Genomic DNA, 1,153,433 nt, shown 5'->3' with positions numbered 1-1,153,433 from the left:
TTCATTCAAACTGAACAAAAAGAAATAAAAACAATTGTGAAGGTGATTCATAAATGCTTTTAGTCCTTATATTTCATGGGGGTTTGCCTGACGTTTTTCAAGACGGATAATGGAAGGTTGGTCAAAGTATCTGGTAGAGTAGGTTTTGCCAGGATTTTGTTAAAGGTGATTCAGTAACAAAGCACTAATGGAAAACATAGACCATTTTATCAGGTTTAAGTGCCTCTTGAATCACTTTGCTAGCTCCTCTCTCATTAAGCACAGTCTAAAGAAAGCAGAGAAAGATGAGTAATTTAGGACTTAACTTAAATATAGAAATAAAATATTTGGGCTATTTTTTCACAGTTCCATTGGAAAACTTCAGTTGTTCTTTTAGTTTTATCTTATAACTAACAATGGCTTGATTGAGTTCAATTCATGGACACAGTTGTTTTATGATTTATCGATCGTTAAGATTTTTTTTATCGTTCATTGTCAACCTGCTTATTTTGGTTTCCAAGCTCAGTATTAAGATGTGAACTGATGAAGAAAATCAGATGAAAATAAAAGGCAGGAAGAGTTGGGAAAGATGAGCTTCTCAAATAGTGGGAAAAGTAGGAATGGAGGCCATATCACAGTCACGGTGGTCTAGCTTAGACAATTTAAGTATTGGAAAGGTTGACCAAGCAGTAAGACAATCTTTAATAAGAGTTGTTCATTATCATTAAGAATTATGTCAAAAGTCTTAATGAGAATGAACTCATCACAGTTTCATTCATGGAAAGGAACATTCAGCATTGTGAAAATATATTTCTGCAGAAACAACTGTCACCTCATCTATGAGAAACAGATAAAAGAAAGTTATTTAGCTAACATTAAAATTTAAAGTAAACTTTTTCAGAAATCTTTTCCTAATTAAAATTTGAACTGGAAGGGTTTTGTTCACATTGTTGTAATGTATAAACTTTTAAGCTCTGCCTTCATCCATTGGTGAATTTTATTGTAAAATTTCATTTCCTATCAGCTGCTGTATTGCTTCCTGTTGTAAATGAATCAGTTCATTAACAGTTCTAGCTCTGTGCTAAACCTCTGCTTCTTTTACAAGAGTGTTCATGGTAGAATTACCACCACAAACCTCAAAGATGGGACAATTATCACTATTGGTTTTGAATGCAGCATTGGTTCTTTTTGCAGTTATCAACAAAAGCATGGCCAAAAGGAACACAAACTCACCACTTTTCAAGATAAAATGTTAGTGTACTATCATTTGATGACAGATATGTCAGTGGGGGACCACTTTGGGACCAGTGACAATAATTCTGCACGTGTCAAGATAATTATGGATAATGGTAGGACTAGTCCTCAAGCTAAAGCCCTAAATGGAGGGCTAATTTCAATGGCATTAGATAGGAATCTGCAAAGGTTAACTGAGACAAGCTGATTTCAAGTAAAATGGTGTCTGCTGAATGGGGGACTTTTAAAAATGAGATCGGAAGAGTTCAGGGCGAGCATGTTCCTGTCAGCATAAAGAGCTAGAGTGGCAAGATTAGGGAACCTTGGCTGACAAGAGATATTGAGGTCTTGTCAAAATAAAGAGGTATACTGTATGTCAGGCAAAAGTATCTGGAATCAACCAAGTTCCTTGAAGAGTATAAGAGATGTAGGAATATCATAAAACATGAAATTAGGAGGACAAAAAAGGGGAAATAAGACATCCTTGGCACACAGCATAGATTTTATAACTATATTAAGGACAAGAGGGTAGCCAGGAAGAGAATAGGGCCCCCTAAGAATCGGTGTGGTAACTTTTGTGTTGAGCCACAGGAAATGGGTGAAGTCTTGCCTAAAGTGAATATCTGTTATCTGCATTTATCATCAAGAATGACATAATGAATAAGTTCAGAGAAGGAAGTGATATCTTGGAGCACACCATGATTACTCAGGAGGGCTGATTTGAAGCACAAAAAAAGTGTATAAAGCATGAGAGCTAACATGCAGCTTCCAGGGATGTTACAGCAAACCAGGGGCCTGATTTATTTGCACTTGTAAAGGTAAGGACTGATTACTGATTGCCTGCATAGCTTCACTCATGAGAAATCATGACTCACAAATTTGTTTGAGTTTTTTGAAGAGGTGATGAAGAAAAATGATGAAGACAATGTGGTAGGCATGTTCACATGCAAAAGGTACTTCATAGTAGGCTGATCAGAAGGAATTTTCAATAGAGAACCACATGTCTCACTACCCAATAGACCAGAGGGGAAATGCATTGCATCAAAAGTAACACATTCACTGATAGACAGACAATTTTGCATGTGTAGCCCACTAAGCAAATGTCCCAATCCAATTAGGATTACCTTCTCTATACTCAGCATCAATATAGTTAATCAGTAATCAATGACAATGCAAAATAATCACTCAGCTTTTGAATACCAGAATCGTCAGCATTGTTGTCAACGAGGAAAGTGTGAGTCACTGATACATTGATTGAAGTCTCGGTTCTACATTTTTAAATGAAACAGCTTACTCTGATGATTCCGGTGAGAACATTTATTCCAGCATTGGTCAATTAAGTGAAAATTCTCACACATGGACAAGATGGATGGGGCCACCTCTGGTCATGTTACATACAAAGATAGAAACATAGAAAACATATAGCAAAATACAGGCCCTTTGGCCCACAAAGCTGTGCCGAACATGTCCTTACCTTAGAACTACCTAGGCTTACCCACAGCCCTCTATTTTTCTAAATTCCATGTATCCATCCAGGAGCTTCTTAAAAGATCATATCGTTTACACCTCCACCACTGCCGCCAGCAGCCCATTCCACGCACTCACCACTCTCTGTGTAAAAAACTTACCCCTTACATCTCCTCTGTACCTACTTCCAAGCTCCTTAAAAATATGCCCTCTCGTGCTAGCCATTTCAGCCCTGGGAAAAAGCCTCTGACTATCCACATGATTAATGCCTCTCATTATCTTGTACACCTCTATCAGGTCACCTGTCATCCCTCGTTGCTCCAAGGAGAAAAGGCCGAGTTCATTCAACCTATTGTCATAAGGCATGCTCCCCAATCCAGGCAGCATCCTGGTAAATCTCCTCTGCACCCTTTCTATGGTTTCCACGTCCTTCCTGTAGTGAGGCGACCAATGTTCTTCCTATTGTGGTCCTAATTGGTTTGTTCTAATTGGCCTGCAGGCCCCTAACCCAAATTACTACTTATCACACTGATGCGAAGTTCATTCCTTTTGGAGACTCTATCCTTCTTCATGAACTACCTCTACTCCCCATGGAAACTCTAATTTTCCTCCAACATTATGTATGTGTTACTCTGGATTTCCAGCATCTGAAAAATTTCTTCTGTTAATACATATTGCTGTTGTCTGAAGTGGGTGCCTTCTAGTACTGATATACCTCCCGGTTGTTGCAGAGTAAATTGTGGATTTTACTGACAAATAAATGGTATTTTCAGCACTGGGACTTTGCAGTATTGCTGGCTAGCCATGCAGGCAGTTGTTGCTGTTCAATTAAGACAGGTCCTATTGTAAACTATGCATTGTGGATGATTCGAGGAATAAATCACTATTGCATTCTTTTTAACATATATGTGGTCATCTCACAGTTTATTATACACACTACTGTATGTTCAAGCACACCAAAAACTAGAAAACCCAATTTCTACACGCATTCATTCTCACCACCTTATCTCTCTGTAAGCTGCTGGATTTCTGCACTTTCTTAATGCTTTTAAAGTTCAAATGGCTTACAGATCAGTGTGATAGGCTTCTATTTAATAAATTCATTACATACAGGTAAACATTACATCAATCACTGAAAAAAAAAACTACTGTTTACATTTGGGAGGCGAATTAAGTACTGTAATCCAGTACGACATCTCAAAATGACAGCGCATAGAAGTTAGTTTGGATTAGCAAAAAAATCTCCTCCACAATCTATGACTGTGTGTCTTAGCACAGCTCCAACACCATATACAAGTTTGCTGATGACACCACTGTTTTGGGCTGTATCAAAGGTGGTGATGAATCAACATACAGGAGGGAGATTGAAAATTTGGCTGAGTGCTGTAATAACAACAACCTCTCACTCAATGTCAATAAGCCCAAGGAACTGATTGTAAACTTCAGGAGAGGGAAACCAGAGGTCCATGAGCTAGAAATCATTGGAAGATCAGAGGTGGAGAGGGTCAGTAACTTTAAATCCAGGGTGTCACTATTTCAGAAGACCCATCCTGGAACCATCATATAAATATACTTGTGAAGAAAGCACAACAGTGCGTTTACTTCTCAGGAGTCTGCGAAGATTTGGCATGTCATCAAAAACTTTGGCAAATTTCTAAAGCTGTGTGCTGGAAAATGTGCTGACTGGCTGCTTTACAACCTGTTATGGAAACACCAACACTTTTGAGTGGAAAATCCTTCAAAAGGTACTGGATTTGGCCCAGTATATCACGGGTAAAAACCCTCCCAACTATTGAGCACATCTATATGAAACATTGCCATAGAAGGGCAGCATCCATCGTCAAAGATCCTCTACACCCAGGCCATGCTGCTTTCTCGCTGCTGCCATCAGGGAGAAGGTACAGGCGCCTCAGGATGTACACCACCAGGTTCAAGAACAATTACTACCCCTCTTGAAAAAAAGGTGATAACTACACTCAATTAAGGACTCTTATCTTGTTATTGCTATTTATTTATTATCTGCAGTCTACAATTTACAGTTCTTGATATTTACAGTTTACAGACTCTGTTTACAGTTACTGCGCTATAGATTTACTAAGTATGCCCACAGGAAAAGAATCTCAGGGTTGTATGTGGTAACATGTATGTAGTCTGATAATAAATTTTACTTTGAATTTTCAAGTTAAAACTAGCAAATATACTTTTAATAAAATCCTAATACAAGAAAAGTTCACGTGGTCTTTCACAACAAAATACATCTACTTCAAGAATACACCATCGATCTGTATAATTTCAAAAATGCATTTTGCTGTATAGCTCTCTCAGATACTGGCTGCAATATTTGGCTCAGGAAAGTTAGTTCTTCAGGGTCTTGAGGAGCCAAGTTGACTTCAAAATGGCTGTGCACATTTCAAATGGGAATAGTGCCAAATGTCATTTGGTAATTAGTGTATAATTCTTAATGGAAGTAAGCAACGTAGGGAGGTTATAATGTCAATTGGCATGCATTGCAAATTTGACATTTGAGTGGCCTTGTTCCAGATAACACCATCTCTTTAATACTCACAGCTGAGTATGCATTCAGTAGCGGGAAGAATTCCCCAACATTGTCTTTTAAAGTGGTATTCAACTACTTTAGGTTTAGTTGCTGATTGTTTCCCATTGTTTGTTTCTGAAATTCTATGAGGGATTGATGCTGACTCGAATTAGTGACAATGCTGAAATCCACATGATTGGTAGACAAGGACATTGTTTTGACTTCTACTTCTGCATAAAGCAATTGAAAAGCAAAATGCAGGTATTGTAAATCTGAAATAAAAGCTGATAACATTGACCTGAAACATTACCTTTTTCTCTCTGTAGATTTGTTGACTGTTCCCTTGAGTCCTTGAAACTTTTTATATTTCTATTCTTGCATAAATCAGTTACTCATCGACTGGAGTATATTTGTGAAATGTATCACGATTGTAAGAGTGAACAGGCAGAATGCAAGGCAGGAGAAATTCTGTAAGAAGGGGGATATGAGGGAGTAGGGATAGCAATATAAGACCTTATCTGTAGGATCTTTAGAATTAATTTGTGTGGATTGTGCAGCTTTTGAGCTTCAGCAATTTTCAGGAAGAAATCTTTCATGTACTACAGCCACAAATGCAACCTCAGAGCAGAACTGAGACCAATCTGTTGGTGGCAGTTGATGTCACTTTGAACATGAATTTTCACGAGCTGAGCTCCTTGTCCACAGTTTTTGCCTTCACTGTTGCCTCATCTGATGTTGTTATATTCCAAGAGATCAGAGCATGTACCTTTCTCTTTCTCCAGTGCAGTAAGTGGAATGAGCACATGATCTTGCAGGCTTGTTGTTCTGAAAATAGCTTATGTCAGCCTGGGGATATACCACAAAACAAACAGAGACCACTTCTTAGAGCACAACTGATCTGAGCAAGCCCAGAATACCACACAAATTAATACTACATCCAGACTGGAGCCATGATACACTCATTTCGTGGTGCTCCACCATGACAAACCAAACAGTATCAGTGCAGTGACAAAAGTAATCTAATGCCAATATTGTTCATGATTTTAATGTAGATGTGGTTACAATGGTTTGGTTATCATGCTACAATATAAAGTGTGTTAGGTCAAATCATTGATTAAACCAAGTAAGAGCTTCCTGGTCCTAGATGAGAACTGTTGCATAGGGCAGAGAAAATACAATATTAGTGTGGGTCTGCCGTATGGCACATAGGTTCTCCATCATGAGGGCTGAACCCTTACTACCACTAGTATGGCCAACAATTGCACAGCAACAGTTAAATGGTCAGAAAGAAGAAGAAAATAAAAAGGAAGATAAGGGGAAAGGACACCTAAATAGTCTTTTAATACTTGGGTTGCAGATAACAAGTTTATCCAATCTGAAATGTAAATGAAATCCTCATACACCTTCACTTCCATATTTTACCTTATTTTTGCTGATGACCATCACAGTGTACAAAAAGTCAACATGGTGTTGCTGGTAAAGATTGAAGTGCAGAATGGGTGACTTTTGTATTGGGGAATGTTACTTTGCAAGCTTCATTTGAAAAGGATCTGTGTCTTCTGCTAAATTGGACGATGAAGATGCAAATGCTAATCATGGATGCTCCGCTTGTAGTTGCCTTCTTCTTCCTGCTACACTTCAGATTCTACCTCATGGCCCTCTGTCTTGGAGGCATCTTGCAGCTCTGTCTTTGGCACAATCTTCTATTTGAAGTTCATTCTATTGTCCAGCATACAGCAGACAAAACATATCTCTTGCATCTGCTTTGGTATGCTGCAAGGCTGTACTGATGCAGGCAATTAAGCCTTATCTCAAGTAGACAAAAGGCATTCTTCATGATTATTCTTATACTTGTGTGGTTCTTCTTGCTTCTGTGCTGGAACAACTGTAGTTAGAGGGACCTTTGAGTAAAAGATGTTGGTTAAAAGTGTAGATTCCTTCAGAAAGAGGTTACATGTGTTTCCATGCAATATGGCATTCCCTGTAGGAAATTATTCTCATGATCTAGAATCTTTTACACATTTAAAATCTGGAAACTTTTTCTGCTCATGAAATGTCTGAGTTATTAATGGAAATATGAATGTAGTTAATAGCTGCCTTCAAGCATGGGAAGGCTGCATTGATAGAAAGCAATTGAGAGGCCAACTATTCCTCAGTGAAATCACAGCAAATTAACTTGATTGTTCCCCATCAGAGTGCTTGGGTGGCCCTTTGTTTGCAGTGGCGAGCAGCAGTTTGGAATTAGAATTGGAATTAGTTTATTATTGTCACATGTACCAAAATACAGTAAAAAGCTTGTCTCATTTACTTTTTATACAGTCAGATAATTACACAATGCATTGAGTAAAACAATAACAATGCAAAATAAAGTACAATAGCTACTGAAAAACAGCAGTGCAGATAAACAATAAAAGCAAGATCATAATGAGGTAGATTGTGAGGTCAAGAACCCAACTTATTATACCAGAAACTATTTAATGGTCTTATAACAATGGGGTAGAAGTGTCCTCAAGCCTGGCAGTAGATGCTTTTAGAGTTTTGTATCTACTGCCTGAGTTTGGGAGACATCATAAAGTTAGCCTGTCTATATTCTCTTGAAATCTCTTTCTATCTCCTTGCCACTCACAATTCATTTCCTATCTTCAAAAAGTTATATCTCCACTCCATTTAATGTTGGGAAGGCCAGAAATAGGTGTATGTATCTGACATTAGTAAAATATTAATAATATTATGACCTGATCCAATTTTGTAATTGATGCAGTTTCACCTGGAGATGACCTAAAGCATGACCATGTAAAAAAGACACTGTAGCGATGTGCTACACACAGCGCTAGAATAACCACACGGAGTCGGTGAGTTAGAGTTGCGATGAAAGAGATTTATTCAAACTTCGCGGCCTGCTTTAAAGCCTTCCCGTTCCCACCCTCCCTGAGCGGGATTGCTGTGGGGAATGCATATTCCCAGACATTTTCTGCGCGCGGGATTTTCCCCCTGCTGGTGAAGACGGCCTGGCGCCCTTTTTGGGGCCGGCCCTCTGCCTGCGCGTGCTGTTGTGAGCCGGTTCGTATGTGCCAGAAAGTGGGTCGCCACATAACCGCACCCCCCGCCCCCAGAACCGGCGATACCTCCCCCAATGTCCACAGTCTGGATCGGCCTCTGTTTGGGAGGTCTGCCCCTGCGCCGCGGTGCCTGAGCCTGGAGCGGCTGCGCCAAGTCCACATGGGCCGGTTTGAGTCGGTCCACCGTGAAAACCTCCTCTCTCCCCCCAGTGTCCAGCACGAACGTGGACCCGTTGTTCCTGATCACCTTAAACGGTCCCTCGTAGGGCCGCTGTAGCGGTGCCCGGTGTCCGCCCCATCGTACAAAAAGAAACTTACAGTGCTGCAGGTCTTTGGGTACGCAGGTCGGGCTCTGTCCGTGCTGTGAAGTGGGGATGAGGGCCAGGTTACCGAGCCTCTCCCGCAGTCTGTCCAGGACTGCTGTGGGTTCTTCCTCTTGCCCCCTTGGGGCTGGTATGAACTCTCCTGGGACGACCAGGGGCGCGCCGTACACCAACTCAGCCGACGAGGTGTGTAGATCCTCCTTGGGCGCCGTGAGGATTCCGAGGAGGACCCAGGGAAGTTCGTCCCCCCAGTTAGGCCCCTCCAGGTGGGCCATGAGAGCCGACTTCAGGTGACGGTGGAAGCGCTCCACTAGTCCGTTCGACTGTGGGTGGTAGGCAGTTGTGTGGTGTAGCTGTGTTCCTAAAAGGTTGGCCATAGCTGACCACAGGCTGGAGGTGAACTGGGCGCCCCTGTCAGAGGTAATGTGGGCCGGTACCCCAAAGCGTGCTACCCAGGTTGCGATCAGTGCTCGGGCACAGGATTCGGAGGTGGTGTCAGTGAGCAGGACTGCCTCTGGCCATCTGGTGAACCGGTCTATCATAGTTAGGAGGTACCGCGCTCCTCGCGACACTGGCAGGGGCCCCACGATATCCACATGGATGTGGTCAAACCTCCGGCGGGTGGGTTCGAACCGCTGCAGCGGAGCCTTGGTGTGCCGCTGCACCTTGGCCATTTGGCACTGCATGCACGTTTTGGCCCATTCATTGACCTGCTTACGAAGTCCATGCCACACGAACCTGTTGGCGACCAGCCGGACGGTTGTCCTGATGGAGGGGTGCGCTAAGTTGTGAATGGATTCGGAAACCTGCCGGCGCCAGGCTGCTGGGACGACGGGGCGGGGTTGGCCGGTAGCTATGTCACATAGTAGGGTCCTCTCACCTGGGCCTACGGGGAGGTCTTGAAGCTGCAAACCAGAGACTGCAGTCCTGTAACTGGGGATCTCAGCGTCTGCCTGCTGTGCCTCTGCCAGCGCTGCATAGTCCACCCCCTGGGACAGGGCCTGTATGGTAGGTCTGTAAAGTGCATCCGCCACGACATTGTTCTTTCCAGAGACATGCCGGATGTCCGTCGTGTACTCGGAGATGTAGGACAGATGTCGCTGCTGGCGGGACGACCAGGGGTCGGACACCTTAGTGAACGCAAAGGTAAGCGGTTTGTGGTCTGTGAACACGGTGAAAGGCCTACCTTCTAAGAAGTACCTGAAATGCCGGAGTGCCAGGTATAGTGCCAATAGCTCCCGGTTGAAAGCACTGTACTTGAGTTTGGGTGGTTGTAGGTGTTTGCTGAAGAATGCCAGGGGTCGCCAGCGACCCTCGATGAGTTGCTTCAGCACTCCACCGACTGCTGTGTTGGGTATGTCCACTGTGAGGGCAGTAGGAACGTCCGTTCTGGGGTGCACTAGCATCGCGGCGTTTGCTAAGGCTTCTTTGGTTTTATTGAAAGCGGTTGCGGCCTCTTCGTCCCAGGTAATGTCCTTGCCCTTACCCGACATCAGGGTGAACAGGGAGCGCATGGTTTGGGCTGCTGAGGGGAGGAAACGGTGGTAAAAATTCACCATACCCAAAAAATTCCTGCAAGCCTTTGATTGTGTTGGGTCAGGGGAAGTGGCGGACCACATCTACCTTGGCGGGCAGCGGGGTTGCCCCATCTTTAGTAATCCTGTGGCCCAGGAAGTCGATGGTGTCGAGTCCGAACTGGCATTTGGCTGGATTGATTATAAGGCCGAATTCGCTCAGGCGGGAGTAGAGCTGGCGGAGGTGGGACAGATGCTCCTGCCGACTACTGCTGGCTATGAGGATGTCGTCCAAATAGATGAATGCAAAGTCCAGGTCGTGTCCCACCGCGTCCATTAGCCGCTGGAAAGTCTGTGCGTCATTCTTTAGACCAAATGGCATTCGGAGGAATTCGAAAAGTCCGAACGGGGTGATAAGTGCTGTTTTGGGGATGTCGTCCAGATGTATAGGGATTTGATGGTATCCCCGGACGAGGTCTACCTTGGAAAAGATCCTTGCACCGTGTAGGTTTGCTGCAAAGTCTTGAATGTGCGGCACAGGGTAGTGGTCTGGCGTTGTAGCCTCGTTCAGTCTGCGGTAGTCACCGCATGGTCTCCAGCCCCCCGTTGCCTTGGGCACCATGTGAAGGGGGGAGGCCCATGGGCTGTCGGACCGTCGTATGATCCCTAATTCCTCCATCTTCTTGAACTCCTCCTTCGCCAGTCGGAGCTTGTCCGGGGGAAGCCTCCGAGCACGGGCGTTGAAGGGTGGTCCCTGGGTCGGGATGTGGTGCTGTACTCCGTGTCTGGGCATGGCTGCTGTGAACTGCGGTGTCAGTACTGATGGGAAATCCGCCAGGACCCTGGTGAATTCATCGTCGGACAGCGTGATGGAGTCCAGGTGTGGGGCTGGCAACTGTGCTTCACCCAGGGAGAACGTTTGAAAAGTCTTGGCATGGACTAATCGCTTCCCTTGCAGGTCGACCAGCAGGCTGTGCGCCCGTAGAAAATCTGCCCCAGCAGTGGTTGGGCCACGGCGGCCAGTGTGAAGTCCCACGTGAACCGGCTGGAGCTGAACTGTAGCCGCACCGTGCGGGTGCTGTAGGTTCGTATTGTGCTGCCATTAGCGGCCCTCAGGGTGGGTCCCGGTTCTCTGTTGCGGGTGTCGTAACTCGTTGGAGGTAAGACACTGATCTCCGCTCCGGTGTCGACCAAAAAGCGGCGTCCCGACTGCTTGTCCCAGACGTACAGGAGGCTGTCCTGATGGCCAGCCGCCGTAGCCATCAGCGGCGGCTGGCCCTGGCGTTTCCCGGGAATTTGCAGGGTGGTCTGCAGCGGCGGGCCTCTGTGCCCCACCGCTGGTGGTAGAAACACCATTGTTCGTTGGGCTCCTCACTCCCATCGCTGGGTTTTGTAGGCTCTGCTGCCAGGCCTGGACTGGTCTGTCGTTGGGCACGCGGCTTGGTGATCTGTGCGACGGATTCCCCTCTCTCTTTCTCGGCATTCCACAGCACATCTGCTCGGGCCGCCACCTCCCGGGGCTTGCTGAAATCTGCGTTGGACAGCAGCAGGCATATGTCCTCGGGCAGTTGCTCTAGGAACGCCTGCTCAAACATGAGGCAGGGTTTGTGTCCTTCAGCCAGGGCCAGCACCTCGTTCATTAATGCTGACGGCAGCCTGTCTCCCAAACCATCCAGGTGCATTAAGTGGCGTGCTCGTTCGCGCCGTGAGAGTCCGAAAGTCCTTATGAGCAGGGCTTTGAATGCTGTGTATTTGCTGTCCTCCGGGGGCGACTGTATAAACTCCTCAACTTGTGCAGCAGTCTCCTGGTCGAGTGAGCTCAGCACGTAGCAGTAGCGAGTGGACTCCGAGGTTATCTGCCGAATGTGGAATTGTGCTTCTGCTTGTTCGAACCATAATTGGGGTCGCAGCATCCAGAAGCTTGGCAGTTTTAATGAAACTGCGTGAACAGATGCAGCGTCGGTCATCTCTGGTCCAAATATCGTTTGGGCCGTCGGGGTCACCAATTGTAGCGATGTGCTACACACAGCGCTAGAATAACCACATGGAGTCGGTGATTTAGAGTTGCGATGAAAGAGATATATTCAAACTTCGCGGCCTGCTTTAAAGCCTTCCCGTTCCTGCACTCCCTGGGCGGGATTGCTGTGGGGAATGCATATTCCCAGACCCTTTCTGCGCACGGGATTTTCTCCCTGCTGGTGAAGATGGTCTGGCACCCTTTTTGGGGCCGGCCCCCTGCCTGCGCGCGCTGTTGTGAGCCGGTTCGTGTGCGCCAGAAAGTGAGTCGCCACAACACAGCACATTCCAATTTCCAGGCTACCTTCCTTAATCTAAGACAGTTTCTTATGAGAATACTTCTATTTTCTAATGTTAATTATTAATTGCCTGTTTAGTTCAATCATATACTACATGCAAATCACTCAGAAATGTTGACTGTATTCTTTTCCATAGATGCTGCCTGCTGAGTTCCTCCAGCATTTTGTGCTACTCCTGTATCTTCTGGTCTTATGGTGTTATGGTCTTAACAATAACTATTTGGCTGGTGCATTTGTTATTACAATTTTGAGTGCTTTTTTGGAAATACTCTAATATAATTGTAGGGGTTAGTTGAAAGTTCCTTGGATTTCCATCATAAGAAATAAGTGCTGAGTCTCTTGATTCCTTTTACAAAAGTGAAATGGAGTGCAAGTGAATTATTAAAGTCAATGGTGAGCTTATTGTAGTATGCACAATTACATGAATGCACAGGTGCAATGGGAAATTACTTACAGTAGCATCACTGGCACATGACATTATATAAGCAGCATTCACAAGGAAACATAAATTAAGCATAAATTGTACATAGTTTTTACAAGAAAGAAGGCAATTAGGACTAAAATTAGTCTAATTGAGAGCAATATGTTCAAAATGCACCTTTAGCATAGGTATTGGCAGAACTGGTTAAATAATAGAAAAATAATGAAATGTTTTGCACTGCATAATTTGAGGAAATATCAACAGTTGAATACAACTCAAGTAAGGTTTGAATTTGGTTGGTCCTCTTGACGGACAGTATAATATTCATAATTAACTTACTGGAATGCATATATACTGTATTTGTTAGAAATGTAAGCAAAAGCCAGTTACCTCTGTCAGAGTATACATATTAATGAAGTATAGAGACAATAAGGACACATTTTGGACAGCACAGTGGCATGGCAGTTAGTCTAATCCTATTACAGTGCCAATGGCCTAGGTTCAATTCTGCTACTGTCTGGAAGGTGCTTGGGCATTCTCCCTGTGACTGCATGGTTTTCTTCTGGGTGTTCCGGTTTCTTCCCACAGTCCAAAGGCACACAGTTCTGTAGTTTTATTGTTCACATTGATGTAACCAGGTGTGTGGCTTTGTTGGGCTAGAAGTACTTCTACCATGCTGTATCTCTAATTTAAAAAGATAAGTTAGTTCCTGGTCTCCAGAAAAAAATAGGCTTAACGGAATAAACTTCTTTCTGTATTTTCCAGAATATATTTTGAAACAATGAACATAGCATCAAAAGAATAAACGTTATATTGTTTAGAATTATTTGTTATTGCACTTGCCACATTTGTTAAAAGCCACAGTGAGAGGTGAGAGAATGACCTGCAGAAAATAGTGCCCAGCAGCCATTGGTGAGAGGGAATTGTCCTATACAACACATACTGTATTAACCTGATGTGACCATTATAGTTGTCAAAGATTATAAATTTGTTTTGCTCTTATTACAACTTATCACATAATAGCTTTGCCATCTGTGCTTTTTTTTTAGTGTGCGTCATCATTCATTGACACATCTGTATCCATCAGAGGAAAAACATCATCATCCTGTCTTTTTAAAGTATGATCATTGGCTGTGGATGCCAGTCCTGGGCTTAATTCCAGCTCACTCCAAGCTTGGAGTGAGTTGGACTTGTGCCCAGGATTCACTTCCATGACAAGGTTCATAGAAATAGGAGGCTCAATCAAAATGTGTTCGAATTGGCGGCTATGCTGTGAAAAATTAGATACAGGGTCCACAGGGGCCTGAAAATCACAGTCAACTAAATAGAGGATTGATCTCAGGTCATATGCTATAATTGTTAAGCTGCCATTCTTATCTATAAATGGTACCTTGGAAAAATGGACATGCAACTACTACATAAATGGAGAAGTTGAATTAAATCAAAAGGCATGTTTCTTTTCCTACAAAGAAATGTGCTCAAATGTTCACTTTTTATTTTCTTCAAAGCAGTGTTATTGTACACGTTTGCATTTCTGGCATAAGAGAACATTTTTTCACAGAATAGTACAGAAAAATTGTTATAATTGCCTATTGACTATTTTTTCATCTCATTGTTTTATGACTTACACCAGATTTATTTAGTAACAATATTTATTTATTTAGCAATACAGAGCAAATTAAGTGCTTCTGGCCCTTTCAGCCAGCAACCCCTGACAATCCCAATTAACCCTAACCTAATCATGGGACAATTTACAATGACTAATTAACCTATGATTTGGACTGTGGGAGGAAACCGGAACACCTGGGGAAAACCCATGTATTCCATGGGGAGGACATACAGAGACTCCTTATAGATGGCACAAGAACTGAACTCAGAACTCCAACACCTTGAGCTGTAATAGCGTCGTGCTAACCACTACACTACATGTGGCCCCACCAACAAAGATTGTTTTCAAAGTAAAGTTGATGTATTGTGTTTACTTCACTTCAATGTTTTCAGTTTTAATGACACTGCTGACAAATTTTGATCTCTAATTTATGGCGGAAGGAATTATAAGTTTCTTGGCCTGATTTATGAATCCCACATTCTGATTCTCCCTCCTTTTTGAAGGTTGTTGCATGTGCTGGAAAAAGTTGTGCAAAGAGCATTGGTTGCAATTAAGAGAACAGACTCATGCATAAGGAACACATGAGGCTTAACAGTCGAGCCCAATCCTAACCATCTTCAACATATGCATACACAATCTATCTTTGCATTTCAAATGTCAACAGTTTTCCCCACTAAAGCATATCTAAGTTTGATGAAGGGAATTGATTCTCTGCTGATACCACTAAATTAGGCATGGTACCCAAAGCAACCTTGACTTCCTCTTTCTCTCTCCACTGACGCTGCCTGATCTGCTGAGGATTCTATTTATATATTTTATGTCCAAATGTTCGATCCCTGTTATTTTATCATAGAAGTGCATCTCAATTCTTGAAAAAAATAAAGGTTTAGATAGATATACCTTATTGATCCCGAGGGAAATTGGGTTTCATTACAGCCGCACCAACCAAGAATAGAGCATAAATATAGCAATACAAAAACCACAAACAATCAAACAACAAAATGCAAACTATGCCAGATGGAAAATAAGTCCGGGACCAGTCTATTGGCTCAGGGTGTCTGACCCTCCACGGGAGGTGCTGCAAGTTCGAAGGCCACAGACAGGAACAACCTCCCAGTGTTGTATCTCGGTGGAATATGGCCGAAGTTTAATATCCGGTCTACAAACACGTTCCTCGATCGTAATATGACCCGGATTGCACCATCTGTTGTTAACCAGAACAGTAAGCACCTAACTCCTTTACGCTTACCGCTATATTACATGTAATATTACAAACTATTACATGCAATAGCTTGTAATGAAATGCTAGAATATCACATGTGGATCAGTCTTCACCACTATACCACATATGCCTTGGATGACCAGCATGACAATTCAGTTGCACGCAAAAATAAATCTATTTTTAAGGATCTCTTTTGTATTACTAAACTAACTATTATGGTCCACTTGAAAGAGCAAGTCCCTGGTAAAATTTAAAGCTCAAAATTATACCTGAAGTACTATTTTTGAAGAAAGATGTACTTAGAGCAGTTAAAGGAAAGACAGCAGAATCATTTTGTGTCGGGTCAAAGATCTGAAGGCTCTGTAAATGTTACATTTTTCTATTGATGTACAACTCTCCCTTGATACAAGCATGCTCTTTTACTGCAATGTTTCAGATACAATATTATCTTTGCTTGTTTCTCAAATTTTCAGCATCATTTAGATTTACAAATGGTTATCAAGTTATACTTTAGTCTCTATTGCTCTTATTGTTTGCGAGGCCACCTCAGCTGCATAAAATAGGTTTAATATTTGAAGAAACTGAATAGAGATTTTACATATTGCTAAGTCTTTGATTTACTGGAATGTCTGTTATTGATTAATTTTAATGGATAAATAAGTGTTACATTTGTTAATGATTTGGTTGGATTAGATTGAACAGAGCATTTTGCATCTTGTTAAACCTGCTACTTTGTGGCATGGTTGCTATTGATCAATTTTAATGAATGAATAAGCACTACAATTGGTAATGATTTTGCCTCATTAGCCTGAGCAGAGCATTTTACATTTTCAGTCTGCTGTTTGGCAGAGTGAATGGCTATTTCAAAAAACAGCTGATTATGATGCATGACAGAAGCACCCGTACAGGTAATGTTAATACAGGCTATACATACGATGTCTCCCTCTATTCAACACTGTTCTCCCTCTGCTCCCAAGAGTAGTATTTCATTGAATGAGAGCTGTAATTTCTAAGTATCCTGCTGTCTGTCAGCCACAGCTGTTAATGCAAATATACAATCTTTCTTGGCATTATCAATTTTGAATTGCTTCCACTTTCTAATAATAAATGGCCAAGTGTCCTTTTGACCTCAATGAAACTGTATGTTTAAATGAGATTAAATGAGTGGGGAAAATGCATTACCTGAGGTGTTACTGAATAATGAAAAAAGGAAAGTTCCAATTTTGATCACAGGTTGTATTGATTTATGATGATTTTTCCAAATTGAGAATGAAAAGCAATGATAGACATATGTTGGAGATGGGCAAGTCAGAGAGGCAACAGACATGATCTAAATTCATTGATTACTGCATGACCATAAACTTCTGATGAGGAATTAATTAAGTTCACCTGTGATTCTGGTGCAAATTTCAGTTCAAATATGTAATGTCTGGGCTAACCTCTAAAGAAACAGGGAATTCAGTGAGGAGAATGCTACTCTGTGCAAAATGCTGGAAAAAAGAAATTTCAGACCTTTTCTTTAAAGGGGGGATTTGACAAGGTGCCATATATGAGGCTGCTAAACAAGATGAGAACTCATGGTAATACAGGAAAGATGCCAGCATGGATAGAAGATTGGCTGACTGACAGTGGGCAAAGAGTGGGAATAAAAGAGGCCTTTTTGGGTTAGCTGCCGGTGACTAGAGGAGTTCTGCAAAAGTCAGTGTTGGGTCGGCAACCATCCATATTATACGGAAATTTTCTGGATGACAGAATCGATGCCTTTGCGTCTAGGTTTGCAGAAGATATAACGATAGGTGGAAGGGCAGGCAGTTTTGAGGACGTAGGGAGTCTGTAGAAGGACTTGGACAGATTAGGAGAAGGGGTAAAGAAGTGGCAGATGAAATACAGCATAGGGAAGTGCATGGTTATGCACTTTGGTAAAATGAATAAAGGCATGGAATGTTTTCTAAAAGGAGAGCAAATTCAGAAATTCCAGTACAAAGGGACTTGTGAGTCCTAGTACAGGGTTAACTTGAAGGTTGGATCAGTAGTAAGGAGGGCAAATGCAACGTTAGCATTCATTATGGCAGGACCAGAACATAAAATCACGGATGAAATGCTGAGGCTTTATAAAGCAATGGTTATACAATGTTTGAAGTATTGTGAGCATTTTTTGGACTCCATATCTAAGAAAGGATGTGCTGGCATTGGAGGGGTTCATGAGAATTATCCCAGGAATGAAAGGGTAGATGTATGAGAAGTGCTTGATGGCTCTGGGCCTGTACTCATTGAAGAATTGGCGGTGGTGGCGGAGAGGGGGTGTGGTTCATTGAAACGTACTGAATATTGAAAGGTCTATGTAGAGAGGATATTTCCTCTAGTGGTAGAGTCTGGGAACAGAGGGTACATCCTTAGTATAGAAAGAATTCCTTTAGAACAAAGACGAGGAATTTCTTTAGCCAAATATTTAGAATTCATTGCCACAGATGGTTGTGGAGGCCAAGTCATTAGATGTGCTTGAAGTGGTGTTTGATAGCTTCTTGAAGGAGTCAAAAGTTATAGGAAGAAGTTATAACGGGGTTAAGAGGGAAAATAAATTAGCCACGATGGAATAGTGAAATATTCTTGATGGGCTGAATGGCTTAATTCTATTCCTGTCTTCTGGTCTTATGGTTTTATTCTGTCTACTAAATGAGGAATGATTGTGGACAAACAAAAATCCAAAGGAAGTGAATTGAGATCATTGATGTCAGTTTTGAAAACAATATTAGACAAAACTATAGTTTAAAATTTAAATTCAGTTTATTGTCATTCAACCATACACCTCCAAATGAAACAATATTCCCCTGAACTAAGATGCACAACACAGTGTATATAACTCACACACACAACACATAAAGTAATATTACCACAAATAAATTAACAAATAGTAAGCAACACACATAAAAGTTGCTGGTGAACGCAGCAGGCCAGACAGCATCTGTAGGAAGAGGTGCAGTCGACGTTTCAGGCCGAGACCCTTCGTCAGGACTGCTGTTGTTCTTTTGTTCAATCTCTTGGTTAGCAATGTACAATTGTCAGTTGGGAGTATCCTACTGTTTTCATATTACTACACATTTTTTTTTTACAGTTGATGGTTAGGCCAAAATCTGCACTTGTTTGTACTACTTTGTCTCGGAGGATTTGGAGGTCTTCTGCAGCACTTGTTTAGGGTTGTATCATCTGCATATCTTATATTGCTGAGGTTAACACCTTCAAATTTTATCCCATCTAGGTCTTCTATTTCTCTGAGAATCATTCAGTATAGATATTAAATAATTCTGGTGAGGCAACACAGCCCTGTCTAACTCATCTTTGAATTTTAGTCTAACTGCTTATATTATCATCAATTTTTACCGCCGTCATTTGGTTCCAATATAAATTTTGAAGCAGTTGTTGGACCTTCTGTAAATGTTTAGTTCAGCGAGATTTTGAAATGGTTTTTCATGTTGCACATTGTTGAATGCTTTAGTTAAACCAATAAAACATAAAAATACATCATTTTGATATTCAATTGCCCTTTCTGAAAGCATTCGTAGTATGAAAATTGTGTTCCTAGTTCCTCTATCTTCAATAAACTCATATTGCAGTTTAGAAGTTTCTGGTCTTGTCTTGTCTTTAATTTGTTTCAGAACAATTCTCAACAAAATCTTTATTATGTGACTCATAAGACTGATTGTTCTATAATTTTCACAGTCAGTAGTTCCAGGAATTTTTGGCAGAGTTATAAATACTGATTTCAAGAGATTGTCGGGCAATACACCAGACTCATATATGCCATTAAACAGTTCAAAAAGAACATCCATGCCCAGATCTTCTAGGGCTTGTATCATTTCCACTGAAATTTCATCAGGTTGATGTTTCATGCTTTACGTTGCTTTAGTTATTTCTTCTTTGGTAATAGGTGGGCCAGAATTAGGGTGTTTAATATCTGGGGGTTCCCCTCTATTATCTTTAAAAAGCTGCACTATATATTGAATCCACCTCTCACATACTTTACTGGAACTGTTAGTATGGATCCGTCTGCAGATCTTATGCATCCTGTAGAGGAGGTTTTCTTAATTCTAGTAATTTCCTTAATTTTCTTGTGCATTTCTTTGCTGTTGTTAATAAGGCCTTCTACTTCATTGCATCTTTGATTCAGCTATTCTTCCTTTGCAATATTGCACAATTGTCTGGTCTGTCTGTCTAGCTCACTGTATTGCACTTCATTATTCTTCACTAACCTTCTTTGTTCTATCAGACCTAGAATTTCTTGGATTATCCACCCTTTGTTGATGTGTTGGATTTCTTGTACTGGGAGTATCTCCCCTGCTGATTGCTGTATAGCATATTTAAATCTGTCCCAAATAGGTGTTGTTACATTTTCGTTGAGGTGTTCTTCTACAGCTGTTCTGAATTGGTGCTTAAGTGTGCCTTCTTTTTTAAGTTCTCCCAACGTATACTTCTTTCTGTTTTTTCCACATTTCAGTTTCTTTAATTTTGTTTTAATGGTAGCTATTACTGGATGGTGATCTGAACCACAGTCTGCTCCTGGGTAGGCTTTAGAATTTGTGATATTATTTCTGAAGTGTTCATTGATGGTAATGAAATCTATTTGATTCCTTGATCTATCTCCAGGGCTAATCCAAGTACACAATCTACATGGATGGTTGTAATACCAAGTATTGGTGATCACTTGGTTATTTCTGACACACCAATCAGTAAACCTTTCTCCATTTTCATTTTTCTCCCCTAATCAAAAAGATCCTACGATGTTATCAACCCTTTCCTGTCCAACTTTGGAGTTAAAGATCTCCCATGACTAATTTTATATCCTGAGATTTACATTGCTTATAAGCACTGTTGAGATCTTCATAAAACTTGTTGATATCCTCTTCATCCACATCATTTGTTGGCACATAGGCTTGAATTATGCTAATGTTAAAAGGGTTACCCCTTAATTTAACTAAAGGCAGCCGATCAGATATCGCCCAATATCCCATAAGACATTTTGATATTTGTTTGTTTAAAATAATTCCAACTCCACACATATGCTGTTGACCTCCAGAACACATTACCAGAGAACTATTCTTAGTGAATTTGCCACAGTCAGACCATCTAATTTCTGACAGGCCAAGATATCAACTTTCAACCTTTTCATTTAATGTGTTGTTCAACTTTCCTTTCTGGTAAAGTGTACTGATGTTCCATGTTGCTACCCTTAGCCCGATGGTAGTGGGTCAGTAAGATTGGTGGATGGCTGAGAGGGATTATTGACAATGCCAAGACCCTGCATACACAGCACTCTAGATAAACATTTCTATTGGAAGGTAGAGAGATCCTGATGATCTTCTCAGCAGTCCTCGCAATGTTTTGTAGAGACTCAATGTCAGATGCCTTGCAATTCCCATACCAAATGGTGATATAGCTGGTCAGGATACTATCAATGGGGCTCCTGGCAAAATTGGTTAGAATTGGGGTGGTGGGGAGGTGTGGTGCAGGGGAGCCTTGCTCACATCAATCTCCTCAGGAAATGAAGACCTGATGTTCTTTCTTGACCGAAAAGATGGTGTTGATGGACCAGGTGAGATCATCCTTTTTGTGCACACCCAGAAATTGGTGTTCCTAACTTTCTCCAAGGAGTGAGGAGCAGTCAGCCTGCACTTTCCTAAGCTCCACGATCATCTATGTGGTCTTGGCCACATTGAGACTCAAGTTGTTGTGGTCAAACCATTCTACCAGCTGCTCTACCTCATCTCTGAGAGGCTGCCTAGTTGTCCTTGTTGATGAGGTCAACCACTTTATGTCATCAGCAAATGATGATTCAGTTTGAACTGGATCTAGCAATGCAGTCATGTATCAGCAGTGGCTGAACATACAGCCTGAGAGGTGCTGGTGCCAGTGCTGAGACCCAATGAGGACAATTTACCCACCAGCTTCTGAGGGGACATGATATTAAACACTGAGCTGACGTCGATAAGCAGTATCCTTGTGTATGAGACACCATTTTCCAGGTGTGACAGGATGGAATATAGTGCAAAAGCTATAGCACCATCAGTGGACCAATTTGAGCAATAAACAAACAGGGGAAAGTTCAATATAGCAGGGAGATGGGATTTTATGCAAAACATAAACAGCTGCTCAAAGCATTTCATTATTTTTGAGGTCAGTACCTCAAAGTCGTCACTGAGGCAGGTTTCTGTAGCTCTTATGAGCGCCTGCATGATGGTGGACACCTTGAGGCCTGTGGGGACCGTGGACTGTTGAAGATGTCTGTTAGAACATCCGTTAAGTGGCTGAACAGTCCCTCACTGTTGTTAATGGGCAGAGTGGACTAACAGCAATTTTTTCCATCTACTCAACAAACAAGCCTTATTTATTTCAAAACTAAAGCTTAGAACTTGAATCAATTAGTGCCCATTGTTTTCACAGGTAAAGTGTGGTGCAATACTGACTTATCTAGAGCACAGTTTGAAAGTGCACCCAGCCGTGGAACTGACCTGTCACATCCGTTTGCTGATTATATCATTGTGTTGAACATTTGGCTATAAGAATCAAGTATACACCAGTTGTATTAGTTATTAGAACTGGCATTGGTTTATTATTGAGATACAGTGAAAAGCTTGTCTTGCATACTTTTTATACACAGTTCCTTTAGGTAGAACAAGGGTAAAACAATAACAATCCAGAATAAAATGCAACAGCTACAGAGGAAGTGTAATACAGATAAACAATAAAGTGCAAGATTGTAAACATGTAGCTTGTGAGGTCACGAGTCCATCTTATCATGCTAGGGAAACATTTAATAGTCTTATAACAGTGAGATAGAAACTGTCCTTGAACCTGGTGGTACACTTCCCATGCTTTTGCCCAGTGGGAGAGGGGAGAATAGAGAATGCCCCGGTGAGGTCTTTGATTATGCTGGCTATTTTACTGAGGCAGCATGAAGTAAAGACGGAGTCCATGGAGGGGAGGCTGTTTTCCATGATGTGCTGAGCTGTGTCCACAACTCTCTTCATGTTCTTGCGATCACATGCAGAGCAGTTGCTATTTCAAGTCATTATGCATCCAGATAGGATGCTTTGTATATGCAATACCTGTTTTCACCTTCACAGTGAGCTATCTTCACACTCTAACACAGTGGAAATGCTTCACTAGAACTGGGACTAGATATTGATAGTTTGGAGTATTTTCCTTCAAATTAAAGAGTTCCTCTGCTGACAGAAGAGTCGTAACTGGATAAGTTCAGAATTAATTGTGGACTGCTTGAACATCCTGCTGCTTTCACAGTGATCACAGCAATTTTTCCTATCTACTTTCAATTCTTCGATAAAACTATTACGTTTAAGTAGTAGTTACACATTTACATTACTGCGCAAGTCTTAGGCACATGTAAAAACACTCTGTAAAGTGAAGATACTTTCAACAATAATGAAATGGAAAATTTTTAAATCTCTAAAACTTTACGATAAAGAGCAATAAATAGTAAAAAAAAAACTAAGTCAAATCAATATTTGGTGGGACAACCCTTTGTCTTTAAAACGTTATCAATTCTCTTCGGTGCACTGGCATGCAATTTTGTAAGAAAATAATCTGGCAGGTTGAACATCTTGGAGAATTTGCCACAGTTCTTCTGCAGACTTTGGCTGTCTTGCTTGCTTCTGTTTCTCCAGGTAATCCCAGACAACCTCAACGATGTTGACATCAGGGCTCCATCGAGGCTATACTATCTGAAACCATGTAAATATCTAGGTTGCCTAAGACTTTTGCACAGTACTGTAAATGGGTAAGGCATGGAAAGACTTGGCCTCCATGCTGGAAAATAACATTCATGTAGACTGGCAGAACGATTGGTGTAGACGTGATGTTCTGATCCCGTGTTAAGAGATGATCTCTCGAGGTGCTGGACAGATAATGGCATAAGATCCTATTGCCACTCAGTTTGCTGCTTCATTATCTCTGTCTTCAGATCCATGGCTGAGCTGACCCCAATCGCAAGGGGTCTGCTTCCTTCTGCCTTAGTGTTACTTCTCCAAGTCAGCATAATGGAGTATGAAACTGCTCACAGTTAAAAGTTATATGAGCAGAGGGAGCTCAACTATGCTTGTGCTGACTTCCTCTGCGTTATGCTTCTGCTCCTGAAGTTCATTCTTGTGCGTCATCACTCTACTCGTGAATGAGGGCAATCTTCTGGTGTGCAGCCCACTGCAAATAGAAAGGAAAGTTGCTCATGGGTTGCATCATTGTGTCCACCGGCAGGAACAATTTGTCTTTGAGTGTTGTATATCCCTGTGTCCACTGGGAATAACAATTTATTTTTGAGTGTTGCATCTTTGTGTCCACTGGGACAAACAATTTGTTTTTGAGTGTTGTATCTTTGCGTCCGCAGAGAGTAACAATTTTTCTTTGAGTGTTGTATCCCTGTGTCCACTGAGACTGAAACAAGGCAGCTAGACTCTGTTCGGCTCTTTCTGTGCTTCGACAGCAACTGCCACCTGCCTCAATAAGCATGTAACAGGATTGTCACCAGGTCAATCCAAGGAAATGGGCATTGAAGTTCAAAGTGGAAGTGTCGCTCTCCTGTAATAATATGGAAGGTGGACTCCATCATGATCATTTGCATCTCCTGCATTCAGTCAGACAGACTTAACAGCTCACTATCAGCACATGGTGCATTCTCATCATTCTTGTTGTGAAAACATCTCAGTTAAAGGCTGGGTTCCTGGAATAGGATAGATGTGAACCACCTTACTTCTGTTGGCACTTGCACTAGGTTTCTAATACTTAGTTTCTCATTGTGTGAGATATTTCCATATGATCTCACACAGAACAGTATGGTGCAGGATCTCATTGTCCCACTGTTCTCTGCCAACCACAAAACCAATCTAATTAATCTCACCTGCCTGAACATGTTCTCTATCCCTCCAGTTTTTGCTTGTTCATGTGTTTATCCAAATGCTTTTAAATGTTTTCATATCTTACTTCCACCACTTCCATTCTAGGTACCTTATGCTCTCTGAAAAGAAGAACTTTCCTTGCACATCTACACTAAATTTATCCCCTTCACCACATTCCCTCTAGTATCTGATATTTCCACCCTGGGGAAAATGACGCCATTTATGCTTCTCTTAATTGGATATGCTTCTATCAGGTTGCCCCGTCAGCTTCCAATGCTCCAAACAGAACCATCTAAGTTTGTCCAATCTCTTCATAAACTACTCATTCCTCACGGGAGGTGTCAAGTGTAATGTAGTACAGTTGTTCTAATCACATCATCGTCATTGTCATTATCATCATCGCCAACTCTTTCCACATCCTGCTCCTCCAGTCATTCCATCCATTGTGAATTTTGGTGTACTGGGCAATGACTAACGGGAGCCTGTCCTAATACCTTGCAAAAGCATTGTAGTATTCACTGGTTGCTATGCATTAAACACCTTCATAGTGTTAATGAAGCTTGAATAATCACAAGAATATCTACTTGTATAATATAAAGTTCAAAGTAAAATTATTATCAAAGTACATATATGTCACCATATACAACTCTGAGATTCATTTTCTGAATGCATCCTTAATAAACCTTTAGAGTAATAACCATAACTGAATCAGTGGAAGACCACCTAACTTGGGTGGATTGAACCGGAGTGCAGAAGACAACAAAGTGCAAATGAAAGAAGAAAGAAATAATAATAAATAAGTAAGCAATAAATATCGAGAACACAAGGTGAAGGGTCCATGAACGTGAGTCAGTTGGTTGTGGCAACATCTCAATGATGTTCCAAGTAAAGCTGAGTGAACTTATCCCCTTTGGTTCAAAAGCTTGATGGTTGAGGGTTAGTAATTGTTGCTGAATATGGTGGTGCGAGTCCTGGGGCCGTACGAACTACACTTTGTGGGATTTTCCACTCAAGGGCATTGGTGATTCCAAACCAGGCTGTGATGCAGCCAGTCAATATACTTTCCACTACACATTTATAGAAGTTTGTCAAAGTTTTAGATGTCATGCCGAAAGCTTTGTTAATGAATTATCCAGCATATCTCCCACATCCTCTGTTTTTTTATGTGATTTGAATTTCTGAGACTCCTCTTCCAGCCCTGAAGGAGAATGACCTCCTTGCCATATTTGCCTGAATGGAGGAAGTGAATGACAATAAGAAAGTTTTTCAATGTCTTATCTTTAGAATCTAGATTCCTATTTTAGAATCAGAAATAGGTTTAATATCACCAGCGTATATTGTGAAAGTTGTTGTCTTTGCAACAGCAATACAATGCAACACATAATAGTAGTAGAATAAACTGGATTACAGTAAGTATATATATAATAGTTAAATTAAATAAGCAGTGCAAAAAAAAACAAACAGTGAAATAGTGTTTATGGGTTCAATGTCCATTCGAAAATCGATGGCAGAAGGGAAGAAGCTGTTCCTGAATAATTGAGTGCATGCCGTCAGGCTCCTGTGTCTCCTTCCTGATGGTAACAATGAGAAGAGGGCATGTCCTGGGTAATGGGGGTCCTTAATGATGGGTGCCATCTTTTTGAAGCATTGCTCTTTGAAGATGTTCTAGATGCTACTTCTTTTGATCCTTTGCAGTACCCCCCTCACACCAGACGGTGATGCAACCAGTTGGAATGCTCTCCATGGTACATGAGTGGAGCAGAATGTGAATGATGTGATGAGAATCAGAATTATAAGGGAGAAAGGTAGGGTGTGTGAAAGGCTTGAGTAACTTCCTGCGAGTGTTTGTGAATCTGAAACATTGATCTTGACACTTACACAAAAAGTGCATCTGTGTTAGAGTGCTGTTTAGTTATGGCTCACCTTGGCATGTTTTGTAAGATCTTGCGGTTTCTTCACACTGCTGGAAGAGAAGCCGCTTCCTACTAGGCTCTTCTGACTGTGAGGCTGGCAGGTCTTCTTCCCCTGCTGGTGCACAAACGATTCCCTTGGCATGGTTCCAGCAGGATTAAGACTTCAATGTCCCTCTTGGAGAATCTGAGTGCAGTACTCTCTCATTTTCCCCTCACAAAGTTCTGGCAGTTGTACTCCCTTCAGAAATCATGCAAGTTTCACTGTAGTATAATTTTATATGAGTGTAAACCAACCTAGCATTATTTCAGCCTGGATTTTGGTCAATTTTTTTTTCAGAGGACTAGATTGGCCATGTCAGCTTGCCAAAATAGCTAACTTGCCCAATCTGATTCTCTGAAAAATATGGCTTGCAATCCAATTTCAAGGCAAGAATCTGTTTAAGTGTTACAATATAACATATCATCTACAGAGTCTATTTGGACAACAGCAGAAAACTAACCCCTTGACCATAATTGTAGCAACAATTCCTGATAGAATCAGGCTAATTATTTTCAGAAAATTGAATAAGTTATATAAAATTTACTTGTGTAAAATTAATCTAGGTTACATTTGCAGTGTAGTTTCTTAATGCACATAATGTGGGAAGCATGATGCTTTCCATTCCGGTTGGGATTCTTGTATCACCATATGCAGCTCCAGCATTTCTGGACAAAAAAAGACATTTTGCTTTTCCATAAAGATAAATATCTTTCTCTTTATTTAAATATTATTAACATAAAGATAGACATTTCTTTCTTGATTCCATGGGTTGATTGCATGGTCTCTTTGTTTCATGACTGTCTGTGGGAAGCTGAATTTCAGGGTTGTATGCTGCATACATACCTCGACAATAAGTGTACTTTGAATCTTGAACTGTACTTTTTATTTTTAAATACTTATGTCATCCCAACCAATTTATAATTTATAAAACAGTTTTCACATGTCTCTTATGATCATGTGTGTTATTTTTATTAAAAACAGCTGAATTTTTACAAGATAATTTAAGGGTTTATTATGTTTTCGCACAATGTAATTATTAAATAATTCATCAAAGATATTTGTGAAGAAAAATATTTCAACTTGTACAATAGTTTCTTCCCCTGATGAAAAGATGGTCACCATTGTGCACCTACCTGCAGGTAATACATTGCTCTGATTGGCATTTTAATGTTGAATAAAGGCTATTGTAAAACTCAACGGCATTTTTTTTGTATTTGCCTCCCGAAGCTAAAAAAATTGTTTCATTAAGTCAACACTATACCACAAACATAACTCCTTGCTATCACCTCTGCCATTAATGCTGCGTTTTCACCTCCACCTGACCGATTTCACAACAGGGTGTGTCATTCACAAAATCACATGCTTATTTATCTCATCATTGATCATTCTGCTTTGTTGCACTGATAATGGATGCCTCTTGAGGTCGCACATCATTCCAATTCCAATTCACAGCATGTGCAAAATCCTGTTTGAACATTAACAAATGTGGTCAAACCGTTCTCACCACTAGCCAATGGAAATAAAGGAATTATTTTTATAAACTTTAATTAGTTTATGTTTATTTGTTACTGTATGTATATTTTTAACAGCTGATTTGCAGTTCATATTGTATTAGGGTTGCATTGTTACACATGACAATCAACCTATAATCCAATTCTAAAGTGGTAACTTATTTCCGAGCAATTACATGCAATCAGCTATTAGTTGTACAGCAATTAGAAGAACTGCGTATACAGTGACAGAACATTAATGGATGAAAGCACTGGCATTGTTCACACCAATAGGCACAAAAGTCAATCCATCAATCATTGAGCAAACTGTGCAGCAATAACCACAGGCACTAGATGGCACAGTTACCAAGGACACAATTCGCTCGCTAGTGCCCTCATTTCTGGAAACTTCAAATAAATCCAGCCCAGGAAATGACTGAAGAATGGAATGGCACCTAGTGCATATAATAATAAATGTTTGAACAAGTAAGTGCTTTCTTCTGAAAGTGAAAATTAAACAATTCTTTAGATTCACTCCTCCCTGAGCAATGACAACTTGATCCGGGGTTTCAACTGTCCAAGGTATTCAGAGTCATCCTGTAAAGATGATATACTATTTGGCTTGATCAAAACTTTGGCTAATGAAAACAAACAGAATTCTAAAAAGAAATTCAACAGGAATTAAACAAGTGGCATAAAAATGTTTGAATTGCAATAACTTTTCTCAATCCATGTTACATTACCTACTGATTCTTCCTTGCATTGCCTACTGATTACCCTTAAAAAGGAACAGTTTTAACTCCTTGAAACTGATAGAATAATGTTTCATAGCTTGATGTCTAAAAACGAACGTCCATAATAGTGTATTAAATTGCCTATGTCAGCAAAATCAAAGGGAAACCAAGAGGGAACATGCATGGGACTGAAGTGTTACATTTCAGAGTAATTTTATGCTTTGGAAAAGAAACTTATGAGAATTTGTTTGAAACAGTTATAACAACTTCCTCTGAGAAATCATTGTGCTGTCTCTCTAAATCTATATAAAAAAAAACAGGTACAAAGTTAGAGCTTGGAGTGGGATGATGGCCTTGTCAGCACTGGAAAGCACCAACACTATTGCCAGTGGAAACAACTTTTGACTGCCAATGAAAATATATTTGAGTTGTAGTGTTCTGTGTTTTCAACATGCTGGAATATTCCAAGTCAGCTGAAAAACACATGAGCCAGTTTGATATTTTGACCAAATCATTTTACAAAAGGTTTCCTGATTGTTTATAAATTGTTAGAAAGGCATTTTTTTTCTTTTTCTGAAGCTTAAATGTGAATTAATACTGACAGTGAAAAATAACAGCAGCTTGTATTAATAGAGTGCCTTTAACAAAATGAAGCATCCCATGCAACTTTGCAGCACTGTTAGCAAACATGTTACAATGATCTATTAAAGAAAAAAATGAAAACTGAACAAACCCGGTTAGAGATATATACTTTTAAGGAGTGTTTTATATAGAAAATGAGTACTTTGAAAGAGGAGAGGTGAAAGGTCTTGGGGGAGGTCAGGTGAGTAGAATGGAACTCCAGAACTTCCTGTTGCCATTGTGGAATCTATAAAATCAGGGAATGCAAGAGACCAGAGTGGAAACGTGCCCAGATCTACAGTGGTAGCAGAGACAGCATACAGAACCAGGAAGACAGGAAGAACTTACCAAAATAAGGACAGAGACCATGGAAATATTAAGAAACAAAAACAATTTTTTTTTAAATCAAGTAGCTGACAGACCAACAATCTACGTACATCAATGGCAACCTGGTGCTGGGTAAACTTAGCATACTTTAGTAAATTAGCAACATTTATGTTGTGTCTTTGATGGCACTGGAAATAGATGGTAAACAGAAGCAAAGACAGTTTTCATTTTGAAGGGCTTATATGGGTGAAGAATCATTTTGAAAACAAGGTTCTAAAATCTGGTCCTGTAATATACTGTTCCTGGGGAGTGGGCTTGAATTATGAATAGGATCTGAACACTAAACTGAAAGCTATGGTCTAGTTCTTCCCAATTTTTAGTTGGAGCAAATATGTGCAGTACTGGTTATTAGATAAATCAACAAGATAAATTAGAGACAATGGTAAGGTTGAAATAGGTGATGGTGTGATAAGTTTAATAATGCAGTCAAGGTGTGATCAAAATAAGAGATACAATGATAGGCAGTAATACAAAATAAAATACAAGAATGAAATTAAAGAAAAGAAAGAGGGCCGGATTAAAGTATAAAAAGTTTAAACATTATCATTCACTAATAATGCAGTATAGCATAAAACTACTCTTATTCTTCCAACTCTATGTGATATTTGAAGATCACAATAAAATGAGATATTTAAAATGATCTAATGTTATAGGTATTATAATGGTTAAGTAGTCATCATACATATAAATGATAGAGATCAAATGCAACAGATATATTGTCAAGAGCTCTTTTGTTTATCACTACATTTATTCATATTTCCTTCCCCTATACTGTTCAACTTTGTCATTTCTAAGGTTTGAATACTCATAGGCAGCTCAATCAAAAGTATTCAAACACATTTTTGCAGTCAATGCACTTGCTGTCTGTTCCTTGGATCAGTTAGACATTCTTTCCTGGGACATTATCAGAGTTTATCAGAAAGATTAACAGAGCAATTAAAGATTACAAGCTAACACCTGAGAGGATGAGAATGACAGAAATAGGATATTGTGGTGATAGAACATTGAAGGGTCTGTGGTAGCAAGTTATAACTTTCTTTCTCATTCTCTCATTTCTCTGATTCACTAAGATACAGGAATTAAATCTTAATTTAAACAATCAAAAACGGTACTTTATCTATGAAACAGTTTACAGAACAAGGTTATGGAATATTCTGACATTGCTTTCTTGCAAAACTGTGTCATTCAGTGCTTTATGTCCTCAGAAATAAATCTGGAAGAACATAATCACATGTAACAGCCCTGTAAAGGCTGTCGACATCAAAGGAAAAATGATTGTCTACAGACCACTGGATACATGTGTTAAACTTAAAGGGCAAAAACATGAAGTCTGGCTATAGATATGTGAGATATGGAAGCTTGTAGGAAGAATATTTTAAGTCTCTCACCTTAATTTATTATCTTAGGAAAGAAATCTGCTGCTTTTAACAAACCCAGGAAAATTGAGAATGACTGTTGAATTCATAGCCATCTTGACTACCTCAAGGCATTTTCAGTCATAGGCAGTGCTTTAACAATATACGTATTACATATTTTCTCCCATAGAATGGCACCATCAGTGGGAAATAACTTTTTCACTGGGAAAAAATATACCAACATACTGATCAAAATGTGGTTTTCCTTCTTTAACATGCCTGGCAATTATTGCTAACCACAGCAGTCCCTATGGGGAAGGGCTCCAACAATGTTGTGAGAATAAGATTCAGTGGATACAAAAGTTTTTTTTCTCTGTCTGACAAACTTGTAGGACAATTTTTCCAAGTTCATAACATGTTAATTATTTATCTGGCTTGTGTTTCATTGCTTCCTAATTCAATGTCTTGGTCACAGCTGAAGATCCTCTGATTTACTCATGGTATAGTTTTGTGTGGAAGATTGATACAACTGAGCGATCTTTTGGCGAATTTAAAACTAAAAGTCAATTCTATGTATTTAGCAGATTTAGCAGAGATTTTTTAAACCAGCTTGTTGAATTAGATCACTTTTAAAGTTGGTAAAAATTCACAGGATGAATATTGACAAAATAAAACATAGTTAATTGCAATATATGCCAACTATATAAATTACACAGTTATTTGTGCTGTCTTAATGTTGCAGTTGTCAGTAAAATGAATACCTTAAATGAAGCAGGTATGTACTCATTACTCAGTGGCGTTTATCTAGCAGAAGGATCATTTATGTAATAGTATCAAATAATTTACTCACAATATTAATTAATTTGAAATTGTTGCTCAATGCAAGCACCGTAAGCAACTATTTCAGTTCTGAATATGGTTTTCCTAGTCATTCCAAATATTCCTGGTTTATATTTAACAACACAACTAGATGAAGAGATGATGAGTTCATCAACAGAAAATGCTGAGCGCCCATTAATTACCTAAGTAGTTATCTCCTTTTCCTTCTCAACAAACACTGCCATTTGTTGAGCAGCAAACCACTGCGCATTCCTAGCATTTTCTCCTTTTATTTAGGATGTAATATTCAGTTTTTGGATTATTATCAAGTACTGACAGTGGATCTGCATTGAACTCTTCAAGCTTGGAGTTCTTCAGCCTCATGAAATCATTGAGTACACTACATGATGCACACACAAGTTCTTAGCAGTGGTGAAGTTCCAGGCAATAGACAGTAGCATTCCACCAATGATAAATGTCTCCTTCGTTTTTGTTTCTCTCTTTTGCTTGCCATCTTATTGGGTAGGAAAATCATTAATCACTATTCTTTAGTTTTGGAAACAACTTCTTCATTGATTTCATTAGTACACATAAACCATTGCAGAGCATCTGTGTGTTAAACAACATCAAATATCAGCTGTCATTGGGTAAGTCTTCATGCCTATATTGTATCAAAATTATTATTTTGGATGATATATTGTACACTTTTCATTCAGTAAGTCAAAGTGTAAGCACTTAGGTTCCACAGTTAACCATATTGTCTGTCGCTCCACTCTCATAAGAACTTACATTTGAAATGTTCATGGCTCACCTGTGAGGAATACCTGTCAAGTCACCAGCTATTGCTGTATCATCCTCTCCCTCAACTTGGATCTTGCAATATACAGTGTAAACTCTATTTTGGTTAATTCCAGCATTATAATCTTTCAAAATGCTTTCTGAAATTAAAAAAAAACTGCCATCTTTTCCAGTAACTGATTTGTAGTAGCTGACAATAATATTTTAACATACTTCCATATTTCTAAATCCACCAAGAAAATTCACTTAAGCCTTCATTATTTATTACTCTTGGAGACAACCGTCTCTCCATACAGATGATGGTTTGATTTCATTGTTTTGTCATTTTGGGTGACTTTTGGTTCATTATAAATTATGTACTTTGATTATTTGCTGTCTATCAACTGTCGTTGTAATTTAATCAGCTGAAATGCTAGTATTTTTTTTCTTCAGTTTTGTAGTTGTTTTGCAATCATTTGAACAAGAGCAAGAGGTCACATTGCTGAAACTTTATTTAGATCAATGTTAAATACTGGAATAATCCTCTTGCTATTATAAAACACTGTGTCATCTGACATACCAAAAACTAAGAAAATATGTTGTTCCAAATTTAAGGCTTCTATATGTAGTGTATATCAGTTGCACTCTAAGGATTGCAAGCTCTACTCTGCTTGTCTGAGACCAGAAATCAAAATTTCTGCAGCAAGACAATTTTACGAAATGAAAGTCTGTTGTAGAGTGAGATTTCACAAATACAAAGTTTCAACTCTATTTAATTAATTAGCAGCTTGTAACTGCCTAAAGTTACTTAATGCACTTTTTTGAAGTAGTGATCTTAAAGAATTATTTCACAATAAATATTACTGTCTAGACGGTCACCTCTGGAAACAAATTAAAGGCAGTGCATTCTACCCACTTCTAAATTTCAGCTTAATTTTATACTTTGGAAGCCTGGTAGCAAGGGCGATTGCACAGATATTCAGTGGGATTCACGTCAGTGCAGACATTTCTTCCTAATATCCCAGAGTTGTGCCTCTTTGTAGATTACCTACAATAAGTTACCCCTAGTACAGGAGTGTGGTAGGAGTGTCAGAATTGATGGACCTCTGAGAGAGAATCAGTTGTAAGAAAAATATGTCGAGGATTGGTTTTAATGGATTGGTCTGAGAACCAGCATAGACTTGATAGGCTGAGTGACCTCATTCTCTATGTTAAGAAATAGCTTGTAACTGACTTGCTTGTAGCCTGTATATGAAAAAGTTTATCACCTACCTCCTACCAAGATATTTAAGACGTAACGCCATCCTTGTAAATTTTAGGGAGATTTGTAAATAATACAATATTTAGGATCAGAATATTAACCTATTTTTAGTGAATAGGCAAATAGACTTAACACTATTACCCAATTTTATTTCTTCCTAATCTATTTACTCTTTTCTAACATTTCTTAGACAGGTGTGTAAGTTCAGGGGCACGTGATATAAATAAAACCTCTCACAAAATGTGGCGGTAAAAATAAACCGACAGTGAGTCAGGTCTGCCTAACTCACACCTCTTCAATTTGTCTCCTTTGATGTCCCACTATCATCTTACTCCCAAGATTGATTCATCATGAGAAGAAATATATCCAAGACCAGGTTGAGACCCATATCAATATAGCAGGCATCTTAAGAGCAGTCTTGCCAAAGAATGAAGTTTAGACTCTGCGTTATTTACTCGGTATTGGAATGTGTCACAATAAGGAGCAGCAAAGCCTTTAGATATGTTAATGTAAGCTCACCCAAGGTTTAAAATTAGGGAGTAAAAGAAAATAACTAGCATATCTATAATTGGATTGGCACCACGGTAGTGTAGCAATTGGTGCAAAGCTATTACAACTCGGGAGCATCGGAGTTCTGAGTTCAATTCTGGCACTGTCTGTAAGAATGTCGTTTGTTCTCCCTGTAACTGTGTGTGTTTTCTCCTGCAGTCGAAAGATGTACCGGTTAGTAGGTTAATTGGTTATTATAGATTGTGCTGTGATTAGGCTAGTGTTATAGATGTGGGTGCTGGACGGTGTGGCTCATTAGGCTAGAAGGGCCTGTTACGCACTATATCTCTGAATAAGTAAATATAAGAAGTGTCAAAGGGCTGGGCTAAAAGGAAAATTCCCAAGTTTATGAATTAGAAAACAAAGACTGGGAAAATAAGAAGGAGAAGGTGGTGGAAAATAGATGGAGTTCATGGGAATAATATTTGCATGATTGATACTAATAATCTATTTATTATCATTGATTACTCAATGCACTATAAAAATATTGTCCTGAAGCAGAGGAAAGTGGAAATCAATCTGAATAGATCTTGTGCAGTTTTCCATGTTGTTTGAGGATAGGACTTACAATGTAACAAAAATCTTATAAAGCAAAGAAATTGATTACTGTAAAGATGATGAATGGCATATGGGGACAAGAATGTTGGCCTTGATTACCGCCTCATTATGGGTTTGCATTAATGTGGATTGATTCCGTTGTACAGCCGTGGTGGCTGAGTCACTGAATATATCTCAGGCAGAGATTATTAGATTACTGGATTATAAGAATTCAGGAAATATAGGGATTGGGCAGATTGATTCAATTGAGGCCAAGACCAGATGAACCATGATCCTATCAAATGTTAGAGGAGGCTCAGTGGGCTAATATCCTTCACTGTTCCTATTTTTATTCCAATTAGTGATTTTGTGTTCTTAATTTGGTTATTAGTGTTAGTGCTTTCTTTTTACAAAGTTAGTTCATGAAGCAGCTGATGATGTTCTCTTTCCCACCAATTTAAATGCATGATGACTGAATGCTTGATATTTTGTGAGAAACTCTTGCTAGGACTTGATTAAAGGAACAGCACAATGACCGGATAGATAGTGGGCAAAAAATCAATTCAATTTTTACAAAGCGAGTGATAAGCTGAAAACCTGGCAATAATAGGTCCTCTTGCCTGATCCAACGTGAAGAGCCTGGGCTGGTGCAATGGCTTGGACTTTCAAGAGTCAAGGAAGTTTCTGAAAGACCACAAGGCTTTCCACCCATGGATTCATTGTTGATTACTGGTTTGAACCAGTGGGCTGACAGGGTGTGTGCAGGCCTGCTGCTTCATTTGAAGGCTCATAGGAGGCAGGCAAGTTGATCTTGCCCAAGAAAAACACTGGGTATGTGGCAAGCAAACAAAATAGCGTGCGTACCTGCTTGTCTCATGCTAATGTATTTCAGCTTCACAATATACTGAATGGGTGTGAATTCTACGCTCTGTTTTATTTGATCTCTGGGTGTTGGCTTTCTATGACAGCCTCCAGCATTTCAGTCCAATTTAATTCTCTCTGTTGATTTAGAAAGCACTAATATTATTGGTTTAGGTTGACAGTATTAAGTGAACCATACAGGTTTTCTAATGAAGAGTCGAAAGAAATAAAAGGTGCAACACAGTATGAAATTAGTGTACATAAACAATATGCTCATCCAATTCAGTTTAAAGCAAACAATGACTTTGTTTGAAAGGCTTTATAGTTACAAGCATGTATGATAATTTAAGGATTCTGGAGCTCTGGGGTGGAAATAATACTTTTTTGTCTCGTAATGTAAGGGCTGCCGATATCCTGTACCTCAGCTTCACTTTGCATAACATCTAAGTTTCGTTGCAAGTCCATTATGTCTTGCAAGGTTAGAAATTATAAATGACCAATAATCCCAAGGTAACAGAAAGTATTATCTGGTGAAGTAAAAGAGGGGTTAAATCACATTTTATCATGAAAGTCCTCCTAGTTGTGACATACTTAATGTATTATTTAACTTAAGTGCATGATTATGGAAAAAAAACTATGGGTACTTCTGGGGAACAATTTGGCAACCTGGTGCAGTCAGGATAGGAGTCTGTTGGACACATACTGTTGGACACTTATTCCTCATCTCACTATATGAATTAACACAGGTAACTAGGTATGATATCTGTTGAAGAAGCCTGCTGCTAGCTCTTGGTGTTCGAGAGTTTCACTTTCTCCATACTTGAGGAAGAGTAGCTTGCTCCATTTTTGACTTAGTAATGCTAATACACTACAAAGAGAAAAAAAACTGTGTTAAAAATTAATTTGCTGTCAATAATTAAATGCTCATTATTTAAAATGTAATGGGACTGTGATTTTAAAATAAATTTAGTTTTACTTAAGTATCTTGAGAAAAAAGTTCTTTCTCAGGAAAAGTAGTTTGCATTGGACAAATGGAAATCTTCCAAATTATTTAATTTTAGCTTCTTTCGAATTCCCCAAAATAATTGCAAAAGTATAAAACAATATCCTTAACTGTGTGCTGTAATTGATTTTTTAAATATTGAAACTAGTTTGTTTCCCTTCCAATGAGCGTTATTTTCTCTTTTTTGTCTTCTTGTTGTTATCGTAATAGATACTGCATTACCATGATCTTACTTAATTTTTTTGTAACATGAATCTTGACCAAAGTGAAGTTTTCACACTTTAATGGCCTAGATGGTGTCTGTTTTTGCAGGTATTTCCATAAGACATTTCTTAGCATAAGTTCGGGATATCTGGTCAATAGCAAGGTCCTGAACTCACAGGCTGAGTTCAGCAGGCAATTTTTCTGTCATCTTCCTCTGCACAGATTCTGACAATTGAACTGAATCTTATTGAGACTTCAAAGCCGAAATATTGGGCAATGGTCTCAGAACTTGCACCAGATTATACTTGGTGTATGATAAGCCATTCCAGGCAACAGGAAACAAAGAATTTTACAGGATGTTTTGAAATAGTCTTTGTTTTAACATTTTTAATAATTTACAAGTATTCTTAACTAACTTTAATTGATTTTATCTGCGTGTTTATTTAAAAAAAACTTTGTTTAAAGAAAGTACCTGTTAAGTTGTACCACACTCCACAGTAGCCTAGCATTCACTGTGTAAGACAATGAATTTGGTCCCATTGAAGTGCAGCACCTTGCATTTGTCTACATTAATTTCTGTCTGCCATTTTTCAGCCCAGCTTTCCAGCTTGTCCAGATCCCACTGCAAGCTCTAATAATCTTCCCCGCTGTCCACTATACCCCCAGTCTTGATAGCATCAGCAAATACGATGATTCAGTTAACCCCAGTATCAACCAGATGATTGATATTGACGACAAACAACAGTGGATCTGGTACTGATCTCTGTGGCACTCCATTTGTCACAGGCCTCCAGTCAGAGGCAACTATCTAATACCACTCTCTGGCTTCTCCCACAAAGCCAGTGTCTAAATCCAATTTACAGTCTCAGCCAAGCGTCTGGACATTCCTAACCAACCTTCCCCTGCGGAACCTTGTCAAATGCTTTGCTAAGTCCATGTACCCAACATCTACTGCCTTGCTTTATCAGCTTTCCTGGTAACTTCCTCGAAAAACTCCAAGATTGGTTTGACATGACCTATCATACACAAAGCCCTGCTGTCTATCCATAATCAGTCTCTGTCCATCCAATACTCATATACCTGGTCCCTTAGAATACTTTCCAATAACTTTCACACTACTGATGTCAGGCTCACCAGCCTATAATTTCCTGCTTTATTTTTAGAACCTTTCTTAAATAGTGGAACAACATTACCAATCCTCTAGTCCTCTGGTACCTCACCTGTCACTAGAGATGATTTTAATATCTCTGTTAGTGCCAATGCAATTTCTGTACTTATCTCCCACAGGGTCCAAGGGAACATCTCATCAGGCCTAGGGATTTATCCAACCAAGTTCGATCAGGCTTATGATCAGATTTGTGGACTGGAGAGATATTTTCATAACATTCACCAAATTTGTGTTTGCTCTAAATTTGAGATATAACATTCACCAAATTTGTGAAGTGTTTCTGATTTTATTCTGGACTTCAAACATCCAGACGTTAAGGGGTCAGTTAGGATGAATAGAGAGAAATTACTTCTGGCAATTTGGAAATCTGAAATAGTGACGTTTAGTTTAAGAAGCGGAACAAGCTCTTACGGGAGTGAAGCAAGAATACGTAAAGAGTGAACAGTACTGCACAGAAACAGGCCCTTCAGCCCACAATGTTGTGCCAAATTATTTAAATTAGTAATCTAATGTCCAACTAAATTAAACACTTCTGCGTACACAATGTCCATATCCTTCCACTCCCATTACATTTATGTGGCTTTCTAAGAGCCTATTGAATGCCTCTATCATAGTTACTGCTACCATATTCGCCTCCATTACACACCAGGCAAAGCATTCCAGACACTCACCTCTCTCTGTGTTTTAAAAATCTTGTCCCACACATCTCCTTTGAACTTGTCTCGTCCCCTCCTCCTCACCTTAAATGCATAAGACCATAATAAATAGATGCAGAATTAAACCATTTGGCCCATTGATTCTGTTCCACTGTTCAATTATAACTGATTAGTTTTCCTCTCAATAGTATTTTCCTGCCTTCTCCCCCGATCTTTAACACTTTTACTAATCAAGAACCTATCAATCTCTACTTTAAATAGACCCAATGATAGGCTCCACAGCTATCAGTGGCAATATTTCCACAGAGCTACCACTCCCACCATTTGTAATTTCCTCTCCATCCCCACTCTATTTAGGCCATTCAATATTTGGCATGTCCTATAATATTAGATATTTTACCGCTGGGGAAAAGGATATTGGCTGTTAACCCTATCTCTGTTTTCATAATTTTATAAACTTCTATTAAAACTCCCCTCAACCTCCACTGCCTCAGAATAAACAATCCATGTTTGTCTAACCTTTCCTCATCACGTGCCCTCTAATCCAAGTAGCATCCTGTTAAACCTCTTCTCCACCCTCTCGAAAGCCTCAACATCCTTTCTGTAATTTCTGTAAAGCTGCAACATAACTTTGTGATTTTTGAAGTCATTCCCTCAACTAATAAAGACAGTAATGGCATATTCCTCCTTTATCACCTCAATAGTTCTTTGTTGTCATAGCTGGGGTGGGGGTGGTTAACTGCTCCCGATGGTGTGCATCTCAAATAGCCTCTGACAACCAAGTCCAGCTCCTGGCCTCCATGTGTGGCTTAGCTACTGAGCCTGGCAAAACAATTTCTACTGACAGGAGGACAGACAAAGCCAGGTTACTGATGGCTTAAACCTAGTCACTTCGGGCAGACAAGGCTCCTCAGCCACGGCTGGCAGCTTATCGAAGAGAAGAAAAACTCTGATCTGAAACCTCTGATGCCTTGCAGCTATACTCACTGATGGAGAAAGCTTTGGGAGTAAGCCCTGAGGGGAAAACTCCAGAGCTGGAATCCCTGTGGCTATATGAAGTTCAAAGTTGACTAGCAGCTCCTGTGACCTTGCTGATGCCAAACTGTAATGGTCTCTGCCGTTCCTTCATATTCATAAGTAAGGCTTGCTGCATGGGGAACAGCTTGCTCTCCAGTCAAACTGCCTTGGATTGCACATCACATAGACAGCTGGGGCACAACATCCATAGTCGATCCTGACCAGTGGAGGACCTCACCTTGTCAATCTGTGCAGCACTTTCAGTGAGCGGATACAGAGGTTGATCTGTGTAGCCACTCCCTAAAATACATAAAGTGCTGAAGTTTAAAAATATCCTCTGCAAATGATAAAAAGTTTAGCTATTAATTTAATGCAAAGTTAATAGATTTTCTTAACTGTCATTATTACAAACTATGGACATTGGTAGCCATAGGATATTATTTTGCAGATTAAACATAATTTAGTTGAGTAGCAGAATAGGATCATGGTGTTAAATGGCTAAAACCATAAGACCATAAGACATAAGACAAAGGAGCAGAATTCAGCCATTTGGCCCATCGAGTCTGCTCTACCATTTTATCATGAGCTGATCCATTCTTCCATTTAGTCCCACTCCCCTGCCTTCTCACCTTAACCTTTGGTGCCCTGGCTACTCAGATGCCTATCAATCCCTCCCTTAAATACACCCAGTGACTTGGCCTCCACTGCCACCTGTGGCAACAAATTCCATAGATTCACTACCCTCTGGCTAAAAAAATTTCTTCGCAACATACAAAACCTGTTTGTATGCTTCGGTGAGGCCTGGAATGGTAAAAGACAAGGCTACATTATTAAGTTAGCAGTCATTGGTGAAACCATGCATTTTTGAGATTGCTGTATTTCATGCTCCGTGGATGAAGACAGTATCACAAAAGCCTGTGTCAGAATAGTATTCATGCACAGTCCATTTCAAACACCAGCCAACATACTGTGCATTCTCTGCTACTGCAGAAGTATCCTGTTTGATAAATGATAAACCTGATTCTGATTTTGATTCTGAAAAACCACGTTCGGAGGACAACATCTGTGTCTAGCTGAACAAAGTTTGGCTGGCTCTGTGCTAGGTTAGCTAATGCAAGCTCAGATTAGCCATCTGCTGTTGTTCATCTGTGAAGTACAGGGTACCAAATAACAATTTAAATGCCTTTCGAACTTGTGCCATATAAGTATGACCACCCAAATGTTAAATATCCACTAAGGTCTCTTCCTGCATAGTGCGAGATTGCCAAAGGACATGAAAGATTATTACAAAGGTTAAAATGTTTGATGTAATCATGACGAAAGTGGTCAGATTTTAAGAGCTGTTGCCTTATCGATTTCATGTGCCATGTGGTTGTCTGATATTTAATACCATAACTGGGTATTTTACAGACCCTCATCTCTCCAGATCTAGTAATTTGTTTAGCCAGACATTATTTATGCAGGGCCATTGACTTGAACCAGTTAGCTGTATTTCTCCCTCAACAGCTGCTGCCTGACCTGTGGAATATTTCCAGCATCTTCAGGATTTAAGATAAATAGCTGCCATTCTCCAGTACCTCTATTTTTTCAGTAGTTTGTAACTTAGAGAAAACAGAAGGGACAGGCTTTTCTTGATGTTTGTTGTTTTCTTACAAAAATGAAAATGAGAAGGCAATGAATGGCAGTCATGTGATGTGAGTGCCTGATTGATGGTGAGTACTTGTACCATGAGGAAAAGGAATGATATTGCATGAGAGCGAAGGTGTATGCCAGTAGTGAATCGATAACATGGGATATGAAGAACAGACAAAAAGAGAAGGGCGAACTGTGAGGCAAGTTGGTGACAGGGCTGATTTACTGCATCCAGGACATGCCCTCTTCTCATTGTTACCATCAGGAAGGAGGTATAGAAACCTGAAGACACACACTCAGTGACTCAGGAATAGATTTCCCCCTCTGCCATTCAATTTTCTAAATGGACATTGAACCCATGAACACTACTTCTCTATTAATTTATTATTTCTGCTTTTGCACTCAATTATTTTTTAATTTAACTATTTAATATACATAATTATGTAATTCATTTATTTTTTCCATACATCATGTATTGCATTGTACTACAGCTGCTAATAGTCATAGTCATACTTTATCGATCCCGGGGGAAAATGGTTTTCGTTACAGTTGCACCATAAATAATAAATAGTAATAAAACCATAAATAATTAAATAGTAATATGTAAATTATGCCAGGAAATAAGTCCAGGACCAGCCTATTGGCTCAGGGTGTCTGACCCTCCAAGGGAGGAGTTGTAAAGTTTGATGGCCACAGGCAGGAATGATTTCCTATGACGCTCAGTGTTGCATCTCGGTGGAATGAGTCTCTGGCTGAATGTACTCCTGTGCCCAACCAGTACATTATGTAGTGGATGGGAGACATTGTCCAAGATGGCATGCAACTTGGACAGCATCCTCTTTTCAGACACCACCGTCAGAGAGTCCAGTCCATCCCCACAACATCACTGGCCTTACGAATGAGTTTGTTGATTCTGTTGGTGTCTGCTACCCTCAACCTGCTGCCCCAGCACACAACAGCAAACATGATTGCACTGGCCACCACAGACTCGTAGTAAGTTAACAAATTTCACGACATATGCTGGTGGTATTAAACCTGATTTTGATTCTGATCTTGAGATGGAAGAATGCGAAGTAAGCATTCATCAGGGTGAAAGTCAATGTGTATTGCACTGGCCTATCTTGGCTGCCTGAGTTAATGGAATATCTTTCTGTACTTGCCCCATTATTGTGCAACCTGTCCGCTACAGACTTCCTTGAAATTTCTAAACCTTGTGTCAGTTGCAGTCTTGTCCTTGCTGTTGCTAAGAAAAAGATAACTGCCTTGGGATCTTGCAGTCTCCAAATGCACATCCATGAAGAGGATGAAGCGTGATGTAATCTTTGTCAACTTGATACTGTATAGTCTGTGAGACTGCATGGTAACTCCAACGTCTTCAAGATACTTGCTTGGACTGTCCCAAGCCTCTCTATCCTACATTACGACTCTCCTTAAGTAATTCCATTTGAGTCTGTCTCTCATTTCACAGTGTCACATTTCATTAAGTAACAGCTCCTGTGAAACAGTGTATTACATTTTCAAAGGTCTCATAAAATGCGGGTTGTTGTGGATAACTCAGTATTTCCACTCCCAAGCCATTGTAGAATAACAAGAACATATGTAATCCTACATGAGATATTTAGACAAAAGAGTATGAAATGGAATATCTAGAATTCATGTTTCAGAATCACAGATGAGTACAGTATGAACTGAGATGGATCATTTTTAAGAAAAGAGATTCAAAGGGCATACCGTTGGTTTCTCGAAGACCAGATGCAATAGCACAATCTGCTCTGCACTTTCCAAAAACCAGTTGTATTGAGTGAGTTTCGCCTTCAGGCGACATATCCCAGATGACATGTGCTTACTGTGTGGCGGAAAGGTAAGGAAGTAGTTAACACATCACTTTACAACGCTAGCTTTCACCGATCAAGGTTCAATTCCCGCTGCTGCCTGTAAGGAGTTTGTACGTTCTTCCCGTGACTGCGTGGGTTACTTCCGGGTGTTCCAGATGCCTTTCACATTCTAAAACATACAGGTTAGTAAGGATCAATAAATTGTGGGCATGTTTTGTTGCCAGAAACAAGGTGATACTTGCAGACTGCCCAGTATAATCTTTGCTGATTTGATTTGACACCAACAACACATTTCACTGTATGTTTTGGTGTGTGTCTGTAACAAATGAAGCTAACTTTTAAGTAATGTTTAATCTTTAAACTCTCCCCTCCTCTCTGCTTGTCTTCACTCCATGCCCTCTGATTACCACCTTCTCTGGGAAATTTCATTCAACCAAAATGCTACAGAACTGTGAACAAGGGAGGGTGGGTAGTGGGAAATGTCTTTGATTCTATGAGGCTGTGTTCATCTAGGCTTCACTATATGTTCCCTAGAAAATAACGGGAATCTGCAGGTCCCAACATTGATGTCATCTTCAAAGGAAAAGCCTCAAAAAGATGCATCATTAGGTAACGATCCCCATCATGTAGGACATGCCCTCTTGTTATTGCTACCATCAAGGAGGATGTACAGGAGCCTGAAGACATGCACTCAATGTTTCAGGAATAGTTCTTACACTGCACCATCATATTTCTGAATTGACAATGAAGTCATGAACACTACTTCAATACTTTTCCCCCTCTTTTTGCACTCCTCATTTATTTTAATTTTCTTATATATACTTACTGTAACTTGGAGGAAGCAACAGTGGCCGTGCCTCTGGCACAGAGTCTGGCCCTGTGGTTCAGAAGGGTAGGGAAAGGAAGAGGATGGCAGCAGTGATAGGGGGCTCTATAGTTAGGGGGTCAGACAGGTGATTCTGTGGATGCAGGAAAGAAACACTGATGGTAGTTTGCCTCCCAGGTGACAGGGTCTGGGATGTCTCTGATTGCGTCCACAATATCCTGAAGTGGGAAAGAGAACAGCCAGAGGTCATGGTACATATTGGTACCAATGACATGGGTAGGAAAAGGGAGGAGGTCCTGAAAACAGATTACAGAGATTTAGGAAGGACGTTGAGAAGTAAGACCTCAAAGATAGTAATATCTGATTACTGCCTGTGCCACACAACAGTGAGTACAGGAATAGAATGAGGTGGAGGATAAATGCATAACTGAGAGATTGTAACAGAAGGCAGGGATTCAGATTTCTGGATCATTGGATCCTCTTTTGGAGCTGGCATACCCTGTACAAAATGGACAGGTTGCATTTGAATCCCAGGGGGACTAATATCTTGGCGGGGAGGTTTGCAAAGGCTACTGGGGAGAGTTTAAACTGGAATTGCTGGGGGTGGGAACTGAACTGAAGAGACGGAGGAAGAGGCGGTTGGCTCACAAATAGAGAAAGCTTGGAGACAGTGCGAGAGGGAGGATAGGCAGTTGATAGAGAAGGAATGCGCTCAGACTGATGGTTTGAGATGTCTATTTTAATGCAAGGAGTAATCTGAACAAAACAGATGAGTTTAGAGCTTGGATCAGTACTTGGAGCTATAATATTGTGGCCATTACAGAGACTTGGATGGCTCAGGGGCAGGAATGGTTACTTCGAGTGCTAGGCTTTAGATGTTTCAGAAAGGACAAGGAGGGAGGCAAAAGAGGTGGGGGTGTGACACTGTTGATCAGAGACAGTGTCTTGGCTGCAGAAAAGGAGGAAGTCATGGAGGGATTGTCTACGGAGTCTCTGTGGGTGGAAGATAGGAATAGGAAGGGATCAATAACTCTATTGGGTGTTTTTTATAGACCACCCAATAGTAGCAGGAACATGGAGAAGCAGATAGGGAGACAGATTCTGGAAAGGTGCAATAATAAGAGGGTTGTTGTAGTGGGAGATTTTAATTTCCCAAATATCAATTGGCATCTCCCTAGAGCGAGGGGTTTAGATGGGGTGGAGTTTGTCAAGAAACCTTCCTGCACACACCTAACAGAGTATGTAGATAAGCCTACAAGAGGAAAGGCTGTACTTGACCTGCTGTTGAGAAATGAACCTGGTCAGGTGTCAGATCTCTGAGTGAGAGAGCATTTTGGAGATATTAATCACAATTCTATCTCCTTTACCATAGCATTGGAGAGAGATAGGAACAGACAAGTTAGGAAAGCATTTAATTGGAGTAAGAGGAAATATGAAGCTCTCAGGCAGGAACTTGAAAGCATAAATTGGGGACAGATTTTGTCAGGGATACGTATGGAAGATATGTGGCAAATGTCCAGGGGATATTTGCTTGGAGTTCTGCATAGGTATGTTCCAATGAGACAGGGAAAGGATGGTAAGGTACAGGAATTGTGGTGTTGAAAATCTAGTCAAGAAGAAAAGAAGAGCTTACGAAAGGTTCAAAAAAACTAGGTAATGATAGAGATCTCGAAGATTATAAGGCTAGCAGGATGGAGCTTAAGAATGAAATTAGGAGAGACAGAAGGGGCCATGAGAAGGCCTTGGTAGACAGGATGAAGGAAAACCCCAAAGCATTCTACAAGTATGTGAAGAGTAAGAGGATATATGTGAGAGAATAGGACCAATCAAGTGTGACAGTGGAAAAGTGTGTATGGAACCGGAGGAGATAGTAGATGTACTTAATGAAGCTGAGAGGTAATGTTGCAGCTATATAGGACCCTGATCAGTCCCCACTTGGAGTACTGTGCTCAATTCTGGTCGCCTCACTAAAGGAAGGATGTGGAAGCCATGGAAACGGTGCAGAGGAGATTTACAAAGATGATGCCCGAATTGGGGAGCATGCTTTATGGGAATAGGTTGAGTGAACTCAGCCTTTTCTCCTTGGAGCAACGGAGGATGAGAGATGACCTGATAGAAGTGTATAAGGTGATGAGAGGCATTGATCGAGTGGATAGTCAGAGACTTTTTCCCAGGGTTGAAATGGATCTTGGCGATTGTAGGGATAACTGAATAGCTTGAGCATGTAGATATTAAGGAAGAGGATGTGGTGCAGCTTTTGGAAAGCATCAAGTTGGATAAATCACCGTGACTGGACAAGAGGTACCCCAGGCTACCGTGGGAGATGAGGGAGGAAAATGCTGAGCCTCTGGCGATGATCTTTGCATTGTCAACGGGGACTGGAGATGTTCCGGAAGATCGAAGGGTTGCGGATGTTATTCCCTTATTCAAGAAAGAGAGTAGAGATAGCCTAGGAAATTATAGACCAGTGAGTCTTATTTCAGTAGTTGGTAAGATGATGGAGAAGATTCTGAGAGGCAGGATTTATGAACATTTGGAGAGGCATAATATGATCAGGAATAGTCAGCATGCTTTGTCAAAGACAGGTCATGCCTTATGAGCCTGACTGAATTTTTTTGAGGATGTGACTGAACACATTGATGAAGGTAGAGTAGTAGATGTAGTGTATATGGATTTCAGCAAGGCATTTGATAAGGTACCCTATGCAAGGCTTATTGAGAAAGAAAGGAGGCATGGGATCCAATGGGACGTTGCTTTGTGGATCCAGAACTGGCTTGCCTACAGAAGGCGAAGAGTGGTTGTAGATGGGTCATATTCTGTATGGAGGTCGGCGACCAGTGGTGTGCCTTAGGGATCTGTTCTGGGACCCCTACTCTTCGTGATTTTTATAAATGTCCTGGATGAGGAAGTGGAGGGATGGGTTAGTAAATTTGCTGATGACACAAGGTTTGGGGTGTTGTGGATAGTGTGTAGGGCTGTCAGAGATTACAATGGGACATTGATAGGATGCAAAACTGGTCTGAGAAGTGGCAGATGGAGTTCCTAAGTGTGAGGTGGTTTACTTTAGCAGGTCAAATATGATGGCAGAACATAGTTTTAATGGTAAGACTCTTGACAGTGTGGAGGATCAGAGGGATCTTGGGGTCCAAGTCTATAGGACACTCAAAGCTGCTGCACAGGTTGACTCTGGTTAAGAAGGCATACAGTGCATTTCACCGTTCGTGGAATTGCGTTTAAGAGCCGAGGGGTAATGTTGCAGATATATAGGACCCTAGTCAGACCCCACTTGGAGTACTGTGCTCAATTCTGGTTGCATCACTACAGGAAGGATGTGGAAACTATAGAAAGGATGAAGAGGAGATTTTCAAGGATGTTGCCTGGATTGAGGAGCATACCTTATGGGAATAGTTTGAGTGAACTCGGCCTTTTCTCCTTGGAGTGACGGAGGATAAGAGGTGACCTGATAGAGGTGTACAGGATGATGAGAGGCATTGATCATGTGGATAGTCAAAGGCTTTTTCCATAGCCTGAAATGGGTAGCACGATGGGGCACAGTTTTAAGGAGATGTCAGAGGTAAACTTTTTACACAGAGAGTGGTGAGTGCGTGGAATGGGCTGCCAGCGACAGTGATGGAGGTGGATACAATAGGGTCTTTTAAGAGACTCCTGGATAGGTATATGGAAATCAGAAAAATAGAGGGCTGTGGGTAACCCCAGGTAACTTCTAAGGTAAGGACATGTTCGGCACAGCTTTGTGGGCCGAAGGGGCTGTATTGTGCTGTAGGTTTTCTATGTTTCTAACAATGGATACCATCATGATTTCATCAGTGGGATGGTGGCTCCATGGATGTTCAAGGTTATTTGGAAAGTTTCCTCAAATTCTCTTTATTTCCCATGAAATCTTACTTGGGAAGAATATTTCAAATTGTAAATTTTCCCTGTGATAAACAACTGAATTCTGAACCAGATTGCGTTGTTGGATCTGCTCCCCGGAGCAGCCAGAGTATGCCCAAGCTGCAATCTCAGTTAATCATAACTGGGACAAAAATGCCATAAAACTCACAGAGATGACAATTGTTGTTGGCAGAATCTCAGATGGTAATGAGGAGGTGGACAAGAGTGAAATAGGTATGCTGGTCGAGTGGTATCACAACGACAGCAACATCAGCAAGTCCAAAGAATTGATCGTCGGCTTCAGGAAGGGGAAATTGGGAGAACTCACATCAGTCCTCACTGGGAGGTCAGAAGGGGAAAGGGTGTGCAGCTTTAAGCTCCTGGTGTCAACATTTCAGACAATCTGTCCTCAGTGATATCTTCAAGAGGTGGTGCTTCAAGAAGGAGGCGTCCATTATTATTGACCCTCATCATCTGGGACATGCTGTCCTCTCATTGCTACCATTGGCAAGGAGGTGCAGGCGACTGTAGGCCCACACTCAGTGCTTTAGGAACAGTTTTTGCACTCCACCATCAGATTTCGGAACAGTCCATAAATCTATGAACACTACTTTGCTATTCCTCTTTTTCACCATTTATTTATTTATTATTTAGTTAGTTGTTGCAACTTATAGTGATTTGCATCTTACATTTACTGCTGCCAAAAAACCAACAAATATCATGACATGCAGTACTATGCAAAAGTCTTAGACACATATATGTAGCTAGGGTGCCTAAGACATTTTCACAGTACTTTAAGCTTTTTTTTATGCGATTTCCTGCATGGGTTAATTTTAATTTGATTTGAACCACATAGTGGAAAGACGTTCATCTCCATCCTCTCCTTATTTGCCCTTGAAACAGCAAAATCTGTGATACTTGTTTTTGTTAATATTGGTAAACATTTACAATATACGGTACTGTGCAAAGGTTTTTGGCAGACTAGGTACATATGTATGTGCCTAAGTCTTTTACACAGTACTGTATATCAGCGATGAAAAACCGGCTTACGATTGTAAGAGGCTAGATAGGATATTGTGGAGGGACTTGCAGAGATATTTGCTTCATCAATAGCTACTGATAAAGTTCCTGAAAACTGGAAGGTAGCTAATATTGTTCTGTCTTTTTGAGAGAGGTAGCAAGGACAAGCCGGGAAACTACAGGTCGATCAGCTAACATCAATAGTGGGAAAGTTACTGGAGGAAAGCCTGAGGGACAATGTATACCAACATTTGGTAGACAGAGTTTGATTAGGAGAAATCACCATGACTTCCAGTCAAGATGGCACCAGCGTACAATACTCTCTCAGTCGACACCTCCAGATAGCAAATGGAAAATGTCTGTTTGACTTCTTTTACATCTTAAGGTCTTTTCTGTGAAGTATATATCTGGAACTGTTAGAACCTGTTAATTTCAGTCTGGAGGTTGATTGAGTGATCCAGCTCTTCGTTGTCTTTGAGAAGATTCCGGATAATGATTGCGTACTTGGATGGCCTTGTGACAAAGAAACTTCGAGACAGAGCACGAGCTGATGTTTAACTCCATTTTGCTGACTAAAGCATCAAGGAAGATTGAGACATCGAGAAGAGTGCGGAAAGCGAACAGAAGTTCAGTGCTGACTGCCTTCCTTTTGATCACTGCCAGAGAAGGAGACTGTGAGCAGCCTACCACTGTGTGGCTCCCTGTGGCAGGCGGGCAGGCAGGCCTCTGCCTTGTGTGACACCCCTCTCTTTCAATGATGAAGGAAGATGTCACCGTGGTTCTGTGTTATGGATTTGGGCTATTGCATTTATGGACTGTGGACTTTCATAGACTTATGGTTTTTATCTAGTGTTTTTCTCCCATTCCTTTCTGCTTTGTTGTGTGAAGAGAGGGATTTGGGGGTTGATGTTCTTGTTGCATTGTTATTTTCTGTGTGGGGTGATGTGGGGGTTTGGAGTCCATTCTTGTCCTGGTTGTGTGGCAGAGGGGGTTATGGGGTTGAGGTTCTTGTTCCATTTTGTGTGATGGGAGAGGGCTTGGGGAGGTTGATAATCAGGATGCTGTTCTTTTTGTGTGTGGGGGGTGGGTTTCATGTTTCTCTCTGAATGATTTTTATGTTCTTTCTTTGTTTCATGGCTGCCTTGAGAAGAAGAATTTTGGAGTTGTATTTTGAGACATACTTTGATAATAAATTAACCTTTAAGCCTTTGAACTTTATGTGTGCGAAGTTGTACTTGATGAACTTTGAAAGCTTTTTGAAGTAACCAGAAAGGTAGTTGAGGGCAGGGCAGTGGATGTTGTCCATTTAGACAGTACAGCCTTCGACATGGTCCCAGTGGAAGGCTAGTTTGGAAGGTTAAGTACCATGGAATCCAGGGAGACCTAGTTGGCTTGAGGAAAGAAGCAGAAGGTGTGGTTGAAGGTTGTTTCTAGGAATAGAGGCCAGTGACTATTGGGGTGCTGTGGGGGTTGGTGTTGAGACCTTTGCTATTTATGTATAAATTTGCTGGTGATACAACTATCGTTGGCAGAACTTCAGATGGTGATGAGAGGACACACAGGTGCAAGATATATCAGTTAGTTGACCGGTATCGCTGCAACAACCTTGAACTTGGGGTTAGTAAGACCAAAGAAATGATAGTGGTCTTCAGAAAGAGTGAGATGTGAGAACACACACCAGTCCTTGTAGAGGGATCAGAAGTGGAAAGAGTAAGCAATTTCAAGTTCCTGGGTGTCAACATCTCTGAAAATCTATCTTGGGCCCGACATGTCGAAGCAGTTCCAAAAAAGACACAACAGCAGCTAGATTTCATTAGGAGTTTGAAGAGATTTGGTTTGTCACTACTCCCTACTTTTAATTTTAATTTTAATTTTTGCACTACCTAGTTAACTTAGTTATTATATATATATTTACTGTAATTCACAGTCCATTTATTATTATGTATTGCATTGCACTGCTGCTGCAAAGTCAACAAATTTCATGACATATGCTGGTGATATTAAACCTGATACTGATTCATTACTTACATGTATGGTTTGGATGCAAATGCATAACGCTTGTTCAGTAAGTTTGCAGATGACACAAGATGGTGTTGTTGATTGTGAAGGAGGTTATCATAGATTACAAGGGAATCTTGATCTATTTGGGAAGTGGCTGAGGAGTGGCAAATGAATTGCAATACAGATAAGTGTGAGGTGATGCACTTTAGAATGTCAAACCAATGTAGGATTTATATTATCATTGGTAGGGCACTAGGGAGTACAATGGACTGGGGGACTTAGGAGTACAAATATATAGTTTATTGATAGTGGCTTCAAAGGTAGACAGGGTGCTGGTGCACTTGGCACACCAGCTTGCAGGTTGCAGGGCACTGTTGCAATTGTATAAATTGTTGGTGGGGCTACACGTGGAGTACTGTGTATAGTTTTGGTCAACCTGTTATAAGAAAGGTAGGATTAAACTGGAAAGAGTGCAGAAAAACTCCACAAAAGTGTAACCCAGATTAAGAGGGCCTGAGCTATTGGGAAAGATTGGCCAAGCTAGAGCTTCATTCCTTGGAAGGTAGGAGAATATGACATTACTTTATAGATTTTTTTAAATTATAGAGGCACTGTTGGACAGGCAACTTCTTTATGCGGAAGGTGTTGAGGACATGGTACGAGCAGCCAGAAGTTGTTTGGGCAGGTGCAATAGCACCTTTTAAGAACACTTGGAAAAGTGCATAGAGGGTGGAGATTAGAGGTATATGGGTCAGACAGGAAAATAGGACTGGCTGGGTGGCACTGGCATGGACTCACTGGATCGAAGGGCCTGTGTCGTCCAGATATCTGAATACCTGTTTGTGTAAATTATTTGATATCTGATTAAATCTAGAGTAGGTTTTCATGCAAGAAAACCTCCAGTTGGACCATGACTTGTCGCACCCTTCACATGTAAGATCAAGAAGCCCGAATGTCACCATGGGGCTTAGAGGATTGCCAGTAATTTCATTTACAAAATGAAAGCTGTTCTGGCTGTCAATTAGACAGAATACATGTTTTAATGAATATTGCTAAAAAAGCATATGTATAATTAAGTTCATTCGCCCAAGAAAGGCATTTTACAAGTTATTTAAATAATGTTGTGCATAATATATCCTAAATTAATATTTATAACCTGTGAACTTGAAATAATTCTTTTCCCCGGTTGCCCAGCCACTAAAAGCTTTAACATTCAAGATATCAATGGAAAGCGTAGGAACTTTGATGTAGAAGTGACAGATGTTCGATTCTGCAGTAACAGCTCTTAGAAAGCAAGTGGCACAATATAGTTAATTGCTTAGTTATGTGGATTTTATTTATTGTGTTTTTATTAAAAGTGAAAACTGCGGGAGTGATGAGGGATAACAGCAGGAGGTTTGTTGTAAGCTAATCATCCTAGAAAATATGTGTTCTTTAAGCCATTGTTTTACTGTTTCCATTGTAAAATGTTGGTGTAGCCTCAAACTGGTAAAACTCAGAGCTGTTTTGAAGAATAGTTCCGAAGTGTGATATATTTTGGTAGGGTGAAACCCAGCCTGGATTGCAGGTAATCTCCTCAAAATTATCAAATCATAGAGGAACAGGCCTTTCAATCCATCTCGTCCATACTGACCCAAGCATTGAAGCCAGTACCAGTTGACCTGTAGCCATTTCCACAGTCAGCTCATTCCATTTATGCACCGCCCTTTAAATAAAAAAAAATGAATCCTTGTATCACTTTTAAACCTTTCCCCTTTCACCTAAAACATATGCCCTCTACATTTTGATTCCCTTTCTGTGGAAAACAGATTGAGCACACACCCTGGTTTGTCACACTTTTACCTCGTGCTGTCTACTAAGATAATCAAGGGGAAGTCATAGAGTGAATGTTGGAGACACCGGCCCCAAAGGTTAGAACGAACAGGGTAGTTGCGACTAGGAGCATCTCAAAGGTTGAGGAGTGAGAACAGGGTATGTAACCCTTGCCTTCCTAATCTTCCATCATTCTTTTTTGCAATTCCATTCTCCGAGGAGGAGCCAGTATGTACAAGAAAGGAGCAAAATAAAGATCACTTTATTTGTTTCAACTGTTGTTCAACTATTTAAAAACATCTGCAGCAATATTTTTCCATAAAGTTGTGCTCATTCAACAAAATTGAAACAAACTTTGTGTCATTAGGCACTGATGACATGTATTTTAAATTATTTCTTTTTTGCTGATACGGAATTTAGTTTTAAATTCACACATTTTCACCTGTTTAATTTGCTGCTTATTGTTTTAAAAGGTAGAGCAATTAACTGTCTATGTTTAATCATGTTCTGTCTAGGCTGAGAGTAATAGCATGTATTGCAAACTCTTGTTATTCCATTAGAAAACACTAGTCATTATTAAGCACTCGTGCTTCGCAAAGCCTGAGCAACGGTACAAAAAATACTGATTAATTTTTTAAGCATCTGACGAGCAGATATTTTGCCCAAGGCAGATTTGTCAGTTTCAAAGTGTGTTTTTATTAATTTTGTATTTTGCATTTTGTTAGTGGAAAGAGCTAATTCTGTGGGGACTGCCAAAAGCTATAGATGGTTGTACATCACCAGAGAGAGAGACAGACCTGTAGTGTGTTTGATGGAGCAAAATATTGGTGTAAATTATATTTATTTCATCAATTCTCAGTGACTTTGAATTCCTCTGAAAGTTCACTGAATTAAAATTGTTTACGTGCAGTGGAATATAATTTTTTCAAACATTCCAAAGATTGTTTCCAGAAATCTTATAATAATAATATCATCATTCAAATTATTTCACTGCATGTATTTTAAAAATAATATTTATTTCAGCCTATTCCAAGTGAGTAGTTACAGTATAATCTGTCAATGTAAGTTATATATTATAAACTTAATATCATAAGAGTTAAAAGTAAAACAAAACCACCCAATGAGACTGGGAGTTCTATAAATTCTAGTCAGTCAGCTTCAAACAACATAGAACAAGATCCCAAATAACATACCCCAAGGCCATAATTTGGTGAGGCTTTACCTGCAGCTGACGCTAACTAGTTTTATGCCTGCAGACAAAAGCACATTATCCTCTTCTGCTTTAAGATCTATTGTAAGGGTTACCCAGAGTGCTTTAATGCTGTCACCTCTTATTAGCATTGATGCCCTCTGGTAATTTCTTGTCATTCAAGTAATTTCAAATGGACATATAGATAGCTGGAGAGAGAAAGGGAGGGAAGGTGGGGGCAGGGAAGGAGGAGAGAGAAAAAAAATTCTATTCTAGCTTCTACATTTCTGTAGACAGGGTAACTTGCTTTTATTTACATATGAAAAATATACGAGAGGCTGACAATGATGCATCTTCTTTAGACCTAAAAAAAAGTGTGGTACGCTATTTCAATTTGATTTTATTAATTAAGTGGCAAAATGCAGACCATGAAGGATTTATGATTGATATTTACTGAAATATTTTAATTAAGCAATTAAGAAAATATGATCTTTTATCCTTCTATATCAGCTGCTGCTGATTACTTACTTTCATCTGTTCACAGGGATAGAATCGTCTTTAGGTTTGAAGTGAAGATGTTACTCAGTAGCTGTTAGTATTTTTTTATAGCAAACAAGAGTAAAAATGAGCCTCTGCAATAAGAAATAGTCATAATCATACTTTATTGATCCCGGGGGAAATTGGTTTTCGTTACAGTTGCACCATAAATAATTAAATAGTAATAAAACCATAAATAGTTAAATAGTAATATGTAAATTATGCCAGGAAATGTCCAGGACCAGCCTATTGGCTCAGGGTGTCTGACCCTCCAAGGGAGGAGCTGTAAAGTTTGATGGCCACAGGCAGGAATGACTTCCTATGACGCTCAGTGTTGCATCTCGGTGGAATGAGTCTCTGGCTGAATGTACTCCTGTGCCCAACCAGTACATTATGTAGTGGATGGGAGACATTGTCCAAGATGGCATGCAACTTGGACAGCATCCTCTTTTCAGACACCACCATCAGAGAGGAATAGGAACAGGTATAGGCCATCTGGCTCATCGAGTCTGATTCACCATCCAATAAGTTCTGGCTGTAGGATCAGCTCTACTTTCTTGCCTTTTCACATAATGCTTAATTCCCCTACTATGCAAGCATCTAACTGTGGCTTATGTATATTTAATGGGGTAGTCTCTACCGTTTCCCCGTGAAGAGAAATTCCACAGATTCGCAGCTCTGTGGGGAAAGCAGCTCTTCCTCATCTCTGTTCTAAATCTACTTCTCTCAATCTTGAAACTAATTTCCCTAGTTTTAGTCTCACCTACCAGTGGAAGCAACGTTTATACCTCTGTCTTACCTATCTCTTTCATAATTGTGTATGCTTCTTTAAGATCCCCTCTCATTCTTCTGAGTTCCAGTAAGTATAGTCACAGGTGACTCAATGTCTCTCTGTAAGTTAACACTCTTGTCTCAAGAATTAACTCAGTGAAACCCCTCTGCACTGTCTCTAAACCCAATATATCTTTTCTCAAGAAAGAAGACAAGAACTCTACACAGAATCATGATGTTTGCAAAATAACCTCCCTATTAAAACTTCCGACTTAAGATGACGCTACCAAACGCGTGCAACAGCTCACTGGTAGTTCAAAAGGGAGGAAATTAGACTAAAAACGTTACTAATAACATCTTTTTTGAAGTAAGTTGTAGTAAATTATCACTGCAAATGAAGAAGAGGCGAGTGAAGAAGAGAGTTTGAGGAATGAGCCATGCTGGTGCTTTGCAGAAACAACCAGCTGGAGTGTGCCATTCAGAGAGGAGTCATCGAAGCAGGGGAGTTCTGATACCCGTACCACTGGCCTGAGTGTAATGTTGGATCGCTCTGAGCACCGAATCGATCTGAAGAAATTGAGAGTGGCTTCGAGCTGAGCGGCAAAATTTGGGCCCGGATGGAGCTGCTGGGCAGCATGGTCTAGGCCTAGAGACTTTCGCTGCAGCAGTGCCTGGGTCCTAATGCGAGATATGATGCACAGTTTGGACAATTTAAATGCCAGCCCAGAGAGACTGGAGGGACAGAGTTTTGGGATTGGAGGCAAGAGCTGATTTCATTCGCTCTCCGTGGTCCACTCTTCTGTCCACGGCACTGAGGCTATGAAGACTGCCCCAGCTTCTGTGCTCCGTACCCATTCATATAATGAACAGATCTGAGACTTTGAGCCTACTGTGGGCAGCTCTGGGGTTCTACTCCATGGTCTCAATTTGGTTTAGAATGTTGCTGCTCGCTTCTACTGTTGGCATGATTTGTTGTTTCTTCCCTTTCTCCACTGCTTTGGCTGTTGGTCTTTATTTTTTTTAATTGGACACTTTCAAGTTTCTTGCTTTTTGGCTACCTGTAAACAAACAAATCTCAAGGTTGTATAATTTATACAGTCTTTGATAACAAATGTACTTTGAAACTTGAAACTTTGAAGCTGGTCTTAAATTCACTCTCTTTAGCAATGAACGCCAGCATTCTATTTGCTTTCTTGATAATCTGTTGCACCTGCAAGCAAAGATGCCCAAGTACTCTCATGTCCTTCTTCACAACAGCCTGCTGCAATCTTTCACTACTTAAGAGGAGGAGGAGAAGATGGCAGTGCAAGGCAATGTGCAGCGGCCACTCCGGTGAATGATATCTGTTATCTGTCAAGTAGGGTGCCGTGCACAATCCTGATTTGATGGAGGCAGACATGAGAGCACGGAGGAACATCTGGAGAAACTTCTGAAATGCTTTCTTCACTGCCGCTGCTACTGTGTGATCCAGAATCTCCAGAGGAGAAGGCCCTGAGTCCTTGGCTTTGCTTGTCGCTCGATGGCTGGGGCAGGATCGAAGCACTCGGCAGAGGATGGTGCTCAGGAGGCTGTATTGGAGGGGCTGGTCGGAGGCTCGAAGTTTTCGGACGGACTCAGAGTCGGCTGTGGTTGGGTGCTTCCAATGCATCAGCAATTTTCGGCGCCTGGAGGTTTATGGCAGGGAGAGTTTCTCCCTTTTGCCGCCCGCTATCAGGACTATCAGGAGTCGATCGGAACTTTGAGACTTTTTTTTACCGTGCCCATGGTCTGCTCCTTATCAAATTATGGTATTGCTTTGCACTGCTGTAACTATATGTTATAATTATGTGGTCTTGTCAATGTTAGTCTTTGGTTTGTCCTTTTTTTTGTGATATCACTCTGGAGGAACATTGTACCATTTCTTAATGCATGCATTTCTAAATGACAATAAACGAGGACTGAGTGTCCTCATAATCTAAATAAAAACCAAGTGGATGGCTTCACATTTACCAACATTGTATTCGATCTGCCAGACCCTTGTTCACTCAGTTTCCTTGTCTATCTCTCTCTGCAGGCTGTCCACATCCTTTGCAGAATTTATTTTTCCTCTCAATTTAGCATCACCAGCAAATTTTGGTATGCCACACATTGTCATCTCTCTCAAATTGTTACTGAACATCATGAACAGTTGCATGCCAAGCACCAGCCCCTGTCGTACTTCCAACCAGAAAAGCACACATTTATCCCAACTATTGCTTAACTAATCTCCTATTCAGGCTGATACATTACTCCCAACTCCATGTATACTTTGCTTATGGATAAGTCTTCTATGTGGCACCTTCTTGAACGTCTTCTGAAAATCCGATTATACAACATGCATCTGCTCCTCCCTAGACATCATGCTCATTTTATCCTCAAAGAACTCCAATAAGTTTGTCAAACAGCAACTACCCCTCCTGAATTCATGCTGTGTTGCCTGTTTGAAACCACTTCTAACCAGATGTCTCACAATTTCTTCCTTAATGATAGCATCAAGCACTTTTCTGACTACAGATTTTAAGCTAACTGGCCAACAGTTGCCTACATTTTGTCTACGTTCTTTTTTCAAACAGTGGTATGACACTTGCTGTCTTCCAATCTGTCAGGATCTGCCTCTAATCCAGAGAATGTTGAGCAATTATCATAACTTCTGCTATTTCTTTCAGTACCCTAGGATGCATTCCATCAGGACCAGGAGACATGCTCGACCTCTTTAGTGATAGTGATTGTATTGAGGTCCTCACCTCTCATCACATCTACAACATTTCTCTTTAGCATATTAGATGTGTACTCTACCATGAAAACCAATACATAATAGTTTTTAAAAGGCTTGACATATCCGCATTACCCAATATTAATTCTTTTTTCTCACCTTCAAAGAAACCCACGCCGACTTTATCCATACTTTTCCACCTTATATGATTATAAAAATTTACTGTTTTTGTATTTTGTTTTAGTTCACTTTCATAACCTATCTTCCCATTCTTCATTGCTTGTTGCTTTTTACATTTTTCCCAATCTTCTAGATTCCTACTATTCTGTTTACATGTGCCTTTAGCTTGAAGCGTTCCTTTATTTTGTTAGTTATCCAAGGCTAACTCTCCGTACCCTTACTTTCTTTGCCTATAAGAGTGGTAAAAAAGGGGCCATTTCAGGTTTGCCATTGTTGACTAGTAGTGTTCCATAGAGGTCAGCATTGGGTTTGCTACTTTTTGCAATGGATGATGAAATTGATGGAATTGTGGCCAACTTTGTAGATGATACAAAGATAGATGGAGGGGTATGTGGTGTTAAGGAAACAGGGAGACTGCAGAGGGTCTTGGACAGGTTGGGACAATGAGCAAAGAAGTGGCAGATGGAATATAGTGTAGGGTAGGGAAGTATATGGTCATGCACTTCAGTTGAAAGAATAAAGGGGAAGTCTATTTTCTAAATGGGGAGACAATTCAGAAATTAGAGATTCAGAGGGATTTGGGAACCTTAGAGCTTGGTTCCCTAAAGGTTAATTTGTAGGGTGAGTATTTAGTAGGGAAGGTAAATGCAATACTAACATTCATTTTGAGCAGACTAGAGTTTAAAGGCAAGGATATAATGATGAGGCTTTCTGAGGTGTTGGTCAGACCGCATTTGGAGTATTGTGAGTCACTTTGGTCCTCATATCTAAGGAAGAATGTGCTGACATTGAGAAGGTTCAGAGAACGTTAATGACAATTATCCCAGAGATGAAAGGGTTAATATATAAGGAACATTTCATAGCTCTGTGCCTGAACTCACTGCAGTTTAGAAGGATAGGAGAGATATTCTTTTATCCTTACCAAATATTGCAAGGCCTGGATAGAATGGATGTGGAAAGGATGTTTCAAGTAGTGGAAGAGTCGAGGACTATAGTCTTAGAATGCAAGGACATCCTTTTAGAACAGAAATGAGAAGGAATTTCTTTAGCTAGAGGGTAGTGAATTTGTGCAACTCATTGCCATAGATGGCTGTGGAGACCAAATCTTTGGGTATAGTTAAAGCAGAGTTTGATCGGTGTTCTTGATTACTAAGGATGTCAAAGGATGAAAGCAGGAAAACGGTGTTGAGCTGAAAATTAAATCAACCATGTCTGAATGATGAATCCGACTTAGTGAACCATATTGCCTAATTCTGCTCCTATGTCTTATGGCCTTATAAGTGGCAACTCTGAGTAATGGGCCATGTTTTGTATTATTTGACCCAAATATTTTAATGAGATATGTTTAGAAGAAAATTAAACTGTGTTATATATTTGATTTCTTTGGGTATTGTGGCTATGTTGCTAATTTTTTTGAGTAGCTTGTGTTTATTTTACCAAAGCTGCATAAAATGCATACAATAGTATGAAATACATTACTCAAATTATCTTGTGACTTGTTTATCTTCAAGGTGACAGGTAGATCTTGTGCATTTACAATATTATTTCAATTTCATTTTTTCTTTTAAATGCCAGGGCACCTTTAAAATGTATAAACCATTTAAATGCTAAACTTTAAACAATTTTAGTCTGTTGGAACTTCACCTGTGAGCCTGTTGGGGCCATCTACTGTATCCGGTGCTTCTGGAGTGGCTTTCTGCATATTGGTGAGACTTATGTAGATTGGAATACCACTTCACAGAGCACCTACACTTCATCCACTAGAAAAAGCTGGATCTCCCAGTGGCAACCCATTTTAATTCTACTTCCCATTCCCATTCCCACATGTCAGTCCATAACCTCATCTACTGCCACAATGAAGCTACTCCCAGGTTGGAGGAGCAGCACCTTATATTCTGTTTGGGTAGCCTCCTAACTGATGGCATGAACATCAACTTCTCGAACTTCTGGTAATGCCCCCACTGCCTACCTTTGCCATTCCCCATTCCCTTTTCCCTCTCTCACCTTATCACCTTACCTGCCCATCATCTCTCTCTGGAGTTCCTCCCACTCCCCCTTCTTCTATGGCCTTCTGTCCTCTCTTATCAGATTCCCCCTTCTCCAGCCCTTTATCTCTTTCATCAATCAACTTCTCAGCTCTTTCCTTCACCGCGCCCTCTCTCAGTTTCACCTATCTCCTACTACCTTGTATTTTTCCTCTCCTCTCCCCAACTTCTTACTCTGACACTAACATCTTTTTCTCCAGTGCTAATGAAGCATCTCGACCTGAAACATCGACTGTACTATTTTCCTAGATACTGCCTGGCCTGCAGAGATCCTGCAGCATCTGCATATTTTCTCTTGTTTGTGATTAACCTTTATAATACTTGTATTTTGAGGAGTTAATCAAACTGAGTTCTCTATTTACCACACTCAGTGGCCACTTTATTAGGTGCACCTGTACACTTGCTCATTAATGTAAATATCTAACCAGCCAATCACGTGGCAGTAATTTAATGTATAAAAGCATGCTGACATGGTCAAGAGGTTCAGTTGTTGTTCATGCCGAACATCAGAATGGGGAAGATGTGTGACCTAAGTGATCTTGAGCGTGAAATGACTGTTGGTGCCAGTCAGAGTGGTTTGAGTACCTCAGTAGCTACTCATCTCCTGAGAGTTTCATGCACAACAGTCTCTAGAGTTTACAAAAAATTGTGCAAAAAAAAAAACTTCCAGTGAGCAGCAGATCTGTGGGCAAAAATACCCTGTTAATGAGACTGGTCAGAGGAGAATTGCCAGATTTGTTCAAGCTAACAAGAAAGTGACAGTAGCATGCAGAAGAGCAACTCTGAATGCACAGCATGTTGAACCTTCAAGGGGATAAACTATAGCAGCAGAGGAGAACAAACATACACTCAGTAGCCACTTCATTGGGTACAAGAGGAACCTAATAAAGTGGCCAGACTGTATGTAAGGAACGCAACCAGAGCAAGTAGAAATGCCCTCAAGAGCATAGGCCCTTTAAAATTTGATAATGTTAAAATGTATTGGAAATTACCATTGAGATCCTATTTTGCTTTCAAAGTGACAATGGATTTCACATGCCCACAAAATTAAAAATATGGCCACTGAAGAAGCTCATAAAAACAATACTGTGAGGATTGAAAATATGAAAAAATGTCTGAAGATACTGGAACATGCAATATGTCGCTTTGGATTTCCAGCATCTGCAAATTTTCTTTTGTTTGTGCTCAATAATTTTTTTTTTGCATTCCAAACACAGCATTGAACATTTTGGACCAATGTACCATTACAGCATTCAAAAGCTTAAAAAATTGTACATTGTGATCTTGTTTTAACTAGGAGAATTTAGAGAGTCATAGGAAAGTACAGCACAGAAACAGACCCTTTGGCCCATCTAGTCCATGCCCATCCATTTAAACTGGCTAGTACCATTGACCTGCACCCGGATTTTAGCATTCCATACCCCTCTCATTCATGTACCTATCCAAACTACTCTTAGACATTGAAATCAAAATCACATCCATCACTTGCGCTACAAGCTCATTCTGCACTCTCACTACCCTCCGAGTGAAGAAGCTTCCCCTTATGTTGTCCTTAAACTTTTCACTTTTCAGCCTTAATCCATGACCTCTTGCTGTTGTTACACCCAACCTCAGTGGAAAAAGCCTGCTGGCATTTAGCCTATGTATATCCCTTGTAACAATACACAGAAAATGCTGGAGGAGCTCAGCAGGCAGCATCCATGGAAAAGAGCACAGTCAATGTTTTGGGCCAAAGCCCTTCAGCAGGGCTGGAGGAAAAAAAATGATGAGGGGTTTGAGTTAGAAGGTGGGGGAGGGGAGGGATAAACTCAAGGTGATAGGTAAAACCAGGAGGGGGGAGGGGTGAAGTAAAGGTCTGGGAAGTTGATTGCTGAAAGAGATACAGGGCTGGAGAAGGGGGAATCCAGTAAGAGAGGACAGAAGGCCATGGAAGAAAGAAAACGTGGAGGAGCAACAGAGAGAGGCAATGGGCAGGCAAGGAGATCATGTGAGAGAGGGAAAAGGTATGGGGATGGAGAAGGAGATGGGGTGGCTGACCATTACCGGATATTAGAGAAATCGACATGCATGCCATCAGGTTGGAGGCTACCCAGAAGAAATAGAAGGTGTTGCTCTTCCAACTTGAATGTGGCCTCATCACGACAGTGGAGGAGGCCCTGGATTGACATGTTGGAATGGGAATTGGATTTAAAATGGTTGGGCACTGGGAGATTCCACTTTTTCTGGCAGACGGAGCCTAGGTGTTCAGTGAAGTGATCTCCCAGTCTACATTGGGTCTCACCGAGAAACAGGAGGGCACTCCAGGAGCACTGGATATAGCAGATGACCCCAACAGATTCACATGTGAAGTGCTGCCTCACCTGGAAGGACTGTTTGGGGCCCTGAATGATGGTGAGGGAGGACATGTAGGGGGCAGGTCCACTCACTGGATACTTTAGTTTGTTTTTTTTATACCATTCTCTGTAAATTTTAGGCAATGTTGTGCATCTCAGGAGATCATCAGATGGGAGAAGCGGTCACCAGTGCAGGCTGAAGAGTCCTTGCCAAAGAAGTGGGCATGGAGACAGAGGCGGTGGAAGAAGAGCTTAGGAAGCAATGAAAAGGACCAGAGCAGACTTCCTAATCCATTCGTCCCTCCCCATGGATCTCCCTCCTGGCACTTACCTAGGAAGCGGAGCAAATGCTAAACCTGCCCCACACCTCCTCCCTCACTACCAGTGTACAAGAAAAAACTACAATTGCCAATTTAGAAAGATTACATGGAGATGTGAAGGACCACTTGGACCAGGGTAACACATTAAGGGATTGAGCGAAGCAGCAGCAACAAATTGCAAATCAGAAAGAGTCAGAAGGGGAAAAGACAGTCCTCCTGCAGCCAAGTGACCAACTCATGGTGAAGGAGCTGGTTGAAAGGACATATTTCACTCCCAGGTGGATAGAACCTCGGGTGGTGCTCCAGATGAATAATGCCTGTGTTGGTGTACATTCCCAGTGAGGCAGCCAGTGAAAACGCTGAAGTCAGTTTAAACCATATGACCCACCTTCTTGTGTCCCTCACGGACAGAGCAAGAGATTGAGTGTACCAGGTAACAATGCTATTTCAGAGAACCCAAGAGATGAACACCAGCTCTCTGCACCAGGGCTGACCACAGCTGATGGAAGCAGACCCACAGCAAAAACCCAGGCAGAGGACACCGAGAGAGTGTGACAGCAAGCTATGAATAGCACGGTAAAGTGTAATAGTAACTGTGCTCTGTAATGAACGCAGGTTGCTGAACGCAGATGCTTAGTTGTACAGCGTAGACATCAGGTTTTACAACTTAGACGGCATAGCGGCCTGAGAGGGAGAAGAAATTACACACGACATCTGAAGTCAGTCACTCCAGCCTGAATGGAGAGTGAATGCAAATGAACTGGGCTCTTTCAGTGGCTTGGTCAGCAATTGAATGGTCTGTCCGGAACCGGGTGCCACTGGGGTGAGGTCCTTGCAGTTATTCATATTGAGACCATCTCAACCTCTCCTGTACATTGATGAGAGGGCCTATGAGCTAGATACAGTTACCTTGCTGGTGCCGCTGACCAGAAGGTAATCACTGAGAGCCACTAGCTATCAAAAAATGAAGGGGTGACAACAAAGATTGTGATTAAACTGCAATTGGCCAGCAGGCATACTAATGACGAAGCTGCACTTTAAAAACTACTGGTCAAATTTCTGGTACAATCTCTGTTTAGAGTCTTGTAGATTGCCATTAAGATGATAGATGCACATAAAATAATTGAGGAACGGGGTCCGAAGTACAGGGCATTTTTGCTTCCCTATTTGGTTAGATCCTCCTTTAGGTTTGGCTTTTCCTGGAACAAATTTATTTTTGTCAAGGAGGACCAAGAGGAGGGACTGTTAGGGCATATTCTGGACGGGTATATAGCAAAATATTAACTTCAACAACCAGTCTTTAGACATGAGCATTGGTAGTAGATTAAATTTAAAATGAGCCTTGGACAGAGTCTGATGTCTGCAATTGTCACACTCCTGAACTCTCCTAACCTGGATGCAGATGCCTCCGTATCAAGGCAGGTTCTTAAGAGATGCACCAAAGCTGTACTGACATCTTTAACAGTGAACAAAGTTCTACCTTCTGGTTAGCCCTGATGATGGGCTTCTGCTTGAAATGGCGACTGTTTGTTTCTCTCTGTAGATGCTGTCTGACCTGCTGAGTCCTCCAGTATTCCAGTATTTTTTGTGTGTCACCCCAAGATTTGCCAGCTGTCAAGTCCAACATATTTTAAAGCTGTCTCTGAATGTCAAGGGTTGAAGAATTTTTCATCTTGTATATCATAACAACGCAATCAAAAATATTATTTCCCTTTAAATTTATAACCGATGAATTGTTAATTATTTTAAATTATTTTTGTTCAGGTTTTAATCTGCTAATATCTGCCTCCATTGTTAAACTTGTGAAGGGGAGAAAAGAACAAGGGTTTTGTAGCTTGTTCTTGATTGCAATATTCCCATTTCAAAGAAAATTTTAAACTCTTCTAGTTGTAAAATGAGTAGCAAAGTCATGCTTGGCTTGCACTTTTAGGGAAAATGCTTGATATTGATTTTTTTTAAAAGCTCTGAAGTGTAGGCAATAAAACAGAATGGCACTCTTAATTGAATTCACTCAGTAGGGAAAAAAGTTAAGGGTGATATTTATAAAATTTAATTTCTTGATCAGCTCGCAGCCCATGTTCATCACAAGGGTTCACTTAGGTCTTCACTGTTCTACTTGTATCCTTTTGGATAATGTTGTTTTCTATTGGATGCTGAAGTATACAAAAATGATTTGTTGCCCACTGCCTTTACCCAACCACCCCACTTAAAGGTCTGGCAGGAGTACTGGAAAATAGCATTTAACTGTTCCCCAGCCCACCATAGCACTTGGAGATTTTCACATAATAACATCCAGGTTATCCTCATGAATGCATTTCTAAATCGAATTAAACGATGATGAGTCCCTCCAGATTGACTGTGCTTCATTTCAGAAGCCTGCTGATTCTACAGGCTGAGTGAACCTTGGCACTTCCAGTGTCCTCTGTGTAAACTAGCACATTAAACCATGTATGGTTTAAATGGGCTTTTCTGTGTGAGTACCAGCTCCATGCAGAACTGTCTTTAAAATGGACAACACATGATAAGGTCACCCATACCCCACAAAATAGAGGACATTTTCATGCACCATATCATTAGATGGAAAAACAAGGAGTTTCCAATTCTGTTCTCACCTGTAGGACAGTGGGCTAGACACATGAATCAGAGAAAATACATTAGAATATTGTTTTATTCATCAACAGAAGTAGAAATGCAAATAAGGAATATGAATGTGTTGACCTTTCTGTATCTTGGACATGCTTTCATGCCATAACGGCCTTCTGCAAATGTAGAGTACATCACTTAGAATCTCACAATTGTACTGGCTACATAAGGAGCGATGCCATACGGTAAAGGTCATGGATTAGTTCAAATTAGAGACATTAAGAAGAAGGAGATACTAAGGGTATATTGTGACTTCATTATGAAGGACTTCATTCATGCTTTTTATAAGAATTTTTCTGTGTTGTTGATAGAGTAGATCTTGAGCTAGTATCTAGGAGGAACCCGTTTGAGTAACAGATGAGGATTTAAATAGGAAGAATGCATTCAAAGGTCTTGTGCAGGTGAACTGTCTCCATCCCTGTTGACAGTGGTCTTAAACATATTATTTGTTCTTTGTGCATTGATTTCAATTGTTGTCCTGTCAATTCTTCTCTTCCTGAACATTTGCTCTGCACATATTGTTCTGATTTGTTATTTCCTGTTATAGACTTGCCACTTTGAGTACTCAACTGTAAATTTCATGAGTAGTTACCCTTGTACAGTAAATACTGAAAGCTTTCAGTGGTTGCTCTGGTAAAAATTGTTTGGCTCAGTAAATGCCAAAGCAAATTCTGCTGCTGCTCAGGTAACTGGCATGAACTCATTATTTTGTAGCTGCAATAGGGAAGTCATCTTTTTTTTTGCTATTTATAATAATTTTGGTTGACTAAACTTTATGCAGTGTAATAAAATGATATTGAGCAACAACAACTGTGACAAATAATGTTTGGCACCTGAATTCAATAATGAAGCCATTTAATGCATATGTTCCTATGTATTTAAATAGAGATCATTGTCTCTACATTGAGTGTCAGTGTGCACAATTGCCAGCAGCCCTTTTTAAATAGAGCTGCAATAAAAGTTATAGAGCAATTAAAGCATGAGAAAGGAGAACATATGGTTGCAGACATAATTTAATTAGGGATTATTAACCTTACTAAAAAACAGGCTTCCTTGCTAGAGTCAATTCTCTATCCTGTCAACTATTAATTCATGGAATCTTTTAAATACAAGACAATAGGCAAAATTGTTGCGATTTCTGTGTGGGTTTCTTCGTGATTAAAGTATACTTCAGGTACCCATCAACAATGATCATTCATTTTCCTCAGGTAGTTTAGGGCTCCTTGCAGATACCGTGAGTGTATATTATTTTTTCTTGGGTGTCACATTGTGGTTACCCACTCAATGGGAATAGATATCTGTTTCTCTTGATACTAGGAAGCAGGGTATTTTTAAATTTTTCTTAAGTCTTCTTTCACTCAAACTGAATGTATTGTATTATTGCAGCAGAGATAGTGAGAAACTGTTCTATATAGAAATAATGTTTTTTATTCACTTTTTCTCCTGATTTAGATTTTCTTTCAGGTTTTCAAGTCAGACATTGCCTTTGTAATGTAACCCTACTAATCTCATTTCAGCAATGTTTTGGGTCAAATAGATTTTTAGAAGTTTGTGACAAGACGGAAGTATGACAACATAAACAACAGCTGCTGTGATAACAAATTTAAATACCTGAAAGCAAAAGAAGTACAGAGTTACTGAGTGCTCCAAATACTGAATTGATCCACTAATGTCCAAGTCTCTCTCTCTCTCTCTTTCATTTGTTGTGCAAATTACACCAGTTGCAAGACATTCTCTTCAACTTTATATTTTTCTATCAGAACTGCAGTGACATGCCTTAATGTATATCCTACTAGCCACGTCATCTTGTACTGAATAAGATTGTATTTGGCTTCTATTTCCCAACTTCATCAAGGATATCAGTATATTCCTTTGTGTTTGGTGCAGCAAAAGTGATTTCTAGCTTCGAAATAATTGTAATGATCCTGTGACAGTGTACGGTACCTCTTCTGTACCGTACTCAAGGTATCGATATAGAATTTCTGTCATCCACTTTGAAAGCATCAATGTAGAATTTCTGTCATCCACTTTGAAAGCTTGTCATGGCTCTCTTGATCCTTTGAGTTTGCTGCCTTTCGGGAGCACCTCCCAGCCAGCTTCTGTAGGGTCTCTAAAATATCATGAATTCTTATCTCAGCCTCCAAAAATCAAGAAATGTTGGATATATTTTCATTCATTCTTCTTCAGTGGGTCGCCAACAATGTCAGACTTTTAATGGCCATCCCCAACTATCCTGAGAAAGTGTTAATGAACTGTCTTCCAGAACACATGTGGTGCAGTTACTTCTACAGAATCGCTGGATTGGGTGTTTTGGGATTTAGACCTAATCTCCTCTCTGTTATCATCCTGACCTTTTGATCATTTCTTGGCTTTCTGAAAAAAAAAGAATTGGGGTATGATAAGTAATTGTGGAGTTGATTCAGCAAATGTGCAAGTTTACACTGGCTGTATCTTAAAAATCAAAAAGATTGTAGCATGATTCGAAAATAGTATTTCAGGAGGAATTGATATCTAAATATCCTCATTTCTTGTTATGCCTATCTGAGCCATAGCTTCTCCAATTATGAGGGGTATTCTCTGGAGTCTAGGTTATGGAGTCATGCTAGTTCTAAGCAGATTATCTGCTACTACCTGTGATTATGCTCCACCATCATTGAATAGCTGGTAATGTGTGTAAATTCTGCAATGCAGTATAAATATGTGAGGGTACAGTCATGCAAAACACAGTTAAGAATGACCCATGATTGATGGTGGTTTTTGACAAGTGAGTGGTGGAAGTGTAATGATTTGGACCAGTGCATGGTCTAGTGATGTTGATAAGGTGTGACTTTTGAGAATGCATACATTGGTCTGGATCAAATGGGAATTTGTTGAAGGTCTTGCAATATTCATCCAAGCCCTCTGAGTTAATCCAGCCTTGATATTCAGAGCTATTGCCTTTCACTGCCTTCAATATTTTTAAGTGATCGACAGCCCATTGTTCACAAAGAATGTCTTTCATCCTAGTCTTTCACTGCTGCCATGGAACCAACTTTCTACCTATGTTTTACCATTCTTCAGTGTTCTAGGCCAGAGTCAGTCCCAGGCAATTTGACACAACCCGTTACCCGTTACCCGTTATGTATCCCCTTTCAAATATGCAAGCTAGTTTTAGGTCACGCAGGCTTGCATTAAATCGTGCTTATGCATTCATAATGTTTGGTCCTTTGCTGAGGTATGCAACTTTTGGAAATGTATACCTTGGTCAGCAACGGCTGAATGCAGCAATGTATAAACGGAAAGGCAGTATAAAGCTGACATGCAGGCACTAAAAAGATTTCAGTGATGTAAGCATTGAAATCTTTGCGCTTACTTTTGTGGAGCTACCTAAAATGTCTTCCTGTATATTTTCAGAAAATAGTTAGATTTTATCCTCATATATTTGGACTAGAAAGTCACAAAGTTGCACACAACTCTGAGACCTATATCTCTTCCCTGCCAGGCCAGTTTGCTTTTATTGGAACATACTAAGTGAGTATGAATGCCAATGATTTTTGATTGGGAATATTTGGATAATTGGTCAGTTGGGTTACATTGGATTTACCATTTTGACACTCATCTGAATCCTTGAAATAGAGGCATCATGGAAAAAAGTGTAACAATAACCAATTGGTGCTTATTTTCCCAAAATATGTAAAATGACATTTTGGAGCACTTGTTGACATTGTAAATAGTGGTAATTTATTTAATTTATTAAAATTAATGCACTTAGGAATTTATAGTGTGGGGCAAATAGACTGAGGTACACTGAATGCATCGTTGATCACAAAGCCAACTGTTCCTGTGCAGGATGCAAAGCAAACATATTATTCAATCAGTCAAATCCCATGTTGTAAATTGTTCAGAGCTACTTATGAGGAAATTAAAATATGATTGTGAATTAACTCAGTGGCAAAGAATTTGATGCACCCATAGGGAAAAAGAAAAAAACCTGATTTGACAAATGATCTTTTGCTTAGGCGCCCATTCAGAGGACTGCTACTTTGCAAATTAAGCACTGGTTTTCTGTTCACAGTTGGTGGGCTTGCTTGGCTTTGTCTCATTCTAGCTGTATTTGCAGCTCAACTTTTCACTAAACAATTAAAATGGAATTAGTCTAGGGAAAAATTGGCAAAATAAAAAGCACAGGGAAAGAGGTAACAAAAGTGTGCATGTGTGGGGATTAATTTGGATGCCATTAATAGTAATGATTAGTTGTTTAATAGAAGTCTAAGAGCTAATTAGATAGTGGAAGAGCTAGATGGTCAGAGTAAGTAAAAGCTAAATTTTTTCTCCTTCTTGGTCAGTTATCATTCCACACCTCCCTCATTCTTGCCAAACTTTCGCTCACATCATGACCAGAACAATTCTATGGGTAAAGCAGACTTCCTCCATCAAAAGAATGCCTTCAAACCTCACTTTCATTCAGCTGCAATTATTGTGAGCCACCAACCATCAGAATAGCTTTAGGTTAGAGCTGAGGTTTAGTTCTTGGTTAGGTTTACATTTTTTTTTGTACTGCGCAACAATGACTATTACAAAAGCAGCCCATTGACCTTCAGATGCAGCACTGTCATCCCATCCTGAAATTTAGTTTCCTTGTTAATCTGATAATTTCCAACTCCCAGTTATTTAACTTAAGAAATATTGCGGGTTCACCCAAAGGCCGCACAATAGTCATAATTATTGATTCATTAGCAAAAAAAGAGGCATTTATCAAAATAAACTATCATGCTTGTCAGAAATGTGTCAATGCACTTTGTAAACAGTTCATTGCAGTGTATCTTGTGTATATTTTCATTTATTTAAAATTTCAGTAATATTGCAAATATATTGTTTGATTAAGCATTCTTTATTGTTTACATAGTGCATTGTGGATTAAGTGTAAAAGTATGTGAATTCCATATGTCATCAAGACATGTCATAAGTGTGCACCTCACTGAAAGTAAAAACAAAGTTTACATTCATCTCTTGGAACCCTTGTTTTTCCTTCAATTAATTTTATATTTTGGAGTTAGAAAGCATAACAGTACTGACAAGGAAGTTTTAAATGAACCCAAGATGACCACCTACCTATTGAGCTACAGCGAGATGTTTGAGTTGAAAAACAGTGCGGCAAGACATTAGTTCTTTTTTAAAGTGCAGTTAGATGTTAAGTTATACAAAAAAGCAGAAAAGCCGACTGCACCTCTTCCTAGAGAAACAAGGCCAGTTTTGTTGAGTGCTGTTGGTGAAAGAGCATATAGTTTGTTTAGAAGTGTTACTGCTCCAATCAAACTGGACAAAATGAGCTTAGGTGATATAGTGAAAGTAATGCAGCAGTATTTAGAAATGAAAGCATTCTTGATTGCAGAACATTTTAGATTTCATAGCAGAATCTAAAGCCAGGGGAGTCCATTTCAGTTTATGTGGTTTAATTAAAGAGATTATCTGAGCATTATCTTTTCAGTAATGGGATAATGATGCAGTGAGAGATAGTTTAATTTTGTGGAATCTTACAAGAAAGGATTCAAAGACATCTGCTAACTGAATCACAACTCACATTTAAAGGATCAGTTGAAATCGCTGTATCAATGGAAACAGCAAGGAGAGACGCAAATGAGTTGCTGTAAGGAATAAAAGTGAGTGTGAACAAAATTGTAGTATCCAGATGGAGGACCGCCTGGCTGATAAAAATGTGTTACCATTGTGGCAGGGGTTCACATATACCAGAGTAATACAGGTTTATAGGTGAAACTTTCAGAGAACACAAAGTAGGATGCAAACAAAGACCATATTGAGCAGACAAAAACAAACGGACTGCACAAGGAAGTGAAAAAGATTTAGAAAGTCGAGCTCCTGTTTCAAATAGAAAACTAATCCGCTTGCTGGGATGAAAAATTGCGAGGTGTGCCAGTGCTGATTGTCAGTAAGGAGGAGATGTTATTTCCAATCTGCACTGACAGTGGTCTGCCAGTGAGGAAGTCAAGGATCCAGTTGCAGAGGGCAGTACAGTGACCCAGGTTTTGGAGCTTGTTAATTAGAACTGAGGGTCTGATTTTGTTGGATGCTCAGCTGTATAACCATTAAACAGCAGTTTAACATAGATATTGTGTCAATAATCCAAGGCTGAATGGAGAGCCAGTAAGATTGTATCCACTGCATATCTATTGTGGCGATAGGCAAATTATAGCAGGTCCAGGTAAATGCTTAGGCAAGAGTTGTTTCTGTCCATGACCAAACTCTCAAAGCAATCTATCACAGTAGATATGAGTCCACTGGACAATAGTAATTGAGGCAACGCACCCTACTCTTCTTGGGCACTGGTATGATTGTCGCCCTTTTGAAACAGGTGGGAACCTTTGACTGCAGCAGTAAGAGATTGAAGATGTCCTTGAACACTCCCACCATTTGGTTGGCACAGGTTTTCAGTACCCAGCAGGTGCACCATCAGTGCCAGACGACTCGCGAGGGTTCTCCTCTTGAAAGCAGTTGTGACATTGGCCTCTGAGACAGCGATCTCAGGGTCACCAGATGCTGCAGAGATTTGCACAGGTACAGTCTTATTATCCCTTTTAAGGTGTGCATAAAAGGCATTGAGCTCATATGGAAGAGAACCATCATAGCCATTCATGACGTTAGGTGCTGATATTTTCCTGTCTAGTTGCAATAACTTCTTTAACCCTTTGCATATCAGACATCTATTGATCTCTTCCTTAAACACATGAATAGACTCAGCACCTTGTAAAATAGCTTCTGGAAATTTTAGTGTATTTATCAGTTCCACTTCATCCACAGCACATATTCTTACTTCAAAGAATTCCAATAAATTGGTGAAACATAATTTCTCTTTCACAAAACCATATTGACTCAGCCTGAGCATCCTGATTTTTTTTCCAAGTTCTCTGCTAAAACCTCTTTATTACCAATTTCTATAGTTTTCCTGCAGCAGATATTACACTAACTGGCTTGTGATGTCATACTCTTTGACTCTGTTTTTGAATAAAAAGTGTTATATTTGCTGCCTTCCAATCCAAGGGAGTTTTCCTGAAGTCTAGAGAATCTTGGAAACTTAAGTCCAACATCTCAGATGTGATACTGGCTACTTTCAAGGCTCCAAAATGCCTGCAAAGACACTGGCTTGTCAACAAGCAACTGCAACAATTTGTTCTTATTATGAGAAAGTGATTGTAATTCTCCTGAATTCCTCCCTTCCAATATCCAATTTACTGCTACTTCTAGTGTATTGATTGCTTCAACAATAATGAGTTATTCAATTGCTATTTCCTTGATTTAGTGTATTAATTCACTAGTATTTCTTCATATAGGATGAATACTGACTTTGATATCTCTTAAATAAATAGCTTTTTTTATTTCTAGCTACCTTATTCTCCTTTCTCCTCTTTATTCATTTTTATTCATTCACTTTTACATTCTTTTCAAATTTCTGACTTCCCACTTGCATCTACGTGAACCATTTTTTAACTTGTTTTAGTTAACCATGCGTAGGCTTTCCCTACACATGTTTCTACCGTGTTCCAGAAGATTTGTACATCACCAGTGCATCTCAACTGACTGACCCCTTAACCTAATTTGCCCATTCATTTCAGCAAACACAGGTTAAAATACCTGTCTTGGTTATTTTTCTGTCAAATTTAATCAAATTATAATTGCTGCTATCTAGAAGTTCTCTAATTGGTGATTAATTAAGTGATGTGGTGGGCGAGGAATGGTAATGGTAGAGATTCAGAGGTCAATGACCTTTGTCAAGTGATTTGTTAAGTGGCTAAGGAAGGTTTGGTGATGAGGTAATTGGCTGGTAGAGGACTAATGATAAAACAAATAACAGATTGTTGGCTGGTGGGGGGACCATCATCAGATTAAGGTCATTGATCAGTTTACTCATGAATGCCCAATAATCATTGCTCTGGGACAATGTGACCTAATCTCTGCACCCCACCCCACGCCCCACCATGATACTGCTCATGAGAAATATTGAAATCTGAATAATGTAATTTGGTAAATTATCAACACAAAAAATGCACATTTTATATGCAATTGTGTTGAAAAGCAATCAAGTCAATATTGAATAGACTGAAGGTTTAAATTGATAGAATTAATGTTTTATAACTTAACAATCAATTCTTAGTCTCAGAAGTTGTGCCCTAAAAATTTCAAAGAATATAATTTACAGTTGCTGTGCTAGCAATAGTTGTATGCAATTTTGTAGAATATAAAGGAGTGTGCAATGTGCAAACAGCTTGTGATGATTCCCCCAGGAAAGAAAAAGTAGTAAAATGGTCCACTTTTGAATTCCGTTTGAAAAGCATTCTGCAGATAGGAAAATAAAATACAATAATAATGTGAAATCTCATCCATAAAATACAAACAAAAGCAATGTCATCATTTGTCAAGTACATTATTCATCTAGATGGACAGAATATAAAATAAATATGAGAAGTCATGCCACATAGATATCACAGCCTGAGGACATATTTTTGCAGTGTATTGTATTTCCTTAATCATGATCAAAGATTAACTTTAATGAGCTGCAAGTATTATATTTATAGCTATTATTCTACATTTTTCTGTTTTTACTTTTTCACTTCCATTGTGCTTATGTTGATGCAGTCTTGGTTGACTTCTAAAAAATGAAATTATTTAACCATGTTCAAAACTTACACATGCTTAAATCTTGTCTGCTACAAGCATCAGCCTTGCACAGCTCTGTCTGAAGCCAATTATGCATGATCGCTTTTCGATGTAACATGACAGTTACATTAATGTCTCCATGTAAATTGCTTCCTACACATAGTCAACAAACAGAATAACATGGAATGTTCATTGTCCTATGACAACAGAAATTACAAGACTTTTAGTGCATACATATTCAGATATTTAAGCAGATTAGTCTTCTAAGTAATCTACCTTCTGTCCAGGTTCATAATTTAGGGAGTAAAGAGAAGTCTTAAAGGAATGAATTGTGATGGGAGACCGCTTCTTATCACCATATTCACAACAAATTAGAGCGTATTTTTACCACATTAACTTTCCTTCTATGCTTAATTCTGTTCCATGGTTCTTTAGCCAGTGAGAAATTTGAAAATTGACTGAGAAATCCTGAGTTAATGGTGTGACTATTCCGGTCCCAATGTTTCCTCTTGTCACTTACCTAGTGTACTTGTTAATACTAAAAATCAAATGAATATGATTTGCAATAAAATGAGGTGGAAAATAAAACTTCTTGCTAAAACTTTTTGCTACCTTTTATTTTGTTTTAGAATAGATTTCCGAAATAATATGCACTAAGATGTTTGCTGGCATTAAGTATAAACTCTGACCCCTGTTTTCTCACAAGTTCTGTAATAATACTACATGACATCTATCAATTGCGCACACACTCCTTAGAACAAATGGTTATAGGAATAATTGAATCAGTTCAATGAGCTTTCAGTGGAATTGGAAGCTGCAACAGAAGTGTGGGAAGTAACATTATCCACAGTACATGACCTTTCTCAAATTCACTGAAACCTTTGATTCCCTCAGTCAGGAAAGACTATAACAATCTCCTCAAATTTGGCTACCTGCATAAATTCATCCCCACATTGCAGTTGATTTATGATGTCATAAAGAACATAAGAGAAGAAGCAGGCATAGGCCATTTGGCCCTTCAAACCTGCTCCACTATTCAGTAAGGTTGTCGCTGATCTAGTGTGAAATCAACACCACCTATCTGTCTTTTTCCCATAACTCTTAAATCCCCTACTCAGCAACAATTGTAGCTGTACCTTGAATATATTTGGTGAGTTAGCCTCTGTTGCTTCCTCGGGCAGGGAATTTCAATCATTGCTCTTTGGGGAAAGCAGTTCCTCTTCACCTCTGTTCTAAATCTACTCCCCCAAATCTTGAGGCAACTCAATTTCTCCGCACAGGTTAACCCGGTCAACTCCAGAATCAACCTGGTAATCCCATCTGTACAACCTTGAGATTTACTTGTCTCAAGTAAGGAGACCAGAAGTGCATAGATTTTTTTCTATTTTTCAGTCTTTCAGAAGACGTGATATAATGTAGCATGTTTTTTTTTTGCACATATGGACAGGAAGTTTACAATTTGTAGTAGTTTCACTGACTTCACATTTTCTAGTGCGTTAATTTGTTTCCAAATCATAAAAATCAATTGATCCTACAAGATATGGTCATACTGCAGAAGACAAAAGAATCTCCAAAATGGAGCTACTAGCAAGTGGAGTGCTTTCTAAACACTGGATAATTAGTGAGCTAAGTAGTAGTTCAACATGGTCATTCCCTTGGTACCAATAACCAAACTTCTAAACATATGCCTCTATACTTCCCTCTGTAGATCCTCAACTTCTTTATTGGGACACGATAGTCCATGTGGATTGGTATTAAGATCTCCTTCTCCTTGGTTATCAATACAACAACACATCAAGGTTGTGTGTTAAGCCCACTGCTCTACTCTCTCTACACTCATGACTATGTGCCTAAACACTGCTTAAAGGGCATCTATAAATTCACTGTTGTTAGTAGAATATCAGACGGTGATGAGGAGGCTTACAAGAGTGAGATGGGTTTGCTGGTTGGTTGATGTTGCAACAATAACCTTGCACTCAACATCAGCAAGACCAAGAAATTGCCTGTAGATTTCAGGCAGGAAGTCAGGAGAACACAGACCAGCTCTCATTAAGAGGTCAGCAGTGGAAAGTGTGAGCAGCTTCAAGTTCCTGGGTATCAGTGTCTCAGACGATCTATCCTGAACATTGATGGAATCATTAAGAAGGCATGTCAGTGACTCTTTCTCATGAGGAGTTAGAGGAGAGTTTGTATGTCACCAAAGACTCCAGCAAATTTCTAAAAATGTACTGAGGAGAGCATTTTGTGGTTGTATTACCACTTTGTATAGAGGCTCCAATGCACAGGATCGCAAGGGGTTCTAGATGCTTATAGACAAAGCCAGCAACATCACAGGAACAATCCTCCTCACCATCAAGGATATCTTCAAGTGGTTGTGTTTCAAGTAAGCGTCAAGATCATTAAAGACTTTCACATCAGGACATACCCATTTTCATTCTACCATCTGGGAGGGAAAAAACTACTTCCCCTCCACCATCAGTCCATGAACACTACCTCATTATTCCTAAAATTGCACTATTTATGTATATTTATAAGCAATAGAATTTTATGTTTTTTCACTGAACTGCTGCTGAAAAACAATAAGTTTCATGTCATTCTTCAGTGATAATAAATCTGATTCTGATATATAACAAACTCAAAGTTTTAGGGTGAGTTTGATATGAACAGGAGAATGTGGAAAGGCAAACATGAGGGAAAGATTCATGAAACACAGGTGAATACTCATCATCTACCACTGGCAGGAATTCAACAGCTTAGGATCAAGCAGTTGGCTGTCATATCAAAGAACCTATCAACCTTCACTTTAAATATACCGAATCACTTGACCTCCACAGCCGTCTGTGGCAATGAATTCCACAGATTCATCACCCTTTTGCTAAAAAAAAAAATCCTCCTCATCTCTGTTCTATAGGGACTTTCTTGTACTCTAAGACTGTGGCCTCTGATCCTAAACTTCCCCACTTTAGGAAACATCCTCTTCAGATCCCCTCTCTCTAGGTTTTTCAGTATTTGATAGGTTTGAATGAGACTCCCCTCATTCTTCTAAACTCCAGTGAGTACAGGCTCAGAGCTGTCAAACGGTCCTCATACGTTAACCCTTTCATTCCCAGATTCATTCTCTTGAACCTGCTCTGGACCCTTACCAATATCAGTAAGGGACCCAAAACTGCTTTCAATATTCCAAATGTGGTCTGACCAATGCCTTATAAAACCTCAGCATTACATCTTTGCTTTTACATTCTAATCCTATCAAAATGAATGCTAACATTGCATTTGCCTTCCTTACCATCAACTCAACCTGTAAGTTAACCTTTAAGGAATTCTGCACGAAGAGTCCTAAAATACTTTGCACCGCTGATTTCTGAATTTGTTCTCCATTCAGAAAATAATCTACAGTTCTATTTCTTCTACCAAAGTGCATGAGATTATACTTCCCTAAACTGTATTCCATGTGCCACTTCTTTGCCTGTTCTCCTAATCTGTCCAAGTCCATCTGCAGATTCACAACTTTCTCAACACTACTTGCCCCTCCACCTACCTTTGCATCATCTGTAAACTGTGCACCAAGCATTTAATTGCATCTTCCAAATCATTAACATACAACGGGAAAGAAGTGGCTGCAATACTGAGCCCTGCGGACCAGCAGAGTCAGCGGCAGGCAAATAGAAAAGGCTTGATTTCTTCCCACTTTTGGCCTCCTTCTGACTGACAGCCAAACTTTATTTATTTAGCGAATCAGTATGGAGGAGATCCTTCTGGCCCTCCAACTCAAGTTGCCCTGGTTACCCTCAACAACCCAAAATAACCCTAACCTAATCATAAAGCAAATTACCTTGACCAAATACCTTACTCGGAGCATCCTTGGACTGTCAGAGGAAACGGGAGTATCTGGGGGTAACCCACACATTCCACAAGGAGGATGTGCAGAAACTCCTTACAGATGGCACTGGAAATGAATTCTGGTGCTCCAAGATGTAATAGCGTTGAGTTAACTGCTACCGCTTCTATCCATACTAGTATCTTTCCTGTAATATCATGGGCTCTTATCTTGTTTAGCAGCATCATGTGTGGTGCATTGTCAAAGGCCTTCTGAAAATTCAAGCAAACAACATCCACTGACACTCCTTTGTCTATCCTGCCTGTAATTTCCTCAAAGAATTCTGATAGATTTCTCAGACATAATTTCCCCTTAAGGAAACCATGCTGACTTGGACCCAATTTATCATGTTCCTCCAAGTACCCTGAAACCCCATTCTTAATAATGGGCTCCAACATCTTCCCAACCAGTGAAGTCGAGCTAACTGGCCTGTCTTCTGCCTCAATCCCTTCTTAAATAGTGGAGTGACATTTGCAATTTTCCATTCCTCCAGAACTATTCCAGAACCTAGTGGTTCTTGAAAGAGCACTATTAATGCCTCAACAATCTCTTCAGTTACCTGTTTCAGAACCCTAGGGTGTAGTCCATCAGGTCCAGGTGACTTACTTTCCTTCCGACCTTTCAGCTTCCCAAGCATCATCTCCTTAGTAGTCGCAACTACACTCACTTCTGCCCCTGGCATACTGCTGGTGTCTTCCACAGTGAAGACTGATACAAAATACTTATTAAGTTCAACTACCATTTCTTTGTCCACCATTTCTACATCTCCAGCATCATTTTCCAGCAGTTTGATATCCACTCTCACCTTTCTTTTACTTCTTATTTATCTGAAAAAACTTATGGCATCCTCTTTTATATTATTGGTGAGCTTACCTTCATCTATCATCTTTTCTCTCCTTATTGCTTTTTAGTTGCTTTCTGTTGGTTTTTAAAAACTTCTCAATCCTTTAGCTTCCCACTAATTTTTGCTACATCATATGCCCTTTCCTTTGCTTTTATGCTGTCATTGACATCCCTTCTCAGTCACAATTGCCTCTTCCTCCCTTTAGAATACTACATCTTTGGAGTGTATCTATTTAGAATCTCCAGCCTTCGCTGTTCAGCCTTGTTCTGGCTAGTGTTGCTAGTATTCCCATCCAATCAACTTTGGCCAGCTCCTCTCTCATACCTCTGTAATTCTATTTACCCAAAGCTCAAAGTACAAAGTAAACAAAGTCACCATATAATCACAGATTCATTTTCTTGGGGGCAATCACAGTAAATGCAGAAACACAATAGAGTCAATGAAAGACGGCACCCAACAGGATGGAGAACAACCAAAGTGCAAAAATAAACAACAAACTGTGCAAATATAAAATGAAAGAAAGAAATAATAAATAGATAAGCCATAAATATTGAGAACATGAGATGAAGTGTCATGGAACGTGAGTCCATTGGTTATGGGAACAGTTCAGTGATGGAGTGAGAGAAGATTCCCTCTGGTTCAAGAGCCTGATGGTTGAGGGTTAATAACTGTTCTTGAACCTGCTGGTGCAGGCCCTAAGGCTCCACTACCTTCTTCCTGATGGCAGCAGTGAGAAAAGAGCATGACCTGGATGGTGAAGGTCCTTAGTATTCTACACTAATACTGATACATCTGATTTTAGTTTCTCCCTCCCAAGGTGCAAAGTGGATTCTGTCATATTATGTTAATTGACTCCTAAGGGCTCCCTTACATTAACCTCCCAAATCAAATTACAAAGCTTTACCATGAAGATGGCTGACATTTCAGCATGATTGAGTTATAGAGGAAGGAAAAAAAATCTAAATAATCAAATGAGAAGCAAATAATACCTGTTTTGAAAGGAAGAAGAAAAGCAGGCTGAAGGTTCAAGAGGAGGAAAAGAGAAGCCCTGTGATTGGCATGGGATGTCTGGTTAACCGCAGTAACCTGGTCAAGAGCTGGAGGATGGGTAGTGTAGACCGATGGAGTTGGTGTGAAGGTTGCAAACCAGTGACTGGAGTGTGGTGTGACTGGCTGAGTGAAGTAATGAGGCTGAAGTGGAACATTACTCCCACAGTATACTCACCCCGGGAGGACTGTAGTGGGGCCTAGATGGTAGCAAACGATGGGTTTGTGAAGAGAGTGTGGAAAAAGATGAAAGGACAAAGGAATCTCTGATCTATGGGCTGTTCTCAGGGACACACCTGAGAAATGGGCATCAAGTACTACTGGGAGATCATCAACTCAATGAAAGAGTTGGTCTGCTGAAACTTGTTGGTCTGCTAGCACATTGAGATGCATGTAGAGGAATGCTGCTAAATGGCACATTCCATGCAGCAGGAGTATAAACTGAAGGGTCCACTGAAAGGACTCAGTTGGGAAGGACCACAGTATAGAGTTCTTCTACTATTGAGTTGAGTGATGAAAACCCTTCAATTATTGTAGCTGTTCCTTCTCGTGCCTTGTGATTCTATTTCTTTATCAGTTGAATGCTTTATACGAGGCTGAGTTGCTAGCTCCACACTCTACTCAGCATGGATAGAAGGCATGCAAGGGGCTGGCCAGATTCGAACTCGCGACCACTCACCTGGAAGCCCAGTGCTGATACCACTACACCACTGGCTGGCTATAGCAGTAGTATACCACTCCTGAGGGCCACCTGAGTGGTAATGGTGTCATATGAATTGTAATTGACACTACGTAACATATTGTCTATGAATGTCAGAATGAAAAGTAATTACACCTTTCGTTCTTGTAAATAACTTTTTTATTATGAATAAAGTTTATTTGGGTTAAAGTAATGAGGGTAAAGACATCCTTCATATTCCTGCAGTAACTGTCTGCAAACCATGTATGAACTGCCTCAGTTACAATGTGACAACTTACATTTAAGATGACCTGGAGCTGTTTTCCATTCAAAAATAATATAACTGCAAGACATCAAGGCTTTGCAAAAGGGTAATGCCTTTGTCTTTGTCTTTTGAGACCTGGTAAGAACAGTAATCCCCAGAATATAAGTGCCTTAAATTTTAATGTTCCAAATTTAGCAAGAACTGCAATGTCTGTGCCAGGAATGGTTGGCTGCATTGTCCAATAGTAGCTGTGCTGAGACAAGCAGGATCAGCTCATCGCAATAATTAGCATAAGCTTTAGCTGTATGCTGGCTGCTGGCCTAATTGGTGGAATCTGAAACTGCTGGCCAGCTGCTCCTGTTTAAAGGGACAGCAGTCAATTTCCCGTAGGTGTTGGGTTGCACCTGAAGAGCAAAGGCCAGAAAAGTACTTTCCACTAGTTGTGCTGGATTTACAGAACCACTTTCCTGTCATCGACCAAGCCAGTGAATTTAGTTTGCAGAATTTCAACTGCAAATTACATTCAGTGCAAGTCAAGTGCTGTCTTTTCATTTCTGTACTTAAAAAAAACATTGGTTTGAAGCTCCCCTCAAACCTTATTCTACACTTCCATTGAAATAATCAGCATCTCAAAGTTTCCAGCATGACCATTTATGATCCTTGAGAAGCCCCCGAAATTAAGTGTTTTTTGGGCACGACTGAAAGATATATTTTAAAGTATCTTCAAATATTACTTCTTTCATCTGCTCTCATTCTTCTGAGTTTAGAAGTATGAGATTCAAAGATTCAAGATTCAAAAAACTTTATTGTCATTCTAACCGTACATCAACTCTGCAGGGCAGAATGAGACAGTGTTTCCCAGGAGCAGTGCAATCATAACATAACAAACGCAACACTAAGTAATAAATATAGCAATAAATAGTAAAACACAACAGCCACATGTCAGTTAAAATCAAGTTAAAAGTGTCCAAAGCAGAGTCAGGTGGAGCAGCTATTTAGCAGTCTGACTGCCTGTGGGAGGAAACTGTTTAGTAGCCTTGTGGTTTTAGTTTTGATGCTCCTGTAACGTTTGCCTGATGGCAGAAGAACAAACAGTTCATGGAGAGGGTGTGAGGGGTCCTTAATGATGTACCGTGTCTTCTGGAGGCATCGACTCTGAAAGAGGTCTTGGACAGAAGGTAGGGAGACCCCAATAGCCTTCTCTGCTCCCCTAACCACTCTCTGCAAGGCTTTTTTGTTGACAGCACTGCAGCTGGGGTACCAGGTTGTGATGCTAAAGGTCAGCACATTCTCAATCATGCCTCTGTAGAATATGAGATGACCTATTTGAATTGTACAGAATTCTCAGTGTTGCAGGATAAGGTAAATGAGTCGAAGTAGATGTTTCACCCTCACTGTGGTATTCAGAACCAGGAGTTATGGAATTGACCAATCATGAAAAAGGTAAGAAGGGATTACTCTACCCAGTAGTCGGTGAATCTTTGGAATCATTTATCCAGCCTGCTGCACCAGCTTCATTTGAGCCAACATGGGAGACAAATGGATGGTCATATTTGTTGGAACATCTCTTAAGTTTGATGTGCAGCCCCTGCACACCCAGACAACCACAGAAGGTTTAAGAACTTAAGAAAAAAAAGAACACTTAATCCTCAAGCCAGCCTTGCCATTCAACATGATCTTTGCTGACCTGTGCCAGCTTCCCATTGCCGTCAGCTGCCCAGTCCTTTGCCAACCTCATTTTTACAAGCCTCATTACTTTTTTTGCAGCTACATGGAATACAATGAAGCAGATCTCTGTTGTGTTAAAACAACGCTTCTCCTGCTCTATTGGTATCTTGCAGTATTCGGCAAAGCAGGTGTCAAGATTTATAGATGGCTGCTACACATAACAATTCCTTTTTAAAGGGAAGATTGTGCTTGTCACTAATCATGAAGTTAGTAACTTGAGAAGGATCATGAAAAAGAAATAAATGAAATGTTGACTGTTTAGTCCACTCCATAGATGCTGCCCGGCTTGCTGAGCTCCTCTAGTATTTTGTGTATGCTGCTCAAGAATTTTTGTGTCTAAAACCCAAGAGATAGCTGAGAATGAGGGAAGAGAATACATATGTAACCATGTTTATTATGCTACCAAGAGCTAACTTTCATCAATATCATGCAGTGTAATCAGAACTTTATCGTTGCCTTCTGTCCTAGTTTGGCTCTGTTATAATAGTAGTAGCAAGTGACAATTCATTAAAAATAATGGACAAAGAAAGGCAAAACCCTCAATGGCATTTTCTCCTGTCATCAACAAGCACTGCAAAAAATATCAATCAAAGTAAAATTACAAAAAAAAATCTTGAAGTTTTAAAAAGATTAAGCAGCCTTTGCAAGAGAGACCTAATGCTCCCATTTCTGTTTTTTCCTGGAAGAACTAGCAATGCAGCAATTTTTCAATAAACATAGAGGCAGGGTGATGGGGTGGAAGGAAATAACAAGGAGAAGGGAAATTCAGGGTGGAAAGTTCCCCCTGAATATTTCAACGCAATTATATTGTATATGTCTATAACGCGCTGTAAGGTTTCACTGCTAATGTAATGGTTTCTCTGTAATGTTCACTGAGGTAATGGTTTCTCTGTAGCAGCAATGTTTGGGTTATGACTAGAGATAACGGGGCCTTTGGAATGTAGGCTAGCCAATGAGCCGGATGTTGTTCTTTCTTGTGGGTCTGGGAGCAGGGATTTTACGGTCTTTTGCCGGGGAGAGATGAGGACAGAAGACATGAATGGAGAGAGTTGGTAGATTGCTGGACAAAATGGAGGAGCGGTGAGGATCCAAGGGTTGGCTCGGCTCAGAGGAGGTCGACGGGGAACAAATGAACAGAAATGTGAGCTCCAACATTGCACATTAGACTGTTTCATGAGAATGGGCTCTTTTCTTTTTTTTGTTTCTTTACATAACCATACAGTCAAGTTAAGAAATATAAAGCTAAATTGTTTAATCGCTTATTGTGTACTGTTTGTTATTTCGTGGTACTGAGTTGTAACAGGGGACACATCGTGCAGCATCCACCCAAACAAGATTTCTTAAATTTGACCGAGCCAAGGGTTGTCTTCCCCTAGGTTAAGCCGCTAGCTGAACCGAGAGTTACAACTATGGGGGCTTGTCTGGGATTGACTTCATTGGATGCTATGTGGTAACCCTGAGTATTGAACCAGGGGTAGATATTCGTACTCCAGATGAATTGTTAATTTGCCAGTGATTGCGGTGTGGAGGTTTGATAATATGGCTGGTGCAGCTCTCGTTTTAATGCAGACCAGCACTGATGTAGTGTTAGCTGCGGGCGGAGATTTCAATGACAGGGTTCTATCATTTCTGAGGAGTGAGGAGAAGGAGTGGCCAGATTTGGAATGTCTAATTAGTCCACGTCCCTCGGTGAAGAGTGAGAATTCTGAGTTAGTATCTGCCCTTACCTCTCTGGCGAATAAATGGAAAAATGCCCAGGTTCAAAGTCTCTGCTATGGTAGGCTTCGCCTATTCTCTGGAATAACGCCCACCCCTAAAGGGGAAGAGGAGTATGAGACTTGGGCTGAGCAGACCCTCTCAGTTGTTAGATGAGTGTCAGTGCTCTGATGACGTAAAGCCACAGAGATTGGTTAAGAGCTTGAGTGGGTGGGCCACTGACGTTGTGAGAGCCGTGAAGTTACGGTATCCCATAGTGACAGCTGTCAATCACATGAAAGCACTGGACAATGCTTTTGACCTGACAGGAAACCCAGTGGGGCTCATGCTGGGGTTTCAGAACATTCATCAGGAGAAGGGGGAAAGGCTTTCTTCTTATATTTTTTTGGCTAGAGAGGCAGCAAAATTGCTTGCAGCACAGAGGAGTCATTCAGGCAGCTGAGGTGGATCAGTTATGAATGGACTAGATAGCCAGGGGCGCCCAGTCCCAGGACCTGACTGCTTGGGGTCTCCAACAGTCTCGTCAGACGTGCCCCCATCCTTCTTTTGTTGAGCAGATCACAGAGGTACGGGAAGAGGAGAACACAGCAGAGGTGCAGGAGGCCTCTGTCGGCAGGGTACAGTCCTCGGTAGTGGTCCCCTGCAGTGAAGTAACCACGGATAGCCTACCCCGGGGAGCGGTAGAGGAGATTGTGGCAGAGATAAGAACGGAAATGTCTGAGATGTTATCAGCAGTATGACCACCCTCATATGATGGAGTTGATGGGGGGGTGGCAGATCCCCTAAGAGGATGAGCAATGCGGAGGGCTGCTGGCAGCAGGTGTCATGTGAGAAGGAGAGTGAGCCCCCGGGTACCTCACCAGAGAGAGTCATTGGGAAAACCTAGAGGAGACCCAGCAATGTACCAAGGAACCCCTGAAAGCAAAAGGCCCAATTCCTGAAGGCTTAGTGGGACCATGCTCCAGTGTGTCGCTATGGATAGAGGGTATTTATGCTAAAGCCATACTTGACACCGGGTAGCAGGTCACGTTGTTGTACCGTTCATTTTACAACTGTTATCTGAAGAATTTATCATTGACCCCATTCAGGGCACTGGAGATCTGGGGGCTTAGTTCTAGTGATTATCCATACAACGGTTATTTGTCAGTGAAGTTAGAGTTCTTGGAGGCTGAGGTGGGAGTGTCTGAGTTCCTCGATACATTAGAGCTGGTTTGTCCAGACCCTGTTGAGAAGGGTGGTGTTTCAATTCTGGTGGGGACCAACACCCCCCTTGAGAGGAAGCTCATGGGGGCCTGCAAGGAGAATGCTGGCAAGAGCTTTCTGGGAACATTGTCCATGCACCCGGTGTTTCGACCTGCTTTTGAGGAGGTACGTGGCTGCATTGGGCCGGATACTGAATTTAGACGAAGGACCGTGTGGTTCACCCAGTCAAAGTCAATGGTGGTACAACCCGGGGGAAGTAATGAGAGTGATGAGGACCCCCAAGTTTCCTGGAGTGCCTGACGGTGAGGCCCTCTTAGTGGATGCTCCAGAAGACCATGAGGGGGAGTTGAGATTTCCTGCTGGGGTACTGGTGAGGCCTGAATTGCAGAAGCCCTCGGTGGTACAGGCAAGCAGGATGGCAGTGGTTGTCAGGAATACTATGAAGAAGGAGGTTACTTTCAAGCGGGGGATGCCCCTGGTGCATCTGTTCCCAGTGATGGTGATGTCTAGGGTCCCTGTGAGACAAGCCGAGGGGAAACTATTGGAAAAAGGGGGAAAGTTGATTGCTGAGTCATTCACCTTTGGGGACCCCCCCCCCACAGTTCCTGAAGGTTGAAAGAGGAAGTTGTTAGAGAAAATGTTGAAGTTGGAAGGCGTCTTTTCCACTGATGAGTTTGATGTAGGTTGTTCCAACAGCACTCGTCACACTATCCGGGTGACCGAAGACACCCCGTTCAGAGAGCGGTCACAGAGGCTGGCCCCTGCAGAGGTGGAGGATGTTCGGCAACATTTGTGTAAATTGATGGAAACTGGGATTATTACCGAGTCCCAAATCCTCTATGCGTCCCCAGTAGTAGAGGCCCGAAAGAAGAATGGGAAAGTACGGATGTCTGTGTACAATAGGACTCTGACAGGTGCACCATCCCTGACCAGTACACGGTCCCAAGGATTGAAGATGCATTGGGCTGTCTGAGTGGTGCAAAATGGTTTAGTGTGCTGGACTCCAGGAGTTGATATTACCAGATCCCCATGGGTGAGGCCGACAAAGAGAAAATGGTATTTATATGTCCCCTGCAACCTTCCAGCGGGTCATGGAGAAGACAGTGGGGGATATGATCTTGCTTGAGGTATTAGTGTGTCTGGATAACCTCATAGTGTTTGGGTCCACCTTGGAAGAACATGAAGCAAGGCTGCTGAAGGTGCTGGGCTACCTGAAAGCTGAAGGGTTAATGCTTTTCTCGGACAAGTCCAGTTCTGCCAAATGTCTGTTAGCTATGCTGGGCACATAGTCTCACGGGATGGAGTTAGAAACTGGAATTTCTGGTGTTGAAATGGGCAGTGGGGGATAAGCTGAGTGTCTACCTCTACAGGGCCAAGTTTGAGGTGAGGACGGACAACAATCCCCTAACTTAATTTCTAACCTCGGCAAAACTGGATGCCACAGGCCGTTGGTGGTTGGCAGGGTTGTCTGCCTATGATTTCAGCCTGAAGTACCGGCTGGGAAGCAGGAAGATTGTTAATGATGCTTTGTCCCGATGGGCGCATGAGGGATTGGTCAGGGACGAGGAGTGGAAGAGCATTCCTGCCCCGGGGTGAAGGCCATGAAGGCTATATGTCAGTTTTCCATCACCATGCAGAGAGAGGGAAAGGAGGATCAGGATTGAATGGTGGATCAATTGGGAGCTTCTGATGATGCCATTCTTCAAGTTTACTGACTGCTCTGAAGATAAATCTGCTGCCAGAATTGAGTTCTGGGGAAGTGGCAACTGCTCAGGGAGATGACTTAGGCATTGGTATCGTTTGGTCGGTGGTTGAAAAGGGAGACATGGCTCAGGCAGAGAAGACAATCATGCAGTGTTGCCTCCATTACTGAGAGAATGGCCTCGGTTGGAGTTGCAGAACCGGGTCACGTCACCCCCAAACTGACTTCGCTGTTGCGAGCTGGTTCTGCCGGAGAAGTATCTGAAGATTGTGTTGAAGTCACTTCATGATAATTCTGGACATTTGGGGGTGGAAAAGACCTATGGATTGCTCAGAGGCCAGTTTTACTGGCCCTGAATGAAGTCGGAGGTTGAGGAATACTGCAAGTCGTGCATTTGATGCATACAGTGGAAGATGCTGCCTACGCGGGAAGCTCCCTTATTCCACTTGTAGAGTGTGGGGCCTCTGGAACTGATGTGTATGGATTCCCTTCATAGAACCCGATGCCAGCAACACGGCAAATGTCTTAGTTATCACGGACCAGAGGGCGTCCACGTGGCCAAAGTGTTATGGAAGAAGTATTTCATTTATTATGGCCTTCCCAGGTGGATACATAGTGATCAGGGACAGGATTTCAGGAGCAGACTCATCCATGAGTTACTGGGCATGCTTGGAGTCCAGAAGTTGAGGACCACACCCTATCACCTGCAGGGTGACACCCCCAGCCCAAGAGGTTTTATCAGACCTTGCTAGACATGCTCAGGACCTTGGAGAGCAGCAAAAAAGAGCAGGTGGAGTCAACATATTGGACATCTGGTCCACAGTTACAACTCTACACGAAATGAAGCTACTAGGTACTCACCATATTATCTGATGTTTGGGCGCGAGGCGAGGTTGCCCATTGACCTTTGTTTTGGGACTGACGAGGGCGACTTACCACCGAAGACTTATCTGAAGTATGAGTCTGTCATGAGAAGAGAGCTGAAAAGGGCTTATGAATTAGTTGGGGTTGTGGCTGCCAAGCAGAATCATGGAAATAAGAGGAGATATGATCAAAAGGTGAGGTTCTCCCAACTTCTGCCAGAAGACCGGGTCCTCATGTGGAATTTGGGGCTACCTGGGAAACATAAGTCGGCAGACCATTGGGTGGCTAAGCCCTATGTGGCGGAGAGTCAAATGTCAAATCTACCAGCTTTCCGGATGAAACCAGAGGATGGGAATGGGCCCATCAACGTTCTCCATCGGAACCACCTGCTGCCCCGGGACAAGAAGTGCAGGTAGGCCCAGAGCCCGACTTGGAGCTTACACCTAGTAAGAGGACTCTGCTGAAATGTGGGGCGACTACAGGGCCCGCAGGAGGAGAGGTTAGGCTGGCCCACACTTGAGAGGGATACTGATTCAGAGGATGAGGACCTGGATGTGTGGTATATGCTGTCTTTTGCTAACTTCCCATTGAGTGAGGAAGAGACTTCCAGCCCTTCTTCCACTGTGTCAGGTGAAGTGGGTGGGCGTGCTATCTGTGGACAGCCTGGGTTGCAGTGGGACCCTGCAAGGCATCGAGCAGGGCTTGGACATGGGACAGAGGGGTCCGAGTTGCAGGTGGGCACGAGTGATAGGTCGGGGCGGGCAGGCCTTGCCAAGTAGGCCGGAAGTATCCCCAGTAGTGCCTGAACCTGAAGAGTTAGGTGAGGAGGTGCAGAGGTCTCAGAATTAGGAGACCACCGGATAGGCTGGCCTATGTAGCACCAGGGGAACAGAATGTGACCCTTATTGTTTTGGGGAGCTATGTCACTGCCTTTTACACCTGGATTGGACTTTGTGTTTTGCAGGAAGGGTTGGTGAATTATCTCAGCGTCATGAGGACATGACTAAATTTGGTGGGGGGAAAGGGTAATGCGCTGTAAGGTTTCACTGCTAATGTAATGACCTCTCTGTAATGTTTCACTGCTAAGGTAATGGTTTCTCTGTAGTTGCAATGTTTGGGTTATGACTAGAGGTAACGAGGGCTTTAGAATGTAGGCTAACCAATGAGTGGAATGTTGTCCTTTATTGTGGGCCTGCGAGCGGGGATTTCATGGTCTTTTGCTGAGGAGAGAAGACATGAGTGGAGTAGAGCTGGACAGAGTGGAGAAGGAGCGAGAATCCGAGGGTCGGCTCTGCTTGGAGGAGGTCGACGGGGAACACATGAACGGAACAATGAGCTCCAATCAGGCTGTCTCATGAGAATGGGCTCTTTCCTTTTTTTTGTTTCTTTACTAACCAGAGAGTCAAATTAAGGATTATAAAGCTAAATTGTTTAATTGCATATTGTGTACTGTTTGTTATTTTGTGGTACTGAGTTGTAACAGGGGACACATTGCACAGCATCTACCCAAACAAGATTTCTTAAATTTGGCTGGGCCGGAGGCTCTCATCCCCTAGATTAGGCAACTAGCCGAACCGAGATTTACATGACTATTTATTGCAATAACCCCTGTGGTTACTTAAAGGATTCTGGTGATATTCCTATCAGTCATTGTTTGCAGATTAGGGCCAGAGAGAAATTGGAATTCTCGAGAACAACCTAATCTTACATGACTAGATTAGCCTTCAATAGTCTCAATCTGTAGTTAGCAGGGAAGGGAAATGCCAGGAAGCTGCATCCCATCTACGTAAACAGTGGACACATCAGATTCTTCATGGGACAGTTAAAAGCCAGCAGACATTGACACAATAGGCAATCACTTCAGTCCATGCTGACACCAATGCCACTGGTCCAGGCTAACCATAATACAGCTATCTAGTGAAATTTCCTACTATGTACTGTACTTGTATGTCAAATTGTTTTCTGGGTGTGTAAGTGCATTGCAGTATTAGAATAATTGCAATAAAATATAAAAATGCAAAAAGAAAGAAAACTAGGTCCTGTAAAAATAGATTCATTATCTTCCAATGATTCATTCTGGTGTCATATTATCATTTGAAAATATACTAAATCAGTTAGATTGCATTTTGAAGCATGTACTATATGTTATGCATTATTTATTTGCTTGAATCTGGAATTTTTCTATAATAAATTAATAGGATTTTAGCAAACTATTTCAGAAATCATCAACAAAACATGTAAACAGTGATCTTGGTACTGAATTAAACGTAAAATATTTTTAGAGCTGAGGATAGGGGATAAGAAATTTTCCTTCCGTGATTTCAATGGAATGCATTTTCAAAATCTGACAGACATAGGATTGTTAATGGAATTTATATTCTCAGGATCTTCAGCAGAATACTGCTGGCCTAATGAGAAAATCAAAGCCATCCATTGAAGGATATAAAGGCAGGACACTTATGGGTAACTTTGATCCTTTCAGTATAGGCTAACAGTAACTAACTTCATACACATGCTTCTTACACCAGAGGACTGATACTAATCAAGATGTAATTCAATGCATCAACTGCATCGCATTAAATCTACCACAACATAACTTAGCTGTGCTTAGTGAGTAACTTAGTGTACAATGCAATTCAATGTGCAACTTGACAATCTACTGAAACGGCAAATAGCTGTGAATATTTTTTGCTGCAATGACATCACAAGAATATAAAATTTAATATTTTATAATATCTATTTAATTAATACAATGTCCTTTTTAAATTTGATGTAATTTTTCACTATCAAACAAAACAAATATTAAATCCCTTTAAAACTACAAATGCCCTGAATGGTTCTGTGCATGAATCTGGAATTTCAGGAGATCTCGGATTCTTTCTTCAGCTGATTAACAGCTGGAGCAATACAGATGTCATTAATTTTTTTCTTGGTACTTCTAGATTAAAAATGGGGAAACAAGTCTGTCAGCTAAATTAATTAATATCCACTAATCCAAGCTCAGATTTGAATGCTAGGGAGCACAGGATCAGGAAAGGCTTTGAGGCATATGGTTAAGGTCAGGCATAGAAATTTGAGGGACATTACAGGGACTAATGACAGTGTACCCTCTACCCAATATGACACTGGGCCTTTCACAGAGAAGAGAAGAACCAAAAATTAGGGAAGTTGGAAGAATTTGGGAAAATTGCATTACAGTCCCAGAGACTTCCAGTTATAGCATTGATCCATTTTATGTGATTAACAGGAAATGGAATAGGCTTTTTTTAAAACATCATAAATTGATAAGATGATCCAGTGCCATACATTGACCATACTAGTATAAACATGGGTATTGGATACACAAACAACTTTCCATGTAAATAGTACTAACAGTCTTTTCCATATCTGTCATTTCTACTGATTTACAACGCCGATGTTAGAGAACTGTCCATCCAGCTCAAGGTATCAAAGTGATATAGCAAATCAGTGATGGGTGATATTTTCAATTCAAATAGATGATTCTTTTTCCACGCTATGTTACATGATCTCTTCCTACAACCGATAAAATTTTGAAAGTCCAAGTCACAGACTAACCATGATAGACGGCCTCCAACTAACCATGACTAATCTACTTACACAACTCTTGTCTTTTTCCTTTCACCTTGGTACTGAGCTCAAATAATAATTCATGGTGCTCAACAGAAAGTAAGTAATGCTTTCACAAACAAGAGAAAATCTGCAGATGCTGCACATCCAAGCAACACACACAAAATGCTGGAGGAACTCAGCAGGCCAGTACAGTCGACGTTTTGGACTAAGACCATTCAACAGGACTCCTGCTGAAAGATCTCAGCCCAAAATGATGACTATAACTCTTTTCCATAGATGCTGCCAGACCTGCTGAGTTCCTCCAGCATTGTGTGTGCGTGTGTGTGTGTGTGTGTTGTAAGCAATGCTTTCCTTGTAGGAAATTAGTTAATCTATCACTACAAATATTCATAACAGTAATTGCTAGACCAGTTTAGAAATTGAATTACATAGTGTTTTTTTCAACTTTGGAAAATCTAAAATTAATGTGGCCTGGAGTTATTCACATTAGTAATCTTTTCCCTAAAAAAAACATATCTTTCAGTTAGAGGTCCCTGTTGTAGCAAATGTACTTTTCCCAGCATCAGATGCATACTTAATTACGTCAATTATCACACAGTGGATATTTGAGGTTTTTCTAATGTAAACTGGTCAAAGCAACTATTGTTTGGTATGTTAGACAAGGAGCACAACCATTCAAGTTCTATAATAAGCTTCCAGTTACATTGCTACTTGGTTTGCAGCAGGACAAGCAATAAAGTAGCTTCAAAGTTCACTGGAAATTGCTTTTACACTTCCCGGAGCACTGTAACTGTACTTCAGTTAGGAAGCATCACTTTTTTGGTGAGTTTGTACTATAGAACACATTGAATTGGAGCCTATGTGGTCCTCTTGTACATGAGGATGAGGTCCATCCTCTATAGTGTAGAGAAGCAATGCACTGAAAAAACCTACTCCTCTCTACCAGCATCCCTCCTCACATCTGGATGCTTTCCCTACTATTCCTGGCATTTTCTGCTTCAGTGGAAGATATAAAACAAATAGGTTTTTCATGATACATTTGTAGTCTTTGTGAAAGGTGTAGAGAATCGTGGGACAGTAACTTCATCTGTGTGTGAGAGAGAGACAGCAGTACTTTTGATGGTGTGCAGATTACTTTGGCTTTATCTTGTGAGGTCTTGAAATTTTTAGCTACATTACTTAAATGTGCATTGATTGTCACTCCTGAAGGAGATTGTCTGAGACACTTACTCTTCATATGCTGGTGCTGGCATGTTTCTTGATCCCATGGAACACAGCATCTTCCTCCTGCCTTGTATTTAACATTTGGGAATGTCTAGCCTTTTAAATCAGTAAAACATGGATCCCCTCCTCAGCTGCAGTCTCTCTCCTCCATGGCAACTGGAGTGTGTGTTGTTGATTTTTGACTACTTTTGAGATTGTGCCCCTAAGGGCTGATAGCCTTCTGTTAAATCTGTGTAGCAAAATGCTGGCAGGAGTTCTGGATTGAATGAGGTCCAAAAGAGAATTAAGCTGTCGATCAAGCTGTGGTGCTTCCTTTTGGGTGTCAATCTCATAACATGGTTTCAATGTTTTTGATCAATTTTATCAGTTTTTTTTAGGGAGACCTGAGTTGGCATTAACAGATCTAGCAATGCTCTAGTGCACTTGGAAAGGTGAGATTCTTTCTCTAAGCTCTGGAGAAGAAGAAAAAGTAAAGACTTTCTGATTCAGATTTAAGATTGTTGTAAATGGAACTAACTTAACATAGCTCTGGTTTTTATTTAATTAAACATCAATATTTATAAAGTTATAAAAGTCACCTTACATGTAAAGATATTTGCTGTGCATTGTTTCAATGCAGAGCGTTTTTCCCTCTTGACGTGATCAGCTTAGACCAACATTTTGGGGCTCACTCCGTGAATTCTCCAACCACACTGTCTACTATGGCAACCACAATGTGTATGGCAGCTAGCTAACTGCCATGTGGATAGTGTCTTCCAATGTTAATTCCTGTCTTTGATTACTGTGCAAGAGTATGTTAGCAACTATAATAAATTTGGAGTGCTTCCAGCAGAAGGTACTGAGTTCAGAAACATGGAATCTTTTTGGTTGTGGGACCTGATTCAGCACTCACGGTATACACAAGGACCTTTTAGTACATCCAAAAAGTGAGATTCAGTTTCGAGGCATATAGTTTATCAGAGGCTATTAAGCTGTTGCAAGATGCACCTCAGTCTTTGCACTTACCTATAAATATTCAATGACTACGAATGAGAACAGACTTTTTTATTCAAATATCTATGATAACAAACAGTTGCAATCTTTGATAATTGTAAATTCTGCATAAAAATTCATCTACTTCCAGGAATTGTGCAAAATTCAAGGAAATCTGTTCATCTCAGATACAAATAAAGTACTTACAAAATGTAAACACAAGCATTCATTCAGGTGACTTCAAAAACAGCCTTGCCAGTTGCAGTGTTAACTTGAAGTGAAACAATTTCAAGTATCTCATTGCCAGTCACTAACATTGCTTCAGCTATGTAGTTTTCAGGCACCAAATGTGCTCAAATGATGATAGTAGTTATGTGACACCTAGAATTAGTCACTCATGATGTTTACCTTGTAAGCTGTGGCTCACTTACAGAAGAATTATGGAACCAGCTTTCTAATTTTCTTCATAGGCCATTTGTTGGGATTGAGGAAGACTTGCTTCCACTGTTGTGTTTTGGATTCTGAAAGGACTAATAAGGCCTAAGTGGGAGCTGTAGATTACAGACCTAAGATTATAATTTGACATTTGTACAAGAGTACAATGAGTCTCTTAAACTCTGTGAAAGGAAGTATGTTATAGGAGTTTTGTATTGATATGCTTCAGGTAAGAATGCTTCTGTGATATTTTTTTCCCTTGAATGGCAAACATTTCTCAAACAGCAAGCAAAGAGCAATGGCCTATCCTTCTTATCCTTGGCATCCTATAGAGTAATCACACCAGTGAAATCATCCTTGAGAATCTGAAAGCTTCTCAACTCATTGACTCATGGCTTTGCCAACCCATCATGGTGCAACTTTGAAATCTTCATCTTTCTGGGTGCAAGAGTCATTGGCAAAGGACAACATTTCTTGCCCAGTTGAGGTGATACTGGTAAGTTGAAACATTGCAGTTTTTCTGGCTCTCCCACCATGCTGCTTAGTCAGGCATACCAAGGTTGATCAAACAATGAAGCAAACATATTTCAAAATTAGGATGCTTTGTGACTTGGACCTGCAAAAGATGGCATTATTATGCAGTTGCTGCATTAGTCTTTTTTAGTGGGAGAGGTCATGGATCTAAGAAGTAATATTAAATTAGCCTAGGTGAATAGATCCAGTGCACTTTCAAGGCAGTGTGTGTTGCAGCTTTGATGCTAATGATGAATGGAATGAAAGCTTGGCATTGAGAAAGAGAGCAGATGATCAGACAGTATGTGAAGGTTTTGTAGGGATAGTTAACCAAGTGTGGATAGAAGTATCAACAAAAATTGGAGATATAATAAATCTTAAACTTTAGATATTTTTTCCACACTGATCAGCATAGGTGTCACAGCCACGGATTCAGCAGCGCTGTAGATACTGCAATTGTGCTTGTGCATATGCACATGTCAGCTAATTATTATTTCATTGTGGTAGTATTTAACTCCATAGTTGTCATCGTAGAGCTTGTCGAGACTTGAACACAGCACAGCAATTCTTTACTGCCTGTTTGCATTCGACCTTGCCTGAGGAATTGGACAGTCGAGTCAAACGACTCTGAAAACTAGCAGTATTGGTTTAATATTTAGTTGTTCTTTTCATCCACAGTGTAGGCGTCATTCCTCTATTTAACGGCCCTGTTTGGCCTAGCATTTATTGTTTTCTTTCCCCTTTAACACTGTTCGCATTAAGGTCTGTGAACTATCGACCTGCTTCAGTGTCTCTCACTCTGCACTTTGGCCATATCCGAACCTGGACAATAAGAGGCAATGTTGCTCCTAATGAAGGTGACACTGACATACCCTGCTAGTGTCACCTGCATATACTGTAGCCCTGGAGGATTTCTGGTATTCTCTTCTAATGATGTCTTCTTCCTTTGTATCATATAATTTGCAAGCCCTTCCCAATTCTTCTTGCTGAATGTGGGGTTAGAAAGAATTGGTAGAGGCATTTTCAAGTTACTGGAAGAGTGTGATGGAACAGGATGTGCTCTTAGATTGATGAGATTGAATCTGAGAGGCAAAGTACCAGCAGCTGCATGGAATGGAATCAGAGCCTTCCAGTTATGCCAGCAGTTTCTGAAGTAGTGTGATGTTATACAAGGGAGATGGGCTACATTGCATCTGTGCAAATTCACAAGCGTTTCAGTGCTTTAAAGTGGCACTAAGGAGGCACGTTGTCATAATGATTCAGATTCAGATTAATTCATTGTCATTCACATCAGGGAACAATGGAATTCCTTGGTCATGTGAAGCTCACAGTATCGATGCTAAAAATAAGTGCAACAATAAAACCAACTAAGAGCAGTGGATGGTGCAGAGTCTAGTGGTAAAAACTGAGGTAGTGCAAATAGGTAGCAATAACATAAGAGGTAAAATTAAGGGCTTGAGAAAGTAGCAGCGCTACCGAGAAGCAGATGTGAAATAGGTGATTGGTTCAGAAATCTGATAGCAGGAGGAAGAAGCTGTTCTTGAGTCAGGAGATCAGGACTTTCATCTTTATCATCTCCCGGAAGGTAGAAGGCTTGCATTTGATAGAATGCAGTTTAGCTCATGAAGGGTCTCTAGCCTGTGGTCACTGTGCAAAAATTTATAAATCTTTGCAAGTGGCATAATATTTGAGCAGTTGCAAAGAAGTTCCCAAATGGACGCAGGGGTGAAGATCTACAGCCAGAAGGTTAGATGGCAGAAGCTGGCATTATTCTCTTTAGGGCAAAGAATGAGATTTAACTGAGGCTACAAGATCATATTTGGTCAGATAAGTTGGATAAAAAGAAACTCTTTGCTTTAACAAATAATACAAGGGTCAAGTGCTGTAGTTTTGAAGTGATGGTTAAGAAATATAGGAAATATGTGAGCAATCTTTTTTATGCAGAGAATATTTTGTGACATATGTCATTGATAATAAAGCTGATTCTGAAATTCACTGTCATATGCATGGGAGGACATTCATTACAGGTCCGGTAGCAATATACTGCAGGTGCTAGAAATCTGAAAGAAAAGCAGAAAATGCTGGAAATGCCTAGCAGACCAGGCAGCACAAAGACAGAGAGAGAAAGAGTTAAAATTTAACATTTGTGATATGTATTCAGAACTAGAATAAAACACTTTGTGATGAAAGGGTGGAGGGAATGTAGAATGGGCAAAAGAGAAGTGCCCCACTCCGTTCATCATGGCACTTTCCTATATAACTGCAGAAGGTGCCATATTTGACCTTTTATTTCCTTGTTGCTTGGCTTCATTATCAAAGCTGCCAGATATGAAGAAATTATTTACTCATACTTTCCTCTGAATTATTTAATTGTACTTGATCACAAGTGCAATGCACATGGTGCAACTACAAACGTTTGTATACACAGGCAAACCAAACAGAGATGAAATGTCCATTTTGCAGAACCTCTTTACAATGCCTGCATTGGTATACAAAGCTCTTGGTTGTTTACCTCTCAAATACTTCATCCTATCCCTCTCCCCCGCCTCTGTATTTTGGCTTCCTATACCATTTCAAAGAACAAAGAAGACAGTGCAGCACAGAAGCAGGCTCTACGGCCAGCCATAATTCCCAAATTAATCTAATCCCATTTTCCTGCACTGCCAAGACTACTAGAAGAATGCAAAATAAATAAAGAGGCTCTGATTAGCTGGTGCAACACACACAGAATCCTGGCGAATTCAGCAGGTCAGGCAGCATCTATAGAGGGGAATAAACAGTTGACCTTTCCTTCACACCTTCTTATTCTGGTTTCTACCCTCTTTCTTTCCAGTCCTGATGAAGGTCCGAATCGCCGACTGTTTTTTCCTGTCCATAGATGCTGCCTGAACTGAACTTGGACTCAAGGAGGGAAGAGAAGATGGCGGCGCGACGCAGTGCACACGGCCCTTCCGAATGAATATCTTATGTGTAACTAGGGGGCCGTACACAATCCGGATTTGATGGAGACAGCCGTGAGAAGCACAGAGGAACACCTGGAGTAACTTCTGAAATGCCCGCTTCGCTGCCGCTGCTACTGTGTGATTGAGAATCTCCAGAAATGAAGGCCCCAAATCCTCGGCTTTGCCTATTGCCTGCTGCCGGGGTCAAGGTCAAAGCGCTCGGCAGAGATGGTGCTCGGTGTTGGAGAGCTGGTCGGAGGCTCGGAGTTTTCAGACGGACTCGGAGTTAGACTGTGGTCGGATGCTTCCAGTATGCTGCGCCGGCAAGTTGGCGGCGCTGGAGGTTTACCATCTGCGTGAGATGATGGGACTTTCGAGAGACTTTGAGACTTTTACCGTGCCATGGTCTGTTCTTATCAAATTACGGTATTGCTTTGCACTGTTGTAACTATACATTATAATTATGTGGGTTTTGTTAGTTTTTAAGTTGGCTTGTCATGTGTTTCCGTGATATCATTCTGGAAAAACATTGTATCATTTCTTAATGCATGCATTACTAAATGACAATAAAAGAGGACTGCGTGTCCTCATAATCTAATCTTGTATATATTGTTCAAGATTTCCAGCATCTGCAGAATCTTTTACGTCTCTTATTATCTGGCAATGATGTTGGGTCTCAAACACTTCTGGATGATGGGGAAAAAGTAATAATTTAGAATTACAGACTAATATTGGGGTAAAAGTTGTACTTAAAACAAAATTTTCCCCTGAATGTAACCTGAACAGGCAAGCTTTCAATTAATAAACTTCACCCAGTATTCAAGATCTGTCAAATGCTGAGTGGAAAAACTGGGGAAATATTTACTCACCTAACTGCAGCAGATCTGGGCTATAATGTAAGTTACATAGTTGGTAATTAATTCTTTGTAAAGCAAAATTATCTTGAATACAATATGCTTTAAGTCCTGCTATCCACAGAACAAATGAATCACTTTAAAGGACTTGAAAGGTAATAATTAATGAAAATATGTGAATATAGTTAAATCAGTATTAAATTGATTATATAACTGCTGAAATATGTTAATTTCTGTTGCAGGCCAATGTCTGGGTACATTTTTATTCGATTACCACTTTTCTGCTGAATCAACACCTATGTTAATCACTGGGTAATAATTTGAACGACTGCATTAGGCACTGCTAATGTATGCATGTAAAATGTAAAAATAATTAAACATATAAATATTGATTCAGATTACCAGAAGGAACCAATGCAGTTGGTTAATACTTCACTCGGTTAAACAAAATTTGCAGCTTTATTTTGTTGTCAAAATATCAGTTATCAAAACATATTTTATTCCTTTCTTCTCTTTTTTCCAAAGACAAAGGAAAACAGTCAAAGCCACATTAAACCTGCTGTCTTCAAGCAGAATACATGCAAGCTGCAAAACATTAACTGATTTGCATCTCACTGGAGCCCAGGACTCAGCACCGTTCATCTTGGGCTTTAATTCCAGCAGTGCTGACTGTACTGTAGCCAGTTGGCATCAGATCAGCAATTGACACAGATTTAAGCCACATTTAGTCAAGGAGTGTGCTTAGATTCTGGAAACAAATGATAAGGAACAGCACCCTTTGTTGATGTGTTGCACTTTCAAAGTTGATGGCAAGTTCTTTACTATTTGGTAATGCATTTTATCCTGCTAACTTAGGATGACAGAGATGTTATGGTATGGCTCAAATGAATGTAGTCTAGCCTTTTGGAGTGGAAGATTGATCTGCAGCACCAAGGTATTGAAATGGATGATCAACATGACAGCTGTTTCTGTTCTATCCATTCAAGTCACCTTTTTTTCTTATTTGGAAAATTGATTTTAAAGAATAGACCAGAAGGTCATCAGTAAAATGAGACTTTAGCTTACAGTTTTCATTGTCTTTAAGTATGGCACATGCCCCTGAGTCGGAACTATGCAAATAGTGTGAAATGTAAGTGTTCTGTGTGGATGAGAGGTATTTTGTAAAGGCAATTTACCTATGTTTATTAAAGAATGCAAAAAGAAACATCGAGGAAATGTGCTGGACTAATGGATACGATACTGTACAGTTTATCTTTTGGCAAGGAAATTCATGACAAGAGTAAAATCTGAATTAGGCTAAGGAAATATATTTTCGTACAAATGGTGATGGAAATCTAGACCCTGAATTCCCAAAAATAACTGTGCACAGAGATCAATTGAGCATTCTTGAAAGTATCAAATCAAAAGTTATTTTGTGAAGATACTAAGGAACATATAACAAAGACTGATAGGTAGAATTAAAACACCAATCAATTGTCATCAAATAGAATTTTGAGACTGGCATGAGTGGCTGAGCATACGGTTCTTGATTGTATATATGGATAACTTATACCTAGAATAAGAGAGGTAATGGAACAGAAGAGGAGTAAAAAATATTTATATCTACAAACTGCTTTCACAGATATAAATTTGAGGACATAACTTAATTCTCCTAAATTGGACTGACACTGCTAAATCTTTGGAGCGCTCTTGTATCTATCATAGTAAATGTGAAGGTTTCAACTATAGTTGGAACAAAGAAGTTTTCTGTACATTTGTTTAAATGTGCATATGGAGAACACAGTATTTCCTGTCTGCAGAGTAATAACAGGAGAGCGTATAATTCAATTCTGTCTATTCGGACTTCTTCAGAGTGAGTAACGAAGCTTGCCGCAGCATCCAGTAGTAGAACTATACAATTACTGTAGATTTTCACATCTTGCTCCAGGTTAAAGGAGAGATGGAAAATCTTTGAACCATGTGATTACTGTTAGTTTTGGCATTAAGCAGATAAATCCTTAGGTTCCTCGACGTTGGAATCTAATTAATCCTACAGCAATGTTGGCACGTTTCAACATGATATTATTCAAATATGAGTGGCTCTTGAAAAAGCGAGGACTGTGCTTGGGGAATCTCGGGTTCCCTAAACAACTCTTATAACTGCCTCTGACCCTTGCCTCTCCAGCTAAACCTAAACCTATTTTCAAATCAAACACTTGGAGGGCAGTCATTGGAAACACTTTCTAAAGTATCTATCACATAACATATCCAGACAGAAAACAATGTTCCCACTCCACAAGCAATTAATTATTGTGATTAATGTAATCCGTTTTCCCCAGCATAATTCCATGAGGCAGAACAGGCCCATTGACATGCCCTTGAATTATGACGCGTGTCTAATTGAAGATGCACTAAAAGAGGTGGGACATTCAGTTGTATGTGTTAGGGCTAAGAAACTGTTAATTAATCAGAAGTAGTTACTTTACCCATTCCCTCCTCCCTCCCTGTTTTTTTTTTATTTTCAGTTAATATCAAATTCTCTTGCCTGCCTGACTGAGCAGATGAGATCTTCAGCAAGCTTTCATCTTTCAGAAAAATGAATGGCGCAGAAAAGACATTATCAAATGAGCTGTTGAAGCAGTCAGTGAATATGTCATTGAGTGTGACTGCTTCCAGAATGAATTCAGATTTATCTCTGTTATCCCTGTTCAAACTCACTCTCATCGTGCTACCGTGTCTGCCTTGAACACAGATGTTAGACCCAGTGGATCATTCTGAACAGCAAGGGCCAGTAGCTCATACTTACTGACTGATAGATCCAATTGTGCCACAAGTCAGATTTTGAATTTTTTTAAAATTTTGCGAATTGACTTTTTTTTGCTACAAATATAAATAGCTTGTGGCTATTACTCACTGCAATTTGTTTAAGAAATTCTTTCTATCACGAATGTACTGTTATCATGTAATCCATCCGTAGAAAAAAAATCTTGAACAATAGGTAATTGCTGTGCTCTCTTTGCTCAAGACAGCAGTAAATCATGTATTTTCACTTAGTGTCTATGACCTGTTTCCTCCTGCACAACATCTGCATTCAATATTTCATCAAAAAAAAACAAGTATTGTATCCTCTAAGGTATTTTGAAGTTAAGCACTTCAGACAATGCTAAATATTTGTTACATTTATTTTTGAAAAATTACTGTAATTTTATGTAGTTTTCAGTTATTCAAGAATCAAATATTCTGAAGCTTAAATATTGAACGTTGTTTCACAGAAAAGAAAGCAAAAAGATTCAAAGCTTTCTGTTGTGAGTAACTGGTTTAACTGGAACAACTCTGTACAACTGTACAGGTATTATGTTCTGCTTTATCTCGCTCTACATGAGAATTTAAATGGAGGATATCTCACCAGTGACAGTGGGCTAATGACATTCTTTCATGAGTGTGAAAGAGATTCAACCATTGCATGCTGCTGAAGGGAGTGAGTAATGATGGGCCTTTGCATGAATGGTGCTCAGTGCCAATGTGGCAACCAACCGCTTTATACCATGGGACTAAAGCAACCTTACAGCCTTTAGAAAGATTCCATGCAGCTTAATCTTTTATTATTATTCATTCCAAGGTTGTATTGGAGGGTATTTTAAAGCCGTCAATACATGTCCTGACAATCGAGTGACTAACTCTGCAGTGTCAGCAGGGGATGAAGAGTTGGTCAATGATCTAACAATTCCATAATGTAGCTCAACAAGGCTATGCACAACGTGAAGGAACGAGGAAAAATCTGATTGCTCTATGATTAGGTACTTTGTACAGTTAGCCTTTTCACCTCTGCCACCACCCTCCTCCCACTTTCCTGTTCCTTGGCAATCTTTTCAGGGCCTCCCTATGTTGATCTTCTACCCTTGGGTTATGACGAATTATTCCAACAAATTGCAACAAATAACAACTGCAACTACTTACATTTGTCCAAAATTAAAAGAAAAACATTCTGCTTCATTTCTCCAATCATTCTCTGACCAAATCACAAACAGGAGAGAATCTGCAGATGCTGCAAATCCAAGCAACACACACAAATTCTGGAGGAAATCAGCAGGCCAGGCAACATCTATGGAAAAAAGTACAATCGATGTTTCGGGGTGAAACCCTTTGGGCCAACTGAGTTCCTCCAGCATTTTTGTGTGTGATCCTCCAACCAAATCCACTGAATCCTGTTGTAGCCACATCCTTGATCGAGTGCGCTTCGATGTCCTGTACTGTCCCCACTAACTCATGCATACTCTGGTATCTTCTTCCCCACTGTCCCATTTGTCTTTCTCTGATCATCTCTTTTTCAAATCACTATCTGTTATTTCAGCACGTTTCTTCTATGTCACTGCCCTCTACAATGGGAGGATGTAGCAGGATAAAGACCTTCTGTGCTCTTGACTGTGCAAGGCTTATTGTGCTGTGGACAATACTCTGGGCCTTGCATGCAGCAGAATGTTAGAGCCTGGGGATCTTGTACAAAACAAGTCAAGGTCCCTGGTGCAACACTGCTTTCATGTGCAGCTTTATACTTAATGCAGCTTTTAAACCTGTCATTGTGTTATAAATCTGGAGGAAATTGGATTTCCTTCTCTAAAGATGAATAATGATTTAGGTGATATTTTACAGTAATCAGATGACTGTATGGTCTTGTACTGCTCTTTGTTTCTATCTCTGGACTTTTAAAATTGTATTCAAATTCTTAGGCTGGGTTTTCTGGGTTATTAATTCAGGTCTTTGATTTATAGACCAGTAACATTGCCAGTAACCTACACTACCCATTATATAGATTAGCAATAACTCATTGTTAACACAACGGGACAAGGAAGTCATCCTTCTTGTTCAAAGTGATAAAAATCCCCAGCAAATATGTCTGTGAATTTGCATAGTTAAAAACTACTCTTTTTGTATGGAATTTTTATTTTATTGAGATACAGCATGGGATAGGCCCTCCCTACCCTTGGAGTCGCTCCACCCAGTAATTCCCATTTTAACCCTTGCCTAATCACAGGACAATTACAATGACCAATTAACCTACCAACCAGTACATCTATGGACTGTGGGAGGAAACTGGAGCACGGGGAGAATGAACAAACTCTTTACAGATAGCTGCTAGAAATGAACCTGGGTCGCTGCTACTCTAAAGCTTTGTGCTAACCGTGCAGCCCCAAAAATGGACAACAAAAGCTGCAGGATTTTCAGCGTTCTTCAGTGGGCTCAAACTACCAGCCTTTCAGTTAATGGCCGATTACGCCACAGAGATAGCAATTAATCATTTGTTCTGTAAACTTATCTGTTCTAATTTTCTTAAATCACTAATTACTTCAAACCAACAAACTGGCAAGTTTCAATTGACACACACAAAAGCTAGAGGAACTCAGCAGACCAGGCAGCATCTGTGGAAAAGACTACAGTTGATGTTTCAGGCTGAGAGCCTTCAACAAGACTGGTGAAGGGTCTCGGCCCAAAAGGTCAACTGTACTTTTTTCCATAGATGCTGCCTGGTCTTCTGAGTTCCTCTAGTTTTTGTCTGTGTCAATTGCTTGGATTTCCAGCAGCTGCAGATTTTCTCTTGTTCGTGTAAGTTTCCATTGGACTAGTTGCTAATCTTTAAACCGTGATAGAATCTCTGTCTTTGTTCCTTTGTTGAGAACATAAACATGCTGTTCGGCATGTGATCCTCTGACATCATTTTCAATGCGTGTAGCGATTCAGGTCTTCAAGTCAGCTTCCCTAGTTTCTTAACTTTCATACTGGGATTTTACTGGTTTCAGTACCTGGTCTATGCTGTATTGACGGATCTCAGCCAAAACAGTTGCTCCTGGTTGATCCTATCACCATTTAGGAGGAGATCGATAAAAGTGACAAAGGTCAGCACTCCGAACAGGATCCTGTGAACAGCACTGGAAATTTCATTGTGAGGGCATTGACTGACAATCTTTATGTGCATGATGAGATGACCTGATAACACTCAAAAGAAGAATCTCTTATGGTACAAAATGGGTGGAAGATGCAGAATGGTGAAGTACAAAATTGGGAGGTGGAGAGAAGGTAGAATGAAAAAACATATTTCAGAAAACAAATATTTAAGTTAACTCAAAAATATTCAAGAGCACAAGAGGTGCCTTTCTGAAACAATATGTTTACTGTAGTTAATACTGCACACAGCAAGATAATTCTGTACCTCAGGGGTTAATGGATTATAGGGTTCGAAGATAACATACCCAATTAACACAACCATGTAATTGCTTTCAGACAGTCTCTTCATTTGGAGATGAAATAGCGTAACATTCTTATGAAAAATAGGGTCATAGCCTACATATTAAATGAAAAAAATTGATTGGAGCTTATTATATCTTGACTACTGTGAATGTGCCTCAATTACTGATTGCTGTAAATTTATTTTTATAAATTACAAATTGCCTGAGTCATAATGGTAACAATGGCTTAATGAAATTACCTTGATCAAGCTGACATAAGGGTTTTACTAAATAACTCCAGCAATGAGAAGAAAATTGATGAGCTAAAACCAGAAGATGTTTCAAAGTGAATGTAAAAGAACAATCACTGCTCTCATTTTCTGGGTGAACTAAAGATTGAACTTTTTATGAGACTGAGTGGATTAATATATTTGTATTCTGTTTCTGAGCCATAAAGTTCAGAAGATCCCCCGGTCCCTACCTAAGATCTGAGTCGCTCATTGTAAATGAAAATTCAGTTTGGATTCCTTCCCCTAGATTATTATCAGATGACACCAGTAAAAATGGAGAGAGTGCTTGAGAACATACTGGTGTTTAATAAATTGAAGATACATATTCATTAGGCTCACAAGTGAAGCCTGGTCATTTTGGAGAGTTGTTGGGAGGTTTTTGACAACTACATTGCTGTAAGAAAGTGCCATCAATGGAATAAACCAATTGGCATTAGGCATTTTCTAGGAATCCATTTGAAAAGGCCTGGCATCACTGTTCCTGTACTTTCATTTGTCTTTAGAATTAAAGACTTACTTAATCATTTCAGATTGAAAGTGATTAGTCAAACTAGTCGTGTGTTTCTGATTACATTAAGACTGATGCGGAATGGCTTGATGGATATTTACTAGCTCTCCCATTCCCACTGCACCCCCCCATATCATGCCACAATTTGATGCACGCAGATGTTGTAGAATACTCCAGTGCATATCACAACACTACTGATTATGATCATCGTGTTCAAGCTATGTAAAAAGCCAAAGAGGATTCCCAAAGCTCTGCTTTCTTTGACAGGTGTGCACAGTTCACCACGCCTTTCCTGAAAGGGCAGCCTCGAGGCACTGCTTTGCCTCATCGATTGGCCGAGAAACCACAACACAAAGCAATCACGTACCTTCCCTGGAAGTGTTAATACTCTCTGACTGCTCTCATTCACTTGCTTGAACAAGGAGTCCCTCTTGCATTTCACTCAGAAAAGGAAAAGGATGACATTTTCGACTTGTTTCTCCTGAAACCAGTCTGGGGTATGCTTCCACAGGTACTGCCTCTCCGCTATGTCTCACGCAAGTGAGAGTTCGGGCAGAGTTGGCAGACTGGATAACTTTGCAGCAGAGTCACCACAGCATAACTCAGTTCTGTCCTCAGCCATGCATTCCCCAACAATGCACTTTGAACAGTTATCATGAGTAGGAATGCTGGCCAAATTTCTTTCCCTCTTACTACCCAGGAGATACTGCTTTGCAATGTAGATTCAGGCAGAGCCATGTTTTCCAGATGACAGAACTCAGATATGTTTATATCAAAAATATAAATGCACCAATTGCAGGCATCTTATCACTGACGTGGATCATAAATGTAAATATAGGATGCTGTATTCACATAATATCATAGTAATATGGAGAAATAAAAGTGGGTAAAGGAAATATTCAAACATGAGTGACAATTATGAATCACCACGAGGAAATCTGCAGATGCTGGAAATCCAGGAAATACACACAAAATGCAAGAAGAACAGCAGACCGTGCAGCGTCTATGGAGGGGAATAAATAGTTGACGTTTGCGGCTGGGTCCTGATGAAGGGTCTCGGCCTGAAGTGTCGACTGTTTACTCTTTTCCATAGATGCTGCCTGCTGACCATTATGAATAACTGGAGCAGGAATGAGCTTATCTTGAACTAATGAATAACTGTCATCATTCCATTCTTAAGTTGCCTCCTGATTAATATTCAAACTTTCTGATTAATACTCAAGCTTTCAAATTAATATTCAATTTCTTATTAATATTCAGTCTTTCTGATTAATATTTAGTGTTCCAGCTATTCCTGTTCAATGCTTGTGAGCCCAGTGGCAAAATCAAAGATTCCAGAAGCAACACAAAAGACTGGAGGAACTCAGCAAGTCAGGCAGCATCCGTGGAGGAAAATGAACCTGAAGTTCATGCTCTGAAATGCTGACTGTCCATCACCCTTCATAGATAGATTTCTTCCAGTGTTTTTCGTGTTGCTCCTGATTCTAGCATCTGCATTCTCTTGTGTTTCTAGAATATTCCAAGTTACTATAGGTTGAGGAACTCTTTTCCTACCAACCCCTGTCCATAATTTCAGAACAAGCATTGCCAAGATGGTAAATTGTGTTAGTCCGAGGCTACAGTTCAGAAACTAGTGATCCCTTTGAGACTGACTGTATGACAACTAGAAAGCAGTGCAGCAATTCATGAACTGCATGAGTTTTTACAAAGGTCCATTCCCAAGTACAATAGCATAATAAGAAAAAAAATGAAAAATTCTACCTGCAGATTCTGGAAATATGAAATAATGATAGAATATTGGAAATGCTTAGCAGATCATGCCATAAACTCAAGAGTTAACATTTCAGGTCAATGACCTTTCAGGACTGATAGAAGTTCAGTGCCCAGTAACGTTGATTCAGTTTTTTCTTCTTCTACAGCTGCTGCCTGAGTTGTCAATTTTTTCTGATATTCTTCATTCTTGTAATTGTTCAAAAAGCCATTGTCTAATCAATTAAATATCTAAAATGTAAGGAAAACTGAGCTAAAATTATTCTCCCTTCTGTTGATTTGTTATTTAATTAAAGATCTCAATAATGCATTAAGAATTTTGCTCAAACCATGAAGACAGAAAGGACAACTGTGACTCAGAAATAAATTGCAGTTTGAATAATCTACTGAGGGCATTAGCATCATTCAAAAAAAAACAATGCATTTATATGTGGTCACGTCCATTTGGATAACCAATGTGAATTATTTATCCCAGTTTAGAATTTCTTGGAGAAATGAATTTGAAAGAAAATCAATTTGGAAATGTCAAAAATAACTCAAGAGGGACTGATGTGTTTGTCCGTTAACATCACAGACACATTGCTACGGCAACTTTAGTACATTTGTTGATATTATAATGTGTAATGTCTTTCCCCAACAAGATAAAATGTGATAATGCCTTTATTTTTTTTCTAATAGAATATTTATTATCTGATAAAAATAATCAGGATTTGAAGTTTTTTCCTTAGATTTGCAATTTTCATCCTTTGTTGCTGGAATAATGTTTTCAGATTTTTAACAAAATAAAAATCTATTAATTCACTTCTGTAGAACATTAATAACATCGTAAGCTCAATTAAAAGACTGCTGTTTAACTACTTGAAGAAACAAACGTTTTCTGTTGTCATTATGGTCATGCTCATGTGATTCTTTCTATGTCGGCCATGTCATCATATTGATCACAGGTCAAGTATCAGACAGTAACAAAAACATTTCTTCCTTGGGAGTTGCGGGATTGTTCACTGTTCTATTCAAAACAAAATGGATTGTTATTTCTGAATCTGCCATGACTTCTGTATTCACCTATACCACTGAGCTCCCTAAAGTGATTCCCTCATCATTATTTATGTCAAAGAAGGTCTGAGTGGAAAGAAGCTGAAAAGTACAGCATTTCTCTGAGCAAAGAAGGGTGAGGCAGCAATAAATGGGTGTGTATTAAATCATGAATGGTTTAGATAGCAGTTTTCATTGATGAATAATTTATGGATTGACTTCTCAATTTTAAATTTTGGACAAAATATTGGAAGAGAATGTGAGAAAAAAGTATTTTCTAATCAGAAGGTACTTACGCCTTTGATGCCTCTCCCTGTTGTGGTGGAATCTGATGGATCAGTGATTGTTAAGAAGGAGATTGGGGAAGAATTTTGCAGGGCAATGAAAAGAGTGCAGAATGCAAAGGAAGCAATTAATGCCCTAAGAAAAGACACAACTTCAATGGGCCAATTGGCCTTCATTTAATAATTCTTCAATAATTCTGTTCTCATGAGTGTTCTCATAATCTAAATTCTTTCTTAGGGATGAACATAAAATATTATTCTATATTTATCTTGTACACACATTCTATAGCTTATAAAATTTCACCATTTTCCTTGGTAACTGGTGAAATCAGTGTATTGTGAAAACTGAACTCTGCTAGCTGTGTTCTGAAATGATTTCTTTGCCTAACAGCCTGAAGGTGGAGTAAATGTACAGCTGACTGTAATTCTCAGGATGCAGACTATAATCCACTTGGTAGAAATTGACCTATTATCTGATTATGGTCAAGCCTGTCAGGCCAAAAGCAAAAAAAAAAACACACACACAGTTTTGATATCTGTAATATTTTAGAATCCCTCTGAACAGAAGATGCAGTTTTAGCAGTATCACAGAGATATTCAGGAAAAAGAGTAGCACAGGTAGGATGGTTTGTAAGTAAGCAAAATGAGACTGTCCTCTCCTGTTGCATATCAGGTCAATGTGGAGATGTTGTTTCAGCATGACCTCGTTCTGATGGCGACTGCAGGGAAGAAGGTCTTTGTGTCTGGAACTATTTCTGGTGCGTACATGGACACCTATTTTCATGTACGTAGCTAAAAGCTTCTTAAATACTCATATCTACTTCCACCACTACTCTCAGCAGACCATTCCAGGCACCTGCCAATCCCTGTGTGAAACAAAACCTTACCCTGCACATCTCCTTTGAATTCATCCCTCACTCACTCTAAGATGCGTTTCCTCCAGTATTTGATCATTCTGAGAAAAAGAATAATAATTCTGAACCTAGGAACAAAGCTTTCATTCTACCATGTCTGTGTGGATCACAAAGCCAACCTAAACTAATCCCGTCTACCTGCACGTGGTCTGTATCTCTCTATTAATGTGTCTATCCAAATGCCTCCTAAATGCTGTTATCACATATGCTTCTACCACCTCCCCAGCAGCTATTTCAGGCACCTATCACATTGTGTATGTAAAAAGCGTCTCCCCTAAACTCTCTGTTCTCACCTTACAAAAACTATTATCTCTATGGTCTATATTTAGGTTACAGCTAAGTAATAACGATTCCCCAACAGCTGCAGGTTTTGAAGATATTTTCTACTTGTGGAAGTTAGTGAGCAGTATTGTACACTGAGATCCAAATGAACTGTTGTAATTTTGAATCTACACACTCTTCAATTAATGGCATCGGGAGTTTAATGTTTTGCTTTGACAAACTAATATGTCAACTACTACTGAGTTTACTTCAAACAATCATGGCAAAAGAAAATCTTCAGATGCTGGAGATCCAAGCAACACACACGGAATGCTGGAGGAACTCAGCAGGCCAGGCAACATCTATGGAAAAGAGTACAGTCGACATTTCTGGCCGAGACCTTTCAGCAGGACTGGAGAAATAAAGATGAGGAGTCCGATATGAAGGTGGGGGAGGGGAGGAAGAAACACAAGGTGATAGTTGAAACTGGAAGAGGGAGAGATGAAGTAAAGAGCTGGGAAGCTGAATGGTGAAACAGATACAGTGCTGGAGAGTGGGGAATCTAATAGGAGGTGACAGAAGGCCATGGAAGAAAGGAAGGGGGGAGGAACATCTGAGAGAGGCAATGGGCAGGTAAGAGATAAGGTGAGGGAAGGACATGGGAATGGGGAATGGTGAAGGGGGTGGGGCATTACCTAAAGTTCAAGAAATCGATGTTCATGCCATTAAGTTGGAGGTTACCCAGATGGAATATAAAGTGTTGCTCCTCCAATCTGAGTGTGGCCTCATCGTGACAGTAGATGAGGCCATCGATTGACATATCGGAATGGGAAATGGAATTAAAATGGGTAGCTACTGGGAGATTCCACTTTTTCTGGCAGACGGAGCATAGGTGTTTGGCTAAGTGGACTCCCAATCTACATCAGGACTCACTGATATACAGGAGGCCACACCAGGAGCACCAGCTACAGTAGATGACCCCACCAGACTCACAGGTGAAGTGTCACCTCACCTGGAAGGACTGTTTGAGGCCCTGAGTGGTGGTGAGGGAGGAGGTTTAGAGTTGATGGTGGAGAGGAAGGGAAGACCCTGATGTCTATTATAAACCCACTGACTCTCACCTCTGCCTGGACTATACCTCTTCCCACCCTATTACTTTTAAAATTGCCATCACCTTCTCTCAATTATTCTGTCTCTGCCATATCTGCTCTAAGGAGAAGGCTTTTCATTCTAGAACTAAGCAATGTCCTCTTTCAAAGAAAGGGGTTTCCCTTCCTGCACCATCAATGCTGCCCCCAACCACGTCTCTTCCATTTTGCGCATGCCTGCCCTCCCCCACTCCCGCCACCCCACCAGGGATAGGGCTCCACTTGTTCTCACCTACACCCCACCAGTTGTCCATAACTTCTGCCATCTCTAACGGGATCCCACCACCTAGCACATCTTTCCCTACTCCCACTTTTTGCGTTCTGCAGGGATCGGTTCTTACGCCACTAGTTTGTCCATTTGTCCCTCTCCACAGATCTCCCTCCTTCCACCTAATCCTTGCAAGCAGAACAATTGCTATACCTGCCCCTACACCTCCTCCCTCACTACCATTCTGGGCCCCAAACTGCCCTTCCAGATGAGATGACACTTTACCTGTGAGTCTTTTGGGGTTATCTACTGTACCTGGTGCTCCCAGTGTGGCCTTCTGCATATTGGTGGAGCCCAATGTAGATTGGGAGACCGCTTCGCCGAGCACCTACACTCCGTCTGCCAGAAAAAGCAGGATTTCCCAGTGGCCACTCATTTTAATTCCACTTCCCATTCCCATTTTGATGTCAGTCCATGATCTCCTCTTCTGTCAGTGTGAGGCCACACTCAGTGTGGAGGAGTAACACCTTATATTCTGTCTGGGTAGCCTCCAAACTCATGGCACGAACACTGATTTTTCAAATTTCTGATAATGCCCTCCCTCCTTCACCATTCCCCATTCCCATTTCCCTCTCTCACCCTATCTCCTTACCTGCCCATCACCTCCCTCTGATTATTCTCCCCCTTTTCTTTCTTCCATGGTCTTCTGTCCTCTTCTATCAGATTCCCCCTTCTCCAACCCTGTTTCTCTTTCACCAATCAACTTCCCAGCTCTTTACTTCACCACTCCCCCCATCTAAGCCTCACTTATCACCTTGTATTTCTTCCTTCCCTCCTCCCACCTTCTCACTCTGACTCCTCACCCTTTTTTCTCCAGTCCTGACGAAGGGTCTTGGCCTGAAACATCGACTATATTCTTTTCCATCGATGCTGCCTGGCCTGCTGAGTTCCTTCAGCAATTTATGTGTGTTACTTGGCATTTAACATGGTTGGTTTATTTTGAAAACATTGCATATTTTACAAAAAATATAAGGGCATAGAATTTCTAGATACCCCCTAATTGGTGTGCTGTATGGGCATCACAATGGTCAGTATTTTGTTTTGCATCATCAGTAGTCCCTACTGCAGACCTAAATTGCATCTAGGGTGTAGGGCACAAAGTACAACTGATTAGGTACTCGATATTTTTGAAATCAAAACTGTGCTTCTCAGTATCCTTCCCAAATCTGGTTCAGTAAGACGGAATTGGGAAACTAGCAGTGATTTATGGTCAGGTATAGGAAAGGGAAACAGTGATGAGTTGTCAGGATGGACAAGTGAATTATGGAAGTGATGGAAAAATGTCAAATTTTCCATTGAAAATCAACTTTGTATGACTGAAATTCTGTGCAAAATCTGATCTTTGAATGATTACATCATGTAGATAATTTTACTTGATAGACCCAGAAAAATGGAATTCAGGATGACAATAGAGGGTTAAGACATGCCAATTTTTTTTCTACAGGAGCTAAATAGTCAACTTTGACCTGATTGTTATACTTGTGGTGTACATCATAAAGCCTGTGCTGGCACTGAATAGCTGTAGGTTTCAACAAGGAGAACAATGTCGTTATTGACAAGTACTGTAAGTATTTGCGTGCAGAAGAAAGTTTTAATGGAATTCTTACTTACGTGGAAGGAGATATAATGATGGCATTACTTACAAGAGAACAAGTCCTGGGAATTTCTGATGCTGTGGTGGTGATCTTTAAAACGGAGGTGGGGAGTTGTGCTGTATCCATATGAACACCAGTGGTCTTCCAGATCTGAAGCCAGTAGAAGCAAATATCAATGGCAGTCAGTGTAAGGATTCAAGTACCAGAAAACCCAATATAATAGCACAAGAACATCAATGAGCTTGTATGTTGGTCATGGTCAATAATTAAATTCCATTTTCCGTTAACACATCCTTTACAGCATGCACCCAGTCTAATCACTCAGAAACTGTGTTTTGACCATTCATCCCAAACTAATGCACTTTACTGTGTTTTATTGGCCTGATGCTGTTGGCCGTTTGGCCACAACAACCACAGCACACTGCTCTTATTGGTATCCATTACTCTCTTGCAGTATCAGCAGCCTGGCTAGGCTGTGGTGGAATAGCTGATGTTCCAGATAGTGCAGCCACTTCACAGCTTGAGCGACATAAGAACATAAGAAATAGGAGCAGGAGTAGGCCTTTTGACCCATTGAGCCTGCTCCGCAATTCAGTGAGATCATGGCTGATCTGACCATGGACTCATCTCCACCTCTCTACCTTTTCACAATAATCCTTAATGCCCCTACCATGCAAAAATCTATTCAACCTTGTCTTAAACACATTTATTGAGGTAGCCTCCACTGCTTCATTGGGCAGAGAATTCCACAGATTCACCACCTTCTGGGAAAAGCAATTCCTCCTCATCTGCTTCCTTAATTTATTCCCTGAATCCTGGGGCTATGTCCTCTAGTTCTCATCTCACCTACCAATGGAAACACTTTCCTGCCTATACCTTACCTATTCCTTTCATAATTTTATATGTCTGTATAAGATCTCCTCTCATTCTTCTGAATTCCAGCAAGTACCGTCCCAGGCGACTCAATCTGAACACAATACATCAGGTACAGCCTCACCAGCACCCTGTACATTTGTAGCATAACCTCCCTCCTCTTAACTTGAATCCTCCTAGCAATGAAGGCCAACATTCCATTTGGCTTCTTGATAGCCTGCTGCACCTGCAAACGAACCTTTTGCAGTTCATGCACAAGCACTCCCAAGTCCTTCTGCACAGCAGCATGCTGCAATCTTTTATCATTTAAATAATAATCAGATCTTCCATTTTGCCTTCCAAAGTGAATGACCTTGCTTTTTTTTTAACCAACATTGTATTCCATCTGCCATACCCTTGTCCACTCACTTAACCTATCTATATCTCTCCGCAGACTCTCCGTATCCTCTGCACAATTTGCTTTTCCACTCAATTTATTGTCATCAGCAAACTTAGATACAGTACACTCAGTTCCCACTTCTAGATCGTTAATGTATGAACGGTTGTGAACCCAGCACTGACCCCTGTGGCACACCCCGCTCACCACTGATTGCCAACCAGAGACACATCCATGTCCTCTATCCATGCTAATACATCACCCCAACTCTATGCATCATTATCTTATGGATAAGTCTTTTTATGTGGTGCCTTATCAAACACCTTCTGGAAAACCAAGTAAACAACTTCCATTTGTTCCCCTCAATCCACCGCTCTCATTACATCCGCAAAGATATGACCTGGGTTTGAGCCTGATCGCTGATGTTGACACTATCGTGCTGCACTCTCTCGCGGTGACAGTGTGGGTTTCCTTTGGGTGCTTGAGTCTCTCCCATGTCCCACCGTAGGTCAGTTGGCTACTGTGAATTATGGACACATTTGGTGGGATGGGTCATTATGAAGCCAAACTCTCTGACTTTTGAGCTACTCAAGGCTATCCTGCAGCATTATCTTCAATCTCCTGCACAGTAAACAGCCATTATTCATGCTGTATTTATTGGTGCCACACAACAAAAGTACACCAAGGCATTAAGGGAAATGCACAGGGATAATTAGTTGATTTTTTTTGACTATTCTCATGTGATTGATTTAGAGTGTTATGTGAACTTTGGAATAGTTGGTGAAATGAGAATTAAACATACTGCATTTTAATGACAGCCCAACCAAAGAGAAGCTGTCCAGGTTGCCTCCTTTAATTTCCTCTTCCCAAAGGTTCTGCCTGTTGCTCTTTCTCCTGCTCCTCAGCCACTCATCAAATTGCTTGTTGTAATGGTTCATTAGCTCCCTGAGACTGCAAGAGAATCAGAGCATCTTGCTGTAGCCAGAACAGCATGCACCGTCCTCCAAAATTTGCATCTTATGGTCACATAGGCAGCTAGACATTGAGGAAACGGGGTCCATTTTGGTTGTATCATATGACAGAGCTCATGTGCAATGACTGACATTCTCTACATTTGGAAGGTTGCAATCTGTGTAGAGCTGAATTCTTGCTCTCGTGTTCCATCTGCTGCTTTCTTAAATGGAGAGTGATACTGATCTCTCCAGTACAGTACCTCTAGCAGAAGGTTTGAAGGACCCTGACACAAAACATTCATCACACATTCATCTTGACAGCCACTCAAAATACCATCCTTGGTTGCTGTGAGGATTATTTAATGACAGCATCTTGTGATGGATTTCAGTAGAGAACTTCTTGCCAAACTACTTTATTATATAAAACACTGCTCCTTGCCAAGATGCAGATTGGGGAATTGCTCCCTGAACGGATAAAGAGCGCCACGGTAACATTGCGGTTAGTGCGACACTGTTTCAGTGTTAAATCCCGCTGTCTTCTGCAAGAAGTTTGCACGTCCTTCCTGTGGAATGTGTGGGTTTTCTCCGGGTGCTCTGGTTTCATTCCACAGTCCAAGAGTGTACCTGTTGGTAGATTAGTTGTCACTGTAAATTGTCCTGTGATTAGGCTAGGGTTAAACTGGGGGTTGCTTGGCGCCATGGCTCGTAGGGCAGGAAGAGTGTATTCTGCGCTGTATCTTTAAATCAATTTAAAAATAAACAATGAGTGTATCTCTGTTATAAATGCTTCTCCTCCTCCACTGCACTCAGCCTCTTGTCTTGCTGCATACTAATTAGACTGTTCAGGTGTGAGCTGGGAACAAATAGTTTGCCCTGAAGCCTGGCAGTCTGGACTAAATATTTCAGCACCTTAGAAAGCACCAGAAACTTTTACAATGATGACAAATTTCAGTAGAAATCAATCAGCAAGCGGCAAAAGAGGAAAGAATTAGAAGGGACCTAAAAGGGCAACTTTTTTCATACAGAAGTTGGTAGGTACGTGCAATGGGCTGCCAGAACAAGCTGTAGAGGTTGGTACAATTTGCAACATGTAAAAAACATCTAGACAGGTACATGGATGGCCAAGGGTTACAGCAGGGATTGCCAACCTTTTTTTGTGCCATGGAGCCTTACCTTTAATCGAGGGATCCCTGGACCCCAGATTGAGAACCCTTGGTTTACAGGGTTATGGGCCAAATATAGGCAGATTAGATGGACCTCTCAGTTAGCATGGATGTGTTTCTGTGTTTTACAACTCTATGACTTGCAATGCTACTGATAATTTTTTTAAAAAAATACTGCTTGAGTGATAAAGACAGTGGGTTAATTGGAATGTTAAGCACCACCAGGGCAACTTTGGCAGCATGTCAGCTTTGATTGTGTCAGAAATAAAATGAACAAATGCTGGAAACACTCAGCAGGTCAGGCAGCATTTGCAAATAGAGAAATAGGTAACGTATCAGGTCAAATGCTCTTTGTCAGATGCAAGACCATTGACCTGAAATGCTAACCCTGCTTCTTGTTCCACAGATGCTGCCTGACCGGCTGAATAGATTTCAGCTTTTGCAGTTTTTAATTTCAGAGTTCTGGCATCTGCAGTTTTTTTTTTGATTTTCGTTTACTGATTAAGGTCTGGATATGCCTGCTCTGCATATTTTAGACAGGCATTAGCTGCACACATGAATAGCTGAAATCTCCAAGATGTATGCAAATCATGATATTAATTAGCATGCAACATTGATTTGATGGCCTCACCAACACAGCATGGTGCATAATTCGCACCACAATTGAGTCTGCATGCATTGAATGCTGTTCTGGAACTGATATAGTGCCCATTATTCTTAAAAAGGATCTTGTACAGATATAAATTTTCCATCCATAAATTTTCAAAAGCTCAGCACTCATATGCTAAATCAACAGATTTAGATGTGATTTCAATAGATAATTGGCTTGGGGTGGTGGTAACTGGCTTATATTCATAACATTTGAAATTCCTTTGCAATTTTGTGTACTAACTGGTTAATTTAAAAGAATTATTGACTCTTTTAATATAATGGACTGTGGAATAAAAGATCATTAATCTATTTCATATTATCATCACATTCAAAATAGTTTCATGTGTTTAAATTTCATCCAAATGTTTGCTTGTACAATTTTTATAAACAAGCTGAAATAAAATTACTGCTTGCTGCTAATTTCAGGAGATGTTGTAATCATCCCATCTCTATTTTTTCTCCATGGTGCTGAATACAAGGTCAATTTAAAGCTCCCATACCATCTGTGAATTCTTGTAATCACCAAGTTTGACTCTTAACACTTCAACTCCAGGTCAGTTTGCAATTGGCATGTGGTGGAGGAAATGCATCTACAGCTGTACTGTTCAGTCCTGAGCTGTTTAAATCTTAAGTCTTATTTTAAAATTCCACAGTGGAAAATATTACAACTCAAAAGCCTCCCAGAAAGAAAAGTTATGTGGTTAAATCATTGCTGTGGCCATTCTTTGAAGGTCTTGTGATTGGAAGTGTTGACATGTCCACAGTGGAGGCCTTATTTTATCCAGTGGACCTTGTAAGAGCAGTCTTGTATTATCAGGCCTCACAATGAAAGTGAACAAAGAATCCTTACTATTTGGACTTCTTTAGGCCTTGATCTGTTTTTATCTCTTAGGCATGACACAGAAGTAAAAATCCATGTCATCAAGTTTTAACATATATAAATGGCCCTCAATATCTTTGTGCAGGTGTCCTTATTACTTGCTCATTTTATTAACTTAAAATTAGAAACCATCAACCTCATGGAGTGGTAACATGAGTGTTCAGAAACTTAATGGTTATTTCCCTCCAATGGGTGAAGACAGCTATAATCACCCTTTGGTTGGATGGATATGTAAAACAACTTGCTCAGATAATACATAAGTTTAATGGTTTGGATTGACATTTGACTATAAGAGCAAATGCAAAGCCCTGCAGTCATTTGGATTTCTTCTATTTCATACAAATATTTCCTGAGGTCAGCGCAAGATCATATTTGTTTGGCTGAAGTAGCACAAGCTCAACTTCATCTGTGTAGAGGCCTTTGTTTGAGCAATATACCAGGAAAACAAGTTGTTACTCCAGTGTATGTTGGACTTCTCATTATAGCTGGTAACATACAGATGATCCTTGTGTTCAAAGAAGCTTTAACTGAGCCCTGAATCTCAAACCAATTGCTTACAGCAGCTGCTAACTGTCAGATTAAAGAAGCACCCGTGTCAGTTGCTAGCAATAAATTTGAACTTTATGGATTTGAATTTGTGCTTTCCTCTGTTATAAGCAGGGCTTCCACCTCACTGAATAAACCCAGTGCATGCAATGTTTAGAACAATTAGTTGGGTGAAGTCACAGGGCTACTAGAGAAACTGATACCTTCTTTCAATATGGTAATTTTTAAAACCATCTGTTGAAATGAAATTAACCATTATATGATAGCTCTAAATCATTGCATGGAAGTAAAGTAAAATAAACAAACAGACACCATTATGTTTGAAACCTGTAATTAAATGACATTTTTCACTCTCTCAGAGAGACAGAGAGAGAGATTGACAAGAGGAAAATTAAAAATGGCCACTGAAATGAAGTATAAGGAAAATGTTTAGGTGAAAGAGGCAGGAAGTGAGAAACAATAAGTGAATGGAGACTTGAAAAGTAGAACAAAATGTAGAGGTAATGAGAGTGAGAAAAAAAAGAGAATAAGAATCTGTGGGTAGAAAACAACAACAAGCTTGCTCTTACAACCTGTTCACTGTCTGTTTATTCAGTGATTCACCATATCCCCTCAGACTCTCTCCCACACAGGCACACCTGTTTCTCTTCCTAACCTACATGAACTACCTTTTCCCTCCTGACTTTGCTTCAAGCCCTCCACTTAATTTTCCTTTTTACTTATACGTACTGTAACCTTTTAAATGTTAACTTGTTTCCCAAAGGTAAAACTGGATGGAAAAATACAGATGAGCACGTCGGACAAACAAAGAGAAAAGGACAGTGTTGAAAGTGGCAAGAATGTAGTAAAATGGAATAAATAGATCCGCTAATGCAAAAATTTTCAAGTAGCACTATTCCTCACCATTCCTCATATTACCATAATTCACATGGTCCAGTCTGAATATTGGGTCATATGTACTAATCCATTTCAGTGTAACTCTGACCACCTCAGTGCATGTCCAAGAATCCACCATCAATTCCTATAGAAAAGTACGTTAAAAAAAAGGAACAGTATATAACCTTGAATGTCAGGATTTTATTTAGAGTCAATGGATACTTTTGAATTATAGTCATTATGATGACACTAATAAAGTTCCACATTCTTCAAAATAGTGCCTTTGCATCTTTTTTGTGTTTACCTGCAGGATGTTTTGATAGTGCCACATACCTCTGAGTACTGTCTTAGCTAAGCTAGCTGGATACCCTTCTGGTTTAAAACTTGGAATACACAACCTTCTGAATCATATGCAGGGATATTACCTCTGAGTTTAATTCGATGGTTATGACCTTGTTGGTCATTCAGTAACTATGTCTCAAGGTTTTGAAAAAAGATCACTTATCTAAAGGCCTAGGCCTTTTGCCCATGCCACCAAGCAGCTTAATATTGTCTGCTTTTATCTCCTCATGTTTTTGATTCACAAACTCTCTAGAAGTATATTGCAGTATGCCACTTGTCCTGTATTCTGTACCTTAAATCCATAACACGATAGCCAGCAAACTACTCCATCAACAATTGCATTTTATTCACAAACTTCATATAACATGAAAAGAGAATGTATCTTCAGCTGGTTTCATTGACCAGTAAAGATGAATTACTGAGTCACCCAGCAGACATTTTACTATCTCAGGTTGCACTTCCATCTTGGCAGCCTGTCTCCCTTAAGGATATTCATGATCCTTTATTCTTTCAATACTGAGTTGTTTCATTCTGTGTCTTACCAAAGTAGTCATTAAGCAAGTTCTCTATTCCAGCTATCATCATTTGTTTAATATTTCATTAGCTGTATTTCTCAATGTTTCTGTGTGCAAAGCCAATTCATTTATTCGCCTAACCTTGGCATTCTTATCACAAAGGTATTAGTATCGTGCCCTGTTCCCACAGATTTCCCTTCTTTATTCATTTTCTATTGAAGTACCATCTGCTCAAACACACTTTGTACACAGATTCAAACTAATAACCAGACATTGAATATTTATTTCATGATGTTATGGTTTAAGGACCATCAAACCCATATAAGGTAAAATGTAACATATTCTCTGCTTGCAATATCTTCAGTCACAGAACTAAACAAACCTAGTACACCTAAGTTTTCTGCAAAGATCCTTTGAGAAACTTATTGATAAACTTCTTCCATTCTGGTCTCCATACACACTTTATTAGGTGTCTCCTGTACCTAATAAGGTGGCCACTGAGTGTATTTCTGTATATTTGTGATCTTCTGCCAGCATAGCCCATCCACTTCAAGGTCTGACATGTTGTGAAGAGAACCCACCACTGTTGTAACACATGATTATTTGAGTTACTGTTGCCTTCCTGTCAGTTTGAACTAGTCAGGCCATTCACCTCTGACTTATCTCATTAACAAGGCGTCTTTGTAAACAGAACCACCACTTACTGGATATTTTTGTTTGTTTCTTTGAGCCATTCTTGTAAATTTTAGATAACATTGTGCATAATGGGAGATCAGCAGTTTCTGAGATACTTAAACCACCCCATCTGGCACCAACAATCATTGCATGGTCAAAGTCACTTAGATCACATTTCTTTCCCATTTTGATGTTTGGTCTGAAGAAAAACTGAACCTCTTAGGTATGTCTTCATACTTTTATACATTGCGTTTCTGCCACATGATTGGCTGATTAGATATTTGCATTAATGTACAGGTGTACAGGTGTACCTAATAAAGTGGCCACTGAGTATATACTCTGCAAAGTCCATAAACATTTATTTGGGGATTTCTCTGTCTGAACTAACAATTACAGAAGTCCAGACTAACAAATTGATTGAGAACATTTGTTGTTTGTCAGTCTTTTTGTATGTGGTTTTTCATTGATTCTATTATATTTCATTGTTCTACTGTAAATGGCTGCTTGAAAATGAACCTTAAGAATCTCAGGGTAGAATATGGTGACATATATGTACTTTGATAATAAATTTACTTTGAACTTTGAACTTTAAAAGCAACATATTCTCCTCACCATTTAAGATGCATGCTGGATATTTGATAGATTATTTTTTATGTACCATATACCTGAGGACCAAAACTCTAACCTGTTAATTTCATATTGTGCCTATTATAGTGGACATTGATTGGTCTGATTTTGCAAGTGCAGTCTTACATTGTTCTTGGAGCTCCATACATTTGAATTGTGGTGAAACAAAACTTCAATGTTCATGACGAGCAGCTGATGAACTTCTCCACCTGGAGAAGACAGAAGCTTAGATATAGGAGTCCATTTACAGAATAGACAGACTGTTGGAAGTAGCTGCACCAGATCCTAAACCCGAACATTATCGTATGCAGATCTTTTTTTGATCTTGGATCAACCATGATGAAATGGTTGTTCAGACTTGATGGGCCAAATGGTCTAATTCTGCTCCTATATCTTACGGTCTTATGGTCTTCTTTAAAATGATGTGGCAGTGTATTCTAACCCTTGGATTACAGGCAACTATAAACCTTTATATGCCAGAATAATTGTCTATTTCATTTGTTCTTAATCAGGCAGCATTGTCCTCTGATGGCTATAATATTAATAAGGGTGTCAGACAAGTACTTATGGCATTGATTTCTCAGACATCAAGCAGTACTGTTGTTCTGTCTGGGTTTGGGCCAAGATAAGAAGATTGCAAGAAATGAATTAATTTGGATGTTTATTTATTGTGATATAAACTTTGGTTATCTCTAGTTATGTCTAATGTCCTTGTTGCCTCATTTCCTTATATTCCTACTCCTGTACATTGCTTATGACTATAAAATTCCCATTCAATCAATAATTGCTAGCACTATAAGACTATAAAATATAGGAGCAGGATTAGGCCATTTGGGCCATTGAGTCTGTTCCACCATTTCATCATGTCTGATCCAATTTTCCTTTCAGCCCGTCTCCTGCCTTCTCCTTGTATCCTTTCACGCCCTAAGCAATCAAGAATACATCAACCTCTGCCTTAAGTATACAAAAATACTTGGCCTCCACAGCTGCCTGAGCCAACAAATTGCACAGATTCACCACTTTCTAGTTAAAGAAATTTCTCCTATCTCCATTCTTAAAGGATGCCCCTCTATTCTAAGGCTGTGTCCTCTGTCTTAGACTCTCCCACCACAGGAAACATTCTCTCCACATCCACTCTGTCAAGTCCTTCACCATTCAATGAGATCATGTCTCATTTTTCTGAATTCCAGTGAATACAGTCCCAGACCATCAAACACTCTTCATATGACAAGCCATTCAATCCTGGAATCATTTTCGTGTTCCTCATTTGAACCCCCTCCAGTTTCAACACATCCTTTCTAAGATAAGAGACCCAAACCTGCTCACAATACTCCAAGTGAGGCCTCACCAGTGCTTTATAAAGTTTCAGCCTTACATCCTTACTTTTATATTCTAGTCCTCTCGAAAGGAATGCTAACATTCCATTTGTCTTCCTCACCACAGACTCAATCTTCAAATTAACCTTTAGGGAATCCTGCACAGGGACTCTCAAGACCCTTTGCACCTGAGCTTTTTAAATTTTCTCTTCATTTAGAAAATAGTCAACCTTTTCATTTCTTCGAACGAAGTGCATGACGATTCTGTTCCTGATAATGTATTCGGCTATGCGCCCATGCTGAGGAGATTTGTTATTTTCTGTTCTCATGGTCACCCACCTGGAAGCTATGTTGGACAATCCAGCACATGATTTCAAGCCTTCTGATTTTCAGTGTTAATCCTTGAAACTGTCAATGAATTTAATGCTCCTGTTTTGATTACTGCTTGTCCTGCCCATTTCATTTCAATATTTCAATATGGCCGCATTTGCGCCAGGTGCGTTGAGCTGCAGCTCCTTAGGGACCGGGTTAGGGAACTGGAGATGCAGCGCGATAACCTTCATCTTCTCAGGGAAAGTGAGGAGGTGATAGAGAGGAGCTATTGGCAAGTGGTCACACTGGGGACTCGGGAGACAGATAAGTGGGAAACAGTCAGGAGAGGAAATGGCAAGAGTCAGACTCTAGAGAGTACCCTGTGGCTGCCCCCCTAACAATAAGTACTCCCATTTGACTGCTATTGGCAGGAGGGGCCACCTACCTGGGGGAAGCAACAGTGGCCACGCCTCTGGCACAGAGTCTGGCCCTGTGGCACAGAAGGGTAGGGAAAGGAAGGAAGCAGCAGTAAAAGGGGACTCTATAATTAGGGTGTCAGAGAGGTGATTCTGTAGCTGCAGGAAAGAAACACAGATGGTAGTTTGCCTCTCAGGTGCCAGGGTGCAGGATGTTACTGATTGCATCCACGATATCCTGAAATGGGAAGGTGAACAACCAGAGATTGTGGTACATATTGGTACCAACAACATAGGTAGGAAAAGGGAGGAGGTCCTGAAAACAGGCCACAGGGAGTTAGGAAGGAAGTTGAGAAGCAGGACCTCAAAGGTAGTAATCTTGGGATTACTACATGTGCCATGCAACAGTGAGTATAGGTATAGAGTGAGATGGAGGATAAACGTGTGGCTGATGGATTGGAGCAGAGGGCAGGGATTCAGATTTCTGGATCATTGGGACCTCTTTTAGGACAGGTGTGACCTGTACAGAAAGAATGGGCTGCACTTGAATCCGAGGGGGACCAATATCCTGGCAGGAAGGTTTGTTAAGGCTATTGGGGAGAGTTTAAACTGGAATTGCTGGGGGGTGGGAATCAAACTGAAGAGACGGAGAAAGAGGCGGTTGGATCACAAATAAAGAAAGCTTGGAAACAGTGTGAGAGGGAAGATAGGCAGGTGATAGAGAAGGGATACGTTCAGACTGATGGTTTGAGATGCGTCTATTTTAACACAACAAAGCGGATGAGCGTGAAGTGTGGATCAGTACTTGGAGCTATGATGTTGTGGCCATTACAGAGATTTGGATGGCTCAGGGGCAGGAATAATTACTTAGAGTGCCAGGCTTCGGATGTTTCAGAAAGGACAGCGAGGGAGGCAAAAGAGGTGGGGGTGTGGCACTGTAGATCAGATATAGTGTCATGGCTGCAGAAAAGGAGAAAGTCATGGAGGGATTGTCTACTGAGTCTCCGTGGGTGGAAGTCAAGAACAGGAAGGGGTCAATAACTTTACTGGGTGTTTTTTATAGACCACCTGATAGTAACAGGGACATCTAGGAGCAGATAGGGAGACAGGTTCTGGAAAGGTGTAATAATAACAGGATTGTTGTGGTGGGAGATTTTAATTTCCCAAATATTGATTGGCATCTCCCTAGAGCAAGGAATTTAGATGGGGTAGAGTTTGTTAGGTGCATTCCGGAAGGTTTTCTGACACAATATGTACAAAAGGAGAGGCTGTACTTGAACACGAGGAAATCTGTAGATGCTGGAATTTCAAGCAACACACATAAAAGTTGCTGGTGAATGCAGTGGGCCAGGCAGCATCTCTAGGAAGAGGCACAGTCGAAATTTCGGGCAGAGACCCTTCGTCAGGACTAACTGAAAGAAGAGCTAGTAAGGGATTACTTACTAGCTCTTCTTTCAGTTAGCCCTGACGAATGGTCTCGGCCGGAATCGTCGACTGCACCTCTTCCTAGAGATGCTGCCTGGCCTGCTGCATTCACCAGCAACTTTTAAGGCTGTACTTGACCTGGTATTAGGAAATGAACCTGGTCAGGTGTCAGGTCTCTCAGTGGGAGTGCATTTTTGAGATAGTGATCACAATTCTATCTCACTTACCATAGCATTGGAGAGGGACAGGAACAGATAAGTTAGGAAAGCATTTAATTGGAGTAAGGGGAAATATGAAGCTATCAGGAAAGAACTTGGAAGCATAAATTGGGAACAGATGTTCTCAGGGAAATATACAGCAGAAATCTGGCAAATGTTAAGGGGATATTTTCATGGCATTCTATATAGGTACGTTCCAATGAGACGGAGAAGGAATGGTAGGGTACAGGGACCGTGGTGTACAAAGGTTGTTGAAAATCTAGTCAGAAAAGAAAAGCTTACGAAAGGTTCAAAAAACTAGGTAATGATAGAGATCTTGAGGATTATAAGGCTAACAGGAGGATCTTAAGAATGAAATTAGGAGAGCCAGAAGAGGCCATGAGTAGGCCTTGGCAAGCGGGATTAAGAAAAACCCCAAGGCATTCTGCCAGTATGTGAAGAGCAAGAGGATAAGACGTGAGAGAATGGAACCAATCAAGTGTGACAGTGGAAAAGTGTGCATGGAACTGGAGGAGATAGCTGAGGTACTTAATGAATACTTTGCTTCAGTATTCACTACAGAAAAGGATCTTGGCGATTGTAGAGATGATTTACAGCGGATTGAAAAGCTTGAGCATATAGACATTAAGAAAGAGGATGTGCTGGAGCTTTTGGAAAGCATCAAGTTGGATAAGTCTCTGGGACCGAATGTGATATACTCCAGGCTACTGCAGGAGGTGAGGGAGGAGATTGCTGAGCCTCTAGCAATGATGTTTGCATCATCAATGGAGATGGGAGAAGTTCCAGAGGATTGGAGGGTTGCAGATGTTGTTCCCTTATTCAAGAAAGGGAGTAGAGACAGCCAGGAAATTTTAGACCAGTGAGTCTTAATTCAGTGGTTGGTAAGTTGATGGAACAGATTCTCAGAAGTAAGATTTATGAACATTTGGAGAGGCATAATATGATTAGAAATGGTCAGCATGGCTTTGTCAAAGGCAGGTCGTGCCTTATGAGCCTGATTGAATTCTTTGAGGATGAATATAGGTAAGTAGATGTAGTGTACATGGATTTCAGCAAGGCATTTCATAAGGTACCCCATGCAAGGCTTATAGAGAAAGTAAGGAGGCATGGGATCCAAGGGGACATTGCTTTGTGGATCCAGAATTGGCTTGCCCACAGAAGGCAAAGAGTGGTTGTAGACTGGTTATATTCTGCATGGAGGTCGGTGACCGGTGGTTTGCCTCAGGGATCTGTTCTGGGACTCCTTCTCTTCGTGATTTTTATAAATGATCTGGATGAGGAAGTGGAGGGATGAGTTAGTAAATTTGCTGATGACACAAAGGTTGAGGATGTTGTGGATAGTGTGGAGGTCTGTCAGAGGTTACAGCAGGACATCGATAGGATGCAAAACTGGGCTGAGAAGTGGCAGATGAAGTTCAACCCAGATAAGTGTGAGGTGGTTCATTTTGGTAGGTCAAATATAATGGCAGAATATAGTATTAATGGTAAGACTCTTGGCAATGTGGAGGATCAGAGGGATCTTGGGGTCCGTGTCCACAGGACACTCAAAGCTGCTGTGCAGGTTGACACTTTGGTTAAGAAGGCATACAGTGCATTGGTCTTCATCAACTGTGGGATTGAGTTTGAGAGCCGAGAGGTAATGTTACCGCTGTATAGGACCCTGGTCAGACCCCACTTGGAGTACTGTGCTCAGTTCTGGTCATCTCACTACAGGAAGGATGTGGAAACTATAGAAAAGGTGCAGAGAAGGTTTACAAGGATGTTGCCTGGATTGGGGAGTATGCCTCATGAGAATAAGTTGAGTGAACTTTGCCTTTTCTCCTTGTAGCGACGGAGGATGAGAGGTGACCTGATAGAGGTGTATAAGGTGATGAGAGGCATTGATCGTGTGGATAGTCAGAGGCTTTTCCCCAGGGCTGAAATGGCTAACACGAGAGGGCACAGTTTTAAGGTGCTTGGAAGTAGGTACAGAGGAGATGTCAGGGGTAAGTTTTTTATAAAGAGAGTGGTGACTGTGTGGAAGGGGCTGCCGGCAATGGTGGTGGAGGCGGATATGATAGGGTCTTTAAGAGGCTCCTGGATAGGTACATGGAGCTTAAGAAAATAGAGGCCTATAGGTAACCCTAGGTAATTTTTAAAGTAAGTACATGTTCGACACAGCATTGTGGGCCGAAGGGCCTGTATTGTCCTGTAGGTTTTCTATGTTTCTATGATGCTGCTTGAGAAAACCTAAGTTTGAGCCTGCCAGATGTGAGAGTGACACAGGTACTTCTGTGCACTTTAGTGACTCCTGAAATGCAATAGAGGAGAGGTTCAGTGAAATGAAGCTGTGTAGTCAAAAGGAGGCTGGTTACTTCCTATTGTGGGAACTGCAAGATTTGCAAAATTGAAATAGTTTACCTCCTAAAGATAGTTAGGGTGGTTTTCACCATGGTTGCCTCAATAATATATGACCTGTGCACTTTTCAATGCCATTTGCATTTGTTGGCTACTGGGAATGATCTCATCCTTAAAGAGTTCTCTCCATGGCAACCGCAACAGCACACTATAAAAGACTGCCACAGAAGAGAAGGAAGCATGTCTGTAGTGTGCCCTAGTCCTAGTGCTCACAGAGCACTGGTTAAGATTGAGGCTTGAGCTGCAAGTGATTCTAAGCCATTTGAATGCAGAGGCTGTGTATTGACATCCCACTGGGGACATTTTAATTTGCATCTCTGGGTGTGCTTTACTGAGAGTTACAGGCAATGGTCTTTAGTTGCACATTATTACTTGAGTTTCTTTTATAAGGCAGTGAACAGCGTTATACATGTTGGTGATATCATCAACTACTCCAGTGATGCCAAGGAAACAATAGTGTGCCAAATTACCTGATGAAATTTCACGAAGGCAGGACCTCTATCACAAGTGGCTATTATTGCATTAAAAAATAATCGAAATTATATCTGTGGTTGATGTGCATATATAAACATGCAAAATGTCCACCCACCGATTCCCTTCCATTATTTTTCAGTTAAGGACCAGTGTTAACTCAAATTGTCAGGACAGTCATCAAATAACCTAGGTATTACTATTCATAAATTTTTGCCCTGTTAAATTCTTTTGCTGTTTCATGGAGTTAGTTCACAAATATTGATTACTAAAGCACTGAAAGACCTTGAACATTTTCTTGTAATAAATTCAGTATGCCTGACTTATAGCTGACAGGTCAACGGAGATAAGCCAATACAGTAATAACTCAGCAAATCTAGAGAAAATAGTTTTTCAAGTAAAGAATTTGCATCAGCATAACTTATTTCCTGATTTTTTTTCTATTTGATCTGATCTCATTACTGAATAAAAGAGTTGTGAGTTCTCCCATTTGATCTCAGGCATTCTAAAACATTGTTTTTACTACTTAGATTTTAGAGAAATCATACTTTTTTTTACAAATTGGAACTTTCAGTGGCATTGGCATTACAGGTGTCCCCTGCTTTTCAAACGTTCGCTTTACGAAACCTCACTGTTACGAAAGACCTACATTAGTACCCTGTTTTCGCTTTTAGAAGGTGTTTTCATTGTTACGAAAAAAATCAGCGCATGAAAAAATCAGCGCGTGATAAAAAGCAGCGCGCGCTCCGAGCAGCCGCTCTCCCCCGGATTTGGAACGGCATTGCTTAAACACGTTGTATTGAGCAGCCATTTGCAAGATGAGTTCTGAGGTATTGGAAAAGCCTGAAAGAGCTTGTAAGGGTGTTACATTTAGCATAAAACTAGACATAATTAAGCATTTTGATCGTGGTGAACGAAGTAAGGACAAAGTGAGTTTGACTTGTGGAAGCTGACGAAGATGATGTTGAAGAGGTTTTGGCATCCCATGACCAAGAACTGATAGATGAAGAGCAGATGCAATTGGAGGAGGAAAGGATAACAATCAAAAATGAATGCAGTAGAGAAATGAACGTGAAGCCACTGCGTGAGATTTTCGCTGCAATGATAAAATACGACTTTAATTTTGAAAGGGTACGTTGGCTTAGGGGATATTTGCAAGATGGGTTCAGTCCTTACAAAGAACTGTATGATAGAAAAATGATCGAGGCTCAGCAGTCAAGCAAGCCTTCCACATCAGCCACAGCAGACGATGAACCGCGACCTTCTGACATCGAGGCGGACAGTCATAGGAGAAGATGAGCCGCCTGCTCTAATGGAAACAGACAACGAGATGACACCCCAGTGTCCCACCACCCCAAAACACAGGCAGCGGACATATACGGTATCGACTCGCGGAGAATGCAGCAGTAGCTGGGAGGCACACAGCACATCTTTAAGAAAAAAGCCGAAATAAACATTCTAATTAATTAGGTGCCGCCCCACATGTAAATGTCAGCCCAGATCAGAGGCGATGCAATCGGCAATCAGCACTGATCTGAGCCGACAATTACGTGTCGGGCGGCACCTAATTAATTAGCATGTTTATTTCGGCTTTTTTCTTAAATATGTGCTGTGTGCCTCCCGGCTACCGCTGGACCCCTGCATGCTTCGCGGCAAAGTATCGGTCGGTGGCCTGGTGGGTCGGGGCGACTGCACCACCCAACCTGCGACCACTCAGTCTAACACACCATCATCAGTGTGCTCGACAAGCTGTCTTCCCGATTACGGTAAGTGATACTACACTGTACATACATTATTTCTACTTTATATCAGTTGTGTATTTTTACCTGTTATTTGGTATGATTTGGCAGCTTCATAGCTTAAAGGTTACTGGAGAGCGCTTGCGCCGTGTTTCTGCAGAGAGCGCCTGCGTGACATTTTTGCTACGGAGAACAATGCCGGCAATGATTGTGGAATAGTATTTCTACTTTATATAGGCTGTGTATTAATCATATCATTCCTGCTTTTACTATATGTTACTGTTATTTTAGGATTTATGTGTTACTTGGCATGATTTGGTAGGTTATTTTTGGGTCTGCGAATGCTCACAAAATTTTCCCATATAAATAAATGGTAATTGCTTCTTCGCTTTACAACATTTCGGCTTACGAACCGTTTCATAGGAACACTCTACCTTCGGATGGCGGGGGAAACCTGTATTGCATTATTTTCGCTTTTAGCCAGGAGCAAGTTCAATTCAAGCAAGGGAACTTGCAGGTGTTTAAGGTTGCCAGTTTTTTGTAAAACTTGTTTAAGTAGTTGAATGTTATACACATACTTGCAAATTCTGAATTTGCTTCACAATTTTTGGGTGAGTTCATGTCCCTGAAGGCCCTTATCCTCAGTGTGTCTCTGGAGCTGAATAGAGCAAATATGACTATGATGAAAATCCTTGAGATTCTCAGGTGTGTCTGCACTGGAAATGTACGTGAATTTCCTGTCATTTTTAATCAGTTGTCCACTCTGATTATATTATGCATACAGTATTGTGTTTCAGTTACAGGAAAGTGCTATTTTTAATTTCTTTTTAAAATTATGATCGACCATATAATATATGCTAAGCAACACATTCTATGAAACTTTCAACTAAAAGTAATGAAAATTTTGCATATCCCTTGTTAGAAATTTGGGTTGAGTAAGACTTGGTGTTGAATTTTATCCTCCATCACCTGAGTAATATGCTCAATGTTCGCATTTTTGAAAGCAGAGCCATTTATGCACAGGTTACTGTACTGCCATGGTTCAGCAAGTGCTTCACTACATACATTCTCAAAGCAGTTAGGAATGATCAATAAATGCCAATCTTTTCAGTGATGCCACATCTGAAAACATATAGTACATTACAAGAAATACCTAGTGTGACTGAGTACAGGTTTCTAAAGCTTGGTTATTATGGTTTGAGCATTTGCTTGTTAAATTGAAAAGTTAAAAAAAATCTGCTTCAAGAAACTGGAATGACATCGGACAATTTTTTTTCAGGAGTATGAGAAATTGCACTGCAGGGATTGGATTGCAGGGCAGAGAAGGGTCTAATGATGCTTCGTAGTTTGGGTGTATAACTCAAGGTTGTGAATCCTGATGATGTGAAGGAGCAGCAGGTTGTCTAGATGGTGGCTGTTGGTGGGGGTAATGATATTTGTATAAGTTACAAATGGCTTGCTTTTCTTGCAGTTTGGGTTTTCAGAATCTTTTCAGAATCTGCATTCCCAGCAGCACAATCGCTTTGCAGTGCCAATGATCATCATTCAGGGCTCGATTTCCACCACTGTCCATTAGGATAGGTTAACACCAGGTGCTCCAGCTTCCTCCCACATTCCAAAAAATGATGCGTGGTCCAGTTTAGAGTTAATGAATTGCGGGCATGCTATATCAGCACCAGAAGCAGCTGCTTACAGCAAAATCCTCCCTAATTGTCATGCAAATGACATGTTATGCTGTATGTTGTGATGTTTCAATATACATGACCAATAAACGAATCATAAAAATCTTTGTGACCTGAGGCCAAAGCTAACATTGAATACTATTTCCACCACAATTCTCAACTTGAAGTAACATATTACTCAACTCACTACCTCAAAAAAACTTTGTAAGGAAAATCAATATGAATTTTGGATATGCATAAAGATCATGGAATGTTATTGTTCACTTGGATGAGGTCTGTGAAATTTGTTGTTTTGCAGCAGCAATACTTTGCAATACATAATAATAAAAAACCTATAAATTACAATAAAATGTATATATATTTTTAAATTAAATTAAATAAATAGTGCAAAAAGAGAAGGAAAAAACATTGTGATGTAGTGTTCATTCAAAAATCTGATGGTGGAGGGGAAGAAGTTGTTCCTAAAATGTTGAGTGTGTATCGTTAGGCTTCTGTACCTCCTCCTTGATGGTAGCAATAAGAAGACAGCATGGGGATCCTTATTGATGAGTGCCGCCTCTTTGAGGCATCATCTTTTGAGGGTGTCCTCAATGCTGAGGAGGCTGTTGCCCATGATGGAGCTGGCTGAGTTTACAACATTCTGCAGCTTTTTCCAATCCTGTGCAAAGGCCCCTCCATAAATGGTGATGCAACCAGTTAGCATTCTCTCCATGGTACATTTGTAGAACTTTGTGTGTGCCCTTGGTGATATATCAATTCTCCTCAAACCCCTAACAAAATATGGCCACTGCTGTGTCACCTTTGTAATTGCTTCAATATGTTGGGCCCAGAATAGATCTTCAAGGATGTTGAAAGTGCTCACCATTTCCACTTCTGATACCTCAGTAAGGACTGGTGTGTGTTCCCTTGACTTCCCCTTCCTGAAGTCCACAATCACTTCTTTGTTCTTACTGATGTCGAGTGCAAGGTTGTTGTTGTGGCAGCACTCAAACAGCTAATCTATCTCACTTCTGTATTCTTCCTCGTCACTATTTGAAATTCTGCCATCAATATTATGTCATCAACAAACTTATGGATGATATTTGAGCTGTGCCTGAACACACAGTTGTGGGTGTAGAAAGAGTAGAACAATGGGCTAAGCACGCATCGTTGAGGTGAGCCAGTGTTGAATGTCAGCGAGGAGTACAGGCTGGTCTCCCAGTCAGGAAGTCAAAGATCTAATTGCAAAGGGAGGTACAGAGGCCCAGATTTTGGAGCCTGTTGATTTGGACTGATGGTATATTTGTGTTGAATGCTGAGCTGGCCTGATGTAGGTATTCACTATCGTGCGGGTGATGCAAAGCCAAGTGGAGAGCAAATGAGATTGCATCTCCTGCAGATCTATTGCTGTGTTAGGCATACTGCAGTGGGTCCAGGTCCTTGATTAGGTAGGAACTGATTCAAGTCATGACCAATGTCTCAAAGCCCTTCATCACAGTAGATGTGAATGCCACTGGGCAATAGTTGTTGAGGCATCTCACCAGGCTTTTCTTGCTGCGGGTAGGATTGTTGCCCTTCTGAAGGAGATGGGAAACTTTGACTGCAGTTGTGAGAGATTGAAGATGTTCTTGAACACTCCCACCAGCTGGTTGGCACAGGTTTTCAGTGCTCTACCAGGAACAACAGCAGGGCTTGACATCTTGCAATGGTTCACCCTTTGAAAGATGTTCTGGCATCAGCTTCTGAGACAATGATCACAGGCAAATAAAATGAATGAAATTTGACCACTAGATGTTCCAGGTTGGGTGAGCAGGCCTGAGCCACGTTTGTGCACCACAATGAGTTACTCATAAAGCATACTCCACCTCTTCTGCCTTTAACAGTCTGCAGGAATTCACACAGCTGTAGCTTTATTCTCCCTTTCAAAGCATGCATAAAAGGCATTGAGCTCAACTGGGAGTGAAACGTTATAGCCATTCATGATATCAGGTTTCACCTTGTAGGAGGTAATAGGCTGCAAATCCTGCCAGAGCTGATGTGCATCCGAATCCATCTCTAAACACAATCAGAATAGTTTTCTCACCCTTAAAATAGCCTTCTGTAGGTCGTACCTGGATTTCTTGTATAGCTCTGGATCACTGGTCTTGAGTGCCACGGATCTAAGCCTCAGAGACTATGAATCTGAATCATCCATGGCTTTTGGGTTTATTACATCCAGTAAGGTCTCAAAGGCGCACAGTCATCCATACAGGTCTTAATGAAGTTGGTGACAACTGTGGTGTATTCATTCAGACTTGAAAATGAATCCCTGAATATTTTCCAGTCCACTGACTCAATATAGTCCAATCAGTGGTCCTTCCCTTTTCCTTGACTATAACTTCTTCATCCTTACCACTGATGTTGCAGTCTTTAGTTTCTGCCTATACACTGGGAGTAGAATTACAACCAGGTGTTCAGACTTTCCAAAGTGTGGGCGTGGGATGGCACAGTAAAAATTCTTGATGGTGGTATAACAGAGGTCAAGTGTAATAGTTGCTCTGGTTCCATAGGTGATATGTTGGTGGTAGTTGTTCAGAGACTTTTCAAACCGGCCTGGTTGAGTTCTCCCACAATGAAAGGGCAGATATCATGGTGAGCAATTTCGTGCCTGCTGATTACATTACTCAGCTCCTGCAGTGCCTGCTTGATGTTGGTTTGCAGTGGAATGGTGGAAAATGTCTTCGGCAAATAAAATGAATGAAATTTGACTGCTGGATATTCCAGGTCGGGTGAACAGGTCTGAGTCATGTTTGTGCACCATGATGAGTTACTCATAAAGACTGAGCTGCCCTATGTTTGCTGAGAATGGTGAAACCTTTGGGCTGCAGCACTGTGTGTGAGCCACGTTTCCACAAAACAGAGTACACAACAGTCCCTGATGTCCCTCTGCTACAACAATCTTACTCCTATGTTTTATTTTCCAGAGACTGTGCATTCACCAGCAGGGTAGTTGTGAGTGGAAGTCTGAGGGCTCTATGTTTTAATTGTACCTGTAGACCAGTGTGCCATTCCCTTTTCTGTTTTCTTAAAGGGGAACTGCACTCGCAACCTGAGTCTGTTATCGGAGGTTTGCCAATTTTGAGTATCAATAGTTTTTTAAAGATCTTAAAACAATGCCACCTACTGAAGCACCCACAGCTGGGACTGTAGATTTCAGCTGTAGTATTTCTAAATGGGAATATTTAATGATTCCCATCGGAGCTGCAAGCAAATAGTTGTCACTTAATTGTGCTATCTTACTGGATACAGTTTCAAGGCAAGCAAAATACTTAACTGAACATGTAATATAGTACATTCCATATTCCGGCAGTTAATCATGTAACACAGTTCCTTAAATAGTAGGAATCCTCCAGATTAAAGCGGTACCTATCATTGATAATATGAATTTTTACAGTATTCCCTTTTTAAACAGAAAAGAAACAACACTGTGCAAAAGGAGAATGTAATCACATTTCATATATATAGGCATATACACTCAGTAGGTATACCACTTTATTAGGTATACCTATACACCTGCTCATTTATGCAAGTATCTAATCATCCAATCATGTGGCAGCAACTTAATGCATAAAAGCATGCAGACATGGTCAAGAGGTTCAGTTGTTGTTCAGTCCGAACATCCGAATGTGGGAGACATGTGATCTAAATGATTTTGACCGTGGAGTGATTGTTGGTGGCAGACAGGATGATTTAAGTATCTCAGAATCTGTTGAACTCCTAGGATTTTGACCCACAACAGTTTCTAGAGTTTACAGAGAATGGTTTGAAAAACTAAACTAAAATATCTAAAATAAAAATCAGTAAGTGGCAGTTCTGTGGGTGAAAATGCCTTGTTAATGAGAGAAGTCAGAGGAGAATGGCCAGACTGGTTCAAACTGACAAGAAAGCAACAGTAACTCAAATAACCAGACATTACAGTGGTGTGTAGAAGAGCACTTCTAAATGCACTACACATTGAGCCTTGAAGTGGATGAGTAATAGGGTAGCTATTGAATGTATAATAGAATACTAAAACATATTATAGATTGTATAAATCTTGGAGACCTTTGTGACAATAGAGGTGTGTTTGGCATCCAATTCTGGATGCTGTTGACGCTGGTTGGTTGTCTTTCATGGCATTTCCACAGCTTCACTTGGTGTCTATGTCTTGACTTTACTTCGGACTGTCTCCCATTCCATAATGTTCAGCTCTCGGAAATCCAGTCCTCTCCGAATGTGGTTCATCTAAATTTCCCTCTTTCTGCTGGTGATCTTTGCCGTATACTGTATCTTCTGAGCCCAATATTTCCATCACGGTCCGGAAGTTACATCTCAGTGGTTATGAGATCAGAATGCTTTTATCTGGTCTCCTACCTCGAGTTGTCTTCTGGTCTCTGAAGTTGGAATTGAACCCTCTGGCTCTTATTCTTCCCTCTACCTCCCATCCAAATTGGTTTGCACAAAACTCTGTCTCATTCTAAGTCAGAAACACATTTGTAACTAGATAGATAGATATACTTTATTGATCCCGAAGGAAATTGGGTTTCGTTACAGCCACACCAACCAAGAATAGAGCATAAATATAGCAATACGAAAACCACAAACAATCAAACAACAAAATGCAAACTATGCCAGATGGAAAATAAGTCCAGGACCAGCCTATCGGCTCAGGGTGTCTGACCTTCCACGGGAGGTGCTGAAAAGTTCATGGCCACAGGCAGGAACAACCTCCCATGCCACCCAGTGTTGTATTTCGGTGGAATATGGCTGAAGTCCAACAGCAAAATGTTCAATATCCAGTCTACAAACACGTTCCTCTATCGTAATATGACCCGGATTGCACCATCTGTTGTTAACCAGAACAGTAAGCACCCAACTCCTTCACGCTTACCGCTCTCAGTGCACTTCTGGTCAGCCCGAATGGTCTGGAAGCTGTCCATGGAAAAGTTTTGATCGGGTATGTCCTCGTGCAGCCCCGTTCCAGTGAAACACATCACACTGCGCTCCTGAAATGTTCTCTGAAGTCTGGCTAGCGCCGTGAACTCATCCATTTTATTACCCACCGAACTCCTCTTCTCCATAAGTCTCTGTTGTCTCGACCCGGTTCTCAACTAGGGTGGAGAATAACCCTTAGTAGAATGAAAAGTCAATCTGCACATGAGAAAGAACTATGCAACCTGCGTTATCAATATTTCCTTATGTTTGAATTATTTGAACTGCAAAATCATGTTCCTATCGAATTTTAAGTGGTTATGCCTAGCTGCCCTGATAGACCAAACATGCATTATTTAGCATGTTTGACTGAGCCAAACCCACAATCTGATGCCAAGGGTCTCATAAGGACCGTGTTCATTTGCTGAGCCTGAACTTTGGTAGGGATGTGTCCTGGAAATGTTTCTGCAGTATCCATACTTTGACCACTTTTCAAATAGCCCCTGGTACATCTTCTCCAGAAAGACCCAATTCTCCTCATTGGTGCTTACTGTAGGTTAATGTCAGCCCAACATGAAGAACTCATCAAGGTGTCTAAATAGGATATCTTGCTGGATGGCCCTATTGAACTCACTATCTGTAAGCAACCATTATCACTTGCTTCCTCTAGAGGCAACTGGGATAAGACATCAGACAGAGTATTTGGTTTGGAGGTACTGTACTCCATCGATTACTTATAAGATTAACATGTACTGTTATAGTTCTGTAGCTGGAAGCTGCCATTGCCAAGATACAAAAGGAAGCCAGTGGTAGCTTACGGCTCAAAATCAGTGTGAAAAGTTGCCTGAGGAAAATCTAATAAAAAAAACAAGTGACCCCTGATCACTCAAAAATATTTGCTAGAGCCTGTTTCTCATACTGTTGGTATTTTTGTTCATCAATAGTGAATATGCTTGAAACATGCAATATATTATAGGCAGTTCATAGACTGAGCATATGACCTCACCACAAATTTAGCATCTTTATAGCCGGATATTTTGCACAAGAGCCTCAGAGTGCATTGCAATCATAACAAACAATTAAAGAGTTGAGACCATTATAGCAATTGATACCAAGCTGAACTTGAAGCATGTTGTAGTAGTTACCATGGTGCACAATTTTCTGAAGATGATAGCAACTCTACCAATGTTAAAGCAGTACTTATTAAGAACTAAAGTGCATATACTGCAATTCTCTGCTCCGGTCCTATTCTACGCCCTCCCCCCCCCTTTCTATCTATCCATTATACCTACAACCATTCCAGTGATCCATTGTGGTCCCAACCAGGACTGGAAAATTCCACCAATTTGCTTCAAATTTCCTCCCTATCTCACACTTGCATGCTTGATCTCTACCTCTTCAGTTTTCTCTTATAACATTACCATTTCCATCTGTAGGACTATATTGTCAAGCAGCCAAATGACATGCATATCTGCCTTGATTATGTATCCTCCTGTCCTACTTCACTTAAGGTTCCTATTCCATTCTGACTTGTCTATATCGCATCTATTGTGACAATTTGCACACTATTTAGGTATAAAGTTAAAATGGCATCCAGATCTGAGCCAACCACAGCAACACAAACTATTGGAATTATAACTTTTTTTTCTAGTAACTGATAGGAACTCAACCTTGCTGACACTAGTATCACATTTAAATAATAAAGGAATTAGAACTAATTTCTTTACCCAGCTTTTAATGCTGTTCTCTTCAGTTTGGAAGACAACTTGTTATTCCTGTTCCTGGTGTCTGAGGTGTAAACAGTTCTTGCATCTCTTGATCCTGAACAGCACCATTGTGTGTTTATATATACTGTAATTGTGGTACATTTAGAACTGAGGGTGTATAAAATAGAAAAGTTTGAATGAACATGTTTACTATAACAGAAACAAATGAAAAGTACTTGAAATTTAAAAAAAAGATGCAAGCAACTAGAAGTTAATCTTGATTGTGTAAGGAAAAATTGTAGAATTTAAAACTTAAATATCAAAAGCATCTTTTTAGAATTATCGAAGGACAGAAGTTTATAACTAAAGATTTGTTTTCTTTTTATTTGTTCCTTTGGTGTTAGTGATATGGAGCAAATACATTAACATTAAATATTCAGAAGACAACTTTTCAAGAGGTCACATCAGTGCTCATCAATGCATCGTTGCTCAGGTCAGTTACATCAGGACAGATTTTCTTGAATGTATCTTAGCAACTTCTGTGCTTGCATACACTCTTCCTGACAGAAAATGCCATTCGCAGATAGTTGCATCAATGAAAAATTTACAAGATCTCCAGTCAACCTTTCTTGCATTTCTTGAGTGTTTAATATATCTTATAAATTTTAACCACATTATTTTTGACTTGCTATTTTCCTTATTATTTAGCATGTTTAAAATAATTTTGAAGTACTTCTTATATGACATTGTACACATCAGATAAACTACGTCTTCAAATTTTAACATTGGAGAATTCTTGCATGATTAAATTGCCCTATGCATTGCATTAATAGGTGATGTTTTTATTAGGGAAGCATGAACATACTGCATTAATGTCAGTTCATGTCAACTGTTTTAAACAACAGCATCTCCAAACCTTACCTCAAAAGATGACAGTGAACGGGAGCCTGAGTGACAAAAGGAGACAGAGCTGTGATTTTAGAGAAGAGAGAATGGCTTTTTAATGTATTTTTTATACTGATTGATGTATTTCATTCTGTTACACATATATATTTTATTTTGTGTTGTGTAGTTGACCCAGGCTATAATTATCCATTCTAAAGGGCATTACCTGCCATTATAATTCACTTAGAAACAAAATAAAAGTGCTGTCAGGTGCAATGTTGTTCACATTATGCTTGCATCAGAAGTGAAACTGTTGAGAGCAATAGGGAAACTAGTCTCCTGGGGCTAAAACAGAATGTATTTGAGTTGTCTGGCAGTCAGGGTATGTTAAGGATAATGCTGTTACAAATTGAAGTGTGGCCCAAATCCATAATGTTCTCTTTTCTATGGAGCCGAGTACTCACTTACACTTGCATACTGAATATCAGAACCAATGAAATTCACCATGTCGTGATTTGTAAAATAAGATTATATGGCATATAACTAAGACTGTGAAATATGTGCAAAATAAATTATGCACGCATGGTAAGTGTAGAAAATGCACATGTGCTATGCGCCACATGTATAATGGGATAGAATGTTCAATAAATATTAGAGATAAACAGTCCAATAATGAACAATATTTCTAAAGAATGTTCCTCCATATAATTCTACAGCAGACTTGTATAGTAACTGCAACAAAAGATGTTGAAAACTGAAGTTAATTAATTAACTAAATTCCTTTTGATTATTTCATTTACAGTGGCACCCTGGGTTACAATTGACCTGACTTCTGGAAATCCAATTTTACGCAAATCGTCCCATACATTTTAAAACCATTTTTCAAGTTGATAATAAAAAAAAAATGCTTTGTGGCATTCATAAATGACCAGATGCAGTACACAGTATATTCCATTAGGTTAACTGTGGGTAGTGTTAGTGTGATTATTCAATGAAATTAAGGAGTTAGAGCAAGTGTATGCAAAGTGATACAATGCGGCTAGCTACAGAAAATGGATATTTCTGACTTTTGGAGAAATCAGCTTATGGACAGTTCTTAAGGAATAAAGACTTACATAACCCAGGGACTGTCTGTATTTGTCTCATTGTTTCTGCAAACAAATGTTGAAGTCTTTTATTCTTCTTAGGGAGGGTACTTTGAAACCTAGGATGACTTGTTCCATATCATTTCTTTGGATTCTGAGGAAATTGATGAGGCAAAGATGGGACCCGTTAATGACCGTACTAGTGGGGAAGATCTGCTTATTGGAACAACACTTGAGTAGTTAGGAGATGATGGGGAACTTTTATGTTCTGCAGTTACATGGAATGATAGTTCTCAATATCAACCTGAACATTTCTTCTCCACTTAAGGGGCGTGCTTGAATCCATTCAACTGCCCATCTCATTCTGTGTCAGAGCTCAGAGAGTGTCTGCTTTAGGAGTCTGGTGTTGGGCATGTCAGCAGTGTCATACTTGGTGCTGGAGATGTTGCCTTGGAAGGGGATGCTGATGCTGCTTCCCTGATCGTGCCAGTGGATTTTGAAAATGTTGCTTTGAGATACCTTTGATAGGTGGTCTAAGCCTTTGAAATACACAGGATGGCAGGAAAACATTGATGTGTGACAGACCATTATGCTTGGAGAAGATCACAATAAGAACCAATTGATATTTGGAATGAATAGTTTTCTGGTTGCTATAAGTTCCTTTCACAATCCACTGTGGAAGTACATGTGCTCAGTTCTGACGGTTTTTTTTCGCAAATACACTGAATAACCACCGGAAGTATTCAGATCAGGTAGAACATGGTGTCAATCAATGTGCAATGTTAATCTGTTCTCAGTGTTTCTATGTTGTGGGTCAGTGCATCAGCTAATGCCCTCTCTTAATGTTGCGCATCTGAACATACAGCTGTATATTATGCAGGAAGGTGATCACAGCACCGGTGACATTAACTTAAAGGAATCATTAATTAATATAAGTTAACTGCTGTTGGGTTCTTTAGCCCAGCTATTGGCCAAGGCCTCATCAATACTTCAAGGTAATAATTGGCACATTTCCTCTGTGTGTTTTTCAGTCTGCAGGTATCCCTCTCCCTCTTCGGTTAATTCTTTCTGACTTCAATAATGTCTCACTTTGCCTTGCAAAAGAGAAGTGTGGCAGTACTATCTGCTCTGGTGATGCCTCTGACACGGCTGAATAGCTGGTAGCACCTGCAAGCAGGTTTTGCCACTTCCAGTGGCACTGCTTGTCCGAAGCCTAATCATGCTAGGTATATCACCTGGGTGATAGACATTGTTGGTAGTTGAGTGATGTGGATGTATCGCATGGAGTAGCGTTTGAATTCTAATAAGCAAAGTCAATGTGGTTTTATAAAAGAAAATCATGTTTGACAAATTTAGTAGAGTGGGTAACTAGAAGGATGCATAAGGTGGAGCCAGAAAAGGGGGTCAACCTGGTTTTCCAAAGGCATTTAGAAAGGTTAACTAGTAGTGGTTACCACACATGATACGAAATTGTGTGAACTGATGAAATGTATTTGATTGAAACTCTTACTCTATTTCTCGATCCATCAATGATCCAGGACTTGTTGGGCATGTCCAAAAAGCACTTGATGCTAGCTGAAGAAATAAATTTAAATGGAGATCAGATCAGTAGCTCCTTTTTCTTGCAGACAAGATTATAAAGTGTATGGAAATGGGTAGATGAGGATAAGGCACAATGATTCATGATCTCATTGAAAGCAAAACAGACTCGAGAGATTCCTTTTCCCACATACCAACAAGGGTAGCAAATGAACAGCTCCAGGGAAAATCTTGGATTGCAATTAAGAATTGGGCATAGCAAGAAAGTCTTTGAAGGTTTTCCTTGCTAATAAACATGATAACTTGACAAGTCATCAGTCTGGCATCGGTAATGCCAATCCAGGAAGTTGAGACTTGGAAGCATAACTAGAAAAAAAAAGAAGCCTATTTTTAGCTAAAACACATGCACATCATTTTGGACAACACAAAGACTGAAAAGACTAAAAGATACAAAATACAAAATAAAAATAAAAGCAACAACGATAAGATAATCAGAAACTAAAAATTATCAGATGATGGAAACATGAAGAAATGTTATGGTGGGATGATTAAAGGATGAATAAATAGTTATTTATTGTACAGTTCATTACACTTCACATATTTTTTTAATAAATATTGGTCACAATTATGAATTTGTTCATTATTATGAATCATGAACAAATTTATTATTAATATGTAATTTATTATGATCTGTTCTGCAAAAAATTGCTCTTTAAATAAATGGAGAAAATAAAGACAGCACAAAACCCTGGGAAGAATTCATTTACAATCATTGTTGGATTGCTTCAAAACATTTCTCTGCTGTTTCAGATTTTGATCAATTGCAGCACAATTCATTGCACCAGTTAAAGAACAACTTTAATGTTTCCTGTTTAATAATTGCATTCCTGAGAGATCTGATCTAATACCTTGATTGGCAGGTCAATGTATTAATCTACTAGTTGATGCTCTGTCTATGTCATGAGGCATTTGATTCATCTTCATGGTTTCATTTATAATCTTTTGACTCCCATTTTCCTTTGTACTTGTTTTTTTTGTTGTCAAATACTCTGATCACTGTTTCCTTTTTATATTTTTCTTTGTTTTCAAGGCAATTTAGATTGCTGCAATTTTATTATTGCTCTGCTTTTGTGGGAAGTTTGCAATAGGCTGATATCTTTCTCTGTTCTAGCAGTTAAGATGGCATTAATTTTCTTTAATGTAATGTTGATTTGTTGGTATGAATTACCCCCCCTTGGTACCTGGTTTCTTTATTTAATCTTACCCACTATTAATGCAATTTCAAGTTCAATTGTTATTCGACCATACATAAATACCCATGAATACAGCCAAATTAAACGTTTCTCTGGGGCCAAGGAGCAAAATGCAGTACATAAGAACATAAGAAATAGAAGCAGGAGTAGGCCATCTGGTCCACTGAGCCTGTTCTGCCATCAATAAGATCATGGCTGACCTGGCCATGGACTCATCTCCACCTACCTGCATTTTCCTCATAACCCTTAATTCCTCTACTATGCAAAAACAAACAAACACAGCACAAGGCAAATATACCATATATAGGATAGCAAGCATATATAAGATATCAGAAAAATATAGTCCAAGATCCTAAGTTCATGAATGTTGCAGCAGTCTGCAGTCAAGCACTATACTGCTTGTCTTCTGCTGAGTGAACACTGGGAGGCAGCACTGATTCGACCCTGAAAACCATGCCTCACTGCCCCCAGCACTCCGATGGAGCACACTGATTCTAACACCTCCCTCCGAGCAGCTATAATCAGTCAAAAAATTGAGATCTTGCCTCGTTTTGTTGGGCCAAGATGTTTCTCAAATTGACTGACAGCTATGGTCAGTATTTCTTGCAATTTTGTTCAGAAGATTGCTATATTGGTGGGGTCACTTTTAGATTACTGAACCTGCAACAGACTGTCTTCTTGTTACTGAAGATTTATCACAGATTGGCATCTTCATTTTCTGGCACTCCTGTGAGAGTCCTGCTTTCCTTCCTGACACTGCTGCATTGGACATCAGGAATGACGTGTCCTTCCTAACTCCCTTCAATTCCCAGTATAACGTTTATCTCTCATTTGTATAATGAATCAGAATCAGATTGATTATTGCTGTCTGTCACATACCGCGTGACGGGTTAAAGAACCGGCAGAAATGGAAAACACCTTGGAGTCTGGTATTGCTGTTAACTAATGGTATTTATTAGTACAATACAGTAATATAAATTCAGATATATCAAACAGGTTAGCAATGATTATGTATTTATAAGTGTGGAAATAGAGAAAAACCAAGCTTCTTCAAGCCTAGGGATAGATGGATACAGTCTTACGGTTATGAGTAAAGTTCAGTTCAGTTTGTGGTATTGAGTTGAGTAGTGATGGAGAGAGAGAGAGAGGTTTGAGTCTTCAGGTGAGCTTATGCCGCCGATCTTCCCGTTGTCCTCCGAAATCCTTTAGAAGTCACCGAATGTGACCACAACAAAGGGGACCATTCTTCTCTGGTGGAATTACCAACCCAGGCAAGGGTTGACACATGGATAACTCCCCACCGGTTACACCTTTTCCACACTGCGAGAGCCACTGATCAATTCCCCTGATCGATCCTCCAAAAACCCACCTTTCTGTGAGCACAACAAAGCTCATCCAGTGTCCAAAACCATGTGTCTGTGTGTCTATCAGCTGACCTATTTATCTCACCATGCTGAACGCCAGCTGTCCATCAAGTGGCTCCTCCCTTCTCTCTCTGTAGGAACACAGAGGCTGGCAATGTCCTTGCAAATCTGTAAACACATTGCAGAGAAACCATAACACCATCTCCAAGCAAACTGTGAGCAGTCTTCGCCTCTCTCTTTTAATAACAAGGTGTTTGTGTTGCACAGCTCTCTCTCTCTCTCTCTCTCTCTTTAAAGGTATAGTCCATAGAAAATATGACCCCTAGGGGTACATAACATGTCTTATGTGACATAAAATTTGTTGTTTTGTGGTAGCAGTGCAGTGCACAGACATAAAAATTACAGTAAGTTACAAAATAAAATAGTGCAACCAGAAAGAAATAGTGAAGCAGTGTTCTTGGACCATTTAGAAATCTGATAGTGGAGGGGAAAAAGCCATATCCGAATCATTGAATGGGGTCATCAGACTCCTGTACTTCTTCCCTGATGGTAGGAACAAGAAGAGGGAATGTCCGAGATGGTGAGTCACCTTAAAGATGGATGTCGCCATCCTGATGCACCACCTCTAGAAGATATCCTTGATGGTAGGGAGGGTTGTGCCAATGGTGGAGCTGACTGACTCTGCAACCCTCTGCAGCCTCTTGTGATCCTATGCCTTGGAGACTCCATACCAGGCAGTGATGCAAACTGTCAGAATACTCTCCACCATACATCTATAGAAATTTGCAAGAGCCTTTGGTGGTTTATCAAATCTCTTCAAACTCCTATAAACTCCTTTAAACTATAAGTGCATCTTTTAACTGCTAAAAGTTCTGTTTAATAACTCAGAGGTGTTTCAAAGGGGCAAGAAGTACAACAGTGTAAAAAGGGGCTTTACATTGAATAAATAGTTCAAGTGCTGAATATTTATCTATCCTGAAAACTTAGAAACATCGAAAGCACACAGCACAATACAGGCTCTTGGGCCAAAACTTGGTTGTTTGTATGAATAAAAAAGGTGTGAGGAGTGGTAGGAGGACTAGCTAGAAGGTGATAGTTTCTGGCACCTTCCCTCTTCCTTCTCAGTCCTGAAGAAGGGTCTTCCCTGAAATGTCGACTGTTTCTTTAGTTCCATAGATGCTGCTAGACCTGCTGAGTTCCTCTCGCATTTTGCATCTATGCGCTTTGTAAACCTCTGGAATGAATATTGAACTTTCCAACTTCACACAAACTACTTTCTCATTGTTCCCCATTGTCCATTTCTTTAAAATTCCTTGGTAACGACAGGTGCTCATATTCCTTATTACCTGATTTGCCTTAACATCCCTGTAGTCTTTTGTCTCCTTCCCCACTTACCAAACCCCTGCTATTCTTTGAAAACTGCACTCCTTCACCTGCTCGGAGGCAGGGCATTGACATCAAACATTAACTGATTGCTGCTGCTTGACTGGCTGGGTTGTTCCACATTTCTCTTTCTATATCACAATTGTCTCACTGGTAACATGAGCAACCATGAGATCCTCCAGGAACCAAAGTGCATCCTCTGGGGTCTGACCTCTCCCTGACTGTTTCCTTCACCTGCCTGGCAGGAACTTACTTGCAAGCAGTTTGTGGGTGTCTGTTGACTACTTGTAGGTGAAGCAGGAGGGATTAGGCATCAATACACTGAGATGCAAAGATATCTCTTGGACCACCGCTGTGAATGTGGGTGTAACTGTGCCTATATCAATTCAGTCCTTCCCATCCCCCAGTCCTCTTGCATCAGATGAGTATATTGTCGTAATTCCTGCACAGGCTCCATCCCCACCATTACAGACTCCAGTGCATCCTCTGCATTATTCTGTCCTGTGAAACAACTGCACAGATGTTGCACGGTATCACTGCTGACCCTAATGATGCCAAAATTACACTCATCATTCAGCAGCCCCTTTTCAGAGCTGCAGGCCTGTACACATGTAGAACCAATGTTTATCAGCTCGGAGGCCTTTTCTTTCAACTCAGTCAAGCAGTTAATTAGCTCCATTCCTTGACATCTCGAGGGAATTATTCGCCAGCTTCATCTGCATGCGTGGCAAAGAGCTACGAGTTCAATGTTGATTTTTATTACATACAAACCCAGACTGATCCTGATAAATCTCCAGGGCAGTGGTGAGCAGTTTGACACTAAAACTCATGTTGTCCTCTGAGCTACCTGCCTCCTGTCCTCCCTGCTCACCTGACATGGAGACCTGTCACAACCACGGATTCAGGAGCGCAGTAGATACGGCAATTGCGCTTGTGAATATACACATGTCAGCTAATTATTATTTAATCGTGATAGTATTTAACTCCATACTTATCGTTGTAGTGCTTGTCGAGACTTGGACAGAGCATAACAATGCTTCGCTGCCTGTTTGCTTTTGGCCTTCCCTGAGAAATTGGACTGTTAAGTCAACTGACTCTGAAGACTAGCGGTACTCGTTTAATGTTTAGATGGTCTTTTCAGTCGCAGTGTAGGCTTTGTATTCCATTTGAGAGTTTTAGTTAACGGCCCTGTTTGGCCTAGCACTTATTGTTTTATTCTCCCCTTAAAACTGTTCGCATTAAAGTATTGTGATCTATTGACCTGCTTCAGTGTCTCTCACTCCGCACTTGGGCCATATCTGAACCTGGTAATAGAGACCCATTCTTCATACTCCAAACAGCCTGGAGTTCTATTGCTTCTTCTCAAACAGAAGTGTGCTTAGAGTCCCATCTGCACACAACAACTTCCTCTGAAATCAGCAACATAGTTTCCTATGTTAGCTTACATGATGTATGCAACCTGACTAATGCTGGCAAGACTGCCTGGGAGGTGATACAACTAAGGATAAAGAACTCACATTGTTACCTCACTGTTGCATGATCATAAGAATTTGGTGACCCGATGAAGGATTTCGGTCCGATGAGTTGACTGTTTACTCTATTCCATAGATGCTGCCCGGCCTACTGAGTTCTTCCAGCGTCCTGTGTGTGTGGCTTTGGAATTCCAGCATCTGCATATTTTCTCTCGTTTGTAAGAATTTAGTTCTCCTTGCAAAACTTAAGGTAGTCTGGCAGAAGCATTGATAGATAAGGAGATCATTTTCCCACGAACTATACTCAAAAGATCAGTTGGCAGACCACAACCAAAGCTATATTTATTAGCAGACTGTCTCACAATTACTGTCAATGGAGAGTGATCCTTATCGGTTCTCTGCTGAAACTCGTTAAAAATTCTATACAAAAATCTTGAAAGGCCATTGTTATAGAACTCCAACAGCAGCAAACAGAAGGCCAGCTTAAAGGCTACGAATCTAAGAAGAAATTTGAATAAAAGTGTTTGTGGGATATTCTTTAGGGCCTGATGTCATCAGCACACAAGTGCTGGTCATGTCACCTTCACCTGCCAGTTAGGTCTGTGTAACATGGGACTTGCTGACAGGACAAATGGTCAAATCCCAGTCTTGTTGACAGGTTAACTGTAGGTGTTCATGAGGAGCTTGCACAACAGTGGTCATTGTATGATAGTAGTGAATGGTGGGTTAAATACTCAGTGAACTTCTATGCTTTATTTTTCAAAACAAGTGTGATGCTTAAGTATTTTTTTCATTCTGTGTATCTCCTTACTGCTTCGCTTATTTGATTGATGGTGGGGTAAATTTAGACCTTGCACAATAGTATGAAGCTAATGGCAGTGAAACGACAGCTAGCTTTACATCAGTCCCATTTTTTTTATTTCCACTGACTTCAGTGAAAATAAAATTAGAAGAGACAAAGTCAGCTGCTGAGTCGCCATCATCTGCTTTATGCTAATACATGAAGTCAAGCTAAATCCGTTCTTTTCGCATTTTCTCTTTCATGCAAAAACCAAAAATAATACATAGAACATAACATAAAATACATAAAAAAGTGAGGTAGTTTCTAAGGGTTTAATGTCCATTTAGGAATCAGATGGCAGAGGGAGGGAAGAGGCTGTTCCTGAATCATAGAGTGTGTGCCTTCAAGCTTCTGTACCTCCTACCTGATGGTAACAGTGAGAAAAGGGCATGTCCTGAGTGCTTAATAATGGATGCTGCCTTTCTGAGACACCGCTCCTTGAAGATGTCCTGGGTACTTTGTAGGCTAGTACCCAAGATGCAGCTCTTTTCGGTCTTGAGCAGTAGACCCCCCTGCCCCATACCAGACAGTGATGCAGCCTGTCGGAATGCTCATTGATACATTGATAGAAGGTTTTGAGTGCATTTGTTGGCATACCAAATCTCTTCAAGCTCCTAATAAAGTATAGCCGCCGTCTAGCCACTTGTCATTGGGGTAGATTGAACTGATACTGGCAGTTCTATGGCACCCTGCCCAAGTGGGAGTTCCTGTGTTTCCCCTGTGGATAATGGTTTAACTGTGAATCCACTCACCATAGAGCCTGATTTTCTCTTCATCTAATATCCATATATGCATTTTCAAATGGAATTGGATGTGGACACCAATGGAATTCTGATTGTTTTGTTTTCCTCCTTACTCACCTGAAGACACTCAAGTTGACTGTACTGCTCTAGCTCTTACACTCATTGTGATCAGCATTTTAGCATAAGCGTTCTCTCTGAAATTTCCAGGTAAATGATTCTTCCACTGATTGAGAACATGTACAACCCCTTCATTCTTAATATAATGCATGCTGCATTTTAGAAAATGTTCTGTTTAAACAAAAAAATGGTGTAATTTGCATTAAGTAGCATTGTGTATAAAGCATGGTATGTATTATTTATTAAACAAGGCAATGTGTTGACAACAAATTAGAGACAAAACTGCATCAAAGTGCAGGCAAACCAGAACAAATTCTAGATATTGTAAACTGTTTGGCATACTTTAATAAAAGCCAGCTGAGGCAGCCCATCTTTCACAGTGCAGTAATAGCTCCTCATTGTTGCATTCAATGGGAAAAGCTATTTGCACTATACTTTGATTGAAAGGGAAATTGAATCTTTCAGATGTTATAAATGCATCTATTACCACATTTGCAGACAAATTTTCTGAGGAAATTATAGAGAAAGCAGAGAATCTCCTCAGAAAATGTATTAGGAATGACATATTAATCCCAATTGAGCACAAATAGAAATATAGTATGGTCCTATTGAAGTGACTTGGCCTATTTTTATATGAAGAAATGCAGCCTGTGAGTGTGCATTTAGGTACCCTACCACAGTAATACAATTTAAAGTTGCAAAAGCATCAACTTGACCTGATCTACTCTATCTATACTGCTTTGTAGACTGCTTTAGAAATGGACTGTTACATAGGATTATGAATGTCAATAAAAAAAGTTAAATTTTAATTGTGTATTATTTCTGCATTGTACAGGGCAATTTATAGAACGAAGGCACCTCACCTTTCTGAATAATTGGAAGTATTTTACATTGAATGTTCAATGGCTTTGAAAGCTCAATTCTGTTAAATCTCTATTAATATCTTCTACAAATTCTGATGAACTAAACACTGATAATATAATAAGAAACATGACATATTATAATATTCCAGAGCAAAAGCAACAAAAATATTTTCAACCTCATTACTGTCTTACATTTATTTTTACCAATTAATATTTACCAATTTACATATTATTGCCATTATTTGACTTTCATGTTGCTTTCTGAAAGTTGTTGTTGCAAATAACACAATATGACAAGTCACATCACTGCAGTACAGTTTGACCACAGAACACTCCTTAAATTATAGTGTGACTGGCTTTGGTCCTGTTGCCAGAAGTGAGAAATGCTGGAGTAAAAGAAGCCCACCAAAGACTTGCTGTTGTGGAACTAACTCCTTCAATTTCCTCCTTGGTCCGGATTAAGCCAGCCGATCACCAATTAGCCTTTTGTGAATAGCTGGCTAAATTTAGACCAAAGTGAAATTGAAGCTTTTGAAGCACCTTCAATACCTCCAAAAGACTGAGGTTAGGTAAAATACTGAAAGGCTTTTATTCGCTGTACGATATGACCTCCATGTGAGTGTCTGCCCCTGGACTAAGGGGGAGGGGCAAGGCGAAACACCTTTATACAGGTATCTGTGGGAGGAGCCACAGAGGCAGTCAGCAGAGGGGCGTGTCCAGACAGTTAACCCAGTTACAACATATATACATGGTTTACCACAGCTTTGAAACATATTGAGAAGCCTTTTGCATACTGTATACCTTAGTTGAAGATCCCAGTGTGCCTCTAGGATCTTTGAAGATAGAAGTATAGCAGACAAACTAGCTGAGTTACTGCTAAGGATTTAAAAAGTAGCACTGCTCTAATTTCCCCTTAGCCTCACAAAGAAAACAAATTGCAATTTGTACCTCCTTCTCCCTACTATTGTTGGATTGCTTTGTACCCACAGCTTCCCTTCATCACCCATACCAACCACAGTTATCCTGCCGTGGAGGCTGCCGGGAGGCTGACTGATTTTCACACCCCTCTTTCTGGCAAGTTGCCTGTTAACCTCAGTTTGATTATTATTATCGGCATCTTTTAGATTTATTTCAATAGCTTTTATCATGAATGACACTGGCAGATGCCATGGTTGCTCAACCCACTGTTTAGCCAGCACCTCCTCAAAGTAAGATTTGTCCTGGCTTGAAGTGATTTAACTTCCTAATTGCCCTTATGGGGTTGATTCCCATAAAAGGACTGACGGATAAACCAGGAAACGTAACAATGAGGAGGAACCCATCGCTACCACCTGTCTTCCCTATATTTCCATGGTTTTTGGAAGACTTGCCAGGATTCTGAAGAAGTACCAGATTTATACTGTACACAAACCCATTAGGAAACTCAAATTGCAGCTTATGCAGGTCAAAGTTGACCTGGGACTCAGAACAGCTGGCGTTTACAGGATTCCCTGTGAACGTGGAGCAGCGTATATCAGCCAGGTGGAAACCCGCATTAAGGAGCACAGGAGGTATAGCCATTTGGACTACCTGGAGTGGTAGGAGAACATTGCATTCGCAAAAGTCATAAGATTGACTTCAGCAGCACAAAACTACTGTGCCACGCCAATGGGTTTTGGGACTGCCTGGTGAACTAAGCCATTGAAATAAAACTAGAGGAAAAGAATTTTTAGCAAAAACGGAATTCTCATTCTAAGTAATTCACTGTAATTCAACTATAAACAAAGTGGGACAGTGGAAATCTGAGTGGATGAGGACTAACTAATCAGGAGGGTCAGACATCAGGGGTGCATATACCACTGGACTAGACATGGTTAGGCATCATCCCTGATGAAGATGACAGAGTATGGCATCGAGGCATCGGTTAAAATTGATATCTGTACCTGGCTGGAAGCCTGAGAAGAGTTTGTTCCTCATTTACACCAGGAACACACAGCATCCTTTTTGTCTCAATATTCCTTTTTACAACTCCAAATGTGACACTGCTGAGCAATCTGGAGAACATTAATATTGCTCCCACTCTCGTTTTACCATTATAGAGCTTAACCACAGATGAGTTGGTGAGATTTTCAAAGTTCAAAGTAAATTTATTCTCCAAGTACATATGAGACACCATTTACAACCCTGAGATTTGTTTGCTTGTGGGCATACTCAGTAAATCCAAGAAACACAATAGAATCCGTAATAGACTGTACCTAATAGGACAGACAAACAAGCAATATGCAAAAAACAGCAAACTGCAAATACTAAATAATAATAAATAAACAATAAAGATTAAGAATATGAGATGAAGAGTCCTTGAAAGTGAGTGCATAGTTCAGTGATGGGGCGAGTGAAGTTGAGTGAAATTATTCCCTCTGGTTCAAAAGCCTGAAAGTTGAAGAGTAATTACTGTTCCTGAACCTGGTGGTGTGAGTCCTGATGTGCCTGTACCTTCTTCCTGATGGCAGCAGTGAGATGAGAGCATGGTCTGGGTAGTGGATCTCCTTGATGATGGATGCTGCTTTCCAGCGACAGCACTCCACATGGATTTGCTCGATGGTGGGAAGGGCTCTACCCATGAAGAACTGGACCGTATCTACTCTTCCTTCAGTTAGTCCTGACGAAGGGTCTCGGCCTGAAACGTCAACTGTACCTCTTCCTAGAGATGCTGCCTGGCCTGCTGCATTCACCAGCAACTTTGATGTATGTTGCTTGAATTTCCAGCATCTGCAGAATTCCTGTTGTTCGCGTATCTACTATTTGTAGGATTTTCCATTCAAGGGCATTGGTGTTTCTATACCTGGCCATGATGCAACCAGTCAATATATTCTCTACCATACATTTCAAGAAGTTTGTCAAAGTTTTAGATGTCATGCTGAATCTTCGCAAGCTTCTAAGGCAGTAGAGGCAATGCCATGCTTTATTCATAATTGCACTTGCCTACTAGGCCCAGGACAGTTCCACTGAAATGATAACTCTGAGGAATTTAAGACTGCTGACCCTCTCCATCTCTGATCTCCCAATGAAGATTGGGTCATAGACCTCCAGTTTCCTCCTCCTGAAGTCAATAATCAGCTCCCTGGTTTCCTAACGCTCAGTGAGATGTCTCACCCTATCTCCTGTAAAAATATTATTTCCTTTTCTCAGTTTCTTCACCTCTACTGCGTCTGTTCACGGATTTCAGGACATCTGAGATGTCCTCATTTTTCCACAGGGATCACTCCCTCCACTATTCCCTTGTCCATTCGTCCCTCTGCACTATTTTCCTTCACAGTACTCATCCCTGTAAACAACCTAGGTGCTACATGGGGCCATACACCCCCTCCCTCACCTACATTCAGGGTCATCTATTGTGTCCAGTGCTCCCAATGTGGCCTCGTCTACATTGGTGAGACTCGTTCTAAACTGGGGAACTGCTTCATCAAGCACCTCTGCTCCATCTGCCACAAGCAAGACCTCCTGTTCCGAAATGTCATTCCATGGCCTCCTCTTATACCAAGATGAGACCATCCTCAGGGTGGAGGGAACTCTTTATATTCTGTCTTGGCTGCCTCCAACTTGATAGCATAAATATCCATTTCTCCTTCTGGTAAACAAATTCCCCTGACTCCCTATTTCCTACTCTAGCTATTTTCCTCTTCTCACCCGCCTATAATTTCCCCCTGGGTCCCTTCCTCCTTCCCTTTCTCCTACAGTCCACTCTCTTCTCCTATTAGATTCCTTTTTCTCCAGCCATTGACCTTTCCCACCCACCTGGAATCACCTATTACCTTCCAGCTGGCCTCCTTCCCACCCACCTTTTTATTCTGGTATCTTCCCCCTTCCTTCTCAGTTCTGAAGAAGGGTCTCAGCCGGAAACGTCGACGATTCATTTCATAGTAGCAGCCTGAACTGCTGAGTTTCTCAATCATTGTGTGTGTGTGTGTGTGTGTGTGTGTGTGTGTGTTGCTCTAGATTTCCAACAGCTGCAGGTTTCTTACAGTTTTGAGTGAGAGGTTGTGGCATCACTCAGCCAGATTTTCAATTTCCCTCCTGTAAACTGATTCGTCACCACTTTCAATTCGCCCGAGAACAGTCGTGTCATCAGCAAACTTAGATAATGCATTGGCACTGTGCTTAGCCTCCATGTCAAAAGTATAAAGTGAGTAGAGCAGGGGACTAAGCACATGGTCTTGTGGTGCACCTATACTGATGGAGATTGTGGAGGAGATGTTGCTGCCAATCTGAACTGATTGGGGTCTAAGTGAGGAAATTGAGATTCCAATTGCTGAAGGAGGTATTGCAGCTAAGGTCTTGAAACTTATTGATTAGTTTTGAGGGGATGATAGTATTGAATGCCAAGCTGTGACCAATAAAGTATATCCTGATGTATGTATCTTTGATGTCCAGATGTTCCAGGGTTGAGTGAAGAGCCAATGAAATGGCATCTGCTGTGGACTTGTTATGCCATTAGATAAATTGGAGTGGATTTAAGTCATTTCTCAAGCAGGAATTGATATGTTTCACTACCAACCTCTCAAAATACTTTATCATAATTGATGTAAGTGGTACTGGATGATAGTCATTGAGGAGAAAGCTTTAACTGGTGTATTCACATGAGAGAGAGAGAAAGCGAAAGAGAGGGAGAGAGAGAAAGAGAAAGAGAAAGAGCAATGCACATGTGCCCTATCTCCTGCACTGTATTTAAACTGTCTGAGGCTGTTTCCTACACAGTTAAACATACTGGAACTCCATTCCCTATTTTCCCTTAAAATTAGACAGGTGCTCTCTTTAAGATCATCCGGCTCATTGAAAAAAATATATTACTGCATAGCATCAAAAAAAGTGATTATCAGAGCTTTACTGTAAGTAATTATGGCAATGATTCATTCATTTATGTGTTATTATGAGTGTGAATGGATATGCAAATATCTGAGGGACTTGTTTGTGACTTCTGAGCTTTGCTGTTTGTTTTTGGTGTATCATGTTAGTGCTAATTATTGGAGAATGGAGAGGGTCACAATTCATGTTAGGGACTATGATTTTGCAAAATCTGTAGGAGAAGTTCTCTGTCAGACAGCCCTTTACAGCCTGTGCCAACAATACTTTCCACCTCTTTTATGGTGGGAAGTGTGGCTATACATACTGAGCAGTGACATTCCCCCGTAACTTTTGTCTTTCTCCTGCTCGCCTTGTGTGTTAACTTAAGCCAACTCTACCAGGGAGCCACAGCCCTCTTCTGTCTACTTTTAACCCTGTTGCTCTTCAGGTGCCATATCGTGAATGTTAGGCCCAAGACTGTTCTTACTTTGCAATAGGCTGCTGCATTTGAACTGTTTGTACAGTATGTAATGCATAATAATGTTGTCCCTACACCTTAGGGCTGTGTACTCCAGAATGGTGCAAAATTTTATCTTTGGGAGACCAAAGGTGTTTTTCTTTGCCAACATAGCATGCATGTGTGGCTCTCGTGATCAGTGGTTGGATCAGGAGAGTGCGAGGAGACAACCACATGGTACAGGGCAGTTCCTGTATTCCCATGGCCCACCAATACAGGCAGTGAAGCATCTGGTAGTGAGGTCTCCCTCGAAATGAAGGAGTCATGTGTGCTTCCAGAAATGGCACACACCATTTCTTGAGTCACATTAAACTGCACATAGAGAAACTAGAAGCCATTCTTGTTGATGAAAGAGTCCAGGTTAGTAAGGGAACCTTTAGAACATTAGAACAATAAAAAGCTTTTGACAAAAACAGGCTATTGAGCTTGCAAATTCCTATTCACATAGTGTGTTGAAATAACTATCAAGCTTAGATTTGAAAGTCTCTAAAGTAGTACTCTCAGTACACAACTAGGTAGTTTGTTCCATGTGTCCACAACTTGCTGTGTAAAGAAATGCTTCTTGATGTTAGTCTGAAATCTCTCTTTAACCAGTCTCCACCTATGGCCCCGAGTCTTCATTGATGGATTAATTTTGAAGTAACAGCTGGCATCCACCTTACTCAGACCCTCAATGATTTTGAACTTTTCTATCATGTCTCCTCTCATTCTACATCTACTTGGGCTAAAAAAAAATTATCTCAATCTTTCTTCATAGTTTATACCCTACAGACCTGGAATGAGTCTCGTGGCCCTTCGCTGAACTCTCTCCAGTACCTTCACATCCCTCACAAAATACAGAGACCAAAACTGTACACAGTACTCAAAGTGTGGCCTCACAAGTGCATTTTGCAGCTTAAGGAGACCATCTCTAGACTTGAATTCAACTGAGTGCATTATATAGCCCAGCATTCTATTAGCCTTCCTAACCACTTCTGTGCATTGTCTAGATGTTGATAGTGACGTGTCTGCCAGGACTCCCAAACCCTTCTCATACAGTGAACTTTCTAACTCAAGACCACCCCCCCAACTGTATACTTATGTCTAATATTTCTATTTCCTGTATGTAAGATTTTACATTTACTTACATTAAATTTCATTTGCCATTTATCTGCCTACATCTGGATTTTGTTTGGATCTGACTGTATTGATTCTGATGTCTAAATGTTGTCAGTCTGTCCCCCTAATTTGTGTCATCGGCAAACTTAACTAGTTTATTTGTTATATGCTTATCCAAGTCATTAACATAAATTAAAAACAGCACGGCCCCAAAACTGATCCCTATGAAACCCCACTTTTAATATCTTCTAAGTATGAAAATAATCCTCTCACCATAACTCGTTTTCTGTCTTTGAGCCAATTCTGCACTCATTTGCACACCTTACCCTGAATTCCTACTTCCTGTGATTTGATTATTAACCTGTTGTGGGGTATCCTGTTAAAAGCCTTCTGAAAGTCCAAGTAAATTATATCAACTACTCTGTTGTTACCATAAATTTTAGTTTCCTCTTCATAGAACTCCAGCATATTGGTAAAACATGACACATGCTGTGTCAGTGGCTATCTTTCTTGCAGGGAAGCTGGCCAAGATCTCAATGCGTAAGATGCCCATGGTGAACAAAGTGAATCAAACCATTTTTTCACAAATGCAGTGCCTGAGTGCTCACTCTGATGCAACAGTAAGCTTCAGACTGGGAGAAATGACAGAGATCTGCTGTAGCTGCTTGTAATGATCCTGTGGTAAGGAGATACAGACATTACCTCCTCTGACAGTACAGTCAAGGCATGAGAGCATGCTGAAGGTCTTCCTGAGGCAGTTCATATATTGCTGTGATGATTGCCTTGGAAAATCTAAACCTGCAAATGCATTATTTATATAAGAGCCCTAGGTAGAATATGCTGTTTCTGAAAACTCTGTTGGAGTAGATCTTTCATGACTAGTGATGTCTATGCTTCCTGCCCCCAGGTCTGAGCCAACCCAATGGCCCATAAAAAAATCTGTTGGTGCTGGTAATTCACAGCTAAGAAATGGAGAGAAGATTCCCTATTAATCTGAGCATATTCTACTGTATAGGCTTTGGGAAGTGCCTAAGAAAGCTACAGTCAGTTCTGAAGCTGACTAGTCAGGATGCCGAATGTCGATCATTGAGAAAAGCAACAAGTTGTCTATATGGCTATGACTTCAACTCAAACTGTTTCATGGCAGATGTGATGTTCATCTGGAGCCCCAGACTGTGGTACAAGCAGGACCATGTGGTGCATGATTAAGTAAATCTAATGTTGCATATCTAATGTTGGGAAAAGATCAGAGTACTGATATAAATTGCACCTCTAGGTGCCAGGTTCAATTTCGTGATTGACTTCCTGGCTAAGTTGCACCAATCTTACTGCAATCTATTTCAGTTACAATCGCCTCACAGAACCTACTTGGCTGAGTTTTAGTATGGAACATTGCACCAATATGGATCAGGTTTTCTTAGGAGAGGAAGAGATGAAATTGAAAAAAGGATGCACAATTATTTCATAAAGCTGACATTGACACGAGAGGATGAGTACTATCCTCTTTCACAAATAATCCTGCAATTCAATATGGACATTCATTCCAGCTCAGGCATTTCAGTGGCATCTGCCGCAAACTGATTTCATAAGATGAACCAACTGTCAGCTGCCCTCAGACACTTCCAGCCATACAGTATATCATTTCAAAAGAAGCTACTTTGTTTCAAGATGTCATGTTATTAATCCTGTCAAAGGGGGATTACTACATTCTGGAGTCCTATGATATCTCTAACAGAGTAAAGTTTGACAAGTTATCCATGATTTGTAGGTTATTGACAAGGGTTGATAAAGTTTACTGAAGCTATGGTTTAAAACTTTACAAATGGGGCTGATTTGCTTTTGGTCACCTCCCCTCCACGCCCCTCTCCCATTGGAATAAAATACCCGACACGAAAGAAAACCAGTGGGACCAGCTTTCAAGTAAAACGTTTCAACCAATATTTTTGGGATCCACGAGGATATCATCTTGGTTCAAATTGGTAGCAGTATTCAAAACTGCAATGCTTGATTACCTCATACTGACGAGCGGGGATGTAAAAGTTTACAATAAGCAAAGGATTGACAACAATTTACAGTAGATAGAATAGCATTTGCTTATATTTTAATTGATGTCACTGACTCATGAATGAACAACATGTCAGTGTGCTTTGCAGTGCGAGGGGAAAAGAAATGGCACCTTATCAACACGCGCACATCAGGAGGTATTGTAGATCCCAGTCCTCAATAATCACTCACCTGGATCTTCACACTCTCTTCATTTCCATTTCAATGTTTGACACTGTGCCTCAATGCATCATCCGCGGGAGAAGCGGAAAAAGTAGGTGTCAAGAAATGAACAAGGTCTGTTAGGCCTGGTAATTACACTTCTGTCGCCTCCACCTAATTGTGATTCGGTGCCCTCGGCAACAAAAAAATGATAGTTGTCATCCTAATATTAACTGTTTCATTATAAGATGGTGATTATGTTAAATGAGTCAACACTTAGTACTAACACCATCTCTGGAACCGTGGAAACATTTAGAATTCAGTTATGTGCAAAGTGAGATGAGGTGAAAAATTAAGGCCTTGGTACAGAATAGCTGATGCTTTTAATTCCTTCTTTAATCCAAATTAATTTTCATTCGTGTATAAAATAAAATTAATAAATTGCTCCACTGTTGTCCCAGTTGACCAAAACTGAATTTGTGCAGTGAGCGTGCAGTGCTAATGTTGAATTATGTTTCAAAATAATAATGAAACAGTGACTCAAGGGTCTAGATTTTTAATGGCGCACTTTACTTAAGTGGAAGTGTGTGGGGTGGTGATGCTGAGCTTTGTGTATGAAAACCAGAATTGCAGGTTACCCAGTTACTATAATGTTTTGACTAAATCTCAGCTTGCTTGAGAAGCTTACAGTAAATTCGATGCATTCTGCAGGTTCTCTTGGTCTTTAGGTTCAAGCAGACAACCACTCTTTCAAGTGGGGAGGGACTAGGATTGGCCTGACAACAGAGTAGGGAGAGGGATACTGTTCCTGATTCTAGAAGTCTTACTGTGTGCAGATTTAGTGGTCACTAAACTATTGCTTCTTTGTGCTCAGAATTAGCAAATTTGATACAACAACTTTTGGGGATTGTTGCTTCGTTGCATTCTGTCAGTATTGTATAGAAGCTATCTGCTATTTTTTTTCAGTTCTGATAAAGTAATATCACTTTAAACTAACTTCTAAATTACAAATGGTGGTAGAACATGGTATGTATTTCCAGCATTTTTTACCAGTCCAGGTGAATTTAATTTATGATGTAAATTTTTAAATGTCCAACATCAAAGCAGATATTTCTAGACCAAATGATAGTTTTCTATATGTGGAACAACTTCTGCTGCAAACAAAAGGTAGTTGCATAACTATTGTTTTTGTCTTTATTATTATAGCCATATAACCTGGGTGTAAACCACTGATTGCAAACCATTACCTTTAATTCTCCCTGTTCCTATGTTCATTCTCTCATTATGTAACTCCCTGCCAGGCCTTACTTGGCCTGCCAGGACAATGACATCTCACTCCATATCAGGCTTGAAAGAGCAGAGTGAGTAGTGACTGGAGATCAGGAGGTCTGGAGATGGAAAGACTAGGAAGAGACTGGAGTTTGGGATCGCTGAGTAATATTAGTGAGGTTAGGACATAGAGCATGAATGAGAGGGTCCAAGGGAGTACTGAGGAACAGAAGTATCTTACTGTACATGTCTGAAGACCCTGGAAGGTGAAAGCATAGGTAGAAAACTTGATTAGTTTTGTGTATTTAATATTTCAGTAATATTTCAGTAATATCATAATTATATTGTTTCATTAAGCATTCTTTTCTGTTTATATAATTCATTACAGGTGATATGTAAAAGTACATGAATAGCATATGTCATCACACCACCACATCATAAGTATACACCTTGCTACAGTAAAAATAAATGTACAAGAGTTGTCCCTGTCTCCATGTTTTTCTTTCAATTAGTTTTACGTGTTGGAGTTATGAAATATAACAGTGCCATGAGTAAGCTTTAAAATAAATCTGAGATGACTAGTCACCTGTTGAAGTGCAATGAGACTTTCAAGTTAAAAAGATGGCAGAAAATGGACAAAATTCATGGGTTCATGTGATGATAATAATAACAAATTTTTAAAAAGCAGAAATTGGTGACTATATCAGATAAATAGATGCAATGGATTGCACAACAGATAACTGGATTTTGTATTCTGAGTGAATTGTGCAGTATTTTAAATAAAATGAAATAGCCAATGAAAAGCAAGTGCCATTTCTGCTGAATGCTTTAAACCAGCCATAATGAGTATTGCTGATATTGTGAAAGTAATGCAAGAACGTTTAGAACCAAACCATTGTTGATTGCAGGATGCTTTGTACAGGTGTCCCTTGCTTTTCGAACGTTTACTTTACAAAACCTCACTGTTATGAAAGACCTATATCAGTACCCTGTTTTCACTTTCAGAAGATGTTTTCACTGTTACGAAAAAAAAGCAGTGCACGATAAAAGGTAGCACGCGCCCCGAGCAGTTGCTCTCCCCCGGGTTCGGAACAGCATTCTCACCGGCATTGCTTAAGCACATGCCTGTGAGCAGCCATTTGCAAGATGAGTTCTATGGTATCGGAAAAGCATAAAAGAGCTCGTAAGGGTGTTACGCTTCGTGTAAAACTAGACATAATTAAGCATTTCAATCGTGGTGAACGAAATAAGGACAAAGTGAGTTTGGCTTGTGGAAGCTGACGAATATGATGTTGAAGAGGTTTTGGCATCCCGTGACCAAGATCTGATAGATGAAGAGCTGATGCAATTGGAAGAAAAAAGGATAACAATCGAAACCAAATGCAGTAACGAACTGAATGTGAAGCAACTGCGTGAGATTTTCGCTGCAGTGATAAAGTATAACTTTAATTTTGAAAGGGTACGTAGGTTTAGGGGATATTTGCAAGATGGTTTGAGTCCTTACAAAGAACTGTGTGACAGAAAAATGCGCGAGGCTCAGCAGTCAAGCAAGCCTTCCACATCAGCCACAGCAGACGATGAACCTCGACCTTCGACATCAAGGTGGGCAGAGACAGAAGATAACCTGCCTGCCCTGATGGAAACAGACGATACCCAGTGTCCCACCACCCCAACCCCCAGGCCACGGACAGATACCGATTCGCGGAGAATGTAGCGGTAGCCGGGAGGCACACAGCACATCTTTAAGAAAAAAACCGAAACAAACATGCTTATTAATTAGGTGCCACCCGACAAGTAATTGTCGGCCCAGATCAGAGACGATGCAATCGGAAATCGGCACTGATTTGGGCCGACAATTACGTGCCGGGCGGAACCTAATTAATTGGCATGTTTGTTTCGGCTTTTTTCTTAAACATGTGCTGTGTACCTCCCGGCTACCGCTGCACCCCTGCATGCTTTGTGGATCGGTATCGGTTGGTGGCCTGGAGGGTGGGGGCCACTGCACCACCCCAGCCTGCGACAACTCAGTCTAAAACACCATCATCAGTGTGCTCAGCAAGCTGTCTTCCCGATTCCGGTAAGTGATACTACACTGTACATATATTATTTCAACTTTATATAGGCTGTGTATTTTTACATGTTATTTGGTATGATTTGGCAGCTTCATAGCTTAAAGGTTACTGGAGAGTGCTTGCGCCATGTTTTTGCCAACAGCGCTTGCGTGAGATTTTCTGCAGATGGCACTTGCGTGAGATTTTCGCTATGGAGAACAGTTCAGTAATGATTGTGGAAAAGTACTTCTACTTTATATAGGCTGTGTATTTATCATATTATTCTTGCTCTTACTATATGTTACTGTTGTTTTAGGTTTTATGTGTTATTTGGCACGATTTGGTAGGTTATTTTTGGGTCTGCGAACACTCACAAAATTTTCCCATATAAATAAATGGTAATTGCTTCTTCGCTTTACACCATTTCAGCTTACGAACCGTTTCATAGGAACGCTCTACCTTCGGGTGGCAGGGGAAACCTGTATTTGATAAACAAAATCAAAAGGAAGGGGAATTCATTTCAGCTTACATGGTTGAAATGTAAAAATTGTTCGAGCATTGTCAGTTCAGTAATGTGCTTAATGGTGCACTGACAGTGCGTTTAGTTTGTGGATTCTTACAAGAAAACATTCAAAAATGGATCCTAACTGAAGCACGTCTCACATTTAAAAGAGCAATTGAAATCACTGTATCAATAGAAACAGTGGCCGGAGATACAATTGAGTTGCAGTCAGGAATAAAATTGAGCGTGAACAAAACTGCAATGTCTAAACAGAAACCTGCTTGGCCAAACAAATTGTTTTACTGTTGTGGCAGTAGCTTACACACACTTGACGAATGAATGTGTAAATGTGAAACTTGCAGAAAATGCAACAAAGTAGGACACATACAAAGAGCATGCCAGGCAAACAAAAATAAATGGACTGCATAAGGAAGAGAAAAATATAAAATGTCAAGTTGCAGTTTCAAAAGAACATGAATTTACACATTTCCGCAGAACACATTCCGTTAACATTAAATCAGAAGCTCACCAATTTCCTCCTTACATAATACAATGCAGCGCAAACAACAGCCAACAATTCACAAACAATGCTGGTCCTGGGTCATCCCTTGTGATCATGCTTGGATCTGTTCAATCCCAATCTCAGAAAGGGTATGCAGGACAACCAGCTGAGACATACTGGGGACTCCTCAAACAAGGAGGTTCAATGTTTCACTCCCAGACAAGCAATCCTGGTAAGGGAGTACAGAAGTGATCAGAAGTGGGTACTTGGAAAGATTAAAACAGAGCTAGACAACTCTCCTCCACTGTGAGGACTGCATCTGATGACATCTGGAGATGACACATTGATCAGTTGAGGAGGCCAGAGTCACCTGTTTGAGAAGAAAGGTGTCCAGAGTGATCAGAACCACTTCCTGAAGTCCCAGAGTCAACTTCTATGGAGGTGGCACCAGAACCTGAGATTGAACTATGCACTTGGCATCCACATACAATATGGAGATGCAATCCTTATCTGAAATATTGACCAATTCTTTCCCTCCCCCAAATCCCTCCCCTATAGATGCTGCTCAACCTGCTAAATTCTTCCAGTGGTTTATTTTTCACTCTACATAAAATACAGTGCAGGATTATTCACCCCTAAGTGTATGAGGAAATTTGCAAAACAAATAAATGAGCTATTAGTTTGTTTGTTTGGCTGAGGGATGATAAATGGCAGGTTAACTGGGGGACTTTCCATTGTTATTCAATCATTGCTGTCTTTGAAATCAATGTGAGTGGGTATGAAAAATTCTATTTGAAAGGGAGTATCTCTGACAATGCAGAACATCCTCAGTTGCTGCGAGGGTTGAAAGCCTGCACTATGTGCTCATGTCTTGCAGAGGGGCTCCAATTTATAAACCTTTGATCAGCAGATGAATGCACAGCTAATTGACTCAACCTGTCCTATCAGTCATTCTCCCAGCGGTGCTATATATATAAAACTAACCTTAATGCTAAATGAGGTTTAGTGAAAATTTATTAATTAGAAAGCATGAGTCATCTTGTTGCACATTATAATGTAAATCTGTAAACTTTGCAAGTAAACACTATTTGTGACTAATTTCATCGTATGATTTAAATATACGTTTGCAATTTTTGTGAGGGGAGATGAATGGGGAGGTGCTCTAGTACTTTCTCTGCCACTTGTGAAATATTTTAACTAATAGTAAGATACAGTACCCAGCTAGCCTTGCAAAGCTCAATGCAGTGATATACTGTTACCTAGATATGTACATTGTCCAATGGATCAACGTTTAAGAGCATAGACCCTGACGACATTTTCTTTCCTTCCTGCCTGAAATCAAGTGTAGTGCTCAATGGCCAATCTCTACTTACAATGGCAGCATTGCCCACAGTGCTCCAAAGGCTGAAAAATGTTTTGGGACATGCTGAGGTTATGAATAAACATAATACTGTATGCTGTAAAAAGAAGTTATTCTTTTTTAAAACTCTACAAATCATAATTCTACCTGGCAGTTTAATTCCATGTTAGGGAATGCATGTACAAATCATAACATTGCGTGAGCTGCAAAAATGTTTAGGATTAAGATACTATGTGAAATAAATATGTCAAAGCACTAAACAGTTCAGTGCATGCAATCTTTTGATATTTAGTCACAGAATAGTGTGATTCAATAGCTACTAACTGAATGCCTTTACATTTTAATTAATTATATATTACTAACAATTTTGTTCAGATTCACGTTGAATTAAAGGGCTAGCTGACAGTTCTCATTTGATTGCTTTGTAACATTAATGAAAAGACAGCTACCAGCCACTTTCAACTCAATCATCTTAGCAGGGTTAGACTCCATTATGTTGAATGATGACTACTGTATGTGCAGTGCCAGTAGAAGGCTTTTAAGCTTTCCAGAAAAGGTTCAAACCCCTTGGTGGGTGCTAGGAGGAGAAGTGTGATCATATGTTAAAGATGTTTAGAAAAGTGATAAAATCCTTGATGGCAACAATGAAAACATGAAAAAATTAAAGATTTATTCATCTGAAACTTCAGGAGCTTCTAACTTGCTTTACAGCAAATAATCTAATGAAGGAAATAGGGTGGGGTTAGGAATGAGACAATAGAGTGGGGGTTCAGCAGAAGGAAAAATCAAAATTGCAACTCCTTTGTTTAAGAAACAACACCATGGTTTACTTCCATTGAGAATATTTTAAATTAAGTGAACAACATTGTTTTAAAATATTTTAAAAATTTACCAGTCCTCAAAATGTGCAGAACCCTGACTGCAGAATCAGGCTGCAGTTCCCCTTTGAGAAAAAGGAAGCACAGAAGGCATGGGGGGCTAAAGGCACGATTGAAACATAGAGGCCTGAGACCCTGACTCCACCTATCCTGTAGCAAATGCAGTTTCTGGAATATAAAACTGAAGACATCAGAGCAAGATTGCAGTACGAAAGGAACATCAGGGACTGCTGTCTACCTTGCTTCATGGAAACATAGCTCAGCCTTGCCATTTCAGATGCTGCACTGCAGCCCAAGGGTTTCACCATTCACCATAAAGACAGAACAGCTGGGTCACTTAAAGATAGAGGAGAGGGAAAATGCTTTATGATCGTGGTGCACAGACATGACAGTTCTGTCTCAATCCGGCTCACCTGACCTGGAACATTTAGCGACCAAATGCCGTCCATTTTATCTGTCGGTTTTCCACTGTTATCCTAGTAGCAATGTATGTTCCACCTCTGGCCAATGTCAGATAGGTACTGGAGGAGTTGAACACTGTTATTATCAGTCATGAAATAACACATCCAGATGCCTTGCCAATAATTGTAGGTGAGGTTTGAAGAAGACTCCGAACAACTATCAACAACATATCACCTGTGGAACCAGTGGAGCCATCACAATTGACCTCTGTTATACCACCATCATCAGTTCTTACTGTGCCATCCCATGCCCGGGACGTAGGAAAGTCTAATCACCTGACCGTACTTCGACTCACAGTGTATAAGCAACGATTAAAGATTGCAGCATCAGTAGTGAGGACCAAGAAGGAATGGTCAAGGGAAGCGAAGGAGTGCTTAGGGGACTGCTTTGAGTCAGAGGACTGAAAAATATTCAGGGATTCATCTTCAAATGTGAATGAAAATGCCACAGTTGTCAGTGACTTCACTAGAAACTGTGTGGATCAGAGTTTGCCTTCGAGAACATACCAGAGAGACCCAAATAAAAAGCTATGGATGTACCAGGAGATTTGTAAGACCATAACACCATAAGATTTAGGAGCAGAAGTAGGCCATTCGGCCCATCAGGTCTGCTCTGCCATTTAAACATGGGCTGATCCAATTTTTCCAGTCATCCCCATTGCCCTGCCTTCTCTCCATACCCTTTAATGCCCTGGCTAATCAAGAACCTATCTCCCTCTGCCTTAAATGCGCCCAATGACTCGTCCTCCACAGCCGCTCATGGCAACAAATTCCACAGATCTACCACCCTCTGACTAAAGTACTTTCTCCGCATCTCTGTTCTAAATGGACATCCTTCAATCCTGAAGTCGTGCCTTAGACTCCCCTACCATGGGAAATAACTTTGCCATATCTAATCTGTTCAGGTCTTTTAACATTCGAAATGTTTCTATGAGATTCCCTCTCATTCTCCTGAATTCCAGGGAATACAGCGCAAGAGCTGCCAGACGTTCCTCATATGGTAACCCTTTCATTCCTGGAATCATTCTCGTGAATTTTCTATGGACCCTCTCCAATGTCAGTATATCCTTTCTAAAATAAGGAACCCAAAATTGCACACAATACTCCAAGTGTGGTCTCATGAGTGTCTTATATAGTCTCAACATCATATCCCTGCTCTTGTATTCTATACCTCCAGAAATGAATGCGAACATTGCATTCGCCTTCTTCACCACCGACTCAACCTGGAGGTTAACCTTTAAGGTATACTGCACAAGGACTCTCAAGTCCCTTTGCATCTCTGCATTTTGAATTCTCTCCCCATCTAAATAATAGTCTGCCCATTTATTTCGCCCACCAATGTGCATGACCAAACATTTTCCAACATTGTATTTCATTTGCCACTTCTTTTCTCATTCCCCAAAACTATCTAAGACTCTCTGCAGGCTGTCTGTTTCCTCAACACTACCCGGTCTTCCACCTATCTTTGTATCATTGGCAAATTTAGCCACAAATCTATTAATCCCATAGTCTATATCATTGACATACATTGTAAAAAGCAGTGGTCCCAACACTGACCCCTGTGGAACTCCACTGGTGACCAGCAGCCAGCCAGAATAGGATCCCTTTATTCCCACTCTGTTTTCTACCGATCACCCAGTGCTCCACCCATGCTAGTAACTTCCCTGTAATTCCATGGGTCTTATCTTGCTAGCAGCCTCATGTGTGGCACCTTGTCAAAGGCCTTCTGAAAATCCAAGTACCTACAGCACCTCCTTTGTCTGCCCTGCTTGTAATTTCCTCAAAAAATTGCAGTAGGTTTATTAGGCAGGATTTACCTTTCAGGAAATCATGCTGGATTTTGCCTATCTTGTCATGTGCCTCCAGGTGGTCCGTAATCTCATTCCTAACAATCAATTCCAACAACTTCCCAACCACTGATGTTAGGCTAACAGGTCTATAGTTTCCTTTCTGCTGCCTCGCACTCTTTTTAAATAGCAGAGTAACATTTGTAATTTTCCGGTCATCCGGTACAATGCCAGAATCTATTGATTCTTGAAAGATCATCGTTAATGTCTCTGCAATCTGTCCATCTGCTTCCTTCAGAACTCGAGGGTGCATTCCATCAGGTCCAGGAGATTTATCCACCCTCAGACCATTAAGCTTCCTGAGCACCTTCTCAGTCGTAACTTTCACTGCACATACTTCAATTCCCTGACACTCTTGAATGTCTGGTATACTGCAGATGTCTTCCACTGTAAAGACTGATGCAAAATACACATTCATTTCCTCTGCCACCTCTGCGTCTCTCATTACAATATCTGCAGCGTCATTTTCTATTGCTTCTATATCTACCCTTGACTCTCTTTTACCCTTTATATACTTAAAAAAGCTTTTACAATCTTCCTTGATATTAGTCACCAGCTTCCTTTCATAATTCATCTTTCCTTCCTATTGATCTCTTAGTTTCCTTCTGCAAGTTTTTAAAAGCTTCCCAATCCTCTCTTCCCACTAGCTGTGGCTTCCTTTATTGCTGTCTCTTTCGCTTTTACTTTGGCTCTGACTTCACTTGTCAGCCACGGTAGGGTCCTTCTTCCGTTTCTTTTCTTATTTGGAATATATCTGTCTTGCACTTCCCTCATTTTTTGCAGAAATTCCAGCCATTGCTGCTTCCTGCTAGTGTCTCTTTCCAGTCAACTTTGGCCAGTTCCCCTCTCATGCCGTTATAATTTTTTTTGTTCCACTGAATACTGACCCATTGGATTTTAGTTTCTCCTCAAATTTCAAAGTGAACTCAATCAGATCGTGATCACTGTTCCCTAAGGGTTCTTTAACCTTATACTCTCTTATCACCTCCGGATCATTGCACAACACCAAATCCAGCACAGCCAATCCCCTACTGGCCTCAACAACAAGCTGTTCTAAAAAGCCATCCCTTAGACATTCTACAAATTCTCTCTCTTGAGGTCCAGTACTGACCTGGTTTTCCCAATCCACTTTCATGTTAAAATCCCCAACAATTATCATGACATTGCCTTTCTGATATGCCTTTTCTATCTCCGGCTGTAATTTGTAATCCACATCCCGGCTGCTGGTTTGGAGGCCTGCATACAACTGCCATTAGGGTCCTTTTACACTTGCTGTTTCTTAACTCAGCCCATAGAGACTCTACACCTTCCGATCCTATGTCATCCCTTTCTAATGATTTAATATTATTTCTTGTGGGCACGTGGCCAAGTGGTTAGGGCATTCAACTAGTGATCTGAAGTGGTGCCAAGCTGTATCGGCCCTTGCCCTTCCCTTGGACAACATTGGTGTCATGGAGAGGGGAGATTTGCAGCATGGGCAACTGCCGGTCTTCCATACAACCTTGCTCAGACCTGAGTCTTGGAGAGTGAAGGCTTTCCAGGCGCAAATCCATGGCCTCGCAAGACTAACAGATGCCTTTACTTTATTTTTTAATATTATTTCTTATACATAGGATCATACCACCTCCTCTTCCCACTAACCTATTTTTGCGATAGACTATATATCCTTGGATGCTCAGCTCCCAATGGCAGCCATCCTTCAGCCAAATTTCAGAGATGACCACAACATCATACTTGCCAATCTGCAGCTGTATTTCAAGATTGTCCATTTTATTTCTTATGCTGCATACATTCAAATACACTTTCAGTCCAGTATTTGTTGCTTTCTGTTTTAACTGCACCATGCCTCTATTGACCTGTAAATCATCCCATTGGCTGTGGTTATGCCTCATCTCCTGTCTGTCCTTTCTATCATCTCTATTGCACCCTATCTTTGATATATTTCTATTTTCCCTTTCCTCAGTCCTATCACTCCGGTTCCATTCCCCTGCTAAATTAGTTTAAACCCTCCCTAACAGCTCTATTACATCATCTGCCTGTTAGGATTTTGGACCCCTTTGGGTTCAGGTGTAACCCATCCTTTTTGTATACCTCCCCCTGAAGAAGCCCCAGTGATCCAGGAATCTGAAGCCCTACCCTTTACACCAGTCTCTCAGCCACACATTAATATGCCTGATCATGCTATTCTTGTGCTCGTTAGCACTTGGCACAGGCAGCAATCTGTGGTCTGCTGAGGGCTACCTCTATGGTATTCAAGTCCGGTGATCCAGAACTACACAAGAAGTTTAGATACGACCTACAGAAGGCTACTTTAAGAGCGAGAAGGCAATTCCAATTGAAGTTAGAGATGAATCAGATATATATCAGCTCTGGCAAGGTTTGCAGGCTATTACTTCCCACAAGGCAAAGCTAACATATTGAACGACTGTGATGCTTTGCTCCCAGATGAGGTCAACATATTTTATGCATTCTTTGAAAGGGAGAATAAAACTACACCTGTGCAAATCCCTGCAGCATCTGATGACCATGTGAGCTCTATCTCAGAGGCCAACATCAGAACTTTTTACAAGAGGGTAAACCCTCGCAAGGCATCGGGTCCCGATGGCAGACCTGGTAGGACACAGATAACCTGGGCCAGCCACCTGGCAGGAATGTGCAAGGATATCTATAATCTGTCACTGCTGTTGTAGAAGGATGCCACCTACTTCAAAAGGGCGACAGTCATACCAGTACCCAAGACAGCCAGTGTGAGCTGCTTCAATGACTATCATCCAGTTGCACTCATATCTACTGTGATGAAGAGCTTTGAAAGGTTGGTCATGGCCAGAATCAGCTGCTGCATAAGCAAGACCTCGACTTGCTGCAATCTGCTAATCACTCTGCAGGGGATGCAATCTCACTGGCTCTCCAGAAAGCCTTTGATCACCTGGATAATAGCAATATCTACACCAGGCTACTCTTTATTGATTATAGCTCAGCATTCAACACAGTCCTGGCCTTGGTTCTAATCAACAAGCTCCAAAACCTGGACCTCTGTATCTCCATCTGTAACTGGATTTTTGACTTCCTTATCGGGAGACCACAGTCAGTGTGGATCAGAAATCACATAGATAGATATATAGATAGATAAATAGACATACTTTATTGATCTCGAGGGAAATTGGGTTTCGTTACAGTTGCACCAACCAAGATAGAGTATAAATACAGCAGTATAAAACCATAAATAATTAAATAATAATGTGTAAATTATGCCAGATGGAAGTAAGTCCAGGACCAGCCTATTGGCTCAGGGCGTCTGACCCTCCAAGGGAGGAGTTGTAAAGTTTGATGGCCACAGGCAGGAATGACTTCCTATGACGCTCAGTGTTGCATCTCGGTGGAATGAGTCTCTGGCTGAACGTACTCCTGTGCCCAACCAGTACATTATATAGCGGATGGGAGACATTGTCCAAGATGGCATGCAACTTGGACAGCATCCTCTTTTCAGACACCACCGTCAGAGAGGGATCTTCCTTGCTGACAATCAACACAGGTGCATCTCAAGGCTGCGTGCTCAACACACTGCTCCACTCTCTCTACACGCACAACTGTGCAGCTAGGCACAGCTCAAGCGCTATCTATAAATTTGCCGGAGACAGAACTATTATTAATAGAGTTTCAGATGATGACGAGGAGGCATATAGGAGTGAATCAGATCAGCTGATTATGTGATGTCACAACAACAAACTTGCGCTCAACATCGGTAAGACCAAGGAATTGACTGTGGACTTCAGGAAGAAGATGTTGAAGGAACACGCACCAGTACTTATTGAGGAATAGGCAGTGGAAAAGGGTGAGCAGTTTCAAATTCCTGGGTGTCAACATCTCTCAAGATCCATCCTGGGCCAACATATTGAAGCAATTATAAAGAAGGCAAGAGAGCAGCTATATTTTACCAAGAGTTTGAACAGACTTGTGTCACCGGCAAATATTTATAGATGAGAGCATTCTAACTGGTTGTATCATCTGGAATAGAGGATGTGCTGCACAGGACTAGAAAAAGCTGCAGAAAGTTATAAATGCAGGCAGCTCCATCATGGCACTAGCCTCCACAGCACTGAGGACAGCTTCAAAAAGGCGACATCCATCACTAAGGAACCCTGTCACCCAGGACATGCACTCATCTCCTTGTAAGCATCAAGGAGAAGTTACAGGAACCTAAAGACACACTCAACATTTCAGGAACAGCTCCTTCCTCTCTGCCGTCAGATTTCTGAATGGACAATAAACCCAGGTACACTACCTCACTATTTTTTTTCTTTCTTTTTGTTCTCTTTTTGCACTACTTAATTTAATTTATATATATATTGTCCTTATTGTAATTTTATAATATTTGATATATTATTATCTATTGCAATGTACTACTGCCACAAGACAACTAATTGCAGAACATATGCCAGTGATATTAAACTTGATTTTGATTCTGAATTTGACTTGTGCTTGAACAGATGGCACCTTCTGCCTGCGCTGGCAATTTCCATCTCCTTCACTCCCGGCCCACTGGGAAGTGGGTTGTGAAAATGCTCCCCTCACTTCACTGCACAACTATCAGCATCTAGTTTTATATTGCACACTACTCCTGCGAAGTTCTCCCCCACCCCTCAGCTAACTCCCTTGGGGTGGGAGAGGTTGCAGATGACTATAGAAAGTAGCCTTGAGTTGCTCAGGACCTGGATGGTTTGATTTCACCGCGAGTCATCGCATTCTGGGCCTCCTGGTTGATGGGCAACTGGGAAAGCGATGTTGGAGCAGCAGAAACAGTGTCCTGAAAGGGGCATATTCACTTGTATTCCTCAGAGCCACAGATACCCCTCCAAACAGTTGGTTGAGATTCTTTTTTTTAAAGATACAACATAGAGGCAGGTCCTTTTGGCCCAAGGGGCCTGTGTCACCCAGTTACATATGACCAAATACCCTAATAATCTTTGGAATGTGGGAGGAATATATAATGGAGACTATATAATCCCACGTCCTTGCTGTTGCTTTGCCTTCTTCTATGACTCTGTGTCCATCTCCCAAGTAAATACAGATGCAAAAAAAAATCCATTTAAGAGCATCCCCATCTCATTTGGCTCAACACATAGATTATCACTCTGATATTCCAGAGGACCAATTTTGTTCCTTGCTATCTGTTTGCTCTTAATATATCTGTCGAACCCCTTAGGATTCTCTTTCACCATCTCTGTTAGAGCAACCACATGGCATCTTTTAGCCCTCCTGATTTCCTTCTTAAGTGCCCTCTTGCATTTCTTGCACTCCCCAAGTACCTCATTTGTTCTTACCTGACTAGACCTTCCGTGCACCTCCTTCTTTTTCTTAATCAGGGCTTCAATATCTCTCAAAAACCAAAGTTCAATTAAACTGTTTTTCTTACCTTTTATTCTGATAAGAACAAAAGATACACTCAAAATTTCACTTTTGAAGGCCTCGCACTTACCAAGTACACCTTTGCCAAAAAACAACCTGCACCAACCCACACTTGCCAGATCCTTTCTGATACCATCAAATACCTTTCTCCAATTTCAAATCTCAATTCAAAGACCAGGCACATCCTTTTCCATAATTACCTTGAAACTAATGGCATTATAATCACAGAAATGCTGAGTGTTCCCATACACAAACATTTGTCACCTGCCCTGTCTCATTCCCTAATAGGAGGTGTAGTATCTCACTCTCCCTAGTTGGGACTTCTATGTATTGATTAAAGAAACGTTCCGGAACACATTTGACTGACTTTTTCCCATCCAGCACTTTTACAGTATGGGAGTCCCAGTAAATAAGTGGAAAGTTAACATCACCTACTGCACAACCTTATGTTTCTTGTAACCGTCTGCGATGTCTCTACAAATTTGCTCCCCTAAATCCTGCAGACTGCTGAGTGGTCCATAATATAATCCCATTAACGTGGTCATACATTTCTTATTCCATAGTTCTATCCATAAACACCTACAATAGAGCTCTCCAATCCTTCCTGACTGAACACTGCCATGACGTTTTCCCTGACTAGCAATGCCAGCCCTCCCCCTTTAATCCCTCCTGCTCTGTCATGGCTACAACAACAGAACCCTGGAACAGTGAGCTGGCAGTCCTGCCCCTCCTGCAACCAAGTCTCTCGAGTGGCTACAGTGTCATAATTCCATGCACTGATCCATGCCCTAAGCTTATTGGCCTTGTTTACAATACTCCTTGCATAGAAATATACTCAGCTCAGAACATTAGACACCGCATGCTCAACCTTTTAATTCCTGACATCATACGTAGGCTTAACAACATCTTTATCCACAACCACTCCCCTATCTGTTCTGGCACTCTAGTTCCCATACCCCCACACCCACGAAGATATTAGTCCCCCTCCAGTTCAGGTGAAACCCGTTCCTCCTGTACAGATCCAAACTTCCTTGCAAGACAGTCCATTATCGAAAAATCTGAAGCCCTCCCTCCTGCACCATCTCCTTAGTCATGTGTTAAACTGCATGAAAATTCTATTTTATATATAAACTTGCACATGGCATGTGCAGCACCCTGAGTTCACAACCTGGAGGTCCTATCCTTTAGCTTAGCACCTAGCTCCCTGAACTCACTTTGCGGGACCTCATCACCTCTCCTACCCATGTTATTGTTGCTGATATGGACCTTTACCTCTGGCTATTTACGATCACTCTTAAGAATGCTATAGAGTCAATCCGAGATGTCCCTGACCCTGGCACCGAGAGGCAACATACCATCCAGGATGCTCATTCTCATCTACAGAACCTCCTTTCTGTTCCCTTAACCAAGGAATCAACCATCACTACATCTCTCCTCATCTCCTCCCTTCCCATCTGAGCCACAGGGCCAGAGTCAGCGCCAGAGACCTGACCACTGTGACTTTCCTCTGCTAGGTCATCAGCCCAACGTTATCCGAAGCAGCATATTTGTTTCTGAAGGCAAAGGCAACAGGGTTACTCGGTACTGTCTATGCATCTCCTTTCTCCTTCCTGGCAGTCATCCAGTTACCTGTGTACTGCACCTTGAATGTAACTACCTCACTGAATGTCCTATCTATCAACCTCTCAGCCTCCTGAATGATCCAGAGTTTATCCAGTTCCATCTTCAACTCCTTAACATAGTCTGTTAGAAGCTGCAGCTGGATGCAGGTGTAGTCATTAGGGACACTAGAGGTCTCCCTGCCTTCCCACATCCTGCAAGAGTAGCATTCCACTATCCTGCCTAGCATCTCCACTGCTTTAAATATGCAATAAGAGAGACAGAAAGAATAAATATTTAAAAAAATCCATCTATGGCCAAAATCATCCCTGCCAAAGTCTTGATGAATCGAAGTCACTGCTTCCCACTCCAACAATGTCCATTCCCACAATGGCCATTCTGCTTAAAGCAAACTTCTTTTTATTGGCCTTGCTATGTGCCTAATTATGCACACTCAGGAATGATGGAGCACAAAATGTGCCAAATACTCCCACTCACTTCTTTAAAATTCTCCCTCTACGCAATCCAAAATCTCGAAAAGTATGGCATGCAGAAAGTGCTGACTGACCACCTTGGTTCTCTAACACTGTCTTTCCTTCTGTGTAATCCAAAGCCTCTTCAGAACTATTGTATGCAAAATGCACCAAATGCTCCCGCTCGCATCTTTTAAACAGTCTCTCCCTCTATGCAATCTGAAATCTCCTTGGGAACTGTGGCATGCAAAAATATGGCAACTGACCCTGTCTAGATTCTTTTAAACTCTCTCTCCCACTATGCAATCTAACGTCTCTTCGGGAACAGTGGTGCGCAACATGCGGCGACTGCCCCCGCTCTCTTCTTTTAAACTCATTCCCATTATGCAATCCAACGTTTCCTTGGGAACTGTGACATGCAAGATGTGGCAACTGCCTCCACTCACTTCTTTTAAACTCTCTCTCTCTGTGCGCAATCCAAAGTCTCCTCAGGAATTGTGGCGCAGAAAATGCGCATCAAAGAAAAAGGCATTTTATTATTTTTGTATTAAAAAGAAAAACTGCATTCCCAATATTTTCAAATCAGGCAGGGCATTTACCTATGAAGCAGCCTCTGCGACTCTTTCGACAACCTACTGTCCTCCTCGTTTACAGTCAAATCCTATTAATTAGCATGCACTTGAGTTGTCCCATTACATTAGATTGTTCCCATTAAACAAAATCCATCAAAACTGATTTATGTATACTGAAAATTAATTGGTGCCTGAGAAAATGTTGTCTGTAAAGTAATTCCCCCATTAGGCACCCCTCCATTAACTGGTATCAGCTGTGTATGGGAAATGGACCTGATTAAGAATTATAATCTCTGATATTTCTGAACAGTGAAAAATGTTATATTGATTCCAGAGGCCAGGCAGCAAAATGTCCAGGATTACTACATACGTATTTGGAAGAACTCAAGTGAAATGCACACTTTGGAAAAATATTGAGATTATTTTCCATCTCTAATGTAGTGAAATCTTTAAGGTTAAAACTGCATCAAATGAATAAAAAGAATGTATGAGAGTAGCTGTTAAATGTGTTGTAAAGAAGGAGGTTAGGTACCAAGTGATGGAGATTATAATAGAGAGGCAATGGAGGAGGGTAGTGTAACCATCCTTGTCAATAGTTGCTGGTGGGTAATGACCACAAGGAAGAGAATGTCAATCACATGATATGCCACTGGTGATTTTGATAAAGGTTGTTTCAGCCTTGAGGCTATGACAGAAACTTAATTTTAGGGATATAAATTTAGGGAGTTTTAGGTAAATGGGCACGAATTTGGGCAACTTCTGAATATTTAAGAACTTTAGAAAAGAAAGAGTTGGGCAGTGCATGAATGGAAGAATGGAGAATTGTTGGTTGAGGAGATAATATTTGTCATTTTAATTATGTTGGTTGGTTGGCATCCACCTGTCTGGAAGAACATCACATGTCTGGGCAGAAGGTATTGAGATCCTGAAATGCCCAGTCGTCAAGATTCCTCTCTTGGCCTCACCAGTATAATCCAAAGGAAAGCTTATAAAGGAATATATTTGGCACCAGCTTGGCTGCAAGAAGGAAGTTCAGTGACGTCCACCCGTCTTAGGGGCTCCATTCCAGATTTGCTGTCTGGGTTTACTCCTGTAGCCTTTGTCTCTCCTGAGGCTGCTCACAAGGCAATGGGGCTATTTGCCCATAGCTGGGGATCTGGTTCATAAGCACCAGGGTGTGTCCACACACCAGTGAGCCCTTGTGCTACGTGTTCAGGGGCCAGACTTCCTCCCTGTCCTCCGTAGTTGAGCCCAAGACCAAAAGGAGTTCAGAGTCCGTGTGTCGCCAGTGAGGAGGCACTACATGAGACTTGCTGCTGGAGAGGCTATGTACTGGCAGGGAGATGCTTACACATTCAGCTCTCCTTTTTGCAAGATTGCTAGCCAGCGGTGGAAGCTGAAAGTGACAGCGGCAAGCTCTACCCACTACACTACCGTACTAGACTCTTCACAATAACCATTTTGCTACTGTTTGTTATGTACACTGACTGCAATTTCTAAGGCTAACACTTTTGGAATGTTTCATATGAATATTTGCTCTCGGAGCTTCATAGAAACATAGAAAACCTACAGCATAATATAGGCCCTTTGGCCCACAAAGCTGTACTGAACGTGTCCTTACCTAAGAACTACGTAGGCTTACCCATAGCCCTCTATTTTTTGAAGCTCCATGTATCTATCCAGGAGTTTCTTAAAAGGCCAAATCATTTCCAGCTCTACCACTGCTACCGGCAGCCCATTCCACGCACTCACCACACTCTGCGTAAAAAACTTACCCCTGACATCTCTGTATCTACTTCCAAGCACCTTAAAACCGTGCCCTCGCGTGTTAGCCATTTCAGCCCTGGGAAAAAACCTCAGGCAATCCACACGATCAATGCCTCTCATTATCTTATATACCTCTATCAGGTCACCTCTCATCCTCCTTTGCTCCAAGGAGAAAAGGCTGACTTCACTCAACCTATTCTCATAAGGCATGCTCCCTAATCCAGGCAACATCTTTATAAATCTCCTCTGCACCCTTTCTATGGTTTCCACGTCTTTCTGTCATAAGGAGGTGGCTGGGAATGGACCCAAGTGCAGGACACAGACACTGAAGTAGTAAGGACAGGACTAGGATACAGGGTGAGGGCTAGGACATGGACATGAAAACCGGGAACCTGGAACATGACTGGACAAGAGAGCTAGGAGCCAGGGCTTGGACTCCGAGCCAGAGACTGGACAAGGACCCAAAACCTGGGTCTTGCTTCTGGCTCGGACCCCAGAACTAGACAAGGACGTGACTTGGCTGGCAGGCAGGACGAGGCTGGAGTCTTCAGACCTGAGGCGAGGCTGGAGACCAGAGACTTGAGGCGCGGCTGGAGACCAGAGATTTAAGGACAGGTTGGAGACCAGAGACTTGAGGCTTGGGGTGAGGCTTGGCTAGAGACTTGGGGTCTTGAAGCTTCTCCTGGGCAGGGTGCGGTACTCCTGGATAGGGCACGGTGCTCCTGGGCAGGGCGCCGATCACCCAGCAGAGGCAAGGGACATGAAGGGACAGAACCAACAGCAGGGTAATGGCAATCTGGCCTGACTTACCCAATGGAGGCAAGGGACAGGAAGGGACAGGGCCCACCGCAGAGTAATGGCAATCTGGCCTGGCTTACCCGATGGAGGCAAAGGACAGGAAGGGACAGAACTAACCACAGGGTAACGGCAAGACAGTCTAACTTACCCGGCGGAGGCAAGGGACAGGAAGGGACAGAACCAACCGCAGGGTAATGGCAAGACAGCCTAACTTACCCGACGGAGGCAAGGGACAGGAAGGGACCTAGATACAGGGTGGCTCCAAGACAAGACTTCAGGCGAGGCGAGGTGAGAGTTACCGGCAAGACAAGGCAGGGCTTCAGGCGAAGAAACAAAATGGCAGGGGAAAGGATACAAGGAGTAATGACAAGAACAATCCAGCAGCCACGCCCTGGTCTCTGGAGGTATTTATGCAGCCAGACCCAACGAGAATCAGCTGCCTCAATTAGTGCTCAACAGGAACAGAAACAGGGTGGACAGGAAATCCTGGAGCAAGGGTCGATGGACCGGACCGTGAACCAGAATGCTGCTTCACGGACCGGACCATGATACTTTCCTGTAGTGAAGTGACCAGAATTTAGTACAGTACTCCAAGTGGGGTCTGACCAGGGTCCTATATAGCTGCAACATTACCTGTCAGCTCTTAAACTCATTCCCACGGTTTATGAAGGCCAATGCACCGTATGCTTTCCTAACCATAGCGTCAACCTGCGTAGGAGCTTTGAGTGTCCATTGGACTTGGACCCCAAGATCTCTCTGATCCTCCACAGTGCCAAGAGTCTTACCATTAATACTATATTCTGCCATCATATTTGACCTACCAAAATGAACCACCTCACACTTATCTGGGTTGAACTCCATCTGCCACTTTTCAGCCCAGTTTTGCATCCTATCAATGTCCCACTGTACCCTCTGACAGACCTCCACACTATCCACAGCACCCGCAACCTTTCTGTCATCAAACTCACCCCTCCACTTCCTCATCCAGGTCATTTATAGATCCCTGAGGCACACCACTGGTCACTGAACTCCATATAGAATATGACCCATCTACATCCACTCTTTGCCTTCTGTGGGAAAACCAGTTCTGGATCCACAAAACAATGTCCCCTTGGATCCCATGCCTTCTTACTTTCTCAATAAGCCTTGCATGGGGTACCTTATCAAATGTCTTGTTGAAATCCATATACAATACATCTATGATTCTACCTTCATCAATGTGTTTCGTCACATCCTTAAAAAATTCAATCAGGCTCCTAAGGCACGACCTGCCTTTGACAAAGCCATGCTGACTATTCTAATCATATCATGCCTCTCCAGATGTTCATAAATCCTGTCTCTCAGCATCTTCACCATCAATTAACCAACCACTGAAGTAAGACTCACTGGCCTATAATTTCCTTGGCTATCTCTTCTCTGTTTCTTGAATAAGGGAACAACACCCACAACCATCCAATCCTCCAGAACCTCTCCCATCCTCATTGATGATGCAAACATCATTGCCAGAGGCTCAAAAATCTCCTCCCTCACTTCCCACAGTAGCCTGGAGCACATCCTGTCCAGTCCCGGTGACTTATCCAACTTGATGCTTTCCAAAAGCTCCAGCACACCCTCTTCCTTAATATCTACATGCTCAAGCTTTTCAGTCTGTTGCAAGTCATCCCTACAATCACCAAGATCCTTTTCCGTAGTGAATACTGAAGCAAAGCATTCATTAAGTACCTCTGCTATCTCCTTCGGTTCCATACACACTTTTCCACTGTCACATTTGATTGGTCCTATTCTCTCACGTCTTATCCTCTTGCTCTTCACAAACTTTTAGAGTGCCTTGGGGTTTTCCTTAATCCTGTCTGCTAAGGCCTTCTCATGGCCCCTTCTGGCTCTCCTAATTTCATTCTTAAGCTCCTTCCTGCTAGCCTTATAATCTTCAAGATCTCTATCATTACCTAGTTTTTTAACCTTTCGTAAGCTCTTCTTTTTTTCTTGACTAGATTTACAACATCCTTTGTACACCATGGTTCCTGTACCCTACCATCCTTTCCCTGTCTCATTGGAACATACCTATGCAGAACCCCATGTAAATATCCCCTGAACATTTGCCACATTTCTTCAGTATGTTTCCATGAGAACATCAGTTTCCAATTTAAGCTTCCAAGTTCCTGCCAGATAGCCTCATATTTCCCCTTACTCCAATTAAACATTTCCCCAACATGTCTGTTCCTATCCCTCTCCAATGCTATGGTAAAGGAGATAGAATTGTCATTACTATCTAAAAAATGTTCTTCCACTGAGAGACCTGACATCTGACCAGGCTTATCTACATATTGCATCAGGAATTTTTCCTGAACACACCTAACAAACTCCACCCCACCTAAACCCCTCACTCTAGGGGAATGCCAATCAATATTTGGGAAATTAAAATCTCCCACCACAACAACTCTGTTATTATTACACCTTTGCAGAATCTCTGTCCCTATCTGCGCCTCGATGTCCCTGTTACTATTGGGTGGTCTATAAAATTCACCCAGTAGAGCTATTGACCCCTTCCTATTCCTAACTTCCACCCACAGAGACTCCGTAGACAATCCCTCCATGGTGTCCTCCTTTTCTGCAGCCGTAACATGATCACTGATCAACAGTGCCGTGCCCCCACCTCTTTTGCCTCCCTCCCTGTTCTTTCTGAAACATCTAAAGCCTGACACTTGAAGTAACCATTCCTGCCCCTGCACCATCCAAGACTCTGTAATGGCCAAAACATCATAGCTCCCAGTGCTGATCCATGCTCTAAGCTCATCCGCTTTGTTCATAATACTCCTCGCATTAAAATAGACACATCTCAAACCATTAGTCTGAGCGCATCCCTTTTCTATCACCTGCCTATTCTCCCTCACACGCTGTCTCCAAGCTTTCTCTATTTGTGAGCCCTCCTCACTTTCCTCTGTTACTTCAGTTCGGTTCCCACCCCCCAGCAATTCTAGTTTGAACTCTGCTTTAGCAAATCTCCCCACCAGGATATTGGTCCACCTGGGATTCAAGTGCAATCCATCCTTTTTGTGCAGGTCACACCTCCCCCAAAAGAGGTCCCAATGATCCAAAAACCTGAATCCCTGCCCCCTACTCCAATCCCTCAGCCACATGTTTATCCTCCACCTCACTCTATTCCTATACTCACTGTCGCATGCCACAGGTAGTAACCCGAGATTACTACCTTTGAAGTCCTGCTTCTCAGCATCCTTCCTAACTCCTTATAGTCTGTTTTCAGGACCTCCTCCTTTTTCCTATCTATGTCGTTGGTACCAACATGCACCACGACCTTTGGCTGTTCACCTTCCCACTTCAGGATATCATGGAGGTGATCAGTAACATCCCGCACCCTGGCACCTGGAAGGCAAACTACCATCTGTGTTTCTTTCCTGCGTCCACAGAATTGCCTGTCTGACCCCTTAACTATAGAGTCCCCTTTTACTGCTGTTTTCTTCCTTTCCCTACCCTTCTGAGCCACAGGGCCAGACTCTGTGCCAGAGGCGCAGCCACTGTTGCTTCCCCTAGGTAGGACGTTCTCCCCCAACAGTACTCAAGCAGGAGTACTTATTGTTAAGGCGGACAGCCACAGGGGTATTCTCTAGCATCTGCCTCTTGCCCTTCCCTCTCTTGTTACCCACTTATAGTGGCACGCAAAATTTGGGAACCTCTGGTCAAAATTCCTGTTACTGTGAATAGCTAAGCATGTAAAAGATGACCTGATTTCCAAAAGGCATAAAGTTAAAGATGACACATTTCTTTAATATCTTAAGCAAGATTACTTTTCTATTTCCATCTTTTATAGTTCCAAAATAACAAAAAAGGAAAAGGGCCCGAAGCAAAAGTTTGGGCACCCTGCATGGTCAGTACTTAGTAACACCCCCTTTGGCAAGTATCACAGCTTGTAAATGCTTTCTGTAGCATTCTGCTTTCAATTCATGTTTGGGGGATTTTCGCCATTCTTCCTTACAAAAGGTTTCTAGTTCTGTGAGATTCTTGGGTCGTCTTGCATGCACTCCAAAGTCTGCTAAATCTTCCTGAAGGTCTTTTGCAGTCAAACGGGGTTTTGATTTGCCTTTTTAGCAATCCTACGAGCAGTTCTCTCATAAAGTTTTCTTGGTCTTCCAGACCTCAACTGGACCTCCACCGTTCCTGTTTCTTAATTACATTTCTTAATTACATTACGATCTGAGGAAACGGCTACCTGAAAATGCTTTGCTATCTTCTTATAGCCTTCTCCTGTTTTGTGGGCATCATTTATTTTAATTTTCAGAGTGCTAGGCAGCTGCTTAGAGGTGCCCATGGCTGCTGATTGTTGGGACAAGATATGGGGAGTCAGGGTATTTATAAAGCTTTGAAATTTGCATCACCTGGCCTTTCCTAATGATGACTGTGAACAAGTTATAGCCCTAACAAGCTAATTAAGGTCTGAGATCTTGGTAAAAGTTATCTGAGAGCTCAAATCTCATGGGGTGCCCAAACTTTTGCATGGTGCTCTTTTCCTTTTTTGCACTCTAAAATTGTACAAAACAAAAATAATACACTAAATTTGCTTAAAATGTTGAAAAGAATGTTTCATCTTTAACCTTATGACTTTTGGAGATCAGTTCATCTTTTACTCACTTAACTATTCACAGTAACAGAAATTTTGACCAGGGGTGCCCAAACTTTTGCATGCCACTGTATCTGTCTCCCGAGGCCCTGGAGTGACTATCTGCCCATAACTCCTCTCTATCACCTCCTCACTTTCCCTGACTAGACAAAGGTCATCGAGCTGCATCTCCAGTTCCCTAATGCAGTCCCTAAGGAGCTGCAGCTTGACGCACCTGATGCAGATGTGGCCGTCCGGGAGGCTGGGTGCCTCCAGGACCTCCCACATCTGACACCGAGCACAGAAAACCAGCCTCATATACATAATTTCTGGCTGTATTCTACACAGATAACCTACCTTGCCTCGACCCTTTATCACCAAAGTCCCGTTGAACCAAAGCCTTCCTACTCTGTCACCCACTCTTCTTACACCTGTTGCATAAATCTGTCTTCTTTTTAAACTCTTCTCGCTGTTCTCACTGGCTAACCTCCACACACTTGCGCAATTGTGCCCTGTTCAAACTGCTGAAGAAATAACCATCACCTTTTGAACTCTTCTCGCTTTTAAACTCTTCCCATTGTTCTCACTGGCTGACCTCCACACACTTGCGCAGTCATGCCCTGTTCAAACTGCTGAAGAAAAGAAGTATTGTAAATAGGAGCTTTGGGAGAGACAGGCTATGGAAAGTCAACCAAATACACAATGACAACAAATCTCTCCTGGTCATGAAATGTAGAGTAGGTTTGAATGAAAAGCAGAGCAGCAGAGATGATTTAGCTGTGAGCTATAATTTTAATAATCAACTGCAAAAGCAACAAGCCACGAGAGGCCAAAAAACAAAAGGGAACAGACATTAAACTCACACACAGCAAGATATCTGAAGGTTAGGAGTGACTGGTTAAGGCTGGCTGGTTTAATGAGTGAACCAGGACTGTGGATGGGAGCTGAGTTTAAATAGGCTGTAGGTGATGAGTTGGAAATGAGTGTCATGTGACTCCTGTTAGCTGGGTGAAGTGCTGGCCTTGAAGGGGAGGACCTGCCAGGCCTACACAGTCAGACACCTCCCAGTCTCCACTATCGAGGAGGTCCACCTCAGTTAGCAGCTAGTATGGCAGTCTGTACCCTCTTCCAAGATTTGTGGCATTGGCAAACCAGGGCGCTGGAAGATGGGACTCCACGGTTGGCTTCTCCATGGGGCTTAGTAGCCTTAAAACACTTCAAGTGGTGACATGCATATGACAGAGGGGGTGTGTAGATTATGGGACAGCTTGGACTTGAGCAGATACTTATTCCATGTGGAAGGGTTAGAGGTGGGAAAGCATTGCAGAAACGTCTCCACTTGCTGAGTGGTACTTTCTGACTGAATGTCGATCTACAAATGATAGCCAGAGCACAAACTCACTGAGTTGCTGGGAAGAAGGAGACAGAATTGTGGGCCCTTGGCTTACACCATGTCCTGAGGGAAGCCGTGGAGGTGAACTATATGTTGGAGAACCAGGTCCCCCATCTCAGCAGCTCTTGGAAATTTGGGGAGTGAGCCGCCTAGGAGAATCGGTCGACTGCTATCATGATCACTGTAGCCCCATAGGAAGGTGGCAAACCCATGATGAAATCAATGGCAATGTGGGACCATGGACATTGAGGGACTGGTAGTGATTGCAAGAGTCCAAAGGGCCGCTGGTTGGAGGAATTGGAATGGGGACATTGCGGTCAGGCAGTTATAAACTGATATATATCTATGATCATGTTAGACCACTAGAACAGGTGCTGTAGAAAATCCAGAGTCTGTTGTGTGTCTGGATGGCTGGAGAGGGGTGGGGAGTGGGCCTTCTTCGGTGCCTGAAAATGCACAACTGCTGGCTTGCATTTGCCAGGTGTATCAGTCAGAGCAGACTCATGCTGTAGGGCCTGGCGAATCTGGTTCTCAAAGCTCTAGATGATCGGGGTAAGGATCTGAGGAGCTGGAATGATGAACTGAGGGTCAAGCTCCATTTCAGCTAGGTCGGACTGTCATGATGGGGCATCCACCTTCGTGTTCTTGGAAGCATGATGGGAGGATATGGTGAAATTGAATTGCTCAAAGAAGAGGGCACAGCGAGCCTGACGTGGGTTGAGTTGTCGGGACTGTTGAATAGATATGATTTTCTCGTGGCCAGTCCAGATCAGGAAGGGCTCTGTGTTTCCCATCTGCCAATGTCTCCATTCTTCCACAGTCCATTAGATGGCGAGTAGCTCTCTGTCTCATACGCTAAAATGACGCTCAGTCCACCGTTTTCCACTCATTGCTCTGGTGGATGGGGATCAGGTTTTATGTATTCCATAGATCCACATCAGTGAAGGTTGGTGAAGATCTGGGTTCTGTGGAGTGTTTCGAATGTGCTATCCTTCAAAGAATGAGTATAATGGTGATTTGGTTGAGTCCATGGTAAATACAGGGATGAAGACTCCCATCATTCTTTTTGACAAAGAAGTTACCTACACTGGCTGGGGGCTGAGATGGTCAAATGAAGCCATACTATAGGCCTTCGGCAATGGATTGGATCTCGGAGGGGAGAGGGAGAACAGATTACCTCAGGGAGGGGTCGTGCCAGGGAGGATGTTGATCGTGCAGTTGTGTGATCTATGAGACAGCAGGAAACTGGCTTCACGTTTACTGAAGGTAATGGCTACATCATGATACTCCTGTGGGAGTTTCGTGAGGTCGAAAGTTTCCTCCGCTTGAAGTCAACTAAATCTGTAGACAGGTGATCTGCCAGGTGGGTCCTTAATTCAGCAGGGAATTGGATGACCATGTAAAGTGAGGGTCGTGAGTGGAGAACCAGGGCTAAACCAAGATGAGGGGACTGTTGGGTGAATCGATTAGGATGAATTAGATGCATTCACTGTGCCCTCTGATGTTCATATGCACAGGCTGTGTGCACATTCTGACCATTCCAGAACTCAGAGGACTTCTGTCACTGGCCATGATGCAAAAGGAGTGTGAGTTGGCTTAGTAGGGAGTTCAAACTGCACACAGAGTCTGGTCCAGAAAGTTGCCTTTTCCACCAGAATCCGCCAGAGCTTCCAGTGTGCATGGAGCCATTGGAGTGTGGAGGAGGACAGAGAGAGCGAGTTGGGTTATGGTGCTGGAATGAGGGCCGGGGGAAGCCTACCATATAGAAGGCCCCTCGTCTCCAGCTGGTGGTGCTATTTTCCTGGATGAAGTGGGCATTTGATACATGACTGATTAGCAATTCCACAGTAAGCGCAACAGTTGTTTCTCCACTGATACTCACGCTCTTGGTGGGAGGGGTTGGGGTTTAAGGGAGCTCTCCCTAACTGCATGAGTTCTGAAGGCACTGATGATGAGGGTCCTGCAGTCTGAATTGGTTCTTGGAACAGAACTAGATTCCTGGCTGAAGATCTGGAGGGTCGTTCCATGAGACGCTTGTCTTCTGAGGTTGGTGAGCAACTCTTGGGTAGACATCTCATCTTTCAAGTGCTCTGAGAGTTTGTGATGATAACCCCGGACAACAAAGATTTTGCTTCCTGAATACCTTTAGGTATATCGTAAATTTTGGGCTATTGATCATGAAAATCACCATGAAATTTCCCTATCACGCACCATATTTTGAAATTACTTATGTTTATTATTTCAATTCATAATTCAAGTCAATTAATATGTTGCCTACAATGTAAACTGGAAAGTTTCCTATCTTGTCTAGGCATGCTTGAGCATGCTTAGGTGATGTGGCTGCTGCATGGCAGGACAGGTTTTCGTAAAAATTACTGGGTTCAGGACTGTAAGGATGGAATTTGCTATCACCAGGCACAAAAATTTCTATGAAGGATTTTGATATTTGAGACAGATGCTTCCCAGAATGACTAATGCCAAGATTAAGGAAAGCATTTTTGTTGGTCCACAAATCAAATAGGTCATTAATGACAGGCGATTTGAAGAATTTCTAGTTGGACCGGAGAAAATCACATGGAAGGCATTCAAGGAAATTGTTGAAATTTTTCTCGGCATCTACAGAGCACCAATCTACATGCAGCTGGTTGAAAGCATGCTTCCAGCATATGAAACCATGAAATGCAACATGTCACAATAGATTCATTTTCTGCATTCCCATTTAGATTTCTTCCCTGCAAATCTTGGTGCTGTTAGTGACGAGCATGGTGAAAGGTTTCACCAGAACATTGTGGTCATGGAGAAAAGGTACCTGGGCAACTGAAACCCATCAATGGTGGCGAATTATTGTTGGACACTTAAGCGAGAAGCCTCAGATACTGAGTACAAGTGAAAATCATTAACAAAATATTTTTAACTTAGTTGAACTATTGCAAAGCATCAGCACCATTATGCAATTAAACACATTATATCCAATAAAAGTTAATTTGTTGCTTCTCCAAATTCCTACATGATACAAGTGGTCTGAAATTATATTTGTGTTCATCTTCAAGCAGTCTATCATAAACAAAAAAAAATTCTGAGGAAGCAACAGTTCTGAAAAAAAATTGTTGTCCAGTGTAATGGGCCAGCAGCGCTTCCATATTCCAGCTATACTCTGCTGCTAGAGTCCTGAATTCCATGGTAAAAACCAGCATTAAGCGTGAGCCTTGATGCAGTCAAAGTATCTGATCCACTGAATCCCTTCCAATTAACAGGTAGTCGGAATCCCGGAGATGCTCAATGGTTAACTCCTCAGATTGATTGAAAATTGTGGTTGTATTGTCCCAGTTAGCAGCATCCCAGGACAGAGCTCACTTAGTGAAGAGAGAGTTGATGAAGGCAATCTTGGCTTGGTCTGTATCATACAGAGATGGCTGGAGCTCGAAGTATAAGTCATGTTGTGGCATTCGGTTGGGGATCCATCGAAGCACTCAGACACTGGAATCTGGGGCTCAGAGAGAGGAGGCTAACTATCACAGCATTGCTGTATTGAGACAGAGTTGGAAGAGAGTGGAGAGAAGATGGTTAACGGTTTCCTGCTGTTTCCGAAACGTGTGCTAACGTTAACGGATGACTTCCTTTAGGTGAGCATATCTGGCTAGGTCAATTGATGGTTCACTCATCCTGTCAGGAAATGTAGAGGAGAAAATGCAGAACAGCAAAGATGATTTAACTATGAGTGATAACTTTAATAATCAACTATAAAAACGACAAGCCACATGGGACCACAAAACATGAGTGAACAGATACTAAACTCACAGGCAACAGGGTAGGGCTGGCTAACTCTTGACGAGTGAACAAGGTTTGTGGATAAAGGCTGGGTTTAAATAGGCTGCAGGCGGTGAGTTGGAAGAGAGTGGCAGTTGACTCCTGTTAGCCGTATGAAGACTGGGAGAAGCCACATGTGCAAGGCTGATACTTATGAGCTGTTAGAATGCAACACTTCCACAGCAGGATTTTACCTCTTACAACATTTGACAAATAAAGTTTCATGTGGAAATGTATGAGGTTATGCACTTCAGTAAGGGTAATCTAAAGGCAGACGGACAACACAAAGTGATCTAAGTATTCCTGTACTGTACATGAGCTACAAAAGGTTAGCAGAAAGGTGCAACAACTGGTTAGGTAGGCAAGTAGCATATTAACTTTTATTGCAGGAGGGTTACTATTTAGGAAAAGGGAAGTGTTGTTACAATTATATATGGTACTGGTGAGGCCTCATTGTACTCACTTGTGGCCTCCTTATTTAAGAAAGGATATGTTGGTACTATAAATGACCCATAAAAAATTCAGAGGATTAATTCCTGGAAAAAGAAGATAGTCCTATCATAAACCCCTACAATCCTAGGAATTATCTTGTGAAAATTGGAGAGAAATATTGTGAACTCTAAGATGAACATAATCCTATTGATTATGTTTACTGGAGAACAGCAAGCTGAGGTTGAAAATGTTTCTGAAGTGAGTACAACTATTGTTTCAGAGAAACCAATATTGTAACGTGCTGAAAAAGATTCAAGTGTGATGACATAATTTAGTTTAGAGATGGATGGTACTCCAAATGCTGAGTGTATTTATAACTACAGCACAAATATCAGGTGCATTGTTGCACAGATCACAAAATGTGGAAGTCAGTGACTCATTAAACTCAATCAGTTTATGCTTTCCTTTTAGGAAAAAGTACTCCTTCAAAGGTTGCTTGGAAGTCAGGAGAAACATTAGAAGCCTGGCCTGTGGGTGTTCAAGGGAAAGGAAGGAATAAGCATAAGAATGTGAGTGGATGCCTAAGAATAAGAATTCTGTGATTTATTTGATATAATTGAATTTTAGGGTAGAAGGAATAGGAATCAGACGTTTATGAAGATACTTTGCAGTAAAAAGAAGATGGTAGAGTGTTACTTTTGGATTCCAGGAATGATCCGGAATAATGAATAACTTTGACTGTTGAAAGTAGTGTCTTGTCATGCTTAAAGTGGTTCAGGATGATTGGCAATAAATAGTTAAACCAGTGGTCCTCTGGGGTGGATGGGGTTTCCAGGGAGGGGCAGCATCTCTGGTGGCAGGCTTGTTGTGCTCCGCCCAAGGGCAGCTTGTCCACCCTTGATCCCCACCTGCCTCCCAGCTCTCAACTGTGGCTCCGAGTAGCTGTTTGCACGCAACAGCGGCCACACCCCGGTACACTGCTTCGACAGGCCAGCTAAGCCAGGTGACGGTAGTGGGGAACCACCATCCACAGTGAGATAGGGATATGCCTATCCCAGCATGCAAAGCCAGTTCCGGCAGACTGGGTGGATGAGATCAACTACAAGATCCAACGGCCAAGAAGGTGGTAATGCTTCGTGGAGAGCGAAGGTCATGACAAGTCACAGAAGGTGTCATGGCTATCCCCTGCAGCCGAGGAAGTCTCCAGTCACGACCATTTTTTGTGCCATTGGACCAAAGCCTTTGAGGCTGAGAGAGTGGAACCGTCCCAGTGTAATGGCTTTTTCACTATGAAACTCCTCCTGCACTGCTTACACCATCGTAGTAGGAAATGATGGACAACCAACACACACACACACACACACACACACACACACACACACACACACACACACACACACACGCACACACACAGAATTGTCCACTAGTTTAAAGTAAATTTATTATCAAAGTACATAAATGTCACCACATACAACCATTTACAATTGATACAAAGGCACACAATACACTCAAACAAGGACTGACAAACATTCAATGTACAAAAGGCAACAAATTGTGCAAATTCATGAATAAAAGCAAAATCTGTTTCATGAGGAGACTGAGGTCCTTTAACATCTGTCGGATGATGCTGAGGATGTTCTACGAGTCTCTGGTGGCCAGTGCGATCATGTTTGCCGTTGTGTGCTGGGGCAGCAGGCTGAGGGTAGCAGACACCAACTGAATCAACAAACTCATTTGTAAGGCCGGTGATGTTGTAGGGATGGAACTGGACTCTCTGACAGTAGTGTCTGAAAAGAGGATGCTGTCCAAGTTGCATGCCATCTTGGACAATGTCTCCCATCCACTACATAATGGACTGGTTGGGCACAGGAATACATTCAGCCAGAGACTCATTCTACCGAGATGCAACACAGAGCGTCATAGGAAGTCATTCCTGCCTGTGGCCATCAAACTTTACAACTCCTCCCTTGGAGGGTCAGACACCCTGAGCCAATAGGCTGGTCCTGGACTTATTTCCTGGCATAATTTACATATTACTATTTAATTATTTATGGTTTTATTACTATTTAATTATTTATGGTGCAACTGTAACGAAAACCAATTTCCCTCGGGATCAATAAAGTATGACTATGACTATGACTAATAACAATGATAATTAAATACCTAATAAATAATATTGAGAACATGAGTTACAGAGTCCTTGCAAGTGAGTCCATAGATTGTGGAATTGATTCATTGTTGGGATGAGTGAAGTTATTCACTCTGGTTCAGGAGCCTGATGGTCGAGGAATGATAACTGTTCCTGAACCTGGTGGTGTAGGCCTGAGGCACCTGTACCTCCTTGTTAATTGCAGCAGTGAGAAGAAAGCCTAGCCTGGCTAGTGGGTGTCTTTGATAATGGACACTGCTATCTTCTGGCAGCATTCCATGTTAAAGTACTCAGTGACGGGGATGGCTTTGCATGTGATGGACTGGGCTGTATCCACCACCTTCTGTCATCTTTTCTGCTCCTGGGCATTGGTGTTTCCATGTCAGTCCAAGATGCAACCTTTTAGGGTGCTCAGCACCGCACACCTATAGAAGCATTTCAAAGCTTTTGGTGACATGCCAAATCTTCACTGACTTCTAAGAAAGTAGAGGCGCTGCTACACTGAGGAATTTAAAGTTACTGACGTTCTCCACTATTGATCCACTGATGAGGATTGGTTCATGGACATCCAGTTTCCTCCTCCTATAGTCAATAATCAACTCTTTGGTTTTGCTGACGTTGAGTGAGAGGTCGTTATTGTGGCATAAGTCACCCGACTTTTCAGTCTCCCTCCTATAGGGTGATTCGTCACCACCTTTGGTTCAGCCAACACCAGTGGTGTTGTCCGCAAACCTAAATATGGCATTTGAGCTGTACCTATCGTCATAGTCAAAAGAATAAAGTGAGTAGAGCAGGAGGCAAAGCATACAGCCCTGTGGTGCACCTGTGCTGATAGTGGTTGTGGAGGAAATGCTGTTGCAAATGCAAACAGACTGGGATCTGCAAGTGAGGAAATTGAGGATCCAGTTGCACATAGAGGTATTAGAGAGTCTAGGTTTTGGAGCTTATTGGTTAATTTTCAGGGGATAATAGTGTGTTGAATACAGAGCTGTAGTCTACGTAGAGCATCTTCACTATCTAGATGTTTCAGGCTAAGTGAAGAACCAATGAAATGGTACCTGCTATTGACCTGTTGTGACAGTAGCCAAGTGGAGTGGAACAAAGACACTCCTCAAGCAATAGTTGATATGTCTCATGGCCAACCTCTTAAAGCACTTCATCACAGTGGGTGTAAGTGTTACTTTTTGATAGTCATTAAGGCAGGTTACCACGTTCTTCCTGGGCAATGATATCATTGAAGCCTGTTAAAGCAGTTAGAGCTATCTCAGACTACTGAAGTGAGAGATTAAAGATATCAGTGAGCTCTCCAGTCAGTTGATTAGCAGAGGTTTTCAGTACTTGGTCAGGTAAAACGTCAGGCCAGATGTTTTCCATGGGTTCACCTTCCTGAAGGATGCTCCCACATCTGCCTCAAAGGTTGAAATCACAGGGTTGTCAGAGGCTGTAGGGGTTTGTGAAGGTGCCTCCATGTTCTGTCAGTCAAAGTGAGTATAAAGGGCATTGATCTCATCTGGGGAGTGAAAACTTGTTGTCACATATGACACTTGGTTTTACTTTGCAGGAGGTGATAGCATTCAAGCCCTGACACAGCTATTCAGCATTATTCTCTGATTGAAGTTTGGTCCAGAATTACCACTTTGCATGTGAGACAGCTTTCTGGAGGTCATACATGAAAGCCACTGATCTAGTCCTCACAGACTGAGGATCCCTTGGTTCATCCAGGCCTTCTAGTTGGGGAAGATTCCTAAAGATTTGGTGGGAGCACAAACATCCACAAGTGTCTTATACTCCTTACATTTAATGAGCTGAAATCATGGCTGTACCAGGACAATAGCCAGCGTGAAGAGGAAGTAAGAGAAATTTGTTAGTTGACTGGGCAATAGAAAATGATAATTTAAATGAAGATGTGAAATGTTTGAGCAAGATGTCAGTTGAACAAGAGAATGAGAGTTGCTGCTCAGTTCGGGAAGATGTATTACGTACCTTGACGGCCTCTTTCTAAGGTGTGAAGACGGAACTGTAATCTTACAGAGAACAAGAAGGAGTCAGTCTCATGAAGGTGTGAAAGAGTAGGGTGAAAAGTTGAATACTGAACAGCTGTGGTTGAAGTTAGAGAGGGAAACCACGAAGACAAACATGACAACAGGAAAATGGTCTAGGAGAGTTCAAGAGAAAGGAAGCAAGAAGTGGGTGGGTGAAGATTGTGGAAGGATAAATGCTTGGCTCAGATCAGGAGCTGAAGCCAGAAAGTGAATGGCACTAAGAATATCAATCATCTAATCATTCTTATGCAAAGATTTGTGTGATACATATTGTATATCCAGGGAGTGTGTGGGGAAAAGAGAGGGAGAAACAATAGAGTCATTATTAAAGTTGAAGTAGAAACTACTAAATTGAATTCCTCTGGGAGGCCTTCTTCTGCCACCATCACAGTCTTTACTTCCGCTTCCGTTATTAAGGATAATCTTATGATCCAGAGGCCAGACTTCAACCTATTGCAGTGACTGAGCCGCAGATGGCCTAGGAGTCTGCCTCAGAATGAAAGTGTCAAAATTGTATTTAGGATTCACTGCCTGTGATCACGCACCATCTGTATACTGAGTGAGCAGGCTTTGTGTGGATCAAAATTGTGGTCCCTGCGAAGTACTGTCAATGCAAGTAATGTCACCCTACATCATGTAGTCCGATAAAATCAACTTCCCCAGTCCACCTGCTGGTCTCTGGCAAGGGTGAACGAAGAGCAGCTGACTCTTTGAAAGCAGTCTTTCTGTGTGTCCTTCAACAACAGTGGATGGCAAACAACGAGATGCTGTGAATACCTCCAGCTTCAGGCTGGAAAGAGCCACCAAAGTTTTATGCCGCTATCACCTTGACAACCACTGGCAATACAGGCCAGCAAATTGTTGAGGATGTCACTATGCTACTGCACTTTCTTCCTCACTCAGCCGACTTGCTGCTTCCCCTGTATGTAGCTTCCTGTTCTCACCATTTCCGATCCCCTTACAGTAGCTCATCCAAGTCTTCATACCCTCTGTTCATTCTTTCAGTCATTTTATCTTCCAATTGGAAGGCCAACTAACACAGTCATGTCTGGGAACAACCAGTTTTTATTGAAGCCAGAAACCAGCAAATTTGCCATTTGTCACACCACTCTCTATTGATGTCAGCAACCTGAAGGCATTATGGAAAGCATTAAACACTCATAGATCCTAAATAACAGACAGAAGAAATCGATCAGCGCCAGTCTGTAAACAGTTGGTAATTTCTTGCACTAGTGAGAAGACTTCATGCTGAAGGTGCGCTTGAAACACAGAAATCATGCAGGCTTTCATGGGAGGGTATTCATTTCATTGTGTCTATGCCAGTTAAAATGGATTCCACTTTAATCTTGCCTCCCAGTTCTTGGATTTTTCACCTAACAGCTTCTTGTTTTTCAGGTTTTCATCAAGATGTTCCTTAAATGTGGTGAGATATTCTTTCTCCATCACCCTTTCAAGCAAAGGGTCCAGATCTGACCACTTGTTGTATTTTATCATTTTGTTTTCTCAGCTGCACGCTAATACTTGATTTTGTTTACTCATAATTTTATTCAATTGACTATACTCCCAATCCTTCATTTCAAAAGAAACAGCAACATACTAGAACATCATGCTTCATAAATATGATCCTCCAAATGGCTAGCTCTTGCAAATGGTGGCTGATGGTCAGCACATACACATTCAGTGGGCTTAAAAGTCTGCTTCCATTCTGTATACAAATTCCCTCTATTCCTTTTAGTACTAACACATTCACCACACCAGAACTTATACAGAGCTCTAGCAGAGGTCTAACTAGAGTTTTGTATAAAGTCTATTAAAACCTCTCTGAACTTGGATTTACATTCCAGCTAATCAAATCAAATATTACTTCAGGCCCTTTGGCCAACTTAATCACCTGTCCCAACTCAATGCCTTTTTATGCATTTGTCAAATGCATTACCTCATATGTCTTCTGACTGAATTCTATTTGTTGCTTTCCTGTCCACTCAATAAGTCCATTGATATTAGGGATAATATCTTCCTCCCTATTTTCATAAGCAAATTTTTTAGTTGTCCTGCATTTAAGTCCAAATCACTTTTGGATATACCATACAAAACTAGAGCCCTAGTATAGAATCCCACAAGAAGCCTACTGTGCATGCTTCTAGTAATTAAAATGATCATTTAGACATTTGTTTGTCCCGTTGAGCCAAATTTTAATTCAACTTGCCATTTTGCTCTTTATTCCATGAGCTTTTACATTCCTCAATAAAAATGAGAGATAGTTTAAGTGCCTTGGTAAAATCCATGCATGGTATATCAAATGTGCTATCATCTTCAAATCTCTTCTTACTTCCTCTAAAGCTCAGTTAACTTATACATAGAATGATAGAGTTGTAGAGTACTACAGTACAGAAAATATCCACCCAGGCCACCTAATCCACGCTGACCTGTTCTACTACTAGTTCCATCTAACTGCACCCGGACTATAGCTCTCCAAACCCCACTATCCATGTATTTATCCAAACTTCTCTTAAAGGATGCAGCTTACATAACCACACATAAAGAGACATACACTAAATGTCCCTGAACAGCCACCACCTCACTAAATGCTAATTCCCACATAATTTTTCCAGCAATCTGCCTATTTCTGTTGTGACCTAATTGGTCTGTAGAATCTCCTTTTTTTTGACAAATACCAGCAAACTTCCAGTTCTGGTGCTATTCCTTTAGCCAAAAAGCATTGAAAATTATAGTTAGACCCTGCAATGTTCCCTGCACTATTTCATTTAAGAGCCTAGGTGACATTATATCTTGGCTAAGCGATCTATACACTTAAAAATCACTACATCTCATAATGTGCCTTCTATCACAAAGTATTTCAATTTTAATACGTAACATTCTTTTTTCTTGTTCACATTATATTACACATAAATTTCTATCTCCAGTCAGAGTCTGTTGTTCTTCTCTATATTAGGAACCAGTGAGTCCTTCATAATTCTATGCTGTACAGTTCCATCTCTCTATTTTCTTTAATATACTTATGATGTTCTTAATTTTTACTTGATGACTTTTTTCATGTATTTCATTATCTTCCTATTTTTATGTTAAATTTAATCATTGTGTTATGATTCCCCATTGTCACTGCAGCAATGAACTCTCAATACCTATCAGTAGATCCCCTTTATCATTTACTGCACTCTCTATGCTGAAAATACTCAGCAGGTCAGGCAGTATCTGTGGCAAGATAACCATGTAACAATTTCAGGTCAATGACCTTTCATAACAGCCTTTCATTATTTACTCCAATCTGCTGAAAATCTCCAGCATTTTTTTTTGCTTAAATTCACTATTTCAAGTAATGTAGAGTAATATATTGTTATTAGTGGAAAACCTTATTATTACTACATTATTTTACACCTTTGTAATTTGTCTGCATCATAGTTGGGAGCTTAACATCCAAGGATACAAATTATATTGAAAGGATGGGCAGAGGTGGGTGTTTGGCTCTGTTGCTGGAGCTTTTGGAAAGCATCAAGTTGGATAAGTCACCAGGACCAGATGAGAGGTACCCTAGGCTGCTGTGGGAAGCAAGGGAGGAAATTGTTGAGTCTCTGGTACTGACCTTTGCATCATCAATGGGGACAGGAGAGGTTCCAGAGGATTGGAGGGTTGCAAATGCTGTTCCCTTATTCAAGAAAGGGAGTTGAGATAACCCAGGAAATTATAGACCAGTGAGTCTTACTTCAGTGGTCGGTAAGTTGATGGTGAAGATCTTGAAAGGCAGGACTTATGAACATTTGGAGAGGCATAATATGATTAGGAATAGTCAGCATGGCTTTGTGAAAGGCCTTATGAGCCTTTTTGAATTTTCTGAGGATGTGACTAAAAACATTGGTGAAGGTAGAGCAGTAGATGTAGTGCATATGGATTTCAGCAAGGCATATGAAAAGGTACCCCATGCAAGGCTCATTGAGAGAGTAAGGAGGCATGAGATCCAAGGGAACATTGCTTTCTGGATCCAGAATTGACTTACCCACAGAAGACAAAGAGTGGTTGTAGATGGATCATATTCTGCGTGGATGTCAGTGACCAGTGGTGTGCCTCAGGGATCTGTTCTGGCATCTCTTGACTTCGTGAATTTTATAATTGACCTGGATGAGGAAGTGGAGGGGTGGGTTAGTAAATTTGCTGATGACACAATGGTTTGGGTTGTTGTGGATAGTGTGGTGGTCTGTCAGAGGTTACAGCGGGACAAGGCAACAGTGAGTGACAAGAGAAGTTAAATACAGCAAAAAAGAAAAAGAAGAGGGCATATAATACAACAAAAATTAATGAGAAGAGAGAGGTGTGAAAAGCATTTAAAAACCAACAGAAGGCAACTAAAAAGCCATAGGGAAAAAGATGAAACATGGAAGTAAGCTGACCAATAATATAAAACATAAAAGTTGGTTTTGGATATATAAAGAGTAAAAGAGGGACAAAACTGGGTATTGAACCGCAGGATAAGGATGCTAGATAGGTAGTAATGGGAGCCAAAGAAATGGCAGATGAACTTAATAAGTAATTTATGTCAGTCTTCACTGTGGAAGACACTAGCAGAATGCCAGAAATGTGAAAGTGTCAATGGGCAGAAGTGAGTATAGTTGATATTGCTAAGGAGAAGGTGCTTGGGAAGCTGACAGTTCTGAAGGTAGTTAAGTCACCTGGACCAGATGGACTACACCCCAGGGTTCTGAATGAGGTTACGGAGGAGACTGTGGAGGCACTAATAATGATCTTTCAAAAATCATTAGATTCCGGAATGGTTCTCGAGTACTGGAAAATAAAATATATCATTCTACTCTTTAAGAAAGGGGGGAGGAGGCAGAAGAAAGAAAACTATAGGCCAGTGGTTCGAAAGATGTGGGAGTCAATTATTAAGGATGAGGTTTTGGGGTACTTGGAGACACATGATAAAATAGGCCAAAGTCAGTTTGGTTTTCGGGGGGGGGGGGGAATCTGTTGGAATCCTTTGAATAAATAATAGGCAGAACAGACAAAGGAGGGTCAGTGGATGTTGCTTATTTGGATTTTTAGAAGGCCTTTGACAAGGTGCAGCACATGAGGCTGCTTGACAAGATAAGAGCTCATGGTATTACAGGAAAGATAATAGTTTGGACAGAAGATTGGCTGACTTACAGGGGACAATGAGTGAGAATAAAGGAGGCTTTTTCTGGTTGGCTGTCAGTGACTAGCAGCGTTCCACAGGGGATGGTGTTGGGACTGCTCCTTTTCACGTTATATGTCAATGATTTGGATGAAGGAATTGATTGCTTTGTGGCCAAGTTTGCGGACAAAATGAAAATAGATGGAGGGGAAGAAGGACTTAGAGAGATTGGAGAAATGGGCAAGGAAGTGGCAAATGCAGTATAGTGTAGGGAAGTGCATGTCATGCTTTTTGGCAGAAGGAATAAAAGTGTAGACTATTTTCTAAATGGGAGAAAATTTAAAAATTGGAGGTTAAAGGGACTTGGGTGTCCTTGTGCAGGATTCCCTAAAGCCTAACTTGTAGGCTGAATCAGTGGTAAGGAAGACAATGCAATGTTAGCAATCATTTTGAGAAGACTACAATACAAAAGCAAGGTGTAATGCCAAGGCTCTATTAGGCATTTGTCAGATCACACTTGGAATATTGTGAGCAGTTTTGGGCCCTTTATTTGAGAAAGGATATGCTGGTGTTGGAGAGCATCCAGAGGAGAGTCATGAGAATGATCCCAGGAACGAAAGTGTTAACATATGAGTAGTGTTTGATGGGTCTGGGCCTGTGTTCACTGGAGTTTAGACAAATGAGGGGGATCTCATTGAAACCTATCAAACATTGAAAGATTTAGATGGAATGGGTGTGGAGAGGATGTTTCTGATAGTGGGAGAGGCTAGGCCCGGTGAATCTGTGGAATTCATTACCACAGATGGCTTTACAGGGCAAGTGATTGGGTACTCTTATGGCAGAGTTTGATAGATTCTTGATTGATCGTGGTGTCAAAGAGAAGGCAAGAGAATGGGATTGAGAGGGATAATAGCTCAGCCATGATAGAATGGCAGAGCAGACTCAATGGGCCAAATGGCCTAATTCTCTTCCTATGTTTTATGGTCTGTTATTGCTCTCTGATTGGCATGGGGAATGAAGTACACATTAATGAGAGTTCAGATTTGGGAACTCTACCTTTTCAAATGAGTCTACGTTTGTCCTCACTAGCTTCTTGAATTCCTTATACAGCTCAGATTCTGATTTACTTTCAAGTATCTGTTTCCAGCCCATTCTAGCTAAATCACATCTCAGTCAAGTAAAAGTAACTCATTTCAGTTTAGGACTTTAATCCCTGACCATCATTGTCCATTTCTATTTTAAATAAATCTAACTGAATTCTCATCTTTGTCCCCATTTCTCTTTTTCCAACCCTTCACTGGTTTATTCCCTAAAATAAACCTCTTGGGACTGTTTAATAAATTACACTTGAATGCATTTCATGAATTTTGCTACATCTATACTCCTTACTCTGGTACTGTCCTAGTTGTTATCAAACTTAGAACACTACATCACAGCACAGGTCTTTCAGTCACGATGTTGAGTTAGCCTTTTAGGTTACTCTAAGTTCAACCTAACCCTTCTCTCCTTCATAGCCATTCATTTTTCTAAATCCATATGCCTACCAAAGAGTTTCTTAAATGCCCCAAAACTTGTGCCTTTACCACTGGCCTTGGCAGGGTGTTCCACGCACTCACCACTCCGTGAAAAAGACACTAACCTCTGTTCTTTCTCTCCAATACTTTCTTCCAATCATGTTTAAATTTTACCCCCTTGTATTAGTCATCTTCACCCTGGGGAGAAAGTCTCTGGCTATCCATTCGATTTGTCCCTCTTTTCATCTTGTTCCCTCTTATCCTCATAAGTCATGCCCTCTAATCCAGTAAGCATTCTGGACCCTCTCTAAAGCTTCCACATCCTTCCTATAATGAGGTGATCAGACCTAGAGCTGAACACAGTATTTCAATTGTGGTCTAACCAGGGTTTTGTAGAACTGAAAAATCACCTCTTGGCTTTTGAACTCAATTCCTTGACTAATAACAGCCAATACACCATATACCTTTTTAACAACCCGATCAATGTTGAGGGATCTGTGGACATAAAGCCCAAGGTGCTTCTGCTCCTCCTCACTGCTAAAAGTCCTGTAATTAACCCTGTATCCTGCCTCCAAAGCTGACCTTTCAAAGTGAATTAGTTAATTAAAGAGCAATTGCTAAAAATACAGAATAAGATGCTGGAAGTACACAGCAGGTCAGGTGGCAATTGCAGAATGGAAAACTGATGGTTCAGGCTAATAAGATCTCATCAGAACCTGTCATTGGTTCCTTCTGATCTGCTGAGGTTTTCTAGCATTTTCTTCTAAATTTTGCTATCAAGTTAATGTTACATCAGTAATTTTTGCACCTCAGAAATTTGCTTATACATTGACTGTTTGGGGGCCCTTCCTAACTTCTATCATTGGAATTACTTTGTTTTTAATCCTTAATTCATCCCATTTAGTTTCATCCATTTTTTTTCAAGTAGGTTATCAGTCCATACAATAATCAGAAAAGTTTATCTTCAACTCTTCTGGAATCCTCTTATTAAATCCCTACCTTCAACATCAATTTAGTCTTGCTTCCTCCTGAATCTGACAAGCTATTTTCAGCTTTCCCGAAAGAAAAACCTTCGTTTAAGGGGAGTGATCCTGGCCTTATTGTGTGATGGATATTCACTGTGCAGGGGCCTTGTTTTTGTTGCCAGGCTCAGCTTTCTAAACACAACAGCTGCCACTTGTAAAGACCGAAATGTTGTTTTTGAATAAGTTAAACCAACAATTAATATTCTTTGTTTAGATTTTGGTTGTGAACTGGGACCAGTCTTCAGATCTTAATCTAAATGGAAGGCAGTTATCAGTTTGAAGTTAAAAACACATCTTTGCAAACAAGCACTGACTCTAGAACAGACATGTTGACACCACAGCACCTGGTCTAACTGTTCGAGAGTTGCAGTGTAGGACAATAGGTTATTTAGTTTGGCTTGTTTCAAATAGACAACACTGCCTAAGTTGTTTTGTTTAAGGAAGCTTGCAGGCCAGATGGATAATATCACTTGGCTTATAAATAGCTGATGTAATTGGAAACTTTTGTGTGCTCAGGGAGTGCACTTCACAGCTTTAATTGTGGATACCTTGGAATCATGGATATCTGTCTCCAGAACCTTTCAGACCACTTGTATTAAAAGGTATATGAAAAAAATGCCACATGCGTTTGAAGTCATCCAAGTGTCAAAAAGATGGTATAAATTTAGAGAGCAGTTTAGGCCTATTAGGAATAATTAACGAACATCAAAAAGCTAAACAGAAACATGCTTCTTTGCTGCCTTTGATTTCAGTGACTGATGACTGCTTTCTTTGCGATTCATAGGTATGTCTTTTTCGCTTATAGGACTTGTACCTGTGTTTTGGAAATTCTGAGTGTTTTAGAAATCGTTTATAATTGGAAATCTTTTAGAGGATAGAAATTCTCTGTGAGCTCACATGTATTTAAAAAAGTGTTTGAATTTAATATTGAATTACTGAAAATAAATGAACTGTGTTTTATACTACTTTGTTAGCTGATGGTATCTTTGCCTTAGTAGGAAAGGATGACCCACTTCATAAATAGTGGTTACTGGCAGCTAAACTAACCATGGAAGATAAACAGGGAAGTGAACTAGTGTTTGAAGATGGCATAGTTACAGAATAGCATCCGCTTGGTGAGGATACTTCCAACTATTTACATTGGATAGGGCTTAAGATCTTTGTTTGAGTTTTGAACTTTGCAGTCAGTAAGCTCAGTAACTCACAGCTGCTGCACAGGTCCTATCAAGCTCGAAATGGTCCCAGAATTTAAAGTCCTCCCTCTTGCCAGTCATCTTTTAAGACCATAAGACCATAAAATATAGGAGCAGAAATAAGCCATTTGTCCCATCGAGTCTGCTCCGCCATTTCCGCTGATCCAATTTTCCTCTCAGCCCTAATCTTCTGCCTTCTCCCCATATTCTTTCATGCCCCGACCAATCAAGAATCTATCAACCTCTGCCTTAAGTATACATAAATACTTGGCCTCCACAGCTGCCTGTGGCAAAGAATTTTAAACCAAACATTCACTTGTCTAATCCTTTTATTTCAATGTTCACTGAAGATACTGGGAATAAACCAGAAAATTGCTACGTTTGTGGTTCTGCTCTTTAATCTCCTGCCTAAATCCCTGTAATCAGCCACAGGACCTCAGACATCTTTTAATATATATTGTTGGAGTACAGCTTCTGGTTGCTCACGCTCCTCCTGAGAATATTCTGCTGTTGTGCCATAGCATCCTTGTCCCTGGAACTTGGAAACTGGAACTAAGTTGTGGCCACAGAAACATTTTTCTGTCCCTTTGATTAACGAATTCCCTTTCACTGTAGCATCAGAATTCTACTTCTCTTCTCACAATCCCTTAAGCTCAGAGGTGACCTAAGCTCAGTGCACAAATGCACTGTAGTCAAACCAGATGCTGTTGAAAATCTGAAATCCAGATCTTGGAATACTCCAGCTGGCATTACTTCCTTTGCATATGTTTGTTCATACTCCAACATTCTAGATTTCCACGTAACTCAGCATATGTAATCTACAGATGCGGGGAGCCCTACCATAAATCCATTTACTAAAAGGAAAATAAATCAAATCCGACTACACTTTCAAGTCAATACTTATTTAGGTCTGGAATATTTTTCTGGTTTAATTGATCAAATAAATAGTATTTTGCTATCAATTAAACAATGTTTTTTTTTAAATATCAAGCAGCATCTCTCCTCTGTTTTGTCAATTCCCTTGCCAAGCAGATTCTTTTGCTTCAAACTCAGAAATTGTTGTCAGTTAAAACAGCAGTCTATGCTGCATTTAGTTGAGAAAGATCACCAGCTAAAGATTTAAGTTCCAAAGCAAAAATTAGCTGTTATATCACAATGTTATTGACACCATGATCCATTTACCTCAGACACCTTTCAGCTGATCAATCTGCTCCTCTGTGTCTTTACCAACACTGTATCCACATAGCCTGCCCCATTTTGATAACCAAATAACATACACAATCCTTTCCCAAATATAGGAATAACTGTTTCCAGAAATAGTCAGTGAAATGGTGCAAGAACTGCCGTAATCACATCAGTTCTATTGGTTTGGAAGAGGTAAATCATTCAGGGATTGATTTTGAAATATGTGAGCAATGGGTTTAGATATATGTTTGCCTAGACCCATCCAATGGAGTTACCATAAAAAGTGTCATGCTTGTATATAAACTAATCCATGGTATTTTATATCAACCAATTTACAGGTAGAAAATAGTTGTCATAAAAATAATCAGCAATATATATGCAGATATGTAAACTAAAGCAAAGGCAACTTTTTCAGAAGCCATCCAAATTATGAAAAATGTAAATGTCATTCCCATGTTTAGAGCTGTTGTACAAGTGTAACCCCCCCCCCCGCCCGGCCACCCTCAGGGTCACTCGGCTCGCTGTCGTCTAGGGAAACAGCCTCGGCCCCGGCAAACTGGGTAATAGTTTGTGTGGATGCTCTGTGAGGTACCCCACCCCGCCCAAATAACAGACAATACACCAGATGCGATTAAATGATATACAGTTTATAGATATTACTGGAATTATATAATTAAAAGAGAATAAAATATAAAAGGAAAATAAAAGGCGCCACACTTATCAAAGTTCAATCTCTTCGTGCACAAACAGTTGGAGCTCAAGGACCTTCTTCTTCACCCTGCGACCCCCCTCAGACCACCTCGACCGGCCGCCTGGGACCAACAACGGTGGTCGACCAGACACTCCACACGAGTCCGTCTCCGTCTCCTCGCCGGACGTCCCACTTGGGGTCCGACCCTGTTAGCGGACTCACAGCACCTCGTCCATCCTCTGTCTCGCTCTCCTGCCTTCTGCCCCAAAACCCCGCGCATACAGTATCTTCAAATACACCAAAACCATAACAACTATCCCAATTGGTTAATAGAAGGCTGCTATCTCAATTCAAAGTAAAACAAACTGCTAGCGCAAACTCTCTTCAGCGTTAAAGCACAACAAAGCCGCATTCCCCAGATTAACATAAAAAAGTCGCCATTTTAATTAGCCTCTGCAGTAACATAAAAATCGAAACCCCCTTGTATTGAACAATTGTCAATTTTTTTTCATATTTTTCCTATTTTGGAAATTCAAGATTATAGAAAATGGTGTGGCCCTTGAAACAAATGATGAACTGCTTATGTCAGGGTATGAGCCAATATAGAACAAAACATAAATAGATAGATACTTTATTAATCCAAAGGAAATTACAGTGTCACAGTAGCATTACAAGTGCACAGTTATACTAATATTAGACAAGACAAATTTTAGAAGAGAACAAATATTAGAAGAGAATGATTCATGAGGTTGAAGATGACTAGGCAAAAGTGAAAGAGATCTTGAAGTGCTGATGAACCTTTTGCCTGTGGTGTGACTGGAACCAATTAAGTTAATTTGCCTGTGGTAGACAAGAAGGTGATGAAGACTTGTTGAAGTAATGAAAAAGTTAATATGGAATCCAAATTATTTTTTTTTAATCTGGTTCAGTAATGTACCTAACATTCACCCAAAAATAACATATAAGACAAAGAACATTCCCACTCCCCAACCCTTCTCCCACCTGCTCCTACTTTAGGTATTGATTGTGTTTATGATGATTTCTTATATCTAAGTTTGATATTATATGGAATAAAAGATGTATTTTTGCTAGAAGCTGCATAAGATATTCATTACTCCAAAGATTGAAACCACGTTACTAGAAGCAGAAGTTGTTCCTGAATAAGAGGAGCGTAAGATTTTCCATGTCTTTCTAACAGGTAGCAAACATCAAACACTATAAAGTAATTTAAAATTCCCAAGGACACTTCATAAGGAACTGAAGACTTAATAATTAAATAGCAGCAATATTTGGGAATAGCAATATCATAATCTTTCCTGATTATTTTTAAACTTTGACTTTGTTTAATGCAGATTAAAAGTTTATTTGTACATTCTGCCACTTTGATGTTATCACATTTATTCAGCTTAGATCACTCACTGCAACAAAAGCTGTTCTCTGGGGTCAAAGATCCTTTGCATGAAACGCAGATAATGGCAGCATGAAAGTGTCACAGTTTGAAACAACTGAGTCTTTCATAGTTTTCTGCGATGTTTTCTCCCTTTTAAATATGTGTATATTAACGACAACACAGCAAGATCCTGATATACAGCAGCCTACATATTTTGCAGACTTCTTAATAATCAGCATAGCTGACTGCCCTTAAAATAAGAAGCTTGCTGGCTGGGCTAATTATATCTGTGTACAATATAGCATCTCTGACCTGATGTATCTCATGCAATTACACCCTGATTCACTGCAGAAGAAAGGAGTTTTATGAATTTAACTATGGTAACAAGACCAGGTGGTTTATCATTGTTAAGCTTTGAAAGCCCTTAATGAGTACTACATAATGCAGCACAGGAAAATACTACATTGTTACTGTTTAATTACAGCATGCTAAAAACTGTGACATATTTGCATTTTGTAAAATAGGCTTGATTTGCCAAACAGAAAAATCTAACAAATTATACAAAATATACAGCGCATGTTTAAAGCTCTACGAAAATATTTAGTCACCATAGGATTTTCAACTTGGCAATAATTGAAGGCTAAAAACTAAATCATCTGCCAGAAACTTTTATTCTACTATCAAGAGCATTTCAGTGAAAAAGAAATCTGGATGAATCTGAAGACCATTTTTTTTTAAAGTTGGCTCATGTTTTGCCCACTCAGGATGCTTTTCTATAATGTTGTTGTGAACTGGGGAATTCTATACAAATTTTGGACATGTTCTAGAACAGTGGTTGCCATTTGAAGGTGAAATCAATAATTTTGGTGATACCATCTGTGTTGAGGAAAGAAAATTAGATAAACGAAGATTTCTTTCCCTCAGACTCAGACACAATGTTCTTAGATTTGTTTGTCAAAACAATAAGACATAGGAACAGAATTAGGCCATTCGGCCCATTGAGTCTGTTGGATCATCTCAAAGCAAAAAACAACCTGCCGGAAGAGTTCAGTGGGTCAAACAACACTTATGGGGAGAAAGGAATTGTTGACATTTTGAATCAAAATGCTGCATCATGACTGAGAATGGAGAAGATATAATGAGGAGAGGTGAAGTGGTCACCCAGGGACCTGAAATGATTGGCGGACTGTGGTTGGGTGAGAGATGATAGGCTGTTTGAGTCAGATAGGTGAAGAGAGCACTGGAATTGGGACACAGAGGCAAGGGCATGACAGATAGAGGAAGAGAAAATGAAGGAGAGGCAGATGGAGTGAGATTGAGGACCTCTCATGATTCCTATTATCACCTCACTTATTTCCAGCATGGGTAGTCTTTGTGTTCCTGCTTATCTCTGTCCAACAGCTGTCTCCACCTTCACTCATCCCCTTACCTCATCTTTCGCCATCCGCCCCTCCTATTTTTTCTTGCTTATACATTAATGCACACATTAGCTGAGAAAAAGGATAAATAGTACCTACTTTTTAATGTGAAAATTGCAGAAATCAATGGAATAGCACTAACACTGTTTCCTGGTATAGTTTTACCCATGTGAAATGGACTAGGCTTTCTAAAATACTATTCGTGCAAGCCCATATGACATTTTCCCAGTGCCAAGTCAGCATCTGATGATGCATCAGTTTTCAAAGCAGCACTTCCTCCCTCATCGACATAAGTCAGAACTCAAAGCTGTAACCTATGACTTTCAAGCATCTTTTGCAATGGAACCAGGAATGCACCACATTATGTTGCTAATATTTCTGTTTAAAGAAAGGCTGGTTACATTAGGAGATCTGACTGGGAAGCTTCTCAATTGATGCAATATATTTCACCTAACAGGGTGGGCCTTTTCGGCTATTGATTGACACATAGGTACTTCAGTGACAGCAGTCCATGCTGGCCAGTTAGGTGGTCTGGAGTCTTCTGTGCAGGAGGCACAAACAAGCTTTGTCATAAAAACCTTATTTAGATTCCACTTAGGAGACATCATGTCTTTACTGAGCTTCTCTCTGAAGAATAATACATTCTCACATTTGGATTGCTTGCTACAAAAATCATGTTCACATTGATATTCAATTTCCTCTAATCCAGGACTTTTCCAAGTAACTGTAGGAAATGTCTTCTACTTCTCCCAATCTGCTATTCACTGTTGCACCAGGAAGGTTACCTAGGAAATGTATTTATGAAGAAATGCTTCTATCCAGTTTGATTTCAGTGAGGAACAGATGGCATCCCAGAGTTCCAGAGTTACTGGTTTTCCTCTTGTGTCCTCAAGGGCTCCCATTAATAATCTGAAGCTTTTCCTCAACAGAAAAGAGTTTCTATTGCCTCAGTGATCAAGTAGTTGTGAATCATCAGGAGAATTTCCCTTGGTCAGTGCCTTGCGGAAGCATAGGTGATTCCTCCACCTGCAGGGAAACTGGGTTATCTGAGATTTTTAGCCACTGGCACTGCCTGCAGGAATGGATTCTGTGGGCCAAAGATGACTCCCTGCTTCACCGGCTCCTTACACCAGTATGCCCCCTACTGCAACAGATGCAAGCAAACACAAGCAATGGTAGATAGCAGCACTGGTTTTCTATCAAAGTATTCTGTTGCCTACATCAGTCCAGGAGGTGCCTGTATTATATAAAGATCAGAAAGGACAGATATTGGAAATCTGAGATAAAAACAGAACTAGATGGGAACATTCAGCATATTATGGAACACTTAAGGGAAAGGAGACAGAGTTGATCTATTTTCTCTCCTGCAACACTGTCTGAACTCTGAAGCATTTCCAGAAGCTTTTGGTTCCACTCCTATAACATACACCTACTTGATGCAGAGGCTTCCTAGTCACGTGCTGCATGCTGCACAGCATGGCCAGTCAAGGCAGAGGGTGTCACTGGGCAATATCGTCAAGGGGAACACAGAGCTTGCAGTACAAGAGTTGGAATCTAGAGAACAATGGGAGCAGGAGAAAGAGAAAGGATCCTGAGAGATATCCATGATCAGCACCTGCTGAGTAGATGAGACCATCTTTGCCTGCATGGCCAAAGGTGTCTGAAAAATCATAGAACCCAAGTGAATCCAGAGATCCTCTTCACAATCTAATGTTTGCCACCAATATCATTGACCAATAATCAGTATAGAGTTTTTGTTAACATGTAATTTTCCCTCATATGAAACTACACTGATGCAAAGATATTAGTCAATGAATTTTTGATGCTTTTACCAAAATAGCTCATTACAACTATTTTTTTGGCATGCAACTTGCTCTGACAATTTTTGAGGGCATGAATTAAATATTTTCATCAGCTGATTGAGTTGGAATTCTCAGACCAAAGTACTACAGTAGTTATGCTTGACCCAAGTAGTTTCTTGGACCTCTAGCCCACAGGACATCTTTGCTGATATTGATCTCATGATAAAAATGTCCAGGTCTCATTCACAAAAATCTTGTGGCTTCCTCCCACTTCAATAAACCTTCTCTTTTCCCCTCAATGGTAGAAATTGTGTGCATTCTTTTGCAGTGTTCTGAAATGATGCCTATGCTTTATAATTTATTTGTCAGACTGCACTTGGAATACTGTGAGCAATTTAAGAAAGGATGCGCTACCATTAGAGAGAGTCCAGAGGAGGTTCACGAGAACTATTCCAGGGATGAAAGATTTAACATATCAGGAGTGTTTGTTGGCTCCGGGTCTGTACTCACTGGAGTTTAGAAGAATGAAGGTTGATCTCAATGAAACCTATCAAATATTGAAAGGCCTAGACAGAGTGGATGTGGAGAAGATGTTTCTTATAGTGCATGAGTCTAGGATCAGAGAACACAGCCTCAGAATAGACTGACGTCCTTTTAGAACAGAGATAAGGAAGAATTTCTTTAGCTAGAGGTTGGTGAATCTGTGGAATTTATTGCCATGGATGGCTGTGGAGGCCAAGTAATTGAGTATATTTAAAACAGAGGTTGATAGGTTCATAGTCAGGATGTCAAAGGTTATGGAGAGAACCTGGAGAATGGGGTTGACAGTGATAATGGATTGGCCATGATGGAATGGTGGAGTGGCCTAATCCTGCTCCTATGTCTTATGGTCTTATGGGAGTGCACCTTTAAGGCCTGGCATCTGAATCAGATTTGTGCAAAGTAAAGTGCCTGAAAACGCAGTGAGGACATTGTACAGGTCCCGCTTTACCGCATGTTTCAAGGAGTAAAGTATTGTAATGCTATTTCAAAAATCTTTTCAGAAAACTTTATATTTCTTGCAAGGGTCTGTATGGGTGTCACTTCTAAAAGCAGCAATGATTCAGCACATCAGGGATATGAGAAAACCCAAGTTCCAATCCATTAACTTTATTGACTAAGTTTTTCTTACCATAGATACCAATCTAATCCACACTAACAGCCGATGGTACTGTTCCCTTCCAAACAATGTACCAGCAGGAAACCATACATTTAAGGATAAGTTTAATTAAGTCCCTGTTCTTCAACTGCTCTCTTTGAATTATCACTTTAAACCATTAAGAAGTCAAAAAAAAAGCTGAACCTGAAACCTTTGACTAATTCATCAAACACTTGTAGAATTATTCAACCTATATTTTATTGGCACTTAACCCCTGATAATATCAAAATATAAATATTTACTCATACCTACATTCCGACGAATAATGAATATTAGTTCTTTTTCCTGAAGATGCTGATTTAAACTTGAGTTCGGTGATGTGGGTGTGAACACCTTCCAGTACTTCACACAAATAGTACTTATTTATGTCTTAGCTTGTGCTATGGGTCAGAAATATGCTGCACTTGGTATTACATCACATCCAAAGTGAATCCTGTGATGTAATATTTTTTGATGTCCACATTAATAAAAGAATCAGACAGGATTACTGGATAAAAAAACAAGTTAAGGTCTCTTTTAGCCTTCAGCTCTATTTACAGAAAAGCATGTACTCTGTATTAAATATATTGAAGCTTTTGCCTTGAGTGCAATTAATTCCATCATGCAACAATCTGTATTAAATGTAATAAGTACAGGTGGTTATTTTGCTGAAAGTTAAAATATAACGAATACTTTTACAAATATCACATACAAAAGAAAGCCAACAAACCAATGGAAAAGCATCCTTGTTGGTATAATTTTCAGTGCTACTCATCACCTGCTTGTCCTTTCGTATTGTTGTAAACAGGTGTGTTGTTGTCTTGCAGATCACTGAATGAAATTACACTTAAATTAAATGTGATTACTAACAATTGAGAACAGTTTTTATAAGCATGAATTGCTAAATTATTATGTGCATCCATTAAGTTTTTGGAAAGTTAGTCGAAGAGATGCATGCTGCCACCCTCGTAGAAAGATGTAATTGTCAGAGCACTGAAAAAGGCCATTCAGCCCATCAAGTTTATGATGGCTGCAAGTATAGCAAGCCCAACTGTAACCTAGAGTTAAGCCAGTGTTATAGGATGAGCATTCTGAGGGAAAAAGTCTCACCTTGGTTTAGTCTGAGCATATATGTTATATTTCAATGTTCCCTTTAAACCTTACAACAGTTAAAAGAATTCCAACACTTGATTCTGGATCCGAATATCAAATCAGTAATAGAGTGTATATTCTAAGTAGATGCTTCACCACCTTTTTACTGGTGTTTTTCTTAGAATAAGACATTAAAATTAGACATTATTTTGTTCAGATTCCATTGGGCTGTTGAAAGAAAAGCAGGGAAGTACTCTTGGTATTATTTATCCTCCAATTAACACCATTAAAACAGGTTATTTGTATAATATCATTATTATTTGTACAGCATTTTTGTTTCCAAATAACCGCTTATATTTCAACAGTGGCTCAAATTTTATAGCTAATTTATAACTAATTAATCTGCTCTATAAATGCAAGTTGCTTGTTAGCATTAGGAGTACAGAATGAGATATCAATCAAGGACAGATTCTGCTTGACTGTAGGTTTTTTTCTAGTAACACTCTTTCTTAAGCCTGATACAAGATACTGAAAAATATTTGTTCAAAAAATTCAAAGTATATTTATGATAAAAGTATACATGCTTTTACAGCCCTGAGATTCGTCTTCCCAAAGACAGCTACGAAATTAAAAAAAACATGGAACACATTCAAAGGAAACATCAACCATTACCCCACCCCCCCATGTGCAAAAAAGAAAAATTGAGCAAATGGCAAAAAAGAGCAAAAAATACAGAATATAAAACACAAAATCAATAGAGTCCAGGCATACTTAGTTCAGTTTAATCCAGCATTGTGTCATTCATTATCTACAGGCCACCCCAATTAAAGTCACCCATAATAGAAACAAGAAAAAAAAGAGTTGACCAGAAATCAGAAACACATCATAACGTGAACTTCAGAGTCCAATCCACAAACCGCATGTACAGCTCAGAAAGGAGTCAATCGACTAGAAATTTGCAGCTAGATGACAAATCTTAATCTACATCTGCAATCAATCCTTTGCACCTAGAACACAAATTTCAAAACTTTGTAGAAAATTTCTGTGTGCATGAAGCACAGACACATATCGAAACTACTGACATGTGCATTTGTACAACTGAACCCACAAGTGAAGCAATACCTTGAAGCAGGCCTCAATAAAAAATGAGGTCTGCCTTTCCGTTAGTTAAAAGGGCTGAGGCTTCCTGGACAGTGGTTGTGGAGTCTGAGGCATTGATTTCAGCAGAAAGATCCTTTCCAAGTATTTTGCTTGGTATTTGTTTCTCCCAACAAGCCTCCTTTCTCAGAGCCAATAACTCTGATGATCAGATTATCTTTTGGAACCTTTCCCACTTGCTACCACCCTTTCAGGTCTCAGCTGACCCTATAATTCTTAAATATCACCCGATCATATGTCTGACTCTTGATCCTTTATGTACCATTCATGTCCATTTCCTTGATATTCCCTGCTCCCACCTCTTCTCCCCCAGCTCGAGACATGATTCTCCCTTTTGCTTCAGACAGTGGTAGAGCTCTCAGAGAAAATGGTTTGATGTGTGTTTTTATGTGATAAAATGTGGCTACTTGGCAGGCTTCAGACAAAAGAACACAGTTCCTTTTAGGTTCTGAAGAAATTCTAGATCCGTGCTTCAGAATAACAGGGATAATTGAGCAGGAAAAAAGGTGATATATAGACCATAAGACATTGGAGCAGAATTGGGCCATTTGGCCCATCAAGTCTGCTCCACCATTCAATAATGGCTGATCCTTTTTTCCCCTCCTCAGCCCCACTCCCTGGCCTTCTCCCCATAACCTTATTCTGTGTATCAACAGGCATAGGAATGGATTTGTATTTTCATATCACAGGGTCTTGCAAATAATATCCCTAACCCAACTTAATTTTGACCCAATTTCTTGGTTGAGTTTACTATGTAAGGATTATGATCTTCCAGCAGTGCTCCCACCTGCAGTTGGGAGCTCACCAGACTCTCCTAAGAAAACATTGCTGATATGGTTACAGTTTGCAAAAAGTCAATGTGGATGTGGAGGGGGTGTATCTGTGGGAATGGGTTGGTGGCAGAGGAAGTGGTTACAAACTAATGGATAAAAAGAAGCAGCCACTTGAATATACCCTTGGCAAAAGAACTAACATGTTCTTTTCCAAAATTGCTGCAGAATGGCCAGAGGATATTCAACACACCACCCTGAGGTGAAGTGTGATAAAAAATTAAAATTTTGCGTGTCACTGGTAATGCAAAACTGCTTTTTGTGTTCATAGTTAGATTGGGCTGTTGGATTGTAAAGTAAAATAAAAGTGTATGTATTTCACCAACAGCCATGTAATGTATCTGTAACTTCATTCCATATTATCATTTAATTTTTTTTTTGTCCACCCAGACTGACACCTGCAATGCAAGGTTGATGACTGCCCTTCCCTGGAACTATCAGTAATGGTTCCTGTATTTATCTGACAGGATGACTAGAAAATAAAACCATTTGCCTTTCTTTTTAAAATCTCACTCTAGTAGATGATACAAAACTTTCTGTTTCATGGTTCAACATAGTTCCAATGGGAACTAAAGAGAAGCTGCATATACTTCAGTCCAATTGCACTGAGTTATATCAACGTAACACCTCAGCACTGCTACAGCAACCTTTCAATTACTTCCTAAATCCAAATATCAGTTTGTCTATTCCCCAACTCAATGAGCCCATGCACTGTTAAGATAGCAACATTAGGCTATATTAGACAGCTGACTGTTTAATTTTGATCTACAATTCTCGACTTTAGTTTTAAAACTTTTCATTAAGTGCGCCTTTGAATGCCTAGCAGCATGGCAAACTTTCATTTGAACTTTAAACACATTTTAATGATCTGGATCATTGAAATATGAAAAATATTACCATTAAAAATCTCATGATATTAAAATACATAGCTATATTTCAGGCTAATTTATTAAACATATCTGTTTGAATTTCAGACATGGCTGCACAATGGCAATATGTTATGCTCTATAGTATCATAGACAATATCTTTACTATAGTTTCATAGACAATATCTTTAAAGAATGTCAAAATTACAAAGTTAAGCATTTTATTTTACCTTGTCATTTCTCCCCTCCCATCCCTCCTCATAACTTATCATAGGAAAGGTATGGTTACATAATCTTTAATGAACTCCCTTTGCAGTTAAATATCCCAGACACTTCATAAAAATGCTAATCTCTGTGGCTTGGTTTATACCAAGCACATAAAGATATTTGGACAGATGACCAAAAGCAGTAAATTTAAAGGAGTATTTGAATGAAGACAGAGATGCATCTGCAGAATCTCTTGTATTAGAGAGGTAGGAATGCTGATTTAGGGGAAGAATTCAAGACTGGCCCAATGAATTTCAAGATTTAGACAGAGATGGTGGAATATTAAACTGTAGATAGTAAGGATAACAGAACTGGGAAGAAGAAAAGTTTTGGATGGATTCTTACAGAGTAAGAGGATGTGTTAGTAATGAGGAATGGCAGGATCACAGGGATTCTTAAAAATAATAAGAATTTGAAACATGTGGTATTTCAGGTCAGAAGCCAATGTTCTTGGGCCATGTTAGGAAATGAGTGCTGAAAAACTGGACAAAAGCAAGTGATGGATTGTTGAAGATGAGAATTTCACCAGGATGTATTTTGGGATGTCCAGGTAGAGATTAAACTTTCGAAGCCTAAACGCTCTCAAAGTCAGGAGAAAAATAGCCTTAGGAGAAGGACACTACCACCGGTGCCATGACCAGTGGCAGAAAGTATCTCCTCAACCAACCCAAAAAGCCCATAGCCTTTGTCAAAGCTGGAGACCAACCACAGCTCAGTCCAGATCACCAGCAGGCTTGCCTGTCACAGTGTCTGACTGGCAACTGAAAGTTGATCTTGGCAAACAACTGAAGTTCTCTGACTTTTTTGCATCATCATCCCTGAGGCCTGACATGATCATTCTATCAGAAACCACAAAGCAGGTGGTCATTGTTAAAGCTGATAGTTCCTTGGAAAGACCAGATTGAGGAGGCATTTGAGTGTAAGAAAGCCATATACCAGGATGTGATAAAGCAGTGCCAGAGACAGGGGTGGAGGGCACGATGTGAACCTATAGAGGTGGGATGTAGAGATTTTGCTGGCTGCTCACTGTGCAGAAACTACTCTCTCTTTAGCATTACGGGGGCTGCAAAGAAAAGAGCCATCAGGATTGTCACAGTGGGTGCTGAGCAACCCACCAGATGGAAAAAGCCAGGACCTGAGTGTGAGTGTCTGAAGTTGAAAGATTCGAAACACGTTACGACCCCAGCTTACATCACTGATGAGATGTCCCAGAGCATCCTAGGATGTATCTCAGCATCGTGCATTATTGTGGCAAAGAGCTAGTTCAGGAAAGTGATGCTGAGGTAAAAGTTCAGCCAAGTACTTAATGAATTTCAGAGCAGGCACAAGCAGCAGAATGGCCTAGTTCAGTTTCTATTTCATGCTTCAGATGCAAGATCATTAAATTACTCAAACCTATCAATGTCATAGGCTTGGAAGAAGGTTTCAGCAGCAAATGGTGTGAAGGAGGGTTGAGTCAGATAATGTTGCAGAACCCAAACTTTCCCAGTAGAGGGAGATTACTGGCTAAGCATCAGAAACAGGAACCCTAGTTTGTATTTCAGTCTTACTCCAGAGATCGAGATAAAATAGTGTGTTCTGCACCTCCTCCCAAAATACAAGACCAACTAACCAATCGAAGACAGAAGTCAGGGTTAGAATCTTGTTTGTATGTATAAGCACCGATTACCCATCAGATATCCAACCTTCATCGTAAAAGATAGACATGTCACATATCAGGTACCTTAAATTAAATCTCTTAAAAAATGTCAGAATAAGGGAGTTGAAGAAATTTGGAATACTTTGTATATAATACAGAACAGAAGGTTCCATGCTTGCCTTAATGATGCAAATTGAGGTTGAAGGATCGTGGATAATGCCATCACAAGCAAATTATGACATCTTTCTGCCTTAATCAACTCAACTCTTTAATGGGAAATTACAAACATCAGTTTGCCTCTTCCAGTAATTCAGTGCAAAAAATGTTCCTGCAATATAAACATATTGTCAATTGTTGTGGGCAGAAAACACATTCAGTTTGAAAGCGATGAGAAATGATTTAGCCCTCAGCAGAAAACAAACTTTTAATCAGCACTCATTACAGCAGTACAGGTAATATTGTCATTTTGAGCCCTGAACAGCTGTGTGGAAATCACTGTTCAATTCAGCTCCTTTGCTTCTCTGTATCTTTCAGCATATTTTGTAAGATGCACACACAGCACCTGCTGAACAAATAGCAATTTACAAATGAATGCTTGTACACAATTACATGAAGAGCTTAGCCACCATTGTTGCCGAACCATTCTTTTTATCAATGGCAAATGACAAATAGGTTTTAGATGCACCTGCAACTACTTGATAGTATATCCAGACCTGGCCTCTTGCCAATGCTTGATACCTCAAGAGCCCACAAATGATACTAGATTGATTCACAATACAACATAATAGGCCATCAGCTCAATTATTAAAGTGACAAGGTTTTGGATGTTTCAGATTTATTTTCCCAAGGCTGGTTAGATTGAATATATAATATTTTAAAGGCATGGATTAGCATAACTTCAGAATGGTCAAGTGATACTGGCACATTCATCAATATTAAAAAAATAAACACTTATACACACATGCAAGCATATAGGGATAAGGGCAGCATGTGATTCTACGCCCTGCGGACCCACTTTCAAGGACTTTTATTACAACACATGTTTTAGTTTTTTTTTGCAATTTGCTTACTTTTGCACATTTGTCGCTTATAAGCTTTTGTTTGTTTTTGTGTAGTTTTTCATGAAATTCTGTTGTATTTCCCCTGTAAATGCCTGCAAGAATATGAATTTCAAGGTAGTAAATAGTAATGTATATGTATTTTAATAATAAATTTACTTTGAACTTTGAAATATGCTTATTTAACTTTTTTTAAAGCTAGTTCTTCCTGTCCTTTAGTTCTTTAAATGTACAAGAGTGTCTAGAGGTGTAAATTAATTCATAACAAAGATGGCACAAAGAACTATGAGAGCTATATTTTAGAGCTTTATAAAAATCAGCTATTTTAACTTGCTCCTGGAAATTTGTTTGTTAGACTCATCCAGAGCTACAAATCCAGCATCTCCTTCACAATGTGTCCCTCCTTCATGTTCGAACCTTGAATGCAAACAGGATTATTCTGTGGGCTGCTATTAGAACTCTGCATAGTCGTGTTTACACCCAGCATTCATACTTCCAGCAGGGATCCCTGGACAAGACAGTAAGGACAGGCCCCCACAGATAGTTGTTCCTCACCCCAGCAGGCTGGGATATACTAGCATAAAAGCCAGTCACAGCACCTTTCAAAAATCTCCAAACAACCTCTAATTATCCCTATATCTATACGTACACACATATACACACACACACACACACACACACACACACACACACACACACACACACACAGACAAATGCCTATTTCAATCCACATTAAATCTGCATTTTGTGATCTGATTAATTCAGTATTACTTCGTATTTTGTATGTGACAGTTATATTATCAGAATAGCCTAAAGGGGAAAGGACTTAATTTTAATTATTTTTTTAAATCTGAAAAATACAGCTTTCATACCTTGCCAACTTGTCAGAGCAACATTACCCATGACAGAGGAGCAGTAAGAACGGAGAGATGCACTTCTTCATGACATTTTCAGCAATAGCATGTGTCTGAATCAGTAGAATTTTAACATGTAATTCAGATTCAAAAACCATTCCTGAAAATAGTACATGCGCAACACTTCGGAATAAATATTTTGATCGCATGGAGGTTGCCCTTGTCATGTCTTTTTGGAGCAATTTTGAAATTCAGGTTACATCTCTTGGTCCAATTATAGGTCTATATTGAAAATGACAGAGTTGCTGTCGAAAGCTCTGCAATTATTCTATCTGATTTGTTTTTTTCTTTTAAATTCCTCCATATATTATTACTATCATTTCTTTATAATCAGTCATATTTCCACATAATTCAGAATATATAGAGACCAGTAGCTGGGTGTTACATTTCTAAAAGTATTTATTTACTTAATTGTTTTAACATTGACAATTAGGGTATAAGAAAAGGCAGAATGACGATTTTTTTTACAATTTTTAATTTTAAATATCTATTATCAGTTTCACTGATATGCATAATTTGATAAACCATTATGCCTGGAAAGTGACAGAAGGTCAAAATGTTGGTTAGAGATTTTCCTATGCTCGCACAAAGAGTATTCAGCAGCAGACTAACTAAGCTCCAGTTGCAGACAGATATAAAGAATGAAAAGATTCAAGATGTTGCAAATCAGGAACCAGCTAGATTCTACTAAGCTTAGGTTTTAAAAACATGCATTTTTTAATATCTTCAGTTACAGGACATAGACTTTACTGACAATTGTTCCTTTTTAATTGCCTTGAGCAGTTAAGGGTAAACCATGAAGGTGGATTCTGAATCACCTAAGAGTGAGACTGAATAAGGATTCTGGAGAACCAGAATGGGAGTTAGGGCAATCAGGTATCTCATGATTAGCTTGTTTAACACAAAAATCCAGATCTTGAATGCAAATTTCCCAGCTGATATAGTGCAGAGCAAAAACAACTCTTTAAAGCGATGCAATGCAGAATAGCTCACAGGAGGTGCAGGAGACTCTACTTAAAGGTACCTATTATGGGTCTCCAAGCAACTTGTGTCTGTGAACACAATTTTAAACCTAAGTTGTGCTGGTGATGGTCCTCAGATTTGTGTTGGAAGAGGAGGCTGAGCAGTCACAATAAAGGCAATGTCTGGAAAGGAGAGATAAGCCGAAAGAGAGGAAAAACCTGCCTGAACTGGCTCCACGTGCACATATGTAGTTTTTGAAGCTTATCTTTTTGATGGCTTCCTGCAAAAGTCTTTTTAAGGGCTACTGGGAAAGCACACTAGCAAATCAAGTTAATAAAGGGAATTTCAACCTAGTGCTTGAAATGTATTTGCTAAACAAACGTTCTTTGAAACTTATTTCAGGGTGGGTGCCAGTTATCAGTTTTGATGAGCTAATTCATTGAAATTATTGAGAACATTATGTTCAGGTGATATGAAAGAACTTGGTGTTGAGTTAAAAGTGATGAAGTTCCCAACTTAGCTATTTCTTACAAAAATATTTAAGTAATTTTCCTTACATATTGGATGCTGACCTGTTAGATATTATTATGAGTATGAACCTTACGATGAAAGGTTCCATTGGAAAAATTTATAATTCACTATTACAATGGGATAAGTGTCCTTTATTTGAGATTAAACAAGATTTGGAAAAGGAACTCATTTGACTTTTACGACGGAAGATTGGATGCAGATTCTGAGCTGGTTAACTCTTCTTCGATCTGTGCTAGTCATTCACTGATTCAATTTAAAATTGTGCATTGTTACCATTTGACGAAGGAGAGATTGTCTAAAATATTCCCTAATGTTGATAGTTATTGTGATAGATGTAAAACTGAGTCAGCTACACTGACACACATGTGTTGGTCTTGCTCTATACTGGAACAGTTCTGGAAGTCCGTTTTTTTGACAATTTCTAAAGCACTTAAAATTAATTTACAACCTAACAAATTAACTGTGCTTTGTGGAATAATTCCTCAAAATATCCATGGTATCTCTGTGTCTGACCAACATGTTATTGCATTTGTTGCATTGACAGCTAGGAGGGCCATTTTGTTGAAGTGGAAGGATACAACAGCTCCCACTTTGTCACAATGGTTCGCTCAAGTGATGCTATGTCTTAGTTTGGAGAAAATTAGAAGTCGAACCTTTGAACCTATGTTTGATTTTGAGAAAAGATGGAGTTCATTTGCTCGTTATTATCTTTTGAGTTAATTGATGGTTCTCCATGATCTAATTGTAAATTTCTTGGTACTTTTTTTTTGCTGGCGGTTTGATGTTTATCTTTAGAAGCTTTATGTATGCCGCATGGCTCTGGGGTTGAACACTTAATGGGTTTTTTCTTTTCTCCTGACTTTTCTTGCATAGTAGGGTTTTTTAATCACAAAATTTTTTCAATCTTTATATAATGTTTTTTTTCTTGAGACATTGTAAGTGTTGTTTACTTCGATGTACTCATGTTTATTTTGGAAAAAAATAATAAAAAGTTTTGAAAAGAAAAGTGATGAAGTTCAATACAAAACTAGGACCTTGAATCTGATAAATGGAAATTATGATGGCAGGAGAGAAAAGTCGGCTGTGGTTCACTGGATGATTATATTGATGGGTATGATGATGGATAGGCAGTGCTTAACATTTAAATAAATAATACATCAGTTGCAAAAATGAATTCCTTTCCTTTTTGTGCCTTAAAAAGTGATTCATATCTGGCTGACAAGAGAATTCAAGATAATGTTAAATCCAGGAAGAAGCTTATAAAGTTGACAAAAATAGCAGTGGACATGAGCATTGGAAGCATTTTGGAACTCAACAAAAGAGGATCAAGAAATTGATAAAGTAAGATAAGACAGAGCATGAGAGTACATTGGAGAGGCTGGAAGAGCTTAAAGGGTGCTAATTCTCAAGAACCCAACGATATACATCCTGGAATTTTGAAAGTGATGGCTTTACAGATAGTGGATGTTTGGATTAATATTCTCCAAACTTTAAAATGTTCTGTAATTATTCTGGTAGATTGAAAGGTAGCAAATGTGAATATTTAAGAAAAGAAGGAGAGGGAAACAGAAAATTACTGACTTAATTCTGGCATCTATAATAAGTGATGTATTGTTGAAACAGATTAAATTTCTAAAAGCAATAGTATGTTTGAGTAAGCTGCTGGAGTTCTTTGAAGAAATAACAAGTAGAATAGATAAACTATCATCGCTGAATGTAGTGCACTTATATTTTTGGAAAGTGTTCAGTAAGGTTAGTCATATGGAAGTGGGATTAATACAGTGACATGCATTGAAAATTTGGTTACTGGATGGAAAGCAGAGAGTGAATAAATGAGTATTCTCAGACTGTCAAAGCTGTGAATGGCTGGGTATCACTGGAAGTGATGTCTGGGTTCCAGCTTATCATAATCTATTTGACAATTTGTCTGACTGCACTAAGTGCCATATTTCCAGGTTTGTGGTTTATACTAAATTAAGTGGCATTGTACCTAAAGGAAAGAATCCTGAGAAGCTTCAAGGGAATATGGGCAAACTGAATGCCTAGGCAGGAACTGGGCATTTGGAAGATTATGTGGAAAAAATGTGATTATCCACTTTAATGCATATAATTGAAAAGTGAAGTGAGAAATTAAGTAGTTTTGATATTTAAAGGGAGTTAGGTGTACTTGTCCACAAATTACTTGTAGCCAATGTGTAGGTGCAGTAAACAATTAAGAAGGGAAAGGGTAAGTTGGTCTTTATTACTCGAGGATTTGAATACAGGAATAATGAAGTGTTATTGCAATTATATAGGACACTGATGAAACTGTAACTAGAATATTGTGAATAATTTTGATCTCCTTACCTCAGTAGGTATGTCCATTGTCCGTTTCCATCTTCAGATGCAACCTTTGCCACTGAGTTTCTCTGGCAGTTTGTTTTATGTTGTTCAAGAAGTTTCACTATTGGTTGTTGGGATGGAAGGACAAGTTGTGAAGAGAGATTGAATAGACAGGAGCTGTTCTCTCCAGAATTTGGAAGAATGAGAGGAAATTTCATTGAAACAAACTTCTGAACATCGTGACAGGCTAGATACAGGGAAAGTGTTTCTCTAGACTCTTAAATGAAGAATCAGGAGTAGGCCATTTACAACTGAAATGAGGAGAACTTTTGGAAATATCTATACCAGCTCAGTCATAGTATAAACAGAGATCAATGCCTTTCTGGTGAATTACGGTGAATTAAATAGCATTATGGAAATAAAGCAAAATGAGGATAACGCTAAGAAATGGTTCTGCTTATAATTTCCTGGAGTTCATTTTGAATTTTGCATGTTCTTTTCTTAAATTGTTCTACATTGGGATCAGATATTTCCAGTTGATGTAGAAGCAAAATTCATTTTAGATCAAAGCAGAAAGCAGGCAATAGAGGATTGGTAGCCTGCTTGCACTGCACAGAATTCTGTCTTCATTGTAGAAATTGCCAAACGGCAAATATCATTCCCATCTTTTCCCTACACAGCTTATTGAATAACTTGAAAAATATAGCAGGATCAATTCAGAAATGATTTGCATTGCTTTTGTATCAAGATTTAGATGTATTCAGAAAGATGAATGGTAACCACGTTGGTGACCCTTGCTTCTTATTTCCTGTTGCACCATAGATACTGGGTCATGTGGCAGACTTATGCAGTAGCAAACTCTTATTTTGGAAATTTCCCAAGGTACTGAGGAGTTAATAAGTATACTGGATCATGTTATCATTCCACTCTCTAGTATGCCCATTGTGATACAACTGAGCTGTAATTAAGTGAAATTCATGGGCCTTTAGGCATGTAGTGCAATGTCAACAAAAGCTTTAAAAGTAACCCTCCTCATACGTTCCTAGAACATAAGCAAAAACACAGAAATATGCAAAATTCTGACTGTAACTAAAGTGCATGGAAACCCTGTTTTTGTATTTACCATATTTTCTCTAAGCTGAATGCTGAATAAAGCATACCATGCTAGAATTTGGCAAATCCACCCTCTAAAGCACGTGGGCACCAATGCATCTGTGCAATGTTTAAACAGAAAGATTTATCTTCCATCTGCTTGGCAACTGAACCATATATATGCAAAATGACATATTGGACATATGCCAGCTCATAATATAGGGTTTGACATGAGCAACATCCTTATTAAACCAAAATATCATTTCCTATCTGATAAACAAATATATTCTAAAATACTTTGTAAATATATCTGTTCAAATAATATTTATCAATTCCAGCTTTAATACACCAACTCATCCAGACTGTATCCGGTGAACCCCGTTATTGTTTGCTCCAACACATAATCAAGAGGATCATAGAAGCTTATGCCACAGGAAGAGACAATTCAACCCATTGTACCAGAGCTGGGTCTTTGAATGACCTTCCAATTCTTCCCACTCCTTCTTGTAAGTCTGTTTTTGTTTTAAAATAATTTCCAATTTGCTTTTGAAACTCTCTATAAAATTTACTTTAGCTGTCATTCCAGCTAGTGAATTCTGGATCCCAGTGAAATCTGGATCTTAAGATCTTTTGCATTAAAAGAAATTTGAAATGATCAGTGTTTCAAGATAAAGATCTGTGTAGATGAAAATTATGCCATATTGTATATCAGAGCTGAGTTTTGATAATATTATTTAATAGTGGAGGTATCACTAAAAATATCTTATTTTGTTATTAGTTTTATAGAAGCTTGAAAGAATGTAAATAAAAGACAGATTTCAAATGTTTTCTACCAGTAACTACAGCTCCATCTATTTCCATATTTTCTATGACTGTGTGGCTAAGCACAGCTGCATCACCACTGCTGGTGGGCTGTATGAAAGGTGGTGATGAATCAGCATATAGCAGGGAGATTGAAAACTTGACTGAGTGGTGTAATAACAACAACCTCTCAATCAATGTCAATAAGACCAAGGAAATGATAGTAGACTTCAGGATAGGGAAACCAAAGGTCCATGAGCCAGTAATTATCAGAGAATCAGAGGTAGAAAGAGTCAGTAACTTTAAATTCCTGGGTGTTGTTGTCTCAGGGGACCTGTCTATGACCCTTCATTTAAATATACTTGTGAAGAAAGCACAATGGCACCTCTACTTCCTCAGGAGTCTGTGGAGGTTCGGCATGTCATCAAAAACCTTGGCAAACTTCTATAGATGTGTGGTGGAAACTGTGCTGACAAGCTGCATTACGGCCTGGTATGGGAACAGCAATACCTTTGAGCGGAAAATCCTACAAACGGTAGTGGATTCAGCCCAGTACATCACGGGTAAACCGTCCCAACCATTGAGCTCATCCACATGAAGTGTTGCCATAGAAAAGCTCTTTATCGCTGCTGCCATCAGGTAGAAGATGTAAGTGCTTCAGGACTCTCACCATCAGGTTCAAGAACAGCTACTGTCCCTCAACCATCAGGCTTTTGAACAAAAGGGGATAACTACACTCATTTAAGGACTCTTTTATCTTTTTATTTCATGCTCGTTATTTATTGCTATTTATTTATTATCTGCATTTGCACTGATTGTTTACAGTTTAAGCTTCCGCCTTTGTCTTCGGCCATAAAGTATAGGGGCAGATTCGTTACCGCCTTTAGTTCGGCAAATGACAGTGATGTCAACAGCAAACTTAAAAATGGCTTTAGAGCTGTACTTAGCCCACTACCTAAGAAAAGCAAGGTAATGTGCCTTAATTACTACCACCCAGTGGCTCTGATGTCCAGGGCTGATCATGGCAGTAAAGATATGATGAGGTAGAATACAGGAAGGAAACAGAGAGCCAAGTAGCATGATGTCATGACAACAGCCTTCTTCTCACAACAAAACAACTGGTCATTGACTTCATGAACACACTCCTATCTACAATAATGTTGCTGAGATTGATCAGTTTGAGAGCTTCAAGTTCCTAGGAGTGAATATCACCAAAGGCCTATCCTGGTCAAACCATCTATGTAGATGCCATGACCAAGGAAAATCATAAAGAAACCCATACTTTCTCTGGAGGCTACAGAAACTTGACAATCCCTGTCATCCCTTACCAGATTTTGTTGATGCACCACAAAAAGCATTCTATCCAGTTGCATCAGGGCTTAATATAGCAACTGCTCTGCCTGTGACTGCAAGAAAATGCAAAGACTTGTGGATGCCGCTCAGCACATCACTGAAACCAGACTCCCCTCCATATACTTCTCGCTGCTTCAGTAAAGCAGCCAGCATAATCAAAGACTCCACCCACCAGATATTCCCTATTCGCTCTTCTCCCCTCTCTCGCTGGGCAGTAAGTACAAAAGCCTAAAAGCCTGTATCATCAGGCTCAACGACAGCTGCGACCCCACAGTTATGAAATGTGATTATGACCGCTGGTACAATAAGTTGGACTCTTGACCTCACAACATGATCTTGCATCTTACTGTCTACCTGCACGTCCTCTGCAGATGTTACACTATATTCTGCATGGTTATTGGTTTACCTTGTTCTACCTCAATGCACTAACGTGTTCAGAATGAATAGAATGCCAGACAAGATTTTCACTGTATCTTGGCACTTAAGACAATAATCAACCAATTTCAATTCCATTTCAAATTGTGGCACCATTCTGCCACAACTATGTAAATAACTTGAATCAGGATTAAGCCTTTGTTCTGTCTCATCAAAGGTTCCTAACGTAAACACTCTGGTATGTGGCTATATAAAGATTAGGAAGCTCACAAATCCATCTCTTTTGCTGAACCAGTTCATTTCAAGGTAGTTAACAGTAAGTTACATGTTATATTTTCTCAAGTCCTAGAGTGAAATTCAAAACTGCATTCAGGGCTTGGTTATTATCCAATGATCATTGTTGAAGAGATCTGCATTTCCATATAGGATTCTTCATAGCCTCAGGATGTCCCATAGTGCTTCACATCAGCTGATTAGGGGTACATAAACATATAAGTGACATAGACAGGGAGAAAGGTCAGAATGTTTCTCCCATTACAGAAGTTAAGCCAATCCAAAGAGCATACATAGGTTTATGGTGAAAGGAAGAAAAAGGATGTAAAGGTTATTTTTTTTTTACACAAAGTGTGGTTGATATCCGAAACTCCCTATCAGAGGAGGCGGTGGAGTCTGATATATTTGCTATGTTTAAGAGGTATTTGGGTAGACACTTAAATAGGAAAGACATAGACAGACAGGCCTAATGTGAGAAAATAGGATGAGTAAAGATGGGTAAATGGTCAGTATAGATGGAACAGGGTGAAGGACTTGTTTCTGTGCTGTACATCTATAATATTCTAACATCCACTGAGGTGTTGTTAGTGCTATTACAAGATCCAAAGGGGTCAATCTGCACATCTTAACAGCAAGAGGCACCAATATGATGAAGGGCTTTGTCCAGAACACCAAGGGGTACTCTGTTGCACTCTAAAGGGGTCATGAGATCTTCTGTGTCCACCTGAGAGTTAGACTTAGTTTATTGTCTCATCAGAAAGTACAGCAGTCCCTCAGTAACACAGAGGAGAACTGATAGTCCTGAGTAGGAATCAGAATCAGAATGAGGTTTAATATCATTGGCATCTGTCATGAAATGTGTTGTCTTTGCAGCAACAGCTCAATGCAATACATAATAACAGAAAAACTGAATTACAGTAAGTATATATATTATATGCGTGTGTGTGTTTGTGTGTATAATAGTTAAATAAGTAGTGCAAAAACAGAAATAAAAATGTAGTGAGGTGGTGTTCATGGGTTTAATGTCCATTCAGAAATCAGATGGCAAAAGGGAAGAAGCTGTTCCTGAATCATTGAGTGTGGGCCTTCAGGCTTCTGTACCTCCGTCCTGATGAGAGCAAGGCATGACCTGGGTGATGACCTGTGATTTTAGATCTCTGGAGTCAAACTTGAAACCACATCTTTCTGAATCCATTGACACTTTAATGTGGATGCTAAAGCAGGCCAAGTTTGGAATGGACAACTACCCTTCCCGTCTGTCAGCAACTACTATCTGAGCTCACAAATAAACACTTTGAGAAAGGTTGCTAGAATCTGTGAATCTGTGTCCAAAAGAGCAGTCAATCATTTAGAAGAGAGGTGAAAATTGGGAGGCTAAAAATAGAGTTCATGTTTACCGGTACTGGGCTGTTTACGATTGATCGAGGGGTGGAAGTATTATGTCAGGCTCACATTGAAAAATTCTGCAAGGCTAACCAAGATTAATTAAGTGATGGCAATTAGCAGTTCACTTAAAGCATGAATAGCTGACACAAGAAGTCTTCTCAAAATTAAATTAAAAATCAATCCCCCTTATATTGTGCCCTGTGCTGCCTTCTCAGAATTTTAGTTTCCATTAATGTTACTTGTTATGTGTTTCTCATTGGTCTGCACTCAGTTTTCCGCAGCTGCAGACTTCAGTTATCCATCAATGAAATAGCATGTCGTGCCTTGTAGAAATCAGGTACGAGCAGAGAGCATTACAGCTGTGTACACTGTAATGTCTTTATATTGCTATGATCCAGAAGGATCAAATTATATTTCTCTCTCTAACCTGCAGATAGATGTGAGGAAAACAGACCATTTTCTGCCTGTACTGTCCAATTAACTCTTTGGTTTCAGTAAAAAGATACTTGAATAGAACCTGAAGAGCACTGGATATGCCAACGTTAATATTCTAGTTGTAAGATGCAAAGAACATTATACCCTGCATGTAGCCATGTGTCATAGAGTCATAGAGATACAGCATACATAGAAACAGACCCTTCAGCCCAATGAGTCTGCACAGATCATCCACCATCCATTCACACAAATCCTACATAAATCCCATGTTTCATTCTCCCCATATCCCTATCAATTCCTTCCAAATTCTACCACACATCAGAATCAGAATCAAGTTTAATATCACCAGCATATGTCATGAAACTTGTTAACTTTGTGGTAGCGGTACAATGCGATACATGATAGGGGAAAAAACCTGAATTACAGCAAGTTATTAAACAGTATATTAAACAGTTAAGTAGTAAAAAACCAGAAAAAAATTTTAAAAAGTGAGGTAGTGTTCATGAGTTCAATGTCCATTTAGAAATTGGATGGCAGAGGGGAACAAGTGGTTTCTGAACCGCTGAGTGTGTGCCTTCAGGCTTCTGTACCTCCTTCCATGTCCTGGGTGGTAAGTGGTAACTTTCTGCAACTTACTACGATCCTCTGCAGTAGACACCCCCCACTTCATACCAGATGCTGCAGCAGCAAGTCAGGATACTCTCCATGGTACACCTGTATCAGAATGCTCTCCATGGTACACCTGTATCAGAATGTTCTACATGATTCACCTGTATAAGAATGTTCTCCATGGTACACCTGTATCAGAATGTTCTCCATGATACACCTGTATCAGAATGTTCCCCATGGTACACCTGTATCAGAATGCTCTCCATGGTACACCTGTATCAGAATGTTCTACATGATTCACCTGTATAAGAATATTATCCATGCTACACCTGTATCAGCATGTTCTCCATGATTCACCTGTATCAGAATGTTCCCCATGGTACACCTGTATCAGAATGTTCTCCATGGTACACCTGTATCAGAATACACTCCATGGTACACCTGTATCAGAATGCTCTCCATGGTACACCTATATCAGAAATTTCTCCATGATTCACCTATATCAGAATGTTCTCCATGGTACACCTGTATCAGAATGTTCCCCATGGTACACATGTATAAGAATGCTCTCCATGGTACACCTGTATCAGAATGTTCTCCATGGTACACCTGTATCAGAATACTCTCCATGGTACACCTGTATCAGAATGTTCTCCATGATTCACCTGTATCAGAATGCTCTCCATGATTCACCTGTATCAGAATGTTCTCCATGATTCACCTTTATCAGACTGTTCTCCATGGTACACCTGTATCAGAATGTTCTCCATGATTCACCTGTATCAGGATGTTCTCCATCGTACACCTGTATCAGAATGTTCTCCATGGTACAACTGTATCAGAATGCTCTCTATAGTACACCTGTATCAGAATGTTCTGCATGGTACACATGTTTCAGAATGTTCTCCACGGTACACCTGTATCTGAATGTGCTCCATGGTACACCTGTATCAGAATGCTCTCTATGGTACACCTGTATCAGAATGCTCTCCATGGTACACCTGTATCAGAATGTTCTCCATGATTCACCTGTATCAGAATGTTCTCCATGATACACCTGTATCAGATTACTCTCCATGATTCACCTGTATCAGAATGTTCTCCATGGTACACCTGTATCAGAATGTTCTCCATGTCACACCTGTATCAAAATGCTCTCCATGGTACACCTCTATCAGAAAGTTCTCGACGGTACACCTGTATCAGAATATTCTCCACGGTACACCTGTATCAGAATGTTCTCCACGGTACATCTGTATCAGAATGTTCTCCATGGTACACCTGTATCAGATTACTCTCCATGGTACACCTGTATCAGAATGCTCTCCATGGTACACCTGTATCAGAATGTTCTCCATGATTCACCTGTATCAGAATGTTCTCCATGGTACACCTGTATCAGAATGTTCTCCATGGTACACCTGTATCAGAATGCTCTCCATGGTACACCTGTATCAGAATGGTCTCCATGGTACACCTGTATTAGAATCTTCTCCACGGTACAGCTGTATCAGAATGCACTCCATGGTACACCTGTTTCAGAATGTTCTCCATGGGACACCTGTATCAGAATGCTCTCCATGATACACTTGTATCAGAATTCTCTCCATGGTACACATTTATCAGAACGTTCTCCATGGTACACCTGTATCAGAATGCTCTCCATCGTACATTTCTATCAGAATTTTCGCCAGGATTCACCTGTATCAGAATGTTCTCCACGGTACACCTGTATCAGAATGTTCTCCACGGTACACCTCTACCAGTATGTTCTCCATTTTACACCTGTATCCGAATGCTGTCCATGTTAACCTGTATCAGAATGGTCTCCATGGTACACCTATATCTGAAGGTTCTCCATGTTACACCTGTATCCGAATGCGCTCCATGGTACACCTGTATCAGAATGTTCTCCATGGTACACCTGTATCAGAATGCTCTCTATGGTACACCTGTATCAGAATATTCTCCATGGCACACCTGTATCAGAATGCTCTCATGGTACACCTGTATCAGAATGCTCTCCTTGGTACATCTGTTTCAGAATGTTCTCCATGGTACACCTGTATCAGAATGTTCTCCATGGTACACCTGTATCAGAATGTTCTCCATGGTACACTTGTATCAGAATACTCTCCATGGTACACCTCTATCAGAATGTTCTCCATGGTACACCTGTATCAGAAGGTTCTCCATGCTTCACCTGTATCAGAATGCTCTCCATGGTACACCTGTATCAGAATGTTCTCCATGGTACACCTGTATCAAAATGTTCTCCATGGTACACCTGTATCAGAATGTTCGCCACGATTCACCTGTATGAGAATGTTCTCCACGGTGCACCTCTATCAGAATGTTCTCCATGGTACACCGGTGTCCGAATGCTCTCCATGGTACACCTGTATCAGAGTGCTGTCCATGGTACACTTATATCAGAACACTCTCCATGGTACAACTCTATCAGAATGTTCTCCATGGTACACCTGTATCAAAATGTTCCCCATGGTACACCTGTATCAGAATGCTCTCTATGGTACACATGTATCAGAATATTCTCCATGGTACACCTGTATCAGAATTCTCTCTATGTTACACCTGTATCAGAATGTTCTCCATGGTACACCTGTATCAGAATGCTCTCCATGGTACACCTGTTTCAGAATGTTCTCCATGGTACACCTGTATCAAAATGTTCTCCATGGTACACTTCTATCAGAATACTCTCCATGGTACACCTCTATCAGAATGTTCTCCATGGTACACCTGTATCAGAATGTTCTCCATTGTACACCTGTATCTGAATGCTCTCCATGGTACACCTGTATCAGAATGTTCTCCATGGTACACCTGTATGAAAATGTTCTCCATGGTACACCTGTGTCAGAATGGTCTCCATGGTACACCTGTATCTGAATGCTCTCCATGGTACACCTGTATCAGAATGTTCTCCATGGTACACCTGTATCAGAATGCTCTCTATGGTACACCTGTATCAGAATATTCTCCATGGTACACCTGTATCAGAATGCTCTCCATGGTACACCTGTATCAGAATGCTCACCTTGGTTCTCCTGTATCAGAAGGTTCTCCATGCTACACCTGTATCAGAATGCTCTCCATGGTACACCTGTATCAGAATGTTTTCCATGGTAAACCTGTATCAAAATGTTCTCCATGGTACACCTGTATCAGAATGCTCTGTATGGTACACCTGTATTAGAATCTTCTCCACGGTACAGCTGTATCAGAATGCACTCCATGGTACACCTGTTTCAGAATGTTCTCCATGGGACACCTGTATCAGAATGCTCTCCATGATACACTTGTATCAGAATTCTCTCCATGGTACACCTTTATCAGAACGTTCTCCATGGTACACCTGTATCAGAATGCTCTCCATCGTACATTTCTATCAGAATTTTTGCCACGATTCACCTGTATCAGAATGTTCTCCACGGTACACCTGTATCAGGATGTTCTCCATGGTACACCTGTATCAGACTGCTGTCCATGGTACACCTGTATCAGAATGTTCTCCACGGTGCACCTCTATCAGAATGTTCTCCACGGTACACCCCTATCAGAATTTTCTCCATGGTACACCTGTATCCGAATGCTCTCCATGATACACCTGTATCAGAATGCCCTCCATGTTACACCTGCATCAGACTACTCTCCATGATTCACCTGTATCAGAATGTTCTCCATGGTACACCGGTGTCCGAATGCTCTCCATGGTACACCTGTATCAGAATGCTCTCCATGGTACACCTGTATCAGAATGCTCACCTTGGTACATCTGTATCAGAAGGTTCTCCATGGGACACCTGTATCAGAATGCTCTCCATGATACACTTGTATCAGAATTCTCTCCATGGTACACCTTTATCAGAACATTCTCCATGGTACACCTGTATCAGAATGCTCTCCATCGTACATTTCTATCAGAATTTTCACCAGGATTCACCTGTATCAGAATGTTCTCCACAGTACACCTGTATCAGAATGTTCTCCACGGTATACCTCTACCAGTATGTTCTCCATGGTACACCTGTATCCGAATGCTGTCCATGTTAACCTGTATCAGAATGGTCTCCATGGTACACCTATATCTGAAGGTTCTCCATGTTACACCTGTATCCGAATGCGCTCCATGGTACACCTGTATCAGAATGTTCTCCATGGTACACCTGTATCAGAATGCTCTCTATGGTACACCTGTATCAGAATATTCTCCATGGCACACCTGTATCAGAATGCTCTCATGGTACACCTGTATCAGAATGCTCTCCTTGGTACATCTGTTTCAGAATGTTCTCCATGGTACACCTGTATCAGAATGTTCTCCATGGTACACCTGTATCAGAATGTTCTCCATGGTACACTTGTATCAGAATACTCTCCATGGTACACCTCTATCAGAATGTTCTCCATGGTACACCTGTATCAGAATGCTCTCCATGGTACACCTGTATCAGAATACTCTCCATGGTACACCTCTATCAGAATGGTCTCCACGGTACACCTGTATTAGAATGTTTTCCATGGTACACCTGTATCAGAATACTCTCCATGGTACACCTGTATCAGAATGCTCTCCATGGTACACCTGTTTCAGAATACCCTCCATGGTACACCTTTATCAGAATGTTCTCCATGGTACACCTGTATCAAAATGTTCTCCATGGTACACCTGTATCAGAATGTTCTCCATGGTACATCTGTATCAGAATGTTCTCCATGGTACACCTGTATCAGATTACTCTCCATGGTACACCTCTATCAGAATGTTCTCCATGATTCACCTGTATCAGAATGTTCTCCATGGTACACCTGTATCAGAATGTTCTCCATGGAACACCTCTATTAGAATGTTCTCCATGGTACACCTATATCCGAATGCTCTCCATGGTACACCTGTATCAGAATGCTCTCCATGATTCACCTGTATCAGAATGTTCTCCATGGTACACCTGTATCAGAATGCTCTCCATGGTACACCTGTTTCTGAATACCCTCCATGGTACACCTTTATCAGAATGTTCTCCATGGTACACCTGTATCAAAATGTTCTCCATGGTACACCTGTATCAGAATATTCTCTATGGTACACCTGTATTAGAATCTTCTCCATGGTACAGCTGTATCAAAATGCACTCCATGATACACCTGTTTCAGAATGATCTCCATGGGACACCTGTATCAGAATGCTCTCCATGATACACCTGTATCAGAATGTTCTCCATGGGACACCTCTATCAGAATGTTCTCCATGGTACACCTGTATCAGAATGTTCTCCATTGTACACCTGTATCTGAATGCTCTCCATGGTACACCTGTATCAGAATGTTCTCCATGGTACCCCTGTATCAGAATGCTCTCTATGGTACACCTGTATCAGAATATTCTCCATGGTACACCTGTATCAGAATGCTCTCCATGGTACAGCTGTATCAGAATGCTCACCTTGGTACATCTGTATCAGAAGGTTCTCCATGCTACACCTGTATCAGAATGCTCTCCATGGTACACCTGTATCAGAATGTTTTCCATGGTACACCTGTATCAAAATGTTCTCCATGGTACACCTGTATCAGAATGCTCTCTATGGTACACCTGTCTTAGAATCTTCTCCACGGTACAGCTGTATCAGAATGCACTCCATGGTACACCTGTTTCAGAATGTTCTCCATGGGACACCTGTATCAGAATGCTCTCCATGATACACTTGTATCAGAATTCTCTCCATGGTACACCTTTATCAGAACGTTCTCCATGGTACACCTGTATCAGAATGCTCTCCATCGTACATTTCTATCAGAATTTTCGCCAGGATTCACCTGTATCAGAATGTTCTCCACGGTACACCTGTCTCAGAATGTTCTCCACGGTACACCTCTATCAGTATGTTCTCCATGGTTCTCCTGTATCAAAATGTTCTCCATGGTACACCTGTATCAGAATGCTCTCTATGGTACACCTGTATCAGAATATTCTCCATGGTACACCTGTATCCGAATGCGCTCCATGGTACACCTGTATCAGAATGCTCTCCATGGTACACCTGTATCAGAATGTTCTCCATGGTACACCTGTATCAGAATGCTCTCTATGGTACACCTGTATCAGAATATTCTCCATGGCACACCTGTATCAGAATGCTCTCATGGTACACCTGTATCAGAATGCTCTCCTTGGTACATCTGTTTCAGAATGTTCTCCATGGTACACATGTATCAGAATGTTCTCCGTGGTACACCTGTATCAGAATGTTCTCCATGGTACACTTGTATCAGAATACTCTCCATGCTACACCTCTATCAGAATGTTCTCCATGGTACACCTGTATCAGAATGCTCTCCATGGTACACCTGTATCAGAATGCACTCCATGGTACACCTCTATCAGAATGGTCTCCACGGTACACCTGTATTAGAATGTTTTCCATGGTACACCTGTATCAGAATACTCTCCATGGTACACCTGTATCAGAATGCTCTCCATGGTACACCTGTTTCAGAATACCCTCCATGGTACACCTGTATCAGATTACTCTCCATGGTACACCTCTATCAGAATGTTCTCCATGATTCACCTGTATCAGAATGTTCTCCATGGTACACCTGTATCAGAATGTTCTCCATGGAACACCTCTATCAGAATGATCTCCATGGTACACCTATATCCGAATGCTCTCCATGGTACACCTGTATCAGAATGGTCTCCATGGTACACCTGTATCAGAATGCTCTCCATGATTCACCTGTATCAGAATGTTCTCCATGGTACACCTGTATCAGAATGCTCTCCATGGTACACCTGTTTCAGAATACCCTCCATGGTACACCTTTATCAGAATGTTCTCCATGGTACACCTGTATCAAAATGTTCTCCATGGTACACCTGTATCAGAATATTCTCTATGGTACACCTGTATTAGAATCTTCTCCATGGTACAGCTGTATCAGAATGCACTCCATGGTACACCTGTTTCAGAATGATCTCCATGGGACACCTGTATCAGAATGCTCTCCATGGTACACCTTTATCTGAACGTTCTCCATGGTACACCTGTATCAGAATGCTCTCCATTGTACACTTCTATCAGAATTTTCGCCACGATTCACCTGTATCAGAATGTTCTCCACGGTACACCTGTATCAGTATGTTCTCCATGGTACACCTATATCCGAATGCTGTCCATGTTACACCTGTATCAGAATGCTCTCCATGGTACACCTTTATCAGAACGTTCTCCATGGTACACCTGTATCAGAATGCTCTCCATCGTACACTTCTATCAGAATTTTCGCCACGATTCACCTGTATCAGAATGTTCTCCACGGCACACATGTATCAGAATGTTCTCCACGGTACACCTCTATCAGTATGTTCTCCATGGTACACCTGTATCCGAATGCTGTCCATGATACACCTGTATCAGAATGCTCTCCATGGTACACCTTTATCAGAACGTTCTCCATGGTACACCTGTATCAGAATGCTCTCCATCGTACACTTCTATCAGAATTTTCGCCACGATTCACCTGTATCAGAATGTTCTCCACGGCACACATGTATCAGAATGTTCTCCACGGTACACCTCTATCAGTATGTTCTCCATGGTACACCTGTATCCGAATGCTGTCCATGATACACCTGTATCAGAATGCTCTACATGGTACACCTTTATCAGAACGTTCTCCATGGTACACCTGTATCAGAATATTCTCCACGGTACACCTGTATCAGAACGTTCTCCACGGTACACCTGTATCAGAATGTTCTCCATGGTACACCTGTATCAGAATGCTCTCCATGGTACACCTGAATCAGAATGCTCTCCATGGTACACCTGTATCAGAATACTCTCCACGGTACACCTCTATCAGAATGTTCTCCACGATAACCCTGTATCAGAATGGTCTCCACCGTACACCTGTATCATAATGTTCTCCATGGTACATCTGTATCAGAATGTTCTCCATGGTACACCTGTATCAGATTACTCTCCATGGTACACCTCTATCAGAATGTTCTCCATGATTCACCTGTATCAGAATGTTCTCCATGGTACACCTGTATCAGAATGTTCTTCATGGAACACCTCTATCAGAATGTTCTCCATGGTACACCTATATCCGAATGCTCTCCATGGTACACCTGTATCAGAATGTTCCCCATGGTACACCTGTATCAGAATGCTCTCTATGGTACACCTGTATCAGAATGTTCTCCATGGTACACCTGTACCAGAATGTTCTCCATGGTACACCTGTATCAGAATGCTCTCCATGGTACACCTCTATCAGAATGTTCTCCACGGTACACCTGTATCAGAATACTCTCTACGGTACACCTGTGTCAGAATACTCTCCACGGTACACCTGTATCAGAATGCTCTCCATGGTACACCTGTATCAGAATGCTCTTCATGGTACACCTGTATCAGAATGTTCTCCATGGTACACCTGTATCAGAATGCTCTCCATGGTACACCTGTATCGGAATGCTCTCCATGGTACACCTGTATCAGAAGGTTCTCCATGGTAAACCTGTATCCGAACGCTCTCCATGGTACACCTGTATCAGAGTGCGCTCCATGGTACACCTGTATCAGAATACTCTCCATGGTACAACTCTATCAGAATGTTCTCCATGGTACACCTGTATCAGAATGCTCTCCATGGTACACCTGTATCAGAACGTTCTCCATGGTACACCTGTATCAGAATGCTCTCCATTGTACACTTCTATCAGAATTTTCGCCACGATTCACCTGTATCAGAATGTTCTCCACGGTACACCTGTATCAGTATGTTCTCCATGGTACACCTATATCCGAATGCTGTCCATGTTACACCTGTATCAGAATGCTCTCCATGGTACACCTTTATCAGAACGTTCTCCATGGTACACCTGTATCAGAATGCTCTCCATCGTACACTTCTATCAGAATTTTCGCCACGATTCACCTGTATCAGAATGTTCTCCACGGCACACATGTATCAGAATGTTCTCCACGGTACACCTCTATCAGTATGTTCTCCATGGTACACCTGTATCCGAATGCTGTCCATGATACACCTGTATCAGAATGCTCTCCATGGTACACCTTTATCAGAACGTTCTCCATGGTACACCTGTATCAGAATGCTCTCCATCGTACACTTCTATCAGAATTTTCGCCACGATTCACCTGTATCAGAATGTTCTCCACGGCACACATGTATCAGAATGTTCTCCACGGTACACCTCTATCAGTATGTTCTCCATGGTACACCTGTATCCGAATGCTGTCCATGATACACCTGTATCAGAATGCTCTACATGGTACACCTTTATCAGAACGTTCTCCATGGTACACCTGTATCAGAATATTCTCCACGGTACACCTGTATCAGAACGCTCTCCACGGTACACCTGTATCAGAATGTTCTCCATGGTACACCTGTATCAGAATGCTCTCCATGGTACACCTGAATCAGAATGCTCTCCATGGTACACCTGTATCAGAATACTCTCCACGGTACACCTCTATCAGAATGTTCTCCACGATAACCCTGTATCAGAATGGTCTCCACCGTACACCTGTATCATAATGTTCTCCATGGTACATCTGTATCAGAATGTTCCCCATGGTACACCTGTATCAGATTACTCTCCATGGTACACCTCTATCAGAATGTTCTCCATGATTCACCTGTATCAGAATGTTCTCCATGGTACACCTGTATCAGAATGTTCTTCATGGAACACCTCTATCAGAATGTTCTCCATGGTACACCTATATCCGAATGCTCTCCATGGTACACCTGTATCAGAATGTTCCCCATGGTACACCTGTATCAGAATGCTCTCTATGGTACACCTGTATCAGAATGTTCTCCATGGTACACCTGTACCAGAATGTTCTCCATGGTACACCTGTATCAGAATGCTCTCCATGGTACACCTCTATCAGAATGTTCTCCACGGTACACCTGTATCAGAATACTCTCTACGGTACACCTGTGTCAGAATACTCTCCACGGTACACCTGTATCAGAATGCTCTCCATGGTACACCTGTATCAGAATGCTCTTCATGGTACACCTGTATCAGAATGCTCTCCATGGTACACCTGTATCAGAATGTTCTCCATGGTACACCTGTATCGGAATGCTCTCCATGGTACACCTGTATCAGAAGGTTCTCCATGGTAAACCTGTATCCGAACGCTCTCCATGGTACACCTGTATCAGAGTGCGCTCCATGGTACACCTGTATCAGAATACTCTCCATGGTACAACTCTATCAGAATGTTCTCCATGGTACACCTGTATCAGAATGCTCTCCATGGTACACCTGTATCAGAATGTTCTCCATGGTACACCTGTATCAGAATGCTCTCTATAGTACACCTGTATCAGAATATTCTCCAAGGTACACCTGTATCAGAATGCTCTCCATGGTACACCTGTATCAGAATGCTCACCTTGGTACATCTGTATCAGATTGTTCTCCATGGTACACCTGTATCAGAATGCTCTCCATGGTACACCTGTATCAGAATGTTTTCCATGGTACACCTGTATCAAAATGTTCTCCATGGTACACCTGTATCAGAATTCTCTCTATGGTACACCCGTATTAGAATCTTCTCCATGGTACAGCTGTATCAGAATGCACTCCATGGTACACCTGTTTCAGAATGATCTCCATGGGACACCTTTATCAGAACGTTCTCCATGGTACACCTGTATCAGAATGCTCTCCATCGTACACTTCTATCAGAATTTTCGCCACGATTCACCTGTATCAGAATGTTCTCCACGGTACCCCTGTATCAGAATGTTCTCCACGGTACACCTCTATCAGTATGTTCTCCATGGTACACCTGTATCCGAATGCTGTCCATGGTACACCTGTATCAGAATGGTCTCCATGGTACACCTATATCTGAAGGTTGTCCATGGTACACCTGTATCCGAATGCGCTCCATGGTACACCTGTATCAGAGTGCTCTCCATGGTACACCTGTATCAGAATACTCTCCATGGTACAACTCTATCAGAATGTTCTCCATGGTACACCTGTATGAGAATGCTCTCCATGGTACACCTGTATCAGAATGTTCTCCATGGTACAACTGTATCAGAATGCTCTCCTTGGTACATCTGTTTTAGAATGTTCTCCATGGTACACCTGTATCAGAATACTCTCCATGGTACAACTCTATCAGAATGTTCTCCATGGTACACCTGTATGAGAATGCTCTTCATGGTACACCTGTATCAGAATGTTATCCATGGTACAACTGTATCAGAATGCTCTCCTTGGTACATCTGTTTCAGAATGTTCTCCATGGTACACCTGTATCAGAATGTTCTCCATGGTACACCTGTGTCAGAATGTTCTCCATAGTACACTTGTATCAGAATACTCTACATGGTACACCTCTATCAGAATGTTCTCCATGGTACACCCGTATCAGAATGCTCTCCATGGTACACCTGTATCAGAATGCTCTCCACGGTACACCTGTATCAGAATGGTCTCCACGGTACACCTGTATCAGAATGTTCTCCATGGTACACCTGTATCAGAATACTCTCCATGGTACACCTGTATCAGAATGCTCTCCATGGTACACCTGTATCAGAATACTCTCCATGGTACACCTGTATCAGGATGCTCTCCACGGTACACCTGCATCAGAATGCACTCCATGGTACACCTGTATCGGAAGGTTCTCCACGGTACACCTGTATCAGAATGGTCTCCATGGTACACCCGTATCAGAAGGTTCTCCATGGTACACCTGTATCATAATGTTCTCCATGGTACACCTGTATCAGAATACTCTCCATGGTACACCTGTATCAGGATGCTCTCCACGGTACACCTGTATCAGGATGCTCTCCACGGTACACCTGTATCAGAATGGACTCCATGGTACACCTGTATCGGAAGGTTCTCCACGGTACACCTGTATCAGAATGGTCTCCATGGTACACCTGTATCATAAGGTTCACCATGGTACACCTGTATCAGAATGCTCTCCATGATGCACCTGTAGAAATTTTCGAGTGTTTTAGGTGACAAACCAAATCTCCTCAAACTTTGAATTAAATATATCGGCTGCCTTGCCCTTTTTAGGCTGCAACAATATATCGCAATCAGGTTAGGTCCTCAGGGATATTGGCACCCAGGAACTTAAAGTGGCTCAGTCTATCATCTATTCAGTAGAGACTATATACAGTGTTTAGATAACCTTACCAACCTGCATAGTTTTTCTGGGATGTGAGAGGAAATCAGAGCACACAAAGGAAGTGGAGGAGGAGGATGAGGAGGAGAAGATGGCGGTGCGACCCAGCTTGCAGCGCCCCCTCCGGTGAATGATATCTGTAATCTGTTAAGTAGGGTGCCGTGCACAATTCTGATTTGATGGAGACAGCCATGACAGAATGGACGAACATCTGGAGAAACTTCTGAAATGCCTTTTTTGCTGCCACTGCTACTGTGTGATCCAGAATCTCCGGAGGGGAAGGCCCTGAGTCCTCAGCTTTGCTAGTTGCTCAGCGGCCGGGAGGGGGTCGAAGAGCTCAGCAGAGATGGTGCTCCGTGCTCGGTGCTCGGTGTCGAAGGGCTGGTCGGAGGCTCGAAGTTTTCGGACGAACTCAGAGTCGGCTGTGGTTGGGTGCTTCCAATGCATCGACAGTTGTCAGCACCTGGCGGTTTATGGCAGGGAGAGTTTCTCCCTTCTGCCGCCTGCTATCGGGGACTATCGGGAGTCAATCGGAACTTTGAGACTTTTTGTTACTGTGCCCATGGTCTGCTCTTTATCAAAATATGTTATTACTTTGCACTGTTGTAACTATATATTATAATTATGTGGTCTTGTCAGTGTTAGTCTTTGGTTTGTCCTGTTTTTTTTGTGATATCACTCCGGAGGAACATTGCATCATTTCTTGCATGCATGCATTTCTAAATGACAATAAACGAGAACTGAGTGTCCTCATAATCTAAAATAAAAGCCTAATGGAGACCCAGTAAACCACACAGATGGTAACTAAGATCAGCATTGAACTTATGTCTCTGGTTCCATAACACAGTGACTCTACTAGCTATGTAAATAACCTTCTCATGTACTTGAAAGTCTTTACCAAATTTAAAGTTATTTATTTTAAGTATTGGTGTTTATACTGCTGTAATCATGTTGTAAAGTCACTAAATCTAGAACAATAACTTGCAAAGAGATAATATCTATTTGTTACTTTTTATTTCCGATAAAAGTTTGCCATTTGCTCATGGACTTGTTTATCCTAATCCCTATAATCAATTCCAGCTGTATAATCAAAATCTGAATCAGAATCAGAATCAGGTTTAATATCAATGGCATAGGTTGTGAAATTTGTCAAGTTTGCAGCAGCAGTAGAATGCAGTACATGATAAGAGAGAGAATAAGAGCTGTGAATTACAGTAAGTATATATAAATAAATAAGTAGTGCAATAAAGTAGGAAATAGAAAGGTAGTGAGGTAGTGTTCATGGGTTCAATGTCCATTCAGAAATCAGATGGCAAAAGGGATAAAGGTATTCCTGAATCATTGAGTGTGTGCCTTTAGGTTTCAGTACATCCTTCCTGATGAAGGAGTCTTTGGATATTCTATGTCCCTCCTTTTTCTAGCCCTGTGATCATTCGGAAATTTAATCATTCCATTGCTTGTACAATTCCTTCATCTAACCAGAGCCAGCCTTTGTAATCTCCTTCAAAAACCTTTCCATTTCACTACCACTCTCTCCTTCTTTAATGCAGTCCTTCTTCCTATCTCTGAGCAAACTTGTGGACACCTGCTAATATTTTCGTGAATAGTTCTGAATCAGTTGTAGTTTGTTAGTCTTAGGATATGTTGATACATTGAAGATGCTCTGTGAATAGAATGCACTGATTGATTCCTTCTCTAGGATAATTGATTTGTACGTCAACACTTCAGAAGTGTAACGAATTGCAGTTCCTTGAACATTTGCCAGGTGTATAAAAATTAGAAAATTTTATTGAATACTATTTCATAGAAGATACAGCATTTTCACTACAGGTATCATTTTAAAATGGTTCCCCCAAGATTCCATGTGGTACTTGAGCCTCACTTTACTCATTGGAGAGGCTTCAGAGGATGTTTATAAGAAGGGTTCTGGGAATGGAAAGATTAACGTATGAGGAGTGTTTGAAGGTTCTGGGCTATACTCACTGGAGTTTAGAAGAATTGACGTGGTGGTGGGGGTTGGGGGTGGCTTCTCATGGAAAGCTACTGAATTCTGAAAGGCCTAGATAGAGTGAATGTGGAGAGGATGTTTCCAACATTGGCAGCGTTAGGACCAGACAGCCTAGTGTCCCTTTAGAACAAAGATGAGGGGGAATTTCTATAGCCATATGATGGTGAATCTGTGGAATACGTTGCCACAGATAGCTGTGAAGGCCAAGTCATTGGGTATATTTAAAGTGCACGTTGATTGGTTCTTGAATAGTAAGGGTATCAAAGATTATAGGGGAAGGCAGCAGAATGGGTTGAGAGGGAAAATAAATTAACCATAAACAAATGATGAAGCAGATTCAATTGGACAAATGGCCTAGATCTGCTCCTATGCCTGACAGCATTATGGTCAACACTTACATTTGAGAAGCTGGAGACGTAGCAAATGTAGACAGGATGGAAGTTTAGGCAGCGGAGTGCTCCTCCTGCGAGATGAGGGAATTCAGAGTAACTACAGTTCACTGACGGCTACATCTGCAGGAAGTGCACCTAACTTCAGCTCCTGACTGACAAGGTCAAGGAACTAGAGCTGGAGCTGGATGCACTCTGGGCCATCCAGGAAACTGAAGAGAAGTAAGAGGAGTAAGCAGTCAGTGCAAGGTTCACCTATGGCCGTTCCCCTCAGCAACAAGTACACCCCTATCAGAATCAGATTTACTACTTCTGGCATATGGCGTGCAATTTGTTAACTTTGTGGTAGCAGTACAATGAAATACATGATAGATATAGAAAAAAATGAATTACAGTAAGTGCATATGTGTATATTAAATAGTTTAATTGAAATAAGTAGTATATAAATATAAATTTTTAAAAAGTAGTGTTTTAGTGTTCATGGGTCCATATAGGAATCAGATGGCAGAGGGGAAGAAGCTGTTCCTGAATCGCTGAATGTGTGCCTTCAGGCTTCTGTACCTCCTTCCTGATGGTTAGAATGAGAAGAGGGCATCTCCTGGGAGGCACCGCTCCTTGATGATACCTTGGATACTATGAAGGCTAGTATCCATTATGGAGCTGACTACTTTTATAACTCCCTGCAGCTTACTTCGATCCTGTGCAGTACTGGTCAGATAGGCAAGGGTAAAGTCAGGCAGAGCGGTGATGATAGGGGGATTGGCAGGTGATTCTGTGGCTGTGAAAGCAAAGCCAGGATGGTGTGTTGAGTCCCAGGTGCTGGGGGCCAGTTTGTCTCAGAGCAAAAGATTCTCAAGAAGGAGGGTGAGGTATTGCAGAGCACATTGGCACCAATAACATAGGTAGAAAGAAGGAAAAGGTGCTGTGCTGTGAGTATAGGGAGTTAGGGAAAAGGCTGAAGAGCGGTACTTCCACGGCAGTAATCTCTGGATTACTCCCAGTGCCACGTGCTAGTCAGGACAGGAGTAGGATGATGGTACATATGAATGAGTGTCTGAGGACATGGTGTAGGGGGAGGGGTTTCAGTTTTCTGGATCATTGGGATCTCTTCTGGGGAAGGTATGACCAGTACAAAAAGGATGTTATGATCGGTACAAAAAGGGAGAGTAGTAGAAGAAGGCAGTCTCTTTGACTGGAGGCCTATGGCTATTGGAGTGCGGTAGGGACTGGAGCTGGGTCCATTGTTGTTTGTCATCTACTTAATGGGTACTTTGCACCAGTCTTCACTGTGGAAGACACTAGCAGTGTGCCAGAGGTCCGTGAGTGTCAGGGAGCAAGAGTGAGTGCCATTGCTAATACAAAGGAAAAAATACTAGGCAAACTGAAAGGTCTAAAGGTGGATAAGTCACTTGGACAAAATGTTCTACATCCCTAAGTCCTGAGTGAGGTTGCTGAGGAGATAACAGATGCTTTGGTCACAATCTTTCAAGAATCACTTGATCCTGGCATGATCCTGGAGGACAAGAAGATTGTAAGTATCACTCCACTCTTTATGAAGGGAGGAAGGCAAAATAAATGCAATTATAGCCCAGTTAGTCTAACCTCAGTGGTTGAGAAAGTGTTGGAGTCTATTATTAAGGATGAGGCTTCAGGGTACTTGGAGTCAAATGATAAAATAAGTCCAAGTCAGCATAATTTCTGTAAAGGGACATCTTGCCTGACAAATCTGTTGAGAGCTCTTCAAGGAAGTAACAAGCAGGTGGACAAAGGAGAGGAAGTGGATGTCATTCACTTGGATTTTTTTAGAAGGTGTTTGATAAGGTGCCACACATGAGGCTACTTAACAAGATAAAATCCCAGGGCATTACAGGAAAGATATGGCATGGATGTGAGAATGGCTGACAGGCAGGAAGCGGTGAATGGAATAAAGGGGGCCTTTTCTGATTGGCTGCCAGTGACTAGTGGTGTTCCTCGAGGGTCAGTATTGGGAGCGCTATTTTTCACATTGTTTGTCAATAATTTGGATAATGGAATTGATGGCTTTGTGGTAATGTTTGCAGATCATGCAAAGATAGGTGGAGGGGTAGGTAGCACTGAGGAAGCAATGAGATTGCAGTAGGACAGACAAATTGGAAGAATGAGCAAATAAGTGACAGTTGGAATGCAGTGTTGGATAATGTATGATAATGCATTTAGTAAAATGAACAAAAGTGTGGACTATTATCTAAATGGGGAGAAGGTTCAAACATCAGAGGTGCAGAGCAACTTAGGAGTCCTTGTGTAAGACTGTCAGAAGGTTACTTTACAGGTAGACTCTGTGGTAAAGAAGGCAAATGCAATTTTGGTATTTATTTCAATAGAATATAAAAGCAAGAAGATAATGCTAAGACTTTATAAGACACTTGTGAGGCCGCACTTAGAGTATTGTCGACAGTTTAAGGCCCCATATCTCAGAAAGGATGTGTTGTCATTGGAGAGAGTCCAGAGGAGGTTCCTGATGATGATTCCAGGAATGAATGGGTTAACATGTGAGGAGTGTTTGGCAGCTTTGGGCCTGTACTCACTGGAATTTAGAAGAATATGAGGGGATCTCATTGAAACCTATTGAAAGGCCTAGGTAGAGTGGATATGGAGAGGATGTCTCCTGCAGTGCGGGAACTTCAAAACTGAGGTGTGACCTTTTAGAACAGAGGTAAGGGGGAACTGTTCTAGCCAGAGAGTAGTGAATCTGTGGAATGCTCTGCCACGGACTGCGGAGGCCAAATTCATGGTTATACTGAAGGTATAATTTGACTGTTTCCTGATCAGTCAGGTCATCAAAAGTTATGGTGAGAAGGCAGGTGCATGGAGTTGAGTGGGATCAGGAATCAGGGATCAACCATGATGGAATGGTGGAGCAGACTCGATGGGCTGAATTGCCTAATTTTGTTCCTGTGTCTGATGGTCTTATGGCCTAAGTTGATCAATAATGTTGCCTGGTTCATTTATGACAATGTATATTCTATTTTGTTTTAATATTGGTGGAATGCCATTCATTTTTTATGTTGAAAGTATGCAAACAATATAATTTTTTTTAAAGTTTCGTTGACATTTGTGCAGATCAGTCTGAGCTACTCTAAAAGCAATTCTCTGTCAGAATCATTGAATGCTTTGAATCTTGCAAGGGAATCCTTTAGAAAAAAAACATTTGGGGATCTTAGAACTGTAGGAAATTGAATTATGTTATATTTAATTAGAAATAAAAAGAAAACTCAGTTGTGTAATTAATCTGATGAAGAAGCTGATTCAAAATGAGGACAAAAGAATTACATTAGCTGTTTCCTATAATATAGAGTATAATTAGCAAATGAGTATTTGCATATTGAGACTTGCCTCTGATGGACTAATTCAGACTTGCTTGCACAAATGCATGTGTGCGTGCACACACACACACACACACACAATCACTTTCTTTATAAGAAACAAAGGTCTCTGATTTTCTGCAAGGCTTAGATGTTTTATCTATGGCTTCACGAAAGTCAGTGTACTTTTCTTGGAATATTGTTAACCAGAAATCTTTCACACATCAATTCCAGATCTACGACAGCCCCAACACCACTGTCCCCACGACTTTACATAATACATTTTAGGTTGATTAGGTGGTGACGAGAGGGCATACAGGAGTGAGATATGCCAACTAGTGGAATGGGCCACAGCAACAGCCTGGCACTCAACGTCAGTAAGATGAAAGAGCTGATTGTGGACTTCAGGAAGGGTTAAGGGTATGACGAAGGAAAAGGGATCATAAGTGGAGAGAGTGAGCAGTTTCAAGTTCCTGGGTGTCAAGATCTCTGAGGATCTAACCTGGTCCCAACACAGTGATGTAGTCATAAAGAAGGCAAGAGAGTGCTATACTTTATTAGGAGTTTGAAGCGATTTGGCATGTCAACGAATACACTCAAAGCTTCTATAGTTGTACTGTGGAGAGCTTTCTGACAGGCTGCATTACTGTCTGGTATGGAGGGGCTACTGCACAGGACCGAAAAAAGATGCAGAAGGTTGTAAATCTAGTCAGCTCCATCTTGGGCACTAGCCTACAAAGTACCCAGGACATCTTTAGGGAATGTGTCTTAGAAAGGCAGTGTCCATTATTAAGGACCTCCAGCACCCAGGGCATGCCCTTTTCTCACTGCTACCATCAGGTAGGAGATACAGAAGCCTGAAGGCACACACTCAGCAATTCAGGAACAGCTTCTTCCCCTCTGCCATCCGATTCCTGAATGGATATTGAAGCTTTGGACACTACCTCACTTTTTCAATATACAGTATTTCTGTATTTGCACATTTTTTAATGATCTATTCCATATGTGTAATTTACTTGTTTATTTATTATTATGTTTTATTTTATTTATTATCACAATTTTTTCTGTCTCTGCTAGATTATTTATTGCATTAAACTGCTGCTGCTAAGTTAACAAATTTCATGTCACATGCCGGTGATGATAAACCTGATTCTGATTCTGATTTAGGGGACTGGTGTATCTGCTGCAACGTTCTCACCTTCCACATTCACACACACCCATTTCAACTGATGAATGCATCGACTTGCTTATTCATGAAATCCTTCAATCTATCACACTGTTTCTGATCCATTGTGTTAATGACACTGGTTAAATAATATCATATTTTTGTTATGTCATGATCAAAACTACAGGGAGACTAGAAGAATCTCTCTCAGATCAGAATTCCCAGCAATGATGCCCCAGTTACCCACAGTCAACTCTGTTGGGCTGGGCATATAGTTCACATACCTATCATCAGACTTATGAAAGAGACATCCTGGCATGGGAAGGACAACAGATGCAGAAAGGAAAGGATTCACGGATTCAAAAGTTCCCTAGAAGATATAGACTCATGTAACTTTTTGGTTCATGGCTGCTCAAAGAGGTGAAGAAATATTTGAGATGGTTTGTGAAGCTCAAGGCTCACAAAAGCTCTTCATAAGCACATAGAGGGTTGCCACATTACAAATTACTCACCTGTTCAGGCACTCTCTATCCATCTGTGGAAGAGTCTGCAGCTCCCATATCGGCCTCTACAGCCACCTTATAACCTTAAATCAAAACTAGAGTAGAAACATTTCAACCTTGGACAAGCCATGAAGAAAAAGGACTAACTATAAACTCTCGTGTTGCCCTCCAGTGTAAAACAACAAAATCAGCATTCCAGCCCAGTCAATGATACAGATTCCCCTTCATTAGCATGTGAACTGTGTTGCCAATATTGCTACCATTATTCTGTTTAACTCCTGTGTAATTAAAAGTTATGGGGTTGATAGACTGGGTAATTAAGACAGAAATCTACTGCTTCCCTCCTCTGTACACTATAAACTTATTGGTTCAAACTTGTTGGACAAAGTCAAGGGGTGCATTAAGCTGGCAGTCTCAACTGCGGTTACTGTCTTGAATACAGTTTGTTTTTGTCAAGGAAATGATTAGATTGTTATCAGTGAATTAAAGCACTGCTGCAAGTTGCAAAAATATTGAAACCACCTCTGGTCTCCAGTCTTCTTCCAGATCTGCTTATTTGCATTTCCAATCGTATAAAACTTTTCTAACCAAATATAGGCAACTGACCTATCTGTAGCTCTTCAAAAGTTAGTTCTTCCTATTATCTTCAGGGGCTTCAAACTTGGGAACAACCTAGTATGAGAGTACATGAACCTTTCACTTCACTTCCAAATAACAGTGGTGTGCAGAAGAGCACATCTGAACACACAGCAATCGAATCTTGAAGTGGCAGAAGACCAAACAGTCAGTGGGCACCTTATTAGGTACAGGAGGTACCTCATAAAGTGGCCACTGGGTGTAAGTAGGAAACATAATGCTAGCATTTTTGCTCTTGATCATCTGCACTTTTTATGAAGACAAATAAAGATTTCTGATAAGCTGGCTCCCTTCCATGCCACTCTGCCTTCCCTGCTCCAAATTGATACATAGAAAAGCAATTTAAGTAATATGATGGCCCTCTAGATTCCCAGAGGGAAAAGGAATTGAAAGTTAGGAGCTGCAATTACCTCAGATTTTGCTCTCTAAATGCAAAGGTAAACAAACTTTGCCGCAGTTGTCTGAATTTCAATAGCACCTTTCTAATTTATTGAATAATTTGAATGTCAGGTTAGCACTTTATACATTGTGACATGTTGTCAGGGATATAACTTGCAAACCCTGTGGCAACTTTTGGTACTAAATGCCTTCTTTCAGTTCCAGGTGTTTATAGAGTGAGCTCAGAGACCAAAAATTTTTCTGGCGACAATAGAGAAACTTATCTTAACAAGTCGGTGACCGTGTTTATGGTTTTATATGTGAACTGCATAAAGTTAGACGATTAATGGTATTTTAGTTACAACCATATGCATCAGAATGAGACCAAGTATGTCAAAATACTTGCCCAGATTTGTAGTGTCTCCGATCAGTGGAATTATCTTTCCGTCTCTTAAGTGTTTGATCAACACTCAGAAAATGAATGTTCTTAGGCAACCTGGAGTTGCAGTATGCTATTAAAATGTTAGTTAATGTAGTGTGGGATATAAGTTTACATTGTAATTTTTCAGAGTCACCAGCTGTTGACCACATTTTTTAATCCATCAATTCCAAACAGCATATTTTTAAACCTAACCAGTCCTGTTACCCTCCCAAAAAAAACTACTGTAGAAACCTGGCAGGTCCTACAGCATCTGTGGAGAAAAGGAATGATTGATGTTTCGGGCTGAGACCTTGCACCTCTGTTCACTGCACACAGACTTTAATAAAGCTATTCTGATAAATGGACTCTTACCTGAAGAATTATCCGTTTCTCTTTCCACACATAATGATTGACCTGCTCGGTATTTACCAGAATTTTTCATTTTTTATCTCTATTCCATTTTAAGAGAAAAGATTGTTAGGCTGTGCATTATTCTAATCAGCCCAACTTAGACATTTCTTATAAGGTTCTTGTTACTTCTATTTCTATATTAAATTTGTGGCCTCACATCGTCAGCTGCTGAAGACACAAAAGCAATTACCCTGATATTGCAATAGGTGGAATAAGGTCAATAATCTTGTAGCACAGTTAGAAATTATCAGGCATGACGTTGTAGACATCTCTAGGTCGCAGCTGAAAGAAGATCATAGCTGGGAGTTTGACATCCAAGGATCCTTTGAATCAAAAGGACAGGCAGATAGGTAGAAGTGATGAGGTGGCTCTATTGGTAGAAAATGAAATCAAATCTTGAGAGAGAAATGGCATAGGAGTGGAAGATGTAGAATCCTTGCGGGTAGAGCTAAGAAACTAGAAGAGTTAAAAGACCCTGATGGGAGATATATACAGACCTCTGAACAATAGCCAGGATGTGGAGTAAAAGTTACACCGGGAGATAGAAAAGGCATATAAAAAGAGCAGTGTTACGATAGTCACGAGAGATTTCAATATGCAGGTTGAGTAGATTGGAAAAATTAGGTTGGTATTGGATCTTGAGAGAGGAAGTTTGTAGAATGCCTACAAGATGGCCTTTTAGAGCAGTTTGTGGTTGAGCCTACTGGAGGAAAGACAATTCTGGATTGAGTGTTGTGTAGTGAACCAGATTTTTTTAGGGACCTTAAGGTAAAGTAACCCTTAGGAGGCAGTGATCATAATATAAGAGAATTCACTCTGCAGTTTGAGCGGGAGAAGCAGAAGTCAGATGTATCAGTATTACAGTGAAGTAAGGGGAATTGCAGATGCATGAGAGAGGTGTTGGCCAGAGTTGATTGGAAGGGGACACTTGCAGGGATAATAGGAGAACAGCAAAGGCTGGAGATTTTGGGAGCAATTTGGAAGACATAGGATAGATACATCCTAAACATGAAGAAGTATTCTAAAGGGAAGATGTGACAGTCATGCCTGACAAGGGAAGTCAAAGACAGCATAAGAGGAAAAGAGAGGACATATTATGGCAAAAATTGATGGGAAGTTAGAGGATTGGGAAGGTTTTAAAAACAACAGAGGGCAACTAAAAAGGCCATAAGGACAGAATAGTTGAAATATAAAGGTAAGCTAGGCAATAATATAAAAGAGGATGCAACAAGTTTTTTTCAGCTAAATTAAATGTAAAAGAGAGTGGCTGTTGGACTACTGGAAAATGATTCTGGAGAGGTAGTAATGAGGGGATCAAAGAAATGAGATGAATTTAATAAGTATTTTCCACTGAGGAAGACACTGGGATTATGCCAGAAATGTCAGAGTGTCAGGGGGCAGAAGTGAGTGTAGTTGCTATTACTAAGGAGAAGCTGCTTTGGCAGCCTGAAAGGTCTGAAGACAGAGAAGTCATTTGATCAGATGGACTACACTCCAAGGTTCTGAAAGAGGTTGCAGAATAGATTGTGGAGGCATTAATACTGATATTTCAAGAAACACTGGATTCTGGAGGTAGGCAGAAGAAGGGAAATTATAGGCCATTTGGCTTGACTTCAGTGGTTGAGAAGGTATTGGAGTCCGTTATTAAGGATAATGATAAAACAGGCCAAAGTCAGTATGGTTTTTTTAAGGGAAATTCTTACCTGAAAAATCTGTTGAAATTCTTTGAAGATCGTAACAGGCAGGATACACAAAAGAAAGTGAGTGAAAGTTGTTTATTTGGATTTTCGGAAAGCTTTTGATAAGATGTTACACAAGGCTGCTTAACAAGTTAAGAGCCCATGGTACTACAGGAAATATACTAATGTAGATAGAAGATTGGCTGACTGGCAGGAAACAAAGAATGGGAAAAAAGAAGGCCGTTTCTGGTTGGCTGCCGATGACTAGTGATGTTCCACAGGGGTTGGTATTGGGTCAGCTTCTTTTCGAGTTATATGTCAATGATTTGGATGACTGAACTGATGTATTTGTGGCCAAGTTTGTGCACAATACAAAGACAGGTGGGGGGCAGGTGGTGTTGAGGAAGCAGGGAGACTGCAGAAGGACTTAAGACAGGGTAGGAGAATGAACAAAGAACTGGCAGACAAAATATTAGGTAGGTAAGTGAATGGTCATGCATTTTGATAGAGAGTATAAAGGCATAGATTATTTTCAAAATGGGGAGAAAATCCAAAATTCAGAGATGCAATGGGACTTGGGAGTCCTTGAGCAGGATCCGTCAAAGATTAACTTGCAGGTTGAGTAGGTGGTGAGGAATGCAAATACAATGTTAGCATTCCGTTTGAGAGGACTAGAATATAAGAACAATAATGTAATGCTGAGCCTTTATAAGGCATTAGTTGGGGCACACTTGGAGTATTATGAGCAGATTAGGGTCTCTTATTATAGAAAACATTTGGTGGCATTGGAGACGGTCCAGAGGAGGCTCACAAGAATGATTCCGGGAACGAAAAACTTAAAATATGAGGAGAGTTTGATGGCTCTGAGCCTGTACTCACTGGAGTTTTGAAGAATGAGGGGGGCGATCTCATTGAAACCTATTGAATATTGAAAGACCTAGATAGACCTGATTCTGATTCTGATTCTGAGAGTGTATGTGGATATTTCATTAATGAGTGAGTCGAGGACCAAAAGGCACAGCCTCAGAATAGAGATCAGAAAACATTTAGAACAGAGATAAGGAGGAATTTCTTTAGTCAGAGGGTAGTGACTCTTTGGACTTCATTGCCACAGACGGCTTGGAGCCCAAGTCATTGAGTATATTTAAAGTGGAGGTTGATGCATTCTTGATTAGTAAGATTGTCAAAGGTTATATGGAGAAGGAAAGAGAATGCTTGAGAGGTATATGGTTCAACCATGATGGAATGGCAGAGCACAAATTGCCTAAGACTGCTTCAATGTCTTATGGTCCTATGGTCTTACAGTTTTATCAGCTTTTATATTGAATCAGTGAAATACCACTGTACTGAAAATGTTCCAACTTCTGCCTGCCAGTCAGTAATGGATCTAGCTAATTCTACTTCCCAACTGCAGGACTATGTCCAGGTTTTGTCTCTGAAGTGACCATTCAGGTTTTTTTTATAAATGTGGCAGTGGTTCCTTTCTGTATGCAACATAGCTGTCCCTCAAAATTTCTTTTAAAACATTTGTTTTTAAGATGTCTGCAGACTTACCAAATTTTTTCTAACTTACTCTCTGTTTTTAATTTGATCTGGCTTCAAGCAAGAAATAATTATCTTCTTATGATTTATAAGGTTCTTTGATAAGAATGTAGTTGTATCTTTCCAACAATTAAAAGTAGAGTTAATGATTGATTTAATCTTTCTCTAAATATAACTGTACCATTTTATTCATTAGTAGTAGACAGCAGTGAATAGGTCTCGTGCTAGAATGAATTGAAGGTTAAAAATTAATTTCACTTCTCTGTAATAATGGATATAAACATAGTTAATTATGCTTCATGCAAAATTGTGTAGTAAAAATTAAAAGCTGCTGTTTTAGTTAAAAAGTAGGATGAAACACTGCTCCTTATGCATAGGATTTCTTGCATGAATTCAATTTAAAATTGTAAACAGTGCTGGCAAAGATCAATAGAGGTCAAAGATCACAACCATGCTTCATTGGAATATACTGTACATGTATGTCAGTGCATTCACTTCCTTTCCTTGTTTGGGAACAGATAGAAAGGTGAATGCTGCTTCTTATCACTTGTAATCAAAATTATTGCTAATATTACCTTTGGCTAACCTCTAGGTGTATGTTGCAATTGGAAGTTCTGGAAAATCAAACATTTTACGATGTATTCTGGCTTAGGAGTAGAAATTTTGCTTAATTTCATTGCTAGTTTTTCAGTGATAGAAGTCATGGAAGTACTCTATAGAAGCCATTTTCACACTGAATTTCTCTAAAATTAATAGCTCTACGATATAATTAGTCATTTATTATTGATAGTGACAAAGAAATTAAGGAAGAATACTTCAGCTGATGGGATACACTAAAGCAAGCTTTGCAAACCTATGGCACATACAAAATATTTGTTGGCATATGGTGCCACCCCTCAATTCTTTAAACCCCACCCATAATAAAAAGATACATAATGATTATCTTGCTGCCAAATGAAGAAGCAAATGTTTTTTTGCAACTCAAGAGCAGTGAGAGGTGCCCACGGGAAGCATCTCATTCAGATTTTGCGCCAGTTAGATGGTTGTAAGAGCACATTACGACGGATGATCTGTTTTGATATTATTGCAGACCTGGTGTACACATCGGTATTTGGATAGTAAACAGTTGCAATAACAATTCTATTTAGAATTGATGCCCTTTTTCAATAATGTTTTTAAAGATTAATATTAATGATCTTTGTACAAATTTTCTAAAATGTTTCATTTATTTCAGTCTCTGTTAAGCTTTTATTAATAATAAAACTATGAGTGCACATAAATAAACAACAGGTCTCACCTTTTTTCCTTAACAAAGTCTATAATTAGTGTTACTAATTTATTATGATAGTGATAGTATCAGCCCAAAATTACCATGACATATGAGATAATTTTTAAAATTATCGGTAATTTGGACTCTCAAAAATATTCACCCCCTCCCCGTTCTAAGATATCTGAGATATTACTAAGATGAAATAGATTTGGCTTCTATTAATCCTTATGTACTTCTGGATAAAGGACTTACTTGGATCTTTCCTGTTCTGGTTAGTTACTGGTACCTCTTTACTTTCCTCATGGAGTTGGTTTAGTGTATACTTTTGACTATTTTACAAAATGTGTGTCACTGTATATTGATTATTTAATGCCTTTGTAAATTGGTTTTGGGAAACATCAGGTAAGCCACCTTCAGAATTGCTCCAGTGCTGTAGCAAAAGAACACTCACTATTCTATTGTGTAGCAACTTTCAGTATTTAGATACAGATGACAGAATGGTGAAATTTTACAAAATAGGAGCATATGTGACTTGGGGAACTTGTTCTAGATGATGTCAAACTTTTTACTAGAACTACACTCATCTAGCTGTGCTCCTTCAGGGTGGCAGAGCAAGTCTGAATATTTCACCCTAGGTATCATTGGTTCTCTTGTTTATAGACAATAGACAATAGGTGCAGGAGTAGGCCATTCGGCCCTTCGAGCCAGCACCACCATTCACTGTGATCATGGCTGATCATCCACAATCAGTACCCTGTTCCTGCCTTCTCCCCATATCCCTTGACTCCGCTATCATTAAGGGTTCTAGCTAACTCTTTCTTGAAAGCATCCAGAGAATTGGCCTCCACTGCCTTCTGAGGCAGAGCATTCCACAGATCCACAACTCTCTGGGTGAAAAAGTTTTTCCTCAACTCCGTTCTAAATGGCCTACCCCTTATTCTCAAATTGTGGCCTCTGGTTCTGGACTCCCCCAACATCCGGAACATGGTTCCTGCCTCTAGCATGTCCAGTCCCTTAATAATCTTAAATGTTTCAATCAGATCCCCTCTTATCCTTATGTAGCAAATGAGAGTAGGGATAGGCCACATACGTACTTATATTTTCTATTCAATAATATCATGGCCAATATGAGCATTAATCTCAAATTTACTTTTCTGCCAAATCTCATAATGCTTCATTCTCCTGTAATTTCAAATTGTATCTCTGATGCAAATGTATCAAATCACTTAATTTACTTAAATAATGCCATCTGAGGTATTTAATGAGATGGAGGACGACCTTCATTGCTGCCCTAAATGCCAGCAGCATAACAGACAGTTAGTAAGAAAGTTTCACAGCGATGGTGGGGTTGGCTTGACTTGGAGTAAAGCAACGTTGCTATATTTCTGATTGTGTTGTGGAAAGATTATGGAATTTTATACCATTCTGATTCTCCATAGTAAGACTTTTCCATGTATAAATCTCCGCCAGATGAAGTCAAGAGTAATGTAACACTCAAAGTTGTTTGCCAGGCTGAAGGTGTGAGTCTGGGTTGGGTAGAGAAACAAAATTTTATGAGAGTGCAAATACTCCAGTTACAAAATTCTGCACCCCATGTAACAGTGTCTAAAACAAGCCAGTACAAAGTTTACATCTTGAGGAGATATTGAAAAGTAGGGAGGTTTTGTAAGCCATCTATTAAACATTGGTGAATACTATTGTGGTCACAATATAATAAAAGGGATAGAGGGGCACTTGAGATTGAGTATATTGAAAAAACAATTAGTTGGAAATTAAAAAGTATGCATACAGGAAATAATGCACAGAACGAATCTCCTTTCTCTTGAGGAAAGAAAGCTGAGAGTGGACCCAATCAAACCTTGAAAATTACAAAAGGATTCTAGAAGCTGGTTGCAGGGTATGTTTCCACTTGTGAGGAAGATCATAACGAGGCTATTAATGAAAGACAGCTGACACAAAATTCGGCAGCAAGTTTTGAAGAAACTTAATTAGTCAAAGGCTGATCAGAATGTGGAACTTGCTATGACAGGATGTAGTTGAGTGGATAGCACGAATACAGTTAGGGGGAGGCCGGACAAGAATATAGAGGTGGAGAAAACAGGAGAATTATTCTGATAGAATTAGATGGAGGAAGGTGTTGGCATAAATTGTATTGTGGCTAATTAGTTTCTGTGGCATATATCTTGTATAAATTCATATAGTGAGATTTTCATTGTCTTAAAAAATAACATTTTTATTTACTCTGAAAACATCCAGATTTTCTCATAGAGACAAGGTGATAAATATAGGGCCATGGATATTGTCTGTATGGATTTCGGTAAGGTGTTTGATGAGGTCCTTCATAAGAGGTTCATCCAGAAGATTAAGATAACATGTGACTTTCCCATTTGGATTCAGAATTGGCTTGCCCATAGAAGCCAGAGGGTAGTGGTAGATGGAACTTAACCTGGCTGGAGCACCATATCCAGTGGTCTTCTGTGGGGATCTGTGCTGGGACATCTGCTGTATATATGAACTGGATAAAAATGTAGATAGATGAGTTATAAGTTCGGAAGATCAGAAGCAGAGGGCTTGCTGTTGGCTGTGTACCCAGAGACACAGAGCTTGGAAAAAGCGATGCAACAGACCTTCAACATGATAAATCAGCAAGTTGTTTTGTTATCTCTCCCCTTTCGCTGTGAAACAGGGACACCTCCTTTTCCCATTATTTGGGGGAGAGAGAGAGAGCCTGTGGTATGTCCAATACCGGGTGAACAAAAAGTCTTTGGGGTACTGCAAGGCTGTGTCTTTATTGATGCTTTGCTGCACGCTTGAGTGCTCGGTGGGGGGGTGCAGTTGTTTTTTTGCTGGTCGGGGAGGGAGTGTCGTTGCCTTGTTGCCGCTAGTGGCAGGGGAGGGGGAAGCTGGAGGCACTTTGGGATTCTAACATTTAACTGTCATTCATACTTTGGAGCACTCCTTTGTACTCATGGATGTTTTCAAAGAAAAAGAATTCCAGGATGTATATTTTATACATTTCTCTGGCATTAAATGTACCTATTGAAACCTATTGAAAAGCTGCAGATAAAGCACAATGCAGGTAAGCAATACAGTGCTGGCTGCTGTGGTCTGTAGGCATATTCTGATATGTGTGAGCTTGTTTCACAACCACTCTTCTGAGCTGTGAACTGTCTGCGTTATGGACACTTCACAGGAATGGACCTTCTTTAACTTGTGGGGGATCAAGTTAAGGACCATTCTGTTTTTATGCCCACAAAACAGTGGATCAGTTTCTAGGCCTTTGTTTGCTTATTCAGCTTTACCCACTGGAAACACTATTGTCGTACAATATAAAAAAACAGGCTATTTGGCCCATCATGTCCACACTGGCCAGAGGACACTACATCCTCACCATGTTTCTACTGTCAAACACCTGAGTATATTTAAGAATGAGCATCTGCTATAATTGAGACTATAGGTCATTCTGCTCTAATCTCATGATCCTTCAATGTACCACTTCTGATACAATTAAATAAAGAGACCAAAACTAAAAGTGTACCTCCACATGTGGTCTCACCAACACCTTGTGAAGATATACACACACACAGTGCTGGAGGACCTGAGCAAGCCAGACAGCATCTATGGAAAAGAGTACAGTCAGAGTTTCGGCCCAAAACGTCAACTGTTCTCTTTTCCATCGATGCTGCCTAGTCTGCTGAGTTCTTCGGGGGGTGTGTGTGTGTGTGTGTGTGTGTGTGTTGGTGTTGCTTGGATTTCCAGCGTCTGCAGATTTTCTCTCGTTTGCCTTGTGTAGATACAGCAAGATTTCCTTGGTGGTGTCTTCCAGAATTTAACTATATCCTTACTGCCTCTACAAAATTATGTTGAATTGTAGTTGGATTCCATGTGTTCCTCAGATATATGTTTAGCTAAAGAATAAACACACAGTAGTTTCCTAGTGCTCATTGGATACTGGATGCAATAAAACAGATTGCAGGCATGCTGGTTGAGTAGTGATGCTACCTGTGGTAATGGGCTCCTTAATCTATCCTCTTTAGGTTACTTTTGGGAGTCTACTGTGCTTCAGATTCCGTTCAGTTAGTGCTTTGGAATGAAGTGTAAGGATGTGCAATGTGCTGAGTGGATCCTATATTTCTGCTGAAATGTAACTGCTTGTTTGCTGTTCGCTCTCGTTCTCTCTGCAACAAGAAGCATGCTGCCGCTACTCGTTGTCCCGTCACTCCAGGAGTAAGAGGGAGGTGGTTGTCTGTGGATGTCCATTTCTGGAATCCAGCAGGTGTCCGCTTGTCGGAATGCCAGTTGTTGCCATGTGCCGGAGGTCAGTGGCCGGTTCCGGCGGGGTGGCTGCTATCACAACACACATAGATGGATAGACAGACAGACACACTCACACACAGAAACGCGGAGGCAGTAGCTTCAGGTCCGAGTGTCCGTTTATGTTAGTAGAATGGAGCGGAGGAATGCAGTCAAACAGATCGCTGGAACCAAACATCTCGAGATCTTCGCGGACGAGCAGGATCTGAGAAACAACATCGAAGCGCTTATGAAGGAAGTACGGCCACTTTGGAAATCGGCGGAGATTAAGATTAAGGCAAGTGAAAGGTTAATTGGATCAAAGCAACCTTCAGAGCCTTCAAATTTAGTCCTTAATTTGCACATGAAGCATGGAGGTTATCACGCTAGACAAGTTATTGGAACTCAATTGCGACTTTTGCAAGCTCCTTCAAAAGTTCTTTGCGTCATTTGTTTCCGAACAATATTCTCGAAAGAGAGTGAAAACAATCAAAACCAATGCATCTGCAGCGAACAAGCAGGTTAGCATAGAAATAGAGGGGACGGGAATACGATCTGGCGATTGGAAACGATGTGTGGGCGTGTTCATATTAAAAGTCTGCCCTGGAGTTTAAAGGGACAGTCCGGGCTGGCAACACTGAATGAAAATTCACACACGACAACACAGAGGAGTGAAAATACAATTTGGGCAAGTTTGCACAGACTGGCATACAAAGAGGGAGTATTAACTCAGTGAGTAAATATATTTAAATAAAAGTCAGGTAACAAAGGCCTGAGATTATTGGAATTGTTCCGACCTTCCCATTGAGGTTTTAGGTCAGAGATTTTTAAGATTAAGTGGCGTTGAGCATAATGGGGAGAGAATTACTGACGCGGCAAAATAGTTCATTTATTACTGTTGACGCAATACCCGTTGAAAATTCGAGTCTCCTACACATTAGAGCCTATTCTGCAGTTATCTTTGTGATACAACCTTATTCAACTGTTTAACCTTATGAATGATTTGGACCTTGGATGTTTTATCATAGATGATGATCATCGCCATGATCATATTGAATGACTGGATGAGTTTGGCATCCTGGAGAACAGCTCCTCCTATTCTCCTGTGTCCCTGCCTTTTAATACATCCTCCTTCCTTCATGACCTCTTCTGTCAGGCAGCCCCCAAGCTGAGTATAACACTTCCATTCCAGCTCTGGGGGGTTCTAAGGTGACTGGGAAAGCCAATATGGGACTTGTAGCAGGGGCTAGGTTTCTGTCTGCTTCTGAAACACTTCATGCTAACTCAAATGCATTTTCTCCATTTTAAGCAGTAATCATGATTCTTTTAAGTCAGTGGGGATATTGCATTTATTTCAAGGAGGCTTTGTGAATATCTCTAAGTAGCTTCCTCTATCGATTGGGTACTCTTTTGACATAAATAAACTGAAAAGAGCATTCAGGTTTAGGTTGGAGACTCAAGAGACTGCAGATGCTAGAGTCAGTCCAGATGAAGTCTCGAACCAAAACGTCCATTGCCCATTTCCCTCGATAGATGCTGCTAAACCCTCTAAGTTCCTCCAGTGGTTTGTGGTTCCAGATGTTGGTTGTTGGTGTCAGAGTAGTCTGATTGTAATCAGGATGTCAGCATCAGGGATGCTGTCATAGGAAAGACACTTATGTTCGTTCACTTACTCTGCCAGTGAATTTGGAGGACCTTACAGAGGCTGTGTTGGTCATATCTCTCCAGTGCTTTGTGTTGCCTACCCTTCTGAATGCTGCCAAGTTTTCTGCTGTAATTGAGGCTTTGAGCTTTTGGATCTCAGGCATTCTGCTGGTCCCCAGCCTTTAACTAGGAGTTGTTTTCTTTCCCTTAAGACTCCTGTTGGAGCTTCCACACCATGTAGTTGTGGTTAATTAGCTCCTCAATCTCCTGGCAAATCTCATCAATTCAATCCAGTTTTGTCTTCAGGTAGAGAAGAAAAGTCTCTCTTTATAATTGTCAATTATGGTTGAACAGGGTAACACAGACACTGTGAACACCCTACAGATGTATTTAATTTGGCATTATCTAAGAAAAACCACTTTTCAAGATCCTTGATGTTATGCTTTGTAACTTCAAAACATTAAACCAACAAGAATGCTTAATTAATGAATATATATATGCGATTATTTAAATATTACAGATATATTAAACACACAACACTTGAGACCTTCACAATAGATTGTCTTTTGCCGACACTCCCTGTTGCAGCCATTATTTTAGTGGATTGAATGGAAGCCACTGGTACCTATTACAGTGCGAGTGATGTGAACATCCTTTCAGGCTGTCACTTAGACAGTGAGCCAGAGCATTGCTTGGGAGTGTAGTCATGATGGCTTGTATTCGTTTCTCTGGCAAGATCATGCTTGTTATTACAAAGCCATTTTCCTTAGCATTTTATCAATAGGTAGCCTACCCTGCTGTCTTCTGTCATGCCTTGCCAGAGGATTGCATCTTCTCTCACTTTGCTAGTGAAGTTGTCCAGAATTCAGTCTGTCTTACTCTGAATGTGACAAGACATTCATCAGCATTCGATTTCCTTGTCCAAACTGCACCATCACTATTTTCTTATTAGTTCCTATAAATCTCTCTCACTGTATTTGTCCATCCTATGCTACATCTTAAAACAATATTTATAATGCATTCGAGATAAGTATAGTTTATCTTAGCATAAGTATAGTTTATCTTAGCAGGAATATGGCAGGATGCAAACTTTTAAGTAAACCTCCTGACCTGTTGCACAAAAATACAGAACATTGGCTGAAATGATTCTTCAATCCTTAGTGAAATACTATCTGCTGAACTGAATTGGCACCCAAGTTCAGTGGGTAAGAGCAACAATACCAGCTATTCCAAGACTGGTTGCAAGTTGTTTAAATCTTGCATTACTTGGCCAATGTTATCTGATGGAGAAGCAGATAAATCTGTTTTCAAAGCTTCAGTCATGCAACTCAGGAAAAAAAAATGAAAGTGGCTCAGGATCAAATAGGACGACATTTTAACTTACCGCTTACTTTGTAATTATGAAGCATGATAGGTCAGAGTCTTTGAAGTGGTCTGTTTTAGGGGCTTCTGAGCAAGCAGTAATAGTCCTATCTTGAATAAATCAAATGCTGCCTCAGACTTTCACATGAGTGAACCAAGCTGCAGCTTATTTATATGTTTATATTGCAGTGCCGAAAGATTGTCATCTCACTTCAGTGACTTTGGAGGCAGCCAAATCATCTTAAAACACAGTTACATATAGACATGAGGCATCAAAGTAGGAATAAAGCATCTGATTGACTGCTCTGTTTCCTTGCATAATAACAGTCACTGCAATTCACAGTAACTGACTTGACTGAATATTTTTTTAAAATCTGAAAATATTAGAGTCATGGAAGCAGGAGCTCTTTATTTCTTGGTAAATCTTAGAAGAATTTAACAAACTCGCGGTTAAGTTTCTCTTTCCTAATTAGTTAGCCCATCTCTTGGTATCTGGTGACCTTTTACAGGAAGTGAGGAGGGAGCAGGATTTCTGTTCTTCTGTCCTTACTCAGTTGCCATCAGAAGTCATAGAGCCAATTTCCTCCGGTGTTGCTGAGTGAGTCAATGCATGGGTTCCTGCTGACAAAGTCTGAAATGCACAGAAATTTTGTAGGACACTAGGCTTTGGCATTTGGAGAGGGGCAGCATCATTTAAACATTCAGTCAAACAAAATTACTGTGAATTGCAATTACTATTGTTATGAAAGGAAACTTTGAATAGGTAACACACATCAAAGTTGCTGGTGAACGCAGCAGGCCAGGCAGCATCTCTAGGAAGAGTTACCGTCGACGTTTCAGACCGAGACCCTTCGTCAGCACTAACTGAAGGAAGAGCTAGTAAGGGATTTGAAAGTAGGAGGGGGAGGGGGAGATCCGAAATGATAGGAGAAGACAGGAGGGGTGGGGATGGAGCCAAGAGCTGGACAGGTGATTGGCAAAAGGGATAGGAGAGGATCATGGGACAGGAGGCCCAGGGAGAAGGAAAAGCGGGGGGTGGGGGGGAACCCAGAGGATGGGCAAGGGGTATAGGTAGGTGGGATTTAAAACAGAGCAAATAGGCAGATAAAGAAATGAGTGCATCAGAAACAAATAGGAGAGCAGTAGAATAACATATTGGCTCTTCTGAAAAAAGTACAGGAAGATGAAATAAAGTGAATGGGAGAAAAAAAAACAGAGGACGTGGGTTAAGGGTGAGGGGGGAAATGTTTAAAGGGGATGTTGGGGGGGCTTCTTCACACAGAGAGTGGTGGGAGTATGGAATGAGCTGCCAGACGAGATGGTAAATGCGGGTTCTTTTTTAACATTTAAGAATAAATTGGACAGATACATGGATGGGAGATGTATGGAGGGATATGGTCCGTGTGCAGGTCAGTGGGACTAGGCAGAAAATAGTTTGGCACAGCCAAGAAGGGCCAAAAGGCCTGTTTCTGTGTTGTAGTTTTTCTATGGTTTCTAATACAACATGTAAAAAGAAATTGCACCGATACAACTACCTCTCAGGTTCAACCAGGTTTACCCTCACCCCTGCACTGAGGATCGATGGTGAATGACCTCAGAGACACTCCTTCCTTTCTTAACATAATGTTTCCCACCACATGACAGTGCTACTACTACATGTGCAACAATGAAATTTAGCCAATGGAGTATATATGCTCCTTTACAGGGAACAATTATATTAAATCACTGCAGCATGCATGTCCAATGAAGCAACATATTCACCATGCATATTCCCTGAGAGAAGTGACTTGAATATTCCTATAATCAGGCTATGCCTGAAAGAGACAGGGATACTGTTCTCAATCTCAACACAAGTACACATATTTCTTGGAAATAGTAAAATATAGGCTGTTGTACTATAGATTTTAATCCAATATTCCACTAAAACACATGATTACACTAAGCAAGGGGGGAAGACATAAAATCTGGCACTTATAGTTTATGTAGATATAAGTAGATAAAAGTTTTAACATTTTGGAAATATATAAGACTTGTGTTCTGACTCTCATAACCTGGAGTAGATCATTACATTAACAGATGAAGAGCAACAATTTGGTTAGCAAGAAATTCAATCCATTTCCCACAAGGTTTAAAAGCTGGGAGAAGAGCAATGATGATTGGTCCTTCAATAGGCTGAACTGTTGATGGAAATTTACCTGCATCTTTAGTCACATTCTCAGCTGCAGTAATCAGCGGGAGTACAATCATTTGGATCAATAGACTGAGAAAAAGACACTTTATAGTCTGGGCTATGTAAGAATCTCATGGGTGGAATTGGAGCAAATTGCTAGGAATGACAACTAAGGAATTGTCCTTGCCCAGCTGAGTAACTTTGCATGATTCTCCCTTAGGTTTACTTGGGGAAAAGAAGGAAACTTTACAGAACATGGTACTCAGGATATGAAGGGCCCAAAAAGTCACTTCCTCAAATATGCATTGGAAAATAAGAATGGGAGAATTCGTGCCAGCAACATCAGGGTGATCATCTAAGTGATGCAGAGTAGGCTGGAGATAATAGCAGAAGATTTACTAGGATATTGCCGGGTCTTCAGGAGTTGAGTTACAGGGAAATATTGAACAGGTTAGGACTTTATTCCTTGGAGCGTAGAAGAGGGGGGATTTGATAAAGGTTTACAAAATCGTGAGGGGTATAGACCGAGTAAACGCAAGTAGGCTCTTTCCACTTAGATTCGGAGAGATAAATACGAAAGGACATGGCTTTAGGGTGAAAGGGGAAAGGTTTAGGAAGAACGTGAGGGAGAACTTCTTCACTCTGACAGTGGTGGGAGTGTGGAACGAGCTGCCATGTGACGTGATAAATGCGGGCTCACTCTTAAGTTTTAAGAATAAATTGGATAGATACATGGATGGGAGAGGTCTGGATGGTTATGGACTGGGTGCAGGTCAATGGGACTAGCAGAGTAAAGTTTCGGCACAGGCTAGAAGGGCCGAATGGTTCTACAGATTGATGGATTAACTGGCTACTGTCAATTGTCCCTGATGTGTAAGCAAGCGCTATAATGTGGAGTTGTGGGATAGTTTGGGGAGGAGTTGAATTAATTTTTTGGAAAATTCAAGAATGGAATTAGCTTTAATTATTGGTTGTTACTGACTCAGTGGGCTTAAGTGTCTATTTTTCAACTTTGTTTTTCTATAATTTAAGAATGAAGGGAATGAAGAACAATGGTCCAGTAAGAAATTTCAAAACCTCCAGTGCCAGGTTGTTAGAAGGTGCACAGCATAGGAAAGGATATAGTTGTGATGTATGTAGACCATTTGATAATCCGAGTTAAGTCCTGCTGCGGTAGTTTGTGAATTTTATTTAATTGCATTTATAGGGAATAAAGAGATTGCATTACTGCTAGCTTCTATGAAGCCTTTGTAATATAATCCCAAGTAGTTTGCTAATGCTCTTTAGGAAAGAAACCTGCACTCCTTGATCTGCTTATAAGTGACTTGAAATTTTTTCTCTGAAATGGCTATGTAAACCATTTGGTTGTGTTGATCTGCCACCAAATGGTAATGTATGAGTAAATGAACCAGATCTGCTAATATCATCCATTGGACTTAGTTATGATGAAACCACTACAACTTCTTTGTAGCAAAACAAGGGTCATGCCAAAATTGTGCAAACTATCCTATTAACCAGTCAAGTAGTAGCTTTAAGTAGAACCAGTCACGGAAACATTACCTAAATGTCAGGCCAGCTAAAGATGGTGGATTTCATTTTGTAAAGGGTATTATTGAGCCAGATGGGATTTTTTGAGAATGTTTCATTATTACCATCTTATACTGTTTTTTTCTTTAATTTCACTTGCATTTTAACTCTCTTAATAGCTGTTGTGAGGGGATTCAAACTCATGAAATCATACCAGTGATATAGGCTTCTGCATCCTATCCTAGACACAACTATTAAGTATTAGAGCAATTTTTGGGTTTAGCACATTTAGCAGATAACTTTGGCCACTAGTCTTCAGATTTGAGTTTAATGCAAGCTCTGAACAATAAGCTCACAGACCAGGCAGACCAGGAAACATGCAGTCAGCTGTTTGTCTACAAATGCATGAGTCCAATCAACATGCCATTGCATGGATGTGGCAGTGATTAACACTTGTTTTGGGTGTGAAGTGGGAAGATAGAAAATACAGATTTGATGGAATTGTTCTGAAACTTCTTTGATCTTTAGCACATAAAACGTGTGTAGTGCTGGGCATAGGCAGACCATTTCACTGAAAGCATCTCTATATGCTGCCTGCTGTATCTGGTTCTGTTGAATAAAGGGGCTGCTTAATATCTATCAGTACTTTTCTCGGGTGACTTCATTCATACCTCAATATTAGTTACAACCTCAGAACATGGTCTTCAACACCAAGGACAAGGACAAGGACAACAAATGCAGAGAAATATTGTCACCGGAAGATACCCCTCTAAGTCACACATCATTGTAGCTATTGAATGTATTATTGGTAAAGTAATCCTAGAACAGTATTGCCTCTGATCCACCCACTGATCAGTATTCTTTGTCCAGTACACTACCATCATTTTATCTATTCTTTCTCATCTAGTGGAAAGCCACTACAAGTATTTCACCCTGCTCTCTTTACTGTGAAAGCTGTTCCTAATTGAAATTAAATTTGAGACACAATATTAAGGGCTCCCAGGCCTCACCATTTAGTCATAAGGATATTATCATACCATCTATCCCACCAAAACTGATGTGCAACTGTTTCTGTGTTTTAGTATTCTCCGAAATATAGTTTAGTGCTATGCCCTGTTCTTTCTATCGAGGCCTGTGTTCTGCTAACTAGCTTGATTGTTTAAAATGTCAACTTTAAATTATATATTCTGGACAGAAAAAAAATCTACAGAATATTGCATATCTATTAAGTGTTGCATTTTTCTCCCAGCTATGACATGGGAATTCTCAATTCAATATTCCTTGGATAGTTCAGTGAGTCAATTATAAACTTTGGGTTTTCACATTTGTATCATTTTTATCACTGTGTTTTTGTTAATCCATTACACTTGGACACCATTTCTGCAGATATTATCAGCATTTGTGGTTATAGGAGTTTATTCTCAGCTTCTGCAAATCCAATCAACAGCTATCATCACCTGAAATTTCATTAATATAGAATAGAAAAGAAATTCAATGGAAAGCTATGTTGACATGGCACCTGATAAGCAACAATGGATTATCTTTATTGAGTTATTTGTTTAACAAAATTAATACCCTGCAGGGAATGAGAAATTATATGTTGTGGCTTGATTTGCTTAGGAATGCAGAGTTTTTAATGACAGGTATTAAGTGCGTCTGATTATTTGTTTAATTTGCCATTTGTTTTATGAGCTTGCTTAATGTTCAAAAAATTACCTGACAAATTGAATGTGAAATATAGCAGACCACTTACACTAGAGAGTTTTGTGTAAAGTGGTTTGGCTTTGTGTCATTGAAAACTGTGTAGTTTAATTTGGGTGTCATATCAGCCACACTGTATTTAAGCACGAGCTTTAAGAACACCTTGAAAGAGCATCCTCATTCTGCCTCAGGCCTGCACCTGCTGTAATACAACACACATCATAGAAATGTGTCACAACAGAATAATGTGTCAATTCTCTAGAATCATACAGTCATGGTGCCATAGAAAAGTACAGCACAGAAACAGGTCCGTCAGACCATCTAATTTGTGCTGAGCCATCTAAACTAACCAGCCCCATCAGCCTGCATTGGGACCATAGCCCTGCATACCCCTATCATCCACGTACCCATCCAAACTTCTGTTAAACACTTGCGCAGGCAACTTGTCCCACACTCTCACGACCTCCGTGAAAAATTTTCCCTTCATGTTCTCTGTAAACTTTTCACCTTTTACCCTTAATCCATAACCTTAGTTGTAGTCCCACTGACTTTAGTGGAAGAAGCCTGCTTGCATTGACCTTTATATACCCCTCATAATTTTGCATACCTCTATCAAATCTCCCCTCAGTCTTCCAAGTTCCAAAGAATGAAGTCCGTATCTAATCAATCTTTCCATATAACTCAGGTCTTCCAGTCCTAGCAACATCCTTGTAAAGTTTCTCTGTACTCTTTCAACCTTATTTACATGTTTCCTGTAGGTAGATGATCAAAACTGCAAACAATACTCCAAATTAGGCCTCACCAGTGTCTTATACAACTTTAACATAACATCCAGTCTCCTGTACTCAATACTTTGATTTATGAAGGCCAATATGCCAGAAGATCTTTTGCAACTCTATCTACCTGTGTTGCCATTTTCAATGAATTTTGGCTGGTCTGTATTCCCAGATCCCTTTGTTCTACAGCACTGCTCAGTGCCCTACCATTCACTGTGTAAGACCTACCCTGGTTGGTCACTCTGAAGTGCAACTCCTTATACTCGTCTGCAATAAATTCCATCTGCCATTTTTCAGTCTACTCTCCAGATGGTTTAGATCCTGCTAGAAGTTCTGATAGTCAGGATATTCCAATGATTCCAAGTTCCCTGCCTCCATCATCTTATTTTTACTATGGATGTCCAGTCCCTCTACACCTCCATCCACTACCAAGAAGGCTTCAAAGCTGTCTGTTTTTTATTCCCTGGACACCAGATCTAACCAGTTCCCCTCTACCACCACTCTCCTCCGCCTAGCGGAGCTTGTCCTCACCCTAAATAATTTCTCCTTTGGCTCCTTCCACTTCCTTCAAACAAAAGGCATAGCCAAGGGCACTTGCATTGGTCCCAGCTATGCCTGCCTTTTTATCAGCTGCGTGAAACAGTCTATGTTCCAAGCCTACACTGGTGACCATCCTGCACTTTTCGTATGTTACATTAATGACTGCGTTGGTGCTGCTTCCTACACCTGCGCTGAACTCATCAATTTCATCCACTTTGCCTCCAATTTCCACCCTGCCCTCAAATTCACCTGGTCCATTTCTGACACCTCCCTTCCCTTTCTCGATCTCACCGTCTCTGTCTCTGGAGATAACTTAATCTACCGATGTCTATTACAAACCCACTGACTCTTACGGCTACATGGACTACCACCTCATAGCACCCTACTACTTGTAAAAATGCCATCTGGTCTCTCAATTCCTCTGTCTCTGCCACATGTGCTCTCAAGATGAAGCTTTTCATTCCAGAATGAAGGAGATGTCTTCCTTTTCCAAAGAAAGGGGCTTCCCTTCCTCCACCATCAATGCTGTCCTTAACTGCATCTCTTCCATTTCACACACATCTGCTCTTACCCCATCTTCCTGCCACCCTACCAGGGATAGGGTTCCTCTTGTCCTCAACTACCACCTCCGCATTCAGCACATAATTCTCCAAAACTTCCGCCACCTCCAACGGGATCCCACCATCAAGCACATCGCTCCATCCGCCCCCCCCACCTTTTTGCAGGAATTGCTCCCTACGCGACTCCCTTGTCTATTCATCCCTCCACACTGATCTCCTCTTGGCACTTACCATTGCAAATGGAACAAGTGCTACACCTGCCCCTACACCTCCTCCCTCACTACCATTCAGGGCCCTAAAATGTCCTTCCAGCTGAGGTGACACTTCACCTATCAGTCTCTTATAGTCACTAACTGTGTTTGCTGCTCCCAGTGTGGCCTCCTGTATATTGGTGAGACCAGACGTAGATTGGGAGACTGCTTCGCTGAGCATCTACGCTCCATCCGCCAGAACAAGTGGGATCTCCCAGTGGCTGCCCACTGGCTTCCAGTTCCATTCCCATTCTGATATGTCCACCCATGGTCTCCTCCACTGTCACGATGAGGCTACACTTAGGTTAGAGGAAGAACACCTTGTATTCCGTTTGTTTAGCCTCCAACCCGATGACATGAACATTGATTTCTCAAACTTCTGGTAATGCCCCTCCCCACACCTTTCACCATTTCCCATCCCCTTTTCCCTCTCTCACCTTATCTCCTTGCCCACCCATCGCCTCCCTCTGGTGCTTCTCCCCGCTTTTTCTTTCTTCCATGGCCTTCTGCCTCTTTCACCAATCAACTTCCCAGCTCTTTACTTCATCCCTCCCCTCCAGGTTTCACCTATCACCTGCTGTTTCTCTCTCCTCTTCCCCCACCTCTTAAATCTACTCCTCATCTTTTTTTCTTCAGTCCTGCCATAGAATTTCAGTCTGAAACGTTAACTGTATTTTCTTCCATAGACGCTGCCTGGCCTGCTGAGTTTCTCCAGCATTTTGTATGTATTATTCTGATAGTCTTCCTCACTGTCCACTACACCTCCAATCTTGGTGTCATCCATAAATTTGCTGATCCAGTTAACCACATTATCATTCAGATCATTGATATAGGTGACAAATAACAACGGACCCACCTCATATTGAATGTTGAGTGACTGAACATTTGTGACCAACATCCCATGTGGGACCTTATCAAATGCTTTGCTGAAGTCCATGTAGACAACATCCACTACCTTTCTTCATCAACTTCCTTGAAAAACGTTGGTTAGACATGACGTACCATGCAAAAAGCCATGCTGGCTATCCCTAATCAGTCCACATCTGTTCAAATACTTATATATCTGGTCCCTTAGATTATCTTCCAATAACTTTCCCACTGCTGATGTCAGGTTCACTGACGTATAATCTCCTGCTTTCTTTTAAGAACCTTTCATAAATAATGGAACAACTTTGACTGTCGTCCAAACCCCTGTTACTTTACCTGTTGTTAAAGATGATTTAAATATCCCTGCTAGGGCTCTGGTAATTTCTGCACTTGCCTTCTGTAAGGTCAGGGGGAACACGTTGTTGGGCCCTGAGGATTGATCTACAGTAACTTGTCTCAAGACAGCAAACACCTCTTCCTCTGTAATCTGTGTAGGGAGTTGATGCCAGTTTGCCTCACTTTTATAGACCCTGTGTCTATCTTCTGAGTAAATACAGATGCAAAAATTTCATTTATGCTGCCCCCCATCTATTTTGTCTCCACAAGTACATTACCATTCTGATCATCTAGAGGACCAATTTTTCCCTTACAATCCTTTTGCTCTTAACATATCCCTTTGGTATTCCTTAGGATTCTCCTTCTGCTGGTCTGCTAAGGCAACCACATGCCTTCTCCAGCCCTCCTGATGTCTTTCTTAAATGTCTTGTTGCATTTCTTACACTCCATAAGCACCTCATTTGTTCCTGTTTGCCTTTATTTGCTATGGACCTCCTCCCTTTTTCTTAACCACGGCCTCAATATCTCTTGAAACTAAGATTCCTTAAATGGGCTATTTTTACCTTTTATTCTTACAGGCACATATAAGCTTTGTACTCTCAAAGTTTCACTTTTGAAGTAGTTAAGGAACTCTTTTTACAATCTAGACATAGAGTTAAAATTTTATCCAGCATAGAAACAATCTCTTCAGGCCTTTCATCCAAGTTACTTTCCTGAGCAATTGGACCATATTCCTCCAAACCATTTCCATACCCAAATGTCTTTTAAACATTGCAATACTACCCATCTCTTCCTCTGGCAGGTTGTTGCACATAACCATCATCCCTTTGTGAAAATGTTGCCCTTCAGGTCTCCTTTAATTTTTAAAGCTTTAATTACTCTGACTTCTCTATTAATTATGTGCCAGGTCAAATTGAGATTCTGTATAATGTGACCATTATGATGTTGGTGTTGGGAATCACAGTGATTGGAATGCCATTGGAGATCTGAGGGAGACGCTTGGACCCTCTTCTTTGAGATGGTCACTGTCTGGATTATTATTATGCTATGGATGCATTTATGTGTTGGGCACGTGGACAAGTGGTTAAGGTGTTCGTCTAGTGATCTGAAGGTCGCTAGTTCGAGCCTCAGCTGTGGCACATGTTTGTGTCCTTGAGCAAGGCATTTAACCACACATTGCTCCAGTGTCTGTGCAAAGAGTGGCGCCCTACACAGACTTCCAATCTGCGCCTTGTAAGGCATGAAAATGCCCAATGCAGGCCTCTCATGGTCTGAGTCGACGTTCCCTCCCCCTGATGCATTTACCAGTTCAAGCCTGAAGGCTGATTAGGTTCTGCTGTATGCAGGCATGGACTATCTTATTGGCTAGTGAATCAAAATGAACATTTTCAAATCATCAGTGAGTACTCCCACTTCAAACTTCATCACGAAAGGAGGGTCAGTGCTGAAGCAGCTGAAAATAGTTGGGCCTAGGAAACTCAACATAGAAAATAGAACAGTACAGCACATTACAGGCCCTTCGGCCCACAATGTTGTGCCGACCCTCAAACCCTGCCTTCCATATAACCACCCATCTTAAATTCCTCCATATACCTGTCTAGTATTCTCTTAAACTTCACTAGTGTATCTGCCTCCACCATTGACTCAGGCAGTGCATTTCACGCACCAACTACTCTCTGAGTAAAAAACCTTCCTCTAATATCTCCCTTGAACTTCCCACCCCTTACCTTAAAGCCATGTCCTCTTGTATTGACCTGTGGTGCCCTGGGGAAGAGGGGCTGGCTATCCACTCTATCTATTCCTCTTAATATCTTGTACTCCACTATCATGTCTCCTCTCATCCTCCTTCTCTCCAAAGAGGAAAGCCCTAGCTCCCTTAATCTCTGATCATAATGCATGCTCTCGAAACCAGGCAGCATCCTGGTAAATCTCCTTTGTAACCTTTCCAATGCTTCCACATACCTTCCTATAGTGAGGCAACCAGAACTGGACACAGTACTCCAAGTGTGGCCTAACCAGAGTTTTACAGAGCTGCATCATTACATCACGACTCTCAAACTCTATCCCTCGACTTATGAAAGCTAACACCCCATAAGCTTTCTTAACTACCCTATCTACCTGTGAGGCAACTTTCAGGGATCTGCGGACATGTACCCCCAGATCCCTCTGCTCCTCCACACTACCAAGTATCCTGCCATTTACTTTGTACTCTGCCTTGGAGTTTGTCTTTCCAAAGTGTACCACCTCACACTTCTCCGGGTTGAACTCCATCTGCCACTTTTCAGCCCACTTCTGCATCCTATCAATGTCTCCCTGCAATCTTTGACAATCCTCTACACTATCTACAACACCACCAACCTTTGTGTCATCTGCAAACTTGCCAACCCACCCTTCTACTCCGACATCCAGGTCGTTAATAAAAATCACGAAAAGTAGAGATCCCAGAACAGATCCTTGTGGGACACCACTAGTCATAACCCTCCAATCCAAATGTACTCCCTCCACCATGACCCTCTGCCTTCTGCAGGCAAGCCAATTTTGAATCCACCTGGCCAAACTTCCCTGGATCCCATGCCTTCTGACTTTCTGAATAAGCCTACCGTGTGGAACCTTGTCAAATGCCTTACTAAAATCCATGTAGATCATATCCACTGCACTACCCTCATCTATAAGCCTGGTCACCTCCTCAAAGAACTTTATCAGGCTTGTTAGACGTGATCTGCCCTTCGCAAAGCCATGCTGACTGTCGCTGATCAGACCATGATTCTCTAAATGCCCATAAATCCTATCCCTAAGAATCTTTTCCAACAGCTTTCCCACCACAGACATAAGGCTCACTGGTCTATAATTACCCGGACTATTCCTACTACCTTTTTTTAACAAGGGGACGACATTCGCCTCCCTCCAATCAGAGGCTCAGCAATCTCTTCCCTCACCTCGTGAAGCAGACTGGGGAATATTCCGTCAGGCCCCAGGGACTTATCCATCCTAATGTATTTTAACAACTCCAACACCTCCTCTCCCTTAATATCAACATGCTCCAGAACATCAACCTCACTCATATTATCCTCACCGTCATCAAGTTCCCTCTCATTGGTGAAAACCGAAGAGAGGTATTCACTGCACTGAGGAATTCTTGTAGTGATGTCATGGGGATGGGATGATTGATGACCAATAGCTATAAGCTGTGTCATTCATCTTAGGTATGGCTTCAACGATTAGAGTGCTTTACTCTTGCTGCTCATTGGCTTCAAAATTAACCAGAACCTCTCAATCCCACACATGGTCAAATGTTCTCTTTAAGTTACTTTCACTTTAACAAATTGGGGATTGGTGATGGGGATATTGTTAAGTAAATGTCATGTGGTAGCTCTGAGCCAATGATTAAAACACACTATTGCTTTTCTTCTAAGATACTGCCTACAGTGGTGTATCAAGTATTAGTCTGAATATATAATTGTGGATTAAAATTGACAATAGAAAACAACATCAAATGTGATCCATGAACAAATAGATTCTATGTGCTTTTCTGTGCAAGTATTTGAAAACAGACAATCGATTGAATAAATTTGGACTCCGTAAAGTTAGTTCTGACCCTGAGTAAAGGTTGTCTTGCGTTATGTTCCTATTCTGCAGAGTAGGGTTAGGATGATTCTCCAGCAACCTGCCAAAAAAAATATTTGTCTTTCACACTGGTCTGTAGTCAAGTTCACAGAAAAGGATTCCTAATCTGCAGGCTAAAATCATTCACTCTCATTTTAAAGGAGTGAACATTTGGCCTAATTTGATTTGCTGACAGCAACCTCACATGAGATTGTTGGAGCAAAGGTGATTGTGCTTGCATCAATAGTTTCCCATATCTCCTTTTTATGGAATTGGCAAAGTATTTATCATGATTATTTACTAGAAATCATTGAACATTCAGTCTTTTGAATAGATCAAACATTTTTTTAACGTAAGAAATCTCTTGCTTGTGTTTTTGGAGGATACCAAAGAAGAAATATGATCTCTGTCCTTCAATTCAGATTATTCTGCATCCAGGTGGTGTCACTGATAGAGATAAATTGATTGAGCTACCAATTTGACCTCATGAAAAAACAGACAAATGCTAAGAAAATGGCAATAAATGCTGCCTACAAATATTGTAGTATGGAATATTGATGTACTGTATATGAAGACCTAATATTTTGAAAGCTATTATTTTGTGAGGTATATTAACAGAGATGACTTTAATTCTACAAAAACATTTCCCAGTTTTCAAAGTATTTACGGATTTGTTGAAGACATTCTGTTTAATTCTCAGAAGGTCCTGTACTCCAAAATGACACGGTTAAACTTTGGCACCAATACTAATAAAATGTTACTAGCCACCTAAGGACACCAGGGATAACCCTCTTGCTGTTTAAAATAATGACGTGCAATCTTATTTGTCAGAAGGACCTGGTTTTAATTATGGAATAATGTTTCAAGCGTCATTGAGAAAATGTATGTTTTCTTCATAAACAACAATCAAGGTCACTGCATAATTTACCAGCACCAATTCCCCATCTCCAACATTATTTGTTGTTGTGATTTCCATTCAGGTTTTGGAAGGACACTTCCACTGTAGAGATTCAGTGTAATTGTCACCCACATTGTTCATAATTATCTTTTTTTGTGTGTGAGGATGTCAACGTAAAACCTAAGCAATAATGAAGAGCAAAGTGATAGACGATGCAATTATACAGATACTGTTGATTAAATTGCTAGTAAGATTTTCTTCATGTTGGTGCTGGAGTTTACCTGTGTCTGTCTTCAGCACAGGACTTGCTGATTTCAGAATGTCTTTCCTCAGTTTTTCACTGTCGATCTGATATGTGATTTACATTACAAAAGAAATTACAACGCAAACCATTGCTGTAAATGATGATGATGGCACTTAACTAATAACCTACATACTGCAAATAAAAACAAATCCCTTGGTAGTCTCTAGTGAATTACATTCAATTAGTTTACGAAAAGTGATCATAAAAGCTACCTGGCTTTTGTGAAAATGCAACTGGTTAATACTATATTTCATCTGGCTTGCACATGACACCAGACCTTCACTGAGTGGTTGACTCTCAATACCATTTAGGCCAATTGAAACTGGTAATTTACTACTTTTCAAGCACTGGCCACAACTAAAACCAGATAACACACGCTACAGCTTTATCTTCAACATGAACTCATTCTGCTTTGTACTCTTAGTACTAGTGAAAATGTTAATCTATTCTTGAAAACATACGCCATCAAAACACCCATCTCTTCAGATTGTTCGCCAACTACCTCGCTTATATGGTAACAGGTGCAGTCCCACACACCATCCCCTTGTTAATAATTATTTAAAATAAATTTTTCTCTATGAGTTCAAGTTCAATAAATGATTTTCAGTAAGCAACCAAATAAATGTGATGATACCCATGCTTGGTAATAGACCAAACTGCAGACCAATCTCTCCCTATAACGAATACCTTGTATGCATATGGACAATATTTAATAGAAGACATGCATTTGTGAAACACCTTTCATGTTCTTGTCGTTTTTTTTTAATATAGCTAATCAAGTATTTTATAGAGCATAGTAACTGTTGGCATGTAAGAAACTGAGTAACAAGTCCGTACAGAGCATGCTCCTGAAACCGTTGTATGGTGATGAGCACATAATCAGTTTTAGTGTGTGGTCCAGGACACCGGAGATAATTCTCTAGGTGTATAAAATAATGGCATGTGTTCTACAGCCATCTGTCAGGAGGAACTGGCTTTGGGTTATAAATGACATCATAAAGCCAACTCATCCAAAAGCACAGGGCTCCATCAGAAATACAGTGGTGCATTAACCTAGATTTTTATTTTCAAGTTTCTATAGTAGCTCTTGAACCCAGATCCATCTAATTTGGAGAAATATGTGTTGCCAACTGAGTCAGCGTGAACAGCAAGGGTAGATACCACAGGTCAAAAATAAATAATTGTTTCATCTGTTGAGATAATTAGGCAATGTGCCCTAAGTACATTGTATTAGGTTGACTTCACTAGGTTTCTTGAAATATATTTTTCAATTTTTTTTTAAGAAAGAGGCAGGTTGAATGAAGAACCTGGGAGGTGAATGTGTTTTTTCATTCTGTTGCTTCACAATACAAGTATTGATATTGGTTATTATTGGCACGTGTAACAAGATGTAGTGAAAAGCTTGGCTTGCATACAGTTTATACAGATCAAATTATTACACAGTGCATTGACTGGAATAAGGTAAAACAAAAACAATGAAGAATAAAGTGCAAGCACTGCCAAAAGAGAGCAGTGTGGGTAAATGATAAAGTGTAAGATCATTAACAAATAGATTGTGAGGCTAAGAGTCTGTCTTAATGTACAAGAGCTCCATTCAAGAGTCGAGTGACAATGGGATAGAATTTGTCATTGAGCTTGGTGGTATGTGTTTTTAGGTATATGTTTTCTACCCAGTAGGAGAGGGGAGAAAAGAGAATGTCTGGAATGAGCGAGTGATTCCCAGTGGCAAGACGCATAACATTTTGATGGAAGATTTTGATATAATTGATCATAGTGAAGTATAAGGCTCCCTCTTTGTGAAAGCCTTCATAGGTTTCAATCAATGTTGTACAAGAAGAAACATCCCCAAAGCTTTGAGGATGATACCTCTTTTATTTGTGTAAGAGTTCGGGCAACTGGCTCCATTGAGTTGAATACTTGTTTGAAATGTGTCAATGGAGAACTTAAACGTGTGAAAGCATTTGGGTCCTGAGTCAAAATAATGTGGTACCATCTAGTGCCGTTTTGCTGTAATACTTAGATGCTACCACTAGGTGCCAGAAGTTTACTGTAGTCAATAAATATTTATTGTGGTTTGTAAATAGCAGATATTAGTACAGGACAAAATTATAGCATTCTTCATTTTGGTTTAGAATGAGAATCCTTGGAGTTATGTTTTAGAGTTAGGACAGTTGGTTATAACATTTGACCTGATGCTAGGAGTGGCCACTAATTTAGAAACAGAGATATTAGCTCAGAAGGGAACATTCTTGGCATCACTGAAACAGATGATCAAGTTATTACTGTTTGTGAGACCTTGCTGTGTGCAAAATGACCTACATTATAGTACAATTTAAAAAGTACTTCATTGACTTCAAAGTACTTTGTGACATCGGAAAATGTACAGTATGCCTTTAGCCAGTATTAGTGGGGCATTAACACAATATTAACAATGTAACTAATTGGTTATAATGATTAAGAAATTTCCACGAGTTAACTCTTTCCACATACCGACAAATAAAGAAGTAGCTTAAAGCAGTGAACAACGCAAAAAACATCACTGGTCCCAATGCTGATTAATTTATGCACTGAGCTTGACTAATCCACAGCTCCAGGAGGTTTAGAGTCATCAGATCACAGGCATATCAGTGAACATTCTAACTAGCTAATACACTAAATCTTTCCACAAGGAAATCATTTTGAATCAATAGCTGTCATACAACTGAAGTATGAGCACCAGGGGAAAACAATGCCAATTCAAACTGCCAACATTCATACAGAACAGAATAGGGGAAATGACACAGTGGGACCTGAGCACTGCTGAATGTTATTTGTCATTGGTTATGTGTATTAGAAGCCCACTAAAAGGCAGAAGGAAATAAATACACAGTATGAAAGTGTAATCCTCCCAAGGTCCGCAAGTCAGGCAGCATCTATTGAGGGGAATAAACAGCTGATATTTCAGACTGCGATCCTTCATCAGGACAGAAGAGGAATGGGATAGAAGCTAGAATAAAAAGGTGGGGGAGGGGAAGGTGTACAAGCTGGCAGGTAGCAAGTGAGACCAGGTGAGGGGTAAGGTTGGTGGCTGGGGAAAGGTGTATGAAGTAAAATGTTGGGAGGGGACAGGTGGGGAAGGAAAAAGGCTGAAGAAGAAAGAATAATAGGTAAGTGCAGTGTGGAGCATGGATGAAAGGGAATGAGGAGGGGAACCAAATGGAGGTGATGGGCAGGTGAAGAAAAAAAGGAGTGATGAGAGGGTAACCAGAATGGGAAATGGAAAAAGAGGGATGGAAGGTGTTTGTTCCTTCATAGATGTTGCCTGACTTGCTGAGATCCTCCAGTATTTTGTGTATGTATTGCTCAAGATCTCCAGTGTCTGCAGAATCTCTACAGTATATGAAAGTGTAATCTGTCTACTTTTATGCCCACTCAAGATGTGTTGCTATTATGACTCTATTTATAAGCGGTTTGGAATTACCTTCTGGTACAACACTCTTCCCTAACACATTCCCAATATCACAGATTTTTTTTGTTTGCATTTTCAGCCTCTTACCCTCCCATGACTTGTTCAGCTTGTGTATATCAAGCTACACAGAATCACATCTATACAGTAATCAGTTAAAAGAAATGCTGCAAAAGGACAATCCAGATGCAAAAAGCTGCACATGTTTGAAATCCGAAGTTTTTTTTAAAGGTTGTGTTTCTTTCCTGTATTTAGCTGCTGATCAATCAAAGAGGTCCTCAGCCAACTAGCTGCTGGCAACAGTCCATAACCAGAAGACCATAAAATAAAGGAGCAGAATTAGGCCATGTGGCCCATTGAGACTGTTCCACCATTTTATCATGGCTGATCCATTTCTCTCTCAGTCCAACTTTTCTTCCTTCTCCCTGTAACCCTTCATGGCCTGACTACTCAAGAATCGATCAACCCAAATAAAATATACCCAATGACTTGGCCTCCATAGCTGTCCATGGCAATAACCTCCACAGATTCACCATTTTCTGGCTAAAGAAATTCCTCCTCATCTCTGTTCTAAATAGATGTCCCTCTATTCTGAGGCTGGGCTCTCTGGTCCTAAGCTCCCCCACCATTGGAAACATTCTCTCTGTATCCACTCTACTGAGGCCTTTTAACATGCGATAGTTTTCAATGAGCTTCCCCCACCCCCATTCTTCTGAATTCCACTGAGAACAGGCCTTGAGCCACTGGAATTCAGAATTTTCACTTGAACTGATTTGTTTGGTTTCCCTTTATACAGTCATGAGAGGCTGTCATATTTAGGTATTTTATGGTATCATTTTAAGGTATTTTGATAATAGTTATCACATCCAAAGAAGGATATATATTAATTCTCTACTTTCACCCTGGGGCCACCAGAAAGAAGCCATGTACACAATGTGGCGAGAAGAGCAGTTTAGAACTGGGGGTGTCATGAGGAACAGGTGGCACTTAGTGCTCTGGGACCACAGGCATAGTTGGCTTCCCATATGTGCAGGCATCCACTGGTTGCACTCTTCTATCTGTAAGCACCTCCATTTATCACCTGTACCTTTTCAGGATTTCCCTGTCAAAATGCTCATAGTTCCTAAGAAGATTTTCCTGATTTCAGTACCCAAAGGGAAGGAACGATGGGGGAAAAGGCTACATTCTACTTTTCCTGGATCCTCACGAAAGTGTGCTTTGCAAGCACAGCAGCTGAGAAAGCTCCATCGGAATCTTGAATAGTAATGCAAAATATCACTGTTCCCCTCCAGATGGAAATTTTGATATCTGTATCAGTCTTGGGTAACCCTGCCGTGCACACCAACCATGTATAGAAACATCACCACGTGCACAATCCAAATTCAGTTGCCACTGCTGGGAAAGAGCAGAAGAGCAGGACTCGATGTTCACCAAGGATTTCACCTGCTGCTATCGGGGCTATTGTCTGATCCTGGTGACCTTCCATGGCCGTACTGCTGGAGTACTTCATGTGGTTGTTTTTATGTTCAGAAATGTGAAATATGGGGAGAAAACTAAACTATTTTACACTTTGGCCCTCAAGCTGCCTTCCAAATACCTGTTTCATATACGTGAAGAAACACCAGTAATGCATTTCTACAGCAGTAGAGCACAATTCCTTCTTAAGTATTTAATTTGATATTTTTTAAGCCATCCAGCAGCCTGACTGCATTAGCATTCTCACTTTCTTTCCATTCTGCAGCAGGTTTAGACCATAAGACATAGCAGGAGATTAAGGCCCTTTGGCCTAGTGAGTATACTCCACCATTTCAGCATGACTGATTCTTTTCCCTCTCAACCCCATTCTTCTGCCTTCTCCTCATACCCCAACTAATCAGGAACCTATCAACCTCTGCCTTAAATACACCCAATGACCTGGCCTCTAGAGCAAGCTGTGGCAACAAATTCCACGGATTCACCACCCTCTGGCTAATGAAATTTTGTAGAATTCCAAATGTATGCTGTATAACACTGGAACTAACACCTCATCCAGTTGCTGGTTGCACTATGACCTAGTACTGGTCATACATTAGAGGAAAATTATCTGACTGTGAATCATGGTTTATCAGCACAGGTGAAATACGTTAGGAAAATGCATCGTTCCCCATTAGAATTGGTCATCTTGGACTATCAGAGCCATTTCAAAGTTGTATTCAACTGGTCACAGTAGAATATACACAAAGAGGCAGGATTATCAATATGAATAGGACAGTCCTTTGATAGCCTCTTTCTTCATCTTAGTCATTTCTTCCAGCCATACAGTCTGCTGAGGTACCTGTGTTCTTCCAACTCCAGGCTCTTGAGCACCCTCAATTTAAATTCTCCGCATTTATTGACTTTATTCAGTTGTCAAGGCCTGGATCCAATTCCTCTGCTGGCTGTTAGGAGTTTGTATATTCTCCGCATGACCACATGGGTTTCCTGTTTCCTCCGGGAGTTCCGGTTTCCTCCCACATTGTAAAGGTGGACCGGTTGGTAGGTTAATTAGTCATATGGGTGTAATTGGGTGGTGTGAGTTCATGGGGTCGAAAGGGCCTTTTACCATGCTGTATCTCTAAATAAATAAAAAATCTCTGCTTTTCTACTCATCTTTCCTCTTTTAAAACTCTGTTGAAAACATATCACTTTAATCCATTTGCCTTAATTTCTTCTTCTCTGACTTGGTGTCAAATTTTGTTTATTAACTCTCCTGTGAAACATCTTGAAATGTTTTAACAAGCTAAAGGCACTGTATTAATCTATGCAGTCTCATCGTTCCATCAGCTTGGACTACTGCACTAAAAACCTGACAAATACAAGCTGTAGAGTCAGGTGTACTAGCAGCAAGGATGTTGTTACTAGTATAGCAAGGAGCAACTCATCTGGATGAGTGATCACAGTGATAGCTTTGTTCATTTTCTTATTTCCAAATGCAAATAGAAATTCAAATTCATGCTTAAATGAAACATTGATCTGAGAAATTTTGGAGGAAAAATATCTGTCATAATAAACAGCTAACATTAAATATGTGTGAGCTTTATGTGTAAGGCTTCATGAGTTCCATCTTCCATGGCAGAGTATAAAAAAAGCTAATCATCGTTCAAAAGTAAATTAACAGTTCTAATTAAAGTACCACACTGGGGACAGGGCACAGATTGCCTGGTGATGTAGCTTAGCTCATTGATCCTTTACTTCATTGAGTTAGATTTGAATTTAGCATCACAATGATACAACAAATATCTACCTTAATTGCAATGAGCTTCCCGTGTGAAATGGGTTTGGAAAGTTGCAGCTCAGTTCCTAGTACATCGCGGCCAATTAAGTATTATTTGTTTCTAAAGCAAGACTTTGAACAAAAATAGAAAATGAAACCTCCCATGAGCTTGAGAATTTAAGCTCAAGCACATTGCTGAGCAGAACAGAAGGGGATAAAATATGTGTCTTTTCCATTATAAATTTTTGTAGTTGGATGAGCTCACAAAGCACCTTTGAAATGTTTATAGGGGAGAATAGGTTCCAAGTGCAAGGTAAATTTATTATTAAAGTACATATATGTCACCATAAATAACCCTGAGATTCATTTTCTTGCAGGCATACTAAATTAGTCCATAGAATAGTAACAAGAAAGGAATCTATGAAAGACTGCCCAAACTTGGGCATTCAACTAGTGTGCAAAAGACAACAAATTGTGCAAATACAAAAAGAATGAAATATTAATAACAAATAAATAAGCTGTAAGTATTGAGAACATGAAATGAAGAGCCCTTGAAATTGAGTCCATAGGTTACGGGAACACTTCCATGATAGGGTAAATGAAGTTGAGTGAAGTTATCCCCTTTGATTCAAGAGTCTGTTTATTACATAGGGTGTGTTCTTCCACAAAGATGATTCAAAGACGTTTCATTTGAACAAGGTTACCACCATTCAACCTTTCAGAAACAGAATGCTCTGTGGTTCTACCTTGCTTTTGCATTGGACCCATTGTGTTAGTTTCCTGTACCTGTAGCCAAAAATCAAATTTCTTTAATTAGTTGCCGCCTATTCTGTGGGTAGTCCCAGACTGCAGGTCTGAAATCATAAAGCTCTGTGTCTCAGCAAGGTTGCTCCATATTTGGTAGTTTGTATGTTCTACTAGAGAATGCAATATTATGTGTCACACCAGCTACAATGTTTTTATAAGCACCCGGTGAAGACACTATCATTAAGGTCAATTGTATACTTCCTGACTATCCACTTAACCTTATAAAGTTTTACTAATGCAAGTTTTCCAAGATAACTAAAATGCCTTTCATTAACTTCTCATTTAGGTATTTCCTGTTTTTGAAATATCATTTTATTACTTTTAACAAACTGTACTTTGTGAACATTTGTGATATTGTTGACTTCTTTCTAAATTACAGATTCTCTTTCCCCAAGCATTCTGTATGCATGTTTTACAAATGTTTGGGAATTCTGTTTTGTTCCTTAGTGAACATTTTAAACTTTACCTTGTTATCTAGGGACAGTTGTCAGATTAGGACTGGTCCAGAAAGGATAAATAGAGATAAACTACTGCCATTAGCAGATGGTTCATGTGCCAGAAGATAAAAACATGGCAAAGGATGCAAAGAAGATGCAAGTGGATGCCTTTGCACAGTGATTATAATATGGAACTCACTCTTTATAAGGATGATGGAATCAGAGATCATCAGAGCTTGGAAAAGGGAGTTAGATATATATAGATGTGAAAGTGCTTTACTGAGTTTGGGGGAAAGAGGAAAGCAAATGACACAAACTGAATTGTTCGACAAATTGCTGGCGCTAATTCTGTGGGCCAAATGGCTTACTTCCTTACTGTCATGGTCTGTGATTCAATGGGTTCACGATTTGAACTCAACTTGACAGCATACCAACCAATAAATAGTTTTACAGATTGATGCTAAGGATTTTCTTGTTTGTTTCAGTGTTTTGTTGAAAGTTATCAATATTATTGGGTATGTGCACAAAGAGCCGTTTCATCTTTTATGTTCAGTATGTTTTTTTTTCAATTATAGGGTTGGATTCCCCTTTCTATCTGTTGCTTTTTTATCCCCTTTGATTCTACAACCTCTCCCAATGATACAAACACTATCAAGTTAGTGTTCTGACTCAGTGCCACTTTGAGGTCAAGCATCAAGCAATGGCCAACCATTGAAGCAAGCACAAGGATTGTCAACTCAGGAACAATTCTTGCCAGTAGGGTTATCATACACTTGTATTGATTGACTGGCCCATATAACACCAGTACAGTACAGGAGATCAGCATCCCCCATAAAACTTTCCTGATCTGTGAATCCAACCTGAAGCTGAATGTTTCCAGAACTTGGTTTGATCTTGAGTTAATTTTTTTCATGAATACAGTAGCTGAGAATTTTGTTGCCAGTAGCAAGTGTTGGTGACAGACTGCAGATTTAAAAATAATTGTGATCTTAACTTCAAGCATTCCTGGCAGTAGGAGGCTTTGAGTGCTCATAGAAAGACAAAACGTCCAATGTGCAACAGGCTCTATGCAGAGCGAACTCCTTATTTTTGAAATACTCTTGAGGAAAATACAGCGAAGCGGGTTTGGATGAAAAGACCTTGTTTTTCCAGTTAGTTTAATATTTTAGGAATAGCATCTTTCCATTGTTATCTGGTGACTGTAGAAAGTGACTCATCAGTGTAAGCTATCCCTTTCTTCGTTATATTGGCTTGCAATCCACCATAACCAGCAATATGCTTGAGATCACATTTGACCTTTGAAACACAATAAACTTTGAACTGACCGGCAGTGATTTGGACAAGTTCAACTTCCGAGGTTCTGTGAAGAAATGAGAGAGGAGTGGAACAAAGTTCAAAGTAAATTTATCAAAGTATATATACTGTATGTCAACATATACTACCCTAAGATTCATTTTCTGCGGGTATTCACAGCAGCTACAAAGAAACACAATAGAAACAACGAAAAACTACACAGAAACAAAGATGAGGGTGCAGAATCTTTATGTTCCTGGTAGGTTGAAAGGAAGGGTTAAAAGTTAGAGAGAGCCATGGTTTTCAAGGGATATTGGAAACCTGGTTCGGAAAAAGAGAGATATCTGCAATAAATATAGGCAGCATTGGGTAAATGAGGTACTCGAGGAATATAAAGAATGTAAAAAGAATCTTAAGAAAGAAATTAGAAAAGCTAAAAGAAGATACGAGGTGGCTTTGGCAAGTAAGGTGAAAGTAAATCCAAAGGGTTTCTAGAGTTATATTAATAGCAAAAGGATAGTGAGGGATAAAATTGGTCCCTTAGAGAATCAGAGTGGACAGCTATGTGTGGAGCCAAAAGAGATGGGGGAGATTTTGAACAATTTCTTTTCCTTGGTATTCACGAAGGAGAAGGATATTGAATTGTGTAAGGTAAGGGAAACAAGTAGGGAAGAAATGGAAACTATAATGATTAAAGAAGAGGAAGTACTGGTGCTTTTAAGGAATATAAAAGTGGATAAGTCTCTGGGTCCTGATAGGATCTTGAGGGAAGTTAGTGTAGAAATAGGGGCTCTGACAGAAATATTTCAAGTGTCATTAGAAACGGGGATGGTGCCGGAGGACTGGCATATTGCTCATGTTGTTCCATTGTTTAAAAAGGGTTCTAAGAGTAAACCTAGCAGTTATCGGCCTGTAAGTTTGACGTCAGGGATGGGTAAGTTAATGGAAAGTATTCTTAGAGATGGTGTATATAATTATCTAGATAGACAGGGTCTGATTAGGAAGAGTCAACATGGATTTGTGCGTGGAAGGTCATGTTTGACAAATCTTATTGAATTTTTTGAAGAGGTTACTGGGAAAGTTGATGAGGGTAAAGCAGTGGATGTTGTCTATATGGACTTCAGTAAGGCCTTTGACACGGTTCCACACGGAAGGTTAGCTAGGAAGGTTCAATCGTTAGCTATTAATATTGAAGTAGTAAAATGGATTCAACAGTGGCTGGATGGGAGAGGCCAGAGAGTAGTGGTGGATAACTGTTTGTCAGGTTGGAGGCCGGTGACTAGTGGTGTGCCTCAGGGATCTGTACTGGGTCCAATGTTGTATGTCATATACATTAATGATCTGGTGGTAAACTGGATTAGTAAGAATGCAGATGATACTAAGATAGGTGGTGTTGTGGATAATGACATAGGTTTTCAAACCTTGCAGAAAGATTTAGGCCAGTTAGAAGATTGGGCTGAAAGATGGCAGATGGAATTTACTGCTGATAAGTGTGAGGTGCTACATTTTGGTAGGACTAATCAAAATAGGACATACATGGTAGATGGTAGGGCATTGAAGAATGCTGTAGAACAGAGTGATCTAGGAATAATGGTGCATAGTTCCCTGAAGGTGGAATCTCATGTGAATAGGGTGGTGAAGAAAGCTTTTGGTATGCTGGCCTTTATAAATCAGAGCATTGAGTATAGGAGTTGGGATGTAATGTTAAAATTGTACAAGGCATTACTGAGGCCAAATTTGGAGTATTGTGTACAGTTCTGGTCACCAAATTATAGGAAAGATGTCAACAAAATAGAGGGAGTACAGAGAAGATTTTCTAGAATGTTACCTGGGATTAAACACCTGAGTTACAGAGAAAGGCTGAACAAATTAGGTCTTTATTCTTTGGAGCGTAGAAGGTTGAGGGGGGACTTGATAGAGGTATTTAAAATTATGAGGGGTTTAGATAGAGTTGACGTGGATATGCTTTTTCCACTAAGAGTAGGGGAGATTCAGACAAGAGACCATGAGTTGAGAGTTGGGGGGCAAAAGTTTAGGGGTAACACAAGGGGGAACTTCTTTACTCAGAGAGTGGTGGCTGTGTGGAATGAGCTTCCAGTAGAAGTGGTGGAGGCAGGTTCGATATTGTCATTTAAAGAAAAATTGGTTAGGTATATGGACAGGAAAGGAATGGAGGGTTATGGGCTGAGTGCAGGTAGGTGGGACTAGGTGAGAGTAAGCTTTCGGCACGGACTAGAAGGGCCTAGATGGCCTGTTTCTATGCTGTAATTGTTATTATATGGTTATATGAACAAATAACCAACTTGGGAAAGAATCAGAAGCAGAATCAAGTTTCATAGCACTGACATTCATTGAAAAATTTGTTTTTCTGCGGCAGCAGTACAGTGGAGTACATAATGATAAAAATGGTACAAATGATAAAGGAAATACATATTTACACATTAAGTTAGATAAGTAGTGCAAAAAGAGAGCAAAAAAAGAAAGAAACTGCGAGGTTGTGTACATGGGTTCATTGTCCATTCATAAATATGATGTGGAGGGGAATAAGCTATTCCTAAAATGTTGAGTATGTGTCTTCAGGCTCCTATACCTCCCCCTTGATGTTAGCAAATTGAAGAGGGCATATCCTGGGTAATGGGGGTCCTTAATGATAGATGCAGACTTTTTGAGTCATCGACTTTTGAAGAAAATAAAGAATTCTAAAATACTCAGTGTTTCAATACAGAATTTGTGCTATTCATGAAATTCATGAAAATAAACTCTGTCATATGTATTCATTAAAATTGAAGAGGTAACACTGTCTATGTTGTAGGTCGAAAATGGTGCAAAATATTACTAGTGGATCCATTGACAAAAATAGTAGACTATATTTTGCCCTATCCTACTCCACAAAAAGCTGAGCTACACAGTCTAATCAACAAAACAACAGGAAGCTGCTGACTGAAGCTTTGGGACTTCCACATTCATGTGGAAAATCCAACATTGCCTACCCTTCTGGGGTAGCTAACGTTTTCACAAAATATGCAGGTCAATATTTGGGATGAGAATTCTTCATATTGAGATTTTACAATTTAGGTCATTGATGTAAAACAATTATAGATAAAAATTTGAATATTAATTGCTTTATTATCGTCACATGTATGGAGATACAGTGAGAAGTTTGTCTTACATACTGTTCATACAGATCAAATTATTGTACAGTGCAAATGATAACAGAATGAAAAATTAACTGAAACAACTCCAGAGAAAGTGCAGTGCAGGCAGACAATAAGGTGCAAGTTTATACAAGTGTAGATTGTGAAGTCAAGAATCCATATTATCATAGAAACGTAGAAACATAGAAAACCTACAGCACAATACAGACCTTTTGGCCCACAATGCTGTACTGAACATGTACTTACTTTAGAAATTACCTGGTGTTACCCATAGCCCTCTATTTTTCTAAGCTTCATGTACCTATATAGGAGCCTCTTAAAAGACCCTATCATATCCGCCTCCACCACCATTGCCAATAGCCCATTCCATGCACTCACCACTCTCTGCATAAAAAACTTACCCCTGACATCTCCTCTGTACCTACTTCCAATCACCTTAAAATTGTGCCCTCTCCTGCTAGCCATTTCAGCCCTGGTAAAATGCCTCTGACTATCTACATGATCAATGCCTCTCATCATCTTATACACCTCTATCAGGTCAACTCAGACGGACTTTTCATCCTCCGTCGCTTCAAGGAGAAAAGCCAAGTTCACTCAACATATTCTCATAAGGCATGCTCCTCAATCCAGGCAACATCCTTGTAAATCTCCTCTGCACCCTTTCTATGGTTTCCATATCCTTCCTGTAGTGAGGTGAGCAGAACTGAGCACAGTACTTCAAGTGGGGTCTGACCAGGGTCCTATATAGCTGTAACATTACCTCTTGGCTCTTAAACTCAATCCCACGGTTGATGAAGGCCAATGCACCGTATGCCTTCTTAACCACACAGTCAACCTGCACAGCAGCTTTGAGTGTCCTATGGACTCAGACTCCAAGATCCTGCTGATCCTCCACCCTACCAAGAGTCTTACTATTAATACTATATTCTGCCATCATATTTGACCTACCAAAATGAACCACCTCACATTTATCTGGGTTGTTCTCCATCTGCCACTTCTCAGCCCAGTCTTGCATCCTATCAATGTCCCGCTGTAACTTCTGACAGTCCTCCACACTATCCACAACACCACCAACCTTTGTGTCATCGACAAATTTACTAATCCATTCCTCCGCTTCCTCATCCAGGTCATTTATAAAAATCAGGAAGAGAACAGGTCCCAGAACAGATCCCTGAGGCAAACCACTGGTCACCGACCTCCATGCAGAATATGATTGGTCTACAACCACTCTTTGCCTTCTGTGGGCAAGCCAGTTCTGGATCCACAAAGCAATGTCCCTTGGATCCCATGCCTTCTTACTTTCTCAATAAATCATGCATGTGGTACCTTATCAAATGCCTTGCTGAAATCCATATACACTACATCTACTGCTCTACCTTCATCAATGTGTTTAGTCACATCCTCAAAAAATTCAATCAGGCTCATAAGGCACGACCTGCCCTTGACAAAGCCATGCTGACTATTCCTCACCATATGAAACTTCTTCATCTGTCCTTCCTGAAACATCTAAAACCCAGCACTCAAAGTAGCCATTCCTGCCCCTAAGGCATCCAACTCTCTATAATGGCCACAACATCAAGCTCCAAGTGCTGATCCATGCTCTAAGCTTATTAATTAAGCTCATACCAGGGAGTCATTAATAGTCTTAAAATAGTGGGATAGAAGCTGTCCTTGAGCCTAGTGGTACTTGGTTTCAGGCTTTTGTACCTCCTGCCTGATTGTAGAGGAGACAAAAAGGAGTATTGAGTGGGGGGGGGGGGGAATGGATTTAATTATGCTGGTGGCTTTACTGTGGCAGCTAGAAGAATAGACAATGTCCATGGAGAGAGAGCTAATTACAGTGCTGTGCTTAGCTCTGTCATCAACTCTCTGTGTTTTCTTGTTGTCATGAGCAGAAGAATCGCCATACCAAGCTGTGATGCAACCAGATAGGATACTTTCAATAGTGCACCAATAAAAATTGGTGAGCTGTGGTGGGGAGCTGCCCAATTTGTTAAGCCTGTTGAGGAAGTAGAGGTGCTGGTGAGCTTTCCGGCCATGACATCAGAGTGGTTGGAGAATGACATAGTATTGCTGATGTTCACTCTTAGAAACTTGAACCTCTCAACCTCTGCACCATTGATGAAGGCAGGCGCATGTGCACCGTACCCCTTTCAAAATCAATGACAAGCTCTTTTGTTTTGCTGACATAAGGAAAAGGTTATTGTCATGACATCATGTTACTTAACTCTTTATCTTATACTTTATTGTCGCCAAACAATTGATACTAGAATGTACAGTCATCACAGCGATATTTGATTCTGTGCTTCCCGCTCCCTGGATTACAAATATTGAATGTTGAAAATATTAAAAATAGTAAAAAATAGTAAATATTTAAAGTTTAAATTATAAATCATAAATAGAAAATAGAAAAATGGAAAATACGGTAGTGCAAAAAAACCGAGAGGCAGGTCCGGATATTTGGAGGGTACGGCCCAGATCAGGGTCAGGATCCATTCAGCAGTCTTATCACAGTTGGAAAGAAGCTGTTCCCAAATCTGGCCATATGAGTCTTCAAACTCCTGAGCCTTCTCCTGGAGGGAAGTTTGATGAAAAGTGTGTTGGCTGGGTGGGTCATGTCCCTGATTATCCTGGCAGCACTGCTCCGACAGCGTGCGGTGTAAAGTGAGTCCAAGGATGGAAGATTGGTTTGTGTGATGTGCTGCGCCGTGTTCACGATCTTCTGCAGCTTCTTCTCCTTCTGAATGCCAAATTACTGTCAGCATACTTAATCTTCATTGGTTGGGGCAAAAGTACAGAAGTGGGGAAGTCATGATGAAGCCTTATAAAACTTTAGATAGGCCACGGTGGAGTATTGTATGCACTTCTGGTTGCTGCTTTATGATTATGATTATGAGGACATGCAGTCCCCTTTTATTGTCGTTTAGTAATGCATGCATTAAGAAATGATAGAAATGTTTTTCCAGAATGATATCACAAAAACACATGACAAACCGACTTGAAAATTAACAAAAACCGCATAATTATAACATATAGTTACAACAGTGCAAAGCAATACCGTAATTTGATAAGAACAGACCATGGCACAGTAAAAGTCTCAGAGTCTCTCGAAAGTCCCATCATCTCATGCAGATGATAAACCTCCAGCGCCACCAACTTGCCGGTGCAGCATCCCAGAAGCATCTGACCACAGTCCGACTCCGTGTCCGTCTGAAAAACTCCGAGCATCCGAGCGCCATCTCTGCCGAGCGTTTCAACCCCAGCCCCGGCAACAGGCAATACGCAAAGCTGAGGATTTGGGGCCTTCGTCTCCAGAGATTCTCGATCGCACACTAGCAGTGGCAGCGAAGCAGGCATTTTAGAAGTTAATCCAGATGTTCCTCTGTGCTTTCTCACGGCTGTCCCCATCAAATCCAGATTGTGCACAGCACCCCTAGTTACATATATCGATATTCATCTGGAACAGCCGTGCGCGCTGCATCGCGCCGCCATCTTCTCCTCCTTCTTACAGGAAGGATGTGGAAACTTTGAAGCAGCCCCTTCCCAGATATTCCCTCTTTTCACTTCACCAATCAGAGAGAAGATACAAAAGCCTGAAACCACATGTCAATAGACTTAATGGTTTCTATCTCACAGTTATAAGTTTATTAATGGCTCCTTGGTATGATAAGATGGATTCTTGACCTCACAATCTACCCTCATATAATTTTGCACCTTCTTGTCTAGCTGCACTGCACTTTCTCCGTAGGTTGTTTCGGTTAATTGTGCAGTCTGTTATTGTTTTCGCTTGTACTATGTAAAGATTAATGATGTAATGTGTAATGATAGATAAGGAGACGTAAGGCAAACTTGGACTGTTTTCTGTGGAGCATCACAGGCTCAGGATTGACCTGATAGAAATATGTACTGTAGAATTTTAAGAATCATACATAAGGGTAGATAGTCTTTTTGCCGAGGTGGAAATGTCAAATACTAGAGGAGTAGGAGGAAATTAAAGGAAATATACGAGGTAAGATTTTTTTATACAAAGCCTGCCATGCCTGGAGTGGGTGGACTGATAGGGGAAATTGTGGAATCACATACTATGACAACATTTAAGAGGCTTTTAGACAGGTGCATGAGAAGGCAGGGACTGGACGAATAGACCATGTGCAAGCAGAAGGGATTAGTTTAAATTGACATCATGGTTAGCGTAACCATTGCGGGCTGAGGGAACTATTCATGAGTTGCTCAAATTGAGAAAAATAAGAAGGTACTGTAATAGAAGAGGAGTAATACAGAGCAGAGCAAGAAAATAAAGAAAATTGAATGGAAAATAAAGTGATGGAAAGGAAAATGTGAAACAAAGTATCGAAAAAAACGGCAAAGTAAAATATAAACACAAACTAAAATTAAGTTAAAATTCCTAATGTTCAAGTGACTTCTCAAGAGCTAGACACTCAGTCGTTCAATTAATCTTAGCTTGTGTGGGCGTCTGAATTCATGGGATGGAACACAAGTCAGCAGAGAAGTCTGTCTGATGAAATGGGGCTGATTACCAAGCCAAGAAGGCTTCAAGATGGATCTGAAATGCTTGTGCAACCAGGTGTTATTCTACTTTTTTTCACCCTCTGATTTTCTGTGGCATTTAACTGTTGCCAGCTTCAATTCTTCCCACTCAGCACACTACCCCGCTGTGTGGGGTTCTGGCCACCTACAGTCCTTCAAGGCATTGCTGCGATTGATCTTTTCTTGCATCTCTATAGATTTCATATTATGGGACTGAAATAACCAAACTGTTAGAAAATGGAAAAAGGCACAGGAGGAATAATAATAAACAATAAGTGTAAAATAAGAAGTGCAAACAGATTTTCTTCTAACTGTACAGGATAATTATAATCGTGCTGAAAAGAACAAAAGAGAAGGGGAAAAAATCTGACAGAGAAGAAAGAAACAAACAAGCTTTGAATTGCTTGCAATTGCCCATCAGAATATTACCAGCATATGGATTGAGTGTGTGGTGCACATGTGTGACAATCTGTGGTTTATTCTCAGCTTGAACTTTGAAAAAAAATCATTTATGCAATTTTGTATGAACGAAACAATATTGGAAATGAAAATAAACAGATAAAATATTTTTAATTTTTAAAAAATCTGGTGTATTTTCCAATTGAATATGCATTCTTTTGTTATTGTGGTATTTTGGAGCATTTCATTGTGTAGGGGCCTCTTTGTTTTGCAAGTCCTCGTCCTGAGTTACAAAACAAAAGCATATTAAAGAAGAATGCATTGGCAAAAGATTTATATTACAGCAGACTTAGCGTCTAGTGTCTGGTACAATGCAAATCTGCTTCAACAGCCAGCATGGCACACTCTCAGCTAACCCTCTGGAACTGGTTCCTCCTGGCGGTCCCAGACACAAAGTCTGTATGGGAGTTCAACAACATGAAGCCTTTTTGTAATGTTTTCTGGACCACAATAAATAAAAAAAAGTAAATGACTCCTAAATCGCTAATGCAGACAGTATGTAAAATAGTGGTGTGTGTGTGTGTGTGTATATATTATAAGGTACCAAAGTTATTCTCGTTCCCAATGTACTTTGTTATGCATTCTGCAATGTGACCTTTCATAGACAAGATTATATTTTTTATGAATTTACTATGGGAATAAGCTATGATTACATATGCAGCATGAAACTTCATCCCATGTGGTTGTGTACCAGACATAGTGCAGAAACAATTTCTACACTGACCACAAAGATCAAAATAATCATGCCACAATACACAGAAAGAATAGTAGTTCCAACTAGAACAAGTATTCAATTCAGAAATGAAATTACGCCACATAATTTTCTAGATAATGAACTAAAATAGTTCCCATTTTCAGTGGAAGCGTCTCCACATCTGCAAGGCTTCCATATCCATCTTGTGCTGGGCTGTGTTTCAAATATATGTGATGGAAGGTTCTTTACAAATTAGTTGAAAAGCTTAGTGGAAAAATGTGTTTCTCCTTAAGCCTAGCCCAGATTTTACTGGTAAATGTTGGCAGTTCCAAATTGATTAATCAGTGTCCACCATTATGAATGGAAGGAGGCTGATGGGTTCTGTACATACTTCATCAAACACCAACATTCCAAATTTTTCCAAATCTGACAGCTTGCATTGCTGCTAAAATCCTCATGCTCTCATGTTGTGCAGCTCAATTTTGCTGGAAAATACCAAGAGTAGGAACTACTGCCTTAAAGGCACCAGGTCCGATCCTGATCTTGAGTGTTCTTTGTTCAGAGTTTGCATGTCTTCTTGATGCTGGAATAGATTTCTTCTGGGTGTTTCAGGCTCAACATTGGCATAGGGATTTTCCAAGAACATAGTGCTACATTCGCTGACTATTTTAAATTACTCATTGTAAATTAGTAGTGCAAACAATCAAATGAGAGTTCATGGGCAAGTGCGAAGGAGAATAGAATGAAGGGTTACAGAGAAATCAGGAAAGTGGGAATGCGAACTAATCGTATTGTTGTTAACATGAGCTTGATAGATAAAATGGTTTATTTCTCTGTTAATATAAATATAAGGTTTGAGTCAGAAATTTCAATACCAGGGGCAGAAGTGTGTGTAGTTGCTAAGAAGAACGTGCTTGGGAAACTGAAAGGCTTGAGGTTAGCTAAGTCACCTGCACAAGATGGACTATACCCCAGGGTTCTGAAAGAGGTGGCTGAAGAGATTGTGGAGGCATTAACAAAGATCTTTCAAGATTCACTAGCTTCTGAAATGGTTCTAGGGGACTGGAAAATTACAAAAGTCACTCCACTCTTTAACAAGGGAGGGAGGGAGGCAAAAGGCAGGAAATTACAGGCCATTTAGTCTGACTTCAGTGGTTGGTAAGATGCTGTAGTCCATTATTCAGGATACTTGGAAGCACATGATAAAATAAGCCAAAGACAGCATGGTTTCCTTAAGGAGAAATTTTGTTGCCAAATCTATTGGAATTAATTGAGAAAATAATAGGAAGGATAGACAAAGGAGAGTCAGTAGTTGTTTACTTAGATTTTCAGAAGGTGCAGCACATGAGGTTGCCAAACAAGGGAAGAATCATGGCATTTCAGGAAATTACTAGCATGGACAGAAGATTGGCCAACTGGCAGGAGACCAAGAATGGAAATAAAGGTGACCTTTTCTGCTTGGCTGCCGGTGACTAGTGGTTTTCTGCAAGGGTCAGTGTTGGAACCACTTCCTTTCATGTTAAGAGTCATGATTTGGATGATGGAATTGATGGCTTTGTGGCCAAGTTTGCAGATAATACAAAAATAGGTGGAGGGGCAGGTAGTGTTGAAAAAGCAATGTGTCTGTAAAAGGACTCCGACTGATTAGGAGAATGGGCAAAGAAGTGGCAGATGGAATACAGTGAAGTGTATGGTCATGCACTTTGGTAGAAAGAATAAAGGTATAAACTAATTTCTAAATGGGAAGAAATTTCAGAAATCAAAGGTGCAAAGGGATTTGGGAGTCCTCATGCTGGATTCCCTAAAGATTAACTTATAGATTGAGTGAATGGTAAGAAAGGCAAATGTAATGTTAGCATTCATTTCAAGAGGACGAGAATATAAAAGAAAGGATGTAATGCTGAGGCTTTATGAGGCATTTATCAAACTGCACTTGGGGTATTGTGAGCAGTTTTGGAACGCTTATCTAAGAAAGGATGTGCTGGCATTGGAGAGGGTCCAGAGGAGGTTTATGAGAATGATCCCAGACATGAGAAGGTTAATATATGAGGATGGTTTGATGGCGCTGAGCCAGGACTCACTGGAAGTTCAGAAGAATGAGGAGGGATTTCATTGAAACTACTGAATACTGAAAGGTCTAGATAGAGTGGATGTGAAGAAGATATTTCCTATAGTTGTGGAGTCTCAGACCAGAGGGCACAGCCACAGAATACAAGGGCATCCCTTTGGAACATAGACGAGAATGAATTTCTATAGCCAGAGTGTGGTGAATCTGTGGAATTTATTGCCACAGGTGCTTATGGAGGCTGTCATTGGATATATTTAAAGCTAAGGCTGATATGTTCTTGATTAGTCAGTCAAAGATTACAAGGAGAAGGCAGGAGACTAGATGGACTGAGTAGCCTAATTCTTCTCCTATGTCTTATATTCTTATGGTCTAGTCAGTGTGATGTGGGATAACAGTGTAAAGTTTACATTGTAATATTTTCAAAGTCACTGGCTGTTGAACACAATGTTTACTCCACAAATTCCAGACAGCATTTTTTTATACATAACTAGTCCTGCCACCTTCCCATTAAAATCTGCTGGAGGTACTCGGCAGGTCAGGCAGTATCTAAGGAATGGTGGAGCAGACCTGATGGGTAGAATGGACTAATTCTGCTGCTGTGTCTTATAATCTTGATTTCAATAAAAATTTTGGACTGCAGATCAGAAACTAAAGAATAAAGTTCTTTATTTGAATTTTCAAGTTTACTTTATTATTTTTAAGTGATTTTTTTGGTATCATTTTCACTTTTAACTTTTTAAGTCTCAATTATCTTTAATAGTCAATAATTTTGAAATATTTCTAAATGTCAGAGATATTCAGAAACATTACAAATCCCTCTGCATACATACAGTACTGCAGCTGCCAAACCTATCTGGGGTATTTTGTTGGTGGCTCATCTTCCATGTGCCAGTGGGAGGCCTGTTGCTGCTTTAGATTTGCTGGCGGATTTCAGAAGACTTCAAGCAGCAAGTTTGGCCCTACATGTGTAGACTGGGTAAATACATTTGTGTGTGACAGCAGCTAGATCTGGACTCAAACCCACAATATTTCTTTGTTGAAATGTGTGAATTTCTCATCATGCAGCAGTTTACAACATTCTATGAAAATGAATATAAACCAAAATAAAACCAGGGAATTCAACAAGGTCAGTTCCTTTATATAATAAATCTCCTGTGCATTTTGCACGTGGGGATGAAGAACACAAGGATGAGTGCGAGTACAGGCTTTAAGGGATCTCTTAACCCACTGCTGCTCTTACAGCTCCAACAACTTGAAGGATATAAGTCCTCTCAAGTTATTCTTTGTGCTGTGCTGCAAGAAAAAAAGAATCACCAAAAAATGGGGACTAAGAAATGCTTTTACTAAAATATTTTAATTTGTAGATACATTAAATTTAGAATAAACATTTCTATGAATGAAATAAAGGTATGCTTTCATGTATCGTTCTAAGACATCCCTCAGAAATGCTTAAAAGCATTTCACATCAGCAAATTACCCTGGAGCCTTGCAGCAGCTGCTCTGTAAGAACATACAGTGGCCAATTTATTTGCAAGGTTGAAGAAGTAGAAATAGAATGAATCTGATTTTGGTGAGAATAGTTGGAAAGAAGTTTGGAATTTAAAATACTCATTGAATAAATAAAAGGACCTAATTGAAAGCAAAACTAAACCTGGCATTTGTTCAGAACTTTAAAGGAAAGATTTACAGAGAGATTATGCATCCATCGAACACAGAACAGTTCATCACAGGATCAGGCCCTTCAGCCCACTATGTCCAGGCAGAACATGATGTTGAATTAAATTGTATTAATTAAAGGAATGTTGTTGGCCTTGTGGAGGAATAAGGTATAAATGTAAGCCCTTTTCAGAGGTCCAGAATAGAAAATACTGTTTTTCTGTAAAGAATTAGAAAGGTTTATAAAATTATGAGGGGAATAAATAAGATAGATAGTCAAAATCTTTTTTTCTAGGCAGGGAAGTCTAAAACTAAAGGGCATAGGTTTATGGTGAGATGGTGAAAATTTAAAGGGGACTTGCAGCAAGCTTTTCACACCAAGGATGGTGGGTATATGGAGAAAGTGCTGTGAATGTGTACAATTACAACATATACTGTAAAATGAATTTAGACGGGCACATGGATAGGAAAAGTTAATGCAGGCTAATGGACAAGCTCAAGAAAGCATCTTTGTCAGCATAGAAAAGTTGGGCTAAAGGCCGGTTTCCCTGCAGTATAATTCTATGACTCTAATTAGTCAAGTTAAAGTTCAAGTTTATTGCCATTAAATCATATACATGCATCCCTCTGGAGCAAGGTGCACAACATATCACACACACACACACACACACACACACACACACACACACACACACAGTAATTAGTTAACAAATAAATTAACAAATAATAAAACATATTCCAGGAAACTGATGTTTAGCATAAGATGCATTCATGACACAAATTAAAAAGTGAACATTACTCTGCTGGTACTTCACACATGATGAGACCTGGATAGCGGTAGAGAGTTCAATAGACTCACAGCCTGTGAAAGTTTTCCCATGAATGATTTCCCTTGAAATAAGTGCTTACCATTTTAATAGAGAAATATCCCCTTTTATCTTATGTGAAATTTGATGGTGCAGCACCTAATACTTCTACTTATTTATAAATTGTTTATACATACATTGAAAACTGATTCTTTTTAGTGATTATGTTTAACCATCATTATTCTTGCAAGGAAATTCTAACCATATGAATAAATATCTTCCTATGATATGGTGGAAGTCTTTGTATTATGTAAGTAAATGAGATGTAGAATAAAACATTGAATTGTTAGTTGAACTGATTCCACTTGGAAATCATGCTGCTGTTTGAATTAAATTTCTGGTTCAGGTGAGGTCGATGCACCACAGCTTGCTGCTGACACAGAAACTTCTATTGCTTCTCTTCTTTACAGGGTAAAACACACTTCTCCCTGCTCTCTACAGATGTATTGCTTGCTAAAGGATGTAATCCCAAGACCTCACATGGATATACAGTATCAGAATATGTAAGGGAAGCTCTCATCATCACAAACCCCAGTTTAGTTTGTGCTACCTGTAAACCCATAGCCCAGAAACTGTCAGTTCTAGTGTCTGTATGGAATTGCAGCAGCTCTACCTCAGCTGCACCAAATGTTTAACCCAAAGATGAGCAGGATTTCCAGGTAAAAATTTTAACTGAAATTTTGGCATAAGCATATCTCTTTCTAGTACATAAATTACATTAAATTATCATTCTCTTTACACTTAACGTATTTTCTTCCTGGCTTTATTTACCATGATTCATTCCCATTTTCCCAATTTGGTAAGCCTATCTATTTAGAGATACGCACTATGAGTCTATGCCACCCTATTGACATGTGCATCTTTGGGATGCAGGAGGAGAACATAACACCCAGAGGAAAGCTATGGGGAGAACATACCAGCTCCCTACAGACTCCTTGCAGTGGGAATTGAACACCGTTTGCTGACACTGTAACAGCATTAAGCTACCATGCTGTCCCAGTGGATTTTGATACTCTGCAACAAAGATATATCTATTTGTAGATATTTCATTTGAATTTGTGAAGTGATACTGGACATTTGTCATAGTAGATATAGAACTAATTAATGGCAATCTGTATGTGAGAGAGATTTTACAGTGCATCCTCAATGAGTTAAAATTTTCTGCAGAAGTGAGCGTCCAAGGGCCACATTACTATACTTAGCACTAGTGGGTGTAGTATCCGATTAAGTACTTGTTATAGGAATCATTTCGGATTGGATAACAGTGGAAAAGCTAAAAAATATTTGCTTGGATCAATGTCAACACATTCAACATGCTGGAGGAACTCAGCAGTTCAGGCGCATCTATAGAAATGAATTAACAATTGATGTTCCGGGTCAAAACCCTTCATCAAGATCCTCAACCTGAAATGTCAGTCGTTTATTCACTTCCAGAGATGCTGCCTGACCTATTGAGTTCCTCAAGCACTTTGTGTGTTTTTCTTAGATTTCAGGAATCCAGAGAACCTCTTATGTTTATCATTTTCTGGATCAAGGATCAAGACCCAAAGACATAAGTCTCTAAGAAGGGTGATTTTTTTTTACCCTTTGACTGGTCCTTTGCAATAACCCCTCGATAAGCTTGCATTAGATTTTGGTTCTGTTCCTGCAGTGATTGAAGCACATTATGCAGCCCATACCTGGATTTCTGCCTGTGCCATGCACTATTGAGGATAAAAATATGATTGATGTTGCAGATAAATACGTGTCTGAAGGATTGGTGCAGGGGACAGAGTTTCAGATTTCTGAATCATTGGGATCTCTTCTGGGGAAGGTAAGACCTGTACAAAAAGGATAGGTTACACTTGAACCCAAAGGGGGCCAATATCCTTGTGTGCAGTTTTCCTAGTGTGGTTGGGGAGCATTTAAACTAATTTGGCAGGAGGATGGGAACCGGAGTGATAGGACTGAGGCTGGTGTGCTTGGTATACAAATTGATGCAGTGTGTAGGATGAGTTAAAGAGTAACGGGGCATCAACACCAAAAATAGTAATGACTATGGCACTGAAGGTGTAATATTTGAATGCACGCAGTATACAGAATAACGTAGATTGTCTTGTAGCACAGTTAAAGATTGGCAAGTGTGATGTCCTGGCATCTGTGAGTCATGGCTGAAAGAAAATCATAGTGGAGAGCTTAACATACAAGGATACACATTGTATCAAAAGGAAAGGCAGGAAGGCTGAGGGGATGGGGTGGCTCTTTTGGCAAGAAATAAAATCATACCCTTAGAAAGAGATGACAGAATTCACCCTGAGGTTTGAGAAGAAGAAGCTAAAATCAGATGCATCAGTATTACAGTGGAGTAAAGGGAATTACAGAACCATGAGAGAAGAGGTGACCAAAGTCGATTAGAAGGGGACACTAGCAGGGATGATGGCAGAAGCACAATGGCTGGTGTTTCTCTGGGAAATTTGAAAGGTACAGAAAGGTTACATCCCAAAGATGAAGTACTCTAAAGGGAGGATGATGCAACCATGGCTGAGCAGGTAAGTTAAAGACAGCGTAAAAGCAAAAGAGAGGCATATAATATAGCAAAAATTAACAGGAAGTTTGGGGATTGGGAAGTTTTTAAAAACCAACAAAAGGCAACTAAAAAACTGTAAAGAGAGAAAAAGATAAACTATGAAGGTAAGATAGCCAATAATATAAAAGAGGGTAAAAATGTTTTATCATACATATAAGAAGTAAAAGAGAGATGAGAGTGGATAATAGACTGCTCGAAAAAGATGCTAGAGAGGTAGTAATTGGAAAAGAAATGGTGGAGGAACTTAATAAGTATTTTGTGTCAGCCTTCACTATGGAAGATACTAACAGAATGCCAGAAACATAAGAGTGTCTGAGGGCAGAAGTGAGTATAGCTGCTATTGCTAAGGAGAAGGTGCTTGGGAAGCTGAAAGGTCGGAAGGTGGGTAAGTCATCTAGACCAGATGGACTACATCCCAGGGTTCCGAAAGAGGTGGCTGAAGAGATTGTGGAGGCATTAATAATGATCTTTAAAGAATCACTAGATTCTGGAGTGGTGCCTGAGGACTGGAAAATTGCAGAAGTCATTCCACTCTTTAAGAAGGGAGGAAGGCAGAAGAAAGGACTTTACAGGCCAGTTAGCCTGCATTCAGTGGTTGGGAAGATGTTGGAGTCTATTATTAAGGATGAGGTTTCAGGGTACTTGCAGGCCCAGGATGTTTTAAGGGGGTGGAAACGCATGCATCAGATTGGCAGAAGAAGTTATATACAGTGCATTGGAAGTGGAAAGAATTTTGAATATGATCACCTGAGAAAATACAAAATAATGTTTGCTCTTGGCCTGTTTTATAGAGTAAGAATATTTTTCTTGTAAACAGTACACTGCAGTAGAAATCATCAGAAGGGTATTGTTAATTTGCTGTTGCTCCTTTTTGCTTAAAATGGAATCTGTGACTGAACAGTTCATTATAACACTTTGACATCTCGCTTCTTGATCCTTGTCCAGCTCGAAAGTAATAGGATTTCATCAACATCTTTTTTTAGCTGAGAATGTCACTTTATTTTCTGCACAAAGATCATTGAATGAGCTTAACCAGATCCTTCATACACTTTTCTTAAGCAGGATCACTATGCAAAATTTAAAATAATCTTGATTTTGTTCCTCATGCTTTATCAAAAAGAACTCATCATCTGTAACAAACAGTAGCAGTATGTTCGTGGGTGATTATCAGTTCTTTGCAAACTAAATAAGACCATCACTAAATGATTTACTTAGTCTTTCAAATGTAAGTACGATAAATAAGGTACCATGTTAGACTAAAGTGCTCATATTTTTCAAATAGCACCTGAAGATTTTTTGACATAAACACATGCACTGGAGGAACATTGTGTTAGATGGCTATGCATACTATGAGAGTTTGTAAATGTTCATTGCAAGGTTTTTTTTCATAGTAGGTGTGAGTATATTCATTGTGACAGTGCAGGATTCTCTTTTTCATCTTAACAAGATTTATGGAAAATTCCAGAATTTTGCTATAAAAAAACTATTCAAACAAATAGAAAGGGGCATTTGTCCTAGTTTTCTATTAGAATATAAATTTAACGGAAATCCATTCATTTTTTTCTCTTTTCTTTTTCACTTAACAGAACCCTTTAAATCAACAGTAAAGGTATTATTTAATTGTGCAGTCTTTGGCTAGTGACTAACATTCATTTCAGCTAATCTGTGAGTAGAAAATTGGAGCATTAGTTATAATTTTACTAGTATAACATCCTGTACCTAATTGCACTAAATAATATAACTAACACCATATTGAGTCAGTGTTTTTAAGTGTCTCTGGACTAATTGAAGCATAGAATTAAAAGTTAAGGCCCTCATGTGAAACTGATCTTTCAATGGACTTGATTCATAACTTGCTAAGTCTTCCTTGTAAGTTCTGACCATAGTTGTTAGGACGCAAGCTGTGCTCAGGTTTGCTTTATTATCTCTATTGCCTGCTGCTGTGATATTGGGCTAATTGTTTGGACTTCTTGCTTTGTGTTGCAGTCTTCAATAGCATTAGAAATTGACTTTTGAAAGCACAGTAAACATTTGAACATTGGTGGAAGATAAGTACACTGATTGGCTTGTCGTTAAAACTACCAGATGAAGAGCATATGGAGGTAGCACAGCTCTGGGGAGAATTGAAAGAGGAGGAAAAGCAATAGGATATTCAACAGCATTCTATTGCTTAGAAGCCAACTATCTGACCTGGGCATGTTGAAGGAGCAGTGTGACCAGTGGCTCCACTTCAGTATGCAGTGACTTTAGTGTTACCTTCAGTTCCAAGAATTGAAGCTCATTTCTAAAACATGGCTATCACAACCTACATTAATATAACTGTAAACTCCACTGACTTCTGTTCAGCCTAGACTCCATGAAATGACAATAACAATGTAAGTTTATCATGAGCAATAAATAGAGAAGCTAATAAAAATTGTCTTTTATTGCATGGGTATGGAGCATTAAATACGGATGTTTTGACAGACCATCACAGGGGCCACACCTGTAAAGCTATGTCAGAAAATACTTAGTAGGTTATAAGTCTCCACATTTAAGTAATGGTGTACTTGTGTTGTGTCCAATGCAGAGATATTCATTAGCATTGACGGATCGAAGGCTCAGCAGATTTCATCTATGCTCATTGGAACTTAAATGAGAAGTGATTTTTTTTGAAACACGTACTATTCAATATTGTACCCATATTTTATTGTCTCAATACTTTTATATTTGTGTGCTGTAGCACTTACTTTTTATTCACAGATATTTTGTAAATAACACTATTCTTTGCATTTCTGGTCAGATGCTAACTGCATTTCATTGGCTTTGTATCTGTACTCGGCACAATGACTATAAAGATTAATCTAATCTAATCTAATCCAATTCTAGGGTCAGGTACACATTGAGAGGGTGTTTCCCCTGGTGGGATTATCTATAACTATAGTTTCAGAATAAGTAGGCATCAAATAAAGTCAGAGATGTTGAGAAATTTCTTCTGTCAGAGGGCTGTGAACCTTTGGAATAATCTATCTCATGAAGCTAAGGAAGATAAGTATTTAAATTTAACCAAAGTAAATATTTACAGGCAGTTAAACTACTGATAAATCAAGGGAAATGGATCGTCAGAGAGAAGTTGAGGCCAAAATTGGCTCAGCCATGATCTTATTCAATGACAAGTGGACTTGAGAGGCCAGTGGATTATTCCTGTCCTCGTTTCCTATGTCCACATATCACAAGTGTACACTTGGCCAAGAAATGAAAATTCATCACCTTCCCAACAGTCCATAACAAAGCAAAAGAAGTGTATTTATACAGATACAGAGAAACACATTTTGTAACCATACAGCTTTGTATGTTCCCTATTCTATACTCAACCAATAATGTTTTATATAGTGAGTGGCTTCCATTATTTGAAGTTCCCATTTATCCCAGACCATAGGGACAGGATTTTAAACCTGTTGCCCCTTCCCTTCCTTCATTCCTCAAACCCATCATTCTTACTGGGGCATAGGCCACCAACAGCAGCTCGCCAGCATCCTCTATCCTTGGCCAGTCTCCCAAGTTAGCCCCAGGTGTAGCCCATCTTCAAAGATCCTTCTTCTCACAGGGATGAGGTCTTTGTAGCTTTTGTAGGTGTTTCTATAGCTCTGGGTTTTTACAGGACATGGTTACTAGGACTCTGCCCAACCCTTCTTGTTCTGCAGCCACGATTGGGATCGTCCATGGCAGACTTTCCTTTTCCCTAAATGTAGTCATGACTTGATCACACATTATACTTCAGTGTGTGATCTATTCCCTCTCACTGGCTCCTTGAGAACAAGAGTATTCTCTTAATACCCCGCTTATGAATCCCTTCATGAGAGTGTGAAAAAAAAATAATTCACTTACAGCAGACCAGTATAGATTTAAGAATGTCCTTGCTCAGATGGATCCTTCCAATGCCCCCAGATTTGGTATCATGTGCAATTTTCCAATGCAAAAGGGAAAACCTTGGAAATCTCAGTAAAGCACGAGCTGGTTGAAGTGCAGTGTAAAGCAGAAGTGAATGTCCCAATGGTACTGTTGTCTACTGAAACTCAAGGGTAGTAAATTATTCATTTGCTTGAAGACTTCAAAGCTTTTTCTCTACATGAAAGCAGTAACAATATAGATATTACCTGACTTGCTGACTATTTTCACCAGTACTTGTTTTCTTTAAAATTCCTTCTTGCTGAACTGTTTCCATTTAATTTTGCTTACTTGGAATTTTCTTTCTCTGCCTCTATTTTTCAGTTTGGATGTAAGTTAATTGGACTTTGGTTTGTAACTATTTTAATTGTCTCCCATAAAATTTAGAAGTAAGACTTAGAGAGATACTTGTTCCTCCCAGTTACCACTTGCTGTGAGATGCACATTGTCGCTCATTTGTCAGGCTGCTTGTCTAATTGTGAAATTAGAAATTTCCTTCAACTAAATTTTGGAAAGCTTTATTGTCAATAAAACCTCTTTTTTGGGTTCTCTCACTAACCATGTTCTCTACACTGACTTCTCTCTTCTTATCTCTGGCAACTTGCTTGCATTCAAGATCAAGTCAAGTTCGTTATCATCTGACTGTACCTTTATACAATTCAATGAAACAGCATTCCTCCAGACCATGATGCACCCGCAAAACATATATCAAACAAAGCACATAAAACAAAATATTACCACAAACAAGTTAATAAAATATAATTCAAAGAGCATATAGTTCACAGCACAGCTAAACAGTAAAAAGTAAACAGCTTGATGTCCTAGTGGGGAAACCTTGGTGGTAGCAGGGCACTGATTAGTCTCACAACCTGAGGGAAGATGCTGTTTTCCAGTCTGGCAGTCCTCATCCTGATCACCTGTACCTTCTTCCCGACAGTAGTAGGTCAAAGAGATAGTGGGATGGATGGTAGTGATCCTCAATGTTTCAGGCCCTTTGTATACAATGGCATGCCTTTAAGAAATAATATTTTGTGCCAAAACCTGTAAATATGGAAGCAACTGGCCATGGAACTCCGCCTCTGAAATTTTGTTCCATTACCTTAAGTGCAATTGAGTTTTGAAACAGAATGGAATGCACAGCCAAAATGATATTGCATGTTCAATATACGTGACTCATGATGCACTTTTACTCCGGTGGTCTTTTAATTTGTTCAAATTGATCCACATACACACACCATCACTATTTTTGATTGACACCTCCGTAGCTTTGGCTGACTCTGTACCCGACTCAGCCGATCTCCCGAAACCCTCCCCTTGTCACTCAAAGACAATTCCAAAACAATGTCTCACCTTTAACCTCATGGTAGAATGGACCCTGTGTAATTGTTCCAGCCCATAACTTGGTAACTTTTAACTTTCAAATCATATCATAGTCTCCTTTCTTCTACCAGATTGTCCCATTCTCCAAGCTAATGTTTTGTTTTCCCATATTAAATAATATCCTGGACCATCTTCATTATGCAATTCTTTTGTTTCAACATCCTAATGGAATAACATGCCAATAAACCAAGGTGAACAGTGAAAACAGGATTAAGAAGGAACTTGCAGAATTTTGCTGCAGCAAACTAGGACAGCAATTTACTTTGCATTGTATCTGGAAAATGCAAGTATCGCGGCTTCAGAAGATGACAAGAGCGTGAGGTAACCATCCAGCAAATTGACAACAAGCAGGTCAGCTCTCTGTGGAATAGAAGGTCTTCCAGGTAGCATTTGGACAATGTTCCTCTTTTTCTCTGCGCCTGAAAAAAAGTGGAGGGTCAGCATCCCTGATGAGATGAACATTGAACACAGTCACAGACATGGAAGGGTGCTGTGCCATGTACCCACACAACTGTAGAAACAGTGAATATGATTATGAGAAGATAACACCTAATGAGTATAGGATGTGCTGGAATAAAAAGTAATGAGCGCTGGAAGCTGGGGTAAAGAAGGTAAGTAGTGTAGTCTTTATCACTGCCAGCATTCTATTGGAAAAAGGGGCTAATAAAGGAGCAGGATTATTGGGTAGGAATCATGTATATCTATGGAAAATATTTTGCAAGGTTTGGAGCATGGCGAACTTCATTATCGACAGCTAAGTGATTCCTGTGCTGCACTTTGCTTTTTATTCACAGTGGATAAGGACACAGACTTCCCCTGGCTAGCAAAAACTCTACAGCTAAAACATATGCCTCTGACAATGACACCTACTGGTCAACCGCTGTCTGAATATTAAAAAAAAATCTGAGGAAGTTTTGGCCTATAAGTGTCAATTTCAATTTGTATGTGTACCTTCCCACATTCATGATCTGCGGTTTTTCTGATCCGGACTCCAGCTCCGACGGCACATCACGTATATATCCCACACACCAGCTCTGACTGCACTCCTAGACCTGACTCCAAGCTTCATCTGTAAGCCTGTCCATGTAACTGACCACCAGTATTCCCAACCCCAACTTTGTGAGTACACAGGTCAGCCGTTGGTAAGTCAGTCAATGACAAGAGCGTACTGTAGAATACTTTAGAAAATGTGGCAACATATTGGGCACTGTGCACCATGGACAGATTTGTTGCGAAATGTTCATGTAGATGCTGTGAAAATCAATAGTCTTGATTGAAAACAGATTATCTTTACTTTTGTGTGCTTAATGTTAGGTAGAAAATACATTGAATGGAGAGGTCATTGAGTGAAGGTTTACTCACCAGACGGATGCCTCATTTCTGCTCCCACACAGGTCAATGCAAACCCAGTGGTCAGACAAAGCTAAATTCAAACTTCTCTCTCTCTTAATCTGACCCATCTACCGTCCTTGCAAATAATGCAATGTGTTTTCAGAGAACTGGTAACACTGTTCATCTGCAACAGCAGCATACTTTGTTGAATCTGTTACAGGACCATTTCATGAAGGAGCACCAGATTGACATGCTCTTTTTCTTTTGAACCCTGAGAGAACAGATCATTGTAGTTATATCTCACCCTGCATCCTGATGTGGCAGTCTAAAACGCCTTCTGGTAGCTATCTAGAAATATCTCTTAATACAGATTTGGTAGCTATCTAGAAATATCTCTTAATACAGATTTGGATTAAAACACCTAGGTTTGCATGGGATAAAGAAAACATTAGCTGTGATGATAACAATGTTTAATCTATTTGTATATATTTTCTAAGATTTTTTATGTATTTGGTTGAATAATTAATGCTTTAATTTGAAAAAGTAAAATAAATCGGTTAACTTCCCTGACTTCTATCCTTATAAATACAAGATTCTATTCACCAGCTTTGTTCATTTGCTACTAGATTTAAAATCTTGTGAAACTGAATCAGTTTAGAATTGTGCTTGGTCTGCATTCAGAGCCAAGAACTGTTGTGATGTGTTTGACACATATTCCCAGGCTTCACTTTGAAAATGGTCAATTTCTTTTATAGGGTTATAAAAAGACCTTGAGGGAAGCTTAAGTGATTACTCAGTGCTTAATCTGACAAAGGGACATAAAATGAAATGCTTACATCTCTAGAAAGAAATGTACACATGTGTAGCTACACTTGATCGGAATTCGAATGTGAGAATGGCAACTTCAGCATGGCAACTTTGTTTTTGATATTTTCTTCTTTTTGAGCAGAGGACTTCGCTAGTAGGACACGATCGGAAGTTTATGCAAGTCTGTTCATTTCTGGACCCAGTGTATTGATTTGTCAATATTGAGCATTCAGCAACAAGTTCTAAGGTTTTATAGAGTAACTGAGAAGTCTGTAATAATCAGCACGTCAGGCAGGGGAGATCTGTGAAAGAAGAAACAATATCGTGGTGGGGAGATTTGCTAGTGATACTTTGAATTATTTAAACTAGTCTGGTAGGGAGTAGGGACTAAAGCAGTTGTGTGACAGATGAGAATGTTGAGGCAAATATGGAAGTTAACGCAAGCAAGTTCAGTCGGCAGTTCAGGCAGGAGTGGGACATGGAGTGAGGGAGGTCTTATAGGCTCAACTGCATTTATCTTAATGCAAGAAGCCTGACAGGTAAGACAGATGAACTCTAGGAATTGATAGCTACTTCAGACTGTTGCTCGATATTTTCCCCCACAGAGGTGGTGGGGTTGTCCAGTGATCAAGATGGGTACAGTAGAAATATTTTAAGATACTTGGTCAGATACATAGTTAGGAATGGTTTGGAGGAATGCAATCCAAATGCACACAAATCGGGCTAGATCAGGTAGGCATCTGGGTCAGCAGAGATGATTTGGGTGGAAGGGCTTGTTTCCATATTAACCATAGAAACCATAGAAACTACAGCACAGAAACAGGCCTTTTGGCCCTTCTTGGCTGTGCCAAACCATTTTCTGCCCAGTCCCACTGACCTGCACACGGACCATATCCCTCCGTGTATCTGTCCAATTTATTCTTAAATGTTAAAAAAGAACCCGCATTTACCACCTCGCCTGGCAGCTCATTCCATACTCCCACCATTCTCTGTGTGAAGAAGCCCCCGCTATTGTTCCCTTTAAACTTTTCCCCCCTCACCCTTAACCCATGTCCTCTGGTTTTTTTCTCCCCTTGCCTCAGTGGAAAAAGCCTGCTTGCATTCACTCTATCTATACCCATCATAATTTTATATACCTCTATCGAATCTCCCCTCATTCTTCTACGCTCCAGGGAATAAAGTCCTAACCTATTCAACCTTTCTCTGTAACTGAGTTTCTCAAGTCCTGGCAACATCCTTGTAAACCTTCTCTGCACTCTTTCAACCTTATTTATATCCTTCCTGTAATTTGGTGACCAAAACTGAACACAATACTCCAGATTCGGCCTCACCAATGCCTTATACAACCTCATCATAACATTCCAGCTCTTATACTCAATACTTCGATTAATAAAGGCCAATGTACTGAAAGCTCTCTTTACGACCCTATCTACCTGTGATGCCACTTTTACGGAATTTTGTATCTGTATTCCCAGATCCCTCTGTTCTACTGTACTCCTCAGTGCCTTACCATTAACCCTGTATGTCCTACCTTGGTTTATCCTTCCAACGTGCAATACCTCACATTTGTCAGTATTAAACTCCATCTGCCATTTTTCAGCCCATTTTTCCAGCTGGACCAAGTCCCTCTGCAGGCTCTGAAAACCTTCCTCACTGTTTACTACACCTCCAATCTTTGTATCATCAGCAAACTTGCTGATCCAATTTACCACATTATCATCCGGATCATTGATATAGATGACAAATAACAATGGACCCAGCACTGATCTCTGTGGCACACCACTAGTCACAGGCCTCCACTCAGAGAAGCAATTCTCTACCACCACTCTCTGACTTCTTCCATCGAGCCAATGTCTAATCCAATTTACCACCTCTCCACGTATACCTAGCGACTGAGTTTTCCTAGCTAACCTCCCATGCGGGACCTTGTCAAAGGCCTTACTGAAGTCCTACTACCGACGTTAAACTTACTGGCCTATAATTTCCCGGATTACTTTTCGATCCTTTTTTAAACAACGGAACAACATGAGCCACTCTCCAATCCTCCGGCACCTCACCTGTAGACAGCGACATTTTAAATATTTCAGCCAGGGCCCCTGCAATTTCAACACTAGTCTCCTTCAAGGTCCGAGGGAACACCCTGTCAGGTCCTGGGGATTTATCCACTTTAATTTTCCTCAAGACAGCAAGGACCTCCTCCTGATTGTACAACTCTTTGACTTTATCTGTGGAGAGAAAAGCAGACTATATTTCAGTGACCTTTATTCTGAATGACTTTTTGATGACCTGTTATTGGAGTTATACATCCTTTATCTAGCTGGTTGCAGAGCTGACGTGACAACAGCTTTATTGCTAGAATGTAGTAACAATTGCAAAAGTTCTTGAAATGATGCTGCACACTGCAGACATCTCCACAAGTGAAAACATAATAACTTCAGGAGACTTTTCCCAATGATAATCCTTCAGAGACTATACTATATGATTTCCAAACATTAGCCTCTGGAAAAATATTAGCTCCTTTATATCTAACCTGTGTATTTATATTTTTGCAAAATATGATTTCAGACTTATGAGTTACAGATTGATTATTACATGAAGGAATTATTCATATTGTGTCCTGTGAAATTACCAATGCCTTTAAAGTCATCATCATGGTTTGGCTTCATGAACGAAGATTTAGGAAGGGGGCTGCCCACGTCTGCTGCAGGCTTGCTGGTGGCTGACGAGGCCAATATGGGGCAGGCAGCCTCGGCCACAGTGGCTGCAAGGGAAATTCTGTTCTGAGTTTGGTGCTGCTGTGTCAGGGTTCTTCCTCCTTCTCCTTTTGTCCTCATGCCAGCCTTGCATGCGTTCCCAAAGGAGGAGACAGACTGGTGAATGGTGTGTCGACAGACCTCACAATCGTAGGCTGGATTAGACCACTGGCGATGGTCAATGTGACAAGCACCAAGAGATTTCTTCAGGGAGTCCTTGTACCTCTTCTTCGGTGTCCCTCTGTCACGGTGGCCAGTGGAGAGTTCGCCATACAGCACAATCTTGGGCAGGTGATGATCCTCCATCCTGGAGACGTGCCCTGCCCAGCGCAGCTGCGTCTTCAACAGCATGGCCTCGATGCTGGTGACCTCCACCTGTTCGGGGATTTCGATGTTGGTGACAAGTCACTCCAGTGGATGCTGAGGATGGTGCGAAGGCAGCGCTGGTGGAAACGCTCAAGGAGCCGTAGGTGACCCACGACTCGGAGCCATACAGGAGGGTGGTCAGTACAACGGCTCTGTACACGCTGATCTTTGTGCCTTTCTTCAAATGCTTGTTGTTCCAGACTCTTTTGTATGGCCTGCCGAACGCACTGTTTGCCTTTGCCAGTCTGTTGTCAATCTCTTTGTCGATCTTGGCATCTGACGAGATGGTACACTCCAGGGAGCTGAACTGGTGGACTGTCTTCAGCCCTGCCTCAGGGTGGGAATCTTTCTGAGGTGCGGGCTGATGGAGAACTTTTGTCTTCTTCAAGCTGACTTCGAGTCCAAAGAGCTCAGCAGCCTCCGCGAAGCAGGATGTTATACGCTGCAGGGCTGTCTCTATGTGGGCAACAAGGGCAGCATCGTCGGCGAAGAGTAGCTTTCAGGTGAGTTGCTCCAATGTCTTGGTGTGGGACTGTAGTCGCCTCAGGTTGAACAGGCTGTCATCGGTGCGGTATCGGATGTAGACACCGTCCTCGTCATCAAGGTCTTCTGTGGCCCTTTCGAGCATCATGCTGGAGAAGATGGTGAAGAGAGTCAGCGCGAGGATGCAGCCTTGCTTTACTCCGTTACCTGTTGCAAAGGGTTCTGAGAGGTCGTTGTTGTGTCTGACTTGGCCACTCTGATCTTCATGTAGCTGGATGACCATGCTGAGGAACTTTGGGGGGCATCCCAGTCGTTCCATGATTTGCCACAAACCTTCATGGTGTTGAATGCTTTGGTAAAGTTGACAAACGTCATGTACAAGCCCTTGTTCTGTTCCCTACATTTCTCTTGGAGCTGCCTGAGAACAAATATCATGTCGGTGGTGCTCCTGTTGGCTCTGAAGCTACACTGGCTCTCTGGGAGATGTTCTTCTGCAATAATGGGCACCAATCTGTTCAGGAGTACTCTTGCAAGGATTTTTCCTGCGACAGAGGGAAGAGTTATCCCCCAGTAGTTGGAGTAGTCAGACTTTTCCCCCTTGTTCTTTTATTCGGAGTGATGATGACTGTATCACGGAGGTTCTGTGGTAGTTTACCTTGTTCCCAGTAGCAGACAAAGAACTCACAGAGTTTGGTGTGTAACGCTGGGCCCCCATGCTTCCAAATCTCAGGTGGGATTCCATCAACTCTCACTGCCTTGCCACTTTTCAGCTGCTCTATGGCCTTAACTGTCTCTTCTATGGTTGGAATCTTGTCCAGTTCTGTTTTCTCTGGCTGTTGTGGGATGCGATGAATTGCTGAATCTTGGACCATGCGGTTGGTGCTGAAGAGAGTCTGGAAATGTTCCGACCACCAGTTCAGGATGGACGCCTTGCCTGTGAAGAGTGCCTGACCGTCTGCACTGCGCAAGGGACTCTGGACCTGGTGCGAAGGGCCGTTCACCGCTCTCAGGGCTTCATGAAACCCTCTGTAGTCACCGGTGTCTGCGCAAAGCTGAGTTCTCTTTGCGAGGTTGGTCCACCACACGTTCTGAATCTCTCGAAACTTGCGCGGGAGGTTGCTGCATATAAGGCGGAAGGCTGCTTTCTTATCAGGACAAGACGGCTGAGCAAGGTGCGCCTGGTGGGCAGATCTCTTCTTCGCCAGCAATTCTTGGATCTCCTGGTTATTTTCATCAAACCAGTCTTTGTTCTTCTTTGTGGAGAACCCTAGGACTTCTTCAGAGGTTTGCAGGATGGTGGTTTTTAGGTGTTCCCAAAGCACTTCTGAAGAGGAGTCTGTAGGGAAACTGGGATCCTGAAGCCTCGACTGAAGATTTGTCTGAAAGTCAGCTTTCACTTCTACTGACTGGAGGTTGCCAACCTGATAGTTCTTCCTTGGAGTGCCTCCCCTCTTTAGCTTGCGTGTGAAATGGAGACTGAGTTTGCAGCGGACAAGATGATGGTCCATATGACACTCTGCACTGGGCATCACTCGGGTGAGTAAGACGTCCCGAAGGTCTCTCTGGCGCACCAAGGTGTAGTCTATGAGGTGCCAATGCTTGGACTGAGGATGCATCCAGGTTGTCTTCAGACTGCCTTTCTACTGGAAAATGGTGTTAGTGTTGGTGAGTTGCTGCTCTGCGCAAAACTCTAACAGAAGGCGCCCATTGTCATTGCCATTTCCAACGACTTTGCCAAGTACTCCTTTCCAGGCTTCTGAATCTTGGCCTACTCTGGCATTGAAGTTGCCAAGGATGAAGACCTTATCGTCTGCAGTGGTGTTCCATACGAGGTTGTGCAGATCAGTGTAAAACTTGTCCTTTTCTGCAGGATCTGCTTGAAGAGTGTGGCATGCTGCTTGGTTCAAAGTGGGAGGCGCATGGAGATGATGCTGTCGGAATGACCCATTGGCAATTTTTCAAGTTTGGAGGCAATGGAGTTCCTGACCATATAGCCAATGCCAGAAAGGTGTCTCTCAGTCTCTGGCTTGCCTGATCAGTAGAGGGTGTAGCCGGCACCATGTTCTTGAAGGTTGACTTCCTCTGGGAAGCAGACTACACTGAGGGCAGCGATGTCGACATTCAGTCTTGAAAGTTCATGCGCAACTAGAGCGGATCGTCATTCTGGGCGACCACTGTCTGCTGTATCGAGCATGGTTCTGATGTTCCAGCATGCGAGCTTTAGTCCTTGCACTCCTTGTGAGGCAGGTGTGCACCTTTTCTTGTTTGTTGTTGTTCGACTGCATTTAAGGATGCCCGTTGACCGCAGCTGGCCAACTGGGGGAAATGGAAACGAGCTTTGGTTAGGCCACGTTTTCTAGGCCCCTCTCCATGTGGAACAAGCAGTGCTGTCCCTAGAGAAGGCTGCTTGGTCGTTCAGGGTGCTGCCAAATGATATCGTCGTCTCCGGGGTCAACATCAGACGACTTATACACCTGAACCGCCTGCGCGGGATCGGAACTGCGGCTTCCAGCGTCATCTTCCGCCTGCTGTTTTCGCCCCTTTCCCATCGCTGCAGGGCTTGATGAATGGTCGGGGAGGATGGTTGTAGATGTGGGCGTGTCCTTCGGCCTGCGCAATGGTATTTTAGGTGGAGTGCAATGTGCGCGGTACTGGCCCCACCCTTTACACCCGAGGTTCATCTGCCATAGCCTAGCAAGCTGGGATAGTGACAGCGAGGTCCTCAGGTCGTAGGAGTTACGTTGGAGTGTCCTTCTCCTAGGTGGATGGCCTGACAAGGCTAATGTGCCCCACCTGCCTGGGTTTGGATTCAGAGTTGTCCTTGTCTTAGGCTGGCTGCCAACCAAAGCTAACAAGCCCAGCCTACCCATCCAGTGACACCGCCGGACACTCAGTCGCACCATGACGTAGCAAGCTCAGTGGAAACGGAGGGCACCGACGAGAAGGTGTTGTTACGGACGCAGTAATGTAGGAGAGGCCATTTGCAGTGGCCTCCTGCCTAGCAGGCCAGACAGTGACCATGCGACGATCACTACACCAGGGAAGGAGAGGCGATGTATCGCGCGTACACTTTCCCTGGGTGAGCGGGACATCAGGCCCAGACCTCACCCGTCCCCAATGCCTTTAAAGTAAACATACTTTAATCCATTGGTTTACTCTGCTCTTCATTTTATCTTGGAAGCCAAATTCAGTCTCTTTTTCTTTGAAGTATTCCTCATTTACTTCTGCAAGGGTTTGACAGACATTTGGCCCACTTCTGGATCTTAGTTGGCTGATTTTATTTTGCATTTGTTATAACTTTGATGATGTCCTACTTAGTTTGATTTCTATGCAACTAGTTCCTGATTTCTCTTTTAACTACCAGCTGTTTTTATTTTATCTTAGACTATTTTGTGAAAGTCATTGAAGCTCTATACATTACTCTGTACTGGTCACATCTCTTATTTTGTTCGGTACCATTAAAATTCAGCTGGCTAAAGGTAACCATATACTTAAAAGGTCTAGGACATCTCTATCTTAAAAAAAAAGACTGAAATTTAAAGTACAATTGAACATCTTGGGGGAAATATATTTGGAAATAAAAATATTGTTTTAATTCTTCTTAGCATGTATTATTTGCATGTGTTTAGTGAGAAGAGATTAGTGACAGACCCCATGGTGATGGTTTGGATTTCGAGGTCAATGGTAAAGTGATGGACTTCACCAATGACCTTGAAATAGGCTGCTTACAAAGATCTAGCAATCTCTGTGGCTCAGATTTCTCCCTTCCATTCAGCCAGCAGTTTTAGTTGATCACTGATGTCTATCTCTTGTGATGTCATCAAGTGAGCTGACTAATTACCCCCATTGAAAAACTGTCACCAGCAGCAAACCAGGAAGTAAAAAGTTCAAATTTCTGAAGTTTTTACATTATTTTGCAGAGGAAGTAAAAGTGATTAGGACATAAAATAGAAATTGAAATATGAAAACAAATTAATCTTAAGTTATAATTATTTGTCAATTATTTATTTAAAGGCAAAAAGTTAAATTAATTTTTTCTGAGGGAATTTGATATTATGTGTAAAATTAAGTATATCGGTCAGAGAGGTCCATTGATCTTAAATGTAAAAAGCATTTTTTTTCTTAGTTACATCTGAATCAACAATACAGCATTTCAAGAGCTTTCACTGCAAGAGTACTGCAGAAGTATTCCATTAATGGCATGTACTACAGCTCATCTCGTGGAGGAACAGAATGTGATTTCCACATTCACCTTATAGATGTAAATTCATTGATGTTAATGCTGATCACTATGGTGAATTCTGACAGCATTGGCAGTACTGAAAGTGGATGATATGGGGTAATCAGATGGTAATTTCTAGGAAAGATATTACAATGAACGTTCCACAGTCAGATACTAATGCAAAATCTATCAATTGTGTGTCTTTTCAATAGGGTTGAATTTTGTTAAGTTCTATTAATAGTTTATTTTTTTTATTATTATTCTTGCTTTGTTTGGAATGTTGTTCTAGAGTAAAATCAGTGGAAGTGAATTTCAAAGTGTCAAAGGTAATCAGAAATATAGGGAGATCTTCATGCAGACAAACCTGAACTTCCTCACAACTGTGCTGAACAGCTGAAAACTTTACCATATGGTGAACTAGCTGCATGGAGTTTACATCCTTTGACTTACCTGAAGTCAATTTCAGCTATTATTGTTATTGAGTTTCCTGCTTTTCCCTTTTAAATATTCCCTTTTCTTTTTAGGCTTGTAGTATTTGGCATTTATCATGATATAACATTAATATCTCACACGCATCTGCAAGACAACATACCGAAGCCTTCTGTGAAAGGTCGGATGTCCCATGCTTAACCAATCTTTACTCACAATGTTAACTTCTAACACTAGGGGTCAGACTTCTTTTCCAAGGGCTTCAGTGCATCCGAGTTACTGACAATCCAAAAATGACCGCCATATCTCAATTCTCTGTTTCTTTGCGTTAGTCAAATTCATATAGATATAATGTTAGTGTATGTATGCATTAATCCAACCTCATGCACTTTTCTGTGTTGTGATCAGTGTCTGAAATATTTGGCATTGCCCTATTCAAATTATCTGACATTTTCAGACTAACTAATTTGCTTTTATGCTATCAGTGCCAGATTTCTTTGCACTGCTTCGTGGGAGCATTGCCTTGTATTGGTCTTGGCCCATAACTGTGGGTTTTCTGGAAAGTTGTATGCAGGTAATGATTCAATGGAACTCAACAGATAAGCATTCGAATGCTCATTGAACCACCGTACACCTTACAGAAAACCCAACCAATTGGACTGGTGGGGCATTACGAGTGCTTACAATATGCTGATCACAAGCATTTCTGCTCAATTAAAGGTTTGCTTCTTATTCTGCATACTAATTAGTATGTCAAGATGGATTGTTCCAAAACAGGCTCCTTTATTGGAAGATTCTTAAGCACTTACAATGTGATCATAAAGCCACTGCCAAATTGTCACTGCCACCTTGCAGTTGAAGAGTCAGCTGCCAAGATGAAAGAATACAGAGTCTGTACTGATTTAGGTCTGGGCTAAAGAATAAGAGCCTTCCAAATTGCATCAGTGATGTGATCAGAAAATGGATGGATATAATTGCCTTCCCATATGTGTTGTATCTAACTGGTCCATAATTCTGCGAAGGTCCTTAATGTACGTATCTAGTTGTGGTAAATTATTTCACTGTGTGTGCAGAAAATCTTCATTAACGCAGCTTAAAATGGTGAATCTGTTCGTTACTTACCTCGGTGTAATAATAATCCCCTGGCAAAGATACTTGAACTGGAGAATTATGTGAAAATTGTTCTTTATGTTTAATACACGTATTGCAAGGGTAGTTAAAAAGTCACATTTTACCACTGAAATTACACAAAGAACAGCTTGAGCTGCATAACTGAATCTACTGTATTCGCTTGGCTTGAACATGCACAGTAGTTCCACTGTATAAACTATAGGTACACATTGCAGGTACAAGAGCCAATTGTTCTGTTGGTAATGGTGACATAGATGCAATACCAACTGTAATGGGAGAAGAAGCCTCTAAAAAACTTGTATGTTTGATAGGATTTATGTTGAGAAAAGTATTTATTGGTGTCAGTGGAATCTTATGCTCACTGCAGCAAACAAATTTTTCCCTAGGGCCTTGAAAAATTATCCCTTGTAAATAGTATTTCTGTTGGTCTTCTTGGCTGTGCAAATTGCACTGTAGCAATAGTTCAGAGTGAATTTTAAAATATCTAAGATCTACTTATGCAGCTGGCAACTGTTGCTGGAAAAAAAAACAGATCTTACAGTATTGCAGGCCATTTAGATATCTCCTCCATGCATCCTATATCAAGAAGCTAGAAAATGTGGTTTAGAGGGCACGACTTGAGGGTTGAAGGATGTCCATTTAGAACAGAGATGTGGAGAAATTACTTTAGTCAGAGGGTGGTAGATCTGTGGAGTTTGTTGCCACGAGTGGCTGTGGAGGCCAAGTCATTTGGTGTATTTAAAGCAGAGATAGATAGGTTCTTGATTAGCTAGGGCATCAAAGGGTATGGGGAGAAGGCAGCAGAGTAGGGATGATTGGAAGAATTGGATCAGCCTATGATTGAATGGTGTAGCAGACTAAATGGGCCGAATAGCCTACTTCTGCTCCTATATCTTATGGTCTTATATCCACAAAACTGGAAAGAGGATAAGTGAAAAATTATACCTTATTGCAATTTTTTTACAATTTGGATGGTAGGGATTCGTGTTTTGAGCTAGGCATAGCAGGGTAAAGTTCAGCTTCTTTTGAAATGTAAGCACATAGTACCATAATATCTCAGATAATGCATTAATTTTTGACTTTATTTAATTTAACATGTTTGCTCTTTCATTCATGTCTAGTGTTTCTTTTCAAACTGACTGATGTATCCATACATTGTTTAAAAGTCACCCTTATTAACATATTCAATGAGATCACTTTTATCAAAATCCAATGAATACATGGACAAGTGACTTTTGGAATCAATGGACTATGGACCTTCATGAGATGACGTTTGGCATTTGGCATTATATTACAAGCTAAAGGGATGTAGCTCTTACAATGGAAGAGTATATAACCATTGTCACATCGTATTGATTGATGGGAAATGTGTGCTTGGGCATACTGCTTGTGTGGAATCTTTAGCATTAACCAATCATTATGTATGACTTTGCTTTAATATTTTTGCAATGTAAAAGTGTTCTACCACATAATGGTGTGTGATGAACAACTTTGAAAATTCCCAGTGATAGTTGAGCAGACAGTAGTTCCTGGAGATTTTTTTCAGAACCAGAATCAGAATCAGGTTTATTATCACTGGCATGTGTTGTAAAATTTGTTAACTTAACAGCAATACGTGATAATATAGAAAGAAATAAGTAAATTAATTACAGTAAGTATATTTTTGTATATTGAATAGATTAAAAATAGAGCAAAACAGAAATAATATATAAAAAGTGAGGTAGTGTTCATGGGTTCCATGTCCATTTAGGAACTGTATGGCAAAGGGGAAGAAGTTGTTCCTGAATCATTGCGTGTATACCTTCAGGCTTCTGTATCTTCTTCCTGATAGTAACTATGATAAGAGGGCATGCCCTGGGTAATGGGGTGGGGTGGGGGTGGGTCCTTAATAACGGATACAGCCTTTCTGAGGCACTGCTCCTTGAAGATGTCTTGGATACTACGGAAGCTAGTACCCAAGATGGAGCTGACTGATTTGAAAACCTTCTGTAGTTCTTTCAGTCCTGTGAAGTAGTGGCCCCCTCCTCGCCCTGTACCAGACAATGATGCAGCCTGCCAGAATGTTCTCCATGGTACATCTATAGAAGTTTTCGAGTGTTTTAGGTGACAAACCAAATCTCTTCAAGCTCATAATGAAATATAGGTGCTGCTTTGCCTTCTTTATAGCTGCATCGATATGTTGGGACCACGTTAGATCCTGAGAGATCTTGACAACCAGGAACGTGAAATTGCACACTCTCTCCACTTCTGACCCCTGAGTGGGGATTGGCTCATCTTCTCTTTTGTTCACTATCAGCTCTTCCGTCCTACTGACGTTGAATGCAAGGTTGTTGCTCTGACACCACTAACCTAGCTAGTATATATTGCTAGTATTCTCAGTGTACATCTAATAATCTCAATAGTAATTTCTCATACCTACAAATTCATTTTGGAGTCAAATTCTATAAAGAAATTACTTATCCATAATTTTTATATAGATGATATTAAAACACAGTCTTTATGGAGCTTTGCTAAAACATATGAGATAATAGGTATATTTAAGTTATGAAAGAAAATGGCAAGTAAAGAAGCTTTCTAAAGGAAGCATACTGTAAATAAATTTCAATTGTTGATTGAAGGGAGCCTATATGGTAGGGTTCCCTATCAGTTTCTTAATTTTCCTGTTACTGGCTGGTGTTTGCCATAATAAATAGATAGGATCTTCTTATATTGCCTGACTTTGGTCTTCCTTTTCAGACTGTCTACCTACCCTTTTCCACTAACTACATGAAAAATCATCAATCATCATTAACATTATAAATGTTTTTCAATTACTTTTGAAATATTTATACATCCGTGTGGATCAAGTAATAGCAAATCTGTGCATTTATATAAGTGATACGATTCAAGAAATCCTGCAGATTATACCGACATTGCTAGATGTTGTGCAAAATGCTAAGCAGAAGCTAGATAGTCCATTCGGTTGACATTGATCCCATAGAACTTTTAAAAGGGAAGGAATATTCTTCTTCAACATTCAACTTAAAACTAAATCTTGATTTTTGCGATTGTATGATCTTGCTGAGCTCAGTTTTGCAATAAAGTCCATAACAAAAAATAAATCCATTAGTATAATGCTCTGGTGAAGCCAAGGAAAGACATGTACCTGGAAATCAGTTGCAATGCATGTGTTTGTTTTTTAAATGCTGTAAGACTGAATTTCTACTGGCCATATGTAAATCATGATTGGGAGCTTATAGTGAACTTTATACTGGAACATTTGACCCCATCTGGCATGCATGGTAAGGACGCATGCCTGAAGTATGTGGAGAATTTTGGGATATTTCCATTCCTTATCACATAAAAGTTGAAATTCTGCATGCAGTTTATATGTGCATGATTTGAGATGTGCACTGGAAATCAGTTCATTTTGGAGCCTTCAATTTTTCTTAAAATAGTGGATGCTTTAGCCATGACCTCTCTTCAGCATGACATGAAACAAAAAAAAACAACAAAAGAAAAATCCTAAATCACAGATTATTTCTTAGTTGAAATAAAATAGAGTCAGACAAAAAGAGACTAATCCCCTAGAGTCTTTTTGGAGCATCTCTACTATAAGTACCTATCTGAGAGACAATCCTGAGGCTCAGACTTTAATTTGCAATGCTGATAGAATCATATACATCTGCTTGGATATGTCTGCCAGAGAAGAAGAGAGTATTGTTTTTCTGAATTTGTTTGCTTCTGAACTCTCTATGCAGTGGAAGCTGCTATCTCTCACACGCTGCTTGTAACTTGAGATACATGATGGCACAGGCACACTGTATTCCAGGAAAATTGAATCCAGTCACTAGAATGGAGAACACGGGGAAATCTGCAGATGCTGGAATTTCAAGCAACACACTTAAAAGTTGCTGGTGAACGCAGCAGGCCAGGTAGCATCTCTAGGAAGAGGTACAGTCGATGTTTCAGGCCGAGACCCTTCGTCAGGACTAACTGACAGAAGAGCTAGTAAGAGATTTGAAAGTGAGAGGAGGAGGGGGAGATCCAGAATGTTAGGAGAAGACAGGAGGGAAAGGGATGGAGCCAAGAGCTGGAAAGTTGATTGGCAAAAGGGAGATGAGAGGATCATGGGACGGTCTCTTCTTTCAGTTAGTCCTGACGAAGGGTCTCGGCCCGAAACATGAACTGTACCTCTTTCTAGAGATGCTGCCTGGCCTGCTGCGTCCACCAGCAACTCTTAAGTGTGCTACAAGAATGGAGACATGCATTTGCCTTGATTATGAGCTTCTTGGATTGTGCACTCAGGGCACATGCAGTGATGCAGCGTGCCAGGATGCGCTTTACTGCAGATCTGTAGAAGGACACTGGCATAGATGTGCATAATCCAGCTCACTCCAGCCTCCTCAGAAAGAAGAGAAACCACAGAAACCATAGAGACTACAGCACAGAAACAGGCCTTTTGGCCCTTCTTGGCTGTGCCGAACCATTTTCTGCCTAGTCCCACTGACCTGCACACAGACCATGTCCCTCCATACACCTCCCATCCATGTATCTGTCCAATTTATTCTTAAATGTTAAAAAAGAACCCACATTTACCACCTCGTCTGGCAGCTCATTCCGTACTCCCACCACTCTCTGTGTGAAGAAACCCTCCCTAATGTTCCCTTTAAACTTTTTCCCCCTCACCCTTAACCCATGTCCTCTGGTTTTTTTCTCCCCTTGCCTCAGTGGAAAAAGCCTGCTTGCATTCACTCTATCTATACCCATCATAATTTTATATACCTCTATCAAATCTCCCCTCATTCTTCTACGCTCCAGGGAATAAAGTCCTAACCTATTCAACCTTTCTCTGTAACTGAGTTTCTCGAGTCCTGGCAACATCCTTGTAAACCTTTTCTGCATTCTTTCAACCTTATTTATATCCTTCCTGTAATTTGGTGACCAAAACTGAACACAATACTCCAGATTCGGCCTCACCAATGCCTTATACAACCTCGTCATAACATTCCAGCTCTTATACTCAATACTTTGATTAATAAAGGCCAATGTACCAAAAGCTGTCTTTACGACCCTATCTACCTGTGATGACACTCTTAGGGAATTTTGTATCTGTATTCCCAGATCCCTCTGTTCTACTGCACTCCTCAGTGCCTTACCATTAACCCTGTACGTTCTACCTTGGTTTGTCCTTCCAACATGCAATACCTCACACTTGTCTGTATTAAACTCCATCTGCCATTTTTCAGCCCATTTTTCCAGCTGGTCCAAGTCCCTCTGCAGGCTCTGAAAACCTTCCTCACTGTCTACTACACCTCCAATCTTTGTATCATCAGCAAATTTACTGATCCAATTTACCACATTATCATCCAGATCATTGATATAGATGACAAATAACAATGGACCCAGCACTGATCCCTGTGGCACACCACTAGTCACAGGCCTCCACTCGGAGAAGCAATTCTCTACTACCACTCTTTGGCTTCTTCCTTTGAGCCAGTGTCTAATCCAATTTACCACCTCTCCATGTATACCTAGCGACTGAATTTTCCTAACTAACCTCCCATGTGGGACCTTGTCAAAGGCCTTACTGAAGTCCATGTAGACAATATCCACTGCCTTCCCTTCATCCACTTTCCTGGTAACCTCCTCGAAAAACTCCAATAGATTGGTCAAACATGACCTACCACGCACAAAGCCATGTTGACTCTCCCTAATAAGTCCCTGTCTATCCAAATGCTTGTAGATTCTGTCTCTTAGTACTCCCTCCAAAAATCTACCTACTACTGACGTTAAACCTACCGGCCTATAATTTCCCAGATTACTTTTCGATCCTTTTTTAAACAACAGAACAACATGAGCCACTCTCCAGTCCTCCGGCACCTCACCTGTAGACTGCGACATTTTAAATATCTCTGGCAGGGCCCCTGCAATTTCAACACTAGTCTCCTTCCAGGTCTGAGGGAACACCCTGTCAGGTCCCGGGGATTTATCCACTTTAATTTTCCTCAAGACAGCAAGCACCTCCTCCTTTTCAATCTGTACAGTTTCCATGATCTCACTACTTGTTTCCCTTAATTCCATAGACTTCATGCCAATTTCCTTAGTAAATACCAACGCAAAAAACCTATTTAAGATCTCCCCCATTTCCTGTGGTTCTGCACACAGCCAACCACTCTGATCTTCAAGAGGACCAATTTTATCCTTTACAATCTTTTTGCTCATAATATACCTGTAAAAGCTCTTTGGATTATCCTTCACTTTGACTGCCAAGGCAACCTCATGTCTTCTTTTAGCCCTCCTGATTTCTTTCTTAAGTATTTTCTTGGACTTCTTATACTCCTCAAGCACCTTAGTTACTCCCTGTTTCCTATACATGTCATACAACTCCCTCTTCTTCTTTATTAGAGTTGCAATATCCCTTGAAAACCAAGGTTCCTTATTCCTATTCACTTTGTCTTTAATCCTAACAGGAACATACAAACTCTGCACTCTCAAAATTTCTCCTTTGAAGGCTTCCCACCTACTGATCACATCTTTGCCAGAGAACAACCTGTCTCAATCCATGCTTTTTAGATCCTTTCTCATTTCTTCAAATTTGGCCTTCTTCCAATTCAGAACCTCAACCCTAGGACCAGATCTATCCTTGTCCATGATCAAGTTGAAACTAATGATGTTATGATCACTGGAACCAAAGTGCTCCCCTATACACACTTCTGTCACTTGTCCTAACTCGTTTCCTAACGGGAGATCCAATATTGCATCCCCTCTAGTTGGTCCCTCTATATATTGATTTAGAAAACTTTCCTGAACATATTTTACAAACTCTAAACCATCTAGACCCCTAACAGTATGGGAGTCCCAATCAATATATGGAAAATTAAAATCCCCTACCACCACAACTTTATGTTTCCTGCAGATGCCTGCTATCTCTCTGCAGATTTGCTCTTCCAATTCTTGTTGACTATTGGGTGGTCTGTAATATAATCCCACTAATGTGGCCATACCTTTCCTGTTTCTCAGCTCCACTCATAAGGACTCAGTAGACATGCCCTCTAATCTGTCCTGCCTGAGCACTGCTGTAATATTTTCCCTAACAAGCAATGCTACTAGCCCACTTTTCATTCCTCTGCCTCGATCACACCTGAAACATTGGAACCCAGAAATATTAAGCTGCCAGTCCTGCCCCTCCTGTAGCCAAGTTTCACTAATTGCTATAACGTGTTGGCGAGCTTTTTTTGAATGTGTGAAATGTTTCCAGAGGAAGTTGTGCAAGATGTGATATGCACTCCCAGGAGTTTGGAACTGCTCACAGTTACCACTGCTGTGCTACTGATGTAAAGAGAGGTGTAAGGGGTACAAGTTCTCCTGAAGTAGATAACCATCCTTTGACTTGTTGACATTGAGAAAGAGGTTATTTGCTTGGTGCTAATCTGATTGAGGACAGATTTCTGGAAAGCCCGACAACCTCAAAGCCCCTCTGACAGTGGAATAAAGCGATATGATAGCAGTAAGAAGAGCCTGGTTAGTGAAAGGTTGAGGGTTCACTCTGCTGCTCAGTGCTGTGCTGCCTTCTGCCCACAACACAGACACTGCACGTGAAGGCCGATGTGGAGCTGGACATACCTTTCATGCTGGCAAGGACTGTTGTCCTGCTCTAGGGAAACCATGATGCTTGGTGAAGGTGAGCAAGAGTGACATATTTAAACAATGTGTGTGTTACGTGGTTGGAATTACTGCCTTGTTCAGTTGTCTCCAATCCACTACCGGTCAAAGGCCTTATGTTAGATGAGCACACAATCATGGATACTCCCTTCTGCAAATTTCTACAAGTGTACCATGGAGAGCATTCTAACTGGCTGCATCACTGTCTGGCATGGGGACAGGGGGCTACCGCACAGGATCGAAGTAAGCTGCAGAGAGTGGTAAAAATAGCCAGCTCCATCACGGGCACTGGCCTCTGTAGTATCCAGATCATCTTCAAGGAGCAGTGCCTCAGAAAGGCAACGTTTATCTTAAGGACCTCCACCACTCAGGGCATGCTGCCTTTTCATTACTTCCATCGGGGGGAGGTACAGAAGCCTGAAGGCACACACTCAACAATTCAGGAACAGCTTCTTCCCCTCTGCCATCTGATTTCTAAATGGACATTGAATCCGTGAACACTACCTCACTACTTCTTTTATTTCCCATTTTTTTTGCACTACATATTAAATTTAACTATTTTATACTGTATATACTTTTTCTCTCTATGATCATGTATCGCATTTTACTGATGCCACAAGTTAACAAATTTCACAACATTAGCTGGTGATATTAAATCTGATTCTGTTGCTGGAACTAATGGCTGAGGGAGATGAATAACTTCTTTGGTTCTGTCTTCACTAAGGAGGACATAAATAATCTTCCAGAAATAGTAGGGGACAGAGGGTTCAGTGAGATGGAGGAACTGAGGGAAATACATGTTAGTAGAGAAGTGGTGTTAGGTAAATTGAAGGGATTAAAGGCAGATAAATCCCCAGGGCCACATGGTCTGCATCCCAGAGTGCTTAGGGAAGTAGCCCAAGAAATAGTGATGCATTAGTTATAATTTTTCAAAACTCTTTAGATTCTGGACTAGTTCCTGAGGATTGGAGGGTGGCTAATGTAACCCCACTTTTTAAAAAAGGAGGGAGAGAGAAACCGGGGAATTATAGACCGGTTAGCCTAACATCGGTGGTGGGGAAAATGCTAGAGTCAGTTATCAAAGATGTGATAACAGCACATTTGGAAAGCGGTGAAATCATCGGACAAAGTCAGCATGGATTTGTGAAAGGAAAATCATATCTGACGAATCTCATAGAATTTTTTGAGGATGTAACTAGTAGAGTGAATAGGGGAGAACCAGTGGATGTGGTATATTTGGATTTTCAAAAGACTTTTGACAAGGTCCCACACAGGAGATTAGTGTGCAAACTTAAAGCACACGATATTGGGGGTAAGGTATTGATGTGGATGGAGAATTGGTTGGCAGACAGGAAGCAAAGAGTGGGAATAAACAGAACCTTTTCAGAATGGCAGGCAGTGACTAGTGGGGTACCACAAGGCTCAGTGCTGGGACCCCAGTTGTTTACAATATATATTAATGACTTAGATGAGGGAATTAAATGCAGCATCTCCAAGTTTGCGGATGACACGAAGCTGGGTGGCAGTGTTAGCTGTGAGGAGGATGCTAAGAGGATGCAGGGTGACTTGGATAGGTTAGGTGAGTGGGAAAATTCATGGCAGATGCAATTTAATGTGGATAAATGTGAGGTTATCCACTTTGGTGGCAAAAACAGGAAAACAGATTATTATCTGAATGGTGGCCGATTAGGAAAAGGGGAGGTGCAACAAGACCTGGGTGTCATTATACACCAGTCATTGAAAGTGGGCATGCAGGTACAGCAGGCGGTGAAAAAGGTGAATGGTATGCTGGCATTCATAGCAAGAGGATTCGAGTACAGGAGCAGGGAGGTACTACTGCAGTTGTACAAGGCCTTGGTGAGACCACACCTGGAGTATTGTGTGCAGTTTTGGTCCTCTAATCTGAGGAAAGACATCCTTGCCATAGAGGGAGTACAAAGAAGGTTCACCAGATTGATTCCTGGGATGGCAGGACTTTCATATGATGAAAGACTGGATCGACTAGGCTTATACTTGTTGGAATTTAGAAGATTGAGGGGGGATCTTATTGAAACATATAAAATCCTAAAGGGATTGGACAGGCTAGATGCAGGAAGATTGTTCCCAATGTTGGGGAAGTCCAGAATGAGGGGTCACAGTTTGAGGATAAAGGGAAAGCCTTTTAGGAATGAGATTAGGAAAAACTTCTTCACACAGAGAGTGGTGAATCTGTGGAATTCTCTGCCACAGGAAACAGTTGAGGCCAGTTCATTGGCTGTATTTAAGAGGGAGTTAGATATGGCCCTTGTGGCTAAAGGGATCAGGTGGTATGGGGGGAAGGCTGGTACAGGGTTCTGAGTTGGATGATCAGCCATGATCATACTGAATGGCGGTGCAGGCTCGAGGGGCCGAATGGCCTACTCCTGCACCTATTTTCTATGCTTCTATGTTTCTATGTAAGAGAGGGTGAAGAAGGTTAATGGGTGTATTATCTGTGCCTGACACCTCTTCTAATGCGCGAATGACTGGCAGGGTGTGCATCCCATAGGTGTCAGGAGTATGGTGGAATAGTTTACACTCATCTAGACAAGTGCAACACCAGGGACATTCAGGAAAAGGTTCGTACACCATCCATTAATTAAACATGCCTTGCCTCCACTGTTGGCCCACTATGGCTGCAGTGCATACCGTCTACAAAATACATTACAATTATTCACTTGGCCTGCTGTGACAGCATCTCAGGAATTCACAACCTCTTGCTGCAAGAAAAACAGGCAACAGTTACATGAGATTATCACCAATCACATATGTCCCTCCTTGTTGCATACTGTCCTGACTTAGAAATATACTGCCAATTCTTCTTTTGCTGGTTGCAAATATTTAACACTCTGCCCAGTAGCATTGCAGGTGGCTGCAGCTGTTTAGGAAGCCATCTCATCACTAACCTCGTAAAGACATTTTGGGATGAACAATAAACACTGGTCTTGCCCAGATACCCAGATCCTATGAAATGAATAAAAGAAGGTGTGAGATGATAGAATTGGTTAAGAGTCTGAGTGGAGTTGCTGAAAGATCAGATTTAATTTTTGCTTTCTCTGAACTTCATTAAACATAAGAGATAAATTTTCCTTCTCTTGAAACTTTGGGACATCTGTCCTGGCACTGAACTCACTGGTTAATTCCCCTCACTAGTTTTTCAGCATAGCTCTTGACATCTTCCTGAACCTCCATCACCACCAAGGTGCCTACAGCACCAGTCCTATAAACACAGATTCCTACACTGCACAATGGCGTCCAACAGCAATAACATTCAGTATTCATTTCCTATTTAAGAGACAAAGGTATAATCCCCATCAGGAGAGATTAGTTACACAAAGTTCCTCGGATACCTGATCAGTGCCTTCCATGGGCTAAACATTACTATTGACAAGGCTTTAATTATTGTCACATGTCCCAAGATACAGTAAAAAAAATTGTTTTGCATGCCGTCCATCCAGATCATCTCACTGCTTAATAGATTGATATAGTACAAGAGAAAAGCAATAACAGAATGCAGAATACGGTGTGATAGATGCGGAGAAGATGCAATGCTGGCAGACAATAAGGTACAAGGCAAGTACAAGATAGATTGTCAGGTCAAAAGTTCATCCTACTCCAACAACAGGTGAACAATCTCGCTTTGGTATGAACATTTGCCTGTGAATGTGTACCTAGGCATTGTAGAGAAATTCCCACTCTACAGTGCACCAGCCATTCAGAGCCAGAGACTGTAATCCACTGGGCATAATTATTTTAATACTTTTTTACATTCACTTATAAATTTCTAGATGTGGGTGTTATACAATTGTGTATTAGGTACGTTGATTTTCTGTTTCCTCTAAACTCACATCCTTGTTAATTGCCATTCAAGTAAGGATTAAGGATGAAATCTATAAATGCTGGTCTTTAAAATGGATATTAATAGCAAACAAAAATGTTAATATATGATATTTATAGCACTATCAAAATTAATTATGAATAAAGGAGGTTAGCCTTCACTTCACAGAATTGAGATGTTCTCAAATTATGCAATTTGCTGAATATTTATTTCCTGAAAATTGGCAGTGTAATTTTTGGTGATCAACTGTAGTTGCAATATTTTATTGCATTGGCAACAGGGGTAGTGGAGAATGGATGGCCAATTCACTATCACTCATTTTACACAACAGCACCACATGCTTTTTCACCAAAAAAAAGGAAAACCAGAATGCAGGTATAATCAGGTGGAAATATAGATTAGGATCATTTGTGCCATATTTCCACTCATTTGACATCTCATTAATCAGCAGTTCTTCAGTTATAGTTTTAATATACCATGATGCGTTTTCACCTCTGTAATGTGTATCGGCCGTGGCTTCCAGATCTACAGCAAAGCAACATATAGACTGTGTACAGCAAGATGCAGGTAGTACAGAGAGGTCTAGACTGTATACATTGCTTATTAGAAGTTAGACATTCAGTAAGTGTACAATGATAAGCACACAAGGTCAAATATGTTATAGCTTCCTCGTTTTTCAGAAACAAAACTAGTTAAATAACTTTTATGCATTTACTAGTTTTATCAATTAAATAGTCTTGGAAATGTTTCAATCCTTGAAATTATATAAGGGTTCATATCTGTTCATCATAGGGAGATGCCAAATATTGTTGATGAGGTATACATCTCTAGATTCACTGAATGTTTCACTTATTGAATTTTAAATAATGTTCTTTGTCAACTGTTCGTCAATAACTGTAGAATCCAATACAGAAGTCATTTCAAATGCACAGTCTTAACTATTTTCTTGAATATCTTGCACTGATATCAAGTGATTGAAATGAACCTTCCCAATCACTCACTGACTCAATGAGATAAACATTGTTGTATCTGATGTCATATTTTCTTATCACCATCTCAACAAAACCCTTAACAGGGAATCTGAACCTTGCCCTTTCATGGCATGTGTTCTCTTAGTTTTACCTATCTTCCTTCCACTTTCCTTTCCAGATTTGGCTGAACTAGAATTAGATGCATTACTATAATAGTTGATAGATATTTCTAGATGATTGTTTCCTGATATGGCTCGCAGTGTCAATATGCAGTCCAGAGAAAAACTTATAGTAAGATCAGATCCGCCTTGCACATCTTGCTTCTTGAGTGTGTTATTCACAAGACACAGTCATCATTCAGTTTTTCCATATGAGGCTGATAAGGAGATGTCAGTTAACGTTTAATTCCATGAAATGTTTACGCTGTCAAGCGCATCAGGATCTTAAATACTTGAATAAGATCACTTCTCATTCTCTTAAACCCCAAGCATATAGGCCCAACTATCTAGATTCTCTTGATAAGGCATATCTCTACTTCCAGAAATTAGCCTGGTGAATCTCCTTTGGACGGCCTCCAGTGTTACTTTACCTATTTTTAGTTTAAGTCAATAAAAATATGTATGCTATTGCAGATGAAAACTTACCAGCATAGTGAGCAATTTCCTTTAAATGTCCTTTGTAAATGTCAACCCCTTCACAACGAAGGCCAAAATGGTGTTTGCTTTAACAGCTGGTTGGGCCTGTCTTCTCACCTTTAGTGACTCATACACTAAACATCTAGGTCCCTCTTATTCCACTTACCTGCAGTCTCTCTCAATTTTGATAACAATCTGCTTTTTGATTTCTCTTACTACTGAAGTCCATGACCTCTCACTCCCCTTACATTAAACTCACTTTACCAGTGTTTTTCCCACACTCTCAGTGTATCCATATCCCATTGCAGAATCACAATGTCTTCATCAGAACATATTCTTCCAACTTTATTCAGATCATTGGAAAAATTTGGTATCTTTTGTATTATTCCTTCCTTCGGGTCATTTATGTAAATAATGAAGAATTGCATGTCAGCAACTGATCCACTTTCAAACCAGTCCGAATAGGACAAGTTTGCTCCAACCCCCTGTTTTCAGCTCATTCTAATATAGATCTTCTGATATCACTGTTCTTATATGGTACCTTCCAAATATGTTTTTTTAAAACATAAATACACAATGTACTATTTTCTTTGTATAATATCTCCCGGTGACATCCTCAAAGGATTGATGCAAATTTGTCAAACATAATTTATCTTTCGTAAAAAGATGTTGCCTCCATTTTATCATATTCAGCTGTCCTTAATGATTTTCTATTTCATCCTTGATTATTGACTCTAACACCTTGCCAATATTAGCTGTTAATTTAATTGGCCTGTAGTTTCCTGTCTTCTGTCTTTATCCTTTCTTGAAGCAAGAGTTCTCATTGGATGTTTTCCAATCTACCGTTTTCGTATCCTGCAAGAGTTTAATGAGTTGTAAAAATTTCAACCAATGAGTCCACAATCTGAACAAACCATTTCCTTTAAGTCCCTAGCAACCAATCCATTGGGTCTTAGTGACATGTCCGCCTTTAGCCCCTTGAGGTTCTCTTATATTTTATACCTTCTAAGTGGGATTTCTGTAACTTCTGCCATGTTATTTGAAACTGGCTCATCTGATGCTTTAGCAAAATCTTCCACAGTGAAGACTTCTGGAAAAATAATTCAACACATCTGCCATTTCTTTGCTGTTATTAATTTGCCAGCCTTGTTCTCTAAATGTCCCATATTTACCTTAGCCACATTCTTCATATTCATATATCCAGAGAAATTTTTACTGCTGGTTTATAGACTATCTGCAAGTTTCCTCTCAAAATTAATTTTCTCCTTTCTTATGAGCTTTTCAGGTTTCTACTGCTAGATGCTAAATCTTTCCAGTTCTCTGGTCTACACTAGCCATTGCCACTTTGCGTACCCCATTTTTCAATTTAATATTATCCTTTATCTTTTTTCTTAATCACAGATTGTGTTTGTTTCTCCAATGATTCTCAGGAGCATTGCTTTCTTGTACCTTCCTATTGCATCATTTTGAGCAGTTATGCTTTGACACTTACCTTAATTTCAACAGCATAATTCACCTTTATGAATGCCTACGTCTATTCTGCATGAGAACAGAAGGGCTCATATGTTTTATTGCTAACACCAAGGAACTTGGCTTGACCGGATTGCGTGTGAGCTGCTATTTTGCTTTACTGGCGCTCTACATACACTACTTTTATTTCTTCTTGTGTTCAGATCTGAACCCACCCTGTCCCTTCAGCTCTGTACATTGGATTTTCTGGGATGCACTGAGTTTTCAGGCTCAGTTTACCACTGTGAGTTTATTGCCAAATGAACATTTTAATGCCTGTCAATTTTACTCTGTCTCTTTGTCATTAATGCAGCTTATGTGTTGGTTTAGGTTCCTTGCCTGTTGTTGATTAACATGCAGGGTAATACCAGAGAAATATTTATTTATTTCGAGATACAGCGTCCAGCAAGCCCTTCCAGTCCAACGAGCCACACCAACCAGTAAACCTCAATTTTAACTCTAGCCTAATCATAGGACAGTTTACAGTGACCATTTAACCTCGTCATAGTCATACTTCATTGATCCTGGGGGAAATTGGTTTTCGTTACAGTTGCACCATAAATAATAGATAGTAATAAAACCATAAATAGTTATGTAGTAATATGTAAATTATGCCAGTAAATTATGAAATAAGCCCAGGACCAGCCTATTGGCTCAGGGTGTCTGACCCTCCAAGGGAGGAGTTGTAAAGTTTGATGGCCACAGGCAGGAATGACTTCCTATGACCCTCTGTGTTGCATCTCAGTGGAATGAGTCTCTGGCTGAATGTACTCCTGTGCCCAACCAGTACATTATGTAGTGGATGGGAGACATTGTCCAAGATGGCATACAACTTAGACAGCATCCTCTTTTCAGACACCACCGTCAGAGAGTCCAGTTCCATCCCCACAACATCACTGGCCTTACGAATGAGTTTGTTGATTCTGTTGGTGTCTGCTACCCTCAGCCTGCTGCCCCAGCACACAACAGCAAACATGATAGCACTGGCCACCACAGACTCATAGAACATCCTCTAACCTACTGATCAGAATGGAAATTAAATGATCTACCTATACCTATATTCCTGCTGCACTTTTCACTGCCTCTGTCAAGCAGCCAACTTAGGCTACGTCCACACTAGACCGGATAAATCTGTAACCGATGCTTTTTCTCTTTGTTTTGACCCTCCGTCCACACTGAAATGGCATTTTCCTCCTCCGAAAAGAGAGCTTTTCTAAAGCACTCTCCAGAGTGTTTAAACCTGAAAACGCCTGTTGGCCGTTGTAGTGTGTACGGGGTAACTGGCTAATTTTAAAACCGCTGTCATGACGTGCCGGAACAAATGGTGGCGGCAGTGCGGCATTTCATTGTTTTGTTGATGCAACCTCCAACACCACAACAATATCTGACAATAGATGTGTAACAGCCCAATGTAACACTGTATGGAAATACAAGATAACACTGATCCAAACATGTTTCATACATTTAACAAGGTGCTTTATTAATGTATTGCTTGTGTAAACATTCAATAGAGGCAATTGTCACTTTTGCCCAGTAACTTGTTTTATTGCACATGTTAAATACAGCAAAATAATACACAAAGACATGGCAAAAGTAAAGGCAAACAAATGAGGTAACAGCAAATTTCACTTTTGCCCAGTAACAAGCCTTATTGCATTTAGTTGTAGCTGGCGTCCCTTTCATCGGTGAAGAGACTATGGCTGTAGGAAATGTTTCTGGACAAATGCGCACCAAATCTTTCGTTTGGCAATTTCCTTTTAAGTTTTTCTAGTCTGTAACTGGACAAACGCACACCAAGTATACCGTTTCCTCTTCGCTTGTTTTCTGTGTGTCCTGCACATTCCCAGTAGGAGGAGATTCGCCCAAATATCAGTTTTAGTGTGGATGGAGGTATTTTCAAAAACGTCTGGTGTGGACGCCTATCGTTTTTATGTGGAACCAGCGTTTTCAAAATTATCCGATCTAGTGTGGACGTAGCCTTATTCAAAGACCCCTCCCACCCTAGACATTCTTCTGTTTCCCTCCTCTCATCAAGCAGAGCATCTGAAGATATGCACCATCAGAGTCAAGGATGACTTCTAAAACACTGTTATAGGACCATTGAATGGACTCCTAGTATTGAGTTAGACTCTTGACATTTGGAGTGGTCCAATGAGTTTGGCTGCACTTTAGAAAGATAGATAGATAGATAGATGAATACTTTATTGATCCCAAAGGAAATTACAGTGTCACAGTAGTATTACAAGTGCACAGATAAAAATGTTAGAAAAGAAGTGGAAAAATTATATAAAAAATAAGTTATCACAAACAGTCTAACAGGAGGGGATCATTATTTCCCTGGCTATAGGTTGATCCATAGAGCCTAATAGCTGAGGGTAAGAATAACTATATGAGTGCCCTTTAGAGCAGTGCAGTTGTTTTAGTTTATTACTAAATGTGCTCATCTGCTCAGCCAAGATGGCATGCAGAGGGTGAGAAACATTGTCCAGAATTACCAAGATTTTTCCATAGGGTCTTTTGTTCTATTATAGCCTCCAATGTGTCCACTTTGACTCCTACAACAAAGCCAGCCTTTCTGATCAGTTTATTGAGCCTGTGAGATCTGATAGCCAGTGGATCTCCACTATCCAAGGACTGTCAAAGCTTTCAGTATTGTTGTGGCAATTAAATCTTTGTGTTTGCAAGCATTCATTAACACTTGATTCATGTTAAATAATGAACCAGTTAAAATTTAAAATTATTCAACATGATACATTTAACATAAAACATTTATACTTAAAACATTTTTAAAAACCATTAAAATCAATTCACATCATTTAAACAATATACATTTCTCTAGAATGACCAGTGTCACCTGTCCCCTGTTTCCTGGTTTGGCCTTGCAAAGGGTGAACAGATGGACTTTCCAGTCTGTGAGAACTTGGAGACTGCAGATGTGCATGGTACCCCGTTGAACTACAAAGAGTCCACTGGATTAGCACAGGGGTAGCTACACCCAGTGGCAGCAGGTCAATAGCAAAGAATTTTCACAGCGATATCCAAAAAAAAAAAATCCAGTTGTTAGTGTCGGCATCAGGCTGAAGAATCTATCTGAAAACCTGTTTACATTTTGATTGAAATGGAGAAAGAAGTTGATGTCAATTCTACTTCAAAATCCTCACAGTAAATGAGTGAGTGGATTGGATAAGCTTCATGACTATGCTAGTTGTTAGTACTACATGGACTACATCAGTTCTTATCCTCATCACCTCAACGACAATAGAAATGTGAAATAAGTTATAACCACGCTTGAAATACTGATGTGTCATTATTGTGTGAAAAAAATCTTCCCTCACTGAGAGCACAAATCAGATACTTGCTGCAAGTTGCCATGATACGACAAATGTTTACTTGGATTTCATTGGTAATTCTGTTTCTGAAAAACTGTTTTTATACTTAAGAATTAATTTCATTGCTCACCTATGTTCTTACTTTGTTAACTGTGAAGAGTCCCAGTGATGTAAAAAACAGGTGTTGTAACAAGGATGTTTGCCAGACTGGGACCCAAGTGCAGAGGAGATCAGTGAGGGAGATGCACTTGAACTATTTCATTTGTGAATTGATTAGTAGAGAGCACAGTCTAGGCCTCGAGAGTCACTACATAAAGGATAGGTAAGCTCAAGACTGGGCTTACAGGTATAGGTGTGCTGATAACTAAAACAAGACACAGGTAAAAATAATCTAATAATTAGGGGAGGAGGTACTCCCAGGTGGTCAGATCAAGGCATAACAGGACACTCTCCCTCAACTGCTAAGGCTAGTACCGGGTGGCTGATGGTGACATCTCTACAGTGGAATTCTCTGATCCGGTTCAGGTCCAGGTTGTCACAGGAGGGAATCCACAAACTTTCCTCTGGGTCATACCTTTCCCAGTCCACTACATAATGGAGCTAGCCACAAACCAGACGGGCATCCAGCAGCTGAAGGACAGTGCTCACTGGCTGACAGTTAATGATGCGAGAAACCGAGACAATCTCAGGACTGGTGCCAGCTGATTGCACAGAAGGGGTTTTAGATGGAAGTCATGGAAACTGGATTTGATAGGCTATTGTCTGGCAACTGGAAACTGTACGTAACTGGATCCAACAGAAATGGTCTAATATAGCATGGAGCCAGTTTCCGAGATGCAACCCGCAGAGGAAGATCTTTGGCGGAGATCTAGATCCTTTGACCAGGATGGAATGAAGACTCCAGCCACCTCCGATCGTTGGCTTGCCACTGGTGTTGCAGAGAGGCCTTCAACCAGGCTGCCTGAGCTTTCCTCCATGTCTCCTAGCAACACAAGCCCAGCTGTTCAGCAGATGGGACCCCTGCTCAGGAAACAGAGGTGGTGTATAACCAAACTGACACGCGAAGAGAGACATACCTGTAGAAGAGGGGCACAGAGTGTTCTGAGCAAACTCTTCCCAGAGCTGGTGATCATTCCAGGTGGTTGGGATGCCCGACAAAAGGCACCTCAGGGTCTTCTTCAGGTCCTTCGTATGCCCATTGGACTGGGGGTGAAATCCCAATGAGAGACTGACTGTAGCTCCAATGAGCCAACAGAAGGCCTTCTGGAACCTGGAAGTAAACTGAGGATCTTGGTCAGAAACAACATCCTGGGAAAAGCAGTATGCTCTGAACACGTGTTTCAACATAAGGTTAGCTGTCTCCTAAACTGAAGGAACCACCGCCAGTCCACGATGGTAGCAGACCGGTAAAGAGCTCCATGTAGATATGGGACCAGGGACGGGAAGGAATAGGCAGTGGGTGTAGCAGCCCCTGTGGACATGATCTGAGTTCCTTGTTCTGGGTGCAGCTGTGACAAACTGGAATGTATGATTTGACATCCCATCCATGTCCTACCACCAGAATTACCTCTTGATGAACTCCGCCATTCGAGAGTTCCCCAGACATCCTGTGACACGTCTCCCCACTATAACATATCTGAACAGACAGAGTGAGGGATGAAAAGGCAACCCTGTGGACCACTACCTGGGTCTGCCTCCTGCTGATGCACTCTCCTGACGATAATGTGAACCCCCCCCCCGCCAATCGGACCGGTGCCACCAATTGGGAGGCTGGGTTCTGGGATGGCAATCAGGTCCAGTGGTTCAAACTGCAAGGAGAGGCTGTCTGGCTTCTAATTTTCAAAACTGAGTGGTAGGTAATGAGAAAATCAAAACAGTTAAAAAGGAGAGACCTCCGAGCTTGGCACAAATTTAATCACATTGAGTCTTGAATAGTGGGCCAGGTTTTTGTGGTCTGTCGAGACCACAAACGGATGTTTATCCCCCATCCCCCTCCCCAGCCAATGTCTCCACTACTCCAGGGCTAATTTGACTGTCAATAGCTCTTTATCCCATATGTCATAGTTCCTCTCCAGAGGAGAGAGCAACTGGGAGAAGAAAGCACAAGAATGAGGTGTTGTAGCATCTCTCAGAGAACATCATTGATAATGGCCTGCAAAACTGCAGGGGGTGTTAATTAATCCAAATGGTATGACAAGATATTCATAGTGGCCAGCAGGAGTGCTAAAAGTGGTCTTCCATCCATCACCATCCTGAGTGCAGACCAAATTGTAAACATTTTGCAGGACCAGTTTGACAAAGATGGTTGCCCCTTGCAATCAGAGGCAAGGGATACTGATGATCTTACGGAAATCTCAATAATCAATACATGGTCAGAGTCACTATCCTTTCTCACCACCAAGAAGCTCGCACCAGCAGGTGATGTGGAGGGGTGAATGAAAGCAGACACTATGGCATCATGGTTGTACTCCTCCATGGCCACTCTTTCTGGAGCTAATAGAGTACAGACTTCCCTAGAGCAGAAGGATTCCAGACAGCAAGTCAATTGCACAGTCGTAGTTTTAATGAAGCAGGGGGTGTTGTGGCCCGTTTCTTACTAATAAGCTCTAGTAGGTCTGCATACTTGGCAGGAACTTGGGACAGCTCAGGAAAGGCAGGAGGCAGCCCAGGAGGGGTGGATGGGCAGGTGGCTTGGCAGTGAGAAGACCGTCTGTGGAGTGCAGTGTCGGTCCAGACAATTTGTGAGTTGTGGAGGTCTGACCGTAGATGTCCTGAGATTAATGGGAACTCAGGAGAATGAATAATGTAAAACTGGATAGTCCAGGCATGCTGTTTTGTGTGCAGACAGATGGCAACAATCAAGTGGCAGATCCTCCCAGGGCCCAGAGGTCTTTCATCCCAAACCAAGCTCATGACTGGTTGGTCAAGTTGGGCCAGGAGAATTTGGAGATCCCTCATTAACCCGAGGTCATGAAATTGCCTGCTAGAGCAGAATGCACAAAAGCTTCATGGGCATGATATTGTTTACCCCAGGAGATGGAGATAGACAGCTCAACCATGGATCTAGAAGATCTAGGAGGAATAGTAAAGTCTGCAACAGACCTTCCTTCCCTGGGTGGTCTGAATTTTTCCTGACAACTCAGGACAGGCGGAATGGAAATGGCCCAGCTCACCGCAGTAGAGGCAACACTTTCCGTAGGAAGAGGTGCAGTCGACGTTTCAGGCCGAGATCCTTTGTCAGGACGTCCTGACGAAGGGTCTCGGCCTGAAACGTCGACTGCACCGCTTCCTACAGATGCTGCCTGGCCTGCTGCGTTCACCAGCAACTTTGATGTGTGTTGCTTGAATTTCCAGCATCTGCAGAATTCCTGTTGTTGGCAACACTTTCCCTTCATTTTCCAGTTCCTGCTCAGCCGGAGAAAATCAGCTTGCCCAGATGCATTGGTTCCTCTGGAGAAAGCAGGGAAGTATACATGACCATATCGAGAACGATGAGGCTGGTGGGGCTCGGAGAATGGAAAACCTAGAAAACTCACTGTGGCATTCTCTTTTCTTCTTTCCTGAAGATGATTGTCAACCTGGATGGAGTTATTGGTGAGAGTCTCAAGATCTTAGGCTGGGCCTCTGGCTGTCAGTTCATCTTTAATTTCACCTGATAACCCACAATGGAACATGGGTATAAGAGCTTTAGTGTTCCAAGCTCTCTCTACTGCCAGGGTGCGGTACTTGATTATGTACAACACACTACAGGTACCCAGGGAAAGCTGGAGTTGTTGGTGGGCTACCTCTTGACTGCTGACTGGGTGGTAAAACTCCCTCTTCACCTCCCTGATGAAGAGTGGTGCATCTGCACAACTTGGAGTGTTCTTCACCCAGACCACTGTAGCCCAGGTGAGAGCTTTGCTAGAGAGAAGAGAGACGATATAGGTCACTTTGCAATGGTTGGAGGGGAACTTAGTGAGTTGCAGCTCAAAAGCCAGTGAACACTGTAAGAAACCTTCTACAAGTCCCTGGGTTGCGATCAAATCACTCGGGTGCAACAAATTCAGGCACCACCATGGGACCCATGATGAACCAAAACAGGACAAAGGGGTGATATATCTATATTGGCTGGAGACTCGGGAACTGTGGTAGCAGCTGGGGTTTTCTGGCTCAGCCAGATAGTCTCAGTGAGCAACTACAACTGCGAGGTGGTCAAGGTGTGCTAGAGCATATGCTCACGTCTACTCACCATGACTTTGTGGCCAGCCAGCACTGATTGGAGATGCACATACAAGGCTGAATCCATGAAAGATTCACTCTTGCTGTCACAAGGGTGGTTGCCTTGCTGGGTTTGAACCTGAATTGTTATGGTCTGTACCTTTAACCACAAGATTACCTGGAGAAACTTAGACCAAGTGGACCCAAGTGCAGAGGTGACCAGAGATGAGGGTGGATTTGAACAAATAATCTTGATTTGTGCATTGGTTAGTGGAGAACACAGGCTAGGACTCAAGAATTACTATACAAAAAGTAGGTAAACTCAAGACTGAGCAAAGATGAACAAAACAGAAGGAACTTAATTAAACAAAACAAGGCACAGATCTACTGATAATTAAAACAAAGTCACAGGTGAAATAATCAACTAACAATCACAGGGAGGAGGAACATCAGAGCCTGGAGAACTCAGGCATCCTCAAGTGGTCAGAGTATGCAGAATTCAGATCTCAAAGCCATATTATTCAGCAGTAACTTGCATAAATTTCTCTGACTTCTTAGCTTGGTCATTTCAAAAAATGAAAAGTCAAGTTTATACTTGCCTGTTTTCATTGTAATATTTTATAATACACATTTGTATGCTGTAAACAGGGTCAAAGTGTAGCCATTATTTGTGGAAGTTCCATCTTACATTGATGTTTCATCTTTAGGAAAGAGGTAACCTTTTTCACTTCTATCCTTAGGTTTTCACCAATGGAATCACAAATAAACTTGTCGGCTGTCATGTGGACCAAGACATGGAAGAAGTTGTTCTAGTAAGAATATATGGCAACATGACAGAACGTTTTATAGACCGTGAGAATGAGGTGAAAAACTTTCAAATTCTTCATGCTCACCACCGTGCTCCAGAACTTTACTGTACTTTTCAAAATGGAATATGCTATGAATTCATCAAAGGAACAGTCTTAGACATGTGGCTGCTCAGGAACCCTTCCATTTTCAGGTAGAAAACTTTGCATATTTATTTTTCCTCTTTACAGCTTGAAGTTTTGTTTTAGTGTAGCTTTGGATAACCTTGAACCTGGCTAAGGTAGCATAATCAATTAAGTAGATTTAAGTGATTTCTTTTCATATCTGGGCCTTTTTCACAGAGTTTCTTGGAAGTCAGATGGGAAAATTGGATTAAGTGCCAAGAAAAATGAAGAGGATAAGTTGGATAAGATGAACTTAATGAAGTCTTGCGGTAGATGGGAGTGGGAGGAATATGATTTCAAGGTCCAGGTATGAAAACTTTGGGAGGGTTCTGTCTGAATGAAACAAGAGTTTGGAAAGAGCAACAGAGGCAGACTTTTCTGAAGGAAATTTTTCAATTATATCATTCCATGGCATCACATTATTATTTAGATCCCTTTTCCAAAACTTTTCAACCTCTCACCCATCTGCCTATTTAATCATATGTTGACTTATGCCTCAAGCGTTAATCATAGAAGCAAATGATATAGTCTTAGTGTTCTGGCACCTAAAGGTTTATTGTGTTCATTTTGTAAAATTTTAACACATTTAACCATGTATTTGTGATTCAAGGCAATCTTCTTTATAACTGTCCAAATATTCAATAATATAAGACTTTACATTTGACAATTAAATTTTGCTTTCTGGAATATCTATTCTGCAACCATAAATGTTTGCCTTTTCAGATGAAGACAATATGTGTATCATAAATATGTTTGCTTATTATATATGGCAAAGTGCTTGAGATTTGTCATCAATGTGAAGTCTTTTCATGTGTCACCTGAAGTCATAAACTCAATTAAAAATAGATCCATTTGTATAATGCAGCTAAAATTGCATGACATCATTTGGTAAATTCTCCACCATGATGTGATACCAGCCTTTGCAAAAACTTAAACATATTATGTTGCTATGCTTTGAGAATAAAATGTGGCACTACTGTAGTCATATAAAAAAAGCTAGTGTAATGGCATACATTTTTATTACTTCTTTGGGTAGGGTATGAAAATATACTTTTTATCATTGCCATGCATTGAAATTTAAGATTTTATTTCAAACAGCAGTAGAAATGATTTTTTTTTTGTATAATAGGCTTCCATAATATATAGAAGTTTTTAAAGGTACTAGAGTAATGTAGCCTCCAGTCTCTAGGTGGGGCAGCGGGTTGGCCAATAAATCCTTTCACTGACCTGGGTTTAAGTGTGCATTTTTTGGTTAGTAAGCTAACCTCTGAGGAGAGAAAAGAGAAGTTATTCATTTTTTGACCCTGTATGCCAAGAAATGTATTTATTGTATTCTTGCTTTAGAGCATTGATTCTGAGGTTGTTCCAGCAAATTGCACATTGGAAACTATGATTCAATGTTGGGTCACTTTATAAATGTACTGCAGTTTCCATGGAGTTGGTTCCCTTCAGTTTACCACTGTAAATGGAATAAAAGGTATGATAAGCAAAAATATAGTGTTGAAAATTACAGATTTTTGTGTGCATCATGCACTATCTTTCATATATATATGTTTAGCAATAAGTAATCAAACCACTGTGCAGAATGCCACTTCTTGGTACAGTTTTGCATGAGGGTTGTTGCCAAGAAATATCTATGTGCCAACTTTCTGTAAATCCTGCATTACATATCCAAGAAAATAGGTTAAAATGCAAAAGTCTGAAAAACAATTGCAAACTGGATTGGAATTTCAATGATTCTCAAACCAACAGTAGCAGAGAAAAGACCTTATTGATTTAAAATTTTGTTCAAACTGCAAAAAGAAAATATAAATAAAGGAGACTGATCTAGTTTTCTTGAATATTTTCTTGATTCATTGAATGGTATCTGATCCATACATTTATTATTAATATCTACCAGCTACTTCCAGTTACCTATTGGTGCTCCTAGTTTTAAGTTTTTCTTTTTGAAGGACTGGTCACTCATTATTCATCTGTACTTACAATTGTCTCTGTAGTTCCCAAGTACTCAATGGAAAAAGCAAATATGGTAATATTTAAGAGAAGAGCTGTGAGAATTTGGCCAACAGGATTTAGTCCACGCAATCTTGTTGCTTCTAACCACTTTCATTGCTGAAAGGGAACTAGTAAATATAAAACAAGTTTTCCTTGTTTATATTTGCAAATTTCCCTGCAAAAATTTGGTTGGGATTTCTTAGCCTCAGTTCCTTTCTGAATGCAATTATTGAACAAGCTGGTTTTTGTGACATTCTATTGGGTGCCATTAGTTAACCAATCTTAAGGATTGAGGCATGTTGAATAAACAACTCAAGGCAAAATAAACGTCTGTCTTTGCTTGAGTTTGATGAGTGACTATAAATAATTCAGCAGTGCTATTTTATGCAGCAAATACAGATATTTTACAAGAATATACAAATCTATTGCTTTAAACTTCAATTATCCACCACAGCTGCATTCACTTTCTTTATAACACTAACAAATTTAATGCATCTCTTCTACATCTTAAGTGTACTCCCTATAACCATGTGTAAGTATTCACTTATCTGGACACCCCCATAGTCAATTCAATGTGACTTTAAATGTTTTTCATGCAGCTACTGGAATCTAGAGCAACACTCAATATCCTGGAGAAACTCAGCAGCTCAGGCAACATCTATGAAAGGAAGTGGACAGTTTTATGTTTCAGGTTAAGACCCTTCATCTGAACTGATAGACAAAGGGGAGCCAAGATAAAAAGATGGAAGGAAAGGGTGGAGCAAGAGGTAGGAAGGGTGACAAGGCAGAATGAGGAGGGGAGAGTGGATATAGTGACAGATTCTGGAAGGTGATGGGTAGAAAAGTCAAAAGGCTGAACATGAAAGAATTTGATAGGACAGGAGGGTTTCAGTGCAGAATAGGATGGATTTATTTTATTCAGTTTCATAGTTTGTCTTTCCCGTGCTGCCACATTTGGGTGACTGGACACATATTGGGATTGAGTAATGCTTATGTGTGGTTGGAAATAGAGTGAATTCACTCTGTTTTATATTGAAATAACCACTTGTAGAATCAACTGATGCCAAAACAAAGTACAATTGAATCCATGTTTGATATTTACTGCTGCATATGAATACCACTAAGAGCGAATGTTGTGAAATGTAATTGCTTCAAGAACTGGTACAAAAAAACACTTGGCCCAAGATGGCACTTGTTCCTTTATTATCGACCCCTAGGGTGGGTTCACTGCGGGTTTCAGTCCATCTTATGGGCCCCTATTTCATACAGCTATCCTATGAAATAGCAGAGCTCAGCAGTGTTGCCTTAATGTCCAAGGAATATCACCTTTGCAACTTCTGCAGGGAGACAACTCAATGTCAAGATCTTTTATATTGTTGTGCTTTCAGTGAGCCACCCAAGATAATGTCTGTAGTTCCCCTTCCTAGATCCCTGAGACAAAAGCCTCTTAGTTGGTTTGTGTGTGACAGATAAGAGCGGTAAAAAGAGGACAAAATTGGGAACTGATGGGCAAATGAACTTTGAGGGATGGCATGAAATTATCATTGTTGCCATCATCATCGAGAGAGATTTGCCAACTTTACACTCTACATCTGTTTTCTTTTACTGTGCTAGCTCTGGGGAAAGGAATGGAGATAAATAAGATGAGAAGAGCTGTGCCAGAGAAGAGGAGATCATGAGATAGATAAAGCCCATGAATCCTTTGCCAGCTTGCTTTTTAAGGCATTGTACCACTTTGCACACACTGATCTGCCAGAATAGGAACAGAATGCTTAACAGCTCAGTCACCTATTCTTCAAGACTTCTGCATCTGATGATTCACCCAGTCATCCAGGAACAATATTCATAGCACTGGACAAAAGCAAATGTATAGAGTGTTCTCCCTCGGTGGCAGTAATCAGTCCTCTAGAAGGGTGACGAAGAGCCAGAAGAGAGATGCTGGAATTATAAAGCGGTCAGCAGCTTGATACAGATAGACGTGTCTTCATTTTTTTTTTGTTGCAAATTTGCAACTTTTAAAAGTAGGTTTGGATGTGCTTAGTGAAAACAACCAGCTGAGGGACAGTCGTGCTGCAGGGTCTTTTTCAATTTTCTGCATTTTATCTCTTTCATCGCAGTGCCTCCTCTGGGTGTAAAATGTGGTTTGACCTCTAATAGTTTTAAATATCAGAACATTTTAAAACACAAATGCTGCTACACTCCCTGCAGCTATACAGCTCAGTCCAATCCCTCTTGTTTATCAGCTTAGCTGTCTGCTCTTTTAGCTGCCTGCTGCATTTCCCACCTTGCCTGTTAGTTAATTGATTTGATTTCTGCTTGTGGTATGCAGCTGCAAACAGTGTTAAGGATGTTGGTCCTCTTTGGGACTGACAGAGCCAAAGCCTCACACTGATCTCAGAGTGATTTTTGCCAATTATTTCCGTAGATTTCTCTCACAATAGCTTCACAAGCACAACGGCCAAAATCCTGAGGAAACATTTTAAACAATCATTTTGCCAGGCTCCCACCAAGGTAGCAGAATAATAACTTGCAAAAAGACACCTTGTGGACATTCTTCTGAAAACAAAATTCAAGTTAATTATCAAAATATGCATACCATATACAACCTTGAGATTCATCTTGCAGGCAGCCACAAAACAAAGAAGCACGATAGAAGCTGTGAAAGCCACACACCGCAATGACCAACAAACTTCCAAAGTGCTAAAGAAGACAAATTGTGCAAATAGTTTAAAAAGTAAATAAATAATATATAGAAAATGAGCCACAATTCCCCGAAAGTGAGTCCAAGGCTAAGGAGTTAGTGCAGCGCTGAGCTGAGTGCAGCCAGGTCAGAAGCTGGATGTCCGCAGGGCAACGACAGCTTCCAAACCCAGCAACGTGGGACCCAAGATGCTTGCACCTCCCACCCGATGGCAGTAGTGAGAAGAGAGGGAGACGAGTCAAAGGCAGGCAGGCAGACGTTTGTTTTCTGCTTGATGCTTTGATCAGAAAGGAGTAATGGAGCTGGGCAGAGGTTCCGTTTCCACCCTCAGGCCTTGACACCATGTCCACACCCAGGCCATATTTGCATTCTCATGAATCAAGTTCGCCAAATCATACAGGAGATCTTAGAATTGCTAGTTCATTTAGATAGTTCAATTACAGGCTGCAGATAGCAGTGATCGTAGTTCAAAAAAGTATATCTCGTCATAGTTGTAGTCATACTTTATTGATCCCGGGGGAAATTGGTTAAGTATCTAGTAGCTGCCCACAAAACATTACCGTATGTTCCCTGTGACATCTTGGAACCATTTTGGGGAAAACCGATGCAACAGTTACATTTAAAAGTTGCCTCTGTTTTTAAAAAATAGAGATTACCCATTTAAGATAAAGATGAAGATTTTTTTCTCTCAGAGTGCTGTCACTCTCTGGAACTCTCTTCCTCAAAGGATAGCTGATACAGAATCTTGGAACATTCTTTTAGAAGTACTTCCCTTACTGAAAAGTAGCACTCCTGCTATTGCCTTGCTCTACAATATCCAAACAACAGGAATCCTGCAGATGCTGGAAATTCAAGCAACACACATCAAAGTTGCTGGTGAACGCAGCAGGCCAGGCAGCATCTCTAGGAAGAGGTACAGTCGACGTTTCAGGCCGAGACCCTTCTCGGCCTGAAACGTCGACTATACCTCTTCCTAGAGATGCTGCCTGGCCTGCTGCGTTCACCAGCAACTTTGATGTGTGTTTCTACAATATCCAGTGTATTTTTTCTATGGCCAATGCAGGGTTACATTATTATGTTCCATGTGGTGAATTTCCAGACTAGTGTGATAAAGTTAGTTCCCAACTGGTAATTAAAAGTACCTGGGATAAATTCAAGCAACAGAACTGCAATAGAACTTCAAATAGAATCATAGAGATATGATATGGCCTTTAGCATTATCAAGAAAATAGATAGAATCAGAGAGGACAGGAAAATTTTTAATTGGGGAAGGGCAAATTATGAGGCTATAAGGCTAGAACTTGCGGATGTGAATTGGGATGATGTTTTTGCAGGGAAATGTGCTATGGACATGTGGTTGATGTTCAGAGATCTCCTGCAGGATGTTAGGGATAAATTTGTCCCGGTGAGGAAGATAAAGAATGGTAGGGTAAAGGAACCATGGGTGACAAGTGAGGTGGAAAAACTAGTCAGGTGGAAGAAGGCAGCATATATGAGGTTTAGGAAGCAAGGATCAGATGGGTCTATTGAGGAATATAGGGAAGCAAGAAAGGAGCTTAAGAAGGGGCTGAGAAGAGCAAGAAGGGGGCATGAGAAGGCCTTGGTGAGTAGGGTAAAGGAAAACCCCAAGGCATTCTTCAATTATGTGAAGAAAAAAAGGATGACAGGAGTGAAGGTAGGACCGATTAGAGATAAAGGGGGGGAAAGATGTGCCTGGAGGTTGTGGAAGTGAGCGAGGTCCTCAATGAATACTTCTCTTTGGTATTCACCAATGAGAGGGAACTTGATGATGGTGAGGACAATATGAGTGAGGTTGATGTTCTGGAGCATGTTGATATTAAGGGAGAGGAGGTGTTGGAGTTGTTAAAATACATTAGGATGGATAAGTCTCCGGGGCCTGACGGAATATTCCCCAGGCTGCTCCACAAGGTGAGGGAAGAGATTGCTAAGCCTCTGGCTAGGATCTTTATGTCCTCGTTGTCCACGGGAATCGTACCAGAGGATTGGAGGGAGGCGGATGTTGTCCCCTTGTTCAAAAAAGGTAGTAGGGATAGTCCGGGTAATTATAGACCAGTGAGCCTTATGTTTGTGGTGGGAAAACTGTTGGAAAAGATTCTTAGAGATAGGATCTCTGGGCATTTAGAGAATCATGGTCTGATCAGGGACAGTCAGCATGGCTTTGTGAAGGGCAGATCATGTCTAACAAGCCTGATAGAGTTCTTTGAGGAGGTGACCAGGCATATAGATGAGGGTAGTGCAGTGGATGTGATCTATATGGATTTTAGTAAGGCATTTGACAAGGTTCCAAACGGTAGGCTTATTCAGAAAGTCAGAAGGCATGGGATCCAGGGAAGTTTGGCCAGGTGGATTCTGAATTGGCTTGCCTGCAGAAGGCAGAGGGTCGTGGTGGAGGGAGTACATTCAGATTGGAGGATTGTGACTAGTGGTGTCCCACAAGGATCTTTTCTGGGACCTCTACTTTTTGTGATTTTTATTAACTACCTGGATGTGGGGGTAGAAGGGTGGGTTGGCAAGTTTGCAGATGACACAAAGGTTGGTGGTGTTGTAGATAGTGTAGAGGATTGTCAAAGATTGCAGAGAGACATTGATAGGATGCAGAAGTGGGCTGAGAAGTGGCAGATGGAGTTCAACACAGAGAAGTGTGAGGTGGCACACTTTGGAAGGACAAACTCCAAGGCAGAGTACAAAGTAAATGGCAGGATACTTGGTAGTGTGGAGGAGCAGAGTGATCTGGGGGTATATGTCCACAGATCCCTGAAAGTTGCCTCACAGGTGGATAGGGTAGTTAAGAAAGCTTATGGGGTGTTAGCTTTCATAAGTCAAGGGATAGAGTTTAAGAGTCGCGAGGTAATGATGCAGCTCTATAAAACTCTGGTTAGGCCACACTTGGAGTACTGTGTCCAGTTCTGGTCACCTCACTATAGGAAGGATGTGGAAGCATTGGAAAGGGTACAGAGGAGATTTACCAGGATGCTGCCTGGTTTAGAGAGTATGCATTATGATCAGAGATTAAGGGAGCTAGGGCTTTACTCTTTGGAGAGAAGGAGGATGAGAGGAGACATGATAGATGTGTACAAGATAATAAGAGGAATAGATAGAGTGGATAGCCAGTGTCTCTTCCCCAGGGCACCACTGCTCAATACAAGATGACATGGCTTTAAGGTAAGATGTGGAAGTTCAAGGGGGATATTAGAGGAAGGTTTTTTACTCAGAGAGTGGTTGGTGCGTGGAATGCACTGCCTGAGTCAGTGGTGGAGGCAGATACACTAGTGAAGTTTAAGAGACTACTAGACAGGTATATGGAGGAATTTAAGGTGGGGGCTTATATGGAAGGCAGGGTTTGAGTGTCGGCACAACATTGTGGGCCGAAGAGCCTGTACTGTGCTGTACTGTTCTATGTTCTATATGTAGGACAGAAACAGGTTGTTTGGTCCACCTGGATCATACTAACCAAGATGCCCCCCTGAGCTAGTCCTATTTGCCTGTGTTTGGCCTATATTTCCTCTAAACCTTCCTGCTCTAAACCTGTGCCTGATGGTCCTAGTTCTGGGACAGAGCAAAAAACACTGGCAACTTTTTCATCAAGACAGTATGAGGCATGAGCTGCCAGGGGAAGTGGTTGAAGGAAGTACAAACGCTTCCTCCAGCAGCTCATTCCACATACAGCCTTGATGGAAAAAGCTGCCTTTCAGGTTCCTACTAAATATCTGCACTCTCACTTTAAACTGATGCCCCCCAGTTCTTGATTTCCCAACCCTGAGAAAAGGACTATGGGAGGATCTCTGCTCCTCATAGCTTCATAAGGTCACCACTATCTGGGCGTGGGATTTGCATGTTGCATGTATCAGCTAGTAAACTAGCACATTCCCCAACTGGTCTGTGGCAGTGTTTTCTTTTTCTCTACCCAGAACTAGGACCATCAGGCACAGGGCATATTTGGATCTCAAGGCAAACAAGATCAGATACTTCATAGAGAGTGATGATGATATGAGGAACAGTACAGCGACATTTGACTATTAAGACTAACAACAATCATGCAAATTAGAGCTAAAGAATACAATTCGAGTGTTCAAAATGATCAAACTTCTGCTTATACTCAGGTGTTTTTAAAGATATCAATTGGAGATGACATTGCATGCTTACTGCAGCTGATGTGAATATGGTTTAGCGGATGTAGTTTTTAATCTAATTCAATGTCCAAGAAACTTTTGTGTTTATTAATTAATCATTCTTTTTTTACTCTAAGTATTAATGACATTTGAAGCATGAATTGCCTTTTCTTCCCACAGTACAATATTATTCCTGGTTTTCTTGGAGGTTAAATGCATGGTCGGTTAATATCCTTTTCTAGTAAATCAATGTACATCATTAATGTATTTTCTTTAAACCCCACCAACCCTAAAAGCTCTGGAAATTAAAGGAAACCTAATGACTGAGGTTATGAGCCCCAGCACATTTTTGAGAGATTCAGTAAAACCATGGATTCTTGCAATGAGACAGAACAGAACACTTTTAATGTGTTTTGTTCCAAAAAAAAAAGCTATAAAAGGGGTCTTGAAAAGTTTACTTTGAAAAGCGTGCCAGTTATCTTAAGTGTTTATGGCCGTTATACTTCCTCCATCCTCACAACTATATAAAGTCTATGCCCTGAGGATCTAAGACCTCTTATTGTATTCTTATTTTGACATGGATGATCAGAATAAAATGCAAAACACGTTCTTCCCCCAGTTTAATGTAATGTATGACAGTAAGATTCCTCAGCACAAGTTCTGCATCTATTTCTTCAACCATCACCACCAACATACCCAATTGTCGTTATAACAATTTTTCTCCTAAACTCTCAAATTGGTTTTGATGGCTAATTCCATGCTGCTGGACTTCCAGCAGTGGGATTGAAAGGTAAAAGATGATGTTTGTCAGATTCTCACAGGCTATGGATTTTCTCTACTTAAATGAATGGATAGAAGGCCGCAGATATGTCCCCAGATTTTTCACCTGCCAGTCCCTGCTTGTACTACTACCGGCTGGGATCATGAGATACCAGTCCTTTATTAGAAGTGCAACAAGAAGTCATTCTTCATGAGTGAATCAACTATTTGGAACAAACAGAATATCTAAACACAAACAACCTAACTTTTCACTTTGCACTTTATGTATTATAGCTGTTGCACTATGCTCTGCAGTCCTTCCAAGTGACGCAACACTTCACCGGTGAATCTGTTGAAGTCATCTATTGTATCAGGTGCTCCTAATACGGCCTCCTCGGTGTAAATTGGGAGAATGCTTTGTGGAATACCTCCACTCCATCTGCCAAAAGCAGAATTTCCCAGTGGCCAACTATTTTAAATCCTATCCCCATTCCCATTCTGACATGTTCAACCATGGCCTCCACTTCTGCCATGACAAGGCCACCCTTAGAGTGCAAGAGCAACACCTGACTTTCTGTTTACATAACCTCCAACCTGATTTCATGAACATTGATTTCTCCTTCCAGTGTTTTTACCTCCCCCTTTCCTCCTCTTCTATTCCTCACTCTGGCTTCTTACCTCTTCTCCTCATCTACCTACCACCTCCCTCTGGTGCCCCTCTCTGATGGTCCACTCTGCTTTCCTATCAGATTCCTCCTTCTCCTGCCCATTACCTTTCCCAACCACCTAGCTTCATCCATCACCTTCTAGCTAATCCTCCTTCCCTTCCCCCAACATTTAATTCAGACATCATCTTCCTTCTTTTCCCGACCTGAAGAAAGATCTCAGACTGAAACCTCAACTATTTATTCATTTGCATAGGTGCTTCCTGACCTACTGAGTTCCTCTGACATTTTGTGTGTGTTATTATGTTCTACATTCTGTTTTTCTTTTTGCCACTTCAATATGTTTCTGTATGGAATGATTTGTACCAATTGCACGCAAAACAAAAGACTTTTCAATGTATCCCAGTACATTTGAACAATAATATACCAATAGCAAACTCAATACAGTTTGTCACGTGAAAACATTTGATGAGGAATACTGGAATCTGAAAGAAAATCAGGAACTCTCATTCATAATTATCTTTCTCTATTTTCAAATGCAGTAGATATGTATAGCTATATTGTCAGTAGTTATTCTGACTGACTTTCTTCATTCAATATACATTATTTTTCAGATATGGAATCCTTTATAATTTTATTTTAACTATTTTGACAAAAAATCTGATTTCAAGACAATGAAAGAAAGTTAGTACAGTATAAGAGCATTAGCTGCCTTTCTTGTTCATTTATTCTTCAGGATCAATGCACTACAGGTGAGTATATTGCCCATCTCTAGTTGTCCCTGAAAAGGTAGAAAGATGCCGCCTTTAACCACTGCTATCCTTTTTTTTATTGTTTTCTCATAAATTTAGCTGATCAAAAATTTTCATTATAATAAAATAATAATGGAAATGTTAGCAATGAATAGTATAGTAATAATGTTTGTTGTTCTTTTTTTTGTCCTTACAGACTGGTAGCAAAAGAAATGGCTCATTTTCATTCTGTCGAACCTGAAAATGGTTATTCTTCTGAAGCTGCCCTCTGGAAGAGTCTTTCCATGTACCTGACATTACTTAAGTCAAGTCATTCTGAGCCTGCAGCAGGTGTTAGGTAGGAGCAAAATTGATATTATTTAGTATCATTTTCCTTTCAATAATGTACTTAATGTACAATACATATCAAACTAACTGTTTTAGTTGTGTTAACTTTTTTAATGTTTCAGTTAAGCAGCAAATAAGATAATTGTATAATATGAAAAGCACTGCTTTTGTTACTTTTGTTATGTAAGTGTTAAATTTCAAACCAATTCCCATACAAATAGTCCAACATAGGATAAAAGATATTTTTTAATAAACCAAAGCCAAATATAATGAAATAGTAAACTATGGGGTTAAAACAAAACACAGTCAAATATGGCTAAATATCGATAAGACTAATAGATCCATTACTGAATAAAGTGCTATTGTTGGTCATGTTTACTCCTGGGAGGACGGAAGACTGAAAAGGTCGAGGATGAATATTTCCTAAGCCTATCTCAGATGATGGTGCAACAGTTAAAATACTCATTTTAATTAACATTTGAAATATTCCTGCCACTATCTGATTGAAATCAGGACTGTGCAGTAACTGTGTCTGCTGTATTTCTGTAGACAAAGGAGCTTGCATTGATTTATACAGTTTTCTTCTTGGTATTTGATCATGTGCTGACTTCTCACAGCAGGCTTCTGATCATCACATTATATATGTCCACAGTGATTCACCACCTGTAACATCTCACTGTAACATATCAGATATAATCTCTTTTATGTACGTGGAGAAAAACTGAAAGTCACATTCAGTGGGACCACCAAGTAGTTTGAGATAATAAGACAGGCCATTTCAGCCTGGAAATAATAAAAATGAAAAGGATGAAACAGTTACAGCAACTTATAGGTTAGATAAATGGAACTTAGTAAAAGAAAAAAAGGCAGAATGTGACATTCTAAAAACAGTTAGCAGTGTAAGAGTAAATGAACACAATGCAAATAGAACAGAAATAATTGAGATAAAGGAGGAAAGGAAATTAGAATACATACCATATCACTGAAATGCTCTTCATTATTCAACTTCAGTAATAAAAAATATTTGAATGTAAAGTAATCTTATAGACTTCTTGCAAATTCTCCAACATCCACTATATTCCTTCCAGGTTTCCTGCACCATTCACAGGGATGGGTGGAGGAACTTGAATACATATGCTGCCATTCATCTCTTATCCGGATGCTACTGCTGTGATATTCAATCTATGTGAATGGCGTGGACACTGATGCAAAGCTTCACAAATGGCTGTGCTGATACTTAAAACTGATCTGCCCAAGTAGGTCTCAGTTCATCAACTCTAACATAGGGCACAACTCACAGACAGATAAACCACTCACCAGTGGCTTTACCCTGACAACTCTCACCCCATTTTGTCATTCCAGTCCACTTGTCCTGATCACCACCTTGTCTCTTCTAATAGATTCTAGCTTAACCTCTTCTTCAATCCACAACAATTTTCCTTTCATGTGTCTCTATTCAAGCCACCTGATTTCTTCAGGTAATATGCATAACATCCTTCATCATAAACTCAAGCCTTTTCTATATTGCTGACACCAGGCTAACAGGTCAACAGTGCATATTTTCTCTTTCCTTTCTTAAATGATAGGGTCACATTTGCTGCTCTCCACTCCACTGGAACAATTCCAGAATCTATTGAACTTTTAAAGATGATAACCAGAGCATCCGCCATCTCTATAGCCACCTCCTTCAAAACTCTCTAATGCCAAAGTATTATGTTCCTGGAATTTATCAGCCTTTAAGATCATTGACTTCTGCAGTACTATTTTTGAAATATTTACTTATTTCTTCCTGTTCCTCATTGTAAGGAGACATCTGATTCTCTGGTATATCTGGCAGATTTTGTATATTATTTACATAGATGCAAGATAATTGTTTAATTTCTCTACCAGATTCAGATTCAGACTAATTTATTTATCATATGTACATGGAAAGATACAGAAAGATATGCAGTCTGAATTAACATCCAACACAACCTAAGGATGTGATGGGGGATGCCTGCAATTGTCACCTCATATGCCAACAGAGCATGACCACCATGTAGAGCAGAACACCTACAAGCGAAAACAACAACTGAACAACAGCAACAAAACAACAACAGCATAAGCAAGTATCTCTCCTTCCACATGCACACACACACACACATATCCCTAATGCCAGTACAGGCTGCCTCTGGGCATCCAGACTCCAGTGGATTCTCGTACATTGTGCCATCAATTTCCCCAGTGGAACTGCAGACCCACAGACCCAGGACATTGGCTTCAGGATTTCCAATCAACCTCTGGGCTTTGAACTTCAATATCAATCCAGGTGTCACTGATGACAGGATCTTGAACTCCAGGCCTCAAGCTCTGGACTCACCAAGACGCGTAACTAGGCAGCCACTGGCCTACATGCCTACTGCCAGCAAAGACCTCTGAGCCTAAGACCTGCTGACCTGGGGAGACATACAGTCCTTAGTAACATGTCCATGTTACATTTTGTAATTCTAAAGCATAAAAACTTACTGTAATAAAAAGACAGGAGCCCAGGAGATAACTCGTGTATGTTTTGCTTGAAGCAAGTTGTGTGAATATCACATGGTACCATCATGATGCATGCAATTCACGTATTTTACATATAAGCATAATGCATTATATAAACAACAAAGAAAGCTTAATCAAACTATATTTACAAGATTACTCAAATATTACAGAAATATTAAATACACAATACTCTTCTTTGCTTAGCTATCAACTCCAACTAAATATAGAATGCATCTCAACTTATACACATTATACTATATAATACGACTACTATATACAGACATCCACATCATAGTAAATTTCTAATTGTCCCATTCAGACCTAAGATTTAACCAGTGTGGAAAATTTCCTTTCCTGACCAGGGCGGTCACTCTGCTTGGCAGGTGAGCCTTGTGGCTGTGAAAACAATCTCATGTTCTGGGGCTCCTCAGTGGTGGCTGTAGGAGTTGACTCCAAGACGGTAGTAAGCAGTTCTGACAGCTCTGGACACCTTTCTTTTCCTTCATTTTTCTTCTAGTTTGTGCATCTTCATCTTAGGAAGGCTCATTTAGTTCACTGGAACATTTTCTTATTGAGCCTTCTATTGTTCCCTTTATGATACGATTTCTCCTCTTGGCTTCCTCATCCACAACATCATCTGACAAAGCCTATGTTTTTGTATCTCCATTGACTCCCTACTTTTTGGCCTTCCATTCCTCCATCTGGTCTTTGGTCTTTGCATCTACTTTTACGAGTAGCTTTTTATCTCCCTCTTAAAGTTCATGCAAGAAATTTAATGCATGCAGAGTAAATTCTGGTTCTTTATACTCAAAAAAACTAAATGTTTGCAACTGTCCTGAAGCTCTTTGAACATCCTTTCAGCTTAAAACCAAGCTACATTTCACAAGTAACTGCTGATAAACGTATCAGAAACTTTCTCAGACAGGTTGACTAAAAAAATTGTTATGCTTTTGTCACTTTCACAATTCCTCTGAGGAGCATGGTCCTTTCTTAGTCCAATATGCTTTGCAACCAGAAGCACAGAGGTTGGCACCAGTGCCTGTTTGCCCTCTGTTTGGCAAAGGTTTATGGTGTACAGCATGGAGACTGATGTGGCATCACCCAGTACCTTTCTCAACTCACTTTCAGTTGATTCTATTGCATATGATGTGGCATGCAAATAGTGAATGGATCTCCAATTAAGTTGTAGTGTCTCAGCCAATCACATTCAATATCACATTCATAAGTGGGCAGATGGAGTTTAACCCAGATAAGTGTGAGGTGGCTCATCTCGGTAGGTCAAATATGATGGCAGAGTATAGCATTAATGGAAAGACTCTTGGCAGTGTGGAGGATCAGAGGGATCTTGGGGTCTGAGTCCATAGGACACTCAAAGCTGCTACGCAGGTTGACTCTATGGTTAAGAAGGCATACGGTGCATTGGCCTTTATCAATCGTGGGATTGAGTTTAGGAGCTGAGAGGTAATGTTGCAGCTATATAGGACCCTGGTCAGACCCCACTTGGAGTACAGTGCTCAGTTCTGGTCGCCTCACTACAGGAAGGACGTGGAAACCATAGAAAGGGTGCAGAGGAGATTTACAAGGATGTCACCTGGATTGGGGAGCATGCCTTATGAGAATAGGTTGAATGAACTCGGCTTTTTCTCCTTGGAGCGACAGAGGATGAGAGGTGACCTGATGGAGGTGCACAAGATAATGAGAGGCATTGATTGTGTGGATAGTCAGAGGTTTTTTCCTAGGGCTGAAATGGCTAGCACGAGAGGGCATATTTTTAAGGTGCTTGGAAGCAGGTACAGAGGAGATGTCAGGGGTAAGTTTTTTTTTTTTTTTTTTTTTTTTTTTTTTTTAAAAACATAGAGAGTGGTGAGTGCATGGAATGGGCTGCCAGCCGCGGTGGTTGAGGAGGAAATGATAGGTCTTTTAAGAGACTCCTGAATGGATACATGGAGCTCTATAAATCTGTCTTCTTTTTAAACTCTTCCTGCCAGTCTAGCTTGCTGACATCCATGTGCTTGCACAGTCATGCCTCGATCAAACCACTGAAGCTGGTTTGGTTAGACCAGGTATACTTCGAAGCAAACTGTATGCTGTTAAACCAATGCACTTAGAAAATTTGGTACTCATTTCTAACTGGCTATTTCATTTGCTTCAAAATACTGTTCAATTAGCTCAGACTACATGAGGCAGTTACCCATTGAGCAATTAAACACATCTATCTTTCCGATGTAGTCAACCATTTCTGAATTTTTTTTGTGATCTCTATCAACCGATACCCGCAGTTTATGAACCTGTTAATTCTTCCAATCTCTGACCTTTTTAAAAAACTCAACATCTTGCTGTGCTTCAACATTTAGGCAGTCACTTCAGTTTTGTTTTAAAAATACCTCGTCACCACTGTTATGTTTTGGAATTCCAAAACATAAAAGCTAATTACAATAAAAATACAGGAGCCTAGGAGATAATTTACGTATGTTTGTTTTAACTTTAAGTGAGGTGTATGCCTGTCAAGTGGTAGCATTATGATGTATGTAATTCACATATTTTTGCATATAACTATAATGGATTATATAAACAAAGAATGCTTAATGAAACAGTATATTTACAAGATTACTCAAATATTACTAAAATATTACATACACAATAGTTCACACTGGTGGCCTTCAAACATGGGTCACAGAGTAGAGGCCTAGACTCCAGCACAACCTCCAACTTTTCCCATCCTTGTCCCTAAACCCGAACCCTGTCATAAGGGGGTGGCTGGGAACGGACCCAAGTGCAAGACACAGACACTGAAGTACTAGGGAAGGACTAGGATACCGGGTGAGGACTAGGACATGGACACAAAAACTGGGAACCCGGAACAGGACTGGACAAGAGAGCTAAGAGCCAGGGCTTGGACTCCGAGCTAGAGACTGGACAAGGACCCAGAACCTGGGTCTTGCCTCTGGTTCGGACCCCAGAACTAGGCAAGGATGTGAGTTGGCTGGCAGGTAGGACGAGGCTAGAGACCAGAGGCTTGAGGTTTGGGGTCTTGAAGCTTGGTTTGGGGCGAGGCTCGGCTGGAGACTTGGAGTCTTGAAGCTCCTCCTGGGCAAGGCGCAGTACTCCTGGGCAGGGTGCGGGTCACCTGGGCAGGGTACGGATCTCCACCCGATGGAGGCGAGGGACAGAACCAACCACAGTGTAATGGCAATCTGGCCTGACTTACCTGACGGAGGCAAGGGACAGGACCCACCGCAGGGTAACGGCAATCTGGCCTGACTTACCCAACGGAAGCAAGGGACAGGAAGGGAGCTAGGTTCAGGGTAGCTCCAAGTCAAGACTTCAGGCAAGACGAGGCAAGAGTTACCAGCAAGATAAGGCAAGGCTTCAGGCAATGCAAGGCGAGACAAGAACTTCAGGCGAGGCGAGAACTTCAGGCGAGGCGAGAGTTACCGGCAAGACATGGCAAGGTTTCAGGCAAGGAAACAGAAGGCAGAGGAGGGGATACAAGGAGCAAGGACAAGGGCAATCCAGAAGCTACGCCCTGCTCTCTGGAGGTATTTATGCAGCCAGCCCCAACGAGAATCAGCTGCCTCAATTATTGCTCAACAGGAACAGAAACAGGGTAGACAAGAAAACCTGGAGCAAGGGTCGATGGACCGGACCGTGAACCGGAAAGCGGACTTCACGGACTGGACCATGACAAACCCAATCTCTAGCTCCCTGCTCTGTCTCCAAAATCATTACCACAAACCTAAGAAACAATCAAGTCTGAGCGGTGGCCTTGATGGAGACTACAGTCTGGCGTCAATTCTATTGTTCCCCATTATAAATTTTATTGCCCCAGTCTGAAACAGGCCTATACTTACCCTCAGTTCTCCAACCTCTGTCAGTAAGGGGCTCATACTTAATCTAGATAGTCTTTTCCTTTCTACATACCCATAAATGCTCTTACTGTCTCTATTATTGTTTCTTGCTAGTCTATTTCCAACTTCTTAATCCACTGTTGAATTCCAAAATGATCCCTATCTTCAGACCTACTGGTATTTTGGCAACTTTAGTAGTCTCTTTCTTGAACTTAATATTATCTTTAATTTGTCTTGTCAGCCTTGGATGATTCATTTTTCCTTTTGGATTCTGAGGCCTCAAAGGAATTCTTTTTTACGACTAGCATTATTTCTTAAAATGTTAACCATGAACTGTATGTCATCATATTTTAAATATAGTGTCCCATTCAACAGCAGCTAACTCAACCGTCATGTCTTATAGATGCCTTTGTTTAGATTAAGGCCCTAGTTTCACATTGAACACCAACATTTTGAAGCTCAATAATATATTCTATCATGTCATGGTCAGTTGTTCCTAAAGTCACATTGACAACAAGATTATTTTCTTTTTCTCATTGCATTAAAGAAGATACATAACCTTTCTTAAAGGTCTACCTTAAAATCTCTGCCAGTTATTATACCATTAGTCAAAAGTGAAGAGCACTTTTGGCAAACCTAAATTTATCTCCACCTCGAATTTAGTTAACAAGCCTTTTAAATGGAAGTCGATGAAGAGCAATAATAGTAAGAATCCTACATAATTTTAATGTCCTGTTGGCATGGGATGGTAAGTTGAATTGTATAGTTTCTATTCTCACACCAGGTATGAAAGGGTTACCATATGAGCTCTTGGGCTGCATTCCCTGAAGTTCAGGAGAATAAAGGAGGATCTCATTGAAACATTCAGAATGTTAAAAAGTCTGAACAAATTATATATGGCAAAGTTATTTCCCATGGTAGGGGATTCTAGGATAAGACGGCACAACTTCAGGTCTGAAGGACGTCCTTTTAGCACTGAGATGTGGAGAAATTACTTTAGTCAGAGGGTGGTAAATCTGTGGAATTTGTTGCCATGAGTGGCTGTAGAGGCTGTCGTTCAGTGTACTTAAGGCAGAGATAGATAGATTCTTCATTAGCCAGGGCATCAAACGGTATGGGGTGAAAGCAGGGGAGTGGGGATGACTGGAAGAATTGGTTCAGCCCATGGCTGAATGGCAGAGCAGACTTGATGAGCTGAATGGCCAACTTCTGCTATATCTTATGTCTAGGGTCTAATATCAATAAGATTGGTGTGGTCTGAGCAATTAGGACTGCTTTATCTGAGGGGTTCAGTGTTGGCCAATGCTCTTTACTGTTGATCTACTCAAAAACTCAGGATGTGACAGAAAGGGGTAATTTTCTAAATTTATTCTAAAGACCGCTAGACTCACCCTTCGAGAGTACGTTAGACACTTCTAAGCAGAAGCTCTAACACCTTCAGTTAGTCCTGACAAAGGGTCTCGGCCTGAAACGTCGACTGCACCTCTTCCTACAGATGCTGCCTGGCCTGCTGCGTTCACCAGCAACTTTGATGTGTGTAGCTCTAACACCTAGATGTCCATTTTTTAAAATTCCGAACAGCCAAGCTTCTGCTATGACAGTGTGAATATGTCAAATCACTCTTTAAAATACCAGTCACATTTCAGGTAGATATCTAGCTGGAATATTTTACCTTCTTTCTCAATTAACTTTACAGATTATGAGATAGTGAATTTTCAGTAATCACATGCTTAATGAACACTTCCTTAAAATGTAATTTACATTTTAAATTGGCACTGTGAGTATTTTGAGCTTTGTATTAATGGGTACAGCTTGCAATTTAACTTTATTCCTTGCTGGAAGAGCCACCTTTTGTGATAATTACTATGGGTTTACTGTACCCTGTTGTATCAAAGAATGTGGATAACTACACGCTGCAGCCCTCCTTTCTTGATCATGTAAACTCATGGGGTATTGTTTCACACTTATCAGCCGCAGGATTACCAACCACGAGTTGGTGTACAATGCGTTTCTAATCTGACCCTGCAGCCAAAACACCAACAGTCTGTGTACAGCTGGAGGTGGAGGTCCTTGTTTATTTGGATCAGGTTGACCCTAACGTCGATGTTAAAAGCAGTGCGCTGTTTGCAGCCACCACTCTCAGAAAACATGCCTCAGAGTTCTTCCAGACCTTCTGTACTGAAATATGCCACATATTCAGATTTATTTATTACATAACACTTTGAAATGTGTCATTTGCATTAACAACCAACCCACCCAGGGATGTACCAGGTGCAGCCCACAAATGTCACCACATATTCCAGTGCCAACATAGCACGTCCACTATGCTCAGCAGAACAGCACAGAACGCAGCAAAATAGAACATAACCTGCAACAAAACGACAGTAAAACAAGCCCCATTCCTGCCTCCAAACCCTCGCATGATGCCGTGGTACTCACCGCTGCATGGCAACAATTAAATCACTTGACCAGGAAAGTAGGGAGCCTTTGATTTTTGGCCAAGTCATTTTGCCATTCACATTTTTTAACTGCAGTGCAAGACTCCTAAAATGTAAGTATTCATAGAGGTCACTTCCACAAACTTCCCTGGCAACTTTTACCAAAAGAATCTCACCAAACCAGGCTTCCTTCAGCACATAATGTTCCTCAAAACCTTATGCAAGTTTCTCTGCCTTCCTGCGAGGAGTCTGGCAACACCTCAGAACTTTAGAGCACATACTTATTTCTTGCTAATACTCTCCAGTATTTTTAAGAGTGCTGGTTGTACCATGGCCTCTTGAGCTGAGAAAAGGTGCCGCTAATGTAACACATTCAATCACCAATGCCCACTGTTCCTGAAACAGAGTAGCATTACATAAAGCAGACCACCAAAAAAGATTTGGAACAGGTATGAGTGAATTTCACTTTTTTTTTGAACTTCTTTTAAACAGCTGTAGGGAGATTATTTATTTATTGAGATACAGTACAGAATATGCCCTTCCGGGACTTCGAGATTCCTAGTGTTGTATTAATAAATCAGATAGTTGATTTCTTGGTTGACACTTTTACGATGCAGATAATATTATAAATGCAGAAACAAAAAAGTGAATATTTTGAATGAGTCTCAGAGAATTCCTGAATGAACGCATGTCCAAATCTCAGAAAAGAGGCTATAATCTTTGCCAACTCAGCAGCAGGCCAAGAACAGTAAGCATATTGATTTTTCCAGGATAGTCCATAGAGGGGAAGGGTGAGAGCTTAGAAACAGAGATGGAGAAGATGTTCAGAACAAAGAAGGAAAAGCAGGACACATGGTCAGCGAAACATAATCACCATGAGTGCCAAAGAAGTGGATGGATGGCAGTGGTGTAGGGACATAAAGGATTTGCTTCCTGGGGAAAGACAGGAAGTCTTTGAAGATCTAAGTAGAAAGTGCCACTGGAAGATTGGTTAGAAGTGAAGTAGGAAAGAAAAGAGTAGGAAGAATCAACAAAAGATGCATTGGAAATAATCCTTGCATAGATGAAAGCAGCCAACAAGGCAGCAGGAGGAATGGGGTGTAATGAAAGTGAGGCAAGTAAAAGAAGTAAAGGGAATAGTGCCTGAAGTACTTCAGTGTGAATGGGAAGGCAAGAGTTGGGTATGAGGGAAAATGAAAATATGTGCACAGCTGGGGTAGAGGAGGCAGAGATAGGAGTGTAGAGCCATCTATTGACTGAAGACTTGCAGTTTCTAACATGAGCTCAGGTTCAAGACAAGTATTTATCCAACACAAATTTTATCATAAAACCCTGATGCACAAATTAGAGTAACGGACTCATAGAGCATGGAAATGGATTCTTCAATCCCTTGTAGACATTAAGTACTCTGTTACACTGCATTAATACCATTTTATCCTCCACCCATTCCCACCAACTCCCCCTCACCTTTCCATCACAATTACACTCAACTACATACGAGGAGAAATCTACAGCAGCCGATTAACCGACCATTTCACATGTCTTTATGGATATGGGAAGACGGAAACTGGATCATCCAGAGGAGACCATACAGTCCACAGAAGAAATATGAAAATTCCACTCAACCATTACTGGAGATCAGGATTGGACCTGGATGGCTAGAATAGCTAAATGATTGGCATGACATCATACTATAAATCTCCATCATATGCGAAGTATTCTTATAATTTGTAACTACAAAATTAGTATAACAAAGTTTTACAAATCTGGATATTTGTACTTCTATGAAATCTACGTTCAACTGACTTGTCCAAATATAAAAACATTATTCAGAACAATAAGAGTAATAACCATTATCTCCTGTCAAATCAATGGTACCTATCCACTTTCATATTATATTGGCTGATATCAGTGTTAGTCACAGGTATTGCAGAAGTGTAATCATATCAACTGATCATTATACCCCCCCCACCCCATGTTCTGTTATACATCACTGGGAACTGAGGTGATGTATGCTATGTTCTCCAGTGTCAATAGAGACTGCATCTTTAATGAGAATTTCACAGAGCTTTACAGTTGCTTTCTAGTGGGTACAGTTAGAAGCACCTTCACATGGCAGATGCTTCAAAAGAGGGTGAGCAGAAAATCATAAGACTGCTATACACCAATGACTGTCAGCTGGATTTTATTTCAATTTACCTCCTCCCCACCTTCAGCAGACTGAATAACTGGATTTTGTTTGCAAATTTTTTGATAACTTGGCTATCCATTCAGATTGTGAACATGCAATCATTTAAAATATTACATTTTCAAGTGGGAAAATACAAGCATCTCTTGAGTCCCTTTATAAAAAGATAAAACCATTTTGAAACATTAGTAACAGTAGATGAATGAATGGAAAATATTGCTGTTCAATGATAAGCCCAAGATCAGGAGATCTAATAGTTTTGCAGACGTAATATGAGGGGTTACAGTAGATTAGTTTTCTATATCACTAACTGTATTCTAATGATACGGGAAGAATCTTCACAGTATGTTCAGAAACTATCATGGAGGTTAAATCCTTCTTTTCTCCTTGATTTTTCAATAGAACCTGACCATGTTATACAAAGGTGGAGAAACTAGAACCATGAGATCATTGCAGCATGAAAGGAGTTTGTTCAGCCTATCGAGCCTGCAACAGCCCTGTGCAGGAGCTCTCTGGTCAACCCCTTTCACCAGCTCTTCCACCTCAGTTCAGCATTTGTTTCTCTCTCAAATATCTGCTCAATTCCCCTTTGCGAAATTCACTGGAACTGCAGGTCCCTCGGTCACGTAGACACAAGAAAATTGCATTTGCCATGTAACTAGTGTATTAACTAAAAAGAGAAAGTCTGGAAATTCTCAGTAGGTTGGCTGGCATCCATGAAGAAAGAAGTAGAGTTACTGGGCCCAGGTTTTGCTGACAACAGCCCTCCACTTGCATTTGCCCTCTATATTCTCCAGCCTCCCAAAAATTAAATTAGTAGAATTCAGAAGGCTGATGTTACTGGTCCAAGCATGTCTATGTTTGCCCTTGGGGCCCTCTTTGTTGGCAAGACTTCAACAGACATCACAGGGTGGTGGGGGCTAACCAAACAATCTCCTCTGTAAGCTTTTCTTTGCTCTCACCCCAAAGTTGTCAAAGGGTTTTCACTTCTGAACATCTTTGACACTCAAAAGCATTTATAGACCATTAAAAATGATTCTGATTCAGACTCAGATTTATTTATCACATGTACATCCAAATATACAGTGAAATATGTCATTTGTGTTAACAAACACACTAAGGATGTGCTGGGGACAGCCCGCCTGTGTTAGCATAGACCCCAGGACAGCATAGCATGCCCACAATGTATAGCAGAACACAAGCAACAAAAAAAAACAAGACAACAACAGCAAAACAAACCCTTTTCCCATCCATCCCCTCACACAAACAAGCCTCCAAATTCAGGACAGGTCACCTCTGGGCCTCCCAGGTCTTCAGATTTTAAGACATTTGAACACATACTACAGACTGTCCTAGTTGCTGGGGTTCACTTTGAAATACTGTAAATGCAGAGCAAAGACATGGAAGTACACACTCCCTGATGGCCCTCTGTTGGTCAGGGTGAACCACGGGTGACGCAAGCCAGGGCAGTACGATATGGAGGGCATGCAGCACGATCCCCCTCTCCATGAAGTTGATGGATTCAAAGGAGTGGCAGAGACTAGTGGAGTTTGGCATCAGTGGCATTGCAGGAGTGGCCAGTCACCATTGAACTCAACATAGGACAGCCTTAGAGTCTCCAGCTCCGTATTTTCCCTCAGGGTTTATTTCTAAAGCCTTCCTTGTGAATGGGTATAGCTGCATGGCAGCGGAGGTTTCAAATCAGAGTTTGCTTCTCCTACATGAGCTGCCCACCACAGCTCAGAGTGACTGGGTTTAAGGTGCCAGTAAACTGCCTTTTCCCCTTCTCTTGTTGGTAGAAACGTTTCCGTTGGACTTACTGCCAGTAACCTGCCTTTTCTCCTCCTGTCAGTAGAAACGGTTCCACTGGACTTACTGTGGTAGTTAAGCCACACATGAAATCCAGGAGCTAGACTTGGTTGCCAGAGGTTACTTGCACGCATTGGGAGCATTTGGTATGTAGTACAAACTTAGCCCCACTACCCCCCCTCCCCACCACCCACTAGGGCTATGACAGCTTACACCCGGCACAAAATTATAGATGATTAAAAATAAGTCATCATTTTAAAAATAAAGATAAGAAATCTACTAAATATTAAAATATTGAACAAAGCACTCATGATAAAAAGGTTTATAGCTTTTCTTCCTTTCTAACATGCAGTCTGACCGTTCCTATTACAAATCATGGGCTCACAGATATTGCGCCAGGATATTTGGGGACCTGAGCATAGGACATTAGCTTAAATGCCGGGGAGTCTCAGGAATATTTTGCTCTGCCATTGCACTCCATAGAGATTTCAGCAGCAGAGTGCATCCAAGTGTAGGGCACTGCCAATAACCTAAGGCTCCCCAGGGGGAGGCATTTCTCCATTTGGACTTGGACAGAGTTGGAACTGCAGTGGAGGATCTGCATGAGAAGGGTTGTAGTAATATACATTGATATACTTAGTGTATCATCCATATATGGACTTGCAAGATACGTGAAGGAGCTTGTGGACGAGAGAGGAGGAGAGACCCATATCACTTCCAGGAACTTCGGTAAAGCCAGGAGTTTATCGTTACCAATCAATATGTCAGCAGGACCTGATACAACTCTGGAGCAGTACCTGTGGAACATACTTCTGCTGCTACTGAAGCTCAGCAAGGGGCTGGCTAAAGTCAGTGTAAGTTAATGGAAGCTGAGTCCAATTCCGTCAGAGCTCTGCTGAAGACATTTGCTAACCAAGAATAAATAGCTACCATCCTTCAGCAGAGAACTATCAATGAACTATCAATGATGAGACCAAGTCTCATCTTCTTGCACCCAAACCATAACCCTTCATCCATCTCTCTTGCATGTAACTACCATAACTTTTCTTAACTGTCACAATTGAACTCTCACCTACCACTTCCACGAGCAACTTATTCTCCACTCTCTGATTGAAGAAATTCCCCCTCAGGTTCCTCTTATGTATTTCATCTTCCATCCTAACACTATGATTTCTAGATCTAGTCTCACCCAACCTGAGGGTAAAACGCCTGCATTCGTTCACTCTATCTACACCCCTCATAATTTTATATATCTCTATAAGATCTCCACTCATTCTCCTGCACTCCAGTGAATAAAGTGTTAACCTATTCAAAATTTCCCTATAAACTCAGGTCCTCAAGCCTTGGCAATATGAATTGCCTTTCACCTTATTCCAATCTGTCTGTGTCTACTTGTCCATATTATGCAGCTGAGCTGCCTATAAAATCAAATCACATCCTGTTAATTCATCTTCCTGAAATAGCGGGAAGGATTCTTTGCTGGCAATATGGTTTCAGCAAGCACAAGCAACCATACTCCAAAGTACAAAGACATCACATTGTGATGCCAAGAACATTACCCAGAATATTATGTAAGCAATTGGTAGTTCACTTTCTCTTTATACAGCTCCGTATTGTACCCACTTAGTAAAGCACCAGAGAAAAATATGCCTTTTAACAACATTGTTAAGTGCATTTTAAGATGATGTCCTGATGAAGAGCCTCGGCCCGAAATTTTGACTGTTTATTCCTCTCCATTGATGCTGTCTGACCTGCTGAGTTACTTGAGCATTTTGTGTGTGTTGCTTGAGATGATGTAATCTGTAGCGCTGAGGCAACAAAGCATGACCCATGCTATTGTTAAAATGATAAGCAGCGACTTAAGCCTTTATCACAAGGGCACGTATTGTCTTCATCATGAAACATGGCACGATCTTAAGGCACATTTACTGCTGCAGAACAGCAACTGGCTTGAAGGATCACCTTGTTGCATGCATAGTATTAGTACATTAAAGTGACTGTAGATTCAGGGATGATATTTTAACAGTTGCTGCTTGTGTTGGATAACAGTTGCACTATTCATTAGGTAAGGGAAAAACTATTGCTACAGTTGAAGAATCTTGAAAGCCTTGAGTGCAGCCAAGTTGTCAAAGGGTTTGATATCTCTCAGTGCTCTGGCTGCATTAATTTCTCCCAGTGTATGACTTGTGAGTTGTTTCAGTATTTGCATAGAGTACAGGTAGTGGGGGCGGGGGGGGGGGGGTCAATGAGGTAACCAACAAATAGCTTTGAGCTTTCAGCTTGGTGTTCACTAGTTTCGGATGCCACTGTCTAAACATACAGGCACACAGATATCAGCAAGTGATTAATACAGTGCAGGGAATGTAGCATCATCAGCATAAACACAGTTATGGCATCAGCATTTGGTTAGAAAATACTTCAATTCTCAGTCTATTGAACAGCTCTCATACCCTTTCAGTTATCAGTTTATCCCCACCAGGGTTACTCCCAAGCAAGCAGCCTTGCTGCGATTGTTTAAATTTTGGAAAATGAATGATCTTGAGACAGCATGGCAATAACTATTTTCAGGGCCATTTCAGCAAAGATTGATCTCTGCTTCTCGACCAGGGAGGACAACCTTCAGGAAATTGTGACCTGCGGCCTCAGTAAGTTTGCAGCTAGCTTGTAATTCAGCTTTTAAAGGAGTTACTACAGATCTCTGGAAGAGTCAGTTTTTTGATATCTTTAAAAGCTGCAAACATTGGACAGGAGGTGACTTCTGAGCACTGATCAAATGTGGTGGCTGGGTGACATTGGAAGCATTGGAACTCATCTTCCAGGAGAAGAGATTGACCGGTAGTGACATATTCTGTTCCTCAATCTAAGAAGACAGCTGTGTCTACACAAGTCATTGATGGGGACAATGGCTGGCAGGTAAGTTGATGTTATAGGTTGCCATCATTGACCAAACTCTTCGAGCAATAAATTGCATTGATGCTGTCCACTGTTTAGACAGCAGCCAGATAGTTCAGCTTTCTTATTTTTCCTGATGTCCAAGGAAGGCTTTATAAGCTCAGGTATTTGCTATAAATGAACCTTCCTAATGTAGAAAAGTACTATTCTTATCTTTGTTTCCCTCATGATTTGATCAACTCAGAACCGTCATCACTTTCATTATCTCTTTCATGAAGAAACACATTAATGAGTTATGGAAATTATACCATCACTACTGCATACACACTGTTCCATAGTCAGTGAGGAATCATCGCAGTAAGGCTTGGATATGTAGGTCACATATACTACACTTCATATATATACAGTGCACTGTATTGCTATCATGATACTTTGACTTTCAGATACCTTAAGCCTTGTGAAGTAATGATGGGTTACCAGTGCTCTTGATATGGCATCCCTGTCTCGTTGTAGACCCCAAAGAATGAGATCCTCCGGCAAATCTCTGGGCTTTGACATATAGCCTGGCAGTATATCAAATAAGAGTCATCATTGACACCAACCACCAACTTAACTTATCCTCTTTCAGCTGATCCCACTTCACCTCATCATCATTATTACCTATCACTGCTTGATGGTCTACAGGCAAAGGTTGAGTTTTCCCAATGCAGTAGAGGGGTTCGACAAAATATGCTACCTTTTCTCTAAAGTAACTCTGGGTGCTCCTGGATCAATGCAGGCACTGAAATCACAGCTGAGGCTCCTGACAACATTTTCCATCAGTCTCCTGGCTCCTGGCTGACTCTATGGCTTTAGCTGTATGGCATTCACTCACATTAGTGGCAGAGTGGAAAGGAGTGAGGAGATAGGATTTGGCTGCCAGGGTTGGCCATCCCAGTAATGCAGCAGCTGAGAAATTATAGATTGTTGGAGAATAAATAAATCATTCAAACTCTCCAGAAATATGACATTGACCATGAGAAATGTTGTTTTGAGGTCATAGACAGATGTCCATGGAGTCTTTGCAATCCGTATAGAGAAGAAGTTTTATGAGAAAGAACATTTTAAAACATTTTATGTTTATAAGTCTGATTTTTTTAATATTTTAAATGTTTTTGCATATTCACAAACAAAGAAGACAGTTGCTAATATTCAAACCACATGACAGCTTTGTCAGCATGTTCAGCATGGGTTACTGCATTGACATCTTTAATGTAGGCAGGATGTTCTCGTGTGGTTTTATTTATGGTCACACTGACCAGGTCGGAGTAGACTTCAAGGACAAGATTTGTACTTGAAAATCTGCACTTAAGAAGTACAGAGTGAGCAGGAAGGGAGCAGTAAAAATAGGCAGTCCGTCCCTCCCAGGAAATGCCAATCATCACATATATGCAAATAAGAGAAAACCTGCAGATGCTGGAAATCCAAGCAACACACTCAGAATGCTGGAGGAACTCAGCATTTTATGTGCATCACATATATCCACCAGGTTCAATGCAATTATTTTCGACAGAGATGATTTTGGCCAAATTTTCATTTAACATCACCGTTGCAGCAATAGAAGTGTAATCTGAATCTAAGATCCTGTGTTTTCCCTTTATTATTATTATTACTATTATGAATGAGCAATTGCTAATAACAGCATCCAATCCTGTTTGAACACAGCTCACCAATTCTGACTACCAGTGAGCTTCTTTCAATTTCTCTTCTTTTGTTGCTGTCTTCTACCCTGAAATCACTAATTCTAGTGTTCAGTTTCACATACCAGCAATCCACTGATGTTTCACCCAAGTAATCATTCTTTAACCGCAAGCCTAGACAGCAAGCTGGAAAGCGTGTGCATGCGTAATGGGTGAGATCAGGATTGGCCCGAAGGGACTATAGGGCATCAAATCTGTCCTAATCCTGTCCTCAGGAATTATGAGCATATTTTCCAACAGGGTTCTCTGGAGTGCTCACAACTGGAGGCCTTTGTCGAATGTTCCCCTCCGTGAATCAGAAACACTCAGGATAATTCGTGTAACTTCATTATAGTCCAAGCTGACTTCTGTTAACCAATGATCAGTTTATCAGGCCCATGACCTAGCTGCTCCATAAAGTGTGACACTGCATGGCTGATGGCTCTTCTGTTATTACAATTGTTCAGTTTCAAGAAGTGAAATTAACATCAGTCCAGAACGGACGTGGAAAGGTAATATTTTTTCCAAAGTTTTTTGGATAGAATTAAACCAGTGGGTACACCCATTAGAAAACATTACCTTTTCAAATTTCATCAGTGTTAGAAAATACATTTCATTCATGGTATAAACAGACGTTTTGTACAAATGAAGGTTATTACAACATGTATATCTAGAACACACTCGACTCTTCTGTACTGTCATCATGCAAGCATTTCATCTGCTGCTGAGCACAGCAACATGGTGGGCTAAATCTCAAAGTAGTATTGACTACAAAGCTAATGGCATTTGCTGTCATTATGTTAATGAAACTGATTTATCATCAATAAGAATGATGTCAATGGTTTGTTTTGAAACTTATTCTACATTCTGAGCCTTTTGTTCAAGCATTTAATTGTTAAAATAGTGAGAACTATTTGCTCTTATCAGCAACTTAATGATACGTTACTGTTATCCAATTATCACATGGCAATTTCTTTGCAAAATTTGTTAAATTTTGTGAGTTTATGGCCTCATTTGGTTTTGATTAAAACTCTGCTCTTTTTAGGGTTTTTATTCCTGCCAAGCAATTTGTTCATTATTTTGGAGCATCATATCTGACTTAATCCTGTCCTTAAAGAGCACTAATGAATGACTTTCCTTGCAAGGCTCTCTGGATAAGTCTCACAGCTGGGAGCCGTTGCTAGTTGTTACCCGCCTTGGCTCTCATTCACTACTGCAATTTCATCCGCAGCCTGGCAGGGTTGCTATGGTCAGTTAATAATGCCAATGAGCAAGTTGCTCCATATTGCTCAGTGCAGCATGGCAGGCAGCCAACACTTCACTGTTATTAAAATTGGATATTAGTTTAGTGGAGACACTTTAAAGAAATAACCAATGTACACTAGGTATAATATTGAGAATAAACATTCCATATTGTATCCTAAGTAGGCAGATTGCTTCAAATGAGGAAAAAGGGATTATGAGGAGCCATAGGCCCATGCAGCAAAGGTTGAGTTATTTTATTTGTACCTGTCATCACCCTGAGAATCATGGGTAACTAGCTCAGTTATCCATGGCGAACCAACCTCAGTGCCATGTGTCTGGATGTGACAGAGAACCATTATCTTCACTGTCTGAATATGGATTTACATCTTGGAAAGGCATGTTGTGATGAGGATAATTGTGATTCTTCAACTGTATTTAAATAGATCGTGTGATTGCGGGGAAACCTGGCAAATGGTGTTTAAAGCAGTGAAAGGTGATGTACTTTGGCAAGAGGAATAAAAAAGGCAGATTATTGTCTGAATAGAGACTGTAAATAAGTGAAACTCAGTAGGATCTAGGTGTTCCAGTGCATAAATTTTAAAAATCTACATGCAGTTTCAACAAGTGTTGAAAAAGGTTAACAACATTTTAGCATTTATTGCAGAGGGGTTGGAGTTTAAGAATAAGGAGGTTCTGTTACAGTTGTACAAGCTGCTGTTGAGGCCACTCTGGATAGTTTTGTCCACTTACCTAAGTAACTTTGGAGGCAATCCAAGGGGGATCACTAGGAAAATTCCTAAGATGAGAGTGTTTCCTCTCTTCTTTGGCTAGACAGTTGGGTCTGTATTCCTTGAAGATTTGAAAAAAATGAGAGGAGAAGATGGTGGCGCGCCTGTGCGTGCGCAGCCCTCCGGTGAAAAATAATATCGTATCTGTTAAATAGGGGCCGTGGACAATTCTGATTTGATGGAGAATGGACGTGAAAGCACAGAGGAACATCTGGAGAAATTTCTGAAACGCCTGTTCGTTGCTGTCGTTACTGTGTGGTCGGGAATCTTTCGGAGGGTAGGCCTCAAAATCCCCGGCCTTGCCTGCTTTTGGCGACCGAGAAGGCGGTTGAATCGTTCCGACAGAGATGGCACTCAGTACTCGGTGTCGGACAGCTGATCAGCGCTCGAAATTTTCGGATGACTCAGAGTCGGATTGTGGTCGGCATGGCAGGGAGAGTTTTTTTTCCTTCTCCCGTCTGCATGAGGTGTAGGACATTTGAGAAACTTTGAACTTTACTGTGCTCACAGACTTCTTCATCAAGTTATGGTACTGTTACACTGTTTGTAACTATATGTTATAATTTTGTGGTTTTGTCAGTTTTTTCAGTCTTGGTTTGTCCCGTGTTTTGTGATATCACACCGGAGGAAATAATGTATCATTTCTTAATGCATGCATTACTAACTGACAATAAAAGAGGACTACGTGTTTTCATAATCATCATCATCATATGTACAAGATCCCAAGGAGACTTGGCAGAATATATCCTGAGATGTTTCACTAGTGGGATAGATAGATAGATAGATGGATATACTTTATTGATCCCAAGGGAAATTGGGTTTTGTTACAGCCACACCAACCAAGAATAGAGCATAAATATAGCAATACAAAAACCACAAATAATCAAACAACAAAATGCAAACTATACCAGATGGAAAAAAGTCCAGGACCAGTCTATTGGCTCAGGGTGTCTGACCCTCCACGGGGGGAGCTGTAAGTTCGATGGCCACAGGCAGGAACGACCTCCCATGCCGCCCAGTGTTGTATCTCGGTGGAATGTCCCGAAGTCCAACAGTAAAAAGTTCAATATCCGGTCTACAAGCACGTTCCTCGATCGTAATATGACCCAGATTGCACCATCTGTTGTTAACCAGAACAGTAAGCACCCAAGTCCTTTAAGCTTACCACTCTCAGTGCACTTCCGGTCAGCCGGAATGGTCTGGAAGCCATCCATGGAGAAGTTTTGATCAGGTATGTCCTCGTGCAGGCCCGTTCCTGTGAAACACGTAACACTGCACTCCCGAAATGTTCTTTGACTCCTGGCTAGCGCCATGAACTCATCCATTTTATTACCCACCGAATTCCTCTTCTCCATAAGTCTCTGTTGTCTCGACCCGGTCCTCTTTCCTCGACTTTGTGATCCCCCTCTGCATCCTCTGTGTGTTTTCCTCCAGATTTCAGCAGGGGTGTCCGCCACACTGCTCGCTAAACCGGCCGGCATTAGCGCAAGCAGCTGGTCCCTGGAATGAACAATGCGACCATGCTTCTGTCCCGCGTGTCGGGATGTAACTATTTCCAGCGTTGAAAACCCAAATAAAACTCTCTCTACCAGCATGTTAGAGAGGGTGCAGCTTCGATGTGTTACCATGAAAAAAAAATTTTAAAAAACCTAAGTTAGTTAAAAAGTAAGAATGTGATTGGACGGCTGTAACAGGCTGCATGCACGACCGGCGCATGCGCACTAATGCTGATGTGATGAACAAGGGGACATAGCTACAAAATAAGGGGAATAGTCATTTGAATTGAGGTGTTTTGAAATTTCTTCTCTCTGAGCGTAGTGAATCTCTGGAATTCTCTGATTTTCAGTGTAATGTAAGTGATAGCTACCATTACGTATATTTAAGGTTAGTATGGAGAAATATTTCAAAAGAGTTTATGGGGAGAAGTTGAGGACATCATGGATCAGCCATGATCATCCACAATGGCAGAACAAGCTTAAGGAGCCTAGTGATCAACTTCTGCTCTTATAACTCTAAGTGTGAAGGTTAGGGCATCTGATCCGAATTCAAACACACAAAAATATTTAGCACATTAGGAAAACACCTATAAAGCAACCATTAGAAGAAACAGAATCTTCACTGCTTCCACTCTGGAAAGGATGCATCTTTCACCAGGTAGATCATCAGCACAACATGTTGCAGTTGATACCCTTCTGCAAATCAGAGAACATCAGACCAGCTCCACTGCCAAGATCAGTAGATTTGAGTAGAAATATCATCATGCTCTTTAACTTGTGATTGGCAGAAAGCAGTCTTGATATCAACAGTTAACAGTTAGTGGAAATAAATTTGGGTGAATTCTTGGACAAGAAAAAAGTTATGGAAGTTGCCTAAGAAATGAACTTTAATGCTGATATGAAAATCCCATAACAGCAGAAGATAATATGTTCCATTTCAAATAATCTATGTACTGTTCCAAACTCATTATATTTACCAACAATATAAGGCTCCAGCAAGAGGTTGTGAATTTACAGTATGTGTTGTGTGAACTAGATGATGTATCAGATGATTGATTGTTCTTATCAGATCCTTATGCTACAGCATCATGTTCCATATGAAATTAGACATAATCACCAGTGAGGTTGAGAAGCCTGCAAATGACAAGACCTCTGGACTTCACGAGTACCAAAATGGCTTCTTCACAGAGGCAGAAGGTTATAATGAATGCTGATAAAAATTATAAATATTTTAAAAGATAAAATTTATCAAGTTAAAATACAAGAAATTCATATGAATTTATTAAAAATGTAATAATTAAATTCAGAATGGAAAACAAAAAGCTTCCTCTCTTTGGTTAATGAATGTTGGCGACCCTATTTAAATGAAAAGAGCCATACTTTATGCACCCAATATACCAAAGTATAAAAGTGTGGGGACGGATGGGAAGTCTGTTTGGCCTCTCAGTTCATGATCAGGAACCACCCTGGCTTGCCAAGATCTGCTGACCTGCCAGAGCTCCTAATTTTGACCATGTGAATGCAACCCAGGAGATAGCAGGAACATGGTGGCAAATCTCTTCCATGCAGCTTCCATCTATTTCATCCATCTTTAGCTTGAGGTTAAACCCTCCCTTCTTTACAAAATAGCTGTGATCAATTTTCTTTTCTGACATCCACATATTATCCTTATTAGCTGCCGCTCTTTAAAAAACAGCTTTCTCAGTGGATATTCCAATTTCCAACCTATCATGCTCTTTGAAAATGCTCCTTGCCTCCAGGGTATTTAAATTAGTGAGTGAGGTACCCATCGAATACCTGTCAAGCAAAGTTGCATGTTCTGTCAGCTCAATTCCACTCATCTTAGTGTAAAGCATGCGCTCTTAGGTGAAACAGGAACCTTGTGACTTTAGTTAGTCCCGTATTTATCATTTGCCATGTTGATCCTGTGACCTTTTATCCTTGTGCTTTAATTAAATCAGCTGTCCAAAAATGTTCCAAGCAAGCTAGGCGAATGAAACTTAAAACAATTTAACACCATCTCAATTCTAACATGTGATTACAGTCTTAATGTGATTTGCGCACAATGCATCTCTTTAAAGTATGTTTCTGTGAAGCTTGTCTGGGGAGTTATATTGCAGTTTGAGGAAAATGGGTGTCAGCAAGCTAAATGAATTATTGCAAGACAGACATATATTTTAAATTGTTAAAGAAATGACAGATCATTAATCTAAAGCAGTTTTCAATGCCGTAGTCATGGTTTCTGCTGATTAATCATTGCCAAAATGTTTCTGGTTCTGCAGTACAACACTCTACTTCTATTTGGCAAAAGTAGGTGGTGACATTGAAGATCTGTTGCAATACAATTGGAATTGCAGTAGGTGGCACTGGCTTTGTTGTGGTTGTACAAAACTTGTCACTTGCAGCCTGACTAATGATGTCCCTATTGGCTTTGATCCAACCTAATGCCAGATACTCCTCAAGGAAAGGTAGTGTTTAAAATCCTAATTGTTCCAGGGGAAGCTGGAATAAGATGTTGGGACAAATTTTCTATATGTTGCCAGGATCTAAATTTGATAATGCAAGTCTTCTAGTATCCACTTCTGTTTTGTTTGTCATCATGATAAAAATGAAATGGAATAAAACAGTAATTCATGAACATCCACATTCACTGATTTTTTTCTTGTCTTTTAAACAATGGTCCTCATGAACTTGGGATCAAGGATGTACGTGTCACACAAACATGCAGGCCAACCTATATTATCTCTTTTTAACCAAGACGTAGGTCTGATTTAGGCAGGAAAGAGAATCATGAAGGTTTCCAATGATCCAGTAACTTGTATACCAAGTCAATACTTTGAGATTCAGGGAGCATTACACTGAATTTGGATCAATGTTGCCCAGCGTCTAATGATCAGTCAGCACTGGAGTAGAAATAAAGTATGGCACTTCAAAATGGCTCAGGTTATGAAGCACATGGTATGTGAAAACATTTACAGGGAGTTTTATCATGTCAGAAACATCTCTGCAAATGGGAAGCTTTTTAACCAATGTCAATACTCTCTAGAGCCAAGACCACAGAAACTTCATCAAATGTAATTTGCTTGCTTCAAGCTATCAGTACTACTTCTACTAACCCACCTAAGGATAATTTCTGCACTCAATATGTGCGGGACAGGGATCTAATTCCAGCCTATGCCTGTTGCACCACATTGTCTTCTGGTAATAAAGGCTCACATTGACCTAGAAAATATGGGCCACTTTCCAAACCATGAAGCTTTTCAGTGAAAGCATGCACCAATGATGAAATTGGCAATCAACTTCAATGACCTTTCAAAAATTAAGTGTTTTGAAAGATCAAGACTATAGTTCTGACTGAAAAGCTATGGTCTATTGGACAGTATTAATCACTGCCTTCCTTTATGCTTCCAAGACTTGCATTAGACATACCAAGGCACTGACAAAATACCTCCAACATCCTCTACAAAATCCTCCAAGTTCATTGGAAAGACAGTGCCCACTCACTGGCTAACTTCTTCAGGTTTATGCCCCTAGTAATACACAGTTATAATCAATAACTAGCTTATTATGTATCTTATGTCCCTAATAAAGTGTCCATTGAACATATATTCATGTTATTCTGCTGTTGTAGCCCATTTACTTCAAGGTTCGATGTGTTGTGCATTCAGAGATGTTTGGCTGTTACCGTTTCATTGCTGTTCGCTTGAACTTGTCTAACCATTCTCCTATGTCCTTTTTCATTACCAAGGTGTTTTCACTCACAGAATTGCCACTCACTGAATGCTTTTTGTTTTTCACACTATTCCCTATGAACTGTAGAAACTGTTATGCATGAAAACCCCAGGAGATCAGCATTTTCTGAGCAACACAAACCACTCCATTTGGCACCAACAATCACTCCATGATCAAAATCACTTAGATCACATTTCTTCCCCATTTTGATGCTTGGTCTAAACAACATCCGAACCTCTTGACAATGTCTGCCTGCTTCTGTGCATTGAATTGCTACAACACGATTGGCTGATTAGATATTTGCATTAATGAGCAGGTATACAGGTGTACCTAATAAAGTGGCCACTAAGTGTAGTATCTATGGCAGGCCATTTCATTCCCATACCCAACACCAGCCTCCTGTGACATACACTTTATTCCAAGCTCATGGAATATTGGAAGAGATTCCTACATAGAGAGAAAAAAAGATTCATGGATATATTCAATGTTTACTTGACAAAGAGCGATGGCTGTTCCTGTGAACCTCTCTCCTATGGCCATTCAAAGTAGAAAACAGGTATTTGTAACTGTTTTGAGAACTTCAAGCCTATGCAAATGGAACACACTGATGTCTTTTTTCAGTATTAGAAGGAGGGCCACTTCACAGAGTTTCCACCTGACCTCCTACCTCAACTCTGCCAACCCCAGATTAGCCAAAAGAGTTAAAGTAAGGCATTCTCAACTTGCCGAACTGCCTAAGAAAGATAAAAGTATCCACTACATCCCTGTATTTACAGGGAAATGAATAAAACAGAGACATGGTTTACTTCAATATTCAATTTTTATGCCAAAGAATTATCTGTAAATTTATATTCAGAGTTACAAATACAGCAGCGAAGTGGAAACAAAGTGCTCACTTCTTTTGATCGAACAGTTTCCACTTAAAGATTTAAATTATTGTCAAAATCTTGAAGTGCTTCAAAACTTGTTGAATGTTTTGACAAACAAAAACTTGTTAACAAAAGCTTCAAAACATGTAGAATATTCCTGGAACTCTCTCAGAGAGGTTTACAACAGAATATAGAAAGTTTCTGATTCACTTTAAAGTATAGAATTTAACTTAATTTATCTTTCACTATGAACAGATGTTTAATATTAAAAATAACATTTAGAATTTCATGTTATCCATTCCATTTGAATTACATCTCCTATTCACAACCCACCTCCCACCTCAAAACTCTGACTGGTTCTTTCTTTTCTGCTTAAGCGACCAAGATTCCCTTTTGGTGTCTCCAGTGATGATTACATTCTTTCCCTCTCATTCATAAGTATAGACCTCAGTTTCTCTTTCCTGGATCACTTTATCTCTCAACTATATTGGATTTTCCTTTATTTTCCTTCCTTCATTAACATCAAGTTCATCAGCAAGTTTGCAGGTAACGCAAAATATTACCACCCCTCCCCCTTGTATTAGCCATTTTCGCACTCGGGAAGTGAGTAAAGGAGAGATGTGTGCAGTTCTCTACAGATAAGTGTAAGGTAATAGATTTTGGAAAATCAAACCAACATAGGATTTGTACTATGAATAGTAAGGCACTTGGGAATGTTATGGAATGGAGAGACCTATGGGTGCAAGTGCATAGTTTGTTGAGTGCAGCACCACAGGTAGGCAGGGTAGTGGAAAAGGTGTGTAGCTCACTGGCCTTCATCATTCAGGGCACTGAGTACAGGAGTTGGGATATTGTGTTGCAGTTGTACTGTAGAAGTCACTGATAAGGCTGCACTTGGAGTACCGTGTATAGTTTTAGTCACTTAGTTCAAGAAATACATGGCTGAGTTGGAAAGAGTGCAGAAAAGATTATGAGGACGTTGCCAGGACTAGAGGGTCTGAGTTATAAGGAGAAGTTGACCAAGCCAGGTCTTTATTCCTTGGAATCGAGGAGAATGAGAGTTCATCTTATTGAAATGTTTAAAATTATGAGTGACGTTAAGAAGGTAGAAAGTAATGTTTTTTTATGCAGGGTAGGAGGGTCCAAAACTTAGGAGAATAGGTTTCAGGTGAGAGGGGAAAGCTTTAAAATGGACCTGAGGAGTAACCTTTTCACACAGTGGGTGGTGAGTATATGAAATAAACTACTAGTAGAAGTGGTTGAGGCACATGCAATAGTTTCATTGAAGAAACGCTTGGATGGGTACATTGGGGAGTGAGTCTTAAAGGGATATGGTCCAAATGTAGGAAACTAAGATTTAGATGTGTAGATCCTGTGGTCAACATGGACCTGCTGGGCTGGAGGTCCTGTATCCAGACTGTAGCACTCTATGACTGTAGTGCTCGATGACTGTATGCTCTATGACTGTAGCGCACGATGGCTGTAGCGCTCTGTGACTGTAGTGCTCTATGAGGGAAGTACAAGATAGATATATTACAAATAAGAAGAAATCTTCAAAGGGAATAGAGGACATTACCGTGGCTGACAAGTGAAGTCAGAGCCAAAGTAAAAGCAAAAGAGAGGGCATACAAGGAAGCCAGAGCTACTGGGAAAATAGAGGATTGCGGAGCTTTTAAATACTTGCTGAAGGAAACTAAGAAGGTCATTCAGAAGGAAAAGATGAACTATGAGAGGAAGCTGGCTAGAAGATACTAAAAGCTTTTTAAAATATATATAGAGGGTAAAAGAGAGTCGAGGGTAGATATAGGCCCCATACAAAATGACACTGGAGATATCGTAATGAGAGATGCAGGGATTGTAGAGGAACTGAATGCGTATTTTGCATCAGTCTTCACAGTGGAAGACATTTACAGTATACTGGACATTCAAGAGTGTCAGAGAAGTGAGGTTTGTACACTGAAAATTACGACTGAGAAGTTGCTCAGGAAGCTTAATGGTCTGAGGGTGGATAAATCTCCTGGACCTGATGGAATGCACCCTCGGGTTCTGAAGGAAGTAGCTGGAGAGATTGCAGATGTATCAATGATGATCTTTCAAGAATCGATAGATTCTGGCATTGTACCGGATAACTGGAAAATTGCAAATGTTACTCCACTATTTAAGAACGGTGGGAGGCAGCAAAGAGGAAACTATAGACCTGCTAGCCTGACATCAGTGTTTGGGAAGATGTTGGAATCAATTGTTAGGGATGAGATTACGGAGTACCTGGAGGCACATGACAAGATAGGCAAAAGCCAGCATAGTTTCCTGAAAGGAAAGTCCTCCCTGACAAACCTACTGCAATTCTTTGAGGAAATTACAAGCAGGGTAGACAAAGGAGATGCAGTAGACATGGTGTACTTAGATTTTCAGAAGGCCTTTGATAAGGTGCCGCACATGAGGCTGCTTAGCAAGATAAGAGCTCATTGAATTACAGGGAAGTTACTAGCATGAGTGGAGCGTTGACTGATCGGCAGAAAACAAAGAGTAGGAATAAAGGGATTCTATTCTGGTTGGCTGCCGGTTACCAGTAGAGCTTCACAGGGGTCGGTGTTGGGACCGCTGCTTTTTACAATGTATGTCAGTGATTTGGACTATGAGATTAATAGATTTATGGCTAAATTTGATGATGATACAAAGATAAATGGAGGAGAAGGTAGTACTGAGGAAACAGAGAACCTGCAGAGAGCCTTAGATAGTTTAGGGGAATGGGCAAAGAAATGGCAAATGAAATACAATGTTGGAAAGTGTATGGTCATGCACTTTGGTGGAAGAAATAAACAGGCAGAGTATTATTTAGATGGGGAGAGAATTCAAAATGCAGAAATGCAAAGGGATTCGGGTGTCCTTATGCAAGATACCCTAAGGATTAATCTCCAGGATGAGTTGGTTGTGAAGAAGGTGAATGCAATGTTAGCATTCATTTCTAGAGGTATAGAGTGTAAGTGCAAGGATGTGATGTTGAGGCTCTATAAGGCACTCGTGAGACCTCACTTAGAGTATTGTGTGTAGTTTCGGGCTCCTTATTTTAGAAAGGATACACTGACATTGGAGAAGGTTCAGAGAAGATTCATGAGAATGATTCCAGGAATGAAAGGATTACCATATGTGGAACATTTGGCAGCTCTTGGGCTGTATTCCCTGGAGTTCAGGAGAATGAGGGAGGATCTCATAGAAACATTCAGAATGTTAAAAGGCCTGAACAGATTAGATATTGCAAATTTATTTCCCGTGGTAGGGGATTCTAGGATTAGAGAGCACAACTTCAGGATTGAAAGACATCGTTTTAGAACTGAGATGCAGAGAAATAACTTCAGTCAGAGGGTGGTAAATCTGTGGAATTTGTTGCCACGAGCGGCTGTGGAGGCCAAGTCAATGGGTCTAAGGCAGAGATGGATAGTTTCATGATTAGCCAGGGCATCAAAGGGTATGGGGTGAAAGAAGGGGAGTGGGGATGTCTGGAAGAATTGGATCAGTCAATGATTGAATGGCGGAATAGACTCAATGGGCCAAATGGCCTACTTCTGCTCCTATATCTTATGGTCTTTTGGTCTTGTAATTTCACTTTAAACAACATTCTTTTATTGCAACTTCTTGCATCCATTCTCTTATGTCGTAGTTGCTCTTCCTTGAAATCAACTAAATCAGAATAATGCAAACACAAGGAATTCTGCAGATGCTGGAAATTCAAGCAACACACATCAAAGTTGCTGGTGAACGCAGCAGGCCAGGCAGCAGCTCTAGGAAGAGGTACAGTCGACGTTTCGGGCCAAGACCCTTCGTCAGGACTAACTGAAGGAAGAGCTAGTAAGAGATTTGAAAATGGGAGGAGGAGGGGGAGATCCAAAATGATAGGAGAAGACAGGAGGGGGAGGGATGGAGCCAAGAGCTGGACAGGTGATTGGCAAAAGGGATATGAGTCCTCATTGGAGGCATTGGAGGAATACTCTCAGCTGTATTTTCTTTTTGTAACATCATTCAGATGAAAACATCATCCTGATATTTTGTTCTTCTGCAACGTGATCATGGATCACCTGTGATCTTTCCACTCATCTTAGTGAAAAATCAGAAATAATGATTTATTTGATTTGCATCATCACTGCACATGGATTTACAGACATAAATTTCATGATGCCTGACAATAGATAAGATCACCTTTTGAAGGCAGATCCAAGCAATTCATGGAAGTAAAGAGACTGCAGATATCTAAATGCATCTGCAGATTCTTGTCACAGGCACCCAGCCAATGTTTAAATCCTTCCAGCACATCCATTCAGGACTTCTATGGCAAACCACTGGCACTCACAATGGGAGCTTATTATTGTTGATTATCTGGTTAGTAAAGGGAACAAAACTAATGAAGAACTGAATCAAAAGATTTACTTTTATTTCCTTCTAGGGGGATACTGATGAGTTCAATAATATTCTGATATTTCCTGGGTAAGTGAACCATGTTTTGAGTAAATGTTGAGCCAAGTTGGAGATTCACTTATTCAGTGGCAGACAGATACAGGACTGTAGTTGACACTTTCCTATAGGTTCTGTGGGACTCTGTACCAAAACCCCGTGTTCGGTCATCCATGTAGCAACGAATTAGATATAGGCTAGGGTACATGTTCAAGAAATATTCCAATGATATAGCATTTCCAGTTGGTTGACAGAGAGGATGGGTGCCTCAGATTGCAGAAAGAAATCAGTTTAAACTTAGGCTTACCATGGGGCAATTTACAATGAGCAATTAACCTACTAACCGGTACATCTTTGATCTGTGGGAGGCAACCAGGGCTTCATGAGAAAACCTACACATTCCACAGGGGGGGACATACAGTCTCCATACAGATGACATCTGAATTGGACTCTGACACCCCAAGCTATAATAGTGTTGCATTAACTGCTATGCTACCATACTCTAAGTGTGAGTAAGTGCATTTCAAAAGGGCAAACCAAGCAAGGGAATATTTAATAAATGGTGGGATGCCTGGGAGTCTACATTGGGTCAACAAGTGTCGGCAGAAAGAAATGCTGTCACCTCTTTCAGTGCTGGATAGAAGTGTCTAAGGTTATGAAAGGCATAGATAGAGTGGAGAGTAAGCACCTTTTTACCAGAGTGGCAATGGCCAATACCAGAGGACATCAGTTTAAAGTAAGTGGAGGAAAGTTTAGTTGGGATGTTGGATGTAGGTTTTTTACACAGAAAGAGGTGGGTGCCTGGTATGTACTGCCTGTGGTAATGGTACAGGCTAATACAACAGAGTCATTTAAGAGACTATTGGAAAATAGACAATAAAACATAGAACATTAGAGCACAGTATAGGCCATTCAGCCTATGTTGTTGTGCCGGTCTTTTAACCTATTCTAGGATTAATCCAATCCTTCTGTCCTACAAAGTCCTCTATTTTCTATCATCTATGTGCCTATGGGAGAGCTTCTTAAATGCCCCTAATGTATCTGCCTCTACCAGCATCCTTGGCAGAGCGTTCCATGCACTCACCGCCCTCTGTATAAAAAACTTCCCTCTGTTGTTCCCCTTATACTTCCCTCCAATCACATTAAAATTATGCCCCATCATACTAGCCATTTTCCTGCCTGGAAAAACCCTCTGGCTACCCACTTCTATGCCTCATATCATCTTTTACACCTCTATCAAGTCACCTCTCATCCTCGTTCCTCCCAAAGGGAAAAATCCTAGCTTGTTCAACCTTTCCTTATTAGACATGCTCTCTACTCAGGCAGCACCCTGATAAATCTCCTCTATACCCTCAATAAAGCATAGGTAGGCATGTGAATGTAAGACAACTAGAGGCTTTTGGGCTGTGTAGGAGGGAATAGTGAGACTGATCCTAAAGCAAGTTGATATAGGTCGGCACAAGATAGTGGGCCAAAGGGCCTGTACTGGTCTATGTTACTTAGGCCCTTGTGGAGCAGAAGGAAGCCACAGTCAGATGTATTTCTTCTCCTAATTTGTCCTGATATTTTTAGTTATTTTGAGCTTACTGTTGAATTGGCTTTAGAGTCTAAATGTTTAAGATTTAGACCATAATTGACATTTGTGGGTTGGGGGGGAAGAACAGGGGGTTAAGAATTTGGATTGTTAGCTGGAAGCAGATGAGTCATCTAACTGGGAGTCTCCATACAGTCTCACTGATTTTGAAAACAAGAACCAGGCAATAGATTAGATAAGTGAAAAACTAAGACCAAATAATTGTTAAAGAAGTGGGAAACACAAAGAAAATAAAGGGAAAGTTCAAATAATTGAAGGTGGAGCCACCTTAATGTTATAAGGGAGTGCTTTGCAAGCTGAGCCAGTATTTAATTGCCTGTCCCTAGTTCCCTTGAGGCAGCGTTGGTGAGTGCCAATCTTGAGCTGCTGCAATCTGTAATGTGTAGGTTTGCCCGTAATGCTGTTACAGAGGGAGTTCCAGAATTTTGAGGCAGTAACTGTATAGGAATGGTAATATTTCAAGTGTTCTTGATTCACTGCTCTCATATGAATTTGACAACCGTTTTAGGAGCAAAGTAGCAATTTTAAGAGGATTGTTAAAGACAGAGAAAGAGAAAGCAGCATTGAAGAGTGGAGATGAAAACAAAGCCAGGAGTTGTTGACGAAGGAAGGAATGTTGAAGGAAGCAAGTTAAACAGACATTAGTATTTAGGGAAAGTGTGTCTAATAGTTTTATTAAAAACTTCAATTTTTAATTCCAAAATAAGGAAAACCATACAAAGACATGTTACAATTCTAGCTTTTTAAAAAAATGTATTTCTCTGATGGATGCCCAATCAATATAGTTTCAGAATACTTTTACAACCAGATTGATCATCAACTGCACCTGGAAGAAAGCCAATTTTAAAGAATGAAGAATTCACATCAACCACTGCCTTTAGGAAAAGATTCAAAACCTTCATGCTGCACTTCTGAATCAAAAGGCTGAAGATTATGGTCCCACTTCAGACACTTGTAGGCTGATCTACGTAGGTTTTCTTCAGTGCCGTCCTTGGGAGTGCTGAACTATCAGTGATGCCTGAAGGGGTACTAAAATAACGGGTTTTGACTTCTCTCTTAGGTAGAAATAAATAAAATTGTGATAGTATTCAGAAGAATAGTAACCAAGTTTTCTGTTCTGCCCTGGCCAATATTCACCTCAATCAGTGTCTCAAATATTGATTCAACCAACACACATCAAAGTTGCTGGTGAACGCAGCAGGCCAGGCAGCATCTCTAGGAAGAGGTACAGTCGACGTTTCAGACCGAGACCCTTTGTCAGGACTAACTGAAGGAAGAGCTAGTAAGAGATTTGAAAGTGGGAGGGGGAGGGGGAGATTTGAAATGATAGGAGAAGACAGGAGGGGGAGGGATGGAGCCTAGAGCTGGACAGGTGATTGGCAAAAGGGATATGAGAGGATCATGGGACAGGAGGCCCAGGGAGAAGGAAAAGGGGGGGGGGGCCAGAGGATGGGCAAGGGGTATAGTCAGAGGGACAGAGGGAGAAAAAGGAGAGAGAGAGAAAGAATGTGTGTATATAAATAAATAACAGATGGGGTACGAGGGGGAGGTAGGCCATTAGCGATCTAATGCCCCACCTCCCCCTGGTACCCCATCCGTTATTTATTTCTATACACATATTCTTTCTCTCTCTCTCCTTTTTCTCCCTCTGTCCCTCTGACTATACCCATTGCCCGTCCTCTGGGCTTTTCCCCCCCTCCCCCTTTTCCTTCTCCCTGGGCCTCCTGTCCAATGATCCTCTCATATTCCTTTTGCCAATCACCTGTCCAGCTCTAGGCTCCATCCCTCCCCCTCCTGTCTTCTCCTATCATTTTGGATCTCCCCCTCCCACTCCCACTTTCAAATCTCTTACTAGATCTTCCTTCAGTTAGTCCTGACGAAGGGTCTCGGCCTGAAACGTCGACTGTACCTCTTCCTAGAGATGCTGCCTGGCGTGCTGCGTTCACCAGCAACTTTGATGTGTGTTGCTTGAATTTCCAGCATCTGCAGAATTTCTCGTGTTTGCATGCTCAAATATTGATTATCTGGTTACAACTGTTTTGTTGGGCCACATACACATGAATTGAATCCCATGTTTCTTATATCACATCAGTGATTTTCATGCTATTTGGGATTTGGGATATCCTGCAGTTGTATACATTTCTATTTTAATGCAAGAGTTTTCTGATCGTACAAGACAAAGACCTGGAAAAAGCAGCAGATAAAATCATTTGGCAATATTCATCTTAATGAGGAACAACTTACTTGAAACACTGTTGGCTTTCATAAAAGGACTTTGAGTTTTGTTCTTCAATCACAGGTATATGCCCCAATGCATTTGGAGAGTGATTACAAACATATAAAAGTTATAGGCTTTCAACTAGGGCTGTTTTTTGAGCTTCAGTTTCTTTTTAAAAATATTTATGTATTTTTAGCAGTCTTGTTTAGATGTTTAATGTAAAGCATTTAATTGCAGTGCATTATTAAGTTTAGATTGATGAAATGGTATTTTTGGAGCTGTTTGAAGAATGTTTGAAGAATTTATCATCTTCTGGGTGAGGTTCCTTGCCCAGAGTCTGGTAGCCCTTTTCTGCTGCTTTGTAGAGAATTAGGTTCAAAGTAAGATGAATCTAAGTGATGTTGCAATGGATCTGTCGCTGTGACAATTATTAAGAGAAAGCCATTAGCTGCTCCATTTTTATTGGTACTGTTTACTATCCTTTGATTCTTTTGAAAAACACCAGCAAGCTTTCATGCAAATGAATACTTGGAAACTCTAATGTCATGGGAAGAAAAAAAACAGTGAAAAAAATAAGTGTCTGTGTTTTACCAAAGCTTCAGCTTCCATATTTTGGAGGATTAAATGAATTTTCAAAGTGCACTTGTACATTGGCAGGGATTTGAGGCCTTTGAAGAGGTTATCCAGGAAGCTTCAATTTCTCAACAATCTTTCCCCATCATTGTGTGCTTTTATCTGCTTCCTAAGCATTTTCCATACTGTGGAATGCATTTATCAATGCCCTTCTTCAGCTCATCACTTGAAGATGTGCAAGAATAACTTGTGGTGAATGTAATATTTTAAAGCCCCTTTGCTCTTTCCCAGGAATGAATGTTTGTTTTATGCTGATCTTCCAACAATCCTTTCGCTCAGATTGGGAACGTGCTAAGTGGGAATATCTGTGAAAATGAACTTGAATGAGCATGCAGCCTGACAGTGTTTATTGACATATCTATTTAGTTTCATCGGGAACTGTGGAAAAATAACAGACATGGGAAGTCTGTAGAAGCTCTCTAGGACACCCATGAAAGAACTTTAGAGTCTCTAGAATTTTCTGAGATTTGTTTTTCTAAAGAATAAAACCCCCTTGCAAGGGAAATGTGATACTTCATGGAAAGTGCTGTCACTGAGATCAGGAAAGGCTGTATAGAATATAGAGCACAGAACTTTGCAGCACAGTATAGACCCTTTGGCCCACATTGTTGTGCTGATCTTTTAACCTATTCCAAAATCAATGCAATCCTTCCCTCCCACATAACCCTTCATGTTCCTTTCATCCACATGCCTGTCTACGAGTCTCTTAAATGCCCTTAATGTACCTCCCTCTTCGACCAAATAATGTATTTGCATTCCATGCACCCACTGCTACCTATGCCTCTGACATTCACCCCCCCCCCCCATATCTTTCTCTAATCATCTTTAAATTGTCACCCTCGTATTAATTATTTCTGCCCTGGGAAAAAGTGTCTGACTGTCTACTCGATCTTCAGTAACTCTATCAAGTCATCCCTCATCCTGCTTCTCTTCTGTACCTCTGGATGGTGGTCCTTATAAACGTTGAGGATAAACATAGAACATAGAATGGGACAGCACAGTACAGGCCCTTCGGCCCATAATGTTGTGCTGACCCTCAAACCCTCCCTCCTTTATAACCCCCCACCTTAAATTCCTCCATATACCTGTCTAGCAGTCTCTTAAATCAGTAATCCAAGAAGACCTTCAAATAATTTCATAGATATATGTATATTGTCTTCTAAAACTGGACGACAAAGTCACAGTTCCCTCCAGCAATACTACACTTGGCTGCCATCCTTGATTGTGCTTCAGTCCTGCAGTCTGAGTTGAACCTATAGCCTTTTGAGTCAGAAATAAAGCTTCTACCCACTGGTCAAAGTTGACTGGCAAAAGGCATTTTACATCAATAGGCACCCTGTAGCACTTACTCAACAGTGGCCAGCTGAGTAGAATGGAGGGATCATTGCAGAGCAGAATTTTGATCGCAATTTGCAATCCCAGCATTGCCTCTAATAAATTACAGGAACAGGGAGCACAGAAAGCCATCAGTAATGATGTGTTCTTGCTGTATTTTAGCCTTAATCATACCACAAGCAGAAAGAGCTCATGCACATTTTAGAGGAGTATTCCAGCCTTGTCTGTTTTGTAAGAAAAAGTGCTCAAACTAATCTTGCTGCTTTTACTTGTTTTTATATGCAGAAACGTGACATGTTGCTCTGCAAATGCAAATATACCTTGGCTATTTTTACAGGTAAAATGGTAAAACCACTTCTAGATATGGACCATTTTTCTTTACACTGGTCTAGATGAATTCTGCCTGTAAAATATCTAACTGGCTTCATTCTTTCCAGCACCTTAAGCAATCCCTTGCAAATGTAAGATGAATCCTTGGATATGTTACATTCTGGATCAATTCATAATCACTGTCTTGTTGAAATGAAGAAATTATCCATTAAACTGTCTCAATCAGACTAATTTTTCATTATAAAGAGTTTCCCTCTCAATTCTGGTTGACAAGGCATTCATATTTTGACAGCAAACTCTTAATAACCGTTGATTTTGTGTTCTTCAAAGTTAACTCTATGCCCCCAAAGTACTATGTGCAGGACACTATCAAACACTTTGACAGACAAGAGAGTTGGTTCAACTCTTAAATCGAGTTTGGAGCTTATACTGTGTTCTCTGAGGTGTCTTTACATTCATTGCCCCTACCTTGACCCACCTTGTCCACACTGAGCAGTTGTCCTCATTGTTGGTGGGAATGTTCAATTTCTTTTGCTGTCGTTTGACTTATTTATTTACGGTTGCATTGCTTCTGACTGCTGGGGTCCCTGCCCACTGAGACAACAATTTGTTAGATACAGTGTGCACTCCAGTGCTTCGTCAGTTCAGGTAAGATGGAGCTGCCATGGAACCAGCATCTCTTGTAGCATGGACTGCAGAACTCGAGTGGAAAGGCAAAGGCCAAAACTGATAGATTAGGGGACATGAAACTTTTAACTGCAACACCATTCCGAGATGAAGGAAGTGCTTGCTTTAACAAGCTGAGGATGCTCCATTCTTTGGTGAGTGCGGTTGGAGTAATGTGAGGAATATTGGTTGATGACATTCTAGCCAGTCAGGAAGTGGAGAGAGAAGGACCTGGGTGAGAAGCCTACCCAGTGGAACCATGAGGGTAAAGAAAATTGCATATGTAACATGGTGTGTGTTCATCTTAAAAATTGTAAGCATACAGGTGAATATATCAATGATTACTGAAAAAATGGACCATTATAATTATAAATAAATATGTGAAAATGTATGACGATAGCCATAGCTTCACTTATGGGCAAGCTTTCAGGTCCTTTGTCATCGTTGTATGGTTGAGGGGATGAGAACAAGTGCAAAGGATCATATGACAGAATAGGTGAGTAACAGGAGATTGGTGTGTCACACTGGGCCTGAGGTTAGTATTGGAAAAATCGAGGGAGGCCATAAGAGATGAAAAGAATCAGAAATTGAAGAAAAGCTTCTGGGTACGGAACATTGGTTTTTGACTTGTTGCAGCTGTCCCATTTGATGTTCTGTTTTAATTCAAAAATAAACTTTAATTATAAATAATATATACTGGCAATACTATACATTGCTCAGTCTGTACTTTCATAGTGTTATTAGTACAATATATTTTGAGTGTTATTGCCATTGAAGTGTTTGGGAGGCTTTTACACAGGGCTTAGCCCTTCAACGTGTTGCAGCAACAGGACCAGAGACTTCAGTCCTTTCCCGCAAACCCGTTGCATTGGCTGTACCACTCAGCACAAACTCCTGCAGTCTGGTATGTGCCGGTTTGTAATAGTCCTTGGTGGACATCTCATTGTACGCAAAGCCCAACAAGTCTGGGCCAGGCCAAAGAGTGTCTTACCGTGGAGTTGATGATCCTCCAGCAGAACTTGATATATTTTTTAAATTTTTATTTAGAGATACAGCAGAGCCTGCACTTCCCAATTAAACCCATGTGATCAATTAACCTATTGACCGTATGTCTTTGGAATGTGGGGGAGGGAGGAACTGGAGCACCTGAAGGACACCCACACAGTCACAGGGAGGATGCACAAACTACTTACAGACAGCGGCAGAATTGAATCTGGGTCACTGGCACAGTAATAGCATTATGCTAACTACTACACTACCATGCCACCCAGTTTACCTTGGTCTGAGAACAGTTCACAGCAACGGAGTCCTCTGTTATGCAGCTGCAAGAACCCTTGTGTCCTTTTTCAAACCTTCTTTGCAAATCTGCAATCCGCAATCCACACAGAGGTGGGCAATCATCCAAATCCTCATCAGAGACATCTTGATGGTAGTGTGCACTGTGGATGAAGTACTGACTGTGTAGGAAGGGCCCTTCTCACTGCTATACAGCTGAGGTCTTAGTACTTGTTGCTGAGTCTTGATGATAAGCCACTCTGCCTAATAGTTTTGGTAGTCTGGAGGGGAACTATCTCCGCATGATTTGTCCTGTGCTACAATGCTTGCGCGATGTTCTGTGCTGACAACACCCTGATGGACTTGTGGTTAAAGGTGTTTTCACAAAGAACAAGTTTTTTGCAAGGTCCAGCTGAATATAACATTGTCCATCCTTCACAACTTTGGGGACAGGTAAAACTTCTGCACATAGCGACCCCTCATGTTTCCATGGTCCATTTCTGTGATGCAGTCACACACAAAGGTGGCCATCAAGATTTGAGCTATATTGAGTACACATTTTCCCATCCTCTGGCAATATCTTCATTGTGGCCAGGCCTATTCGATCGCAGGTCCCCAGATGAAATGGAAGAAGACTTGGATAACTGTCATAGCAGATGCAAAGGCAATGGACCACACCTATGCAACAGTGAGAGCACCTTGCATCTGTTGAACAGGTTCCTGCTGTCACTGAGTAAGAGCACTGCTCCCTCATTACCAACACACACAAAATACTGGAGGAATTCAGCAGACCAGGCAGTATCTGTGGAGAGAAATGAGCAGTCAATGTTTCCGGTCAAGACCCATGTGTCTTGCTCAACATTACCAGCATCCACAAAATCCTCCTACATTACCAAATTTTGTTAATCCTTGGCTTTCTGCTCCAGACAAACCTTGATACTTTCCTTGATTTCTCCAAACCGGATCTCTGGCACCTCCAGGTAGTCATACTTGGTAGTATCGGGCACCATGGACCATTTTGCTAGCTGCTGAGAGAGTATGACCTTGCTTTTCTCACATTTGACTCAGGCCCCTAGAGGTCTGCTCAGAAAGCAGATGCTGATCAATCCGCAGGCCAACCGTGGGAATGAGCAGAAAACAATGCCGTCACCTATATATAGGGAGGTTTTGGTCAGAGTGCCTGCATTATCTGGCATCATCATCCTACTTATGCCTGCATCCTTCCAGATTGATTCAGAAAATGGTTCTTCACAACATACAAACAAGGCAGGATAGAATGGGCAAGCTTATCTAACTCTGGACTTAATGAGGAAGTTATCTGTATTCCATTCAGTTCTTTGAACTGTGCTATGGATGTATATGTCGAGTAGTTGGATCTTTTCCTGATACCCTATCCAAAGCTCAGCCTGGAGAGCATATTCATCATGTACATATGCAAATGCCTTCTCCCCTCACAATTGCAACGGTATATCTGAACCACACAAAGCTCTCAGGGATTTTTCTGCCAGGTATAGTCCCATTACGTTGTCCTTATATTCATTGTGAACAGCTGTTTCTGCATGACTGGCTCACGGAATCTGAGACTACCAATACACAAATCTATTTTGCAATTGGAGTGTCCAAATGTGCACTCTTTGCCATTGAATGCCGCTGCATCTTCCCAGCTGCTTTCATTTCGAGCTGAGGCAACTTGGTGACTTGAATAAGCATTCGGTAAGCTTCCAAATGCCAAACTTCTGACAAATTTCTTTCATGTTGAACTCATGAACAATTGCGCTCTGGGGTAGAATTTCTCAGTGATGACTGTTACAGTGACGCTTGTGGAAGGATTGAAGCCTCCTTGATAATATTCAAGCATCCTACCTACGATTACATACTAAAGTCCAATTATGAGGAGCACAATAATATTTTTAATGCAGATCTATCTCACATAAATTCATAGTCACTTCCAATTGGTGGATATTATCATTAGAATATTGCCAAATTAAATATCGACGCCAAGGATCAATCCTGTCGCGAACAAAACTGCACCAATTGATAAGTGTAATGCAAATAAGAATGTTTAACAGCAGGGAGCTGTCAGTCAAATCACTCAGTTTGTCTGCCTTCTCCAGAAATGGTTTTCTGATGATTTGGCAATGGGGAAATACCTTTGCACTGAACAGGATCCAGAAATTGAATGTAGGAAGGTCCGGTAAACATTTGCAATGAAGAAGAGAAATAGTTCAGAATAGATGAGAGGAAAAGCTGTAAGTCCATTGTGACTGCACTGACGGTGTCTATATCATAATGTCGAAAAGAGCATAGGCTGTATCAAACCTTCATACCTGCTGTACTCATGTTAGCTTCCAGCTATCTTAATTTGCTTCCATTGGTGCGTTTTTGTTAATCAATTTTGTGGAATAAAACATTTTTCCCCACTTTATATCCACTTATATCATGGGATTACTGCAGTTTTGGCACTGATAAATGTGATGTGCTGCTTTTCATGGATTAATTTATCTTAATTTCAACCAGTGCTATAGCACCGTCAGTAAAATTGCTAAATAGTGCCAGTAAGTGTCAAATATGATTACTGCTTTCTGTTTTGAAACATAGTGAACCAATAACTGGAATCAGCTGCATTTATGGTCCTTAAGTATTTGTCCATTCAAGATTTCATAATATCATTTTTATCACTTGATTCCTCCCCCCCCCATTGTAAGGGTTTCCATAAATAAAATCAAAGCATTTGTAGCCATGCTGCTGAACAGGATAATAAATTACCATATTTAGGGCTGGAGGTTTATTTACAAATGCATGTTTGCATATAATTGAACAATTTGTAGGCATTTAAGAGCCCAAATCTATTTGCTTGATTAATTAGCTGCTTTCGTAATTGCAGGAAAAGTGTCTAAACAAAATTTCCCAGGTCCCTTTGAACAAAATTGCTCATTGGAATAGAAACCGGAGGTTTAGCATTTCCTGCAGGGTGGAGATTTCCCACGAGTTCTGCAATGCATACAGCCTCTTCTGAGTTGTTGCATACATTCTCTAAGAAATGTAATTATCTCATGGTGTTGTTCAAAATCCACAGCATTTGGTGGATTTGTCAAATTAGTGTGGCTAGAGGCTGCTTGTAAATCACTGTGGTTGGAGACCACTTTCCCATTATCAGCAGGATTCTCACCAGCTTGAACATGTTGGTTTTGCATGGAACCTATTTCTCAAACAGCGATGCTTCTCTGCCTCAGCAGATCACTGGTCAAGTGGGCTTGTCCAGCGTTGCACACTCTAAAAGTGGCAGAAACTGCAATTCAAACAAGGAATCTGTAGGAAATGATTGGCTAATGGCTGGAGTCAAAGTACCAGAGGAAGGAAAAGAGACTGAGAATATGCAAATGAGTGAAATGTGTATTTCAGAAACTGCAGGAAATATGATTAAGAACTTATTGTCTTTGAAAGAACAAAAGCTTTCACTCACGTGAAACTGGAAAGCATTCACATGCAGGAACTGAACAGATTTTTAATTAAGAGTTCTTAACCTCATTAGTAAGGTTAAAATGAGCAGGATAATGCTTCAAGTCAGGATATTAAAATGCAGGTGGGAGAGCTAGTGAAGAAACTGCTAAGGGAGGAGATCCAATCTACAATGTTAAGTCAGGAGAAAAATGATGAAGATCTTCAGCAATAAAGGCCACCTTGTAGAGTGGTTCTGGAATGTGGTTTATTAAAAAAAATAACCTGACCTCAAAGATGCAACAGATAATAGAATTCCTGGCTCTTAAATTGGATCAGAATCCCAGGGATTGCATTCACTGAATTTGAGTACTCAGTGACTTCAGCATCTACATCTGTATTAGAACAGAGCTAAAGTACAGAAGTATGGACACCTTATTCAAGGTGAATGACACAAAAACGCAACAAAATTTGAAGGTATATTCTGTGAATGAGGTAGTATGTTCTGACGTACTACATAACCCTTGGGTATGGTAACACTACTTAAGGCACTGCTAGAAGTGACATAAGACAGAATATGTGAAGGTAAAATGATACTTGCTTGAAATTTTAGCAAAACTATTACAAAACCATAAATACCACACCAGTATTCATAAGTGAAGGCAGGTCAAGAGTATGACGGATTTCCAATGAGGATAAGAGAATGTTAACACATGGGAGAGTTTCAAAGCTAAAAGAAAATTTGAACAAAACCTGAATAATACTGTTTTAAAAAAATAGTGGGAAGCTGTTGGAAACCACAAGCCATAGGCAAGACCATGGGAAAAGCTGTGAATAGTATCATAGATTCAAGCCCAGAGAGAACTGTCCACTAAGAAGCAAGAGTACAAATGATGGTTGGTGCAACATGAAACACGGCTTTGAATGAATTGTTATATTTCATGGTCAGGTCATGTTTATCTGTTGATGTGATCAGCTAAGTTAAGAAGCTGTTCACCATCAGAGGCAGTGATTGGGCACTTGCAAAGTTTAGGGTATTAAGCATCAAAAGGCTACTCATGTAACTAATGGCGAGTTACTTTGTTCGATGGCTTGTGAATGGTGATACTGTAATTTAGGCAAGTTAGGTCAGGCAAGTGAAAACAGGTATATGAAGATAATGAATAAAGAAGAAAGGCCTGTACAAAGATGACATTATGTCATAGATGAATTATGATCCTGACACACCTATGGTCTGCCAGATAAAGCCATTGTTTGTTTACTCACAAACTCCACTGAACATGACAGCACGAGAATGGTAGTAATGAACCACAGAAAATCAGGGGATTATGACACGCAAGGAGCAAAAGAATTCAGCAAGAGTATCAGGCTTGCACAGGGAGGCACCTCCCAGTTTCCATCCAACTGAGAGGAATCACCTGCCACATGTTTCCAACTCATCCCTTGCAGCCTGTTTAAACCCAGCTCTCATCCACAGCCCTTGTTCATTCATCAAACCAGCCAGCCTCAGCTAGCTGCTGCTAGCTTTCCGTTACCTTGTTGCCTGTGATGTGTAGTATCTGTTCTCTCTCCTTTTGAGGCTCCTTGTGGCTTAATATTTTCACAGTCTATTATTAAATTTCTCATTCATCGCTGAATCATCGCCACTGCTCTACTTATGTAAGCCTGAAGGGATGAGTGAATGCCTCAGCAGAGTTTGCTTACCTAAAGGAAGTTGTCCGTCGACATGAGCCCACAATCCAGAATCAGCAGGAAACCACTGCCCATCTTTTGCTACTCTCAACCAACTCTCTGCCTCAATTCAGTAAATTCACAACAGTCCATCTCCTCCCTTGGAGCCCCAGATTCCAGTGACCAAATGCTTCAACAGACCTCCAAACTGATGCTGTAACTTCCTGTCCCAGTGTGTCTTACACTTCGAGCTCCAGCTACCTCTGTATTCAAGATTACCTTTGTCAGCTCTCTCTTGGCTGGACAAGCTCTAAACCGAGCCTCTGATAACTGGGACAATAAAGTCATCATTTGCAATATATGAGGAATTCACCACTGAGATACACTGGATTTTCAACCATTTAGAAAGTGGAAGAGAGGCAGCAAATTGGATACTTGGCAGCATCAAGGCTCACACTCAGTGCTAGATTACACCGTGGAATTCAGGACCCTCATGGTGGAGTGTGACTGGAATGCAGAAGCAATGTTGGCCCATACCATCACATGCTCTCAGAGTTCTTCATGCATGAACTGTCCACCATGGAGATGGTCACTGACCTTGAATGCCTCATCACTCTAGCCCTCCTTATTGACAAGCATCCTATAGAACAACCATCCAGATTAGCAGCCAGAGTCCCAATTCCATTCCTGGAATCACTTCAGGCTGCAGGCCCCTCATCAGCAATGCGTCAGGAACTCCTGTAGTTAGGGAGAGCTTCCTTAACCCCCCAAGAGCAAGAATGTCGGTGGAAAAACAAATTGCGTGCTTACTGTGGAGCAGCCTATCACCCACACATCAAATGCCCACTGTGTCCAGAAAATGGCTCCAGCAGGTAGAGATGAAGATATAGAGTAGGAGAAAGGGAGCTACCAACCATTAAATGGGCCTTTGAAGAATGGAGACAGAACGCTTCCTGGTCTAGACTGACCACCAGAACCTTGTATCCATACAACAGTCCCGCAAACTCAACCCACATCAAGCTCGCTGGGCCCTCTTCTTCAAGCAGTTGAACTTAATCATCTCCTACCAACCCAGCACCAGGAGCACTAAGATTGACACCCTGTCACAACCGTTCAACCCAGCTGAAATGGAGATCGACCCTCAGCTCATCATTCCATCTCGCAGCTCATCACCCTGATCATCTAGGATCTTGAAAGCCAGATCTGCCATGCCCTGCTGGCACACCTGACAACCACATATTCGTGCCGGTAGCCATGCACTCTTAGGCGCTCCAGTGGGTCCACTCCTCATCCCTTTCCGGCCTTCCAGATGCATGAAGGACTCTGGATTTTCTGCGTCGCCAGTTCCGGTGACACACCATGCTTGTGGATGTACCTCAGCTCGTTGCTGCCTGCCATCAATGTATCCAGTCCAATCTCTCCAACCAGCAGCCCTCTGAGCTCCTGCAGCTCCTACTGGTCCTCTGACACCCTTGGACCCATGTCCCCATTGATTTCATTACGGATTTGCCATCTTCCAATGGTCCACAATAATTATTACAGTGGTGAACTGGTTCTCCCAAGCAGCGCACTTCATTGCACTCCCCAAACCTCCATTGGCCACTAAGACAGCAGACCTGGTTTTCCGCCATGTGATTCAACTCCACAATTTCCCTCAGGGGCCCACAATTTATCTCCTACTTCCTGCTGCTCCCTCCTCCACACCTCAGTGAGTTTGTCCTATGGCTATCATCCACAAACCAATGGGCAGTCAGAAAGGACCAATCAGAAAGTGAAGAAGTTTCTGTGAAGCTTCCCCGCTTCTAACCCTTAAACGTTGAAGAATTATTTGCCCTGGGCCGAACCATCCCACAATCTACACATCTCCTCTGCTGTGATCCCTTCAAGATTATCCGTCACTTCAATCCAGTCACTTAACATCTACAACTGCCACCGTCCCTCGAAATCACACCTACCTTCCTCGTGTCCTGCTTCACGCCTGTCGTCCATGGAGCCTGCACCTCTGGAATCTGGGATGGTGGAAGGTGGTCCAGTGTACACAGTTCGCTGGTTGATGGATTCATGTCATCATGGACAGGGTGTGCATTACCTGGTCAACCAGGAAGTGTACAGCCTGGAAGAAAGGTCTTGGGTGCCACCCAACTGCAACTCACATCCATCACTCTTTGAGGAGTTCTACTGTCCCCATTCTGATCACCTGGGTCATTGGCCATAGAAGGGAAGATCCTGTCAGTCCTGTACAGGCAGGCATCTTCTAGTCTCCACCTAGCCAACAAGAATCACCGGCCACTCATTTCCAACTCATCACCTGCAGCCTATTTAAACCCAACTCTCATCCACAACCCTTGTGCGCTCATCGAATCAGCCAGCCTCAACCAGTTGCTCCTTGCCTTCAGTTCCCTTGTTGCCTATGGTGGTTAGTATCTGTTCTCTCTCATTTTCTGGCCCCTTGTGGCTTGTTATTTTCGCAGTCTATTATGAAAGTTATCGTTCATCACTAAATCGTCTCTGCTGCTCTGCTTTTGGGTCAAGCCTCCTCGACATTTCCTAACAAAGAGTTTATGAATGTTTACTGTGTCCAAGAGAAGCTAGCCAAGGAGACTCTGCAAGAAATACTCATGCATGATATAGATAATTTTAAGAGCTTAGTCTGGTCTCATGGTATTTAATTCCACACATGAAGCATTTCCTTAATGAGAATATACGCTGGATATGCAAAAACACCACTGTTATGCACAGCAATATCTATATTCCAAATTTATTAGTGATCTGAATACTGTGCTGTCTGAGCAATTTCTCCTGGAGATCATCACCAGTTCACTTTGATGTTCCATGATTTGTTATATGCCAGTGCTTTAATGGGACTGCATAAAAGGAAAGAGACATACAATATTTTCTTGGTCACCATTTTATCGCGGTGTAGACACCCCTGATCTTTATGACTTTTGCAAAGTCCATTTTTTTGATTGGCACTAATCTTATTATTTAAGTAAATAGTTTTATTCATCTTTGTGAGTAAAATTGGGTGAATTGTAATCTGTCAAATCAGACACAAAACTTCACAGTATTTGAAGTTGTTTTCTCTTTCAAAACTTGTACTTACTGGTTCATGGTGCTGCATTACTATGGTGACGCATAACTATAAGGAAGTATAATAAGGAGCTCCCCACAATATCATTCTTCTACCACTCTACCCTATCACTATTGGACACTTTGTTCTTTGATGACCAGTTCTATACTTACCAGATTTGATTTAAAATCTAAACAAAATTAAAGCACAGTAGAAATGAAATATGTAACCATGATATGAACAGATGGGAATTTGCTTTATGACCAACCTGGCAGTTTATAGCACATAGAACACATCCATTTGCTTCTGGGAGATGACCACTTTGTCTAAATAGATCTTTATTCACCTAAATGTAAATTATTTTATTCATTTTCAAGTTAACACTGCAAGGAAGTTATTGTTAGAAATTTAAAATGTTGCATCTTTTATTAGAAATATAAGCTGATCAAGCAAAGAGAAAAAGAAAATTGGCCACCCTCAGATTTTCAAGTGACCTGCTGTTTCATTGTGGAACATTGTTGGTGTATACTAGCTGGCTGCAGGTTATATTACTGTAAACTAGGCTGCCCTTGGGTTTCTGCACTGACAAAGGGATTCATTGAAACGTTCCTTTTTGATGTTTTTACAATCACTGAAGACACGTTTGAAGATTTGACGTTTACTTTATATGCCTTTCTTCACAATTTAGATATTTGAGAAAAAGATGCTAAGCCATTAAAACAACTTCTTTGCTGCTCCATTTCAAACACATCCTGATGTGGGAGAGGAGGCATCACAAATCCTGAAGGACAACTGGAAGCAAAGCAAAACTTAAGAGAAGCAGTTAAAAAAGAGAGATAAAAGTTCTTAAAAGCCCTGGCTTTTTGATGAAAATAGAATTCAAGCATTGAATCAGTAGCTCTGATAAGTAAGCCATTGACTTCCAGTCAGATGTATTTGAGAGCCAGTGATTTACCTTACGAAACAGTATTTGCATTCGATAGTTAGTTTATTGAAAAGTTCCTATTCTGGTATCCTTTTCCTTTCATAAATGCACGCAACATTTCAATCATAAAATATGATGTCAAAATGAAACTGGAAGAACTAGGGAGGAACTAACAATACATAAGTGGTTTGAAGAAGCATATAAAATTATTGCTCTGACCTGACCATGATGCATTGATGAGGACAGGTGATGGGGATCATTATAGCTTCTCTCGAATTGTTACAATCCATAACTTGTGCTGGTTGGAAACTGAAACGTGGCTGTCGGACAGTCACATCATACTGCTAGTGACAGAGGAGTGACAATAAAAAATTACCATGTGTCAGATTCCACTCAGGTCATCGAGCATTGAATTCTGTTTCAATTATACGAGGGGTGATTGATAAGATCGTGGCCTGAGGTAGAAGGAGTCAATTTTAGAAAAGCTAGCAAATTTATTTTTCCTACATTTACACACTTAGTCCAGCGGTCATGGAGCATACGGATCCCTTCTTTGTAGAAGTCGGCGTCTTGGACCTCCAGAAGTGGTCCACAGCTGGGGTGATTGATAAGTTTGTAGCCTAAGGTAGAAAGAGATGAGTTATTAACTAGAAACTTTTTGCATTTTCACTCAAAGAGTTGAACTGCACGTGCACGAGAGCTGTATAACTCATCTCCTTCTACTTTAGGCCATGAACTTATCAATCACCCCTGCTGTGGACCACCTGGAGGTCCAGGTCGCTCTCATTACACGCACGTGCAGTTCAACTCTTTGAGTGATAATGCAGAAAGTTTGAAGTTAATAGCTCATCTCCTTCTAGCTGAGCCCACAAACTTATCAATCACCTGTGGACCACTTCCACAAAGAAGGGATCCGTATGCTTCACGACCGATGGACTAAGTGTGTACATGTAGGAGCGGACTATGTTCAAAAATAAATGTGCTGGGTTTTCTAAAATTGGCTCCTTCTACCTTATGCCACAAACTTATCAATCATTTCTCATATTTTATCATTGGTTTTGAAATCTGTGTGTGTCATTGGCACAGCCAAAATTAATTGCCCAGTCATAATTGTCCTTGAGAATGAGTTGGTAAATTGCTTTCTTGTCCTACCAGATACTGCTAGTGTCCTTCTGATAAAGGTACATCCATTCATTTGTCGAGTGAGGAATACCAAAGTTTAGATCCTACGACACTGGAGGAATGGCAGTATTTTCCTAGGTCAAGGTATAAGGCAACCTGCAGATGGTGATATTTCCATGTGCCTGCTTCCTTCTTGCTTCTTGGTGGTAGAGCTGTGAGAGCATCGTAACTAAATAATTGTAGTGCATTTATAAGCAGTACACACTATTGGTGGTGGAGGAAATGAATGTTAGAGTGGTGGATGGAGTGTCAATGAAGTAGCCTAGCTTGTCTTAGTTTGGATCAAGTTTCTTAAGTGTTGTTAAAGCTACGGTTATCCAACCAAATGGAGAATACATCATCATACTCCTGAAGTGTGTATATAGAACCTGGTTGTGTCAAGAGATGAGTTATACGTTGCAAGGTGCCTTTATAGTAATACTATACATATAGTTAGTGCTGTTGCATTTCTGGCCACTCATGCTCTTTGTCATGTTGATGTTCAGGGTGTCAGGATGGTTTGATTGGATCCTCATTTATTGGAGATGGCTGACTCCTGACACTGCTGAGGCATGAATGATACTTGCCACTAATTATCCTTTGATGCCTGGTCTTTCCAGATGAAAAAATAAACTATGTCATTAACTGCAGAATTTTGAATTTAATTGAACATTAAGCAATTATGATTAAGCATCTCCATTTTTAATTGAATATTGAAAGAATGTTTGCTGATGAAGCTGTTGAAGATAGTTGGGACCGAACACTGCTCTCAGGGACTCCTGCAGTGATGTCCTGGGGTGGAACTTTCCACAAACACAACCATCTTCCTTTGCATGAAATATGACACCAACCATTGGAACATGTTTCCCATGATAGGCATTTGCACTCTATGTAATCAGCTTTGTTAGAATGAGTACCCTGATACAAAATATAACATTTTGATATTCTGCACAACTGACAGGAATAAATACAAGCATTAAGATTTTTGACTTTTATAAGTAGATTTAAAAGGGAAGGGACCCATATGGAAAACTGAGATCTGCTGATGGAGTCATTGATGCAAAATTCCTTGTTTTCTCACCTGCCTGGAAGTGCAGACAAAAGAATGTTCATTGGCATTCAACTGCAGAGCCATCTTGCAATGTCCAGAAATCTGCTGTCTATTTCAACATATTTAAGTAGATGGTATCACAACTAAACTAAAATAAACTGGTCTAACATTTTATGTGAAGTCCCTGCTTAATATTGCAGTTGAATTTGTGGAACATATGAATAGAACCAGAGTAGAGATGACAAAAGTATTGATGATTCTTTCAGCTGCAGCTCAAAAAATACTATGTACTCTGGAGATATTTTGGAAATTAAGTCTACTCATTTATTCTTACCACACATATTGACTCTGCCAAAGGAGTAACTAACTGGGAATATATCTGCAAGCCTTCAATTGAAATTTTGTCACAGAAGTGAAATCTGCAAAAAGGCTTGATACCTAACTGCATGCTGTTTATTATTGAAGCTAGTTAATGGAAAACTCTCTGAACCTGTGCAAGTACTGTATCCATCTTTGTCTTAATCTACTGAAATTACCAAGTATTCATGCATACTTCACAAAATGTGTGCAAGAAAGTTTTGAGGAAAGAAAATAATTTAATATAACCAAATGGCCTCACAAAATATGTTGTTTGAAATTGTAGATCAATTTTAATAGATGGTTTTTTATAAAGTAGAGGAATAAAATGATAGGTACACTTTCAAACTCTGTTACTCCGGTTAGTGAATCATTTTGAGTAGTATTGGCCATGCATTCCACTATTCCTTCCTGCATATCCGTTGTTCCACACAACACAGTGTGCTTTCGTTGCTGATACAGCTGGTTCTAATCCTGATGCTGACGTCCATTTCTGACTGATGTGGTTCAGCGGTCAAGGTGAGTCAAAATAATCTGCAATCATTCACTCATGCCACCGAGAAGCTGACAATGATATTTGGAATTTAAGACAATGCTTATATCTACCAGCAATTTAATATTTTTAGACTGTCAAGTTGTGTAGGTATAAGTTACAAAAATGAGCACTGCATGTTTGTTATTTATAGGTGTAGTCAGGACTGGAGAGGAAAGTTGTTCTGTTAATAATCAGCACTGCATGTAAAAAATTGGAAATCTAATTTAGAAAATAGAAGCTATTAAACATGTGCAGGGTGTTTCTTTATTTGCCCTTCCAAAAATACTGATGTCTTTTATTATGTATTTATTTGGATTATAGACATGGCAAAATATATATTAAAAATTTGAAATGTTGACCTTGGCACTGGCTTATTATTCTCCCAAGTGATTTTTAATATCGGTCATATTTCCCATTAAAGAAACCGAAGGACAGGTTAGTGCAAAGGATTTTCAATAGCTCTAAATGCTTTTTAGTGTCTTTGGGAGCCCATGTACACAATTATAGTTCTTGAGGAAGAATTCTGGTAGAAATTTGCCGGCTGTTTCACTGCATCAGTTCACTTGCCCTACTTAGTGTTCCAGTTGGAAAAACACTCCCAATGTGGGACAAACAGGAATCATGTTGTGCTGTCTGTTGCAGCCTCTAAGTCATCTGAAAAGACTAAATAAAAGCTTAAAAGAATAAAGTTTAGAAGTACTTGTGAATTAAATTAATTTGAAAATAAATACTCTGAGGTGTGTATACTCGATGTATAGCTACTTTAAGTGAGAAATCTGTAATAAATATAGGTAAAGGAAAGCAAATTTATTTCTGGCAGATCTATCTGCATCACTTCAAGAAAACGAAAGTATAACATACCAAATATTATCTATATTTTTGTTACCATGTGTGTTTCGATTTTCAAGAACAGCAGCAGCATGTGAAGTATCTCTCATGTCCACATTGAAAGGCTGTGTAAATGGCAGATTCATAGGATGCCATATAAAAGCTAATATTGTGAAAAGGTCACTGTTTTCCTGAAAAAGAGTATATTTTGTTCTGTTTCATCTTTCTGGTTGTTGATGCATCACTGTTTTAGTTACAATGGGAATAGAATTAAAACCTAGTATGAAACTGGGAGAGATGAGAAACAGGTATGGATTTAGAAACTGAAATACTAATTAGAAGAGATTCAAAAGAAACCTCCTGCCTCTATAAGAACACACAACAAATTAAATAACGTTAGGTTATTTCATCTGACATTTTATATTCTAATGATCAGTGAAATGTGAGTATTATGGAACATCATATTTAGTTCATGTTTAGTAATGTACATCTTAAATGTGTTTCATTTAAATGAAGTTAAAATACCTGATAGTCTTTTATCTCTCACTCTTTCCTTTGATAATATTTATCAGTGGAAGCTTTAAGTTAATCCAGATGCATATCCTGACATCTAAACCTCTTCTGTAGTTTTATTTGATATAAATTTTGTTACCCTAACCTGCACTATAATTCTCTCTTGAATGGTTTACAATGCTAAAATATTAAGTCTGTGTAATAAAATGTAAAGGTTTACAATGTATGACAACATTTTCAAACTGCTTTTAACATGCTCCAACGTAATTATTTATTGTAACCTTTTTTGTTGCTATTTTCTTGTCAATTTCCTGCTCTGTAGCTTCTCCCTGTAAAGGTTTTCAGAATCCAGCATAACAAAGGAAGGCAGATTCACACTAACATCCATGCTACTTTGATTTGTCCCTGTCAGTCACTTTTACTTTTGGTTTAATTGGACCTCAATGCGTTCAAAGAGGAACAAAGATGGCAAAATGGTAACGGGGCTGTGAAACATCAAAGAAACTTAAATGATGCAGACTAGAAAGATGGGGGTTGAGGATCACTCTTATTAATGTTGGGTCCTTTAAGGTTGTCATAGCCAGTGGGGGAGGGGCATAATAGGGATAAGCTCCCACCATCTATTAAATGCTCCTAATGGTGTGCATCTCAAATAGCCTCTGACAACCAATTCCAGCTTGAGGCCTTTACATGGGGCTTAGCCACTAAACTTGGAGGAACTGTTCCTACTGACAGGAGAATGGGCAAAGACAGATTACCAGTGATTTAAAACTAGTTGCTCCATCCAGATGGGGCTTGCAAACCATGGTTGGTAGCTCATCTAGGAGAAGAAAAATTCTGATCTCCAACCTCCTCTGCCTTGTAACTATACCCAAAGAAGGGCTTCAATATTGATATAGGTAAATACATTGACTTAGTAGTCTTTCCAAGCAAAGGATGACTTGTTTTCACTCCAGCTCTATGCACCCTGAGATGTTTGAGTTCTATGTGGAATCCACAGCCTCAGCCACAGTTAGGGAACGGAGTGCTTAATGGACCATGTGGGTGAGTGGTTTGAAGTTTTGTGTGCAGCTTTCATTGTTCGTGTATGGAATCGGTATGCTCCATACTTAACACTAAATGAGTTGGTGGCTTTCAAGTTGCTCCTTCTCCTTTTGAGCAGTTACAGGCTAGGATCTCCCATGCTGAGAAAGATGTTAAACTTTTTCAAGTTGTCTCAAAAATGTCCTTAAGGTGGTTTTGGTATTGTGATGAACACTCACTTTCCAGGGCTGGGGAGGAGGGCTTTTTTGCCAACCTCAACTTTCTAACACAGCTGACACTTCTGGAGATCAAAGTGTTGTTTTTTTAGGTAAGTTAAACGTCCAACTATTATTCTTTGTTCAGCTTCTTCTCATAAACAGGAGCCAGTCTTCAGTTCTTATTGTAAATGGCAAGCAATAATCAGTCTTAAGATAAAAGAAAAGCTTTATGAACAAACACCACAGTCTATAGAGCACGGTTTACTGGCCCAGAGCACGGACTGACTTGTTGTGTAAAACAATGGGGTTATGTTAATTTGTCTGCATCAAACCAGACAATACTGGCTAATTAATTTTTTTCAAGGAAGCTTACTGACCGTATTGATACTATCACTTAGCACATCAAATAGATGATCTATCAATAGTTGGAATATTTGTGTACTCAGAGAGTCAGCATCCACAGCACTAACTTTGAGTGTTTGGGAACTCTGCCGCCAGAAGCTTTTAGACCAATGTGTGAAAAGGTATCTGAAAAAAAAAGTCACATGCATGAGAGGTTGTTGGCAGAATTTTTTAGAGTGACAAGAAGGAGTGAGATAGATTGTCTGTTTGAGTGGTGTCACAGCAACAACCTTGTACTCAACATCAGTAAGACCAAAGAATTGATTGTAGACTTCAGAAAAGGTAAGATGAGAGAACACACAACTGTTCTCATCAAGGGATCAGAAGTGGAAAGGATTAGCAATTTCAAGCTCCTTGGTGTCAACATTTCTAAGGATCTATCCTGGGTACAACATGTCAATGTGGTTACAATGAAGGCATGATAGGGGCTATATTTCGTTAGGAGTTTGGGGAGACTTGATATGTCACCAACGGCTTTTGCAAATTTCTATAGGTATACTGTGTAAGGCATGTGTAGCACTTGTTCTGCTTACAAGGATAAGTGCCAGAGCAGAACAAGTGCTACCATGCCCTTCCTCCCTCACTACCATTCAGGGCCCCAGACAGTCCTTCCAGGTGAGGCAACACTTCACCTGTGAGTCGGCTGGGGTGATATACTGCGTCCGGTGCTCCCAATGTGGTCTTCTATATATTGGCGAGACCCAGCGCAAACTGGGAGATCGTTTCGCTGAACACCTATGCTCTGTCCACCAGAGAAAGCAGGATCTCCCAGTGGCCACACATTTTAATTCCATGTCCCATTCCCATTCTGATATGTCTATCCACGGCCTCCTCTACTGTAAAGATGAAGCCACACTCAGGTTGGAGGAACAACACCTTATATTCCATCTGGGTAGCCTCCAACCTGATGGCATGAACATTGACTTCTCTAACTTCTGTTAATGCCCCACCTCCCCCTCGTACCGATCCATTATTTATTTATCTCTCTCTCTCTCTCTCTCTCTCTCTCTCTCTCTCTCTCTCTCTCTCTCTCTCTCCTTTTTCTCCCTCTGTCCCTCTCACTATGCTCTTTGCCCATCCTCTGGGCTTCACCCCTCCCGCTTTCTTTCTCCCTAGGCCTCCCGTCCTATGATCCTCTCATATCCCTTTTGCCAATCACCTGTCCAGCTCTTGGCCTCCATCCCTCCCCCTCCTGTCTTCTCCCATCATTTTGGATCTCCCCCTCCCCCCCCCACTTTCAAATCTCTTACTAGCTCTTCCTTCGGTTAGTCCTGACAAAGGGTTTTTTGCCTGAAACATCAACTGTACCTCTACCTAGAGATGCTGCCTGGCCTGCTGCGTTCACCAGCAACTTTTATGTGTGTTACCTGATTTCTTTTTTCTCTTTTTGTACTACTTATTTCGCTTTAACTTTTCAATACACTTTATATACTTCTCACTGCAACTTAAAGTTTTTCTTATTATGTATTACATTGCACTGCTGCCACATATCAAAAGATTCCACATCACATGCCAATGATATTAAACCCGATTCTGATTCTGAAGAGGCAAAAATAGAATATAAACATAAGAAAGCAGTCAGAGTTGTTTGGAATGGTCAAGGAGGTAACAAGGACGACACAGAGACAGGGTGAACTAGAATCCATTCCTCTGCCTTCGACCTTTGATAGACTGGTCATTCTTCTGCAACTCATTGCTATATTTTTTTTTGGTTATAGGAATTGTCCTGTGTTTTGGAAATCCTTTGAGTTTTAGAAATCACTTGCAATATATTTACAGTATTACTCAAATATTTCTGAAATACTAAATACCCAGCACTCCTCCCTGCTTAGCTACTATAAACTCCAACTCAATATAGAATGCATCTCAACATCCATATATATATATACAGTGTACTATATATTACAACTAATACATTCACAGCAAAATAAATGATAATGCCTTACGTAATAGTTGGGCGAGGGAGGGTTCACTGTGCTTGGCAGGAAAGACCTGTGGCTGTGTGAAGCAATTTCAAGTAATGGGGCCTCCTCTGTGGTGGTTGTAGGAGTTGACTCTGGGACTGCAAGAAGTGGTTCTTACAGCTCCGGACACCTTTCTTCTTTAACGATTGACCCTGCTCTCCTCAACTGATCCAGATGATATCAGATGCAATCTCAACTGTGTAGGAGAATGGTCCAGTTCCGTCTTTAACCTTCCCAAGTGTCAGCCTCTCTACTCTGTACTAAGACAGCTTATCCTGCAGTAAATTATTGAACCTCTTTGTCAGAGGAACCCTCCATTTCCCCCTGCTGTTTGTCTTGCATATCCCTTCTGAGATTGGGTTTGAAGAGATTCAAACATGAGCGCAAGCGGTGACCCATCAACATCAAAGCTGGTGAGCTGTTGGTTGTGGAGTGTTCTGCATTGCAATGTGCAAGGAGGAAATTGGCAAGCTTCTCATTCAGTGTTAGTGTAGTGTTTTCAACTGATAACGCTCGCAGTGCATTCTTTAGACTTCGGACAAACCGCTTCACCAAGTAATTTGTAACTGGGTGGTACAGTGCAGATGTAATGTGTCTTATTCCATTCACTTTCAGGAATTACTGAAACTGTTTTGCCACAAACTGTTGTCTATTGTCACTGACTAAGTGTTCTGGAACACCAGTCCTTTGGAAGACGTTTCCCAACACATCAACAGTGTGCAAACTATAGTCAAGACTATTAGGAATACTTCTAGGAACTCTGTAGCAGCATCAACTACTGCCAAGAAACGTGGGCCTTTTAATGGTTCAGAAAAATTGACATGAAGCAATATGATCTATCCTAGGTCACAAGACAAAGCTTTGAGGCAATACTTCCATTTTGACCATGCCTAATGCCTAGCACGTAGCTCTTCCAACATTATAGCTGTGCGTCTGGATGGTATAAAAACTCTTAATCCATTCATAGCACAACCTCCATCAAGGGCAAGTTCATCTCGACGCTGGTAAAAATAGGGAAACTGGAATTTCAGCTGTACATTCCAGCCATCTTGGATGGCCATTATTCTTGAGACAGTGTCGGGTCTTTTCTGGTTTCCTTTGGGATCATCTCTTCCATAATAGGGAGTCTTTCAATTTGCATGAGGGAGAATATGCCAAGAGGAGTGTCATCTTTTGTATATTTTTCTGGTACTTCCATTTCCAAGGGTAAACGGGACAATCAATCAGCACTTCCTTGATTAGCCGTTCTCTGGAATTTGATCTTGTAATTGTGTCCTCCAAGAAACAGTGCCTGTCTCTGCATTTGTGCTACTGCTACTAGTGGATCACCCTGCTGTGGATTGAAAATGGAAACCAATGTTTGATGATAAGTAATAAGGGTAAACTCTCTCCCATAAAAGTACTGGTTGAAACATTTTACAACCCAAACCAGACTCAAGGCCTTTCTGTCAGCCTATGTGTAACTTTGCTCTGCAGCGGTGAGGAAACATGATGCAAAGGCTATGGGACGTTCACTTCCATATTTTGGGGATGTTCCTTGTCATCCTCACTGGTAACAATAATGTCAACCAGGTAACACTGAGTGCATTGGTAACCTTGCAGCACCTGGACACATTTTTCCTGGCTACTATGACCACTGGTGTTGTCCATGGGCTCCACTCGATCTTGGAAATAATTCCTTCAGCCTCCATGCAATTGAGCTCACTGACTATTTTATCATGGATGGTGTAAGGAACCGGATGGGCTTTGTAAAACTTGGGTGTGGCATTTTCATTTATAATTATTTTATCTTTGATATTGCATGTTCGTGTTTTCTAATGTCATCCTTGAACACCGCTGTAGCACCAGGAGTATCTTTCTCAATTCCATTTTATATGGCTTCATTGCGGAGGATGTGGTATGCAGATGGTGGATGGATCTCCAGCCAAGTTGTAGCTGTCTCAGCCAATCATGCCCTGCCCCTACAATGCTGGCCCTCCTGTTTTTATCACATAAAAGTTCAATGTGGCTTGTTGGTTGTTGAGTTTCACTGTAATGAATGTCATTTCCATAGGAGTTAGCTTTTCTCCAGTGTAGGTTCATAGTTGTATATCTGCAGGCTTCAGTTTAGTATCTTTGAAATGCAGCTCAAACTCATTTTGTGGAATGAGCCAGTGCCCAATTCCACTTTAGTTAAATTGCCAATCTTTGCTGCTGTAAGTCATATTGCTTGTCTATTGTAAATCTCAAAATTCAAAGTGCAAAGTAAATTTATTATCAAAATACATATTTATCACCATATATAACCCTACGATTCATTTTCTTACGGGCATACTCAATACATCCAATAACCATAATATAATCAATGAAAGACCATACCAACAGGGCAGACAACCAGTTTGGAAGACAGTAAACTGTGTAAATACAAAAAGAAATAATAATAAGTAGAAAAAGATTAATACCCTTGATATGTTTGATGAAACCTTTTGTGTTGTTATACTGACGACCTAAAAGCATTTGATTCTGTGCCACATCAATGCTACATAGAATTTCTTAATATATATATAAAATATATCGAATACTTGTGAGATTCCTGCACTGCCTGATGAAGCATTTGGCATACTATAATCATCCAATCGATTAACAATCAAAAAATAACAACCACCATTATCAAAATAAACTGAGGCATTTTCCAAGACGACGTTTTAACTTGACTCTGGTTTCCTGTAGCTTTAAATCCACCCTCTAGTTCACATATGGGATGAAAATAGGGTATCAAATCAGAATCAACCCAACAAATTATATCTTGACACACCTTCTGTACATGGACAATTTGAAATTATACACACCTTCATCAGCAAGGCAAAAGCAATAAATTCAAGTAGTAGAACTATTTTCAAAAGCTATAAACATGAACTTCAAACTAGATAAGTGCAGAACAGCAAACATAAAGAAAGGTGCAATAGAGCTAGTAGAATATAAAAGAGCAGCAAGATACAATGTGACCGATGTATGAATATGAAGCATTTAAGTATTGGAGTATCAACAAGCAAAGAAAATAGATCATTGTGCAATAAAGGGAAAACTTTCAACAGGATTTACTTCAAGACTTAAGAAAATCTGCCAATCAAAGCTCAAAAGTGAAAATATACAAAGGCAATAAACACTTTAACTATAGTCATATTAGCACAAATTATTTTGGCATAATATCTTGGTCCAAAACGAATCTGGAAAATTTATGAAGAAAAATAAGAACTGAAATGATAAATTTTAGAACACACTTTGATTAACAATATCAAAGACAGAAGCAGGAAGAGGAATAGCAGACATACAGATATTACATAACAGTCAGATAAAACTTCTAAGGATATATTTTCATCAGCAAAAACAGGATTCAGCACATCGTGCAAGTATATGCATTTCTGATAAGAAGAACACATTGCAAAATTTAAATGAAAGCACAACCCAGAAAAGTGAAGAAATTATCATATTGAAGAAAAAGTTAACCAATGGAAGAGCTTGACCCTCCATGAAAGATATCCTCATGATCTGAGCAGCCTAGATGTTGACAAGAATGTGTCAAACACCTGGCTCAGAGTTGAAGAACTCTTCCCAGAAACAGAAGGTTTCCTTGTGGCGATACAGGACCAGGTGGTTAACACAAAGAATATCAAAAATACATAATTCAAGATGATAAATGCAGCAAATGTCAAGAGAAACCAGAAACAATCCAATACATTACAGGATCCTACAGCAGTTTAACTCAAACTGATTACTTACACAGGCACAATGAAGTGACAAACATCATTCACCAAAGTCTGCTTTAAAAGACAAACTCATAAAAGAAACCATACCTTACTACAAATATAAGTTTGATCCAGTTTTAGAGCCAGAGTCCTGCCAATTATAGTACGACCAATCAATTATTACAAATAAGATAATCCATGATAACTGTCCGGATATAATACAACAGGATAAACAAACAAGAACAACTTACTTAATAGATATAGCCATTTCAAACACACATAACATACAGAAATCAGTAAGTGAAAAACACCATAAATATGCTGAATTAAAAGAGAAAATTGAAAGACTATGGAACATGAACAGGGTATACATTGTCCCAATAGTAATATCTCCAGCTGGTGTCATCCCAATGTCACTACGCAATAGCATTAAACAATTAGGTCTACACAGCAATATTTATAGAAACCTCCAGAAAGCTGCAATACTAAACACCACTAACAACACACTGGAGGAACTCAGCAGGTTTTGGGCAGCATCCGTGGAAATGATGAGTTGACGTTTTGGGCCAGAACCCTTCGTCAGGACAGTAGGGGGAAGGGGCAAAGGCCCTATAAAGAAGGTGGGGGGAGGGTGGGAAGGAGAAGGCTGGTAGGTTCCAGGTGAAAAACCAGTAAGGGGAAAGACAAAGGGGTTGGGGAGGGGAAGCAGGGAGGTGATAGGCAGGAAAGGTGAAGAAGGAATAGGGGAAAGCATAATGGGTACTAGAAGGAGTCGGAACCATGGGGGAGGTGATAGGCAGCTGGGGGAGGGGCCAGAGTGAAATAGGGATAGGGGAAGGAAATTACCGGAAGTTGGAGAATTCTATGTTCATACCAAGGAGCTGGAGACTACCTAGATGGTATATAGGTGTTGCTCCTCCAACCTGTGTTTAGCCTCATCATGGCAGTAGAGGAGGCTATGTATGGACATATCTGAATGGGAATGGGAAGCAGAGTTGAAGTGGGTGGCTACCGGCAGATCCTGTTTGTTGTGGCAGGCGGAGCAGAGGTGCTCGACGAAGTGGTCCCCCAATCTGCGTTGGGTTTCACCATACTGCCAAGATGAGGCTAAACTCAGTTTGGAGGAGCAACACCTCATATACCGTCTAGGTAGTCTCCAGCCCCTTGGTATGAACATAGAGTTCTCCAACTTCTGGTAATTCCCTCCCCCTTCCTTCCTCTACCCCTATTTCACTCTGCCCCCTCCCCCAGCTGCCTATCACCTCCCTCATGGATCTGCCTCCTTCTACTATCCATTGTGTTTTCCCCTATTCCTTCTTCACCTTTCCTGCCTATCACCTCCCTGCTTCCCCTCCCCCACCCCTTTGTCTTTCTCTTTACTGGTTTTCACCTGGACCTACCAGCCTTCTCCTTCCCACCCTCCCCCACTTTCTTTATAGGGCCTCTGCCCCTTCCCTCTACAGTCTTGACGAACGGTTCTGGCCCAAAACGTCAACTCATCGGTTCCACGGATGCTGCCCGAACTGCTGAGTTCCTCCAGTGTGTTGCGAGTGTTGCTTTGATCCCAGCATCTGCAGATTATTTTGTGTAAACACCACTAGAATAGTCTAAAAGTTCCTAGCAACTGAAAAATGAGTGTGTTTGGCTGTACTCATATCTCAGGTTTTTAACAGCTTGAGCTGAGAAAAAAATAAAAATAATAATAATAAATAAGTAATAAATATCGAGAACATGAGATGAAGAGTCCTTGAAAGTGAGTCCATAGGTTGTGGTAACAGTTCAGTGATAGGGCAGATGAAATTGAGTGAAGTTATTCTCTCTTGTTCAAGAGCCTATTGGTGGAGGGGTAATAACTCCCAGGCTACCCAGTCCTGTGTCACTTTCATCATCATCAGATTTTTTCATCAAGAGAATGCTGATTGGTGCTCTTTTAGAAACTGCAACTTGAATTTTTCTCTTCCCTGTGTACTCTATTTATTTTTGTCTGTCTGACTTGATTTTTGTATATGTCCTTCTTTGTTGCATTTTCTGCAGATTTCACCTTTACATCTGCATTGGTCTGGTAAATGTGAGCTGCTTTCACAATGGTAACACAATTTGTTTCTCTTTAGATGCTGCAATTTTGTTCACACTTATTTTTATTCCTGACTGCAATTCAATTGTGTCTCTGTCTGCTGTTTCCATTGATACAGTGATTTCAACTGCTCTTTTGAGTTGCGAGTTATGCTTCAGTTCTACCTCTAATGGGATCCCACCACCAAGCACATCAGGGATCGCTCCCTACGTAACTCCCTTGTCCATTCGTCCCCCCATCCCTTCCCATTGATCTCCCTCCTGGCTCTTATCCTTGTAAGTGGAACAAGTCCTACACATGCCCTTACACTTCCTCCCTCACCACCATTCAGGGTGACAGTCCTTCCAGGTGAGACGACACTTCACCTGTGGGTTGTCTGGGGTGATATACTGCATCCAGTGCTCCCGATGCAGCCTTCTATATATTGGTGAGACCCGACGCAGGCTGGGAGACCATTTCGCTAAACACCTACGCTCTGTCCGCCAGAGAAAGCAGGATCTCCCAATGGCCACACATTTTAATTCCATGTCCCATTCCCATTCTGACATGTCTATCCACGGCCTCCTCTACTGTAAAGATGAAGCCACACTCAGGTTGGAGGAACTACACCTTATATTCCATCTGGGTAGCCTCCAACCTGATGGCATGAACATTGACTTCTCAAACTTCCGCTGATGCCACACCTCTCCTTTGTACCCCATCCCTTATTTATTTATTTAATTATCTCTTCTTCCCCCCCCCCCTCTCTTTTCTCCCTCTGTCCCTCTCACTATAACTCCTTGCCCATCTTCTGGACTCTCTGCCCCTCGCTTCTTTATTGCTAGGCCTCCCGTCCCATGATCTTCTCACTTCTCCAGCCTCGTATCCCTATTGCCAATCAACTTTCCAGCTCTTAGCTCCATCCCTCCCCTTCCAGTCTTCTCCTATCATTTCAGATCTCCCGCTCCCCCTCCCACTTTCAAATCTCTTACTATCTCTTCTTTCAGTTAGTCCCGACGAAGGGTCTCAGCCCAAAATGTTGACTGTACCTCTTCCTATAGATGCTGCCTGGCCTGTTGCATTCACCAACATTTTTTGTGTGTGTTGCTTGTATTTCCAGCATCTGCAGATTTCCTCATGTTTGAGCTGTTTTTCAATGCTTTCTTGTAAGATACCACAAACTAAATGATCTCCTAGTGCATTATTAAGCTATTACTGAACTGACAATGCTGAGACAATTTCTTCAATTCAACCATATATGCTGAAATAGACTCTCCTTCCTATTAATTCCACTTTTGAAATCTAAAGTATGATGCATTCAACAAAGGTTTCCATTCTGAATGTCCACATTACTTTCATGATATCAGCAAAGCTCACTTCTGCTGCTTTGGTTGGAGCAGTCAAACTTCTACGCAAACTCTATGCTCTTCCTCCAATAGCACTCAGCAAAACTGGCACTCATTTCTCATTGTCTATTCCAATTGTTATAAAATGCTGCTCGATTCATTCCATATCCAGGAACCAGTTATCTCTTGTGCAATGGAACATATTTATCTTTCCAATGGAGCCAGCCATGTCTGCTATTTTTATTACTTATGATTATTACCACCTTGTTCATGAACCCTTGAATTCTTCCGTTTTCTGCCTTATCAACTCAACCGTCTTCTTCTCTTGCAAAGAAAGCACACTGCACTTTTTAAAAGCTCAAACATCTCGCTGCACTTTTTTAAAATCTCGAACATCTTGTTGTGCTTCAACAGGTGGGTAGTTATCTCAGGTTCATTTAAAATTTTCTCGTTGTCAATGTTATGTTTCGTAATTCTGAAACATTAAACTACTTAAAAGAAGAACACGGAGCTGGGAATAGCATGTCTAATTTTAGCTTTACTTTATGTGAGGCACATACATATGTCATGGCGACATAATAACATATCCCAATCACATACTTTTACATATAACCCATAATGAGTTATTTAAACAACAAAAATACTTAATCAAACAATATATTTGCAATATTACTCAAATTTTACGATAATAATAAATACACAATTTTACCCACTGCTGTATTGGCAGCTAAACTCGCCATGGAAGATAATAGGGCAGTGAATTAGTTTTTGAAGAGTAGGTAGCTACATTATAATCTCTATTTAGTGAAGGTGCTCTGTATCGGATAGGGCTTAAGGTCTTTGTATGAGTTTAGAACTTTGTTGTCAGCAATTCTAATTCTATCACAGTATCATCCTGTGAATCTTATCCTGTGATTGAATTTCGCCTGCTAGTTTCAAGAACTGGTGTCCACCTACCCCTGGAGATGGTTTGGCCTTGATGCAAGCATTGATACTGGTATTGATCCTCCATCCTGCTAATTGAATCAAATTTCCAGAGGCAGCATTAGTGATATTGCTCCAGTATTTTGTTGTCCATAATCTTAAAGTACACAGGAGAACACAGATCACTTTTGCACAGTTGGCGAAGAGCCTCGTGACAGGCTAAAGTTCTTGGTCTTTGTATCATCTTCCTTAGTCAGTAAAAGGCTGAGTTGGGACACTCTAGATAGCGGATAGTGGATAATTTTGTTTTCAATATCTTCCTACATTAAGGAATAACTCCTGAAATTTGGAAATTGATCTACATATTTGTTATAGAGTTTGGTTATTGCAGATGGTGTGTTGTGGCATCAACTGGTAGGTTAAAGAACTTTGCATTCTGATATTTAGTGTGTTATTTTTCCATACTTAATAGCCTGGAGCTCAGTCTCCAAGTGTGCATGTTTGTAAGTAAGATCTGCATACTGTGATTTAATGACTGAAGTTGGATGATCTTGATGTTGCAGCAGAAAAGCCAAAGGTTAAATCATTTCCTGCTTATGCTGTTTACTAATTCATTCCCAATAGGATGTTCATTATAGGTGTGGTGTATTTTGCAGATGGAAGCATTGTGAATGTTATTATGAACACTTAACTTGGTTGAAGCCTATTTGCACTGAGAATACATCTTGATTGGACCAAATGGGTAAAATCAGTGCTGGTATGACATCACATAGCAGATGCAGAATGGTAACAAGCTCTGAAGACAGCCAAGTTTAGGAAGATTTCTCCATAATCCCCATTGTTAATGATTTTAAGGATTTGTAAGACAAGATGTGTTTTTGTGTTTTAATTCAATGAGTAGAATTAAATTGCTTAAACAATCTTTGAAAATGCTTCTAAGCTAAAAAATATTTGGAATATTATTTCAGAGAATTGGTAGAATTAAATATGTGATGGAATTGAGGACATCGGAATGAATACATTGCAAAGCTAGAGGTGGTAGCATGATGGATGTCCATTTCTTCACATGCTAATGCTTCTGTATCAACTAAGCATGCTCGAGGCAACAACAACATGAAGGGATAAGTTGCAATACCTGGTTAAGTAGTAGTAAGGAAGATTTACTTCCATGCTTGAGTTGACCAATGAGGCCACACTGGAATCACTAACTCTTGGGCAGATGGAGCAAGAGCAGAGGGCTCATGAAGGGAAATAGATGATTAGTTTGTGAGGTAGTGTTTTTTTTTGAGGTGGAATGCTTCTTTGACTATTTATATAGCACTCCTATCTACTGTGCATGGTATTCTAAGCTCATGACAGAGTGAAGTATAGATAGTTATTTCAGGAATATGCTGATGAACTTACAAGTGATTTGGTCTGCCTCATGGAGTTGATTATATGCAATGAGAGTCTTGTTGTCGAGGATATTGGCTTACTTATTCTTCCAATGGATTTGTAAAGTTTTGGAGAGACAATAGAGATGGGTCAAACGTTACCAGCTAAAATTTCCATGGAAAATGAATACAATGCCAACCAGTGTATAAAAAGAATTTGGCAAAATTCTTGGTAGTATGAGTTCAGTATAAAGTGCTCCTTGATAGATTTCATAAAAAAATAGTCTCTGCCTAAGGACAGTAGTCACTCAGCAGGAGTTCCTTTTCACCCACTAGGATCCCCTGGGAAGGTATTTTTTGCTATTGTTTATAAATACAGTGTACTGTACTACATTTTGTTGTGAAGTATACAATTGTGAGAGATACTTTGAAAGTATTGGCCCATTCCTGAGAATGTCCTCTGAAAGCCAAAATCATCCGAATTGTTAGCCTTCAAAACTCTGGCAACATGAAGTTTTCCATACATAAATTCATTGTCGTAGTCATTGCATTAGAAGTAAGTACTTTGATATTACTGGGGAAGTGCGTGTGCAGTTGCCTATCCAGCAGGCAGCTGAATAGGCAGATGTGCAGGTAACAGACAACTATGAAGTAAGACCAGAGAAAACTAGAGGGGTTTAGAATAGAAAGATTCAAGGGAAAACATTCCATTATAAAAAGGTGGAGGACAGAGGAAAGGTATGGAGATTGTGTAAGTGTTATTTAGGAGAGTTTCCAAATAATCTGCATTCAGGGTGGTGAGTAGTGACAGAGTTCTGATCACAGAGTTGAGCTACAGATCTCTTACTCCAGGTCCACACTGACTCCTATAAAAACATTTAACTTTAGGCCACAATGCCTGACTTCTGACTTACTAAAAAGTTCTATTTGTTCATTTTGCCTCACTTTACCTACTTCCGTGTGTTAGTGAATTTTTTTAAGGCAATATATCAGTTAAGACCATTTAAAAAAAGGATGAAGAAAGTTAGTGATAAAAGATCCCTAAAGAGCCTAGGGCTCCCAATTTAAAATCATTTAGATTAAACGAACCTCATGAACTTGCTACTACATCAGTTGAGTTGAACTGAAAATGGTGAGTGTGCATTTGTATCCATTCATCAGAGTGTGGCTGAGTGCAGTCTCATGAGAGCATTTGGGTCTGCTCAAATTTAAAAGTGCAAGTATTCATCTTCTGATGCGATGATTACTGATAGGATTCAGTGACCCATGATATGTGAAGAAGCCCTTTCTCTTCAAACAACTTCTCGTGAGTAATCATTCCTTTAATTTCAAATTTACTACATGCTATTGAGTTGTATTTTATATTTTGGCAACATAACTACCCGTGACCTATTATAATATGTATCACCTATGCTGCAATTAGTGATGTTGTACTTGTGTACATAGCTATATTACCACTGTTGTCTTTCTTATAATTTTACATGATTATTTTCTTTTCCCTCAGATGGTACCGCATTGATGAGGTAAATACAGGCAAATCAGTGGTCACAGTAATACTGCTTTTATGTTTTAGCTCACTTTCAGATCATTCCTTATAATTAGATCATTATTTTACAAAATTGTTCAGAGGTCATTGCTAAAGAGAACTCCATGCTACAGATATGCTTCAATTTCTTTTCATTTATTTAACAAATAATTTAAGTGCAGTACATAAGAAAGAAAGGGGCAACCTGCATTTGAAACTAATACAACCCTAGAGCTATGGTATCTCAATAGTAAAATGTCACATCAATTCTGTCTGTTCCTGTAGGGGTTATAACAATACTGTAGCCATTATTGGAATGACTAGTTCTGGTATTTGAAGCACCCTGGCAGAGCAAATAATTGAAACTTTCAATAAGTGAAAGGTTTCAAAGGAATTCTGCCAATATGCCTACCTCTATATATTGTTGATGAGTGTATATCACCACAACTGATACTAAAATCTTATGGACTTTACCATATTTAGCATTTTCATAGAGTCTCAAAATGATAGATCATTACAGCACAGAAACAGACATTTTGTCCCATCTGGTGCATGCCAAACCATGAACTGGTTCAGTCCCATCAACCTGCACCCAGTCTATAGCCTTCTATACCCATCCATCCATGTATTATACAAATTACTTTTAAATATTGAAATCAAACCGGCAGTCAGCAGATTTACTGGCAGATCATTCCAACTCTCACCACCCACTGAATGAAGAAACTCCGCTTCATTTTGTCCTTAAACATTTCACCTTTCACCCTTAACCCATGACCTCTAGTTCTAGTTTCACCCAATCTCAGTGGAAAAAGGCTGCTTGCATTAACCCTATCTATACCCCTCAAAATTTTGTATACCTCTATCAAATCCCTTGTCATTTTTCCACGCGCTAAGGAATAAATTCCTAACCTATTCAACCTTTCCCTATATCTCAGGTCCTCAAGTCCCGGTAACATCCTTGTAAATTTCCTCTGTGCTGTTTCAAACCTGTTAACAACTTTCCGTATGTAGGTGACAAAAACTACACACAATACTCCAAATTAGGTCTCACCAACTTGAACATTACTCCTGTACTTAATACCTTGATTTATGAAGGCCAATCTGCCAAAATCTTTCTTTACAACCTTATCTATCTGTAATCCAAAATTTCTCTGTTCAATACACACCTCAGTGCCCTAATGCTCACCATGTAAGTATGACCCTGGTTTGTCCTCTCAAAGAGCAAAACCTCACACTTCTCTGCATTAAATGGCTAGCATGAGAGGGCACAGTTTTAAGATACTTGGAAGTAGGTACAAAGGAGATGTCAGGGGTAAGTTTTTTATGCAGAGAGTGGTGAGTGCATGGAATGGGCTCCCGGCGACGGTAATGGAGGCGGATATGATAGGGTCTTTTAAGAGACTCCTGGACAGGTACATGGAGCTCAGAGAAATAGAGGGCTATGGGTAACCCTAGGTAATTTATAAAGTAAGGACATGTTCGGCACAGCTTTGTGGGCCAAAGGACCTGTATTGTGCTGCAGGTTTTCCATGTTTCTATGCTTCTATGTTAAGTTCCATCTGCCATTTTTCAGCCAGTTTTTCCAGCTGGTCCAGATCTTGTTGGAAGCTTTCTCACTGTCCACTACTCACCAATCTTAGTGTCATTCACAAATTAGCTGACTCAGTTTACCACATTGTCATCCAGATTATTGATATAGATGACAGTCAACAACGGACCCAGCACTAGTCCCTGTAGCACACCACTAGTCACAGACCAGTTAGAGAGGAAACCATCCACAATTGCTCCCTGGCTTCTCCTGCGAAGCCAATATCTAATCCAATCTACTACCTCAACTTGAATGAATATTCCTCACCAACTTCCCATGTGAGATCTTGTCAAAGACCTTGCAATAGTTCATGAAGATAACTGCCTTTTCTTCATTGACTTCCCTGACAACTTCCTCAAAAAACTCTATAAGATTCATTAGGCACAACTGACCATACACATAGCCATTTTGACTATCGTTAACCAGTCTCTGTCTATCCAAATACTTACATATCCGGTCCCTTAGAATACCTTCAAATAACTTACTTACTACTCACCAGCGTATAATTTCCAGGCTTAAGGAAAAATCTTGCCTGACGAACCTGTTGGAATTCTTTGAGGAGATGACAGGTAGGATAGATAAAGGGATGCACTGGATGTTGTAAATTTGGATTTTCAGAAGGCCTTTGACAAGGTGCCACACGTGAGGCTGCTACCCAGTTAAGAGCCAATGGTATTACAGGAAAGTTACTGGCACGGTTAGAGCATTGGCTGATTGGTAGGAGGCGGTGTGTGAGAACAAAAGAATCCTTTTTTGGTTGGCTGCCAGTGACTAGTGGTGTTCAGCAGGGGTTGGTGTTGGGATCATTTTTTTTTATGCTGTATATCAATTATTTAGATGATGGAATAGCTGGCTTTGTTGCCAAGTTTGCAGATAATACAATGATTGGTGGAGGGACAGGTATTGTTGAGGAAATAGGGAGGCTGCAGAAGGACTTAGGCAGATTAGGAGAATGAGCAAGAGAACAGCAAATGAAATACAATCATTGGAAAATGCATGATCATGCACTTTGGTAGAAGAAATAAATGTGCAGACTATTTTCTAAATGGGGAGAAAATCTAAAAATCTGAGATGCAAAGGGATTTGGGAGTACTTGTACAGAACATCCTGATTGTTAACTTGCAGGTTGAGTCAGTGGAAAGAAAAGCAAATGCAATGTTAGCATTCATTTCAAGAAGTCTAGGATATAAAAGCAGGGATGAGACTTTATCATATTCAAGGTGAGGCTTCACCTTGAATATTGTGAATAGCTTTGGGCTCCTCATGTAAGAAAAGGTCTGCTGGCATTGGAGAGGGTTCGGAAGAGGTTCACAAGGATAATTCTGGGAATTAAAAGCTTATCATATGAGGAATGTTTGGTGGCTCTGGGTCTGTACTCGTTAGAATTTAGAACGATGAGAGGGATTCTCATAGAATCTTTCTGAATATTGAAAGGCCTGGACAGAGTAGATGTGGAGAAGGTGTTTTCCATGGTGGGAAAGTCTAGTACAAGAGGGCACAGCCTCAGGATAGAGGGGCATCCACTTAAAGCAGAGGTGCGGAGAAAGTTATTCAGCTAGATAGTGGTGAATTTGTTAACCCATGCAGCTGTGGGGTCCAGCTGTGGGTATATTTAAGGCAGACATTGATAGGTTCTTGATTGGCCATGGCATCAAAGGTTACAGGGAGAAGGCCGGGGAGTGTGGCTGAGGAGGGGAAACAATACGAGGGGTGATTGATAAGTTCATGGCCTAAGGTAGAAGGAGTCAATTTTAGAAAACCTAGCACATTTATTTTTCCTACATTTACACATTTAGTCCAGCAGTCGTGGAGTATACGGATCCCTTCTTTGTAGAAGTCGGCGTCTTGGACCTCCAGAGGTGGTCCATAGCAGGGGTGATTGATAAATTTGTGGCCTAAAGTAGAAGGACATGAGTTATTAACTGCAGTCTTTCTGCATTTTCACTCAAAGAGTTGAACTGCGCATGCATGTAACGAGAGCTGTATAACTCATCTTCTTCTACTGTAGGCCACAAACTTATCAATCACCCCTGCTGTGGACCACCTGGAGGTCCAAGACGCTCTCGTTACATGCACGTTACATGATCAGTCATGGAGTAGACTCATGGACCAAATAGCATAATTCTGCTCCTATGTTTTATAGTCTTATGATCTTTTTCTTGGAGCCTATCTTCCAATCCTCTGGCATGTCACTTTTAGGTGAATATATTTTAAATATCCCTGCTAGGCCCCTTCCAGTTCCTCACTCGCCCCCTACAGGATCTAAGGGAACACTTGGTCAAACCCTGGGGATTTGTCCACCCTAATTTACCTCAAGACATCAAACACCTCCTTCTCTGTAATCTGTACATAGTTCATGACCTTACTTCTATAGACTCTGTGTCCATCTCCTAAGTAAACACAGATGCAAAAAATCCATTTTTCATCTCCCTGACCTCTTAAGGCTCCACACATGGACGACCTCTCTTATCTTCTAGATGACCAATTTTTTCTCCCTTGCTCTTAATATATCTGTAGAAGTCCTTGGGTTCTCCCTCACTTTGTCTGCTAGATCAACTTCATGTGTTCTTTTAGTCCTCCTGATTTCCTTCTTAAGTGTCTTCTTGCATTTGTTATATGCTCAACTACCATATTTGCTCCTTTCGTCTTTTCCTGCTCTGCCCCTCCTTTTTCTTAACCAGGGCCTCATTTCTCAAAAACCAGGGTTCCCTAAACCTGTTATCCTTATCTTTTATTGTGACGAAAATATATAAACTCTGTACTCTCAAAATTTCACTTTTGAGTGCCTTCCATTTACCAAGTACACCTCTCTCAGAAGATAACCTATCCACATTTGCCAGATCCTATCTTGATACCATCAAATTTGGCCCTTCTCCAATTTAGAATCTCAACCCGAGGGCCAGACCTATCCTTCTCCATAATTATCTTGAAACTAATGGCATTATGATCACTAGATGCTAAGTGTTCCCCTACACAAACTTATCATCTGTCCTGTATAATTCCCTACAGGAGATCTAGTATCTCACGCTCTCTAGTTGGAACCCGTGGTTGAAACTAAGGAAACTTATCTGAACACATTTGACAAATTCTATCCTATACAGCCCGTTTACAGTTTGGGAGTCCCAGTCAATATGTGGAAAGTTAAAATTACCTGCTATCACAAGGTTATGTTTTTGCCACAGCCTGTGATCTCTTTGCATACTTGCTTCTCTAAATCCTGCGGTCTATTGGATGGTCTATAATATGTTCCCTTTAATGTGGTCATCCTTTTCTTTTACTTCAGTTCCACCTGTATAGCCTCAATAGATGAGCCCTCCAGACTATCCTGTCTGTCATGACAGTGCCTAGTAATGCCACCCCTCCTCCCTTTATCCCTCCGGCTTAATCACATTTAAAACAATGAGACCCTGGAACATTGAGCTGCCAGTCCTGCCCCTCCTTCAAACAAGTCTTACTAATGGCTGCAATGTCACTATTCCACATGCTGATCCATACCCTAAGCTCATCCCCCATTCCTACAATCTCCTTGCATTGAAATATACACAAGTCAGAATGTTAGTCCAACCTAAATTTGTATGTAGGCTTAACAACATCTTTCACCACGACCACACCATATCTGCTCTGGTACTCTGGTTCCTATCCCCCTGCAACTGTAGTTAAACTAACCCCCCCACCCCCGCTCTCCATGCAGCACTATAGCAAACCATCCTGTAAGGATATTAGTTACTCTCCAGTTCAGGTAAAAACTGTCCCTTCTGTACAGGTCCCACCTTACCTGGAAGAGGGCCCAATAATCCAAAAATTCTGAAGTCTCCTCTTGCACCATCTCCTTCGTCATTTGTTAAACTGTATGACCTTTCTATTTCCGGCCTCACTAGCACATGACATGGGTAGCAATCATGAGATCATAACCCTGGAGGTTCTGTCCTTTAACTTAGCACCTAACTCCCTGAACTCATGTTACAGGACCTTGTTACCCTTCCTACCCACATCATTGGTACCGACACGGTCCAGGACGTCTGGTTGCTCACCCTCCCTCTTATGAATGCTATGGACTCCATCCGAGATGTGCCTAACTTTGGCACCTGGGAAGCAACAGACCATGTGGAAATCTTGTTCTCATCACAGAACGTCTTCTCTGTTCCCCTAACCATTGAATTCTCTATCACTACAGCCCCCTTCCCTTCTGAGTCACAGAGCCAGACTTAGTGCTAGAGACCTGACTGCTGTTGCTTTCCTTTGTTAGGTTATCCCTCCCAACAGTATCCGAAGTGTATACTGTACCATTGCAGAGGAAAACAGTCACATAATACACATAATACACTGGCTTCCTATCCCCTGTTCTCCTCTTGATGTCACCCAGTTAACTGTGTCCTGCACCTTGGGTGTAACTACCTTCCTTTATGTCCTGTTGATCAACCCTCAGCTTCCTGAATGATCTAGAATTCATCCAGTTCCAGTTCCAATTCCTTGATGTGCTCTGAAAGAAGCTGCAGGTGGATGCACTTCTTGCTGGTGTACTCTTTAGAAACACAGCTTTCCCACATCCTGCAAGAGAAGCATTCCACTATTCTGCCTGGCACCCCCACTGCTCAACAAGAAAAAAAGAAAGAAAAATTAATTGAAAAAATCTACCTGCAGTCCACACCTATCCTCAACAAAGTCTCTGTGGGCCAAAGCCTGAACTCTCTACTCTAACACTGGCCCACTCACACAATGGTCGCTCCTACAATGGCCATTCTGCTTAAACCGAACTTCATTTTATTGGCCATTGCCAAGTGTCTAATTACACATACTCCAACGTCTCCTCGGGAACTATGGCACCCAGAATGCCCCGACTGCCCCCACTCGCTTCTTTTGAACTCGCTATCCCGCTTGGCATTCTGACATCTCGAAACTGGCATGCAGGATGTCCCTACTGCCCCTTTTTGCTCCCTTTGATCTCTCTCTCCCACTACACAATCCTTACAACAGAAAAGGAAACCATTTCGGCCCATCAAGTTTATGTCAGCTCACAGAGTAATGCCACCCCCCACTCTTCTGTACAGCAGTAGCCAATTAATCTATCAGACAGCATATTTTTAGAATACAGGAGGAATCCAGAGTAACAGGGGAAAGCCATGCTATCTCAAAGACAAATGCAAACTCTAAGTCTACAACAGGATCAAGATTATCTGCATGAATGTGCAAAGGAATGGCAGGTGCAATTTAACTTAGACAATTGTAAAGAAGTTAGACATTTTAAGAAGCTAAATGAAGGCAAGATACTTACAGTGAATGGCAGGGTGCTGGGGAGTGCTGTTGGATAGAGAGACCATAGGGTACATTACTGCTTGTAAGGAGTTTGTACATTCTCCTCGAGACCACGTGAGTTTCCTCCAGGTGCTCTGGTTTCCTCCCACATACTGAATATGATTCTGATTCTGATTCAGAGGATGTGATCCTTGCCTATGGTTCAAAGTAACACAGTTTCATCAGTGGAAGGAAAGAGCAAAGGCTGGAGATGCACATGTTGGTATTGAAGGACATTTAATAGTTTTCCTGGCAAGGAGAATGTAAGGGTGAAAGTTGAGCAGTGTTGCCTATTTCACAACCCATGGTTGAGCCTTGTGTTGTCAGTATTGAGTGGATTTTAACTCTCCTCCCATCCAGTAGGTGCTGCAGGAGCCTCCGCTCCCATACTAGCAGGCACAGGAAGAGCTTCTTCTCTGAGGCTGTGACGCTGCTGAACCTCTCATCACAGCACTAAGCAGTATTGCATTCGTATTGTACTGTCTCAGTACTTTTATATTTGTGTGCTGTAGCACTTTTTTTATTCGCAGTTATTTTGTAAATAACACTATTCTTTGCATTTTTGGTCAGATGCTAAATGCATTTCATTGGCTATGTATCTGTACTCGGCACAATGACAATAAAGTTGAATCTAATCTAACGTAGAAAGCTGTGGTCAAGGGCACATAGGCATCTGCCGGACAGTAGATAAAATGTCATGTTTTTACAGAATAGGTTAAAAAATGCTTTGGTTATTCTGATTGAAACTGCGGTGTGATTGGCAAAGGAAACAGGAACTGAATGTCATCGGAATACTGAATGTGTAAAAGCTCATCCCTTGCTTCCATACTATGTACATCAAGCTCCCACATGCAGTAAGTGATAAAGGTGAGACAGCCAACAAGGGTTTGATCAAAGAATGATGAATAAGCAACATTACAAATCTAGTGTGCAGAAAATTGGGGCAGGCATAGAGAAAACAAAAAGGAAGTTAATGAGAATTAACTAGAGAAAGATCTTGGAGATTATGATAACAGATTATTAGATTTGTCCAAAGTTCAAAGTACATTTATTATCAATGGATGTACACTATATACAATATTGAGATTTGTCTTCTTCCAGGCAGCCACAAAAGAAAAAAAACAAAATAGGGCCTATTTTAAAAACCCACACAGCAAAGACAGCAAATAGCCAATGCGTGAAAAAAAGAACAAATTATGCAAATAATAAAAAGTTGACCAATAACGCAGAACATGAATCGCTGGGTCCCTGAAAGTGAGTCCACAGCCATGGAGCTAGTTCAGTGCTGAGGCAATTGAAGGCAGTCCAGCAGCCTGATGGTTGCAGGCCCCAGCTGCAGAGTCAGTTCAGCACTGCGGTGAGTAAACCGCACAGAGTAGTGAGCTAAATACCAGTTTGTCCTTTGCCCACAGCCTTCACATCTTGATCTTTTTAATTTGGCTCGGTGCATAAATTGGCCAAATATCAATTCATTTTTCGCTCTCGGGTCTGGGCCCTGCCGCTTTGATCTGGCCCCAAGTCCACTCCAACAATGGCTTGGAATTGGGCGAATATAAAGAATAAATCTGAAGTAATCGCACCTCAATGAAATTGTTAATATCAGATTAGTATATGATCAACAGAGATTAATTCACCAAGAAGGAATGAATGCAATGTTTGAGAGCTGAGAAGAGGTTCGATAATTCATTGATGAAGACTTCTGCAATTTTGAAGTCTGTTGTACATGTGCATGTGAAAAGGGGCTGAGGTGTTTGACTTCAGAAAAGGAAAGAGGGATGTAAAGGTAGAGGAATTAATGAACGTCATTGAATCCCACAGCACTGAATGTAGTCATTTGACTTATTGTACCTGCACAAAACCCCATGAAAGATTTTACATATTAGGAAGTGTGTTTCAACTTATATCAACAATAGACGAGGATTTTTTTCTCTAATTTTCCTCTACTTCATTTGGAATTTATTTTATATCTGTAATTTTGAATACCATGTTATTTGCAGGAAGATGTTATTTTTCACTATTTGCTGTAATAGAATGCCTTATCATTCAGTGGCCTGTTTTAGATCTTCCATTTTAAATTCGCTGCTCTAAGATCAATTTGTTTTCTGGTATTCATTGGCCATATTTATAAATTAAATACCTGATACATATCGATATTTATCTTCTCACTCTCTGCTGCCAACCTCAAAATTCAAAAGATGCACCTGCTGTTCTTTCCAGGTAACACTACCTCTCCACATTGTTTCTTCTGAAGCACAAGCTCATAAGACACAGGGAGCAGAATTAGGCAATTAGAATTAGCCCATTGGGTCTGCTTGAACATTCAGTCTTGGCTGATTTATTATACCTTTCAAACCAATTCTCTTGACTTCTCCACATAAACTTTGATCCCCTTATTAATCAAGAACCTATCAGCCTTTACTTTAAATATACACAATGGACTTTGCCTTCACATCTGTCTGGCAACGAGTTCTGGATTCATCACCCTCTGATATCCCTCTGATGAAATTCCTCCTCATTTCTGTGCTAAAGGGACGTCCTTCTATTCGGAGATTCTGCTGTCTAGTCCTAGCATTGCCCACTGTAGGAAACATCCTCTTCATGTCCACTCTAGCTAGGCCTTTCAAAATTCGATACACTTAAATGGGATCCTCCCTTATTCTTTTAAACTCCAGTGAATACAGGCCCAAAGCCATCAAACGTTGCTCGTAGGCTAACCTTTTTCATTCCTGGGATCATTCTCATGAAACTCCTCTGGATCCTTTCCAAAGCTAGCACGCCCTTCCTCAGATAACGGGCCCAAAACTGCTCACAATACTCCAAGTACAGTCTGATCAAAGCTTGATAAAGCCACAGTATTACATCTTTGCTTGTATATTCTAGTCCTCTCAAAAGTGTAATGATTAGCACGATGCTATAACAGCTCGGGGAGTTTAATCCCAATATCCTCTGTAAACACCCTACCCATGAAATGCGTGAACGTCGTCTGTAAACTTCCTACACACGAAATGCTTGGGTTTCTTCCAGGTGCTCCAATTTTCCCCCACAATCCAAAGACATACCTGTTAGTAGGTTACAAACAAGAGAAAATCTGCAGATGCTGGAAATCCAAGCAATATACACAAAATGCTGAAGAAACTTGGCAGGCCAGGCAGCATCAATGGAGAAAAGTACCAGTTGACGCTTTTGGGCTGAAACTCTTTGGCGGGACTGTTCAGTAGGGTTTCAGTCCAAAACATCGACACCTTTTTTCCATAGATACTGCCTGGCCTGCTGAGTTCCTTCAACATTTTGCATGTGTTGCCCAGTTAGTTGCTTCAAAATACTGTTTAATTCATTCAGTATACAAAGTCCAGTTATTTCTTGTGAAATCAAATGTGTTTATCTTTCCAATGTAACCAGCCATTTCTGCATTTCTTTTAATTTATGACTATTATCACCCAGTACTCAATGTTTATGAACCCATGAATTTGTCTGTTTTCTGTTTTTTAAACTTGATTGCCTTTTCTTTAGTGAAGAAAACATGGTGCTCTAAAGGAAAAAAATGCTGCATTTTTTAAAATCAATCATTTCTTGCTGAGCTTTTTTTTTAAACCTGAACTTCAACATGTAGGTAGTCATCTTGGGTGTGATTTAAAAATACCTGGTCACCACTGTTATGTTTTGTAACTCCAAAACATAAAAACTAATCAAAAAAGAAAACAAAGGAGACAGCAATATAAGTCTAACTTCATTTTTTAACTTTAAGCAAGGCACACACATCATGAATTTTTACAATTCATATATTTTTCCATAACCTGTACTGAATTATTTAAGCAAATAAAGAATGCTTAATTAACAACATATTTACCATATTGCTTAAATATTACTGAAATATTAAATACGCAGCATAGTCCAACTGGTCCAGGTGACTTATCTTCTCAGCTTCCCAAGTACTTACTCCATAGTAATAGCAACAACACTTACTTCTGCCCCAGACACTCTCATGAAGGCTGATGAAAAACACATATTGAGATTGTCCACTATTTCTTTGTCCCCCATTACTATCTCTCTAGTATCATTTTTCAGAGATCTGATATCCATTGTCATCTCTCTTTTGCTCTTTACATATCTGAAAAAATCTTTGATATTCTCTTTTATATTATCGGCTAGCTTACCAACATATTTCATCTTTTCTCTCGTTGCACTTTTAAGTTCCCTTCTGCTGGTTTATAAAACATTCCAGTCTCCTAGCTTCCCACTACTTTTTTGCTATATTTTGTTTTGGTGCTTCTTAGACTTCTCTTGTCAGCCACTGTTGCCTGGAACTCTCTTCACTCTGTTGTAATACTGAAACATCTGATTTTATCTTCTCCCTCTTAAACTACATGGTGAACTCTATCATATTATTATCACTGCCTTCTCAGGGTTCCTCTACCTTAAGCTGGTTCATTACACAACTCCCAATCCAGAATTGCTTTTTCCCTTGTGGGCTCAACTGCAAAATGCACTTAAAAGCCACCTCACAGGCATTCTACAAATTCCCTCTTTTGGCTTCCAACACCAACCTGACTTTCCCAATCTACCTGCATTTTGAAATCCACCATGACTATCATAACATTATATGTCTTTTCTATCTCACATTGTAGTTTGTAGCTCACATTCTGGCTTCTGTTTGTAGGCCTATATATCACTCTCATCAAGGTCTTTTACCCTTCATCATGGCTATCCCTCGAGGTCGAGGATGATTGTCTTCATTCTGTTGATCTACTTATGGGCTCTCAAGTGGCTTTTGAGTCCAAACTTGGCTTTGAAAGTTCTTCCGCATTCAGGACAGGTAGTTCCAGATGGCAGATCCGGCTTTGGTTGTTGCTGCCTCTCTTTCCATTTTCTTCTCTTTTCTTCTAATTCTGCACATCTGTTGGCTTCGAAAGTTGCTGTTCCTTCTTGGATGATGGCTTGCCAGAGTTTCCTGTCCTTGGCATTGGTTTCCCAATTGTTGATGTCGATGTTACATTTCTTCATGTTGGCTTTTAAGATATCTTTGAATCTCTTCTGTTGTCCGCCTCTTTTACGTTTGCCTTCTTTAAGCTGGGAGTAGAAGATGTTTCGGCGGACGTTCGCCTTTCATCCAAACAACATGACCGCTCCATCTTAGTTGGTTCTTGATGATGTAGGCTTCAATGCTTATTGTTTTTGCTTCATTTAGCACACTGACATTGGTTCTTCTATCTTCCCAGCTGATATTTAAGATGTTTCGAAGACAGCATTGATGGAACTTTTCAAGTGCCTTCAGATGTTGTTGGTATGTTGTCCAGGTTTCTGATGCATACAGGAGCGTTGGGATTACCACTGATTTGTACACTAACATTTTGGTGTCTGTTGGGATGTCACAATCATGAAAGACTCTTGATCAGAGATGTCCAAAAGCTGTTCCAGTGCACTTAAGATGATGTTGGATCTCGTCATTAAGGTCGACATTGGAGGAGAGGTGACTTCCAAGATACGGAAAGTGGTCCATGTTTTCCAGCGTTGTTTCACCAAGTTGAAATTATGGCTCTATCCGATTTGTCTCAATTGGTGACGGTTGATAGATGATCTGAGTCTTCTTGGAACTGATGGTAAGTCCAAGTTTCGTGTATGCACGGTTGAAGGCAGTCAGAATCTGTTGTAGCTGGTTTTCTGAAAGAGCTGCAACACTGTTGTCATCTGCGTATTGGAACTCGATGAGGGAACTCTTGGATGTCTTCGTTTTGGATTTGAGACGGGCAAGATTGAAAAGTCTGCCATCTGTTCCGTAGACAATTTCGATTCCTGGGGGTAGGTCATCCTTGATAATGTGGATGATTGTCGCAATGAAGATGGTAAACAGAATTGGGGCAATCATGCATCCCTGTTTTACTCCTGATCTAACTTGAAAAGACTCACATTTACTGTTGCTGACCATGTCTGTGGCAAGCATGCCGTCATGGAGGAGTCTCAGGATTTGAATGTACTTTTTAGGGCATCCATAGGTTGATAGGACATCCCATAGGAGTTCCCTTGATACCGAGTCAAAGGCTTTGGTGAGGTCAATGAATGCCATGTACAAAGGTTGAAGTTGTTCACAACATTTTTCTTGTAGTTGTCGCATTGTGAAGATCATGTTGATTGCTCCACGTGATGGTCTAAAACTGGCTTGTGTCTCCAGAAGGATCTTCTCAGCTAAAGGCTTGAGCCAGTTGTTCACGATGCAGGTGAGAATCTTTCCTGCTGTTGCTAATAGGGAAATTCCACAATAATTTCCGCATTCAGATCGATCGCCTTTCCTTTTGTAGATGTTAATGATTGCTGAGTCTCTAAAGTCTGCTGGTACGTCTTCATTTATCCAGATCTTGATGAGAAGTTGATGCAGTTGATAATGAAGTGGGTTACCTCCAATTTTATAGACCTCGGCTGGTATTCCATCGAGTCCAGCAGCCTTGTTGCTTTTCAAAGTTTTGATGGCTTCCTTGACTTCCTCAAGTGTTAGTATTTTGCTTAGGGAGTCGTCAACGGGCTGTTTTGGAATGTTGTTAATCACATTCCTGTCAAATGAGACAGTTTGATTTAGAAGATCTTCAAAGTGTTCCCTCCATCTGGAATTGATGTCAGCATTGCCCTTCAGGATGGTTGAACCATCTTTGCTTTTGAGAGGGGCTTAACCATGTGTTTACCCTTGCAGTCTTTCAACTCTACCCACAAATATTCTACGTCTCCTGATCCTATGTCACCTCTTTCTAAGGATTCATTTTTTACCAATACAGCCACACCACCCCATCTGCCTACCTGCCTGACCTATCAATAAAATGTGTATCCTTGGATGTTAAGTTCCCAGCTATGATATTCTTTCAGCCACAACTTAGTGACACACACAACGTTATACCTGGCAATCTCTTAACATGGGATATAGAACAATACAGTGCAGTAACTGGCTCCTCAGCCCACATTGTTCGTGCCAGCCATGATGCCAATCTATACCAATTCCTTTTGACTGCACATGGTTCATATCTCTGCCTCCCCCTTACCTCTTCTCTTCCCCTCACCTGCCCATCATCTACCATAAGATATAGAAGCAGAATCAGCCCATTGGGTCTGCCCTGCCATTCCATCATGGCTGATCCCAGATTCCAGTCAATCCCATACACCTTCTTGCTCACCAGAAACTTTGATGCCCTGACCAATCAGGGAACTGTCGATTTTTGCTTTGAATATACCCATCGCCTTGGCGTCCACAACTGCTTGTAGGCGAGCATTCCACAGATCCACTACTCACTGGATAAAACATTTGTTCCTTAACTCTGTTCTAAAGGGTCGCCCCTCAATTTTGAGGCTGTGCCCTTTAGTTCTGGACACCCCCACCATAGGAAACATCTTCTCCGCACTCACCTTATCTAGTCCTTTAAACATTCAGTAGGTTTCAATGAGATCCCGCCCCCCCCATTCTTCTAAATTACAGTGAGTACAGGCCCAAAGCTGCCAAACACGTCTCATATGCTAACACCTTCAATCCCATAATCATCCTCGTAAACCTCTTCTGGACCCTCTCCAATGACAACACATCCTTTCCGAAAAATAGGGCCCAAAACTGTTGAGAATACTCCAAATGTGGCCTGACTAGTGTCCTATAAAGGCTCAGCATTATCTCCTTGCTTTTATATTCTATCCATCTTGAAATGAATGCCTACATTGCATTTTCCCTCTTTATCGCAGAGTAAGCCTGTAAATTAACCTTCTGGGAGTCTTGCAGGAGGATCCTAAGTCCTTTTGCGCCTCTGATGTTTGAATTTTCTCCCCATTTAGATAATAGTCTGCACTTTTGTTCTTTTTACCAAAATTCATTATCATACATTTCCCAACACTTTATTCTATCTGCCACCTTTTTGCCCATTCTTCCGATTTTTCTGAGTCCTGCTGCATTTGCACTGCTTCCTCAGCACTACCGAACCCTCCACCTTTCTTCCTAACAGCCGCAAACTTCGTCACAAACCCATCAATTCCATTATGGAAATCATTGACAAACAATGTGAAAAGTAGCAGACCCCATACTGACCCCTGAGGAGCACCACTAGTCACTGGCAGCCAACCAGAAAAGGCCAACTTTATTCCCACTTACTGCCTCCTGCCTGTCTGTCATTCCTCTATCCATATCAGTATCTTTCCTGTTTTATCTTGTTCAGCATCCTCATGTGTGGCACCTTATCAAATGCCTTCTGAAAATTGAAGAAAAATGACATCCATTTTTGTCCACCCTGCTTGCTACTTCCTTGAAGAATGCTAACAGATTTGTCAGGCAAGATTTCCCTTCACAGAAATCATGTTGACTTTGACTTATTTTAACATTAGTCTCCAAGTACCTTGAAACCTCATCCTTAATAATAGACTCCAACACTTTCTCAACCACTGAGGTTAGTCTAACGGGCCTGTAATTTCCTTCCTTTTGCCTTCTTTCCTTCTTAAAGAATGAAGTGACATTTGTGATTTTCCAGCCCTCTGGAACCATACCAGAATCAAGAGATTATTGAAAGATCATAACCAATGCATCTGCTATCTCTTCAACAACCTCTTTCAGAATCTGGGATGTAGTCCATCTGGTTCAGTTGACTTGTCCACCTTAAAGTCTTTCATTTTGCCTAGCACTTTTTGCTTTGCAATAGCAATGGCACTCACTCGTGCTCCCTGACACTCACGGACCTCTGGTACATTGCTAATGTCTTCCACAGTGAAGACGGATGCACTGTACTTCTTAAGTTCATCTGCTATTTCTTTGTCCCCCATTACTACCTCACCAGCATCATTTTCCAGTGGTGCAATATCAACTTTCACCTCCCTTTTTCATTCTTCAAGTAACTGGAAAAAACTTTTAGTATCCTGCTTTATATTATTAGCTAGCTTGCCCTCATATTTCATCTTTTACCCTCATATGAATTTTTAGTTGCCTTTTGTTGGATTTTGAAAACTTCACAATCATCCAACTTTTGTCACATTATGTGCCCTTTTCTTGGTTTTTATGCAGTCCTTAACTTCCCTTGTCAGCCATGGTTGCCTTCCCCAGCCATATGGGAATTTCTTCTTCTATGGGACATATCTATCCTCCACCTTTTGAACTATTCTCATAAACTTCAGCCACCTCTGATCTGCCATCATCCCCACCAGTATCCCCCTCCAATCCACCTTGGCAAGCTTCTCTCTCATGCCTCTGTAATTCCCATAAATTCCGTTGTGATAATAGCACAACTGACTTATGCTTCTCCCTCTCAAGTTATGATCACTTCCTCTTAAGGTTAAGGTTCCTTTACCTTAAGCTCCCTAATAAAATCTGGGTTATTACACAACACCCAGTTTAAGATAGCCTTTCCCTGAGCAGGCTCAAGCACATGCCGCTCTAAAAATCCTTCTCATAGGCATTCAACAAATTCCCTCTCTTGTGATCTGACCCCTGAGTTTCTCAATCCCCTTGCATCTTAAAGCCCCCCATTACAATTGTAACATTACCCTTATTACATGCCCGTTTCATCTCCCTCTGCAATCTCAACCCATATCTTGGATACTATTTGAAGGCCTATATATGATTCCCATAATTTTTTTTTACACCTGGGGTTTCTTAACTTCACCCACAAAAATGCAACATTCTCTGACCCTATGTCACCTCTTTCTAAAGATGTAATCCCACCTCTTCCCAACACAGCCACACCACCACCTATGCCTTCCTGACTGTTTTTTCAATGCAAGTTATATCCTTTGATATTTAGCTCCCAACTATGACTTTCCTTCAGCCACGACTCAGTGATGCCCACAACATCATACCGACCAATCTTTAATTGCGCCATGAGTTCATCCACCTTATTCTGCATGCTACGTGCATTTAAGTACAGCACCTTCAGTCCTGCATTCTTCGCCCTTTTGAATTTTGCCCCTGTGGTACAACTCTGCACTGCCTGCATTTGTACTCAGTCATTGGCTTGTACTTCCTTGCATTCATATTACATCCATCATCTACTTGTAAACCTGCTGGCTCATCCTCAACTCTATCATCCTGGTTCCCATCTCCCTGCCATATTAGTTTAACCCACTCCCAACAGCTATAGCCAACCTGCCTGCAAGGATATTGGTCCCCCTTGGATTCAAGTGCAACCCATCCCTTTCTGACTCCCTGCCTCTTGCTCCAATTCTTCAGCCATGCAATCCTCTGCCACCTCATTTTATTCTTATCCTCACTGTCACATGTCACAGGCAGCAATCCCAAGATTACTACCCTTGAGGTCCTGCTTCTTAACTTCGTTCCTATCTCCATGTATTCTGTTTTCAGGACCTCCTCCCTTTTTCTACCTATGTCATTGGTATCAATACATACCACAATTTCTGGATGCCCACCCTCTCTTTTCAGGATAGTGTGGACGCATTCAGAAACATCATGGACCCTGGCACCTAGGAGACAAACTACCATCCGTGTTTCTTTTTCACATCTACAAAATCAGCTATCTATCCCCCTAACTATAGAGTCCCCTATTACTACTGCCAACCTCTTCAGTTCCCCACCCTTCTAAGACTTTGGTGCCCCTCCTCCAGCCCTTTCTCCCATGGTCCTCTCTCATTTTCTATCAGATTCCTTCCTCTTTAGCCTCTTTCACCTATCACCTCCCAGCTTCTCACTTCCTCCTCCTCTCCCAGCCACTCATCTTCCTCTCACCTTGTTTTACCTATCACCTTCATATTCTGGATTCTGCCCCCTTCCTTTCCAGTCCTGATAAAAAGTCTGGGCTTGAAATATCAACTGTTTAGTCCTCTCCGCAGATGGTGCCTGGCCTGCTGAGTTCTTCCAGCATTTTGTGTGGTTACTCTGGATTTCAGCATCTGCAGAATCTCTTTTGTCTATATCTCTCTATGCCCTTTTTGGACATTTGCCTGTCTAAAAACCTCCTAAGCATTGCTATTACACCAGTTTCCATCATTTCCCCTGGCAATACGTTCTAGTACTTGCAATCTCTGTGTCAATAAATTCTTGTTTGTAAATCTCCTTTAGTGTTTCCCATCTCACCTTGAAGCTATGCTCTCTAGTATTTGAAATGTCCACCTGAAAGAAAAAGACTCTGACCCTTTACCCTATCTTTACCTCATAATTTGATATACTTTCATCAGGTCACCCCTCGGTGTCTGATAGTGCAGAGAAAACAATCCAAGTTTGTCCAACATTTTCTTATAGTTAATACTCTCTAATCCAGACAACATAATGGTGAACCTTTTCTGCACCTTCAAAGTTCAGAATAAATTTATTGTCAAAGTTCATACATGTCACCAAATACAACCCCGAGGTCCATTTTCTTGTGGGCATACTCAGTAAATCTAAAAACCAATGAAAGACCACATCCAACAGGACAGACAAACAACCACTGTGCAAAAGACAAAAACTGTACAGATACAAAAGAATAAATAAATAAATAAATATACAATACATAACAAGAACATGAGATGGATTACTTGAAGGTGAGTCCATAGTTTGTGGAAACATTTCAGTGGTGGGGTGAGTGAAGTTAAGTGACAGTATCTCCACTTGTTCAAGAGCCTGATGGTTGAGGGTTAATAGCTGTTCCTGAACCTAGTGGTGTGAGTCCGAAGTGTCCTGTACTTTCTTCCTGATGGCAGCAGTGAAAAAAGAGCATGGCCTGGGTGATGAGGGTCCTTGCTGATGGATGCTGCTTTCTTGCAATGGTGCTCCATGTAGATATGCTCAATAATGGGGAGGGTTTTACCCAGGATGGACTGACAGTATTCACTACTTTTTGTACGATTTTCCATTCAAGGGCATTGGTGTTTCTATACCAGGCTGTGATGCAACAAGTCAATATATTCTCCACCATATATATAGGCATCCGTTAGTCTCGTGAGACCATGGATTTGCGCCTTAGAAGGTTTCCAAGGTGCAGGCCTGGGCAAGGTTGTATGGAAGACCAGCAGTTGCCCATGCTGCAAGTCTCCTCTCTCCACGACACCGATGTTGTCCAAGGGAAGGGCATTAGGACCCATACCGCTTGGCACCAGTGTCGCCGCAGAGCAATGTGTGGTAAAGTGCCTTGGTCAAGGACACACACGCTGCCTCAGCCAAGGCTCGAACTAGCGACCTTTGAACCACTAGACGAACGCCTTAACCACTTGGTCACACGCCAACACCACACATTTCTAAAACTTTGTCGAAGTTTTAGATGGCCTGCTTTCTTGATAATTGCATGCTGGGTCCTCTAAAGTGATAATACCATGGAATTTAAAGTGGCTGGTCCCCTCCACCTCTGATCCCCCTATGAGGACTGGCTCATGGCTCCTCCTGCAAAGCTTGCACATATCTCCTGCCACGTGGAGAACAGAACTACACACAATATGCCAAATATGGCCTAAGTGTTGAAACTGTTTTGATTGGTTGCATCATAGTCTGGTACAGCAATTGAAATACATGGGAAAATAAGAAGATGCAGATCATAGTGAACTCTGCCAATACATAATGGGCACAACCCCCTCCCCCACCATCAGTAGTATCCACATGAAGCACTGCCTCAATAAGGCAACATTCATCATCAAAGATCCCCTCTGTCCAGGCCACACCATCTTCGCAAAGCTATCATCACACAGGAGGTACAGAAACCTGAAGGCCTCCACCACCAGGTTCAAGAACGGCTGGTGCTTTTCAACCATTCAGTTCTTGAGCCAACTGGTACTTAGCACTTTTATTTGTAAAAATTGTGCTTAATTTATGTTTTTCATGAATGCTGCTTATATGATGCTTTGAGCCTGCAAGTAAGCTTTTCATCGCACCTGTGCCATTTGTGCAAATGACAATAAACTCAACTTTGACTTTATTCAAAGCATTATGCAGCTTCAACATGACTTCCCAAATTTTATACTCAGCACCCCATCTGATGAATGTAAGTATTCTGTACACTGATTCCCATCCTATCTACTAGTATTGCCACTTTCAGAAAGGTATAGACTTGCACCCCAACATCCATCTGTACTTCCATGTCCACATACCTCTCGTCAGCTATCAACTGGAAAACACGTACAATGTCTGGTTAAACTCAACATACATATAGAGAAATCCAGACTTCTAAATTTTGCTTCTAATCTTCTACCATAGCCCATGAATCACAATCCTGTATGCCTTATTTGCCTCTGTTAATATCCAGACCAGCATTTTTCCTTGTGTGACTTAATTTAATTTATGGGGAAAAAATAAACCTTCTCAAGCTGTGATACCTTAATACAAACTCCAGTAGAAACTAAGATAAGGTCAAATTTTTAAGTGCTTACCAATTTGTTGAATAAATCATACTTCAAAACTCTTCACAGAGCTGAGAGGAGTTAGTGTTGCCATTACACATTGACATTATTGATCAGCACACATTTTATATCTAAGTAGAAACTTTGAAGGTATTTGAAAGAATGTAAGATTTTCCAGCCATGCATGGTTTCATTCTGTGTAACTATGGTTTTCTCCATACTTTCCTTTTGTCCTCTCTTTTGTCTTGGTTTCTTCCCTCTTGTTTATTGTTTTCTTTGACACTAAACCCCACTATGTCTCGCATGAGAACGAAAACATTAACTGCACATTGAATATGAAGAATCAAAAATATTTGAAGGCTTAAGTAGTAACATACTATATTCAGAACACCCAAATAGCATATTTGCATTGTATTGACATAAATAACTATGCCCCCATGCCTCATTTGTGTTGAGCATGTGCCGCATTCAGCTTTTGCCAAATGCAATTGACAATTAGCTACTAGATTTAGTTTTATTCCTTTCTATTTCCTTTAAACCAGCTTTTGCAATCTTTCCAGCATTTTTGAGAACATTTGCAAACTCAGAGAATTGTATTATTGTATATAAAGGTTAAATAATTTAATTTCACTGTTTCCAAAGACAACGACACTAAAAATGTTCATTTTTTGTTCACACTGGGCAGCAAAAACTGATTCTATTCCTGACAGCTTGTGGGTCATATGAGCCTAAACTACTTTCTCTGGTGGCAAAAAAGGAAACAGAAAACACTTGTTGAACTTTTAAGACTCTTCATAAGTTGAACTAATATGCTCTGGGTAAAATAAACAGCTATGAGAAATATTAGTGGCATCTTAACTGAAATCAGAATGAAAGCCTACAGCAGGGTATTGGATGGAAAATTGGAGCATATAGGAGGGAGATTGAAAATCTGACTGAGTGGTTCCCTAACAACAACCCCTTACTTAATGTCCACAAGACCAAAGGGCCCGTTATTGACTTCAGAAGGAGGAAACCAGAGGTCCATGAGTCAGATCTCATTGGAGGAACAGAGGTGGAACAGGCCAGCAGCTTTAAATTCCTCGGTGTTATTATTTCAGAGGGCCTGTCCTGGGTCCAGCACGTAAATGGAATCATGAAGAAAGAACAACAATGCTTCTACTTCCTTAGGAATTTGTGAAGATTCAGCATGGGTCTAAAACTTTGACAAACTTCTGTTGATATGTAGTAGAGAGTATATTGACTGGCTGCATCACAGACTGGGATGAAAACACCAATACTCTCAAATGGAAAATCCTATAAAAAGTAGTGGATACAGCCCAGTCCATCACAGGTAAAGCCTGCCCCAACACTGAGGACATCTATGTGAAGTCTTGCCACAGGAAAGCGGCATTCACCGTCAGGGACCCCCACCACCCAGGACATGCTGTCTTCTCACAGCTGCCATCGTGAAAAGGTACAGGAGCCTCAGGACTCACACCGCCAGGTTCAGGAACAGTTATTACCCCTCAACCATCAGGCTCTTGAACCAAAGGGGATAAATTCACTCAACTTCACTTGCCCCAACATTGAAATATTCCCACAACCCATGGATTCACTTTCAAGGAATCTTCATCTCATGTTCTTGATGTTTATTGTTTATTTGTTTATTTATTTTCTTTTTGTACTTGTACAGTTTGTTCTCTTTTATACACTGGTTCAATGCCCAAGTTGGTGTCGTCTTTCATTGATACTATTATGAGGGTATTATGGTATTTTTCTATTATGGATTTAATGAGGATGCCAACAAGAAAATGAATCTCAGGGTTGTATATAGTGGCATGTATGTACTTACATGTACTTTGATAATAAATTTACTTTGACTTTGAAGTTTGAAAAGAGCTTGAGGATAAAGAGGTCTCCCAACAAAAGGTTACCTTTGGTCAAAAGTTAACATTTCTACTAAAGCAAACTCTCCACAATTTAAGTGGCCTACTGGGTACTTCCAATAAAGGACTCCAAGTGCTCACCGTCATTGCACAAGTTCCTTATTCATTCTGAGAAGTTATGAGTGAGGGGTATCCTGTGGCACGCAGTAGTGATGCAGTTTTGAAATTATTGCAACAGGATTTATTTCCTTTTTGAAGATAGGTAAAATCATAAAGCCTCTAAGGTTGCCTGGGACATTATTCTCTTCCCTATGAGGCCACAAATTTATGCCTAATGTTTTACATTAAGTTCCAGAATTTCAGTAGGGTCTTTGATGATTTTTGGTTCATGTCTGGCTTCATAAAAGCTTATTGGTCTGGAAGGAAAACTGGATCAGACAGTGTGCTGTAGGATAGCATTATGGACAGAGACACAGATGAGGAGTCCCTCAAAATGTTCATTACAGTTAGCAATAATTGTCTGCTTATTCAAGATAAGTCTTCCTTTATGCTTGGTTTTCAGTTCAATAAGGCCTTGGATATTTGCGTCATTTGCTCTCTTGGTTATCCTCGATAGTTAAAACGGAGGCATCAGTGTAGTTGGTAAATCAAGGCCTTTTGAAGGTGGCATGCTAATATAGTGGCAAGCATAATGCTATTACAGTGCCAGCGACCCAGGTTCAATTCCACCATCATCTGTAAGGAGATACTGCATTCTCCCTGCGACCTCGTGTTTTTCCTCCAAATGCTTTGGTATCCTCCATAATCTGGTCTTCCATAGACACACAGGTTAATAGGTTAATTGGTTACATGGGGTTAATTGGGCAGCAGGGGTCATTGGGCTGGGAGGACCTGCTACCAAGTTGTATTACAAAATAAAAACAAATCAAATTGAATCCATGAAGCAAAATGTGGGTTAACACCTTTGGACTTAAATGGCTACCAATACAATCCAATACATAGTGTGCAACAGTGTACATCTCTGACGCAAGGTGACAAGATGCACATAAAGATGTCAGTTTCTAAGAGCACAGGTAAAGAGTATGTAAGCTCAAAGCTTGCACCGTCTTTATCAATAGCATGACAAAATCTATGAAGATTTTTGATTATCTTTCACTCCACTCACACTGAGCCTTACTAACAGCTAAGGTAGCCACAAGGTAAATTCCTGAAGCCGAACCAAGCCCTAATTTCCTATCCTCTGATTTTAGAATTAAACCTGGACACAGAATGTCCAGTTGAAACTTCCTCTTGTAGTCTTAATCCTAGTAGGAATCTTAGAAGAGGTATTACTCTTCTGCTGGCAACAAACTTCACTCCTTTCTCTGATTGATAGGTGATGTAGGTATCACTACTGGCAACTTGAATGGGCTAAAGTTCAAATTACATTAAGTACATACATGTCATCACATGCAACCCTGAGATTTTTTCCTGTGAGCATAGTTAGCAAATCTATAGAACAGTAACTATAAACAGGATCTGTAAAGTGTATACATCAGGAACTGTAAACTGTAAACAAACTGTGCAAATGCAGATAATAAATAAATGGCAATAAAAACAGGCATGAAATAACAAGATAAAAGAGTCCTTAATGAGTGTAGTTATCCCCTTTTGTTCAAGAGCCTTCTTGAAACTGGTGGTGTGAATCCTGAGGAACCTATACCTTCAACCCGATGGCAGCAGTGATAAAAGAGCATGACCTGGGTGGTGAGGATATTTGATGATGGATGCTGCTTTTCTACGGCAATGTTTCGTGTAGATGTCTTCAACAGTTGGGAGGGTTTTACCCATGATGTAATGGCCGAATCCAGTACCATTTGAAGGGTTTTCTGCTCAAGGGCATTGGTGTTCCCATACCAGGCCATAATGCAGCCAGTCAGCACACTTTCCACCACACACCTCTAGAAGTTTGCCAAGATTTTTGATGGCATAGAAGTTATTCTATGATGGAGAATTAAACATAAATCTAATCAGCACCTTATTGGTAGCTCATGTACTTCAGTAATAAATTTACTTTGAACTTTCAACTACATTTTAGGAGTTTCCTGACTATTACTTACAGTATATGGGCAAGGCATAGGGGGATATGGAATTAATGTCAGTAAGTGAGATTACTATAGCTAGATAAGATGGTTGGCATAGACACTGTGGGCTGAAAAGCCTTGGTCTTTGTTATACGACCCTATGCCTCCGTACAATTATTGAAGATTCATGTCTTGCTGCAAAGACTGAAGCACAAAAGTCAACACAGCCAGCTCAGTGGAGTACGAAGGAAAAGCTACACTGTTATGAGTACAATGGATTCCGGTTAATTGAGACCCAACTCATTTAAGTTTCATGATAATAGTTAAAAGGGTTAAAAAAGACAAACTACTACTTAACTGAGTAAAAAATATGTAATTAAATGAAATATGGAACAGATTAGAACACTATCAATAGCACAACAGTACTATAAAACTATGTATTAGTTCCTAATAGTTGTCAGCTGAGGAATTCATCCATGCTGCTGTGTTCTTTTGATTGACTGTCAATGAACAAAATCAGCATAGACACCTAGTGTAGATATTGGATTGCCTTCATACAATCCTTTCCATATCTTCAAATTTTCATAGTTCCTAACATTATTTATTTTCTAATCTAATTTATTTAGTAATATATTGTAGAATAGGGCCTTCCAGCACTTCAAGCCGTGTTGGCCCAGCAACCCCTGACAAACCTGATGAGCTGTAACCTAATCACAGGACAATTTACAATGACCAATTAACCTACCCAGTACGTCTTTGGACTGTGGGAAGAAATTGGAGCATCCAGGGAAAAGCCATCTATTCCACAGGGAGAATGTACAAAATGGCACCAGAATTGAACTCCAAAACACCCCAAGCTGTAATAGTGTCATGCTAACCATGGTGTTTTTAATATATTCCAGGTATTTTTGATTAAGTTTTATGTGCTTTTTCTGTATGACATTGAATTATATACCATGTATATAATTTATTAATACAATGCTTTCAATGATTGCATCCTTAAAACCTTCATTTTTATCAGAACATTCAGAATGATTGTTGATACCTTCAAAGTCTTTATAGTTTCTAAGTTGATGAAGGAGTGAAATCATTTCCTTTTCACTCATGGCCATTGCTGACATTTCCAAGCATGAAAGCACAGTGAGCAAAACAGTTATGAATTGTCTTACACACAAAATGTTGGAGGAACTCAGCAGGCCAGGCAGCATCTAGGGAAAAAGTACAGTCGATGTTTCAGGCCAAGACCCTTTGGCAGGTCTCAGCCCAAAACGTTGACTGTACCTTTTTCCATAGATGCTGCCTGGCCTGCTGAGTTCCCCCAGCATTTTGTGTGTGTTGCTTGGATTTCCAGCATCTGCAGATTCTCTCTTTTGTTTGTGAATTGTCTTACTGTTTATTTCTCGCCAGCTACCAGTGGCAAAACATATGCAACTGATGCTATTCAGAACTGTTCACTCTAAGCATAGTGTAGTGTCTATCAGTGACACAATTGGATGCAACTGATGCTAGTTCGAAACTGTTTGGCAACAGTCTCCTGCCCCAATTAAGTGCATAGTACCCCAAATAAATGAAGGGAATCCAGCTATTTTCTAGATTATTTTTTGTTCTTTAAGTGTTGGCTCAAATAAGCAGCTACCCTATGTAACTGATGGCCTAATTAACTACTATCCATTGTATTTCCTTTGGTTGAAGCTATTTAATTTATGTCCTGTCTGCTCGCTTAGGTGGGTGGAACACACCCCATACCAATGTTTTGAACAAAAGCATTAACCTGCATTAATGCAACAAATCATCCGGCCATTATCACATTACAGTGACAAGTTGCTCTGCACAAATCGGCAGAGACTCAGAAAATTTCAATTGGAATACGCTGAGGTTGTGAAAGGCAAGGTAGAAGTGCACGTCTCTTTTCTTTAATTAACTTCAGTGAAAAACTGAGACAAGTTTTAACATGTAAAATCAAATTAATTCAACCGGATATTATTACGGCTTGCATTTCTCCTTGGGCTCTGTCTGTTGCATTCTTTATTAAAAAGACAATTGCTTTTCTGGGTATTGTCAGTAAATCAATATTGCATCATTTTATTCTGAGAACAATTTGACTTGTATTTGACAGTGGTGTACAAACTGACAGCAATGATCATCATCACAAAGGAAAGTTACACAGTATTGATTCTTTCCAGGCCTTCACCTTAACATCAATGCAGGTAGTTTGACATTAGTTATCTGAATTATCAGAAGTTATCGGAATCCAAATTCAGATATTACTAAACTGTCGTAAGAAGTTAGTCTCGCAATACTTCAGTTTCACAGGTGCTGCACACTAGCATTAATCAGTGTGAAATGAAGCTGAAACAATTCCCTTTGTCCAGCAATATTTTTAATGTTGCCAGAGAATTGAAAGGACAGACATGTCTCCAGTAACATGTAACATGCTGAATTTAATGACGAAGGAGTCAACATATACCGTAAATCGGAAATGGGTGACTCAAAACAAGTACTAATTTCAAACAGGTGTCTGCAATATAATGACACAAAAAACATTTAACACTTTAGAACAGTAATTCCCAACTGGGGGTCCAAGGACCCCTTAGTTAATGGTAAGGCTCTATGGCATTAAAAAGTTTGGGAAACCCTGTTTTAGAAGAATAAAGTAAATTACAATATTTGTAATGACTGTTAAAAAGGCAACATTCAGTTTCAGGAAAAGATGAGCAAATGAGTTCTAGGAAGAACACTTCATAGCACATCAATGTCATCATAGCACTGAAAGGTACATTGACTGTAAAATATCCAAGATCTGAAAGATTGGAACCCATTGCATAAGCCTCTGTACCTAGAGAACTTTGTATTTTAAATTATAATACTTTTTAAATGACTTATTCTTATATACTTTTTGAAAATATGTGGTAAATGTTTTATGGAAACTTGAATAATAGATGATATTACAGTATACTGCAAGCAAACAATGAGATTTAGTGCTTAGAAGATTCCAATAGATGCTGTTTGAAGGGCTGAAGTGTCAGCAATTTTATATTTGAAAACTGATAGTTCATGCATTTCTTTTGTTGTTCTGTTCTAAATTTGTTCTCGATACATTGCCTACTGCATTGATTCTGTAGCTAACTGTTGTAGATATCTTGTCTGGAGCGTTCAGAGATCATGAATTTCCTCAGTTAATCCTTGGTGGCCCAATTGGGCAGTTAACGTAGAATGCATAACAAGAGTGAATGTTAACTATGTTAAGGGGTATCTTAATACAGTACTTAATGGGCTGAGTGTTGCTGGATTATATCTGCCCACTTGAAACAACACTCTTCCAATGTCTGTACTTACTTTGTGCAGGTAGAACAACCCAGTTTGCTGGAATAAAGCGTTCAGGGCTCCTTCAGTCCAGGCCAAATGAATGTAAGACCTCTCTCAACACACTGAAGAAGCCTTACTCCAAAACTCCCTTATAAGTTTTGGTCAAACCCTGCCGCAATTCTACCAGCTGTAAACTCTCTGAGTCACAAATGTAAACATGTCTTGACGTTCAGTAACACCTAGAGGCTATTAAAATGATAAGATATAGTTATTCCAGAAACACCTTTAAAATATTAAATTAAACCAAAATATTTTTCAAGGTTCCATTATATCCACAGCACATTGAAAATGTACGCAGCCTAGGATCTCGAGGCCAGTCTTTAGCATAAATGTTGGGCAATTTCAGCAAGGTCAGGTCCAGCACTCAACTTGCTGTGGTGTCCAGTGTCAGAATGAATCAAGAAATGACAATTTATGTGCATCAATAAGACCAAATCTCTGCGTTCTTAATGCCATCTTAAAAATTTCTTTCTCCCAAGCAGTTAATCTGATCAACCATTCTAGTTCACCCCCAATCTCTTTATCTATTACCTCAGTCACTGCACTGCACGATAAACACTTTAAACTACTTTTTATGATGCTGTTTACATTGTAAATGGATGCTTGTATTTATGTATTTGTGCACATTTTATTCCTTAACTGTATTTCAACTTAATCTGTATATTTTTTTTATTCTTTGTAAGTGTTATATGTTGATTTTTTTGTTGCACATAGCATCAACACACCACAACAAATTCCCAAAACATGTAAATGTATATGGCGAATAAAGTTTTGACCATTGATCCTTGATTTGGCACCATGCATGCAGTCCAGTCAAGATGGCGCCAGCTTCAATGCACCCCTAGTCGACATCTTCCAGATAGCTCATGAAAATGTGTTTTTCACTTCTTTTACATCTGTTTTTCACCTTAAATGTGCTTCTGGGACTGTTAGAGCCTGTAATTTACAATTTAGAGATTGTTTGATTGACCCAGCGCTTTGCTGTCTCCAAGAAGATTCCGGGGTGCAAGCGTGTAGTCAGACAGCCTCGATGCGAAGAAGCTTCGAGACAGGGCACAAGCCAATGTTTGACTCCATTTTGCCAGTTAAAGTATCCATTAATTGCCGATTAAAGCGTTGAGAAAGATTGAGACATCAAAGCGAATGCGGAAGGCGAGTGAGAGTTCAGCGCAGACTGTCTTCCTTTGATTACTGCTGAGAAACAGTCTGTAAGTGGTTTATCACCATGTAGCTCACTGTGGCAGGTGGGTCAGGGGTTTGCCTGCCTTGTGTGGCGTCCCTCTGTTTTGATGAATGTCGGTGATATCATCCGATGGTATTGTGGTTCTGCATCTCTGCATGAACTCCTTCCTAAGCAAGGAGCTGGACCCACTGTCATTTGCCTACCACCACATTAGGTCGACAGCAGATGTAATCTCATTGGCTCTCCACTTGGCTTTGGACCACCTGGACTACAGCAATACCTATGTCAGGCTGCTATTTATTGATTGAAGTTCGGCATTCAACGCCATCGTCGCCTCAGTACGAATCAACGTCGTTGCAAAGCGGTTGGTGTGACGCTATTACAGCTCAGAGCATCCCAGAGTCGGAGTTCAATTCCAGCGCCGTTCTGTAAAGAGTCTGTACGTGGTTTGTGTGGGCTTTCTCACAGTCCTCCACTTTCCTCCTATAAGTCCAAAGGTGTACCAGGCAGGTTAATTGGTCATTGTAAATTGTCCCGTGGTTTGGTTATGGTTAATCGGGTTTATCGGGGGTTGCTGGGGTGTCATGGGTTGGCAGGCTGGAAGGACCTACTCAGTGTTGTGTCACAAAATAAAGTAAAATAAAACTGGTTTCAAAACTCGTGCCTCTGTTCCTCTCTCTGCAACAGGATCATTAACTTTCCCATCTAGAGACAAATGTCAGTGCAGGTCGGAAATAACATCTCCTCCTCACTGACAATCAACACAGGCACTCCTCAAGGATACAAGCTAAGCTGCTCTTGCTACACTTATGACTGTGTGCCTGGGCATTGCACTCACTATGAATTTGCCAATGACACAACTGTTGTTGGCAGAATCTCAGAGGGTGATGAGGAGGCGTACAGGAGTGAGGTAGATCAGCTGGTTGAGTGGTGTCACAACAACAACCTTGCACTCAATGTCAGTAGGTCTAAGGAATTGATGGTGAACTTCAGGAAAGGGAACACACACAGTCCTCATCAAGAGGTAAGCAGTGGAAAGGGTGAACAGCTTCAAATTCCTGGGTGTCAACATCTCTGAGGATCTATCCTGAGCCCAACATATTGATGCAATTATAAAGACCTGCAGCCATATTTCATTAAGAGACTGAAGAGATTTGGTGTGTCACCAAATACTCTCTCATATTTCTACAGATGTACCATGGAAATCATTCTAACTGTTGGCATCAGGATGGGAAAAACCTGCGGAGGATTGTAAATTCAGCTAGCTCAATCATGGACACCAGCGCCTCCCCCCCCCCCATCATTGAGAACATTTTCAAAGGATGATGCCCCAAGAGGGCAGCATCCATCAACACCCAAGACATGCCCTCTTTTCATTGCTACTATCAAGGAGGAGGCACACAATGGCATGAACATTGACTTCTCTAACTTCCACTAATGCCCCACCTCCTCCCCCTCGTACCCCATCCGTTATTTATTTATATACACACATTCTTTCTCTCTCTCTCTCTCTCTCTCTCTCTCTCTCTCTCTCTCTCCTTTTTCTCCCTCTGTCCCTCTGACTATACCCCTTGCCCATCCTCTGGGATTTTTCCCCCCTCCCCCTTTTCCTTCTCCCTGGGCCTCCTGTCCCATGATCCTCTCATATCCCTTTGCCAATCACCTGTCCAGCTCTTGGCTCCATCCCTCCCCCTCCTGTCTTCTCCTATCATTTTGGATCTCCCCCTCCCCCTCCCCCTCCCCCTCCCACTTTCAAATCTCTTACTAACTCTTCCTTCAGTTATTCCTGATGAAGGGTCTCAGCCCGAAACGTCGATTGTACCTCTTCCTAGAGATGCTGCCCGGCCTGCTGCGTTCACCAGCAACTTTGATGTGTGTTGCTTGAATTTCCAGCATCTACAGAATTCCACGTGTAAACATTTTAGTTATAGCTTTCTCCCCCTCACAATCAGATTTCTGAATGGTCCGTAAACATTACCTCACTATTTTGATCTCTTGTTGCACTACTTACTTATTTTTTAATACTTCTTATTATAACCTATAGTATTTGTTATGTATTGCTCTGTACTACTTGCTTTTAGCTTTATCATTACAGTAGAGGAGGCCATAGACTGGCATGTCGGAATGGGAATGGGGAGTTGAATTGAAAGAGGTGGCCACCAGGAAATCCTGCCTTTTGCAGAGGATTGAGAGAAAGCGCTCGACAAATCGATCCCCCAATCTTCGTCACGTCTCCCAATGTAGCGAAGGCTAGCACGGGAGCATCAGATATTGTAGATGACCCCGAAAGTTTTGCAGGTGAAGTGTCATCTCACCTGGAAGGACTGTTTGAGGCCCTGAATAGATGTGAAGGAGTAGGTGAAGGGGCAGTTGTAGTACTCATCCCACTTGTAAGGTAAATGCTGGTGGGAGGAAGAGTGGGGAGTGGAAACACTGTATAAAGGAACTCTATTTGAGTTTATATGAAACAAGCCTTGAACTAGGATCCAGAAAGCAAGCCTAGGCTTTAGCAGCATTAGAATGAGGCCAGAAGACATTATTTTGATTAGCCTTTATAGTCCAGCCTTTATAAGGGCTGGGGATAGGGGTAGAACGGAGAAGTGCCTCCATGGCAGATTCTGAAATGCCTTGTTCAGCATTAGTCATCACAAAAGCGAGTTCCATGAAGTGGGAACAATGGGAATGGGGAATAAGTGTTCATTAATGGTCCTTATGTTTACAAATGCTGCAGGAAATGGGTGGAGTCCAGGTGTGCAACAACAACTCACAGTTAAAGTGCATTGTAACACAGAGGAAACGTTATTACTAGGTATGGGAATATGGGCTCAGTGGGAAGCAATAAAGACAGGATGAATCAAGACTCTTTCTCTCTTTTCCTAGGAGTAGAAATAAAACAAAAAAATCAGTTTTGCTATTATTATGCCAAGACTAAGGCATTCTTGCTATTGTATTTGCACTCTGTTTAATCAATTTACAGCTCAAGCATTTGTTCTTTGCAGAGTTACAAAAGGAATCCTAAATATTGTTCTTACTTCTTGCTTCCTTCTGTGAGACTGCAGTTTCTTTGCTGCAGAAATCAAAGAATGTTGATTTCTGCTTTCAGAGTTATTCTCTAGCATCAGATGTGTGTAAATCTTTTATTGAGTGATCACAGACTTGTTAAAATATTATGACAAGAACATTGTTATGATGTGACTGACGTCATGTCTGAATGGGGGAAGACAGGTTTGCAACTCAGTGACTAAGAGTCTCTGTTGCAAGCTAAAACACTCCATTTGTATGATGTAATTTATTTTGCACAAAAATTAAATTTTTTCTAACAATTTTTGCAGCCAAGAGAATGGAGCAATGTATTCAAAGAGCAGATTCTGCAGAGGGTTATTTTACTGTGAAATGGACATTTCATTTTCTGCTCTACTATTTTCAATGCAACACATTAAACATTGAGCATCACAGAACTTGCTGGCGGAACTCAGTGGGCTGAAATCCCACATCAGGACCAGGTCCTGATGCAGGGTTTCAACCCGAAGTATTGATAATTTCTTTCCTCCCACCGATGCTGCCTGACCCATTGAGTTCCATTGACAGATTGTGTGTTGCCAGATTCCAGCATCTGTACACTCTTGTGTCTACATTAATCTTTAATTTAACTCAGTTCAGTTCACAGTTTTTAGAGGACAGATAATGAGAAGTCTATAAATTCAGCACTAAGATGGAATTAATTTACTGTACCTTTACTTTTGGCTTGACATTGAATTTCAGTGTTTGTCATCAGAGCCAGGAAAAGGAAAAGGATGCAATAGGAAGAGGATGTAATAGGAAATTACTTTAGATGTTATGATAAAGTATAGTGCTCAAGAAGTATTATTTGGAATGATTATCCTTCAAGGAGTTTTTGTCTTGCACCACCTTGAGAATGTAATGCCAATAGTACATGCTTTTGCATCCTAATGTTTTCATGATGTTGTACAAATGACCATTTCACCATAACATGATGTGGGAATTTTTATCCACTTCTGATCGAAAGATTATTCTATATGGTTTAGATATTCCAATGCACCTAGATAATAAATGCATTGTAACTCCAGTACAAGAAGAGCGGATTATTTTGAAAAATATTATTAGACCATTTATAGTACTTTCATTATCTGATAAGTGTTAACCAGCAGACAATTCATTCATGCTTCTCATGGCATGAACGTGACAGGTTCAATCACTCTGTAGTACTGGATTTGGTAAGCTAAGGTGCTAGGATTGGTCTTAGTGTCATTCCTTGGATTAGGAAGAAGTTAACTGCTTAATTGTGCTCAATGTCCCAAATCAAGAACAAGAAATGCTCACGTGTGGATATTAAAACAAACAATTTGATTCAAGCAATTGGATAATTGAGGCTGCAAAATGGTTCTCAAACAAAATCATTTAAAATGACAGATCAAATGCAGACTGGGAGAAATTGTTCTGCAGTTACTTGGAATATCTGGAGTGGTTTTTCCACGCCAACTTTATTCCAGTAATAATGGGAGTAGGAACAGTTATCATGAAGCTATCAAGAAATACAGAAAGAAATCATCCTTCTTGGCACCAATGCCATGTTAGTTAACTTACAAACTCATGACAGCCCAGTCTAGGTTCAGGTTAACAAAAGTAAATTTTGGCTATGACCTTTTAAAAGTTTTGATGGTCACAAATTCAAACCCTGTGACCAAAACTAGAGGAAGTAATCAGTGTCTTTTTCACTGAATTAAATAATATATTGTGCCACTGTAACTTAGGCCTGGTTTTAAACAGTGAGCCATTGAGACTGACTCACTTGAGGGCTTTGTCAAAGGGCAGTTTTGGGCTAACCTCTTAAAAACATGAATTCACACCTGAAAAGATGACTTAGGTTGTTAGATCTATGGAAAACAAGTGTCTGAAAACATGAGGAAATTCCGTTCGGTGCAGGAGTTAGATCATGTTGAAGAAAATAATTGGTACAAAATTGTACAAGCATTAGTATTGTTCTATCACAGTTCCAGCAAGTTGAGTTCAATTCTGACTGTGTGTTCTATCTCTGGAGTTTGTACATTCTTCCTATGAATATGTGGATTTCCCTTGAATAGTTGATTAGTTAAGCCACAGCCAGAGAACTGTGCAGATTTCTGGTCACCTCAATATAGAAAGATTTTAATTGAACTGGAGACGGTGTAAAGTGGGTTCACCACAATGTTGCCTGGGATGGAATAATTCAGTGATGAGAATATAGACAGGCTAGATTTGTTTGTAGTTATGGGGGGGGGAGGTGCTGATGGGGTACAAATCACCCCAAAGCTAAGCTGTTGGATTAATTGAAAGTTATGTATTATCACTAGGTGTAAATTAATAGCAAAATGAATCAAAATGGAGCTGATCAGCATATGAGAAAGAATATGCTGCAGTGCTACAAGAAAATAAGTAGTAGAAAGCAAATGGGACATGGATTGTTCTCCTGAGAGCCAGCATGAAATTAATGGGTTGAATAGCCTTCTTCCATGTTGAAATAAGTAAGTAATGATTGTAGCAATAGTGGCATCTTCATCTACTCCATAAGGGCAATCTCAGCCAAAAACCCTCAGGTCATGTGTCTGCAAATGGTACGAATACCTAATAGCATTGCTAGGCCAAAGATCTAGCTTAATTTACCCATGATGCACAGTGCAGGTCTATAAGACAGACAAAGCAGAACAAGTTGTGATAACTGTAATCCACCAAAAAAGCAGTCTGCAATGAACCCACATGTGGAGAAGCACAGAAAGGTTCAAAATCCCCTTTGAGATAAATGAAACAACAAGGAAAGCATTTTAAATGCCACTTATTCCATAGGCAGTGGCCAAAAGACAAACAGAAATTATTTTAAGGCTATGTTTAAGGTGAATGGTTAAAATTTAGAGATAAGTAAAGGTACTGCTGCAGACTGTTCAGTCATGGAAAGAAGATTCCATTAACTAATCTTCAGTTTTATAACCCAATCAGTTCCCTTCTCAGCTTTCTCCTCTACAAACAAATGCAGCCTGTCAATATTCTCATAGCTGAACTATTTCATCCCAGGCAACATTCTGGTGAATCCCCTCTGCACCATCTCCAGCGCAATTGAATCTTTCTTATAGTGCGGTGACCCGTAGTCTGCACAGTACTCCAGTTATGGCCTAAGTAGCAATTATATAGTTGTACTATAATCTCCCAGTTAATGAATGCAAGTATCACATAAGTATCAGAACCACCTTATTTACCTGTGTTGCTGCTTTCAATGGTACCTGTCTTCTTCAGTACTTCCAGGGTTCTAGCGTATTGTAGCCTTATTAGTCCTTACAGAACACATCACCTCAGAACATTTAGAATGGAATTTCATCTGCCATTGCTTTTTCCATCTCACCAACGCCCTGACAACAAGTGTAAAACTGGTTGTTAAGTGTGTTACAATGGAGAAATTTCCAGAATGTTTAGTCAAGCCGCCAAACAAAGCAAAAGAAATGGGAGACAACAACTTCCAGCACGTCCAGTGGATGTTAATGAGGGAGAACACTGATCTGCGAAACCTGTCAATAGACACAGCAGACGCTGAAGTCCGGAGCAATGACCACACTCTCACTGTGCTGGCCAGACTGCAACCCTAAGCATACATCTCTGTGCTGTGTAGCTACACCTCATCCCTGCCTGCCTAAAATCTGACTTCAAAGACAGCTATTTTCCCCCCTTTGTTCTCCTTTTCGGTGTCTTGTAACCTTGTAACACCAGATTCACCCCATCGTTACTTTATCTGATCTCCTCCCAAGGGTTTTGTATGTGAACTAAAAAAAAATCATGTTTAGCTACAAATCTCTAAAGTTAAGGTGTACTTAAATATCTTTTCAAGCACCAACTTGAGGATTTTTAATTTCTACAATCAACTTTCAATGTTAAATGTTAAAAGAATATGAATATAATCACAGGAACAAAACACCTGCCCTTCTTCATGAGGGAAATTATAATCATGCTATAAATAGCCATCACTGTTCTTGTTCTTCCAGGATAGAGCAAACAAAATTCTTTTTGTGTATTTTCTATTTATTATATTTTGAGTGTCCAAATGCTACCTTTCCAGCATTCATATGGCAGTAGTTTATATAAAAAAGGAACACTCCATCTAACCAAATAATAAAGGCACTCCAGCACCTTGTTTCTATTGGACTAATCTCCCAATCACCCACATAGACATAAATGCTTTTGTGAAATCGTCCCATAAATGGAGATACTTCAGTTAAATCCACATAAATGAAGACACTCACATGCCACTTCCTCCCTCACCCACCTCATAAACGTGTAGATTCCTGAGAATTCCCAGAAATATTGACAATCTCCAGAGACATCCTACTGGTGACCTCCCCTCCCCACCCCTATCAACATCAGTCATTCTCCCAGGAGGCCCCTGAATTGTAACTTAGGAACTCAACCATCCTTTGGAACCACCAATTTTAGTTTTGAATCATTCATCATCACCGTTATGTGCTGTGTCATATGACGTGGACGATCATGGTCTTCCGTCTATCTTTAATCTGACAATTTCGAATAACTCTTCAGAACTTTTGCCTGTGCATCCCTTGATGTAACTCATGAATGTCACGTGATGTCGACCGTGGTTTCTTCTTCCATCAGTTTTTTCCCATCACTGCAAGATATTCAAGCTTCTCTTTCCTCCTTACATATCCCAGAAATTCCAGCTGCTGTTTCCTGATTGATGACATCAGCTCTTCTTATTCCAGCTTTTCACAATCCTTCTGCAATATTTTCACCATTCTTCTCAAAAAACACATTTCTGCAGCTTTGAGTCTTCCCTCATTTTGCTTTGATACTGTTCAGCATTTGCTTCCCGTATGTTAGTGTGGAATGAATGTAGCAACACTCTGAGTTTCGTACCCATAGAAATTATGTCATTCTTTAGTATCTTCAAAAGACTATGTGCATTACTCAAACAGAAGTATCTTTGTTACCATCTAACAACCAAATCAGAATGCTGGTAGATCAATATCTAAAAATAGCGAAGTCCGAAGATACAGGAAGCACTGCGAGAAATTCTTCATAATCTTAAGTCCATCATCCCTACTGGGGCATAAGCTGCCAAAAGGAGTGCGCTAGAGTCCTCTGTCCTGGGCCAGCCTTTCAAGTTTCCCCAGGTGTCATATGTCTTCTAGGCAAAGATCCTACCTCTCCAAGGTAGGAGGATTTTGGAGCTTTTGTTGACTTTCTGTAGCTCCGGTTTTTTACAGGATAGGATTGCTTTTCCAATGCCCAAAACTCCTCCGTTCACAACTGAGTTTGGCAGCATCCATGGTGGAGTTACTGTGAGGAATAGTCTTGCAGAATTTTAGGGCCTTGAGATTCTGGATTGAAAAACTTAATAATAGTTAGGCCTTTTCTTGCATGTGTGGGTGAAGGTAAGTCAATTCTATCAAGTGCAAATAATTTTGTTTTTAGAAATGATGTAATTATATATTATTAAAAAAAGCTTAAGTAAGTTTATAGATAAACTTATGCATCATTTGAGCTGTTTATTGCAACCTGGTAAAGTGAAGTCTTATGGCTGCATTTCTGAACTGATGGAAAACACAGATTAGTTCAGTCAATGTAACAATGTAGCTGGATACTAATCTACTTAATATAACAATGTCACTAGAAGTCTTGTTTTCAGTTTTCAAAGGTATTTGTTCTCAGATAAAACCCAGGAAATTGCTAGCTACATGCTGGTGGGAACCAATGGAAAAGATTTCTATCAATTGTACTGTGCTTATCCCTAGGGCTGTTTGAGTGGGTGTGGGAATAGCGTGCGGCCAGTGTGTTCTGTGCCACTGAGATAGTATTGAAAAGACAAGCAGAACAGCAGGCTTTATTTCCAACGCAATCAGCCAAGGGAGCAAGGGACAACCTATACCCAGCACTGTGTAGGGATAGACAATGTAGTGCTATATTTGGGCTTACAAATAAGGACTTAGCAAGAACTCACGGGGAGGGTAATAAAATGTGCAATATCTGCTTTACAAGAGAATTTTAATGTTCCCTTTCTCCCCATCACTGGATTACATGTTTTCTGCAGCCTTCCATACCTAACATGTATTATGACGTTATTTTCTGGAAAAATACATGATTATTGCAAAAAAGAGAATAAAGGCAAAATATTCTTTTCTATTTCTGCAGCTCAGTTTGTTTACAGAAAGCATATATATTATTTGTATATTAAAATATAAAGGCTCTTGATGTGTCAGATACATATACCTATGCATGCTGCCCAGAGTTGGCTTTAAGTCTAGCATGGGATGTATTTCCTTTCATTTTTACCTTTGGGAGTTGAGGGAGTTTTCCTTGTTCCTTAGAAATTTTAAGTGTGGCTGCTTGTCTCTTGGGATTAAATGAGAGTCCTTGTATAGCCTGGTTTAGAAGGAAGAGGTTCAAAAGACAGTTTTCAATTTATTTGTATTTCTGAGGTTCACACAACCAAATAATGAAGCAGGCAGTGTATACATGTCTATTATTCACAGTTGGTTGCCATGCTGTGTTTTTCATTTCCTTCCTGTGCTATTTTTAATACACTCATTAATATATTACTGTCTGCACTATTGTAACACATGCATTTAACTGCTTCCTTTCAACTTGCAAATGTATTAAACTTGTGAAGGCAGTAACTTATTTGAATCTACCTGCTAGTCTGCTAATATGGAAGGAAAGAATTGTTCTCCCTTTTTTAATGATGGTTCTTACATTTAATAAACTTTGGTAAATGGTTACAGTTATCCTTACATTGTTTGTATTCAAATTTAATCCACCTATTGTATTTTGTGAGAGATTTGTTTTCTTAAAATGTAAGAGGAAACCACTCTGCCATCAGATTTCTGAACAATGCACAAACCCCTGAATACTACCTCACTCTTTTGCTCACTTTTGGCACTATTTATTTACTTTTTAAATATATTTTTATTGTAACTTGTAAGAATTATTTATGCATTGCACCGTACTGCTGCCACAAAACAACAAACTACAAGACATATGTCAGTGGTAGTGAATCTGTTTCGGATTCTGATCTTGAATGTGACAAACATTGCTAAACTGTTCAATTGACACAAAACTGCATTTTGTTGTGAAGAAAATTACAGAGGGGTGGCAAAGTGTGAAGTAGTTTTATTTCTCCTCAGTTAAAAACATCTGTTAACAGGCAGTGTAATTATATTGACCATTTTTGATGTTGGAAAAATAAGTTTTCTCTCATTTACCCTAACTCCACCTCATCCCCATTTTCATTTTGCCTTGAAATGTAACTAACATTATTGCAATACAATGAAAATTATTTCACATCAGTTTCAGTTGAAATCTGTCTTTGCACAGCCACTGAAAGGTTCCAGCTGTATACAATCCGAGCACTAAGAAAGCAACCATTTGTTCAATCTCCTGTTGGAAGCATCCCACCACTCATGAGCTTCCAGCAAGGTAAATCTCCTCGACAGTCCACTAGCTAGATCCTCAAATATTAATAAAACATTGTAGGTAAGAAGTTCTAGTTCATCCTAATATGACTGGCTTACAGCTGATCTTTTTTTACGATTTGTGTATTTAACATTGATTGTTAAAGGTGGCTGTGATATTAAGACCTTGATAATTACCATCTGGCTTACAGAAACTGTTTGTAGTCACTTGCCAAACCAGTCTGGAGAAGTCTTTGGAATAAAGAGTTATGATATTACAGGATCTCCCAAGGTTATATTTTATGTTTTGTTAGAGGGAAGCCAAATAGACCATCATGTCAATAATGGCTCTAAGAAAAATCCCGTCAACCCCAAGCCTGTACTTATTTCCTTGTTGATATCAACACTTCTTTGACTTTTCAACAATCCCACTAAACCAGAGGTAACTCATGGTATTTAATTAATCTATCATCTAGCATATCTTTGAAGTGTTGGAGGAAATTGAAACATCTCCACACACTGGAGGTCAGGATCATGAGACAGGTAGCTGGGCTGTTGAAGAGGATGGAATGATAAGGTGATCACAGACTGGCTTTCAATTAAAGGATTTGTAGATTGTTATTTTCCAAGAGGGAGGTGGAGAATCACTGATTGAGTTTTGGTTGGAGGTTGTGAGGGGTCATGGATGAAGATATATAATTCACGTCCCAGTCTGGGTGCTATGCTGTGAAGATACAGCTGCCCCAGGATAGTCCAATGGCAATACAAGGTGAACAATGTTTCTAATGGGATTACATCATCACATACAACCCCAATGTGACAACTACAGCAGGATGTATTAGTGCGCCTCACAACAGGAAGTACCTCATCAAATTTTTAGAGGGATGCAAAACAATAAGCAAATGTTATGTATATCATGTGATTTGAGAAAAAGCAATTTTCAGTTGTAAGACACAGATGAGAACAACACTAAGCAGTTGAATCTTCCTGCAGTTGTTTTTCAGGGAATAAAGCATAGAAGAAGTACAATGATTTTTTGCTGGATAACATATTACCCGGACCAACAAATTTTTTGAACTGTTCAAAATTGTAAGTCAGCTCACAAACAGTCCAATGACATTATCTCTGTCAAAAGTAAGTGTGTCTTTGAGCAGCATCGCTCCAGTGGGATCTGCCATCCAAGGTTATTCAGGAATTTGTAGAACATTCCTAAGACTTTCTAGATCAGCTCTCCCTGGGATGCTTGAATTAATTGATATGACTAAGGGAATCCAGGAAAGGAGAATACCACCATGATATGAAATTGGAGAAAGCAAGACAACAAACAAATCACTGGTAAAGACAGTGAACTGGATTTAATTGGCTAGTGCTGGTACTTCTTTAGGATATCATTGGATTTTGGCCATTTAGTCAGTAATAAATCTTGGGTTTCCAAAAACACCAAACAAATATGAAATCAGTTTTCTTTTCTGACAAATTTGAAAGGATGAATTTTAAGTTCATTTCACCTCCAGATGTCACCTGAAAATTATAGGCTTATAGATGAGATGGCAGAGGGAAGGGTGGATTGACGAGGATAAAAAAAATGTACTTACTAGAAATCCAAAAGAAAAACAGAAAATGCTGGAAACCCTCAACAAGTGAAGCAGCAGTAGTATAAAAAGTAATCGCTAACTTTTCAGCTCCAAGACCCTTCACCAGGGAGGCCAGATTAATTTGACTTTAATTATTTTAAATTAAATATGTCTAATTATTTAAGGAATTTAGTTAATTTGATTTTGATAATTTTGTATTCATAATATATTCAAATTCGACAGATTTAAGTGTTTCTCAACATCAGAGACATTCAAACTCTATTAAAAGATGATTTTCAGCTTCTGTACCTAGTTAAACCAAGAGCAATGCTATGTTAGCTGTCAAATACTCAGGGCCTTGTCACTGCACTCCGGGAGTTCTGTTGATGCCTGCCTTTGCCCTTATATTCCAGAATGCTTAGGGCCTGGTAGATTTTCCATCAATATTCAGACAAAATGAGTATGTATGTGGGAGTCCATGCATAATGAATTCAGGAAGGATTGCCAGTTCAGTAATATCACAATCAAGTTAAATACACTTAGAACCTAGGCAGTTGTATTTCAGAGCTTACACAACTAGTATCCTGGCAATATTAAGATTTAACAAGAATATAAATGACAATGATGTTATGTAGAAAATCAGGCAGGATATAATGGAGACATAACTCCTTCACAAATAGCTAGTTTAGAAACATTGAAACATAGAAGACATACAGCACAACACAGGACCTTCAGCCCACAATGCTGTGCAATCTAGTACTTACTTTAGACATTATCAAGGGTTACCTATAGCTCTCTATTTTTCTAAGCTCCATGTACCTATCCAGGAGTCTCTTCCCTGTCATTTCCGCCTCCACCACCATCGCCGGCAGTCCAATCCATGCACTCACCACTCTCTGTGTAAAAAACTTACCCCTGACATCTCCTCTGTACCCACTTCCAATCACTTTAAAACTGTGCCCTCTTGTGTTAGCCATTTCAGCCCTGGGAAAAAGCTTCTGACTATCCAGACGATCAATGCCTCTCATCATCTTATACATCTCTATCAGGTCACCTCTCATCCTCCGCTGCTCCAAGGAGAAAAGGCCGAGTTCACTCAACCTATTCTCATAAGGCATGCTCCCCAATCCAGACAACATCCTTGTAAATCTCCTCTGCACCCTTTCTATGGTTTCCACATCCTTCCTGTAGTGAGGTGACCAGAACTGAGCACAGTACTCCAAGTGGGGTCTGATCAGGGTCCTATATTAGCTGTAACATTACCTCTTGGCTAAACTCAATCCCATGGTTGATGAAGGCCAATGTACCGTATGTCTTCTTAACCACAGAGTCAACCTGTGCAGCAGCTTTGAGTGTCCTATGGGCTCTGACCCCAAGATCCCTCTGATCCTCCACACTGCCAAGAGTCTTACCATTAATACTATATTCTGCATCATACTTGACTTACCAAAATGAACCCCCTCACACTTATATGGGTTGAACTCCATCTGCCACTTCTCAGCCCAGTTTTGCATCCTATCAATGTCCCACTGTAACCTCTGACAGTCCTCCACACTATCCACAACACTCCCAACATTTGTGTCAGCAACAAATTTACTAACCCATCCCTCCACTTCCTCATCCAAGTCATTTATAAAAATCACAAAGAGTAGGGGTCCCAGAACAGATCCCTGAGTCATACCACTGGTCACCAAGCTCCATGCAGAATATGACCTGTCTACAACCACTCTTTGCCTTCTGTGGGCAAGCCAGTTCTGGATCCACAAAGCAATGTCCCCTTGGATCCCATGCCTCCTTACTTTCTCAATAAGCCTTGCATGGGGTACCTTATCAAATGCCTTGCTGAAATCCATATACACTACATCTACTGTTCTACCTTCATCAAGGTGTCTAGTCACATCCTCAATAAATTCAATCAGGCTCGTAAGGCATGACCTGCCTTTGACAAAGTCATGCTGACTATTCCTAATCATATTATGCTTCTCCAAATGTTCATAAATCATGCTTCATAGGATCTTTTCCATCAACTTACCAACCACTGAAGTAAGACTCACTGGTCTATAAATTCCTGGGCTATTTCTACTCCCTTTCTTGCATAAGGGAACAACACCTGCAACCCTCCAATCCTCCATAACCTCTCCTGTCCCCATTGATGATACAATGATCATTGCCAGAGGCTCAGCAATCTCCTCCCTTGCCTCTCACAGTAGCCTGGGTACTTCTCAACTGGCCCTGGAGACTTACCCAACTTGATGCTTTCCAAAAACACCAGCACATCCTCTTTCTTAATGTCTATATGTTCATGCTTTTCAATTGGCTGTAACTCATCCCTACAATCACCAAGATCCTTTTCTGCAATGAATACTGAAGCAAAATATTCATTAAGTACCTTTGCTATCTCCTTCGTTTTCATACACACTTTTCCACTGTCACACTTACTGGTCCTATTCTCTCACACCTTATCCTCTTGCTCTTCACGTACTTGTAGAATGCCTTGGAGTTTTCTTTAATCCTTCTTGCCAAGGCCTTCTCATGGCCCCTTCTGGCTCTCCTAATTTCATTCTTAAGCTTCATATTTCCCCTTACTCAATTTAACACTTTCCTAACTTGTCTGTTCCTATCGTTCTCCAATGCTATGGAAAAGGAGATAGAATTGTGATCACTATCTCCCAAAATTCTCTCCCACTGAGAGACATGACACCTGACCAGATTCATTTCCCAATACTAGATCAAGTACAGCTTCTCTTCTTGTAGGCTTATCTACATATTGTGTCAGGAAACCTTCCTGAACACACCTAGCATACTCCTCCCCAACTAAACGCCTCGCTCTAGGGAGATGCCAATCAATATTTGGGAAATTAAAATCTCCCACCACAACAACTCTGTTATTATCACACCTTTCCAGAATCTGTCTCCCTACCTACTCCTTGATGTCCCTGTTACTATTGGGTGGTTTATAAAAAACACCCAGTTGAGTTATTGACCCTTTCCTGTTTCTAACTTCCACCCACAGAAATTCAGTAGATTCACAATTATCTCCTTTTCTGCAGCCGTGATACTATCTCTGATCAGCAGTGCGACGCCTACACCTCTTTTGCCTCCCTCCCTGTCCTTTCTGAAACATCTAAAGCCTGGCACTCTAAGTAACCGTTCCTGCCCCTGAGCAATCCAAGTCTCTGTAATGACCACAACATCATAGCTCCAAGTACTGATCCAGGCTCTAAGCTCATCTGCTTTGTTCATGATGCTTCTTGCATTAAAATAGACGCATCTCAAGCCATTGGTCTGAGCATATCCTTCTCCATCACCTGCCTATCCTCCTTCTCACACTGTCTCCAAGCTTTCTTTATTTGTGAGCCAATCATCCCTTCCTCCATCTCTTCAGTTTGGTTTCCACCTCCCAGCAATCCTGGTTTAAACTCTCCCTAATAGCCTTAGCAAACCTCCCCGTCAAGATATTGGTCCCCCCGGGATTCAAGTGCAACATATCCTTTTTGTACAGGTCATGCCTGACCCAAAAGAGGTCCCAATGATCCAGAAATCTGAATCCCTTCCCCCTACTCCAATCCCTCAGCCACGCATTTATCCTCCACCTCACTCTATTCCTATACTCACTGTCACGCGGCACAGGCAATAATCCTGAGATTACTACCTTTGCGGCCCTGCTTCTCAACTTCCTTCCTAACGTCTGTAGTCTGTTTTCAGGACCTCCTCCCTTTTCCTACCTATGTCGTTGGTACCAATATGTACCATGACCTCTGGCTGTTCACTTTCCCACTTCAGGATATCATGCACGTGTTCAGAAACATCCCGGATCCTGGCACCTGGGAGGCAAACTACCATCCGTGCTCTTCTCCAGCATCTACAAAATCGCCTGTCTGACCACCTAACTATAGAGTCCCCTATCACTGCTGCCTTCTTCCTACCCTACCCTTCTGAGCCTCAGGGCCAGACTCTGTGCCAGAGGCACAGCCACTGTTGCTTTCCCCAGATAGGCTATTCCCTCCAACAGTACTCAGACAGGAGTACTTATTGTTAAGGGGGTCAGCCACAAGGTACTCTCTATTAACTGACTCTCGCCCTTCTCTCTTCTGACTGTTACCCACTTAACTGGTTTCAAACATTTTTTATCTTTGCATTGTGAGTGAAATGCTAAGAACTGAAATGATGCCGAAAATATGCGTGTTATATTGCTTCACTTTATATTATTCGTGCATAAGTATATTTTGAAGTGTAAAGTTTGGTTTCAGTGTACACACCTGAGAATGTTGTGAAGTACATATAGCAGCATTCGTTGGGTCTTATTTCATTCCCTTTCTAAATATGATTGGCCATTACTTTGATCCTTTTCAGGATGATGTATATTTAAATACAAAAACTTGCTCAACTTCTTTTGATTATGTTTTAGCAGTGAACTGCAAGGATGAGGTTTTTATCTTTTTGATTCAAACCCTATTAGTCTCCTTTAAATGCAAACCAGTCTCCCATAGCCATTTCTCAATAGCTACTTCCTGCCCTGTCAATTATATTGAAAAAGAATAGAAAGCACAGGGATTACCCAAAAGATCAACATCATCCGTGGTGAGATCAACAACAGTTTCAGGTCAATCAAACCTGGTAATCTTGAAAAATGCATTGTGTTTTAAAATACAGTGAAGTTAGAAAACAAAAGAAGAAGAAATAAATTAAAGGAATTAGCAACATAATAAATAATGAAAACTTCGAATCAAAATTAGATGGTGAATAAGCACAGCCGTAATATTCATCTCAGTGACATACTGCAGATCAATAATGTTGACTTAGTGCAATATTTTTGGCACATTAATATAGCAAGTGAAGCCACTGCCACACTTGCATGTGACCCGGGTTCAAACTTGACTTTGAGAAATGTCTTCTCCCTGCGATCACATGGGTTTCCATGGGTGCTGTGGTTTCTTCCCACATATCAAAGATATGTGTGTTGGTCAGTTAATTAACTATTAGAAGCTGTCTGCAACATACTGCCATTTAGTGGATTCTGGAAGAGGTGGCATGAGTATGCGAAGAATGTAAAAAGTGATTAATGTAGAGTTCATGTAAATATGTGTTTGACAGCTGGCATAGACTCGTTGGGTCAAAAGGCCTAATTCTATGTTATATTGCTCTTTGAGTCTACAACAATGATACAACTTATGGCTAGGTTAAAAATTAGTTGTTCATTCTTTCTACTTCTTTATTTTAATCATTTTCAGGATGTAGGTATCGTTGGCTATGCTATAGCGTTTAACTGCTCTTGAGAAAATGTTGTTACCTTGAGACACAGCAGTTTGTTCTGCAGATACACCCACAGTGCTGGTAGGCAAGATGTTCAAGGATTTTGATCAAATGATGATAAAACAGCAAGTACATATTTCTAAGATGGTATGTTACTGAGAAGAGATCTTGCAAACAGCACTCTCTTCATGCATTATTACTTTTGCCTTTATACGCAGGCCTGAAATTATCCTGTATTGACCTTATACTTCATAAACCCTTATTGAATCTGGACTGACAGAGTAAAGAGCCTTCTGCTGATTAATACCAAACTTTTCCATCAACTGATGAACCAGTATTCCTCTGTGTTCGAAACTACGTGAAGGAAACTCTGTGGGTAGTAAGGGCACAGAATATACTCAACAGAGAAATTCAATTATTGGCCAAGCTGGCTGAAGGACCAGCTGATTTCCGGAGGACACAGGTATCTGTACTCAGCTGATAAGACCAGAAACAAGAGGGAAAAACACCTAACCTAAGTCTATCACCAAAGTATCTGTCCCTGAGAAGTGTGGAGTGGCTCCAATTGCTTTTATAGAGACAAATCACCACAAAGTTGGCAAGTTCCTTCAGCGAATTTTGGAGTTGACATGTTGCATTCTGCAGCCATAACGAACAGATGTTGGAGGGAGTCAATGTTTAAGATGATAGATGAGCAGTCAACCAAACTTGAATGCAGGTGATCTTTATAAATCTTTATGGAGATGTGTTCATCATGACAAGTGGGGGGTACTCCAACACAGTGAGGACTAGTATCTTGGAGAAGTTCTGGGAAGACAAGTGTGAATCACTCAAGCTACTTGCCATTGAATATCTGTTCATTAACGTGCTTTTATTAGCCTGTGCTGGAAGCACTCCTGGAATATTAACAATGGGCAATTTAGTGATGATGATGCTGATGATACCGTGGACAGTGCTTGAGCCCTGGGTAGACATTGTTTTGTTGGAGGTGTTTAGTGCCTGGCATTCAAATAGTACATTACTACTTGCCACATGTTACAAGCCTGAATATTTCCAAGCGTCAGCGCATGCACTTGCCAGCTGTTTTATTATTAGTGAAGTATACAAAATTGGACATTAGCAAATATTGTCACTTCTGAGGATGGTTGAAAAGTCATTGATGAAGAAACAGGGTGACTGGGTCTGGGTCATACCCCTGAGTAACTAGTCCATTGACTTCCTGAGGCTATGCAGAATGAGCTCCGACAACAAGCACATTTCTTTGTGAACTCAGTAGTAGAGAGCTCTCCTAGAGATCGCCATGGACCAGTTTCTTTGTCTCCTTAATCCACTGATGATGAATTGTCATCAAGATCTGTAACTCTTTTTATAACAAACAGTCTGCTGCAGGAACTCAGCTTGTTGAGTACCATCCCAGGAGGGAAAGGAACTGTTGATGCTTCAGGTTGAGACTCTGCATTAGGACAGAGAGTGGAAAGGGACAAAAACATGTCTAAAGAGGAGAGGGGAGAGAGGGTAGTGAGACAGAGGCCAGCAGGTGATTGGTGAAGTAAGGAAGGGTGGAGGGTGATGGACAGATGGAGCCGAGTGGAAGTGTAGAGTGGGGAGACAAGAAGCAGATGGATGATAGATGAACGTAGACAAAGGAAGAATGGCAAGTGGAGCCAGGTGGGGAAAAGAGTGGATGATAAGTGGGGCAGAAATACTACCAGTGCTGGAACCCGATAAGTAAGGAAGGTGCTAATGGAAACCATTAAGGTGAATAAACAGCAGATGCCACCTGATAGAGATGTGAAGTGTATGAGTAGTAGGTAGATGGAACCAAGAGGGACATGGGAATGAAACTGTGTGATGGTGGGGTGGGGTGGGCTTGAGGAGGGAATATGAGAAAGGAAAGCAGAGGAATGTATATTGGAATGTGGAGAGGAGTGGGTAAGGAGGAAAAAATGGGACAGAAGGTAAGAATTACCTGAAATTGGAAAATACAGTGTTCATAACATTGGGTTGTTCACCTCGTCCTGGCAGAGCAGAAGGCCGATGAAGGACAAGTTGGTCTAGGGTTGGGAAGGAGAGTTGAACTCAAATCCAACTGAGAGTTCAGGATGGCTATTGCAAATGGAGTGCAAGTGCTCTGCAATTTGATCGATCATCCAGTCTGCATTAGGTGTTGCCGATATAGAGGAGGCCGCATTGGGAGCACCAAATTCTGTTGTTGAATTTGCCTTACTGTGAAGGGCTGTCTCGACAGTCTGGAATGTCTAAAAGCAGGAATCACAATCTCAAAATAACGAGATGGTCATTCAGGCAGAGAGGAGAAAAATGCTTTCACACAGAGGGTAGGGATTTTTTGGAATCATCTGCTCAAAGACTGAAAAGGATATATAGTCATAGTCATAGTTATAGTCATACTTTATTGATCCCGGGGGAAATTGGTTTTCATTACAGTTGCACCATAAATAATAAATAGTAATAAAACCATAAATAGTTAAATAGTAATATGCAAATTATGCCAGGAAATAAGTCCAGGACCAGCCTATTGGCTCAGGGTGTCTGACCCTCCAAGTGAGGAGTTGTAAAGTTTGATGGCCACAGGCAGGAATGACTTCCTATGATGCTCTGTGTTGCATCTCGGTGGAATGAGTCTCTGGCTGAATGTACTCCTGTGCCCACCCAGTACATTATGTAGTGGATGGGAGACATTGTCCAAGATGGCATGCAACTTGGAACAGCATCCTCTTTTCAGACACCACCGTCAGAGAGTCCAGTTCCATCTCCACAACATCACTGGCCTTACGAATGAGTTTGTTGATTCTGTTGGTGTCTGCTACCCTCAGCCTGCTGCCCCAGCACACAACAGCAAACATGATCGCACTGGCCACCACAGACTCGCAGAACATCCTCAACGTCGTCCGGCAGATGTTAAAGGACGTCAGTCTCCTCAGGAAATAGAGACAGCTCTGACCCTTCTTGTAGACAGCCTCAGTGTTCTTTGACCAGTCCAGTTTATTGTCAATTCGTATCCCCAGGTATTTGTAATCCTCCACCATGTCCACACTGACCCCCTGGATGGAAACAGGGGTCACCGGTACCTTAGCTTTCCTCAGGTCTACCACCAGCTCCTTAGTCTTTTTCACATTAAGCTGCAGATAATTCTGCTCACACCATGTGATAAAGTTTCCTATCGTAGCCCTGTACTCAGCCTCATCTCCCTTGCTGGTGCATCCAGCTAAGGCAGAGTCATCCGAAAACTTCTGAAGATGACAAGATTCTGTGCAGTAGTTGAAATCCGAGGTGTAAATGGTGAAGAGAAAGGGAGACAGGACAGTCTCCTGTGGTGCCCCAGTGCTGCTGATCACTCTGTCGGACACACAGTGTTGCAAGCACATGTACTGTGGTCTGCCAGTCAGGTAATCAAGAATCCATGACACCAGGGAAGCATCTACCTGCATCGCTGTCATCTTCTCCCCCAGCAGAGCAGAGTGGATGGTGTTGAACGCACTGGAGAAGTCAAAAAACATGACCCTCACAGTGCTCATTGGCTTGTCCAGGTGTGCGTAGACACGGTTCAGCAGGTAGACGATGGCATCCTCAACTCCTAGTCGGGGCTTGTAGGCGAATTGGAGGGGATCTAAGTGTGGCCTGACCATAGGCCAGAGCAGCTCCAGAACAAGTCTCTCCAGGGTCTTCATGATGTGGGAGGTCAATGCCACCGGTCTGTAGTCATTGAGGCTGCTGGGGCGCAGTGTCTTCGGCACAGGGACGAGGCAGGACGTCTTCCACAGTACAGGAACCCTCCGGAGCCTCAGGCTCAGGTTGAATACATGGCGAAGTACTCCACATAGCTGAGGGGCACAGGCTTTGAGCACCCTGGTACTGACACCATCCGGTCCTATGGCCTTGCTTGAGTTGAGACGTTTCAGCTGTCTTCTCACCTGTTCAGCTGTGAAGCCCACCATGGTGGTTTCGTGTGGGGAAGGGGTATAGTTATGAGAGCAGGATGGGGGACTGTGAGGAGGGGTAGGAGGGGAGAGTGGAATATGTGTTGGTTGGGGGCCGACAACAGATGGCTCATGTGGGGGATGGGCAGGGGACACAATGTCAAATCTGTTAATGAAGAGATTAAGTTCGTTGGCCCTGTCCACACTGCCTTCAGCTCCTCTATTGTTAGTTTGCCGGAACCCAGTGATGGTCCTCATCTCCCTCCAGACCTCTCTCATGTTGTTCTGCTGGAGTTTCCACTCAAGCTTCCTCCTGTACCTGCCTTTAGCCTCCCTGATCCTGGCTTTCAGGTCCCTCTGTATTGCCCTCAGCTCCTCCCTATTTCCATCTCTAAGCACCCTCTTTTCAGTCCTGATAGATGCTTGGACACTATGAAAATGGAGGACTATCAGGTCAGTGTGGAAAATTGGTGCTGAGGCAGAAGATAAACAATTATCTTATTGAATGCAGAATCAGCATGAAGGGCTGAGTGGTCTACATCTGCTTCTATTTCTTGCATTCATATTTTACTACAAAATTAATTATGAGGACTTTGCAGAATTAATTGGGTGCCAGGTGCTCATTGTACTTGAATTGCTTTAGTACTGGATAGACTACCTGACTATGACTTTATTTCTTCTGTGTAACTGCACTGATATATGAAGGATATCTCCCATTCCAGTCATTCTGTCCTCTCCCCACTTCCATCAGGCAGAAGGTACAAAAGCTTGACAATTCCTTCCAATGCCGCTACCTCTATCACAGAGAAGCACAAGGATAGCAGGCACATGGGAAAGCCACTCACTACAAGGACAACTTCTACCCTGTTCTTATAACGTTCTTGAATGGGCCTTTTTGATGTTAAAGATGAATTATCAATCTCTCAGTCTATCTCGTTATGATCATTAAAGTTTACTTGTCTACCTGCACTGCACTTTTTCCACAACTGTGCACTCTATTCTGCATTCCGTTTTGTCTTCCTTTTGTACTACCTTGATGGACTTTTGTATGGAGTGACATAGCTGGATGGTATGCAAACAAACAAAAATAATGCCTTCCCTCCAAAGGTCTGATTAGTTTTTTGTGTACTATAGAAGTAATATCTCTCTAGAGCTCAACTTGAAAAGGTTGTGATAAACTGGTATTTGTTTAAGTGGGTGCTTAATTGTCGATGGTCAATGTTGACTCAATGAGCCAAAGAACCTGTTTGTATGCTGAGTATCTCTGCAACTCCTGATGATGATGGCTGGTTCTTCGCTTGCGAAGATCAGGAGGGAAATCTGTCACTGTAGGATTCTGCTGTGAGGGTCTATAGTGAGGATCAGTGCACACGCACTGATACCCCTCTTTAGGCTGGGGACGTTTCACAATGGCACAGCAAGCTACAATGAGTGCGGCAGCCACAAGGCATGTCGGTTGAGTATCGGCATTTTCCTTCTAGAGAGACTGCCTGGCAAGGCTAATGAGTCCCATCTACTTGGGTTTGGAATTGGAGTTGTCCTTCTCAGCAGGCTGTCAACCAAGGCTGAGGAGCCCAGCCTGCCCACCCAGTTATACCACTGGACACTCGTGCCATGACAGAGCAAACTCAGTAAGAACAAGGACGCCACATGAAGACGTTGCTATGGGCACAGTAGTATAGAAGAGTCGATATGTGAGTGACCTCCTGCATGGCAAGCCAAATAGTGGTCGTGTGGCAATCACTGCACCGGGAAAGGAGAGGCTATAGAAGATGCTTCATCTTCCTTAAATCCTTAAGTGAGCAGGACGTCCGGCCCACGTCTCACATGATCCCTCCCTCTCGCAACTCTATGATTTTATGAAACATCCATTTCACACATCTGACCAAATGAAGCTTCATATCAATTTGTGGCTATGCAAACAAGACACATTTCCAATTTTCACGCATAGGTATCTAAAGCTTTTCTTATACTTCCTAAGGATTTCCTTGATCTTTAAAGTTCATATTTCAAAACTTTCACCAGACCTTCTGACAACCTCTTTAAATTTATACCTGTTGTGGATTGATTATGATCTCACAGATATGTAAATTGCAAAATATATTAAAAAAATGTAGATCATATTAGATTTATTCATAATGGGATACAATTCTTGCCTATTTTCTCCTGATTATACTGGGTTAATATTAAGATTATTTGCCTGTCTGTACACTCATTTGTTCCTGATCTCTTTAAGAAGAACAATAAATGTTTGTCAAGGATTCTCAATCAAATGAAGTGTAAAAGCTAACAAGTGATTATTTGGAGAATGTAGATAAAAAAAACAGTATAAGACTTCTTTCAGTCATGTATATTTTTATCACTTTGCTTCAGGTTTTGGACAATTAAATGTGCAGACTGTTAGAATCCTCACTAAAAACTAATATGCCAGGTTGCCATTGTAAATTCCACAAGACTGTTGTAAAGCAATGAAAAAACTAGAAACTAGATTTTTTTTTTGAGAAGCCATTTTGGAAAGGTTTCATACATCAAGAAAGATGACTGAGTTTTTTGAATGACTAATCTTTTTTAAAAGGTCATGTTCTCCATTCAATTTAATTCAGTTAGATTGAAGTGTGTGAATTGAAGTTGGACGGTTCTATTTCGACAATGTTGTCAGCATTGATATTAATTGTATAAATCAATATTTTGAAAAGCGTTCTACTTTCTGTATGACAAGTTAGTACTTGAATAAATTTTATTCTTTTTTCCGGAGAATATAAACCGGAGAAATAAATTAAACAATGACATAAACTTTATCTTTGATATCGACTGGGTGGTCACTAGGGAAAATACAAAAGGAAGATATATGGTCGTTCTGGACAACATTTGAAGGTATTGTAATCAAGATGTTTTATTGTGACTGGATATCATCAAGGCAAGGCAGATGTGGTTATTGAAAATGAGCCATCTCAGCTACTGGAATTATTTAGTGAAGTATGCTGAAACCTCATTAATGAAATTTCTTCCATGAGAGTCAAATATGGGAAAATCTGGTGACTTTGCATATTTTTAAACTTTTATTTACTGTCTGTGGTTGTCAGTGAGTAAGCCAATGTACATTGCCCTCCCTAAATGTCTTTGACTGGTTGAGACTTGCACTCCTGTAAATTGTCTGGTTCCTTCAAACTGGTCCAGAATTTGGATCCAACAATAATGACATTTTTCCAAATCAAGATAATGGGTGACATTGAAGGGAAACTGCAGCGAGTGCTTTTCCCATGTGCGTGTATTCCTTGTGCTTCTGTGTGATCAAGGCTATGAAGTTGGAAGGAGTTGTCAAAGAAGCAATACTATATTACTAACAATGCAATTATAACAGTACAATGCACTGTGGCCATTGTGTGCTGGCAGTGGAGGAAATGACTGTTTAAAGTGGTGGGTAGTGGATTGTTTTGTTCAGTCAAATGAATAGATTTGTTTTGGATGAGTTCCCCTACAATGACCTCCCCTCCATGATGAGGTCAGAAATGGGGATGCTTGCAGATGATTATTTAGTTGTATTTATAAGTCCTTAAGTAGGAAAACGACTTAGATCCGCTCCAGTTTGCCTACCGGAGCAACAGGTCCGCAACAGATGCCATCTCATTTGCTCTTCACTCAACCCTGCAACATCTGGATAGAAAAGGTATATACATCAGGATGTTCTTTATCAACTACAGTCCAGTAGTATATAACATCATCTCCCCAAAACAAATCAATAAGCTCCAAAACCTTGACCCAGAGCCCAGGCAGTTCAGATTGGCAATAACATCCCCTCCACGATCTCCATCTGCACTGGTACACCACAAGGCTGTGTACTTAGCCCTCTGCTTTACACTTATGACTGTGAAGTGAACACAGCTCCAATGCCTTATTCAAATTTGCTGATTACACTAATGTCTTAGGCTGAATCAAAGGGGGTGACGAATCAGCATATAGGAGGGAGATTGAAGATCCAGCTAAGTGGTGCCATAATAACAACCTCTTACTCACTGTCAGCAAGACCAAGGAGCTCAGGAAAAGGAAACCAGAGGCCCATGAGCCAGTTCTCATCTAAGGATTAGAGGTGGAGAGGGTCAGCAGCTTTAATTTCCTTGGTGTTATTATTTTGGAGGTCCTGTCTGAGGTTCAGCATGTAAGTGCAATTACGAAGAAAGCACAGCAGCGCCTCTACTTCCCTAGAAGTTTGCGAAGATTTGGCATAACATCTAAAACTTTGACAAACTTGTATAGATGTGTAATGGAGAGTGTATTGACTGGCAATATCACAGGCTGGTATGGAAACACCAATGCCTCGAATGGAAAATTCTACAAAAACTATTAGATACAGACCAGTCCGTCACAGGTAAAGCCCTCCTCACCAATGAGTACATCTACATGAATCAATATCACAAGAAGACAGCTTCCATTATCAGGGATCACCACCATCCAGGACATGCTTTCTTCTCAAGTAGTATCCTGCTTCCAGGCACATGTAATCCTTTTAAATTTGTTGCAAAACAGGTTAGTCATAACTTCCTAAATAAAAATAGATGAAAGAATCTGTCACATATTTAAACTCTTATCCAAATTCATTAAAATAGGGTATAAGGTTAAAATGTGCACTGTGTTGGAGGATTATTATAATGAAGACATTAAGTTTGATGAAGTGAAAAAAGATCTCACAGTGTATCCATGTACTGTTGTTATATTGTAACCTCTCAAGTGAATGTGTTCTTGCTTTGTATTCTGGCTATAAACATACTTGCAGATTTTTTTCTACCTAACGTTTCTAATCAGATTAAACTATATATATATATATATATATATATAAAACACACACACACGCACACACACACACACACACACACACACACACACACACACACACACACATAGATATAGTGGACATATAGACATATATATTAAGCATTCCAATTAAATTAACCAGGTGTGGAAAATATGGTTCATCACTGAACTTAATTATTTTCAAACTAGAATTGTTTTGCTGACAAACAGAATAGCCATTAACTGCTATTCAAAAACTTAGACAGTCCTTTAGCAACCTGACATTTTGTTTGACTTGGAAATATTTCCATTCTTTTGTTTTTTGTTTACACTGCAGTAACTATGGGCAACTCAGGAAAATGAAGCTTTTGTATTTCAAATACAAGAGTTTTAGTCATCACAGAGACGCTGTTCACTGGGCATGGCCTGATTTATCCAGAGCTGACTCGGCTCCCTGGCATCAAAAATAAAATTATAGAGTGCTTAAAAGAATCCAATATATCATACTTAAAAGTGTTGCTAAAATTGTCATAATTGATTGTGACAGAATAGCCATTTTATTGATAAATTTGCTATGTTCGTACATTTGGATTAGACGCATTTGTTTTGCAGCCAAAATAGGATTGTATTACTTTTAATTTCCTGCATTAAATAGGAATGAAAATGGGAATACCTGGTCCCACAGTCAGAAATAAGTTAGAAGTCACCTCTGACATGACTGTTCTGTACCTACTGCCTCAGCCACGCCCTCATTTCCAGCAACACACATCAAAGTTGCTGGTGAACGCAGCAGGCCAGGCAGCATCTCTAGGAAGAGGTACAGTCGATGTTTCGGGCCGAAACCCTTCGTCAGGACTAACTAAAAGAAGAGCTAGTAAGAGATTTGAAAGTGGGAGGGGGAGGGGGACAGCCAAAATGATAGGGAAGACAGGAGGGGGAGGGATGGAGCCAAGAGCTGGACAGTTGATTGGCAAAAGGGATATGAGAGGATCATGGGACAGGAGGCCCAGGGAGAAAGAAAAGGGGGAGTGGGGGGAAAAAACCCAGAGGATGGGCAAGGGGTATAGTTAGAGGGACAGAGGGAGTAAAAGGAGAGTGAGAGAAAGAATGGGTGTATATAAATAAATAACGGATGGGGTACAAGGGGGAGGTGGGGCATTAGTGGAAGTTTGAGAAGTCAGTGTTCATGCCATCAGGTTGGAGGCTCGTGTTTCCTCATTTCGAGCTGTTTTCTGCAAGAGCACCTTAGAAGGTGTCTGTAACTAGGATATTTGGGAGATCTTTGAGAATTGTAGAGTTAAGGATAGGTTTATGTATATGTGGTCAATAGGAGTAGAATTAAACCTTTGGTTCTCTGCAAGACTGCGCGAGACTTTTGTTGCCATGGGCCCTGTGGCTCAGTGGCAGACAGTAACATAATTCTTATGAGGATATGATGTTTGGACGACACTGCAGCCACCAAATTTTAAATGGTTAGAGACTGATGTTTCATGGCCATGGGGGCAGTGATATATATATATATAATTTTCATTTAGAGATACAGCATGGTAACAGGCCCTTCCAGCCAAATGAGCCTGCACTACACAATTAACCAATTAACCTGAAGATCTTTGGAATGTGGAAGGAAACCAAAGCACCCAAAGGAAAGCCACCTGGTCATAGGGAGAATGTACAAACTCCTTATAACTGTGGCGAAATTGAACTCAAGTGCTCCCACTGTTATAGTGTTCTGACACCATAAGACCATAAGACATAGGGGCAGAAGGCAGCCATTCAGCCCATCCAGTCTGCTCCATTATTGCTGATTTATTATCATTCTCAATCCCATTCTTTTGCCTTCTCCCCATAAAATTTGATGTTCAAAGTTCAAAGTACAAGTATGTATAATACTACCGTCATTGGTAGTTTCTGAGATGGTGACAAGACGGCATACAGGAGCGAGATATGCCAACTAGTGGAGTGGGGTCGCAGCAACAACCTAGCACTCAATGTCAGTAAGACAAAAGAGCTGATTGTGGACACATACCAATCCTCATGGAGGGATCAGAAGTGGAGAGAGTGATGTGTCAAGACATCTGAGGACCTATCCTGGTCCCAACATATTGATGCAGTTATAAAGAAGGCAAGACAGCAACTATACTTCATTAGGAATTTGAAGAGATTTGGTATGTCAACAAATACGCTCAAAAACTTCTGTAGATTTACCGTGGAGAACATTCTGACAGGCTGCATCACTGTCTGGTATGGGGGGGTGTTACTGCACAGGACTGAAAGAAGCTACAGAGGGTTGTAAATTTAGTCAGCTCCATCTTGGGTACTAGCCTACAAAATATCCAGGACATTTTCAAGGAGTGGTGTTTCAGAAAGGAAGCTTCCATTATTAAGGACCTCCAACATCCAGGGCATGCCCTTTTCTCAGGAAAGAGGTACAGAAGCCTGAAGGCACACACTCAGTGATTCAGAAACAGCTTCTTCCCCTCTGCCATCCGATTCCTAAATGGACAGTGAATCCTTGAACATTACCTCACTTTTTTAATATATATTATTTCTGTTTTTTGCATGAGTTTTAGTCTATTCAATATACCTATGCTGTAAATGATTTATTTATTTATTTATTTTCTCTTCTATATTGTGTTGCATTGACTGCTGCTGCTAAGTTAACAAATTTCACAACACATTCCAGTGATAATAAACCTGAGTCTGATTCTGATACATAATACAACCTTGAGATTTGTCTCCTTACAGGCAGCCACAAAACAAAGAAACCCAAGGAACCCTTTAAAAAAAGAAGACTGTCAAACACCAAATGTGCAGAGAAAATCATGCAAACAAATAAAAGCAAGCAAATAGCATTCTGAACTGAAGTCCACAGACTCTTAGTTCAGCACAGAGCCAAGTAAATGTCACAGAGCAACGAGCTAAAGTGGCCCATCCATTGTCTCGGGCCCTGATATCCTTACCTTTTCCATCTGGCCCGGTGCCTAAATCATCATCCAATCATTGGGTTCTGTTGCTTTAATACGCCCTGGGTCCTGGACCCCACTGCCTCGATTTGCCACATTGAATTGCCTCCAAGTCCAAAGGGAAGTGACAGGCTATTGTTTGCAATGATTGTTTACCAGGAAAAGTGTGATTAACAAAATATTTGGTTGTTGTCTTTGTTTCATTGGCCACCAGAAAGAAATTACGGAGATTCACCGGCACCATCTTAAATCAGAAGACGCCCTGACTAATCAAGAATCTATTAACCTCTGCTTTAAATATACTCAATTCACTTGGACTCCACAGCTGTCTGTGACAATGAATTCCACAGATTTACTACTCTCTGGTCAATGAAATTTCTTTTAATTTCAGTTCTCTCTTGGTTCCTCACTCCCTCAGTCAACATCTTCCAGGTAGCCCACAAAAATGTCTATTTTACTTCTTTTATGTCGGCTTTTCATCTTAAATGTGTTTCTGGAATGGTTAGAGCCTATGATTTACAGTTTGAAAGTTGATTGAGTAATCCAGCACTTTGTTGACTCCGAGAGGATTCCCATAAGCAAGCATGTACTTGGAAGGCCTCAAGACAAAGAAACTTTAAGACGGGGCACTGATGTTCAACTCCATTTCACTGATTAAAGTGTCCACTAATTGCCAATTAAAGTGTTGAGGCAGATTGAGACATTGAGACAAATGTGGAGGGCGAGCAAGATTTCAGTGCTGACTGCCTTCCCTTCAATTGCTGCCAGCGAAGGAATCTGAGTGGCCTTTCTCTGCGTGGTTTACTGTGGCAGGTGGGTAGGCCTCTCTGTGTTTGTATGGTATCCCTGCCTTTCAATGATGAAAGGAGTTGATACCATGGTTCTACATTATGGAATGGACTATTCCATTTATGGACTGTGGACTTTCTCAGACTCCAACACTTGCGCGCTCAGCTTAGAAGGTCTCAACCCCCTCATTAGGCAACGTTCATCAAGGGCAAATTCATTCCAGCACTGGTAAAAAATGAGGGAACTGCAACTTCTGCTGCACATCCCCGCCATTTTGGATGGCTATGTAGACGTGAGACTGTCTGGGGTCTTTTCTGGTTTCCTTTTGGATCATCTCTACTGCAATAAGGAGACTTCAGATTTGTAATAGGGAGAATATGTCACGAGCAGATGCTACTCCATAAATAAGCCTATTTTAGGGATAAAGCCTCTTGTGAGTGTTTATGATGAGAAACACTTTGAACTCTTCTTCCATCTCCATCTGTCGGTAGGCCTCAGATAAGTCCACTTTGCTAAATGTTTTTCTCCAGAAATGTTTGCAAATATATCCTCTATCCTGGGCAGAGGATATTAATCTACCTTCAGTGCTGGATTGATGATTGAGATTATAATTACCACAGACCTGTCAGACCATCTCTCCTTGGATACTGGGACCACTTGGGCTCCACTCAACCTTGGAAAGAATTCCTTCAGCCTCCATGTGATCTAGCTCACTGGCTACTGGACAGTATAAGGAATTGAGCTGGATTTGTAAAACTAGGGTGTGGCATTTTCATTTAACACTATTTTACCCTTGATATATTTGAGCTATCAATGCCATCCTTGAACATTGCTGTAGCATCATCCAGAACCTTTCTTAATTCACTTTCAGTTGACCCTGGCACTGCAGGAAGTGATTCTTTCAGTTGACGCTGGCACTGCAGGAAGTGATTCTTTCAGTTGACGCTGGCACTGCAGGAAGTGATTCTTTCAGTTGACCCTGGCACTGCAGGAAGTGATTCTTTCAGTTGACGCTGGCACTGCAGGAAGTGATTCTGACAGTTCTGGACACCTTTCTTCCCGACTTGTTGCTATCTCTTTCTGCTCCTTTTTGAAATCTATTATTATCAGCCGGTACTCGCAGTTTATGAACTCATGAATTCATTTGATTACTTCCTTTATTTTAACTTGAACATCTCGCTGCACTTCCACAGACAGGTAGTTGTCTCAGGTTCATTTAAAACTAACTCATCGTCACTTTTATGTTTTGTAACTCTAAAACATGAAACTAATCGAAAGAAAAACAAGGGAGCCCAAGAGATGCATGTAAGCTTCATTTTTACTTTCAACAAGATATACACATATACCATTGAGGCATAATGACTATGCTATTCTTGTTTCATATAACTTGTAATGAGTTACGTAAACAGCAAAAAAATGCTTAATCAAACAATATATTTACAAACAGAAGAGATTCTGCAGGTGCTAGAAATCCAAAGCAACACACAAAATGCTAGAGGAACTCAGCAGGTCAGGCAGCATGCATGGAAATGAACTAACATTTTGGGCTAACACCCTTCTTCAGAACTGCTACTATTTCAGTAATCTAATATATCAGTAAATGCATTTACAATATGATTAAAGTATTACTGAAATATTAACTACACAACAGTCCCAACATCAACCCCAGCAGAACACCACCGGTCACCAGCTGCCAACCAGAAAAGGGCCCCCTTATTCCCGCTTTTGCTTCCTCCCAGTCAGCCAATCATCTATCATGATAGCATTATTACTGTATAATCATGGGCTCTTACCTTGTTTAACAATTTCATGTGATACCTTGTCTAATGCCTTCTGAAAATCCAGGTAAACAACATCCACTGACGCACCTTTGTCTATCCTCCCTGTTATTTCTCAAAGAACTCCAAAGAATTGTCATGCAGGATTTCCTCTTTAGGAAACCATGCTGACTCTGTCCTATGTTATCATGTGCCTCCAAGTACCCCGAAACCTCCAACATCTCCCCAACCACTGAAGTCAGGCTAATTGGGCTATAACTTCCGGTCTTTTGTCTCCCAGTTTCTAAAGAGTGGAGTGACTTTTTCAATTTACCAGACCTCCGGAACCATTCCAGAATCTGGTGATTCTTGAGAGATCGGTAGTATTGCCTCCACAATCTCTTCAGCTACCTCTTTCAGAACCCTGGGGTGTAGTCATTCTGGTTCTTTGGACCTTTTTTTAGCTTCCCAAGCACCTCCTCCTGAGTAATAGAAACTACACTCACTTCTGCCTCCTGACACTCGAATTTCTGGCATACTGCTAGTGTCTTCTGTAGGGAAGACTGATGCAAAATACTTATTAATTTCATCCATCATTTCTTTGTCTCTCATTTCTACCTCTCCAGTGTTATTTTCAAGCAGCCCATTATCCATCCTCACCTCTCTTTTACACTTTTCTTCTTCTTCTTCGCCCATCACCCCATTGGGGCATTGGCCATTGATAAAGTCATCTGTCCTGGGCCATTCTTTGAAATTGTTCTCACATAAGGCTATCTTTGAAGATCCTTCCTCTCCCAAGCATGAGGACCTGAAATTTATGTTGGCATTTCTGTATCAGTGGGCAGTTACTGGATGGGGTTGCGAGCTCCATGCCCAATCCTCTTCCTTTTGTAGCTGGGCTTGAGACCATCCATTGAAGAGTTCTTTTCCTCTTTATATATCAGGAAACATTTTTTGATATTCTCTTTTATATTATTGGCTAGTTTGCGTTCATATTTCATCTTTTCTTCCCTAATGTCTTTTTTTAGTTGCCTTCTAACTTCCCACTATTTTTTTGTTGCATTATATGCCTTCTCCTTCTCCTTTATGCTGCCTTTGACTTCTCTTGTCATTTACAGTTGTATCATCCTCCCTTTAGAATTTTTCTGCATCTTTGGGTTGTATCTATCCTGTGCCTTCCAAATTGTCCCCAGAAACTCCAGCCATCGTTGTTCTGCCATCATCCTGCTAGTGCTCCCTTCCAATCAAATTTTGCCAGTTCCTCTCTCATACCTCTGTAATTCACAAGATCATAAGGAGCAGAAGTAGGCCATTCGGCCCATCAAGTCTGCTCCGCCACTTCACCATGAGCTATACTGTTCTCCCATCTACTCCACTGTAATAATGGTATAGCGGATTTTATCTTCTCACTCTTGAACTGCAGGGTGAATTATAATCACTGTCGCCTAAAGGATCCTTTACCTTAGCTCATTACACAACATCCAGTCCAGAATTGTGTTTTCCCTAGTGGGCTCAACTATAAGATGCTCTAAAAAATCACCTTGCAGGCATTCCACAACTTCCCCTTCTTGGGATCCAGCAGCAACTTGATTTACCCAATCTACTTACATTTGAAATCCCATCTAATTTGGAGTGTTGTGTGCAGTTTTAGTTATTTACCTACAGGAAAGATGTAAACAAGGTTTAAAGGATACAGGGAAAATTTACAAGGATCCTGATGGGTCTGGAAGACCTGAATTATAAGGAAAGATTGAATAGGTTTGGATTGTATTCCTTAGAATGTAGACGATTGAGAGGAGATTTGATAGAGGCATACAAAACTATGAGGGGTACAGATAGGGTAAATGCAAGCAGGCTTTCTCCACTGAGGTTGGGTAGGAATACAATTAGAGGTCATAAATTAAGAGTGAAAGGTGAAACATTTAAGGAAACATGAAGGGAAACATACTCAGTCAGAGGGTTGTAAGAGTATGGAATCAGCTGCCTGCTCAAGTTGTGCATGCAAACCCGATTTCAAGGTTTAAGAGATGCTTGGATAGATTAATAGATGGTAGGGGTATGGAGGGCTATGGTCCCAGTGCAAGTTGATGGAAATAGGCAGATTAACTGGTTTCAGCATGGACTAAATGATCCAAAAGGTCTGTTTCTTTGCTGTAATTCTCCATTGCTCGATTACTCTAAAAGGCACCAAACTAATAAAGAATAACATGTTTTTCTTTGCCAATTCAGGAGTGGAAAAACAGAAGAACAGAAATTTGAAGAATTAGCATCCGTTTTGTATGCACAAATATTCTTTAAAAAACAATTTATTCCTCTGTATATTGCGCTTGCAATCAATGGATGGCACAGTAGCATAGGGGTTAACGCAATGCTGTTATAGCACCAGCTTTAGTAATTCTGAAGTTGACTGTAAAGTGTTTGTATGTTCTCCCTGTAAACTCATGGGTGTCCTCCGCGTGCCCAGGTATCCATTCCACTAGTAACCAATGGGTTACTAGTTAATTGGTCACATGGATGGGATTGGGCAGTAAAGGCTCAGTGAGCCAGATGACCCTGTTAAAATATCCTGATGAAACTACACCCGTTGCGCAATTGTATCAGACACTTCTATTTCCAAAGCAAGATAGTTAGATTTTTGGACACTCATTGGTGAGATTCAACACATGAGGTTGTTAACCAAGGCAAGAACCCATATTATTACAGAAAAGATACTGGCATGGGCAGAAGATTGCTGACCAGCAGAAGGCAAAGAGTAGGAATAAGGGGGCCTTTTCTGGTTGGCTGATGGTGACTAGTGGTGTTCCACAGGGGCTGTGTGGGATACACTACCGCTAATAATCTGGATAATGGAATTGGTGTCTTTGTGGCCAAGTTTCTCAGATAACATAGAGATGGGCAGAGTAGAGAAAAAACTGGTAGTGTTGAGGAGGAGGCCTTCTGCAGAAGGACGTGGGCCAAATAGAAGAATGGGCAAAGAAGTGGCTGCAAAAAGATAATAATGGAAATTGTATGGTCATGCACCTTGGTAGAATAAATAAAAGCAAACACTATTTTCTAAATGGAGAGTGAATTCAGAAATTTGTTGAAGGGACTTGGGTGTCCTAGTGCGGTAAGGAAGTCAAATTCGATGTTACCATTCACTCTGAGAGGCCCAGAATATACAGTAAAAAACGCAAACACAAGGAATTCTGCAGATGCTGGAAATTCAAGCAGCACACATCAAAGTTGCTGGTGAACGCAGCAAGTCAGGCAGCATCTCTAGGAAGAGGTACAGTCGACGTTAGACCCTTCGTCAGGACTAACTGAAGGAAGAGTGAGTAAGAGATTTAAACGTGGGTGGGGGAGGGGGAGATCCAAAATGATAGGAGAAGACAGGAGGGGGAGGGATGGAGCCAAGAGCTGGACAGGTGATTGGCAAAAGGGATAGGAGAGGATCATGGTACAGGAGGCCCAGGGAGAAGGAAAAGGTGGCGGGGGGGGAACCCAGAGGATGGGCAAGGGGTATAGTCAGAGGGACAGAGGGAGAAAAAGGAGAGTGAGAGAAAGAATGTGTGTATATAAATAATGGATGGGGTACGAGGGGGAGGTGGGGCATTAGTGGAAGTTAGAGAAGTTAATGTTCATGCCATCAGGTTGGAGGCTACCCAGACGGAGTATAAGGTGTTGTTCTTCCAACCTGAGTGTGGCTTCATCTTTACAGTAGAGGAGGCCGTGGATAGACATGTCAGAATGGGAATGGGATGTGGAATTAAAACGTATGGCCACTGGGAGATCCTGCTTTCTCTGGTGGACAGAGTGTAGATATTCAGCAAAACAATCTCCCAGTCTGTGTCGGGTCTTGCCAATATATAGAAGGCCACATCGGGAGCACCGGACGCAGTATATCACCCCAGCTGACTCACAGGTGAAGTGTCGCCTCACCTGGAAGGACTGTCTGGGGCCTTGAATAGTGGTAAGGGAGGAAGTGTAAGGGCATGTGTAGCACTTGTTCCGCTTACAAGGATAAGTGCCAGGAGGGAGATCAGTGGGGAGGGATGGCAGGGAGGAATGGACAAGGGAGTTGCGTAGGGAGCAATCCTTGCGGAAAGCCGGGGGGGGGGGAGAGAAAGATGTGCTTAATGGGGGGATCCCGTTGGAGGTGGCAGAAGTTACGGAGAATAATATGTTGGACCCGGAGGCTGGTGGGGTGGTAGGTGAGGACCAGGGGAACCCTATTCCTAGTGGGGTGGCGGGAGGATGGAGTGAGAGCAGATGTGGGTGAAATGGGGGAGATGTATTTGAGAGCAGAGTTGATGATGGAGGAAGGGAAGCCCCTTTCTTTAAAAAAGGAGGACATCACCCTCGTCCAGGAATGAAAAGCCTCATCCTGAGAGCAGATGCAGCGGAGATGGAGGAATTGCGAGAAGGGGATGGCATTTTTGCAAGAGACAGGGTGAGAAGAAGAATAGTCCAGATAGCTGTGAGAGTCAGTAGGCTTATAGTAGACATCAGTAGATAAGCTATCTCCAGAGATAGAGACAGAAAGATCTAGAAAGGGGAGGGAGGTGTCAGAAATGGACTAGGTAAACTTGAGGGCAGGGTAAACAACAGGAACTCTGCAGATGCTGGAAATTCAAGCAACACACATCAAAGTTGCTGGTGAACGCAGCAGGCCAAGCAGCATCTGTAGGAAGAGGTGCAGTCGACGTTTCAGGCCGAGACCCTTCGTCAGGACGGACGAAGGGTCTCGGCCTGAAACGTCGACTGCACCTCTTCCTACAGATGCTGCTTGGCCTGCTGCGTTCACCAGTAACTTTGATGTGTGTTGCTTGAGGGCAGGGTGAAAGTTGGAGGCAAAGTTAAGAAAGTCAACGAGCTCAGCATGCGTACAGGAAGCAGCGCCAATGCAGTCGTCGATGTAGCGAAGGAAAAGTGGGGGGCAGATACCAGAATAGGTACGGAACATAGATTGTTCCACAAAGCCAACAAAAAGGCAGGCATAGCTCGGACCCATGCAGGTGCCCATAGTTACACCTTTAGTTTGGAGGAAGTGGGAGGAGCCAAAGGAGAAATTATGAAGAGTCAGGACTAATTCAGCAGATGGAGCAGAGTGGTGGTAGAGGAGAACTGATTAGGTCTGGAATCCAAAAAGAAGCGGAGAGCTTTGAGACCTTCCTGATGGGGGATGGAAGTATATAGGGACTGGACATCCATGGTGAAAATAAAACGGTGGGGGCCAGGAAACTTAAAATCATTGAAAAGTTTAAGAGCATGAGAAGTGTCATGAACATAGGTAGGAAGGGATTGAACAAGGGGGGATAAAACTGTGTTGAGGTATGCAGAAACGAGTTCGGTGGGACAGGAGCGAGCTGAGAGAATAGGTCTGCAAGGACAGGCAGGTTTGTGGATCTTGGGTAGGAGGTAGAAACAGGATGTGCGAGGTGTGGGAACTATAAGGTTGGTAGCAGAGGATGGGAGATCCCCTGAGCAGATAAAGTCGGTGACGGTGTGGGAGACAATGGTTATAGGGACTGGACATCCATGGTGAAAATAAAGCAGTGGGGGCCAGGGAACTTAAAATCATCGAAAAGTTTATATACAGTAAAAGTCTGGATTTATAAGGACTTCGATCAGACATACAGTTTTTGCAGTAGGGTGAGGAGTTTTGCGCTTCATATCTAAGAAAGAATGTGCTCACGTTGGAAATGGACCAGAAGAGATTTATGAGAATGATCTACGGAATGAAAGGGTTGATGTATGAAGACGTTAGCCTGCTCTGGATCTCTACTTGCTGGACTTTAGAAGAATAACAATGGTTCTCATTGAAACCTATTGAATATTGAAGTGCCTAGATAGAGTGGATTTGGAGAGAATTTTTCAATATGACCTGAGAGCACACCTTCAGAATAAATGGGTGTCCCTTTAGAACAGAGACAAGAAGGAAGATATTGGTGAATCTGTGGAATTCATTCCCACAGACATCTGTAGAGGCCAGGTCATGGGGTATACAGTATTTATATCAGAGGCTGACAGTTTTTGATTGGTAAGGACATCAGAGGTTACAGGGAGGAAGCAGAAGGGGTTGATATTGTAAAATAAATCAAACATTATTGAATGGTAGAATAAACTCAATGGGCCGAATGGACTAATTCTGCTCCTATGTCTTATAGTTTTATCTTCCATACCATTTCTGACTGAAAACATCAAAACAGATAAATGTGGTCTTCTGTTAATGATCCATTAAAGCTAACCCCTGGTATGTGGAGGAGAGCAGGCAATGAAGTGAAAAGAAAGATTGCTTATCCTGCAGAGATTAACTCATGTTCTATATGTCAATCTTCTGCACATACCTATATCTTACTCTTCTCTCCTTCTGAACTGCTGGCAGCTGAGAATAGGGAGTAACTGCTAACAGATATTTCACCAAAATCTTAGTTTGAAATGCAACCAATACCCTAGAAAAGGCATGCATTTTTCATTGTCTATTTTACCACTCATACTACAACGTGATATGTAAATTCTACCTTAAGTTTAAATATACAGATCAATGTAATGTGAAATGTGTAGGCTTTTAGCTTTCTTTAAGAGAGATGTCTGTTTTGATATTGTTGCAAATCACTTTGTTTTCTTGCAAGTGACTTGCAAATGGAACTGTGTATGTATGCAATCATTATGCAAGTATTTCCATATTCCTTATGAACTATTGCTTTATTACATAGAGTAGGCAATGAATGAAGTAGGTATTATTGTTTTAAGATGCATTAGACTTCTCTAACCAATGGCATCTTCATTCTTTCAATGAAATTTGGATCATTTTAAAGTGATTCTGTTGATATCAAGTTGCCAATGAAGAAATGGATTTACCTCAGCTGTGAATGCATGCCATTCAAATTAAAATAGTTTTTCATTGTTGTCTTGCTGATTTGTGAGAGTTGCCTAACGAGAGAGCATCCTTATGAACAGCACTGCCTTCTGGGAAAGAGTTCTTTCCTCCGACTGTAAAGTCACTGTTTGCTTGGTGAAATTAGATTTAAGTTAGTGCAATTTTACTCAGTGGATAACAAAGAAAACTAATCATTTTTGAGAAGGTGATGGTTTCTTTGTGGTGCTAAATTTGAAAAGTGCAATCTTTAGACACAGTGGCAACAAAACAATGATGTGTATTCAAGTTTGGACTATGCGTGTTTTGGAAAAGGCAAAATTGAAAGGCTAATTATTTGCTGAAAATTGGGTTAATGATTTTTGTTAGCCCAGTAATCCAGGAAAAGAAGAAAGATATAGAATTCTAGCAGTGACTAATGCTTGAGGGATGGATGGGCAAGGTTAATTTTTTGGTCAGTAATGATTTCCACCCTCCGAATATGATACTGGCCTTGAATGGCACAGATGTTGAGTAAGAGGGGTCAACTGTGATAACGTCTGCATTGAGGATGAAGACTGTAGTCCTAATGAAGGGTCTCGGCCTGAAACGTCGACTGTACCTCTTCCTAGAGCTGCTGCCTGGCCTGCTGCGTTCACCAGCAACTTTGATGTGTGTTGCTTGAATTTCCAGCATCTGCAGAATTCCTCTTGTTAGAGAAACATTGGATATTTCTTTGCAAGATCACCAACCTGAAAGGTTGACTTCTTTCTCTCTATATTTTCTGCTGACCTACTGAATATTTCCAATATTTTCTGTTAATTTGGATTTCTAGCATGCAAAATTAGAGCAGACATAATCTGCTTATAATCCTGGGGTGTTCCTATTCTTCCGTTTGCTTTGTGACAAATGTATTATTCGCTATTAAATTCTTTGGTAATTTAATGCTACACTGAAATATTACAGAAATTAATTAATTATCTGTCTGCCTTGATACTTCATGAACTTTATGCAATTCTTAAATTAATCTGTAAATCAAATATCATGAATCTACAGACATTAACACTTTTTTCATTCTGTTATGTGAGTAAATTTCAAGTCCCTTAATTTATGAGATGAATGTAAACAAAGTATACAAGATTGGATACAAACAAAGGTTAAAAATGACAGCATTGAGATGAATACATATTTATTATGTGATTTTTTTAAAGTGAAATATCAGTCCATGAGCATTTCTGTAGACACCAGGGAGGTAATGGTCCCAAATGAAATGAATTGGAATCACATTTTCCACTTCCTCAATACATCTTTTCTCCGGGGCATCAAATCAAAGTAGCTGCGGTTTGACACAAAATCCCAGTCTTGCTCAAAGGCTATAAGTAAGACTGGCTTGGGAAATAAAAGTGTTCCTCAGGAGAGTCACATTTCTGGAGCAAATCAGAGAACTTCAGCTTGAATCTGACTTGATCTGATATGAGAGAGTTTGAAGTGGACATTGGATTCTCAAGCTGGAAAATCTCTTCATTCCAGGCATGAGTATGTTCATTGACTTCAAACGAGATCATTAAAAAACACACTTTAAGGTCCAGATTCTAAGAGCTCATCTTTAACTACCTTGCACCCAAAAAGGCAGTACATACACAGACGAATACTTAAATTAATTTATAAAGCCCCGCTATTTCATACATCTCTACTGGTTGCTCTGGATGCTATTTCCCAGTGGCAATTCATTGTAATTGAAGAGGATGCTTTTGCCATTGGTTTAAAAGCCAATTAAGCTAGTGTTTATATAATGTAATGTTTGTTAGGATGAGTTAAACTTCTCAATCATAAATTCCCCAAAACAAATGAAGGCTTAAGGCAAAACTAGTTATGGAGACTGAATTTGATGAAAACCTCTGCCTAGTGTACATCATTATCGGATGATATAGATTATCCAGGAAGTTATTTGGGAATTACTGAGCCATATCAATAACTGAAGCATTTGTATGCTGTTTTGTAGACCCTTACTGTGAATATTAAAAAGCTAAATATTAGAGCTGTTTGATTAAAGGAGTTCAGATAATTATTTTAGTCACAGATTCTGATAGGGAACAGAAAACCCTATATTAGTTTCAAAATTAATTCTGTCTGACTGTACCCTAGGTTTCAATATAACACTGCAACACTCTCTAACTGTTGCCCCAGAAGTCTTAAACAACAGAAAGAGGCTGAAGATATTTCATTCTACTATTTCCTTCAACAAGTCAAATAAATAATCCTGGGGTGCAAATATCTTATGAACCAATTCTACGATTCTAAAGATAATTATTTGCTTAAAATGCCCTCTTATAAAGTTTTATGTTTATAATTTTTGTTAGCCTTGAAACCAGGAAATGAATAGGAACATGGAATTCTTGCAGTGTGATGTGTACTTGGGGAATGGATGGGTAAAATTATGCTAATAATTTCCATGAGCCTCCAGAGTCAAATTATATAACGGTAACTGTGTTTACTAAATTAATATCAGTACATTTGCCATGGTCAATCTAGGCATTCATGTGAAGCTTGAAAACAGCAATATTCAATACCAGTAGATTGATCAAATTCAACATTTGATGATTTTTTTTGTGGAATTTCATTAAGATCTGACAACTTCAAGTAACTTTACCTTTTTGATATCCAGGCATATTCTGACTTTCCTTGATCACTGTTCTATTTGTACTCACATTATTAACTGAGATTGTCTGTTGAATAATAATAAAATCAGGCTGGTGAACACACAGAAGTCAAGGAACAAGTGGGTCTCTATTTATTTATGCAGTTTCGGAAAAGTCTCAATAATCAAATTAAATATCCTGGAGTCATCTATTCAAAATTAACTGGAGTAGAATGCTCCTTATTAACACTGAAAGGTGCAACATTTAATCACTGTATTCGATGTATATGTATTTAGTCTACCATCACTGCACAGCTTGTATGCAATCAGGACAAAGAAGCTGGCAGGAAAATCGTTGTAGACATTACCCGCCCAGCAAACTGCCTTTTCCAAAAGCTCCCTTCTGGAAAGTGCTGTAAGGCTATTAAAATTAAAACTTCACTCCACCTTAGAAGTTTCTTCCCCCAGGCAGTTAATCAGCCATTTTATGTAGACCCCTCTCTCATCACCCTCTTCAGTCACTATACTGCATTGTAAACACTTTAAACCACTTTTTACAATGCTGTTTCCATGGTAAATACATGCTGATATTTATGTACTGAAGCACATTTTATTCCCTATCCGTACCTCTAACTTTATTTTAATATAGTTCTTTATTCTGTATAATTGTGGCATGTCCTTGCTCTTTTATCACATAGCACCAACATACTACAGCAATTTCCTAATACATGTAAACATACACTCAGTAGCCACTTTATTGGATATAGGAGGTACCTAATAAGGTAGCCACTGTGTCTATTTTTATATGTATGTGGTCTTTGCTGTTGTAGCTCATCCACTTCAAGCTTCGATGTGCCATGCATTCAGGGATGCTCTTCCACACACCACTGTTGTAATGTGTGGTTATTTGAGTTACTGTTGCCTTCCTGTAGGCTTGAACTGCTCTGGCTATTCTCCTCTGACCTCTCTCATTAACAAGGCATTTTCACCCACAGCAGTAGATCAGATATTACATGCATTCCCCTGTATTCATCCGTATACTCATTACAGTTCAGTTTTATTCAAGTGGATTTTATGATAGAAACAATGGAAAAGCTACGACTCACATTGATCCCTCAAAGCAACAGGAAAGGCAGGATTTTTGCATTTCTAACACGTTGCAGAAATTCCAGAGTTGGCCCAATGATTCAGCATGGCTTCGGATCTTTCTGGGGCACATCTAGAGCCTTCTCCTAAAATATAAAAATTCTAAAATATCCTGAAAGTCTAATATATGCATGAGATTTAAATGGAATGCTAAACCATAATTTCTGCTTTGCAAACTATCTGGACTTTTAGAAAAACTAATATTTGGCATGTGTATTACAGTTCCTTAAATGGATATTTCAAAAATGAGGTTTTTAATGTAATTGTTTCTTATATTTTAATTAGCTCATGATATGTGTGTTGTACGGTGAATATAATTCAAATTTTGGCACAGTTCAGTGATTAAAAAGCTAATTATGGAATGTGCCCTAGTTTGCTGACCAGGATAATTCTTTCATATGATTGGATGCTCTGGCAGCTTACCGACACCACACTTATTGGACACCAGGGATCTCCTTGAACTGATGTCCGACACCATCAGGCATCTCAGTAGAAGAAGCTCATACCAGAGAGCTTGCTTGATCTTTGTGGCGATTCTTTCTCTAGATTGTTTTTGATGTCAATTCACCAGGGAAGTCAGTAATCTATCTTCTGGCATCCTTCCCTGATATATTCTTTTTCTGGATCATTGAACATACAAAGACAATGAACTCAAAATGTTACCAAGCACTTTGCGTTAGTTAGTCATCCTTTCGGTCACAGTTATGAGTTAATGGCATTCAATTAAGTCACAAGAGACACAAAAATAAAATGTATAATTTCTTGCACTTCTGACACTTAAGAGGACTGTGTGAAAATGTTACACTGCTACAGAAAATAACAAAATATGGGGCTTCAGTCTCCAGGATTTTTTGCAGGAATTTCAGTAGGGTTCAAAGACTAACAAATTACTGAAGATCTTTTCATCACAAACAACTATTATCATCTCCTATGAGTTCAGATTGTTCAGTGGTGACAATCATTGTACAACTGTTTAATGTGCAGGTATGAAATTCCTTTGCATCACACATTTTCTGAGAAATTACTTTGTCTTACAACAGGTTAAAGTTTGCATTAAAATAGTTCACTGAATGTTATCAGTAGATATCTCAGTACTTGTGCACAAGCTCCACTTTGCAGTGGTATTTAAGGTTTGATAAGCCACAGATTGACGCTGAGGCACACAGAGGATTTTTCATACCTCCCTTTCAATAAACCAGGATTACAGCACTGCTTAGAAAGTAGCTAGATTTATATATTCATCAGTTAAAATGAAGTTCTGCTTTTTAGCTTTAGAATTTAGTTTCATGTCAAATATCAAAATTCCAGTTTTATTTCACCTCTAGAGGTTGTGTGTATAATCTCTGCAAAACCAACAGAATACCCGCCCAATATATTTTGTTTTCCTTCTCTTGACCTCAGTTGACATTATTCAGACAACTGTATTTAATACTTTATGAAACACTTGTTGTAAATATAAAAACTAAAAGCATTTAAAGGTTTAAATTGCTGTCTGATAATTTTGTGTAAAGGAGAAAGACATTAAAATTAATTCTATTATCAACAAAATTGGCCAGGTTTTACTGTGCCTTAAAATTGAAAATATAATGCTGATACGATCTCTTGATTCATCTGTCGTTGGGCAGAAAAGAAAATTAGGTAAGGGCAGTAAAGTAAGTCTGGATATTTTGTAATAAAGTTCCTGTCTGACAAATTCAGCTGAGCAGTCTAGTGAAAGTTAAAATGATAAATTACATTTTATGAAACTGGCCACTAAAAGTCTCAGTTGGCAGCCCTCTTGCCTCTGAGTGAGGTTGAGGGTTCTAGTCCCACTACAGATTAAACTCAGAAATCTAAATCAAAACTAAAGTGCAGTACTGAAAGAGTGCTGTATGATCTGAGGAGCCATCTCTCAGACAAGGTGTTAAATGGAGGTCCGTTTTCCCTCTCAGCTGAACAGAAAGAATCCATGGTAGGAAAGGAGATTCCTCTGGCTCCCCGAGTGATTGGTTCTGGCTCAAGCCTTATGGCAGCTGCTCCACTCTCTCCTGTCCCAGAGCCTTGGTTTTGCAGCAGGTCCACGAGCAGGCTCAGCCACAAGTTGTAACTGAGCCTCGTCAGGCCCACCCCAAATCTCCTGGTCAAATGGTGCCGTATGCCGATACAGGAGTCCAGTCCATCCTGGTGAGCAGACTACATTCAGCTGGCACTTCTCGACACATCAGAGTCACTCATCATTATCTCATGGGAGCTTGCTGTATGCAAATTGACTGTTGCACCTTCTGCACTATATGATCATACTTCCAGTTTACATTGACTTTACATTATATTGATGTGTGTTATATTCTTAAAGGTATCCTTTGCAAATCTTGCTCTTGGTTTTATGTGAAGATGTGCAATATTTAACTATTTGAACACAATGGCTGTGGATGAAATTGGTTTGCATCCCCCTTATTCCTTGTAATCTGTTTTCTTCTCATCTAATGGGATTGGAGATAAATATTGGCAGCACCAAGACTTCATCTGTGCAATGTGTGACAGATTACCAGCTCAGAATAACAACTTCCTCATCCTTTACTTTCACTCATTCATGTAGTACTGAAACTCAGATGGGTCTCCAAATGAGGACGTTGAGGTAGCGTAATGGTTAGTGGATTGCTTTACAGTGCCAGTGATAATGGATAGGGTTTCGGTTCCCACTGCCCTCTGTAAGGAATTTGCATATTCTCCCCATGACTGTGTTGGTTTCCTCTGGGTGCTGCAGCTTCTTCCCATGTTCCAAAGATATAAGGGTTAAGGTTAGAGAGTTGTGGGCTTGCTATGTTGGCACTGGAAGTGTGAAGACACTTGCAGACTGCCCAACATAATCCTCACTAATCTGATTTGACACAAATGATGCATTCCACTGTATGCTTCAACGCACCTGTGACAAATAAAACCAATCTAATCTCATCTGAGTGGATCTATTTGTAGATCTACTTGTTTATCAATCAAGTAGTTCAGTCAACACGAACAGCAATGACTTTTGCCCAAGGGTGGTCCTACAGATACGTATGGAAACTCATACTCATTGTTGGAGGAGCACACTGTCAAGCAAATTGCAGTTCTCACCCTACAGCAATCAAGAGTTGAGCATAAAAACACAAAAAAAATGCTGGCAACACAGCAAATCAGGGAACGTCTATGAACAGAGAAACAGAGAGGACATTTCAGATTGAAAACTGTTAGAAGTAGGAGAGAGAAAAAAAACACATTAATCTTAAGCAACACACATCAAAGTTGCTGGTGAACGCAGCAGGCCAGGCAACATCTCTAGGAAGAGGTACAGTCGACATTTTGGGCCGAGACCCTTCGTCAGGACTAACTGAAAGAAGAGTTAGTAAAAGATTTGAAAGTGGGAGGGGGAGGGGGAGATCCAAAATGATAGGAGAAGACAGGAGAGGAGGAATGGAGCCAAGAGCTGGACAGTTGATTGGCAAAAGTGATATGAGAGGGTAATGGGAGAGGAGGCCCAAGGAGAAAGAAGAGGGGGAGGGGGGAAAAACGCAGAGGATGGGCAAGGGGTATAGTGGGAGGGACAGAGGGAGAAAAAGGAGAGAGAGAAAAAGAATGTGTGTATATAAATAAATACCGGATGGGGTACGAGAGGGTGGTGGGGCATTAGCGGAAGTTTGAGAAGTCAATATTCATGCCATTTTCACTTTCAAACTTTCAAACTCCCACTTTCAAATCTCTTACTAGCTCTTCTTTCAGTTAGTCCTGACAAAGGGTCTCAGCCTGAAACGTCGACTGTACCTCTTCCTAGAGATGCTGCCTGGCCTGCTGCGTTCTCCAGCAACTTTGATGTGTGTTACTTGAATTTTCAGCATCTACAGAATTCCTCTTGTTTACATTAATTTTAATATGCAGAGAGGCAGGGAAGGTTGGGAGGGGAGAAAGAAAATAAATCTACCAAGCGAGTCCAGAATTGTTGTCGAAATAAGTTGCATAGGTTATCCCAGGTTGATCGTTTATTGAGCAGTTTGAAACAGAGATGAAAAAATAACTAAAAACTGAAAGTTCTTAGGAAGTGAGAACACAAATGAAGGAACATAAAAATTGTGAAATGCAGAAGAGTGGAGCATTCTCAGCAGGTCAGGCTATACAAATGGATAGAGGAAAACTGAGCCTATATCATAGGTGAATGATTTACAGCAGAGATGGATAGTTCAGATATCGAGTCACAGAAAAAGCAAGTTATCTGAAGCTCTGCATTGAAGTCAAAACAGGAGTCAGACAAGGCGGTGTGATTTTGATGATATTATTTAACCTGGTGATTGACTGGATTATGAGTCAAACAATGAAAGATAAGCAGAGATGCATTAGGTGGACTCTACTCTCTACTTTAGAAGATCTTGACTTTGTGGGTGACCTCACATTAATATCACATACGTAACAGCACATGCAAGAGAAAACTCAGCGCCTATATAGCTTTGGTGGATGGGTGGTCTCAGAGTCAGCCAGAGAATGACCAAGACCACAACCCTTAATATAGAGTCTCCTCCTCCCATCAAGGCAAATGGCATGACTTACCAAACACAGGCAGATTCCCCTTCCTGGGCAGCATCATTCAGGAGGACAGTGGAACAAATGACAACACCCAGTGCTGACTCAGCAAACCTAGAAGCATCATCAGATCAATGAGCAATACATGGGGATCAAATAAATGCAGCATCCACATCAAGGTGAAGCCCTTCCAGAGCTGTGTTCCATCCACACACTTGTATGGGTCAGAATACTGGTGCACGACAGGGAATGACCTTGCCAAGTTGCCATCATTCCACACCATGAACTTGATCCTCCATATTTTCTTGCCAGAAAGATCTCCAACCATGCCCTAGTCCTTCAGTGTCACCAAGAGGACATGGTCACGATCACCATGAGGAAACTTTAGAGATGGATTGGGCACCTAATGAGAAGAGAGCCCAACTTGATCATTACAATAGCACTTCACTGGACTTCTGAAGGGCAGAAGTCAACTTGGTGACAAGCCATAGATGCAGAAATGAGGACCCTGAATCACTCCTGTGGCAGAATAGAGAAGATGGCCAAGAACAGTCAGAGTTGGACGACCTTCATTGCTGCTCTAAACCCCAGCGGCATAACAGGCAGTAACTGACGTTGTATAATGCAGCTTTGAGACCAAAAAGGGACAAAGTACCTTAATATGTTCAGGTGTTACTTGACCATGATAACAAATATTGTTTTCCTTCCTTCTCTCCTTCCTAATTTTTTTTTCATTCAGTGTAAAGCACAATTTGCTCAGCAATGATCAGGTATAAAACAAATAGGCAGGCATAGAAAGCCTAACTTCTTCTGAAAAATGTGACTGTCATTGTAAGAAAGAGTGAGATTTGCTGTTTAGTCAGTGGTTCCTGTGAATATGTGCTGATTGTCAGCCCTTTTCTAATAATGTTGCAGTTTTAGCCCCAAATCTCTAAACTAAGTTACACAAAATACAAATTGGAAGCAAACAACCATGTAATTGGTTACATCATGTCAGGTCTTTTGTGTCAGCTTGAACAAATCACCTGTAAACATCAACCCCCTTCATTTATATTGGTTTGCTTTACAGTTTTGGTAAACCAGCTTTAGCTCAGTAAAACTGACTTTAACTTGAATTTTAACATGAATGGAAAGTAAAATAATGAAACAATTTCTATTGGTTTAATGATAGGAAGCTTACTACAAATACCTCTACTTCTTAGCCCATTACTTTCATTCATGGGATAGGGGCTTTGCTGGCAAGACCACAACTTATTGTAACTGCTTTGATAAGGAGTTGATGAACTGCCACCTTGAAAACAGAGTAGCATGCTGGGCTCGCAAAACCAAATGCGATGATCCAAATCTGGTGACACGCATAGGAAAATTTCAGATCTTCTTCACTGATGGACATTCAAGAAATCAAAGAAATGTTATGAAAATATAGTAGCTTCATGAATACCTTTACAGATTTAGTTAACTGACTTCAAGTTTCTTAGCTGTAATTATGAAATTTGAATAACATCCACAAGAGAAAGGCTATTAGCCTAGTATGTAGTTCCTAAAATTCCAATTCCTCTTTTACTCGTTATATTTTGATTACATTGCTAATTATAAATACATTGTAGTAACTCTGAGCTATTGTCATCATTTTTTAAAATAAATCTTACCAATATAATACAATATTTTGCATTTACATGAGGGAGTACTGTAGATTTCAAACTGTGTGTAAAAATCTGAGAATGTTCTTCTATATTGTCAGCCAACACTGTGAACTATCCCTAAGGCAGTGACATGCCGAACCTGACTGGTTTTCCTTGCTCCTTAGAAATGCTCTACATGGACCACATGCAGCCAAGTTCCACACGGCCTTGTTTGCTAACTAACAGCTGAGCAGACTGCCAGTGACTTGTGGGACAATTTCCATAAAGCAACATCATCTTGATAGTACAATTCTGCCATGCTGCGTAAAGCAGTACTGCTATATCAATGAATATTATCATATAAACAACAGAAAAGTCAGTAATTCATACATGTACTTGTACATATTGTTATGTTTGGATCTTCAAAACGTTAAATTAATTCAAAAGAAAACACAGGAGTCCGGGAATGCAGGTGTAACTTTGTCTTTAGTTTCAAGAGGCACAGACATGTCACGTGGTAACATGATTAATGAATACACATAATGTATTTTTATATAATTATAATTAATGTAATTAATTATGTAAATGAACAAGAATGTGTAATCAATGTATATACAAGATTACTCAAATATTATTGAAATACTAAATATACTAAATATGGAAAAATTTGACTCCTATATGTATGAATGGATGGATGTGAAACTATTGAAACACAAATAACTACAATAACAAACAGTGCCATCAGCTTATTAACTGAACAGACAAAATTGACCTTATGGTGACTAAAGCTGAGGAAGTAAAATCTAGTTCTTTCTACGCTGGACCATGGAATATTGTAACCTCGGAAATATCTTTACAAATTTGATTGGTACTTCCTATATAGAACAAACGGTCAGAAAGCATGGTGTTGTTTTCCAATTGTGAATGAATATATATTTCCGGAAAATATTCTGTAAAAGCACATTCTGATGGGAAAATACAAGATGCTAATACTTCTTAAATGTTATATGCAGATATCCAAACCACAAGCAACTGCCACTCCAGAATGCTTTCTGCACTTAACTACATTTTAATGTTTTTTTTTTAATCCTCAGTTCCGTGGACAACATGAATGATATGCCAAGTTTTGACATTCTTGTCAGTGAAATTAAACTACTCAAAGAACACCTTTCCCAGATTAAATCCCCAGTGGTCCTGTGCCATAATGATCTACTGTGTAACAATATCATCTACATTGAAGCAAAAGGTAAGTTTTATAAATATTGAATAAAAATAGCAATGCTTGGATTGATATAGTGTCTCACAATGCCATGCTGTCTCCAATCCCAAATAGTGCCTATTTCCAAGAATAACATTCAGCTAAAATTAACCTTTGAAGTTTTACATTTTTCTTATTAAACCGCAAACTGCTAACATTACCATGCATATTGTTATGGGAAGAAAAGTAAACAATATTAACCAATTACCAATGTTCTCAAGAATATCTGAAAATGTTTCACAGAAGACATGAAATCCTGGAAGGGAGAAGTAACTTAGTAATGCAATGGCAGCCAGCACTTGTGTTCGATAGTGCACAGATACAGAGTTCCATGGCACTCAGGTTTGAACCGATGTGTGCAGCAGATCACACCTCACAGGCGATGCTCCATTGTGGAGTGTAGGATTTGGTTCAAGGAGGAGAATCCTAACAACCTTATATAGCCGAAGTCTTTCATCCTGGTAACATGCTACTAAATTTCCTCTAAACTCTCTCCAAGGCTTTGACATCTTAATGTGTGATGCCTAGAACTTGGCACAATGCTCCAGCTGAAACCCAACCAATGATCTTAGCAAAACTACTGTGTTTTTTGTTTACCACATGACTATATTTATAAAGCCAATTATATGTTATACTTTTTCAATACTCTAGTAAACTCGCTGCATCTTCAAAGATTTCCATATTTAAGGGGTTGGATCTCTTTGTTCTTGAGCCCTAATTAAACTTGTCAGTGTGTATTGCCTTTTGTTATTCTACAGTATGTTACATAGAAATACAGAAAAGTACAGCACAAGAACAGGCTCTATTGCCTATCATATCAGTGCCAATTGTGATGCCAATCTAAACTAATCCCATCTGCCTGCATATGGTCTAAACCCCTCAACTCACTGCCTGTTCTTGAGTCTGCCCAACTGCCTGTTAATCATTGCTATCGTATCTATTTCTGCCACCTCCCCTGGCAGTGCGTTCCCATCACTTACCGTTCTCTGTGTAAAAATATCTTGCCTCATACATCTTTTTTAAACTTTCTCTCTCTCACCTTAAACCTATTTGACATTTCCACCCTAGAAAATACTCTATCTATGCTTCTCATAATTTAATATACTTCTACCAGGTCACCTCTTAGCCTCCAATGCTCCAGAGAAAACAGTCCAAGCTTATCCAACCGCTCCTTTTAGCTAATGCATTCTAACCCAGGCAACATCCCAGTGAACTTCTCCTGCACCTTCATCAAAGCCTTCATATCATTGCTGTTGTGATGATATTGGGTTTGCTGACTGTAACACTCTAAATTCAAATGAAGATCTTAAACCCTATCAATATCAATAGCTATGGGTGCCCCCACTAAAGGGAAGTTATAATATAGCTGTCTACTCTTCAAGGACTAGTTTATATACCACAGTGAGTTTAACTGCCAATGCCCACCCCACCTACTAAGGAGGAGCTACTTCCAATTAACAAAGTAGTTTAAAAGCAGTTGATTTAATTTTAGTGATACATGTTTAAATCCCGACAAAATTCTTCAAATTACTCATGATTTCCAAAACACAGATACAATTCCAATAAGGCAAAAAGACATAACAATGAGTTACAACCAAAGAAATCATCCGTCACAGAAAATGAAGGTAGAGGAATGGATTCTAGTCACCTCATGTATTTGTCATTCTTCTTGCTGTTCTTTGCACTCCTAACAAGATTGACTGCTCTCTACATTTATAGTGTTTTTCCACCACCTGGGTGACTTCACCCACATGTGATTTTTTTTTCAGATCCTGTACCTTTTTACACAAGTGGTCTAAAAACTTCTGAAGACAGAATTCCGAGATTCTTACAATTAATGCTATAAAGCTGATTGTTTGAGCTGACAAACCTTCCAACTATTAACTGATATCATAGGTGATAGTATCAATCTGGTCTTCCTTGAACTAAATAAGTTAGCCAGAGTTATCTGGTTTGAAACAGACCAATTAACATAACCCCATTGTCTTATATTTTATCCATTGAGCACTCAGCCTAGGTACATTAAGAACTGAAGACTGGCTCCTGTTTGCAACAAGAAGCAAAGAATATCAGTTGGAAGTTTAACTTATTCCGAAACAACTCTTTGTCTTTAAACATTTAGCTGCTATGTTGGAGAGCTGAGCTTGACAAAAAGGATGCTCACTTGCCCTGGACAGTGAATACCCAGCGCAATGTAAACATAATTGCAGACAATACTGCAAATGTGAAGTAACCAAATTTTTACACAGCTGAAACATGACTTACCAACTTTTTTTACTCAGTGCTCCAACTAATGAAGGCAACAATGTCGGATGCCTTTTTTATCACCATATTCACTTATGTTGACACATTTCAGGGAGCTATGGACTTCTATACATCAATGCTCCTTAAGGTCCTGCCATTTACTGTCTTCTGCCTTCTTCTGTTCCAGTCCTGATGAAGATTGTCAATCCAAAATGTCGACTGTATGTTCCCTGTCATAAATGCTGCCTGACTTGCTTAAGTTCATCAAGGATTTGAATATTTGAGTATGTCATTTACTGTATACTTCTTGTTTTTGTCTGTCCAAAATATAATTCTCACATGTGTGCCAATTAATCTGCACCTACACACTCTATGCCAAAATTTCCAGTTGAGCTTTATCCTGCATCATCATTTGACAACAATCCTCATGCTCATAACTCCACCAATTTTGTTGCCATCTGCCCACTTGCCTCTCAGACCCCCTACATTTTCATCCAATCATTGATATATATTATTATTATATTGGTTCTTTAAGGTTGTTCCAGCTGGGCGTGTAGTGGGAATAAGTTTCCACTACCTATTATATTCTCCCAATGGTGTGCATCTCAAATTGTCTCTGACAACCAAGTCCAGCTCCTGGCCTTCATGCTTGGCTTAGCTACTAAGCTACTGAGCCTGGCAGAATCATTTCTACTGGCAGGAGAAGGGAAAAAGGTGGGTTACTAGTGCCTTAAAACCAGTTGCTTTGGGCAGATGGGGCTCATTATCCATGGTTAGCAGCTCATATAGAAGAAGGAAAACATATCTCAAACCTTCGACGGCTTGCAGCTATACCACCTTATGGAGAAGGATTTGGGAGTAAACTCCAAAGAAAAATCCAGAGATGGAGTCCTTAAGACAGTCCAACATTGATTTCAATGCGAAAGGGCAATTTCTGTAATGCCACTGGTTCTAAACTGTATCAATCTCTGCTGTTCCTTTGGATTCATCAGCCATGTGATGAGGGGGAGCCTGATCCATGGGCAACAGCTTGCTCTCCATATTGTACTGCCCTGGCTTGTGTATCACGTAGACACCTGGGACACAACATCCATGGTCGACCCTGACCAGTGGAGGGCCTCAACTACAATTAATATGCATTACAAACAATAGGAGTTCTACCACTGATCGTTTCTGAACAGACCTTCAGTCAGAAAAACATCCCTCCACCATTATCTTCTGTCTTGTATGGCCAAATCAATTTTGAATTTAATTTACCAATTCAATTCAAGGATACCATAGACCAGCCTATCATGAGGGACTTCATCAAACACAGAGTATGAATAACAACATCCACAGCCCTAGTCTTCTCAATCAACTACATCACTTTCTCAAAACTCAATCAAGTTTGTGAGACAGGATCTTTCTGACACTATGCTGACTTTCTCATTAAATCTATTCCTTTCATGATTGCACACGGGATTTTTTTTCTTCACAGTAAGTGCCTGACTTGCTGAATATTCACAACATTCTCTTACTTCAGAATTACAGCATCGGTAATATTCCATTTTTCACAGTTCCGTCTTTGCTTTTTTTCTCTCTTGTCCTCATTTACCTCTTTCTCCTTACACCTCTGCCTGACAGATGATCTGTATTTAATGTACCTTTACACCTTTTCTCAGCCAGCACCACACCACCAGCACAGTCAGTCTTGTCTGCACTTCACCAAAGGTGTGCTGTTTGGTGTCTTTGCTCTTCTCCCTTCTCAGCAGTTGACCATCAAACTGAAATGGTACCTCTGCATTCCTCTCCCCAGTTGCTGCCTGATTTCTGACATCTTCTGTTTTTATTTTATATCCTAGTGCTGAACAGAAATTACTACCCTTTTCTTCATATGGTCTGCATATTATCAAGGATTCAGTCTGTAAGTGATCTGATTATTTAGCAGTTTGGCCTGTGCATTTACAGGCTTTGTTTATATACATTATTTTATCAGAACAGACAAGGAACATAGCATGTACATTAACTACAAGATAATTTACTTGTGTATATAAATTCTCATCATAACTGGCCATTAAGGGATTATGTTCCCCTCTCTGTTTTTGGCCCATATATTGCGTATTACTCTGTGAAACATTAATGCCACTTTCTATATGCCTCAGCATATTAGCTGAAAGGAATCTGCTGATGTGAACTCGCTTGTAATGACTTCTCATCATATCTTGAAATTGGCAGAAGCTCTTGGATGTATTTTTTTTCTTTTTGCTCAGACAATTTCTCTGACATATTGCATTAATCCTTGGAGAGCAGTAGATTCAAGGGAAGTTTGTAAAAGAAGGTTCTACAATTGATATCTCAATTTTACTTTGTTCTACTCCTTCATATCTCTGTGATCTCCTCCAGCCTTTTACTCATCATGGTTGTCTCTTGCCTCTTGTTAACTACTGTGCCTTTGAAACCATAATTTTTCCCTAAATATTACAGTCTCTTTTTCCTTCTTTTAGGTTTAGAAGCTACATTTTTGATCAAGCTTCTGTAAAGCTCGAATGAGTTCAGCATTAATATTTGTTTGATTACATTCTTGTGAGGATCCACTACGTTCTCATTGAAATTAGACACGCTGGTTCAAATCTTGTCCCATCAAATAGTTAATCCATAATGTCTTCCTACTGTCCAGCTGAACTTGCTCCTCACAACTAAACAGAATATCCTAACTGAGAAAGAAATCTGAAATTTTCTGCTTTCCTGGTGTCATGGAAAAGAAACCAAACATGCCACAATCTTTATATGATATGTATATCTCAATGATAAAACAACAATCTACAAAAACATTAATAATATTGGGTTTTGATGAGAATATCTCTATGACTATGCAACTTTCACTCTGCTCCATTCTAATGTCTCTTCTTCCACAGGGCCCTGGCTCCAAGATCTGCAACCTTGCGACAAAATGCTAAGACACTTTTGGGAGGAAGTGCCAAACTCGAGGTTCTTAACCTTGAGGCAACATGAGTTAGGGAAATTTACTCTCTGCAGTTTTAACTATTCTCATCCACTGCAGTACACATAAAATGCTGGAGGAACTCAGCAGGTCAGGCAGCATCCATGGAAATGAACAAACAGTTGACGTTTTGTCCCTAGACCCTTCCTCAGTATGTGGCTTGTTAGTGTTGACTTTATTGCTTTTGTTTGGGGAAGGGCATGGGTTGAAATAAGACAAAGCTCCTGGTTGCAATATAATTTCATGGATAGAGTGCACGTGTAGAGGATATTTCCATTGGTAAAAGAGTCTAGAATCCAAGCACAGCCACAGAATAATGGGGTATCTCCTTAGAACTGAAATTGAGAATTTCTTCAACAGGAAAGTGGTGAATCTGTAGAATCTGTTGCTATGGTGGGTAGGGGGAGGGTGCTGTGGAAGCCAAGGCATTAAATGTACTTAAGGCAGAGATTAATAGCTTCTTGATCGGTGAGGGGTTTAAGGTTTACAGGGAAAAGGTGGAGAATGCAGTTGAGAAAGACAATTAGCCAGGTTGAACAGCAGAGCAGATTTTATGGGCTGAATGGCCTAATTCTGCATCTATATCATATGGCTCAATGGTCTTATGGCAGCTGCTTATCTGAGGTATCTGAGGCTCTGAGAACAACTGGACTGTACTCCTACTAAACTCAATAAATCTGTCAACAAAAGTGGAGGTCATGATGATGTTAAAGAATGTACGCATGGCTTCAATCCGAAAAATATATTCAGTGTTGTGAGGTGAACTTTTATTACAAATGACAATAGAAAAAGCTGGAAAATTAGCCAATGACCTATCAACAGAAATGTTGAATGACTGTAATGAAACATCATGTTATGAAACATTAATTCTGCTTTTCTGTCAAACATAAGCAGTATCTTCTGTTTTTATATCAGATTTCCAACATCTGTGTGTTTTTTTGCTTTTAGATTAAAAGTTGGACTAAAAGTTGAAGTTCATTAAATAAATATTAACAGATAAATATTGCCTCTTTCTTAGGAGATGTAAAGTTCATTGATTATGAATACGCCGGGTACAACTACCAAGCCTATGATATTGGAAACCACTTTAATGAATTTTCAGGTAAGACACAGATTACCACGAAAGTGAAACTGGGAGAAGGCATCTAGTTAGCTCCCTCTTCACATTGAACTTATAGCTGACCATCCATTATCACCATCATTATTTATTTCAGTGTTTTTATCAACTAAAATTAACAAACAAGTTTTAATTTGGTGATCATAAAGTTTGATTAGTGGAGGCCCTAAAATGGTTTACATAGGATTGTGTATTGCTACAGCAATCTCGCACTCTACGTGAAACCTATTTATTTTTTCTCTCTCTTTTTATCATTTGGGGACTAATATAATGGCTAAGTGATATTGGAGGTGACACATTGCTGGAACTGGATTTCATTGCATTTGAATTTTACATCTTTGTACATTCAGACCATCATCTTTAGATCTAGGTTGGCCATGGACTCAGCTGAATGTTTCAAAGAGAAACTGAGCATTTGTTTCCATGGAGTATAGAGTAGCCAACAAAACCAGAAAAGTGTGATTAGAAATCTAGAGAGGAAGCAAGATAATTGGGGAAGAAATTTAACTATGAGGATCTGGTGTTCAGTTTAGTGTAGAGCCATCGCTCTATTTTAACATCGTTAAACTTCTTTATATGATAACTTCCATTAACAGAAATGATCCTGATGTTTAGTATAGCTGCAATTTATGAGCCCAGGTCTCAACCCTAGCAATTAGGTCCAAATACCAAGTTATAGTTATTTATAGACTGTAGGTTGATATTACTGACAATGGTTGGCACAGTGGCACAGCCATTAGAGCTGTTGTCTCACAGCATCAGTGACCCACGTTCATTTCTGATACCTCTTGTAGACTGTGTGGAGTTTGCATATCTCCCTCTGACCTTGTGTGGTTCTTCTGGATGCTGTCATTTCATTCCAAATCCCAAAGAAATTAGAGCTGGGAGTTTAAATGAGTACTGCAGATGCCCCTAGTGTGTAATTGAGTGTTAAAATCTGAAGGGAATTAATAGAAATGTGCAGAGTTGTGAAGGTTACATGAAAATCAGACATTGGACGGGTTTACTCTGGATTAGTCTTCACTTGATGCCCAAATTGCATTTTCCTATGTCTTAGAAGAGCAGCATGTATAGTTCATCCACAAATGCCCCTTGAACTTCATGGCTTGTCCGGATATTTCAGAGGGCAGGTAGAAGTCAATCACATTACTATATCTCTCATGTTACATATACTGTAGGCAGAAACCAACTCAGAAGAGTAGACTTAGTTTCTTGTGAATATTTATAACCAAATGGATATTTACAATCCAATCCAGCAATATCATGGCCACTCTAGCTTTTCATTCGAATAGTCTTCATTTCCATTATTTAATTTCTTCCTGATGTGATGCTACAATTTGAACTCATTGTCTGGAATTAATCCAGGACCTTGGATATTAGTCTGGTATCTCAAAAACTTTACTGCTGAGCTTCTGCTTGTTCTTAGAGTGTTTATTTGCTAGTAGAGTTTAAACTATTAAAATTTCTGATGATTTATTTATTTGCCCTAATATCCTCTAACATTTTGATATCTAATTTTTTTCTGAAAAGTGTGGTGTTTAGAGTATCTTTAGAACATAGAACAGTACAGTATAGGGACAGATCTTTTGGCCAAAATATTGTGTCGAACTAATTAAATTAATGACACCTAATTAAACTAATCCCTTCTGCCTGCACATGGTCGCTATCCCTCCATTTTCTACATACGTGATTGAACCAGGAGTTACGTCATCTGCTGAAGGCTAGATCTGTGGCGTTCAAGGCTGGTGACCCAGGTCTGTACCAGAAAATCAGGTATGACTTGCAGAGGACTATCTCAAGGGTGAAGCGACAATTTTAAATGAGATTGGAGGCAATATTGGATGTATGACAACTCTGGCAGGATTTGTAAGATGTTACTTCCTACAAAGTGAAACGCAATAGCATGAATAGCAGCGATGCTTCACTATCAGATGAACTCAACATCTTCTATGGCCACTTTGAAAGGGAGAATATAACTACAGCTGACAGCTGTGAAGATCCCTGCTGGACATGGCGACCCTGTGATCTCTGTCTCGGAGGCCAATGTTAGGCTGTCTTTAAAGAGAGTGAACCCTTGCAAGGCGGAAGGTCCTGATGGAGTACCTGGTAATGCTCTGAAAACCTGTGCCAACCAACTGGCAGGAGTATTCAAGGACATTTTCAACCTCTCACTGCTAGGGGAGGAAGTTCTCACTTGCTTCAAAAAAAGCAACAATTATACTAGTGCCTACGAAGAACAATGTGAGCTGCCTTAATGACTATCACCCGGTAGCACTCACATCGACAGTGATGAAATGCTTTGAGAGGTTGGTCACGACTAGACTGAACTCCTGCCTCAGCAAGGACTTGGACCCATTGCAATCTGCCTATTGCTACAATAGGTCAATGGCAGGTACAATCTCAATGGCTCTTCACATGGCCTTAGACCACCTGGATAATACAAACACTTATGTCAGGACACTGTTCATCAACTATAGCTCAGCACTTAACACCATTATTCCCACAATCCTGATTGATAAGTTACAGACCTGGGCCTCTCTACCTCCTTCTGCAATTGGACCCTCAAATTCCTAACCAGAAAACCACCATCTGTGCAGATTGGTGATAATATCTCCACCTCTCAGACGATCAACACTGGTGCACCTCCGGGGTGTGTACTTAGCCCACTGCTCTACTCTCTATATACACATGACTGTGTGGCTAGGCATAGCTCAAATGCCATCTATAAATTTGCTGATGATACAACCATTATTGGTGGAATCTCAGGTGGAGACGAGAGGCTGTACAGGGGCGAGATATACCAACTAGTGGAGTGGTGTCACAGTAACAACCTTGCACTTAACATCAGTAAGACATAAAAGCTGATTGTGGACTTCAGGAAGGTAAGACGAAGGAACACATACCACTCCTCATAGAGGGATCAGAAATGGAGAGAGTGAGCAGTTTCAAGTTCCTGGGTGTCAAGATCTCTGAGGACCCAACCTGGTCCCAACATATCAATGCAGCTATAAAGAAGGCAAGGCAGTGACTATACTTTTTAGGAGTTTGAAGAAATTTGGTATGTCAACAAATGCACTCAAAAACATCTATAGATGTACCGTGGAGAGCATTCTGACAGACTGCATCACTGTCTGGTATGGGGGTTGGCCACTGTACAAGAAGCTGCAGAGGGTCATAAGTTTAGTCAGTGTCATCTTGGGTACTAGCCTACAAAGTAACCAAGACATCTTCAAGGAGCGGTGTCTCTGTCAAGTCAAGTCATTTCGAGCATAAGCTTCTAGTACAGTACACAGTACACGTTCCTCCAGGACCATGGTGCTGCATGAAACAACACAAACACGACACTAGACTACAGAGCTACACAGAACTACATAAAGTGCACAGAACAGTGCAGGGCAGTACAATAAATAATAAACAAGACAATAGGCACAGTAGAGGACAAATTACAATATAATAATAAATGATGTAGATGTCAGTCTAGTCTCTGGGTATTAAGGAGTCTGATGGCTTGGGGGAAGAAACTGTTGCACAGTCCGGTCATGAGAGCTCGAATGCTTCGGTACCTTTGCCAGATGGCAGGAGGGAGAAGAATTTGTGTGAGGAGTGCGTGGGGTCCTTCATAATGCCGTTGGCTTTATGGGTGCAGCGTGTAGTGTAAATGTCTGTGATGGCGGGAAGAGAGACCCCAATGATCTTCTCAGCTGACCTCACTATCTGCTGCAGGGTCTTGCGATCTGAAACGGTGCAATTCCCGAACCAGGCAGTGATGCAGCTGCTCAGGATGCTCTCGATACGTTCTCTGTAGAAGGTGGTGAGGATGGAGGGGTGGGGGATGGATTTTTCTCAGCCTTCGCAGAAAGTAGAGACGCTGCTGGACGCTGCCTCAGAAAGGCAGCTTCCATTATTAAGGATCCCCAGCACCCAGGGCATGCCCTTTTCTCATTGTTACCATCAGGTAGGAGGTATAGAATCCTGAAGGCACAAACTCAGTGATTCAGGAACAGCTTCTTCCCCTCTGCCATCCGATTCCTAAATGAACATTGAACCTGTGAACATTACCTCACATTTTTAATATATATTGTTTCTGGTTTTGCATGATTTTTAATCTATTCAACATACATATACTGTAATTGATTTAGTTATTTGTTTATTATTTTCCCCCCTTTTCTTCTATGTTATATAATACATTGAACTACTGCTGCTAAGTTAACAAATTTCACATCACATGCTGGTGATAATAAACCTAATTCTGATTCTGATTCTGATTCTGACTCTGACATTCATATGCCCTTCTAAGAACCTTTTAAATTACTCTATCATATCTACCTTCACCAAAACCACTGGTAGTAAATTCCAGACAATTACCACTCTCCGTGTAGAAGAATTCGCCCTGGCATATCTGTTTGAACTTTCCCCCTATCGCCTTAACTTTATAGCCTTGAGTTTTTGTAATATTAAGTTTGCTACACGTTTGTTCTGTGGCCTTTGCCAGGTTGGCCCAGTGAGAATACAAATTGCAATCATCTACAAACTTCTTAGACTGTGAAGGGCAGTTAATCCAACCTTGATCTTACCTTCTGCAAAGGCCCCATGGATCTTTATAGCACAGACTTCTATGTTGCTCTTAAATGTGGGAATCTTTCTTGATTTTGTTTTTCACTCCCTGAGGAACAGATAGACAATTGTAGGGAAGTTGTTACTCCAACAAATTCCAGAAATTAGCTTTTTAAGAATATGAATATTGATGAAATCTGACTCATAACTGTTCTCCCATTTATGAGTTAGAGATACCACCTCCCCACTGTGTATTTGATTTATAAATAATTATAATTTTAGAATTTTATCTCCTTCTACCCTATAGTAAAATAAATAATCATACTAATTTATCTTTAATTCTCAAGTTCAAGTTATGTAGAGTAGACAAATTGGGTTCCCACTCTTAGATGGAATAGTAAGTTAATATGTTTTTGTTCTAAACTTATGCAAACATACAAATCAGAACTCAGACAATGCTTTGCACATTTCAGTTCCATTTGTTTCAGAAACTGTGATGTACAAAACCAAAAAATCCTGTAAAATTCAGCTTGGTGTCATGTTTTAAAGAGTTATTGTGATCAGTTCAGCAAGCATTGTAATACAAACCCCATTTCCAGAAAAGTTGGGATATTTTCCAAAATGCAATAAAAACAAAAATCTGTGATATGTTAATTCACGTGAACCGTTATTTAACTGACAAAAGTACAAAGAAAAGATTTCTAATAGTTTTACTGACCAACTTAATTGTATTTTGTAAATATACACAAATTTAGAATTTGATGGCTGCAACACACTCAACAAAAGTTGGGACAGAGTTAAAATAAGATTGAAAAGTGCACAGAATATTCAAGTAACACCGGTTTGGAAGACTCCACATTAAGCAGGCTAATTGGTAGCAGGTGAGGTATCATGACTGGGTATAAAAGTACCGTCCATCAAAGGCTCAGTCTTTGCAAGCAAGGATGGGTCGTGGCTTACCCCTTTGTGCCAAAATTTGTGAGAGTATTGTTAGTCAGTTCAAAAGGAACATTTCTCAACGCAGGATTGCAGAGAATTTAGGTCTTTCAACATCTACAGTACATAATATTGTGAAAAAATTCAGAGAATTCAGAGACATCTCAGTGCGTAAAGGGCAAGGTTGGAAACCACTGTTGAATGCACCTGATCTTCGAGCCCTCAGGCGGCACTGCCTAAGAAGCCGTCATGCTACTGTGACAATTATAGCCACCTGGGCTCGGGAGTACTTTGGAAAACCATTGTCACTCAACACAGTCCGTCGCTGCATCCAGAAATGCAACTTGAAATTGTATTATGCAAGGAGGAAGCCATATGTCAACTCTATGCAGAAACGCCGGAGAGTTCTTTGGGCCCAAGCTCATCTCAGATGGACTGAAAGACTGTGGAACCATGTGCTGTGGTCAGATGAGTCCACATTTCAGTTAGTTTTCGTAAAAAAACGGGCGTCGAGTTCTCCGTGCCAAAGATGAAAACGACCATCCAGATTGTTATCAGCGAAAGGTGCAAAAGCCAGCATCTGTGATGGTATGGGGGTGCATCAGTGCCCACGGCATGTATGTGAAGGTACAGTTGACTCTGAGGCGTATATTAGAATTTTAGAGAGGCATATGTTGCCATCAAGGTGATGTCTCTTCCCGGGACGTCCATGCTTATTTCAGCAGGACAATGCCAGACCACATTCTGCACGGGCTACAACAGCGTGGCTTTGTAGACACAGAGTGCGTGTGCTTGACTGGCCTGCTGCCAGTCCAGATCTATCTCCTATTGAAAATGTATGGTGCATCATGAAGGGGAGAATCAGACAACGGAGACTACGGACTGTTGAACAGCTGAAGTCTTATATCAAGCAAGAATGGACAAAATTTCCAATTGCAAATCTACTACAATTAGTATCCTCAGTTCCAAAACGATTAAAAAGTGTTATTAAAAGGAAAGGTGATGTAACACAATGGTAAACATGCCTCTGTCCCAACTTTTGTTGAGTGTGTTGCAGCCATCAAATTCTAAATTTGTGTATGTTTACAAAATACAATTAAGTTGGTCAGTAAAACTATTGAAAATCTTTTCTTTGTACTTTTGTCAGTTAAATAAAGGTTCATGTGAATTAACGTATCACAGATTTTTGTTTTTATTGCATTTTGGAAAATATCCCAACTTTTCTGGAAATGGGATTTGTATATGTTCACATTGAATATGCAAAACAAAATTGGTTAAAAATAGCTCACATAGTACTCCCATAATAGTATTTAAGGGTTTTAAATATTATCATTTCATTAACTATTTACTTGTTTTTTTAATGGGAATCAACTTTTGTTATCTCCCACACTGCCACATAACAGACTTTATACGTCATACTTCATATTTTATACTTTATTGTCGCCAAACAATTGATACTAGAACGTACAATCATCACAGCGATATTTGATTCTGCGCTTCCCACTCCCTGGATTACAAATCGATAGTAAATATTAAAAATTTAAATTATAAGTAGAAAATAGAAAAATGGAAAGTAAGGTAGTGCAAAAAAAAAGTGAGAGGCAGGTCCGGATATTCAGAGGGTACGGCCCAGATCCGGGTCAGGATCCTTTCAGCAGTCTTATCACAGTTGGAAAGAAGCTGTTTCCAAATCTGGCCGTACGAGTCTTCAAGCTCCTGAGCCTTCTCCCGGAGGGAAGAGGGACGAAAACTGTATTGGCTGGGTGGGTCGTGTCCTTGATTATCCTGCCAGCACTGCTCCGACAACGTGCGGTGTAAAGTGAGTCCAAGGACGGAAGATTGGTTTGTGTGATGTGCTGCGCCGTGTTCACGATCTTCTGCAGCTTTTTCCGGTCTTGGACAGGACAACTTCCATACCAGATTGTGATGCACCCTAGAAGAATGCTTTCTATGGAGCATCTATAAAAGTTAGTGAGGGTATGAGGGGACAGGCCAAATTTCTTTAGTTTTCTCAGGATTATTACTTAATAAGTGTAATAATCTATAATGGGAAATATTTATCGTGTCAGGCTTTACAATTGTCTTTATGGCTAGCCGTTTATTTACTTAATAATAAAATGTTTGTTGCATTGTAAATTCTGAATTACTACCATCCGCGGAATGAGCAACTGGTAGAATGGCTCCTGCAATAGATTGTTTTATGTCCTGTGTAAAAGATCTAGTTACTAATGGGCCTATCTTAAGTCCAAAGATGTTGTCAGCTTGGCAACAAAATGTATTTGTCAGATATGGACAGAAACTCAAATGTACAATTGGGATGGGCAAAGTGTGGAAGAATTCTCTTGGCTACTGATATGCTGTAGTCGCACTGATAAGCTACGAGTGAAAACAATACACTGACTCAAGCAGAGATGGGTTGAACTGTTTCCTGTTTGAATCGGCGCGTGCTTAAGTACCCGCTCCCAGCAATCCCCGCTCTCTGCGGGGCGGAAGCGACGCCGGCTTCCGGGCCGAGCTCTGCCCTGCACTCAGAGTCCTCTCGGTTGCCATTGGCTGCGGGCTGGCTGGCGACTGCTGGAGCCAGTTCTCTTGCTGCATGTGTGAGCCGCCACATGAACCCCCCCCCGCCGCCGCCAAGAACTGGCGATAGGAGGTACAGAGTCCACAGCTTGCACACTCTCAGTTCTTTTAGGTGGCCGGCCTCGACGTCGTGGGGGTGGTACCGCAACTGGGTGTTCAAGGTCCAGATGCGCCGGTTTGAGACGGTCAATGGTAAAAGCCTCGTCCCGACCGCCGATGTCGAGAACGCAGGTCGCTCCATTATGGTGCATCACCTTGTAGGGTCCTTCATATGGTCGCTGCAGGGGTGGTCTGTGCGCGCCTCGGCGAACGAAAACATACTTGCTCCGTCGTAGGACCCTGGGCACGAAAGAGGGTGTTGTTCCGTGGTGGGATGTCAGGACTGGAGCAAGTGTTCCAAGCCGCTCCCAGAGTTTAGTTAGGACCCCAGCAGTTGTGTCTTCCGGGCCATGGGGTGCTGTCACAAATTCACCAGGAACCGTGAGTGGGGCACCGTAAATCAGTTCGGCCGACGATGCGGCCTGGTCCTCCTTGGGTGCCGTGCGGATACCAAGCAGCACACAGGGGAGTTCGTCCACCCAGTCTGGCTCTCGGAGGCGTGCTATCAGGGCCCACTTCAAGTGGCTGTGGAAACGTGTCACCAGGCCGTTAGACTGCGGGTGGTAAGCAGTTGTTCGGTAGAGCTGGGTTCCGAGTAGTTGTGCCAGCGCAGACCACAAAGCCGATGTGAACTGTGCACCCCTGTCTGAAGTGATGTGGGCTGGGAGTCCGAACCGTGCCACCCAGGTGGTAATCAGGGCTCTGGTGCATGTCTCTGTGGCCGTGTCAGCGAGTGGGACAGCTTCTGGCCACCTCGTGAAACTGTCCACCATGGTGAACAGGTATCTCGCTCCTCTTGAAACCGGCAGTGGGCCGGTGATGTCCACATGGACATGTTCAAACCTCCTATGGGTCGGCTGGAAGGGTTGCAGTGGGGCCCTCACATGCCTCTGGATTTTGGAGGTTTGACAGTGTGTGCAGGTCCTGGCCCAGTGCCCAACCTCCGTGCATAGGCCATGCCACACAAATCTGTCTGCGATCAGCCGGATGGTCGCCCGGATGGAAGGGTGGGCTAAACCGTGCAAGGTGTCAAAAATGCGGCGCCTCCAAGCAATCGGAACAATGGGCTGAGGTTGCCCGGTGGACACATCGCAAAGGAGCTTCTTACCTTCGAGCCCAGTGGGTATGTCTTCGAGGTGGAGTCCTGAGACTGCAGTTCGGTACGCCGGCATCTCTCCGTCTAGCCATTGCGCCTCAGCTAACGCCGCATAGTCCACCCCCCGGAGACAGAGAGTACACTGATTGGACAGAGGTTCGTGACAGCGCATCTGCCACCACGTTGTTCTTCCCAGAGATATGCTTGATCGTGGTGGTAAACTCCGAGATGTACGACAGATGGCGTTGTTGGCAGTCCGACCACGGGCAAACGCAAAAGTGAGGGGCTTGTGGCCTGTGAAGACTGTGAACTCTCTCCCCTCCAGGAAGTACCTGAAGTGCCGGATGGCAAGGCACAGGGCCAGCAGCTCCCTGTTGGAAGCGCTGTACTTATGTTCCGGGGGTCATAGGTGCCAGCTGAAGAAGGCGAGCAGCTTTCACTGACCTTCGATGAGCTACTTGAGCATGCCGCCAACTGCCACGTCGGAGGCATCCACAGTAAGGGCAGTGGGGACGTCAACCTGGGGGTGGACTAGGAGCGTGGCGTTTGCTAGCACGTTCTTGGCTTGTTCGAAAGCCGCCTTTGCCTCCTCTGTCCAGGTGACCTCTTTGACCTTGCCGGACATCAAGCCAAAACGGGGCAGCATGATCCAGGCTGCTGAAGGCAGGAAACAGTGGTAAAAGTTAACCATCCCAACAAACTCCTGCAGGCCTTTAACAGTGCTGAGCCTGGCGAATTGGCAGATGGCCTCAACTTTCGCCGGCAGAGGAACAGCTCCATGGCGGTCAATCCGGTGTCCCAAGATGTCGATGGCAGGTAGGCCAAACTGGCACTTGGCAGGGTTGATAGCCAGGCTGTAGTTGCTTAGGCGGCGGCAGAGCAGGAGTAGATGTGCTAGATGTTCCTGGCAGGAGTGGCTGGCGATAAGTATGTCATCCAGGCAGATAAACAGAAAGTCCAGACCTCACCCTACTGCATCCATCAAGCGCTGGAAAGTCTGCGCCGCGTTTTTGAGCCCAAGCGGCATCCTGAGGAACGCAATCAGGCCAAAGGGGGTAATGAGGGCCGTCTTGGGTACATCATCTGGGTGGACGGGGATCTGATGATACCCTCGGACCAAGCGTATCATCGAAAAGGCGCGTGCCCCGTGCAGGTTGGCCATAAAGTCCTGGATGTGCAGTACCGGATAGCTATTGGACGTGGTGGCATCGTTCAGCCTCCGATAGTCACTGCACTGTCTCTGCCCTCCCACGGACTTGGGCACCATATGGAGTGGGGAGGCCCACGCCGCACAATCCTCCTCCCCTCCATCTTCTTGAATTTCTCCTTCGCAAGGCGGAGCTTGTCGGGCGGTAGCCTGCAGGCCCAGGCATGAAGGGGAGGTCCTTGTGTGGGGATGTGGTGCATCACACCGCGCTTGGAGCTTGTTGAGGAAAACTGCAGCGTGATGATAGATGGGAATTCCGATAACACTCTGGCGAACTCATTGTTGGAATAAGTGACGGAGTCCAGGTGCGGGGCCAGTAGCCTAGCCTCACCGAGGGAGAAAGACTGGAACGTCTTCGCATCGAACGATCGTCGCCCCTTCAAGTCCACGAGCAGGCAGTGCGTGCAGAGGAAGTCCGCACCTCGCAATGGCTGTGATACTGCAACCAGCGTAAATGTTCATGTAAAGCGGCTGGAACCGAACTGCAAGGGGATAGTTCTTGTGCCATAGGTGCAGATGGTGCTGCTGTTGGCTGCCGTAAGTTCCGGACCTGTTCTTCTAGTTCGGGTATCGTGGCTCGAGGGGGGTAGGACATCGAATTCTGCCCCCATGTCCACCAGGAATCTTCGCCCGGAGAGCTTGTCCCAAATGTAGAGGAGGCTATCATGGTGACTAGCCACCGTAGCCATCAGCGACGGCTGGTCCTGGCGTTTCCCTGGAACGTGCATGGCAGCCCCAGAACCCCACCTTTGATGATAAAAACACCAAGACTCAGAAGCGGTGCCGTCCCTTGGTGTGGGTGTTCGGTGCTCCACTGCTGGGGTGTGGGAGGGCTGGGCTTTCAGCCGTGCCGCAGCACTAATTCCGATGGTGGTTCCGCCAATTTGTTTGGCGTGCCAAAGCACATCCGCGCGAGCAGCCACCTCGCGCGGCTCTCTGAAGTCTTCACCTGCTAGCAGGAGGCGGATGTCTTCTGATATTTTCTCCAAGAAGATCTGTTCAAACAGCAGGCAAGGCTTATAGCCGTCTGCCAGCGCTAGCATGTCGCTCATCAGGGCTGATGGTGCACGGTCACCTAGGCCGTCCATATGTAGTAACCGCACGGCCCGTTTGCGACGGGAGAGGGCAAATGTGTGGATTAACAAGGCCCTGAATCCTCGTACCTGTCTGTTGCCGGGGGCTGACGCAGAAAGTCGATAATGCGACCCGCTGTCTCCTGGTCGAGGGCGCCCACCATGTAGTAATACTTAGTGGTGTCTGAGACAATTTGCTTGACCTGGAACTGGGCCTCTGCTTGTTCAAACCAGACCAGGGGTTGGATGGTCCAGAAGGTTGGCAGTTTAAGGGAAACTGCATTCTGCAGAGCCAAGTCGTTCATGTTGGGTCCAAACGCCGTTGGACCGTCAGGGTCACCAATGTAGTCGAACTGATACGATACAAGTGAAAACAACACACTGACTCGAGCAGGGTCGGGTTGAACCGTTTACTGTTTGAATCGGCGCGCGCTTAAGTACCCACTCCCACCAACTCCCGCTCTTTGCGGGGCGGAAGCGACGTTGGCTTCCGGGCCGATGTCTGCCCCATACTCAGAGTCCTCTCGGTTGCCGTTGGCTGCGGGCTCACCGGCGACTGCTGGAGCCGGTTCGCTTGCTGCGTGGGCGAGCTGCCACAATGCAGTCATTAAAGATTTCTGGATTGCTTCTTCATTTATTGACTATCAGTGACCTCACTATTACAAATTTAGTGTTCAAGTTAATGAGATAAATAAGCTGTATGTTTTGAATGAATTACATTCTTGGTGTCACTGATTTTATAAGAAGAGGGCAATCCATTATCTGTATGGAGATTGCATGTTCTCTTTTTGACTACATCTGGTTCCTCAAGTTTCATCCCATATCCCAAAGACATGAGAATTGTTTGGTTAATAGAGCAGTAAGTTGCTGCTCATGTATAGGTGAGTGGTGGAAAATGAGGAGAATTCTTAGGAATGTGAACAGAAAATTAGGCAGGGAATAAGGTTGCTCTGAGAGATGATGTAGACTCAATGGCCAAATTGTCTTCTTCTATGTCTTAAGGGCAGCATTTATTCATAGTCAGGGAGTTAAACAATATAGAGGTAAGCCCTTTGGCCCAACTCCATTGTACATCCCTGAAGGCCCTTTGAACTTTATGGCTAAACCAGGACATTTCAGAGGGGAGATAGGAATCTCTCACATTGCTATGGCTCTGGTGTCATGGATTGGAAGAAGCATCTCAGAATAGCAGATTTTCACAAGAGGGCTTTTAGTTCCATGCTCTTTGATTGGCATCCTACTATGACTCTGTTAACAATATACATACCTTTGTATTTGGTCGTTTCAAGCAGGGAATATGTGTCAGATTTTGCAATCTGATGCCCACAGCAAATGACACATATTTTATTTTCCCTGGCTGACTTGATCAAGATGTTTCATGGAGGCACTACTGGCTCCCGGGAATGTTGCACTCTGTTACAATCCATTTATCTTTGGCCATTGGCAGAAATTTTTTCATTGGGATATTTTCTATCAGGAACAGTTAGTTTAAGGTACTGTCACAATTCTGCTTTCATTGTCTTGTCCTCAATGCAAAATTAATGGAGTCACCAGGTGGATTGTTACTTTGTTACCCTAACAGTTAGCTCCATAGTTCCTGCTATTTGCTTGATAATAATCAATTATCAACATGGCCGGCCAGGCAGCATCTCTAGGAAGAGGTGCAGTCGATGTTTCAGGCCGAGACCCTTCATCAGGACCAACTGAAGGAAGAGTGAGTAAGGGATTTGAAAGTTGGAGGGGGAGGGGGAGATCCAAAATGATAGGAGAAGACAGGAGGGGGAGGGATGGAGCCAAGAGCTGGACGGGTGATAGGCAAAAGGGATACGAGAGGATCATGGGACAGGAGGTCCGGGAAGAAAGACAAGGAGGTGGAGGGGGACCCAGAGGATGGGCAAGGCGTATATTCAGAGGGACAGAGGGAGAAAAAGGAGAGTGAGTCATTCCCATTCTGACATGTCTATCCACGGCCTCCTCTACTGTAAAGATGATGCCACACTCAGGTTGGAGGAACAACACCTTATATTCCGTCTGGGTAGCCTCCAACCTGATGGCATGAACATCAAGTTCTCTAACTTCTGCTAATGCCCCACCTCCCCCTCGTACCCCATCTGTTGCTTATTTTTATACACACATTCTTTCTCTCACTCTCCTTTTTCTCCCTCTGTCCCTCTGAATATACCCCTTGCCCATCCTCTGGGTCCCTCCCCACCTCCTTGTCTTTCTTCCCGGACCTCCTGTCCCATGATCCTCTCGTATCCCTTTTGCCTATCACCTGTCCAGCTCTTGGCTCCATCCCTCCCGCTCCTGTCTTCTCCTATCATTTTGGATCTCCCCCTCCCCCTCCAACTTTCAAATCCCTTACTCACTCTTCCTTCAGTTAGTCCTGACGAAGGGTCTCGGCCTGAAACGTTGACTGCACCTCTTCCTAGAGATGCTGCCTGGCCTGCTGCGTTCACCAGCAACTTTTATGTGTGTTGCTTGAATTTCCAGCATCTGCAGAATTCCTGTTGTTTGCATCAACATAGCCCTGGTGTTGCACTGCAGGGCAGGAAAAAACAAAGTCAAAATGTTGAAATATAGCTCTCTCAGTCCAAATCACAAGAATGCTGCAATGTATGAAGACATCTATTTATGAGAATCTAAAGTAGCTGAAATCTGTTCAGAAAATGTTACTGTTACCTTTGTGTTGTGTTCTATCATGGTTATGACTAAGATGAAAGTTCATAAGACAGTCTCTCTTCACCTTGGTTAAGCACATAGTCCATCACCTGTGTGCTCATATGAATGGTGGACTGTCTTAAATTGACCCAGATATAGTAGACACTTTATAAGGGAAGCAATTTGTGTTGAAAGCAGGAGAGGTGAGGTTACCAGCCTAGGTACATGGGTAATACAGAGTATACATGGATATGGGAACAGATAGGGAGAATTGCCAGTCCTTGAAGAACTGTACCATATTGCAAGGGAAATGCAGAGTATGCCAAGTAGTAATGTTTGCCTGTTCTTTGAAGAAAAAAAGTTAAGACTCAGGTAGATTTGAAAGCTGTGCAAGTCTATGACCTAATTGAGAATGAAAATGAAAACAGGATTGAAAATGGAAAGATTTTTAATGGAAATTAATGGATGACACAGTGAATCCTTCAGTCATCATTTTTAACATGATAATGAACATGACCTCAAATGAAATTATAGTATGGTTATCCATTTAATGTCATTGTTTCCCCTCCACTCTTTTTATGGCCAACATCATAATTTATGGAAGACATTATAACAAATGAAGACAGCATTGTTATGACATACAATTCACTGACATGACATCCAGAAGTTGCCTCCTGTAATTAATCATGAATCATTAATCATGGAATCATTATCTTCTATTTTATTTTTAATTATTGTAAGTATGTATGATAGCTGAGCTTTATGAATAGTGACAGTGATTGCTAGAGTTATGAAGCTTTTTTATGTCATTAACCATTTGGCCTCAGTAATCTACTTGCTTTTAACAAAAAAAAAAGAAACCAGGGTGTTTAATAAGACAACAGTTAGGAATAGAATGAAAAACTACAACCTCCACAGATAAATGTAATGTGATTTGCTAATAAAAGTGAAAAACTGAGCCGATTGATAACCACATTTATAAAGCGTGTGTGTGGTCCCCATGGTGGTTTATGACCAGCTGGACGTGTTCTTGTCAATTATTGATTCAGGCAAATCTTTGTTAACAATGTGATCTGTTAAGCTTGAAGTAATCTCAGCCTTGACAGCTTATAGCTCTCTTGATGTAAACAAAAGTCCTCACTAATTACTGGCATATTAAAGAAAAATAAATGGTGTCTTTTGGTGAAAATATTGTAATTGATATTTTTTTCTGTTTCTGAACAAAGTGGTGCTGGCCTGCACTTTTATTTGTGGAGAAATTATGAAAGGCATGGATCAAAGTGCAGGTTACAGCCTACGCTTTGGTTGAAAATAGGAGGAACAAGAGCTTGACTAGAGGCAAATGCATGTTTTGAAAGCATGTGGATGAAAAAATGGCATATAAGAAAATAGAACATTGATTGTTTATACAGATGGCAACAAACTTAGAGATTCAGTCAATGAGATTGAACTTGGTATTGCTGTAATAAAGTACTGAATCACAAACTGCACAAAAGAGAATAAAAACTTTATGTTCTAGATTTTTCAATAATACCTTTTAGTTTAAAATGCCCCAATTTTATACCAATTATGTCCCACAAGCAGCTGCAGACACACAGAATAATGGAGCAGATAATATGCAGTGATTAGTGATGTCAATCATCAGTGTCTAATGATTTTATAAATGGCACACATTTCTAGTTAAGGCACTGAAAAGGTCCTGACAAAAACAGTTGGGTCATCATTATTGTGGCCTAATGGTGGGGAATAGCATTTTTTTGTGGACAATATCTTTTCCATCTATTCTATTCAAAGTAAGCAACTCAATATTTCCTATATAAACCTAGGTGTACAAGTGCATTAAACCATTTCTTTCAATGACAAATTGTTTAAAGAAGTCATCACCTTTTAATTTAACACAATTTAATTTCCTTTGGTACCTTTTTCCAGTCCAATTTCGGCATAATCAACTTTGTAGTAATTCTTATAAAGGCATTTGGAACACATTGTTGATTGCGAACTGTTCTTGTGGTAATTCTCCTGCTTGACATCATTGTTTCATTAGAGGAAAAGGGCTTGCAAAGATGGATTCTTTGAAAGACAGAATATGCCAATCAATTACAGTAAATGACCTTAACACGTCTCTGCACAATGGCTACATGGCCAATTATGTCCAACTATGTACTCTACTGATTTCTACTCAGAGCTGAGTAGATGTCTGTGGCCCACAGTAGTTTTTCTCTTTATTCCTCTGACTTTCTACAAGTCAAGAGCATAGCCATGGTCCACATCCCAGCTGTTCTTCTCCTTTTTTTAAATACATGGACCAGTCTTTGCTCCACAACTACTCTGGCACTCCTCCCCAAATCGTTCTTTACCACACTGAAGACTGCATTGGTGTTGCTACCTACACTTGTGCAGAGCTTGTAAATTATATGACATTTACCATCACCTTCAATCCTACCCTCAAATTCACCTTGATTATTTCTGATACCCATCTTCCTTTTCTGGATCATTCTGTCTGTGTCGCAAAGGATCAACTATCCACCAGTATCTACCATAAACCTACCTCATGTACACCATTTCCCATTTGTCTCTTGCATCCAGCACATCATCCTTCAGTACTTCCACCCACCCTGATGGAATACCATTATCAGCCACATCTTTCCTTCTACCCGCCCCCCTCCCTTCTACTTTCTGCAGGGACTACTCCCTGCATGCTTTTCTGTTCCACGTTTCAGTTCCCACTAATCCTTCCTCATCTGCTGGCATTTTCCCAGGCTTTCCCAACCTTTATTTTAAGTTTCCAGTGTCTGCAGTTTTTCTTAATGTTTTCATTTACTGTAACATCCTGAAGATAAGCAAAACTTATCCCTCTATTTCCAACATCCAGCAAAATAAATAACCTTTCTAGATGAGGCAGAGATTCATGTGCATCTCTACTAACCTGCTTGACTTGTTGAGTTCTTCCAGCAGATTTTATGTTGCTACTAACAATGTTATTGGTATAGTTTAGCACCATGACAAAATGATAATCCTTTAATAATTATTGTTTAGAAAGCCGCAGCTTTTCATATCCTACTTAAAATCCTATTCCATGTCTTCTAATTCAATGGGTCAATGGTTTAATTTAATATCAGAGAATGTATACAGTATACAACCTGAAGTCCTTACTCTTCACGAATATCCACAAAACAGAAAAAAAGAACCCAAAGAATGAATGACAGAAAACATTGGAACCCGAATGTCCCCCTCCCCCTCATATGCGCAAGCAGCAGCAAAGCATCAACCCCCCCCCACTTGCTCCAGAAAAAGCATCAACCCTCCCCCACCCACCTTGCAAACAATAGGAACCCCCCCTGCCCCCGAGTCCGTGATCTAGAGTGCATCAAAAACTACTGTCCATCCCAACACTTCGACTTCTCAGACAGGCTCTCTCTCTCTCTCTCTCACTAGCGTGAGAGTCAGTAACACCAGCGAGGAATCGAATCATTCACAGGGCTACAACCCGAAGGTACACATCTTCCAGGCTGCGCCTGGAGATATTGAAAGCGCCTCAACAAATCCCAAGAGTGAGAACACTGCCGTGAAGAATTGCTGTTTGAGCGCAGCTGTAGACCATAGACTCCGACAGGATGCCAGCCTCCTTGAAAAGGGAAAAAGAAATATTAAAAGAGAAGCATTAAACTGTTTTTCAGATGAATGGAAGTTGCCCATGTCCACATAAACTTCTGCCACCATACTTAGCTCCTCCCTACTCCAAAATTCCCTTAGCATTCAAAATCTATCAGTCCATGTGTTGAGTGTTCTCAACAACTGAATATAACGGAGAGAATTTCAACCTTTTTATTTGAGGAAGCTTTGCCAGCAGAATGCTAAATGGCAAAGTCTTTCTTCTGTTATGCTGACCTACTATTCTAGACTCTGTAAAAAAGAAATTATCTTCTACCCTATCTCATAGAATTATACATGATCCAATTAACTGCCCTCTCATTTTTCTGCTCTCCAGGAAAAACGCATATTCTATCTATTTTTAATGTGGTTATTTGAAAAATTTTTATTTGTTATTTGCCAATATATTATTGGCAATCTCTTTATTGTAGGAATTAGCTGAGAGAAAGTTTGTTGCAATCCCTTTAAGGCAATTATATTTTTCTTAAATAGGGAGCTCCAGCTGTTCACAGACTCCAGATGTAATCTCATCAAGACCCTTTATAATTAATGCAGTAAGACTCCCTTACTTATATATTCCAATCTTAGTGCAGTGAACATGCAATTAAATTGCTTAATTGCTTACAGCACCTGAACATTGACTTTTCCTGATTCATGTACAAAGATAACAAATTGCTCAAAATACCATTGTCTCTATTTATTTAAATAAGATTCCACTTTCCCATTTCTGCTTCAAAAGTGCATAACGTAGCTAGGTGTTTACGGATTCGCCTTCATTCACTAAGACTCAAATATGCTAATAAGTTACAATGGCTAAAATAGCTTTTACTTTAAATTCCAAACAACTTGAGGTTTCCCTTCACTGATTCATTGGATTCCCATCCAATCAATAGTAATGATCATTTCTGAAGCTCAGCAATATTAGCGTCAATCTTGGGCTAGGAGTGGATCTACCAACATCTGGACAAGTACAAAGGCTATTTTGTTTTTGCGTTATTCTGTGTCTGACACGTCACTAGGTCTTAAAGAAAAATACGGTTCTAATTTACCTTCAGTATTGCTATTTTAATAAAATATTGACTGAGATGTGAAGGAATATTTCCCCTTTCCTTAGGTCTTCATTCCCTTGTAAAGCAATACAGAAAGAGAGAGCAGGGTATTATTCCCATCAAAAGATGAGGGTGCGGCACTTTACTGGGTGTAATTTTTGTCATAGATGACCTCATTCTAATCTAATGTTAGTTGTTTCATAGGAACTGAGCATGAGAGCAAGAGAATGCTGCAAAATAAGACAATTGTCCATTATAGCGATGACTGGGATTTAAACAAAGGCTTCTCAGCAGCATCACATGTACCAAGGTGCTTCACAAGGTGTCACTGAAGGATACTGTATATTTGAACTTGTTATCGCAAACACGATCAAATGTTCGAGATATTTCCTAAAAAGTGGGAACGAAAGAGGCGAAAGGGTTCATGTAGGGAACTCTAGAGCTCTAGACCTGGACATCTTAAGATTGTGGTTGAATGATACAATAAAGTCTAGGGTGTTTCTGAAGTATATAATCATACCAACTATTTTGTGCTTAGATTATTCTTTCCTCTTTCATATTAATGTTTATGGATGTCATTCTTTTTTACTGTACGAAGGGTCAGTTTCAGAATTCTAATGGTTCCACCTTGAACAAACAAATCAGAATAATGCTGAAGTCTCAAACATTTTCCCTTACCATTTCTGGAAATAATGAAAGAAACCGAGAGTGAAAGATGAAGTAATTGGACCTTATAAAATGCTAGCTAAATTTGCAAGGATTTACAGATTCACATTGTTCAAATTAAATGATATAATTCATAATTAAGTCATAACCGCTGATGAAAATGAAATGTGAGCGTTACAAGGTTTCATAGTACTGCTATCCTAATATTGTTAGCTCGCAACTCAAAGATAATTGTTTCTGTAATGTTAGACTGCCAAGTTTTTATATTGCTATAACATACTTTGAAAGAATTCTTCAAGCTCCAATAAATTACTTAAGTATAACTGCAATGAAAACAATAATTGAAATGAAGGTACCCCAGTGCTGATTCCAACTCTACACTAATTCAGAAGCCCTTGTATTGTTATATTTAAAGTTTTATATTATCCAAAAATAATATCTGGGATAGCTAATTATCGGCTTTGGGTCATTGCCAAAGTTTGAAGGGATCAGGAAGTGGAATTGCCGTTAAACGTATTGAAGATCTTGGAAAAAATTGAAAGCGATATTTGGATCTGGAAGCATCGAAAGGAGTATGCTAGTATAGGTTTTCACAAATGGAAGAAAGTGAGGTGTTTTATGTTTAATGAAACCCATAACACATTTTATTGAACACCAAAACCTAAACACAAAAGTGCACTAAAAATCTTTATGTACCAATGTCATCACCTCAAACCAGCCTCTTAAAGTGAAACCCCAACTGAATGTTGGTGGTTGTGAATTATGTACATTTCTTCCATTTACGTTACTCTACACAGGCTCCCCTAGAATTCAGTAAAACCAGCATTGTGAGCCTGTCTGGAGCTCAGATGAGCTGCCCTGCTGGAGTCCTGTGAACCATAGGTGGAAGAAACGCGCGGGAGCCCCTGGGTCATCCAGATGTGCGTTTACATGCTCATGGTCATGTTGTGTCAGCAGGGGTATGGCAGCAGAATACTTCAAATCTTGGTGGAGCGGGTGAAGGCAATCTATTGAATATGTTCAGGTTTACCTCTCTTATATGTGATGAAAGTCTTTTCTCCCCTTTCCAAAATACAGAATGTGCCATTGTAAGGAGGCCTAAGGGAATGCTGGTGTGCATCATGGCAGATGAACACAAATAAGGCAGAATGTAAGTCAACAGGAACCCAATGCTGTATGCCATGATGGGAGGTAGGAATAGGTATAAAGGAATTGAATTTACTGAGGAGGGTGGAAAGCTGTTGAGAGGCCAACCAGGTGGTCGTGATATCAGAAATGAAATCACCTGGCACTCGTATTGACTGCCCATATACAGACTCAGCCACAGACGACTTTAGTCCTCTTTTGGAGCAGTTCTGAGCCACAGCAGAACCCAGAGGAGACGATCATGCCAAGACTCATCGGTCAGAGAAGCCCTCAGAGCAGCCTTTAAGGAGCAATGAAACCGCTCACAGAGGCCTTTGGACTGGGAGTGATGCAATGTGATGTAATGTAATCTAATGTTGAGGTTCTGGGCCAATGCAGACCAGAGGTCTGAAATGATTTGGGGACCACTGTCAAAGGAAATATCAGATGGGGTGTCAAACTGAGCAACCCAGGTGCTGATGAATGCCCAAGCCTCATCTGTGGCCATCGTTGTTGCTAGAGGGATGTCCTCTGGCTACCTGATGGTATGGTCCACCATGGTAAGAAGGTGCGTGAAACCGTGGAAGGATGATGAGGACCAACAAGGTCCACATTTGACATGGTCGACCACCACCGAACTTAGGGACCCATATGGAGGGGTGAAGCCCAGGGTCTACTTGACTGGCATATGGTGCTCAGTCTTTCCACGTTGGCAAAGACAACGTTCACAGTTGCCAGCTGTTCTAGGTCCGGTCTACATGTGCCAGGATGGGCTGATGGGCCAGTTGTGGAAATGTGGTGCTCGACCTCATGTTTTGTGACTGTAGTGGAGAATGTGGGCTTGGTCAGGTCTGGGAATTTGCCCAGCAGTCGAATAAACTTACATGCAGTGATGCACGTGTTTGACAGAGTCATTATGAGGAACTTACTTGGGGAGCAGGATAATGACGCAAAGTCCTTGACATCCACAAGCCAGCAGTTCTTAAGATCAACTAACAGTCCTCGGGGCACACAGGAAATCTGCACCAAGCAGAGGTGTAGCCACTTTAGCCAGGTCGAAATCCCATGAGTAACATTGCCTGCTGACTCACAGCATCACCCATCATGTCCCGAAGGTCCGGATCCTGCTGCCATTGGTGGACTCCAGTAAGATTTCGTCACACTTTGCCTTCTCAGCACGCACACTTGAGCATCCGTGTCACACAGTAAGTGTTACCCTAAAAGGGTGTTCGTAATGAACAGTAGACAACCCTGGCAGCTGGAACCCACGGTGCTTATAGACCTCTGATGTCCCGATGCCCTGGCATTGTTGAAGCTGCAAGGTGCTCAGCACTTCCTAGCATTCATAGCAAAGCGACCATGGTAGAAACACATACCTGGCATTGTCAGTTTTGCAGCCGCGGGCATCATTAGTTGTTAGCCTTGACGACTAGTTTTATTGAGGTAGAGGAGGAAGGAGGAATCATGCACCGTTGCCTAGCTGAATGTAGACTATCAGCCATTTTAGCAAGTTCCCTAGTCCTTCACAAGTGCATTAGTGAGGGCTATGTGAACTTGATCAGGTGTTTGCTGCATGAAGAATTCTTTAAAAATAGAACAAGGATGGTGATTTCCCAGGAGAGACAGCATGTAGTCCATTACTTCCAAAGGCTTAGCATTGTGAACACTGGGTAAGGAGAGCAACTGTTTGGCAGGCTCAGACTCCGATAGTCCAAAAATTTGTAAGAAGAGAGTTTTCAGTAATCAGTAATTATTGTTTTCAGGCAAATGTTCAAGCAGTCGCCCCACTCTCGCAGCCTTGGAATTGCCACACGACACCTCCACCAAGTAGAATTTGGTGTTGTCGGCAGTGATTTCTCCCAGAGTAAACTGGGCTACAGTTTATACAAACAAAACAATGGCATTGTGCTCCCAAATCTCCGGCAGTTTCAAAGCAACTGCATAGCCAACTCTGGAATCGTCCTAGAGCATCAGGTTACCAAAGTAGGTATTTGCAAATAAAACAAAGTGAGGCATTTTATGCTTAATGAAACCCATAGCACATTTTATTCAACTCCAACACCTAAACACAAATACACATTAAAAATCTTTATGTAACGTCATCAAGTCAGATCAGCCTCTTAAAGCAAAATCCAACTCAATGTCGCTGGTTGTGAATTATGTACTTTCTTCCAATTATGTTACGCTACAATAGGATATAAGATGACTGCATAAAAAATATTTCAGGATTTTTTGTAACAAATGCTTGGAATTTGGCCACACTAGCAAGAGTTCTGTCATAGGGGAAAGGGAGTAATGGGAAGGAGAATTCAGGAATCTGGAAGAATACTGACATGGTTCTTGGTATTTGAAATCCTTTGAAGGATGGTTGAAGAACATGAGCAATTACAGATGATGTGGATCCTCTAATCAGTAAAGGTAACCCAAAGATGAAATGATTGTGGACTCCAGAAGATTTGGGAACATTGGTAGGGTAAATTCTGGCTTTAATTGGGGGAGTATTGGATTATAGTGTATAATATAGTCATGAAGGTTAGAGAGCGTTGGAAAAGGGGATTAGAGATCCCTTTGCCTCTTTGCATCATCACCTCTCTTTGTCACCTCTGTTTGTTTTCCTGATTCTTAATTTCCTTTGCTACATCTCATATTCCCACTTTAGAGTTAGCATCCATTCAAACACTGTTTTTGACATGCTATCCAATGATAAACTACAAAGAATAAATTCTTTAAAAACACACATTTCTGTAAACCTATAAAAGACTAATTAAATACACTTGGAGTACTGTGGGCAGTTTTGGTCTCCTTATTTAAGAAAGGATGTGCTGACATTGGAGAGGGTACAGAGAAGATTCACTAGAATGATTCCGGGAATGAGAGGGTTAACATATGAGAAACGTTTGTCCGCTCTTGGACTGGACACTTTGGAAAGGGCCACTTTTCAACATAATTGTATAAGGGCTAAGAGAGTTGTAAAAGAGCGCCTGAAGGCTTTGTGTGTCAATGCAAGGAGCATTCGTAATAAGGTGGATGAATTGGAAGTGCAGATTGTTATTAATGATTATGATATAGTTGGGATCACAGAGACATGGCTCCAGGGTGACCAAGGATGGGAGCTCAACGTTCAGGGATATTCAATATTCAGGAGGGATAGACATGAAGGAAAGGGAGGTGGGGTGGCGTTGCTGGTTAAAGAAGAGACTAACGCAATAGAAAGGAAGGACATAAGCCGGGAAGATGTAGAATCGATATGGGTAGAGCTGCGTAACACTAAGGGGCAGAAGACGCTGGTGGGAGTTGTCTACAGGCCACCTAACAGTAGTAGTGAGGTCAGAGATGGTATTAAACAGGAAATTAGAAATGTGTGCAATAAAGGAACAGCAGTTATAATGGGTGACTTCAGTCTACATGTAGATTGGGTGAACCAAATTGGTAAAGGTGCTGAGGAAGAGGATTTCTTGGAATGTATGCGGGATAGTTTTTTCATCCAACATGTCGAGGAACCAACTAGAGAGCAGGCTATTCTGGACTGGGTTTTGAGCAATGAGGAAGGGTTAATTAGCAATCTTGTCGTGAGAGGCCCTTTTGGTAAGAGTGACCATAATATGGTGGAATTCTTCATTAAGATGGAGAGTGACATAGTTAATTCAGAAACAAAGGTTCTGAACTTAAAGAGGGGTAACTTTGAAGGTATGAGACGTGAATTAGCTAAGATAGACTGGCAAATGACACTTAAAGGATTGACGGTGGATATGCAATGGCAAGCATTTAAAGGTTCATGGATGAACTACAACAATTGTTCATCCCAGTTTGGCAAAAGAATAAATCAAGGAAGGTAGTGCACCCGTGGCTGACAAGAGAAATTAGGGATAGTATCAATTCCAAAGAAGAAGCATACAAATTAGCCAGAGAAAGTGGCTCACCTGAGGACTGGGAGAAATTCAGAGTTCAGCAGAGGAGGACAAAGGGCTTAATTAGGAAGGGGAAAAAAGATTATGAGAGAAAACTGGCAGGGAACATAAAAACTGACTGTAAAAGCTTTTATAGGTATGTAAAAAGGAAAAGACTGGTAAAGACAAATGTAGGTCCCCTACAGACAGAAACAGGTATGGGGAGCAAGGACATGGCAGACCAATTGAAGAATTACTTTGGTTCTGTCTTCACTAAGGAGGACATAAATAATCTTCCAGAAATAGTAGGGGATAGAGGGTCCACTGAGATGGAGGAACTGAGCGAAATACTTGTTAGTAGGGAAGTGGTGTTAGGTAAATTGAAGGGATTGAAGGCAGATAAATCCCCAGGGCCAGATGGTCTGCATCCCAGAGTGCTTAAGGAAGTAGCCCAAGAAATAGTGGATGCATTAGTGATAATTTTTCAAAACTCGTTAGATTCTGGACTAGTTCCTGAGGATTGGAGGGTGGCTAATGTAACCCCACTTTTTAAAAAAGGAGGGAGAGAGAAACCGGAGAATTATAGACCAGTTAGCCTAACGTCGGTGGTGGGGAAACTGCTGGAGTCAGTTATCAAGGATGTGATAACAGCACATTTGGAAAGCGGTGAAATCATCGGACAAAGTCAACATGGATTTGTGAAGGGAAAATCATGTCTGACGAATCTCATAGAATTTTTTGAGGATGTAACTAGTAGAGTGGATAGGGGAGAACCAGTGGATGTGGTATATTTGGATTTTCAAAAGGCTTTTGACAAGGTCCCACACAGGAGATTAGTGTGCAAACTTAAAGCACATGGTATTGGGGGTAAGGTATTGATGTGGATGGAGAATTGGTTAGCAGACAGGAAGCAAAGAGTGGAAATAAACGGGACCTTTTCAGAATGGCAGGCGGTGACTAGTGGGGTACCGCAAGGCTCAGTGCTGGGACCCCAGTTGTTTACAATATATATTAATGACTTGGATGAGGGAATTAAATGCAGCATCTCCAAGTTTGCGGATGACACGAAGCTGGGTGGCAGTGTTAGCTGTGAGGAGGATGCTATGAGGATGCAGAGTGACTTGGATAGGTCGGGTGAGTGGGCAAATTCATGGCAGATGCAACTTAATGTGGATAAATGTGAAGTTATCCACTTTGGTAGCAAAAATAGGAAAACAGATTATTATCTGAATGGTGGCCGATTAGGAAAAGGGGAGGTGCAACGAGACCTGGGTGTCATTATACACCAGTCATTGAAAGTGGGCATGCAGGTACAGCAGGCGGTGAAAAAGGCGAATGGTATGCTGGCATTTATAGCGAGAGGATTTGAGTACAGGAGCAGGGAGGTACTACTGCAGTTGTACAAGGCCTTGGTCAGACCACACCTGGAGTATTGTGTGCAGTTTTAGTCCCCTAATCTGAGGAAAGACATCCTTGCCATAGAGGGAATACAAAGAAGGTTCACCAGATTGATTCCTGGGATGGCAGAACCTTCATATGAAGAAAGACTGGATGAACTGGGCTTGTACTCGTTGGAATTTAGAAGATTGAGGGGGGGTTCTGATTGAAACGTATAAAATCCTAAAGGGATTGGACAGGCTAGATGCAGGAAGATTGTTCCCGATGTTGGGGAAGTCCAGAACGAGGGGTCACAGTTTGAAGATAAAGGGGAAGCCTTTTAGGACCGAGATTAGGAAAAACTTCTTCACTCAGAGAGTGGTGAATCTGTGGAATTCTCTGCCACAGGAAGCAGTTGAGGCCAATACATTGGCTATATTTAAGAGAGAGTTAGATATGGCCCTTGTGGCTACGGGGATCAGGGGGTATGGAGGGAAGGCTGGGGCGGGGTTCTGAGTTGGATGATCAGCCATGATCATAATAAATGGCAGTGCAGGCTCGAGGGGCCGAATGGCCTACTCCTGTACCTATTTTCTATGTTTCTACGTTTCTATGTATTCCTTGGAGGTTAGAAGAATGAGGGGAGACCTCATTGAAACATTTTGAATGTTGAAAGGCATGGACAGAGTGGATGTGGCAAAGTTGTTTCCCATGATGGGGGAGTCTAGTACGAGAGGGCATGACTTCAGGATTGAAGGGCGCCCTTTCAGAACAGAAATGCGAAAAAATTTTTTTAGTCAGAGGGTGGTGAATCTATGGAATTTGTTGCCACGGGCAGCAGTAGAAGCCAAGTCATTGGGTGTATTTAAGGCAGAGATTGATAGGTATCTGAGTAGCCAGGGCATCAAAGGTTATGGTGAGAAGGCGGGGCAGTGGGACTAAATAGGATAAAATGGATCAGCTCATGATAAAATGGCAGAGCAGACTCGGTGGGCCGAATGGCCTACTTCTGCTCCTTTGTCTTATGGTCTTATGGTCTAAATTACAATTTTTTAGCATTTTCCATATTTTTCCATAACTAAAACTTCTGTGGTAAATGTTAAGGATTTTCGAATGAATTTGGATACCAAAAGGATGAGTGGGGTTTGTTTTATTCATTGAGGACAAACTGATTAATTCAACTTTGTCTTCCAACTCAGTTTAAATTACTTGGAGATTGTTGCTGGAACTCCTTCGGCTTTTCCACTGAGGAAAATTTTTTAAAAATCACATTTGAATCATATTTTGCTTTATTTTCTAAGCAGTAGCAAAAAGAGACAAGATGAACTTTTAATCATACATATGAAAATCTGATCTTTTAAAAGTTAAGTATTTGAAATGGTGCCAATGTGGATATTTCAAATATGAACTGTCTACTAAACAAGTGTCTGAGAATTCATTCCCAATTGTTTTTGGAAAAAGCAAAGGAACTTTGAAATTTTCACAGGAAAAGAAGATACATCACACCAATACAATTCATAACCTTTCTGATGCATAATAAAATTCATATTCTCAAGAGCATTCACTTTGTATGTTGTGAAAATTGGCAAGCAAGATGGATTTGCAGGTTTGATAGCTCCTATTAACTTATTGCTACAAGAATATATTCAACAGGGTTTTAAAACTGGATGGTGCTTTGATGTAAAATACAATGTCACTGGGTAAATGTAATCATGTCATTGTGGAGTTTTTATTTTAATTCTCTTATTTATTATAAGATGTAGTCTGTTCACTGTTCATCGGTTAATTTCTTTTAGTTTTCTCCCATTGGTACTTTTGATTAATACATTCACTGTTCAGTTTCATTTTGTTATGTTTTGTTTTGAAATGTTGCTATGACAGAAAGAATATTTGACAATTACAGATGTGTGTGTGTCTTAGATGTCATACTGGTTGGTCAACAGTACGAGCTATTGATTTAGGTTTTACAGCCACTGGGGAATTATTGGCATTCATCACTGACCTCAAAGTGCCACTGAGACCAAGCAACTTCCACAGTATGGATTTCCTCTTTCCAATGTCAATTGGTGTCAGGTATCAGTTTAGAGAATCCCTGGTCGACAGCAGTCATGATGTCATCAAGCTGGCTGACCAACCAGTCTTATAAAGTAATTCTTACAGACAGCAAATCAGGAAGGAACAAACTTACATTTCCATTCACTTTATGACAATTTTACAAGCGTAAATGAAGATTGGAATTTATACATAAAATTGAGAAGTTGCAGCATTAAAGTTGCAGCATCATAAATGCCGTTCCTGGAAAACAAAAAGAAATCATAAAAATACATATTAGTTTTAAATACCAAGGTGAAGACAATAAACCATTCCCACCAAGTTGGTTTTTATTATCAAGAATATTTGTAATTATCACAACTTTGGCTATGCAACATGAGTAACGCACTTAGAAATCGTGCAAGAAAGTGGAAGACTTTCAGGTATTTTACGGTGAGATTGGTTTGTTATGTCTTGACTTTCGGAGATTGGCTTGCTTTCCCTTAGTCGTGTTGGAAGATGTTGAATACAGCAAAGCCTGTGGAATCAGGTTGGGGCATTAACAGCACTTTTGGGAATTCTACATTGAACTAGTGCGATAATCCCAACGATCTCAGTATCAGAGAAGTGAATGCAAGTTTGCTGCATTACAAGCACAATATCTGGACCATGGAAGGGCACCAGTAAAGTTATAAAGCAATTAATAGTGGAAAAAAATAGGCAAATAGGCAATGAAATGGCAGATGGAATGCAGTTAGGGAAGTGTATGGACATGCCCTTTAGTAGAAGAAATTAAGATGTAAACTATTTTCTAAATGAGGAGTGAATTCAGAAATTGGAAGTACAAAAGGTCTAGGGAATCCTAGTGCAGGATTACCTGAAGGTAGATTTGCAGCTGAGTCGGTAGTAATGAAGGCAAATGTGATGTTAGCATTCATTTCAAGAGGACCAGAATATAAAGGCAGGGATGACAGGGATGTAATGCTGAGACATTATAAGGTATTGGACACACCACATTTGGAGCAGTGTGAGCAAGAAAGGATGTACTGGCATTGGAGGAGGCCCAGGGCAAGTTTACAAGAATGATCCAGAAGTATTTGATGGCTCAGGGCCTGTACGCAATAGAATGGATGTGAACAAGATGTTTCCAATAGTGGAGGTGTCTAGGATCAGAAATCTCAAAATAGAAGAAAGTGCCTTTAGGACGGAGGTGTGGAGGAATTTCTTAAACCAGAGGGTGACAAATCTGTAGAATTCTTTGCCACATGTGGCTGTGGAGGCCAAGTCATTGTGTGCATATAAAGCAGAGATTGAAAGGTTCTTGATTAGTAAGGGCATCAAAGATTATGGAGAGACGGCAGGAAAATTGGATTGAGAATATGATGAATGAGTAATTATTGAATGGAAAAGCAGGCTTGATGATCTGAATAGACTAATTCTGCTCTTATATCTTACGGTCTTACACTCTGCTGGAATACAAAGAGACATAAGAGATACTGACTTAGGATGTTGGTTGTTGGAATAAATTATAACTGGTTTCTGCAGGCAAAAGCTATGGTAGTTTATTTATCTTAGTTTTCAATTTACAATAATTCTACAAATTTCAGTATTTTCCAGATTTAAATATTTATTTTCACAATGGCTGCTGTGCTTCAGTGTTCTATAATTATCATGCACTTGGGCAAATCTTCAGTTTTTCCCCCTACAGGAGTCAGTGAATTGGACTTCAGCATGTATCCAGCTCAGGAAATGCAAGTTCAATGGCTGCAGTCCTATCTGGAGGTATATAAAGAGTGTGCTGGCAGTGAACCAACGGTGACTCAACGGGAAGTACAGAAACTCTATGTACAAGTGAACAAATTTTCATTGGTGAGTACTAGGGGCTTATTCCTATTTTTATGCTTGCATTTTGAAATAAATAGACACTGATTTTCATATGAAAATGAATGGAAGGAAACTGGATTTTGCAGTGTCACGATATGTAGGGTCATTCAGTTCCAATGAAACATCAGTCATAACAAATACCATCAAGTTCCCACAGGCTGCTCAAAATTTGTTTTTTCCTGCAAAGTCCTCAAAGTTTCCTCTATGCTAATGGATGGAGGAACCTGAATGCAGTGCCTACCAATGATAGATACAGGCATCACTGATCTAAATGTATTTTAAAACTTTGGTTGAACAAATGATCACCAGGAGTCTGGAAGTACCCTGAGAGGGTGTCCAGCATCATGTGCACTCTCATCCTTCTCTGTTAGTTTCACAATTGGTGCTTTTCACTGTACCGCCTGACGTTTATTTAAAAGCGAACGCAGTTCTGGTTTCACCCACAGCTGATAAATGAGGTGTTGCCTTTGGTGTAGCTTTACACTTCAAGAATTTTTTTTTCTTGCATGTAGTTATGACTTTTAATAAATATCTTTTCATGGGTTTAGATTTGTAGCCAGTTCCCAAGTGGTTAAAAAATTTAAGCTGAAGTCTTAATCAGCTTATGTCACGTTATTATAATAAATCTCAGAATTACTAAATCCATTTGTACAGTTCCCTGCAGTATGTCATGATGGGGGTCTTTTTCATTCACTGGTTTCCTTTAAACATTGAGAGGGTCATCGGTAGGAATGGGAGTATTCGTGTGTTTCCAGTGAACATACTTTTCAACCACTAAACCACAGGCATATTGCATTATCAGGTGTCAAAAATAATATGCCCTTCCATATTAATTTTCAATTTTGCTTCTCTGTTGTCACATTTACAAAGAACTCTTGTGTCCTTCCAGGTCAAACTCAGCACTTTTCTTTTTTAACAGTGACTTTATTGCTATAAGGTCAAATGAGTATTGGGGTTATCAGGCTTTTTTTTCAAATGGAAATCAAAAATCAAAGTCAGCTTCCAAGATGGAAGAAAAAGATCTACAATAGTGAGCAAAACCTGGGAAATCAGGTTACACCATCTCTTCGTTTAAGCAGACTAACATTGCATTATTTACAACTTAGTAATATTCCCCAGAATATTCTTAGGTGAAAATATGTTAGCTCCTTCCTTATTCTATTAATTCTAAAAAGTTTCAGATGAGCTTTCATAGCTTAACTATAAATTAGGGATAATTCAACTGTTGTTGACACAATCTCAGATGGCAATGGGAAGGCATAAAGGAGTGAGATAGATCAGCTGATTGAGTGGTGTTTCAAAAACAACACTGTACTCAACGTCGGAAAGACCAAGGAATTGATTGTGGACTTCATGAATGGGAAGTCAGAAGAACACATAGCAGTTCCCACTGGAGTGTTATTGGTTGAAAGGGTGAGCAGCATCTCAGAAGATCTACCTGGGCCCAACACCAGAGGTTATTTTCATTAAGAGTTTGAGGTGATATGGTATATCAGAAAAGACTCCAGCAAATTTCTACATTCACCAGCATTCTGATTGGTTGCATCTCCACCTGGCATAGAGGCTCCAGTGCACAAGATCGAAAGAGGTTACAGAGTTCGTTGACTCAGCCAAATCAATCACAGGAACAGCCTTTCTGACCATCAAAGGCAACTGCAAAAGGTGGTGCCTAAAGAAGGCAGCATCAATCATTAAGGACCCTCACTATCCGGGACGTGCCCTAACTTCACATTGTTACCATCAGAAACCTGAAGACACGCACCGAATGTTTTCGGAACAGCTTCTTCTCCTCTGCTATCAGTTTCTGAACAGACTACAAAGTAAGACTTGCTATTCCTTTTTGCAGTATTTATTTATTTTTATTGTGATTAATGGTCACTTTGATGTTGTGCATTGTACTGCTGCCACAAATCAACAAATTTCATGACGTATATCAGTGATAATAAACCTGCTTCTGATGCTGATTTAGTATCAAGTCTTAACTCAGCAAACTAGTTTCATATTCCTAGACCACACCCAGTGATGCCAAGGCAATCAAAGGAGTATCCCAAGAAAAACATTGATACTGCAAACAAGGAAGACAAGGCCACAGAATTGGCATCAAGTTTATACTTTATACTTTATACTTTATTGTCGCCAAACAATTGATACTAGAACGTACAATCATCACAGCGATATTTGATTCTGTGCTTCCCGCTCCCTGGATTACAAATATTAAATATTAAAAATAGTAAAAATTAGTAAATATTAAAACTTTAAATTATAAATCATAAATAGAAAATAGAAAAATGGAAAGTAAGGTAGTGCAAAAAAACCGAGAGGCAGGTCCGGATATTTGGAGGGTACGGCCCAGATCCGGGTCAGGATCCGTTCAGCAGCCTTATCACAGTTGGAAAGAAGCTGTTCCCAAATCTGGCCATACGAGTCTTCAAGCTCCTGAGCTTTCTCCCGGAGGGAAGAGGGACGAGAAGTGTGTTGGCTGGGTGGGTTGTGCCCTTGATTATCCTGGCAGTACTGCTCTGACAATGTGCGGTGTAAAGTGAGTCCAAGGATGGAAGATTGGTTTGTGTGATGTGCTGCGCCGTGTTCACGATCTTCTGCAACTTCTTTCAATCTTGGACAGGACAACTTCCATACCAGGTTATGATGCACCCTAGAAGAATGCTTTCTATGGTGCATCTATAAAAATTAGCGAGGGTTTTAGTGGACAGGCCAAATTTCTTTAGTTTTCTCAGGAAGTAAAGGTGCTGGTGGGCCTTCTTGGCAGTGGACTGTGCTTGGTTGGACCAAGTCAGGTCATTTGTGATATTGACCCCAAGGAACTTAAAGCTTTTGACCTGTTCCACTTGTGCACCACAGATGTAAATTAGGCCGTGCCATCCGCTACTCCTTCTGAAGTCAACAACCAATTCCTTCGTCTTGCTGACATTGAGGGATAGATTATTGTCTTCGCACCATGCCACCAGGTTCTTAATCTCCTCTCTGTACTCAAACTCATCATTACCCGAGATACGGCCTACAATTGTTGTGTCATCAGCAAACTTATATATTGAGTTTGATGGAAACTTAGCCACACAATCATGGGTGTACAGTGAGTACAGCAGGGGGCTGAGTACACAGCCTTGTGGGGCACCGGTGCTCAGAGTGATTGTAGAGGAGAGCTTGTCCCTATTTTTACAGCCTGGGTCCTGTCTGTGAGGAAGTTGAAGATCCAGCTGCAGATCTGAGTGCCAAGGCCCAGGTTCCAGAGCTTAGGAATCAGTTTATTTGGAATGATGGCATTAAAGGCAGAGCTATAGTCAATAAAAAGGAGCCTTACGTATGTGTCTTTATTCTCTAGGTGTTCTAAGGAGGAATGTAGGGCCAGAGAGATGGCACCTGCCGTTGACCTGTTGCTCCGGTGGGCAAATTGCAAAGTGTTGAGGTTGACCGGTAGGCTGTGGTTGATGGGTGCCATAACCAATCTCTCGAAGCACTTCATAGCAATTGGTGTCAGAGCCACAGGTCGATAGTCATTCAGGCATGCCACCTTGCTCTTCTTCAGCACTGGGATTATCATTGCCTTCTTAAAACATGAGGGGATCTTAGACTGAAGCAAGGAGCAGTTGAAGATGTCAGCAAACACTCCAGCTAGCTTGCTTGCACAGGCCCGGAGAACCCGTCCTGGGACACCATCTGGGCCCGTTGCCTTCCTTGGATTTATCTTCAGGAAGGCCCTTCTAACATCCTCCTCAGTGACGATGAATCTCGAGGCCACTGGGTCCGGTTCATCCAGAGGGAGCGGGACGCTCCTTTTCTGTCCGAATCGTGCGTAGAATACGTTAAGTTCATCAGGAAGAGAAGCACCACAGTTACTGATATTCCCAGCCTTTTCCTTGCACCCAGTGATCTCATTTAGACCCTGCCATAGTCTACTGGCATCCCTCTGGTTAGCCTAGGCTTCCAACTTGGCTCGATATTGCCTCTTGGCATCTTTAATGGCTTTCCAGAGTTCATGCCTGGATCCCGTGTAGCGACTGGTATCCCCGGACCTAAAAGCTGCTGGTCTAGCCTTTAAAAGGGACTTGACCTCATAATTCATCTAAGGTTTCCAGTTAGGGAATACCCGGATCGTCTTGCGAGACACACAGTCCTCCGTGCATTTCCAAATAAAGTCCGTGACAGCTGAGGCATACTCATCCAGGTTAGCTGCCGAGCCCTTGAATACTAACCAGTCCACCGATTCAAAGCAGTCTCGAAGGACCTCACCTGTTTCCTCCGTCCAACATGACACTATTTTTGACACCGTGACCTCCCGCTTCAGTTTCTGTTTGTAAGCCGGGAGGCGGAGTACGGCCTGATGGTCCAATTTTCCGAAATGAGGTCGTGGGACGGAACGGTAGGCATCCTTGACTGCTGTGTAGCAGTGGTCAAGTATATTCGGGCCTCTAGTGGGGCAGGAGACATGTTGGTATAACTTTGGCAGCGCCTTTCTGAGGTTGGACTGGTTAAAGTCCCCGGCTGTAATTAGCAAAGTCTCCGGATACCTGGTCTCAAGTTCACTGATGTTGGCATACAGTATGTTCAGAGCACACTCCACGTCCGCCTGGGGGGGAATGTAAATCGCTGTCAGTATGACCGAGGTGAATTCCCATGGCAGATAGTAGGGACGACACTTCACCGACAGGTGTTCCAGGTCCGGGCTGCAGGAGCTTGTCAGTGCCACTATGTCCGAGCGCCACGCAGTGTTGATCAGTAGGCAGACACCACCTCCCCCGTCTTGCCCGAAGATGCCGTGTGGTCCATCGATGGATCGAAAATCCCTCCGGTCGGATGGCACAGTCGGGGGTGGCAAGGGAGAGCCAGGCCTCAGTGAAACAGAATTCACAGCAGTTCTGCATCTCCCTGCAGTGGGTGAGTCTCCCTTTAAGATCATCCACCTTGTTCTCGATGGCTTGCATATTAGCTGGTAGGATGGTGGGCATAGGGACCCTGAAGCTCCTCAGCTTCAATCTGACCAGCAGCCCAGCTCTTTTCCCACGCTTCCTCGGTAAATAGTGCATCTTTCCAGGTTTCCATCGATGCAGTGTGTTGTTGCCAGCTCTTTGAGGTTGGTGGATGCATCCCGTGGGGATTGATCGGCGGGTCGCTTCGTCAGGCCCTCCGGGTCGGGCCAAGTGACGGGGGAGGCTCCGCTGCCACTTCCAGCTGCCGGGGGCCTCGGCTGTCAATTGGGTCAGGCCCCGAAGCTGACACTTAATCCCAGAGGGCCAGGCTCCTGGCTGAAACAAGTCCATAAACCGAGTCACGGTTGCGGAGGCCTCCGCTCCAGCCGAGCCTCGGGCTCGATTTCTGAGGTCGGCGGCGGAGGCCTCACTTCCGGCAGCTGTGAATGTCCACCAACGGGGCTTTATGGCGGTCGCTCCAGGGAAGCGTCTGGGGCACCTTTAGGTCTCCGCCGTCACTTCTGTGTGGTCGTCTGCTCCAGAGAGGTGCTGGTCAGAATGGGCCGTGTCTCCAAGCTCTCCGGCGCGGTAGCAGACTGCGGGTCTCGGGAAAGTGGTGGGCCTCACAGGTCGGGTCCAGGTGTGGTCCGGAGTTTAAGAAGCAATTCTGGCACGGTGGTCTCCAGCTGGGTCAGTAGCTTCGCCAGGTTTTCCATCATGCAGGGAAACAAATACTTTGCCCTTGAAAACAGAGACAAAGGAAAAGTAAAAGGGATAAAATCATAGCCAGCTGTTCCACATCTGCAAGTTCTGTGGAGGAATCTGTATTTGTGGGATCAAGTTACCAAGTCTTTCCAGAATTCATTTGTGAATCATTGTAGAATTCATTCACCAATCCAGAGAATGTTAGTGATGACATAGTTTACTTCTGTTTCCTTAGCATCCATTACATTTTTTTTTGATTTATGGTTTGTGGATGTAATGAAACATACACTCAGTGGCCACTTTATTAGTACCTCCTGTTCCTATTTAAATAGCTGCTGGGTGTATGTTCGTGGTCTTTTGTTGTGGTAGCCCATCCACTTCAAGGTTCAACGTGTTGTGCATTCAGAGATGCTCTCTGCACACCACTGTTGTAATGTGTGATTGCTTGAGTTACCTTCGCCTTACTGTCAGCATGAATCAGTCTGGCCATACTCCTCTGACCTCTCTCATTAACAATGCATCTTTGCCCACAGAACTGCCAATCACTGGATGTTCTCCTTTGGTTTTCACACTATTCCCTATAACCCTAGCAATTGTTGTGTGTGAATATCTCAGGAGATCAGCAGTTTCAGAGATACTCTAACCATCTTCTGGGACCAACAATCATTCCATGGTCAAAGACATTTAGATCATGTTTCTTCCCCATTCTGAAGTTTAGCCTGAAAAAACAACTGAACCTCTTAACCATGTCTCTTGCTTTTATGCATCGAATTGCTGCCACATGATTGGATGATTAGATATTTGCATGAATGTACAAGTATACAGGCGTACCTAATAAATTGACCACAAAGTGTAATTTAAAAGCCAAAGAGTTTTATTTTAAGCCTGAACAATTAAAAGATGTTGAAAAATCTTTCAAATGACCAATATAGTTCTTCTACCAAAACATTCAACTTTTTGTTTGTTTTCCTATCATTATTAGGTCAGTGCATCCGGTTACTATTTCAGTTGCTCCACCTAATCCTGTCTTACTCTTGACCATCCACACTTAGCCTATATTTTTTGTTGTGCCTCCTATTCATCTTTTCCTCAGTCAAACCCAGTCCAGATATTTATTTTTTTGAGTTCACTAGTTTGATAAAACCTGATCTGCACCCTCTAGACAAATGAGGATTCAGAAAGCTGAATGAAATTGGCAAACTACCAATTGAAAGGCAATTTACTCAGGATGCTTCACTCTAAACATTGGGTCATCATTGGATAAGAAATCTATCTTTTCAGACTGAGAGAAGAACAAAAATTTTAATGCAGAGTGTTGCAGATCTTCAGAATATTCTATAACAGTCATTGAGTAATTTCAAGTCTGTGCCTGGTAGATTTTCTGATTCTAGGAAATTAAGTGAAATTGAGACTAGGTAGAAAAACAAAGAAGAAAGTGGTAGCCATGTATTGATTGTATTTCATAGTAAGCTATGTGACCTATTTATGTTTGTTTTTTGACAGCACAATAGCTTTCAGGTCACTTATACAATAATAGATAGCTGAAAAATTTAGGTGATCTTACTCCACTTCCTTGGCACCTGCCACCTGCCATGACACCAAGCTCTCCTCTTGTCGCCTCCGTCTCAGGACTCACTTCATTGGCAAGAATCCCCCATCCCACACTGATGATCCCTTTTCCCATCTCCAACATTTATCCTCTTCTTGGACACCCCACTCTAGTTCTCTGCCTTCTCTGAATCTTTTCATCTTCAATTGCCAACGAGTCATCAATTGGCTCAACTTCAGCACTCCTCTCTCCTCCTCGAATCTTATCCTTTCTGAATGCACTACCCCTCACTTCTCTCTCCTGTCCCACTGAAATCATGTCCTCATACCTCAACTCCATTCTTTCCCTCTTAGTTCAGTCCCTTCCCACTTACCACTGAGACACTTCTCATGCTCTCGGTCTCCTCAGTAACTTTCAATTCCCTGGTACTCACCATTATTTTCACCATGCCCCTATACAGTTCTATCCCCCATCAAGAAAGCCTTAAAGGTCTCCACTTCTTTCTCAATAAAAGAAATAACCTGTTTCCTTCCACCATTACCCACCCCAATCTGGTAGAACTGGTCCTCATACTCAAAACATTTTCCTTCAGCTGCTCCCACTTTCTCCGGGCTCAAAGGGTAGCCATGGGCACCACATGGCCTTAGCTATGCCTGCCTTTTCAATAGCTGCGTTGAACAGTCCAAGTTCCAAGCCTTCCTCGGTAATGCTCCTCAACTCTTCCCTGCTACATTAATGGCTGCATTGGTACTACTTCATGCACCCATACGGACCTTGTCAATTCATCAACTCTGCTTCCAACTTCCAGGATGCAGCTTTCCTTTCAAGGACATCAGGGATGTCCTCCTAAAAGAATGGGGTTTTCATTCCTCCACCATTGATGCTGCTCTCACCCACATCTCCACCACTTCCTGAACATCCACGTTCACCACATCCTCCTGCCACCTTAGCAGTGATAGAGTTCTTCTTGTCCTTCCCTACCACCCCATGAGACCCCACATCCAACACTTCATTCAACACAAGTTCCACCATTTCCAAAGGGATCCTACCACCAAACATATCTTTACCTCTTCCCCCTCTCTCTCTACTTTCCACAGGGATTGCTCCCTCCGTGATTCCCTTGTCCTTTCATCCCTTCCCACTGATCCTTCCCACTCTCCCAGAACTTATCCTTGCAAACAGCCAAAGTGCTAACTTCCACCCTCATGTCCATTCAGGGCCCAAACAGCCCTTCCAGGTGAGACAATATTTCAACTGCGAATGGGCTGGGCCGTCCATTGAGTCCTGTGCTCCCAAAGCAGCCTCCTCTACATTGGCGAGACCCATCTTAAATTGGGAGACCACTTCATAGAGGATCTTTGCTCCCTCCACCAAAAGTGGAAGTTCCTGGTGGTCAAACATTTTAATTATAATTTCCATTCCCATTCCAACATGTTGATCCTCTTGTGCCCAGTGAGGACATCTTCAGGGTGGAGAAGCAACACCTTATATTCCATCTGGGCAGGCTCCAACCTGATGGTGTGAATATTGATTTTGCCCTCTGGTAAAAGAAATTCCCTCCCCATCCCCTTTTCTTCTATTCCCCACTCTGCACTCTTACTTCTTACCTGCCTATCAGTTCCCCTGGGTTTCCTTCTCCTTCACTTTCTCCTATGGTCTACTGTCCTCTCCTATCATATTCCTTCCTTTCCAGCCCTTTCCCTCTCCTACCCACCAGGCTTCACCTATCAACTTCTAGCTATCCTCCTTCTGCTCATCCCTCCTTTTTATTCTGGTGCCTTCCCCGGTCCTTCCCAGTCCTAATGAAGGGGCTCAGCCCAAAACATCACCTTTTTATTCATTTCCATAGATGCTGCCTTACCTGCTGCATTTCTCCAGCACTTTGAGTGGATTGATTTGGATTTCCAGCATCTGCAGAATTTTTCATGTTTATAAGTTACATGACTCTCATTTCTCAGGCACGAATCTTTCATTTGGTGCTGTGTTACATTGGGAAAGTGTTAATAAATGTTCTAGGAACAAACGCTAATTTTCTATTTGAGCAAATACTTGCAAATACCAGGAATCTGAAAGAGAAAAAGAAGTTGCTGGAAGCACTCAAAAGGTCAGGCAGCATACAAGGGGAAAGAAAATAAAGTATTTATTTTGCTTCTTTCCTCTCTGACACCATCCGACCTGATGAGTACTTCCACCATTTTCACTTTATGTTTAAACTGACGACTTAACATTGGCTCAACTCTCCTTTTGCTTGAAAGGATATTAGTTTGTATGATGTACACACCCTATGAATCACTTCGTCAAGCCCACAGTGGACAACTCTGTTGTATTATGATCAAGAAGCAAGCTAGGGTCTATGGACCCCTTGCTTAATTGTATTGGTCCATGGCACAAAAATGGTTGGAAACCCCTGATTCATGTAACAGTACTGACATTGAGTGTTGTGATTAAAATGAGCTAAATTCTGTGGCAAGGAACTAATGATGTGGTTTGAAACTTCAGACATAGCGGCACTGAACGGGATTTCCTGGTGCTGGTAGTGAAAAGCAAAGTTATGAACTTCTTCTGAAGTTTTTCACACAGTAAATTGAAATGGTTTCTCAGGATGATGATCGGGTAGAATATCATGATTATTTGAGAAACAGCTCGATATCTGCGCTGTATATGGCTTGCAGATTGAAATAGGGTGGGCTATTCAGCTGCCTTTATTCACATCTTTCTTGTGACATTGAGTCATGAATTGATTAGGTCATCTTCAGAGGAGACATTTAGCTTAGTCCACCTGATAATTGGTCTGATTCTTTTCAATAGCTTGAGGGCACACTTTTTGAGAGAGCAATCATTATTAGAGCCTCAGTCATAGCATGCACAATACAAAATTCTCATCAGACAATACCAATACATTGTTTTATTTTCAACATCCTGTTGCACAAGGTAACGCTTCTGATATGAGCTCTGGGAATGTGGGGATGTAAGCCACTCCTTTAATTGCCAAGTGAAAATCTATTAATCTGAGAGAAACAGCTGTAAATATAGAAATCCTGCCTTGATGCAATCTAGTCTCTGAGAGGCCCTTCTCAATTCTGTCAGAACACACAATGATCCTATTGTGTTTCGATCAACACAGCTGGGCACTCATTCTCCCCAAGAGTGTTGTGGAGCGTCACCTTTGCTGTCAACAAAAGTGTGAAATCACAGCAAAATCATGGATGCTGCTCCAGCTCTTACAACCCATTATCAATAAAGATTTTTCCTTCTGTTTGTAATAATGTACAGAATTGCATGTTCTTGGTTAATTAACTGAAATTGCTTTGAAATTCAGTCAAATTCAGTTGTATAGACGAGGTTAATATCACAGGTATTTTTGTTTGAATTTCTTTGGATCAGTTAAAATGGCCAGAAATACTGTATATTTTAACTCTTGAGTGAAATGGTAAAATATGTCATATGGTCATATATTATTCTCAGACAATATAATCTGTGGAAGTTTGTGCAATGGAGACCTAAATACAGTGCCCAGCCTATTTTGAGTCTGTCTAGAGCCAACTCTCAACAGGTGGATTAGATGGAGTTGTGTGTGTGAACTGAATTTGACTAGAGTATTTTATTATCAGACAGTACAGCTAGTAATCTGAACACTGATTCAAATTTACTCATAGTGAAGTTATGAAGCAGCAAGCAAACTGAAGTCTTGGGAGGAGATTAACTTCAATGGGAATGAAATTCAGCAGAGACATTTAACAGATGGCCAATCCAATATCATCAATTTTCTGCTAAAATGTGATCTTAATAATCATTTCCTGATGGTAAATGCATGCTTAGGTCCATTTCCTCCTTTGACCCTTTGCAAATGCAAGAAATACAAATATTGTGGGTCAGCAACAAAGGGAAGAGAAAAAGTGAGGAAGTGGTCTCCAAGCTGCTTAAAACTCAATGGTAATGCAATAGCCAAACTAATTTCAACTAGATAAATTAGTATTTATTCAATTCCTCACCCCCTCCCCTTGACAGGAGCTGTTTCACAATCTCATTTTCTATGAAAACACCCTTTCCTGGACAGCTGGAATTAAGTATCAATTCCCCTTTATTTGATGTTTTTCCAAAACAGATTTGCACAGTTTCTTCAGGAGATGAGTACATGTGATCTTGGCATATTATAATAGGTTAGAAGTGTTTTTCAGTGATCATTTAACTTATCAAACTTAAGATTTACTGCATATGTTTTCCAGGCCCAAAGTGTCTTGTTTTGAACTTTTCCAGGCAATTTACTCCTGGACAACGAGAATGGCCAGCACTCTGTATGCATGGCCAATGAGTTTTAATGACCTGTACAAGGTGGGGAATGCAGCTTCTAATGTAGTAGTGGAAAAGAAGCATTTGGATTGTACCTTTTATTTCTGGAGAGAAACTCACATTTGGAACATGCCGCATTAAAATAACTTGCAGAAGCTAAGATGATTTAACATTGAGGTTTTTGATTCATCAATGAAATGTTTTAAATAAAACCAAATTTTCACAGTGGCATATACTGTAAGTAGAAGATGATATGCATCTTCAGATGAAATTTCAGTCGGATTCTAAATAAAAGGACGCCTCTGTTTACCGGTATCTAATCCGAATGAAAGAAAGTATGTGTCTTCATAACTGTTTGTTCAGGACATTGCCATGTGATAGGGTTTCTCCAATCCTAAGCAGCGTTTAATATTTTCACAGTAGGACCAATGGATAGATTTGCTGTCAGTTCCCGATCTTCTGTGTTTAATTGTCCTATCTAAAGAAAATTTAGATTTTTTAGCATCTTTCATAAGGGTACATGAGTAATCATTCTCTGTATCCATCATTCCAGATATCCGTGGTTCATTCACACAATTCTCGTGCTCCATCATTAACTATTTTCTACACTAAAGCCAGGAAGAAGATGTTCTGCTGTTACTGCTGTTTCCATGAACAGCCTTCTACTATATTTTGCCTCTGCAGTGAGTTTCTTTTTGTTGCATCTCCCTCTTCCCCAGTTCTGGTGAAGGGCCACAAGTCCAAACATTGATTGTTCCTCTTCCCAGCAATGCTGCCTGTTCTGCTGAGTTTCAAGAACCTGCTGTTTTGTTTTTGATTTTCAGTTCCTTACTATTCCATGGGTATAGTAGTCCACTTCCATCCCCACAGCCTTGAACATCATGTGCAGGGAGAGATCAATGAGAACAGAGATTATATTATGAATATTTCATCTCACATTAATACTGCTTACACTTCTATACCACATGTGCAAGTCACCATGATCAATGTACCAGTGTGACTTATACCTGCACAATAAAGATGTTTTTTGTCATTAAATTGCATTTTAACTGTGCTAGCATTTAGAAACATAGAAACATAGAAACATAGAAAGTAGGTGCAGGAGTAGGCCATTCGGCCCTTCGAGCCTGCACCGCCATTTATTATGATCATGGCTGATCATCCAACTCAGAACCCTGCACCAGCCTTCCCTCCATACCCCCTGATCCCCGTAGCCACAAGGGCCATATCTAACTCCCTCTTAAGTATAGCCAATGAACTGGCCTCAACTGTTTCCTGTGGCAGAGAATTCCACAGATTCACCACTGTCTGTGTGAAGAAGTTTTTCCTAATCTCATTCCTAAAAGGCTTCCCCTTTATCCTCAAACAGTGACCCCTCGTTCTGGACTTCCCCAACATCGGGAACAATCTTCCTGCATCTAGCCTGTCCAATCCCTTTAGGATTTTATACGTTTCAATCAGATCCCCCCTCAATCTTCTAAATTCCAACGAGTACAAGCCCAGCTCATCCAGTCTTTCTTCATATGAAAGTCCTGCCATCCCAGGAATCAATCTGGTGAACCTTCTTTGTATTCCCTCTATGGCAAGGATGTCTTTCCTCAGATTAGGGGACCAAAACTGCACACAATACTCCAGGTGTGGTCTGACCAAGGCCTTGTACAACTGCAGTAGTACCTCCCTGCTCCTGTACTCAAATCCTCTCGCTATAAATGCCAGCATACCATTCGCCTTTTTCACCGCCTGCTGTACCTGCATGCCCACTTTCAATGACTGGTATATAATGACACCCAGGTCTCGTTGCACCTCCCCTTTTCCTAATCGGCCACCATTCAGATAATAATCTGTTTTCCTATTTTTGCCACCAAAGTGGATAACTTCACATTTATCCACATTAAATTGCATCTGCCATGAATTTGCCCACTCACCCAACCTATCCAAGTCACCCTGCATCCTCTTAGCATCCTCCTTACAGTTAACACTGCCGCCCAGCTTCGTGTCATCCGCAAACTTGGAGATGCTGCATTTAATTCCCTCATCCCAAGTCATTAATATATATTGTAAACAACTGGGGTCCCAGCACTGAGCCTTGCGGTACCCCACTAGTCACTGACTGCCATTCTGAAAAGGTCCCGTTTATTCCCAATTTTTGCTTCCTGTCTGCTAACCAATTCTCTATCCACATCAATACCTTACCCCCAATACCGTGTGCTTTAAGTTTGCACACTAATCTCCTGTGTGGGACCTTGTCAAAAGCCTTTTGAAAATCCAACTATACCACATCCACTGGTTCTCCCCTATCCACTCTACTAGTTACATCCTCAAAAAATTCTATGAGATTCGTCAGACATGATTTTCCTTTCACAAATCCATGCTGACTTTGTCCGATGATTTCACCGCTTTCCAAATGTGCTGTTATCACATCTTTGATAACTGACTCCAGCAGTTTCCCCACCACCGACGTTAGGCTAACCGGTCTATAATTCTCCGGTTTCTCTCTCCCTCCTTTTTCAAAAAGTGGGGTTACATTAGCCACCCTCCAATCCTCAGGAACTAGTCCAGAATCTAACGAGTTTTGAAAAATTATCACTAATGCATCCACTATTTCTTGGGCTACTTCCTTAAGCACTCTGGGATGCAGACCATCTGGCCCTGGGGATTTATCTGCCTTCAATCCCTTCAATTTACCTAACACCACTTCCCTACTAACATGTATTTCGCTCAGTTCCTCCATCTCACTAGACCCTCTGTCCCCTACTATTTCTGGAAGAATATATATGTCCTCCTTAGTGAAGACAGAACCAAAGTAATTATTCAATTGGTCTGCCATGTCCTTGCTCCCCATAATCAATTCACCTGTTTCTGTCTGTAGGGGACCTACATTTGTTTTTACCAGTCTCTTCCTTTTTACATATCTATAAAAGCTTTTACAGTCAGTTTTTATGTTCCCTGCCAGTTTTCTCTCATAATCTTTTTTCCCTTCCTAATTAAGCCCTTTGTCCTCCTCTGCTGAACTCTGAATTTCTCCCAGTCCTCAGGTGAGCCACTTTTTCTGGCTAATTTGTATGCTTCTTCTTTGGAATTGATACTATCCCTAATTTCTCTTGTCAGCCACGGGTGCACTGCCTTCCTTGATTTATTCTTTTGCCAAACTGGGATGAACAATTGTTGTAGTTCATCCACGCAATCTTTAAATGCTTGCCATTGCATATCCACCGTCAATCCTTTAAGTGTCATTTGCCAGTCTATCTTAGCTAATTCACGTCTCATACCTTCAAAGTTACCCCCCTTTAAGTTCAGAACCTTTGTTTCTGAATTAACTATGTCACTCTCCATCTTAATGAAGAATTCCACCATATTATGGTCACTCTTACCCAAGGGGCCTCTCATGACAAGATTGCTAATTAACCCTTACTCATTGCTCACAAACACAGTCTAGAATAGCCTGCTCTCTAGTTGGTTCCTCGACATGTTGGTTCAAAAAACCATCCCGCATACATTCCAAGAAATCCTCTTCCTCAGCACCTTTACCAATTTGGTTCACCCAATCTACATGTAGATTGAAGTCACCCATTATAACTGCTGTTCCTTTATTGCACACATTTCTAATTTCCTGTTTAATACCATCTCCGACCTCACAACTACTGTTAGGTGGCCTGTACACAACTCCCACCAGCGTCTTCTGCCCCTTAGTGTTATGCAGCTCTACCCATATCGATTCCACATCTTCCCGGCTTATGTCCTTCCTTTCTATTGTGTTAATCTCATCTTTAACCAGCAACGCCACCCCACCTCCTTTTCTTTCATGTCTATCCCTCCTGAATATTGAATATCCCTGAACGTTGAGCTCCCATCCTTGGTCACCCTGGAGCCATGTCTCTGTGATCCCAACTATATCATAATCATTAATAACAATCTGCACTTTCAATTCATCCACCTTGTTACGAATGCTTCTTGCATTGACACACAAAGCCTTCAGGCGCTCTTTTACACCTCTCTTAGCCCTTATACAATTATGCTGAAAAGTGGCCCATTTTAATGCTTGCCCTGGATTTGTCGGCCTGCTACTTTTACTTTTCTCCTTAGTACTTTTTGCTTCTACCCTCACTTTACACCCCTCTGTCTCTCTGCACTGGTTCTCATCCCCCTGTTGTGAACTAACCTCCTCACGCCTAGCCTCTTTAATTTGATTCCCACCCCCTAACCATTCTAGTTTAAAGTCACCTCAGTAGCCCCCGCTAATCTCCCTGCCAGGATATTGGTCCCCCTAGGATTCGAGTGTAACCCGTCCTTTTTGTACAGGTCACGCCTGCGCTAGAAGAGGTCCCAATGATCCAAAAACTTGAATCCCTGCTTCCTGCTCCAATCCCTCAGCCACGCATTTATCCTCCACCTCATCGCATTCCTACTCTCACTGTCGCGTGGCACAGGCAGTAATCCCAAGATTACTACCTTTGCGGTCCTTTTTCTCAACTCCCTTCCTAGTTCCCTATATTCTCCTTTCAGGACCTCATCCCTTTTCCTACCTATGTCATTGGTACCTATATGTACCACGACCTCTGGCTCCTCACCCTCCCACTTCAGGATATCTTGGACACGATCAGAAATATCCCGGACCCTGGCACCAGCGAGGCAAACTACCATCCGGGTCTCTGGACTGCGTCCACAGAATCGCCTGTCTGACCTCTTTACTATCAAATCCCCTATCACAACTGCCCTCCTCTTCCTTTCCCTACCCTTCTGAGCTACAGGGCCGGACTCTGTGCCGGAGGCACGGCCACTGTCGCTTCCCCCGGGTAAGCTGTCCCCCCCAACAGTACTCAAACAGGAGTACCTATTGTTAAGGGGCACAGCCACTGGGGTACTCTCTATTACAATCATTTGACAATCATTTCTAATAAAACAAAATCAAACAGTACCTGTTATGTTTTATAACTTTAAAACATTAAACTAATTTGAAGGAAGACATAAGAGTCTGAAATGTGGTCTAGTTTCAAGTTTTACTTTAAGTGGGGCACACACATATCATGTGGTAGCGTGATGATGTTGGCAGTTAATGTATTTTACATATAATCTGTAATTATTTAAACAAACAAGAATGCTTAATCAAAAAATATATACAATATTACACAAATATTGAAATACTAAATACACAATACCCGTGTGTCTTTCCCAAATTACAACTCTGTAGGCAGGTTTTGATGTCCTATTACATCATTGCAGAATCTCAGTGAAGCTACAGTCAAGTTTATGGTCTCCCTTTCTCTTTGTCTACACATAATGCATGTTCTTGATGCCTTGATGAGCTGACGTCAGGCTACTCCCAAAGCTAACAGAACAAACAATCTGAAGTATCTGACAATGGGGTAGAAGTGCATGTACTGCTTGAAAGACAATGGTGGGAATTGACTAGGTTCCCTAATGCGATGGTATCAACGTCCTGAACCTGCACACCGGACAACCTTTCAGGAGATAGGTAAACAACGGTGTAATGACCTGCTTGCACCAAGATTACACTGCTGCTGTTTCAACTGCCAGACCTGCAGTTGACCCTGACTAGGACACTGTGTCACCAGTGTCTACCCCCTACTGTCTTCACTCTGCCTCTTGGAGTTACTCATGGTGCAGTCTGAACAGAAGCCTGCTCATGTTGAAAAGTTGTGTAAATTGGAGGCCAGGACATGTCAGAAGAGTGTTATTCTACACACTATAATTCCCTTCACAAGTAGTATCTAAATTCACATGCTGCAGAGTAACTTGCTTGTTTGAGACCTCTCATTGTTCATGGTGAACAGTTAGCTACCTACCTGCAGCATTGCTTTTGTACAAATGTGAGCACCTTGCGAGTTACACCCCTGTTGTCTGTTGAGAGCAGCAGTCTGCTCGGAGTGGCATGTATGGTAAGTGAAACAGTGATCCATTCACATGTGCTAGATCCTCACTCAGTAAGAACAGCAAGCAGTTTCCCAGGCACACGTTACTGTTTGTTCAGTTTTAAATTGCAGAGACCAGTTCTTTAACTGGATCAGAGTGAGATTGCAAAGAAGCAGAAAGGCTTTGTGTGTCTTAATCTGTGTGTCTACAGGACAAGATATCTGGCTAGTAGGTACTGTATGAGGGGATTGTCACATCCTTCAAAGTGAAGATAATGTCATCCTGGCTCTATACCTTCTCCCGTGAGAGGAAGATGCAAACTACTCAAAGTAAACTTCTGCATTCAGTCAGGCAGGTCTGACTGGGGCTCATCAGATCATGGAGCTTCTGTGTCAGTCTTGTCATTAAGGCATCCCAATTGGTGTCCTCAGCTGGGCTCTCTAAGGCGGCATGCGGTTACACACTAACCCTCCAGCAAGATTCTTAGTGCCTCTGTCGGGAAATGTAGAGGAGGCTTGACCCAAATGCAGAGCAGTGGTGGCGATTCAGTGGTGAATGATAACTTTAATTAAAAAAACCTGCAAAATAGTAAACCATGAAGGACCATGGAACAAGCGAGAACAGCTAATAAATGCAACAGGCAACAGGGTAACTGAAGGCTAGGAGCAACTGCTTGAGGCTGGCTGGTTCGATAAGTGAACAAGGATTGTGGATGAGAGCTGGGTTTAAATGGGCTGCAGGTGATGAATTGCCCATTGGCCTGTGCATGATAGCCAGAGGACAAACTCAGTATGGTGCGGAGGAGGGAACAGAAGGCTTGCCAGAAGTGGGAGAGAAATTGCGGATCCCAGTCTGACACAATCTCAGGAGGAGAAGTTGTGGAGGTGAACCACATGCCGGAGATCTAGGTCTGCCATCTCAGCAGCCAATGGAAGTTTGGGGAGGGCAATGAAGTGGGCTACCTTGGAGAACTGGTTCACTGCTGTCATGATCACTGTGGCCTCATCATAGGGTGGCAAACCCATAATAAAATCCTTGGAGATGTTGAGGGACTCATGGGTGCTGCAGGAGCTCAGAGGACTGCAGGTTAGAGGAACTGGACTAGACACATTGAGGGCAGGCAGAGATAAACTGGTGTATATATGTGATCATGGTGCATCGTTGAAAATCCAGGGTTCATCGTGCTCCTGGATGGTGAGGAGTGGACCCACTGGAGTGCCTCAGAATGCATGGCCGCTGGCGCATACATGCAGTTGTCAAGGGTGGCAGCCAGAGCAAGAGCAGGCTCGTGCTGTGGGGCTTGACAGATCCGGTTCTCAAGCTTCCAGGCAATCGGAGTGAGGATCCAAGAGGCAGGAATGTTAGGCTGAGCATCAACCTCTGTTTCAACTGGGTCGAACTCTCATCAAAGACATCCGCCTTAGTGTTCTTGGAGCCTGGTTGGTAGGAGATGATGTTGAATTGCTCAAAGAAGAGAGCCCAGCGAGCCTGATGTGGGTTGAGTTGGTGGATCTGTTGTATGGATATGAAGTTCTGGTAGTCAGTCCAGATCAAGAAGGGCTCGGTGTTTCCCATCAGCCAGTGCCACTATTCCTCCAAGACCCATTTAATGGCGAGTACCTCCCTGTCTCCTACTCCCTAACGGCGCCGTGTAGAGTTGAACATAGAAGAAGGCACAAGGATGTGTCTTTTTGTCCTGTCCTTGCTGGAAGAGCATGATCCCGCTGCCCACATCAGACATGGCCACCTCTACCACAAAAGACTTGGAAGGGTTCCGACGGCAAAGAATGGGAGCAGTGGTGAAGCATCTCTTAACCGCCTCAAAGGCGTAGTCCACGGCAGCAGACCACATTATCCATCAGGTATGTAACTTGGTGAGGAAGATGAGAGGAGCAACACATTGGCTGTAGTTTCAGACAAGATGGTGGTAGATGTTGGAGAAGGGCAAGAAGCACAGTAGCAGTTTGTGGGGGGGTCGGGGCCATTCAATAACGGCGTGCACTTTCTCTGGTTCAATGGTTATACCTTGGGGTGAAAGGATGTAACCCAGGAAGCAAATGACTGGGGTGTGGAACTGGCATCTTTCTAACTTGCAGCGTAGATACAGGCATGAAGCCTCCACCGCCCCCTCCCATCTTTCTTTTTGATAAAGGAGAATCCTGCACCGGCTGGGGACTGGGATGGTCAAGTAAAGCCATGTTGCAGTGTTTCGACAATGCAGTTACTCATGGCTTAGATCTCAAGTGGGAAGAGGGAGAACAGACGACTTCGGGGACGGGTTGTGCCCTGGAGGAAGTCGATCATACAGTTGGTGGTCTGTGAGGTAGCTTGTTTCTGGCTTCCTCCTGCTGAAGCCGATTGCAAGGTCATGGCAGTTTAGTGAGTTTGAGGGCTTCCTTCATCTTCACAGACCTATAGGGTGAAATGAGCTGCAGGCAGCTGCTCCAGCAGGTGGGTCCCCAACTCAGCTGTGAATCAATGACCAGATGAAGTGAGGGTCATTAGTGAAGAGCCAGTGGTGATGAGAGGAGTGTTCAGTGATCAGAAGGAATTGAATGGACTCATGGTGCTCTCTGACACTCATCTGAATATGTAAGCCGTAAACATGCTCAGACCATCCCAGACCCCAAGGTACCTCCATCAATGGCCGTGATTCTGAAAGCATGAGACATATGCGTGTCACTCACAGAGTCTGGTCCAGAAAGTTGCCTGCTAAGCTAGAATACACCAGAGCCTTCTGTGTGGATAAAGCCATTGCGATGTGGAGGCGGACAGAGAAAGTGAATCAGGATATGTTGCTAGAACGAGGGGCCAGGGGAGCTTACTAGATAGAAGGCCCCTCATCTTTACCTGGTAGTGCCGTTTTTCCAGATGCAGTGAGCACTTGGTGCATAGGTGATCCGTGGCTCCACAGAAAGCACACAAATTGGTTCTCCAACAACATTCACACTCTTGGGGGGGGCGGGGTTAAGGGAACTCTCCCTAACTGCAGGAATGTTGGAAGCTTTGTTGATGAGGGCCCAGCATACTGAAATGGTTACAAGAATAAAACTGGATTTCTGACTGGTGACCTGGACGGTTGTTTCATAAGACGCTTGTCCATACAGTGGGCCAGAGTGATGAGGCTCCTGAGGTCAGTGGGCATCTCCAGGGCAGGCAGCTGATCTTTCAAGCACTCCAAGAGGTCATGATGGTAATGGGGCAGAAGCACTTCTGCCCTCTGCCTGGAGGGTCCTGAATTCCACAGTGTAATCCAGCACTGAGTCTGAATCTTGACAAAGGCAAAACACCTGATCTACTGCCACCTTCCACTTCCCAAATGATCGAAGCTACAGCAGTAAATAACTCATATTTATTGCAGGTGGTGCTTTTATTGTCCTAGTTAGCGGTGCCCCAGGTCAGAGCTCACCCCACCCACTAGAGAAATGATGAAGACAATCTTGACTCAATCCATAGATTATAGAAATTACTGGAGCTCAAAATGTGAAGTACACTGTGACAGGAAGTTGCGGCATCATGTTGAGGATCTGTTGAAGGACTCAGGCACTGGAATCCAGTGCTCAGAGGGAAAAGGTTGACTGTCATAGGGTTACTGTATCAAGATGGAGAGATGGAAGAGAGTGGCAAGCAGATGGTCAATAGTTTCCTGCTACTTCTGGATAGTGTGTTCATGTTGATGGACGCCTTCCTTAGACAAGCATACTCTACTGGGTCAATCAATGGTTCACTCATCCTGTCAGAAAAAGTAAAGGACGCTTGACCCAAAGGCAGAGCAGCAGAGATGATGCAGTGTTGAAATATTGGCTTAATAATAAACTTCAAAATAGACCTCAAGAGTCGGCTGTGTTCGGGTGTTTCCAGGGTGCTGCATCGGCAAGTTTGTGGTGCTTGAAGCTCATGTCAGGGAGTGTTTTTCTCCCTTCTACCATCTGCGTGAGATGATGGGACTTTTGAGAGACTTTGAGACTTATTTTTTACCGTGCCCATGGTCTGTTCTTTATCAAATTACGGTATTGCTTTGCATTGTTGTAACTATATGTTATAATTATGTGGTTTTTGTCAGTTTTTCAGTCTTGGTTTGCTTTGTTTTTGTGATATCATTCTAGAGGAACATTGTATCATTTCTTAATGCATGCATTACTAAATGACAATAAAAGAGGACTGCGTGTCCTCATAATCTAAAAAAATAACTAGGGGCCACTAAACAAGAGAAAAACAGATACTAAACAAAATAGGCAACAAGGCAGCTGAAGGCTAGCAGCAACTGGTTGAGGGTGACAAGTTCAATGAGTGAACAAGGACTGTGGATGGGAGCTGGGTTTAAATAGGCTGCAGAAGATGAGTTGGAAATGAGCAGCAGGTGAATAACTAGAATCAGGTAGGACCAATCAGGGATAGAATAGGAAATGCGTTTGGAGTTGGAGGTGGTAGGGGAGGTCCTTGACGAATACTTTGCTTCAGTATTCATAGTGAGGGGGACTTTGCCAGATGTGAAGACGGCATAAAACAGACTGATAAGCTGGAACGTGTCAACATTAAGAAGAGGATGTGCTGGAATTTTGCAAAACATTAGAATAGACATGTCCCTGTCAATGGACAAAATTAGATTAGATTAGATTATGAGAACACTCAGTCCTTTTTTTATCATCATTTAGAAATGCATACATACATTAAGAAATGATACAATGTTTCTCCGGAGTGGTATCACAGAAAACAGGACAAACCAAAGACTAACACTGACAGAACCACATAATTATAACATATAGTTACAGCAGTGCAAAGCAATACCATAATTTGATGAAGAACAGACCATGGGCACAGTAAAAAAAAGTCTCAAAGTCCCGAGTCGATCAACTCACGAGTCCCTGATAGCAGGCGGCAAAAGGGAGAAACTCCCTGCCATAAACCTCCAGGCACCGTCAACTTGCCGATGCCTTGGAAGCAGCCGACACTGAGTCCATCCGTCTGAAAACTTAAAGCTTCCGACCAGCCTCTCCAATACAGCCTCCTGAGCACCATCCTTTGCCGAGCACCTTTGACCTCTGCCCGGCCGCTGAAACACGCAAAGCCAAGGATTTCGGGGCCTTCAGCTCCGGAGATTCCGGTTACCACACAGTAGCAGCAGCAGCGAAGCGGGCATTTCAGAAGTTTTCTAGATGTTCCTCCGTACTCTTACGCCTGTCTCCATCAAATCAGAACTGTGCACGGTCCCCTACTTGACAGATAACAGATATTCATCACCGGAGTGGCCGTGTGCGCTGCCATCACGCCGCCATCTTCTCCTCCCTCCAAGCATTAGGATATACCCCAGGTTACGATGGGAAACAAGGGAAGTGATTGCTGCACCTTTGGCAATGATCTTTGTATCTTCACTGGCCACAGGTGTGGTATTAGCCAATTGGTGGGTAGTAAATTTTAATCCTTTGTTTAAGAAAGATAATAGGAAAACCCTGGGAATTATATACCAGTGAGTGTTATGTCATTGGTGAGCACATTGTTACGTACCCCGTAACTGGGTTGCCAAACCAGTAGAAATGGATCACTCAGTTGGAGTCTGGATTACTAGAACTAAGAAAGTTTTATTAAAGGAACAAGCAACACAGTACTCTAATCAAAAGGATAATGAATGCAACAGTTCAGCAATGATAAACATACATGTACACAGAATTAAGATAACAGGATCAATCAAGCTCTATCGTTGTCTAGGGGTAAATGACCAGTTTCAAAGTGACGCAAAGTTCAGTTCAATTTAGTTCAGTTCAGTTCGCAGTAATCGCTGCCATGGGAGATGGACAGTGTGGGGGAAGGAGAGAGAGAGCAAAACGAATGAATATTCAAAAACGGCTTCCACACACAGACCTTCGCAGTCAGCTTTCGGGCGAGTCCTTTGTGATGTCATCTGAGGTCACCGACCATGACCCCTCCGTTTCCAGATACGATCGTTTCTCTGCGGTGAACCCGGCACCCAGGCAAGGGTGAACACACACCAGGTTCCCGCTGATTGTGCCTTTCCACCCTGTGCGTCTATGGCCTGGTCCCGCAACCGGCCTTACAAAACTTCCCACCGACTTGTGAGAGACGCACCGCTTCCAGGGTCTGGTTACCTCGGGTGTCGTGTGTGTCCTGCCTTAGCGAACCTGTCCCTTTTTATCCCCCTGCTGGGGTATCGCCTGTCCATCACTTCAAACAGTTCAGGGTTCAAAGGGGGAGCCGATCTTGACAGCTCTCTCCTTCTGTTACTCTCTCTCCCGCCCCTTCATTACACATCTCCAAATACTGCTTCATCGTTTTCCTTATCTCTCTCTCTCCTGAAGACAGGTGGCAGACCAACTGCTGATCCCACTGGTGCCAGCACAGGACAGCTACATCTTAATCTATGTGTATTCTTGTCACAACACTATTGGAGAAGATTCTTAGAGACAGTATTTGTGAGCATTTGGAGATACACCATCAGATTAGGGATAGTTGGTATGGCTTTGTGAGAGGCAGGTCATGCCTCAAGAGCCTGATTGAATTTGTTAAAGAAGTGACAAAGCAAATTGATGAAGGCAAAGCAGTGGATATGGTCTATATTGACTTTAATAAGCCATTTGATAAAGTCTCCTATGGTATGTTCATTCAGAAAGCCAGGGAAACATGGCTGTGTGTTATCACAATTGTCTTGCCCACAGAAGACAGAGGTTGATAGCAGGGAAGGTGGATTCTGTTCTGGAAGTTGGTAGTCAGTGGTGTTCTGTTCTGGGATCCCCAGCTCTTTGTGATTTTTATAGTGCAGGTTGTCATATGATAAAATGGGATAGTGACAGGATGCAAAGTTGTGCTGACAAGTGGCATATGGAATTCAATCTTTAATAGTGTAAATTGAAACACTTTGGAAGGTTGAACTGGAAGGCAGAATATAGGTTTAGTGGCAGGGTTCTTAAGTGTGGAAGAGCATAGGAATGTGGGGTGTTTAGTGTGTTGGCCTTCAACTTAGCTCAAGATCCATGAGGTAATGTGCAGCTCTATAAAATTTTGTTTAGACCACACTTGGAGTATTGTGTTCAGACTCGGACACCTCATTATAAGAAGCATGTAGAAGCTTTAGGGAAGGTGCAGAGGAGATTTACTAGGGTGCTATCATGATTAGAGAACATTCCTTATGAGAATAGGTTTAGAGAGCTAGGGCTTTTCTCTTTGGAGTGAAGGAAAAAGAGAGGATACTTGACAGAGGTGTACAAGATGATACCAGGCATAGATAGAGTAAACAACTATATACTTTTCCCCAGGTTGAGTGGGCATAACTTTAATTAAGTTTTTTTTGCACTGAGAATGGTAAGTGCATGGAACATACTGCCTAAGGTGGCAATATAGAGGTAGGTACATTGGGAATATTTAAGACACTCTTAGCTCAGCCAATGGATGAATGAAAAAAGGAGGGCTATGTGGGAAGGAAAGGTTAAATTGATCTTGGAGTAGATTAAAGGACTGGCATAACATGATGAGCCAAATGGCTGCACTGCTCTATGTTCTGTCTTACTTTTCTCATTTTAAATGTACTTTGGAGGATCTGTATTGCATTAAAAAAAACAAATTTTAAAAAGGTAGCATAGCCTCATTGCACCACTGTGTGGGTCTATGAATTTCCTTCCAGTCCCCTTCCGTGGCATCTTGCCAAAGCACTTGTACAATCCTCCTGCCTAACTTCGTCATGGTGTAACACCAGTGACTTCCCAGTGATGATGCCAGGGAGCTGGAAAAATCTATGCCTGCAGACGCAAAGCATCTATTAACACCTGTGACAAGGGCCAAAATCACTACATGCAGGTGCTGAGTGTCTGTATCCAAGATAAAAGAGCAAGGTTACATAATGAGATTCTGTCATTTGACATTGTCATGTTTAATATAGTTTAATAGCTTCCTTAAATGCATGGAAACAACACTGAAGGCAGTCATTTGGATTTTAAAAAGTATATAAAACAGAAAGCAATGTAAGCTTTGAATAAGACGCCTTTCATTTACGGGAAAAGTTGCTAAGCAACTTGCTATTTATCTTTCATAACAAAGGAATGCAGTACAAAAAGTCTTTTTTTTCCATCAGTGACCTCAAACCTTTTCAAAACTAATTCATCAGGTTGGCTGTTGTGATTTTGTGGCTGTTCTGACCATACAGCATCTTACACAAGGCATGTTAAATTGAATAGTGACCAAGCATAAAGGCTCTCCATTATCTCTCATTACAAAATATAACAAACCAGGATTCTAACTCTGATGCTCACTTAAGACTACTCTTTATCTTCAATGGCACAAAGGGGTATTTATGATGCTCTGAAAAATATATATTTTACTTTTGTGTGTTTATTCTCATTTTACATGTCACTTTAATAGAACTGCATTGAATTTTACATCTTTAAAGTGTGTTTCTTCTGAGATTTCAATTTCATGAGAATTTGTAATTATTCCACATATTGTATTCTTTATGAAGGACAACAAGATGTGCATTCAGTATGTAGTCCATTTCTAATTAAGTCAAGAATTAACATTCCCTGTAATCTTTGGACAACACTGCCAGCTAAAACTTAATCCAATGAGTAACAGAGTGCGACATACGAAAACAGGCAGATTCCTAGTTTATTGATAAGCTGTGAAAAATCAGAGTTTTTACAACTGCTCTCTGATTCAGATTCAGATTCAGTTATTTATCTCTTGTACATTCAAACATAGATTGAAATTCATCTGGGGAATGCAGCATGCAAGCATCACCACGCATTCCAGCATGCCCGCAGTGCTTGGCATAGCACAAATCAGAACAAACTAAGCAAGACCCATTCCTCCCTCCCACCCACCTACACGGACAATTCTCCAACTCCAGGACAGCCTCCTGTCACCGGTGTTGGGCCATTGAGTTTCTGTGGCAGAACGTGAAACATGGTTGCCTCCATTACCCTGTGCTGATTAAAGCATCGAGGAAGATTTAAATCATCAAGGATGAGAGTGGAAAACAAACAGGTGTTCAGCGCTGTCTGCTTGCGTTTGACCGGTCTCCCTCTCGTCATGCTCCCACGCTCAGGCAGGAGGTGCAGGAGTCTTGGATCCCATGCTGCCAGGTTATTGCCATCAGGCTCCTGGACCGGCTTCATCACCTCAGCACTGGATGGACTCCACAGCCTGTGGACTCATTTTTGGAGACTCTGCAGTTCACGTTCCATGTGTTCTTGTTTAACTAATTTTACTACTTAAGCGATTTGATCAAGGCCCTTCAGCACTGATCTGATTCTGCAGCTGTGGCCTACAAACATCTGCACTTGCCACAGCACCAAACTGGCACCACAGCTATGGCCTGCAGCCATTGTGTTCCCGTACCGGCTTCACTTGCCACAGTGCTGAACTGGCTGTGATTTCAAAGGTTTCAAACGTACATTTAATGTCACACAAATGTATACAATTTACATCCTGAAATTCTTTTTCTTCGCAGCCATCCACAAAAACAGAGAATGAATAAATTAAGGTTAGAAATCGAGAAAACCTACAGCACAATACAGGTCCTTCGACCCCCAAAGCTGTGCCGAACATATCCTTACCTCAGAAATGACCTAGGATTACCCATAGCTCTCTATTTTTCTAAGCACCACGTGCCTGTCAAGGAGTCTCTTAAAAGATCCTATCGTATCCGCCTGCACCACCATCGCCAGCAGCCCATTCCATGCACTCACCACTCTCTGCGTAAAAAACTTACCCCTGACATCTTCGCTGTACCTACTTCCAAGCACGTTAAAACTGTGCCCTCTCATGCTATCCATCTCAGCCCTGGGAAAAAGCCTCTGACTATCCACACGATCAATGCCTTTCATCATCTTATAAACCTCTATCAGGTCACCTCTCATCCTCCGTCGCTCCAAGGAAAAAAGGCCGAGTTCACTCAACCTATTCTCATAGGGCATGCTCCCCAATCCAGGCAACATCCTTGTAAATCTCCTTCGAACCCTTTCTATGTTTTCCACATCCTTCCTATAGTGAGGCGACCAGAACTGAGCACAGTACTCCAAGTGGGGTCTGATCAGGGTCCTATATAGCTGCAACATTACCTCTCGGCTTCTAAACTCAATCCCATGATTGATGAAGGCCAATGCAACATATGCTTTCTTAACCACAGAGTCAACCTGCACACATGTTGGGCACTTGGCCAAGTGGTTAAGGTGTTTGTCTAGTGATCTCAAGGTTGCTGGTTCGAGCCTTGGCTGTGGTAGCGTGTTTGTGTCCTTGAGCAAGGTACTTAATCACACATTGCTCAAATGTCTGTGTGAGGAGTGGCACCCCACACAGACTTCCAATCTGCGCCTTGTAAGGCATGAAAATGCCTGATACAGGCCTCTCATGGTCTAAGTCGACGTTCCCCTTTCCCCCAACCTGCGCAGCAGCTTTAAGTGTCCAATGGACTCGGACCCCAAGATCTCTCTGATCCTCCATGCTGCCAAGAGTCTTATCATTAATACTATTTTCTGTCATCATATTTGACCTACCAAAATGAACCACCTCACACTTAAATGGGATGAACTCTATCTGCCACTTCTCAGACCTGTTTTGCATCCTATCAATGTCCCGCTGAAACCTCTGACAGTCCTCCACACTATCAACAACACCTCCAACCTTTGTGTCATCAGCAAATTTACTAACCCATCCCTCCACTTCCTCATCCAGGTCATTTGTAAAAATCACAAAGAGTAGGGGTCCCAGAACAGATCCCTGAGGCATACCAATGGTGACCAACCTCCATACAGAATTTGACCCGTCTAAAACCACTCTTTGCCTTCTGTGGGCAAGCGAGTTCTGGATTCACAAAGCAATGTCCCCTTTGATCCCATGCCTCCTTACTTTCCTAATAAGCCTTGCATGGGGTACCTTGTCAAATGCCTTGCTGAAATCCATATACATTACATCTACTGCTCTACCTTCATCAATGTGTTTAGCCGCACCCTCAGAAAATTCAATCAGGCTCATAAGGCCTTTCACAAAGCCATGCTGACTATTCCTAATCGTATTATGCCTCTCCAAATGTTCATAAATCCTGCCTCTCAAGATCTTCTCCATCAACTTACCAACCACTGAAGTAAAACTCACTGGAATATTATTTCCTGGGCTATCTCTACTCCCTTTCTTGAATAATGGAACAACACCTGCAACCCTCTAATCCTCTGGAACCTCTCCCATTCCCATTGATGATGCAAAGATCATTGCCAGAGGCTCAGCAATCTCCTTGCTAGCCTGGGATATATCTCGTCTGGTTCCAGACACTTATCCAACCTGATGCTTTCCAATGTTCCAGCACGTCCTCTTTCTTAGTATCTACATGCTCAAGCTTTTCAGTCCACTGTAACTCATCCCTACAATCGCCAAGATCCTTTTCCCTAGTGAATACTGAAGCAAAGTACTTATTAATTACCTCTGCTATCTCCTCCGGTTCCATACACAGTTTTCCATTGTCACACTTGATTGGTCCAATCCTCTTGCTCTTCACATACTTGTAGAATGCCTTGGGGTTTTCCTTAATCCTGTCGACCAAGGCCTTCTCATAGCCCCTTCTGGCTCTCTTAATCTCTTTCTTAAGCTCCTTCCTGCTAACCTTATAATCTTCCAGATCTCTATCATTACCTAGTTTTTTGAACCTTTCCTAAACTCTTCTTTTCTTCTTGACTAGATTTACAATAACCTTTTTACACCACAGTTCCTGTACCATATCATCCTTTCCCTGTCTCGTTGGAATGTACCTAAGCAGAACTCCACGCAAATACCCCCTGAAATTTGCCACATTTCTTCCGCACATTTCCCTGAGAACATCTGTTCCCAATTTATGCTTGCCTGATAGCCTCATATTTCCCCTTACTCCAATTAAACGCTTTCCTAACTTGTCTGTTCCCAGCCCTCTCCAATGCTATGGTAAAGGGGATAGAATTGTGATCACTATCTCCAAAATGCTCTCCCACTGAGAGATCTGACACCTGACCAGGTTCATTTCCCAATACCAGATCAAGTACAGCCTCTCCTCTTGTAGGCTTATCTACATATTGTGTCAAGAAACCTTCTTGAATACACCTAACAAACTCCACCCCATCTAAACCCCTCGCTCTAGGGACATGCCACTAGATATTTGGGAAATTAAAATCTCCCACCATAACAACCCTGTTATTATTACACCTTTCCAGAATCTGTGTTCCTATCTGCTCCTCAATGTCCCTGTTACTATTGGGTGGTCTATGAAAAACACTCAGTCGAGTTATTGACCCCTTGCTGTTCTTAACCTCCACCCACAGAGACTCCGTGGATTAGGTGTCCTTGTTGTGTAATAGTCAACAAGAATAACCCTGCTACTTTTTTCTTCATCCACCTTCCATGCTGACCTCCCTGAGGCCTCCTGCACTGTTTCAACAAAGCCTAATGTAAAGTCAAGGAACTGCAGGCACACCTGATACTCCTCAATCTGCTGAGTACCTTCTGTTTTGTTTGCTTTTGTTTCATCTTTTAACCTATGATTAAAGTGAGAAGAATTTTGTTCTACCTAGAATTTCCCTAGTGCATAGCCCTCTGTTTTTCTAAGCCCCATGTACCTATCTAAGAGGATTTTAAAAGACCCTACTGTATCCACTTCCATCACTGCTGTCAGCAATGCATTTCCATGCACTCACCATTCGCTGTGTGAAAAACTTACCCCTAACATCTCCTCGATACCTATTTCCAAGCACCTTAAAACTATGCCCCCCTGGGAAAAAACTTCTGGCTATCCACACAATCATGCTTCCCATCGTCTTATACACCTCTATCAGATCACCTCTTATCCTCTGTCACTCCAAGGAGAAAGGGCCAAGTACACTCAACCAATTCTCATAAGTTACATCCTCCAGTTATCTATAATTATCTACAATTTTATCACAGATAATGGGGATATTCTACATACATGTATTTTGCATTAAATCACCCAGTGTGTTAACTTTAGAAAACAGAATTTTGGAAATCTACAGCTCAGAATGAAGACATTTGACATATTTTGCTTATGCCATCCTAAGAAGAGCATCCACTTGCTAATCCCACGTTCCAGCTAGTTGTCCATAGCTTTGTATATTTTGCCACTTAAATGCATTTCCAAGTACTTTTTAAAAATATTGTGATGTCTGCCTCTACCCCCTTTCAGGCAGCGATATCAAGACCATGATAAGCACTGATTAATCAGTTAGCAACACAATGAATCCATTGCTCTGAGCTGAAAAAACATTTCAGATCCGCAGCTTTTGATAGAGCTCACTAATGTATTCATTGCATCTTATGAGGATAGTAATTTCAGTAATATGGCACCATTAAGTGGCAACTGTTTGCGTGCAGCTCTGCTGGAAATCATCAAATATTCCTGTTTACGTCTACTGCAGCTGAAATCCACAGTCACAGCCATGGGTACTCCAGTTAGCAGCATCATTTAAAGATGTTTTAAAAAATCTATCAATATTCAAAATCAACAAACCTTGGATAGCAGACTCGGGTCATGAGTGCAGTACCCCTTTAAGAAAATGGAAGGGGGGATCAGTCTATAGGTATACACAATTAAAATGCAAAGGCCTTATCCTTCCAATTCTGACTATCCTGCTGGTAAATATACTGCCAAAATAAAACTAAAGACCTCAGAATATGATTGCTATACCAAAGGGATATCATGGATGGTTGTGTACTTTGCTTCATGGAAACATGGCTATCCCCACAATGTTGGACATACCGCTGCAGCTCTCCACACAATCAGGACAGCTCTGTCTGTTAAAAGCAGAAGAGATGGCGTATGCTTTATCATTAACACATCATTGCGCACAGATATAGTGTTTCTGTCTCAGTTCTGCTCACCCAACCTGAACATGTAGCGGGCAAGAGTCATCTATTTTATCTCCCGAGGGATTTTTCTGTCATCATCCTGGTAGTGGTGTACATTCCACCTCAGGCCAAGGTGAGGCAGGCACTGGAGTATCTGAGCAACATAATCAACTCGCACAAAACAGCACACCCTGATGCCTTCCTTAGAGATTTCAGCCTAGCCAGCAACTACCACCAACATATCACCTGCGGAACCAAAGGAGTTAACACACTTGACCACTGTTATACCACCATAAGGAATGCTTACCATGATCCCACACCCATATACACAAAAAGTCCAAGTATGACCTATGGAAGACCATTTTAAAGGGGAGAATCTATTCCAACTGAAGTTAATGATGGAATCAGATGCACATCAGCTCTGGCGGGGTTTGCAGGCCATTACTTCCTACAAAGCAAAACCTAACATCATGAATGACTGTGATGCTTCACTTCCAGACAAACTCAAAGCCTTTTATGCACACTTAAAAAAGAAGTTAAAAACTATACCTATGTGAATCCTTGCATCTGCTGACCATGTGACCTCTGTCTCAGAGGCTGATGCCAGACATTTTTCTGAGGGTAAACCCTCGCAAGGCAATGGCATACAAGGTAGGGCTCTACAAACCTGTGCCAGCCAACAGTTGGGAGTGTTTAAGGACATCGTCAATCTCTCACTGCTGCAGTTGAAGGTTACCACCTGCTCAAAAGGGTGACAATCATATCAGTGGCCAAGAAGAGCAGTGTGAGTTGCCTCAATGACTATTGCCCAGTGACACTACATTTACTGTGATGAAGGGCTTTGAGAGGTCAGTCATGACCAGAATCACCTCCTGCCTATGCAAGGCTCTGGACCCACATTGTAGTTTTCCTATTGCCACAATAGGTCTATAGTGCATGCAGTTTCACTTGCTCTCCACTTGGTCTTGAGTCACCTGGACAATAGTAATTGCATCAGACTGGTGTTTATTGATTATGTTGTGTTCATTATTGAGGGATAATACCAAGGACACACCAGGATATTCAACTGAACTTTATCAACCACCCTGCTTGGACAGTATGTGAACCCCTCCCATGTGGGGGTGGCTATCTGAGTGGCATCAGAATGACACTGCTAACTACCACATCTCCTCTTCATGGATAAAAAAGAAAAAAACAGGTATGTACTTCTTGTCTCTAGAACTGCATTGAAATTATAGTCACTGAAATGGAGTGATTCAGTTCACTTTACCCATTATGCTCCTTACACAAACATAGAAACAAATTGCCAACATTATAACTGTCTTACTCTTTGTTTATAATCGTCTCCCTTGCCCTTTATTTTCTCCTTTTCTTTTGCCATTTTTTTAAGAAAGTCTCATTTTGTGAAATGTTTTCAACATTAGAACTCTTTCTAAAAAAAACATGGAGATCAGTATAGACTACCTGAACACTCCAACAAAGTGAGAGGATTATTCTGCATCTTTAGTCACTTCCCAAAGCTATTAGGGTATGGAGTATATCTCTGTGGTTGGGGATTCTTGAACCTGTTCTCATCATAAGGATCAGGCTGCTCTATTTCTTTCTCTGCCTTTTGTGGACTTTGAAGGTGCATGAGCACACACCTGTTCTGTGTGATTTCACCTTGTGATGTTCTGATCACAAATGATCGTAATGTATGCTGCCAGACTTTGGCGATTTTGTTATGTTAATCTGTGGAATGCGGCTTTGTTGTGTTTTAACGCTGCAGAGAGTTTGCGCTAGCAGCTTATTGTGGTTTAGAGGGTGATAAACCACAATAAGCTCCACAGTTCCTTTGGTGAATTGGTCTGAAACCCAAACAGCTTCGCCACTCCTGAGTGGTGACAAAGGTTTTGCTCTGTGTCTGAGATCTTGCACGCTCTTCATTTTCTCACGCTGTGTTGTCTCAAAATTTCTCACTTTGTCTCCGTCTGGTAAGTGAGGTTAGAGAAAGGAAGGAAGAATGGGCAGGCTTGTTCTCAGTCTCCAGCCCATTGACAGCTCTGATGGACAGCAGCCATTCACAAGAGCTGTGGAGCGATAAGCCAGCAGTGTGTTCTATGGGTCTTTTGCCTTTAATAGGAAACTCGTAACAGTTTGCGCTGCTCCTTCCACTTCTCCATTTTCCTGTGGGTACTGTGGACTGCTTTTTTGATGTTTGAACTCATAGTCCCTCACAAAGGCTTTTTATTCTGAGCAGCTGAATTGTGGATCGTTGTCTGACACAGGTGTCTGTGGTATTCCATGGTGAGGGAATACAGCTTTCAGGTGCTGTGTAATGGCTGCTGAGGATGCAGAGGACAGCTTGGACACCTCAATATTCCATGAGTAGTATACCACAGTGAGAAGATGTTTGTCTCTTTCAGCTCAAAAATGCCCGCGTCTGTAATTTGCCATGGATAGTCTGGGAAATCTGTGGGACAGAGAGGTTCAGCATGATTTTTGAGCAGTTTTGTGCATGCTTCACATTGCTTTACGTAATCTCCCAGCTGTGTGCTTAGACCAGGCCAGCACATGGATTGCCTTGCTTTTAGATGACAGTTTTCGGTGCCTTTTTGTCCTTTGTGGATTTGACTGATGACTCTGGTGGGCATAGAAGCAGGAACAACAACTCTAGAGCCCTTGCCCAGCAAACTATTAAAAATGGTGAGAGTGTCTCTTTCAGACCGGTGAAGTCTGAGTTTGTGAGCTCCTTTTGGAACTGCTGGCCATCCATGCTGTCATGACCTTGCTGCAGAAGTGGTCCTTTTTCAAATCACTATGAATTTTGTCCTGTTTACTCAGTGATGCAGAAAAGCTTTTACGTACCTGAGCTAAGCAGATGTTGGTATCTTCCATGAGGGTGGAGTCAGCCATTGTCCACTCACTTTTGCATGGCATCATCGACAGTGTCTGGTGTTGTGAAAGAATTGCTGTGGATATGTTCAGCGTGATAACAGAATCACATAAGCCTCATTCTGAATCTTTCCAGGTGTCGTTCAAATAGTTCAAATGATTAAATTTAATATCAGAGAATGTATACAGTATACAAACTGAAATTCTTACTCTTCACAGACATCCATGAAACAAGAAACACCAAAAGAGAGAGAGAGAGAGAGAGACAGAGACAGAGACAGAGAGAAAGAAAAGAAAGAAAAAAAAGAAAGAAAGAAAGAAAGAAAGAAAGAAAGAGAAATTGAGTGTAGGGGTCTTATTCCAAAAACAGTGCCTACTGACTGCTGTCCCCCTATCTCAGTTTCCCATGATGCTTCAGTTACCAAAATCAGTGAGGATCCAGTTGAGGAGTCTCTGGGGCCACTCCCTGAATGCATGTTACTTCCAGGCCACTCCTGGAGATGGCAAAGCACCAGGCTGTCCAGCCAGTTCTGAGACCCGCTGCTTGTGCAGAACTGTAGTTTGAGCTGTAGCTGTAGACCATGGACCCTGATAGAACCTCAGCCACCTTGAAGAGAAAAGAAAGACATAAAAAGAAGAAGAAGCTGTTTCATGGACAAACTGTAAGAAGTTGCCTGGATGTACAGAAACGGCTGGGGTCATCATTCCTAGATCTTCCTCCTTGGATGAGGTAAGTCATCCAAGAATTTCAAGATGCGGAGACTGACAAGTTACTTGTGGTCTGTTTCAAGTAGGAATTTAGTGTCTATCAACAGCAACTGAAACATTCACAAGCCCACAAGAGAGCCAACATCTCCTTTTTGATCTGGGTGCAATACTATTCAGTAGGAGTCAGTGCTTTGGAGCCAGTTTCCATACACCACTGCAGTACTGCATGAGCAGTCCCTCTAGACCAAAGGAAAAGATACCTGCTGATACCTTGGTTGCTTTACTCAGATCAAGGAATGCCAATGTTGATAGAGAGATAATCTCTGTTTTAATTGATGAGAATAACTTCTCCTATAGTGCATCCGAAGTACAAACTTTTTCTTCTGAGAGATGAGGCCGTGTTTTCTCCACCAAATCTGAAATGAATTTTCCCAGCTACTTCACCATAACCAAGGAAGCTGCTGATCTCTGATACATTGGTAGGTTGCTCGTGTTCTGAGCTCCTGCCAGTTTGTTTGAATCTGGTTCACTCCCTCTGAGGACAGTTGGTGACCTAAGAACTTCACTTCCAAATATGCAAATCTACATTTCTCTTTGTTCAGGGTTATTCCAGCTTGTTTCAGTTTCTCCAAGGCAGATTCCCCTCCTTCGTCATGTTCCTCACTTGAGCCTCCAAGATGAGTATATCATCCGTGTGGCAGACTACACCTTCCTGTCCCTCCAAAATTTGGTTCCTCCTCATCTGAAAGAGTTCAGGCCTGATAAGATGCCAAAAGGAAATCTCTTGAAAGCATAGCCTCTATATGGTGCGATAAAGGTTGTGAGCTGCTGTGACTCAGGAGCTGAATGGATTTTCCAGAACCCTGAGTTTGCATCTAATTTGGAGAATAACTGTGTTCCACCCAGCATGCCCATTGTGCTCCACAGAGGGCAGAATAAACTTCTCCCACCCCATTGCATTATTAAATTTTGTTAGATCAACACAGATCCTTACTGTGCGATCTGGCTTAGGAACAGGAACAATTTCTACATACCAGTCAGTGGGTCTATTCGCTCTAGTTATGATGTGACTTTGTTCATCAATGGGACTGTGTATATGCCTCACTGTGGTCAGAGATGGGGGGTCACCCCTGGCCTCAGTTGGATAAGGTACTCTTCTTTCAGTACGCCCAGCCCTGTGAACAGCTCCAGGTACTTCTTTTGCCACTGACCATCGTTTAGTGAACCCAACCTTGCAATGAGGTTCAGTTTCTCACTGGCACATCATCCCAGTAGTGGTGAGAAGAGATTCTGAACAACATAGACATCATCTTTTAACTGTTTCTCATTGTTATGGATGGAAGTAATAAGCATTCCTTTCACACTGACTTTATGTTTCCCTGGCGCCATGAGCACTTTCTTTATTGAGTTTAGCATAATGCCGATTTTCTTCACCAGTTTTGTGAACAGACATTTGGAATGGCTATGACATCTGCCCCAGTGTCCATTATGAACACCATTGCCTCATTTTGCAACTGACCCATAGTATACCAGTCTTGTCTATTTGAATCTAGAGTGCCCAGGAAAGCTCTCTCTTCGTCTGAATCATGGTCTTCTTTGACCTCCTGAAGAACTGTTTTTGAGTGACACTGGCTTTTATAATGGCCTACTCTATTGCATTGGTGGCATTTCACTTCTTTTGCTGGACAGATTTCTTTGACGTGGAATGGAGACTTGCTGCATCTCCTGCAGTTGGACATGTTACCCGCTCCTTGTTTTGCTTGAGCTGAGCTCTGCCTCTTTCTGACGTCTTTCTGACTGCACCTTGTTGGTACCTTTCTTTTTGTACAGCTTCTCGCATCACCTCAGCTTGTTTTCTTGCCTGAGCTCTGCCAGCTGCTGATGAACATACTCACTCTGCTTGACCTTAGCAATAGCTTTCTCCAGTCTGAGATTTGTCTGCAACTGAAGTGTCTCCGACAATTTGGTGTCTAGTAGCCAGACAACAATCCTGTCTCTAACGAGCCCATCTCTCAGATTTCACATACACAGTTGTCGGACAGAGCATACAATGCTGTGATGAAATCATTTACCCTTTCATGTGGCTCCTGTTTTCTGGAGTTGAACTTTGCCTTCTCATATATCGGATTTCACTTTCCTGCGAAATAATCTCTGAAGTTGTCCTGAACTATTTTGCATTCCTTTTTCTGAACATCTGTCAGTCCTAATCCACCCATGATGTTATCTGTTTTGTCACTCATGTAGTATATCAGTGTTCTTCATTAAGAATCCCCATCACCCAAGACATGCTCTCTTCTCATTGTTACCATCAAGGACGAGGTACAGGAGCCTGAAGACACTCATGCAATGTTTCAGGAACCGATAGTTCCCTCCCCTGTCAAATTTCTGCTTAACTTCTAATTAGAACCTATTCTCTATCATATCTAGTAAATCTGTACTCCTCTACATTGGAGGCCACGGGTGAGAACCTCTGAGAGTAACGGGATATAAAGTATACTCTGGATGAGGAGGTTCACTGAGAATGGTTGCTAATCCCACCATTGATCAACCTGTCAAGATCTGGAGAACAGAGCTACTAAACTGGTGTTGCAGCAAGTAGTGAGAAAACTAACAGAAATAAAATGATTTACTCGACTTCATATTCAACTATATATCTGTCATGGATCTCTCGATCCATAACAATATTAGTAGGAGTGACCACCGCTGGCCCACCTTCACTCTGAAAACAATCTCTCTGTGTTTTCTGGCAATGCTACCAATCAAAACAAATCTACCATTTAAAAGGTGAGCATTATTGAGACATAGTGGGGCTTCAGCATCAGCAAAAATTTAATTAACCGGAATCTGTAACTTGATGGGCCAGCGTTTTCCCCTACCTAACCAATACAATCAAATCAGAGAACAACATGAATTCAATGAATAATATAGCACGGTTTGACAGGTACAGTAGGAATGAACTGTTATCCTGGTACAACCTCAGTACAGGATAACGTACCTACTCTGTGGATGAACTAGCATAATTATAGACAGAGCATAGTAAGCCTGCAAAGTACAGATTAGATCAATTCTAGCCATAACCAGCTGTATGTACTAGTGGATAGTTAAATGCCTGAAATATAATTTTCTGCATGAACATCCCCATCTGGAGCAATTGTGGAGTCTACTGCATGATTGTTAATGTCAAGGCTGAAATATTTGTAACAATTTTCATCCAAGGTGCCAACAGTAGATGCCTTTTACTGATGATCCCATTATCACATGCTGTACTGGTGGCCCACAAAGCTGCAACCTTGATTCACGATTCTACTCCCTGTACACTCACTGCTGTACGGCCAGATTCTATTCTAACTCCATCTACACAGTTGCAGATGATACTACTGCAGTAGGCCAAATCTCAAAGAATATTAAGGGAAGAGATAGAGAGCTGAGTGACATGGTGTCATGACAACTTCCCCTCAATATCAGAAAAACAAAGGAGCTGGTCATTAGCTCAGGAAGGGTGGGGAGGAGGGAGGGGGAGGACTGTATGCAGGCTCCTGTCTACATCAACAGTGCTGAGGTGAAGTGAGTAGAGACTTATATGTTTCTAGGATTGAGCCTGTCTTGATTCAACCATGTTGATACCATGACAAAGAAAGCACACTAGCTTTGGAGAACAGTATCAACACCAACTTATGGAGAACAGCTAAAATTTCTGTCAATGTGCCCTTCTGTCAAAGAGCAGAGCATTTGTTATCTGGCCCATTACCGTCTCCCAATCATTATCAAGGTAATGGGTAGTGTATCAACAGAGCTTTTGAGCCACTCTTACACTGCAGTAACCTGTTCCCTAAATCTCAGTTTGAGTTTTGCATAAAGCACTTGAGAGACAAAACTTCATAACAACTGTATTCTAAAAGTGGGCTAAAGTATTTATTTTAGAGGTCCATTGAAGGTGACTGACTGAAGTTTGATCAAGTAGTGCACTGAGAAGTTAGTGGGGATCAAATGAAGAGGCACGGACAGGACTTTTAATTTTCTGGATCGTCATATCCTGAACGTTATGGAACAAATCAGTGCGCATTGTTTGTAATGATTGCTGGGGAATAGCTTATTGGATCTTCCACATGAACACATGTTCCTGAATTGGAACTATACTTAGGGCACAGGAGGTTGGATGTCCTGCAATGACTGACCTTCCTGTTCTGACTCCTTGTAGCCTTTTCACAAAGTATGTGATATGACAAGGATATGGTGGAAAGCACTCCACCTTAATGGATGAGTGCATATTAACAACACCAGATGGCAACATATGAAAGAAAGCAACCAACTTGAATATCATGCCCTCTGCCACCCATACACCACAAGTGCAGTCTGCACTATCTATGGGATGCATTGCATCTGCTCACCAGGGTTTCTTTGATATAGATTGAAAACTCACATTCTTCACCACATGGAAAGACAACAGATACAAATGCATGGGAAGACTCCATAATACCTACCTTGCAAACCACCCTGCCTTGGAAATATGTTGTTGTTCCCTTGTTGTCACCGACTATTGTCTTCAACACAAGGAATGTAGTCACTCAAGAGGTAAGGAAACCCTTCAAAGATGGTGATCATAATATGATGGACTTCGCTCTGCTACTTAAGAGATAGAGAAGCTAAAGTCAGATGTAGCAGTATTACAGTGGAGTAAAGGGAATTATAGAGGCATTAGAGAGGAGCTGGCCAAAATTGATTGGAAGTGAACACTAGCAGGGATGATGGCAGAGCAGCAATGGTTGGAGTTTCTGGGAGAAATTCAGAAGGCCCAGGAAGATACATCACAAAGAAGAAGAAGCACACTAATGGCAGGGTGATACAACCGTTGCTGACAAGGGAAGTCAAAAACAACATAAAAGCAAAAAAGAGTGCATATAATAGAACAAAAATCGGTGGGAAGGTAGAGGATTAGAAAGCTTTTAAAAACAAAAGTTAACTAAAAAAGCCATAAGGGAGGGAAAAGAAATATGAAGGTAAGCTGGCCAATAATATCAAAGCAGATACCAAATATTCTTTCAGATATATAAAAAGTAAACCAGAGGCGAGAGTAGATATTGGATGGTTGGGAAATAACACTGGAGAGATAGCAATGGGGGACAACGAAGTGGCGGATGAACTAAATAAGTGCATCTGTCTTCACTGTGCAAGACTCTACAATTTGCCAGAATTTTGAGGGCGTCAGGGGGAAGAATTTTCAGAGCATTTGCTATTACTAGGGTGCTATTACTAGCAGAAGGTGCTTCGGAAGCTGAAAGGTCTGAAAGTAGTTAAGTCTGAAAGAGGTAGCTGAGGAGATTGTAGAGGCACTAGTAATGATCTTTCAAGAATCACTAGACCGTGGCATGGGTCAGGAGGGCTGGAAAATTGCAAATGTCACTCCACTCTTCAAGGAGAGAGGGAGACAGATGAAAGGAAATTAGAGGCCAGTTAGTCTGACCTCAGTGGATGAGAAGATGTTGGAGTTGATTGTTAAGGATGAGGTCTTAGGTTACTTGGAGACACATGATAAAATAGGTCAAAGTCAGCATGGTTTCCTTAAGGGAAATTTTTTGACTGACAAATCTACTGGAAAGCTTTGAAGAAATAATAACCAGGATAGAGAAAGGAGAATCAGTGGATGTTGTGTATGTGGATTTTCAGAAGGCCTTTGACAAGGTGCCATACATGAGGCTGCTTATATAATATAAGAACCCACTGTATTACAGAAAGATACTAGCATAGATAAGGAATTGGCTGATTGGCAAGAGGCTAAGTGTGGGAATAAAGGGAGCTTTTTCTAGGTGGCTGTTGGGAAGTGGATATGGAGAAGATATTTCCTAAAACAGGGGAGTCTAGGACCTGAGGGCATAGCCTCAGAATAGGGGATATATATTTAGAATGGAGCTAAGGAGGAATTTCTTTAGGTAGAGGGTGCTGAATGTGTTGAATTTATTGCCACAGGCAGCTGCGGAGGCCAGGTTTTCGATGTATTTAAGGCAAAGGTTAATATGTTCTTGATTAGTTAGGGTGTTAAAGTTTGTAGAAGATGACAGCAGAAGAGGGTTGAGGGCAAAGATATATCAGCCATGGTGAAATGGCAGGTCAGGTGCAATGGGCTAAATGGCCTAATTCTACTCCTATTTCTTCTGGTCTTTTGGTCTACTCAAAGAACAGGCATCAATTATGGTCATTATTGTGATGTTTTATATTAGTTGATACAAGAAAACAAGTAAGCTGGATAGCTCTACCTTTTGTCTAAGGTTCCATCTCATGATTTCAGTAACTTCATAATCAATTGCAATAAAGTTGGCCCTTTTGCATCTATGAGCAATCTCTGGCGCAGTGGCATCATATGAGGAAGTTATGCTAAACCGAGCATTGGTGCCAACAATCTACTGCTATACCTCCAAAGATGAATTGCGCCTGCACCTAAAGAATAGTTACACTGTGAGTTACGATCATACCCTTTAATGGAAGTACTGTTATATTAGCTACGGTTCAATTATGTTATTAAGGTTTCATTGTTAAATCTCAATTCTCCCTAATTATAGCCTAGAGATCTATTATTTGATTTTGTAGTAAGGTATATTATGTATAATGAAATAACTTATAGTGTCTTCATGCTGTGTAATTAATGCCTAAAAATCGTTTAGGTATTTTGTTTGCTTTCGGCTTTTCTCAGAAAATAAAATATCTTATATGTTAGATCATTATGTTATTTGGAGATTGCAGCTGGCAGAATATTCTACAAAATTTGTTTTCTTTTATGTTACCCCTGTTTTTCTGAAAAATGATATCATTTATTTTCAGCTATTATAATATGTAAATTAATATATCTGTAATTTTTGACTTCATACATAAGACTTCTGTTGTGATAGACTCCACTGACCTCCATGTGCATTATCTGTTGCAAAGAATGGGTGAACCCAAACGCAGGACACTGGCATGGAGATAGAGTTGGGATGCAGAGGAGGGCGTGAGCATGGCTGGAGCTGAACGGCAAACAGGAGGAGGAATGGAAAGGCAGGCAGCAGGCAATACTTACCTTGACACGAAGAGACTGAGTTACACAGACAGACCTCAGTACTGAAACAAAACTTAGAATACACAAGCCTAAGCAATGAGTGGATGCAACGCTGGGGTCTAGATGAGAATCAAGTGCCACAGTCAAGGAGCCTGGGAAAAGGAAATTAGGAGAATATGAGGAATTAACAGTCAGGACCGTGACAGTTCCTCCCCTCAACGGGAGCCTCCAGGCGAACCACCAGTCTTACCCGGATTGTCGCAATGGAAGTCTTGGATGAGGGAGGGGACTAAGATGAAGGAGCAGGGGATCCAAGTGCGCTCCTGAGGACCATAACCCTCCCAATCAACGAGGTACTGGAAACCCCTGCCTTGGCGGTGCACGTCCAGTATTTGCCGAAAAGCAGTGCAGTGCTGTTTTTAAGTCCTGATTTGCTCACTCCGTCTGACCATTAGTCTGTGGATGGAAACCAGAAGACAGACTCGCTGAAGCTCCGAGGGCTTGACAGAAGGACTTCCAGACTTGGGAGATGAATTGGGAGCCCCGGTCCAAAACGATGTCAGAGGGAATTCCATGAAGGCTGAAGATGTGTTGGACAAGGAGGTCGGCAGTTTCACGGGCTGTAGGGAATTTGGGGAGGGCTATGAAGTGCATGGCTTTGGCAAAATGGTGCACAATGGTGAGAATAGCTGTGTTACCATATGAAAGGGGTAGTCCAGTGGCGAAATCCAGAGCAATGTGGGACCAAGGGCGGCCAGGGACAGGTAGGGGATGAAGCAGCCCAGCAGGTGGCCGATGGGAGGCTTTTCCGCGGGCACAAATAGTACAGGCAGAGATGAAGGAGCGAGTGTCAGCATCCATGGTGGGCCACCAGAAATGTCGCTTCAGAAGGGACAGGGTTCGATCGATTCCCGGATGGCAGGCGAACCGGGAAGTATGCCCCCATTGGAGAACCTGAGACTGGACAGAGTCAGGCACGAAGAGACGAATGGGGAGTCCATCGCCTGGGTCAGGTTGAGTCCATTGGGCCTCTAACTACAGACTTGATCTCCCAGGTAAGAGCAGCCACGACACAGGATGGTATCAGGATTGGAAGGGTCCTCCTCAGAGATGTATTGACAAGAGAGAGCATCTGACTTCCCGTTCTTGGAACCAGGATGGTAGGTGAGGGTGAAATTGAAGCGGCCAAAAAACAGTACCCAACGGGCTTGGTGGGAGTTAAGGCAGTTAGCTGTCTGGATGTATGCCAGGTTCTTATGGTCTGTCCGAATGATGATTGGGTGTTCTGCTCCCTCCAGCCAGTGCCTCCACTCCTCCAAGGCGAGTTTGACGGCCAGCAACTCCTGGTTCCCAATGTTGTAGTTCCATTCAGCGGGCGATAGACGGCAAGAGAAGAAGGCGCAGGAATGGAGCTTTTGGTCTGCGATAGAGCGTTGGGAGAGGATCGCTCCCACCCTAGTGTTGGAGGTGTCTACTTCCGCTATGAACTGGCTAGATGGATCAGGCTGGACCAGGAAGGGAGCGGAGGTGAAACGCCTCTTCAGCTCTGAGAAGGCTGAGTCCGCTTCGGGGGTCCAGTGGAAGGGGGTCGCAGGAGAGGTGAGTTGAGTAAGGGGTGCTGCCACCCGACTGTAGTTCCGAATGAAGCGACAGTAGAAATTGCTGAATCCCAGAAATTGCTGGAGTTGTTTAAGCGTCATTGGTTTGGGCCACTCTGCCACCACCTGGATCATTTCGGGATCCGCCCTCACCTGCCTGCTCTCAATGATGTATCCCAGGAAACTGACGGAACGGGGATGGAATTTGCACTTCTCGGCCTTAACAAATAGTTTCTTCTCCAAAAGCCTCTGAAGAACCTGGCGGACGTGGTGGGTGTGCTCATGGAGGTTACGGGAGAAGATTAGGATATCGTCCAGATAAACGAAAACAAATCAGTTAGTAAGGTGGCAGTTAGTAAAGTAGCACTCAAGGGTGGCAGGGAAGAAAAGTGTGCGCAGTCAAAATTACGACAGAGGAAGTACTCAGGAAGCAGAATAGGCTAAAGGTAGATAAATCTCCTGGACCAGATGGAATGCACCCTCGTGTTCTGAAGGAAGTAGCTGTGGAGACTACGGAGGCATTAGCGATGATCTTTCAAAAGTGGATAGATTCTGGCATGGTTCTGGAGGACTGGAAGATTGCAAATGTCACTCCGCTATTTAAGAAGGGGGCAAGGAAGCAAAAAGGAAATTATAGACCTGTTAGCTTGACATCCGTGGTTGGGAAGTTGTTGGAGTCGATTGTCAAGGATGAGGTTACAGAGTACCTGGAGGCTTATGACAAGATAGGCAGAACTCAGCATGGATTCCTTAAAGGAAAATCCTGCCTGACAAACCTATTACAATTTTTTGAGGAAATTACCAGTAGGCTAGACAAGGGAGATGCAGTGGATGTTGTATATTTGGATTTTCAGAAGGCCTTTGACAAGGTGCCACACATGAGGCTACTTAACAAGATAAGAGCCGATGGAATTGCAGGGAAGTTACATACGTGGATAGAGCATTGGCTGATTGGCAGGAAACAGAGAGTGGGAATAAAGGGATCCTATTCTGGTTGGCTGCCGGTTACCAGTGGTGTTCCGCAGGGATCAGTGTTGGGGCCGCTTCTTTTTACATTGTACATCAACGATTTAGATTATGGAATAGATGGCTTTGTGGCTAAGTTTGCTGACGATACGAAGGTAGGTGGAGGGGCCGGTAGTGCTGAGGAAACGGAGAGTCTGCAGAGAGACTTGGATAGATTGGAAGAATGGGCAGAGAAGTGGCAAATGAAGTACATTGTTGGAAAGTGTATGGTTATGCACTTTGGCAGAAAAAATAAACGGGCAGACTATTATTTAAATGGGGAAAGAACTCAAAGTTCTGAGATGCAACGGGACTTGGGAGTCCTCGTACAGGATACCCTTAAAGTTAACCTCCAGGTTGAGTCGGTAGTGAAGAAGGCGAATGCAATGTTGGCATTCATTTCTAGAGGAATAGAGTATAGGAGCAGGGATGTGATGTTGAGGCTCTATAAGGCACTGGTGAGACCTCACTTGGAGTACTGTGGGCAGTTTTGGTCTCCTTATTTAAGAAAGGATGTGCTGACGTTGGAGAGGGTACAGAGAAGATTCACTAGAATGATGCCGGGAATGAGAGGGTTAACATATGAGGAACGTTTGTCCGCTCTTGGACTGTATTCCTTGGAGTTTAGAAGAATGAGGGGAGACCTCATAGAAACATTTCGAATGTTAAAAGGCATGGACAGAGTGGATGTGGCAAAGTTGTTTCCCATGATGGGAGAGTCTAGTATGAGAGGGCATGACTTAAGGATTGAAGGGCGCCCTTTCAGAACAGAAATGCGAAGAAATTTTTTTAGTCAGAGGGTGGTGAATCTATGGAATTTGTTGCCATGGGCAGCAGTGGAGGCCAAGTCATTGGGTGTATTTAAGGCAGAGATTGATAGGTATCTGAGTAGCCAGGGCATCAAAGGTTATGGTGAGAAGGCAGGGGAGTGGGACTAAATAGGAGAAAATGGATCAGCTCATGATAAAATGGCGGAGCAGACTCAATGGGCCAAATGGCCTACTTCTGCTCCTTTGTCTTATGGTCTTATGGTCTAAAGTCCCTAAGGACGTCATTGACCAGAGCCTGGAACACCGCAGGAGCATTGGTCAGGCTGAAAGGCATCACCAGGTATTCAAAATGACCGAGGGGGTTGTTAAAGGCTGTCTTCCATTCATCTCCCTCCCGTATCCTGACCAGGTGATCAGAGTTCTGCAAATCCAATTTAGAGAAAACCGTGGCTCCGTGAAGGGGCTCGAATGTTGAGTTGATAAGAGGCAGGGGATACTTATTCTTTATGGTAATGTTGTTCAGGCCATGGTAGTCGATGCATGGGCATAACGAGCCGTCTTTCTTCCCCACAAAGAAGAAACCAGTGCCTACAGGGGAAGATGAGGGTTGGATAATGCCAGCGGCGAGGGAGTCATTTACATACGTCTCCATAGCTTCTCCTTCTGGGTGGGACAGGCTATACAGCCGACTGCTGGGTAATGAGGCTCCGGGGAGAAGGTCAATCGGGCAATCGTAAGGACGATGTGGAGGCAGAGAAAGGGCCTGTTGCTTACTAAACACCTCTCCAAGATCATGATATTCTACGGGAACTGTGGACAAGTCAGGGGGCTCAGAGGTGGACAAAGTCGCTGTGATCCCCACTGGGGAAAGGGCTGATTTCAGGCAAGAGGAATGGCAGAACGAGCTCCAGCTGACAATCTTCCCGGTGGGCCAGTCGATGTGGGGGTTATGATGGCTTAGCCAAGGGTGACCGAGAACTATAGGGCCTTGAGGAGAGGAAATTAATTGAATCGTACCTGTTCCCGATGGTTTCCGGAGAGAAGGAGAAGCAGGGGTTCCGTGCAGTGCGTGACTCAGGCCAGGAGTCTACTGTCTAGCGCCTGGGCACTCAGGGGGGCACACAGAGGCTCACGAGAAATACCAGCTTGGAGGGCTAGGTTCTCGTCCATGAAGTTTCCCTCTGTGCTGGAGTCCACTAGCGCTTGCAGAGGCAAGAACTGTTGGTTGTAACACAGAGTGGCTTGAAGCTGCACCCAGGGCCGCGGGATGAAAGGGGAGGTCATCTGGCTCACCAGGGTCCACTGTGCTACTGGTGAGCCCTCCCTTTTGGCCGAAAGGGGTAGGTGGCAAGGAAGTGGCCAGACTGACCACAGTATAGACACTCGCCCGCTCGCATTCTCCGGAGTCATTCAGCGGGAGAAAGGCGGTTCCGTCCCAGCTGCATGGGTTCCTCTCCCGGGGCGGTAGAAGTGGCAGGGCTGGGAGCTACTCAGGGTGCAGAAGGAGGAGAGGGGCTTGTTCTGGGGGGAGGCGGTAGAGAGCGCCGAGAAGTGGTCAAAAGTGGTGGACGACCAGTTCTCTCTCTATAGTGTTCTCGGAGGCGATTGTCCAACCTGGTGGCCAGGGAGATCAGGGAATCCAGGCTGTCGGTGTCGTCTCTCGCCGCCAACTCGTCCTTCACCACCTCGCTGAGACCATTCTGAAAAACCCCCTAGAGTGACTCATCGTTCCACACCGAGTTGGCTGCTAACGTCCGGAACTCCACGGAATATCCAGCAACACTGCGGGAGCCCTGGCGGAGAATGAGTAGACGCTTGGTGTCGTCTTTTCCACGGACTGGTTGATCAAAAATTTTTCTCATCTCCGCGATAAAACTAGCGAAAATGGAGCAGATATGCGGTTGGTTGTCCCAAACTGCTGTGGCCCACACTAAAACGCTCCCTCGCAGCAACCCCATGACATAAGCAATTTTAGACTTATCTGAGGAGTAAGTTGACAACTGCTGTTCAAACACCAGGGAGAACTGAAGGAGGAAATCCCAGCACTTCCCCAAATCTCCCGCATAGTGCTCTGGCTCTGGTACGTGAGGCTGTCTGGGCTGTTGGTGAAGCTTGGGGGGTTGCTGCTACAGTCTGTCTGGGCTGGCTAGGCTGGGTTCCAGGAGTAGGGTGAGTGATATGAGTGGAGACACGGTCGGCCTGGTTACCGATCTGCATGACGAGACCAGACAGGGAATGGAGGTTCTCCATGACCTTCCTGAGGAGTTGGTCATGCTGTCCCAGTAGGGAACCCTGGCTGGCAAGGGCTTGTTGAAGGGTGTTTGTGTCCACTGGGTCCATGGTGGCCAGATCATTCTGTTGCAAAGAACGGGTGAACCCAAATGCAGGACACTGGCACAGAGATAGAGTTGGGATGCAGACGAGGGCGTGAGCATGGCTGGAGCTGAACAGCAAACAGGAGGATGAACAGAAAGGCAGGCAGCAGGCAATACTTATCTTGACACGGAGAGACTGAGTTACACAGGCAAACCTCAGTACTGAAACAAAACTAAGAATACACGATCCTAAACTGTCATGGTCCTGTCCGTGAAGTCCATATTCCGGTTCACGGTCCGGTCCATCGACTCTTGCTCCAGGTTTTCCTGTCTACCCTGAATCTGTTCTTGTTGAGCTCTAATTGAGGCAGCTGATGCTCGTTAGGGCTGGCTGCATAAATACCTTCAAAGACCAGGGCGTGGCTGCTAGATTGTTCTTGTCCTTACTCCTTGTGTCCCTTCCTCTGCCTTCTGTTTCTTCACCTGAAGCCCTGCCTTGTCTTGCTGGTAACTCTCGCCTCATCTCGCCTGCAGTCTTGTCCTGGAGCCACCCTGTACCTAGCTCCCTTCCTGTCCCTTGCCTCCGCCCAAGTAAGCCAGGCCGTATTGCCGTTACCTATGGTTGGTTCTGTCCCTTCCTGTCCTTTGCCTCTGCCCAGGAGTACCGCGCCCTGCCCAGGAGTACTGCACCCTGCCCAGGAGGAGCCTCTGGCCTCCGGCCTCCTGCCAAGCCTCACCTCTGGTCTCTAGCCTCAAGCCTGAAGACTCCAGCCTCCTGCCTCCTGCCAAGCCTCGCCTCAAGTCTCTAAGACTTCCAGCCTCATCCTGCCTGCCAGCCAAGCCTTGTCCTTGCCTAGTTCTGGGTCCGAGCCAGAGGCAAGACCCAGATACTGGGTGCTTGTCCAGTCTCTGGCTCGGAGTCCAAGGCCGGGCTCCTAGCTCTCTTGTCCAGTCCTGTTCCGGGTTCGCGGTTTTCAAGTCCATGTCCTTGCCCTCACCCTGTATCCTAGTCCTGTCCCTAGTCCTTCAGTGTCTGTGTCTTGCACTTGGGTCCATTCCCAGCCACCGCCATATGACATACGCGGCTGGAAACAACAATCTGGCGATGAGTGGATGCAAAGCCGGGGTATTTATGCTGCAGGTCTAGATGAGAATCAGGTGTGTCACAATCAAGGAGCCCAGGAGAACACGGGGAAAAGGGAATTAGGAGAATATGAAGAATTAACGGTCTGGATCGTGGCATTATCACCAATCAGCTCCTTAAAGTAAACATCAATTCTAAGTCAGGATGAATAAAGCATTTTTAATTGTAATGCTTGCATTCCCTAGTTAGTTCTTGCAGATTGTAGCTCTTAATTATACTAATTTATTTAAGGACGTCTTTATCATGCTACTGGGTGGTCTTAAAGCGACTTTATTTTCATTCATCACAAGACTTTCTGATCAGAGTTTTGTTATTTGAAATCCAGAAGATCCCAGCTTGACTAAGTCTTGACAGTCTATTATTCACCCAGTTTATCACATGATAAAAATGAGATGATTAAACATACATGATCAATCTAATTAGTTTGTGGTTTGGTAAAGTCAGTCAAATATTTCTTCACTGATAGTTTGATTACATCATCAGTGTTAAAGAAATTAGACTATGTGCTCGTAAGCTGATATCCTCAAATGTTGAATGAATTGCAAGCAACACACACAAAGTGCTGGAGGAACTCAGCAGGCCAGGCAACATCTACGGAAAAAAAAGTGCAGTCGAAATTTCAGGCTGAAGCCCTTCGGCAGGACTGAAGAAAAAAAGAAATGAGGAGCAGATTTAAAAATTGTGGATCAGGAGAGAGAAATGCAAGGTGATAGGTGAAACTGGGAGGGGGTGGGATGAATTAAATAGCTGGGAAGTTGATTGGTGTAAGAGATACAGGGCTGGAGAAGAAGGAGTCCAATAGGAGAGAACAGAAGGCCATGGAAGAAAGAAAATGGGGAATAAACTGCAGTGTGTTTTGCATATTACTGGACTTTTAGGTTTGTTTAAGATTCTGGAACACTGATATAGTTTGGAATATGGTTATATCAGAAAGTCCCTGATGTTTTAAAAATCTGAAATACTGTAACTTCTCTATTGATTGTTTGGTACTGTCAAGAAGCTGAAGTGTAAAAGGAAACTGATACCATTTCTACTCTGCAGTTTAACATTGACCTTGGGCTGGTGGTGTCATGCACAAAAAAAAAAGGTTATGAATTGTTTGTGATTTTATTCTGGCATACAGAAAGATTTAAATTTGCACTACAGGGGACCATTCAGCCCACTATCAGCTAAAAAAACTGCTATCTCTCTACTCTCTCTTCCCTTTCCCTGGTTAATCTGGATGCTGATATAACTCTTTGGTGTTCACAGGTTGCTTACACTTTCTACAACAGATCAAGCCTCTTCTGAACTGACAGCTGTTGTCCTCTGCCATGCATTTGTTACAATTGGCAAAATCTAACAAGTTCAATCACATTAATCTGTCAGGTTGGAAAACTGGGGTGGCCATCTATCATGTGCTTTCTATAGTGTGGAATGTTTTTAAGTATCATTAGTAAATATCTGATCACTAGATAACTTTGATGAGGAAAACTATTCAGTGATTCCAAATTTCATACATGCATCCAGGAGGTTGTTAAATGATTTCAAGATTTTCCTTCAACTACTCTGTTGGGGAAATCATTTCAATTGTTAATCACCCTCCTGTGTGAAAATAAAGAATTCCCAATATGCATTGCTAATTTCAATGCTCACAGATTTTTTAAAGATAAGTTTCCTCTTTCCACCTTTCTATGTTGATGTTTACTTCTCCAATATTTTCTTTACAAATTATGACATCTAATTTACTCCAAGATTTCCTATAACAAAATTCTCAGGAAGTAATAATTCTCATGGATGTTCTCTGCAGTTCTCCTGTATCATTGTACAGGATACAAGACTTGAACTAAGATCTGACATGAGCACTAAGCATGGCTTTGTATGACTTAGATCCAATTATAGCTCATCATTTTAATGTCTTCCATTACGTAATATGCTTCAAAATGCATTTTTCATGTTTGCTGTTGTTTCAAATACTTTTTTTTGCCATGTTTTCTCCACTGATTTCTGCAGTCTCTAATCTGCTTCCTTGAATTTCACTGCCCAGTTTAAGCAATTCAAATTCCTGAATCCATCTTGTAGTTGTAAAGTGGAAACTTTGTTGGCAGCCTTTGCTTTAGAATAGGGTCCCATTCCAATATGAGAACAAATTCTTGTATTTGTATGCAGTGCCTAATGTAGTAAAGCATCCCTAGACACTTTCAGGAGTGTTATCAAGAAGGAGTTTGACACCAAGCCATGTCTAGTCAGAGGAAAAGGAGGCTGAGAACTTTAGGGAGAGAGTTCCAATTAAAAGACTAGCAGCTGAAGAGATAGTTGAGCAATAAGTATCAGGGAATTTCATGAGGTCAGAACCTGAAGACCACAGATATTTCAGAGGATTGTACAGCTGGAGGAAGTTAAAGAGGTAGGGAGAGAAGAGGGCATGAACAGTTTTGAAAACAAAGATGAAAACGTTGAGCTATTGTTTCATCTTGTGTCAGTATAGATCAGTGAGCACAGTGTGATTGATAGTGAATTAGATGCTGTCAGGTTGGACCCAGCCAGCAAAGTTTTGTATAATAGATTTGAAGTAGGAGAACAAAGCTGGACAGCATTGTGACAGAATAGTGAAATGTAGCAGTAATAAAGTCATGGATAAAGACATCACCAACAGATAAACTGCAGCAGGACCTAGTCTTTTATTGCGAAAATGACTTGAAGAAGAGCACCTTCCGTGATACCCACTGTTACTTTAAGATATAGATCGGGATATGCTTGGCTGTCACTGCTTGCTTTAGGGCTCATGAGTGAAATCTAAGCTCAGTATGATATTTTCCAATTTTTGGCATTCACTAATCCAGGAATTGTTCACATATGCTTTCTGCCTTCTCAGTGAAATCTGTGGCATTGTGTTGCTGGGACGTGTCAGAACAGATGGTCCTTGGTTATGTTTCACATTAGATGACAGAAACGTTCTATCCTGTGATCAATTATTGTTCTCACTTTCGGGCAAAGGATTATTTTTGTTTTGTTTCCTGGGGCCCACTGCAGAGATATGGAGGCTTATAAACACGAATTGTGTTCTACCATGATGGAAAGTTGACATTTTTCTCTTTATTGCCCTTTTATTCCTTTTCCATTCTTATGAACGGTTTGACATCTGATGTCCAAGACTGAGGTTGATGCTCCTGAAATTGCTCACCTTCATTCTTTAAAGCTTGTGTTTTTGATCAAAGTTAAAGTCAGTCCCATGACATCTGTAAGTGTCAGAACACCTTAGATGCTGCAGCGTAGTTTGGACTACAGCTGTCCCCTGCTTTAAGAAAGTTTGCTTTATGCCACTTCCCTTTTACGAAAGACCTACATTAGTGCCTGCTTTTGCTAACTGAAAGAAATCCGAAGAAGATTTTCGCTTTTATGATAAAAGACGCCCACTTTAAACTTGTGTTTACCCTGAGAAAGACTACCGTGACTGTGAAACCTTGTGCAGGCAGGTGTGTGCGCATGCGTGTACATGCTGATTTTTTTCTACAAATTGGTTTTGGCTAAATCTTCCCAATTCTGGTAAGTGAAACTACAATGTACATACATTATTTCTACTTTATATCATCGTCATCAGGTGTCATGCCCAATTTGAGCTTTGACTGCCAGGGCCACACACTCCTGTTTCAGGTCAAGTGGATCAATTCATTGGTATTCATTTCCACTTCTCTGGCTGCTGTCTCCATCATCATTTCTCTTTGTCTTCCTCTTGCTTTCTTTCCTTCAATCTTTCCCATAATTACCGTGTATTCTAACTCCTCTTTCCTAATCACGTCCAATGAAGTTACAATGCCGTTTCATGATCTCATACATTATTTCTCTTTTCTGTTCATGACATCCTTGTTAAATATTCATTTTGTTCATGATATTCTTTGCCTCCTCCTCAAAAACCACATCTCTGGTGCTTCAATTCATTTCCTCATGTTACTAGATATTGTCCAACACTCTGAGCCATATAACATAACTGGATAAAACGTAACATTTCAGTACTCTCAGGTGGGTTGTCATGCCTAGTTTAGTATTGGTCAGTATACTCTTCATTCTCATAAAGGTGTCTTTTGCCATCCCTATTCTTCTTTTGATGTCCATATCACACCTGCCATCTGATGTCACCCAGCTTCCTATGTTCTGTACTTGTTTTATGTCTTCCCCGTTTATTTTCAGCCTGCAGATAGGATTCTCCTTCTTTTTGGATATCACCATCATTCTGTCTTTTTGTAATTGATAGGTAGACCCATTTTTGCACTTTCTTCAACAACTATATCAATTAAGTTTTGTAGTTCTGCCTCTGTACTTGCAATTAGCACAGTGTCATCCACATATCTAAAATTATTGATGTTTTCACTGCCAAATTTGATTCCTAAGATGTCTCTTAGTTTTTGTAATATTGTTTCACTGTACACATTAAACAAATCGGGAGAAAACACACCCTTGTCTAACGCCTCTCTTGATTTTCGTAAACTGGCTCACTTCTCCATCTATCCTTACAGCAGCAGTTTGTTCCCAGTACAGATTTCTGATTAGGCAGAGGTCTTTCAAATCTAGAGCTAGAGTTTCCTGTAATATTTCAAATAACTTATTGTGCCTCACTATATCAAAAGCTTTTGTGTAGTCGATAAAACAAACAAACAAATCTCTTTGCACTTGAATAGCTCGTTCTGATAGTATCCTTAACATCAATATCACGTTTCTTGTACCTTTGTCTTTCACAAAACCACATTGTTCTTTACCTATTTCAGCTTGTATATTACTTTTAGCTCTTGTCATCAAAATTCTTAGAAGTATCTTAATGATATGACTCATTAAACTTATGGTCCTATGTAATTCACATTCTATTGCTCCAGCTTTCTTAGGAAGAGTGATAAATACTGATTTTTTCATCTCTTCTGGTATTATTCCAGTCTCATAAATGCCGTTGATTAAATCAGTAAGTTATTCAATTCCATAATCTTCAAGAGCGATAATTTGTTCTATTACTAATTCATCAGGACCTGCTGCCTTTCCTTTCTTCATCTTATTTATAGCATTATGAACTTCAGTTTTTAAAATACTTGGACTTCCAATCTTCTTAATTTCTGGTTTTTTGCCTTGATCGTCTTCAAACAATTCCTGAATATACTCAGTCCATCTGTTCATAATCTCATCTTTTTCCATGATAATTGTACCATCCTTTGCTTTCAAACTTCAACTTTATGTAGGCTGTGTATTTATCATATCATTCCTGCTTTTTCTATATGTTAGTGTTATTTTAGGTTTTATGTGCTATTTGGTATGATTTGGTAGGTTACTTTTTGGGTCCAGAAATGCTCAAAAAATTTTCCCATATAAATTAATGGTAATTGCATCTTCACTTTACGCCATTTTGACTTACGAAAGGTTGCGTAGGAATGCTCTACTTTCGGATAGCAGAGGAAACCTGCATAGATAATTTTCAAAGGTTTGTAACCATGCTTTCTCCAGATTCTTATTTCTTCTGATGTTCCCAGTCTTCAACCAAGCAATCATTAGCTCAAAGTCTTCTGAGCTCATGCAGCATCAGCTATGTTCAGACTTGTACCGATAGGCGCCCTTTATGGTATCTGAATCAAAGTCTACTTGCTTTGTTATTATTTCATGGGTGGCACTTATCTGACTGCACCACTGTCTTGCTCAGACTGCCAAGTTTTCATTTATATGTAGTCTTTATAGTAAATATTTCCCTTAATTTTGTAGAGAGCACACCTGCTCCACAGTACAGTGGTGCAGTGGTTAGGCCAACGCTATAACAGCTCCAGAGTTCAATGCTAGTGTCTCTTGTAAATGAGTTTATACGTTCCTTCCCATGTTTGTGTGTGTTTCCTGTGGGTGCCCCAGTTTTCTCTCACATCCCAAAGATGTACCAGTTAGTAGGTTAATTAGTCATTGCAAGTTCTTCAGTGATTAGGCGAGGGTTAAACCAGGGGGTTGCTGGGTGCCTGTGGTAAACCATGTATATATGTTGTAACTCGGTTGCCTGTCTGGACACGCCCCTCTGCTGATTGCCCCTGTGGCTCCTCCCACAGAGTCCTGTATAAAGGTGTTCGCCTTGCCCCTCCCCCTCAGTCCGGGGGCAGACACTCACTGTGGAGGTCGTATTGTACAGCGAATAAAAGCCTTTCAGTATTTTACCAAACCTCAGTCTTTTGGAGTAATTGTAGGTGCTTCAATCTTATTTGCTCTACCGTGGCCAGGTGGATAAAACCCTCCGTGCTGCCTGTGTCAAACAGGCAGCTTGTCCTGTGCCCCTCCACCAGGATGTCCATCATTGACCTTGCGAGCTGGTGGGGAGCGCTTTGGTCGAGAGTCACGGAAGCCAGGGTGGGGTCGCTGTCTTGGTCCGGCGCGGTGGGGTGGCCCCTGAGCACCCGTTGGTCGTAGGCGGTGGGAGGTGGCGCTGACCAAGATGGCCGCCCCCATGTCTCGCACGTGATGGCAGCGTGCAGGGAAGATGGCAGCCCCCATGTCTCACACGTGGTGGCAGTGTGCAGGGAAGATGGCGACCCCCACGTCTCGCACGCGGCGCTGCTCGATCCCGCTCGCGGTTTTGACTTACAGACCTTGGCGAAGTGGCCCTTCTTTCCGCAGCAGGAACAGGTAGCTTGTCAGGCCGCACAGCATTTCCGGGGGTGCTTCTCCAGTCCGCAGAAGTAGCACTTCGCGGACTCACGACTGACTGTAGCCGAGGTCGATTCGCCGGCGGGTTACGGGGTCTGCGGCGCCCACGAGGCCATCAGGGGATCGCGTGCCTGGAGAGCCTCGGAGTTACGCAGAGCGGCCTCCAACGTATCAGCCAGCTCGATCGCCGAACTTAGGGTAAGATCGGTTTTTTCCAGCAGCCGCTGGCGCACGTACACTGACCTGGTCCCCGTAACGAAGGCGTCTCTCACTAGGAGTTCTGCATGCTGCGCCGCCGTCAGCTCCTGGCAATTGCAGGCCTGCACGAGTGTCTGTAGGGCCCGGACAAACTCAGCACTCGATTCCCCGGGGCGTTGTTGCCGTGTCGCTAAGCGATGCCGAGCATAGACGCTGTTTATCGGCCGCAGGTATTGTCTTTTGAGTGCGTTCATCGCACCGTCGTAGTTCGGCTGGTCTCTGATCCACCCGGCCATGGTGCAGCATTGTGGACTCATGATACGGCCGGTAAGTCAGAGGGTCACCATGGCCTCCGGGTCGCATACAACAGACATCCGGGGGGGTTGTGTAGCGACGCTAGTGGTGCAGGGCACAGAATATCGGGACTTTAAGTTATTGGTCTTGCCTCAACTGTGTGCCCCTGTGCTGTTGGGGTTGGACCTCCAGAGCCACCTGAAAAGCGTGACAATGAAGTATGATGGGCCCCTCCCACCAATTACTGTCATAAATCCCGTTTTGTAGAGATATGTCACGTACCCCACTACTGACCACACACATACACCGACCCGCGCATCCCACCCAACATCATGCCAACTGCCACACTACCGACACCACTTGCGGCCTCTCCACCCTCAGGATCCCTCCCCCACCGCTGTTCGCCAACCTGACCCCCGACTGTAAACCCGTGGCAACTAAAAGCAGAAGGTACAGCGCGGGGGACAGAGCCTTCATTAAGTCGGAGGTGCAGCGGCTGCTCAGGGAGGGGGTCATTGAGGCAAGCACAAGTCCTTGGAGGGCGCAGGTGGCCGTTGTTCGGAACAGGGAGAAGAATAGGATGGTCGTGGACTATAGCCAGACCATCAATAGGTTCATGCAGCTCAACGCGTACCCTCTACCCCCCATCGCGGATATGGTCAATCAGATAGCACAGTACAAGGTGTACTCGACCATAGACCTAAAATCCGCTTACCACCAGCTCCCCATCCGCCGGGAGGACTGCCCTTACACTGCCTTCAAGGCGGACGGCAGGCTTTATCAATTCCTGCGCGTCCCCTTTGGCGTCACGAATGGTGTATCTGTCTTCCAGAGGGCAATGGACTAGATGGTGGACCAGTGCCAACTGAAGGCCACGTTCCCATATCTGGATAACATCACCATCTGCCGTCACGACCAGCAGGATCACGACAACAACCTCCAAAAATTTCTCCAAGCGGCCAAACCTTTCAACCTCACCTATAACTAGGACAAGTGTGTATTTGGGACCACCCGACTTGCTATTCTTGGGTGTGTCGTGGAGAATGGAGTCATTGGCCCTGACCCCGACCATATGCGCTCCCTGTTGGAACTCCCTCTTCCCAATACCCTCAGAGCCCTCAAAAGGTGCCTGGGCTTCTTTTCATATTACGCCCAATGGGTCTCTAACTACGCAGACAAGGCTCGCCCCCGGTCAAGTCCACCACATTCCCCCTCTCTGCCGAGGCCCACACGGCCCTCAACCGCATAAAAGGGGACATTGCCAAAGCAGCAATGCATGCGGTGGATGAGGCCATTCCCTTCCAAGTAGAGAGTGACGCCTCCGACTTTGCGCTGGCTGCTACCCTCAACCAGGCAGGAAGACCAGTGGCGTTCTTCTCCCATACCCTTCAAGGCCCTGAAATTCGGCACTCTGCGGTAGAGAAAGAGGCCCAGGCCATAGTGGAAGCTATAAGGCACTGGAGGCACTATCTTGCTGGCAAAAGGTTCACCCTGCTAACTGACCAGCGCTCAGTCGCGTTCATGTTTAATAATCAGCAGCGGAGCAAAATCAAAAATGATAAAATTCTGAGGTGGAGAATCGAACTCTCCACCTACAACTATGACATCATGTACAGGCCTGAGAAGCTCAACGAGCCCTCCAATGCCCTATCCCGGGGAACATGTGCCAGCGCGCAGATCGACCGGCTATACGCCCTACATGTAGACCTTTGCCACCCGGGAGTCACCCAGCTTTTCCACTTCGTGAAAGCCCGAAACCTGCCTTACTCCCTTGAGGAGATCAGAATGATGACCAGGGACTGCCAAGTCTGCGCAGAGTGCAAACCGCACTTCTACCGACCGGAAAAGGCACCACTCATCAAGGCCACCCACCCCTTTGAGCGACTGAGTGTTGACTTTAAGAGCCCCCTTCCCTCCACCGACCACAATGTGTACTTTCTTAACGTAATTGACGAGTACTCGCGGTTCCCCTTCGCCATCCCCTGCCCCGACACCAATGCCACCCCTCATGAGCGGCTCTTTTCTTTTCCCAGAAAATCGACCACTGGAACCACCCTACCAACTTGGCTGACGTCCCCGGGGCCAGTGCTGCTCCGGAAACATGCGAGGAGCCATAAGTACTCCCCGATAGTCGAGAGGGTTCACTTACTTCATGCGAACCCCCAGTATGCCTACGTGGTTTTACCTGATGGGCGGGAGGACACGGTCTCCATCCGCGACCTGGCGCCCGCAGGAGCTCCGGGCCCCTACCCTGAACACTCCGTGTTGACTATTGAACCCGTACCCACCAATGTATGTACCTACGAGACACCGAGCACCCCAAACCCTATACAGACACCACACGACACTCCCATACCGGGCACGACGCACATGCACGAGGGATTACCGACACCTAACGTGCTGGCACCTGAAGTCAGGCCAGAGCCAGCACAACCGCCATCGCCGGTGCTACGTAGATCACAGCGACGGACTGGACCGCCTGATAGACTTAACCTGTAAATATACTTCTTGTAAATATTGTCAGTCACTTGACCCCACGGGACTCTTTTTAAAAAAAGGAGGGGTGAATGTATATATGTTGTAACTCGGTTGCCTGTCTGGACACACCCCTCTGCTGACTGCCCCTGTGGCTCCTCCCACAGAGTCCTGTATAAAGGTGTTCGCCTTGCCCCTCCCCCTCAGTCCGGGGGCAGACACTCACTGTGGAGGTCGTATTGTACAGCGAATAAAAGCCTTTCAGTATTTTACCAAACCTCAGTCTTTTGGAGTAATTGAAGGTGCTTCAGCGCCACAGCTCAGAGGGCTGGAAGGGCCTGTTCTGTGCTGTATCTCTAAGTAAATAAATGAATAGAAACAGACTTTCTCTGTTTGTACAAGGTGCATGTAGACATTACAAAAAGGCTTTCCATAATTATTCAATCCTTCTTAAATACAAACGATTTGCAGGAGGACTGGAAAACGGCAAATGTTACACAGCTTTCCGTTAAAAAAAATGAAATGCAATTACAAGCCAGTGAATGTAACTTCAATTGTATGAAAAAGTTTGGAGGCAATAATCATTTTAAACAATAATGATATTTTTTCATTGATAAAAGATTTTCAGCCCAGATTTGTTGACTCTTATCAATGAATGACTGGACATTTGATGAAATAACAGAGGAGAGCACTTTGGTGAACCAGCTACCATAATCAATGATCCCACCCACCACAGACATTCTGTCTTCTCCCCTCACCCATTGGGCAGAAGATATGAAGGCAAGTTCAAGGACAGCTTCTATCCCACTTTTAAAAGACTATTGAATGGTATGACAAACTACACGCTTGACCTCACAATCTACCTTCCACCTTATTATCCAATTGCACTGCTTTCTCTGTAACTGTAACATCTAACTCTATGTCCTGTTATTGCTTTCCCTTGTCCTACCTCAATGAACTGATGTGGCGAAATAATCTGAATAGATGCCACGCAAAACAAAGTTTTTCACTGTACTTCAGTATATGAGAGAATGATAAATCAATTTACCAATTTACTAATAGATGCCTGGGCCTAAACATGCGTGGTCTAGAAATATTAAATGTGATTTCAGTGAAACATACTCCGGCAGAACTTGTCAGAGTAGCTGTGGTGTTGACTTTTCCCCTCGTTGTTTCTAGAACCTTAGGTTCAAGTCCCTGAATAAGCGTCAGCCATTCAGAAGAAGAAATTTCTTCCCAAAGAGGGTGGTCAGTTTTAGAATTTAGACGACAGTAGACGATCAGCCACTGAGTATACTTAACACAGAGATCAATGGGTTTTTTTTTGGATATTAATGAGAAACATGGAGGTGTGTTTATCAGAGGAAAGCGGCAGTGAGGCTAAAGTTCTGTCCTTATCTTACTGAATGACAGATCAGGCACAAGGGGATAATTACTCCTGCTTCTGTTTCTTACATGGACTTCCAGAAGGCATTTGATAAAGTTCCACTAAAAAGCCTGACTGGCGAAATTGAGGGGCATTGAATTAAAGGGCCAGTAAAAGTAAGAAAATGATTTTCAGCCAAAAAGCAAAAAGTAATGATAAACTGGAAGATATTTCTCACTAGTGCTGCAGCCACTTCTTCATCTGATATATTTTAATGACCTAGACATGGATATGTGGTGAAAAAATTATGGTTTTCTACATGGCTGGGAACTGTAGCAAGCAGTGAAGAGGCTAGTAATAGAGAAATATATAGGCTAGATGAATGGACAGCTAAGTGGAAAAAGGACATTAAATACAGATAACAGTAAAGTACACATTTAATTGGAAAGCATAGGGAGAGTTAATATCAGCTAAATGGCACAGTTGTAGGGATTGTGCAGGAGGTGAAACCCCTCTGTATATGCAGTAGATGCTTAAATCCTTCACAGTGCTAAAGAAATGTTGTTGCATAATCCAATTTCTAAGTAAGTGCTTCCTCTGCATAGTGTTAAAATTGATCACTTTTTATACTTCATTGTTTCCTTTAGGTTACATTTTACAATGCTCAGCAATAAAAATAAAGATTCAAAGATCCAAAGTACATTTATTATCAAAGTATGTATACCCTGAGTTTCGTCTTCCCACGGACAGCCACAAAACAAAGAAAGCCATAGAACCGTTGAAAACAAAATCAAACCCCCAACATGCAAAAATCTTGCAAAAGGCAAAAAAAAGCAAGCCAACAGCACAGAATATAAAAAAACAAACACAAATGCATCAAAAGAATCTAGGCATATTCAGTACAGCTCAGTGCAGTTCAATCTAGCACTGTATCGTTTGTTATCTGCAGGCCACCCCGATCAAAATAGCGCAAAATAGCAACTAAGAGGGAGCAAAAAAATAGTGGCTAAGGTCCAAGTAAAAACTTGCCAGTAGGTAATCTTCCATTGTCACAGCTGGATGCAAACCACAAATTCATATCATCACTTTGCAAATTTTTGCAAGGGAAATAGTTGAACAGTTCCTTATTTTGAGTATCTTGGCATTAAAACCTTCATTGGTAATTTGGTTCTTCTGAGCAATACCCAGTTACAAAGTTTAAATTAATCATTTTAATATTTAATGATAATTACCAGCTGAAAGATTAATCGGTTTGAGTGATGAGCATTCCAACTCTGCTAAAATAAATTGTCTGCAGCAGGCAAAGCCCTTAATGTAAAAACTATTTTTCTATAAAGATAAGTTTCCATGGTGAATGATTCCCATCTGGGATTTGGTTTTACATCTGTATATTCCATAATCCATTTGTGAATTTAGTGCCACTGCATATACAGTATGTTTATATTACAACACAATTCATAGTGTACGATTTTAATATATTTTAACCCAAACACACAAGGTTAAACAAAAATTTTCTTTCAAACATGAGATGGATGATCTGCAGTATTTTACATTGATAATACCTGACATTCTTAATATATGCAGGTCAAGTTTGGAAGTGATTTTAAACTAACATCATCTTTCATTTATGTTAATTAGTGGAATGATTTGAGATCTCAAAAAGGGGACAAAGATATCAGAAACTGAAGAATAGATAATAAAATATAAAACTTTTTATCATTAAAAATATATTGTATATTTATACTGTTAATTAGATAACTATACATAGGTTTAAATTTTATGTTAGACTGATAGAAAACTAGTCTACATTCAGTTCAAAAAGCACAAAGGTAAAATATTATAAAAAACAAAATGTTGAACTAACAACTGATATAAAACAGAAAAGGCTGGGCATATTCAGCAAATCAGACAATATCAGTTGAGAGAAACAATGACCTTTATTTACTTTGTCAATATGTTAATGAATGTTTTATCTTCTGTTCCTGCTGCGGATCTGAAGTTTATTTTTTAACTAACTTGATATATGCTTTTGTTATAATTCTACTTTCATCAACAACTTCAAAAATCGAGCATTAGTCAATTTTTATTCAGATCCAGTACATTGAGCCACTGCTGCTCATGCAATCTAGAAAAGCAGATGTTGTTTACGTCAAAAGTATCATAGGAAAAGCCTCCTCTAATGTGCTGGTGGCTCTACAAACATAATGACATTTTGTTAAATAGAACAGAAAATGCAGACCAGACTGCACCTTCAATAACAGGACCGAGTTCAGTCAATCATCTTTCATCAAAAATGGAAATAATTATGGAAAAGCATGTTATGAGAGGCACAGGAAAAAGAGGATAGATGCTGGAAATCTTGAGCAATACACACACAAACCCTTAGAAATTCAGCAAATTGAGCTGCATCAATGGAGGGGAATGAACAGTCAATGTTTCAAAATGAAACCCTACATCAGGACTGAAAAGATGGGCAGGAATGATTGTCCCCTTCTTAAATGCTGCCTGAGTTGTCGAGTTCCTCCAGCAGTTTGTGTGCCTTTGATATAATAGAAGGTAGAATAGTTTAAATGACGAAAGAGAAGAAATTGAAGATGAAAGAGAGTAATTATGGATTGGTAAATCTGTTTATTCCTAAACTTTCCCAATTATATTTGTAAAGTCATTGATTTAATATATCACTAGATTTCTTATTCTGAACACGAGTATTTGCAACGTTTTACCTTTGTGTTTTAGATATTCAACGCCCTTAGCAATTTTGCTTTTGTTACATTTTGTTAAATGCTCAAAACAGCCACCAAGAAAATTACCAATTTTAACATCATTAAACATTTGATGTAATCTGATACAATGCACCATCATTCTTTTTAGCTCACAAGCTCACAGTCGTCCTCACTAATTAACAATTGCAGTGGTGTGTGGCTTTTATATGTGAACTGTAAATCCATTGCCATGTCATTAAATTACAGATGAAATCAGTCATTTCTACTGTGTTGCGCTCCCTGGTTCAGAGGAATGTTGTTTCATTTGGAGGTATATGTGTGAACAGTTGAATGACAATAAACTGAACTTAAACTTGTTAATTCACAAGGACTTTCAACACCACAGTGAATAGTAATACAATTGATAAACTGAATAAACACAGGAATATGGACTTCTGAACATTTAAATTGAATTACACGTATATGCTTTGTTATCGTTGCTTTTTTTTCATCAGAACTTGGAACACTTCCTTGACAAAGTGATGGCTGGGAACTTCTCAAGTTGAATAGTTTGCATTTCTCTGCTCCACATGGAGACTTGGAAAGTTTATTTTGCTTAATAAAGAACAGGTGTGGTACTTTTATGATTATTTTTTACACAGCAGTAATGTAACTGCTGACATGGCAACAACAAAATGTGGTGTTAAAAAAAATAACTGTTTCTCCTGCAGACAACATTAGTTTTGCACGTCACCCACTTTTGAAGGGTTTCACTGTGTAAACGTATTCTTAGATTCCTTTACAAAACATTCGGATACTCCCTGATTAAAATATAGCTGGTTCCTTTAGAGGTTTATTCAAGGTATCCTACATGCCTCCATAAAAGACTTTGAGCAGTTTGATCAAATCTTTGTGATCCTGAGTATTATATCCTATCAGTCCATTTGCAATATTAGATAAAGGCAGAAAATACACCAAATGTATGATTGATTATGCAACATTTGTGGAGGGAGAAGCAAAGTAAATGTTTCAGAGTGATGACCTTACCTCAGATCTGTTGAAACATCGTTGATCGGAAATCAATTCGAATTCTTTTGGTTATGGCTTGCAGTAATGAAGATGTATGTGTCTCTGTGGTTCCTAGCCTTAAGTGTAGCAATATATCTTGCACAGAGAGATTCACAAGGAATGAGAGAGCTTGAGAAAATGCATTTAGTTTACCTAATTTAGCACCTAACACGTCTTTACCTCCCACCCCCCATTCTCTGCTTTCCGTAGGGACCACTCCCTCCGTGATTCCCTTGTCCATTCGACCCTCCCCACTAACCTCTCTCCTGGCACGTATCCCTGCAAGCGACAGAAATGCCACACCTTCAAATTCACCTCTATTCAGGACCCCAAACAGTCTTTCCAGGTGAGGCAACACTTCACCTGTGAACCTGTTGGGGCTGTCTATCGTATCTGGTGATCCCATTGCAGCCTCCTCTGCATTGATGAGACTCGACTTAAATTGGGGAACTGCTTTGTTGAGCACCTCCAGTCCATTCACAAATAGCAGAATTTCCCAGTTGCCAGAAACTTTAATTCCTATCCCAAATGCCATTCCGACATGTGGTCCATAGCCTCCTCTTCTGCTATGACGAGGCTACTCTGAAGCTAGAGGAACACATCATATTCCACCAAGGTACTCTCCAACCTGATGGCATGAACATCAATTTACCCTTCCAGAAATTTGTTTCCCTCCCCCTTCCCTTTTCTTCTACTCCCCAGTCTAGCTTCTTAACTCTTCCCCTCATCTGCCTATCTCCTCCTCCCTTTCTTCCATAGTCCTGTCCTCTCCTATCCGATTCCTTCTTCTCCAGCCCTTTAACATTTCCAATTATCACCTGTAGCTTGTCTCCTTCTCCTCCCACTTTCTTGTTCGGGCATTTTCCCCTTCCTTTGCATTCTTGATGAAGGGTCTTGGCCTGAAATGTCACTTGTTGATTCATTTCCAGAAATACTGCCAGACCTGCGCAGTTCCTCCAGCATTTTGTGTGTGTGTTGCTCTGGATTTCCAGCATCTGTAGAGGCTCTTGTGTTTTGAGTTTATCTGTGGAACTTTTCAGACTACGGATACTCACATGATCAAATATTATCTGCAAGCCCAAAAAGATCACTCCATTTTTATACAAAGTCATATTATCTTTTCTGGAGATTAGGCTTATGTGCTTCAGTCCTCTTAAATTTGCTTTTAGGTATTCAGAGATTTTCCTTTCTCATGGAGGTGTGACCAAAACATTAGTTTGGCAGCATCAACAGTGTTGGACTCCCTTTGCCTATGGGAAACTGAAAGTTCTGGGTGATGTTGTCGCATCATAAGACAGCTTGATATATGAGAAAAAGCCCCTAACTTGTCAATTAGTAAATTTTCCTTACAGTCTGTAATAGATCTAACATGGAGAAGACTTTGATCCTGTCAGAAGAACAGACAGATTTTGCAATTTGACAAAAAGTAGTGAGCCTTGTAAAGTTGAGCAATTTTGTCTGCTTTGGGCCCATAACCATAGAGCCATTCAGCAATATAGTACAGATTTGGGCCCTTTGACCTAACAAGTCTATACCAACCACACTGCCCACCTAGCATGTCCCAATTTGCTGTGTTTGGTCTATCTGCCTCCAGGCCCTTTCACTCCATGTACCTATCCAAGTGTTTCTTAAATTATACTAATGTAGTCGTCTCAGTAAGGTAACGTAATTGGGAGAAATGTATATAATTCGCCACCGCCGACATTGAATTTTGGGTTTTGATTTAAGAGGCTAGTCTGATATGATGACAGTGTTGCGTAAAGATTTTTAGCACGCTTTTGTGCTTAGATGTTGGAGTTCAATAAAATGTTTTATGGGTTTCATTAAACATAAAATGCCTCATTTTGTTTAATTTGCGAAAACCGACGCATCAACCACTTCATTGTGCAGTTCATTCCATAGACTCACCAGCATGTTTGTGAAAAAGTTGCCTGGATCCTTTTTAACCCTTACATACAGTTCATATTCTATACCTTCACAGTATGGTCCGGGTCAATTTTGACCCGGCCCAAGAATCCCCTCATAACAAGTGTCTATACTAAATTTTGAACCACAGATCTATTTAGAAAGTATAAATAGCCTATCTGACATTAATAAATGGGTGATTAATCCTTAACTAATGTTTCAGAGATTTAATATCCATTTCAATAGATACGGGTCAAATTTGACCCAGAACAGCCTCAATGTACAAAAATTTTGTAGCACCTGTACAAAAGTATAAAGTTTTTAAATATTTTCATTTTTGCGCATTTTGGGTCACTTTAGGAAAGTCATCAAATTTCGGCTAAAAAAATGGCATTTCAAGTGTTTTTACTGCTGTCAAATGTCAAAACGGGTCAAATTTGACCCGAACAGTATGTAAGGGTTAAGTTTTTTTTTTCTCTCATTCTAAACTACCTAGCTTTGGACTCCCCTATATGTTATTATCCACTTTACTTATGTCTGTCATAATATTGAACACTCCTATTAGGTTGCCGCACATTCTTCTACATTCCAAGAAGTAAACAGCTAGCCTCTTAGTCAGGCCTATTAGTCCTAGCAACATCCTCAGAAATCTTCCCTGCACTCTTCCCAAGTTAACCATACCTCTTCTATAACAGCGCAGCCAAAACTGTACACAGCACTGTTCTGATTGCCTACTTGCGTTGATTATTACCCATCATGTTGTATTTTTCTGCTGACAGACAATGCCATTAGAGTTTGTTCAGTTCCTTCTATGCCAGCCTTCAGCAGATTTGATATTGGTAAATTGGCTCAGTATTTAGAATGATGTGCACATGAGCTTTGTGTTCCTTAATGTTTATATTCATACCATGGAATGAATCTGCTTATGACTCTAAAATCTTGACTGAGTATAGTTGCAAACTGATTGCATTAAAAGAATGTTTTCTGTAAACTTTTACATCTTTTGTGCATGAAGTTGATTTGCTTATATGAATAGTAGGTAGATCCATTTGTGCACTATCATAAGTAGTAATAGTAGTCATAGTCATACTTTATTGATCCCGGGGGAAATTATTTTTGTTACAGTTGCACCATAAATAATAAATAGTAATAGAACCATAAATAGTTAAATAGTAGTATGTCAATTATGCCAGTAATTATGAAATAAGTCCAGGACCAGCCTATCGGCTCAGGATGTCTGACCCTCCAAGGGAGGAGTTGTAAAGTTTGATGGCCACAGGCAGGAATGACTTCCTATGACGCTCTGTGTTGCATCTCGGTGGAATGAGTCTAAGGCTGAATGTACTCCTGTGCCCACCCAGTACATTATGTAGTGGATGGGAGACATTGACCAAGATGACATGCAACTTAGACAGCATCCTCTTTTCAGACACCACCGTCAGAGAGTCCAGTTCCATCCCCACAACATCACTGGCCTTACGAATGAGTTTGTTGATTCTGTTGGTGTCTGCTACCCTCAGCCTGCTGCCCCAGCACACAACAGCAAACATGATAGCAATGGCTATCATAAGAAATGAAACAATGCTTCTGACCAGAATCTCACTGGGATAAGTCTTCAGATTCAGTGTACGTATCTCGAATGTTAGCAGTCAGCAGCTCTTTCAATGCTTATATCCATTTCCAATCAGAACCATATATTTTAATTTTAAAATCATTGCATTTTCAACTATTGCTGCTGTTCCATATACTTATAGTGTTTAAACTTTGCTCTACAGTTTTTTTTTAAATTCAATATTGTGCTGACTTCTCCTTCTCTGTTGACCGTTATTAGTTTTGCCTGTGTAACCCTCAGGTTTGATCAGCAGCGTAAGTCGAGGGAAGACAATATCTGGCCCCACCAAATGTGTGAAATTTGAGGTGCAAACCTTCTTTTTGTGTGGATGCTGCATGATTTGTTCCCCTGTTACAAATCAATACCAAAAAATAACAGACAGTACTCCAAAAGCAATTAAATGATTTAGCTTTATAATTCTTAATTTGACTAAAGGGTTAGTAAAGAAAACAAAAAGAAAAGAGCCCATTTGAATGAAACAGTCTAACGTGCACAAGTTGGAGCTCACAGCTTCCCTTCCATTGGTCCTCCATCGATTTCCCTGGGCTTCATCAACTCCCAGCCCCATTCTAAGTCCACTCTTTTCTGGTGTCTATGACCTTTCCTTTCTGACATCTTCTCTCCCCATCTTCCGCTGAACAAAAGACCCAAATTACCTTGGTGTCAGGCACACAGCACGAAAACACCCTCCTCTGATTGGACGGCTCACATTCCAATGCACCCGTTGTCTCTGAACATAACCCAAACACTGCTTCTACAGAGAGACCATTACATTAGCAGTGAAACTTTTCCCATGGTGTTACACCTGCACCTTTAGCTCGCTAATCAATTCTGGATCACTGCACAACACCCAGTCCTGAATAGCTGATCCCCTAGTGGGTTCAACCATGAGCTGCTCTAAAAAGCCAATTCCTAAGCATTCTGGAAAGTCCCCTTCTTGGAATCCAACACCAATCTGCATGACTATTGTAACTTTGCCCTCTTGGCATGCATTTTCTATCTTCCATTGAATTTGTGATCACATCCTTGCCACTGTTTGGGTGTCTGTATATAACTCCCATCAGGATCTTTTTACCTCTGCAGTTTCTCAGCACTATCCGCAATGATTCAACACTTTACAACTTCCTTCTAATGATTTTATTTCATCTTTTACCAACAGACCAACACTACCCCCTCTGCCTTCCTGCCTGTCCTTTTGATACAATGTGTATCATTGCACATAAAGCTCCCAAATATAATATTCTTTCAGCCATGATTCAGTGATGCCTATAACATCATACATGCCAATCTGTAACTGTGCAAGCTCATTTACCTTATTCATTATACTGCACACATACAAATACAACACCTTCATTTGTGTATTAACCGTTTTCAATTTTGTCCACCTTTTAGATTCCAACTCATCCCGTTGACCGCAGTTTTGCCCTACCAGCAGCTTCTCCTTGCTAAGAGTCTCACTACACATTGCCTCTGTTTGCAAACCAACTACCTCACCTACAGAACTATCACTCTGGTTCCCATCCCCTGCCACACAAACAACTCTAGCCAACCTCCCCACAAGGACATTGCACCCCCTTGGGTTTAGGTGTAACCTATCCCTTTTGTATAGGTCAAAAATATAAATCTGAACCCCTGACCCCTGTACCAGTTCCTCAGTCATGCATTCAGCTGGCAAATCAATGCATTCCTACCCTCAATGGCATGTGGCATAGGCAGCAATCCAGAGACTACCCTGGAGGTCCTGTTTCTCAGCATTCTACCCTAAAATCTATCTTCAGGACTTCCTCACCTGTTCCACCTATGTCATTGATGTCAATATGCGCCAAGCCTACTAACTGCTCACCCTCACCCTTGAGAATGCCATAGATCTGATTTGAGATATCCCTGATCCTGGCACCAAGGAGGCAACATACTACCTGGGTGTCTCTATCTATCGCACCCACAGAGCCTTGTCTCTGTTCTCCTATCAAAACTGCAGTCCTCTTCACCTCTCTGCTCTTCTGAGCCACAGCAGCAACCAAAGTGTCAGAGACCTGGTCACTGTGGCTCTGCCCTTTTAGGACACCCAACCCCTCCCTCCCCGAGAGTATCTAAATTTGAATACTCATTATTGAGAGGAACGGGCACAGGTGTACTCTGCACTGGCTGTGCATTTCCCCTCCTTCTCCTGGCAGTCGCCCATTTACCTGTCTTAGGTGGCTCGAAGCGATAAATACAATATAAGACTATAAGAGCATAAGACCATAAGACATGGAAGCAGAATTAGGCCATATTGCCCATTGAGTCTGCTCCACCATTCAATCATGGCTAATTTATTTTCTTTTCCTTCCTCAGCCCTACTCCCCAGCCTTCTTCCCATAACCTTTCATGGCCTGTCCAATCAAGAATCTATCCATCTCTGCTTTAAATACATCCAATGACCTGACCTCCATGCTGCCAGTGGTAACAAATTCAACAAATTCACTACACTCTGACTAAAGAAATTTCTCCTCATATCTGTTTTAAGTGGCGCCCCTCTATCCTGAGGCCCTCTTGTCCTAGACTCCCACACCATGGGAAAGATCTTTTCCACATCTACTCTGCCTAGGCCTTTCAACATTCGAAATGTTTTAATGAGATTCCCCCTTCATCCTTCTGAATTCCAGTGAGTACAGACACAGAGTCATCAAACGTTCCTTGTATGATAGTACTTTCAATCCTGGAAATATCCTTGTTAACCTCCTCCAAATGTTCTCCAATGCCAGCATATCTTTTCTTAGATAAGAGCCCAAAACTGTTCACAATACTCAAGATGAGGCCTCACCAGTGCCTTAAAAAGCCTCAGCATCACATCATCCCCGGTCTTATATTCTGGACCTCTTGAAATGAATCCCAAGATTGCATTAAAATTAACTTTAGGGTGTTCTGCACAAGGACTCCCATGAGCCTTTGCATTTCAGATTTTTTAATTTTCTCCCCATTTAGAAAATAGTCTGCACATTTATTTCTACTATCAAAGTGCATGACTATGCATTTTCCAACATTGTATTTCATTTGCCACTTTCTTGCCTATTCTCCTAATGTGTCTAATTCCTTCTGTAGCCAATGCTCTAACAATCCAGTAACATGCCTTTAATTCCATGGGCTCTTAATTTGGTAAACAGCTTCATGTGTGGCACCTTGTCCAAAGCCTTCTGAAAGTCCAAAAACATCCACTGCATCCCCTTTATCTATTCTACTTGTAATCTCCTCAAAGAATTCCCACCAGTTCATCAAGCAAGATTTTCCCTTTAGCAAACCATGCTGACTTTGTTCCATCTTCTCCTGTGCCACCAAGTACTTGATAACCTCATCCTTAACAATTGACTCCAACATTTTCCCAGCCACTGAGTTCAGGCTAACTGGTCTATAATTTCTTTTCTGCTGCCTTCCTCCTTTCTTAAAGAGTGGAGTAAAATTTGCAATTTTCCAGTCCTCAGGCACCATGCCAGAGTCCAGTGATTTTTGAAAGATGATTACTAATGTCTCCACAATCTCTACCGCTACCTCTTTCAGAACTCTAGGGTACAGTTCATCTGGTCCAGTTAACTTATGTACCTTTAGGTCTTTCAGCTTGTTGAATTCCTTCTCCCTTGTAACAGTAACTGAACTCACTTCTCTTCCCCCACACTCTTCAACATCTAACACATTACTAGTGTCTTCCACAGTGAAGACTGATGCAAAATATTCATTTAGTTCATCTGTCATCTCCTTGTGCCCCATTATTATTTCTCTGGCCTCATTTTCTAGCAGTCCTATATACATTCTCATCTTTCTTTCATTTTCTGCATATTTGAAAAATCTTTTAGTAGCCACTTTGATATTGTAAGCTATCCTGCTTTCATATTTCATCTTTTTCCTCCTAATGATTCTTTTAGTAGGTTTTTAAATGCTTTCCAATCCTCTATCTTCCCACTAATTTTAGTTTTGCTGTATGCCCTCTCTTTTACTTTTACATTAGCTTTGACTTCTCTTGTTAGTCACAGTTGTACCATTTTGCCATTTGATTATTTCTTCATTTTTGGAGTACATCTGTCCTGCACCTTCCTCATTTCCCCCAGAAATTCACACTATTGCTGCTCTGCTGTCATCCCTGAAAACCTCTTCCAATTTACTTGGTGAACTGTTCTCTTATACCACTGTAATTTCCTTTACTCCACTGAAATACTGCTATGTCAGACTTTATTTCCCCCTTCAAATTTCAAGTTGAACTCAATCATATTGTGATCATATTCTCCTAAGGGTTCTTTTACCTTAAGCTCCCTAATCGCCTCTGGTTCATTACATAACACCCAGTACAGTATAGCTCAACAACAACTTGCTCTAAAACGCCATCTCATAGGCATTCAACAAATTCAACCTCTTGAGATCCATCACGAACCTGATTTTCCTAATCGACCTGAATGTCGAAATATCCTATGACTATCATCACATTGTCCTTTTGGCATGACTTTTCTATTTCCCATTGTAATCTGTGGTCCCCATCCCAGCTACTGTTGGGAGGCCTGTGTATTATGATTATGATTATGAAGACACGTAGTCCTCTTTTATTGTCATTTAGTAATGCATGCATTAAGAAATGATACATTATTTCCTCTGGTGTGATACCACAAAACATAGGACAAACCAAGACTGAAAAAACTGACAAAACCACATAATTATAACATATAGTTACAAACAGTGGAACAATACCATAACTTGATGAAGAAATCAGTGAGCACAGTAAAGTTCAAAGTTTCTCAAATGTCCCACATCTCACGTAGATGGGAGAAGGAAGAAAAATTCTCCCTGCCATGCCGACCACAATCCGACTCTGAGTCATCTGAAAACTTCGAGCTCTGATCAGCTCTCCGACACCGAGTACTGAGTGCCATCTCTGTCCGGACGATTTGACCTCCTTCTCGGTCTCCAAAAGCAGGCAAGGCTGGGGACTTTGAGGCCTTCCCTCCGTAAGATTCACGACCACACAGTAACGACAGCAGCGAACAGGCGTTTCAGAAATTTCTCCAGATGTTCCTCTGTGCTTTCACGTCCATTCTCCATCAAATCAGAATTATCCACAGCCCCTATTTAACAGATACGATATCATTTTCACCGGAGAGCTGCGCACGCACAGCGCACTGCCATCTTCTCCTCCCGCCTTTACTCCATCAAAGTCCTTTTACCCTTGCAGTTTCTTAATTCAGCCCACAAGGATTCAACATCTTCCAGTCCCATGTCACATCTTTCTATTGATTTGATGCCATTTTTTACCAGCAGAGCCACGCCACCCTCTCTGCCTACCTTCCTATCTCTCCAATACAACATGTAACCTTGGACATTTTGCTCCCAACTAAAACCATCCTTCAGCCATGATTCAATGATGGCCACAACATCATAGCTGAACATCCTGCATCAGTGTAAACCCGCCCCCCCCCGCCAAATTAGTTGAAACCCTCCCCAACAGCTCTAACAAACATGCCTATGAGAACATTGGTCTCACTTGGGTTCAGGTGCAACCTATCACTTTTGTACAGGTCATACCTCTCCCAAAAGAGATCCTAATGATCCAAAAACCTGAAGCCCGAACCCCCTGCACCAGCTTTTCAGCCAGGCATTTATATGTCGCGTCGTCCTGTTGCTACTCTTACTGGCACATGGCACAGGTAGCAATCTAGAAATGACTACCCTGTATGTCCTGCTTCTCAGCTTTCTGCCAAGTGCTCTAATTTCCCTCTTCAGGACATCTTAGCTTTTCTTTCCTTTGTCATTGATTCCAATATGTACCAACATCTGGCTGCAATCCCTCCCCCTAGAAAAATGCTGTGGACCTGATGTGAGGTGTCCCTGACCCTGGCACCTGGGAGGCAACATATCATTTGGGTGTCCTGTTCATGTCCACCGAATCTCCTGTCTGTCCCTCTGACTATTGAGTCCCCTATCACTACCACTCCCCTTTTCTCCCTCTTTCCCTTCTGCACCACAGACCCTTGCTCAGTGCCAGTAACCTGGTCCCCATGGCAATATTCTGGGAGGTCAGCCCCCACTACAGTATCTAAAGCAGTATACTTATTATTGAGGGGATTGGCCACAGGGGTGCTCTGCGCTGTCTATTCACATTTCCATTTATCTCGACAGTCTCCCAGCTACTCACCTGTTACAACTTAGGGATGACTGCTTCCCTATCACTCTGATCGATTATCTCCTCACTTTCCTGTACAAGCTGAAGGTCATCCAGCTGCTGCTCCAGGTCCCTAACGTGGTCTTCAAGAAGCTGCAGTTGGATGCACTTTACTCAAATGTAGTTCCCTGGGAGACTCTGGGTCTCACAGGACTCCAACATCTAGCATGAAGGACACACAACGACCATTATGGAGGAGGAACCTTTCACTGAGGAGTCAGGACCAAAGGGACACAAATCACAAATCAAGGAATGAAATTAGGAGAAATGTCTTAATTCAAAAGGTGATGAATCTTTGGAATTTTCTACTCCGGAGGGCTATGGAGCTCCATTCATTAATTGCATTGAAAACAGAGATCAGTGGATTTCCGGACTAACAAAATCAAGAGCTATGGGACTAGGACAAGAAAATGAACGGCAGAGCAGACTCGTGGGCCTGAACGACCATTGCCTCCTGATATTTCTTGTGTTCTTATGTTAACACCTACTACCTAAATGTAGTTGTTAACCTGTTATTTTTTGTGGTTAATCCCTTGCTGCGACATTAGATGATTTAAATGAGATGGCAATTACAAGAGTGGGCTTATTACTGTTTCTGTTTGCACAAGCAAATTTAAAGTCTTGTCTGAAGCAACTTTCCTTTAATACATGGAACACATTTTCAGTAACAATTGCCTTGCACAGGCTCAATTAAATAATTTAATTTAAACATGTTAAAAGCACACAGTTTAATAGCTTCTGACAGGTAATTGATATATTAAATTCTATTTTTACAATGAAATGAAAACCTAACACTGAAGCAACTAATAATTAGGTTTCAAAGCATTAAATATAATTTCTTCTAAATCTGGAATTTTCCTTTATTTTGATCGCATTTTTCCAATGCTGTAATGTTGCTTTAAATGATTGTTGTCTATTTTTACCTTCTTCAAATAACATTGGCTGCACATTTGGGCCAAGTTATACCACTTCCTCAGTTCAGCTAATGGTCACCTGAAACAAATTTCATCTCAAAACTGCACATACACTTTATTAGTACAGTTCATCAAGTTGGGCAGAACAACGGGACTTTTGGACATGGGAGATCGATGTGGAATCGTTGCAATTTCTCATGCAAACCTGTCTTACAAAGTTGGAACAACAACAATTTAACTCATAGCATACACGGGAACCTGGCATCCTTCAAGTATGCTTCCAAATTTTAATTTCAGGTGGCTGGTCCAAGTGTTTTGATAGCCAGCAGTAGATTTCAGGGTGCTAATTGTGAGGGAGAGCTGGTGTGGGTTTTGTAGTGTTCAGTGCCACTGGATGCTAGATTCACTCTTGTTGGATATGGTCATTCTGAATATTATTTGGGACTGAGGAGCCTATCTAAATATTGTCCTGGTTTGCAGAGCTTAGGCATAGACCTTTTATTTTCTGAAAGGTTGTGAATAGAACTGAATGACGTGCAAGCATCGGCAGAACAGTCTGACCTCTGACCTAATGATGGAAAGAAAATCATTAATGAAGCATTTTCTGAAAACGCAGTTACAAGGAAAATAACATAGGGGACTTGTGCTGCAGCAAATGTGTAGAAAATGGCCACCTGCTCAGGAGAGCAGTATCATAGTAAAATTCCATCATTTTTTCTCTGTCCAGTGGGCAAAAAGCATTAAGTGTAAAAAATTGGAATTATATGTTCCTTACAGATTACAGTATAAAGCTTTTAGCTCAATTTTAGCACAGCTAAAGCTTTTAAGACTAACTGGTTAAGTGAGTTCAATCTGAAGTATTTATAAACAGCTTACAGTTGTACCCAGAGGAAGTTTTACCGAAGGATGTACACTTGAAACTTCGTATAAACTTCCTTTAATTTGACATTATTGCAGTTGTTCTGCATTTGCTGTATGTTTGGTTTTGTATTCCACTGGAAGGTCTAATTTTTTATTCTGTGATATATTCCCTAACAGTACTAACAGGATGTGGACAATGGAGGTAATCTCTACTTCATGGGCCTGTAGAATACTGCCACCTTAATAAAGTAAGAACGCTTGGTTCACTTCTATTGTGGCACCTCGTAATTGTAGAATTGAAGAGAACATCTAAACGTACAGGTGCTTGTCTGGTCTAGCAGGCAAGAAGCAGACAAATATCCCTTCTATTTGGGTAATTAATTAAGATGTGGTTGTGGAAAGACATTTTTTTGGAAAGGTTTATGAACGTGCAATGAATGATCAGTCAACTAGTCTGCGGATTGGGAATAGATGGAGATGAGTTATACAGCTCTCGTTACATGCACTTGCAGTTCAACTCTTTGAGTGATTATGCAGAAAGATTGAAGTTAAGAACTCATCTCTTTCTACCTTAGGCCATGAACTTATCAGTCATCCCTGCCATGGACCACTTTCTGGAGGTCCAAGACGCCAACTTCTACAAAAAAGGGATTCGTATGCTCCATGACCGCTGGACTAAGTATGTCAATGTAGGAGGGGACTATGCTGAAAAACAAATGTGCTAGGTTTTCTAAAATTGACTCTTTCTACCTTAGGCCACGAACTTATCAATCACCCCTCATTGCTGCACCATCACATGGGCCATCTATTTTCACTGCTGTAACATCACAAAACTCCATCCCTTTCTTATTTTGTCTGCTGCTTAAACTTTTAGCTATTTTTTTTCAATCATGAACAAGATGTTGGAAATCCAAGCAACACACACAAAATTCTGGAGGAACTCAGCAGGCCAGACAACATCAGATGAAGGATCTCAGCCTGAAATGCCGACTGGCTGCTCTTTTCCATAGAGGCTTCCTGGTTTGCTGAGGTCCTCCAGCATTTTGTGTGTGTTGCTAGCCATTTTTTGTTACCTCTTGATGATTATTCTGGCAATTAGCTGACCATCCTGCTACTTTTTTGCTCAACATAAATTTAAGTTCAGAGGAAACTCTGCTGCCTTACACTGCTTAGAACTATATTTGGAAGACTGAGAGATTGATAGTTATGAAGAGGTGGCACGGAGAAGAGATGAGACCAGCAAAGATCAGACATGATCTTATTCAATGCTAATAAGATTGAATATTACAGGGCCTGGTGGTCTTCTCCTGTTCCTATTATCTTGTGTTATGCTTCTCTGACCAAGTGTTGCCCAATTATTTTGCTATATCAATATCTTTATATCTTTTGTTGTCATTGTTTTCAAAATCATCTAACACTAAATTGCCACTCTCACTGAAAAAAAAGTAATGGTTGATCTAACAATTCCACAACATATCAGATCAGAATCAGGTCTAATTATCACTGGCATGTGTCGTGAAATTTGTTAACTTTGCAGCAGCAGAACAATGCAATACATGATAATATAGAGGAAAAAATCTGTGAATTACAGTAAATATATATATATTATAGTTAAATTAAATAAGTAGTGCAAAAAACTAGGAAATAAAAAAGTGTTGAGGTAGTGTTCATGGATTCAATGTCCATTCTGAAATCAGATGGCAGAGGGGAAGAAGCTATTCCTGAATTGCTGAGTGTGTGCCTTTAGGCTTTTGTACCTGCTTCCTTATGGTAGCATGGAGAAGAAGGCATGTCCTGGGTGATGGGGGCCCTTAATAATGGCACCACCTTTCTGAGGCACTGCTCCATGATGGAGCTGACTAATGTTAGGACTTTCTGCGACTTACTTTGATCCTGTGAGTATTGAATTGAATTGAATTGACTTTATTACTTACATCCTTCATATACATGAGGAGTAAAAATATTTACATTTACATTTCCATCTTAATGTGCAATGAACAATTTATAATAATTTATAATAAATAGTATATATGACAGGATGATCAATATAACATAGAAATACAATTGTCAGCATGAATTAATCAGTCTAATGGCCTGGTGGAAGAAGCTGTCCTGGAGCCTGGTGGTCCTGGTTTTTATGCTGTGGTACCATTTCCCAGATCGTCATCGTGGCTATCCCTCAAGGTCGAGGATGATGGTCTTCGTTCTGAAGTGGCTCACAGAATGAAGACGCCTGTGCGTGTATTTGTTTAACGTGTACTTGATGTTGCACTCCAAGAAGCACACGATACTTCACAAATCAACCAACTGATTCCAATGGCATGGAAACCACGACGATTGGAGCTGATGGATTTGTTGCAGCCTTCATCCGCCTTCACAGCCGTTGAGTTCAAAGTAACTTCGTCCGCCTGTTCCACCATTGAGGTCTTGGTTGGATTGTTCTTTGTCAGGGACCTCACCCTCGACTTTACCGCCATGGGTAACCCTACCAGGAGCATAGATCCAGACGGCATTGCCCTCGGGATCACAGGACCACACAAGCTTCTCCACCACAACAAGGTGACAATCCACGGAGAGGCATTTCCCATCTGGCAGCAGCTGGTACAGTTTGTGATTGGTAACTCGGGTCCCTAATGATCCTTCAGCCCTTTTTACGCATATGGGCTCCTCCGCCCCTCAATACCAGATGGTGATGTATCTAGCTCTCCACAGTACATCTGTAGAAATTTGTGAGCATTTTTTTGACATATCAGACTCCTCAGACTCCCAATGGAAAATAGCCATTGTCTTGCCTTCTTTATAGCTACATCATTATGTTGGTTCCTGGTTAGGTCCTCAGAGATATTGTCCGCCAGGAACTTGAAATTGCCCACGCTCTCCACTTTTGATCCTTCTATGAGGACTTGTGTGTGTTCCCTCATCTTACCATTTCTGAAGTTGTCAATCGGTTCTTTCACCTTACTAACGGTGAGTGCAAGTATGTAGCTGCGACACCACTCAACTAGTTGGCATATCTCACACCTGCACGCCCTCTAGTCACCATCTGAGATTCTACACACAGGCATGGGTGTAGAGAGAGAAGAGCAGTGGGCTAAGCACACATCCCTGAAGTGTGCCAGTATTGATTGACAGCAAGGTGGAGGTGTTATTTCCAATTCACACATATTGTTGTCTTCCGAAATGTAAGCTGAGGATCCAGTTGCACGGGGAGGTTCAGAGGCCCAGGTTCTGGAGCTTTTTGATCAGAACAGTAGGAATGATTGTGTTAAATGCTGAGCTATAATCAATAAACAGCATCCTGACACAGGTATTTGTGTTGACCAGGTGATCCAAGGCCACGTGGAGAGCCAGTAAGGTCATGTCTGCCATAGAGCTATTAAGGCAATAGGCAAATTGCACTGGGCCCAGGTCCTTGCTGAGGCAGGAGTTGATTCTAGGCATAACCAAATTCTCAAAGCACTTCATCACCATATATGTCAGTGCTGCTGGGCAGTAAGTGTTAAGCAGCTCATCCTGCTCTTCTTGGGCACTGGTATAACTGTTACCCTTTTGAAGCAGGTTGGGAACTTCCAACTGCAACAATGAGAGTTTGATTTTGTCTTTGAACACACCCACCAGTTGGCTGGCACAGGTTTTCAGAGCCTTACCAGGCACCCAATCAGGGGTGTCACCCCGTGAGGGTTCACCCTCTTGAAAGACAGTCTGACGTCAGCCTCCGAGCCAGAGATCACAGGGTCACCGGGTGCTGCAGGGATCCTCATGGCTGTAGTTTTAGCATAAAAAGCATTGAGCTCCTCTGTGAGTGAAGTATCACTGTCATACATGATGTCGCAGTGATGGACTGCAAAACCTGCCAGAGTTGACATGCGCCTGATGTCACCTCCAACCTCACCTGGAATTGTTCCTTAGCTCGTGAAATAGCCCTCTACAAATCATACCTGGTTTTCTTGTGCAGACCTGGGTTGCCAGACCTAAATGCCACATTCAGGTTGGAGGAACAACACCTTATATTCCATCTGGGTAGCCTCCAACCTGATGACATGAACATTGACTTCTCAAACTTCCGCTAATGCCCCACCTCCCCCTCATACCCCATCCATTATTTATTTATTTATATACACACATTCTTTCTCTCTCTCTCCTTTTTCTCCCTCTGCCCCTCTCACTATACCCTTTGCCCATCCTCTGGGCTTCCCCCCTCCCCCTTTTCTTTTTCCCTAGGCCTCCTGTCCCATGATCCTCTCATATCCCTTTTGCCAATCAACTGTCCAGCTCTTGGCTCCATCCCTCCCCCTCCTGCCTTCTCCTATCATTTTGGATCTCCCCCTCCCCCTCCCACTTTCAAATCTCTTACTACCTCTTCTTTCAGTTAGTCCTAACAAAGGGTCTCGGCCCAAAATGTCGACTGTACCTCTTCCTAGAGATGCTGCCTGGCCTGCTGCGTTCACCAGCAACTTTTATGTGTGCAGCCTACGAACCTCCTGGTTCATACACGGCTTTTGATTCGGATATGTACAGTAAGTTCTCGTGGGCACACACTCATCCACTTAGGTTTTAATGGTCAGTGACAGCTGTGGCAAACTCATCCAGACTCAAAGATGAAACCCTGAATACAGTCCAGTCCACCGATTCAAGCAGTCTTGTAAGGACTCGTGTGCCTCTTTTGTCCAGTGTTGACGATTCATTAAGCTCAAAAGGTATATTTTAATAAATGGCACTTGTAACCTGGGTTCGGTAGTACAAATAAAAATGATGACACCTCAAATTGTAATTTGTGGGCCCATGTCCCAGAACTCTATCACGGGCTGACTTTTATAACTTAGTTGTCAGGCCAGTAGGTGGAGTATGTGGCTATGGTGGACGCTTTATCTGCAGAAGTGGAAGGGAGAATTGGATAAACTCTCAGCACAATGACGATCTGCTGTTGGATGCATTCACTTGCATCAGGAAGACACAGTTGCCATGAGTATCTTGGCCTTCCTACTTGTGGAAGGATTCACTGTGGCAAGCTGTTTTCATGAAAAATAATAAACTGGGAGAGGTTGGGGGAAGGAAGAAAGATTAACTGCTTGGAAATAACAAGCAGTGATATAAGAGGAGTAGTACATAAAGTATTGTGAAATGTTCTTTCGTCTTCTGAAGCAGTATTTCATTTATTTTTAACATTTTAACAACAAAAGCAATGAGAGGAATGGCAAACAAATACGTTCAGCATTTAGCCCTTATTAGTAACAGCACTAAAATTCAAAGCTTAAAGTTCAAAGTAAATTTATTATCAAAGTACATATACGTCGCCATGTGATACATATATGTAACTATTCATTTTCTTGCTGGCATACTCAATAAATCGTTAGAATAATGACCATGACAGAATCAATGAAGGACTGCCCAACTTGGGCGTTCAACCATAGTGCAGAAGGCAACAAACTGGGCAAATACAAAATGAAATAAATAATAATAATAAATAAATAGCAATGAATATTGAGAACATGAAAGGAAGAGTCCTTGAAAGTGAGTCCATTGGTTGTGAGAACATTTCAATAACAGGGCAAGTGAAGTTGAGTGAAGTTATCCCCTTTCGTTTAAGAACCTGATGGTTGAGGGGACTTAACTGTTTGTGAAACTGGGGTGTGATCCTGAGGTTCCTGTACCTTCTTCCTGATGGCAGCCATAAGAAGAGAGTATGCCCTGTGTGGTGGGGGCTCCCTGATGATGGATGCTGCTTTCTTGGGACAGCATTTCATGTAGATGTGCTCAGTGGTAGGGAGGATGGACTGGGCCATATCATTACTTTTTGTAAGCTTTTCCGTTCAAGGGGATTGGTGTTTCCATGCCAAGCTGTGATGCAGCCAGGCAATATTCTCTCCACTACACACATTTAGAAGCTTGTCAAAGTTTTAGATGTCATGCCAAACCTTCATAAACTCCTAACTAGAGGCACTGTTGTGCTTTCTTTGTAATTGCACCTGGGCCCAGCATGGGTATTCTGAAATAATAACACCAAGGAAGTTAAAGTTGCTGACGCTCTCCACCTCTGATCCTCTGATGAGAACTGGCTCACGGACCTCTGGTTTTCCCCTCCTGAAGTCAATAATCAGCTCTTTGGTCTTGCTGACATCGAGTAAGAGATTGTTGTAATGGCACAACTCAAGCAGATTTTCAATCTCCCTCTTATATGCTGATTCATCACCACTTTTGCTTTGGCCTAAGGCAGTGGTGTCGTCAGCAAACTTGAATATGGCATCGTAGCTGTGCTTAGCCACGCAGTCATAAGTGGAAAGCAAGTAGAGCGGCGGTTTGAACACATAGTTCTACATTGCACCCATGCTGATAGAGATTGTGTAGGAAATTTTGTTGCCAATCTGAACTGACTGGAGTATCCAAGTGAAGAAATCGAGGATCCAATGGTACAAGGATGTATTGAGGCCACGGTCTTGGAGCTTATTGATTAGTTTTGAAGGTATGATGGGCCGTGGATATAAGTGCTACTGGATGACAGCCAATGAGACAGGTTATCACGTTATTCTTGGGCACCAGTATAATTGAAGCCTATGTGAAGCCAGGTGGGTATCTCAGACTGCTGAAGCGAGTGGTTAACAATCTCAGTGAACAGTCCAGCCAGTTGATCAGCACAGGTCTTTGGTACTTGGCCAGGTATGCCATCTGGGCCGAATGCTTTTCATGGGTTCACCCTCCTGAAGTCAGCTCAGACGTCGGCCTCAAAGACTGAAACCATAGGAACATCAAGAGCTGTGGGAATTCGTGATGGTTCCTCCCTATTTTGATAGTCAAAGTGAGCATAGAAGGCATTGAACTCATCTGGAAGCAAAGACCTGCTGCTGCCTATGTCACTTGATTTAACTATATAAGGGGTGATAGCATTCAAGCCCTGCCTCAACAGTTGCTAGACTTTAAAATTATGACTGTAAAAGTTATCCTAACTTTATCATTTTAATTATTCCTTGATCAGCTTAGGTTAAGAACCAAATTGATGAACCAACATTTGGCATCAGCAGTCTGGATTAAGAAAGGCAAGGTGTCTGTTTCTGGGTTACTGACTAGTGTGTCTGCAGGAAAACACAGATTCAGGCATTCAAGAACCTGACCGGACCACAGGCTGTCAACTGTTTCTGTTGAGGTTCACAAAGAGACTTAGCACCTTGGAAACACACTTTTTACAAAAATGCAAGGAGTTCAGAACAAAAGGGTTTCAAATGCTTGCCAAGAATCAAATCAAGTCACTTTTTATTGTCATTTCAACCATAACTGCTGCTACAGAACATAGTAAAAATGAGACAATGTTTTCCAGGACCATAATCAAATACATCTGAAAGGCAGATCTTAAGTAAGTATGTTTTCCATATAATTTCATACTTCTTTATGATATAAAAGGAGGCTATTAAATGCATCAAATCTTTACTGGCTGTCAGAACAATCCCTTCAATCTAATTTGCCATTTATTTTTTCAATGGTCTATTTGCTCTCCTATACTTAATAATGTCACCCATGTTTCTCGCATCACCCAGCAAAAGCACAGGAAATTTACTGAGGCCAATTAACATATCAAATCATACTGTTATGTGTGAAAATCCCAGGAGATCAGCCATTTCTGAGATACTCAAACCATCCTGTCTGACACCAACAATCCCCTCTCAGTCAAGATCACTAAAATCACATTACTTCCCCATTCTGATGTTTGGTCTGAACAACAACTGAACGTCTTGACATGTCTTCATTGCGTTGAGTTGCTGCCACGTGATTGGCTGATTACATATTTGCACTAATGAGCAGGTACAAATGTTTACCTAGTAAAGTGGCCACTGAGTGTATGTTAGGATGATGTGCGACCTGATGGGATCTGGAAAGATTTGGTGCTCCTACATCTTTGTTGCTTGTCTTTAGTGACAGAGGATAAGGAAGGGGGGGGGGAAGTTTTGTCAAAATAAATATGCTCATACCCATGTATCTTATAGATCACACAACTACGTGGCACCATAAAAGTCATGGGTAATAAGTCAAGTGGTGAGTTGGCTCATACCCTGAGATGTAGGAACCATATCATTGCATTCTTTGACTGACAGTTTTGTACGAATGACCTCAAGGGCAAGGCAAGATAATCCATGTTCACAACTAATCCAAGGATTCACAACCCATGTTTGCAGAAGAAGATAGGATGTTAACGTATTTTCTACCCTGTAAATGTTTTATCAGAAAGATAACATTCTCCTGAAATGGAAGTTCAGTACTTCCAATCCCACGAAGAAGCAAATGCTCTGCTTAGCCTTCCAGAAAATTAAAATTACAGTTGGCACTGGTGTGTGGAGTTCTATGCGTGCACTGGACAATTGTGTTTACTTGGCTACAAAGCATTGCAAAAGTGCTACTTTGTTGCCCGGTTTAGAAAATGGCCAACTGTCATATATAGTTAATAAACATTGCAGTTAAAGAACATTGACCTTTCTACTAACTGAGGGAAATTGTAATAAATATTATTAAGAACAATGTGCCTATCAGATTTTTGCTTAGCAAACATAACCGGTGTTATTTGCACATCAGCCTATCTAACTTAGTAATAGAAGAGGATCTTGAAGCTGAATGACTTATCCCTATTCCTACAAGGAACAGGTAGTATTTTTTTTAAACTTGCATTTAAGAAGCTTACAACATTTCATTGTCACTCTATATTCTTGAAGAAATGTCTGTATCTCAACTGGTGTCATAAATAAACTACATCAGCTCACAGTGAATAGATAGTTGTCTGCATGTCTGAAGCTATTAGGAAGCAGAGGTCCCTATTCTGGCATGTTGCATACAGCATACTCCCTAAGCACTAATTCTTTTGTGTTGGCAATTCCATCAAGAAGCTGACACAGTATTATCTGATACCTTGGAATCTAGCTGCAGGCTGGAACAGATGCATTGAAAAATATTGTGTGTTCTTTGGTATCTCATGTATTTACTCTGTGGACCATTTCACCGTCAGCAAGGACCCTGAGGTGTTTTATTTTTATAATTACAAAAAAATGCACAGCTGTACTCTTTGTAATTTTGCTGCTGAAAAGATTGTCATAGCTTTTGACAGTTCATCTTTTCAGTACAATTAATTAGCTCTTTTAACCACGTTTTCTCTCAAGTGTAGAGTTAAAGGAAAGGAACATAAAAGTACAAAAATATGCTGAATGCATGAGTTTGCACTTGCCTGCCGTTGAATGCATTTGGCAGATCTTTGTTACAGTAAGATTTACTGTACCATGTCTGCGCCTTAGTTGACTCGACTGTCATGCCTGGACAGAATATGATCTGAGTCCCAAACCAGGATGTCATTGCACAGTCAAGGACGTAAGTTATTAGGATGTAAGGAGGTGAAAAGTGGAGATTCAAGTTCATTTTTAACATGAATTTTAAGATTCTATCAGTGAACACTGCTTATTATAGAACTGAGACACATTAGCTTTGATGATTTGCATATGATAATAGCAAACTGGGACGAGGAATTGTAGAGCTACTAAAATATGGTTGAGTTTTGAGCATGGGCCACTAGAGGCAATGGAAATAGAAGATTACGAGAGGCAGGAATTGAGACTAAACGTGTGAGCTGGTCGATAGAATAATTTAAACTCATATACTTTTCTGATTACAATTGTCTGTGGTCCTATGTATTCTTTCCAGGTAAAGTGGAGGAAATACACTTGTTCTTTAAATTCTGACTGCTGCTCAGCTGCAGTCTTCCCTATGGTGAGAAACAAAGAGCAGGACACCCCTCACCTGTGCACAAGTTCTTCACCCAATTTACAATCATTAGAACATTGATTCTCTGCTCCATTCTCATTCAGAATGAATGATATGAATTTGCCGAGCTTTCATTAAGGGTGTGTTTAACCATTTCAAAAAAGATTCTGTTGTTCTCATTTAGACTTCTGGATCCTTCTTGAGTTCTTCGTCTACCACAAATCCTCTTTCAGTGGAAGTAAATTTTGAAGTGGAGTATGGTACACATTATTGTATTTTATATGCAGTACATTGTTGCATTGCAAGAATATTTAGAAATTTCCCATTTTGGAAAGAAGACTGAAATGTCAGCTCTGTTCCTTTCTCTACTGTTGCTGCCTGACTTGCTGAATATTGCCAGCATTTCTTGTTATCACATCAGTGTTTTGTTTTTGGTGTAGTTCTTTCTCTTAGTTAACTTCCCCGTCAAATGTCTCTGATCTTGATATTGGCAAAGGCCACAGCTGAATCGGTGATGAGTATTTGGATTCATGTCGGTTTTAGTTCTAATCGCCTTCTGAAAAAGACAAAAGTTTTATAGAGAGAAAGAAGATTGAATGTACCCACAAGACCACCCATGTAGTCAGACAGATTCCTTTACTAGATTGTTGAGGAATTAAACTTGTAGGTTGAAGAAGCCAAACAGCAGTCACTGGACCATGGAATATATAGCCATGGAAAACAAAACAAATTTCTTTCAAATGTGTCTTTCATGTTGGGAATGCCCCAAAGCACTTCTCAGAAAGTATGGAAATTGACAGCAAGCCTTGGGAGGAGGGGTTTAGAAGAGTGACTGAAAACTTTTCTTAACACAGGTTTTAAAGATAGAGAAAGAAGTGTAAAGTCTGAGAGGTGCAGAGAGGAGCTTTAAAGCAAACAACGGCATTATGTTGGTAGATTACCTTTATATTTAATAATCCAAAGATTATTTCTCCCTAATTATTCTATTTTTTACTTACTTCTCCTTGGAGTGGGAATGACCCTGTCATGGTTGTATCTACTTCCTTAGGCTCTTTTGTTGAGATTATTTGTATACTTGGTAGCTTGAGGGCCATTGGCAGTTCATCACAAATTGTAGGACAGACCAGATGGGGATAACAACTTCCATTCTCAAATGACTTTTTAAATTTATAAATGATAGCTATGCACTATACACCTATCAGACAGCACAAAGGATAACATCTAGCATAATATAAAGCAAACCAGCTAGAAACTGACTTTATTGTAATTGCAAGCAACATTATGTAAAGGGACAAATGCAACAGATTATAAATTATCTGAAACTGGTGAGTTGGACAAATGAATGTAAAGGATTTAATAATAATAATTATTATTATTACTATTATTATTTCTTACATCCAAGGGAGTAAAAATCTTTATGTTTCATCCCTGTCGCAATGTACAAACAATAAAGAGAGGAAATGTGGAAGGATATTGCCCAAACACAAAGATTGTAAATGTAATTGTTTTGTATACATGTACGCACAGTCAGATATGCAATCAGATCAATGTGTATTGATAAATCTGATGGCCTGGTGAAGGAAGCTGTCCTGGAGCCTGTTGGTCCTAGACTTAGTGCTGTGGTACCATTTGCCAGACGGAAGCAGCTGACACTGTTTGTGGTTGGGGTGGATGGATTCCCTGATGATCCTCTGGGCCACTTTTACGCACCTGCTGCTGTAAGTGTTCTGAATAGAGGACAGTTCACATCCACAGATGCGCTGGGCTGGGCTCTCTGCAGTGCCCTGTGATTGAGGGTAGTACCAGGTGGTAACACAGCCAGTCCTTATGCTCTTGATAATGCCCCGGTAGAAAGTTCTGAGGATTTAGGGACTCATGCTGAACTTCTTCAGCCGTCTGAGGTGAAAGAGACGCTGATGTGCTTTTTTCACCACACAGCTGGTATGTACAATCCAGGTGAGATCCACGGTGATGTGTATACTGAGATACTGAGGATCTTGGAACTATTCACCCTCTCAGCTACAGTCCCAATCATGTCAATAGGAGCTAGCATGTCTATTTTTCCTGTATTCCACGATCAACTCCTTCATTTTTTTGACATTGACGGAGAGGTTGTTTTCTTGGCACCACTGCGTCAGGGCATTGGCTTCTCTTTCTGTAGGCTGTCTCATCATTGTTGGAAATAAGGTCTACCAATATCAGATCATTTGCAAATTTGATAGCAGTTTAGAGCTGTGTGTGGCAACACAGTCAAGGGCGTATAGGAAATAGGGGAGGGGGCTCAGGACACAACCTTGAGGGGCTCCTGTGTTGAGGGTCAGAGGGGCAGAGGTGGTGGGGGAGCCCATCATTACCATTTGCTGGCGATCTGACAGTAAGTCCAGGATCCAGCTGCACAACTCAGGGTGCAGGCCGACATCTCTGAGCTTCTTGTCAAGCCTGGGGGCAAGTATGGTTTTGAATGCTGAACTGCAGTCCAAGAATAACATTCTAACGTAAGCGTTCCTCTTCTCCAGTTGAGTGAGGGCAGGGTGTAGTGCTGTGGCTATGGCATCATCTGTTGATCGGTTGTGTTGCTAGGCGAATTGTAGGGGATCCAGTGTGGGTGGTAGCAAGCTGCAGATGTAGTCCTCGACCAGCCTCTCAAAGCACTTGCTTATGATTGAGGTGAGTGCGACCGGAAGCAATGATTGGATTGAGGATTTTTAAGTGCAGGCTGCACTGAGTATAAATTAAGATTCCTTAACCATTTACACTTGATTCAAAGCACAATTGCTCTGGATGTTCGCGCAAGGCACAAACCTAGCCACATCAAGGGAGGCTGGAAAATATTTTTGTTTATGATTGTTCAAATTAAGGGAGGGATTTTGGGTGCACAGAAATTGGTAGATCTGGTTTCAAAGATCAATGCTAAATAGAAACATTACAAAATGTGACCAGTTCAAAATAAATTGTTATATAGTTCAATATCAATATTTTACCATAATTATTCAGTTGTTTGCAATCATGTTTCCCAGTTGATGGTTAATAGGTAATTTTAAAATACTTATTATTCTGTGATAAGCTCCTTTTCTGTCATATTAATCAAAAGGCAACAAGTTGTCATAACATGGATGTTAATTATTACAAATAAAAGAATAAACAATTATATTAATTAGATTAATTGTGCTGGTTTATGAAGAACTTGTGATTTTTATTCCAGTTTCAGGTGTGAGCATTGATGTGCTCTTCTGCATCCTCACTCTTTGTCGCCAGTTATCTCGAAGGGCTGGAAGGCCTTGTTCTACACTGAATCTCTAAATAAATTAAATAGTTAACCAGTTTCCTTAAGCCTGCTGTGCTGCATTGTAAAACACGTAAGATTTTATTTCAGGCAGAAAAAGCAAAAAGCTGATTTGGGGTTGACAGAGTGCTTGATGTGGTGGAAATCAGTTGTGGAACCAAAGTTTGCACCAGAATATTGTCGCTCTGGCAGGCTGGTGATGTAGTGGTATCAGCGCCGGACTTTGGAGTGAAGGCTCCTGAGATCGAATCCAGCCGGCTCTCTTGCACACTTTCCATCCCGGCTGGGTTGAGCGTTGAGCTAGCAACTCGGCCTCGTAAAAATAAGAAAGCCTGTTAAAAAAAAACAGCGTCATGATGGCATCCTGATGACTCCACTCAGAATTAAGGGCTTTCTTCTTCTTCTATTGTCACTCTGATAACCAGAGCTATTTCTGGGTGTGGCCACTTGTATATAGTAAACAGTGACACCTTAGATGCTGCTACTGGGAAATTTTGTGATAATAATGCTTTTGAATGTCAAGAAAAGTTTGTAATACTCTTTGGAGATGGTCATCACCAGACATATCTTGTAATATTAGACAATTCCGCAGTACCTCTGAAAGTTGTCCTGATCTTGCTGATTCCAGGTATAACTTTTCACCATCTGAAAAGTTGCCAACAGAATTGATACTCTACAAAGATCACAAAACATACTTTCTAATGAAGGGACAATTATTGATGAAACTGTTGAAAGTGGTTAGGCTTAAGAGACAATACTGAAGAACTTTTACGGTGATGTCCTTTGATGTGAGATTGATTCCAGCATATAAAGATATTTCCCATCATTTCCCATTGATGTCCATGTTACTTATCAATGCCATAAATAATCTGATGGTGGAACTCTGTGGTCAAGCAGTATCTGTGAGAGGAAAGGAATTGTTGATGTTCCAGGCCAAAACCCTACATCAGGACAAATGGTGCTCAATCCACTGAGTTTCTCCACATATCACCACCTGAAGTCTCCTGTGTCGTCAATGATATCCTGCTCCATCAAGTGCTAACTTGGTGCCGAGGAGACTAATTCTTGTTGCACCTCTGAAATTTAATGATTTTGCTTTGGGCCAAGTCTGTAAGGAGGTCTGCAAACCACATAAGCTGACCATTGGACAGAATTTTATTCACTCTAGCTCAAGGATAAGAGCAGTAGGTATACTGGAGCGCTACACACCTAGCCCTCCTTACCACATTTTACAGAAGAATGACAGAAGATAAATGGGGAAATAATATGCCAATTGAATTTGCCCTTCAAAGTGACATGACATCCCTTCACTTTGTCAGTTTGATTTCTGTTTTGGGTTGTACTGAAGCAGTTTGTCTGTAGCACTAATTAAAAGTGCTACATTTAGCCCTCAACACTACATCTAAACATTTTCAAGGCCCACGCCCTTTGCTTTATCCATTAAATCAATTTCTTGGTATTATATGGAGCATAGTTTAGGGAAGTCTGACTTATGTGATGGTGGAAATCTCATGAGAATTATGTGCCCAAGATCTCCAACATCTGCATAATCTCTTTTGTCTTAGAATTATATACTATGCAATTGTCATTGAAGATGTTTTCAAGATCTTGAAATAGTCAAAACCTACAAAGTCAAAGAAGTGCTTTTGATGTGTAGTCATTGTTGTGAAGTGAGAACTCAGTAGCAATAACAGAAAGAGCTCAGTGGATTAGATATCATCCATGGAGAGCATAGATGATGCTTCAAATCAGCAACTTCAATGATGCAGTAGTATGTTTGCCATATTTCATTTGCTTGACAGAATACAAGAGTTATCAAGGAGGCTTTGGGATTCCAGACCCAACGTCTTAAAGGACTGCATGGGTAGTGAAGAGTATCAAAAGTTTTGGAGAGACCACAGTCAGTATGGATCAGAGTCTTCTTCTGCTCCTTACTAACCATCAACACAACAGTACCTCATTGCCTGTGCGTAGACCCCTGTTATACTGTCTCTATTACTTATGTCTATGTGACCAAGCATAGTTTCAACACCATTTGCAAATTCGTCAATGACAATTTTTGGCAACATCATGGATGGAGATGAGGATATTGGTCAGCTAGTTGATTGGTGTTGTAACATCAACCATGTGCTCAGTGTCAGCAAAGATTTGACTGCAAACTTTAGGAAGGTCAGATTGAAGGGTTGGAGTGAAAAGGGTGAGCAGCTTCAAGTTTCTGTGCATCATCATCTTCAGGGATCTATCCTGGGCCCAGCACAGAGATGGAATCATGAAAAAGTGTGCCAGCTTCTCTACTTTCTTGGAGGTTTAAGGAGATTTGGCATTTCTTCAAGCAATCTGACATACTTCTGCAGATGTCCAGTGGAAAGTATTCTGACTGGTTGCATCAGAGCCCGATACAGTAACTCCAAAGCATAGAAACACAAGAGGCAATAGAGAGTGGTGGACACCCAGTTCAATCATTGTTACAGCTCACCGCACAATCAAGGAGATCTACATGAAATAATTTCTTAGGAAGATGACATCCATCACTAAGGACCCCATCATCAAAGAAAACATTGAAAACCTACAGCACAATACAGGCCCTTTGGCCCACAAAGTTGTGCCGAACATGTCCCTACCTTAGAAATTACTAGACTTCTCCATAGCCCTCTATTTTTCTAAGCTCCATGTACCTATCCAAAAATCTCTTAAAAGACCCTATCATATCCGCCTCCACCACCATTGCCAGCAGCCCATTCCACGCACTCACCACTCTCTGCGTAAAAAACTTACCCCGACATCACCTCTGTACCTACTCTCCAGCACCTTAAACCTGTGTCCTCTTGTGGAACCATTTCAGCCCTGGGAAAAAGCCTCTGACTATCCACAAGATCAATGCCTCTCAACAGGGCCATGGTTCTTTTTGCTGCCATCAGGCAAAAGAGTAAGACCCACACATCAAATTTAACAACAACTTCCTCCCCGCTACAATAAGGGTCTTGAACCAACTTAATAAACCCTAACACTACCTCAAATTATGTTTCTTTTCTTCCTCTCAACTTGCACTAATGTTATCATGTGTATTTTAGTTTATTTTGTTATGTAAATTATGTTTAATTTATGTTAATTTAAGTCTATGTTAACTTACGTTGTCGTGTTTGTAATGTACTGTGCAGCTGTTGCTGCAAAAAGCTATCTTTCATGGTACAGTATTTTTACCTTAGATATATACATTCAGTTATTGCATATATCTAATCAGATAATCATTTGGCAGCAACTCAATGCATAAAAGCATGCAAGTATGGTCAGAAGGTTCAATTGTTGTTCAGACAAAACATTGGAATGGGGAAGAAATTTAATCTAAGTTACTTGTTAGTGCCAATTGTAGGTTTGATTGAGTATCTCAGAAACTGCTGACCTCCTGGGATTTTCATGGTCACAGAGCAGTGGATCTCAACCTGGGGCCCATGGACACATCAGGTAGTGGTAGTGGTCCATGGCATAAAAACAGTTGGGAACCCCTGCTCTAGAGTTTATAGAGAAGGGTGCAAAAAACAAAAAAAAAATCCAGTGAGTGGCAGTTCTATGAACAAAAATGCCTTGTTAATGACAGAGGAGAATGGCCAAACTGGTTTAAACTAGCAGGAAGGTGACAGTAACTCAAAAGCCAAGCATTACAACAGAGTGTGCAGAAGAGCATCTATGAGTGCTTGACATGTTGAACTTGAAATGGATGGGCTACAGCAGCAGAAGACCATGAACATACAGAAATACCTCCTGTACCTAATAAGGAGGCCACTGAGTGTATATGTCTATGACGATAAACAAAGATTTGAAATTTGGACTTGTAAATTCCCTGAGGTACCAAATGATAGAACAAACTTGAACCCCAGTACAGAAATCATTCAAGGATTCAGTATTGGCACAGGAAACCTTAGAGAAGAACAAATAGCTGATGATTAGGAGCATGCTGCTGCCATTATTGAGCAGTCATTGTCATCCAGGATTAAAGCACATCTACAGTACAGATCTGGCACTGTGGAGTGTGAGACGCCACATACACTTAGTATGCTAGCATCTTCCCTATCACACTTGTTCTCAAGCACTTCCCTTTAGCTGAACTGGAAATAGTTCTCAACTCCAATTCTATTGAAAGTTGAACTCCTGGTCTTTCATCACTACCACCTCCATAATACCCAGCTGAGAGGAGACAGCTTTTCACTAGTCAGTCCACATGAAGGAGTCAACTTGGAAGGTTAATTTGTAAAGGCTATTACACTCTGACATACAGATCATAGGCAATACCATATATCTGGAGAGTCCATATGATTCCTTGTTATCTGTCTTATTCCATCCAATGGCCCACAAGGCAGTCTGGATCTTGAAGATGGGTGTAATCCATCCTCCCCTGGCTCCTGACCCTTGTTTATGCTTCAGGTGGAGCCCATAAGATGGACCTATTCTGATGAACTACATTGTTCATCATATTTCAGCCATCATGTTACACAGAGGGCAAGATCAAGGGAATGGGAGTTATCTCTTTCTCTTTTTAATTCGGAATAAATGCAACTACATAATTGTACCGTATAGCCTACATCAGTGGTCCCCAACCTCCGGGCCACTGACTGATACCGGTTGCCGATTGCGTCGTCTCTGATCTGGGCCGACATTTACGTGCCGGGCGGCACCTAATTAATTAGCTTGTTTATTTCGGCTTTTTTCTTAAAGATGTGCTGGGTGCGCTCCGGCTACCGCTGCACCACTGCATTCTTCACGGCCCTGTATCAGTCTGCAGTCCGGAGGTTGGGGACCACTGGCCTACATTATAATAACAGACTACTTTATGTTGTAGTAACACATCGTTGAATGCACTATTATGCGCATATTGAGCATGTGCTATTAGGCGCATATTGATCTGTACGTGTGTGTTCAGAGTTCAGTTTCAGTCAGTAAAGAACCCTGTTAACTTAGCTCCCACTTCCAGCATTTTTATTTATAGCTTTGTTGTGTAACCCGGCCACATACACAACAATAATATAAAAAAATCTCACGAATCAGGAATCAATTAGAAAGTGCCACTAAGGCCCTAAAACTGCAATTTTACTCTCTATGTTAGGCTGGGGTCATCTCGCAGTCCTCTCCTTTATCTTTCATACTTCATGGTTGACTGCAAAACCTTGCCATCAGGAAGGCTCAGCCTTGAAATTTCCTGCAAAAAAAAACACATTGATTTTCAATTGCACAGCACTTATAAAGACAGGGCTGTGTGGTGCAGTTTCCAGGTTCAGTACTTATTCTTTTATGCTGCATTGATCACCCAGAGTCAAGCCTCATCATATATTAATAGCTATCCTTAAAACGTGAATGGGAACATTTGTGGCAATTTCTCTCAGTAACACACAATGTTCCTTTTTTTTAATCTTTCTTCAATTAGGCAACTGTCGCATTTTAAAGAAAGACCTTTTCTTCCAAAGTTCAATTTTACCATTTCACAAAAAAATTATTTTCTCGTAAAAGCAATTTACACCAAAGGACAACTTTTTCTTGACAATTTGGAACATACAAGGACTCAGAATATAAGTCAAGAGCAGAAGTAGTTGTAAAATTAATTTGCTTTTGACTTTAGGGCATTGTTATGTTTCCTGGTGAATGAAATCCATGCAATGTACAGATGCACAGATATATAAAGAGTAAAAGGAGAGGTGAGAGTTGATTATCGACCACTGGAAAATAGTAATAGGGGACAAAGAAAAGACAGGTGAACTTAAGGGGTATTTTACATCTGTCTTCACTGTGGAAGACACCAGCAGTGTGCCAGAGGTCTGTGAGTGTCAGGGAGCAGGAGTGAATGCCATTGTTATTATAAAGGAATAAGCGTTAGGTAAACTCAAAGGTCTTAAGGTGGATAAGTTACCTGGACTACATCCCAGAGTCCTGAGAGAGGTTGTTGAAGAGAGAACAAGTGCATTGGTCATGATCTTTCAAGAATTACTTGATTCTGGCATGGTCCCAAGGACTGGAAGATCGAAAAAGTCACACCACTCTTTAAGAAGAGAGGAAGGCAAAAGAAAGGAAATTATAGGCCAGTTAGCTTAACGTCAGTAGTTGGGTAAGTATATTATTATATTATTAAGGAAGAGGTTTCAAGGTACTGGGAGACTATTGATAAAATAAGTCAAAGTCAGCATGGTTTCTGTAAAGGGAAATCTTGCCTGACTAATCTGTTAGAGTTCTTCGAGGAAGGAACAAGCCGTGTGGACAAAGGAGAGGCAGTAAGTCCATTTACTTGGGTTTTCAGAAGGCATTTCATAAGGTGACACACATGAGGTTGCTTAACAAGGTAAAATCCTGTGGTGTTACAGGAAATATATTGGCATAGATAGAGGAATGGCTGACAGTCAGGAGGCAGTGAATGGGAAAAAAGAGGGCCTTTTCTGGCAGGCTACCAGAGACTAGTGGTGTTCCTCAGGGGTCAGTATTGCGGCCACTACTTTTGTTTGTCAGTGATTTAGATAATGGAATTTATGGCTTTGTGGCAAAGTTTGCGGATCGTACAAAGGTAGGTGGAGGGATAGGTAGTGCTGAGGAAGCAACACGATTGCAGTAGGACATAGTCAAATTGGAAGAATGGGCAAAAGAGAGGCAGGTGGAATACAGTGTTGGAAAATGTATGACAATGTATTTAGGTAAAAGGAACAGCAGTGCAGACTATTTTCTAAATGGGCAAAAGGTCCAAACATCAGAGGTACAGATCGACTTAGGAGTCCTCATGCAAGACTCCCAGAAGGTTAATTTACAGGTTGGATCTGTGGAAAAGAAGGCAAATGCAATTTTGGCATTTATTTCAAGGGGGATAAAATTGAAAAGCAAAAAGATAATGCTGAGACTTTATAAGATATTAGTCAGGCCATACCTAGAGTATTGTCAACAGTTTTGGGCCCATATCTCAGAAAGTATGTGTTGTCATTGGAGAGAGTCCAGAGGAGGTTCATAAGGATGTTTCCAGGAATGAAGGGTCTAACATATGAGGAGCATTTGGCAGCTTTGGGCCTGTACTCACTGGAATTTAGAGACTGCGGATGGATCTCATTGAAACCTATCAAGTGTTGAAAGGACTAGATAAATTGGATGTGGAGAGGATGCTTCCTGTAGTGGAGGTATCCAGAACTAGAGAGCATAGCCTCAAAATTGAGGGGGGACCTTTTAGAATAGTGCTAAGGAGGAATTTTTTTTAGCCAGAGAGTAGTGATTCTGTGGAATGCTCTGCCACAGACTGTGGTGGAGGCCAAGTCCATGGGTACATTTAAGGCAGAAGTTGATAGTTTCCTAATTGTTCAGGGCATCAAAAGATATGTCAAGAAGACAGGTGTATGTGGTTGAGGGGGATCCAGGTGGAGAAGACTCAATGGGCTGAATGGCCTAATTCTGCTCCTGTGTCTTATGCTCTTATAATGACTTTAACCAACTCAGGCTCGGGTTTTTGCCTGCATATACTGTATGTTTAATATTGTAAAGGCAGATTGCCAGGCAGACAAACTTAACAAGTGCTTGATCTGAAATATTGGGTTCACACATGCAGCATTAAGTTTACTCTTTTGTATGCATTTTCTGAGTTAACTTGCCAACTGTTTCCAATAGACATTGGATGTTTCAGGGTTCCAACATTTGAATATTGGAAGTACTGATTGTTATGATTTGTCATTCCAAAACAAAAATACTAATTGAAATAAAAACAAGGGAGTCTGGAATAGATACCTAACTTTGTGTATGCTTTAAGCAAGGCACGCACGTGGTGGTATGATGATGTATGTAATTCACTTATTTTTACATGTAACTCATAATGAGTAACTAAGTGAACAAGAATGCTTAATCAAACAATATATTTACAATATTACTGAAATAATAAATACACAACACTCCTCCCTGCTTAGCTATATATTCCAACTCAATATAGAATCATTGTAACTATATACATAGTATACTATATAATACAACTATTTATACAGACATCCACAGCATAGTAAATTTTAAAATGTCCCATTTAGGTCTAAGGATTTAGTCGTTGTGGAGAATTTCTTATTCTTGTGGATTAACATCTTTTCTGATCAAGGAGGATCACTCTGCTTGGCAGATGTGACTTGTGGCAGTGAAGCAATCTCTGATCCAGGGTCCGCCTCTGTGGTGGCTGTAAGACTTAACTCTAGGACTGCAGGAAGTAGATCTGACAGCTCTTGATACCTTTCTTCTGTATGTCTTGGCATCCTGAACAGTGCACGGCAAGTTTCACTAGAAGATGTGGCTCATAATGTGTGAATACAGTCTCTGATGTCACCATTTCCTTTACGTTTTGGAAAACCACCACACACTGCTTAGTCCATTGCCATTTCTCCCTGATCTGCAGTACTGAGTTGAGGGGTGAAGCACAGTAACTGGTTTTGGCAGCAATCTGTTATGGTAATCGATAAAAAAAGAACCGCAACCGTGACGCATTCCTTGGCCTTCGGACATCCACCACTGCTTGAATTTTCTCAGCACACTTGTGTAATCCTTGTGCTTCAGTAAATGATGCTTGGTTTAAAGAATTCACACTTTTTGTGACATGCTCTGAGCTCATAATCTTCTAACTTTTTTAACACTGTCCTCAGGTTTTGGAGACGTTCCTTGTCATCCTTTCTGGTAACAATGATGTTATCCTGTTAACACTGAGTGACTGGACAGTCTTGCAGCAGCTGGTCCATAGCTTACCGGCAGAGTGCCAGTGCAGATGCTACCCCAAAAATAAGATGTGATAAAGTCCTTTGCAAGTGTTTACTGTGATAAACACTTTGGACTCTTCTTCCATCTCCATCTGTAGGTAGACATCAGACAAGTCCACTTTACTGAAGTGTTTTCCACCAGAAAGGTTTGCAAAGATATCCTCTATCCTGGGCAGATGATACCAATATACTTTCAGTACTGGGTTGATGCTGACCTTAAAATCACCAAAGATCCTGACAGACCCATGCTTCCTTCCTATTGGGACCATTGGTGTTGCCCATGGGTTCCAATCAATCCTTGTGAGACTTCATTCAGACTCCATGTAATCAAGGTCACTGACTACTTTATCATAGATGGTATAAGGAACTGGATGGACTTTGCAAAACTTGGGTACAGCATTTTCATTTAACACTATTTCACCCTTGACATGTTTTCCAATGCCATCCTTTAACACTGCTGTGGCATCTTTCAGTACCTTTCTTAATTCACTTCCAGTTGGCTTTATTACAGGAACGTGGCATGCAAATGATGGATGGATCTTCAATCAGGTTGTAGTTTTCTCAGCCAATCACATCCCCACAGTGATGGCTCTCCTGTTTTTATCACGTACAATCCCAATGTAGCTTGGTGGTTCTTGCAGTTCACTGTTACAAATGTCATTCCCAGAAGAGTTATCTTTTCTCCAGTATGTTCGTAGTTGGATATCTGCAGGATTCAGTTCGAATCTTTGAAATGCAATTCAAACTATTTTGTGGAATGTCTGAAACAGCCACAACAGTGTCCAATTAATTAATTTGCTGTTCACTTTTGGTGTAAGCCATGTTGATTGTATCTTGTTAGTTTTCACATTGTAAATCTCAAGGCTACGCAGTTCTGTGTCACTTTTGTCATTATCAGATTTTTCATCAACAACATACATATTAGTGCACTTTTTGAAACTGCATCTTGACCTTTAGGCTTTTTTTCTTCCCTGTACAGTCTAATTATTTTTGTCTGTCTGACATGCTTCTTGCATGTGTCCTACTTTGTTGCATTTTCTGCAAGTATCACCTTTAAATCTGCATTGGTGTGGTGTATGTGAGCTCCTGACTCAACAGTAACACTATTTATTTGGCCTTTGTCTACATGCTGCAATTTTCATTTTCATTCCTGACTGCAACTCAATTCCACCTCTGTCTGTTGTTTCCATTAGTAGAGCTATTTCAATTTCTCTTTTAAATGTAAATTGGCAGAAGCCATTTTTAAATGCTTGTGAGATCCTACAAACTAAACAACTTCTCAGTACATTATCAAACCCATGATTGAACCTATAATGCCTAGACAACATCAATTCAGCCACGTACACTGAAGTGGACCCCCCACACCTTCCTTTTGAATTGCTAATGAAACCTAATGCATTCTGCAATCAACAATGGTTGCAGTTTTAAATGTTCCTACATTGCTTTCATGATATTAGCAAAGCTCATTTTGGTTTTTTTTGGTTAGAGCAATTTAACTTTGAAACAAGCTGCATGCCTTTAAATCCAATGTACTTAACAAAATTGGCACTAACTTCTCATTGGCTATTCCATTTGCTCCAAAATATTGCTCAATTTACTCAGGATAGAAAATCCAGTTATCAGTTGTGGAATCAACCACATCATTCTTTCTGATGTAGCCAGCTATTTCTGCTTATTTATTTAAAGGTTCAAAGGTTCATTTTTTATCAGAATATGCATGTAGAATACAACTCTGAAATTTATCTTCTCCAGATAGCCATAGAATATAGAAAACTAGTTGAAAGATAGACATCAAGGCCCCTCCATACAAAAATAAAAAGAAACAAAATCCCGCAAACCCCAAACACCCCCAACCCCTCCCTCACAGTGAGAATAACAGATCACCCAAACACCCAGCCCACCAATCGACAAGAAAGAATTAGTGAGCACATGAAGGAAACATAGAACTGAAAGGAGCCAATATGAACTCTAGTTAATTTGAACTACAGTCTATTCCATAAATATCAGAATTTCGATAACATTTCTGAGGGCATCGGAATGCTTTGGACCCAGAAGTATCTAAGAGGGCAGAAACTCGAACCAGTGGTCCCTCTGGCGGCAGTGACCCCTCCGACGGCAGCGACTCAGACCAGCAACCTTACCAATGGCAGCAACTCAAACCAGTGCCCTTTTCGACGGCAGTGATATTTATGATTATTATCACCCGGTACAGACTGTTTATGAACCTGTGAATTCTTCTATTTTCTGCCTTTTTTTTAACTCGACAGTCTGTTCATCTCAAGTTCATTAAAACTTTCTTCTCACCACTGAAATGTTTTGTCACTCCAAAACAAAAATAGTTATCAAAACAAAAACAAAGAAGGCCGGAATAAAATATCTAACTTTCTGTTTACTTTAAGTGAGGTGCACACTTATCACATGGTGGTGTAATGACGTATGCAATTCACTTAGTTTTGCATATAACCCATAATGAATTATTTAAATGAACAAAAATGCTTAATCAAACAATATATTTATAATATTACTCAATACTACTGAAATATTATGCTGAAATCTTTACCGATGTAGAATCCTTATCATCCACTCTGTTCACATTTTTAGTGACCATGGAACTTCTTCCTTGTTACCTGTCGAACAACAGACAAACTTCTGGAGGGACTCAGAGTCAGACAGGATCTATGGAGGCAAATTGATGATTAGTGTTTTGGTTCAGGATTGTGTATCAGAGTTCTATCATCTGCAGTTTGTTTTATTACCATCTCCTGTCCTTTTGAAACACTTTAAAATCTATCTCTTTAACCAGGCTTAGAGTGATTTCCTGATATTTCCTTCTATACCCTGGTATCTGTTATTCTCAGCTATGCACGCAGTGACGTTATTCCATTTTAGAAGTGCAAAGATCATGCAAAATGCTGTTGTTAAATAATGAACTGGAAGTGTGTCTCTAATACAGTATTTAAAAACTACATAGTAGTTAAATGTGTATGCTCAACAAAATACTGTACTTACTGATGGAACAGATTTCCCCTGACATGCACCTATGCAACAAATTCTGTTTGGCACCACTCATAAAGGTTAACAGGTACATAGCTCATTCAAGACATGGAGATATTGCCACAATTTGTATTCAGGGTTCGCACCAAGTCTGTTAAATACTTACAGTGATTTATTTCCCAAATTCTGACCAAATTACTTTCCCATTCCTAATTCCTTGCTGGATAGAAGAGCCTTGCCGAACTCCACCATTATTTACACTTGACTCCATTGTAAGTGAATGCAAAAGGATTGTTTGATTAGTGAGGCCTTTAAAAGGGAATTTTCACAGTTTATTTGCTCTATACTGACACTTTATTGAAAACATGCTTGAGGGACTCCAAAGTAGCTCCTGATGATTAATTGGTCTGCCAAAGTTCAGTATCTGTGCTTATAAAGAATGGCCACTTAGGTAAGATTCCATGTCACCCTTGCTAATTTAAACTTAGTCCAATAAGAATAAGAAGAATATGAGAATATTGAGTGCATTGTTCAGAAAGAGAGGAAGCTGTTTGATTGGAAATCTTGTATGGAACTGCTTAGTTCTCACCAATCACTGAAGGCCATGTTATGCAAGGGATTATAATATGAATTGTATGTTTAATCTAAAATTACTTGGTAACTCTTAAAAGCAAGGCAGTGGCAACCAGCCGATCTAACAATGCATCCAGATATGTGAGATCCTTCCATACTAATCTGTGACAGCTGCACCATAGGGACTATTTAATGTTTGAGTACTTAGTCTTATGATAGAGAAATATTTTTATGCGATACCTAATATAGAATCTTTCTCTAAAATTCATAGAGCTTTAAAATGTTTTATCATTTTTAAACATTTTTAAAAATCTATCAATTCTCAAAATTGACAAACCTCAGATGGCAGACTTGGTTTGCGAATGCAGTTCCCCTTTAAGAAAATGGAAGCGTGGACGCTACTCTGGTCTACAGATACAGTTGAAACAGAGGCCTTAGATTTCCTCCCAATTATACTGCTGTTCAATGTACAGTCTCTGGAAAATACATCTGAAGACCTTGGAGCAAGATTGCAGTACCAGAGGGACATCAGAGAATGCTGTGTACTTGTACTCTGCTTTACGGAAATGTGGTTCACACCCATAATTTTGGATGCAGTGCCACAGCTCAATGGCTTCACCATTCTCCACAAAGACAGGACAACTCAGTCTTTTAAAGGCAGCGAAGGTGGAGTAGGCGTTGCGATTAATTTATCATGTTGCACAAATGTGGCAGTTCTACCTCAGACCTGTTCACCCAACCTGGAACATGAAGTGGTTAAGTGCCATCTATTTGGTCTGCCAAGCAGTTGAAATTCCACCTCAGGTCAACATCAGGCAGGCACTGGAGTAGCTGAGCAACGTAATTAGGCACAGAATTACGCGCGCTGTTGTTTTCCCTATCATTGCAAGAGATTTCAACCAGGCCAAAATAAAGAAGTCTCTGAACAACTGCCACCAAGATATCACCTGTGGAACCAGACTTGACTTGACTTGATCACTGTTATACCACCATCTGGAATGCTTACTGTGCAATCCTCCGCCCACACTTCGGAAAGTCCGATCACCTGGCTGTACTTCTACTCCCAGTATTGAGGCAGAGACTAAATATGGCTGCACCTGTGGTGCAGACCAAGAAGGTAAGGTCAAGGGAAGTGGAGGAATGCTTACAGGACTGCTTTGAGTCAATGATTTGGACAATAATTAAGGATCCATCTTTGATTCTGAATGAACATGCCACAGTTGTCACTGACTTCATCAAGACCTGTGTGGATGAGTGTGTGCCTTTGAGAACATACCAAGGCAAAACTCATGGATGAAATAGGAGATTCGTAGTCTGCTGAGGGCTAGATTTGTGGCATTCAAGACCGGTGATCCAGAGCTGTAGAAGAAGTCCGGATATGTCCTTGGAAAGTGAGGTCAGAGATGGAATCAAATGCACGTCAGCTCTGGTAGGGTTTACAGACCACTACTTCCTGCAAAGCAAAACCTGACATTGTGAATGTCTGGGAAGCTTCACTCCCAGATGAGCTCCATGTGTTTTATGCACACTTTGAAAGGGAGAATAAAACTACACCTTTGTGAATATCTGCAGCACTTGGTGACCCTGTGATCTCTGTCTCAGAGTCCGATGTCAGAATGTATTTCAAGAGGGTGAACTCTCACGAGGCTTCAAGCCCTGATGATGTACGTAGTAGGGCTCTGAAAACTGTACTAATTCATTTGCAGGAGTGTTCAAGGACATCTTCAATCCCACACTGCTGCAGATGGAAGATACCCTTGCTTCAAAAGAGCGACAATCATACCAATATCCAAGAAGAGCAGGGTGAGCTGCCTCAACAGCTGTCAACTAGTGGCACTCACATCTACTGTGATGAAATGCTTTGAGAGGTTGGTTCCTGCCTGAGCAAGGACCCGGACCCACTGCAATTTGCCTATTGCCACAATAAGCCTACAGCGTTTGCAATCTCACCAGCTCTCCACTCGTCTTGAATCAGCTGGAAAATAGTAATGGTACCACCTATATCAGACTGCTGTTTATTGACCACAGCCTAGCATCCAAAGCAATCATACCTTCAGCTCAATACGACATGCTCCGAAACCTGGGCCTCTGTACCTCCACCTGTAGCTGGATCCTTGAATTCCTCAACGGGAGATCACAGTCATGTAGATCATAAATAACATCTCAGCCTTGCTGACGATCACCACTAGTACACGTCAATAATCTGTGCTCAGCCCACGGCGTTACTCTCTCTCATCATCATCAGGTGCCGTGCCCAGTTTGAGCTTTGACTGCCATGGCCCACACACTCCTGTTCGGGTCAAATGGATCAATTCATTGGCATTCACTTCCAGTTCTCCGGCTGCTGTCTCTAACATCATTTGTCTTTGTCTTCCTCTTGCGTTCATCCTTTCAATCTTTCCCATAATTACCGTGCATTCTAATTCCTCTTTCCTATCACATGTCGAATGAAGTTGCGTTGCCTTTTCATGATCTCATACATTATTTCTATTTTTGTGTTTGCTCTGTTTATGATATCCTCGTTAGATATTCGTTTCGTCCATGATATTTTTTGCATCCTCCTCAAAAACCACATCTCTGCTGCTTCAGTTTGTTTCCTCATGTTACTAGATATTGTTCAACATTCTGAGCCATATAGCATAACTGGATAAACGTAACATTTCAGTACTCTGAAGCGGGTTGTCATGCCTAGTTTAGTATTGGTCAGTATACTCTCTCTACATCCACAAATGTATGGCTGGACACAGTTCCAACAGTATCAGTAAATTAGCCAGTGGCACAACTATTGTTGGTAGGATTTCAGATGGTGATAAGAAGGCATACAGGAGTGAGATAAATCAGCTGGTTGAATAATGCCTCTGCAATAAACTTACACTCAGCATCAGTAAAATGAAGGAATTGATGTATACGTCAGGAAAGGGCAGTCTAGGGAACACGCACCAGTCGTCGTCAAGGGATCAAAAGTGGAAAATGTGAGCGGTTTCAAGTTCCTAGGTGTCAAAATCTCTGAGGATCTATCCTGGGCCCAACATATCGATTCAATTACAAGAAGGCACAGCAGTCGTTATGTTTCATTAGGAGCTTCAAGAGACTTGATATGTCAGAAATGACTCCAGCAAATTTCTACAGATTATAGGGCATTCTAACTGGTTGCATCACCATCTGGTATGGAGGGGCCACTGAACAGGATCAGAAGAAGCTGCAGGAAGTTATGAACTCAGCCAGCTCCATCATGGGCACTAACCTCCCCAGCGTGAAGGACTCTTTCAAAAAACGATGCCTCAAAGGTGGCATCCATCATTAAGGACCCCCAACATCCAGCACATGCCCTCTGCTCATTACTGCCATCGAAGAGGACGTGCAGAAGCCTGAAGACATACACTCAATGTTTCAGGAATTGTCACATCCAGGGGTCTCTTTTAAGCAGAGTTTTTATTTTGTCAGTTAGTGTGCAGACTGTATTTTCTCTTTTTTGCAGTGTCACCTTGTACATAGATTTGTCTTTGGATGGTTTACCTTTTTTGTCCAATTGTTTGTCTTTGCACCAGCTCTGGTTTTTCAGTATGTATTATAGGTGTCTCATTTGGGACCATGAGGGATTGTTTTTATCACTTGTATTCAATATGGGATAATTTAATAACACAGTAATGTCATTGTCTGGAATTCCTACATGCTCCAGGCTGTATTTCAGGAGGTCATGCCAACCCTTCTTTGTTGGGTCATTGCGGTTCCTTGTCCGGTGAAACTCAGACTGAGTTCTTCAGTGTATCCTGCATAATTTCAGTTTGTCAAGATTTCGTATCGTTTGCCTGAGCTCTTATTAGTTTTCCTAGTTAATTTTTGTAATAACTCTTTAGTTTTGTTTGAATTGCCAAAGTCTCTGTGATTCCTGCATTTGTGTTCACGGGTGATCTCATAGGAATGGCTTCTTCCCCTCTGCCATCAGATTTCTTCATGGACAAATGACCCTTCAACACTACCTCACTGATTTAAGCACTACATTTTATATATACAACACTTAAAATTGATTCTGATTGGGATGCAGGATTTCTACCCATGTCATGTGCTATTTAAGGCCAGAAGTAGGAAGATCATATAGTTTATCACGTGGCTAAGGAGATGGTGTAGGAGAGAGGGCTTCAGATTTTTGGATCATTGACCTTTTTTCCAGGGAGGATGGGACCTGTACAGAAGCTGAACTGGAGGGAAGTTGCAGGAAGGTTTGCTAGCACTGCATAGGTGATGGAGTGAGGTAGTGTTTAAACTAGAGTTGCATGAGAATGAGAATCAGAGCACCAGAGCAGATAGTGGCGAGATTATTGGTAAAGATGTTGCTAAGCCTACATACTAAATTGGAAATCCAAAAATTGAGCATGGTGGGGCTATTATTCTGAGTTGTGCATATTTCAATACAAAAAGTACTGTAAGAAAGGCAAATGAGCTTAGGGCGTGGATCAGCACGTAGAAATATGGCAGTCTACTGAAGCTATACTGTATGGAAAGAACTAGGGAACAACAAAGGGATGGCTACATTAATGGGTTTAGTGGTTGGCATCCGCCAGTCTTGAAGTACAAGGGGTGATGATGATCATCATCACAAACCTGGGCGGAAAGTATGGGGATCCTGGGATTATATGCAATTCAAATCAAATTTGCAGGAAAATCAAATTTTCCTGCTGCTGCAGACCAGGTGAGAGACATGGAAGGGTTTACAGCATGGCATCCGAGCTCGGCTGGGGCCTGGCCTCTTCTGCCGGTGCTGCCCTCCCATGTTCAAGCAGTGGAATGACAGGCTGGATTGTATGCCTCTTTACTCTGCCGTTTGCTGGATTACTGACCATTGTCACTCAGAGACTTGGACCATATATGTTTTTCTTTGTTCACTATTTAAAATTAGGTTACTTATTATTTTTGAATGTTTGATTGCTATTTTGAATGTTTTGCACCTTAGCCCCAGAGAACACTGTCTCATTCAGCTGTATCTATGTATGGTTTGGATGATAATTAAACTTTATTTGATATGATTTGATTTGGTCTGAGACTCACCCACTCTAGGAAACATCTTCTCCACGTCTACTTTATTAAAGCCCCAATATTCAACAGATTTCAATGAAAACCTACCCCCCCCCATTTTTCTAAACTTCAGCAAGTACAGGCCCAGAGCCATCAAATGTGCCTCATACATTAACCCTTTCATTCCTGGAATCATTCTCGTGAACATGCTCTGAACTCTCTCCAATGCCAGCACACTTATTCTTAGGTAAGAAGCCCAAAGCTGTTCACAACATTCCAACTGAGGTCTGTCCAATGCCTTATAATGCCTCAGCATTACATCCTTGCTTTTATATTATAGTCCTCTTGAAATTACTGCTAACATTGCATTTGCCTTCCTTAGCACCAACTCAACCTACAAGTTAACCTTTAGGGAATTGTGCACAAGGACTCCCAAGTCGCTTTGCACCATAAATTTTTGAACTTTCTCCCATTTTGGAAAGTAGTCTATTCCCTTATTCCTTCTGCCAAAGTGCATTACCATACATGGTCCTACACTATATACCATCTGCCACTTCTTTGCCCATGCTCTTAATCTGTCTATCTTTCTGCAGATTCACTGCTTCATCAACACAACCTGCCCCTCCCTTTATGTTCGTGTCATCCACAAACTTGGCCTCAAATCCATCAACTTTGTCATCCAAATCATTGACATATAACGTGAAAAGAAGCAGTCCCAACAACGACTCTAAAGAATCCCACCGGTTACCAGCAGCCACCCATGTGTGTGGCATCTTGTCAAAGGCCTTCTGAAGATCTAAGTAAACAGCATTCACTGACTCTCCTTTGTCTATCCTGCCTGTTATTTCCTCAAAGAATTCCAACAGATACATCAGACAATATTTCCTCTTACAAAAACCATGTTGAATTTGGCCTATTTTATCATATGCCTCCAAGTACCCTGAAATCTCATCCTTAGTAATGGACTCCAAGTTCTTCCCAACCACTGAAGTCCTCTGATTGGGATTCTAAATTGGAGAGAGTCCAATTTTGATGGTATCAGAAAGGATCTGCCAAGTGTGGATTGGGACAGTTTGTTTTCTGGCAAAGTAGGAGACATTCAAACATGAAATTTTGAGAGTACAGAGTTTGCTTGTTCCTGTTAGAATGAAAGACAAGGATAACAGGTTCAGCAAACCCTGTTTTGAGAGACATTGAGGCTCTGGTTGAGGAAAAGAAGGAGGTGCATAACAGATATAGGCAGGAAGGAGAAATTTAAGTACTTGAGGAATATAACAAATGCAAGAGAGCAATTGAGAAGGAAATGTGCAGGGCTAAAAGAAGGTATGAGGTTCCTCGAGCATGTAAGGTGAAGGAGAATCCCAAGGGCCTCTACAGATATATTAAGAGCAAAAGGATAGCAAGAGACAAAATTGGTCCTCTGGAAAATCAGAGTGGTCATTTATGCATGGAACCAAAAAAGATAAAAAGATGGGGGAGATCCTAAATGGATTTTTTGCATGAATACTTGGGCAGATAAATCCCCAGGGTCTGCCAAAGCATTCCCTCAAACCCTATGGGAGGCTAATGATGAAATATTTAAAAGTTACTTAGCAGTGGGTGAGGTGCCAGAGGATTGAAGGATAGCTAATATTGTTCTGTTATTTAAGAAAGGCTCTAAGAATAAGCTTGAAAGTTATAGGGCAGTGAGTCTGAAATCAGTAGTGGGTAAGTTATTGGAAGGTATTCTAAGGGACCGATATACAAGTATTTGGATAGCCAAGAACTGATTAGGGATAGTTAACATGACTTTGTGCCTGGTAGGTTGTTTCTAGCCAATCATATAGAGTTTTTTGAGGAAGAATGGGCTGAAAATTGACAGACAGAATTTACTGCAGACAAGTGTGAGGTGTTGCACGTTGGGAGGATAAACCAGGGTAGGACATATATGGTGAGCGGTAGGGCACTGAGGAGTACAATAGAGCAGAAGGAGTAGATCAATATTTCCTTGAAAGTAGCTTCACATGTTGATACGGTCATAAAGAAGGTTTTTGGCACACTAGCCTTCATAAATCAAAGTATTGAGTACATAAACAAGAGAAAATCTGCAGATGCTGGAAATCCAAATAAAACACACAAAATGCCGGTGGAACTCAGCAGGCCAAGCAGCATCTATGGAAGAGTACAGATGATATGTCAGGCCGAGACCCTTCAGCAGGACTGGAGAAAAAAAAGGGTGAGGAGTCAGAGTGAGAGGGTGGGGGGAGAGGACGGAGAAACACAAGGCAATAGGTGAAACCAGGAGGAAGGGAGGGGTGAAGTAAAGAGCTGGGAAGTTGATTGGTGAAAGAGATACAAGGCTGGAGAAGGGGCAATCCAATCAGAGAGGACAGAAGGCCATGGAAGAAAGAAAAAGGAGGAGGAGCATCAGAGGGAGGCGATGGACAGGCAAGGAGATAAGATGAGAGAGGGAAGTAGGTATGGGGAATAGAGAAGGTGGGGGCACTACCGGAAGTTCAAGAAATCGATGGTCATGCCATCAGGTGGAAGGCCACCTATATGGAATATAAGATGTTGCTCCTCCAAAATGAATGTGGCCTCATCGCGACAGTAGAGAAGGCCATGGATGGACATGTCAGAATGGGACTGGGAAGTGGAAGTAAAATGGGTGGCCACTGAGAGATCCTGCTTTTTCTGATGGATGCCATGTAGGTGCTCGGCGAAGCGGTCGCCCAATCTACATTGGTTATCACCCATATTCAAGAGGCCACAATAGATGACCCCAACAGACTCACAGGTGAAGTGTCACCTCACCTGGAAGTACTGTTTGGGACCCTGAATAGTAGTGTGGGAGGAGGTGTAAGGGCAGGTGTAGCAGTTGTTCCGCTTGCAAGGGTATGTACCAGGAGGGAGATCAGGGAAGATGGATGAGTGGACAAGGGAGTCACATAGGGAGCAATCCCTGTGGAAAGCAGAAAGTGGGGGGTGAGAGGAAAAGATGTGCCTGGAGGTGGGATCACGTTGGAGATGGCGAAAGCTATGGAGAATTATTTGCTGGATGCAGATGCGGATGGGGTGGTAGGTGAGGACATGAGGAAACCTATCCCTGGTGGGGTGGCGGGAGAATGGAGCGCGGGCAGATGGGTGCAAGATGGAAGAGATGTGGTTGAGGGCAGTGCTGACGGAAGAGGAAGGGGAGCCCCTTTTTTTAAAGAAGCAGGGCATCTTCTTCATACTTGAATGAAAAGCCCCATCCTGAGTGCAAATGCGGCGGAGCCGGAGGAATTGAGAGAAGGGAATGGCATTTTTATTGGTAACGGGGTGGGAAGAGGTATAGTCAAAGTAAATGTGAGAGTTCATGGGTTCTGAGAGTCAGTACATGAGTTGGGGTGTTATGTTGATATTGTATAAGTCATTGGTTAGGCATAAATTGGAGTACTGTGTGCAGTTTTGGTCCCCTACCTACAGCAAAGATCTCAATAAGATTGAAAGGATGTAGCGGAAATCTACAAAGATGTTGCTGGGACTTTAATACTTGAGTTATAGGGAAAGGTTGAAGAGATTAGGACTTTATTCCCTGGAGTTTAGAAGAATGAGGGGAGATTTGATAGAGGTATATAAAACTATGAGGGGTATAGCTAGATAAATTTAAGCAGGCTTTTCCACTGAGGTTGGGTGAGACTAGAAATTAGAGGTTATGGTTTAAGGGTGAAAAGTGAAATGTTTAAGGGGAACATGAGGAGGAAATTCTTCACTCTCAGGCTGGTAGTAGTGTGGAATGAGCTGCCAGTGGAAGTGGTAGAAGTGGGTTAAATGTCAACAATTTAGAGAAATTTGGATAGCTACATACATGGGAGGGCAATGGTGTTGATGCAGGTCGAAGGGACTCAGCAGATTCATAGTTCAGGCTAGATGGGCTGAAAGGCCTGTTTCTGTGTTGTAGTATTATATGACTCAATCTTGAAAAAATATCTCCGGAGGGTTGTGACAATCTTATGCTCTTGATTCAGATTAGTCTCTCAACAATTTAATGGAATTCTTAATCAAATTTTCTTGAAATTAATAAATTACCATTGCCATGTCCTATATTTTCAATTAAAATATGAAATAATCAGTTTCGCTGATAGGATGCCCTTCAGCGTTTGTAGTGGAAAAGATTGCCTAACGCATTGGGTGGACATTGTTCTGAAGAAATATTCCAAGCAAGTGTTTAATCATGTAATCCTCCTGAAAAACCTGACTGCCATTAAAATGTTTTCAGTTGCAGATGCTGATAGATCTACCGTATAAATGCAGGGTTCTCTGTTTTTATTGCACAATATAATTCAGTGCATGTGGGATTTTCTTATTGAGGGCAGTATGATGAATTGAATTCATTTAATTCCCAATAAAGAATCCCAATTTAATGTCTTCAGTTGCATTAAGGACTTAATTTCCTGTAGTGACTGACACGTCATACATGTGCTGGAAGTTAGTTAATAGGTGAATTGTAGCTTTTAGCCTTTGTGCTAGTTTAATTGAAAGTTACTACATAAATGCCATGTTTCTCTTTATAACATTTGTGTCTCACTAAAGCACATTGGAAATGCAGTGCTGAAAGTTCAAATCACCCACAAGTAATAATCTGGTCTGAAGAACAATTTTCCTTTTTTTTGGAATCTGAATCCTGTGCTATGGTTGGTTCCATTCTGTGGTATTTTTTTCCTTCTTCACCAGTGTACAATGTATGGAATTGTCTTGTGGACCCCCCTTGAATTTCAAGCCAGTTGCCTTAAATTACAAGTAAATGATGATGAAGTGCTTTTTAAAACAGCCCATATGCAACAAAACCACCATGAGTGGCCCAGATGGAACTCTCTGCATGTAATAATTTTTTACAGATTTACATTGTGGTGGCAAATTCATTTCTTCCAGAATTTGCTAAAACCAAAGAGTAAAGTTGATTTTATTTCAGATTTTATTTTTAAGAACCACCCAAAACTTTCAAATCTTTTTGAACTAATTTCTCAAAATTCAATATGTTTTTCAAATTCATATTAATCCTAATACTGTACTACTTAACCATAACTATTAATTTTCTCTGATTTTACAGCAGCTTTTAACCTTTAAAAAACTGCACAAATAACTTTTTTCAAAACAAAATGCTATCTATGATCCCACCTTGCCTCTTGGGAACATAAGGACTTAAGTAGGTTAACTGGCCTCTCAGGTTAGTCCCACTACTAAGTTTGAATGACCGAGGCCAATCTGTAATAAGACTCCATTTACTTGCTCATTCCCTACTTTGCTTCAATTATTTACATCTCGTTTTAAAAATTAACAATTGACCTATCATCAATTTCAGTTTGCAGAGAGATTTCCAAGCTCCTGCTACTCTTTAAATGTAGTTGCAACTTCCAGCATCACATGAAAAATAAACGGACTTAATTTTTTAAATATGTTTCCTATACCTAGAAATGCCACAACATGAAAATGTTTTCTCATGCTTACCCCAATTGAGTCTTAATAACTTAGAATGTTCAGTAACATCATTCCTTAACCTTAAATTTCTTGGTTTAGCATTGTTCCTTAACCTTTGGCGATCAGGTATCTTTCATATAATTGTAAATCTAAAACCTGCAGATGCCAGTAATCTGAAATTAAAATGAAAAATATTAAAAATACTTGGCAGACAAGGCAGCACCTGTCAGCCATGCATTTGGTTACATCAGTCCTTCCAAGACCAATCAATTCTGCTAAATTTGTGGTGGCCAAAATCATTACCAGCATTGAAAGTGCTGTGTAATCTGACATTTCATAGCTGATTCTTTTCTGACAGCTAATCTGTCTTCCTTTTTGTAATCTAGTTTACCAGATACAGTAAACACTTGTCTATCAGTCTTTTAAAAATACTTTGTGTAACTGTGCTATGCATTTTAATTTTCCTTGTACAGTACCTCCAAATTTATTTAGACCAACACTTTTACTAGCTTTATTTAGAATATAATCTTTCCTTATCTATTCAGGTCCAAAGAAGACGGTAAATGCTTAGACTGAAATACATTTGACTTTAAATCCCATTATCCAGGCTATTGTACATATGGTGAATATTTTGTGGCACCTTGTAGATCCTTCCTTGACAATAGACACATCCTGTAGCTTGAGTAACTGATCAATATTTCTTTTCTCTCTCACTTGCCACTCAACTAAAATCCTAACTTGAACTTCAGCTTTATCTGGCAGTCTCAGACATCCACAAATTATTTTCACTTGCTAAAATGGCATACTTTGCTGCTTTCTGATGGCCTCTTCAAAAAGAAACATAGAGTTAGACCTAGTCTTCATATATCCATGATGACTCTCACTGATCAGCTGTAAATTTTAAAAGAACTCAATTATAGAGTGTACTAATGGCTAGTAAGAGATGTTAGGCTAACCAAGCCATTATTCCCTGTTTTTTTATCTTTCAGTATTCCTAAATAGCAGAATTAAGTGTATGTTTTATAGTCTGCTGGTTCCTAAATTATGAAGGCCTTGGAAAATTATAACTGAAGTATTTACAATTTTTTTATCGATTGTAAGGAACTTGGAGTACAAATCAATGCCTTACTGTTATTCTGCTTACATTAATTTTACCTTAATTCCTAAACTGAATGAATAGCGGTTTCTTTGAGTGTCTAGCCTACTAACATTTTCATCCACTGATGAAAGTTAAGTATTCAGCATCTTCCCATTCTCCGAATGTTACTTTATACCTTTACTGTGATTTTTTGTAAAAGTTTAATATTCTCTGTTTTTTTTCATTATTCCTTTGTGTTTCATGTCCACTTTGTCACCCCATTGTTGCTCTGTGTTCCTTTTAATAATCAGGATCTACACAGAAACTTTCATTTTTATATACTTTATCTTTTAGCTTTAAACTACACCATTCATATTTACTTCATGGCTATTTGGACAAATATAGGTCTGTTCCCTTGAGGGTATAAACGGTTCTGTATCACATTTTTTGAATTCCTCCCACTGATCCTCTGTCATTTTTTCCACTAACAGATTTGCTCAGATTACTGTTGTCAGCTTCTGTCTCGTTGCATTGAAGGTAGTTTTATTTAAATATATAATCTAACCAGCCATTTTGCAGTTCTCCCTTTCCTGCACTTCATTGAACTTGTTCAAATTATGTTTGTTCTTAGGTAAATAGTCATGCAATGTTAGATTTGACTCATCACCTGTTACTGACCTAAGATTGTTATCGTCGTTTTGGTTCTAGTCATAAATGGAAAACTATTCTGAAAAAGAGTCAGTTCATTCTTTTGCTGAGGTAAGGTTACCCCAATCCATGTGAAGTTAAAATAGCCCACTCTGCCTTTACAACGAGTGTGTCTCATCGCTGAAATTATTCTGTCACTTCACACATTTTATTGAAGACTGTTAATTGTGAACTTGAATTGGGGTCTTGTAAACGTCAGCAAACTTCAGGCCAGGTGTCAGAGAGCTGCTCCAAGAAAAACTGAGCAGAATCATGGAGAACGTGGTGTATTGAACAGGTGGGTAGCTTAATGGCAGCGCTACCAGGAGAGAGAGAAATCCAGAGTGCCAACCACATTATACACCTGGCTAGTCTCACGTCCCTCCAGACCCTTTCCCTCTACACACCTATTCAAGTGTTTCTTAAACGATACTATTGGACCAGTCTCAGGAACTTCCTCTGGAGGATTATTCTATATATTCACTACTCACTGCACGTAAATGCTGCACCTCAGGCTGCTCTAAATCTTTACCCTCTCACCCTAAATCTTTGCACCCTAGTTTTAGATTCACCTGCCCTGGGGTAAAGACTGTTACTATCCACCTTACCTATGTCCATCATAACTCTAAACTTTTCTATAAGGTCATCCCTCATTCTCCTCTATTCCAAGGAAAAAGGTCCTGGCCTGGTAAACCTTTCCTTATAACTCAAACCCTCTAGTCCTGGCAACATCCTCATAAATCTTTTCTGCACTCTTTCCAGTTTAACCACACCTTTCCTATAACAGGGTGACCAAAACCGTACACATTATTCTGAGTGCAGCCTCACCAACAAATTAAACAACTGCAACATATATAAAAGTCCAAAGAGACAACATCCATGGCTTTACTTGCATCTACCCTTTCAGTTACTTCTTCAAAGAATGCTAAAAGATTTCTCAAACATGACTTCCCATGTAGAAAGCCATGCTGACTCCTCCTAATCAGACTCTATCTACCCATTTGCTGATAAATCACATCTAGCTTCAGAATGACATTAGGCTGACCACTGTAGTTCCTTTTCTTATCCTTGCTAACCTCCTTAAGCAACAGAATGGTATTAGGCACCTTCCAGTTTTTGGGAACTTCACCATTTGCTGATACTGAAGCAAATATTTCTGTAAAAGCCTTTACAATTTCTTCTATATCCTCCCACATGTATGTATTTGATCAGATCCTTGGGGTTTATCCACCTTAATGAGCTACAGAGCTGCAGCATGCCTCCTTCCTGGTAATATGAATGCTATGACACCAGAAGACAAGACGTAGGAGCAGAATTAGGCCATTAGGGTCTGCTCCATCATTCCATCATTGCTGATTTATTACTCCTCTCAACCCCATTCTTCTGCTTTCTCTCCGAAACGTTTTTGTCACTCTGACTAATTAAAAACCTCACAACCTCTGCTTTAAGTATACAATGACTTGGTTTCCACAGCCATCCATGGCAATGAGTTCTACAGATTCACCACCCTCTGCTTAAGGCCATTCCTCCTCATTAGTGTTCAAAATGAGCATCCCTCAATACTGAGGCTGTGTCCTCTGGTCCGAGACTCACCCACTATCGAAAACATCCACTCCACATCTACTCAATCTAGGCCTTTCAATGTTCGATAGGTTTCAATGAGAATCCCCCTCATTCTTCTAAACCCCCACGAATACAGGCCCAGAACCATCAAATACTCATTTTTTAACCTTTCATTCCTGGAATCATTCTGATAAGCCTCCTCTTGATCCTCTCCAAAGCCAGCACTTCTTTTCTTAGACGAGAGGCCCTAAACTGATCCCAATACTCCAACTGCGGTCTGACCAATGCCTTATAAAGCTTCCGCATTATATCCTTGCTCTTATATTCTAGTCCTCTCAAAATGAATGTTAACATTGCATTTGCCTTCCTTACCATCAGCCTAACTGATAGGAAATTCCGCATAAGGACTCCTAAGTCCCTTTGCATCTCTGATTTTTGAGTTTTCTCCCAGTTTAGAAAATTGTCTATGCCTTTATTCGTTCTGCCAAAATGCATGACTATACACTTCTCTACACCGTATTCCACCTGTCACTTCTTTACCCATTCTCCCAATCTGCCTAAGTCCTTCTGCAAATGCTCTCCTCCCTCAATACTACTTGACTCTCCATCTACTTCATATCCTCTGCAAACCTGTCCATAAAGCCATCAATTCCATCATCCAAATTATTGACCCTCAGTTCTTCCCCTGGACACTCCCAAACTTCCAGAATATTGCTAGTGTCTTCCACTGTGAAGATGGACAGAAAATGTTTTTGGTCAGTAGCTCTGCTGGCCCAATGTGGGGCTCGATATTTTATATGCTAAACATCAAAGGACAATTCCATATTTACAATGTATGGACAATGCTTTCTTTGAAACTACCCACAAACCTCACAACCCCAATTCGCATCCACACCACAGACATCCAAATGAATTTTAATCAGCATTGTGTGGTCTGGGATTCATGGGTTTTAGGAACCCATTGTTGAGAGCCAGACTCCAAATTAAATCCAGAATACATATTCAGATGTGAAGACTGGTAGTCAAAGTAATTTGCTAAATATAAATGTGCTAAATCTAAAAGTCACTCTAATAGTCCCAGGGGCTGCAATCAAGCTAATGGCAGGTCTGAGACTAACTCCTGGCTCTGCTTTCCTGACCTGATCTGTCTCAAGCTATGCTAGGTAGTAGAGTGCTAACTGCAAGGGAATTGTCTGGAAAAAGACGGAAAAAGGAGACTATATATTCTTCCCTAGCCTGAGTGACCAATGGCCTTCCAGTGTGCTGGAGGACCAATCATATGCCTCAAGTTCCCTTCCAAAGCTAAAAGCCAGTACCACATGATGGCAGTCTGCTCTTGGCTGGAATTGCATGTGACTATTAGCAGCAAGCATAGTGTGAATGTCATCTGACTCAGTGACCACAGCACTATAATGAGTGGCCTCCACCCAGGCAGCAAAAGCAGTTGAAGCCCATGTCATCGCTGTTGCACCTCCATACCTATCCCCCCCTCCCCCAATCATAGCTGATGCAGAACAGCCCAGTACATCTCTATCAACTAGAGTGGCCTCCAACATTTGTACCAAGCCCTCTGAGAATGCTTCTTGAACTCTCTCACAGGTTTACAGACAGTTTGACTGACACACCATGCATCTCCATCAGCTTTCTTATTTGCAAGCCCATCAGAGTCTTCCTATAGAGTAAAAATGGTGCATGATCTTATCCTCAGGGAAGTTCACACATGTGCCACTGTTATTCCTTAGATAGCTACAGGTGACACGTCTGTCTACAAGATATTTGTGCTTCTGCAATATTCTCTAAATTCTGCACCATCAGCAATGGTAAATGGGATGGTCACATGTGCTGCGGCGGCAGTGTCTCCTTCACCAACAACTGCTCCACTGATTAGAAATAAGTCTTGTCCATTCACTTCATTATTGGTAGCTTGACCAACAGTTCATATCTTCAACTGCCCAGAAAATACACTGAATGACATTAATAGCAAAATTAAAAATTATCAGAATCAGAATCAGGTTTAATATCATCAGCATAGATTGTGAAATTTGTTAACTTTGCAGCAGCAGTACAATGAAATACATAATTAAAAAAAGAGAGGGAAAAAAACTTAATCGCAGTAAATATATATATATATATATATATATATACGTCTATTAAACAGTTAAGTTAAAATAAGTAGTGGAAAAAAATAGAAATAAAAAAATTAGTGAGGTAAGTTCATGGGTTCAATGTCCATTTAGAAATCGGATGCAGAGGGGAAGTTGTACCTGAATCACTAAGTGTGTGCCTTCACATTCACACTGTGCCTTTGGAGTTCGCATTTTAAAAATGAGTAAGAATAAAGAAGTTCTAAACGCTTGCTGCATTTTGAATAAATTTGGAGCATACTGTGTGTGGGAGGATTTATACTTTGTTCAAATTAACCCTCACTTACTCTGGTTGCAAGTTGTATTGTGCGAAAATGATTCAGTGTTCCTTTCTTTATTTAGATTCTCACAGTACAAATTTTTCATACTACATATCTGTAATTTGCAATATGCAAAATATGTAGAATTTTAGTTTGTAGTTAGATTGCTTGGGGCAGAAAAAATGCAAGATTTTTGCATGTTTGAAAATTCAGTAGTCGTAAGGATGTCGTCATTTGTAATTTTGTTTGAAAGTTTGCTTCCAAATCCAGTATTCAGCTTGGACGTTGATGCAAATCTGGGGTCTCCAGTCAAATACGACTGCAGTACATGCAAAGCTTTCCAGAACTCAGCATACAGGAATGTTCTTTGTCGCACCATTAAGAGATGACCTATTTCCTATTTTACTCGAATAACAGGCAAGCCCATGTAAAACAGAACAACACTTGGTCGTGGACGAGCCAGTGCAGCTTAACTGTGATACAAAAACAAAGTCGTATTTGACTCTTTGCACAAAAAACATATAACAGTGAAAAGCAAATTGTAACGGTTAACTGTAAATTTTAAAATTTAAAACAGAAAATGTTGCTGTTGATCAGTTTTTGAAAAGAAGGAATTGAACTTAAGATTTTGAGTGTGCGAGTTTCAATAAAGGGTCCCACCCTAAACAATATTCTGTGCTTTTATTTGAGTCATTGATTGAATGTATTTATTGCATTTGCTGCTTGGAATGTGTTAAAATTACTATAAACTTTGGAACAATGTTTCAATGTAAAGATAACTTTCTTAAAAATGCATTACTTAATAATATTTGTAATGCTTAATAGAATTGATTTCTAATTATGATATACTGCAAAAAAAGGGAAAGATGGAAGTGGTATTAAATTCTTTTTCAGTTCTTGAAAATCCAGAATAACATAAAAGCTAAGTACTGATGAAGACACCCAGATTATGATGGAATTTACACATGGGAAGTCATTCATTGCAATTGTTGGATTTTTCACGAACTGATCTTCAGACTAGCTTTTGAGAATTATTTTCAAAAGCACCTTGGTGTGGAGCCAAAAGGAGAAAGAAATGGAATTGTCTCCACCCAGGGCTTATCCAATCCCCTGAATTTGTTTCTTTGATGGAGCAAACAGCCTGTGGAGGCATGATCAGCACCAGCAGGTCACTGCAAGAAAATTGCCCATGTCCTACTGATACTCATGCCTCCTGCTTTGGTCATACTGACTCAATTGCACTCCAACTGTGTTAGTAAACAGCCATAGGCTCATTTTTAGCTTAAACTGTTTATAAGCTTTTCTCAGCCAAATCTCCTTTCTTTCCAAAGGAGGAAAATCTGAAAAAAATCTGTGTCATGCTCTTATTCTTAAAAACTATTCAGACATCGCTAATTTTTTTAAAGTAGTAAAAACGTTTAGGTGATGCAGCATTCCATTGGAAATGTGATTGGTCCAGTTATTGCCTATGTTTTAAAGATCTCAACACATTGCATAGGAAACTAATATTACTCATCAGGTACAGCAGCAGTGGGAAAGCAGAACATAATGCTGAACAGAACCCGTGTTTTCAATAAATGGCCTTTCATTGTTCTGACATAAGATGGTCAACCTAAATTGTATAAGTTTGTTCCTTTCTCTGCTGATGCGTGTTTATACAATTCAGCAGATTTACAGCTGCTGATTTTGGACAGGTTGCAGTTGACCTATAACTAGTATGACGCATCAACAGGAAAATAAATCTAAAAGTGACAACTATGTGCAGAAATTTAAGAATCTTTGCATTTGGAGGACCACAGACACATTTATGCCCATTAAGCATTTTTTTTTCTGAATGGGAAGGGCCAAGCCCCATTTTGCTCTCCCTTGTGTATGCACTTAGGTGGAGGAAATCAAATTACAGTCTGTCTGCTCATGATGCATTAGATAAGTGCAAAATGTTTTCATTCATAAATCTGATTGTGTACTGCCATACATTAACTGTCAGTTACAAAATGTGAAAGTCAACAGCTTGGTCCAAGAAACCAGTTCCAACCTGATCAGTAAGGCTTTCTACATGTATAACCTCTGATTATAATCCTACCACGGGCCAGGAACTGAACAAGCAAGAAGAATGTTTTGACAGTTGTCAAAACACGGTAGTCATCATCTTAGTTTATAACTTGGCCAAACTGATCTTGGTGCTCAGTCCAAGATAGAAACTAGACGAGAAATTATCAGAAAAATCCCTGACCCTTGAGGAAGGTCCTCCATGTAAAATGTTAATTCTGTTTCTTTTTCCACAAATGCTCTTTGGGTCTGATGAAGCATCTTCGACCTGTAACTTTAACTGTGTGTCCTGATGCACAGTCTGTATCTTCATCTCCACAGATACTGCTCAACACACTGAGTTCCTCCAGTAGTTAGTTTTTTTGGCATCTGCAGTCCCTTGCGTCTCCATGCAGACTAATTTTTGTGTGAGATAAGTATGGAAGTGAGCGATGATGAGAACCTGAGGTAGGAAAGGTAAGGCTTCAGTGCTTATGAAAACAAAGGAGGGAATTTAGCAGGTAAACAGGATGTGGGGCAATCATTGTGAGTTAAATTGCATTCCTGTCCAGTTTCTGTTGGATAGAGGGAGTTACGATTGGCCGTCATACTAAGAAAATGAAAAACTTCGCCAAGCATTTTGAAGACTACCCATTTTTTTAATATGTTATACCATCTGTGGAAGTCCAAGCGATTTCTGATCACTGTGCTGACATTTCCTCACTCTCATGAAGCTGACCAAACAAAGCTATTTGGATGATATCCCTGGAACATTCCTAATATTCTTTCTCAAGACATTCTTTTTAAACCAAGCATATGACTTAAAGTACCGAGGAGTGTTGTAATTTCTTTGCAGTCTAATATTACTTTGGTTGCAGTTGTATTCAGTAAGTAGTAACATGTGATTAAATTCAGATGCAAACTGAAATATAATACAGCTTCACCATTACGGGGCGCATGGTGGTGAGCATTTTATTTTACTAACTTGTTGCCTTGATACAAGAACCCAAGTATTTTTGTGGCATGTTGCTAGCTGAATACTTCCAGTGTAAAAACCAACAGTATTTCCTTCTAAATTCCTTTATATCTGCTCCTGAAGCGAGTCTGTTTGGATACACTTCCAGATCAGAATGCCAATATATATTTTCTTTCATAATGAATCAAGGTTTCAACAGGTTATACTGTGTAGCAGATAAATTCAATCCTGTCCACAGTTCACACTCCACCACTACCTGACAGAAGGGACTGAAAGGTGATCAGTAAAATGACAGCATGGAATTTAACTACTCTTGGCACAATTGTATCAGATTGTTTAGCTCAGCATATACTGATTAATAAAACAGGTTGTCTGATTGACTAAAGACCATTGCTATGATTAGACTTATCTGTTCTTTAAGAAATTCTCAATATGTTTTGAGAAAAAATGTGTTATTGCATCTCCAGCAAAAGCATCAAAGTTATTGCTAAATGAAGCACTTAGAGTCAAAAAGTCTAAAAATACTACAGCACAGCAAAAGGTCCTTCAACCCATCTAATCTGTGCTGAACTGTTAACCTGCATAGATACACTCATCTACACCCGGACCGCAGTCTTCTATACCTACCCAAATTTTCTTAAATGCTGAAATCGAATCAGCATTCACCACTTCTGTGGCAGCTCTTTCTACACCATCTGAGTGAAGGAGCCCTGTGCCTCCCCCCATGTTCCCCTTAAGCATTTCACATTTCACACTTAACCCATGACCTCTGGTTCTAGTCTCCTCCAATATCAGTGGCAAAAGCCTGCTTGTATTTACCATATCTATACCCCTCATCATTTTGTATACCTCTATCAGCTCTCCCCTCATTCTCCTATGCTCATGGAAATAAAGTCATGACCTATTCAACCTTTCCCTATATCTCAGGTCCTCAAGTCCTGGCAAAATCCTTGTAAATTTTATCTGCACTCTTTCAATCTTATTAACATCTTTCCTGTAGATAGCTGATGAAAGCTGCACACAATACGCCAAATTAGGCCTCACCAACATCTTTTACAACTTCAACATAACATCTTATTCCTGTACTCAATAATTTGATCTATGAAGGCCAATGTGCCAAAAGAATTTTTATGACCCTCTCTATATGTGACACCACTTTATATTGCACTCCTCAGTGCCCTAATACTCGCCATGTAAGATATACCCTGGTTTGTCCTCCCAAAGTGCAACATCTCATATGTGTCTCTATTTAGATCTACCTGCCATTTTTCAGCCCATTTTTTCAGCTGGTCCCAATTCCACTACAAGCTTTGATAGTCTACCTCGCTATCCACCACTCGCCAATTTTGGTGCCATCGGCAGATCTGCTGATCCATTTTACCACATAATCATCTAGATCAAACAATAATGAAGCAGCACTGATCCCTGCAGCACTCCACTTGTCACAGGCCTCCAGTCTGAGAAGCAACCATCTACTACCACCCTCGGGCTTCTCCTTCAAAGCCAAAATCTAACCAAATTTACGACCTTGTCTTGAATGTCAGGTGACTGAACCTTCTTGACCAGCCTCCCATGTGGGTTTGTCAAAGTCCTTGCTAAAATCCATGTAGACAACATCCACTGCCTTGCCTTCTTCAACTTTTCTGATAACTTCCTTGAAAAGCTGGTTAGACATGATCTTCCATGCACAAAGCCATGCTGACTATCCCTAACCAGTGCCTGTCTATTTAAATACTCATATATGTAGTCCCTTAGAATACCTTCCAATGACTTACCCTTATGGATGTCAGGTTCACCAGCCGAAAATTTCCTGGCTTATTCTTAAAGCCTTTCTTAAACTCCAATGCTCCAGCACCTCTTCCATGGCTAAGGATGTTTTAAATATCTCTGTTAGGGCCCCTGTAATTTCTGCAGTGGCCACCCACAGGGTCCAAGGAAACACCCAGTCAGGCCCTGGGGATTTATCCACCCTGACGTGCCTCAGGACAGCAAACACCTCCTCCTCTATAATTTGTTTACAGTCCATGACCTCAATGCTGCTTGTCTCACTTGCAAAGACAATGTGCCCATATCCTGAGTAAATACAGGTGCAAAAAACCACTTAAGATTTCCCCCATCTCTTTGAGCTCCACACATAGGTAACAATTCTGATCTTCCGGTGGACCAATTTTGTCCCTTACTATCCTTTTGCTCATAATATATCTGTAAAAGCCGATGGTATTCTCCTTTAGCTTGTCTGCTAGAGCAACCTCATGCCTTCTTTTAGCCGTCTTGATTTCCTTCTAATCTGCTCTCTTGCATTTCTTACACTCCTCAAGTACCACATTTGCTCCTTCCTGCTATGCACCTCCTTCTTTTTCTTAAACAGGGCCTCAATGTATCTTGAAAACCAAGATTCCCTAAACCTGTTATCCTTGACTTTTACCCTTGCAAAATTTGCAAACTTTCACTGTTGAAGGCCTTCCACTTACCAAGTCATATTTGCCAGAAAACAACCTATCTCAATCTACACGTGCCAGATCTTTTCTGATACCATCAAAATTGGCCTTTCTCCAATTTAGAATCTCAACCCAAGGACCAGACTTCTTCTCCACTATTACCTTGAAACTAATGGAATTATGATGACTAAATGCAAAGTATTCCCCAACACAAACTTCTGCCAACTGCCCCATCTCATTCCCTAATAGGAGATCTAGTATTGCACTCTCTATAGCTTGGACCTCTGGGAATTGATTAAGGAAACTTTCCTGAACACATTTGACAAATTCTATCTCACCCGAACCTTTTACGGTTTAGAATCCCAGTCGATATGTGGAGGTTAAAATCACCTGTTATCACAACCTTATGTTTCTTTTAGCAGTCTGTGATTGCTCTACAAACTTGCTTCCCTAAAAGCTGTGCATGATTGGGTGTTCTATAATATAATCGCATTAACGAGGTCATCCCTTTCTTACTCCTCAGTTCCACCCGTATAGCATCAGAAGCTGTGCTCTTCAGTCTGTTCTGTCTGAGCACTGCAGTGACATTTTCTTTGACTAGTAAAGCCTCCCCTCCCTCTTTAATCCCTCTCAATCTATCACTTCTAAAACAATAGGACGCTGGAACATCAAGTTGCTAGTCCTGCCCTTCCTGCAAACCAATTCTCAGTATGGCTACAATGTCATAATTCCACATGCTGATCTATGTCCTAACTCACCTGCCTCTCCAACAATACTCCTTGCATTGAAATGTGCACAACTCAGAACAATAGTCCCACCAACCTCAGCCTTTCAATTCCTGACTTTGTACGTAGGCTTAGCAACATTTTTTCCCACTCTGAAAACCTATGCTCTGGAGTGTTCCAGAAAAATTTCAAGCTCTCAGTGTTGCATTTGGAGGTTCCCACCTGCTTCAAAGGGAGACAATCATATCAGTGTCCAAGAAGAACAGTGTGAGCTACCTCAACGACTTATCATCCTTGGCACTCACAACTACCGTGATAATATGATTTGAGAAGTTTGTCATGGCTAGAATCAACTCCTGCCTAAGCAAGGAGCTGGACCCACTGTAGTTTGCCTATCACCACAATAGGTCTACAGCACATGCAATCTCACTAGCTCTCCACTCGGCCTTGGAGCACCTGTTCAATAGTAATACGTACATCAGATTGCTGATTATTGATTACAACTCAGTGTTGAACACAAACACTGTTCTAATCAGCAAGCTCTGAAACCTGAGCCTCTGTACCTCCCTTTTCAGCTGGATCCTTGACTTCCTCACTGTCTGTGCAGATATAAAATAACATCTCCTCCTTACTGACAATCAACACTGACGCACCTCGAGGATACACGCATAGCCACTGCTTTACTCTCTGTATGCCTACAAATGTGTTGCTGGGCACAGATCAAACACCATCTGTAAATTTAACGATGACACAACTATTACTGGCAGAATTTCAGATGATGATGAGGAGGTGTACAAGAGTGAGATAGATCAGCTGATTGAGTGGTGTTGCACTCAACACGGTGTATCGGAAGGATAGGAAGGTAGGCCGAGGGGGAGGCGTGGCTTTATTGGTAAGAAATGATATTAAATCATTAGAAAGAGGTGATATAGGATCGGAAGGTGCAGAATCTTTATGGGTTGAGCTAAGGAATAGCAGGGGTAAAAGGACCCTGATGGCAGTTATTTATAGGCCTCCAAACAGCTGCAGGGATGCGGACTACAAATTACATCTGGAAATAGAAAAGGCTTGTCAGAAGGGCAGTGTTATGATAATTGTCGGGAATTTTAACATGCGAGTAGATTGGAAAAATCAGGTCGGCACTGGATCTCAAGAGAGAGAATTTGCAGAATGTCTGCGAGATGGCTTTTTAGAACAGCTTGTTGTTGAGCCCACTAGGGGATCGGCTGTATTGGATTGGGTATTGTGTAATGAACCGGAGGTGATTGGAGAGATTGAGGTGAAGGAACCCTTAGGAGACAGTGATCATAATATGATTGAGTTCACTGTGAAATTAGAAAAAGAGAAGCCGAAATTGGATGTGTCGGTGTTTCAGTGGAGTAAAGGAAACTACAGTGGCATGAGAGAGGAACTGGCCAAAGTTGACTGGAAAGAGACACCGGCGGGAAAGACGGCAGAGCAGCAGTGGCTGGAGTTTATGCAAGAAATGAGGAATGTGCAAGACAGGTATATTCCAAAAAAGGAGAAATTTTCGAGTGGAAAAAGGATGCAACCGTGGTTGACAAGAGAAGTCAAAGCCAAAGTTAAAGCTAAGGAGAGGGCATACAAGGAAGCAAAAATTAGTGGGAAGACAGAGGATTGGGAAGTCTTTAAAACCTTACAAAAGGAAACCAAGAAGGTCATTAAGAGAGAAAAGATTAACTATGAAAGGAAACTAGCAAATAATATCGAAGAGGATACTAAAAGCTTTTTCAAGTATATAAAGAGTAAAAGACAGGTGAGAGTAGATATAGGACCGATAGAAAATGATACTGGAGAAATTGTAATGGGAGATGAGGAGATGGTAGAGGAACTGAACAAGTATTTTGCATCAGTCTTCACTGAGGAAGACAGCAGGATACCGGACACTCAAGGGTGGCAGGGAAGAGAAGTGTGCGCAGTCACAATTACAACAGAGAAAGTACTCAGGAAGCTGAATAGTCTAACGGTAGATAAATCTCCTGGACCAGATGGAATGCACCCTCGTGTTCTGAAGGAAGTAGCTGTGGAGACTGCGGAGGCATTAGCAATGATCTTTCAAAAGTCGATAGATTCTGGCATGGTTCCGGAGGACTGGAAGATTGCAAATGTCACTCTGCTATTTAAGAAGGGGGCAAGGAAGCAAAAAGGAAATTATAGACCTGTTAGCTTGACGTCGGTGGTTGGGAAGTTGTTGGAGTTGATTGTCAAGGATGAGGTTACAGAGTACCTGGAGGCATATGACAAGATAGGCAGAACTCAGCATGGATTCCTTAAAGGAAAATCCTGCCTGACAAACCTATTACAATTTTTTGAGGAAATTACCAGTAGGCTAGACAGGGGAGATGCAGTGGATGTTGTATATTTGGATTTTCAGAAGGCCTTTGACAAGGTGCCACACATGAGGCTGCTTAACAAGATAAGAGCCCATGGAATTACAGGAAAGTTACATACGTGGATAGAGCGTTGGCTGATTGGCAGGAAACAGAGAGTGGAAATAAAGGGATCCTATTCTGGTTGGCTGCCGGTTACCAGTGGTGCTCCACAGGGATCAGTGTTGGGGCCGCTTCTTTTTACGTTGTACATCAGCGATTTGGATTATGGAATAGAGGGCTTTGTGGCTAAGTTTGCAGACGATACGAAGATAGGTGAAGGGGCCGGTAGTGCTGAGGAATCAGAGAGTCTGCAGAGACACTTGGATAGATTGGAAGAATGGGCAGAGAAGTGGCAAATGAAGTACAATGTTGGAAAGGGTTTGGTTATGCACTTTGGCAGAAAAAATAAACGGGCAGACTATTATTTAAATGGGGAAAGAATTCAAAGTTCTGAGATACAACGGGACTTGGGAGTCCTCGTACAGGATTCCCTTAAAGTTGAGTCAGTAGTGAAGAAGGCGAATGCAATGTTGGCATTCATTTCTAGAGGAATAGAGTATAGGAGCAGGGATGTGATGTTGAGGCTCTATAAGGCGCTGGTGAGACCTCACTTGGAGTACTGTGGGCAGTTTTGGTCTCCTTATTTAAGAAAGGATGTGCTGACATTGGAGAGGGTACAGAGAAGATTCACTAGAATGATTCCAGGAATGAGAGGGTTAACATATGAGGAATGTTTGTCCGCTCTTGGACTGTATTCCTTGGAGTTTAGAAGAATGAGGGGAGACCTCATAGAAACATTTCGAATGTTAAAAGGCATGGACAGAGTGGATGTGGCAAAGTTGTTTCCCATGATGGGGGAGTCTAGTACGAGAGAGCATGACTTCAGGATTGAAGGGCGCCCTTTCAGAACAGAAATGCGAAAAAAAATTTTTAGTCAGAGGGTGGTGAATCTATGGAATTTGTTGCCACGGGCAGCAGTGGAGGCCAAGTCATTGGGTGTCTTTAAGGCAGAGATTGATAGGTATCTGAGTAGCCAGGGCATCAAAGGTTATGGTGAGAAGGCGGGGCAGTGGAACTAAATAGGATAAAATGGATCAGCTCATGATAAAATGGCGGAGCAGACTCGATGGGCCGAATGGCCTACTTCTGCTCCTTTGTCTTATGGTCTTATGGTCTTATGGTCAACATCAGTAAGACCAAGGAATTGATTGTGGACTTTGGGAAGACGAAGATGAGGGAACACACTCCGGCCCTCACTGAGGGATCAGAAGTGGAAAGAGTAAGCAGTTTCAAGTTGCTGCACGTCAACATCTCTGAAGACTTATCCCGGGCCCAACATACTGATGTAATTACAAAGAAGGCACGACAACGGCTGGATATCATTAGGAGCCTGAGGAGACTTAGTATGTCACCAAAGACACTAGCAGATTCATACAGATGTATCATAGAGATCATTCTGACTGGTTGCATCACATGTAGTATGGAGGGGCCACTGCACAGTATCGGTAAAAGTTGCAGGTAGTTGTAAAACCAGCTAGCTCCATCACTGGCACTAGCCTCCACAGCATTGCAGGCACCCTCAAAAGACGATGCCTTAAGAAGGCAGCATCCATCATTAAGGACCTCCATCATCCAGGATATGCCTGCTTCTCATCAAGTAGGAGGTACAGGACCTTGAAGACACACACTCAATGTTTCAGCACAACTTCTTCCCCTCTGGCATCAAATTTCCTAATGGACAATGAATCTATGAGCACTACCTCACTAATTTTTTCCTCTTGATTTCCACTGCTTACTTAATTTAATTTTATATAGTGTGTCTATAAAAAGTATTCACCCACCTTAGAAGTCTTCATGTTTTATTATTTTACAGCAATGAATCATAATGGATTTAATTTAACTGTTTTAATACTGATCAACAGAAAAAGACTCTTTTGTGTCAAAGTGATAACAAATAGAAACATAGAAAATGTACAGTACAATGCAGGCCCTTCGGCCCACAAAGTTGTGCCAAACATGTCCCTACCTTAGAAATTACTAGGCTTACCTATAGCCCTCTATTTTTTTAAGCTCCATGTACCTATCCAAAAGTCTCTTAAAAGACCCCACCATATCCACATCCACCATCGTTGCCGGCAGCCCATTCCACGCACTCACCACTCTCTGAGTAAAAAACTTACCCCTGACATCTCCTCTGTACCTACTCCTCAGCACCTTAAACCTGTGTCATCTTGTGGCAACCATTTTAGCCCTGGGAAAAAGCCTCTGACTATCCACACAATCAATGCCTCTCATCATCTTATACACCTCTATCAGGTCACCTCTCATCCTCCATCGCTCCAAGGAGAAAAGGCCAAGCTCACTCACCCTATTCCCAAAAGGCATGCACCCCAATCCAGGCAACATCCTTGTAAATCCCCTCTGCATAATTTCTACAATTTGCACATCCTTCCTATAGTGAAGTGACCAGAACGGAGCACAGTACTTCAAGTGGGGTTTACTGAGGGTCCTACACAGCTGTAACATTACCTCTCGGCTCTTAAATTCAATCCCATGGTTGATGAAGGCCAATGCATCATATGCTTTCTTAACCACAGAGTCAAACTGCGCAGTAATTTTAAGTGTCCTATGGACTCAGACCCCAAGATTCCTATGATCCTCCACACTGCCAAGAGTCTTACCATTAATACTATATTCTGCCATCATATTTGACCTGCCAAGATGAACCACTTCACACTTATTCGGGTTGATCTCCATCTGCCACTTCTCAGCCAAGTTTTACATCCTATCACTGTCCCGCTGTAACCTCTGACAGCCCCCCACACTATCCACAACACCTCCAACCTTTGTGTCATCCGCAAACTTACTAACCCAACGCTCCACTTCCTCATCCAGGTCATTTATAAAAATCACGAACAGTAAGGGTCCCAGAACAGATCCCTGAGGCACAGCACTGGTCACTGACCTCCATGCAGAATATGACCTGTCTACAACCACTCTACAAAGTGATCTAAATTAATTACAAATATAAAACACAAAAAAATTGATTGTATAAGTATTCATCCCCCCATTTAATATGACACACCAAATCATCACGAGTGCAGCCAATTGGTTTTAGGAGTCACATAATTAGTTAAATGGAGAGCTGTTTTTGGAAACCTGTGTGCTGTCAAGGTGTTTTAATTGATTGCAGCAAAAATACACTTGTATTTGTCACAACCACAGATTCGGCGGTGCAGTAGATATGTCAATTGTGCTTGTGAATTTGCATGTGTCAGCTAATTATTATTTAATAGTGATAGCATTTAACTTCATATTTGTCATCGTTGTGCTTGTCAAGACTTGGACAGCGCACAGCAACGCTTCACTGCCTGTTTGCTTTCGGCCTTCCCTGAGAATTTGGACTTCCGAGTCAACTGACTCTGAAGACTAGCGGTGTTCGTTTAATGTTTAGATTTTCTTTTCAGGCGCAGCGTAGGCTTCATTTTCCATTTGAGAGCTTTAGTTAATGGCCCTATTTGGCCTAGCATTTATTGTTTATGTTCCCTTTAACACTGTTCGCATTAAAGTTTTGTAAGTTATCGACTTGCTTCAGTGTCTCTCACTCCGAACTTCGGCCATATTTGAACCTGGTAACACAAAAAATACACCATGAAGACAAAAGAACACTCCAAGCAACTCTGCTAAAAGTTTATTGAAAAGCACAAGTCAAGAGATGGATACAAGAAAATTTCCAAGTCACTGAATATTCCTTGGAGTATAGTTAAGTCAATTATCAAGAAATGGAAAGAGTATTGCACAGCTGTAAATCTGCCTAAAAATGGCTATCCTCAAAAACTGAGTGACACTGCTCTAAACGGACTAGTGAGGGAGGCCACCAAGAGACCTATGACAACTCTAGAGGAATTACCAGCTTCAGTGGTTGAGATGGGAGAGACGGTGGATACAACTGTTGCCCGGGTACTTCACCAGTTGCAGCTTTCTGGGAGAGTGGCAAAGAGAAAGCCACTGTTGCAAAAAACTCACATGAGATCTTGGCTGAAGTCTGCCAGAAAGCATGTGTGAGATTCTGAAGTCAGCTGGAAGAAAGTTCTATGGTCTGATGAAACCAAAATTAAGCGTTTTGGCCATCAGACTCAATGCTATGTTTGGTGTAATCCAAACACCACACATCATCAAAAGCACACCATTCCTACTGTGAAGCAATGTGGTGGTTGCTGTGGGGATGCTTTACTACAGCAGGGCCTAGAAGACTTGTAAAGATAGAAGGCAAAATGAATGAAACAAAGTACAGGGAAATCCTGGAAGAAAGCCTGATGTAGTCTGCAAGAGAACTGCGACTTGGGAGAAGATTTGTTTTCCAGCAAGACAATGACCCCAAGCATAAAGCCAAAGCTACACAGGAGTGACTTAAAAACAACAAAGTTAATGTCTTGAAGTGGTCAAGTCAGAGTCCAGACCTCAATTCAATTGAGAATTTGTGGCTGGACTTGAAAAGGGCTGTTCACTCACAACCCCCATGGAATCTGACAGAGCCTTAGCAGTTTTGTGAAGAAGAATGGGGGAAAATTGCAGTGTCCAGATGTGCAAAGCTGATAGAGACCTATCCACACAGACTTAAGGCTGTAATTATTGCCGAATGTGCATCTACTAAATACTGACTTGAAGGGGGAGAATACTTAAGCAATCAATTATTTTGTGTTTGTAGAGACATGTTTTCACTTTAACACAAAAGAGTCTTTTTACGTTGATCAAATACACCGAGATTCAATGTTGTAAAACAATAAAATATGAAAACTTCCAGAGGGGGCGAATACTTCTCATATGCCAGTGGTATTAATCTTGTTTCTGATTCTGATTCTGACAACCTCTGCTCTGGCATTTTAGCCCTACTTCCCCCCCCCCACCAAACAACTCCAGTTTAAACCTCTCCATGCAGCACTAGCAAACTTCCCATAATGATATTTCAGTGATACTTCCCAGTGATATTTCAATGCTACAAACCATCCCTCCAGTATAGATTCCACCTTCACCAGAACGGAGACCAAAGATACAAAAATCTGAAGCCCTCCCTCCTGCACCATATCCTTAGCCACAGTCTAAATTGAATGGTCTTCCTATTTCCGGTCTCACTAGCGTGTGGCATGGGTAGCAATCCTGAGATCACAGCCCGGGATGACCTAACTTAACACCGACCTCCCTGAAATCACTTTGCAGGGCCTCATTACCCTTCTTACCCATGTCAATCATACTGGTGTAAACCACAATCTCTGGCTGCTCACCCTCCCACTTCAGGATGCCTTGGACTCCATCCGATGACCCTGATCCTGGCACTTGGGAGGCAATATACCAGCTGGGAATCTGATTCTCATCCAGAGATACTCTTAATCCATTCCCCTAACCAATGAATCGCCTAGAACAACAGACTGCCTTTTCTTCCCCTTCCCTCCTAAACCACCAAGTCGGTGCCAGAGACCTGACCACTGCAGCTTTCCTCTGTTTGGTCACCCCCGCTCCCCCCCATCAGTACCCAAAGTGGTATATGAGGACCAGCCACAGGGGTGTCTGCATTGGCTGCCTATCTGCCTCTGAAGTTACCTGTGTCCTGGAACTTGGGGGTAACTACCTCCCTGTAAGTACTGTCATTCAACACCTCAGCCTCCAAAGCCATCTGGAGTTCATCCAGTTCCAGCTCTGTCCTTAAAACAGCCTGAAAGGAGATTCGTTCTGAAGAAGATTTAGATGGATGCACTTCTTGCAGTGTAGATGTCAGGGACACTGGAGGTCTCCCTGCCTTTCCACATCCTGCAAGAGGAGCAAGAGGATTCACTATCCTGCATGGCATACCCACTGCTCTAACTCTGCAATAAGAAAGAAAGGAAAACAAATAACAAACATGATCTATCTACAACCTTCATCCCTTCTTGCCAAAGCCCAATATTTCAGCATTTCTGAAGTTTTCCCTTAATGTTCCTCACAACCCCAGAGATAAAGATAAAGTGAAAATTATAACTTAATTGTTTCATCAAGCTCTTGCATGTTTATTCTAATGCATCGTTATGTTACACATAGGTGTTAGTTTATTTGATAATGTTCCTGTGAAACACCATGACTTAGAAACCATAGAAAACCATAGAGAAACTACAGCACAGAAACAGGCCTTTTGGCCCCTCTTGGCTGTGCCGAACAATTTTCTGCCTAGTCCCACTGACCTGCACACGGGCCATATCCCTCCATACACCTCCCATCCATGTATCTGGCCAATTTATTCTTAAATGTTAAAAAAGAACCTGCATTTACCACCTCGTCTGGCAGCTCATTCCATACTCCCACCACTCTCTGTGTGAAGAAGCCCCCCCTAATGTTCCCTTTAAACTTTTCCCCCCTCACCCTAAACCCATGTCCTCTGGTATTTTTCTCCCCTGGCCTCAGTGGAAAAAGCCTGCTTGCATTCACTCTATCTGTACCCATCATAATTTTATATACCTCTATCAAATCTCCCCTCATTCTTCTACGCTCCAGGGAATAAAATCCCAATCTATTCAACCTTTCTCTGTAACTGAGTTTCTCAAGTCCCAGCAAAATCCTTGTAAACCTTTTCTGCACTCTTTCAACCTTATTTATATCCTTCCTGTAATTTGGTGACCAAAACTGAACACAATACTCCAGATTCAGCCTCACCAATGCCTTATACAACTTCATCGTAACATTCCAGCTCTTATACTCAATACTTTGATTAATAAAGGCCAATGTACCAAAAGCTGTCTTTACGACCCTGTCTACCTGTGACGCCACTTTTAGGGAATTTTGTGTCTGTATTCCCAGATCCCTCTGTTCCATTGCACTCCTCAGTGCCTTACCATTAACCCTGTATGTTCTACCTTGGTTTTACTTATTTTAGTGATCTCAGAAAACTTTGCTTTGTATTTTGCTTTGCATTTACTTTAGATTAAATATATTTATTTTTCTTCTGAGCATTTTGCATCTCCAGATCAGGATTAAGAAAATAAAACTATTTTTGGTTAATTTATGAAAGAGGTCTGAGTGCTATAATCGTAGATGGATTCCTGACAAAACAGTTTGAGTTAGAAAAGTTTCATTATCCAATAAAAAAATGTTCTAACCAACCTGATTGTGGCTGTCAAAACTCCAATAATCAAACAATGACGATATATCCATTTCTCTGAAACTTTGAAATCAATTTGCCTTCTGCCATTTTTTTCCAGTTTGACCAAGTACGGTTTGGTCTTTATCATTCCAGTTTTACCCTGTCCTTTCACTTTCTGGTCATGGCCTGGATTTTGCAGTAAATAGCAAGCACTGTTAGTTTTTCACTGAATTTTTTAAGAAGAAGCTGAACTTTCTTTTATCAATGTTCACTGCAAGAACAGGTAAAAAATCTACTTTACTGACATATTTTAACCAGCTTTATTTTTTATTCCCTCGGTCGCTGGTGCAGAGAGAATACCACCTTCACAATACAGTACATTGCAATCACTCACCTTCAATATCTGACACCTCCTCTGAAATCCCAAGTCTCCACCAGCAAATTCAATAAGTGCAGTGAAATGCACGTTTCCCTCTAAGACTTAGAAATGTATTACTCGTCTAAATCCTGAAACTCCTTGCTCAACACTACAGTGGGACCACCCCAGCAGAAGGATGCAGTGGTTCACCACCTCCTACCCCAGGCCAGTTAGTGCTGGCCAAGCTAGCAATGCCCAGATACTGAAATGTGAATAACTACTAAAAAAAAATAAAACTGATAGGAAAAGACCAATTTCTGGCACAAGATTCATGGGTGAAAGCATGATGTAAACGCAGGGCATTTACAGCAGGTTTTCTTGCATTCTTAATTTTATTTTTAGATGAAGATATTGTGTGTGTGTGTGTGGCATCTGTTAGTCTTGCGAGACCATGGATCTGCACCTGGAAAGTCTTGCTTCAGTCTGTGTTGGTAGAGCAGTGTCTGTTATGGCTGTAGAGGCCCACATGGGACTGACGGTCTCGGCTGCGGCGACTGCACTTGAAAGTGCTGTCCTCCGGTGTTGTCTTGGTGCTGTTTTTCTGACGAGTGCGCTTTTCTTCAGCAGCAAGCCTCAGTTTCTCTTCTCCTCTTTGTAGCCCTCTGCGTAGTTCCAGCCTCCAGCGAGAGTGATCGCCTACAGTGTCCTCCCACCTCTCGACGCTCATATTCAGTGACTTCATGTCTCTTTTGCAGACATCTTTGAAACGAAGGTGGGGCTGCCCTTGTGCTCTCTTGCCAGAGGCCAGTTCCCCGTACAGCAGGTCTTTCGGGATCCTCCCATCGACATGCAGTGTACGTGGCCCAGCCAGCGGAGACAGCGTTGTTGGAGCAGGGTGAAGAGGCTGGGTATCTGGGCGCAGGCCAGGACCTCATTGTTGGTGATTCGGTCAGTCCAGTTGATGTCCAGGATGCGTCTCAGGCTGCAAAGGTGGAAGGCGTTGAGACACCGCTCTTGTCTGTAGTAGAGGCTCCAGGTCTCGCTGCCGTAAAGCAGTGTGAGGAGGACACAGGCCCTGTAGGCTGCAACTTTGATGTGCGTTGTCAGCTTTCTGTTCTCTCAGACTCTCTTTGTCAGCCTGGCAAATATTGAGGCTGCTCGTCCGTTCCGTCTGTTGATCTTGGGGTCTAGGGAGAGACTGTCCATGATGGTGGAGCCGAGGCATGTAAACTTGTGAACTACCTCCAGCTCTTAGTTGTTGATGGTAATGGCAGGGGAGTGCTCAACGCCTTGGCCCAACACATCGGTCTTCTTCAGGCTGATGGTCAAGCTGAAGTCCTGGCAGGCTCTTGAGAAACTCTCGATGAGGTGTTGCAGTTGCTCTTCAGGATGTGTTGCCAGTGCCACGTCATCTGCTTCTTCTGGCAGGGGAAGGGCTCAGACGAGACCAGAGAGCATGGTTTCGGCTTTTCCGTGAAGAACTCGCTGCTGAAGATGGTAGAGCCTAGTGAGAAAGGGACAGAGCGGATTTTCTCACTTCGACTCCACACATCGGACGGGCCTGTCAACCTTGTCAGCGTCTATGCCCCAACCCTCTACTCTACACAAGACGCAAAGTATGAGTTCTACGACCAGCTCTCAATTATGATACAGGAGATCTCAAGTCAGGAGCAGTTGCTGCTACTTGGCGATTTCAACGCCAGAGTGGGCGCCGACCACGACTCCTGGCCAAGCTGCCTGGAGCCATATGGGATTGGCTGCATGAATGACAATGGGAAATGTCTGCTTGAGCTTTGCATGCTCCACAAATTGTGTGTCACCAACACCTACTTCCAGACCAAAGCTCAGCACAAAGTGTCTTGGCGACATCCCCGCTCCAAACACTGGCACCAGCTAGACCTGATAATCACAAGACGCCGTTACCTGAGAAACGTGCTCATGACTCACTCCTGTCAGAGTGCTGACAGCGACACGGATCACTCTCTGGTTTGCTGCAAGATCAGACTTCAGCCAAGGAAGGTGCACTACGCCAAGCCTCCGGGCAAGCAGCACATCAATGCCAGTGAGACACAACACCCAGACAAAGCGGTGGAGTTCATCAAGTCACTGGAGGATGCTGTCCTTGCAGACCCACCAGAAGGAGATGCTCAGCAGAGGTGGGACTCTCTCAGGGACACTATCCACAGCACCGCACTCAAGACTGAAGATAAAGCATACCAACAGAGTATGCCATGTTGTTCAGCAGGACCTAGGTGTCAGCAACCTTTTGTTTTTTTTTGTCAAAACATGGGGAATTATTTTGTGTACTTTTTGTCTTTCTTTGATATGGTGGTCTATTATTGGGTTCAATTCTTCTGAAGGCACAGCAATCACTGAAACATTGCAGCAGATAGTTCTCTGAGTCAACCACATCAGTGTGGGACTGGTGTGGTTTCTCTATCAGGTCAGATATGAAAAGTCTGCTTCATTCTGCACTATACATTAATGACTCATTTGACAATCCGACAGCTTCAAATTCTTTTTAACATAATGCTTTTTAATTAAGACAAATGACAAAATGTAGGTTTTCAAACATCTGAGGTGTGCTTTGAACTCACTAAATTGTCAGTGCTGACTTTCAAATCGCCATTTTTAAAAGATAATCTTTATGCTAACACTGCTTTATTTTATGCTGTTTGCTTATATTCCTGGTTAGTGTAAGAATTGGATTAGCAATGTTCTTAGTAATTGCCTATGTACACAAATCAAATACATGAATGTTTTGTCATCTGCCGGTTCAGAAACTGCCTTCATTACTTGAAGGGTAAGAATCCAGTTTTACTCGGGTAATTATTTAATTAGTCTGTTAGGTCAAACAAGTTGGGTTCAAGAATAATAGCTCTATTACTGAAACCCAGAGCTGTTACCATATCTTAAGTACGAAATGTATATATAGTTTCGAGGAAGAAAGGAAATGTCACATGATAACAATGACTAAGGTTACATTTGGAAAACAGTAAATGTTCCCATCAAGCTGAATCAATAAGCTTTTAATCTTCTTCTGTCACTATAATATTCTGCACATGCCTCATGGTTACTGTGCAAACTGTTTTGTTGACTCACAATATCTGGCATAAATATGTGTATTTTTTAAATTAACTTTAAGTGCATTATTGATAATTTTTTTCCTTATTTTTTTTCTTCTGTGCTTAGGCTTCACACTTTTCCTGGGGCCTCTGGGCACTTCTCCAGTCCAGATACTCTACCATTGACTTTGATTTCCTGAGGTAAGTGCCCTGCTTTTTTAGACAAAGTGAAAGAAAACAAATCTAGCCTGTGTCTGGCTCATTGTTGCTGACAATGTGAACTCTAATGCAGTTGGAAGCAGCACGTCTAAATAGTCTGTCATGTTTTCTTTAATGTTTTGTAACCCACAGATGGGATTCATTTCCACCCGCTCCAAAAATGTAAACGATAAAACAGCATTAAAGCACTTTAAACTACTTGATGACATTTTGGTCACATTAATGAAAACCGACATTTACACCGATTAGAACAAATCAATCAAAGGATTGAAATATCCTGGTGTTACCTTCCCTGTAGCCTTCTTTCTTATAGTAGACTACAGTACGTCTTAAAATATGATTTAGATATTCAAATGTTTTGAGTAAAATACTCATCAAAATGTATTCACCCCAACTGACTTACTTGATTTATTTTTGCAGTTCACTTAATGTTTTGTCCTGCTCATAACTCGTCCTTTTCTAGCTTAACCACTCAACGCACAATGCCGTTCCAGTAGTTCTTTCCAGCCATGGTGGTTACATTAATTGTTAATGACAAAGGCAACCTTCACTCTGTGTGGTTTTCTGCCCACATTTGGATCATTTACAGGGCCGTTTTCCTGATAGGAAATGCAATATGAGATGTGTGAAAACAGTGCGTATATTGTAGTTTAATTGGCTCTTACTGTCGCTCATCCAAGTTCGGCGCGTGTGCAGTAGGGTGTCTGTTCCACAACAGGAAAGAATAAACCCAGACTCAAATCATAGGAAATTCATCAAATATGGTTCTTAGAGTTCTGTCTTTCAAGCTCTGTTTCACTGCCATATGATCTCCATAAACCAAATTACTGTTGGCTTAGGTACAAGACTAATGGCGCCTGGGGCAAGTTCATAATGAAATCCACATGCACATGACAATAGAACAATCATGGAGAAGCATGGAAAATTCTCCATTAGATCACTTTATTTCTTTTATAAAAATAAACTCACAATACTTACTACACTTAAGGAAGGAACTGATAATTCACTTGCAGTTTGGATGCATGTTAGCCAAACCATTAATAATGACGACTAAATGGGTACTTAGACTATCAGATATCTCAAACAGTTTTATTGGATGAATGTAGTGTCCTGTCAAACCTACCATGAAGTAAGTATATACATTTTATTAATGTTTCTAATGTGTATAGCAAAAGATGCGGCAAAGTTCAACACTTGGTTTGGCTACTGTAAAAATTTGTTTGAATCTTTAAACCATGTAAATGCTTTTACTATTTCTCCTTTATTTTATCTTGCATTGTTTCAATTCAGCAATTCTTTCAAGAGAATTAAAAGGTGTCCCGGTATAACATAAAGTGGTACTTAAGCCAAAGGCATGAAATATGGTTAACAATTATACAAGTTTGGTACTCGTTGTAGCATTCTCCCAATAGTACAAACCATGACTATGCCCTTAATAATTGTTGCCATTTCAAGTTTACTGTATTCACTTAAAATATGTGATTCTTTCCAATTTCTTTAATTTGTGTCGCAAAATAATATCTAATTGTTAATATAAAGATTAGTTAATCTTACTTCTCCAAATATTTTAAATATTAGTAGCAGTCAAGATTTTAAATGCTCTATGAAACTCTCAGAATTATTCAAACACTAAACATTCAACTGGCTTAGCTTATCTTTCTGTATGTGGCTTTACATTGAGCTAAAATGCTGAAGATTGCTTAATAACCTTTCATTCCTTTGAATACAAGGCCAGACTTTACAAAACATAATATCTTAGTTTTATTGTATGGTGTGTTGTTTTTATTCCATAGCAATTTTCTATTTGTGTCTCTATTTGAATCTGTTAGCTACTATAAAGTTTCAATTCTTATAAACTATTTATATACCTCCATGCCATCAGCTCTTAGAGACCCTCTTCTGGTCTTTCTTCATAAACGTATCTTTTTGCACCAGATGCCGTAACTACTTTTCATTGTTTCTGTTGCTTATAAGTCTCCACAGCCAGGACCACACTTGGTTTCAAGGTGCACAATGTGCGGATGGTTCAGAATATTTTACAAATTAATTATCACTTTTTTTGACTGATATTTTGATGGTATAGGTCTACGTTCTGCTGGCTGTGGTTATATGTTTTCTTGGCCTTGGTTGGACATGTTAACCACACATTTGCAATGAGATCTGGGTCTCTTTCAGTTACTAGTTCAACAGAACTTATGGACAATGGGTGCTTCCTGTTTGTCCTTCTATGTGCAATACTGTATTGAATTCCAGCTGCAACAGTTCATCACATTTATACATTTCATACAACCCTTTCTGGCATTTTCAGGTGCCTTTCTTCAAATGTCTGCTATACTAGAAGTTGTGTGCTGACAAGAAATGACAAGCAATAGAATCCTGCTGTTCTACTCATTTTTATTTTGTAGTAGTTTCTCCATAAACTCTGGCTAATTCTAGGCATCCAACTTGGATCGTGATTATGTCAGGGTTTGTACATTGGCTGCCATTAGCCCTAGAGTAATTCATGAGACAAAATGATCCCTCCTCATGTATGAGCCTTGTTTTTGTTGGTGGCATACCAGAGCTGAATCTGGCTTCATCTAATGATTAGAGAAAGCTAACCAAAAATTTAAAGAATAAGATGAACAAAATGTACAAACTAGCACAAAATGACTTTTCTAATTTATAATGAGTAGTAGAGCTACTAGGACATGAAGTTTCAATCCCTATGGTAATTCAGCACTCTCGATGTTGGCAGTGGGCTTGGAGTGGTGACAAGGAGGGAGGGTAGGTACATCATCGGGGTCATCAGGTGGGCACCCTCCTTCTTTGATGTTTCATTGATAAGCCCATGATGTCTCCAGAGGGCTCAACGGTGCTACCTGGCGTCCCAGATACACCGCACTCATTTCCATACGCTCCTGTCTTCATCTTGCAGCCCAGTTGTTGTCTTTCCTTTTAATCCAAATCCAATTGCTGCTTTCTTCTGCTGCATTTGACAAGGGCTTGATTGCTTGTTGGAGGCAGTGACCCCTCACCCCCATCTTCTTCAATAGACTGGTCGTAGATGTAGCAACGAATCCCCTGCATCCCACTGCTACAGGGAAAATCTTGGTCTCCCAGCCATTCTGGGCAGCTTCAGTTGCCAGTTCAGAGTACTTGATCTTTTTCTTCTCATAAGCTTCTTCAACACATCTTCCCATGGTACTGTCAATTCCACAGCATATGCCAGCTTGGCTGTTGTGGACCACAGGACCATGTCTGGCCGGAGTGTTGTAGCTGCAATTTCTGGGGGAAACACAAGCTTTTTTTTTCCAAGTCTACATCCATTTTCCAATCCCGAGCCACCTGCAGTATGCTTACATCTTTTGATGTTATATGGTGCTCTGGAGGTTGGCCTGCTGGTACAAATCATGTAATGTGGACATTTCCTGCCATTGTTTGTGGGAGAACATTTGTGGTGATTTGCCTCTGTTCCAAGATTGATGCCAGCTGGCTGAAATCTTGGTTATGCCGCCAAGTGTATCGACCCTGGGTGAGGCTCGTGGTGCATCCTGTTAAAATGTGCCTTAGTGATCCAGGTGCTTGACAAAAAAAGCAAGCAGGGTCTTCTCCCCTCCACTGGTTCAGGTTCTGGGGTGTGGGTAGGAGGTCATAAGTGGCTCTGATGACAAAACTTAGCCGAGATCCCTCCATCTCCCAGATGTCACGCCAGCTAAGTTTCCTCTTTTCCAGACTCTCCCAAATTAGTCCAGTGGCCCTGCTTGGCCATTGAGATGGCCCTGGCATTTCACTCTGCTTCCTCCTGTCTTCTCAGCTCTTCCACCACGAGTCGTCTCTTCTGCACTGATGTTGCCTTGTGCCACTGAGGAGCTTTTGGGCCAAGCCCGAGCCCGGCTCTCCCATGTTGGACTTGGCCAACCACATCCCTGAAGCGAAGAGCAGACTTAGCACTCTGAACGGCTTCAGATGGGTTAAGTATGAAGTTCAATCTAAAGAAAAGATTAACAGCGCATGATCTCCATAATGTTGCAGATTATAAAATGACATATTGGCCCATTACGCTCATAATATCAACTTCAATCAATTTCATTCTAGTGGAATGTGATGAAGAATATTGGTGATAATTCATGTTTTTATTAAAGCTTTAGTACAACTTTTGATTCCCCGTATGGCTTACTCCAGTCAAAGTAATCCCAGGTATAATAACATTTCCTGATTATCTGCAGGCATTCTCAGTCTTTATTAGTGTTTTTGCATGCATGTATATGATGTGCACAAGAGTTTCAATAGCACCATCTGCAATGATACATTTCAGAATCATCCAGTGTGGATGTGTGTCAAACTTGGGGATGTATTAGCAGATAACGTGCGAGGTTTGAAAGACTGAACTCAAGAGTTAGCTTTTAAGGGTGGAAGGATGATGTCAACACAACATGTTGCAGATCTGACAAGATCTATGCACACTAGATGTTCTGGGTGCAATGAACATCAGCAAATTAGACAGTTCAAAACATGTTGAAAAATTCACCTTATCTTCCCGGCATTAATTAAAATGGAATGAAAACAGAGTGGCTTCCTTTGGAAATGTGCGCAAACCCAGAGAAATCCGCCACTGACTTTTCAGCTAGCACTTACCCACAATCAGAACCGTCACAATTTGCTGAATTACTGAACACTGGCAGGTATGCAGTTACACTTTTGAATGACCCCATAATTATTCATTTAGAAATATAACAGGACATCCTGTCATGAGTTATTTAATCAGGCAGGGTTCAAGCACAGCAGGAGTTTGTGTGCATGTGTCTCACTGCAGATTTGGAGCTGCAGCTGAATTACAGCATTAATGTATATTGCCATTTTATTCTTTGCCCCTTGCTTTGATTTGGGCTTGAATAGTAAAAATAAAGGATTTGCCTATCGCTTTTATGGTCCTTTCTATATAAAATGTACTATTAAACTAAAAATAAGGTATATTTAAATCAAAGGTAACTGCCAGAGATTAGAATTGAGGGGAAAGGGCTCCTGTTTCACAAGTGTATACTGTGATGTGGAAAAACAGTGTCCTTTTGTGTGCCTACTGAAACTGAGCTATGTTTCAGACCCTGAGTCTGGGATCAGACTAAAAGACAATCAGTTTCAATAAAACCACAGAAAGTTCTTGAAGGAGTCTGTAAGCACAATAGTAGCTTATTTTTGTGTTACTAGCATTAATTTTAATTAGAATATGCTATAGGCAGCTAACACACCTTATGTGTGACCGCATGGGTCTGTTTACAGTTCTAGGTTCTAGATCTGAATCAGCGATCTGATTAATATTGCAGTGATAAGATAATAACCCATCATTGTCACTAGTCTGGGAAGAATGCACACTCCACATATAACTGCTTCATCTGCTTCTGAAATACTTTCCCCTTATGCTGCTTAGACATCCATTTTATGGTGTGGTTGGTAGTTCTCTGGTCAGTAGGTGGGAGGGTGAAACTCGAATGACATGAAAGCATTAATGAGAGAATACTATTTTTGGCAATGTCTGCTCCTCCAGCTGAGAACCTATCCATGCTCTCAAGTGGATGTAAAAAAAAACTCATGGTTTTAGTTTAGTTTTAGTTAGAGCTTTATTGTCATTGCTAAGGACAATGAGATTGCAGTGAAACTCCATTCAGTCCAAAGCAACAATTCAATTACTGAAAACACAATGACTACATTTAAAATAACATCTGAGTTATTTAGAATGGCAGCTAAGTGAAAACAAACAACCCTAAAACTAAAAGGAAGAGTGGCGGCCCCATTGAAGCATTGCATTTGCCCATGTTATAAAATACAATGATTAGTTAAAATAGAGCATCAAAAATTAAAGCTGAGATTTTTTTTTAAAAGAGCTCCGAAATCAAAGGAAGGTAGCTGCTCCATTTGAACCCAAATATTGCACATGTCCATGTATTGCGCTTAGAGATTGTCGATCGCACCTAGGGATTATGGGTGTGGGGGAGGCCATTGTTCAGTTGCACAACAGCCTTGGGAGAAAAGCTGTTTTTCAATCTGGATGTCTATGTGGAGATGTTTCTGTACATCCTACCAGATGGTAGGAGATTGAACAGCTGATACTGGGATGGGATGAACCCATTATGATGTGTGATCCCGCCGTAGACAGCATGAGCTATAGGTGGTTTCTATATCTGGTAGCTGTGTCCCAGTGATGTTCTGTGTAGTTCTGACCACTCATTGACGTGCTTTTTGGTCAATCTTGTTGCAGCTAGTGTACCATACTGCCATGCAGTAGGTCAGCATGCTCTCAGTTACACATTGATAAATGCTTACCAGCAGCGCTTGGGACAGATTTGCTCTTTTTAAACTCCTGAGATAGTATAGACACTGTTAAGCCTTCTCTACTAACAAGGAGGTTTTGGTGGTCCAAAAGAGATCCTCTGTGATGTTCACTCCCAAAAACTTAAAGCTGGAGACCCTTTCCACTGCTTCATCATTTATGAGTAGCGGAGCTTGTTCATACCTTCTTGATTTCCTGAAATCAACAATTATTTCTTTGTTTTTTTATGTTAAGTGAATGGTTGTTAAGTCTCATTATGTGTCAATAAGAGCAACTGGTCCAGACAACATTGCTGTTGAAATGATACTGGCCTTAGAAAATTTTGGAATAGAGAAAATCACACTTCCAAAGAAAGAGGGAGCAACAGAATGTCAGTTATATCGTACAATAAGCCTCATGAGCCATGTGGCAAAAATTATTCTCAGAGTAATCATGATGAGAGCAAGATACCGTATAAAACCAGAAATCAGTAAAGAACAATGCGGCTTTGTGGAAAACACTGGAACCAGAAATGCAATTTTCATGCTACGGATGATCTGCGAATGAGCAATCCAGGTATAAAAGGATATCTACCTATGTTTCATTGACTATACAAAAGCTTTTGACACTGTCAGACAGCAAGATCTTCTGGAAATGCTTCAAGATCTTGACATAGATGGGGCAGATATACATTTCTTAAGAAACTTATACTGGGACCAGACAGCATCCACCAGAATAGAAGGAGAAGTGAGTGAGTATGTGAATATCATGAGAGGAGTCAGGAAAAGTTGTGTCTTTTCACTAGACTTATTCAACCAGTATAGTGAAAATATCTTGAGAAGTATCAAAGACATCAAAGGATTCACAATTGGAGGCCATAATATAAATAACATCAGATATGCTGAAGACATCGTACTAATAGCTGACTCAGAAACAAAACTTCAAGAACTACGCACTATAGTGGCAGCAGAAAGTAATCACAGAGGCCTCTCAATCAACACCAAGAAGACAGAAAGCATGGTCATCTCCAGAAAGACAAACATCCCACAATGTGTGATCAAGATCGGAAATACAAACATCAAACAAGTCAACAAGTTCAAATATCTTGGCAGCCTAATAACAAGTAATGGCAGGTGCAACACAGATATCAAATACAGAATAGCAATGGTGAAAGAAGCTTTCCAAAAAATGAAGACCATATTAACAGACAGAAAGATGAACACGTACACTAAAAACAGAATACTGCAGTGCTATATTTATTCTATCCTGACTTACGGAAGTGAATGCTGGACCATTTCTCCAGCAATGGAAAAGAGACTAGAAGCAGCTGAATTATGGTTCTACAGGAGAATGTTAAAAATATCATGGACCACACACACACACATCGAATGAAGAAGTTCTCAGAAGAGCTCAAGCAGTTCGATCACTCATACCAACAATAAGAGAAAGACAACTCAGATTCCTAGGATACATCATGCGGAAAGATGAACTAGAAAAACTCATACTCTCTGGAAAGATTGAGGGGTGTAAACCTAGAGGAAGTCCTCAGCTTATGTACGTCAAAAGCATAGCCAGGTGGCTACACATCGAGGAAATGGAAGTCAGCCAATAAACAAAGGATAGATCTATATGGAAAACCATGGTCACCAAAGTCCACATTGGATATGGTACCTAGACAGACAGACAGAATGGTTATGGTTATTGTATCATTCAGAAAATTTCTGTACTTCCTTTCTGTATGCTGTTTTGTTTTATTTGTATTTAATCCAATCACTGTGGTGTTGTCTGCAAATTAGATGAAGGAGTTGTCGGCATAGGCGGGGTGGTGTCACAGTCATGGGTGTAAAGAGTGTAAAGAAGTGAGGGCTCAGTACACATCCTTGCGGTGCACTGGTGTTCAGGGTCAGGGAGGTTAGTGTGTACTTGTCTAGTCTGACTGTTTGGTTACAATTGGTGCAAAAATCCAGAATCCAGTTACAAATTGTTGTATTAAATCCCAGATTATATAGTTTAATGGTCAACTTGTTGGCGAGTATGGTGTTGAAGGCAGAACTGTATCAATAAAAAGCATTCTGGTGTAGGTGTTTTTATACCCCAAGTGTTCCAGTGGAGAATGATGGAGATGATGTCCTCTGTTGATCTGTTTGCCTTATAGTCAAACTGGTGCTGGTCCAGAGTAGCAGGGATGGCATTCTTAATCTGGGACATCGCCAGTCTCTCCAGGTACTTGGCGACTATGGGGAGGTGAGTGCAAACAGTCTGTAGTCATTTGGGGCATGTTACTGCTGGCTGCTTTGGGATTGATATGATGGTTGATATTATGAAGCACGTGGGGACCACAGCAATGGACACAGAGTAAAAACCGCTGACAGTTGGTTAGTGTAGTCCTCGAGGACCCGCCCGGGTATGCCATCTGGTCCAGCTGCTCTGCATTTGGTGATACAGCAGAAAGTACATCTCACCTCATTTGTGCTCAGTGACAGCATTGTGACCTCCTCATATGTCAAGGCCTTCATTACTGGTTCGTTGTTGTCCTTGTCCCTGTCAAACCAAGCAACGAAGTTGTTTAGCTCCTCAGCTAGTGTGGCATCACCATCGCATGGTATTCTTTAAAATAATGAGCCAGTTATTCCTGAACGGCAACCCAATATTGATCCTTCAGACAACATCACAAAACAAATTGGTATTTTATGAAACTGCTATTTGTAGGAACTTCCTGTGATTACTATGTTAAATTGTGACTACATTTTGAAAGTCTTCCATGCCATCTAATCATGAAAAGCAACAAATAACTACATTCTTTTTTTTTGTACATTTTTTGGGCAAAGTGTTTTCTGAGATCAGGTTTAAATTTATCTTTTACCTATTTTATAAATTTATCTTTGCCTCAGCAATCCAGCAAATGCTTACAAATCAGTCAACATCAATTTAATAAAATGGATTATCTAAACATTGTAACATTTGTGGGAGATTACTAAGAACTAATTAGTTGTGTTTATTAGAGTCATAGAGTTCTACATTACAGAATTTCAGCCCATCAGCCCATTTCATCCATGCCAACCAAAATGACTGACTGAGCTAGTCCAATTTGCCTACATTTGGTACATATCCCTCTAAACCTTTCCTCTCTATATATCTATGCAAAGTCTTTTAAATACTGCAACTGTACCCTTCTCTGTCACTTCCAATGGAGGTCTTTCTCTCTGTCTGAGAAAGTTACCACTCAAGTCTCTCTTAAATCTCTCCCTTTCACCTTAAACCAATGCCCTTGAAATTTGAACTCCCCTACCCTGGGAAAAATTGAAATGTTCTGGTGATGTCTTTAGCACTAAAATAAAATCAGAAAGTCACAAGAAGTCAGAAATTGAGACACTTGTACTTCAATAAATTGCTGTTTACACTCTTTAAGAAACATTGAAAAACTTTTCACATAATATGCCACATTCATCCCAGAGTTTACTCACAAAAATAAGACCAGATTTCTTTCAAAATAATGTAATTACTGCAAACTATTCATACAATGCTTGAATTTTATAATTAATAAAGTAGAAATAACTCTCCAATGTCCTTCTATGTACTACAAAATTGGATAATAAAGAAGACAGAAATGGTGCTCAGTTATGCCTGTATTGGAATATCAAAATTATTCTCAAGCAAATTCATCTGCATGACTGGCAGATTAGCTTTATCATTCTCGTACCTAAGTGAATTAGTTGTGAATGTTAGAACAGGAATATCTGATTCCCAAGGAAGGGTTTTACAAACTCTAAGCACAATTTTGCCAGGACTTACAGAAAAGAACATTCGAGCATCCTTCATTCCTTTATGCTTGCTCTTGGACCACTGTGGTCAGTGTTTTACTGGTCCCCTCAAAACTCCAGGCCAGTATAAAGAGACTTCAGATGAACTGGGTGAGAATCAACTGCTCCATAATAACTGTATAATTTGATTTGTGACCTGCTTTAAAGATCAATGATAGATGATGGTTATGGGTTTGCACTGCAAGACATAAACTGCACAGCGTGATCCAATGTCAGCATCTATTTTGACCCTGTTTCATTAAACTATGTGCAGCAAGTTTATACATCCAAATTCACCACCTCTTTGAGCCATATTGCATTTAATAATCTGTCTGTGTAACTGCAAATGCTTACTCTACACACTCGGCTACTCTGAAAGTTTCAGATGGATTTCAACGTCATGTGAGGTCCCAAATCATGGCCCTAATTGGGGCATTAAAAGAAGCCGTTGTTTTAAAAAAATAATAATTTGACTCCACATGTTAAGTAGATGAGTGGATGGGTGGCAGAGGATTATGCCTGATATCCAGTTACTTCTTCAGTTGATGAAGAGTCCAACAGCATATGGCTTTTAACGTAATCTGAGCCTCTTGACTAGATTGCTGCTTATAATATATTTCCAGAATGACTTATCTATGTGAGACTAAGAACATTTGCATTTCATACTAAATATATTAACATGCTTCTGAAAATGTGGTTACCCTGACTAATATTTCTGAATGACAAATTGTCAAATTGATGATTTTCTGTCCAGTCGCTGGTGTCCATTCCATAAAGCCTATTGAAATTGTGGGCAGAGAATTATGTCTAGTATGCTAGTAATTGGAAATGAAGCATTAGGAAATACACTAATGATTTTTCAGCAGATTTTTCAGGAGCTTGCATTCAAGAAATAATTTAAAAGTTGGCTTAAAATATTCAGGTGGATATTTTATGCTGAAGCACATGGTTAAAATTGCTTCATACAGTTAAATGCTAGTAAGTATACTTCATCCAGACATTGGTGCAGAGCAAAATGGGAAGGGTTGAAAATGCTCTATTACATTCGTATTTTCTAATGCACTAGAAATCAAAGGAAAATATAACAGTTGAAGGTCCTGAGGTATGGATTAATTATGGGTAAGAAAAGGAAATCAAATGCAAAAAAAAAAGGCTAAGAATTTTATTTCTAACCTGCTTCTAGCTGAAATGTGATCCCATCATCACTAACTTCCTAACTTGAAAGGAAGGAGTTAGAATTTGGAATGATACTAAACCTGCTAGAGTTTAGACGAAGGAGAAGGAGGAAATAAGGATTCAAGAGAATATAGACAAGCTGAACTAGCAAATGAGAGCATGGAAGATGAAAAATAATATGGAAAAATATGAGCTTGTCCACTTTTTTGCTCATAACAGAAAAACGGAATGTTTTATTAAATGGGAGGAAGTTGGTAGTGTTGATATTTAAAGAGAACTAGGTACACAAATCACTGAAAGCCGGCAGGGTAGAGCAATTGATTAGGATGGTAAATGGTGTGTAGCCCTTGCAATAAGACAAATAGATTATAGCATTAAAAAAACATCTTATTACAATTGCATGGGGGATTGATTATATTGTAACTGGAATATTGTGCACAATTTGGTCACCTTATCTAAGATCAGAGATAGAGTGTAGTAAAATTTTACCACAGTAGTTCAAGGGAGAACAGGCTGGCCATGTTAAGATTAGTTGAAAAAAAATTAAACTGTTGATGAATTGTCAGCAAAACCTACAAAATTCTTCAAGGATTTTATAGGCTTAATGCATAAAGTCATGTAGCAAGGAAGCGCCCCTTTAGTTCACTGAGTTCACACTATCCATCAATTACCCATTCACACTAACGCTATTTTATTCTCCATATACTCCCATCACCTCTCACAAGATTCTACCTCTCACTCAACCTAGGGTCAACTTACATTGGCCATTTTGCTGATAAGCTTTATGTCCTCAGGCTGTGGGAGGAAGCTGCAGCATCTGCAGTAAACCTCTGCAATAACTACACAGAGGATTTGACAGCACTGGAGGTCAGGATTGAGCATAGGTTGCTAGAACTGTGAAGCATCAGTTCCACCGGCTGTGCCACTGAGCAGGAAGGATGCGGTGACGGCGGTGTCTTGGATCATGAAGCATAACTAAAAGAAAAGGTAATTTTTTAAGGACTTAGAAGAAGAAACGTTAATTCACTCAGAAGGTGGTGAAACTTTGGAATTCTTTATACTGGATGATTATGTAAGTTGAGTCACCGTTTTCATTCAAAACAGAGTCCATAGCTTTCTAAACGTTAGTGTGATCAAGGGATACAGCTATTGTGTTGAAAGTAGCATAGAGGAAAAATACATTCCATGATTTGATGAATTATAGAGCATGTTTAAACGTTCAGAAATTATGCTTTAGTTCCTACTTCTAAAGTTTGTATGCTCTTGAATAATGGTTGTACAAACACAAAACGGCCAGTATATGTAGGACACAGTACATGCAGAAATGAAGAACATCTGGAGGACAAATAATTGACCTACAACAATACCATAAGCTTGTTTCATCTGGTCTTTGAGTTGGATGGACATCATGTACAATTGAGAACATGGATTATACTGAGATCTGTAACAAAACTGTTGTTGCATTGCTGGATGCAGTAAGGAGATAGTTCTAATGATTGGGAAGAAGGAATATGTCACTGTCAACAGGATGGCACAGTTAGAGCCACTGAATTTCGCAGCAGAGGTATTGTTTTCCATTTTGGGATCTAGTGCACAAAAAAATATTTATTGGCCTCACAAAGTTAGCAAGGAGTGAAGCAGCAGGTACAGTATAATTACATTGAAAGTGCACCTCTCTATCTGCACTATCAACATGTATCCTGTTTTATTAAGCATATTCTATCACATCACTGTCACATGTATTGAATCACCCATCACTTATGTACTGTATGTTGTATATCCCTTCCATGATCATCACATGCTTTGTGCAATATGGTCCATTTGCTTGATATTCACTGCAACCAAAGATATTGCAATCTTCAGCCAAAAATGTGCCTGTCTGTCAGTTGCTTCACTTATTAAAGAAGACTGCATAAAACAAGATGGAATAAACTGGAGGTGAGACCTAAGTGATTGTGCAACTCAGAGTTACAAAAGGAAATGCAATGGAGATCTGTAATTTCTCTGCTCCTTGATAATCAGAAATGCAGAGACAGAGACTTTACAAGTGCCTTTTATAAGAGTTAAGTGCCTTTGACCCATGTGTAAGGGGTTTCTTCTTTTATGTTACTACTAAGGCTAATAAAAATGGCTTCTTTGTTATGTTAACGGCTGAGAAAGTGCTTCTCTCTCGCAGCTTGTTTGGGTTATAATTACTGATAGAGAGAATTGTATTCATTTGCTAACTAATTGGGATAGATATTATTCTTTCTTGTGTGTCTGTAAGCTATTGTTTTTGCGGGCTTTGGGGAAGAAGGCACGATGGGGACAGAGAGAGGAGGTGTGATGCTGTAAGCTGAGTAACGGAACGGACCCTGAGCAGGAGTCCGAGGCCCAGGGTTTTTGGGAGGAGAACTGAAGAGGAAGGACGTGCTGGACGCGCTCTGGTCGACCACCGTGGTTGGTCCCAGGCGGCGGGTCGAGGGGGTTGGAGGAGATCGCATGTTGGAAAGAAGACCCCATTCATTGAGCTCCAATAGTTGTGCACAAAGTGGTTGAACTTTAATAAGTTTGGCGCCTTTTACTTTCCTTTTATATTTTATCTCTATTAATTACATAGTTCCAGTAAGATCTATAAAGTGTAATTATTTAATCACATATGGTGTATTGTCTGTTATTTGGCGGGGTGTGGTACATCACACAGCATCCACACAAACTGGATTACCCAGTTTGGCAGGGCCGAAAGCTGCTCCCCCTAGACGAAAGCGAGCTGAGCGAGCCTGAGGCTTACTAGGCAGCTACACATGTATCATGCAAGACTAATTCACACACAGGTTGGAGGAGCAACACCTTATATTCCGTCTGGGTAGCTTCCAACCTTATGGCATGAACATCAGTTTCTCGAATTTCCGGTTATGCGCCCCACTTCCCCTCTCCTTCACCATTCCCCATCCCCATTTCCCTCTCTCACCTGATCTCCTTACCTGTCCATCATCTCCCTCTGGTGCTCCTCCCACTTTTTTTCTTCTTTGTCTCCAGTCCTGATGAAGGGTCTCCGACCGAAACATCGACATTTTCTTTTCCATAGATGCTGCCTGGCTTGCAGAGTTCCTCCAGCATCTTGTATGTAGCCAACACGGTCCTGATTTCATTGACAAATGGAAGCATTTGGTGTGTGCCATTACTAATTCATAACCATTTCTTGTCTTCTCAGCACTGGAATGCACAACAACTGCTTAGTCATAGTCATAGTCATAGTTTGGGTCAGTGTGGACATGGTGGAGGATTACAAGTACCTGGGGATACAAATTGACAATAAACTGGACTGGTCAAAGAACACTGAGGCTGTCTACAAGAAGGGTCAGAGCCGTCTCTATTTCCTGAGGAGACTGAGATCCTTTAACATCTGCCGGATGACGCCGAGGATGTTCTACGAGTCTGTGGTGGCCAATGCGATCATGTTTGCTGTTGTGTGCTGGGGCAGCAGGCTGAGAGTAGCAGACACCAACAGAATCAACAAACTCATTCATAAGGCCAGTGATGTTGTGGGGATGGTACTGGACTCTCTGACGGTGGTGTCTGAAAAGAGGATGTTATCCAAGTTGCATGCCATCTTGGACAATGTCTCCCATCCACTACATAATGTACTGGTTGGGCACAGGAGTACATTCAGCCAGAGACTCATTCCACCAAGATGCAACACAGAGCGTCATAGGAAGTCATTCCTGCCTGTGGCCATCAAACTTTACAACTCCTCCCTTGGAGAGCCAGACACCCTGAGCAAATAGACTGGTCCTGGACTTACTTGCTGGCATAATTTACATATTACTATTTAATTATTTATGGTTTTATTACTATTTAATTATTTATGGTGCAACTGTAATGAAAACCAATTTCCCCCGGGATCAATAAAGTATGACTATGACTATGAATGAAAACTTCATGAACAATCAACGAAAAAAGGCTCATCTTCTCCAGAAAATGCGGAAGTCCAGTTTGAACGTTTCTGGATGAATATCATTATCATTACTGGAAGTTTACCCTTTCAAGAGTGGTAACTTTCTCTTAACTTCCCAGTGGTCAGATGCTGGCACATTCAATTGTATGCCCTGTAAATTGAGTCCAGTGGCAGATTTGTGATATGTTAAAGAATGTTTTGCATTTATCCCTTGCTTTACACCGGTATTTAGTTGGAGTAGAAGTGACAGTCACAAACCCTGTAGATGAAAGTCGATGTGAGAGAACACTTTACCAATTTTGCATTATTTTAATGTTTTAGTTTTTTGCGTAAGTTACTATTGGCCTTGATAGGCCAATGATCTGAAGCAAGTCCCTCCCCAGCAGAGGCAGGAGTAATATTTCTGGCCCAAGAGAAGGAAGGAAAATGGACAGCCAGTGTAGAGTACTCCTGTGGCTATTCCCTTCAATAATCAGTATACTACTTTGGATACTATTGAGGGGGATGACCTGCCGGGTCTCTGGCACAGTAGCTCAGAAGAGGAAAGAGGTGAAGAAGACTGCAATGGTGATAGGATATTCCATATTTAGAGAAATAGAGATGAGATTCTGTGAATGCAATAGAGATACCCGGATGGTACAGCATGTTGTCACCCAAATGCCAGGGTCAGGGATGCCTCATATTGGGTACACAGCATTATAAAGGAGGAGGTTGAGTAGCCAGAAGTCTTGGTACATTTTGGCACAAATGACATAGGTAGAAAATGTGAAGAGATCCTGAAGAGAGATCTTAGGGACCGAGGTAGAAATCTGTCAAATTTGACCTCCAGAGCAGTAATCTCTGTTGGATTGCTGCCTGTGCCACATACCAGTCAGAGTAAAAATGGGATGATTTAGCAGATGAATGCATGGCTGAGGAACAGGTGCAGGGGAGCAGGGGTTCACATTTCTCGATCATTATGATCTCTTCTTGAGAAAGTATGACCTGTGAAAAAGGGACAGGTTACACCGGAACCTATGGGGATCAATGTCCTTGAGGGCAGGTTTGCTAGAGCTGATATAGAGGGTTTAAACTAATTTGGCAAGGGGATGGGAACTGGAATAATAGAGCTGAGGATGGGGTAGCTGGTTTACAAACAGAGGTAGTGTATAGTAAGACTGCTAGCAAGAAGAGGCTGATGACAGGACAAAATTACAGTCAACAAGATGAACTGCAATGTGGAGAAAATCATAAAAGGTGATGAATACAGGATCTAAGGTATTATATTTGAATGCACACAGCAGATGAACTTGTAATACAGTTACAGATTGGCATGTATGATGTTGTGATCATCACTGAATCGTGACTGAAAGATGATTATAGCTGGGATTTTAACATCCAAAGATACACATTATATCAAAAGGACAGGCAGGTAGGCAGAGGGGGTGGTGTGGCATTGTTGATAAAAGGGTAAATCAAATTATGAGAAAAAGGTGACATAGGTTCGGAAGGGGTAGAATTGTTGTGGGTAGGGCTAAGAAGATGGAATGGTAAAAAGACCCTGATGGGAGGTATATACAGACTTTCGAGCAATAATAAAGATGTGGTCAAATTACAACAGAAGATGGAAAATGTATGTCAAAAGGGTAATGTTATGGTAGTCATGGTGGATCTCAATATGCAAGTAGATAGGGAAAATCAGGTTGGTGCTGGATCTCAAGAGGGGCAATTTGTAGAATGCCTACAAGAAGGCTTTTTAATAGCAGCTCATCATTGATCCCACTAGGAGATCAGCTATTCTGAATTGGGTGTTGTGCAATGAACCAGAAATGATTAGAGAGCTTAAGGTAAAGGAACCCTTAAGAGAGAGTGATCATGATATGAGCACCCTGTATTTGAGAAGGAGAAGCTAGAGTTAGATGTATCAGTATTCTGGTGGAGTAAAGGGAATTACAGAGGCATGAGAGAGAAGATGCCCAAAACTGGAAGGGTACACCAGCAGGGATGATGGCAGAGCAACAATGGCTAGAGTTTGTGGGAGCAATGCAGAAGTTGCAGGATTGATACATCTCAAAGAAGAAGAAGTATTTTAAGGCAGGATGATGCAACCATGGCTGAGAAGAGAAGTCAAAGCCAACATAAAAGCCAAAGAGAGGGCATATAAAAGAGCAAAAATTAGTGGGAAGTCAGAGGATTGGTAAATTTTAAAAACCAACAGAAGGAAACTAAAAAAAAAGTCATAAAGAAGGAAAGATAGAATACAAAGGTAAGCTAGCAAAGAATATCAAAGAGGAAACCAAAAGGTTCTTCAGATATATGAAGTGTAAAAGAGAGGCAAGAGTAGATGTCGGACCACTGGAAAATGATGCTGGAGAGGTAGTAATGGGGGACAAGGAAATGGCAGGTAAACTGATTAAGTATTTTGCATCAGTCTTCACTGTGGAAGACAATAGCAGTATGCCAGAAGCTCGAGTGTGTCCGGGGGCAGAAGTGAATAAGGTTGCCATTAATAGAGAGAAGGTGTTTGGGAAACTGATAAATCACCTGGACCAGATGGTCAACACTCCAGGTTCCTGAAGGAGATGGCTAAAGAGATTGTGGAGGCATTAATAATGATCTTTCAAGAATCACTAGATTCTGGAATGGTTCCAGACGACCGGAAAATTGCAAATGTTACTCCACTCTTCAAGAAGGGACAGAGACAGAAGAAAGGAAATTATAGGCCAGTTAGTCTGACCTCAGAGGTTGGGAAGATGTTGAAGTTGATTGTTAAGGATGTGGTTTTGGGGTACTTGGAGATGCATGATAAAACAGGCCTTAGTCAGCATGGTTTCCTTAAGCAAAAGTCATGCCTGACAAGTCTGTTGGAATTCTTAAAGGAATAACAAGCAGACTAGACAAAGTAGTAGATGAAATGTTCTTGAATTTTCAGAAGGCCTTTGACAACGTGCTACACAATAGGCTGCTTAACAGAAAAGAGCCCATTGTATTACAGGAAAGACACCAGCATGGATAGAAGATTGGCTGACTGGCAGGAACAAAGAGTGGAAATAAATGGTGCCTTTTCTGCTTGGCTGCCGTGCCTAGGGATGCTCTGCAGGGATTGGTATTGGGACCGCTTCTTTTCGCATTATATGGTAAAAATTTGGATGACTGAATTGATGGCTTTGTGGCCAAGTTTGCAGATGATATAAAGATATAGGTGCAGGAGCATATGATATTGAGGAACAGGGAGTCTGCAGAAGGACTTAGATAGATAGCGGCAGGTGGAATACAGTTTCTGGAAGCGTATGGTTATGCACTTCAGTAGAATAGAAGCAGAGACTATTTTCTAAATGGAGAAAAAATACAAAAATCTGAGGTGCAAAGGGACTTGGGAGTCCTTGTGCACAATTCCCTGAACGTTACTTTGCAGGTTGTGTCAGAGGTGAGGAAGACAAATGCAATGTTAGCATTCACATCGAGAGGACTAGAATAAAAAGCAAGGATGTAATGTTGAGGCTTTATAAGGCAGTTGTGAAGCCTCACCTGGAGTACTGCGAACAGTTTTGGACCCCTTATCTAAGAAAGGATGTGCCGACATTGGAGAGGGTTCAAATGAGGCTCAGGAAAATGATTCCAGGATTGAAAGGCTTATCATAAGAGGAGCGTTTGATGGTTTTGGGCCTGTACTCACTAGAATGAGGGGAGATCTCATTGAAACCTATCAAATGTTGAAAAATGTGGATGTGGAGAGGATATTTCCTATGGCAAGAAAGTCTAAGACCAGTGAACACAGCCTCAGAATAGGGGGACGTTCATTTAGAATCAAGATGAGGGGGAATTTCTTTAGCCAGAGCGGTGTAACTGTGGAATTTGATGCCACGGGGCACTGTGGAAGCCAAGGCATGGCGTATATTTAAGGCAGAGGTTGATAGCTTCTTGATTAACCAGATCATGAAAGTATACAGGAAGAAACCAGGGCATTAGGACCGAGAGAGAAATGGATCAGCCATGATTGAATGACAGAGCAGACTCGATGGGCCAAATGGCCTAATTCTGTTCCTATATCTTTTGATCTTATAGTTTTATGACAGTGAATGGATTCATGGACTCTCCAACACAAAATCATCCCGCATTTCAAATCAGACAACAGCATTCACCACAGCACAAGCTGTTTTGATTGACCTCCAGAGGTTCAACATAAAGCAGCCATGGTTTGCGTGATCAATAAAAGGGTTTACGACAAATCAGTTAACTGAAGGAACTGTGAAGGCAGCCCCAGGCCATGAGCTATGATGAATTTCAGAATATATGACCTTCAATGTACCTGCAAAATCGTGTTCAGTCTCTCCTCTCTTAAGGTCTGCTCCTCCCCTAGTTACAGAAGCCTAAATTCGGCACAGTCTGTGCATGTGAAGAACATTTGGGAGATTGGTGGGATGGAATTACCAGCTGTTGCTGCATTTCAGTCACCTTCTGCCCTGTGTAAAATTGATTTGCAACAATATCATTGTGTTTTGTAGAAAGATCTGACAAGTTGAGTTAAACACCCTTGTATAACTACACATTACCCTTGGTTGGCCAGATGGTTGAATTTCTGACATATCAACTATTTTGGTCCCCTAATCTGAGGAAAGACATCCTTGCCATAGAGGGAGTACAAAGAAGGTTCACCAGATTGATTCCTGGGATGGCAGGACTTTCATATGAAGAAAGACTGGATGAACTGGGCTTGTACTCGTTGGAATTTAGAAGATTGAGGGGGGATCTGATTGAAACGTATAAAATCCTAAAGGGATTGGACAGGCTAGATGAAGGAAGATTGTTCCCAATGTTGGGGAAGTCCAGAACGAGGGGTCACAGTTTGAGGATAAAGGGGAAGCCTTTTAGGACCGAGATTAGGAAAAACTTCTTCACACAGAGAGTGGTGAATCTGTGGAATTCTCTGCCACAGGAAACAGTTGAGGCCAGTTCATTGTCTATATTTAAGAGGGAGTTAGATATGGCCCTTGTGGCTACGGGGATCAGGGGGTATGGAGGGAAGGCTGGTGCAGGATTCTGAGTTGGATGATCAGCCATGATCATAATAAATGGCGGTGCAGGCTCGAAGGGCCGAATGGCCTACTCCTGCACCTATTTTCTATGTTTCTATGTGGATTACAAACAGTTCTCAGGAAGGACTCCTGCCACAATCGAGGAAGAACATGTATGGAGCTCTCTCAATTGGAACAAGTGACATACAAAACAGGCATTAGCCAGAACTTCCATTTACCCTAATTGAACCCCTACCCCTACCTTAAATATTTCCTATGTGGGTGGTTAAAACTTCTCCAATGACATATCTCAGCAAAGCGTCCAATGACATGTGAAAAGGAATCAGCCTGCATTCAGACAACAATCAACAGCAGTGCTATTGGTGTTACACATGAACTGTGGTTCTGTAGTGTGTGCCAAGTGTCAGTGCTCTTAATTTACTCTGTTTAAACACATGCAGTTATTGAACAGGTCCATTCACGAGTTCAGTTTTCTGGCAATAAATTTTCCCCAGTGAATCTCAGGAATTTAAAAAGAGCTATTCTGGCCTGTACACAGGTGAACTTAATGGCAGTAATCTTGGCTGTTTTTATCCCTCCTTGTTGGAGGCTCTAAGAGGCCAATTCTAACACCTCTCCTGCTTTGCAGGACTGAATTCTGGTAACTCAGCATAGTCCAAATATTGAACTAGAATTGGAACGTCCTGATCTGATCTGCTGATATCAAATTGGAGACTGTAGTTATACGTTGCACCACCGAGCAATAAAAACACACATTTTGCAACCATGATATATTGAGGTTTTCAGATGGTGTTTGACAAGGTGCTAGTTTAGAGGTTATTGCAGAAAGTAAAGGTTTCTGGGATAAGAGGTAACACATTGCACTGAGAAGATTCATTGGTTAACAGAGGAGGTTCAAAAGGATGATTCCACGAATGAAGGGGTTAACATATGTGGAGCATTTGGCAGCTTTGGGTCATTGGAATTTGGAAGAATGCGGGTGCATCTCATTGAAATCTACTGAATGTTGAAAGGACTAGATAGGGTGGATGTGGAGAGGATGTTTCCTATGGTGGTGGTATCCAGAACTAGAGGGCACCCTCTCAAAATTGAGGGGCAACCTTTTAGAACAGATGTAAGGAGAATTTTTATTAGCCAGAAAGTAGTGAATCTATGGAATGCTCTGCCATAGACTGTGGTGGAGACTAAATCCGTGGGTACGTTTAAGGAGGAAGTTGATAGTTTCCTGATTGGTCAGGGCATCAAGGGATATGGCAAGGTGTATGGTAACACACATAGAAAATGCTGGTGAATGCTGCAGGCCAGGCAGCATCTATAGGAACAGTTGACGTTTCGGGCCGAGATCCTTCGTCAGGACTAACTGAAAGAGATAGAAAGAGTGTATGGTGTTGAGTGGGATCTGGGATCAGCCATTATGGAATGCTGGAGTAGACTCAATGGGTTGAATGGCCTAATTCTGCTCCTGTGTATTATGTTCTTAGCAGGAAACAGAGTGGGCTTGAGTTGGTCCTGTTTTCTTTTTGTTAAATGTGTTGATGATAAAGCAAAGGTTTGAAGAGGCATGTGGTGAATGGGAAAAGGTCTGACATTGGAGTATAAGGCAGAGAGATATGAAATTGTACAGGAAAGCTGATTATTTATTGCAGGTAGAATCAAGTGCAAAGAGAGGAAAAGAATAATTCAGTTACATAGGACACTGATGAGACCTCTGGGATGTTGTGTACATCAAGTTACTGAGCCATAGAGCCTCATTTGCCAGCATTTTACCCATAGCATTCTAAATCTTGCTGATCCATCCACCTGTCCAACTGAAGTTTACAGTGTTCATCTCCACATTTAAGGAAAGGTACAAGTAATTTGGAAGTAGTTCAGAGTAGATTTACTGTATTTGTAATAAAACTTGACATACAAGGAAAAGTTGAACAGATTAAACTTTTGTCTGCAAGGGTATAGAGTTAGACAAATGAGAGGGGACTTGATTGAAGCAGAGATTGCTCAACTGAAGGATGTGGAAAGGGTGTTTCCTATTGTAGGGAAGTCTGGAACTTGGGGGTCACTGTTTGAAAATAAGAGGTTACCATCTAAGACAGAGCAGAACTTATTTTTTTCTCTCAGTGAGGTTTTGGAACTTTTCTTCTAAACAATGTCGGGAGTAGAGTTTTTGAGTATTTTTAAGGTGCGTAGATATATTCTAGTTAAGCAAGGGTGTTAAAACTTAACATTGGTTGAGGTTTGGTCAAATTTTAGCAATTAATCTTGACATACTTATTCATGATTTTGGTGAGTGATATTGCCATCTGGCTTTGAAAAGGAAGGAGCTTACTTGTACCACACTAAAACAAGCAGAGTTCCAGCCAGTTGGGACTGAATGAGCAGCATTCTCACCCTGAATTCAAAATTTGTTGATGAGTCCCACCTCAGAAATCAAAGCACAAAAATTTAGAAAGAATTCTGTACTGTTAGAGATGCTGAACAGAACCCGATCTGTTCTGTTGGGTGAAAATGTCACCATTTCAAGGAAGACCAGAAAAGTTTAAATAAAAACTGACTAACTGGACACTTTAATACAGATATTTGCACAAATATTTTTATATTAACTGACAGCCATGTTGCCCACAAAAATAATGGGGTTTCACTGACAGTAGAACGTTTTGGGATGAACTGAGGCCATGAAAGGTGTAAACATGAATGTAAGTTTTTCTTTCTTGGACTGTCATTTAGTGTGGGAACTTACAGGAAAATGACATTAATTTTCTGTTATCTTATTGTCAAGTTCTGTCAGTAAACTGCTGTGAAGTATTGCCTGAAGTGACAAGCATGTAATAGAGAACCACGTGCCGATTTTTCAACACATATGCTATTTATTATTTTTATTAGGAAGGAGCTACATTTTAATTAGAATATTTTATTATACATAATATTAATAACCCTAATGATAACGAAACAAAAGCATTCAGCAGTACTACTGAAATTTTATGCAAGCATGTAACCTATTCTCTCATTGTTTAGTGTTACATGTCGAAATTAATTAGGCTACTGGAAAATTACAGTAAAGGTTGCACATGCTTCACCAGACTCAAATGTATTATTACAGACTGTTCTGCCTACCCACACAATTGCACTTGATACCTTGCCAATATAAATAGGTGAACTATTTTTGACCATTAGCGTTCATTTCCAGAGGCATTCCTGGATGGACAGGCTAAGAATTTCCTTTCTACATTTATACCTTGGAAGAGAACATTGCCAAAGAGGCTTGTATTACTTCCCTCTGCATTTGGATTGTATGCAGCTGTAACGTGCGCTTGGACATGCTCAGATTCTAAATTGCAAATCGCCGTCAATGCTTTCACTGAAGCACATGAGAAGATGGGCTTTACTCTCATCATCAACAAGAAAAAGTTGTTTTACCAAAGTATCCATGCTGCACCAAGCTGTGCTCAACAGTAAAGACACTGAAAAGTGTGGCCACTTTCCATATCTGGGGACCTCCTCGCAGTTAAGTCAAATACTGATGATGAAATTCACCACTGCCTTGAAATCACCAGCACAGCATTAACCAGTTGAGAAAAAAATTGTATTCAAAACTCAGGATCTCAGAACTCACAAAGTTTATAATCTACCAGGCAGCATTGATCTGTCTCTATGTTTCTGAGATCTTGACTACCTGTGGTAGGTACCTCAAAAAACTATATATTGTAAATATCAAAAACATTGCTTCCACAAAATCCTCTAAATTTGCAGCAAGGATAAGCAAACCAAAGTGCAAGCTGGGACAGTTGGGACCATGATTTTGATGGATTTTTTTTTTCTTGTCTTCATATTTCACTGTCCCCTAGGGTGGAACATGAGAGATTGGTGGATGGATCAAAGTAGTAAAGTTTCATGTATTTGATTTGACAGCTATATTAAACTGATATGGTATAAAAGGAAAAAATAACACTTAAGTAGGATAAAGATTTTTTTTTTGGGTAAATGAATTAATGTACTATGTAATTTGAAGATATCTTGGGAAAGCATTGTCATCTGTGGTTCACTTGATTGGATCATCAACTTTTGGCCAGAAGGCTGAGAGTTCAATTATTTCTCCAGAAAGCTGAATACAAAAACGGAGGTTATGGTTCAGGACAGTACTAAAAGTCAACTGCAGAATCAGAAAAGTTGTAAATCGGAGATTCGATCTGCTCTTCTGGGGGACACTCAGGACTTAGGATGGGTGGCATGGCAACATAGTGGTTAGCACAACACTTTGCAGTACAGATGACCCGCTGCCTGTAAGGAGTTTGTACATTCCCCCCTGATCACGTGGGTTTCCTCTGGGTTCTCCAATTTCCTCCCACTGTCCAAATAGTACCGGTTGGTAGGTTAATTGGTCATTGTAAATTGTCCCATGATATGGTTTGGATTAAATCGGGGGACCCTTGTGCGGCATGGCTCGATGGACTGGAAGGGCCTATTCCTCAATGTATCTCAATAAATTAAAAACTCTTGTAAAGGGGGCAAACCCTAATGTCTAGTCAATATTTACCTATGAGTCACTATTACAAAAACAAATGCACATTCTGTTTGTGGGAGCTACATGAAAATAAATTGAAATGATAGATAATCTAAAGCATAGGACCTATCACCACTAAGTTACTCATGCATTGGTGGGACTTCCCTATCTATCCAGTATCGGGTTCCAGCACAGACTTTAAACTGAAGCAGCATTCAACACTGTTTCTATCATAATCATCAGTGAATATCCACATCAGAACAGGGAGAAGCCTCAAGGGACAAGGGACATAGCCTCAAGATTTGGGGGAGTAGATTTAGGATGGGGATGAGGAGGAACTTGCTTTCTCAGAGAGTGGTGAATCTGTGGAATTCTCTGCCCAGAGAAGCAGTGGAGTCTACCTCAGTTAATATATTTAAGACAAGGTTGGATAGATTTTTGCATAGTAGGGGAATTAAGGGTTATGGGGAAAAGGCAGGTAGGTGGAGATGAGACCATGGCCAGATCAGCCATTATCTTATTGAATGGTGGAGCAGGCTCAACAGGCCAGATGGCCTACTCCTGCTCCTATTTTTTTATGTTCTTATGAAGCTGTATGACAAGATTCAAGATTGTTTATTGTCATTCTTCAGTACATAAGTGCAAAGGGGAACAAAATCATTGACCTCCAGATTCCAATGCAGCACAAAAAGAATACAATAAGCAATAGGACACAATTAAAAAAATGAAAAATGATAAATGTTGTTGCATGAACAGAATTGCCAGAGAGAGTTACTAGTAGATACAAAGCAGCTTCTTTATTCAACAAAAGAAGGTGCAGCAGGCATCGTACTGAGACGCTTTCGGTGCAAAGATCTGCTGGTCCAACGTGGGGCTTGATATTTATTTGCTAAGTGCAAAGGGCAATTCCATATTTACAAAGTATAGATGATGCTTTCTTTTGAAACTACATACAAACTTCACACCTGATTCCCATCCATCCCACGGATGCCAGCAGCGTCTGGACTGGGATCCATAGCTTTTAGGAATGCATTGTCCCAAAATTAATCCACGATACGTTATCACGGAACAGAAGACTGGTAGCCAGAGCCACTTGCTAAATGTAAATGACCCAAAAATCACTCCAACAATAAATAAAAATATAAAAGCAAGCTTATAAAACACAATGTGCAAGTAACTGTTTGACTGTATATACATAAGATTAGCTTGTATACATAGACTGATTGTATGTACATAAGGTGACGATAGATGCAGAAGTACCTGTACATAAGGTTACTCCGACAGGAAAAGATTAAGTGACAAAGTGATCCTTGGCAAGAGGAAATCTTCTAGGTAGCAGCGAGGCATGAGAAAGCATAGTGGTACAGTGACTGTGTCAGTTTAGGAATGAAGTGTGGAGTGTAAGCATAAAGTCACATTGCATGGGAGGGGAAGATGAACGGTACTGAGGGACTGTGGAGAAAGGTGTAGCTGATATGTATGCAGTGATGGTAAGGTGAGTTAGTGGTGGGGGTGTTGATCAACCTGATAGCTTGAGAGTAAGTAACTGTTTTTGAGTCTAGTTCAGAGCTCAAATTCAAAGTTCAAAGTACACTTATATTTGAAGAATGCACATGTATATATATATGTACATAGGGGTCCTCTCTTGGATGCTGAGTAGCCTCTTCCCTGATGTACAACAATCATTGATCTTAGCCTTGGGCTTCTCATATTTAGAATTACTCTCTGATTTCCTCACATGGATCCTTGTGGAAGGGCATTGCCTGGGAGCAGGCCTATGATCAGAAGTTGGCTGCCCATATAAATGCAGACATACTGTATTCTAACTCATGGGAGCAATGCAGCTGCCCAGGAGGGCAAAGAATTTTGTTAGATATTGGTCATGTAGTACAGCTGAGCAGCCCTTATCTGAAATGCTTGGGGCCGGAAATGTTCCAGATTTTGGAATTTTTGTGATTTTGGAATATATACTGAGATATCATGGGATCGCCATCATTTCTGACACTGAACAGGGAGATAATGGATCTGAATGTGTGGCTGAGGAACTGGTGCAGGAAGCAAGGATTTACATTCTTGGACCACTGGGGTATGTTTGGTGGTAAGGATGAATTGTACAAAAGGGACGGGTTGCACCTTAATAAGCGGGGCACCAGCATTCTGGCAGGCAGGTTTGCCTCTGCAACACGGGTGTGTTTAAACTAAGTGGGGAGGGGGAGGGGATAAACTGGAAACATAAGGATGGAGTTAAAGGGAAAGAGAGAATAAGAAAAGTTACGAAAGACAGCAGAATCAACAGAGCAGAAAGCTCAAGAAGGGATCGTACAGTATGGCCAAGTGAAACAGGAATTGATATGGGAGGTGAGGGGAGTAATGAATTAAAAGTATTGTATATGAATGCACGGAGTATAAGAAATAAAGTGGATGGGCTTGAGGCACAGTTGGAAATTGGCAAGTATGATGTTGTGGGAATAACAGAAACATGGCTTCAAGTAGACAGGGCCTGGGAAATGAATATTCAAGGGTATACGTCCTATCAAAAGGACAGACTGATGGGCAGAGGGGATGGGGTGGCTCTGTTGATGAGGAATGATATTCAGTCCCTTGCGAGGGGGGGACATAGAATCAGGAGACGTAGAGCCAGTATGGATAGAACTGAGAAATTCTAAGGGTAGAAAGACCCTAATGGGAGTTATCTACAGGCCCCCAAACAGTAGTCTGGATGTAGAGTGTAAGTTGAATCAAGAGTTAAAATTGGCATGTCGCAAAGGTAATGCTACAGTTGTTATGGGGGACTTCAACATGCAGGTAGACTGGAGGAATCAGGTTGGGTACTGGACCCCAAGAAAGGGAGTTTGTGGAGTCCCTCCGAGATGGATTCTTAGAATAGCTTGTACTGGAGCCTACCAGAGAGAACACAATTCTAGATTTAGTGTTGTGCAATGAACTGGATTCGATCAGGGACCTCCAGGTGAAGGAGCCATTAGGAGGTAGTGACCATAATATGATAAGTTTTAAGCTACAAGTTGAGAGGGAGAAGAGAAACTCAGAAGTGTCAGTATTACAGTTGAACAAAGGGAACTATGGTGCTATGAGGGAGGAGCTGGCCAAAGTTCAATGGAACAATACCCTAGCAGGGATGACAGTGGAAAAGCAATGGCAAGTGTTTCTGGGAATAATGCGAAAGGTGCAGGATCAGTTCATTCCAAAGAGGAAGAAAGATCCTAAGGGGAGTAAGGGGAGGCCATGGCTGACAAGGGAAGTAATGGACAGTATAAATATAAAAGAGAAGAAGTATAACATAGCAAAGACAACTGGGAAGCCGGAGGATTGGGAAACTTTTAAAGAGCAACAGAAGGTAACTAAAAAGGCAACATGCAGAGAAAAAATGAGGTACGAGGGTAAACTAGCCAAGAATATAATGGAGGATAGTAAAAGCTTCTTTAGGTATGTGAAAAGGAAAAAAATAGTTAAGACCAAAATTGGGCCCTTGAAGACAGAAACGGGTGAATTTATTATGGGGAACAAGGAAATTGCAGATGAGTTGAACAGGTACTTTGGGTCTGTCTTCCCTAGGGAAGACACAAACAATCTCCCAGATATAATAGTGGCCAATGGACCTAGGGTAATGGATGAACTGAAGGAAATTTATATTAGGCAAGAAATGGTGTTGGATAGACTGTTGGATTTGAAGGCTGATAAGTCCCCGGGACCTGATGGTCTGCATCCCAGGGTACTTAAGGAGGTGGCTTTAGAAATCGTGGACACATTGGTAATCATTTTCCAATGTTCTATAGATTCAGGATCAGTTCCTGTGGATTGGAGGGTGGCTAATGTTGTCCCTCTCTTCAAGAAGGGAGGAAGAAAGAAAACAGGGAATTATAGACCGGTTAGCCTGACGTTGGTGGTGGGAAAGTTGCTGGAGTCAATTATAAAAGATGAAATTATGACACATCTGGATAGCAGTATCAGGATTGGTCCGAGTCAACATGGATTTACGAAGGGGAAATCGTGCTTGACTAATCTTCTGGAATTTTTTGAGGATGTAACTATGAAAATGGACAAGGGAGAGCCAATGGATGTAGTGTACCTGGACTTTCAGAAAGCCTTTGATAAAGTCCCACATAGGAGATTAGTGGGCAAAATTAGGGCACATGGTATTGGGGGCAGAGTACTGACATGGATTGAAAATTGGCTGGTTGACAGAAAACAAAGAGTGGCGATTAACGTGTCCCTTTCGGAATGGCAGGTGGGGACAGGTGGGGTACCGCAGGGTTCAGTGCTGGGACCGCAGCTGTTTACAATATATATTAGTGACTTAGATGAGGGAATTAAAAGTAACATTAGCAAATTTGCCGATGGCACAAAGCTGGGTGGCAGTGTGAAATGTGAGGAGGATGTTATGAGAATGCAGGGTGACTTGGACAGGCTGGGTAAGTGGGCAGATGCAATTTAATGTGGATAAATGTGAGGTTGTCCACTTTGGTGGTAAGAACAAGAAGGCAGATTATTATCTAAATGGAGTCAAGTTGGGAAAAGGGGAAGTACAACGAGATCTAGGTGTTCTTGTACATCAGTCACTGAAAGCAAGCATGCAAGTACAGCAGACAGTGAAGAAAGCTAATGGCATGCTGGCCTTCATAACAAAGGGGAATTGAGTATAAGAGCAAAGAGGTCCTTCTGCAGCTGTACAGAGCCCTGGTGAGACCACACCTGGAGTACTGTGTGCAGTTTTTGTCTCCAAATTTGAGGAAGGACATTCTTGCTATTGAGGGAGTGCAGCGTAGGTTCACAATGTTAATTCCCGGGGTGGCGGGACTGTCATATGTTGAAAGATTAGAGCGACTGGGCTTGTATACTCTGGAATTTAGAAGGCTGAGAGGGGTCTTATTGAAACATATAAGATTATTAAGGGATTGGACACGCTGGAGGCAGGAAGCATGTTCCTGCTGATGGGTGAGTCCAGAACAAGAGGCCACAGTTTAAGAATAAGGGGCAGGACATTTAGAACGGAGTTGAGGAAAAACTTTTTCACCCAGAGGGTGGTGGATATATGGAATGCTCTGCCCCAGAAGGCTGTGGAGGCCAAGCCTCTGGATGCTTTCAAGAAGGAGATGGATAGAGTTCTTAAAGACAGCAGAATCAAAGGTTATGGGGATAAGGCAGGAACTGGATACTGATTGTGGATGATCAGCTATGATCACAGTGAATGGCAGTGCTGGCTCAAAGGGCCGAAAAGCCTACTCCTGCACTTATTGTCTATTGTTAATTGAATTTATGTGCTACCAGTAAGCAATCCTTGCCATATACTTGTTCATCAATAATAGGTCAGCTGGTGGCACAGTAAGGTCAGCGCCGGGCTCGAGAACGGAGGTTCCCGAGTTCGATCCAGTGAAAGACCACCCCCGTGCGCACTCTCCATCCATGCTGGGTTGATGTCGAGCTCGCAACTCGACCTCGTAAAAAAAAACACTGCCACCTCCAGTTTAAATTCCCACACGGAATATTTTGGAGGATCAAATACCCACACCCAAACAGTAAAAATTATCACATACCATTAATATAATGACAATATAATGTGTGCCAGGTAACCAAAGCAGCATTGGGAGAATACCCGAATCAGCTGTTGAACAACAACGCACAACAGCAGGTTTTCAGTCTCCGCCTAAGATGCTGTATTTTCATTAAAAGGTTACAGTAAACTGTATTTGCATTTTACTTTTTTTTAGGTTTTATGTCAAGTATAAAAACAATCAGCATTGTAGACTTATTCTAGTGTTAGATTTTCATCAGCGACAATCTTCAGAAACTCATCAATGAATTTCTCTGCTGCTTCAAGATGCTTTAAAAATTTAATGCCATTGCTTTTCTTAAATTTCTTCAACCAGCCTGCTGAATATTTACAATTACCTTCAATCTTCAGTTTGTCGTGATAGATCTTTGTTTGTTTCATGATTAGCATACTGTTAAGCGGCATATGTTTATCCCGACATTGATGAATCCACTCTTTCAATACTCAATTGAGATATTCATTATTCGTTTTATAGAGTGTTTTTCTATTTTTCATTAAGTTCTGTTCATTTCAGACATGAGATCACTTCTCAGAATTGATTGTGGAGCGCATCGTGTGGGAATTTTCCATTTGTGGCATCGTTTCAGACCTCAAAAAAATTTTGGAGTTTGGAAATTTTTGGATTTTGGATTTTCGGATAAGGGGTACTCAAACTGCATTAGTTTCTACCACTTGGTCTCACTAGCAAGCCAGGGGATATTTTCATGAACATACAGCAATATCAAATTGAATTTGGAATCAATTTCAGAATGGAGTTCTTGAGGGGCCAATGCTTTGTGTTTAATTTTCTCTTGTAGCACATTTGTAAATGTAATTACGTAAAACTCCTTTGTGCATTATTTTAACATGATGATTATCTTGTTTAAACTGTGTTTTCCCCAAAGGAATGAAATCTCCAACAGCTCAGGTAGTTAATCATCCAGCCAATTACCGCCCTATCAGCCTACTCTCAATCATCAGCAAAGTACTGGAAGGGGTCATCAACACTGATTTTCATGCAGCACCTACTCAGCATAACCTGCTTACCGATGCCCAGCTTGGGCTCCGTCAAGGCCACTCGGCTCCTGACCTCATCACTTCCTTAGTCCAAACATAGACAAAAAGCTAAATACCAGAGGTGAGGTGAGATGAGAGCGATAGCCCTCGATGTCAAGGAAGCATTTGACCGAGAATGGCATCAAGGTACCCTAGCTAAAATGGAGTCAATGGGAATTAGGGGGAAAATGCTCCGCTAGTTGGAATCACACCTGACACAAAGGAATATGGTTGTGGTGGTTAGAGGTCAATCATTTCATTTTCAGGACATCACTGCAAGAGGTCCTCAGGGAAGTGTCCAAGAGCCAATAATCTTCACATGCTTCATCAATGACCTTCCTTCCATCATATGGTCAGAAGTGGGGATGTTCGCAGATGACTGCACAATGTTCTGCACCATTCGTGACTCCTCAGAGAGTGAAGTAGTTCATACCCAAATGCAGCAGGACCTGGACAATATCCAAACTTTGTTGACAAGTAGCAAGTAACAATCGAGCCATGCAAGTGCCAGGCAATAACCATCTCCAACAAGAGAGGCTCCAACCATCATCTCTTGACATTCAGTGGATGAATCCCCTACTATCAACATCCTGGGTGGTTGCCATTGACAGGAAACTGAACTGGTCTAGCCATATAAACACCGTGGCTACCAGAGTAGGTCAAAAACTAGGAATCCTGCAGCGTTTAACTCACCTCCTGATGCCCCAAAACCTGTCTACCATCTACAAGGCTCAGGTCAGGAGTGTAATGGAATACTTGCCACTCGCCTGGATGAATGCAGCTCCATCAACACTCAAAAAGTTTGACACCATCCAGTACAAGGCAGCCCACTTGATTGGTACCCCTTCCACAAACATCCAGTCCCTCCACCATCGATGAACAATTGCAGCAATGTGTACTATCTACAAGATGCTCTGCAACAGCACATCAAACTTCCTAAGGCAGCACCTTCCAGACCCACAACCACTACCATGTAGAAGGATGAGAACAGCAGATACCTGGGAACACCACCACTTGGAAACGTATTCCCGTTCCTTGATTGTCGCTGGGTCAAAACCATGGAATCCCCTCCCTAACAGCACTATGGGTGTACCTACACCTCAGGGACTGCTGCAGTTCAAGAACGCAGCCACCACCACTTTCTCAAGGGCAACTAGGGATGGGCCATAAATGCTGGCTTAGCTGGCGATGCCCACATCCCATAAATTAATAAATAAGAAAATCAACAACAATATTCCTTTTCACAATTTATGAGACATCTTCCTCTGTGTCATATTAACACTTTGTTCTTTCCTATGCCATGCACAGACTAGGGCAGCTGCGAAGGAGTGTTTGCATCTGGACAATTAGCCAACAAGAATCGTGTTCCATAATCTTCATCCACAGTAGAACACCACAACCATGCCAGTCATAATAACTTCTCATAGATTGCCTCTTCCTAATACTTGGTCTGTGTCACTTTTCTTTATATTAATTTTCACCCCAGGCTTTCCTTTCGACTGGCCCTGCCACTTCCTTTGCCTCTTCTTCCTCACAATTTGCATTTTGTCTTGGAGCCAAGAGGAGCTGAATCTTTTACTCTCAGATGCAAGAAATGCTGAAAACCCAGAGCAACACACAAAAAATATTGGAGGAACTCAGCAGGTCAGGCAGCATCTATGGAAATGAATGTCATTGTTTTGGGCCAAGACCCTTCATCAGGGCTGGAAAGGAAAGAGGAAGAAGGCAGAATAAGAAGGTGGGTGAGGGGGGATTAAAAGAAGTACAAGCTACAAGGTGATAAGTGAAGCCAGATGCGCGGGTGAGGGGAGAGAAGTAAGAAGCTGGGAGATGATAGGTGGAAAAGATAAAGGGCTAGAGAAGAAGGAATCTGATAGGAGAGGATAGTGGACAATGGGAGAAAGGGAAGGAGGAGCGTGTGGGGGATGTGATAGGCAGGTGAGAAGAAGAGAATAGGAAGGAGGAGGGCCAAAGGTTGGAATTGAAGAAGAGGGAAGGGGGAGGGGTGTAATTATCGGAAGTTGGAGAAATCAATATTCATGCCTTCAGGTTGGAGGCTACCTGGACAGAATATAAATGTTGCTCTTCAGACCTGAGAGTGTAGCAGTAGCAGTAGAGATGACCATGGACCGAAATGTCAGAAGGGGAAAGAGGATTGAAATTAAAATGGTTGGACACTGTAAAATCCTGCTTGTTGAGGATGGAGTGAAAATGCTTGGCATAGCCATCCCTCAATCTACATTGAGTCTCACCAATGCAGAGGAGGCCGCATCAGGAGCACCAGATAGAGTAGACAACCCAAACAGATTTGTAGGTGAAGTTTTCCTCACCTGGAAGAGCTGTTTGGGGCTCTCAGTAGAGGTGAGGGAGGAGGTGAATGGCCAGGTGTAGCTCTTCCACCTACTGGGATAAGTGCCAGGAGGGAGATTAGTAGGGAGGGATGAATGGACAATCAAGGGAGTTATGGAGGGAGGGAGTTCTATGGAAAGTGGAGAGTGGGTGGTGAGGTAAAGATGTGTTTGGTGGTAGGGTCTTTTTGAAGATGGTGGAAGTTACAGAGAACCATGATATAGAGGCTCATGGGTGGTGGGTTAGGAGAAGGGGAACTCTATCCCTGTTAAGTCAGTGGGAAGATGGGGTGTTTGCGAAATGGAGAAAATGCAAATGACTGCAGTACCAACGATTGAAGAAGGAAAGCTTGTTCTTTGAAGGAAGGCATTTCTGATGTCCTGGAAAGGAAAACCTCATCCAGGGAACAGATGCAGTGGAGACGAAGGAAATGAGAAAAGAAACTGTTAGTTTTACAGGAGACAGTGTGGGAAGAGGTATAGTCAAGATAGCTGTGTTAGTCTCAACCTGTGACCTCTAGTCTATGCCTGTCCCTTTGTAAAGTGCAACCTCTTGTATTCTACTTTCAATGTTTTTCTTTTAAATGCATATGTTACAGCTCTGAACTTTAATGATGGCATTGCACAACGGGTAGGACAAGGGAACAGAATTACAACAAAGATTCTCAGATAGAACTTGACACAATCTAAGTGAAAGAAACACAATCATCATCCTTTAATATCTACAATATGTTCCTGAACTCCTGCTAATTTCACTTAATAGTTCACATTATCAATATATTCTAATATTCTTAGAAATTCCTTAGAAATGCTGAAGTGTTCCCTATTCTACATTGAAAACTATGGCTAGGACCAATTTTCTGCCACAAAACATTATTATGTGGTTTTACATTATTTTAAAACCCAACTGTGCTATAAAATTTGTTAAAAAGTAGATCAAAGGACAAATGAGATTTAACTGTCAAGCATTTTACAAATAAGACAGCGCAGTAGAAAAGAGCTTTCAAAGCAGTGGCAGAAAACTGCACTCTGAATTAAAATAATTATATGCTTTTGAGCGCAGTTCAGGACTATAGTGTGGCTACATCATTAAACTAATACCCTTAATATTACAGAAACAAAGAATGTATTACAGTGCTTAAAACGAAAGACTGAAAGCAAAAGCCTACAGTCACTTTGTAACCCACAATTGTATATTGGACAGGCAACGATGGCCTGAAAATTACATTCACTGTCTAATGCTCTTGAGCTGAATCAAATTCAATGTATTATGAAATGTGGAAAGAACGCTGTGGGTAAAAATTCCCCTAAACCCTACGATTTGTGAACTTTTCCTCTCTTTGTATATTCCAACTATGCCTTAAGTATGCTCTGAAGGAACACAGTTAAAACTTTGCTGAAGACACTGAACAGGAAAGCTGAATGACCTGATTTGTAACTCTGTACTTAGGAGCCAAAGGAATTTCACCTTTTTTAGCCAATCCAGTGTCCTTTGCCTGCTACTATAACTGTCAAGTTTAGCATGTAAGATGAAGTAGACCTGACATGAATGAGATTTCCTTGGTTAGAACAGGGAATGACTACAAATGTACAGCATATTGCAGCATCTGCGAGGAAAAGGAGAATGTATGTCATATCATTCCTACATAGTTCTTGGCCAATCTACAATCAGGAATTAGCCTTCATTTGGCAGAAGTGTTAAAGTGCCAAACTACACAATTTGCAAGTGGATTCATGGGTTTATTATAGATTCTTAGAGTTAGACAGCAGGGAAACAGGTCCTATGGCGACCAAGTTATCGAGCTGATCTAGTCCCCTTTGTCTGCATTTGGCCTTTATCCTCCTGGACCTTTCCTATCCATGTCCCTGTACAAATGTTTTTTGAACATTGTAATTGTACCTGTCTACCAGTTCCTCTGGCAGTATGTTTCTTATACTCAACACCCTCTCTGTGAAGTACCCCCGTTCTTGGTCTACCTGATGAGGTGGTGGAAATAGTTGTTCTCTCATCATTTAAGAAACATCTAGACCTAGTGCCTGAATCACTAGGGCATAGAAGGCTGTAGATCTAACCTGAATAAAATGTGTAGGTACTTGGAATAGGTAGCATTGATAAGGTGGGCCAAAGAGTCTGGTTCTGTGTGATTTTATGATTTTATGATTCGAGAGTTAGTTCGTGGAAAGTTTGAGTGCATAGCATTCAAAATAAAGGAATATTGTTCCACTGTTTAGCTCTGTCATGCCTCACCTTAATAAGCATAAAATCCAAGCATGCCTGTGGTTTATAACCTCAGTGAGCAATGGTTTTTCTTTTATTGTCCATTAATATTGCAGACAGAGCTTTGCTGATCACCACCAAAGCAGTCAATAGCTATGAACTGCTTTTTCTAAACCATGACAACTGCTAAGTTAATCATGTTTCAATGCGTAATGAATTATTATTTGCAGTGCAATTTAAGTCAGGATTGAAGTAGTTAAATAGAGAATTTGTGAGTTCTGAAAGCAATTATACAGAAGGCAATGGGCTGCTGTCAGCATGTTACATGAGAGTAACCCAATCACGGAGTTCATGGAGTGTCTTAAATCACAAGGACAAAGGTCATTTAGTTTATTAACCAGTTGAGCCCTGCAATTGGACAACCGGGCATAATTCACTTCGTAGTGAGTGTGTATTATACCATCACATTACACAAGGTATTATATGTCAAGGGTTAGAGGGTGAAGGAAAGATGGCGAAGAATGGTAGGAAAGGGTGAGGTAAAGGACAGAAATGGCAAAGAAGGCAGAGGGGTAGGAGGAGGGAAAAAGAATGGAAGAAATCTGGAAAATAATGAGAACACACAATGTGAGTTTAAAAGGTAGGAAAATAAAGTGGAACTGCCAGGCATGATAGAAATACAGCAAAAGAGGACAAGTGAGTAGATGAGCAGTGATTTGTAGTATAAATGCCCAAGTATTTTTAAGTGCGTTCTTCCACTGTAATAGATTGACTCTGGAATATTCTGAAATGCAATTTGACAACCCAGCAATTTTAATGTGCAATAGTGAGAAGTTATCAAAATTTTCTTTACATCAGCTCCAATATCTTTAACTTTGGTTTTCTCACTGTCACCTAGGATATCTCTGTATTGTTTAGACTGGTGAATTATTTCACAGTGTATGCCATATAACAAATAAAAAACAGATCTAATTGAGTGGGTCAGATGGCAACTGACTCTGGAGGACAAAATTCAAGCACTTGTCATCCTTTTTGAAATCCTGATGTGGCAGGTTTGATTTAGTTTTGTTTTGCGTGGGCAGAAACTGTCATTGCTTTATGATTTTCACACTTCACACTACTTGAGAATAAAACAACAGCTATGTTGTTGACTTGCATTAATTCTCTCAAGTGGGGAATTTGGAATTCAGCAATTACAATTGAAAGACCAGTCAAATAACCTGCTCTAGTCTTCCACCAAAGTGACTATGGACTGTCCACAAGGAAGAAGCCATGTGATACTTTTGCTTTCTCTTTCTTTTCTAATGGAATAGTAAGGAATCTTAACAGAGAAAAGGAAGATTATCTCATAAATATTCAGCATATTGTATATTTTACTTCATTCTTTGATTGCTCTTCCATCTTTCTTGAAGGCACTGACTCATAATGCAGATATCAGAAGCTTTCAGAACATAACTTTATATATGATCTTTGAGTCATAGCCATCAGATTATTGAACACAAGTGATTGTAACCTGATTCAGCTGTCAAGCAGTATGCACAGCCAAAGTCAGGAATGGGAAGCCGGAATAATTATACTATTTGCCAATTGTTGCAGAACCCATGGTTATTGCAGCTGAGAGCAGCTAATTCAGCACAGGCCTGCAACTCAATCTGGTCTGTATTGCAAACCAAGCAACTGAATTGTTTTATGCTAATTACTATCCCTATTAAGATGTATCCTATTCCAGATTACTTTTAATGGTAATCACTGTAGTAAGAAGAAAATTCAAACAGCATTTTGGGTGTGTCCTTGTATTTCCTTCATGTATTTTCATTGTTGTTTTGGCTTCTGTTTTGATTTAGCTTTTCTTTCATCACTGGGGTTTTGTGTAATTCCACCTTAATCTTCATATTTATGCTGTTACCAATTTTGAATAGACCAAATATCATACATACTTAAGTAAATTTGTTACAGATTTCTTCTTTGCTAGTGTTTAGTTACATCATTTCGTTCACTGAGATCAGAATTGGTTAACACACAGTGCTGCAGTTTGATTCAAAGGCGGTCACGATTCCTTTTTTTAATCAATTATGCTGGGATTCGATTTACAGGTGGTGCTCCAGTTCTGAAAGTTCATCCAGTTTCTCATTGTGATTACCAGCTGGGAGTTTCAGCAGTACCTATGATCATAATGAACAATCATACGTTGTCCCAAATACTGATTTTCTCAGTCAGGAACTCAGAAGAAGTTCTGCCTGACTTTGTGACCGTATTCTATTCCAATCCCCAGCTTCCCTGTTTCCCCTCCTTCTCATAAACCCACCATACCTCTGCTGTCTGACATCAGTTGTAATCGTCCTGCCACAAGCGTTTCACAGTCTGAGCCTTTTTAGAATAGATCAACGATAGAAGATGGATCCTCTGAAGCTTGTGCAGTTCCATTCTACATTGGAAAGTGTACATACCAACAGAACCATCAGGTAACTGATGATCTGTACAGTCTGCTGTCTGGATACAGCTCAGTACAAATAAACTAAAGATCAGTTCACAAGTCAACTTCACATTTACAGAGTCATGTTACACGTATCCACGCATCCCTGCAAATCTTTAACCTCTCAAATGATTATTGATTGGGGTTGTGAAATACAGACAGTGTTGCCAACCCCACCCATGCACATCCCTGAATCAAAATTGTATCCAGGACTGGAACTCTGTTGTTGAATAAAAACCTACATATCTGCTCAAAGTGCAGCAACTGATTCCAATGGAGCCATTCTCTCCGAAGCTAAGATTATACTTAAACTGTCAATTTATTTTACAATACCCGTTACTAGAAATGTTGAGAAAAACTTTGAAAGCTTTGTACTTGTGAGGGATATATAATATTGGAAAATATAACAATGTTTAACCAGATCCTACTAATGTTGCAATAGTTTTCACTTGCAGAGAGTATGAAAGCCATGTTTGTTGGATGTAATGGAAGGTGTAGTTATTACATCTGGCAGTGATATTCATGATTTGAGAACGCTTAAATAAATAGGTGAGAAGTGAAAATACTTGATTGGGCATGAAATCAATAGAGGAAATTCCGAAAAGTGTTTTTTAGTCCCCAGGTATTCTTCAGGATCTGCAACTCCAATGTATAGAAAAGTTAGTGCAAAATGCTTTTGAATTTAAGATAAAATAATTTCTGATATTTTCCTCTAGTGTTTATCTAGCTATCCTACAAGGACTAACAGTTATGCTCTCTCAGGTATGAGGAAAGATTGTGTAAATAAGTATGCTCTCTAATTTATATTAATACAAGTATGAAAATTAATTGGAACTACTCACTGGTCAGTTTATGAAATAACTATTCCACGCACATAAGAGAATTGCCTTCTGTGAGGTATTTCCCAGAGAAACTCTTAACAATTATTTAGGTAGCAATAAATGGTTTAAATTTGATCAGGGACTAATGATTCTGTCTCTTATAACTTAACTAGAATAATGTATATAATCCAATTCTCTATTGCAAACAGAGTTGTTGACATGTTTAATGTAAATGGGTTATTTATATAATAAAAAGCAAAGACATTTTAACCGTTAGAGTAAATCAAACCTACAGCTGGTCTAGAAATGTTAGCAACACTTTCAGGTGAAATGAAGACCCATGTTTTGGCATTCATCTTAAATTTCTTTTTTATTTCGTAAAATAACTTGGTTCAAATCTTAGAGTATTAAATTTTGCCCTGATCCGTATCTCCTCCCTTTCCCAAATCTTCATGCTTACCCCATCTTCCCGCTGCCTTAACAGTGATAGAGTTCCTCTTGTTATTATATACCAACCTATGAGCCTCCACATTCAACACATCCTGGCAACTTCCGCCATCTCCAAAGGGATGCTATGACTAAACATATCTTTACCTTGCTTCCTCCGTGATTCTCTTGTCCACTCATCCCTCTCCATCAATCTCCCTCCCATCACTTATCTCTGCAAGTGGCCACAGTGCTACACCTGCCTATTTACTTCCTTCCGTGTGTCCATTCAGAGCCCCATACATTCCTTCCCGGTGAGACAACATTTCAGCTCTGAATCTGCTGGGGTCATCTCTTGTGTTCGGTGCTTCCGATGCAGCTTCCTTTAGGCTGCTGAGACCCGTTGTAAATTGGGTGGCCGTTTCATCAAGCAGCTCTGTTCCATTTGCCAAAAGCAAAACTTCCCATTGGTAAAACATTTTAATTCCGATTCCATTTCCCGTTCTCCTTTCAACATGTTGGTCCGTGGCCTTGTCTCATGCCACGATGAGGCCACCTTAGGGTAGAGGAACAAGACCTTATATTCCATTTGGGTAGCCCCCAACCTGATGGCCTAGTTATCAATTTTTCCTTCCAGTAAACAAAAATTCCCTCTCCCTCCCTTCTTCTATTCCCCACTCGGGACACTTGTAGAAAAGAGGTTCAGGGAAATACATATTTTTTTTATGGAAGAAATATGGGGGAGGGTTCGACAGAGTATTTGAGTTCACAAATGTAAAATAAAAATAATTAAGACTGAGTTAAGGAGAAACTGCTTTATGCAACATTTGGTTGAAAATGGAAATACTGCCTTTAGATGTGGTATACTGTGGCCCTCAAAAGGGAATTGGTTAAAAATTGGTGGAGAAAAATTGCAAAAAGAAAGAGCCAAGGGTGGAACTAGTAAATTGTTGGCCTGGACATGATAAGCAGACTGGCCTCCTGTGTAGTAACCATTCTATGAGTCTATGATAACTGATAGCTAAAATAGTGAAGAATTTGCAGTCAGCAGTAAAGCAACATTCATTGTTTTTTTACCTCAAAACACTCCATAGAAAGAGGTACCAATCTCAGTGTAGGAATCTCACAATTCGGCTCCACATGTCGCTATTAAAAACGTAGAGCCCATGCCACAAGATCTGCAGTTTTCATCTAAAGGGAAAAAAAACTGATCCCTAGCTATACAACTAGCCAGAATATTTTGTGCCAAAAAGCAAACCAGTCCTAAATTACAGATTAAGTGACAGGAACACACCTCTAGCAATGTATTAGTATCAGAATTAGAATCAGAATCAGGTTTAATATCACTGGAATATGTTGTGAAGTCTTGAAATACATTGTTTTGTGGTAGCAGTACATTGCAATACATAAAAACTATAAATTACAATAATTATATATACATATATATAGACATACAAAAAAAGAGAGAAAAAAGAAAAAAAAACAAATAGTGAGGTCATGTACATGGGCTCATTGTCCATTCAGAGATCAGATGGAGGTGGGGGAAAGGTCATTCCTAAAACATTATGTGTGTGTCTTCAGGCTCCTGAACCTCCTCCAAGAGATGCAGGAGTTGGCTACTTAATGCCCTCCCTGATCTCCTCCTGAAGTTTTCAATGTGCATCAGTTAACATGAACATTCATCTGCTGCGTTCCCCTGGGCTGTTTCTGTAGTACAGACCAGAAAATGTCCCACACCTAGTGATTGGTTTCAATAGCCTTAAAGTATTAGTTGATGTCAAATTGTGAACAGACTTTTTTTCCCGAAGACTGATTCTACATTTTTTGTAACATCATTTTAATTCATATCTGCTATTCGTAATTTCATAGCTCCAGAATGATCCCTAACAGTCTTCCAACTACTATGTGTCAGTAGGTCAAAGTCAGGGCAAGGAGGAAGAACAAGGAAGCAACAGAATCTCCAGATGTAAGGGGACTGTAAGAAGGATCACTTCCAAATATCAAACAGTTCTGCCTGGTTCTTACCTTACTAGTTTTTTGTAGGTATAAGAACTCTATGTGGTCATAAATTGTCCCCCCCATAGCGATGGTGTCTCCAAAAGAAAGAACACAAACAATCATTCTATTTTTTTTTCCCCTGTCTCAAAATCACAGCTGCTTGATGTATGTCGTTTTGTCTGGGGACAAAAGGAATGATGAATGAGCGGCAAGTGTGTAGATCAATATGTGATACCTTATAACTATCATGCAGCTGTATAAAAGATTGCTTTGGCCAGACTTAAAATGCTGTGTGCACTACTAGTTCAGCCTATTGCAGGAATGATATAAAGCCTTTGGAAAGGATGTAGAGAAGGTTTGCCAGAATGCTGCCAGGATTAGAGGATATAAATTATAGAGAGAGGTTGGACATGTTTTGTTATGTTTGTTATGTTTTGTGACTCCATTACCATTTCTTCCCGCTCTACAGTAATAAATTGAAAGGTTGGATCACACTAGCCAGTTTTGGCAGGAATCTTTCATAATAATTAATAATTCCTAAAAATGACTGCAACTGTAATACATCCTTTGGTCTTGGGGCATTCACTGCTGCTTGAATTTTCTCCACACATTTGTATAAATCTTGTGCATCAATGGATTGACCACAGTAAGTGATGCTTGGTTTAAAGAATTCACATTTGCTGCATTGTGCTCTGAGCCCATAACCTTTTAATCGTTTTAACACTGTCATGAGATTTTGGAGATGTTACTTATCATCCTTACCAGTAATAGTAATGTCATCCAGATAACACTGAGTGCCTGGGCAGCCTTGCAGAACCTGGCCAATAGGTTTCTGCCAGAGTGCAGCTGCAGAAGCTACTCCAAAAATAAGACTATAATAGCAGTAAAGCCCTTTGTGAGTGTTTATAGTGAGAAACACTTCAGATGCTTCTTCCATCTCTATCTGTAGGTGTATATCTGCTAAATCCACTTGCTCCAGAAAGGTTTACAGAGATATCCTCTATCCTGGGCAGAGGGTACTGATGCTGACTTTAAAATCACCACAGATCCTGACAGACCTGTTCTTCCCTCCTACTAATGCCTTTGGGTTCTAATGAACCTTGGAAAAAGTTCATTCAGCCTCCATGCAATCAAGCTCACTGACTACTTTATCACAGATGGCAAAAGGAACCAGATGGAATTTGCAAAGCTTGGGTGCAGCATTTTCATTTAACACTATTTTATTCTTGATATGTTTTCCAGTGCTGTCCTTTAATACTGCTTTGGCATCATCCAGTAATTTCTTAATTCCCTTTCAATTGGCTTCATTGCAGGGAATGTAGCAAGCAAATTGTGGATGGATCTCCAGTCAAGTTATAGTTGTCTCGGCCACTCACAATGCCACAATACTGACCCTCCTGTTTTCATCACAAACAAGCCTGGGAAGCTTGTTGGGTGTTGTATTTAAATGTCCTTCCCACAGGAGAGTTATCTTTTCTCCATTATAAGTTCTTAGTTGGATATCCACAGGCTCAAATTGTGTCTTTGAAATGCTATTTAAATTTATTTGAAACAGCCAAGCCAGTATCCAATTCCATTTTAGTACATTTGTTGTTCACTTCTGATGTAAGCCATATTGCTTGTCTAATGTTAGCTTTCACATTGTAAATCGCAAGCGTTATCAGTCCTGTGTCATTCTCATCATTATCAGATTTTTATCAACACCATGCAGATTAGTGCACTTTTTGAAACTGCAGCTTGACTTTTTAGCTTTTTCTCTTTTTTGTGCAGTCCATTTATTTTTATCTGCCCAAAATGCACTTGGCATGTGTCCTACTTTGTTGCATGTTCTGCAAGTTTCACATTTAAACCTGCATTGGTCCATTGAATGTGCGCCCCTGCCAGAACAGTAACACAATGTGTTCAGCCAGGCCTTTTCCTGTTTTTGCAATTTTGTTATGTTCACTTCCAATGGCATCTCTGACAGCAGTTTTCATTGATCCAGTGATTTCAGCTGCTCTTTTAAATGTGAATTGTATTTCAGTTAGGAGCCATTTTTCAATGCTTTCTTGTAGGATTTCACAAACTAAACCATCCCTCTGTACATCATTAAACCCTCATTAAGCCCATCAGTGAACTGTCAATGCTCAGACAATCTCTTCCAAAGCCACGTATGCTGAAATTGACTCCCCTTCCTTTTGGATTCTACTTATGAAATCTAAAGCATTCTGCAATCAACAATGCATTTGGTTCTAAGTGTTCCTGCATTACTTGCACAATATCAGCAAAGCTAATTTTGACTGGTTTGGTTGGAGCAGTGTGCTTAGAACTGAATAAAACAGGCACACATTTCTAATTGGCTCTTCAATTTCCTTTAAAATATTGTTTAATTCAATCAGTACACAAAATCCAGTTATCACTTGTGCAATCAAACATCTATCTTTTTGATGCAGCTAGCTATCTCTTTCTTTTTTTTATTTATTTATGATTATTATCACCTGGTACACTCTGTTTATGAAGCCATGAATTTGTCCATTTTCTGTCTTTTTTTCACTCAAGCATCTCGTTGCACTTCAATAGCTAGGTAGTTATCTTGGGTTCCTTTAAAACTTATTCATTATCACTGTTATGTCTTTTAACTCCAAAACATAAAGCTAATCATAAGAAAAACATGGGGAGACCAGAAGAATGTATACTCTTTGTTTCTTTGCTTTTGTGAGGTGCACACATTTGACATAGTGGTGTAATGACATGTACTATTCACATACTTTTACATATAACCCATAATGAATGATGTAAGCAACAAAGAATGCTAATCAAGCAATATATTTTCAATATTACTCAAATGTTACTGAAATATTAAATATACAACAGAGATGTTCCCCTTGAATATCAGAGGCTGAGGGGAGGAGTCATAGAAGATTCTAACAGGTGTAGATAGATGTGACATTCAGGATCTTTTTCCCATGGTAGAAATGTCAAGTACATGAGGATATGCATTTAAGGTAGGTGGAGGAAAATGTAAAGGAGGTATACAGGCAAGCTTTTTACAGAGAGTGATAGGTGCCCAGGACGGGCTTTTGGGGGCAATGGCGGATGCAGATACAATAATGGCATTTGAGAAGCTGTTGGATAGTCACATGATTATTCAGCAAATACAGGGCTATGGATCATATACAGCCAGAGGAGTCATACTTGGCACAAACACTGTGAGCCCAAGGCCCTGTTCCTGTGATGTAGTCTTCTTTGTTCTATATAAGTGAAGAGTCGTGGGATTTGTCTGGGCTGTGGCTATTTGAAGTGATTATTGGACTTTTGTTAACTGCTACATTATTTTCATCTTTCAGTAATGTGTGGCCATAATTTGATGACAACATATAAATGCAAAATATAGCTCAGTTTCTAAAGGAACATTTGAAACTGTGAATGGCAGTATATGGTGTCATGAGAACATATGAAAAAGTGATATGCTTGTAATGCTACTGGTGGCACAGTTATCAGTTCATTTGTGAAATATCACTTTACCATGAGCATGCAACATCAAATTGATACATTGCTTGCAACAACACAGTCTGGTGCTGAGAGCAGTCACCCAGGTTGGGACCTTCTCACCAGCCTTCCACATCCATGAAATTATTTGCCTCTGTCACTTCTCCCCCAGTGTGGGCAGAAGACCATACACCTTCTGTGGATTTCCTCAATCAGAATCTTACGTTCCAAATCTATAGGCTGTGCCCTCTTTCCCTCAGGCTTCTAACATGTGTCTGCCTCCTTTGTATCCTCAATGGAAATGACAGGATGAAGACTATATTAATAGGATATAAAAATGGTACCTAAACAGCGTGTAGGTGCTAACTGTGAGCGTGTCTGCTTTAGCATCTCTGTGCAAGTTCAAAACATGGTAATCACCAATTAGCTCCAAAGTTGCAAACTAAAAACCAGATTTTTGAACATGTGTGTCTTATTAGCTCAGCACTCACTTAGCACTTCTTTTCACCCTTTTCCCCAAAATAACCGCCTCAGGAATTCTCAGTGCATTAGATACAAGACTCCGATGTCTGTACTGTAAGTGAGAAGTTGCATTTTCCTCATAGTGCTTTGAATAAACAAATCATAAGGCAAAGATTTAAAATCAACTATTGGCTGATGGTGTACAACGTTGTAATGAACAGGTACGCAAGAGAACGTTTCAAGCAGTATTTTAAGAAGAAGGATGAATTTTTGGCCTTGCAGTTTTCCTGTTGAAGCTAAAAAGATCTGCAGTCTCGTTCCCTGCTGGGCAAAAGATGGAATAAAATGGAAACAGTTGAAGCTCCTAAATGAGAAAGTGCCAAAAGTTCACTGTACCTGGAATCGTAAAATAACAGAGAAGTGGATCAAGTATTTTTCAAGCTAAATGGTGAAGTCCTTTTAAAATAATTAATTATAGTAAAGACAACATTAGCTACTAGCACTGAATGCATAAAAATTGCTACAGACGAGTGTATTACTTGTATTTCTATTTTATGTACTGTTGTACGCAATATACCTTCAGGCATGGCTTACTGATATCGTCAATCAAATATTTTTTATCTAATTGACAATTTTATATACTTATTGGACAATTCTTTAGTGTCACATATTTGCCACTACGTTGTAAGGAGAAATGAGATCAAAAGATGTCCATCTTTTCTTTTAATCATAACATGTAAACACAGGTCTTATACTGATTTTACAAATGTAAAAATTACCTCAGTTTCTGAAGAAACATTTAAAGATGAGTAAGTTCTGGAAAGCTTATTAGAAAATTGGAAATACATAACTATTTAATCACTTTATGAGAAAAGGAAAGGTGGTTATTTCTGTGTAGAACTCTCCATCAGATTTTCTATCGGATCGAATGCAATAAAGGTCACTTAATCTCTGAGATTCTGATTAATCTGCCATAAATTTATAATTTTTAAAAAAAATGTGATATTTGCCATGGAACTAATATGACAAGTTTGCGAACTGACAATAAAAGTACAATTAAGTATTCAACACACGACTCTTTTCACTTGCGATATTTCTCACTCTGTTCATAAATGCTGTTATAGTTATGGAAAATATTATGTAAAATGTGCCCCCTTCCATCTTTGAGTTCACAGAACTCAAAGCATGTTTTATTTTCAAAACAAGTGAAATCCATGAAATATTCTAGGATCTTTCAAGATTGATTTTTTAGCCAAGTTTACAATGAGACTGAAAAAATATTGTTATTGATAGAATATCACACTAATTCAATATTATTAATAAAGACCATAAACTTAGTTCGATCAATATTGTGGCTTCAAGAGTAGGTCAGAGATCGGCTATCCTTTAGCGACTAACTGCTATCTTGATTTCTCAAAGTCTTTCCACCATCTGCATGGCAGAACCCAGGAGTCTAATGGAATACATTTCACATAACTGAATAAATGCAATTCAAACACTGAAGAAGTACAATATGATTCAGAATAAAATAATCCAGTGCACCATTTTAAACACATTTCCCTCCAGCACCTGGAGCTGACTGTGTGCCATCTGTAAGATGTACTACAGGAACTCTTCAAAGCTTCTCCATTACATTTGCCAAGTGACCTCAAGCACCAGTAAGCCTGCTTTTCCCAAGCTTATGGGCTGAGGGAAAACTAGATGAAATTTCTTCTTCTTGAATGGACTTTGAATGAGCTCCCCAATGCAGTTATGAACAGTGAACTGATATATGGAAGAGAGCAGCATCAGCAGCCTGGTATATTCCTGACACTAGGAAGCTCCCAGTTCTAGAGGTCTCATGAAAGGAAATATGCTCTTAGCATCTAATCTGTCAGGATGGCTCTCAGATATTTATATGTTTATATGTTTCAAAAAGATCATCTCTTTCACACTGCAAAATTCCAGTGAATAAAGGCTATGCTGGCTCAAGTGTTTCTTCATCTCACGAATCAAAAGACCGAAGCTTCTCTGAACTGCTTCCAATGCAAATTCTTCTTCCCACTGCCTTAGATTTCCTCTGGTCCTCAGCTACCACTCCATGAGTCGCCACATTCAACACGTCATTCTCCGTAACTTCTGCCATCTTCAACAGGATACTACCACCAAACACATCTTTACTTTCCCTCACTCTCCACTTTCCATGGGGATTGCTCCCTCCATGATTCTCTTGTCCATTCATCTCTCCCCACTAATATCCTTCCTGCAAAGTGAAAGAAATGCTTTACCTGCCCATTCACCTCTCCCCCCCCCATCTCCATTCAAAGCCAAAAATAGTCCTTTCAGGTGAGACAACACTTCAACTTTGAATTTTTTGGTGTTATCCATTGTATCCAGTGCTTCCAGTGCAGCCTCCTCGACAATAATGAGACCCGTTGTAAATTTTGCAACCACATTGTCAAGCACCTCTGCTTCATCAGCTAAAAGCAGAATTTCCCTGTGGCCAACCATTTGAATTCTTGTCTCCATTCCTGTTCTGACATGTCAGTCCTTGATCTGCCATGGTGAGGCACTCAGGGTGGAGGAGCAACTCCTCATCTTCATCCTAGGCAGCCTTCAACCTGAAGAAATGAACATCAATTTCTCCTTCCAGTTTTTTTTAAATTTTTCTCTCTTTCTTTCTTTTCCTATCCATCTTCCATCTTCCTTCTATTTCCGACTCTGGCCTCTTACCTTTTCTCCTTGCCTGTCTTTCACCTCTCTCCCTGGTGCCCCTCCTTCTTCCCTTTCTCCCATGGTCCACTCCTCTCCTATGAGATTACTTCTTCTTCAGCCATTGCCTTTCCCACTCATCTGGCTTCACCTAGCACCTTCTAGCTTGTCCTTCTTACTTTCTGCCCACCCTTTTATTCTGCTTTCCTTTCCAGTACTGATGAAGGGTCTCAGCCTGAAACATCAACTGTTCATTCATTTTCATAGATGCTACCTGACCCAATGAATTCTTTCAGCATTTTGTGTGTGTTGCAATGCAAGTTATTCCTTTCCCAAAAAAAGAGACCAAAACTATACTAGTAAATGAAAATCAAAAGTACAGTTGATGCTGGAAATGTAAAATGAAAGATTTGAAACTTCTAGAAATACTCAGCTCCATCAGAGGATCTCAGCCTGACACATTAACTAAGTTTCTCTATGCACAAAAGCAACTTGACTTGCTGACTGTTTACTACATTTTTAGTTTTTATTTATAACTACACAGAATTTCTACCAGCATCCTGTACACTTGTTGGCTAATAATAGCACAAGCACCTCCTCTTTTGGACAACAGAAAGTCTAGTGCTAGTCAGTTGTGAAGGGCCACAGTGCGGATTGCCAGCACTTCAGCAAAAGTTAATGTCATTGATGGTCTGGCTTGTGTAATGTAGCGCTAAGGTTATGCTTCTCCAGCAGTGCTGAGGCCATGTTGATGCTCTCATGAGCCAGTCTGACAACTCATCAGAACAGGAACCCCACAATCCAGAAATGTGCAGTTGCCATGGTACTTCAACTGCAGACCCACACCGTCTGAGTAAAGAGAGCATAGACAGGTCATAAATCTATAGTACTATGTCGGACAGATAACAACAACCCCTCCATGGCAAAAAAATTCCCATTTTACAAGGAGTACCCCGGTAGCCAATGATAGACCTGCTGGCCACATAGACAGTAAGTAGTGTTTACGGGATTTGGAAGGTCACCAGTCGTATAGGCATTGCATGCACTGTTATCTAAATCTAGTTCCGGTCCTTGATGGTTACAGTAAGCATACGTCACCCCGATCCCCATGAAGCAGCTTTAAAGCCATGGGGAGGGGGGGGTGGAAATGGTGGCAGTCCTATAATTATTGTAAGTGCATTGATACTATCCCTCAAAACAATTGCATTTACAATCATCATTCCTATGGGCAGTGCAGTCCCGTGCACCCTTTACAGTTCTAGTTATGTTATCAAAGTAAACTGCAGAAGCAAACTCACTACAATTCAGGGGTATAAATGCAATGCCAAGCCAACTTCTGAATGTATAGGCTCCCGAGAGCACACCCAACGACTTGACCAGTTAGTACACGACACATATTATAACTAAGGTGAAGAAAAGTGTGAGGAGTACTAGTGTTGGAAGAGTGATTTCTCCAGAGTGATATCACAGAAAACAGGGCAGACCAAAGACTAACACTAGCAGAACCACATAATTATAACATATAGTTACAGCAGTGCAAAACAATACCATAATTTGATGAAGAACAGACCATGGGCACAGTAAAAAAAAGTCTCAAAGTCCTGAGTCGATTGACTCCCGAGTCCCTGATAGCAGACGGCAAAAGGGAGAAACTCCCTGCCATAAACCTCCAGGCACCGTCAACTTGCCGATGCATTAGAAGCAGCCGACCACAGCTGACACTGAGTCCGTCCGTCCAAAAACTTCGAGCTTCCGACCAGCCTCTCCGATACAGCCTCTCGAGCACCATCGACCTCTCCCCAGCCGATGAAACACGCAAAGCCGAGGATTTTGGGGCCTTCAGCTCCGGAGATTCCGGCTACCACACAGTAGCAGCGGCAATGAAGCGGGCATTTCAGAAGTTTTCCAGATGTTCCTCCGCACGGTCCCCTACCTGACAGATAACAGATATCATTACCGAAGTGGCCGCGCGCGCTGCCGTCGCACCGACATCTTCTCCCCCCTCCCGGGAGGTACTTCTGCAATTGGGCAGAAAATAGATGTCCAGATTACCCAAGATTTACAATGATTACTTTAGGTGGCAAATAGCACATCTGTCCTTATCATCAACGCTCTGGCCACCTGCACCCTGCTACAGTGACACTGGCTAAACCATGTATCCACGTCAACTTTCCTTGGACACTTAAAGTGGTAAATGTGGTCAGCAACACTTGGATTGGACTTCCCACCGGGGCTCCAGGCAGTTCTTTCATTGGTAGGCTCTCCTCACCAGTATCCAATCCCCTGGCTGGTGGGTGTGATTCTCAGCATGATCTTCTGGGCTTTAAGTGCCTGTTGATGGAAGCCTTTAAGAGCTTATGTTAGTGAGATACTATACTGCAACATGCCTTCACCCATAATATGGATGACCATCTGTTTAATTAAAAAGGGAGGGGTGACTGGTGAGTGCACGGAATGTCCCAAAACTATCTCTTGAGACCAGGCTGCTCGCAAAAAAGAGCATACTCCTCATGGATAACAGTTCCATGTTTTACCCCTACTGTGTCCATCGTCCCATTTCCATGTTTGATGACATGAATCAAAGAACTATAAAATCTTGCATTTAGAATAGCATTATCTAAAATATGTCTACACTGTTCATATAAATAAAAATATTACCTGTCATAAGTGGGTTACATGAGTCATCTGTATAAAGCAGGTAATGTTAAACCCATTTTCAGTGAAACCTTAAGCAGATGTTAATCTGGTAATGATTAGCCAAAATTTGGCACTGTCAATTTGGTTAAATATAAAACAAAGCTGTAAGTTAGAATGACATTCAAATTGTATGGGACAGCTATCCCAATTCTTTTAAAATAATGTACAATATTGTCCAGAGGCGATAGTGGAGTAGCATTGTCTTCATTCCCATAACAGTTTCAATCCTTGAACATTGTAATTGCTTTTGGCAATATTGTAGAACACCCATAAATTTAATTAACTCTTCTCATGTCACATAACAGTATATGCTTTCCTTTAACTTTGGTTGCAACATATTTTCAATAGCATTTACGAGGGGTGATTGATAACTTTGTGGCCTAAGGTAGAAGGAGTCAGTTTTAGAAAACCTAGCACGTTTACTTTTCAACATAGTCCCTTCCTACATTTATACACTTAGTCCAGCAGTCGTGGAGCATACGGACCCCGTCTTTGTAGAAGTTGGCATCTTGGACCTCCAGAGAGTGGTCCACAGCAGGGGTGATTGATAAGTTTGTGGCCTAAGGTAGAAGCTGGTGAGTTATACAGCTCTCGTTACATGTACGTGCAGTTCAACTCTTTGAGTGATTATGCAGAATGTTTGAAGTTAATAACTCATCTCCTTCTACCTTAGGCCACGAACTTATCAATCACCCCTCGTATTAAGATGGGCATCCGCACTTCTAGAGTTAATCCAGAATATTTTGAAACTATTTATGAACACTTTCTGCATATTTATTAACATCATTCTGTCTGACATATTTTTATGCCAATCTAAAGTGCGAGGGAGGCATTTTCTTAAAGCTCCTACTAGATCAGTTCAAGGTGCATTTAAATCAACAATTCGCTCACCACTCAGTCTCCTGTACCCTCTAGTGCTGTTGGGAACTGCCGCTTGGGGCTGATGCCATCCTCACTGAAAACTCAAGAGGTGCCACTTCGTTTGGGCTTTGTTTAAATGATGCCTGGGGAAGGCAGGTGTACAGCATCTAGTTCATCCGCAGACTCTGGTACTAATTGTTTCTTTTCACTCACTACAGTAGACACTATTATCCTTTGTCTGTTCATTCTGTCTTTTCCTTCTTTAACTTTTGCTCAGTTTCTCTGTTTTTTACAGGATTCATTCAACCATTTTTGCATTTCACATCTACATTGAACAAACACAGACCACCCTAAGGTCTTGTCATGTTTTCCATTTAGTAACAACACCTCTGCAGACATTAACTACAAACGTTTGTAATTTCATTCCACTCATACAATATACTTCTCGACACACTTCATGCTTTCTAGTCCATAATGTACAAGCATACACACTACTGGAGTCCTTCAGAGAGCTGGGACAGGGGACTTTCATGCTACTATGCATGCATACGTAATCAGGGCACACACACACACACACACACACACACACACACACACACACACACACACACACACACACACACACACACACACACATTTCGGCATTCTTTCTTTTAATCATGACCTTACCCAATTTTTCTCTGCTTCCCATGGGACGTGACCCAGATCAGGGCAAATTTGTGTGGGACACCCCCAGGACCATGAAAGCTTCATGCGGGGCACAATCTGGCAATTTTTAAATACTGTGCTGCAGCTTTCCTGTGTCATCGGCTAAGATGCTGCCGTACCTTGACTACTCTACACAGGAGGAAATTTGCAATCCAGCAGCAGACTCAGTCGTTTGCTCAAATATGAGTAACCTAGGACTTAGAACTGATTGGCTACTAGGGCAGAATTCTTTTTTTCCCATATAATGAAGCCAAGGGTTAGCCATCTCAGTAGAACCTACAAGTAACTTTCGTCACCAATAATAAAATAACTGGGCCAAGACATATGCACTTATACAACTCAAACATACTTAATTTACTTGTGCACAAGTAGAACAGCATGGCCCCTGTCACCACACTGTTCTGAAGCCAGGATAGAAAACTACTATTTTTATATAGAACTGCCTTATCAGTTACAGTTATTGACCATTTAATAAATTAAACATGTTTGAATTCCTTACTTGCAAGATCAATCGCCATTCACAATCGAGATGTTAAAAGTCAATAGAAACTACAAGCTGACAACTGATGACACTTCGAAGTTAGTAAAGCAATTGTCCATTACTTGTTGGGTATATTTCACATCCTTCCCTTATTCTTATCTCGTCTGTCTCCGGCACCCCCTTCTCTGTAAAGGGAAGCTGTGTTCTTCTAGGTGGTTTTCACACTACCACAGTCATCCTCATCTGCAGTAAGCAAGGTTGGCTCCAGCAATCTCATTTCAAAGTCCTCACTTGACTACAAATGCCCCAGGCTATCTTTGCCTGGATATTGTCTTTAACGTGTGGCTTACCACAAATTCCACACTATGTGCCTCAGTTCTACTTATTTTCAAGAATTACTTTGTACAAACTCATCATAAATTACTTACTTTCTCTTTGCTTTAAGTCAAGCAGTCTGAGGGGATTTTTCATAAGTTCTAATCTCTCTGTGAGTAGTGTTAGGAGGGTCTAGATGCCTTTGTGAGCTACACTAAGTTTCACAAAGTTTCTTGACCTCAAGTCCTGGTCCCTGGACTGTGCCAGTCTGTAAAATTTGGTTGTAAGCAACTCCTTGCATTCAAGGACTAGTTTCAGGCAGACCAGAGAGTTTCTTTCATTGACCCAGTAATCTTCAAGCAGAAATTGGAGTTGAATTGGAAAGTGTCCTGTCTTGCAGAATTGTCCAGGATAAGCTACAACCATTTCCACTGCATTGTTTTCTAGATATTCATGACAAATTCATATTCCAGTGGAAAATGGATGCCACCAAAGTCTCGAACTCTGGGTGAAGAGTTTGACAGGGGAGACTCTTTGCACCATCAGCAATCAAGATTCTGGTGCTTGCTTGAAAGTCCAGGTGATGAATCATTCTATCAGTCTGCTTGGAGAAACCATCTGTCATGATACACCTAAATCCTTTTGCAACAAAGCATGTGAGGGCAATCCATGCAAACCACTGCCTTTGATTTAGTGTTTTTCTGTAAAAATATTTCTACAAGAGATCAATAGCATGGCACTGTTCAACCTATTGGACTGTTCTGCAGCTAGACCCATACCTTGCAATAGCATGGGAAGATAATACCTTAGTAAGTACTGGCACTTAGAGCTTGCATTAGGGTCTATGCATATCCTGAAGCAGATATGAAGGTAATCATCAGGAATCGGGCTGTTAAAGTTCATGATTGTTCCCTTCTTATGAACATTTGCACGTTGCATCTCTGAAAATATTATACACTTCTGATCCCCAGATAAAATAGAAAAGATGGCTTGATAAAGATTGCTGAAGCAAAGCTGGGGGCTTGGGCCACATAAGCTCTACCAAGACCACCTGATATCCAGGTTTTATTACTAGTAAAAACTTGTAAGAAATCAGTTTTTTACTTAATTTAATTTAAATTCTGAATTTTAAAAAGTATAAAATTGCATCTATTTGTGTCGATACATTACATAAATATGGTTGAAATTTAGCATGATTTTAAAGACTTAAATTTCATCAATTGTGCCAAATTCTTACAAGAAATATCATCCACTTGTTTATCAGCCCTCAATGCAATTTAGGACAATCAATAATTTCAATCTCCTAAACATGCCTTCTCCACTGACATCCACAGGAATTCCATGCCTGCCTAGGGTGAGTTTGGTTGTTTTCTTAATTTACACAGTTTAAAGTTTCATTGCTTGTGTTTTCTTTGCGGATGTTTGACTTGTGCCAAATGCTGCTGTTTATTAGAAACAGCAGGACCTCCAGAATGATGTGAAAACAACTCTCTTAATATTGCCAGACTGCAGCACCTTACAGTGAGATTGAACCAAAACTTCAGTATGCTGGAGTGTTAGAAAAAACAAATTCAGTTAATAAAAATTCTGCTGTATTTGTGCTTCCATGGACTTGTCTGAAGAACTTTCACTACTTTTGATGGCATAGTTTGTCTACAAGTGGCTGAGCTAAAGTATAAATAAATGGGAACATAGAAATAGTCGAGAGCTGCATGAAAGAATTTAATCTAAAGCCTGATCCTAAGGTAGCTACTGTTAAGAACATAAGAAATAGGAGCAGGAGTAGGCCATCTGGCCCATTGAGCCTACCCCAGCATTCAATAATATCATGGCTGATCTGTCCGTAAACTCAGCTCCAACTACCTGTCTTTTCCCCATAACCCTTAATTCTCCTACTATGTAAAAACCTATCTAACTGTATCTTAAATATATTTAGTGAGGAAGCCTCAACTGCTTCCCTGGGCAGACAATTCCACAGATTCACCACTCTCTGGGAAAAAACAGTTTCTCCTCATCTCTGCCCTAAATCTTCTCCCCTGAATCTTGAGGCCATGTCCCCTAGTTCTAGTCTCACCTACAAATGGAAACAACTTTCCTACTTCTATCTTATCTATCTCTTTCATAATTTTATATGTTTCTATAAGACCTCCTCTCATTCTTCTGAATTCCAGTGAGTATAGTCCCAGGCGACTCAATCTCTCCTCATAGGTTAATCTTTCATCCCTGGAATCAACCTGGTGAACCTCCTCTGCACTGCCTCCAAAGCCAGTATATCCCTCCTCAAGTATGGAGACCAGAACTGCACACAGTACTCCAGGTGCAGCCTCACCAGTACCCTGTATAGTTGCAGCATGACCTCCCTGCTCTTGAATTCAATCCTTTTAGCAATGAAGGCCAACATTCCATTTGCCTCCTTAATAACCTGTTGTACCTGCAAACCTACTTTTTGCGATTCATGAACAAGCATTCCCAAGTTCCTCTGCACAACAGCATGCTGCAATCTTTCACCATTTAAATAATAATCTACTCTTCTATTATTCCTTCCAAAGTGGATGATTTCACATTTACCAACGTTGTATTCCATCTGCCAGACCTTGGCCCACTCACTTAACCTATCTATATCCCTCTGCAGACTCTCCACATCCTCTGTATAATTTGCTTTTCCACTCAGTTTAGTGTCATCAGCAAATTTTGCTATACTACACTTAGTACCCTCTTCCAAATCATCAATGTAAATGGTAAACAGCTGTGGGCCCAGCACCAACCCCTGCAGCATCCCACTTACCACTGCCAACTGGAGAAACACCCATTTATATAACTCTCTGCCTTCTATTGGTTAACCAATCCACTCTCCATGCTAATACACTTCCTCCAACTCCATGCATCCGTATCTTATTTATAAGTCTCTTGTGCGGAACCATATCGAATGCCAAGTATATGACATCCACCTGTTTGCCTCTATCCACTGCACTCATTATGTCCTCAAAGAACTGTAGTAAATTTGTCAAACAGGACCTGCCCTTTCTGAATCCATGCTGCATCTGTCTAATGGAACCACTCCTTTCTAAATGTTTCGCTATTTCTTCCTTAATGACAGCTTCAAGCATTTTCCCAAATACAGACGTTAAGCTAACTGGCCTATAGTTGCCCATCTTTTGCCTACATTCTTTTTTAAAAAAGTGGCGTGACATTTGCTGTCTTCCAATCCACCGGGACCTGCCCAGAGTCTAGAGAATTTTGGTAAATGATTACCAACGTGTCTACTATAACCTCCGCCAATTCCCTCAGCACCCTGGGATGCATCTCATCAGGACCAGAGGACTTATCTACCTTTAGGCCCTTTCGTTTGCTCATCAATATATCTTTAGTGACAGTCTTTTTATCAAGGTCCTCACCTCCCATTTCATCCATAACATCATTCTTTGGCATATTAGATGTGTCTTCCGCTGCGAAGACTGACACAAAATGGTTGTTCAATGCCTCAACCATTTCTTTATCACCCAATATCAATTTCCCCTTCTCGTCTTTCAAGGGACCTATGTTGACTTTAGCCACCCTCTTCCGCTTTATATATTTATAAAAACTATTGTGATCTGTTTTTATATTTTGTGCTAATTTACTTTCATACTCCATCTTCCCTTTCCTTATTTCTTGATTAGTTGTTCTTTGTTGCTTTTTAAAGTTTTCCCAGTCTCCCACTACTCTTTGTGACTTTGTACACATGAGCTTTTAGTTTGATACTATCTTTTATTTCCTTAGTTATCCAAGGCTGGCTCTCCCCACACTTACTGTCCTTACTTTTTACTGGAATATACTTTTGTTGAGCACTGTGAAAAATCTCTTTGAAAGTATTCCACTGTTCCTCAACTGTCCTACCAAATAGCCTGTGCTCCCAATCCATATTAGCCAACTCCTCCCTCATCCCGTTGTAGTCTCCTTTGTTCAAGCATAACACACTAGTTTTAGATCTAACTATTTCATCCTCCATCCGAATGCGAAAATCAATCATACTATGACTACTGTTTCCAAGAGGATCCCTGACTACAAGATCGTTAATCTTACCTGTCTCATTGCACAGGACTAGATCTAAGATAGTATTTTCCCTTGTAGGTTCGTTAACATGCTGCTCAAGAAAGCCATCACGGATGCACTCTATGAAGTCCTCCTCATGACTTTCTTGATCAACCAGATTCATCCAATCTATGTGGAAGTTAAAATCCCCCCATGACAACTGCCATTCCGTTCTTCCAAGCCTCAGTTATTTCTTGGTTAATCGCCTCTGCCACTGCAACATTTTTATTTGGCGGCCTATAGACAACACCCACCAGTGATTTTTTTCCTTTCGCTATTCTTAATCTCTACCTAGATAGACCCAACATTCTGCTCCGTAGATCTTATGTCATCTCTCACAATCGCCCTGATCTCATCCCTAATCAAGAGCGCCACCCCACCTCCTTTGCCTTCCTCCTATCTTTCCATATTACTTGATACCCTTGGATATTTAATTCCCAGTCATCTCCACCTTGCAACCTGGTTTCCGTGATGGCCACTAAATCATATGCCTTGGTACCGATCTGTGCCACAAGTTCACTAACCTTGTTTCTAATTCTATGGGCATTTAGATAAAGTGCCCTTATACTCATTGTCCCTTTAGAATCTAGTGACCTATGCTCTACTGTCGTCCTTTGACTGCACAGATCCAACTGATCTAAGAAAGTTCTCCTTAAATTTCCCTTCCCCTTCAAAACAACTTCCATAGGGGACTGATTATTGAAATCATGGATCCTGTGAAGATGTATGTCTCTGTCATCGTAGAGCACTAGATAGGAATACGTTATCTGAAGTGTTATAGTATTGGAGGTCCACAGAAGATTTAGTGGCATAAGCTCTGTTGAGAATTTATTGACCTGAAGAGTTAATTTTGTTTCTCTCTCCACAGATGCTGCCTGACTTGTGAAGCATTTCCAGTAGTTCTAATTTAATTATTATATGGATGGCCTACATGTGTACAGCGGCCTGCTCATGATTGTCCTTCTGACTGAAAGTCCAGCTTTCTCTATCCCTCACCTTAATACCTCCAGTCTACTCCATGTTTCTCTCATCTGTGCTTCCCATTCCTTCATGTTAGTGAGACTGAGAGGGGGTGCAAGAGGATGAATGATAGACTATATTTTCTTAGGTTCTTTTGATCTCTTTCCCTGTAGGCTGGGTCATACAGAATTCTGCTGCATGCTCCAGAATTATGCATGTTAGTGCATAAAAAGTCCGATCTGTCAGGCATGGTGCCTTGAACCTTGTTTATATCTGATAAGACAATGTTAATCCTGAAGTGCTGAATATTTTATAACTTTCTAATTTTTAGATCATATTCATTGCAAATCTCCCTTTTAATCTCTGTCGAAGTATTTATTGCAATATTTCAAGCTAATTGGAAAATCTTTGTAGTTCAAAACAACTGCAGGTCACCTGGAAATAATTGCTGATAGGTATCACTAAGTACAAAGTTTATTTTCAGTCATTGAAATAAACAGCAGCATGCTATCTAATTTCTAGGCTACTTGGCTTTAAGAATTCTCCGGTCAACAAAATGGGAGCTGCCAAAAACATTTGAATAGAGGATAGTCACTGTTTCAGAAAGTTTGGAGGCGAGCCAAGCTTATGATCACTGTGAATGTCATGTCTGTCGGCAATAGTAAGTCACGGAGTCTCAGAGAGATACATCATAGAAATACTGCCTTTCTTGCAGTGAGTCCATCCATCTTTACATGGAGCCTACCCTCACCTAATTTATACCTCTTGTGTTCCCAATAGTTCAGCCCAGATTCTAGCACTCACAAGTTATTAGGTAAGAATCAGCATTGGATTTATTACCATTGACTTGTACAAAGTGAAATTTGTTGTTTTGCAGCAACAGTACAGGGCAAAGGCATAAAGATTACCATAAACTACAAAATGAATAAAAAGTGCAAATTAAAAAGAAATAATGAGATAGTGTTTATGAGTTCATGGACTATTCAGGATAGGATGTTGGAGGGAAAGAAACTGTTCCTAAATCACTGGCTGTGGATCTTCAGGCTCCTGTATCTCATCCTTGCTAGTAGAAATGAGAAGAGAGTGTGATCCAACCAGCCATAATATTCTCCAAGGTACATTTGCATAGGGTCTTTGGTGACATATAAAATCTCCTCAAATTCCTAATGAAGTGGAGCTGCTGGTGTACCTTCTTTATGATTGCCAGTATGTGTTGGGTCCTGGGCAGGATCCTCTTGAGATGTTGCTGCACAGGAAACTGAAGCTTCTCACTCTTCCTACTACTGACCCTTCATTGAGGACTGGAGTGTGCTCTCCCAACTTCAACTTCACAATCATTTCCTTTGTCTAGCCGACATTGAGAGCAAAGCTGCTGTTACAACATCACTCAGCCAGGTATTACAAAATACTTTTGTTTTGATAACAGGAGAATCTGGACCTTTTATTATCTTGAATGGATAATTTCATATTCTTTTCACATCAGTGTTGTTGAATTCCTAGTGCTGACCTTGGCAGCTGCAGGTCCTGCACTTTGTTAGGGCAAAATCTACTCTTTTGTTGGAAGTACTGTATATGTTGCTGACTTCTTTTGGATGGACTGATAGCCACTCCTGCTCCAGTATCTTGTGTTAATTTAAATACAGTGGATTCCAGTTAATTGGAACTAATCAGGACCAGTACATTTTGACCCAATTAAGCAGCTGTCCCAATTAGCCAAAGTTTCATGGAAGTAGTTTAAAAAGTATTAAAAAAGACAAACTGAATAACAAACTATGTATTTAAATAAAATTCAGAACAAATTAGAATACCACCAATACTACTACAGTATCATAAAACTGTGTATTGGTTCCTAATACTTATCGATGGAGGAATTCATCCATATTCTTTTATTTTAAATGAACAAATTTAGCACACTGAGTTGTTGTACTGCTTATTTCTCACAAACTATCAGTGACAAAAATCACTGCTTTTGAAGAAAAATATGCTATTGACACAATTTAAAAATTGCTTGCTCGAAGCACAGTATAGTGTCTAATGATACCACAAAACACATCGTTACCTCTCTCCCACTCTCCACTTTCCACAGGGATCACTCTCTCCAGGATTCCCTTGTCGAAATTCATCCCTCTCCACTAATATCCCTCCTGGCACTTATCCCTGCAGGCAGAAGAAGTGAAACACCTGCTCATTTACATCCTCCTTCACCTGCATTCAGTATCCCAAACGGTCCTTCCAAGTGAGGCAACTATTCACCTGAAAACACGTTGTGGTCTTCTACTGTATCCAGTGCTCCTGATGTGGCCTCTCCTACATTAGTGAGACCCGACGTAGATTGAGGAATACTGTACTTCATTTAACACCTTCTCTCCATCTGCAACCAGGAGGATTTCCCGGTGGCCAACCATTTTAATTCCAATCCCCATTCCCATTCTGATATGTCAGTCTATGGCCTCATCTACTGTCACAATGAGGCCACTCTAAGGTTGGAGGAGCAGCTCCTTATTTTCGGTATAGTCTCCAACCTGATGTCATGGACATCAATTTCTCTAACATCTGTTAATTTTTTTTCCTATCTCCCTTCCCTCTTCTTCCATTCCCTACTCAAGCTCCTCCCTTACCTCTTCTTTTCTCCTTACCTGTCAATTGTCTCCTCCTGGTGCCCCTCCTCCTTCTCTTTCTTCCTTGGCCCACTGTACTGTCCTATCAGATTCCTTCTTCTTCAGTCCTTTACCTTTTCCATCTATCACCTCTCAGCTTCTAACTTCAGTCCCCTTTCTGCCCACCTGCTTTCACCTATCAGCTTTTAGTTTGTACTCCTTTCCCTTCTCCAACCTACTTATTCTGGCTTCTTTCCCCTCCTTTCCAATCCCAATGAATTGGATTGGCTCAAAACATTAACCATTTCTCCCTTTCCACAGCTGCTGCCCGACCTGCTGAGTCTCTCCTGAAGTTTGAATACGGTATTATGTCCTTACAGTATACTTGGACTCCATTAGTAAATTTTTTATATTCTTATTCTGAGAGAAGTTTACAAACTCAAAGGCATTAGTTGTCTTTATCTACAGCCAAGAAGTAGCATTCATACTTTGGTCATGGATCTACAGTATGTCATATTTTATTTACAGAGAACACAGATTTATTTGAACTAATATACTACTGGACATCCCTGGGTAATCATGGTAACTGCATTTAAATTATTGATGTCTGTGTTAATCTATCTTCTGATAGACAAATGTTTGAAAATCTTGACATGGTTCCTATTTATTTTTGCTTTCATATCCAACACTTGGAATATTGTATTCAGTTCAGTCTGCATTATTTTTAAAATTTTATTTATTGAGATACAGTGCAGAATAGGCCCTTCCAGCCATTTGAACCGCACTGCCCAGCAATGCCCAATTTAACCCTGGCCTAATCACGGGACAATTTGCAATGACCAATTAGCCTACTAACCAGTACACCTTTAGACTGTGGGAGGAAAGTGAAACACCCAGAGAAAATCCACATATTCCACAGGGAGGATGTACAGACTCATGATAGGTGAGGTAGCAATTGAACTCTGAACTCCAAGACCACTAGATGTAGTAGTGTCGTGCTAACCACTACTCTATTGCCGCACCTTATCGGAAGGATGTGGAAGCTTTAGAGAGGGCTCAGAGGAGATTAATCAGGATGCTACCCAAATTGGAAAGCATGTCTTATGTGGGTAGGCTGTGTGAGAGTTTTCTCTGAAGCAATGGAGGATAAGAGGTGACCTGTGCAACATGATAAGAGGCATCAATTGAGTAGACATGCAAAAACTATTTCCCAGGGTGGAAATAGCTAATACAAGAAGGTCTAATTTTAAGACAATTTGAGTGAAGTATGGGGGGATGTCAGAGGTATGTTTTTAACACAGAAAATGGTAGATGCATGGATTGTGCTGCCAGAGGGGATGGTAAAGGTAGATACATTATGGATGTTTAAGAGGAAAATGGATGAAAAAATGGAGGGCTATGTGGGGAGAAGAATTGGATTGATTTCAGAGTAGGCTACAAAGCTGGCAGGATATCAAGAGCTGAAGGCCCTGTACTGTGCTGTGGTGTCCTATGTTCTATATTCATTCTATTTCCCTCTGAAACTAACATTGCCTACAAACCTCCTCAACCAACAATCACACAGGCTGGTTCTGCTGGTTTTCTGGGGCCTTTTATTTGCTCTGACACTTCCTTTCTGTTTACTTAACATCATTCAGATGTTTCCTATACCCTTTCCCATCCTGTTTCACTGGGACACTACTCTTATTGTATTCACCATGCCCCTTCAGGCAATTTGCTGCTCAATAGCACTTTTGATTCAAGCTATTTGAATACTTCTGCATCTCTCTTCTGCTTGCTATTTTAATTTTTTTATTTGCCCATTTCCTCATAGTTATATAATGTCCTTGATGTCAGTTTAACCTTTCTTTTGTTTATCGGCCCAGAGTCACTCCCATCTCCCAATATCTTCAGTTTTTTTTTCTCTCTGCAAGAACTGAAGACATTCTTTACGAACAAAAGTAAAGGTATACACTGACGAAAATGTCTGGAATTAGTCTGAAAGAGACAAGTTGAAATTATGAAGAGGAAGTTGGCTTGAAATTTTAATTGATATTTTAATAAATGCCAGTAGTTGGTCGTAAATGAACAGAGGACAACATCGTTGTAGGTACATGTTAATTATATATCTGCAATGTTTTCTCTCCTTATATTTCGGTATTTATTTGGTTAAAGTTGTAATTTGGTCATCATCAGTATCATTTGAAATTGAGATTAATTTGTTTTACATCATGCGGTAGATGTCACGATGCAGAGATTTATATCAAGTGCCAACAAGCAAATTAGGCAAAAATGCTTATAAAAAGAATATCTAGTTTCATGTTTCATCAGTTACTAAACTGTGCTTCAGTGGGACTGCTTTCATTGAACCTATTTACTATATTCTATCATTGTCTGGCTTTTTCTCTTATTAATGGCACGACCTTTAATAAATTTCAAATGTCAAAGATGATTCAGTTGACCCAGTAACTAAAGCATTTTATTGTTGTTTGCCTAACCTTCTTTTGTTACATTTTGTTGTCATTGGCCAGCAGCCACGATTTTGCCAAAGCCTCACAGACAGCTTACACCTTCAAAACAAAATACAAATAAATTTATTACCTTTTTATGTATTTTCTGTTTCCATTAGGTGAATGCAACATTTATTGAAATATGTTTACTGATTTATCTGGAAAGATCACTGGGAGTTCTCACTGAAATACTCATTTATGTGTTCACCAGTAAATTGCTGATTTGCTTTCAACTCCAGTTAAAGGGTTTATTCTATACACATAAAAAGAAAATGATGTCATATTTATTTTTTGCTTCCTGTGTGCTGCTGCAAATTTAACGAAATGTCAACCATAGCAACTGTTTGCAAATGTCTGTAATTTAGGACTTACACAAGATCAAATGTAAAATCTATGCTTAAAAGTGTGGTATGCATGGTGGTAGTTATAGTCAAAGATATTCAGATAATAAGAATGTTTTTTTTCTTGTCAGTTTTTATTCCTTCATCCGGAGCGTCCAGTTAACAATTGAAATCATCTATACATTTCTGAAATTTTCAAATGTACAAACACTTTCACGGTGTTATTAATGATCACATACTTCATAAGTTATTGCTTGATCAGTAAGTTATAAATAATAATTTGTTTTTTAGATTTCTGTTGCAAGTTATCACTGATTTCCTCAATGTTCACCAACCACTGTTCAGGCATCAGCTTGAGTCTTAAGCCAACGCAGATGCAGTGAATACAAATGGCTCAAGGGAAAATAAAAGACATGTTTTATTATAGTATTATTATCAGGACGTTGAGTAAAGTCTCACAATAACCGCATGAGATGCCTTTGAAGTTCAGCGACTGCTGTTATGATGGTAAATGCTTTTTTGGTTTGTTGGAAGAGGTAGGATGCCTCCCTGCTTACCTTTACGGCAATAACAAGTGACCCTTAACAATCAGCAATGACTGATAATGAGCTTTCCAGTGCACTATTGATTATTAAGTGTATGACAACTTTAAGGGCTTAACCATGATCCACCTAATGATTACTATTGGTTCCTATATGCCCAGGCAGACTACTGCTATGGAATTAAGAGGTAATAGCTTGTAAAGATTCTGTCATCTAGCCGAGTTGACATGATATACACATACGTGTATTCAGTGAAATATCAAGGATTTTATAGGTATCCGCTTTCCTGTTTTCAGTGGCAATGCAATAATTACAATGAATATTCAGAATCAGAACCAAGTTTCTTATCACTGTTGTTTTACTGCTGTGGTATTGTGCGATATATAGAAAAATTACTGTTACAATAAGAAATATTTAAAAAATGAGGTGACACCTCTCTGTCCCTTGTTAGTGAGAGGGAGTGCCTATGGCTTGCCGAATTGTTGGGTGAACAATAGTTTTCATTGGACTGCAAATCATGCTCTCTCTTTGGGGGCTTTGCTATTGCTTGCTTGGTGGGTGGTGGGCACTGAAGCTTGCTTTTGAAACAAGTGGGGGAATGGAGGGGAAGTGTTGATGCTTTGCTGCTGCTTGTATATGGGAGGAAGGAGAGGGCTGCTTCGGGTCCTCGTGCCTTTCTGCCATTCATTCTTTGGGGTTCTTTTCTATTTTTGTGGATGTCTGCAGAGAGTAAGAATCTCAGGTTGTATACTGTACACATTCTCTGCTATTAAGTGGAATCAGTAAAATAAATAGTGCACAAAGAACAAAAATTATGAAATGAGTGGGTTCAAATGATGCAGTTTCTTAGTAAGGAAGCAATAATGTGCTTCCATTGTTTCTCACCAATGCCTGCGCCTATGATGAAAAGTTAAGGCAAAGATATTCAAGGAAGAGACCATAACGTGCAGTTGTAGAAGATTATCTCAGAACATAACAGGTGTGATCTAGGAGAAGGATAATGATGCACAATATAAATAACCTTACGATAAGGTCATGCAACTTACACATTGACTTCCTTCCCTTTCCACAGAAGCTGAGTACTTACAACGGTTTCTGTTCTAAATACAGCCTCTTTATCTTTCCAAATGTTCAGATAGGAAATTACATTTGATTTAGAGGATTTGCAGTGGTAAAGAGCACTAGATTTACAATCACATGCATGTACTTTACAGATTTTGTATATAATAAAAATTGTATTCACGGCTTTTCTGTACACATTAGTTTGTAGTAGGTTTTATGAGTCTGGAGGGTCTGGAGAGGATGGCGAATTAATTTATTTTAAGAGAGTTACATCTCTGCTAAGTAGCAGGTGGAGGCATCTGAAAGATCCAATTTCAACTCTACAGCATTTTCTTTCTCTGAATTCAGAGGATCTGAAGACAATTTGGTGTGTAAATCAGGCATATGGCTGGAATTTATTCACTTTCATTGTTCCAGTCAGGTTAAAATCAAGGACTCATTGAAAAAGATCATTTTTAGGTTTTATTCCTCCTTATGACCACCTTCAAGAAATTAGTTTTTTTTCTTGAAGAAACACTTGTTGATCAAAGTTTGAACTGTACATTCTACAATGGGCTTCGTTCACCATAATTCACACAACAAATGAGTGGAAATAATTCATAGTAGCATATAGCAGAGTTTTATACTTACTTTTGTGTTATCTTATATATTACTTTACCTCCCACACTCTCTATCCTTCTGATTTCTATTTACTTTGTTACAGCCACTGAGAAATGACTGGAAATTGTTGTAAAATAATTATAACTAGCAGAAAAGATGTGGTAACAGAATAGGGAATAATAAGAGGTGGCAGGAAATCTTTAGAAAAGGAAATGTGGAGTTGATTGGAACAGGCAGGTAAACCATACAAAATGTCCTAGAAGGAAAGAGATAATCAAAATCAAATGAAGAAAAGGTGGGGTAGATTGTGTAGGATTCCGATCTGAATCCTGCTGTATCTGCTGTCTAATGCAATTTGTGCTTGCCATCACGTTGCTGATGTAAAACCTTCACTTGGTCTAGGTTAAAGAAGAATGCATTTCCATGTTTGACATGGAGTGATTTTCACAGATCTGATGCAAAGAAGTCCACGTATAAGTTTTCTCTCGGAGCATGCCTAATTTTCCACCATGTTTCAGCATGTTTCCGAAGTTTAAGGTTAGGAATGTCAGTTAAATCAAGAATGTATGAAATTAAAATGGAGCTTCAGCAACAATGAACTCTAATTTGTCTGCCTGACAATTCAAAGTTCTTCTCTAGAGACAAAGATCAATCATAAGCATTTAGTCACTCTCTCATTTTACATTCCTACCTTTTTACATGTAATTTTCTGCTGCCAATTGTCAGAACCAATTTTGTTTCACTGTTACATGCTTTCTGCTTGTACCGGGAACACTTCCAATGTTGCTTCATGCTTAGTTTATAACATATAATTTTAATTTTGATTCTCTCTGAATAAAAGGCTGAAGTCAAAGGCTGGGGTGGGGGGAGGTGGTGGGGAAAGAGGTGTTGATTGAACATGTTTCAAGTGTTCTTTATTGAAATAAAAACAAAAAGTCTTTCTCCTACTTTAAGAACCTGGTTGATGTTCACCTAGGGAAATATAACACGTTCACATATTAAGAACCCAGCATTAGCACCATTCATCATATTATCAAAAGAATATAAAGAATAGGCCTAGTCTTACACCAGTATGGCCCAATCTCAAATTCACAACAGCATTCTGAGATATTCCCTTTTCTACACCATCCAAATTTCTGTGCAAAATTACCAGTTGGGTCCCTAATTAGAAGAAATGTTATGCATCTATTTCCATTGGACATAAGTAAGAAAAAAACATTTTTATCTCAGCCGATTTGAATCGGAACCTGTTGATGGTAAATCAAATCAGTTCTCAACACAAATCCAGATTAGAGAATGGACCCTGCATGCTCCACAATATAAATTTACAAGAGAAGATGTTAATCTTCATAAAAGCAAAAATACAGGTGTCCCCCGCTTTTTGAACGTTGGCTTTATGAAACCTCACTGTTACGAAAGACCTACGTTAGTACCCTGTTTTCGCTTTCAGAAGGTGTTTTCACTGTTACGAAGAAAGGCAGCGTGTGATAAAAAAATCAACGCACGATAAAAGGCAGCATGCACCCCGAGCAGCCGCTCTCCCCTGGATTCGGAACATCATTGCTTAAGCACATTGCATTGAGCAGCCGTTAGCAAGATGAGTTCTAAGGTGTCGGAAAAGCCTGAAAGAACTCATAAGGGTGTTACACTGAGCATAAAACTAGACATAATTAAGCATTTCGATCGTGGTGAACGAAGCAAGGACAAAGTGAGTTTGGCTTGTGGAAGCTGACAAAGATGATGTTGAAGAGGTTTTGGCATCTCATGACCAAGAACTGATAGATGAAGAGCTGATGCAATTGGATAACAATCAAAACCGAATGCAGTAACGAATGTGAAGCAATGGATGAGATGACACCCCCGTGTCCCACTACCCCAACCCCCGGGCCCCGGACAGATACTGTACCGATTCGCAGAGAATGCAGCGGTAGCCGGGAGGCACACAGCACATCTTTAAGAAAAAAGCCGAAATAAACATGTTAATTAATTAGGTGCCGCCGACGCGTAATTGTCGGCCCAGATCAGAGGCGATGCATGAGATTTTCACTACGGAGATCTGTGCAGGCAATCGTTGTAGAGAAGTATTTCTACTTTATATAGGCTGTGTATTTATCATATCATTCCTCCTGCTTTTACTATATGTTACTGTTATCTTAGGTTTTATGTGTTATTTGGCATGATTTGGTAGGTTATTTTTGGGTCTGCGAACGCTCACAAAATTTTCCCATATAAATAAATGGTAATTGCTTCTTTGCTTTACGACATTTCGGCTTACGAACCGATTCATAGGAACGGTCTACCTTCGGATGGCGGGGGAAACCTGTACGGCATAATTGGTATGTTCAAAAACTACCTCATAAGATTGTCCTCATGGAGATGCTTAATCCAACTATTTATAAAACTGTCATTATCTAACTTGAGAAATCCTTCAGATTCTGTTTCAAATAAACATTATTCTTAATATAACTCCTTCATTCCAAGTACCTAGTGAACAACCTCCAATGCAATGCAAATATAGGAGAAAATTGCTACCCCAATAAATCAATATACTGTTTTATTTGTGATGCTATTGCTAATTTGATAATAAAAAGTACCAACAATTTACAGATGTGATTTTAATAGTGATATACTTTCCAGATGGGCAGCTCTTCTTTAAAGGACATGGAAGAAGAGAGCTTAAATGTCTTCAAGGCAAAAGTCTACAGATTTTTTTACAAACAAGGAGCAGAAAGGGTATTTCATTGAGATGGGTATGCAGAATACTACCATGATTTTGTTAAATGGCACAGCAGATGGAAGGGCAGAGTGGCCTAATTCTGCTCCTAATTTGTATGCTCGTAAGTATATCTTTTATCAAATGATGTATTGTATATTTAATCAATTCATATTAATTTGCCTATTTTCATTACCTCTGAAAGAGAAATTGAGTGCAACAATATTGAAGACAACATGGCCAGATAAATAAAATAGATAGTATCCAGGCAGCCTTCATGGTCAATATACTCAAGACTTAATGTTCATTATGAAAAGGTAGCTTGAGACGTGAAAAAAAACATTCAATCCATTAAATCTTCTTCTGACACAGACCATGTAGGGCCTAACTTATTGTGAACTCCGATCCACCCACATGGCCTCCTTGGAGAATGTTCTGCTGAATACTTCTGATCCTTAAAGTCAATTGAGCAAAAGTACAGAATAGTTAATCATCTTCATAACAGTGCAACCTCTGTTTGCGGTCCCCTAGACAATAATTTCAGTTCCTTGTGCAGCATAGGAACCATATTAATCAGTTAAACTAATTGGATATAATTTGCATACCCTGAATAGTTAATTAGAATATGCACTTTTCCTCAACTGAGGAAACCCCTATCTTTACAATGTTTGGGTATGACCATTATGCTATTAGAGATAATACATTAATAATGCTAATGATGCTTAATTTACATATGCAGACTAGTTTAATTAGAAATAGACTTTCCACATTAAATCAAAAAATGGAAGCCCTAGCTTCATTAAATGTGGGACAGTTATGCTAATTATATAATATATGAATTAATATGCAAATTAAATCTAAATTGCATATCCAATACTAATTTGTAAATAGACAGTACTAAATAGACTTCCCCATGACTAAAAAATTTATACAAATTGAAGATTTTAAATAAGTTATCAGATAATCGAGAAAAAAGTATATTCCATTTTATTGTAATTAAGGGAAACAGCATTTAATGAGAAGTATATTAAATTCTTAATGGCTTTGCTCAGCCTTCTAATTTTTTGCATTTTACTCACTCTGGTGTGGCACCAGATATTTTCCAGAAATCAAATTGAAGAGAAAAAGTTGCAGAGGTTGTTACGTGAAGCAATAAATTGTCAAAGAATGAATTAGATACATATGTGATCTTGTTTGTTGTTACACTCCCAAATACACTGTGGTGGGTCAATCTAAACCTATTTCATCAAACCACTAGCCCACAGGAGCAAAACTGGGGCCATTAATGTAGAAATGTTGTCCCTTTTGCACATAACTTGTGTGAAACATGGTGATACCATAATACTTAATTGAGTGGTAATTGCAATATGAGGTATCATATCAAGAAAGGGGAAAAAAGTCAAAATCGAGACAGCATTGGTTTAAGGTGAGAGGGGAAGGAGCTGACAGGTAATTACTTCATGCAGAGGATGGAGCAAAATAGGGAATGAGCTGTCAGAGGAAGGGATTGTGGTGGGTAAAATACCACCATTTAGAAGATACTTGGACAAGTACATGAATGGGAAAGGAGTAGTGGAATATAGGCAAATGGAACCCTCTGAGATGGGCATCTTGGTCATGGGCAAAGGGCCTTTACCGATGTTGCATTACTATGATTCTAAGATTTACTTAGATATGACTCGATCAGGGAGACTTTGAGAGGCAGCATTTCTCTAAGCTTTACAGGTGTTGCCTCTGAAGTTTTGGTGATGGTTTTGTCATACAAGAAATATCTAAGGGCTGGAAGATTCCCTGGACTAGAAGATTGACACTCTGCAAAATCAATCCTTCACATCCATTGATAGGGTAACTAATCTAATGCAGTATCCTTTCCTAAACCAAAATCTCAGTTTTACAGTATGTGCCTAGAAGGCTTTCAAACTCCCAGAATGCATCTTTTCCCCCTTCAGTCTCCTCTTACAATGCTTTCTGTGGAACACCTGAAGAGCATAGAACCCGTCTCCTGAGGCTATAATCATACTCAGCCAGCTAGTGTCATCTGCATGCCTAACATCAGACTCCCATGACTGGGATTCTACTCCCAGAGCTGTGCCCTGGCCAAAGACAACCTGGGGACAGGGGAGGTGATTGAAGGGTGCCATTAAAGCCTTCTGAATAAGGTATAATATTTCTAAGAGCTGAAGTCCCTTATTATGACGGCTTAAAATGCAAATTGCAATTTTGGAAAGTGCTAAGGGCTCCAGGTATTTTCATTGGGAGCACACAGAAACCTGGTATAAATTGCAAAATGAATGTATCACCTCCCTAACATCTTACCCAACACTTCCTACTGCACACGTGACAGAGCTTGTAGATCACATATTAGCCTCCTCAGACCGCTTAGGAATTAGGTAAATGCATGTTGTCCTGGACCGCAAGGCACTGCCTGAGAAGAAGATGCTGAAGGAAACACTCGAAAGATGAATGGCTAGAACCAGGGACTTAACCAGCAAACTTAATAAATACTCATATGGTGGAGGTCCATGAATGGACTCAAAAACTAGATGGTACCAACTGCCCTAGAAATAAAAGCATGCATCATTCTAATATCACTCAGGTAGTCAGAAACAAGGACCTAGATGTATGTTAGGATGTTGCACTTGCATCCACTTTTCACAGTTTGCACACACTACCGGCTGTTCAACTATAGCAGTTACTTTATTCAAATTGCACAGTACTTAGTAACACACCTCACCCCTCCTATATTATAAAGCTACCCATTATCATTGATGGCAGTGGCTAACTGGGAGACGTGTATCTGACCCCTTCCCACACAGTATTGCAAACTTGCATTGGGCATCACTGGTGGGGGAGAAAAACTGAAGGGAGTATTATCCTTAAATCTCCTTTCCTCCTTTACCCTTGATTTTACAATCTCTTCTGAGTTCACACGCAGCAGGTTTTTAAAAGATGGCTCTCTTTGTCTTAATTTTTTGAACGTTCCTTTTAGACAGACTTTTAACATCGTAAACCAGCAGGTTGTTGTTTTGTCTCCTGCTCGCAGTGAAAATGGGGGACATCTCCCTCTCCCCGCCAGAGACAGAGAGAACCTGTGGTTTTGTCGCGTTTCAGATGAAATGCGAAGCCTTTGGGGTAACTTTGATCTGTGTCTTTGCTATTCCTTAGCACATGCTTGGGCTCAGTGATACTACCAATGCGCGTTTATATATGCTGGTAGGGGGAAGGGGGATCATTGCTTGCTGCCGCTTATGTGCTGGGGGGGGAACTGGGGGGTGACTTTTGGGTACTCTCATTTAACTGTTATAGAATATAGAACATAGAATAGTACAGCACAGTACAAGACCTTTGGCCCACATGTTGTGCCGACCCTCAAACCCTGCCTTCCATATAAGCTCCCACCTTAAATTCCTCCATATATCTGTCTAGTAGTCTCTTAAACTTCACTAGTGTATCTGCCTCCACCACTGACTCAGGCAGTGTTTTCCACGCACCAACCACTCTCTGAGTAGAAAACCTTCCTTTAATATCCCCCTTGAACTTCCTGCCCCTTATCTTAAAGCCATGTCCTCTTGTATTGAGCAGTGGTGCCCTGGGGAAGAGGCGCTGGCTATCCACTCTATCTATTCCTCTTATTACCTTGTACATCTCTAGCATGACTCCTCTCATCCTCCTTCTCTCCAAAGAGTAAAGCCCTAGCTCCCTTAATCTCTGATCATAATGCATACTCTCTGAACCAGGCAGCATCCTGGTAAATCTCCTCTGTACCCTTTCCGATGCTTCCACATCCTTCCTATAGTGAGGCAACCAGAACTGGACACAGCACTCCAAGTGTGGCCTAACCAGAGTTTTATAGAGCTGCATCATTATATCGCGACTCTTAAACTCTATCCCTCAACTTATGAAAGCTAACACCCCATAAGCTTTCTTAACTACCCTATCCACCTGTGAGGCAACTTTCAGGGATCTGTGGACATGTACCCCCAGATCCCTCTGCTCCTCCACACTACCAAGTATCCTGCCATTTACTTTGTACTCTGCCTTGGAGTTTGTCCTTCCAAAGTGTACCACCTCACACTTCTCCGGGTTGAACACCATCTGCCACTTCTCAGTTCACTTCTGCATCCTATCAATGTCTCTCTGCAATCTTTGACAATCCTCTACACTATCTACAACACCACCAACCTTTGTGTCATCTGCAAACTTGCCAACCCACCTTTCTACCCCCACATCCAGGTCATTAATAAAAATCACGAAAAGTAGAGGTCCCAGAACAGATCCTTGTGGGACACCACTAGTCACAATCCTCCAATCTGAATGTACTCCCTCCACCACCACCCTCTGCCTTCTGCAGGCAAGCCAATTCTGAATCCACCTGGCCAAACTTCCCTGGATCCCATGCCTTCTGACTTTCTGAATAAGCCTACCGTGTGGAACCTTGTCAAATGCCTCACTAAAATCCATATAGATCACATCCACTGTACTACCCTCTCTATATGCCTGGTCACCTCCTCAAAGAACTCTGTCAGTCTTGTTAGACACAATCTGCCCATCACAAAGCCATGCTGACTGTCCCTGATCAGACCATGATTCTCTAAATGCCCAGAGATCTTATCTCTAAGAATCTTTCCCAACAGCTTTCCCACCACAGACATAAAGCTCACTGTTCTATAATTACCCAGACTATCTCCACTACCTTTTTTGAACAAGGGGACAACATTCGCCTCCCTCCAATCCTCCAGTACCATTCCCGTGGACAACCCTAGCCAGAGGCTCAGCAATCTCTTCCCTCGCCTCGTGGAGCAGCCTGGGGATTATTCCGTCAGGCCCTGGGGACTTATCCGTCCTTATGTATTTTAACAACTCCAACACCTCCTCTCCCTTAATATCAACATGCTCCAGAACATCAACCTCACTCATATTGTCCTCACCATCATCAAGTTCCCTCTCATTGGTGAATACCGAAGAGAAGTATTCATTGAGGACCTCGCTCACTTCCACAGCCTCCAGGCACATCTTCCCACCTTTATCTCTAATCGGTCCTACCTTCACTCCCGTCATCCTTTTGTTCTTCACATAATTGAAGAATGCCTTGGGGTTTTCCTTTACCCTACTCGCCAAGGCCTTCTCATGCCCCTTTCTTGCTCTTCTCAGCCCCTTCTTAAGTTCCTTTCTTGCTTCCCTATATTCCTCAATAGAGCCATCTGATGCTTGCTTCCTAAACCTCATGTATGCAGCATTCTTCCACCTGACGAGATTTTTCACCTCACTTGTCATCCATGGTTCCTTCACTCTACCATTCTTTATCTTCCTCACCGGGAACAAATTTATCCCTAACATCCTGCAAGAGATCTCTAAGTATCAACCACATGTCCATCGTACATTTCCCTGCAAAAACATCATCCCAATTCACACCCGCAAGTTCTAGCCCTATAGCCTCATAATTTGCCCTTCCCCAATGAAAAATTTTCCTGTCTTCTCTGATTCTATCCTTTTCCATGATAATGCTAAAGGCCAGGGAGCGGTGGTCACTGTCCCCCAGATGCTCACCCACTGAGAGATCTGTGACCTGACCCGGTTCATTACCTTGTACTAGATCTAGTATGGCATTCCCTCTAGTCGGCCTGTGCACGTACTGTGACAGGAATCTGTCCTGGACACACTTAACAAACTCTGCCCCATCTAAACACTTGGAACTAATCAGATGCCAATCAATATTAGGGAAGTTAAAGTCACCCATGATAACAACCCTGTTATTTTTGCACCTTTCCGAAATCTGCCTCCCAATCTGCTCCTCTGTATCTCTGCTGCTACCGGGGGGCCTATAGAATACCCCCAATAGAGTAATTGCTCCCTTCCTGTTCCTGACTTCCACCCATATTGACTCAAAAGAGGATCCTGCTACATTACCCACCCTTTCTGTAGCTGTAATAGTATCCCTGACCAGTAATGCCACCCCTCCTCCCCTTTTTCTGCCCTCTCTATCCCTTTTAAAGCACTGAAATCCAGGAATATTGAGAATCCATTCCTGCCCTCGTGCCAGCCAAGTCTCTGTAATGGCCACTACATCATAATTCCATGTATGTATCCAAGCTCTCAGTTCATCACCTTTGTTCCTGATGCTTCTTGCATTGAGGTACACACATTTCAGCCCTTCTACCTTACTGTCTTTACACCATTTTTTCTGCTTCTCTTTCCTCAAAGCCTCTCTATATGTTAGATCTGGTTTTACTCCATTCACTTCTTTCACTGCTCGATCGCTCTAGGTCCCATCCCCCTTGCAAATTAGTTTATTCATTCTCTGGGGCACTTCTCCGTTTTCGTGGATGGTTGCAAAGGAAAAGCATTTCAGGATGTGTATTGTATGCATTTCTCTGACATTAAATTTGACCTTTGAACCTTGAATCTTTGAAGATAGCCGAGGATTGAAGTCTGACCAAACATTGGTGTTAATAGTCAAAAGAGATGGAAGATGAAGATATGCCTGTAATCAATTTAAATATTCCAGCCACTAGCGCAGAAACTGATACCAGGAGCAACTCAGATTAGAGGTGGGATCTATGTACTAGAGATGAATGGCTACCTGCTAAAGTAAGGGGAAATTTTACGAAGGATAACTACATGACAGAGGGAATGCAGACAACAGATGACAGAGCTGACGGCTTCTTTGGGGCAGATTGCAGAATAAGTTTTGATAAGTGCTTTAGTACATTGGAAAAGCCAGCTAAAATGCTTGCAGACAGGATTAAGGACTATGGTGGCATCCAACACCAACTATGAAGATGAGTTTACAAGGAGCTTAGAGTCTATGCTTTTTAACATCGAGGAGGGAGCCAGCCTCATTGTTGTACCTACAGAGCTACACATGATGCCACAGAGGCACTGCAATTAGTGCGATGCTGTTGCAGCCCTGGGCATCAGAGTTCTGGGTTCAATCCCATTGTCCTTTGTAAGGAGTTTGTACATCTTCCACATGGAAAGTGTGGGTTTCCTTCAGGTGCTCCGGTTTCCTCCCGCACTCTAAGGATTAACTGGCTAGAAGTTAATTGGTCATTGTAAATTGTCCCTTAATTAGGCTAGGGTTAAATTGGTGAGTTGATGGTGGTGCAGCTTGAAGAGCTGGAAGGGCCTGTTCCATGTTGTATCGAGAAAGAAAGATAGAACATATTCTAAAACAGCCCAAGCAGAGACAAGACAAAGTCTGAGAGCACTGGTGAAAATGGAGGAAATATTGTATCATTGCTTAATGCATGCTTTACTAAATGACAATAAAAGAGGACTGCGTGTTTTCATAATCATATATATAACCCCTGTGGTGATTCTGGATGCCAGTGTTTGGAGAGATTTATCAGGCATCATAGCAGATACCCGAGATACCCAGTTCCTGCAAAGGCACTCTGAAACAAGAATGGCAGATCCTGTGGTCCCATCACTGTTGCTTGAAAGTGCTGACCTAGGTTGCTATTACTTCTGTGATGTGGTGAAGTCCAAAGCCCAGCTTTCTAGCCCAGATGTTCGAGAATTATCCTTCAGTAGCATTTGCCGTCTCCTCCACTGTAAATCAGCTGTCTTCCACCCGAAATGTTGGCACCAGTATGTGCAATGACAGTTGTGAGCTGCCACACTGTGGCAGGCAGGGAGAACTTTGGCTCTAATGACCATAATTCTATTAGTTTTAAGATAGCAGTGGAAAAGAATAGGACATAGGTTAGGGTCCTAAACTGGAGCAGGTCTAATTTTGGTGGAATTCTGGAACCTTGGTCCCAAGGGAAGATTGTTTCATTTAGCTGTATACATGCTTACTGCTGAAAGACAGTACACTTGAATTTGAACCTGAAGTTGTACTTGAATTTGCACAGGTGAGCCTGTTTGAAGGAAAAGGAGCATATAACAAATTGGAAGGCTTTTAACAGTGTGATGCCTGAATCTAGGAGCAACATGTTCCTCTCAGTATGATGGGTAAACCTGGCAAGTTTGGGGAATCTTAGCTGATGAGGGTTATTGAAGCTCTGGTCAGGTAAAAGAAGAAAATGTACTTTGGGTTTAGGAGGCTGGGGATGAATGGGGTGACTATAAAGCAAATAAGAATGCACATAAAAGGGAAACCAGGAGAGCAAAGAAAGGAAATAAGAGAAAATCTGTAGATGCTGGAAATCCAAGCAGCACACACAAAATGGTGCAGGAACTCAGCAGGGCAAGCAGCATCTATAGAAAAACGTACAGTCGATGTTTCTGGTTGAAATCCTTCGGCAGGACTGGAGAAAAAAAAGCCGTAGATTTAAAAGATGGGATGAAGGGAGAGAGTAACACAAGGTGATAGGTTAAGCCTGAAGGGGGAGGGATGAAGTAAAGAGCTGGGAAGTTGATTGGTGAAACAGACAGTAGGCCATGACAAAAAGAAAAGGGGGAGGAGCACGAGAAGGAGGCAATGGGCAGACAGGGAGATAAGGTGAGAGAAGGAAAAGGGGATGGGAAATTGTGAAGAGGGAAGGGGGTGGGGGGCATTACCAGAAGTTTGAGAAATCAATGTTCATGCCATCAGGTTGGAGGCTACCCTAACGGAATATAAGGTGTTATTCCTCCAACCTAGATGTGGCCTCATCATGACAGTGGAGGAGGCCACAGATAGGCATATCAGATTGGGAATGGGAAGTGGAATTATAATTGGTGGCCACTGGGAGATCCCGCTTTTTATGGAGGGTGGAGCATAGGCGCTCGGCGAAGCGGTCTCCCAATCTACATTGGTCTCACTGATACACAGGAGGCCACCCTGAGAGCACTGAACACAGTATATGACCCCTACAGACTTACAGCTGAAGTGTTGCCTCCCCTGTAAGGACTGATTGGGGCCCTAAATGGTGGTGAGGGGGGAGGTGTAGGGGTAGGTTTAGCACTTGTTCTGCTTGCAAGGATAAATGCTCGGATGGAGATCAGTGGGGAAGGACAAATGGACAAGGGAGTCGCATATATATATATATAGAGAGAGAGAGAGAGAAATATAAAGAATAAAAGGGTGGCTAGGGAAGTAGTAGGTCTCGTTGGAGATCAGCTGGGCCATCTATGTCTTGAGCATAGGAGATAGGTGGGACTTTTAATGACTATTTTCTGTCAGTGTATACATATATATACATTGCTCAAGTGATAAGAAAAACTGGTTCTGAAAGAAACTCATATTACCAGGGAGGAGGTGTGCATACATCCAAATACATCCCTGAACTTTGTGGGAGGCTAGAAGAAATTGCGAAGGCCCTTGCAGAGATAGTTGCTTGATCACTAGCCAATGATATAGTTCCAAAAGTTTAGAAGGCAGCTAATGCTGCTCAGTTGTTTAAAAAGGGTAGTAGGCCAAGCCTGACATCAGTAGAGGGAAAGTTACTGGAGGGAATTCTGAGGGACAGGATCTGCCAGAATTTGGATGTACAAAGTCTGATTAAGAGAAATCAGTGTGCCTTTGTGCATAGAAGTTGTACTTAATGAACTTCTTAAGCATTTTTTGAAGGGGTAACCAAAAGTAGATGAGTGTAGAGCAGTAGAAGTAATCTATGTGGACTTCATCAAGACAAGGACCTAAATAATAGGCTGGTCACGAAGCTTAGGTCCTGTCCCAAGGAAACCAGGGAGAGCTATTTTGGTGGATTCAAAATTGGCTCAGAGGCAGGAAGTAGAGGTTATGCTAAAAGGTTGCTTCTTGAAATGGAGGCCAGTTACTACAAGTTTTTTGTAGAAGTTGGCTTCGGGACTCTTGTTATTCATGATTTATAGAAATAATTTGGATGCCAATGCACAGGTCTTAATCTGCAAAATTGCAGATGTCAGTAAATTAGGAGGGATAATGGATTTCAATACAGCTAAGAGTGAGGTGATGCATTTTGGAAAATGAAACCAGCATAGGACTTACACTACAAATGGTAGGGCATTTGAAGTGTATTGAAACAGAGGGACCCAGGAGCATACAAATGAATAGTTCATTGAAGGTGCAGCCACAGGTAGACAGGGTGGTGAAAATGACGTTTCGCATTTTGGCCTTCATCAGTCAGTATACTAGGTATAGGAACTAGGCATGATATTGAAGCTGTATAAATTGAAGTACTGTGTACAATTTCGGTCACCCTACTATAGGAAAAACCAGGTTAAACTCAAAAAGAATGCAGCAAAGATTGATAAGGATGTTAAAGGGCTAGAGTCATAGGGAGAGATTAACCAGCCTTTATTCCTTGGAATGTAAGAGAATGAGGGGCAAACTTTTAGAAATGCATAAAATTTTAAGAGATACGGAAAAGCTGGACAAAAACAGTCTTTTTCACAGGGTAGGGAAGTCCCAAACCAGGGGACATAAATTTAAGGTGAATGGGGTTAGAGCTAAAAGGAACCTGAGTGGCAGATGATGGTGAGTAGATGAAACAAGTTGCCAAAGGAAGTGATTTAGGCAGGTACACTAGTACCATTTAAGAAGCACTGGATAGCGACATAGAGGGTTGAGTCTTATAGGGATCGCACCCCTCTAATCTGAATCTGAACCTGATATGAGACAAATGCATGAAATTGGGACTAGCTGGGTGGGCACTGTGGTTCGCATGGACTTCTTGGGTCAATTTGCCTGTATATGTACAGTCCTGCTCTACGACTCCTTGACTCCAGGAGATCCTGGGACTAGTCTATGCAGGAGGTCAATGATGATAACAGGGAACAATGATGGTTGCTCTGCCCATTTCAATATGGGTGAATCCTTGGAAACCTTTGAGTGATTGGGAGAATATAAGCCATGACTAAGAGACTGTCAGCCTATTCATGTAATGATTAGAGATATTTTCACTTCAAACAATATCTTGAAATTTTGCTAAGATTCAGACTGAAGCTGGCATGATTTAAGAGCAATTCATTTGACTAAAGCGTACTTTGAGGAGAAACCCTTCCAAATTTGCTAGTCATGGCATAGCCAAAGGACATGTCACTGAAATATTGAAAATATTGGGAAAGCAACATAGTGTTTAGACAGTGGAGATTAAGAAAAAGAACCAACTCCAGTATAAGGTCATGATTGAGTTTATTGTAGCATTCAAAATGCTTTCAGCATATTGCTACTTTAGAAATTTCCAGGAGAGAGCTCTGTGTGACGTTTTTTGTGTGTTTAGGATGAACAATATACGTATTTGCAGTGAGCTGTTCAAAATTTCCATCTTGACATTTGCTTGTGTGCCAAACAGCATTTTCCATGGGCATGACTGATCGAGACTCACATGAGCTCCGGGCCAAGTTGGTCAACAGAGTGAATAGGCTTCAGAAAGGAAGCCAATCTGCCTCTGAGGTGTAACAGATTGTCATGATTCCCAAAGGCCTGCAAAAGGCCACACTGGAAATAATGATAATGCCGGCCATGGCAAAGGGAAGCTAATATCTTGTTGTCAAAGTTTCAGTCAGTATGTGATGCAAAATTGTTTCTCTTACCAAACATCATAGCATGGGAAATTCCTATGCTTGGAAATGTGTGTGTTCCAATCACATTCAAGCAGCAATGTGTCAATTTGCCTATCATTGTAGTGAAAGGAGACACACCAACCTCAATAGAAAGAATTTAGTACAACTCATGGAAAGTATATTGGAATGAGGTATTTCAAGTAGCAAAACTTTAAAAAAGTATCCAGGGTATAGTGAACAGCTATTTTGATTCAGAAGTTCAAGGCTAACGTGGGAGTTGAAAGGAATACAAGGCCAGTTCATGACAAGCTATGCCTAGTACCATATGTTCTGTGAGGTAAAGTGGAAAAGGAACTGAAAAGACACAAATGTGAGAACATTATTTCCAAGACTGAGCAAAATTATTATATTGCCAAAAATCTGATGGTCGTAACTCAACTAAGGAAGTCCCACTTCTCAAAATATCTAATGGTTCAGATCCTTCTTGGATTTAGTCAACAAGCACTTTACTTTCATTCCAAGTGTGGCAACTTCATTGCATTTGTTAATAAGATATTGAAGAAAGATTCTGCATGGAACTGAAAAAAAACTGTGCCGAACTATTCAACCTGTGTTAAAGTCAGTTTGCAGAGAATACTTTTGTTTAATCTGGTGTGTCAGAAGAAAACCAACCAGTGCATGGTGATTTTCCGAAATGTTTGAAGCATCTAATAAAGATCTAATAAATACTTGTATTTCAGATCTGCAGTGAAAGTGAGTTCTAGCAGAACAAAATGCTTTGGCTCCGATGTCTGTAAGTTTGTGAGTTTATTCTTTAATTAACATGTCTCAATAGTTATTCTGACTGCAAAATCTGTAGTTCCTGCATAACCTGCAAGATAAGTACAAAGGTGGCATAGCTCACTCTTCTTCAGTGCAGAAGATTAAAAGATTTTTGTTGAAGCTTCTATCCTCATTGCAAGATATTCCAAATAGCAATTTCTCATATATATCTGGAAGAGCTGTTTGATTCCTCATATCTGGAAGAGTTGTTTGGTATTGGCAACACAATCAAATGCAATTCTGTTTTAGCCAAGGTATATGACTGCAAAGCCATCAGTTGGCCAGATCATTTATTAGATTCAGATGAAACTATTCACTCATATTTTATTAGTAAGAGTGAGTTGTCACTTGACAAAAGATGTGTTATGTGGGAAGCAGAATGCTAATTCCCAGAAAATTCAGATCTCAGTTGTTAAAAATTTGCATGAACAATGTTTTGGGATGTGTCTGACAAACAATTTGGCATGAAACTACCTAAGGACATAAGGAATTAGCGAAGGACATCAGGGCAATAATAAATACATATTCTATTTCATAATCAGTAATCAAAATGCAACATTTGTCCCCTAGCACTCATGTCATTTACTGGCTAGAATATGGCAACAATTATATATGGATTTCCCAGAGTTGGAAGGGCAAGAATTGTAAATTGTGATAGATTAACCTTTCAGAGTGGGTGAAATAATTCTGCTGAATTAATCAACTGTGAACAAGGGTCATTGCGTTACCAGTATGGAAACAAGCCTTTCAGTCCATCTCATTCATACTGAACAAGATGCTTTCTAAATTTGCCCCAGATCCCTTTGAATCTGCCCAAATCTCTTTTCAATGTTATAATTGTACCTGCTTTAGCTATTTGTTCAGGCAGCTCTTTCCATTTACCCACCACTCTGTGTGTAAAAAAAAAACTATCCCACAGGTCCCCTTTCAATCTTTCCCCTCTCATCTACCAGGGAATCTGTTACCCTGGGAAAAAGACTGCCCATTTATCTACGTTCCTTGTGATCTTATAAACTACTGTAAGGACACCCTAACGTCACATCAGGCAAAAGGAGTCCGCTTATCCAGACTCTCCTGTCCATTAGATGTTTTGCAGAGCTTACTTCCCACGTCTGGGTATCCAGAAAGAAAATAACACATCAGACCTCAATTTTTTTTTCTGAAGGCTTTGTACGAATCACTACAGATAATGTAAAATGCACCACAGTTTCACAGCATTATTCTTCACTGACAAATCTTCTGGCAATTTATGAAAACATCCCTCACACCATTACTGGTTAAAAAAAAAACAGATGAATTCTTTCCTCAACCAGGTGCCTGCTCCTGAATTCAAGGGCAATAAAGTCTATAGAAGAGAATAATATGGAGTAGAGGTTGGATGAAAGATAGGGCAAGGTCTAACATGGAATCAGAACATCAGAGTGAAAAAAAATTACCAAAACCAGGTAGTCACCTGGAAGCATTTGAAATGTACATGACCAAAAGAACATAGGAGCAGAATTAGGCCATTTGGCCCATCAAGTCTGCTCTGCCATTTAATCATGGCTGATCCAATTTTCCTCTCAGCCCCAATCTCCTGCCTTCTCCCCAATATCTCTTCATGCCCTGAACAATGAACAATATATCAACTTCTGCCTTAAATATGCATAAAACTTGGCCTCCACAGCAGCCTGTGGCAAAGAATTCCACAGATTAATCACTCTCTGGCTAAAGAAATTCCTCCTCATCTCTGTTCTAAAAGGATCACCCTCTATTCTGAGGCTGTGTCCTCTTGCCTTAGACTCCCCCACCATAAAAAACATCTTCTCCACATCTACTAGGCCTTTCAACATTTGATAGGTTTCAATTCTTCTGAATTCTAGTAAATACAGGCCCAGAGCCATCAAACGCTCTTATGACAAGCTATTTAATCCTGGAATCATTTTCCTGAACTTCCTTTGAACCCTCTACAGTTTCAGCGCATCCTTTCCAAGATAAGGAGTCCAAAACTGCTCATAATGCTCCAAGTGAGGCTTCATCAGTGTTTTATAAAGTCTCAACATTACATCCTTCCTTTTATATTCTAGTCCTCTTGAAATAAATGCTAACATTGCATTTACCTTCCTCACCACAAACTTAGCCTGCAAGTTAACCTTTTGGGAATCGTGCACAAGGACCCCCAAGTTCTTTTGCACCTCAGTTTTTTTTTGTATTTTCTTTCCATTCAGAAAATAGCCAACCCTTTCATTTCTTCTACCAAAGTGCATGACAATACACTTCCTGACATTGTACTCCAATTGCCATGTCTTTGCCCATTCTCCTAACCTAAGTCCTTCTGTAGCCTCTCTACTTCCTCAAAACTACCTGCCCCTCCATCTATCTTCATATCGTCTGCAAAATTTGCAACAAAGCCATCAATTCCAACATTCAAATCGTTGGCATATAATGTAAAGGGAATTGGCCCCTGTGGAACACCATTAGTCACTGGTAGTCAGCCAGTAAAGTCTCCCTTTATTCCCAATCTTTGCCTCCTGCCTATCAGCCACTGCTTTAACCATGCTAGAATCTTTACAAGTACCTTATATGTTTCTTCAGGATGAATAGCAATTGTAAAGATGAGTTTCTACTGTCAATTACATGACTGATGAACACCAGGATGAACCAAGCCATTCTGATCACGTGGCTTGACTGTTTATAAAAGGTATGCCAATATTCAACCTAATACAGCTTACACCAGAAACAGAAGAAAGAGATCAAAATTCTAATTTGAATCACTGTCAGATAATTATGCTAATGCTGTAGACGCCTGGTCAGAGGCTGTTTGTGATAAGGAATATTCCTTCTCAGCTTCAACCCAGTGCAAACCAAGTCCTCTCATGTGGTCTGAAAGTTTTGGTCAAGAAAAGAACTGCCCTCTTTAATTACGTATATTTTGGGAATTTTGGCATGACAGCAAGGTCAACAATTAGTGCCCATCCTTAATTACCCTTAAAAAGGTTAAGTCCTTCTTGAACTGCTGCATTGCTTCATATCAAGGTATTCCCACAATGCTGCCAGACAGGGAGATCAAAGATTTAAACTTAGCAAAGGTGAATGACTAATTACATATTTCCAAGACCAGATAGTGTATAACTTAGAAGAAACTTAAAGCTGCTGGTGTTCCATATTCATACGTATCTATTGTCCTTATCCTCCTTTGTGTTAGAAGTGCCGTCATTGAGATGTGGTGTCTCAGTAGCATGAGCAACTAACTAAACTGCATATTGTAGGTGGTATATTGTGTATTGGTGGTGGAGGCGTTAAATACATAGAGTGAATGATGGGTAACAATCAAATTCAAGTTCAAGTTCAAATCTATTGTCCTCTAACTGTACATATATCCAAGAGGATCACAACTTCTTTGTTGGATTTGAAGGCTTGCATGCCTCAATGACTTGGAGAGCTACGTTGCCTGGAGGCAGGGCTTAATGCTTTGGCTCTTAGTAGGGTCATCCATGCAAAACTGGTCAAAGAGTAGAGGCCAGACTAAGAGTGGCCCACCAGTCCTCCAGGTTCAGGGGTTCAGCTCAGGGCTAACAACCGTGGCTGGTCAAACAAAATTGTTACAGACACAGCAATGAAGAATCCTTCTGTATCTGAGTGCAACAGGATGCCTGAGGCTCCACCTGGGACTTGTGTGACTGACAGTAGTGAAAACTGATAGGAAGCTACTGACATGATGAAGGAAGCCCTGAACACCACCAGAGATGGAAAACCTTCATTGCTGCCCGAAATGCCAGTGGCGTAATGTGTAGTAAGTAAGTAAGACTGCACATACAGTATACAACCAAATGAAGTAATGTTCCTCTGGACCATGGTGCACCTACAAAACATATAACACACACAGTACATAAACCAAGATATGACCAGAAATAAGTTAATAAAATATAATTCAAAATGCATGCAGTACAGATCAACAGTAAACAGCACACTGACTTAGTGATGCCATCTTGGTGGTGGCAGGGTTTTCACTAGTCCCACAGCCTGAGGGAAGAAGCTATTACACAGTCAGACAGTCATAGTCCTGATGCATCTATACCTCCTTTCTGATGGTAGTGGGTCAAAAAAATTATGCAATAGGTGGTGGGAATCCTTAACAACGCTTTGGGCCCTTCATCTGCAACACTCCCGGTAAATGTCACAAATAGGGGAGAGGGAGACTCCAGTAATCCTCTCAAACTGTCTGCTTTGTCCTTGATGGTATCAGTCTTCTTGAATGTCAAGGGTAGGTGGTTAGAATTTCTCTTGTTGGAGAAGGTAATTGTCTAGTTATTGATAAGCCCGTCCTGAATGTTGTCCAGGTCTTACCTGCAAGTAGGCATGGACTACTGTATTTGCTGAGGAGTTGCAAGTGTGCCTAAATATATTGCAAATATCAGTGAACATTCCCACTTCTTAGGTTATTATCGAAGAATTGCTGAAGCAGATGAAGATGGTTTGGTCTAGGACACTGCCCTGAGGAGCAGCTTCAGTGACATATTGAGTCTGAGTGGATTAACTTCTTACAAGTTCATCCATCTACTTATCTGCAAGTATGAATCTAGACATTAGATGTAGGAAACATATAGTTAAACTTAATTTATGGAATGATGCTTCCACAGCACTGTGTGATTTAGTCGATAGTGTGGAATGTTGACAAAGGATTAAGCAAGATAAGACATGTTGAAAATGTGGACAGAGGAGAGGCAGATGGAGTTTGATCTGAAAAGGTTTGAAGTGTTGCACATTAGAAAATCAAATGTAAGACAGCATTGTATAGTTAGATGCGGGACCTTTAAGAGCAATGATGTTTGGATGGATTGTGATCATAAGACCATAAGGTATAGGAACAGCATTAGGCCATTTGGTCCATCGAGTCTGCTCCAACATTCCATCATGGCTGATCCAATTTTCCTCTCAGCCCCAATCTTCTGCCTTCTCCCATATCCCTTCATCCCATGACCAATCAAATGTCTATTTGTGGCAAAGAATCCTACAGATTTACCACTCTCTGGCTAAAGAAATTCCTCCTCATCTCCATTCTAAAAGGACACCCCTCTATTCTGAGGCTGTGGCCTCCGATCTTCTACTGTCTCACCACAGAAAACATGCTCTCCACATCCACACTATTAAGGCCTTTCACCATCCAATAGGTTTCAATGAGGTCACCCCTCATTCTTCTCAATTCTACTGAAGACAGGCCCAGAACCATCAAATGTTCTTCATATGACAGCCATTCAATCCTGGAATCATTTTCATGAACTTTCTTTGAACCCTTAATTCAGGGAATCTTGCACTAGGACTCAAAAGTCCCTTTGCACTCAGTTTTTTTGTACTTTTTAGAAAATAGTCAATTCTTTCATTTCTTTCACCAAAGTGCATAACCATACCACACTGTACTCCCTCTGCCCGTTCTCCTATATGTTAAGTCCGTCTGTAGGCTCTTTACTTCCTCAAAACTACCTGCTCCTCCAACTATCTTCATATCGTCTACAATCTTTGCAACAAAGCCATCAATTCGATCATCCAAATCATTGACATATAGTATAAAAAGAATCGATCCCAACACAGACCTCTGTGGAACATCACTAATCACCAACAGCCAACCAGTCTTCCAGAACCCTTCTAGAACTTAGTGGTTCTTGAAAGGTCATTACTAATGCCTCCAGAATATCTTCAGCCCCTCTTTCAGAACCCTGGAGTGTACACCATCTGGTCCAGGTGACTTATTTATATTAAGACCTTTCAGTTTCAAAAGAGCCTTCTCCTTGTATTGGTAGCTCCACACACTTCATGACCCCTGACTCCTGGAATTTCCACCATACTGTTAATGTCTTCCACAGTGAAGGCTGATGCAAAATACTTATTCAGTTTATCTGCCATTTCCTTGTCCCCATTATTACTTCTCCAGCATTGTTTTCCAGCAGTCCAATATCCACTCTTACATCTCTTTTATACTTTATGTATCTGAAGAAACTTTTGGTATCCTCTTTAATATTATTTGCTGGCTTACTTTCATATTCCATCTTTACCTTCTTTTTGATTTATTTAGTTGCCTTCTGTTGGGATTTGAAAGCTTCCCAATCCTCTAACTTTTGCTCTAATTTTTGCTCTATTATATGCCCTCTCTTTGGCTTTTATGTTGACTGTGACTTCTCTTTGTAATCACGGTTGTGATCTTTCCTTTAGAATACTTCTTCCTCTTTGGGATGTCTGTATCCTGTACGTTCCAAATTATGTCCAGAAATTCTAACCACTGCTGCTCTGCCATCATCCCTGCCAGTGTTCTTTTCCAATCAATTCTGGTGAACTCTTCTCTCATGCCTCTGTAATTCCCTTTACTCCACTGTAATGCTGATACATCTGACTTCAGCTTCTCCTTCTCATATTTCCAGATGAAATTGATCATATTATGTTCACTGTCCCCTAAGGGTTCTTTTACCAGTGATCATTTTTACATCGATTCTGGTTCTTTGCACAACACCCAATCCAGAATAGCTGATCCCCTAGTTGCTCAACCATAAGCTGCTCTAAAAAGGCATAGGCACTATAGAAATCCCCCCCTGCTGTAATCCAGCACCAACCTGATTTTCCCAATCTACCTATATACTGAAGTCCCCCATGACTATTGTAACGTTGCCCTTTTGACATACATTTTCTATCCCCCATTACGATTTGTATACCACATCCTTACTATTATTTAGGGGTCTGTATACAAGTCCCATCAGGGTCTTATTACCCTTGCAATTCCTTAGCTCGATCCACAATGATTCAACACCTTCTGACCCTATGTCACTTTATTTTGGGTTCAAGTCTTTATCTCCTGAAAGTGGCAATGCAGATAGATATGGTGGTATACTTGCCTTCATTGGTCAGGGTACTGAGCATAAAACTCCAACAGTTATGCTGCAGCTGTATAAAACTTTGGTTAAGCCACATTTGGAGAATTGGGTGCAGCTCTGGTTGCTGCATAAATATATGAAGGCTTTGGAAAGGGTGCATATGAGATATTAGGAGAGATTGGACAAAGGTATTGTTTTCTTTGGAGCCGTAGATGCTGAGGAATGACCAGAATGAAGTATATACATTTATGAGAGTCATGGACAGAGCATATAGAGTTTTATATCCCCCACGTATACACAGCAAATATTTTAAGCTGAGAGGGGGAAAGTTTAAAGAAGTGTCACATGGCAAGAATTTTTTACAGAGTTTGGTAGGTGCCTGGAAAGCACTGCCATGGGAAGTGGTGGAAGCAAATGCAATAGCAACATTTAAGAAGTATTTAGATAGACACATGAACAGATAGGGAATTGAGAGACATAGGCACTTGTAAGCAGATTTCCTGTTTAAGTTAATGTCTGTGTTCAGCACAGACATCAAAGGCCAAGAGATTCTGCAGATGCTGAAAATCTTGAGCAACACCCATCAAGTCAGTCAGCATCAACAGAGTGGAATAAATGATTGATGTTTCAGGTTAACACCCCATCGGGATTGAAACTGAAAGGGGAAAAAGCCAGAATAAGATGGTGGGGAGAGGGGAAGGAGTAGAAGGTAAACATAATGGGGAATGGAAAAGGGGGGGGAAGAAATAACAGTAGTTAGAGAAATTGATATCCATTCCATTTGGGTGGATGCCACCCAGTTGGAAGATAAATATGGGACTCCTCCAACCTGAGTTTGCCCTAATCATAGCAGAAGAGCTGGCCATAGAAGTCAGATTGAAATGGGTAGCCACTGGAAGATCCTGCTACTTGAGGTAGACAGAGCAAAGGTGCTTGACAAAGGGTCCTCCAATCTGTAAAGGGTCTCTCTGTAGAAAGGGTTGCACTGGGAGCATTGGATACAGTAAGTGACCCCGAAAGGTTTGCTGGTGAAGTGTCACCTCACCTGGAAGGACTGTTTGCGTCTCACAGTGGTGGAGAGGGAGGAGCTGATGCGGCAGATGTAGTACTTTTTACACTTGCAAGTACAAGAGCCAGGAGGGAAATCAGTGGGAAGGGACCAGTGGAGAGTGAGTCATGTAGAGAACAATTCTCTGTGAAAGTGCAACCAAGGCAGGGCCAAAGGGCCAGTTCCTGTGCTGCCATGGACTATGTTGTAAAATTTGTAAACTATTATAATTCAATTGAAATAATAGACCAACTTTATGTATGTGTATATAAGTAGTGATGTGTAACTTTTTTTAATCAAGAAGGATGTAATATTTCCCCCATGTTACTGGAAGCTAAAATAAATACTTTGAGAACTCTTAAACTGAGAAAGCACTTTGTATACAATTGTAACATGTAATTCTTGGAAAATAACAAAGTATGAGCAGGTTTAATGTAGAACTGAGGTTGTGTTCAAAGGACTGCAATGAGATTAACTGATTAATGATGACCTGTATAGAAAGGGGCTTCCTGTGCAACATCTCTTTCTCTGCAGCTGCTCACCATTCAACTAGTGATACAGTAAGTGTTGAAGCCTTTTAATGACAGCACAGCCAAAAGGTTGTGCAGCATTAAGTAGACCACAACAAATACCAAGAACTTCTCAAGCAGAAATCTGAAAAGCAGGACTCAAGGGTAGTAATCACTGGATTGCTGCCTGGGCCATGCACCAGTAGGGATAAGAAAAGGATGAATTAACGGATGAATGCCTGGCTCAGGAATTGGTGTAAGGGGTAGAGTTTCAGATTTCAGGATCATTAGGGTCTCTTCTGGAAAAGGTATGACCTGTAGAAAAAGGACAGTTGATATTTGAACTTGAGGGGGAGCAATATCCTTGCAGACAGGACTTGCGTTCTAGGGTTGTTGGGGAGGTTTAAAACTAATCTGGCAGTGGGTTGGGAACCAAAAATATGGCAGACGATGGAGCAGATGGTATACAAATAGTAGCAGTGTATAGTGAGAATGTGAGGAAGATAGGCAGCTGATAGGGCAAAGTTGCACCCAATAGGATGGGTAGAAGTGTTTAAGCTAAATAGTAGTTTCAACAGTTCAACAATTTGGAAAAATGAGGATAATGTAAAAATGTAAAAGGGAAGGAGAGTGCTGGACAAGGTATGGAAGTCTCCAAAATAAATAAAAAGACAATAAGTGTGGAAAGGGATAGAAATAAAATTCCGGTAACATGGGGGCAAAACTGAAAAGAATGAATACAGAACTGAAGGTGTTATAATTGAATGTACACTGTACATGGAATGAGGTTGATGTTCATGTAGTGCAGTTAAAAACTGGCAGGCATGACTCTGAATCATGGCTGAAGGGAGATCACAGTTGGGAGCCTAATATCCAAGGATACACATTGTATCGAAAGGATGCTGGTAAGCAGAGCAGGGTGGGGTGGCTCTTTTGGTAAAAAATGAAATCAAATCCTTAGAAAGTGAGATATGATCGGAAAGATGTAGAATTCTTGTGAGTAGAGTTCAGAAACTACAAGGGTAAAGAGACCCTGATGGGAGCTATATATAGCCCTCCAAACAGTAGACAGGATAGGAGGTACAAATTATAAAGGGAGACAGAAAAGCTATACAAAAAAGACAATGCACTGATAGTTTAAGGGATCTCAATATGCAGGTAGATTTCAAAAATCATTTTATGGTTGGATCCCAAGAGAAAGAATTTGCAGAAGGCCTATGAGATGGCTTCTTAGAGCAGATTGTGGTTGAGCCCAATTAATTCTGGATTGGGTGGTGTGCAATGAATCAGGTTTGATTAGGGAGCTTAAGATGAAGGAATCCTTAGGAAGCAGTGATCATAATGTGAAAGGATTCAAACTGCATTTTGTGAGGGAAAAGCTAAAATAAGATGTATCAGCATTACAGTGGAGTAAAGGGAACTACAGTTGTATGAGTGAAGAGCTGACCAAAATTGATTGGAAGAGGATACTTGCAGGGATATCAACAGAACAACAATAACTGGAGCTTCTAGGAGTAATTCGTAAGGTACAGGGTAGATTCATCCCCAGAGGTGTATCCTAAAGGGAGGATGAGGCAACTGTGGTCAACAAGGGAAGTTAAAAACAGCATAAAAGAAAAAGACAGGGCATATGATGTAGCAGAAATTAGAGGGAAGCGAGTGGATTCGGAAGCTTTTAAAAACCAACAGAAAGCAACAAAAAAAAATGAGAGAAAAGATGAAATATCTAGATAAACTAACCAATAATATAAAAGAGGATACAAAAAGTTTTTTTGGGTATATATAGAATAAAAGGTAGGTGAAAGTGGATATCGGACTGCTGGGAAATGACACTGAAGAGATATTAATGGGGTGGGGGAGGAGAAAAGCAGAAAAACTCAATAACTATATTGCAACAGTCTTTACTGTGAAAGAGACCAGCAGTATGCGAGAAATTCGAGAGTGTCAGCTGGAAGAAAGAGTAGCTGCCAATACTAAGGAGAAGGTGCTTGGGAAGCTAAAAGGTATAAACCAGATGTTCCCAAATTTTAAGCCATGGGCTAATAGTATTAAGCAAGCGGTCCATAGACCCCAGGTTGGGATCCCTTGGTCTAAAGGTAGATAGTCACCTGGACCTGATGGACTACACACCAGGGCTCTGAAAGAGGTAGTTGAAGAGATTGTGGAGCCAATTGTTACGACTTTTCAAAAATCACTACATTGTGGAATGGTTCTGGAGGACTAGAAAACTGAAAATGTCACTCTACTTTTTAAGAAGAGTAGGAGATAGAAGAAAGGAAATTATAGGCCAGTTAGCCTGACTTCACTGTTTAGGAACATGTTGGACTCCATCATTAAGGATGAGGTTTTGGGGTACTTGGAGGCACAATAGGCCAAAATCAGCATGGTTTCCTTAAGGGAAAATTTTGACTGACTAATCTGTTGGAATTCTTTGAGGAAATAAGAAGCAGGATGGACAAAGAGGATGTTGTGTACTTGTATTTTCATAAGGTCTTTGACAAGGTGCCAACATGTAGCTGCTTATACATGTTATGAACCCATGGCATTACAGGAAAGATATTAGCATGGATCGGGGGCTGGCAGATTGACAGGAGACAAAGTGGTGGAACAAAGGGAGCCTTCTCTAGTTGGTTACTAGTGACTAGTAGTATTCCTCTTCTTTTTACTTCATATGTCTATGATTTGGATGATGAAAGTGGTGGCTTTGTGGCCAGGATTGCGGACGATACAAAGACAGATAGAGGAGCAGGTGGTGCTGAGGAAGCAGAGAGGGTGCCAGTTAACCTGACTTCAGTAGTTGAGTAGATGTTTAAGTCAATTATTATGGATGACCTTTCAGGGTTCCTGAAGCCACGTGCTAAAATAGGCCAAAGTCAGCATGGCTTCCTTAAGGGAAAATCTTACCTGACAAATCTGTTGGAATTATTTGTGGAAATTACTGGCAGAAAAGACAAAGGACAGTCACTGGATATTGTTTGTTTGGATTTTCAGAAGGCCTTTGCAAAGGTGTTGCACATGAGGCTGCTAAACAAGATAAGAGCACATGGTATTAGAGGAAAGATGGATAGAAGGCTGACTAGCAGGATTGTTTGGTCGGCTGCTGGTGACTAATGGTGTTCCTCAGGGGTCAGTATTATGACCACTTATTGACGGAATTGATGGCTTTGAGACCAGCTAGTGGACCATACAAAAACAGGTGGAAGGGCAGGTAATGTTGCGCATGCAGTGAAATGGCAGTAGGGATTAGATAGATTAAGAGCATGGGAAAAGTAGTGGCAGATGGAATATAAGATCTGAGGAGCATTTAATTGCCCTGGGCTGTACTTGCTGGAACCTAGAAGAATGAGAAGGGAGCTCACTGCAACCTATTGAATATTGAAAGTCCGAGGTAGAGTGGATGTAGAGAGGATGTTTCCTATAGTGGGGGAGTCAAAGACTAGAGAGTACAGCCTCAGTATAGAAGTACATCCCTTTAGAACATAGAGGAGTGCCAATACCTCCAGTTGAACTTTGTCTTTTTGTGTGTTTTCCCCTGGCCGTCAGTCTGTGGTTTTGTATTGCCATGTGTTCCTGTCCCCACTCCTGCTCTACTCTGGCCCCTGTATTACTCAGTGCTCCATCCCTCATCTGTTTCTCATTATTACCTGTATTGTTGCTACCTGTGTCTCATTGAGCTCCACCTTTTACAGGTCTCCCCCGCCATCCCAAGGTAGAGCGTTCCTATGGAACGGTTCGTAAGCCGAATTGTCGTAAAGCGAAGCAATTACCATTTATTTATATGGGAAAATTTTGTGAGCATTTGCAGACCCAAAAATAACCTACCAAATCATGCCAAATAACACATAAAACCTAAAATATCAGTAACGTATAGTAAAAGCAGGAATGTTATGATAAATACACAGCCTATATAAAGTAGAAATACTTTTCCACAATCATTACTGAACTGTTCTCCATAGCGAAAATCTTATGCAAGTGCTGTCGGCAGAAAATCTCATGTAAGCGCTGTTGGCAAAAACATGGCGCAAGCACTCTCCAGTAACCTTTAAGCTATGAAGCTGCCAAATCATACCAAATAACACGTAAAAATACACAGCCTATATAAAGTAGAAATAATGCATGCACAGTGTAGTATCACTTACCGGAATCGGGACGACAGCGCTGAGCACACTGATGATGGTGTGTTAGGCTGTGTCAGAGTTTGGGTGGTGCAGTGGCCCCCACCCTCCAGGCCACCAAGTGATACATTGCCGCGAAGCGTGCAGGGGTGCAGCGGTAGCCGGGAGGCACACAGAACATCGTTAAGAAAAACGCCAAAACAAACATGCTAAGTAATTAGGTGCTGCCCGGCACGTAATTGTCGGCCCAGATCAGTGCCAATTTCTGATTGCGTCGTCTCTGATCTGGGCCGACAATTACGTGTCGGCGGCACCAAATTAATTAGCACGTTTATTTTGGCTTTTTTCTTAAAGATGTGCTGTGTGCCTCCCAGCTACCGTTGCATTCTCCGCGAATCGGTATCTGTCCGTGGCCTGGGGGTTGGGTGGTGGGACACTGGGGTGTCACCTCGTCATCGTCTGTTTCCATTAGGGAAGGCAAGTCATCTTCTATCTCTGCCCGCCTCAATGTCGAAGGTCGAGGTTCGTCGTCTGCTGTGGCTGATGTGGAAGGCTTGCTTGACTGCTGAGCCTCGCGCATTTTCCTATCATACAGTTCTTTGTAAGGACTCAAACCATCCTGAAAATATCCCCTAAACTGACGTACTCATTCAAAATTAAAGTCGTACTTTATCTTTACTCATTCGGTTTCGATTGTTATCCTTTTTTCTTACAATTGCATCAGCTCTTCATCTGTCAGTTCTTGGTCATGGGATGCCAAAACCTCTTCAACATCATGTTCGTCAGCTTCCACAAGCCAAACTCACGTTGTCCTTACTTCGTTCACCACGATCAAAACGCTTAATTATGTCTAGTTTTACGCTAAGTGTAACACCCTCACGAGCTCTTTTAGGCTTTTCCGATACCATAGAACTCATCTTGCAAATGGCTGCTCACAGGCACGTGTTTAAGCAATGCCGACGAGAACACAGTTCCGAATCCGGGGGAGAGCGGCTGCTCGGGGCGCGCTGCCTTTTATCGTTCGCTGATTTTTTTTTATCGTGCGCTGCTTTTTTTTTCATAACAGTGAAAACACCTTCTGAAAGCAAAAACAGGGTACTAATGTAGGTCTTTCATAACAGTGAGGTTCCCTAAAGCGAACGTTTGAAAAGCGGGGGACACCTGTATCTGCCTCTGTTTATTGCTCAGTGTATTTCAGTCCTGTGTTTTCACCTGTTTGTTGCCAGATTGTGCCAGTGAATTTTCCCGAGACTTCCCAGCATTTGTATCTGTACCCTGTCGGAATATCCACTCTGCTTCTTTCCCGATTCTGTCTTTTGGATTTCTCTGGATGTTTTGATCTCTGCCTGCACTTTGACGCTGACTTTGTTTGCTCCTCGGGTTTGTACTCTGTCCATCTGAATATCGACTCTGTCTGTTACCCGATTCTGGTTTTCGGATTTCTCTGGGATGCTTTGATCTCTGCCTGAACTTTGATGCCGATTTTCTTTGCACCTCAGGATTTGTGACTCAATTAATATCACTATGTGCACAGTACTGAGTCTGCGATTGGATCCCTGCTCCAGCGCCCTGACAAGGAGAAAGAAATTCATTGGCCAGAAGGTGGTGAATCTGTGGAAATTATTGCCACAGACAGCTGTGAAGGCCATTCAAGGTTCTTGATTAGTAAGGGCGTCAAATGATACAGGGAGAAGGCAGGAGAATGGAATCAAAAAAGATAATAAATGACCCATGGTGGAATGGCAGAGCAGACTCAATGGGCCAAATGGCTCCTATGGTGTTATTGGTGTTATTGCTCTTATGGTGTTATTGTCTTCTGGAGTTCCACAAACACAAGAAAATTGTAATGTTGTGGTTGTGGCTGTGCAGTTTATTTCAATGACATTCTAACTGAATCATAGGCACCTCTCTCACTTTCACCAGACAGGAATTTTCTCCTTGCCTTTACCTGCTTTTTACTAAAAAGACTGAATATTTCATGGAGCATCCATGCTGGGAACAACTTGTATTATAGAAGCCTTGAAGTGTGTATCAACATCTCAACACAAGAGCTTCTGCAGGTGCTAGAAATCCAAAGGAACACACGCAGACTGCTGGAGGAACCAAAAGGTCAGGCAGCATCTATGCAGGAGAATAAACATTTGATGGTTTGGGCTGATACGCTTCATTGGAACTGAAAAGGAAGGAGGAAGAAGGTCAACTTTTTGAGCTCCTAAAATTACAGTCATTGTAGGCTTTCTACCTTAACTGTTCCTTAGGGTCAAAAATGACTTGCATCCAGTTCCATAGGTTCTGGGGTGACTGATGAGGATGATGTGGGACCTACAGATATTGCCACTGTGGGTCATGAGATGTTGTACTCTTTCCATGCTCGTCCTGAGCCTCTGTGTGCTCCTAACACATGGATTCAAGGTCCTGTATGCCGCTCCTCTAATCTCAAAAGACATGAGTCAATGCTTCCAAGGAGCTGGTAAAGATGGCTCTTTAGAAATTAGCAAGGCCTTTGACAAGGTCCTGTATGAGAGGATGGGCAAGACAGTTCTGTCCCTTGGCATTCAGGATGAGGTAGTAATTTGATTAGACATTGGCATTGGCCTGAGAGTGGTAGTGGATGTTTGTCTCCCTGACTGAAGGCCTGTGACTAGTGGTGTGCTGCAGGATTCAGTGCTGTGCCCATTGTTGCTTGGCATCTATATCAATGATCTGGAACATAATGTGATAAACTGGATCTGAAAATTTGCAGATGATGCCAAGACTGGGGGCATAGAGGATAGTGAGAAAGGCTATCAATATTTGCAGCAGGATGTCAACCAGTTGGAAAAATGGACTGAGAAATGGCAGATGGAATTTAATACAGACAAGTCTGAGGTGTTGCACTTTGGGAGGACAACCATGGGTAGGTCTTACACAGTGAGCGGTAGGACACTGAGGAATTTGGTAGAACAGAGGGATCTGGGAATACAGATCCATGATTTGTTGAAAATGGCATCATAGGTAGATAGGGTTGTAAAGAGAGCTTTTAGCAAATTGGCCTTTATAAGTCAAAGCACTGACTACAGGAGGTGGGATGAATACAGGAGGAGGAAGTTGTAAGACTTTGGCGAGGCCTAATTTGCAGGATTGTGTGCAGTTTCAGTCACCTACCATCAGGATAGACATTGATAAGATTGAAAATGTGCAGAGAAAATTTACAAGGTTGTTGCTAGGACTAGAGGACCTGGGTTACAGGGAAAGATTGAGGTTAGGATATTTTTTTCCTGAAGTGTCGGAGAATGAGGGGAAATTTGATAGGAGTATACAAAATAATGAGGAACATAGATATCATAAGTACAACCAGGCGCTTTCCACTGAGGTACAGTGAGACCTCAACTAGAGGCCATAGGTTAACAGTGAAAGGTGAAGCATTTAAGGGGAACTTGCGGGGAACTTCCCCAGTCAGAGCTTGGTGAGAGTGTAGTCAGCAGAAGTGATAGATGCAGGTTCAATTTTTAACACTGAAGTGAGATTTGGATAGGTATATGGACAGGAGGGTTGTGGTCCTGGTGAACCTTAATGGGACTAGGCAGAACAATAGTTCAGGATGGACTAGATGGGACAAAGGGCCAGTTCCTGTGCTGTAGTGTTCTATGACTCTATGTTGCAGTCATCAGGCAGGTTTTGAGAACATCCTTGGATCATTTTCTATGTCCATTTGATAGCACATAGTAATATTGAAAACGGGAGTCTGTTGTTGGCTTTGCAAATGTCATTGTCACTACATTTGGATATGGCCCAAGTGTGGAGTGAAAGACACTGAAGCAGGTTGATAATTCACAGACTTTAATGTGAACAGAGTTAGAGAGAAAAGAAAACAATAAACGCTAGGCCGAACTGGGCCATTAACTAAAACTCTCAAACGGAAAACGAAGCCAACACTGCAGTAGAAAAGAATAACTAAATATAAAACAAATACAGCTAGCCTTCAGAGTCAATTGACTCGACAGTCCAATTTCTCAGGCAAGGCCGAATGCAAGCAGGCAGCAAAACATTGCTCTGCTTTGCTCAAGTCTCAACAAGCACTACAACAAAAAGGATGGAGTTAAATACCACCACAGTGAAATGATAATTAATTGACAAGTCCATATTCACGAGTGCAACTGCAGTATCTGCTGCGCGGTCGAATCCGTGATTGTGACAGGTTCTCCCTCCCTAGGCACAGCCCCTGAGTTGCCATAGACCTGTGTCTGCTGGAATTCCCAAATGAGCGATTTGCCCAAGATGTCTTTTGCCAGGATCCAAGTACGTTCTTTTGGACAACACCCTTCCCAGTCCACAAGGTACTGGACCTTACCACGTACCCGGCAAGATGCCAGGAGACGCTGCACTGTATAGACCAGGGAACCATCTACAAAGTGGGGAGGGGGGGATGTAGGGTGACTGGGGCCAGGGGAGATGTAGTAACTGGCTTGAGCTGGGGAACATGGAATACTGGCTGGATCTTCAGTGATGCTGGTAGATACAATCTATAGGACACCTTGTTGACAGCCACTACAAATGGTGCCACGTATCGCAGTGCCGATTTGTAGCTCTAGTCTTTCATGGGAAGATCCCGCAATGCCAACCAGACCTCCTCTCCTGACTGGAATGGCCTTACATGTCGACGGAGCTGATCAGCCTGCCGGTAATGCTGTTTCTGAGCGAGCAGCAGAGAAGCCCTAGCTCATCTCCAGCTGTGCTTGTAGCTGTTCAGCAGCAGGAAGTCCTACATCACTCTCTATATTAGGGAAGAGTGGCGTCTGGAATCCCTTCTGGCATTCAAAAGGAGATATACCCATGGAGGATGACTGGAGGTTATTGTGGGCAATCTCTGCTCAAACCAGTTGGGAGCTCCAGGACTTTGGGTTGAAAGAGACAAGGCAGCACAGGGTTGTCTTCAACTCCTGATTCACCCTCTCAGTCTGGCCATTAGATTGGGGCAGGAAACCAGACAACAGGCTGGCCGTAGTTCCTACAAGAGAGAAGAAAGCCTTCCAATGGCAGGAAGTGAACTGTGGTCCATAATCAGACACTATGTCTTGAGGAAAACCATAGAGCCTGAACACATGTTGAACCATGAATGTGGCAGACTCACAAGCCGATGGGATCCTGGGGAGGGAAAGAAGTGGGCAGCTTTGAAAAATCAATCCACAACGACCAAAATGGTGGTGTTTCTATTAGATAGGGGTAGGCCAGTGATGAAATCTACTAAGAGATGCGACCAGGAGCAATGTGGTACAGGCAGTGGACATAGCAGTCCCACAGGACAGTGGCGTGATGTCTTGTTTCTAGCGCAGGTGAGACAGGTGGAAAGAAAGTTGTGGACGTCCTGGGACATAGATGGCCACCAAAGTTGTCTCTTTATAAGCACCTGGATCCATTGATTTCCTGGATGTCCAGCCAGATGAGAGAAATGACCCATTCCAACACTTTAGAATGCACCACAGCAGGGACAAACAACCAGTTGGGAGGTCCCCATGGGGCCCGGATCAACTATTGATCACCAAAACAACCATGCTGGGCTTGGAATGTCAGCTCACATTGGGTAATAAAATTCCTGCAGCCATTGGGATCACTGGACTGTCTGCTTGGTGGTGGAATACTCAGTTCCTGTACAGACATGGGAGTCTGTGGGGGTCGGAAGGTGGGAGTCAGTTCTGGTCTAGCCATGGGAGTGTGGAGAATTAGTAGCAGAAATTGTCAGGGCAGCAGAAAAGGAGGACCTGTGAGATGCCGGGAGTAGGACTGATGAGGCCAGAGGCTGCTGAACTGTGTTGGCAAGAACGTTAATGGCTGTCAGCTGACGCCGGCTGTCCACAGTGAGCTCGTGGACAGCGGCCATGAGAGCGGAAATCGCAGACACCTGAGTCCAATTGTCTGCAGTGAGTTGTTCAACCATTGTAGCTAGGGATGATACTTGTTCCTCCAGATGAGACTGAGGTTGTCTGCACAAGATTATCTGCCTCATTGCTTTCATAACTTCATTCAAAACAGATTCAATTGCCTGTAGTCTGTTCCTTACCTGACCAATGAATCTCGGGGCCAAGGTCAGCTGCTGTCTCTCTACTGGGTTCATCTTTGTGTGGTCGAGCCTTGCTATCAACTGTGTTCGGATATGGCCCAAGTGTGGAGCAAGAGACACTGAAGTGGGTTGATAGTTCACAGACTTTAATGCGAACAGAGTTAAAGGGAAAAGAAAAATATAAATGCTATGCCAAACAGGGTCATTAACTAAAACCCTCAAATGGAAAACAAAGCCAACACTGTGGCTGAAAGGAAAAACTAAATATAAAACAAATACAGGTGCCCCCACTTTTCGAAAGTTCGCTTTACAAAACCTCACTGTTACAAAAGACCTACATAGTTACCTGTTTTTGCTAACAGAAGGTGTTTTCATTGTTACGAAAAAAGGCAGCGCGCGAAAAAAAGCAGTGCGCGTCCCGAGCAGCCGCTCCTCCCCCGGATTCGGAACTGCATTCTCACCGGCATTGCCTGTGAGCAGCCATTAGCAAGATGAGTTCTAAGGTATCGGAAAAGCCTGAAAAACCTCATAAGGGTGTTACACTTAGAGTAAAACTAGACATAATTAAGCGTTTCTATCGTGGTGAACGAAGTAAGGACAAAGTGAGTTTGGCTTGTGGAAGTTGATGACGATGATGTTGAAGAGGTTTTGGCATCTCATGACCAAGAACTAATAGATGAAGAGCTGATGCAATTGGAAGAGGAAAGGATAACAATCGAAACCAAATGCAGTAGTAAATGGACCAAAAGTGAAGTCGTCCAGGAACTGAACATGAAGCAATTGCGTGAGATTTTCGCTGCAATGATAAAGTACAACTTTAATTTTGAAAGGGTACATCGGTTTAGGGCATATTTGCAGGATGGTTTGAGTGCTTACAAAGAACTGTATGATAGAAAAATGTGCGAGACTCAGCAGTCAAGCGAGCCTTCCAGATCAGCCGCAGCAGACGACGAACCTTGACCTTCGACATCGAGGGAGGTAGACATAGAAGAAGATGACTTGCCTGCCCTGATCGATGATGAGATGATACCCCAGTGTCCCACCACCCCAACCAGCGGGCCACGGACTGATACATTGCCACAGAGAATGCAGCGGTAGCCAGGATGCACCCAGCACATCTTTAAGAAAAAAGCCGAAATAAACAAGCTAATTAATTAGGTGCTGCGGGCACGTAAATGTCGGCCCAGATCAGAGGCGATTGCCAATTGCGTCACCTCCAATCTGGGCCGACATTCACATGCCGGGCGACACCTAGTTAATTAGTTTGTTTGTTTCAGCTTTTTTCTTAAAGATGTGCTGGGGGCGTCCCAGCTACCGCTGTACCCCTGCATTCTTCGTGGATCGGTATCAGTTCACTGCCCGGAGGGTGGGGGCCACTGCACCATCCCAACCTCCGACGACTCAGCCTAACACACGATCATAAGTGTGCTCGGCACCGTCCCAGTTCTGGTAAGTGATCCTACACTGTTCATACATTATTTCTACTTTATATCGGCTGTGTATTTTTACGTGTTATTTGGTATGATTTGGCAGCTTCATAGCTTAAAGGTTACTGGAGAGCACTTGAGTCGTGTTTTTGCTGATGGCGCTTGCGTGAGATTTTCGCTACGGAGAACAATGCGGCAATGATTGTGGAGAAGTATTTCTACTTTATATAGGCTGTGTATTCATCACATCACTCCTGCTTTTACTATATGTTACTGTTATTTTAGGTTTTATGTGTTATTTGGCATGATTTGGTAGGTTATTTTTGGGTCTGTGAACACTCACAAATTTTTACCATATAAATTAATGGTAATTGCTTCTTCGCTTTACGACATTCCAGCTTACGAACCGTTTCATAGGAACGCTCTACCTTCGGATGGTGGGAGAAACCTGTACTGTTAGTCTTCAGAGTCAGTTGACTCGATAGTCCAATTTCTCAGGCAAGGTAAATGCAAGCAAGCAGCGAAACATTGCTGTGCTTTGCTCAAGTCTCGACAAGTACTACAATGAAAAGACTGGAGTTAAATACCATCACAATGAAATGATAATCAGCTGACATGTGCAGATTCACGAGTGCAATTGCCATATCCGCTTCACTGCTGAATCCATCATGACCTGCTCAATGGAACCACCTCAGCATAATTAGGAACTCCGTGTCAGGGACAGAGGGTGCTGATGTTAATTTGCTTACCTTAGCTGGTAGGTTTTAAAGATTCTATGTGTCACCAACTGGATGTACCTTGGAGGAACATAGGACGATGTGTGTCTCCACTGCCAGGTAAATCATGAGCTTCATGCTGGGTTTGAGACCTTGATCAATAAACACCTGTTTTCTCAGATGTTCAAAGTCTTTTACTGACATTCTAATGTTAATACTGATTCAACCCAGCACTGGACTTTACCTGACATTATAATCTTTCTACATTGCTTTCCCTGAAAGGCATTGGCACCTTTTCCTGTAGGCAAGTTGATATGAACTACACTACCATCATATCCATAAAAAATTCATAGCAAGTTAGTTTTTGGTACCAACGCAGATTTTCCGGCTATACCCTCACACCATGAAACTTACGATGAGGATGCTTCTTCTTCAAACATCATTGCCCCCAAACCCAGTCTCCAGACACACACACACCTCTCATTCCACTCTTCCAATATGAGTGGGCATAGTTTTAAGGTGCTTGGGAGTAGGTACCAAGGGAATGTCAGGGGTAGGATTTTCACACAGAGAGTGGTGGTGCATGGAATACACTGCCCGTGACAGTGGTGCAGGCGGATACAGTAGGGTCTTTTAAGAGACTCTCAGATAGGTACATGGAGCTTAGAAAAATAGGGGGCTTTGCCCTGGGTAATTCTAGGCAGTCTCTAGAGTAGATTACATGGTCGGCACAACATTGTGGGCTGAAGGGCCTGTAATGTGTTGTAGATTTCTATGTTCTATGATCTATGAGTGAGGAAATGGTCCAAACAGATTACAAAAAAATGGCTGAAGCCTAAGTGCCATTGGTTCGTACCCGAGTCCATGAAGGATATTCACCCATCTTCAAGATTGTGAAGGATAATGATAAGCCTATAACTGCACACATTTATAAGCCAGATGGTAACAGGTGAACTTACATTTACAAAGGCTAAAATGTGTAATTCTCTGTTAGCAGCAAAGACCATATATCTTTTTTTTTAAAAGGAAGCTGATAAGTGCTTGAAGATGAAGGCATTAAGGAGTTGAAGAGCAAGCTCCAAAGTAGAATTAGATTTGAAGAAGAACACAGGCTAAGCCTTGAAAGGCTAAATGCTGTATTTTGTGTGGGAAGCTTCCCTGGACGCTATTTTGTGAGAAGATGAACACAGGCACTAAATGGCTGTTGTATTAATAGAACAGGCAAGTCTGAAAGACTGGTTTGACTCACAATTCAGAGGTAAATTAATGATTATCCCTGAAAGCAAGGTACTCTTTCTTTTCCAGCACATCAGCAGGATTTAGCTTTTCATGCTTTTCTGAGGAAGAACTGGGGAGTTACTCCCATTGTTTCTAATATTTATCCCTTATCGCCATTACTTTTAGCAGGAATAAGCTGTGTGCAGATTAGATGTCGCATTTACCACATTACAACTGCATCTGCACTTAAAGCCAGTAAAGTACTTTGTTCTGTTTTGTGCACTTTATGTAGTCCTGTGCAGGTCTGTAGTCTAGTGCAGTTTTTATGTTTTTTTATGTAGTCTAGTGTAGCCTTGTGCTGTCTCACAGTCTAGTGTAGTTTTGTGTAGTTTCATGTAGCACCAGGGTCCTGGAGAAACGTTGTTTCGTTTTTACTGTGTACTGTACCAGCAGCTTATGGTCGAAATGGCAATAAACTTGACTTGACTTGGAACTGCTTATGACTGTGAATGGTACAATATAAAAGAGGATTTTACTTTTTTAACATTTTTCTTTTAAAGTTACCTGGGTGTTGCGAAGACAAAAACTTGGAGGCTTACAACTCAATCTTAGTTTAGAAGCAATATTTACATATTGAAATATATAGCTCTAACTCAGAAAGTGGGAAAGGTGCACAACCATCCACTTTAGTAAAGGTCAAGGTTTGAGGAAGAAAGTGCATATGTTCACAGAGACAGCATTGAAGATTTGAAGATTCAGGTAGATGACTTCCAGAGATGGAGGAACATCCATTATATCTAGGAGCAGGTCTCAACAGACACTTTTGGCCATTGTGTCCGTTTCCCCCATATCAGCCAATGTTGCTTTGCCTTTGCCTCATTTCTTCCCCACTTTCCTGCTTCAGTCATTAATAAGGAGTTTAAAACATTGTCACACACCTTTAAGTGAAGTCCATGGTCACTTTCCAGGAAAGTGCTTCTGGCATTCTTGAAAAATGCCTTGGATCACTTCCCAGAAATGTTAGTAACCCAGTGCCAATTTAGAAGGCACAACTGAGCCTGATCTGTTCCTGAAATCTCCATTCTAAATTCCCTTGAAATTCAACTCATGCCACTTACTAAATATGCCAAATGAGGAATATTCTGACAACCTCCAAAGCTTATTGTGTGTCCAGTCATGTTCCTCCCATACAACTATATACAGACAATCAAGCAAAAAACAGAAAACTGTTTATTTCCATAAGTAACAGAAACCTGTTTAGAAAATGGGACTGGGTTACTTACACTGAGCGGCCACTTTATTTGATACATCCTGTACCTAATAACGTGTCCACTGAGTGTATGTTCATGACCTTCTGCTGCTGTAGTCCATCCACTTCAAGGTTCGACATGTTGTACATTCAGAGGTGCTCGTTTGTCCAGCACTGTTGTAAAGATGATTATCTGAGTTATTGTTACCTTCCTGTCAGCTTGAGCCAGTCTGCTCATTCTTCTCTGTTTTCACCCACAGAACTGTTGCTAACTGGATTTTTTTTTTGTTTTTCACACCTGGTGTTTCCAGGATGCCGCATCGGCAAGTTTGCGGTGCTGGTAGGCTCATGGCAGGAAGAGTTTCTTCCTTCTCCCGTCTGCGTGAGATCATGGGACTTTCGAGAGACTTTGAACTTTTTTTTACCTTGCCCATGGCCTGTTCTTCATCAAGTCACGGTATTGCCTTGCACTGTTGTAACTATATGCTATAATTATGTGGTTTTTGTCAGTTTTTCAATCTTGGTCTGTCTTGTGTTTCTGTGATATCACACTGGAGGAACGTTGTATCATTTCTGAATGCATGCATTACTAAATGACAATAAAAGAGGACTGCATGTCCTCATAATCTAAATCTATTCTCCATAAGCTCTAGAGACTGTCGTGTGTATAACTCCTAAGAGATCAGCAGTTTCTGAGATACTCAAACCACCCATTTTGGCACCAACAATCATTCCATGATCACATTTCTTCCCCATTTTGATGTTTGGTCTGAACAATTGAATGTATTGACCACATCTGTATGCTTTTACATACTGAGTTGCTGCCACGCAGTTGGCTGATTTAGATATTTGCATTAATGAGCAAGTGTACAGGTGTATCTAATAAAGTGGCCACTGAGTGTATGTACAGTGTATCTGGACTATCTGCTGAAAGGGTTTCACAGGGCCTATAGTGCAGTGTGTGCTTCCTTGCTGCAGTGCATTGATATGGAAAACTAGAAGGTGGGTAATACAGGCGCAGTGTATATCCAATGGCCCTCTGTAGAACTGCTAGCTGGTTGTCATTGCAAACCAGTCGAATATCTTGGGGATCACTCTTGTCCAGAAACTGAACTGGACACTCACATAAATTCTGTGATTGCAGCAGCCAGTTAGGGGATCAGTATTCTGAAGAGAGGAGTTTACGTCCTCACTGTCTAAGTCTTTCCATCATCCACAAGTCAGAACTTCAGAACATAAAGGAATATTCTTATGAAGGAGTTTTGATCTGAAATATTAACTTTGTTTCTCTTTGTACAGAAGCACCCTGACTTGCTGAGTATTTCAAGCATTTTCAGTTCTTAATTTCAAATTCTATCATTTGAAAGTTAACTAAATTGTCTGGATGAACAACTCCTTCACAATTTAAGAGGCTCAGTATAATCCAGAATCATAATCTGAGTCATATTCAGGTCTAATATCATTAATTTATGTTGTGAAAACTGTTGCTTTGTGGCAGCAGCACTGTGCAATACATAAGAATATCATAAGAAATATATAAATTAATAGTGCAAAGAGAAAGCAAGATACACTGTAGGAGTGTACTTGATTGATATTAGGTTCTGCTGGAGTATTCGGACTGTGATGTGTATCGGCTACAAGATGCATTGCAACAGTTGATTAGGCTTCATTGTCAGCGTCACCTCAACCCACAAGTCTGAAGGATAAAGCAATACACAAGCTAGAGGTTCTATAGTATGCAAAATGAAAGATATCACATCACACAAGCTAAAAAGCTATTGTTGCAAAGGTACAGTGATACTTACAGTAATATGGGGAGAGATGAGGTCATGGTTGATTTTCAAATTAACTGTACCCCTCTTTAGATACATTGGACTAAAAAAAATCCATATATCTCAGATTTAAAGTGAGCAATTGACAGACCATCATCAGTATTTGGAAGTAATTTTTAAATTATTATCCTTTACTCTCAAAACCTGAAACAACATTCGGTCAATCCTGCATCCACGCTCTTGGTCCATTGCCACACATATCTGAGTACTTATGTGATGTTCTGCTCTATCTGCACTTCTTACAATGCTACCTACTTGTTGCAGCAAATTGGCATCTTTCTATCGCATCATGGACAGCAGTAAACAGATGCACCCCAAAGGCATACTCTTGCAGAATCCCATTATCACAACTTGATATCTTGAGATGTGCCCGTCATACCTCTCTCACAGTTCAGATAGTTCCTTAGTCAAGTCAATAATTTCCCTGCAGTTTCATGAGTTTCAGCTTTTGTTAATATACTGTAAAGAGTGACTTTACGTGTTTGTATCTCAGGACACACTACTAGTTACTCATCAAAATAAAAATCCTGAGGTATAATGTAATGCAGTACACAACAGAAAACTGCAATTTTGCCCAAAGAGCATTTTACCATTTGCTTTAATGATTAAAGTGCTCAGTGTGATCTAACAAGCATTCTTGTGTGCCTCTTTCTGAATCCATTTTTGGTTACGTTATTTATTTTGTTAAAGATACCTCTTTACTAACTTAAGAGAAATATGTTAATTAAGCAGAAACATTCTTGCAACTTAACAGACATGTTAATAATTGGATGGCAGAAATCTTTAAAGAACTAATGAATGGACAGATGCCAGTATAGCAATCCTGAACTGTAGGATTGTCTCCTACGCCAAATGTGCTGAAAGCTTTAACAAAATGTTTGAAGTATCTTGCTGTGCAGAAATGATTTACAATTCCCTTGAACTTAAGGAAATATGCTGCTAAAAATTATATATTTGATATAAAAGTAAATTATGCTTGGAGGATCAGCTTCTTTAGAACAAAGATCACCCAAAAGCAGCATTTTTTTTTAAAATGCCATTAGCTTTGGAGTCTAGCAACTGCCATTGTAGAGCTCTGCATATCAAAGCATTGGTAATTAGCATCAGTTCATTGAAATGTCAGTCTTTTCAGCTGATCTATAGAAAAGTTATTACTTGTTTCTGGAAATAAAAAGCTGAAATTGTTAGGAATACTCAGCAGGTCAGGCAGCATCCCTGCAGAGAAGAACAGTAAATGGCCCAGATCTTCTGCTCAGAAGATGGTCAGGATTCCTCAGCATAGACCTTCTGTTGTAGTTGAGTCCCAGCCCCTTGACAATTGTGGGGTTGCAGTTCCTGAGGGGAACACTGTATTATATTGTGCTGCTCTGGACTCCTTTGATCGTCTGTGAGTTGGCTGCCATTAGAAGGCTGCACTGGAAAGAAACACTGCTGGTGAAGAGCTATGACCCGTGATCTCAGACTCATTAGCAGATCTGCCACAACATTCCTGGTCAATGAGCTGTTACTGTTTCTGGAGTTTAGTCAGTACTTACAAATACTGCAAAAGTAAATATCATGGTTCATTCAGATCAAGATGCACCACACAATATTTACTTGCCTGCATTTTCTCTGCTGCTCTCTCGAAACTGCATGCTGCAGCTTCATGGTGCTCTGAACCATTGCAATTCTTTCATGCCTTATTGCATTCAGGTACTGAAGACATTATTGTCATCCCATTTGTGTCCTAACATGATGGGGATCCATAGCTAGTCCAAAAGGTCTTCAAAAATTACTTTCCTTCTCTGGTACAACCCTGAATTCATTCAAATCTTTCTTTCAGATGACATGGCCCACACTTGCATAGAACAAGATCTTGACAGCATTCAGGCATTGGCTGATAAATAGCATGAAATAGTTGAGCCATAAAAACGCCAGGCAATAAGCAACTCCATAGAGAGTCATATCACCTGCTCTTGATATTCAATGTTCAATGTTCAATAGTCAATGGCAATACCGTGTTTCCCACCATTGAACAAAAACTTGTCGGGACCAGCAACAAGAGCAGGTCAGAGGCTGGGTACCTTACACATCCTTTGATACCTCTGGAGTCTTTCCAATGCACAACTCAAAAACATAGTGGGATACCCTCTACTCACCTGAATGAGTGCACATCCAACCACACTCAAAAGGCTTACAGCTCTTAAGGACAAAACAGCCCAATCCATCACTCTAAACGTTTATCTCGTTCACCATTGGGACATGGAGGATGCAGTATATACAATCTACAAAAGGTTATTCACCCAGGCTACAGGAAAAAAAGCATTTTACCAACTTGGAGCATCCACCAGTGGAAAGGAACAGGACTTGTTCATGCACATGGAAACATCAAAGCCTACTTGTTTATAACGAAAACAGAAAATGCTGGAAATGCTTTGTCAATCAGGCTGCACCCTCGGGAAAAGAAACTGAGTTAAAATTTCAAGTTGATGATCCTTCATCAAAACTTTGCTAATCTGACATGTTATCTCCATTTACCTTACCACAGATTTGGCTTGAGCAGGTGTATTCCAGCATTTTATGTTTTTTTTTTAAATTTTAGACTTCTAGCATTTACAGTTTGTTTTTCGCCACCTGCATGTTCCCCAGCAGGTAATTTGCTACCCTCTCTTGGAAATGTATTGCTATTAGTTTATTGTTGATGGGTCCAATTTGTGGAACTCCTTCCCTAAGAGCTTTGTGGGAGTGCCTTCACTGCAGTAGTTCAAGAAGACTATTAACCTTAATGTCCTTTAGGGCAACTAAGGATGGCCAATAAAGTGTTGGCTTTGTCGGTGTCTCACGGGTCCCTAGAAATGAATTTTTAAAAAGCCCTAGATATACCAAAAGCAAGAGCTTATCATGATCATTCTCGCTGATGTCAGCTAACCCAGAATTGGAAGCTATTTGATTTCAATCAATCAACGTCATTTGCTGAAACATTAGCCCATGAAATGAGGGTTACCTTTCCAAATTTTAAAAGTTGGATTATTGGTTTTAAGTCAGGTTATCTGTTATAACCTGCAATATATACTTTTCCAACCATCTATAATCTCTGGTAATATACATTACTAATGAATTGGTCATTATTTTTAAAAGATCTTTGTAAATTCACTGAGAGGGATAAGAACAATTTGACAGGTTTTAATTGCAAGCATTTTAATGGTAAAACATTTAAACTGGTTTTGTCCTGAGTGTGATTTCAACTAATTTGTCAAGAGGAAAATAGTGTTATGGGATCTATTGTTACCTTGTTAACAGAGAGTAAAATTAGAAGAGGGGGTAGGAAATGGAAAGCCATTTCCTTTCACGTTCCCCTGGTGCAGATAAGGTTGAAATTGCCTTAAAATAAAGCTTGAGGAACTTTAATATTTTTTTTATTATTACCTTAAACAAACAAGGAGGACATGCAGTCCTTTGAAGCTATGCCTGCTCTCAGAGAAATCCTATTATTTCCATTCATCTATGGGAAATCATGCCTCAAAAGTTTTTTGAAAGGGCAACAAAGAAGATTGATAAGGTCAATGTGGTAGATGTTGTCTACCTGGACCTTAGCAAGGCCTTTGACAAGACCAATATGGTAGGCTAGTTTGTAATGTTAGATTACAACTGAATACAAAATTAACTTGGTGGAAGAAGACAGAAAGTGGTTATAGAAGGTTGTGATCAGTGGTATGGCATGGGGATCTGTGCTAGATCCACTTGTTTGTCATTTATATTTGGATTAAAATGTAAGTGTCTGATCAGAATATTTGCAGTTAAGACAAAAATTGGCAAAGTTGTGGATGGTAAGGAAGGTTGTCAAAGGATTTACGAGAATGAAAACCAGTAGGAAATATGAGCAGAGAAATGGCAGCTGGAGCTTAATGTAGACAAGTGTGAGTGTTGCACATTGGGAGGTCAAATATAAGAGAAAGTGCACAGTAAATAGTAGGACCCTGAGGAGAATTGCTGTACAAAGTGATCATAGGATGCATGTCCATTGCTCTTGAAAGTGATTAGATAGTGTGGTGAGGAAGGCAGATGGCATTCGTTGCTTCATTGGTCAAAGTGTTGAGTATAAAAATTGGGAGGTCTGGCTGCAGTTACATAAAACTACATTTAGGTCACATTTGGAGTAGTGTGGGCATTTCTGGTCACTGCATCTCAGGAAGGGTGTGAATGATTTGGAGACAGCGCAGATGTTCACCAAAGCATTGTCATTGATTAAAGAGCATTAATTATAAGAGAGGGTGCTGCTTGTACCTCATCACCCTTCCCTCACATGAGAACACTATCATTCACCTGGTTGTGGACTGATTCTCTAAAGCAGCCCACTTCATTGCTCACATCAAGCTCCCATTATTTCATGAGATTGCCACCCTCATCTTTCAACACTTATTCAGGCTGCATGGCTTCCATCAGTATGTAGAGTCAGATCGAGGAACGCATTTCACGTGTCATAGGAAGGTTTCCTCTTCTCACTTGGGAGCCACAGCCAACCTCTTGGGGATGCCACCCCTAATCTAATGGCCATACTGAGGGTGAATCAGGAGCTGGAGTCAACCCCACAATCTTGAGCTGGTTTAGACAGAGGTTGCCCCCCATAACCTCCAGTTGTCCTCCACTGAAATGCTCCGCATTGAATGCCAGAAGGGATTCCTGTGACCACTATTCCCTGACTAAGAGATTGACATGGGATTGCCTGCTGCTGAATATTTGGCCCAACACTACAAAAGCACATGGAGACGGGCCAGGGCTCCACTGCCACGCACTCAGAAACAATATGTCATGCAGTCTGATCAGCTTTACCAACAGGTGAGGACTCTCAAGCAAGGGGAAAATGTCTGGATAGTGTCTAGAGATCTTCCAGTAAGAGTAAAAGGCTGCAAGTTGGGACCGTTCGTGGTGGAGAAGGCTATCAACAGAGCCTTCTATAGGGTGTGCCTACCATCATTGATAAAGACCAGAATCAGAATCTGAATCAGGTTTAATACCATAGCATATGTCATGAAGGTTGTTGTCTTTATGACAACAGTACAATGCAATACATAATAGAAAAATAACATGAATTACAGTAAATATGTGAATATATATACAATAGTTAAGTTAAATAATTAGTGCAAAAATAAAAATAAAGAAGTAGTGAGATAGCGTTCATTGTTTAAATGTCCATTCAGAAATCAGATGGCAGAGGGGAAGAATCTGTTCCTGAATCATTGAGTGTGTGCCTTCAGGCTTCTATACCTACTTCCTGATAGTAGCGATGAGAACACGGCATGACCTGGGTGATGGGGGTCCTCAATGAAGAATGCTGCCTTTTTGAGGCATCACTCCTTGAAGATGTCCTAGATACTACAGAAGCTAGTACCCATGGTGGAGCTAATCAAGTTTACAACTCTCTGCAGCTTGTTTCGATACTGTGCAGTAGCCCGCTCCCCCATACCAGATGTGATGCAGCTTGTTAGAATGTTCTCCACTATACATCTGTAGAAATTTGTGAGCGTCTTTGAGGACTTACCAAATGGCCACAAACCCCGACTGAAATATAGCCACTATTGTGCCTCCTTTGTAGCTGCATCGATATGTCGAGCCCAAGATAGATCCTCAGAGATGTTGACACCCAGGAATGTGAAATTGCTCACTCTTTCCACTTCTGATCCCAATCTGAAGACTGCTTTGTGCTTCCTTGTCTTACCCTTTCTGAAGTCCACAATTAGTTCTTTAGTCTTAAGACTTAACACCTTGAGAGGATTCTCCCTTTTGAAAGACAATCTGACATCGGCCTCTGAGACAGAGATCACGGGGTCACCGGGTACTGCAAGGATCCTCATAGCTGTAGTTTTATTCTCCCTTTCAAAGCGAGCATAAAAGGCTTTGAGCTCATTTACGAGTGAAGCCATTCATGAGATTAGGTTTTTCTTTGTAATGGCCTGCAAACCCTGCCAGAGCTGACGTGCATGCAGTTCCACCTCCAACCTCATTCAAAGTTGTTCCTTTGCTTTGAGATAGTCTTCTGTAAGTCATACCTGTTTTTTCTTTGTACAGTTCTGGGTTGCCAGACTTGAACGCCACAGATCTAGCCCTCAGCAGACTGACAACCTCTTTGTTCATCCAAGGCTTTGGATTGGGGTATGCGGAGTATATTGTCAGAGGCACACACTCATCCACATAGGTTTTAATGAAGTTAGTGACAGATGAGACTCAAAGATGGATCCCTGAATACAGTCCAGTCCATTGATTCAAAGCAGTCCTGTAAACGCTCCTGCGCCTCCCTTGTCCATATCTTCTTGGTCCTCAGTACTGGCGCTGCAGTCTTCAGTTTCTGTACATACACAGAGAGTAGAAGTACAGCAAGGTGATCAGACTTTCCAAAGTGTGAGCAAAGGATGGCACAGTAAGCGTTCTTGATGATAGTATAACAGTGGTCCAGTGTGTTGGTTCTTCTAGTTCCACAGTGATTTGTTCATAATTATTTAGAGACATTTTTCAAGCTGGCCTGGTTGAGATGCCCCAAGATAATAGGGAAGGCTATTGTCACATGAACAAATTCAATGTTAATCAACGTTGTTTGATCTTTCGGTCAACTGCTGTTTTCATAGCTCTAGGAGCCCATTGTCCAGAGCTGCATTTTAAATTTTTATCTACAGTCCATAGTCAGATCTGAAGTTTAGTAGCTGAAGTGATTTGTCATATGACCTAACCCCAAAAATGCCCTAACAAGCATTGGATGTGTTGTTTCATGCCTGTTTATTACATCGCTCAGTTCCTCTAGAGCCTGTTTGACACCGGCCTGAGGTGAGGTGTGCACTGCTACTAAAATGATCACTGAAATCTCCCGCGGCAGATAAAATGGATGATACTTGGTCGTGAGATGTTCCAGTTTGGGTGAGCAGAACTAAGGCAGCACTGAAATGTTGTACACCACAAGGAATTGATCATAAAACATATTCCCCCTCCTCTGCCTTTGAAAGACTCAGCAGTTCTACCTTGGTGGTGTATTGTGAAGCCATCAAGCTGTATCACTGCATCCAAAATGGTGGGGGATAACCAAAATACCATGAAACAAAAAAACACAACAGCTTTTAATTTCTCTCTGGTACAGCAATCTAGACCTGAGATCCTCACATTTATTTACCAGAGACTGTTAGTTTGCCAGCAAGATGGTCAGTATTGGGAGTCGAAAACCACACTTCCTTAGACAAACTTTTAAACCAGAGCAGCATCATCTTTTCTGCTGCCTTAAAGGGAAACTGTGCCAGTGACCAGAGTCCGTTCGAGTTTCGTCGACTTTGAGTAGGGATAGTTATTTTTAATCACCTTAAAACAATATAACTAACTGTATGTAGTTGTGGTTTTCAGCTGCAGCAGATAAAATGGAAATAACTGATGGTTTCCATTGGTACTGTCACCGACATTGGGTTGGGGTTTTGCTTTAAGAGGCTTGTCTGACATAATAATGTGGTTACATAAAGATTTTTAGCACACTTTTGTGTTGAGGTTTTGGAGTTCAATAACATGTGTTACAGATTTCATTAAACTTAAAGCACCTCACCATTTTATTTGCGAAAACCTACATTGGACAATTCCCGAGTTATTGAATATGTTGGCCAATGCAGATGCTTTGAAACTGCTAAAGTTTTGGGAGCAGAATGCCATCGCTTGGTTTGTACAAGTTGAGGCCAAATTCACACTGCAAGAAATCACCGCCGACCACACCAAATTCTACTTTGTGGTAACGTCGCTCAGTAGCTCCACAGTGGTGATAGTAGTGAGACTACTAGAACACGATAAATACCGATTGCTGAAAACTCACCTTTTGCAGACTTTTGGACACTCAGAATCTGAGCGTGCCAAATGGTTGCTCTTCTTGCCTGATCACAGCGATGCTAGGCCTTCAGGGCTAATGGACCACATGCTGTCTCTCCTGTGAAATCACCATCCTTCTTTTATTTTTAAGGAAATCTTTATGCAGCAAATGCCTGATCAAGTTTGCATATCTCTCGCTAATACACCCGCGAAGGCCTCTGGGGAGCTTGCTAAAATGGTTGATAGTCTACACTCAGCTGGGCAGAAGTGTATCATTCCTCCTCCTTTCTCCATCTCAATAAGCCTGGTCAGCAAGGCCCCAACATAAGGACACCTGCCGCTGAGAAACAGACGATGCCAGGCCTGTGTTTTTACCATGCTTGCTTTGGTACAATGCTAGGAAGTGCCAACCGCCTTGCAGCTTCGACAGTGCCATCACATTGGGACATCGGAGGTCTATGAACATTGTGGGTTTCAGCTGCCAGAGACGTCTACTGTTCATTATGGTCACCCTTTCAGGGCGATGCTTCCTGTGCCACATGGGTGCTCAAGTGGATGTGCAGCCAGCATTGCTTGTAGATGAGAAGGCAAAAAGCAATGAAATCTCTCTGGAGACAGCCAACAATAGCAGGTCCAGACTTGCAGGACACCACACATGGAACTTCGTCCTCTGCTTGGTGCAGATCTCCTGTGTGCCCAAGGGCTGTTAGTTGATCTTAAGAACTTTTGGATGTCAAGGAATTTGGGTCATTACCCTGCTGCCCACAGTAATTTACCCACAATGATTCAGTCAAACGCATGCACCACTGCATGTGAGTTTACTCGACAGCTGGGGCAACTCCCAGTCTTCACCAAGCCCACATTCTCCACTACAGTCACAAAACATGTGGTTGAGCATCACATACCCACAGTTGGCCAACAGACCATGCCCATGTGCATAGACTGGACCCAGAAAAGCTGGCAACTGCAGGGGCTGAGTTTGCCAACATGGAAAGGCGGAGCACTGAATGACAGTTGAATAGCACCTGGTTCACCCCACCGTATGGTTCCTAAGTCCATTTGTGGTTGCTGCCCACATGATGATTACTGATGCCTTAACAAGGTCACCAACCCAATTGTTACCCGATTGTACACATCTGCAACTTTTCGGCACATTTAGCCAGAAAGTTACGTTTTTCCAAAGTCATTCTAGTTAGGGGCTACCATCAGGTGCCTGTGTGCTCGGAGGACATTCCCAAAATGGCTGGGCATTCCCATTTGGCCTTACTGAGTTTCTGAACGTGCCTTTTGGACTGAAATATGCAGCACAGACTTTCTAAAGTCTGATGGACTCTGTACTAAGACTTATATTTTCTTCTTTGTTTACCTGGATGACATACTTTACACCTTATATTCCATCTGGGTAGCCTCCAACCTGATGGCATGAACATCGACTTCTTGAACTTCCAATAATGCACCACCACTTCTCCTTCACCTTTCCCCATCCCCTTGTCCCTCTCTCACCTTATCTCACTGCCCACCCATCACCTCGCTCTGGTGCTTCTCATCCCTTTCCTTTCTTCCATGGCCTTCTGTACTCTCCTATCAGACTCCCCCTTCTCCAACCCTGTATCTCGTTCACCAATCAACTTCCCAGCTCTTTACTACATCCCTCCACCTTCAGGTTTCACCTATCCACTTGTCTTTCTCTCTCCCCTCCCCCCCCCCACCTTTTAAATCTACTCCTCAGCATTTTTTCTCCAGTCCTGCCCGAGGGTTTCAGCCCAAAACGTTAGCTCTACTTTTTTTCCATAGATGTTGCCTGGCCTGTTGAGTTCCTCCGGCATTTTGTGTGTGTTACTTGTCACCTGTGCGTCCAAATCCGAACATGTATCTCATCACGCACACTCTTCAGGCACTTAAGCCAAAACAGGTTGATTATTAACCCTGCTAAATGCCAGTTTGAATTGTCAACCATTGACTTTCTCGGCTATCACATCTCCACAGAAGGCGCCAAGCCCCTCTCATCAAAAGTAGCTGCTATTATGGATTTCCCACCGCCCCACACTACTAAAAAACTACAGGAGTTTTTAGCCATGGTGAATTTCTGTCATTGCTTCATTCCACGAGCTACAGAACTCATGCTCCCCCTGTAGATTGTGCTTAAAGGCAATACCCCTGAACAAGTGTTTGACTGGTCAGTGGACATGACCAGAATATTTGATAATGCCAAACAAGCTCTTTCTAATGCGATCCTACTGGTGCATCTGCTCTCCATATCTATTACTACTCATGTCTCAGATTATGCTGTGGGTGCTGTGCACGAACAGCTGATCAGAGGCATGTCGCAGCCACTTCCCTTCTTCAGTCGATGGCTCTGTACCCCCAAAAGCATGTGTAACTGTGAGGTTCTTGGTCTCTATCTGGCTGTCTGCCATTTTCATTTTCTTTTAGAAAGTCACTATTCCACAGCGTTTGTTCACCACAAACGCCTCACACACTACTACTACGTCGATTCAGGCCTAAGTGGCCGGCGTTGGGCACAACGACAGATTCTCCACTTCTTCCTCTCCCTCATCAGTGTATTCAGTTCATCTACATTAGCCACGCCACTGTCTTCTAGAAGCGTGTTGACCGTAGTCTTGGGAGGGCTTCCAGGGTTCATCCTCCCGTGCTTGGGCTCCCATATGATGACTAGGCTGGCAGGTAGCTCGGGGTGGCATAGACAGTGCCCCGCTAGTTGGTCTTCTCGCCTCAGTTTTAGTGGTGAGCATCGGTGGATCGTCATAGAGCTCAACGTTCGTCATGTGCTGGTGCCAACTCACGTCAAGAGCCATCTTGAGCATTCGTGTTTAGCAACCATCTAGACACTTATGCATAGTCTTGGTGAGTGTCCACGTCTCACATCCATACATGAGAATGGACTCTATGACTGCTATGAAGATCCTCTTTTTAAGCACTCTGGTCAAGTTTGGCTTCCAGATTTCCTTCATGTCATTCATAGCCCTCCACGCCTGTGCCTTCTGTATCTTTACGTCCTTTTCTGAACTCATCATTCTTGACCCAAGGTACTTGAAGTCAAAGACTTTCTTATTGGTATCATTCTCTGCGGTCTTGAGAGTACCTTTGTCGCAGTTAAGCACCATGTACTCTGTCTTTTTAATGTTTAGGTGAAGCCCAACTTTATTGCACTCAATTTCCACTTTTGTCAGTAGCTGCTGTGCTTCCTCCATCTGGTCAGAGAGCAGGACTATGTCATCTGCAAAATTGAGATCTGTGAGCGTAACTGGTCTGACCCTTTTGGTTCGTCCTGGTTTTAAGGTAAAACCAAGCTTGTATGATCTTTGGTAGCTTGACGTAGAGCGTAATCAAGGACGATTATAAAGATGTAGGGCGCCAGAGCGTCTCTTTGCAGCACACCAGCCAGGAGCTCGAACACTGCTGTTTCTCCATCTGGTGATACGACTTTCGCCATGGTTTTGGTACAGCTGGACCCTATTGCTCCCAGTAGATGGTCTGGCACTCCGTAAGATTTCACGATCTTCAGCATTTTACCTCGGTGAATGGAGTCAAAAGCTTTGCAAAAATCGATGAAAGTAAGCACAGCTGGTAGGTTGTTCTTCTTGACTTCCTCAATAATTCTACGGAGAGCAAGTAATTGCATTACTGTTGTGCGCTTCTGTCAAAAACCATTCTGATTGACTCTTCGCTTAGGGTCAATGGCGGTGCGAATCCTGTTCAAGACCATCCGATTGTATAGCTTTGCTAAGATGCGGGTCAAGCTGATACCACAGTAGTTATCTGTCTTCGTGAGGGATCCAGACTTGGGGACTGGGATAATGTTTGAGAGTGATCACTGTTCTGGTTTGTCGCCTTTCATCAGTGCCGTATTACATATGTCGAGCAAGATGTCGTCCAGGTTGCAGTTCTTCAGGACACACAAGCATTGGCCAAAATATCAGATGCTAGGTCTGCACAGCAGCAACACCACCTGGCCTACGTATCCGAGTTCACAAAGGATGTACAACATATCAAGGGGAAAAATAATGCCATACAAATAGGGGTTGAAGTTACTGACCCAGAAGTCCAGGCTTATGGGCGTGCAGCTGGCTAACATTAAGTTCAGGGAAGTTGAAGTTTCCTTCCTGTGCGATATCTCAACTGGTGGTCTTCGACCCATCATGCCCATAAACTGGAGACAGACTGTTTTCCACTGCATACATGGCCTCTTGCATCCGGGCCGATAAGCCTCACAGAAACTTATTGCACGAAAGATTGTGTGGCACGGCCTCAGAAAGGACGTGTGTGTTTGGACTGCAGCCTGTGTGGAATGCCAGCAGGCAAAAATTAACTGGCATCTTTTGAGGTTCCTTAGCGACGGTTTGACCATGTCGATGTGAACCTTGTTAGGCCTCTGCACCCCTCCCGTGACAGACTGACCCTACTCAGCCCTGCATGATGGAAAATTCCAAGTATTTGCATGAAGAATTTTCACCTGATTGCAGAATTATCTGCCTTGTATTTATCAATAAAAGTTACGCTCACTGGCCACTTTATTAGATATCTCCTACACCTAAAACAGTGGTCACTGAGTGGAAGCTCATGGTCTTCAGCTGCTATAGCCTTTCCATTTCAAGATTCAATGATGCTTCATTCAGAAAATTCATTCAGAGACGCTTTTCTGCATATCACTGTTGTAATGCATGGTTATTTGAGTTATGGTGCCCTTTCTGTCACCTCGAACCAGTCTGGCCATTCTCCTTTGTCTTCTGTTGTTAAAATAGTACTTTCACCGACTGGACTACTGCTCACTGGACATTTTTGTTTTTTGCACCTTTCTCTGCAAACTCTAGAGACTGCTGTGCATGAAAACCTGAAGAGATCAGCAGTTCCTGAGATACTCAAACCACTCCATCTAACACCAACAATCAATCCATTGTCAGTCACTTAGGTCACATTTCTTCCGCATTCTGGTGTTTGGTCTGAGCAACAACTGAACCTCTTGAAGATGGCTGCATGCTTTTATACATTAAGTTGCTGCCACATGATTATCTGTTTAAAAAGAGCTTTGAGCAGTGGTCAATCCAGACATTGGAAGTTTGGAGAGGAGAGGACATCAATCGGGCCCACTGTCCGAGGATAAAAGGCAGGAGCAGGTCGCAGAAGCATAAATAGAACTCTGACCAGTAACCAATCATCAGGCAGGTTTGATAATGCTGCATAGTAAAGTTTTAACTAGAGTTGCAGAGGATGGGAACCAGAATTCCAAAACAGCTGGTGGAGAGGTTGTGTAGGCCATCAGACAAAGTTAAGAATCAAAAGGTTGAGCATTGTGAGACTAGTGTCCTGAGTTTCCTAGAATTAAATGGTAAGTATCATAGGAAACGCGCATACTAGTGCTGAAAATGAGGTAGCTGTTCTACAAAAAGAGGCAATGTGCAGTGAGGAGAGGTTGTTGATAGGGCAAAATTGCAGTTAACAGGATGAGTTGCAATGTAAAAGATGGACAAAGTTGAAAAAGGTGAATACAAGACTGAAGGTGTTGTATCTAAAAGCACATGGTATATGGAATAAGGTCAAAAACTTGCAGCACAGTTGCAGATTGACAGGTATGATGTTATAGGCATCACGGAATCATGGCTCAAAGATTATAGCTGGGAGCTTAATGTCCAAGGACACACATTGTATCAAAAGAATAGGCAGGAAGGCAGAGGGAGTGGTGTTGCTCTTTTGGCAAAAAATGAAATCGTATCATTAGAAAGAGGAGACATAGGGTCAGAAGTTGTTGAATCACTGTGCATAGAACTAAGGAACTTCAAGGGTAAAAAGACCCTGATGGGAGTTGTATACAGATCCCCAAACAGTAGTAAGGATGTGGTAGACATATTACAATGGGAGATAGAAAATGCATGCTAAAAGGGCAATGTTACCATAATCACAGGAGACTTCAATATGAAGGTAGATTGGAAATATTAGATTAGTACTGGAGGAGGAATTTCTATAGTGCCAGTGAGGTGGCTTTTTAGAGCAGCTTGTGGTTGAGCCCACTAAAGGATCAGCTATTCTAGATTGGGTGTTGTACAATGAACTAGAATTGATTAGAGAGTTTAAGGTAAAAGAACACTTCGGAGAAGTGTATATAATATGATCAAACTCCCCATGAAATTTGAGAAGGAGAAGCTAAAGTCACATTTATCAATATTACAGTGGAGTAAAGGGAATTACAGAGGTATGAGAGAGGAATTGGCCAGAATTGATTGGAAAAATACACTGGCAGGGATGACAGCAAAGCAGCAATGGCTGGAATTTCTGGAAGCAATTCAGAAAGCACAGGATATGTACCTCCCAAAGAGTGACAGGTATTCTAAAGGAAAGGTGAGGCGACCATGGCTAACAAGAGAAGTCAAAACCAACATAAAAGCCAAAGAGAGGGTATATAATAGTGCAAAAATTAGTCGGAAGTTAGAGGATTGGAAAGCTTTTAAAAACCAACAAATGCCAACTAAGGAGGTAAAGATGGAATATGGAAGTAAGCTAGCCAATAATATTAAAGAAGATACCAAAAGTTTCTTCAGATACATGAGGTGTGAAAGAGGTTAAAGAGAAAAAAGGAAACTATAGGCTATTTAGTCTGACCTCAGTGGTTGGCAAGATGTTGGAGTTGATTATAAAAGATGAGGTCTCAGGGTACTTGGAGGCACATGATCAAACAGGCCATAGTCAGCATGGTTTTCTCAAGGGAAAATCTTACCTGACAAATCTGTTGGAATTCTTTGAAGAATTGTTTTCTAATTCATTTATGTTTAGAATATATCAGAGAAATGTAAAAAGAATCACAAGTTGTGACAAGAGGCAAAGCTGCTTTCCCAGCTTTGCCTCTTTACCAAGTTAGGAGGGCCGAGGCTTCAGCAGTCCACCACCTGAGGCCTACTGGTTCTGAGGACTTGGCTAGGCCTCTCACAGAAATGAAGGGTCAATTGCTCAATCCTCTGCATGCAGCCACCACATAAATGCATATTGAAGAAATGTTTAAATTCTGCTTCATTTGACTCAGTAAAACAGGAATTTTTTTTGTTGTTGTTGCTTTGACCTATGCAGATGAGGAGTAAAATTCAGCAATACATGAAATCAGCTTTCATATGTTTGAGAGCAATAGTGAGACAAAAAGCCTGAAAGATTGGCTGTTTCTCCCTTCTCAGGTACTGGCTGCCCTGGTGAGGATTGTCAGCATTCTTTTTGCTTTAGGTTTCCAGCAATCATAGTATTTTTAATTTGAACTGAAATTCCACTTTAACCACTAGAAAATTGCAATTGGTCATTCAAAGAATTGAAAATTTATAATTTATAGAGACAAAAACTGTTAACTTTAATTTCTCCTCCTTTCCATTCCCACAAAATCTAGCAAGATTTTAGAGTGTTTCTAACAAAATAATAGATATGCAGCATTAAAGATTTCACATATAGTATTGCTAATCATCAATACAATACTGCTTTCCGGCCTTCATTGATACTTTTAGTCACAGGCGTCAATCTTTTCCCATTTGAACTTTTAAGAGAAGTTTGGATAGGAACGTGGATGGTGGGGGAAATGAGGGTTATGATCCTGGTACAGGTCAAATGGAAATAGGGAAATTAAATAGTTTGGCATGGACTAGATGGGCCGAAGGGCCTGTTTCTGTGCTGTACTTTTCTATGACTCTATTACATTAAGTAACAAGCAGGATAGATAAGGGAGGATCAGTAGATGTTGTGTACTTGGATTTTCAGAAGGCTTTTGACAAGGTGCCACACATGAGGCTGCTTAGAAAGCTACAAGCCCATGGTATTACAGGAAAGATTCTAGCATGGATAAAGCAGTGGCTGATTGGCAGGAGGCAAAGAGTGGGATTAAAGGGTACCTTTTCTGACTGGCTGTCCGTGTCTAGTGGTGTTCTACAGGCTTCTATGTTGGGACTGATTCCTTTCATGTTATATGTCAATGATTTGGATGATGGAATTGATGGCTTTATTGCAAATTTTGCCAACGATAGGAAGATAGGTGGAGGGGCAGGTAGTTTTGAGGAAGTAGAGAAGCTACAGAAAGACTTAGATGAGGAGGATGGGCAAAGAAATGGCAGATGGAATACAGCGTAGGAAGTGTATTATCATGAACTTTGGTAGGAGAAGTGAAAGGGTTGATTAGTTTCTAAATGGAGAGAAAATACAAAAAACTGAGGTGCAAAGAGACTTGGGAGTCCTTGTGCAGGATTCCCTAAAGGTTAATTTGCAGGTTGAGTCTGTGGTGAGGAAGGCAAATGAAATATTAGCATTCATTTCAAGAGGATTGGAATATAAAAGCAAGGATGGAATGTTGCTACTTTATAAAGCACTGGTGAAGCCTCACGGTGTATTGTGAGCAGATTTGGGCCCCTCTTCTTAGAAGGGGAGTGCTGGAACTGGAGAGGGTTCAAAGGAAGTTCATGAAAATGATTTCAGGATTGAACAGCTTTGTCATATGAAGAGCATTTGATGGCCCCGCGCCTGTATTCACTAGAATTCTGAAAAATGAGGGGTAACCTCATTGAAACCTATCAAATGGTGACAAGCCTTGATAGAGTGGATGTGAAGAGGTTATTTCCCATCATGGGAATGTCTAAGACTAGAGGAAACAGCCTCAGAACAAAGATGCAGAGGAATTTCTTTAGCCCGAGAGTGGTGAATCTGTGGAATTTGTTGCCACAGAGAGCTGTGGAGGCCAAGCCTTTGTATATATTTAAGGCAGAGGTTTCTTAAATAAACACAGAGGATTCTTCACTGGTCAGGACATGAAGGGTTATAGAGAGAAGGCAGGAGATTGGGGCTGAGAGGAAAATCGGATCGGCCTTGTTGAAAAGGCAGAGCAATCTCAAAGGTCCAAATTGCCTAATTCTGCTCCTATATCTTATGGTCTTATGGTCTTAAATATGTGCATTAATGAGTAGGTATAGAGGTGTACCTAATAAACTGGCCATTGAGTATTTGTGTTTTGGATGGTGTATGGTATAGAAGCCATATGGAATGCTTGCCTTCATTGGTAGGGTGTTGAGTATAAGAATACAGAAGACTTGCAGCAGGTATATAAAACTTCAGTCAGACTGTAGTTGGAGTATTTTGTGTAATTCATTTTGCCCCATTATACCAAGGATGTGTGAACTATGGAAAGGATGCTGCCTGGATAAGAGGGTGTGATCTATAAGGAACGGCTGGACAAGCTTCATTTGTTCTACCTAGAGCATTGCAGGCTAGGGGAGACCCGATAGAGGTTTTTTAAACTATGGAATGCATAGATATGGTAGACAGTCAGAATCTAGCCAGGGTAGAAACATCAGACACTAGAGGACATGCTTTTAAGGTTAGAGAGGGGAAGTTTAAAGGTGACATGAGTGGAAAGTGTATTTTTTTTACACAGAATAGTAGCTGTCTGGAATAGGTTACCAGCTTTAGCTGTGGAATCAGGGAATCTGGTGGAATTTTAAAAGGCTTTTAAATAGACACATGAATATGAAAGGATAGGGAAGATACACAGAACAGGTCATTTAGTATAAATTGACATCAGGATCAGTAAAACAATGTAGTCTGAGTAGCTGTCCAATACTGTATAGGTCTATGTTTAAATAATCTCAAACCCAAAGTGTAAAGAGTGTAACAAAGAAAGGAAGATTGAGGTAGTGTTCATGGGTTCATAAACCATTCAGAGATCTGATGGTGGAGATGAAGAAGTTGTTTCTAAATCATTGAGGTGGGTCTTTAAGTTCCTGTATCTCCTCCCTAGTGGTAGAAGTGAGAAGAGTGCATGTCCTGGATGGTGAGATGGATGCAGCCACCTGGAGGCACTACCCTTAAAAATGTCCTTGATAGTGGCAAGGTTTCTGCTCGTGATGGAGTTGACGGGGTTTACAGCTCTCTGTAGCCCCTGGTGATCTTGTCCATTGCAGACTCCATACCAGGCTGTGATGCTCAGAAAGCTCTCTGCCATACTTCAATAGAAATTCACAAGAGTCTTCAGTGACAGACAAAATCTTCTTACACTCCTAACAACGTAGAGCTACCGTTCTTCCTTCTCTGTGATTGCATTGATGTACCGAGCCTGAGATAGATCCTCCACGATGTTGACTCTTACAACCTTAGAGATTTTTGCATTTCAAAGAGTTAGTCAGTCTTTAAAAAAAGTGACAGTCTCAAAGCAACAACTACAGTTTGCTATCATTATTAGATGTACTACACCCACAGTGCCAGGAGCATCCAGAAACTTCTGTGGCTGAATGAGATCACTTCTCATTCTCACATGCGAAAATCAGGAAAATAACCGCATCTGCTGTAAACTTAAATTACCGAGAATACTGGAAATACTCAGCATGACACCCTGCATCAGAGGAGGAGTCTAAATTCTAAATTCTTCTCTTCTTCTCATCTGCAGAGTGAGTCCAAAGTACAATCCCTCAAAACTCAGCTAATTTTGAGCAAGCCCATACCTCTGTTTTATATACAACTGTGGGTGTAATTCCATCCTTGATTCACATTCACAAAACCAACAAAGGATTTTAGGATTGCGTTAGGTAGCCTAGCAGATTTGCCCACGGAGCAACCCCTTTCCTTTTGTTACTTGACCACTCTTGTCGATACTTTGTATGCAAAAACGGTGGAGATTTGGTTAAAAATATTGTTGCCATATAGGTTTCACCTGAAAGCAGGATTGCAGTGGAATTGCTCGGTGACATTCAGTTTTGAATTAAGCCCCAGACTTCTTCTTAAGAAAAGGGAAAGGTCAGAAACAGTCAGCAGCAGTGAAGTGGCTCCTGCAGAGAAAGGGCAACTGTCAAGATAGAAATGAGGAAAGATCTCTACAACAGCTGAATACTCAAGAAGGCTGTGAGATATCATGGTTAGAGGACAGCTATCAATGTTTAGGTTGACAATAGCATGGCACGCTTTCAGTCCTATGAGTGAGTGCATCCTTTAAAGGCTCTCAGCAACTGGGAGGCTTTTAGCATTAGTAAGTCAATTCTAGTGAATTGTGAATGACTTAAGGTGAATTTCCTTTGTATTTTTCTCAAGTACTGATGCTACACGTTAGCTAGTAGTTTCAGACACTACAGTATATTCGTAAAGCAGCAAACAATCTGTTGAAGGAATTCAGTGAGTCAGACAACTTAAGTGGGACAAAAAGGAAATGTCAATGTTTTGGGTCAAAATTCTGCTTCAGGACACAACATATTCCCCATCCTAAATTAGTCATGGGGCTATGTTTATTGTTTTACAATATTTAAAAACAAACTTCTCATCTTAGAAGTTCTTCAGAAGAACATAATCAAATAACATTGAACACTGACCCCCAAGGATGTGTTAAGGCAGATGAACTTAAGTTTGGACAAACAGATGGACTTTAAGAAGGGGATTGTTGGATGAAAAGAAGGAAACAGAAAAGGAAGACAAATGTGGGGAGAGTATTCCTTAAAACAGAGTCTTGGCAGCTGAAAGATGGCCACAAATGATAGGTCAAGTATATGATAGGGACGAGAATTGGATCAGAGATAGAGATATGCTTGTGTTTTGAAGCAAGGGTAAGAATTCTATTAAGACACTGCTTATCCAGGATCCAATGTAGAACAGCAAGTACAAGGAAAAAGATGAACATTTGTTCCCTGTTGGCTTCCATGCAGCAGTTCCGGATGAGCTCTTATGGGAGAGGGAATAAGTTAAAATGGGGGGAGGAATGAATCTGATAGGATTGCTCTACTTTTTGCGAGTGGAGCTGAGGGGCCGAATGGTCTCTTTGGCGTACAATAAGTAAGTGATGGATGGCAGAAGATTGATAGTTGCTTGCAGTCTTCAAATTGTGAGGTAGCAATGATATACTGAAGGTTCCAGCTACTGATGAATGAACCAAGGAGTAGGTGGAAAAAGCAGTCTTGGTGATGGAAATATGTTTCAAAACCCACCTTAGAGGCAAAGATAATACCAAAGCTGTGAATAGACTCATTTTTGTTCGAACACCGAGTCAGAAACCCAATAAGGAACGTAACTACCCAGACAGAAGGTGCACCAAAAGGTTAAAATGCAGAAAAATACAATAAGGAAAGAGAATAAACCTTTATTTCCCTGCCCAAGACTGTCACTTGGTAAGCAAAATGGCCAGTGAGTTTTCACGTAGCAAAATCTGAGAGCTGCAAGCTAAATAATAACTCTTCCAGAGCTGCTGGTTTCCGTGGAGGTGGTCATGAGGACAGAGGATAAGCAGAATTAACATTTATGTAACAATGACCACAGGATGTTCCAGAGAAACGTATATCCCAAACAGTAGTTCCGAAATGTCTTGTACTAGGGGGAAATAAGATAACCAATTTCACCACAGCAATGTCCCATAAACAATAACAAAATAACCAGATGACCTGTTTTGGTCCTATTGATTGTGGAATATTAGTCAGAACATATCTCTTTTCTGAAATGAAAACATCTCGTTGAGAAAGCAAATAATACGTTGATTAAATGATCTGGTTACAAACCATTCTGCATTTTATAAATGGAGATCATAGAAAAGAATCAGCATAAGAATTAGAATCAGGTTTAATATCACTGGCATGTGTCATGAAGTTTGTTATGCAGCGGCAGTATAATGCAATACATAATGATAAAAACTGTATGTTACAGTAAGAATTTATATTAAGTAGTTAAATTAAACTAGTAGTGGTAGAAAGTAGTAAGGTAGTATTTATGGGTTCAATGTCCATTCAGGAATCAGATGGCAGAGGGGAAGAAGCTGTTCCTGAATTGTTCCATGTGTCCCTTATAAGTCAATAGCATCGTAACATTTTAAGTAACGTTTGGATATTAAACACACAGCACATATTTTCCCCGTATGAACATATAAAATCATTGCAACACACCAATATCGCTGAATCAGTGGGAGCCCTGGGCTTGTTTCCCTGCAACAAGACGGTCCCATCGAGGGGTGATGGGAGACAGTGATACTTGAAGGGGGTTCCTTATGTCCAGTCTATTCCACGATTTAGTTTTCTTTGCATTCATTGCAGAAAACCCCGCTTCGCAGCAATATGATGTTGGAAATGGAAACATCGTTTTCAGTGCTTCCGTGGCTATCTCAGGATATTTAGCTTTGACTTTGATCCAGAATGCCAGCAGAGACATTATGTCAAACATACTTTTCAGCCCGCTGTCATTTGCAAGCTCGAGGAGTTGACCTTCATCCCACGCTGACATGGATGACCTCGCGTGCGTTCAAATTCAACAGTGGGCGTGATAATGAATGAGGAAAGGTGCACCTGACCCATATCACCAAATCATATCATTTCCTCGCGGTCCGGTAGCGCATGCTTTGCAGCCCGGTACCGATGGTTGGGTACTGCTATTCTACAAGAGCAGATTCCAGAACTTCCACCATGTGACTGATGACTAATATGTTCAGGGCAACACCACCGTGGCTTGCTATTGCAATGGATCCCCAGCTGCAGAGGTTGCTGTGACTGCTCTGCCAGTGCAAACAAAGGTCACGGTGCCCCTCAGCTTCTTGGCCTTGACTAATTTTGTTCCCAAAGCAATGGATCATACTCTGATATAATGAAAATAAAATAAGTTAGTTAAATGTTTTAATTTTATAGAACTACTTGTGGCAAGAAGGTACTTACTAAATAGTTTAAAAGATTTAAATTATTTAAGCATTGTTGAAAGTGGCTAAGAAATTCATAAGTTGGTTCTTGTGTCTTTATTTACAAAGGATGAAGACTTGAACTGACTTACATTGATGGTTTTTATAAATACAAGATCACTAATAGTATAGAACTAAAGATAACTTATAGATTAGATTTTTTTTAGTTTATGAGGACACTCAGTCCTCATTTATTATCATTTAGAAATGCATGCATTAAGAAATGATACAATGTTCCTCCGGAGTGATATCACAGAAAAAAACAGGACAAACCAAAGACTAACACTGACAAGACCACATAATTATAACATATAGTTACAGCAGTGCAAAGCAATACCATAATTTGATAAAGAGCGGACCATGTGCCCATTAAAAAAAAGTCTCAAAGTTCTGATTGACTCCCGATAGTCCTGATAGCAGGCGGCAAAAGGGAGAAACTCTCCTTGCCATAAACCTCCAGGTGCCGACAAATGCCGATGCATTGGAAGCACCCGACCACAGCCGACTCTGAGTCTGTCAGGAAACTTCGAGCCTTCAACCAGCCCCTCCGATACAGCCTCCCGAGCACTTCGACCCCACCCCGGCCGCCGAGCAACAAGCAAAGCCGAGGACTCGGGGCCTTCTCCTCTGGAGATTCTGGATCACACAGTAGCAGCGGCAGCGAAGAAAGCATTTCTTATTTGGATAAATGCAAAGATATTTAAACCAGTAAAACCACAAGCAGGAAAGTTGCTGATAATTAACAAGCTAAATTATTCTCACAAAATAGCAGAAATAGTTTCACAACATATATAACACACAGAGTAACAGAAAGTGGGGGTCCTTGATGATAGGTGCTGCATACATGTGACAGCACTCCATGTAGATGTGCACAATGGTTGGGAGGGTTTTACCCATGATGGACTGGGCCATATCCACTACTTTTTGTTGTTTCCACACCAGGCCATGATTCAATCAGTCAATATACTCTCCACCACACATCTATAGGAGCTTGTCGGTTTTGGATGTCATGCCAATCTTCCAAAACTTCTAAGGAAGTAGAGGCTTTCTTTGTAATGGCACTTACGTGTTGGCTCACGGACTTCTGATTTCTTCCTTCTGAAGTCAATAGTCAGCTCCTTGGTCTTGCTGACATTGATTGAGGGGTTCTTCTAGTGGCACCACTCAGAGAGGGCCAGTAAACAATGTGACCAATAGCGATGTCCTGCGGACAGTTCACAAAACTACCTTTTTTCACTTCTTTCAAATATGATTCTACGACACAGCTGCATTCAATTTGAACCTATGAGTTAAATTTTGATGGTGTGTTTTTGGGCCAGTTGAGTGATCTGGTGCCTTGCTGTCTCTGAGGGAGGTCAGTGAGGTTTGGAGTGGAGTGTGCAGCCTGGAGACCTGAAAGGCTGGAGATGGAGTGTGAGCCCATGAGTGACTCCATTGCTTCTGTCTGATTGAGGCAACGAGAGGGCATGAGCCCATGATTGACTCTATTGCTTCTGTCTGATTGAGGCATCGAGGGCACGAGCCCATGATTGACTCCATTGCTTCTGTCTGATTGAGGCATCGAGGGCATGAGCCCATGATCGACTCCATTGCTTCTGTCTGATTGAGGCATTGCGCAAGATTGAAGTCAACAAGGACAAGAGCAGAGGACAGACAAATATTCGGTGCCATCTGCCTGCATTTGAATGGTCTTCCTCTCCCTCTCACTAGCTGCTGTTAGAGAAAAGTACAGGAGCCTTGGGTTCCATGTTGCATCCATTGGTTAGCAAGGCTGTGGACACATTTTAGGGAAATTTGAGGTTTATGGTGAATGTATTTCTGGATTCTGGTTACTCTTTTTTTGCCACTTTTCAGTGGTTTGAACAGGGCGATAGTTATGGACAGGGGCGCTTTAGCAAAGAGTGACTCTGTGTATTCCTTGTACTTTGAACTATACGAAACCCTTGTTTACTAGGTGTCTCTGGAAATGCGGCTTGCTAGCATCTCGCTAACAGCCACTGGATTCTGCAGTAAGAAATCCACCTTTCTCAGACTCCACATGTCTAGAGTGTATTGACTTTAGTCCTGCCAAACCTGTGAGGTTGGGATGCCTTGCCCACCCAAACCCTGGTTTGTGTGAATGCTGTGTGATTTACTGCCCCCAGCAAGAAATAACAGATCATACACTGCATACAATTATACAGAAGTATGTTTAAGAATGTTAATTTAAGCAAATAGTTATAAATGAAAGAAAGCAAAAAAAAACAAAAAGGGCCCATTACTCTTAAATGGTCAAATGTGCTCTTAAGTTGCAGCTCATCTTGAACTTGTCTGTCACTCACACGCTGGACTCTCGGTCTGCGTGGAAGCATACACCACCTTCCAAAATTCACTCGAAATCCATCTTGAGCAAATGGGTCTCCCACAGGATTGTTGGTCCTTCCTCCTTGAAGCTCTTCATCTCCACAAAGCACCTTGTGCAACAGGGATGCCATCCTCAGCCATTTTCCCTCCTGTTTTCTCCCAGCTCCTGCCAACAAAGATCTTCAACACAGCATTCCCCAGAACCTTCTCCCAATTCCACTACCCTGATTAGCTGACAGCACATTCCTAAGTTAAACAACAAAGCTTCTTATCGTAGCTCAAACCCAAACACGCTGAAAGCAGAACAGACTGCTCCACAGAACTGCTAAAATGAAATACTTTCAGCATAGCAGTAAAAATCTAAACCAGGGCATTATATATAAGCTGATTTCATCATCACCTTTCATTTGGCCAATGACAATCGTGTCATCAGCAAACTTAAATATAGCACTGAAGCAGTGCTCACAGTCATAAGTATAAAGTGAGTAAAGCAGAGAGCTAAGTACACAGCCCTGTGGTGCACCTATGCTGATGGAGATTGGGGAAGATTCATCAGCTGCACGGAGGTGGGGAGCCTGCTACATGGGCAACAGCTTGCTCTCCATATTGATTTGCCCTGGCTTGCGTATCACGCAGACAGCTGGGACACAACATCCACGGTTGACTCCGACCAACAGAGGGTGTTATATTTCTTATATTTCTCTGTCTCTTAGAGCTCCGATGTGTCTCCGTTCATTCTTCATATGAGTCCAGAGGAATGTTTTAACAGGGATCACTGATCAAGATATCTTCTCTCCTGATATTTCTCAGGAAATTGCAAGGCACAATTTTGAAAGTCCTGCTCAATCGGGGGGTCAACCAGAGCTCTGCCAAGCCATAGAATATAAGGTCACTATTTTTTTTAAAAGAGAAAGGAAACAGAAGTAAGATTTTGTCCGTAAAACCAATTTGCCTTTTATCTGCTCATTTAACTGTTTAATCCTTCTAAGCTCCACACTTGCATAATGCTTTTCATCCTCATTAGAATATTTAATACTCATAGTTTATTGACATCTTATCCATTGTTACCTATGTTGCTCTGAGTAAAACTACCAACCTGCTCAAATAACCAACTCTCCTTTACTGCCCCAATTCTTGAGTTTCCATCAGGAGGGTTTTTCTTCAATTTCTTTTGTTGAACTATATTGACAACAGTCCGTTCCTTGTACTCTCATAAAGATACCTTTAGAGTAACGCAAACTCTGTCCTCTTATATTCCTTTGGTGATAAATTATCCATAGGTCATTTTTCTATTCGTAAGTTGTTCGAGACCACCACAATCACATCTGTGTCGGAAGCTTTACATCAAGCTGAAGAATCAATAGCACGTTGTCATGAAGTTCTATCTTAATTGTCTTTGACAATTGAGTTACATTCATCTCCCATTCTCATCACCTCTCCAGCTGACAACAGCTAATCTTGAGTTTGCAGTAAGCCTCAGTCCCCTACCCCACTGCCACCCCTTCATGTGCTACAGTAGTGTAGCAAAGCAGTTAGCACAAAGCTATTGCACCTCATGGCATTCCAGCTTCAGAGTTCAATTCAAGTGTCGTCTGTAAGGAATTTGTAAGTTCTCCTCATGACTGCCTGAGATTTCTTTTGAGTGCTGCGGTTTCCTGCCATAGTCTGAAGATGGACTGGTTAGTGGATTAAATGCTCATTGTAAATTGTTCTGTGATTAGGCTAGAGTTAAATAGGTGGGTTGAGAGACAGTACGGCTCACTAGGCTGGATGGGACTGTTCCACACTGTATCTCTAAATAAAATAAATAACTTATGTGAAAAATCCTTTAACCACAATACTTGACCACTGAAACTTTTATCCAGGTTATTATTACTTCATAGACCTTCCTACTTTTCTATTAGTTTATCTTCCAAACTCCATATATGTATAAACCTCCTTGTCAACATACCAGGTTACTTAATATTTTTCCACTTTTTTCATCACCTACTGCCAGGTTTAGAAGATTTTGTGTGACTTGTGAAGTGTCATGGATTATGCTGAAAAGAAATCATGTTGTACTGATATTTTTCCTCTATACTGATGTGCAATACACTCTTATGTTGTTTGACCATAGGTTGGATGATATGAAAGAACTTGAATTGCTGTTGCAAATATATTAGTATGGTTTGAAATAAACTTTATTTTATTATACAGATTACTTACATAAATTTCATAGAATGAACAGGAAAACTAATCAGTGTTTGGACTGTAAATCAACATTGTATCCATTTTGGATCACCTTTCAATAATCAAGAACAAATGTACTCAAGTGCTACAAAATACAAGAGGCTTTAGGTAAGAGCGAACAAACCTGGGTCCTTTAGCACGTGAAAAATTATGAAAATGACTTTTCCAAATTCTGAGAAGTTTTGCAAATCAATAGAGGAAGCAATTTCATTAGCCAACGAATTGGTGCTTAGGGGTATAAATTTGTGATCACCAGATAAATATTGCGAGAAATTAAGAGTAATTTTATGTACAAATAATTGTGAGAATTTATCAAGCATAATGATATTCCATGCTGCTTTAAACAAATCTCTAGGCACAAATAAAGATTTGGACAAATCCAAACAACAGGAATTCTGCAGATGCTGGAAATTCAAGCAACACACATAAAAGTTGCTGGTGAACGCAGCAGGCCAGGCAGCATCTCTAGGAAGAGGTGCAGTCGACGTTTCAGGCCGAGAACCTTCGTCAGGACTAACTGAAGGAAGAGTGCTCACTCTTCCTTCAGTTAGTCCTGACGAAGGTTCTCGGCCTGAAACGTCGACTGCACCTCTTCCTAGAGATGCTGCCTGGCCTGCTGCGTTCACCAGCAACTTTTATGTGTGTTGTTTGGACAAATCCTTTAAGTAGTGAAAAATAGTGAAAAATGAAAAGCTAGTAATATCTATTTTGAAGTAATTCATGATGTCCTAATCTACACTAATCAGTTTCATAAGACCATAAGACAAAGGAGCAGAAGTCGGCCATTCAGCCCATCGAGTCTGCTCCACCATTTCATTATGAGCTGATCCATTCTCCCATTTAGTCCCACTTCCCCACCTTCTCACCATAACCTTTGATGCCCTGGCTACTCAGATACCTATCAATCTCTGCCTTAAATACACCCAATGACTTAGCCTCCACTGCTGCCTGTGGCAACAAATTCCATAGATTCACCACCCTCTGACTAAAAAAATTTCTTTGCATTTCTGTTCTGAATGGGCGCCCTTCAATCCTTAAGTCATGCCATCTCATACTAGACTCCCCCGCCATGGGAAACAATTTTGCCACATCCACCCTATCCATGCCTTTCAACATTCGAAATCTTTCTATGAGGTCTCCCCTCATTCTTCTAAACTCCAAGGAATACAGTCCAAGCGTGGACAGATGTTCCTCATATGTTAACCCTCTCATTCCCAGAATCATTCTAATGAATCTTCTCTGTACACTCTCCAATGTCAGCACATCCTTTCTTAAATAAGGAGACCAAACCTGCACACAGTACTCCAAGTGAGGTCTCACCAGTGCCTTATAGAGCCTCAACATCACATCCCTGCTCCTATACTCTATTCCTCTAGAAATGAATGCCAACATTGCATTTGCCTTCTTCACTACCGACTCAACCTGGAGGTTAACCTTAAGGGTATCCTGTACGAGGACTCCCAAGTCCCATTGCATCTCAGAACTTTGAATTCTTTCCCCATTTAAATAATAGTCTACCCATTTATTTCTTCTGCCAAAGTGCATAACCATACACTTTCCAACATTGTATTTCATTTGCCACTTATTTGCCCATTCTTCCAATCTATCCAAGTCTCTCTGCAGACTCTCCGTTTCCTCAGCACTACCGGCCCCTCCACCTATCTTCATATTGTCAGCAAGCTTAGCCACAAAGCCATCTATTCCATAATCCAAATCGTTGATGCACAATGTAAAAAGAAGGGGCCCCAACACGGACCCCTGTGGAACACGACTGGTAACCGGCAGCCAACCAGAATAGGATCCCTTTATTCCCACTCTCTGTTTCCTGCCAATCAGCCAACGCTCTATCCACGTATGTAACTTTCCCGTAATTCCATGGGCTCTTATCTTGTTAGTAACCTCATGTGTGGCACCTTGTCAAAGGCCTTCTGAAAATCCAAATATACAACATCCACTGCATCTCCCTTGTCTAGCCTACTGGTAATTTCCTCAAAAAATTGTAATAGGTTTGTCAGGCAGGATTTTCCTTTAAGGAATCCATGCTGAGTTCTGCCTATCTTGTCATATGCCTTCAGGTACTCTGTAATCTCATCCTTGACAATCGACTCCAACAACTTCCCAACCACCGATGTCAAGCTAACAGGTCTATAATTTCCGGTTTGCTTCCTTGCCCCCTTCTTAAATAGCGGAGTGACATTTGCAATCTTCCAGTCCTCCGGAACCATGCCAGAATCTATCCACTTTTGATAGATCAAGCATAATGATACTCCATGCCGCTTTAAACAAATCCCTAGGCTTTTCCCAGGCTAGTAAACTCCAGCCAAAAAAGTTGCAGTACAAACCTACCAACCAAGTAATGCTCTCCTATCTCCTGTCCCCTTTCTTTCTCCCTAATAAATCGGTCTACTATCCTGCTGCTAAGACCACAATAGTAACTTAAGCAGTATTTTTCAGAGAGCTGGATTATACGATGATAGTCCAAACTAAATTTTAGAGTGGTTCAAAACAGAAAAAAAAGAGAAATGATTCTTTAGTTGTACTATTGAAGGGATCCATCTGAAACATTCTTTTTCTTTCAAATGCTGATTTTAAACTTCTAAGCATTTCCTGTTTTGCATTATGAACAACGTGTCTATTCGACAAGCAGAAGATTTGTTAATGCATATTTTAACAGCTGGAATATAAGGCTTAGTAAGGATTGTTTGTAATTAGTAAACCTAAGTTGATGATGTTTTATCTTGGGAGCTATTGCCTAAAGGGTGAATAAACCAGTGATATTCTGTTTGTTTCATTCTGACAAATACTATTTTTGCAATGAAGTTACTTTTGTGGATCAAGCTTTATTTTTAGCCATCATTTATATGGAGAATGTCTGTGGTTCAGCAGATCTTGTTGTACATACATAGCCAAAATAAATCAGATGCCAGTTTTTCCAATCTCCTGCTCTGCTGGTGGACTCAACTCTTAGTCCTGTGGTGAAACCTCTGAGTCCCGAGACCTCTGGAGAAGGGGGCCAGATGGTCTTCACATCTGTGTTGTCTAAAATGAGAAATGCAACTCCATTTGCTATCACTGTAAAGAAAAGCGGTGGTAAGTGGTTTGCGGTGTTCTCTTTATTTGTTATAGTTACTTACTAGTACTTTAAGGTATTCTGAATTAAATCTTATTTTTGAAATTTACTTATTAGGTTTGTTCTTAGTTATTCGTTTATTTGAATTATATTTAAGGGTCTTTGACAATCAGAGTTCTTATAAAACAGTTTTAAAAGCAAATTATCAAATGACACATTTTTCCATAATAATTCTGAAAGTAGAGCCTTGGAATCTGTTACTTCGGGGCCACTCATGGCACGGAACCTACTGTGCCTTGTGGATATCTCTCTTTGTAAGGTCAACTCTGCACCCATGGCCATTTTCTGGACCAAAGTTGGCATTCCAAGGGCTATAATTCTGTGCATCAGGTCAAATCTAAGATGAATTGGTGCAATGATAAAATAAATTTGGCAAATTGGTCTGCTGATTTCCTATTGATTGATTTACACTACTGTTAAGGTGAATTTTACCCCTTAAAGATTTAGTGATTTGAAAATATACTTCATTGTGGTTAACATCACATATAAATTGATGGGTGATACATTAGATCATGTTACTAAGAGGAAGTAATTATTGTTATGAACAGTAAATATATTTAGAGAATGAACCTGTGTGTGGAAGCAAAGCAAATATTATTTCCTGTGGATTCCTGTATTTACTTTCACGCTACTTAATCGTTGTCTTTTGTTTGCTGTGTTCACACAGTCTTCAAAGGTTGGGATTGGGAAATCACTAACTCACATAGCATTTTCCACAAAATTGTCAGGACATACAATGATTAACTGTTTGAGTGAAAATATGGATGATCCATGCAAATAACACAGGTAGATTAGAATGACAATCATGCCAAGGGCGTCCTAACAATCACTGGTTTAGCAACTTCAGTGCATGTGCTGCCAATATGAGCACTGCTTTAGCATGAGCCTGTAATCTGTATCCGTTGGTACACTCTATTTGTTATTAATTAATTAGACATTGGTTTACTATTGCTACCAATGCTGAGCTACAATGAAAAGCTTTTGATTACATGCCACCCAGGCAGATCGCTCCATATATGAGTACATTGAAGTAGTATAAAAGAGAAAAAAACAGAATGTAGAGAAAGTGCAGTGCAGAAGGCAGATAAAGTGCAAGAACCATGAGGAGGTATATTGACAGATAAGAGTTCATCTGTAATGTGCAAGAGGTCCAGGCAAGAGGCATACTACATTGGATAGTATCTGTGCTTGAGCCTCGAGGTGTGCATTGTCAAGCTTTTCTACCTTCTGCCAGATGGATGTGAGGAGAAAGGTGAATGACCATGGTGGATGGGGGGCCTTGATTATGTTGGCTGTGTTCCTGAGGCATACTCATGACCAAGCAGTATGTAAACAACGGCTGCCTTTTTGCCACATCCCGCGTCAAGTGAGTGCACAGAATATTATAAAAGGTTTTCCTTTTATATACATGTAATAGTTCGGTTATCCTGATGCTCAAGCTTGGATTGTATTAAATTAACTCTAGAAGAATAATAGGAAGTTGGCTGAAATATAAAAGAATCCTGATGATGGATGTGGAGACAATTTTTTTTTAATCTGGTGGGAGAGTCTAGAACTAGGGTTACTATTTAATGAAAGGAATTGTACATGTAAGACCAAGGTGAGGCATAGCTTTTCTCTCTTTCGAACTCTGCCTTTTCCTCAAAGGACAGTGGAAACTAAGTTGTTGAATACGTTTATGGAGAGGTACATACACTCTTGATAGGCAAGAATGTCACCATGAAGAGGAGAGATTACAATCAACACATGCTTGGGAGGCTCTTTTTCCTAATTCACAGGTTTATATATATACTCAGTGGCCACTTTATTTATATGTAATATAAGTGGCCTATTAGTGCATCAGTGTATCTTTGTGGTCTTCTACCGCTGTAGTCCATTCACTTCAAGGCTCTATATGTTGTGTGTTCAGAGCTGCTCTTCTGAACTGTGGTAAAGTGTGGTTATGACAGGAAATGTAAAGGAAGCTTGACCCAAAAGCAAAACTTCAGAGATGATTTAGCTGCAAAATAATAAGCCACAAGGGGCCACAAAACAAGAGAGGGGTTCTAAACACTACAGCAAAAAGGTAACTGAATGAAGATGGCTGGTTCGATGAGTGAAAAAGAACAGTGGATGAGAGCTGGGTTTAAATAGGCTGCAAGTGATAACCGGAAACAATTGGCAAGTGATTCCTGTTAGCTGGATAGAGACTGGGAGGTGCCTGCCTGTGCAGGCCTAACACAACACTCTCCACCCGATGGCCTAGGATGATCTGGATTGGTCAGTTGGAACTTGTGGATGAGCAATGGATCCAAGATGAAACTGGATGGCACCCAAGCCCTCTCCTCCAGGCCGTATCCTTTCTAGATGACCATGTACTGTACACCCCAGCCACGACAACATGAATCCATCAACTTCAACCATCCTAGTCCCAAGCTAGTGCAGGTTTCTTCTTTGCCAAAAAGAATGATGTGGGTCTTCATCCCTGCATCATCTACAATGGACTCAAAAAAGTCACCATTAGGAATACTACCCTCTTTATTTGATGGATAATGCATTGAAAATGCTCTACAGGGGAATTTCAAGAGGGGAGAGGAAGAACAGATGACCTTAGGGAGGGATGGTGCCCAAGAGGAGGCTGATCATGCAGTTGTGCGGTCTGAGAGGCAGCAGTGTGCTGGCTTCCCTCTAAATGAAGGTGATGGCAAGGTCATGATCTTGGAGTTTGTTGAGTTTTAGGGCTTCCTCCATCTCCACAAGTTTACAGAATGAAGTCAACCAACGTTGCAAGCAGGTGGTCTGGCAGATAGGTCCCAAATTCAGCAATGAATTGAATGAGCAGGTGAAGTGAGGGTCTTGAGTGGAGAGCTAGAGGAGAGGACACCCAAGGTAAGAGGATTGTTAGATGAGTCAATAAGGAGGAATTGGATGGATTTGCAGTGTTTTCCATTGCTCATGTGCACTGGTCATGTGCACGCTCTGCACATCCCAGACTCCAAGTGACAGCTGTCAAAAGCCGTGATGCAGAAGCGATGAGAGACAGACAGTAGGAACACATACAAAAAATGCTGGTGAACGCAGCAGGTCAGGCAGCATCTATAGGAAGAGGTACAGTCGACGTTTCGGGCCGAGACCCTTCGTCAGGACGTTGCACACATAGTGCAGGAAATTGCTGGCTGCACCTGAATCCACCAGAGCCTCCTGTGCACGTAGAGCCATCAGGACGTGGATGAAGACAGTGAGTCGGACTATGGTGCTGGAGCAAGAGGCTGAAGAGAGCTTACCGGGTAGAAGGCCTCCTGTCTCTTCCTGGTGGTGCTGTTTCTCGGAAGCAATGGGCATTTGATGTGTTGATGGTCAGGTGCTCCTTCGTAGGCACACAAGTTGTTTCTCCACTGACACTCACACTCTTGGGGTATTAAAGGTGATCTCTGTAGCTTCCTGCGTTCTGGAGGTGTTGCTGAGGAGGACCTTGCAGCCTAAAATGGTTTTGGGAATGGAATTACTGGCCTGGTGGAGAACTGTCAAGTGATTACACAAGACTTCCAATATGGGCCAAAGTGATGAGGCTTTCAAGGTCAGTGGGCATCTCCCGGGTAGACAGCTCTCTTTCAGATGCTCTGAGGTTGTGATGGTAATGAGGTAGCAGTGCTTCCATATTCCTACCACACTCTGCCACGAATCTCCTGAATGTCATGGTGTATTCCAGTGCCAAGTGTGAGCCTTGACGTAGGCAGAGTATCTGGTCTGCTGCCTCCTTTCCACTTGCAGATGGTCGAAAACCTGGCGCATCTCAGTGGTGAAATCAGCATATCTGTTGAAAATGGGGTTCTTATTGTCCCAGTTAGCGGCAGCCCAGTCAAGAGAGAAATGATGAAGGCAACTTGGGACTCAATTCGTAAAATACAGAGATGGCAGGAGCTTGAAGTGTAAGATGCACGGGGACAGAAAATTGCAGCATTGGGTTGGGAATCTATTGAACCATTCAGACACCAGAATCCAGGGCACTGAGGCAAGAGGTTGACTGGCACTGGGTCGCTGTATCGAGATGGAGAGATGGCTGAGAGTGTCGAGCAGCTCATCAGTGATTTCCTGCTGCTTCTGGATCATGTAATCATGTTGATGGACAGGTTCATTCAGGTGAGCAGACTCTTCTGGGTCGATTGCTAGTCCAGTCATCCTGACAGGAAACATAGAGGAGGCATGACCCAAAAGCAGAGCAGTGGAGAGGATTTAGTGTTGAGTGATAGCTTTAATAATAAACGGCAAAGCAACAAGTCATGAGGGGCCACAAAACAAGAGAGAACAGATACTAAACACCACAGGTTACAAGGTAACTGAAGGCTTGGAGTAACTGGTTGAGGCTGGCTGGTTCGATGAGTAAACATAGGCTGTGGATGAGAGCTGGATTTAAATAGGCTGCAGGTGATGAGTTGGAAATGAGTGGCAAGTGATTCCTGTTAACAGGGTGGGGACAGGGAGGTGTCTGCCTGTACAGGTCTGGCAGGTTATTAGAGTTACTGTTGCTTTCCTGTCAGCTGGAACCAGTCTGGCCATTCTCTCCTCTGACCTCTCTCATTGACATGGCGTTTTCTGCCTACAGAACTGCCACTCACTGTTTTTGTTTTGCTTTTTGCACCATTCTCTATAAGCTCTGCAGAGTTTCGCATATGGAAATCCCAGGAGATCAGCAGATTCTGAAATACTCAAACCGCCCCATCTGACACCAACAACCTTTCCATGTTCAAATAACTTAGATCGCATTTCTTTCTCATTCTGATGTTTTGTCTGAACAGCAACTGAACTTCTTGACCATGCCTGCATGCTTTAATGTTTGGCTAATTATATATTTGCATTAACGAGCAGGTGTATGGGTATACCTAATAAAGTGGCCACTAAATATATGTTCATATATTTATCCTCACCCATAATTCTCACACATGATTCTTTCACCACTCACATGCTGAAAGATTCCTACCTCTGCAAGTGAACTCATTGTCATTCCTGCTGGAACTAAGAGTTAAAGCCTTCAAACAAGATCCTCAAATGACCTACGCTGGTTAAAAAAAATAAAATTTGATATTACTCTTTGCAAAATGGTTCATTGTGAAATAATGTTCCATTTTTAAATAGCAATCACAAGGTAACATTCACTTTCCTGGAACTTTTTCTGAATCAGAAATTCCATGTGGTCAAAATAAATGCGGAGAAACATTGTTTATAGGAGGTCTTTAAAAAGAGGGAGTTAAAAGTGGTTTTGTTCAACTGAAATGGCTGACCTTCATTTACAACATCTGAAGGCTGTACAATGGAAATGAGTAAAACAGTTCAGTGTAATTGAAAGACCCCATCCAGTAGGTAACATGAATGTAGAACTCAGTCCTCTCTTGCTTTAATCCAACAGATGGTTCGAAGGTAATACATAAAGCTGCACTTTATTATTCTTTAATAGAACTGAAAAGAGAATAGTTTATAAAGACTGATTCCTTGGAACTTGGCTGTGTATCATGCTTATGACAATACAGTGTTCCAGAGCAGTAAAATATTATTATTGTTCTACAGTGATTGGACCCAATGTTTAATCATAATATCCATATAATAATAACAGAAACAACCCAAGCCGACCACCAGCACATTAGTTATAATCTACTGCACAAACACCTACTAGTTTTTACAAACATTCTGGCAGTTCATCCAAACACAACACTTAAACTGCATCATTATTCTAAGATCTTACAAGGTAATTTCATTTCCAGCTGGCATTAGTTTAAAATTTGTGTAAGACAAAGTAAATTGAACTCTTTTATGAGCTTTATATAAAAAAAATGACCGTATCACAAGAATGAGGCACATGTCTGCAGTCTTGGCAATTGGGATGATGGCGCACAATCAGATTGATTGTTTTCTTCTATGTCTCATTCTCTACCTACTGTGGAAATATTCATTTGATGAGACTAATATACATGTTGGGTGTAAAATAGATGTCATTTTTAACATCTGTCCAAAGCTTTAATGCTAATCAATTAGGTTAGAAAGTGCAGCGGCTATAAATAAAACACAGGAAGTGAATCAAGATGAAATATTTTGATATACCGATTTCTGAGAACCAGTGTTCCAAACTAAAGTGGTAGCACCTGGAGACTTTTAACAAGCATAAACAGGAAACAGTCAATTTCTTATAGAAAGGTCATCTCTCATTATATTTATGATTAGGTGACTTTTATAGCTTATTTGTAGGATGAGGACATTACAGACATGGCCCTTATTTACTGTCCATCCAGAAATGCCCAGTGAACTTAATGGAACTCATAGTCCACACTAAACGATGTGAAGTCAAAAAAATAATGCCAGACTAAGGAAGGAAAGTTGCATTTCTTCCCTGCAGGATTTGATTGAAACAAAATACGGTACTTTATTTTACAAGAATCTGCTAATTTCATGGTTACAATTGCTAATGATAGTTTTTAATCTAGATTTACATAATTAATTATATTTAAATTGCCCAGTTGAGATTCAAACTCATGTCTCAGGACCAATAGAACAGTAGGGGAGTAACTTAACTATTCCTTTACCATGCTCAATAAAAAAGTAATAAATATTAAGTTAAATTCAATTTGCCTTATAAATTCTTAGACAATTACGGAAAATCTATTCCAGCTCTAAATGAGTTACGTAACAACACATGATTTTTATTAAATACATGATACAGTGGACGTTAATAAAGTAATACTTCCATCTTTGTTATATTTCAGAAATGCAACAAGAGCATAATTGAACTTCAGAGCTAAGAAAAGGCACAGGAACCTTTGAACTTTTTCACACCACTTGTGTTTCACCATGGATATAGCAAAATCATGGGCACTTGAGGAAATGCATTAGTTTAAATAAGGTTGAAGATAATTCTGGCTTTACTAAAATGTCAAACAGTGAACAATACAGACATATTCTGCAGAGCAGTTAACAAAAACATACATGCTCCACCTGGTTCTTCAATTCAGAATGAGCCAATATAAGCAGGGTATCAATAGGTCAAAGTTGCTTCTGTAGCTATTGGTATCATATAGATGGTCACAGCAAAATTGCAGATCTGCTAAGTTACTGCCCATTAATCCAATTGAGAACAGTTGAAGCAATAGCACAGTGTTAGCATCAAGCCCAAGTTCCTTTGAGAATCCATTGAACTACAAGTTAACATTAGTGTTTTAAGGTGACGGAAAGCTTTCTTTATTATATGTTTGAAAGACTGCCACTTTTTATTTCCGAGCAAGTGCTTTCCTGCAAGCTGTAGAAAACTGCCAGATTTTGGACATAGTCCATTCCACCTAGGATTATAACGTAGAACCTGAAAGCAATTTTTTTTTTTGCTGTTGAATTTTGGACTAGAGACCAAGTGTAGTTCAGACTTTAATAACGTACAAGAAAGGATTGATTCACCCTGCAGAAACGTCCTAGAGAAACCTGCGGTCCCAGAGGGTGAAACAAGCAGTTGAAGTACTTTCATTTGCAAGAAAGAATGAGAGAAATGGATTTGTCCTTAATAGTTAAAGTGGTGATTTCTATTCCCAGCACCTCAGTTTTCCAATCTACCACTGGCGTTTAAAAGTACAGAGGTTATAGAACAGTACAGCACAGTATAGTACAAGCCCTATAGCCCAAGTTATAACTTTCTTAGTTCTCTATATTAGTGACCAGTTAAAGACCTCGTTTCATATAAGAAACCTTTGCAATATGACTGTTGACTGATTGCTTTACATAGAACATAGAACAGTACAGCACAGTACAGGCCCTTCGACCCACAATGTTGTGCTGACCCTTAAACCCTGCCTCCCATATAACCCACCACCTTAAATTCCTCCATATACCTGTCTAGTAGTCTCTTAAATTTCACTAGTGTATCTGCCTCCACCACTGACTCAGGCAGTGCATTCCACACACCAACCACTCTGAGTAAAAAACCTTCCTCTAATATCCTCCTTGAACTTCCCATCCCTTACCTTAAAGCCATGTCCTCTTGTACTGAGCAGTAGTGCCCTGGGGAAGAGGCACTGGCTGTCCACTCTATCTATTCCTCTTAATATCTTGTACACCTCTATCATGTCTCTTCTCATCCTCCTTCTCTCCAAAGAGTAAAGTCCTAGCTCCCTTAATCTCCGATCATAATGTATACTCTCTAAACCAGGCAGCATCCTGGTAGATCTTCTCTGTACCCTTTCCAATGTTTCCACATCCTTCCTTTAGTGAGGTGACCAGAAATGGACACAGTACTCCAAGTGTGGCCTAACCAGAGTTTTATAGAGCTGTATCATTACCCCACGACTCTTAAACTCTATCCCTCAACTTATGAAAGCTAACAGCCCATAAGCTTTCTTAATTACCCTATCTACCTGTGAGGCAACTTTCAGGGATCTGTGGACATGTACCCCCAGATCCCTCTGCTCCTCCACACTACCAAGTATCCTGCCATTTACTTTGTACTCTGCCTTGGAGTTTGTCCTTCTAAAGTGTACCACCTCACACTCCTCCGGGTTGAACTCCATCTGCCACTTCTCAGCCCGCTTCTGCATCCTATCAATGTCTCTCTGCAATCTTCAACAATCCTCTACACTATCCACAACACCACCAACCTTTGTGTCATCTGCAAACTTGCCAACCCACCCTTCTACCCCCACAACCAGGTCGTTAATAAAAATCACGAAAAGTAGAGGTCCCAGAACCAATCCTTGTGGGACACCACTAGTCACAACCCTGCAATCTGAATGTACTCCTTCCACCATGACCAGAGATATGTAATAGATGTGCACAGTAATAGATCGTTGGCTGGGATTTTCCCTATAATACTTGGTGGAGAAAAACCAAGGCAGTTGCTGACCAGTCTGAATTTTAAGCCTCTCTGCTCTAGTAGAGAATATTGTTGACTATACAATTATACTTAAGTTAGAAGAACACTAAGTAGCTCTCACTAATACCATTGTTCCAACATTTCTTATCCATAGGCTCAACCTTTGAAATCAAAAGAAAATATCAACAGAGCACATTTCTTCCTTTAAAAGTGATTGCTTGCTGTGATTAGGCCCAGGAGACACAAGGTAGCAATAGATAAATGCTGTTTCCTTACCTACCTCTGGTTGAACTCATGATTCAGCAAGGTGCCCTGAAATGAAATAAGCTATTAATTACTTCAACATAGGACTTCATCTTAATCAAGCTGCTTCAGACTTGATCACAGTTCTGTAACCTGGGAGAATTTGAGATAGAGACTGTTTACTTCCGACTTTAACAATCCAGAAACAAGATTAAGAACAAGAAGAACATGGAACCAGCCAAAGTAGAATATACAACCCCTCCAGCCCCTTTGGTATTCAATTAAGCCAATGAATTCAATCTCCACATTGCTTTGGTTCTTAAAGCTATCGACCTTTGTACTGACAAACTTGGTTACTGAATACCATGGATTTTCTATATTGAATTTTACAAATACTTACAATCTTTGTGTCAAAGAGTTTCTCTTCATCTCAGTCATAAACAGCTGTCTCTTTAATACTGAGACTTGGCCCCAAAGAAATTATCTCTCTACTCTAAAGTTGACCAACCAGCTTCTTCTCTTCACTCTATTATATACCTTTCCTTATAAGTTCCACCCGCTATTCTGTTGGCTATTTCATAGGGTCATCTTGTGTCCATCTCTCATTGACTCTGGCCAATGGCTAAAGGTGGTAACCCCTCACAAGATACCTCCAAAGTCATTTCTTCATTATTTTGTGTTGAATTCGGCCATTTCACACCAATTATAGGCAGTTCAAGTCAAACACTGGGCTCAGGCCAATTCAGTTTACTGACACAGACTTCTCCACATATCAGCTCATTTTCTTCTGCCTTATTAGATGGAGTACAAAGGTAAGCTAGCCAATACTAGTAAAGAGGATACCAAAAGTTCCTTCAGATATATAAAGAAAAGCGAGAGAAAATATTGGACTGCTGGAAAATGATGCTGGAGATGTAGTAATGGGGGACAAAGAAATGGCTGATGAACTGAATAAATATTTTGCATTAGTCTTCACTGTGGAAGACAGTGGCAGTATGCTGGAAGTTCAAGAGTGTTGGGGGCAGAAGTGAGTGAAGTTGCCATTACGAGGGAAAAGGTGCTTGGGAAACTGAAAGGTCTGAAGGTAGATAATTCACTTAGACCAGATGGTCTATACCAGGGTTCTGAAGGAGGTGGCTGAAGATATTGTAGAGGCATTGGTCAAGAATGAATGGATTCTGGCATGGTTGGGGTTTCTGGAACATTGCAAATATCACTCCACTCTTCAAGAAGGCAGAGAGAGAGAAGAAAGGAAATTACAGGCCAGTTAGTCTGACCTCAGTGGTTGGGAAGATGTTAGAATCAATTGTTAAGGAAATGGTTTGGGGGTACTTGGAGGCACATGATAAAATAGGCCAAAGTCAGCATGGTTTCCTCAAGAGAACAACTTGCCAGACAAATCTTTGAAGAAATAACAAGCAGGATAGACAAAGAGAATCAGTGGAAATGTTCCTAGCTGGTTGCCAGTGACCAGTGGTGTTCCACGGGGTCTATAAAGGGACCACTTCTTTTCACATTATACATCAATGATTTGAATAAGGGGATTGATGGCCTTGTGGCCAAGTTTGTGGATGATATGAAGATAAGTGGAGGGGCGGGTAGTGTTGAGGAAGCAGAGAGGCTACAGAAGGACTTAAACAGATTAGGAGAATAGCCAAGAAATGGCAAAGGGAATGTGGTGTTGGGAAGTGTATGGTCATACATTTTGACAGAAGATATAAAAGTGTAGACTATGTTCTAAGTGCAGAGAAAATTCAAAAATCTGAGGTGCAAAGGGATTACAAACTCTGAGGTGCAGGATTCCCTAAAGATTAACTTGGAGGTTGAGCAGGTGGTGAGGAAGGCAAATGCAGTGTTAGCATTCATTTCGAGAAGATTAGAATATAAAAGCAAAGATGTAATGTTAAGGCTTTATAAGGCACTGGTGAGGCCTCATTTGGAGCATTATGAGCAATTTTTGGCCCCTTATCTAAGAAAGGATCTCCTGACATTGGAGAGAGTTCAAAGGATCAGCAGATTATTTTTAGGGCCTTCATTATGTCTGTGTGGGACGTGGGCAAGTGGTTAGGGCGTTGGACTAGCGATCTGAAGGTCATGGGTTCGTGCCTTGGCCGAGGCTGCGTGTGTGTCCTTGAGCAAGGCACTTAACCACACAATGCTTCAGTCTACCCAGCTGAGAATGGGTACCGGCAAAAATGCTGGAGATTAACCTCGCGATAGACTGGCATCCTATCCAGTGGTAGTCTCATACTCTCAGTTGCTTCACACCACAGAAACCGGCATAAGCATCGGCCTGATGGGCCACAAGGCTCGTGACAGACTTTAATCTTTAATAATCATTATGTCTACTTCCAAGTGCTTCAGTGTAGGAAGACTAATTTCAGAAAATGATAGCCTTCACTTCTTTCACCACCTGATGAAAACTAAGACCTGCTCATTCTACCCAACCACTGTCCTTGATTTGTTTATTCGTTTCACATATCTGTTCCACAGATGTTTCAATTTCTTCAGGCCAACATTTCCAATCCTATGAGGCCTTGCTTTATATGATAAAAGATGATCCTTTATTACATTTTTAGACATTAATTGTTCTTTTTGGGAACAAATTTGTCTCAATTTTATGTGAACAGGCTAATTGACAAACTTCAGCATAGCTGGTGAATAAAATTACTGAAACAGCCACAAATATAAGTTGTCCCCTTGTATTAAACTGCAGTACCTATAAATAAGTTTGATCTATAAGCAATAAGGCCAAATCATCTTGACTATCACTAATCATTTCAGCCATTATATTGAAGTAATGCTGTATGTGGTGTGAGTTTGGGGCCTGCAGACAGATTTGTTGGGACAAATTTGTCAGTAAGCTCTTTGACAAGATTCATAAGGGTTCAGTGGAGTGACTCAGTCAAGCTGTGATTCCTTGGCAATATGCTGTAGAATCTCATCGTGGATCCTTCATGAGTTCATGCCTGCAGAAGTTCAATTTACTTCATTTTGCTTTTTTAAAATTTTTTTCAATATTGTTAGACAGTTAACTATTCTTACTTATGCATTTGCTAATTTCCCAAAGAATCTGAGGCGTTTACAGTACAAAAGAAAAGTATTCAGCTCATTTTCTCCTTGTTGGTCACGACAAATGTTCTAGCTCCTGGTCTCTAGGCCTGTAGATTATGGTAACTCCAGTGCTCTTCCATCTTACAAATATGGTGAGGGTTTCTGACTCCACTACTTTCAGGCAAAAATAGACCCACATCACTTAGTAAGTAACACATTTTACCTTAGCTATTCTCTAATACTGTATACCCAGTGGTCACTTATCAGGTACATCCTGTACCTAATAAAGTGGCTACTGAGTGTATGTTTGTGGACTTCTACTGCTGTAGCCCATCCACTTCAAGGTTTGTTGTGGTGTGCATTCAAGATGCTCTTCTGCACACCATTGTTTTAACACATAGTTATTTGAGTTACCGATGCCTTCCTGAAGCTTGAACCATTCTGACCATTCTCCTCCAGACTCTCTCATTATCAAGGCATCTTTGCCCACAGAACTGCCGCTCACTGGATGTTTTTTGTTTTTTGCACCATTCTTTGTAAACTTTTGAGACTTTTGTTCATGAAAATCCCAGGAAATCTTTGTTTCTGGGATACTGAAACCACTCCATCTGGCACCAACAATTATTCCATGGTTAAAGTCACTTAGATCACATCTTTACCCATTTTGATGTTTGGTCTGAACAACAACTGAACCTCTTAACCATGTCTGTATGCTTTTATGCATTGAGTTACTGCTGAATAATTGACTTATTACAGGGGTCCCCAAGCTTTTTTGCACCGTGGACCGGTTTAATATTGACAATATTCTTGCGGGAGGCAATGAGGCAATAAAGCCCTCAAAACTGCTTCGGCACCTTGAGTCCAAGCATCCTGCACTTAAAGACAAACCCGATGAATTTTTTGAGCGGAAAAAACCGTGAGCAAGCGGGGCAGAAGCAAGTGCTGAGAGCCACGCGACGGGAAGTGGGTGTTAATCACGACCGGAATATAGGTGATAAGCCAACTATAAATCACTTATAAGTGGCTAATACACTCAATTTCATTTCTAAAAGGGTTTATCTAACGAATTTAATATTAAACACACAGCGCATATTTTCCTCGCATGAATATAGTGATAAGTCAATTATAAGACACTTATAAGTCAATAGTATCATAACATTGTAAGTAACGTTTGGATATTAAACACACAGCACATATTTTCCCCGTATGAACATATAAAATCATTGCAAAACTCCCATATCGCTGAATCAGTGGGAGGCCTAGGCTTGTTTCCCTGCAACGAGATGGTGCCATCGAGGGGTGATGGGAGACAGCGATACTCGAAGGGGGTTCCTTATGTCCAGTCTATTCCACAATTTAGTTTTTGTTGCACTCATTGCAGAAAATCCTGCTTCGCAGAGATATGATGTTGGAAATGGAAGCAACGTTTTCAGTGCTTTCGTGACTATCTCAGGATATTCAGCCTTGACTTTGATCCAGAATGCCAGCAGAGATGTTACGTCAAACATACTTTTCAGCCCACCATCATTTGCAAGCTCGAGGAGTTGATCTTCTTCCTGCACTGACATGGATTATTCAGCAGGGACATTCATAAATGGGTCACGGACCCATTCCCTTGCACGTCTTGGGTCATTTGCGGTTGGGAAGTAACGTTCAAATTCTGTCGACAGCGAAGGTAGGTGATCGCGCACCAGCTGTGAGAAAGACGGTGCAACCTCAGTCTCTCCCAAAATCCCAGCTAATGTAGGGAACATGTCAAATATGCCCCTGTCCACTCGGCGTCCCCACAGTTCCAGTTTGGCTGTGAAAGCAGAGACTTTATCTGCCAACTTAAACACAGTTGTCATTCTCCCCTGAAATGACAAATTGAGTTAATTGAGCAGGTTGAAGATGTCACACAGACAAGCGAGTTTTGCTATCCACTCCTCGTCACTGAAGTGTGCTGCCAGTGGTGACTTTTTTCCTGAAAGAAATCTCTGTAGCTGCTCTCTTAACTCAAAAATCCTGGCCAGGGCTCTCCCGCTTGATAGCCACCTGACTTCAGTGTGTAAGAGAAGGCGTTTGTGCTCTGCATCCATTTCCTCGCAAAGCTGCTCAAACAGATGTTTCTTAGCCTTAGTAATACGGCTAGGCACTAAGCGCGACACTCTCAGAGCAGCAGCATTTATGGAGGTGGTGGCTCTCAGCACTTGCTTCTGCCCTGCTTGCTCACGTTTTTTTTCCACTCAAAAAATTCATCGGGTTTGTCTTTAAGTGCAGTATGCTTGGACTCAAGGTGACGAAGCAGTTTTGAGGGCTTCATCGCCTCATTAGGCAGCTTGTCTCCACATATCACACACAGGGGACTTGGAGCATGTGAGTCACCAGTCGCAATAAAGACATATTTTATGTATGACTCATTGTATTTTCTGTTGAAGGAAGCTTTCTTTCTTTTTGCAGTCTCAGCCTCAGCTGTCTCTGCGTTATCATCATCGTTAGGCCTTTTATGTCTCCTACCACCTCTTCTAAAGAAACTCTCAAGCGACGTTTGTTTTTTACTCATCATACCGCCAAATCATATCATTTCCTCGCGGCCCGATAGCACATAATTTGCGGCCTGGTGGTTGGGGACCACTGACTTATTAGATATTTGCATTAATAAGCAGGAGTACAGGTGTAACCAGCAAGGTGACCACTAAGTGTACTTCTATCAATTAACATAAATCTATGTCCCCTAGCTGCTCATTCTGCTAAAGAAAGTTAGTCCTTTTTTTATTTATCCTCGCAAAGCCTCTTACAATTTACTATATCATAACAAAATCTCACCTCAGCATCATTATTCCAAACAAAATAGTACCACAGATATTTAAATGGTCGCAGCTCTGGAAAATAAAACATTGAAGCAATATTACCAGAAAAAAATGCTGAGAACATTAGTATCTTGGAGATCTTTAGTCAGTATCTCGTGCAAGTTAAGCTATCATGTGTGGTTTTAGGAATCAGTACTGAATATTTGCAACAAAACACATCCCTCTTATAGCAAATTAAAAATCAGTTTTTGGATCAAATTTAACTTAAAAAAAAAACAGAAGCAGAAGGCAGAAGGTAGTGTGAATGGTGGGAGGATTACCTCAAGTCTCTTGGGGAAGGGCAGGGCAGAAAAATACCAAAGCATTCTCCGTGGTCTGGGCTAAGTGGCTGTCCTCCAGTTGTACGACTTCAAAAATAGATGCCAAGTTTGGAAAACTTCACCCAGATAAGTGGGAACTACAAATGAATTTCTCTGCCTGGGCTATTTTCCAGAGCATCTGGATGCAGACGGATTATGAAAGCAGCACCATCTGGCAGCCTGTGCCCCAAATGCAACAATGTGCAGTTCATAACAGATGCTCTTTATGGTGGTCGTACCAAGATCTATGGGGGTTGCCAGCAGAAGTCCCAGAAAGCACTTGAGCAAGTTGTACCTAACTTCTTTTAAAAAATTTGCTTTTATTTTATAATTTAGTTTCCAGAATGGCTTACTATTCCATCTGCTTTTCAATACACATGCTGTGCATGGATTCCATCTTTTGCAGTTGGTCTTGGGAGTTTCAACTCTCATTTAATAATTTTTATTTATTGGTTTGTTGGTGGTTTAATCTTTTTGCAAGAAATCCTGGCATCACAATATCACATTAATGCACACAGCTCTTGCGATGACAATGAATAAGACTTCTGTAGGCATAATTAGAATTATTGTGACTTTATCCCTTCATTGCCTAGGTTTCAGATTCAATTTCTGAATGATTGGCAGGATAACTATTAATATATTACTCTGCACTCTTGATTCTCTGAGCTTATGAAGGGGAGAATATGTGATGGCTGTGAGAATGGGGAAATATAAAGTAATAGATTCATATAACACAGAAACAGGCCCTTCAGCCCACTATTCCCATGCTGATCAAGTATTTATCCATACTAATTCCATTTACCGACACTTAGTCTGTAGCCTACTATGGCTTGGCATTCAAAATGCTTCTTAATTATTGTGAGAATGCCTGCTGCCACCACCTATTCAAACAGTGTGTTCCAGAATCCATACATTTGGGTGAGAAAAATCTTACTCAGATCTCCTCTAAACCTCCTTTCCCTGAATTTAAACGTACATTCAGAGGCTGCTTTATTAATTATCTCCTGTATCTAATAAAATAGCCACTGAGTGTATGTTCATGGGCTTCTGCTGCTGTCGCCCATCCACATCAAGGTTCAATGTGTTGTGTGTTCAGAGATGCTCTACGCACACAAGTTTGTAATGCATGGTTCTGTGAGTTAGTGTCACCTTCCAGGCAGCTTGAACTAGTCCGGTCATTCTCCTCTGAACTTTCTCATTAACAAGGCACTTTTACCCATGGAACTGCTGCTCGCTGACGTTTATTGTTCTTCACACCATTCCCTGTAAACTTTAGAGACAGTTGTGCATGAAAATCCCAGGAGGTCATCAACAGTTTCTGAGATACTCAGACCACCCCAACTGGCACCAACAATTATTAACTGGTCAATCACTTAGATCACATTTCTTTCCCATTCTAACATTTAATCTGAGCCACAAATGAACCTCTTATCCGTATCAGCATGTTTTTATGCAATGAGTTACTGCATGTGATTGGCTGATCAGATATTTGCATTGAAGAACAGGTGTACCTAATATCGTAGCCACTGAGTGTAAATCCTCCATTTTTGACACTTCTGCTAGTAGAGGGGGGAACTTCCTGCTATTTATACTCTCTATGCCACCCCTAATGTTATATACTTCAATCATGCTTTCTCTCAATCTCCTTTGTTCTAAGGAAAACAAACTCAGCCTACCCAAACTCTCCTCATAAGTGATCTTTTCCATTCCAGAAAATACTGGTGAATGTCCTCTGCAACCTTTCCAGTGTAACCAAATTTGTGCCAGGACTCCCAAATTCTGCCAGAGCTGCCAAAATGGATTGCTATATAGAGGCTCCTGCTGAAAGGTCTGAGGAGGATAAAATGGAGATGAATGGAAAATGGTTGATAGATCTGTGGTGTACAATTAACCCATGCCTAGAGACAGCATGCATAGTTCAAAAAAGTTCGAAGTAAATTTATTATCGAAGTACATATATGTCAGCATATCCAACTCTGAGATTTATAATCTTGTGGGTATTCACAGCAAATACAAGAAACACAATAGAATCAATGAGAGGCCACACTCAATTGGACAAAGAACCAATTTGCAAAAGATGACAAACTTCACAAATACAAAACAAGAAAAATAATAAATAAATAAATAAACAAACAAACAAACAAGCAAGCAAGCAATAAATATCAAGAGCATGAGATGAAGAGCCCTGGAAAGTAAAAGCTGGAAAGAAAGGTTGGAAGGAACAGTTCAGTGTTGGGTTGAATGAAGTTGAGTGAAGTCATCCCCCCCCGTTTCAAGAACTCGATGGTTGAGGGATAATAACTGTTCCTTAACCTGATGCAGTGGGACTTGAGACACCTGTACCTCCATCCTGATGGTAGCAACTAGTAAAGCATATGGTCTGGATGTTGGGTGTCTTTGATTATTGATGCTGCTTTCCTGTGACAATGCTCTATTAAGATGTACTCAATGGTAGGGAGGTCATTACCCATGATGGACTGGGCTCTACTCATGACTTTCAGCTGGCTTTTCCTTGCAAGGACATTGATATTTCCATGTGAGACTCTAAGAAAATAGAGTAGAATAGAGGCATTCAAACTTGGTACCGCATGTCCACTAACCTGCCTGTAGTTTTCTGCCAGTTTAGTTGGTTATTTCTTCCCAGCTTAAGCCCATGAAAACCAGTCTGCACCTCTGAAAGGGGATGTACATTCATGGATTGTGAATTAATGGTAATGATTGTAGTAACAACTACAGTCTGGCACAAGACTAGAAAATACCGGTTCCTTGCTTTTCTGATGCTGCATATGAGTGTTGATTAAGGGGGTGGAATGGATGGGAAATGGTCCATGGAAGCTAGAGAGCATATACTGTAATGCAAAGGGAATATGAGGACCTAGTTCTGAGGGTTAATGACCTGTGGATCTCTGCACATACCTGTAAAAGATTTAGTATGGTTAAGGTCATTGAAGCATACAGCTTGGAAACCAGTCTTTTGGTCTATGCCAACTGTGTTGCCCACTAAGCAAGTTCCGTCTTCCCTTGTTTGGCCCATTGCTCTCTAAATCACTCCTAGCCATGTACTTAAATTGTATTTTATATGTTGCTAATGTATCTGCCTCAGTCACTATTTCTGGCAGCTCATTCCAAATACGCACCGCACCATTTGAGTGGAAGCTGCCTCTAATATCCCTTTAAATCTGTCACCGCTGATCCGAAACCTATGCCCACTTGTTTTTAAAAGCGTAAACACGAGGAATTCTACAGATGCTGGAAATTCAAGCAACACACATCAAAGTTGCTGGTGAACGCAGCAGGCCAGGCAGCATCTCTAGGAAGAGGTACAGTCGACGTTTCAGGCCAAGACCCTTCATCAGGACTAACTGAAGGAAGAATTAGTAAGAGATTTGAAAGTGGGAGGGGGGAGGGGGAGATCCAAAATGATAGGAGAAGACAGGAGGGGGAGGGATGGAGCCAAGAGCTGGACAGGTGATTGGTAAAAGGGATATGAGAGAATCATGGGAAAGGAGGCCCAGGGAGAAGAAAAAGGGGGAGAGGGGGGAATCCCCAGAGGATGGGAAAGGGGTATACCCAGAGGGACACGGGGAGAAAAACGAGAGAGAGAGAAATAATGTATATAAATAAATAACGGATGGGGTACGAGGGGGAGGTGGGGCATTAGCAGAAGTTAGAGAAGTCAATGTTCATACCATCAGGTTGGAGGCTACCCAGATGGAATATAAGGTGTTGTTCCTCCAACCTGAGTGTGGCTTCATCTTTACAGTAGAGGAGGCTGTGGATAGACATATCAGAATGGGAATGGGATGTGGAATTAAAATGTGTGGCCACTGGGAGATCCTGCTTTCTCTGGCGGACAGAGTGTAGGTGTTCAGCAAAACGATCTCCCAGTCTGCGTCGGGTCTCGCCAATATATAGAAGGCCACATCGGGAGCACCGGACGCAGTATATCACCCCAGCCGACTCACAGGTAAAGTGTCGCCTCACCTGGAAGGACTGTCTGGGGCCCTGAATGGTGGTAAGTGAGGAAGTGTAAGGGCATGTGTAGCACTTGTTCCGCTTACAAGGATAAGTGCCAGGAGGGAGATCAGTAGGGAGGGAGGGGGGGGACGAATGGACAAGGGAGTCCGTAGGGAGCAATCCCTGTGGAAAGCTGAGGTGGGCGAGGGAAAGATGTGAGTGGTGGGATCCCGTTGGAGGTGGCAGAAGTTACCACTGCTTTTTAGCACACTCTCACTATGGAAAATAAGCACTATGTGCATTCACCCTGTCTATGCCCCTCATGACCTTATGTGGTGTACCTCTATCAGGTCATCCCTCCATCTCCTACATTTCAGTGAATAAAGCCTTGGTTTATGCAAAACCTTCTTTTAATGCAGGCAACAGCCTGATAAATCTTCTCTGCATGTTTAATAACATCTTTCTTAAAACGGGATGATCAAAACTGTACTCAATAGTCCAAGTGCAATCTTACCCGTGCCTTGTATAACTGCAATATAATTTCCCTTCTTCAGTGCCTTATGAAGGACAATCTGCCAAACGCCTTCTTCAACGTGCTACCTACTTGTGCTACTGCTTACAGTAAACTATGCACTCACATTTTAGGCCCGTCTAGCAAACGAAATTCAACCTAAGATAGCCAGCCACAAAACAATTAACCATATAACCATATAACAATTACAGCAGGGAAACAGGCCATCTCGACCCTTCTAGTCTGTGCTGAACGCTTACTCTCACCTAGTCCCACCGACCTGCACTTAACCCATAACCCTCCATTCCTTTCCTGTCCATATAGCTATCCAATTTAACTTTAAATGACAACATCGAACCTGCCTCAACCACTTCTGCTGGAAGCTCGTTCCACACAGCTACCACTCTCTGAGTAAAGAAGTTCCCCCTCACGTTACCCCTAAACTTCTGCCCTTTAACTCTCAACTCATGTCCTCTTGTTTGAATCTCCCCTACTCTCAATGGAAAAAGCCTATCCACGTCAACTCTATCTATCCCCCTCATAATTTTAAATACTTCTATCAAGTCCCCCCTCATCCTTCTATGCTCCAAAGAATAAAGACCCAACTTGTTCAACCTTTCTCTGTAACTTAGTTGATGAAACCCAGTTAACACTCTAGTAATTCTTCTCTGCACTCTCTCTATTTTGTTGACATCTTTCCTATAATTCGGTGACCAGAACTGTACACAATACTCCAAATTTGGCCTTACCAATGCCTTGAACAATTTCAACATTACACCCCAACTCCTATACTCAATGCTCTGATTTATAAAGGTCAGCATACCAAAAGCATTCTTCACCACCCTATCCACATGAGATTCCACCTTCTGGGAACTATGCACCATTATTCCTAGATCCCTCTGTTCTACTGCACTCTTCAATGCCCTACCATTTACCATGTATGTCCTATTTTGATTAGTCCTACCAAAATGTAGCACCTCACATTTATCAGCATTAAACTCCATCTGCCATCTTTCAGCCCACTCTTCTAACTGGCCTAAATCTTTCTGCAAGCTTTGAAAACCTACTTCATTATCCACAACTCCACCTCTCTTAGTACCATCTGCATACTTACTAATCCAATTTACCACCCCATCATCCAGATCATTAATGTATATGACAAACAACATTGGACCCAGTACAGATCCCTGAGGCACACCACTAGTCACCAGCCTCCAATCTGACAAACAGTTATCCACCATTACTCTCTGGCATCTCCCATCCAGCCACTGCTGAATCCATTTTGCTACTTCAGTATTAATACCTAATGATTGAACCTTCCTAACTAACCTTCCGTGTGGAACCTTGTCAAAGGCCTTACTGAAGTCCATATAGACAACATCCACCACTTTAGCCTCGTCAACTTTCCGAGTAACCTCTTCAAAAAATTCAATAAGATTTGTCAAACATAACCTTCCACGCACAAATCCATGTTGACTGTTTCTAATCAGACCCTGTCTATCCAGAAAATTATATATACCATCTCTAAGAATACTTTCCATCAATTTACCCACCACTGACATCAAACTCACAGGCTGATAATTGCTAGGTTTACTATTAGAACCCTTTTTAAACAATGGAACAACATGAGCAATATGCCTATCCTCTGGCACCATCCCCGTTTCTAATAACATTTGAAATATTTCTGTCAGAGACCCTGCTATTTCTACACTAACTTCCCTCAGGGTCCTAGGGAATATCCTGTAGGACTCAGAGACTTATCCATTTTATATTCCTTAAAAACGCCAGTACTTTCTCTTCCTTAATCATCATAGTTTCCATAACTTCCCTACCTGTTTCCCTTACATTACACAATTCAATTTCCTTCTCCTTAGTGAATACCGAAGAAAAGAAATTGTTCAGAATCTCCCCTATCTCTTTTGGCACCACACAGAGCTGTCCACTCTGATTCTCTAAGGGACCAATTTTATCCCTCACTATCCTTTTGCTATTAATATAACTGTAGAAACCCTTTGGATTTATTTTCACCTTACTTGCCAAAGCAACCTCATATCTTCTTTTAGCTTTGCTGATTTCTTACTTAAGATTCTTTTTACATTCTTTATATTCCTCGAGTACCTCATTTACTCCACGCTGCCTATATTTATCGTAGATATCTCTCTTTTTCCAAACCAAGTTTCCAATATCCCTTGAAAACCATGGCTCTCTCAACCTTTTAACCTTTCCTTTCAACCTAACAGGAACATAAAGATTCTGTACCCTCAAAATTGCATCTTTAAATGACCTCCATTTCTCTATTACATCCCTCCCATAAAACAAATTGTCCCAATCCACTCCTTCTAAGTCCTTTTGCATCTCCTTAAAGTTAGCCTTTCTCCAATCAAAAATCTCAACCCTGGGTCCAGACCTATCCTTCTCCATAATTATATTGAAACTGATGGCATTGTGATCACTGGACCCGAAGTGCTCCCTAACACAAACCTCTGTCACCTGACCTATCTCATTCCCTAACAGGAGATCCAACACTGCACCTTCTCTAGTTGGTACCTCTATGTATAATAATGAGAATTATATCTTGGAGTTAACATCGACATGGGAAAGGGTGGCCCAGGTACCAGCTTTCTAGATCTATTTTAGTGGATTCATTTGAGGTGCCAATCTCATGGTATCTAGCTTAAAGCAGTGATGTGTTGTGAGACATGGCATATGCAAATTCCTCATATCTTTGACATTAGTGGAGTCATTGACGCAATGGATGGCTTAACATAGTTCCCTTCCTTCATAAAATGATTCAGGCTTGCTCCTTAATTTTCATCTTCTTGCTCTGTTACAGCAGCAAATCTTTGGAATGTGAAAGAAATGTGAACCAGGTTGCTATAAAATAACAAATACTAAAATGAGCAAGTTCAGTTCTGCAGCATGGGCATTTTAGATTAGTTCCTAACTATGAAACGTTAAATTAAGTTTTGAAGTGTTTTGAATTGCAGCAGTGGTGTACAAATTAATGAAAATAGAAATTGTCTTCATTCACTATAGCAACATAGTTACAAACCAATCAAATAAGCAGATTAACAACTATATTACAATATGAAAAAACAGCATAACTCCATGAAGAGAAACACAAACAAAGTGCTGGAGGAACTAACAGTAAACGTTTTGGGTCGAGACCTTTCATCAGTTCCTCTAGTAATTTTGTGGGCTACCCCGTATTTCCAGCATCTGCAGAATTCCCCATGTTTATGATAGAACTGTATGAAGCTCTGCAAGCCAACTACAACCAGAAAATGAAGTACATTTTATATGAAGTGTTTAAGGAGCTTTTGTGCTGTGAATTCATGAGGATGGTAACCATGGTTATGCTTGTGCTGAGAATAAAATGCCTTTAAGCAGTGAAACAATTAATTTGCTCTTTGGGAATGGTTCATTTCGGAAAAAACAAAGGCCTTATTGCTGCACTTCTTTGGGAGCCAATGACAAGTGTGATGCCATGATTTAAAAATGTTACTGGATCTTATATGAACATTACAAATTTCTGATAGTCAATGCACCAAGTGAAACTTACTCTAAGTACTCTCTCAGACTGCTGTAACAAGTTTTAACTGTTCCTGTTTTGTTTTAAAATGAGTTTCACACTTCCCAACCTCCACCACCACCACGCCCCCATCCTCTTTTCATATTTTAACTCAGGTTTGTGTAACTGAGCTCTAAAGTATATTTAAATAATGACTTCATAATTCAGGCTGGGGTCAGTGTTAGAGAGTACACGTAGCATGCAGGAGAGCAACAATGACATAAATGATCCTGTGGAATTTTGGATTTCCATAGCTACTGATGCCTTCTACCTATAGCATTCCTTAAAGAAGAGAGAATTTTCTCTCCTAGAAGACCACCACACATCTGGTGCGATCCATTTGGGTATTCATTTATTAGGACACACTAGATATTCAATTCTGTGTGTATGTCCCTCTTAAATCACTAAGCACAGCTCCAGCTGTCAGCCTTTGCTACAATATCAATTAACCAAGTACAGAAAGTATATCTAATAGCCACAATTCAATTTCATGTAAACGAGTAGAATGGATTACCAGGAGTAAACAAGGATAATCTAGGCAACAATAATTGTCATGTTCTGAAGAGGAAAATCTTGCCCAAGAAATAGTTGATGCATTTGGATAAGCAGGGCAGCACTGTGAGGATCATGTTTTTTGATTTTTCAAGAGCCTTCAATACCATGCAGCCCTTATTGCTGGGGTGGTGGTGGGTGGGGGAAGCTCCATTCAATGCAGGTTGGCACTTCCATTCAATCCTGAATAATGGACTTCCTGAGTGACAGACCACAGTTTGTGCGGCTTCAGTACTGTATGTCAGACATGGCTATAAGCAGCACTGGGGCCCCACAGGGGACTGTGTTGGCTCCCTTCCTGATTACCCTGCATACCTCGGACTTTAGATACAACACTGAGTCATATCATCAGCAGAAATTCTCTGATGACTTATCAATAATTGGGTGTATAAAGAGAAGACAGGAGGATGAATACAGGGCACTAATGGAGGACTTTGTCAAATGGTACAAGCTGAATCATCAGCAGCTCAACGTCAGTAGGACAAAGTAGATGCTGATGGACATTAGGAAGACTAAGCCTGCATTGCTCCCAGTTACTATAGATGGTGAGGACATGGAAGTGGTATGGACCTAAATGGAGAGAAGAGGTGAAATGCAAAGTTAAGCCTATCAATAATATAAAAGAGGATACCAAAAGTGTTTATTTTTCAGAGACTGTATATAAAGAGGAAAAGAGAGGCGCAAGAGGATATTGGACGGCTGGAAAATGATGCTGGTGAGTTAGTAAACAAAGAAATGGCAGACAAACTTAATAAATATTTTGTGTCAATCTTCACGCTAGAAGGCACTAGCAGTATGCCAGAAATTCGAGAGTGTCAGGAGCAGAAGTGAGTTTAGTTGCTACTAATAAGAAGAACGTGTTTGGGAAGTTAAAAGTTCTGAAAGCAGCTAAGTCATCTCAACCAGATGGACTCCAACTCTTGGTTCTGAAGGAGGTATCTGAAGAGATTGTGGAGACATTAGTAAAGATCTTTTAAGAATCAGTACATTCAGGAATCATTCCAGAGCAAGTGTCACTCCACTCTTTAAGACGAGAGGGAGGCAGAAGAAAGAAAATCCTGGGCCAGTTAGCCTGACTTCAGTGGTTGGGAAGATGTTGGAGTCCATTATTAAGAATCAGGTTTTGGGGTACTTGGAGGCGCATGCTAAAGTAGGCCAAAGTCAGCATGGTTTCCTTAAGGGGAAATGTGGGAATTTATGAGGAAATAACTGGCTGGACAGACAAAGGAGAGCCAGCGGATTTTCAATCATGAACAAGAGAAGATCTGCAGATGCTGTGAATCCAAGCAATACACATAATGCTGGAGGAACTCAGCAGGCCAGGCAGAATCTATGGCGTTTCACAGTCGGCGTTTCAGGCCGAGACGTTGTTTGCTTAGATTTTCAGAAGGCCTTCGACAAGATGCCACGCATGAGGCTGTTTAACAAGATAAGAGCCTATAGTATTACAGGAAAGATACTAGTATGGAAAGAACATTATCTGACTGGTAGGGCACAAAGAGTGTGAGTAAAGGGGACCTATTCTGGTTGGTTGCCAGTGACTTGTGGTGTTGCCCAGGGGTCAGTATTAGGACCACTTCTTTACACGTTACATGATTTGGGTGGCAAATTTGTGGCCAGATTAGCAGATGATACAAGGACAGGTACAGGGGCAGGTACTGTTGAGGAAACAGGGAGTCTGCAGAAAGACTCAGACAGATTGGGACAATGGGCAAAGAAGTGGCAGATAAAATATAGAGTAGGGAAGTGCATGGTCATGCACTTTGGTAGAAGGAGTAAAGGTGTAAACTATTTTCTCAACAGGGAGAAAATTCGAAAATCAGTGTTGCAAGGCACTTGGGAGTCCTTGTGCAGGATTCCCTAAAGGTAACTTGTAGGTTGAATCAGTGGTAAGGAAGGTAAATATAATGTTAGCATTCATTTTGAGAGGACTAGAATATAAGAGCAAGGACGTAATACTGAGGCTTTATAATCCATTGGCTGGAACATACTTGCAATATTGAGACCAGTTTTGAGCCCCTTATCTGAGGAATGATGTGCTGGAATTGGAGAGGGTCCAGAGGAGGTTAACAAGAATGATTCCAAGAATGACAGGGCTAACATATGATGAACATTTGATGGCTCTGGGCCTTTACTCACTGGAGAATGAGGGGGAGATCTCATTGAAACCTATCAAATATTGAAAGATCTAGATAAAATAAATGTAGAAAGTATGTTTCCTATAGGGGGTGAGCCTAGGACAAGAGGGCACTGTCACAGGATAGAAGGACATCCATTTAAAACAATGATGCGAAATTTGGTTCGCCAGAGGGTGGTGAATCTGTGGAATCTGTGGAGTTTATTAGATGGATGTGGAGGCCAAATCATTGAGTATATTTAAAGTTGAGGTTTCTAGGTTTTTCATCAGTCAGGGCATCAATGGTTATGTGGAGAATACAGAAGAATGGGGTTGACAGCCATGATGGGATGGTAGAACAGAGTCTATGGGACGAATGGCCTAATTCTGGTCCTATGTCTTATGGTCATATGTTCTACAACAGAAATCCATCTTGTTGCTGAAATCCACAAATCTGGCTTGCAAAAACAAAAAAACTATGAATTCAATGGCCAGCTTATAAATAGACATAAAATTCACGAATGTTGAAAACAATAGACATTGATTAGAGCACTTGTGTCAAATTGGATGGTAACCAAACTGTGTTTCCATATAATAAGACCTGAATAACATTCAGCTTTGGGCTCATTAGTGGTATGCAACATTATGTGTTAGGCAATTGCCAAAGACCACATCCAACAGGAGAGAGTCTAACCATATCCCCTCAACATTTTCATCATAGAATCAAACACCATCAATATCCAGAGAGTAATCACCATTCACCAAGCCAACAGGGACAGGTCAGATGCTATATATTCCATGGAAAGCAACAGACGACCAATCAGTCCATCTACTTTTCAACTGCTTAGACGTCTTCTGGTCCATACAGACTCAGAAAATTTGAAGACAAAGCAGCTACCCATCAATCTTTATAAATATTTACACCTCCACCATGGTAAACTGTAACTTCAATGTGTACCATCAGAAAGAAAAGCACTGGTTTGCAAAACCTTCTGGAATTACCACCCAAATATAGAAATACAAAGACAGTACTATCCTAGGAATGACTGTTAATTCTAAGTAGTTCTCCCGATCATCCCCCATCATGGCTTGGACTTTATCTCTGCTGCTCTTATCACTGCTGCTGCAATATCCTGGAAACTGTACCTAGCCACCTCTTGGAGCAAGTTCATCACCATCTTCATAAGGGTTCAAGCAAGAAATGCCCAGTGCCAATAAGGAAATAAAAATTTTGAGTGTGTCACTAATAATACTTACTTACATCGGTAATATGAGCTCAAAAATTCCATCCGACATGGTCAAGTTTGCAGATGTCATCAAATAGGAAAGACCAAGGGAATCAAGGTTACAAATTGAATTCCAAAAGAGAACTGTGAGCTGAATAATATTAGATAAAAATTAAGATAATTTTGAATTATCTGCAGTAATTCAAATAGTTCTTCAATGCCTCTGAATATCAGAGATTTAAAAGTGTAAATTTACCTCCAACATTTGTCAAAAGGCACTTCTCTAGCTCTGGAATTGCATGCTGCTAAAGGATAACAGGATGTTCTAGCAGAGGGAACTCAGCGGTCTGCTACCTGATGCTTTCTAGGTGCTGCGGCTTTGAGAAACTAACTTCAGAAACTCAGAGAAGAAAAGCAGAGTCAGCTCGTTTGACCTTTGGAATTCAACCATAGGAGTTGGATTTGTAAGTGCCAAAAAAAAAATCTAAAAATCTCTGTATTCTCTACAGATTCAGTAGCAGCTACTTTAAACTTATTCAATATGGAGACTATATATCTGTCAAGTTGAGACAACTTGCTTGATGTTTCTCCATTGACTTTAGTTGAGAGGAAAGCGAGGCCAGATAATGCATCTTCATAATATTGATAATCCCCTCCCTATCATCTGAGCTGAAATTCATGTGTGCCTTTTGAAATTGACCTTTTTAACAATTCTCACATCATTCACCATCATCACACCAACCCCATATTTCGTACTCATCTAAAACTCTGCTCCATGTCCCCACAGTCTCCCATCATCATGTTCTTTCTGGCCTACTCTTTCTCAATATCAGATAAAACTTCAGTTTTATTCTTTCTTTCAAATTATGTTATGGTCTTGTTCAACTTATCTCTGTAAACTACTCCAGCCCTAACATCTATTCTGGCCCAAGCTATTAGCCAGTGTGTTTAACACTGCTGAAACCTCTGAAATCCTTTCCTTAAACATCTCTGTCTCTTCTGGTCAAGATGAACTGAGCTGCAATGTGCTTGATGTTGTGGCTTAGACTTAATTTTTTTTTACATTCATAGCGATGGTTTTGTGGACAGCATGGAGTGTTAGGGATCGGGTTAAGGTTTAGGGACAGGGATGAGAGAGAATGAATAGTCAGGGGGAGGAATCCAGGTTGGAATACTCCACGGCTGAAGGTCAGCGATCCGGAGGTTGAGTTAGGTCAACAAGCACTGAGAAGACGAGCGATCACCAGGTCAGTGAATTCTGAGTCAGAGGTCCACATGTATGGGAGTCGCAAGGGCTGGAGGCTCCCTGTCCCCGGCCACCAGGATCAGAAATCCATGCGAGTCCAGAAGTCGATGTCCAAGGCGTTCCATAGTTGAAGGTCAACAATCCTAGTGATCGAGTCAGTAGAGGCCTGAAGGTCAAAGCTATCATTGGCGAATCCTGGAGTCGATACCCAGAAGTCACTGGTCTGGAGGACAAAGCCAAAGGTCAAAGTGCAGAGTTCAGATAGTCAGGAAAAGCCTGAAAGTTAGAAGACCAAAGTCAGTGAGTTTGGAGGTAGAGGCCCAAAGGTCGGGTCTGTGAGTCTGGACCAGAGAGTGGAGGTTGGAGTCCCAATATCAGGGAGTTGAGGTGAGAGATTGGAGGTTGGAGGCCTGAATGATCTGAGTCTGAGAGCCCAGGTCCAAGGAGCAGCCTGTCCTGGGGTTGGGGGCCTGTATGTGTGAGGAGTTGAGAGGGTTTTACTGTTGTTGTCTTGTTTTGTTCTGTTGCTGTGTTGCTGCTTGTGTTGGCATGTGTGGCGGGTTGTGTTGCTGCTATGTTGAACATTGTGGGCATGCTACATTGGTGCCGGAATGTGTGGCAACACTTGCGGTCTGCCCCCAGGACTTCCACAGGTGTGTTGGTTGTTAATGCAAAATGACACATTTCACAGTACGTTTAGATAAATCTGAATCTGAATCTCTCTCTATCTTTCTGTTCCTTAAAAGAGCTCAGTTTGATTAATCTGTATAAATAACTTTACCCTGGCCAAGCTTTGTCTGTTAACTACTCAAGGTACTTCAATATATTAAAAGTGTCCTTGTACAAGAAACAACCAATTTCTCCAAAGATGTTATGGGACACAGCTGATTCACTCCACTAGATATTGTAATTATAGTAGCAGAACTAGCAGTTTCAGTAAATAATGCCGAATACGTGAAGTAGAATTGGATAGTCCAATCCTGAACTGGGTAGTCTAATCAATACAGTTGGATATTAGATTAGATTAGATTAGATTCAACTTTATTGTCATTGTGCCAAGTACAGATACAAAGCCAAAGAAATGCAGTTAGCATCTGAACAGAAATGCAAAGAATAGTGTTATTTACAAAATAACTGCAAATAAAAAGTAAGTGCTACAGCACACAAATATAAAAGTACTGAGACAGTACAATATGGGCGCAATACTGCTTAGTTCTGTGAAATGAGTTTCAGCAGGATCACAGCCTCAGGAAAGAAGTTCTTCCTGTGCCTGCTCGTGCGGGAGTGGAGGCTCCTGTAGCACCTACCAGATGGGAGGAGAGTAAAAAGTCCATGCTTAGGGTGAGATGCATCCTTGATAATGCTTTTCATCCTGCCCAGGCAGCGTTTATGTTAGATGTTCTTAATGGTGGGCAATTGAGTGCCATTAAATATGAACCATTAAAGTAAAAGCCTTAATCAATACTGCCGGATACAGTATGATCATTTCCCACAACAGATATTGTAAGATCCAAGTCCCTGTAACATGTCTTTAATCCCATATATCCTCTGTGCTGCACAAAATAGAAATGATTACTCCAATTATAGATCTACCAGGTTGAAAAACTGCTGCAAAATTTAGTCTATCATCAAAAAATGCCATAGACTGTATCTCTATGGTATGTCTTGGAGAATATTGCACATTTCACTTTATTATTAAATTATTTACTCTATTATTTACTAAATTTAATCTCTCTGGCCCATCATATGCATACAGATCCTTTTTCCATCTGACTTTATCATCTCCTCTGGCAGTGGGTTCTAGTTAACAGCCACTCCCCGCATAACAAAAAATGCTTCAAAGGTGGATTGGTAGTGTGGCAAGAGCAACATGGAGGCATAGTGATTAGTGCAATTATATTACAGTGCCAGAGGTTATCAGGGTTCAACTCCCACCGCTGTCTGTAAGGAGTTTGAATGCTCTTCCTATGACTGTGCAGATATCCCCCAGGTGCTCCAGTTTCCTCTCACATTCCAAAGATGTACGGGTTAGGGTGAATAAGTTGTGAGTGTTCCCCGTTGGCACTGGAGGTGTGGCGACACTTACAGGATGCCTAGCAAATAACGTATTCCGCTGTATGTTTTGATATTTCAATGTACATGTGACAAATAAGGCTAATCTTTAACCTCTTCCCCCGTATCCTCTATAAGTCTCTTTTCTCTCATCTTGAACTTTTGTCTGATAGAGAAATTCTGTCTATCTGCCAATATCATTGCATCTTCTAAGTTTATATACAACTATCGTATAAACCTTTCAAGTCACCCCTCAGCCTCCTCTGCTCCAGTGATAACAAAGCCAGCCTATTCAATCTCTTCCCATGACAGAAGTCCTCCAACATCCAAGTGAATCTCCTCTGCACTGCTCCGGTACTTCCACGTCTTTCCTACTGCAAACTGCGGTGATCAAAATGGAATGCAAAACTCCAAGTTATGGTGTAAACTAGAGTGTTGTAAAACTGCAGCACAACGCCCCAGCTTTTATATTCTTTGCCCCACCTATGAAGGCAAGCATGCAAAATACCTTCTTCACCATCCTGTCTATCTACGTTGCCACTTTTAGGGCACATTGGACTTGAGCTCGAAGATCACTTTGTTCATGAAGAGAAGCTTATTATTTATTGTATATGTTTGACTTTACCAAATACATAATTTATTGTGTTGCCTTTACAAGTTGTAATCTATGGCTTTTTGTGAAAATATTTGGTAATATTAGATGTCAAAATGGGTTCTGGAATTGCAAAGTCAGTTTTTCAGGAGTTATGCTGAACTTTAAAGTCAGAAATTAATTAATAGCCAGGTATGATTGAAATAAGATTGGTACTGTAAAGGATTCTTAAGAGTCAAAAAGGAACTACTATCTTTGTCTTTCTAATGCCCAGCCTAGACAGAGATTACACAGCATTAGAATTCTATGTTGACAAGTTCAAATAAGTTAGAGGAAGTTACAATCAAACTATATTGCACAGTTATTAAACCAGAGCTTTTAATAATCAATATACCAAGGGGTCATTTAAGCTACAAAGAAAAGTAAAATGGGCAAACTCTGATGTCAGAGTTGTTCTGAAAGACTGCAAGAATTTTTGACTTTTTTTTTCCTCCTGGGAAGGAATTCTGTAACATTTTAATTGGGATAGAAAAGCCTGATCTACAGCATTTATTTTAAATTAAAGCTAAAAGGCCATGATACCTGATCAAATGAATAGAAGATGAATTTAAGATTGATATCAAGAAGTCTTTCTTCAGATAAAAGGACAAAGTATAAAGAATAACCTTGGAATGGTACAGAACAATGCATCCACAGTCATAGCAAAAATCTCCAACTGCCAAGCAGTGTGATTTATAATTGGAAAATGTCATACATTATTTTCACACTACATCATAGCTTAAACTAACATTTTGCTTTCTGCTTATGCTGCTTGTATTGGTCCTTTACAAAGTGGTCAGACAAGGCTGATATTTAGGGAGAAATGTAAGCTAATCGAAAGCTATTGATTTAAAGAACAAACTTCACCCTAAGCAACTAGAGCAGCAAGAAGTCCTGTAACTGTTCAGCTACATAGCTTGCTAATCTGACAGAAAATGCAGGAAAAATAATTTATAGTTGTGGCTATCAGGAGCAGGGATTTGAATTCAAGTTTGCGACTTCAACATCATGTAATCAAGATTTCTGTTTAAGGATAATGTTAATTCCATTACCTGCTTTGTGTCTGTGGTGGCCAGTGCTATCATGTTTGCTGTTGTGTGCTGGGGCAGCAGGCTGAGGGTAGCAGACACCAACAGAATCAACAAACTCATTCGTAAGGCCAGTGATGTTGTGGGGATGGAACTGGACTCTCTGACGGTGGTGTCTGAAAAGAGGATGCTGTCTAAGTTGCATGCCATCTTGGACAATGTCTCCCATCCACTACATAATGTACTGGGTGGGCACAGAAGTACATTCAGCCAGAGGCTCATTCCACCGAGGTGCAACACAGAGCATCATAGGAAGTCATTCCTGCCCATGGCCATCAAACTTTACAACTCCTCCCTTGGAGGGTCAGACACCCTGAGCCAATAGGCTGGTCCTGGACTTATTTCAAAATTTACTGGCATAACTTACATATTACTATTTAACTATTTATGGTTTTATTACTATTTATTATTTATGGTGCAACTGTAATGAAAACCAGTTTCCCCCAGGATCAATAAAGTATGACTATGACTATGACTATGACTTTCCATATACAGGTTGACCATTAATTTTCTGGCACTCTTGGTTCCTGAGCCTTGCCAGATTAATATTTTTGCCAGACTAAAAGAGGCTATACAATAATAATGGTAAAATGGACTGTAGAAGCTTAAAAAGGATTATTAATTAAACAAAAATTAAATGTAAATTTATTAATTACTCTGCTTAGAAAGAATGTTGCTTCTTGGTTATCTCTTAAACATTTCATCCAGGTGAAGTTGTTTCATGTGTTTTGATTTCTCCCTGTGTAATTTTTCTTGCATTAAATAAAAACTGATTAGCTCTTGTTCCATCACAAAGGTACGTTGCTCTAACCTTTTGATTAGATTACCCAACAACTCAATTAACTTGTCTATAGTAAATCTTTCAGTTTCATCTATTTCATCATCATCCCTGCAATCTTTATCACTTGCAGTGTTTTTATCAGCATTCAGAATACTGTCTACAATTTCTGAGTCTGTGAGGTGATGCACAACAGGAGTTTCGTCGTCAACAAGCATCCACTCGTAGATTTTCTTCATTAGAGCTACTTGCTATATCTTTGAAAGCAGGTACTGTAACACTTTTCGCATACGCAAGCATATCAGGAACAACTACTTTCTCCTTTGGTACATGAAGTTCTGTAAAATCTTCATCAAGCTTTTCTTCAGGCACATTATCAAACATCAAAGCAGGCCACAACTTGTGCCAGCCATACTTTAGTGTTGAAGGTTCTACCTACTCCCACCCTCCAGCAATGAAACAAAGGACGTCCTTCATGTTAAACTCTTTAATAATTTCTACAGAATTGCTAGCATTCACCTCATGTAACAGATATTTCATGAAATGTGAGCAATACTTGGCCTCATAATTTCACCTGAATTAAAAGAGGTGTTGAACCATCAGATTCTGGAAAATCGGTGGTCAACCTGTATAAGAATTTATGGCAGTTTTCAATCATTTTAGCTTTCTTAATGAGGATAGCTGGGACAAACACTCATAGCAATGTCTATTTTGAACTAGAGGATGATTTTGCTTCAGGGCAAGACAATCTTTAAATTCAGATTGGACTGAAGGGTAGATTTAAATTAATAGTCATATATTTTTGTTGACTGCTAATGCTGATAAGATTTGTTTCTACTAACATTTAGATCAATGAATGTTATTTTACATGATTGTTGGGGCATATTCTGGACTTAGGGTGTATAGCAAAATACGAACTTCAGCAACCTGTCTTTAGACCTGAACATGGACTGTAGATTAAATTTAAAATGCAGTTCTGGAGAATGGGTTCTGAGAGCTGTTAACAGCAGCTAATTGAAAAACCAGACAATGGTAATTAACGTTGTCTGGAGTGTGGGTGCGAAGGAGGAGGTTTGAAACTTGTATGTAATTCAAAGGAAGCACTATTGATACGTTGTAAATATAGAATTGGCCTTTGATCTTTAGCATATAAAATGTCATATAATGTTGGGTCGAACAGGCTTCTTCCTCCAAAAGGGTCTCAATAGGATGCCTGTCGTGTCTCATTTTGTCAAATCAAAGACTACTTTATATCTACCAGCTGTTGCTCTCTGGTGACACTTTTCACATGATAACAATGACATACAGCCCTTCATCACAATTCTTGGTAATGCAGCTCACTAACACCAAGGTTGCAAAAGGAAGCTGAAAGTATACACATTGTAGGTAGGGGATGAGCTAACATGAATACTTAGTTTAAAGCACATCATAGAGTCATGGAGAGACACAGCACAGTGAAAGGTTCTTCAGCCCACCATGTCCACGCTAACTCTCAACCCTATATAAATCCCCTTTTTCTGTTCTCTCCACATATCAGGCTCCACCATTCACGTCCAATCACTGTACCAACCAGGATGTGGGAAGGAACCAGATCATGCAGAGGAAATGCTCGCAGTCACAAGGAGAAAGGGCTAACTCCACATTGTTGTATTCATTATTACTATTTGTAATGTTCGCTCTGTTAACATCATGCAGGCAAGGGATCTCACTGCATCCATGGTGGGGGAGTCCAGTACAAGAGGGCATGACTTAAGGATTGAAGGGCGCCCATTCAGAACAGAGATGCAAAGAAATTTTGTTAGCCAGAGGGTGGTGAATCTGTGGAATTTGTTGCCACGGGCGGCAGTGGAGGCCAAGTCATTGGGTGTATTTAAGGCAGAGATTGATAGGTATCTGAGTAGCCAGGGCATCAAGGGTTATGGTGAGAAGGTGGGGGTGTGGGATTAAATGGGAGAATGGATCAGTTCATGACAAAATGGTGGAGCAGACTCAATGGGCCAAATGGCCTGCTCCTTTGTCTTACGGTCTTATGGTCTTATATGACATTAAATAAATCTAAATCAGAATTTGAAAGGATAGAAGCTAACACTCTGGTGTCCTGAGGCAACGTCTGTCCTAATTGTCCTCATCTCCCATATCAGAATATTTTCTCTTCTTAATAGTTAATCTGGACATTGTGATTATGAAGGAAATACTTGTGTTTTGAATGCCTGTTTTAGCCAAAATAGCTAATAGTTTGCTTCATCACCAGTCAGCAACTAAATCTTACTCCTAATATTTGGCACAAGCTTCCTTACACGTTAAAGAAGTTCACTACTTGTCGTACATGAAGGATTGTAAATATATTCAGAAAATAATATTTTCAGTCTCAACTGTGTAATTATGACTGACTGACAAATATAAGGTTTTGAGATAGTAGATGATGGCATCCATTGGCAGATCGATTGAGAATTGTAATTATCACCAGTGGAACAAAATGAGAAGTTAGGTAAACTTTTTGTCACATGGAGAGTCTTTAGCTTGTGGAAAGCTGACAGCTGATAAAACAGAGATGGAATTATAATTAAAAAAGGGTTTAGAAAAACACTTGAAAAAAAGGGATATAACAGATTATAGCAGATTGGAGCAGTCAATACTAATTGAAGAGCTGATTTGCAAAATGACATAATGGCTCAAAATCCTCTATAACGAGGTCAGCCACATGGGGCTTGATATCATATTGCCAAAATGGACACAAGCTGTCACAGGAAAGAGATTAACAGTAGGCACAGGAAATGATCCAAGGATGTCTCCTTGTAGAAATGCTACATCTCCACTAATCCCTGGAAATTTCTGGCCTGTGACAGGTCAAAGTGAAGGAGCATTAGAAATGGTACTGAGAACCTCAAGATCATGAATCAGCAAAATACAGAGGCCTTGCATAAGCATCAGCCACGTGAGGATCGCCCCACAAACCACACACCCATCAGTTACCAACTGACCCAGATGAGAAGGGTTTGAAATGTCCACATGGGGCCATGAGCCATATTGGAACCCCTAAAACTGTAGTGGAAGCAACAGTCTTCCTTGCTGCTAAGGGACTTCCAAAGGAAAAGAATGCACCCAACAATAAAAGTTCAAAGCATATAGTAATAGTGTAATGTTGTATTTACCTTTAGCTCATATATATATGTAGAATATGAATGGTTTTATTATTCTTTACAGATGAGATGATTTCCTATGTACTTTGAGAGTTGTTCCTTTTCATGCCTTGTGGTATATCGGATGGCATTTTTGCCACGTCCATAGCATTTGATTATTTTTTACAAGGTCGAATTGCTAGAGTGGCACTCAACCCAGCATGGATAGGAAGCGTCCAAGGAGCTGGCCAGATTCAAACTCAGGACTACTCGCCTTGAAGTCCAGAGCTGATGCCTCTACACCACCGGCTGGCCTACTTTGAGAGACGGTATGAGAAAAATGTTCCTATTTATGTTGTTATAACTTCCAGAATTTAAAAAAAGATCATTTCCCCATTTTCAATTGTCATAACACAAGTGGAGAGATTGATTTTGAAAAGAAAATATTGGAAATGAAAGGACCACTAAAGTATAAATTATTAATTGCTTCGAGAACTTCATAGGCTAATAGTTCACAAGATCATAATCAAAATAATTTTATGATAAATACATTTAATTTGAGAGAACATTTTTCACATAAGGAGGGATATATGTCTGAAACTTTTTGTTAGGCTGAACAATGTCAACGGCAAAGTTGGAGGTATTCCGAAAACTAGTAAAAATATAATCTGAACTAGAGAGAACTTGCTTTGGGAGATAAAGACCTTTTCTAACCTTTGACCATTCTATAATTCTTTTACACAGATTAGAAATGTCCCCTTTCAGCAATTATAATCAGTACAGATATACTTGTTATAAAGACATTTTATCCCATTCATAATACATCAAGTTCTTCCATCAATTCTAGCTTATGGAGTAAATAAGACAGAAACTGATAAAATTGGATCATGACATGAGCTTTAAAACTGTGATTTGAAATAATAAATTTATTTTTAAACTGCTACCTAATCTCATTCTGTGGAAGGTATCAGGATAAGTAGAAGAATTTAGTGTCTGATATAACCTGTGGTTAATTGCACCGAATGACACCTCAAACTGCACCTCACAATCTACCTCATTGTGATCTTACACTTTATTATCTTACACCTGCACTGCACTTTCTCTGTAGCTTTTATACTTTATTCTGCATTGTTATTATTTTACCCTGTTCTATCTCAATGCATTGTGTATCTGTATTTGATCTGTATGAACAATATGCAAGACAAGTTTTTCACTGGATGTGGATAAATCAATTCCAATTCTAATATGTATGTCCACCCTTAGCAGCTGAGTGCAAACTATTACTTTAACTGAATAATTTACAAAGAAGAAACACGGCAGTGCAGTAGTGAGGTGCTACAGCTTCATGGCTCCAGGGACTCTAGTCCTGCCTGTTTTTGGGTGCTTTCAGTGTGGAGTTGCATGTTCTCCCTGTGACTGTGAGAGTTTCCAAGGGGTGCTCTAGTAACCTTCCACCTACCAGATATGTGCTGATAGCTGAATCGACTGCCATATGATCACCACTGTTGCAGCGAAGTGGAAAAACGCATGAAAGGGGAATTGAGGGAGGAGGCAACACAGGGAAATAATGAGAGGATTGTTCTGCTGAAACCAAGCATGGACACAATGGGTTATATGCCTTCCATTGCATGATAGAGACACGGAAGTGCAATGACAACATTAAAAATAACCGCTTTGATATCAATGCCTTTCATATAGCATTTATTTGCCCCAGTTTTGTGTACTCATAGGATTTTCTAGCTCATCACAGGCTGTCCCATCACTGATTGCAGCCTTCTATGCAGTGGATATTGGAGCTGCTATCATCTCTTCCTCATTGCCCTGCAACTCATATTGATGTGGGCCCACTCAGGACAGGCAGGTGATCACATGGGGAAGGTCGAATGTTTAAAAGATTCCCATATCTTATCTTTCTCAAAGTTATCTGCCAGCCAGAAATTCAGATGCACTGGACTGCTGAAGGAAGATTCTATTTAAAGTCAGTGATCAATGTAGCAATGACATGATCATTGTGGACTTCTCATGCAGATCCCATCGAGAACCTTTCACATCCCATTTTATCATTTTGTATTATATGCCACGATAGTATTGTCTTTATCATACTTTTTGGTGAATTTCACAATCTTTTGCAGGGGATACCACTGAGAGTGGAACTACATCCAGTACATGTCCCAGTAAAGAGTGGCATCTAATTCTTAATTTTGCAGGATAATTTTAGCTAAATCTGCCAGGTGGAAAATTGATGGAATCCAGTCAGCATCCCGTTTTATAGATTTAATTTTTTCGGTGAAGGTGATGGAAAATTAAATTAAATTACATTAAACAAGTAGGTTCTACAAACTCACCACTTACCTGCTAGGCAGTTTAATTTATAATTTATAATCACAGTTATTGTTGACTTTACCTATTGCATTCACCTTGTTTGACTGCTTCAAACTATGCGAACTTGAAATATCTGCACCTTTTCCCAATTACTGCTTGTTTATGTCACCAGTTGAAAGCAATATTCCCTCCCAGCATAATTTTCTCTCACTGCAACTTGTCACTTTAAAAGCCTCCATTCCTTCACTCTATTTTTGGTTTTGTTCCCAATTTATTTTTCCTCAATCTATCAATCATTTTTCTACTGATTATGTGCTCCAGTCCATGTTATTTTTTTAAATGTGTTGTGCAAATGCAAGTTACTTTTCACAAGTTTTGACGAAACTCTCCAAAGCCAGACTCTGCCCTCAGTTCAACAGCGAGTTTAGAAATGTTACCAAGCCCATCTAATAAAAAAAGCAAGAATCAATGTGCTTAAGATGCCTTTGAAAAATCTAATTTCATTTTTTTTTGATTCTTTCAAAAGAGCTTTTTTCAATATCTATGTTGACATATTTTGTAGAGTTGACAACCCTGAATAAATAATATACTCAAGTAATTTATTCTATTACTAAAATTCTCTTTAAAACTAAAATAAACAGCAAACATAATTTAAACCCTCAATAAATCATAGAAGAAACACAAACCTCATAAACAAAATTTATCTTTAATTAAGTGTCAACAGCAGTACAAAAGATGGAGTGATGGTGAATATATATATATATATATTATATATACACATATATTTATATATGTGTATATATATATATATCAAGAGAGAGAAAAAGAGAGACAATAGCTTTGAGGTAAATAGCTCAGTCAGTCACAGAGACACTCCCCATAAGGTGCCATATCCCTTGTCTTTTCAACGTTCATTATTCTGTTTCAATAAAAAGATAGGATTATTACCCAGGTATATTTTGAAATTGTACACATTGATAAGGTGCCTGAAAACTCCAGAAAATAACAGGTTTGTGTCTTTTGACTAGTGTTTTTATCATCCATATTTTTATTATTTCAAATATAATGGAGGCAGAGGAGGTCAGACTTACTAGTACCACTAAAATAAATTTATCCCTATTGTTTTTTTCTTTACCTCACGTCAATACTGCAGAAAATAAAAGGCTGACTTACATTATGAATAATGCCAAGCAGGGGAAAAATGACAGGAGGACATCAAACATAATCAAGAAGATTTTACATCATCCTCAGCAAACAAGTTGTCTTTTGTACTGTATAAAGAGCAGAATATGAGGAACATGGTGATGGAGATTTTTTTCTTATGTTCAATTACAAACTTTACACTAGACTGTACATGTCTTTTTTTTCTTTTTTTGATAAATTATTTACATTTGTCAGACATCATCAAAGCAGCAGCAGCAGACACTTGTTTCTCTAGACACCCAAATATATACCTGCTGTGGGCCCAGGTACCTGCATTGTTATTTGTTTAAAATGCAATGTTGAAAGTTCTTAAAAAAAACTTTTTAAATTATCAAATCCTGCTGTACAAGAGACATGTAGAGTGGCCCTGTGTTTCTTTAGAGCCACACCCAGTGTAGCTATAGGGTCAAAAGCATAGTACCATGGCAACAAGAGTCCCAATTGTCAGTCATACGCGCGTGCTAAAACAAAATCAAACCTAATGAAACCTTTATACTTTATCAGCAGCTAGCATGTCAGTCCAGCAAGTCAGTGAATTATGCTGATTAAATTAACATGAAGAAAAACATCACAATATACATCAAAATAAAAACAAAACTTCCAATTGTGGAAGGTAAAGTTACAGTAAGAAGCTACATAGGAACAGCTTATAAGCATGTTTTAATGTATTTTTCAACAACTGGAAAAAAATGGCAAATACTTAATGAATGAACAAAAACGCTATAAAAAATTCCTCTCAGTAACGTAGAGGATGGGGTATTCTATAAAATCGCATGATCCAGCACAAAACACAAGGGACAAAGGAGACAGAACAGCGGATGCACATAGCAAGGCTGCAGTGTGCGGGATACAAAAACTAACATGTTATTTGCACATTTCCCCATACTCCCAATAGCGGCAAGCATCTCACTTTTGTGTTTCACAGCAGCCTGGCATCTTTGCTGGCTTGTGACAATAACAGGGAAAGAAGTAAGGGTGAAGTTTGGGAATAATTCCTAATTGTATTCACTAATAATAGTAGATAAACTCTATTCCTCCAAAGTTAGCCATATTGTTGGTTTGCTGTGAGGACCAGACATTTTCAATACTGCATTTATTTTGGGAATACCTTTCAGTACATTTTGACACAGAGGTCAACTTTGAGGTTAATTCATATGGCAGGTGAAGTTAATGGGCATGTTTTTTTTAAACCAAGCAGATTGAGTGACATTTTTAAAAAAATATATGCCATAGTCTGGGATTACAATCTTTTTATCATAACATTAATTGTCTAGAAAGGTGGCTTCCAGGAAGGGTGCAGTTTCTAATACAAAACAGCCTTTGCCTTGTTGCTTATTCTACCTTATTACATGCAGCATTATAAAAAGTGCAGTTGCTAATCTAGGAATCAGAATAATCTCCAGATTTTTTCATAGATACCTAGTAAACCTAAATGTAGGGACATCTGACAGATTTTGGCAAATTTGCCATTCACATGATGTTCAGAACTTATTTGTGTTCTAGAGATTTTTAACAGAATTATGCCTGAATATTTCCCAAATTTATGAAAATAAATGTTTGGAATTTCTTTGTTCTTCATTTAATGTAATACATAACACAAAGGAAAAAAAACCCACAATGCTTAGAAAATGGTGTATGGCTCTCGATCTTTCCCTCTTCCAAATTAAGTTTTGTCAAGCACTCTTAGAGCAGGTTGCAGTCACCTGCAATAAGAAGGTCACGAAAATGATCAGTGTCACGGGCAATTGGTATTTAAATTGAACCAAGGTAAAAACATTTAAATTATCTAAACTGTTGGTATCAAGTGAGAATCTCTCTTACTTGTTAAGTTCCTTGTTTATTTAGCACTTCATTACCATCTGGTGCTCATTCTTGCCTATTGGCACTTTTCACTACCTGTGGATCATCAACATCTTTATGCCACTTAGAAACAGAGAGTGTGAAGTCCTATTCCCATAAACTCTTAGAAGAAGCCCAGAAAAATTAGAAAATATTTGACTTAAGCAAATCTTCCCTCCCATTTACCATCCCACCCCTCATCTTTCCTGCTTAATAAGTGTTTTACACAGAAGGAGAATGTAGATCCGTAAGAACTTACAAATTTTGCTGATTCTTTTCTTCCTGCTAAGAAGTGGGCACAGTACAAGTAATTCAAAAAGTGTTTCTCTCTTTAAATAAAATTATTTCCCTACTCCTCACATTACTAACTGTAACACTATATATATCCTTATTAATAATAATTACAATACAAAAAAACATGAGAAACTGACCATAAGTGAGGTGTCTGAGTGCCTCAGCTACAGGTCCAATACTGCTATATAATTGCGGGTGTGATTTCAGCATCTACATGAGGTACAGCGAATTGTCAGCATTTAAAAATGTGGACCAACATACAATGATGTATAACAAAACAGTAAATACATAACTTATATTTCACTATGTATTCATGAACAAAAATAGAATTCTATTTCCTATGTTATATTTACAATTTAACAAAAAAATCTAAAATGAGATGGTGGATTTTTTTTGTTGTAACTTTGTTTTAAGCTCCAATTTAAGTAAATTTGTACTATTTCCTTTATTGATTGTCTTGGTAGAATAACTCTGCAGTGATATTTTAGAGCCTGATTTCGGCTAATAAATATTAAACAAACATTTATTTGATCTAGTTGACTTTCAAATACAATTTACAAAGAGATAATTAAGACCATCGGGGGAGGGGGGGAAAGGTGGTTGTTGTTTGTTTAGCCAATCAAGTGAAAGAGCATATGGCCATGGTCGAAAACGAAATATTTTGTTGGGGGGGAGGGGTTGTTTGTGAATGAGAGGAGAAAGAGAGAAAACCGAAATAAAGGCAAGCAAAGATAGCACAAGTGAGGGAAAACAGTAGGTTTAGATGGAGCTAAAACAAAGTATTCATACATAACATTTTTTTGCATAAATAAAATTACTAGACATAAAATGACTCAAATCTGGCAACTGTGAGGCAGGCCCACACGAGTCTTTACAGGTGGCTTTTTGTTCATGTAATATCTCTTAATACAGTTTCACATTAGTCAGAAGTGATAAAAAATATCATTTATATCCAGTGCTCATAACACTTTAAAACATCCTGTGTATATATGTGTGCATGTGTGTGTATGTGTGTGAGTGAATGTGTAAATGTGTGTCTATATGTGTGTATGTGTATCATATTACATATATTATATATATATATATATATATATATATATATAAAATACATACATACACACACTACAAGCATAATCAAGTTTCAGTCCCAAAAAACAGTCCTTTGTTTTCCCACCAGCCTGCATTATATTATATTGGCATGGCAACAAAACATCTAAAACAACTAAATGTGTGGGTGAAATGAAATATAAACTACAAGTTGTTCTCTGAAACTAAAAGCCATACACTGTCCTAAGTAAAACTGAATTTTAAAAATAAAACTGTTGAGGGGAGCTGTTTATTAGTAAGAGGTTATGTGAACTTTAATAAATTATAATTATGTAAGATTTAGGAACTATTTCCTCACTCCTCCCACCCTCCCTCATTGAAGCCAGATTTAAAGTTCAAATATTTTATTTTTTATAATGAAATATTATCAGTACCTTGAATGATTTGCGAAAGAAACAAAGTGTTCATCAGTTATTCGCATTGCAAGATGTTCCAACTAAATTATCACAGTCTACACCAAACTGGTCCAAGATTAAATAATGGAACTTTACTATTCAGTGGGGCTTTAAATAGAAAGCAGAATTCTGCCTCACTTCTCAGAAATAGTTGGTATTTCCCTAATTTATCATCTCAAATACGCGTACCAACAACAGTAGTTTCTTAACATGGTAATGTATGTTTTAATTTTGTAGTATCCATTATGTATTTAAGACAGGAAATCTGAGTATGCAGGGTCTGTTTTTGGAGATGCACTTAATTTCTTATTTCTCTGTGCTGTTTATATTTTTGATAGCCCCAGTTTACTTCCTGCACAACAAATTTCATTTAAGACCTTAGTATAAGTCATTTTCACAGTAATGTAGTGGGTGAATTAAGACGTTTTGAAATTAAAAAGGCTAAGTCATTTGTATTCAGTTTCCTTTCACCCTATCCCTGCCCCATTTGTGCTCATCAAGGTGAATGCCAGCAGTGGAGAGGAATGGAATTGCTTTAAGTAATTTAACACCATTGCATGGTAGATAAGACTCTTGGAAAAACTAAGACTTGCATTTGTATGGTATCCTTCATGTCCTGTTCAAACTGCTCTAAAGCACATTAAGCCAGTGAAATACTTCTGCAGTCACTGTCGAATAATAGGAAACACAGCAAGCCAGCGTGCACCGAAATATCCCACAAATATTCATGATACAATTATCTGTTTTCAAAATATTGATTCAGGGATTAATATATTGGCCAAGGAGACAAGGATAACTCCCCTGTTCTTCATCTTTTTTAAAATATTCATTCATGAATGCAAGCAGGACCTCTGTTTAAGGTTGCCACCAAAAGACATCACTTTCTATAGTGTAGTACTCCCTCAGTACTGTACTGAAGAGTCAGCCTAGAACCTAGTGCTCAGAAACAATAGTACTCTGAAGTAAGCCATTGCTGACACTCCTAGAGTTAATTAGACCCTGTCAAAAGCAATATTATGGGCCCCTCCTCCACATTCCCAGACTCGTCTTCTCTAACTGTTCTTCATTCCGTGTTTTTGTTCATCAGCTCAACTGTGTCCATTGAAAGCTGAATTGAGAATAGCCATTTTAACTTCAGTGACTCTGGTGATGGGATGTAATTAGTAGAGGGGTAACACTGGAGGAGAGGCAGCTAAAGTGGAAGTAAGGAGATTGGTATTGTCTCTGAGTGACCAATGAGTTATTCCTGTTCAGATTACATTTTATACTGCTTTGATATAAGCTTTCTTGTGCTGAACAGAGTATCTGTGGTTTAGGCTCACAGTTTTACCCAACGATTTTAAAATATTTCCCCAACCACCCCTCGTGTTTTCTTTTAAATTCAATAATCCTAGATTATTGGCCCCTTGGATCTCTGGAATGACTAAGATACTCTCACTGGAACTCAGCGTAATGAGGTAAAGGGTAAGAAACCATTCTAAGAAGACAACTGGGGCAGCAATCGTTATGTGGCCTGCACTGACAAATAACTGTTGAACACCCTATTTGTGACACAATCAAGTGTCTAAAATAAAATTACGGGACACATGCACTCTGGCAAGCTCCTCCTCTGTCTCAAAAAAAAATCCTTTTTTCCATATTCCTGAGTAACTTCACCGCTGTCTGGAGAGATCCCCCTTTTGTAAGTAATTATATATACTTTTTGTTCCTCATTAAATCACAGACGATTGTCTAAGACTTTTGCAGTGTCTCCCAAGTAAGACTTTTCAGAGTGTTAAGATTAAAATGTTAGATGTTTGGCACTTTCTTTATTCATACTGTACAATACGCAAATCAAAAAGAAAAAGAAATAAAATGAAAGGAAAGCCAGTCAAGGTTCAGCTCTTTGTTGTTTGCTTTATGCTGTGCTTTTTGTGCACATGTGCTGTTATTTTAAATTTGGTTCCCTCCCACCCCCTCCCTAACTTTCTTTTTAAAACTACGAAATTTAAATTATTTTAAATAGTTCAGATTAAAAACACATTCACAAGTTGCTGGTTGGCACAGCATACCTGAGTGAGAATATAACCCCCCACCCCTTAAGAAACAGTAACTAAAGTATTTGAAAACAAGCTCAAAAAAGAGAAAGGAAAAAATTAAGACTGCCAGATAGCTATGAGTTTATATTAAGCAACAGCTTTCAAGTCCTGACATTTTAATTTTTTTTTTTTGTTTTCAGGCTGTAGCCAGTAATGTAAAATGTCCATGATATTTTGTAAAAATAAAAAAAATCAGAATGCTTCACACATTAAGAAACAGTTAAGACCATTGCTGATGAATCTGTTGGAGCCACACATGCAGGCTCATCAATAACTTTTTTTTTGTTCAAAGTAAGAGTCTGATTGCAGTTGCTGCTCAGTTGGCACTGATGGCCTCTTGATTCTCATTGTCACTGCTATAGTCTGATTTCTGATCATCCTCATAGTCCTCATACATTTCTATTTCATCTTCACCATTCAGCATCTCATTCACGCCCAGGTTGCCACTTTCTCCTTTCATGCTGTAAGTGCTCTGGATGACTGGGATGCTTGGCTCTGGACTGCCGGATTCACTGGAACACTCCGATGTCAGTTGTGGTGATGCTGCTGTGGCTGCCATTGAGATAGCACCAGGATACACTACACCTGTTGCCGTAGTGATTGGAATCTGAGGCTGTTGCCTATGCACAGACGAATACTGATTTGTTAGCAAGTACAGTCAACAGATATCTTATTGCTAAAGCCCTTAAACACTGCACAACAACTCATTTCCATGATAACTAAACATTATTGCCATTTATAATACCATACACATAATTGCTGCCTGGGACAACTATTTCATGATCTCAGTTATGCATCTTGACATTCTTGTGACTTTTGAGGATTTTAACATTCCACCCAAGAAAACCAACCTGCAATGCATTCTTCGGACAAGGACACCCATTGGCCCTATTATTGGTCTTTCATGCTGTTCAGCAGGATCATTGCTTCTACTATTCCATCATGAAATATATTGCCAAAGGTTTGCAGCAACATTCCTGGGCTCTAACTTGAAAGTTTAGAATGTGTCCTTTTGTTATACAGTTGGAATGTAATTTAAAATAATATTATGGGCTTGGATTTATCTTTATCAGGCCCCCTTAACAATGTTGTATACCTCTGGTAGATCATGTCTCAGAAACATTTATTACTGGGAGAAAAGTCCAAGTTTTCTAGCTTTTCCTCATATCTGAGGTCCATAATAACAGACGTGCACAGAGGGTTAAGGGATTGATTTGGGAAAACTGTTGTGTAGTCTGATGTCAGTTCCCCTACAATTTTGGCTATATAACTCAATACCAGTTATCTGCATTTAATGGTATACACCAAGCTTCTTAACTGCACTAAGTTTTCCACATAATTCCTAGTTAATTCAGCATGCCTTTTAGTATGTGGATCAGAAATTTTGCTTCTCGCCTGCAGCACTTTGAATTTAAGTGTATAAATTTCAGGTACACTTTTCCTAATCAGTTATCCATTCAATCCTCAAAATCCAGCCATTCAAATTCCACTGCATTGCCCATCTTGGAACATCCAAATTCAACCCCTTTTCACTGAGTTTCTGATGACGTACCTACCCTCCCTCCTTGTCACCACTCCAAACCCACTGCCAACATTGAGAGTGCCAATTTACCATAGGGATTGAAACATCAAGTCCTGGTAGCTCTACTGAATGACTGTTTGTCAATGTTAATTCTTTGTCGCCCTGCTTACAGTTCCGGCCTTTGTCACTCCCTGGCAATATGTATTATTTACCTGGATCCCTGCAGCTGTAAACTTAATGCATTTTTACTTATGCTGAACTTTAATGTTGATTATCTTCAAAGTAACATACACAATTCTGCCAAAAATAAAATGGGACTGGGCAAAAATAGGTGCTTGAAGGGTAGTTCATCTGCAACAGTTGTGAGAATAATTTTATTCTGATTTCACTTAAAAATAACTCACAAGGTTTTCCTTATTATTGCCCAATTTCTACTCATTCAACTAGATGCAAGTTAAGAGGTTGCCTGCTCTTGGAAGCTCCTCCCCAGTCACAGTTCTTTCAGACCATCATATACTGACTCCAAAATTCATTTCAGTCATTGAGTAACTTCTTTTGCATGGTTGGCATTACAAACCAGGAATGAACTTCTAAATATGCCTGGTTTCACAAGCTTGTGAATTTGTCATCAAATGACCATTGATCTGATTTTATTTTTTTTTTGGGGAGGGGGATCTGATATCTCTCAATTTCTAAAGTTTAATTACAACAAGGAGGGTTGATATTTCAGCCACACTCTGCCTCTGGGTCTAAAATGAAATTAGCTTCAATATTCTAAATATACTTCGGAGAAAATCCAAGTTCAAAACACAAAGTTCAAATCTTATCCAGAAAAGCCATATGTTTGAATTATATAAAAAGCATAAAACAATGTCATGTTGGCATCATGGCCACTTTAAGATTGGAGAGAGGCATAATGAACAGAAGGTTTACTGATCTCTAGTTGCTCTGACTTGTTGGTGCCGGATATTCACAGAGGAAAATACTATTTCTGCCACCACTAACTTTACTCAAACAATAAGATAATTCTATGAAAAAGTGGTACAGTAGTTGTTAAAATGCAGGTGATGCTTTGTCAGAACACTTTCATGCTGTACTATATGTCTCCCCACAGATAGATCCATTCATACTTCTACATGAAAAGGCCCATCTCAATTTGTCTAAAATGAACGTCTGCAACTTAAATGATAAACAATCACCTGAATCCAGATTGCTATTCTGTGTATTTGCAGTCTCACTGAATTTTCATATCATTTTATGGAAAATTATATAAGGGAAACATGAAAAAGAATTACATGTGATCTAACTATTTGAGAAATATGGGAATGAAAAGGATTATATTAGATGGATTTTAATAACCAATAATTTTCATTGCGATCCCACTCATTTGCTGGGTCTCATTAATGTGCACTGGCCAAGTATCTCCCTGACATGTGCAATAGGTCATCAAAAGTCAGAAAGGACCATGGTGTATAATCAGTTCTTTTGTTTTTCTTGAACAACAGCCCCTTTCTTAAAAACATTCCATAATCATAACACAGGAAATACTTATACTTATAAAGCAATAACATGTACCCTACTGTGAAGAACTGTCTCATCTCCTGCCTTCGGTTTCTCATCAATTGCTTGTATTCACCAATACGTAATTTCTTGCCATCCACAATGCAGGTACGCTTTGGTCTGGGCTTGTACTTGTAATTAGGGTATTTCTCTAAATGCATCTTGCTAAGTCTGGCTTGCTCCTCGTAATATGGCTGCTTCTCTTGGTTAGACATTGATTTCCAGCGAGATCCTGCACAAGACAAACAGATACCAATCAAAAAAGCAGCTCTCAACAGATTAAAAGTTCCAATTACATGCATTCTGTGATGTTGTAATCAAGGGACTGTTTGCTTCGGCACGTGGTTCTAGTTTAACGATAACTTTAATTTGGTTATAAATTGCAGAGGAAGAGATTATAAAGATCCTTTGTCTAGAATGCATGTTTACAAATTCTGCCAATCCTTTGATCATGTAAATGTCTGGTCTCCATGTGAGCTTTAGCAAACTATTTTGCTCTGTGGTATAATATGATAAAGTCTGATCATTTCTCTAGATGGACATAATTTCCAGAAACATCCACTGGTTAGTCATTAAGAAAGAGCACCTAAATTGATATTTTTATGCTGTAATCCCTTCTATAGCCAGAATCTTCATGGGCCAAGTTGTATAAATCAGCACAGTCCAACTGAGAAACAAACAATTAAAAAAGCAAACAGTAGCTTGGTCTTTACTGTTAAATTATTTAAACTCCAGAGTAAAGAAGCCTCATAGGAGCCTGGTGATACTATACCTCAGATATTGTGCATAAACCTGCCTGTAAGAGGAAATATTTGCAATAGAGGGAGTGAAATAACAGTTCAACAGATATGATTTTATGGGAAGGGGAAAGATTGTCCTGTGAGTGGAAATAAGTGGATTGGGTCTATAGTCAGAAACATAAGAAGTGATCTTTTTGAAACATACAAAAACATTAAAGGACTTGACAGGCTGGATGGAGGAATGATGTTTCCTCTCACTGGGATTTCTATAACCAGGGATCTCAGAGTAAGGGCTGGTCATCCAGTTCACATCAGAAGCATTTTCTTCATCCAGATGCTAGTCAATCTTTGGAATTCTCGACAACTGATGATTGAGCAGGTTCAATTGCTGATCCCTTTCAATTGATTTTTTAGATTGAGATTATCAAGGGATGTGGTGTTAGGAAAGATATTATCACAGAGGTAAAAGGTCATCTATGATCTTATTGAATGATAGAGCTGGCATGAGAGGATACATCCTGCTGCTTTTTCTATTTCTTATGAATTACGTAATTGTTATTTTGCTATTTGCTGATCAATTCACCACTCATCCTGATTTTTCATTGTATTCCACTCTGTTGTACAACTCCCTTATTGGCAGATGATATAGTCAACATTAATACAGTGTTCTCAAAGTGTATACACAATATAAGAACTGTGCTTCTCAACTAATTTTTACAATATGCCACTTATCTAATTGTTTTTCTGGTTTATTATAAACAACATTACCAATTAACTTTATTTTTATTCTTAGTAATAACTTTTTACTTTGGGCTTTAAATTATTTATTTATTTGTGAAAAGCTAATTTTGAAAATAAAGGTTTAATGCATTTATAATAGCATGCTTGCACGCACAGGAAAAAAGTAAGACACAACCTTAGGAAATAAGTGGCTACTGTATGTTTCATTTTATCACTAAAGTATTCCTTTTAAAGGAGACTGCCAAGTGAAAAATGTTGAAAGCATTAATTCAAGGATGTAAAGGCTTAACCCTACTATACACTAACAATTCTCCTGGGGACAGCTTGCAGAGCACAGTAGCCAGCAAGAGAGAAAAATATACAAAAAAGTTATGTGGAATTTTCTTGCAATTTTAACTCAGCAATTCTATGCTCTTGAACTTGATGTTGTGGCATAGTTTACCCTACAATGTCTACACTTTTTCATGGATCCTTTCCAATCATTACCAGGTTTTATTATTGTAGCCATTAACTACATCTACAATTGTGAATACTGTACATAAACAGGACTTCCGAGTACTACATATCTCATTTAATCTAATCAACTTAAAACGGAGACTAGTTTCAGAGAGAGATGCAATGCAACAAATCTTGTGTTTGCTGTATATTGCTGCAAAATCCTAAGCAATAATGTAGTTAGCGTGATTATAAAGATACTGATTGTAATTAAGAACAGTTGGTGCTTTGTAATAGGGTTTTAGTCAAAAATTGCTAAAGTGAATCATGATGTTGCCTTGCAATATGCACAGCAGTTTCGAATGAACAGAATGTTGCCACAGTGGAATTACATTTTATGAGCAACAAGCATTATCGATAAATATAGTATGTATGGAACATGGCCCCGTGTAGCGAAAGTGTAGCATGCAGAATCTCCTGCTTTTGCTTGAAGACAGATGTAAAGGTATTGAATGAAGGGACATTAATTTCAAACAGATTTTTTTTCACTCTGGAGGAAATGGAACATCAACAAATAATTTAACAAGAAACAGATTTTGTGGAACAATTGTTGTGGTCAGACTATTTTCATTTAATTTATGCCTTCATTTATTACTTTTTTTCATTTATTCATTTAGAATCAGCTCCATACGGAAGGACCATAGACTTTTGTATCTATTAATTATGATTACTATGCTTTGGGACCTGTTATGATAGCACACTGCTTCCATGTTCCGCTCTCTGTATACAGGCTCTAGCATACAGAAAGTTGGTTAAAAGTGGTTTCAGTCTGGTGACATTTCAATAAAGCATCCTTTTAAAACTCAGCTCTCAGAGAAGCAGAAACTGTTGAGCTACTACTCTGGTACATCTATGTACCTATTCCTTCCCAAGGTTCACAGACATGTGCTTGCACACCTGTATTAATTTCACACCCTTAGCCTAAAGTCTTCACATCAGCTGATAACAAACCACTGGGTGAGAGGCAATGAAGGGGGTAAATGAGGAAGCACTTAATTAATGCAGCAAATAGAACTCTCAATCTACAGGAGTGACTGAAGTGACAACAATCAATGGTTTAATGATAAAACAGTATCGTCACTGGAAAGAAAAGAACTTGATGACAGAACAGAGGAAGAAGCTACCAGATTGATTTATAGAGAGCTGGCATTGCCACAATGGACAGACTGACTTCTATATTTCAATGACACTGTGGCTCCGTGGCTCCTTTCTTTATTGTGACCTTCGGTTCTGTGCCATTCTTTATTTTCTTCTTTGCACGATCATGATGTAAAAGTGAAAACTGATTATGATGTCCCTTCTGAGTAACAGACGCAAAACGCTGGTGGAACTCAGCAGGCCAGGCAGCATCTATGGAAAAGAGTACAGTTGACGTTTTGGGCCAAAATATCGACTGCTCTCTTTTCCACAGATGCTGCCAGCCCTGCTGAGTTCCTCCAGCATTTTGTGTGTGTTGCTTGGATTTCCAACATCTGCAGATTTTGTCTTGTTTATGATGTCTCTTCTGTCTTTTACTCTAAGAGCTTTGAAGTATATCTACTGGCCCTGTGGTTTGCACTTGGAACATTGCTCCGTGATCAACAATGGATTACAACACATATATTGGTAAATTAGGGGAAAAGGGCAAGATTTTATTTTCTATCCAGCTATCTTAGAAATGTTTTCATTTCCTCTTCCACTCTCGAGTTGTATAGCTGGGAGTGACTGTAAATAACTTTTTAACTCACTTGCTGAAGAAGGGCTCAGCCCCAAACTTTGAATGTTTATTCATTCCCATAGATGCTGCCTGACCTGCTGAATTCCTCCAGCATTTTGTGCTTGGTGCTCTTGATTTACAGCATCTGCAGGATCTCCTGTGTTTTTACCTCACCTTGCCATTCTCCAGATTGCACTTTACCTATCTACATATGCTTTATGTTACGTCGAAGCAGCAGCTTTGAAGCAGGCAAGGGACATTGCTGCACCATAAGAACCTTTGCAATAGTCGCTTCATGTGCTCTGAGGCTGGTGTCAGACATGTTTCCTGTGAAACAGGCTTTTTTACAATGTATGTTCTACCTGACAGCACACCAGAAAAGATCCACTTTCCGTGCTTTGAATTTCCTTTTCCTTTTCCAATGAAACATCTCAGTAGTGTAGTTGTTTCCTAACTTTCCAGCTCAGGTACAATGCCCAGGGCTGTATGTCAGTCACAGCTGCCTGACACATCTGGATTGCACATTTATTTGCTTTTTTAGCATTTAGGTGGGTTAGTGGATGACTTTTTTCAAGGTAGGGAGACTGCTACCCAGTCAATGACTCATCCTGCAGCCTCTAACCGCCATGAATATAAATGAAAAGGCAGACTTACTGCAAATCAGATTTCAAAGTACTTAGGAACTTTAACTGTCTTGTTGGTGATACTATCAAGTACTATTTTATTATCCTGAGATCATCTTTAATTCAACATTTGAAATGTTGTCCAATATTTTAAAAAAATAAATGATAGGAAAATGATTTATTTGTAGAATGTTGGTACGATGTGGTAATTAAGCAGGAAAACCCAATCCCCAGCAAAAAGCTTGAGATTCATTGCCACCCAGTACAAATTCAAAAGCCCAGCATTTGGAAAGATTTCAACATTTGAGATACATGAAGCAGAAACAGCTTTCCATTTGGATGACTGGGCATTTAATTGCAGGGAAAAGGCACATAGGCTAGTGCACACTATCACTTGAACTATAATATATATGCCATGGCCCTACGGTCACAGAGGTGTGAGCATATGCTGCTAAAGTGTGCAATATTTTTATTAATTGTTTGCAACCAAGTGGAACTCTCATCAGAAGTTAGTACCACTGAGGTTTCAGAAAAGGAAGGCTCAGCAAACCATTTTGACACGACTTTTGAAGGCAATCTCTGAAGCAGCAAAGACTATGAGCTCCAGTACATTCAACAGAAAACTCGATTATTCATTCTTTAAACAATTGAAATGGTGATTTGGAAACAAATCTACTTCATAGTATAAAAAACTGTTCATTTTCACTTGATGCTATACTGTATTGCTTCTCCTGTTAAAAGGGATTTTTTGCACTGGATGTCACACAACCTACAAACACATCAGTAACTTTAGAACTACCTTCCTATTGCATTGGGTTCTAAGAATTGCACACAGTTAGTATTGCTATGAAGTGTTACAGTATGTTTCGACTGAGGAAACTATGAACTGTGAATAAAAGTTACAAGTAGCATTTCTTTATCCAATATTCCATTGATTTAACTCCTCTTCCTAAACAAATCCCCAAAAAACAATGAACTATATGCATACATTGTAAATTCAGACATCAGGTTGGGCTTTTAAATGCTTTGTAAATGATATTTTGCTTTTGAATTTTGAATTAGGATTTTTAAACTTACTCAGTCAGGAATGTGGAACAATTAGAGATAAAGGAAAGTGACTTCACTGGTGATCAGAGTGCTTAATTGTTACTTTCTTTGCAGTTTAACAATTAATTTTCAGCTTATATTTTAAGAAGTTCTTATATGCATATGACAGCTTAATATCCCTCTAGTGGCTATACAAAATATAATTCTGGAAACTTCTTTGTTCTGCGTTATTTGAATAAATGCATTCTCATTGGTTAATTTGGTACTGCAGTATTGAATAATTCCTTTCTCATTGGTTGACTCTTATCTACAATTTTGAATGGAATTTTCCTATCTATAAGTATAAAATAGCTAACCACAAAGCAGTGCCATCTTAATCTTAGCATTCACTTCAATTAGTAGCCTTCTATCACTGTTCAACTTTCCATTGTTCAATCAAAGCTTAATAAAAGGATGACAAAGCAACAAGTTTTTCCTCACTTCTGAAAGAACCAGAATCCAGCATTGGGAATGACCAGGAATTTATTTAGATGATTATTATCTTAAAAGTTTCAAGGAGTTTTGGCGATCTCAAACTTTGTCAAAACATTATTTAAGATACAAATTTTGTGAAGAAGCCTCTGCTAAAAAGTTAAAATAGAGAACTATGTGGATGGAGCTAGCATTTGAATATTTTAGTAAATTTTTATAAAATAAGATTTTATCACAATATTTAAATGTGCTAATTTTATAGTTTTAATACATCACTCTAATTAAATGTTCTGGAATGCCTGCATTATTCACTTCAACAGAAATATTCAATATTAATTCCAGAACTGCAGAGACAGCAATTAATATGAGTATCCATGTTCCAACATTCCACACCATCATTTCAAAGCATAAATCCATCATTTAGTAGAAGAGTGTGAAGTATTCATTTTTTCAGCCAGCCATATCTCAGCAATCTGCATGTAAGAGCAATTTACTATGGGTATGTTTCCCTACTTTGTGCTATGGTTATTTTATTAATAAATTTGAAAATTAAAATATTAAAAGACACAGCTGAAATGATAAATTTCCAATTGAATGAAATCGACATTCTTTTCAAATAATTATTGCACATATGAAATAAATCCAAAATATATCAAATTTTCAGAGGGACTTGAATATTTAAAAACATATTCATTAAGTAAGTCACTTTTAACTATCAGTGAGTCAGCACAGTTAATGTTTTTAGTTTAAAAATGTGTAAAAGAGATAAATACGTAATTTATTTCTTTAAAGAAGAAAACAATGTATTTATTTTGTTTAACGATTTCATGAATCCCATTCACTACCAGTTGAGGTTCAGGTCTGGTAAAGGTGATGGTCAATCTGCATTTAATTAAATTATATCAATGATGCACAAATAGCAATCATGACCTTTCTATGAGGGGTAACTCACTTCATTACAGAGCATGCTAAATAGCTGAATGAGAGAAAAACACAAACTGTACGTTCAATTATTAAAAGAAAAATTATAAATTCAGAACCGGTGGTGTCCATCTGCAACCTGGCAAACAAATGCATCTGCTTCTCAATACTACCTGACCCTTTGAACAGTGTTTATATTCCCCTCACTGATAATAAACAGCTGATCTGGCAGTGGCCGCATAGGGAATTTGTTTTTTTGAAATCACAGGCAATACTACCAGCTTTGTCAGTCGGATAGACACAATATTGCGCTAACGTCCAGCTCACGCTCCCCACAGTGATGCCCTTCCGCTTCAGCTGGTATCCATCTCAGCTATTCACAACACTTGTTTTCACAACAAAAATATTTCAAATGCAAACCTTCTTGTCGGAGACAGGATAATCCAACTGTCTGGAGATGTGATTGCTTTCTATGATCACCATTCATTTCTATTAAAAGTGCTTTAGACAGTGTGAATAACTTTGTTTCTGAATCTACATACCATTCAGAATAACAGTTTCTTTAATGTCCACTCATTAAACCAAACAATACTCTCACCCAAGATTTCACCTAACCATCTTGTCATCAGATGAATGTTTTTGTCAGTGACTGGACAAGGAGTACAGGCTGATCCAGTGGGGAACATATGGTTTTGTAAAATGCAGCCTTTTCAATTGTACCAACATATATCAAACTCCAAAATTACAAAAAAAATCCTCCAGCACTTATTAGTTAATTAAAGAGCTTATGAACAAAGGACAGAAATCAATGTGCAGGAATCAGTTGATATTTAACTCCAATGTTGATTTACAATAAGATTCACACTGCTGGGAATTGGTTCATGTGGGGGGGGGGGTTAGTTTGTGTACGGGCACTGGGGAAACATCAACTCCAAATAAGACTATGGTAATCAACACTGGTACCGTGTAAAAGAAGATCTGAAGCAAATGTGTTTCAATTTGTCAGCAACGTTCTTCACTCCCACAACATAACACAAATTACATCAATTAGCCTATGAGGACATTTTCACCTATTGGCTCTGTTAGCATACACCACAGCAAGTGCAAAAATGCCAGTGCAAATAGTTAACAAAAACCTATATGATATTCTGTTTGTCTTTATTATTTTGCATTTATAGATTATTGTTAATCTTTACATATTGAGTGAACAAAGTTCTTCCTGATATCAATTCTAAACCAATTTGTCATTATTTTCCATTTATTTCTTAGGATCCTTCTATTTTTGACTCACTTCACTGAAACAAGATGGTTAATGCATACTAAGCAATATTTTGTTCAAATGAATGGCATTTCCTTTCTACATCTCTTTAATCTATAAAGATCATTTTCTTTTCATCCTGTCTCATTTGCATTAAGTCCATTGCTTTTTTTTCTGCTGAATTACCTGACTCAGAAAAAATAATTAAGTAAAACTTTGAGAAGAACTGGATAATTTCAGCATTTTACACTTTGAGGGATTCAATGGGTTTTATAGATAGATGATGGAACTCTTGCAGAAGTCCAATCCTGCACTACCTGCATAAGACTATACAGACACTCTGGGAATAATGGCATGAATTTCACTGGAAGGGTACCATGTTTGCTTAGTTGGATAGAATAATTGCACTTATTCTTGAGATGTGCAACAAAATGCTAAATAGCTATACATAAAGGTAAGTTTTCTACATTCCTGGATAAAGTTTCTTGGAGTTCCATATTGGGATTCTCACACAGATTTTACTCCACATATTGATGCTTTGGGCTTGTGTCAAAATATTTTGAATTTATATAGATGGGCAGTATGTAGTCAAAGCCAGAAAATAAATGGTATCAAAATTATTGTGTAAAAACCTTCCACCAACCACTCACCCAAAATTTTGCTGATGTTTGAATTGTGCATATCCGGAAATGCTTGCAGTATCTTCCTGCGCTCATCCTTTGCCCACACCATAAAAGCGTTCATTGGTCGTTTGATATGCGGCTCGTTGTTGCTGCGACCCCTGGTTTCTCTGTAGACCCGTGCCTCCGTCACTGTAGTGCTTCCTGTTGGCCAACAATAATACTGCTGTAGTTTAGCTGGAGACCCATTCATTGCCTTACTCCCTGAAACACCGGAGCAGGAAGAAAAGAGAGCAACACAGTACATTAATTTCATTTAGCATGCACCAAGCATACAGGATAAATTGATTTCACTTTGCATGGACTCAGAAAGCCGTGTTTATTGTGCAGTGAAATCTAGTGTAGCATTCAGCTGACAGTATCCATCAACACAGGGCAATCTGCTGACTGCTGGGCCAGATGAAGGCATCCATTACCCCAGCAGTGAAATGCTAGTTCAAACATGACAGCTAGTGTCTGTTCCTCAGGAACAGTTTAGAAATTTATGATGTCCCCAGTGCTATTGCTTTCTGATTGACACTCTTTTAACAGAATAAATATTCTAGTGTGCATACATAAATGCGCAAACTTTAGTCTTCCATTTCATAATATGTTGAACCATCAGGATCTCGCCACCTTTAGGTAGTTAAGTACATTGTTCCGTGTGTGGTGGGGCCCTTGGAAACTGAACATTTAGATCAGTTTTGGCACCAGTATATTGTTCAGTGTGTCAGGACTGAGTATTACTGACTGACAGTTTGATGAGCTAGAGCAAGCTGCAAGTTCAGGTTCAGCTCGATGTTAAATTGCTGCATTCTTGACACTAATTCAAAAGGCTCTCTAATCTAATGAAGTTGCTCCTTCAGGTTTGTAAGCCTAACTATGTTTCACAAGCAAATATTGCAATGCCAGGACAGCTGCTTTCAGCTAAGCTGGAATGAACATTTTTAATACTTTTCATTATGCACAGAAGTCAATAAATCCTGTCTCAGTGTTAAATAACCATTCTTGCTCTATCTGTCCAGTCATGTCACAGCATCTCTCTCTACAGAAAGCTGACATGGGTGGGGGGAAGGGGATTGGAAGTGGTGAAGAGTTTGGGGTTTTCTTTTTTCATTATGATACTCGATATGTGACATGTTTGTAAGTGTTTATCATTGATGAGGAAAAAGGGATTTGCTGTAATGTTCCTATGTAACCTGACATATCAACAATTACTGACTTAGAATAACAATGGCTTCTACATTCTAGTTCTAAATCCACAAGTTTTAATTGCAATGATGCAAATGTGTAATTATAATCCATTATTCATTACTAGATACAAGAGATCAACTGAGGTCAAAGTAAAAACAGGGAGCATGGAGAACCAAAGGCATACTAAATTCTGAAAACATCTGCGACTAAATGCTGCAGTAAAGAAATAATGTAAGCATCACACACAAAACACTGAAGGAACTCAGCATGCCAGGCAGCATCTATGGAAAGGAGTGCAGTCAACATTTTGGGGCAAGAACCTTCAGCAGGCCAGGCCTGCTGAGTTCCTCCAGCATTTTGTGTGTGTTGTTTGGATTTCCAGCATCTGCAGATTTTCTCTTCTGTAAAGAAATAATGTTATGATTTTGAGATCTTTTCCTAGACCTTTATCTGTCGGCAAAGCTTATCAGAAAGATAAGGAACATGTTCGCCACCATTTACCACCCAATGATTTTAGCAGACAGAGTCATGTGGAGCATGTGTTCTAGGTCTTAACCTGTTCTCTCAGTGAACAAGGCACCATCATGGAAGCATATACTCAAAAAAAAAATTCTCTGAACTGCAGTTCAAGGCTATTACAAATACAATTTAAGGCATTGCATTTCATACATATAATTATAATGTCTGCCCATTGTTTCTATTTTACTTTGAATGTTAGTACTGATGATAATGATGACGTGGGAGGATATAGTACCAATTGCTGTGTATTGGAATGTTTAAAATTTATTCATTCATAGGATATGGTCAACATTTATTTATTTTCTATCTATAATTGCCCCTAAGCCGAGGAGACCTTTGAGTCTCAATCATCTTGGTGTGTCTGGAGTCACATATAGGTCAGACTGTGAGAAAGATCTTGTTCACTGAAGGATATTGGGCTATATATGTATGTATACATTTGAGATCACGCCATTTCTAAGACTAGTAATTCTTTTTAAGGTCCAGGTTTATTTTCTGAGCTCCAATGGCAAGGTGAGAATTCATAATCACATTTGCTGGATCAGTGGCTCGAATTTTGACTCTTGGCCAGATAAGTAATCTCAATGGTTAAGGAATGAATTGAGCTCCAACAGTTCAATGTGTCAGAGGATTCTTTGTTTCTAACTGCATGCACTGTAATCCTCCTAATTCTGTCACAAACCACAAACTCTATAACCGCACCCTCCCCCACCGCCAAGCATTACACTGGACAACCAGCCTCTGCGATTCACTGATTCACAGATTACAAACCACTAATCAGTTGTCCTCCTGATGGCCTTTACGGAATTGTGCAGAAAGCTGGAGAAACAGTATCAATGAAACATTGGCCATTTCTTTGAATGTTTGCTGATCTGCTGCCTAAATAAAATCAAATGACCAAAGAGATGCAGAGAAAATTTAAAGCCAGGAGAAACAAAAATAAAGCGTTGGACTTATATTATGCTGTTCAGAACCTCAGGAAGTTCCAAAGCACTTAACTAATGAAGTGCTTTAATGGATAGATATTGTGGTAATTTTCCCACTACAAGCTCCCACAACCAGCAACATGATATTGACCAGATAACTTGGATGATTAAAGATATCTTCCATGTAAATACCAAAGTGTAGAGAAATAATCATTGGCCAAGACAAGAGATAACTTCTCTGTCCATCAGCAAAGTTAAATTAGTATATCTAAACTATACCCTTACTGCTTAGTCACGCTTACCCTTTATGTAAATAAAGAAGAGTGTACCAGGCCTTCTCCGGTCAAAATCCCGGAGATGATTTTATTCATCATATACAGCAGGAAAGCACTTGATCCTTTTTCACCTAAGGCCAACTATAACACCCTGAGAATCACAGAATAGTTACTGGAAAGCAGCAGGCCATTTAGCCCATTAATTCCACCTAAAAGTAATAAACGTAATCCCACTCTCCCTACCTCTCCTCTTGGCCTTATAAATCCTTCCTTTCATATACTTATCAGAGTCCCTTTTGAACTTAACAATTGAAACTGCCTCTACTATTTCCCCTTGTACAGCTTTTCAGATCCTAACCATCTGACATGCAAAAATGTATTCCTGGTAACACTTCTGGTTATTTTGCCAATCATTTTCAGTCTACATCGCTGGTTCTGATTCATCCCGTCCAATATATATGTAAACTTTCTGATGACAAACACTTTCATTAGATCTCTTCACATCCTCAGCTTCTTCAGTTTATCCACATACCTGATGACCCTCATCTCGGGAATCATTTTGATAAATCTCTCTTCTACACCCACTTTAAAGTTTTTTGTGTGGATTTGCTAAGGTGTAGTGCCCAGAACTGGACATAATATGGTAAGATATGGAAGGCTGAACATCTGATCTTCCAGAATTTTGCAGTGACCAGAGAAACCTAACGACGATGCCTCCCATATTACTAAGGATATCCCGCCCTGAAACAATTGTCTTTGGTGGAAGCTACGCTGACCACAGATTCTTGTCAAAGAAGGGAAATTTCTTTAACAGTTTTCTTAATCTGTCTGTCCTGGTAAAATTCAAATTCACAGTAACAGGATCAATGTTTGAGAAGCCGGCTGGTGGCGCAGTGAGATCAGTGCCGGACTCTGGAGCGAAGGTTCCCGAATTTGAATCCAGGCCAGGCCACCCCCAAGCATGCTTTCCATCCGTGCGGGGTTGAGTGTCGAGCTAGCCACTCGGACTCATAAAAAATACAAGGGTCGAGTCAGAAACATTCATATCGTGACCCAGTTAATCCTGGCACCACATGCCAGACAAGAATGGCTGAATGTCTGGTACGACATGCTAAAAAAAAGTTTGAGAAAAATAAGAAACATGCAAATAACATAAATGAAATCAAATGAACTAACTTGCAATTTTTCTTTGGCAGCAGGAAGGCAAAAATACCGGGGTCTCCAGATGGAGACTTCATAACACATGGATAGGGCCGTGTTAGTGCTAGGGGGAGTGGGAAGGGGGGTTTGCCATAGGCAGTGGCAGCATCCATGACAAGTCACAGACTTAGGCATTTGTGACTTGAAGTTAGCAGCGCACAGATGATTTGGACTGTACTTGTCGCCTCTGGTAATGTGATTTTTAATACATTGAAACATATGTGTGGCAAGGGGATTGAGGTGGGAATATATATAAAACACTACAAAAATTTCCCAGAGCAGAACTTTAATCCTCCGCAAATCACTCTTTCAGTGCGTTGTATGCTTTGTTTAATAGAGGGTTGTAAATCATAACCTTTTCATCCAATTTCGGTTGGTAAGTCACTTTGCGTACTAACGACATGCAATATAGACTGGAAAATGATACTACCTTATGTTGAAATGAAACAGGAAATGCCCAATGGGCAGAAATTTAGGAAATATGCTGAAAATACAATTTTTTCTGTATAGTCCAACATAAAGAAGAGCAAATACATACAAAGGCAATAGGTTTTAAGGTGTTTATCATCCACCTTTATGGACTTATCTATAGAGGAAAGAATTCTCACTAGTGCACCATTTCAGATCATACGCTTTCAAATAATAGCTAACATTCAAACTGCTCATGACCATTGCAGACAAAACACCATGATCAACAGATATTTAAAGATAGCTTGGCAATGCGTCCTTTTAGATTTCACTACAAGTAAATTTGAATGTAAATGGAAAATTCTATTGTAGGAGTTTAGATATATTGTCCTTGATTAAATAAGCAGTAGAAAGGTATTTGAAGTTGGGTTTACACCCTCCTGCAGTGTGTACTGACATGTCTATATTATCTACAGTCACATGCGTGCCTGTGATATCTAAAACTATTCAATCACTTTGTAATTGCCAGACTCCAGTCGTTCTAACAATGTTTAACCTCTTGAGTGCTGTGTCCATGACTGTAGTAAATTACTTTCAGCAAACCATTCAAGATGAATAATGTAGGGGAAAGTAAGTGTAGAGAAATGTGAAACTGTTTCCACAGTACTGTTAGAATGGTCAAGAATAACAGATACACGCATTCAACTGACTTGGATTACATGGAAAATGCCAAAACTCACAAAGAATTGGAATCTTGCTGTGCTATAGTAGGAACTACAGCAATCACAAGCTGCATGAAATTCCTTTCAGTTCTATTTCAACAATAAAACATTTTAATAGTGGCCAGGGTTTCATCCAAACGGGTCTAAACACAATGCTTTTATAAAGAGTGGTTAAAGTTGGGCGGAAAACACTCATGCAGATTTAACAATTACAACCACAGAACATTGCTGTCCACTTTCAAAATCAAGTTTTATCACTTAAACCCAAATGCTGAAACGAGATGACAATCTTTTAAAAAGTCATAAAGAAGTATCCATCACTGCTACAAGGCTAAAAATAATTTTCTGCTAGTGTTTGATTTGAACTTTGCCAAGTTGATGAAAAATATCAGAATTTCTAAAGGAAGCTTAAAAATTGTGATGATGCCGACTATGTATCTATTGAGAAATAACGCCCAATAAATAAAAAGCTATTGCTCAAGTTACATTGCGTAAGGAAAGCCATTCTATGTATCAGAATCAGAATCAGGTTTATACCTACTGATGTTTGTCATGAAATACGTAGCTTAAAACAAATCTTTTTGATAACTGTTTGTGCTATACTTATTTGACTGAACATAAATGAGATTATAGGAAATTTGCTTTATATTTTCATAGGATGTATGTGAGTGAAGGGTCCATTGATAGGCACAAATCGGTCAAAATTTAAGGTTAGGTATTGGAAATTTTCAATTCAAGCCTATATGTAAATAAGGATACTTGATAGGCATATTATCCATTTGGTAAGTCTTGCAAGCAGAACACATTTTAGAACTTGATTTACAACATGTGTTTACTGTACATTGTTTTATTTTGAATAGCTCTTCTCTTGGATCACAAATATAAATGTCCTTAAAAGTACAGTTCCTAATCACACCTGTCTAAAGCAGGCCCACACTTGAAGTGAGATATGCAGCTAAACGCCAGAACTCTTCACTTGATCTTTGACTATGCCTTTGTGCCACAGCAGACAAGCTGTCACAAAGGAATTCACTATATGAAATGGGCTCCTGAAAAGAATTAACGCTCACACAAACATTGTCTGTTCAGCTTCAGGAAACAATGTAATGAGAGAAGAGGGAAATTTAAAGAACATAAACAAACATACTTTCAAGAGAATGTTTTAATCTAAGTTTTGGAATACTAGTGACCTTTTCTCATTGCTGTGGTTATGCTGCAGATATTTTTCACACTGAAATGCACGTTAAAGTAGAACAAGCCAATAACACAGAATTATATTGCATTATTCTCTGTCAGGAGAAAGCATGAGAAAACTTCCATGTAAATGTACAGTAGAACTAAGCTCAAAACTTCAAATTAATGTTGAAAATTCTAAAAAGACATATGGTTCTTTTCTAATGTTAGAGATTTTAAAGGGCATTTTAACTCCTGTTTTGGAATTCAATTAAAAATTTCAGGAAAAGTACAACCAGAGCCACATAACAACATGAAATCTCTTTGAGAAAGTCATGGGCAATCCAAGATGCTGATCAAGAACTGTAACAGATGTGAAGGCATCTTCAATATGCACTATATTGATGGAGTATTGTTCCCCCCGCCCCCACCAGGATCCATGTTGCTCCAAGAATCAAAGAAACTAGAACCCCATCTCTAGCAAAGAAGCCTGCTTGCTTGACTATCTTCCATCATTAATTCCACCCTCTCCACTGTTGTTGCACTGTGTACCACTTACAACATGTGGAGAACGAGTCAAGGTTACTTCGAAAGCAACTCTCAAATCCATAAGGAAACACAAGGGACTGCAGATGCTGGAACAAACAGATCTACTGGAGGCACTCAGTTTGTTGAGCGGCATCTGGTCAGGACAGTCCTGATGCAGGATTTTAGCTTGAAACATTAACACTTCCTTTCTGCTAAAGTTGGTGCTCGGCTTGCTGAGTTCCTCCTTCAGACTGCTTGTTGTCTTCAAACCAACAATCTTCATTGAAGGAGAAGAATTGGTACAACACCATACTACGTATCTCCAGATTCCCCCTGAAGTTACACACCATCCTAATGTGCGAACATATGAATCATTACTGGGCCAAAAACCATGAACCTAACAGTGGGTATATTCATCAAACAGGATACATCAGTTAAGAAGGTGGTTCCTAAGACAGAAGAATATAAGAAGGAAATGCAGGGAGAGGCCATGCAATCCTTTCAGCACACTCTTTCAATCAATAAGATCCACTTTTTAGCCTCAATATCATGGTGTCTGATTCTCATAATCCTCAGTTGCTTGTATTCCAAAAGTCTATCAGAGCACTGAATATATATGTGGGTGGAGAAGTCCAAAGGTTCAAGAATCTCTGGAAGAAGAAATTCCTCCTCACCTCAGTCTTAAGATCCAAACATTTAAGTGAGACTGTGCCCAATTAGCTTCAGATTCTTCTATAGAGAGAAATATGCCCAGAGCACCTCCCCTGACAAAGCCCTTCAGTCAAATACTTCAACGTGGTCACTTTATTCTCCAGAGCTAAAGAGTATAGCCAAAGCCTGCTTCATCTTTCCTCAAGATATCAATCTAGTGAACCTTCGATGCTTATAGGTGCATATCTCTCTTAAAGAAGAGGGCTAAAACTGCCCATATTACTACAAGGGTGATCTCACCAATTCCCTGTTGAGTCATAGTAACAAGTCTTCACTACACCCCACTAGCAATGAATGCCAACCCTCTTTTTCCCTTTTGAGTTTCTTGCTCTAAGTCCAAAAATACCTTCTCAAGAGTAATTGGGATGAGGACATAAATGTCATCCATAGCCACATAGAATCGACAACTCACAAATTAAAAAAAGGTGAAAGAGCATTCATTTTCTTGGTTTCCATTTAACAGTGTACATTCTCCTTTTCAAACTATGCAAGGCTTTATGAGGCAGCTCGGTGCTAGTTAATTCATGAGCAGTTTTCTGATCTGACACCTAATTCTTCTCCATCTACTTCAGTATTGAAAGTTTGCTGTATAAGAAAATCACAGCACAGTTTCTTTCTCCTCCTAAGTATGATTCACTTTGAACAATATGTTGTGAACATTTGATTTGTAACCCTCTCAAATTATAGCTGTTGGGTCCAGTAAAAGTAATAGTATTCCTTTTAAGTGACAATATATCATTTACAATGTATCAGTGTAATTTGCCTTGGAGCCAAAGACCAACTGATGTTATTTATTTACATTCTGTATTAAGGATATATTTTTCAAAAGCTTTTAGATTGTAGTCTTCAACAAAATCCACAGAAATGCGCTTAATCAGCTTTTAAATTGAAACATAATATTGCATTTGGAGGTGACAAAAACGTAGTAATTGGAAATTAAAATATTGATTAATTAACGGTGGATTTTTCAAAACAGTTTGCATGCATTTGAAAGGTAGCTAACTGTTCCTTACACAATTAACTTGGGATCTTTGTGTAATAGTAATTGATAATTTGGTTCTATTTTGACATTCACTGTTTTCAAGGGTCACTTCCTTACGTCAAAAGCATATTAAAATTGTCAAATTGAAAGCTCAGCTATTAAATTAACCATCCAAAGTCAAACTGACCCATAAACAGTCAGGTTCCTTGTCTGATCCTTGATTCATACTAAGTTACTTTGTCTCCACCCGGGTGGTACCAAATCATCATAACTGGGATGGAGAAGGAAACAAAATCAGTCAGAGTTCCTTGTCTTAATTGTTGCCCAGTGACCCCTAAACAAAAGTGTGCGTGCTTGTGGAAAAATTACAGGCTGAGCACTGAACCAGGGCTGGATGCAATGGCGGTCATAATTGAATACTTTGCCACCATTCATTAGCCAGACTCACTGGGAAGATACACCATCTGAGGTTGGCTGACAGCTGTAAATGCCATGTGAGCCAGGACCTTCAGGACAGGCATACAGGGGAGTAGCTCTGTCGAGCAAAGGAACAATTATGCTGTTGTAACAAAGCACTTTATCCATGCTGTTTGGCTGGCCAAGAAAGGGACAACACATTGTTTTCAAATAACAAGATTCTCATTGAACTAAGTAAATTAGTATTCCCTCATTGTAGCATTAAGATGAAAAGGGAAACCTTTTGGTTTCACAAGTTTGTATTCTAAAGTGGAATCAATAGCTATGATCATTGAGAATGTTAAAGATTATCCTCTGTATGAATTCTTAGACCGGAGGAAACTTGAACCATCAATTGAAAACTGGGGGATAAAATAGACTTATTATTGCCAAGTCCATATGGAGTCAATTCATCGTAATGGATAATCAGCCCCTTTCAAAATTTGTCTAATACTGTTGAAAACCACGTTTGGATTAGTCTATTTCATGCTTAGATTTCTTGTGTTCCCATCCCCTCCCCTCCTGACAGTGTAAGCTAAAGCAAACACGCGACCCAAGCAACACAGGACCTGCTAACCTACCACATGGAAGAAAACAAAAGACCTCACTGAAGCTTTTGTGGTATCTGCTAATGTTTTACATCTGAGCAGTTAAAAAATAGTCCTAATGGTTGTGGGATGAATTGATGCATGGGACATATGGTTGACTGAAAATGAAGGAAAATGTTACTCTTCTATTCTGACCACAGTCCCTCTGTGTGATAACATTTCCAAAATTTCACCTACACGCTATCTAAAGTTTAAATTCTTCTCCAGAAATATTTATCCTTGTTCCCGGTGTAACTTTCAACATTTACTGTTTCTTGTCTTTTTTTCTAAACTACCATGGCAACTGTTACAAATATTTATGCATGATAAATATTGGCACGGGAGGAATTGTTTCTCTTTGCAGTTACAGATGAGAAACACAAAAGTAGATGCAGCTTTTGTCATGCAAGCTCTCCCCACAGTTTACACCTAAATGTTGCAAGAAGAAAATAGATTATATTACAGTTTGAGTTTGCCCTGAATGTGTAGCATATTTTTACTCAGCTGTCTAACCAATATGTACAGTAATTTGATAAAATAGTAACAAGAGTTTTGAACATTTAAGACAATGATAATTGTACGCAGTTCAAAAATAAGGATTCTCTGCAAAATGTATAAAGTTCAAAAACATCTATCAAATTCATGCTCTGGTAATAATTTTGATCAATAGTGTGGACACACTGTATTAGATTCAACAGAAATGAAAATCAGGAGAGAAGCTAAATGGGTGGTTTGGTGACAGCACTATTTTCCGCTGAGACTGAGTGAGAGAGACAAAGATATGCACAAGGCATAAGAAATAAGTCTCAAGAAAGACATACCTGAAGACACATTCACATGAGAGTCACAGGCTAGACAGAGGGTTGCGAACATGTGTAAACATTGAGAAAGCATATGCATAAGCACAAAGAGGGATCTGAAAATGCAACAAATTCTACCTACAGGTACATAAGAAGGTCCAGAGGAGCAAAAACTTTGAAAACACAGAAGCAAATATTGTCTTTCCAACACAGACCTGCTAACAATGGTGGTCTCAACTTTTGAGAGAAGGGGTGGGTTGGACTGGCGATTGTGGTATAAAGAACATGAGGGAGTAATGAAGGTATCCACCTAAGGAGATGGCTTACACCAACACTCCTACAAAAAGAAACACTACCACCAGAGGCAGAGGCTAATAATTCTCTGGTCTCACATGGACCGAGCACATCCAAGGCTAGTGGTGTGGTTTCATGTTCACTCTTCTATACCAATAAGAAGGTTGGGCTGCCAAAATATAGTGTTTTACTTTTTAAAATTCTCTACAAGTGTTTGTTTTTTTACACCAATGAAAGGAGAATCAGAAAGACAATATCTGGTTCTGTGCCTCGAAATAACCTTAAGGCTGCAAATATACTTTTTCTTCAGGATACTGGACCTGAGGTACCTTATGATGAGAACAGGTTATTTAAGTAAGACAGTGATGAAGAGGATAAATATTTTGCAGCACTCCTGAATGGACTAATCCACTGGTTTAATGGGACAGAAAAACTGTCACTATAGCTGGGTGGAGTACTTGCATTGCAGTCAGCTGAAGAACTTAACATAGCTCCTGGGTTCAACTGTTGAGTTTCACGCTAACTTTAAGAAAGTATTGCAAACTCCCCAACTAGATTATCTCTTTTCCACTCTCAACCTCCACCCCATTGCCTTTACATTCAACAAGGTGTCACAACACAAAACAGACAGGGAACTAGTCAATGACTGAAACACCAGTCAGGGTAAATATGGAGCAGCCATTGATTAGTTAGAAAAGAAATAGCTTACGCAGATGCATTGTTTCTACTGAATTACTTTAATAACATCTTTTATTATCATCTAGTGTCATAGAGTCAAAAAGAACAGGAAGCGGCCTATGACCTAATGAGTTCATGCTGATAATCAAGCCCTCATTTATATGAAACCCACACTATTTCACTTCATTCTCTCCATTTTCCCTTTAACTCCCCCCCCCACCCCAGATTCTACCACCATCCATTTACACATTATGGGGTTTTTATATCGGTCAACTGACCAACATATTACATATCTTTAGGATTTACACAGAAGAAACATGCAAACTCCACACAGACAGCACCAGAGCTCTGGAATGAGCTCAGCTTGCTGGAGCTGTGGGATGGCTGCTCCGCCAGCTGTGCCACTGAGCCACTACCAGAATCTTTTTATTGGAAAGCTGCAGGGGATTCAGGAGGCTCTCGTGAAACCTAAGGAAACAGGGTGAAAACAATGTGGGAAATCAGTGTCTGATCATTTGTGACATCCATCATCCTGACAGTGTTTTCCCTGAATGATTTACTAACTCAGTAATTTCCAAGACTTGAACCTCCAACGGTGCGGCATGCCAAACAGTACTTACTCCTGCTGTATCAGTCAGACCCTCATGGTCAAAGATGTGTTGGCATGCAAGAGACACTGCTTCTTGTTGCTGCCCATTTGGAATTGTGCTGGGGTCTAGTGGTACCAGTAGATTCTTTTGAACTTATTGATAAGACATTTATCCATTTGTAATTATCATGTTCCACAGCTGAGCTCCAGAATCAAATTGCTTATTAGTAGGAAAAGTGCAAGAAATTTAATTTTTGCCATTTTAACCATTCGCCATCTCAGATGCCATAATTAAATTAAAGCCTTGTCTTCTAAATATAGAATGAATTATAATTGTGCGCATAGTCCAAGAATCCTTCCCCCTAGACCAGGGGTTTCCTACTTGGGGTCCATGGACCCCTTGCTTAATGGTACTGGTCAACGGCATAAAAATGATTAGGAACCCCTGCTCTATATCTACTCTATTTCAGGATTACAATTGGCAATATCGAGTATTCTGTCCATAAATCAAGGAAATGATGCTATAATTGGCATGTTATTGCAAATTTCTCTTGGGAAATGTATGCAGAATTGGAAAGGTTTGAGAAGAATATAAAACTTGATGCATTTTTATTCCAGGGATCCAAATATTCTTCTTCACTTGCACCTTAGGATCATTTCAGAATGTATGGGGAATTTTAAAGGATATTTTAAATTCCATGTTGTTGTCTAGTGGATAAATCCAGTAAGATTTATCCACTGCACAAGAAATACATTACTCCCACAAGGGTTTAGGAGTGTTAACATTGTCTTTGCCATAAAATCACTCTGTCAAATTCCCAATATATAACTTCCACAGAACTCTGATACATTAATCTTCACTAGCATTTTAACATCTAGAAAGGAATTCCTGTAAACTGCTGCAGACGTACAGAGTTTAGCATCCCATGAACCAGAATATGTAGGCAAATGGATCATTTAGGAATATAAAGACATTATTTGGGTCAGAATCCAGATTCACTTGGATTCTTTTTGGAGTTAAAGTGAAAAGTAATAAAAGCATCTTCTGCCTGCCTATACTTGACTCCAAGATCACTCAAGTGCTTTGGAAATGTCTTGAGGAGTATAATTCAAGTTTCTTATATTAGATCAGATGGTACACATGTGATTTCACATAGGCACATCTAGAAGTATACCAAATGAATTACACTTATTTATTTTGCATATTCAAACCTGAATTACACTGTGATTGTTGATCATAACAATTTTCAAAAATGTTTTTGATGAAGCAATGAATGAACTTCTAATTGCAATAAGCTGTTGATAATTTTCGTGACAAAATACAAGAGTGAGGACAAAAAGTCTATCTAAAATTTACTTTATTTGACTACTCACTGAATAACAAAGATTTTGTTGTGTCTTAGGGTCACCCACTCACCTTCTGCATCTTCTGGCCTGGTAAGGTCAATGACCCCTGGACCAGCCTTCACATCTTCACCTGATTTTCCTGTCAGCTGCTGTGCAAGATTCTCAAAGGGCACCCGCTCCTGTACAAAAAGAACCAATAGCTTTGTTAGATTGTTTGTGTGTCAATCCTGGTAGAGATAAATGCTGCTGGATCTACACCCAGTGTTCAGTCTAATACATATTCTTCTTGTATTCTCAATCATATGAATTGGTGTTTTACTTCTGCGTTATTCTCTAAACTCAAATGAGATAATGTAATAGCTTGTAGTATTTCAGGACAGGGAAAACCTGTTGATGTGGTTTCCATAAGCATGAAACAATATTAAATGTCAGATCTGCTTACATTTAAGGCAATAAAATAACAGCTCGGGGAGCTGAGGATGTAGTGACAGATTTTCTCCAGAATGAGTTATGCACTGCACAAAGTTCTAAGTTCAAACTTAGTTTATTATCAAAGTGTATACTGTAGCCAGCATGACACTATATACAACTCTGAGATTCATTTTCTTGTGGGCATACTCAGTAAATCCAAGAAACATAACAGTATCAATGAAAGACCCCACCTAACAGGATGGATAGACAATGTGAAAAAGACAACAAAGTGTGCAAATACAAAAAGAAAGAAATAATAATAAGAAGATATAAATATCGAGAGCATGAGATGAAGAGCCCGTGAACATGAGTCCATAGGTTTTGAGAACGGTTCAATGATGGGGTGAGTGAAGTTGAGTGAAGAGCCTGATGGTTGAGGGGTAATAACTGTTCTTGAACCTGGTGGTGCGGGTCCAGAGGCTCCTGTATCTTCTTCCTGATGGCAGCAGTGAGAAGAGTGCATGGCCTGTGTGGTGGGGGTATAGGCAAAAGCATTGCCTGTCATTCAAACTGTTCCTATTGTTGTTCATACAAAGCTTCATTCACAAGAACATAGAGTTGGATAAGGTGAACTGGACTGTCTGGATTGCCTTATATAGATCTAACACAGACTCACTGGAGCAAATGGTTCCTTCTACGGTGTGTGATTACCGTATATAATTCTAAACTGTGATATGGCTTGAGACTGGGCTCAGGAGGTGTTACCAATATGCGGTGTAACTGTCTACAACTGGCTCTCCGACTAAAGAAACTTAAGTTTTGCAGCCTGGATGTAAATTGATTGGCCTGGCTGTGACCAAGCCCTCACTGGCAAAGTATTCAGACAAACTGAGTTTCCAACTATTTCTATACTACACAGGAGGACTGTTTAACACAATCTGTATAAAGTGCCTTAACTTACCTATGCTTCAAAAATTAAAGCACTCTCAGAAACATAAGTTTAAACGGGTTTGCTTCAGACAGGATTACTTGAAGTGTAAAGCAATGGTTATTTTTAATTTTTCCTTTTTTTTTGAATATCTGTTCATTCATGCTTTGCTGTAGAAGAGCTTATTTTCTAGTTTCATAAAGTAGTGTTTATGGTCTCTCACTATCAGAGAATCCAAGTAATGGATGAGTACTATATTGTTGATGCCTTTCCATTAAGAGACTAAACAAAGAGAGTCTTAATTAGTTCACTAGTAAACATTACACAAATTAAATAATGTATATTTCCATCCTTTCTGCCTTGACCACAATAAACCCTAAATCATTTTAACTTGGCAAAAAAAAAACAAGAGTACATCACATAATGCAGCATCATATCAAAATATTGCTACTTCCCATGCATTTTTGACCAATTTAATGTTTAATTTAGTAAGTCCAAGCAAACATTAATGCTTTACCTCGTATTCAATGCAGCTAAAGTTGACGTAAAACAATTTCCAAGCACGCTTTTTTATTGTTGCAAGGACAAAGGAAGAAAATACCTCTTCCACAGTGAGAAGGCACTATCCCGTTAGAATAAAACAAATCAATTTAACATCATTCCCATATACCCAGTGCAGAGAAACTTCTTTCAATTTCTCACTGCTTCTGAAATACATTTTAAATAATTTCATCAATACCAAACAGATTCTGACCATCCAGGCTTTTGAATGCCACACTGCTCTGATCGAGTTCACACTGCTCCCCTACCTCCATAATCAATGGTATTCTTTTGGAAGTGCACGACAAATAGGTCTATTTCAACAAGTGATTTCTCTCTTTCAGTTGCACATGTTACATTTATATTTCAAAGCTCCTGCATCAGTTAAGAACCAAGCAATGGGTCATCAATTTTCCTTGACCATTGTGGGAAAACCAACCTCTTCTTGCATCCCATTGATTTGCACCCTATCAAGTGGCAGACAATGGCCCAAGTGAAAACAGACAAGGCAAAATTTGGCAAAGAAACTCTTCTATGCTGGCATTAGAACAGACCATGATTATTCAATACTTCTCCTTTGGACCTTTCACAGGAACACCAGTCTGGATTAAGGATTGCAAGGGAGCGTTATGGTGGAGAGAAGGGGAGGGTGAGTAGGAGGAAAGAAGTAGATTGGATGCACGAGGATCAGCTCAGAGAACTGGAGGCTGGCATGAATACAGATGTAGTAGGAATAGGAATAGGTTAGTTGGCCTATTGTGCCTGCTCTACCTTCCAATAAAACCAAAACTGAACTCTTGCCTTAGCATTACCTTCTAGTACTAGTCCCATATCACTGGGTTCTCTTAAAACTTAAAAATTACCTGCATCGTGATTGTCATGATGGGAGGGATGACCGTCTTTGCATTGTGATGGCAAAGAGCTAACTGTACCAGACTACCAATCTTGAGATGGGCACTCGTTAAATATTTCAGAAGCAGGTCTGACATTTGTAGTAAGACACACAAAATGCTGGAGGAACACAGCAGGGCAGACACCATCTAGGAAAAGTGTACAAGCTCGGCGGTAGGACTGGGTTCTTTTCCTGGCCTGCTGAGTTCCTCCAGCATTTTCTGTGTGTTGTTTGGATTTCCAGCATCTGCAGGTTTTCTCTTGTTTCTGACGTTTGTAATGACAGCTTTTTTTTTCTGTAAGAGTGGCCTGTACTTCTGCGTATGGCCTCTGCTACACAGCTCCAGCAACTAATACTGACCTCCAGTGCTATTAGTGTGGAGTTTATACATTCCTCCTATAATCTCAAAGGGTTTTCCTCAAGAGTCTTGGTTGCCTCCCACCTCCCAAAGTGACTGTGGTTAGTGAGTATAAATGTCTACAGTACGTCACCTTTAGTATGTGTGGGTGGGACAAAATCAGGATAGCATTGATGGGCATGTAAGTGAAAACAGGTCACTGGGAATAAGTAGATGAGTGGGATTGTTCTGAGGGCCAAGTGTAGATTCAATGGGCCAAATGATCTCTTCTATATAATAATAATATATGAGAAATATTTGACATGTACTGTGTGATTTTGGATGCCACTACACATCTGTGTACTTTAAGGCACCTGAGCGCCATCTACACAGAAGATCCCGAACAAATTCACAGGCTTTGTAATGGTTATCACAATTACGCAATTAAATCCGGCAGCTGGATATCCGTTTGCAGTATTGCTCTGCATGCACAATTATTTCTAATCTAATATCTTATTTGTTCATTGTGTCCCTGTTTATTCTTTAATAAGCAACGTATAATGTCACAAGACTTAAAAACTAAGTTACGCAAACACGAAGAATTCTGCAGATGCTGGAAATTCAACCAACACACATCAAAGTTGCTGGTGAATGCAGCAGGTCAGGCAGCATCTCTAGGAATGGGTACAGTCGACGTTTCAGGCTGAGACCCTTCGTCAGGACTAACTGAAGAAAGAGCTAGTAAGAGATTCACCAGCAACTTTGACGTGTGTTGCTTAAAAACTAAGTAATGCTTTACTTAAACCCACTGTGTGCTCTGAAGGATATCCAACCAATTAAATGAATTTCCAAGCAGATTTTCAGTTTGACAAATGGCCAAGGGTTAAAGCAGTGAATTATTTGGTACACATATGATTTTCATTTTGTAATACTCACATCTTAACAGGTGCATAACTTACTGAGAGCACACATAAAGCTCACTGCAGCATTACATTTATTTAAAAACAAAACATAGTTTTGTACTTACAATAATAGGATAGCTTGAAACTGCTTGAAGACTGCATGCTACATTGTACTTCACTGGTCTAGAACAGTATGTCACACTGCCTGGCATGTCATTGATCTAGAAATGCATGTTACATTGCATGGTGTCAGATTGATCTAGAACAGTAGGTTGTACAAAATGGCATTAATTAATCTAGAAGCATATGCAATGGTGCAGGGTCACACTGATTTAAAAGAACGTGTGTCCCATGGACTTACAAGTCTATATTTTATTATCAGATGAACTGATATGATAACATACAGTGCATTCCATTGTTTCTCATTTCAATCTTTGGTCTGCAGGCTGCACCAGACTGGAGGGTGTCTCAATTATCTGTTTTGTTGCACAGTAAAGTAATGCTATAAATATACTATGCATGGTATTATACTGATTTTTTTACATTTTCTCTATGTTATCTGCATTGCAAGAAAAGCAGAGAGAAGCTAAAATGGATGCGTCTGGAGAGCCATTAGTAGACAAAAGCAGAAGACAAAATTATTGGCAACATATCACCGGGAGGCAGCTGGACCTGCACAATGATAACACCCTGTATACATCATACATACAAAATTTAAATATGCACCTTATGCCTATGGAAACACCTGAGTAGCTTTTAACTAGTCAGCTGGAGTCTTCTTCAGGACTGGTTACGCAGCCTAGTATTACTAAATAGGTAGTTGAGGAGTTCATCGTCCTGCTCTCAGTACCCTCTATAAATAGCAATTATTACTGATCTCACACACACACACACACACACACACACACACACACACATCCATCACTGCTGATGCCGTCTGATCATCCCATAATCTCTTAGCACACCCATTCCCTTCACTTTTAGCTGGTCTATCTACCCTCTTGCATGGTTCCGCCTCCTTCTACTACCCATTGTGCTTTCCCCTATTCCTTCTTCACCTTTCCTGCCTATCACCTCCCCCACCCCTTTATCTTTCCCCTTACTGGTTTTTCCACCTGGAACCTTCCAGCCTTCTCCTTCCCACACTCCCCCGACCTTTTTTATAGGGCCCCTGCCCCCTCCCTCTTCAGTCCTGATGAAGGGTCTCGGCCCTAAACGTTGACTGTCCGTTTCTACCAATGCTGCCCGACCTGCTGAGTTCCTCCAGTGCTTTGTGCTTGTTGCTTTGACCCCAGCATCAGCAGAATGTTTTGTGTTTATGCTCTGCTTCTAGGCTGCTTCTGCCCACTCAGTCATCATCAGTGAGCCTCCCTGATCTCCAAAGACCCAGAGCGCATGATCCTCCCCACAACTCACTTCTGCCACAATCTTGACTCACTGCCATAGAAGGAGATCACATCTTGAACCTCATTCATACCCAAGCCTTGCATTCATTCCACTTTAGGAACAATGGACCGAATTTGTGTTGGATGTTCACGATCCAGAATGTGTATTTACATTGTCTAGTTTTGTATTTTCATGAAATAAGAATATACATTTCACTGCAAACTTACAGAATTCGAATACTAGCTTTTACAGTTCATTACTGATTGTATGACATTCTCATGATAATACATTGAGTTGGAACTTTATCACATTGTCATATTGGCTAAGAACAGTATTGTTGGTTAAACGAGGGGTGATTGATAACTTCGTGGCATAAAGTAGAAGGAGTCAATTTTAGAAAACCTAGCACATTTATTTTTCAACATCATCCCCTCCTACATTTACACACTTAGTCCAGCGGTCGTGGAGCATACGGATCCCTTCTTTGTAGAAGTGGTCCACAGCAGGGGTGATTGATAAGTTTGTGGCCTTAGGTAGAAGGAGATGAGTTATACAGCTCTTGTTACATGCACGTGTAGTTCAACTCTTTGAGTGAAAATGCAGAAAGTTTGAAGTTAATAACTCATCTACAAAGAAGGGATCCGTATGCTCCACGACCGCTGGACTAAGTGTGTATATGTAGGAAAAATAAATGTGCTAGGTTTTCTAAAATTGACTCCTTCTACCTTAAGCCACGAACTTAACAATCATCCCTCGTAGTTAAAATGTAAGCAATATATTTTAAATGTATATCTTAATTGTGTAGATTTTTACACCCAAGAGCAAGGAACATAAGAAACTTAACAGTTGAGTGGTTAAATATGTTACATACACCTTGTCAATTGAGCAATACAAATTCATTACCCTCCTTCTATACCTAACAGATCCAGACAAATATTCCCACCTGAGAAATTAAACAGTGTGTATTTAATCCTTCACCTGGAATTTCTGATTGGCATTAATAGCTCAGGTTATAAAATCCAAGGTGTAGGATACTAACTGAGTTGGTTTAACATGCTCAGCACCCTTAATAAGGTATTAATATTATAGATGTCCAGGCTAATTAGTTTTAATTAAGTGGTTAGGGCACATTGAATGTAAGTGATCAGAGGAACAGGTTCCATTCTTTTTCATGCAAAGTGATAAATGAAACATCAGTGGCAAGTCAAGCACATTACAAAATGCAGGGAAAGCCTCTGAGGTTTTGTATGCTTCCATGTAGTCGAAAAAGGTCAGTCTGACAAAAAGTATCATTTTGCACAATCTGTCAGATAACCAGGACCTGCTACACAGCACAAGCACACAGTAACACTCTCACACAGCATAGTACAAAGGATAAGAGGCAGAATCCCCTTCTGGCAGCCTGGCTGATGTTGCAATTTAACAGTATAAAAAGCTCATACATAAAGATGTGTTAGGTCTGTATTATAACGGGTATTCCTTGAGTAAATCTACTTGGACAAAATCGCTGAACATCTTGCACAGTATTTTAAAAAAGTTTGAGTTATGCATTGCTTAAATCTAAGACAAGGTTTTCAATTATTAGACACAACTAACTTTGCAACGTTGGGGGAAAACGTTACAACAAATATTCCTTGTGCATACTAACAAGGATGTGTGAGTCGGTGCAGGGGCATCACTAGGTTTTTCTCCTACATTGTAACAGAACAAATTTTGGTCAATTAACTATGTACCAAAGCATGATATCTGGATATAACAAAATGGCACAACCTGATATAAGAGAAAAGGCATTCTTATACTCTATGTTGGATAAATGTTTTGTGTGTTAGATGTAAGAAAAATGATACATTTGATTTTGAATAAACACAGATTTTATCTTCCCCCATGATGCATTACTCAGGGATCGTAATTTAAAATAGGAAAGCTCTGATGAGTTTATATTCCAAAAATAATTTTTAAATATACACATTTAGAATTTACTGAAATACTTAAGCTTTGTGCTTAGCCTCATTTTTACTTGTAATTATTTTTTCTTCCCATTTAAGATGGTTGAAATTCTATTGTGTTCATTTATTTACTGACAATTCTGCAACTGCATCTGAAAGCATAAAAGATGCATTGGCTGGTTGGTCTCAGAAATTGTAAAATAGACTTTAAATTGACGACCAGAGCTTACAGAAAGGAGCACCATCACTTAAGAGGTGCAATAAAGAAAAATGAACCTTCTGCTCTGGAATTTCAAGAAAGGCAAATGTTAATACATCATTTAGCCAATGCAAATAAATGCATCTCCCTATGCTTCATCAGTCATTACTGGTCAGGCTCTAATGGACATTTCTGTAGCAGAAATTGAAGCACTGTGTAAGGGAGTTGTTGGCTGTATGCTTTAAGCATCTTTAGATTATGATAAACAAGATAGTGCTTATATATTGGATGAAGAGATTGAGATGATGAAGGGCTTGTTAAAGCCAGGCAATGTTAAATGTTCCAAGAACTGCATCAGTAGCATCAATCATTTTCGAGAATTATCGCTGTTAATGAAAGAGCAGCAATAGTGATGATTGATGGACTGTAAGATTTGTACTAACGTTGACCAAAGTTGCGGAACTGAGCCTCTCAAAACCACTATATTGCAATTTCTTTCACACAAAGAGAAAGCAAATGAAATAACTTGATGGATTCTGTAAAATTCGTTTAAGTTTTCAAAATAATTTTAAGTTATCTAAGTGGTAAACTGCTGTGATTTTTTCCGGGTAGAGTATTTGGGAGACAATTTGGTGATGCTTCCTACACATTATTGTTGAAATCTGCTGATAGCTTTCATGTACGTATAACCTTGAAAACTACAAACACTGAGCAGTAACAGCAATCCTTTAAAGACTGCATTTTCATCTGAACATTCATAGAGGATATATTTTTCAATTTGGGTTTGGCTGGTGGTGAGATGTGGGAGAACAAGTTAAACCCTGTAGTTTTATATCCTAAATACTATTACTATAGATAAGGTAGGATAGTAGTCATTAGCAAATATTTCCTCAATTTCAGTGCTTTGGTGAAATCAAACCGGAAGTTTCATTTTCTGGACATCATATAAAATTTCAAGAGTTTCTATCAATTCTGTGGATATTTGTACTGTCCATTTTGCATTATGGAACATACAAGCAAAACATCAGGACCCTATCTCCAACTATACTGGGTTTGTTGATATTACCTAGAATAGTAGTTGATAAACTAATAAAACTTTTTCTGTTTATTTCTTACTTTAAGTGGGGCTAAGTTTTGCTAACAGCTATGCTCTTTGACAATTTTATTGAACCCTTCTAGAAACTGTAGGGTTTCATCATAATAGATTTCACTAATCTGACAATATGGTAATAGCTAAACATTGAATGTCACTTCCAAAATTCATTTCTATTAAATCACATAAGTGCACAAATGTGTGAAAATTAGTTCTCACTGTGTTAAGTGTGCAAAAATGATCGTAAATACAGCTTCTGAAATTCAGTTCCACTCAAATCAATATGGAATAGTTCAGAGTGAAGTCTTATTGCCAGATGTACATAAGTGTTGAATGTGGACATGATCTGGTATTGCTGCAATACTTTCAATTGATTGCAGGTTCTACAGAAGATGCAAAGAATGAAAGACGGATGCTTATGTAAGGGTTCAAACTTTGTTGGAATTTCTGAAATCACACAGAAGTGAGACATTAGTGTTTTCAGGGAGTAAATGAATGAGAATGTGTGAATGGAAGAATGAGAGAATGCGTAGGAGGTACCTGTAGAAACGCGTGGGGAAAACACAAATAAACTACTGCCGCAAGGGAGACTGTAGATGCTGGAAGTCTGGAGCAACGCACAAAATGTAGGAGGAACTCAATGGGCCAGGCAGCGTCAATGATGTGAAATAGACAGTCAATGTTTCAGGTCAAGATCTTTCATTTGTCCTGATTTGTCCCTGATGAATGCTTTTTTTTTCATTTCCTGACCCAAAAGGACGATCATCCATTTCTCTCCAATGATGCTGCCATCCCCACTGAATTCCTCTAGAATTTTGTGTGTTGCACCAATAAGCTAGTGGTAACTTTACAAATGGTATGATTTAAGATACAGGGTCGTTTAAGAGTCAATAGCAGTTGATTCTGCGGTTGGAAATGAATTTTAAAGAGATTATTAATTTGAAACATATCTCCCTCTGTGATTACTGCTCAGTCTGTTGGGTATTTCTATCTTTATGCTTTCCTCAGTTCTTTGTTATTATTGCTACTGTTGCATATGTTGGCTCCATACCAGTCAGATCTTAAAGATGTCATCACCAAGTTTTAAAATAAAAGGACTCAAATGAGAGATAAAAGGGGTGAAGTTCATCATATTTTTCATTACTGATTTTTAAGATTCCTTCTTTTTTGATAGACATCTTTTCAGAGGAATGGAATTGGTCTGAGAACTAACTGTCACACATTATTCAATGATAGGAGTGGAATAATTTATGGCATCGTAAATTTCAGATGATCACAAAAGTGGAATTAGAGAAAGTCCAACATTACAGGCATTCCATAATTCACAACACATCTCCTATAAATAGGAGGGTATTGATCTGGTTAGATTTAAAACTCAGTATAGAAATGTCAGAGCATTCCTGAATGGGTTAAAGAGAGACAGGATGAATGAGATTGATTACAGGCTAAGAATCTAATCAGAGAGTTCAGAAGTTATCATAAAATGCAAAACTAAAGCTCCACATTAGATCACCATGTTGGAAATCACCTTCTGGTATCTGTAATTTAGTTTTCTTTCAGCAGCACTCTGTTCTAGCTTCACCTAAAAATATACTGCACTGATTTAAGATTCTGTGGGCACATCATGCTTCCATCACCCCAAACTTCAATTAAGCATCCAGGTAGTCTTTTTGTATGGGCCTAGCAAATTACTCACAACCATGACAGCCTACTCTCAACTGAAATCTGACGCACTAACAATCAGGAATGGCAGTCTTAATAATCAAAAACTGCCAATGCTGTTACTCTAAGATACCTTAGAAAATGCCAGAAACACTCAACTGGACAGGTGTCACTTGCAAATCAAGACAAATAAATTTCTTAGGAAGGTTTTTCGCCCTAAAAATGTTTCTCTTTCCACATTTGCTGCCTGCCTTTCTGAGACGCTGCAGGATTTTCTGTATTTATAATGAGAATTGGAATCTGACTTCCACTGACTATGCACAACCATCACCCACCTATCAACACCCTCATCTTCCCGTCCCCCATAACATTTGTAACAAGTATTTATTATAGTGAGTTCTGAGTCAACTTGGGGAGGTGCATTTCTAAACACATAACAGCATAAAGGAGACTACAGGTTTTCATCATCATTATGGATTTTGATCATTTTTTACTCAACAGAAGATATAGTGAAAATGGCTGCTGTTTTTTGACACCCAAATTCCAAGCTATCTCCTTACGTTATGCTGATATCTTTACAGATGTTGGGCATCAGCATATGTCAGGTTTGGCTTACAATAAGTTTCTGAACTGAGAAACCAGCAAACTCGTGATCACTGGAAGTTAATTTGGGAATATGCTGCAGACAATGACTATGGTATTTTCAATCCAAAAGATATTGCAATTTTCTGTAGTCACATACTTGCTTATGTGGGCCAGTCACTGGAATTCATATTTCAAAGTAGTAATGAATTTATATTTCTATCTCAGCTTGAATTTGTACTGTAGTTTCTAATTTTGGCTCCTGTTATGGGGCCATTGGGGACTAAGTGCAGAGCAAGTCCCCTAATAGAAATGCCTAACTCTTGCGACTAAAAACAGCAAGAGTGTCCTTGGATCTGATCAATGATCACAAAAAAAAATAAAACTCAAAAAACTGAAGCATAGTGTTGCAAGAAATTGAGAAAATCTATCATACATCTAATCATGAACCCCAGTTTTCTGTCTGCATTGATTCTTCTTGACCGAATGTGCAATGTCAACTGAGATTACTGTATTAATTAATACCGTTAAGCTTATACATGCAAAGATATCACTGAAGCCTTACAGCAAAAAAAAATCCTTCCGATTTTCCTAGTAATGGTACAAATTCTATTGCAGAAAATTGTAAGTTCCACATCCAACCATTCCATGTTACTAATTATAGTCTCTAAACTTCTGGCATCCTTTGTCAGTTCAATCTATCAGCATTATTCCCTCTCCTCACATAAGAATGTTACCTTTTCATTTAAATGCAGAAATGTTATTCACCTCTGCCTTTTGCTATGGTAACAAATTCTATACTTCCACAATTCTGTGGGTACAGATATTTCTTCCGGATTCCCCATTTAATTCCCTGGTAGCACCTTGATATTAATGGCCTAAGTTTGATATTGATCACCTTCCTCCAAAAGTGGAAACATTATTTATGTACTTGATCCCTCAAAACCCTTCACAATTTTTAAAGAGTCAATTAATACAACAACTTAGTGAAAGGTGCTCTTTGGTCTGCCAGCACATTGAGATGTCAGTGGAGGACACTGAACTTGGAGCAGCCACCGCGAGGTCTCGGCGGGAAAAGGACCAGAGAGTAGGATTCTCCTACTGGAGGGGATAGTGCCGAAATAGAAAAGGAAGCCTTCAATTATTATTGTTGTAGTATACCATCCTAAAGTGTCACATGAGTGGCAGCACTGCTGTTGGTGTGTACGAATACAGTACAACAGTATGGAAAGCATGGACTATGGATGAAAACGTACTAAATGATTTATTCTTGTAAGTCTTTTTTATTATGAATAAAGTTTATTTTGCTTAAAATAATTAATTCACCACTCAACTTTTTCTTTTCAACATGTGTCTACTCAGCCCAAATATGCATATTATTCGTAAATACTGCACATGACAGACTGCTCAATCATGGCCAGAGGGAAAAAGGATTAGTCCTGCAATAGATATTATTTTATGGTACTTTGGGAGAGGTAGACTTTTAATTATTAACTTTAAACCATCGTCACTTGTCTTTTAAAGCAGTTACAGCTTTGAAGCATCTAAACCTTGTTTTCAAATTGCAAAGTGCAATCTGACACAAATCAAAAATCTACAAATTCTGAAAATGTAAAAAAAATAGAAAAATTCTGGAAATACTTATTTTCCCTCCTTCCCAGTTTTGACAAAGAATCTTTGACGTGAAATATTAACTTCATTTCCGCTCCCACAGATGTGGCCTGACCTGCTGAATATTTCCAGGAGTTTCTGTTTGTAGTAAAGTTTAATCAGACAAACATTTATATTTATCCTTCTACTCAACTATCACCTAAGAAAAATTGAAGCTGATAAACACCACTCATTGGCTTCGTAAAAATAATTACAGCTGTTTAGAGGCTACCTGTAACCAAGCAGAACTTTATGGAAATATTTTACTACTCAATGAGGTAATGGCAGTTTCCGTAAATGGACCATGTCCTTTATTATCTGGTATTTCTAAATTAAAAATCAGTCCTTTGCTAACATTTATTGCCTGGGGAGTAATAGTTAATTTATTCACAGTGACCTAATTGCTGTATTAAATATAAAGGTTTCAAAGGTACATTTAATGTCAGAGAAATGTATACAATATGCATCCTGAAATTCTTTTTCTTCGCAACCGTCCACAAGAACAGAGGAGTGCCCCAGAAAATGAAGGACAGTTAAATGTTAGAACCCCAAAGCCCCCCCCAGCTCTCCCCTCCTACTCATCAGCAGCAGCAAGGTAATGACTCCCCCTCCCCCACCAGAAAAAAAAACATCGGCACCCTAAACCGAGCACTCAAGCGAGCAGCAAAGCATTAATAAAGAAACAGACTTGCAGTACCCCAAGGACTACTCGTTCACCCAGTAATTTGACATACCACAGGCTCTCTCCCTCTCTCCCTAATAAGCGAGAAAGAGGTGTCTCCGTTTCACAGCGAGATGGGAGACATAGCAAACAACTCGCTGATTACGATGTTATAATTCCGTTGCGTTACTTTTTTTGAGCTCTGTGCCCAAAGAACTCGAGTCTCTGGACACATAGCCAGAGATCTTCCATCTCCCACGACACACCAACTTCCTGCAGAGGCACCGACCTCGAGTCCGCCCACCTCCAGAACCACGACATCCCGAAACTCTGAAGGTGAGCCAATCTTCTAGGCCGTGTCCTTGGTATATCGAATAACAGCTGGTCGTGAGACCCCGAAGGCTAATATCCAAATGAATACTTCCTCTTTTAACTGGATAATGACCAAGATTAAGAACATGCACAAACTGTAGGATTTTCTGGAACTGACCTTAATTATATATTCATAAACTCAACCCTGTATTAGCTTGGGATCCTGGAATCTTGGGATCTAGGTGGGTATGGGAGAATTGATGACAGTATTGCAGTTCCTAAATGGATTCAATGGTCACTGTAAGGATTTTTTTTAGGTATAAGAAGCTCCATTTACCTGGGAAATCTTTCATATTAACTGCAAAAAATAGCAGCTACTAATAATGTTCATTTCATGTACGTAAGCATGGGACTAGAAATCATGCAAACAATTGGTTGGCACCTTCAGATATTAGAGTACACATTTCCTTCAATATCATTGACCTGAAATTTTGGATTAAGTTTCATAAGGTATTTTGTCAATTATCCACCAAATGAGAAACGTTTGTCCGCTCTTGGACTATATTCCTTAGAGTTTAGAAGAATGAGGGGACACCTCATAGAAACATTTCGAATGTTGAAAGGCATGGACAGCAAAGTAGCTTCCCATGATGTGGGGAGTCTAGTATGAGAGGGCATGACTTAAGGATTGAACGGCGCCCATTCAGAACAGAAATGCGAAGGACTTTTTTTTAGCCAGAGGATGGTGAATCTATGGAATTTGTTGTCACGGGCGGCAGTGGAGGCCAAGTCATTGGGTGTATTTAAGGCAGAGACTGATAGGTATCTGTGTAGCCAGGGCATCAAAGGTTATGGTGAGAAGGTGGGGGAGTGGGACTAAATGGGAGAATGGATCAGCTCATGATAAAATAGCGGAGCAGACTCGATGGGCCGAATGGCCAACTTCTGCGCCTTTGACTTATGGTCTTATGGCCAAGTATTTCTCATAGTATTTTAAGAATACAATTTAAAATAAACTCAAAAAAAAACAATATAGCTTGTGAGGGACGATTCAACAGAGGATGAAGGCTATGTTCAACACAACATTGTCAAAACCCAGTTATCTTAATTATTTCAGTCTGGATGGGTCACTGGGATATATTCCAAAACTAAAAAATGTTTCAAATCACATAAAAGAAGATAAATTGTTTATACAGGTTTGCTTCTGTCTTTCCAAAAACATACGATGTAATATCTCTCATTATTAATGTGTATCTGGCATTTGTCTCTCACTTCCGTCTACTTCCTTCAGTGCTATCACCCCAAATATTCCATTTTGCCCCCAATGCTGAAACACAGACCACCCACACAGAAAGAAAATAAAGGTGAACTTGAGTGTTCTTTCTCACTTTTCTTCTGCTGAGAACTAGTGATGTACCTTCTAGGATCAGGATTTCGGTGGTAAATGCCATGAAGTCCTGGGCTTATGCAAATCTATAGTGTGAAGTGCGGGATGCGGATTTATCTAGCAATGGCTGGTTTTGCTATCTTCTGCTTCTGGACTCCCTGTGGGGTCTATCAGCAGAGCTTCATCCTGTTAAGATCCTGCACCAGTTACCACAAGGAACAAAGTCATGTAAAGAAACATGTAAAATCATTGAAGACAGGTAAGAAAGAAAGTTACTTTTTTAAAAAAAATTATTACTTCTTTTTAATTGCAAAATGACTTTATGCTGTTTTAGCTGCATTTACAGTACGTATTCACTTTGAACTTGAAATTTGAACACTGACTCTGCCCAGTCTTATTATTTTCTAAATGCCTTGTTAATAATACCTTCATACCTGATTTCTGAACTTACTTGACTATTGATATTGAACTTCTCCCCCTTCTTTCCTGATTGACTAAGTTATATTTATTACTTTCCAATCTGAGGAACCATTCCGGAATCTATTTAAATTTGGAAGTTCAGTAGTTCACCTGTCTCAGTCTGAATTCTAGGAAATAGATTATCTAGAGACTTTTCCCCCTTACAGTCCAATTATTTTTTAACAACTAATTTTCTTGTGCTGCTCGTTCCCTCCAAACTTGAAGTTCTACACAATTTCCAAGATGTCTTTGCATTTTGAAGTCTGCATGGTTTCCTTGGTGGAGATTTTGCTTGACAAATATGTTGAAATTGTTTGAGGAAGTAACACGTAGATAAATCAGGGAGAGTCAATATATGTTGTACATTTGGATTCTCAGAAGGTGTTTGATACGGTGCCATACACGAGGCTGCTAAACAAGATAGGATCTCATGGTACTGCAGGAAAGGTACTAGCATGGAATAGAAGACTGCCTGACTGACAGACAGCAAAATTTGTAATTATTTTAATTCTTAAGTTTTTGTTATATTTTTAAACTATTTCTGTATGTCAGAGATATTAAGAAACATCTGTATCTCAATGCAGACAGATGCTCACTCAGAATTCAATACTGATGTCCTGGACAGCCAAAGCCAGAAATTTGGGCCTACTGCATGCAGACCAGGTATGTATGGGCTGGTGACTGCAGATACCAGCAAAATTTAATTAGCTAATTCTTTCCATAAAGGTACATTTCTTTTGATATCAGATATATAAATTTAGGCATAAAACATTCAGCACTTCTTGGTATGTGTCACAAAATTTGGGATTTTAGTGTAGGTGTGAACAAACACAGAAGTCCCATATTCATTGACGATCCCCTAATTTAGTTTCAACACTAACTCCTCATGAAATTTCAAATCTGCATCAAAATACTTAGAATACAATATTACAGGAAACCTTTTACCCAATTGTTAATCATTGCTTCAAAGAGTTCCTACTGAGTACATCTTAACTTGCTTTTAGTAAATCCATGATATTCTTATGTGATTAGCTCATGTTGTTAAAATGTTCCTTCACTTAACTATGAATGATGGGCTGTAAGTGTTTGCTCACAACAGATATTAGATTATTTGCACACTTGAATATTAAGCAAAGTATATTCTTCCCTGTACATTCTCTTTTTGAGTTATCATCTTGGAATACTAATTTTGTTTACCGGTATTTAAATGAAGTGATTAACCCATCAGTGAGAACAATTATTTTTATTAACATAGCAACAACAGAATTTCACACAAATGTGTTAACCAATTCATTTAAAATTACACTGGGGAATTTAGATTCCCAATTTGCTTAAAAATTCTAAATAAAAAAATCATTTCCACATATAATCAAATGGATATGATTTTGCTTACTGAATGTTATTTACTGTATATTATTCTGCAGCAATCCAGTGGTAATGAATGTACAGCTCTAACCACTACTTTAATTTTTAATCATAAACAAATGCATTGAACATTGCTGTTTCTCTGATTTTTCCCACTGTGGATTGGTGCATGTAGCCACATGGCTAAATTAAATCCTGCGGAGCAACCTTGTGTAATAATCATCACTGGTCAACTTTAGACATCACTGGAAAAAGAAGCAATCAATTCTCAGTGAGAATATGAAATCAATTTTTGTTTTAGCTTCAAACAGAGATCAATCTGCTACAATTCACTGCATGTGGGACTTGAAGAGTAGTTCTGTTTTTGCAGTCTGTAACCATGCAAGCTTCTTGTGATGAATATGTAATTTAGACCCATTCCACAAGATGCATAGTGCTTACATGAATGTTATTGCATTCCACATTCTTAATGCATTGAATGAACACTGTCCTCCAGAGAATAGAATACCTGCATGCACTACTTCTACTTCACTTTCAAATAGAAGTTCTATCTTCCATGAACTGTGTAGCTCAAAGGAAATAATTTGTCTTAAGACCATGTCTTTTATTTTCAGTTTTAAGGACCATTTTAAAGGAAGTGCAATGAAGGACAAAGTGGAATTTAGCCTCTGTGTAGCAAGGATTCAAGAAAGATAAACACATTGGGGGGCATGGTGGAATAATGAGGGAGCGCCATGAAAATAGTCATTGAGGTACACGACTTGTTAAATGTTGTGTAGAAATGCCAGCTTGTTCACACAAAGATTAAAGGAAGGCGTGTGAATTAAAATTCACATTATAAGTGTGCATGATTTTATTGGGAAATGCTGACAGTTCTGCAAGGAATTGTTGGCAATTCTCAGTATAAATGTCAGAAAGTTTGGGATTTTTAATGTAGTTATGCACAAACACAAAAGTCCCAAAGTCACAGGCAACTGAGGGCCCCCTGACATAGCTCCAACAGTGAACTCCTTAAGGAGTTCCAAATCTGCATCAGGTCTACAGCATCTCCACTAAAGATTCTACTGGAAGAATCAACATCAAATTAGACCTGTCACTGGGAGTTTACCTCCATGGATCACAGTGAATAAGCATTAAGCAATTAAGGCAAGTGTATTTTTAGATTTGCTTTTATTGTTTTAAGTCTATTTAAATGTTTTGTGTATTTTAAACGTTTTGTACTATTTAAAATGGTTATTTGATTAATTGGAGAGCCTCTCAATCTTGAAATCATTTAAAAACATTTACAAAATGATGAGTTTTGATGCCCGATTGACGGACAGGGTCAACATTAATAGGCAGGATGTGTTTGGTCGCGTTGCCCTTCCTTTCGTAGGTAGTGGTGCAATGAAACCGCAGATGAGAATGCAGGTAGATTTGAAAAATAAAGTTGGTGCTGGATCCCAAGAGAAAAGAATTTGTAGGATCCCTACAACATGGCGTTTTAGAGCAACTTGCAGTCAAGTCAACTGGAGAAAAGTCATTTCTGGATGGGGTTTTGCATAATGAACTACACTTGAACAGTGAGCCTAAGGTAAAGGAGGAAGTGATCATCATATAATAGAATTCACCCTGCAGTTAGAGAGAGAAGCTAAGGTTGGATTTATCGGTATTACAGTGAGTAATGGTAATTACAGAGGCACGAGAGGGGAGATGATCGAAGTCGATTAGAAAGCAGTACTAACAGGAATGATGATGGAGCTGCGATGACTGGAGTTTCTGGAAATGTTTTGGAAGACGCAGGATCAGTTCATCCCAAAGAAGAAGAGCATTCTAAAGGGAGGATGAGGCAACGGTGGCTGATAAGGGAAGTCAAAGACAGCATAAAGGCAAAAGAGAGTACATATCATACAGAAAAGTTAGTGTGAAGTTAAAAGATTGAGAAGCTTTTAAAAACCAACCAAAGACAACTTATAAAGCAATAAGGAGAGAAAACATGAAATATGAAGTTAAACTAGCCGATAACATATAAGACACCAAAATGAGGCAGCCACTGTTTCTTTTAATATTTGAGTTATTTGTTTTGATTCAGTTATAATTTATATGTTGTTTTAAATAACCCAGAAGTTATGTTAAATGTAGTTATTGTGTTTTTAGTAATTGAATTGCCGGTTTGGTGTTTTGTGCTGAATGGAGAGCACTGCAATCCCAGTGTCCTCAGCAAAGACAATAAAGTTCTAACTGTTATTAAAGTTTGTTTCTGATATATAAAGATGTAAGAGGATCATCGGACCACTGGGAATTATGCTGGGGAGGTATTAATGGGGAAGAAAGAAATGGCAGATGAACTGTATAAGTATTTTGTATTATCCTTCACTGGGGAAGACACCTGCATCACGCCAGAAATTTGAGAGTATAGGGAGGCAGAAGAAGTGAGTATATTCATTATGACTACGGAGAATATGCTTGGGGAGCTGATAGGTCTGAACAAAGTTAAGTGACCTGGACCAGATGAAATAGTCACCAAGGTTCTGAAAGTGGTAGCTGAAGAGATAGTGGAGGAATTAGTAGTGACCTTTCAAGAATCATTAGATGTTCTGGACAACTGGAAACTCACAAATGTCACTCTAAGAAGTGAGGAAGTCAAAAGACAGAATATTATTACCCAGTTAGCCTGCCCTTCATTGTTTGGCAAGACAGTAGAGTTCATTATAAAGGATTTGAGATAATTGGAGGAACCTTATAAAATAGGGTGCAATCAGCATTATTTTCTTAAGAAGAAATCATGCCTGACAAATCTGACAAGGTGATGTACATGAGACTGCTAAATAGGATAAGAGCCCATTGTATTACAGGAAAGATACTAAATTGACTGACAGGCAGAAGTTAAGTTTATGGGAGTAAACAGCACCTGTTCTGGTTGGCTCTGATAACTAGTGGCTTTAGAATAATGGGCCAAGATGTGGAAGATGGAATGCAGTGTAAGGAAATGTATGGTCATGCACTTTGGTAGAAGGAACAAAGGTATAAACTATTTTATAAACGGGGAGCAAATTCAGAAACCAGAGGAGCAAAGGGATTTGGGAAGCCCCATGCAGATTCTCTAAAGGCTAATGTGCAGGCTGAATTGATGGTAAGGAAGGCAAGTGCAAAGTTACTATTCCTTTTGAGAGTTCTGGAACATAAAATCAAGGTTATAATGCTAAGGCTTAATGATGCATTACTCAGACCACACGGAGAATTGTGAGCAAGTTTGGGCCCACTTATCTAGGAAAGGATGTTCTGGCATGGGCGAGGGTCCAGAAGATGTTCACAAGAACGAGGAGCGTTTGATAGCTCTGGGCCTGTAATCACTGAATTATAGAAGAGTGAGGCGGAATCTTGTTGATATCTAGCAAATATTGAAAGACCTAAACAGAGTGGACATGAAGAGGATGCTTCCAATAGTAGGAAAGTCTGGGACCAGAGGGAAGAGTATCAGAATAAAAGAATGCCCCATCAGAACCGAGATGAGGAGGAATTTCTTTAGCCAAATGGTCGTGAATTTGTGGAACTCATTGCCTCTGGTGGCCAAGTTTTTGGCTACACTTAAAATGGAGTTTGATATGTTCTTGATCAGTAGGGGCATCAAAAGTTGCAGGAAGAACACAGGAGAATGGGGATGAGAGGGAAAATAAATCAGCCGTGATCAAATGGCGGAGAAGACTTGATGGGTCAAATGGCTTTATTCTGCTCTTATGTCTTAAGGTCTAATTGTGTGTTTATTTCTGTTAACTGCAACAAGAAAAAATAAAATATCAGACTGAATTATTTCATTATATATAATTAGGCACATAGTTGGATAGTTAGATAGGTGGAAAGGCGAGCGGGTGTGCATGTTTGTGACACGTCTTAGAGAGACAGCATGTTATCACAGTGGAGTGGTGTGTGTGTGGAGAGAGAGTGAGTGAGGGGGCGGGAGAGGGAGAAAGGGAGAGAGAGAGGGAGAGAGAGAAGGAGAGAGTGAGGGAGTGGGATAAGAAGAGAGAGGGGGAGGGAGTGGGGGAAGGAGAGAGAGGGGGAAGGAGTGGGAGGAGGAGAGAGGGGGGAGGGAGTGGGAGAAGGAGAGGGAGGAGGGAGGGAGTGGGAGAACGAGAGAGAGAGAGGGAGTAGGGGAGAGAGAGAGAGAGATACATACATTGTGGTGGTGCTGGAGGCTATAAGAGAAATATCTGAATTTTTGTCCAACTTTTCATCATTCAGTTGAATGCAAGGATGTAAAATAGATCAAGGGAGACCAAACTAATGTGACTCAGCTTCAACTATTCTGCCTTTGACCCCACTAAGTTGAGTTGAGAAGGACTACAACTAGAGGTCATGGATTAAGGGTGAAAGATGAAAGGTTTAAGGGAGTATGAGAGGAAAGTTCTTCATTCAGACGGTTGTGAGAATGTGGAATGAGCTGCCAGCACAAGTAGTGCTTGTGAGTTCAATTCCAATGTTTAAAAGAAATTTGTATAGGGATATGGATGGTAGGCATATGGAGGGCTACGGTCCTAGTGCAGGTTGATGGTTCAGCATGGACTAGATGGGCCGAAGAGCCTGTTTCTGTGCTGTTCTTTTCTATGATTCTATGTTATGTTGATGTAAATGAAAATATTTCAGTTTTGTCCATGATCTACAGTACCACTGTGTACAAGACAACTAATGAAATAATAAGGCTTCACAAAATTATTACACAGGACGAAAAAGAGAATAGTGAAAGTGGTAATTCATACTGAACACTTAATATAACATGTAATTTAACTGAGTTTTCAATTAATCATTTAGATTATGAGTCTCAGATTTATTGGATGAATTACCAGAGCTCTTGTGGATATGTAATTTTTTTACACTTGCAATGTGTGACCGGGACTTTGCACACTTTCTTAACATGTTATCACACTCAGTGAAATCAACAATTATTATCTCAGGCAAAAAACTCCCATTGATTACTTAAACAACAGGAATTCTGCAGATGCTGGAAATTCAAGCAACACACATCAAAGTTGCTGGTGAACGCAGCAGGCCAAGCAGCATCTGTAGGAAGAGGTGCAGTCGACGTTTCAGGCCGAGACCCTTCGTCAGGACTAACTGAAGGAAGAGTGAGTAAGGGATTTGAAATTTGGAGGGAGAGGGGGAGATCCAAAATGATAGGAGAAGACGGGGGGGGGGGGACCCAGAGGATGGGCAAGAGGTATATTCAGAGGGACAGAGGGAGAAAAAGGAGAGTGAGAGAAAGAATGTATGCACAAAAATGAGTAACAGATGGGGTACGAGGGGGAGGTGGGGCCTTAGCGGAAGTTAGAGAAGTCGATGTTCATGCCATCAGGTTGGAGGCTACCCAGACGGAATATAAGGTGTTGTTCCTCCAACCTGATGTTCATGCCTAACCTGTTTTTCAACCTATTTAAGTTAATCTGAAAACACTGTAATGTACAAAAGCAAATTGCATCAAGGCTATTAGAAAATGAACTTCTATTTGACAAATTAATTTGAATTCAGTGTTTACACAAGACACATTTGTAGTTTTTACTCAAAATTTTGACATAATGATTGACAAAGTATTGAATTGTATACACAGAGATGACATTTCATCCTAAGAAGTTCTGAAATTTATGCTTGGGATTGAAAAATAATAGTTTCAAAATTCCCCATACTTAGTTGGAGAAAGATTGTAAGTTTTCTGTACAAATTCAGTGGAGGAATTGAGACAGGTTGCGATAGACTGAAACATGGCCTTGGAGAAGGCATAAACACATCAGATTCTATAGATTGTGTAAATCCAGAGCAAAACACACAAAATGATGCAGGAAATCAGCAGGTCAGTGGAAATGAATACGCAGTCAATGTTTTGGACTGAAACCCTTCTTCAGGACCTGAAAAGAAGGGGGAAGACTTTAGAATAAGAAGGTGAATGGAAGGGAAGGGGGACTAGCTTCTTGGTGATAGGTGAAGCCAGTTGGATGAGAAAGGTAAAGGGCCAGAGAAGAAGGAATCTGATAGGAGATTAGAGTGGACCATGGGAGATATTTTTGTGATTGTAGGACAATGCTGGACATGAAGAAATTCAGATACTGCAGGTCTACTCCATCAGTGAGTTGCTCATTGGCTGGGGAGCTGGACCTGCAGACCATGTTACCGCCTGCTACAGAGGGGTATAGGCGTTGGTGCGCGAAGACAGTGTGCAGTCCAACTGCGAATGATTGTCCTGGATGTTTCTCTTGTGATTGCAAGACTGTGTTGGGTGTTGATAATGTAAAATACTGCAAGTCTGTTTCTCTTGTTTATTGGGGAGACATTGCAAGGTGTTGGCCTCAAGCTGTGTGCTTGCCTGTTGCAGTAGTTCAAGAAAGTTAACATTAGAGGCAGTGTAGTCGGGTGTCCAATCTGGGTTGGAAGCTGGCCCCACCCATTAGTGCTGAACGCCAGTGTTCAGTTTGATGGAATGACAAGCTGGATTCTGTGCATGCGTACCTTTGTTTATGAATTGCTGAGAACTGCTTGTTCTTGCCAATAACACCCAAGCACCGTCAATTTACAGCATATTTCACTCAGGGACTTGGGATATATATATATATATATATATACATACACACACATACGTACATACATACATACATACATACATACATACACACACATATATATTTGCTTTTGTGTGGCTGTATGTTAACTTGCTAATTTATATGTGCTATATGTGCCTTGTGCGGTGTATGACTGTTGTTATTGTGCTTTGCACCTTGGCCCTGCAAGAACACTGTTTCATTTGGCTCTATTCATGGGTATTCAGGTATGGTTAAATGATTATTAAACTTGAGCTTGTCACTGAGGAGGCCGAAGATCTGTTTCTATGTTGTGTGACACTATGATCCTATGACAAAGGTCTTAACCAATATTTCAAGTCCTGGAACATTAGAGCTCAGAGTAGTGGGAAAGGACACAGCAAAGATTGCATCTTATTTTATTAAAGTGTTGGTCTGGTGCCAGGCAAATAACCACTTCCTCAGTATCAAGAAGGTAAAGGAGATGGTTATCAACTTCAGGAGAACTCACGCCGCTCACTTGCTTCTTTACATCAGCGTCACAGCAATGGAAACTGTGGTAGTTTCAAACTCTTGGGAGTGCATATCCTGCACAACTTGTCAAGGTCCCAGAACACATTCTACACAATCAGGAAAGCTCACAAATCCCTTTACTTTCTGAGGAGGCTGAAGGGAGCTGGACCTTGCACATCTATACTCAAGTCATTCTACAGATGTGCAGTAGAGAGCATCGTAACAAGCTGCATCACTGCATGGCACAGAAACTGCACTGCGATGGGCAGGAAGGCTCTGCAACACGTAGTCAAAATTGCCCAACGCAACACCAGCACCAGCCTTAATGCCAACAAGGACATATATACAGAAAAATTTTGGAAAAGTGCCCACCCACCCTGTTTGTTCCAGTCCCACTGGGGACGAGGCTACGTATAATCCAAGCCCAGACCACCAAACTCAAAAACTGCTTTTTTTCTCCAAGTAATAAAGCTGATCAACACCTTCACACCCTCAACCACCAATACTTCATCATTTCCTGTCAGTCACCTTCTGTATAGACACTTCGGTGCCTAATGTCAATTTACAGACATACAATCATATAACCATATAACAATTACAGCACAGAAACAGGCCATCTCAGCCCTTCTAGTCTGTGCCGAACTCTTACTCTCACCTAGTCCCACCGACCTGCACTCAGCCCATAACTCTCCATTCCTTTCCTGTCCATATATCTATCCAATTTAACTTTAAATGACAACATTGAACCTGCCTCAACCACTTCTGCTGGAAGCTCGTTCCACAAATCCATGTATGTGAGCTATCTTACATAATTATATATTGAGCTTTATTATTATTATTATTATTACTTTCTTCATCTTGTTGTGTTTTCTTGTGCTGCATTGGATGTGGAGTAACAATTATTTGTTACACCTTTACATTTGTGTAACAGAAATGACATTTAAAAACCTTGAATGGTGTAGCGACCTCAGTCCAGGCTGTGAGTCTAAATATTATCTGAATTAACAATGGCTGGTAGGGGCAGCATTCAGAATACATTCGGATGGTGTGTCCTCCCTTCAAATGGATTACAGCTGCTGAGGAGCTTGTGTTTGCTGTTTAATTTGAAATAAGAAAATCCTTTTCAGTCTTTCACAATTTGGGGCAAAAGCTGACAACACACACCTTGCATAAGCAAAGGATTTAACCCAATCACAGCTACAGTACTAATTAACCACACATATTAATTTAGGAGGTAACCTTTGTGAATCTTCAAAAAAAGCAGTTAGCCTCTTCAGTGAGTGGGTTTTGAGCTCAAAATCTTACATTTTCAGTCATACTGCCAAAACTAAGATCATACATAGATTGCATAGACATACAATCATATGGCAAAAGTGTTCTTTACCTGGACAGCAACACCTGTTCACTGTATATACAGGATCTGCTCCTCTGTTTTAGACATTAGAGGATCAGGTGAATACAGGTTGGAAACCACTGCACCATACCAAACAATTTGAAAAAGATCATCCAGAAATTTCAAATGAATGGAAAAAAACACCACAGGGTCAAACCAGCTAACAAAAAATTTAGTAAAATGTGCATACAAGTGAAGACAGCTATGTGAAATATTCCACAAGGTAGGAGCTCAATTTGACAGAATGTTCATTTTATGAAGATCCTTTTTTAATGTGAAATATATTTACATCTCAGGAAATTCCATTAAAATATTAAATGCTTCACAGATTATAAATCAAATGCCAAAATAAATAGTCTTTCCCTATGAGCTTTCTACCTGTGGGAATGAAACTGGAGACAAAGTGAGATGACATGAATCACATTCCACTGGGAGTGAAGGGCAATTGAATGATGAGAGTTATTGGATTTCATCATCTGAATTACCCTGCTAATGGAAACTGAAGTCAGTTCTGAGCATTGCAGAACATCTGCTCATTAAGAGGCCCTCATACCTGTGTACAATCCTAAATTTCACATTGTCTTTTGAACATTCTTTTGCTAGCTGAATGAAGATACTTCTGTTTAACTGAACACTCACTGAAGAGACAGTTGCCTCTGTAGTAAAGTTAGTGAAATTTATTAACATGTCATATTCGCATCAGCCATTATTATTTGAAAAAATGTTGTGGCTCTAATCAAGTTCTGACTCCCTATGTCATGTAACACTCAACTTAAGTAGTTTTGCCCTAGCAAAAAAATACTTACTTGTGCCAAATAAGTGGGAACCACTTGCAGCCACATGGGTAGGGCACAAGGATAGGAATTAAGGGTTATGGGGAAGAGGCAAGTAGGTGGAGATGAGTCCATGGTCAGATCAGCCATGATCTTATTGAATAGCGGAGCAGGCTCCACGGGACAGATGGCCTACTCCTTTTCCTTTTACTTATGTTTTTATGGCGACTCTTCATCTGTTTTACTTGCCATACCTGTAGCTGTCCAATAAGTTGAAGCAATTTCAGTGTTTGCTGTTATTATCTTGTTCAAAGATGATAGGAAACACTATGTAATCATACCAGATGACATGTGAAGTTCTCTAATTAATCCATGAGTTTTTATTTTTATTTCCACAGTCCAGTTAGCATTTTCATATTTCATCGCAGAAAACAATATGCTCATGCAATGGATAAACTATGATAGGATAGGAATTCATTGCCATCAAAGCATAGTAGTAAATCTAACGGTATTGAAATCCAGCTTAGGTAAAATTCACTTTTCGGAGGTCAGAAAATTCCTGTACAACCATGTACATTGTAGCAGGAAAGATTCATGGTTCAATTTAGTATCAGAGATTGCATACAGTATACAATCTGAAATTCTTACTCTCCATTGACATCCGTGAAATAGAAAAAAAACAAAAGAATGATAGAAGCACCAGAATCCCAAAGCCCCCTTCCCCCACATGCACAAGCATCAGCAAGAGCATCGACCATCCCCCCACCCCCCGGTCCCCCAGACATACAAGGAATAGCAAAGACCCCAAAGAGACCTTGATCTAGAGTCCATCAAAAACTACAGTGCACCCCAACACTTCAGTATCTCAGTTTCTCTCTCTCTCTCCAGAGAAGGAGAGAGAAATTGCTCATGCAACAAGGAGAGCAGAAGATAGCAGCTCACGGTTCTGATGTTACAATCTTCCGCTTCACTTCTCTGAGCCCCCCCCCCCCCAACACGAGGACCGACAGTAATGAACAAGTTAACTGAGGAGTTCCCAAGAAATTCACAACTCTGCTTGTCATGTGAACGTGTAATTGAGTGCAAGGAATGTTCTTCAGGGTAAGGCCTGAATATTTCTTTTGTTCTTGTAAACTATTTTCTTTGGAGACTCAGTTTGCAAATACTTTCCAATCTAACGTTGCTCAACTGAAACAGGACCACTTATATACATCTCAGTGCAAGATTAGAAATTTTGTGTTCACCTTTCTTGATTCTGGGGCATCATGAAGCTTAACATTGATTTTTTTTTCACACTACAGTGCAGGTTCTTTTCATTTAAACACATCTTAAATTATATAGACTTCAATCAGCATAACGTGGCAAGCAATGAAGCATTGAGCACCGAAAAGCAAAAAGCATAGTAACAAGATCTTTGAAGTGTATGTTACTACACTAAGTTATTCTTGAAGGTATTAGCTACAAGCTATTAAAATAACAACTCCTCTGAGCAAATAAATAAATGAATTGTGATCATAATTGTCATTTCTTTTCTTTGTTCTACCTACATCTATTAACTTTTGAAAAACTTTGTTTAAACATTGCCCTGATTGAATCATCAGAACAAGTGTAGAGCTGGGCCTTCAATCTTACCACCCATTATAACAGTGTGACATAGAGTATCATTGAAACTTTGGTGTTTGATTGCATTAATTACCTTTCATTGGGATATGCCAATTACCTTAAAGATGCTTTAACCTCATATTGTATCCCTAACGATACTATCTTCAAATTCTACCGAGAATATAAGTAATTAGGAAACAAGTGCTTGTCTACCATAGGTGGAACATCTCAGGATGCAAGTCTATTGATCAAGTTTGTGTCCAATTCTCTGATGGTATGGACTGAATTAGTTCCTTGATGAATTTAGAGTTTTTCAAAATCCTTATGCAAAGGTAAAAATTCATTCTGCTGCAAGTTCCCTGGTGATGTGGTAAAGTAATGAGGAGCTGCCCACTTCCAAAGGAAGCCTTACTTTCTACTAGCACGCAGTTTTCAGTCTGTAGAATATTCATCAAAATCCTCCACAATATTGGTTATTTAAACATCCAGATCAATTTTACCAACATGTGGTGCTGGTGACCTAAGCTGGCTTTCCAACACATTAGTGACCCTGTTTCTGTCACTGGATTCCATGTGAAGTTCAATGGCAGCAACTTATCTTGGAGGAGTACCCCATCATTACAATGGAGACTGTGAATCTGACCCGGGGTAAGAAACTTATTCAACTGAATGGGGATTCCTAGCCTGGAGATTTGAAAGAAAATGTTATTTATTGTTTACTTGTATTATTTTAGTGTTTTTAAATCTTTCTTAGTGTGCTCTTGTATTTATAATTAATTTTATACACATAACAGTTATTAGAAATGTCAGATTTTAACTATCACCGGCCTATGCCACAAAATTAAACCTAAGTCAGAAATATGTTAGAATTCGGGCACAGTCAAAAATCTTTTGAGTATATTCCCAGCTTTAGCAAAACGCAAAATTCTGTGCCACTCTTGCCTCTTTTTAAAAGCCATTAGGGTGCTCAGGGGGTACGAGACCAAATTAAGTCCTGTTTGTCACGGAGGCTTTGTTATGCCTCATCAGTTACCTTCTGGGTGCGGAGGATCAGCTTGATTGATCTTCCACACCACACCACAGCTAAGAGTGGGTAAGTGAGTGGGTGGGGACTATGGGCAGTGAATTTGGGCAGCAGGCTGAATCCACTCTGTTTCCTGATATGCAAATACTGGAATGGAAAACAATAGAAAATAAAATTCATTTCTGATAACTAGGACAATATCACAACTTGCCCTGTAGTTGAAATTTGAAGGCCCAGCTAACGGACAGAACAAAGCTGAAATATCATCCCTGTTCCAGAAAGTCCAGAGGTCACACAGCGGCAGTGCGGAAGGTTCTACAGATTGCTACTGCAACCACTCACCTTATTACCCGTGCAGTTAATTCCGAGGTTATTCATGGACGGCATCTTTCCATCGAGACTGGGCTGCTGAAGCTGCTGCTCTCGTTGCAGCTGTTCTCTCATCTTCCGAGCTTCCTGGATGGCCTTCATCACTGCGTCCTGGTCACCCAGGAAGGCTGTCGAATTCAGAGTTGAGAGGATGTCTAAGGTAGAGAGAAGTTCAGTAGACATAACAATTGACAACTTACAAAGAGATCCCCTTTGTAATACAAGAACTAATTATGAACTACATAGTATCATCCATTTGTTTTCAAATTCAAAATTACTCAGAATGAAAAAATGTGCCATATTCTACAGTCAATTTTATCATTCAAAAAAATACTCATTAAAACAGAGGCAGATTTGGTTCAGATAAGAATCTCCCAAAGCTGTTAATTATTAATGAAGCCATTCCTTTCAGTACATTATCTGGAACACTGATTCCTAAGAATGCGCTCTGCATTACCACAACCGTCTCTTGCAAATAGACTTGTGCTTCTTAACTAGATGTATTAGACCCCGTACCACTGACCCAATACAGGTAATATTGAGGTAGGCAAAGCCGAGACTGCAGTTAAACTACTTTCCCAGCTGCTGTTATTTTTTATTCTCATCTTTTTAATTTTCATCATCTCTTTTCAAATGGTTTTAAAATAACCAATTTTGCTTAAGGTGTGAATTACTGAAGTGCAGTGATCTGTGTAGGGATGTAGGACTTTTTGGTAATGAATAATGTTTCCCTCCGGACTCCATTTTCAGTTGTATCAGTCAGGCTTTCTGCTGCTCATCATCCAAAGCCAATAAGCACTTTTCAATTATGTTCAGCACCACTGCCTTAATCAGAACTACAAATTATTTTGAACTCTGTATTGCAAATAAGGACAAAAGAACGAATGCACTTTGAGTTTGCTCATTTGTTTGTTCTCTTCTTTTTTTCACAAAATGAAGCACACGGCTCAAGGTGGCAGTAACATCCAGGTAAAAAATACTTTGCAAGCTTATTACCTGCTAGAAATAGAGCAGCAAAACTTGCAAGTAGATAACTTTTGGGCAATTACATCATTATCTCAAATGTAGTAAGGGGGAAATTTATTCCTGGATCTCCTTCTTTCAGTGGGGGCATCACTCAACACTGCGCTTTTAGCGAATACAGGCTATAGAAATGAAATATCCTAAATAAGGCCAAAATTTCAGAGAGTGCTGTAACCTTCAGCAACCAACAACAACTCTCATAGACCTACTATAAAGAACCTCCATTTACTAGTTTCCCTTAAAAAAAATTCTCCCTTTCACAGCTTGTCCTGAATTGTGTCTGTTTTTATACTCAAGAGCCAATCAGTAATGGAATCAGGCCCAGATACACTTGGGGCAAGAGGTCTGCCAAAGCTTATAAGTACAAAGTGGTCTTTCTATTTGATTTCAAATGTTGTTGAAATAGACGGCCCAGGCAGAGGACCCAATTGACCAGAAAAATCACATGACATATTTTCATCAATGCTATGCAATTGAAATTTATTTTTCACCTGGAGTGAAACCAGAATTTTAAGCAAATACTTCCAGGCCTCATATACCAACGTAGTCATGAAGTGATTCGTACATCGGGGCTGCATTGTTCAAATTCACCCTAGTCTTCTGATGGCATTGGGTTTGCTAATTGCAAAGTTCTAAATGCAAATGATGATCTTAAGCTCTATCTTTATCAGATAGAGCCCTCACTAAAGGGAGGTTATACAGCAGCTGCCTACTCTTCAAAGTCTAGTTAATTTCCCTGTTTATCCTCCACGTCGATTTAGGTGACCAATATTTGAGCAGTGGATTCCCCCCTCCCTACCAAGGAGGAGGTACATCCAGCTAACAAAGTAGCTTAAATACAGCTCATTAATTTTCAGTGATACACATATAAGTCCAGACAAAATTCTTAAAACACATTTAAATCTCACAGAGGATTTCTATCTTATAAAAGATTTCCAAATTGCAAACTATTTCTATAATACAAAGGATTTTGAAAACACAGGTACGATGCCTACAAGCATAAAAGACATACCAGTGAGTTACAGACAAAAGAATCGTCCATTGCAGAAATTGAAGGCAGAAGAATAAATTCTAGTTCACCCCATCTTTCTGTAAATTTTCTTAATCTTCTTTACCATTCTTAACAAGCCTGACTGCTGTCTACATGTACACTGTTTCTTTGCCTCTTGGACGACTTCACATACGTGTGATATTTTTTAAAATTCCTTTTCACACAGCTGGTTCAAAAGCTCTGGAGACAGATATTCCAGATACCCACAACTAAGGTTACAAAACAATTTTTTGAGTATACAAACCTTCCAATTATTAATAAATCAGCTATTGGATAGGCTAAGTGATTGTATCAATCTGGTCTGCAAGCTTCCTTGAACTAAATAACTTACACAGGGTCGTCTGTTTCTTGTAGAGAGTGTTGTTTGTTTGCAAAGCTGGCCTTTTAACTTCAGACTGATTATTGCTGGCCATTTACATTAAGAACTGAACACTGGCTCCCATTTATGACAAGAAGCTGAACAAAGAATATTGGTTTTGTTGTGCATTTACTATTTCAGTAGTATTTGAGTAATAATGTAAACGTATGGTTCATTGAGCATACTTGTTTGTTTAAATATTTCATTACAAATTATATGTAAAAATAAGAAAATTGCATATGTCTATCTTAAAGTAAAAATGAAGTTAGACACAACTTTTGGATTCTGCATAATTTCCTTTAAATTAGCTTTATGGTTTGGAGTTAAAAAAACATAATAGTGGTGATGAGGAAGTTTTAAACAAACTCGAGATGACTACCTACCTGTTGAAATGCAGTGAGATGTTTGAGCTTTTAATAAAGCACAGCCAGAAACAGATGAGAAAGAAACAGCGCAGCACATTTTTTTCCAGGGAAGCACATTTTCTTCACAAAGGAAAAGACAATTGAGTTTAAAAAAAGGCAGAAAATGGAAGAATTGATGGGTTCATAAACAGTGAGTTCCAGGTGATAATGATCATTAAAAAAAGAGCAAGAATGGCTGGCTACATTAGAAAGACTGATGTGTTTGATTACACAAAAGATAACCAGATTTTGTAAATGAAACAGATTGAGGAGTAATTTTAAAGCAAATGCAATAGCTAATGAGAAGCAAGTGCCAATTTTGATGAGTACATTGGATTTAAAGGCATACAGTTTGCTTAGGAATGAGTTTTGCTGATATTGTTAACGTAATGCAGGACAATTTAGAACCAAAATCATTGTTGAATACAGAACAGTTCGTGTTTCATAAGCGGAATCAAAAAGAAACGGAGCCCACTTCACGTGTACATAGCTGAAATGAAGAGATTGTCTGAGCATTGTCAACTCAATGATGGGCTTAATGATGCACTGGGGATTGTTTAGTTTGTGGAAGCTTACAAGAAAGCATTCAAAAACAGCTCCTAACTGAAGCACAACTTACATTTAAAAGACCACTTCAATGGAAACAGCAGACAAAGATGCAACTGAGTTGCAGTCAGAACTGAAAGTAAGTATGCACAAAATTATAATATCTGCCTGGCTGAACAGATTCTGTTACTGTTGTAGCAATGGTTCTCATACACCAGACCAATGCAGGTTTAAAGGTGAAACTTGATAATGATGAGAGTTACATAGTACTGTGTAGCCTTGAGATTTAAATGTGAAAACTAACAACAGACAAGCAATATGGCTTGCACCAGAAGAGAATAGTAAATTAACTAAAATTGAATTGGGCACTGGCTCAGCTGTTTCAGTCTTTCCACAAAATGGGTTTGAACAGCATTTCAAAGATATTGAACTAAAGCCTGCAGGTATCCAATGAAGAACTTAAACTGGAAAAAAGACAACTCCTGTGGGAATGACATTTGTAACAGTGAAATACAACAACCAACAAGCCACATTGGGCTTATATGTGGTTAAAAACAAGACGGCCAGCATTGTGGGGAGAGATTGAACCAACTATAACTTGATTGGAGATTTATCCATCATTTGCATGCCACATCCCCATAACAGAGTCACTGAAAGCGAATTAAGAAAGGTACTGGATGATACCACCACCGTCTCCATGCTCTACACCATGAAGCATTGCTCAATAGAAAGTAAACAGGTGTTTGTGCCAATCTCTATGTTTCTGTTTGGAAAGCATATTAGACCAAGCAAAGGCCAAGACGCTCAGAGGAATCATGGAAGGGGTGACAACAGTGGTTCCACTACGACAGTTTTTGTTGCCAATATATCTGAGAAAACTTCTGATATGTATATTTCGCAGTTACTTATGCAATATGGCTTGATTTAAAACTGAAAGAGAGATCCAGGAGCTTCAGGAAAGTTGCAGGCATTCAACTTTAGTGTGTATAAAGCAGCGGACCCCAACCACCGGGCCGCAGAGCATACGCTACCGGGCCGCAAGGAAATGATATGATTTGGCAATATGAGTCAGCTGCACCTTTCCTCATTCCCTGTCACGGGCCCCACCTTTCCTTGTCAGCTGCACCTTTCCTCATTCCCTGTCACGCCCACTGTTGAGCTATTTCGCGGGCGTCGTCCATGTCAGCGCAGAAAGGAGATCAACTCCTCGAGCTTGCAAATGACGGCAGGCTGAAAAGTCTGTTTGACATAACATCTCTGCCGGCATTCTGGATCAAAGTTAAGGCTCAATATCCTGAGATAGCCACGGAAGCACCGAAAACGTTGCTTCCATTTCCAACATACCTCTGCGATGAATGTAACAAAAACTAAATTGCGGATTAGACTGGACATAAAGAACCCCATTCAAGTATCGCTGTCCCCCATCACCCCTCGATGGCACCGTCTGGTTGTAGGAAAGCAAGCCCAGGGCTCCCACTGATTCAGCGATATTGGTGCGTTGCAATGACTTTATAAGTTCATACGGGGAAAATATGCGCCGTCTTTAGTATCCAAACGTTACTTAAAATGTTATGATGCTATTGACTTATATAACCATATAACAATTACAGCACGGAAACAGGCCACCTCTGCCCTTCTAGTCCGTGCCGAACGCTACTCTCACCTCGTCCCACCGACCTGCACTCAGCCCATAACCCTCCATTACTTTCCTGTCCATATACCTATTCAATTTTTCTTTAAATGATAATATCGAACCTGCTTCTGACACTTCTACTGGAAGTTCGTTCAACACTTACTTCAAGCTCCCCTGTCCTCCCCTGATAATTGACTTACTGCTATATTCATGCGAGGAAAATGCGCTGTGTGTTTAATATTACATTTGTTAGATAAAGCCTTTTAGAAACGAAATTGAGTGTATTAGCCACTTATCACTGATATTCCAGTCATGATTAACATCCCCCTCTGAACAGAATTGCCAAAAACAATTTGTGGAAAAATAATCGGCAGGTGCACGCATGCGCACCGTTGCCCACGCAAGGCTTCATGGTCACTGTAGTCTTTCTCTGGGTAAACACAACGTATTTGACTGCTACTCTTGTCCGTTGGCAATCATCCTGCCCACCTCCCCACCTCCCCCCCGCCTCCACCGCCGGTCGGCCGCTCCGCCGGACCGCAAGAATATTGTCAACATGAAACCGGTCCACACTGCAAAGAAGGTTGGGGACCCCTGGTATAAAGAACCAGACTGTGCTCTACGAGCATTATGATTATTGCATAAACTTCAAGAGGGAGACAAAAATGCTACTTGTAGAAGTAGAAATAAAGACCAAAGCCAAGCTGGATGAATGGAAAGCCAAAGAGAAAGGAGTCAATGGAGATAAAAGAGGATGATATAGGTGCTATGGAAACAGAAAAGGATAAATAAGACCTAATTTCTCGAGAAATTTGTAAATTCAGAGAAACTCATGAAAATCACAGAAGAAAGAAGTGAAGAAAAAGGAAGATAAGAAATTGAAGACGAGAGATGGGCTAGAGAGAAAGAACCTGAATGAGAAAGAAATGCGTGAAAAAGAGAAGGAATGTGAGAAAGAAGAGAGCAAAAGAAGCCGGGACCGGGAGAAAAGCAAAGATTTAAGTAAATCCACAGAGAAAAGCCAAGAAAAGTGTCCAGAGCTGTCACAGCCACTTCCTGCTATCCCAGAGTCAACTCCTACAAACACCACATAGCAGGCCCCAGAACCTGAGATTGTTTTCACAGCCGCAAGTCCCACCTTCCAAGAAAAATTATTTCACTTGTCAAGGAAAACATTATCCCACAAAAGCAAGAAGGCCTCCATAGTGATTAAGTCTTTAGGCCTGAATGGGACAATTTAAAAATTTACTATGCTGTGGATGTCTGTATGGTAGTTGCATTATATAGTATACTGAGTATGCAGTTGAGATGTATTCTCTATTGAGTTCGAGTTTATAGCTAAGCAGGGAGGAGTGTTGTGTATTTAATATTTCAGTAAGTTTGAGTCATACCTCATCACGCCACCACATGATATGCGTGTGCCTCACTTAAAGTAAGAACTCAGTTAGATTCACTTAAAATAAAAACTAAGCTAGACTCATATATTGAACTCTATCTTTCCCTTTAAATTGGTTTTATGTCTTGGAGTTATAAAACACAGCAGGTTGGAAGTTTAAATTACTGAAAAAAGACACTTTTATCTCTAGAAGTGTCAGATGCTGTGTTTAGAAAGCTGAGCATAACAAGAAAGAAGGCCTTCCGGCCCTAAACAGTAAACATCCATCATAATTTTGTAACATTGCGGGGAAATCTGGATCAAATTGTGTAGGGGGTCCTTAATATTGGATATCCCTGCCCTACATGGTCTTCCCACCAGACAATGGACTAAGCTGTTAATCAGTGAAGTTTGTTACCAACCTTCAGACTTGGCCCCCTCCTTTTCAACGCAGACACCTCAGAACCACACCATGTTCACACAAGCCCCAGTCTACCAGCTCCTAACCTTGACCACAGATTCTGCCAGAGCCCCCCCCCAAAGGAAACAAAAGTTCATTCACATCCATTCACGTGTTTACACACTACACAAAACTATACCCCTCCAAATTGAATATCTCCGAACACTGGTCCACATCCTATCCATCCACCACCAATGCCAGCCCAAATTCCACTAGATTCTACATCTGCATCACATCCTCATCAATACACAGCAACAAAGGTCAGTTCCCAAAACCCATGTCTTTCAAAACTCTAGACTTCAATGCCAACACCTCATCTTTTGACCTCCATCTCTAACTTCCCCTGCTTACATTCCCCCCCCCCGCCCCGCAACTGAACTTTAAATGGAACTACAGTCACCAACTCAACAAACCTGGAAAGTTTGCACCTAGGCACTTTGCCATAGCCTTGGAAGTGTTTGTGTATACTGTACTAGAATTTCTGGGAAATATAGTCACCAGCTGTGTTGCATTGAGGTCATATGAACATATAATTCACAATCACAAGCTGTGGTACTTTGAAAATAGGAGGGGTGTCCTGTATTGTAATTGGATGCTTTACATCCACCAAACAACTCTATAAATGTGTTGGAACTTATGATACTTGAGTCTAACATGGAAACAGATTTCCAAAGTTTTCACAATTGAGAGACATAGACTAAAACTAAAATCAAAGCACTTTCATTTGTATACATCTCTTTCTTTACTTGGAACTACACAACCAACTAACATCAAAAGACACTTTTGTTTTGGTCATGCTTTATAAACTTTTTCTTGCACAAAGAGTAATGAATTGAGAATGGTACATTATCAGAAGCAGCATTCAAATATATCCATCATTTTAATCACCCAAATGGTGCTCTTCCAGGATGGGGAGAAATATAGAAAATAGTCATAAGCCCTTTAAGGTTGATCCCCCACTCATAGACTCATAGAATAGAAACACACCCTTTGGTTCAACTCGTCCATGCCAACTATGGTGCCCACTAAACCGGTCCTATTTGCATGCGTATGGCTCATATCCCTTTCAACCCTTCCTTACTATGTACTTATCCAAATGTCTTTTAAATGATGTTATTCAATAAAATCATGGTGAGTCTTCTGAATTCAATAACCTGTGTCTGCTTTCTCCCCATATATCCTGATCACTTCAAACTTAAGAAAGGTATCCAGCTCTCCTTCGTGGATACACAGTATGTTGCTCAAGAATCCAGTATAGAAGAGTGGTGGGCAATTTTGTTGAGTGGTGTGGGCTGGATCACCTGCAGCTCAACATCACAAAGACGAAGGAGTTGGTGGTGGACTTCTGGAAGGTGAAAACACCCTGCATTCCCATCTCCGTCAAAGGAATGGATGTGGAAGTCGTCTGGGACTACGAATACCCGGGAACTCATCAGGACAATAATCTGGACTCAACTAAAAATATGGAGGCTCTGTACTAAAAGGGACAGAGCTGACTGTACTTCCTGAGGAGACTCCGATCATTCAATATCTGCAGTACTATGCTGCAGAAGTTCTACGACTCAGTGGTGGCCAGCATTCTATTCGATGCTGTCCTCTGCTGGGGCAGCAGGATGAGAGCAGCTGACACCAAGGAGATTGATAAGCTTCTCTGGAAGGCTGTTTTTGTGTTCTGGGGGGTGGAACTGGGTTCCCTAGTGGTTGCGTCTGAGAGCTTAGAGCTAGGAATGGGTTTTACTGAGAATAAATCTAAAACTTAGCAATTATTTTTAGTGATTTTATTGTTTCGTGCACATCTTTCGGCGAATGTTATCTTCTTTCACATTAATCTGTTTTCAATTTAAAAACAAATGTTCAATGAGTCAAACTAGGAAAGAAGGACTTTTTTTCTGCAGTCGTTCCATAACTGTTCAATACATGTTTGATACTTGTTTCATCCTGAGACGCCAGGCGTCTGCACCAGCGGTGCGTCCCAGGTTTTTGCCAATCAGTTTACAATTGACATTCGTGCGCTACAGAGTTGTGCTTTGTCCATCCTTTGTGAACATTTGCAGTTTTGTACTTTTTCGAAAATTAAGCCTTGTTTTTACATTCAGATACCCATCACAGTGCAAAAGAAAATGAGCAAAAGAAAAGCAGAAAGTGATAGTAATTCAATGAACAGTGGGAAAATGAGTTCTTATTTATAGTGGGTCCGTCAGGAAAACCGTTGTGCATTGTTTGTGAAAACACTTTCTCACATAATAGAAGACATGATCTTAATAGACACTATAAAACACAACATCAGACGGAAATAGAAGGAAAACTGAAGCTACTGCTTGGGTCTGAATTACAGAAAGAATATGTGATTAAGAAAAAGGAAGAAATCAAAAGAAGACAAAATATATTTGTTAAAAGTCTCATTAAGGTAAGTAATGTTTATCTTGTTTTGTATTAAATCAATATATCATGTAAAATGCTAAATATGTCTATATTCACATATTTTTACAAGAATTGAATGGGGGTACAAGAGTTGTATGGCGCATCTGAACTCATGTACGAAAAAATTGACGCGTGGAATGTGAAAGGTTGGCCACCCCTGCTCTATGACATAATGCAGTGGTTCCCAACCACCAGGCCGTGGACCGGTACCAGGCTGCAAAGCATGTGGTACCGGGCCGCGAGGAAACGATATGATTTGGCGATATGAAACAATATGAGTCAGCTGCACCTTTCCTCATTCCCTGTCACTCACTGTTGAACTTGAACACCACCCTCCGTCGGCCAGTCTGCAAGAATATTGTCAGTATTAAACCGGTCCGTGGTGCCATAAAGGCTGGGTCCCCTGACATAATGGACAAACAGAGGAGCATCTTAACAGACTGATTTCACCAAGGTGCACCACTGAATGCCACAGGAGATCCTTTCTCCCTGTGGCTATAAGACTCTACAACTTCTCCTCCTCAAGCATATAAGAGTATGATTTCACTGCACTATTACTTTTTAATGCATATTTCGAATTCTTTTCGTACCTCAATGCTTATATTTTGTGTTTTAAAATATATATTTCTGACTGAACAACCTTGCAACAATAATTTCCTTCAGGATTAATAAAGTTTTATCTTATCTACAGTGTCTAGTCTTGAAAATGATTCCAATGCCAGACTTGTTTTAATTCAGTAGCTGGATTTGCCAAGAAACATAGGTCTAGAAAGTATTTTCAGTTAATTTATAGGAAACCATGTTCTAATTCCTAGTTTTCTTTCTCTATGTTTCAAGTTCTAACCCGTAGGAGCTTACCAGAATGTCCAAACTCCATAAAATGGACAGCAGATTTTACCAACCCATGCAATTGCCTGTAAAATGGCCACCCATTAGTAGCAAAGGAGAGCATCATAATATCAAGAAAGGTCAACGGCATTAAAACTGGCCTGTTTTTCCTTTTTTGTACCTACCTAAAGATGATCCTCTTCCTGGAGTACCTCCCACAGGGCTGGGTATGCTGCTTTTGTTGGGCAGATTGACTGGACTGGATTTATTTGTATGGAAGAAGCTTTGGGTGGGTGATGTGGGGGATCGGACAGGTTCTGAAGTCTTAGGCCTGGCTGACAGATTGAGTGGCTGAGCTGCTTCATCCTGCAGATGAACCAAAAGTGAGAACACACATCAACAGTGAAATCTGCACAAACCTGACACACTCTTTTAAAGAATTGGTATTGGATCCCAGTCCATCCAGTTGCACACCACACAAGGATACTCCAGCTACAACAGTTTTAAAAATTTCTAAATTTTCATTGTAATCATAATTTCAGGATTTAACTTAAGAAACTTTAACCTGACTGAATAAAATTGTGAACTCTACCGATTGAAAATTTGTTGATATTTAAATCTCATTTTTTAAATTTCATCTTTAAACAAAAGCTGGTGCTAATTTTATAAAATTATCATTAAGATTAACCGTCTAGACAATTGGAAAAGAAAGTGGTCCTGCTTAATCAGCAGCTTAGACTTTTGGAGAGCCTGCACCCAAAATGGATATTGGAAAGCTGCACTGTCAATTGTAAGTACACTTCTAAAAGTGCTTAAGTTTCATAAGAAAGGTGGTGCTCACTCTGAAGACAATTTCTTCTGTAAAATCAGTTAAAGGATAGCTAAAAGGGAATAATAGAAGAATAATTTCAGAGTGGGATGACTTGTTTCCCGAAATGACCTGAAGTATGTGGTGGAACCCAACTATTCTTAATTCATACGTAGCACTTACTCCAAAAGCACAGCTCAAGTTGTTAAGATCTGCAGATGACACTATTACGAAAGGGAATTGTTAAGTCTATTAAAGCAGGCTTCAGGGCTTGGTAATCTTGTTTCTAAATTGAGACCATTTAATATGCTACCAAGATAAAAGAACTTTGTTAACTGCTTTCCCTGTCATTTGGAAACAACCTCGATGACATAACAGAAGACAATAACTTAGTAGTTTGTAACATGTAGTATCCTCTTATTATACAAACCACATAATAAGAAAGAGAGCATTGCAGGAAAAGAGAAACTTAAATGCAAACATGGCCAGCAAAAGCCTGTCATTACTAAAATTGCAGCAGCAACCACATTGATACAGCAAGCAGATATTTACTGAAACTTAGATACTGAAATTGGAAATCCGCATTATCAGATTTATTCTCTCAGAACTTACCATAACAGTCATTTAGAAATATGCCAATATATATTTATCCTGATGTAAACATTATTAATTTTGAACTTACACATATTTTAAGGGGCACCAGAAGACAGAACGTTACCTATTTTGTGAAAACATTTAGAGGTAGCCTTTTAGCTTTTACTGCCTGGCAGTAGCTAATCAACTTGACCCCTTCCATTAATTAATTTTATCTACTGACAGAGCAAATTAAAACATACGTCTAATGTCAAAGTCACTCCGGTCATAATGACCAATGTTTATCTGGACTGTCCTATCCAAACAAACATCCCAGACCTCACATGAACTCTGCCACCTGTAACATGCCAGTTCCCCATATCTTTTCAGACTGAAGGCAGTGTTATGTTGCTTGTCTGTTATGAGTGTTATACAATTCTAAGAGTGAAAAACAAGTTACCCTTTCAAGGTTGTTTTGCTTTGATTGAGCTTTTTCTGCATTGAAATTCTCACATTGTTGAAATTTCTGCATCACACACACAGTTGACAAAGGACTTGCTTTGGAACATTGCAGGACTTAGACCATATTGTCTTGGGAGCAGCCATCCTTGGCCAAACTGAGAGACCCGCAGGAATTACTTACCTTCAGTGTTGGCATTACCTACCTCCCTCTACACACTGAAACAAACTACTCATAGTCACTTTAATTTTCCATCCAACTCCCACATAGAGAAGCAACAATACATCTTCCATCTGGGCAAATTCTCTGAGTATACAGTATGTAACAAGGTTAATTCTGTATATCTTTCCACAAGTGCAGTCTGACCTGCTTGGTACTTCTAAAATGTTTTGTTTTAATCCCATACAACCCCAATGTCCTGCTCACTCCCAGAACCTTTGATTCTTTGACATTTCCTCCCCCCTTGCTATACTTCCAAACCCCACCTACATGTCAACATGGCAGCCTCTGTTCTGTTTCTACTTCGTGCAATACATCAACATGCAAGGCTGCCTGATATTTGCACTCACCACCAGGAGATGAGGGTTGTCCTTCCCTATGCCCAGCTCACCACCCTCCTAAATAATATGCTTCAATCCTACCCTCCACCTCATGACTTTTGCCACCAAACATAGATAGGGAAGGAAGTCCTTGCTTCAGGACTCATAATGACGACTATTAGGTCTATGGTTGATCTAAATCACATTTTAGGGTTCTGCTGCTGGAAGGAGGAGAGAGCCAGATGGAACATTTTGAGTGCGAGGTGTGCCGCGCCCAACTACTGAATTTAATATGGTAGGACAATGACAGAAATCCTATTCATCAATCCCAGTCTAAAGCAGTCTTTTAGAGCATTCCAGTGCTGCTCAATCTCCTGGATGTAAGGTACAGATTGAATGGTTGATGCATGCCTTGGCAAATGATTGAAGGGTACAGGATTACCATAAGACTATAAAACCAGCAAACTCAGGAGCAGAGTAAGGCCATTTCGCCTATTGAGAATGCTCTGCCATTTCACCATGATTGATTGATTATCAGTCTTAACCCCATCCTCCTGTCTTCCCCTGTGACCTTGGATACCCTTCCTGCTCAAGAACCTTTCAACTTCCATTTTAAATATACGCTATGACTTACAGAGGGCAATGTGGCAATGAATTACACAGATTCACCACTCTCTGACTAAAGAAATTCCTTTTCATTTCTGTTCTAAAGGGATGTCCTTGTATTCTTGGGCTGCACTCTCTGGTGCTAGACTTCCCCCCTCTATAGGGAACATTCTCTCCACATCCATTTTGTCAAAGCTTTTCAATATTCAATAGATTTCAGTGAGATTCCCCCCCCTCATTCTTCTAAACCCCTGCAAGTATGGCCCCAGAGCCATCAAACAGTCTTCATACATTAGCCCTTTCATTCCTGGGACTATTCTCATGAACCTCCTCTGGTTCCTCTCCAATGCCAACGCATTCTTCCTTAGGTATGGAGCCCAAAACTGTTCACAATACTCCAAGTGCAGTCTGACCAATGGCTTATAAAGCCTTAGGATTACATCTTTGCTTTTATATTCTAGTCCTCTTGAAATGTATTCTAACATTGCATTTGCTTCCTGACACTGACTTAACCTGTAAGTTAACTTTTAAGGCATCCTAAATGAAGATTCCAAAGTCCCTTTGCAACTCTGATTTCTGAATTTTCTCCCACTGAAAAAATAGTCTATATCTTTATTCTTTTTTTTTAAAATACATGACCATACGCTTCCCTACATTGTATCCTATCTGCCATTTCATTACCCATTCTCCTAATCTGTTTGTCCTTCTGCAGACTCTTTGCTTCCTCAACACTATCTGACCCACCACCTATCTTTGTTTCAAATACAAACTTGATCACAAAGCCCTCAATTCCATCACCCAAATCAAGGACCTATAGGGCACCATGGTAGTGTAGTACACTATGGTAAGCATGATGCTTTTACATCTCAGGGTGTCGGAGTTCAGAGTTTAATACTGGCATCCTCTGTAAAGAAATTTGTATAAACATTCCATGTGTGCATGTATTTCCTCCAGGTGCTCCAATTTCCTCCTACAGTCCAAAGACATACCAGTTGGTAGGCTGCTTGGTCATTGTAAATTGTCCCATTATTAGGCTAGGGTTAAACCAGTGGGTTGCTGGGCAGTGTGGCTTGGTTAAGGGGAAGGGTCTGTTCTGTGCTGTGTCTCTAAGTACAAAGTACGAATAAATAATGTGAAAAGAAGCAATCCCAACACCGACCCCTGTGGAAGACCACTGGACACTGGTAGCCAACCAGAACCATTACAGAAATCATTTTCAACAACGGTGTTCCACACAGAACAACCTGCTGTCCATCACTAGCTGGGCTCGCGTATAAAGAATGATCACTTGGGTGAGATAGCAGAGACCAACATTTACCATGGATTTCTAATATGGGGTAAATTACAAATTACCACAGAGAACAGGAAATGAGTCTGGACAAAATAAATGTTGTGTGCATCCTCTTTTAAAACACTCATTAAGATTTGGTGTGTTTGTGCATCTGCAGCAGGAACAGAAAATTGCTCCTCTGATAGTTTCAAAAACCTGCAGTATTAACTGTGGTACATTGCATAGTTAATTGAAAATACGAAATAACAAAGAGTGAATACAACATCTGATTATTTGGTTGGATGCTACTTTTTAACCTCAGGGACAGAAGTGGTTCTCTCCTGTAACATTCAAATAAGAAGCTAATTAGCCAATTCCTAAAAGATTTAACTAAAGGAAGGCTCATTAGTCTCTCTCTGTACTTGCCTTTATTTACATAAACACAGTAATTTTATTATTGTAATGTCGGTGCTTACTCATGTTGACAAATTTAATTTGGAACTAATATACTTTGCATTTCTAACTATCAGCTCAACTACATTTGAAATGTCTTCTAACAAGAAAGAGTTAAATATCCCACTTTGTTTTCTGAATTCAAAATTGAAATGATCCTTCTATGCATAAGCCTGGTTTAACCAGTTATGGTGCAACTCATGCTTCTGGATGCATGTTCTGTGTTAAGGGTGGACAACAAAACCCTCTGAGCTGTAATGAGGGAGCTGTTTTGTTAATCGTGATCTACCCCAGACTGGAAGTTAAATCAGAACTAAGCTACATGAAATTCACACAGAAATGCTAAAAATATTTAGCCCATCAGGCGGTGTTCAATGCGAGAGTAAGAGACTTAATGTTTCAGATTGATGACCTTTTATCGAACTAGGAGAATTTTGTTATAAAGTGAGTTTAAAGATTGGAAAAAAGGGACAAGAACAAAAGAGGAATTGTGTGGTGTGACGGAGACATTAAATGGCTAAAGGGATGCAGGATAAAATAAGATAGCGATAAGCATGTAAAGAAACAAGAGATAAATGTAGAAACGGTGTAAATGTAAATAGCTGATGAAAGGATCAGATGCAGGGTTCAATCCAGAAAGCTGTCTTGTCCCCAGAGAGGGAACGGAAAGCTGTTCCTCAAGTTTTCTTTGAGCTTCACTAGAATAGAATGGAAGCATGGGAAAGAAATTGGTGTAGAAGTGGAACAGAGACTTAAAGTGACAAGTGTCCAGAAGTTTGAGGGGATACATGTCCTATGATGTTATTATTGGAGTTATTACTCATTGATCAGCTAATTATTTCATTCACAGTTGCCATCACACAAAGACTGATTTTTCAGTTATAATATTAATTGTCCCCTAAAAGTTTCCTTCCTGTGAATAATTTATAGAGTCATAGAAAGATACAGCACAGAAATGAGCCTACCTTAGCAATGCCGATAGTAATGCCTATCTATGCTAACCTCATTTGCCCATATTTGGCCCATGTCCTTCTGCTCCTTTCCTCTCCAAGTATCTGTCCAAAGTAATCTGTACAAAGCTAATTCAGTCCAAATATTAGATTAGATTATGAGGACACTCAGTCCTCGTTTATTGTCATTTAGAAATGCATGCATTAATAAATGATACAATGTTCCTCCGGTGTGATATCACAGAAACACAAGACAGACCAAGACTAAAACTGACAAAAACCACATAATTATAACATATAGTTACAACAATGCAGAGCAATACAGTAATTTGATAAGAGCAGACCATAGGCACGGTAAAAAAAAGTCTCAAAGTCCCGATATTCAACAACCTGTAGGAAAAACCTGCCCCTGGGATCTCCTTTAAACCTGTGCCCTCTAGTTATGAACTCCCTTGCCCTGGGAAACCTTATCTATGCCCATCATAATTCTGTAAATCGCTATAACGTGAACCCTTGGCCTTTACATGCAAGTAGAAATAAACCCAGCCTATCCAACCTCTCTTTCTAACTACAGTCCTCCAAACCAAGCAAAGCCAATCTCTTCTGCACTCTCTTTATTGCTGCCATGTCCTTCCTGTAGTGTGTAGAAAAGTGAAAGGTACACAACATTCTTTGTGCAACTGTAACATGACATCTCAACATTTATCCTCAGTGCTTCAGACAATGAAGGCAAGCATAACAAATACCCTTTGAATTGTCCTATCCACCCATGTCATCACTTTCAGGAAGCTACAGACTTGCATCTCAAGATCTCTCTGTACATCACCAATCCTAAGGTCTTTGCCATTTACTCTATAATTTCTAACAGAATTTGACCTTCCAAGCTGCATTACATCATAATTGTCTGGATTAAATTCCATTTTCCATTGCTCCCCGCAAATGTTCAACTGTGTTTCTTCTCTTCTTGCTTTCAAAGTACTTCTGAAGCTTTTTCTTTCATTGTTCTTTGCTTTTCACATCCAAACTTTCCCTCTGTTAATCTTGTTATGTTTCCTATGATAAAGTATTTGATATTAGATTTGCTGTCTACGTTCTACATGGAGCTTCAACCTGAAGGGGCATGGATACAAGTACAGACAACATGAAACTTAGTTGCAATGTACCCAAGATCAAACTATCAATTCAACACTTGACTTGATGTCCCTAAGATCAAGGAGTCCACTGAAAATACCTGCTTAGATAAAACAGATGAAGAATGCTCCCACTTCACACAGGGAAACAAGATGCTACAGGAGAGCAGACAGTATTGAAAAGAGATATCTTAAAACTAGCTCATGGAATAAGGCATATTGCATTACAGCAGTTAAGTTCTATGGTGTTTAATCACTATATGAGCTAGACCTTTACATTATACGGCAACACCTAGGATTCTAGGTTCATTTTTAACTTTACAGTATTTTCTGAATAAGTATCTAATAATTACTATTTATTTGGTGTTTTCAAATGAAAGCTAAAAGAATAATTTATCAAGAAGATGCTTTTTATAATTACATCAAAGATTTTTGGAGATTCTCTAAATATAATTTAGATTGTTCTATGGCGAATACTGAGGAATGTTGTATTAATATTGATTTCAATAACCACAAATCGCTGTTTCAAAACATTTCACCTGAAACCTGAAATCAGGAAATGTTCTCCACATCAGGAGAACTAGACTGACGTGTCCAAACTGACACATTTTTTAAAATTATACAGCCCCAATCTTGATCTGTAAGATCAGCAATTTTATTTAGTTTCAATTTTATCCAACTACCTCCTACTTAGAATAGTTTCCCCTTCTTTCTGTCTGATAGTACATTCATGATAGCCTAGCTACAACAGTGTTTAACCTTAAGATATTTCTTTCCAGCTTCAATTCTGAGTCTATTAGGAAATAGGCCCTTTTCAGCATGTTAATTTCAGGGCCGCACTGCTACCTGGAGATAACTGCTTTAAATCCCCCTTCAGCCCACCAAACTTTCAACATGTGACTGCAACTGAATGAATGAACTTCCAGTTACTCTGAACTAGCAATATTGAAAATCAGCAAGTAATTCTATTTAACTTCCTTTCCAATATGCAGCAGGAATTTCAATAGGTGGATTTTCAAAACCTATTGTTAACTTGTAGTGTCTGTTTTCCTCGGGACATTCAAAAGTGCTTCATAGAAAATAATTATTTTGAAGAGGAATTGATATTATCATATGGAAAATGAAGAGGTGCTTGGAATCAATTTTCCTTTGCTGTCCCCTCACACAGATTTTTACACAGCACTCTGCTAAGAAACAAAGAGCTCACTTTTGGAGGAAAGGTGACCAAGGATGTTGATCAGCAGTTAAGTGCCCAACAGCATTAACATGAAGTGTATCTAACATCAGTATATACCTGCTTTCTGTCAATAAAGTCTACATCAAATTGTTGAGGATAAGCTTAGGATACATTATAAATCTTGAAATCCTTGTCTTTCACTTCAAAAATATCAGCCACAGAAAGAAATTGATCAATGCTGAAAGATTTCAGACATGTTCACCAAGTTAAATTAAATCACCTTTTTGATATTATGTTAGCCTTCTTCTCAAGATACTAAATGAATATGACAAGGGTCAATCTAACACATTGTAAATAGTGTATCCAAACTATAGTCTGCTGGGTTGAATGGCTTGTTTTGCTGCATATTCTTGTTTGCTCTTAACGATTAGCCTAGACTTGGCCTAGTTGTCTCAACTCTAAATGAGAAGAACGGAGAATCACACTAAGCTCAATGCTACGTTAAGTATATACACAAAATGCTGGAGGAATTCAGCAGGCCAGGCAGCATCTTTGGAAAAGAATAAACAGTTAAAACAGGAAGGTATGCTGATTTATCACCTTAGTGACCATAACTCAAGCTATTTTGTTGGCTATGAAATATATGGGTACCCTGCAATTCAGAACAGCTTCTACACATCTTCTACAAACCAAATTTGACATTGAGCTTCATAAGGAGATGTTAGGGCAGATGGCTCATATAAAATTATAAGGGGCATAGATAGACAGCTGATATATTTTTTCCAGGGTTAGAAATGACTAATGACTAATGACAGGGTTAGAAATTACTATCATGGAAGGTGAGGGAATGCAAGTTCACGGGAGATGTACACGGCGCATATTTTTTTACATAGAGAAGTGGTGAGTGCCTAGAATGAGCTGCCATGAATGGTAAAGAGGAAAACACAAAGAGGTATTTAAGATGTTCTTATTTAGATGCATGAATATGGAGAGAATGAATGGATATGGGTTTGTGTCAGCAGAAGGGATTAGTTAGGTTAGATCTTTAATCACCAGTTTTGTTGGTTCACCACAACATCGTGGACTGAAGGGCCTAAACTTGTGCTGTACAATTCCATGTTCTATGACCAATAGTTTACTGATGTTTCGCAGAACGCAGTATGACTGTTGTATTTCCATTACAAGGGCGGCAGTAATCAAAAAATACTTAATTGGCTGTAAATGTTTGGGGTGTTCTGAAAGCAGTGAGAAATGCAGACGTCTTTCTGCCTTTTTCAGACATCCCACCTCTCCCAGAAGTTCCCAGAGTCTCCCACATATTGATAGCAGCTCCCTGATGCCCGGAAATTATATACAATATCCCAGAAATTGATTTTTTTGAGAGGGAGAGGGAGAGGGAGAGGGAGAGTGAGCATTCTGATTGGTCTCTCTTAGTGCTAAGTAGACCTATCAGTTTTCTCTGTGGGTGGGTTTTACAGTCGACCTCAAAAATAATGACAGTGTTGTTCACTGCACTGTTTGCAACAGTGACTTTTCTATTGCCCATGGTGGGTTAAAATGTAAATGACATGTTGAGGTGAGATTAACAGGTGTCGTTCGTTCATTAGCATAGCTAATGTTATTTAAACTAACAACTAATAGAAGTTGCTGGTGCAGCTAGCTGCTAAGGAGCTACTCTATTGATGTCCTACGTGATGAGGCCAAACTCCCTGTAGACTTGCTTAAAGTTGTAATAGAATAAACATGATAACATAATATTATATAATATAATATAATATAAGTACATATTTTAATGTCACATTTTCTGCATATACCCAACTTGGTTTACAGATTAGACAAAATCACTAAACGAATTATTACATACACTCTTGGAGGTCGACAGGGTGGGGGGCGGAGAAATGGGGTTGCGGGGGGCAGCGGTGCTACCTCCCTGAAATGAGTTTTTGCAGGGTGGGATGTCAGCTTTTTGTATTTCTGAAACCAAGGAAATGTTAATTATTGAAACAAAACAACTAAGATAGAATGGCAAAATAGTGGGAATGCAGATGGGTGCTTAATATCAGAACCACTATCTCTACCATGCTCTTGGCGTGCCTCCCCCATCTCAGAACGCTGTGTGGTAAATTCATTGCATTGATATTGACAACTTGGACAAATGGGGCAAATATGGGGAAGGCTGGTGCGTTATAGTACTTTGCAAAAGTCTTATGTACATATATATTGCTAGGGTGCCTAAGACTTCTGCACAGTACTGCATATTGGTTAAAATAGGAAGGTGGTTGGGAAACAGAAATAAGGGTATTTAGCTTTGTATTAGCTTAGTAGTATTAAGTGTTATTTGGTAACTGGAAAGGCATAATATACAGTATTGTGCAGAAATCTTAGGCACCCCAGCTATATATATATATAAATAATATGTGCCTAAGAATTTGCACAGTCCTGTATAAACTTATTTCAGGTAAGTTATTCTGTAAGTGAATGAATATTCCTCCAAGAGGACCAGAACCTTGTCATGGTTTGTGTGCTTCAATGACACGGAGAGCTATGTTGGCTCGAGTCAGAGCTTAATGCTTTGGCTCTTGGTAGGGTCACCCATGCCAAACAGGTCAAAGGGTAGAGGCCAGACTAAAAGTGGTCCACCGATCCTCCAGGTTCAGGGCTTCAGCTCAGGGCTAATAACCCTGATTGGTCAAACAAAACTGTTCTGGAAATGGCAATGAAGAATCCTTCTATATCTGTGTGTGACACCATTCCTGAGTGTCCACCTGGGACTTTTATGTCTAACAGTATTGGAAAAAGAAGAAACTACTGAGATGATGAAGGAAGCTGCGAATGCCGCCAGAGATGGTGGACCTTCATTGCTGTACCAAACACCAGCAGTGTAACAGGCAAAAGAACAAGAATGAACATTGGTCACATACCGTAGAAAATAAAAAAGCAAGCTTAATGTACACATCGTTGCAAGCATCTCTGTTATAAGCTGTGGTATCTATCCTGTATATATCACAATTCAGATACAACCTTTCCTTGATAACCTGCTGGTGCACAGAAATCAGTGTTTCACCATCAGCTCCCAATTTATACTGTGTTCACATTTATTTATATTGATCTCAGGCTGAGGTTAATTAGATCACGTTCTCACAGGAAGCACCTGAGTAACATAATAAAATGGATCAAGTTAAACAAAGTTCTGGCTTAATAGCTGAAAAATCACACTTGGGCACTTTGGAGTCCCCAGGTGCTTCGCCCTGGAAGATTAGCTCCCATAAGTAATATTTAATAATCCCATTAATATTTGATAGCTTACACATCAAAGCTTCTAACAATGAATTAGCAGCAACTTATGTAGACAAGGATTCTATTGGGCAAGGGAAACTCTGGGTAGAGCACATAATAACAGATGTACAATATCTACCTTGACTTGAGCCACAGGGCTGGTCCCGTGCTTTTCGTTTTTTATTGTGGTTGGTGAGAGTGCGCCTGCTGGATTTGTTGGCTGTTGAGTGGACGGGATCTTAGCACCAGGTGAAGCTTGCATACTGGCCAGTTGTGCTGCATACAGCTGCTAAAGAAAAGAGAACACACTTCATGAGTCTCATCACTTTGTACCCACCTGTGACACTAAGGAAGATGTGTGCAGATATGAAATGCATGTAGAGGACAGCATTCATTCTTATATCATTGGACACTAAAACACGATATATATTTTGATCAGAATGGCTAGAATTCTTTTCTACCAGCAATGTTGCATACCATAGGTCATTGAAAAAAACAAGCAATGACTTAACACATACACACACACACACACACACACACACACACACACAAAGTGATCACATTCAACAACATACTCTACACAATATAAAAGATGCTAAATCATACTTAGTACCACAAACATTTATTTACTTGGTGGGCTGTTGAGCTACCATGCAAATAGTTGTTCCACAGCTCAGAAACATAAAGCTTATCCTCCCACGGGCTGCCAACATTATTTGCGTTCTGAGATTGTCTCCTGCTCCTCGTCTCATTTATCATGAATCATTGTTTTAATTCCATTAATAAGTTTTTGTTGTCGCTGTGAGAGAATGCAATGCTGATAAACAGAATATATCTCCTCACTAACTGATGCTTCTCCACTCCCCTACTGCTTGACGAACCCAGTATACGGCTGTTCTCCAGAATTTTCTTGCTAGACCTCTCTGCTTCAGCTCTCTTTCTATATGTACTTCTAAAAACACTCCTCTTTGCCTATTCCAAGAGTCTGTATCCTCATCTCTTAACATCTTTTCATTCCCACTCTGTTTCAAAACCATATACAGCATGTACACATCACTGTATATGCAAGTGATTTGTATCATGCACAGTGTGGGTAAAGGATCTGCATATTATCTACATATTTAATTTGTAGAGTGTGCATAAATCATATGTGTGAATAAAAAAAAACACTGTTGCTAACGAATCACCATCTTGCAAAGCCAGATCTCTACCCAGAGTCTGTATGTGCTTCAGGAATACCCTGAGGTCATCTTGTCTATTATTGATTTTCTGCAGTTGTTAGCTAGGAAAAGAACACAATAAAAATAATTTCCACAATAATATATTGCTGTTTCATTTGAGTAATCTTTACATTTTACAATGTTAGGATGGGTGTTTCTGCTGTAATATTTTAAGACAGAAATGACATCACAATAATAGGTTATTTGGAGAATTAAGTATGCATTCTAGATATTTATGCTCCCATCTCACTATTCCATCAGAATGATCCTCTCTTTCTCATTTCCTTAATTGTATCATTCTATTCAATTATCATGCCAGGAGGTGGTAGTAGATTCCACCTTCTAAGAACTCTCAAGTAAAGGTAAGGAGGTAAATACAAACTAATGAGCCACACCCACCATCAAGAATCTATTCCAACTATTGCTTCCCCAGGACAAAAAATAAATAAAAGATACTGAGTATATGTTAATGCTTGAACAGTAAACATTTGTAGAAAGTCACTTGAATTTTTCATTCTTACTAACTTGCAAAAGTCTTACAGGGTTCAACGGACTGGTTGACAAGATAATATTTCCTGCTGAGAACGCCAGAACCACAGGTCACAGTCTCAGAACAAGGGACAAACCACTTATGAATGACGTGATGGGAAATTTCTTCAGTTAGAGAATGGCCAGCCTTTGGAATTATCTTCATCAGGGAAATGTGGAAGCTCGGCCACTGGGTGCATTCAGATGACAAATGAATAGGTTTTTAGGTATTAAGAGATTTAAGACACATGGGCATGGTGCAGGAAAGTGATGCTGAGATAGAAGATCAGTCATCATCCTGATGAATTATGGAGAAGGCTCAAAGGGCTGGATTGGTGTGGCCTCTATTTCTGATTCGTATGTTTTACTTTCTGGGGGTTGCAAACACAGTTTTATTTTATAGAACGTAGAACATAGGAATCTACAGCACATTACAGGCCCTTCGGCCCACAATGTTGCACTGACCATGTAACCTACTCTAGAAACTGCCTAGAATTTCCCTAGTGCATAGCCCTCTATTTTTCTAAGCTCCATGTATTATCTTATAGGCATCCGTTCATCTCATGAGACCACGGATTTGCGCCTTGGAAGGTTGTATGGAAGACCAGCAGTTGCCCATGCTGCAAGTCTCCCCTCTCCACACCACCGATGTTGTCCAAAGGAAGGGCATTCGGACCCATACAGCTTGGCACCAGTGTCGTCGCAGGGCAATGTGTGGTAAAGTGCCTTGCTCAAGGACACACACGCTGTCTCAGCCAAGGCTCAAACTAGCAATCTTTGAATCACCAGACGAACACCTTAACCACTTGGCCACACGCCAACACATGTATTATCTAAGAGGCTCTTAAAAGATTCTATTGTATCCGTTTCCACCACCACCACCGGCAGTGCACTCCGTGCACCCACCACTCTCTGCGTGAAAAACTTACCCCTGACATCCCCTTGGTACCTATTTCCAAGCACCTTAAAACTATGCCCCCTTGGAAAAAAACACAATAAAAATAATTCTCCACAATAATATATTGCTGTTTTATTTGAGTACTCTTTACATCTTACAATGTTAGGATGAGAGTGAAACCATTGCATTTTTTTTCTAACCAATGTCTGCTCTTGAATATGAACGCTATGCTCTCTGGCAAAGGACAATCAGGATTTAATTAAAAGAAGCTTTTCTTTACACTGGATTGAATCCAATGCAGAACTGCACAGCTTTAGTGAGCATTTCTTGAGATTTGTCTTGCCCTCTGTTAGTATTATTTAATCTCTCAGATGCAGAGATTCTCCCAGCAACAAAGGAAGAGAAATCTCTGTGGACTAACACATCTTTAAGTAGGTCTACTCACACTGCTATTATAAGCTACAATACAGTAGCAACATAATGTTTAGCTTTCATTGAAATTGGTCGTGCCTTGAAGTGGGGAGAAATGGAACTAACATGCCAACTCAGATAAATTGAATAGTTACTCTTGCTCCTAAATGTGAATGTTTTGTGATCCTCCATCATTCAAATCATTTGGGTCCTTGATTTCCTCTGCCCTTGATATCATTCCTTGGCCTTGGGAAGTGGGATTTGGACGGTCCTTTGAATTCTGCCTCTGCACATTGATAACATACTGTGGAGGGGGAAGGAGTGATGACCAAGAGGACAGTGTACTTGGAAATGTGACCCTGCCAACTTTAACTACATTAGCTTTGTTCTTTAAAGAAGCTTATTCAGTGCAATAAATAAATAGAAGGCACATTGAGCGTATCATTATCAAGCCAGGTGAGGTCATTTCAAACCCACTTCCAGAAGGACAGTTTTACTGACCCGAGTGCTCTTAAATCAGCAGTGATCCCCTTTCTGACCTCCAGCATATGTTTAGTTCTGTGAAGCGCTCTATAGTGGAATAGACTGATAATCTGAGCTCACTCATTATGAATAGCCATTAGGCAAATGATTCCTTATATAACACTACATTTCAGAGAAGAACACTTTCCAAAATCAGGGGAGAAATTTGCAGTTAGATGCATGTTGTAATGGGGGCTGGGAAGCACATTTTGAGACAAAGTAATACTGTATGCATTACAACACATCTTCTCGTTTTACAAGGCATATTTATGGCTATGGTAACTGTGCAATACAAAGCACAGACAGGATTGTTACTCCCAGCAGTACTGGAACATGTTGAGTTCTGTTATGTTACTTAATTCATGTTTGAATTGCTACCTGATCATACTATTTTAATTTTTGAGACTGCATAATCTCCCAATCACTTATGACCTAGCTTGTATAAGTAAGCATTTACTTCAGCCACTCTCATCATGCAGTGTCTGTGGTATTTTTACTGTAACCCAGTATTCCAACCCACAGGCATCCGGATGTCATGTTGGGTGCACATATTCTGAATGGACTTGTGTACGTAAAGGTGATAAGGAAATAAAAATAACAAATCAGTAGGTGGTTGAGGAATTCTCCAATGGACATACAAAAGCCTTTTCGCTGACCACATCACTTACAATATCTTAAGTTAAAAGTAAGATTCAGCATATGAGTCAAAATAGGGATTTAAAAACTCAGAAACATTCATGGATCATATAATATGTATTTAAAATCTTCTGCGGACATCTGGCCATTTTTTGTGATCAGCACATGATATGCTTTAAGAGCAACATAAATAGCTTCAGTTTCTTTGTCTCAAGCCTATTACAATAGTGTCTTGCTGACTGCGCAATCCATGGGGATAGGGTAGTTCCCTGTAGACTACTGACGCACTAGTTAGGCCTGGGCTACTATTGATTTAAATCCTGGAGAAAGCTTCCCCTGTTTCCGCCTCTTTCCGCAACTTGCTATGTCCAAAGCCATTAGTATTGCTGTATTTTTTGCCTCAACATACTGTGCAGACACTTAATGTGTAATTGGACACTCGGCTTTTGTTCTTTACACTTCGTGTAATTGAGGTTTGCTACTTTATTTAACCAACAGCTTCTCATGCTGCTCCTGGTCATATGTTGCACGTCTAGCATTGTGTTTATACTGAAGTGGGTCTCTAGAGAATCTAGAGCCATTTGCATTACAGTACAGAGAAGGCAATGGTCAGAAATGTTTTTGCATCAGTGCACACACGCACTATCACACATGCTCCAAACAACAATTCACATTTACATAGCATCTTAACTTAGTAAAAATCCTCAAGGGCATTTCACAGCAGCATACCAGACAAAATTAAGCACCAGGCCCTATATGGAGATAATAGAGAAAAAAAGAGGTAAGTTTTATGGAATGACATAAAAGAAAGAAGGAGCACTTTAGGCCTGAGCATAGACCCTTTCATGACTGGAGACACAGCTATAAATAGCAATGCTTTAAATATTGGGGAATATACCAAATTTACCAAGGTTGCAGGTCTGTAGGAAGTGATGGAGGGGTGTGCAGGGAGGCTGTGATCAGACTTGAACAACGGAATTTTGTTGCCTTTCTCTAACTTTTACTACAAAAACCTATGTGTACCTTGTATGTTTCCATCTTCCAAACTTTTCAGTTTCCTTCTCATTTCCTCTGTTATAAACACTGTCCCTTTATTAACTTGTTGTAAATACAATAAATTTATTTTTTTAATGTGAATATACTGCCAAAGAAGCGCATTCACTGACTATCTAAAGCTTTACTTTAAAAGGAAAGAAAATTAGATAGTTTGTGCATACTCCACCAAAACTTTCAAGTAATCCCGTGGAAGAATTATTTCTAGAATGTAAATGATTTTCTTACAGGAAACTAAATCATAATTTAACTTTGCCATTAAATAATTGTAAACATTTATCAGAAGGTTTTTTTTTAAATTCTCTAGTCAATATCTCTAAACTTAATGAGTTTTGGTTCTCTGTGTTTCTGCCACAGCCTTAAGGTGTAGTGCAGGCAACATATACTCCTGTATGCAGGAGAATACACGTGCTTCTCTGGAGGCAATCACCAGTTAGTGGAGTGGTGTTCAAACCTTTGGGATTGAAGGGCCATTTTCAAATTGGAGCAGATCTATTGGTGCACCCATGTGTGTTATTAAATGGAGACCTCTATCTATGCACACACACTGTCATTAAACAGCACATAATGCTAGTCCAAAGTCACTTGCACCAAATTTTACTGCCTGTGTGACTGCCATGAATTTGGAATAAAAAGACTGAAGCCTTCTTTTTCATCTGCTAAAGAGTTCCACATTATTTGGGCTGCTGCTTGAATGTCTCAGTCATCCACTTTGCTGCAAGTAGGTGCTTTCTTTATAATTCCACTATCTTTCATTATAGATCATCATTATCTTTCTCCTCCTGTCATTAACAATCCTCAATGTGACTGCATTTTACCACAGCAGTGATCTCTCTGACTGACACCCTCCCATGCCATCCACTCTGACCATCTCCGTTCCCCCTTACTTGTAACTCTTTTCCAACACGGTCCTTCCCCAGTGATCTCACAGATAGCACCCGACACAATCACTCAACTACTTTGGCTTTCCCATGTCCAGAAAACTATATGAAGCCTCTTTATAACACTACATGTCTGGCTACCCCACCATTATCCACCATCAGTAGTCCTGACACCTGCCTAATCCTCATCACAATCAATTCTCTTCAGCTCACTTGCTAAGTTGCACTAGCCCCACAAAACTGACAGTTCTCTCCGTCAACAGCCCACAACATCAGTAATTCTATCTTGGAGGTTCTACTCCTCAGCCTCTTCCCTAACTCCCTACACACGATCTCTTCCCCCCTTTTCACTACGACAGACCTGAAGGAACCAGCAGACCTGAAGATACTCATAAAAGCTACACATCGATTCAAAATTGTTTACTGTCATTTCTAGTACAAAAGCTTAAAGGAGAAAAAATAATTTCTACTTCGGATCCAATGCAGCATATAAGATAGAGTGAACTAACCAACTCAATACATACAGATTGGTAATAATATCCCCTCCTCACTGACAATCGTAGGCACGCCTCAAAGATGTGTGCTTAGCTCACTGCTCTACTATTTCTACACTCATGACTGTGTAGCTAGGCACAGTTCAAATGCCATTTATAAATTCAGTGATGACACCACTGTTGTTGGCAGAATCTCAGATGGCGACATGGAGAGGTACAGGAGTGAGATAGATGTGGTGTCACAAAAACAATCTTGCACTCAGCATCAGCAAGACCAAGAATTTGGTTCTGGACTTCAGTAAGTGGAAGTTGGGCTGGCCAGTGATGTAGTGGCATCAGCACTGGACTTTGAAGCAGATGATCCTGAGTTTGAATCCAGCCAGGTCCCAACCTCGGAAGCAAGAGTATCTGCACGGAAGAAAGGCCTGGCAATCTGCTTCCATACCTCAGAAAACCCTAAAACCCTAGGGACAACTGCAAAATCCATAGGGTCACCAAGAATCGACAACCACTTGACGGCACTCAACAATAACAAGGGGAAGTTGGGAGAACACATACTAGTTCTCATTGAAGGATGAGCGGTGGAAAAGGGTGAGCCGCTTTAAGTTCTTAAGTGTCAACATCGCTGAGGATCTATCCCAACACACTGATGTCATCACAAAGAAGACACATCAGCAGCTCTACTTCATTAGGTGTTTGAGGAGATCTGGTATGTCACCAAAATACTCTTGAAAATTTCTACAGATGTACATTCGAGAGGAAGCCGAGTGTTAGCATCGCTCCCTCATATGGAAGCCCCAGTGTTCAGGATCAAAAGATGCTGCAGGGAGCTTTAAACTCAGTCAGCTCCATCAGAGCCACGTTCCTCACTATAGGGGACGTCTCAGCAGGTGGTGCCTCAAAAAGGCAGCATCCACCATTAAGGGCCTTCATTATCGGGGACAAGCTTTCTTTTAATAATTACCATCGGGTAGGAGGTACAGGAGACTGAAGACCCTCACTCAATGTTCTATTCACAGCTTCTTCCGATCCGCCATTAGACTTCTGAAAGGTCCATGAATCCATGAACAGTACCTCATTATTCTTCCTTTGTATTATTTATTTCTGTATTTATTGTAACTTGAGATTTTTATGTCTTGCACTGTACTTCTGCCACAAAACGAATTATACAATATATGTCAGTGGTAATAAACCTGTTTCTGTTTTTAATCCACATAAATGAGGAATATAGGGAAGCAAGAAAGGAGCTTAAGAAGGGGCTGAGAAGAGCAAGAAGGGGGCATGAGAAGGCCTTGGCGAGTAGGGTAAAGGAAAACCCCAAGGCATTCTTCAATTATGTGAAGAAGAAAAGGATGACAGGAGTGAAGGTAGGACCCATTAGAGATAAAGGTGGGAAGATGTGCCTGGAGGCTGTGGAAGTGAGCAAGGTCCTCAATGAATACTTCTCTTCAGTATTCACCAATGAGAGGAAACTTGATGATGGTGAGGACAATATGAATGAGGTTGATGTTCTGGAGCATGTTGATATTAACGGAGAGGAGGTGTTGGAGTTGTTAAAATACATTAGGATGGATAAGTCCCCAGGGCCTGATGGAATATTCCCCAGGCTGCTCCACGAGGCAAGGGAAGAGATTGCTGAGCCTCTGGCTAGGATCTTTATGTCCTTGTTGTCCACGGGAATGGTACCAGAGGATTGGAGGGAGGCGAATGTTGTCCCCTTGTTCAAAAAAGGTAGTAGGGATAGTTCGGGTAATTATAGACCAGTGAGCCTTACGTCTGTGGTGGGAAAGCTGTTGGAAAAGATTCTTAGAGATAAGATCCATGGGCATTTAGAGAATCATGGTCTGATCAGGGACAATCAGCATGGCTTTGTGAAGGGCAGATCTTGTCTAACAAGCCTGACAGAGTTCTTTGAGGAGGTGACCAGGCATATAGATGAGGGTAGTGCAGTGGATGTGATCTATATGGAGTTTAGTAAGGCATTTGACAAGGTTCCACACGGTAGGATTATTCAGAAAGTCAGAAGGCATGGGATCCAGGGAAGTTTGGCCAGGTGGATTCAGAATTGGCTTGCCTGCAGAAGGCAGAGGGTGGTGGTGGAGGGAGTACATTCAGATTGGAGGATTGTGACTAGTGGTGTCCCACAAGGATCTGTTCTGGGACCTCTACTTTTTGTGATTTTTATTAACGACCTGGATGTGGGGGTAGAGGGGTGGGTTGGCAAGTTTACAGACAACACAAAAGGTTGGTGGTGTTGTAGATAGTGTAGAGGATTGTCGAAGATTGCAGAGAGACATTGATAGGATGCAGAAGTGGGCTGAGAAGTGGCAGATGGAGTTCAACCCGGAGAAGTGTGAGGTGGTACACTTTGGAAGGGCAAACTCCAAGGCAGAGTTCAAAGTAAATGGCAGGATACTTGGTAGGCTGGAGGTGCAGAGGGATCTGGGGGTACATGTCCACAGATCCCTGAAAGTTGCCTCACAGGTGAATAGGGTAGTTAAGAAAGCTTATGGGGTGTTAGCTTTGATAAGTCAAGGGATAGAGTAAGAGTCCCGATGTAATGATGCAGCTCTATAAAACTCTGGTTAGGCCACAATTGGAGTACTGTGTCCGGTTCTGGTCGCCTCACTATAGGAAGGATGTGGAAGCATTAGAAAGGGTACAGAGGAGATTTACCAGGATGCTGCCTAGTTTAGACAGTATGCATTATGATCAGAGATTAAGGGAGCTAGGGCTTTACTCTTTGGAGAGAAGAAGGATGAGAGGAGACATGATAGAGGTATACAAGATATTAAGAGGAATAGATAGAGTGGATAGCCAGCGCCTCTTCCCCAGGGCACCACTGCTCAATACAAGAGGACATGGCTTTAAGGTAAGGGATGGGAAGTTCAAGGGGGATATTAGAGGAAGGTTTTTTACTCAGAAAGTGGTTGGTGCGTGGAATGCACTGCCTGAGTCAGTGGTGGAGGCAGATACACTCGTGAAGTTTAAGAGACTACTAGACAGGTGTATGGAGAAATTTAAGGTGGGGGGTTATATGGAAGGCAGAGTTTGAGGGTCGGCACAACATTGTGGGCCGAAGGGCCTGTAATGTGCTGTACTATTTTATGTTCTATGTTCTATAATGAGGTCAGGTGTTAAAATCCGTGATAGTGATAACAATAGTCGTGACAAGTCAACATTAAATACCAAGCAACCATCAATGTGGTTACTAGGAAAGGCCAGTTAGTTCAGAGGGATGAGAGCATGAATGAGTTTAGGATAGTACAGGATTTTGAGGGAAATCTACAGGTGGTGGTGCTGTCGCTGCCTAAAGTCATTGGGCTTCTTTTGTTAAAGGTTGTGAATTTGAAAGATAATGTTGGAATAGTACAGGTGAGAAACTGTTGTTCTGTTCACTTTTACCAAGACCCATTGAACCTCTGCTTAGACAAAAGCCATCTTGAAATTAACAGAAGTCACTCTCACCTCAACTTTGGAGTTCAATGCTTTAGTCCTCGCTTGGACCAGGTCTGCATTGAGGCAAAATTCAAATTAGACATCAGCATGTAGGTTGTTGTTGGTGACTGATCAACCGCTTGGTAGCTGATAGCACCTTCCACCATGTGATAGGATGGTAATTAGTCAGGCTAGATTTGTCCTTTATGTGCACTGATGGACAGATGTCATGTTTGTAACTGTACAGAATTACCTCAGCTAAAAGCATAGCTACTTCTGGAACACAGGTCTTTAGTATTACAGCTGGAGTGTTGTCTGGTCCAGTGGTCTTTGCTGTAGGCTCTCAGACATTTGAGATCACATGAAGCATATCAAATTGATTAAGACACAAGAGACTGCAAATAGTGGAATCTGGAGCAACACACAATCTGCTGGACGTTCTCAGCCGGTCGAGCAGCATCGATAGGAGGAAAGAAAGTTCAATGTTTCAGACTGAAACCCTGCACTAGTACTGACAGTGGAAAAGCAAGGCGGTTGGTATAGAGAGGGAAGGGCAACGCCAGGAAAGGATGACTGGTGGACTGAAGAGGGTGCCCTAGAGATCTCAGGAGGAAGTGAAGGGCGGTCATTCAATCAGCAATTCTGGTGAACACAGTTTAGAATGCTGTCTTTAACATTTACTTGCCTGGCCCTGCCATCTTTAAGTTTGAGGATATTCTTGGAGTCTCTTCCTCCTATTAAATGTCTAATTGCCCAAGACCATTTCCCTCAAGTTACGGCATAACTGCAGGGCTTTGATCTAATGCATCAGTTGTCAGATCTAGTGCACGGTAGCTTCATTGTTTAGTGTTGCAGCTTCATCAGATTGGTACCACATTAGCAGGGATGTCTGGAACTTCTCCTTGCATATTCTTCATTGATCCTGGGTTGATCCCTTAACTTGATAGTAGAGGTATAATGAGGGATATACTGGGATAAGAGATTGCAGATTATGGTGAAGTACATTTCTGCTATTCTAATGGTCCATGGTGTGCCAGTTCAGCAAAGACATGGTCAGTGCCGCATTGTATGGTACTACATCCAAATACCTTGCAAGTCACATTTACTAGAATCTCTGGTTATCAGGCGATTTCTTTCCACGCCGCTCTGACATGTTGGGAAATATTGTACGAGGCAAGTTACAGCAGTGGTTTGCCATTGCCTTCTGCCGGGTGAGTTTTTTTTAAAGAGATCACCAGCTCTTAACCCAGCACGGAAGGAGAGCGTGCAAGGGTGCCGGCTGGAATCAACTCGGGACCTCTTGTCCTGAAGTCCAGCGCTGATGCCACTATGTCACCAGCCAGCGTAGAATCACTTTAGGCTCATTTAAAAGATACTGGCATCAGTGTTTCCTTTTGTTCAAAGAGGTGTTTGACAAAGAGTCTGTAAAGAGACCATGAGAGACAATGGTACCTTTATAAAACGTAGAAAGTGCAGAATTTCTGTTTCTGGGTCTTCATTAAGGTCACTTTCTTCCTAATAAAACTTTCCAACACATGTCTATGTTTCACCAGCAATCCCAATCTTGAAATGGTCTTTTGTATTCTAAATAATTACTTTGATTATCCAGTCTATTCTCCAATGTGTTTTCATAAATTAAACTTCTTTACTTTTAGAAACACAACATGGGTATTCTTGGGAAGAAGTATTAGATGCTGATTTCCAGAATCACAAATACAGGTGTCTTGATCATTATGACCTGGGATGCCTCTTCAGCAAAGGACACCTGGTTTATTGGAAGAATTTGTTTGATTATCTGAACTAATCCAAAGAAGAGAAATGCCATCCAAATTTGTGATTGCTTTGTCTCAGCTTTGCTTTTCAAACATTCCTTCTTCAGCAAAACCAGAGATTCTCAATATATTCCGGTAAAGTTCCAGTGGTAGGAATGGTGATGCACATAACTCAGTTCCAAAATTTATCATTTTTAGAGAAAGAGAAAATTCATGATTTTTTGACGAAGGAAAATGTTACTGCATTTTTCTATGATAATGTCAAATTGCCTTCTCTTAGAAGCCATGCTCCAAATTGAGCAAACTGATAAAAATCACAAAGACTTGGAATGAACCTAACTTCCTTCATAACCCTAAGAATAACTCCAAGAATATCCCTAAGTATTCATAGTGAGACTTCTTTTTTCAAGTACAATCACAGTTATTAAATGTTGAAAGGTAATATCCAATTTATGGACATCAGTTCCCTGAAAATGATATATGTAAAGAGGACCAGATATTAATAATATCTCTTAATATTAATTGAGATTACTGTAAATGTTGGCCTTGGCCCTCAGGATAGTTCCTCTGATCCCCTTTGAAATAGTTGCAGAAAATCTTTTACATTCACCTCAACAAGAGGGCACAGGTTTAAGGTGCTTGGGAGTAGGTACAGAGGAGACGTCAGGGGTAAGTTTTTTACGCAGAGAGTGGTGAGTGCATGGAATGGGCTGCTGGCAACGGTGGTGGAGATGGATACGATAGGGTCATTTAAGAGACTCTTGGATAGGTACATGAAGCTTAGGAAAATAGAGGGCTATGGGTAACCCTAGTAAATTCTAAGGTAGGAACATGTTCGGCACAACTCTGTGGGCCGAAGGGGCTGTATTATGCTGTAGGCTTTGAACGTTTCTATATTTCTAACATCCTGTCCAAATGAGAGCAATTCCCTTCACTCACCATAACTAATGCACTGCACTTCCCAAGATATAACTGATAATATAAATCAAATAATAATAATTCAATCCAGTTTGATAAGGGTGAGTCAAAAATAAGGACTTTTTTCATCTGAAGTATCAATACATTAAAATTCTCAGCAATACCTTCAAGAAGATTATGTGTGCCAATAGAGATGTTGTTGATAGTCCAGATACTCAAACAAGTAACACATATTTACTGCCTTTTGTCCATGGGTATTTTTCAAGTAATGGAGGCAAAATTTAGCCTACCTCTCATTTGTAGCAATGTGTCTTCTGTTCTACAAATTAATGGAACTCATACTGCAGTCTGGGGATAACTTGCATCTTACCAAACACAGAGTCCTACACACATGGCCCACATTATATTTGCTGTTTCATATGCCTAGAGACCTTCAATCAACAATGTGGAATGCTTCCATTATCCCCTCCCAAGCCACACACTACCTCACCCAACTTTCTCTTGCTGCCTAATGAGAGCATGCGACGATTTGTGTATGGGATTATGCCAATAAATATAGAAAAGTTTTTATGGAGACATTGTAACCTTTCTTATTGTTGCCTTTCACTTGTCAATACTTAGGGTGATTCATTTGAAATCAGGAGTTCTGTGTGTGAGATACTGCAGCAGTAGACCCACTTCTTAGCAGTATGTTGAAGCATTCTTGAGAGGATACTGCTTAGGACCGTGGCTCTCAACAAATATTTGAAAAAAAATCTTGATAAATCACTTCCAGTTTCAGAGCCCCAATACACACTGAGAGAACTGCATTAAATACAAGTTAACAAAAGCAGCTATTTTGGGGAGGGTGAAAAAATGCAGCAGCTGATTGAATTGCTCCCAGGCAAAGAAGCAAATATTCTTCTTTGGAATGCTATATTATAAAAAAGAGTTTGGGAGAGGGTGGGTTGTGGCATTGGGGAAGGGGTGGTAGAAAGAAAGGGGGAGAGAGAGAGAGAGAGAGAGAGAGAGAGAGAGAGAGAGAAAGAGAGACATAAACAGAGAGAGAGAAAGAGAGACAGAGAGAGAGAGAGAGAGAAAGAGAAAGAGACAGAGAGAGAGAGAGAGAGAGAGAGAGAAAAGGAAGGAACCACACACATACAGAACAAAGAATTTGGCCAAACAACATCTCGTGATGTAAACACATATGTCTGCTATAGGAAACTTTATCACTTCCACATTATCAAGACACAAAAGGGGCTTTCTTCCACTGTACCTCGGGCAACTGTGGATTCATCAGCATTGGAAATGAGAGCCTGATTAAGTTCCCATACAGATATGAATAGTCCTTCCTTTTTAATTTAATAGCTGCCTTCTTCTCAACTGATTGTTAATTGTTTGTGACTGTAAAAACAGCGTTGTAATTTTTCTTTTTTACTTCTCTCCAAGCCACTAAAAGGCAACTTTTTTTGATGACATCCACTGGTGATCGTCACATTCTGGAAAATCTCAGCTCACTCACAGCTGGGCAAGATAATGTTGCTGAATGAGTTTAGGGTCCATTAAAGGTCCTTACCCTCACAGCAGCCAGCATGGTCTGCTGGACAGATGTGGCCAAGGTCTATTTAAAAAAGTCATTGACCACATTGAGGGATCTTGACCTCGATGGGGAGCAATGAAAAGACATGTTTTGTTCTCTCTTGAAACAGGCATTAAATGAATATTTAAAGAGACAGCTTCTTTTTTTGCATCTCTCACAAATATTACATACTTGAAATGCACAATTTATTCTATTGTGTGAAATTGCATTTTTTAACTGTTTGTCTCTTTTTTGCAGCTTGCCTTCTAGGGAAGAAAAACCAAGAAAAAAGCCTTTCTGTGTTGTTGTTCATCATTTTCGCTCAGGTGAACTGGGAGGCCAGTAATGTTCATTGATCAAGTTTAACCAAGATACTGACAAGTGTGGTAATTTAAATGTTGGGCAGACCTTCATCCACTTTCATTTGAACTGGAAAACTGTCTATAAACTGCTTTAACTCTTCTTTCCTCTTATGTAAACAACGAGCTGTCAAATGTTGTCACAACAGGCATCAAATATGGACACCAGTGCACAGATACATTGTTAATCTAGTATTCTGATTTGCCATATTTAACGCTATGGTGATCTCAGTCCATGACATTGCTCAATACAACAATAAGGATGGTGACAAAATATTGCCCATTTTTCGGAAGAGGTTGCTATGTTTTTATTTGGATTCAATCTAGTCTGCAGACTAAATGCTCAGCATGTTAATAACAGGCTTCTTTTCAGTTTCCCTGAAACTTCTGAGATGGTGTCCTATAACAGATTACATTGTAACATTGGATCTCCCTGTAGAAAAACATCAAATTCCAAGGGAAAAAAAGTAAATCAAAGATCTATTGCACCTCCAAGCAAAAAAAACCTGACAGCTGCAACTGGTGAAAGATTGGCAAGGGAAGAGTTAACGAGAAACAATGTAAAACGTTCTGTTTTAATTGTCCCACTGTACTCAATCATGCAAGAATATTTCCTTTAAAATTCTAGCCAACAAAAGCCACCCAAATTTATATACTAATTTTTTTTAAATGGTTTTGAAAGCCAACAGAAAAATAATGTAAAGGTTGACCATCCACAATACAACTCAAGACTTATTTTGTCAGAGTGAGTTGTTAGATATATGATGGCTGGGAGCCTGGTTTAACAAATACAAATCTCAGCTCAGCTCAATATGATGAATCTGATGTCATAATATTTGCCTGGAAAATGTTTCTTTTTTATTCTTTGCTTTGGACCGATTCCAACCAAGCCTTTTTTTTTCTAAAAGTAGAAAACTCACACTGAGTTAAAAGAAGATTCGGGAAGTGATATACTGTTACGATTGGTGACAAACAGCCATCAAATTCAAAGCTTTTTTTGCCATTTCAGAAGCACTGAAAATGGTTGAATCAGTCTTAGTTTGAGTGCTGCTCTCTACATAGTCACATTTTTTATATAAAAGGTTTTAAAATAGTGCTGCTGTGTGGATGGAGATATGGATGCTAGTGAAGAACAAGAACACAGCCGTGAATTCACTATTTCTGATGCTGCAAAACAAGCAGTGGTGAATTAATCATCGTTATCACATTGTACGATGATGAAAATTATTGGAGTCAGTAGAAAAGACCATTGGGCATCATGTAAATCAGGAGTTCCAATTCACCTTCACTTATTTTATTTGATTGATCCAGGACAAATTATATCTCCCTAGAAAAGGAACATCTCCAAAACCTGCAACTCACAGCCCATTGGGTTGTTGGAAGAGAAATGTTCACTATCTTCAACAAAGAATTGGATTGACACTTGAGAGAGAATGATTTGCGAGGTTATACAGAATGAATGGGAAAATGGGACTGATTGGCCTGTCCTACCAGAAGCCAACATAAACCTGATGGCTGAATGCCTTCCTGCTGGCAGAAATAATTCTATGATTGAATGATTCCCTGTTTCTGTGGTGGAACATGAGACCCGGCTATGAGTTCATTTAATGGGTAAAAAAGTAGAGCTGGCGAATTATTTTTTCTCTTTTCTTGTAGGTGATGGAGACTCAAGGCCATAATGGTTGACTATTAAACCAAGTAAGACTTACGGTTGAAATAGGTATTAAATCATCCCAATAGAATGAAACCAAGACATCCCAAGATGTGTATATCAAAAGCAGCCAAATTTGGCCATGTTTGTGGTATAGTATGGTGGTCTCTTAATAAATGTTGCATGCCAAATTTGTAGATCCATTTCAGGAGCTGTATGGATGATATAAGCACCATAACAATAATAACATCATGTTTTCTGGTATTTTTAATATGCCAAGAACCTTCCAGAGTGCCTCATAGGGACATTATCGAAAGTCAAGTTGACATTGAGCCACAATATTGATCCAACTGATTCAATGACTGACCAGAGAGATATTTTAAAGGAAGGGTTTTAAAAAAGGAAATGTTAGCAAAGAACTGATGAAGAAGGTTTAGGGAGAAAATTAGACTGTAGGGCTTCAGTAGGTAAATGCACTGACGCCAATAATGGCACAATTACAACAGTCAAGCTTCCAGAATTGGAGATGTGCAGGTACCCTGGACTGGAGGAGATGGCAGGGGCAAGGAGGGGTGAAATGACAGAGAGGTTTCAAAACAAGAATGAGTGTCTTAAAATTGCTTGACCTGTACAAAGCAAATAAACTCTCCCAATTCTGATTGCTCATGACCAACAAGCATTAGAGGAGGTAACTACAGTTGTATTGTTATTACCATGCAAGGATGAATTAGGAAACAGCATGAGTAATAGTGTAGTGGAATTTTCTGGTTAGATTTGCATACTTACTATTGATATTTTGCATGCTTAATATCTGTTGACTTGTTTTATCGCATGAGGGGAATGCTATTTAAGATGACTTGATGCTATCAAGTGTACTAATTTGCTTCATTTTATGATACTAAAGCTCTAACTATCTGGCAAAGTTTTGAGTGAGATAGTTCATCTGTTTTGTAAACCAGAAACTATGTAGTGGAATGGTCAAGTGATGACATCATTGAACTATTGGACAAATCTGCCATTGACCTTTATAAAGCACCTACAGTTTCAATTTTCTAACTTATTAATAAAAAAAAGACAAACTTCATACTGCAAGAAGTACAGCATCAGATACAATACAGATACACACATGATGCAAAGGTATCATGCCCACAACAGTCGACTTGATGGACAATCAAATATGCTTTCAGATCACGGCCATTCTCAGACTTAACTTGCTCCGAGCTTCCTTAACTGCCCCTGTTAAGTGCACAACATAAAGAGAGTTGGACTGGTAGGATGGTGGAATGGTAGTGAGTGAGGGTACAGGGGAAGGGAGAAATAGAAGACAAAAGATGAGGAAACGCATTGAATTAAAGCAAGCCCAACAGTTTCCTCAGCACTCTTGGCCACATTAACTGTGCTTGCACATTGCTTTTTTGAATTTCGACTAAATTTACATGCAGGAAATAATTTTAGAGACAGCTTCAAGAGAAACAAAAAGCAAAATGACAAGACACACATACACACACACACACACACACACACACGCACACGCACGCTGGATATTTTTAAATCTTAAGTATTTTTTTTAAATTTGAGTCAGTCTTAAATCTACCCTTGCAGCTGGCAGGTACTGCCCCGCTACCCCTTGGGAAATAGCACTGTTTTCACCATGTCAGTACTGAACAAAGGCAAGGCCAAAGGCTGACCACAAGGAACAAAGCAACAGTGATGAAAAGAGCCCTTTTTCTCGTGCATGCACTAGAGCTCAAAGCTGCAAGCAGCTATTCCCCTGGTGAAGTGGCTGACTGGAGGGGGAACAGCAAATCCACACTGACTCCACTGTTTTGATCACTTGATTTCATTTTCTTTTTTCTCTTCTCTCTCCTGCAGACAGAGGTAACTCTACTGAGAATACGATGTTAAGCTCTTTTTCTTGTATTACACCGAAATGTGTTTTCTTCTGTAATATATTTTGAAAAGGAAGTGTGATACAATTGAGTGGCTGGACTAATACCCTTTGACGGACTGAGCATTTAATGGGCCATTGAAGCCCAGCTTCGTTAGGGAGAGCCGAGTTACCAGATGCCTTTTAATTTTAGTTATGTGCTCCCTGTTGATTTGAAAATGCAGCCCAATCATTTCAAGTCACCTTGAAGGTTAGTCCTTTAGCCACTGTTAATTAAATACAACCCTTTTGGAGACAGAGAGCTCAAATGATGACAACAAATTGTAATCCCTCTGTTATCCTTTTGTTGTCCATTTTCATTTATCCCCATGCTTCCTTGCAGTAAGCACCCAAGTTTTAATTTGTATTATTGCTGTTTCAAAACACCAATCACAAAAACAGCTGTGGGAGCCCCACGCTCTTCGGCACATGGTGATGGTAGCTCTAGGGTCTGAGGTAGTTTTCTTGCCCAGATGTTAGTGGGGGGTGGTTGGGGGGAAGGATGAGCAGAAACCTGGCTGCTGCTACAAAGCACTAATCCATCCCAGTGTGTTCTAACTGTTGTTTCATCTGCTGGCACGCAACCAGCTGGACTGACCCCTGGCACTCCAGAAATAAAGGAAACTTTGAAGTCAGAGATCTAGATTAAGTCTTACACATTTAAGTCTTGATATCTTAATTTTGCAGGATTTTCTGGACATATATTGCAAGCACAAAAGTTTGTGAAGTCAACTGAAATTGCATTCTCACCACTGATAATGATGTTGCAGTTTCAAATCTTGAGCTCGAGAGCAATACCCATACACTAAAGTAGTACTGAAGGAATAAAGCTCTTTTGGAGAAGATGTTAACTGTTTGTGAAGATGAATGTAAATAATTCCATGATATTTTCAATGTCCCACCCAACACGCATCCTTCATCCAACAGCACCTTTTAAGGTGGGGAGAGAGGGAACAGTCAACAGTTCCTGAATGCAGTCCATCCTGTTTGTGTGTCACTGCTGGGTAATACAGAACCAGCTTCGCTGCCCCCAGTGGTTGGATAGGTGATTGTTCCTTACTGCTGTGTGTTCAGATGTAAAATGTGATCATATTGCTCTGTGACCATGGGGCTACAGCCTAGTAAAAATAAACTGCATGAATGAGATGAGAAAATTAACTAAATTAAAAATAAGACAAAGTCAAAGCATAAACTCAAGAGATTCTGCAGATGCTGGAAATCCAGAGAACACACACAAAATGCCAGAGGAACTCAGCAAGACTGGCATCATCTATGGAGGAGAATAAAAAGTTGACATTTTGAGCTGAGATCCTTTATCAAGATCAGAGTCAGAACATATCAAGTCAGAGCATATGCTTTTGAAGAATATTAATTACAGTAGGGGAACATGCCTTAAGCCCTCCCTCATGATCACTATGATGAACTTAAAATATGGAAGAAAATGTCAAACTCAAGGACAGAGGAAGCAGACAGATCATTGTCTTTGTTTCTGTCATGTGCTTGGAGATGGAGGCTGCCATTTTTGGAACTGTTTTATGTCCTCCATTTTGTGAGATGAAGTTACTTCGTTTTCTGTGTTCTAAAGTAAATGATGTTTCAGATAATCTGCTGAACTAGAAATCATTTCCAAAGAGGTTGTTTGTGAGGTGTTCGTTGATATAATATAACATGCAAGTTTGTGAATGTCGGGTTTGGTGTCTGACTGGAGTGATTCGAGCTGGTTACTGAAGAGAACAAAGAGCCATAAATTACCAATTGTCACTTGCTGGGAAAAGGGCAATAAATGGATGCTGGCCTGGAGCAGAGCCAATGAAAAGGTGTTAAAGGTCAATCAGATGACCTTGAGTCAATGACACTGGAATGCAATATTTGAATTGGTAAGGAACGAACCACAAAGGTGAACACTTCAAGTGAGCTATCAGTGATGACTATCTCAAGAGACCCACCATCACAAGGAAGAACCCCCGGGCCAGGAGCTGCATGAAGAAAGGATCGATCATCTGGACAATGGAGATCCCCTACTTTGGTGTTGTAAATTGGACAAGTGGTCTGAGTGACTATTGGTACAGAGGGAACAGTAGAATTCATGTTCTGATGTTAGCCTGGAGTCAACATACAGTAGTTACATTGTTGTTTGTGAAGAGACAATAAAGTATGAGCTTCAATTAATTACGAGTTGCACAGTGAATTTCTTAACCTAGTTCCATTGACAAATGCTCAACAAGTAAAATGATACCTCACTCAAAGTCTCCAGTAATATTATCCATTCTCCAGCAATTTCTCAGTTCTGAGAGTTACATTGAAGATATAGATTAAGAAGGTTAAATTCTCAAATAATATCAACAGATAGGTTTCCCACAGTCTCTTCAAGTCTTACAGCCCCCACTTCAGAGAATATTTTATTTAATCAGGATGTTGCTCACTTTACTGTCCAGTGGATTGATATTTCAGAATGCATAATCAAAACTGATTAGTGACACAGGTGAAATGCACATATTTGGATTAAAGGCTGTAAGTCATTCTGCCTGGTACAAACACCAATGAAATAGCTAAATGGGAGATTTTCATCCTATATCATCATCATCATCAGGTGCTGTGCCCAGTTTGAGCTTTGACTGCCATGGCCCACACGCTCCTGTTTCAGGTCAAGTGGATCAATTCATTGGTATTCATTTCCAGTTCTCCGGCTGCTGTCTCCAACATCATTTGTCTTTGTCTTCCTCTTGCTTTCTTCCCTTCAATCTTTCCCATAATTACCGTGCATTCTAACTCCTCTTTCCTAATCACATGTCCAATGAAGTTACATTGCCTTTTCATGATCTCATACATTATTTCTCTTTTTGTGCTTGCTCTGGTCATGACATCCTCGTTAGATACTCACTTTGTCCATGATATTCTTTGCCTACTCCTCAAAAACCACATCTCTGGTGCTTCAATTTATTTCCTCATGTTACTAGATATTGTCCAACATTCTGAGCCATATAACATAACTGGATAAACGTAACATTTCAGTACTCTGAGGCGATTGTCATGCCTAGTTTAGTGTTGGTCAGTATACTCTTCATTCTCGTAAAGGTGTCTTTTGCCATCCCTATACTTCTTTTGATGTCCATGTCGCACCTGCCATCTGACATACATCATCCTATATGCGCTAGAAATGAAGGGTAAGTTTTTGGGTAGCTGCAGCTATCCCACAACTTTTGAGTTTAACTCGTTCTGAGTAGGAGGAAAAGGTACTCCTGTTAGAAGCATGTGAAGAAAAGTACTTTAGATATGACACTGGCTAGTGGTGCAATTAGAATGGTAGTTAGATCCTGATCAGACCCTAACCTGCATATTTAAAGAACTTTGCGGACTTCTAGCTATTGGCACTGTCATCTGCTCCAACAGTCAGACCTGCAAGAAGACAGGTATTTTGAGAAAGGCAGATTTTAGGGCAGCAATTAGGGCTATTGGCTCTATTTATCACTGTACATTGAAAAAATACAGTGAAATGCATCTTTTTACCAGTTGGTATTGTCTGTGTGGAATCTACATGTCATCCCCATGACTATGTGCATTTCTTCCATCATCCAAAAGGGTTGAAGACTGTAATTTGTTCCCAGGTATACATCCATTGGCTAGGTTTTTTTTAGTATGTCACACCAGACAGTCAGCCATTCTTGTCTGGCGCGTGGTGTCAGGATTGGTCTCCTTTCGGATTAACCGGGTCACAATATGAACGTTTCTGGGTCGACCCTTTTTTTAACGAGGCCAAGTGGCTAGCTCGACGCTCAACCCGGCAGAGATGGAAAGCATACTCGGGGGGTGGCCTGACTTGGACTTGAACTCGGGAACCTTCGCTCCAGAGTCCAGCGCTGATGCCATTGCGCCACCAGCCGGCTACTGGCTAGGTGAGCTGTAGAATCTAGTGGAAAATGATGGGAACATGTATAAATGGAGTTGGTGTAATATTTAGTGGACTTAATAGACCAAATGCTCAATTCAGACAGGCAGGTTAAATTAATTAGTAAAAAACATCCAGAGTAAAGAAAATAGGTGAGCGAAATGAGCCATGAGAGGAACAAATAAAATCTAAAAAGCTGAGATTCTTCAGGCAAATGCGTTTGATTGCAGTACATTAGCTATCAATCACCTCTTTAAAGAGAAAGGGGGAGAAAGTTAGTGAGGAAAGAACACCCTTACACATAAGTAGTGCAGAGAAAGTTAGAAGAAAAGCATAGTTCAGATCAAATAAATGATACTGCCTGCCCTGATGAGAAGTTACAACACGGTAATGCAGATTTCCAGTTTCTGCAGTGAAACAAACTGCTGGAGGAACTCTGGAGGTCAGGCAAGTGGGGAGGAGAAAGGAAGTCCAAACATGAGAAAATCTGCAGATGCTGGAAATCCAAAGCAACACACACAATATGCTGGAGGAACCCAGCAGGTCAGGCAGCATCTACAGAAAGGAGTAAACAGTTGATGCTTCGGGCTGAAACCCTTCTTCAGGGCTCTCAGGGTCTGCGGAGACTCGGCATGTCATCAAAAACCCTGATAAAGATTTGGTGGAAGGTGTATTAACTGGCTGCATTACAACGTAGTTTGGTAACACCAAAGCCTTTGAGCAGAAAATCCTATGAAGGTAGTGGAGTATATCAGTATATCATGGACAAAGCCTTCCCAACCAATGAGCAGCTCTACATGAAATGTTGCCATAGAAAAGCAGCATCTATCACCAGAGATTCGTACCACTCAGGCCATGTTCTTTTCTATCTGCTGTCACCAGGACTCACACCACCAAATTCAAGAACAGTTAATATCCCTCAGCCATCAGAATCATGGACAAAAAGGAATAACTGCACTCATTCTATTTCTGGTGTTCCCACAACCAATGATCTCACTTTAAGGACTCTTCATCGTGTTGGGCCATGCTCTTGTTATTTATTGCTATCTACTTATATTTACATTTGCACAGTTTGTTGTTCATTGATCTTGTTTACAGTTACTGTTCTATAGATTTGCAGAGAATGCCTGCAGGAAAAAGAATGTCAGGGTTGTACGTGATTACATGCACACACTCTGATAATAATTTTTTACTTTGAACTTTTAACTTTTAGAATATTTTTAGTGACTTCCTACGAATGACTACGCCACCTTCTTTGGCCTGAAATTTCCTTAAGTAATGGGGTAGTTGTGACATAGTGCTAGCTTACAACATGAAGATTTAAGGAAATTCACAAAAATATGAGTTACATCCTTTTTTGTTATGCTTGGGTTGCCTCAACTGTTTGCGATCTTCACCAAAACCTCTGCCGCGCGCTGGCAATGTTCCTGCTCATGAGGCAAAAGGCGAGAGAATATGAGCTCCAGTTAATAACACATTTATACCTAAATTGAAAAAGAAGCAGGAGCCAAAATCATATTTTGGATCCTAAAATTTATCCTCACTATCACTTGAAGTGTATTCAATGAACTTATCTTTATAGCAAAAAGAGTGATAGTCAAAACTGAAACACTTTGATATTTTATTAAATGCATTATACTAATATGCACAAGTGCTAGTTTAATACCCACGATCATATATTACATTCACATTTCATTCTTAATGTAATGTAATTCTTAAATGTAGAAGGTAGCCTGAAGTAAGGATCTGACATAAGACTCTTTAAGTCAATACACTGATTGCCATCTGATTTGTTAATGAAGTTTACAAAGAAGTTCAAATCAAGTCCCCATTTAGTACGAACAGCACAGAAATAAAAGGAAATTTTGGCTTAACTTGCCAGTTACAATGTTTGAGGACATTCCAGGCTTTTATGTCAACCAAAGTTGAAGCCATTTCCTATCAACCCAAAAGATGAAATAAAATAGCCTATTAATGTTACCTTTGACCTTCTCGGGGCATTCTGACTTCCTGTTGTTCTGACGTGAAAATGGCAGAGAGCCGCAGTTCTCCTGGTCACGAACAATGGCTTGTCAGTGTCCATAGTCAGAACTAGACTGCACTACACACTTAACCCTTTCACTGTTTGCACTTAGTTAAACAGATGCCGTGAGAGTAATAAAGGCTGCTGGCTCTCCAGAGATTCTCTTCTACTAGTTTACTTCCTTTATCAGTTTTGTTACATTTATTACATGCTGCCAAAAATGACTGTGTGCAGTAATTGCAGCTGACAGCCAGTCACTCGGATTGCTGACCCCACCTTTATCATGACAGACAAGTGACAGTCGGCAGTTCTAGAAATGAAAATGTTTTGCTTATTTTTCACTGTCCACAGCCTTCTTTTGTCACTTCCTAAAATGCAGTTTTACACATAAGAAAGTGTTAGGCCATGACGGCCTGCATATTATGACAGATATCATCAAATTGTATCTGTCTGGCAATGTGACTGGCAGGCTTGTCAGCAACTGCATGCATGAGTGCACAAAATTACTGAAATCCTGCTCCAGAAATTAATTTCTTAAATAAGAAGATTCTAATAAGATTTGTATATTTATCCTCACTATCTAAGTAGACAGTTTCTTAAACAAAATAAGCAGTTTAACATAAAGCATTCTCTATGTTCTCGGTGGAAGTATGCTTATATCAATTTTCAATTTGAGGTTGATTCAGAATACAGGCTTGATAAATTTAATATCAGGGCATAATGAAAGTGGGCATCTGGAATCATCAGGCAGGAGGCCGCAAGTGTATCCAAGCATGCACCATCATCAATCCACATGGAGCTTAAAAACCTTTCTGGGGTGGCAGTAGAGACATTATAATTACCCTGTCTGCTATGGAATTAAGGGTGAAATAAGCCAAGACCCTACATACAAACCCAATACAATCCAGTGAGGGGGCTTGGATTCAGCTTTGCTACACTGTCTCCATCGAGATCAGATAATATGCAGATATGTGTATTTTCAAACACAATTTTTGATCTTTCTGGCAGAGTGCAATCTTCATCCTGCTGGTTTCTGGGGTGGACTACATAGTTATAGCATCAAGGTTGTGAATGATTTGCTACTTGCCCCATGCGATTCTGGCCATCCACATGTATCAAGGTTAAGGCATCAACCAGAAGCAGGCAGGTGAGATTAGAGTAGATGGAGGTGGGGATGGGGTGGGTGTTTGGGGGGAGGCTGGAAGTGTCATTATTAAGTGGAGTACACATCCCAACTCCTTTCATACTGTATGTATCTGATACTATTTTATCCTGGCAGATGGGATGCCATGTGGTTGACCTGGCATAGATGAAACATCTTATTCAACAATTTAAATCAATCTCCTATAGTGGAGTTAAGAGCTTGATTTAAATTTTGCGGTTTCCAGCTGATTTTAGCCAGCTAAGGAAATGGGAAAGTAAAGGAAGTGACTGAGTTAAGACACTTCTAAATTATAGAACAAAAGCTATGATCACCTGTTAATTTCATCAGGAACTCTGCATCTCCAATGATGTTGGTTTTGAATGCTGCTACACTAGCCTGCACGCTACTTAAGACCTCAGGGCCAAGCTCTTGAAAGAGAAGTTTGTTTCATTTATAAGGACTGGGAGTGATTGGTTTTCAATAAGGTACACTAGCTGAATGGATCAATCATTTTTTTACCTGAGCTAGGATTAGAAGAGTTGAAGCCTCCTGAAGAGGACAAACTAAATTTTGATACCAGATACTCACCATTCTAGCAGAGTGAGAAATAGGGTATTTAATACCAAAACCTAAGGTCAAATTTAGGAAACTTCCATAAAACTGGACTTTCAGTATAACAGCGAAATCCTGAAAAGTATGGGTGTGTAAGAATGCTTAGATTAATTTCAAATATTAAGAATAGCATTCTACAAATATAAAGCATAGCCAAAGTTTCAGATGACTTGAGTCTTCAAAAAGAAATAAAACTCTAGAAGTACCTCAACTTCCAGAATCAGAAGAGAAAATAAGATTTATGAAAGATTATGAAAATAAGATTTCTCAATATTATTGAGAAAGCATGAGAGCTAATGGATATTAGCAGGACAAGAAGTTCTTGTAGACTGCAGTTGCTGGACTTGAGTAAACTATATGTAGTGCTCGTTTCTTATGGTGGGTTCCATTTTAGGATAGTTAGAAAACCAGTTAAAATTGTACTGAGGGTTGGTACAACTACCTCAAATGCTCTGTGAGGAAAGACTACAGTCTAGGATCATTGCTAACAATGGACTCAGAAGGTCAGGGTCTTGTACTTCAGCTTTCAATTCACTGATGCATTGCTTGTGATGAAACCTTCATGATGTTGACTTACCAGTGAAAGCAGTGTATTGCTTGGTACAGTAAATGAAGACAACGGCATGTTCCGGTTATAATTTTGTTTATTTTATGAATAAAGTGTACTTTTGGGGGAAAAATTATATTTGCCCTAATGGAGTATATCAATCAGTTTCAAAAATACCTAATACACACAGATTTTATCTTATCAGATCAAACCAGACACGTGCCTTATATTTGTCCCTGTTTGTAGAACTGATCCCAACCACCAATTAGGCAACCTATAGATCTGCCTGATAATGCAAATATCTAATCAGCTAATCATGTGGCAGCAACTCAATGCAGAAAAGCAAGCAGACAAGGTCAAGAGGTTTAGTTGTTGTTCAGACCGAACATCAGAATGAGGAAGAAATGTGATTGAAGTGACTTTGACTGTGGATCCCCCCATCACTTAGATCCCCTCCAGTTCGCCTACCAGCCCCGACTAGGAGTTGAGGATGCCATTGTCTACCTGCTGAACCGTGCCTACGCCCACCTGGACAAGCCAGCGAACACTGTGAAGGTCATGTTTTTTGACTTCTCCAGTGCGTTCAACACCATCTACCCTGCCCTGCTGGGGCAGAAGCTGACAGCGATGCAGGTGGATGCTTTCCTGGTGTCATGGATTCTTGATTACCTGACTGGCAGATTACAGTACGTGTGCTTGCAACACTGTGTGTCCGACAGAGTGATCGGCAGCACTGGGGCTCCACAGGGGACTGTCTTGTCTCCCTTTCTCTTCACCATTTACACCTCGGACTTCAACTACTGCACAGAGTCTTGTCATCTTCAGAAGTTTTCTGATGACTCTGCCATAGTTGGATGCATCAGCAAGGGAGATGAGGCAGAGTACAGGGCTACAGTAGGAAACTTTGTCACATGGTTTGAGCAGAATTATCTGCAGCTTAATGTGAAAAAGACTAAGGAGCTGGTGGTAGACCTGAGGAGAGCTAAGGTACTGGTGACTCCTGTTTCCATCCAGGGGGTCAGTGTGGACATGGTGGAGGATTACAAATACCTGGGGATACGAATTGACAATAAACTGGACTGGTCAAAGATCACTGAGGCTGTCTAGAAGAAGGGTCAGAGCCGTCTCTATTTCCTGAGGAGACTGACGTCCTTTAACATCCGCCGGACGATGCTGAGGATGTTCTACGAGTCTGTGGTGGCCAGTGCAAACATGTTTGCTGTTGTGTGCTGGGGCAGCAGGCTGAGGGTAGCAGACACCAACAGAATCAACAAACTCATTCGTAAGGCCAGTGATGTTGTGGGGATGGAACTGGACTCTCTCACGGTGGTGTCTGAAAAGAGGATGCTGTCCAAGTTGCATGCCATCTTGGACAATGTCTCCCATCCACTACATAAAGTACTGGTTGGGCACAGGAGTACATTCAGCAAGAGACTCATTCCACTGAGATGCAACACAGAGCATCATAGGAAGTCATTCCCGCCTGTGGTCATCAAACTTTACAACTCCTCCTTTGGAGGGTCGGGCACCCTCAGCCAATAGGCAGGTCCTGGACTTATTTCCTGGCATAATTTACATATTACTATTTAATTATTTATGGTTTTATTACTATTTAATTATTTATGGTGCAACTGTAACGAAAACTAATTTCCCCCGGGATCAATAAAGTATGACTATGACTATGAATGATTGTTGGTGCCAGAATGGGTAGTCTGAGTATCTAAGAAACTGCTGATATCCTGCATAACGGTCTCTCGAGTTTACAGAGAATGGTGCAAGAAAACACAAAATATCTAGTGGGCGAAAATACATTGTTAACGAGAGAGATCAGAGGAGGACGGCCAGACAGATTCAAGCTGACAGGAAAGCGACAGAAACACAAGTAACCACACAGTACAACAGTTTCCAGAAGAATATCATTGAACCTTAAAGTGGATAGGCCACAGCATCATAAGATCGTGAACATACATTCAGAAGCCACTTTTTAGGTACAGTGGGTACCTAATAAAGTGGCCACTGAATGTAATTAAAGCTTTAATATTGAGTAAAATAAAGAAATGCACGTCAATAACCTGCACTTATCTCTTCAGTTCATCAGTGCTGCATATACTAGTTATAACTGTTGTGCATCCAAGGAACTAAAAATTAAGTTATATGGCCCCTCATCTCAGCATAGTTGAGGTCAACTACAAGACTCAGTATTTGAGTCCTATAGTGGAGTGGCAGGTCATATGCCCTCTGTTTCTGACTTCTATCTTGTAATGCAGAAGTACCTTTAGATGAGATATGTACTACTGCAAACCCTTATTATTTAGCAATAAATATCATAGTGGAATGAACTGTTATAAGCAAATGCTAGCCTAGTACGTTACAGTTGATTTTCTGCTTGGCACAACAGGAGACCGAGAACAATTTAGATTTGATTTAATATGGATTCATTTGAAAAGCTGCATTTCTCCAACAGGCCTTCCATACGCTAAAATACGATTCAACGAAAATACAGTTCACGCCCTCCCATCCCTGTACAAAAATATGATAAAACCAATAGGAAGTTATATTCCATACTAATAGTCTGAGACATTAAGAGAAATTATCAGATTTGGAATCTAAAGATACTAATGCTATGTCATGGAGTTAATGAGTTTCAATGAGTGCCATTTTTTGCTATTCTATAATTTCTATCTTCAGGAAGTACTTAAAATGTAAACTGATAGGAGGAGGTTTAGGTCAGGGCAAGGTCAGATTTCACAAACATGGAAGGATATTTATGCATTCTATTCACCATGTTCTCATTAGGATAATATTCTTGAAAGACTGAGGTGAAAAATGAAAAGACTTGATGAATCCTGGATTACCAGGGCAGATGGAAGTGAGAACTGGCCAAAATTGACCTTAATTTTTATAAATTGGGATAAAAAAAATTCTAAAAAAACCTTAATCTTTTATTCAATTTTTTTCAAGGAAATATTGCTTAAAAACAAGGAGCTGTTTTAGATCTAAGTAAAGTTTTCTTTATCACAGAAATAAGGCATTGAAATGACACAATCTGTTGGTGAAATTTACATCAATTGTGTTCAATTCAGACGATAAAATGTCTGGCCAAACATGTTATCAGCAAAATATTACCAATTTAAGTTTGCATTATAAAATGATTTGTTCCATCAGCCACTGGTCTTATAAGATTTGGAATTAATATATACACTGTCACTCTAAGAACCTCTTTTGGCAATCTCATGATAAGCACATTATAAAAGGCATTTTATGTCATTCTCTACGAAAGATAAAATATGAGCCATATTACAAACCACGTTTATTGAAGAATGTCTTAGTAAAAGAGAAAGTAATATAATTTTATAAGCACCTTATATCATATTATTTTGCTGTGTCAAATCATTAAAATCAAATGTCCTGGAAGGAATTAGTTGCTGCTCAGACTCCTTAAAAAAAAGGAACTCCAAAGGCTTCACGATTTAAATTCATTATTTTACCTTCAACTCTGTTATTTTCTTTCTTTTACACATAGCAGTGTCTGTACACTTGACCTTGAACTGGCAAATCAGGCAACTTTGAGATTATTTGTTGCTGAGGCTTCCCATAAGGATTCCTTGACTGGCCCCTGTTGCTCTGGGCTGTCAGCTGTTGATGCCTACACTAAACTAATACAGCAAAAAGCTCCTACTGGAACAACACCACTAACTTTGTCATGGCTGTTGTTGAATGAGGAAGTGACAGAAGAAAGATCCTGAATTTACACACATCTGAAATTTTGCGAACAATTGAGTAAACACTCAAACCTGCTCAAAGAATGGCACTGTAAACATTCTTCTCAGTTGTCTCCCCCTTCAGCTAAAAAGTCAAACACACGCAATGCCCTCAGAGTTATAGTTTCTGAATTGTTCTCAGGGTTAAACAAATACATTATCCACATTAATGTTTAAAGCCTCTCGGCCTTCCTTCAGATATATGACTATTCATGACTCCATCTGCTGTGCTTTTCCACTAAAAATAGAATTCTTTGGCCTTCGCTCTACCATTATTTTGCCCCTGAGGCGTGTTGAGAAATGCTTCAGTACTGCTTTGGACCAGCACCCAGCATAACCACAAAAGGTTATTATCCAAAGTATACTTTGTTTACAGTTATGAAGAAGACTCTTTAACGGGCATCTGTGCATTCCATTTTCATTCTCTTTCCCACCGTACCCACACCCCCCCCTAGCCCACTCCCACTACTCTATTTGTTTCTCTCAACATTCAAATACTGTACATGAATTCCAATCGGATGGTGGATCTGTTGGTGCTTGTACTGCAGCTGCATGCATTGTTACGACTTGCCAAGGCTCATTAAAGCTCTAAGCGATAAGCAGTGAAGGACAAATTACGCTACTGTATCTAGAAGAAAAGTTGCATGTCACATTTTTCAAGAAGTATTTGCTTTGTTTGGTAACAATCCTGCTATTTAAAGTTTTAATGCTTAAATGCTATCGCCCATTATCAGTTGTATTCTGACTCTTCACTCTCACATTATCAATTCCCAATCCAAGGGTTAAATGTGAGGTGAATGCTTTTAATTAACAATGATATGCAAGACATCCAAAGAATGCCCTCATCTTCTCTCTTTGTGATATTGTGGTAAAAATCTTAGAGTCAAATCTTATTAACATGCATGACAATAGGAACTGTGAACCCTGTACTGCTTCTCTGCAGAGTCTGATATGAAATACTCTCTCTTTGGAATATAATAACTCAGAACATAAATACTGCACAAAAGTTGTTTTTATATTGTGGACATTTATAGATTGGAATCTAAGAGACTAGCATCTGGAGGCTGGCTTATACTGGTTATATGTGGTGCACTTACCCTTCCACGAAACTTGCAAGCACAGCTTTTCATTGGCATCTGTACCCGACACTAAGAGCAGGTTTCAGCAATGAAAACATCAGCTGCTGCTGGATTAAGCATGCTTCGTTCCCAGAGTTGTTATTAAATTGGTAACAATAACAAAGCTGCCACAAGTTTCACAACTCGAAAGAATAAGAACACAATAGGCTGATATTCCCAATAAATTTATGGATTATGGTGTGGAATTACTGAAGCCAGTAAATCCCAGTAATGAATTGGCCATTGCAGCAAACTACAAAAAGTGAAATAGTGAAAACCTATTGGATTACGAACACTTATAAACTTAGCTGTGCCAACCTCCCAAACTCAACAACCTGCCAATGTCTCTGTCCAGTTTCACAATGGGGTAGTAATGATCTTTTCAACACACAGGCACTTTGCCTCAGGAATGTTTCCCAATGACAATATAAGAGAGAGGGAGAAAGCTGCAATATGAAGAGAGGCGAAAATGTGCTACTTTATAGTTTTCATTACCTGTGTTCATTCCATTGGATTTTCAAACCATAGGCCAAAGGCCTGAAAATTTCTACTGATGCACAGGCTGTGGGCATGTGTAAATTCAGTACAGACAGTTCAGTGCAGTTACTATTATTTGGGAGAAGGTGTTTGTGAAACAGAAAGGCCTGAAGGTAGGTAAAACACCTGGACCAGATGGTCTACATCCAGGGTTCTGAAAGAGGTAGCTGAAGAAATTACGGACATTAGTAATGATCCTTCAAGGATCAAGAGATTCTGGCATGGTTCCGGAGGACTGGAAAATTGCAAATGTCACTCCACTCTACAAAAAGGAAGGAAGGCAGAAGAAAAAAAATTATAGGCCAGTAAGCCTAACATCAGTGATTGGGAAGATGTGGGAATTGATTGTTAAGGAAATGGTTTTAGAGGCACATGATAAAATAAGCGAAAGTCAGCATGGTTTCCCTAAGGGAAAACCTTGCCTAACAAATCTGATTGGTAATCAAGATTTGTCAATAATAACCATTACACAATTCCTTGATTGGTTTGGGCATCAAAGGTTACGGGGAGAAAGCAGGATAATAGGATTGAGAGGGAAGGTAAAAATCAGCTGTGATCAATGCTGGAACAGACTTGATGGGTCAAATGGCCTGATTCTGCTTCTATGTCTGATGTCTTACAGTAGAGATGAAAGCTGATATGGGCCAATATGTTGCTCCAGTAAGAAAATGGTAAGAGCTTTGCTGGGGATAATGACCAAAGCAATAAGAAATTTACACAACCATACCAATCAAAATATTATCATTACTTTCACTCTTACATATGCCTTGATAGCGAATAACATACAAGGAACTTCCATTTTGACAGTGTTTTGTACATCTTTTGGACATTCAAAGCTTTCCTAATAGCACCGTCACAGTGAATATTATAACAAACATGATAGCTCATTTGCATGCAGCAAGGTTCTACAAACAGACTGATGATCAACTAATTGCTCGGAAATTAGTTGATGCTTCCTAAACTGTGGTGCTCAGACAGTTCACAGCAAGTCAACAAACTTTGTGATCAAGTGTAGAAGTGTAGAAGCAGGAGTGGTCCATTTGGCTCCTTATGCCTGTGTTGCTATTCAATACGATCCAGAATAATCTGGTATATCAGCACCACTTTCTGTACCACCCTAACTCACATCCCTTGATTCCCTTTATATGCAAACATTTATCAATCTGAAGTCAATATGCTCAGCAGCTGCACCCACAGCCCTCTTGAGTAGAGAATTCTAAACATTCATTACCCATTATATGAAATAATCTCTGCACATCTCTGTCCTGAATGACTGACTTTTTATCTTGACACTGTAACCCCTGGCTCCAGACACCTCGGCAAAGGTAATATCATCACTATGTTAATCTAGGAAGCCCCAAAATTTGATTAAATTACCACTAGTCCCTTCATCAGATCATTGTCATAGATTGGAGACAGCTGGCACATCAACTCTGATCTCTGCTGCACCTGCTTATCACAGCCTCCCAACTCAAAAAAATAGTCCTGCATTTTGTTTGCTATCCATAGACATTCCTCAGTATTTATCATTATACAGTATAACCCACAATTGTTCCAATTCTGTTTAATAACCTCTTTGTCAAAGGCCGTCTGAAAATCCAAATGCACAAAGCTATTGGTTCCTCATTATCTAGTCTGTGAATCCAATCTCAAACTTCCATTTCACAAATCCATTTTAACACTGCCAGATCCCTTCATTATTTTCTAAGTGGGCTGCTTTCATTTCCTTAATAATGAAATGGGGTGTTTTCCCTGCTGACATCCAACAATCACATTTTCTGCTTTCTCACTCCTTCCTTCCTTCCTTAAATACTGGGGGTTACATCTGTGGGAAGCATTTGTGAATCTATGGAATTTTGGGTGCTGGCACACCGGGTAATCTATTATTTCTATAACTTTTTGAAAACCATGAAATGCAGGTCATTAGGTCCTGTAAATCTATTGGTTTTCCGTCCCATTGATTTCCTGATTATTTTACCAATGCTAACTTCCTTCTGCTCCTTATTGGCCCACATCTCTCCACAGAATCTCTATGTCTTCTTCCACAATGCGAAATCAAGGTATCTATTTAATTTCTCTACAATTTCCTTAACCCTCAATATAATTTCTCCTGCATCATTCGGTTAAGTGACTTCTACTAATATTTAATATTTTACATATTTTTGAAGCTCTTACAATCTGCTTTTAAGTTTCTCACTAGCAAATAACTCCATTTACTTTCCATTTCTTCATCAATGTCTTCATCCTTCTCTGCCGAATTCTGACAGTTTACCAATCAATAGGCTTAAGGCCCTTTTTGGCAATATTATAAGTCTTTTTTCTTTGTTCTGATATTATCTTTAACTTCTCTTTAAAGCCTCAACTAGACCAACTTCCTGTTGACTTCAAAAGGATATATTGTGTGTTCATTCATCAAATGTTTCACTTTTGTTTGCTGTTGTGCATTTCAATATTGCTTTCCTATTTAGTATACCTTTGTAGCTTACCTTCAGGTTTAAGTTCCTGGATTAGAATTGATCTAAATCATTTTCAATCTTAAGACTTACATCCCTAAAGTTTGCTTAAATTAAACATGAGAAAATCTGCAGATGCTGGAAATCCAAAGCAACACACACAAAATGCTGGAGGAACTCAGCAGGCCAGGCAGCATCTATGGGAAAGAGTAAACAGTCAACCTGATGAAGGGTCTCAGCCCAAAACGTCAACTGTTTACTCTTTTCCATAGATGCCGCCTGGCCTGCTGAGTTCCTCCAGCATTTTGTGTGTGTTCCTTAAAGTAACACTACTGTTTTGCACAATATATTCTGAAATAGTGTATCTCTAATTGTTGCTTCAAAATACCACTCTAGAAAAACATTTGGTAATGCTCCATGAATTCAACTTCTATGTTACAATTCTTTTGCTCCTTTACTCTGCCCCATTGACATGTAGAGCCCATCATTAATGCATTACCGTTGCTACATGCAACTCTAATGTCTTGATTTATACTTATGCCCTACACTGCCAGTGTTGTTTGGGGAATAAAGACAACTCACAACAAAGTTTTTTGCCCCTTGCTATTTCTTAGCTTCATCCATAAAGGTTCTACTTCTGGGCCTTCTGAGCAATGATCCAGTTTTTTCCACTGCCTTTCTCATAAATTTTATTATCAGAACTATCTACCAATCTTTTGAGTATTGTCTTTTGCTTCTGAGAGTTAAGTATCCTGGAAATTCCCAACCTTTATCACTTTGCTACAACATCATCGAATACACTATAATTTTATATATTTTATTTGCACCATTAATTGTGGCATGCATTCATAGGAATCAGTTTTCCAAGTTGTCTTTTTATCATTTTTCCCTATTTCTAGTTGGAGGTAACTAGTATGATTGAGTGCTCTGCTCTTTGCTGACATACATGATCGTTGTTACTCATTTTTCTATGATGAAATATCATATAGTCCTCTTTTTAATTTGGTAAGCCACCAAACCCACCTTCTCCTTTCCCTCCTTCCTCACTAACTGTTGGGTAGATGTTTCAGGACTTAGACAAGTTGCCAGCCATTAGTGGTAGATAGATTTTACAGTTGCTGTTGGTAAGATTGCATTCAAGTTATTAATAAGAATGGGAGTCAATAATGAAGATGGATGGGACTGTGAATTAGAGTTGGGTATTGGATTGCTAGTTGGTGAGTGTATGGAGGGTTCTAAAGAGCTGAGATCAGTGCTTAAGTGAGAAGTGGTTGCGATGTAATTGGAAGTCTGGAAAGAAGAGGCCAGGTTAGGCTGATGGATCAATAGATGGGGTGAGAGTGGTACCTTTGGAAGCAGAATTGGGTCTGCATCTTGTACAGGGTGGGTATGTTATTGTTATTCCTCTCCGCAACTTGTGACAGCAACCTTGCTGTTTCTTTAGCATTTTGTCTCTTTTTTTACGAGGCAGAGTTACTAGCTCGATGCTTAACCTAGCACAGATGGAAAGCCTGCAAACATCCGGCCAGATTCAAAGCCAGGACCACTCATCTCGAAGTCCAGTGCTGATGTCACTACACTACCAGCTGTCTTGAGAGGGAAGGAGGGACTAGGTAAATTCTACCATAAAGTAGCTGGCATGAGAACAGGTCAGGCAGCACAATTAAAGTCAGAATATGGAAACATACTTCAGCTGGAGGTGGCCAAGGAAGACTCAGGCCTTGCACTTACATCCATAAATTACAGAAAGTGGCTAGGCTGAGAAAGCATTTCCTCAGGTGCTGCTGTGCATGCATGGGGTGTGGGGTGCACCCACAACAGAATAATAATCACAGACCATGAAACTTCTATTAAATCTGAGATTTTCAATAAACTGTTCATTTATTGTTCAAAATGGCATGCATAACCATAAGATTTTGTGATATGGGTTCTTGGCCAATCTGGTCACTGAGCTAACTTGAGAAATAAGCAATGTCTAAAATACTGGGGGAATGGCTTATCAAACTGCATCTCTCCTTTGTGGTACAACATTTCCTCAATGCTGTATGCTTCTGCAGGCGTATTTAACACTTACAAAATAATGCACAGTGTGACAAAATTCATGTGCTGCTGGGACTTCAACATTATCAAGAAAATCATCTTGGCCAAGTTGTTTTGTGCAGATTATGATATTCTGCAGTGTATACTGGCCACCTAATTTAATAGGCGGAATCTGCTGTTAGCAATGTCCTTGCTATGCATTCAACTATCCTACAGGAGGCCTGCAGCAGACTTCAAATGTAAAACCTGCGGGAAAGCAGCCAGAAGCTGGACTCCACTGACTCACGCTGCAAAACATGACCATATGGCTGCTTTAAAATGATATTACCATGTTCAATACTGTAATACCCAGAAAACCTACTATCAATGCTGCTATTCATCAAGGACTTAAAGTGTTAATTTTGCTTGACAGTGAAAAGAACAAAAATCTCAAGTTTTCTTATTGGCATTCATCATTATGCTTTGGCTCTCGTCCCAGAATTCTTTGTTGTGGCACATACCTGGAGCTGTAATGGGCTGAGTCCAGACGCAGCTGCAGCTGCCATTGTCGACGGAATGAGCTGCACAGGGTAGCTATCACCTGTCGACGAAGAACAATGCACACAGGTTCAGACAATGAGCAAAGGATCACACCGAACATGTGCCAACACGCCTCTGCCTCTGCTTTTGCACCACAGCGCTACACTGAGCCGGAACATCTGCCCAAACAAAAGCCTCAGCTGGGCAGAAACATGCAATGCGTACTTGGAACTTTTGTGCACAGATGGCTCGAAGGCAAACCATTGAGAATGGGGAAGGTCTGCTCTTTTAATTTTTCAGGGTAAAATTCTACACCTAGTCAGATAAAATAATAGCAGTATAAAAAGCTTCTCATCAATGTGTTTTAATTAATGTAAGGTCTGTTACTGAAGTCTTCTTACTGACAAGATTCTGTGTGAAAGACTACCCGCCCATGTGATAATGGTCAGTACTTTAGCTGATCAGGATAAATACTACAGATCTCAAACAATCTTTCATTATAATGAACACTACAGGGACTTTTTGCTAAAAAGACATAAGGTATCAGTAACAGAATGCTTTAATGATTAGTTTTAAAGGTCGAAATAGCACCATTCTTGGATCGCAATCCAAAACTGTAGTCCAGATTTTGCTGGAAGTGTTGGCAAATCCACAACAAACTATCCACATTCCTCAGCATAAATTCCGGTGAGCCCCGGGATTCCTGTGTAGTCGTACATTAGCTCTGCTTTCTTGCTCAGATTCACTATACAATTCCCAGCCACAATCACCATTAGATTTCACAAACTCCAGAAGCTGATCAATGTTTTGACTAGATTCCTTGCTATTTGAATTGGGATATCTACTCTTCAGATCCAGTGCTGTATGGGGTCTAATGCAGGGTCCATGGCTGATTTCAATGGGAACGCTAAACTTGTGGAGATGGTAAATTCCTCTCTTTAAGTGCATGCATTTTATTTAATATTTTAATTATTTATAATTATTTTAATCAAGATTATTTTTAAATAGTATGGTTTTTAAAACTGTATTCTTTATTTCACTTTTCATTGGCATTAGATTCAGAGATATGTAAGGACTCTTACAGATTTAAGAGCTGACAAAGCTGGGCCACACCACTTGTTGACTAAGATTCACTTTTATCATGGTACTGGGAATGAAGTTTCTCCATCGCATTGTTGGAGACCCAACCACTACTCAGGGCTTCAGGCTGAAGTCTGAGTGACTTCAACCCAGCAAGCTATCTAGCAGCAGGTCCATGCCAATGAACTGGCCATTGATGTTTCATTGGAGTTAAAATGAATTAATCTTAATTTACTGAGCTAGATCCATAGTTGTTGATATTCTATAAGATTTATCTTTTAAATCAATCACTTCAATTTGGCAAGAAAATTTATCTGTCAGGGTGCATCATGGAAAGTGACACTGCATACAGAAAATACCAATGCTTTGTGACCATTTTGAGACACCCAATCATGAGAAACTTTCTAAATCAAACAGAATTAACAATTCTCTTCATTGACCTTTCAAGCCATTTCAGTTACAATAAAACAAAAATTCAAGGCTTATATGGAAGCCCTAACTGACTGTAATGGGAAATGACAATGACAACAAATGGCAACTGAAAGGCAGCTTCACAAATCAGTGAGAAACAATTGTACACGGATACAAAAATGAGATCCAGCTCTCATCACGTCATCAGCTTCATTGATGACACTATAGTGGCTGGCCTCATCAGAAATAAAGATGAGTCAGCATACAGAGAGGAGGTAGAGCATGACAATTTGAACCTCAGTGTGGTCAATACAAAAGAAATAATTGTGGACTTCAGGAAAGTGCAGGCTGATCAGTCCCTACTGCACATCAACAGCTCCTCTGTTGAGAGTCTGTAACACCAAGTTTCCTGCAGTGCACATCACCAGATGATCTTATCTGGTCCCTCAGTAACAATTCTTTATGTCAAGAAAGCACAGCAGCACCTTCACTTCCTGAGAAGATTGAGGCAAGCAAAGTTCCTCACCCGTATTCTAACCCACACAGAGTGGGCAACTGTATCACCACATGGTATGGGAATTGTAAGGCATCTTGACAGAAGACCATACAATGAGAGTACTGAGACAATCATTGTGGTCTCTCTCACCCACCCCTCACACCTCACCAATCCATGACATATACCAGAAGTGCTGTGTTTATAGAGCCTTCCCACCCATCCCACAATCCCTTTGTCCTCCTACCACAGTATAACAACAAGGACTGTTAGTCTGGGTAATGGTTTCTTCCCCCAAGCCTTGACACTGCTGAACACTCTGCTACCACCCAGTATACAATATTTATGACAGCACCAGTAGCATTGTGCTCTTGTATGTTTAACTATATGTCATATATGCACTTTATGTCAGGTTGTACATCTACAGATTTTTTTGTTATCTGTTGATACTGTTGTGTTAACATGATTTTAGGTGCTGTATGTGATATGTGTTCTATGTTTTGCACCTTGGTCTCAGGGGTACTTTGTTTCCTTTATCTGTATACATGTGTACAGTTGAATAATAATACACTTGACCTTCTATATTTCAGAAAAAAATAATAGGATATATTAAGACCAATTGTTGTTAAGTGGATATGCAGGTAGAGAGAATATTAAGGTCAGTAACTGCACAAACATGGAATTCAATGTATTAAAAAAACAGGACCAAAGGTAACAATAACACCATCTGAAACTGGGTCACTGCTTTCCTGATACATGCACTTTCACTTGCACTTTTGGTCTCTGTGACCCATTGAAACAAACACATACAAAAAAATCTGCACCTCATCAATCCATGCACCACAGTGAAAACATGTATGCTTCATAAAGATCTCTCCTCTGGCTGCTCCTAAAGTTCTGCTACACTGCATTTCATAATACTACCTCGCCTTGGTGTCCTGTGGTCTGGTACTTCAGAAGATTTGTTTTTCTCTTCGGGCAATTTAAATAATAAAGCAACAATTTAAAATGATCAGCCAGGAGTGTTTGTGTGATTTTTTTTAACAAATATTCTCTTTAATCAGCCAAATCGACCAGCAGTAAAATGATGTGAAACCAAGTATGCACACATTTATTTTTGATGAAGGATGTTTGGGGTGCAGATGGACAGGCAAGAAAATTGGAACTCCACAGATGTTGTTTTACATGCCATAAATTATTTTTTTCATATTGAACTTATTAAAAGGATAATCTAAAAATTCCTTGTAGTTGTATTTTACAGACATTGTGCTGGTACACTAAGAAAAAACTAATTTCCTGCAGCAATGACTGGTTGGTCTCTCCTTGGCACATCTTGCACACTACATCTCACTTGTTGTACCTCACCTGAGGCAGCTTAGAGATGATTTTTCTTCTATTAACAAGTTTTGTTTTATAATAATCAAAGTGCAGTTACTTAGAGAAGACTGACTTTTTTTTTAAATGTTGTTTACGCATTGTAATTTTTTTTAGTTATCATATCACAGGAAAAGAAACACCACCTTGTGTCAGGAAATGTGGAGGAGGCTTGACCCAATTGCAGAACAGTGGAAATGATTTAGTGGTGAGCAATAACTTTAGTAATAAACTGCAAAATAACAAGCCACGAGGGAACACAAAACAAGAGAGGACAGATATTAACGTGACAAGACAAAAAGGTAACTGAAAATAAGGAACAACTGGTTGAGGCTGGCTGGTTTGATTACCAGGATTGTGAGTGAGCACTGGGCTTAAATGGGTTGCAGGTGATGAGTTGGAAATGAGTGGCAGATGACTCCTGTCAGCTGGGTGGTGTCTGGGAAGTGCCTGCCTATGCAGGCCTGACACCTGACAATTGGAAACTCCAGTTTGCATGCTTCATATTTGTGAATGGATCAATGAGTGGAAAATATAGAAATAGAAATGTTTCCTTCATGACCATGTTGAGTTATAAAAATCCAGTATCTCTTAATGTTCTGAAGAAAGCTTTAAAGTGCTATTTAGCCCTGTTTCATTGTATTGAAGTTTTTTTTTCTTTTTCTTTCAGAGATTCTGGCTTAGGGGGTCTAAGAACTCTAAGTTTCCTTTGGAACTGTCCCTAAGTATTTAAACTTCAATTTACAAACTTAGATAATAGCTACAGGCAAACAACTGTTACCATGTGAGGGTATAATGCCACATAAAATATTATACTCTCTGGATATTGTCACTCTTATTTTTTCATGATTGAGGTGTCTGAATTACTGTCAAGATATATTTCCTGGCTGATTTTCCCCTTTGTTTAGGAGAACTGAGATACATTTTCTAACTGACTGCTGTTTTAGGAACATAAGACTAAATTTATTCAACCCAATAAGCCTGCTACATCATTTTTATTAGCTTTGTCTGGGTCAGCCGTTTTAGCAGAGACTGGGGATCTTGCTGATCTCTACAGGTCAGTGCATTTGTCAACAATCTATTGGAAAAGTTTTAATAATCACTGCTTAAGATTGTTTGTTTGCTTTTAAATTGCCTTCCATTCTGTCTCTCCTTGGCTTGGAGTCAATGGGCATGCTGTAGCAATCTTCTGCAAATTTGTTCTCTGGATTAAGAATGCTTGCGTGAGGAAAAATTTTATTTGATTTGTTTTAAGAAAAAGACGCGTGTCCAAACAAGCTTCCATATAGTACTTTTGCTCCTTCACCATAGAAGAGCACAGTTAGCATTTCCAAGTCATACAATAGTGTGTCACGTGGGCTCAAATTCCTTATCATTTGTTCCTGATACATCGCCTATTTTTTAGATATATAATCAGTATTTGGGATTGAATAGATGTTCATAAAAACCCTCTCATCTCAGGCTGGTGTCCAACAACTTCATTAATTTAACAAATCATCCTGGAATAAAAACTGGAAAGACACAGATTAGTCAAAGGTTGGCAACTTAGTGCTTTGAAATGGAATGGGATTCTTAATTTAGAGTGAAGTAAAGAATGTGAACATTAGCCAGTCTGTCACTAGATGTTAAATAATTTACTCTCCATTCTAATATTTTCTGATTGATGCAGATTTGCAACATGCAGATTTTTACATCTCAGGATTTAGCTGCTCAAGACACAATTGTAATTAATAGACCCTAATAATACTTCCCAGCTGCTGGATTAATTTGTGTCATCAACTCCAATAAGAGTGGAGCATTAATTGTTTCATAATGTACCCGACATGTCAGAGGTGATGAAACCCATTTGCTTCATTCGGTGGCTTATTGGAGGAAATTTTCACCTAACTCTCCTGGCAGAAGACTCTTAGATTTGAAATATTTACTCATTTTCAGACATTCCACCTCTCCTGGAAGTTCCGGGAGTCTCTCGCATATTGATAGTGACTCCCTGACACCCGCAAATTATATACAATATCCCGGAAATCAATTTTTTGAGAGGGAGGGAGGGAGCAAGGGAGAGGGAGGGAGGGAGCAAGGGAGAGGGAGAGGGAGAGGGAGATAGAAAGAGAGAGAGAGACAGACACACACACACAGCATTCTGAGTGGTCTCTCTTTCGGCTAAGTAGACCTATCAGTTTTCTCTGTGGGCGGGCTTTACACTCAACCCCTCTCTCTCTCTTCCATTGTCCATCAGTTCAGTTTAGTGTCTTACAGTGCCATGGCAGAGTGTTCCAAAAAAAGAAAATATAAAACGTACTTTACCCCAGACTACACTAAAGTGTATCCCTGCCTAATAGGGGTCAAAAAAGTTGACAGTGTTGCTGGCTGTACTGTTTGCAACAGTGACATTTCTATTGCCCGTGGTGGGTTAAATGACTGTAAAAGACATGTTGAGGTGAGTTTAACAGGTGTCATTCGTTTATTAGCATAGCTAGCGTTATTTAAACTAGCTGGCTAGCTGCTAAGGAGCTACTTTATTGATGTCCTACGTGACGAGGCCAAACTCCCTGTAGACTTGCTTAAATTTGTAATAGAATAAAAAATCAACTCCATGATAATATTTTATCTATATATGTGTGTGTGTGTGTGTGTGTGTGTGTAATTAGTTTCAATATGTGATCAAATAAATTGTTATGTTCTTTCATAGTCAAATGTCCTGTATACATACACCCTTGGAGGTCGACCGAGGGGGGGAGATATGGGGGTTGCGGGGGGTGAGGGTTGTGGTGCTACCTCCCTGAAATGACTTTTTGCAGGGTGGGATGTCTGCATTTTACACCCTCATGTACTCCTCAATTTTAATCTCTATTCAACTAATGGAGTGCAAAGCCAGGCAGAGTATTTGGCTGATGCTGTTTTACCCTGTTGGGTCACTCCTTTTTTCCACCTGCTGATGGTTTTTCATTTAGTAGCTATGCCAATTCGTGTTAAGACTGTCTTCCCTATGTCAACAACATGTAAATTGTGACTGCAGTTCTGCTTACAATTAATCCCTCAGGCACATGAATTGACTGCAGTTTTGGCAGTGGTGCAGTGCTAGCCGGAGAGCACCAGAGCGCACCCGGCACATCTTTAAGAAAAAAGCCGAAATAAACAAGCTAATTAATTAGGTGCCGCTCAGGGTGATTTGAGTATCTCAGAAACTGCTGATCCCCTGTGATTTTTACACACAACAGACTCTGGAGTTTACAAAGAATGGTGCCAAAAACAAAAAAAAATCCAGCAAGTGGCTGTTCTATGAGTGAAAACATCTTGTTAAATCCACTCCCTGGATGCTTTTTTGTTTTTGGCACCATTCTTTGTAAACTCCAGAGTCTGTTGTGCGTAAAAATCCCAGGGGATCAGCAGTTTCTGAGATACTCAAATCACCCTGAGCAGCACCTAATTAATTAGCTTGTTTATTTCAGCTTTTTTCTTAAAGATGTGCCGGCTGCGCTCTGGTGCGCTCCGGCTAGCACTGCACCACTGAGGTTTGGATGGCTTATCTCTGCAAAGCAGCCTGATTTCACAACTACCTGTCACATCATTGGCACTGTATTACCTCAGATGGTATTTTCTCTCATGGTCCACAGCCACCTAGTGTTTACCTCATGGCTTCTTCCTTGGTCCATATTACCTCATTATAGCATATGCTACCCGGCAGTAGCATAAATGGAATTTTTTTTTACCTCTGCCTCATTACCTCCTTCCTTATTTCATCATACAGTCTTTGACAAAGTCCCAAATGACTATCAAGTATTTAAAAAATGGTTGCTAATTTTGGTTTTGCCACCTAACAGCAGACAAACTGGTCCATGTTTTTTTCTAATATCAGTTAAACCTTGACATTAAATTCCATTAGCCTGTTAGTGTATCCTCGGGCTTGGAGGTTGACGCTTTAACATACAGCTGTCCTCTAACTCATCATCCTCCTTATATCCAATCATACTGAACTCCACTTAGTTTTCACTCTACAACTTACCCTGATCTGAATTACCTATCCTCTTCTCTCCAAAACCTAATCAATGCTTTTATCACCATGAAACTGGACTTTAACAATGCTCTCCAATTACCATAATCTAACAATATACCTGTTAAATACCATAATTTGTTTTTATTCAACACACACCCATCTGTTCCAAACACCCAGTACTTGTGAGGCTCCTGTGGTTCCCTTGTGTTAAAGTAGAATCAGTTTGAATTTACTTTTCGTCTCCTTCCACCCCTCTGCCCTTTGAAGTTAATTGGAACTTGTCAAATTACATATGCCAGTAATGCAATAATGATCTTGTGAAAAATATGCCAAGAAAACTCAGTGCCAGTCTTGAGGACAGCAGCTTCACTTTGAGTAGTACACCAGTGTTTCTGTGTTGTGTCGTGTCCTGCATGTTTTAAGAATCTGAGAAAGAAAAGAGAAGAAGATAATAATGAAAAGAAAAGTAGATGATGAATGTAAAAAGAGTTGGAAGAATTAATGAAAGGAAGGATAGAATATGGTGGAAAATGGAAGGAAAAAAGAACAAATAAACAACAGAAAGAAAAGATAAATAGTGGTGACGACAGGAACAGAAGTTATGGAAAATGTAAAAAGAGGCTAGAAAGAAAGAATAGAGAATAGTCAAGGTTTGTGAAAATTGGACATACCCAGAAAGCTTCACAAAGTACTTGTCTTTCATTGAATGTACTGAATGCACAATACTCTTTTTCGTGAAACAAAGCATTCTTTGTTTCACAGTTTGGAGGATTTATATCATCCCAATCTCCAGCTCCATCCAAATCTCCTGTGGTTTCTATTATATCACAATTAAAGATGCTCAAATAACTATTTCTTCACTAGTTGAGCTGGATTTATAGATTAAAATAAATTGCATTCACATTTTTACTCTAAATCTTTGATATTAAAACATTAAAATTACAGGCACTTAAACAATAATGCAATTCAGAAATTGAAGTTGTTGAATGAGTAATATTCTTGTGCCCATACGTAACTACATTAACTGCTTCAACGTCATAACATGGCAATCTGGAATGAAAATTGAGATGTGTAAACAAAGGCTACAGACAGTTAAACAGACTGAAGGAATGATAGAATACTGATTGCAGCAAATTCAAAGCACAGTAATTTGGTAGCCCCTAGCCGTGGCTTGTAAAGTTTATATTTATAGTCTGCTGGTGCACTACAACACCAATGAGGACTTGATGTTAAGCAAGTTGTATTAAGAGGAATGAACCAGAATAGTGAAGTCTCCGAAATAGTTTTGACAGAGCCAAGGAGAATGAGTTTCTTGCTTATTAGCAGGACCACTGTTTTGAATCCCAAGCATTTTACACAATTATGCACAGAAATATCACTACTTGAATTTTATAGTGCAAAATCAGTAACTCAGAGCAGCAGTACAAGGAGACCTGGGTCTAGGGTAACAAGGCAGATGTTTAGAGGGGATCTGAGAAGAACTTTTCCTGGTTGGAATCTGCAACACACTGCCTGAATGAACGGTGTTGTCAGGTTTTCTCACGTCATTTAAGAAGCACAGTATCCAGATGGACACTTGAACCACCAATGCATAAAAGACCAAGTTCTGGCAAAAGGAATTAGTAGAAGTAGTTACATACTAATAATTGGCATAGATATATTTAAGCAAAGGACCTGTTCATGTGCTATATGACTCTATAAGTCCATTTACTCAGTTTATAAAAGCAACACTTCAAGCAGCAGGACCAAGTGCCTCAGTGTGCCAAGTTTGAAATGAAGCAGATGTCGCGTGTCTCTGAAAAAAGTCCCATCTAAATCTAATAGCATGAAAATAAAATCAGTTTTCTTCCCACAACAAAGCCCTTGCCCCTCTCTGTGGCATCAAATGCCACACGATAACCTGTGAAAATTTTGTAGTTGGCTCTCAGACCCTTCAGTGGTAGCTCAGATAATGTCAGGGCTTTTTATTAGCATAAGTGCTTGATGTTACTATTGCGTGCCCAGCGTTCTCTGTTTCTAAACATACCAAATGCAAGGAAGTACCAATTATTATTACTAATTAAGTTGCTGTGCCTGAAGTCATGCACATCACATTAAAACCTTGCAAAATCAAATATCTAATACAATGGGGTTTCATTCAAAATCTTTCCACACTCACTTTTCAGTAGATCACTAGTGAGCAAACAAGAATAGGAATTCCATCTAATAATATATGCCCTTCACCAGGTCGCTGGGGCAAATGTCGCTATATACTGATAAGTGACATGACTTTGCAGACAAAACAAAATCCAGTTTCAGATCGTCCTAAACTGAACTGCAATGTGGAAGCTGGCTATTTGCTGTGTTTGCATTGATGCATATCTGCAATGTTCTGCAGATGCTGTAAATCTTGAACAATACATACATACCAAATCCTGGAGGAACTCAGTAAATCAGGCAGCAGTTAGATGAATGGTCTCAGCCCAAAAAGTTGACTATTTCTTCCCCTCCATAGATGGCACCTGACTTGTTATATTTCTCCAGCATTTTGTGTGTGTTGCTCAGTTCAGATATCCTTTTTTTATGTCCTTCAACAACCTATTCAGCTGATAGTTAATTTCTATGTGTTATTTGTTTTGGTTACCATGTCTGAAACTGCATACCACAAGATCTCAACACTATTCTGGATCATATCAATGGTCCAAATCTCTCAATTGCTAGAAGAAACAGTTTCCATCTACTTTTTCTCCATAACTATATAAATATCTATGAAGTGATTTTATAATCACATTTATACTCCAACATATCAAGTCTTTCTTTGTATCTCTGTACTGAAAGGCTTTTCAGCAAATCAGGGCTGTATCCTCTGTGTACCTCATCCTTTTAAAGATTAGCTTTATTTGTCACAAGTACACTGAAACATACAGTGAAATGCATTGACTTATTTGATTCAATGGCTAACACAATCTGAGGAAGCGCTGCGGGCCGTCCGCAAGTGTCACCGTGCTTCCAGTGCCAACATAACATGCCCAAAACTTAGAAACCCAAACTCGTACACGGAAGAAACTAAAGCACTTATAGGAACGCAAACACAAGGAATTCTGCAGATGCTGGAAATTCAAGCAACACACATCAAAGTTGCTGGTGAATGCAGCAGGCCAGGCAGCATCTCTAGGAAGAGGTACAGTCGACGTTTCAGGGCGAGACCCTTCGTCAGGACTAACTGAAGAAAGAGCTAGTAAAAGATTTAAAAGTGGGAGGGGGAGGGGGAGATCCAAAATGATAGGAGAAGACAGGAGGGGGAGGGATGGAGCCAAGAGCTGGACAGGTGATTGGCAAAAGGAATATGAGAGAATCATGGGACAGGAGGCCCAGGGAGAAGGAAAGGGGGAGGGTGGGGAAAGCCCAGAGGATGGGCAAGGGGTATAGTCAGAGGGACAGAGGGAGAAAAAGGAGAGTGAGAGAAAGAATGTGTGTATATAAATAACGGATGGGGTACGAGGGGGAGGTGGGGCATTAGTGGAAGTTAGAAAAGTCAATGTTCATGCCATCAGGTTGGAGGCTACCCAGACGGAATATAAGGTGTTGTTCCTCCAACCTGAGTGTGGCTTCATCTTTACAGTAGAGGAGGCCGTGGATAGACATGTCAGAATGGGAATGAGATGTGGAATTAAAATGTGTGACCACTGGGAGATCCTGCTTTCTCTGGTGGACAGTGCGTAGGTGTTCAGCAAAACGATCTCCCAGTCTGCGTTGGGTCTCGCCAATATATAGAAGGCCACATCGGGAGCACTGGACACAGTATATCACCCCAGCCGACTCACAGGTGAAGTGTCACCTCACCTAGAAGGACTATCTGGGGCCCTGAATGGTGTTAAGGGAGGAAGTGTAAGGGCATGCGTAGCACTTGTTCCACTTACAAGGATAAGTGCCAGGAGGGAGATCAGTAGGGAGGGATCGGGGGGACGAATGGACAAGGGAGTCGCGTAGGGAGCGATCCTTGAGGAAAGCGGGGGGGGGGGAGGGGAAAATGTGCTTAGTGGTGGGATCCCGTTGGAGGTGGCGGAAGTTACGAAGAATAATATGTTGGACCCGGAGGCTGGTGGGGTGGGAGGTGAGGACCAGGGGAACCCTATTCCTAGTGGGGTGGCGGGAGGATTGATTGAGAGCAGATGTGCGTGAAATGGGGGAGATGCGTTTGAGAGCAGAATTGATGGTGGAGGAAGGGAAACCCTTATAGAAAACCCATTTAGTCACAGAGAGAGTGTAGGAAGTCCTTACAGATGGCGATGGGAATTGAACCCCAGTCGCTGACCACTGGCACCATAAAGCACAATGCTAACTGCTATGTTACCATGCCACCCTCTATGAAACTGTGCCACTCCCTGTGATGCTGTGCCATTCTGGAGTAGATTTCAAAACTACATACAATGGACTGGTTATAATGCACCATTAAACCTCAGCTCTTATATTCTATGCCTTTTTCTAATACATCCAGCATTCTATTAGTTATTTATTACTTTATGCACTTAAAATGCCGCTTTTAACATCTTATGAACCTAAAGCACCAAATGTGTATGCCATTACTCATCTTCTCCTTCATGGCATTGTTATTATTTAATTTATTAAGTAAGCAATATTTACTGCATCCCACATCCTAACATTCAATTCTATCTATTACTTTTCAGATCATTCTACCATTTTATCAAAGTCTCCTCAAAGGAAGTTATATGTAAATAGTGCATTTATTAACAGAGTATTCCACAGAGCTAAAACTAACTTTAGACTTGGCATAAGACATAGAAATAAAACTTCATGAATTCCTATAAAATGATAGTACCACACAGAGCAATGAAAGCAGTTTGAAGTAGAAGTAGTATTGGGCTTTACTAAACTCCAGCAGCACAAAAAATGCTTGAGGAAGTCAGTGAACCAGGCAGCATCTATGGAGGGATATGGCCAGTCGACATTAGGAATTGAGAACTGCCATTTGGACTGAAAAACAGAGGGAAGACAGGTAGTGTAAAAAGATACCAAAAACAAAAGAAACTCTGCAGATGCAGGAAATCCAAAGCAACACACACAAAAATGCTGGAGGAACTCAGCAGGTCAGGCAGCATCTATGGAAAAGGGTAAACAGTCAATGTTTCAGGCTGAGATCCTTCCTCAGGATTAAGGATCTTGGCCCAAAATGTTGACTGTTTACTCTTTTCCATTGATGCTGCCTGACCTGCTGAGTTCCTTCAGCATTTTGTGTGTGTGTTGTAAAGTGAAAAAGAAGTGCAGCAAAGAGGTGGAGCAAAAGCTAGCAAGTGTTAGGTGGATCCAGCTTGGCAGGTTTGGGGATTGATAGGGAGATGGAAGAGGGGATAATTGAAATAGCACCAGAAGCAGGTGGAATCTGATAGGAGAAGAGGGTATGGATTCCAGTGAGAGAGTTGGGGAGGGCAGATGGGAATACGGAGGAAGAAAACTAGTGGGAGGAGTGTGTGGGTGATTGATCTTTACTTCACTAAACTCCAGTTCAGTTCAAAACACGATCTCACTCAGTTAATAATGGGAATAGGTAATTACATCTATAATTCATGAGGAAATAGCACGCATCATCAATTTCCAATTGGTTTTGGATTCAGATCAAATCAATCGGAATATTGAAGGGTTTCTAACAAGTACTCTATTGGTGATTGATGTCCAAAGATCAGTGGACATTTTGTTTAAGTTAAGTAGGTATAATTAGCCTTTCAAGTGTCGATTGAGACAGGTTGTTTTCTGGCAAAGGTGTACATGGTAAATGAGAGGCCTTCAAAATTGAAATTTTGAGAGTACAAAGTTTGCATGTTCCTTTCAAAATAAAAGGCAAGAAGAACAGGTGTAGATAAATTGTTTTTTTGATATATTGAGGCCTTGTTTAAGAAAAAGAAGAAGGTGCATAGCAGATATAGGCAGGCAGGAACAAATGAGGTGCTTGAGGAGTATAAGAAATGCAAGACAACACAAAAAGGAAATGAAGAGGGCTAAAAGAAGGCATGAGGTTGTTTAAGCAGACAAGGCGAAGGAGAATCCTGAGGGCTTCTCCAGGTATATTAAGAACAAAAGGAAAGCAAGAGTTAACACTGGTCCTCTGGAAGATCAGAGCTATAGTCTACATCTGGAACCAAAAGAGATGGGGGTGATCTTATTTTGCATCTATATTTACTTGGGAGATGAGCGTAGAGTCTATAGAGGTGAGGAAATGCAGCAGCGAGGTCATAGACCCTATACAGATTACACAGGAGGAGGTGTTAGGTGTCTTGAGGCAAATTAGGCTGGATAAATCCCCAGGGTCTCACAACGTTACCTGTGGAAGGCAAATGCAGAGATTGCAGGGACTCTAGCTGAGATAATTAAAACATCCTTCACCACAGGTGAGGTACTGGAGGATTCGAGGATAACTAATGTTGTTCTGTTGCTTAAGAAATACCTAAGAATAAGCCAGGAAATTATAGGCCGGTGAGCCTGACATCAGTAATGGGACTGGATATATAGTTATATATAATAGGACTGGATATATATATATATATATTTGGATAGACAAGGTCTGATTAGTGATAGTCAACTTGGCTTTGTGCGTGGTAGGTCCTGTCTAATCACTCTTAGTGACTTTTTCAAGGAAGTTACCAGGAAAGTTGATGAAGTGAAGGCAGTGAAAGTTGTCTACGTGGACATTAGCAAAGCCCCTGACAAGGTGTCACATGGGAGGTTGGTCAAGAAGGTTCAGTTGTTTGGCATTCAAGATGAGGTAGAAAATTAGATTAGACATTGGCTTTGTGAGAGAAGCCAGAGAGTGGTTGTAGATGGTTGCCTCTGTGACTGGAGGCCTGTGACTAGTGATGTGCCACAGGGATCAATTCTGGGTCCATTCTTGTTTGTCATCTGTATCAATGATCTGGATGATAATGTGGTAAACTGGACCAACAAATTTGCAGATGGCACAAAAGTTAGAGGTATAGTGGATAGAGAGGATGACTATCAAAGCTTGCAGTGGGATTTGGATGAACTGTGAAAAATGGGCTGAAAAATGGCAGACAGAATTTAACACAGACAAGCGAGAGGCTCTTTGGGAGGACCAGCCAGGATAGGTCTTACATGATGAGCGTGAGGGCACTGGGGAGTGCGGTAGAACACAGGGATCTAGGAATACAGATCTATAATTCCTAGAAATTGGCATTGCAAGTTGATAGAGTTGTAAAGAAAGCTTTTGCCACATTGGCCTTCATAAATCAATGTATTCAGTACTGGAGATGGAATATTATGTTGAAATTGTCTAAGACATTGCTCAAACCTAATTTGAAGTATTATGTGCAGTTTTGGTCACCTACCTACAGGAAAGATGTACATAACGTTGAAAGCGTGTAAAGCAATTTTACAAGGATGTTGCCAGAACTGGAGGACCTGAGTTATAGGGAAAGGTTGAATAGGTCAGCACTTTATTCCTCAGAACATAACAGATTGAAGGGAGCTTGAAAGAGGTATAAAAAATTATGAGAGGTGTACTTAAGGCAGAGATTGATAGGTATCTGAGTAGCCTGGGCATCAAAGGTTACGGTGAGAAGGCGGGGGAGTGGAACTAAATTGGAGAATGGATCAGCTCATGATAAAATAGCGGAGCAGACTCAATGGGCCGAATGGCCGACTTCTGCTCCTTTGTCTTATGGTCTTATGGTAAAAATAGGGTAAGTGCAAGCAGACCTTTTCCACTGAGGTTGGGTGAGACTACAACTAGGGGTCATGGGTTAAGGTTGAAAGGTGAAAAGTTCAAGGGGAATATCTTCACTCAGAGTGTGGTGAGAGTATGGAACAGGCTGTTAACACAAATGGTGGATGGGGGATCGATTTCAACATTTAAGAGAAATTTGGCAGGTACATGGATAGAAGGGATATGGAGGGCAATGGACCAAGTGCAGGTTGGTGAGATGAGACAGAAAAATAGTTCCGGATGGACTAGGTGGGTCAAAAGGCCTGCTTTTGTGCTGAAGTGTTCTCTGACTTAGTGACATTATATAGTGCCTACAGTTTTTGAAGGCATTAAAAACCTTGCTTAAAAAAGGGGATTTAAAGAGGCCTATAGGAAATGAACTGTGAAGAGGTAGGGTGGTTTAGAAAGAGAGTTGTAGAACAGGAGCCATAAATAGGAGGACTGGGACTGTCAAAGGAAGGGCAAAGGGAGAGAAGGATGCATAGGAGGCCATTTCAATGATAACACAGATTTCTTGCAAGGACTGGAATCTATTACAGAGAAAGAGATGGCAAGCCATCAAGGCCATTAAATAGAAGAGTGACAGAGGATTGTGGAACTGGTTAGTGAGATAAATGTGGGTGTTGAGCACATCTAAAGGAAAACAAGATTACTTATGAGGAATAAAATTAAGACAGGAAAGCAACAGAAGGGTCTCGGCCCGAGATGTCGACAGTCCCTCTTCCCATAGATGCTGCCTGGCCTGCTGCAATTTTTATGTGTGTTGCTTATATTTTTTTCTACTTAAGGACTGAACTATTATTATTTCCCTATCTTTTACAGGATGTCATTAGAGATCAAGTCTGGCCAAATACTCCATTTCAAGACTACATATTGAAATATATATGAGAAGTCTAGAAATTCCAAGTCTCTTCTTGTGACACCCTTACGTGCTTTTAGATGAAGGGGGCTTTTGGACATATTCTGGCCTAAAGTGGTCACCTGAAAATCTGAAGTGCAGGTTGACATCCGTGAGAACCAGTGACTGGCGTTTACATCCAGTTTACTTCTTCTAGCATAAGATTGATTGAAATTTGAAAACAGGCTTATTGGCAAAACAATTACTTAGGAACGAACCACATGCTAGAACAGAGTCACACATAGAAAATGATACCACACACACTGCATGGGGCACATTGGGTGAAAACTCACAGAATCCAAGGGAAACAGCCTACAGATTAACTTGCCTCCCCAGGAGGCACGGGGTAAGCAATAAATAGCTGAAACAAAATATTGAACAAAATGTGCTGGTATCAATTACAATTTAAAAATGTACTCTGGCAGTTTCTCATTGAAGTTTTTGAAAATACCTATTTTGCCTTCTGCAGCAATATGTAATTACTTGTTATCAAGCTTACCTGGTTTGTATGTTATTCCTGGGGGGAACAGAAATCCCTGCTGGGCTGCAGCAGCCGCTGCCAGTGTTCGTTGGTCGTGTGGAAAAATTGGGATCATGAGTGGAGGCATGTGACCCTGAACCTGCTAAAGACAACAAGAGTTCTGATCACACACAGAACAAATGTATCTTGACAAGCATTATACAGCAAATATTGTGTACATGTGCCCATGGACTGCCAGAATGCTCTCCCCTAACCTGTTAATCCCTACCAATTTCACATCATTATATCAAAAGCCCCTCTGGCTACATTATTTTCCCTTTTGTACAAGGTCCTTGTTGAAAATGTTTTGTATAGTATTTCTTGAGGTAAAATTTCTCATACTTTCATTGGTCAGGACCTCTCCGTGTGAAGAATGAATACACAATGTTTCATAAACCATTTAATATCCTAGTTTCCTGTTAGCACACTGTATGTTCATTGGGGATTATAAACTTGTACAAGCTGTCGCTTTCTGGCAAGTTTAGAAACTTAGCTCACAGTCAGATGGACTGATTTTCAACTGGTAGAACACAGAACTTAGAACATAGAACAGTACAGCACAGAAACAGGCCCTTTGGCCCACAATGTTGTGCTGAATCAGCTAAAAAGTAAATTTTTAAAAACTCAAAAACCAATCCCTCCTACCTACACAATGTTCATATCCCTCCATCTTCTTCATACACATGTGCCTAACTAAATGTTTCATATCGCCTCCAACTCCAAGACTAGCATATATGATTTAATGTCACACATGCATGAACACACCAATTGAAATATTAGGGTTTATGCATTTCCCCTTGTTTGACTTTAGATCAGTGCCAGGTTTCAAAATTATTAAAATTTATCATGTTGTTCTTACATCCTGTGTGAATTTCATAAGGCTGCATGCTTAGCCCCCGCTCTACTTGCTTTATACCCATGTCTGTGAGGCTAAGTACAGCTCCAATACTATATTTAAATTAGCTGATGACACCGCTGTTGGTCAAATCAAAAATGGTGAATCAGCGTAGAGGAGAGGGAATGAAAATCTGGTTAGAAGGTGCCACAACAACATCCACTCACTCAACATCAGCAGAACTAAAAAGCTAATTTTTGACTACAAGAGAACACTGGAGGTCTGTAAGCCAGTCCCCCTTAAGGAATTGGAGAAGGTCAGCAACTTGCGTTAACAGCAAGTTTTTTGGCATTATCATATCAAATGATCTGTCCTGGGACCAGCACGGTAAGTACCATTACAAAGAAGGGACAACAGTGCCTCTGTTTTCTTTGACAGTTGTGTAGATTCGACATGTCATCTAAAATTTTGATAAACTTCTATAGATGTACAATGGAAGGTATCCTGAGTGGCTGCATAATGACCTGGTATGGAAACACAACTGTCTAAGAACAAACAGTGGTAGGTACAGCCCAGTCTATCACAGGCAAAGCCATCCCTACCTACCATTGAGCACAAGTACAAGGAGCACTCTCACAAGAAAGCAATATCCATCATCAAGGGACTTCACTATCCAGGCTGTGCTCTCTTCTTCATTAGGAAGGAGGTACAGGAGCCTTAGGTCTCACCACACCACCAGGTTCAGTAACAGCTATTACCCTTCAGCATCAGGCTGCAGAACCTGCATGAATAACCTCACATCTCAACTAATTTCACAGACTATGGACTCACTTCCAAGGACTCTGCAACTCACGTTCTTGCCATTATCTATTCACTTCTTTGTTTTTGCACTCTCTATCTTTTTTCACATTGGTTGTTTGGCAGTCTTTGGGTGTAGTTTCTCATTGATTACATTGTATTTCTTTGTTCTACTGTAATTGCCAGCAAGAAAATAAATCTCAAGTTAGTATATGGCAATATTCTTACACGTACTTTGATAACATATTTACTTTGAACTTTTGGTATACCATGTTGGCTGTACAGAAGTGAATATATTGTAATTGCATTTCACATATGTCAGATTACTGCTCTGTTCAGAATTAAGGGAACTCCAGTGTCAGGGTTGCTTCTCCATTCATCTGTACCTGGAAATTGTTCAATGTGCATAGATAGAGCCCTTAACTTTTACCATGTGTTTTCTTTATGCTGATGCTCATCGCATATCGCTAAAAGTTAAAGCATAAGTCAATTTGCCTCTGTACAATGTTGCATCAAATACTTGGCATGGAGTATGTGCATCTATTTAAATTCATTAAAGTTATCAGATACTTGTCAACATATCCCATTAATGTCAATCCAGTAATTGAACTGGTAACATGATTGCTACTGGCCTGCCTCATGTCTCCCTCACTAACTTTGGTGGATAGATTGCTTCCAAGTTCCCAGATCAGCCATGGACAATGTGTTCCTGCTTTTGAAATATTCAAATTTTCATCGTGCAAAGGAATGTATACTAGAATTTAAAGTGCATTTATGAATATGGATGGCAAAGAAACAACAAAATCGATTGGAAGGTGATGCCTCTGTAATACAGGGACTCGTGCTTCCTTCTGTTGTACTGCTGTGTGGTTGCCAATTTCACCTCTTCTGTAGAATACAAGGGTAATAACATTTATATTTCAGAGGTATGTCATAGAAGCACTAAATGTCAGCCTCAACTATTTTCCTTTGGCTATAAAAATACTTATTAATAGCATTATTATTAGTTAAATACATACCACAGATGTTATGAACAGAATATATCAGACCCATCATGATGACATGATAAAGATCTCCACAGCAAGCCTGACCACAACTCCACTCATAATTTATCTGGTGATGTTTATCATCTCCATCACAGTTCTGGCCGTGACACATCCTCTACATCGTTTTGCCAAGAGTAATTATATGAAGAAGCCAAACACTGTGGGTGGTGAAAGGCAATTCTGTGAGTGCCCTATACTACATCTGTTGTTCTAGGATCTTTTCTCTTAGTCCTTCTTAGCATTCACCTCAAATTGAAAGTGTTTTTAACAATTTGCGTTTGTCTGCATATAGGATTATATTGCATGAAATAACATTGCTCTACTTTGATACAGTATTTAATGTTAACAGTTATGACATGATTCAATCAAACTAGTTTAGATTAGTGCTGAGACAGAATAAGGTATCACAAGACAGGATTTTGGAATTCAGCTGCATAGGGATCTTATTATAGCCTAGATAAGATCTTAACTAAGTACACAGGAATTACTAAGTTAGACCAAAAGTCAGTGCCAGCCCACTTTGTTAGGTGGTTACACTAACCTCTACTGGTTGCCATCCAAGTTACATTAATGACTATACAGCATGAATTCAACAATGAACATTGATCCAATTAAATCACTCAAATGCTGATCTTTTCCTGAACTCAAGCCAGAATGCATATGAGAAGGAAGCATAACATCAGCAGTTTTCACAACCATCTGTACCATCATTAAAGAGTCTTCATACCTGGAAAGGGCTCTTAATTCCTCTATAATGTAATTGCAAGTTTCTATTAATTAAACCTCTGCAACCTCCCCTTCTAAAGAGTAAACAGTTACAAAGAATTGGTGATATATCAGATGTTCTGTTTATTACTGCTTGATTCTGCTAGTTTTGAACTATCATTGAGACTGGTGACAGTACAAAGAAAGATTAAAGTTAAGACATTTGCAATCATTAGCTTGCATTATCTCAATATGCACTTTGCATGCAGTTGCCTGATCTCACTAGGTGCAATACCTCAGCAACTCACTTCCAGCAATATGATTAAGATAATACAAAAAGTATAAGGTTACTCATAACTTTTCACAAATGCCTAATATGAGGAGAGCATTCTTGCAGGTGGGTGGTGAGAAATGGAACACGGATCTTTACTGCTGATACTCACAGCATGCGATGTTTACCTGGATTCTTTTCTAGAAGGTAAAGGAAGAGCCCATCTTCCTTTGGACTTTTAAACAAAAATGACACAAATGAGATGACACCACATACTGCAGATTTTCTGTCAATTGCAGTAAAGTCAAACTAAGGTATTCATGCACATTTATCCAAATTTGGTAGAAGCCAAAAGGTAACAGAGATCTTAAGGGTGAGGTTCAAAGCAGGTTTCTCACTGTATTCTTCTGTTGATTTGTCATCTGCTTCTAAGCTACTTGGAGATGCCATTTTGACACATCCAATGAGAGGCATTGATTGTGTGGATAGTCAGAGGCTTTTACCAGGGCTGAAATGGCTAGCACGAGAGTGCTTGGAAGTAGGTACAGAGGAAATGTCAGGGGTAAGTTTTTTTACACAGAGAGTGGTGAGTGCGTGGAATGGGCTGCCAGCGACGTTGGTGGAGGCGGATACGATAGGGTCTTTTAAGAGACTCCTGGATAGGTACATGGAGCTTAGAAAAATAGAGGACTCTGGGTAACCCTAGGTAATTTCTACGGTAAGGACATGTTCAGCACAGCTTTATGGGCTGAAGGGCCTGTATTGTGCTGTAGGTTTCTATGTTTCTATGTTTCCAATACCTTCAAGATTCCAATATGGTACAAAGGCTTTCATATAGAAACCATCTTGCATCCCGGAAGAATATAGATGAATATTTAAGGAATTTTAGATTAATGTCATCATACTAAATACATCAATTTCTACAAATTCAATTCTGGTTGGTAAGTACAATTAGTGTGTTGTACGCCAACTTCTAATTCATTCCATTGAAGAGGTTTGTACCAGCCAGGACCCTCACATCAATGATGCAAACCACAGCTGCTTTTGATTGAAGATTGGAGATTATAGATTCTTTCACTCCTGAAATTTATTGTATAGTTGACCATCACTGTTATGTCAACATCACTTTAATTATTAAGCTGTGTGGACAAATTTGACAAAAGCTGCACAAAGCAGAAACCAAACTATACATTGGTAAAACTGTCGCATGTTCCTCTATAGATAATGGACAACATGTTGAACCCATATTTTACAGAATAGTAGCATTTCCTTAGGAGTCACTAACTGCCTTTATATGGCTATCCAATCTACCTAAACTAAAGAGAATAACAATTTCCAGCAGAAAAGGGTTCTTTCCTTTAGCTTATTTGTACATAGCAACAAATGGTAATGCAAACACAAGGAAATCTGCAGATGCTGGAATTTCAAGCAACACACATAAAAATTGCTGGTGAACACAGCAGGCCAGGCAGCATCTCTAGGAAGAGGTACAGTCGATGTTTCGGGCCGAGACCCTTTGTCAGGACTAACTGAAAGAACAGCCAGTAAGAGATTTAAAAGTGGGATGGAGAGGGGAAGATCCGAAATGATAGGAGAAGACAGGAGGGGGAGGGATGGAGCCAAGAGCTGGACAGTTGATTGGCAAAAGGGATATGAGAGGATCATGGGACAGGAGGCCTAGGGAGAAAGAAAAGGGGGAGGGGGGAAAAGCCCAGAGGATGGGCAAGGGGTATAGTGAGAGGGACAGAGGAAGAAAAAGGAGAGAGAGAAAAAGAATGTGTGTGTATATAAATAAATAAATAACGGATGGGGTACGAGGGGGAGGTGGGACATTAGCGGAAGTTTGAGAAGTCAATGTTCATGCTATCAGGTTGGAGGCTACCCAGACGGAATATAAGGTGTTGTTCCTCCAACCTGAGTGTGGCTTCATCTTTACAGTAGAGGAGGCCGTGGATAGACATATCAGAATGGGAATGGGATGTGGAATTAAAATGTGTGGCCACTGGGAGATCCTGCTTTCTCTGGTAATGCAACTGTCCACCCCATGTTTTATTATAAGGTGTGTTAGCCTGTAAGCCTAATACATGGTGGTGTTAGCCTGTAAGAGTGAAATTAAACATAGCCACATACAAGACAGGTAGCTTCACACTGATCACTTGCTCGGTTTCATTGACTTCAACAGAAATGATTACTGGATTGTCATATAAAAACAAAAGCAACTATCTCCTTTGTGTCACCATAATGTCCTACTCCAATGACCTTGACAAGGAAGGAGAAGTCGGCACTTTGCGGAAGATTAAAATCACTGCAATTTTCCAGAAAATAAATAATGTATCTACTTCAAACAACATTTAAGAGCACGTACAGGGAGGGGCAAGAAGGTGCATAAGCATCCAAATAATCATTTGGAGAAATCATGAGATTATGGATGGCTCACCACATTAAAGATTCATTCCCATCTTACAGCTAGTGAATTTAAATGTCTCTGTGTACCAATGATCAGCAAGCATGCTATTGACTGCACAAAGCTCAGCAGGTGTCTGGATTGATCTGATATGCTGCAAAATACTCAAATGAAGATTGCAAGAGTCATGCTGAACTACCTGCTGCTGCATTTTTTCCTGGTGTCGGAACGGGAGGCGAGGGTGCACTCATTGCTCCACAAGGTTTACCCCGCTCTCCGTTGCACTGAAGCTGAGGCTGTGGGCCTGCTCCGGCTGCTCCGGGCCTCATGTCTGCAGGCTCCATGTTGTTTGACTTGGCTATGTGATGAACTGAGGCTGAGGCTATGGGCCTGCTCGCAACTTGGTGTCTATGGACTCACTTTCGTTCTAAAGGCTATTTGCTTACTTTTATTGTTGGCATGATTTTTTTTTTCCCTCTCTCTCTCTGCACATTGGGCGTTTGGTGGTCATTTTTTTTTAATGGCTTCTTTTGTGTTTCTTGTTTTGTATCTGTCTGTTAGGAGACTAATCACAAGGTTGCATAGTGTATATATACTTTGATAATAAATGAACTTTGAACTTTGAACAAAGGGAGGCAGCAACAAAATAATCTGTTTTTAAACAACAATTGCTTGTCTTCAAAGTCAAGGAAAATAGGAAATGTGTAGGAGCTTGGAAGGTTTTAAGTTATTGTTGTATTCATATTACATGTCACATCATCACATCATAGGATATTATGTCTATCCATTCACAGTCTGAGTATGTACATGCATACTGATCGACTTGTAATCAGATTCAATATACAGCTCTATTGGCGAAACACAATACAGAAATTGTCTACTTCATTGCTTTCTTTGTAAGTACAGACACGTTCAAATTGCTTACAAAATCATGACCAGCAGGCAATATAGATTTGCAAAGGACAGGCCATCCTTTGCAAAGTCAATTCTATTATAAACAGAATGGATATAAAGGAAGTATGATATTGTTACTTATGCGAGTTTTCAGAAGGGGTATCATTATATGCTACATAACAGATTTTGAAAATTCAGGCACATTTGTCTTGAAGTAGTATTGCACCCATTTTTGGCCAGATAACACAAACAAGAGAAGATTTGCAGAGTCCTGCTGAAAATCTCGGCACGAAATGTCGACTGTACTTTGTTCCATAGATGCTGCCTGGCCTGCTGAGTTCCTCCAGCAATTTGTGTGTGTTGCTTGGCCAGCTAAAACCTGGTTCTATGTACCTGTATTGTTAACACTCAACCAGATCCCTTACAGAAAGAAAAAACCTACTCAGAAACAAGCATATGAACAAGATTTGCATCACCCCAGTGGGACATCACCCACTTTTGTACATCTCTAAACATTTTGCTGTGCAGGATTCAGAGAATGATAACAGTCCTTAAAAGATGCGATCATCGTGGCAACAACATAGCATAATAATACCTAAGATGAATGTCATGTAGGAGGTTGAAGCTGCAGAGATGAGAGAAACAGTTTCCAAAGTGCAAAACAAAAGAGACTGCAGATGCGAGAATCTGGAACCAAAATCAGATTGCTGGATGAACTCAGTGGGTCAAGCGTTATCAGCGAGGTGAAAGCTGCTTGACTTTCCGGGTTCTTCCAGTGTCTTGACTTTTGTCCTGCAATAGATGTCCTGACCAAAGAGCTACAGTCCAAAGGAGCCTGGCACCTTACCATTGTAAGAACAGCCTTTCAGAAAGCGGCTCCATCCAAATTCCCAATCACATGCTGCTGAAAGAACTATTATAACCTCACTGGATATGTCCAAAATATTTTTTTTAGATTATGAGGACACTCAGTCCTCGTTTATTGTCATTTAGAAACACAAGCATTAAAAAATGATACAATGTTCCTCCAGTATGGTATCACAGAAACACAAGACAGATGAAGACTAAAACTGACAAAAATCACATAATTATAACATATAGTTTCAACAGTGCAAAGCAATACCATAATTTGATAAGAGCAGACCATGGGCATGGTAAAAAAAAAGTCTCAAAGTCCTGATAGCCCCAACATTTCACGCAGACGGTAGAAGGGAGAAACTCTCCCTGCCATGAGCTTCCAGTGCCGCAAGCTTGCCGATGTAGCATCCTGGAAGCACCTGACCACAGTCCGACTCTGAGTCCGTCCAAAAACTTTGAGCCTCCGACTAGCCCTCCGACACTAAGCACCGAGCACCATCTCTGCCGAACGCTTCGACCCCGCCCCGACCACCGAGCAACAAGCAAAGCCAAGGATTCGGGACCTTCCCCTCCCGAGATTCCGGATCACACAGTAGTGGCAGCAGCGAAAGAGGCATTTCAGAAGTTTCACCAGATGTTCCTCCGTGCTCTCACGTCTGCCTCCATCAAATCAGAATTGTGCACAGCATCCTACTTGACAGATAACAGATATCATCACCAGAGAGGCCACGCGTGCTGTGTCGCGCTGCCATCTTCTTCTCCTCCTCCTTATATCACCAGCGATACCACATAGAAAATATACTTTATTTTGAAGTGATGTGCTCTTATTTCTATTGAGAGTGATTCATGATGATTACTTTCTGCTCCAGCTTATGATGGTAAGGGTAGAAATGTGTACTGTGCAATAAATAATATAATTTGCACACAATCACCGGAGCAAGTATACAAGTCAGGCAGCATATATGGAGGGGAATAAGAAAACAGGCAGCATTTCGGGTAGAGACCCTTCATCAGAACTGAAAAGGAGGGTTTTGAGGGAGTGTCTCAGCCCAGAATGTTGACTGTTTACTCTCCTCCATAGATGCTGCTGTGTTCCTCCAGCATTTTGTGTGTCTTGATCTGAAAAGGAGTGGTGGGGGGGGGGGGGGGGGAATGAGAAGCCAGATTAAGAAGGAGGTGGAGAGGAAGAAGTACAAACTAGCAGGTAATATGTGACACTAGGTGAAGGGGAAGGTGGAAAGGTGGATAGGTTGGGGGAGAAGAGGTGTTGTGAAAAGCTGGAAGGCAACAGGTGGAAAAGGTAAAGGCCTAAAGAAGAGAGATGCTGACAGAAAAGGATAGTGGACCATGAAAGAAAAGAAAGGAGGAGAGGCACCACAGGGAGATGAAGAGAAGAGGTGAGAGGGGAACCAGAATGAGGAATAGAAAAGAGAGAAGGGGACAGAGGGAGGGGAGATAACATGAGATGAACATTGAGTTTCCTAACATCCAATAATTTCTCTGTACCTGTTACACTTTATTCTGCGTTCTGTTAATACTTTACGTTTTACAGACTCAATGCACTGTATAATGCATTGACCTGTTTGAACTATTTGCAAGACAAGCTTTTCACTGTACTTTGTTACAGGTAACAATAATAAACTAATTTCAATTCCAATTCCATTCATGTGAATCAATTTTTAGCCTATGATTTTAAAAAGGAATGGAAGTGTAATCTTCCAAATACCAGAAATTGTTCTCTGGACCCAAGTCCTTAACTTTGGCATTGAAGCTTGGGATTCAAAAATTTTAATGAGTGATCTCTAATGAAGAAAAGTTGTCATTTCTTGTTTTGAACAGATCTGGCTATGGAGACTGTGTTGTTATTCCAAGAATAGCTCACCCCATATCTGACAAATAAGCACAACAAAAGGATGAGAAGTTGCTAGCTTATATTACACCCACCAAAAATCAAGTTCCTGCTATCACTGAGATCTTTTACACCGGTTTAGAAACATTGTGCTGGAAGCGGGTCCCAGCCACTAAACTTGGCCATCCTCCCAGATCGAGTTAAGCACCATTGTGTATTTCTACTGATTGTGCCAGTTAGCAAGCATTTGAGAAGGCTCTTAAAATTAAGCAAGGGTTATTTTGCTTAGGTGGATGGAAACAAGGAGTCATCTTTTTAAAGCTTTCTCGTTAATACTTTACCCAAGGCTCTGACTTTGTTCCATCAATGCAACCATTAAGTGGTTCTCTTTTTCAGTTATTTAATACAGAACTACTCACAGCAGGTGGACTTGACACCAAACTGGATTGCACATGACTGGGCCCAAGCCTCATGCTCACCACTCACGGTCACACTGATGGAGATGATATTAACTGATGCTTCCTATACTGCTTTGTATGCCTGAGGTGCCATTTCAGCAACCAGTGGATTTTCAAATGGAGTGTAGTCGCAAAGGGAAAACTTTTAGAAACAAAAGGATAATAACTTAAACATCAATTATCTTCTGGTAGGAAAGTCATAATTTAATATTCATTCTTAATTGCCCTTGAGAAAGTGATGGTGAGGTATCTTCTTGAATCACTATGGTGCTGATGCTTGGATGATGGTAAATTCTGCTACTCTCAACTCCAGATTTCCCTTGCCCAATTATATTCAGAGTTTGCAAGTTTGAAAAGCACTGTTGAAGAAACTTCCACAAACAAGAGAAAATCTGCAGATGCTGGAAATTCAAGCAACACACACAAAATGCTGGAGGAACTCAGCAGGCCAGGCTGCATTTATAGAAAATAGCATAGTTGACGTTTTAAGCCGAGATCCTTCACCTGGTCCTGATGAAGGGTCTTGGCCCAAAATGTCAACTGGAGTTCCTCCAGAATTTTGTGTGTGTTGAGCAAACTTTCATGATATTTCTGCAAAGGTGGTTGAGGGTGTGAATGAAATTACAACTTAAGGTTAATCTGTTATTCCATTTTGACAGTGGATAGACCTGTGATGCATAATGGGTTACACTGAGATGGGTCATCTCTGAATCTTCTGATCCTTTCTTCAAATAACACCATACAACTTCACAGAACCACTCATCTGTTTTGAAAAGCAAAAGTCTGCAGATACTGGAAATCTGAAATAATAACATAAATGCTGTAGATACTCACCAGGTTGGACAGCATCTGTTGAGAAAGAAACAATCAGTATTTCAGGTTAAAACCTCTCACCGAATGTGTCACTGAGGTGTCAAGAAGGAATCTGTTGGTTCTTCCTTTAGATGTACAACAACTTCACAAAGCTAATCATTTGTCCCTAATTGGACCTAACACTCGTTCACCACTTGCCATCTTCCTCTACTCCTACTGCATCTAAAATAGCAGGGTAACGTATGAACGTGCTAATCATACTGAAAAGTAATAAGGAAAAGTCATTTCTGGCAATGTAATTTTTAACTGTTTAAATGTTTCTCCTGGTTTTCATTTCAAAATTACAAAGCAAGAGGTGTTTATCTTGGAACTGACAACAAATACCGACTAATTAGAGTTGATATTTTGAGAAGATGTCCGGAATTTTCCTGTTATGCTTGTCAAAATTTATGGCTTTTATCTTTGGTTAAATGTAGCCTCTACCATATTCAAAAAGGGGGAATTTCCCTCTAATCTATTACTAACAACAGCTTACACTGTCTTATGATTTGTGATTTTTTTTCCATTCCTATATTACAGAATTGATTCGTGTTTGGTCTTAACGCTAGAGCTTGAAATGCGAATGAAAATGGAATAAAAATTCAATGTTAATTAAAGGTGCTAATTCAATTTGATGCTCTGCTTTATTTTACTGTTTTGTTTTATGCCCTCATCAGAATTGCCACGTAGTTCCATTGAAACATGTCTAATTCCTTCCATATCTGATTGCACTGGAATCATGGAAGCTCTTACATTCAATGTTATGCAAATAAGTTCCGCATAAGCTTGAGCGAAAGAAAAAACTTCCGAAAACTCGTGCAGTTTGGAGGGCAATCTGTAGCTGGGTTGCCGATTCTGCAATGAGCTGTAACATCAATGATCATGCAGTTAGTCATGAATGAGATAAACCGTAATGCTGGAGCCTCAGGTACTGGTGTTTGTTGTGGCGGTGCTGGGGGAGGAATAATAAAATAAAATGTTTAGCAGGGTGCTTTAACTTGTCAATGAACCTTTTCCGAACAGGAAAGCTCTGGGAGTTGGGGTTAATAAAGGGCGACAAAAAAATTAAACACCTTACCAAATTTGGTTTGAATGAATTTCTCCATTAAACCAGCATGCAATAAAAAGAGAGTTTTCTTGCAATTACCACCACATCACTGGGGCATGAAATAAGCCAGCTTTTGCTTGCTGTTTTTTTTTCTCTCTTGGTTCCTTCCTTTTAGATTTTAGCTGAGGTAAGCTTACAAGCACTCCAAAGCAAGCAAATTAAAGTCTTTCTTGACAGATCTAATTTACCCTCCCCTGTCTTTCTCTAATGGAGGAAACAAGACCAGTTCTCCGTGCCCCCTCCTTCCCCTACTTCTTACACCCCTAATACCCTTTTTTCCTGTACATTTTATATAAAGTGCTTCAACCCAGCAATCGGCGGCATGCCCAGAAATTTTTAATTGCTTGAACAAATGCTTTCAACGCCCAACTGAAAGATAGAAGAGTAACAGATGCCATTGGAACACTTCTACACTGGCTCTTTGCTGCTCATAAAAATAGCACATTGTTACACAGACAGCGCTTTCTCCTTTGTCTCAGCAGCAGTTAGTGGTGTATGATGCAATTTTTTTCCTCTCTTTTTTAGCCATCTGCCCCAGAGCTTCATTAAAGATACATGAATGGACTAACTGGTCTGATTTCTTGTGAGGAACAGGTGCTATTGTTTGTCCCAGTAGACACACTGTAAAGATCTGACTCAGAGTACTTGAGACTCAGCATCTGCAGCAGTCAGTCAGAGTGCTACCCTGTGTGACACTCATCATCAAGCCTGCAATGCAAATAAACTGGCCGGGAGAGTAATTAAATTTTTTCTTAAGGGGCTTTAAATCATCTCTTCCTGAGATGCCAACTGGGAGGATTCGTGACATGAAAATAACAGCACAATATACATGCTCCAATATCAGAGTATTAAGCTCAAATAAAAATGACCTTACACGAGATGTTTCAGCTTGTTCTGACTTTCTGATTAAAGCTCATGTTTCTGTCTCAGATCAAGAATTGTAATAAATATGAAATTCAGTAGCACTCGTTGTAATAAGTTAATCCGATGAAGTGGCAGAGGAGAAGGGGGAGGATGAAAGAAGAGTTTTATTCTGTTTCTTTCCTATATAATCTGCTAAAAAATTTGTTTTCTTGCTTGTTACAGAGCATCATTTAGCCAGTGAATATACATTCCAGATGCTAGCACCTGTACTCTGGATTAAATGGACAGTGAAAGCCAAAAACAAGGAAGTGCACAAGGAAGAATGACAATGCCCACCAGTGAGGGAAAGCTTCTGATCTTCCTTACAGTTCATGAACAGGAATGGTTATTGAATTGTGGACATATACGTTTTGTAACCCATTAGGAGGTGAAAGTGAGAATCTACTTGAAAGCAATTTGCAAGGCAATGCCTGAAGCTCGTTATGCTGAAGGGTGGGAGTTGGAGATCCCACTTGCCATAGATTGTTTATTGACCACATAAAATATTCAAAGATCACTGGCATATAAGCCCTCTCAAAGTCCAACCCTACGTCCCCATCATGTGAATTGGAAATGGGTAAGGCTGGCCAACAGGGCTCTGGTGAAGCTTTATAGGCCAATCCCCCGTACAGTAGATAAAAGTGGATTACGGAAACATTGATGAACTCCAACCAGACCATCAACTTTGGATGATGGAGATGGGAGATCATCAATGGCCAATGCTCCACTGGGAGCTAAGGGTGCAAGAAGAAGAAGAAGAGTGTCCTATGAGACACCAAAGGCCCATACTTATTAACAGGATTAGCTGCTCAGAGGGAGCAAAGTGTTCCTGTTTAATGCATTAATATCTTGTGTCATTGTGACCTCAGTTCAATAGAATTCTTCCTATTTCAGACCCTAGTGATTGGATGGCCTGAATCACCATTTTGGGAAGGTTGAATTAGTCAGGACATTTATCTTATACCACCACAGAAAAATAAACATTAGAATATTTAAAAGTTATATAGTAAAAGTACCTAAATAATACATATTGGGTTTATATTCAGTTTATTTTCTTCATCCTCCACACCAGAGGCCATGTCAATGAATACGCAAGCTTTTACCTTCTGGACGCAGGACACATGTCCAAAAGCCAGAAAGGTAGTGAGCTGGAAACCCAGTCCCCAGTTACGCCTGGTACTAATTATAGCATTCATCTTTTATTTCTTTTCTACCATTCATGTCCCTTTTTCCTATACCATTATTTCTACTGCTATTTACCCCTTCCTCCCTCCACCCACACTCATTTTATTTTTTGGCTTTTCCTTCACTTCTTTGTTGCATTCTCCCACCCCACTTTTGTCAACAATTATTGCACCCTAGTCCACCCAACCAAACTGCAGAGTTGCTCCCACCTTCCCATGCTCAGCACTCGTTTGAAACCTGCTAATCATTAATAACCTGGTGAGTATGTTGTGCTTTTATTTCAGGTTCTCAGCACATGCGTTTTACTTGGTGGACACCTCACGAGACTTCTCAGAGAATCTGGAAGATCATTGATCAAGTAATTCATCAAGACCTCACAACTGAGGCAGAATTATTAAAACATTCACAGGGACCAGAAGATTAACGTCCAGGGCAATTGGATCTTTTACACTGGGCAGAGTTGTGCAGGACCTGAGGCCCACCTTGACTTCCCACTTCTATCTCTCCATGCATCACTGCTAGACTGCATGGGATGCAGAAGGAAGTTCTTGCTGATACTGTGAACCAAATGCAGGTGTGAGTGAAAATTAGGCCTCAGATGGTGAACCGCTGAGGTTCCACCCAGAAACATTCTGATGGCCATTTCCAGAATACCATCTCAGGTCAAAGCTTATGAGGAATTTTATTATAGTCTGCAAATCCCCATGAAATGAATGGGTTTTTATCCTGTACCAGTTACACTTGACATAAGATAAGAAAGACCGAGAATTCCAGCAAGGCAGTATAAGATTGCTTAAGGCATCCAGTGAGGGAACAGAATATTGGAAGCTTTCACTCCAGAAGTCCTGGTCATACAAAAGATTTGTGCAAGTCATGGGCTTATTTTCATGGGGCAGCCTGGACACTTAATACCAGTTCCTGGGTAATTTGGCTCGATGAGACACTTCATATTTTTTGTGAATCTCCTGGCTGTTTGACTGAAATGAATTTTGAACATATCCTGAACATTAAATACAAAAAATGTATTAGTTAGGTGTAATAATCCAGCCAATACTTCCCTGCAAAGTGGAATGAATTTAACTAAAGCGACAACACATTATTAATCTTTCCCTATTCTAGCCTACACTGGTAGCTCAGATTGGCAAAGTAGTGACCTGGAGCCAAAAACAAAGATTCAGTTTGTGCTGGTTATGCCTATCTTACACTTTATGATTGCAGATGATGATAATAACTAATATTTATTGCTGCTGATGGTTAGTATCATTTATCTTGTTCTGCTGGTGATATGGAATTATTTTTGTGAGTCTTTAAGAATCATCACCAATACTTGGCAGCTCATTTCTCTAGAACGTCTGAGAGATTGGTGTCAGGAAGAAGTGCAGAAAGAAGAGAAATAATACAATGAGACTCTTAGCAAAACTGTTGCCCCATAATGGTGCTAAAATATTAAAACAGCTTTAGCTGATCTTGGCTGGGGAAGCAGCTGAGGCATCAGCACTCTGAAGCAAGTGAACAGAAAAATATCATTCATTGCTGTCTAATGATTTCTGTTGGCAAGTATGCATGCTGCATGGGAACTGAGTTAGGCTAAGTTATGATTCCCTCATGTAAAACTAGTCAGTCAACACTTCCTGTCAAGACTTGCTCAAAATAAATGCTCAGCTGGATGAAGTACCAGAGGGCATCCAGATCCTTTTAAACTCTGGCTCAGTGTGAATTAGTGCCTTTTGGCAAAGGGATGGAGAAGGTGGAAAGAGAAACAATGGCCATGAACCTGCAAGTCAATTCCAATACAATCTGGCGCCAGAATAAAGTTTTTTATTCTTTGAGGCATGAAAATTGTGCAAATATCCTTTTTGAAGTATAATACCTACACTACCTTTGGCAATCAAATCCAAGATATTCCTGCATTCTCCCTATAAATGCTGCCTGGATTCCTTGCAACTAATCTGCTCACATTCTCTCTACATGCTGTATAGCGCACTTTCCTGAAGTTCCCTTTCATATGTACACCTAGCTGTTTTTATCTCCTTAAAACACCTTATCCAGAACTGCTTAGATGTCAACCTCATGAAAAATGTTCATGCTTCATTATTACCTCCTCCTGCCGACCTGTTTCCCATTTTTGGTGCTTCTTGCCTTGCATTAGGGATAAATTGAAGATATGTTGTTAGAGTGCCAAAAATCCATACATTATTCACCTATTACAGCTACCTCATGGTTAGTTTGGGAATTATCTTGATAGTGCTTGAACTTCCTTCAGATACCACGAGGGTGAACAATACTTGAAAATCGCTTATTACAGATTGATAATAAGTTATCTCACATCTAATTTCCTTCACTATTGACCTTGTTGTCTAAGGATTCTGTAGCAAAATCACATAATTCCTGTTACTTTTTTCCACCTTTCTGCTTCCTGCAAATAGTTAATGAGTTCAAGAACATTATAAGATTTCAAAGTAAAGTTCTATTGTAAGTTCAGTCTTATCACTGCAGAATATGTTTCTTTTGTGAATATTGCAGACTGTGTTATGTAAATTCATGGAGAAGGCGGAGTGGACCGTGTTTAATTTTTCACAGATTCCCATACATATTCTCTATCTGCCGCTACTGTGTCCACAAAGACAATGGAGCTGGAAATCAACATGGCAATTCTGTTGTTTCTTTACATGAAAGTTGTTAACTATTACAAAGAAGTGAAATGGTTACCAATCTTTCAAAACAAATTCATTTCAATATCCCTAAGAACTACTGTGCATTTTCACCTCATGGACAATTGTTATTATCCCAAGGGAAACATCTTAGAGGCATTACAAGAGATTTTTTTCTTCTCCTTCTTCTTCTTCTTCTTCCATTTTCTTTGAATATTTTCATATAGGCATCATGTAAAACACTAGTCAATTAGCTGGGGTGTTTGCTGGCAGAAGTTCACATCAGGAAACCTCCAAGCAGAAATGACAACTGGAAGGGGAACTTCCTCATTTTTATATAATTCAGAGTAGGCTCAGATAATGTGTTTGTCCTCTGAACTATTAGCATGGCACAGAAGAAAATTCAGTGAAATATAGGTTCTGTCTCAGCATTGTTACTTAAAAAGTCAACACTGATACGAGAATATTAAATTGCAAAGACCTGCATTAATACTTAATATTACTGTAGCCGAATCCATCACAGTCTTGTCAATTAAATATTATTGTTAAGAAGCAATAGTTTGTTAAAACCACATAAAGTGCAAGCGAAGAAAATTGCTGTGTATTTATTACTCCAGAAGGATCTATTTGTAGGTGTTTTACAGAGATATCAGTGGAAAAATATGCATATTCTCAGCACATTGTTATCCCCGAGTGTGTGTTTCTTTGGCTGAAACCAGAGGCAAAAGCTCTGTATCTGCAACTTCTGAAAAAAAGCCTGAAGAACTAAGTGAGCCTAAATTTAATCAGAAACAAACACTCATCACTACAAAAGTGAAGAGTTGACTATTATGCAAATTGTCACTGTCAGTGGTCACCATTATGGTTAATGAGAAAAAGCTGAAAGATGTGGGCTTTTTATTCCTCTCTCTTCTTTTTGTTTATAATTCAGTCCAGATGAGGTTCTGCAAAGCAAAGCCAACATTAAGCAAATCGTTGACAGCATATTGCAGAAACATGTTTAACACCAAAGAGTAATAATAGGATATGCAGTTCATTACTATTTATAGGAGTGCAAGAATAGAAATCCCACCACCATGGCAGGCCCACTGTGTATTTGTGTCGCCTGCCTTTAAACCTCAGCAATGCTTTGGAAGGCTAAATGTCATATGCACCCAATTTTTTTGTATTAGTTTTGTTAAAGCGACATATGATTGTGGGTTGGCATGGTCATGAATATTTTGATGGCGCTCTCCAACAAATGGCATAACTCGGCTTCTCCCCAGTACAGGGTTTTTTTTTGTATCACAGTCTGTGTCAGCTTCCTCCAATCAGAGAGAGGTCCAGCCTGCTCCTCTGAACCTCCAAGGGGCCAGTTAAAAGAAATGTTTGGGAGACATACCATTCAACCAAAAACAAGTTGAAAGGAAAAGGGTTTGAATCTGCACTTCGTGGGAGTTTACTACAATGTTGAATAGAATTAGCACTTTTAATACCAGGCTGTCGTAATGAAAGCCTCACAGTCAAACCTGGAAATAGACCACATTTTAGTCATCTAAGAAGGAACAGGAAAACGAAGCAGCAAATGAACCAAAAAGAGTCCGTTTTTTTTTCATTCTCTCCACAGAAACATATTTGGAAATGGTTCTTTTTTTTCCAATTTATAAACAGTACATATCATGCATTTCTTTCTAATGCAAATTGTTAGTATAAATATTTTCACAGTTTATATGATTTGAAACTGCCCATGAACATGACTATTCAGTTCTGTTTTAAGGCAAACATGGTCTATATTTATTGGATTCTGTGCCAGAAATATTTAAACTATTTGTATTGTCATCATACACTAGTGAACAAATGCCATAGGGAACCTTACAGAGCAGCAAAACTATTTAAAAAGCAAATGAAGAAAAGCACGTCTATACTTCCAGTCTGAATGCAAGAATAGCTGCTTTTGTCAGGGCATTTGTACAATGTTTTTTAAAAGAAAGCGGAAGGGAAAAAAAGACCTGTTTCTATGCTGAACAACTCTACAATTCCAAAGAAATGTCCGTTTTTGTATTACCTTCAAGTGTCCATGCTTCAGACTGAGTACACAGGCCATTACTAATCCTGTACGTTATCCTTCTAAACTGCTTACCAGAAGATGAGAGATGGGAAGTCTTCATCTACTTTTCCTTTACTCCCTGGGGACATTTAGTGTCTTCTCATGGAACGATAGAGTAGCATGTAATGTGTACAAGAAAACAATAGAAACACTCCTCTGGCAATTCTTGTCTCAAAGTAACTCAAGAGATGGAGAGCAGGAGTGCGGTGTGTGGTGGTGGTGATCGCTAAAATAAAGCAAGTGACAGACGACTGTTATGTAGTCATTTCATTTACCCTCTGCTCACAAAAAACACTTTCTCATGGCAATGTTGCTGAGATAGGGAACTTATCCTGTGGGAGGAAGTGGGATGTGGGTGGAAATCCCTTTGCTCTAATTGTAGTGAGAGAAAAGCAATAACTAATTCTAAACTTCTATTTTGTACGTGCTTTGAATAAAATAGAATGAAATGCTATGAACATGATAATATTACAGATATAATTACAGTGGGTGTACACTTAGGTTTACCAACCAGAAGAAATTTGAACTTTAAAACATCATATGTGGAACCTATTTCAAGGATATTGAAATGATCCTTATAATAAATAAAAAGTATTAAAGGGATCATTTTAGTCAATTTTTGATGTCTTTGTAGGGCATTCATTACATGGATCTTCCATCAAATGTCAGCTTTCATAATGAAGTAAGGAGTAAGGTCTTGATTAAAGACATATAAATGATATTATCTAAAGGAGACTTAGCATTATTGATAACAGACACCTCGGGTAATGTTTTGTTCTTTAAAATGTTGCTTTAATGGCAATTTCTTTAGCCAGTGGGTGGTTAATCTGTGGAATTCGTTGCTACAGACTGCTATGGAGACCAAGTCATCGGTATATTTAAAGCAGAAGACGATAGGTTCCTGATTAGTAAGGGCAACACACACATTCCCAGCATCTGCAGATCTTCTCTCGTTAACGATTACATGGAGAAGGGAGGAGAATGTGGTTGAGAGGGAAAATAAATCAGCCATGACCAAATGGTGGAGCAGACTCGATGGACCAAATAGCCTAATTTTGCTCCTATGTCCTTTGGTCTTATAATTGAGCTCACACTATGGAATCCCATTGTCAAACTCCCCTTACTTTGAACAAGCTTTTGCTCCCTCTTAATGACTCCTCCTTCTTATTTATTTTGTTTATATTTCTACAAAATCTATTTGTCTTTTAATATAGCAGATGCTACATTGATTAAAATTGAATACTGTATTCTCCAGGAATAAGTTTCTGAAAGAGGGTGAAGGGGAGTAAGGCCTGTGGGCAAAATATATGAAGGATAACAGCCAGGCCACTTATAGTTCCCTTGGTCTGTTTATTTATCAGGGAATGCGGAATAAAAGCAAGGCATTTACATTTAAAGTGTAGGATTTGAATTTTAAGCAATACTTAGACGAGAACTACATCTGGACTGTTTTATTGCTGAGGCATAAATTAAATGTATAATAGTCATTAATATTGTACTTGCAATTATATTTGTTTTAGTTATAAAGAAAGTGATGTCACATGTATAAGAAATAAAATATGGTGATTCATAACGGAACTATAAGATGAAAAAGTATATCAGGCTGCAAACTTCGTAAACAGGAAATCTCTTTTGATATATGAACATTAACATTCCTTTCAATACACAAAAGCTCCACAATGTCAGCAAACAAGAATGAAGCCATTAGTGGATAGTAAGGAACTACAAAGGATTGTTAGGTAGTTAGATTTGTTTGTTAGATGTAATTATTTGAACCTCTTAGCTGAGGTATGAGGTGAAGTATTATGGAGTAACAAATACCTTATCTTTTCGGTGGCAGTGATCGCAGGCTACTGCAATGAAACCCAGCTGAGTTGCAACACTGCACACTTGCAGCATGCTAGTGGTAGATGGGGTGGCTGTTTAGCGGCATGGTCTGCCGACATTCACTGCGTAAACTACACATGTGAATGGCCACTTGGGGAAGCCGCCAGTGAACACGTAGAATCAGTGAGAGCTTCAGAACAGAGGGAAAGGAGAAAAGTATTTTAAAAATCACCTTCTTTGCCACATGAGCTAAAGCAACAAATTCTGCAGATAAAATGCTGGCCACTGGTGAACTATAGCATTGTTTCAAAGTTCTTGGTACTCCCTTTGCTTCCAGATGACAATCATCCAGATTCAAAGAAAAAAAATACTTGGCTTGATCCTCTTGCGTTCTGCTCAACTGCACTTCAATAAATACCAGGTTCACTCTCTTTAAAAAGAAAACAAAAGCTTTTTAAAAAAATGTGCTGAACTAAAGCTTAATGGGGGAAAAAGAAGGCAAATCTGCATAGAAATTATGAACCAGTAACAAAGGCTTTTGTCCAGCCGTGACTCTTCCCACTCACCCTTCCCCCTTTCTGTATGGAAGGTTTATCTGCTGGAGGAAATGCCTGTTTAACTGACAGGTAGGAGATTAAATCTACAGCTGCTGAAACACAATCTATACTCTGTTAGATAGGCTAACTTGAAAAGTCCCACAAACGCATAATTTGTTTATGTTGTACCAGCAATCTTTGACAAAGATACTGTCTATTTGAGACAAATGTAGTTAAACCCATTTATTGTATTATTTCTGCCACATAGCACAAGCTTCTCTCCAAATGTGGAATGGAGACAGGTCATGGGACTTCAGCTTTCTAAATGGAGTGTCGGGTTTGAAGGGAGTAAGGTAGAAATGACTTAAGAATAGATATCTTTTAATTCTTTCCCACTTTCATCATTGTCCACACAATATTAACCACAACGGTTTTAAACATTTTCCTTCTGATATCCAATGACAGCTAATTAGCCATCCCACCACCCCATCTACGGACCAGAAAAGTTTTAAGATACAAGTTGTAGGATTTATCATTCTCAATGTGATGTAGAACAAATGTGGCAGAATCAATTGACCAAAACCTCAAAGAACAGAAACACACAACTGGCCAATCAATATATATATAAAGACAAGCAACAGACAATTAACATTTCAACATTTGACTCTTCTTCTGGGAAGCACTGGCTGTATTTCTCTGCCTCCATAATGCCAACTAAGTTAATGAGTATCTCTGGCATTTTTAGTTTTATTTCAGATTTTCAATGACTCTTTAGGGATATCCTACAATGAGCAGTGCGGTGGTACAGCAGAGAGAGCTATGTCCTCACAGCTTCAAAGATCAGAGTTTGTTTGCAACCTCTATCACATTCTGTAGGGAGTTTTCTCTTCCCCCCTGGGTTTCCCTAGTGTTTTAGATTCCTTTCACATCTCAAAGATGTGGCAGTTGTTATATCACTTGGCTACTATAAAATAGCCCCAGCATTGGAGAGGGAAAATCAGGAGAATTCAGCTACACCCTTGGTGTTATTGCTGATGGCAAAATCAGAGGATGTTAATGAGTCAGTGGGAGAAAATAGACTGAAGGAAAATGAGTGGGAGAATGGGAGTGTTCTAAGTACCAACATAGACTTGATGGGCCAAATGGTTTCCTTCATATAATATGGAAGTACAAAAACACTGCTATTATTATTGACGTTTGTAATCAAACACCTGAGCCTTACATTCACCTATAAATGTTCCTAATTTTAGTCTATTACCAATGTTTGAAAATTAAATTATTTTCAAATACACTGGATTCCGTTTAATTGGGACATGTTTGGACCAATACATTTTGGCCCAATTAAGCAGCTGCCCGAATTAGCCTAAAATTCATGGCAGTAATGGAAAAGGTAGAAAAAAGACCATTCAACCAAGTAAAAAATTACATATTTCAATGAAATACAGAACAAATTAGAACACTACAAATACGACTACATTACTATAAGACTGTGTATTAGTTCCTGATAGTTATCAGTGGATCCAGTACATGCTGCAGTGTTCTTTTGATTGACTGTAAATTAACATAATCAGTGCAGGCACCTAGTACTGATGATGGACTGCCTGGATATAATTTTCAACGATTGCACCTTCCAAAATCTTCATTTTCATCGTAACATTCGAGATGATTGTCAACACCTTCAAATTCTTTGTAGTTCCTAATGCTGAAGTAGTGAAATTGGTGTATTGGCCTTCATCAATCGTGGAAATAAATTTAAGAGCCGAGAGGTAATGTTGCAGCTATATAGGGCTCTGGTCAGACCCCACTTGGAGTACTGTGCTCAGTTCTGGTCGCCTCACTACAGGAAGGATGTTGAAGCCATAGGAAGGATGCAGAGGAAATTTACAAGGATGTTGCCTGGATTGGGAACCATGCCTCATGAGAATAGGTTGAGTGAAATTAGCCTTTTCTCCTTGGAGCGAAGGAGGATGAGAGGTGACCTGATAGAGGTGTATAAGATGATGACAGGGATTGATCATGTGGATAGTCAGAGGCTTTTTCCCAGGGCTGAAATGGTTGCCACAAAAGGACACAGGATTAAGGTGCTGGGGAGTAGGTACAGAAGAGGTGTCAGGCTTAAGTTTTTTAGTCAAGAGAGTGGTGAGTGCGTGGAATGGGCTGCCGGCAACGGCGGTGGAGGCGGATACGATAGGGTCTTTTAAGAGGCTTTCAGATAGGTACATGGATCTAAGTAAAATAGAGGGCTATGGGTAAGCCGAGCAATTTCTAAGGTAGGGACATGTTTGGCACAATTCTGTAGGCCGAAGGGCCTGTATTGTGCTGTGGGTTTTCTATGTTTCTAAATCATTTAAAACACACTCACAGCCTTTTCAGGCATTTCCAGGTCTGGATGATTGAAACTGCAGTGAGTAAAGCAGTTTTGATTTGTCTTGCTCCTTATTTTTCACCAAAATCAGTGACAAAAATCACTGCATTTTGTACACAAGCACAAGCAACTAATGCTACAGAAAAACTGTTCGCATTAAGAACTGTGTAGTGTCTAATGGCCACACAAATGCACGTGTCTGACACTAGTTAGAAAATAGTCAGCAAAAGTCTCCTGTCCCAACTAACTGGCATAGTGTCCCAAATAAATGAAGGGAATCCTGGCCAGTTTTTTTTATCGATTGGCTTTTTGTTCTTTAAGGGTTGTCCCAAATAAGTGGCTGCCCAGATTAACCAATGGCCCAATTAACCAGAATCCACTGTGTTAGTAATAAACTAATGGGGCTAACAACTTTGAGTCACCAGATTTGTTAACAAAGTTCTCTACACAATACATAAGTCATGAAATTTAACAGGGGCATTGACTCTATCATTAATCTCCTTAAAAATGGAAACAATAATTCATCAATAATGCCAAAGAAGAGCAGGATGAGCTACCTCAACAATTATTGCCCTTTTGCAATCACATCTACTATGTTGGAGGGCTTTGAGAGGTTGGTCATGAACAGAATCAACTCCTGCCCAAGCAAGAACCTGGACCAACTGCAATTTGCCTGCAGCAAATGCAATCTCACTGGTTCACCACTCAGCCTTGGATTACCTGGACAATACCAATACCTATGACAGGCTGCGGTTTATTAATTTCAGTCCTGTATTCAACACAATCATACCCTCAGTTCTAATCAACAAGCTCCAATACCTGGTCCTCTGTACCTCCCTCTGCAACTAGATCCTTGACTTCTTCATTGATGGACCACTGTCAGTGCAGTTTGGAAATAACATCTCCTCCTCACTGACAATCAACATTGGCATACCTCAAGGATGCATGCTTAGCCCACAGCTATACTCTCTCTACACCCATGACTGTGTGGCTAGACACAATTCAAACACTATCCATAAATTTGCCGATGACACAACTACTGTTGGTAGAATTTCAGATGGTGATGAGGAGGCGTACAGGGGTGAGATAGATCAGCTGGTTGAGTGGTGTCACAACAACAACCTCGCACTCAACATCAACAAGATCAAGGAATTGATTGTGGAATTCAGGAAAGGGGAGTCGAGGGAACACATACCAGTCCTCATCGAGGGATCAGCAGAGGAAATGGTGAGCAGTTACAAGTTCTCTGAAGATCTATCCTGGGCCCAACATATTGATGCAATTACAAAGAAGGCATGACAGCGGTTATACTTCATTGGAGTTTAAGAAGACTTGGTCTGTCACCAAGGACACTTACTAATTTCTACAAATGTACCATGGAGAACATTCTAACTGGTTGCATCACCATCTGGTATGGAGGGGCCACTGCACAGGATTGGAAAAAGCTGCGGAGTGTTGCAAACTCAGTCTGTTCCATCATGGGCATGAGCCTCCCCAACATGGAGGCCATCTTGAAAAGCCAAAGTCTCCAAAAGGTGGTATCCATCGTAAAGGACCTCCATTACACAAGACATACCTTATTCTCATTGCTACTATCAAGCAGGTAAATGAGACTGAAGCCACACACTCAACATTTCAGGGACAGCTTCTTCCTCCCCACCATCAGATTTCTGAATGGGCTATGAAACCATGTATACTACTTCACTACTTTTGCTTTCTTTTTGAACTACTTATGTAGTTTTATATATGTGTGTGTGTGTGTGTGTGTGTGTGTGTGTGTGTCTTATTGTAATTTAATTTTTTAAAATTATTATTATGTATTGAAATGTACTGCTGCCACAAAATAACAAATTTCATGACATACATCAGTGATATTGAACCTGATTCTGACTCTGATTCTCTGTGAGTCACATATTATTCCATGGTCCCTCTATTGCATATGCCTCACAGGCTTCAATCAGTCCTACCTCAGTGATATTTATAAGTGTTATTAGCAATGTTTTCATCCAATTGTGATTATTTTAGGTATTTTAAAAATGTGCTAATGGAGGGGAGTGAGAATGAGACTGTAATTCAAGCTGACAGCTCAAATAGCACCTGTAACCTGCTTGAGCAGCAACTACACATTTACAAATCCACCCATTCATCCTTAGTAATCCAGAACATCTTTTTCAGTAACTTTTATAAACATTGCAAAAGAAATTGGGGAATTACCTAGTATGACATAAATAGCAAGCACATAGTAAAACATGTGAAGCAATATCACTAATACAATCAATACTTGGCAATCCCTGTTCTTTTCAAACTTTCAAGACGACAACATTCAAATAATTAACAACGTTCCTGGATCTTTGATAGATGCACAAGGATCTCTTACCAGTGCCAATTTAATATGAGTGCATGGGGGAAAATTAGCATTGATTTTGAGACTTTTCGTCATTAACAAACAGATTTAATTTTACTGAGACTATTCTCATTAAAAAGCTCACCCAGCCAGGGAAAATGTTAAATGATCCTTTTGCTTTAATAAAATATAATTTGAAATGTTGCGCAATGTAAAATAGAATCTAATAACTGTAAATGAGAAAGAAAATGTGGATATATGTTATAAGTATCTGCCACAATTGGACATGTCCACCACTTACACTGCTCTTCCCTCCACCTTCATTGAATAATAGGCTCCACCCTGGCAGGAAAAATGAAACTGACAGCTAAACCTTTCAGATTGATTTTCAGAAGGTCTGTTCCACCTTAATCTGAGTTTTGTCCTTTAAGATGAATATGGATGATATTCATGACCATGGAAAATGGGAGGGTGGATCATTGAGGTTGAATTGGAGAAAAATACTTAAAATAATTTAGTGCTTTTTCCAAAGTGATTAAAATTTAGTATTCCATAAAGTTATTTTTAATATAATTTAAATAATTTTGATTAACTATTTCAAGTGATCATTGAATATAGAGTGATTGGCAATGCCACTGCTATGTAGCACAAATGAATCAAGTCTCAACAAATTTAAAGCTGTAGAATACAGGAAGAATGTCTTGATGATATCTTCAATGCATTTGATTGCTGTGGGAAGACTCATTTCTCAAAGCATCCTTAAGAAGGCATCAATAGCACCAGCTCCACATCTTCACTGAGATCTCTAATCTCTTACAACTTTAAGTAGTGCCTCACACTTGTCCATTGATCGCAGAGGTCAGGATCATGGTCACTCTCTGTTTTCCTAGCCTCAGGATCACTCTAGGTTGCTGCTGCTGATTTCTGCTCCATCTTACAGCTGGTCACTGTGCAATAACATCATCTAAATTCCATACTCAAGAAGGTGAGACTTCATGTACATTCCTGCAGTCCACAGCACTAGGCAGAGTGGGTAGGGCCATTCCCTAAATTGCAGGTGTTCAGGCATTGCAATTCTATCCTTTCAGAGATCTCCCTGGCAACCGGCTGTCAGGAGGACCAGGCTTTACCACGCTGGGTCTACTGGGCACCCTTTGCAAACAGAACATGTGGGTACTGCTCTCCACCAGCCTGTTGGATTACTCTGGCATTGCTCCTGCCATCGATTCTCCACCCTCTTCCACTTCCTAGAAGCAGTCTCCAACACACCACACCCACAGGCGTTACACTATGCATTCACAAAGCAATTATACTTCCTTGTAGCTGCAAGACCAGTGCTCGCCGAGAGTTATGTTCCTGGCTGCAGAGATCACAACTGTGTGCCTAAGAATGTGCAAATGCGAGAACTTGCAACATGTTAGTAGGGAGTGCCAGATGAAGCCAATAATACCAAATTCAGCATGCCCTTTTGCAGGGAAACTTGCAGTTGAAACCATCCTTATGTAATTTACACAAAAATGCTTTAAAGCCAGTTAAATCAATTTCTAGCCCACTGTCGACCATGCATGCTCATATTCCTAGTTACAGAACAGGATTATTAAATAGGAATGAATTGAAGCAGAGCCAAAATATTAGGGTAGAAGTCCTGAGGTATGGTCAAAGAAGTTGACAACTAGGAGTATAAAGAAGTAGGAAAGTAAGGTGAATGGCTAGAGATGTTTAGCAAGGGAACCCCAGAGTTTTAGCGCCTTTGTTACAGTGGAGTCCTTAAACTCAGAGATCTTCACAGATCTTGACTGAAAAAGTGCAAGTTCTTTGAAGGTTAAAAAGGATGAAGGAAATTCAACTGGGAGGAGCAGGAACTTAGTGAACTTTGAAAACAAGGTTGAGAACTTTTAAGGGAAATGGAACTCAACAGTTAAAAGTGCTTAGTATTTCAAATATATGGAGAGAGGAGCAGAGTTAATGACACTGATTGTCCTATTTGACGTAACATAACAGCCCATGTCTTTTTCTTTTCTTAGTTTAGTTGCTTAGTATTGTTTAGTTTAGTTTTTTTTGGGGGGGGGGGGTATTTTGTTTTTTTTTCTTTTCTTTTTCTATGCAACTTTTACATTTTTTTGCTTATATTCGTATTCGCATTTTGCAAGACTTTGGGAAGTTAATATCCGTGTATTAACTGAGTTTATATTTTTATATGCTAATTATTAATAATGTAATCCCAATAGCTTTGTATTAATATTATGTTATGCTTAACATTTTGATATCAATAAAAAGATTGGACAAGAAAAAGTTAAAAGTGCTTAGTAATGCAATTTCATTAAATTATGTGGGGATGCAATTGCAAAGGTTTATGTTTTAATTTAACCACCTTTTCACCTGCAAAAGAAATCTCAAGATACATTTCTGGTAAGAGAACAATAGTGACGGTGTCAAGCCCAAAATTAACAAAGGCAGTTGACAAATCATGAGAAATTAGAAAAGCTCAGCTGAAATTTATTTGCAATAAGCATTAGTTATTTTTGTGAATTACATGTGAAGCTGTTAATATTGTGAGTGGAATGCCATCTATTTGTAGTACTGTATCCAATATCAATATCAAGCAATCCCAAGTTAAGTGTATAATTAGGTACCGAGCACAGGTTCTTCACCTCCAGCCCTGCTGAACCCTCACAAGGTGCCAGGGCCTGATGGTGTATCTGTTAGGTCTCTGAGAACATGAGCCAACTAATTGTCAGGAGTATTCAAAACATTTTCAATCACTGAATGCTACAGTCGGAGGTTCCCACCTGCTTCAAAAGGGCCATAATTATATCAATGCCTGATAAGAACAGGGAGGCTGCCTCAACAATATTGCCCCGTGTACTCACATGTACTGTGATGAAATGCTTTCAAAGATTGGTCATGGCTAGTATCAACTCCTGCCTCAGCCAGAACCTGGACCTGCTGGAACTTGCCTAGCACCATAATAGGTCTGAAGTGGATGTAATCTCAGTGGCTCTCCAATTGGCCCTGGATCACCTGGACAATATTAATACCTACGTCAGGCTGCTGTATATTGATTACAGCTCAGCATCCAACATAATCACACCTACAGTTCAAATCAACAAGCTCCAACGTCTGTCTTTGGCGATATAACAAATCTCCTCTAACTCCTAATGAAATATAGCCACTGCCATGCCTTCTTTGTAAATTTTTTGATCCCAAGTTAGATCTTCAGAGATGTTCACAACAGGGAGCTTGAAACTCCTCACTCTTTCCATTGCTGATCGTTCGATGAGGACTGGTGCCTGCTCCCTCCCTCTGTAACTAGATCCTGGCTTATCTCACTGAGAGACCACAGTCTATGTTGGTCAAAAATAGCAGTTCCTCCTCACTGACAATCAGCACTAGCGCACCTCAGGAAAGCCTGTTTAGTCCACTGCTCTACTCTCTCTACATCCACGAATGTAGGGCTATGCATGGCTCTAAAGCAATCTACACATTTGCAGACAACACATCTATTGTTGGAGAAGGCTCAGGAGCTTGAAGACTCGTACAGCCAGATTTGGGAACAGCTTCTTTCCAACTGTGATAAGGCTGCTGAACGGATCCCGACCTGGATCTGGGCCATACCCTCCAAATATCTGGACCTGCCTCTCGGTTTTTTTGCATTACCTTACTTTCCATTTTTCTATTTTCTATTTATGATTTATAATTTAAATTTTTAATATTTACTATCGATTTGTAATCCAGAGAGTGGGAAGCGCAGAATCAAATATCGCTGTGATGATTGTACGTTCTAGTATCAATTGTTTGGTGACAATAAAGTATAAAGTATATTTCAGATGATGACAAGGAGGTGTACAGGAGTGAGATAGATTAGCTGGTTCAGTGGTGTCACAACAAAACCCTTGTACTCAATATCAGTAAGAACAAGAAATTAATTGTGGACTTCAGGAAGGGAAAGCTGGGGAACACAAACCAGTCCTCATCAAAGGATCAGCAGAGGTAAAACTGGGCAGTTTCAAGTTCCCTGATGTCAACATCTCTGAAGATCTACCCTGGGTTCAAAAGTACTGATGCAATTACAAAGAAGTCACAACAGTGGCTATATTTCATTAGAAGTTTGAGGAGATTTGTTATGCCATCAAAGACATTTGCAAATTCTACAGATGTACCATGGATAGCATTCTAAGTAGTTGCATTACCATCTGGTATGGAGGCGCCATGGCACAGGTTCGGAAAAAGCTGCAGAACATTGTTAACTCAGCCAGCTCCATCATGGGCACTAGCCTCCGCAGCATCGAGGACCATACCTCAAGAAGTCAGCATTCACCATTAAAGACCCCCATCACCCAGGACATGCTATCTCTCATTGCTATCATCAAGGAGGGGAGACAGGAGCCTGAAGACATCCAATCAGTGTTTCAGGAACAGCGTCTTTCATGCCACCATCAGACTTCAGGAACCCATGAACATTACCTAGGAATTTTTCATCTTCCTCTTTGCACTACTTATTTAATAAAATTATATATATATCTTATAATTTATAGTATTGTTATTATAGTGGCATGCAAAAGTTTGGGCACCCCGGTCAAAATTTCTGCTACTGTGAATAGCTAAGCAAGTAAAAGATGAACTGATTTCCAAAAGGCACAAAGTTAAAGATGACACATTTCTTTACTAACTTAAGCAAAAATCTTTTTTATTTCCATCTTTTACAGTTTCAAAATAACAAAAAAGGAAAAGGGCCCGATGCTAAAGTTTAGGCACTCTGCATGGCAGTACTTAGTAACATCCCCTTTGGCAAGTATCATAGAAACATAGAAACATAGAAAATAGGTGCAGGAGTAGGCCATTCGGCCCTTCAAGCCTGCACCGCCATTCAGTATGATCACGGCTGATCATCCAACTCAGAACCCTGTACCAGTCTTCCCCCCATACCCCCTGATCCCCTTAGCCACAAGGGCCATATCTAACTCCCTCTTAAATATAGCCAATGAACTGGCCTCAACTGTTTCCTGTGGCAGAGAGTTCCACAGATTCACCACTCTCTGTGTGAAGAAGTTTTTCCTAATCTCAGTCCTAAAAGGCTTCACCTTTATCCTCAAACTGTGACTTCCCCAACATCGGGAACAATCTTCCTGCATCTAGCCTGTCCAATCCCTTTAGGATTTTGTATGTTTCAATAAGATCCCCCTTCAATCTTCTAAATTTCAACGAGTATAAGCCTAGTCGATCCAGCCTTTCATCATATGAAATTCCTGCCATTCCTGGAATCAATTTGGTGAAACCTCTTTGTACTCCCTCTATGGCAAGGATGTCTTTCCTCAGATTAGGGGACCAAAACTGCACACAATACTCCAGGTGTGGTCTCACCAAGGCCTTGTACAACTGCAGTAGTACCTCCCTGCTCTTGTACTCGAATCCTCTTGCTATGAATGCCAGCATACCATTTGCCTTTTTCACCGCCTGCTGTACCTGCATGCCCACTTTCAATGACTGGTGTATAATGACACCCAGGTCTCATTGCACCTCCCTTTTTCCTAATCGGCCACCATTCAGATAATAATCTGTTTTCCTGTTTTTGCCACCAAAGTGGATAAACTCACATTTATCCACATTAAATTGCATCTGCCATGAATTTGCCCACTCACCTAACCTATCCAAGTCACCCTGCATCCTCTTAGCATCCTCCTCACAGCTAACACTGCCGCCCAGCTTCGTGTCATCCGCTTGTAAATTACAGCTTGTAAGTGCTTTTTGTAGCCAGCTACAGTCTTTCAATTCTTGTTTGGGGGATTTTCGCCCATTCTTCCTTGCAAAAGGCTTCTAGTTCTGTGAGATTCTTGGGCCGTCTTGCATGCACTGCTCTTTTGAGGTCTATCTACAGATTCTCGATGATGTTTAGGTCAGGGGACTGTGAGGGCCATGGCAAAACCTTCAGCTTGCGTCTCTTGAGGTAGTCCATTGTGGATTTTGAGGTATGTTTAGGATCATTAAACTGTTGTAGAACCCATCCTCTTTTCACCTTCGGCTTTTTTACAGATGATGTGATGTTTGCTTCCAAAATTTGCTGGTATTTAATTGAATTCATTCTTCCCTCTACCAGTAAATGTTCCCCATGCCGCTGGCTGCAACACAAGCCCAAAGCATGAACGATCCACCCCCATGCTTAACAGTTGGAGAGAGGTTCTTTTCATGAAATTCTGCACCCTTTTTTCTCCAAACATACCTTTGCTCATTGCGGCCAAAAAGTTCTATTCAAAAGGTTCAAAGGAACATCTAAGCAAGCCTGATGCATTTTGGAAACAAGTCCTGTGGACTGATGAAGCTAAAATAAAACTTCATTGACACAAGAGGTGGAGTCTAATTGACTTAGCCTCTATGCCAAAAATGTTCAAATATATCCGACGTCCTGTTGGGAGATTTAAGATGAAAATACACGTTTACATGAATTTTTAGACTTTAATGCTAAATTACAAGTGGTTTTCAGGTGGAAAACCTACATCCAAAGATGCAGAAGATGTTGAAGACTTATACAGTAGATATTTGATGGAATGAGCTGGATATTAGGGATAAATCTCTAAGTATGCAACATTTTGACCAAGAGAATGCCATCACTGAATTGCGTGTGACTTAATTAAAGCTATAGTAAAATTGCCTATTTCCCCAATATTTCATTACAATTCATTTTTCATAAATGATATTCAACTCATATTAGGCTATTGATTAACTGACTACCTATCTGTGAATCAACTTGAATGCAAAGAGGTATGAAATACACATGAAAATGAAAATTTGTTTCATTATGGATGCAATTTGCCAAGTAATAACAGAACAAAAGAAAGGAAATAATGCAATTTGAGGCAGTAGGAATTGAAAATGGGACGGTGATTTTTTTCTCTGCCCCCCCCCACTCTTTTTAATTGCTCTCTTCAAACCCCCAGTGCCAGCAATTCTTTTCTGCACATGTGAATAGCAACATTACAGAATTTCCATTGTTTTAACTGATGAGGAAAAGACTGGGTCTGTTTTCCTCCTCATCCAATGTTTCACAGAGACTAAGCTGTTGTCCTCACAATTGCCTCCCAGCTGCTTAGGCCTGAGAAAACAACAGACACAGCTCTGTTGTCTGCAGAAAGCCCGCCTTGTTTTAAGTGACTTTATTGCAGGCACATGAGTGTGTTAAGACTTTAAACACGCTCAAATGTCATGTGCACACCCAGTGACGGACAAGTATAATTATCAAAAACAAGAATTCAGTGTCTCCGAATTGGTGTCCGACAAAATGCTCCATTCATTGTGTTCCATGGGGAATACTCCAACTCTCCTGGCAGAAAACAAAAAGGCACTTTTTTGGACTGCTGAGGGCTGAAAGCTTTGCTTTGCCACCCGAGCCCTAAGAAAACACGGGCCTCAGTCTGACTACTGGCTGGCCATGCACAGCAGAAAGAGAGTATTAATAACCCCCTTTCTCTGTGGTTCCTTCTGTGTAGGCTGTGGCCAGCGTAAGTCAACGCAAAGACAAAACAGTTTGCTCAACACCAACAACAAGAAACATGACCCAAGAACTTTTTCTTAAAAAATGGATCCAATTTGACACGGGGTGATATATTGAAAGAGAAGCACTTTTTTTTGCCATTCCCCGTAACACTCCATACACTAATTATACGTAACAAAAGCAAAATTTGTTTTAAAAAAGAGCAGTGAATTACTCTCTCTCTCTTTGCATTGAATGCATTAATAATTTATGAATTTGTTTAAGAGTACAGGCAGCATTACAATTCCAAAGCCATCCACTTAGCTTAATTTCCCAACCATCACTTTCATTGCTGAAGTTGTCTCTATTAAGCCAATTTCTGTGCATCATTAACTTTTAACTGAGTCTCGATAGCTTTGTTGTTTAAATTGCATGCAACTTTTTTTTAAGTCAGCATTTCTTCTGGCTCTTGACAAGAAGTCAAATTTTATAACTAATTAAATTGATCCATCTGAGAGAAAAGCCACTAAACAGAATTATTTGTGCCCATGTGTCAATATATTAAATCAAAGGCTAATCAGTTGGGTCAGTGTTTCCTTTATCTGATGTCTATAAAAAAACAGAAAAAGCACATATCATCCTCTTTGTCCATTCTGTGTTAATTCTTTTTCCATTCAGGCTGCTTCCACAATCTCTTTGCTGGTGCTGAGTAATGGCGGGTCAAAGTTCACACTGTGAGATTGCTCATATTCTTCAGCTGACTCCAAAAGTAGGCAACTATTGATGCGGAGGATAGCCATTGTCATTCAGCAAAGAGCAGCTCCTTGAATTGAAGGCCAGCTTTAATTCACCAGCCAATTCACAAAATGCTGGAGGAACACAGCAGGCTAGGCAGCATCTATGGAAAAAATGCAGGACTCCGAAGAGTCTTGGCCCAAAATGTCGACTGTGCTTTTTTCTATAGATGCTACCTGGACTGCTGAGTTCCTCCAGCATTTTGTGTGTGTTGCTTGAATTTCCAGCATCTGCAGGTTCTCTCTTGTTTGTTAATTCACCAGCCCACTCCTTTGGGGCAACTCAGCTCTGATCCAGCCTCATATCTTGGTAAGTGGCGCTAAAAAGACAGGGTTATGCCTATTCAAAGGGAGTTGAGCCACTGAGTTGACCGTAGACAGCGCTGACAACAGTTAGAAATAAATAAACAGATTGGCTCATGTTAGGTGTGAAACACATAAAGATTAGCATTCTAATTAATGACGTTTCCTTGCAGTCCACTGGTCTGACATTGCCACTAGGTTCAGCAGTGTATCCAAATCAGGTCAACAATTTAGCCATATTACTTATCAAGCCTAATCCCACATTCTGTAGAATCTTTGTGAGCTCAGTATGTAACCTACCTGGAAATTTACTTGATCAGCTAAGAGGGAGAGAGTGATGGGAACAGCAATGCGAGAAAAAATTAATAGTGGTCTTTTTGACATGTTACATTAATCCTTGCCAAGGGAGCAATAATTTGATTGGAATGATTAAAAGGAGGCTGTAAGAGGTCAGGAGGTTCACAATTTCTACAGGGAGCTGAATTTAGTGAAGTGGGAAAGAACGTAAATGACTGTAAAACCATAACACATAGCAGCAGAAATATTAATACTACATTTGTACTTCCAGTCAAGATGATGCCAAGCTGTGATGTCCATTGAAGTTGTGGCTCAAAAATAGTTGCTTTTTTAGGTTTGTAGCGATGGTTTTGGGGACAGCATGTGGAGTTAGGAGTCAGTTTAGTGCTGAGAGAAGGATGGATTCAAGCTGGAGGAAAAAAAGTAATCAAAAACAGAAATGATGGGAGAGTGTAAAGGCAAAAGTACATAAATAAGTGGCAAATGGGTTAATTACCATAAAGGTTGGTAAGAGGAAAGAAAGAGAAGGTGAATTTCAAGAAGATGAATCAAAGCTGAACTTCGGCAAATTTCTTTCTCACAGTTGCTGTGCCTCTTAAAAATGTATAAATGCTCATGAGTGTTTGAAATAAAGAAGTTCTGATGATTATTTCCCTCAAGTTATTAAAATGTTATTGCAGTAATCTACTCAGTGACAGCCACACATCTAAACCAACAGGCAGAAAATACCAATTGGATGGCTTTAATTTGAAAGTGAAAAGGAAATCATGGAAGAAAGTGAAGGGATGTTTAATAAAAACAGGCTGTTGTGTAACATCAGCTTGAGCCACAGGACCTGTTCAAAGATGCACACCCGTGTTTGTTTTTCCCCTTAAAATGTTTCCACTTTAACTTGGGCTATCACAGAACACGATGAGAGCAAAGTGTAAAACAGTAGTAGTTTTTTTTTAAATAACATTTTTAGCTCATATTATTTTTGGAAATGAAACAAAAATGCTACCGCTGTCCTCAAATGTCTAAAGTAGTTCTGTATGAGGAAACTCTGGATTGCTGGTATCATATTAACAACAAAAAATGCATTGCTGGCTCCAGTACAGGTCTGCAACTTGTACCTGTCAAACACTCTTTTTTAGCTTTATCTAACATATTGCTTTAGGCCGAACACTCAATTGTACATGATCTCTCCCTCTTTCTCTCTCTCACCTTGCTACCTCTGTTAAAGCTTAAGTTATCTTCCCCCCTTTCCTTGCTCTCTCCCTTTGACTTACAGTCCACTCCATCCTGTCTCTACTTGCCGACCTTCATCTAATTGCTATCGCTCTAGTCTAGACGAAGGGTCTCAACCCAAAACATCAACTGCCCATTTCCCTCCATAGATGATGCCTGACCCACTGAGTTCTTACAGCTTTACTTGTGTTGCTCTAGTCTCCAGTAACTGAATTTTTCTGGTTTTTGTGGATAGTTAGTAGCCTAACTCAGTACAACCGTAGTAACAAACATCTTTTAAAATAAAATTCAATGTTTGGCCTATTTAAAATCTCCCTTCCCTTAACATTATGACTTCTTCTGGCATTCATGTTTTAAGTGAGATTTTTTTTTCCCCAAATTAGGTCTTACCATAGAGATGAGTTGTGCTTTCTATGATTTGGAGGTGAAAACCTTATCAAAGCACTGTGTAAATACATCATTTGGAAGTTTTCACTCCCAGATAATAAGTTACTGAAATAACGAGAACAAACTGAAAGCATAGCTCTTCTTTGATTTGTCCGGGAGATCAATGTGTACATGAAATAAGCTGTAGAAATATTCAGAATTCAAAATGTTCCAGCCACAGAATGTGGGCATCTTCAAACAGTTAGTGTTTCCCATTAAAATAATGGAAAGAGGCAGCAGAAGTTTGCTTTAATCCATCATTTCTGAATATAACATTTCCTGTGTTATAACATCAGAAACTTCCAATTTCTCTCCCCACAAATGCTTTCCTCCAGCTCAATGGGCAATCACATAAGGTAAATGAGTCTATTTAGTTTTGGATTTCTGTCAAGCAGTGTGCAAGCACTTCACAAAACACCTCATGAAATAAAGACTCAGATCTTGAATATGCAAAATGGCTAGAGAAAGAATTGGGGATAAGTACATTAACAACTTCCGTAATAGATAGCAATTAGACAGACTGAGCTGTTCATCATAATGCACTCCAAGCAAACTAAAATGTTTTACACTTTACCAATATTTTAAATTGGAAACTATTTATAAACTATATCAATTTATATATTTCTTCTTTCACTTGCTCGCGTAGCCACCTCAATGTCACCTGCACCATGTACACTCACTATTTCAGCTGGTACTTGCTAAACTGCTGCAACTGACTAATAGAATGAGAGGGGCTTTACCGCTAGTTAGCACATGAGTCTCCTTGCAGCATCTCATGTGTCTGCAATTGTGCTATGTGATAGTGATGTAAAATACTGAATGAAGAAATCTTCTCTCATGATGGACATTTAAAACCAAATATACTTTTTGCACATCTAAACATTTCAACAGCCAACCAGTTTAAGCTAAAGTGTTAAACAATTATTAATGACTCTGACAACCAAAACAAAGGAGTCTACTATTTCATTAAATGCATAAAAGGGAAAATATGTGTAACCAGTCACTTAGGACTGGGCATTAGAAAAAAATGCGTAAAAGAAAGATGAGGTTTACAAGAAAAAAGCTGAATGTTGCAAAATTCCATACAATAATTTTCCATAGCAAGATATATTCAAAGGTTCAGTGAATATTTTTTACGACTCAATCAATCAATCAATAAATAAATAAATAAATAAATATTTAAATATCAAACTATCAGACAAAGTCCAAGTGCATAAGCTGCTGAAATAAAAACATTCAATGTGGATCTGCTCAGCAGGTCAATCAAATTATCACATATCAGTGAAAACAGAAACAGATTGCTAGGTCAGAAGCCTTTTCATCAGATGCTTCAACCTGAAATGGTAACTCTGCTTCTCTTTCAGTCGATGCTGCCTGATCTGCTAAGTTTTTCCAGCATTTTCAGGTTTTAATTTCAAACTTCCAGTATCTATAATTTTTACACAGGCTCCTGCAAAGCTTTGCTTATGGATTTTTGGATTAACTTGTCTAAAGAATTTTTTTCACTTAAGCACCGTTGCTGGCTGCTGGTCTCTTATCAATGACATTCTACAAAACTGTTGGATAGCTAAGGATTTGTTATTTTTTTGTGAATTTTTCTTTGATTAGCTCAGTATTAATTTCCTCCCCTCACACTCCACCTCGTTGTCCCTACTCTTGTGTTCCTTCCTCCCCACTGTGCCTCGGACTGTAAACGGTTATTTGTAAGCTCATAAATTGGCTGCAACAAACATTATAGGCCGTAATTCCAAACCCTTTTCATGAAGGCAGATTCTCTTTAAACCATGAGTCAACAAGTAGAAGTCAATTTCTCATCCCTGTTCAGCACCTTCTCAATGCCATTGTTCCTTATTGTCTTTTCAATTTAGAGACATAGCTTGGGACAGGCCCTTCCAACCCAATGAGCCTAATCACAGGTTAATTTATAATTACCGATTAACCTACTAACCATACGCCTTTGGACTGTGGAAGGAAACCCACGCTTCCACAAGCAGAATGTACAAGCTCCTTATAGATGGTGCCAGAATTGAACTTTGAACCCCAAAATGCCCTGAGCTGTAATAGTGTCGTACCAACCACTACACTACCTATGAGAAGCAAAATGTTCCTCATAGGTTCCATATACCATAAGTCAAGGATTTAATTTGATTCTGAAACTACTACAACTTTATTTGACCAATTGGATTTGACAGAATTCAGTATGATCTCAGTATGTATCTTTTAGAAAATAATTATGAAGTAAAAGAACTAGGTGTTTAAACTTAGAATATGTAGCAAAAGATTTAAAGTGCATTTATTAAAGTATGTATGCAGCACACAAAACCGAGATCCGTCTTCCCCACAGCCAGCCTCAAAGCAAAGAAACATGGAAACCATTCAAAGAAAAAATATCGAACCCCACCTCTTCCCCGCCCCCACGTGCATTCTGCCTTTTGAATTTTAATGGGCATGATGTTTTAAATGCCTCCAATGATAAACAGGTGTTACATGGATTTATGCGACCTTGTACCCCATCACCACTTTCCTGGACTAACTCCATATCCCTTTGTTCTGCTAGCTTCCAAAAAAATCTAATCATCTCTGTATTCAATTCATTTAGCAACTAAGTCTCCACTATCTCTTGGTTAAGGAATCCCATAGGTTAACTGATTTCAATGTTAATTTAACTTTCATTACTATTTCTTCTTCTGTGTTATTTCTTTCCTCTCAATCTGTAAGGGACACACATGAAGTTTTGCTAATTCTTCACTCTACACATTGCAATGTCATGCTCAACACTCTATGTTATATATAAACTACTGATGCTGGTCGTTGATGACACGCCTGCCTCTCGCAATAATAATCATTGGATATTCTTGATTCAAAACACCAGTGGGAAGTTAAGGCTACATATTGCTGGATTTAGTTGCTAAATTGGACCATCAAAGCCTTTTCCTCCTTATAGAATATGGCTTTGCAGATCAAGTATAGTAGCCCTCAGTGTTGGAACACTCCTTGAAAACAGCTGCTAAACCACATCAACCAATTAGCCCTTCAGCATCACTTTCTCAATAATGCTTCCTCTAGACCCGGAGCTTTTAAATAACTGGAGTCTCGGCTGCTTTGTTGGGCTTTGAAATTGCACACACGTGAGAGAAATTAAGCTCTCATTTAGCAGACACATGCCTGTCAAGTACAGAGGAACAAAGGTTTGTCCCAGGGGCGACTCGGAGCAGCAGCAAGGATGCTAGTCACATTGTTAGTAATACATATCCTTTAAATTCCCAATAAATCATTTCATCTGCTCTATTCCTGGTTTGTAAATAGCAATGGCTGTGTGTGTGTATACTTGTTTACTGCCCTAGCTATCTGTTTTAAGTTGGGGTGAGAGGATATACAATAGGTTACTTGCTAATTCAGTAATGATTTAAAGTAATATACCGCTCTGGCTGCTGTGTACTTCTATTTCCTCATCAGAAGCAGTACAGAGTAAGAAAAGAGGACTTCTTTTCCTTGCACTGACAGCTGGAATCCTTATGACAAGGGGAGACAGAAGAGAAAGAAGCTGGTGTTGCACTGAGCTGCCACTGCACAGCAGGCAGAAGAGAGGCAAGTCTGGGTTTGATAAGTAAAACCAGAACTGCACAAGGAATCTGGTTTCACGCCCTTGCAATTAAACAGAGAACACAGAACAGCCCAAGTGCTCAGCAGAGGAGCACTACTACCACAGTTTAAAAATCATCGGCACAGGGATAGAGAATAGAACCCTCCTGTGCAAACATGAATGCCACCCATTTCCCTGTCTTTTTACATAATATGCGATCACTCAGCAAAGTTGTACTAGTAGTCAGAGGGCCTCTTCCTCCCTCTAGAGTGTTAAATTAAACAAAAGTTAATGGATAGAATAAATAGCACAGGCACTGAATGGAAAACATTAACTAGTTTGAGACACTGAACCACAGATCCATTGAGCAAGTGGAATACACAAGCGATCCCGAAGTGCTGATTTAATTTTATATTAGTTACTACTGTTTTAATGTCACTTATCTTATTAACACTGTCTATGTCCTCCCCACATCCCACCCCATTACTTTCCTATAATGCCTGTAAACTTGTTTTTATTAACTATGAACTTTCTAAGGTATGGCCATGCACGTGCTCTGATATTGATAATGGTGTAGTTCCCCACTATTGCCTGAACTACTGAGGCAACTTGTCAAGCAAAATTAATCAGTCAGAAATTTAAACAACTGTCTGAATTAATCCATGCTTCCAGACACAAACTGGTTTCAGAATTTAAAATTACCCATTTTTGTTGTTTCCTTTTAATATTTTGTGGCCTTCTAAGACCAAAATGGAATACGTGGCAAAGGTTGTAGTTATAATATTATTTATTCACAGGTGGTTTCCAAAAAGAAAAATAATCATTCACACTAGCTGATCACAAACCCTCCACTCTAATGTGTTCTAGTGTCTGAGGTTTTGAATCCGTCTCTGTCTCTCTGACCTTTGCAGTGTTCACTGCTCCACTGCTCCACTCTCTCTGGGCATCTGTGATCCCTTTCTACTCAATCTTCTGTGGGTCTCCAGGATTTTTATCTCGTTGGGTTCATTTGATTTGTAGTAAAGTTTCTCTGCTTGTGTATCTTCTCTGTACATATTAATGATCTTGCTATTTTCTCTCACTGTTATATTACTGAATTCAAGCTTTACTTAGACTGGGTAAAACATGTTTGATCACAGCAGGAAAATTTCTATAGTTTTCTGTTAATGATGAACCACACACCATTCCATTAAAGAACTAAGTCAAGGAACTAACACAAGAATCAAATCAAGGAGGAAACTGATTATTCTCTTTTTCATTTCCACATGGAGTTAGAGGTTATGTACTTGTGCAGAAAAAGAATTGGTTAAACAACAACAAAAAACAGTGCCATGGAAATATACATGGCACTTTCAGAAGAGCAGGCTGTTACCAGTGGGGTGCTGCAAGATCAGTAGTGGGACAGCAGTATTTACAAACTAAATTAATGACTTAAATGAAAAAATGAAAGCGCAATGTAAGCAGGTTTAACAGTGATACACAGTTAGTTGTGGAAGGGTGCAAAATGTCTGTCAAATGATATTTTCAGGACAACTAAGTGAGCAAGGAAGAAGTGGATGGAATACAATATGAGAAAACATGAGGTTATTCACTTTGCTAGAAGAATTGAGAAACAGAATGTTTTAAATAAGGAGAAAAAAGTTAATATTGGTGTGCAGTGAGACCTTGTTCAAAAATCACATAAAGTTAATATATGGGTAGCATGAACAATTAGAAAAACAAATAATACGTTTGCCTTTAATACAAGGGATTTAAGTTTGATTAAGGAAGTTCAATGTAACTTACCATGAATTTGATGGTTGTATCACGGCCTGCTATGGAAACACTAAAGCCCTCAAATGGAAAAGCCTAGAAGAGGTAGTGGATATGGCCCAGTCCATCACGGGTAAAGACCTCCCTATATGGATTGTTGTTGCAGGAAAGCAGCATCCATCATCAAGGACTCCTACCTTACAGACCATGCTGTCTTCTCTCTGCTGCCATCAGGAAGAAGGGGCAGGAGCACCAGGAACCACGCCACCAGATTCAGGAACAGTTATTACCCCTGAACCAACAGGCTCTTGTACCAGAGAGGATAACCACTCAACTTCACTTACCCCATTACTGAACTGTTCCCACAACCTGTGGACTCACTTTCAAGAACTCTTCATCTCCTGTTCTTGATATTTATTGTTTATTTATTATTATTATTTATTTTTCTTTTCTTTTTATAGTTGCACAGTTTGTTGTCTTTTGCATGTTGATTGTTTGCCCATCCTGTTGGGGGCGGTCTTTCATTGGTTCTATTGTGTTTTTTGTATTTACTGTGGAAAAGCTTCAAGAAAATGAATCACAAGGCTGTATATGATAACATATATGTTAGTTGATAATATATTTATTTTGAACTTGAACTTTGAACTTTGAAACTGCATCTGAGCCACTTGTGCTGTTTTGGATTCTCTTCTTAAGGAAGGACGTGTGTGCCTTGGTGGTGAATCAGATTTACAAAGTTGATTGCCAGGATGACAAAGTCACCTTATAAAAAGGGCCTGAGTAAGGTTGACCTATTATTTATCAGAGATTAGAAGAACAGGAGGCAATCTCATTGAAACTGAAGATTCTGAGTCATACTGATAATATAAACACTAAAAAGAAACATTTTCCTATGGCTTGATTTCAGAGATAGGGTGTAATCTCTGGACAAGGAGTCAATTATGTGGGACTGAAGCAAGTAGGTCAAATCAAACGTTTGGGTGGTATTCAAGACCCTTTAATTCTTATTTTTTTTTAGCAAGTTTTCATTAACAGCATGGGAAACCTCGAGAGAAATTCATTTTTGTTCACTATACTATGAGGAAACTGGCCACTGATTGCCCAGAGTTTTGTATGTTCATTCTACTTCAATGAGCAGAACCACTGGCCAATGTTCCTTCACACTTTTAGTGCCAGAGATCAAAGACAATTCCTCTTCTCCTAATTCTTTTGACTAACCTCTACCTCTCCCAATAAAACAGTCATGATCTCACTCCTTTGCCCATATCAGCAGGGTTTCAGTTTCATGCTTGGAATAACGCAGTTAATCTGGCTGTGTAGGAAATATAGGAGAAAATAGAAATGCGGAAACTATACAAAAGTATGGAGCAATCCTGGATCAGTATCCAGGCCAAAAACATGAATAGAGTTTCCTATTTCCAGGCTCTTCCCTGATAATTTTCATGTTGTGGAACATAAGCAATCAATTTAAGGGATTATCTCCCTTTTCTAGACCTCATTGTATCCATCTCAGGAGACAAACATATCACTGTTATTTACTACAAACTCACCAACTCCCACAGCAACTTAAACTATACTACTTTCCACCCTATCTCTTGCAAGGATGCCATTCCTTTTTCATAGTTTGTCTTTGCCACAACTGCTCTCAGGATGAGGCTTTCTATTCTAGAGCATCTGAAATGTCTTCCTTTTTGAGGAAATGGGTATTCCTTTCTGCTGTGGTTGATGGGAGCTCAATCTCACATCTCCTTTATTTCTTATACTTTTGCTCTTACACCTCCCAGACAGAACAGATATACAGCTCCTCTGCTCCTATAAGCCTCCACACCTATCATACCTTCCTTCACCATTTCTGCCAGCTGCAACATGATCCCAGCACCGTCCATGCCTTCCCCTCCCCACCTTCCCAAAGGACCACTCCCATCGTGACCCCCTCATCTGCTTATCCCCTCCCTCACACCTGGCAGTTTCCGCTGCGCTCCTCCCTCAGCACCATCCAGGGCCTAAACAGTCCTTCCATGTAGTGCAAAGGCTAACATGCACCTCCTTCAGTCTTGTCTACTGCATTCAATACTCCCCGTGTGGCCTCTTCTACATCAGCAAGACCAAGTGCAAATTCAGCGATCGTTTTACAGACTACCTATGCTCAGTCCTTATTGACCATCCTGAGCTCCCAGATGATGGCCATTATAACTTCTCTCCCCATTCCCACACTAAGCTGTCCATCTTTGCTCTTCTACTGCCAGGATGAAGCCAAACGCAAAATACAGCAGCAACACTTTATATTCCACTTGGGTTGACTAGAACGCATGAGTATTGAGTTTCCCAGTTTCAGGTAAACTCTTCTTTTTCTTTTTATCTCTCTTCCATCTTCTTTCACCTCCTTTCACCCTTGATCCTTGAATCTCCTTTTTTGTCCCCTCCTATTTCTATCCACTTACTTCAAAAACACCAACACCCCCTGCACCCCCCCCCCAAATTTTGTGGTTCCAAATGTTATTCACTTCTCTCTTTTCTGATGGCTTCCATTCTCACCTACTCTGCTCAATATAATCCAGATGCTCCTGCTCATCTCCCTCCAGGAGCTGCCTCCTGCCTTTACGCTCCCTACCACTCCCATCTTGCTCCATCTGTTGTTTTGTCTTCTTCCTCTCTCTGTCTGATTTGATCTATCATTCACCTGCTAGAGTCTTCCAACTCCACTTGCTTGTTATGTTACACCCCTCCTCAAGTCCATTTTGGAATCCTTTCTCCTCTTCCTCTATGCTGGCCGCCATGCCTCTCGATTTTCAGTCATGATGCAAGGTTTTGACCCAAAACATTGACAATTTCGTTCTTCCCTCCAGTGCTGCTCAGCCCACTAAGTTACTCCAGCAGACAGCATGTTGCTATAGGATTGATATCCCATGCAAAATTCAGGCTCTCAGTTATTCAGCAAATCCTATAATTTAACTAAGAAAATGGGGAAAGATGTGTCTTCTGGATTATGACAGATAATGAAGGTCTCATCCCATATTCAGTTCAAAAATTCCAGTTCTCAAATCATCTTTCAACATTTGCCACAAGGATGTTTTATTCATTATGAGATTAAGTTAATCAATAAGGAGCTTCCAGTATTGTGCGGCTTCCTGTATTTATGAGGTTGACAATAATCCAATTTCTTCAAGGCATAGTTTATGGAACTTCAAGATTTTTTGGTTGAATGCATATAACAACATTTCTATTTGGTGCAGAATTGCTTTAACTTAGTAGTTGTTTTGATGAAGATTATAGGCACATACAAAATAGCATGTTCTTGTTTAACAGATAAGGGTTCCATTAAATCCCCTCCCACCCTGTGTAAATCAATTGAGGAACTGGAGAGACAGACAATTAAACTAATCTACACTCAGTGGCTACTTTACTAGGTACCTCCTGTACCTAGTAAAGTGGCCACTGAGTGTATGTTTGTTGCCTTCTGCTGCTGTAGCCCACCCACTTCAAGGTTCGACATTTAGTGCATTCGGAGATGCTCTTCTTCACACCTTTGTTGTAACATGTGGTTATTTGAGTTACTATTGCCTTCCTGTCAACTTCAACCAGACTGGCCATTCTCTTCTGTCTTAAGTCATTTCTGCCCACAGAACCACAACTGATGGGTGCCTTTTGTTTCTGGAACCATTCTCTGTAAACTCTAGAGTCTATAGTGTGTGAAAATCTCAGGTGATCAGCAGTTTCTGAGATACTCAAACCACCCCACTTGACACGAACGACCATTCCATGGTCAAAGTCACTTAGATCATATTTCTTCCCAATTTGGATGTTTGGTCTGAACAGCAACTGAACCTTTTGACCATGCCTACATGCTTTTCTGCATTGAGTTGCTGCCACATGATTGGCTGATTAAATATTTGCATCAATGAACAGGTGTACAGGTGTACTTAATAAAGTAGCAACTGAGTATGATTATGCATACAATTTTAACTTTGATGGGACCAAGACAATCACAGGGACTTTTTATAAATGTTTTCGTGGCCAGAAAGTAAACTTATTTAAACTTATTTGTGAAGGAGGGGAACAACTGATTTTCTTCATTGGTTTGTCAGAAATAAGATGTCACTGGGAAAAAACACATTTATTGTCCATCCAAAATGAACTGTGTGGTTTTCTAGGCCTTTTCAGGGGCAGCTAGAAGCCCATCAGATAGGTCAGTCTGGAATCCTAAGTATGTCAGATTTTCTTCCCTGGAGGTCATTAATGAACCAGATGGTATTTTACAGCAATATAATAGTTCAATGTCACCATTGCTTAAACAAGCTTTTCATTCCAAACTTAATTAATTACACAATTTCTTTCAAAATTGAATTTAAATTCCCCAGCTGCCATGGTAGAATTCCAACACATGGCTCTCCATCTATAGTCTAGACTGCTGGATATGCTCCAGCAATATAACCACCACACTACAATACCTTTACTTCCCTGCCAGACCAAATCTTCCATGAGGTACACTGGGGGGCAAAGTAAGCTTCTCTGTGGGACAAAAGCATTGGTAATGTTTCTCCATGTCTCGTGAAGAAAGTTGGACCTACTCTACTCTGACCTTTCACCTCTCCAATGCTCTGAATGACGGATTGTGAAGCAGAAAACTATGTTTTCAGGAGGTGTACATACATGTGCTCAGCCCAAAACATTAGCAAAGAATTAGTCACATCCACAGAAGCAGGAAAATCTGAAGTTGATTAAAGTATGGTACTATATGTAAGATCAATGTTATTAAATGTGAAAAGCAGGGAACTTTATCCCACAATAAAATATTGGCTTTTAACAATAAATTATTTTATGAGAGTTAAGACTTATTTAAATAATAGTCATGTGCACCTCTAAAAGGATAAATTATTCTTTATATGTAACAGATTTGGCTGTATATCTAAAGGCCATTGTTCATAAAAGACCAACAATTACATTATTCTCAATTAGACTGAGCCCTCTGACCTCTTCCTGCAGAATTATTGCTTCATGAAATGCCATTCATGCACATTTGGTCAACGCTACCACAAGGCGGTTTTATGATCTTGTAGTTGTTATCTAGACTGCTCCTCATGTTGCTAGCACTTGCTATTCTAAGATTTACTGGACTATAATTAGAACAAAACATCTGAAGGAGTGATATGATTTTCTGAATGCTGCAGAAACATTATTTGCCCACGACCAAAAAGCGCCATGATATCACATTAACAAAAAGTAAAATTAAACAGGCCTTGAGGAGTAGGTAAGCAGCCACTTCAGTGTGAATATTGAAGTACAATGGATACGGAATTGACAACACACACAAAATGCTGGAGGAGGTCAGCAGGCCAGGCAGCATCTAGGAAAAGAGTACAGTTGACGTTTTGGGTCGAAACTCTTCGGCAGGACTGGAGAAAAAGAGCTGAGGAGTACTAACCTCAACAAGTATCTTTTTGATGTGAAACTTATTTGTATTTAAAAAGTTAATGCTCCTAATAAACAAGTTGATAAGTGACCTGATACGACGAATTGGAAATCATCTGCTAATATTATCAACAGCAACATCTAAATCTTATAACTTTTTAAAAACTTTCATCATGCCATTCATCTACAAATCTATCCCTCTCTACAATTGTAAACGAGAAATATGACTTTTCTTTCAATGAAAACTGTGTACTTTCGACTCTTCCCAATTTTGTTTGAGGCTTCTAGAGTTTGCAGTTTTAAATTTTTATTCACAGAATTTGTCAATGTTTAAACAACATTTAATCAATAATTTCAAATTTACTTGCCTTAAAAATATATCAGAGCGGCCCCACATGAGATGACCCTCAAAAAGCTGTATTATAGACCCACCCAGGAATGAATGGTACACACTAAACTTTGAAATGCTTCTAACCAAACTGAAGTGTAGCATAGAAAACCATGATAGGGTATGGTAGAAGTGATTAAGTGAGCCTTAACTCCACCCTACTGGTTACACTCAAACTAGTGACACATTATCTTATAATGAAACACACCATTGCCATATGGTTGCTTATTAAATACAGAGAGACTCTGTCTTCATTCTATGCAAGCTGTACTTCCAAGCCAATAAAAATTAAATTAACACAGTGGTCTTAAAAACACCTTCCAACCTTCTCAAAGAATTTCACTTTATTTGCTCAAAGGTTCTAATGGTTTCAAATTAATTCGGAGAACACACATTTTCCTCTGTCTCTAGCAGCTCCTTGCACTGTACGATTTTCCGAAATCAGAAACTAATGAGTGACTCTATTAACTCATCAGCTTAGCACTGACTATTTGGAAAGTTGATTCCAGAAGGAATCACTACAATAGGGAAAAAGCTCAGAGCTGCAGATTTAAAACAGAACCGATATTTCCACTATCATCCCTAAGCCATCATAACAATTAAATAAATCTGATCTATTTCCTCATGGTCACAATTTTGAATATTAATTTAAATAAACTGGAATTTCAAGGACCTGCTTGGCCAAAGAATTTTGAAAATTCATGGAAAGGAAACTACTGATGAAATTTCATCTTGGTACATTGTGTACTACCAGCATACAGTTTCCACTGAGGTTGGCTGATCTCTCTCAGATAAATTTCTTTAAAGGTTTTTCCAGTTTTTCTTCAAAATCACTGCACATCAAAAAAAAGTTTAAGCTTTGGCTTTACCCCACCTTCCCCCTTCTCTCTTTACTACCTCATACTCCCCCTTCCCCCACAAGGGTCACCCTCTCACCCCTTCCTTTCTCCTCACCTGCCTGCTAACTCCCTCTAGTGTCCCTCCTTCTTCCATTTATTCTACGATTCACTTTCCTCCTCTATCAGATTCCTCCTTCATCAGACTTTACCTTTTCTGTCATTTCCGAGCTTTGTACTTCACTCACTTTCCCCTACTCACTCACCTTCGGTCTCATCTGGCCTCACCTATCACCTGCTAGCTTTTACTCCTTCTCCCCCAACATTCTTAATCTGGCTTTGGCAGCCTTCCTTTTCAGTCTTGATGAAGCGTCTTGGCCCGAAACATTGACTGTTTATTCCTCTCCATAGATGCTGCCTGACGTGCTGAGTTCCTCCAGCATTTTGTTTGTGTTGTACTTAAGTGTCAGCTTGGCTTAATTGATAGCATGCTCCACAAACAAACAGCTTTCAGTTCGTGTCTTGGCATCTTCAGCGCTGCGCTGAAGAAGTGTTGTATCATGGAATGAGGTGCTGAACCTGGGCAAGCCAGTACAAAGCTTCCCGTGGCATTTGCTTAAAAAGAAACAGTTAGTTTTCTCAGTATCCTGGATCAACATAGCTTTCTTTAAATAAATGACTCTTGCATTTGCCTGTATAACAATGAATGCAATTCAAAAAAATCCATTAATTGCAAAAGTGTTTTGTGTAATCTCAAAGCTGTAACTAATGCGACAAAGATAACATACTCTTTCTTTTGTTAGTATTTGAGAGTCATACTGACATCAGGGATTCTCTTGAGGATGCTCTAGGTTCTTCAATAGCAATGAATGTTAATGCTTTATTTAAAATGATCAAGTCGACTTCGAGATATACAACAAATACAAACGGTATATTACCATGCAAGAAAAGATTCCAGAAATCTTGGTGCCTCCATCGGTCAAGGTTGACCATGGATGTTAAATCCTAGCTCCCTAGATACACAAGCCTGGGCAGTATAGTTTGGAGAGCAAACTGCTATTCCAGAAATTAATCGTAGCAATGATTGTTTTATGTTTTTGCATGGACTTCTATGGTATGCTATTTAAAATAAATGAGTTAGTACAAATTAAAACTCTGAGAAAAGGAATATTATTTATATACGTTCAATTCTTGTCGGACAACATCACCAGTACTAATTTTCTGGGACGAAACTCCGTGAACACATTACCTGGGTTATTCTTCATCACAGATGATTATGAGCACCATAGATTATTCCAAACAAAACTATATTTCATATGTAAAATTGTCTTAATGATTAATGCTATTTGTTCAAGTTTGGGCAGGTGGGCAATAATTATATATTTTAATGCACTTTGATAATCATGTCTGCCTGATCCATCTTTTAGCAACCAGTAAGTCAGTACCTATGTCAGTTTGACATAATATCTATAAGCGATTAATGCCATGTAATATAAAATATGAGTTACTCATATTTGTTATCAGGGATAGTAACCTTGCTGATTGATAAATATGCATTAATGACTCTCCAGTTTGTGCCCTTGTCAGCGAACGATCCAAGAAGAACTTGATTATCACAGAGAGTTATCAGCAGCATGAGATGATTATTCAGATCTTCCTTCTCAAAGTTGTGGCAGCTCATACAATAAAATATTTTCTGGGGGAACTCAGCAAGTCATGCAGCAACTGTAGGAGGAAAGGGTTTGTGGACATTTTGGGTCAAAAACGTGATACAGTTTTGGGTTGAAACCCCGCTGAGTTCTTCCAGCAGGTTCTTTGTTACTTCAGATTCCTGTGTCTCTTGTGCCTCCCTAGCTGCAACTCCTCTTCCTTTTTGAACACCTTCTCTTTCCAATTACTTTATTCACTTTTTATATACTTCCAGTTTTTAATCCACTCATGAGTGAAGATTTTCCTTTTTGATTTAATTAATTTCTCTCTTATTTCTAACAGCAACTGGCACCTCAGTTCCACTAGCTCCATCACTGTAGATGGAAATTTTTTCCTTATTTGTTTAATAAATAATTTCTCATAAAATTCTGATGGGAGTGTTCTTTGAAGGATCTATGTCAATTACAATAATGATAGAGACTCTCAGAAAAGCTGTTCTTTTCCTATTAATATTGTAATCAGTATTAGCCTGAAGAATGAGGACACTTCTCTGAGGGTAGGTTGCCATTTCAGTATCTCATTTGAAACTCAGCATCTTTGACAGTGCAGCATTCCTCAGCACTGCACAGGAGTGTCAGTTATATATTGGTACTTTTCTGAATTCATTGAGATCATTCTGAACTCACCTAGATGCACAGGTAGCCAAATGAACACATTCCCCCAACCAGAACAGAAAAAAAACATTTACAATATGTCCTAAAGGCATACTTATCTGATCTAGAGTGTGTTCAAAGTGAAACATTCTGAAAATCATTTTACAGAGGCTGAGTTACAGACGCAGAGAGCACAGTGTGACAGCTGCAAATATCACACGGCACTTCAAAGGAAGAGAGCCAGCTTCCATTCAATTAGCTGCCCTTTTGGTTAATTAGGGATAGCGTGTTAAAAATAAAAGTTAAGTACTGGACTTGTTTTAAATCTCCTTAATGAATGCAGGAGAGAGGCAAGAAATATCTAGTGAAATAAGAATTGTTGTTTTATAATTTACAGAAATGAAGTTGGTGTGGTTTACCCCAACAATGGCGTGTAATGAATAGGTCAAACCTATTCGTTCTGTTTACAGCTGCCTTCTTTCAAGGACATATCAGACTCAAACACGAGGAATTCTGCAGATGCTGGAAATTCAAGCAACACACATCAAAGTTGCTGGTGAACGCAGCAGGCCAGGCAGCATCTCTATGAAGAGGTACAGTCGACGTTTTGGGCCGAGACCCTTCGTCGGGACTAACTGAAGGAAGGGCTAGTAAGAGATTTGAAAGTGAGAGGGGGAGGGGGAGATTCAAAATGATAGAAGAAGACAGGAGGGGGAGGGATGGAGCCAAGAGCGGGACAGGTGATTGGCAAAAGGGATATGAGAGGATCATGGGACAGGAGGCCCAGGGAGAGTCCTTCCAGGTGAGGCAACACTTCACCTGTGAGTCAGCTGGGGTGATATACTGCGGCCGGTGCTCCCGATATGGCCTTCTATATATTGGCGAGACCCAACGCAGACTGGGAGATCGTTTTGCTGAACACCTATGCTCTGTCCGCCAGAGAAAGCAGGATCTCCCAGTGGCCACACATTTTAATTCCACATCCCATTCCCATTCTGATATGTCTATCCACGGCCTCCTCTACTGTAAAGATGAAGCCACACTCAGGTTAGAGGAACAACACCTTATATTCAGTCTGGGTAGCCTCCAACCTGACGGCATGAACATTGACTTCTCTAACTTCTGCTAATGCCCCACCTCCCCCTTGTACCCCATCTGTTATTTATTTATATACACATATTCTTTCTCTCTCTCTCCTTTTACTCCCTCTGTCCCTCTGACTATACCCCTTGCCCATCCTCTGGGGTTTTCCCCCCTCCCCCTTTTCCTTCTCCCTGGGCCACCTGTCCCATGATCCTCTCATATCCCTTTTGCCAATCACCTGTCCAGCTCTTGGCTCCATCCCTACCCCTCCTGTCTTCTCCTATCATTTTGGATCTCCCCCTCCCCCTCCCACTTTCAAATCTCTTACTAGCTCTTCCTTTAGTTAGTCCTGACGAAGGGTCTCGGCCCGAAACGTCGACTGTACCTCTTCCTGGAGATGCTGCTTGGCCTGCTGCGTTCACCAGCAACTTTGATGTGTGTTGCATATCAGACTCATGTACTGTGCCAATTGAAGTGTCAGGTTTCCTGAAATGATGCTGTGCTCCTGGGCTCCCCTTCCCCCACTACTACTCTCCAACCACGGGGTCTTTCACGTTCCACCATCACCTCTTGGGTCCTCTGAGCCTCCATCTTCCACCCACCTCACCTTCCCTGAACACTCCAAACCTCCTCTCTCCTCTGATGCCTCCAACCCTCCTCCTCACCTCTATTCACAGCTCTAATCCCTGCCATGTCATCACCATTCCCACCGACTTTTCCCTCTCAGATGCAGAAAGTTTTGTTCTCAGCAAGTGCCTTACCTTTGGCCCCTTTGCCTGCACCTCAGTGAAATCTGCGTCTGCCACAATGCTAAGCTCTGCTTCCATTGCCTCTGTCTCTGAGCCCACTTCTCTGGCAAGAACTCCCCAGCTCACCAACGATTCCTTCTCTCGTCTCCATTCCTCCTCATCTTCTTGGACACCCTGAGCTGGTTCTCTGCCTGCCCTGGATCCTTTTTCTCTCTTAATTGCCAATGCAACATCACCCAGCTTGACTTCAGCACTCCTCCCTCCTTCTTGAACCGTACCTCCTCTGAATGTACTGCCCTCCCCTCTCTCTGCACCAATCTCAACCTTACCATCAAACTCTTAGAGGAAGGAGGTGCTGTTGTCATGTGGCAGACTGAGGTCAGGCAGTGACTCTCAGTAACCTCCTCTTCCCTAACCCTTGAAGAGGACCCCACTCTGTACCGCCAGAAAACAGACTCCATCACTGGCCTCATCAGCTCTAGAGAACTCCCACCCATTGCCACCAAACTCATAGTTCCCTTATCCAGCGCTGCTCCCATCTATCTTCTACTGAAGATCCTCAAACTCCACTCTCTGGGTTGGTCCACTGTCTTTGCCTGCTCCTGCCCCACTGAACTTGTGTCCTCATCCCTTGACTCGATTATGATACAAAGACTGGTGGAAGGGCTGGTAGTGTTGAGGAAACAGTTAGGATGCAGGAGGACTTAGACAGATTAGGAGAATGGGCAAGAAAGTGGCAGATATAGTATAATGTTGGGAAATTCATGGTCATGCACTTTGGTAGTAGAAATAAATGTGTGGACTATTTTCCAAATGCCGAGAAAATCCAAAAATCTGAGATGCAAAGGGGCTTGGGAGTTCTTGTGCAGAACACTCTGAAGGTTAACTTGCAGGTTGAGTTGGTGGTGAGGAAGGAAAATGCAATTTTAGCATTTATTTCAAGCGATCCAGAACACAAGAGCAGGGATGTGATGCTGAGGCTTTATAAAGTACTGGTGAGGCCTCACCTTGAGTATTGTGTACAGTTTTGAGCCCCTCATCTTAGAAGAGATGTTCTGGTATTGGAGAGGGTCCAGAGGAGGTTTACAAGGATAATTCCAGGAATGAAAGGGTTACCATATGAAGAACATTTGATGGCTCTGGGTCTGTACTCACTGGATTCTAGAAGGATAAGGGGGTTCTCGTTGAAACCTTTTGATTGTTGAAAGGCCTAGACAGACTAGATGTGGAAAGGATGTTTCCCATGGTGGGAGAGTCTAGGACAGGAGGGCACAGCCTCAGGGTAGAGGGGCACCCATTCAAAACAGAGATGCAGAGAAATTTCTTTAGCCGGAGGGTGGTGAATTTGTGGGATTTGTTGCCACATGCAGTTGTGGAGGCCAAGTCACTGGGTGTATTTAAGGCAGAGATTGATAGGTTCTTGATTGCACATGGCATCAAAGATTACAGGGAGAAGGCCGGCAAATGGGGTTGAGGAGGAGAAAAAAAGGATCAGCCATGGCTGAATGGCGGAGCAGACTCGATGGGCCACATGGTCTAATTCTGCTCCTATGTCTTATGGTCTCATGGTTCAGTCCCTTCCCACCTATGTCTGCAACACTTCTCATGCTCTTGATCTTCTCATTCACTTTCAATTACCTCTGCCTGATCACCTCATTTTCACCATGGATGTCTCGCCCCTATACACTTCTATCGTCCATTAAGAAGGCCTCAAAATTCCCTGCTTTTTCCTTAATAAAGGAAGCAAGCAGTTCCCCTCCATCACAACCCTCCTCCATCTGGCAGAACTGATCCTCACCCTCAACATTTTTTCTTTCGGCTTCCCCCACTTTCTCCAGACACAGGGGGTAGCCATGGGAACCTGCAAGGGCTCCATGAATGCCTGCCTTTTTGCTGGCTACGTAGAACAGTCCATGTTCCAAGCCTTCGTCGGTAATCCTCCCCAACTCTTCCTCCACTACATTGATGACTACATTGGTGCTGCTTCATGCACTCATCTTGATCTCATCAACTCTGCCTGAAACTTTCACCCTGCCCTTAAACTCACTTAGTCCATTTTAGACACCTCCCTCCCCTTTCTTGATCTCTCTGTCTCCATCACTGGAGACAAAGCATCAACTTACATCTTTTATAAACCTACCAATCCCCACAGCCATCTTGACCATACCTCCTCCCACCCTGTCTCCTGTAAAAAAAAGCCATTCTCTTTCCTCAGTTCCTTTGGCTCTGCTACAGCTGCTCCCAGGATGTTCATTTGTTTGTTATGGGCCATGTCGTATGACATTGGCGATTATAGTCTTTCGGGAACCATTTTTGTCCTTGCCAAATTTTTCTGCAGGAATAGTTTACCATTGCCTTCTTCTGGGCAGTGTCTTTACAAGACAGGTGACCCCAGCCATTATCAATACTCTTCAGAGATTGTCCAGCTAGCATTAGTCGTCACATAACCAGGACTTGTGATATGCACCAGCTGCTTATACAACCATCCATCACCTGGTTCCCAATCACTGTAACCCCTGATTTGGGGGAAAGGGGGGGAGGGAAGGTGTACAAGCAGGAGTGCTACACTTTGTCCAAGGGTGACCTTCACGCTAGCAGAGGGAAGGAGCACCTTGCACCTCCTTTGGTAGACACATATCTCCACTCCATTCCCTGGATGAGTGGACATCAGAGATAACCTCCTTCTTCAAAGAATGAAGTTTCCCTTCCTCCACCATTGATGCTGCCCTCACCTGCAGCTCCTCCAATTCCTGAACAACTCTGGTCAACCCATGTTCTGGCTACATTCACAGTGATAGAGTTCCTCTTGTCCTTATCGTGAGCCTCCGACACATTATTCTCCACAATGTCTGCCATCTCCAAAGGGATCCTACCACCAAACACATCTTTATCTCCCCCACCCCTCTGTTTTCCACAAGGATTGCTCTTTGTCATTCTCTTGTCCATTTGTCCCTCCCCACTAATCTCCCACCCAACACTTAACCCTGCAAGCGGCAAAATGCTACACCTGCCCATTCACCTCCTCCCTCAACTCTATTCCGGGCCCCAAGTAGTCTTTCCAGGAGAGGCAACACTTCGCCTGTGAATCTGCTGGGGTTGTCCATTGTGTCAGGTGCTCCTTTACACTAGTGAGACCTGTCGTAAATTGGGGGACCGCTTCGTCGACCACCTCCACTCCATCCACCAAAAGCAGAAATTCCTGGTGGCCAAACATTTTAATTCTGATTTCCATTCCCATTCTGACACATTGGTCCATTGCCTCATCTTGCGCTGAGATGAAGCCACCCTCAGGGTGGAGGAGCAACACCTTATGTTCTGTCTGGGTAGCCTCCAACCTTTTGGCATAAATATCTATTTATCTTAGCAGTTAAAAAATTCCCTCTCCCTTCCCTCTTCTTCTATTCCCCACTCTGGTCTCCTACCTCTTCTCCTCTGCCTATCACCTCCTACTGGGTCCCCTCCTCCTTCTGTTTCTCCTATGGTCTACTCTCCTCTCCTTTCAGATTCCTTCATCTCCAGCCCTTTCCCTTTCCCACCCACCTTCTGGCTATCCCATTTTCCCTCCCCCCCACCTTTTTATTCTGGCTTCTTCCCTCCTTCCCCTCCAGTCCTGAAGCATCATTTCCATGGATGCTGCCTGACCTACTGAGTTACTCTGTGTCCATTTCATTAGCTGAGTTGATTTTCAACATGTACCTTCCTAAACTGTGCTCATGGGGAGGGGATCAACTACCAGATAAATAAGAAAAAAAAGCAATGGTCTCCAGAGTCAATGAGAATAATTATAATTACTCTTAGGTTGCCATTTCCTGGCCAAAAATAGTACACAGACACAGCTCTGTGATATGACTGTGTATGTTAAGCCCATAACAGTAAGATTTAATGCGGCTTCCTACCGATCCAGAACCATTCTCTATCTTACTCTCCACAGTTATGTCATCCCACTTGCTATAACTCATTTCTGTACTGAACTTCGATTGACTAGGGAGTGATTACTGAGGCAATAAGAGTGTATAACAAACAGATTCTGTGCAGACAGCAAAGCACAGTAAGATAAAGCAGGGACACTGCAGAGAGGTGTAACCAGATTCCTGTTTGTCAGATTAGTTTCTATAGAAATCAAAGCCTAACTAACAAACTTACTTTGCCACCACCACATTAGGGAAGTGTTATTTCAGAACCTTTGAAAGTAGAACATGTAAATATGGAACAGGCATTATTCCATTAATTTTTGATCTCAACTTCCACTGCATGCATACATTTTTTTTTAATATTCATCTCAACTGAGCTCATCACTTGCTCCTAGGATTCTGCCACTACTTTTCACTGAGAACTTCAAATAGCTATCCTTGTGTTTCTAAATTGAATTTCCCCAGGTTGTTTTTCTTGGGCTGGTTAATATTTATTTCTCAGCTCATCATCAAGAAAAGATTATCTGTCTGCTATTACATTGCCGTATGTGGAAGCTTACTGTGTGATTTTACTCACTATGTTTCCTACAATATAATCTTAGACTTTACAAAGTCCTTCAAGCTAAATGGGACATCTTGAGGTCAAAAACTATGATATATAAATGCAGGTGATTTTTATTTGTGGATATTCAATTACACCATTTAAGATGTCTGTTTGCTGACTTCAGTCTGAGTTTTCCCAATTGATTGCCTCACAACCTTTGACAACGCATTTCATTTTCAGAGCACAGTAAATGTTTAAAACATCAGTGTTTTTGTCTCTGTCTGTTCACTTTCTTGCTATACCTGCTCATCCTGAATGCATTATTACTAACCTCTGACAATTCTATTTCCTTTACAGGTTTCTTTTGACCATTTAGCTTCAAAGCAGCTGAAGTCAACATTCTGCCACTTTCTCAAATCTTATTCCTGATCATGTTGTTGAAACTGAAACAAAGCAGTTAGCAATGTTCACTCTAAGGTGTGTTTGTGTGTGTGTCTGTGTGTGCACACGTTTTGCTTCTCGTGCACAAAGGAGTTTAAACTGTGCACAATAGGTTGTCACCCTCTACCTCGTTGGCATGCTAAGTATATTTCACGATCGTACACAATTATTTCTTTTTCTAGTTTCTGATGCGGACAGTGTTGACAATGTGGAGTTTGTGATGATTTGTCACAGCTTTTAGAACTAGCTTATTAATAATGTTTTCATTGAAGAAATTATTCAGTGTGCACATGTTGCTGTCACTAATAAATTGCACAGTACAAGATTTTTGTGCACACTAGTCATCACCAATTAGGGGGAACATTGGTTGCTAGGTATCTGGGTTATGATTAAAATAGCTTGAGTAGGGTAATTATTTTCCCCTCTTTTTCCTCCTCATGGCATTGATCATTTTGGATCATTTGCAAAGCAGTCTCTTTCTACAGGATAGCAACCCGGCGAAATTCCAAATGATATTTTTCTTTACAACACAGATGCAAAATAAGCCAAGGGTTAGATCACCATAGCTGGCATTTGACATTTCTGCCTTGCCTACAGTGAGACAGGGGAATTGTGTGAACAAATGAATGAATATTGATTTGCTTGATAGCCCTTGGAGATCAGTAAATACTTACATAGAATTTTCTCCCATGACATTAAAATCCATAATGGGATTAGCATAGACTTTAAGTACCACTTAATACACTGATGGGCTGAGTGGTCTTTTCTTCTCTGCAATTTCTTACGATCTTTTTTTAGTATTTCAGGTGTCAGTTTAGCAAATCCATGACCAAAATAATTAACAGAATATAAAAAGCAGTGACAAGTAAAAGGAAACATATAGACAACTTGAAAGCTCATGAGCCAGTAAATATTGCAAATCAGTGTATGTGAGTTTCAATGAAGTTCACAATCAGAGATCTATGAGAGGTGTTATCTCCCCTTTTCTCCTCTCCTGTCAGTACTGAATGATACTGGAATATAAAACTACATAAAAGAGTTTTTATTCTAATCCATCTAGTACTTAGCTAAATGGCTATTCTTCATAAATGATTCGTGTTTGAGAGGGAACGGTTGATTCAGCTAGCAAGACCACAATAACAAAGCTGGCCTTGCTTGTAAACATATTTACTGGATGATGGTCAGGAACATCAGGCATTGTTCTGAAGAAATTTAACAACTCTGCCATTCAAAGCAGAGATCAGCTAGTTAGGAGTAGAGTAAGACTCAACCTTGCAATACTCCTGTGCCAGTTGACTATTTTGAGCGAAGAACAGCAAATACCATTTAGAAGCAGTTTTTAGAAAGTCGCAAGTCAGACAATTCTTGCTTCCAACATTAATTTCAAATCGAAACCATGTTAAGGGAAGAGTCTGAACAACGTTTTACATGTTCTAATTAAAATGAAAAACATAATCATATTACACATCATCTGTCCTTTTATTTAACAAGACTGGAGTAACTCACCGTGAACTGAAATATACAAAGAATTTGTTAAGAAATGTGTTTTACAGGTGTTAGTTTGCTAACTCCCCAGAGATTCAATATGTGTGAAAAGTGCCTCACACTTTCCTGAAAAGTATGCAAAAAAATGAACAAATAATTAGTGTTGTAATTTGCAGAAAATTTGGATTTTTTTCATTTGTTAAAATGGACCTGAGCAGAATTTGTTTTAAAATAAAACGTGTCATTTGAACGGCGCATGCGCAGCTGACCTGATAAGCAAAGCAAACAAAGATACAGCAGCACACCTTAATTTTCTATATATATCATATGAGCCTCCTCATACAATATAAGATGATGCAAGCAATGAAAAAGTTTATCACGTTGCAACATATCTGCTCAAACTAAATTTGCTGTTGAATCCCCTCACACAAGCGCAGTTAGATATTTGATCAGAACTTCACAATTCTTTATCTCCATCCACTTTTAACTTGGATTTCACTAGAACATTGACCAACATACATTCTATACATCCTTCTTTGCTGGACTATCCCTTCGTAAGACCGTTTCTAGTCCCCAGAATCCCCATTTGTAACTGGGCTCATTCACCCATGCGATTCCACATTCCAGTGGCTTACCTCTCCACTGCCATGTGTAGGGAAGAGATATTGATGAATGCATTTGTGATATCTGGTTGCTACAGAATACTGCTGAAAAGTCAGCATGCAACAAAATAGGGTAAATGGTTGGATTTAAAGGTGTGCACAGTATGTCATTTAGTATTTTTAGACTTATTCAGTCTCATGGACAACCATTACAAAACACCTAACAAGACATAAAAGATCTACAAACAGTTAAATCTCAATGAACACTACAGCTAAGAGAAAGACCAAATATTGCCACCAGAAATATTCCTTCTGGTTTATAGTTTTATTTTCTCCATACTTTATCAAGCCTTTGCACCTTGCCAGTCATGATGAATCCAAGATAATGAATGCCAGCAAGTTATGTAATCACAGAAAAAGCGCTGTCAAGCGCACTGCTATTCTCTGTGATAGATAGCAAAACCAGGTAACCTTCCATTCTCAGTATAATGAATCTAACTACAATTAACAATTTAAAAATTCATTTTAATAACAAATGTATGCAGTTTTAAGAAGGCAAGTATCCAATTGCAATTAAATTATAGCACCTGAAAGATGTATTTCACAGGTTTTGAGCCCTACAGGATTAGGTTGGTTTGATTCAGTGTGTTTGATTCGGACTCAAAATTCCAGTACTCCAGGATGTTCCTCCATGGTCACACTTTATTCACCAATAAGAATCACCTTCCAGCACAGATATCTCAGTATCTAACAACTTCCCTGGCATCACATTACTGCTTGTTCATTACTTTACCTGTTTCACTATCACCAGACATTCCTTTAGTCACTATACAGGGTTCTCCTCTTGGGACCACTTTGCCTTGACACTCATTTTGAAATTCTACAAATCTTTCCAAATCCCTCTACTTTCTTATGGCCTGATTTGAGATATCTTTCGATCCAGAGCGAGTGCGGCGAAAATGCACATTATTGGCAATATTTTAAGTGTTTTAGGAAAGGTACACCAAGGGCAGGAAACCTCCATGGAAGAGCAATGTGAATACAACCCAAGCCCTCCCTTCAGGAGATAGCAACTGACCTGGATTTGCTGTTGAAGAAGATTGATTTTGTGTTGCTGCTGCATTAGTTGCTGCTGTTGTCTCGCAATCTGAATAAGAGGAAAAAGATTTTTTTAATAAAACAAAATTAACAAAATAAATCAAAACACAACTTTTTTTGCTGTTTCAAATAGGCTGCCAACAAGGGAGAAACAAATTGTTTTTATTGCGCCCATCCATCTAACTACATTCCTGCTTCATTGAGCATGACAACCTAGTTTTAAGTGTCATTTAATTTTCATTTTCAAATATAATTACAAAGTGTTCACTGTAAGATATCACTCGTCTGCAAATGTGTCAAGATTAATTTGAGCTAGCTTATTCACAAGTGTCAACAGTTAATTACTGTGTCGTGTCTGCATATCTAAATGACATCCTAACTTCTTATTTTGTACGTAGTCTTGTATCTTATTTCCCATTATAAGAAGAGTGTATACGCTTGCTTGTGGGCAAATATTTGGACACGGAGAGCTTGGTGATCTGAGGCTGATTAAAACAAGCTCAACGTATCAGAACTATCATATACTTTCTATTATAGAAAGGTGGGAATGTCAATATAATTTCAGCAATAAGCCCTAGTTAGAAAGGCAGCATTTACCGAGTAGTGATTGTGGTATGGGTGCTATCATGTCTTGTACAGAGGGTTGCCTGGTAGTGAGACCAGACCCTGGAGCACAGCTGCAATCAGCTTGTGACTGTAATTACTAATTCCAGTCATTAATACAGATCAATTTTGGCTGAGAGCTTTTCTAAAAAAAACTGTTCTCTAATTTTGTGGTTTTAATATGACAATTTTCCCTCAAGGGTTAAGATCCTAAGATGTGGTTGGATATGTAGGACCACCTACCAACCCCACCCTAACATATCTGCTTTTATTCATCTCAGTTTTGCCACTTACCCATTAGAGCACTAAGCTAGTCCAATCAGCAGTTTCTCTTGTATAAAGGTTAACGCCCTCATGTCAGTCATGATCTTTCCTCTAGAATCTTGGAACTTGTAACTGCTTACTGTGTTACACTGGCTTATTTGGATATATGAATCAACTTGTAATGTCTGTTATATTATTTTCCAACATAGCACCATTTAAGCTCCCAGTTGAGACATTGCCTCATGAATCCTAAAAGCCTGAAGATATTCTTTTACCCCAGCTTCCCATATCCCTCATATCACTGACCTCAATGTATGGGATATCCTTTTACTTCCTTTTCTCAGCATCCTAAATTTCCCAGTTCTTTTCTCTCAGTCTTTCAAACCCTACGTTTTCAATCAAAAATTTGGCAAAACGAAGAATAAGATGGGAACAAGTAATTTTGTTCATATTGAAAGGAAGACTGATAAACAAATAATTATCTAAATGGAAAAAAAAATTGCAGAAAGCCGCAGCACAAAGAAAACGGGTTAATTCGAGTTATCTCTAGCCCGAGGGATTGCGTTTTGAGATAGGAAGTTGTAGGGACACCCCTTTTCTCAGTTGATGAACGTCAATCTGAAAGACATCACCATTGATATCTGCCTTCATAATATGTCACTTCAAGATACAGGAAAATGAGCCACATTTTTCAATATCCCACCATTGTTTTTGATTGCACAATCGGAGAGCAATGTTATGCACCAGGGCAGCTTTATGGAGGACAGATGTCCTCTGGATGTTCAGCGTTTGGACCATCTTCATATTTAAGACCATTGACACAAGACTCATCCAATTGAAGTGCTGAATGAATACAATGCATTCTCAGTCCTTGAGGTGGCATTATCTGCTTCCTTACATAAAAATGATTCCATGGCTTAATTCAAAGAAATCTGAAAAGCCCTCTTCAGTGTCCTAGCCAATATTTAAATTTCAACCAGTATCATACAAATGGTCATACCTAGTTGTTGCTACTTTTGTGACTACACTACACTTGGCAATATTTCCAATATTACAACGGTGACTACATTTGCAAAGTATTTAATTGGCTGTAAAGTGCTTTGAGCTGCTCTTGGATTGTGAAAGGCACTGTATGATTTCAAGTCTCTCTTTTATTTCTTTTGTCCCAAGGCTCATAATGTATACTTTCCAGAAGCTGCTCATTCTCACCTCTGTATTTAGCAGAGACCGGCTCCCTGAGGGCAATTTCACAGAGAAGCAGATACACTGTAACTAACATCACTGTAGGACTATAATGACAACAACTCGTGACTGGCAGAAGCAGTGAAACTGGCTAAGAAGCTTGACAGCACCTGTCAGGAATTTTAGTCTTAACAAAACCAGATAGTCTGAGAAAACAGTAGCAAACAAAAGTGCCAAGCTTATGTTTCCAGTTCCTGTTGTTTTCATTTCCTGTCTACTTCGGATGCAAAGGCTAAAATAATTGGTCAGGGAGAAGAGTTGCACCTCACAGGTACATTTAAAATGCTTTTAAGAGCATTTATCCAGATTTGGCTGAAACCAGGAAGGCTGGTGCTCAGTTAATCTGAATTCCACAGTCATTCCTCCAAATCACCTATGTGTAGCTCTCAATAAGTGTGTAGGTGGTGGGAGGAGAAGTTGGTGTTGCAGGGGGAGGTGGGTGGTGGGGAGGGGGAGGGGCCAATAAGAAAGCCAGGCAGAATATTGGATAAACATACCTTAAAGGATTCTAAATGAGTAAGATCTAAAAGTGTAGAGGAAATGGGTGGATAAGAATGAAACAATAGGTTCAAAGTTCAAAGTAAATTTATTATCAAGGTACGTATATGCTACTATATATTATATTGAGATGAATTTTCTTGCAAGCATTCACAGTAGAGCGAATAAATACAATAGAGTCAAAGACTGACAGAAAAGCAATGTGCAAAAGAAGACAAACAAATGAAGTAGAAGTAAAACAGAAAAAAAAAGCACTGTAATAAGAAGTCAAAGAATGCCAGAAGGAAACATATTGTAAATTAGATCAGTATCTATTTTCCCCAGGGTGGAAGTGTGAAATACTTCAGGGCACAGGCTTAAGGCGAGAGTGGGTGAGTTCAAACAAGAACTACTAGGCACGATTTTTTATTGGCACGGATACAGGCCTTTCAGCTCATCTAGTCTGTGCCAAACTGTTACTTGCCTAGTGCCATCGACGACACCAGCACCATAACCCTCCCATAAGACCATTTTTATGCAGAGGTTTAGGTGTCTGGAATGTGCTGCCGGGGAGCTGGCAGAAGCAAATAGACTAGAAACGTTTAAGAATATTTTAGGCATACACATGAACTGGCAGAGAATAGAGGGATGCAGACCACATACAGGCAGACGTAATTAGTTAGATTGAAATTATGGTCAGCACAGACTTGGTGAGTCGAAGGGCCTGTTCCTATAGGATAATGTTCCAGGTTCTAAATCTGAAGCTCTTTTTGGTGAGAGCATAATTATAAAAAGCTAAAGCTAAATTGACTTTTTTGATCTGATTGGTCCCAGGATGGAGGGGAGGGTCATGGGGCAGCTGGCCAGCAAAAATACAATAGGTACACACAATATGCTCACCATTTGGGATAGTAATGACAATCCTAATGGGACGGAGAACTTGTAATAGTTTCTTCACATCAAAGCTTCTTCTGTAACTAGCAAATCCACACTCAGGAGAGTCAAGTGAAATAGAAGAATTATAAAACCAACCCCTTCAATACAAATTTATGAATAAATAAATGAAATAGTGTTTTCACACACCTCAAATTTTCAAAGCTATTTCCTGATTTCCATCACCTATCATCAGTAATGAATGAAGGACCTGGTGGAGTGAACTGACTTCCTCAAAACTCCCAAAATAACCATACTCTCAATAAGCACTTGTTGAACACCAACCCTGCCCCCTCCCCATCCTCTCCCCCCCCCCACTCCCAACCGCCACAGAAAGTATGTCCTCCAGCTTATAAAGCCTACTATATTGCCTGCTACAATAGAATGCATTTGGTTTTTACAAGAGAATGGACTAATTTTTCTGTGCAAATTTTAAAAATTGGGGATTTTTAAAAAGATGAGAACACTGAAATAATAGTTACAAAGCTTGAGAAACAACACTTGGCATAATAAGTGTAAAACATTGCTTTGAATTTAGGTACCCAGATCAGATCTTGCCCTGATTTGACTTTAAGGGATATTGATCATGGGTAAAGTAGGAAGCTATTTTGATTTTTGCCTATCTTACAGCAGTATCCAATTAGGGGTCAAAATCACCCCTAATTTGTGTTTACATTTCTTTCTTTTCCCTGTACTTCTCTACCTGATTTTTAGGACTGATTGTTCAAAAAGATTTGATTTCAGTATCAACCTAATGTGTAGAAAATTGTATCTCCAGGCTCTGGTGAGTGAAATTTATTATATAAAATTATTTTAGTACAGTATCTGCATCATTGGACTCTAATATGACTAAATGATGGAGACAAAACTTTAGGTACTTTTGAGATGATAATGACCAGATGACATCATTTCAGATACATGAAATGATAATCATAATTATTACTTGCTGGAGGGATGATGGTGAACATTCCTGTAGAAGCAATAGAATGAAGTTAGTTATTGGAAGTTGAGAAGAAATACTGTGGAATTTAAACAGTCTATTTTTAAGGAAGCAGAGTGGCTTTTCTTTTGGAATGATGGCATCAATGAGTTGAATAATTTATTCACACTTTATGCTTTGTTACATAGGTGAAAGCAAACAGGCCAGATTAGGGATGATTTCAAGTTCACTGGTCCCGATCACCTTATTTTCACTATGGATGTTTAGTCCTTATACACCTCCATCCCCCACCAGGAAGGCCTCAAAGCTCCGTTTCTTTCTGCTCACCAGACCCAAGCAGTTCCCCTTCATCATCACTCTCCTCCATCTGGCTGAACTTGTCCTCACTCTTAATAATTTCTCCTTCGGTTCCTTGCACTTCCTTTAAACAAAGGGTGTAGCCCTGGGCACTAGCAATGGTCCCAGCTATGCCTGCCTATTTGTCGGCTACATGGAACAGTCTACGTTCCAAGCCTACACTGGCATCACCCTCCAATTTTTCCTACGCTACATTGCCTACTCATCGACTTCATCAACCTTGCCTCCAACTTCCACCCTGCCCTCCATCTCTGAGACAGCTTATCTACTGATGTCTATTATAAACCCACTGAGTCTCACAGCTACCTCTACTATACTTCTTCCCACCCTGTTACTTGTAAATACACCATCCCTTTCTCTCAATTCCTCTGTGTCCGCCACATCTGCTCTCAGGATGAGGCTTTTCATTCCAGAACTATGGAAATATCTTCTTTCTTCAATGAAAGGGGCTTCCCTTCCTCCACCATCAACGCTACCCTCAACTGTATCTCCTCCTTTTCGTGCCCATCTGCCTTGACCCATCCATTCGTCACCCACCCAGGATCCTCTTGTCTTCACCTACCACCACACCAGCCTCCATGTCCAACACATAATTATCCGTAACTTCCACCATTTCCAAAGGGATCCCACCACTAAGCATATCTTTCCCTCCATTTTCTGCTTTCTGCAAGGATTGCTGCCTACATGACTCCCTTGTCCTTTCATCCTTCCTCACTGATCTTCCTCCTGGCACTTATCCTTGTAAGCAGAACAAGTGCTACACCTGACCCTACACCTCCTCTCTTACTACCATTCAGGGCCCCAAACAGTCCTTCCAGGTGAGGCGACACTTCACCTGTGAGTCTGTTGAGGTCAGCTGCTGTATCCAGTGTTCCCGGTGTGGCTTCCTGTATATCAATGAGACCCGATGCAGACTGGGAGACTGCATCACCAAGCACCCTGCCAGAAAAAGCGTGATCCTCCAGAGGACACCACTTCACTTCCACTTCCCATTCCCTTTCCGACATGCCAGTCCATTGGCTTCCTCTACTGCTGCGATGAGGCCACACTCAGATTGGAGGAGTAACGCCTAATGTTCTGTCTGGGTAGCCTCCAAGCTGATGGCATGAACATCGAGTTCTCAAACTACCAGTAATGGCCCCCTTCACCATTCCCCATTCCTATTTCCCTCTCTCACATTATCTCCTTATCTACCTATCACTTCCTCCTTTTCTTTCTTCCATGGTCTTCTGACTTCTCCTATCAGATTCCCCTTTCTCCATCCAGGCCTGTATCTCTTTCACCAATCAACTTCCCAGCTCTTTACTTCACTCTTCCACTGCTCCCACCGCACCCCCGCCCCCCCCCAAGTTTCACCTATCACCTTGTGGTTTTGTGTGTGTAGTTTAGGAAGAAGCGGTTAGTACAAATGGAAAAGAGCAGACCCATTATCTTTGTGTAGCTGTGTGATATGTCAAAGAAGCCACAAAGGGAAAGTACAATCCATTCTGAATAATTGGTGACAGGAAAACTCAGTATGATACTTCTCTGGCCACCAACTCCAAAATGATATCTAGGACGTGACATTAGTATAAAGGAAAGGTTTGAAACTACAACTTAATCAGCAAATTCTCCATTTCCTAATAACATTTTGTCACTTAGTTGTTGGAGTACGTAGATCCAGATCAAATAAGGTGTAGTTTGTTTTCACGCCTCTAGCTTACCTGTTCCTGTTGCTGGCGGGCAAGTTCCATTTGTTGCCTCTGTTTCTCGATTTGCGATGCTGCTAACTTCTTCTGCTCATCATGTGCTGCCAGGAGCTGTTCCCGTAAACTAATTAATTGGTTGATCATGGCAGACAGCTGACGTTCCTTTTCTGCAAGACTTTCCGGCGTACCTAGAAGAGGGAAACAGTGTCATTGATGGCTAATGCAGGAATAAGGATAAAGTAATAGATTGGGTACAGAAAGAATGTACATGAGCAGGAAAGGGCGATCCAGTTTCTCCAACCTGCTTCACTAAACAACTTGATCACAACTGATTTGCACCTCGTCGTCGGCATCAAAAACATTAACCAGAAGGATAAACCAACACGATCATTTGTAAAGGACTACTGGCCTAATGCTAGAAGGTGGGATAAAGCTAGGTTTCTCACTTTTGGCCTGACATGGAAATATACAGTCTGTAATGCTAGACTTCAAGATGTATTCCTAAATGTATGTCCATATGTCCATTTTTGTTACCTTGTTTGACACTCAAGAACATGAATGGGTTTCCCATCCTGGGCTCCACGCACTCCTCGGTTAATGGTAAGGGTTCATGGCATAAAAAAAAGGTTGGGATCTCCTGCTCTTGAACATGGCACCCTTAATGCCATAATTTCCTGAAAACAGTAAGTCTTTCCCATGACATTATGACTGAGGCACAGTATCTACCATTTACTATCCCTATTCATGGTGTCACGGCAGTACAACTCCTATACAGGTCCATGAGCCTCAAATTCCAGTTCCACGCACTGGAGAATACCTGTGATCACATCTATGATTTTTCATCCAATAAAATTTAAGAGATGCCCGAAATATGAAGCCAGTAGGGCGTTAACGTTTGTTTCGCTCCAACATGCCTGCCCTTGGCTGCCTCTAGGCAACTGTTCCAGGTAATAAAACAAGAGGATAACAAGCATCCAGTGTACATATATCTCCCTTTGCAACTTTTAAAATTATACAGCAAAGCTGTAGACGGGAATAGACAAATTGCATCTCCTGAGTGACATACACCTCTTAAATAATTGAACTGCAGCTGTTAGAGAAGTACAGCTGTCTGCACCTACACATCTATTCAATCCCAATGTGAAAGACGTGAATGTTAAACCCCAATAAAAAAGACAGTATTTTTCCCTTTCTGAACTAGCTGAATTGTAGTTTGCATCTCTTATAATATTACATTAATTAATTTTAGTCTTAATGCCCAACCATATCCAATGGGGTGGAGGTTGCGTCATATCATTTCAGAAAATGAGAAATGGGTCTGCTATTATGATGCTATTTCAGAGGTTTAAATTCAGGTTGCTTAGATTGTATATACATCAAATTGCTAACAGATCTCGCTATCCAGACTTACTGTCCAATGAGGGAACTGTACTATAAATGTCCTTCCCAAATCTTCAGCCCTATGATATTCAGAGAAGCCACATCAGAAAGTAAAAATGAGTTACCTAGATTTAGTTGATAATATTACTTAAACTCAGGATGTTAAATACTTCTGATATATATTTGTTTTTGCACTGGGAACATTCAGAACATCAGTAAGTATGCCTGAATTCTGCAAATTCCTTTCCTAATTCTGGAAGGTTGGCTGCACCTGCAGTCAGCTACGCTTTCTCTGTAAGTGCATGAAAATCTAATTATTATCCTGCAGTTGTATATGATTTTATACAAAATACAATTATGATTATCTGAGTGAGCAACTAGTATTTGAAAATTTGTGAGGTAAACCATTTTATGCATTATCAATTTAATAACTGTTTTCGTGTTTTAGTATAGGTGCCTGGTTCTATGAAGGCTGAGCAATCAACAGCCTTATTCACAGCATTCAAAATTTATTGGTATATCACACACAGATGGTCATAAAAGTCAGAAAATGTCAAAAAAGAGCAAAATGTAACAAATTGCTTCAAAAATGCTAGGCAATTCAAAAGCTAAAACATTTATAAATGTGGAGGTATGTCACATATCTATAAATCCAGTTCGACTTCACATTGAGTCACTTAGACAAATAGATAAATTTAATTGCATAAGGAGGGAATAATTTCTCTTTCAAAGCGAATCTGGGGTAATTCCTACATGCTGAATTTTGGCATTTTATTTTGTGCATCATTTTGGATTAAAAATCCAGATATTATTCCAAAAATTGTTAATTTATAATGAATCTGCTACAAACTCAATTAGAAACTGACAGCAGCAGTAGGTTTATACATGAATTTAACAGACCTTTGGAGCAATCTGCATGGAGCATGAAATTTACGTGTTCAAGATGAAAGATATATTTATTTGACTATATTCTGAATTTCACCAGCAACAGAAACAAGTGATGTTATCCAAAATTGACACAGCTTACATATTGCACAAACCAGCTATTTATGCTTCCTATGGAGATTCCAGCCTGCTAATTTCTGTATTTTTATTTAATGAATTATCTTATGGGGATCATTCTTTTTCTCTTCCACCAAATCTCTGCCATTTCCTCACTGGATATCTCAAACACCAACAGGAATTAGAGAAAATTTAAAGCACACCTTGAGGATTCCTACTAATTCCAATACATGGTCTATTCAGGTCTTTAAAAAAAACTCCTGGGATAGTTTGCTTACATTTGGGTCAATAGACAATAGACAATAGACAATAGGTGCAGGAGCAGGCCATTCAGCCCTTCGAGTCAGCACCACCAATCACTGTGATCATGGCTGATCATCCACAATCAGTATCCAGTTCCTGCCTTATCCCCATAACCTTTGATTCCGCTTTCTTTAAGAGCTCTATCCATTTCTTTCTTGAAAGCATCCAGAGACTTGGCCTCCACAGCCTTCTGGGACAGAGCATTCCATATACCCACCACTCTCTGGGTGAAAAAGTTTTTCCTCAACTCCGTTCTAAATGGCCTACCCCTTATTCTTAAACTGTGGCCTCTGGTTCTGGACATGCTTCCTGCCTCCAGCGTGTCCAATCTCTTAATAATCTTATATGTTTCAATAAGATCCCCTCTCAGCCTTCTAAATTCCAGAGTATACAAGCCCAGTCGCTCTAATCTTTCAACATATGATAGCCCCGCCATCCCAGGAATTAACCTTGTGAACCTACGCTGCACTCCTTCAATAGGAAGAATGTCCTTCCTCAAATTTGGAGACCAAAACTGCGCACAGTACTCCAGGTGTGGTCTCACCAGGGCCCTGTACAGCTGCAGAAGGACCTCTTTGCTCTTATACTCAATTCCCCTTGTTATGAAGGCCAGCATACCATTAGATTTCTTCACTGCCTGCTGTACTTGCATACTTGCTTTCAGTGACTGATGTACAAGAACACCTAGATCTTGTTGTACTTCCCCTTTTCCTAACTTGACTCCATTTAGATAATAATCTGCCTTCCTGTTCTTACAACCAAAGTGGATAACCTCACATTTATCCACATTAAACTGCATCTGCCCACTCACCCAGCCTGTCCAAGTCACCCTGCATTCTCATAACATCCTCCTCACAGTTCACACTGCCACCCAACTTTGTGTCATTGGAAAATTTGCTAATTATACTTTTAATCCCCTCATCTAAATCATTAATATATATCGTAAACAGCTGCAGTCCCAGCACTGAACCCTGCGGTACCCCACTGGTCACCGCCTGCCATTCCAAAAGGGACCTGTTAATTGCTACTCTTTGTTTTCTGTCAGCCAGCCAATTTTCAATCCATGTCAGTACTCTGCCCCCAATACCATGTGCCCTAATTTTGCCCACTAATCTCCTATGTGGGGCTTTATCAAAGGCTTTCTGAAAGTTCAGGTACACTACATCCACTGGCTCTCCCTTGTCCATTTTCATAGTTACATCCTCAAAAAATTCCAGAAGATTAGTCAAGCATGATTTCCCCTTCTAAAATCCATGCTGACTCGGACCAATCCTGTTACTGCTATCCAGATGTGTCGTAATTTCACCTGTTATAATTGACTCCAGCATCTTTCCCACCTCCGACGTCAGGCTGACCAGTCTATAATTCCCTGTTTTCTCTCTTCCTCCCTTCTTGAAGAGAAGGTCACAAGGAATCATCTTCCAGTCCCACTCCAAATAGCTAAACTTAAAAATTTAGGCTTAAGTTCCAGCACAGTACTGACGGACTGCTGCATTGTCAGAAGACTCATAGGAAAAAGATAAGTCAAGCCTTATCTGCTATCTCAAAGGATTATAAAGCACGGCAATGCACTATTTTAAACATGAGCGAAGAATAATCCTCACATCCTAACCAGTATTTGTCCTTCAGCCAATATTGTTACAAAAAACCAAGAACTTACCGTGCATAAATTAGCTGTCAGTCGTTAAACAATAGTGAAATCACAATGAACTTCAAAGTGTATTTCACCAGCCTTCTTAATTAGTCCATCTCTTAAAGTCTAACTCTAGCTAGTTGTTTCTCCATTTACTACTGCAGGTTCTACCCTATAACACCAAGCCCCATGTTCTGCCACCGTTTTGATTTTTTTTTAATTCATCTACCTTCCCATCCTCCTTTAGATCCATCCTTCAACACTACCCTTAATCCATGCATTAAGTCATAAAATTGCTTTTCTCGGCTTTGCCATTGCTGCTCTCTGAATCTTGTTATTCTTTACTAAACTCATTTTATAAATGAAAGATGTATTTGTTGCTAATCTGCTGATTTGAATCAAAATCAAACAAAGCAATTCATTTGCTTAACTAAAGTTAGTTAATTATTTAAATTTTATTAAAAAAATAGATTAGCAATATGGTGTAAATTGTAATAGTCTGCATGAAATGAAAAGGCAGAACGGGGGTAGCACCTAGAACAGTCTGTCTCTTTGGAAGCAGTACAATTTGTTCTAACAGGTTAAGCACGGATCAAAAAAAAATCAGAAACCTGAGTCCTTCAAATCTGTATTTCCTATACTGTAAACAGCAGAGCAGAAGGGGCTTCACTCCATACAGTAAACCCACAATAATTTGGAAAACTGTTGGATGAACACATAAAAACCTAAATGATGGTAGATGATCAAGCGATATTGGTAGGGAAAGAGGTGACTAAATTCTATGTAAGTGTACATACGTGGATAGTAGATTTAGAAAGATGACTGGCTAACAATATGAAATTTGTTTGATTGATATACAAGTGGAATATGCACCTCACATGAAAGGTGCTCAGGTCTTTAAATTTACCACCTTTTGGAAATAAATTTGTATACAACGTTAACATAAATGTGGGCACACACATCTATAGTCATATACTATACATATTGGCATGACTAGGAAAATCAATGGCATACTCCCCTCCTTGTACACACCATTGAATGCATATACACTTAGATTATTTAGTGACCATAGTAAAAAACATCTTCTTTGCATCATAAGAAAAATCAAGGCCTGACAACTCAGAAAAGTTAAAATAGTCCTATCAAAGCTAGTGATCTAGTTAAGGTAATAACCCAGAATGAATTCTAGTGAGGTTCATTCTGCTTACTAGTAATCTAGTGAGGTTCATTCTGCTTACTAGTAATATTTCTGAATAACGGTAGTCAAATAGATTTAGAGGAAATGAAGGGGAGATTCTGACAGATCTCAATGAAACTGAAATGTGCACGAATACAATAACATTTCTCCATACCAACTTAACACAAAAAGTCTACAGATTTCTCAGCTAGAAGATGTATTACAAACTCTTTCCAGTTCCTCCATCATTTTGTTAACTGCAGAATAAGACACACAGGTGATATATTAATGAGATACAACAAAGAGTATACAGAAGCATTCTCTCCATACAAAACAAACCAGCATCCTTGCTATTAGCATTTCACAATCTTAATTTGTTCCACTTTCAGTTGACAAACGTTAGCTCTTTTTTTTTCCTTTGAAGGCTGTCTTAAATACTGGATTTGCACCAAATGCTTTTGCACATTATGTTCTTGGCTGATGCATAATTTTGGCAAATGCACTTGTCTGGTCCAACAAAGATATTATGCACATAATAATAGATGTTGGTGAGTCGAATGGCAGTTATAAAAGGTTCAGATATCAGAAACCTGAACACCAAACAGTAGACACGCCACAACATCAGCTGAAATTTGAGGCTGCGGTGTTTGTAATACTGTTGTTCTCTCCTGTAGGTCATGGCTTTTGCAAAGGTAAAATGCAAGATAATGCAGAAGCAGCTCAGATGGCCTCATCCAAACAGCCATTACTCAGTTTTAATGCATTTGCTAGCATGCAAATACAGTATCGTAGTGACTATGAATGGGAATGTTTGCTGATCTTTACCCTTCTTTATTCAGGATTCATGTCGCCATTTCTCATACCCTTATAGACACTGCAGATAAGAGCTTAAATCAGCATGAAGCAAAAATTCAGTTTGGAGTTTTTTCCAACGTGTGGCATAAAATAGAACCACAGGTACTAAATGCAATTGGCCGTCAGGATTAGTTATCTTGATCTGAATTTCTATCTAATTATGTTTTTAATTGTTAAAGGATTGTTTCAGAATGGTCTGGTACCATAGTCATTTCTCTGTTTAGGTGAAATATTTTAATTCCCAAATTGACTGCAATGGTAGATTTCATCCATTTCCAAGACAAAGTGCTAGATCAAGGATTTCACGCACTTTACTGAATACAGCCTGTGATAACTAGAAATGCCCCCTCTCCTCCAGTAAGAAAATACGTTACTTAAAATTCCAAGCATAATAAATAAAATGGAAAGAAAGAAAGATTTCTATTTATGAAGCACTTCTAATGATGTCCCAAAGTCCTTTACAGCCAATGCAGTCACTGGTTAAACAGACTTGTCAAGTCTTTCTTAAAAATTTACTATCACACACTGAGAGATGTCATACTGTTTTTCAATATAAGTCAGGCAAATAACTGGTGATTGAACCAAGACAGAAATAGTAATACAGCAAAGGTTCATCACTTTGTACTTAGAGCCATAGATCCTTGTGAATGATTAAAAGACATTAAGGTTATTGAAGAGATCAGATCACATCATAAATCATAAGAAGAAAGCTCAAATGCTTTACAACTTTCATCTGGACTGTGAGTTAACTAGAACTTCGAATTTATTTTAGTATAGTCACTGTTATCCAACTATGTAAAATATTTTATAATCCAAGCCTTTATATCAAGGACGTAATTAGTACAGAAAGAATATATGGTTACATTACATTCCATCTAAGGGAAATCTGTTGCTGATGTAATTCTTCACTGAATGCATATGTCCTGAAGATTAGGGGCTATCAGGGTTACTGTGCCCTTTAAAGAGTTGCTATCTTGTTTACTGAGGAAACTCAGATAAATAATTGTCTTTGATGTTGTTAAGGATTTTTTGATGAGGGAAAACAAATAATTCTACAATCCCAGCATGTTTCCCTGTATTATAAGCAGGGATTCTTAATTCTCTGCAGGTACTTTACTATACTCTTTTCCTCAGCTGTCACATGGATAGAAGAATTATAGAAATTTACAATTCATACAATTTGTGCAATTAAATTGTGAGGCCATGTTCTAAAATGAACAAGACATATCACAGCCTTCAAGTGTTGTCCTGTAATTTTGTTTATAAGATTAGGTTTCATCAGAGAATTCAAATGCTTGATATGTATTTCTATTGTTTCGATGATGCCAGGTGACTAACAATTAACAAAATATGTCAAAATGATAAATAAGTCACTACTGATGTATGCTGCCAATTTGACACCTATTAGCTTAAATCTGGACATTAAATATAATCTAATGGAAGTTTCCCCCAAACCATGAAAGTATCCTTTTTTGCTCAATTGATGGTGCATGATTTTAACTCCTTTCATTTTTTTCATATATCAAATACTTACAGATTCTCCTTCATGACTGCCTGTTACATTTATAATGCCTGTTTCTTTTAACTGTTATTCAGCAGGTGTGTGGCAAAAAGGTCACAATATAGATGAAAAGAATGGCAGTACTGTGGGAGTGGAGTGTCTGTGGTGATGTCAGTCCACAACTTTACTTTCTCATTCAAAAGAATATAGTAAAATATACAATATCCTGCAGAATCACTGCTTCTATATTTCATGTATTATTCTGCATGCGTCAGTTGCAATATCTGGACACCACTTTATGTTACATTGATGATATATTACTTAGAAAATTCACATCTCTACTTTGCATAATCTTTCAGATGTGTCAGCTTGCTTACAAAATTACCATCAATTTTTTTATTAGTGTAATTAAATTATAATAACTCCACACAGATTACTCACAATCATTTATTGGTTATTAAAGCAGCATTGTCACTAGAAACTGCCCTACTTGAATTTATCTGCTCCTCTGTAAATAATGGTCAATTTAAGATATTAGAGATTGCAAACTGTACACGACAAATTACTACCTTACGGAAGAGACTTCTGCTGTACTGAGATGGGAGGAAGGAAACTGAGGTAAAACCTGTGTCTTTACTTTGGGCCCTTGCAAGCTCTAAATAAGTCTGACAGGCCTTTTGTTCTAAATGGATCAGCCACACTAATGCTATTTTTGGGAGCATGTTTAATGTAGACATGCTTCTTATGTAGACAGAAATCTTATCAGCTGTTAACCTCAAAGCAATATGTGAATATGAAGCCTGGTGTATTTTCTGCACTGGCCATCAATGTGCCACGTGTATTGCTGCTTGAACATTGATAACCATGAAGATGATTTCAATAGTTTCAATTGTTAAATCCTCCTGTCACCTCCTTACCCTGTATTTTTTTTGCAGACATCCAGTAGAATAAATAAAGAGAAAAAAAGCACAAATAATAATAGTAATAATAAATAAATAAATACTGAGAACATGAGTTACAGAGTCTTTGAAAGTGAGTTGGTAGGTTGTGCAATCAGTTCAATGTTGAGGTGAGTGAAGTTGTCCATGTTGGTTTAGGAGCCTGGTGTTTGAAGGATAATAACTGTTCCTGAACCTGGTGGTGTGGTTCCTGCACAATGGCTCCTTAGGCATGCATGCCTGCGCTCACACACATTTTTTGCTGCTAGCACACAATGGAATTTAAACTTTGCACAGAAGTTTGTCACCCTCCCGTCACTGACTACGGACGGCACATGGCACACCCGGTAAAACACTCATCCCCAGCAGTAATAGTGACTGGGTCTGAACCAGAGCTGCTGCATGGAGCTGTCTCATATAGAGGCAGCAGCAACCTGCACAGGTGTGCTGATGGTGGAGGATACCATCTTTAATTGGATAATTGAGTTAATTAGCTTTTGGTTGGCCTAGGGGGAGGGGCTTAGCAGTTATAAGCCTCAGGTTACCAAGGCTTTGGAGTTAGTTTTCTTTTGTGTTTAAGTGTTATATATTGTTTTCTTCCAGTTTTTGTCTTGTTTTGAGGTAGATAAAAGCACCTCAATCTATTTTTGCGACTCAAGCCATCAGGTCATTTTTCTTAAACAATTGACCTACCATTTTTTGTGACACTCTACCTCATTGGCATGTCCAGTATATTTCATGATTATACACATCACATTTCTTTTTCTGGTTTCCTGACGTGGAGTTTGTGATGATTTGTCTGCAGGTTTTAGAACTGGCTTATTTATACTGTTTTTATTGAAGAAATTATTGATTCACTGGGTCGAATTCCAAAGAAGCAAAGGGCATGAAGTGCAAAAGAACTGCTAGTTCACTTAAAGCGGAATGGCTTAATGAAACAATAGAAACTGTTACACCGAAAGCTCGAGGTCAGGAATGTGTAGCTACGAGAAATATTTATGTGCAATACAGAAACTGGTGTTTCCTGCATGTATTGCAGACATCCCACCTCTCCCGAAAGTTCCGGGAGTCTCCCGCATATTAATAGTGGCTCCCGGATGCCCGCAAATTATATACAATATCACTGAAATCAATTTTTTTGAGAGCAAGCACGTGAGCGAGAGAGACAGAGAGCGCGAGAGCGACCACGAGAGAGAGCACGAGCGAGAGAGAGCGAGCGAGAGAGAGCACGAGTGAGAGAGAGTGAGCAAGAGAGAAAGCAAGCAAGAGAGAGAGCACGAGAGTGACTACTAGAGAGAGAAAGCAAGCGCGAGCGAGAAAGCAAGTGAGAGCATGTGAGAGAGCGCGAAAGCGACCACGAGAGAGAGAGAGAGAGCACGAGCGAGACAGACAGGGGGAGAGAAAGCAAGCGAAAGTGCGCCATGGCAGAGTGTTCCAAAAAAAAATATAAAACGTATGTCAGCCCAGACTACACAAAAGTGTACCCCTGCCTAAAAGGGGTCAAAATAATGACAGTGTTGTTCGCTGCACTGTTTGCAACAGTGATTTTCCTATTGTCCATGGTGAGTTCAGACTGTAAAAGACATGTTGAGGTGAGTTTAACAGGTGTCATTCGTTCATTAGCATAGCTAACGTTATTTAAACTAGCTAGCTAGCTGCTAAGAAGCTACTCTATTGCAGACATCCCACCTCTCCCGGAAGTTCCAGGAGTCTCCCGCAAATTGATGGGGCTACCTCCCTGAAATGAGTTTTTGCAGGATGCGTGTCTGGTATTGTCACGATGCAAAAGTTGCTTGAGAATTTGTAAGTGGGAAGAAGTGGAGTGATATTTGGAAACTAGACTTTTTTGAGCGCCATTTAGCAAGCAAATCACATGTGTGCAAAAGCTCCAGTGAGAAAGCCCTTCATTACCTGCTACAGGCCTGCTACATATGTTTTGTGAGAACATGAAAAATAATACTCATTGATACGTATTATTTTTTTTCTTTTAAACAATGAACAACAAACTGGATTTGGCAGTTTATTATCCTGAGAATAGCTTCAGGTTTACTTCCACTTAAAAATTCAATGTGCACATGTTGTTGTCACTGGGTAAAAAGTTTCACAGCACAAGATTTTTGCATACATTGATCATTACAAATGGGAACATTGCTCCTGTACCTCCTTGCCAATGACAGCAAAGAAAAGAGAGCATGACCTGGCTGGTGGGGAGTCCTTAATGATGGTTGCTGCTTTCTTGTGGCAGTACTCCTTGTTGATGGTGGAGAGGGATACTCTTGTGATGGCTGTACCCACCACTTTTTGTAGGCTTATCAGACCGTGATGTAACCAATTAGGATAATCACCACTATGCATCTATAGAAATTTTCCAAAGTTTTAGATGACACGCTAAATCAGCGCAAACATCCAAAGAAGTAGAAGCGCTGCCATGCTTCCTCTGAAATGGCACTTTCGTGCTGGTCCCAGGATAGATACTCTGATACAAATTAACGACTTAAAGTTACGGATCCTCTCCCCTATGATTCCCTAATGAGGACTGGCTCACGGACCCCCAGTTTCTACGCACCCTTACTTGGTGGAGAATTAACCCATACCAGACACGCAAAAGATAGTATTCTCCACCTATACTCACATAGATTATTTTTTTAACTGAGTAGGTAATAAGGGTGCAAATATTGACTTGAAAACACTTGGAATGACGAAGCCAGAATGGACATTGAGGCATGGATCTCATTGCTGAATCTTTCCAATCTATCACTGCTGCTGGCAAAAGTGCATGGGCAAGATCTGGATGAAATTCAGCTGTGAAGTTAAATAGGCTTTCTAAAAGTCAAGGCTTGGACACTGATATCTCAATCACAATCAAATTGGGAAAGAAGAAGTACAAAATAACCGGGCATTGTGCTGGCTTGAAGTTACAGTATATACAGACTGCATCTTAAAGGAATGCAAAAAATATTTCTAATATAAAAATTGCAGTTTATGTCCTTTTGTCTCAGGAGTTGTCACCGTTCATTTCCAAGATTCTGTCTCAAATGTCACAATAGCTACCAAATAAGCTACAGATAACTCCTGAAGGAAAGAAACCATCTGTGATGCAACAGTCCTGTTGGAGAGCATCTCAATGCGAAGTTGAGAATTATACAGTATTTTCTATGTTGGGGAGGGGGGTTCACATTAAAACAAAATGGGTCAATATATAAATGTATTACTGACGAACTGAGATTACGACCTTGGAGAAAGAAACAGTGGAGTATGCATTCATTCAGTTCTCAAATTCACCCAACCCAGATCATTAACTCATTCCTTGTCAAAATACTCCAACATGAAGGGTATTAGCTTCTTCTCTTTTATTAAATTTTTATCATTTGGAGTCAATAAGATGTTGGATGTGCTAGAAAGCCCTGAAACCAATGCTGATCTGTATTTGCTGAGAGCGCTGCATTCTCTATCCCGTTGGGCTCTGGAAGATAGATCATACGAGGTATTTAAAGAGGTAAGTGAATCTTTGAAGGATCAGGGAATTGAGAGTAATGGGACCTGGCACAGAAGTGGAAATAAAGCTTGGGGCAGAGAAGTCATGATCATATTGAACAGGGGGAAAAGACCTGATGGGCTGGATTTCCTACTTATGTTCCTATTTTTTCAGGTATTTTTAAGTATATTCTACTTATTAATGATGCCAGGCTAATTGAATAATTTCAGATTACTAAGAGTCTATTCCCAAATATTACCCAACGGTGGCCTATAATTTAACATCGAACATACCCAAAACGTGGGAAACACGCAGATATGCCTATTCCATCATGAATCAACAATACTTCTTCCTCTTCATCTACCTTGAAAATCTAAGTCTGCTTTGGTCCTATGTTCCATAGATTCTTCATAAAAAAGGAACTGAAATAAGTAACGCAACAAGCAGCATCGCAGGTTGCAAGCAGCAGTATCAGACACTACCTTTCAACATTTTTTTAGGAAGCAAGTCTCACAGAAACCACATTGTGAGTCTGATACTTGTTGATCTACTGTGGATCCTTCATGAATGCAGAAACAAAACAGGAACTACATAAAATCAAACTGGTTTTGACGTAAGAGTGCAGTTGCTGTCACAATAACAAAGATCAAAACAAAGCTGGTGAAGTCTTTCCTTTTTGTATCACTCAGTGTCACCTGTTTTCAGTTCTTGATTTCTTGCTTATTCCCCATTGACCACCTACACTATTTGCCCATTCAATTGTTCAGGTATTTTTTTTCACAATCAAAATTTCATCATTAATACCATGGTTAGGATTAATGGTGGTATAGGCACAACTTCAAAGTGACACTACTAAGAAAAAAGCCATATAACTTAGGTAGATTTTGATATCCAAACAACGTTATTTGAGTCAACTAATCTGTGCCACTGTTTTTGCTCCACACTAATCTCCTCCAACCTAGTCTCATCTAATCCTATCAGCGAATCCTACATCACCACAGACTGCCATCTGTTAGGCGTTGGACAATCATTGCAAGACACAGCCACTGCCTGAATTCACTACCTGCAACGTCAGCCCAATTGGTCTTAAGTCCTCCAGGTATGGAGGGCCACTGCAGCTGGCTCTCCACATCAAGAGAAGCCTTGAAGGGCAGAGTCGGGTCCAAGAGGACAATGTATTGTATACTGAAGCCCTGCTGTGGAACACCCTTTTGGTTTTCAACAGTATGACACTATAAGGAACGTTTGAAAAGCTTTTTGATGTCTCCAACAGAAACTTTTTTTTAGATAGATTTAATGAATTAAAAAATATTAAATTTGAAAACACCTTAGGAATTCTTTTGTTTGTTCTTAATGTGCCATGTCATAGTCTTTCCATGACCATGATTGCTGTTGGCAAATTTGTTGTCAGAAGTAGCTTGCCATTGCCTTCTTCTGGGCAGTGTCTTTACAAGACAGGTGACCCCAGCCATTATCAATACTCTTCAGAGATTGTCAGCCTTGTGTCAGTGATCACATCAGCAGGACTTGGGATACGCACTGGCTGCTAATACGATCATCCACCACCTGCTCCTAAGGCTTTCCGTGACCCTGATCAGGGCGCTAAGCAAGCGCTACACCTTGCCCAAGGGTGACCTGCAGGCTAGCGGAGGGAAGGAGCGCCTTACATTCCTTCGGTAGAGACATATCTCCACCCCGCCACCTTAGGAGTGCTTTAAAAAATAGTAACATAACTCAAAACTAATGCTTATTTCCATAAGGTTAGCATCCCATTCAAATGAACATTGTTCCTTCACCAGACCCTGATGTCAAGTCGAGGGATAAGATGGGAAAGAGCATTGGGATCCTCCTATCAATCCAGCATTGCTCCACCACTGGACACAGTGGGAAGTCTAGGAGTGGAATGAGAGGTTAAGGCTCAGTGAAATGTACATAAGGCAAAGGATCAAGCACCTGTAATTGAGATTAGTATACACAGGTACCTGTGATCCTCACAGACATAGACATGGTGGGCCAAATGGACTCTTTCTGTGCCCTAGTACACAAAAATCTAACATCTGCTTTGTTTCAGGGCTCTATATTTGCTGGCGAGATGGACTATGACCCTGATGACCTGTTGAGCTATGGCTGTTAGTCAGCTTGACTTCACGCATTAATCTTCAAAGCATAGGTCACTAAAATATTTTGGATCTATCATGCAACACCAAAAAGCTCAGGTGGACAGCACAGTGGATCAGAGACAGATATTGCTTACTTCGAGTTTATACCATCATCAAAAAGGTGGTATCTAACCAACCCTAAAGGTTGTTGCAAATACAGAAATCATCAGGCTTTGGTGGGATAGATAATTTTCAAAGTGAAAAAGTGCAGCATTATCTCTACATCCCAAATTGATAGGTACCACCACTCTCTCAGTACTTTAATATTTTTCGCTTTCAGAATATAAAGTTTTCTTGAATATAAAGTAGTCCTGACGAAGGGTCTCGGCCTGAAACGTCGACTGTACCTCTTCCTAGAGATGCTGCCTGGCCTGCTGCGTTCACCAGCAACTTTGATGTGTGTTGCTTGAATTTCCAGCATCTGCAGAATTTCTCGTGTTAAAGTTTTCTTGAGCTGGGTATGGGGTTGGGGAGGTCTTCACAACTAACCACTTTCTTCCTTACACACAACGTTCTTTATTACCTATTTACATATCCGTCGAGTTTAGGGGAGAAGCCTAGAGCATTGGACCTTTGCTTCAACTCTAGTCTCTTAGGCACAGCATGCCGTAGCACAGCTAACAGTGAGGCAGTCGCATTCTGCTGACCACAAACAAGTGAGGGATTGAAGCTCACCTTTTAACTCTGCTTGTCTGAGGATTGCACTTGGCAGCTTTGGATAATACCTGGTTTTGCATCTAAATTTATATGCTGACAAGTAATTTCATGCTCAGCAATCTTTCTATGTTAACGGCAGTGGAGACCTGGGGATTCCAAGTGCTCTGCGAAATATATTTCCTGTGGGAAACGGTGAGGGAGGACAGACAGAGATTGAAATGGCACTTCAAGTGTTAAGTTTTTCTCCAGGTCCTTAAAATAATATCAGGGCACATCTGTCTCGAGTTTCTCCTGAATTTGTCAGGTGGATCAGTGCTCCCAAGAGCCTGGTTCAGCAGAAGTATTTTAATTTGACTAAACACCTGATTTATTTTATCTGTCGGAGAAGGGGCAGTTTGTCTTAATACTGCCTGTCAGCTGCTGGGTCTACTCACAGCAATTTACAGAAAGCCTCTGCTACTAAAAACAACATAGCATCCACCCTTTCAGTAGTACCTGAAAGGGTCATGTCATGCCGTTATACATTACCTTTCCTGAAAGACTAAAGCAATGATTCACCCCCCCCCCCCAAATTAACAGATTGTGGTCCAAATTATTTACTAAAAGAACTTTATTTACAGCTTCCATATACACTACCAAAGGAATGCTAAGCCATGGGTTACAATGGCATTCTAAGCATGCTGATATGCTAGCACTCTTAAACTTTATTACAAGCTGTCATTCACTCTCTGGCTGTCACTTGAGTATGCATAATTTGTAAAAATAGAAAGGTTATTCTTTTCTACCTTCTATTTGTCAAGGCAATGCCCATAAAAAATGGGGCAAATTTCAGATACTTTTTTGTTAAAGTTGCAAAAAATTAGCAAAGATACGGCAATAGTGATATCTGCATCTCAAACATGGGAAGATAAGTAACTGAAAAATTCAGAAGTAATGTATATTTGAAAAAGAGAATACATTTTGGGAAAGAGATGGATGCTTTTGGTGAAATGGAAGAAGAAAGGAACTGAATGAAAATAGCACAGGAAAACTTTGATGAGAAATGTCTATTGAAGTATTCAACATATGCAAAGAAAAACCTATGAAACAGATATAGGATTTGTGAAAGAAAGAGGGAGAGGGGGAGACAGTTCAAAACTGTCAAAAACATCAGCAAGCTATTTTTAATGAAGATCAAAAAACATTGCAGATGCTGGAAAGTTGAAACAAAATGTTGGAGGGGATGTTTACACAGCCTATTAGGCCTGGTAATTGGGAATAGTCATTAACCTGAAATGTTAACTGCTTCTCTGTCCACAGAAGCCTCTTGAACTATTTGGTCTGTAACCTTACAAGTGCAAGTCCATTCACATTCACTTCTTTGTGGCCTCTCACATTGACGTAGATTACTTAGCTTGATTCTAAAATCTTGATATTGGATTTATGCCCTTAAGGCACGTTGCATTAATGCTAAAATTCTGGTCAATCAAATTTGGTCTTTTCCATCCTTGAGAAATGGTACACTGGCTCTAGGAATGCTATTTGAGGAGTTACAGTCACAGGCACGGCAAATCACCTGCTTTGATCCTCATGCTTCCTCCGGACTTTTACCAGATTGCAAGATGTTACATGCATGGCAAAGTAAATGTCAGTGCATAGTAAATTGCTGGCTACCCATAAAATCAATCTATCCTGACCTGATGGTAAGAGATATGCAGGGATGGATGATCCCATCTGCTAGTTAAATTGAAGTACGAGGCACAGTGAGACCAAACATAGCACACTTGGCATAGGTTGTTAATACAGTCAAAATCTGCTGGGATTGCATTTGGCTAAAGTCATTATGACATAGAAAACTGTGAATTTTTCAGTGTTGCCCTCCTATGATAATAATATTCATGTGGTGATTCTGAGGCAGGCTGTGGCACATTTCCCTGACACCTATGGCCCCTGGCAGATTCACTGCTCCATATGCTTCTGAGCTTTCATCTCACTTATCTGTGAGAAGATGCTCATGGTGTTCCTTCCCCTTCCTGCCCATCACTGCCAAATGATATTTGTACCCACTTTGCTGGGTACTTCAGGCTCCGAGTGCTCTGAATGGTACTTCGGCAAATACAGTTCAACTGGCATGAAATTAGCGGAATCACAGAGAAAGCCCGTAAGATTAGTTACCATTAGGATTAATGTCACAGTGGCAAAGTAGGAGAATGCCTTGGTGCCTGAAAGTTAAACTGCATTGCTGGGAATATCCTTTACTTTGAATCTAACTGCCTTGTTCCAAGCCTGGAAGTATATAGAGAGGGTAAACAGTGAAAACTTTGAGGTATAAAGTTACAATTCATGACTTGAATGTATCTTACTAAAATTAACATCAGTGAAAAAGGAAATTAAATAAATTATTCTCTGTAACTGCCTGATTAAATCAACAAAGTTCCAGGAGAAGCAAACACACAAATAAACTGCACCCTAGACGATAAAATATAAAAGTATTTTGGTTTCTGTCAGCTAGACAAACAGGCAAATATTATCAAATAAAAATATTTCTATAAACAGCTGCATATTTTCATTTTGGCCATTTTTTGGCAGTGTGCGGTTCTCCATTTTGAAAGCTAACACTGTCAATGTGACGCAGACACATTTGATCTCGCTGTTGACCAGAGGGGACTCAGGGACAATAGTGTGACAGACAGCAATGTCTGATCGACAGGTCTGATGGGTTATGATGTCCGCACTTCAGAGGGAATCCGGCCAGCACTTAGCATTTGCTCTGCTGCTACTTTGTTTTTGATTCCACCGATTTTCAAATGCCACAAGTAGCATCTATGTAGGGCAGCAAAAGTCAACAAAGAAAAAAGCAGGGAACCCTCAAAAAAGACTCGATCAAATTGGGTCTGTGAAGATAAATGCCTTTTCTTTTGTGGTGAGTGGCAATAGGATTCGATTAACTCCCTGTTACCCCACCCACCATCACCTCCCCCTCCACTCTCCTCTTATTCCAGTTGGAAGCACATGGTTTATAAAATATGTTTTTGTTCCACTTTGATGAGTCCCAAGTTAATAATAAAGATAAAAGATTTGAGTGTAAAAACATTAAAAGAACTGTATTATCTTATCATCCTTTCAGTCAGGACAGCTGAGCCATTATGACTAATTTCATTGATTTTTTTAAAAACAGAAATGAACACTGGAATTCTTTTGTGGAAACATCAGTTGGCTATTGTCAAAGCTCCCATATGCTGTCACCCCCTATTCAGTAAATTAAGATTTTATAAATGCTGCAATTGTACTTCATTACGATGCATGGCAGACAGTGAAATAGCTGGCATGCCAAGAGTGCAAAGCATTCAGGCTGACCACTTAAACAGTCTGGTCATAAGGAGAAGGTGTATGCGGAAAATGCTTGTCAAACTTCAAACAATATATAATCATTATAAATGAGGCCAACCTTTCCTCTCCTCTTCCCTTCTTCTTGCTCCCTAACAAAAAGCTGGGGGTGGGACGAAACATAAAACTAATTTCGCTTGAACAAAACAGCCGGAAACTTCTTACGAAGGCAAGGTTTAACAAGTGAAAGGAAAATGTCAGCTTGAAGAGAAACAGCTTGTTTAGCGGCACTGTTTCCAAGGTCACGGCAATACCTGTTGTTGCTGAACACTGCCTCAGAATGTTGCTGAAACGAAGGTGGAAGCCAATCAGAAAAAAGGAGGGAGATTAAATATCTGGCCTCTCACTCCACATCAGCAAAACTCAGTCAGCAAGAGCTGATTATTGATTGAGGAGAAGGAAACCGGAGGTCCCTGAGCCAATCCTCATAAGGGGATCAGAGGTGGAGAGGGTCAGCAACTTTAAATTGCTCAGGGTTGTCATTTTATATGATCTGTTCTGGGTTCATCATGCAAGTGCCATTACAAAGAAAGCATGATAGTGCCTCTACTTTCTTAGAAGTTTGTGGAAATTTGGCATGTCATCTAAAACAACTGACAAACTTCTTTAGATGTGTGGTAGAGAATACAGCCTGGTATAGAAACACCAATGCCCTTGAATTGAAAAGCCTACAAGAAGTAGCTGTTACAGCCCAGATAATCATGGGTAAAGCCCTCCCCATCATACAGCACATCTACATGAAGTGTTGTCGCAGGAAAGCAGCATCAATCTTCAAGGACCCCACCTCCCAGGTCATGCTCTCTTCTCACTGCTACAATCAGGAAGGAGGTACAGGAGCCTCAGAACCCATGTCACAAGGATCAGGAACAGTTATTACCCCTCAATCATCAGGCTCTTGAACCAGAGGAATAACTTCACTCACCCCAACACCGAACTGTTCCCACAACCAATGGAAACACTTTTAAGGACTTTTCATTTCATGTTGTTGATATTTATTATTTATTACTTATTTATGTATGTTTTTTTTCTTTTTATATTTGCACAGTTTGTTGTCTTTTGCACATTGGTTGTTTGTCCATCTTGTTAGGTGTGGTCTTTCATTGATTCTATTGTGTTTCTAGTATTTACTGTGAATGCCCACAAAAATGAATCTCAGGGTTGTAGATGTAACATATATATACTTTGATTATACATTTACTTTGATCTCTGAGATCAGCAAGTGGATTTGGATTGTTCAGATGTTCAGACTGTGCTATTTGAATGTGATCCCCCATTTATTTGAAGATTGAAATTGGTTATATATGCTTTCAATTAGTATGTATAGAAATTATAGAAACTTGTCAACGTGCATTAACCTGAAAGAAAAATATACATAAGAATGAGTCCAAATCAAAGCCTAAAAATTATTAACACAAAATACTCTGCAGATGCTGGGGTCAAAGCAATACTCACAACACGCTGGAGGAACTCAGCAGGTCGGGCAGCATCCGTGGAAATGATCAGTCGACGTTTCAGGCCGGAACCCTTCGTCAGGACTGTAGGGGGAAGGGGCAGAGGCCCTATAAAGAAGGTGGGGGGAGGGTGGGAAGGAGAAGGCTGGTAGGTTCCAGGTGAAATACCAGTAAGGGGAAAGATAAAGGGGTGGGGGAGGGGAAACAGGGAGGTGATAGGCAGGAAAGGTGAAGAAGGAATAGGGGAAAACACAATGGGTAGTAGAAGGAGGCAGAAACATGAGGGAGGTGATAGGCAGCTGAGGGAGGGGGCAGAGTGAAATAGGGATAGGGGGAGTGAATTACCGGAAGTTGGAGAATTCAATGTTCATACCAAGGGGCTGGAGACTACCTAGACGGTATATGAGGTGTTGCTCCTCCAACCTGAGTTTAGCCTCATCATGGCAGTAGAGGAGGCCATGTATGGACATATCCAAATGGGAATGTGAAGCAGAGTTGAAGTGGGTGGCAACCAGGAGATCCTGTCTGTTGTGGCAGACAGAGTGGAGGTGCTCAACGAAGCGGTGCCCCAATCTGCATCGGGTTTCACCGATGTAGAGGAGGCCACACTGGGAGCACCGGATGCAATAGATAACCCCAACAGACTCACAAGTGAAGTGTTGCCTCACCTGGACGGACTGTTTGGGGCCCTGAATGGTGGCAAGAGAGGAGGTGTAGGGACAGGTGTAGCACTTACGCTTCCACCTCTGCCCCTTCCCTCTTCAGTCCTGACGAAGGGTTCCGGCCCAAAACGTTGACTGATGGTTTCCACGGATGCTGCCCGACCTGCTGAGTTCCTCCAGCGTGTTGTGAGTGTTGCCATGGAGACCATTGACTGTTACTCTAGCAAGGTAGTACAACCCATTCTTTCAACTGGATACATTCATTCACAGTTACCTTATTTTGAACCCACTATCTAATAAAAGAGAAAGGTATATTCAGCTACACATGCAAAATGCTGCAGGAATTCTGCAGGCCAGGCAGCAATAATGGAAAAGAACAAACAGTAAACAGTTGACGTTTCGGGCCAAGACCCTTCAACAGCCGTTCTCGGCCCGAAACATTAACTGCGTATTCTTTTCCATAGATGCTACCCGGCCTACTGAGTTCCTCCAGCATTTTGTGTGTGTTGCTTTGGATTTCCAGTGTCTGCAGATTTTCTCATGCTTGAAATATATCCAGCTGATTGCCTGTCCATAGCATCTGTTGAAAAGGGATGAAGGTGAGGATTAAACCACGTGCCCCTCCAAGATCAAGCAGTCTACCAATACATACCACTACCTGAAAATAACAATGCATGAGAACAAGAAGTTTAGAAGTTCGGTCTATGCCTCAGGAAAGGTGAGAGAACATGGCGGCGGGGAGAAGTTCCAAAAATTTAATTAAAAGAGGACTGGATCTGAAATCCAACACTAGCAATGTGACTGCTTAAATGAAGCAATAAAGTATTTGTAATATAATGCTACTGAGAACCTTCTACAGAATTGGAAGATGGTTTGAAAAACTAAAGCCCCACTGAAAGCAAGTCATGCAGATTCGCCAATAATCCTCAAATCTGCTCTTTTGTAAATCATTTCCCTGGCATGAGCACCATTATAGTGTCTCTAAAAGTATCTCACTTTGGAACTCGTGTGGGATTCGAGACGTTCTGCCCCCCAATACTTTTCACAGGTATCACTAAATATGATAATCTCTTTATCATTAACTGATATTTGTATTAACTATTGTTTAATAGCTATTTCTAATGATCTATTAGTAATTACCCATCAATATTTGTGCAATAACAAATCAATACATTGATGCAGGGAGGGATGTCTTATGACTATTATTATCACTGAAAACTGAAAAAATGAGTGATTTTGCTCTCTGTATCACACAAAGGTAATCCGTTTCCATTTATTATGCATTTCTTTGCAATGCCTGCTCTTTTGTTTGACCAATATCCAGGGTTAGTTAATAATTAAATTTATGGCAACTATCCCAGTGTTGAATTCTTTCAGATCCCATTTGATTGCTTTGATTTTAATGTCAAAGCCCAATGTCATACCCTGGGGGAGATGCCGCAGCAGCATTTAAAATTAGAGGCTAAACTGCGCACACACCTTGCTCCAGTTTGCTTCTAACTTCGTGGCTTGGAGCGCTTCCAGAATGTGTCTTTTTTTCATTTTGTGGTTAGTACACAAGATACCATCTGTAGATTCATCACTCCTCTTGACTGACAAATCTAGTCAGGTACAATAACACACAATTAAAACAACTGGTGCACATCTATGGTAAAAATTTAATTCCCTATCATTGAGTTTCAAGAGAACTGGTATGTCACCAAAGGCACTTGCAAATTTCTTCACATATACTGTGGAGAATATTCTAACTAGTTTGCATCACTGTCTGGTTTGGAGCGAGGCACTGCACAGAATCTGAAAAAGCTGCAGAAAGTTGTAAATTCAGTCAGCTCCATCATGGGCACTAGCCTCCCCCGCATCCAGAACACCTTCAAAAGGCGACACTTCAAAAAGATGGCATTCATCATTAAGGACCCTCATCACTGAGGATATGCCCTATTCGCATTGCTGCCATCAAGGAGGGGTCACAGGAGCCTGAAGACACACACTCAACATTTCAGGAACAGCTTCTTCCCCTCCAGCATCAGATCTCTGAATGAACAATGACCCCATGAACACCACCTCAGTACTTTTCCCCTCTATTTTAGCTCTGCTTAATATTCTTTTTGATATACTTCTTATTGTAATCGATAGCTTTTATCATGATGTATTGTAATGTACTGCTGCCGCAAAACAAATTTCACAACATATGCTGGTGATATTAAACCTGATTCTGAAACCTTTAGCTACATTACAACCAAAAGGATGAACTTTATTCCTTAATCATAGCATCACACTCCCACTTTTAGACCAGTAACAAACACCAGAAGAGATTTCTATGGACATTAACAAGATTCGATCCTTCTGCGGGTTAAGTGATCCAGCCAGATGAACAGCAATAACTTCAGGCTTCGCCACTGTCATGCTAAAAGCAGAGGCTCAGGTGTAAAGCAGCACAGATTTGATCTCTGACAGCATTTGTTGCTGAAGATTTCTGACAGCATTTTTCCTATAGTTCCAGGTAATCCCCCTGTCCTAGGCCTCTCATTGTAGCCACACACCGCCAGTAAAGTTGATAAGTAAGTAGCTTATCTCATATATTTTTAAACTGGTTGTAAAATGATGTGGTTAATCAACTTGGGTTTTCCAAGTCCCCATGGGAAAATACTTAGCCTCTACTCAGTGTCTATCCCTGTCTACATGACAGATGCTCTGGAATTCACAATATAATGATTGTTGTATATGGACCGAAAGCATCCATGGAGATTTGTTCAATCTCCATCTAAACTCATTTGTATAAACATTCACTAGAGCCACGAGAAGCCAGTGTGCTACACAGTGGGGAGCTAAATTATACAAATGCCCCACTCCTAACCTTTATATGTCTTAAATAGAAACAGAAAGTGCTGAAAACACTCAGCAGGTCAAGCAGAAACTGTTGAAAGACCCTTCCTTAGAATGGGAAATAAAGAAAAAGAATTTAGCTTTAAGTTGTAGACTAGGTGGGGGAGAGATGGAAAGGACAAATAAATTCTCTCTTTGAGGGTGAGGACATGGGAATAAATTGCAGGAGTTATCCAGCTGATGGGTTAGAGAGAGTGAGAAATGAAGAACAAGCCATAAAATGAGGATGGTTAGATAGTGAGAATACAAATAAATTAATTGATAAACGTTGTACACCATTCTCAGCAAGTCTGCCTGCGCTGGGAGAGAAGAACTGAGCCAATATCACAGATGGATGACTTACAACACAATTGACCAGTTCTGATGCACACAGTGCCAGAAAGTTACGTTGCAGAAATTATTATCAAGTATGGAAGGTTCTAAGCTGTGGAAGGAAATTTCTCTGAACGACTAAATCTGATAACTGGTGTCAGAGGTCTGACGGTTGGTGGCAATCTCATGATGCAAAGGGGGTATAAGGATGAAAATTTGAGCCTTCTATGAGATAGACATCAATTCAGCAGACTAAATTAGCACTACCATTCCACAGCTCCCAGCCCTGCGTTGACCACTTCCATTGCCTGCTAAACTAGATTCACAAGCAGAACATTCCAGCAGACCCATAGTTTCAAAGTGCACTTGCCTGCCAAACAGATTTCCTTCTACCTTGAGTCCAACCTTTCCACCATGTCCAATCCCTTCCCATTTCTACCTGCAATACCTCTGATGCCTTTCATCACTTTGACAGTTTCCAATCCCAGGGTGTTTGTTATCTTAGCTTTTACCATGGAAAAACTATCCCCTCTACACTTCCATCCCTCACCAAGATATTCTAAGTCACCTCCACTTCCCGCTTGAACACAGTTCTAATCAGCTCCCCTCGATCAACACACTCATCTTCATGGCAGAACTCATTCTTCTTCAACTCCACTCACTTTCTCTAGTTCAGATGTACAGCAATGGAATATCTTATGGGCCCAAGCTGTCCCTATGTATATTCAGTGGCCACTTTACTAAGTACCTTCTGTACCTAATAAAGTGATCACTAAGTGTATTTTTTTGATGTTCTGCTGCTGTAGCCAGTCCACCTCATGGTTCGGTGTGTTGTGCATTCAGAGATGTTCTTCTGCACACCACTGTTATAACGTGTGGTTCTTTGAGTTACTGTTACCTTCCTGTCAGCTTGAACCAGTCTGGCCATTCTCCTCTGACCTCTCTCATTAGCAAGACATTTTTTGCTCACAGAACTGCTACTCACTGGATGTTTTTTTCACACCATTCTCTGTAAACTCTAGAAACTGTTGTGTGTTAAAATCCTAGGAGATTAGCAGTTTCTGAGATATGCGAACTACCCCCCCCCCCTCCGGCACCACCAATCATTCCATGGTAAAGTCACTTGGATCACCTTTCTTCCCCATTCTGATGTTTTGTCTGAACAGCAATGGAACCTCTTGATCATGTCTGTATGCTTTAATGCATTGAGTTGCTGACACCAGTGGTTGATCAGATATGTGTTTATTTCAGTCTGACCTGAGTCCTTTCACTCAACTCTTTTTTTTTTCTCAGCACATCAACAACTGCTTTGGTTTGACTTCCTGCAATCAGATAAATCTTGGAAATTTAATTACATTAGTGCCATCTTCACCCTGCTCTCACCTTCACCTGGTTCATCTCTGACTATTCCTTTACCTTTTGATCTCTCAGATTCTAATTCAAGGGCCAGTCCTATGAAAAAGCAACCCTTACAAGCTCACAAACTCCCACAGCTATCTAAGCATTACTTTTCCCAACCTGCCTCAGTTCTCCTGTTTATTCCACTTGTGTTGGATTTAGTCTGATGATGAGACTTTCTGCATAGCTGCCCCTGAGCTGTCGTCCTTCTTTCTGAATCATAATTTCACTTCTCCCATCGTTGACCAAGTCCATGGCTATTTCCAGCACACCTGCTCTCATGCATTCTCCATAAGAACAGAGCAAAGACTGAGTTTCCCTGTCGCTATCCTCTACTACACCTGCCCACATATTCAACTAACCTTCTTTCACAGTGTCAGCCAGCTTCAACTAGATTCCAAGCACATAAGCCCATCCCCTCACCTTCAATATTGTCTTATCTTTTTCTTTGTCCATCAGCACAGCCCAACCTACCAATGGACAGAGGAAAAGTGAAGCAATATCACAGATGGATTTTCCAACTTCCTACATTTCTCACTTTGAACCTGACCTTGATTCATAGCTTGTATTCATTTTCTCTCCCTCCATCTGGCCCATTAACCCTTTGAATAGAATGACCCCACAGTGACACTAATCTACCATATTCCCTTGGTTCTACACACCCTTCCACAACCTTTCTCTTCTACACAGTTCTGATAAAGAACCTTTACCTGAAACATCAACTCAGTCTCTCTTTCCACAGATTCCATCTGAGCTGCTGAATATTTATATCATTGTCTGTTATTATTTTCTTTCACAGTAGTCGGGTGCATGCCAAGTCGACCCACTGGCAAGACCATGAGGGCAGCTTTTTCCCATCAAGTGAAACCTCAGCATGTCATAGGAATTGAAAGAAAAGAACATGAAAATAAAATCAGAATAAACATAGAAGTTCAGGCGTTTCTTAATTTAGTCATCAATTATAAATATTTTGTTTTGTGCCAGGTGAATTAATGACCTACAAGTTCCTTCTCCTCCTCCAATTCATCACATAGGGCATGCTTACTTCTGAGACAGAGGCTCTGGGAGATCTGTGGAACTTCTTAGGGGTTCCCAACCTGGGTTCCCCGGACCCCTTGATTAATGGTATTGGTCCATGGCATGAAAAAAGTAGCAAGTACCTGCTCTAGAACCTATTCCATAGATGAAGCATCTATCTATGCTCGTTGAAAATATTCTACACATCGGTGTTATTTGTATGCTTTAGCCATTACAAAGGACTGTACTCAATTAAGGGGTTGGTGCTTTACATGGTTAGGTTAAAATACACAGATGAATAAAAATTAGAAAAGCCAGAAATAATCGATTAAGATGTGTAAAATTAAAGCTTAAGTACTATAATAAAGAGAAATAAATTCATATTCTCCTCTGTTTTATTGAGATATTTTTAGTTCTATCATATTCTTTCCCTGACAATTTTTCTTCAATTTTTTTTCATTCTGAATCCTGTCATTTGAGGGGCTGAATGTCGTACTTCTATCTTAGGTCGCTAATTATAATGACCCAGCTGAAAACCAATAAACATTTGGTAGAATAAGTTGCTGCTCATGTGGATTACTTAGATCCACTCATAGAGAATGATTACTTTGGCTAAAATACCAGGAGCTTACAGGATCTGAATTGCACCCCACCAACAGTAAATTACATGAGGAAAGAGGGAAGGAGAGTGATGACAAAAAATGCAAATGCTAATTGCATTTTCAGTACTGTGCACTACACAATTCTGATACCTGCTGACTTTATGAGATAATGTTCTCATACCATAACATGGACTACTGAATAGTGGTTTCTCTATACGTAATGATGTGGATATCCGTAAGTCAATGACTGAGGACCAAGAGGCTAAATCAATCTCACTTAATCTGCTAATTACTTGACAGTGAGTTCATTGCCTCAGGCACCCCACAAAGTGAAATATTAAATTATAAGACACAATAATTAGAATATCAAAAGGCAATTACAATTAACTCTACTTAATGATATTCAAAAGCATATAACTAAGATCTGAGCAAATTAATTATAACTAATTTAAAAAAAGAAGTCTTAATCTTCATAATAATACTTCATACCTTTTTTTAAAGTTGGATCTGTTACATACACTATGATCACAGAATCGTATCATTGTGAATTTTCTTCTCCAGTATTGGTTAAATATTTTTATTTTCAATTGGCTTTTATCTAATCTAAGCCTTTCTCACCAGTGAAAAAAATTCTAGCTAATTATACTGCATCAAAAATAATTTTGAGATAGAGGCGCTTGCTTTCCACCAATTAAACCTTTCTAAAGAAATGAAAAATTAAAAAAAAGTAATCATAACCTTATTAATTCCACTTTATCAGAATCAAGTTTAATATCACCGGCGTATGTCATGAAGTTTGTTAACTTTACGGCAGCAGTACAATGAAATACATGATAAATAAATATAGAGGAAAATGGAATGATGGTAACTATACACATCTCTATTAAATAGTTAAGGTAAAATAAAACAGAAATTTAAAAAAATAGTTAGTGTTCATGGGTTCAATGTCCATTTAGAAATCAGATAGTAGAGGGGAAGAAACTGTTCCTGAATCACTAAGTGTGTGCCTTCAGGCTTCTGTATCTCCTTCCCGATGGATATGTCTTCAGTGGTGGGGGCCCTTAATAGAGGACACCACCTTCCTAGGGCACTGGTCCTTGAAGATGTCCCACAGACTTCGGAGGCTAGTAACCACGATGAAGCTGACTAGTTTTACAAGTTTCTGTATCTTACAGTACTTCAGTCTTGTGCTGTAGCCACCCAATCCCACCAGCAACCCCATACCAGATGGTGAAACAGCCAGTCAAATACTGTATATTTGCAGAAATTCTTGAGTGTTTAGTTGGCAAATCAAGTTTCCTCAGACTCCGAATGGAAAAAAGCTGCTGTCTTGTCTTCCTTATAGCTGCATCAATATGTTGCATCCAGGTTAGGTCCTCAGAGATATTAACACCCTAGAACTTGAAATTGCTCATTCCTTCCATCTCTAATCCCTCTATACTGATTGGTTTGTGTTCCCTTGTCTTACCCCTTCTGAAATTCACGATCAGCTTTTTGGTCTTGCTGGCACTGAGTGCAAGGTTGTTGCTGTGACACAGCTGAACTAACTGGTACATCTCGCTCCTTTATGCCCTTTGTCTCCATCAATTTCCCTAATCTCCAAATACATGCAAAGCATCTACCAGTTTGTATTCCAATTTTTTCAGTACTCCATACTCGGGCCCAAAATTCTGAGACAAAGAATCAAATCTTCATTCCTGACAGACATCCGCATTCTGATTGATATCCACATTGCATGGACTAGAAGCATATCTGCATGGCAAGTCTGGACTCAAATGGCCAGAGAAGTTTGAAAGTCCATGAGGCTGGAAAATACAGATCTACACAATTTACTGTATATGTGGCCTGGTTACTCAACAATGCTATTAATAAAAACACTGGAGACGAGAGTTATGTTTCATGGTTCTTTACTGGCATAATCCGAACTCGGCACACACGTATAGATCAATTCGCACTTAATAGCGCATGCAACGACATGTTACTAAAACATAAAGTAGCCCCTTATTATAATGTTGGCTATATGATACACTCCTCCCCTTTTATTGTAATAGTGTATCAACTGTTCTTTTTTACTGGGGCACTATGCTAAACAAATATGTTTACCCTTAATATACAAATACATGCCATTTGTTTACTTAGCAACTTAATCATATCAAATAATAACAAAGTAACTTAATAATACCAAATTATAACGAGCCTTTTTTTTAACTTTTGGTCTAAGACCCATTTATAACTCAAGTCTCTTGGGGGGGGTCTTCTCTGCCTCTCCGGGTAACGTCTGTCCTGAAACGTTTGCTTTGGGGAATGAGCCTCCACAGGTACATCAGGTGGGTCCTCAGCACTGATGACAGGCTTATCTGTGGCTGAGGCTGATGTGGTCACATCAGGAGTGTTTGCTTCTATGTCAGGGAAGTCCGGACAAGGTGTTGCTGTGTCCTCCCGAGCATCCAGGATTTGGTCCACATGACATCTCCATACGTTCTCTCCCACCTGTACTCTATACATCAGTGGTCCGTCTACGGCAGAAGTGGTACCTGGCAGCCACTTTTTAGTCCGGTAATCACGTGCAAGAACTGACTGTCCCACACTGAAGGTCCGTGTTGACTTAGCATTCAAATATTTGAACTGTCTGTTCTCCACATCACACCGTACATCTGGTTTGAGATGATCCATGCGGGACCTCAAGTTCCTGTTCAGAAACATCATCGCTGGAGTCTGATTAGTGGTTGCATGTACTGCATTACGATAGGCAAGGAGGACGTTGTCTATCTTGTGTTGTAGTGGCTGATTTTCGCTGTCCATTGCCTTGATGGTTTTCTTGATGATCTTTCTGCCAAGCCATTTGTGGATGGATGATAAGGGGCAGATGTAAAGTGCTTGATTCCATTGTTCTTCACAAACCTTTGGAATTCTTCAGAGACAAGTTGTCATCCATTGTCTGTGCAGATTTGTTCTGGTATGCCATTCCTGGCGAACATGGTCCTCAGAACTGTAATGGTCTTTTCTGATGTGGTTATCTTCATTCTGATGACCTCTGGCCGTTTTAAATGTGCATTGACAGCGATTAAAAAGTTAGAGTCCATGAATGGTCCAGCAAAGTCGATGTGCACTCGTTGCCATGGTGATGAGGGCCACTCCCATGGATGGAGAGGGGCTTGTGGTGGTGTGTTCTGGATATTTTGACATCCAGAGCAGTTCCTGGTCAAGTCCTCAATCTGTTTATCGATTCCTGGCCACCACACTTAGGCACGGGCAAGACTTTTTCATCTTCATAGTACCCAGGTGCCCTTCGTGCAGTTCCTCCAGCACTCTAGTGCGTAGCTTGGGAGGAATCACAACTCATCAGCCACACATTAGTGTTCCCCAACACACTGACAACTGCTCCTTCCTCGCTGTGATTACCCTGCGCTGGCCATCCCTTTACCGTGATGTCATATACTTTTGAAAACATAGGGTCATTGCGTGTTTCCCTTTCAGTGAGTCTGTTTGTCATTGGTAACTGTTCAAATATTGTTGTGTGAAAGACCTCTGCTGAATCAATTTGTGTAGTTATCTCTGAAGTCAGCAGTGGTAAACGTGACAAACCATCTGCGTTGCCATGTTGCTTGGTCCCCTTGTGTTCAATATCATACCTGTGACCTCCTAAGGAAAGAGACCAACACTGAAGCCTTTGTGCTGTCATCACTGGAACGCCTTTGCTTGGGTTGAAGATTGACACAAGAGGCTGATGGTCAGTCAGCAGCGTAAACTTTTGACCATATAGGTAGTGACTGAATTTCTTGACTCCCCACACGAGGCTTAGGTCCTCTCTGTCAATCTGTGCGTAGTTGCGTGCAGCTGAAGTTAGCGCTCTTAAGGCAAAGGCTATTGGTCTTTCGGAGCCATCTGGAAACTCGCGCGATAACACAGCTCCTATCCCATGGGGCGAGGCATCACAAGCCAGTCAGGTTGGTAAGGAGGGGTCAAAGTGCGTGAGCACCCCTTCTGAAGTTATGAGTCTTTTAGTTTCTTGAAACGCTTTCTCACAGCTCTCAGTCCACTTCCATTGTGTCCCTGTCTGTAATAGTGCATTTAGTGGGTGTAGGACTGTGGATAGGTTAGGCAAGAACTTGTGGTAATAGTTCATTAGTTCAAGATATGCTCTCAGCTGAGACACGTTTTCAGGTGGTGGTGCCTTAAGCACCGCTCCTATCTTGTTTTGAGACATGTGTAAGCCATCCTTGTTGATCACATGCCCACAGTACGAGATTTCCTTTTTGAAAAACTCACATTTCTGTCAATTAGCTCTGAGCCCATATTCTCGTAACCTAGTGAGCACTTGTTCAAGGTTAGAAAGATGCTCTTCGCCATCCTTGCCGATGACAATGATGTCGTCCAGGTAACGCTGAGTCCCTGGAATCCGTTGCAGGACCTGGTCCATTGCCCTTTGCCAGACTGCAGGAGCTGATGCTATCCCAAACACCAACCTGTTATACTGGTAAAGTCCTTTGTGTGTATTTATTGTCAGGTATTTCTTGGAAGCTTCATCAATTTCCATTTGGAGATAAGCCTGGGTCAAATCGATTTTTGTGAAATGTTCCCCTCCTGACAGGGAAGCAAAGATGTCCTCAATACGAGGTAGAGGATACTGTACTGTGCGGAGAACCGGGTTAACTGTCACTTTAAAGTCACCACATATGCGCACCTTGCTTGGTTTTCCTGGTTTTGTGCTGGAGGTTTTCTTCATCACTGGAACAACAGGTGTGGACCATTCACTCCAATCCACCTTTGACAGGACCCCAGTCTGCTCCAGATTTTTCAGCTCTGCCTCTATTGTAGGACAGATTGCATATGGTACTGGTCTGGCTTTGTGAAATTTTGGACATGGATTTTCCTCAATCTCAATCCTTGCCTTCATGCCCTGAAGTGTTCCTATTCCTTTCATGAACACTTCCTCAGAGTCAGCAAGTATTTGTGACAGTCTCTTGGATGTAGCCTTGCTGCCTGCCTTTGCTGACACATCTAGTTCCTTGATGGTGTGCCAATCCAACTGGATTTTCCTGAGCCATTCACGTCCCAGCAACGGTGGTCCTCCATTTTTCAGTACATAGAGGTTCAGCTGCTGTGTTTTGTCTCTGTAGGTCACTGTCACTTTAATTTTGCCTTTGGGATGCATTTTCTGTCCTGTGTAAGTCTTTAGCAGTCATCTAGTTCATTTCAGAGGTATGTGAGAAAACAGTCGTTTGTAGTCGTGTACAGAGATCACTGTTAAAGCTGAGCCTGTGTCCGACTCCATTTTCAGTCTCACGCCTGCCACTTGTGGAGTGATCCAAATTACTCTTCGATCATCTGTCTCTTTCACGCTGTGAAGTTGCAGACAAGACAATTCACTTTTGTCTGAGTCGTTTTATTCAGAACTGCTTTCTTTCATTTTGTGCACATTGTTGTATTTTCCTTTCTGGGGTTTCTTGTTTCTCTGTATTTTGTCCTTTATCTGCTACTTACTAGCTTTGCATACTCTGTCAATGTGGCCCTGTTTGCCACAGTTTCTGCATTCTTTGTTTTTAAACCAACAGTCATCAGGGTCATGTGACATGTTCCCACAATGATAACACTTCTTTCCTTCATTTCTGTTCAGTGACATTTTATTCGTAGCATATTCCAGGGATTTTTGTTGTGTCTCTGAAGCACCCCGTGCTGCTGTTTCCATTGATATTGCAATGTTCAGCGCCTTCTCTAATGTAAGGTCTTTTTCACACAGGAGCTTCTTCTGTGTGGCTTCACAGTGCATGCCACACACTAACCTGTCCCTCAATGTGTCCGATAGACCAGCTCCAAATTGACAATGTTCTGATAATTTGCGCAATTCAGCACAATATTCAGAAATGCTTTCATTTTTGCTCTCATTCTGTTTTTAAAATTTAAATCTTTCAGTACTGACCAGGGTATGGGGTTTAAATGCTGTTGGAGAGTGTCTACTACTTGCTTGAATGTTTTGTCAGCTGGCTTTTCAGGGGTTAACAAGCTCCATAACAGCCCGTATGTTTTTGCTCCCATAATACTGAGTAAGACGCTGGCTTTCTTTTCATGATTAACACTGTTAGCATCACAATATAACTCCACTCTTTCAATGTAAGTTGCCCAGTCTTCAATGCCACTATCAAGTGCTGTAATGGTTCCAATCATCGCCATTTTTGTTATGTTAATTTAGTCCCGTTCTCCTCGTTTTCTTTTTGACTCACATGTCCTTTATGCTAGTGCAATGAGCGCACACTCTTTAGATGAGACTAGATTCTCTCTCTCCTCCTCCGAGTGTTGTTATCAACTAAAACACGGCGCTCCAATAAGACGTAAGTTCATAATTCTCATCGCCAATTTACTGTATATGTGGCCTGGTTACACAACAATGCTATTAATAAAAACGCTGGAGACGAGAGCTGAGTTTCATGGTTCTTTACTGGCATAATCCGAACTCGGCACACACGTACAGATCAATACAGGCCTATTAGTACATGCTCAATACGTGCCTAACAGCACATGCAACAATGTGTTATTAAAACATAAAGTAGTCCCTTATTATAATGTAGGCTATATGGTACAAGGATGGTTGGATAAGTGACAGGCAAAGTGATGACTGAAAACCAAACTATAGAAAGTTATGAGAATTTGTTTTTTTCAAAAATGAGGCAAGTGCAAAAGCAAATTAAGGAGAAACATAATGGTGTTTGTTCTATTGAATGCTTTAAAAGTATGATTATTTTTTGTGAGAAACACCATAAGAAGTCATCTGGTATAATTTTAAAAACTGATAGTTATAGTTTATGGAGATGTAAAAACAATCAGAATAGACCAACTGATGTTTAAACTAAATAAGCATTAAGAACAGTTCTGGTCGTATAAATATTTAAAAGTACATTTTGAACGGTGCACTAGTTGGGTTGAAGCCAATTCAAAATATTCAAAAACTAAATCTCACCTAGCACATGGCTACCGGACAGTACAATTTACTACATCATATATAGGCCCTTTCTCAAATCTTTTCCTGTGGTTCCCTTATGATTTGTTCCCCGTAGGGTATGTGAATCCAAAAATAAAAGCAAGATTGATGAAAGCAGACGTTGGAAGACCTTTGTTCTGTCCTAACATAATTAGATTTACAAATGCTAAAACCGGATGATATTTTTTCAGTTTTACTGAAACTTAATTTCTTTCATTACTGGCCTGAAGAAAAATAAAACAAAATTTGAGAGAACAAACGCAAATCCAAGATAACAAAGCTACGGGCTCTTCTGAGGCATTTCTCCCAATGCAAAGCAAAAGGGAAGAAAGGATCAAGCACCGGAGAAATAAAGGAAGAGTTTAATTGTTAACTGAAAATATATACGATATGCATTCATACTTCTATTACAGTATGGTTGACATTCCTTCCACTTCCTAGGGACAAAACTTCCACAATCAGAGAAAGTCGTCTGTGCAGAAAGGTGGCCACATGGAACATTGTATTGGTATACAGTATTATGCAATCATCCACAAGGAGGGTTCAGCATTCCTTTTCACTGAGTTTGGGGACAGCAAGTTCTCAGTTCTGAATATATTTTCAGAGCAACAGGGACTGGCTTGGAAGTAAGAATCTGCAGTCAGTCGAGAAGGGAGTAGACGAAGAAAAGTCAACCTGAACTACTGCTAAGTATTTTCACAATAGACATGAGAGCAAGAGAGGTTCAGGATCTCACACAAACTCTCAGACAGGAATGACTCACGTGATTGTCTGAAACAGCTGTTTGATAGAGGTATATAAAATTATGATGGGTATAGATAGAGTGAAGGCAAGCAGGCTTTTTCCACTGAGGCAAGGGGAGAAAAAAACCAGAGGACGTGGGTTAAGGGTGAGGGGGGAAAAGTTTAAAGGGAACATTGGGGGGGGCTTCTTCACACAGAGAGTGGTAGGAGTATGGAATGAGCTGCCAGACGAGGTGGTAAATGCGGGTTCTTTTTTAACATTTAAGAATAAATTGGACAGATACATGGATGAGAGGTGTATGGAGGGATATGGTCTGGGTGCAGGTCAGTGGGACTAGGCAAAAAATGGTTTGGCACAGCCAAGAAGGGCCAAAAGGCCTGTTTCTGTGCTGTAGTTTCTATGGTTTCTATGGTATGGTAAACTACCTTCCGGAAAAAAAGGTGAGACAAAATTATTACAGTATTCCTCCTAACCAAATATGTTGCCTCCACAATACTGAGTTTTGGAGAGTCTTTAAAGACAGCCATTGTAAAATCTATCAACATTTCTCCTCAGTAAAATGTAACTGTGGACAAAGTGGAAGTCATGGCCTCTTTATGTGCTGCTATGAGCTATAATTCTATGGTTTTAAATATTTCTGATAATGGCAGCACATTTATTTAAAAATACATTAAAAATCAAGCCTTAGCATCTGTGGGATAAATAGTTCTCCAGATCTATACAGCTCAGATGAGTCTAGCCAAATTAATCAGATGGGTCATTTAAAAAAAAAAGCTATATGTGGTATTTTCTTCCTCACAACATAAAAGATATGACCTCTAAGATGCTGATTAGCTATTGGACAACAAGGGTGATCTTGAACTATCCAACTCACCCAGATTCTACACCATAAACCACAGTACAACTGATGCAAAACATCAAGAGGACTTAGCTCTCTAGATAGTTCTCAGGCAAACTTCAAAAATTCAATACAGCATTAGGCAAATGGCAATGATAGAAATGCAACTCACTCCTCCCTTTATTCTTTAATCTACAAGGTTTTAAATCCCAAGGTTACTATCATATCTCCACAAATTCATGATTTTTTTTCACCACCTATCCTACTTTCTTTTTTCACCTCATTGGTACCCCAGGGCCCTTCAGCCTAAAGTTTCTACTAAAATATCATGGACCTACACAATAATTTACAGATAGAAAAAAATCAAAATAATGAAGCAAACACTTTAAATTCTATATTCTGAATGGACTTCGTACACCGTGAAATTCATAAAGATGTGATTTCCATTGAGTTTGTGACCAAATGAATGCTTTATAACAAAGTCTCGTTTAGACCAGAATGACCACAAAGTATTTAAGGTCATGATATAGTGACTTAGCTTTACTTTTATTTGCATACCTACTTTAAAAGCATTGTTTACAGCTAAAATCAAATAACACAGATTAAGATTTTCATTGGAGGATAAGATAATAAGTTAAATACTCAAATTTGTCATCACAATTTAACAAAGTGAATAAAGACAAAGACTTTGCAATTTACTTCACACTAAGTATTCACTTTGCAAACCCTGAATTCCTGACAGGTGAATTTTTATTTTCCATTACTCTCCAGCCCTGCTGCTTACAATTCATGTCCCATGCAGTCAATATCTTGAACATTATGAACAACCCAATTAAACACTCCTGTCAAGAAAATAATTTCTTTTCTCCAAAGGTTGTTCATGTACAGAAGCCGACTGTGTTTCGTTGTTTGTTACCTTGCTCACTTTCCTTTTGCTGCATCGTATACCAGAAAGGATTCCATCAGTTAAAACTGCACGGTATTAATGCAGCCTTGCTGGCATGTTGCCCAGGGATGCTCTTCCTACAGTAATGCTCTAACAGAATACGGAACTTGCAGAGTTCTAGAGGGAGAGTGACCTCAGGTTATCTTCCACTTGCACAGCCTCTATCCTCCAAAGTAAAGAGCTCCCACTAAAAGCTAGGCAAAGTGTCATTTCTCACAAAAGCTTCAAGAGGCCTGGGAATAAAAACAACCCCCTGTTCGGATCTCATTCAATTTTGCCCACAGCTGTATTCAAGTCTAATTAAAATCTTTTAATAAACACATCTCCCGGAATGTTCTCTCAGCTGATTATCATTCTTCTGTCACTGGAGTAAATATATATTCAAAAATAGAATAGGTCAAGTATTTTATAAATGAATGAATTCAGGAAGGACTTATGATCCTATTTTAGATTCCTGTGTCTCCTTGGTTCAATGTTAGTATAGCTTTATTCTGCAAAAGACTAACAATGTCAAGCTCTAGAAGACTTACTTCTACTTCTTTCACCAAGAGATATGGTGTGGCTTTATCCTCTTTTAGTATTTCTATTAAAGCTCAGGGGAGAAAAATCTTTATACTGAACAAATACTTACAGTTTCATGACAGAATTTATTCACTGAACTACTTTGCTAGTGCTATCCTTGTGAAGGAAGAGTTAAATGTGATTCCTCCATGGTACATGCCAAACTAAAACGCAAGTTCAAAAGACAAAATGGTGTCAGCTTGGAAAGTGGTAATGGCTTGTTTTCCCTTATATTGACTGTGACGAGAATACACATAGATTAAGATGTTAGCTGGCCTGTGCTGGCACCAGTGGGATCAGCAGTTGGTCTGCCACCTGTCTTCAGGAGAGAGAGAGATAAGGAAAACAATGGAGCAGCACTTGGAGATGTTAATGAAGGGACGGGAGAGTTTAACGGAAGGAGAGCTGTCAAGATCGGCTCCCCCTTTGAACCCTGAACTGTTTGAAGTGATGGACAGGTGATACCCCAGCAGGGGGATAAAAAGGGGCAGGTTCGCTAAGGCAGGGCACGCACGACACCCCAAGGTAACGAGACCCTGGAAGCGGTGCGTCTCCCACAAGTCGGTGGGAAGTTTTGGACGGCTGGTCGCGGGACAAGCCATAGATGCACAGGGTGGAAAGGCACGATCGGCGGGAACCTGGTGTGTGTCCACCCTTGCCTGGGTGCCAGGTTCACCGCAGAGAAACAATCGTATCTGGAAACGGAGGGGTCACGGTCCGTGACCTCAGATGACATCGCAAAGGGCTCGCACGAAAGCTGACTGAGAAGAATGTCGAAGGTCTGTGTGGAAGCCGTTTGAATATTCATTCGTTTTGCTCTCTCTCTCCTTCCCCCTACTGTCCATCCCAAACGGCAGCAATTACTGCGAACTGAACTGAACTAAATTGAACTGAACTTTGCGTCACTTTGAAACTGGTCATTTACCCCTAGACAGCGATACAGCTTGATTGATCCTGTTATCTTAATTCTGTGTACATATGTGTTTATCATTGCTGAACTGTTGCATTTATTATTCTTTTGATTAGAGTACTGTGTTGCTTGTTTCTTTAATAAAACTTTCTTAGTTCTAGTAATCCAGACTCCAACTGAGTGATCCATTTCTGCTGGCTTGGCAACCCAGTTACGGGGTACGTAACATAAGTGGGGTTCTCGTCCACGATTTTGAACGCTAAATTTGGGACGGAGTAAATTGATTGGGTTAAAATTCCCGAAAGAAAGAAAAGACAAACAGCAGAAATGGAGGCTGAGGAATTTATAAAGGTGCCGAACTTGGAGGCATTAGAGGATGCCAGGAAAGCGGAATTGGTAGCTGTGGCCAAACGGTTGAATCTTGCTAAGGGGAAGTCGACAACGAGGAGAGGGGAGATACACAGAGCTTTCGTAGAGCACTATGTATCTAAAGGTGTGTTTCCCCAAAGGGAGCTGGAGGTGGTGTCTATTGAAAAACCTGCTGGAGACGCAGTACAGGTGCAGCTTGAAAAACTGAGACTCGAGCACGAGTTCCGGGTACGGCAGTTGGAGCGAGAAGAGAAAGAGAGGGACAGACAGTTGGAGCGAGAAGAGAAAGAGAGGGACAGACAGTTGGAGAAAGAAGAGTTAGAAAGGCAGGAGAGAGAGAGAGAGAGAGAGAGACAGTTGGAGCGAGAGGAGAAACAGAGGGAAAGGGAATTCGAGCTGGAGAAGTTAAAGATAAGGGCAGAGCAGGGGCCCGTGCCGAACCAAGGTGGAGGGTTCCGGGCGACCCAGGAGGTTAGGCTGGTTCCCCCATTTGACGATACCGACGTGGATCAGTACTTTCTCCATTTCGAAAAAGTTGCTACCAGTCAGGACTGGCCGAGGGATAAGTGGGCTGTTTTGCTTCAGAGTGTACTGAAAGGGAAAGTCCAACAAGCTTACTCGGCTTTGTCCGCGGAAGATGTGCAGAGGTATGAGGTGGTGAAAGGGGCCATCCTCAGGATTTATGAGTTGGTCCCGGAGGCATACCGGCAGAGGTTCCGGAATGCGAGGAAGCAGTGGGACCACACGTATTTAGAGTTTGCCCATGAGATGCAGACATATTGTGAGCGTTGGTGCGCCTCGAAGGAGGTAGAGGGGGATTATGACAGACTGCTACAGCTGATCCTGATTCAGCAGTTTAAAGGTTGTGTCCCTGAGGGTATGAGACCCTACCTAGATGAGAAAGAGGCAGCCACGTTAGCCGCAACTGCTAAGTTAGCGGATGAGTATGCGTTGACGCATAAAATGAAGTTTGCCCCAAGTAAAGGCTACCAGAAGGGTAGTCAGGACGGCGGGGAGAGTCCGCCAGAAAAGTCAGAAAGTAAGCCGGGGACTAGTGAGAAGGATAAGGTAGACCAGGAACAGTCTGGTAGGAAGTCTCCAGGGGTCATCTGTTATAATTGCGGGAAAGTCGGACACTTTGCGTCCAGGTGCTTTGCCCCAAAGAAAGAGATGGGAAAAGGAAAAATGGCGATTTTGACTGGCTGTATCGAGCTGGTAAACGAATCGCTAGGGGAGGACAGGTCTGCCAAAGTTCAGGAAGGGCGTGAGAGGTTTATCTCGGCCGGATTGGTGTCAGTGAAGGAGGGGTTAAAACCAGTTCCAGTGCGGATCTGGAGAGACACGGGAGCGTGTCAGTCACTGATACTGAAGAGTGTATTAGAGTTTAGCTCAGAGACCCAGACTGGGGAGGTCAAGGTCAAAGGTATTGGGGAAGGGACAGAGGCCGTCCCTTTGCACCAGATACACTTACAAAGCAACCTGGTCTCTGGACTAATCACGATCGGGGTGAGGCCCGAATTACCGATGAAAGGCGTGGAAGTCTTGCTCGGTAATGACCCTGCCAGGGGAATCGTGTTCCCAGCCATGAGATTGACAGGTCAGCCTGCCAGCATTGAGGCCCCGCCCATGGACTCACAGGTTCATCACGGGACTGCGGTAGTAAATTTAGCTGAGACGTTTCTGCCAGCCTTGTACGAGAAAGGGGTAGAAAGTGAAAAGAAGGAGTGTACTGAAACAAGAGGTAGTGAGGGAGCTGAGACAGACTTTGCATTAGCCAGGAAGGAATTTGTGCAGGTGCAGGAGCGAGACGAGGGGCTGATGGTTTTGGCGGAGACAGCTCTCTCTAACGCAGAATTAACAAGGGAACCAGTAGGCTATTGTGTGGAGGAGGAAGTGCTAAGGAAGAAAGGGAGACCAAGTACCGTACCCGCAGATGAGGAATGGGGGGTGGTGCAAAAGAGTTATGGGGATGAGATTTTTAACCTGGCCCACAAGGTACCCCCCGGTGGACATTTTGCGGTGCTGGAGGAAACAGTTGGTGGAATCATGAAAGAGGTTTACCGGCTGCACCGGAGGAAGGATGTTATTGATTATGGCCGAAGCGAACTGAGACAGTCACAGGCTTTTGATATGCTAACAAACCTAGTCGGTGTTAACGCGGAAATCAATGAAGCTAGGGTCCCCCTGACAAGAGAAAAAAACCATTTTGAAAAGATGAGTATGGTATCGACCAGATGGGAGAAGGCTATTGTTTTGGCCAGCTCTGCTGATAAGGTCTCTCCCTTAATCCCTGAACAAAGCGACTCTTCAGGGGAAGTAATTAAATGACTCACACACGTGTGTTTGATTGTCCCGAGGCGATGCAAAGAACTGGGACTTTGGGTGGTGTTAGTTATGCTAGGTCAGCCTAGCGAACACCAGCCCTATAGAATGAGTAAATCAGTGACGAAAGGGCTAACGAACACAGAAGTGTGTATTGGCGATGTGATACGGCTATCTGAAGCCAGCTTGATAGTGAACCTTGAAAATAATGAGTTCGGCCTCACCAAGGTCACTTACCTGGGAATTGTGGTGGCACAGGGGCAGCTGGCAGCGATGCAAGCTAAAGTGCGGGCTATCTCTGACATCCCAACCCCGACAGACAAGAGGGCCCTCAGAAGGCTCTTGGAGATGGTGGGGTACTGTAGGAAGTTTTGCAATAACTCTGCGGTCACTACCCCTCCCCCTCCTACTAAGCCCTTGTGAGATAAAACTAAGCCGGAATGGGACGACCCTTGTTATTGTGGTCCGGGACGAAACCCAATGAGAGGTTACATTGATCGCAATTCATCAGTGTTTTTGGCCACTATGAAGTTTGCTAAGTTGGAGCCTGGTCTAAGGGATTATTAATAACACATATAAAAGGAACAGAAAATGTGATGGCTGACTGGCTGTCAGGTGTTGACAACTTCAAATTCGCTGTATTAGCCTAATAGCTTATAAAGATGTGTATTTGTGTGTATCAAATAATGTATTCATTTTTGTAATTTTTACCCCGGTAAAAATCCTTAAAGGTGGGAAGTGTGACGAGAATACACATAGATTAAGATGTTAGCTGTCCTGTGCTGGCACCAGTGGGATCAGCAGTTGGTCTACCACCTGTCTTCAGGAGAGAGAGAGATAAGGAAAACAATGGAGCAGCACTTGGAGATGTTAATGAAGGGACGGGAGAGTTTAACGGAAGGAGAGCTGTCAAGATCGGCTCCCCCTTTGAACCCTGAACTGTTTGAAGTGATGGACAGGCGATACCCCAGCAGGGGGATAAAAAGGGACAGGTTCGCTAAGGCAGGGCACGCACGACACCCCAAGGTAACGAGACCCTGAAAGCGGTGCGTCTCCCACAAGTCGGTGGGAAGTTTTGAACGGCTGGTCGCGGGACAAGCCATAGATGCACAGGGTGGAAAGGCACGATCGGCGGGAACCTGGTGTGTGTCCACCCTTGCCTGGGTGCCAGGTTCACCGCAGAGAAACAATCGTATCTGGAAACGGAGGGGTCACGGTCGGTGACCTCAGATGACATCGCAAAGGGCTCGCACGAAAGCTGACTGAGAAGAATGTCGAAGGTCTGTGTGGAAGCCGTTTGAATATTCATTCATTTTGCTCTCTCTCTCCTTCCCCCCACTGTCCATCTCCGACGGCAGCGATTACTGCGAACTGAACTGAACTAAATTGAACTGAACTTTGCGTCACTTTGAAACTGGTCATTTACCCCTAGACAACGATAGAGCTTGATTGATCCTGTTATCTTAATTCTGTGTACATGTGTGTTTATCATTGCTGAACTATTGCATTTATTATCCTTTTGATTAGAGTACTGTGTTGCTTGTTTCTTTAATAAAACTTTCTTAGTTCTAGTAATCCAGACTCCAACCGAGTGATCCATTTCTGCTGGTTTGGCAACCCAGTTACGGAGTACGTAACATGACCAATAGTATGTCTTTATTTTGAATGCACATTGTTAAGATTAGATACCAGTGAAGAATGTTTTCTCCCTTACATACCTGCTGTCTTTATTTTTAATTATGTATGCCTAGGCCAAAAGTTGTGAGAGACAAAAAAAGGTGTCTCGAAGAGTGTAAAAAGGGGCAATAAGGGGGAATCTTCTCTCATGTTGGATAGCAACTAGTGCTAGTGCTAGGAGTTGAGATAGAGACAAGGGCAAAGGGAGAGAGAGAAGCGTGCGTGAAAGGTTATTGGATCTGTGGTTCCCTTCTGGCATGTGCAGATCGGCTCATTAAATGGATGATAAGTATTATTTTGTTTTATCTACTACTATTTATTAATCATTTGTCTTTATTTCTGTATTGTATGCTTTCTATAACTCTAATAATGTAGTTCCTCGTGGCCTTCAATATATGTGCAGTATCTCCCTTTGTTTGCAAACACTACAACGGCTTTTCACTTTTCAGGGCCTGAGAGACTTATTGCTAACCTCAGCTTCTACCACAGTAGCATGACATTTCCAAAGGGTCAGGTTGTATGTAACAAAGTTAAACTTCTAACCAATATTCCTTGCTCAGCTTCTTGTTGTAAACGTGAAACATTCTGGAAAGAACCACATTTTCATGTAAATCACCAGCAATAATCCATCTGAAGGCAACTTTGCAAAACAAACAACACTGTCTGCAGAGCACAGGCTGCTTGTTCGTAGTAAGAGACTGACTACTCAAGAGATATGATTTGCAAAGTGAAGTGACCATGAGACATTTTCATCTGCATCAGCCATATGTAAGACAATAGGGTTATATTAATTGGCCTGTTTCAAACCAGGCAACTACAGCCAAATTATTCGCATCATTGTGAAAGAGATCAAGCAAAGTTCCATACCAGACTTATTTCGTCACTTAGCACATTAAACACATTCAATATGATCACTCAATAGCTGGGATATTTGTGTTCTCAGAGAGTCAGCTCTCACAGCATTTTTTTGCATGTATGGGATATCTGTCCCAGAAGCTTTTAGACCATCTGTGTGAATTACTTTGTCCCGGCAAAGGTTTCTGAAAAACATCACATGTGGATAATGTCAACTAGCTGAAAAACAGTATAAATATGAGAAAGCATTGCAGATTGTAAGGAATGACAAAGAAAATGACAGAAAAATAGGGTGACAGAAAGAAGAACTAGAATTCATTCCTTAACCTTTGGTTTCTGGAGTGGACAACCTGCTCATCTGATTTGTGGACAACAAACTCAATAACACTACAGAGTAAATGAAACTATTTCACACTGCAACAAAACAATTCATGCTGTTGGTCTAAATGCTTCAGGAGACAGAGATCCCAGACATCAAAAATTAATGCTGTGAGGGCTGACTCTCAGAGTACATAAATACACAACTATTGATTGATTAGCTGTACTTGTGACTATGTTTGATGTGCTAAGTGACAAAAACAGTTTGGTCTGCAAGCTTCCATGAACACAGTCATAATGATTAAAATAACTTAGCCTGTATTGTCTGATTTGATGCAGGCCAATTAACATACTATATTGTCTTACATTGATTAAACATGGGCCAATAAGACCCCACTGTTTACTTGTTTACAAAAAAGAAAAAAAAACTTGAGTAAGAAATATTCAATAGAAGTTTAAACTTTGTCACAAACCAGTCTGAACCTTCCGAAAGGTTATGCTGCTATGCTAGAAATATAGAAAGCTGAGGTCAGCAATAAGCTCTTGGGCCCTGGAAAGTGTGAAAGTCCTGTGTGTGTGTGTGTGTGTGTGTGTATGTGTGTGTGTGTGTGTGTGTATGTTTTACAAAGCATCATTAAGATCCATAATTTAGACCTGTTTTGTGCTTTTATCCACCAGCAGTCACTAAGCAGGAGAGCTACTCACTGCATCCTGTGATTTTAACTTGCAATTTTAATCAATCTATTTATACAAGGATTCATCTGAAGAATTTACTTAAATATAGAGATCAGCGCTGACCTTATCTGAGTCAAATGGCAAATGATTAACTAAAGCAGTTGCAATTGCCGGAACTTCATAGATAGATGTCTAATATTATGATCTAGTTTGTTATCTTACCTCATCATTGAGGCTTCTCTGATGTGTAAGACACTCAGTAATAGGGGCCATGTCAAGAGAGACTGTTTTTACAATCTTTTTGGGGGAAGGAGGGGCTGTTGTTCGAAAGAAACATTTAGGATTTTTATTTTCATTGTCACTATGTCCTCTCAAAAGCTTGGTCCCATCATGGGAAGTATTCCTTTTCTGTTTGTTGGAAGTTGCTTGTAATCCAAATTCCATGCCCAGTTTCAGCTGGACATCTAACTGGAGGTGTGCAGCTGATGAGCTATAAACATCAGAGTTACTAAACACAGATTAAAAGAATTGTGCATTTTCCTTTCCTCCCTCAATGAAATCTCAGTCTACATAAACCAGCGGTCCCCAATCACCGGGCCGCAAGGCATGTGCTACCGAGCCGCAAGGAAACAATATGAGTCAGGTGCACCTTTTCCTCATTCCCTGTCACACACTGTTGAACTTGATGATAGGGTTGCCAACTGTCCCTTATTTGCCGGGATATTCCGTATATTGGGCTAAATTGGTTTGTCCCATACAGGACCGCCCTTGTCCCGTATTTCCCCCGCTAAGGTAGAGCATTCCTATGAAACCTTTTGTGCCAAAATGGCGTAAAGCGAAGAAGCAATTGCTATTAATTTATATGGGAAAATTTTTTGAGCGTTCCCAGACATATAAAATAACCTACCAAATCGTACCAGATAACACATAAAACCTAAAATAACACTAACATATAGTAAAAGCAGGAATGATATGATAAATACACAGCCTATATAAAGTAGAAATAATGTATGTACAGTATAGTCAGAAAGATTAAGCCAAAACAAATTTGTGGAAAAAAATCGACACGTACGCACATGCGCACATCACAGATGCGCACATTATACATGCGCACACAGGTGCCTGCGCAAGGCTTCATGGTCATGGTAGTCTTCCTCGGGGAAACCACAAGTGTCCCGGGATTTGACTGCTACTTTTGTCCCTTTTTTGGGAGTGAGAAAGTTGGCAACCCTAACTGTAAAAGACATGTTGAGGTGAGTTTAACCCAACTTGAACACCCTCCCCCACTTCGGTTGGCCGGTCCGCAGGAATATTGTCAATATTAAACCAGTCCACGGTGCAAAAAAGGTTGGGGACCCCTGATAAACAATGAGCTCTTAGATTCAAGAACAAAACGCAAGCTCATTTAAAGAGTGTCTACAACATCAAATCTTCACCTTGTTATAACAATGATTGCATGATGTAATTTGAATGTTTGCTGCAAAATTGACAAATCCAATTGGCTGACGAGTTGCAGCCAGTCATACGTAGGGAGTTCTGAATGGATTATTTGAACTGGTAAAGCAACCACCATTATGTTGTGCAAAAATCTCAGTGAATATGGACAGCATGCAATCAAATTTTGTGAGGAATCAAGTTTTATATTCCTACTTAGGTCAATTTCAACAAGTTATATTTAAATAACGCCTTTATTAAAGTAAAATATCCAAATGTACTTCATAGTCATATTATCAGCAAGATTGAAATGAAACTACACAAAGAGAAATTAGATTTGAATAACACACATCAAAGTTGCTGGTGAACGCAGCAACTTTGATGTGTGTTGCTTGTATTTCCAGCATCTGCAGAATTCCTGTTGTTTAGATTTGAATAAATCGGTTTCAATTAGAACATACTGCCAAGTGTGATGGTAGAGGTAGCTACATTAGAGACATTTAAGAGACACTTGAACTGGAAATAAAATGGAGGGCTGTATGGGAGGGAAGTGTTAGATTGATCTCAGATTAGGTTAAAAGGTTGGCACAACATCGTGGGCCAAAATGCCTATACTCTGTTGTAGTGTTCTATATTCTAAGTAGTGCCTAGCTGGAAGATAATGAGATTGAGCAAGTGAGAGGTTTAGTGAGTGAACTGTAAATATGAATGTCTTGGCAACTGAAGGCATGGGTGCCAGAGGCAGAATGGTTAAAATCAATGATAGCAAAGAGAACCGGAACTGGGATAACATAGCAGTCTTAGAAATGAATAACCCCAAGGAAGGACTAAAGACAAGAATGGCAATGGTTAACTTTTGACAATGGTCAATGACAATGGACAATGCAGTTGTTAAGCAATAACTATCGAGAACAAGGGGCTTGGACATGTGGGAACTATTGCCTTAGGACATTGACAATAGAATTCTGCATTATCTCAAAACTCTGGTTTGTAGAATATAGTGCTTTGGAATTGATGTCTACAGGTCAATCAGGAAGTGATCAATCAGAAGCAGATTAACCTAAGCAGGGCATTAATGAGCAATATTACAAAGATAGAAGGAAGTAGATGTGGTGATGGAATGGAAAGAAGACCATCTCAGGTCAAAAATGACCCTCAATAATAACATTCTGATTTTGGTTCAGACAGCTGGCAGAGTGAAAGTTAGAAAAGATAATTAGTGAAAGATATAAAGACAACACATTCAGAGTCCCCAACATTTATTTGGAAGAAATCTCAGCTCATTGAATATTGGATATTAGCAATCTTGTATGACCATTTGGAGACAGTGTCAGTGGCTGAGAGACACAATGTTAAACTGGACCTGGATTTCTACAGAATATTCATTGCAACCAATACAATATTTTTGGATAATGCTGCTAAGTGGCAGCATGCTAATGTGATATAAGGTGGAGAGAAAGACAGATCTTAGAGGTTATGGCCAGGGAGCAGGAGACATTGTCATTCTGGATGAGTCCTTGTACACACTGGACTGAACTGAATCAGTGAGGCCCCATTCAGTCGGACATTAGCGGGCAAAGAGGTGCTGGAGGAGGGTAGTGTGATTAACCGATGGAAAGAATAAAAGCAGATCAAAGAAGTCAGAAGGCCGGGTCTGCCACTGCGGCAAGTCATAATTTTTAAGCTGTGGAATCATTGTGGGTAAAGTTGAAGCATTAAATTGAATGGAAGGATTCAAATACGGTATTTTAAGAGAGACAGGCCACAGCACATTTGAAAACAATGCGGTGGAAACAGAGATTGGAAATGAGTGTTAGTTTACTAAACAGTCAGGAGCTGTTTTGTGAGAGATGGGACGATAGTACCAGAGGAGTCTCATTAGGAAATCAAGCTGAAACATGTGAAACAGGATAAAGGGGTGTAACAGGGGCAGACTTCAGCGCTGTGGGGAAGCTGTTCTATAATGTTGGCGATAAAGAAATCAATGGATTGCACCCTACGGGGATATCCTGGCATTTCTAGTTGATTCTGGCACACGATACAACATCATTGAGGATAGTAAGGCTGCAGGATAGATAGAGAGCATCTTTTTATGAATGGTATTTTTATTTTTATTTTATTTCTTTTAATTTTATTTTTAATAACTTTTGTACTTCTGGTTATGGGAGAGATTCAGAAACATTTGAAAATGGAGAAGGTCTTGACGTCCAATAAAGCTGATCAAGATTCTCCCAACTATTAAAATCTTCCACAGATGTTTCTTGGCCAGGGCACATTCTGACCAACCCACTTTGCTCCTCTCTGCAACAGTGTGTTCAATGGATGCAGCCCTGTAGCAAGGTTTGGGAGAAACCGGTGGTAGTAGTATACAAGGCCCAAGTATGACCTTGTGTTGTGACACATATTCCAGTTTGGGTGGCTACAACACTGCTTCAATCTTCTGTTGTGACTTATGTAAGACATTCTTGTCAATGACATGTCCATAATATGAGATTTCATTATTGAAAAACTCTTATTTCTCTCTCTTTGTGCTCAGACCATACTCACTCAGCCTGGTAAGCACTTTACCAAGGTTCAGGAGGTGCTCTTCATCATTTTTGTCAGTCATAATGATGTCGTCAAGATAGCATTATGTTCCTGGGATATCTTGGAGCATTTGGACCATTGCTCTTTGCCAAATTGCTGGAGCTGATGCAACACCAAAAACGATACAATTATATTGCAACAGTCCCTTGTGAGTGTTGATTGTGAGGAACTTTCTGCTTGACTCCTCAATCTCCATTTGAGGCTTGTGCCAGATTCATTTTGTCTTTGGGAGACACTTTTTCTCCTGTGCAGGTATTTAGCTTCACTTAGGTCTTTTTCTAATGGTAGCTTAGAGAACAGTCTGTTGTAGTTAGCTTTAGAATTTACAGACAAACCTAACCCTGTATCCAGCTCCACTTTCAATTTTACACCAAACACATCTGTTGTGATCCCTTTAATTTCACAATCTGCTTCAGCAATGTTATGCAGTTCTAGGCATGACAGCACACCTTTTACTCTCTGTTGTCTGATTCAGTTTCACATTCAGTCAACTTGTGCACTTGTTTAGTTTTGTGTTTGAAGCGTTTCACTCTGTGTATTTTTTCTCTTTGGTTGTGCCTTTTGTCTGCCTTGCACACTCTCTCTATGTGACCTTGTCCGTGACACTTACTGCAATTTTTTTCTTTGAACCAACAGTCCTTTGTATCATGGAAGGAATTGCCACACGGATAACATTTTTGGGTTTTTGCACCACTCAGGGTCTGCACCACTTTGTGCATTTCATATTCTAAACTAAATAGAGCACTGATTTAGTTATGAACTGTTATTGTGAATATGGTTCAAGGGAAATTAAATATTTTGATACATATACAGTTTTATGCTACCTTAATCTAAAGAGAAAGAACGTGTAATATGTGGATCTGTTTCTTTTAGCACAATGACTCCCCTTAGCACTATTTATTGATTGATAACTTACCCATGCACATTCATCTGTTGTTCTCTCTCTGCAAAGTCAATAGACCAGTTAACCTCACCTCTGCGTGTGTGTTTTTATTTAATTGATATGTAGTTATACAGACACAACAGACTGTAAATGTATTTTCAAGTTAGGAAGGTTTTTTGGTGGTAACCCTGTGTTGCCCCTGTCCTTTGTCCGTTTCAAAGATGCCATTAGAGTCAATAACCACAGTACATTTTCTAGATAGTTCACTGCAGTAACTGGGTGTCATCAGTGAAGGGAATGATTGTTGATGGTGATTGATAGGGTGCCAATAAATTGAACTGCTTTATCTGTTTGATGTCAAACTTAATGAAAGTTATTGGCATTGAACTCGTCCAGGCAAGTGAAGAGTATTCACATGTACTTGCTAAAGCTGTGGGTGAAGAAGATTGCGGGAAGGGATTTAAGAAAATCTAATTGTAAATAAAAGAAACTGGAATGTATTTCTATTCAAGGATGATACCAATGTAATGAGGAGATTTTGCAAATGAAAGTCTGGATCAGATTGTGGTTCTTGTAATCCAGCCAGATCAGGCAATGAACATTTTAACTAGATACTCATTTTGTATATTCAAGTTCAATATATCTTTAGAATGTAATGAAGGAGAAATTAGCTATCTACCAGAGAGAAAAGCTAAGTAAAAAAGAATAATTAATAACTACAGTATCTTGAGTAGTTGTTCATTTTTTCTATGTTAGGTTGCTTTCCTCAATGAACTATTTCCTCCACAGTATCAAGCAGCATTTCCAAATAATGGAGTACCTTTGATTTCCCCAAGAATCTCCCCTGTATTGAGTCCAGCCATCTTCTCTTTCCAGTCCTTAGAGAGAAATTTCTCGACACAGGATGATTCTGTAGAGGGGAAAAATACATATTATTAAGAAGAAACATTACTGCTGAACAGTGAAAATATTTGGTGATCCTGTTAAGGCATTTGACCAACATCTGAAATAATGAACAGCCACATATTCTGCTAACAAAATGAATGCTTATGCTAAAGAGTAACTCTGTAAATTCCATTAATAATTGCCAAGACTTTCATTCCATTTGTCCATGTGTAAACCATGGGTTTCATGGACCTACAAAAGAAAGCAGCTTTTTGTCCAGACTAAATTGACAGTTAGGTGATAGTTATTAGAAACAGAACAGTGTCTGAGGTTGATCAGATGCATAGTGTTTGAGCCAGAACTTCATCAGATCCAGAAGTATTTGATTCTGATATTAGGACTCAAATAGAAAATAATCCACTCCCCAGTACTGACAATATTCCCTTCAACCAACACAAATATGCTACCTCTTACTATCATATTTGAAGGTTCAAGCATGGATTGATTCAAATTTGGCTACTTTATTAGGTATCTCTTATATTTAATAAAGTAGCCACTGTGCATATATTTACGGTCTTCTGTTGCTGTAGCCCATCCACTTCAAGGTTTGATGTGTTTTACATTCAGAGGTGTTCTATCTGTACACTGCTGTTGTAATACATTGTTATTCGAGTTACTATCACCTTCCTGTCAGCTTTAACCAAACTGGCCATTTTTCTCTCTCATTAACAAGGCACTTTTGCCCATGGAACTGCTGCTCAATGGATTTTTTCTTTTCGTGCCATTCTCTGTAAACTTGTCACAATGTGCGCTAACAATATTGGAACCCAAGTTTGGAGGAAAGATGGACTCTAATGTAGCGGCAGTGATGAGAGTTTATTCATAATAATTCCAAAGGAACATTGGTAGCTTAGCCAAGTGACATTGTGAGAAGTAACAGTCTCTAAACTAAAACCCCATGATTAGTGCTAATCGGGGATCCTCTTATGTAACACAGAATTACTCAGTCTATCAAAATAAACTTAGGCTTAAACAGAAAATACCAGGAGACTGCATTACAAAGAGTGAGTTACTCAAGGAAAACACAAGGAGCACCAAATGATTAGGAATTCTCATTAAATAACAATTAACCAGTTCAAGTGCTCTAAAAACCTCGGAGCCCAACACTCTCCAGCTCATTACAAAACTCTAGTGACCATTGTACTTGAAAATCCCAGGAACCTCAGCAGCTTCTGAGATACTACAACCACCTCATCCATCACCAACAATCATTCCACAATCAAAGTCACTTAGATCTCATTTCTTCTCTATTCTGATGTTTGCTCTGGATACAACTGAACCCCTTGACCTCTTGACCATGTTTGCATGCTTTTCGTCATAGAGTTGTTGTCTCACGATTGGCTGATTAGATATTTGCATCAACAAGGAGTACCAGTGTACCTAATGAAGTGGCCACTGAGTGTACATTTCACATCACTATGGATGCAAAACATTATCCTATCAGCTGTTAGATGGAGCAGTATTATTCAGCAAATTAAATGCCACAAAGGCTTCACTTTCTCTTCAACATTACTTTCTACTTTTTTTTACGCCAAGTCAGTTTTCACATTGACTTGTCTTTCATTCTATGAGCCTTGATCATTTTTGAAAGCTTGCATTTTGAATTTCATCAAATCTCCTTCTAAAAATCTGTAACTGAAAAAGCACCTGCACATTTAGTTACCTGCTCGAAGAATTCTAGTGAATTTGTGAGGCATGAACTATTGCCTCCTAAATCTATGATGACTATTCCTTTATTCTTTAAGTGAACACTGATAGCATCTCATAAAATCCTCTCAACCATTTTTCCCATTATGAATGTTAAGTGAACCTGCTGTTATTCCTTAATTCATCTCTTGTTCTTTTTCTTTATATTGATGAATAACATCCACCATTCCCTCATCTTAAACTATAATTCCATTATGCAGTGCCTACAAAACATTAATCAGAGACCTTTACATATCCTTTGAGTTGCTGAGACATATTTATCTGCTCCAGGTATCTGAAACAGAAGTAAAATCTTCAAGTTCCTATATTAGAGATGCTTCGCTAATATCCACACATAGATTGATGAATCAAAATAACTCACATTTGACAAAAGTCTTTGTTTGTATAAAAGGAATGAGGAATTAATGAAACACATGACATTTATTGATCCTTTGTAACATTTTAACTCCATTCAACATTTGAAGGGGCTATCAGAGAATTTTCTCTCCATTCACATCCTGTAACTATCAAAATGTCTAAGTTTCTCTCATTATTACCAACACCCCTTACTCTACCTGTGCACCAACTTTTTTCTTATATGCAGTTTAATTACCCTAAATGAAATGGTTGTTTTACCAGCCTTCTCCATTCTACCACGATGTCTAGTTCTGGGTGACATGTCCACATAATGAATATCAACCCACTAACATAATTTCCATTAAATAGCAAATCTTTGTTTGAATCTCAATGGCGTATGTCAGAAGACTATCTAACTGTGAAAGCCTTCACCACAGAATCTAACCCTGACACATCACGACATGTGTATACAATTCTAGGAAGAATTTTTAAATATTATGTTCCTATTTTGTCACCTACAATCCAGCAAATCCTCTGTACTTTTCATATTTGGCCTTTAGCATCTCTGCTCCATCTTTCAAAAGTAGAATTTCACATTGGCCAACCATTTTAATTCTTATCCCCATTCCATGGCCTCCTCTTTTGTCATGATGGGGCCACTCTCAGTGTGTAGAAGCAATACCTCATACTCTATCTAGGAAGCCTGCAACCTATTGGCATGAACATCGATTTCTCTGTCTGGTAATTTTTTCCCTCCTCTTCTAATCCACACTCTGGCCTCTTACCTTTTCTCATCCTCTGGCTACCACATCCTTCTGGTGCCCCTCCTTCTTCCATTTCTCCCACGGTCCACTCTTCTCTCCTATCAAATTCCCCCTTCTCCAGTCCTTTACCTTTTCCACCCACCTGGCTTCAGAAATCAGTTTCTGGTTCAGGGGTTCCCAAGCTATTTTTATGCCATGGACCAATACCATTAAGCAAGAGGTTCGTGAACCCCAAGTTGGGAAACCTGTTCTAACACTATCCTCCTTCCCCTCCCCCACCTTTTTATTCTGATGTCATCCCACTTTCTTTCTAGTCCTGAAGAAGGATCTCGACCCGAAATGTTGACTTCATTTCTGAATACACTGCCTGACCTGCTCAGTCCCATACATGCTGCCTGGCCTGCTGAGTTCCTCCAGCATTTTGTGTGTGTTCCTCTGAATTTCCAGCATCTGCAGAACCACTTGTGTTTTTGACTTCTAGATTATTTCTGACTCTTCATTGAGCTATCATAACCCCGACTCTTATTTTTCTAACAGAGTCTCTTTTTTTTAAAAAAAAAGGAAGGCTTCCAAAGATAAAACTCAATTTTCTTCAATTATTTTACCTCCTAGTTTAAATTGCAAGTTCAAATTTCAAAGTACATATGTGTCACCGTATACTACTCTCAGATTCATTCTCTTGGAGGCATTCACAGCAGAACAAAGAAATACAATAAAATCGGTGCAAAACTGCAGAGAAAGACTGACAAGTAAACCATGGGTGCGAAAGAAGACAAAATATGCAAATACAAAAAAAGACAATAAATTAAAAAAAATACCGAGAACAAAAGTTACAGAGGCCTTGAAAGTGAGTCCAGAGGTCGTGTTCAGTGTTGAGGTGATTGAAGTTATCCATGTTGGTTCAGGAGCCTGATGGTTGAAGGGTAATAACTATATCTGAACCTGGTGACATGGGACCTTATGCTCCTGTACTTCCCAAGTGATGGCAGCAGTGAAAAGAGAGCATGGTCCAGATGGTAGGGAACATTGATCCTTCCTTGTGGCAGTGCTCACTGTAGATGTGCTCAATGGCAGCTCAATGTGATCGACTTGGGCTGTATCCACTAATTTTTGTAAGCTTTGCCAATTTTGGGCTTTGGCGTTTCCATGCCAGTTTGGGACGCAACCAGTCAGGATATTTTCCATTCTGCATCTACAGAAGCTTGTTGAAATTTTGGATGACGTGTCAAATCTGCACAAATCTCTAAGAAAGTAGAGGTGCTTCAGTGCTTTCTTTGTAAAGTCATTTATGTGGGAGTTCTTGGACAAATCTGTCAAAAAGATAAAGCCAAGGAGTTTAAAGTTACTGACCCTCTCCACATCTGAACCTCTAATGAGCACTGGCTCAAAGACCTCTGGTTTCTTCCACCACCTAGATCATTTCCTCTTTCTCTTTGCCAGTCCGTGAAATTCAATCAGGAGTTTGTTGACTGAATGTTCCTTTGTCATTGACAAGGAATTTTTTTTCATTTTAATAAAGGTTGGAGAGACAGAATTTGTGTGGCAGCAACTATTTAAGACCCTTGGTTAACTTGCAGTTCCAGATGAATATTTATTTGTAAGACGATTATGGACATGAGATTTCTTGTTATCAATCAGTATTAGTTTGTATTGAAAGCTAAAACCATGGATTGTTTTAAATAGCACTTCCAATCAGGGTAAAGCATTCCATTAATCAATAGTAATATACACAAGCTATCAAAATAGTTCCAGAAATCTAGAAAATTTAAAATAATTTCCAAAAATAAAACACTCTTGAGTGCAGGAATTAGCTATTAAAATTAATGTTCATATTTTGTGAGAAAGTTCGCATTCATTTTTGCTTTCCTTTGTAGAAGTTATTTCTGTTTGTAAAGCAGTGATGTCTATTGACTGTTTCCCAAATATACCAGTGAATATCATCATAAATGGAATTAAGATCTTGAATTCCATGTTGTATATATTTTTAATGGATTTGACCTAAATGATCATCTCTGATCTTAACCCCACAACGCCAATTTTCTTCCAAGGAACGCTGACCCATTCCAGGTATGTGTTTGTGCGGTTTTGTCACCCTTCCAATGCTTTATCTCAGTGACCCTTTCCTTAGCGTAAACCTATAAACTGACTAACACCTGGCTAATCAAATTGCAATGATTAAGAACCCAAACCTCTACATAACTAGCATGCACATTCCTGTGAGAATTGCTGGAAAGTGAAAGAAGGCTTGAAATCTGAACAGACTTAACAGACCTATGACCATCCTGTTAGACCAGGGGTTCACAACCTGGTGTCCACAGACCCCTTGTTTAACGGTATTGGTCCATGGCATAAAAAAGTTTGGGAACCCCTGCTCTAGACTAAGGCAAAAGCACTTTTCCTGCTTATAGTCTCACTGAAACATGGTGACAGCAAAACACTTCACTTCCCACTTCAGCATTCGGCATGATGTCAGATGGTAGTAGTCTCCATAAGATTGGTTGAAGAAGTAGGTTTTTAGAAGATTTTTAAAAAGGAAGCTCGAGGTGACAAGTTTGAGTAATTCTAGTGCCTAGAAGTCAAGTTATTGGAGACTCTGCTACCAGTGGAAGGTTAAGACGTTGCACAGAAGGTCTACATCTTGACATAAAATCTTGGGTGGATGTAGGGCCACAACATGTAGGCAATGGTTCTTGTATGCAAGTAGCTGAATCTTACTCAAAAGGCTCAGGGTTCTTACAACTGCAAGGAAAAGGGCACAGACAAATCAGATTTCTCAGAATCAGGTGTATTATCACTGTCTTGTATGATATGGTTCCTTGAGGTTGCAATAGCTGGGGATGGTAATGGGAACAAGCTCCCACTACCTATTAAATGCTTCCAAAGTCATGCATCTCAAATAGCCTCTGACAACCAAGTCCAGCTCCCGGCCTTCACGTGTGCCTTCGCTACTAAGCCTGGCGGAACAGTTTCTACTGACGGAAGGGGCAAAGGTGGGTTACTGGCACCTTAAAACCAGTTGCTCTGGGCAGATGGGGATCATCAGCCATGGTTGGCAGCTCATCTAAAAGAAGGAAAACTCTGATCTCAAAGCTCTACTGCCTTGAAGCTGCATGCACTCATGGGGAAGGCTTCGGGAGTAAACCCCAAGGGAAAAATCTGGAGCTGGATTCCTTAATGCAGTCCTGCTTTCAGTTCAACATTGACTGGTAATTCCTGCAATACTGCTGATAGCAAACTGTATCAGATTCTGCTGTTCCTTTGGATTCATCAGATGCGTAGAGAGGGGGAGTTTGGTACATGGACAAAAGCCTGCTCTGCATATCGCACAGCCCAGGCTTGAGTATCTAGACAGCTAGGACAAAATATCCATGGATGACAATGACTAACAGAAGCCTACACTATGTGTATGATGTGAAGTTGGTTATTTTGTGGCAGTGGTACAGAGGAAAGACATAAATTTCCATAGATAACAAAACAAATGGTGGAAAAAAAAGTATTACAAGGAAGTGTTCATGGACTATTCAGACATCTGATGGCAGGGGAGGGGGGAAGAGGGCAAGAAGCTGTCTCTGTAAGTTGATAAAAAGGTCAGTTTGGAGAATGTGGACTATTCTTGCAGGAATGTGTTTTGCAACGACTCCTTCAGCCAACACTACCTCTATAACTCTGGGTGGCTGAAAGGTCTCACCTGGTCTTATTAATGTTAAGACCCAGAGCAGATGGTTGAATCTGGCATCCCTACATCTACCACTTACTCTTCCCCCCCCCCCACCCCCACCACATCCCCACCCTGGATTCTGCTTGCACATGCAGGGCTTTGGAGATAACGAAGGGGATTTGAAATTTCATGTTTTGGGAAAAGGTCACCAAGGACAAGGGAACAGGCAAGCTAAGGAATGTGGATCTCTGAGGAGACATGAACGTTACTCAATCTAGGAGTGACAAAAGCTTCCAAAAATTATTGGCAGAGGTTGTGGAAACACTACTTGTCAAGGAAAGAATGTGGGGTCAGAGCAGAGAGCCAAGGGGCCAGAGAGAAGACAAGGGTAACAGACCAAGAACTGAATCTTACATAAAAGGCTACAACTATTACAATAGTATTCTATAATATTAACTATTACTGCTATAAGAATCAGAATCAGGTTTAATATCATTGGCTTATGTCATGACTTTTTTGTCTTTGCAGTACTTAATAATAGAAAAAAGGTGAATTGCAGTGTATGTGTGTGTGTGTATATATATATATATATATATATATATATATATATATATATACACACATATCCATATATATACATATCTATATATCTATATATAGATAGATAACAGTCAAATAAGTGGAAAAATAGAAATAAGAATGTCGTGAAATAGTGTTCATGGGCTCAATGTCCATTAGATGGCAGAGGGGAAGAAGCCCTTTCTGAATCGTTGAGTGTGTGCCTTCAAGCTTCTGTACCTCCTTCCTGATGGTATCAATGAGAATAAGGCATGACCTGGGCGATGGGGGTCCTTAATGATGGACACCACTTTTTGAGGCATCGCTCCTTGAAGATGTCCTGGATGCTATGGAGGCGAGTGACCATGATGGAGATGACTAAGTTTACAATTCTCTGCAGCTTATTTCGATTCTGTGCCATAACCAGCACTCCCTCGCCTCAAACCAGACAGTGGTGCAGCCAGTTAGGATGCTCTCCACGGTAAAATTATTAGTACTAGTATGTAATATTAACTATTATATAATAGACAGAACAGTATTGCTGCCAAGAGACTGGAGTTACTGTCTGAGGAGGTGGAGATAGTGCAATGGTTCTCGTTTTCCTGATGCTGAACTGGAGGAGGTTATGACTTATCCAGTCCTGAATATCCGACAAGGAGATTGGGGGCTTGATAATACCCCAACATATGTACCCAACATATTGATGCATCTACAAAGAAAGCATGACAGTGGTTATATTTCATTAGGGGTTTGAGGAGATTTGGTATGTAACCAATGATACTTGCAAATTTGCACTGTGGAGAGCATTCTGACTGGCTGCATCACTGTCTGGTATGGGGGATGGGCGTGGGGGGTGCATTTGTGGCACAGGTTCAAAATAAGTTGCAGAGAGTTGTAAACTTAGTCAGCACCATCATGGACACTAGCCTCCATAGTATCCAGGACATCTTCAAAGAGCGGTGCCTTAAAAAGGAGACACCCACCTTTAGCAACTGCCATTGCCCAGGTCATGCCTTGTCCTCATTGCTACCATCAGGGAGGAGGTACAGAAGGCTGAAGACACACATTCAATGATTCAGGAACAACTTCTTCTCCTCTGCCATCGTCTTCTGAATGGAAACACAAAATAAAACACAAAACCTACCACCCCACCAGCCTCCGGATCCAGCACATTATCCTCCGCAACTTCTGCCGCCTTCAACAGGACCCCACCACTAAACACATAATTCCCTCTCCACCCCTCTCCTCTTTCCGCAGGGATCGGTCCCTCCGCGACTCCCTTATCCACACGTCCATCCCCACTGATTTCCCACCTGGCACGTATCCCTGTAAGCCTAAGTGCTACACCTGTCCCTACACCTCATCTCTTGCAACCATTCAGGGCTCCAAACAGTCCTTCCAAGTGAGGCAACACTTCACTTGTGAGTTTGTTGCGGTCATCTATTGCATCCGGTGCTCCTGGTGCGGCCTCCTCTACATCAGTGAAACCCAACGCAGATTAGGGGACCACTTCGTTGAGCACCTCCACTCTGTCCGCCACAACAGACAGGATCTCCCGGTAGCCACCCACTTCAACTCTGCTTCCCATTCCCATTCGGATATGTTCATACATGGCCTCCTCTACTGCCATGATGAGGCTAAACTCAGGTTGGTGGAGCAACACCTCATATACCGTCTAGGTAGTTTCCAGCCCCTTGGTATGAACACAGAATTCTCCAACTTCTGGTAATTCCCTCCCCCTCCCTTCCTCTATCCCTATTTCACTCTGCCCCCTCCCTCAGCTCCCTCATGGTTCCACCTCCTTCTACTACCACCCATTGTTTTCAAGGGCTATGATGTCAATGCTTCCCCACCCCCACCCCTTTGTCTTTCAAATTACTGGTCTTTCAACTGACGCTACAAGCATTCTTCAAATCCTTCCCCATCTTTCATTCTTCAGTCCTGACGAAGGGTTCCGGCCCAAAACATCAACTCATCGTTTCTGACTGATGCTGCCCGACCTGCTGAGTTCATCTAGTGTACTGAAAGTGTTGCTTTGGTCTTCTGAATGGACATTGAACCCATGAATGCTACCTCACTACTTTTTTATTTCTATATTTCCAATTCTTATTTAACTATTTTTAATAATAGTAATTCACATTTTTTTCCAGTTTTATATATTGTATTGTACTGGTTCCACAAAGACAATCAATTTCATGACATATGCTGATGATATCAAACCTGATTCTTATTAGGAAAGTATAGCTGGGTGTCACACATTGATGCACTATCAATTACTCCAAAAGACTGGAAGTAGAGTAAATACTGAAAGGCTTTTATTAACAGTAAATGGACCAACGTCCATGCTGAGTATCTGTCCTGGACTGAGGGAGCAACAGTGACACAATCGCCTTTATTCAGGGATCTGTGGGAGAAGCCACAGGAGCAGTCAGCAGAGGGGCGTGTCCAGGCATGTCCAGACAGGTAACCCAGTTACAACCTATATATATATGGTTTACCACACACACCATACCTGTAACAATAATGCCACAAACTCAGGATCAGTCCTTGTCCCTATGGCTTAGTACCACATATAGCACTACATTTTCCCACTCAATTTAAATGTTCCTTTTGCTTCCAAAAATGTTGTTAAATATCCTTGCTTATCTTTCATCTGCACGTAACTTGTCTCATTTCCCCATCACCGAAGAATGGGATTTGTCATGCAGTTTTAGGTCAGGAGACCAAAAAAACGTCTTACAAAAAAAAAATCAATGATCACATTCTCATAATAAATAATTGGTTCTACAGTTTTGGAAAATTATGCACTCATTGTTTAGAACATTCAGTCTCTGCTGTCTTATTGATACAGTTTGCAGTTTATTCAAAGATGAAGAGCTATCTCGGGCTGACAGCTTTAGAAAGGTAGATCAGAAGACTGCCTGCACTGATAAGCAGCACTACAAAGGAAATGTTAAAGTGAGCACTAGGTAAAAGATGACATGAAGTACACACTATCAGAACCCAGCAATGAAAACAATTAACATGTCTTCTCACTGCAATGAATCATTGCTGGAATTCCATTTTCTGTTGCAAGGACTGTGATAAAGAGCATGTTGCTAACTACCAGACCCTGGGCTCTGAAGTCGTCTTCGAAGCTAGGGGTCAGCTTGTTCTCATCAAGATGAACTTTTTCAAGCACAGTCTGGCATGTTTTTTTTTGACAGCACAGATCAGTGCCGGGACCCAGATATCAAAAACTAAAATAGAAGATCAAAGAATGCTTACCAAAGCCTGTGTGCATCCCCATTAAAAAATACATGCAATATTGCATAAATAAATTGACTCGCGACCTTTATCCTGTTGGGGGGTACTGGTGGATAGCCTTGGCCTATAAATCTGGAATCAAGGAACAATTGCACTCTATATTTGGCTTCACTCCACTTGAACATGAAAGGTTATCGTGTCCAACCGTGTCATATGGCAAGAAATGACTTGTCCAGAAATTAAAGAATCTCATGACCATGAGATAGATTTGTGTTTTACATCATTTTGTTTGTGAATCTGTAAAAATATCCATGTGATATTGTATTTCCTGTTACTTGAATTCTTAATGAAAAATATTGAAAGTACTTCATGAACAAAATGGTGTGCAGAAGAAAACTCAGAGGATATCCAATAAAACTATTTGTGCCTCCTTTATTAATATAGAACTTAATAGCCCAGATTAAAATGGGTCGACTTGACATCATTTTGAGATTCACTACCAACAGATACAACAATGGCATATAAAACACTGTCCTCCAAAACTAGATAGCTGCAACTTTCAATGACTTTCACAACTTGATAAAATGCACTTGTTTCTTGTCAGAGAACTTGTCTGTTCTTCCAAGAACAACAGAACACACACCAGTCCTTGTCGAGGAACCAGCAGTGGGAAGCGTGAACAGTTTAAAGTTCCTGGGTGTCAACATCTCTGAAGATCTATCCTGGTCCAACAAATTGATGCAATCACAAAGAAGGCATGACAGTGGCTATATTACATATAGAGTTTGAGGAGTTGAGGAGGCTTGGTATGTCATCAAAGACTCTCACATATTTCTACCAATAGTCCATGGGGAGCATTGTAACTGGTTGCATCACCATCATGTATGGAGGTGCCGCTGTTCAGGATTGTGAAAAGCTGCAGAAAGTTGCAAACTCAATCAGCTCCACCATGGGCACTTCCCAGCATCAAGAACATCTTCAAAAGGCGATACCTCAAAATGCGGCATCCATCATTAAGGGCCCCATCACCTAAGGCATGCTCTCTTCTCGTTGCTACCGTCAAGGAGAGGGTACAGGAGTCTGGCTCAGTGTTTTAGGAATAGCTTCTTCCCCTCTGCCGTCAGATTTCTAAATGGACAATGAACTCACGTGCACCACCACACAAATTTTTTGCTCTCTTTTGTACTAACATAATTCAAATTATAAATCTATTTCTTATTGTAAGTTACAGTTTAGTATTATCACGTATTCAATTGTACTGCTGTTGCAAAACAACAAATTTCACAATATATGCCAACGATATTAAATCTGATTCTGATTTAAAGAAGTGATCAAATTCATGGCAACCCTTCAAATCAGGCTGCTCCTTTACACTTCCCACAACCTCCGCTGTTCCCACACACCTGGCAGCAAGTAGTTCTAGAGAAAGTCCCTCTATGTGGGAATATTCCCCTTTACAATGGGGACCTTGGGTGAAGAGTACAGCACAGCTCTATCCCATTGTGTCAGTGGCTTACAGGCCACCTGTCATTTCTACTTGAAGTGGTGTTCCTCAGGTTCTGACTGTGCTTCAGCTCCGTATCCCTAATCTTTTGGCATCCAGCATGCAAGAGGGGAACAGTCCATCAAGAGATCTCTCCATCAGTCTAGACAAGGCTTGGCTGAGAAGGACATAGGCATGTCCTTCCAAGCCGATTATCTGCTCCTCTTCCAAGCTTACATTCCACCTCTGTGTCCTTAGAGAGGGAGTGTGTGACATTTGTTGATTCGTGGAGGCCTTCCAAAAACATTGGGCACCATAGTCCCGCCATCATTTTGTGTGTTACCACAGAGGTTTGAGTGAATCCTGGACCATGAGTATAATATTTTAATTTAGGTATTTTGCTGATGCTTTAAATAAATATTAAAATTAAAACAAAAAGGAAATACACATAAAATAGGGATCTTCAGATAAAGACCAAAAACCCCTTCAAAACATATATAAACATTATGTGCATTCTCTGCAGCATCACACATACTTTGTGACCTCATGTGCAACAGTTAAAGCTCCTCACTAATCAATAAGCTATAGAAAAGTAATATTATAGGCAGCTTTGGTAACACTGGGATATAGACTTCAGTTTAAAAATTGATCTCAACGACGTGCCAAAAGGAAAGGGAACTACCCCATAGAAAATGAGGCTGAATCCATGGCAGCATTTTTAATCCTTGTACAAGTAAAAACAGACAGGATAACAAGATTAGTCACCAACATCAAACATGCCATTTCCAGGTCAATGTCTGCTTGGGAACATGGAAGATTAATTTCAGTCACGAGTTGTTACTGTTATACAGTATATGTTACAGCGCAGAAGAATTGTAACCAGTGGAGTGAGAAAGTGAATGTTGAGAGTTAGCCACAACTGGCTTTTCAAGAAAGGGACTGGTCACTAGCTATTATATACTTGACTTTACCTCAGTGCAACAGCTTCAGGAATGACACAGAGCATTATGCATGAACGGCAATTTGCAATTTGATCTGTAAACGTACTCTGGCTCAGGTACAGGAATCACAGATGGGACTCTGCAGTCCTTGTACGAACTGAGGCCATCAATTTATTCCTGGCTTTACTACCTGATCTCTCATTAGCTAGTTGAAGAGCGAAAGCTACAGAACCTAGACAGTAACATGATGGTCAAAATTCTGCACTGGATTCCAGTTCAAGTGTTTGAAGTTAGCTGCTCAGAATTACAACAAACTAAACTGCAGAAAACGTGGCTAAACTTACAACCTGTCCCATAATAAGTAGGCAAGGTATAAATGATTTTTCAGCTTTGTTATTTAGGTTTGAGGACAATTGTCGTAGTCAATCAATCCTCCTGCAAATCTTTCTCAATTACCATCACTTGATGTTATTTTCCATTATGCATTGTCCATGGGTGAATCTATACAAAAGTTGTGCTATGGTTTCTATCATCTATCGCAAGGCAAATACCTGCTGGCACCGGATCAAAATAAATCTGGAAGTTAAGTCTCTCAAAGCAGCTAGTACTGGAAGAAATAAATGGCAAAATCACCAACAGTTTTATGTAATACCATCATGATTGTGGTATAACGCCATGTAAGATTTCAATTTCAACAGCAGCCCATAACATCAATTTCTTCTGCTTGCGGCATCTTCATAACGCAGCACAGTTTAAAAGAGTTTCAAAGCTGAAGCCACCCCCCCCCAAAAATTGTTCTTCATACTTTGTTTGAAAATGTAAAGAGTGAACAATTTTATAGGTCACAGTAATATAAACATGAACAGTGGACATTTTTGACAAACTCTCATTTAGTTTAGAACACTGATATTTAAAAAATGAAGAAATGGCTATAACACCTTTGACAAAACTGAGAATTACTTCTACAAGTGTAGTACTGAACCCAGTGTATCATTTTGGGAGGTGACCATCTGTTCATTTTAATAATTTAAATTTAGACAGAAATAGGGTTTCTTTAATCTACTTCACCTTAACCAGTGGTTCAAACAGAAAGGCCAAATTATTTCCCACATTTACACAGGGACCCATTTGGTGGTTCATCATCATGTCTTCTCAGTTTCAAGGAAAGCAGGTGCAAACAGCATTTGGAATAACTACTGTTGTCCTATGTCAAACAGGGTAAAAAGTGTTCATCGTTGACCACTGGGCACGCTCCTCACAGGCACACGAACAAGCCAGTGAGATCTGATGTCTGAAATCTGGCACAAGGCTCAAGGACTACTCAGCAGTGATCCGTGTCCTCCTGTCAATTTCAGTAGTGTGGGCCACATGTAGCAGGCAACTCAGGGCTCTACAACGTCTTCCAAACCCACATCAGTTTTCTTTCCCAGGCCAACCTACCCATTATTGAGGCTTGAATTACACCTGGTTAGTTCTTATAAATGATCCGCATAGGTCATAAACCGGATGCCAGACTCTGTAAACAGGCGCTTGTAGTTCCATCACAGAGAGGGAGATGACTAGGAGGACAGAGGAAATGGCACAAGCTTTTTCAAAGGTTGCCTCATCCTTGCCAATTCATGGGAACCTCTTTGCTTGAAGAGTAGTATCCAACTTCTTTTTTGATTGGTTTGGTCTGATTTCAAGGCTTTCACTGGGTAAATAAGTAATTTTGAAAATAATCCACATATCTTTTTGAACAGAAACTGCTTAACCTATTATCTTACAATTTCTTTAAGTTAAAAATATAACCCACTGCTGGTGTCTAGGGATGATAGGTTGAGGAGTTTGTATATCATACAATGTCTTTTGATTGCAAATAGACAAAACATGACTAATTCCTAGTGGTATTGTGAAATGGATATACTGCGTCACCTATCAATAATAATTCCCATCTGTATGGCAATCAAAGCACAAGGAGCACTGTTTTGAATGTATTTAATTGCCCTAACGCTTTCTTGTTGAATATTTCAAAAAAAGACAACAGGGAATGCAGAAAAGACAGAGAAGCATATTCAAATTTAGATGCAGTTCCCCTGGCAGCGGCAGTCTGGATGCTGTGGCTTTGCTGCCAACAACAACAACCATCTCATATGATACTTCCACCAGCAGCTTCAATGGAAGCCCTTTCAGCTGGCTCACAATGCAAGCAGCCATTATCATCTGTCACCTGCCACTTTATCCAATAGTTTTCACATCATTGCCTTGCATAAACCTTCCCCAATTAGGCTAAAAGAAGCCAGAAACATAGGGTACAATCATATCTTCTGAATTTCTCTAAATGCTGAAACACTATAGTACCAAGAGCTTTTATTATAAAAAACTACCACTTCTGCATTGCTTAGTAATAACGGGAAAGTGACTAAGCTTTCATCGAGGCCTCCAGTGCTATCTCTGTGGTATCTGCATATTTTCTCTGTGATTGTGATTTCCCCCGGATGCTTTGCTTTCTCCCACATCCCAAAGGTGTGCTGATTAGTAGAGTGACTGGTTACTGCAAATTGGCCCTAGTGTAGATGGGTGGGAGGTGCACCAAGGTGAGCAGCTGATGGATTTCAGGGAGATATATATGGAGGAATGGAATGACGTGATTGCTATGGAATTGGTATAGCTTCAATCGGCCAAATGGACTCCTTCAGTGAAACAGAAAATCTCTACGTAACCTCAACAGACAGAAAATGCTGGAGGAACTATCTATCTATGGAAAAGAGTACATAGTCAACTTTTTAGGTTGAGACCCTTCAAACGGACTGGAAAGGAAGGGGCTAGTGTCAGGGTCTCTATTTAAGATGCATTTTTCTTCGATCATATAGGTTGCCCAAAGGTTCTTATTCCTGATTCCACTCAGTGAGAAAATGTGTTGTAAGTGCATTTTAATGAGTGTCATTTCCGCCTTACCTATGAGGTGCTGAACCAAATACAATGCCCTTTGTAGGATTTATGGTTCTATGGTTATCACCTGTGCATGGTAATCTGTCAATTGTGTATCTATATAGCTCACTTTAACACCTCACTTTTCAATGACCTGAAGCTCACTTCATTTTCTGAGCTATGGTTTTACTTTAAATGTACTCTCTTTGAAAGGTGATTTTAAATAGTTAGACTTCAGTGTTGGCGCGTGGCCAAGTGGTTAAGGCGTTCATCTAGTGATTTGAAGGTTGCTAGTTCAACCTAGTCCTTCAGCAAGGCACTTAACCACACATTGCTCTGTGACGACACCGGTGCCAAGCTGTATGGGTCCTAGTGCCCTTTCCTTGGACAACATTGGTGGCATGTAGAGGGGAGACTTGCAGCATGGACAACTGCTGGCCTTCCATACAACCATGCACAGGCCTGCTCCCTGGAAACCTTCCAAGGTGCAAATCCATGGTCTCATGAGACTAACGGATGCCTATAAAGACTTCAGCTGACTTTGGATGATGAAAAATCTACGTTCTGCTTCACATGCAGTGAGAATGTCATCTGAAGCAACGTGCAACAACGTGAACTCAGACCAGTTCAGGCATGCTCGACGCAGGCTCTCATGGTCTGAGTCGACGTTCCCTCCCATAGGAAGGTAAATAGTAGACTTTTGGACCGAGACCCTTCATTAAGGCTGGAAAGGAAGGGGGCAGAAGCCAGAATAAGAAGGTGGGGAGAGGGAAAGGAATACAAACTGGCAGGTGATAACTGAGCCAAGGTGAGGGTGTGTGGTGGAGTGGGATGAAGTAAAATAGGAGGGGATAGGTTGAAGAATTAAGGGACTGGAGAAGGAAGAACCTAATAGGGGAGGATAATGGACTATACAAGAAAGGGAAGGAGGAGGGACCGCAGAGGGAGGTGATGGATAGGTGAGGGGAAGAGAAGGGGTAAGAGGGGAGCCAGAATGGGAAATGGAAAAACAGACAGGGGGTGGGGAGGGACAAATTGCTGAAGTAAGAGTAATAAACATTCATGCTATCAAGTTAGAGGCTATTCAGATGGAATGTGAGATTCTGTTCCTCCAGACTATGGCTACATCCACACTACGCTGGATAATTTTGAAAACTAAGCTTTTTCTCTTCATTTTGACCTTCCATCCACACTGAAATGGCGTTTTCTGCCCCTAAAAATGGAGATTTTCAGAAATGGACTCCAGAGTGAATAAATCTGAAAACGCTTAATATCCGTTGCAGTGTGTACGGGGTAACCGGAGCTTTTTAAAACCGCTGTCATGACATGCCGGAACAAATGGCGGCAGCCCGGCATTTCATTGTTTTCTTCTTATTCTTCTTCTTCTTATTATTATTATTATTATTATTATTACTACTTTATTGTCGCCAAACAATTGATACTAGAGTGTACAATCATCACAGGGATATTTGATTCTGCGCTTCGCAGAACCTAACAATTTCAGAACAGACAGCAACGACACTGAAGCCAGAAGAGTTAGAAATGTACTCACCAAATACTTTGACCCATAGCTTACTGAATAATTAAGTATACTCACTTTGCCTTGTTTTCTGTCCTTGCTTGTATGAAGTTAAGTACAGAAACCACCCCCCACCCCCGCCCCGCCACCTCCAGTTTAAATTCCATGCGATCAAGAACCAAGAACCAAGGTTATTTACCTACTTATGCAAGTACTTCTCTGACAATAGATGTGTAACAGCCTAATGTAACGTTGTATGGAAATACAAGATGACACTGATGCAGATATGTTTTATACATTTAACAAGGTGCTTTGTTAATGCAACAGAGTTAGTCAGTTTTTCAATGTTCGTCGTCAGCCGGGTCATACTGTCCGTGAACTCCCTGTCGGTTGCTTCCATACACTCCAGTATTTGATTTTTTTAAGTTTTAAGTCCTCCTGCGTGAGAGCCAAGAGCAACTCCTTTAAAGTTTTCCTACTCCGTAACTGGACAAACGCGCACTAAGTATACTGTTTCCTCTTCGTTTGTTTTCTGTGTGTCCTGCGCATGCCCAGTAGGAGGAGATTCGCCCAAATATCCATCTGATGTGAACAGAGATATTCTGAAAAACGCTTAGTGTGGACGCCTGTCGTTTTTACTCGATAGCGGCATTTTCAAAATTATCCGGCGTAGTGTGGACGTAGCCTAAGTGGTCTTATTGTGACAGTAGAGGGTTCATGGACAGGCATGTCAGAAAGGAAATAGGAAGTGGGGTTGAAATGCATGGCCACTGAGAGAACTTACCTTTTGCAGCAGACAGACCTGCAAAAGGTGCTCAATGAGGTGGTCCCCCGATTTACGTCAGGTCTCACTGATGTCTCTTTGTGATTTCTATAAATGACTTGGGTGAGTAAGTGGAAGGAAGGATTAGTAAGATTGCAGGTGTCACAAAAATTGCAAGTGTTGTGGACAGTGTAGAAGGCTGTAGATTACAACAGGATGCCGGGCTGAGCTGAGAAATGCCAGCTGGAGTTAAATCCAGAAAAGGGGGAAATGATGCACTTTAGAAGGTCAAACTTGAAGAGAGAATATGGATTCTCGGGATTCTTGTGGAAAAACAGAGGGAGTCCATGTCCATAGACCCCTCAAAGTTGCTGTGCAAGTTGATAGGGTGGCTAAGAAGGTGTATGGTGTGTTGGTTTTCATTAGTTGGGAGATTGAGTTTAAAAGCCACAAGGATGAAGATTGGCTGCTGCATTGTCTGTAATCAAATGACCTTTCAACACACTCAATATTTCAGCCACCCACATAAAAAAAAATTGTCTTTTGAACATAGTTTAGAGGGCATCTAAGGGGCATTCTAATGGAGTTTACATTTTTATGATATGGGAGTTAAGGAGATATGGGAGAAAGGCAAAGAAATTGGATAAAGGCATTGAAAAGAATCATTCAAAATGTAAATATTAGAACTTTTTAGTTCATATTTTCCATTTGAAGGATAGATGTGGTTACATCTAAATTTAATGCTCTTACTTGGTAAAATATCCATGTATTTCAACTTTTTTATGCAAACTTTAAATATTAGGCTGTGCAGAAGATGAATAGGGTAATGCTGTTACATTTACAATAGAGTGTTGTGGCTGAATGAATCCCAACTATTAAAACTGAACATAAAATATAAGTTCTTAGCATTAAAGGCATCACCCAAGTGATTTATTGGTTCCAGTCAAAAAAGAATTACAGTCCATAATTCAGGTCTACATCTGTACTTAATTCAAACAAAGCTATAGCACTAAATTTAAATTCATAGTTTTATAAATACAAATGACAGAACCTTATAAATAAGAGGAACTGCCTGGGAGACATAATTTAACTTTAAATGGTTTAAACTCTTGAATTGTTAGACATTAAAGCTTATTTTTCTAATAATAGGGATTTATGCACTGGATAAAATGTCTCCAAAAGCAGCTGGTTGCTGCCATGGTGACCTGCCTCTTGGTTCCAACAAATGACTGTATTTCTTCCCATATAAGACGAAATTGACATAAATATCAACACAAATGCTCCATCAGAAGGAGTCCTGGTTTTGCAAGCATCTGATCATCAGGAATGCACCAACTGCTTCAGATAATCCAGTGCCAGCTCAGGTTGTGCACCGCACTCCCCCTGGGGAGTGGCCACATCCAGGCCTGATCCTCATTTTTCATTCTTCACTCCCCACACTCAAGACATTTGACTGCTGAAAAGAAAATCATTGTACAGCAAGTGATGCATGGCTGGGTTTATTTATTTCTCAGAAATAACATAACCCAGACACAATTAGCCCTCTGACCCCTGGGCCTATTGTAAATGACCAAGACTGCACAGTGAGGAAAACAGAGAGAAAATGGATCCCCCATTAATTGCTGCTTCTTTCCCACAATTCACAGGATGCTAATTCAAGTTGAGACATCGCTCCATGGTTAGTGGTAACTGGTGTTTCGGGGGATATGATGGATTGTGGTGATTGTAGCCAGTTCAGCTAGAGTGTGGTGCAAACAGAGGGACAGGTGGGGATCAACCTCACATCCAAACACAACGCTGCTCATACATTATATTCTCAAATGCTCTTCCAGGGTATTGTGCAGGTAATTAAATAGGACACTATTGAAATGGAATTTCATTATAAATGCACAGTCTTAATATTCTTCATGATTATTTGGAGAGTGTGGACACGCCCCTGCTGCCTTCTCCACCACTCCTATTGCCTCCTGTATACATTCCTGTGCATTTTACTTTTGGTGCTCTCCGGTTAACACTGATGCAGCGTTCTGTACCCATTCCATCTCTCCTACTCCAGTGAGCTAGAAAGTCCTGATGAAGGATCTCAGCCTGAAACGCCAACTGTTCATTAATTTCCATTGATGCTGCCTGACCTGCTGAGTTCCTCCAGCATTTTGCGTGTGTGTACACACACGTGTTGCTTTGGACTTCCAGCATCGGCAGACTTCCTTGTGTTTATATTTTCTTGTCTCCTTCGCTCAGATCTACCCAGCCCTGCCTTCATAAAATGAACAATTTTGGGCTACATGAATTAGACAGTAGAATGGCCTTCATGGTAACAATACATAATGCTCTATTTTGAATTCAAACCTTGTGTCTCTAATTATTCATCTTTTATATTGTATAATTTAAAAATCTGTTTTGAGCCTTTCTCCAGATTAATTCTCTTCGTAATAATGCTGCATTAAAAGCAATTAAGTATTCACACTAGTAATACTCAAAACAAACAAGAGCATTACAAACTGCCCATTATAGAAGTCTGAGTTTTTCAATGAGTGGCGTCATTGTGGCACATCTAGTGGAGCCCTTTTTCAGGAGTCACATCTGAGTCCTGAAGAAGGGTCTCAGCCCAAAATGTCAACTGTTTTCTCTTTTCCAGCATTTGATCCAGCATTTTGTGTGTGTTTGCAGTGCAGTTGCTATTACTTAGGCCCAGGGCCATGGGTTCAATCCTGACCTCCAGTACTGTCTGTTTGAACTTTACATGGCCTCCCCATGTTCACATGGGTACTTCGGTTCCTTCCTACACCCCGAAGGTGTGCAGATTGAAGGGTTAACTGGCCAGTGTAAATTACTGTTCCTATGTAAGAGAATGATAGAATCTGGGGAGAGTAAATTAAGAATCATGGGGGTTTATTGTTACTGTGTACTCAATGATCAGCACTGCACTCAGAAGGTCAAATGACTTACTTTCATGCTCTATAGCCCTGATTACGTTGGAATGTTTGGTCATGGTGAACCTAGCTCTAGAGAAAATTTACATGGTTTCAAGGATCACTATTACTGCTGGTTCTTAAGTGTATGTTTAAGAGATTAGTGTCCAGAATTAAGCTCTCCATGTCTTGGGTAACATCTAGACCCAAGGAGAATTAGGGAGCCCTCGCTGAAATCTATACGCTGTTCTGGTAATCTCATTGTGGATGATGCTTCTATTTTAAAAAAAAAGATGTTCTCCATCCTCTGATTTTCATGTTAGCACAGTATGCTTCCTCCTGTGCAGAGGCCTCTCTAACAAACCCCAGAAAACACCATCAGCAGTCCAACAGCCTATACTCTATATAGTATTTCCTGTTGTCACTGACTATCCAGTGTTAACTCAAATGTCAGAAGAAAAATTATTCTGTTGGAATCCAGCTGCAGTTACAGTGAACAGATGAAAAAAAAAACACCAACAGGGTGAGATGGAGAGGATGTTTCTTCCAGTGGGAGAATCCAAAATGAGAGTTCATTGTCTGAAAATAAAGGGCTGCTCATTCAAAACTGCTAAAGCGTTTTTTTTCTTTCAAAGGGTCATGAGTCTTTGTAGTCCTCTTCTGCGAAAGAATGGTGGAACCAGAGTCTGAATTTCTGAAGTAGTTAAATTCTTGGTAAGGAATGGGGTAGCAGGAATACAGAGTGATACCATTCTCTCAAACTACCATTGAGCAGGAGGTAGAGAAGCATGATGTCCCACTCCACCAGGTTCAAGAACAGCTATTCCCTTCAACCATTCAGTTCTTAAGGCAACCTGCACAACCCCTGTCACTATCTCGGTACAGGAACACTACAACCACTTTAACCTCTTTGAACTACAATGAATTTTGCTTATGTTTTTGGTTTTAAATGTGCTCTTTCTTGTACAACTCCTGTATAATTTATGTTTTCCTTCTCAATAACGCTAGGTGCCTGTGATGCTGCTGCAAGCAGGTTTTTCATTGTAACTGTGTACATGACTGTAGACTTGACAATTAACTGGACTTGACAGTAAAGTCAGATCTCAACAATAATTTTTGTGAATGATAGAAGAGGTTTGAGAGGATGAGGGCTGGCTCCCCTCCTAATTCATCTGTTTGCATGTGGTTCACACCCTTCCTGACAACATTCTTTCCCCTTGAAATCAATAGTTTTCCAAGTGGCATAACTTTAAATCAGATGATGAATCTCAATACAAGACATAAAAGGTTTAAGTTTCTCCTCATTCTAAACGATTTTGATAGGGGCACCATTTATTTATTTATTTATTTCAAAGGATTCAAAGGTTCACTTAGTCTCTGAGACTCTTCTTCTCCAGATAGCCATGAAACCAAGAGGGAAAAAAAAACAACAGCAACACAATAATCAACCCCAAAATACCCCCTCCCCTGCACAAAAAAAGAACAAAAACGGAAGAGGAACATCGAACCCCAAATCCTCCTCCCCCGCACAAAAAAAAACTGAGAAAGATCGGGCATAAAACACAGAAGATTTAAAAAAAACTACTCAGACAGAAAAAGAAGTCCATAGTCCAAGTCCAAAACCATATCCAAAACCTTGATAACATTCTCCAGGCACAGCGGCAGACCACATAGTCTCCCCTTAGGGCGATCCCACCAGTGATAAAAAGGCAGGCAGCTGCACTGACCTTCCACATTTGATTCAATGTTTCAACATTTAGTGACACAGCCTGGAATAGGCCCTTCCGGTGCAGGTTACACGGCTCCTGGAACCCCATAACCCCAATTAACCCTAACCTAATCACGGGACAAATTACAATGACCAATTAACCTACCCAATACGTCTTTGGACTAAGGGAGGAAATCAGAGTACCCAGAGAAATGCCATGCATTCCACAGGGAGGACATACAGACACCTTAAAAAACAACACCAGAATTAAACTCCCATCTCCAGAACGCCCTGAGCTTTAATAGCATCACACTAACTGCTAACTGTCAGTGGCACCCATTGAGAATGCCTTGACCAGGTGCATCATTGTCTGGTAGGGGAATTGCAAGGTATCTGACCCACAAGACCCTACAAAGGATTGCAAGGACTGCTGAGAGGATCACTGACTGGGGTCTCTCTTCCACCCATCCAAGATATTTATCAGGAGCGCTGTATACATAAGGCCTTTAACATTTTCCATAATCCCTCCTATCAGTCCCACAATCTCTTTGACCTCCCCCACCACCGTCAAGTAGGAGGTACTGTGGTATTAGGCAAGGACTGCCAGGATGAGAAACAGCTTCTTCCCCCAAGCCATAAGACTACTGGACTCCCTGCTGCCTTCCAGGTCTCATCCAGGTGCCAGTAGTGTTATACTGTTTACTTTTTCTGTCGTAAATGCACCTTTTGCAAAATGTCAATCTTCTGGAATATATTTTATTCTTTGCCAATTTACTTGTGGTGACATTATGTAGTGTGTGTGTGAGCTATATGCACTGAGTTGTACACATTGGTCCGAAGGAACGTTGTTTCATTTTGCAGTATACATGTGTATGGTTGAATGACAATAAACTTGAACTTGAAGACTATGGAGTCATCAGTGAAAGGTGGCTTTTATATGCAAGAAAGGGAAATATTCTTTGAAACTAATGCCACAATCTAACTCTCCAGCATCTTAATTAAGCAGTTAATTTTCATGTCTCAGTGCAGACAGTGAAAACCAGCAAGATGATTCAGTCCAGTCCTTATCTGTGTTAATACAAGATCAATTACCACTGGTGATCTCCAGTGAGTTACTGGGTGCCTGAACTCTACCCACCAATAGTAACTCCACTTCAAACAGTAATTCATTGAATGCATTGCATTTTAGGATATCTTAAAAATATAAAAATTGTCATAAATTCATTACCAACATCTTTTCTCTTGCAACACCATAGAAATTAAAGCAAAATAAAGCATGCATGTTAGAATTTAGATGATTCCAGTCACCTTAGTGCAGTCCAGAATCAAATGTAAACCTTACTGGTCTCAGCCATTTTTTTAGTCAGAGAGTGGTGAATCTGTGGAATTCTTTGCCACAGGCAGCTGTGGAGGCCAAGTCTTTATGTCTATTTAAGACAGAAGTTGTTAGATTCTTGGTTGGTTAGGGCAAGAAGGGACATGGGAGGAAGGCAGGAGACTGGGCCTGAGAGGAAAATTGGATCAGCCATAATGAAATGATGAAGGAGACTCGATGGGACAAATGACCAAATTCTGCTCCTATATCTTAACGTCTTATGTTTTATTTTCTTTTATCTATAGATAGCAGGAGCTGGCATTTATAAACTGAGACTGTGATTCACAGGCCAATTTACAGCCATTTCAGAGACAGTGCTTATCTCAATATTATTGCATTGGAATTGTGTTGATGCAATGATATAGTTGACTGCTTAATATGGGTTATCTCATTTACTAAGGATGGTTTGAATCATTACTCATGTATTACATGGCCATATTGGTTATGTTCATTCAGATCCTGTTTATAATCATCCATGAACTTTAAGGCTGCTTAAACTCATAGAATCTTGTCCTTGAGACATGAGTATGTTTCCTTCTGCAGTTGATTATTTGGTCCAGGCTTTATTCTACTTATCATTGCTATTCACACTGATGATCCAAGGGTCTGAGAACCAAAAAGGTTTCCTCAAAATCATGTAATGAGTGAGGATATTGAGGGAGAGTGAAGACAACAGAGAACTTCTGATGGATTAGTAGATGAAGCTTACTGAATGCTTCACATTGTACCTACAATGTCTTGAAGCATCTCAGTTAAAGACAGGAGGGGTGATATATCAGGTGAGGCAGAATGATATCAGTGACCAGTAAAAGGTCACCCACTCAGTCAAGCAATGTTCAAAGTCATTATTAGTCTTACCAATTCATTTCCATGATAACATTAAATCTAGTGCCTGGACTATTAGAAGTTGCTTGTGTTGTTTTGAAAGTGTTAAACCTCAGTTACTGAGCTGAACCACATCCAAACATTAGGAACACATTGGAGAATGAAGGCAAGAATGTCTTTCAAATAACTTGAAAACTGCAGAAGTGTGGAATGAAAACAATAGATGATCCCTTGTCAGTATTTACATTTTCCCAAGGTTTTCATGGCATACTACACCATCCTTCAAAGTGCCTGGCTCAAAACTGGTAAGCTTTTGGAATGCATTCAGAACTTTACAATATCCCGCTAGACTATCACTGAAAGAAACCACTGATTTTGTTGCTACGCACACAGGGTTTTATCACCGTTACCCAGTATTTAGAAAAGATAGTGATACCAGACTGTGCAAATAATTACTTGCAATGATCCACTTTAATCCATCATTGCCACATAGAAACAGGAAATAAACCATAATTTATCTGACGTTAAAACTTTTTCCTCTCTTTTTTTATCAATATTCAGACAAGTGTCATAAATCATACTTGATTCTCGAGGAGGTGATAAAGGTAAAGGTGTTTCTGTCACTAACAATTTTGGGTTGGATTTTACTTGAATATAACAGAACGGCCAAATTTCTGTTACTGTTGATGAGAATAAAGTTCTGTTGGATTAATATACAGTATGCACATACGTATTACCAAGTGAGGATAAGATTGAGCCCATAGAGAATTTCTTCAAAAGTTGAACAAAGTGCTAGTGTTCAGTCTAAAATCACAACTGCTATAAGACAAAGGCACTGGAATCTTCACTAAGAGTTAACTCTTTTCAAGGGAAGGGGGAAAAACTTTTGGACGGAAACTGATTTGATACTTTTTAAAGACTTAAAGCTACCTACTACTTTAACAGAAATTGGCCCAACACAGAGTACAAGCCTGTAAACTAATACTTTTTATTGTAGCCTACTGGCAAAGATGTGCTTACAACATTTATTCTTTTGGAAAATTAATAACTTTTGGAAGTGTGTCAAGAATCTTTAAGCTGTCATTTGTTTTGTGAAGACATTGTTCTGTTTAAAGTGCCCGAAATTAACATTATGCCAACAACGGTCTTAAGGATTTCATCTATTTTTCTCACTTAAAAATACATTTTGCTTTTATGATTTTTGTATGTTCTTCACAAAGGAGGTGATGCACAAAATAGTGATAATGTGTTGGCACCAGACACATGATGACACTTGCGGGCTGCTGCCAGTACAATCCTCACAGATTTGACGCAAAAATCACATTTCACTACACCTGTGACGTATAAAGCTAATCTCTTACTGTGCTCTGGTCAAATTTGCCCCATTTTCATCTGCTTTCTTGCTACAGTATACATAGAGCATAAACAGAACAGTACAACACAGTAAGACCCCTTCAGCCTACAATGTTGTACCGACCTACTCCATGATCAATATGATCCTTACCTCCATATTCCTTCTACATCTTCTCACCCATTCTGTGTCTCTAAATTGAACAATTGAACAGACAGCAAGTGCAGAGTACCATTGTAGCCATTCCCCTCAATAAAATGTATGCTGCTTTGGATACTGTTGGGGAGCAACCTACCAAGGGGAAACCGTATCGACAAGGTCTCCAGCACTGAGTCTATCTCTGTGGCTTAAAAGGGAAAGGGGTGGGGGGAAGAGGAATGCAGAAGCAATGGGGATTCCATAGTTAGAAGAATAGACAGGAGATTCTGTGGACATGACAGCAGGATGGTATTTTGTCTTCTTGGCGCCAGGGTCAGGGATATCTCAGATCAGGTCCACAGCATTCTAAAGGGGGAGGCGGAGCTGCCAAAAGTCATGGTACGTATTGGTACCAATGACAGAGGTAGGAAAAGGGAGGAGGTCCTGAAGAAAGAATATGTGAGTTAGGTAAAAGAAATTTGAAAAGCAGGACCTCCAGGATAGTAATCTCTGGATTGCTGCCCATGCCACACACCAAGGAGGGTAAAAATTGGATGATTGGGCAAATGAATGCATCGGTGAGGAATTGGCGTTGGGGCAGGGTTTCAGATTTCTGGATCATTGGGATAATTGGGAATGATCTGTATAAAAAGGACGGGTTACACCTGAACCAGATGGGACCAATATCCTTGCAGGCAGGTTTGCAAGAGCTGTTGGGAAGGATTTAAACTAATTTGGAAGGGGGAGGGCAACTGGAGTGATGGGGCTGAGGATGGAGCAGTTGGTATACAAGTCGATGCAGTGTGGAGTGAGACTGTGAGGAAGAACAGGTAGATGATAGGGCAAAATTGTGGTCAGTAGGATGAGCTGAGATGGGGCAAAATTGAAGAGTGTGACAAATACAGGACTGAATTTGAATGCACACAATATAGGGAATAAGGTAGATGAGCTCATAGTGCAGTTAGCGATTGGCAGGTTGTGGGCATCACTGCGTTGTGCCTAATAGCTAGGTGCTTTACATCTAAGGATACACCTTGTATCAAAAGAACAGGCAGAGGGGGCTGGGTGGCTCTGTTGGGAAAAGATTAAATAAAAATCCTTAGAAAGAGGTGGTATAGGATTGGAAGATACAGAATCCTTGTGGGCAGAGTTAAGAAACAGCAAGACTAAAAAGACTGTGATGGGAGTTATATACAAGCCTCTGAACAGTACCCACTATGTGGGATACAAATGAGAGATACAAAAGGCATGTCAAAGGGGCAATGTTATGATAGTCCTGGGGAATTTCAATATGCAGGTAGATAGGTAAATCAGGATGGCGCTGGATCCCAAGAGAGGGAATTTGTAGAATGCCTATGAGATAGCTTTTTAGAGCAGCTAGTGATTGGAAAGGGGAAAGGAAATTTGAAATTGAGTGCTGAGTAACAAACCAGATTTGATTCGGGAGATTAAGGTATAGGAATCCTTAGGAGGCAGAGATCATAATATGACAGACGTCACCACGAAGTTTGAGAAGGAGAAGATAAAGTCTAAGAAAAGATATCTTGGCGTTGGAGAGGGTGCAGAGGAGGTTCACAAGGATGATTCCAGGAGTGAAAAGGTAAGCATACGAGGAGAATTTAATGACTATAAGGCTATACTTGCTGGAGTTTAGAAGAATGGGGGGGAGAACTCTCTGAAAATATTAAATATTGAAAGGCCTAAATAGAATGGATGTGAAGATGATGTTTCCTGTAGTGGATGAATCTACGATTAGAGAGGGGTGTCCATTTAGAACTGAGATAAGAAAGAATCACTTTTGCAAGAGGGTGGTGAATCTGAGAAATTCATTGCCATGGATGACTGTGGAGGCCAAGTCATTAAGTATGTTTAAAGCAGAGGTTGATAGGTTCTTGATTGGTCAAGGTGTTAAAGGTTAGGGGTAGATGGCAGGAGAATGGGGATGAGAAAGTTTATAAATCAGCCATGATGGAATGGTGGAGCAGATTCAATGGGCCGAGCAGCCTAATTCTGCTCCTTTGTCTTACAGTCCCTGTGAACCCACTCTGCATTTCCCCCCCTGCAACCTAGCTTTGCATCATCAGGACACTTGGGACACATTACAATTGGCCCCATCATCCAAATCATTCATATAAATTGTGAATCACATTGTCTCCTGAAATACCCACTAATCACAGTCTCAAACCTAAATAAAGACCATTTTATTCTAGATCTCTGTTTTCTGCCCATTAACCATGTCCTTATATTATCACAAACTCTAATTTTGTTTATTTTTCTTGACATTTATTAGACATTCCTTGGAGGTCGTTTCTCACCAATCTGCAGCCTCATTCTCTGGGTTTGGATAAGTGATGATGCCCCCTAAAAAGAAAGCATATGCATTCTATACCACATAAATAGAAACTCTATTCACATGGATTTCTCAGCAGTTTAGCTCAGAGATTTAAATATACATTTATATGGGCCCTCTTTCAGCCAAAATATATTGCGCATGAAATATAGCCACTTTGCAATATAATCCTTTCATTTTAGGTCATGAAACTAACAACAAGGGATATGCTTTACAGGATTTCAATTGTTTCATTAGTTTAACTTGCCGTTGCTGTTTAGCAGGAATGAATGCAATGATTATTCAGGTGCCTAAAATAAATGACCTCAGAGATACTGTACATGGAAAAATGAGCAAGCACCAAATGAAGGTTCCCTCAAGGCTCAGCAAGTTAATACTCAGCTGTTAAAGCCCTGAGGTGAATTATCCTGGAAAGTTTCCAATGCCATCTATTTTCTGTGTAGATCCCATGAAGGTGGTAAAGGGGGTTAACCAACTGCCCACAGATTCAAAACCACTTCACAGTTCCTGGGTGTCAATATAACTCATTTCAACTTAATCTGCAAGAAAGAAATATTCAGACTCATGTTGAAAATGTGTTATATGCATCCTTTTTATTTTGCTCCATGGATACTTCTTGCGAGAAGGATGGGAATGTAAAATGGCAGCAAAACATTTTCACCTATTTTGAAAAGGGCAAATTAGGTTAAAATTATCCAGCTATGTTTACTCCTTATATAATGTCATTATGCTTACCATGAGTGAGAAAACAATATCCAAGAACATTACTCCCTTGTAACACACACAAATTGCTGGAGGAACTCAGCAGGCCAGGCGGCATCTATGGAAAAGAGTAAACAGTCGACATCTTGGTCCAAGACCATTCATCATCTCGGCCCGAAACCTCGACTGTTTACTCTTTTCCATGCATGCTGCCTAGCCTGCTGAGATCCTCCAGTATTTAGCATGTATTGCTTTGACTTCCAGCATTTGCAGACTTTCTCTTGCTTGTGACATTACTCCCATATTCACAATCAGAGGGAGAAGTAGAAAAAAAAGACAGTAAAATTCAAGAAAAGATTTAAAAACTCAGAGTCATGAACAATTACAAAACTGTAAGTGCAATCAAAAGTTTATTTCATCACTGGATCCCCATTCTCCCTTGAATATATTGTTTGTGATACCACAAAGCAGGTCATTCTGTCCCAGATCAAAAAATTATAAAACACAAAGTAAATATTTATAGAAGACGCTGAAACATGTGATAGATGTCTTGCTATCATAACGGGGGAGAGGAAAAGAGAGTTGTGCAAATTGCTCATTTCACTGACCTAGAACAGTGCGTGATGCCTCTCAGTGCTTCACAATGCACATGTTTGAAACAGCTTTGATCAAAATGTGCACTTAATGAGAGCTGTAGCATCAAAATAATAATGTTTGACTGAAGCCAGCAGTTAAGTGGTTAAGATACACTTGAAGTATTGCAGTTTAAAGACACAGTGTCTTTGTGGCATGGGAGGGGGTTCACTGAAACAAACATTCATCTTTTCATCTAAATTACACTTCTGTAGTGCAATTACATGTCTGACATGATTTGTAAGCTTGAGTCGCAGTGTTTGGCAACAAAAAAAGTTTGCCAAATGCTTTTTAATGGAGAAGGTGCCCTTTTAATCAGAACTCTTAACAAAATATCTTTCAAACTTCATAAAACGTGTGAAAGATCATTTAAAAATTATTAACCAAAAATAATGTTCAAATACAAAGTGGCATAAATCTACAGCTTAACATTAGTGAAAAGCTCTTTAATTTCCATATGAAATTTGAAACAGTCTGAATGTTGTAGAATTTAATAAGAATAATAAATTTTATTTGAAGACTGGAGTCAGGAGAATAGAAACATTTAGAATTATCTGTCTCCGGAGATTTTCTTTACCCCAAGGCCAGTTGAGATACCAATCTGAGTTCAGGGCTACATAGAGGAGTTTGGAAGGGACCCAACATCATATCTAGAGGTTGAAGTTATCATGAGAGTGAAATAAGAGAAAATCAAATAGTCAAATTGAGCAACAAGTAGAAGGACTATGAAGATTAGCCAATAGTACGTGGTCCTTTGATAGTGAATTTAAGCCTGTGCTTAGTTAGCTACTTCACTGTAATGTATTTGGAGCCTATGCAAAATAAACTTGGGAGGTTGATCAGTACATGCTAAAAGATCAATTGGTTGGGTAAGCAACAATGTTTTAAAACTTTTCATCAAAAAGTACATTTATCTGTAAATTTATCTTTTTTATTTAGTCAAAACTACTGCTTTTTACCAAAAACTGAAAGATAGAAAGGTTAAATTGAATCCCAAAAGAAATGACATGTAGACTGCAGCTTCTTAAGACATTTGGAGCTAACAGAATATTTGCCATTACTGGCAATAGACTGAAGTGGGCGATCTCTCATAACCATCCCTGATTCACCCTAACTCCCTCATATTTGACAGAACCATCAAACAGATGGAAAAATTGTTTACCCATGGAACATTCCAGCTTATTGTTTGGTTTGAATGTTGCTGCCATTAGTTTCTACACACACACTTAATCGACACCCAGCAAAATGCTAATAGATTCTTGCACAATCCATCATTCTCTGAATTGTTAATAAATCTGAAGGAAAATAAACCAACTCATTACAAATATGAAGTATTATTAATGACTTGAGTAATGAAAGGGATTTTTCAATATCATTGCTTCTCAATAATGTACATCAAGACAGCCAATCATATTTAGTGCTTCCAGAAGCGTTTTCATATGCTTCCAGTTCAACCAGAGCTGGAGAACCTTCTATATGAGATTTCTATGGAACTGGCATCATAATTGTAACATCCTTTCATGTCACTCAACATACAGTATATTGCAACTGTTAGTCAATGCTGTTTAAGTATTAAGCATACATACGTGAATAAAAACAATTGTAGCTATTTTCATGATACATCACTTAGTTAAGTCACAGAAAATCCCTGGGCTATCTCTCATCTGAATTGATTAACTAGTTGGTCCCAGATGTCAGGTGGATGGAGCATTGCATTAAATCTTTTCCCCAGCTTGCCCTGTCTGGTCTCTTCCCAGAATTCACCCTTGTGTGTCATGGAAGCTAGTAGGATGTCACAGTGGTGTGAAGCTGCCAAACTGGGTCCTGAATTTCTAGGCGTAGTCCAATGAAAATAAAGTCTTCAAAATGGACCAGGTCACCTGCTAGATTATGGTGCATTTAGCTGACATTGCCCTATCCCCACCCCACCACACATCTGCCCCAATCCAGGATTCCATTCTTAAGATTCAAAAAAAAAATCATCTAATGAGAAATAGATATTTAAAGGGAGCATCAAAATAAGGAGTAAATATCGCTATTTGAAAGATCATTCAAGAATGGTTCCTTTTGAAGGTGTGCAGTTGATGGTTAAGATGGCAAATGTGGCAGACTGAAATGAAGTGGGAAAAAAGCAAAAGGAAAGAAAGCAAACAGTTAACAGCTCAGAACTTGCCAACTTGTTTCACTGCAATGTTAAGTGGTTAAAAATGACGGTCTTGCTTACATTGTCTAATGTTTAATGTCATTTCCAGTACAGAGATGTAAGGGAGAACAAAGAATTGTTACTTCCAATCTGATGCAGCACGAAAAAGTACAATAAGATAAAGAACACAATAAATGTAAGTACATAAGATTGCTTATACACATAGATTGATTGCATGTCCATAAAGTGATGCTAGGCACAGGAATGTCCATACAGAAGGTGACTCTGACAGGAAATGATAAATTTGTGGTAATGGTAGGGTGTATGGGAGAGGTGGGCTAGTGGATAGAGGTGTTGGTCAGTTATACTGCTCGGGAAAGTAACAATTTTTGAGTCTGGTGGTGCCAGCGTGGATGCTGTGTAGCCTCCTTCAAGATGGAAGTGGGACAAACAGTCCGCAAGCAGGGTGGGTGGGATCTTTCATGGTGTTACTGGCCCTTTCTCAGCATCTTTCTTTATATACTGCATGTCCTTGGTGGTGGGTAAGCTGGTGTCAGTGATGTGTTAGGCAGTCTTGACTACCCATTGTAGATCCTCCCCGTCCACCATGGTACAGTTTCTGTATGATGCCGTTATGCAGCATGTTAGGAAGCTCTATACTGCACATCTGTAGATGTGCATAGTCCAGCTCTCTTGAGCCTCCTCAGAAAGTAGAGGCATTAGTGAGCTTTCCAAATTGTATAGCATGTCTTCTGGGACCTGGAGAGGTCGTGTGAGATGGGCACTCCCAGGAATTTGAAACTGTTTGGAGTTTCCTTTGCAGTGCTGCCGATGTAAAGAAGGGCATGAGTGGTGCGAGTTCTCCTGAAGTTGATAACCATTTCCTTTCTCTTGTTAACATTTAGGAAGAGGTTATTTGCCTGGCACCAGGCCTCGAGCTCTCTGTAGGCTGTCTTCATCATTATTATTGATGAGGCCCACCACTGTCACGTCAAACTTAACACTGTGATTACTTGGGCGTTCAGCTGTGCAGTCATGTGGGAGCAGAATGTACAGCAATGGCCTCCAGCACACAGCCCTGGAAGGTAGCCATGTTGAGGATGATGGGGAGGGAGGAACAATTGTGCATCCTGACTACGTGAGGTCTGTTTATTAGGAAGTCCAACACCAGATGCACAGTGGTGCATTTAGACCGGCAAGTAGGAGTTTGTTCACCAAGGTCTGTGGAACAATGGTGTTGAATGCTGAACTGAAATCCAGAAACAACATTCTGACGTTACTCTCTTTGTTTTCTCGAGTGTCAGGGCCAGGCGCACGTCGTAGAGTGGTTTTGACAGTAATCATATTGGTGAGTGTCCAGCATGGCAGGAATGGACAAACACCAATTTAATACTGCATTCCAATAAATTAGTATAACAAACTGACCCGACCAAGTTAGTTGTAGGTACTGGCCTCTGGTATTGTAGGTCCAATGCTCATAATAACTGTAACTGTCCTAATGGCAGACAGCTTTGCAAATTGTTCTTTGATGATTCATTGATAGCTCCCCATAGTCATCACCAGGTGAGAGACTCCACATGTACTTGCAGGTATATTTGTAGATACGGACAAGCAGCCAATGACAAAAATTGGCATAGATTCTTTCACATAGGTCCAGTGCAGCCAATACATATTGTGAATGGGGTTTTACTGAAGAAGTATCCAGTATTCACATTAATAAAGCTTTCCATGATTTTTGCCAACAGATCTGCTATGTAGCTTCTTCAGGGAATAGGGGGCTTACCATGTACTAATCTGCTGCCAAAGAGAAGTATTGGCATCTCTGACTCCAGATCAGAATGTTCAGGTCAGGCAGGTGAAGAACTATCATTTTTATTCATCCAGGTCTGACTGGCAACTTTCTATTAGTTCACATTTTCTTTCGCCAGATGATCAAATAAGGTCTGTAAAATAACGAGAGGCATTGATTGTGTGGATAGTCAGAGGCTTTTTCCCAGGGTTGAACTGGCTAACCTGAGAGGGCACAGTTCTAAGGTGCTTGGAAGTAGGTACAGAGGGGATGTCAGGGGTAAGTTTTTTTACTGAGTGCATGGAATGGGCTGCCAGTAACTGTGGTGGAGGCAGATACAATAGGGTCTCTTAAGAGACTCCTGGATAGGTACATGGAGATTAGAAAAATAGAGGGCTATGGATAACCCCAGGTAATTTCTGAAGTAAGTGCATGTTTGGCACAGCATTGTGGGCCAAAGGGACTGTATTGTGCTGTAGGTTTTCTATGTTTCTATGAAAATCAAAAAAAAAAATCTGTAGCAAGGAGTAATTCTTGGGAAGGGCACCATAAGGACCCAAGAACCAGCAGAAAAATGATGAACAGTCACAGATGAGAAATTGAGGAAAATGGCTTTGTAGGTCAGCATCATTTCAGCGAATTTCTACACTTTCTGAAATGCAATGTTGATCATTAATTTCATGAATTAAGGCAAAATTAATGAATTAAGGAGGAGGAGAAGATGGCGATGCAACGGCAGCGCACGCGGCCTCTCCGGTGATGAATATCTGTTATCTGTCAAGTAGGGGACCGTGCACAATTCTGATTTGATGGAGACGGACGTGAGTGTACAAAGGAACATCTGGAGAAACTTCTGAAATGCCTGCTTCGCTGCTGCTGCTACTGTGTGGTAACCGGAATCTCCGGAGAGGAAGGCCCCGAATCCTCAGCTTTGCTTGTTTCAGTGGCCGGGGCCGGGGTCGAAGGCGCTTGGCAGAGGATGGCGCTCGAGAGTCTGTATCAGAGGGGCTGGTCGGAGGCTCGAAGTTTTCAGACAGATGGACTCAGTGTCGGCTATGGTCGGCTGCTTCCAAAGCATCGGCAAGTTGACGGTGCCTGGAGGTTTATGGCAGAGAGTTTCTCCCTTTTGCCGCCTGCTATCGGGGACTCAGGAGTTAATCGACTAGGGGACTTTTGAGAATTTTTACCGTGCCCATGGTTCGTTCTTCATCAAATTATGGTATTGCTTTGCACTGCTGTAACTATATGTTATAATTATGTGGTTCTGTCAGTGTTAGTCTTTGGTTTGTCCTGTTTTCTGTGATATCACTCCAGAGAAACATTGTATCATTTCTTAATGCATGTATGCATTTCTAAATGAAAATAAAAGAGGGCTGAGAGTTCTCATAATCTAAAAATTTCTTCTTGCATGTTCACTCAGTAAGATCCAAAACCCAGTGCATTGGGTACCTAGAGCCTACCTACAGTTTAATCTAAATCAACATAATCATGAGACTGTTTACTATATCAAGTCAGCTCAGACCTCTCCTCACAATGAGCATGTGACATCTGACTGGCTACATCAAGAAGAGTAATGAGGACGTCACCGTTATTTAACACATCTTTGTGAGGGTAAATCAGAAGCCATGGCTGACAGCAGAGGTCCGGGCATGGCTAAGTGACTGGGATGCTGCCTTCAGATCGGGGGATGACACTCTCAGGTCAGCAGGAGCTGCACTTTCCTGTGCCATTAGGAAGGCAAAAAAGGATAATTCACAGCGAACATGCAGCCATTTCTGTGGTACTAGAGACACAAGGCACATGTGGCAGGGCATTCAGATAATAACAGACTACAAATCCATCCTACATATCAATGGTAGTAATGCTTCTTGTCCTGATAGGCTAAGTGTCATTTACACTTGGTTTGATGCATGGAATGATGCATTGGTGAGGAAGACACCCCCCACACCTTCCACTCAAGGAGAAGGCACTTTGTCTGGCAACTGCTGAAGTGAGGAAGACCCAAACCAGGGTCTTTGTTTCTTTTTCTAAAATCTTTTCATTAATTTTCCAAAATTATAAACAGAATAACAATACTGATACAGAGAGATTGGAATAATCTTATTGTTGATAAACATGTACAAAAAAGATTTCAAATAATACAGGTGTAATAGACTTCCAAACTCTTAATATAATTAATCATAGAGAAAAAAGAAATAAAAAGAAAAAAAAACAAAGAAAGCCCCCCCCAAAAAAAAGAAACTAAATACTAAACCCAAAAAATGCAAATCAAACAAAACAAGGCTAGACCAATACCTTAAATCGAACATGTTCAATAATGTCATCAACTCCGCTCCTCTATTCATATATTTTAAGTTAATAAGAAGGATTCGGAAAGGTCAAATTACATCATATGAAAATGTTGAACAAACCAGGGTCAACCCACGTAAAGCTGCAGGGCCTGATAATGTACCTGGATGGGTGCTGAGGGACAATGCAACCCAGTTAACAAAGGTTCTAACAGACATCTTCAGCATCTCTCTGGAACAGTCTGCTGCCCCTCAGTCTTCAAGATGGCCACTGTCATCCCGGTGCCCAAGAGGCCAAGAGTAACCTGTTTCAACGAACACTGTCAATTGGTACTGACATCAACAAGAATGAAGTGCTTTGAGCGGCTGGTTATGACTCGTATTAAATCCCATCTTCGTGCTACATTGGATCCTTTCCAGTTTGCTTATCACTCAAATCGGTCTACTAATGATGCCATAGCCTCTGCACTCCACTCCCTCCTGCTCCACCTAGAAGGTGGTGCCTTATATGCCAGGATGCTGTTTATTGACTTCGGCTCAGTGTTTACCATGACTAACCCTCAGAAGCTGGTGGGTAAACTGACCTTGCTGGCTCTCAATAGCTTAACTAAGGTTCTAACAGAACTCTGTAACTAGATCCTGGACTTCTTTACAGAAAAGGCCGCAGTCAGTCTGTGTTGGCAAGTATCTCTCGCTCCATCATGCTGAGCACCAATGCTCCCCAGGGCCACATGCTCAGCCCACTGCGGATGCACAGCTGCATTGCTGGGTCCAGTTCAAAACGAATCAAGTTCGCTGATGACACAACTGTCACAACCATGGATGCAGCAGTGCATCAGATTCTGCAATCGCGCTCGTGAATATGCATGTATCAGCTAATTATTACTTCATTGTGATAGTATTTAACTCCATTTATTCCGCCGTAGTATTTGTTGAGACTTGGACATAGCTACGCTTTGTTATCTGCATTCCGCCTTGCCTGAGAAATTGGGAGCACCAAGTTTCTGGGAGTGTACATAACAGATGATCTCACCCGCTCTCTCAACACCACATCTTTGGTCAAGAAAGCACAGCAGCATTTCAACTCCTGAGGAAATTGAGGTGAGTGAGGTTCCTATGCCCCCCCCCCTCAAATATCTTAACCAACTTTTACAGGAGCATCATTGAGAATGCCCTGACTAGTTGCATCATCGTCTGGTACAGGAGTCACAAGGCATCTGACTGTTTACCGACAAATGATTGTGAGGACCACTGAGAGGATCATCTCTCCACTCTCTTCCACCCATCAGAGATATTTACCAGGAGTGCAGCGAACGCGAAGCCCTTAGAATTGTCAATGACCCTCCCATCCATCCAACAATATCTTTGACCCCCTACCCACCACCCCCCCCCCTTGCCATCAGGCAGAAGGTACTGTAGCATTTGGACAAGAACTGTTAGGATGGGAAACAGATTCTTCCCCAGGCTGTAAGACTACTGAACTCCCTGCCACCAACCAGGTCTCACCACACGTATGACGTGCCAATAGTGTTACACTGTTTACACTTTAACCTATGTTGTATATGCATCTTATTCTGTCTGTCTAGATACCATATCCAATGCAGACGTTGGTGACCATGGTTTTCCATATAGATCTGTCCCTCGTTTTTTGGATGACTTCCATTTCCTTGATGTGTAACCACGAGGCTAGGCTTTTGATGTACATAAGCCGAGGTCTTCCTCTTGGTTTGCTCCCCTCGATCTTTCCAGAGAGTATGAGTATTTCTAGTTCATCTTTCCGCATGATGTGTCCCAGGAATCTGAGTTGTCTTTCTCTCATTGTTGTTATGAGTGATTGAGCTGCTTGAGCTCTTCTGAGAACTTCTTCATTTGATGCGTGTGTGGTCCGTGATATTTTTAACATTCTCCTGCAGAACCATAAATCAGCTGCTTCTAGTCTCTTTTCTACTGCTGGAGAGATGGTCCAGCATTCACTTCCATAAGTCAGGATAGAATAAATATAGCACTGCAGTATTCTGTTTTTAGTGTACGTACTCATCTTTCTGTCTGTTAATATGGTCTTCATATTTTGGAAAGCTTCTTTCACCATTGTTATTCTGTACTTGATATCTGTGTCGCACCTGACATCACTTGTTATTAGGCTGCCAAGATAATCTGAATTTGTTGACTTGTTTGATGTATGTATTTTCGATCTTGATCACACATTGTGGGATGTTTGTCTTTCTGGAGATGATCATGCTTTCTGTCTTCTTGGTGTTGATTGAGAGGCCTCTTATTCTTATTCCTAATCTTATTTGTTGTTACTTTATTTCTAATAATATTACTTTATGTGTTAGGTGTGTGAGTTCTATATACTGAGTGTGTACCTTGGTTTGGAGGAACATTGTTTCATTTGCTGATATATATGTGTACTGTTGAATGACAGTTAACTGAACTTGAACAAACGTATCAGGACCCTAGTGAGGTAAAAGAGTTCACCCCATCCTTGAGTGTCACTCCAGTCCCAACAGGTTTAACATCATAGCACAGCCAAGTATCATTGATAGCTCCAGCCCTCAGAAGAACATCAGGGATTAATTAGGCTGCTGAATTAATAGCTAGCAATGGTGATATTAAGAACGTGATGTTTTATACTGTAGAGTGCAGTATTTGTGAAGTAAGACAGTTTGTTGTTTTCACAGCAAGAGGACCTTGGTTGGTGAAGTTTCATGGGATAGATACTCTTCTTTTCTACCATTATCCTCTCAAGCAGACGAACTTTGACATGTAGTTTTAGGAACAACATTATATTTTCTAGTTCATTTGGCACTTGCATAGCTTTATCCTATTTTGCCTCTCAGTTACATTTACTTCTGCTCTTTTCCCTCTCCGTAGACACATGACTCCATAAGCATCAGGTGACAAAAGAAGCCCCTGATAAAAATGAGTAAAGGCAGCTTGCAAAGTCCTTTCCAGTTATACAACCGAGAAGTGGTTTCTCCCATGGCTTCAGTCGCAGCTGATTCTACTCATCAAAGTTTATGATTGTTTAGAGCCATGTAGATCAATCACATCCGAGTTTGAGAGATGATGGAGCTTTCTCAATGATTTCACCCTAAATTATTTAGGCAAACTTTACGTTACTATAGGACAATGAAATTTATGTATTTAAAATTACAATACAATTGTCTCCAAATGACTTGCTTCCAAGAATCATTTAAAATTTCATCAAGGATGTTCCCACCAAATTAAACACTGCTGTAAGTGGCAGGCAATGTCTTCAGCATTCTTCTGCTTGCAATCGAACCTGCCTGAAGTTAGCATTTATTTCGGAACTGTTAGAACTTTGAAATACATGAATTACATCCCAAATGTCAATCCCTTGTGCCAAAACTGCCCCACTTTTCCAATAAGAAAACTGAAGCTCTTGGCCTGTGTTCTGCAGCTTGGCTTTGTTTGAGGTGCTTGTTAGTTTTCTACACTTGTCTGCAATGAATCACTGTGATGTGAAAGTATGAAGTACTGCTTTCCTGGCCACTCAAACCTACTGGAAGTGAAATACACAGCTACATCACAGCTGGAAGCAGCCTGCCCTGCCTGTTTAAGCCTGACTTGCTGGAATTACTGTAGCACATTCCAGTGTCATGCTTAGTAAACATGCAGGATACTGGGTCAGCCAGAAAAAGACCGAGAAATTACAAGCGCCACAGGCTTGTGTGTAGTGTGAAGGCCTTTTCCGTCTTGTGAAAAGACATGTTGATTGCATACCACCACTTATTCTGTTTATTATGGAGCACTGAAATCATGTCAGCACATCCTGTGCAACAGACTGTTGTGAGATAATTTGTATGTGTGCATTATTGTTTTATTAGCATTCCCAGACCACCTATTCTAATTAGTAGAATTACTGTGCAAATTAGATACAGGAAGGGCATGAAGGGAAGGCAGTTGTCTGTTGCTCACAAATACCTAGCAAATGAACTAATGGTGAGATTGCTATCATTCTGGCAGCACCAAAGTGCCTCTATCTTTTGCTGAAGCATCATGAGAGACATTTAACTTACCTGATCTTTGTTGCCATATCTATCCCTCCTCAATGTCCTATCTTCTCCTGCAGGAATTGACTGGTGGCAAATGATTCAGCGGCTGCCTCTCAGTACCATACCCACTGAGCCAATCATTCTTCGTGTTTGAGCCAAGCCAAAGACAACTATGGAAAATATCGCAGCTAATCCCTGTCTGTTGTTCAGTGGTACCTACATTAGTGGACTCTCCAATTCCACTTGTTGGATAGAAAACTGGAATCTAATGTTGATTTCTTTTAAAATCTGGAATACGGTAGAGTGCAACCACAGGTCTGGAAAGGATCAGTTGTATGAAATACAAGACCTTTCTGAAGTCCCTGATTAAATACCACATCAAGTGACATGTACACACCCAAAATAATAAACTGATGAAATGTTTCAAGAAGAAATGCATTGGTACAAATATTTAAGACATTTTAAAAAGCTTTTCTTCATAACCTTTTGAAGATATATGACTAGTATTTATGAGACGAGGCATTTGGTCAGTTTACAAGGTAGATTTTCCTTTACTAACCCTATACCATTTCCTTGGGAATAACTTGTCGGTTGATTTGATGCCACACCTCATGGATGGCAATTGTATATGCTTAAATATTATCATTCTTCTAAGAGAATGAAGAATAACTTTGGATGCATCATGAACCATAATTCTTTGTGCTGTGACAAGAATACACATAGATTAAGATGTAGCTGTCCTGTGCCGGCACCAGTGGGATCAGCAGTTGGTCTGCCACCTGTCTTCAGGAGAAAGAGAGATAAGGAAAACAATGGAGCAGCATTTGGAGATGTTAATGAAGGGGAAGGAGAGCTGTCAAGATCGGCTCCCCCTTTGAACCCCGAACTGTTTGAAGTGATGGACAGGCGATACCCCAGCAGGGGGATAAAAAGGGACAGGTTCGCTAAGGCAGGACACACACGACACCCGAGGTAACAAGACCCTGGAAGCGGTGCGTCTCTCACAAGTCGGTGGGAAGTACTGGGCCATAGACGCACAGGGTGGAAAGGCACGATCGGCGGGAACCTAGTGTGTGTCCACCCTTGCCTGGGTTCCAGGTTCACCGCAGGGAAACGATCGTATCTGGAAACGGAGGGGTCACGGTCGGTGACCTCAGATGACATCACAAAGGACTCGCCCGAAAGCTGACTGCGAAGGTCTGTGTGGAAGACTTGAATATTCATTCATTTTGCTCTCTCTCTCCTTCTCCCCACTGTCCATCACCACGGCAGCGATTACTGCGAACTGAACTGAACTAAATTGAACTGAACCTTGCGTTACTTTGAAACTGGTCATTTACCCCTAGACAGCGATAGAGCTTGATTGATCCTGTTATCTTAATTCTGTGTACATGTATGTTTATCATTGCTGAACTGTTGCATTCATTATTCTTTTGATTAGAGTACTGTGTTGCTTGTTTCTTTAATAAAACTTTCTTAGTTCTAGTAATCCAGACTCCAACTGAGTGATCTATTTCTGCTGGCTTGGCAACCCAGTTACGGGGTACGTAACATAAGTGGGGTTCTCGTCCGCAATTTTGAACGCTAAATTTGGGACGGAGTAGATTGATTGGGTCAAAATTCCCGAAAGAAAGAAAAGACAAACAGCAGAAATGGAGGCTGAGGAAATTATAAAGGCACCGACCTTGGAGGCATTAGAGGATGCCAGGAAATCGGAATTGGTAGCTGTGGCCAAACGGTTGAATCTTGCTAAGGGGAAGTCGACAATGAGGAGAGAGGAGATACACAGAGCTATCGTAGAGCACTATGTATCTAAAGGTGTGTTTCCCCAAGGCGAGCTGGAGGTGGTGTCTATTGAAAAACCTGCCGGAGACGCTGTACAGGTGCAGCTTGAAAAACTGAGACTCGAGCACGAGTTCCGGGTACGGCAGTTAGAACACGAAGAGAAGGAGAGAGAGTTAGAAAGGCAAGAGAAAGAGAGAGAGTTAGAAAGGCAGGAGAGAGAGTTAGAAAGGCGGGAGAAAGAGAGAGAGAGGCAGTTGGAGCGAGAAGAGAGGCAGTTGGAGAAACAGAGGGAAAGGGAATTCGAGCTGGAGAAGTTAAGGATAAGGGCAAAGCAGGGGCCCGTGCCGAACCAAGGTGGAGGGTTCCGGACGACCCAGGAGGTTAGGCTGGTTCCCCCATTTGACGATACCGATGTGGATCGGTACTTTCTCCATTTCGAAAAAGTTGCTACCAGTCAGGACTGGCCGAGGGATAAGTGGGCTGTTTTGCTTCAGAGTGTACTGAAAGGGAAAGCCCAACAAGCTTACTCAGCTTTGTCCGCGGAAGATGCCCAGAGGTATGAGGTGCTGAAAGAGGCCATCCTCAGGATCTATGAGTTGGTCCCGGAGGCATACCGGCAGAGGTTCTGGAATGCGAGGAAGCAGTGGGACCGCACGTATTTAGAGATTGCTCGTGAGATGCAGACATATTGTGAGCATTGGTGCGCCTCGAAGGGGGTAGAGGGGGATTATGGCAGACTGCTACAGTTGGTCCTGATTGAGCAGTTTAAAGGTTGTGTCCCTGAGGGTATGAGACCCTACCTAGATGAGAAAGAGGCAGCCACGTTAGCCGCAACTGCTAAGTTAGCGGATGAGTATGCGTTGACGCATAAAATGAAGTTTGCCCCGAGTAAAGGCTACCAGAAGGGTAGTCAGGACGGCGGGGAGAGTCCGCCGGAAAAGTCAGAAAGTAAGCCGGGGACTAACGAGAAGGATAAGGCAGACCAGGAGCAGTCTGGTAGGAAGTCTCCTGGGGTCGTCTGTTATAATTGTGGGAAAGTCGGACACTTTGCGTCCAGGTGCTTTGCCCCAAAGAAGGAGACGGGAAAAGGAAAAACGGCGATTTTGACTGGCTGTATCGAGCTGGTACACGAATCGCTAGGGAAGGACAGGTCTGCCAAAGTTCAGGAAGGGCGCGAGAGGTTTATCTCGGCCGGATTGGTGTCGGTGAAGGAGGAGTTAAAACCAGTTCCAGTGCGGATCTGGAGAGACACGGGAGCGTGTCAGTCACTGATACTGAAGAGTGTATTAGAGTTTAGCTCAGAGACCCAGACTGGGGAGGTAGAGGTCAAAGGTATTGGGGAAGGGACAGAGGCCGTCCCTTTGCACCAGATACACTTACAAAGCAACCTGGTCTCTGGACTAGTCACGATCGGGGTGAGGTCCAAATTACCGATGAAAGGCGTGGAAGTCTTGCTCGGTAATGACCTTGCCGGGGGAATCGTGTTCGAAGCAGTGAGATTGACAGGTCAGCCTGCCAGCAGTGAGGCCCCGCCCATGGACTCACAGGTTCATCACGGAACTGCGGTAGTAAATTTAGCTGAGACGTTTCTGCCAGCCTTGTACGAGAAGGGGGTAGAAAGTGAAAAGAAGGTGTAGGGAAACAATAGGTAGTGAGGGAGCTGGGACAGACATAGCATTAGCCAGGAAAGAATTTGTGCAGGCGCAGGAGCGAGACGAGGGGCTGATGGTTTTGGCAGAGACAGCTCTCTCTGACACAGACTTAACAAGGGAACTAGTAGGCTATTGTGTGGAGGAGGAAGTGCCAAGGAAGAAAGGGAAACCAAGTACAGTACCCGCAGATGAGGAATGGGGGGTGGTGCAAAAGAGTTATGGGGATGAGATTTTTAACCTGGCCCACAAGGTACCCCCCGGTGGACATTTTGCGGTGCTGAAGGAAACAGTTGGTGGAATCATGAAAGAGGTTTACCGGCTGCCCAGGAGGAAGGATGTTATTGATTATGGCCGACGCGAACTGAGACGGTCACAGGCTTTTGATATGCTAACAAACCTAGTCGGTGTTAGCGCAGAAATCAATGAAGCTAGGGTCCCCCTGATAAGAGAAAAAAACCATTTTGAAAAGATGAGTATGGTATCGACCAGATGGGAGAAGGCTATTGTTTCGGCCAGCTCTGCTGATAAGGTCTCTCCCTTAATCCCCGAACAAAGCGACTCTTTAGGAGAAGTAATTAAATGACTCGCACACGTGTGTTTGATTGTCCCGAGGCAATGCAAAGAACTGGGACATTGGGTGATGTCTGTTATACTAGGCTAGCCTAGCAAACACCAGCCCTATAGAATGAGTAATTCGGTGACTAAAGGGCTGACGAACACAGAGGTGTGTATTGGCGATGTAATACGGCTGTCTGAAGCCAGCTTGATAGTGAACCTTGGAAAAAATGAGTTCGGCCACACGAAGGTCACTTACCTGGGAATTGTGGTGACACAGGGGCAGCTGGCAGCAATGCAAGCTGAAGTGCGGGCTATCTCTGACATCCCGACCCCGACAGACAAGAGGGCCTTCAGAAGGCTCTTGGAGATGGTGGGGTACTGTAGGAAGTTTTGCAATAGCTCTGCAGTCATTACCCCTCCCCCTCCTACTAAGCCCTTGCGAGAGAAAACTAAGTCGGAATGGGACGACCCTTGTTACTGTGGTCCGGGACGAAACCCAATGAGAGGTTACATTGATCGCAATTCATCAGTGTTTTTGGCCACTATGAAGTTTGCTAAGTTGGAGCCTGGTCTAAGGGATTATTAATAACATATAAAAGGAACAGGAAATGTGATGGCTGACTGTCTGCCAGGTGTTGACAACTTCAAACTCGCTGTATTAGCCAAATAGCTGATAAAGATGTATATTTGTGTGTATCAAATAATGTATTCGTGTTTGTAATTTTTACCCCCGGTAAAAATCCTTAAAGGGGAGAAGTGTGACAAGAATACACATAGATTAAGATGTTAGCTGTCCTGTGCTGGCACCAGTGGGATCAGCAGTTGGTCTGCCACCTGTCTTCAGGAGAAAGAGAGATAAGGAAAACAATGGAGCAGCATTTGGAGATGTTAATGAAGGGGAAGGAGAGCTGTCAAGATCGGCTCCCCCTTTGAACCCTGAACTGTTTGAAGTGATGGACAGGCGATACCCCAGCAGGGGGATAAAAAGGGACAGGTTCGCTAAGGCAGGACACACACGACACCCGAGGTAACAAGACCCTGGAAGCAGTGCGTCTCTCACAAGTCGGTGGGAAGTACTGGGCCATAGACGCACAGGGTGGAAAGGCACGATCGGCGGGAACCTAGTGTGTGTCCACCCTTGCCTGGGTGCCAGGTTCACCGCAGGGAAACGATCGTATCTGGAAACGGAGGGGTCACGGTCGGTGACCTCAGATGACATCACAAAGGACTCGCCCGAAAGCTGACTGCGAAGACTTGAATATTCATTCGTTTTGTGGAAGACTGTGTGGAAGACTTGAATATTCATTCGTTTTGCTCTCTCTCTCCTTCCCCCCACTGTCCATCGCCACAGCAGCGATTACTGCGAACTGAACTGAACTAAATTGAACTGAACCTTGCGTCACTTTGAAACTGGTCATTTACCCCTAGACAACGATAGAGCTTGATTGATCCTGTTATCTTAATTCTGTGTACATGTATGTTTATCATTGCTGAACTGTTGCATTCATTATTCTTTTGATTAGAGTACTGTGTTGCTTGTTTTTTTAATAAAACTTTCTTAGTTCTAGTAATCCAGACTCCAACTGAGTGATCCATTTCTGCTGGTTTGGCAACCCAGTTACGGGGTACGTAACAGTGCAAAAATGAAACAATATGTCATGTTCTGGGTGAACACATACCACTTAATAGGAACTGAAGCAAAACAGTCTTTCATATCATCAGTCTGATATTTGCCAGATGCTCAATGACACTGTGGTTTGCTTCAGTAGAGCTGGATTCTGTTCCATGCACCATAGTGTCTTACCAATTGCCAATAACAATAAATGGTACACCCACAGGTGAGGCTGTTTTGCGATTGATGTCTAGGAGGACTGGGGGGCATCAAAGATCTAGTCAAATACTCATATCTTCAATGGAGCATTGCACCATCTGATTCCCACAGCCTTTCCAGGATCTACTAATTTCAAGTCAGGAGGATAACAGACTGGGCAGCTCCATATCATTCAAGAAGGTCAATGTCATCGAAGACAAAACTGGTAGATTGGTTTGTCTCCCATACAATCATAAGTTATCACATCCTTTACCACTAATGCAAAATGAAGGCAATGTGTGTAAACTATACTGCACTGCAAAAACTCACCAAGCTTTTCTCAACATTCCCTTCCAAGCCTACTGCCGTGATGGCACAGAGAGACAAAGGTAGCCGGTTAATGAAATGCGCACCTCTACCTGCAAGTTCCACACCGGGACACAAACCATGTCCTGGCTTGAAAATACTTAATCATTCTGTTATAGGAGTCAAACTGGACACAATGGAGGCTGTGGCAGAACAGAAAATCCTGGCAATTCTGGACAATGTTGCTCACCCTCTGCATGCCACGTTGGCTGAACAGAGGAGCACTTTTAGTAACAGACTAAGACAGATGTGCTGCTCCAAAAAGTGCTGTATGAGGTCATTCTTACCCTCGCCCAGTAGACTTCAAAATGAGCCAACCTATAGCTGGGGAAATGATGACCCCCGGCCCCCCGCCCTTTAAATTGTCTGAGGCAACTTTTTATTATTCTTTCTTACTTTTCCTCTAATACTTGTATACTTGTATATCTAAGTAGCTTGTAATTCCACTGTGACACTGTAATTCCCATTGGGATCAATAAAGTATCTATCTATCTTCACTATGACTGGGTTACCAACCTGGGAGTCACTATCTCACAGCACTGAAGGAATATCAATACAAGTGCAGAAGCAATTCAAGAAAGCAGTTCACTGCCACCTTCTCAAGGGCAATGAGAGATGGACATTAAATTCTGGTCCTTCCTGCAACACCTACAAACAATAAAGACAGAAGTATGTACAGCAGGGGTCCCCAATCTTTTCTGCACCGCGGAACGGCTTAATATTGACAATATACTTGCGGACTGGCCGACCTGGGGGGGGGGGGGGGGTGTTCAAGTAGGGTTAAACTCACCTCAACATGCCTTTTACAGTTAGGGTTGCCAACTTTCTCACTCCCAAATAAGGGACAAAAGTAGCAGTCAAATACGGCACACTTGTGTTTACCCCGAGAAAGACTACCATGACCATGAAACCTTGTGCGGGCACCTGTGTGGGCATGCATGACATGCGCATATGTGATGTGCGCATGCGCATACGTGCCAATTGTTTTCCACAACTCAGTTTTGACTTAATCTTCCTGACTATAATGTACATACATTATTTCTACTTTATATAGGCTGTGTATTTATCATATCATTCCTGCTTTTAATATATGTTAGTATTATTTTAGGTTTTATGTGTTATTTGACATGATTTGGTAGGTTATTTTTTGGGTCTGGGCACGCTCAAAAACTTTTCCCATATAAATTAATGGTAATTGCTTCTTCGCTTTACGCCTTTTCGGCACGAAAGGTTTCATAGGAATGCTCTACCTCAGCGGGGGAAATACGGGACAAAGGCAGTCCTGTATGGGACAAACCAATTTAGCCCAATATACGGGACAGTTGGCAACCCTCTCATCAAGTTCAACAGTGTGTGACAGGGAATGAGGAAAGGTGCAGCTGACTCATATCGTTTCCTCGCGGCCCGGTAGCACGTGCTTTGCGGCCCGGGACCGGTCCACGGCCTGGTAGTTGGGGACCACTGATGTACAGCATGGAATTGAGTCATCTCATCCAGGAAACAGAATTTACTCTTTCACTCATGTGTTTGGGTGAAATGTCTCTGTTTGCTTTTCTGATAAACATTTCAGTACATTTAGTTTATGTACTTTTGTTAAGATAGCAAACAGAGGAATTTTATCAATGGTTACATCAATTTATTTTATGTATCCCACGCAGAAGTTTTTTAAAATTTAGGACAGCTTAGGCTCATTTCCATCAGCAAATATATGCGATCTCAACTGAGAGCTCAATTGGGAATCTACAATTGATCTCAACCAGAATTCCAATGTTTTATTCACTATTCTTAAAGATGAGCCATTCCACCAGTGGGTGCTTATGTTCAAGTGGTACCCCGTCAGCCTTGAGACCTACAAAATCAGACAAGACTGTTGATTGACCAGCTGGAACTCTCTTCCCATTGAAGTTCTTATCTGACTGGACGATCTACAAAATGTGATTTCTGCCACGTATTGTCAATGTTTGGTTACCAAATGAACTCTTGCCCTTGAAGTTGAATTGCCCATCAGCGATTAATGTCCAAGATGACACATGACCAATAGCCTCTAGACAAAAAAATTGGAAATTGTCCTGCTGCTTTGGAGCTATACCTCAACATGAGTCACTGCCTTCAGGGAGGAAGGGAGAAATGAATACAAAATAAAAACATATATTTTTAAGTCTCAAGCGAAGAAGCCTCCCACCCATCAGACAGATCTGGATGATCCGTTTCTTCCATGGTTATGTCCTCATTGACCTCATAAATAACTTACACTTTTAGGGGTACAGATATGTGGAAAGAAAGTGATTTCATTTAGAAATGAGTTAGAAATTTCATCATGTGGCTGTTAACCATAATGTGCCATTCACAAGCCTCACCCATTGCACCATGGCAAACTGCCAATACAACTGTCAGACAGAGTCATAAGATTCCGTGTATTATTGTAATCCCATGCAACAGGAACAAGTTAATGTTGAAATTTTCCAACATGGAACAATGGCTTATTCAAGCAGCAGCCGAGAAACAAATATGGAACATTTATTTTCCACAGCATTGGATACTTCCGATATGAGTAAATGTACAGTCAATTATACCCCTTTATTCAGACAGATCACAGTCTAAATAAATTCTTTTATTAGACTGACCCACATCCTAATATTATACCAAAGTGAATTCCTATACAGTAAGCTCCACTGCCTATGGATCAAACACTGACTTTATCATCTGATATATATTTTGTTAAGTACCTAATGAAATTGCCAAGAAATTCTATGATTTCTGCAGATTCCAAGAAAGTGTACTCAATTTGCATACCTTGATCTCATATCCCAAAACGATCATTTACTCAGCTAATCAATTTAGATAAAACACAACAGAAACAGTTTTGATGCACAGAATTGATCCAGCTTGTAAATTGTGCTTTGGACTTCTGATGAATTAACTATATTTAGAGGGACTGAAGTTTACAACTGAATGGCTGGAAAAGACTTTTTGGTTGCTTTAGAATTGTTTAATATTGCACATCTACATGAAACACTGTTGTAGAAAAGCAGCATCCATCATCAGAGATCCTCACCACCCAGGCCATTCTTGCTGCTGCCATCAAGTACATTGATGTACCAGTGCCTTAGGACTCGCACCACCAGCCTCAAGAACAGTTACTACCCCTCAACAATCAGGCTCTTCAACAAAAGTAGATAACTACACTCATCTATTGAGATGTTCCTACAACCAATGATCTCACCTTAAGGACTTCATTTATTTCATGCTGTCATTATTTATGACTACCTATTTATATTTGGATTTGCACAGTTTGGTGTCTTCTATGGTTTACTTGATCTTTCATTGATCCTGTTATAGTTACTATTCTATACATTTGCTGAGTATACCTGCAGGAAAAAGAATCTCAGGGTTGTACATGGTGGCATACAGTACATTTACTCCGATAATAAAATTTACTTTGAACTTCTGAACTTTGGATCAGGAATTCTTTACTGCAGGGCTGTAGAATGTGCCTTGACCATTGAAGCAGATGTGCACTTATTTTCATACAACTTTATTACTATGGTTATGATAAAATGCAGGATAAAAACAAAAGCAGAAGTAGAATCTAACATTAAGAATTGTTAATGTACCTAGGTTAAGAGTTCACTGGGGAAGAAAACAGCAACAGAGAAATCAAACAAGGAAATATCTCGCTTGATGAAAGAAGAACGGGTAAAAACAGTTGTTCAAACATTAACAGATGTAATAAAGTGGCACAGAAAATTAAAAGTGGTGCTTATTCCATTTTTAATGGTTGATGAGAAGAGGATTCTGCTGTAAAAATGCAGAAAATATGTCATGCCTCTGCTCGGATTATGAGGCCAACTTCCATGGAGGAATACAGTACACTACATCTAGAATGTGGTTACTGCCTGAATTACCACTATCTATCTGAAAAAAAAGCAGCACTGTTTAAGGAAGTTTTAAGGGTAACCAACACTATCATGTACTAAGTCTTTACAGAATCTTTGATTTTGTTCATTGAAAATTAGGCCTATTGGTACCTTAAGACATGGGTTCCCAACCTGGGTCCACAGATCCCTTGCTTAATGGTACTGGTCCATGGCATAAAAAAAGTTGGGAATTCCTCATTAAGACATACTACAAGCATGACTGAAAGTCTTGATGCATTCATATGCTGCAAGGGTTTTGTTATTGAATTTTGAGAATGCAGTAATGCGTATTCAAAGGGAAGGGAGATAAAAGTTCAGATGACTAATTTGCCTCTCTTCTTGATCCATGAAATTCCTAATAGCTTTGTGTCACTTCGGTATAATTGGTGAACTTAATGATTTTAAGCAGACTGAATGTGCTTTCTGCTAAATGTGCTTCCCATATCCAGCTTGCAAATGACAAATATTTTTCTTGCTGACCTACAACAAGCTGAGTTGGTTATCATCATGGAGGGTCACAGCCCAAAACATCAGCTCCTTATTCCTCTTCATTGATGCTGCCCGACCTGCTGAATTCCTCCAGATTTTGTGTGTGTTACTCTGTATTTCCACCATCTGAAGAATATCTCGTGTTTTGTTGTTTGTTATACTGAGTGTACTAATATTTGAACAGTATTGTATGGCTTACACCCTACAATCCTTCCTATCCTTTCAACCATGACATGCTCCGACTAAGAAGTTTTATAAACAAGTGCCAGTATTGCATCCAAAACCTACTTTTGGGGCCAAGATAATTCCCTTATTCTCATTCCAAATGGATGCACAAAGGAAGAATTTAAAACAGCAAACCAAGCATAAATTTTAACCCAAATTCTGGAAGATATGCAATTAAAATTGTTCATGCTAGCCTTTTTTTCCACAATGAGGCTCACACAAAATACCATAAACTATTTAGCTCACTAAAAATGTCATACTACAAAGTACAAATGACAGGATGTTCTGAGGAAGCAAGAGAACAGTTCGAGTAAAGAGTAGATTTGAATACCATACCACCCTATGAGGAATATCGAGGCTGCACAGCTCGGATTTACTAAGATATTACTTGCCATTAGAAAATGCAAATTTGAAGTAGTATCCAAAAATCTGTTTTTTCTAGACTTTGAATGATAGGATCTACTTGATGGGTAGATTTTGAGTAGGAAAGGAACTAGTTACATTTGTTATAAATGCTGGTGATTTTGCATAGAAACCAGTTATTAGTGGGATCTGAAGGAAATGCTTGTAGTGTCATTGCTTTGACAATATAGACTATATTAATGCAGTGAGGAAACTGTCCATTGTGAATGCATTCCTCAGTCTGCAGTTGATACAATTGGGAGAATTATGCAGTAGGTCATTTTTACTTCAGAATAGCATAGGTTTTAGTGAGACTTCATCAAAATAATGAAAGGACCAAACCATGTGGACATGAATAGATTATTTTAATTCAATATAGTAGGGATAGCCAGGGAACATAATTGCATTAGCAAAAAACTAGCTTAGAAGTCAGCAAGCTTTTCCTTTTGCCTAGCTTTGGAACACATTGCAAGCTCCTGCAGAGAGTGCAAATCACTACAAGTGGTCAAAAGGAAGCTGGATGAATTCCTAACCATGGCTTATGTCCAGTCATAAAAAATGTAAGCCGTTTATTAGAATTGGCTGTCCACAGTTGGTGTTTTGGATTTCTTATGTGATCTCTTAACATTTCAGGTTTGCATGTTTCCACACCTTACCATTCACACAGTCCAGAAAGCTACTTTTCATAAAGATGGCCATGAGTTTCTGTTGTATTAGAAATCTGGTTCACTTTCTTGAAACCTCATGTGGAAGTAGAAAAATCAAAAATAAAATTTCAGCATTTTAATTCTCATAAATTAAGTGAAGAGTTAAAATAAAAGTTAATGAACAGAGCCAGATCAAAAGACTTGCTGCCTCAAATTACATATTGAATCTGAGCAGTTTGCCACATCCCTTAAGGATATCAATATTTACCTACTAACAAGATTTTATTATAATTTGACCATAGACCATTTATTGATTTAAAGTTTGTAAAGTGTGAAATTTCTGGAATTAAAACCTTGGGAAAAATCTTTATTTGGGGACTGTTTTGGGGTCTCTGTGTTATGTGTGTTATTCGTTGGCTTTATGCTGATTGTGTGATTTGTTCTTTTTCACACACATTGGGCATTTGATGGTCTTTGTTGTGTGGGTTTTTCACTAAACTGGTCTGTGGTGTTTCTTTGTTTCCTGGCTGTGTGTGGGAAGACAAATCTCACAGTTGTAAACTGTATACAAACCTTAATAATAAATTTACTTTGATACTTTGAAACTAGATTATAAGTACTACAAGTATCACACTGACAACTGTAGATAGAATAACTGAAAGGATGTTGACAACTTGTCCAATCAATGAGAATAGCTACTATATTGAAACCACAGACAAGTTAACCTAATTTACATAGAAATATTATTGGCATGCAAAAAAGAAATTCCATGAAACAACAGCCCTTGAAAGACTGGAAGCATTTATCTGTTACATAAGAAAGGGCAGCAGTAGAAATGTCCATATTAACAAAACCATTTCTAATATTTAAATGCATTAAATCCAGAATCACACAAACTCAATAAATCAGCTTTTACTTTCAATGGAATATTGGTTTTTAATAGTCGCAGATCAAAGCATTAACATCACAAGGTCAAAGTCCATTTTTTTGTTTACCTTCATTTCTACCTATTGCATTTGTCTCACAAGAAAATGGTTTGTTCTTGTTGCTTGTAAATATGCTTCACATAACACTATGCATATTTTATCATATTAATTAAATTTACAAAATATTCTTTTAGTATTTCATCGCAATTGCTGTTGCATAAAACATTAATCACCATCTGCCCTTGAGTAGATGCCCTGCAGCAGTAACAACATCTCAGCCAACCCTTATGTTTTCTTACTGACCACTTAGGAAACTAAACAAGGATAAGGCACTTCAGGGAATGCAAGCAAATCCTAATTGAAAAATACTCTTTTTTTGCTGCACTAAACTATATCCAAGTGGGGACTAATGAGACTTGACCTTTTATTATAATTTGCCATAAGATATTGCATTCTCAAAAACAGTAATTCTATTATATGAAGGAAAAAGAAAGCCAGGCACACATATGGAAATTGCAGTTTAGGCTAAGTAAAGATGTTTTCTTCTTCTTTCTCATTTGCTAAAGAGGCCACAGAATTCTTCTAAAAAGTTAGCTTCATTTCCTGTTATTATTGTCTACAAGACATGGTTTCAATAAAACATGTAATAACTGAGACATTACACATTATATTGAAGACCTAGGCATTATTATGGACAAGAGGCTCTTGATATGCAGAACTGTAGGGCAGCTGCTTGATATTTTGCAAACAACTGATATGTATCCTTTTTAAGAGAAACAAGAGAGTAAGGGAAGACTTTTGGTTCCTTAATCTGTCTTAGTAAAGACCTGCATAGGTCAGTAAGATAATATAGCAGCATTTCCATTCTATCCAAAGACAAGGTCAGCAAACTTCAGTTTATTATTAGAATACTGTTAATTAAGCAATCTTGCAAGTATAATTATTCATGATCATATTTCCAAACAGTACTTCAGCTGGCTGAAATACATTAATACCAGGCTCGTTGCAACACATATTTGGTTCCTTAAATTGTGGTATGGACTTTGCATATTGCGATATGATGACAGGGTTCTGAGGATACCATAAAGGGGTAATCAACTCTGAACTTTTATTCTACTTCCGTTCAGCAATATTCTTCCTTATAATTCACATAATGATCACTTTAAAATAAGTAGCCTATGATGAAAAAGTGTCTCCTGCATTCTTTTGAATAAAATCCATTCATTGAAAGAAAGATTATTGCTGACCTTTTTCTGACATGGCAGAAGGAAAAACAATGGGGAAAAGGCAGAAAGGAAGCACAAGAAAATGAAAAATTTTATCGAAGTGAAAAAGAGTAGATTAAAAGTATAAATGAATTTTTTTTAACATGATATGCAGAGCAATTGAAACTGCAAGAAATAAGAGAAGAAACCCAAATTTTATGTCATGTTAGAAAGTGATAATGCATGGTGTGAGGATATTCACTGTGCAGGGCCAGGGCATCTTTCTTTGCCAAGGACAGTTTTCTAAACACAGCAGCTGTTTGCTTCTAAGGATCAAAGTGTTGTTTCTGAGTAAGGTAAACTTCCAACCGATGTTCTTTGTTCAGCTTCTGGTCATAAATGGGAGCCAGTCTTCAGTTCTTAATATAATCGGCAAGCAGTAATCAGACTGAAGTTAAAAGGACAGGTTAGCAAACAAACAACACTCTCTATATAGCACAAGAGGCTGGTCCACACCACAAGGTTTACTGCTCAAGAGATGCAGTGTAAGACAATGGGGTTATGTTAATTCACTTAACAATGGACAACAATGGCTCAGTTATTTAGTTTAAAGAAGCTTGCAGACCAGACTGATACTATCACTTAGTACATCAAATAGCTGATCTTTTAATAGTTGGAAGGTTTGTGTGTTCAAAGAGTCAGCTTCACAGCATTAATTGTGGGTACTTGAGAGCTCTGTCCCAGAAGCTTTGAGACCGGTGAAAAGATGACAAGGTATCTGAAAGCAATATCACAAGTGGCAGGAAAACAGTATAAATGTAGGGAACTCAGGCTTTTTGGGAGTGATAAAGAACATCAAGAAGAATGACAGAAAGACGGGGGAATAGAATCCATTTCTTTGCCTTCAGTTTCTACAACAGACTATTCATTCACCTGCAATTCATTGGTATATCTTTTTACCTTATAAGAATTGTACCTGTGTTTTGGAAATCCCTTGTGTTTTAGAAATTGCTTGTAATTTGGAATTCGCTTATAACATAGAAAACTTCTGTGAGTTTTAAATGTGATTGAAGAATTTTATCTAAATTTAAACATGTATCACTAAAAATAAATGCACTGTGTTTAAACTACTTCGTTAGCTGGAAATATCTCCTCCTTGGTGGGGGTGGCGCAGCTCAAGTAGTGGGGATTGGCAGCTAAACTCACTATGATAAACAGAACTAGTCTTTGAAAAGTAGGTGTCTACAGTATGACCACCCTTTAGTGAGGATACCTGTAGCTATCTTTTTCGGATAGGGCTTAAGATGTTCATTTGAGTTTAGAACTTCGCGGTCAGCAAACTTCATAACAGAGTAAATGAAACTGAGAGAAATAAGAAAGAAAAATGCAAAAGAGCAAAATTGGTAGAATTTGACAAAGCTAAGGGGGAGAAATAATCAATAAAAGAACACTTGAAAGATGAAGAAAATGAGGTAAGCAAACTATAAGAAAGGGAAGCTAAAATAAACGTAGAATAATCGCAAGGAAGAAATACTGAAAAAAATTGTAAATGGAATAGTTAATAGAAAATCAAAAGCAATGAAAACATGCGTAAGGAAATAGAAGAGAATGAAGCAATAAGAGAGAAAAGGAAAAGGACACAAGAAAGATGCAAAAAGGATTTGGGAAAGAGATAATCCAAAACAAAAGGAGTAAATTTCTGATCATTTGAAACAGGAAAGAAAACAAAAACCATTAAATTAAAATAAAGAAAACGTAAGCTGTGATTTAAATGCGGCTCTCAAATGAGCCAGTTATATTGGAACTGTAAAGGGTCACTGTCAGCTGAATAAAAATCATACTTTTATAAACATAATGAAAAGGTTTTGTTTAACATTCCAGATGCAGCTATGTCAAATCATTTTAAAGTTACATTTTTTTCAGTGAACATAAATTTTAATAGGCAATAAAGCATCTAAGTCCTGTTGATGCTAAACTTGACTTAGCAATTTCATGTGTCCTTCTAGGGAAAACTAATTCCCTTCAGACTAGCTTTGTCTCATTGTAATAAATATTCTGTTGCAACATCCAGTTCTCAACTGCAATACAGCATCAACATTTTAGAACTATTTATTTAAGCAGCTTCCAATAATTTGAATGTAATAATTATGTGCATTTATTTTTCTTTGTTATTTTTTATTCCTTTGATTCATCAGAGCTTGACTGCAATAGACATGAAGAGATTTACAAGTACAGTAACAAGTAAGGCTTGAAGTAAGTTCATAGTGAAACTGTAAACTGAACAGAATCGAAGTGAGCAGATGCCAAATGTCAAGTTGCTAATCTGCACTAAAGCATTGTAGTGAACCAGAGTAATACTTGGATTAGTACTTGGGCATTTTTTCCCTTGTGGAAACTATTTTCTTCAAGAACCTTACCCAGCTAACATTATGTGAGTTCAGTTAGGTTTCTTCGCACATGTAGCAAATCTTTTCCTCATGTAATGTCCAACTGAAAATAGAAACTCATCAGAAGCAGGATCCCTAGTTGATTTCTTTTCCATCTTGTTCAGAGCATTGAGGAAAGAAATACAGCAAATCTTACTATTCTACCAGCTGAGATCCATTTAGGAAAGACTTGGTAGTGAATCTAGGATGGATGGTATAAATGCATTTAGTTCTATATGGAATAGTGCATTCATGAATTAAGAAATTAGAAGTGCCACATTACAACTTTTATAGTAAATGCAGATTGTATATAGTTAGTGAAAATAAGACCCCTGCTCAAAAACAACTGAACTCCAAGCAATGAACTTTTTCATACATCTCCCATTTCTTGCCAGCCATGATCAGCTGTTTTAATGCACTCCTCCATTAAAATGTATAATGGGCTTGTAAAACATGAATATAAATGCTTATTTGTGTTTTTAGAAATATTCAATCAATTTCTCTTTCGTTTTCTAAATAACTAATAATCTGGGACCAAATTACTACTTTTTTAAATAAAATTCTCAGTAGTTCAGACAGTGTTTGTGGAGAAGGAAATGAGTCAATATTTTGGGTTGATTTCTCGTCTGATGACAGTTCATCAACCTGAAGCAATACTTTGTTTCTCTCTCCACAGGCGCTGCCTAATCTGTTGAAATATTTCAGCATTTTCTACTTTTATTTCCAATATCCAGCAACCGTAATTTATTCCCATTTTAAGTTTATCTACATCTTCCAAGATGCAACCTTACAAAATTACAGAGAAAGCATCTTCAAGAAAAGCAACTTGTTTTTTCTAACTGATGTAAGCATTTATTACATTTCAGTCTTGTTTCAATTTGTTTCAATTATTAAGTTGGAATGGCACTTTTAAGTATTTATTGGGATAGCACAGCATTATCTTTACTAAAGAATTTTAGGATACATGCTGATTGCTGCCACACACCATACAATTTAGATCCAAATTTGGTTGTCAAATGGTGGGGAGGAATATTTCTGCTAAATAAATTTTCAGCTGCCCAAACATTTTCAATGGCTTATTGTATGATTTTACTTTAGTGACAATGACACAGACTGATAAAATAATCTTAAAGAATTACAGTAACAGATGCAAAGTAATGAAAGTGTAAAACTTCATCACAGTACTTTCAAGACATCATTAAACTTCCACTATCATATAACTGATGGAAGTACTTGATACATATTGTTTGCAGTTCACATTAATAGACTGCTGTTAGTTTATTCTTAAAACTCTAACAGTCTACCGATATATTGCTGTTAATTTCCAGGCAGTGAAAAAAGCAATATTGAAATATTCAAGAGTTAAAAGCTATAGCACAATTCCTTAGTTGAGGTAATTTACACAAATCATTTTAGCTTTACCCCTGCTCTTTACAGTGTCATCAGAAACCCCTTGGCTGTTTTATTCTCTGCTAACTTTTTTAGTACTTCATCCATTGCCCAAAACACTGGCACTTGTTAAAATGTAAAAAAAATGAACTGAAGGCCTGTGATATGGAAGATTTGAAGCCAAGTGCAGTTAAATTTATTAATGCTCTTATTGCCCATTTCAAATAATTAGTTAAGAAGCTGGAAAGGCTTCAGTAAAGATTAATTACCTTGTATAAGAACTATGCTTTACTGAACTACACTGTGATAAAAAATGTAATCAAAATTATAATCTTGAACTTTCAAGGAACAGCAAGAAAAAAATATCAACACTTGCTAGGCTATGATGAAGTTGCATCACAATAGAGAATGGAACATACATCAAGTGTTTTCGAATCCCTCATAATCATCGTCTAATTGAATGCAAGACAAAAAGGTCTAATTGCAAGGGAGCAATCTGAATGCAATAGGCTAGACTCAGCCAGCTTAGCACAATGCAAGGAAAACAACATTCTCTCTGTACAACAGAATCTGATCTCTCATTTTCAGGCAATTACCCTTTTCTTGTCAACAGTTTTAATAACCTCCATCATCTCTGAAAAGACTTTAGTTCAGTTAAATAATTTCAGGCCTCTTTAATATGCAAATGTAGTTCATATGCATGGGTGAAGTGCCTGCACTATTTGACATGTGTCAGTACTTTGTGGAGCACCTGCACCTCAGGGAATTCTGATTTCAATGCTGCCAAATATCCGTCATTATTCCACTTAATGAATACAACTAATAGTCACCTGTAGGTTTTCGTTTAGGTGGTGCCCAGATCACCAATAGCAACTGTGCAGATTGTCTATAAATAGACAATGCTTACATACTGAACCCATCATGTGTAATGGTAGAGTTCATTTTACAGTGGGATATAAGTCAAAATTAGAGCTACACAATGCTTCAGATTCAAAACACTATACTTCAGAAACTGTTCTATTCTGGAGTCCCTTTCAAGTGTCAATTAAAAAAAACTATGCAGTTCATAGTGGCTCTTTGCAAAAAAAAAATCTGTTATACATTCTCTACATTTTCCAGAATGTGAAGCACTTAATGCAAGCTGTTGCAAATGCTAAATGGCAGAAAAAAACACAGATACATTAATATTAATCAAAGCAAACCCTCCAGTTAAAATTAAAAGTATAGTGGATATAGACAGAAACAGTTCATGATTTCCAATTTCCATTGGCTTTAGTGAGATATTTATTTTATCAGGTATGCAATTACATGAAGTTGTCTGCATCACCAATATTGCCTAGCCTATACTTTCACCAGATGGTTTTTATAAAGGCTGCATATAACTTTACATGATATATTTCATCCTCAATGATAACAAGAACTTCTTATCATCAATCACTTCCACAAGGGTGCCTGCATTCCTGAGTGCAATAATGATGTGATCTTTCAGGAACAGCTTAAGATGTCAACATTAGGACAGGAGATGTAAAGACATGGATAAGAACACAAATACTGGCTCATTTGAGCTTGGGAAATTTGGGCTGTTTTGATATACACTTGTGAGTTCTTTCCTTTCAATACTGAGATAGAAAGTAGAAATACTCTAATTTATTAAAGAGGAAAAAGGCAACAGCAGCTCTTAACCATTCTGATAGAGCCCTCTGTACATTTTAAAAGTGATACGGTTTCAACTTTTGACAAAAGCTTGATAGGTATTTAGGATAAACAAAACATTACACCAGCTGAAGAATTGAGTTACAGTAACTCTCTGCACTTGAAAACTGGTTATGAGCCTCTACTGGCCTGTTGCCATTTTTCATATACTTGAGCCAGTGAGGGGGTTGCCAGTTCTTGACAAACTATATATTAGAACAACTTAGGCTTTGCTCTCTCAAAAGTAGAGTTAAAACAGAAAAACTCTGGATATGTTCTCCAAAGTAACTTTCAGATTTTATTGGAGAAAATACTTTATATTTGGAAACTCATTTTTCACTCAAGATAGAGCACTAATTTATAATAATCATAGAGCGATGTATCACAGAAACAGGCCCTCATGCCCAACTCTTTCATGCCAATGAAGATGCCCACTACAGTTACTTCCATTTCCCTATGTTGGCCATATTGCTTTCCTATACATATACCTGTCCAAATTTCTTTTTTAAATTTTATAATTGTACCTGCCTCTACCCTTTCCTCTGGCAGCTCATATCATATTCATTCTGCATGGAAAAAAAAAGTTGGTCTTCAGATGCCTCTTGAATCTTTCCCGCCTCTCTTTAAACATGTGCTATCCTTTGGTTTTAGATTCCCCTACTGTGGGGAAAAAAGACAGTGACCGTTTACTTTCTCTATGCCCCTCAGGATTTTATAAACCTCAATAATGTCACCCCTCAGCTTCTTACACTCCAGGGGAAGAAAAATATTCCATTGTAATGAAGCCCCAGATTAATGAAAAATTAACCAGGTGAGCAGATGCCAAGAAATTGTAGTTGTCATTTTCTCCATTAAAACAATACCTACAATACCCATTTATAACCAAAACATTTTAATAGCTTCCCAGTCCAAAGATGTGCCTGAAATTCTATTTTTCACTGGTTCAGGGGGGTAAAAAAAATCCAGCTTATCACTTAGAGATAGCTTTGCTTAGGGCAAATAGTTTGCAATTAGTAAGCTAACTTTCTGCAATAAGATCTATAGGTCTTGCATTCATATTCACTCGTGTTCTCTTCAGACATAGAAGGAGGCCATTTTGCCCATTGAGTCAATATCAGCTCTCAGAGTATTCCCATCTATTGTAATTTTCTGTAACCTCTCCTTTCTCACATGCCATTAATTTCACCCTGATTCTCCTGTCAACTACCTACACGGGGGTCAACTCACAAAAGACAATTAACCTAGCAGCACATCTTTGAAATGTGGGAGAAGAGCAGAGCACCTGTAAAAATCCCACACCATCAAATAGGGAATGTGCAAGCTCCATAAAGAGAAACACTCAGGGTCACTGGAATCAGATGTCCACAACAGTAGCTGCTGTAACACCATGCTGCCTTTGGACAT

The 1,153,433-nt window shown here is 40.6% G+C and overlaps 2 protein-coding genes across 23 annotated transcripts in view; one reads left to right on the top strand and one right to left on the bottom strand.

The window, feature by feature from the left end:
• The first annotated feature begins 188,682 nt into the window (after window positions 1-188,682).
• Window positions 188,683-712,834, top strand: LOC140205533 (ethanolamine kinase 1-like). The gene is made up of 8 exons (XM_072273152.1): window positions 188,683-188,686; window positions 338,559-338,818; window positions 349,988-350,128; window positions 494,256-494,407; window positions 500,662-500,745; window positions 530,461-530,621; window positions 666,170-666,243; window positions 712,010-712,834. The coding sequence occupies exons 2-8, from the start codon at window positions 338,613-338,615 to the stop codon at window positions 712,080-712,082; spliced, it is 891 nt and encodes a 296-aa protein (XP_072129253.1). The 5' UTR covers window positions 188,683-188,686; window positions 338,559-338,612; the 3' UTR covers window positions 712,083-712,834.
• A 133,714-nt stretch (window positions 712,835-846,548) lies between these two features.
• sox6 (SRY-box transcription factor 6) overlaps window positions 846,549-1,153,433 on the bottom strand; it is a 618,625-nt gene continuing 311,740 nt past the window's right edge. For 15 of the 22 annotated variants that reach the window (XM_072272504.1, XM_072272513.1, XM_072272514.1 and 12 more), the window contains 13 exons: window positions 1,092,298-1,092,387; window positions 1,042,628-1,042,800; window positions 1,036,089-1,036,157; window positions 975,417-975,540; window positions 958,935-959,014; window positions 922,187-922,336; window positions 910,991-911,171; window positions 900,680-900,861; window positions 875,914-876,009; window positions 871,849-871,957; window positions 858,381-858,614; window positions 849,754-849,970; window positions 846,549-847,276 (listed from right to left, as the gene is read on the bottom strand). In XM_072272504.1, the coding sequence (XP_072128605.1) occupies window positions 846,973-847,276; window positions 849,754-849,970; window positions 858,381-858,614; window positions 871,849-871,957; window positions 875,914-876,009; window positions 900,680-900,861; window positions 910,991-911,171; window positions 922,187-922,336; window positions 958,935-959,014; window positions 975,417-975,540; window positions 1,036,089-1,036,157; window positions 1,042,628-1,042,800; window positions 1,092,298-1,092,387 (2,009 nt within the window). In that variant the 3' untranslated portion in view covers window positions 846,549-846,972. Of the gene's footprint in view, window positions 847,277-849,753; window positions 849,971-858,380; window positions 858,615-871,848; window positions 871,958-875,913; window positions 876,010-900,679; window positions 900,862-910,990; window positions 911,172-922,186; window positions 922,337-958,934; window positions 959,015-975,416; window positions 975,541-1,036,088; window positions 1,036,158-1,042,627; window positions 1,042,801-1,092,297; window positions 1,092,388-1,153,433 lie in introns of those variants that run through there. The other 7 variants (XM_072272512.1, XM_072272507.1, XM_072272521.1 and 4 more) reach the window with 7 other exon arrangements.

The sequence above is a fragment of the Mobula birostris genome, chromosome 11 (assembly GCF_030028105.1).
Source record: "Mobula birostris isolate sMobBir1 chromosome 11, sMobBir1.hap1, whole genome shotgun sequence".
Taxonomy (NCBI): Eukaryota; Metazoa; Chordata; class Chondrichthyes; order Myliobatiformes; family Myliobatidae; genus Mobula; species Mobula birostris.
Note: the sequence above shows the minus strand (reverse complement) of the source record. Positions and strands in the feature narration are given on the sequence as shown.

Bases quoted from the DNA above. Each gene is read 5' to 3' on its own strand.
- LOC140205533 (XM_072273152.1), top strand. From the start codon at position 338,613: ATGGAAGAAGTTGTTCTAGTAAGAATATATGGCAACATGACAGAACGT. The intron at 338,819-349,987 runs GTAGAAAACTTT...TTGTCCTTACAG, and splicing joins AGGAACCCTTCCATTTTCAG to ACTGGTAGCAAAAGAAATGG. The intron at 530,622-666,169 runs GTGAGTACTAGG...TTCTGTGCTTAG, and splicing joins AAGTGAACAAATTTTCATTG to GCTTCACACTTTTCCTGGGG.